The sequence below is a fragment of the Macrotis lagotis genome, chromosome 8, assembly GCF_037893015.1.
Source record: "Macrotis lagotis isolate mMagLag1 chromosome 8, bilby.v1.9.chrom.fasta, whole genome shotgun sequence".
Taxonomy (NCBI): Eukaryota; Metazoa; Chordata; class Mammalia; order Peramelemorphia; family Peramelidae; genus Macrotis; species Macrotis lagotis.
This window is the reverse complement of record NC_133665.1, coordinates 34713-937595: the sequence shown is the minus strand read 5'-3', so window position 1 is coordinate 937595 and position 902883 is coordinate 34713. Positions and strand designations below refer to the sequence as shown.

Here is a 902883-nt window from a genome sequence, read left to right as displayed (position 1 = left end):
TATGAGTAACAACAGCTACTTGGGGCATTTTCCTCTATGACCTTGAAAGCATTATGTGATGGTAGCAGATGCTATCAGAAGTGTCTGAGTGATTTGTTTAAGATTGCATCTCCTACTCATGATGAAAAAATTCTATTTGTTTCCAGAAGAGTGAGACTTATGTTTGATAAAGAAAATTGTTACCAAATTGTGATTTATATTTGGAGAATAGAACTATTAGCATGCCTTTGGAACTTATCTTCATTGACATTTCAAAAACTGAGTTTTAACTGATAATTTCTGTTTCTTAAATCAGCATAGCTATCTCATGTCTCTCTTCTGCCCTCTTACAGAGTCCTCTCAATTGGCACAACTTATGTATATGTTGAAAAAGTTCAAAAACGTGCAATATGTAATACCTGTGATCTCCTACTTTTTTGAAAGGCTAGATTGAAGGTGTCTTCTCATATATCTTCATTTGAGTCCTGCTTGATCTTCACAATTTTGCTTTGTTTGTTTTTCAGTTTTGTTCTCCATTTATATGGTTGTAGTTTTTGTTTTCTTGACTCTACTTCACTCTGCATCAATTCATATAGATCTTTCAATGCTTTTATGTATTGATCACATAATTTCTTAAAGTGCAGTTGTATTCTATTATATTTATACATCACAATTTGTTTAGCCATTCCCAAGTTGATGGGCATCTACTTTGTTTCCAATTCTTAGACATCACAAAAATATAGTTATAAATATTTTGAAATATCTTATTGATGACTTCCCTGAGTTATATGTGCAATAATGGAACCTATGATTCAAAGGGTGTGAACATTTTACTCATTTTATTTGTATAATTCCGAACTGCTTTCTGAAGTAGTTATACTATTTTACAATTTTACTAACAACATATTCATCCTTCCACAACCTTTCTAACATTGACTGTGTCACTTTTGGTCATTTTTGCCAATTTCCTGGGTGTAAAATAAAACTAGTATTAGTTTGATTTGCAATTCTATTAATGATATGAAACATTCTTTCATTGTCTGTGAATACTTTACAGTTCTTTTGAGAAATGTTTGTTCAAATTTTTTGACCATTTATCTATTGGGGTAGGGCATGTGTGTGTGTGTGTGTGTGTGTGTGTGTGTGTGTGTGTTATACATGTAATCAGATACTTAACCCTTATTAGAGAAATTTGATACAAGGGTTGTTTCCTGAATCCCTATTCAGTCACTTTTCTTTTTTATCTTAAATATATTAATTTTATCTGTGAAGGACTTTTTCTGTTTCAAACAATCAAAGTTATAAACTTTATCTTTTATAATTGCCTCTATCTCTTGTATGTTTAAGAATATATTTCCTATGGGGCTTAGGTGGCACAGTGAATAGTCCTGAACCTGGAGTAAAGAGGACCTGAGTTCAAATGTGAACTCAGTCACTTAATAGTTACCTTTCTGTGTGACCTTGGACAAGTCATTTAACTCCATTGCTTTGCAAAAACTAATAATAATAATAAACAAGAATATATCTCCTCATGATGAAAAAATGTGATTCGCTTTCAGACAAAACTGATAATTTTTTTTTTAGGTTTTTGCAAGGCAATGGGGTTAAAGTGGCTTGCCCAAGGCCACATGGCTAGGTAATTATTAAGTGTCTGAGGCTGGATTTGAACTCAGAGACTCCTGACTCCAGGGCTGGTGCTCTATCCACTGTGGCACTTAGCCACCTCTTAAAGCTGTTAATTTTGAGGACAATTTGAAGTATAATTTTCTTCCTTTATTTTTCTTGATTTTTAAAATGTATGACTAATATGGAAATATGTTTTATAAACTTTCAAATGTGTAATTGATATTATATTGCTTGCCTTCTCAGTAGATAAGAGAGAGTCAGGGGGCGGCTTTTTGAACTCTGAAGGGAATAGTAAGAACAAAAGCTGAATTTTACAGGTGACTGGTTATTTTACCAGGTGTACACAGGCATACTCAACTAAGAACCAGAAAATTTCCACAGGAATTAAAATGCTGTGGAAGAAGTATTTCTCAGCATATGGATTCTCTTAAAGCATCCATTCTAATAAAGGCAGAAACTTTAAGAACCAGCAACTCATGGAAATGTTTGCCTTGGCAAGAAATCAAGGAGTTTAGAGTCACATCTTGTCCCCAAGGAGAATCATAGCCTGAAATGCTTCCATTGTACTCTGATAAACATGTTAGTAACCCTTAAATCTGAACAAAAATCTCAACAGAGTCAACATGTGGCATTTCTAGTCCACATGTATAACAATAACACTAATAACTGTGATATGACATGTCTATTGTAATGTAGTTCTATTACTATAACATATAGCATTTCTTTATTGTTACCATAACATACTTTTTCTTTTTTTTTTCCCTTAGATTTTTGCAAGGCAATGGGGTTAAGTGGCTTGCCCAAGGGCACACAGCTAGGTAATTATTAAGTGTCTGAGGTCAGATTTGAACTCAGATACTCCTGATTCCAGGGCTGGTGTTCTATCCACTGCGCCACCTAGCCTCCCCTAACATATTTTTTTCATTGAGAGACTTGCTAAAAGAAGTCTACCAGTCAGTCGTGACTATCTCAAAATTACCCTCATGCTACTCAATCCAGCAGTTTCTTTAGGAGATTAATAGTGTTTGTCCTTCATTTTCAAAGAAAACCACAACGTCAAGGAGGTGATGCCATGACAAACACATGAATTGGATTTGAGTGAGAGGTACTGTGCTAAGTCACTAGCCTCACTTTCTCCTCTGGAGCCACCTAGGTCCAGTGGTCAGATATGAATCAGGATAACTGGAGATGGCCCTGGATGCGAGGCAATTAGGGTTAAGTGACCTGCCCAAGGTCACACAGCTACTAAGAGCCAAGTGTCTGAGATCAGATTGCTCTCAGAGTCTCTATCTTGGTCAGAGTGAATGCTGGCAGGGAATCTGTATATAGAGATATTTCCAATAAGAATTCATTAACTTTTCAGATGTCTCAGGTTCCTATTTTCACCAGATTCCAATTCTTTCCCAACCTTAGAATACCCCAGAGTAGTACAAAAAATTCACAAACAGATGAAAGTAAATTTGCTGAATGTAAAAGGCATATTAAACCATGACATGGCTGAAGACACTTCTCAAGATAGTGGAATGAATAAAAGCAAAACAGCCTAACTCTCTCACAATGACCCTAGCAAGGTTGGAAAACAAGATTTTAGTAGCTATAGAAGCTTCTTGATTCCCGGTTAGGTATATCAGGGCATTGAGGGAAAGATGGTTTATTTCAATTTATAATCTTCCTATCTGCTTCCAGAGAGAAAGTCACTGAAGATAAGCTCTAAAGGCTTGTTTGTTTTCACATAAACAGTGAAAAATTGAGCATAGGTTTCATGCATCATGTAATGCTTTAGGAGTCATAGAATGAAATGCTTTTTGAGTAGCACCAGCTTTTTCCTGATACTGTATATGCATGTTACTTCGCTGCAGAGATCCAACTTCTACTCCTCTCTCATTAATGACTAACAAGCCTTCTAGGGAACAAAACTTGAGTATATGAGATTTAATCCCTTGCTCACACATAGGAATCATTCCTTCATAAGCATCCTAGGGTATGACTTGTAGTTATCAATGCAAGCTGGCAGGTGGCACCCCAAACTCAAAAGTTCCAACCCTCTTCCTAAGTGCAAGTGTGAACAGCTCCTATGTTCAAATCTTGAAGGGTTTGTTCAGCTACCAAATGTACTTAGTCCATTGTCTTCCTAATTGCCTTTGCTTGGTGTGTGAATATTTTATTTTATTTTATTTTATTTTTTTTAGGTTTTTTGCTAGGCAAATGGGGTTAAGTGGCTTGCCCAAGGCCATACAGCTAGGTAATTATGTGTGAATATTTTAAACAAGAATTCACTAATTTTTCAGATGTCTCAGGTTCCCATTTTCACCAGATTACAATTGCTTTCCTAACCTAGAATAGTACTAATAATACACAGGTAGATGAAAGTAAAGTACCAAATAAGACTGTACTTTGTTTCCAGAAGTACACAGAGCCTGGCCCTGACACAAGCCCAGTTCAGGAAATAGTTGGACAAATGATTACATAAACGATTTACTGTTTGATTAAAAAATGATAAAGATATATATATATATATATATATATATATATATATATATATATATGTATTACAGAAACAGGGACACCCAGGACACATATCCAGAAGAAAATAACTTCAAAACATCTAAAATTATAGATTTTCAACAAGCTGTACTAGAATTCCTGGAAAAAAAAATGAAGCAAGAATTTTAAAATGATATTCTAAATGAAAATACAGGTCTATAAGAAAGAATAGGATGAGAGGTCTAGAAGAAAGATTTGGAAAAGAAAATGAACATCTTCATAATGAAAGTACAAAATATTATTCAAATAAGATTCCTTGAAGATTGCATTGTACTAGACTAGGGCTGTCCAACCTTGCTTTTAAAAGTATTAATTGAAACAATAGACAATATATTTTGATTTGCCATTTTAGTGAGAGTTCTGCGGTGACTCAGCTTCAGTCACTAAAGCATTTAGTAAATTCACAGGGGGCTTTCATTAAATCAAACTGCCCCAGGGCTTGCAGGCAGCATTTTGGACAGTCCTGTACTAGACAGACTTCAATGACTTCATGAGACATGATACCAGAACAAATTAAAAAACTAAAAAAAAAAGAAAAAGGAAAAAATGTAAGAAAGGAGGGATATAATCTAGGAATCATTGGACTATCTAAAAACTTAATAAAAAAAAGCCTAGATACCATATTTCAAGAAATCATAAATGAAACTATCTTCTTCTTAAAAAGAGTTAAGAAAATTCAGAGCCTCTAGAGAAAAGAAAAAAATTTATAAGCAGTCAGAAAAAAAAAGAGTTTAGGTTCCACCAAGCCATGTTAGGATCACATAAGTCCTTGAAGTCACTTACCCCTATAAAGAATAGGAAAAACTTGAAATACATTATTCCAAAAAGTACTATGTAAAGACTTATAGCCAGAAGTGACTTGATAACATTGAGTATAACATTGCAGGAGGTGGGGGACTTTGAACCTTTAATGGAATAAAGCACTACTAACACATTTTTCTTTAATTTTATTTTTTCAATTAAAGTCTATTTTCTCTTCTTCCTGTCTTTGCTCTGCCTCCCTTAAAAAAAACAAAATAATACAAAACAAAACCCTTGTACAAATATGAATCAAAACAAATTCCCAAACTGGTCATGTTAAAAAAAATATGACTGGGGGCAGCTAGGTAGCGTAGTGGATAAAGCACCGGCCTTGGAGTCAGGAGTACTTGGGTTCAAATCCGGACTTAGACACTTAATAATTACCTAGCTGTGTGGTCTTGGGCAAGCCACTTAACTCCATTTGCCTTGCAAAAACCTAAAAAAAAATATGACTCATTCTACATTCTGAGTTTATTACCTCTCTGACAGGAGGTGAGTAGCATATTTCATCACCAGTCTTCTGGAATCATTATTAACCATTGTGTTGATCAGAGTTCATAAGTTTTTCAAGGCTTTTTATTTGTATAATGTTGTTATATACATTCTACTAGTTTTGGGAGTGATGTTCATTCTACTAGCTTTGATTACCTCACTCTATGTAAGTTCATTCATTCATTCACAGACTTCTCTGAAACTTTATCTTTCATAATGTCTTATAGCTCACTAGTATTCTATTACATTTATATACCATAATTTTTTCTACCAGTGGTGGCAAAATGGATAGAGCACAGGACTTGGAATTAGAAAAATCCGAGTTCAAACTAGCCCCAGACACTAAATAAGTTGATAAGTTGCATGACTGGGTAAATCATTTAACCTCAATTTACCTTTGGTATCCTCCTCTCTAAAATGGGGAAAGATAATAAGGGGTAGGCAGATATTTTCTTTATGCTCAGGGCAACTTCTACTTCCAACTGCCACCTCATAGCTGGCCTCCTCAGGTAACCCTGAGCCTTCCAATCCTATTTGGTGTAGCCTGTCCCCTGGGGAAAGGTTGCTAGTGGCCAGGAAGAGTTTTCTCTCTACCCCAAATTAACCACTTCCTTCTGTACCACCACAAAGCATCTTCAACTGCTGCTGGCAGCCCAATCTCCCTCTGATGATTTTGTCCTTTCTTCGGAAGAAAACAATGGCATGGGGGTGGTGATGCTATGACAAGTACATGAATTGGATTTGAGCAAGGGGGTGCTGTGCTAAGTCACTAGCCTCACTTTCTCCCCCAGAGCCATCTGGATCCAGTGGCCAGATATGAATCAGGATGACTGGAGATGGCCCTGAATTCGAGGCAATCAGGGTGAAGTGACTTGTCCAAGGTCACACAGCTAGTAAGAGAAAAGCATCTGAGACCTGATTTGAACTCCCATTCTCTTGACTCCAAGGCCAGTGCTCTATCCACTGCATCCAACTGGCAGCTCAATCTCCCTATTCAGATGTGAATGAAGAGTAACTCTCCCTTCAGTTTCAGGTTCCCCATCTCTTGCTGGTGACTGTCCTATGAGGCACTGAGGAGTTGTCTCTTGACTCAATGATGACTATTCTCATGGTCATACTCTTCACAGTCTAGGACTTTGAATTCCTGCAGAGCATTATTTAAACCTCCCTCTACAACTTCCTCATTCCCACCCCACTCAATCTTCCCATCCCCATATTTTATACTAATTCCACCCAGTTCATCCACAGGTCCTCCAGAATGCCTGTTCCATAGCAATAAACTTCCCTTTATTTAAAAAATATTCCTCTCCAATTCCTTTCATCTACTAGTTCTTACTGAAACCTGACTTTTCCCTGATCACACAGCCTCCCTAGACACCTTTTCAGTACTGACTGCACCTTCATTCATTCTCCTTGGTTCACTAGACAAGGCAGGGGAATTGGAATAGGGTGGGAAGTTGGAATAATTCTTGCTTCCCCTTGCCATTTCCAATTCTCCCCCTTCCTGCTTCCTTCCCCTTCCTCTCTTCACTCAGTAACCCCTCTTCCTTTAAGGTTCATGCTATTAATATTTGCCACCCAATCAAAATCCTGGTAGCTATGGTGTCTAAAGACCACCAGATTAGTCTTCTTTCTTCCTCAATGAATTTGATATCTGCCTTACAATTTTTCTTTCCTTCTCAACTTCTGTCCTCATACTAGGGGATTTCAATATACATATTGATTATCCTTCAGATGTCCTAACCACTTGGTTTCTCAGCCTATTCATATCCCATGAGCTACTCTTTTTTTTTTAGTTGTTTTTTTTTAGGTTTTTGCAAGACAAACACGGTTAAGTGGCTTGCTCAAGGCCACACAGCTAGGTAATTATTAAGTGTCTGAGGCCAGATTTGAACTCAGGTAGTCCTGACTCCAGGGCCAGTGCTCTATCCACTGTGCCACCTAGCCACCTGAGCTACTCTTTTTAAAAAATTTTAATTACTATAAAATCCAAATAGAATAAAAAAATTTACAGAGAAAAAAACATCATAATACTTAAAACAACTTATAAGATTGAATATAGTAAGATTTGGTCTGCATTTAAACTCCACAGTTTCCTCTCTGTATATGGATGGCATTTTCCATCATCAGTCTTCCAGAATTCTCTTTAATTATTGTACTGCTGAAATGAACAGGTCTGTCATAGTAAATAATCACCCAATGTTAGTGTTAGTGTGTATAATGTTCTTTTAGTTCTGCTCATTTCACTCAGCTTCACTTCATATGTCTTTCCAAACTTTTCTGAAGTTCTGTACCCCCATGAGCAATACTCTTCCATTCCATCTCAGTCATACTCTCAATCTTGCCTTCACCCAGTAATGTACCATTTCAATGTTCAAGATTTGTGAAATCTCATCTGACTATAATCTATTCGCTTTTCACCTCTCCCTCTGCCATCCCTTTCATAATCCCACTCTTCATTCCCATTGTGATTTCAATCCCTTGACTCTTTAATCATCTCCCAAGCTATTTCCCCTGTACTACTCACATTTTGCTCTTTGCCTTATCTTGACCCCCTTGAAGAACTAATTCACTTCTACAGTTTTCTTCTCTTGCATCCCTCATTCCCTTATCATAATGCTAATTATGATCAGTCAAGCCTCAACCTTGGAGTATTCCCACAATTTTTTGCTTTTGCACCTATATATGTGCTCCTAAGGTGGAGAAAATAATGAGACTGTTTTGACTGGGTCCACTACAAATTTATGCTATATAACCTCAGCTGACCCCTCACTACTGCTAGACAATCCTACTTTATGTCCTTTATCAACTCACTCTCTCACTCTTCACATCAGCTTTTCTTAATCTTTTCATCCCTCTTCAAATATCCCATGATTCTCTTTACCCTTCATTTTCAGCTGAGAATCTTACCTCATATTTTACAGAAAAATGAGGCCATTCATTATGAACTCCCTCTTCTCCTCTCTTCCTAATCTCCTATCACTCAGGCGTCTTCATTCCTTCACTCTTTTTTCGCATGATGAAGTGGCCTTACTCCTTACCAAAGCTACCCATCTACTTTTTCAAGTGATCCCATGCCATCCTTTCTCCAATACATTGCTCTGTCATCCTCATTTTTTTCAATCTGTTCCTCTCTACTGGTTCATTCTCTACTGCCTACAAACAATGCTCATGTTTCCCCTATCCTGAAAAAACCCTCACTTGACCTTTTAATCCCTGCTTATTGTCCTATATCTCTTCTGCCCTTAATAACTAAATGTCTTGTAAAGTCCATCTATGAGAGGTGCCTCTATTTTCTCTCTTTTCATTCCCTTCCTAACCCTTACACTCTGGCTTTCAACTTTATCATTCCACAGAAACTATTTAATCCCAAATTACAAATGGAGTCTTATTCGCCAAATACAATGGCCTTTTCTCAATAATCATTCTCCTTTACTTCTCTGCAGTCTTTTGTTGGATCCCCCTCTAGATTATTCCCTCTCACCACAGTTGTCCCTCAGGGCTCTGTGCTTGACTGTCTTCTCCTCTAGACCACTTCACTAGATTATCTCATCACGCTTCCATAGATGTAATTTCAGTTTCTATGGTGAGTCTCAACTCTACCTGTCCTGCTCCAGTCTCTCTGCTGACTTACAATCTCACATCTCCAACTGCCTTTGCAATTCCATCTTGAACTGGATATCCAATTTGGAGTATTCCCACCATTTTTCACTTTTGCATCTGTATATGTGCTCCTAAAAAAAAGGTAGAGAAAATAATGAGACTGTTTTGACTGGGTCCACTACAATTTTATGCTATATAACCTCAACTGTTCCCTCACTACTGCTAGGTAATCAATCCTACTTTATGTCCTTTATCAACTCACTTCTACTTTATAGTAGAATTCATTATCTTCCCCATTAATGTGGAGGACAGTATCATCCTCCCAGTTTCCCAGGTTTGCAATTTAGGAATCTCCCTGGATTCCTCATTCTCTACATCCTCCCTATTCAAACTTTTATTGCAACATCTCTTGAATGTGCCCACATCTCTTTTCTGATACTGCCACCATTATGGTCTAAGCCCTCATTACCTCATGCCTGAATTACTGCAATAGCCTGCTGGTACAATGGCTTACTGCATTGAACTGCCTGACTCAATCCATCCTCCATTCAACCACTAAAGTGATTTTCTAAAACACAGGTTTGATCATGTCACCCCTTACTCTTGTGGCTCTGTAATAACTTATAGGACTTTATATGAAATGCTCTTTTTGGCATTCAAAGCCTTCATAACAACCCCCTTAGAGTTTTTTTTAGTCTTCTTACACTTTATTCCTCAATACATACTCTTTGATTTGATAACATTGGTGTCATGAATGAGACACTCCATCTCTTTGCTCTGAGCATCCTCTCTGGCTATCTTCTTAGCCTGAAATATTTTTCCTTCCTCTGCTCTGAATGTAGTCCCAACACAGGAAGCCTTCCCCATCTTCTACAAGAAGCCTTACCCCACTTCTCTTAATTCCAGTGTGCTCCTTCTTTTAATTATTTTTATTTATCCCATACATAACTTGCTTTGTGAATTTTTTGCATGTTATCCCCCCCCCCATCTAATTGTAAGTTCCTTGAGGGCAGAGATGTTTTTTGCCTCTTTTTGTATCCCCAGTTGCCTATCATTATTATTATTAATTTCCCAGTTGCTGGATACCTGCTGTTTCCCTTTTTTGCCACCAAAGAAAGAGCTAACAAATTTTTTTGTATATAGTGGGTATTTTTTGTCTCTCTCTCTCATCTCTTTGAGATAATAATAGTGACATCACTAGTGACTTACTGAATATTGCTTCACATTGCCTTCTGGATGACTGGGCCACTTTTTATTAGTGTGTCCATTTTCTAGTGATCTCTCCAACATTTGTAACTTTCCTTTTTTGTCACTATTGAGAATCTGATTGGTGTTGGATAAAATTTCAGAGTTAAAGTTACTAAAGTAGTTCTCAATATAATTATTAGTGATTTGGAGCATTTTTTAAATGGCTATTAATGGCCTATTCTCAGCATTCTTGCTGTTGAGACCAGAGCTAAGTAGATATTTAGGAATCTATAGAAACATAGAGGGTACAGTTCTAATTTCTCTTTTACAACATGACTAATGTCTAAATATTTTAAAGATGTACAACCTATATCAGATTATTTGATGCCAAAGGGAGGGGAGAGGAAAGAGAGGGCAGTAGAAAAATGTGGAACTTAAAAAACTTGCAAAAAACTACCTTTTCATGTATGTAATTGGAAAAATTATAATAGTTAAAAAAAGTAACAAAGGGCAAATATACTTGAGCAATTGGTAAAGTCTGTGTGATGATGAAATATTTACATTCTATGGAAAAGAAACAAAACTTTCAAGAGTCATAGAGGGGATAATTAAAGCAGATGATGTGGGTATAGTTTTACTGAACTATGATACTCAAAAAGAGAAAAAGAAAGGGAAGGAAAAAAGGAATATATGAGGAGAAAAAGTGTAATGAAGGGGGTAGAATTTACTATATCACATAATTGGAGTTTTGTGATAAGATTATGCAAACATGGAAGAAGGGGTAAGGGATTCTGGCTACACATGAACCTTACTTTCATCTACACAGGAGTGAGGTAGGCTGAATACAATGTGCTGAGAATGATTTTAAAGTTAGTATTTTGATGAACTCAAGGGAAATCAGGTTGGAACTAAGAATGGGGAGATGGGGACAATAAAGTAGAAAAGATTAAATAAAGTATTAACTATAAACAAAGCCAACTCTACCACTGAGGGTAAATTGTGAAGGAAGAATAAAAGATCATTTTACAGATGAGGAAATCAAGGTGAACAGGTTGAAATGACTTGTCCAGATCATACATTTAGAACATATCCAAGGCTGGATTTGAACCAAAGTCTTCCTGACTCTGGGTCTGGTATTGCACCATAAGTTAGACCTAGATCTCACACCAAATACCACTGTAACATCTCTTCCATAGGCAGGAGGTAAAGTGTGGACCTGCAGAGAATTTGTGAATTTTGAGTTTTTGTTCATTTCCCAAGGTAATGTTTTGAGAGGCAGGTCAGGACATGAAGATTCCTAGAAGAAAGAACATTCCTGAGAGGAAGAGAGATTCCCTCCCCAAGCTACATCAGTTGAAAAGTAGCTGAAAGTAGTTTTTAATAGCAGCAGCATCAAGGGTAGACCCTGAAATACAGTTTCTTCATCCAAGTAAACAAAGAGAAGAAATGAAAGGCATATAAGGAGAAGTAGTAAGTTATCAGACTGCTGGGTTCTAACTGGTTCTTGGTTCAAACTCATTAATTTTATCTCTTATTAATTATATATTTTTATTGTCCTAGTTTTATTTTTCATAAACATTTGTGGTTGACTGAGGCATGTGCATTTTCTCGGATTCCTTTGCTCTAGTCTGAGTATATAGCAGAGGAAGGAAAGCTAATTTTAGTTACAAAGGACACAGACTGGGTAATTTTTCTTCCCTAGTTGACTTAGAACCCCAACCCCATATTCATTGCCTTCATTAGTTGTAATAATCTCCCCAAAGCAGAATTTTAAGTGGGAGTTTAGGATCATTCACTTCCCAACACATTAATTTTCATTATTGTTGTGACTTGGGGATTGGCCCACTGATGAGACATTAAGGGGGCTTTGTGAAGAATATGGATGGAATTTAGAAAAGATACTCTTCCATATCTTCCTTCCTTTTTTTGAACTCTGACCTCTCTCCCTTCTTCCTCTCCCTTTCCCCTCTTCTCTCTCTCTCTCTCTCTTTCTCTCTCTCTCTCTCTCTCTCTCTCTCTCTCTCTCTCTAAATCCTTTATTCCCTATAAAGTTTGTATAAATATGTGTATACATACTTAGATAGATAGATATAGTGAAACAGTGACTCCCAATGTCATACATAGTAATCTCCAAATGAAAATTGTATGTAGATAAAAAAATTTCTCATAAAAAAACCAAAGGAGCTAAAAGGGGAAGAAAGGGGAAGGGTTCATCACAGTACAAACTTTAGAAAGAATCATAAGAAGATAAAATGGACTTTTGATTACATATAATTATAAAAACTTTGTATTAAAACCAATGCTGTTAAAATTAGGGCAAAGCAATTAATTGGGGAAAAAACTCTGCTTTAAATTTCTCCAATAAAAATTTCATAATCATGCTCTATAAGGAAATGATACAAATTTATATGAAAAAAGAGCCATTCTGTAATAAATAAATTATCAAAGGATATGGGCAGTTTTCAAAGGAAATTCAAGCTATCAACAGCAAGATGAAAAAAAACAGTCTGTATCACTAATAATTAAAGGAATACACATTTAAACCAACTCTGAGGATTTACCTCACATCTTTCAGATTGGCAAAATTGTCAAAAAAAAGAAAGAAAATGACAATTATTAGACATCTTAAGGGAAAAGTCATGCTAATGAAAAATGAGAATTATTCTAGACACTCTGGAAAGCAATTTAGAATGCTACTCAAAAAGTTACTAAACTGTATATTTTTAAACACAACAATCCCTCTAATAGGACTATACACCAAAAAGATTAAAAAAAAAAAGAAAAAGGGCCCTTACAAAATATTTAGAACAGCTCTTTTGTCTGTAGCAAAGGACTTGAAACATAGATGATTATTTATCAATTTGGGGAATGGCTAAAAAATCATGGTATATGAATTTAATGGAATATTATTGTTTCAAAAGAAATGACAAAAAGATTTCAGAGAAACTTGGAAAGATTTATATGAACTTGGAATGATTTTTATATAGAAACTGAAGTAAGAAAACCAAGAGAACATCTTAAAGATTTAAGAACTTTCATCTATTTAACAATCAACGATTCCTCTAGATGACTAATTTTGATCCATGCAACCCATTTCCTGACAGCAGGTTGATGTGAAGGTGAAGATGATATAAATTTTTGTCAAATGAATGAATTGTTTGACTATACTTTTTATTACAAGACTTGTGTTTTTCTTTTTCTTTTTTTTTTAAATTTAGGTTTTGGGAGGGGAGAGGGGAGCTAACAAAGAAAGAAAAAAATCATTAAAGCTTTTTTCAAAATGCACAGAGGACAATAGATAGAAGTTTAGAAGAAAACTGACAAGCATGAGAGTTTTGAAAGTAACAAGCTGAATTTATCATATTCCTTATTCTATTTATTTTTAGTGTTATTTTATTTTATTTTTTCCAATTATATGCAAAGACAGTTTTCAACAATTAACTTTTTTTTTTAGGTTTTTTTTTGCAAGGCAAATGGGGTTAAGTGGCTTGCCCAAGGCCACACAGCTAGGTAATTATTAAGTGTCTGAGACCGGATTTGAACCCAGGTACTCCTGACTCCAGGGCCGGTGCTTTATCCACTGCACCACCTAGCCACCCCGAACAATTAATTTTTTTGTAAGTTTTTGAGTTCTACACTTTTTCTTCCACACTCCCTTATTTCCTCCTCTCCATGTCACTGAGTAATCTAATATAGATTGTACATGATTAACATATTTCCATAATTAGTCATGTTGTGAAAGAAGAAGCAAGTTAGACATAATAAAGACTAGTGGTTTCAAAATGATTTTCTTTTTCTAGTCTACTATTTATATAGGGATATTTCTTTTTTGATGTTTTTAAGTTTAGAAAAAAAAATTAAAAGCCTCTTATAACAAGTAAATTTTCACCCTTCTCTTTTTATACTCTCCCCCTCACTATCATCACTGAGCTAAGTGATAAACTAAGACCACACAATTCTTTGGTCTCATAGGCCCAAAGGATAAGTGAAGGAAAGAGCCATCTTACAGAACCATCTACAGACTTCCTATTACCTAATATGCTTGGTGGTGAAGGATGATGCTCAAGCCATAGTTGACAGCACCTGGCTGACAGCACCTGGCCCCTAGACTAGGAAGAATCCCAGGTCCTCCCCAAGTCAGTGTTGCGACCCCATGCTGTCTCCACCTTCTCTTCTCTCTGTCTTCTTGCTATCTCTGGTGTCTTGAGAATCTTCCTTGTCATGCAGGTTACTCTTTATAAATGTTTCCTTGTTCCCTTTCCCCCACAGAGTGAAATATTAGAATGACCTCAGGTGCTCCATTTATGTTAATGTCTTAATGCTATAAAAGAATCCTGTAGTCAGGAGGATGTGAATTCAAATTTTTTTCCACTAGTTGAGTGACCCTAAGTAAGTCACTTGATCCTGATTATCTCAGTTTCATCATATGTAAAATAAACTAGAGAAGTAAAAGTCAAGTCACTGTCTTTGCCAAGAAAACCCTAAATGGGACCACAAAGAATCAGGTACGATTGAAAAAAATGACTTCAAAGTACTTTTTTTTTTCCTATTCTTTCTGACACCTAAAAGACCCAGGTGCCTATAGGAGAAAAATTCTGGATGTTTGTGGTTTTCAATGAGCTGCCACAACCAGGTGCTATACGTGTAAAATTCCTAACTATTTTATAAAACACTAGGACCAATTTAGAGCTCCAACAGCAGTATGCTGGTATCTCCAAGCTGTTTTTTTAAATGGCATATCACTGAGTGCCACTTAGCTCTACTATGCTTATCATAATAGTTCACATTTATACAAGGTGTCCTGAAAGTTAGCTTGAAACTGCACTAAGACTTTTGGAATTTTTTCTATAGTCCTTCACAGTTTTATAATCACTGTCCTCATAATGACATAAGATAGGAAACACAAGTATTATTTTAAAAACATTTTTTTTTATTTTCCCAAGTGGTTTTCAACAATCATTTTTTGAAAGGATTTGAGTTTCATAGTTTTCTCCCTCCCTCCCTTTAGTCCCCTGCCTCTTGACAGAGAGCAATCTAATATGGGTTATACATATATAACTATGTTAAAAACATTTCCATGAAAGTAGAATCAGAACAAAAAGGAACCACAAGAGGGGGAGAAAACCCATAAAACATAAAACAAATTTAAAAAATTGAAAATAGTAAGCTTTGGTCTGCATTCAAGACTCCATAGTTCCTTTTCTGGATGTGGATATTTTCTATCACAAGTTCTTTAGAATTTGAGTTTTGAAACACAAGTATTATTTTCCCTGTTTTACAGATGTGGAAACTGAGGCTCATGGAAATTAAGTGACTTGTCCAAGGCTGTGCAGCTAAAAAGTGATGAGATAGGAACTGAACCTAGGGTTTCTTAACTCCATATCTAACATTCTTGCCACCAACTGATGTTCCCCATCCTTCAAGGCTCAGTTTCAATTCCTGTGAGCAAAAAATCTCATATAGGAAGGAATCAGAGATTTCAGCTGTTCCTAGCTCAGTTTTTATCTTGTTTTTTGGTCTTTTTAAAAAATAATATCTTCCCCAGTTACATAAAAAGATTTTTTAATATCCATTTGAAAAGTTTTAAGTTCCAAATTTTCTCTCTTTCTTCTCTCCCTGAGACAGAAAGCAATTTGATATGGGTTATGCATGTGCAATGATGCAAACCATATTACCATTTTGGTCATGTTGTGTAAGAAGACACAATCACAAAAGAAAAAAACAAAAAATTATAAATAGTAAAAAATGGTATAATTTGATCTGCATTCAGATTCAGTTCTTACTCTGGAGGTGGATAGCATTTTTCATCATAAGTCCTTGGAATTATCTTGGATTGTTGTATTGCTGAGAATAGTGAAGTCATTCACAGCTGATCATACAATATTGTTGTTACTGTGAATAATCTCCCGATTCTGCTTCATCAGTTCATGTAAGTCTTTCCAGGTTTTTCTGAAATTCATCAACTCATCATTCCTTATAGCACAATAATATTCCATTACAATCACACACCATAACTTGTTCAGTCAGTCCCCAAGTGATGGGTACCCCTTCAATTTCCAATTCTTTGCCACTATATAAAAAGCTGCTATGAATATTTTTATACAAATAGATCTTTCCGACCCCCTTTTAAAATTTTTTTGATGTCCAGACCTAATAGTGGTATTGCTGAATCAAAGAGTTTGCATAGTCTTATAACCCTTTGGGCATGGTTTTAAATTGCTTTCCAGAATGGTTGGATCAGTTCACAACTCTATCAACATTGCATTAGCATCCCAATTTTCCCACATCCCCTCCAACATTAATTTTTTTCTCTATTCCATTCTTCATCTTTTTCATCTTGATCATATTCAGATCTGACTATTCTTGAGATCCAAGGTGGGGGTAGTTAGGTATACATTGGATGGAGCACTGGCCCTGAACTCAGGAGGATGTGAGTTCAAATCCAGTCTCATTTGCTAACTAGCTATGTGAGACCCTGGGCAAGTAACTTAACCCTGATTGCCTCCCCCCACCAAAAGAAAGAGATCCATGTTGGGTGGAAGATAAAATTTTGAGTCAATGTTCACCATGTAGGTACACGGTGCTCAAAAAATCTATGTACTAACCAAGCACATCAAATGCCAGGCATCAATTATTGAGTGCATATTTGTAAGTTGAATGGCTTCTGAAATATTGTATTTTTTGCTTCCACCTTAGTTTTAAAGTATACAGTTCTTCAACCACTTCTCCATAGAAGGAAATGATTTACATTGACCCTGAGAGATGGAAAAACAAATAAGTAAATGGAAAAGTATACACACTTAAATAGTGTGGCAACTGGTATATTATGTGCCCTCTGAGGGGGCCAGAATAACTATTTAGAATGCTATCTTAAAAAAAAATACTATGTTATGATAAACCATAAGATGATGTTCTCTAAGTATGAAAAATTCCAATTCTTTCTCTCTGTGAAAGAATCTACAGAACCTCAACTGAATCTAAGTTCCAAGTTCCTTTGCATATGTACCCAAGGATTTTGGTATCGTGGTATCATGGTAACATGGACTTCGGTTCATTCTAATCTAGTGTGATTTAAATTTAAGGTCACTAGTTGGCATAGTGGATAGAATGCAAGGTCTGGAGTCAGAAAGATTCATCTTTCTGAGTTCAAATCTGACCTGAGACACCAACTAGCTGTGTGACCTTGGGCAAGTCACTTAACCCTGTGTATCTCAGTTCTTCATCCTGTAAAATGAACTGGAAAATCACTCCAATGTTCTTGTCAGGAAAACTCCAAATTGGGTCATGAAAAGTTGAACATGACTGATTAAACAACTAAATAACAATTTAAGTTAAGAATTATTTCTAATAAATTCATAATTTATGTGTGTGTCTACATATATTCAGATATATGCATACATACTCACGTACATACAAACAAACAGTCTTCATTTTATTATCTAACCACCAGATGATGATTACAATGGGTAGTTCCAGTGGGTAGTTTTAGACTGATGGCATTTACATGACTAGGTTTGCAGAAGTACTAAATACTTTGCTCTCTATTATTTCTCAAGAGCCATTGATGCATCCCTCAGTTCTACCTCTTGTCTGTGGGGTGATTCTGACTCATTGTGATATGTAAATTTATAGCTTTCTCAAATTAAAATATAGCTCTAAGCCCCACTTGTGAAAGCCAGCCTCTTTTTTGAAACTTGCTATATTTTGGAAATCCCTAATCAACCTTAACACAATGGTGTTCCATATGAAGTGTTTACTATATTAGAAAGTCAATAAATAGTGCACAATAACTAGAAAACAATGCACAACAAATATATAAAGCATCAACAGATGGCACTTTGGATTCATCATTCTTCCAGACCCTAGAAATCTGCTAGCCAGAAAATTGATCTGAACTGAAAAACTTTTAGAAATGTTCTATGGGGGGGGGGGCAGCTGGGTGGCGCAGTGGATAGAGCGCTGGCCTTGGAGTCAGGAGTACTTGAGTTCAAATTCAGCCTCAGACACTTAATAATTACCTAGCTGTGTGGTCTTGGGCAAGCCACTTAACCCCATTGCCTTGAAAAAAAAATCTAAAAAAAAAACCCCAAAAAGAAATGTTCTATGTGAAAGTGCTGTTTCTCACTTCTATTTCCCTTTGAACAGGACAAGGAATGTATACTTGTTGCTTGTCTTCCTAGAAGTATAAGAAGAAAGTCTGGAGGAATGTAGGACTTAGGACTCAAAGCATAAAGAATGGATCTAGGCTGCTAGGTGGCGTAGTGGATAAAGCACTGGCCTTGGAGTCAGGCGTACCTGGGTTCAAATCCGAACTTAGACACTCAATAATTACCTAGCTGTGTGGCCTTGGGCAAGCCACTTAACCCCATTTGCCTTGCAAAAACCTAAAAAAAAAACCAAAACAGATCTAGAATTGCTGTCAGTTATAGTTCTTCAAGAGGGTTGCCTGCTCTTGGTTGTCTGGGTGGTAGAACAGATCTCTGCCCCAAATTTCTTCATTTTTTCCCAATGAGGAAACTTCTAGAATCCAAACCAAGGGCCTCTGACTCCAAATCCAGCTTCCTTGGGAATATCACATTGTCTATGAATTCTTTTCTTTCTCCCTTTTTTCTTTTGATCCCTGGTTTAGAAGTCCAAACTTCTATGTGCAGCAGAGGGGAATGGCAGGGTGAGGCTGAATGTATCAGAAGTGAAAGGAATCTTTAGAAATCCCTTAGCTTACACCTTTCCTTTTTTAGTGAGGTATGAATTCTCAGTTTCCTATATTCTTTTTTTTAAGGTTTTTTCAAGGCAAATGGGGTTAAGTGGCTTTCCCAAGGCCACACAGCTAGGCAATTATCAAGTGTCTGAGACCAGATTTGAACCCAGCTATTCCTGACTCCAGGGCTGGTGCTTTATCCACTGTGCCACCTAGCCACCCCCTATATTCTTTACTGTAGTAAAAACAAGCATTCAATTTTTACCTTAAAACTCTTGAATGACAGCTCTCCATCACTTCTAATAATAACTTAAAACTTAGTTATGACCCCCCCCCCAATACTTTTATCTCAAGCATATTTGGTTTCAGCATCACAGAGATAAAAAGGAAGCTCTTGTCCTGTCCTGAGACTGTGACTGTCACTGAAGTCCAATGGACAAGCAGGTTGCTGGAGGACCTGCAGGTTTATAATGTCTTTTAAAATTTTTTTTTTAATGTTATCTTGAATTTTTTCTGGTAGGGTCCTTCTGTGTTCTCCTTAAATGTCTTTCAGCATCAATGCTAGACCAAGGGATATAGTCGCCAGTCAAATTGTTGGAACAAACTATCCCCTTCCCATATATACAGTCCAAAATCATGCTACAAATACACTAGCTCAAAAATTAGGTATCTCTTGCTTTTGTTTTGTTTTTGTAATCTTATACCACTTATCATGCTGTCTGACTCATGGTCAAAGCATAACCAATGCTCTTGATTGAATTCAATTTTATTTTGTTTTCTTATTTTTCTATTACAAACTTAAATAATAAAAGTAGAGTCTTTCAATACATAAACAGAATATGAAAAGAAGATTCTATATGAAACTATAGATCTCCATTTCATACTTCTTGCTTTTTAAAGAATTACATAATAAATTCTATATGTCACTTTCAAAACTTTATTTGTTCTTCCTTTTATTCTTCTGTTTTCTTCTGTGCATAAAAATACTTCAAACTTCCTCTATTTTATTGTCATCATTATTGCCTTTCTTCTTCCTTTCCACATTAGTGTATTCCATTTATCTTCTCTTCTCTTTTCCTTCTTCAAAATTTCAAACCAGAATCAATCCACTGCTTTGACTTCTGTTTTTCTTATTTAATTTTCTCAATACTCTTAAAAAACATGAACAGATTCTTGTTTTTTCTCCCTCTTCTAAATGAATGTTAGTACTACATCATCATAGGCTCCTTCCAATTGCTCAAGTAAATTGACTTTTATAGGTTTGCTGGAGTTTTATGTTTATACTTCAAAGCTATTACTCCAATTTGGTCTTTTCTTTTTTTCAAATCAAAAATGTTTGAAAATCCTTTATTCTATTAAGTCTAATTTTCCCCCTGTAGAATGATACTCAGCATTGCAAGTTAGTATTCTCAGTTGTAAGTCTATATCTTTTTGTTTGTTTTGTTTTTACAAGGCAATAGGGTTAAGTGACTTGCCCAAGGCCACACACAATACTTAAGTATTAAGTGTCTGACATTGGATTTGAACTCAGGTCCTCCTGACAGCAGGGTCAATGCTCTATCCACTGTGCCACCTAGCTACCTAGCTACCCCTATATCTTTTGCCTTTTGAAATATTATATTACAAGCAAACAAAACCACTATAACCAAGATTAAAAGAAATGTAAATTGGGAATCAATTTTTACAACTAGTAATTCTGACAAAGGACTCATTTCTAAAATATACAGGGAACTGAATCAAATTTATTTAAAAAAACAAGCAGGGCAGCTAGATGGCACAGTAGATAGAGTACCAGCCTTGGAGTCAGGAGGACCTGAGTTCAAATCTGTCCTCAGACGCTTAGTAATTGCCTAACTATGTAACCTTGGGCAAGTCACTTAACCCTATTGCCTTAAATAAAAAAATAAATTTAAAAAACGATTACCTGGAGAGAATAAAAAAGATAAAAAAAAAATAAAAACAAAACCATTCCCCCAATCGACAAATGGTCAAAGGATATGCAAAGGTGATTTACAGATAAGAAAATCAAAGTGATTCATAGTTACATGAAAAATTGCTCTATATCATTGCTGATTAGAGAAATACAAATTAAAGCATCTCTGAGGTACATATCACACCTATCAGACTGGCCAATATGACCAGAAAGGACAATGGTCAATGTTGGAAGGGATGTGGGAAATCTGGGATACTAATACATTGTTGGTGGAGCTGTGAACTCATTCAGCCTTTCTGGAGAACAATCTGGAATTATACCCAAAGGGCAATAAAAATGTGCATAGCCTTTGATCCAGCAATACCACTATTGGGTCGATACCATGAAGAGATCATGAAAAAAAAAGGGTAAAAACATCACCTGTACAAAAATATTTATAGCAGCCCTGTTTGTGGTGGCAAAAAAATTGGAAATTGAATGAATGTCTATCAATTGGGGAATGGCTGAACAAATTGTGGTATATGTGTGTTATGGAACACTATTGCTCTATTAGAAACCAAGAGGGATGGGAACTCAGATAAGCTTTGAATGACTTGCATGAACTGATGCTGGGCGAGATGAGCAGAACCAGAAAATTGTACACCCTAACAGCTACATGAGGGTGATGTTCAACCTTAATGGACTTGCTCATGCCATCAATGCAATAATCAGGGACAATTTTAGAGTAGCTACGATGCAGAATACCATTTGTATACAGAGAAAGAGCTGTGGAGTTTAAACAAAGATCAAGTGTCTTATGTACTATGTAATTTTGCTAATATTTTATTTTCTTCTCAAGATTATGATCTCTCCCAACACGTTCAATTTCAATCAATGCATAAAATGGAAAAAATGTAAAGATTATGACTATCTTCTGTGGGGGGATGGGGGAGGGAAGGGAGAGTGAGGGAAAAAGTGTAAAATTCAAAACCTTACCAAAATGATAGGCAAAATGGGTAGCTAGGTGATGCAGTGGATAGAGCACTGGCCCTGGAGTCAGGAGTAGCTGAGTTCAAATGTGCCTCAGACACTTAATAATCATCTAGCTGTGTGGCCTTGGGCAAGCCAATTAACCCCGTTTGCCTTGCAAAAATCTAAAAAAAAATGATAGGTAGAAATTACTATTGTATATAATTGGAAAACTAATAAAATATTTTAAAAAATTATATTGCAAAATGTTTCTAGTAGAAGTTTTCAATTTTTTGTGTGATACTGCTTTCCTTGGTACTTAAATTGCTTCTTTCTTGATGCTTACAGTATTTTTTTTTTTTATGTTAGAGCTCTAGATTTGGACAATAACCTGGGGCTTTTCCTTTTGGTGTTTCTTTCAGGAGATGATAAGTGGATTCTGCCTTCGTTTGCTCTCTAGTTTTCTTATATCTAGGTCCTTTATAATTTCTAGTGTCCAGGTCTTTTCTTTTAATCATTAGTGAGTTTAGTGATTCTTACGTTATCTATCAATTTTTTTTTTAGGTTTTTGCAAGGCAAACGGGGTTAAGTGGCTTGCCCAAGGCCACACAGCTAGGTGATTATTAAGTGTCTGAGACTGGATTTGAACCCAGGTACTCCTGACTCCAGGGCTGGTGTTTTATCTGCTGCGCCACCTGTCTTATATTTTCTTTTACCATTTTTCCCCCCCGGTTTTTGCAAGGTAATGGGTTAAGTGACTTGCCCAAGGTCACACAGCTAAGTATTAAGTGTCTGAGGCCAATTTTGAATTCAGGTCCTCCTGACTCCAGGATCAGTGCTTAATTCAATGAACTACTAGCTACCTCATTTTACTATTTCAATATTTTAATTTTGTTCTAATATTTCTTGTTTCAGGAAGGCATTAATTTTTGCTGAACTCATTCTAATTTTTAGGTAAACTGTTACTTGTTTAATTCTGCTACATTTTCTTTTGTGACATAAAAAGTTCAAGAGCTATAACTTCTGTGTAATTAATTATTTTGTCAATTATGCTAGCAGATAATTAATAAAAGGAATCATTGGAACTCTAGAATGCCAAAGAACCCTTATGGAACCCACTTAATGCTCAATGGGTGTTTCCAAGAGTAGATGTAATTCTTACTGGTTAACACTTAATGAGAAGATTATTATAATGAGAGATAGAACATTCTAATGAAGGACTGGAAAACAAACTTTTGATTTTGTCAGTCATTGTCAAAGAGAGACTATCTCAAACTAGACTAGCCTCCCACCCTAAACCAGCCTCGGACAATATAAACCTGAGTGGAACACCATGGGCCAGAAGTCACTTTAGATTAAATTATTTTTAAAATTTTCTCATTGAGTAGGGTCTCTTACCTGAGATTGAAAAGCATGTAACTCAGGAATTTGGGTAATCTCATCTATCTACACTGGCCTTCTGAGACTAAACAACGTAAACAACCTCTGAATGAGGAAATAAGAAGAGAAAAAACCCTGGATCTTCCCAATAATTGGTTATTTAATAATTATTTCTGTCATTTTTAAAAAAAAATAACCTTTTGGTCAATCTATCCCTCCTACTATCTCAATCATTAGGCAATTTTTAAAAAAAGCATATTTAAAAAAACCCAACCCAGAAAACAAATTATTCAATACATTACATACTTGGTCTGACAAAAAAATTTCCATTTTAGCCATGTCTAAAATTACATGTCTCTATGTGTTTTAAATTCATCACTTCTTGATTAAGAAGTAAGTGACACGATTCATCTCATTATTTTAGAACTATTATTGTTGAATTGATCAGAGTTTTAAAGTTTTTCAGAGTTATTTTTCTCTTTAATGCTGCTATCATGTATATACATTGTTTTAATTTTGCTATTTCTACTCTGCATCAGTGTAAGGAATCATGCCAGTTTTTTTTTCTGAAACTGTCCATTTCATTATTTCTCATGCCACAATAATATTCCATTAATTTATATACCATTTATATACCATAATTTGTTTAGCTATTTCTGTACAGGATGACAACCCCTTAGTTTCTAACTTTCAACTATTATAAAAGGACATATTATAAATATTTTTGTATATATAGATTGTTTCCCTATTCACCTATTATTTGTATAGTTGGGTTAGAGGGTATGCACAGTTTGGTAACTTTTTGGGTACAATTGCTAATGACATTCCAATTTTGATACAACAGTTCACAGTTCCACCAAAAGTGTACTAGTATCATTTTCATTTATAATTATATTTTCCTTCTCACATTTCCAGTGAGCCATTTCTTGTAACATAAAATAAAGAGAAAAAAACCAGTTCAGCAAAATTTATATTTCAACTGAGTTTGACTTCATATGCAAAGTTTCACATCCATAGTCCCTTATCTCTGCAGAGAAGAGGTATCAGCTTATTGTTTTTAATTATTTTTCTTTTGTGGTTTTCTGCTTTGACATAGTAGGTTGAGTTCTCCTAGAAGGGTTCATGGCACTGATGTAACCAGTTTCAACTTAGGGACAAAGTGGGGAGGAGGTAAAGATATGCACCTATATTTGTGTGGAGATAGTTATTTAAGATGAAATGTAGGGTCAACTCAGTGAGCCTTTATAAGGTACTTGGCAACTAGAATAAAGCACTGGTTTGCAATCAAGACGTTGTCCATTCACTTAGTTCATGATCACATGGACTATAGCACACAAGACTCTTCTATCCTCCACTATCTCCCAGTCTGTCCAAGTTCATTCACTATCCATCTCAAGTTCTACTGTCCCTTTGTGTTTTTACCTTCAATCTTTCCCAACATTAGGGTCTTTTTTCAAAGTTCCATCTTCTCATTGTGTGACCAGAGTATTTAAACTTCAGTATTTGACCTTCCAAAGAATTTAAAAACTTGGTGGTGGGCTCATTTTATATACGCTTCAGAAGAATAGGTGGCTAATGAGGGGTCAAGAGTGACCCTTATAGACTGAGAAGTTATCATTCTATTCAGACCACCCAGAGTCTTGGGCTATCCAGATAAAAGGATAAATCTCCAACCAAGCTTATGGATTATTATCAGGATTGTCCTTCTAGAGACATTAAAGTCAGGATTTTGAAATTACTTTTAGTCAATCTGATAGGATTAAGGTAGTATCACAGAGTTGTTTTAGTGTTCGTTTTTCTAATCAATAATGCCTTAGAACATTTTTTCATATGACTATTGATAGCTTTGATTTCTTTGTCTGAAAACTGTCTATTCATATCCTTTGACCACTTATGATAACTGGAAAATGGGGGTGGCTAGGTGGTGCAGTGGATAGAGCACCAGTCCTGGAGTCAGGACTACCTGAGTTCAAATCAGGCCTCAGACATTTAATAATTACTTATCTGTATGGCCTTGGGCAAGCCACTTAACCCCATTGCCTTGCAAAAAAAAAGAAAAAAGAAAAAAAGATAATTGGAAAATGATTTGTATTCTTATAAATTTGATCCATTTCTCTATATATTTGTAAAATAAGGACTTTATCAGAGACACTTTCTGTAAAAATTTCTCAGCTTTTTTACTTTCTCATTTTGGTTGCATTAATTTTGTTTGTGCAAACCCTTTTAAATTTAATATAATCAAAATTATTCATTTCATATCTTGTTATATTTTCAACATTCATTTTTTGGTAAAATTTTGAGTTTCATATTTTTCTCCCTCCCTCTCTTCTCTCCCCTTCCCCTTGTTAGCAAGTAATCTGATATAGATTATATATGTATAATTATAGTTATATTCTCTATCTCCTGTTTGGTTATAAATTTTTCCCTTCTTCATAGATCTGTGAAGTAAACTATTCCAAGTTCTCTCAATTTGCTAATGGTATCATTCTTTATGTATAAATCATTCTGATAAGTGATTAGTTTTTATTTCTGTATTAGCTATGGGAAACTGAGGAAAGTAGTTTACATTTTATAGAGAAATAGCTAGGGAGGAGGAGGAAAAAACTTAAGTGGATTGATGTAGTCAGAGGCCATGTAATGAGGAATGTAGGGTACAGGATATAAATCAAGTTAATTTGCATCTTATTGGGAACAAAAGAATTCCTTCTCTATAGAGAAGTAGATAAACTGGCAACATGAACGCAAAAGATCATAAAATTAGAAGGTTGGGTGAATTAGTGAATAAATTGGTGCCAGTCTAAGTGTCAGATTCACACATCTGTGTTATACTTCTCAAGAACTTGGTTACCAAATTGTGGAGAGGTTTGATAAGGAATTGAAGACCACATGGAGAGACAATTGGGTACTTTGGATAGACTTTTTTTTAGGTGTTTGCAAGGCAATGGGGTTAAGTGGCTTGCCCAAGGCCACACAGCTAGATAATTATTAAGTGTCTGAGACCAGATCTGAACTCAGGTACTCCTGACTCCAGGGCCAGTGCTCTATCCACTGATCCACCTAGCTGCCCCCTCAGATAGACTTTTGACCTCTGCAATACCCAGCCATTTGGGGACATGGGAGGGACTTGAATTTCTAGACTGGAGATAAAAGACCATGATTCTGTACCTCACGTGCCCCCATTTTTGTTTGGGATACCTGTTCTTAAGAATGTTTTATTAAGGGATCCACTTTGCTTCAGTAATGGTGGTTCTGAGTTTGTGGTAAGGTGCTTGTTCCTTACAATCATATACCCATTTTGATCTTATTGTGGTATACAGTGTGAGATACTGCTCTAAACTTAATTTCTGTCAACCTGTTTTTCCAGCAGTTTTTGTCAAATAGTGAATTCTTGTTCCCCAAATCTTAGGTTTTTAGGTTTATCAAACACTAGGATACTATGGGTATTATTACTGTGTGTCATGTACCTAATCTATTCTACTGACCTACCACTCTTATTTCTTAGCCAGTACCAGATTGCTTTGGAATTGCTACTTTACAATATAGTTTGAGATTTGGTATGGCTAGGCCCCTTTCTTTCATATTTTTAAAAATTATTCCCTTGATATTCTTGACCTTTTGTTGTTCCAGATGAATTTTATTATTTTTTTTTAGTTCTATAAAACAAGTTTAATTAGTATGACACTGAATAAGTAAATTTATTTGAATAGATCTGTTATTTTTATAATATTGACTAGGTCAACCCATGAGCAATTAATATTTTCTCAATTGCTTAGCTTTGACTTAACTTATGTGAAAGGTGTTATATAATTTTGTTTCATATAGTTCTTGGATTTGTCTTGACAGGTAGACTCCAAAGTATTTTATATTGCTTACAGCTATTTTATTTTATTTTTAGATTTTTATTTATTTATTTACACATTACTAAAATAGTCTTGTTGTAAAAGTAAGCATAATCCCCCTCCCCCACATGGATCTCATTCTTTTTCATAAATCCATCAGAGAAGTTGCTTCCATATTTTTTCCACAATTGTTATTGCTGATTGTATTTCTGTCCATCCATTCCTCCCCACTCCCATTTAGTCTATTTCTTCTCTCCTTTCACTTTGTCCTTCCTCAAAAGTGTGTTATGGGTCAGCCAAGTGGCACAGTGGACAGAACACCAGCCCTGGAGCCAGGAGGACCCAAGTCCAAATCCCACCCCAGACACCCAACAAGTGCCTAGCCATGTGGTCCCAGACAAGTCATTCAATCCCACTACCTTGCAAAAAAGAACAAAAAAGAGTGTACTGTATCTGACCACCCTTTCCTTTATCACCTACACCTCCCCTCTCCTCACCCTGTCCCTTTCTCCCATCCCCTTCCTCTTCTTTTCCCTCTAGGGTAAGAGATTCCTATACCCTATTAAGTGTGTATGTTGTTTCCTCTATGAGTCATTTTCCATGAGAATGGAGGCTCACTCACATTATTGGATTTGTAGGACTACTGTCTACACCCAGTTGTCTGAAGAGTTGGTCAGGGAGTTGGTATCTAGACTTAAGGGCATAGTACCTGGGCACAGGATGGGAGTTGGGGTTATAGAACCCCAGTTCATATCCTGAATAGATTAATAAGACTCCAAACTATAGTGGAAAAATTACCAATTAAATAGCTAAGGCCTTGAACTTACTGGCTGACCAAGCCATGCTAACAAGAGAGACGATTATTCAACATAGATTGGTATTAGACTATCTGTTGGCTGAAGAAGGAGGAGTCTGTGGTACACAGAATTTATCAAATTGTTGTCTAAAGATAGATGACAACAGGCAGGTAGTAAAGGAGATAATCAGGGATATCAGAAAGTTGGCATATGTTCCAATCCAAACCTGGATGAGCCCCTTTAGTACCTCTTGGATGAATGGGTTTAACTAGTTCATGGTGGAAACAGTTGCTGGGTATCTTACTATTGACCCTAAGTGGGATAATCCTATTACCCAGGTGTGTCTCCCATGTATGATCCAGTTAATAACTCGAATAGTACAAATTTCTATCAGTAAATTAGTACAGGTGTACGGCTCTAATAATGAAGAGGTAAAAATATTGATAGGAAAAGTCAGTAGTCCTATCAAGGATGAGCATTGTGAATTAATTTGAGGAAAACATTACTGTGACACTTATGTGAAGATGAAGTTGTTATTAAAAATAAAAGAGGGCAGTTGTGAGGAATGTAGGGTGTTGTTGGTCTTTATAGGGGGGAGGGGAGTTCCTAGGGAATCCATCACAAAGGGGGAATGGTCCAGCCAATCACAAAACTGGGAGAGTTTTCCTAATCCCATTCCAGAGATGACAAATCCAAGATTAGAAGAAACTAGTCCTCAGTCAGTCAAGAGTGACCTAGAGATCTTGACCTAATGCAACTGAGTTTGCTAAATTAGTTAATTGAATATTATCCCATACACCTTCTGTGATGATTGGAGCTCATCAGCATATCATGCGTCATATGATGGTGGAGGGCATCATTTTAGGGGCATGTCATGGAATGGGCAGACCTCTTAGATTGTAACTCAAACTCAGAGGGCCTATGAAAATCCAAGGGGGGGAAAGAATTTCTGAAAACTATAAATTATCTGATATTCACATGCTACCTCATGCCTCATGCTAAGTGAGGTGCCTGTACCCTGCAGGATTCATGAATAAAATCTACAATTTTCTCTCACAAAAGAAAAGAGACAGAATGAAGGCTCACTTATTCCCCTTCACCTTCCCCTTCTACTCCATTGCAAAAGTTTTTTCTTTACTCTTTTACATGAAATATCTTGACCCATTCTACCTCTCCTTTCCCTTTCTACCAGTACATTTCTTTTCACCCACTGACTCCATCTTTATAATATATTATACCTTTATATTCAGTTCCCTCCTGTGCCTTGTCTACATATGCTCATCCTAACTGCTGTATTGATTGAGAAGTCAAGGGGATTTTAGGAAGCATTGCTAACAATAGGACTAATGGAGGTGATGGAATCTCAGCTGAACCATTTAAAATTCTAAAAGATGATGCTATTAAATTGCTCACTCAATATGCTAACAAATTTGGAAAACTCAATAGTGGCCACTGGATTGGAAAAGATCAGTTTGCCTTCCAATCTTGAATGATGGCAATGCCAAAGATGTCAGAAAGACCTGAGTTCAAAGTTGACCCTCAGACACTTACTATCACTTGTCAATACACTTAATCTCTGTTGCCTCAGTTTCCTCAGCTATAAAATGGGAATAATAACAGCACTGACCTCATAGGGTTGTTGTCAGGATCAATTTAAATACTGTTTTTAAAGCACTTAGCACAGTGACTAGTGCATAGTAATTGCTTAATAAGAACTTATTCTTACACCTTTCCTTGAACCCAGTTATTTTGTACCAGACACTGTGCAAAGTGTGTATTTGTGAAGAGGGTTGAATGCATGTAGAGAGATGTTCTGAAGGTAGAAACAAAGGGACATGACAACAGAATGGACATGGTCATGAAGAGGATGAGAAATAGTGAGTAATTGAGGATGATACTTAGGCAGGCTAGCAAGCCTGGGGAAATGTAGTCACACAGAAATATGCTCCAATTATATATTCATATGCTCATTCATATCCTTCAGGATTACTGAGATCTCTAAAATATTACTGTGTCATATAACATTCATAATCTATTGCTGAAAGAAACCCCATCACAGAATCTCAGATTTGGAACCCAATATGGAATCTCTACTTCATGTGTTTCTGGAGTCCACTTATGACTTCTTTCTCCACTCTGGGAGCTGCTTTGGAAGCTATGTTCTTGTAATCTCCTCACCTTGGAAGCTGCCTTCATCTCCAAACTCCATTAACATTCTCAGTTGGAAGAATCTCTCTGCCCCCACAGTCCCTTCCTTGGATTGGTTGTTTCCTCTTGGAATCTCTATTTGAAGGCTAGCCATATTGATTCTTTTCTTCTCTGAGACCTGTTCAAGATCCATCAGACAGGGTGGCTAGGTGGCACAGTGGATAGAGCTCCGGCCCTGGAGTCAGGAGTACCTGAGTTCAAATCTGGCCTCAGACACTTACTAATTACCTAGCTGTGTGGCCTTAGGCAAGCCACTTAACCCCATTTGCCTTGCAAAAAAGAAAGATCCATCAGACTTCTTCCTCTACCATATTTCTTCCTGGGTACATCCCCCTCCAATTTCTAGCTTTCTTTTATGTGTTGTCTTTTCCCTATGGAAATGTAAATTTCTCATAGGCAGGGATTGTCTTTCTTTTTGGTTTCTACTTATATTCTCAATCCTTAGCACCAGTTCATATAGTAACAGTTTAATACATACTTGTTGAATTAATGACTTGGAAGCACCAATGTCACCCACTCCAATATATCCCTGAACAAAGTTCCATTTACAAAATACTCTACAGGTGGTTACCTAGTCTGTGAATTAAAATGTTCTAGAGACTGAGGTAGAGAATGTGGGGGCAAAAATTACCCTGAATAATTAAAAGAGAAACTGAGACAGAGCTCTGAGCCAAAATACTTTATTAAAGGATCCATGGTCCCCTCTAATTAAGTGTACCTCAGATTTTTCTAATTATCTGAGATGCCTCCTCCTTCCAGGGCCCTATTTTTATAGAATTTGATGGTTATTTTTTTTAACCTGGAAATTTTGTTTTTGGTTTATTTATTTTATATTATTATAGCAATCTTGTTGTGAGAGTAAACATAACCCCACCTCTCCCCCACTCCCAAAAACTGAGAAACCTCAAAAATAGTGAGAGAGAAAAAAAGTCTATGTTCAGATTCCAATGGCTCTCTCTCTGGGATGAGTTGCCTTCTTTATCATTAGTCCACCAAAGAAGTTGCTTTAATAGTTTTCCCACAGTTGCTATTACTAGCTGTATTTCCCTCTACTCTAGTTCTTCCCACTCTCATTTATTCTATTCTCTCTCCTTTCACCATGTCCCTGTTCAAAAGTGTGATATATTTGAGTACCCTTTCCCATGATCTTCCCTTTCTTCTATCACCTATTTCCCCACCCCTCATTCCCCCCCCCCCTTATCCCATTCCTTTCTTCTCATTTTTCTCTAGGGTAAGATAGATTTCTATACCCTATTAAGTGTGTATGTTATTTCCTCTCTGAGCCATTTTTGATGAGAATTCATTCCCCCTTGCCTTCCCCCATTCCACTCCATTGAAAAAGCTTTTTCTTGACTCTTATGTGAAATTTCTTAACCCCCTTCTTCCTCTCCTTTCTCTTCTTCCCATACTTTCCTTTATCACCTTGATTCCATCTTTTTACTGTATTATACCATTATATTCAGCTCCTTCCTGTGCCTTGTCTATATATTCTCCTTCTAACTACTCTTATAAATGAGAAAGTTCATATGAGTTATCAGTATCTTCTTCCCATGCAGGAATACAAACAGTTCAACATCATTAAGTTTCTCATAGTTAGTCCTCTTCCGCCCTCTCTGTGGTTCACCAGAGTTCTATACTTGGAGATCAAACTTTCTGTTTAGCTCTGGTTGTTTCGATAAGAAAGTTTGAAAGTACTCTGTTTCACTGAAAATTCATCTTTTCCCCTGAAAGAGGATGTTCAGTTTTGCTGGGTAGTTGATTCTCAGATCTTTTGTCTTCTGGAATATCATATTCCAAAGCCCTATGAGCCCTTATTGTAGATGCTGCTAGATTCTGTGTAATCCTGACTATAGAGCCACAGTAGTTGAATTGCTTCTTTCTGGCAGCTTTTAGTGTTTTCTCAGAGAGTTATTTTTTTCAGAAAGCTTTTTCATCTCCTTTTCCAGCTGGCCAGTCCTGCTTTTTAAGGCATTCTTCTTCTCATTTGCCTTTTGTGTTACTTTTTCCATTTGGCCTAAACTGGTTTTTAACATATTATTTTCTTCAGCATTTTTTTTGTATTTCTTTTACCAAGCTGTTGATTTGTTTTTCATGATTTATCATTTCTCCTTTCAATTCTTTCTCTACCTCCCTTAAATCCTTTTCAAAGTCTTTTTTGAGCTCATCCATAGCCTGAACCCATTTTCTATTTCTCTTGGAGATTTTGGACACAGAAGCTTTGATTTTGCTATCTTCTGAATCTTCCATGGGACCAAAGTAATTTTCTATGGTCAGATTCTCCTTTTTCTTTTGTTTATTCATTTCCTCAGCATATGACTGATTTACCGCACTTCCAAGGCTTTGGGATTTTTTTGGGACAACCCACAGGAACTGTTCCTTCAATCTTATGAGAGCTCTGACTGCTCTCTTGCCTGTCCTTTGGTATGTGGATGACCACAGGCCTTCCCCTCTTCCCTGGAGCTATGAGGAGAGTCCCTGCTTGTGGTATAGGAGTCCAAACTGCAACTTGGATTTGGGTGTGGGCAAACAGCTGAGTCCTGCCCCAGGGAGAGCAGTGACCTCTGCAGTCTCCCCCCACCCCACCCCATCCTTACCATCTGTGGGCTGCCCCCTGGAGGTACAGGCTGGCTTCCCTGATTCCACTGGAAGTTCTCACTGTAGGGCTGCTCTGAAGCCTGCAGTAGCTCCACACTCATTCTAGTGCAGCAGAGTTCTCTCACCCCACTCCTGGTGATCCCTGAGCCAGGAGGTCTGTAAACCGCCCCCTCTGCCATGGACCCAGGCACTCCCAGGGATCTAGGCACCTGGCCAAACTGAGTGCTGCACTGCAACTGCACTCACAGCAGCTTTTACCAACCTTGTCCTGGTGAAACAGACCTTTCCAGTGGAACTTCTAAGTTGTCTTGGACTGGGAAATTGTATCACTCAATTTTTCTGTGGGTTCTGCCCCTCTAAATTTTGGCTAGAGTCATAATTTGATGGCTTTTGGAGTTTTTAGGGGAATGAGTTTCCAAGAATTCCTGCCTTCACACTACCATCTTGGCTCCGCCCCCATCCCTGGATATTTTAAAGCAATTAGACAAAATATAGAATAATTCCATTGGTTGATATGTGATGTATAAGTTATGTTAGTAAGGTCATGGGTTGAGTGAAGCAAGAAATATCTTTGCAGACTTACTGGTCATAAGATGAATGGACTCCTCCTTGGGTTGGGCAAGAGGAAATGGCATGAGCTATACATACATTTCAAGAACATATCAGAGGGCATTTTCCATTCCATGCCACCTACTTCGATCATGAAATATGAGCAAATCGGGATGGAGTTAGCCATGTCACGATCTTGTGGTTACAGAAGTAAGCTCCATAGCTGGTATGACCATTATATTATACTTTAGGGCTATTATAGGGCTTTCCTAATAGTATCTATAGTCTTATGTAATTTATACAAATTAGATATTTTAGATGACTGACTATGTTTTACCAAATGAGTATATTAAAATAATTGCTAACAATCATTAGCTCTTATAAAATTATAATGAATCGTCTGATACTGATTAGAGTTTGAGTAGAGTCTTCAATGAATTGACTTTCTCAAATCTGCTTGAAGCCCTCCAGTGAAGGGGAAATAATTGTTTCGCCAGGTAGCCCATTCCACTTTCCACTTGTTGGAAAGTTTTTTATTCCTTCAAGATTAAATCTGTCTGCAACTTTTCCCAGGAAGAACCAAACAGAATACATGATAACTCTTTATATCCTCTAAAACAACTCCTTTCTCCAGATCTTTCCTTTGACAATGACATGCCACTGCTACTGAGGATACATATGGCCCTGATAAGATCAATGATTGGTGAGATCCTTATTAACTCTCAGAATTATTGTCTCTCCTGTATGAGTTGGGGAAACATGCTACTTTTCTTTTCTTTTTTTTAAATTTAGTATTTTATTTTTCCCAAGTTACATGTAAAAGTAATTTTTAACATTTGTTTTTAAAACTTAGTTTTACAAATCCAAATTTTTTTCCCTTCCTTTCTCACTCTCTATTGGAAAAAAATAAGCAATTTGATAGGATATAAATGTGCAGTCATGCAAAACATTTCCATAATAGTTATGTTGTGAAAGAAATAGACCCCCTCCCCTCCAAAAAGAAACCTCAAGAAAAATAAAGTATCCTTTAATCTGTACTCAGACACCATTAGCTCTTTCTCTGGGGAGGGATAGCATTCTTCATCATAAGTCCTTCAGGGTTGTACTGGGTCATTGTATCACTGAGAAAAACTAAGTCATTCACAGTTGATCATTTTTCAATATTGCTGTTACTTTGTACATAGTACATGTCACTTTGTATCAGCTCATGTAAATCTTTCCATGTTTTCTTGAGAACATCTTGCTCATCATTTCTTATAGCAGAATAACATTCCATCATAATCACACACCACAATTTGTTCAGCCATTCCCCAACTCATGGACAATCCCCTCTGGTGGTTGCCACCAGAAAAGAACTGGTTTAAATATCCTTGTACATATAGGTCCTTTTCCTTTTTGCTTTTCATCTCTTCTGGAATGTAAACCTAGTAATGGCATTGCTAAGTCAAAGGATGTGTGTGATTTTATATACCTTCAGTCATAGTTTTAAATTTCTCTGAAAAATGATTGAATCAGTTCACAATTCTATCAATAATGCATTAATGTATCATTGGGAAACATGTTACTTTTCTAATGGAGTAATACCTCTAAGGTTTATCTTTCTCCTTCTGATGAGAAGGTATGGTGGGGGGGTAAGTGGAGAAATCTAAGTAGAAAAGCTTCTGATTCTGTGGTCAGAAGCTCCTAGTGTCAACTATTCTATATCTAATAAACAGCTTCCCTTTTGTCCTTTTCTTCTTCATTATTGTATAGTTCCCTTTTATAAAAAAGAAATTGCCTCGCCACTAACCCTTGTTGTATATCTATATAAGCAATGAAAATAGAGGTTGGGGAAACTAGTTTGTCTGAGAAAAAGCAGGAGTTATATCACTATTTTCTAATGAGAAGCCAACAGACAGGTAGCAAAGCAATGATTTCTGATATCTCACCCCTCATAGATAACAAATCCTTTGGGGCACTCTGAGATCATATTCACTAGCCAGCTTGAAGTGACTTTATAGAAGTGTAAATAGAAAGGGATTAATAACTAGAAGAGATTTTTTTTATAATACCCATACCTTAGACAAAAGAGAATAAACTACTTGGGGCAGAGATGAGTCATCTCAGGATAGAATGAGGAGAAAAATTGTCTTCCCTATGGACCATATGAATCCTTTTTGATTCTTTTGTGGGTATACTTAACCTACTTCCTCTTTCAGTAGCTTACTAGTCAGTGAGGATATTTACAAGGGACCCCCTCAGTCCCTCACTTATTATTGTACTATTTACATGCCTACACCAGTATTTTCTTACACATTTCACTCTATTTTACCTAGGGGTATCTTGTTCCTTCCAATACTTGTTCACCCCCACCATGCTACATGAGGCTACCATTTTCTGAGTTTTATCATTCTCCCAAGAAAGGAGAGATCCAAAGCCTTTTTAAATGTAGGGGCAAACCTTATTACTTCCCATACATTTAGACATGACAAAGTCTAACACTATGTATGCACACACACACACACACACACACACACACATACATACACATTTATTAGGGCCTGTCAAAGCCTCATGCATGATCAGTCATGTGTTAAAATGTTGTTTAGAGGTGATGTGATTATCATCTCTTTCCTCTTCCTTCTCCTTCTCCACAGCTGCATGAGGGGTGGAGTCTAAGAGATGGGGGTGGGGGACAACCCAATAAGGGGATGGGGTTTTTCCCATCACTGACTCACTATTTCCTCACTTCTGCAACATTGCACTATAGTCTCACTTTTAGATGAAAAAACCACTGAGGCTGTTTTTAGGTCACTTCTCCCCACACTGCCCATTCTCATTCCCATGATAGACAATCCCCTGATTCTTGAATACTACTTACCACAATGATTCCTTCAGCTCCAGGTATGTTTTGCCAATAGAATATAATCTCCTTGAGGGCAGGAACTAGTTTATTTTCCTCTGTATTCTCAAGTACCTAGCAAATTACTTAGTACTTAGTAGACTTTTTTTTCCATTTATTTTTATTAAAGATATTATTTGAGTTTTACAATTTCCCCCATCTTACTTCCCTTCCCCCACCCCCTACTGAAAGCAATCTGTCAGTCTTTACTCTGTTTCCATGTTGTACATTGATCCAAATTGAGTGTGACGAGAGAAAAAAACCATATCCTTAAGGAAGAGACAAAAAGTCTAAGAAAAAACAAGATCCGACAATAAGATATTTGTTTTTTTTTTCTAAATTAAAGGGAATAGTCCTTGAACTTTGTTCAAACTCCATGGCTCTTTATCTGGATACAGATGGTACTCTCCTTTGCAGACAGCCCAGAATTGTTCCCGATTGTTGATGGAATGAGCAAGTCCTTCAAGGTTGAACATCACCCCCATGTTGCTGTTAGGGTGTACCGTGTTTTTCTGGTTCTGTTCATCTCATTCAGGATCAACTCATGCAAATCCCTCCAGGCTTCCCTGAAATCCCTTCCCTCCTGGTTTACTTAGTAGACTTTTAATAAAATCTTCACGATTGATTGAGTAGTCTTGAGAGTCTGGAGTAGAATACCAGGGAACCAATTCTAGGATCCTGGAGCTCTTTTGGGGGTCATCTACAAAATGAAAGTATTGGTCTAGAGATGACTCTAAATTCCTTTCTGGTTCTGTCAATAGGCTACTCATCTATAAGTGAGGAAGGTGGCTGAAATAGGAGATGGGGAAGGAAAGAGCCCCAAGAAGGATTGCTGGTGGCAACTGCGGGTAGGGGCTCTGAGTGGCAAGATGTCTGGATGATCCCTGAGAATCTGACCTGAAAGAGATTCAGGACTGGGACTAATGAAAAATGGGAAATATGATTCCGATCTTTGGGTGAAATCTTGTTTTGATAACTATCCTAGGGAGGGAAGTTGGGGAAGAATAGTCTCTGTCTTTGGGTTGGAAAGGCATAGATATTCCCTGGGGACTCTTCAGTCAGATGACATATGAGTCCCTATAGACCAAACCCATCAATATGCTGGAGAGATAGGTTAGAGTTCCTAAGAGCTTAGAGAATAGAGTAGAAGGCATTGGTGGGCAGTGGTGAAAGTGAGTGGGTGTGGCCAGGGTAGGGGAGAATGAAGTTAATCAGGGAAAGCTTCCTAGAGGAGATGATCCTATGAAACTTGCTCCTTCAGTTTTCCTTTACTCTGCTTTTGTCACTCCCTCCTCTGAACCTGCTCCTTTGCCTGAGTCTAAAGCTCAATTTCTCTTTCCCCTGTGCCCTGCTTCTTTTTTCTGAGTTGATTTCACTTTCCGCCTTACTGACTCCAGCTTAGTGGCAAATTTCTTATATCTTCCTCTTTTGTGACTAAAGATCATTTGGTAAAGAACTGTGTAGCTTAATATGCTTTCAGTAGTGTGTGGACAGGGATTCTCAGAGGGAGGGGAGCAGACCTAAGGCGATCAAGGAAGGAGGAGGATCAGATAAGGAGAAGGGGGCAGCCAGCAAAAGAAATAGAGAAGGGGAAAGGGAGAGGAGAGAGTGGACAGATTTGGAAGTTAGAGACCTTTAGGAACACAGGACCATGGCTGAGTCTATCACCTATGCAGATCTGCGCTTTGTGAAATCTCCTCTGAAGAAAAGTCTTTCAGCTAGGCCGAAGCAGGGTAAGAACATTTGAAACCTTTTAACCCTAACAAACCTACTCTAATCTCCATTTTCTTAGGATTCCACCCCGCCCCCGAAGTCAACTCCTTTTATGCCCCACCCTTTCTGAATTCACATCCATATAGCCAATTTCCTTTCACTGATTCCATTGCCCCATCATTGATTGATCATCCTTTTCTGACTGAGCATACTTTTCCTCCGATTGTTGACTTATCCAGTCCCCAATTGGTTGACCCCATGAATCTCTGAATGACTCTTCCCCGACCCCCCCTCCCCATTGCACACTGACTACTCCATTTCTCCAGTGACTGACTCCCCTATGTCTCCAACTCCCAATGACTTTTGCCATATGCTATCCCAGTTTTCTAACCTATTTCCCACCCCTATGCAATTGCCTCATCTTTCCAAAGACTTATATTACTCTTTCTGTTTCTAGTCCCATCAGTTAAATGTTGTTATTGACCCTATCATTATTATTTACCTTCACTCCTCAATGACTAAACCTCATACACTCACTCCATTCCTAACTAACCATCTCTTAATTTCTCTCCTTTCTCCTCAAGACCCTGAGGAGGATGAGGATGGAGAGCTCACCTATGAAAATGTGCAGGTACCTTCAACCAAGGATATTTTCCCCAGCCAAGCTCAGCTTGGCCATGGGGGCCAATTGGGTAGGTATTCCAGGAAATTCTGAGAGGGCTATATACTGAGAACATGTAGGATTAGAATGAAGGAGGGCTATCAGGGAGTCCTTGGGAATTTTTTTTTTTAGATTTTTGCAAGGCAAATGGGGTTAAGTGGTTTGCCCAAGGCCACACACAGCTAGGTAAATTATTAAGTGTCTGAGACCAGATTTGAACCCAGGTACTCCTGACTCCAGGGCTGGTGCTTTATCCACTGCGCCACCTAGCCGCCCTGGTCCTTGGGAATTTTAGGGAGAGGGAAGAGGATCTCAGGTGTAGCCAGAGAAAATAGAATTAGCACCAAGAGAGATGGAGGTTTCCCTGGGGAAATGGGACTTTCCAGAGGAATAGTTAGAGAAAAGGAAGAGTTAGAAATAGAGGGGAAATCATGGGGACCTTGAAAATGGATTTGCCCTTCTATCCCCAGAAGGAGAAAAGACAGCAAAATCAGTTACTTCATCTTATTCAGTGACATCCCCAATTGCCAGAAGGATTCTTCGCTGTAAGTAATAATCACAAGGCACTTTGTGACCAATCTGATTCTGTGGGTGGGAACCCTTGGAGATAGGAAAATCCTGACACAGAAAGAGTTGGGACAGAAGATGAAGAGGGGGATAACTTTAAGAGAAAGGGGCAGAAAAATGAAACACTGATACCTAGAAACAGAGGGCATCAGACCTCAGGAGATTTCTAGGACTGATGTTGCTAGGACTACTCTGGGACCATCCTGAGGGCATACATAGTTGGAACATAAATCCCAGACTCTGTACTCTGCCAGCCTAGGACTAGGGTACAAGGTACTGCCATAGTCAGGGGAGAAAAGATGGAGAAGAGTAGAGGATGATTAGTACTAAGTGGGAATAGATGAAGATTAAGAGAAAAAGTCTAGTAGAGATGATCCCTGTTACTCTAGGGGCACAAACAAACATTAGCCACATAATGGCTCCTCTAACAAGGGCATGCACTCTACTTTCTTCCTAAGCCCTTCATTCTTTGCCTTAAATACCTTGTTACCCTATAAACCCACCATTCCAGTGTTTTGATCCAAACCTTTTCCTTTAAAGGGCTTTGCTGCATACCCTTACTATCCTTTTATGGTCTCCCTCCTTATATGATCCCTTCTATAAGTGTCTCTTTCTCCCTCAGGTCCTGTGACTTGGACACCATATATTCTCCTGAGCCTGGTGGGCACCTGTATGCTATTGGGGGCCACTACTATCAGCCTGGGCATTCAGTGTGAGTATGTTCCCTTTTGCAGGGTATCTTTAAAATATTAAATTCTTTTTTTCCTCCCAATGGTCAAGCATTTATTCTTTTTCTTCCTTTCTTCTCCCTCAACCTCCATCAAAACAAAACAAAATTTTTCCATATTGACTATGTCCAAAAATATATTTCTCATTCTGCATCTTGAGTCCATCACCTCTCTACTGGAGGTTGACAGCATTCTTCATCATCAGTCTCTGGAATCAGAACTGAACATTGCATTGATCAGAGCTCTTAGTTATTTCAGTTATTTGTTTTGACAGTGTTATTGTTATAAATTGTTCTCCTGGTTCTATTTACTTTACTCCCTTGTAATTTATTTTATTAGTCACCCCCAATTGGGGACAAGTTTGGGCAGGGAGGCAAAATCTTTCATTTCATTATCTTTAGCCCCTCTCTACCTTTCTGGAGATATATTCCTTCTGCCTGAACCACCAACCACCTCTAGCTAGCACTCTTCCTGGGAGATCTCCAAGTGTTGTTCCTTATTTTTAGACTTGTAATTGTTAGACTTGTATTGTGTTAAATTATTAAACTTGTATTGTGTTAAAATTCTATCTTGTTTTGGTCCCCCTGACCACATCGCCCCACCCCCTTTCCGGACAGTATAGTAATTAAATTTCCACATAGCCAGAATAGAGAGGTAATAGTAGTAAATAAAATTGCAAAGGGAAACCTAGAAGTCACCTACCAGCTATCATTAAAGGAACATAATTTGAAAACTAAATTTTACAATGACCAAATATCACATGTTGGGAATATGTGCTAAATTTGGAGAAGCCTTCTAAACTGTGTTGTCAGGATTTTGGGGTTATATGATATGTAAATCTCAGGTAAAAGTTGTAGATATCCCCAGTAAGACCAGCAGAACAAGTGTGAGGTGGTCTGGATAAGTTTTTCTGACAACTTTGAGGTGATTTGGATATGTTAAAGAACTAACTCCAAAGTGGCACAAGTTTGTTTGTTCCCCCCCTAAGAAAAATCCTATAAAAATCAAACATCAAACTGCTTCCCCCCCCCCCCAGCATTTTTCTGTCTCCATTGGGTTGTGTAGTGTTCTCAACTTGAATACATGATAGTAAAAGTTATTATCTGTGACCTCTCCCCTCCTCACCCTCTTCTCTTTTCTGCCTGCCTCTACATCTTCTTCCCTCAATTTCACCACTTCCCTCTTGAACTTTCTATGCCATTTGCTCCCATACCTTCTATGTCTTATTAAAGTGTGATTGCAGCTTCACTTCTCAGGTCTTTATGTCCTTTCCTGGTGAGTAACTAATGAACCAGGTGTATCTGCCCCATTTCATAATTCCATAAATTCATTAGTAGCTTATCTATGAAGGTAGGGGCCCATGTCTTGGCTGAACCTTGTATATTTCCCAACACCTAGCATGATACTCTATACATGCAGCAGGTGCTTTATGAATGTTTATGGTTCCTATAGCTCCGTGCTGTCCAAATCTGCCTCTTTCTTGAGACTTTAGCTTCTTAAACCCCCATTATTAAGCTTATAAGAAATTTATAATCCAAATTTGGTGAGACAAGTAGCTGAAGGAGAGCAGTTGTTCTGAAGCTTGCATGAAATAGGTGGAGAAAAATGATAAATACCTATAAGGTTGGAGAAATCATGGGTTTAGCTTTTCTCACAATCCATACTTTTCTGTGCCCAAAAGACATGCAGATATCTCACCAGCTCAGAAACACCAACCAGGACCTGAAAGACACCAATGGTAGCCTATGGCAGCAGCTCCAAATAGGGGATATACAGTTGTCAAGAAAAGAAAAGGAGCTGCAGGCTGCCAGGGAAGAGCTGAACCAGATCATGAAGAACCTGGATGAAGAAAAGGAGCAGCAACAGAGAGTTCAGAACGGATTGCTGACATGCAAGTTGGAACAGGAAAAGACAGACCTGAGCCTGAAGAACAGTATGGAGGAGAAGAGAAACCTGGAAGAAAAGCTGAAAGCCTTGCAGAATAGACTGAAGCAAGTCCAGCCCCTTTTCAATTGCCCATCCCAAGGTATAGGGGCATGGTGGAGGAGCAGGGAAGGGGAAGTTAATGGTGGGGCTGACAAGGGACCAACAAGACAACTGTAGAGAACATGGGGGAAGACAGAAAGCTTGGTGTAGTGGTAAAAACAATAGACTAGAAGTTAGTGAGTGCCTTTAACCTTAGAATAATCTTTGATGCCTCCCATATCCATTCATTCAATATTTGAGCAGCTTACATGCATGAACTATGCTATGCACTGGGGGGAACATAAAGATGTTTGACAAAGTCTTTGCCCTTCTAAGAGTCAAAAGTCTAGAAATGAGAAGAAGGGCAAGTAGATGGATTACTTAGAATGCTAACAAATATTACCTGAATGGAACCTGAATGGACTGGTGCCATGGGAATACTGGAGAAGAGAGCACTTTTGCTGTCAACCAATCCCTCAACCTTGATGATTCTTTCTTTGCCCTCTCCCTGTAATTTTCCTTGTATTTCTCACTCTCACTAATTGGACCTTGAAGGAGGGGTAAGATTTTGAAAGTCAGAGAGGAAGAGTTTCCATCCAGGGTATTTGGAAATTGGACAATCTGAAGTCTGCATGGTAAGGAGACCTACTTAGCCATAGCATTGAGATAATGAAAAGTGACATGGGGCTATGGAGAGGGTACTGAGTTGAGATTCCAGGAATCACACACTATGACTTTTGTAACTTGGGGAGATTTTGCCACTTTGGGATTTAGCTTCTACACCTATAATACGAAGGGGGATGGACTAGAGCATCTCTAAAGTCTCTTTCAGTTCTAAAGAGATGCTCCTCTCCTCTAGGGTAGGGAAGCAGTGGGAAATAAAGTTGGAAATGTAGCTTGAGATTAGGGTTAAGGCTATGAATTATTGGGAGAAGGAATCTGGTCCCTGTAACGATGTCTTAAATATCACTTTAAGGTTTGAAGACCACTTTTAAAAATATTATCTCACAACAGTTCTATGGAGTAGATGCTAGTCTCATCTCCACTTACAGTATAGGTATACTCATACTTATTTTCTCATCTGAGGAATTATCCCCATTATACAGTAGAGAAAACTGAGACTCAGAGAGGTTTTAGTGATTTTTCCAGGGTCACATAGCTAGTCTTCCTGGCTCAAAGTTCAGCATGCTATAAAACAGGGTGCTAGGTGGTAATTAGAGTCATTATATACTTATATACTTATTCAAGTATAATGATGACATCCAGAGAAAAGGGGAAAGGAAGGAAAATAGCAAAGGCAGTATGGACTAGAAATTTGAGAAGCTAAGATGTAACTTTGAGGGACATGACACTGCCACCTCTGCTGTCTAACCAGTCATAATAAAGAATCATGGGGTGGGGGTGAGTGGAAGCAAAAAGAGGAGGAAGAGAGCCAACAGTTATATGCTGGTCATTGGACTAAGCCCTTTACAAGTATCTCATTTGATTCTCCTCTCTTGGAGGTAGATGCTATTATGACCTTCATTTATAACTGAGGAAATAGAGATGAAGTAAAGTCTCTCCAGGGTCACGCAGCTAGTATGTCTCTAAGGACAGATTTGAACTCAGTTCTTCCTCACTCCAGGTGCAGCAGTCTATCCACTGATTCATTTGGATACCTCTGTCTTAGAAAGCTAAGGAGCCATTTCTAACCTAGTCTGATGTGATCTCCTTCCCAGGCCTGGAGCATTTTCCAGAATACTGCTGTCCCTTGGGGTGGATCCTATTTAATAAGAAATGCCTGTACGTCTCAAGAAGATGGAAGACTTGGAAACAGAGTGACTCCTTTTGTCAATCTCTGTCCTCAAAGCTTACTCATCTGCAAAGGGAAGATAAAGTAAGTGATCCTTCATTTGCTCCAGGTCTCACAGAATTTCTCTGATCCCTTATCTAGGAGTGTTGGCAAAATGGAACATGTACTCTTGCCAGTTCTCTGACCAGCTCCCTGATTTCTCTGGGGTGACTGATAGTGGCAATAGGGTCCTTGTGGTGCTTCTCTTTCCCCCTCATCCCTCCTCTGTCTTATGAGCTAGGGTCATGGAGCCTCATTCTGTAGAGTGAGACCAAAGCTAATGACCAGGCTCACCTTCATGTTCTGGGGCTTGTGAGTGTCCTTCCCTAGCTAGAAACTGAGCCTCCATTCTCCCACAAACTTTACCTATCATTTCCTCTGGATTTCCTCCAACAATACAGTCTGTCTTTCACAACAGGAATGGAGAGAGGTACTTGAAAAAGAAAATCAAGAAAAAGGAGAATTCTGGATTCAGAAATTGCAAAATTACTGGTCAGGGTAAGTTTCCTATAGACATAGTAAACATGTCCTCCTACCAGCTCTGTCTAACCAGTTCCTTTACTGCCATATCACATCACCTCATGGCTGTATATGACTTCAATCATAGCCCTCTAAAGAGTGTATGGGGGCAGGGGGAGAACTGAACAACCAAGGAAAGTGAACTGACTCATGAAGTCCTAAATAGGATGAGAAGGAACCCAGGGACTCCAACTTACAGTGTTTCTGACCAAAATGACCCTGGGTGTGGGTGACCAAAGGGTTCCCTTGGGTCAGCTCTGAGGGTATGGGCAATGAACCCTGACAGTGAGAAACCAAAGTAGGAATTTCAAGGAAACCCAATTTGAGGATCCAAAAGTTAGTTCCTAGACTTTGTCTGGAATAGCTCAAGCTCTGATAATTCCCATTCCCTCTCCCAGCTCCCTCATTGTGGTACTATTATTTATTCTCTGTTGGGCCCTAAAGTCACCTTTAGATCCTGCTGCTCCATAGACTTGACTCGGCTACTTTATCCTATTTCCATACCCCTCCAGTACTACTGCCCCTCCGTCCATTGCCTCTTCAAAGACTTGATCTGAGCTTGTACTACTGTTGAGGATAAGGAAGGTTTTTGGAGGGCTTAAGTGGGTAAGAGTGACTTCAGTAGACTTCTGTGGAATAGACTGGAGTCACCAAGAGGTGAACTAAGAGAATTTAGGGTGGAGTGGCCAGAGCTTGACCCAGTTTCATTTCATTGCTCCCCAGAGAAACCTATTGTTCATATTGGACATTTTTTTCTAATGGAAAACTCAAGCAAAACTGTGCTTATGTTTTGCCATTCATCTGTGAGAAAGAAGCCTTCATCTGGCCTGTTGAGATGGAGGAACATTTCTTACACTGAACTGGGTAAGTGTAAGGAGCAGCTCCAGAGAGGATTAAAGGTAGTATAATTTTATGGCAGCCAACACTCTTGCTTCTCAGATCATCCCCCTCCCCCTCAGAGGAAACATCTAGAATGTATGGAGGGGACCTAGGATCACCAAAGTTCTAATACCAGCCTCCAGGGAAGATTGTGAAGTTGTTGGGGGCAATGGGCAAGCAGAGGTATATGCAGGGGACAGATTCATGCACTATATTTTTGGGTTCTGGGGGGAGTGAAGGTCCAATATCAGAACCACAGAAACTTTGGGATGTCAACCAGAGTTCAGATTTCTCTGATAGACCTTGAGGGAGGGAAGGGTTTTTTTATATATTTCCTCAGTTCAGGAAATAGTGAACTGTGGCATCTTTCTGAAGTTCTTTCAAATATTGTCATTGAAATCTATCTTCTTCCCTCCCTTTCTACTTCCTTGTCCCTATCCTAGGTCCAAAGCTTCAGGATTCATCATCTCCCCAAGTTCTCTAGGCCTGTGCAGTCAGTGCCTAGATTCAGGACTGAATGAACACTTCAGTCAGTATTCACATCTGATTCCATTCTCTATTTCAAGTCTTGTTTAAGAGATATTGGACCACTTCTGGGAAGAGGGGGATCAGCCTCAAGTGGGGGATTTGGATACTAGCATCTTCACTGAGACCCCTGGTCCTCCCTGAAAGGTATTTGCTCTTAGAGAGGGGATGAGAAGGAAGGGGAAGAGGATACATGGGCAGGCAGACTGGGTGCAGGTGACCCGGAGCCAGCCAGGCAGTTTTATTGAAACACTTTTAAATAATTTGTGTGTTAGTCTTGTGTGTCAATCACACCACATGTCCACGTCAGTGATGCTGTGTTGGACCCTAGAGGATCCTGGAGTTTGGCTAAGGAGTGCTCTAGCCTTTGAGTCCAAGCTGATTTGGGGAGGGTGTCCTATGGCAATTCTGTCCCAGCTACCACTGCAGACTTCAGGTTTTTGAGCCTAAGTCAGGGAGTGGATTTCTGAGAGTGGTACTGCCTAGGTTCTGTAATATTCAGAGGATATTCCACCAGCCTCCTAAAGATCAAAGTTCAGGGCACAAGGGACAAGATCTCCCCCACTCCATGTTGCTAGGAGCGGGCTCCAGGCAGCTGTAGGCCAGGCGTGGGTGGCTTGGCATGGTGCCCTCGGTGGCAGAGGAGACTGCCGGCCTCACAGTTCAGGTTGTGGTAGCGAGCTACAGCAGGTGTGGGTCGGGGGCACACAGATAGGAAACTGAAGCTGAAGGGGCCAAGGCAACAGCTAGGGCAGGGCAGCCCCTCATCAGGGTCCCTGGGGGCCACAGTTGGGGGAAGGGTGGGAGGCTCAGTCCGCTCAAGGGCTGTGGCCTGGGGCAGGCTGCGCTGAGCTCTGCCCCAGGGTTGGCCACCCCAGCCTGGAGGGGAGCTCACTACTACAGGGGAAGGGTTGTTGTTGATGAGGAGTCCGGTAGAGGGTCCTGCCCTGGAGGACCAGAGCTGGGAGGCTGAGGAACAGGTGCTGATGAAATTGTCGTTGACTGCAGCAGGGAAGGGGTATGGCCTGGGCCCTGGGGGCTCTGTTTCAGGACTGCTGCCCCCACAGTCCATCCTGTCCTCAGAGAAGGGCCCCACAGGAGGTGGGCCAGGCCCAGGTAGAGCAGTTTCCATTCGTCGAGGCAGCTCTGGGGAGGAGGGTAGAGAGCGGCATCTTCGGGCAGGGGTTCCTGGTAGGGTGCGGGGGTAAGGTAGTTGAACCAGAGGCTCAGGCGTGGTCACTGGAGTTGGGGTGGCAGTGGGCAGTGGCAACAGGGGAATGGCCCTTCTGCTGGGTGTGTCCAAAAGCTTGATCTTGCCACCCCAAAGGTCTTCCCTCTGTGAGAAGGGGTTGATTCGAGTCTGGGCATCTCCCCAGCAAGGGAGCAAACCTGGGGATGGTGGAGGGAATAGGTCAGAGCGGCTGCGAGCAAGCCGGGGATCAGGGGTCAGTGGCAAGTGCTGAGGAGGAGCAGTAGTAGATGAACCATCTCTTGGAACTGATGCTGTGGAACAGAGAATCCTGGTCAATGTTTTGAGCCCCTCACTACAACCCTGCTTTTCTAAAGACTTTCCCAACCCTTTTCTGAAACTCTCTCACATGTCCTTGACAAACCATCTTGTGATTAATACAAGGGCCCAGGAACTAATCTTTGTAGAAGTAATTTTTCCATTTTTCTCCTCTCTTAACTCCTAAACTTTAGCTCTAGAGAACCAGAAAAATAATCCCTATACCATCAAAGGGAGGATGGATTTTGGAGGTAGCAAGCAGAAAGGTCTCAAGAGTTCCCCACTATACCCCAAATGACTATCTACCCATCCAGACTGACTTTCAGAGTAGCATCATAGATCTTGAACTGAGAGGGAGCTTACAGATCATCTTCCCTCTAGTCTAATTCTTCTCATTTTGTAGTGTAGGAAACTTGAGTTCCAGAGATTAATGATTTGCCCAAGCAGAACTGGTATCTGAAACCCAGGGCTTTCACTGCACTACATTACCTACCTCCTTCTCTTTTTTTTTAATTTAATTTTTTTAATTTAAATTTATTTTTATTAAAGATATTATTTGAGTTTTACATTTCCCCCCAATCTTGCTTCCCCCCCCACAGAATGCACTCTGTCAGTCTTTGTTTAAATTTAATTTTTTAAAATTCCAAATTTAATAGGAAATAAAATGGATATTTCTGCCCATTACAGAAAAGAGGATTGCATATGAAACTGCTGGATATTATATTCAGTTTACTTTTAAAAAAACTAATTTCAAATTTCAGAAAATAATTTTCAAAGTTGTCCTATGATTCTTTCTAGCCTTTCTGTTCTGCACAAGTGAAAAAAAAATGTTTCCTTGATTTTCTTTTCTTTTTGTTACTTCATTGATATCTTTCCCACTTCTCCTTCCTACTTGTAACAAATATACAGTTGGACAAAATCCCTACATTGGCCCTCTGAAAATTCTTGTCTTCTTTTGCATCTTGAGTCTTTCATATGCTACTCTCACAACAGATGAAACATCAAAGAGCAAAATCAGATTCTCCCTGACAACCAAGGAAAGAAGTTTTACTGTCCTCTATTCCCTGATTTGTTACTTTACTTCATATAGATTTTTCCTTGACTTATCTGTAGCATGCTTGTTTCTCTCAATAGGAGTGACTTGAGGGTAGGCATTGTGGCTCCTTCCTTGTGCCTCTGCACATGATAGGTACTTGTTTTAGTGAAAGGATTCAAAATTCCTTTTTGCTCATCATAATGTCTGATGGTTCAGGACCTTTTGCATCTTCCTCCACCCCAATTCCTGTGCCCCTATACATCACCCTGATTCTTCCTTACCCTGGGTCAGGGCAGAGGGGGCTGGCTTAACCAGACTCTGGGGACCAGGTAACTGCTCCAAGATGTGCTCCAGATGCTGTGTGATCTCAGTGAAAGGGGCTCGGGAACTAGGTTCCATCTGGAGAGGAGATGGAATTTGAGGTTCTTATCAAGGGCTCTTTTCCAATGAGAGAATCTCCCTTACTCCCCAGTCCAATAACCTCTGGGGTTAGTGCCAGTAGATCCACAGTAGGGAACAATGTGGGACTCTTTGTGAAGTTACAGGGTCAGTAGTTGTTAGTGGGTATATGTCTATGGATGGGAAGGTGTGGGTTTCAGGGGATTGATTAGAGAAGTAGAGGCTCTTACGCTACAGCAGTGTATAGCCAGGAGGAGAAAAGGTGGGGGGCAGTCCTTCCCAACCAGGGCACGGAAAGCAGCAACATCCAGACCAAAATCCTGAGAGGAAAGAAGGACCAGGCCCCTTCCCAATTAGCTTCTCAACCTTTCCTCAACTTCCTTGGTGCTAGCTTCTTTATCTCATTCAGAGTCCACTCCCTCTAGGAAGCTCTCCCTAGTTGCTCCTCCCCTCTCCTTATCCAATAGGGCTCACCTCAGTTCGGGGCAAGTAGTCAGGGTCAGCAGGGACCCGGGCAATGAGTTCACACAGGACAATTCCAAAGGCAAACACATCAGCCTGGGGAGCGGGGGAGGAAGAGAAACAAAACAGAGGATGGGATTTAACAACTCTCTTTTCCTTTATCAGGAGTATATGGGGGTGGGGGATTTTAGGGGCTTGGTTTTTTAGCCTGATCCCTGAAATACTGGGGGCTCTTGTCCCAGGCAAAAATCTAAGGCTCATGAATGGGTTTAGGGCTCTCTGATATCATAATCCCTGAGGGGATCAGAAGTATTATCCTGGGGAGGGGGTAAAGAAATTATGTGGGGACACTTTAGAGGTCTCTAAGATATCTGGGATGGCTCTCCCAAAGACTGTGGAGTCATTAGAGACTTCTGGAAAAGTCTCTGAAAGTGAAATTTTTAAGTAGTAGCTAGAAAAACAATATGAGGGGTTCTTGAAAGGTCTAGAGGTGGTTTACTCATTTATTCATTAAATTATAAAGTATCTTTTGCACACAGAGCACTGTACTAGCTTGGTAAAGGAGATACAAAGTTTAGAATAAGAGATAAGCTCTGCCTACATTGACCTTACTGACAAGTGAGTTCACACAGGATCACCTCAAAGCCAGACTCCTCTGGCTGGACCCAATCTACACTTCAGGTAGGTCCTGAGTGATCTTGAAGAGCAAGGGGGGGGGGGGTGTTTCTGGGGGGGGGGTCTCACCTTCTCATCATATAGTTCACCTCGAAGTACCTCAGGTGCCATCCAGTATGGAGAGCCAACCACAGCCAGTGGTTCCTTCCTTGCCCCCTCCCTGAAAGTGAAAGGGACCATATAAGACTTGACTCACTTCATATCCTTTCTTTTAAGTGGCTCTTTCCCACCAAAAAAAGGGTACCATGAGACACCCCAAAATCCATACTGACCCATAGGGAAATAGTTTTGGAGGGGCATAATTCCACTAGAAACATTCTATGGAGGCAGGTATTTTAGTAGGAGGCTTTTGACAGATGACATAGGATATATATAGAAATACATACACAGACATGTTTTGGGGATGAAGGATGGTCTTTGGTGAGCTGTTATCAAGAGGGGATAGTACTAGTCACCCTACCTGTACACAGGAATCTTTTCTGCAAGCCCAAAGTCACCCACCACAGCTGTAAGGGCCTCCTCTTCCCGCCGCACCAGGCAGTTCTGACACACATACATATATACACATCACCAAAACCCCCATTACTTCCATCACGCATCTAATACATTTCCAACAGTCTTACATCCCCATGCCTCCCAAACCCCTGTTCATGTTCTTCAGTTCTCCCAACTCCAACACCTCCCAATTCTGCCTTATCCCCTAGATCTATTCTCAAGGCCAAAGGGCCTACCTTAGAGGTGAGGTCCCGATGGAAAACACCCTTAGAGTGTAGATATCGGAGGCCCCTGGCAATGTCCAGGGCCAGGTGGAGCCTAACTGGCCAGCTGAGAGGTTCTGGGGAGCTGAGCAACTGCTCTAGGGTTCCCCCATTTATGTACTGTAAGACAGGAGTTGGGAAGAGTACAAAGAGGTCAGGAGGGAGCTATGGAACTTTGCTCCAGGTCCCCCTCCAACCCTGGGAAGGGAGATATTGAGAATTCTACAAGAGAAGATTCCAAAGTCAAAAAGCCAAGATGTCCTAATGAATGCTGTCACTTTTCTCCTCAATCCCGCCCCCCCCCCCCTTTTTTTTTTTTGCCAGTGTCCGTTATATTACAGGGCTGTTTCCTTTGCAGGTTTCTACTAACATCTCTGCCCCTGCCCTCTCCTTTGAGACCCGCACCCCACCTCCTCCCCCATTGTTCCAGGTGTCCAGACTGCCCAGATCCCTCCTCACCTCAGTCAGGGCATGTAGTTGCCCCTGATGCACACAGACCCCCATGAACCTGGGAAAAGATGGGAAGGGGCACGTGGTTAGGAGAGACTTCCTAGCCCCGTCCTGACACTCCCTGCTGTGATCCGGCTCCCCCCTCTCACCGAAGGATATTGGGGTGTCGAAGTCGGTTCATGAGCTGCACCTCTCGCAGTGTGTTTCCCCGGTTACTGGGAAGCCGGTTCATCTTCAGCACCAGAACCTGCCCGGACTGCCGGTGGCGGACCTGGGGGGATGCGCGCGTCGGGGGGAGAAGGCCATAGCTGCCCAGCCCCCCCCCCGCCTCCCCCACTCTGCTCTCATAGACGCTGCCAGCGCCCCCGCCCCCCACCGGCCCAAGGCCGCACCTTGTACACGTCGGAGAAGAAGCCGGCCCCGATCTTCTCCGCGCAGTGGAAGTCGTCCACGCGCGCCAGGCTAGACACGGCGCTGCGCAGCGCCCGGTAGGAGGAGGGGCGGCCCCCGCCCCCCCCGGCCTCCCCGGGCCCTTCCCCGGGCCCCGGCCCCAGGCCGCTCAGCGGGGGCCGCTCTCCGGCCATGGCCGGGCCGCGCGCCCCTGGCTCACATCGCGGGGGCCCCGGGGGCCCGGCGGGGGCCGCCCGGCAAGGCCGGAGGCTGCGGGGGAGCCGGCGCCGGGGGTCCGAGCCGGGGGGCGGGGCGGCGCCGCGGCCCGGAGGGCGGGGAGGCCCGGGTCCGCCCCCGGAGGCGGCAGCCCGGGCCGGGCCGGCTCAGCCCTCCGCGGCCGGTTCCGAGGCTCGGGCCGAGGCTCGGGCCGGCCCAGCAGTGCCGAGGCGCCGAGCGGGCGGGCGGGCTCGCTTCCCCGAGGGATGGCAGGCTCCGAGGCCGCCGCCGCCTTCCCCTTCCTCCGGGGCTCGGGCTCGGGCTCGGGCTCGGCCGCCGCCGCCTTCCCCTTCCTCCGGGGCTCGGGCTCGGGCTCGGCCGCCGCCGCCTTCCCCTTCCTCCGGGGCTCCGGCTCCGGCTCCGGCTCCGGCTCCGGCTCCGGCGGGGCTCGGGCGTTGCGGCCTGCGGGGGGCGGGGCCCGGCCTCCGCTTAACTCCTTCCCGCCCGGAGCATCCCGCCCTTGAGCCTCCTTCCCAGCCTCCTCCCCAGGTCTGCCCTTCATCCCTCCTGCTGCGGGGGTCCCTCTTTGTTCTGACTTCTGGGCCCCAGGGTCTGGGCCAGGCGAGCGTGGCGGGGCCAGAGACCTGGGGCAAAAGGCGCCAGGCCTCCCCCACCTTAACCTGTGGCCCCGCTGACACGATCCCTTGGATCTAACAGCACCCTAGTGAGGGAGGCATTATTCCCCTAATACAATTTCCATTTGAGTAGCGTGTATCTTAAGCTTTAACAAAGAGCTTTCCTCACAACAGCCTAGAGGAAGGCACTGGAGTTCCAGTATTTGCTTTTTTGCAAATAATTCATTGACTATTTTATCACTTGCTTTAAGTTTTACAAAATGCCTTCCTCAAATGAGGAAAAGGAAGCCAGGGTTTCATTTTATCATATATTTGGAGCAGAAGCCTCTTTGGATATCCTCTCATTCAACTCTTTACTTTTAGAATTTTCTTTATGAACTTTAGAAAAGAATAAAAAGATAAACTAGTTAATAAACAAAGCACCAAAGAGATTTGCATATGAAATTGAGAAATCCTTGTGTAGCTTGTGTCTATTAAATTTTAACGTAGTAGAAACACAATTGTTTTGCTCCTATCTCCTCCTGAACTTCTGGTTCTTTTTTCTTTTGGCAAGGCAATAGGGGGTAAGTGGCTTGCACAAGGCCACACAGCTAGGTAATTGTTAAAGTGTCTGAGGCTGGATTTGAACTCAGGTACTCCCGACTCCAGGGCCGGTACTCTATTCACTGACACCTAGATGCCCCATTCTTTTGTCATTTTTAAAAAATGTTTCATTTTTTTTCATTACCATCACCTCTTTCCAACCATAGTAACAAGTATAGTTATGTAAACCAAATGAACACACTGACCTACGTCTGAAAATTATTCTACACTCTATTCAGTCCAACAAGAGGTGGGACATATCATTCTCTTAGACCAGATCATCAGGGAGGTGATGCCATGGCAAACACATGCACTGGATTTGTGTGGAGGGTGGGGGTGGGGGGGTTGAGTACTGTGCTAAGTCACCAGCCTTATTTTCTCCTCCAGAGCCATCTGGGTCTACTGGCCAGATATGAATTAGGTAGACTGGAGATGGCCCCAGATGTGAGGCAATAAGGGTGAAGTGACTTGCCCAAGGTCACATAGCTAGCAATTATCAAGTGTTTGAGGCTAGATTTGAATTCCTGGCCTTCTAACTCCAAGGCTGGTGCTCTATCCACTCTGGCTGTGTTCTGAAGTTTTAATTGATCACTGTAATAATCAGAGTCCGAGAGTCCAACTTTTCTCATTTTATAGACAATTTGAATTTACATAGCCATGATTTACAAGGTTCTTATTACAACCCCCTTCCCCTCAGGACACTGAGTGCAAATATTATTTCCATTTTAGAGATAAGGAAACTGAATCTGAAGAGATTAAGTAACCGTCCAAGATCATGAGCTTGTAAAGTATCTGAAGTGGAATTCAAACCCAGGCTCATGACTTATCCCAGTGTTTCATTATTTTATGGATGTAGAAACTCTGTCACATGGGGCTAAAATCACTTGTCAGAGTAATGACAAGAAGAAGGTCTCAAACTGGGAATTCCTAACCCCAATGTAACCAAATTCACTGTACCACAATACCAGTCACACTGGGCTTTCACCTATTCTGGTATAAGAGTAGAGGAAAGGAAACCTACTTATATTTTTTTAAAGCACTAACTTGGGAGTCACCATTCTCCTCTATTTCTTCTGAAGTATTGACATTGGTGATGGGCAATGCAGTCAACAAGTATTTGTGAAATAAGTAAGAGATGAGGGAGAAGATCCCTTCAACCATTTTTGTGTTCTGACCCCCCACCCCCCACTCCCATTTAATTCCAACTTTTTCAGTAAGGCTTAGCCACTGGGTTGGGGTCCCACTGTTTCCTACTCTTTTAAGTCCCATCTCTGGTTCTGAACCAGGCCCGGTCCTCTAAGTGTGCCTGGAGCCTCCAGTCTAGACTGAGCCTCTTCCTTTCTTTACCTCATTCTCCAAACACCTCCCTTCAATGTGACCCTCCCTTCTCAGGTGTGACTCCTCTTTTTCAGGGCTAAGCCCCCTCCCCTTCACCAGGGCCCTCTCAGTTCGATTCCCTTCTATGAACCCTCCCCCTTCACGTGTGACCTTTCTGTGCCCCACCCAGTGATCTCACTACCTGGGTGACTCCTCCCATTCGTTTGTTACCCTTCCCCAAAGTGACCACTTTGAACTCCAGGTGACAGGTGGTTGCCCCCCCCCCCCCCCATCAGAGCAAGATTCCCGGGTCTGGCTGCTCTCTCTTCCTTGTGATCCCCCTTCCCCACAGTGCTTGCTGCGAGGCCCAGGGGCGCCGGCATCTTAAATGTCGCAGGATAAACTTGATCCACTTCGTCCTGGATCGACTCTCCTCTCCTCAGGGTCAGAGAAGGGGCAGCCAATGGTGGAAAGGAAGTGGGTGACGTCGCCACCGGCTGCTGGGGAGGCTCTTCCCCGTGCGCCGGGGCTCAGGGTCCACCTCCGCCCTCGCGCCACCTGCTGCTTTCAGGCCGTTCCCGCCCAACGGGAGCAAAGCTCGGGAGGGAGGAGGCCGGAGGAGGGACACCAGAGAGTCGTGGGAGGGAGGCGGCCACAGGCAGTGGAGGGACAGGGACAGACAGACCCACAGAGCCCCGAGACAGACAGGGACAGAGGGATGGACAGAGACACCAAGGAGACAAGGACGTGGGAGAGAGACAGACACAGACAGACAGACAAAGACCCGAGAGAGACAGGGACAGGGACAGATGGACAGCGACACCAGAGAGACAAAGGCATGGGAGAGATAAAGACACGGGAGAGACAGGGACAGACGAGAGAGACACAGGAGAGACAGAGATGCAAGAGAGAGAGGGACAGACACACCAATGGACAGCGACACCAGAGAGAAAGATGAGAGACAAAGACATGAGAGAGAGAGAGAGAGACAGACAAATACACGGGAGAGACAGACAGCTGGACAGAGAGATAGACAGGAGAGACAGACTTGGGAGAACCATAGGGGTGGGGAATGTGAGAGAAGAGGTAAAGGCAGAGGCAAAGACAGAGACAAAAAAAAAAGAAAGATGCAGGGGAGACAAGGACAGATGAGGCACAGACTCACAGGTGAAAGAGACAATGAGACAAACAGCCAGAGACTAAGACAGATGGAGCCTAGGAGACTGGTGGAGAGACAGACCACCCAGAGGTAGACAAAGGCCCCAGAAGGGGAGGGAGAAGCCAAAAGCAGGGGGCTGATCTTGCACTAAAACAGAGACAGGCAGAGAGTAAAGATGAGACTTGAGACCAGAGTAAATGAGATGAAGATGGAGGGGAGGCAGACAGGCGTAGACAGAGATGTGGAGACATAGACTGAGGAGGTCTGAGAAGCAGAAAGAGATTAATTCATTTGAGACACAGAGGCTAACAGGACAGAGAAGAGGGGAGGAGGAGACAAAGACAGCTACTGCAGACACCACCCTAGGGCTGGAGCCATAGACTGAGCAGGAATGGCTAGAGGAAATTTTCAAGTCAAGACACAAAGATAGTGGGAGAAAGACTGGGGTGAAAGTTGCAGGCCCAGAAAGGCGACTGAGAACAAACCAAGAGAAATGGGGGTGGGGGGCGCAGAGAAAATGATGGAAATAGAGAAAGAGGAGAAGATATAGCTAGACTAAGATTAAAGAAACAATCAGGTACTTGGAGGCTAGAGAGATATTGGACCCTCAATGAATCTAGATCTATGTGGTCTAAGAGATAAATGCTTTCTGGGGAAGTGTGGGTATAAAGGTTTGGATTTTTTCTTTTTGTTTGCAATTTTTCAGCAAAATGTCTTCTCCCCTCCCCCCAACATGAGAACAAAAGAAAAATCCTATTATAAACATATATAGTTAAGCAAAACAAATTTCCACAATGGCATGTCCAAAAAATTGTCCTATTCTGTATTCTTGAACCTCTCATCAGGAGGTTAGTATATTTCCTCATTAGATCTGTGGAACTGTGGTTGGTCTTTAGCATATTGTCATATAGTTCTGGTTTTGTTCACTCTACATTTGTTCATATAAATCTTCCCAGGTTTCTCTGAAACCATCCCATTCATTTCTTACAGAATAATATGTCATAAACCATAATTTGCTCATCTATTTCCAATTTAAGGGAATTTTTGCCTTCAAAGAGATGTCATTTTTGTGTATCCTTTTAAATATATATATATATGTATATATATATATATATATATATATATTTGTTTTTCCAATTATATACAATAGTAGTTTCTACCAATCATTTTCTTGCAAGGTTTTGAATTTTAAAATTCAAAAATTGTAAAAATTTACAGTTCCTCCACCCCCCGACAGGACAATGTTTTTGTAAGGCAATGGGGTTAAGTGACTTGCCCAAGGTCACACAGCTAGGTAAGTGTGTGAGGTCATATTTGAACTCAGGTCCTCCTGACTTCAGGGCTGGTGCTCTATCCACTGCACCACCTACCTGTCCCAGTCTGATAGTCTTTACATTTATTTCCATGATATACATATATCAAAATTGTGTTGAGAGAAAAAAAAAACATATCCTTAAGGAAGAAAATATAGAGATAGCAAAATTATGTAGTATGTAAGATGACTTTTTTTAATTGAAGATAATCTTTGGCCTTCAGCTCCATAGTTCTTTCTCTGGATACAGATGGTATTCTCCATCACAGATCCCCTAAAATTGTCCCCAATTATTGCACTGATGGAGTAAACAAGTCCATCAAGGTTGATCACCCCCATGTTGCTGTTAGGTTGTACAATGTTCTGGTTCTACTCATCTCACTCAGCATCTGTTTATGCAAATCCTTCCAGGCTTCCCTGAATTCCCATCCCTCCTGGTTTCTAATAGAACAATAGTGTTCCATCACATACATATACCACAGTTTGTTCAGGCATCCCCCAATCGATGGACATTCACTTGATTTCCAATTCTTTGCAACCACAGCTGCTATGAATATATACATGTAGAATTTTTACCCTTTTTCATGATCTCTTCAGGATATAGACCCAGTAGTAGTAGTATTTGATTCAAAGGGTAGATTTTTTTTTTTAGGATTACTCCCTCACTTACCACCCATACTCTAGTTCTCCTCCTCCCTTCCCGTTTGTGTGTGTGTGTGTGTGTGTGTGTGTGTGTGTGGTATTATTCAGAGGATACTAAGTATCAGCTGTTCCTCTCATTCCCTTTTCATTTGTATAGATGTCTAATATGTAGAATAGTTTTCCTTTATCCCCTTCTCCCCCCACCTACACACTTCAAGTATATTATTCCTTTTCCCTTCTCATTTGAGATATAACAGAACCATTCTTAGGCCTTTTCTAGACTCTCTGTATAAAGTCTAATGATATGACACAAATATATCATCCCCTTATTTGAATATGAGCAGTTTATTCTTGTTTAATCAATTATCACTGTTCATGTTTCTCTAAACTCCACAGCTCTGATCTTTTCATTAGGAATGCTTGGAAGTCCTCTATTAAAAGATCCAATTTCTCCCCTATAACATTATACTTAGTTTTGTTAAGTATATTATTCTTGGCTATAAACTCATATCCTTCTGGAGTATTGTATTCTAAGTTCTCTACTCCTTTTTCATGGTAGCTGCTAAATTGTGTGGGATCCTGAATATAGGCCTCTCAGAATTCTGACTTGTATTTTTTCTTTTACCTAGGAGCTCTGGATTTTGACTGATGTTCTTCGAGGTTTTCATTCATTTCATTATTTCAGGTGGTGACTACTGGATTCTATTTCCATTTTGTCCTATGATTATAAGAGAATGGGGTAGTTTTAAGATTTCTTGAAATATGTCAAGTCTCCATTTGGGGTTATGGTTTTCAGACAGCATTTTGATTCCCCAATTTTTTTCCCCTCCTTGATCTGCTTTTCAGGTCAGTTATTGTCAAAGCATATCTTCACATGTTCCCTTCTCTGACATGAGATGGTTCAGGTTGAAATCACCTTATTTGTGCCTGAGCTGTCTCCCTGCCTATATATCTGTACATGACTATATCCCCATCTAGAACATACTCTACCCAGTTCTCAAATTGATTTCCCTAAAGCTCAATCTAATCTTGTCACCTCATCCCCTACTCAATATATTAACCCCAGTTGACTATTACCTCAAAGATCAAATTTAAAATGCTCAGTTTGACTCCTTCCTATTTTTCCAGTCTTATCCTTAGAAAGTATTATATGACACAGTGACACTGGTCTACTTGACACTTCATCTGACTCCAGACCTCATCATTGATTGTCTCTTCACCTCTTGGCTTCCCTCAAGATTCAGCTCATATCTTTTCTGCAAGGTCTTTATCAGATGCCTTTCCTCTATTGAAGATCTTCAATTATGTTGCATATATCTTGTATGTACATAGTTGTTTGCATGTTTTCTTCCCCATTAGAATGTGCCTGGAATGTAATATATTTAAGAAATGCTTGTCAACTGACCCAACTTGCCTAATGTCCTTTAGCTTTGTATGTCCTTAGGTTTAAGACCACTAGGTTTTTGTTCAGTCAAAATCCATTTGGGGTTTTCTTAGCAAAGATATTGAACTGGTTCCTTATTTTGCAGATGAGGAAACTAAGGCAAACAGAGTTAAGTGACTTGTTGCCCAGGGACACACAATTAGTAAAGTTGGCTTTGAACTCAGGTTCCTGATTCCAGGTCTGGCAATCTAGCTGCCCCTGGGTTTAGAGTCACTCAAAACCGTAACTCACAAGTTCCCACTGTTTTACTAGTCAATCAGAGGATGAAGTTAGTTAAAAGCAAAGTGATTTAATGAAATAACATAGTATATCAATAAAGAATCCCCTAGAAAAACCATAGATATATACTCTTAGCATTACATACAGCATTAATGGGAAGAGTGGATGCCCCTAAGGAACATGGGTGAAGAAGCACGTATGTGTAATACACTATGGCAGGGCACACATGTGGAGAGTCATGTATAAAACATGTAGCTAGGATGCATTTGTGGAAGAACAATTTGAATTTCTGATGCTACAGTGCTGATGTCATCCTGCTGTCCTTGGTAGGTTAGCTCCCTATTGTCCTGTAGTGGCACAAAGTCTATGCTAGATACTCTTCCTAGATGGTCTCATATGGTTACTACAATTCCACTGAGGAGCATGCTGTGATTCTTTTTTTCCATCTTCTGGCTCCAGGAGGGTTTTTAAGAAAAAGTTTATTGATTTTTGCAAGGTAATGGAGTTAAGTGACTTACCCAAGGTCACACAGCTAGGTGATTATTAAGTGTCTGAAGTTGGATTCGAACTCATATCCTCCTGACTCCAGGGCCAGTGCTCTATCCACTGCACCATCTAGCTGCTCCCTGTAGGAGCGTTTTTAAGCTGAGGTTCTGTTTTTGATCATTTTTGACATCATGAAGATGTTATTCTACTTTGCCATAAGCCCAGGACTGGGCACTGTTACTGCTACTTAAGCAAGTAGTTTCCCCAAATTATGGCTCTTTTAGAAATGCAAAAAATCCTAATAACAGTCATTGGATTAGGGAAAGACCCTAGCTCAGGAAAGTCTTTGCTAGAATAAGTATTTTCTCCCCAGAAGGAGATTGGTTGTCCTAAGAATCAAACTCTCTGGAACTCGTAGAATGGTCACATCCAACTAGTGCCTTCAGGCTTAAATCTACATTTCTCATCTGCTCACCAAAGTTTAGGGGTCTTTGTCAGAAGCTTGGCTTCATTCTTATCCAAATGATAAATTAGAAGCCCCCCTGTAAAAAAAACTGTCAAGGGTTATTTTGGCTTGGGGGGGGTGAGTATTCCCTAGTTTTCCAACTCGACTTTTTTTATTAAGTGCAAATCAATAGTGGGGGTAGGGGGGGGAAACCAAACCAGAACAAAGGAAAGCCTTAAGGCCCAAGTTCATTATTTTCTTCTAGCTTAATCACATTGCTATTTAAAAAAAGTTAAAACTTTTTCAGGTTTTAACGCTCTCATAGTAAATATATTTTCCCTTTATTCTTTAGTAAAGTTTTATGATTGCATTAACAGGGACTTTGCTGTCACCTGTTTCTACCTTTAGAGGAAATATCTAATTTTCTCAGTGGTCTCGGGCAGACAAGGAGAAAGAGGAAAAACAGAAGAAATTGTGGAAAGGAGCCCTGAGGTTTAGGGACATTTCTTCAGTTTTTGAAAGTCTGCCAACTCTGGAACTACTGTGTAATCAATCTATGTTGTGTTAGCTTCTTTATGTGTTATTTTCCACTATTAGAATGTAAACCCTCAAGGGCAACGATTGTCAACAACAGCATGTCTTTGTATGCATAGAACATGGTCTAAGCTCACTTGTTCTGCCACACTACCTACCTACCCATCTCATCCATCCACCTATCTTATCTATATCTCTCTACCTCCCCCCATCCATCCATGCATGCATCTCTTTCTCCATATACATTTCCCTCCCCCTTTCAGATCCTAACTCATACAAATTTGATATATAATTTGTGATTAATTACTATCCTAACCCAAACTGCTGCTCCTCTCTCTTCTGATATCCTAATTCTTCCAATATGTACCCTATTTTCTAGGTATCCAAACCACCTCTTTTGGAACTTAAGCCTTAAGCCTAACCACAGCTGTAACCTCAGCACACCTATTTTGTCCAAAGGAGGCCTGCTGTATGTTGGAAAGAGTGTTGGATATAGAGTCAGAAGATTTGAGAATGAATTCTAGCTTTAGTACCTACTGTGAGATGTTGGACAGGTCAACTCATCTGTGTCTCAGTTTCCTTCTCTGTAAAATCTTTTGAGTTCTTTTCTAGTTCTAAATCTTTTTTTTAAGGTTTTTGCAAGGCAATGGGGTTAAGTGACTTGCCCAAGGCCACACAGCTAGGTAATTATTAAGTGTCTGAGGCTGGATTTGAACTCAGGTACTCCTGACTCCAGGGCCGGTGCTCTATCCACTGTGCCACCTAGCCTCCCACTCTAAATCTTCTTGAACTTTGTTTCCCTAAGTTAGATGCTGTGTCTGACTCCTCACCTCTTCCTTTCTCTCCTGGGTCCATCATGTTTAGCCTCAAGTTCAAATTCAATCATATCATTGCCTAAGTCACTCACTTCTCTCCTGCCTTTCCCTCTTTTTCTATCCCAGTTCTGTTTCCTCTGCCTTTCCCTTACTTACTGCCAAGGCAGCCCTAATGATCTGAAATCCATGATTTTTCTCTTCACTTCACTCATTATTCCATTCTAATCAAGCTTTTATACTTCAAGGAGACAGATAACACTGAGTCTGTTATGTGAAAACCTTTCAGATCTTGAACAATTGACATAACCCTCCCCTCAAGAATTCAGGCCATCTTCACATCATTATGTCTAATTTTTGTCCTAAATTATTCCTGACCATATCCCATATTCAGAGGCAGCTAGTGTCAGAATTGTGAAATAGTCAATACAAATTAGTGCTCTAAGCCAAACTTCAGCTCAGGATTCCTGCCAGTATCAATCTCTTTTGCTCCTATGCACCTGCTGAAAGCAGCAGCGAGAAATCATGAAGCCATGTTGACGGAGTCCACTACAAACATGTCATCCAATCAACTGAACCCTCACTGCATAATGATAAACCATGCTTTCTCATTAATTCACTAACCCACTCTACAGCAGCTGCTCCAAATATTTTTCCTTGAGCCTCCCGTGATGCTTCCCTCCCTTGACCCTCTCATTTGTGGATTTCATCTCATACCTGAATGAAAAATTGAACTTATTTGCTGAAAGATCCTTCTATACTCTTCCTCATCTCACATCATTTAGACATTTTCCCTACTATCTTTTCCTTTCATTCGAGTCTCAGAAAAAGTATTGCTTCCCTTTGCCAAGGCCAACCCCTCTACTTACTTGCACCCTTGATCCCATTCCCTCTCCAACAAATTTCTCCTTCAGCTCAGGGGGAAAAAATTCAAAAAACCAAAAACTAAATAGAATAAAAATCACTTCCCCTTGATGGTTAAAAGCTATTTACAATCAGTGCCTTCATATTGCTCTTTAAATTCTAAATCTTCTGCAATCTGGTTTTGACTTTCTCCAGTGAGCTCTTAATTGCTAATGTTTATAACCTTATCTTATCCTCTTGGCAGACTTGCAGACTTCCTCCTCCTGGATACTCTGACCTCTTTGGATTTTTGTGACATTGACCTTTATTGACTATTCTTCATGTTACACCCACTAACTTTTTTTTTTTGCAAGGCAATGGGGTTAAGTGTCTTGCCCAAGGTCACACAGCTAGGTAATTATTAAGTGTCTGAGGTCACATTTTAACTCATATCCTCCTTACTCTAGGGCCAGTGCTCTAACCACTCTGCAACCTAGTTGCCCCCCTTAAAACCACTTTTGAGTCAGTTCCCAAAGACTCTATTGTGAACCATCTTTACTTTTTGTTTAATACCAAGAGCTCTTAATCTGGGGTCCATATAATTGTTTCTTCTGTAAATAGTATATATTCAATTAAATACATTATTCTGAGATAGTCCATCGGTTTCATTGGACTGCCAAAGCAGTTCATGGCACAAAAGGTTAAGAAAATATATCAGTTTACTTACTTGCTGCTATCCATGGCTCTCATGGATTCAATGATCATATCTATGTAGATGGTTCCCAGATATATTCCTGGCCTTTCTTCTGAACCCTATATACCATCCATCATCAACTGCTTCTTAGTTGTCTCAAGTTGGATGTCCCAGAGACATGTCAGATTCAAAAGGACGAGTGGTCTTACCTGCCTCAGAGAGCTGAGTGACTTTGGACAATTATTTAACCCCAATTGCCCTTCTCAAGTTTAATTTCATTATTTGTAAAATGGAGATACCACCTGCCTCACAGATTTGACGAGAGGATTAAATGAAATAACTTATGTAAAGTGCTTTGAGAGCTTTAACGTGCTATGTACAAATGTTACTTCCAAAATAGAACTCATCTTTCTCTGAAAAACCCTCCCTTCTTGAGTCACTCAGTTGGGCAGCTAGTTGGTGAAATGGATAGAACACTGGCCCTGGAGTCAAGAGGACCAGAATTCAAATCCAGCCTCAGACACTTGACGATTACTAAACTGTGTCTTCCTTAATCCAATGGCCTTGCTAAAACAAAAATCCACCCATTCAGTGACTGCTCACCAGCTGTCCTACCTCTTTATGTAGGGGCGGCTAGGCGGCTGAGTGGAGAGAGCCCTGGCCCTCTTGGAGTCAGGACCACCCAAGGTCAAATCCAGCCTCAGACACCTGACACCTGCTGACCGCCTCTCACACTCATCTGATACATCCAAACTGCTGCTGTCACTGTTTGCACCTCTTCTTTTCAGTCACATAAGCATGACCCTAATTCAAGCTCTCCTTGTATATTACTAAAATTCGATGGTCTGTCTATGGCACCCTGCAAACTCCAGGGGCTCCCTATTGTGAATTTAATAACTTGACCTCTTCCTACTTACAGTTCCATTTCACTGCACGCTATATACTCTTATGACCCAGAAATACTGGCCCACTTGCACTTTCTCACACATGACCCTCCATTTTCCAGTACTGGACCTTTTCACAGTCATTCTTCATGTCTGAAACACTCTGACTTTTCACCTCTGCTTCTTGGTTTCCCAGACTTCATTCAAAACTCCTATCTTCTATGGGAGACTTCCTGGCCCCTGGGCTGCTAGTGCCTCCCCTTCTCTGATTACCTTGTTTCCCCCCACTGAAATGTACCTTTTCCCTCCTTTGTAACATCAGTTTTTTAGCACAATACCTGATGTGGGAAATGTTTAATAAATTCTTGTTGATATAACCTGTTGGTTGATGAATCATCCTCCTCTTGAAAAAGACCTATGAGATAAATACTAACTTTTGGATAACTTGTAAAAGGTCAAAGAATTTGACAAAAGTTATTACCCATTATTCCTAGTTCTACTCTTTAGGGTCATTTAGAACAAATCTAACACTCTTCTATGTGATAGCCCTTTAAGTAATTGAGACATCATATTCCCACTCATCTTGTCTCCAAGGTAAACATTGCTAGCAAGTCCTAATATAGTGTGATTCTCTTCACCAATCCAAGTCATCCCTTTTTGGACATACTGTGTCATATTTTTTTCCTAAACAGTTTTCAGAACTGAACACAATACTGTTACCAGGGCTCAGGGGGACTTATTTCTCCCTTGTTTTGGACACCATATATTGTAGGATAGCATTAGCTTTTTTGTCTGCCATATCATTGGTTTGACTGATACAACTGAATCCATTAGAATTTAATGTTTAATTTTAATTTTTTACATAGGTTTCTCTAAGTCATGTCTCCCTTAAACTATACTTGTGAAATTCATTTCTTGATTCTCAACTGTAGAACTATTCTCACTTTTTTCTTCCCAGCTTTATGTCACTTGCAGTTTTGATAAAGATGCCTTTTAGGACTTCATTTAATTGATAAAAATATTGAATAGCATTGGAACCATTCTCCAGAGATTATTCCTTTAAGTTGTCATCTACTTATTAATGATGACTTCTGGATTCAATCAGTTTTGAAATCACCTACCTCTTTGCTTATATCCAACTCATATTTTCTCAGTCTTGCTCAGATAATTAAGATATGATTTTTTTGTTAAATGCTTTTTTTGAAATTTAGGTATATCTGCAGCATTCACCTGATCTACCAATAACCAATAACCTGATCTTCCAATGACCTTGTCAAAAAAGAAAACGAACTTACTTTGGCATGACCTGTTCTGGATGAAGCCCCACTGACATGTTTAATGACTATTGCTCTTTTCCCAATGCTCACAAAATTATTCCAAATTAAATTTAAAAAAAATACATCTCTCTGCCTTGATTTTCCTCCAAATAGCTTTAAAATATTTCTGTCTTCAGTGCTCATTTTCAGCCTCACAAAGCTCATTCTAGGCCTTAATACTCCTGACACAATTCTTGCCCACATAGTGGTAGGCCTGTACTCATCCACTGTTATTCACTTGCAGTTTCTAGTCTTAAGATTAGTTTGTCTGTGGAACTTCTATGTTTCCTTCTTGGTTATTCCTTGACAGCATACCCTCTTTCTCAGTGGAATAATTTGCATATTTAGAATAACCCTCATAAAATTTTGGATCACTTGGATCTACTTAATTCTTTCTCTTAATCTTTTGAAATCTTAACACCTAAGGTACCTACCAGACTTTGGCCAACTTTATAAAATACCTTTCCCAAGATATCTACATCCTCCAAAGGAACTAATGGTAGAATCTGAAGCACTTTGTTGCCTGGTTAAGAAAGATATTTTTCCATATCTTTTAATTTATCCATTTGTAAATAAGGATGATCTTCCCTCTGTATGGAATTGAGTATAGCCTGTGCCTAGACTGTTCCCTTATCATGATTACTTATCTCAAGGTCCAGGATGATGATAGTTTGGTGACAGAAAAAGAAAACTCATTTAACTTCTCTAAGTTTCTGGCCTTAGTTTTCTCTTCTGTAAAGTGTGGGATTTGTGGGGAACAGGTTGGTTAGACTAGCTTGTCTCTTAAGACCATCTCTTCTAGCTCTACATCATTGGCTCTATATGACTGGTACAAAGTTGTGGATGATGTCCTAGAACAGAGAGAAAATGCAAGTAGGGAGCAGAAAACCTCTGCATTTGGACTGCTACTATGTGGGCAAGAGCAGTAGACTTTTAGAAGTTGGATTTCTTGGTTCCATAGGGAATTACAGAACTAGAGATTGTCTTCTGTTGGTCAGGGTCATTGGGGTAGCTGACCACAAAGAATGGAACACTTGAGCACCACTATGCCTTGAGATTCAGAATATAAGACTCAGAACATTCAAGGTAGATTCAGTGTTAATAGTGGCTGGTAGCTGGTGGAAGAGAAGGATTAAGTCCACATATGTTGTGATACACTTGTTCAAGGTTGCACAGAGGATAATGTACAGAGGTAGGGGATGCAAATCTAACTCCAGATGTGTACTTTCCACTGATCTTGTGTTCCCAGATGTGCAACTCCTCTAATCCTTCCCATATTTTGTCCATGTGCAGGATGAAGGTAATCTGGAGGAGTCTGGAGGCCTCCATGTGAGAGCACCCAACAACTCTCCTTGCAATTTCCCCAAGTTCAATAGATCTATGTGTCTGTGATATAATTGCATATCATTTGACATTCAATTTCCTATTTTAAAATAATTTTGAGAAATATTTCATTTCATTCCCTAGAACAATACTGAATGAACTTTGGTCAGGAGTTTTTCCTTGACTCAATACTTTTAAATCACATGGCTTGGTGGTATGAGAAGTCACACAAACTTGAAGAGTGCCACTTCATGGATATTATCATTTCTTGCTTGATAAAGTTTAGGGATGTCAAAGTTCCAGCTGACTTGGGCCTGTGCTCCAGGTAACAGTCATAGGGAGCACTCTCCCAATATGAAGGAGAAGCCAGTTGTCACACAATTTCTGAATTGTAAGGGAACCAGTCATCTAGTCCAGATTCTTAATAGTTTTCTCTATGGCAGCCCTTCAATACCTGAACCCAGACACAGCTATCATGTCCCCCATGAGTCTTCTCTTTCTAGGTTAAAACATCTGATGACATGGATGATCTGCAGCTTCTCTGTGTCCTTACACTGTGGCTCCCAGAGCTGAACTCAGTACCCCACATGTGGTCTGACCAGGGCAATTCCAAGTGCTTCTCCATCTTAACCTTAAGTTCCTAGTCTCTCTTCTCCCAGAATCTGAAAAGCTTCCTTACATCCTCTTTAAGACCAAAATCTCATTACCTTTTCTCAACACACGAGTGTTTGCCTCACCTTTCTTCTTTTTAACTCCTATTGTACTATATACCACTAACTTCAGCATTGAGTGCCAGTTCAAAATTGTGCTCATATCTTGTCTTGAGGAGGTTGTAAACTCTTTGAGAATCAGGGATAAAGTGTCATAATTGAATTTCCTGCATTGGATTAGCACAAAACTGGCGATATTATAGCACCCACTAATTTCTCATTAAATTATACATTCACTCAACTGTCCCCAGCCCCACCTTCCCCTCCCTACCTTTCCTTATTTTGCTTTGAATTGAATTGAATCAGATTAGAGGCCCTGAGGTTTCACCCTCTCTAAAGACAGAATATCATCCTTGGACCCAATAGCTCAAGAGAAATGCCAGCAAAATCTGCTCAAGGCAGGGATGGGATCCTATCTTTTAACTTCTCATTTGACTCAGTCAAGGGGAGTAGAAGGTGTAATGATTTAAGTGTAGGTTTTGTTACAGCAGAGATTAAGGTTTTTTTTAATTAAAAAGGACAATGCTCATCCCCACCCTACCCATATCATCCTTTGCCCTGAAATAAGCCCACGTGTACATCACGATTTGACAATGTGTGGCAGATGTGCTATAGCAAATGGGAAGCTTTACAAGGGCCTGTTTGTCTCTGCTTCTAAGACAACCTTCCCCTTTCTCCTCAGTCCCTCCCCTTTGCTCCACCCAGTCCCCCTAGCCCAGCCCTGCCACCCTGGACACAAGAGGCATACACAGGCTCTGGCCTAACTGAGAAGAGAGCATTCTTCTGGTCCAGGGCTATGGCCAGCTCTGCTTTCCCCCCAGGGCTACACCTCAGGGTCCTTATTACATCCCAGGGTAAGGTCTCTCCACTATAAATATTCCCTTACCATCTCTTTAGAGATGGGATTGAATAGGGATCCAAGAGTGGTCTGTGGGGTGGTTAATGGTTAAATATATCAGGCCTAAAAGACAAACTGGGGTGGAAAGTTGGAGCTTATGTTTGGGGGGGTGTAGTAGGTTAATTGTGAAAGCAATCCTCTTAACCCCATCCCCAGGGGCATGTTGTCATCTCCTTGGTAACAATTGAGGAACATGGCCCCTGAGCTGGCAAGAATCACAGGCCAAGGGCCCCTTAGCTCTGAGACACGGTATCCTGTTTCTTCCTTCTGGTATATATTCAACATATTCATTTCTCTCTTGGATGAAAACTATTTACCAAACTTCAACTGTCCCTTTTGTTTTCTTCTGCTTCCATGGAGAGCGGGAGTATTGGAAGCAGATCAGAAAAATATATAGGGATCATCAGGAAAGACTGTTGCCACAATAGTATATGGTGATGTTGGGAAATAAGGGGGATGTTAGAGGCAGGAACTGAGTGGATGAACCCTGTACTATAGATATACTGGACACTGCCCTCAACTTGGGTTCAGCCTGGGTAAGACATATGGACAGCTGACTGGACAGCTGCTGCTGTCTGGTCCCCCTGTGCACCAAATGCTTCTGCCTCCGATCAATACTCCCGGACCTCCCAGTACAGACAAGCATGGATACGAGAGGATTAAATTCAACATGATTCCAGGATACACAGGTATGGACATATGAATACTCATTCCTCCCTATTCCAAGCCCCAGGGAAATAGGTACATGCTGTCAATATTTAACTCTCTTTTTTTCTCACTGCCTTGAAAGGAAATAGGACTCCCTAATCATCTCTTTCAATATGGCATTCCAGGTTTTGTATCCCGGTCTCAGCACATCTTTGCCAAGAGATGTACCCAGGTTTGGGCTGAAGCTTTGAAGGACTTCACTAGCCATCTAGGTCCAGGGTATAAAGAATTGCCAGAGGCTAAGAAGAAGGAGGAGTTGGAGTCTAAGACAGAGGATGAGAAGGAAAAGCACCTGAAGCTGGAACTAGAGTCAGGGCAAAAACCTAAAGTGAGAGGCTATAACCAGGAAGGGAGGTAGGGGTGGGGTGGGCTTCATTCCTTATCTTTTTAGGGGGAAGCTGCCCCAAGGCCTTTGATCCCCCAGAACCTAAAGGGGGATGTGTGTGGCCTGAGCCAGACACTGATCCTGTCCCCATTCTCCTTTGGTGTTCCCTCAGGTCTTCCCTTACTCCATGGATGACAAAGATCCTGACAAGTTCTTCATGTCAGGTGGGCTGGGGGAAGGGAGAACAATATTGGGAATGGAGAACCCTCCAAAGAGATGCAGAATCTGGATGTTCCTTTCCTCACAGGGTTTACTGGATATGTACCCCGAGCTCGTTTCCACTTCGGCTATAGCTTCCCTGTTATCACCGATCGGGCTTTGCAGGAATTTGGGCAGATGTGCCCTGGAGCCAGGGGCCAGAGGGACCCTAAGCCTCTCCCCAATCTTCCCGGGAACTACTTACAGAAAGAACATAGACATGGTGCCCAGCTACACGGGTTTTGTGCCAGGTGAGACCTGGGGTGGAAGTTTAAATCAGACTGAGAGGGGAAAGGGCTTTGGGGAGCTCCTGGGACAGGACAATCAAGATCCTAGAAGCCTGGGTTAAGCAGGTGAGGTGTATGGCTAGTCCAATCTGTGGCCCTCAAGGTCTTGGCAAGGACAGTCTGGGGGAAGTTTGGTAATGGAGTAGTAGTAGAGCAGAGTAATAGAGCAGAGCCTGGTTGAGAGAGAAAAAACAATGCTGCTGTCTTTGTTTTGTGTGACAGCTTCCCTTAGCTTCACAGGCTCTAAGTTCCAGCTGGGCCACATGTATTCAGGAATCTTACCCATCATGCTCTGGGCCTCAGAAACTTCAAGAAATAGCTTCAAACCTACTTTGGGGGTAGGGAGAGATATCTTGAGGATGGGGGAGGAGCAGGGACAGAGGCTGAGCACCTTTTTTATTAATATGCATAATAAATAATAAATAAATAAACATTGGCCTGGGCCCTCCCCCATATGGCCAGGGTGTTGGCAGCAGCCTATTTACAGCTGGGGGGGCCTGGGAGGGGCCAGCCCCAATACTGTTACACCCCCCTCTCCACAGCATGGACCAGCTCAAGTGCCCCCATGGCATTCCTGGGCCCCTTCTACAACCCTAGCCTCACATCTCCCAGGAAGAAGATGGGGGCAGGAACTTAAGAAGTCCTGGTTCCCAGGACCTAGTCCTCTTTCTTCCTTGGGGGGTGGTGGTCTGGGTCTAGGTCATTGGGACAGATTATGAGGGATTAATGAATACAGAGCATATAGGGAAGGCAGGCATGGCCACACAGACATGCCCCCTTCAGCTCCCATCAAGTGGGATAGATCCTGGGGGTGGAGGGAGCCAAGTCTGTGCCCATCCTGAGCTCTGTGTACCTAGGGAAAGTGAAGGTGCCTGGAGGGCTCCAGCATGCACGAAGCCCTCAATCTTGGGTACCCCTGGGGGTAGGGGTTGGGGTGGGGGTGGGTGTCACATAGGCCAAGGGCACCAGGCCAGTGTCAGAGCCTCTGCCACATCTGAGCCAATCGCCCCCAGCTGGTCCCAGCACCCGCAGGATGTCCCCCTTGCAGAAGCTCAGTTGCCCAGGCCCTGTGGCCAAGTGGTGGCAGAGTGCTTGCACCTCACTGGGAAGAAAAAGAAATATAAGTCAGATCCCTGCCAGTCAATGGCCCTGTATCCACTCCCCTTCCAATTCCTTGACTGCTCACCAGGGGAGGTTAGGGGACAGCACCGTGGCAGGTGGCTCTTCAGGACCTTCCCTGGACTCTCGGCGGGCTCCCACTGTCTGTGCCACCAGCTGGAACACAGACTTGTCTAGGCTTAGCCAGTCTGAGGGCAGCCTGTGGAGGAGGGAGGGGAAGAAAGGGTTGGAGGTCTTAGGTCCCCCACCAAGCACTGCGTGTGGTAGTACCTGTAGTTTTCTAAACAATAATGTCTTTAGAGGCACAACTGGGATCCTTATCCCCTTCCCCTTGCATTATTCTGCTCTCACCTATTGAGTGGTCGGGCCTCTCGCTGAGTCCTCCGGGAGCCAAAGAGGTGTCCCCACTTGATACCTCCGGTAGTGGACTCCTGGGTTCCCTCCTCACTGCCTCCCTGGGGGGCTATGAGTCCTTCCCTCTCTCGGCTTCGCCTCAGCTCGGCCAGCACAGAGTCTGGGGGGCTCCCCATCCAGAAAGGCCAACCCCTCTCTCGGCTTGGGGCTTCCTCAGCAGTGGCACAGGCTTCAGCCCCTTCTACCACACCTTCTCGGGGTGGTGGGACCTGGGAACCCCCTGCTCCCTTCTTCTTCTCATTATTCCGGGGGAATCTGAAACCCTCACCAGAGCCATCAATGTAGACTTGGGAGCTCTGCATGAGCTGGTACCACCAGCCAGCCTGTCCACTTCGTGCCCGCCCACTCTGCCCTGGGCCTGCTTGTACCTCTGCTATAGTCGCCACCAATTTCTCCTCCTCTTCACCCCCTGCTGGGGCACCCACCCCTTTCACCCGCTCTCCTGGTGCCCCATCTGAGCTCCCAGGGCCTTCCTGTTCCCGAGCCCGGGCCAGTTGCAGAGTGGAGTGGGCTGAAAGCAGCAGGCCCTGGGACACACGAAGCAGCTCCTTCTGCTGTTGCTGCTGCCGGCCATTCTGGAGGAGCCGATATTGGAACAGCAGGTCCAGGTTGAAGGGCAGCAGGGCCAGAGGCTGCAGCAGCAGTAGCAGCTCTTCAAACAGTGCTGGGCAAACATTGTGAGCTGCACTCAGGAAACCCCACGGCTGGTAATGGGCTTGAATGATATCTGCAAGGAAGAGACAAACTGTGTATAAAGAGGTGGCATTGGTCCACCTCTCAGGGGCTTGAGGATTGGAGAGTCATAGTTCACAGTTTTGGGAATGATAAACACAGGTAAGGGAGTTGGTGCCTCATTCTGCCTAGCCTCTCAAAAGGCTGAAGAGTGGAGTTTAAGAAATCTATGGGGTTGGAGGGCATGGTTTATTTGGGGGCGGGGCAGGGGTTACCTTCATGGTTGTAGAGATGATTGAACCAGAACTCCAGGGAACGAATGCTGAAGGGAGATAAAAGCAGAGGTCTGAGCTTGGACCCTTACACTCACATACATGGTGAACAAGAGGGTGCTGGGTTTTGTTTTTTTTTTAGGTTTTTTGCAAGGCAATGGGGTTAAGTGGCTTGCCCAAGGCCACACAGCTAGGTAATTATTGTCTGAGGCCAGATTTGAACTCAGGTACTCCTGACTCCAGGGCTGGTGCTCTATCCACTGTGCCACCTAGCCACCCCAAGGTGGTGGGTTTTGATTATTACTTGAGTTCAGACTATTGTAAAGTTTTTCTGGATGGTGCACACACAGTCATGTGAATAAATGAGGAATCAAGATGACACCTGCCATCGGTCCATTAGGCAACTAGTGATCCAGAGCCCAGGTACAAGAACGTTGTAGGATAGAACTAGTCTTCACAGCTGGCTAGTGAACTAAATAAAAGGGCAAAGTAGTACTACAATGGAAAAGCCTTGGAGAGAACTCAATGAAGGAGTCAAGAAGTTAAACACAAAAGTATTGTTGGGTGACTTGAAGCCACAAGGAGGAATCTTTGGACCTTGTCTTTACTAGAAAGGATAAAGGGCAGCACAACTATAGATCTGGAGAATTTTGCAGTCTAGGTTCAAAAGTGCTAACTTTCTCCAGATAAAAATGGATTGAGGATATAACCTTAATGTTCTTTTCAAATGTAATATTCAAACTGGTTTGTGGTATTATAAACTGAAATTTCTACTTAATGTTTGTTAGGGAAGATACATGTGAATGAGGGGAAAAGGACTAGTGTGCCAGAGAGGCTACAACCCTGGCAATGGGTATGGGACTAAATTGTGGAATTAGTACCTTGTGTGATGCTCAGGAATTCTATGCTTTTTATTTAGGAGCAATGGGGTTTTAGGGGTAGGGTGAGCTGGATTCACAAACTCAGGTAGATGTACTCACTTGAGAAGGCCAAGAATGAAGGCATTGAAGCGCATAGTATTACTGGTGAGCTCTGGGAACTGGCTGACTTTGTTGTACAGGCCATGGAGAACCTTAGTGGATGGACCTGAAGAGAATCCAGAGAAAGGAGGCATCTGGTCTCAAAGGTACTGAACTCTCAGGAAAACTATTTCTGGTAATCTTTCACTTCCCCTCCCTTTTCCTCCCTCCCCCACCCCTCAGTTTCCCCCTTGCCCACCCATACCAAGTTGTGTGGAAGCTTCAACCACACTCCAGGGCATATTTTTGCGCTGTCCAATGATGACGTCCAGCACGAAGGCCTTGAGTCCATCGCCCAGCACAGCCTGAACAGCTGGGCACAGGTACTTCAGCACTAGGTGGCCTACGTTAGGGCTTACCGAGCTGTTTCCCAGTTTGGCCTGAGGAAGGAATAGCAGGAAAGAGTGGAGGAAGACAGGTGATTTTCAGCTTATATCCTGGTTTCTTCCTTAGTCTCCTTTCATTATCTCTCTTAAAGTTTCTCTCCTTCCAGAGACCCAAACCTTTGTTCCTTCCCTTATACATTCTAGGAACAAACATGAAGATGAATACAGGGCAACCAGCAAGGAGCAGATGTATTATATATTCCCTCTCCCCAGTCATAAAGATCAGGACATAATTGTCCTTATTGCTTTTTTCCATACCTTAACCCCAGGGTCCCTGCTTGTGCCAAAATGTGCCACAATGAGGTCCACAGCAGTGTTAACATCTTTCACTAGTCCTGAAGAAGAAACAGATAAAGTGACAATGCTGATGGAGACCCCCATAACAGTGTACCTCTGGTGCCAGTATTGTCCAAGGCTAGTGATAAACAGGGAAGGAGCATAAGGACCAGGGTGGGAAAGGTCCCACAAGTTCTGATGTTGCTAGTAATTCTGCCCTGAGGAAGAAGGCTTTACTATTTACATACAGATTCATACAATGGTAAACAGCTTTTTTTGGCTCACTCTCCCTACTCCAGGGGCACAAAAATCATCTGGGGGTTTGTGGAGACAAGAATCTCTTCAGTCTAGGATCAGGGTAGGATGTGGCATTTGACAAAAATGCTTCTGGCTTGAGGAGATAAAGGGGGTGGGGGTACGTTCCCACCTTTCTTCTGAAGCAGGTCAATGGAGACAGCTTCTGTGTTGCCATCTGGGGAAAGACAGAACTCAGCTGGTGGCTTCTCAGTCAAGGAGAAGGGGTCTGAGAAGTCAGTATGATTCAATGGCAATTGCTTTACTGCTTGACCTGGAAGGAGGGTGGGAGAGACAATCAACCAATCCTAGCCCTTATAAACTACTGATTTCCCCCTGACCCTGACCTCACACAATCCCCCAGACTTTCTTGTTTTATCCCTGTGGTTCATCCCTTAGAGAATGCGTCATTTGTAATTTGTGCTCCTGAGACTGGCTTGCTGGCTTCATATCCAGCTTTCTTTTTCTCAGCTGCAAATATCCATACACTTCTCTCATCATATTGATGCATGTACCATTGAGGCGGCAATGCAGTTGGCCTGCAGCACTGAGGGGTCCAGGAAACTCAAAAATGGGATTTCTCCGGGACAGTCGAGTATCTTGTGGCCTACGGTCTAGGCTTCCCCCAAGACCTGGTGGCCCCAGTGGGTTCTTCCGCCTATATTCTCGCCACTTGAGAGCTTGAGGGGATAGGTGATTGGCTGTATGGTAGAACAAGGAAGACAGAAGAAAAGTTAACTACAGGTTACCAGCATTTTCCACCCACTGAATTGCTTATCCCACTGACCCCATGGAGTGCTAGGGTAGGAGGAGGCATTCCTAAGGTTGGGAGAAGGCCCCAAACTCTCTTTAATCTTTGTCCAAAGGGAAGTTGGCTTCTAGGAAAATCTTTCTGAAGGGACCACCCAAGTGAATGGCAAAGAGTGATTCCCCATTTCATAGGAAGAGTGGGAATTGTACCCGTAAGGTATTTTTTTGGGTGTTTCTAAATGGGTATGGGTATTTCTGGGGGAGGCTGGAGAGAGATGCTTAGTACCATTACTAAGCCGGGATGCAATGTTGCCCTCACCACCTCCCCAGGCTAGGCTCTCAGCTCGGCTCAAGCTAGGTCCAGTGGGACCCAGGTGGGACAGGTTGCCTGCCCCATGGAGCCGATACTCAGAGAGCAGTGGACTGGGCTCTGGTGGTAGCCTCTCCAGGGCCTCCAGCTGGTGGGCGGGGCCAGGCATCAGGGTCTGCCGAACAGAGAGCAGGTTGGTTGCTGAAGGGCAGGAATGGCTTCGTGGTGGGGGGCCATCCACAGTGTGCTCAGGGGGAGAACAGGAGGCAGAGGAAGAGTCGGTGCTGGGCCCAAAGGGGCCTGAACTTCGGATGGGAGAATAGCTTCCCAGAGGGGATGGACGAGAGGTGTCTGGGTCAGGTGCAGCCTTTCTGGTGCTCTCTTCAGGGAGGGAGGCAGCTCCATCCACTGTTCGAGGAGCTGGAGCAGGAGCAGGAGGCTGTGCTGAGGGGGCCAATGCAGTGGAGGCTAGCAGGACAGGTGGCTGTGAACGGTTGTTGCTGGAGAGGCTGTAGAGTTGTGAGAGGCTATGAAGAGCCCTGGCCTTGGGCAGTTGTTTAGGGAAATGGTGCTGAAACACAAAAGGCTGGATGGGCAAGGTGGTTGGTCGCTGTTCCTTGCTGTACCGAAGGATGGGTCGATTTTCAGTACTGCCCCCTTTAGAGAGAGGGGAAAGGAATGAAAGAAATAGCAAAATGAGATTAGAGGAGAAAAAATGGTGATGAGGACAGAAAATGAACTCTAGTGGGAAATGGGAGTATTATTGGACCCTAGAGAAAGAAAGATTGGGGGGGGGGATTAATGGTGATAACTTCTTGAAATTCTTTCCTTTCTTGGCTTTCATTATACTAATTCCTTCCTACTCCAACTGTTTTTTTTTCCTTGCTTTTTTGGCCTCTTCTTTCCCCCTCAATGCAAATTTACCACAAAATCAATTATCAGTTTTCTTCTGTTCTTCTATCCAGTGTTCCTCTCATTCCCACCTGATGTCCAAGGCTTTAACTTTTCTTTCTGTGAGGGTGATTTTCACATATATAGCTCTAGACTGACTTTTCTCTTTCCAACTATCTTCAAATATTTCTACTTAGATATTCTATCTTCATCTCAAACTCAGCATGTTTAAAACTGAACTCATAATCTCTCCAAAACTAGTTTTCCTTTCTTTCCTCATTCCAAAGGGGACAGACATTAACATTGGTTTTCCATACTCAGTCTGGAGTTTTAGGATTGAGTTTAAGGGACCTTAGAGCTCATCTAGTTTAACCTCTCTCATGTGTAAGAATAACATTTTTGACAATTGATTAAATATTTTTTAGCAATGAAGAACACCCTATGTCATAGGGCAGTCCATTTTTCAACAGTACTAATCAGAAAGTTCTTACTTGTGTAAAGGAGAGATTTAGTTACCCTTCCATCTCAGTTGATGTAGGTAAGGTGATCTTAACTTTTGTTGTTATTTTATCAAGTATAAATATTTTTATTATTGACTCAGAAGAAAGCAATATTGAAGTTATAAACTCAAGGGCTCCTTAAATTATTTCCCATCAATTAGAGGAATTTTAAGCAATAGTTAGCAGTTGTGGAAGGTCCCTGAGAAGGAACTGTGCAGGGAGGGGGTGAGGTGATATCTCCCTAATCCACTGCCCCATTGGGGGCAGATATCTAGTGATGAGAGGAACTCCCTTAGAGACACCCCCATCCAGCAGGTGGAAAGTCAATTCAAGAGTTTGAGACACAGTTGAAGAAGCAAAGACATATTCCATGGACAGACATATATAAGGAGAGGAAGTCAATTGTGGACAGAAGCAGCTTTGAGAAGCATGTCTTGAAGCGGAGAAGATATGGACAAGAAAGAGTTAACTGACAACCACAAGTTCAGCTGTGAAGAGCAGTGAGGCATGGGAACCCATCTGATCAACCCCATGATAAACCTGAGGTGGGCTGGGTAGGATTCATGACAATTCCATAGAGGAAGAGTCTTGTAGATGTTATGTTCTTTGGCCACATGTGATCCCTACATGTGTGCCTAATTACCATTATATGCTAAATTTGAGCTCATTCTTCCCATAAATGCTATTTTTGTGAGAGAGAAAGTCCTGGGTTTTAAGGGTGGGGGTGGAGAATATTTCTATATATTATTTTTACTATCTTACTAAATGCTTTTTGCTTACAACCAAATGTGCCTACTGAATTGCTATTATTGAGATGCACATTGATGGGGGCTAATGAACTATTATTGTAGTAGAAGTACAGATTCACAGACTATTCCTTGGAACCTAGGAGTAGCAATTGCCCTCTGGGAGACCCAATCCACCACTAGAGGATCTTAAAGAGGGTGCTACATTTGCATTGAGGTAAAAAAGAAAATGAACATTTCCAACAATCTCCTATTAAATATATACTTTTTTAGACAAATTGAATAGAACAGAGAAATAGGTGAAGAGATGAGAACTTAATTTTAGAGATTGTAGCCAGGGGGATCTTGAGAAGAGGGGATAGGAGGCAATTTCAGGAAAAAGAATCTTTGGGAACTACCTAATTATCTTATTTTCCAAGATGGCCAGTGATTACAAAACAGTATAAAATCAATGCCATACTATGGCCAAAAGGGCTCAAATTCAGAGGGAAGACTAAAAGCAAGTTCTTGAAGGGACTAGAAATCTCATGAGAGATGACAGGAATCCCAATTCAATTTCTTCTTGAAGCTGATGAGCTGTTTTTCTGCACAAAACCAGTGCTTAGCACAGTACCTGGCACAATGTATGGTAAGCACTTAATACTTATTAATACATGAATAAAAATTAATTCTTTCATTTATAAATATTTTTCCAGCATCTAAAATAGCTAATTTTACAGCAAAGAACCAGCTTTATGCCTCATAAACTATGCTCAAACTGCTCTATAGCTAGACTTTAAGCAGTTATCCTATTTATCCTAAAATACTAGACAGATCATTACAATTCCCTGCTCAGAAACTTTCAATGGCTCCCTACTGTCTACAGGATTTAGTCCAAATTTCTTATACTCTAAAATGTGTGCTCACCTCTATCTACCCTTTCACTCATTTTATTCTCAACTGCCCTAGAATGCTCACTTCGCTGTCTTTAACATGTCTAAAATCCTACCTGTTCACTTCCTGGTTTAAGTCCTGCCTCTGAGAAGCTTGCTATGGCCAACCAGGTCACACCAACTTCCTTTTCAGAATTCCTTTCTATAAGAGTTATGTACCATAATGGATTGTTAGCTACCTTGTTTCATATTTGTTTTAGCTCTATTAGGCTGCAAGATTATGTTTTATATGTCTCTGAATATACATAGTTTAAGTATAGTACTGAGAATACAATATATACTGTCCTACAATACCTCAAAATTCTGTTAGTAGAAATTGTATGTTATCTCCAGGTTTTATGTCTTATGAAAATGTAAAACAAGTAGATAAAATAGGATGTGGATAATAAGTTCTGAAAGGTAGAAGCCAACTGTCAAATGACCTAACCTTGAGAATAAAAGGAGGTATCTGGAGCTGGGAGTGGGAAGACTATTCCAGCCCTCATGGATGTTTCCTTTATCTGACCTGCTGTAGAACTTAGTGTCTAAAACACAAAATCTAGCAATTTTTAATACTTGCAATGTTCATTGATATTTAATGAATATCTCTTATCTTCCCAGCTAGATTATAGATTAGGACCATGACTGGAATATAACGGGTAATTTCTGAGCATTATATTTTTAAGGGATTAATGACAAAACCAAACCATAAGGAAGCTGTCAGGTTGGTGTAGTATTCTGGGGACTATATAACAAACATTTGAAGGAACTAAATAAAGAAAACTTCATTTGAAGACTATCATGTAAAAAAGGGATTTCAGAATTCCTAGGGACATAGAAAATGTCGTAAATTTCTTTATATTACCCATAGCACTAGGACAAGGCTGGGAACACAATAGAAGCCTAAGGAAAATCTTGTTTATTAATTGCATTAAGGACTAAATGCAGTATTCTGAAGGACACCAAATGTTTTAAGCAAACACTTCTGTTTGCCTACCCTTGATAGGTAGGCCCTCTATATATTTTTAAAATTTTATATATTTAAGGCAATGGGGTTGAGTGACTTGCCTAAAGTCACAGCAGGCCTTTTGTACTGACAGAATTCCAAGTGCCTAATACCAGTGGGAAATAGACTAGCAACTCAGAACCCAGAAGCTTTCCCTCTCCCCTCAGGGTATACTCGTGGACTAGGATAGAAAAAACCTGCCAGATAATCTTGGCTATTACTTCCTTCTAAAAGCAGGACTGCTTCCACCACAGGAAGTGACAACCATAGGTCCTTTGCTCCTCCCATCTTCCAGTCAGCCATGGCTCCCAATTATACAATTATATATCTATATAGCATCATACAGATCCAAAGGGATCTGATCCCATTCTGGGCTCTCTTGGTCTTCTCTGCTTATTTCTTCCTTTCCTGGTCCAGTCACTTTCTTGTTCTTTGAAGGAACTTTTCACTTCTGTATTGCATTTTTGTGAATCACATAAAACAGAATATTTCAGGGTCAGAAGATACTTTAGAGATTATCTAGTTCAACCTGTATCTGAGCAAAGAATTCTCTCTAAAACATATTTTAACAAGTAGGTAGTCATCTTACTTTGACTTGGAGACCTCTAGTGAGAGTTGCCCAATGCACTACTAACCAGGGCAGCCCATTTTATGTCTGAATATTATTAGGAAGTTTTTCTTTACATAAAATTTAAATTCCCCTCCCTATGCCTTCCACTCATTACTCTCAGAAATCAATATCTAATCTACAATAAATCTAATCCCTCTTCCATGTGGAAAAACCCTAAAAAGGCATTGCACTAGAGATCTATCACATACATAGTGATAGAGACTGGATCTGTGATTTTATTGGTGTAACTAGCTCTAAATACTCTGATAGAAGGATTTTCTGCAGACCACATCCCTGAGAGATTAAGTGACTTGCCTCCAGTCACATAGTTGACATGTTTCAGAGGTAGGCTGACTTAAACCCAAGTCTTCCAAGTGATCATTGAATAATTAATTGATACTTTTTTGGGACTTGTCATTCACCTAGTTCCAAATTCACCTACTGATGCTATATCATCTAACCCACATCCTCTCATCTTAAAATAGAATTAAAGAATTCATGAAATGCTTTGCTAAAAATCTATACTCTGCAGCATTTCCTTGATCTAGTCAAATAATACTGTCTAAAAAAGGATATGGGGATAGGCTGACATGGCTTTTAGTGAATCACTACTTTCCTTTCTAGTCCTAGATATCATATCTTGGATATCATTTTCAAACTGAGCTATTTGCTGTATTTCAGCATATTTACTCATCATTTCTTCTCTCCCTTATTCTCATCAGTAACTCTGCCTTTGTGACACTAAGATCTAAAGTTTTACCATTTCTTGCCTAAATCTAGGCTTCCTCCCAGACACTACTTCACAACTTTTACAACCTTAACATAAACCTTCCTTTTTGCAGATGGCGTTTAAGTGGTCTTCTCCTGTGTTAGAATATAAACTTCTCAAGGACACGGACTGCCTTGCTGGCTTTTATTCATAACCCCAGAAGTTACTACATTTACTTTATGCTTTATCTACTTAGATCTCATGAATCATCCCTTTTAATAATGACTAAATGGAACCTGTTAAGACCTTTTAAATTCCTGCAAGGTGTTAATCCATCCCTATTAAAAGTAGTTTAGTTCTTTGATAAAATACCACCTGGAACTATGTGCTCCCCTTGCCCCTTTAACAATATATTATAAGGATGATAGATAGGGTCATAGCTAGTTATAGTTTGAGCTTCGGACTTGGCCTTTAAAAGGAAAGCCAGAGACTGATGGGGAGAATCGGATTTGAAAGATGTAGATTGAGAATGTAAGTACAACATGAAGCGATTCAATTCTCTTCATTTTGGACTAACAAGATTTTCCTTACTTTACACTTATTCATATTAAATCTCCTCTTGTTTTAGACTTAGTCCAGTGTTCTAGCTTGCCATTCAAAATATTAGGTGACCTTTCCAGCCTTGTATTTCTGCAAATTTTGCTAATGAGTGATTTATGCTTCTATTCAAAGTAACTGATAATCAAGTTGCAAAGCACAGGGTCAAGGATACTCAACAAAGATACTCAAAGTTGGCACTGTACTATTATTATTCACTTAGTATCTTTAGATCTTCAACCACTTCCAGACCCATTTGTTTATGCTATCAGCTAGCCTGAGAAGGAAAGGAAGTTTGCACACCTCTGAACTATCTCTATATCCCAGATACAGCGTTAGAGACAGGGACAAGACACTGAGTTCCTAGGTCAGAATGGTGACTGCAGAAACTTGGAGGAGGAGGAGTGGTGGAATGATGAAGGAATTTTTGGAAAAGAAAAGAGTTCTTAGATCAAAACTTTTGGAACCAGAATTAGGGTTCCTAGATAACACAATTTCTAGGTCAGGCTGGGAGCCACAGGGTTGAGGCCTTCCATAAAAAGAACACATTCAAGACGATAAATTGGCAATTCACCCATCTGGTGAGTCTTACCTCCTCCATAACCTCTAATGAGTTGATCCCTTTCTTGAACTTGCATATTACATATAACTCAGTAAAAGAAAACATTTTAGCTTACTTTTCCACATCATGGTTGTGTCCCTTGATAGACACTTCTTATAACCACTTCCTTTTTGTTCTAGACATTCAGAATTATCCAAGAACTTCTTTGGGTTCAGAAGATTTGGACCAAGAATATCTCGTGTTCTGCCAGTGCCATCCCATTGTCACACGCTTAAGTTATTAAAGCTGCTAGTTTGGGAACTCCTTCAGTTCCCAAACTTCTTCATCACTCTATTACCACTGGCAATGGAGCATGAATCTTTGTATATAGTCCCTCTACTCTCAGCATTTTTCAGTTCAAGTTCTCCACCTCTCTCTTCAGTCCTCTTTTGGAAACCAAGTAGGGCATTCATAAATCAGGTACTGAGGAGGAAGACCTGACATCATGAAGACCCGAGTTCAAATTGAGCCTCAGGCACTCACTAGCTGTGCAGCCCTGGGCAAGTCATTCAGCCCATCTGCCTCAATTTTCTCAGCTGTAATACAAGAATTATAATCGCGGCTACCTTAAGAATTGTTGTGAGGATTAAATAAGATATTTGTAAAACACCTAGCATAATGCCTAGCATGAAGCAGGCACTTAATAAATGTTTGTTCCCTTCATTTTCCTACCTTAAGTAGTAGTTTCTCTGAACCTAGGATCACAATGAGGATAGCTAAATGCTGTCTGACCAACTCACTTGATTTAGATTTTTACTTCCTGCTAATCATTTCTCCCCCATCCTTCAAAGTCCAAAGATTATTCTCCTTGGAGAAAATCAACATATGAATTTAATAATTCACCCTTCTCACCAATAGCCATTGTCATCATCCATCCCACTGGGTGCAATGTTCCTAAATGCTTTTTTTTCTTGCTCCCAGGGGTTGTTAAAAAAACAAAACTATCCTGTTCCCTGCCCTTGCTTTCTTCTTTCTCATTATTTAGTTGATGTGTTCTCTAAGCACTCACACAACCCTGCTCTCTTTCAACACTATGGAATCGGTTTTGTCTTCAGAATTTCATTATTGAGAGAGCCTTTCCTTCCTCCTGGTCTGGCTTGCTCTAGGGATTTTCAGTCCATAGTACCCCCCCCCCCCCCCTGCTGTGCCTTCTTCAGAAGCCTTTTGGAATCCAGTCTCCAAGACAGGAAACATGCTCCACTTTCTGTCACAAATGTTATGATGCTATAATCAATTTCCCCATGAACTTTTCCTAACATCTACTCCAACAACCAATTCCTCCTTGCTGATGAGAATCATGTCCAGAACAGCAGTTCCCCTGATTGGTTACTGCAACTTTCAAGTATGGAAATAATCATTAAGACAAGGCAGGATATTATTTCCTCTTCTTTTGGCAGGGAAAAAAAAAAAACCCACATGAGCAATTTTCTGGTTCCCTGAACTACCCCACCTCCCCCCATCACAATAATAAAATGCCTCTTGCAATGTTTCTAGAACTCATCTTTTCTTCTCTGCTCCAATATGACTCCACTGACAATAACATTTCTATCTCTGCCTTCATTATTCTTCACTCAAATGCTTTCCACTAGGCTTCTCTTCCAGTTTCTGATTTTTTTTCCCAAAGCATCCATCTTTTTAAAATCCTAATGCTACCTGGGCATCCCCTCCCAGAGACATATCCTATAAGTCTATTATATGAGGTCAAATTTGTTACCTCATGTTGAGATCTCTAGTTTTATCTTTTTTTTTTTCACTCAAATTTTGTACATTTATGTAATGGCATCTTAGACTATTAGACCAAGGGCTCAGTTATTTTCTCTTTTGTATTTTATTTCTATGAACTCTTAGGTCTATCTCTACTATTCTTATAGTATAGCTACTCTGGAGCATCTAGCTTGGTGGATATACATAACTAGTTTTCTTTTTCCTTTTTTTTTCAGTTTAAAGTTCCTTTGATTAGATCGAAAAACTCCAACCAGATATAATTGTAGTCCTTCTATGCACACTTCCTCCCTAGTCAAAATCTGATCATTTTAAGCTGTGGCCTGGAAATTCAAATCCTATTCTCAGACACCAACTTCTTAATCAGTTGTTCAAATTCCAAGTCTCCCTTTCTTAATTATGTAGAAGTGATCAAAACACTACCTGTGCCCATAAATTCTTCAGTTCTCTGTCCTAGACTTTGTGATCTTTAGCAATGATTCTATATTCCTTCTGGCAGCACCATTTGTGCCTAAATCTTTTTCTTTATCTCCAGCTTAGCTTCCAATGTTCAGTGTTCCTTCTTCCCTTTCTCTTCTGTATCATTTTTCCATTCTCTAATTTTCTAACACAGTTACCTTCCACCTCTTCAGATCCTTTTCTGTGAATAATGGAGGAGAGAGATCTTCAAATCTTTTTATCTTTTCTTCTAGGAGAGACACCAGTTTACACTTGGGTCTAGAAATTACTTGGTGATAGAAGAAAGACAAACAAATACTAAATAAAGGTCATTGAAAAATTCTCCCTATTCTTCAAACTTTATGTATATGCATATATATCTTTCAGAGGGCAACTAGGTGGCTCAGTGGATAAAATGCTGGGTCTGGCATCAGGAAGAGCTAGGTTTAAATCCAGCCTCAGACACTCAACTAGCTGTGTAACCCTGGGTAATCTTTGTTTCCATCAAACAAGAAAATGACAAACCACTCGAGAATCTTTGCCAAGAAGACCCCATGGACAGTATGGTCCACAAAATCACAAAGAGTTGGACAAGACTGAACAAAACAATTATATCTTTAACTATACTGTATTTGTCCCAGGTCAAGAGTCTTATCTCCTTCCATCACTTTAAGACCTAGTTTTGGGCAGGCAGAACAGCTTTAAGAGTCTGGGACACAGCTCTCAGAGGGGAATGGGAGTAGTTCCAAGGATCAGGTGGCTCATCCTAGTCCCAGAGTGTCAAACTGTGCTAGAAAACTCTTGGGACAATTGTGCTCACTGATCAGGCATGCCTGATGGTCTCAATGCTACACTTTTTGACTTGTGTCTTGCCACCATTTCTTAATTCCTCTGAGGCAATATGGTGCAGTCAGAATAACTATAGATTTGAATTCAAGGGACCTGAATTCAGTCTCAGCTCTGCTGCTTTCCACTTTGACTTGGCTTCCTCATCTCTGAGAAGAGAGTTGAGTGACCTCTGGTGCCCCTTCCAGCTTTAGATACTATAGACCATATGAATTCAAGAGTATCTAAAATCTCTATATTTCCCTCCAAATTAGATTCATTTCCGAGCTTTTTTATCTGTCAATATCATTGTCATTCCACTCAAATGATAAATCTTACAATCATAGACATACAAGTAGCACAGTGAAAAGAACATGGCTTGTACTCAGGAAGACCTGAGCTGAAATCCAGCCCCAGATACTTACTAGCTGGGCAAACCTGAGCAAGTCACTTAACCTCTGACTGCCTCAATTTCTTTATCTGTAACATGGGAATCATAATAGCACTTATCTCCTAGGATTGTTGAGAGGATAAAATGAGTTAAGTTATAAAGTGCTTTGCAAACCATAATGCACTACACGTTATATTATTATTATTAGACTTTACCTATGAAATGTGTTAGGCCCTTCAATTTATATGTGGATTATCATACTAATGGTTTCCTAACCTCCAGCATCTCCCTTCTCTAGTCAGGGTCATTCTTTCATATGGGTAACTGTAATTTGTGATAATATGGTGATATGAATAATTTTGTAAAGTCATTTCTGTTCAAAATCATTTAAAAATCCTACAATTATAGCTTCCTTTTTCTGAGTATATAGGGACTTTTAAAAAAAGGTATATGCTGCTGGAAAAACTAATACATCAAGCTATCATTCATTGATAAGAACTTGTTTACTACTATAACATAGAATTAAGCTATGTCTTGGAGATTTTTTAATCCAATTCCCTCATGATGCCAGGGGGACAACTGAAACCCAGAGAGGAATAGGGAACCGTTAAGATCAAACATTCATAATCAGCTTTCCATCAAAAATTAGCTGAAATAGGACTAGGAGTTTGAATGGGGTATTGGGAAAAAGGAGGGGATGATTTTGGGGTATGGAATATTATTGGAGAAGGTGCCAAAATAGGGGTGCTTGGGGTAGCCAGAGAGCTTGGTGCCTGAACAAAGGTAGTAAGAGAACCAGAGGCAGGAGAGGGAAGAAGAAAAGCAGTCAATCCATTAAGACCAACTTCACAATTTTGTACCAGGAAGATTCTCCCTTTAATCCAAATATTCTTAACCTGAGATCTGTAAACCTGTTGCAAAAAAATGTAAAACCTGTTTGTAAAAAATTTTTTTTAATATATTTGGTTTCCTTTGTAATCCTATGGATTTTATTTTATACATATGAAAACATTATTCTGAGAAGGTTGAAGTCCATAGGCTTTACAAGGCAGTCAGAAGGGGTCCAAGACTATTCTATGTGGACAGTCTATTGCTTGCTTCATCATTTTTAAACTTCCCATCCTTGGTTCCAAGGCCCTCTATAGCCTTACTCTCCCCCTTAAGTATCCAATATGATTACACCTGTTTCCCAATATGTACCCTGCACTCCACTCTGATCAGGTCAAGTCTCCTTAGTGTCTTGCTGAGGTTATTTTCATCTCTGTATCTTTGTACATGTACCTTGAGTTAGGAATGTCTGCCATTCAGCCTATGTGCCAATGCAATCCCTTTACCCTTCAAAACCAAACTCAAATCCTATCTTCTCTAGGAAGATTTTTCTGATTTCTCCATATTGATTTGTTTCTTTCCTGAATGAAGGTGGAAACTTGATCATTTAATAAAGGTGTTCTTATTTAATTATTTCAAATATATTTGTCTTACTTCCCCCATTAGACAGTTGGATCCTTGAGTACAAAAATGTATAATTTATACATCTTGTACTTCTCTCAGAGCAGTTCCTACCTCAGAATCTTTATAACACTTCTGAGTTGGAATGTCCTCAAAGATTTTTCCATCCTTTCCCCCTACTCCAGAATTTATTCCACAGACATAACTAGAAATGGTCCCCTAGTATATTGTTATCTGGCATTCCAGCTCTCCATGGTTCATCTAGGTTACCTGATCCTTACCGTCAGCTCTAGCTCTTATATCCCTCTGTACATGGCTGCTGGCTGGGATCAGTGGGAAAGGAGAACTTGGCTCCATCAAAAGAGCCAGAGGTGCTTGCCCAGCAGCTCCAAAACTAGTGGGTTGCAACTCTCTGGATTTGGGATCCTGCTGAAGGCCATCCCTGCGTCCCTGGTCAGCTTGGGTTTCCAGGCAGCTGGGTTCCAGGCAAAGCCCAAGGGGAAGAGATGGTAAACTGTGGCTACAGCGGGCTCCCTCATCTAGTGGATCTGCCCCATCCCGATGGGTCTCAGGGATGGGTGAGAACTCCAGAGAGGAGTCACCAGTGCTCAACCGCAGGGGAGGTGAACCTGAGCCTCCACCTCTTTTTCGGCCCTTGGCCAGTTCAGCAAAGGAGGTGACCCGTCTGGGTGGGGAGCCAGGCCCAGCCAATGAGGAGGGTCCCTCACTCAAGCGAACAGGGCAGCTCAGCATGCGCTCTAGGGAGCCCAGCCGGTTAGGGGGGCTTCGTTCCAGACTCCGGTCATAACTACGGGAACGCTGGCGCCCACTGTTGAGGTTGGGAGGAGATACATTGATGTATACCTGTCCCTCTATCAAATCTGAGCCTGTTCCAGATCCCACCTCTGCTGGAGAACTCTTGACCTTTTGCTCCTCTGTTTGGGTCTCTGGTTTTTGGAATAAGTAGTACTCAGAGGGCTGGCCTGAGATTGGACCAGGACTGCCCTTGGTGTGTTCCTCTGAGCAACTAGTAATGGAGGAGCCAGCGGGACTGGGTGAAGACTGTGAGGACAGGTCACAGGTAACAAGTTTGTAGTAATTCTGTGTGGCCACCACAAGGCGGGCCTGGCTCTGGAAGCAGGCGGTGAGGTCAGCTGCAGCTGGGCAGGGCTCACAGTGGGGGCGGTAGGAGTTGCAGTTGGCATCTAGTTCAGGGGAGGAGGCATGAGGGCAGCCACAGCCCTCATCTCCACCCCCACTGTCGGGGTGATGGGACTCACAGGACATCTTAGACTCAGCTGGAGAGGGGTGCAGGTCCAGATAGAAGGCTCCAGGGTCCGAGTGGCTACAGAAGGAAGAGTCGCTGCAGGACAGGGGGGCAGAGTTGAGATTGGCACGGGAATGACCATGCATTTTGTTGTAGAGGGCACTGAAGGTGACCAATACACCATCTGAGCTGTTGCAGGAAGAATCACTAACATAGCCCATTGACTGGTCAGCCACCTCTGATTGGCTGGATGTGCTGCTGCAACGACAATGTCGAGATCCTGAGCCTGAACAACCACAGGTTCGGACACCTGGATTCCTTGGGGACTCATCTAAGCTGAGTTTCCAGTCCTGGTCGAAGGAAAAGCCAGAAGTGTCACTGGCACTAGGGCCACCCCCCTCATCTAGTTCCATGGTCTCTGCTTCTAGTTCTGAGGGACAGTGAGGCCCATGGCTGTATTTCTGTGCTTCTGAACTGCTCAGAGGCTCCTGCTCCTGTCCTTCTACCACTCCAGCTCGACTGTTTGTGGCTCCCCAGGGTTTCCTTGTTCCAGGGCCAAGTGGTGCCAGCTGGAAGGGGGGCTGTCTGCTCCCATGTAGGTGAAAGGACTGTTGGGTTGAACTGTCGCCATCTCCATATGGGTCTTCTGGCTCACCGTCCTTCATTAGGAAAGGGTTGTGCCGCTTGGGAACTCCAGGGCCTCGTCCATCCCGGCCCCTGCTTTTAGAACTGTCCTCAGGCCCAACAGCACCCCCTGAGGCAGGGAGCACTCTACTGTAGAGCAGAGAGTCAGCCTGTGTCAGGTCTCTGTCAGGGTGACCCAATTCAGGTGGGCAGAAGGGATTGGTCCTTGAACTTCCATTGCCTGCACCTCCACCCCCACAACACTGCCTGTCAGGGACCTGGCAATGTACCAGGGGAATATGGTGGACAATGAGAGTTTCTCCTGTCAGTTTGGGGGGACTATCCATTCTGGAAAGTTCGGCTGAGGGCATCAATGGCCCCAGATACTGCCCCCGGAGCCCTCTGGGGCAGGACACATCTCATCAGGAAGGCCTGGCACCTGGAAAGACAGAAAAGAGAGAAAAGGAACCCAATGTCACCTTGCCAGATGTGAGGGACACACACACACAGCTTCCCACCATACCTAACATACCTTCTTATCTGTACCCAGAATATACAGAACCCTGTCCCATTTCCAGGCGCAGAAGATCTGGCAGGATCCTAGGGTCACACGACTTAGACTTAGAGTTGGAGGGGACCAGATATCATTTAGTTTAATGCTCTCATTTTACAGATGAGGCGACTGAGACCCAATGATGGCAAGTGTTTAAAATTACACAGGTAAGAAGTTGTAGTACCAAAACAGAACAAAGATGGTTTAATTCTAAATGCAGGCTTTGCACCATCATTGCCTTGTGCTGTCCCTTGAATTCTCTACATCAAAGTCTCCCTGAGTCAGAACCTATTCTTTTTGAACCTGAGAACTAAGGGGTCTATGGACTGTTATAGATAATAAAGGATAGAGTTCATATTTGTACCCTTATCCTTCTTTGGCAAATCCAGTACTCTATTGCACTTGTAGGGGTCTATTCCCTAAGAGAATAAAACAAATTCTGGGAGTACCCAGATTCAATTTTATGTGCTTTTTTTGAAGATGAAAGCAAATTTACAGGCTTGAACTTCCAATGTTTTTAATATTCTTTTTCTTTCTTTGTTTTAATTGGTTTTTGCAAGGCAATGGGGTTAAGTGACTTGCTCAAGGTCACACAGCTAGGCAATTATTAAGTGTCTGAGGCCACATTTGAACTCAGGTGCTCCTGATTCCAGGGCCAGTGCTCTATCCACTGTGCCACCTAGCCACCCCTTTAATATTCTTTGTCTAGGAAACTTTTTCCATCTTGTATTAGTTGTTCCAAAAAGAAAGAAAAAATTCTGATGAGTCTTAAACAAAATATTATTGGTTCTAATAGAGAACTAAGTAGATCATTGGGTGCTGGACTTGGAATCTGGAAGACCTGACTTCTAATCCTTAGTTAACTGTGGAACCTAGGTAAGTTGTTTAGTCTTTCTCAGCTTCAGTTCCCTACTCAGTAAAACAGTGGCAATAATAACTCCTACTTTCTAGGGTTATTGTGAGGATCAAAGAAGGTAAGACATATCAAACACTTTTGCAAACTTTAAGTTCTATATAAATGTTAACTATTATTATCTGGTTCTATATTTTCCTACTCTGGCTGAGGTTGAAATTCCATCCCTACTGCTCCCCCAATTCCAGCTTTCTTAAATCTCTGAGCTCTCAATCTCTATCTGTTCAAATAGTTTTCATTCCAGAGGAATCTCAATTCACTGCTTACTCATTCCTCCCTTTCCTCCCCATGATACTCCTATTTTCTTGTCTTCTTCTCCAGGGTGCTTTTCTTATCACCTTTCTATTCTGTCATTTGCTGTTTAATGCTACTACTTTCTAACTTTTTATTTTTAACACTTAACTCTTGGGAATTTACACATATAAGCATATATATAGTTATATATAATACATTGAACATTTATTCCATAGCAAAGAAAGAATTCAAGATGTATACTGGTGAAGGTTCTTTTACATTCCATACTTCTTAACCAAATCATTTTCAAGTGTGTTAGGCCATGTGACTCATGGGGACACAAATAATGGTGCTGTTCCATTCTCCTAGTCATTGGAAATCCCAATGGCCAAGAAAACCACTTCACAAAGTTGATATATGTAAACATATATAAATAGTCTTCTGTCAGTTATTGTGGTTGTATATTACTACTCTTTTTACAGTGGTATAGTTAAACTGAAGGATTCTCATCTAGATTTGCTGATAACTCCACCCTCAGGGGGCACACATATATACTATGTACAGAAACACAAAAATACATATATAGTGACATATACAAACAAAATTTATACACAGATATATAATAGAAAGATGCGCTGATACAAAGACATTTAGATAACATATGATAAACTGCCCGACTCACAGGGTCTTGCAGAAAGAGCTTTGGAATTGGAATTAGGGGAGATCAAAGTTCCAAGTTGAATGGTTCCTATCTGTGAGAGTACAGGCAAGTTATTTAAGTTCTCAGATTCTCAATTTCCTTATTTGTAAAATGAGGGTAATTATTTATGGTACCTATCTCATAGGATCAAATGGGATAATACCATGGAAAGCATTCAGTAAGCTTTACAACTGTTTTTGTTGTTGTAATTGTTATTATTATTTCTTAGGGGCCATTGACCCTTAGGTCAATGGGATGTGTATGGACATGAATATGGAAATGGATATAGATAAATTTATCTATCTCTCAACTTTTTCTTTTAGAAAATGAATAGTGAGGTAAGGAAAAGCTTCTCTCCAGAAAGATGACAACAGTTGGCTCAATTACGGGATAATATAAGAAGGAAAAATGGGAAATAAGGAAAATTGAAAGGAATCAAATAAAAATCCAGACCACATAGATAGCTAGATCTTGTGATTACTGATATATAGGATAGAGAGAAGGAATTTCATGAATCATAACTCATCCTGTGGCCTTTTAAGATTAATTGCTGCTCAACACTTTGCTCCATCCACTGCGCCACCTAGCTGTCCTTGCTGAACACTTTTTAAAGCCATATTGCATTTTCACAGCTAGGAGTGGGACATAGCTAGTACCTTTTGATATTTGTGAGAATTATACTGTGAGCCTCCACTCAGGGTCTAAACCTTGAATTTATTGCTTATTGAAGCAACAAATAAATAAATAAATAAATACTGATTGAATGATTCCAGGGAAACTGTTTGTTTCAGGATCTTCCTATGAGAGGGTCTTAATTCTAGTGAGGGGTTTGATGTCTTAGCATCCTGTTGATCTTACCCAGAAAGAGATGAGAAGCTTGGTCTAGCCTGAAGAAGTCTGTTAAATGAATGCTGGTCTTTCTGTCAGGTAATGAAGCAGCCTTTTCTCTTAAAGTCTGAGTCTGGGGTGAAGTAGTAAAGTGGTTTGTTGGAGCCAGGACTGATGTAATATATAAGTTTATGTCCCTTTCTCCTTCCCTTCCTCTCACTGCTGGCCTATCCATCTCATGACAAACTTCCTCCTTTGACAACTAATTTCTGGCAGTCTGTTGTCCCATGCCCAGGACACTTCAAAGTCTCTTTTCTCATTTTTATTTTGTCCCACTAACTTTTCTTTCTAATTACAAGAAAAATCCCTAAATATTTCATCCTAGATCAGGGGAGGGTAACAGAACTACCACCTTTCCTAAAAGATGGAATCATTACTTCCCACTCCACTCCTTCAGACATATGACACTTTTCAATTGCCCATGATGCAATGCCAAGTTCTCTCTTTCTCTTTGCTGCTACAAGGAGCGTGGAACCTCAGGGCTTAGAACTCCTGCCTGGACTTGGGTTTGGGGAATACAATCTTTTCCCAATTTCCCCTCCTTTGGAAAAATTGTTTACAAGATATACTCTTTGACATTCTTTTATCTAGTCTATCTAAACCCTGGTCCTGATAATCAACTCCAGTCAACTGATTCCTCCAGTCCTCACTCTTCTAACCCTCTCTGAATGACATCCCCGCCACTAAACTATATATCAAATTACCTTTTTCTAACCAGAGAAACAATGTATCTGGTAGGATCAATTTACCTATTCTCTCATCAATTGTCATCAAGAAGTCACAGAATGTGACTTAATGGTTAGATGAAGTCCTAGAAAAAGTTTACTACAGTATCCTTACATAAGCAATTAGGGCAATGCACAAAGAACATTGGATTCGGTGTCAGGTGACCTGGATTTGAATTCCAGCTCTGCTTCTTGTGACCATGGTTGACCTTGACTTCTCAGAAGCTCAGTTTCCTTTATCTATGAAATGGGGAGATTGGAAAATTGGACCTCTTAAGGTCCCTTTCAGTTGTAAATCCATATGAATTTTTTCTACAACATTCCTGAGAGATAATCTGTTGAATGATCTTGATTTAATCACTCCCTCTGACTTGAAACTCACTAATTTTCAAGAGAGGTTCTACTACTGTTGGGCAGCTCTGCTTAGTGTAATTTTATCCATTCAACATATATTTGTTGGGCATGTATGACATGAGGAACTTTGGCGGTCATCAAATAACTAATAATTTAAGTGGGAATGTAGGTGGCAACCCTTAAACTGTCATGCAAGCTAGAAGATTTTTTTTTTTGCAAGGCAATGGGGTCAAGTGGCTTGCCCAAGGTCACACAGTTAGGTAATTATTAAGTGTCTGAAACTGGATTTGAACTCAGGTATTCCTGACTCCAGGGCCGGTGCTCTATCCACTGTGCCACCTAGCCCTAGAAGATTCTTAACTGATTGAAAATAACCCTGGAATTGTAGATTTGATCTGGGAAGCTCAAGTAAATGAATCCCCAAATTGATATGGTAATATTTTGATTACAAGGATTATTCTCTTCTGAAGCCAAGGAAACAAATGCTACAGGGTGGGGTTTCAGTCCTAGGAAGGATAACAGACAAGACCTGGGAAGCAAAGACAAAATAAATGCCATCTAGTCTGGGAGAGGGTAAATTCCCTTTAAATGTATTTCTAATAATCTTATTTTTGAAAAGAAAAACCTATCATTTTCTCTTGTAAATAGTCAGTCACTCAACTAGCATGTATTAAATGCCTGGAAACATAGTCTTGTATTATAAGTGCTAAGAGTAGTAGAAGGAAAAAAAGGAAGCAGATGCCAAAGTCAGGTACTCAGTTGATGGTAGCAGCAGAAGAAGGAAGGTTAATTAGGGATTAGGTATGGCAGCCCACTGAATCCGGGATGGCTAAAATGCTCAGGGACTAGAAAGATTCAGGATATATAGTTTTTCATATAGAACTCAATAATTGGGAATTTTAGAAAGACAAAGCAATTATATTGAATTACTATGCTCAATTCTATGTCAATAAATTTAATAATTTATGTGAAATGGAATGATTATGATGGACTACTACCGTTCTTTAAAAATGATGAGCTGATTGATTTTATTATTTTTTTTTAGGTTTTTTTTTTTGTTTTGCAAGGCAATGGGGTTAAGTAACTTGCCCAAGGCCACACAACTAGGTAATTATTAAGTGTCTGAGGCTAGACTTGAACTCAGGTACTCCTGACTCCAGGGCTGGTGCTCTATCCACTGTGCTACCTAGCCGCCCCGCTGATTGATTTTAGAAAAACATATAAAGACTTGCATGAAATAATGAAGAAATAAGCATAATAAAGAGAATGTTGTTCTAAAAACAATTTTGAATGACTTAGTCATTTTGAGTATAATAAATATTCAAATCAACCACAAAGAACCTATGAAGGAAAAGAGAAAGAACTGATAAATAGAAATATGTATATTTAGAAAGCTTTTGCATAGATATATATATTTGTATCTAATAGTAATGTTCTCTAGGGCACAGTGGAAGGGAGGGAGAAAAAATAATAATGTGAACAGCAGAGAACCAAAGAAAACTTAGAAGGAAGCACAAAACAAAGGGCAGGTAGCTTTGAAAATGATGGAGAATATTTATTACATAACTTTTTTTTTAAGGCAGCAGACTAAAGTGACTTGCTGGGGTTAAGTAACTTGCCCAAGGCCACACAACTAGGTACTTATTAAGTGTCTGAGGACAGATTTGATTTCAGGTCCTCCAGACTCCTAGGCTGGTGCTCTATCTACTGTGCCACCTAACTGCCCCTATTACAATAGTTTAAAAAAAAAAAGCAATCTGGGAAATGGAAATTCATGATTTTATATTGAATCTTCTTTCTACTTTGTACCATATACATGGAAATATTCTTTTCTGGCTTTGTATTTAAGTTCAAAATGAATAAAAATTTTTAATAACATTAAAAAAATAGAAAGAAGTTGAAAGCAGGGGAGTCAGAAACAAGGTTCCCTGAATCCATTGTAAAAAATTGTTGGAATCCCTAGGAACCTGACAGAGATCAGTAAGGTCTAAGAACCTTTGTAATGGAGACTTTGAAGTGGCTGACATTGGCAGGAAATCAGCAGTAAAGTGAGCTTTGAAAAAAATAGAGATGAACCTTTTAAATAATCCTTCAAATATTCAAAACCAACTATCCTGTACCATATTTCCCCATATATAAGACACACCCTTTTCTGAAAAATTTGGGGTCTAAAAACTGGGAGCATCTTATACAATGGTTGTAGATTGTTTTACTTGTATATTCTGCTTTTTCGACTTGCTGTCTGTGCTCATTGTTTCAAATTTGTTACCAGTATATTAGGTTGCATTCTTGCCTGGAAATGGCTCAGAAAAGATTTTCACACAGTGCTTAATTCAAGTTAAAAGTGATCCAGTTTGCAAAAGTGAATGGAAATTGTGCTGCTGAAGTAAGTTTGGTCTTCCTTCAACTGAGAAAATGATTCGAGACTGACTATAGGAAGAAGAAACCCTACTGAAAATGCCACTGCAGAAGAAGGCCATAAGAGGCTTGTCAGCCAAATGGCCTGATTTAGAGAGGGAATTGAAGAATTGGATGGAAGAGCAAAGGGCCCTTGGATATCCTATGTTCACCAAGATGGTTTAGCATGAGGCCAGAAGAATTGTTGAAAAAGAAATTATTTATTTCAAAGGACACAACTGGTGCTCCAAGTTCATGAAACAGAATGGACTAAGCATGTGTTCACATATCAGACTTGCCCAAAAGATGCCTGAAAGCTATGAGAAGAAGGTCCTTGAATTTCATGATGAAAAAATTGAGTTTAATAACTTTATGTAATACATTATTTTTCAAATTTTGGGCCCCCAAATTTAGGTGCATCTTATATATGGGAACCTCTTATACATGGGGAAATATGGTATCCCACAAAATTTTATCTTTTCAAGGTAAATAAGTATCCTTGGTTTCTCTAGCCTTATTACTCAATATTGAGTTTCCTTACTATCCCGATCATCTTCCTCCTCTGTTTTATTAATATACTTCCTAAAACAGGGCTGCCCATTAGACTGGTACATAGAAGTCCTTAACAAATGCTTTTAGACTGATTACTTGATATTACAGCTGTGGGTCCATGACTTTCTTCCACCTGGGTTTTGTACTTCTATCAATGTAGATGAGAGAGATCTTTTGATTGTCTTATCATACTTCTGGCTCATTCTGGGCTTGTGGTCATCTACACATACTGCTGTAAAGCCTGCACTCTGCCCTTTCCTAGGCTGAGGCTTGAGAGCAGGTTATGGAGTTTGGGGAATAGGGAGTTCTCCCACAGTGGCCATTCTAAAACCTCCTCAGAGTTGTCCCATTATTCACACAACAGGCCCTTCATGAGAAGCATTCCTTTGAAGATTCAAATGAGATTGTATTTGCTGTCTTTTTTTTTAAGTTTTTTTTTTTTTGTAAGGCAATGGGGTTAAGTGGCTTGCCCAAGGCCACACGGCTAGGTAATTATTAAGTATCTGAGGCCAGATTTGAACTTAGGAACTCCTGACTCCAAGGCCAGTGCTCTATCCACTGCGCTACCTAGCCGCCCAAATGAGATTACAAATACAAAAGTGCTTAGCACAGAGTCTGGCCCTGAATACATAGGAGCTATAGAATATGCTTATGTCCTCAGTCAGATATACTGAGCCCTCCCTTGTGCTATGGGGGAAGCAGGAGAGGCATAGCCCCTGACTCATAGAATAGTTGGAAGCAAAGATGTCCAGGCAAGCTGTCCCTTCCCTGTGAATATCAAAGTGGGGAAGTTATATTTCAATTTCTCAGGGAAGAGATGAAGGACTGAGAAGGCATTTTAAACACAGATTTGAATTTAACACCAAACTAAAAAAATAAAAGCTAGAACACTTGAGGCCTCTGTGTCTTGCTCGGGTAATGGGGTAGTAGGGATGCTTGACACACTGTTTATCATCTATGATAATACTGTGCAATGCACTGGAAGTGGGACACAATAAAAATACTCTCCATATTACCTTATAATTTTATAACAACATTTACTGTTTGGAAGAATTTTCAAATCTATGATCTCATTAAAACACCCTTCTGGGTTGACATTTGGCAGATGAGGCCCAGGGGGAAGGTTGCATATGAAGAACCTAGAAGAACCAGGTTAGAACCTAGGTCTCCTTGTTCCTCATACATGTTCATTCCTCTGAATCAGCTGAGTCTATATGGGAACACAAAATATGTATGATGTGGACTACTCTCCTAGAAAGAACATTTATCAAGATTAATAAGAATAATAATGGATAACTAAAATTTTATAGAGCCTTAGGGTATGGAAACAAAGTACCTTACACATTACTTCAGTTGATCCTCAAAACAACCCTTTGAGGTTTTACAAATAAGGAAATAAAGTCAGAGAGATGAGGTTAAGGGTTCTATGAGGTCTGAGAGAGGTTCTGAAGCAGTCCTCTGGCTGCTTCACCAAAGAATCCTCAGGATCATGCCTACTCAACTTGCCACCCTACCATTTCCCATCTGGGAAATGTTTGCCCACAGTTTGCTCAGGGGCCTCAGATGTGACTTCTTCTGTAATAAGAAGAGACTGAGACTAAGGGCTAAAAACCTTATCAATGAGGAAAAGCCACCCCATGATAAGTGTGGGCTGGGTCAAGGGGCACATCTGAGAAGTTACTGGAAGTTTAATGCACTGTCCTTCAGAAAACCTATTCAGCTAAGCACTCTAGCTCTGATCCCCCAAGACTAACCTGATGTTTCTCCACCCAGAGTTGCCCTAGTTTTTCTTCCTAGGGTTTCTAGAAAAGGAAAGCCCTAGTCACAACTCCCAGAGTTCTTGGGTTGGGATACCAAGAAAAGGACACAGTGACATGTTGTCTCCCACAGTGGAATGTGAGCATCTTAAGGGTAGGTACAATGCTTTTCTTTGTATCTCTGTTTAATTTAACCCAGTATCTGGCACATAGTAAAGTGCTTCATAAATGTGTATTGACTGACATAACTTTAACCAGGCTTACTGCTGAATTGTGGGTTCAATCTTCACAAGATCACAAGTTCCAGCTACCAAAACCAGGAAGGATTTTTGGTAGGGCCCTTTCTCCATCTCTGGCTTGCCCCTACCACAGAGAACTAATGGGGACTCCTGGGTAGCATGTTGCTGACTATCACAGGGGAGAAGATTCCAACTATGAGGGACCACAACACCCTCCCCTTTGGGCTCTTCTCCTTTCAGGCCAAAACCGTCTCTGTAAAGTGCTTGCTTCATATGCCCCACAAGAATGTAAAAAATATACAAACTACTGGGAAATGGAGGGGAGGGGGCTTGGGCAAATTTTTGGTATTGTCCAAGATGTAAAATCTCTGCATCTTTGCTTTCCCTACCAAAAAATGCAACTCAGCTGTTTCCTCCTACTCTCAGGGGAGCCCACACACCACAAGAGTGTTCTTCAGACTGACAGGACATCCCAGGGTCACTCCTAGCTAGAAAAGTGTTTAATATTTGGGGAGGAAAGCCCATTCCACCTTATAGTCAGTTATCTTCCAGCCAGTCCTAGTGTTTATTAATGAGTATCCCCTCAACTATCTTTTTCAGTTCCTTCCACCCCAGGGAGAGGTAGAGAAGAAGTTGGAACAACGGGTCTGGTCCCAGATTTCAGTGACCTTGGCTTTTGGGCCCTGGACTCTAAGGACATGGGCTTCAATAGGAATGCTAATTTAGTACATACTAAAGGGTCTTCTGAGCATGCAGGTGGCAGGGTGAGGGGACATAGTTGGGAAATGGGGATGGATGAAAGGAAGGAGGAGGAAGGGAATAAATCTCACTGGGACTCATACCAGGGACCTTTTCAGGTTATTAACTTTCTGGTTAGTTGCCCTGGATATTGCTCCATCCCCCAGTCCATCTCTACCCTCGTCCCCTTGTTGGCTGCCCTGCACACCTCAGAATGTATCTGGTCAGCACTCAGGGGAGAACATTCTCTCTGGTCATATCTTATACCAAGGGTCCCTACAGCAGCAGAGAGAGATGGATAGTTTGATCCTCCATGGTCACCTGCCTTCCTTCGGCAGCACTCCCTATCTAATACATATAAATACAGTCTTTTGTCTTTGGGTATGTCTATCTCTCCCAAATAGAGTGCAGAAGGATGTAGGGAGCGGCCTGACTCCCCGAACCAAAACAAATGCTGATGTCTTGGCCAGAAATAGGGAGGGGGAAGGGGAGACATTCTCTCTCATTGACATGGCACAAATCTTTTTGGCCTGGCTGCTTGTTATCCCTGTGCTGTAGTCACATAAACACACACACACACACACACACAAAGACTATTTAGGAATTCTGGTGGCTATTCTATCAGATCCCATCTTCCCAGCCCTGAAGCAGATGGACAAAGCCAGTCTCCAGGGGAGCAAAAGAAGGCCAGGCAACCACCCAAGCCTCCCTCCTCTTCCCTCCCCATCCACTGTACCTCTGTAAGGAGCCTTCCACTAGATTCGAGCTCTCTTTGCTGATAACTCTGGCCTGGCTGGGCAGGGCAATCTGGTTGATTTCCTCAGCTCTATTTTCTGCTCCTCACAGTTGCATCTCTGCTCATGCAGAGGGGCTGCGCAATTCCATCCCCAGTGTCCCTGCTGCTATTGCTGCTGCTGCCACCGCCACCGCCACCGCCACCGCTGCTGCTGCTGCTGTTGCTGCTGCTGCTGCTGCGGTGACGTTGTTGCTGAGGGAAGAGGGAAAGGGAAGGAATAGGCATGCTCATAGCTGAGCCATTCAGCCTCCCTCCCTGTCAGTCCCTGTGGGCTCTCAGCCCAGGGAAAGGGTGGGGTGGGGGGAAGAAGGAAGGAGTCAGTGATCCAGGGCAGACGGTACTGGATGGAGGATTCTTTCTGAGCAACAGAGGAGGAAGCAGGATAGGCTGGGCCCAGCCCTCCTCATTTCCTAGGAGATCCCTGGGAAAGAACTTGGGATGGAGACAGACTTAGGATTTCCTCTTTTTGTCTCAGTCCCTTCTTTCACTTCTTAGCTGGAAACCCCTCCCTTTATCACTTTTGAGTGGCACCTCATTTCCTCTCCTTGTCCCCTCCTTTATTAACCTCAGTGGACCCAGAATAAGGATGAGATGAGGTGTAGGAAACTGGGGTGGGGGAAAGGCCAGGAAGTGTATCTGGACTAATACTGGGGGCAATATTTATTGAAGAAATTCACCAAGCCCTGGGAGAGTCACACTGAAGTTCAGGAGTCCAAGAAACAGGATTCAAAAAGCAACATTATTCCATCAGGGACTGTGGGGGGGGGGGGGGGAGTTCCAGGTGGTTTAACTAGAGGGAAGGGCTTCTATTGGGGGGGGGGGATCTCTCTCCTATCTAAATGAAGTCAGCTTCAACTTCTGAGAAAACTGTTTTAAGGTGAAAGTAGGAAAGAAAGGATGGTGGCTTTCTGAGAACCTGTATCCCTTACCTTACTTAGTGAGTGGAATATTCCCAATAAAACTATTTCAGGGTTAATATTCCTAGTGAAGTCCTCTCAGGGTTAAGAAATATTAAAGAAAGAACAAACTATTACTCTTAAACTATTTCTAGAAGAAAGCCCCTTGTATTCCAAACAGGTGACTCACTCTCTTAACTTTTGATACTTTTTTTGACTACTTTTACTGACTACCAGAAGGATAGTAGACTTTTTTCCATGAGAAAAACCTTTCATTCCAAAGAAGCTCATAAGCCTCTTTTTTACTGACTAGGAGGATAGGAGAAGGCCTTGAATATTCATACATTATTTAATTTAAATATTCATAGAACGTCATTAAAAGTCTTTTTTGACATTCTCACCATCTGGATGGTGAGGTAATATTTTATAAAACCTTTCATTCTTTTCTTTATTGATGGGATAGATTTTTTCAGAAGTAGAATGTAACTCTGAAGACTAACCAATGAGTCAACAAAGAAAGGGATCACATTAGGCCATATAATCTTGACTATCAATTCAGGGCAGCTCCTTGATCTTCACTACCTTTGTGAGAGTTAAAGTGTGACCTTTTCTCAAGAAACATCAAAATAAGCTTTTTTTTTTTTTTTTTTTTGCTCAGAGGAGTATATATATTTAAAATGGACTTTTTATCCCACACATTAGGAATGGCCAGGGTGATCCCTTACAACAACAGAAACAGATCTCTTCTCAAACCCAATTCACTTGTGAGGCCAAACATTATACTGCAGGGGTCATCCCAAAATGCCATCCCAAATGTGGGAGGAGGCTTCTTCAAGGCAGCCAAAGAACTATTAGAGAAAGGTCTGATAATGATAGTTAAGGCTTAGTGAACTACAAAAATGGGAATAACCACTGGATCATAGGAAGGAGTTCTGTGGGACATGGGTCTTTGACAGACAGAGTTTTGCTCTTTCTCCCATGCTTTTTTCTCTTTACAAATAAAGAGGAAAGGTGGGGTGGGCTGGTCTGCCATTCTGGGAACTCTAGCAACTCTGCCCAGAAGAACCATATTTACAAGAACTAGTACTGTATCTTTTCACTCTGTTATCTGATTATAAGATTCCAACCTCTGAGGCTAAAGAAAGCCCCAGGCCTGGATAATTCTATTAAAGTGAGAAAAGACAGGAAATAAGAATAGTTCCAAGTTGTTCATCCTGGTGCTTCTTCTAACAGAACTTTGACAGAATCTATTGTAGTCACAGAATACATTTAAGAGCTTGAAGAGATCTTAGAGGCAATCTAGTCCAAAACTTTCATTTTATAGATGAGGAAACTGTGATCCAAAGGTAGCAAGTGACAAGGCTGGAATCCAAATTAAGGTTCTTTGATTCCAAATTCAGGACCTTCCCATGGTGCCACATGGTCACCAAGGCTAGGCCTAGGTCTCAGCTGCTAGCTCCCAAAAATACTCTCCTTCCTGCCTGAAGGCCTAGGTAAGAAATCACTGACTATATAGTACAAGTTGGAGAAAATATGCTGGGATCAAGGACAGAGAGGAGAGAGTAGAGGAAGAAAGAAGAGGAACTCAGCTCACTCATTGTGATAGATGGGTCAGGTTGAGCTTTCTCTACCCCCTTTTGCTTCAATATCCTTCTGATTTATTTTTGTTTTGTTTTGTTGTTTTTAAGTTTGTTCAAGGCCAATGGGGTTAAGTGGCTGGCCCAAGACCACACAGTTAGGTAATTATTAAGTGTCTGAGACCATATTTGAACTCAGGTACTCCTGACTTCAGGGCCGGTGTTCTATCCACTGTGCCATCTAGTTGCCCCATACCCTTCTGATTTATAATGTAGACCCAGTGATGAGAAGGAAAGACTAAAATTTTCCAAACCTGCTCCTGGTCCTTCCTTTGCCCTCCTCTGCCCTGAAGGCCATTATCCTATGGCCAGTCAGTTGCAGTATGAAATGAGTAGAGTGGGGAAAGGCTCATCTTCCATCAAGTGAAACAACCACCCAAAGGCTCCTGTTTAGTCTTCCTTGTTATTTTCTCAGGATTAGGAAAGTAGGGTTCATTGTATGACTATCACCACACTTTTGTAAACTCAGACTTTCCCCACTCTGTATTCCCTTTATTACCATAATCAGTATTGAGTATTTTCTAAACTATGGTGCTCAGAACTGAGCACAGCCCCAAAAGAAGTACTGGGATTGAGGACTCTCCCTTATAACTAATTCATGGAGAAATTAGAGGAAATATACCTGCTTAGAGATATAGAACTTATTTAGTAATCCTATAGTGTCTAACAATTCTTCTCTCTGCTCCCCCCCCCCCCAATCTGCCTCCATGATATTGGTAGGGGAAGGGATAGAGATGTTCAGAGGATGGGAATGTGGAACTTCAACTTCCCCGTAACTTCAGAGAGAACAGAGGATTGAACAAGAGGTGCTTTTAATGTTTCATTTCACGATTTGGAGAAGATTGAGATCAAGGAATGGTAAGGGGATGAGCATAACAGCTGTGTTTAAGTATTTGAAATTTTATTCGAAAATTAACTGCAAGTAGTAAGAGACATGATACTTGTTCTTTTTGGGCTCAGAGGTAGAACCAAAGTCAATTACTGTAAAATATTCATAGTAGCCTTGTTTGTGGTGACAAAGAATTGGAAATCAAGTAAATGTCCTTCAATTGGGGAATGGCTTAGCAAATTGTGGTATATATAGAACACTATTGTTCTATTAGAAACCAGGAGGGATGGGAATTCAGGGAAGCCTGGAGGGATATGTATGAACTGATGTTGAGTGAGATGAGCAGAACCAGAAAAACACTGTACACCCTATATGGGGGCAATGATCAACCTTGATGGACTTGCTCATTCCATCAGTGCAACGATCAGGGACAATTTGGGCCTGTCTGCGATGGAGAATACCATCTGTATCCAGAGAAAGAACTGTGGAGTTTGAATAAAGACCAAGAAGTATTACCTTTAACTTAGGAAGAAAAAACCTGATATCTTATTGTCTGATCTTGCTATCTCTTATACTTAGTTTATGTTTCTTCCTTAAGGATAGGATTTCTCTCTCATCACATTCAATTTGGATCAATGTATACCATGGAAACAATGTAAAGACTAGCAAATTGCCTTCTGTGGGGGATGGGGGAGGGAAGTAAGATTAGGGGGAAAAACTGTAAAACTCAAAATAAATAAAATCTTAAAGTACAAAGTCAGTCACTGGAATGCCCAAAGAGGTAAATTTCAGTTTGATGCTCAGAAAAACTTCCTAACAATTAGTGTTATCCATAAGTGCTTTCTTGAAGGGTAGTGAATTTGTACTTGGAAGTCTTAATGCAGAGGTTGAATGATTATTTGTTATGCATGTTACAGTCAGTATTATTTTTGGGGTATAGGTTAGAATGGATGCCAGCTGAGGTTCTAATTCTAAAATTCTGTGATTCAGTGATGCAAGAGCCAGTATTCAGGGATTTATTCCTGCTCTCAAATTTTATTGGTTTAATTCACTTCAATTATATCACAAACCTCCTGCCACACCTACTTCTAGTTGCCATCAAAAAAGTCTTTTTTTTTTTTAGGTTTTTTTGCAAGGCAAATGGGGTTAAGTGGTTTGCCCAAGGCCATTATTAAGTGTCTGAGACCGGATTTGAACCCAGGTACTCCTGACTCCAGGGCTGGTGCTTTATCCACTGTGTCACCTAGTTGCCCCTTCCTGGAGTTTTAAAGTAGGATTTTTAAGACTTCTGATGAGACACCGATGAGTAAGATGCATCCTAAGGAAGTTAATTTGTCAGAAAAATATCCCACTATAAAGATAAGCAGTCTGCTTCCAGTTTCTCCTTATACCATCGCTCTATAATTCATAGCACTTCAGGCCATTTTCCCTTCTCATTGGCTTCTTATTGATTAAAGGATCAAAGGCAAACATCTCACCCTAGCTTTTAAAGTCCTCTGTAATTTGGCTTGACTTTGTCTACCCAACTTTATTTCCCCTAGACTCTATCATGTGCCCTTCACTCTAGTCAGGTTGGTCTCCTTGATATTCTTTATATATTGTTCATTCCCACCCTCTGTGGCTTTGCCCAATAACATTCTTCCTAACCTGTCTTCCTTATCTAAATTTTACCCAACTTTTCTCCCATCTACATTACAAAATGTTGCTTGCCTACTCCAATCCACACTAATATTTCCTTCCTTTGTTTTATTGCAGAACTTCTATTTTGGGTCATACAAATTACCCTTGATCCTACAATGTCCTATATATTTCAAGTATATGATATGTCACAAAATCGTAATCCAATTCTTTATCATGGTGTAACAGTGATCCTGGATTCTGAAAGGCTTTGAGAGCAGAGTGCAAAAATATGCTATGACAATAATTTGAGTAGTCTTCATAACAATTTATGTTTCTAAGGACCAGGTTAGCTAAATAGAAAGGCTCATTCCAAGTAGGCTAGTTACTCTGTGCTGAATTCTTTAATCAGGGCAACTCATGAAAGGAAAGGAATACAAAATTGGTCTCAGGCCCATATAGCCCACTTCTACTTCTTGGTGGAAGAATGAGGGAATAGGGGAGTAGAGGGTACTAGGAATCAGACAATTTATAATCCATCTGAAAATATTTTTAGCTTGTCAACTGTATGGTCAACTGTCAACTTAGCTCTAAATGTAAAATCCTTGTCCATACTATAGGAGAAATTCTACTGTATTATTTTGACATTTTTGCTATAAATGAAACCAGAAGACAAAGGGAAATTGCAGTTAAAATTGATGTGAACTAAGGATAATTCATAGGTACTCCTTGGAGAGTCAAATACTGATAAAACTAATAATTAACATTTATTTAGCACTTGCTAAGTGCTGGGTATTGTGCTAAGGGATTTACAATTATTATCTTATTTGATTCTCAAAACCACCCTTGGAGGTAGGTGCTACTATCACCACCCCCATTTTACAATGTAGTAAACAGAAGTTAAGTAACTTGCCTTGGATCACACAGCTAGTTAAGTGTCTGAAGCTGGGTTTGAATTCAGGTCTTCCTGACTCCAGGTTAGGTGCTTTTTCCTCTGTGCCACTTAGATCAACTTAGAGTTGGTCTCCCTGCATCCAGACTCTTTCTTTTCCAATCCAATTCTATACAGTTGACAAACTTGTATTCTGTAAGTATATATCTTCTCATTCTGCTCCTCTATTCAAGAAGCTTTGGTAAGTCCATTGTCTTCAGGATTAAATACAGACTTAACTTGGCATTCAAAGTATTTAACAATTTGACCCTAGCAGCTATCTTTGGACTGACTACATATTGTTCCCTCTTGGTCTACTGACTGTCCACAAAACATTCTATCTCTTGACTCCATTCCTCAATACAGGTAATTTCCCATGCCTGGCAGGCTCTCTTTCCTCATCTCTGTCTTTTAGAACCCTTGGCTCCCTTCCTTCTAGGCTCAGATCAAATGCCACCTCCTTCATTCCCCCAGTTATTAGTGCTCCTAGATGTACCAATACCGAACATTAATTTTGCATATGTTTCAGCTCATGTAAGCTTTCTGAGGGCAGTGATTATCTTGTTTCCTAATGCCTGGTTCATAAGAAATACTTGGTGTCTGATCAAATCGGTCTTAATGTGTGTCAAGAGAAAATACAAAATATTTCATGGAAAATAGGCATACTAATGCACTGTTGGTTGAGTTGTGATCTGGTCCCAACTAGTCTGGAGAACAGTTTGGAACTATGCCCAAAGGGCTATAATCCTTTGACCCAGTAATAATAAAGATACTACTAGATCTGTACCCCTAAGAGATCAAAGAAAAAGATCTATACATACATACATATATATCCACATACATATATGCATACATACATACATATAAATACACAGAAATATTTTTAGCAGTTCATTTTGTGGAGGCAAAGAACTGGAAATTGAGGGGATGCTATCAATTGAGAAATAGCTAAAGAAGTCCTAGTATATGACTGTGATGAAATACTATGATACTATTAAAAAATGACAAAGGGAAGGGTTTTAGATATGGTGAGACATGAATTGAAGTAAACTGAACAAAGCACAACCAGGAGAAAATTGTTTGAAGTGATAGTAATTTTGTAACAATGATCTGCTATGAAAGACTTAGCTACTCTGATCAGTACACTGATACAAGACAATTCCAAATGATTCGAGTTTAGCTTTTTCTTGTCCTTTTTTCTTTTGGTTTTTGCAAGGCAATAGGGTTAAGTGATTTGCCCAAGATTACACAGCTGGGCAATTATTAAGTGTCTGAATCCAAATTTGAACTCAGGTCCTCCTAACTTCAGCACACTAACCACTGCACCATCTAACTGTCCCTCCAAATGATTCATGAAGAAAAATGCCATCTATATCCAGACAGAGAATGGATATGAACTTGATGTGATTGTGAGTTAATTTTTTAATTTATTTTATTTTTATTTTTTTAATTTTGCAATATGATTAATATGGAAATATGTTTTGCTTGACTTCACATCTGATAAATTGCTTGGCTTCTTAATGGTAGGGGAAGAGCTAGAGGGACGTGAGAAAATTTGGAACTCAAATTTTTAAAAAGTGAATATTAAAATAAATTTCAGTTTATATACTAATATCTGTTGCAGAGACTGAAGATACAGGAATTCTATTAAGAATTCACTAAACTTCTCCAGATTAGGCCAATGTACATTTTCTTACACAGAAATTTCAATGCAAAAGTGAGTATCAGGAAAGACGGCAAAAAACACATTAGAAAATACAGTTCGGGAATGAGAAACATAAGAAGCAAAAGGTTTACAGTCTACACCAAAGCTTTATATCTAGAAATTTTTTGAGAACTGACTTGGAGGATGCTGAACTTGCTAAACATCAAATAATATCACAAAAATAAATTTAATTATATTTTATCAGATAAGTAAATATTTATCACTGATACAGGAGTCATTCCCAAACAATGGTCTATTTCTATAGTTAGAGCAAGGATCAAAATTAATACAAATCTCAAGGAAAGAATAAAATGGAGAAAAGATAAACAATTAAAACTCTAACCTGATCTTTTAAGAGGTTATTAAGAAAAATGGGAACTAAATGGAGGAATGAACTTTGACACTGGTTATAGCAATTTTCTAAAGAAGACTAATAATGTTTGTCCTTCATTTTTGAAGAAGACCATAACATCAGGTAGATGGTGTCATGACAAGCATGTGAAAAGGATTTGCATGAGGGGGATGTTATGCTAAGTCACCAGACTCACTTTCTCCTCCAGAGCCATCTGGGTCCAGTGGTCAGATATAAATCTGGAAGATTGGAGAAAGCCCTGGATGCAAGGCAATTAGGTTAAGTGACTTGCCCAAAATCAAACAGCTAAGTGGCAAGTATCTGAGACTGAATTCAAACTCTCATCCTCCTGCCTCCAAGGCCAGGGCTCTATTCACTTTGCCACCTAGTTGCTCTCTAAAGAAGACTACTGATGTAAAAAAAATCAACTTTTTTAATGAAACCAAAAGAGACCAGAAGCTGTTGCAGTCAGCAAACATGTCAAGTAACCTAGAGATAAATATACAGCAGCTAAGCATAACATTGGTATAGAATATAAACTTGTTTGTAAAACAAAGATATAAGCAGAAATGACTAATAGTGAGAAGCAATACAGAGAAAAATAAGTTTAAGGAAAATTTAGCAAGGGACTCAAACAAAGCAAAGTTATTCTAGGGTGACTTTTTTTTTTAGGTTCAAGGCAATGGGGTTAAGTGGCTTGCCCAAGGCCACACAACTAGGTGATCATTAAATGTCTGAGACCATATTTGAACTCAGGTACTCCTGACTCTAAGGCTGATGCTCTATCCACTGTGCAACCTAGCCACCCCACAATGGACTTTAAAAAATTTTCATCTTCCTTGGTATTTAACACTCTTAAAACTTGCTCCTGCCTGGGAATTCTTCTGTACTATATTGTTTAGGTATTATTAGGTATATATTAGGTATTATTCTCACATCTCTTTCTCATCTGGCTCCCCTTCCTTTTTCTATCTCATAAATGCAAGCATGTCCTTAGCTTTCTTTCTTAGTGATTTCATTCACTTCCAAGGTTGTCACTTCTATCAAAATGACTCTAATCTCTTCAGTCCTGATTCTTTTTCCTTCTGAATGTCCCATGTGATAAGAATGACACTGTTTTATAGAGGATGGGCTAGTCCTTTAAGGAGGAAGTTATATGGCATCCTTGACACCTAAGGCAAAGTATGGGAATTCAATGGGAAATTCTTGATGTAAGTTTTAGTAAAAATCCCCAAATCCAGGGAAATGCCTTTTCTGGTCTTGCAGGCTGGGCAATGGAAGAGAAATAATATTATTTGAACTAGTACTTTAACCCCCCCCCCCAACAATAAACCTGTAGGAATTGCATTCTTTTAAAACTTTGTTGCCAGTAAAACTGCTTTGTTTGATTTTTATAGTTTTTAAGTGACTCATCACATTTTAATCCTGAGCCTGAAACACTGGACTGGTCTAAGCTAGGCCTAGCCTAGCATATTTGGTGTGATTGGTAGAAATTTTTTTTTTTAGGTTTTTGCAAGGCAAATGGGGTCAAGTGGCTTGGCCAAGGCCACACATCTAGGTAATTATTAAGTGTCTGAGACTGGATTTGAACCCAGGCACTCCTGACTCCAGGGTGGTGCTTCATCCACTGCGCCACCTAGCTGCCCCAATTGGTAGAAGTTTTTGCAATAATTTCACGTTTGATTTTCTTATTGAAGTAGAGGAAAGGTGTTGCCAAAGGTGAGGATTCTCAAGTGGCAATAAGGCCATACACAGGATTCTGGTATCTTATAGCTGTAGAATTATTTGGGGTACACGGTTAATATTCTTGGTAGGGTTAGAAGAAAGTTCCCATTTTATCCTGTAGGGTTAGCTTAATGGATACTTAAGGAGTTTAAGAAGCAAAGTGGAAATATAGCATAAGCAAGTATTCCCTGGCTCCTGTTAAAAATTTTAAAAAGCTGCATTGCCAACATAAGGAAAATGGACAGAAACTGTCCTTGTGAACTGGACAACTAGTGACCAAGATAAATGAATTTTAAGATCCTTAATGATCATATCTTGAAAGCAGAGAAGCAGTTTAAGGATCTAGTAAGAGTATAGTGATAGAGGGCAATACTACTGGGGGGGGGGACTAATAGGCCACAGATGGAAGTATGATATCTGACTCAAAGACTTCTCTGAAAATGTGTTAAACCCTTCCTGGATTTGGGACATAAGTGAAGAGAACAAGAACAGGAAAGAGGACTGGGAATTAGTAAATGTGGTAAGAAAACCTTAGGCCTATCCCATTATTAAGTTCCAGGGAGTGATTTCCTCCACCTGGAATTCAGAGTATGGATGTGCTTTTACCATCTAGGAACTAGGGAGATTGCAGAAGTTTAAACAGAAGCTAAATTATTAGTAAAACAATGGTTAATGAGGTTATAGTCTAATGGAGGCAGCTTAGAATTTTGTCAGTTGCAGAGTTTCATAGGCTAAGAACTTGTAAAGTCAGTGGAACTAATTAGAGGGCCCAAATGGGTATTGTCCTTTGTCACTTTTTAGGTGGTTAAAATGGAGAGTTAGAATAGAATTTATCTAGTTTTTCAATTAATGAAAGCAAGGCAAGAGGTGACATTTTTAAAAGAAATGGGTGTAAGGGATTAGATCATCTCACCGCCTCTCCAATTTTTAAACGTCAACTTGCTTCAGACAGAATTAGATCCTGCCTTTAGAGGTGAACTCCACCTGAATGGTATTTAGCTATAAGTCTTCACTGCCAGATCACCCCATAGGGCTGGGCAAATCAGTTGTGAAGGTTGAATGGGAACTTGGGCAGTTTTCTAGGCAAATAGGACTGTCCACATCAATAAGGCACTTTGGGAAGTGACAAGGTAATCACCGTATGGTGGGCAGGTAGAGAGTGTTATTCTTTCTCAAAAAGAGGTTTGGATATGATTTTTGAAACAAGGAGGACAAGATGATGACTGATGATCATTTTAGGGGTATTATTAAATTTATATCAAGGTATTCAGGTCTAGGGCAGTAATGCCTTGCCCAGTAATGCCTTATCCCTGAAAATCCCTCTCCCCATCCCCCTAGTCACATCTGGTCATTTTGAGGGACTGTTAGGATAAACCTCCCTAGGGTTATAGCCAGGGTTCATCCAGTTCAGTTCTAACTATGGGACCACAGGGGACCTAGAAGCTATATCCTCAAATCACTGCATCTTAAAAAAGGGTACCCAAAGCTAGCAGCCCAATTACTATTGTACCAGGGCATCTTCCTGGAGGTTCATTGAAGTACTCTACTTTCCCAATTGGACAGAAGATTGTTGAAGAAAGGAATACCTTTGTTCAAGTTAAAAAGTGGGTGAAAAGATAGGAGGTGGAGCCAAGATGGTGGAGTCAGAGGAGCAGTGCAGTGAACTCCCTCCCACAAACTTATCCAAACATATCTAGAAAATGTACCAAATCAAATTTTGATGGAGAAATCCAGAAAAAGTCACAGTGAATCATTTGTTCAGCCTAGTCCCACATAGGGAGAGAGGTCTAAGAACACTGAAGAAAGTGTTGGTACAGGAGTGCAATGCCCAAACTATTGTGCACAAGGGAAACAGGAGGTTTCTGACTCACATTGAGCCATCTCTAGAACCACACCAAGACACAGCAATGGGAACAGGTGCCAAATAACAGATTTATTGCCCACTCCCAAGGTGGAATAAGAATGAGACTTGTGTATAACAGAATAGTTCCCAAGGAGAATGGTTCCCTGAGCTTCTGTTTGTCCTTCATTTTTTTTTTTTTAGGTTTTTGCAAGGCAAATGGAGTTAAGTGGCTTGCCCAAGGCCACACAGCTAGGTAATTATTAAGTGTCTGAGGCCAGATTTGAATTCAGGTACTCCTGACTTCAGGGCCAGGGCTCTATCGACTGCACCACCTAGCCACCGCCCCCCCTTCATTTTCAAAGAAGACCACAACATCAGGGAGGTGATGCCATGAAAAGCACATGAATTAGATTGGAGTGAGAGGGTGCTGTTATAAGTCACCACTTTCCCTTTCTCCTCCAGAGTCCTCTGGGTCCAACGACCAGATATGAATCAGGACAACTGAGACAGCCCTGGATGCAAGACAATCAGGATGAGGTGACTTGCCCAAGGTCACAACAGCTAGTAAGTGACAAGTATATTAGGTTGGATTCAAACTCCTGTGCTGATTCCAAGGCCAGTGTTTTATCTATTGTACCACCTAGCTACTGTAATAAGAAAATATGAGGTTCAAAAGCCAGCAGTAGCAACAGAAGGAGCAGTATGGCTAAGATCTCAGACTCAGAGCAGGTCTCACTTCTAGCATTAGGCTAGCCTGCAAAAGAATAACCAAGGCAGGAATCCAAGTCTAAAGAGGCGTCAACAATACTGCCACTTTGAATCAATAGACCTTTTTAGCTAGCTGATAGAGGTGGAGTCCAGCAGTAGCCTGTTCTTGCTCAGACCCAAACATAATTCAAGAACTTCTTTGAGGTGGGGACCAGGGAGAAGCAGTTAGACTCTGCTCTGGATGAATCTAATTTGGGAGCACTGATAACTTGTAGTGCCTTTCCTTGGAATAATTCAATATTCAATGCTCCCAGAAAGTAACAGATTTTCCCTTCAGTAGTACTGCAGAACCCAGCCTTAACATCAAATCTGATGTCAGGAAGCAGGCTGGAAGAAAGTGAAAACAAACAAAAAAGAACTTAAAGAACTTCATTACAATTTCCTATTATAGTGGCAGAGGACACTCAAGATACAAACAAAGAAGAAGAAAAAAATTGCTCTCAAACATTTACAAGTTAAGCCTCAGAGAAAAACACATCATGGGCACAAACTCAACCAGAATTCCAGGAATAAATGGAGCAAGAGTTTAAAATATTTTTTATAAATAGACTGAGGGGGTGGCTAGGTGGCAGTGGATAGAGCACCGGCCTTGGAGTCAGGAGTACCTGGGTTCAAATCCAGTGTCAGACACTTAATAATTACCTAGCTGTGTGGCCTTGGGCAAGCCACTTAACCCCATTTGCCTTGCAAAAACCTAAAAAAAAAATAAAAAAAATAAATAGATTGAGAGCAACTTACAAAAAAAAAAACTGGAGAAGGAATTAACAGCTTGGTACAAGAGATATAAAATCTTCCCCAAGCAACAAATTCCCTGAAAATTGGGATAACCCAAATAAAAGTCAATAACTTTATGATACAACAGGTAATAGTAAAAAAGTAAAAAGATTGGAAAAATAGAAGAAAATAAAGATTGCAAAGCAAAAAACAATTGACATGGAAACATCAAGGAAAAAAACATTTAAGAATCACTGGACTAAGATTCATCTGAACACCATGACTAAAAGTAGAGTCTAGATGTTTTCTTTTTTTTTCTTTTTTAGGTTTTTGCAAGGCAAATGGGGTTAAGTGGCTTGCCCAAGGCCACACAGCTAGGTAATTATTAAGTGTCTGAGACCGGATTTGAACCCAGGTACTCCTGACTCCAAGGCCGGTGCTTTATCCACTATGCCACCTAGCTGCCCTAGATGTTTTCTTAAGAAAACAGTCCGGATCTTTTAGAACTAGAGGAAAAAGTAGAAATTGAAAAAAATATATCAGTCATCATTCTGAAAGAAATCCCCAAATAAAAACTTTTTGGGACATCATAGCTGAAATTCTATCTTTTAGGTCAAAGTAAAAACACTGCAAGCAGACAGAAAAAATAAATTGGAGTACCAAGGCAACACAATCAGGGTTATTTGTGATTAACAGCTAATAAAGTATGGGATTGGAGAACTCAGAACATGATATTCCAAATAGCAAAGGACACCAGCTTACTACCAAGAATATCTCACCCAGCTGAAATTTGAGTATAATTCTAAATGGGGAAAAAATGGATTTTTTTTTTTTTTTAGGTTTTTGCAAGGCAATGGGGTTAAGTGGCTTGCCAAGGCCACACAGTTAGGTAATTATTAAATGTCTGAGGCCAGATTTGAACTCAGGTACTCCTGACTCCTGGTGCTCTATCCACTCCAGGGCTGGTGCTCTATCCATTGTGCCACCTAGCCACACCTCAAAATGGATCTTTAATGAAACAGATGACTTTCAAGCATTCCTGGTGAAAAGACCAGGAAAACTTTGTAGATAAAATATAGTGACACAAAAATCAAATGGTAAAAAAAATAAATAAAACACAAATGAACCATGATAGAGGCCTACCTGCCGACATTTGAATATGGAGATATTATACATGTGCCCTCTCTGAACTCTTATCTTCATTAGGGTTCAAATACATAGTCTAATTAGACATGATCTTGGAGTTGTTCTCATATATATATATAGATGATTTTAAGAAAAGAAAGAGAAGGAAAGAGGAATATTAAGGGGGAGGTGAAAAAAAGGAAGAGGAGGGAAGGTTTACCTTACATAAAAAGAATGTACAAATAGACATCTATACAACTAAGGAATGGCAAGGAGCAAAACTGACACTTGAACCTCACTGAACTGGTCCAAAGGAGGAGGAATACACATAGAGTTGTGTATAGAAATACATTTCATTCAACAGGAAAATAGGTTAGGTAACTTCTCCAGGATCACATAGTTATCTAAGAATGTGTTTGAACTCAGGAAGATCAATCTTCCTGACTTCAGGACTGGCATTCCATCCATTGAGTCACCAAACTGCATTCTATAAGTGCCTTACTATATTCTAACTTAAAAGCTAAATCACTGGTTGGGTCTCACTTAGGCTTGTCTAAACATTTCAAAGCCAACTTGTTCAAAATTGAAGTTATTATTCCTTCCTCTTTCCTTTCTGAGCATTTTTATTTTGGTCAATGGTTATATCATTCTTTCAGTCACTTAGTCTCAAAAGCTTAGTCATCTTTGACTCCTATTTTTTCTTTCCCACATACAAAGTTTATTACAGTCATCTCCATTTCTCCTTTGTAATATTTTTCACATTCTTTTCTTTCCATTTTCCCAGTAACTATCTTAGATCTGGGCTTTATACTTAGATTACTATATAGTAGTAGTTGTCTTCTAACTGGTCTCTGTCTCTGTGCCATTTGTCTTCAAATTCATAATACACACAAGCCATACTGATCCTCTGAAATCATTGTGTTTGTGAACATTAGCAGTAATGGCTCTTCTTAATTTTATCTTACCACTCCCTTATTTTCCAATACTTTACATCCAGCCCAACTAATCTGCTTAGTGTTATCCTTCCATGTCATTTTCATTTTGGTCCCTATGCTTTAATATATTCTGTCTAAATTGCCTTCCCTCTTTTTTTATTTGTCTACCTTTCTTTTTTTCTTTCTACCAACCTCTTTCAAGATCCTCTCCCACCTCTGCTAGACTTCACCTCCTCCTTCAGATTTTCTATTAACATTCACTGATTATTTAACCTTAAATTCTTTAACATTTATTTGTACTCTCCATTATTACAAATTACTATGGCATATGATATCATTCTTCACCTTGTTTGTTGGTATATTCTATATTTCCAACAAGATTTATAAGTCCTGTGAGAACAGTAACCATATATGTCACTGAATCCTCTGCATAGGATAGAAGCTAAACAAATGTTTGGAGTTGCTACTGAGTATCAGGTCAAGAAAGTCAGACAGATCAGTTAGGTCAAATTCAGGGAACTGACTTGAGATAATAGAAGGCTCCAAAGAAGTTTTTAGGAAATTAATAATAATAGCTAACATTCATATAGTCTTTAAGTTTTACAAGGCACTTTACATGATCTCCTCTGATCCTTACCAGAATCCTGTAAGATATCAAGAAACTGGGGCTCAGGGAGATTCGATGACTTGTCCAAGGTCACAAAATTGGGAGCTGAAAAGGACCTCAGGATGTCACTTCAGAGGGAGGAGTTGAATCCAGATCAGAACCAGAATTAGTGTTCTTTATATGATACTGCTCTGTGCTTTTGGAAGTCACAAAGCTAAGTTAAATGTTAAGAGGCAGGATGTAAACCTAGATCCTCCTGATTCCAAAGATAATTTTTTCCATTATGTCATGCTATCTCACCTTCCTTCTAAGAATATTCTTTATCCATAGAGGATTTTTCTATCCATAGCCCCCTCCTTCCTGTAGGGGCCTTCTGGTCTTATTGTTAGAGGAAAGGCTTAAGAGAGCTGTATAGTCAATCTATTTCTGTCTGAGTACAAGGTTTTCCCCTGGTCCTATTTGCCCCTTTTCTCCATTTTCTAGCCTCTGGGTCAAAGAGCATTTTGGTGCATTTCTTATGTTGTTTAGTCTTCATTTTTTTTTTGCAAGGCAATGGGGTTAAGTGGCTTGCCCAAGGTCACACAGCTAGATAATTATTAAGTGTCTGAGGCCGATTTGCACTCAGGTCCTCCTGACTCTGGGGCCAGTGCTCTATCTACTGTGCCACCTAGCTGCCCTGTCAAAGAGCATTTTGAACTTCTCAGGAGTTTTCCTCAACTATAGAACTATATATCTAGTTTCTTTAGATATCACTCTGTCCTTTGACCAGGAAGACTATGAAGGATTAATGTCCTGGAATCTAAGAAGGTAGTGTGATCAGCAAAAAGAGCCTTTGGGGATTAAATGAATGGAGAACTTCTGGCATATGTGTGCAGTCACTCTAGGAAATGTGACTGTTTCCCCCAAATAAGCAACACTGCCTGGCACAGTTCCCAGCTGATACAGTGGCTCTCTGTGTAGGAAACAAGATTCCCTTTAAGAAAAAAAAATCTCAGGCCTGTCATTACTGTGAGATCTCATATTTCTTAATCCCAGAGAAAGGTACATATATTCATGAGATAGGGGTCAGTATTAAAATTCATTCTATGGATAACACTAAATGGAGTCTTTATTTCATGGTCAGTTTGGAACAAAGACAGCTACCTATAATCCTTGGAAGATCAATAGATTCTTGTTTCCTGAGTATCTGAACCAACTCTGATTCTACAAAGCTTGGGCCATTTCTAGTCTCAGAGATACACAATTCCTTCTGATCATGATAGCAACGAGATGATACTTCTTGGCTAATATTATTAGACCAAAGGTAATCCTTCATCTGTTTCTATTAGAACCAAAACTAAAAAATGTTTTTGAGACAAAATATCTTATTCCCTTTTGGACCTCTAAAGAAATGTAAGCATCAGTAGAGAGCCAGTTAGTAATTTTAGTTTTCTCAAAGCTCAAATTTATCAGGGAATAAGGTTGCCTAAGAGATCTATAGGGCATACCCAAGATATTAATCTAGTGCTCAGGGTATGTCCCCATCACTAAAAGACCTAACTAGTCAGTCTATTGCTTTTCTACTTCCTCTCTCTCCTTATTTCCACCAAAATTTCCTGCTTTTTCTCTTAGTTACTGTAAGCTGACATGAAAGAGTGCCCCAAGCAGGAGCCCCAAATTTGAATTCCAACTTGGACATTTAATACTGGATAATGAATGAACTTGAAATCAGGAAGACTCATCTTTTTGAGTTCAGATCTGGTCCCAGTATGACTTACTGTGTGACCCAGGATAAGTCACTGTTTTCCTCAGTTTTCTCATCTGTAAAGTGAGTTGAATAGACAGAATTGGCAAACTAGTATCTTTGCCAAGAAAATTCCAAATGGGATTTGAGTAGGGAGTATGACTGAAATGACTCAACAACAATAACAAATAATAATTTCTGAGGGTAATAATTTACCTTATATGTAAAAGAGTGAAAATAATTTTTGTACTACCTATTCCATTTGTTGTAAGAAAAGTGTTTTGTAAATGTTAATGGGCTATATAAGCATGGATTTTGGATTTTTATTTTCTCAATAATACAAAGCAGGAAAAAGTATATTCTATAAAAGTTCCTCTCAACAGTAAAGAGACTGAAAGTCTTTTCTAAAAAAATATTTAGAGGATACTACTATTATCTGTGTTGAACTTCTAGAAAGTCTTCAATACTGATTTGACTTTTAAAATTAGACAGTAAACTTCATAAGGTTGGAGGCTATAACTTGATTATTTAATCATACCTAGATTATACCAAAATATATCATAGAAGAGCAGATGTGCAGTAATGGGGAAATAAATATTTTGGGATGTTAATGATAATGATAGTGATGACTATGTTTAATGACAGAAATAACCTGATATGGGGAGCATAAACAATGGTAAGGCTTGTAAAAAAAATAATGAGATCACTCTGTTTCTCAGGAGTTAGGGGAGAATCCAGGTTTATATTGTTAGCTTAAGAAGTCATGTTAGGGGACCGCTAGGTGGCGTAGTGGATACAGCACCAGCCCTGGAGTCAGGAGTACCTGAGTTCAAATGCGGCCTCAGACACTTAATAAATCACCTAGCTGTGTGGTCTTGGGCAAGCCACTTAACCCCATTTGCCTCAAAAAACCAAAAAAAAAAGTCATGTATGGGATGGAGTGAGTAGGAAGAGAGTCATGAATAACACTAATTAAAATTTAAAATTGCAAGACAAAGTGTTTGTTGGCTAGACCTCTTATAACTCTTAGAAGTTTCTCTGGAGTTGTCAAGGACCTCTGAGGATAGTACAGTGCAAAGTACAGATGAGTACTTTTTCTTGCTATGGATTTACTAGAGTCAAGTGATAAATCTTTTCTATTAAGTAGGATATGCTACTTGATTATCAACAATGGATAGGGAAAATCTAGAGAAGTTTTTGTTACTTCACCTTTTCCTTTGGAAAAAGGAACATTTCAATGGTAAAAGAAGCCAAGAAAGGTAAAAATGCTCAAAGGAATGAAAGTTTACTTTAGAAATGAATGGGTTGCTGTAGCACTGTATGATATTTTAAGAAGTTGTGCTTTGAGGATAAAGACTACTACAGAAGGTTCCAGCTAATTAAACATGGATGGACTAAAGATGGCTAAGATTCAAACACAAGAGTGTGAGGAAGGGACAAGGAAAGTTTGAATTGTAATTCCTACAAATACATCAGAAAGTTGGGACCCCATATAGTTAGGACCAACTCCAAACTTAAGGAGAAAGCAAACAGCATTTAGCAAATCAGTAATTCACTAACTTTGGTTTGACAAACACTACTCTTTCACCCAATTTTGGAGAGAAGTAAGGACTGTGGAGGCTCTTCATATATCAAACTGGTAGAAAAATTTTTATTTTGCCTGAGTTTAGGTTATATCTGAATGAATGGCAGTTTCCATTTGATTCCTTGATGGCTTCAATGCTATACAGCCTGAGTGACCAATGCATCAACAAAGGAGAAAAGTTACCAACTAACTAAAAAGTAGTTTAAAGCATGATAAACTCTGCCTCTGCCTATTTGTTTGGAAATTCCCTGAGTAGAGGGATCATGTTTTCCCATCAGTCAATAAACTTTTAGTAACTCCTACAATGTGTAAGACACAATGGAACTTTCAAAATACCTTGCAATTTAGTTTACAGCAATTAAATTGTTTATGAGTGACATAGCAATATGTGTTATAGGAGTTTAGAGGATATATTGGTCACTCCAGGTTTAGGATGTTCAGGGAAGGTTTTATGGAAGAGGAGTGACTTAAATTAGACCTGATTCAAAATAGGCACTGGCTTTGAATACCTTAAAAAGTGCTATAAAACTGTTATCAAAGCTAGATTTCTTTAATCTTATATTTTTTGATCAAAAATTGTTTTCTCAATCTCTAATTGGAGTTTTATAAGTTTGACTGTCAGCTTCTACCCTCCTCAAGGTCTGTGTCTCTCCAGCTATAAATCTAAAGACAAAAATCTGTAGTTGAAACAGCCTAGGACCCCTCTAATTGCATCTATAAGTCTGGCTTTCAAAGTTGTATCAACAATTAGACAAAGACCATCCTGAGAAGGTAGAAAATTGATCTGGTTATCACAATAAGAGACTTAAATATATTCTTATACTCATGACATTTTGGAAATGGAGAAATCCCAATGTTTTATATGTGTATACCATATTTGATAATAACTTAAAATATCAAGTCAGAATAGGAGGCAGTAGTTTTGCTGCTAATTGGATCTTTCTCAGAACTGACAAAGAACAAATCTCATGGACAGGTAAGAAGATCATAAAGTAATCAATGACACCTTTATGTACTAATGTGTAACCTGATTGGTTGGCCACCAAAATTTTATGACTCTGTGTGATTTTTGTAAATACTTTTCCCTCATTAAGCTCTTGTTGATATCTTTATGGATATCTTTCACCTATAAATTTCCAGGTAAGATCTTTTTTTTTTTTTTTTTTTTAGGTTTTTGCAAGGCAAATGGGGTTAAGTGGCTTGCCCAAGGCCACACAACTAGGTAATTATTAAGTGTCTGACACCATATTTGAACCCAGGTATTCCTGACTCCAAGGCCAGTGCTTTATCTACTACACCACCTAGCCACCCCTAGGTAAGATCTTAAGAGAATAAAACTCCATATATATAAAACCTAACTTTTTGTTACTTCATTTTTTGTCTCAGAAAATTAAGGTTTACACTATAATCTATCATTACCTGATAAATTACTTTTAATTTTACAAATGAAGAAACTAGATCTATGAAACTAGGTCCCAGAGAAACTGATTTACCCAGATAAATCAGGTACCTTGGCAGAGTTAGGATCTGAACACTGGTCTTCTAATTCCAAATCTTGTGTTCTTTCTACTGTACCATATTGCTTCCTTAAAAGGCCAGTAGCAACATGTAAAACAATCCATGCAAACTTTCTTTCTCTCCAGAACCCTACAGAAATAACAGTTTTGAGATTTAGAAAAAAGCCATGAGTTCCTTGAAGACTGATATTGGAAAGGTCTGGAAATCATACAAAAGTCAAATGCTTATTCCATTAGTTTAGGGGCTAATTCCCCTTGTGAGTAGCTACTTGTCATTTGACAGCCTCTAATGGATCTACTGAAGCAAAGGGCTGGACAAATAGCTGGCACTTTAGTCCAGTCTTGTTGAAGTCTGAAACCTAGGGTGTGGTATGATCTCAGGGTAATCATTCACTGCTTTGCTTACTCTTTCAAAGAGAAAGATTTACCTTCTTGATTACTGAAAAACAGATCAAAAGCCTTTTCATAACCTATATCAGTTTTCTCTTCTAATCCTAGAAGTCCTAGCTAGAATTGGAATGAGAAGGAAATATGAAGGGACAGATTTTGGGAGATAAGGCACCTTTGGTAAACTATTGGACCCTAAGATAGGTTGGGAGTTACAAAGTAGTGGGCAAAAGAAATCATTCATTGGTCCTAAGTGCACTTAAGTGATGACAACAGAATAGTCCAAGTTTTCCTACCCAAGGCCTTGAAGTCAACTTTAGTTTGCTATGGCTGAAAAGAAGCTGCTCCCTGCTGCATGACCTCAGGGATTCTACCAGTGTGTTGTTATTTTGGACTCAAATCTTAGGCCAGCATGCAGAGAATGCAATGAGATCCCCAGCCTAAAGGACCAGCCCACCCACACCCAACTGCTTCTTTATTCTACTGCTCTCTCTAAAAATCATAGGATCACAGCTAGTCTTGAAATTTATCTGTAAAATAAAGGGCTCCCATGAGGCTGATAGGAAAAGTCAAAGTTTGACTAAGAGCCAAACACTATGACACTAAAGACTGCCCTTAAGCTATCTAACTCAGTACATTAGGTGGAATAGGATGCTTTCCTCAGAAACCCATCCTTAGCATATTGCCCAGAGCAACAAAATCTCATTTTACAAATTCAGCACTTTCTCCTCAAGGCCCAACCACTGTAATCTCACAATCTGATCAAATTCCTCGAAGAATGGTTCATAAAATCAGTCTCAGAGACTGAGGAGAGATAGTAAGAAAGCAGGATAGGCCTAAAGTCCCCCAGAACTTCAGCCTCCAGGCTGGAAATGGATAGATGGAGTTGCTAATCTGAATTTCTACTGAAATAGGAATGAATTAGGAGGCAGAGACTGGTTTTGGGGGTAATTCTTTCCCCTCTATCCCTATAATAGGCAGATTAAACTAAGGCTCCCAAGATTTCCTAACCACTCCCAAACAACTTTGTCAAAGAGCAGTCATTCCCATCACAAAAGAAACAATTATTTATCCCTAAATGGAACAGGATTAGAAAATTACAACTATTTCCCCAAGTTTGAGGCAGCCTACAGATCTTAGACCTAAAGTAGGCTCACTTGGCAGTTCTTGCCTGGAAGCAGAGAACTAAACCAGATGACCTTAGGAAGTTCCCCAGAGCTCTAAGATTCTATCTAGGTATCACAATAAAACAAGGGGCCAAAGAGAAAGACTCCTCAATCACAGTAAGAATAAAATCCCCCACCCCCACCCTACTTAACAATAACCTATATTCCCAGGCGCCTCAGTTTCTAACTGCCACAATTATAAACATAGTTGAATGTCCCTAAAGACAGTGGCTCTGTGCTACAACCTCTGTTCCCTCTAGGGAAAAAGGAGGGCCAAAGGAACTCAGGACTTAGAAAAGTCAGGGCCTACCTTGGGTCTGGCCCTAGAATGTTTTCTTCAGAGGTAAGGATGAAGAATGCAGGGGGAAGCCAGGCTCAAATGATGCAGAAATGGAGCCTCTCAATGACAGCTGCAGGTGAAGGGAGGCAGGAAACTGCAGAAAGCAGAGATCCTTTGCAGGAAGGAGTCCTTTCCCAAGGGTGTGAGTGAGAGGCAGTGCTGAGCTTGCTGTAGTCTCTAGGTTCAGGGCTGCTGCTCTCTTTTTCAGAGCTAACTTGGTGCTGGCAGAAACAGGGATCTGTGGGGCAGGAACTGTCCAGGTCAGGCTCTTAGTCTGTCTTTCCCGAGAGGCTAGTCTCTTGCTTCTGGGCGTGCTGCTGCTGCTGCTGCTGCTGCTACTAGGCCGGGGAGCAAGGCTGGGATAGTCCACCCCCCCCCCCCCAGGCAGTGGACTGAGGCGGGCAGGCTGGCAAGCTCCTGCCCAATTGGTTCACCAGAAGCTCCACTGTAAATAAAGGGCCACAGATGCGCAGTGAAGAGGGCTAGGAGAAGAATCTAGATTGGATTACACAGAGCCTGTTACAGAGAGACCAGAGATGGGAGGAGCAGCAGGAGGAGAGAAGCTGCTGGCATTCATTCACATGCTCCTTTCCCTCAGTACCATCCAGTGCTCAGATGGGCAAAAGAAGCCAATCTTCAACTCCAAGGATCAACTCCCAGCCCCTCTGCCCATGGCAGCAGCACTGACTGCCCAGATAGATGACTCAGCCAAGGTTCTTAGAAAACGGATCAATACCCCCAAGGTCAACATGATGATTTCCAGGGTCAAAGCCCTTTCTCAATTGCATTGTGGGAAATGTTTTTCCCTTTGCCCTTATCTATCCTTTCTTTGTCGTTTGTGACCCTGTGGATTGAATTTTCTTAGCTATGATCCCAGGGTAGTTTGCCATTTCCTTCTCCAGCATGTCCCCATTTAGCAGATGAGGAATTGAGATAAATAAGGGTTTAGTAAGTTGTCCAGGGTCGCACAGCTAGTCAATGTTTGAGGCTAGGTTTAAACTCAGATCTTTCTGTTTTTAGGCCCAGCATTCTATCCACTAAAACTATCTATCTGTCTTTATCTACCCTAGGAGACTTTTAAACCGATCTCAGTTCACTCAGAGGGGCAGAGGGATTTGAGGGTACCTTGCTGGAGATTTTGGTGCCTAGACTCATTTTTTTGTAGTCATTGGGGCCCTTAACTTCTTTTCCAAAAAACCCTTCAATCACCATGGAAGAATAAAAGAACACAAAAAGGTAGGATAGAGTGCTCTGGTCCCCAAAGACAATACAATATAGTTTGGAAGTTAGTGCTTCCGTGGAGTTCCCAGAATAAGGTTCCAGCCTCAGGGGTGGATAAGCAGCAGCATCATTCCCAGTGTATCTATGAGGACTAGTCTAACCCCAATCTGAATTTGGTGTTTGTTGGAGTTTAGGATGAGAAAAAGCTGAATGGGAAAAATTTTCTTCTTCACCGTGCTGTTTTTGCCTATATTTTTTTTAGGTCCTTTTTTAAAAGATTTTTTTTTCAAGGCAATGGCGTTAAGTGGCTTGCCCAAGGCCACACGGCTAGGTAATTATTAAGTGTCTGAGGCCGGATTTGAACCCAGGTACTCCTGACTCCAAGGCCAGTTCTCTATCCACTGCGCCACCTAGCCGCCTTTGCCTATATTTTTTATACATTAAGAGAAGCTTAGAAGAGAATCTTCTAAGTGCCAGTAGGAAAGAATGCCATTTCTTATCTCCCTCCCCAGTTCCATTTTTGGAATAATGGGATAAAAATTAAAAATAAAGCTGTTCAATCATCCTGTAACACCATCCCTGTCCCTACTCCTCCCCCACATATTTAGCTATATAATATAAGGCTCTCTTAAATCCAGAACTCTTTCAAGGTATATAAGAGTTGTGACCAAAAGATCAAAATTGGAAAGCCCATCTTGACATTACCTGAAGTAGTGCATGTTCTTAGATTGGCAACACTTTTCCTGGGGTCTTGAATCAGGCCCCCCCAGTTATGAGGGGAAGGCAACAAATTCCCAATCTGGCTTGATGTGCCCCGTCCAGGCTGTTGTCTGCCCATTACAGCTGCTTGTGAGGCCTTCAGGTTAATAATAGCAGCTCTGATGCCAAATGGGTTGAGAAGACACTGTGGGAGGTGTTTATTTTTACACTCTGGCGTCAGCATCAAGTTCTACTGGTTATTGCCCAAATTCAGGGCAGCTTTCTTCATCAAGACCAGCCCTAGGCTTTTCAAGGGCCACTGGGAACCAGGACAACTGAGTTGGTCTCCAGAGAAAACTGAGTCTTTCTGTAAATACCCAATGAGAAGTAGAAATGAAGATTGGGATGACTGAAGCAGATTCTCACTAATCTGAGGCAGAATTGAGGCTCAGCATCCAGCAAGTTTTGCCATTAGATCTCTGGAGGATCTCAGTTCACAAGTCATTGTTCAGGAATTTTAGTACCATGACCTCTAGTTAAAAGACTGCTTGTGAGTCATACAGATTATTTGCTCAATTAATATTTATGGATTTAATTAGAAAAAAGAATAGAAAAAGGTACTTTGTTTTTACACAGAGAGATCTGTGAGAGACACTAAGGAACTGTCCACACAAGCCTAAGTGGTTATGGTTGTAGGGAAAGTGCTAATATTTTTAAAAAAAGGTGAAGAAAATCTACTAGAGACATGCTTATAGGGCATCATAAAAGAGTGAATTTTGTTCATATTTATTTTGCAAGTTTTTCCTCTACTTATGCAGAAAAGACAATATAGGAAACAAAGAAACACAGTGTTTCTTAATCCTGGGCAGCCATGGCCCATGAACCCACACCTAAAAACTTATCTGCCCTCAAGGGTCAGAGATAGAGCCCCACATTTCTTGGCTTACTATATCAAAATATTGAAGCTCCCTGTTAGAGAATCCTCCTCCAATTCTCACCAGGTAGAGTTGTGGGGCTGCTGGCAGCTGAAAGCCAGAGGGTCCTGCTGACGAGTCACATACATTGTGGACACATAACTCTTGGGGAATGATAAAAATGCACAGCACACCAGGCAGGAATGAAGGAATGCAGCTGTGAGCACATCAATGGTGACTACCAGACTTTCCACCCACAGCTGATTCACCACCAACATAGAAACAACAAGTAAACAATTGGAGTAGTCTGAGGGGTTAAGGGGCAGGCACTCCATGAAGGTTTTCTGACTTTCAAACAACAGGAAAAACAACATAACCTCGGAAACAACCAAACTTCTATGGAGATATGGATTTGACCTCACTTCTGCCTGAATGCTAGCCATGCCTAGGATAGAGGCATGGTGCCCAGAAGAGTGAGCACTGGTTTAAAAGGCAGGAAACTTGATTTCATTCTTGGCTGTTCCCCCGGTCTCTCTTAGGAAACTTGGGGCTTGATATCTGTGATTCTGAGAATAGTCCATGCCCCAGCTTCCCCTTCAATAAAATGCAACAACTCACCAGCCTCTCAGAACTGTAGTCCAGATGAGTTGCAGTCAAACTTGAAGAACAGCAAGGCAGGCTGCAGATGAGGGAAGAGACCTGCTCTACCAAGGCAGGTGCTTTCCTTCTTTAGTGGCTGCATGCTAGGAGGCAAGGCTGGACCTCACAGTGCTCTTTTCCTTGGGATTCTCAGATCTCTTCATAAGGAAGCCTCTTATGATCTATCTCTAGGTTGGAGAGCAAGTAGGTAAGTCTCGGGAATGTGCATACTTATAATCCTAGTATGAATCAACTACAACTACTGAAGGATAATGGATATTTCAATTCAATTCAACAAGCATTATGCCAAAGCCTGCAGTCTCTTACTGGGCCTTCAAGGACAAAAAAAAAAGCTTTTGATGGTCTTTAGGATATGGGTTATAATCGATGTACAAATAAATTTAAGATAATTTGAAGAAGGGAAGGATCTTACCAATTAGATCTATAAAGGAAGTCTTTGCTGAGGTGAATCCAGAATTGAACCTAGTAAGAAGAAAAAGATTCTATGGGACAGAGATAAGGAGATAAGAAAGGACACTCTGGGTACTATAGGAGATGGCTATTGCAAATGCACATATAGAAGAGATGAAATGATAAGTTTAGGCTACAGCTTGTAGTCCAGTTTGGCTGGAATGTGCTGTGTGTTCTGAAGGGGAGTAAATATGAGTTAAGGTTGACTGTAGCCAGTTTGTAGAGGATCTCTTTATGATGAGTACTGTTCTGGACATGTGCAATATGAGATGTTAACTGGACAATCGGATGGAGATATCCTACAGCAGGGAGTTGGTGAAGTGGTATTGGACTTTAGGAGACAGATGAAGCCTGAATGGATTTGAGAGGTAATTAGGAACCCAAGAGAGACTGTGTAGTGAGGAGAAAAAGAGCACTACGAATAAGCCTTTAGGTATATCTGTGCTTAGGGAAAAGCTGGAAATATTAAAAAAAAAAAAGGGAAATTTCTCCCTTAGCTTGCTCTATGGAAGTTCTCAGTACTTCCCAAGGTGGAAGAGTTTTCCCCTCACTCTTCCTCCTCCTTTACCTAAAGGTCCTATGATAATGACCTAAACTTCAGAAGATTCAGCATTTAGCCATAAGATTCATAAACAGACTTTGTCCAATAGGCTGAGACAATATGTTCAAATGAAGAAAAAAATTGTTTTTCCCTAGTCAGGGTATAAGCAATTTTATGGTTTGAAATTTTTAAGTCAACCTCTATTCTTTTTTTTCCTTTTTTTTAGGTTTTTGCAAGGCAATGGGGTTAAGTGGCCTGCCCAAGGCCACACAGCTAGGTAATTATTAAGTGTCTGAGAACAGATTTGAACCCAGGTACTCCTGACTCCAAGGCCGGTGCTTTATCCACTATGCCACCTAGCCGCCCCTCAACCTCTATTCTTAATCAATACATTTTGTTCCTGTTTAAGTTATTTCACATACAATAAAAATTTTATAAATTGTCATCGAAGTGAGCTGAATTTCCTGAATGCCTGAAGAGAAATGACAAATTTGCCCATAAGGGCATCTATGTACCACTCTGATTTTATAAACTCCAGAAGCTGATAGTCTTCTTAGAGATTGGCTACCACTTTCTGCCAGCTAAAAACTATCTCTTTTCAGAAAGAGTCCCTAGGATTTTGAGGTCTTTGTATCTAAGGCCTTTTGACCTTAGTCTTCGCCAAAGTCTTGCTCCTGAAAAACCTTGAGTAAAAAAGTTCTTTCCCTTCTTTAAAGTTGATCCAGAAATTTCAGAGGCAGTTCCCTGCTCCCTCCCTGCTTTTTATGGAGGGAGACATCTAGGAATGTGTCTGGGTCATTCTGGGAGGCTGTCTGGTGGAAAAGACAAACCGGCTCATTTCTCTCATACAAAGAGCTTCAAAAAGTGCTTCTGGAATTTCACTTATTGCATTATCCTCCTGGAGTGTAGACAATCGCAGTCATTTTGGTGTTTCTATTTTTGCTTTTAAACTATCACTCCTCAAACCCAAGTCATTTTCTGAATTTCTTAAGGCAATGACCAGGAAATCAAATGTTCCATGGAAGAGCAGCAGCATCTGGTCAGGAGTTAAGGTAGTACCTTTTCATGGGGTGGAGCTAACACAAAATGGTTGAAAATCTTGTCTGAGAAGTTACTTTCTCCAAAATAAATAGCTTTATCTCTATAATCTTTGAAAGCCTCTGAACAGAAATGTAGGATAGGCTTCAGATCATAGGCCATTTTCTGGTACTAATGTGAAGGTTTATTATAACCTAACTCTGACAGGAGAAAATAATTACTAACTCCCTTGCTCAAAAACCCTCAATAACTGTTAGCTGTAGGATAAAATATAAAAATTCTTCAATATTTGGTCTTTAATATGTCTTTTTAGTCTTTCACATTATTCTCCTTTATTCTTTCTACATTCCAGCCAAATGTGATTACTGCTAGCTGATCTCAAAACTCAAACATTTCATCTCCCACCTCCATACATGAGTAAAGTTGTCCTCTATACTTTTACTATACTTTCTCCTTTGACTTTTCAGAATTCTCATATTCCTGCAAAGATGAATTTAGGAGCAACTTCCTCTTAGAGGGAAGTTCTTCCTGATCCTGTGCCCCCATCCCTTTGCTAAATTTGTCTTCTCTCCTCACTGTAATGGAAACCTGGAGAACAATCTCTCCCATTGAAAAATGGCAGCTGCTCTGCATGTTATATAGTCTTGGAAAGTTACTTATAATCAATCAATCAATCAATCAGCATTTACTAAATACCATGTGCTGCCAGACACTCTGCTAGGCACTTGGTATACAGATCAGTTCCTGCCTTTTAGGATCTTACAATCCAGTAGGGATGATGACATAAAAATATAAATATATTTACTATATACAAAATATCACTGAATGATAAGCATGAGCATGTGCACTGGCTCCTTTCTACTGGCACATCTACAGTGAAGGACTTTCACCTTGGGATGCATCCCCTCTTTCTGGTATCTTGGTCCCTGTGATGGCAGTCCCCAAGAGGGCTGGTCTCAGGAAGAGCAATGTACAGTACTCAGTAAACTTTAAAAGGAAAGGCAATTATCCAGTCTCAGACAATAATAATTACCTAGCTGTGTGACCTTGGGCAAGTCACTTAATCCCATTGCCTTGCAAAAAAACAAAAAAAAACACACAAAAAAGAAAGGCAATTTCTATAGTAACTCTTTCTCTTCTCATCTGTAAAGTGTGTTAAGACTCTGAGTCTCTCCTTTGGATTTCCATTGGCAATGCCGGTAGGGAAGGGGCATTTTCTTCTTTCCTTTGCAGAGATGGTAGCTACTTGTTTATGACAAGAACAACATGTAATCTGTCTGGGTGAATCCAAAACCAGCCCTTAGGATCCCAGCTGCTTTTTCTGTTTTATGCTTTTTTCCTTGAATACAAATTACCAAACTATTTCTAGCTTGGCAACAACTTGTTATTTTGAGAAGACCAAGCTTCTGGACCAAGAAACTATTTGCCCAGTAGGAAGTGATTTCCAGTTTTTTGGAGATGACCACTGTCAGGAGAATAAGCCCAAGTCAAACTTGTCAGAATAGACAGGTTTTATTGAATTGCTTGGGCAGGGCAGGGCTAAAATGAAGATGGTTTTCTGTGTTCACCGTCTTATAAAGTGTTTTGAATTTCAGTGTTTTAAGTTTTAAGTGTTTCCAGAAGAGTATAAGAGCCTTGGGTTACTGAGTCATGCTTTAGGCAGATGTCAATGTACACTTATGAGTCATTTGTATTTTAAGCATTTCTTTTGTGGTATAGGAAATAGCTGCCCTATACCTCATCTGTTTTATATATTATGTTTCTAGAAGAGACTCTATTAATTTATTCTGGGGAAATCTTAAACAAATCTAAGAGCTTTTCCCAGAGGCTCTTTACAGGGAACAGAAGGAGGCACAGAGTGCAAGATGAGTTTGTTCCACTCTGTTAAGAATTAGGCATACTCAGAACTGAATCAGTTTGTTATGATCTCAAAGCCAGGGTTGCTTAGCATGTGTGACCCACTCCATTTCACACACACATACACATACATATTATATATATATGTATATATATACATATACATATACATATATATATATATATATATATATATATATATACACACACATACACACAAGGTAAATGGGTATAAGAGGGAGAATCACTAGCAGCTTAAGGGGACTGGAATGACTCCATGTAAGTGACATTCAATAAGGTGACCAGTTTGGCTCTACCTAGTGAACAAGGGAAGCACTGTGAAATAATGCTGGAAATGTAGGTTAGGGATTAAGGTCTTTAAATGCCAAATAGGGGTATTTAAATTTAATCCTTGAAGTGATAGAGAACTACTGAATAAGGAAATGACACGGTCAGACCTGCCCTTTAGGAGAAATACTTTGGCAGTATGTGGATGATGAGTTGGAGTAGGGAAAGATTATGAGACTGAAAACCAATTACAAGGCTAATGCAATAGTCCAGGTGAGAGGTGAATGAGAGTCTGAAATAAGGGAAGTAGTTATGTGAATAGAAAAATGGGCATGGATACGTGAGATACAGTAAAAGCAAAAATATTGAGATTTGGAAAATGATTAGATATGCAGGACGAGTAGGAGCAAGGAGTCGAAGATAAATCAAGATTCTGGGACAGGATGACAGGAAAGATGGTGTGTCTTCAATACATAGTCAGGATGTTATCAAAGGCAATTCTTGAAGCCTTCTTGACTTAGGGCGGATCTTAATCCTCTATCTCATACTGTGTTTCTAATGAATACTATATGTTTAAATTTCAGAAAAACACATTTCATTCAATATTTTTTATAGCCCTCAACTGGAATCTGCTCCATCTTTCAGCCTGACTTTCATACTAATTATTCTTTCTTAATGGTGATTCTGGTTCACTTTCACTTGTAGTATATGTATACTCTGAGAGGCTACTAGGCTTCATGAATATTAAGTCAGACTCATATTCAAAAAGACCTTAGTTCAAGTCCTGCCTTTGGATATCTAGTTGTATGGCTCTGGCAAGTCTCTTAATTCCACAGTATCCCAAGCAGTTCTCTAAAACAACAAGTTGAAGAGTAGCACTAATCTACCTACCTTGGTACATTCATTTCCTCATTGGGAATTCCCAATAAAATTTCCAATTAGTTGCTCATGAATAACATTTTGACTAGAAAGGGGAAAAAACCCTCAAAATTTAGGATCACAAGATTTATAGGTAGAAGGAATTTTAAAGATGATTTAATTCAACTTTGTCATTAGAGAGATGAAGAAACTTGATCACACATGAAGTAAAACAGATGAATTCTGATATAAAGTCCTCTGTGAATTGTGCTTTTTCTGCTACATCATATTGATAAAAGTTACTAATCTATTAGGGCTTTAGGCCTAATAAAAGTCCATGAGAAATAGAATTCAGGGAACGTAACTCCACTGCTGGAGATCTATGATAATAAACATCCTACTAAGGGAGTTTGAAGGAAGACACATAACTCTCCCCCTGCAGAGAGACTTAGTCGGGAAACAGCTTCAAGGAACCTGACCTCTGTCAGCAAAGAAGAGAACTGGTTATAACTGGAAAGAGTACTATTCCTGGCAGTCAGGATTTTTGAAATCGTCCTACTATAATAATATGCATTTTAAAACTGTTTATCAGCAATATAGACTTCCTGATACTAATAGGCTTAGCAGCCAGGAGGATGATTGTATCCAAGTCTCTTCCCTTCATTTGTTTTGTTCTGTGTATGGGTAAGGTAAGTTCCTGTGCATATTTTTATCCCACTTGCTTCATATCCCAAATAACTAATAATAATGTTGGAACATGTGCAGATAAAACCTGACATTTTGAAATTCCATGTTCTTTTCTGAATTCAGGTTTAGGGAGGTAGAGAACAACTTGACTCAAATCAACTGCAGAGGTCAGTAATGGTGCAGCTAGGCCTAGAGTCTCGTTTTCCATCCTATTGCTCATTTTAGCTTCTTCTTCCCCCTAATTCTTCACAGTTAAGTATTTTACAAAGTACTTTTGTATCCATTCCCCTACATTTGACACTGACAACTTTATGATTTGGGTTTTTGAGTTCTCAGATTTTAGGGTACCTTATAAGTCTGAGTTTCTACTATTATAGCTTGTGAGCCTCCAGTAATCTGGTTGCCTTTAACAGTCAGGAGTCACAATTAACTGAAAATAAAGATATTTAGTAAGATAGTATAGGAAGAATGGGGAGTCAGGTGGCACAGTAGGTAAGAGTATCAGGTCTGGAGTCAGGAAGACTCATCTTCCCATGTTCAATTCTGGTCTCAGATTTGTAGTTGTGTGACCTTGGGCAAGTCACTTAACCCTGTTTGCCTCAGTTTCCTCATCTGTAAAATGAGTTGGAGAAAGAAATGGCAAACCACTCCAGTATTTTTTTTTTTTTTTTTAGTTTTTGCAAGGCAATGGGTTAAGTGGCTTGCCCAAGGCCACACAGCTAGGTAATTATTAAGTGTCTGAGGCCGGATTTGAATTCAGGTACTTTGACTCCAGGGCTGGTGATCTAGCCACTGGACCACCTAGCTGCCCCCACACCCCAGTATTCTTGTCAAGAAAACCCCAAATGGGGTCATGAAGAATTGAACACAATGAAAAACTACTAACAACAAAGTAGCTACAAAACATTTCCTTGATTGATATGGGGCACACTCTTCTACAAATAAAAATTGTCTATGGAACACTGGGCACAGACTTTGAGTACAATGATCATGAGGTGCACAAACACAAACACACACACACACACACACAGCCAAATCATTTCCACTCCAGGAGTGCACAGACTTGGTATTCTGATTCTCATCAGACTGTCCTCATGAGTTTTCCCCTTGGACATTGCATTTATCCAGGTTAGGTTATTTAATTGAACTCACAGGGTCCTGCTCTCCTCTCTCTCTCACCTGCTCTTGACTGCCAGGAATACTTCTTTCTCTCTCCCGTTATAACCAGTTCTCTTCTTTGCTGGCAGAGGTCAGGTTCCTTGAAGCTGCTTCCAGCTTTAAATGACAAAGTCTCTCTGCTGGGAGAGAGTTATGTGTCTTCCTTCAAACAAAACATTAATTGAATTATACATTCTTGAAATAACTGCAACCACAGGACAAAGGTCTCCTAGGTGAGTAATTTCATTACAACCATGGTACCAAGGCTGATGGAATGAAGGGGGATAAATTCTCTCCATCTTGCAAGAGCATACTGCACAGTTTTTTTGGACTAGAATGATTCAAACTCTTAAACAGCTGTCATATTCAGTTATTTAAAGCCTCCAGGGGCAAGTTCAATTTTTAGCCTGATTGGCCAATAGTATTACTTCTGATTCATTCACAGAAAGGGATAACAAATTATTTATCTGTCATTATATCAACTGATCTGGGGTGGTAGAAAGCAAATCCTCCTCCCAAACCCCCAACCCTGGTTTTATACGTTCACATGTTATGTAACTTGTGAGGCAAACAGGACACATTTTATTCTCTATTCTTATTTTACAAATGAGAACACTGAGGTTGAGTAACAAGTCACTTAACCCTATTTGCCTCAGTTTTCTTATCTGCCAAATAAACTGTAGACTGAAATGGCAAACCAGCCTAGAATGTTTGCCCCCCAAAACCCCCAAATGTGGTCACAAGTCAGTCATGACTGAAACAACTGAACAAGAGTAGTAGGAAAATGAAATATACTGTGACCTGAGATTTCTAGTTTCCCTCTAATTAGTTTAGATGGAAAACACCTTGATCAACACAACATACAACCATGATTCTAGAAAGCTAATCAAGAATGGTGTCTAACTTCTGACAAAGACATTAATTTGGATCCTGGCTCTTATAATAACATTTATTATTTGTGTGATTAACTCTGGACAAGTCACGTCTTTGTGAGTCTCAGTTTTCTCATCCATAAAATGGGAATTATCTATTTTATAGGGTTGTTGTATCATATGAGATAATGTAAGATGTTATGAAAAACTTAAAATGCTATTAAAATATTATCATGGTCTTTTTCAGTGTTAAATCTATTATCATGGGTCCAGCTAGATGGGAGAGAACTCTTTTGACAAAGATTTATATTCTGTAATTTTATCAAGTACACCATGGGGAAGGGAGGATGTCACTGATCAGGGATTGCCCTGCTCAAGCCTTTGCCATAATTTTCTCCTTTATGATAATCATGTCTGTTGCCTGTGATTTTCTAGTAGACTTAATTTTTTTTAAGCTTTTTTTTGCAAGGCAAATGGGGTTAAGTGGCTTGCCCAAGGCCACACAGCTAGGTAATTATTAAGTGTCTGAGACCGAATTTGAACCCAGGTACTCCTGACTCTAGGGCTGGTGCTTTATCCACTATGTCACCTAGCCTCCTTGAGCAGCATTACTTTTAAAACTTCTCAAACTTCTCTTATGGAATTCTCATAAGCACCAGCAGCACATTCATTTTAATATTTTTTAGCAGTAACAAAACTTAGTTGTTTGAGTATGGATTTAATTTTTAATTTTTGGATCTAGGCCAAAATAATTCAGACCCAATTCTAGTTAGGAAAAAAAAAAGAAAATCAAAGGCAGGATGGAATCAACTCACTCATCTGGATCCTGGACTCACTTTATCCTAAACTTTGACTTTTCTGTCTGCCTTAGCTCTATCAATTTTTTTCTGATATATGGAACTAGGACTAGGTCACTACCATATATTTATGCAGTTTCTCATGGTACTCTGATCTTCCTCTCTATTCAAATCTAGGTGTGTTTCAACAGAAACACATTTGGAATTTTTCCAAAATAAATTGAGTTGAAAGGAAAAGGAACTAAAAATACAAAAAGACAAGTTTACAAAGAATGAATTTCTTAACTATAGATTGGTCTGGTTGACTTAGTTTATGGAATTCTCAGTTTCTTTTTCTAATTTCAGCTTTATTTAGATTGAATGCTAGACCAAGTTTCATGTGCTCAAAGCACAATCAGGTTGCCGTAGGTGGGATTATCATTATTTACAAGATCAGTTTTTTTCCTTGGCTACAAGGCCATTAATTATCTCCTCTGGCTCTAGGTTGCACACTCTCTCCACCATGGAACTTTTTAGTCCTCTTGGTTTTCGAATGCCTAGATAAGGAAGGTGCTTTCCAAAATATGTTCCTTGGATGTCATGTCATTCCTAAACTGATCCTGGAGTCATATACAGTGGAGGTGTTAAACTCATGCTCCACCGCTGCCAGAGCCCAGAAAAATTCCTGGAGTGTAGTCCAAATAAGATTAAAATGTATAGTGGGAAAAGTTTAACAAAATAAAAATACATCATAGGTAATGTTAATTTCTGGTTTTCTAAATCAATGTGTGCAAGTAGGGATCCATTTCTATTTGAGTTTAGCATGACTCCTTTACTGTAGTTTACTTTTCCTAGTAGTTCTTTCCATACTGTTCTGATCCATACTGTTCATTCCACCTTAACCCTTAAAAGGATTAGATTGTGAGCTCGAGAGCAGGGACTGACTTTTATTTCTGGTATTTCCCATGTTGAGCACAGCACCTTGCACATAACAAGTATTTCACAAATATTTACTGATTTGAATGGATGAATGAATGGGATGAATAGCATGAATCATGGGATTCTTTAGCTAATTCTAACTTTATTCCAAGTCTCCATCTCTGAATCCTGTCAGCTTCCTTCCTACTTCCTATGGCAAAAAAGGAATCTCCCAACAGACCAATCAGTCCACAAGCATTCACTAAGTTCATACTGCATATCAGACCCTGTACTAGGAATACAAAGAGGTTCAAAGAAAGGGCACATTAGAGACATAGACTTTATTGGGGGGGGAAGGAGACAAGTAGTTATAAATATACAGGCTAAACAGGAGGCAGTCTCAGAGTACTGTACTGTACTGAAATGAATGACAAAGAAAAGCTTCTTCCAGTAGGTGTGACTGTATGTAGTCAGGTTTAGGACCTTGGCTTTTTCTCTCTCCCTGTGCAGCTCTTATACTGTTTAAATTATCTTAAATGAGATTCAGAGTTGGGATCCTGTGCTCATTCAGGTATTTTCCTTTAACCCTGATCCAGAAATGGGATATGTGGGCACTTGGGGAGGGCAGGTGGAAGTAATTTTGGGAGATGACTGGGCAGAATTTAAGAGTACTTAACTAGTTTCTTTTAATGTTTGCTATGTATATAAAATCCTAAGTAGCCAGAGTTAAATGACTACATTCTCTGAATATGCAGAGGTTCATTGGTTGAGAAGGGAAATTCCAGATGTGAAATGTTGGAGAAGCGATATATTTTCTTTTCTTTTTTTTTAGGTTTTTGCAAGGCAAATGGGGTTAAGTGTCTTGCCCAAGGCCTCACAGCTAGGTAATTATTAAGTGTCTGAGACCGGATTTGAACCCAGGTATTCCTGACTCCAGGGCTGGTGCTTTATCCACTGTGCCACCTAGCCACCCCAAGAAGCCATATATTTTCCTACAATTTTTCAATAATTCAAAATTATATTTCATCATCTCTTGGTTTAGACTCTGTCTGGTCACTTTGATTTTTTTTTCCAAGGCAATGGGGTTAAGTGGCTTGCCCAAGGCCACACAGCTAGGTAATTATTAAGTGTCTGAGGCTGGATCTGAACTCAGGTATTCCTGACTCCAAGGCCAGTGCTCTATCCACTGCGCCACCTAGCTGCCCCTTGTTTGGTCACTTTGAACAGATTCATTTGAATCTTTGTGGCCTCAGTCAAACTGAGACCAGTTAAAGATTTTAGCTTGAAAAGGTCAGTCTCCCACTGCATCTAGGCCCACCTGGATAGTACCTGGCCATGTAACCAGAAGGCTCTGGAGTTTGAGAAAGTGAGGTTGGTGACTTCACACAGCTCTCCCTCACTTAGATCCAATTCACCTGTATGTTATGGCATCACTTCCCTGATGTCCTCTTCTAGAACAAAAGTCAAGCAAAATAAAAGTAGCAGGAACAATTACAGGTTAGGCAACTTCTGTTGACCACTGTGTTTGCTGCAGTTTTTTTTTTAACTTATTTATTTATTTTGAATTTTACAATTTTCCCCCAATCTTGCTTCCCTCCCCCCCAGCCCCCACAGAAGTCAGTCTGTTAGTCATTACGTTGTTTCTATGGTATACACTGATCTAAAGTTGAATGTGATGAGAGAGAAATCATATCTTTTAGGAAAAATAAAGAATAAGATATAGCAAAATTACATAAGATAACAATTTTTTTTTTAAATTAAAGGTAATAGTCTTTGGTCTTTGTTCAAACTCCAAAATTCTTTCTCTGGATACAGATAGTATTCTCTATCACAGATACCCCAAAATTGTGCCTGATTGTTGCACTGATGGAATGAGCAAGTCCATTAAGGTTGATCATCACCCCCATGTTGCTGTTAGGGTTGTACTGAAGTTTTTAAGGAAGGTTATTCCTTACAGATGCCAGAGAAACATGGATAGGACAATTGATTGGTAAATTAAATATATTATCATTAAAATATACAGTCACATATTACACTACCTCTTTGGATAATTTTGGATTAATTCATAATAATTTTCTAAAGGTCTAATAAGGGATGCAGCACATTAGCCAATGTAGGCTGCTACTGCTACTCCAGCACTGTCCCCCATCCATGATCCCCCTCCTTCTTGTAGATACCTAAAGTGAGAAAAACATATACAAAGAACCCAGCCACATAGGCTGGGTTAATTTTTTTCTGTAAAGTTAAGGAAGCCATCCTTGTATCTTGACTTGTCCAAGGGACTGAAGCTCAAAGTGGTAATCTTTCCATGCTATTATTAAGTGGATTTCTTTTTACTAATGTCTAACTAGTGAATTGACCTGAGTCAGACCTGGTCTAAGTAGTGGACATCTCATAAACTCAGAAAGGCAGAACACAAAATTAGAAAGGTAGAACCAGATCAGGGATGGCCCAAAAACCAATTTTTGATATTCAGAATTTATTATGTAGGAAATAAGGAATCCCTGAAGTTTCTGAACACATATATTATTCAGGAGCCCCCTTTTCCCATTCAAGGGAATGTTTTCCAGACTTAGACCAAAGGAGACTGTCGTCAACAGACCTCTAATGATAGTAAGATAAGTGTTATTTCCTTACAGGTTGATACTTTGAAATAATTTTTGGGGGCAGCTAGATAGCACAGAGCATTAGCCCTGGAGTTGGGAGGACCTTTGTTCAAATCTGGCCTCAGACTCTTAATAACTGCCTAGCAGTGTGACCTTGGGCAAGTTGCTCTTAAACCCATTGCTTTAAATAAATAAAATTAAAAAAATATCATTTTGGGGGTACAAAATGTGGTCATGTATGAAATTAGTTTTCTTGAGTGGTTTATAAACAGAAGATAATTCCAAAATGCAAAGTTCCTAATCCTTTTTGATCAACAGCAGCATTTTTAGAATAAACTGATATCCTTCAAAGGAAACATGCTGAAAAACATCACTCATTTTGACATATACGTTTTGATGTGTTTATTAAATTTTTCTTAATTTGTAGTACAGTTTATATATGGCTTACAAATACCAATAAGTTCTTCATTAATATATATCTATCTATATCTATATCTATATATCTATATCTATCTATCTATCTATCTATACATATACACTCTTTAATCTGGGAGTCTTACTAACGATGTCCAGACTAGCTAATTATCCCTCCAAATAGACTGATATAGGGAATAAATACATTGGATGGCATCAGTCTACTATCTAATATAGAATGCAGATTTTCTTTAGCAGCTTGGCAACCAATTATTTGTCCCATCTTTCCTCTTTACCTTTAAACTGACAAAACAGACACCAGTATTTGCATCTTTTTTGAAGTGATGGAAACATCATCAAAACCTGTTCATAAGCCCTTGGTCAAACTGGAGAAATCATATAACTAATAATTATGTGGGCATGTGAGTGATTCACCAAATACCTTCCAATTATGAAGTTTCCTAATTGTCTGAATATAAGCCTGGGATTGTGGGATGTTCCAGTGGACCCAATCCAAAACACTCTGATAGGTAAATTCCATATTGGCAATGGTTATTCTGAGCTTTAAATATATCAATTCTCTTTAGGATTTCTAACCCAAGCCTACAGGGGGTCAATCCACATATAAAGAGCTTTAGTTAAATATTAAATCAGAAAGACATGGCTGTCACCAGTCTAGTATTGAGTAGTTTTCTTATAAAAATTTCTAATTATCTTACTCCTGGTGTGGTATTTCTTAATTTGAATGTTATTTTTCCCTCAAAGCCTAGAAAACTCAAATTTGTTGGTATTGAAATGTATGACTGATAGGAATTAAAAGAAAAAGAGGGCACAGGTGTCAGGATTGGATAATCAGTTATGGTAGTAGTGGCAGAAAAGGGACAGCCAATTAAGGGTTAGGTGTGGCAGAGCTTCTAATGCAGGAAGCCAAGCAGGCTCAAGGGCTAGAGATATCTATTGTTGAACAGTGTCTTGCAGATAGAAGGAAATTAAAAGTTTAGATAGAATTTAAAGTCCTGGGGCCCTGGGAAAAATTTCCTGAATTAGTTGCAAAAAGGAAATGGAAAACCTGTGAAACTGATCAAAATCAAAAAAGGTCAAAATTCCTCCCTGAGCCTTTTACATCTTTCCAATGGCAAAAATACCTTTAAGGCTGCAGCCTATCAAGCATCTGAGAAACTCAGGTTTACTAAGACAGGCTAATTAATAAAATGAAAAACTTTGAGGTGACTTCCTGGGTGAAGCCAAGATGGCAGAGAGAAGCTAGGAGGGCAAAGGAGCTTGGATTACAACCAATAATCAACAACTAATGAAAAGGGATTTTCAAATTTACCTGAAAAAAGACTAGAACTAGAAAGAAAATTTGATCTTCAAATATAAGGCTCAAAAAATGCACAAAAGGGTAAATGGAAAGGAAAAAAATGCTAGTCAATAAGAATGTTGACAGATTTTAATTCCTGAGAATTTTATTTCTATAAAGACAGTTGAAAGGACTATACTTAGAAGATGTTAGTATAAATTGATAATAATGTGATGACACATAACTCTGGAGAACTGTATTTCTATTAGGATAGTTGAACGGAGTAAACTCAGAGGGTATGGGTATAAGACAGGTATTAAAGAATTAAAACATGGGGGAAAAAGGGATTATACTGGGAGAAGAAGGAAGAGACAGAATAGGGTAAAATATCATATGAAGAGGCACAAAGGACCTATTTAAAGTAAAGAAGGAAGAGTGTGAGCTTTGAGTGAATTGTACTTTCAACAGATTTGGCTAAAAAAAGGAAAAAAATTCTCCATTGGGTTAAGCAATTTATTTTAATTACAGGGAAGTAGGAGGGGAAAGGGGAAAGAAAAGGCTGATAGAAGGGAAGACAAAACTAGGAGGGAAAAGGAGGAAGAAAAGAAAGGGGGAACTGATTGAGGGAAGTGGTAGTCAACAGTGAAACACTGGTAAGGAGGGATACAGTGAAGGGAGAGAGAACTAGGATAGGATGGAAAGTAATAGAGTTGGTAGTCATAACTGTAAAAGTGAATGGGATGAACTCTCCCATAAAATGGAAGCAAATAAAAGAATGGATTAAAATCCAGAATCCTATAATATGTTAATTATAAGAAACACAAATGAAGCATAGAGATACACACAGAGAATATATTATGCTTCAGCTAAAGTTAAAAAAAACAGGGGGTATAAAACCTATACTTAGACCAAGTAAAAGCAAAAATTAAAAGAGATAAAAAAAGAAACTACATCTTTCTAAAAATACCACAGACAATGAAGTAATATCAATACTAAACATATATACACTAAGTGACAAAAGCATCCAAATTCTTAGAGGAGAAGCTAGATGAGTTAAAAGTTGGACATAGACAGCAGAACTATACTAGAGGGGGATCTCAACCTCCCTTACTCAGAATTAGATAAATCTAATAAGAAAACAATCAAGAACTGATTATATATATAATGTATATATAATATTATATGATATATATATATATATATATATATATAAAAGGGCAATGGAAAAATAGATTAAAAATTTATTGGAAACTAAAGAACCTAGTTTTAAAGAATGAATGGATTAAACAATAACTTATAGAAATAATAATTTCATCCAAGACAATGTCAATAATGAAAAATTATGAGAAGCAATCAAAGTAGTTATTAGGGGATACTTTATCTTTCTAAAGGCTTGAATAAAATAAAGAGATCAATGAATTGCACATGCACTAAAAAGTTAGAAAAAGAACAAATTATAGTATACCAGTATACTAGTCTTAGTCTTATACCAGTATAAGACTAAAAGATAGTCTTATGAAAAAAAATAAACCTCTGGTTAATTAAATTTAAAAAAGAAAAAAACCCAAATGACCAGTATCAAAAATGAAAAGGATGAATTTACCACCAATGAAAAGGAAATTAAAGTAATAATTCAGTGCTATTTTGCCCAACTGTATGCCAATAAATCTGACAATCTAAGTGAAATGGATGAATATTTACAAAACTAAAAATTGCCTGAATTAACAGAAGAGGAAATTATATATATATATATATATATATATATATATATATATATATATATATACATATATATATATGAAAAACATAAACTCCATTTCAGAAAAGGAAACTGAACAAGGCATCAGTTAACTCCCTAAGAAAAAAATCTCCAGATGAATTTATAGAACAATTAATTCCAATTCTATAAAAACTTTTTGAAAAAATAGAAGTTCGGCCAAATTCCTTTTACAATACTAATATGATACTGATACCTAAATCAGAAGAATCAAAAGAGACAAAGAAAATCACAGACCAATCTCCCTAATGAATATTGATGCAAATTTTTGAAAAAAAAAATTAACAAAGAAATTACAGCAAGTTTTCACTAGGATAATACACCATGATTAGGCAGGATTTATACTAGGATGTTTAAAAATTAAGAAAACAACCAACATAATTGATCATATCAATAACAAAATGTACCGAAATCATTATGATTATCTCACTAGATACTGAAAAACTTTTTATAAAATACAGCATCCATTTCTTTTAAATACATTAGAGAGCATAAAAATAAATTATAAGTATCTATCTAAAACCATCAGCAAGCATTATATGCCATGGAGATAAACTAGTCTTCTCAAAGAATCAGGGTGCGAAATAAGGTTACCTTTTATCACTACTATTTTTTAGTATTGTACTAGAAATGTTAATATTAGCAATGAGAGAAGCAAAAGAAATTCAAGAAATTAGAAAAGGTAATAAGGAAACAAAACTCACTACATAAATTACTTATTCAGTATCATTACAATGAAACTTCCAAATAATTACTTTATTGAGTTAGAAAAATAGTAACTAAATTCATATGAATGAACAAAAGAGCAAGAATATCAAAGTAATTAATGAAAAAAATGCAAAAGAAGGTGGCCTAGCCATACCAGTTCTGAAATATAAAGCATCAATCATCAAAACTGTTTGGTACTGACTGAGAAATAGAGTGGTGGATCAGTGAAAAAAATTAGGTGCAAAAGAAACAATAGAAAATGATTATAGTAATCTGCTGTTTGATAAAACCAAAGATTTCAGTTTCTGCAATAAGAATTCACCTTTGATAAAAACTGCTGGAAAAGTGTAAGCTAGTATAACAAATATATATATATATATATATATATATATATATATATATACACACACACACACACACATATATATATATATATATATATGTATATAGAGAGAGAGAGAGAGAGAGAAAACACAATCAAATTTATAAAAAATACAAATCATTTCCCAATTTATGAATGGTTAAAGGATATGAAAAGGAAATTCTTAGATGAAGAAATTAAAGCTAATTAAAGTCATATAAAATGCTCTAAATCACTGATTAGAGAAATGCAAATTAAAACACCTCTGAGTAAAAGAAAAATGATCAGTGTTGGAGATATGGGGAAATTGGAGCACTAATGCACTGGTGGAATCATGAACTAATCCAACCATTTTGGAGAATTATTTGGATTATGCCCAAAGGGAAATAAAACTGCATACCCTTTGACCCAGCAATATCACTACTGGGTTTATATTCCAGAGATCATAAAAAAAAGGGAAAAAAAACCTCACACGTACAAAAAGATTTCTAGCAGCTCTTGTAGAGACAAAGAATTTGAATTAGAGGGAATGCCCATCAATTGGGGAATGACTGAACACATTGTGATATAATAATGTGATAGAATACTATTTTGTAAGAAATCATGAGTGACTTGGACTTCAGAAAAGCCTGGAAAGACTTGCATGAACTAATATTGACCAAGAGAACACATACACATTATCCACAACAATGTGAGATAATCAACTATGATGGACACGGCTCTTCACAGCAGTTCATTGATCAAGGACAATTATAAAAGACTTGTGATTGAAAATGACATCCATATTCAGGGGAAAAACTACAAAGTCTGAATGTAGACCATTGCATACTATTTTCACTTTTTAAATTTGTTTTTGTTATTTCTTAATATTTAATATTTATTCTCATTTTGTAGAAATTTTTTTATACCTTAATAAAATATTCTTGTTTAAGAGTAAACAAAATACCCCCTCCCCCCAAAAAACATAGACTCGCTTGAGTAATAAAGCAAAGGGGAGAGAAAAAATTAAAATAAAAAAAACCCAATAGTAATAATTGTAGGTATGGCCAGGTGGAGCAATGGACGGAGCACTAGCCCCGGAGCCAGGAGCACCTGAGCCCACATCCGTCCCCATGCGTGACATGCAAGCCACCCCAACCCCACTGCCCCGCAAAAACCAAAAAAAGGAAAAAAAGAAAAAAAAAGACCCCAAATAAAATAAAATAGCAATAATACTAGGGGTGGCTGGGTGTTGGACAGAGCACTGGCCCCTGAGCCAGGAGCACCCGGGTCCAAATTCGGACCCAGACACACAACCATCACCCTGCCATGTGGCCCCAGGCAGGTCACCCAGCCCCATTTGCCCTGCACCACCCCCAAAATAACAACAACAAAAAATGTGCTTCAGTCTTTGTTCCAACACCAACAACTGAGTTGCAGGTGTATTACACTCTCCACGATAAGTCCAAAAAGCCATCTCCATATTTTTCCACCTTTGCCATTGCTGATTGCAGCTCCCTCCCCTGCTACCTCTCCACCACCATGCACTATTATCCTCTCTCTCCCCTCACTCTGACTCTGCTGTAGGGTAGTTGAGCGGCGCAGCAGACAGATCCCTGGTCCTGGGGCCAAGAGGCCCTGAGCCCCCCTACCACCCCCTAGGCCCAGCATCCACCTGGCGCCATGGTCCCGGGCAGGCCATCCAATCCCAGCCCCCCACAAGAAGCAAAGAAGAAAATGTGTTACATCCAACCACTCTCCCCCCCCCCATGGTCCATCCTCTCTCCCATCACTCTCATCTCCCCCTTCCCCCTGTCCCCCCCACTCCACTCCAGATGCCCACACCCCATTGAGCACACACACACACCGTTTCCTCTCCCAGCCACCTCCGATGAGAGCAAAGATTCCCCCACTCCCCCCGTCCTACCCCCCTCCACATCACTGCAATAGCTCATTGCAATAAAGAAAAATCCCACTATATGAAATATCTTGGCCTATTCCCCCCTCTCCTTTTTCTTTCTCCCATTACATTTCAATTTTTTCTATTGACTCCATTTTTACACAATATTTTATCTTCAAATTCAGCTTTCTCCTGTGCTTCATCTATAAAATCTCCTTTACCTGCTGTATTAATCGAGAAAGTTCATATGAGTATTATCAGTGTCATTTTTCTATGCAGGAATACATGCAGTTCATCATCATTAAGTCCCTCATATTTTCCCCTTCTCCTCCATGCTTCACCTGAGTCCTGTATTTGAAGATCAAACCTGTTCAGCTCTGGCCATTCCAACAGGAACATTTGAAAGTCCCCTGGTTCACTGAAAGTCCATCTTTTTCCCCTAGAAGAGGACGTTCATTTTTTTTTTTAGGTTTTTGCAAGGCAAGTGGGTTTAAGTGGCTTTCACCAAGGCCACACAGCTAGGTAATTATTAAGTGTCTGAGACTGGACTTGAACCCAGGTACTCCTGACTCCAAGGCCGGTGCTTATCCACTACGCCACTTAGCTGCCCCATGAGGACATTCATTTTTGCTGGGTAGTTGATTCTTGGTTGCATTCCAAGCTCTTTTGCCTTCTGGTATATTATATTCCAAGCCCTATGAGCTTTTAATGTAGTTGCTGCTAAGTCCTGTGTGATCCTGACTGCAGCTCCATGGTATTTGAATTGTGTCCTTCTGACTGCTTGTAATATTTTCTCTTTGACTTGCGAGTTCTGGAACTTGGCTATAAATATTCCTAGGGGTTGGCTTTTTGGGATCTCTTTCTCAAGGGGATGGGTGGATTCTCTCCATTTCTATTTTGCCCTCTGCTTCTAGGATATCAGGGCAATATTCCTGTAGTAATTCTTTGAAAATGATGTCAAGGCTCTTTTCCTGATCATGACTTTCAGGTATTCCAATAATTTTTAAATTATCTTTCCTAAATCTGTTTTCCATATCAGTTGTTTGTTCAATGAGATGTTTCACATTTTCTTCTAATTTTTCATTTTTTTGGTTTTGAAGTAATGAGTCCTGATTTCTAGTAAATTCATCAATCTCCCTGAGTTCTATTCTTTGTCTGAAGGATTTGTTTTACTCAGAGAGTTTTTCTTACCTTTTTCCATCTGGCCAGTTTTGCTTTTTAAAGCATTCTTCTCCTCAATAACTTTTTGAACTGTTTTATCCATTTGACCTAAGCTGGTTTTGGATTTCCTTGACTAGGCTGCTGACTTCATTTTCATGTTTTTCCTGCATCTCTCTCATTTCTTTTCCCCGTTTTTCTTCTAACTCCCTCATTTGATTTTCAAAGTCTTTTTTGAGCTCTGTCATAGCCAGATCCCAATTTCTGTTTTTTTCTTGGAGTCTTTAGATGCAGGAGCTTGTGTTTCCTCATCTTCAGACTGAATATATTGATCCTTCTTGGGACCATAGGTAATGTATTTCTCAATGGTGTTCCTCTTTTTTCTTTGCTTGCTCATTTTCCCAGCCTAAGCCTGTTTTGGGGGTGCTTCCTGAGCTTTTGGGACACTCCCACAAGGATCTCAGTATGTGAGGCTCTGTCTTCCCTCCTGGTCTGTGAATGACCATGCACCCCCATCTGCCACGGGGCTGAGGTGGGGGGAGCCTAGACTGTGATCAGGATCTGAATGTGTTCTGAGCCCCAGAGTCTTGTTCCAGGAGCAGAGGACAGAGCTCTGCAGTCTCTCTTCACTCCCCTCCCTCAGCTCAATGGTCTCATGCCCTGGGGGCTCCTGCTTAAGGGCTCTGACTGCTTCTGTTTCCTGGATCTGGAATGCAGTGGTCAAGCTGCTCACTGTGTGCCCTGAGGGATAGACGCTCTGGCAGAGGTCCCCCACTGTTCCCCCAATTTGTGCCCAGTGCTCCCCAGGGCATAGCTCAGAAACTCCCCTGCTGCTGTGAGCCACGGCTCCCAGTGCCCTGGGGCTGCCTCCAGGAGGCTGAAGTTCTTTTGCTCTGGCAGGCCACCCCTCTGGCCACCGCCCCTCCAACCCTGGGGAGCAGAGCCTTTCTGCTATTTTCCAGGTTACCTTGAGTAGGAGAACTGCCTCACTGGGTCCCTCTGTGGGTTCTGTCTCTCGAAAATTTAGTTAAAGTCCTTAGTTTTGAAGATTTATGAGAAAGCGTGCCTAAGATAGGATCCACTCTTGTCACCATCTTGGCTCCGCCCCCTATTTCTTTCTTTATCATGGTTATTTTCCCCTTTAGTTCTGATTCTTCTTTCGCAACATGGAAGTGAGTAATCTGACAATGTACTCCATGTACATTCTTGTTTAACATATTTCCATTTTAGTCATGCTGTGAAAGAATGATAGAACAAGAATTTTTCCAGTTTGGCATACAAATGGCATTTGTGGGGTGTTTAGTAGTTATTTGATATGATCTGTGAAGATTACATTTTGAAGTAGATGACTATATCCTGCTCTAGCAAGTGAACTTTTGAAAGGAGGCAGGTATGTCACAGAACAAATGTTATCACTTTATATTCATATTGTCTGAGTTGGATCATAACCCGTTTTCCTGCATCTCTGGGAGGGATTTGTTTTAGATTATATGTTCCAGTCAAGTATAGGAGACCAAAATATGTCCCCATAATCATCACATTAAAGGATTGTTGTCAAGGCATACTGAGTTCACTGATCTTCACAAAGGACAGCAGTTCTTCTTTAGGCATCATGGATGGCTAGATAAGCTTCTACTTCCATAATACTTTACAGAAGCTCTTTTCTTTTCTTGCTCTGCTACCACCCTAGTCCAGGTTTCGTTTCATCTCATCTCTTGTGAATTATCGTAATTTTCTTTTTTTTTTAAAAGAAGTGATTCTTTTATATAACATTTAATAAAACTTTTGTGGTTCATAGGATAGATCTAGGTTCAACCCCTCCCTCAAATATCTGTTGTATATTGTATGACCCTCAGCAAATCACTTAACCTCTCAGAATCACAGCTTTTCATCATTTTTTAAAATTTAATTTAGTATTCTATTTTTTCCCCAGTTACATGTAAGAACAATTAACGTTCATTTAGAATCATAATTTCTTTACCAGTAAAATGAAAGGATTAGAATAGATGACTTCTAATATATCTTCTAATTCTGAATCTATAACCATTTTTTCTGAATACAATCCTTTCTCAGTTCTAATCAGCAAGCCATCCCTTGTACCAAAATGAAAAGGAAGAAAATAAAAGCAGTCAGTCAACTAGCATGTACTACATGTTAGGTGGATAAGTACGTGATGTAAAGATAGAGTACAGCATCTGAAGTCAGGAAAACCTGAGTTCAAATCCAGCTCCATATACTTACTAGATAGATGTATGACCCTGGGCAAGTCCCTTTACTCTGTTTGCCTCAGTTTTCTCATTTGTAAAAAATAGGCTAAAGAAGGAAATGGCAAACCACTCCAGTATCTTTTCCAAGAAAATTCCAAATGAGGTCATGAAGAGTCAGACACAACTGAAAACAGAGAACAATAACAACATGCTGGGGATATAAAAAAGGGCAAAAGCTCTTATGGAGGTTACAGTGCATTGGAGGGGACAACATGCAAACAATCCTATACAAATAAGACATATATAGGATGAAATGGAAATAACAATAAGGGAAGGGAACTAACATTGGGGGAGGGGGGAATGAGAAAGGTTTCTTGCAAAAGATCGGCCCTTAACTGAGATTTTAAGGGTACCAGGGTAGATAAGAGGCAAAGATGAAGTTGAAAGTTCCAAGTACAGGAAGACAGCTATTGAAAATACCCACAGTTGAGAAACATTATGTCTGTCTTACCTATGGAGGAGCAAGGAGGTCACTAGATTTATCAATGGATTGCAGAGTATATTGAGGTAGGTGAGGGAGTAAAGTATTAAAAAACAGGAAATAAACAAAGGGATCAGGTTATGGAGAGCTTTAAAAGTCAAACAGGCAAGAAGGAACCACTGGAGTTGATTATATAGAGAAATGCTCTGATAACACTTTTAACTATGCTTTAGGAAGATAAATTTCACAGAGGAGTAAAGGATGGATTAGAATGGGGAGGCCTGAAGCAGGAAGATCAACCCCAGGCTACTGAAACATTCCAAATGTGAGGGGATATGAGTGTGTACCAGAGGTAGTGTCAAAGTAGTATCAAGACAGTGTTAAAGAAGAGAAGGGTAACAGTAAGAAGATAAGGATAACATTTTTTTTTTGCAAGGCAATGAGGTTAAGTGGCTTGCCCAAGGCACACAGCTAGGTAATTATTAAGTGTCTGAGGCAGGATTTAAACTCAGGTACTCCTGACTCCAGGGCCAGTGCTCTATCCACTGCACCACCTAGCCGTCCCTTAAGGATAACATTCATTCATTCATTCATTCATTCATTTATTTTAGTTTTTGCAAGGCAATGGGGTTAATGGCTTGCCCAAGGCCACACAGCTAGGTAATTATTAAGTGTCTGAGACCGAATTTGAACTCAGGTACTCCTGACTCCAGGGCTGGTGCTTTTTCCACTGTGCCACCTAGGCGCCCCAATATAACATTTAAATTAGGCATTGTGGTGATTAAGAGTATGTGATAGTAACCCTGGTGGTAATGGGGAAGTTAGAGGCTTGAAAAGAAAGATCAGTTGAATTTGGGCCATGTTGAAATGATGATGTCTATTGGATACTTTCAAGATACTTAAAAGGCAGTTGGAGATGTGAGACTTTAAGTCAGAAGACAGTCTAGAAAAAAAAAAGTCTAGATAAATCTGAGAATCATCAGCAGAGAGAAGATAGTTGAATCCAACAATCACATAGATGGTGTTTGAGAATAATGTTCTATACCTGTGATCTCCCACCTCTGCAATGAAGGGAGGAAAGTGCATTTCTCACTTCTTTTCTCAGCCTAAACTTGGCCATTATATAATTTTTTGCATTGTTCTCTCTATAATATTTTTCTAACTGGCTTCCTGCTACCAATAGTGCCTCTATCCAAGCCATCTTTTACATGGCCAATCAAAATAATTTTCTTAACACACAGGATTCACCAAGTCATTACTAAGCTCAAATGCCTTTAATAACTTTTTGAGATAAAAGACAAATTCTTCAGCCTGGCAATTCATGCTTTTGATACTTTGGTTCTAACCTACCTTACCAATTCCTTTATGTTCCAGCCAATCAAATAAGAATATTGGCTATTGTGTATTCCATCTCTCTTCACAGAGGTTGCTTTTAAATACATTTCCTTCTCATCCTAAACCTGTTGAAATCTTTGTGCTTCAAGATTTAGCTTAGGTTACTCCTCCCATGAACTCCTCCTTTCCTCATACCTCCCAAGTAAAAGTGATCATTCCCTTCTTAAATTTTCCTAAAAAATTTTGGTTCTTTCCTCTATTTGACATTCTAGTTTGAATCATATTTATATCGAAGCTCTGCTTCTTGAGAACAAGGATTCTGTTGTCCATCTTTATACTCCCAGATTAGGAAAAATTTTGGCTTGTTCAATTGAAGAATTCTTGGGGTGGGGTTAATGGTACAATTTATACAGGCTAGAAACCCAGCCAGTTCTCTCATCAAGAAAAACTCTCTGGTGATTAGAAATAGCTCAAGTTAAGAGATAAGGCCATTTGCCAAGCCCCCCCCCCCCCCATGTCCTTCTCTTCATCTCACATTATCTATTTCCTCTCCTTCATTCATTTTACATATATGGTGGTTCTTTTTGTAAAATCAAGCCCCAGTTCATTTACAAAATGATCTCATTTAATCCTGTCTTCTACAGCAGATTGCCTGTTCTATCATCCCTACGTTAACACTAATCTTCAACCTCTCCCAATTTACTGGTTGCTTCTCCATTGCTTATAAATACACTCATCTTGGAAAAATCTCACTTGATACATCCATCCTTTCTAGCAATCTTCCTAGCAATTTCTATAGTGCTCTCTTTCCCCTCTAAATTCCTCAAGAAGGTAATTTACAATATATGCCTCTACTTCCTTTTCATTCTCTTCTTAATTCACTACAGTCTGACTTCTGACCTCATCATTCATGTGAAACTTTGCTTTGGGCCTATGAAGAAATTCTAAGAGAGTTGAGTGCATACCTGATTTCTTAACATTAAAACAAAGAAATGACTTTAGGCACAAAGGAGTAGAAAAAGTCTAAGAATCTAAAAAGTCTCTTCACCAAAACTGCTAATCACTGCCTTGAGGCAGATGCATATCACAGTTGCATATGCTCTCTCACCCACTTGGTCCAGGAGAAATAGTGGCATACTACACTTCATCCAAAGAGAGGGAAGACTTAGAGAACGGAACTAGAATGATGTTGATGGAATTCTGTATGCTAACTTCCTAAAGAGATGAGAGGGGATTTTCTGGACAATGTAAAGTTCTTGGGCCACATTGTCAAGAAAAGAAATAGAACTTTTAGATAGTTTTAGCTTTTCAGGAACAGAATACCACTGCTGGGGGGTAGGGCAGGAGGGCTGCAAAGGTCTAATTGTTGATATGAGAAAGCAAAAGATCTGGACCTTGTTCTTTCTTACAGTTATTAATTATTAAGACAGTGCAGGTCAGATGAAAAGGCATTTCCCTTGTAGCATCCTCAAATTAATTTTCTGGGAGAAATTCAAGTCTTTAGGGTAGTACACCATAAAGCTAGAAACCTTATGTGTTGCTAGAATGAAAGTCTGGGGAAGTAGGAGAGTAGAGTTGTCTCATTAGCAATACCAAATTCAATTTTCAAATTGGCACTCAAACTACAGAGAGGGTTGTATTTTAAGCCTGGAAGATTTCCTCCTGGGGCTTGGTAAACTCACTGGAAGACTGGAGAAAATTGTATCTTCTAATTATGGACTATTTCAAGTTCTTTATGTGATTTTCTATTTTTTTTTCTCTGGGAACACACACACACACACACACACAGCCCATTTCCCATAAGTGATAAATAATATGACCTTTTATCCTTATCTGTGGAAACTAAGACAGGTCCTAGAGGAACAAAATTTTTCTAGAGGGAACTCTTGAGGAGGGGGAAAAACATAAGTTTCTTTGGAGTAGTTCCTAAGATTAGATTTTATATAAGCTCAGAACCTGGGGTGCTGGGCCACAGGTTAGCTTCTCTTTAGTAGTAAAAAAAGTTTTGAGATAAGGAGGGTATAGACTAAGGTCATAGCTGTAGAAGGAGAGATGAAAGAGCAAATCAAAAAGACTTATCACCTAGATATGCTAATAAACTAGTACAGTGAGAATTTCTCTATACTTCCACCTAATCTGGCAAACCTTACAACTACAGGCACCAAAGCAATACCATTTATGCTCTCATCTTGATATTATAAACCTTTTTTTTTTTTGAGATTGGAATGTCCCACAACAATTCATTGCTTGACCAGACCTTCCACAATTACATAGTAGAATTTAGGGTTCAAAAAAGAAAATGCCTTTATCATTATGATATTCTCTTTTGAATCTCTGGGGCAAATTTATTTCTCTTTGGGCTACAGAGCACACAAGGAGACTGGCTTTTTTGTCACTTAAAAAAAAATCTGGTGACTAGTAAGTACTGAGTGAGATATATGAAGCATAGATATCAGCTGACTTCTGTATTGTGGAAGGACTATCTACAGGTTCAGCTCTTCCTCAAGCTCGCTTTCTTTTTTGAGCTCTGGAACTCCCACTGGACTAGAGCCAAAGTGAGTAAAGTTATACTAGAACCAGAACAAAATGTTCCAGCCAGTAGCAAGGCTTCCTGCTCCCTCACCTCCCCCACTTCCCCTTACTTGTTTGCTTTGCTTTTTCTAGATTTTTCCCTATTCCAATCCTCCTCTTAGTCCCAACTCTTTACTATATAGCCCAAGGGATTTTCCTTGGGACTGATGAGTAGCTAAGGAAGAATGCAAAATGTGTACCAAAAAGTACTGGGAACAGTTTGTGTCCTCCTAAAAAAGGATAGTCTACAGGGTAACTTGAGAGCCTTTTTTTCTGTGATTGAAAGTTGTGCTGCCTTACAGTTCCAGGAACATTTTTAGGCACAAAGTTAGAACCTTCAGGAAAAGTTTTGGATTTTTTTGTCTCCCACAACTAGCGACAAAGTAGCTCCCAAATTGGCTATTGTAACCTGAAGTCTATCTTACGAGAACTGTAGAGAAAACTATAGCCTGTGCTTCCATTCCCAGCTGTGGTCCTTTTAGGGTCATCTGAGGGCAGTCCAAAGCTTAGTCCATTTATAGTCAAAGCTTCTGTACAAGGACAAGCAAGCCACTCTGCCAACAAAACATTTGAGTTAGTGAAGCCAGTCCATGAGGCCCCTCCCACAAAGGGAAATACACAGATACTGATACCTCCTTCCCAGGAGGATTCTGGGGCTCCAGGCCCAACTCCCTTTCCTGACGGGCAAAAACAGCTAGAAGTACAGTCTCAGTAATAATGTTTTGTCCTTTATTCTTAAAGATGATCAGGACATGACAAGTACATGAATTGGATTTTGAGTGAGGGGGTGCTGTACTGTTATCAGTCTCATTTTCTCCTTCAGAACGATCTGGGTCCAGTGGCCAGACATGAAATCAGGTCGACTGGAGATGGCCCTGGATACAAGACAATCAGCATTAAGTGACTAGCCCAAGGTCACACAAATGTCTGAGATCAGATTTGCACTTTGGTCCTCCTAACTTCATGGCTGGAGCTCTATCCACTGCACCTGCAGTCTCAGAGACTGGGCAATTCCATCATTGATGGAAGTTTAGAATCTGGGCCCATTATCTTATTTTTTCCTGTCTTAATCTTTTTTTACCTACTAACTTTGAATGTTAATACACAGTTCTATTCACAAGTTTATAAGCCTCAAAGCTTTTTGGAATTAAGCTACTAAAAAAATTCAAAAATCAGAACGTAAAGAATTGATTCCAAGGTTATAAAAACAGGTGATTGGGCTCCAAAACTTTCAGGAGAGAGAGCATTTAACAAACTTTCCTCTTAAAGTCAAACAGCTCTTTTGGAATCATTAACCAATATAACCATAGAATAGAAGTTGCTTAGTTGGGTTACTCAAGCAAACCAGTTGGATGAATAAGCACCTAATCCCTATGGGTCAAATTAATAACAAGAGTAATAACAAGAAGTGGCTCAGGAAAACTCAGTCTTTTAGGGCATACACTATATACTCTGCTTCTTTATGGAAGATTGGGGGAAACTTTTCTTGGAATTTTGTATTGAATATTAAAGAAAACTCTTCCCCACTCCTAATGGATATCTTTAGAATTGTTGTGGAGACTTCAACCTGTCAGTGGAATGTAGGTTGAGAGAGTAGTGAGATCAGTCTTTATAATTCTACATAAATTTTAATCTGTGGCATTATTTGCCACAATATCAAAGAAAAATCTTCTTAAGGGATGATTATACCATGTGCTTAGGATAGTATACTTGTTACAATCCACACCTTATGGATTGTAATAAGTGGTATCACTTATTTCATCTAAAAGAGTCAAGAAAAAAGCTTTTGCAATGGAGTGGAAGGGGGGAAGGTGAGGGTGAATGAGAGAGCCTTCATTCTCATCTGAAATGGCTCAGAAAGGAAACAATATACATAATAGGGTATAGGGTATAGAAATCTAGAGGAGAAGTAGAGGATGGGATGCGATATTGTGATAGAGGAGATGGCAGATCATGGGAAAAGGTAGTCAGATACATTTTTTTTTTGCTTTTTGCAAGGTGGTGGGATTGGGTGGCCTGTCCAGGACCACTGGGCTGGGTGGTTGTTTGGTTGCTGGGGTGGGATGTAGGCTTGGGGACTTCTGGCTCCAGTGCCAGTGCTCTATCTGCTGTGCCACTCAGCTGCCCCATAGCATACTTTTGAAGAGGGACAGAGTGAAAAGAAGAGAAAATATAATAAACAGTAGTGGGGAGGAATAGAGGGAATTACAATCAACAACAGCAAATGTGGAAAAATATGGAAGTAACTTCTCTGATGAATTTATGATAAAGAATGCGATGCACTCCAGGGACAGAGCTGATGGTATCTGAACACAGACTGAAGCACATTTTTCTCTTTCTTTCACTTTGTTTCTTGAGAGGTTTTTTATTTTTTTTGGGGGGGGAGGGGGATTATGTTTACTCTTACAAGACTTTTAGTAATTAAAAAATAAATAGTATTACTGAATCAAAAGTCATGTTACAATTAAAGAAAAACTAAACTATAGGGAAGATCACAAGGAAATTGATTAAAGTATATGTTTATAAACAAAACAATGCTTTGTGCAAATCAGATACATAATAAATGCTTGCTAAATTTTTGAATTTTAATTATTTGTTAATTAGAACTATAATTTTCTGCTTTCAAGTCACAAATTTCCATTAGTAAAGTTTCATACATTCAGCAGCAGTTCAGGCATTTTTTGTTTTGCAAGGCAATGAGGTTAAGTGATTTGCCCAAGGTCACACAGCTAGGCATTTCTTAAGTATCTGAGGTCAGATTTGGGCTACCAAGCTGCCCCTCAATATCTATATTTGATGAAAATTGTAATTAAGGTAATAAGTATAATTCAAATATAATCTAATTAAAACTAATAAATCCTAGTGAATTCAATGTTGGTCTTATAGTCATGAAAACCTGGATCTGAATTCCATTCAGATACCTGCTAAGTGTCTGAGGTCGGATTTGGACTCATGTCCTCCTGATTCCAGAGTCAGTGCTCTACCCACTTTGCCATCCAGCTGTCCTATTAAGGGCCAAAGACATACTGACGATCTCTCTAAGATTATATTATATTGCATATAATATATTCTTTTGTCCTAAATCAGATATATAGATATGGATAGTATCTAAAAAACTTTGGAGCAGTTATACCTTTCAATATAATCTGGGAATCTATCTTATCCTATTTTTAGCAACATTAAAAGAAGAAAAATCTATATTTAGTCTCATTAGACTAGTTCATTAATTAATTAAAAATCATTAAATGACCAAAATTATCTTAGCTGCTGTTTGGAATTTTTTTCTCTCTCTCTAATCCTTGGCTGTAGTTTCTATCTATACTTTCATGTTCAGGTCCAAAAAAGTTGTGGTTAGTATTTCTAAGTCAGCCTCATTAGGGCTGGCTCTGCCCCAGGAAACACACCAATAGACATAAACACATTAGAAGGGTTGAAAGTCAATTCCCAAGTCCTCTTTGGATCATGATTTTTCCACCTAGTGACTCCAATAAGGGATCAATAAAACGTTTTTCTGAATTATTCATTGTCTCTACCCAGCAGAAATGAAATCTCTGACACAGCATGTAAAGTATAAGGGTGTCCTTGCCAATCAATTTCATTTGTGCTTTCAAAAGCACCTTTCACTCAGAATGCACAGATTCATAAAGTTTGAGCTGCAAGGAATGGTCTTAGAAACTCTAGTTGAACTCTTTCATTTTACAGATGAGGCCTAAAGAAGTGAAATGACTTGCCCCAAATTAAACAGTAAATTAGTAACCTTATGATAGGGCAGAACAATTAGGAGATTAGCTCATCAGGGTCCTGGATTTTTTTTAAAATGTTTATTTTTCAATTACATGCAAAAGTAGTTGTCAACATTCATCCATTTGCAAGTTTATGAGTGCCACAATTTTCTACCACCCTCCTTTCCCTCATTTACCAGTTTGGTAAAAGTTGTACATATATAATCATTGGTGAGTACCACCTTGCACAAAAGTACTCAGAATGTGGCCATCAAATCATAAATATAGAGCTTGAAGACACCTCAGATCTCACTGATCACCTCAATTCTCCAATTCCAGTTAGCTTAAACCTGAGAGGGTTTAAATCCAATTCTATCTTTCATGGTTAAGATGAAACTCCAGTAGAAACTGGTAAATGGAGGCAAGTGTGCAATTCCTTTCAGTCTTAAATCTGCCACCATGGGGACTGAATTCCACCTACAGGGAAAACATATCTGGAATTACTTTACAGGCAACATCAGAACATTCTCTTGAAACCCTCTCTTACTCCACAGAGCATCATATAAATATATGGCCTTAAGAGTTATGAGAGCTTAGAAGCTCTCCAAAAGGAAATGCACTTAAGTGAAAAAATGGAGAAATATGAGGATGTCTACTCTCATCAAGTCAATGAATAACTGGTGCAGCTATAGAGAGATTAAGGGGATAACATAATGGCTTTCTGGGGGTACAAATCCATCAAATAATGAAAAAATCTCAATTCCTAAAGTGGGATTTGTCACTGAGTATTGAATCTGCCCTGTTTGGGATTGTTTCATACACACAAAAAAATCCTCCTCCTGGATGGAATGATTCCACCAGCATTATATAATGACAAATTCTTCAATGTTGGTGAAGTCTAGGCTAATCACAGGTCCTCTCACGTAACCAGTAAGCACTAAGGGTGTATATATATGTTATCTAGTAACATGGCACCTACAGAGAATGGCACATTGGCCAGTTTGATTGGAACATAGTGTATATAAAAGAGCAAGGTGCAATCAGGTTAGAAAGGTCAGAGTCAGAGTGTGAAGTGTTTTAAATACTAAATGTACAAAGGGGTTTGTATCCTGGTGCTTTCTTGAGCAGGTCTAAGTCACATCTGTGCTATAAGAATATCAATTTGACACCTAAGTTATGGAAGATGGACTAAAGTAGGAGGGAAGGAGAATAGGGAGACCAAGCTACGGTAACAGCCCAGGTGAAGAGTTCTGAAGGCCTAAACTACTCTTGTGGTCATAAGAATGGAGAGAAGGGATGACATCTTTCTTAAAATGACAAGTGACATCTATCTAAAACCAAGAGCAATTATTCATAAAGGGAATTAAATTGAAGCCTTCCCCTAAGATCAGAGATGAAGTAACATCATTATTGCTACTATTATTCAACATTTATTAGAAATGACTAGTTTTAGTGATAAGACCAGAAATTTGAGGAATAAAAATAAGTGAAGAGGAAACAAAACCATCACACTTTGAAAATGATATGATGATACAATTAAATAACTAGAGAACTAGCTAAAAAACCAGCTGAAACAATAACTTCAGCAAGTTGCAGGGTATAAAATAAACACATCAGCATTTCTATACATTATCTATAAAACCCAAAGGAAGAAATAGAAAAAGAAATTGTTTTAAATAACTGCAGACAATAAATTCTTGGGTGTTTTAACTGCCAAACTCAGGGACTATATGAACACAGTTACAAAATATTCTTCATATACATAGAGACCTAAACAACTGGAGAAATATTAATTGCTTATGGTAGATTAAGCCAAATAAAAATGACAAATCTAAGTAAGTTAATTTACTTATTCAATGCCATGCCAATCAGAAAAGTCATAACAAAATTCATCTGGAAGAACAAAATGTCAAGACGACCAAAGGAATCAATGAAAAAATGTGAAGGAAGGCAGCTGAGGTTTAGCAAATTTCAAAATATGTTACAAAGTGGTAATCATCAAAACAATCTGGTGATGGACATGAACTCTGAGGGAGCAAGCCAAGATTGGCTTTAAATAATGCCCTAAAACAGGGCAGAACTCACAAAAGGACAGGGGGAAACAATTATCTAGCCAAAGGCAACTTAGAAAATTGGCAGAAAAAGTCTGTCCCACTAGGTGAAAGTGGAGTGCAATTCACTGCAGGCTGCAACTGTTCAAACCTGACTCCAGCACATCAAGAGCAGGTCTTGGAAGTGACTGAACCAGCAGCAGCACCTGCCACTGCTTCCAGATCTCTTAGCCCACACAAAGTAAGGGAGTCAACTGGTCTGAAGCAGGACTCTTGCTTTGCCAATACTCAGATCTGGGTCTCAGTTCTGGGTGGCAGCTTCAGGATAAGGAGAAGCACTAGCACAGCAGAGCTTGGGACCATAGCGTAGCAGGGACCCTCATCAAAGCTCCAGGGAAGAAAAAAAGAGCTTGCTGCTGCTCATAGGCTAGGACTCAGGACAGTAAATATACCTCTCCTTAGGTCACAGTACCTTGGAAGAACTGAAAACATTTAAGTTTCTAGATGTATTTCTGAAAACATATGCACAAACTTGGAATAGTGCACCCTCCAACCTGGAAGCAGAGTCCCACTTTAACAAAGAATTAAAAGTCAATGGATGAGCTGATGCTGAGTGAAGCGAGCAAAACTAGGAAAACATTGTACAACACTATGAGATGATCAATTACAATAAATGCAGCTCCTCTCAGCAGTTCAAAGATCAAAGACAATCCCAAGAGATCTGCTATGGACAATGTCATCCACATCTGGAGGAAAAAACTATTGATTCTGAATACAGAATAAAGAACACTATGCTCACTTAAATTTTTTTTTATCTTTTTCTTTCTTTTTCATGTTCCCCCCCCCCCTTAGTTCTAATTCTTCTTTCATAGCATGTCTAATAAGGAAATATATTAAACATGATTGTACATGTACAACTTTTACCAGGTTGTTTGATGCCAAGAAGAGTGAGGGAGGAGAGTAGTAAAATGTGGTACTCATAAACTTGCAAATGAATGGATGTTGAAAACTACCTTTGCATGTAATTGGAAAAAAAATAATAAAAAAGGAATGAAGTTGGGAAACAATTTTTTTTTTTTTTTAGTTTTCATGCAAGGCAATGGGGTTAAGTGGATTGCCCAAGGGCCACACAGCTAAGCAATTATTAAGAGTCTGAGGCCGCATTTGAACTCAGGTCCTCCTGACTCCAGGGCCGGTGCTCTATCCATTGCGCCACCTAGCTGCCCCCAGGAAACAATTTTTTATAGGTAGTGTTTCAGATAAAGGACACATTTCTTAAATAGAGAACTGAGTCATAATTCAAAGAATACAAGTCTTTCCTGAGCCATTAAAATGGTTAAAGAATATGAACAGGCAGATTTCAGATAAAGATATTAAAGCTATCTATAGTCATTGAAAAAACGTTCTAAATCATTATCTACTGATGAAATGCAAGTTAAAACAACTCTGAGGTACCACACCTCACACCAATCAGATAGGCCAATGTGACAAAGAAGAAAATGATCAATACTGGAGGGGACAGGAGCTAAATGGCGCAGTGAATAGAGCACCGGCCCTGGAGTCAGGAGGACCTGAGTTCAAATCTGGCTTCAGACACTCAATAAACCACCTAGCTGTGTGACCTTGGGCAAATCACTATTGCTTTGCAAAGAAAAAAATTGGAGGGGATGTGGGAAAACTAATACATAGTTGGTGAACTAATCCAGTCTTTCTGTTTTTTTGTTGTTGTTTTTTTGCCAGGCAATGGGTTTAAGTGCCCTGCCCAAGGTCACACAGCTAGATAATTATTATGTATCTGAGACTGGATTTGAACTCATGTCCTCCTGACTCTAGGCTGGTGCTCTATCCACTGTGTCACCTAGCCACCCCCTGATCCAGTCTTTCTGAAGAACAATCTGGAACTATGCCCCCACATGTCTAATATGAAAATGTTTTTTATATATATACATATATAACCTATATTAGAGTAATTAATTTAAGTGATTTTAAAAAGAACTTAGAAAAAAAGTGAAAAGCCAAGAAATAGGCTGGAAAATGAACAAACAACAGAAAAAATCTGACTACAAAAAGTTATGACATACACTCAGAACAGTCTTAAAACTCCTTTATCTAAAACCTCAGAAAAATATTAATTGGTCTCAGACCATGGAAGACGTCAAAAAGGATTTTAAAATCAAGTATGATGGGGTGGCTAGGTAGCACAGTGGATAGAGCACAAGGCCTGGAGTCAAGAAGACCTGAGTTCAAATCTGATCTAAGATGCTTAATGATTACCTAGCTGTGTGGCCTTGGGCAAGCCACTTAACCCCATTTCCTTGCCAAAAAAACCCCCCTCAAACAAAAAAATAAAGAGAGAGAGAGAGAGAGAGAGAGAGAGAGAGAGAAAGAGAGAAAGAAAGAAAGAAAGAAAGAAAGAAAGAAAGAAAGAAAGAAAGAAAGAAATTGGGAAGAAAAATGACAGTGATGCAAGAAAAACATGAAAAAATAACTAAACAATGAAGGAGGTACCAAAAATCCTGAAGAAAATAACACCTTGGGGTGGCTAGGTGGCGCAGTGGATAAAGCACTTGCAGTCAGGAGTACCTGGGTTCAAATCCGGTCTCAGACACTTAATAATTACCTAGCTGTGTGGCCTTGGGCAAGCCACTTAACCCTATTTGCCTTGCAAAAACCTAAAAAAAAAAATAACACCTTAATAAAACAGAACAGGCCAAATCATCAAGAGGTACAAAAATTCAATAAAGAAAAGAGCTCCTTAAAAAGTTGATTTGGCCAAATGGAACAGGAGATAGAAAACCTCACTGAAGAAAATAATTCCTTAAAAATTAGAAATGAACAAATGGAAACTAACCACACTATGAGACATCAAGAAGCAATCAAAACAACACCAAAAGAATGAAAAAAAATAGAAGACAATGTGATATATTTCACTGAAAAAACAACTGACTTAGAAAATAAATCCAGAAGAGATAAGAAGTTACTGCACTTCCTCAAGTCATGATAAAAAAAAAAAAGGGCCTAGCCATTATCTTTCAAGAAATTATCAAAGGGGACAGCTAGGTGGCGCAGTGGATAGAGCACCAGCCCTGGAGTCAGGAAGATCTGAGTTCAAATCCAGTCTCAGACGTGGAACAATTACCTAGCTGTGTGACCTTGGGTAAGTCACTAACTCCATTGCCTTGCAAAAACCAAAAAAGAAATTATCAAAGAAAACTACCTTGACATTCTAGAATCTAGAAATTAAAACAATCTCATAATCCTGAAAGAGATCCCTAAATGAAAACTCCCAGGAATATTACAGTCAAATTCTAGAGCTCCAGGTCAAGGAAAAGATATTGCAAACAGCCAGAAAAAAATTAATTAAAAATCACATGAGACCACAATCAAAATAACACAAGACTTAATAACTTCTACATTAAAGGATTAGAGGGCTAGGAATATTATATTTCAGAAAGCAAAGGAGTCAAGATTACAATCAAGAATCACCTACCTAGGGGACTTCCGGCCAAGATAGTGGAGAGTAGACAGGCACAGTTCTAAAGTCTCCTGATCTTTCCCCATCTATCATATGAAACAAACCTCTTAACAGAAATCTGACCCACAAAACCCAGAAAGAAAAGCCAGAAGAAAGAACATCTACCTCAGGAGTTGTCTTCCACAGCAGCCGTGGGTGAGTTTGGGCAGGTGAGTCTGGGCACAGAGGGTGGATCAGCGGCTTAATTGGAGCCAGGGAGTCTGAGGGGCCCAGAGATGGACCTGGTGATCAGCGGTGGGGCTAGACCATGGGGGCTTGAGTCAACTAGGGAGTAGAGGTGTGCTGACCCTCTGGAGCTTGCTGACAGGGCTGGAAGGAGAGCTCCAGTGCAGGAGAGCTGCAGACACTCCAGTCTGAGGAACTCTGAGTTCATGCCTCCATTGCAGCTTGAGGCCCCTTCCCAGAACAAACAATAGCAGACTATTTCTGCCTCAGGCACAGGTGTGTGAGCAGAAGAACCAGCCCAGCTGACAATAGGGAGAGGAATGACCTCAGCCCAGGGCAAAGCCCACCACTGAATGAAGGCAAAAGGATTCAATAGCTCCACCCCTCCCCCTTTCAAGCTAAGGGAGAAGGCCTTAATCAAGGTCACAGACACTCCAGAGAAAGCAACTAGCACCTCCTACTGGCCAGCCAGGAAATTGCACTCAGTGAGTAAAGCCTCTATTGATCCCAAACCCCAGTGAACCAGCCCCTCCCCAACTCAAGGTCTTAGCAAAATGAAGAAGGGTCAGCGAAAAGGTGGATCCATAGAAAAATTCTTGGAAAGAAAAGACCCTAACTCAGAGACCTAGAACCTTTGAGGAGAATATGATCTGGTCTCCAGTACAGAAAGACTCCCTTGAAGAATTAAGGAAGGAGTTTAAAAATCAACTGGAAAATTTGGCAAAAGAAACCCAAGAGAAGATTAATACCTTGCAACAAGAAAACAAATCCTTAGAAAATACAATTGGACAAATACAAAATGAGAATAAATCTCTCAGATCCTCAATTGGGCAAATGCAAAAAGAAAATAATTCTCTCAAAACCTCAATTGGTCAAATTGAAAGCTCTTTCAAAAGTAGAATTGACCAATTGGAAAAGGAATTGCAAAAGGTTAATAAAGAAAACTCCTCCCTAAAAAAAAGAATGGAGTCTGCAGAAACTAATGAATTCATGAGACAGCAAGAGCCTGTCAAACAAAATCAAAAAATAGAAAAAATAGAAGAAAATGTAAAATACCTCATCAGCAAAACCACTGACCTCGAGAATAGGTCAAGAAGGGGCAACCTGAAAATCATTGAACTTCCTGAAAACACTGAAGAGAAAAAAAAGCCTGGACTTAATATTACAGGATCTAGTGATAGAAAATTGCCCTGATATCATGGAATCAGAGGGCAAAGTAGTTACTGAAAGAATACACTGATCCCCTCCAGAAAAAGATCCTAAAATGAAAACACCAAGGAATATTGTGGCCAAATTCCAGAGCTAACAAAGAGAAAATCCTGCAAGCAGCCAGAAAGAAACAATTTAAATATCAAGGAGCCACAGTAAGGATTACAGGACCTGGCTGCATCAACATTAAGGGATCAAAGGGCCTGGAACGAGATATACAGAAGAACAAGGGAGCTTGGAATGCAGCCAGGAATCCACTATCTTGCAAAGAAGAGCCTTCTCTTCCAGGGAAAAAGATGGGCATTTAATGAAATGGAAGAATTCCAAAAATTCCTGACGAAAAGACCAGAGCTAAATAGAAAAATTGGACATCAAACAGGAGGTTCAAGAGACACATGAAAAAGTTTAAAAAAATGAGGGGGGGGCGGTAAAAGAAAAAAAAACCTGCTGTCCAACAAGCTGAAATTGGCTATATCCCAGCATGGGGGAAAAGATTCTCATAAATCTTGAGAATTGTAACTCTAACAGAGAGAATATACCTAGCCGGAAGTGATGGACATTCATGACCTATCCATGAGACTGCTATCCAATGGGATGTAACTGGCTTTAACCTCACTTGGGAGAAAGACTCTAATAACTCCCAAGAATTTTAACTCTATTAGTTAGAATGTACTTAGCTAGAAGTGACAGATACTCAGAATTTTCTATGACTCAGATAGAATGAGAACAGGAAGGAGACAGGAGGAGGGAGGGGATTGAATGGGGTAAATCTCATTATATTAAGAGGTACAAAATACCTATGGTAATAGAGGGGAAGAAGGGAGGAGATGAGAAACACCTGAATCTTCTTCTCATCAGACCTGGCTTAAAGTCAACTTACATATACTTAGTTAAGTTAAAAAAATATCTAACCTTTCAAGTATTAAAAGGGGAAAAGGGGAGTGGGGACGGAGAAAGGGAGGGGAAAAAGGGGAACTAACAAAAGGAAGGGAAGGGGAAAGAAAGGGCAGGGAGTGATACAGGAGGGCAAACACACTGAAGGGGTGGTATTCAGAAACAAAATACTGGGGAATACTGATAAAGGGAGTTGGAAGGAGGAAAAATACAAACAGAGGAAAGATAGCATGGAGGGCAATAAAGAATAAGTCATCATAACTTCGAATGTGAATAGGATGAACACTCCCTTAAAACGTAAGCAAATAGCAGAGTGGATTAAAAATCAGAATCCTACAATATGATTTCCCTCTTAACACACTCAATTTGGATCAATGTACAACATGGAAACAAAATAAAGACTGACAAATTGCTTTCCATGGTGGGGGGAGGTAAGATTGGGAGAAAAGTTGTAAAAACTCAAATAAAATCTTTAACAATAAAAAAAGAATCACCTACCTAGTAAAACTGATTATAATCTTTTTTTTTGGCAAAAGATATTCAATGAATTACAAGACTTTCAAGTACCCCTGGATGAAAAGACCAGAACTGAATAGAAAATTACTTTTAAATAAGACTCAAGAGAAGCATAAAAAGATAAACAAGAAAGGGAAACCATAAGGGAAGTAATAAGTTCATTATAACTCATAAGAACTTTCTCATTAGGCACAGGTATGAGCTGAATAAAATGGCTGATATTTAATAGTAATAATAAAATTAAGGGATGAGAAAGAGGAATGTACAGGGATAAAGGTAGAGATAGAATAGGGTAATTATCTCACACAAGAAAGACCATTTTCAGTGAAGGGAAAGATGGGGTTGGAAGGGAAGCTTGAACTTTACTCTCAATGGAACTGGTTTAGAGGGGGAATACATACATGATCAATTCAGTACAGAAATCTATCCTATCCCATGGGAAAGTAGAAGGGGAAGGGTATAAGGAAAAGGGGGGGGGTTACTCATAGAATGTAGGGTGGATTGGAGGAGGGAGTAGTCAGAAGCAAACACTTTTGAGGAGGGACAGGTGAAAGGGGAGAGAGAACAGAATAAGACAGGGAGAAAAGAATGGAGGGAAAAATAGTAATACATAACTGTGAAGAAATTTTCAAAGGAAGTTTCTCTAATACAGGCCTCATCTTTCAATATATGGAAAACCAAGTCAAATATATAGAAATGAGTCATTCCCCAGTTGGTAAATGATCAAAAAATATGAAGTCAATTTTCAGATGAAGTAATCAAAACTATCTATAGTCATATGAAGAAAATGCTCTAAATCACTACTAATTGGGGAAATGCAAATTCAAACATTTCTGAGTCACTACCTTACACCTATTAGATTAGCTAATAGGACAGAAAAGGAAAATGACAAATGTTGGTGGGGATATGGAAAAATTGAGATTTGAATGCATTGTTGTGAACTGATTCATCCATTATATGAAGAAAGTTGGAGCTATGCCCAGTATAAAAGACCATGTATACCCTTTGACCTACTAATACTAGATCTTTATTGCAAGAGATTAAAAAATAAAAAGGAAAAGGACAAAATTATTTAAAGCAGCTCTTTTTATTAGGCAAAAAATTGGATGATGAGGATAAAAGCCCATCAGTTGGGGAATGGTTGAATGGTTTATGACAGCGATGGCATATTATTTGTGTTCTAAGAAATGATTAACTAGATGCTCTCATAAAAACCTGGAAAGGCTTATATGAGCTGATGCAAAATGAAATGTACTATGTATAAAGTAACAGCAATATTTATAAGATGATCAGTGATTTTTCTTTTTTTTTAAAAATGTTATTTATTTAAGGCAATGGGGTTAATGACATGCCCAAGGTCACACAGCCAGGCAATTATTAAGTGTCTGAGGTTGGATTTGAACTCAGGTCTTCCTGACTCCAGGGCTGGTGCTCCATCCACTGCAACATCTGGCTGCCCCCAATTTAACTATTCTTGAGCAATACAATGATTCAAGACAACTCTGAAGAACTTATGATGAAAAATATTATCTATCAAATTGAGGGGATCCCATCAACAATTGGGAAAAGGTTGGACCTAACAAGTTATGCTTTATGAATGTTATGGAATACTACTACTGTTCTGTTAGAAATCATGAGTAGCCTGACTTTAGAGAAGCCTGGAAAGATTTGCATGAACTAATGCTGAGTGAAGTGAGTATGAACTAGGAGAACATGGTACACATATTAATAGCAACATTGCTGGTGGGGACACTCCTCTCAGCAGTTCAGTGATCAAGGACAATCCCAAGGGACCTGTTATGGAAATGTCATCCACATCCAGAGGAAAAACTATGGATTCTGAATACAGAGCAAAACATATTATGTCCACTTAAAAATTTTTTTTTAAGGTATTTTCTTTCTTTCTCATGGGTTTTTGTCCTTAGTTTAATCCTTTCACAGCATAACTATTATGGAAACAAATAAAAAACACTTCTTCATAAACAACCTATATCAGATTAGTATTGTCATGGGGAGGGAGAAAGGAAGAAAGGATGGTGGAAAAATATGGAACTCAAAAGTTAGCAAAAGCATGAATGCTGAGAACTATCTTTGCATGTAATTGGAAAATAAAATAAAATAAATGCTATTTAATCCCCAGAGAAAGAACTGAAAGAGTATGAATAAAAATCAAGGCATACATTTTTACTTTATTTTTCTTGGATCTGTTTTTTGGTCTTTTTTTTTCAACATAACTAATATGAAAACGTGCTTTGCATGATTATACAGGTATAACCTATATCTTATTGCTTGTCTTCTCAATGAGGAGGGTGGGGAGGGATGGATAGAATTTGGAATGCAATTTTAAAAATGGATGTTGAAAACTGTTTTTACATGTAATTGGAGGAAAAATACTAAAAAAACAAAGAAATGAGCAGTATCAGCAGACTTGATCAGGCACACACATACACACACACACATACAATATACAGTAGTACATGACCCTAGTGTTTGATAAACTGAAAGATTCTTGCTTTTAGGATAAACATTCACTACTTGACAAAAAAAAGCAAAGCAATTTGGAAGAAACTAGGTACAGATCAACATCTCAGTCTATACTGAAATAAAGTCAAGATGGCTAAATGATTTAGACATAAAAGGTGATATCATAATCAAATTACGGAAGCATAGGAAATGCTACCTGTCAGATCTAAAGAGAGAGAACAGTACTATATATAAAATGGATAATTTGATTATATTAAATTAAAAATGTTTTACACAAGCCAATGCAGCCAAAATTTTAAAAAATTTACAGTGAATTTCTCTTAATGGCTCATTTCTTAAATATGTAAGGGAACTGAACTAAATTTATAAAAATAAGAGCCATTCTCCAACTGATAAATGGTCAAAGGATATGAAGTCAGTTTTCATAAGAAGAAATCAAAGTTATTAACAGTCAAATGAAAAATGCTCTAAATTATTACTGATTAGAGCAATGTAAGTTAAAACAACTCTTGAGATATCACCTCACACAAATCAAATTGACCAACATGACAGAAAAAGACAAGGACAAAACCTGGAGGGGGTGTGGAAAAATTGGGACACCAATGTCCTGGTAGAGTGATGAACTATTCCAACTATCCTGGAAAACAATGTGAAATTATGCCTAAAGGGGAAAAATCTGCATACTTTGATCAAACAAGATTTTAACTCTTAGGTTTATATCCCAAAGAAATAAATGGGGGAAAGCCCTATTTGTACAAAACTATTTATAGCATCTCTTTGTGGTGGCAAAGAATTTGAAACTGAGGGGATATCCATCAATCGGGGAATGGCTGAACAAGTTGTGGTATAGGATTATGATGGAATACAATTGTGCTATAAGAAATGACAATGATTTCAGAAAAACCTGGAAATAGTTACATGAACTGAGGCAAAATGAAGTGAGCAGAACCAGAACACTGGACACAGTAACAGTTCTTACCTAGTCCTAAATCACTGAATGAATGTTCCTTCAGACAAACAGACCTGGGAAAGCTCTTAGCGTAAAAATGTCAGTCTCCCTCTGCATCTGGTATCATCTCCAGTTTTGCCACTGAATTCAAATGACCTCTGAGGGGAGAAAAAGAGGCTGATGACTTTACATAGACTTGCTTCACTTAAATCCAATTCACTTACAATTAAGACCTTACCCTTTTAATGTCATTGGTCCTCTTTGAGAACAAAGGATAAACAAGAAGTTCTGTTTTGGACACACTGAATTTAAGATGCCTACAAGACATCTAACTGAAGCTGGCTGATGATTTGGATAGTTTGGACTACTAGTTCAAATTATATTTCAATACAATTGGCTTTCTTTGTAATGCTATATAGTCTACTTTATGCATTTAAAAACTATTCTGAGTCCATAGTCTTTAACACACTGCTAGAGGAATTTATGATACAAAAAAAGGTTAAGAACTTCTGAAATGAAGACCTTTCTATATCTGAAATTCTATGATTTAGGCTTTATCTGTCTTTGTCAAATCTTCTAAAAGAACTCTTCCTTCACAAAATCAAAGAAAACAAGTTTTACTTTCCTGTTCTCCCAACAAATCACCTCTAAAAGTGTCAATTTTATTGGAATTGATTAAAATTACTTTGACATACATTTGTCTATGCCCTTTTCTAAAACATCAATAGGCCAGTATAGCGTGGGAGCTGTGCTGGCAATTAGGACTCTAAGTGACCACATAGCACATTCACTCTAGGAAGGCTTGTTTGCTCCTCTCAGTTTTGATCCCTTTACCTCCAATGTGGAAGAACATTTATGAATCTTGGGTAAAGTTCTTAGTATAATATTAGGGGTCCTTTATTCAAAGTACCCTAGAGAGTGTATAGCATTTAATGAACTGACCAAAGTACCAGCTGCTCAATAAGAATCCTCATATTTTAAGCTCCATCAGCTTTGGCTGGCTGAAGAACGATGGACTGAGATTCCTACACCCTTACTGTTGCTGGTACAGTGCTGGGAGTTACTTAAGGTTGTGCCCTTTCTTATTGTATGTTTTTGGAGGCCTTAACACAGACCACAGCTTCTGCAGTATTTGTGTTTCTTTAAAGACACCTCCAGGAAAAAAAAAAAAAGCTATTACTGGCATCAAAGAATTGTTTGATTTGTATGCAGTGAAAGAATTTGAGTTATAACCACAAATGGCAGCTACACACTGCTTTCTCTTTCTTCTGTGGGTGAAGAGCCCAGCCCCCCCCCCCCCCCCCCCCCCAGTTTGCTCCAGTTTAAAGGGGTCAGTTCAAGGTTCTGATAATCCCTGGCTTCTTCTCACAAGGATCAAAGGAAGACTCCTCTGCCGGCACAACTAGCTCTTGACTCTGACAGAAGGAGGCTAGATGTTTTACTTTGGAGAGAATAAAAGGAGAATTATTCATACTACCCTTTCAGGATACAAGGTCTGAGGGAGTGCCCCCTCTGGTCAGGGGGGAGGAGAATAAAGTGGCTGCTGAGCTATAAGGAGGACATTCATTGGACTCTCTAAAGATCCTCAGGGTCCGCAGGCCGCTGGCATCTCTGTCTACCTAGAGAATGAGAAGCCAAGGGAGAGGGATGAACAGCATGCTGCAATGGGGAAAGAGAGAGAGAGAGAGAGAGAGAGAGAGACACACACACACACACACACAGAGACAGAGACGGAGAGAGAGAGATGGATAGCGAGAGAGACAGACAGACAGAGACAGGGAGAGAGACAGAGAGAGAGAGAGACGGAGAGAGACAGAGACAGGGAGAGAGAGACAGAGAGAGACAGACGGAGAGAGACAGAGAGAGAGACAGAGAGAGAGACAGAGATGGAGAGACAGACGGAGAGAGACAGACAGACAGAGAGAGACAGAGACAGGGAGAGAGAGACAGAGAGAGAGACACAGAGAGAGAGACACAGAGACGAGACACAGAGAGAGAGAGAGACAGAGACGGAGAGCGAGAGACAGACGGAGAGACAGAGACAGGGAGAGAGACAGAGAGACCGAGACAGAGACGGAGAGACAGAGAGAGACAAAGAGAGAGAGACACAGAGAGAGAGACACAGAGACGGAGAGAGAGACAGAGACGGAGAGCGAGAGACAGACGGAGAGACAGAGACAGGGAGAGAGACAGAGAGACCGAGACAGAGACGGAGAGACAGAGAGAGACAAAGAGAGAGAGACAGAGAGAGACACACAGAGAGACAGAGACGGAGAGAGAGAGACACAGAGACGGAGAGAGAGAGAGACAGAGACGGAGAGCGAGAGACAGACAGAGAGACAGAGACAGGGAGAGAGACAGAGAGACCGAGACAGAGACGGAGAGACAGAGAGAGACAAAGAGAGAGACAGAGAAAGACAGAGACAGAGAGACAGAGACGGGAGAGACAGACAGAGACAGACAGAAAGACAGACAGAGAGACGGAGACAGAGAGAGGCAGAGTCACAGATTCCCAGAGACAGAGTCGCAGAGAGAGTCGCAGTCACAGAGAGGGGGCCAGGGAGGCAGGGCGCCCCGGGGCCTTACCCTGGGGCCCCCGGGCTGGCCCCTCGGCCTCTCAGGTTCCTTCTCTTTAGATGGGGCCCCACGTTGCTCGGGGCCCCGCAGGCCGCGCTGGGCCAGCTGGGACCACAGCGGCTCCATGGAGGGGCCGAGTCTGGATGCAGGCGGGTCCGGGGCATTAGGGGGGCGGCGCGGAGGCGGGCGCCGCGGAGGGGTCCCCTCTGAGGGCGGGAGGGGCTCGGTCCCGGGCTCTCTCCTCTCACTTCCGGGGGCGGGGGAGGCTCCTACCTCGATCCTCGCCTGGGCCCCGTCACGCGCCGCCAGGGGCTCCCCTCCCCGCCCGGCAGGCCGATGCCTGGGCCGCTTCCCCCTCCGGCCGCTGCATGGATGGTGCGGTCCGGGATGCCGGCGGCCTGAGCCTTAATTTCTAGGTCCGTCCGTCCGTCCGTCGGTCTTCCCGGGCCGGACCCGGCCGCCGGACGGTTGAGCGGGCCGCGCTCGGGGCCGGTTCTCTCCCAGCTGGGTCCCCTTGAGTCAGGCTCCCTCTCCCGGGCTCGTGGTAGGCTGGGCCGGCTCTCTCTCCCCGCCCCGCATCTCTCGCGATTGGTTCGGTCTCCGCGGGCTGGTCACGCACTCGTGTTGTCTCGGGAGCGCAGGGGGCGGGACTAATTCTAGCCCCACCCTCTTAAGCTCTCCCCGCCTATCGGAGAGCTGTCCCCGCCCTCGCACGTGCGAACGCTGCGCCAGGGCGTGAAGCAGCCCCCTCCCCGCCCCCGACCCCAGAAAGTGCCATTGGCTTGTAGCTCTGCGCGGCGATGGGGGGCGGTGGGGCGGTGGGGAGCTCCCTAGGAGGGATGCGCCCTGCACTCTCTCTCCAGCCGCAGCCTCTTCCAGACTGAAGCCGGATGTTTCTTGGGACCGAAGGGCGGCCCTTCTGGGATAAAGGGAGAGAAGCGGGGAATCCCGGGGCCGAGTTTCCCTGTCAAAGAGGCGCGGAGGTGCAGCCCTTTGTCCTTCCCTTCGGTCGCGACTCCGGGAGCCGGCACCGAGGATGCAGAGATGCCCTGCCGGGAGGTAGACTCATCCCTCACCTCCCTGAGCCCACAAGCTGGGAGCGCTAGCGCCTCGATCCCTCCCTAAAAGGGACACGTGGAGCTCAGCTCCCACTGGTGAAACAGTCAGCGAGGAGGTGGGCTTGCAAACGAGGCGGTGGGCTGAGCAGTGGCCTTATAATGAGGCAGCTGCCCCCCCACCCCGGCTGAGCCCTCCCAGACCGCTGAGCTTGAATGACGGGGCTGGGAGGGAGGAAGGGTTGTTAAAGAGGGGTTCAAGGACCTGAGACTAAAGTGTTTTAGAGCTGGAATTCCCCTAGATTAGATTCTCTTTGCCCTGTAAACAGGATCTTCCCCTTTAAACCGCTTTAGATCTACTAAGGTTATAACCTATTACAGGCTGGGGTGCTTCTGTCAATGGGGGCTTGTCAGGTCATCCAGGTAGGGAATATTTAGTAGTTACTAGCCTGTTATGAACTACACCCAGGATCATCGGTACAGAAGTGGGCAGCGATGCCCTAAGGAAGAAGAAGCTCCTTCAGAGCCTGCCTGCAAAGCTGGCAGTAACGAAGGACAATTCAAGGATGGTGAACGGATGGTGCCGAGCCGCGGCCCGAGGAAAAGCAAAATTGCTTCTGATTTCATTCCTCGTAAGTGGAATATTCCCAGTAAAACCCTCCCGGGGTTAATATTCTTGGTGAAGTCCTCTCATGCTTAAGAAATATTAAGAAAAAGCAAACTCATTATTAGACTATTCCTAGAAAGGCCTTGCATTCCAAGAGCAGCTTATGAGCCACCTTCTTTATGATAAGGTTATTATTATTATTATTATTATTACTATTATTATTTTAGGATTTTTTTGTAAGGCAGTGGAGTTAAGTGACTTGCCCAAGGCTACATGGCTAGGTAATTATTAAGTGTCTGAGGTCGGATTTGAACTCAGGTCCTCCTGATTCCAGGGCCATTGCTCTATCCACTGCGCCACCTATTCCCCCCATAAGATTATTTTTACTAGACTTAGACATTACTTCATTTAGACAGTTGTAGATATGAAGGTCATTGAAATCTTTTTTTTTTAATTTTCTCTCCATCTGGATGGTGAAGGTAATATTTTGTGAAAACCTTTCATTTTTCTTTGTTACTGGGCAGATATTCCCTGAATAGACTGTAACCCTGAAAAACCCAACCAGTGAGTTGACAGGGAGGGGATGGGGGGGGGGGATTGTCTTAAATCTGTTCTTTAGGCTCAGTTCAAACTCTCACCACTTGATATGAGATTGTGAGTCTGACTTTTTCTGGAGAAAAACAATTAAAACCCTCATTTTGCTCAGAATCAGTCTGAAGATTTTCTTAGTGGATTTTTAATCCCACACAATAGGAATAGAGAAAAAATCATTTGCAAGATCAGTAACCTCCTACCACTCAAAGGGAGCTGGGCTGTTTGGTCTATCCCTGGGATAGACTCAGGATTAGGAGCAATTGGCATGATAATTTTATTCAACTCCTGGGGACTGGCTGTAAGTTACCCAGTATCATCTACCTTCACCAGCTTTGTAGGATTATTATAAAAGAAGTATGTATAGAAAAGTACTTCAGCCTCCTTTTCCTTTATTAGAGAAGTTTCTTTCTCCACAAACCAGTACATGATACTGTCTATAATTACCACCATAGAAGCTACCATAAGGACATCGATACAGCTATTGACTCCTAAGAACTCATACTATTTATGCCCATAACATATTTACCCCAGTTAACCACCACAATACCAAAAAGTCTTTCACCCACCTTAAGAAAATATTTTTATCAGACAAGATCTGCTTTCCTAAGAATACAAGTAAAACAAAACCTATTATAAATACGTATAGACAAATTTCTACAGTAGCCATTCAGAAAAAAAATCTTTTTCTGCATTCTAAGTGTATCACTTCTCTATCAAATGATATGTAATGTGTTTTATCATTAGTCCTCTGCAATTCTGGTTGATTGTTATACTAATTAGAATTCAACACAATAATCTTCTATGACCTTTATAGACCATGAATGGTTTAGCCATTCTTCTCTCAAATAGTTTGTTTTGCTTGAGACTAATCTCTCTCTTAATCTATTCCTTCTAGTTACCCATTATCCTTTCTCTTTCTTTCCCAGGCAGCTTGGTGGCACAGTGGATATAGTACTGGCCCTGGAGTCAAGAGGACCTCAGTTCAGATCCTGCCTCAGGCACTTAATAATTCCCTAGCTGTGAGACCTTGGGCAAGTCACCTAACCCCATTGCCCTGCAAATACACCCCCCCCCAAAAAAAAAACCATTATCTCTTCTTTCTCTCCTGTTTCCTTGTTGAGTGAAATGTATTTCTGTACTCTACTCTCTGGATGTGTTCATAATGGTATTCCTCCTTCTGAACAGTTTGATTGAAAGTGAGTTTCAAGTATCTACCTTTCTCTCTTCCCCCCCTTGTTTATATAGATATCTATTTTTGTACCTGGACTATGTGAGATAATTTTGCTTACCATTTTTTGCTCCCAATTCCATATATTCCTCTTCCTTTCTCTTTCCATTTTTTCCTTAATATCATTGAGATATATAATACCATTGAGAATTACTCCCAGCCTAGATTTAAGTAGACTTTTTCTTTGACCCCTGATGATAATGGGGTTAAGAGGGTATATATGTGTATATATATATATATATATATATATATATATATATATATATATATATATAATCTCCCCATATTTGAATTTAAGTAGTTTATCCTTGTTTAGTTCTTTCTCATTGTCTATTCCTGCTTTCCTTTTTAGGTTTCAATTCATTCCTATGTTTGAACTTCAGTTTTTCTGTGCAGTGCTGGTCTGTTTAAAATTTTTTTTTTAATCAGGAATTCTCTTATATTCCTCTGTTATATTCCTTTGAAGAATTGTCTATTGGGTAAATTATTCTAGGTAAGCCCATACTTTTTGTCTTCTAGAACATTGTATTCCATGTGCCCTTACTTTTTTTTTGTAGTTGTGGTTCATGTGTGAACCTGATTGTGGTTTTCTGTTATTTGAATCCTTCCTTGCTGCTTGGAGCCCTTTCTCTTTGTTCTGAAAACCTGGATCTTGGCTGATATTCCTGGGGGTTTTCCTTTTAGGGTTTCTTCCAGGAATTGTACAGTGGATTCATTTGATTTCTACTTTGCCCTTTAGTTCTAAAAGATCTGGGTAGTTTTAATGACATGTTGTCTAGGCCTTTTTTTTTCTTTTTTTTTTTTTGGTCATGGCATTCAGAAAATTTAATGGATCTTTTTTCCCCCCTCTTTTATTTGTTTTCCTGTTTAGTTGTTCTTGCAATGAGGAAACTTCTTTTTATTTTCCCAGGCTTTTGACTTTGTTTTACTATTTTTTGTTGCTTCAGAGTCACTGGTTTCTATTTGATCCATTCCAATTTTTAGAGAGTTTATTGCTTAGGTATAATTCTTTCTTCCATAACTTTCATTTCTTTTCCATTTTTTCCCTCTAGCCCTCTCATTTCATTTATAAAGCTATTTTAACTTTTTTTAAAACTCTTGTTTCCTTAATTCTAGTTGAAATTTTGTTCAAGCTATGCTTCTGCCCAAGCTGTTTTTCTGTGAGATTTAGCTTGTAAATGTTTTGGAGTCCTTTCCCACAGTGATTGTCCTTATGGTGGGATTCTTTTGTGTTTTGCTCATTCTTGAGTTCTGCTTCCTGATGTTAGGGCTGAGCTCTACTCCACTTCTAGAGGGAAGGTCCTATTGCTGCTTTCCTGTGGTATGGAGTGTCATTTCAGGATCTCGGGGACAGTCAAGAGACCAGGCTCCAAAACAGGTCTGTTCCAGGGCAAAGTCTGATTTCTTCCCATCTCCTCTAGTCTGAGCTCTGCAAGTTTCTGACTTGGGTTTGGGTCTGAGCAACATTAGATTACTATTAGACAGGTAGATAGAGCACTGGCCCTGCAGTCAGGAGGACCTGAGTTCAAATGTGATCTCAGACACTTAATAATTTTTTATTTTTTGTTTTTGCAAGGCAGTGGGGTTAAGTGATTTGCCCAAGGTCACACAGCTAGGTAATCATTTTCTGAGGTTGGATTTGAACCCAGGTCCTCTTGACTCCAGAGCTGGTGCACCACTTAGCTCCCAAGACACTTAATAATTAACTAACTGATGGTGGTTCAGCATGAGTCTGGACTTCCTCTTGGTCTGGTACACTAGAGTGCTCCATCCATGATATGCTCCTGCCTCGATTCTATCCTCAATGTCTGTTACTCTGTCTCTGCCTGGATAAATGACTCACTGCGACTTTTTTTCTAATTTTTTCCATCCAGATTCTGTCTGGTACTTTTTTTGAGGGGGGGGGGGTTACAAGGCAATGGAGTTCAGTGACTTGCCCAAGGTCACATAGCTAGGTAATTATTAAGTGTCTGAGTCTGAATTTGAACTCAGGTCCTCTTGACTCCAGGGTGGGTGCTCCATCCACTGTGCCACCTAGCTACCCCCTTCCCCCTCCCTTTTTTAAAAATAACTTTGGGATATAGACCTAGTAATGGTATATTGCTCTATCAAAGGGTATGCAAAGCCTTTTGGGCATCATTCCAAATTGCTCCCCAGAATTGTTGGATCAGTTCACTACTCCACCAACAGTGCATTAGTTTCCCACTTTCCTCATTTCCCCTCCAACATTATCATTTTTCTTTTCTGTCATATAATATATACTTATATTGATATATAATAATATCTTTTCTGTCATATAATATCTAATAAATAATGATTTAAGGCATTTCCATTTGACTATAGTTTTGATTTCTTCATGTGAAAATTGTTCAAATCCTTTTGAAAGGTCAAAAGGTGAACCCTCAGTAAAAAGGAAAATGGCACTATAAATGGAAGTAAGTGAAAAGCTGTTTATTGAAGGAAGGTACAGCTGGATATGTCCATGAAGACTCCAGCAGTGGGTAGTAGGGAGAGCAAGTCTTTTTATAGGTTTTAAGAGGCAGTGGCATGGTTTCTATAGGAACTGGGAGCTGTTGAGGACTCCATGGAGGATGTTTTTGTTTTGGGGTTCACCAAGGTGAGGTTGTACATTGCTTGGAGTTTCTAAGGAGGTTAGGGTTTTTGTGTCCTTAGGAAAGGGTAATCAATGGGGCTCTCCTGGCAAGGATGACCATTTATCAATTAGGGAATAACTTGTGTTTGCTAGCTCTCTCTGTATTTGAGAAATGAGGCCTTTAACAGAGATACTCGCTATTAAAATGATTCCCCAGCTTTCTGCTTTCTTCTAATCTTGGTTGCATTGATTTGTTTGTGCAAATACTTTTAAATTTAATATATTTAAAAGTATTCATTTTAAATCTCACAATGTTCTTGATGGCTTGTTTGATCATAAATTCTTCCCTTCTCTATAGATATGGCAAGTAAACTATTCCTTGCTTTCTTTATTTGTTTGTAGTACCCACCCTTTATGTCTAAATTATGTACCCATTTTGACCTTATCTTGGTATATGGTATAAGATGTCGGTCTCTGCCTAGTGTCTATTATATTGTTTTCCAGTTTTCCCAGCAATTTTTTCAAATGGTGAATTCTTATCCTAAAATCATTGGTTTTTGAGTTTACCAAATACTACATGGTCATTTACTGCAATCTCTTTTGTACCTAATCTATTTCACTGACCTACAACTCAGCCAATACTTGATAGTTTTGACGATTACTACTTTATTATATAGTTTTAGATCTGGTACTGCTAAGCCACTTCTCTTTGCATTTGTTTTCATTAACATTCTTGATTATCTTGACCTTTTGTTCTTCTGGATGAATTTTGTTATGAGTTTTTTTCCTAGCTCAATAAAGTAATTTTTTGGAGGTTTGATTGGTATGGCACTCAGTAAGTAAATGAGTAGTCATTTTATTACGTTAACTCAGCTTACTCATGAGCAATTGATATTTTTCCTTGTTTAGAATTGACTTTGTATGAAAAGTATTTTATAATTGTGTTCATATAGTTCTGGGTTTATCTTGGCAGGTAGGTTCCCAAGTATTTTATATTGCATCAGTTATTTTAAATATGATTTCTTTTCTCACTGAGTTTTGTCAATAATGTATAGAAATGCTGATGATTTATTTGAATTTTCTGTCCTGCAACTTTGCTAAAGTTTTTAATTGTTTCAACTAGTTTTCTAGCTAATTCTCCAGAGATTTTTAAGTATATCATCCTATCATGTGTTAGTTTTATTTCCTCATTGTCTTTTTTTTTATTCCTCCTGTGTCTTTTTATTGTCTTGTTGGTATATCTAGTTCAATATTGAATAATAGTGGTACTACAGGGTATCTTTGCTTCACCCCAGATTATACTGGGGAATGCTTCTACTTTATCCCCATTATATGAGGAATGGTTTTAGGTAGATGATAATAATCATTTTTAAGGAAAGCTCCATTTATTCTTCTATTTTATTTTACAAGGCAATAGGGTTAAGTGTCTTGCCCAAGGTCACACATCTAGGTAATTATTAAGTGTCTGAGGCTGGATTTGAACTCAGGTCCTCCTGCCTCCAGGGCCAGTGCTCTATGCACTGCGCCACCTAGCTGTCCCAAGCTCCCTTTATTCTCATACTCTCTAGTGTTAATAAGAATAAGTGGTATATTTTTTCAAAAGCTTTTCCTGCATCTATTGAGATAATTATATGATTTCTCTTGGTTTTGTTATTGATATGGTCGATTATATTTATAGTTTTCTAACATTGAATTGGCCTTGCATTCCTGGATAAATTCACCATGTCATACATAGTGTATGATCCTTGTGATATGTTGTTGTAATCTCTTTTTAAAAATTACATCAGTATACATTAGGGAAACTGGCCTATAGTGTTCTGTTTTTGCTCATCCTAATTTATTTATAATTACCTTATCTGTGTCATAATAGGAATTTGCTAGATCTCCTTCCATTAATTTTCTAAATAACATATAATATTGAAATTAATTTTTCTTTAAATATTTGGTAGAATTCACTTGTGAAGGCCTCTGTCCTTGGGAATTTTTTCTCAGGGAAATTCATTGCTGGCCTGTTCAATTTCTTTCTCTCAGATGAGGTTATTTAAGTATTCTATTTCTCTTCTGTTCATCTGGGCAATTCATATTTTTGTAAATATTCATCCATCTCACTTGTCAGATTTATTGGCATGTAATTGGGCAAAATAACTCCTAATCGTTATTTTAATTTCATTTTCATTGGTGAAAAGAGTGAATTCACCCTTTATATTTTTTGACACTAGCATTTTGATTATATATTTTTTTAATATATAAAATTAACCTGGGTAGCTAGGTGGCACAGTGGATAGATAGGTCATTAGCTCAGGAGTCAGGAGGACCTGAATTAAAATTTGGTTGGACATTTAATGATTACTTAGCTTTGTGATTTTGGGCAAGTCACTTAACCTGCAAAAACCAAAATAAATAAATTAAATAATTTATATAATTTATTATTTTTCACTGTAAATCCAACTTCTAGTTTTATTTATTAGTTCAATGATTTTCTTATTTTCAGTTTTTATTAATCTCGCCTTTAATTTTCAAGATATCTAATTTGGGGTTTAACTGGGGATTTTTAATTTGTTCTTTTTCTAGTCTTTTTTTTAGTTGTAATTCATTGATTTTCTCTTTCTCTATTTTATTGAAATAAGCATTTAAAGATATACATTTTTCCCTGTGCTACTTTGGCTACATCCTATAAATTTTGGTGTTTCTTATTGTTGTCAGCCTCTTTAATGAAATTATTGTTTCTATGATTTTTTCTTTGATCTAGTCATTTATTAATTTCCAATTTTTAATCTATCTTTCTATGAACTTTTATTGAATGTAATTTTTATTGCATCATGATCTGAAAAGCATACATTCACTATTTCTGCCTTTCAGCATTTATTAGTGAAGTATTTATGCCCTAATACATGGTCACTTTTTGTGTAGGTACCATTTATCACTGAGAAAAAGTTATATTCCTTTCTATTCCCATGCAATTTTTTCCAGAGGTTTTTCTTTTTATGGTTGTTCAGTTGTGTCTGATTCTAGACCCCTTTGGGGTTTTCCTGGTTTGCTCATTTTACATATGATGAGAGAGAGGCAAACAGGATTAAGTGATTTGCCCAGGATCTAACAGCTAGGAAGTGTCTGAGGCCACATTTGAACAATGGGAGATGAGTCTTCCTGACTCTAGGTCCAGCAATTTATTCATTGCATCATCTATCTATAGCTAGAATGCACTATAGCCCTGGAGTCAGGAGGACCCTGAGTTCAAGTTTGACCCAGATACTTGACACTTAATAGTTGTGGCATCTTGGGCAAGTCACTTAACCCTGATTGCCTTGTCCAGGGCCATCTCCAGTTGTCCTGATTCATATCTGGTCACTGGCCCCAGATGACTCCAGAGGAGAAACTGAGACTATGACTTAGCACAGCACCCTATCACTCAAATCCAGTTCACTAGCTTGTCATGAAAATACCTCCCAATTTCTTGATCTTCTTTGAGAATGAAGGACAAGCACCATCTAAGTTTTCTAAAATTCAGTTTATTTTCTTTTTTCTTGATTATTTTGTGGTTAGATTTATCTATTTCTGAGAGAGAGAAGGTGTGAGTTTAAAGTTGGGCTTTGCTCAGGGGCTGGGGTGGGGTGTGTAAGATGCATTAGTCTTCAGCTTCTCATCCTGGGGGCCTGGGGATTGACCACTAGCCTGTTATGCTGGGGCCTCAAGCTTCCCTACTGGCTTTCTGTCCCTCTGGCCTGGTGTTGGGGCTAGCTCCCATTAGTAACTGGGGCTTCCTGCTGGCTTATATGAATGCCACCTGCACTGGATTGTACTCCCCTTTCACCTGAGACAGACCTTTCCTGCTGACCTTCTAGGTTTTGGCTGAAAATAACCCATCTTGATTCCGCCACTCCAGGATTTGTTTTTAGGTGTTATTTTATAGGTGTATAGAGGTACATTTGGGAGAGTTCAGTTGAGTTCCGGCCTTATTTTTCCTTCTTGGATCCACTCTTCCTCTCCCTGACAGCATGATTTTAATCTCTTCTTTTTTTATATTCACTTGGTGCATATTAGCGTTTTCTCCCAGCTCTTCATTTTTATTCTGTGCATGTCTTTGCTTTTTAAATGTGTTTCAGGCAACATATGTGATTTTTTTTCTTTTTATCTCATATATTTTTTGTTTTATTGGATTGTTTAATCCACTCATAAAGTTATAAATTAGGTTTATATTTTCTTCCACTTGCCTTTAATGGGTTTTTTTTGAAAGGCGGTAGGGTTAAGTGACTTGCCCTAGGTCACAAAGCTAGGTAATTAAGTGTCTTAAGCCATATTTGAACTCAGGTCCTCCTGACTCCAGGGTCAGTGGCTCTGTCCACTGCGCCACCTAGCTGCCCCTCTAATATTTTTCCAATTAAAATTTTCTCTCCTTGCTTTATAAGTACTATCTTTTCAGTTATTTTAAACTTATTTTATTTTAAGGCAGTGTTATTCCTACTTGCTTTCTTTCTATTAAGCTTCCATCCCCTCCTATTTATTACATCTTTCTCTACTTTTGGAGTTTTACTTTTTAGTTCCTTTTTCTATTATTATTTCTCCCCTTTTTCTTCTGTTAAGTAGTTAAGTAGGATTCCTCTTATTCCCTTTAAATTATTAATTTTTTAAAATTTTATTTTCTGTACCTTCTAAAATTTTTTAAAAATTTAATTTAATTTAATTTTCTTTTTTTAAGTTTTTGCAAGGCAAATGGGGTTAAGTGGTTTGCCCAAGGCCACACAGCCAGGTTTATAAGGTGTCTGAGGCTGGATCTGAACTCAGGTATTCCTGACTCCAGGGACAGTGCTCTATTCACTGTGCCACCTAGCCGCCCCTGCACCTTTTTCTAAGAAGGATTCCTTTTTTCTCATTCTTTTCAATATTTATCTTCCCTCTTTGTCTATTCCAGACTTTTACCCATTGAGAAACAAACTTTATACTTATGTAGTCCTTGTTTATCTTCTCATGGAAATTTTTATCTTGTGAAATGAAATCTTTTGAGATGCTTATTTGAATTCTCTCTTTTAAACACTTTCTGATATGGCCTTGTAGATCTTTCCCCTTAGCCATTTTTTTTTTTTTTTTTTTTTACTGTTGTGCCTTAGTCTTAGAAATAACAGTTCCTCTACTTAAGAGGATACTGCATGATAGGAATCATCCTATGTCCTTATGTCTATTTCATTATTGACCTTTGCCTTCTTCTTGGATATACTTTTTCCATTTGCCTTGAACTCTCTTTTGACGTCCATGCTTTCTCACTCTTCTCAGTATCAGTTCCCTCTAGAAGCTCTAATTTTTGAGGCAGGATAAGTAGGATAAGCAACAAATCCCTTATGTAAAGTCCCTGTCTCCTTTTATATACTATCTTTCTCTTCTTCCATGGAAGCATTCATCAGTGGTACCCTATTCCACTACTAAAAAAGATCACTCCCATTTCTTGCTCCACCCCCTTTTTGCTTCTTTGCCCATTTTTCCCCTGAGAAATTAGTAGTTATTTTTCTTCATTGCTAGCCTTTGACTTCATTTGCATATATGACATATTTTCCTGTATCTCTTTTTTTCTCTTTTCCCCTTTTATGCAGTCTCCCATTTTATAATTTAGTCCAGTGGGAAAGACTGATTCACCTGATCATGGGGTGTTATGAGGTTTAGTCCATGATATTTCAGGCCTGTTTCTCCACCATCTATATGACTTATGTGACTTCTCACCTTTCTTTCCTGATATCCATTTAGAGAGAAATGTCTTAATATCTCTGTTTTCTTTTTTGTTATTTTCCTTGGTTGCTGAATTTATTTTCTCTTCTCTCATTTCTGTTTAGAGTATTCAAGCAGCAAATAATCTGTTCAGATTTGGTTTTCTTTATAGGAATATTTTGAAGGGGGAGTAGAGCCAAGATGGTGGAGTAAAGACTCACTTGAGCCCTCCAAAGGTCCTCTTCAAACATCTTTAAAATTATATCTCAACAAGAGGATGGGGTAAAACAATTTTTAAAACATCTTCAAACAAATTCTTTAAACACCTTTAAAATTATATCCCAATGAAAGGATGGGGTAAAATAATTTTTCAGGCAAGATGACCAAGAAGAGCAGCAGGAAAGGCCTGTATCACGAGGGCAAGATTGGAGCATTGTCCAATACAGGCCTTGAGGATGGCTGTACTGGCAGTAGAGGATTCTGAGGCTTTCAGCCCACAGATAGTAAGGGATTTGGACAACTGATCAGAAAAGATGCAGGACTTTATAGCATTGCCCATATGTCACAAATGACCTGGAAAAAAAGACCAGAGCTGAAGAGAAAATTTGATTTTCAAATAAAAGACTCAAGCCAAACATAAAAAATGTTAATAAAGGATTCAATAAAGTTAAAGTATTTACATTCCTACATGGGAATGTGAATCTTGTAACTCTTAAGAACAGTTATCTCTAGTGGGCATTTAGAAATAGGTATACACAGACAAGGCATGGTTGTGAGTTGACTTTGATAGGATAGTTTAAAAATATAAAATTAAGGGGTGAGAAAAAAGGATGTACTGGGAGAAGAGATGGTTAATTATGCCACATAAAATAGGTGTAAATGAGGTTTTAGAGAGAAGGGGAAGATGGTGGGGATGGCAGACAATGCTTGAACTTTATTCTCAGCAGAACTGGCTCAGAGGAAATGACATACACATTCAGTTAGATATAGAAATCAATCTTATCCTATAGGAAATTAAGAGGGGAAAGAGATAAGAGAGGGGAGGACAGAGAAGTGGTTGTTAGAAGGGATGTTTTGAAGGTCTATTTTTATTGAATGACCTTTTAAAAATTTATAGTTAGGCTTAGGTCACCTTCAGCTGTATCTTGACCACTTTTGCTTTTTGAACAATATTATTGTTTGGTGAAGAATAATCTTGTGTTATTTGACTTTTTTCCCCTTTGTCTTCCCCTTTGACCACTTGTAAAATTTCTTGTTAGTGGAATTATTAAATTTTACTACTGTCTTAAAATTTGTAATTGAAACTTTTTTGTTTTTTTTTTTACTTCAGAAGCATTCTATGGATTCTTTTGAGTGACTGTTGACTGTATTCAGAAGTTCTTGGCAGTTTTCTTGTATTATTTCTTGCATTATGGTGTCTAGACTTTTTGACTTATCACAGTCTTCTGAGTGATCTATAATCCTTCAGTTTGTTTCTATATATCTTGTTTTTGAGATAAATGTTTTGTTTGTATTTGTTTAATATTATTGCTTTTTGTTTCTTTTCTTCCAGATTTTCCTTTTCTATGTATTTGCATTCCAAATGAATTATCCTTTTTTTGTTTCAATGGTGAAATTTACCACCATGGATTTAGGTTTTTCTATTCTACCAATTATTTCTGCTTTCATAATTCTCATGTCTCTTTTAATTCATTTGGGAACATCATGCTTATGTATGTATGGAGAGGCTTGACTACTTAGTGATGAATTTGATTACTTAGTGATCAATTCTTTGGCCAAGACTCCTATGAAACAAACAAAAAAAAAATACAAAATATCCTCAAGCCTATGTGGCTCCCTTCTGCTTTGGCAATAACAGTGATAGAAAAAAGGGGCAGAGTTACCAAGAATTATAGTTTTTTAAGAATAGCTATAAACAGTGGCATAACTGTTGATGTTTGCCCAATGACTGGATATTTCTCTGCTCCTGACCTCATACTAGGAGTCTTCACCATACATATTGATGTTCCATCAAACACCCTGACTTCCCAATTTCTCAACTTACTAATTTCCTATAGCCTTTGCCCTTCCTCAGTTATATAGAGATGGTCATAGCCTTGACCTTACCATCATTCACAAATGATCCATTTCTATGCTCATGAAGTCTGCATTGCCACTAGATCATAATCTATGGTGATTTTATCTCTCCCTTGGAATTCCAAATCCTATTCTTTCTCTTCACTGTGACCTCTGGTCTCTTGGCTCCTCAGTTCTTTCCTAGGCCAAGCTTGTCCTTTCCCTGTTTTGACCTCTGGATGATCTAGTTCAATTTTATACTACTGATTTCCCTTGAGTCCTTTGACCCCCTTATCCTATTACTGACCTTGCTCTGCCAAGTATAAGCCTTGACTTATTTCTGTCATCTACTGCCTTTACCCTACTACATGTTGCTGAATGAGCTAGAGCAAATGATTAAATTGTTTAGTATGTCTACTACAAATTTATGTTATGTAATCTCAATTGGACCCTCAATTTAATAAGGCAGTCTTTTTATATATCCCTAATCAATTCATACCTTACTTTTTCATCCTTTCCCAGACCTCCCATGGTTGCCCTTCCCCTCCCCCTTCAACTGAGAACCTTACATCATATTTCACTGAAAAAATTGAGACCATTTGTCCGGAGTTCCCTCTTAAGCCCTCTTTCTTATCTCATATCACTCAGTTGCCTTCCCCCACTATCTTGTTCACCTCTAACTCATATAATGAGGTGGCCCTTCTTTTGCCAAGGCAAATCCCTCTCTTTATATAAGCTGTTCCCATTCAATCTTGTCTTCTCCAGCAGATTGCCTCCCTCTGTCATCTCAACTTCTCTCACTGATCCTCAAGTTCTTTTAGTCTGCTGACTGCCTACAAACATGCCTGAATCTCCTCCATCCTCAAAAACCCCACTTTACCTATTCAGTTCTACTAGTTGTCATTCTGTTTCTCTTGCTTGTAGGTAAACTCTTTGAGAAAGCTATCTACAATAGGTGCTTCTACTTCTCTTCCTCTTGCTCTCTTAACTCTCCTGCTGCCTGATTTCTAACCTCAATATTTTACCGATACTGTTTTCCCCAAAGACCAGTGATCTTTTGATTGCCAAATCTAATGTTCTTTTCTTAGACCTCATCCTTCTTGACCTCTCCATAGCCTTTGACACTGTTGATCACTCTCTTCTCTTTGATACAATTTCTTTTTTATTTTATTTATTTATTTATTTTTAACTTAGTATTTATTCTCATTTTGTACAAATAATTTTTTTACATTAATAAAATATTCTTGTTTAAGAGTAAATGAAATACCCCCTCCCCCCCATAAATATAGACTTGCTTGGGCGATAAAGTAAAGGGGAGAGAAAAAAAATTAAAATAAAAAAAATAATAGTAATAATTGTAGGTATGGCCAGGTGGTGCAATGGATGGAGCACTAGCCCTGGAGCCATGAGCACCCAAGCCCACATCTGGCCCTGTACACCCAACAATCACCCAGCCACATGACATGCAAGCCACCTGAACCCCACTGCCCTGCAAAAACCAAAAAAAAAAAAAGGGAAAAAAAAGACCCAAAATAAAATAAAATAGTAATAATAGTAGGGGTGGCTGGGTGGCGGGCAGAGCATTGGCCCTTGAGCCAGGAGCACCTGGGTCCAAATCCGGCCTCAGACACCCAATGATCACCCTGCTATGCGGCCCCAGGCAGGCCACCCAGCCCCATTTGACCTGCACCCCCCCAAAAAACAATAACAATAAAAAATGTGCTTGAGTCTTTGCTCCAACACCAACAAATCTGTCGTGGGTGGATCACATTCCCTATGACAAGTCCATCACAAAAGTCACTTCCATACTTCTCTACTGCTGCCACTGCCGATCGCAACTTCCCCCATCTCCCCCCCATACCTCTCCACCACCATGCACCACACTTTCTCTCTCCCTTCACTCTGACTCTGCTGCAGGGTAGCTGAGTGGCACAGCAGACAGATCCCTAGCTCTGGGGCCAAGAGACCCTGAGCCCCCATACCACCCCCTAGGTGAAGCATCCACCCGGCCCCATGGTCCCGGACAGGCCATCCAATCCCAGCCCCTTACAAGAAGCAAAAAAGAAAATGTGTTATATCTGACCACTCTCCCCCAATGGTTCATCCTCTCCTCCATCACTCACATCCCCCCCTTCCCCCGTCCCCCCTTTTCTTCTTACTCCAGATGCCTATACCCTATTCAGTATATCTGCTGTTTCCTCTCCTAGCCACCTCTGATGAGAGCAAAGATTCCCTCATCCCCCCTTGCCTTCCTCCCTTCCATATCATTGCAATAGCTCATTGTAATAAAGAAAAATCTTATTATATGAAGTATCTTGGTCTATTCCCCCTCTCCTTTTTCTCTCATTATATTTCCCTTTTTTTCTATTGACTCCATTTTTACCCCATATTTTATCTTCAAATTCAGCTTTCTCCTGTGCTTCAACCACAAAAGCTCTCTCTACCTACTCCATCAATGAGAAGGTTCATATGAGTATTATCAGTGTCATTTTTCTATGCAGGAATACATGCAGTTCATCATCAAGTCCCTCATTTTCCCCCCTCTCCTCCAGTCTCCATACTTCACCTGAGTCCTGTATCTGAAGATCAAACCTTCTCTTCAGCTCTGGCCATTCCATCAGGAACATTTGAAATTCCTCTGGTTCATTAAAAGTCCATATTTTTTCCCTGGAAGAGGACATTCAGCCTTGCTGGGTAGTTGATTCTTGGCTGCATTCTAAGCTCTTTTGACCTCCAGTATACTATATTCCAAGCCCACAAACTTCCAATGTAGTTGCTGCTAAGTCCTGTGTGATCCCCCAACTGCAGCTCCACGATATCCGAACTGTGTCCTTCTGGCTGCTTGTAATATTCCCTCCTTGACTTGGGAGTTCTGGAATTTGGCTATGATATTCCTAGGGGTTGGTTTTTGGGGATCTCCTTCTCTGGGGGATTGGTGGATTCCTTCCATCTCCATTTTGCCCTCTGCCTCTAGAATATCAGGGCAATCTTCCTGCAGTAATTCTTTGAAAATGATGTCAAGGCTCCTCTCCTGATCATGACTTTCAGGTATTCGAATAATTTTTAAATTATCTTTCCTAACTCTGTTTTCCATATCAGCTGTTTTTTCAATGAGATATTTCACATTTTCTTCTAATTTTTATTTTTTTGGTTTTGAAGTATTGATTCCTGATTTCTGGTAAATTCATCAGTCTCCCTGAATTCTATTCTTTGTCTGAAGGATTTGTTTTCCTCAGAGAGTTTTCTTATCTCTTTTTCCATCTGGCCAATTTTGCTTTTTAAAGCATTCTTCTCCTCCATAACTTTTTGAACTGTTTTATCTATTTGACCTAAGCTGGTTTTTAGCATGCTATTTTCTTCTGCATTTTTTTTGGTTTCCTTGACTAGGCTGCTGACTATATTTTTCATGTTTTTTTCCTGCATCTCTCTCCTTTCTTTTCCCAGGTTTTCTTCTAACTCCCTCATTTGATTTTCGAAGTCTTTTTTGAGCTCTGTCATAGCCTGAGTCCAATTTCTGTTTTTCTTGGAGTCTTTAGATGCAGGAGCTTGTGCTTCCTCATCTTTAGACTGAGTATTTTGAGCCTTCTTTGGCTCATATGCAAAATATTTCTCAATGGTGTTCCTCTTTTTTCTCTGCTTGCTCATTTTCCCAGCCTGAGCCTGGTTTTGGGGTGCTTCCTGAGCTTTTGGGACCCTCCCACAAGGGTCTCAGTGTGTAAGGCTCTGTCCTCTCTCCTGGTCTGTGAATGACCATATGCGCCCCCGTCTGCCATGGGGCTGAGGTGGGGGGGCCCTGCTGTTCTATGGGGGGGTGTAGACTGTGATCAGGATCTGAATATGGTCAGAGCCCCAGAGTCCTGTTCCAGGGGCAGATTACAGAGATCTGCAGTCTCTCTTCACTCCCCTCCCTAGGTTCAATGGGCTCATGACCTGGGGGCTCCTGCTTACCGGCTCTGCCTGCTTATGTTTCCTGGATCTGGGCACATTGCTTGCTGTGTGCCCTGAGGGCTGGGTTTTGTGTGCTCCCTCTGGCAGAGGTCCCCTGCTGTTCCCCCAAATTGTGCCCGGTGCTCCCCAGGGGAATAGGTCAGGAAACTCCCCTGCTGCTGTGAGCCGGCTCCCAGCTCCCTGAGGCTGCCTCCGGGAGGCTGAAGTTCTTTTGCTCTGGCGAGCCACCCCTCTGGCGGGCCGCCCCTCCAATCCCGGGGAGCAGAGCCTTTCCGCTCTTTTCCAGGTTACCTTGAGTAGGAGAACTGCCTAACTGGGTCCCTCTGTGGGTTCTGTCTCTCGAAAGTTTAGTTAGAGTCCTTAGCTTAGGAGTTTTATGAGAGAGTGCCTAAAACACAATCCCTTCTTGTCGCCATCTTGGCTGCGCCCCCCCCCCCCATATGATTTCTTTTGAGTTTTTTTGGTCTTCTATCTAATTGCTCTTTCTCAATCTCCCTTGCTGGATCTTCATCAGACCCATTAACTGTTGTTGTCTCATTGGGCTCATTCCTTCTCCCTCAATATAATTTCACTTGGTGATCTCATTAGCTTCTATGGTTTCATTTGTCATCTCTATGTGGTCTCATATTTGCAACTGCCTAATGGCCATCTATAACTAGATGTCCTATAGAGATATTAAACTCGACTTGTTCAAAATGAAATTATTTTTTTCCCCCAACCTTCCCTTAATTCTACAGTTACTGGGGAAGGAATTCCAGTAATAGAAACTGGGCATCCTCTCAGTCACTCAGGCAACATAACAACTTGACTTTTGACTTTCTCTTCTCTTCCATAGAAAATCAGTGGTCAAGACCTGTCAATTTCCTCTTCATAACATCTCTTGTATTTGCCCCCTTTTCTCCTCTGAAAGTTTCATCTCATTGGTGAATTTATTTTATGCTTTTCACATTTACCACTTTCTGCTTCTTTCTTAAAGCATTCATGTTACATAGACTTAAGGTTTTTGTGTAGTCTCATTCCTAATCCTAAAATATACCTTTTAATGTATTTTAACTGTCCTTGTCTATTCCTACCTTTTCACTGAAGTACTGAAGGATCAAACTATGCTAGTTTAATCTTTTATTGAGTTCTTTGTAAACTTTCTTTACAGCTTCATCCTCTGCAACCAATGTACATAATAAACCATAATTATTTGCATAGTGATATTTTTACCTTAGACACAAGATAAAATGAATGAAAATTAATCTTATTTTAGCTGATAGTAAATATCTTGTTGCTGAAATGGGCATTTTAGATCATCTGAATAGGCTGGCTACTGACTTGTTTGAACCAGTATAAAAATTAATACAAAGCTAGAAGACTATAAATGAAGAAATATATCATGCAATTAAGACAAGTCCATTAACAATTTAGAACTATATCCAAGGGCTACAAGACTGCATCCTCTTTGACCTAGTAATACCAACATTAGGCCTATACCCCTAGAGAGATCAAAGAAAAAGGAGGAGGACTCATATGTACAAAAATATTTATGGCAGCTTTTTTTGTGGTAGCAAAGTATTCGAATTTGAGAGGATGCCTATGAATTGGGGAATGACTAAATAAGTTATGGCATAGGGGCTAGCTAGGTGGCACAGTGGATAGAGCCCTGGTCCTGGAGTCAGGAGGACCTGAGTTCAAATTTGGCCTCAGATACTTATTAATTACCTATCTGTGTGACCTTGGGCATAATTGTTATGGCATAATTGTGATGGAGTACTCTTGTGCTATAAGAAATGATTTTTTTGGGGGGTGGCTAGGTGGCACAGTGGATAAAGCACCGGCCCTGGAGTCAGGAGTACCTGGGTTCAAATCTGGTCTCAGACACTTAATAATTACCTAGCTGTGTGGCCTTGGGCAAGCCACTTAACCCCATTTGCCTTGCAAAAACCTTAAAAAAAAAAAATTGATTTTTTTTTTTGTGAGGGAGTGGTTTTAAAAAACTGGGAAGACATGAATTGATGTAAAGTGAAGGGAACAGAAAAAAGAGAATATTAAGACAGCAATATTTTATTGATAATCAACTATCAAAGGTTTAGCTACTCTAAACAATACAGTGATACACAATTACAAAGGACTCATGATGAAAAATGTACTCTACCTCTAGAGAGAGAATTGATGAACTCTCAGGGCAAATTGAAGGGGATATATTTTTAAACTTTCATTCTTGTCTTGCTTTTTTAGGGAGGTGGCAACATGACTGTTTTGACTAGAAATCCCCCAAGGTAGGATATTCAAAGCTTTATCATATTAAAAAATTCAGTTTAATATCCGTGTATTGAACAAATGAGCTGAGAGCTACAGATTGATTATAAGTAGTTTAATAATCAAAGTGAGATACTCACATTGGGGCAGTTTAGGGTGGCCACTAAATGACAATCATGGATCCTCACAAAGACAACCCCAAAATTTCCTTAGTAATTACAGAAAATGGACAGAGGAAGGAGGAACTGCAAAGTTTGTTAGTGTGGATTGCCTGATATTTTTGAGTTTCCTCAACTTAATACTGGCCTTGAGTTTCAGACACCTGAGTGCCATATCAGTTCTGTTTTGACTGGAGTTCTATGCATTTGCTGGTCCTGTCCTGGTCATGCTTTGGTCAGTATGCTTTCTTTTAGGTTTCATTACTGTTATTCAAAACTTTCATTGATAGAGACTCTATTATGATGATGATGATGACTTTCACTGATAGAAACTTTTAATGATAACCTACATCGTGAACTTTACTGCTAGAAATTTATGACTTTTACAGTTTAATGAATTCACATTACAAGCATTCAACCAATAGGGACTCTACAATGGCTAATGTGTACTTATATTTTGCATGATTTCGTATGTATAAGGGGCAATGCATTTCTTGCCTTCTCAATGGGTTCAGGAGGGAGTGGAGAGAGGAAGAGAATTTCAAACTGAAAATTTTAAAACAAAATTAACCTCTCCACCAAAAAAAAGACAACTCCATTCAGACCCATTTAAATAGGTTGTTGATGCCATTCTTTCAGAATTTTCCTTCATGTATTCGACATTCTAGTCCAACGTAAATATTCATTTTTATTTATTTTGTTTCTAAATTTTTTGGTTTTTGGCAAAGCATTGGGGTTAAGTGACTTGCTTGAGGTCACATGGCTAGTAAGTATCAAGCATCTGAGACCAGATTTGAACTCAGGTCTTTTTGACTCCAGGGCTGATCCTCTACCACTAAAATTCTATTTTTAAAAGGAAATACCTGGGCTGCATTTACTTTATTGGTTAGTACTGCCTTTCACATGGAGCTCTTCATGCCTGGAATACAATGCCATCTTCAGGACTGATTGAAAGAACAACTAAGAACAAGACCAATTTAACATGTATATTAAATTAATTTATAAATCTGACAGAAGAAATTGTGCAATACTGATTATGTGTAGAGTTGCTTCATAAAATAGAGAGACTGGAAAGTAAAGTCAGTTTAAAGAAAGTTTTGGGAAAGACCCTGCAAAGTCATCTTGAGGGCATTTGAGAATAACAAAGATGAAAGAGGGAAATGGTTTGCAAACTTTTTTCCCCATCAAGGATGGGGGAGCCATTATATTTGACTATAATGTCATAGTCATTAATGTACTTGTAGAAAAAGTACTGAAGAAAACAAAGAAGGGAAAAACAACTGGATAAGATCCAGTGTATACAGAGGAAGTCTATATTGTTGGTGACACATTCGTGTTCCAAGTTACATCAAGGAATAGATTTTCAAGATATTTTAAGGAGAAGATACCAAAAGTGTGGAGAAAAAATTTCAGACCTTATTGCCAAAAAAGGCAACCAATAAAACATCAGTAACAATTTGTTCTATGCCTAGTTTTCTATCTAAATATTTTTTGGGAGAATAATTCCCATGTGCACTGAGGACATCCTTGATGGGGTAATAGAAGCAAGTAGGCTTTCACAAATGATATTCTACAGTTGACTATAACTTTACCATTAGATAAAAGACTGAAAGATGTAGAAAATACAAGATCCTACTGTGCTTGTTTGTTTATTGTAAATAATCATTTGGTTCAGTAGAGCAAAACACCATAAATGCTGTACTACAAGGTGGTCTATCATTCAAATGGCAACATTATACAACATTTTTTAAAAGATGTAAAAACAAAAGTAACTTTGTTTGACCCTCTTGTCATTACTGTCAAGTGAGGGATAAAACAGGGAGATGTATATTTTCCCATCTTTTTGCTGGATCCACACAAAAGGATCCAGTCACAGAGGAATTCCTATATAATAGAGAATGAGGTCATTCAGATGCTTTTATTTTGAGGTAAATATTAAACGTATACTATGTATCAGAAATTGTACTAGGTGCTATGGCTACAAAGACAAAGTTGCTGCCCTCAACATTTTGATGATTCCTTCAACCTCAGACAGGACCTCTTAAATGTGTTCCATAAAAATTCAAAAAGAGTGCAGCCACATAAAAGTTACAAGAATAACTTAGTGAACAGAATTATGGATTGCTTTTGGGAAATTTCAAAGTTATTTATTTAAATTTATATTAACTCTTATTTTTAAATCACTTTTATGATTTAATATATTCTCCCTTCTCTTACCTCTATAGAGTCATTCATTATAACAAAGAATAAAAAATTTAAATGTTTGGCAAAACTAAGCAGCATTAAGTTCAACATTATATTCAGTGTTCATTCTTCACCTATAATTCTCAACCTCCTGAAAGAAGTGAAAAGAGGTACATTCTTACACTTCATTTTGTGGCCAAGCTTTGTCATTATAATTTCACAGCACTCATTTCTTATTTTGCTTTGTTGTTGTTGTTGTTGTCCTTTCCACTTGTGTTCATTTTGTTTTGTTTTGTTTTGTTTTTTTTAGGTTTTTGCAAGGCAAATGGGGTTAAGTGGCTTGCCCAAGGCTACACAGCTAGGTAATTAAATGTTTGAGATCAGATTTGAACCCAGGTACTCCTGACTCCAGGGCTGGTGCTTTATCCATTGTGCACCTAGCCACCCCTTGTGTTCATTTTGTATATTTTTCCTTGTTATTAAGAATTTCATTTTGCATCAGTTCATATAAATCTTCCTATGTTTGTTTCTTTTTTAGTGGTCCCAAGCTTCTCTGTGAAACCAAAGATCATCTTTTTAATATTAGCATATGAATATATTGCCATATAATTATGAGTTGTGAAACATGGCCAATGAAGAATTTAAATTGTGGAGCACTAAAATAACAAGATTGAATTGGCATTTTGGGAGATATCAAACTATAGAACATTATAAAACTAGGAATTATAAAAGAATTGTGTGAGGAATGTCATTAAAAAGTATAATTAAAAATGATGGGTTGGTTATGTGGACCACTGTGTGGTTAGTACATTGAGTCATTTACATTAATAGGTATATTTAGCACATGGACAGTGACCTGAGCCCATAATTCAATCAAAGAAAGAAAGAAGACTAGATATATTTAGAGATTATATACTATACTTAATGATCTCAACCTGATTCTTGATGAAATAATAATAATCATACTAATCATAATCATAATGGATAATGATAATGATCTTTTTCTATTCCATATTCTCTTCATAATTATATATGGCTATGATTTTGGAACACCATAATTTCTGAGGAATCCAAGTTGCAATAATCTAAAAGACAGTGCATGTTGGACAGAAGTAAGATGCAACATATTTCAAATAATACTCTTCATATAAACATTGATGTGAGGAACTTTTTGTTTTGGTCTAATTCATTAGAAGGAGGAACTCTGAGTGAGAATTCATTTTATAAATGCAGATAGGCTAGTAGTGTGAAATATATGATTTTATAGTCACCTGGAGCACTGGGAAGTTAAGTGATTTACTTTTTGTGTCACATGGTTTCATAAGTATGTGTCAGAGATGGAACTTAAGCCCAAGTCTTTCTGACTGCCAGGTTGACTCTCAGTCTATTACATCATGCTGCCTTTTGGCTTAAGGGAGATGATTTATAAAATATATGATTAGGAAAGGAATTGGGCCAAACATAAACTGCAGAAACTGGTTTCAAGAAAACCTATGTCCGAATCTTATTTCAGACAAATCACTTAACCTCAAATGAAGAGAATGTATTTTAAGGTACTTTGCAAATTGTAAAGGACTATATAAATGTCAGTTATTACTAGTATTGTTTCATCACAAGTGTTAACATCACTATTATGATTTTAGGATATTAGAGAAAGCCTTAATACTGAACTTGTACCTACAGAATGTAAAAAGATGGAGAACAAGGCTTCTAGTGTGGTAGATACAGAGAACATAGAGGAAAACATGGATAAGAATCACACGAGATGAGAAGGCATGGATTGGTTCACTATTGGTGAAAGTAGTAATCACATTGATGAGATCATGAATAATTAAAGTATATATTACACTTAAAACAAAACACTTTTAAATGCTTGCATATAAAATCATATGAAAGAAGGAGGATGGGATGAGGAGTAAGTAGACCTGAGTTCTAATTCCAAGAACTACTTGCTACTAAATCACTGTATAATCTTGGGAGAATCTCTTTACTTCCAGGGTCCTCAGTTTCTCTCTCTCTAAAACTGATCTCTAAGGTTCAATCCTAGTCAAAATGTTCTCTGACTCTAGACCTAATCAGTAAACTAGAGATGGAGTTCTAAAATATGGATGGTATTCACTGGTTATAAATTTATAACCTGTTATTAAAAATAGCGAAGAAGCTGAGTAAGTTGTTGCTGTTCCAGAGGAGGTCTTACAGAGCTAAGTTAAATTCTTCTATCCAAGTGAGATGACCTAGTTATCTCTTTATAAACCTTAAGTTATAAGTTGTCCTACTCACACCATGGATAAACATTATCTAAGAGAAAGTATAGATTAGAAATAAAAACTGATTCAAAAGAAGCTTAAATAAATTACTGGATGAAAGGGTTTGGTGCCATTAATTATGGCTTAGGTCTAAAGACTAAGGGGCTACTAGTACTTTCTTGAGCTTCTAATTTTGGCAACTTGTTTTGCTGCCTGATACTTATCAGATATATTCTGCTGAGTTCTTATTATTATAATTTCCCTTAAGTCTCACAGAATCAGAGATATGAGATTTGGAAGAAATCTCAGCAGCTACATAGTTAAACCTCTACACAAAAGTAATCTCTACTACAGCATATGTGGCAAGTAGTCATTCAGACTCTAAAGACCTCCAAGGAGGGCAAATCCACTACTTCTCGAGACAGTACAGTTTACTTTTTTAAAAAAATTTATTTATTTTTATTTTGTACAAATGATTTTTTATACATTACTAAAATATTCTCAAGAGTAACCATAATACCCCTTCCCCCCCAAAATATAGACCTGCATGTGCAATAAAGAGAAAAAATTAAAATTTATAATAATAATAATAATAATGATAATAATAATAATAAGTACATCCAGGTGGTGCAGTGGACAGAGCACCAACCCTGGAGCCAGGAGCACCCAAGCCAAAATCTGGCCCCAGACACCCAATAATCACCCAGCTGTGTGAGCCTGAGCAAGCCACCTCAACCCCATTGCCCTGCAAAAACCAAAAAAAGGAATAATAATAATAATAATAATAATAATAATAATAATAATAATAATTAGAGGTGGCCAGGTGGCGCAGTGGACAGAGCACTGGCCCTAGAGCCAGGAGCACCCAGGTCCAAATCCAACCTCAGACACCCAACAATCACCTAGCTGTGTGGCCGCAGGCAAGCCACCCAACCCTATTTGCCCTGCAACCCCCCAAATAGTAACAACAACAACAACAACAACAATAATAATAGTAATAATAATAATAATAATGCTTCAGTCTGTGTTCCAACACCTCCAGCTCTGTCATGGGTGGATCACATCCTTTATGATAAATCCATCACAAAAGCTACTTCCATATTTTTCCACTGTTGTCATTGCTGATCGCAGCTTCCTCCATTCATACTTCCCCACTACCATATACTATATTTTCTCTCTCCTTTCACTCTGTCCCACTTCTTAAATGTGCTGTAGGGAGCTGAGTGGTGCAGCAGACAGATCCCTGGTCCTGGAGCCAAGAGGCCCCAAGCCCACATACCACCCCTTAGGCCCAGCATGGCCCTATGGTCCCGGACAGGCCATCCACTCCCAGCCCCTTGCAAGAAGTAAAAAAGAAAATGTGTTATATCTGACCACTCTCCCCCCCACAGTCTACCCTCTCCTCCATCACTCACATCTCCCCCTTTCCCCTGTCCCCATTCTCTCCTTCTTACTCTAGATTTCTATACCCCATTGATTATATATGCTGTTTCCTCTCCTAGCCACCTCTGATGAGAGTGAAGTTTCCCTTATTCCCCCCCCTAGCCTTCCATATCATTGCAATAGCTTATTGTAAAAAAAAGTCTTATATGAAATATCTTAGCCTATTCCACCTCTCCTTTTTCTTTCTCCCATTACATTTCCCTTTTAGCCATTGAGTCCATTTTACCCTATATTATAATCTTCAAATTTAGCTCTCCTGTGCTTCATCTATAAAAGCTCCTTCTACCTGCTCTATTAAATGAGAAGGTTCATATGAGTATTATCAGCATCATTTTTCTATGCAGAAATACATGTAGTTCATCATCATTAAGTCCCTCATATTTTACTTTTCTCCTCTGCTTTCTATGCTTCAACTGAGTCCTGTACCTGAAGAGCAAACCTTCTGTTCAGCTCTGGCCATTCCAACAGGAACATTTGAAACTCCTCAGATTCATTGAAAGTCCATCTTTTTCCCTGGAAGAGGATGTTCAGTTTTGCTGGGTAGTTGATTCTCAGTTGCATTTTGAGTCTTTTACCTTCCAGAATATTATATTCCAAGCCCTTCAAGCTTTGAATGTAGTTGCTGCTAAGTCCTGTGTGATCCTGACTGCAGCTCCACAATATTTGAATTGTGTACTTCTGGATGCTTGTAATATTTTCTCTTTGACTTGGGAGTTCTGGAACTTGGCTATAATATTCCTGGGGGTTGTTTTTTTTGGATCTCTTTCTCTGGGGAGATCAGTGGATTCTTTCAATTTCTATTTTCCCCTCTGTTTCTGGGATATCAGGGCAATTTTCCTGTAGTAATTCTTTGAAAATGATGTCAAGGCTCTTTTCCTGATCATGACTTTCAGGTATCCCAATAATTTTTAAATTATCTTCCCTGAATCTGTTTTCCATATCACTTGTTTTTTTCAATGAGATGTTTCACATTTTCTTCTAATTTTTATTTCTTTTGGTTTTGAAGTATTGTATCTTGATTTCTTGTAAAATCATCAGCCTCCATCAGTTCCATTCTACATCTGAAGGATTTGTTTTCCTCAGAGAGCTTTCTTATCTCTTTTTCCATCTGGCCAATTCTACTTTTTAAAGCATTCTTCTCCTCAATCACTTTTTGAACTGTTTTATTCATTTGACCTATGCTGGTTTTTAACATGTTATTTTCTTGAGTATTTTTTGGATCTCCTTGACTAAGCTGCTGACTTCTTTTTCATGTTTTTCCTGCATCTCTCTCATTTCTTTTCCCAATTTTTATTCTATCTTCCTCACTTGATTTTCAAAGTCTTTTTTGAGCTCTGCTATAACCTGAGCCCAATTTCTGTTTTTCTTGGGGTCTTTAGATACAGGAGCTTGTGCTTCCTCATCTTCAGACTGAGTGTTGTGATCCTTTTTGGGATCATAGAAAAAGTATTTCTCAATGGTTTTCCTCTTTTTTCTCTGCTTGCTCATTTCCCCAGCCTGTGCCTGGTCTTTGGGTGCTTCCTGAGCTTTTGAGTATTATTGGGATACCACCACACACACACAAGGATCTCTTTGTGTGAGGCTCTTTCTTCCTTCCTTGTCTGTGAATGACCACAAGCATACTCCTCTGCCACAGGGCTGGGAGGGGGGGCTGCTGTTCTATGGCAAGCCTAGACTGTGATCAGGATCTGAATGTGGTCAGAGCCCCAGAGTCCTGTTCCAGGGACAGAGGACAGAGCTCGGCAGTTTCTCTCCTCTCCCCTCCCTAGGCTCAGAACTAACGCCTGACGTCTCCACCTGCTTCTGGTTCCTGATCTGGGCTGCCATGGCCACGCTGCTCGCTGAGTGTCCTGAGGGCTGGGCTTCACGCACTCGCCCTGGCAGAGGTCCCCCTGCTGATCCCCCAAGTTGTGCCTGGTGCTTTCCGAGTGTAGGTCAGGAATCTGTCCCCGCTGCCGTGGGCCATGGCTCCCAGTGCCCTGGGGCTGTCTCCAGGAGGCTGAAGTTCCTTTACTCTGGTGGGCCACCCCTCCAACCCCATGGAGCCGAGCCTTTCCACTATTTTCCAGGTTACCTTGGGCTGGAGAATTGTCTCACTGGATCCCTCTGTAGATTTTGTCTCTTGAAAATTCAGTTAGAGTCCTTATTTTATAAATTTGGAAATATCAGAGAGAGAGAGAGAACACCTAAGAGATGATTCTTTCCTGTAGCCATCTTGGCTCCCCCTCCCCCTCCCCCAGTTTACTTTTGAACAAACTAATTGTTAGGAAATTTTTCTTAATATCACACCTCTATAAAGTTTCTAACTCCTCTGGGGTCAGCCTGAACTAATCCAGTCCTTGTTCTCCATACAACCGTTTTTCTTAAAGAGTCCAGCCCTCTTTTCCAAGGCTAAACAGCCCATTCATTTTAACTAATCAGTGTATGCCATGAATTTAAGGCATGCTGGTTGCTCTCTGGACACTTTTGAGATTAACAACTTTCTTAAAGAATGATAACCATAATAAAAAACAATATTCCTGACAGACAAGATCTAATGAGGGCAGAGCATAATGGACCTATCACTTCCCTTTTTATGTCCCTTATTGCAGCCCACACTTATATTAGCTTTTTTGGCAGGATCCACTAAAATCTCCAGATTTTTTTCAGAACTTTTTCCTCTGATATCTTATCAATGTCTCTGCCATTTCATACTTGTCACTTCAATTTGGGGTGGGGTGAAGGTTTCCAAATGTATAACTTCACATTCATTCCAATTGAATTTCATCTTATTAGATTCATCCCAGTGTCATGACCTGTTGGGATTCTGAGTAGGCATCTATTAGCTATCCCTTCCAGCTTTGTGTCATCTTCAAGACTGAAGAGCACAACACCTATGCCTCTATAGAAGTCTATGATAAAAGTGTTAAACAGCAAAGGACCCAAGTACAGATCCCTAGGGCACTATAATGGACACCTGTCATTATTGACATTGAACCATTAAGAAATTATTTTTGAATACAGGTTGTAGTTTTCTTACAGGCATTGGGTCAGTTTTTCTTGAGATTCTTTAATATTTTATCCAATCTTGGCACTGATGGTAGTTCAGTTTTAGTTTTCTTGCTTTGAATCTGACTAAGATGCTTGGACCTTGGAATATATTTATTTAGCACTTAATTTTAGGTTTGGAAGTCTTAGGTTTAGGGGAGTAATTTCCCACTGATTGCCCAGCTTAGTCATTCAGTTCAGTCCAATTCAATTCAGTTCAATTCAGCCAACTTTTATTAAGTACTTTCAATGTGAAAGGCACTCTGCTAGGTGCTGGAAACACAAAGCTATGTATATGATTGACATAGGTCCTGTTCTCAAAGAGCTTACAATCTCCTGGGAGGGACTGGGAGTGGTGTTTGGTGCAAGTACACAAGTATTATATAAGGATGAGTGAGATAAATATAAAGAGGTCTGGGCAAAATAAAAATTTGAGGATGGAGAAACACTTCATCTTTGATAGGCACAGTGAAGCTTCATAGACACTGCTTCATAGAAGTATAGTATCTGAGTTGGGCATTGGAAGAAGGGAAGGACACCAACAGATGAAACTGAGGGATAGTCCATTCCAGGTATAAAGTGTGGGGTACAGAGATGGGAGACAGAGTAGTTCAGTTAAATTATCTTCAAGTATATGTGAAGGAGATTAATATGAAATAAGTCTAGTCAGATAGGATGGTTTTGTGTTTCAAGGACAGGAATTTATATTTTATTTCATATACCAAAGATTTTTGAACAGAGGAGTGACATGATCATAGTAATGAATTAGAAAGTTTATTTAGGCAGGTATATGAAGGATAGAAGAATGATAGATGGGGCAAGAAGACCAATTAGGAGGCTAACACATTTTTTTTAGGTGACAAGAGATGAGATCCTAAACTAGGTTATTTCCAGTGGGAATAAAGAGGAGACACTAGAAGTATCAGGACTTAATTTCTGACTATATGATTTGATGAGGGAACTGGGATACACAGTGGATAGATTGCAGATTTTGGAGTCAGGTTGAATCTTCTTTCTGAGTTCAAATCTGGCCTCAGTCATGTTCTAGCTATGTGACCTTAAGCCAATCACTTAATCCTGTTTGCCTCAGTTCCCTTATCTGTAAAATGAGTTGGAGATAAAAATAGCAAATTACTCCAGTATTTCTGTCAAGAAAATCCACAAAAAGGATCACAAAGAGTTGGGTACAACTGAAAAACAATAAAAAAGTCTGATAACTTCAAGTTGATTAACCTAAAATACTGCAAATACAGTGGTGCCATTAATAGAAATGGAGAAGATAGGGGAAGGATCGTATCTAGGCAAAATATGATGTCTTCAGTTTTAGAAATATTGAGATGCCATCAAGGTAGCTAATAAAAGAGGATTTTGAGAAGAGTTTGAAAGTTGAGATAAAGATTCTGGAACCATTTGCATAGTAATGATAATTAAATTGAAAGAAGTTGATGAGATCTTCAAGAGAGGATAAAGAGTAAAGAGGGATTAGAACAGAGTTTACCATATGATAACTACTTAACATTTAGTTCTGAATAAGCTTCCAGACTTGGAGGATGGTAAGGCCCAGCAAGATTAGGCAGAGAAAGAGTAGCCAGATGGGAGAAAAATCAGAGGAGTACATTGTTACAGAAGCCCAGAAAAGACAGGGCATTACATTGTAGAATACCACCACCACAAAGAGGATTAGGACAGAAAAAAATCCATTTAGTGATAAAGAAATTATTAGTGATCTTGGAAAGAGTGTTTTTATGAGGTATGAATGAAAACTAAATTGCAAGGGGTTAAGCAGTGAGGGTGGGTGTTGTGTAATGGGAGGGAGTATAGACTTTTTTTTTTTTTTATCAATTTATCAGTGAAGGATAGGATAGGAACTCAAGCTACAAATGAAGGAAAGATTACAGAGTTATTCAATCTCTATTCCACAGGGTTTTGGAAGAAAAGTGCTTTGAAACTTTAAAGTTCTATATAACTGAGTCATTTTTCATTGTTATCATTATTGTGCTCTGAAACAAAAGAGATCGAGAAGGATAATGGGGAAGGTATATAAAAAATGATGGAACAAGTTGACAAAGGAGACAGGAAGATATGCTATTTAAAGTAAAGATATAGGGATCAGCTGAGAATAAAGTGAAGTAAAAGTATTGGAAGGACATTAAAAAGATTAGTAGAATACAAGAGGGTTGTTGAGGGATGTCTGTTATTGGAAGGTTTGAATAGGAAGTTGAATTGAGCACTTAAGGAAAGAAGAGAACAGCCATTGTAAAGTGTGTGAGAGAAACAGTAAGAGATGAAAGGGTTGTCATACAGCCATCCTGGTCATTCTTGGGATTCCTCACCCTAGACTAATTGGTTCTAACTTGGAAAAGTCCCTCCTTACTCTACCAGGCTCCAGGTAAAATTCTTCCCAAAGCTGTTTTCTGATCGAGGTCTTAACTTCCTTCACTCCTTATCTTTAATCTTTCATACTGTGGCCCTCAGGAAAGTCAGTTCTCCCTTGACCTCTCTTTTTTTTTAAAGCTGGTTTGCCTAAACCAGACTATATAGTTTCTTCTGCCTGTAATCCACAGAGGATTATGGTTCTGTGGTCTCTGTCAGAAGACTTGTGTGGGCTTCCATAGTTCACTGCATATCCATCTCTTTCAGACTAATCTTTTCTTCTTTTATCCTGTCTCCAACTTGCAACTCTGTCCTAACTTCCTATTTGATGAAAGATCTTACAGTTTTTCATTTATAGAGAGAATATTCATTACCAAAGGCATTAGGTATACTTTTTTGCTTGCAGATATAGGATCTAACTGCTTTTCTGTCTCAGTCTGGGGAGTCAACCTAGGTTTTGCAGAGAAGAGAAAGTGGCAGAAGAAACTCAGTAAAGACAAGTTAGTTACATAGAAAGTCATTTGGATAGAAAGATGAACACAAAGGGGTAGAAAGAGATCAGCAGAATAGTATCAGGGGATATCTCAGACATGAACTGAGAAGGATTTAGAGGAAGTGACAGAGAGTGGCTCTATGATGATTTTGTTATGTGAAGCTATAAGCTACTGAGATAGGAAGAGTCTGGAGTTCACCTTGAGACTTTTTTGGGATTAGAGTTCCTCTAATAGGAAATATCTTACCAAGTGAAAGGGATATCAGGAGGGGAGGAGAACCTTAGAGAATGGGTTCAGATGGCCCCCAGAAATAAAAAAGAGGGAGAGATGGGCCAGACCTAACTGGCTCCTAGAAAATGTAAACTAAGAGATGAGTGAGTGAAGGAACTCAGTGAAGGAACTGAAGCAAAGCTCCCTTTACTCATCAGTGAGTGCTTTGGGTAAAGAAATATAAGACTGTTTTTAGAAGTCTTCTCACTTTAACTTTCGGTTCCTCCATTATTTACCATGTCACTTTCTTGGTGGTGGGAGGTACTTATAAAAACTTTAGAAAATATAACAGGACTTTCCTAGGCCCAGGAAATGACACAGCTTTTTAACTTTCTGAAAAGGGCAAGAGGAAAAAAAAGAATAGGGACTGAAGATAATATGGTAGATGGAAGAGAATTGGCTTATTAGAAAAGAAAAAGGAGGGTGGCAATCAAATGAAAAATATCCCTCTTTGCATTTAGAGAGAGAAGAAGAAGGAGGAGGAGGAGGAGGAGGAGGAAGAAGAAAAGAGTAGCAAGGAGAAATGATTCTGGGATGGGGTAGAGCTGTGAGACAATGAAAAATCTGATTTCTTTCCCACTCTATTACTCTAACCCCACCAAGCCATATAGACCTTTTCATTCCCAGATAGAGAATTAAAATAATAAACAATCACTCAAGTATGTATAATTTCCTGTGAAAATAATTTTACTGAAGACAAAAGTGCACAACCAAGATTGACTTCTCTTCTCTCCCAAGAAATTTGAAAATGGCTTCATAGCAGGGTCCTCCCCATTCTAGTCAACTCTGTGACCCAAACTTCAATGGTCGTCTTAGCAAACTAGCTTTACTCTCAATTCCCAGGGATGCTTAGGATGTAAGGGAGCAAAGAGCCATCCTCCTGTTCTGCTATTTGCTCCAAATGAAATGATGTCTCTCCCGAGACACAAGAGACAAATCTTAAGGTACCATATTAGCCCATATCGCAGGTCTCCAGAAGCCAAGCTTAGTTTCACATTATTCTTCAAGTCATTCCCAGAGAGAGTTAAGTCCAGGGGAAGGAATCCAGAGTTTCTAGGAAAGGGGAATTTATGGTGGTATGGGACCTGGAAACAGTGGGACAAGGATCACGGGAGAAGGAAGGGATTTATGTTACTATGAGACTGTAGAGGATATTGAATGAGCTTATGAGGTATTTAATTTCCCTTCTCAGGTTGAAGTAATAGGGACAAACCAATAAGATCCCTAAGAGTACGGGATATCACCCTCTCTTCTCAGAAAAGACTTTTCATCTTTCTTCCTAAAGCTTTGTGCTTGGCTAGGGATATCAACAGGCTTAGACTTGATCTGATAATTGACCCTCCTCAGTACTTCAATGCCTCTCCCTGGTGAGGTTTTATTTATTTTCTTTGGGGAGGAGTGTGCTGGAGGTAGCAAAGATGCCTTAAGCTGCTTCTGCCCTCAGATTTTGGAGTTGGATAGTGCAGAGCACCCTCCTTAATCACTGAAAAGTGAAGGAACTGAGGGGAAATGGGGATTCTTCAATTGGCAGTTTTCCTAGAAACTGGTCCTTCACCTAAATCAGGTCATAGATAGAGTTAGGAGGGTTCTAGTGAACCCCAGGATCTTTCATTTATGAGAAGAATAGTTATCACCAAAACCAAAGGGTGCCCTTGATTTCATGTTCTTTCCTGAAGTGATGAGTGCCCCAAATCCATATTGGTGGGCAAAAGCATAGGCTGAACGTCGGGAGCTTGTGCGTCTCAGTCTCATCTGGGCTGGAGGTGGTGTTGGATTCTTCATGCATTCACGGATCTTTCTGTGAACCTAGAGTCCAAGAGTAAGGGGTGAAAGGTGGGAAAGAGATGATTCTTTCATAAATAAAGGGCTCAGGCAGCATGATGTCCTAATTTTACCTCAAGGGCCAGTTGGACAGACACAGGTAGCAGGGAAAAATGAATCACAGGTTACATATCTCAGGCATTGTGATACAATGAAAACAACAGTGGATTTATAGTCAAAGGACCCAAGTTCAAATACTTCTCCTTACTACTTGTGTGACATGCCTTGCACTTACTAATTGATCTTTGATTGCTTGATTAATAAGTCACTCAACCCCTCTGGGACTCAAGTTTTCTCATCTGAAAAATGAGGGTGGGTTGTATTAGAAGATTTCCAAGGTCCCTTCCACTCCTAAATCTGTGATCCTATGATCATAAAATATTAGTTTTTATAGATGAGGCCTAGAAAGGTAATTGACTTGCCTGAGGTTACAAGATAAGTCAGTAGCTGAGCCAGGTTTTGAAATCAAGACTACTGACCTTCCAGTACAATGATCCTAAAGTGCTATGACCATAATTATGGGGACTCATGAGCTGCAGAGGAAAAAGCTATAGGAGATATAGGTTGTAAGAGACATGTGTCCACAGAGATAAAGGTGATAAGAAGAGATGGGCCTCAGGAAAACATGACCCCCACAAGCCAAAAAGACACCTCAACCAGTGTTTCCCTTGGTCTTCAAACCAGCCAACTTTCATTGAGTTGTCCTTTTTGAATCCCAAGAAAGCTAGGTGTTCTAGATTATACAGCTTCATTCAACCAGGGCTGTAGAATCTGAATCTACCTCTGAGAGGCAATTGGGTATACGAGGAAGGAAAATTCAAACCTCTGCATACTAGGACCTATATGCTAACGTATGCTTTTATTTTAGTCAGTCTGGGCTTCTCATTGAGAAAAAAGTAGAAACAAACAAAACAAAAAACCCAACCTGTGGCTTTTGCCCAAGATCTCTACCACATTCTGGAGAACCAAGGCTCTTTCTGGGGCAGTGGATAAAAGACCTCGTCTTGATGGGATGAGAGCATGGCAATGAGAATGGGGACCTAAGGCACCAATGTATCTGTCACCTCCCTCCCTTTCTTTTGCTCACCTTGTCAATTTTGGTGGGCCAAAACTCCATCCGGATAAATCTGAACACGATCACAGGCAGCACACAAAGGGCCACAGTGAGAAGGATCGTCAGCCACACCCAAGGCAGGATCAGGGTGTTCCGAGCTGTACCTGTACCCCCACCCCACACACACATAGAGGAGGGCCTGGACCAAAGTGCTTGGGAAGGGAGGTTATAAGTTAAGGACAGAGATATACTGGTCATGGATTATGACAATACTGCATGGGTAATATTGGTACCCAATGACAGGGAAGGTCCTAAGAAGGAGATAATCTGGAGATATCTTTCAGACTAAATGAATCTCAGCTGAATTCTATATTTAATAATAAACCCCCCCATTAACAGCTAGGATTGCTTTTGTCTTGCCTGTCAAAACATGGTGCAAAAGGGAGGACAGGGAGACTTGAGAATGGGAAACTTTTTTATTGAAGGGAGGAAGCACTCAGGAGAATCAGCTATGAACATAAAGGTGATAGAGAGGTCAGACAGGGTTTATGCTTTTGCAAAAGACTAGAATGAGGTAAAGAAGTTAGTGAAAAGGAGCAAAAATAAAAATTAAAATAGACCAGGTTTTTTTAGGCTTTTTTTTTTTGCAAGGCAAATGGGGTTAAGTGGCTTGCCCAAGGCCACACAGCTAGGTAATTATTAATTGTCTGAGACCAGATTTGAACCCAGGTACTTCTGACTCCAGGGCTGGTTCTTTATCCACTGTGCCACCTAGCTGCCCCCAGGTATAGATTCTTGAGCAAATAACTTTAACTTGATGGAAAAGGGGAGAGCTGAATATGTAGTATGAATAAAGGATATTTGAGGGTGATTTTGATGCCCTACTGTGATCTTTATAATGTCAAGAGATCTGGAGGAAGGCTTTCTTTCATCATGGGTAGACCCCTGAGGAAGGTTTTGGGGCAGACATATTTGAGAGAGGATGAAAAAGCTTGGCTGGATTGTGATCCACACCTACAGATTTGAGTATCCACATCAGTGAGATCACAAGTACTGTGAAGTACCTTTCTTTGTGTTTTTTATTTTTACCCCTCCATATCATCTTTAGAAAACTTCTAAGAGTGCTTGTTTAGGAGAGGAAGGGAGTGGTTCACTGTGTTTCTTTCTATAGTGGGACTGAGAGGAGGAAAAATTGATCAGAAGCAACAGAAGGAATAAACTGGCTAGTTTCTAGGGTCTACTGGAGAACAGGTATAGGAACTGGCCCAGGATTCAAAACCATTTTGAGGGGGGTTATACAATGAGACCCTATAACTCAGTGAGCTGAAATCAATTAGCTTTAAGTCTCATTTCACATGAAACCCCCTTTCTTTGACCAAGGCCAGTCTCGAGCCCCATCTTGAGCTCTACCCAGGCTCACCTATGAATTGGAAGGTGTAAGGGAAGAGTAGACACAAGCCATCACTGTAAAGGAGGAATATGAGGCCGAAGTATAAGGTCAGGCTGCCCCAAATGAAGAATTGGTTCACAAGTGTCCAGTAGGCCGTCTCTAGGCTCACCTGAAAATCATCAACCTGAGGGTCATCACCTTTCCTTCCCTTGCAGAAGGTCAGCCCCCTACCCCATTAACCTTCCCCCCCAACAAATGGCACCCTTACTCCTCCCTCCCTACATATAAGTCTCCCTTCCTCCCTTCCATCTCTTCCATCATCTCCACCACCACACCTGCACAGTCATCACCACGAGCAGGGAGGTCTGCACTAGTAGGGCAAAAGACTGGTAGTCAGAGCTGCTCTTCCCATTCATTTGCAATGAATTATAAGTAGACCCATAGGAGATGAAGAACAATACAAAGGAGCTGTAGATTCCATACAATATACACTTCACAAATTCCTTCTTGTTGAAGTAGAGGTTGTGTTGGCCTGGTTCATATAGCTCAGGGAAACGGAGGCTCCATAAGTCATTCACATCCTAGAAGCAGGGGTTTGAAGCCATGAAGGTAAGAAACGACCTGAGAATCTTTTCCAGGCCCTAAACATCTTTCCTGTTCATCCTCCAGGGTTAAAAAAGGGCCTCCCCCTCCCTCTTCAGGAATATTATCACCTAGGACCCAAGGAGCTACAGTCCAGGCATAAGCCACCTTTCTAGATAGAAGGCACCTTCATCTCATACTAGGAATTATTCCACAAGGAGAATCTGAGGACTCAGAAACAAGATAATAGAAAAGACCCCCTAGTCTTTTCTTAAGGCCTAAGTTCAAAGTGGAGTAAGGGGAGTCAGGTTGGGGGATGAGTGGCAATAGAGGCAGGATATTCTCATTTAACTTTTACATTCATCTATCTGTAATAGATTGGTAGCTACAGTGCCTCCTACCCAGGAGTCAGAAATTCTGGGTTCTTATCTGAAGTCCTCTAATCACTAAATACATGATTTTGAACAAATCCTTTCACCTCCGTAGGCCTCAGTTTCCATATCTCTAAGGACAATCATTCCTCTTTTTCTTGCCTATCTCAGACAGTTGTTGAGCAGCTCAGATCAAAGAACTAGAAAGTGGTGGGTCTTCCTATTTTCTGAAAGGCCAAGTTACCACCACCTCCCTTTTGCTTTGACTCCCCAAGCATCCCAGGGGCTTAGCTGGAATAGAATGAGGTTCCTCCTGGAAACACCTATGAGTCAATGTTATCTTGTAAGTTGGATATTGTTCAATGAAAACCTCAGTCCTGCTTAGTCCAAACTGACAAAGAGTAGGGCAAGTGAGGCTAACTAAGATTGATGGGGGAGTTATAAGATATAGAGCTGTCTACATAAGGAAACTGGCTCAGCATTACATGAGTGGTAAAGCAGAAGAGATAGGATTTGACCCAGACCCTTGTATTCTCAATCCAGTACTCTTTTCACAATAATTTGCTGATGAAGACCTAGGGCTTCAGGTCTCCTAGAGGTGAGTTAATTTTCCCAGTGCCACAGAGCTAGTAAGTGTAATAAGCAGGATTCAAACCCAGGATTCTGATGATTCCAAGTCTAGCACTCGGTTCCCCATACCAGGTTGCCTCTTAATATGTATGCAGATTGTGTCTATCTTACAGAGAGGCTCTAGATCAGCCCCTATGTATACACTAGAATTTCCAGACTTTCAAGGAGTTCTAAAGAGGAATTCCAGCCAAGGTAGACAGAGACTTTCCATTACTCATTATAAAAAAAAAAAATTCTCGGAACACTTTTCAAGTCTTCTCACTCAGTCCTCTCTGCCTCATCCCATCTCATCTTTATACTCCTCACATTCTTTACTCCAGCCAAACTTTGATACTCTTTTGGGGAATAGGACAAGTCTAGGCAGATGGAATGGATTAGTAGAAGCTTAGAACATTTTTTCACTTCTCCCTTCAGTAATTCACATCTTTCTTCTCTGAAATTTCTTTTTTCAGAATTTCTTTCCCAATTAACTTCATTTGCCTTCTATACATAAATACTATACAATTATTTCTGGACTCAGTTACAATATACCATAATTTCCATGTTTCCTTCTAATTATGCACTGTACTTTAAGATTAACATAACAGATGTAGATTTACATAAGATACCTCTTGGATACATCTACTTTATAGAAGAATGGTTCCTTTTTTTTTTTTAAGGTTTTTGCAAGGCAATGGAGTTAAGTGGCTTGCCCAAGGCCACATAGCTAGGTAATTATTAAGTGTCTGAGGTCACAGTTGAACTCAGGTACTTCTGACTCCAGGGTCGGTGCTCTATGCACTGTGCCACCTAGCCACCCTAGAATGGTTCCTTTTATACAAAACGATTCACTATCAAGTTTTTCCAATTTAAAATATAATTTAAATTTAAAAATAATTCAGTTTATTCAACTATTTAGAAGCTTCTAGCTACTGTGGACTCAGCCTCACTCAGTTGAAAAGTTATCCCTTCTCCCTTCCTAGTTCTGGCTGTAGTTGGGAGGATTTGCTACTGGCTAGAGATTGTGCCTGGGTCTTACCTGATCAAAAAGGCTCATAGCCAGGACAGGGAGGGATGTGTAGATCAAGTTGTAGAAAGCTATGAACCACTCATCATAGATTGTCTGCAGAGACACCAAAGAGAGAAATCAGACTAATCTTTCCTTCCATATCTCAGATGGTAGTTATCCTTTCCCCACAAGCCTATAGGCAGTTCCATCTTTAGGGTATGACTTGACTAAATTGACTACACCCTTCACACAGCCCTGTCGTTCATAGATCTTGATTATGCAGAAAGTCAGTTCCTAATCTAGGTTTTCCCCTCCCCAGTTTTCTAGACATTATGATCCTTTTCAAACTGAGGGCTTCATCCCATTGCCTGGGTGATAGCCATATTGAAGGTAGAAGGCAGGTAGTCTTTCAGTTTCCTCAGAAACTACTATGAGACTCCATAAAGATTTTTCTGGAGGGGCTGGTTAGGTGGTGCATCAGGCCCTGGAGTCAGGAGTACCTGACTTCAAATCTGGCCTCAGACACTTAATAATTACCTAGCTGTGTGGTCTTGGGCAAGCCACTTAACCCCATTGTGTTGCAAAAACTTAAAAAAAAAGTTTTTCCTGGAATTGTCCAGTATTTTATCTGTCTGGGAATAAAGGAATACTAATTATGAAGCTTAACTCTTTGGGAAAGGGGAGGGCAAGATAGACTGGCTTTTAGAGATCCTTGGCTGGCCAGACTTGACCTTCCTTCCCTCCACATATAATACTCCGTTTTCCAGGCCTCAAAAATTCAATCTAAACCATGTAAATGGCTGCTAAAATCCAATTCCTCTTTCTTCCTGGACCATTTCTAAATCTCAGTCCAGTTGTAGCTTTGGAAGGGGTAAAGGAAGTAGTCACCAGGAGCTGCAAGAAGGATTGTACCCAAACTCTTTGGAATATTAGTCACTCCCCCTAGTCTATGTCTTCACTCCCTGCCTTGGACTGTTTTCATACCACTTTTTGTACCACAGGATAAAGAATGAAGAAGAAATGATCAATGGGAGGTGTGTGTGTGTGTGTGTGTGTGTGTGTGTGTGTGTGTGTGTGTGTGAAAAATAGATGGAGAGGGAGAAAGGAAAAGAAGGAATGAGTAAAAGAATGAGGGAGAGAAAAGAGCAAGAAAGAGTGGGGAAAATGAAAGAAAATGAGATATGAGAGAGGAGAAAATAAGAAGGAAAAATAATGAGAGAAGAGACAAAGAGATTTGGGGAGAGGAGTTATTCTAAACTTTTTTCTATTGTTATCCTATTTACTATTGGTTAATGAATAATAAAGCAATAATAATGATTTCAAAAAAAAAAGTATTATGACCTTGCCTGACTTGCCCAAGGACACACAGCTAAGTAATTATTAAGTGTCTGAGGCTGGATTTGAACTTGGGTCCTCCTAACGCAGGACTGGTGCTCTATCCACTGTGCCACCTAGTTGCCCCTCCTTGCCTGACTTTTAAGCCCTTAAGGCTATTATTTATCTAGCAATGCAGCAGGTCTCCAGAAACAGTCTGGAAGTTCCTGTGGTGGTAATGAAAATGTGGGAACACCATACTCTGATTTGGCTTTTTCAGGACATGGAAATTCATGTTTGAGTTCAGTGCTGGACCAAACAGTGAAATGAATGGCCTAAGGCAACCTCTTCTCCTCTCCATCCCCTCAACCCCTGCTTATTATCTATCTAATGTAGGAACTCTGTCTAATAATTTCCAGATTATATATTTCAGCTGCAAATGTAAGGGAAATCACTTTTAGTAAGGAATTAGGGCCGACCATGTCAGAGTCAAGTCCAGAGATCAGAGTCCAAATTAATATCTGCCTGGATCTGACTAAAAGCGTACCTGGGAGTGTTGTGATTGGTGCCTGACCTACCTGTGCAGAAAAACCGGTGAAGAAACCATACCAGAAGTGCACCAATGTGAAGGCAAAGTTCTTGTAGAAGAAATAGTAGAGAAATTTGCACATCCGGATATAGGACCAACGACCGTGGACCAAGAGCAGGCGCTGCAGAAACCGGAACTGGGCAAAGGAGAAGTCACTGACTAGCATGGCTTGCATCCCCTCCTGGCCACTGATGCCCACCCCAATGTGGGCAGCTGTAATGAGACCCAGGCAGTTCTTCAGTGATAGCACCATTTCCAAGGTCCTAAGCTGGTTCAGAGTGGAAAAGAGGACTAGAAGCTTAGCCTGGTCCTCACCTGAACCCACAATATCCCTTCAGCCCACCTGCTTGACAGGGTGTGTTGACTTGGCAGGCAGGAAAACCAGGGTTTGACTTCCCTACTAAGCTAGGTTTACTTATTAAGACATAAATAAAATTCCCCCAGTATTAGTAGAAGAAAAGCTTACCTGATGTAAACAGATTATTTTCTTTCTTTTTTTATGTAACTTTTTCTCAGTGGAAAATGAATTAAAGGAAATTTAAGCTCCCCTATATATCTGTAGATATTTTCCTCTAATTAATTACAAGCACTGAAATACCAGTTTCTTGGAAAGCTTAATTTTTTTTCCTGACAGGAATTAGTTGACTTTTCTATCCGTTTCTATTCTACAGTCTTTTCAGTTAAAAGGCACAGACTTGACTATGTCATTTGCTTGCTGATAAACTTCCTATTGCTTTTAAATAAAATACAAACTCCCTAGGTTTCAAGGCTCCCCCCTCAATTTGGCTGCAACCTCACTTTCCAGACAAAACAAAAGTTTTTTTGCTGTTTTTCATACTTAATATTCCCCATTTCACCTATATGCATTCACACAAGCCATCTCCCAGTCCAAGAACGTTTTCTGACTGTCTTTCCCTCAGCCCCCCTTCAGATTCCCTATCTGCTTTCAAAGTTCAGCTCTGGTGCCACTGCTTCCTATGTTAGTACTCTTTGAAGAATGTTAAAGGAAGGGCAGCCTAACCCCACTTGCCTTTGATCATACTGACATCATTGGCTCCATCACCAATGGCTAGTGTCACCACATTCTTGTATTTCCTCACTAGTTCTACCACTTGGGCCTTCTGCAGAGGTGTCACACGGCAACAGATCACTGATTTGCACAGACAAGCTGTCCTTAGCAGCTCCAGCTCCATGCTCTCCTCCAGGGCATAAGCCTGTGGTCTCAAACAGACACATTTATTCAATAGGTTACTTAGTAAATCTCTGGTCTTTACCTTTTTTGGGGGGCCCCACAGGGAAGTCCTCTGTTCATAAGTGACTTTATTAAACACTTTCAGTGTGATAGCCCAAGCTCTGATATATCTGAATATTGAACAAATCACAAGGACAAGTCTGTGTTCCCTCAACCCTTAGAAAAAGATATTACAGAATTCTACTCAGTGTGAACCTAATGGACTAGTTCTCAGATCCAGATACTTCCTGGACCTGGAGAAACAGACTCTACCTGAAGCTCCTAGGACAAGGGGTACAGTAGATATAGAACCTTTAGAAGAAAAGAACCCTTTGCTCAGCTTTTTTTTCAGTCATTTTTTAGGGAGCATATTCTCTGAGAAAGGAAACTTTTCTTAGCTCTCTCAATTATTTCTGCTTTGGAGTATTACTTGGGAAAGAGAAGGGTTTGGGTATGGCAATAGTTTACTAAAAGGGCTCCCTGGATGAAAAGAAAGGGGTCACAGCTTCCTATTGCCTACCAGACTGTGGCCATCGATGACTAGGCCATAGCTACCATTGGCCACTTCTTTAGGCACAATGAAGGTCTTCAGTTCTGATTGGGAGAATAGGGCGGTTACTGGGTCTGTCCCTAGCAAAGAGTCAGGATTCATCTTATTTCTTGCTGTCCTGAAAATCAAGAATGATTCATTCATCAGAACTGATCTCTTTCTATATATCCTCCCTGGAATGACAAAAAATTCCTTTAAGATCCTAGGACCTAAGCCAATCCTAAACCCAAGCCCTTCCTTTGTACTAGTCCCCATAATTCTCCAACTTCCTTTCATGTCATTCTAAGAACTTTTTCTCTTTTTCTGTCCCCTTTCAAATGTTCAAACTTTCCCATCATTTACAGTAGGTCCTCCCAATTCCCCATACCACCCTTTTTCTCAGTACCAAGGAGACCCCAGATGTCACCATACTTGTTTTCTCTTTCATATTCCTCTCAGCAGCCTATCCCTCTTCTCCAAAAGTCTTCTTAGTCCTAGGCTTTCCTAGGCTCTACATTTGAGTAAAGCCACACAATAGAACGTAGAACTTCTAAATGCCAATTTTCTGGGATGATCCAGGATAATTCATAGGATAATAGCTAAGGCTTCCCTCCTGTCAATACCTGAGTTCTTGCCGGACCATGCTACTCTCCTTGGCATCTATAATGAACACCTCATTCATATCATCATTTAGCATATTGCAGGAATAGCCAATGTTCACAGCAGTCTCTGTAGAGAAGGGATTATGTTGAATGAGTAGAGATGCATGGAAGGGTACCTAAAGAGATATTCCACCCTCTTCTGTGAAGTCTATGCTTGGCCAATTATTCCCTCCAGAGCTGAGACCTTGATCATTATTTCCTGGTATTTAAAATTACCTTTAGATGATACCCAAGTGGCACCAAATGGCTGAATTAGCTTACCTCTTATAGACAGGCTATTATTCATTAGTACATTCCTATCAAGTACAGGAGTATAAGAAGGCATTTCATGAAGCCCTTTCTGACTGCCTAAGCATAGTAGTATTTATATTCTAACTCTTAACTCAATATTTCAGTATTTATTAAAGAATTATTATTTAGGTTAATGGTAGGCTAAATCTCATGGGTATCATGTAAAGTTCTTGTCCTGGGAACATCTTTTTTTTCCCCACATTTATTTGAGGGACCAAATCTAATAAGAAACAATTTGTCATTGTTCAGTCATTTCAGTTATATCCAACTTTTTGTGACTGCCCTTGGGATTTTCTTGGCAAAGATACTGAAGTATTTTGTCAAATTTTCTCCAGCTCATTTCCCAGATGAGGAAATTGAGGCAAAAAAGATTAAATGATTTTCCCAGGGTCACACAGTTAATAAAGTGTCTAAGACCAGATTTGAACTTAGGAAGATGAGTTCTTGACTCCAGGTATGGCACTCTATCCAGTGTGGCACCTAGCCTCAGGAAACAGAGACCAATCAAGTGATAGATTACCTGGAACAGACAATATATGTTTTAAAAATTCAAGGGAGAATGGGTATCTGCATTAGCATAGTTGATTTCAAAGGAAAATAGGATTTGGAGTTGGACCCTTAAAGTGTGGAAAGGAGCATTCCAAGAAGGGGGGCCAAGATTAGCAAAGATATAGAGGTAGAAGTATGCATGTCCATTGCAGAGTGAGGAAAACTGGGTGGACAATGGCAAAGAATATGTTTTGAAGGATTGTGAGAGATAAGTGTAGGTATCAAGGGTCCTAAATGATATGACAGAAAAAGTGGTTTATTTTGCAGGTACCAGGGTGTCTACCATCATTATGGAGAATAGTAACCAGACTGGAGAGCACAGGGGGAGTTGTGGAACCTAACCCTGCCTTATTTTTATTGTTATCCTAGAGAGCTTGGCATTTATGCTAAGGATGTGGGAAGACAAGGCATTGCTAACTAGAAAAAACTAAGAAAATGCATTCCCATTAGAAAGTATCCTATTAACAGTAACGCTGTATGATGATCAACTCTGATGGCCCTAGCTCCTCTCAGCAGTTCAGTGATTAAGGACCATTATAAAGGATTTGTGATGGAAAATGCTATTCACATTCAGAGAAAAAACTATGGAGTCTGAATGCAGATCAAAGCATACTACTTTCACTCATTTTTTTCCTTTTTAAAATTTTTTTATTTTCAGTTTTTAAAAACTTATGTTGTTTTTTCTCCCTTTTCTCATGTTTTTTTTCCTGCATCTTTCACAACTGACTAATACAGAAATATATTAAACACAATTGTGCATGTATAACCTTTAATGAATTATCAGAAGTTAGGTAGGTAGGAAAATGTAGAACTCAAAAGCATACAAAAAGATGAATGTTGATTATCTTTGCATTTGACTAAAAATAAAATAACATTTATATAAAAAGGATGCTGTCTCCAAGCAGAATAATGAAAAGGCACCTGTCAGTTTATCATAAATAAATTAACATTTTATCTTTTTCTGTTTTTAAATGAAATATATTTTTTGTTACATTTTAAATTTTGAACTCTCTCCCTCACTCTGTCCCCCCCCCCCCCAACACCATATACATAGGCAATATCATATTATGCAGTTCTTTCTCTGAAGGTAGATAGCATCTTCCTTCATGGGTCTTTTGAAATTGATTTAAATATTTATAATACTCAGAAAAACTTGGTCATTTTGTTCTTTGAACACTATTGCTTGTTATAGTATACAATAATACCACAACTTGTTTAGTCATTTCCCAATTAATAGGGATTCCCTCAGTTTCCAATTCTTTGCCACCATAAAGAGAGTTACTATGAATATATTAGAACATAGAGGTTCTTTTTCTTTTTCTCTCTGATCATCTGGGGGAACAGACCAATGATGGTATGACTGGATCAAAGGGTATACACAATTTTATACATTTTACCTTTTCCATAATTCCAAAGTCCCCACTAGGCCCCTGAGCTTCCCTGACTCTTTCAGCAATCTGTACCCTTCTTGCCTCTTCATTTTGTTTTTTTATTCTCCCATTTAACTTTATGTCATGCACATTTGATTTTGTTTCCCTAAGATTATATAAAGAAATGCCTTGCCTTGATCAGCAAGGTAGAATTGCTCCTTCATGACATGAAGGTTCTGTGTATCTCTGAATATTCCACAGAATCAAAGGATTTGAAAGTTGGAAGGGACCTCAGAAACAATTTAGCCCAAACCATCCTCTCTGGGAACCTCTCCTGTGATATACCTAACAAATGATCATTTGTGCCTGAAAATATCCAAAGAGGGATCACTTCTTCTACCTGGAAGCTCTGTTCCTCTTAATGTAGTCCAAGACTGCATTAGCTTTTTGGCTGTCATCTCACATTTCTAGTTATTGAGCTTTCAGTCCACTAAGACCCCCAGATCTTTTTAGAACAATTGCTACTTCTCCCTTTCATATTTGTGAAAATGATGTTATTTTTTTATCATCTGAGTTTAAAACATTACACTTATTTCTATTGAATTCTATCTTTTTATATTCAGCCTAATGGTATAGCTTGTTAGGACTCTGGGATTCTGACTGCCATCCAGTGTGGTTGTAGGGTCACATGCAAATCTGAGGAGCACATCAAGTATACATTACCTAAGCAGCTAATAAAAATGTTAAATAGCATAAACCCAAGTCCAGATCCCTAGGGTCCTCTACTGGATATCTCCAATGTTGATAATGAACCAATAATTAATTAATTACTCTTTAATTCTATTCATCCAACTAAGTTCTGAATGTTTATAATAGTGTTCTCTAATCCATATCTCTCCATCTTCTCCACAACAACAGTAATGAGGTGCTTTATAAAAACCTTGGCTAAAATCTGTGTAAATTATCCATAGCAATTCATTCATCTACCAGGTGAGTAACAACACTGTCAAAAAAAGAAAATGAGGTCATTCAGACATGATCAGTTTGGATCTTTGAAATCCTATCTAGAGATTTGCCAGCCATCTCTCTTTAGAGAAACATTCTAGAATCTTTTAAGAATCTTTTGATTCTTATGTGTAAAACATAATTGTATATGTACAACTTTTACCAGATTATTTGCTTCCATGGAGATGGGGGAGGAAAGGAAGGGTGGTTGAAAAATTGTGGAATTTTTATACTTGCAAATGAATGAATGTTGTAAAACTGCCTTTTCATGCTCTTGGAAAAAATAAAATAAAATGTAAAATGTAAAAAAAAAAAAGAATTTTTTGATTCTTAAAGTTCACTGGTCTAAAGTTTGCAGAGATGCTTGATATTTTTTACTTTTATGAAAATTGTCTTTCTCAAATCTTGTGATAACAGCTCCTGTTCATATAATATTGATAATATCTCTGAATTCATATGTAGCAGTTATTTCAGTATCCAGTGTGGGAATTGAGTGAACCAATTTCATCTTCTGATTCTTTTTTAGACCTTAGCTTAGTACCCTTTCTATTCAATTGTGGGTCTTGTCCAACTTCTGTCTTTTGAGAAAATTTTATTCAATTATGGGAAGTGAGAAAACATTATTGCATTATTTGAACTTACTATGCATGTTTGAGAAACTGGTCTCTTGGCTTAGAGAACCCTAAATATGGAGCAGAAACTCAGTCAGATCTGGGATATCTCAAGCAACCCATATGTCTTATCTGAAAATTGGTTCTATACTGGTCAGTCAATAACTATTTTCTTGTTCCTTTGATTGAACAGACACTGTATAGATACTTTTCTTATTTCAGGGAATTGTACCTATTTGCTCTCATCCTAATTTGGAAAACCCCTAATCTTTCCTCCAATTGAAAATCAGATTACCACTTAATTTGTATCCTGATTTATATTTAATTGGATCAAAAATTGTCTTTCCATGTATTTGGAATTCAGTGCCAAGCTGAGGAAGGCCTGGTCCTAATTTGTTATGCAATTGGTGGTATTCATTGCTTAATAAATTGATATGCTCAGAAGCTTGAGCCTTTGTCTCCTCAGTTATTTCAGATTTCAGCCATCACACCAAGGATATAGTTCATCTGGGCCAACTAACTTGAATCCATCAAGGGTAGCTAGGTGCTCTCATTTCCTTTTTTATTGCAGAAGTATGTTAAAATATCATTTTTACTTCAGTTGAAAATACTAAGAAATAATATTTTCTCTAGTTTAAAAACTCTTCTCAAATGTTTCCATTTAGGGAAATGTGTAAAATAAAAGCTGAGGCCTTCATCTTAAATAGATTTAAGGTGATCATTTATCTCTTGACTTATTTAGATCTTTGTCTTCTCCATTCTGAGAAGAAAAGAACCTGTGACTTACTCAAAGGAAATGCTCTCTTCTGTTATTTAGAAAAGACTGCTATATTAATCATTGGGAGGAGATTTTAACAATCTTTGAAAAGAGTAGTCCAGATAGAAATTAGGTAGTGGTTTTTGTTCTGGAATCTTAACTCCAACTATATTTTAATATATTTTAGTCTTTTACTTGTTCAAAATTCACATAAATATTATTTCAAATCATCTTGGGATTGACATAAATGAGGGCATGGAGGGGGATGGGCAGTGCAGGGACAATGCCAATTTAGTCATTTTTCTCTAAGTTAGAATGGCTTAGCTATAAAATTAAGTTAAATTGAACAAAAATTCTTTCCAGCGGACTTGTGCCTAAAACACAAGAGCACATTATTAATATTTTATCTTGGGCATTAACTTTCTATTAGTTATTTTTGTTCAGACATTTCTAGTGTAAATATCACCATTCTTTGCAAGGAAAATAGAAAACAAAATAAAAATTGAGTAGTATTATATTCTCTTTCTTGCCAGTCAATAAAGGCCCTATTCTTTCTTTGAAATTACTTTTTCTCCTAATGTAGGGAAACAACATCCCACCCTTCTTTTTAGCTTCCCTTACCAGTTTGTTTTCTGAGCCATTGTATTCCTGACATTTTTATAGGACTATGCATACTCTTGTCTACTCTGTTCCCTGGCCTTGCTCCCATCTTCTGTACATTTCTTTTGAAAATCTAAACTGTTTAGTGAGTTCCTTTTGGGTCCCCATTGGTATCTTTGGACAAATTCCAAGTTTCTTGGTCAATGGAATGATTTCTCTTTCTGTCTTCAGAATTTGATCCTTGAGTCCCTCCCTGTCAACCTGACTTGACTTCCCCTGAAGCTCTTTTGTCCATGATTTTGTATCACTTTCTTTCGGGATTGTATCTCCTCTTTCAATTCTAAGTAATAAAGAACAATGACATGGCCAAATCAGAAATTCAAAGTGTGGAGTCTATTTTTTTTCAACAGAAAGTTCTGTTTTGGGAAGAGTAAATTATTAGTCTTAGAATTCATTTAATGCAGCTTCATGACTTGTGTGGGTGTTTAATTATCTACAAAGTATGTGATAAGAATTGTGACTAGGATAGTGATAATGGGAATAGGAAGTTAGTATGTAGATGTTGGACATTTTAAAGGAAAAACTGATAGAATTTGGTGAGTGACTTGGGCAATATTAGAGAGGAGGAGGAGGAGTCAAAGATAAAAGATTTTTAAAATTGGGTGACTTCAGGAAGGATAATGAAAAAGAAAAATGAGGCAGTTATGACAGATGCCAAATTGAGAAAGGAGTGGGGTGTGTTGATAAAGATAATATAATTTGGTCTTGTACATTTTGGCTTTGATGGAAGAGTAGAACATCTATATGGAGCTGTCTTGTGGACAGGTATTAATATAGGACCTCCACCCATGAGACCATGGTTTTATTTTCTATTCCATGAGTGTGATTCCTTTCTCCCAAATCAGACTGGGTCTTGGTTTCTCCCTGCCAGAGGGAGGTGGAGTTTACAACTGATACATAGTAGATTCTGAGTAAGGAAAAGAGTGATTTGAGGGTGGTTTAGAACTTTGGGGACTGGGTGTGTGCTGTTAACAAATAGGATATCTTTACCTTGCTTGTCTCCTGTCAAAACCCAAAAGATAATATTTGCTTTCATCAGAGTGGCTATTGTCTCAGGCACTCCATCTTGTAACTTATCTTCAATGGCTGTGGCCCCTATCAACTGGAAATAAAAAAAAAGCAGATCTGAATTCATTATAGGCCACTTTATTCTGTATAAATTCTGTTTCACTGAGATCAAACAAGGACCCTATTAACTCCCATGATCCAGTCTACTGAAAAGTATTAAACAGCCTCCATCCTTTGGCATTTGGTATATGCTGGTCACCTTGGTTTAAACTATATTCATTAGTATACAGTTATGTGTTGTGAGGGGAGGGCACTAAGATGTTTAGTCCTAATTTTCAGCTGAAACATTATTGTTGAAGAGGCTGGCCTTTCCCACTGCATTTGGATCTTCTAGAGACCCTGCTTAATGACTACTCTGGGGAACCTGCTAAGTATCCAATGGGGCAGAATTCAATTTAGTAACCACCATGTGCCACTTCTCAAGATATATGCATAATAATAATAATAATAATAATAATGATAATGTACTGGTATTGTGCTAAGCATTTAAAAATGATTTAATTTAATCATTTTTGCTTTTAAACAAATATCATGCTTTATGTCTGTTTCTTAAAATGAATTGCTTAATACATACCATCTACTTCTTATTACACAGCATAACTTTTTTTTTTAGGTTTTTGCAAGTCATATGGGGTTAAGCGGCTTGCCCAAGGCCACACAGCTAGGTAATTATTAAGTGTCTGAGACCAGATTTGAACCCAGGTACTCCTGACTCCAGGGCTGGTGCTTTATCTACTACACCACCTAGCCGCCCCTAACATAACTTCTTAAAATACATTTATTTCTCAAAACATACATTTCAACATACACCTAGTCATTTCATATAGGTTGTGGTAGAAATAGAATGAGCACTAGATTTGCCTGGTTCAAATCCTTATTCTGCCACTTACCAACTGTGGGATGATGGCCAAGTCCTTAAACTTCTCTTAGCCTGTCTTCTCCTCTTTTAGATGGAGATATTTTTACCACTGCCTCTCTCAGTGGGTGATTATGATAAACAAATGAGATAATGTAAGCCAAATGTTATATAAATGTCCATTATTATTATGTCTATTTCATAATATCCATTTGTTTCAGTCTATAAAAGCAATGTCCCCTGAGCTTTCTACTCCATTGGAAAAATAACTTTTTATTCTATTGAAATGAACTCACTTTTTTCATGAACTCACTTTTTCTAAAACTTTTAAATCAGTTCATTTTTCCTTAGGTCCTGATAGTCTCAGTTTTCATATTTGTTGTCACACATCTATTTATTGTTTCATGAAGACATTTTCATTTTTCCCTCCAACTAGAAACTGACATGGCCCATGATTTCTACTGGTCATGTTTCACCTGTTCAGGACCTCACATAAACCTGGATATATAGGAGGCTTAATGAGAAGGGTTGGGCAGATGATCCTTCTACTGGGGCCTTAGAAGGGTAGACAGTGTAAAATATAGACTGTACCCCTCAAGAAATGACCATTCAGGAAGATGCATTATCTTTGGGATTTATCTTCACACAGAAATGTTCTTGCTTGACATTCATTTTATTTTTAGCTAAAAGACAGCAGGAATCTTTATGTCTTTTCAGTGGTGGAATATATAAATTCCTGCATTTCCTCCTTTCTCTCCCTTCATCAGGAAAAAAATCTGAAGCAGAGATAGTGAGAGAAGTTAGAATCACCTTATTTGGCTTCAGAGGTACAGTGGCTAAGAAATAGCCTAGTAAGGAAAATGAATAAAGCTCAGAATTAAAATGAGTATATTTTTAGATAATCTGAGAATTTCAATTATTCAGGAAATTCTGAATTCATTTGGACTTAGGGGATAGCTCTTTTTTGATTTTTCCCAGAACTTTTTGGTGTAGTGACTTAAGGTATCACAGAATCAGAGTATTAGCACTAAAAGAGATTTTTTTAGGGTTTAGGATTAGATTTAAGTTGTAGTATACCCCCTTAATTTTACAGATGAGGAAATGGAATGCTTGAGATGATTATGGTATTGAGATAATACATGTAACTAGTGTCCCCTTCTCTTATCTTCCTACTCCTGTTACATGGACCCAACACATTATAGTGACCCTCCACCAAGCCTTTCTTCCCAAAAGTCCAGTCCCTGCTCCCTCATACTAACCATCATATCTTTTTCAATCTCTTCATAGATTAGTCTTAATTTTTCCTCCCGATTATCCATGGAAATGCTGGCTTCATGGTGTTTACAGCTCCATCTTTGGAATACTTCTTCATCCAGCTCTCGGAAGGCCACAGCAAGGGTACGCAAGCCATCACTGGCAAATTCCTGGAAGACAAAAATGTTCCCAGAGAGGGTCAGGATAGAACCATGTCATCTGCATAGGAATGACCAAGAGCCCAGATTTCCTCACTAGTCAAAGGAAGAAAGATTGCATACTTGAAGAGTCCCTGGATTAGTGTCAGGCAGTTTCAGAATTTTAACACCCCCCCCCCCCGCCCAACCTCAGGAAAAAAAATGTTTTAAAAACATAATGTGGTATCGTTAATATTATAATATTAACATTCCAACCTATGTGCAATTATTTTAAAAAAGGAGTCTTTATTAAACACAAGACATAATTAGATGATTTGAGAATGGGACTAACAAAACCAAACTCATGGATTTAATTCCTGTGTTACCCAGTTAGACTTAATCTGATCCCTACCCCTTGTCAACTTTTTGCAAATTGAGGCCCTTATATATGACAGGACAAGAATGGATATAGATCAATGCTACTGATCCCCATCATTGGAGTAATAAATCAAAATATGTGTTCTGTGTATCATCTTTGTTTATAAGAGGACAGCTAGCTCTGTTGTGAACTAGAAAACACTAACTTTACTAAAAGAAGGCAAACAAAAGCATAATACATTCATTTTCTAAGTGTACTTTCTTCTCTTTGGACATCTATGGGTATGGCTTTAATTCTGTGGCAACAAAGATATAGAGCCCATAGGCAATGAAAGTTCCTTGGCATCCCCATATTATTGGGTAGAGAGGTGCTAAGGCAGGGAAAAAGTAAAGCCCTAGAGGAAATTTACCCGGAAATTAAGTAACGATGGTGACAAAAACAGACTCTGAGCCAAACCTTTATATGGGTTCTATACAAGACTGACAACATATTGTTGTCTGATATAGATATGCATATAGAGTGACATCCTGACTGCAGCTCCTACTTGTCAATATTTAGAGTAAATATTCAGTTAGGATTTGGAAGTGCTGCCTTGCTATGCTCCCAATCTTATAAGGGGCTGGCTGGAACCCAAGGCTGTGTTTTTGCATCAGGATATGATTTAATGAAACATCTGAATATACCCACAGTGAGAACTACACTCTCTCTCATAATCTCAGAATGAAATTCATTTCCTTGGAGAAAGCCTGAGCTTTCAAAAGCCTTTCATTTAGATGATGAATCTAAGGACATGGAAACCATTGTAACTCAAAGCTCAACAACAACCTTAAGCTTCTGGACAATAATTACTTCCTTACAGCATTGTATGACACATTGGCTTTGGCCGTGGTACAAGCTAACCTTAGGTTCCACTCTTTCGTAAGCTTCAGGTCTACTCCTGGTTCTGATAATAACTAATGAGAGAAGCCACAGCTTCCTGATCCACAGAACTGGATGGAATACAGCCTAATGACCACTAAAAGTTATATCCCTAATTTTGAAGACTGGGAACTGAATAAAGAAATTAAACATGTCAGATGAGGGAACTAGGGATACTTATCCTAGAGAAGACTTAGGGTTGGGTATTGTAACTGCTATTCAAAAAAATTTTTAGCACTTAGTTCTTATGGAAGAACTGTACATGCTCTGTTGTAGCACAGAAGTCAAAATGAGTAACAGGGTCATTCAGGGGGAAAATGCCACTCTGTCAGGGAAAATAAGACAATGAAGTGAAGATGACTCTGCCCTGTGTCTCCCCCATCAGCAGTACTCCCACAAACTCAGTCCCACAGAGTCCAAGAATTATGACTCCTATGGCATTGAGGCATCAGCAGCAGAAGCCACAGCAGATCTGAATAGCGGCTCAATCAGAAACTGCCCTGATTCTGTCATGTCTAGCCCTGATTCTTACAATTAATTCCCATGAGAATTCCGTAAGGCAGTGTTCACTTTGTATCTAGAAATGCAGATATTTCTCCTGAATTGTCTTGCCCATCTGGCCTGTTTCTGTGTTTGAACTCATAACAAGGTGTATTTCTCTATTTTGATTTGCTCAGGCAGTGAATGTGCTGGTATTTTTTTAAGCTCTATTAGGTAAGGTGAATCTTCATTTTCTGTATTATTCTACTCAAGCTTCAACCATGGATAGATTTCTGCCAGTATTTCCCCACTTTGTAAATAGCTGAATTCACATGTCAATGAACATACATATTCTTTGATGCCAGATTTAGGTGCCCTTCTAGCCCACCTCAGTTCACTGACTGCCCAGTCCAGTATCTCCCTGACAAAATTTTCAGGAAGGATGGAGAATGTTAGTTTCTTGCTCCAGTTGTGGTTATTTGTGGTCTTTTAGACTATAAACTTCAGGACAGGTAGTTTGAAAGCAACTTTACTTCTTAACTGTTTTAATGATCAGGTAGCCTTGTGTATATTAATAAGAACAATTTTTCTGGGACATTTTGAGGACTCTCTGGAGTGCTCCAGTGGATCTCTGAAGATTATTAATGAAAGGAGGCTGCCAATTAACTGATCAGTTTCTGTAAGCAAGGGAATAGTTCAATAATGATTTGATGGGGAAGAGAAAGGCATAGAATTTAGAAGAGACATGATAGTGGTTATAGGAAGCCAAAGAGTAGAAAGAGGTAGCTGGGTTCCTGAAGGAGATGAAGCAGTTATATGAAAAGAGATGTTTCCCAGAGCTAGAGCTGCCCAAAGGTTTGCCGGTCCCTTAATCATTTCTAACTTTATTCCTGATGAGCAATCCTATATTTGGATTCATGATAGCAGGGCTATTGTGAGGGGGAGGTGTGCAGGCCTAAGGAAATCAGTGTTCCTATCTCCCCATATAGGTAAAATTCAGGTTAAAGTGAACTTCAGTAGTAGCCTTGTTATGTCCTAAAAAGATATTCTAAAAAGCATAGAAAAGGGGAAGGAGTAAAAGATTAGTTCAACCTCCTTTTCCTTCCTGATAGGGATATATATACACAAACTCATCTATACACACATATAAGAGACTTGTGTCCTTGTTTAGCACTAGTAGGGAAAAGTATGTCTTTATTGATGCTTCCTTGGATCATGGCAGGGGGGGGGGGGGAGAGAGAGAGAGAGAGAGAGAGAGAGAGAGAGAGAGAGAGAGAGAGAGAGAGAGAGAGAGAAACCCAAAACAGAATTACACTACAACAGCCTTTGTATTAAAACAGGATATTGATAATAAAATTCCCTTTGAGACTGGATCCTTAATCTCCTAGTCAAAAAGCAAGCAGAGCAAATCTGACTTGGGCATTCAAATACTACTCTCATCCTCTACTGAGGACATTTTTCCTCACTCACAAGTTCTGTCCCAGTGCTTCTCAGGAAGTGAGGCTCTATTCTAGGAATCAGTTACAGATATTCTTCTAAGAGAGTATAAACTTCTTGAGGGATCTTATTCATCTTTGTATCTTCTCCATTGCCTTCTATCATATTCTTTACATTACATTGAAAGATTTGCTGATTTGAACTGTGTCCATCCTGCTTAGATGTTTTGGTCTTCCTCACTCCCATAACACATTGAGAGAGATATGTATGGTTATACATAGAGGTAAAAGGAGTAATAAACATAACCAGAGCTATAAAAATATACTCATATTCAGACATACATACTAATATATAGGTATCATACATACATACATATATATATTATATATATATATTTATAAAGATACATACCTCTAATACAAGTATACATATATGCATGGACACAGACTCACCAGTTCTCCAAAATACATGCACAGGGTACAGACACTTCAATGCATACATGATCCATCTAGGTATACTCACATCCAAGTGTTCCATGGTCACATTTTGAAGGGATCTGCAGGATGAGTGGAGCAATTCCCAGATGATGGTATCAGCTCCCTTGCAGAACAACATCGTCTTACCTTCGGGTGTCTGCACTGAGAACAAGTAAAACAAGGGCAATTATGATCCAAATTCTGGTGTGCTAAGGAGTCGGTCTCCTGGAAAGGAACAGGGGGGAAGCTTCTGGATGAGATCTAGTGCTATCCATCTGACACAAAGTTAATGAAGCTATCAACCCCAGGTGGATCCTGAGGGGCACTGCCATCAAAAGGGGAAAAGTGGATTCCTTAATAGTACTAAGGAATCTCATCTTTCAAAAGACTCAAAAATTCATGACAAGTCTTAGTCCTAAGCTGTCAGTTCTAAAATACAGAATGATTACTGAGAGTAGGAGAGCTACCTATCATCCCCCAGAATTTGTGAGGAACTTGAAGAGTTGGACTTAAGGGCTGTCTTGGTTCTGAGAATAATAGGGCTAATGCTGCTATTTGAAATAACAAGAAGTGAGCCAGCTGTAAAGTTTGTATGTGTGTGTGGTGTGGAGGACAAAGACAGACCCACTACATATGTATATATATATATATATATATATATATATATATATATATATATATATATATATTAATTAGAGAAACAAGGGCACCTACCAATCACAGACATCCGCTTTCGTACATTGTTGAAGTCCAGGATAGCTAGGAGATTATAAACTTTTGTGACCCCCATTTCAACTACAGTGATTGTTTCAGATGTCCGAGAGTGAAACACGAAGCCAAAATTTCTGGCAGCAGTGACAAGGGCTTCTTCATCAGGAGACTGTGCCTGATATACCAGATCTCCTAGAAAAGACGAGAGCCAGAAGCTTTAGGGATGAGAACTGGAGGTTCCTCAGGCTGAAGTGATGTTTTTGCATGAACTCTTAAGGAACACATTCAGTTTTGGAGAGCCAAGCTGCACCCTAATTCTAGGTCTTATTCATTTCCACATTCCTAATTTCTATGACAATTGAAAATTAAGCTTGTTTGAGTCACTAACTATCCTAAGTATAGTGAAGTTTATTCACTTAAGACATGGTAGGTGCAGGGTGAATTTTCAAAATGTGATGATAAAACAATGTTAATGATTAACAAATATTTCAGAACTTAGGATACAGAGACAACTTTGATCCCAGGTCATCTACTTACCCACGCTCTGATTCTCTCTAGTATCAAACAGATACGGGGCCTTTGAAATGGACCCTGCCCTTTGTAATACATAGAAGAAACAATATGCCTCTTTTGGTTTCATGTGTCAGCAGCTGTATCAGTCCCAGGTCAGAAAACATGATTCACAACCATATTAACTCATGCTTATATAGAACTTTAAAATCTACAAAATACTTTCTTTACAATAGTCATGTTAGGGTACATCATGCAATCAATATGCTGACTTCACAGATGAAGAAATTACAGCTGAAAAAGATTAAGCAATGCACTAATTGTTATACATAGCTGGTAAAGTCCAGAAGAAAGATTCAAACTCATATCTCCCAATTCTAAATTCAGTGATTTTTCCATTATGTCTCCCACTTGCAGCAGGAGAAGAATTCTTTGAGAATTAACTCAATTCTGCAATGACCTCTGAATATGGGCCCAGAATTACAAGCTCTGAAAAAACCATCTGCATACTGAAAGTACAAACAACAAGCTAAGGTCAGGGTCCTTATGTTGATTCTTATAGTCTATACTTGCCTTTCTTATATTCTAGCTAGAAATTCATGAATCTTTCTTCACAGCCCTCAGTAGTAATAACTGGTTTATAGATAGCATAATTAATTTCTGCAGTAAAGGTCAAGTTAAGTAATGATTTAATAGGGAAAGGAAAGGCATGGAGTCTAAAGGAGACATGGAAACTCTGAAGGAGATTCTCTAAGGGAGACATTTTGGGGGGTTATGGATAGCTATAGGGTAGAAGGAGGCAATTAGGTCCGAAAAGAAAAAGGGAACTAGAAGGTGAAGTAGTTATATGAGAGGAGGTGTTTCTCAGGATTGGAGTTGCCCAAAGGTATGCCTGATTCTCAGTCATTTTTAGCTTTATCTTTAATGATCAATCCTTTGTGAGGCAGTACAGACCTAAGGAAATAATATGCTCTTCCTCTCTAATTAATAGAGATTGAACTGAGAGCCAAGTAATGTTAATTGGCTCCCTAGTTCTGTATTTAGGCAGGTCTGATTTTTCCTCTTGTTTTCCCCCTTCAGAATGTAAGTTTCTGCAAGTAGGGATTATTTCATGCTTTGTGCTTGATAAATTCTTGTTGATTCATTAATTTCTTTTCTATAAAAATAGAAAGAGACTAATATTTGTACCACCTATTTCACAAGATTAAAGCCTAGATAAGTGGGAACTCTTACTGTTTATCCTTGTATGTGAATGTCAAAACCCCTACAGAGAAGGGGTGGGGGTAAATCAGAACCATAGCCAACAATCTACTTCATGGTTTCCCACTCTGGGTGTTGGCCTCATTACTTTGGTCAAGCAGTATTCCAGGTTGGCTTCATTTTTAGCCTGGTTGGCAGGGATATAGTAGATGATTGCATCTTCAAACTGTCCTAGCCAATTTATAGTTAGTTATATGGGATTCTTGTGCTCTATGATCTCAGCAATTTTAGATGATGCAGCAGACAGATCTCTGGATCTAGAGTCAGGAAGATCTGAGCTCAAATTTAGCCTCAGATTAGCTGTGTGATTCTGGGCAAGTCACTTAATGTCTTTATCTCAGTTTCTTCACCTGTAAAATGGAAGAATAATAGCAGCTATCTCCCAATGTTGTCATAAGATAAAAGATAATATTTGTAAACCATTTTGTAAAACTTTAAGAGTGATATAAATACTAGATTTATTTTGCATTTCCCTTAGTCTCTAAAACTCCTTTCTAAAAATCTGATTTTTGTCTCTTGATCTAAAAGGAAGACAAATATGTCCACATTCGGATAACCAGAGACTATACATGGGTTTGTAGAAGTAAAAAACAGAGGGAATGACACTCCAGACAAATCTGGGTTGCTGGCCTATTCTAGAATCTATTAATATTGTTTCTTCTCAGTGAAAATCTAAATAGCATGTTTATTAAATTAGCTGATAACATGGAATTGGAAATGATAGTTAAAAAACCTGATGATAGAAGCAACATCCAAAAGTATCTAAACAGGCTAAGATGGTAGGTTGAAACTAACAGGAATGAATTTAAGAAGGTTAAGCATCAAATCCTATATTTGCATATAAATGTTGATTTTTTTAAAGAACAGGAAAAATGTGGCTAGAAAATATTTCCAGTGAAAAATCCTTAGGTGAGGGCAGAGCTAAAGATGGCAGAGAAAAAGTGAGAACTTTTCTGAGCTGCCTAAATTCCCCTCTGAATCACTTTAAATAATGCCTCAAGGGGTGGCTAGGTGGTGCAGTAGATAGAGCACCGGTCCTGGAGTCAGGAGTACCTGAGTTCAAATCCAGCCTCAGACACTTAATAATTACCTAGCTGTGTGGCCTTGGGCAAGCCACTTAACCCCATTTGCCTTGTAAAAACATGAAAAAATAAATTAAAAAAATAAATAATGCCTCAAAACAAATTCTGGAGTGGCAGAACATAAAAAATGGGGCAAAACAATTTTCCAGCCTAAGACAACTTAGAAAGACTGAAGGAAAGATCTGTCTTATTCAGATAATACCAGACAAGTACAGGTGGAGCCCCCTAGTCACAGGAAAAAAATAAGGGTTGATGCAGTAGGCCAATGGTACAATGAGCCAGTGGTGAGGCCTCAGGTCCTCGTATGGCAGGCCCAGAGGTTCTGACAGCACAGACCAGTGGCTAATCCCCTGGCCCCAGGACAAGGAGCTTGGCAAAGTACCTTTTCTATCCCTGGAGCAGATTCCAACTTTAAAAGTCACTAAATAGGTGAGAAAAATGAGCAAAAACCTGAAAAACAAATTTGACTATAGAAGTCCTTGTGGTGAGAGGAAAGATCAAAACAAACCCAGAAGAGGACAACAATATCACAATGCCCATATACAAAGGAAGTTGCAAAGAAAATGTCAATTGGTCTCAGGCCACTCAAAAATATCCAGAGTTCAAAAAGATTTTAAAGATAAATAGGAGAGGTAGAAGAAAAATTGGGAAGAAATGAGATTTATGCAAGAGAGTCATGAAAAAATAATCAATTGCTTGATAAAAGAAAAAATGGGGAAAGATTATAAAAATTCACTGAAATCAATAACTCCTTAAAATGTAGAATTAGCCAAATGAAACAAGAGATACAAAAATCCATTGAAGAAAATAACTCCTTACAAAGTAGAATTGGCCAAATGGAAAAGAGGATACAAAAACTAAATGAAAATATTTTCTTAAAAATTAGAATTGGGCAAGACAAAAAAAATCAAAGAAACAAAATCAAAAGAATGAAAAAAAATAGGAAGAAAATACATAATAGCTCATTGGAAAAGCAACTGACTTGGAAAATAGATCCAGGAGAGATAATTTAAGAATTATTTGACTACCTTAAAGCCATGATCAAAAAAACAAAGAGAGAGAGAGAGAGAGAGAGAGAGAGAGAGAGAGAGAGAGAGAGATGGGACATCATCTTTCAAGGAATTATCAAGGAAAACTGTCCATATATCCTAGAACTAGAAGGCAAAATAGAAATTGAAAGAATTCACCAATCACTTCCTTAAAGAGAACTCAAAATGAAAACTCCCAGGAACATTATAGACAAATTCTAGAACTCCCAGTTCATGGGAGCCAGAAAGAAGCAATTCAAAAATTGTGCAGCTATAGCCCGTATCACACAGGATTTAGCAGTGTCAACATTAAAGCTCTGGGGAGCTGGGAATATGATCTTCCAGAAGGCAAAGGACTAAAACCAAGAAACTGAAGATAATCCTTCAGGAGAAAAATGGATAATCAATTAAAAAAGAGGACTTTCAAGCATTCCTGAAAGAAAAACCAGAGCTGAAGAGAAAATCCAACTTTCAAATACAAGACTCAAGGCAAACATAAAAAAGAAAACAGGAAATAGAAAATATAAGGGATTCAATAAAGTTAAACTGTTTACACCCCTTATAACTATATCAGTACTAGGGTAGGTAGAAGGAATACAGACAAATGGTATAGGTATAAGTTTGACTTTGATGGTATGATATCCAAGAAAAAAAGAGTGAAAAAGAGAATTATACTGGGAGAAGAGGGGAAGGAGAAGTAAAATGAGGTAAATTATCTCACATGGAGGTGCACAAGAGACCAAATATAGTAGAAGGAAAGATGAGGGGGATGGACATCACTCAAACCTTACTCTTACTGGATTTGGCTCAAAGAGGGGATAACATACACACTCAGTTGTGTTTAGAAATCTAACTTACCCTGTATAGAAGTAGGAAAGGAGGAGGTTGAGAAAAGAGGGAAGGTTGATAAAAGAGGGCAAATTGAGGGAAGTGGTGCTCAGAAGCAAAATACTGGTGAGAAGGAACAAGGTGAAAGGAGATAGAGAAGAATAAATAGGGAAAAATAGAATGGAGGGAAATACATAGTTATTAATCAGGAGAAAATAATAAAACATATGAGTGATGGACCTCAACTTTCTTCTCTCAGAATTAGGTAATCCTACCACAAAATGAACAATTAAGAAGTTAAGGAGCTGATTAGAATTTTAGAAAAGTTAGATAAGCTAGACCTCTGGAGAAAAGTGAGTGGGGATAAAAAGAAATATACCATTTTCTCTGTGGGACATGGTACCTATGGAAAAACTGACTATTTATTAGGGCAGAAAACTTCACAAACAAATGCAGAAAGACAAATATTAAATTCCTTCTTTTCAAATTGTGATGCAATTAAAATGATCCTCAATAAAGGATTATGGAAAGATAGATTAAAAGTTAATCAGAAACTAAATAATCTAATACCAAAGAATGAGTGAGTCAAAGAAAAAATCATAGAAAAAATAATTTTAATTTAAAGAGAATGACAGTAATGAGGCAACATACCAAAATTTATAGAATGAAGTCAAAGTAGTACTAATGGGAAGACTTATATCTTTAAATTCTTATATCAATAAAATTGAGATAAGGCAGATCAATGAACTGGGCATGCAACTTAAAAAAACACAAAAAGAAAAATTAAACACCATATCAAAAATCCTGAAAATCAAAAGAGAATAATAAAATATAAAGTAAGAAAACCATTGAATTAATAAATAAAAGTAGGAACTATTTTTATGGGAGAAAAAAACCATTGATTAAATTCATTTTAAAAAAAGAAGAAAAGCAAATAACCAGTACCTGGTTATTTCCAGATGAAAAGGAAAATGAAGAAATAATTAGGAGCTATTTTGCTCAATTTCATGCCAACAAATCTGACAATCTAAGTGAAATTGACGAATATTTACAAAAACATAAATTGCTCAGATAAAGAGAAAATGATATATAAAACTTAAATAATACCATCTTAGAAAAAAGAAATTGAACAAATCATCAATGAACTTCCTAAGAAACAATCCCCAATAACAGAGGCATTTACAGGTGGATTCTACCAAACATTAAAAAAAATTAATTTCAATATTATATAATCTATTTGGAAAAATAGTTGAAGTCCTACCCATTCTTATTATGACATAATGCTGATACTTAAACCAGGAATAGTGAAGACAAAAGAACAAAGCGATTTCCCCAATGAATACTGACACAATAATTTTAAATAAAATATCAGCAAGGGTTATATATAAGGATCAGGTAGGATTTATACCAGGAATGAAGATATGGTTCAAAATTAGTAAAACTATCAGCATAATTGACTATATCATATGATTGTCTCAATAGATGTTAAGAAAATTTGACAAAATACATCACCCATACCTATTAAAACATGAGAGAACATAGGAATAAATGGTGCTTTCCTTAAAATGATAAGCAATATCTATCTAAAACCAACAGTAAACATTATCTATAATGGGGATAAACTGGAAATCTTCCCAATAAGATCAAGGGTAAAGCAAGGATGTCCATTATCACTACTATTATGCAGTATTGTTCTAGAAATGTTAGTTATAAGAATAAGAGAAGAAAAGGAAATTAGACTATATAATGAGGGAACAAAACCATCACTCTTTGTAGATGGTATGATGGTATGCTTAAAGAATCCTAAAGAATCAGCTAAAACATTAGTTGAAATAATTAAATTTAGCAAAGGGGCAGGATATAAAATAAACCCATATAAATCATTAGCATTTCTATAAATTGATAACAAAGTCTAGCAGCAAAAGATAGAAAGTGAAAGTCAATTTAAAATAACTGTTGACAATTTAATATACTAGAGAGTCTACCTGTCAAAACAAATCCAGGAAATATATGAACATTATTACAAAACACTTTTCATACAAAATTGGATCTAAATAAATGGAAAAATATTAATTGCTCATGGGTAGCCCAATATGATAAAATGATAATTCTACCCAAATTAATTTACTTATTCAGTGCCATACCTTTCAAACTACTAAAACATTATTTTATAGAACTAGAAAAAATCATAATAAAATTCATCTTGAAGAACATAAAGGTCAGGTATAACAAAAACAAATGTGGAGGAAAGTATCAACCCATATAGATCTCAAACAATTTTAAAAAGCAGTAATTTTTAAAAAATAATTATTTCATTGATAGAGGAAATGTTTTTAAAATAATATGGTAGAAGTAGCAATTTTATTTATGTAAAAATAAACTCTTCATAAAGCAAAAAAAAAAATGAGGTTCAAGGATGCATAGCTTGGATAAAAACACTATTTCAGAGGGGGACTCTCCAGTACAGAGCTCTACAAAATTATCTTGGTCATTTTTAATGGTTAAGAATGAGTGGTAGATTAAATGTGCACTAGATTTGGTACACAAGACACATAGTGAATGACCATAGTAATCCAGTGTTGATAAACCAAAGACCAAAACTTTTGGGAAAAGAAATCACTAATTGACAAAAAGTGCTGGGAAAACTGGAAAACAGTATGGCTGAAACTGGGTACAAGCTAAAATTTTGCACCTTTAAAATGGGTACATGATTTAGACCCCAAGCGAAGTTGGAGAATAAGAAATAATTTACCTGTCAGAGCTATGAAGAAAAGAATTTATGACCTGTTGAGTCCGGAGGAGGAAACTCAGGCCGACATCAATATGATGCATAAGCTGGTTCGTTTATTGATCACAGGATACATACTTTTATACTCTACATTTACGTAACCAATTACATAAGCTTTTTAGCAAGCATTTTTTTCACATGCATACCTTGTGTATGTCTTAGGTAATTGTTTTGAGAACCAAACAGTGTTCTGCTAAACAGAGAGAAGATTGTTTTGAGAACCAAACAGTGATTTGATAAACAAAGTGCAGAAGGTAATTATCTCAGAATGTGCTATCTATCTGAGCCTGGGAATACACCTAGTTAGCTCAGACATGCAGCTACTCCCTTATCTAAGCTCTGAAGTACATCTTGCTGGTTAAAGCACATAACTATTTCTGTATTAACCCTTCATAGCTCTTAGCCTGGAACATATGTGACACAACAATGACCAAACAAGAGATTGATAACATTATGAAATGCAAATGAATAACTTTGATTATATTAAATTAAAATTTTTATACACAAACAAAACTAATGCAACCAAGATTAGAAGGAAATCAGAAATCTGGGAAGAACTTTTATAGCAAGTGTTTCTGATAAAGTATTTTTCTAATATGTAGAGAACTGAGTCAAATTTATAAGACTACAAGTCATTACTCAATTAATAAGTATTCAAAAGATATGAACCTGCAGTTTTCAGATGAAAAAATCAAAGCTATCTAAAGTTATGGGGAAAAATGCTTTAAATCATTTTTGTTTAGAGAAATGCAAATTTAAATATCAGATTGCCTAATATGAAATAAAAGGAAAATGATAAATGTTGGAGGGATGTGGGAAAATTGGGACACTAATATATTGCTGCTGGAACTGTGAACTAATCCAATTATTTTAGAGAGCCATTTGAAACTATACCCAAAGGGCTATAAAACTGTGCATACTCCTTGAGTCAGCAATATCAGGTGTATATCCCAAAAAGTTCAAGGAAAAGGGGAAAAGTCCTATTTTTTGGTGTGTTATTTTTAGGTTTTTGTAAGGCAAATGGGGTTAAGTGGCTTGCCCAAGGCCACACAGCTAGGTAATTATTAAGTGTCTGAGACCGGATTTGAACCCAGGTACTCCTGACTCCAAGGCCGGCTTTATCCACTACACCACCTAGCCGCCCGAAAAAGTCTTATTTGTACAAAAATATTTATATCAGCTCGTGTTGTGATGGCAAATAATTGGAAATTGAGGTGATGCCCATCAATTAGGGGATGGTTGCATAAGATGAAGCATATGATTATAGTGAAGTACTATTGTGCTATAAAAAATAATGAGCAGGATGATTTCAGAAAAATCTGGAAAGATTTATATGAACTGATACAAAATGAAATTAGCAGAGCCAGGCAGACATTGGACACAGTGACAGCAACTTAGCTTATTTTTTAGCAATATAATGATCCAAGACAATTCCAAAGGATTTATTATGAAAACTTCTAACAATCGCCAGAGAAGGAACTAAGTCTGAATACAGACTGAAATAAACTATTTTTCACTTTATTTTATGTCTGTCTTCTTTTCAACATGATTAATATGGAAATATGTCTTGCATGATTACACATGTATAGCCTATATCAAATTGCTTACCAAAAATTTTGGAACTTAAAATGTTTTCACAAAAAATTAATGTTAAAAATTGTCTTTATATGCAATTGGGATAAAATGAAATATTAGTTTTTAAAAAAGAAAACTACCTAGGGACTATGTACTACAAATTCATTTTGCCATCTTTAATATGATGAGGCATCCAAAAGAGCTAATATGATTTTAAAATATATTGCTAAAACTAAAGGAACAAATTATCTCCAAGTTAATTTTGTAGAACTTTGTACTGGAGAGTTCCCCCCTCTGAAACAGTGTCTTTTATCCAAGCTAAGCATCCTTGAACCTCAAATAATATTCTTATCAGTTTCCTCACCAACCTCATCACCTTGCTTTGTATGTGTTATGATGTAGTAAGTTTTGAGTACCATATTTTAAAAGTGATGTTGACAAGTTGAAATGCATGCTAAGGAAGGTGATCAAAATTTGAAATTATGCCACAGTAGGACAAGTTGAAGAATCTATGATTGTTTAGTTTGGATAAAAGGTTTGATGGGGAGAAGGCACATGATAATCTCCAAATATAGGAAAATTTGTCATGTGGAAAATGGATCAGATTTAAAGGAAAAGCAGAGACCAATGGGTGGATGTTATAGGGAGGACTATTTGTTAAGCATATTACAATGTTACAAATACAGATTAAGGGTGTTGCAGATGAAATTTATGACTTATCGAGAATGGACTGAAAAATGATGCTGCTTTCAGGTCTAAAATTTTATTATGTGATCCTGCTGGAAATATTCCCATATAATGAATAAAAAGCAATGAGATGAATTTTTTAAAATGTAATTTATAAACTGATTCTGAAGGAATCAAAAGCAGACTTTCAAAAATATTTAGAGCAATGGAATCATTTCAGGGGCAACATTAGAGAGGCAATGATGTGTAGTTGAAAGAGTATCAAGTCAAGAGTTAAAAGATCTACATTCTATTGTTTGACACTTATAAGCTACATTACTTGAAACAAATTACTTAACTTTTCTGTTTTTCAATTTCTTAATCAGTAAAATGGAAATAAAAATGCCTATCCTTCCTATCTCATTGGACTAATATTAAAAGCAAGTGAAATGAATGTGAAAGTATTTTGAAAATTAGATGTTATATAAACAGGAGGTAATATTATTATTAATATTTCTGCGAGAATAACTACTCTAGGACTTCATCATCTTATTGAGGTCAATCTTTTGAAAGCTATCCTGGCAAAATACCAGCTTTTTGGACCTATTTGATGGGAGAGATTTCCAATATGAAGAGTAGCATTTGAAATCGTAAAGGGTCAACTTTCCTTTCTGTAGAATAAATGTAATAACACTAGTACCATCTATTTCATAGACTGATAGTGAGGAAATCCTTTATAAACCTCCAAGTACTATAGAAATGTAATCTATTATTACTATCATCATCTCAACAATTCTTTTCCTTCCTTCCTTCCTTCCTTCCTTTCTTTCTTTCTTTCTTTCTTTCTTTCTTTCTTTCTTTCCTTCCTTCCTTCCTTCCTTCCTTCCTTCCTTCTCTCTATTTCTCTTTCTTTCTCTCTCTTTTCTTTCTTTCTTCCTTCCTTCTCTCTATTTCTCTTTCTTTCTCTCTCCTTCCTTCCTTCCTTCCTTCCTTCCTTCCTTCCTTCCTTCCTTCCTTCCTTCCTTCCTTTCTTTCTTTCTTTCTTTCTTTCTTTTTCTTTCTCTTTCATCTGTCTGTCTGTCCATCCATCCATCCATCCATCCATCCATCCATCCATCCATCCATCCATTTATCATTTGAAGACAGCTTAGATTTAAAGAGAGAACCTCATTATCAACAGGTTCGTTGTCATCAGATTATTTTTTTCAGCCACAAAAACTCATGAAACAGTTGATTAAGGCAGGGAAAGGTTTGCTGTCAAGAAGCATAGTATCTATACTGAAGAAACCAGATTCCTTAAATGTAGTACTGAAGTAAGTATAATTATTGTTAATAAAAATTCACATTTAAGTCATTCCTCAATTGATAAATGATCAAAGGATATGAAGAGACAGTTTTCAAATGAAGAAATTAAAGCTAGAAATAATCATACAAAAAATGCTCCAAATCATTATTGGTTAGAGAAATGAAAGTTAAAATTACTCTGAGGTATCACCTCACACCTATCAGATTGACTAAGATGACAAAAAGGGAAAATGAACAGTGTTGGACAGGTTGTGGGAAGATTGGGACATTAATACATTGCTGGTGGAGTTGTGAACTAATCCAACCATTCTGGAGAGCAATATGAAACTAAACCCAAAGAGCAATAAAACTGTTTATACCCTTTCACTGAGTCATTCCAATACTAGGCCTATATCCAGAAGAAATCATAAAAAATGGGAAAAGTCCCACAAGTTCCAACATATTCAGAGCAGCTTTTTTTTTTTGTAGTGGCAAAGAATTGGAAATTGAGGGAATGTCCATCAATTGTGGAATGGTTAAACAAGTTATGGTATATGAATGTTATGGAATACTATTGTTCTGTAACAAATAATAAATGGTCAGACTCTAGAGAAGCATGAATTGAATTACAGGATCTGAGGTTGAGCAAAGGGAGCAATGTACACAAGCAAGAGAACAATGTACACATTAACAATAACATTGTGAGATAATCAATCCTGATGGATGCAGCCGCTCTCAGCAGTTCAGAGAACTAGGACAACCCTATTAGACAGGCTATGGACAATGCTATCTCCATCCAGAGGAAGAAAAACAAAACAAAACGAAATCTTTTAGAATCTGATGAACACTACATTCACTATTGTAAAAAGTATCTCTTATGTATTTCTTTCCCTTAATCCTTATTCTGCATTCTGAAAATGACATACTGTAAACTTGTTTAACACAAAGGGAGAGAGGGAGGAAATTTTTTAACTTAAAAATATACATAGGCATATGGATAAATCTTGAAAAACTTTCTAACATTTATTTGAAAAAATAAAATGTCAATAAAAAAGAACATAGTTACAAAATACTTTCACACAAATAAAGTCAGAGCTAACCAAGTGAAAAAAAAATTCCTGTCATTTTAAGGCTTACAAAAATCATTTAAGTAGGTAATCTTACCTAGAAATGACAACAGTCACTTAGAGATATAAGTTCTGGTGTGTTATGGAAGATTCATTCTCACTGCTTTATAGTAACATCTTGCACATAGTTTCAGATAAAGATTAAAGTTTGTTAAAATATAAGAGACATAATGAGCTAAGAAATTAATATGTTTATGGACACTTAAATTGTGAGGTACAATCCATCCTGAACCATCTCTTAGTGTCCCCACAATAGATAGGATCTGTAACTGAAGGGATCATTAATTCGAGGCTTTGATCTAGAGGGGCTCAAAGCCTGGCCTCATGGACTTTGTAACTGGACATCATATGACCTTAAGTCCCAGCCCTTTTCTTACCTTCCACCTTCTCTTCTGACATCACTGTGTGACAGAGTGAAAGGGAGAGAAAAAAAAGGTGGACCATAGTATTTCCTTTTTTTACTGCTTCTACCAAAGTCTTGTCGTAAAATGAAAATTTGGGGTCAGCCAGTTTGTTGTAGGAGAAGTCAACTTTTTCAGTTTCCTAGAGCACAAGGGCAAGAACAATTATTTCAGCATAGCTATCATGCATTTTAGGAAAATGCATGGGTTTTTTTGGATGATCTTAACACTCTAATTCTAGGTCTGTGGAGACATTTCCTACTTACAGGCCCTCTATCTTCTAATTCTTAAAGCTCATTTCCTGGACCCAGCTCTACCATCCTGCTGCTGCAGGGATCTCCTAGGTCATTTACTCTTTCAATACATCTTCTGCTTTCACCAGAACTCATTCTGGTAACCATCTGTTTTTCTTGCATTTTAAAGCTCTCTTTCTCTCCTGGACAAATGTGTTCAGATTTTCCTTCTACCAAAAAAATACTTTAACTGCCATCCCTCAAGTTGCTGTCTTGTCAGTCTCCTTCCTACCAGTTTTTTTAAAAAAGATTTTATTTATTTTGAGTTTTAGAATTTTCTCCCTAATCTTACTTCCTTCCTCCCACCCCCCACAGAAGGCAATTTGCCAGTCTTTACACTGTTTCCATAGTATACATTGATCCAAATTGAATGTGACGAGAGAGCCTGTCAGTTTTCTTTAAATAATTACATCTATTTCTTTTTGATTCATTTACTCCTCAGCTCTTTCTGACCCCTGTAAAAACCACTCTTAACTACTGACTATCATCCTAATAACAAATTCCAAGACTTTTTTAGTCTTCATTGTTTGTACTTTTTGTAGTATTTGTCATTGTTGAACACTCCCTTCCTTATAAATTCTCTCCTTCATTAAGCTGCTCCAGTAGGGTTTGTTTTCCTCCTCCTTTTCTGATTATTTTCTCTGATCCCTCTTACTCCTCTCACCCATGAAATATATTTTCACTTCAATCCTGTCTTTAGCCTTTTCTTTTTTTCCATCTTTATATATTCTTCCTCAGAATTCATTCATCCCCTAAACTTCAACTATTCCCTCAATAAATTTGTATCCTTTGTCTTGACCTCTCTTGAACTCCAGCTCTACAGATGTACCTGCCTGCTAGGCAGCTCCGCTGGATGTCATATCACCTCAAACTCAACATGACTTGATCATAATTAATCATCTTTTCCCTAGAAATCAGCTCCTCTTCACTTCCTTATTTTTTTTATAGGTTTTTGCGAGGCAAATGGGGTTAAGTGGCTTGCCCAAGCCCACACAGCTAGGTAATTATTAAGTGTCTGAGACCGGATTTGAACCCAGGTACTCCTGACTCCAAGGCCGGTGCTTTGTCCACTACGCCACCTAGCTGCCCCACTTCCTTATTTCTTACAATGACACCATCAGGCTTAAACGTCTAGAATTATGATTAACTTTTGTCTTTCACTCCTCAAGTCTTATCAGCCATCTTTTTCAACTTTTACAAGGTCCTAGGTACCTGTCCCTTCTTTTCTTTTCCATTATTATTGATTGAATTCAAGCAGGTTCTTATGATCTTATATTAGTACTATTTTAATGACCTCCTAAATGATCTTCTTGCTTCTAGTATCCCTTCCATCCCCACTCCTCACACCTCTATTAATCCACCCTCTTTATTGCTGTGAGAGTAATTCTTAAATTATGCTTTGAGCATTATTATTCTCCTGCTCAGAAATCTTCAATGGCTTCCATTGCCAAATAAATAAAGGGTAAATTCCTCAAATCTGGAAAACCAGATTTTTCAAAAATGTTGTCCAATATGCCTTCCCAGTCTTATGTATTTTAGCTAACTTGTATTTATTAAATCTTCCCTGGGTAAACCTGACACTTTTGTCTCTGTTTTTGTTCATAATTCCCCCCTCGTTATTTAGAACAGTAGAATCAAACTTAAATAGAAAAGAAATCCCCATGGTCAACATAAACACAAATTAACATTTTCTCTGCTGTATTGCATTTTTATTTACTTTGTTAAATATTTTCCAATTACATTTTAATCTGATTCATCCTACACACTCAGGAAATCTGGGGCCAACCTGTGGTCAACAAGTTTGATACCTCTAATATGTTTTTTTCTTTCTAATCATTATAAGTTTATTCATGCTTCAAAACTGGTTTAAATGGTTCTCATGGCATATTTTCTGAATTTTCCCCACAAAAAGATATCTCATTCTCTGAAATTTCATTTCACTTTGTTTTTATAGTATTGAGTAACTGTCCTATTTGTGTAAGTTCATTCTTTCCTATTAAAGCTTGAGGAAAGGGGACTCGGTTCTTGGATATATAGCAGGTGTTCCATAAATATCTATTAATTTGTTCTTCTCAATAATTTCAACATTTCCTCCTATTAAATAGGCTGGGTTCTCTTTTTTACATATTCATTTCCATGTTTGTCTTTTCTCATGCTTTTTTTCCCCATCTGGAATGCTTTCCTTCCCCCCTCTGTTCAAATCCTATTCTTCTTTTAGGACACAACTAATATTTTAACTCCTTCTATAAAGTCCTTTTTGACCACTCTGATCCACAGAGTATTCTTTGTTTTTACCCACTAACACTGTCTATGCTACTTATGAATAATAAAAATATATTATCTTTTATTGTTATCTAACTATTTGATGTGAATGATTTTACTCTTTCTGGATTATAATCTCTGGAGAAAGGTACTTTTTCTTTTTTTTGATTACCCATTGGGTACAGATATTTGTTGACTTGAAGGCAAATATATCCATCTCTTCTTTTTTCCCTTATGAAGTCTGATACTGTTTTCTTCTTTTGCTTTTCTAAACTTCATTCTTGCTAACATTTTAATCAATTGGGTGATTGGGAGAGAAGAAAGCTAAAACAAATGCTATTGCCTAATCACCTAAGATCTTGAAGTTTGCTATCCAGCCAGGTAAACATGCTCATTCTTCTATGAAACCCAACTACAAGGAATAAACTAAAGTAGCCAGTCTTTCTCCTAATGACGAGCTTTCCCCAAATTGGGATGTGTATGAGGACTTTGGGGGCAGAGGTTAGTGAGATCTAATCTACTGTTATTGGATCCAGTGTTAGGTATGTAGGTCTGTGGTAAATGTGGTAAACCAGCTTGTGGTAAACCAGCTTTTGGTAAATGTGTGCCTATGTCATGAAGTTGGACATGTATCCATTTCAAAAACTAGGCCATGCTAGGAAAGAATTTTGTAGTACATTGATCTTGAAATTTGCATGTGAATTTCCCAAGGAATCATGATGTCATCTCTTACCTCTGTGATTTCCATCTTTTGTCCAGTCATACTGTAGATATCACCTGTTGGGAAATGGATCTTGGATGTCATTCTGACACAGAATTATATGCCAGATATCTTGCAACCCAGCCCAAGAATCTGATTAAAAAAATCAAATAATAATGTGTTGTAAACTATCTGGAGGAAGGTAAAGAAGTCTAAATGAGAATCTGAAAGCTCCTGCACATTATTCTTTTATTCCTGGATCTTTAAGTTCTTAATTCATACTTAAATCTCCCTTAAAAGCTCACTAATAATTTCTTTTTCTTTTCCTCCCTTTCTAAACTCTGGTTCTTAATGGAAGGTAAAGAGTTAGAGCCCCAGTTCTGCTCTCTTAAGTTAAACTGAGTGGACAACTGGGAAACAGGTATTACCAGTAGTAAGTTTCTTAATAACCTTGCAGAACATGCATGAAGTCAGTTCTAAGAGATAGTTTAGAGAGAATGCTTTAGAGTAGATGATCTCTTAAGTTTGTTCTAATTTAATCATCTTATATTTTTCTCATTTGGCATGTTTAAGCTAGTAACTGCACAATGAGTGAAGATGTCATGAAGGTACAACTCTGGATAGGATTAGTCTATAGGATTCATTAGTGATTTGGGCTACAAAGCATTCAGAAGAGGAGTGTAACTAGTACATGAACAATTTGACATAGCTGCTAGAATGCTGGACTCAATATAATGAAGAATTGGGTTCAAATCTGACCTGATACATATTCTTTTGTCATTTTTTTCATAAACTACAAAACTGTGGGCTTAAAATGGGGATAATAACTGTAGTTACCTACTTCACAGGGCTGTGATAAGGCTTATATAAAACTGTATATAAAGCATTTTTGTCAGTTGTTTTTCAATTGTGTTCAACTCTTTGTGACTCTATTTGGGATTTTCCTGGCAAAGCTACTGGAATGGTTTTTGATTTCCTTCTTCAGTTCATTTTACAGATAAGAAAACTGATATCAGTAGGGTTCAGTGGCTTGCCTATGGCACATAGCTAGTAAGTGTCTGAGGCCAAATCTGAACTCAGGAAGTTAAGCCTTCCTGATTCCAGGCATGAGACTCTGCCCACTGTGCCACCAAGCAGTCCTGCACTACTCAGCCCTTTACAGACTTCAAAATGTATAATGGAGAGGTAATCTAGTATAGTGGAAGAGCATGGACTTGGAATCAGAAGAGCTTGAGTTTAAATCCCATTTCTGATAGCAAGTAATTATGTGACCATGAATGAGTCATCTCTGATGAGGCTCACTTCTGAGTCTCAGTTTCTTAATGTGGAAAAAAGAAGATAATAATACCTTTAGTACCTAGCTCAAAAAGTTATAAATATTTGATAATTTAATAATAATAATGATATATTTATAGTATTTACAAACCTTAAAGTTCAATGTAGATGTCAGGTATAATTACTATATATATTCAGAGCAAAGCAGAATTGTAGTAGCACAAAGGAAAGGTGAGATGTGCAAATTTAGAGACATCTCCATTCCGAATGTTAATGAACTATTTGTGTTCAAAAGTGCTAGACCCTTTCAAACTCATATTGGAATGATCAGCCAAAGTTAAACACACTGTATCTTGACCCCAAAATTGTGATGTCATTAGTTATTTCTGAGTTCAAAGGATGAACAACAACAGTGATCTTGGAGAGGAAGATGGTCATATGTTCATTAAAACAATGGTCCATGGATCTTTATCAGGCTTAACAACAACAATCATTTATATAGTTCTTTAAAGTTTGTAAAGTATTTTATATACATTATTTTATTTGGTCTTCATAAAAATCTTGAGTTAGGTAATGCAAGCATTATTATTCAAATTTTGTTTCAGTCTGTGACATTAAACTACTTATCTCCCTCAAAATATGAAAATATCTTGGCCAAAAATGATCCCTCAGAGGCAATCAGGACAAGATCTGGATTAGTAGGAATACAAGAAAATATTAGAATGCTCTGATTGGGACCTCCTGAGGCAGAGCCAAGATGGTGACACAAAGTTAAGAGGCTCCAGAAATAACTTTGAATGAAGCTTCTAACCAGATCCTAAAGTGATAGAACTCACTAAAAAAACAGTGAAACAACTTTTCAGTGACATATCTTGGAGTAACTACAGGAAAAGGTTTGTTGCATAGGTAAAAGGGTAATATAGCTCAGTGTAGGTGGGAGAGTTGGGAAACTAGTGAGAAGATTTTAGCCATAGCACAGCTAAGGTCCTGGCACAGCTCTGCCAGTCATGAGGGTCCAAACCCCAGCTTAGAGAGCAAGCCCTGGGAAGCTGGTGAGGTGTTGGCCTAAGCTACCCTAGCACAGGGAGCAAACTGGCAACACTGGAAATGCCAGCTTGGAGGGACCAGAACCCTGGACCCCAGAAAAAAAAAAGCTTGGGACTATACATCCTATACCATAGGAACATAACTCAACTGACAAAATGTCCTGGAAAAAAAATCCCAGAAAAGTGCTAACTATTGACAGCTACTATTCTGATGGGGTGATTAAAAACACCATCTCAGAAGAGGAAAGCAGTGACAAAATGCCTATATTTGAAGTCTCTAAGGGTTTGATGAACTAGTCTCAATTCCAAAAAGACCTCTTACAAGAGCTAAAAAAAGGATTTTAAAAACCAAAGAAGAAAGAGAGGAAGAAGAAAAATGAAGAAAAGAAATGAGTTATGTAGAATTATTAAAAATTAACTGAAGAAAACAAATTTTAAAAGTTAAAAAACACATGAATACTCATATTTGTGGCTATTCTTTTGTCATTTTAAAAAAAGATAAAGTCTTCCCCTTTCTATTAAAAGGGTCCTTTTTGGGGGAGTTGTTTTTGGTAAGGCCGTAAGACTTGCCCAAGGTTCACACAGCTAATAATTATTAAGTTTCTGAGGCCAAATTTGACCTCAGATTCTCCTGACTGTAGAACCAGTGCTCTGTCCACTGCATCAGCTAGGGGCCCCAAGGATGATTATTCATAAACGTTCATAGATTGGAGTCATCCAAAACACATACATATAAATTTTAGCTTTGGGAATAGGGAAAAGTCATAAAAGTCATATTTTATGAAATTAAGCAATGAAACTCAAAGTCATTGATCATCTTTCTACCTTCCCCTGCTGAAATCTTTCATTGCTTTTCCCAGGACTTAGTCTTTGGAGGAATTCAGAGAAAGGTTGGCTGTAGTGATGTGTTTTATTTGTCACATAAAAGTGTTTTTTAAAGGTAGAGATAAAGTTGGTTTGGAGCAGATGCAAACATTTGTTTTATTGATTTTAGGGCTGGATGATTTGTTAATGTTAATATCATACCACATGTTATCATACCAGACTTAACCTCATAACAAAAAGATTCTGATAGAAAGTAAAATGGGTATACCGTATGACTGCCCATTAATGGAGCACTTGCTGAAAACCATGATATTCTGAGTCAGTGTCCCCGTCTTGTCAGAAAACACATATTGGATCTGGCCAAGTTCCTCATTCAGAGTTGTTGTACGGACCCGGGCTGGTGTGTTATTTGGAATGTAAAACATTTTTCTATCACAGTTGATATAGAAGCTGTTGCCCAATCGTATTATCTCTACACTGAGGAGAAAGGAAAAGAAGGAACTATGGTTATTATGAGATGGGAATTCTTGCTCTAGGACTCCTTAGAAGATATCAGTGTGAGCAAATGTAAGGGAGAGAAATCTTTTAAACCTGCTTAATAAAAATTTAGAGAACTGTCCAAATCTAATAAAATCTTACTCACAACATGAAAAATAAAACTAATTAGAGAAACAATGAGCAAAATGAAAACATTTATATAATCAAATATTCTGCACTATAACTGAGAAATTCCAACTATTTGCAAGACCTATAGTTTTCCAAGGAATGCTGAGTGAGAAGCTTGAATGGAAAAATAAATAAATAAATGCAAATTAATATATAATTCACCCAAAAGATTTTGGGAAAAAATTATGGACAAACTTTCTTTAATACTTCAAGGATCTGTGATTTCTTTAGTATGTGCGCCCCTTCCACTGATCTCATTTGTTAAGTATCTAGCTAAGATAATTAAGATAAATGTCTAAGATAATCAATATTGTGGCTGAAAAAATTATCACTATGCAACAAATCTGTGATAAGACTCTCTGAATCTAGCTGCTGATCCTCAGACTACAGAATCTATCACCAGACTTATATATGAAATCTTTCCAATTTATTAGGATCTTACAGACTTTCATCTCAATGGCAGAACCCTTTAGAGAACTCAGGCATCTTCATCCCACAATATTTTTTGAAAAATTTAATATTTAATGGAGAAAAGAGAAAAAGTTGAGGAGAATTAGACATCATTGAAATCAACAAAAAGCAGAATGATGAAATTAAGTCAAGAACAAGAAAGAGGAAGGGAAAGTGATTATGACTAAAACCAGCTTTCCTGGGGTAGCTAGGTGGTGCAGTGGATAGGGAATATTACATGAATAACATGTGAAAAATACAGAAGTTGTGTAAACAAGGTGTTTTGTTCGGTGTGAGGGAAAGAAAAGCATTACTGATAGAAGGGCAGGTATTAGGGAAGATTTCCTGGAGTAGATTACATATTAGATGTTAAAGGATGTTGGAGAGAAAGATTATTTCTGGAGCAGGTAATAAATGAGTAAAAGCCAGAGACAGGAAAGTGAGTTATGTATGGATGAAAGAGAGTATTTTGTTTGTTCTGTTTGTCTGGAACATGATATACATTAGTGTAGTATGATATAAAGCTAGAAAGGTAAGGAAGAATCAGCTTTGGGATGACCCTCATTGCTAGGCAAAAGAATATGAATTTTGCTTGGTAGGCAGTATGGAACCCTGAGAGTTCTGAGAAAAGTGACATGATCAGATCACTTTATGAGGAAGCATAATATGGCATGGTATGAAGGTTGGCATTGAACAGGGAGAAGGAAGACAGGAAGAACTACTGGGAACAGAAATAAGGGAACAGATACAAGGGACATTTTGAGATGCAATAAGACTTGATAATATGGTGTCAGCATTGAAACTAGAGTCCCATTGGAGCTGCAGGAGGCAGGTGAAGTGTTGTAAATAATTGTGATATCCTTCTGTTATGTGTAGGTACTATTTAGCTGGTGGGCACTTAAGGAGAAGGAAGTTATTATTTCCAGTCAGATTCAGTACAGCTCAGTAAGCAGACTTGTTTTAGCAGTGGAAATAGGAGCTGTCCTAAGAAATATGTAGAGGAGAATTTTGCTATAGCTGGATGAGGAACCTAGGGAATATTTCATTTTACATGAGTTCTGTGAATTTCAGATGGGGAAGATAGTTGTGGAGTGGGCATGGATGACCAGGAGTTGGAATGGGAATGAGAACATGAACCAAAGCAGGAGCAGGAGCAGGAATAATAGTGGTATATCTGTATTTCCTTTTCTTTTTCTTCTCAAGGCATTTCAAATGCTGTGGCTGTTCAGTATCCATCTCACAGTAGAAGATCAGGTACAACTTTGGCTAAGATATAATAATTCCTGTCATTCATAGGATACTTTACAATTTTCAGAGAACTTTATATACATTTTCATTTGAATGTCACAACAGCTTTATGAGATAGGCACTGCAGATGCTATTAACTTAATTTTACAGATGAAGAAACTGAGGCCTGGAGAGTTTAAGTGTTAGCTAATATCTGTCAGAGGTAAGATTTTAATCCACATCTTTCTAATTCATATCAAGGCTAGTACTGTTTCCAGTGCTGCCTGTGACACTTGAGTTGGAATTCCACTCTATTTGTCTAAGAGTGATGTTTAACAGTTTCTGACATTACACAAAGGAAGAGTGGTCAATAGGATCAATTGCTAGAACTAGGTCAAGGAAGGTAAGGACTCAAAAATGCCTTAAATGGATTTAGCAGAAACATTTGAGAGAGCAATTAAGTAGAGTGATGGAATGGAGGAAGTGGGTGATGAGGAAATGGTGCACTAGTATGGATAATTTTTATAAACTGTTTGGTGGTAAAACAAAGGAAAGAGATGAAATAGTAGTTAGAAAGGAGAAAATGGTCAAAGGAAGGCCTTTAGGATTAGGAGGCCTGGACTATGTGGTATGCAGATAGGAAGATGTTAGCCAAGAAGAGAGGTAGATGCAAGAGAGGGAATAAATGCAAGGTCTTAGAGGAGGCAGGTGAAATGGATACAGGAATACAGATTTAGCCTTAGCAAAGGCTTAAACTTAGCAAGAAATAGAAATATCTTTTCCTCAGCACCATGAGGAAAGGAGAAATTTATCTGTGATGATACTGAGAAATTTTGAAAATTAAGGAGGATAGTTGAGGAAGTTTCTGTGAGATGACTTTAATCTTTGAAGTCAGAATTTTTCATCTTTTTCTGTCCTGGTCCCTTTGGGTAGTCTGGAGTCTAAACCATTTCTCAAAATATTTTTAAATGCATAAAATAAAATACAAAGAATTTTAAATGAAATAAATTATATTGAAATATAGTTATCAGAATATATATTTTTAAAACTAAGTTTAAAAACTCCAGGTTATAAACCACTGTTCTATGAGAAACAGGAAATTATGTCATCCACTCTGAGTGTTGCTGGGTGGGGGGAGTGGGTGGGATAAAGAAGCCATTGGGACCTTGAGAGGGGAAATTTTTCGTGATAGATTTGGAATGGTTGCTGATATACAAAATCAAAAAGAGGAGAGAAAGATCACTAAGGAATAGTGAGGGACCATTTTAAGTTATGTAATATAAATTTATAGAGTAAACTGAAATCAGCTCAGTTTTGTAACTCTTTTCAGTGATTAATCAGGAATCTAAGATCAGAGTAGAGGAATCAAATAGGGGAATCTTGGCTAAAGTATTAGTGGAACAGAGGATAAAGGGATTCTAGGATAGAGACAATATCAAACTATGAAGTTTTTGTTGGAGTCATGAAGCAAAGCTAGGGGAGATGGACTGAGAGAACAAGTAGGGTTGGGGACTACTAGTTGCAATTATGTGTTGTACAGTAAATTCCTCAAAGTGTATGTTTGAGTGAGCTTAGCCATACCTTCCATTGAGGCTAATGGAGCAATGATAACATGAAAAATATAACTGACCATGGTTAAAATTTGCCTGCATTTCTATAGTCCTGAATGTGACAAATTATAGTTAAATTCCTTGTCTCCCTGAACTCCTTATCTATTTGCTGTTTCTGTACTCTTTGAAAGTCAAAGTCCTAAAGGCAACTCTCATCAATTCCTCCTCAGATAATTTTTGTGAACCTTTGGTATTGCCTCTGCTACCATCTTTGACACTGTCTTCTGTTTCTGGCCCATTTTCAGTTGGTCATGAGCTTCTCCTGATTCTAAGTCTCTAAACTTTGTCTTCTCTGAATTTCGTTATTATTTCTTCCCTTTATTTGGGATAGGAGAGGTTTCTGTCCTTAGCAAAGGCTCATTTAGGAGATCAAAGTCTAGAATCTTAAAGGTAATATAATTCCATTAAAATGGTGAGGTAGTAGGTACAACAGTGCCAGGGTTTGACATATGTGGGGTAGGAATTTTAGGTCTTTTAGGACTGAGGAATTTGAGGAACTTTGTCATCAGGGAGTTAGAGGAGCCCTCAATATGAATACTGAAATCCCTGAGGAAGGTGACAAGGTATAGACTAAAAACAACAGCAACAAAAACAAGATTGTAAGCCAGGTAATAAAGTTTTTGAAGAAGTAGAGTGCTGGGGTGGCTAGGTGGTGCAGTGGATAGAGCAATGGCCCTGGAGTCAGGAGTACCTGAGTTTAAATCCGGCCTCAGACACTTAATAATTACCTAGCTGTGTGGACTTGGGCAAGCCGCTTAACCCCATTGCCTAGCAAAAAACCTAAAAAAAAGTAGAGTGCTTTGGAAATTGATTGACAGATGATAACAACAAGGATTGGGAGAGGATGGTATGAATAAATTGCATGGACTTAGCAAGAAGATGGGAGATGGGATACTTATAAGTCTAGGTTAGTTGGTAGGAGGCATATATGAAGGAGTGATATGAACCAAAGTGGGATGAGGAGGCTAGGGTTACACTGTGAAAACTTTTACATGCTAGGCTAGAGATTTGCATTTTATCCTAAAGGCAATAGAAAATTGAGTCCATAAGGGTTTTAAGCATTGCCAGATCTGTACCTTAGAAGGATGATTTTGAATGTTCTATAGAGGATGAATTAGAGATGTGGAAGACTGAAGGTAATTATATTAGTCCAGGGGAGAAGTAATAAAGGCTTCATTCATAGTGGTGATCCTGTGAATAAAGAAAAGGGGTCAGATATAAGAAATGTTTTAGAAATAAAATAAAAAAATAATGGAAATGGCAGTGAAAGGGAAGGAAGACTAAAGGGCAACTGCAAGATTAGGAACATGGACTCCTGACCAAGTAAGAAAGATAGTGCTCTCAGGAGAAATGAGGAAGTTTGGAGGAGAGGAGGTTAGATTGAGATGAGTTTTATTTTGTATGCTAAATTCCATGCTGAGTTTGAGATATTGATGAGAAATCCAGATATAGTTGCCCAGTAGGTAAATGAAAATGTAGGACTGAAGTTCAGGAGAGGAGTTAGGACTGGATACAACAGTTTGGAAGTCATTTGCATACTGATGACAATTGAAACCATGGGAGCTAATGAATGCATTAGGACAAAGCCTTAGAGGAAATGCAATGCAAAAATAGTGATGAAGAAAGAGGCTGATAAACAAGAAATAGTGATAAGAAGCAACCCAAAAGATAAGAAGAGAGTCTTGAAATAGTGTTTACTGGTATTTATATTATGTTTTGATGTTTATAAAACATTATATCTATATCTATCTATCTAATCTCATTTGATTTCACAGATTTTAATAAGATAGGTGCCATTATTATCTCCACCTTATAGCTGGGTAAACTGAGGCTCAGAAAGTTGAGATTAGCTCCCCCAGTAAATTTATTTATTGGTATTCAAATCCAGATTTTCCTAACCCAAAGTCCAATGCTCTATCTATCATACAATGATGCCTCTCTAGGAGTCAAGAAAGGAAATATTATCTAAGAGGAAGGTGTGATCAAAAATATCAGAAAGTTGAAGAAAGATGAAGGATAAGACCTGAGAAAAGACCACTGGTTTAAACAATTAGTAGATTTTTGTAATCTTTGAGGGAGTTTCAATAGAGTGGTAAGAAAGTAGAAGCAACATGAATAAGTGAAAAGAGAAGAGATAAGATAATATTATGAGCTTCCAAGAGACCAAATGGAAGATTTATTTAGGGATGAAAGGGACATGGATATGTTTGTTGGCAGGAGAAAAGGAGCCATTAAATAGGGAGAGGTTAAAAATAAGAAAGGGCAGGGTGATGTGGAGAAATTCTTTCTTTCTTTCTTTCTTTCTTTCTTTCTTTCTTTCTTTCTTTCTTTCTTTCATTTTATATTATTACAATAATCTTGTCATGAGAGTAAACACCCTCCACCCCCCAAGAAGATTAGAAACCTCAAGAATAGTGAGAGAGAGGAAAAAAAGCATACTTGAGTCTGTGTTCAGATTCCAATAGCTCTGTCTCAGGGGTGAGTTGCCTTCTTTATCATAAGTCCACCAGAGAAGTTGCTTCAATATTTCTCCCACAGTTGCTATTACAAGCTGTATTTCCCTCCACTCTATTCCTCCCCACTCTCATTTATTCTATTCTCCCTCTTCTTTCATCCTGGCCCTCTGCAAAAGTGTGTTGTATCTGAGTACCCTCTCCCACAATCTTCCCTCTCTTCTATCACCTATTCCCCCTTCCCTCCCCACCTTCCCCTTATCCCATCCCTTTCTTCTCATTTTTCCCTAGGGTAAGATAGATTTCTATATCCTATTATATATGTATGTTATTTCTTCTCTGAGCCATTTCTGATGAGATTGAAGGCTCACTCATTTCCTATTACCTTTCCCAATTTCACTCCATTGAAAAAGTTTTTTTCTTGACTCTTATGTGAAATATCTTTTTTTTTAAAGTTTTTGAATGGGGTTAAGTGGCTTGCCAAGGCCACACAGCTAAGTAATTATTAAATGTCTAAGACTGGATTTGAACCCAGGTACTCCTGACTCCAAGGCTGGTGCTTTATCTACTGCGCCACCTAGCCACCCCTTAGCCCCTTCTTCCTCTCCTTTTACTTCTTCCCAGTACTTTCCTTTATTACCCATTGACTCCATCTTTTTACTATATTATACCATTGTATTCTGCTCTTTCCTATGCCCTGTTTATATATGCTCCTTCTAACAGTTCTTAAAAATGAGAAAATTCATATGAGTTATCAATATTTTCTTCCCATGCAGGAATACAAACAGTTCAACATCATTAAATTCCTCATAGTTAGTCCTTCTCATTCATCCCCAGTATGGTTCACCAGAGTTCTGTACTTGAAGATCAAATTTTCTGTTAAGCTCTGTTTGTTTCAATAGGAAAGTTTGAAAGTCCCCAGTTTCATTGAAAGTCCATCTTTTCCCCTGAAAGAGGATGTTCAGTTTTGCAGGGTAGTTGATTCTCAGTTGTAAACCAAGATCTTTTGCCTTCTGGAATATCATATTCCAATCCTCATGAGCCCTTAATGTAAATGCTGCCAAATCCTATAGAGCCATGGTAGTTGAATCATTTCTTTCTGGCAGCTTTTAGTATTTTCTCTTAACTTGGGAGTTTTGAAATTTGACTATAATATTCCTGGAAGTTTATCTTTTGGGATCTCTTTCAGGAGCTGACCAGTGAATTCCCTCAATTTTTATTTTACCCTCTGCTTCTAGGATCCCAGGGCAATTTTGCTGTATTATTTCTTGAAAAATGAAGTCTAGGGGCGGCTAGGTGGCGTAGTGGATAAAGCATCGGCCTTGAAGTCAGGAGTACCTGGGTTCAAATCAAGTCTCAGACACTTAATAATTACCTAGCTGTGTGGCCTTGGGCAAGTCACTTAATCCCATTTGCCTTGCAAAAACCTGGAAAAAAAGAAAAAAAAAGAAAAATGAAGTCTAGGCTCTTCCTGGTTGTGACTTTCAGGTAGTTCAATAATTTTTAAATTAGTTCTTCTGAATCTATTTTTGAAGTCATTTGTTTTTCCAATGAGATATTTCACATTTTCTTCTAATTTTTGGCTTTTTTTGGAAGAGTTTTATTTCTTCCTGATTTCTTGCAAAGTCATCAGCTTCTTTTAGTTCCATTCTGCATTTGAAGGAGTGATTTTCTTCAGAGAGCTTTTTTTAATCTCCTTTTCCAGCTGGTCAGTATTGCTTTGTAAGGCATTCTTCTCCTCCTTTGCCTTTTGTTTTTCTTTTTCCATTTGACCTAAACTCTTTTATTGCAAGGCAATGGGCTTAAGTGGCTTGCCCAAGGCCACACAGCTAGGTAATTATTAAGTGTCTGAGGCCAGATTTGAACTCAGGTACTCCTGACTCCAGGGCCAGTGCTCTATCCACTGTGCCCCCTAGCTGCCCCTAAACTGGTTTTAAATGTATTATTTTCTTCAGGTTTTTTTTTGTATTTCTTTCACCAAGCTGCTGATTTGATTTTCATGTTTTATCTCTTTTGCTCTCATTTCTCCTTCCAATTTTCCCTCCACCTCCACCTCCCTTAATTGCCTTTCAAAGTCTTTTTTGAGCTAATCCATAGCATGAGCCCACTTTCTATTTCTCTTAGAGGCTTTGGATACAGAAGCTTTGAGTTTGTCATCTTCTGAATCTTCCCAAGTAATTTTCTATGGCCAGATTCTTCTTTTTTCTTTTGTTTGCTCATTTCCTCAGCCTAGGACTAATTTACTGTACTTCCAAGGCGTTGGGTGGTTTTTGTGACACTCCACAGGGACCTTTATTCCTTTAAGATCTTATGCTTTCTTCCCTATGCTTTGATGTGTAGATGACGACAGGCGCTCCCCTCAGCCCCGGAGCTGTGAGGAGGATCCCTGCTCAGCTATCTTAATATGGAAGCCCAAACTGCAACCTGGATCTGAGGGTGGGCAAACAGCAGAGTCCTGCCCCAGGGAGAGCAGAGAGATCTCTGCAGTGTGTCCTGACCCCTTTACCTTCTGTGACTGCTCTGGAGGTGCAGGCTGGCTTCCCCGATTCCCACTGCAGTTTCTCACAGCAGGGCTGTTCTGATGCTGGTACTCCCACACTCTGGTGCAGCAGAGTTCTCTCACTTCCCCTTCAAGCCTTGGGCTGTGCTGCAGCTGCAGCTTTTTTCCAACCCCCGGTCCTGGTGAAATGCACCTTTTCCATGGAACTTCTCAGTTGTCTTGGACTGAAAAATTGTATCATTCAGTTTTTCTGTGGGTTCTTCCCCACTGAATTTTGGCTTGAGTCATAATTTTATGGCTTTTGGAGTTTTGGGGGGAAGGAGTTTGAGAGAAATCCTGCCTTCATGTCTCCATCTTGGCCCCACAGATGTGGAGAAATTCTTGAACAAGTTGAGGGGAAAGTGAGAATGGAATCAAAGACAAATGCACACTTTGGAAAAAAAAAGCAACAACTTATTTGTCAGAAGTAGAAGCAAAGGAGGAAAGACTGAGTAACAATATAAAGAGGTTTTGAATTGTGAAATAAGGGAAATTTGGTAATTCACAATAGATAACTTCTATTTTCTCAGAAAATTGGAGGCAAGATCAATGAACAAAAAGACTACCATGCAGTTATGAGAGCACAACTTTTATAAGAAAACATGAATTTGTGGTGGTAAACACATACATAAAATTTCTTCTAGTGGAAAAAGTGAATGGAGAAGTTAAACGATGGAGGTGACTCACAATTGAGGACTGTGACAGGATGAGAATGGAAGTATAGGATAAGAAAGCAAGGGGGCAGCTAGGTGGCATAGTGGATAAAGCACCGGCCTTGGAGTCAGGAGTACCTGGGTTCAAATCCGGTCTCAGACACTTAATAATTACCTAGCTGTGTGGCCTTGGGCAAGCCACTTAACCCCATTTGCCTTGCAAAAAGAAAACCTAAAAAAAAAAACTAGGGGTTCAGAGAGAGAAAACATTCTATCATTAACAAAAGTAAATAGGGTCAAAACTAAATAGGAGAATGGGGAAGAGTAATGAACATGAAAAGGCTTAGTGAAGCTGAAGGAGAGACAGAAAGATAGGGTATTATGATCAGCAAGAAGAATTTAAAGTTCAAGATCAAAGAAAGCACAATTAAAGTTTATAAAGAGATCTAAGGTATGACTATTCTTATGGCTGGCTGAAGTCACTAATGATAATTTATCAGGGATGTTATAGAATGGATTTACATAGGGGAGGAGGCCAGACTAGAGATTTCCAAAGTTACTTCCAGTTCTAAGATTCTAAGATTCTACCTTTGTTATGTTTCACCCACTCAGTCTTTCCTTTGTATTCCTACTTGCTACCACCCTGGATTTGGGATTTTTTTCTTATAGTTTAACTAACTACAGTTATCCCTTCCTGCATTGCAGGTGTTAGGAGGACAGCACTCCTACAATCTGGAAAATTCATATTAAATTTTTGGTGCTCCCTCTGAATTTTTTTCTTTTTCTTTTATGTTTTCTTTATATGTTATACATTTATGAGTTCTTAAACTTTTTCTTTATCATTTGTTGCCCTTTGCATGTTATGGTTTTCACAAAACTCCCTCAAAATTCCCATTAAATTTCTTATTCTGACCTGCAATATATTGAAATGTGATGTGGAAGGAATAACTGTACTGCAATAGCCTCTTAATTTGTCTCATGGTCTACAGTTTCTTCATTCTCTTGTCTGTTCTGCATATTGCTTCCAGATTAATATTCCTTATGCATAATATCATGTCACTCTTCAGCTCAAAAGTATTTAATGGCTCCTATTGCTTAGAAAATTTCTTGGAAATCAGGCCTGAGATTTCTTGAAAAATATAAATAGGATCTGGACAAGCAAAGAGAAAGTTGGATTGAAGAGAGAAGGGTGCAGGCAAGAAAATCAGCATGAGTATAGAATTGAGTATGATTTTTGCAGAATAAAACTGGGAACTAGCCCTGCCTATGAATTGGAGAGCTAAATATTGGAGTGTAGAAATTTAAAAACTAGGCCAATTACTGGGAAATCTTTGGATAACAAGCTAAAGAGTTCAGACTTTGTCCTAATCAATGGGAAACAAATGGAAGTTCTTGATCAGGGGAAATGACATGATTATATTATATACTGGCAGTGGTGTATATGAGAGATGGGGAAAGGTAGAGTGGTAACTGGAGGCAGGGAAACCAGGTAGATTACTATAGTAATCCAGGGCTTATAGAAGAGTGTAGGTATAATATATATGGAAGTACAGCTTCTTGGATGTCAGTTCCTTCTTAAGGTACCAAGACTTTAAGAAATGGTATTGATGTGAGGAACTTTGAAATTTCTAGAAGGTTACAGTGAACAACAGACAGTGGCGCAGAATGACCTTCAGTCAAACCTGTCCTGGGTTGCTCTCCAAGGTCTGAATCAGATTATATTTCTCAATGTTTGTCCTTATTTGATATTTTTTTTCACTTTCTTGTATGGAAGCAATGGGTAGTGAATTAATAGCCAATAAAAATTTATTAAGTAGAAATGAAACATCATGAAAATGAAACTTCCTTGCCTTTAGCTAGGAATGTCAGGTGATGGTGGGGCATTCTCATCATCTCCTCAAGGGACCACTTCTATTGAAAACTTCAGATAATTTTCTAGATAATTATTCTGGAAAAATTGGGGTAGATATTCCTTCTCTATTGAGTAGATAAAACTATTGTGGGTAGTCAGTTTCTGAGAACCAAAGCAGACACCAGCTCTGTAGTCTTCTTCTCAAAGGAAGTAAGTATGAGGGTGGTTACTTTACTACAATCTAATCTTTTCCACCCCCTTCACCCCCCAAGAATAAACAGGAAGCAGGGAGACCCACATACCTGACATATAGGGAAATTGGCACCACAGTGTTGAGAATGATGACATAGGACCAGAATATGAGGAAGGAGGAAATAATTGGGGAGTCCGTATCCTTTTTGAAAGGCAGATAGATTCGGAAGGAATAACCCTTCTGGCTCTGCCAAATTCCATGCCCAACTGCCAGGATGCTACACATGCCCACTAAGAACAGGAAAATCTGTAAATGATAAAGAAAAATCAGAAAGATTCAAAGCCTTGTGTTTTGGCATTCTCAGTCTATCTCCTGAATCCTGCCAGAATTCTGCTAGGATCAGAGAGAAAGAACCATGCAGGGTCACTGCAATGAGACCACTGGCACAAGAAGCCACTCACCACAGGGTCATGATCAGGGCATTTCTGGAGTGCTGGTATTGAGAGAGACTTTTCTAAGATCTGCTTGCGGTCATGGAATTTAACCTGATCTCTTCCATAGTCAACAAGTATGCAGTTTGATGGGCCAGTTTGCTTTAATCTATTCCATCCATTCTGCCTTTCATCCAATTCAGCTGTTCTATGAAGGCGCACCTTTATTTATAAGGGGAATCAGGAGAGATTGTATATATACAAGAAACATGTTTCATATCCCTAATTTTGTATCTTGCACCACAAGAATTGGTGTGATGATGGGTCATCTTTACTTGTGAAGCATGTTACTGCAGACAGAATGGTGCAGAATTGTCCTTGCCTAGACAGCAGAACCATGAGAAGCAATCAGTAATGAGGAGCTCCTCAAGTTATTTAGTACTGGTAACCTCTGGGTTTTCTCTGCAGAAGACTGAATACAAAAGGTAAGAGAAAACTTAGTCAGGTTTGTTCTTCAAAAAGAGGCCTAAGAGGTAATTTAGAAGGCAGTGGTATGAAAAAAAAGGATAATCATGGGGCATTAGCTGTTCACTTTTTCTTCTTATAGGTGGCAATTTATCTAAGAAAACTAGAATAATTGACTTGTCTTAATTCTAGATGCTTCTATCCAACTGCCTAAGTCCAAGATATTTTAATCTGTCCTCTTTTTCTGGTTACAAAGATATGGTAGACATTAGAATTAGAAGGTCCAGGTCTAACCTATTATCCAGAAAAGAAATTCCTTTTTTCAGAACTCTGCTTTAAACCTTCCTGTGACTTAGGAACTCACAATTTAACCAGGGAGCTTATTTCATTATTGAACAACTATAATTGTTAGAAAGGTTTTCCCTGAACATAAATCAAAATTAACCTCATAATCTAATTGCCCAATGCATCTCTTTGCTGTTTCGGAAGTCCTAAAAGCATGTCACTTATCTTTGGCATCTCTAACAGACAGTTTATATCTTGACCTTAATTTGGTATCTCATACCACAAGAACTGGCCACAGAAGAAAGGGTTAGAGATAAGTTTTCTGTCAAATTCCAACCTCAATAAGAGTCCTAAGATCATGAATCAAGTACTTTCTGCATCTGGGAGCATCTCCCTAAGACATGATTCCAAAAATGGGAGAAAAATGTAAGAGTGGATATTGGGAAGTTTCTGCTTCATCTAATTTCAGAAGCAAAGGACATATAACATCTGACTACAATGAAAATATTACAGAGAGCTGCTAAACTGTGACAAAGCCACTTTCTGAACATTCACTCATGTATCGGATCATCTATAATCATTAAATATCTATAGATAGAAAATACTATAGGGAATACAAAAGATGAACAATAAGCAATCCCTAGTTTGAAGGGAAAATAAATAATATATATAAATAATAATTGTCAAATTTTCAACAAGCCATTAAGGGTCAGTAAGATTCCTTTATTTTAACAACCAAGGAGGTGGGGTTACCAGTGTTGTACAAGAAGTCAAAAGATGTCCTGAGTAAGTTCCTGTCAGTTTATGATTTACCTCCAGGTTACATTTGCCTACATTGACTTTAATTTTGCTAAAAAGACCTGCTCTTCACTCTTCCCAGCTTTGCTGAATTGTCATTTTGCCTGCCTTGGTCTTAGATGTATACTTGTACTGTCCCTCCCCAACCTGCCCATCTTGGTTTCTCATCACAATTGAGGAGTTGACTGGCTTAGTAGTCCATTTCAAGGGAGACCTCTGCTGCCCTCTTTTGGCAGCACAGATATACAAAGGAGCTGCTTTTCAATTAATTAGTGGCAGGTAGGTAGTACAGTGGATAGATCACCAGCTCTGAAGTCAGGAGTTCAAATCCAGCCTTAGACATTTGACATCTGTTAGTGGTGTGACCTTGAACAAGTCATTTAACCCTGATTGCCTGGCACCCAGGACCATCTCCAGATGTCCTGATCCATATTTGGTCACTGGACCCTGATGGCTTTGGAGAAAGTGACTTAGCACAGCACCCCCTCACTCAAATCCAATTCACTTGCTTGTCATGACATCATTTTCCTGATGTCATGGTCTTGGAGAATGAAGGACAACCAACAAAAACAAGAGTAGATGGAGCAGGACAGTACAGTACCTCAGTCTATAACTATAATACAAGGAAGTAAATAGTAATGCTCTAAGAGCACTATGAATAAGATTATTGTTGTCATTTGTCCTTTGTTCTCAGAGAGGATCATGACAACAGGGAGGTGATGTCATGACAAGCAAGTCACCAGCCTCACATTCTCTCCCAGGGCCATCTGAGTCCAGTGGCTAGATATGAATCAAGACAAACTGGAGATGGTCAGGATGAAGTGGGAGTCCTTGGCTTATTAAGGTTAAGTCTTTCCCAGGTGACGGTTGGACTAAGGCAATATTCATTCAGTCATCCTCCTGTTGCTTGCTCCTCTTCCCTTTGATAAAGCATTGGAATTATTGACAAGACAACAATTTTTTCTTTTTATAAAATCTTATTTAATATTTTATTTTCCCCAATTACATGTTAAAACAATTTTAACATTCTTTTCATCAAATTTTGAGTTCAAAATTCTCTCCCTCCCTCCCCAACATTAAGGAAGGTTAGCGATTTGATATAGATTATGATTATAGATTATGAAAAACACATTTCTATGTAAGTCAAAAGGCAAAAAGGCAAAAAAGCCCCCAAGAAAAATAAAGAAAAACAGCTTTGGTCTTCCAGTTCTTTTTTTTTTTTTTTTTGCTAGGCAATGGGGTTAAGTGGCTTGCCCAAGGCCACACAGCTAGGTAATTATTAAGTGTCTGAGACCGGATTTGAACCCAGGTACTCCTGCCTCCAAGGCCAGTGCTTTATCCACTGTGGCACCTAGCCGCCCCAGTCTTCTAGTTCTTGATCTGGAAATGGATGGCACCTTTCATCTTAAGTCCTATGAAATTGTCTTGGATCACTGTATTGCTATATCTGACTATCCTCTCCCATGATCTACCCTCTCCTCTATCACCTACATCCCCACTCCTCTCCCCATCCCCCTTTTCTCCTTTTTATTCTAGATTTCTATACCTTATTGAGCATGTATGCTGTTTACTCTCTGGGTTATTTCTGATGAGAATGAAGGCTCTTTCAGTTCCCCCATCTTTCTCCCTTCCATACCATTGCAAAAGCTATTTCTTGATTCTTTTACATGAAGTATCTTAGCCTATTTTACCTCTCATTTCCCTTTCTCCCAGTACATTTTCCTTTCACCCAATGACTCCACTTTTACAATATATTATATCTTCAAATTCAGCTCTCTCCTATGCCTTATCTACATATGCTCCTTCTAACTGCTCTAATAAATGAGAAAGTTCAGATGAGTCTTATCAGTATCATCTTTGCATGCAGGAATACATGCAATTCATAATCATTAAATCCCTCATAATTTACCTTCTCGTCCACCCCTCTCTATGCTTCACCTGAGTCCTGTACTTTGAAGAGCAAACTTTCTGTTCAGCTCTAGCTTTTTCAACAGGAACATTTGAAATTCCCCTGTTTCATTGAAAGTCCATCTTTTCCCCTGGAAGGGGATATTCAGTTTTGCTGTATAGTTGATTCTTGGTTGCATTCCAAGCTCTTTTGCCTTCTGGAATATTATATTTCAAGCCCTATGAGCTCTTTATATGGATGCTGCTAAATCCTGTGTGATACTGACTGTAGCTCCATGATATTTGAATTGTTTCCTTCTAGCTGCTTATAATATTTTCTCTTTGTCTTGGGATTCCCGAATTTGGCTATAACATTCCTGGGGGTTATTTTTTTGGATCTCTTTCAGGAGGAGGTTGGTGGATTCTCTCAATTTCTATATTTTCCCTCTGCTTCTAGGATCTCAGGACAATTTTCCTAAAGAAATTTCTTTAAAAATGAAGTCAATGGGGTGGCTAGGTGGCGCAGTGGATAGAACACCGGCCCTGGAGTCAGGAGTAACTGAGTTCAAATCTGGCCTCAGATACTTAATAATTACCTAGCTGTGTGGCCTTGGGCAAGCCACTTAACCCAATTTGCCTTGCAAAAACTAAAAAACAGAAACAAACCAAAATGAAGTCAAGGCTCTTTTCTTGATCATGACTTTCAGGTAGCCCAATAATTTTTAAATTGTCTCTCTTGGATCTGTTTTCCAGATCAGCTGTTTTTTCAATATTTCACATTTTCTTCTAGTTTTTCCATTCTTTTGATATTATTTTATTGTGTCTTGATTCCTCGCAAAGTTATCAGCTTCCTTTAGTTACATTCTACATCAGAAGGATTTGTTTTCTTCAGAGAGTTTTCTTATCCCCTTTTCCATATGGCCAGTTCTGCTTTTTTAAGGCATTCTCCTCATTAACTTTTTGGATTGTTTTATCCATTTGACCTAAATTGGTTTTAACATGTTGATTTATTTAGCATTTCTGGGATCTCCTTGACTAAGCTGCTGACTTGGTTTTCATGTTTTCCTGCATCTTTCTCATTTCTCTTTCCAATTTTTTCCTCTACCTCCCTTACTTGCTTTTCAAAATTGTTTTTTTTAGCTCTGTCATAGCCTGAGCCCAACTTCTATATTTCTTGGAATCTTTAGATGCAGAATTTTGGACTTTTTCATCTTCTGATGAAAAGATGTGATGATCTTTTGATCCTCCATGGGACTAAAGTAATTGTCTATGGTCAGGTTCCTTTTTTTCTGTTTACTCATTTCCCCAGCCTATGTGATGGTTTTGGGGTGCTTTCTGAACTTTTGAGTATTATTGGGACACCCACACAAGGACCTCAGTTCCTTCATGGTCTTATGGGAGGCTCTGATTGCTCTCCTGGCCTGTAGTCTGGTCTGTGGATGACCACAAGCACACCCCTCTGCCCTAGTTCTATGAGGAGGGTCCCTGCTCTATGACAGTATGGGGGCCCAGACTGTGCCCAGGGTCTAAATATAGACAAAGCCCCAGGGTCCTATCCCAGGGACAGAGGAGAGACCTTGACAGTCTCTGCCCCCACTCCCTTAACTTTTGCGGGCTAAGCTCTCTGGAAACAACTGCTGGGTGGTTCCTGATGAGCAGCTCCACAGGCCTGTTTCCCTTTTCTGGGATCTGGGCTGTGCTGAGGGCTGAGGCTTTGCTGAGCTGGCCTGAGTTTTGTGCTTGCTCTGGTAGAGGTTTCCTTGCTGATCTTCCCAAGTTGTGCTTGGTGTTCCCTGGGTTGGCAGGTCAGGAAATTGCTTCTACTGCCAGGAGCCAGAACTCCCAGATGCCCTGTGGGCTGTTCCCAGAAAGCTGAAGCTCTTTTGCTCTAGCATGTTGACATCCCCTCTAACCACGTGGAACAGAGTCTTCCCACGATTTTCCAGGTTATCTTGGACTGTTGAATTGCCTCACTGGATCTTTATGTGGACTCTGGCTCTCAAAAATTTAGTTAGAGTCATAATTTTTAGGTTTTTAAAATATTTTGTAGAGAGCTCCTAAGAAAGACTGTTTTCCTGCTGCCATCTTGTCTCCACCCAAGACAACAATTAATTGGATATTATAGGTTAAGATAAAATTATCTCTAAAGCAAAACTATATGAAATATTTTTTCAACTCTAGATTCCATTTTCCCAGTAAATACAGTAGAACAATACTTCCAAGGTAGCCACAAATCTAGGAAGTTCATATCTCCTTATTAAAAGATGGCAAAATCCTCTGAGTTTACTCCAAAGTCCTGCATATGTGTTCAGTAACATCATTACTTATGTCAAGTTGAAAGCTTTCTGTAATCCATAAATGTACATGGGGTGGTACATTCTTTGCATTTTCTGGACATTGTTAATTTATGGTCAATCATTGAAAAGCAAATATAAAAGACTTTCTTTTCATGGTGCTGGAACATATGATTTTTATAGAAGAATATGGCAAAAATAATCCATAATCCTTAACCCTCAAGGATTTTACAACCTAGGGTTATTATTTTATTGAAGAAACTGGTGAAGGAAGACATAAGTTTTATTACACAGACTCCTATGCTAATTTTTTCTATATACTATGTAGCATAAGGAGAAAAGCCTACTGAGTCACCCCTCAGGATGAGTAACAAGTACAGAAACTGATAGAGATAAGCAAGGCAGATCCTGAGATTGCAAGGAACATTGACTGCAAAGATTATAATGACCCTCCTGCATCTGCTATAAGAGGTATGCAGACTTAGAAACCACTGCCAGTAATATCTGTTTCTGGACTTCAAAGATCAAAATGAATTATGGTTCTCAGCTTCATCAGGACCCATGTATTAGTGTCCCAGATTTCCTACATCCCTTCCAACATTGATCATTGTCTTTTCTGGTCATATTGGCCAGTCTGAGGTGTGTGAGGGAATGCTTTAATTTGAATTTCTCTAATCAGTAATGATTTAGAGCAATTTTTCATATGACTATGGATTGCTTTGATTTCCTCATCTGTAAATTGCCTCTGTATATCTTTTGACCATTTGTAAAATGGGGAATGGATTTTTTTTTAATAAATTTGACTCATTTCTCTATATATTTTAGAAATGAGTCCTTTGTCAGAAATACTAGTTGTAAAAATTGCTTCCCAATGGGCTACATTTCTTTTGATCTTGGTTACAGTGGTTTTGTTTATACAAAAGCTTTTAAATTTAATGTAATCAAAATTATCTAGTTTGTTTTTAATGATGTTCTTTATTTCTTCCTTGGTCATAAATTGCTTCTCTTTCCATAGATCTGACAGGTAAACTATTCCTTGATCATCTAGTTTGCTTATAATATCGTTTTTATGTCTAAATCCGGTACCCATTTTGATCTTATTTTTGTAGAGGGTGTGAGATGTTGGTCTAATCCAAGTTTCTACCATACAAACTTCCAGTTTTGGGTAGGTGATTATTGATTGTAATCCTAGCTCCTTTGCTTTCTGGAATACCATATTCCAAGTCCTCTAATCCTTTAATGCAGAAGTTACTAAATCTTGTGTTTTCTTGACTGTGGCTTCATGATACTTGAATTGTTTCTTTTTCATTGTTTGCAATATTTTCTCCTTAACCTGAAAGCTCTGGATTTTGGCTATAATATTCCCAGGAGTTTTCATTTTGGGATCTCTCTTTAAGGAGGAGATCTGTAGATTCTTTCAATTTCTATTTTACATCTAGTTGCAGAACATCAGAGTAGTTTTTCTTGATAATTCCTATTTTTTTGGGGGGGGGGGTTGTAAGGCAATGAGCTTAAGTGACTCTCCCAAGGTCACAAAACTAGGTAATTATTATGTATCTGAGGACAGATTTGAACTCAAGTCTTCCTGACTTCAGGGCCAGTGCTTGATTCGCTATGCCACCTAACCACCCTTGATAATTTCTTGAAATACCTAGGCTTTTTTTTAGTTATTGCTTTCAGGTATTCCAATAATTCTTAAATTATCTCTCTTTGACCTATTTTCCAGGTAGGTTGCTTTTGCCAGTGTGATATTTCAGATTGTCTTTTTTTTTATTCTTTGGACATTGTTTTATTCTTCTTTGATGTCTCATGGAGTAATTAGCTTCCACTTCCTCAGTTCTCCTACCTCCCTTACTTGATGTTCAAAATCTGTTTTGAGCTCTTCCATAGCCTGAGACCAATTCACATTTTTCTTGGAAGCTTTGAGTTTGTCAACTTTTTTTTTGTTTTTTGCAAGGCAAACAGGGTTAAGTGGCTTGCCCAAGGCCACACAGCTAGGTAATTATTAAGTGTCTGAGACCGGATTTGAACCCAGGTACTCCTGACTCCAGGGCTGGTGCTTTATCCACTACGCCACCTAGCCACCCCAGTTTGTCATCTTCTGAGGGTATATTTTGATTCCCCCATTGGACCAAAGTAATTTTTTCTTCTGTTGTTTGTTCATTTCCCCAGTCTATGATTTGATTTTAACTCTGTTAATATAGGGCTCTGCTTCCAAGGTAGAGGAAGCATTTTCCCAAGCTTTTGAGGGTTTTTGGGACAACTCTCCCCCCCTCAATTCATTCAAGGTCTTATGAGGGGCTCTGACTGCTATCCTGGCCTGTACTCTGGTCTGGGGATGAACAAGAGTACTCGCCTCTGCCCTGGAACTTTGAGAAGGATCCATGCTCCATTATGGCAGTATGGGGCCCCAAACTGTGACTTGGATCTGAATTTGGGCAAAGCAACATGGTCTTGTCCTAGGGATAGTAGAAAGAACTCTGAAGTCTCCCCCAACTTCCTTACCAGCCTTGGGCTGAGCGCTTTGAAAGTATTTTCTGGGTGGCTCTGTGGGTTACCAGACTGGGGTTGCACAGAGACCTGTGATGGTCTGGGCTCTGCACTCACTATGGTACAGTAGGGTTTTCCTGCTGAACTTACAAGTTGAACTTGGCAATCCCTGGACTAAGAGGTCTGGAAATTGCCCACATTGCCATAGACCCAAGTGCCCCCCACCTGGAACCCAGGTGCCCCATGGGCTATTCCTTGGATAGCTGGAGGTGGTCTCCTCTAGCATGGCTATGCTGTGGTCCTTTTTAAACCTTGTGGAACAGACTCTTCCCAAGGATCTTGCAAGTTTTTTTGGGTCAGAAAATTATTTCATTCAGTCTTTCTGTGGGTTCTGCTACTCTAGAATTTGGTTAGTCATAATTTTAAGGCTTTTGGAGTAGTCTGAGGGAGAGCTTCTGGGAGTTCCTGTCTTCATTTCACTATCTTGGCTCCCCTCTCTCTGCAGCTGTTTTCAGAGATACTTCTTAGGGACCTATGAGTTGTCAGTTCTTTCAAAGTGGTATGATCTTTTTTTTTTTTTAGGTTTTTGCAAGGCAAATGGGGTTAAGTGGCTTGCCCTAGGCCACACAGCTAGGTAATTATTAAGTGTCTGAGACTGGATTTGAACCCAGGTACTCCTGACTCCAGGGCCGGTGCTTTATCCACTGCGCTTCCTAGCCGCCCCCAAAGTGGTATAATCTAAGGAAAGGTGTGCTTACTGCTTTCCAGGGCTGTGATTTGGTCTGTGAGTTACTATAAGCACTTTTTTTGATCCTCAACTGTGAGAGGGTTTCTGCTCCACCATGCTCTAAGCTCTGATGTACAAGTACTCCTCTTCATCATGGGACTGCTGTCCAGGACTGTGACCCTAATGTTTATATGGGAAAAGCAACAGAATCCTACCTGTAATCTTCTTCTGACTAGTTATTTGACTCCCTTACTGTATGTTGGCTGAGAGCTATGGAAGCAGCAGATGCTCTTGCTGATTCAGTCAATTCCAAGGCCTGCCCCTAGTTTGTTGGTGCCTGGTCTACATTGGTGTGGCCTACACTGAACTGATTTCCATTCTTACTTCAGAGTGACTGACTTTTCCTTCCAACCTTCTAAGTTGTCTTTGGCTGGAAAATTGTTTCATCCTGTCCTTTTGTGGGTTCTGCTGCTCCAGATTTTGTTTTGAAGAATTATTTAATATTGTTTGGAGGGGTTTTGGATAAAGCTCAGGTGAGTCCCTGCCTCTTCTCTGACATTTTGGCTCTGCCCCATGGATTGATATTTAGGGGATAGAAAGAGGTAGAATACCCTGGTGAAAAAAAAGGAAATCTGAGAAATAGGAGAAGTATTATGAATACAGTGTCATGGTATTCAAGGAAAGAGGATAGTGGTTACTAGTACTAAATGTTTCATAGAGATCAAGGGCAATGTATACTGAAACAAATGTCATTGAATTTAGAAACAAAAAGGTCATATATGACCTTGAAAAGAGCAGCATTAATAAAATGAGAGCAACCAAGATGGAGATGGGTCTTAAGTTCAGGTCAAATGAAGACTAACTGAAGGAACTAGAGATGGAGGAGAAAAGACTTAAGGGCAGCATGATTTAAGTACTATCCTCTGGCATAGAGATTAGTCTTGTTCTTTTTAGCTCCAATAGGCAAAACATGGAGTAACAGAAGGTGCAAAGAAGGAATTTTAGGCTTTATGTAAGGAAAAAGCTGTCTAACAATTAGTTACCCAAAAGTAGCATAAAACTGCCTTATAAAGATGTAAATTCTTCCTCACTGCAGGTCCTCAAGCAAAGGCTGGATGACCATTTGTTGGATATATTATAGTGGTGACAACAGTGAAATTCCATACTTCTGTCATGAGACTTTTTTTGATCCTCAGAACTTAGAGGCAAGTGTGAATATTACAGTAATCACAGATTTACTGCTAGCACCCTCTATCTCAGTCTTAGGAGTTAGGGTAATGTATGTCTTCCAAGACAAAGATGCCCATAGGATAAATGACCTGATTCCCCAGACACCCCAACCTTATATAGTCCCAAAGAAACCTATCTTGGTCCTTTCACATTGATTGATAGGTCACTTCAAGCCATTTGTTTAGATACTTTAGCCATTATCTCTAAGTTCTATTTCTCTCTTCTATTTGAAGTGATGGTAGTGTCCTGACAAAAGATCCTCTTACCATGGGAACACATAACTGTGATGCCAAGGTTCACTCTTGTAAGTATGGGGTAAGACCAAAGTAGGGAAACATATTCTAGAGCCTGAGACCAATTGCAATCAGACTCCACTGATTTTTTTTTTCTTTGAAGTATCTCTTGAAGCTACCTTTTCCTCTTCATTTCCACTGCTTTGGTTTAGGCCCTTATCTTTTCATTCTTTCTTAACGACAATAACTTCTTCATTAGTTTCTTTGATTCTGTTGTCTCTTTCTTACATAATGCAAGTAGATACATTTTCCAAAACATCACTTTCATTATGTCACTCCTCTGCTCAAGAATCTATAATGCAGGGGCAGATAGGTGGCGTAGTGGATAAAGCACCGGCCTTGGAGTCAGGAGTACCTGGGTTCAAATCCAGTCTCAGACACTTAATAATTCCCTAGCTGTGTGGCCTTGGGCAAGCCACTTAACCCCATTTGCCTTGCAAAAAACAAAAACAAAAAAAAAGGCAAAAAAAAAAAAGAATCTATAATGCATAGAGGATAAAGTGAAAAAGCCCTTTTTGCTATGGTATTGGAGGTAGCTAAATATGACTTTTCTCTGTTTCCCACTATTCCCTACATCAAACCTTAACTCCAGTCAGAGATCTATTCAGAAGTCCTTCCTTCTGATTTTCCAAATCTCACTCATCTTTTAAAGACCAAACTATCTCAATAAACCTATTTTAGGAAAAAGAAATTGAACAGAACATAAATGAACTTCCTAAGAAAAAAGCTTTAGAAGCAGATGAATTTGCAAGTGAATTCTATCAAACATTCAAAGTTCAACTAATTACATTATTAAATAAATTATTTGTAATAACCAGCAAAAAAAGAGTCCAACCAAACTCCTTTTATGAAACAAATATGGTGCTGACACCTAAACTAAGAAGAGCAATAACAGAGAAAGGAAATTATAGACCATTTTCACTAATTAATATGGATACAAAAATTCTAAATAAAAGATTGGATAAGAAACTACAATAAAATGTCACAAATATTATATTGTGACCAAGTGAGAGTTAAACTAGGAATGCAGGATTGGTTTAAGATAAGGAATTATGTTAACATAATTATTATGTTATATTAACATAGTCATATCAATCACAAAAGTAACAAAATATTAATAACAGAGACAAGAAAAAACTTTAAACAAAATATTACACTTATTCCTATCAAAAACATTTGAAAGTATAAGTATAAATGGATTTTCCCTCAAAATGATAAGAAAAATATACCTAAAATAATCAGCAAGCATTATTTGTAAAAAGAGGATAAGCAAGAAACCTTCCAATAAGATCAGGAGTGAAACAAGCATTGACCATTATTACCATTATTAACATTATTTTAGAAATGCTAGCAATAACAATAAGAGAAGCAAAAGAAATTGAGGGAACCAGAAAGGGGCAGTAAGATAATAAAATTAACTCTTTTTGTAGATGATATGATAATATACTTGGAATATCCTAGAGATTCAACTAAAAAGTTACCTGAAAATTAATTTTAACAAAATAGTAGGCTAAAAAATAAGTTCACATAAATCATCAGCATTTCTATATTGGCCCCATGTAAAATAACTATAAATAGCATAAAACATCTGGAAGTTTACCTGCCAAATAAAACTCAGAAATTACATGCACATAATTATAAAACACTTTTTATATAAAGATAGATTTAAATAATTGGAGAAATAGTAATTGCTCATGAATGGACAAAGCCAATATAATACAAATGACAATTCTACATAAACTAATCTACTTATTCTATGCCAGCCCAGTTAAATTACCAAAGATTATATAGAAAAAATGATAACAGAGTTCATCTGGAAGAGCAAAAAGTCAAGAATATAAAAAATATAAAGGAATGAGGTTTAGGAATACCATATTTTAAACTATATTATTATAAGGTAGTTAAGTATCAGAACTATCTGGTCCTGGCTAAGAAAGAAAAAGGTAGATCAATAGACTAGAGTAGAAATATTCTATAAATTTGTAACTTTTATTTGACAAATGTAAAGAATTAAGCTTTTGTTATAAGAATCAACTATTTTGGTAAAAAAAAATGGTTAGGGAAGCTAGAAAGCAGTCTGGCAGAAACTAGGTATAGACCAATATTTTACACTATTTACCAAGATAAGGTCAAAATGGACACATAATTTACATAGAAAAGTAAATTAGAAGATATAGAATATGCATAGGAGACATATGAATAGAAGAATTTATGACTAAACCAGGAGATACAGATCTTTGTGAAATAAAAATAGATAAATTTTTATTACATTAGATTTTAAAAACTTCTGTATAAATAAAATCAATTGAAGGAAAACAGATAATTGGGAAAATTTTTATAGACAATTTCTTGGGTAAAGGTCTTATAGCTCAAAAATCTAGAGAACTTTGTCAAATTTATAAGAATATGAATCATTCTCCAACTGATAAACAGTCAAAGGATATGAACAGACAGCTTTTGGAAGAAGAAATCAAAGCTTTATGTCATCATATAAAATGCTTTAAATAATTATTGATTAGAGAAATGCACATTTAAATAACTTTGAGATATCATTTCACATCTATCAGATTGGCTAAAATGATAGAAAGGGAAAATAACAAATGTTGAAGAGAATTTGAAAACATTGGTACACTGAGACACTAATGTGAATGGAACTATGGACTGATCCAGCCATTTTGGGGAGTGTTCTGGAATTATGCCCACAGAGTTATAAAACTGTGTTCCTTTAATCCAGCAATACCACTATTAGATCTGTCCCTCCAGGTTACTGGGGAAAAAGGAAAAGAACGACTATGTTCTGAAATATTTATAGTAGTTCTCTTTACGGTAGCAAAGAACTGGAAATCGAGGGGATGCCTATCAGCTGGGGAATGCTAAACAAGTTGTGGTATATGAGTGTGATGGAATACTACTGTGTTAAGAAACAATGAGCAGGTTTGATTTTAGATGTCTATGGAAAGAGTTGAAATAATGAAGAGTGAAATGAGTAGAGCATGAGAATGTTGTACGCAATAACAGCAAAACTACTTAAAGAATAACTGTGAACAACTAAGTTATTCTGTATATTATATTCATATCAACAACAAAAGATGCTTTCTACATCCAGAGAAAGAACTAATAGAAGTATGTATAGTATGGTTTTATTTACACACATGCATGCACACAAATAGGTCAAATAATGACCATTAGTGTGAGGTATGGAGAGGAAACAGTTTAGAACTAAAAATGTAACCCAAAAAATAACCTGAAAAAATCTAATTCAATTGCAAAATGTTCAGATCACCAGAGAAGTTGAGGATGGACAGTATCATGATGTTTTGAAGAAATAACCAAACAAGATAGATACAATGATCAACAAATTTTTAATGTGCAAAAACAGGCTTATTCTGTAAAAGGATGCTTTCTAAAACTTACATTTCTAATGAACCTGATGTATCTGAGGATTGTCTAACACTTTTATTGGGAAATAATGTGGAAGAGAATTTTAAATTAAAACTCATCCTTTTGTTTTTGGCAAGACAATGGGATTAAGTGATTTGTTAAAGGTCACCCAGCGAGGTAATTGTTAAGTGTCTGAGATTGGATTTGAACTCAGGTCCTCCTGACTCCAGGACTGGTGCTCTATTCACTGCTCCACCTAGCTGCCCCATCAAACCCATACTTTTTACTGGTCTTGAAATCATTAGGTTTTTTTTGTTTTGTTTTGTTTTGAGGTTTTTTTTGCAAGGCAAATGGGGTTAAGCGGCTTGCCCAAGGCCACACAGCTAGGTAATTATTAAGTGTCTGAGACCGGATTTGAACCCAGGTCCTCCTGACTCCAAGGCCAGTGCTTTATCCACTACACCACCTAGCCGCCCAATCATTAGGTTTTAAGAGGCTACAATTCATCGAACACTTCCAGTTCTTTAGCAGTAAAATAGGAAATCATGGGTTACTAAAGCGGTTTTTGAAGTCATGTTTTCAAGTCATTTTAGCTTGGTTATTGAAATATATTGTAAAGACAACAATATTGCATTTAGTGTATCATGATAGATAATGTCAGAGGTCATCCAACTATACTTGATTCATGTTTCAGAATGCAAATATGCAAATTTATGAAAATGTGAATAAAGCTCTCTGAAACTACCTAAATTAAAATTTTGAAAAAGAAGATAGTTTATGCTGCTAACATGATATAAATGACAATAATGACATTGTCATCATATTGTCAATATAGGTTTTATCTTGATAAGGTAGTAGTTTTTAAATTTTGCTTTCTATAACTACTTTTTTATTTTATAATAAACTTGAATCAAAATACATTTTTCATACCCTTTCCTCTTATATTGATAAACAAATTAAAAACTTATTTTGAAAAATTTCCATTGCATATTTTCAATGGACTGGAATAAATGACCACAGTAGGTATTATATAAATATTTATTTCCTTCTCATTCTCCACCTCCTATGTTGCCAAGCATTGTGATAATAAGCACTTTACAAAGATTTTTCCATTGGATCCTCATAGCAACTCTGAGAGGTAGGTTTAAGAAGAATTTAATGTTAACACATTTATATAATACTTTAAGGTTTATAATAAGGTTTCCTTTTTTTTTTTTTAACATATATGTATACTGGAAACATTAGTTACTACAAAGTCTGCCTGCTTGTAAAGGTGGGAAGAGAAAATTTTTTGACTTACCCAGAACACAAGGACATTCATGAGATGATCTATGTTTGTCCTTTTAAAGATGCTCTTTCCACTGTTCTGCATTAATTTGGTATCATGACCTAGATAAAAATACAAATACATTTTGGGAGAATAACCAGTTTTATTCAAAATAAGCAAAAGCAGTGTAAGAGGACAAGGTTCTGGGGAAAGACCCTTGTCCCCAACAAGTCACATTTCTGAAGTTAGTACTCACTATGCTTTAGATAGTGGAGAATAAAGGGCTTGATGTGCTTTGATCCATAGAATCAAGAAGAATTGGACATGTCTAAATGACTGAAAACAAAAACAAATATATGCAGAAACTTTATACCTATTCCTTTTTTTAAAACTCTGAGAGCCTAGTGCTTTCCAAGCACTCTAGAAGACTTGAACATTTTTTTGGTAAGAGAATTTCCTGACAGTGGGAACTACAAATTTTTGGGAAGCATCCTCTATTACAGGGCCAGTTCAGTTCATAAATTCTAAGCCAATGAAACAGATTTTCCACAATAAATGAAAAAATAGGATGGGAATATGAGCCTAAAGTTGTGGAAGAGTGGAAGAATGGGGGAAATTGATAGTAGTGAGCCAGGACTTTATGAGAATGGAGTTGAGAGAGTTAAGATCTCTGTGGGAAGGAACACTGGTAAACATTCCATGTTAACAGAAATAGCTCTGAAAACCATCCAACAGGGATAATAGATGGAAAACCAATGTAAGAAATTAAGAGTAAAAAAAACTGAAAAGGAGGCAATTTATTTGGCTTTTCACTATCTGTTGTTCCTCCTGATCATCAATTCTGTGAATTGTTGGTTGTCCATCATTTTCAAAGAGATCCAATGACATAATGATGTCTTGACTTTTGCATGAATTGGATTTGTGAGGCAGAAAAATTTTCAGTCTTACTCTCTCTTCTTCAGTCACTGAAGTCTAGGGACAGGACAAAAATCAAGATGACTGGTGGTGGCCCAGGATGTAGTGGATGACCTTGGCATCTTTGATACCCAGTCAAGTTCTAAGTGCTCCATAGTGCCTGCTTCAGGGACCTTTATGGCTGCTGGAAGAAATTGTTTTCACCTGGCTATTCTGCTGGAGAAAGTGTTCATATGCTTGGGATAGACATCCCACTAACTAATCTGGTTTAGCCCGTCCACCTAGAAGGTTTACTGGGGTGTGACTATGTGCATGCCATAGCCACAGGTGAAAGTTGGATGAATCAGGTAGATATCAAAGGTGGATTATCAGCCCTGAAAAAGGCTTGGTAAGTCCTTACACCTATGAGTGAATACCAAGAATACAAAACTCCTTCCATTCAGTATTATTCTTTTCATTCATGAGTTAGTCTGAAATCAGAACATTGCAATAAAAATGTGGCTAAGGGTCTATAGGAGACAATTTCCCAAAAGGTTCTTTAAAGATGTGTGCCTTCCCACCATAATTTAAACATCATGCTAGACTACAAAAGATAGGAACTTTCATATTAATATGATGGTAAGATTTTTTTCAGCTAAAAATCAGAAAACATGGTCTGATGAGGATATTAGTCTTTTTACAAAGCTTCATTAAAAGTACATTTTTTTCCTTTCTTGAAATTTAAGCTCCTGGACACCATAGAGATTCCCATAGCCTGGAAACCACAGAACCAAATGAGTGAAATGCAGAAACTGTGACTCAGTAACATCAGTGGGTTTGCTTTTGCCTTCTTGCAGTTATTACTGCTGGGTTAATGAGAACTTTGTTTATTTCACATCTTTTTGGGCTTTCAGGGACCTTGGAGACAAGACCCTGCAAACTAAGATTTTCAACAGAAAGTGGTTCCAAATGTTTTAACTAGGTTGTGACTATCTTACTGAACCTCTTTACTCTCTTTTTCAGTCTGTAGGATTCTGGGAGAAAAGGAAACAAGAGTATTGGACCACATAAGTTTCTAAAGTTATAGTGCTTCAAAAGGAGGAAGACTCTTCCCCTTAATAAATTCTCTTTCATGTTTCATGGAACCTTAATTCCTGCTCACATTGTCTGAAGGAAATGGCAAGTCCAGTTGTTCCATTATCTAGTTGAAGTCAAAGGTTAACCTGTTGACATGAATTACTGAGAGGAACAAAGGGGCCTCTTCCCTTTCTTTAACTTTATGGCCTGAGAAAATCCCTTTCTCTGCTTGGATTAGGATGCTACTGATAATATCATATAGCAGATTATTCTCTTCCAATATGAAATATAGTTGGTAAGATAATAATTACGTCGACCTCAAATTAAGGTGAGGAGGAAAGAGAATGAGCTGAATTGCCTTTGGGAAACTGGAGTTCTTTCACTGACTTCAAGTTTCTCTTGGAAACAATTGCCCACTTTTTTAAAAAAATACTTTTCTTCCAGTGATGTAGGCTAAGATTAAAGAAATTTCCAAAGAAGTGAAATTAAAGATTACTCAGTGGACAAAGGAAAAACACATGGAGCTTAGGAAGGCTAAAACAATAAAAGTAAAAAATTTCACAGAAGCGACATAAAGGGATGCTATCAGAGAGGTGTATAACTAGAAAAAAAGAGACAACTTCAAGGGATTACTAATAGATAACTCACATATTCTGATAGTATCTATGAAATATCAAGATTTCTAGAGACAAACCTTTAGCATGCTGAGAGAACCCCTAGAGCAGATTTAAGATAAGACATTGACAATATTCAAAAAGGATGGACAGGCATGGATGCATTAAGAGCTGCATGATTTGGATTATCTAAACTGTATAGTTCCTCTCCCTATATGTCTCTTTAATATGATTATTTTTCTTCACATATCTAGGAATAGTTGAAAAGATTAATGAAAAATGATTTATAGGCTCAACACAAAATGACTCTAATGTGGACAGCTAAAATATGTGTGTGTGTGGGGGGGGTTAAAGATAACAGGAATTTCAGAACACCCACACTGGGATATGCATATATATATATATATACATATATGTATATATACATATATATATATATATATACTTGAATAGCATAATCAAAATGTTCATTTTTGCCATTTCAAGAAGACAGTCCTGACAAAGTTGGCCACATTTTAATGATATCCTGAAGGTTACAGCTTTGTCAAAGACATTTAGTGAAACTTACCAGCATAAATCACAAGGCCAAAGCACCAGTCAGTGTTCCTGATGGTGCAGCCTCTTAGCAATATCCTCTCATTGTCCAAAGGATACTTTTCACCTTCATGGATCAACATCCCTATGAATTTGTCCAGTTTGTTATTGGGAGGGTCACATCTGACTTCACCTGAAGAAAGATAGAGGAATGAGAAAGTTCCAACTCATGGAGGAAATCACAGGTATAAGAAATAAGTATTTTCTTTCCAAAGTATGTACTGGGGCAGTTAGATGGCACAGTGAGCTAGAGTGCTACATAGTTCAAATTTGACCTTTTACATTTTCTAGCTATGTGATTATAATAGAATTAAATATTCTATAGCTAGAATAGTTAAATGCAAATCATTTAACCTTGTTTATCTCAGTTTTCTCTTCTATAAAAGGAAAACACTCCAATTTCTTTGTCAAGAAAACTCCAGGGGCATAGGTGATGCAGTGGATAGAGCACTGGCCCTGGAGTCAGGAGAACCTGAATTCAAATCCAGACTCAGACACTTAATGATTACCTAGCTGTGTGACCTTGGGCAAGTCACTTAACCTCACTGCCTTGCAAAAAAAAAGAAAGAAAACTCCAAAAGAGGTAACAAAGGGTCAGACTAAAATGACTACTAAAATGACTAAACAACAAAAAGTACGCATTTCCATGTCTCATCACATTTCTGGGTCCTCACTGTTCCTTATTTCCTTACAGAGAGATATTTTCTAACATCAGAGGGAATGAATATTGCAGGTAGCATTGAACACAATTTTACCAATATAAATTTATTTACCAATATAAATACTGATCTAAATCTGAAACTTCTGAAAACAATCTAATTCTTAACTTACCTTTAAAGTTGGTCAATTTCTCCAGGTTGTCTCCCAGGTTACTGGTGACAGTTAGGGCTTGCTTCACTTTCAAGTTGGTTTCCCTGGAGTCAAAATTATACATGTGCATAAATTAATGTTTATAATTATATTTATAATTAACATGAAATGTAAATCAAATTATAGACATAAATTTATATAAAATTATATATACAATATTGTCCATCCATTTGTATGTGTATATATGTATGTATATACAAATATGTGTATATACATACATATATGTGTATATGTATTTGAGGAACTAAAAGAAGCACACATCTCTGTACTCATGCTCATCTATAAGGGTTTCAGAAAAAATGCTATATTTAAATTGGAATTGAGTCATATTCCTCTGCTCTAAGAAGACTACAACCTCAGCTCTTTCCTGAGAGTAAATATGGTTCTGAAGAGATAAGCATGGATCCTGAAGTTGTAACGCCACTAATAAGCTCCTCTCTTTATGTCCCTGTGTTCAAACTAAGGAAGATGGACAAGAGATTCTAAAGAGCTAGCAAAGAGAGCTCTGGAAATGATGATTAGAAACAGCAGGGTTCCTTATAAGAAAGCTTTCTTAAGTGCAGCACATTCAAGAGTTGAAACTCCTGTATATCTGTGGCATCACACAAACCCAAAGGAAACTTCACAGACATTTGCTTAGTGATTATCAGACAATATCGATAGAAGTAAAAATGAAACACAGAGAGGGTGGAGGAAAAGTTTGGACAGGATTTTAATGTTAAAAGAATATAGATGTAGACTTTCTAAATGACCTGAAAACTAAGCTCTGTGAAAATTCCAAACTTTCCAAAATATTTTGCATCCTTCAAAAGAGAAAGGTCTTGCTGTGATGCTACTTATTGCTGTAGAAGTGACTGTAGTTCTTTATTGGAGGAGGGACTTATAAGCCTTCATTTTAAAAGAATATTTCACTTTTTCCCAATTACATGTAAAGACAGTTTTTTTGACATTGATTTTTAATAAGATTTTGAGTTTCGGTTTATATACACTTCAATCTGCATTCAGCCTATATAGGTCTTCCTCTGGATGTGGATGGCATTTTCCATCATGGGTCTTTTGCAATTGTCTTGGATCATTGTATTGCTGAAAAGAGCTATATCCATCATAGTTGATCATTGCATACTACTGCTATACCTGTACAATGTTCTCCTGGTTCTGCTCACTTTACTAAGCATCAGTTCATGAAAATCTTTACAGGTTTTTCTGAAATCCACTTGTTCAGTTTCTTTTAGTACAATAGTTTTCTGTTACATTCATATACCATAGTTTGTTCAGTCATTTCCCAAATGGTGAGCATCCCTTCAATTTCCAATTCTTTGTCACCACAAAAAAGAGATGCTATCAAATTTTTTTGTACATATCTTTTTCTCATTTTTATGACCTCTTTATGATACAGACTTATTGGTGGTATTGCTGGATTAAAGAGTAAGCAGTTTGACTGCCCTTTGGGCATAGCTCCAAATTACTCTCCAAAATGATTGGATCAGTTCACAATTCCATCAGCAGTGCATTAGTGTTCCAATTTTTCCCTATCTTCTCCAACATTATCATTGGTCAGTCTGATAGGTGTGACATGATACTGCAGAGTTGTTTTAATTTACATTTCTCTAATCAATAATGATTTAGAGCACTTTATATGAATGTGGATGGTATTAATTTCTACATCTGAAAACTACCTATTTCTATTCTTTGACCATTTATCAAATGAAGAATGGCTTGTATTCTTATAAATCTGATTCAGTTCTCTATACAGTTGAAAAATGAGGCCTGATGAAATTGCTGTGAAATTGTTTCCCATTTTTCTACTTTCCTTCTAAGCTTGGTGATATTTTGTTTGTGTATAACCTTTTTAATTTAATGTGATCAAAAATATCCATTTTGTTTTCATAATGTTCTCTACCACTTGTTTGGACATAAATTCCTACTTTTTTCATAGATCTCATGGATAAACTATTCCCTGCTCCCCTAATTTGTTTATGGTATCACCCTTTATGCTGAAATCACGTCTCCATTTCAACCTTATCTGTGTACAGGAAGTTATTTGTTCTAGATGAATTTTGTTATTATTTTTTCTAGCTTTGAAAAAGAAGTTTTGGTAGTTTGATTAGTATGGCACTGAATAAATAAATTATTTTAAGTAGAATTTTCATTTTTATTATATTAAGTCAACTGATCTGTGATTAATTAATATTTTTCCATTTGTATGATCTGACTTTATTTGTATGAAGTGTTTTATCTTGGTTTGTCTTAGCAAGTAGATTCCCCAATATTTATATTTGTCTATAGTTATTTAAAATGAAATTTCTCTTTCCAAATCTTCTTGCAGAGCTTTGTTGGTAACATATATGGAAATGCTGATGATTGTCATGGATTTATTTTATATCCTGCATTTTGCTAAAGTTGTTAATTATTTCAAGTAATTTTTTAACTGATTCTTTAGGATGCTTTTAGAGTGGTAGTTTTGTTTCCCTATTACCTCATCAAATCCCTTCCATTTCTTTTTCTTCTCTTATTGCCAAAGATAACATTTCTAATTCCTTATTGAATAATAATGGTAATAATGGTCCTCCTTGTTTTACCCTTTACTGGGAAGATTTTTAGCTTATCGCCAATACAAATAATGTTTGCTGATGGTTTTAGATAGATACCACTTATCATTTTAAGAACAGCTTTATTTATTAGTATATACTCTGGTGTTTTTAATAGGAATGGTTGTTGTATTTTGTCAAAAGTTTTTCTGCATCATATTAAGATAATATGATTTTTGCTGGCTTTACTGATATGGTTAATTATGCTAATAATTTTCCTAATATTAAACCAGTCCTGCATTCCTTGTATAAATCCCACTTTCATCTTATGATAAGTTGCTGCAATCTTTTTGTTAATATTTTATTTAAAATTTTGCATAAATTATTTAATTTTTTTGCATAAATAGGGAAAATGATCAATAGTTTTTCTTCTCTGTTTCTTTCTCTTTTTGGTTTAGGTATCAATACCATATTTTAATCATAAAGGGAATTTGCTAGCTCTCTTTCTTCACCTATTTTTCCAAATAGTTTATATAGTATTGGAATTAGTTGTTCTTTAATTGTTTGATAAAATTAACTTGTAAATTCATCTGGTTCTGGAGATTTTTTTAGGGAGTTCATTGATGGTCTGTACATTTTCTTTTTCTAAAATGGAGTTATTCTAAAATATTTTTACTTCCTCTTCTCTTAATTTGAGCAACTTCCAAATTCCATCCATTTTACTTAGATTGTCAGATTTATTGGCTGCTAATTCTTACTTTAATTTCTTTTTCATGGGTGGTGAATTCAATCTTTCACTTTTGATCCTGGCAATTTTAAAAAATCAAACTAGCCAAAGTTTATCTATTTTATTGTGTGTGTTTTTTCAAAACGAGTTCTTAATTTTATTTATTAATTCAATAGTTTTCAATTTTATTAATCTCTCCTTTGAATTTCAGAATTTCTAATTTGGCATTTAGTTGGGTATTTTTAATTTGTTCTTTTTCTAGCTTTTTAATTATACATGTTCAATTATACATTTAAGGAATGCATGATCAATTCATTGATCTGCTCGCTTCTTGTTTTATTGATATATTTATTGAGAGATATAAAATTTCCCTTAAGTACTAATTTGACTGCATCCCTTAAATTTTGATATATACTGTTCCATTATTGTCATTCTCTGATGAAATTATTGATTATTTCTATGATTTGTAGTTTGATCCACTCATTCTTCAAAATTAGATTTTTTTAGTTTCCAATTAATTTTTAACTTATTTTTCCATGACCCTTTACAAAACATAATTTTATTGTATCATGATATGAAAAAGATGCATTTAATATTTATTCCTACCTACATTTGATTGTGAGGATTTTTTGCCCTCATACATGTACAATTTTTATGTAGGTGCCATTTAGATACCACTGAGAAAGAGGTATATTCTTTTCTAATCAGATTCAATTTTATCCAGAAGTCTATCAAAGCTAGCTTTTCTAAATTTCTATTCATTTCCTTAACTTCTTTCTTATTTATTTTGCAGTGAATTTTATCAAGTTCTAACAGGGGGAAATTGAGGTCCCCCACTAGTATACTTTTGTAATCCATTTTTTCCTTTAATTCACTTAACTTCTCCTCTAAGAATCTGGATGCTACATCACTTGGTGCATTGATATTACTTCATTATCTATGGTCTCTTTTAGCATGATGTAGTTGCCAGGTCTCTTTAATTAGATCTATTTTTTGCTTTTGCTTTATCTGAGATCAGAATTGCTCCCCCTGCTTTTTTTTTGTAGCTCAAGTGTACAGGAAGTTATTTGTTCTAGATGAATTTTGTTATTATTTTTTCTAGCTTTGAAAAAGAAGTTTTGGTAGTTTCTGTTCCAGCTTCTGTTCCAGTTTCTGTTCCAGTTTTTTACCTTAACTCTCTACGTAAGTCTCTCTGCTTCAGATGTTTCTTGTAAACAACGTGGTTTTTAATCCACTTTGCTATTTGTTTCTGTTTTATGGGAGAGTTCATCCCATTTACATTCACTTTTATGATTACTAACTGTATATTTCCTTCCATCCTTTCTCCCCTTTCTACTTTATTCTGACCTTCTACTCTGTCTCTTCTCAACAGTGTTTTGCTTCTGACCATCATTCCGCCAATTTTCCTTCCCTTCCCTCCCTCCCTTTTCTCTCCCCTTTCTCCTCCTATTTCTGCCCTACCTTCTATTAGCCCTCATATCCCTTTTATTTCCCCTTTGCCCTCCTAGTTCCATATAGGGTAGGATAGATTTCTCTAATTGAGTGTGTATGCTTAAATCAAATCCAATGAGAGAAAGGTTCAAACAGTGCTCAACCCCACTTCTTTCCCTACACTGCAATAAGTTTTTCATTGCCTCTTCATGTGATATTATTTATTCCAGTCTGCCTCCCTCTTTTTTCTTCTCCCAGTACAATCCTTTTTTCACCCCTTAATTTTTTTAATCATCACATCAAAATCAACTTATAGTCATTCTTTTGTCTAAATATCCTACTTCTAACTGCCCTATTAGAAATACAGTTCTTGAAGAAGATATTGATAACTCATATGAATATTCTCATTTATAAGAGCTGTTAGAAGGAGCATATATAGACAGGGCACAGGAAGGAGTGGAATATAATGGTATAATATAGTAAAAAGATGGAGTCAATGGATAATAAAGGAAAGTACTGGGAGGAAGGGAAAGAAGATGAAGAAGAAGCTAAGAAATTTCACATAGAGGCAAGTAAAAGCTTTTTTTTCAATGGAGTGGAATGGGGGAAGGCAGGAGGGAATGAGTGAGCCTTCATTCTCATCAGAAATGGCTCAGAGAGGAAATAACATACACACTTAATAGGGTATAGAAATCTATCTTACCCTAGAGAAAACTGAGAAGAAAGGGATGGGATAAGGGGGAATGGGGGGGGAAGGGGGGAATAGGTGATAGAAGAGAGGGAAAATTGTGGGAAAGGGTACTCAGCTATAACACAATTTTGGACAGGGCCAGGATGAAAGAAGAGAGAGAATAGAATAAAGGAGAGTGGGGAGGAATAGAGTGGAGGGAAATATAGCTAGTAATAGCAACTGTGGTAAAAATACTGAAACAACTTCTCTGGTGGACTTAAGATAAGAAAGCAACTCGCCCGAGAGACAGAGACATTGGAATCTGAACAGAGTGAAGTACATTTTTTTCCTCTCTCTCTCACTGTTCTTAAGGTTTCTCATCTTCTTGAGGGGGAGGTGGGTTTATGTTTACTCTTTTTAAAAATTTTTTTTAAAATTTAATATTTATTCTCATTTTGTACAAATATTGATTTTTATACATTAATAAAATATTCTTGTTTAAGAGTAAACAAAATACTCCCTCCCCCCAAAAAATATACACTCGCTTGAGCAATAAAGTAAAGGGGAGAGAAAAAATTAAAGTTAAAATTAAAAAAATAATAGTAATAATTGTAGGTATGGCCAGGTGGTGCAGTGGACAGAGCACCAGCCCTGGAGCCAGGAGCACCCGAGCCCACATCTGGCCTTGTACACCCCACAATCACCCAGCTGTGTGACATGAAAGCCACCCCAACCCCACTGCCCTGCAAAAACCAAAAAATGAAAAAAAAAAGGCCCAAAATAAAATAAAATAGTAATAATAGTAGGGGTGGCTGAGTGTCAGACAGAGCACTGGCCCTTGAGCCAGGAGCACCTAGGTCCAAATCCAGACTCAGACACCCAATGATCACCCTGCTATGCGGCCCCAGGCAGGCCACCCAGCCCCATTTGCCCTGCACACCCCAAAAATAATAATAATAAAAAAATGTGCTTCAGTATTGTGTTCCACACCACCAACTCTGTCGTGGGTGGATCACATTCTTTATCATAAGTCTATCACAAAAGGTACTTTCATATTTTTCCACCATTGCCATTGCTGATCGCAACTCCCTCCTTTCATATTTCTCCACTACCATGAACTATATTTTCTCTCTCCTTTTACTCTGACTCTGCTGTAGGGTAGCCGAGTGGTGCAGCAGACACATCCCTGGTCATGGGGCCAAGGGGCCCCGAGCCCCCATACCACCCCTTAGGCCCAGCATCCATTTGGCCCTATGGTCCCAGACAGGCCAGCCCCTTGCAAGAAGTAATAAAGAAAATGTGTTATATCTGACCACTATCCCCCCCATGGTCCATCCTCTCCTTCATTCACATCTCTACCCCTTCCCCCTGTCCGCCCCCTTCTTGCTCCAGGTATCTATACCCCATTGAGTATATATACTGTTTCCTCTCCTAGCCGCATCTGATGAGAGCGAAGATTCCCTCATTCCCCCTTGCCTTTCCCCCCTTCCATATCATTGCAATAGCTCATTGTAATAAAGAAAAATCTTATTATATGAAATATCTTGGCCTATTCCCCCTCTCCTTTTTCTTTCTCCACTTACATTTCCTTTTTTTTCTATTGACTCCATTTTTACATGATATTTTATCTTCAAATTCAGCTTTCTCCTATGCTTCATCTATAACATCTCCTTCTACCTGCTCTGTTAATTGAGAAGGTCCATATGAGTATTATCAGTGTCATTTTTCTATACATGCAGTTCATCAACATTAAGTCCCTCATATTTTCCCCTTCTCCTCCAATCTCTATGCTTCACCTGAGCCCTGTATTTGAAGATCAAACCCTCTGTTCAGCTCTGGCCATTCCAACAGGAACATTTGAAATTTGGCTGGTTCATTGAAAGTCCATCATTTTCCCTGGAAGAGGACATTCAGTTTTGCTGGGTAATTGATTCTCAGTTGCATTCTAAGCTCTTTTGCTTTCTGGTATAGCATATTCCAAGCCATACGAGCTTTTAATGTAGTTGCTGCTAAGTCCTGTGAGATCCTGATTGCAGCTCCATGGTATTTGAATTGTGTCTTTCTGTCTGCTTGTAATATTTTCTCTTTGACTTGGGAGTTCTGGAACTTGGCTATAATATTCCTGGGGGGTTGGTTTTTTGGGATCTCTTTCTCTGGGGGATCGGTGGATTCTCTCCATTTCTATATTCCCCTCTACTTCTGGGATATCAGGGCAATTTTCCTGTAGTAATTCTTTGAGAATGATGTCAAGGTTCTTTTCCTGATCATGACTTTCAGGTATTCCAATAATTTTTTTTAGGTTTTTGCAAGGCAAATGGGGTTAAATGGCTTGCCCAAGGCCACACAGCTAGCTAATTATTAAGTGTCTGAGACCGGATTTGAACCCAGGTACTCCTGACTTCAGGGCTGGTGCTTTATCCACTACACCACCTATCTGCCCCATTCCAATAATTTTTACATTATCTTTCCTAAATCTGTTCTCCATATCAGTTGTTTTTTCAATGAGATGTTTCACATTTTCTTCTAATTTTTCATTCATTCATTTCATTGAAATATTGAGTCCTGATTTCTCGTAAATTCATCAATCTCCCTGAGTTCTATTCTTTGTCTGAAGGATTTGTTTTCCTCTGAGAGCTTTCTTATCTCTTTTTCCATCTGGCCAATTCTGCTTTTTAAAGCATTCTTCTCCTCAATCACTTTTTTAACTGTTTTATCCATTTGACCTAAGCTGGTTTTTAGCATGCTATTTTTTCAGCATTTTTTTGGACTTCCTTGACTAGGCTGCTGACTTCATTTTCATGTTTTTCCTGCATCTCTCTCATTTCTTTACCCAGTTTTTCTTCTAACTCCCTCATTTGATTTTCAAAGTCTTTTTTGAGCTCTGTCATAGCCTGATCCCAATTTCTCTTTTTCTTGGAGTCTTTAGGTGCAGGAGCTTGTGCTTCCTCATCTTCAGACTGAGTGTTTTGATCCTTCTTAGGCTCACAAGAAAAATATTTCTCAATGGTGTTCCTCTTGTTTCTCTGCTTGCTCATTTTCACAGCCTGAGCCTGGTTTTGGGGTGCTTCCTGAGCTTTCGGGACACTCCCACAAAGATCTCAGTGTATGAGGCTCTGTCCTCCCTCCTGGTCTCTGAATGACCATAAGTGCCCCCCTCTGCCACGGGGCTGAGGTGGGGGGGCCTGCTTTTCTATGGGGGGGCCTAGACTGTGATCAGGATCTGAATGTAGTCAGAATCCCAGTGTCCTGTTCCAGGGACAGAGCTCAGCAGTCTCTCTTCACTCCCCTCCCTAGGTTCAATGGGCTCATGCCCTAGGGGTTCCTGCTTACAGGGTCTGCCTGCTTCTATTTCCTGGATCTGGACTGCCCCTACCACGCTGATTGCTGTGTGCCCTGCTCGCTCTGGCAGAGGACCCCACTGTTCCCCCAAGTTGTGTTCGGTGCTCCCTGGGGTATAGATCAGGAAACTCCCCTGCTGATGTGGGCTGTGGCTCCCAGTGCCCTGGGGCTGCCTCCAGGAAGCTGAAGTTCTTTCCACTCTGGCGGGCCACCCCTCTGGTGGGCCACCCGTTTGACCCCGTGGAGCCGAGCCTTTCCGCTCTTTTCCAGGTTACCTTGGGTTGGAAAATTGCCTCACTGGGACCCTCTGTGGGTTCTGTCTCTCGAAAATTTAGTTACGAGACCTTAGTTTATAAGTTTTATTGAGAGAGCACCTAAGAGGGGATCCTCTCTTGTCCTATATTTACTCTTACAACAAAATTATTGTAATAATATAAAATAAATAAATTTAGATCCTTCACTGAAAAAAATGGAAGAGAAAAAAAAAAGAAATACAGTTCTTAAGAGTTACAAGAATTATCTTTCCATGGAGGGATGGAAACAGTTTAACCTTATTGGATACCATGTTGCTGTTTTTTTCTTTACCTTTTTATTGTTCCCTTGAGTCTTGTATTTGAAGATCATATTTTCTGTTCAGGTCTGATTTTTCATCAGGAAAGTTTGAAACAGTCCCCTATTTCATAGAATGTACATCTTTTCCCCTGAAAGAGTATGCTCAGTTTGCTGTGTAGATGATTCGTGTTGTATTCCAAGTTCTTTCACTTTCTGGATTATCCTATTCCAAGCCCCCAAAGCCTTTAATGTAGAAGCTGCTAAATCCTGACTGTGGCTTCTTGATATTTGAATTGGTTTTTTTTTCTGACTGATTACAGTCTTTTTGCATTCATCTGGAGAATTCCTATTCTGAAATTTGGCTACAATTTTCGTGGAGTTTTCATTTTGGAATTTCAGGAGGTGATAGATGGATTCTTTCAGTGACTATTTTATCCTCTAGTTCTAGGATATGAGGGCAGTTTTCTGTGAAAATTTGATAATTGAAAGATGCTATCTGGAGTCTTTTTTTTTTATCATGGCTTTCAAGTAGCTCAGTAATTCTTAAATTAATCCTCCTGCAATTATTTTCCAGATCAGTTGTTTTTCTTTCTAGACTTTTTTTATTCTCATTTTGTACAAATGTTTTTTTTACATTAATAAAATATACTTGTTTACAAGTAAACAAAATGCCCCTCCCCCCATGAATATAGATAGACTTGCTTGGGCAAAAAAGTAAAGGGGAGAGAAAAAAATTAAAATTAAAAAAATAATAGTAATAATTGTAGGTATGGCCAGGTGGTGCAATGGACGAAGCACCAGCCCTGGAGCCACGAGCACCCGAGTCCATATCCAGCCTCGTAAACCCAATAATCACCCAGCCATGTGACATGCAAGCCACCCAATCCCCACTGCCCTGCAAAAACCAAAAAGAAGGAAAAAAAAGACCCAAAATAAAATAAAATAGTAATAATAGCAGGGGTGGCTGGGTGGCAGACAGAGCATTGGCCCTTGAGCCAAGAGCACCTGGGTCTGAATCGGGCCCCAGACACCCAAAGATCACCCTGCTATGTGGCCCCAGGCAGGCCACCCAGCCCCACTTGCCCTGCACCCTCCCCCAAATAATAATAACAAAAAATGTGCTTCAGTCTTTGTTCCAACACCATCAACTCTGTCGTGAGTGGATCACATCCTTTATGATAAGTCCATCACAAAAGTTACTTCCATATTTTTCCAACATCGCCATTGCTGATCGCAACTCCCTCCTTTCTTATTTCTCCACTACCATGTACTCTATTTTCTCTCTCCTTTCACTCTGACTCTGCTGTAGGGTCGCTGAGTGGCGCAGCAGACAGATCCCTGGTCCCGGGGCCAAGAAGCCCTGAGCCCCCATACCACCCCTTAGGCCCAGAATCCACCTGGCCCTATGGTCCTAGGCAGGCCATCCAATCCCAGCCTCTTGCAAGAAGTAAAAAAGAAAATGTGTTATATCTGAACACTGTCCCCCCATGGTCCATCCTCTCCTTTATTCACATCCCCACCCCTTCCCCCTGCTCTCCCCTCCTTCTTACTCCAGATGCCTGTACCCCATTGAGTATATTTTCTGTTTCCTATCCTAGCCATCTCTGATGGGAGCAAAGGTTCCCTCATTCCCCCTTGCCTCCCCCCTTCCATATCATTACAATAGGTCATTGTAATAAAAAAAAAAAACTCTTATTATGTGAAATATCTTGGCCTATTCCCCCTCTCCTTTTTCTTTCTCCCATTCCATTTCCCTTTTTTTCCTATTGACTCCATTTTTACACCATATTTTATCTTCAAATTCAGCTTTCTCCTGTGCTTCAACTATAAAAGCTCTCCCTCTACCTGCTCTATTAACTGAGATGGTTCATATGAATATTATCAGTATCATTTTTCTATACATGCAGTTCATCCTCATTAAGTCCCTCATATTTCCCCCTTCTCCTCCAATCTCCATGCTTCACCAGAGTCCTGTATCTGAAGATCAAACCTTCTGTTCAGCTCTGGCCATTCCAAAAGGAACCTTTGAAATTCCCCTGGTTCATTGAAAGTCCATCTTTTTCCCTGGAAGAGGACATTCAGCCTTGCTGGGTAGTTCATTCTTGGCTGCATTCTAAGCTCTTTTGCCTTTTGGTATATTGTATTCCAAGCCCTACGAGCTTCCAATGTAGTTGCTGCTAAGTTCTGTGTGATCCTGACTACAGCTCCATGATATTTGAACTGTGTCCTGGCTGCTTGCAATATTTTCTCTTTGACTTGGAAGTTCTGGAACTTGGCTATAATATTCCTGGGGGTTGGTTTTTTGGGATCTCTTTCTCGGGGAGATCAGTGGATTCTTTCAATTTCTATATTCCCCTCTGCTTCTGGGATATCAGGGCAATTTTCCTGTAGTAATTCTTTGAAAATGATGTCAAGGCTCTTTTCCTGATCATGACTTTCAGGTATTCCAATAATTTTCAAATTATCTTTCCTAAGTCTGTTTTCCATATCAGTTGCTTTTTTAATGAGATATTTCACATTTTCTTCTAATTTTTCATTTTCTTGGTTTTGAAGTATTGATTCCTGATTTCTGGTAAATTCATCAATCTCCCTGAATTCTATTCTTTGTCTGAAGGATTTGTTCTCCTCAGAGAGTTTTCTTATCTCTTTTTCCATCTGGCCAATTTTGCTTTTTAAAGCATTCTTCTCCTCAATAACTTTTTGAACTGTTTTATCCATTTGATCTAAGCTGGTTTTTAGCATGCTATTTTCTTCAGCATTTTTTTGGATTTCCTTGACTAAGCTGCTGACTTCATTTTCATGTTTTTCCTGCATCTCTCTCCTTTCTTTTTGCAGTTTTTCTTCCAATTCCCTCATTTGATTTTCAAAGTCTTTTTTGAGCTCTATCAGAGCCTGAGCCCAATTTCTGTTTTTCTTGGAGTCTTTAGATGCAGAAGCTTGTGCTTCCTCATCTTCAGACTGAGTATTTTGATCCTTCTTGGGCTCATTTGCAAAATATTTCTCAGTTGTGTTCCTCTTTTTTCTCTGCTTGCTCATTTTTCCAAGCCTGCACCTGTTTTGGGGTGCTTCCTGATCTTTTGGGACACTCCCACAAGGGTCTCAGTGTGTGAGGTTCTGTCCTCCCTCCTGGTCTGTGAATGAACATAAGCCCCCCTCTGCCACGGGGCTGAGGTGGGGGGGCCCTGCTGTTCTGTGGGGGGGCCCTGCTGTTCTGTGGGGGGGCCTAGACTGGGATCAGGATCTGAATGTGGTCAGAGCCCCACAGTCCTGTTCTAGGGGCACAGGACAGAGCTCGGCAGTCTCTCTTCACTCCCCTCCCTCAGCTCAATGGGCTCATGCCCTGGGGGCTCTTGATTACCGGCTCTGCCTGCTTCTGTTTCTGGGTCTAGGCTGCAGAAAGACCAAGCTGCTTGCTGTGTGCCCTGAGGGCTGGGCTCCACGTGCTCGCTCTGGCAGAGATCCCCCACTGTTCCCCCACTTTGTGCCCGGTGCTCCCCAGGGTGCAGGTCAGGAGACTCCCCCGCTGCTGTGAGCCGTGGCTCCCAGTGCCCTGGGGTTGCCTCCAGGAGGCTGAAGTTCTTTGGCTCTGGCGGGCCACCCCTCTGGCGGGCCACCCCTCTGGTGGGCCACCCCTCCGACCCTGGGAAGCAGAGCCTTTCTACTTTTTTCCAGGTTACCTTGAGTAGGAGAACTGCCTGACTGGGTCCCTTTGTGGGTTCTGTCTTTCGAAAGTTTAGTTAGAGTCCTTAGTTTATGAATTTTTATCAGAGAGCTCCTAAGACTCAATCCCTTCATGTCCCCATCTTGGCTCTGCCCCTCCAGATCAGTTGTTTTTCAATGAGATATTTTACACTTTCTTCCTTTTTTTCATTCTTTTGATTTTATTTGACTGATTCTTGATATCTAATAGAGTTATAATCTTCCATTTGCCCAATTTTATTTTTTTTTGTTTTTGTGGGGCCATGGGGTTAGGTGACTTGCCCAGGGTCACACAACTAGTAAGTATTAAGTATCTGAGGTTGGATTTGAACTCAGGTCTTTCCAACTCCAGGACTGGTGCTCTATCCATTGCCCCACAGAGCTACTCCCCCAATTCTATTTTTTTAAGGAGTTATTTTCTTCAGTCAGTTTATATGCCTTTTTCAATCTCTCCTTTTCACTTTTCTCTTGCATCCCTCTCTTTTCTTTTCCCAATTATTCTTCTACATCTCTTACTTGATTACAAAAATCCTTTTTGAATTCTTCTAAGAAGACTTTTTGAGCTTGAGATCAATTCATACTCCCCTTCACATGTAAGTATTTCAATATTGTTGTCTTCTTCTGAATTTATATTTTGTATTTCCCTGTCACCATAACAGTTTTCTATGGTTGGGGATTTTTTTTTGTTGTTTTTCTTTGCTCATTTTTTAAAAGTTGAGCTCTGCTCCTGGAGTATAGGGGGTATTGAGGCTCTGGGGTCTAGGCCCTGACTTTCTGCACTGGGGCCTCTAGGGCTGGTAGCTTGCCCACTGCACTAGGGTGGCCTGGTCTACTTGCACCTGTGGTGCCCTGAGTTTCGGAGTTGGCAGTTTGCCTACTGCACTGGGGATAGAGACCTCAGTTGATCTGTTGGACCAGAACCATGGAGTCTTTGTTGCTGATCTATGCTGTGGTTAAGAGCCCTCTGGCTTGCCCGGATACTATTTGCATTGTTTCCCAAGTGAAACAGACCCTTCCTGAAATCCTAAGTTACCTTGGGCTGGAACATTGTTTCCCCTCCATCCTTTTGTGAATTCTGTAATCCAGAATTTATTTAAAGGCTTGATTTAATGCTGTTTATCATGGAAACTGGGGAGAATTCAGGCATCTTTCTGGCTTCTCTCTGCCATCTTGTAATTGTGGTTCTTTAAAGTCATTATAGGAGAGCATACAATCTAACCTAGGTGAAGAGGATGCCATAGAAGCCATTCAGTCTAACCCCTACCAGTCTCATTAATAGTTTTTACAATTCTCTTAGCTATAATACCTAGAAATACAACTTGTTTATTCTTCAACTTTACCAGTTTTTTCCTAATGAAGAACAACATTTTCTTCATACATATCAGGCAGACATACCCATGGGAGTTACTAATACCTGACATTGTTGGCTTTACAATCTAACCACAGACTGGAATACTCACCCATCTAGTTCTGCAGTTTCAATGTATGTCAGACTACAGGGCTCACTACTGGAGAGTAACAGTACATCTGCCTGAAGTTAGAGAAGGTTAAAGAAGATAAGGAATAATACTAACAACAATCCTCCATATATGCATATATCTTCACAATTTTGGTTTTTATTTAATTCTCACAACAACCTACATGAAATAAAGCAATTAATTTGCTGAAATCATATGGGCCAATAGTATCAATGGGAGGAAAAATGACAGCAGGATTTTGACAAAGACGGTACAACTCAAGGACTTGATATACATTACTGGCTTCCTTGCACTTGAACCTTGCCCTGTCATATTCAGCTCAAATTCTCTATAAAAGTCATCTTCCTGCCTCCCCTTTCCTTATTAAAAACTCACACTTGGATTAAAGCTATGACTTGAATGAGGAAAAGTCAAGTTTCCTCAGAGATGTGTAGATTTATCCCTGCTTGCTACAAGGAAGACTACCAGAAGCACCTAGAGAATCCATTGCAGCCAAAAGATATTAAGTTACAGGTAAACAAGATACTCACCGTGACAAAACTGTTATTTTGTAGCTTTATTATATCCCCCACTTTAATGTTCATCCACTTTTCTTCCTTTACCCTGCAGGAGAAATATGCTTTAAATGGCTGTTCTCAGGTCCAGCTCTTGGGTCAGCTGCTGGAGACCAAGAAGCAAATGATGCTTGAAGTGGGACAGGGACTATTCCACAGTAGCATCCCAGTTGCAGGAATGAACTCAAAACTCTAGTAGAGCACTGATGAATAATGACTCATATTGTGGTTTATAGAGTTTATTAAGGGACCCCCAAACTTTTCTTTTTGAGTTGCCATATTATCCAGAAAGCTGGACCCAGAGCATGCAGGAGGCCCTGAATGTGTCAAGGACAAAACCCCCTCAGCTGATATAATTTGTAGTTTGCACCAAGCTGGATTCCCTAAATATCTTTTGGAGGCAAGATAGTCACCAGTCAGTCTGTGCCAGTCTGTGGACCCTCTTATCTGTATAGACTTAGAATTCCCAAGGAAAAAGAATGTAGTTTTTATTATTACCTTGCTCCTCCCCTTTGGGAGGGGTTTTTCATTTTCCCTCCATGCCATGCCCATTCCTGTTTTCTCCTCCTTTTGTTGTATTGTCATAAATATTCAAACTTCTGTAAGAACTCTGAATGCTTTGGGTTCCACATGTGTGTTCATTTCTCTTTTAATAAATTTGGTTTTCACATAAGTCTTGTTATGTTGTGATTCCCTGTTTGACAACAACACCCTCGGATATTATTATCCTTATTTTATAGATGAGGAAGTCAATAAACAGAGTATTAAGTGGTCTGCCATAATCACCCAACTGTGAGTTTTAGGGATGACTCAAACCTAGATCTTCTAATCCTAAATCCAATATCCTTTCTACCACAACACATTGCCTCTGCTGGTTAACACTCAACAAATAGAAAAAACAGCCCCCTTAAATTATAGAGATTCTGGCACCCAGTACCCACTTAGGAGAACTTAATAAACATTAAAAAAATAATTTTTATTTTTTTAAAATAACTAGTTCACATTTTCATACCCATCCTCCCATCTTTTCCCAAATAAGTAGCCTAACGTTGAGATTCCTTCCTCATTTTATGCCTCAACTTCTCTGTTAGCAAAGTTAATGAATTCTTTTTTCCAAAGGGAGGGCTAAGGAGGATTTCTATATGCTCCAATGACTATAAAGCACTTTTCAAATATAAGCAGTTGCTCATCAGTTCACCATTCCCATTGGCAAAGATAACTGAGGTTTGGGAATAGAAAGTAGTGCTTATTTCTAAACTGAATGAAGCCTCACTATTTACATATCAACATAATACACCCTACTGCTAGATGGGAAAGGAAAGGGGGTATTCCAACAGCTGTTAGATTGTCAGTACAATGACAATCAAACAATGTGGCTTCTGAGAAGAGCCAGTTAGCTCTCTTTTTTCAGCTATTCCTTCCTGGCAACACTGAATGTGGAACATTGAAAGCCATCAGACTTAAGGGAATGAAATCTCAAATCTGTCTTATGTTAATCTCCAATTTCCATATTTTCCAATCATGAAAATTTTGTTTGATATACTCTTATCTATTAAAGGAGAAGTAATGCAATCCTATTATTCCCTTATTCCAACTTCTACTTGAGACTTGAAAGTTGGGTTATATAAGAAGCTGTCAAAGTCTCAGTACAAAATGACATTTAAAAATGTTTGTATCTAGGGAGATTAGAACTCTGGTTTTGACACTCCTCTTCTTTGCCATAGATCAGGGGTGGGGAATGTCCAGCCCATAGACTATATAGGGCCTGTGAAATCATTTGGTCTGTTGCTGCCAAGAGAACCACAAGCAGGATTCAAAATTTAATAAATCTAGGAGCTAGAATATAGCAAGCTAATTTTTAAGCTGACAATTTTGCATGGCCCAAGAATGATATTATAAATATACAAATGATCCTTAGCAGAAAAAAGGTTCCTCATCTCTGCTACAGACTGTCATGTGATCCGGTGAGAGATTAATGAAAACTATGGCATGTTTCTACCTGTTCCAGAGAAGGAAACCCTGGAATAACAAGTGATCTGGCCTTGCCACAGCATTCCCCTGCCCACCCTGCGCTCCCTCTCAATCTCTTTCCAGAGTGGACAAATAGGAAGAGAAAAAGGATTAAAATAAACTCTGGGACTAGATTAAACTTTTGGGTTAGGTTAGTGGGATGTACAAGTTGCTGATAGGGGAGGACATAGATAACAATTTCATTTAACTTCCTGCTAGAAATCTCTGAGATTTCCCAAAAGGAATGTATGGCAGCCTCAGTCAGCTTAGAAACTGATTAAGGAGGCCTTCAAGACTGACTAGTTATAATACAAAAGGCTTCTTGGGGAAATTGTAGTGCTGTAGAGAGGCCTTGTCTGAAACAAGAGGTTTCTGAATGGCTGCTTTGGAAGCTTTAGATGTCCTCTATGGTTATTTAACTGAAAGGGTTTCCAGAAGAAATTCTAAGACCAACTTCCAGGATCAATGTTATTACTTCCATTTTGGTAGTATCAAAGATTTGGAATAATTTGGCCGACTTCCCAAGGCTTTTTTCCTCCAAGAAAATCAGTACAGGAATCAAGTGACCTAACCACCAGGAAAACCCCACAGATTCTCTGACTTTGTCTATAAATTCAAACTGAATAAATGACTGGGAATGGAATTCAAACCCTGATGATGCTTAGAATGCTGTAACAAAGTGACACAGGACCAGCTATTAACACTAATCCCTTCTAGAGACTTTTGAGAAACTTCTAAAAATGTCTTACCTGAAATGTACTTTCTCCAAATGTCCACCTATCAAAATCAAAATACTCCCTCCTACCTCAATTCAAATGAAGAATTCCTGTACTCCTTTTTACCTCAGTCAGTAGCAAACTGTCTTTCTCTGGCATCCCATAGTGCTGTTTTAAGCAATCAAAGCTTAAAATGGCACCAACATTCTGTATTTTCTCTATATTGTAGTTATTTATGTAAATGTTTTATTTTCAATTTTACAATATAAAACTCCATGATGGCAAGGGCCACATTGTAACTATCTGTCTATCCCTTTAGCATTAAGTATAATGCTCTGTACATGTGTGTGGAATATTACTGTTGAATGAATGGATGTTAAAAGTTGTTAGGTATTGCTATGAAGCAAAGAGAGGTTAATTGATTTGCTAAGGATTGCACAGTAACTGACACAGGAATTGAACTCACATCTTGCTGACCTGTTATTCTTTTAATTAATTAATTAATTAATTAATTAAATTCTTTTAAATTAAATTTAATTAATTTAAATTTAATTTAAATTTATATTTAAAATTAATTTAATTAATTTAAATTTAATTCTTTTAAATTTAATTAATTAATTTAATTCTTTTAAATATGACAAAACATCATCTTATCCAAGACTATCACTTTTCCCCAAAATACTCATCCTTCTCTTCCCAACCCTGAGTCCCCAACCACATGTACTCACTTGCCATTTACAAGCACCAGGGCAGGTCTATTGTTAACTTGTTTGTCACTCTTGTGCCGATACTATAAACATAAAAGAAAAACATTCAAAGAAGAATAGAGAGTTCCAGGAAATTATCCAGAAACTTTTGCACAGAATGGAAAACTTCTGGACACTTAGCTGAAGTTTAAAAAAGTCTCTTCTCCTGCCACTGTCAAACTTGCTCTGTTCTAAACTTCTTGTTTGAGAAAATACTGACCTCCAGAAGCCTGTTAGTGACAAGAATCGAGCCACGAAAGGGCAAAGCAAGCACAGCACCCTCTCTGTGTCCCAGAACTCCTGGTTCTTTGCCACAATGGTTTCATGGTATATGTCTACTATCTTCCAATATCCCCCCCCCCACACCCACACATATACACCAATAGAAAGCTTAAACAAAACTCTGAGGCCATTGGAATGAACTATGTTAGTAATGTCTTTTGGATGACTTGGGATGAGTCAAATGAAAGAAATATCTACAGAGGAAGGGGAACAAGGATCTTCATAGTGACTCAACCTCTTCCATTAATGACATTGAGATAGATATGTCAAATCCACCCTTACTGAGTATTATATCTCTACTTAAACCTGGAACCTAATCACATAACAATTTATATACCTTTTCCTTAGCTCTCTGGTAACTCCCCAATATGGTGCTACTGCTAAAGGAAGGTAGAAGGGTAGAACAGGAGTCAGAAAGACATAAGAATTTGGGAGCTAGAAGGAACATAAGAGCTCGTTTAATCTGACCCCATTATTTGTTGTAAGAAAAAACAAGACTGGAAAGGTTGTGACTTGTTTAAGATTATATAGTTAATTAGTAGAAGACTAGAGGCTTTTTATAGCTCTCAGACTAGAGCTTGTTTTTTCCACAATTCCTTATAGGGAAAAAGGGAAAGAAAGGATAGATATTAAAAATGGAGAGGAGGAAGAGAGGAAGAAGAGGACTTAAAAGGAAGAAACCTGGAAGATGAGGAAGTAGGAAGAGGAGAGAATAGAAAAGGTTGAGGCCTGGTGAAAAACTGAGGACAAGAGTTAGGCAGAATAACAAGGAACAGATGAAACAAAGCCTAGAGAAAAATTTGAAAGGTAGAAGGGAAACACTTAGGGGTCAGATGTTGAGGGATGGTGGTTGGGAATTCCTCCGTGTATTTTGCAATTCACCTTTCATCTTCAACATTGACAAAGGTAGCTTCTCTAGTTCAAGACTGCCTTTAAATGATAATAGTAGGTAGAGTCTAAATTTGATACTTTTGAACAAATACACTTAGTAAGCAGAGTGGTTTCCTTTGTGATTTGAGAAGCACAGGTATGACAGTGTCTCAGGGGACCAATGCCTCCAATACATTTACATAGGAAAAATATTCTTATGTAGGGAAGTACTTAAATCATTCACATACCATTAGAACCCTGCGGTACAGGCATTCCCCTGGATCTCTAACTCTGACTTAGTCTCCTACAGTGTCAATTTCATACTATGGCAATACAACCACTCTGTTTTCCAAATAACTAAGTAAACCTTAAAACTGTTTCTAACAAGTAATTTGAAACTGCTTCACCTCCTAGTGTAACTACACTAATTTCTAGGGGTATTGTCTTTTCACAATGCCTTCCATGCACAGACATCTCCTTCACCCTCTATCTGTTTCATTGTTACTCATGTTATATAACTTTGGGGTTTTTTTCCCATTCCTCAGAGTTGGCTTCTCTTTCTGTCATGCCTGCACTCCTCTTACAAAACTTCCATTTAGGTGACCTTTCTCTCTTGGTTTCCAGACTGCTGCCTGTTGCCATATCTTCTTAGTCACTGTTATACATTAGTATTGGAGAGGAATACCACTGCCTTGGCCCTTTCTACCTAGAACTAGGCCAAAAACTCAAACAATCTTAAGAGACTGTATGAGCTGACTTTCTGATGTAGTGAGTTCGCATTGTTTTATAAGGGCCATCTCATAGAGTATGCACAGAATTAATATTCCTGGTTCTGGGTCAGGAATTTTGGGGTCTATTACCAGCCTTGCATGATTCAGAACTAAAGGACTACAATTTGAAGGGAATAATCTTATTGGCTCTGAAGCTAGAAGTGATGAAGACTCAATGAATGTACAAAAGGTACTGCCTGCCCTTTGCTCCTGTCTACTTTTCTGGCTGTAAATCGAGTTAGAGCAATTTTAAGCCACCTTCCAAGAGGGGGCTGGGGAGCAGGGTTATTTTTTCATTATTCTCTCACCCTGATCTTCCAACTGGCTAGAGAACAGCTGAAAAACTTTCATCCAAAAGCATATTTCATGCCTAGGCAAGCATGAGCCTAGATTTGGCTGCCTCTTTTATCTGATATTAGGTGAATGAGTATTATGAGATGCATATTTGTAGTAGACTTGTAGGCAACTTTGTGAGTTTGAAAGGTATGGATATCATGGGTCCTATTAAGTTTTATCTGGCTAGTAGCAGGAGAAATGTCTGCACCAATGAAGCTGGTCACAAGAGTATTAGCTTGAGCTTGCACATTTTAGCAACAGACATGTTGTGGGAATATTTTGGACAGTGCAGAGCCAAGGTAAAATGTAAAATGCTCCATTAACAGTCCTACAAATTGCTTCATGTTTCATGAGGTATAAGTATCAGCCTCCCAGTAGAATTGTAATGGAAGTTGTAAGTTATTGAATTCTTTTATGTTAACATATACTTTTAGGATTAGTATTTTTGTATTGTGTAGCATTACCTGTCCTATATCTGAACCATGATGGACACTGAGTACCTTTATAAGTACCCATGTTGGAAGAAACCTTAGAGTTTACCTGAGCTATAAGTAAAAATCATCCCTGAGGTGCCAGAGTGAATGATTTTAAATGAGCTGATGAGAGTGACAAAAGAGAGACCCCTCTCAGTAGAAGCCAGACTCCCCAAGATTGTACCCCATCCAAACTGCTTGCCCAGGTATAGAACAGGGAATAGCACAGTACCCCAGCTCCTGTGGGTCTCAAGTTAACCTAGGAAAAGGGATCTATGAAAAAAAAGCTTCCCCTAGAGGAAGAAATAGCTGAATCTTAATCTAGTTTCCTAGCTTAAGGTTGGGAAATTCTAAAAAACTATTTTTTGCCCCACTCAACACGTAAAGGTCAACAAAAAACAAGAGGCCCAATAAGCCACCTCACCATGTCATCAATGGCATCCTTCACTCCTGTCATTGAGAGTACTAGTGCCAGAGGGACCACAGTTGTATACCAAACCAAAGATACTATCTGTGGAATGAGCTGTAAGAGAAAAGGGGAGGGTATCTGGTGTTAGAAAGGAAGAGAGGAGAGGACACATTCTGGGACATATTTTAAGATAATGGATAAATCATACTCTTCTAGGGGCTATAGAGATTCTAGGCCTGTCAACATAGAGTCTCTTAATAAAATGCAAATACAACTCCAAGGAATAAAGAGGAGAAGGTATTGTAGGTGGCCACTAAGACTGTTGTGTGGGCTCAGCTGCTCCTGTTTTGTTTTCTTTCATGGAGGACTTCTCATTGATAAAGAACAGAGAGAACTGAGGTGGAACACAGAAAAAAGCCTCAAATTCTCTAGGCCAAATTTGAGGTATACTATTGGGCTAAGAAGGATTGGGGGGGGGAGTTGAGGAAATTTGTCAATAGTTTACAGAGTACTCTATAACCATTACTTTTTGTTCTTTTCTTGTTTTTTTTTGTCATTCCTCTCCTCCCTCCCCCTACCTTGTGCCTATCTAGACTAACTTCCTTGGCACTGTCACTGGTTCCAGGGTAACAGGTTAGGACCATTAAGTCCTCCATCAGGACCACATGCAGGAATTGTGTATTAAAAGGGATCCAGAAATATTTATGAAAACATAAAAATGTAAGCAACTGGAAGGAAGAGAGTTTCAACTGGAGAAATCCTAAATAGAACACTTCCTCCCAAAGTCTTAATGTATTTATGGCCTTTTTTTTACTCTGATAGCCCTGGAAATGGCCAATGACTGAGGATGGTGGCTCTGCAGTTATTCAGTTCAGGTGTGGCCAGATTCATATTAGCCAAACCTGATCACAACTCAAGAGAACTGGCCTTAAACCCATGCAGCATGTGTGGTTGCCAGTTTCACCATATTTAAACTTAGATAGGAAAGTTGGTAATAAAATTTTATTTGAAAAACAACAAAAAAACCAGAAACCACAGAAAATGCATTCACCAAATTACCTGCAGGAACAGCAAGAAGAGGAAATATGCATTTGCTACTCTCTGAAATTGTTCAAATAGATTCAGGGGTAGAAATGTGAAGAAATTGTATTTTGATGTCTTGATGGAATTGTTCTGCAAGAACCAAAACAAAACAAAACACATGCTTTTATAAAAAAGAGACAGCTCTTCAGGGATTATTTTCCCCTATAGAAAATCCTTAACAGCTTTCCCTCTTCTCTTTGTCCAATGCCCATGGAAGTGTTCATATGCCTCTATGCCATACCAAAGAGGAAATGGAACACAGAAGTTACAATGGAAATAACTCTTGGATATATGTATTCCTATTCAGCTGACATTTGGGCACTGCTAAAGGCAAGGTATTATTATTTTTCCTATCATCTCCTATCTCAGTTGGGATCCCTGGTAGCCCCAGAAGGTGGGAAAGGTAGGCTGAAATGTATAAAAGATCTTGCAGTGGCAAGGTGTGTCTCTACCCAAGGTCTGAGTTTCAATGTTTGTTGACACTACAAGTTCCCACTTCCAACTAACCAATTGACCTGCTTAATGCCTCCTTCCTTCAGCAACCCCTTTAAAATTTTTCCTACCCTGGTGCTCTTAGGCACTGAATTCCTGCTGAGAGTTGTAATGTATTACTGAACTAAGGAGCTCTTTCACCTCAGAAATTTTACTTCTTGTACCTAGATTTGAAGTTAGAGAATATAGGTTTAAATCCTAGCCCAACTACTTACTGCCAGGATGGCCAAGGTCCTTTCTGGACCCATTTCCCCATGAATTCTTGCTTTGTGTGAGTTCTCCATAAAATAGTATTTTTGATAAGTGTACATTTGACATTCAAACAATGTGAGTTGCACTCTCTGTCACAGAGTTTGGTTGCTTGGCAGTTTCATTCAAGAAAAGACCTCAGTGTCTGGTATCTTCTCCTGCCAAGTGATCTTCAGAACTTTCCTAAGACAATTTAAATGGAAACAATACAGTTTCCTGACATAATGCCGGTAGACTGTCCAGGGTTCACAGGCATACTACAATGAAGTCAGCACAATGGCTATGTATACCTTCAGTTTGGTAGTCAGTCTAATACCTCTTCTCTCCCAGACTTTCTTTTGAAGCTTCCCAAACTCTGAAACTAGCTATGGCAATGTGTGTGTCAACCTCATCATCAATGTGTACATCCCTGGAAAGTATACTGCTAAGGTGATTGAACTTATCCACAATATTCAAAACTTCTCCATTTGCTGTAATTGATATATGATATGGTGCTGGCTGATGAAGTGGTGCTGGTTGATGAAGCACCTGTTTCCTTGGTGTTAATTTTTAGACCAAAATTAGGACAAGCAGCAGAGAATTGATCCATACTTTGTTGCATCTAAGTTTCGGAGGCTGCATTGAGTGCATAATTACCTGCAAACAGAAGATCATGCATCAATACTCCCTCCACTTTGGTCTTGGCTTGTAGCATTTTCAAGTTGAGGGATTTACCATCAGTGAGGTAACTGACCTTGATGCCATGCTCATTCTCTGTGAAGGTGTTTGATAACATAGCTGAAAACATCTTGTTAAAAAATGGGACCAAGCACACAGCCTTGTTTCACTCCATTGGTGCCTGAGAAATCACAAGAGTATCGTCCACTATCCAAAACCCAGGCAAGCACACCATCATTAAATTGATGTACAATACTGATGAATTTCTATGGGAAATCAAATTTTGACATAATTTTCCATAAGCCCTCATGACTGACAGTATCAAAGGTCTTGGTCACATCTACAAACGTATACAGTCAGCAAATACCATATCAACTATTCCTTGGTCCTTTCTAAAGCCACACTAGCTCTCACCATAGGTTAACCATCTTCCAGGTGAACGATCAACCTAGTAAGGACTCTGAAAAGAATCTTGCCAGCAATGACTAAAAGAGAAATACCCTGCCATGGTCACAGGACAATCTATTCCCTTTTTGTCTCAAATATGGTGATGTCATTTTGGTCTGCTTCAATAATGAAGGACAAGAACAAACTATTCTATATTTCCCCATCATTTTCATCAAACTCGTCTTAAGGTTTGCTAGTATTCTGACCAAGATGAGCAAATGCAATGCCATAAACCAAATTCTGAAAGTTGCCCACTCTTTTTCTATTCCACTGTTGCCCATTGTGAATTGGCTCATTTTTCACTTCTCCTTAGACAAGTACTCTAATGTTTTGGTATTAATTCTTCTGTTAGTCATTTTGCCTTGGGGCCACTGCTTCTGTTGAATGTAAATATTTAACTTAGAGAGGATAAGCTTATGATCAGTCCAGCACCCTGTACTACACATTGCTTACTCCACTCTCACAAGGTATCTCTTACACTCATAGTCTATTAAATGCCAATATTTGCTGCAAGGGTATATCCATGAAATGTTATTATATTTAGTAAAACAGAAGACAGTGTTGATGAGGAGAAGGTCATGAGATGCACAAGTCTTCAGAGTAAATAACCATTGCTATTGCTGTTTCCAACTCCATTCCTCCCTGTCATGGCTAGTTGTCCAGAGCTACTCTAGGATTAAAGTCACTCAGAATTATAAGCTTGTCTTCTTTTGGCATAGAGATGATAGTGGTCTCCAGGTTTTCTTAAAATTTTTCTTTGACCTTATCAGGGTTCATCATGGTGAGAGCATAAGCACTAATTATGGTGGCATGGTGTTTTCCTGCAAGTGGTAATCTCAATGTCATGAGTCTGTCTTTCACTCCTTTTGATTGGTTTACAAGCTTGTTGATTAGATTAGTTTTGATTGCAAAATCTGTATCAGCTTCATGGAGCTTCCCTTCACTGCATCTACTCCAGAAAAATGTATATCCAGCTCCACTTCAGTAAGCTGGCCTTCATTTTCCTGTCCTTGTTTCACTCAAGGCTGTTATTTGGATATTAAACCTGCTGAATTCTCTAGCAAGAAGAGCTATTGTCTTTCAGATGTATTGGATTTTGTGTTGTCTATGAATGTGCACACATTCCATGAACTGATGGTAAGTGAAATCATTGTTGAAGAAGTTTTCGTACTTTTTTTTGTGTTTTGACTGCAGAGTGAGATCCCCATATGCCTAGGTAATCAGGCAAAGGTTGGGTAAGCAGAAAATTTTAAGGGCATTTTTTTCTAGCCCCTTCCTCCCACTAGGAGGTGAACAAGTGATATGAAAAGCCTCCTGATTTCCAGGGGGCTGCTGAATACCAGTGCTTATTCCAATGAGAAGACAATCCCATGGCATAGATCACCTGTGTGCAGAGTTCTAACTACAGCTCCCGATGTATATGCACCTGGTGCTTCATCACTCGCCTATTCACAGGACTTTGAAATAAGTAACAAATGGTAAAATGGTATGGGTGATTCCTTTTGATTTGAGTGTAAACTGGATTTAAGCGAGGTAGTTGCATGAAGTCATTGGCCTCACTCTTCCAGAGTCATCACAATTCAGTGGCATGACAGAGTCAAGACACTTGGTGATGGCTCAAGATGCAATGCTCTATGATACCTGCTTCAGTTACCATCATAAGCTAGAACAACTTATTTTCATCTTCCCATTCTACCAGGGTTAGATACACCTCCTAACTCATTGATAGATTTGGTTTAGCCTGTTTGCTGAAATGGTTTATTAGGATATGGTCTCTGTACATGATACAGCTTCTTGGAGCCACATATGAGAGTTGGTGGATCAAGTGGGCAGTAAAGGGGGAAAGCAGCCTTGAAATGGGCTTGGCAGCCCTCATACCAGAGAATTTTATCAATCTTATTATGCAGGTGACTCTCACATCTATAAATTCATTTCTATTCTTTCTTATGAGTTTCTGAAATTCATATATCCTAATCAAAGTTCATTATTCTCCCTTTCCCTCCACTTATTTCTCCTCTAAACTTCCTACTTTGGTTGAAGTCACTATTTTTCCAGAGTTCCAAGGTTCACATTTGGAATTCTCATCCTCATTTCTAGTATCCAATCAGTCACTATTATATCTTGTCTCATTTTCATTTACATAATGTGTCTTACATCCCTTTCCTCTTCATTTGCATGGATACCATCTTAGTTCAGGCTATCTTTAGCTCTTAACTGAGCTATTTTTTTATTTTATTTTAATTATTTTTGTTTTTTGCAAAGCATTGGAATTAAATGACTTACCCATTTCACACAGTAGTAAGTTTCAAGTGTTTGAGGCTAGATTTGAACTCGGGTCCTCCTGATTCCAGGGTGGTACTCTATCTACTGTACCACCTAGCTGGCCCCTTAATTAAATTATTGCAATAAGATTTCTAATTGGCCTATTTGTGGCCAGTCTCTCCCTTTTCTGATTAATCCTCCACCCAACTGCCAAAATAATCTTCCTCAGGGCAGCTTGGAGTCAGGAGGATCTGAGCTCAAATCTGACCTTAGACACTTAATACTTACTTAGCTGTGTGACCTTGGGCAAGTCACTTAACCCTATTGCCTTACTAAAAAATACCCCAAAACAAAACAACAAAATAATCTTCCTAAAAAACAAATTTGATCATGTTATTCCCTGTTAAAATAGTTTAGAATCTACTTAATGCCTTGAAGACAAAATACAAATTCCTCAGTGTGACATTTAAGGCCCATCACAGCCTGTTTCCAGTCTACCTTTCCTGCTTATTCTTTATAATTATGAGTATATCACAAGGCTCTACATTTAAGACAGACTGAACTACCTGAAATTCCTCCAACTCAGCATTTTATACCTTTTTCTACTTCCAACTTTTGAATAGGGCCTCCTTATCTTTACCTCATTAGTTTCTTCATATGTCATTTTTATAGGAAACCTTTCTTGATCTTCCTGTTTGTTAATGCTTCCTTCCTCTTCCTCTTTCTCAAAGGCTCATTTAAAAATATTTTATATTTATATTATATATATTTATTATTTTATATATTTATTTATATAGATTTACTATATTTATATACAAATATATGTTTTTTATTTATATTTTCATCTATTTACATGCATCTTTCCCAGGAGACTATAAACTCCTGGAGAGCAGAGATTGTTTTTGTTTTTGTTTTTTTACTTTATCTTTGAAATCCTGTGCTTAGCATAATGTTTAACACATAATACCTGCTTAATAAATTTTTAAAGAATTAGATTGAATTGGAAGGTGAAATTTAAAATTAAATATGGAATTTTGCACTCAACAAGCATTTTTTTTTTGTTCTTTTGCAAGGCAATAGGGTTAAGTGACTTGCCCAAGGTCACATAGCTAGGTAATTATTAAGTGTCTGAGGTCAAATTTGAATTCAACTCAACTCAACCATCCCAACTCTATCTACTGCACCACCTAGCTGCCCCCTCAACAAGCATTTTTAAAGCAGTTACTATGTTCTGGATACTTTGCTTAGCCATGGGGAATCAAATAAAGACAAAAGCATAATCTCTGCTTCTAAGGAGCTCCTACCCTAATGGAGGAAGTAACATGCAAATAACTTGTATATAAACATACAAACAAGGTAAATTTTAGCTAATTTCGGAAAGAAGGCAGTAGAAGTGACTAGAGAAAGATTTTCTGTAGAAGGACTTTGAAGGAGGCCTAGGGAAGACAAGAGGTGAGTAAGGAGAGCTCTGCAATGCCTGTGGGAATGCAGTTAGTGAAGAGAGGCAGAGCCAGAATGTGAGTTTGACATGCAATGAGGAGCCAGGAGGCCAATGTGACTGGATCACGGAGTATATGGAGTAAAGTAGAGTGAGGTAGGAAGGAGTCAAGCTGTGAAAAGCTTTCAATTCTACAGAGCACTTTATATTTAGAAAAACCTTGAGTTTATACCAAACTACTAATTATCAAGAAATCCAATAAAACCTATGGTAAGTGCTTTCTCCCACCCCAGAACTAAACAAGTGGTCATCAGATGCCAGAAGTTCAAGGGCAATAGGAAAAGGGGCTAGCTAGCAAGCTAGGGACGGTACAGGATAGTAGATCTTCTGACCACAGACTGTCAGGCACATCTTTAACCTGCAGGAGGCAGGCATGGAGGGTTCCCCTGAGAAAGATCCATAGTAGTCAGAAAATTCCTTAGATTTCAAAGGTGCTCAGACATGCCCAAAGGAAGGAGGAACAATCTGTGGCAGCACCCAGGGCATTCCAGGCTCAGCATTTCCAAGATGTCTATATATCCTTATGAGACACTAGAAAAAGTCCTAAAGATGCAGCCCTCTGAACCTTAAAGACCAAAGGGCAAATCCACAGTGTGGAAGGTGAGAGTAGGAACCCACATGACCTAGAGAGTCCAAGTACTGCATGGGTCAGAGTCTGACCTTGGTGCAAAGTCTTAATTACAGAATTAAAGACAGAGAAATAAAAAAAATCAAAGAAAATACCAATCAACATTATTGCCAATTAGAGCTTGTGTATCACTCAAATCTTGCCAGTGATGGTGTGCCCTCAGCTCCAGGGAGAGAGGTATTAACAGAAAAAAAACTGAGTATGATCCTATGGGAAAGAAAAAAAATGAATATTTAATGGAATGGAGAATTTTGAAGCATTTCTGATGAAAAGACAGAAGCTGAGAAAGAAATCTGAAATACAAATACAATGATGAATGAAAATCCAAAAGAAATTAAGCAAGAGTTAAAAAAATGAAATAAAAGATCTTGTGGAAAGACCTAGAAAGAGAATGGTTTAGAAAAGAAAGTGGTAGACCTATCTAAGCAATGGACACCTTGAAAACTAGAATAGACCAAACAGAAATCACAAGCTCTAGGAAAAGCAAGAAATATTATAGCCAAATCAAAAGATGGAAAAAAATAGAAAAAATGTATGATATCTGATATAAGAAACAACTGACTTGGAACATAGATCAAGAGTGAAACCTAGAATTTTTATTTAAAAAGACCAGACACTAAATTTCAAGAAATCATAAATGAAAACTGCTCATATCTATTAGAATGAGAGAGCAAAGCAAATATAGGAAGAATCCACTTATCACCTCTTAAAAGAAACTAAAAGGAAAAGTCCTAGGAACGTCACAGTAAAAATTCAGAGCTCTCAAGTAAAAAGAAAAAATATCGCCAGCATTTGGAAAGAAGTAATTCAAATACAAGGAAACAAAAACCAGTTTCTACTATAAAATTAGTGGAAATCTTGGAATACAGTATCCAAAATCCAAAAGGCTTCTAACATCTTATGTGAGTTTTTATAAACAAACCTCTCTTGGAAAAGGCCAGCACTGCCTTGCTGAGAGAGGAACAAGTATTTCTTGGAAGACTGTTCCTTCTGCTCTCAAGTTCTTTATACTCTCTAGTATGAAGGTAAGGGGCATAAGTATAAATGGAACCAAGTGTTCCTGAAGACAGCAGGGGTCTCTGTTAACAGTAACAGGGATGAGTTTCTTGTTGTTTGTCCTATGTTTTCAAAAAAGGACCAGTGACATCACAGAATGATGTCTTGACTAGAGTGTAAATTGGACTTAAGTGAAGGCAAGTTTCACAAAGTCACTTATTCACCTTTGGGGGAGAGAGGTACTTTGAAGAAGTGATAGCAGTGCTGGAGAGCTTAGGAACATGAGTAGGCAGAAAAGAGGATCAGTGACTTCTATAGCTAGTTAGGACTCTTGACTGCTTTCTTTGAGATACAGTTCAAATTCAGAGAGATTTTGCCCAAAAGCACACACACATACACACACACACACACACACACACACACACACACACACACACAAACACACTTCAGTTTAGTTACCATTTCCTACATGAGGCCTTTCCTGATCTCCCAGTTGCCAATAACAACCATTAAGTTTCATTTACTTTGAATATTTTTTAATCTTTTTATGTGTTTATATGTTGTTTCCCTCATAGATACTTCCTCATATAATCTCATTAAGGGAGGAATGGTTTCATTTGTCTTGGTATCCTCAGTGCTTAGCATGGAACTTGGCAAATGTAATAATGTTTGTTGACTGCTAGATTAATGATTTCCTTCATCTTCTAAGACCCACTCACCCAAGTAAAGGGTCCTGCAGGCTAATGTTCTGATCTTCTTACCATTACTTCAAATTGCCATAAGTTGTACACTTACCACATATTCAAATTTTTCATTGAATTCTTTGTTGTTGGCTTGCAAATGCCTCTCGTGTTCTGAAAAGGAGAAAAAAAATGGGTGAACAGAATATTCATCTATAGAAGCAGTCAAAGAAGGCTAGGTTCCTAATCTTTTTTGACAGAGGATCTCCAAATATAAATGTGATTTTCCTCTCCCTTAGTTTTTTAATTCCAGGAGTTAGTGAAATAACCTAATACAGATATTACCTATAAGAAAGCTAAAACTTCCAAGTGTTCATGTTTGCAGAATGAGGAAGACAGTAAAGGAAAAGAAGTTCAGGCTTCCTTAGTGAATCTCCTCTACTCATTATCCCAACATCTCTTACTTCCTAACTCATAGAGTCAAGCAGCAGATGCTGGTATTTTTTGTGGAATACATCAACTCAGTGTTTTCATATTACTTTACCTTCACATGGCAAAACTGCTGAGACTGTTCATTTTCCAAAAGTTTATGTTAGGCTTCACTTTTATAACTTTATCAGGACTGTTATGGCTCAGCAGCCACAGCTATTTGAAGGTCAAGAGAAGCAAGTTCTTCCCTACCAAAGCTTGTGGTATTATCAAATGGTTCTAGATCAGAAATAGATAGGACTTTATCAATAACATTAAAAAAATCATTTATAGGTGTTGCCTCCTCCTATGACTTTCTTGAGAAGTATAGTTTTTCTTTTCTATTTTTATTCTCAGCTCAAAATATAGTGCTTAGCATAGTAATCACTTAATAAATGCCTTTTTCATTCATTCACAGAGAAGAGATCAAATGAAACTTAATATTTAAATAAAATATAAGCTATTTGAGAGCAGGATAACATAATCACAAAACAAGAAAGAAGGGACATCAGGGCCTTCTAATCCAACCCATACCCAAAAAGAATGCCCATAAGTGGTTTCTGCTTAGAGATATTCAAGGTGGGAGAACCTATCACTTCTTGAACTTTTGGACAATTCTAATTATTAAGAAGTTTTTCCTAACTTCCAGTCTAAATTTATCTCTTTGCAACTTTCACCCATTGATTCTGGTTCTGCCTTCTATGGCCAGAAAAAATCAAATCCTTTCTCCACATGATAGCTTAGTTACTTGAAGTAAACTATCACATTCCTTCTTATAGCTTTCTTTTTTCCCAAGCTAGAACATTCCCAGTTCCATGGACTAAGGATCTTTTACTGTACTTGTGGTTACTCTACTCTGGACACTGTCATATCAATGTCCTTCTTAAATTGCTTCCCAGAGCTTAATGAAATATTCCAGGTGAGATATGACAAGAACAGAGTACAGTGAAACTATACCTGCTTCATTCCTGGAAACCATGCTTCTCAATGTAGGCAAATAGTTTTAACATTATTCTTATTGAGCAAAAAGTCCCATTTAAATCTTTAGATCTTTTACAGACAAACTGCTATCTAGTCATGAGTATCTCATTCCTATGGAGTTTTTCCTTTTTAATTTTTTTTTTTTTTTTTTTTTTTTAGTTTTTGCAAGGCAATAGGGTTAAGTGGCTTGCCCAAGGCATTAAGTGTCTGAGGTCAGATTTGAACTCAGGTACTTCTGACTCCAGGGCCGGTGCTCTATCCACTGTGCCACCTAGCTGCCCCCCTTTTTAATTTCAACCCACTGTCAAGATCTTTTTTCCATCCCAACCATAATCCATTATGTTGCTTATCCTTCAAAGCTTAGTGTATTCTACAAATTTGATCAGCATGCCATATTCTCTTATACTTCTAAATGGCTTCTGATTTTATCATTCAACTGAAATTCATTTCTCCAAAGTTAAGAAGGATCTCTTTAATTGACACACTTTTCTCCATCCCCCTTCTACTGGAAACTCTCCCTCGGCAGGGTTTTTGTTAAAAGAGAGAAAAGAGGTGATAGCAATTTGTGAAGATTATCCAATGCATTCATTTAGCTTTCTCATTTAGCTTAACTCAGGAGTTTCTACTCTGACACTGGATTCTCATGCCTCACATTTGTCCCCATCAAGTAATGTCTGCTACTTACACTTATTTTTGATCTGAACTCCTATCTGAAGTTACGATTTAGGCCTTTACTGTATTTCTAATTATGCCGTCCTTGTCCAGACTCTGGATATATCTCTTCATTATCCTTTGAGGAATTCTGATCTTTCCTTGGCCGGATTCCCTATCTTCACTGTTTCCCAATAAAGTTAATTAAAGTGTATAAACTGATTAGCTGTCTTGATTCTCAGTTGCTACACAGTGGCAGGAATGCCTCACCTATACTCTATCATACTTGTGTGTTAGAGATGGTTGATTGGGATTGACAATTTGGAAAGTAACCTGAGCTAGGAAATCAGTAATATATTTGTCCTATCTCCCCTACCTACACAGTTATGTCTTATAAAGAATAAAAAAAAAAGAAGTAGGAAAAAAGCAAAACTAGTCAACATATCAATTAAATCCATCAGGACATAAAGGATTCTATAGTTATTGTTTCCTACTTCTACAAGGAAGAGAGGGAGGGAAGCAAAATTTCATTTTCCTTTTCAGGGTCAATCTTGGTCATTATAAGTGACAACATTAGGTTTCAAGTTTTTGTTGTTTTTAACATTTTTCTATATTGTTATAATCATCATGTATACTATTTTTATGGCTCTTCTTCCCCCCCCCACTTTTAGACTAGTTTTTCTTTAGACTTCTCCCAAATTCTAATCTTATTCATCAGTAAATCAGAGGAAAGACAGCTGCAAAAGAACCAGTTTTAGCAACTGGTTTCTAGGCAATTTGCTTCAAACAAATTGATAAGATCAGAGAAACAAATAGGGGCTGGGATAAAACTCCCAAAGGTTAGAATCACGGATAAGTACCTGAAGAATAAAGGAAACAATTGTAAGATATTAGATGACATAAATGCCAGAAAAGGAATCTTTTGAAGTAGGCAGGGAAACTTTTCACAATGGAAAATTAGAGTAAAAAGCAGGTACTAGAGGAGTTTAAAATCCTAATAACTATGGTACCCCAAATCTATAGTGGGTAAGAAGCCAAAAACAGCAGCTGAAGGAAAGGAATTAGTAGAGATCTGGGATGAAGTCACAGCTTACAAGAACCACAACAAGGGTAGAGTCAATATGGTGTAGAGGCAGCAATGCAGCTGCATTTTCTCAACATTCCCCTCCAAACAACTTAAAAAGAATACCTTAAATCATATTTTGGAGTGGCAGAGCCAACAAAAGATCAAGATAAGAAAATTTTCCTAAGACGACTTAGGAAGTCAACAGAAAAGACTGTGACACTGCATAGAAGCAGCACTCAATGGTGAGTGTTGAGATGGCTGCAAAAGCAGCATGGCAGCAGCAACTTCAGGAACTCTTGGCCCAGAGAAGGTAAGGAGGCCAAACAACTGATCAGAAAGATAATACAAGGGACCCCTTTGCTGGCACTGGATATTTTACTACCCACAGTTCTGGGTTGCAGTTCCAGAATGGAGAGGAGCACTTGTGGCTGGAAACAAGAGAACGGGGCCCTGGTTGCAACTTCCAAGGCAGCACTATCCCTTGTGGCTACAGTAGAACAGGGGACCTGGTAATAGTTCCTGGGCCATGAGAAGCACTAACACTTGTGACTGAAGTGACCAGTGGTCCTTCATGGTTAAGACAAAATGGAAAACTTGCAGACCCCCAGAACTAGCTCTAAAAACACTAGCATGAAAAAAGTCTGAAGCTTCAGACAGATCCTCATTCCCAGGTAAGCAGAGCCCAAATTTAACACAAAATTTAAAGTAAAAAATAGGCTGGAAAAAATAAGCAAACAACAGTAAAAACAAATGAACTTGACTATAAAAAGCTACTATGGTGACAGGGAAGTCCAAAATACAAACTTAGTAGAAGACAACAACATGAAAAGAACTAGGACAAGCAAAACCTCAAAGAAAAATACTAATCTGACACAATCCCCAAAAGAATTCCTGAAACAATTAAAGAAAGAGATAAAAATGATAGAGGAAAAATTAAGGAAAGAAATGAGTGATGTAATAAAATTGTGAAAAGAAAACTAACAGCATGGTGAAAGAGGCCCCCAAAATACAGAAAAAATAACTTAAAAAAACTGAATTGGTCTAATGGTAAATGAGGCACAAAAATTGAATGAAGAAAAGAATACCTTACAAAACAATTGGTCAAATGGAAAAAGAAGTTCAAAAGTTAATGGAAGAAAATAATTCCTTAAAAATTAGAATTGAAAAAATTAAAAAAAATTAGAACTGAGCAAATAAAAGCTAATGAATCCATGGGACTTCAAGAAACAACAAAACAAAGTACAAAGAAAGAAAAAAAATAAAAGAATATGTGAAAAATCTTTTTGTCTAACTGACCTAGAAAATAGGTAGAACTGAGATAATTTAAGAATTGTTGGACTACCTAAAAATTCATGACCAAAAAGTGAGCCTTAGACATTACATATCAAGAAATTATCAAGGAAAATTCCCCCATTATCTTAGATACTAAGGGAAAAATAGAAATTAAAATAATCTACTGATCACCTCCTGAGACACCAAAATGAAAACTCCTAGGAACAATAAATCCAAATTCCAGAGTTTTTATGTCAAGGAGAAATTACTGCAAGGAGCCAGAAAGAAACAATTCTCTATCAAGGAGTCATAGTCAGAATCACACAAGAGTTAACAGCTTCCACATTCAATAACCAAAGGGGTTAGAATATGATATTTCAGAAAGCAAAGATGCTAAGATTATAACCAAGAATCACTTATTTAAACAAAACTGAGTATAATCCTTCAGGGGAAAATGGATATTTAGTGAAATTAGAGAACTTTCAAGCATTTTTAATGAAAAGACAAAACTGAATAGAAAAATTTACATTCAAACATAAGACTCAATAGAATCACAAAAAGGTAAGAAATCATAAGGGACACAATAAACTGACTTTATATGGAAAAATAATACATGTAGCTGCTAAGAACTTTATGATTACTGGGGTAGCTAGGAGCCTTCATAGACAGGTACCTACATTGGCATAGGTGTGAATTATGTTGGCATGATTTTGAAAAATAAAGGATGCACTAAGAAGAGGAAGAGAGAGGTAGAATGGAGAAAAAATTCTCACAAAAAAAGGCGTGTAGGAAAAGAGTTTTTATAGTGGAGGGTAAAATTGGGGGGGGCAATGCTTGAACTTCACTCTCATTGGAATTGGTTCGAAGAAGAAAGACTATATATTTACATATATCTTACATACACATATTTAAATGCACACACGTAGACATACATAAACACATTCAATGAGTTGGGCACAGATACCTCTTACCCAGTAGAGAAATAGGAGGGAAAAGCAATAAGAGAAAGGAAGGGATGATGATCAAAGGAAGGACTGATTAAGGGCAGCAGTGGTCAGAAGCAAAACAGGCTTTTTTAGGAAGGACAGGATAAAAAAGAGAAAATGGGATGGGGGAGAAATGCATAGTTAGTAATCATAACTGAAAATGTGGATGAGATAGAGTCACCCATAAGATGAAAGTTTAAAGCAGAATGGATTAGAGCCTAGAATCCTACAAAAAAGGAGACCAATTAAATAAAAAAATACAGAATCTATTATATTTCAGATGAAGTTAAAAAGACAGGGGTAGCAATCATGATCTCCGACAAAGCAAAAGCAAAACCAGACCTCAATAAAAGAGATGATCAAGGAAACTACATTTTGCTAAAAGGCACCACAGACAATAAAGTAATATCAAAAAATTCTGAAGCAAATTTCTCTGATAAAGACCCTCTCATTTCTCAAACATAAAGGGAATTGAATCAGTTTTATAAAAAATAAGAACCATTCTCCAATTGAAAAATTGTAAAATAGGCAGGTTTTAGGAGAAGAAATGAAAATTATTTATAGTCATATGAAAAATGCTTTAAATCGCTATTGATTGCAGAAATGAAAATGAAAATAACTTTGAGCTACTACTTCACACCTAACAGAAATGACAAAATGTTGGAGATATTGAGGGAAAATAGTTACACAAATGAACTGGTTCAACCATTCTTAATTTGAAACTATGCCTAAAGTATTATAAAGCTGAACATATCCTTTGACTAAACAATACCATTATTAGTTCTGTATCCCAAAGAGATCAAAGAAAAAAGTACCTAAACATACAAAAATATTTAAAGTACCTCTGTGTTGGCAAAGAATTAGAAATTGTATGGATGCTCATCAATTGGCAATGGCTGAACAAGTTGTGATAAACAATTTATGATGTAATACTATTGTACTATAAGAAATGATGAGAGTGATGGCTTCAGAAAAAACATGGGAAGACCTACATGAACTGATGAAAAATGAAATGAACAGAACAGTAAAAATAAACAATTGTGAAAGACTACTCTGATAAATATGATCCATAAATCCAAAGAACTCACGATAAAAAAATCGTTCAAGCTTCTGTGAGAGCACTGATGAAAATGATGCAATCTAAAGAACAATTCCCTCACTTTATGCTTCTTGCTTTTTTGTGATATGGATCATTTTTGCATGATTTCACATATATGATTGATATATTGTTTGCCTTCTCAGTGAGTGAGGTAGGGTTGAAAGGAGGGAGAGAATTTCAAACTCAAAATTTTAAAAAAATTGTATAAAAAGTATAAATTACATATGTACACATATATTTTAAAGAATAACATAGCTTTGGGGAAGTAACAACCTAAATGAGTCTATTTTCTTTTCCATAAAATGGATATAATAGAAATTATGCTACCTACTTCACAGGGTTTTTGTGATAAAAGTATTTTGTTAACATTAAATTGCTATATAAGGGAATTATTGCTTTATTATCATTTCATCCAAACAGAACTGGGATGAAATTGAAGCAAGAACTAAAAGATGAATCAGTGAAGGGTTTAAGAAAAAATCAAATTTACTTCTTTTTACAGTTCCTTAAAGACCCAAACTATCTACTCTAATAGGATTATGATTTCTCACTTTTTAATTTTCCCCTTAGACTAAGTATTGTATTTACTAGTATCAAAAAACTTTGAAAAATCTTAAAAGAGGGGGCAGCTAGGTGGTACAGTAAATAGAGCATCGACCCTGGAGTCAAGACAACCTGAGTTTAGAATTCTCATGTTTTTACTTAGATGTGTGACTGAGCAAATCATTTAACCCCACTACCTTGTAATAACAAAAAAGCCAAAAAAAAGAAGAAGGAAAGAAAATCTTAAAAGAGGTTTATGTGTATAATTTACAGAAGGCAAGAAAAAGAGGAATTATAAGCTTAGCTCTCTAGTGATTTAAAGAGAGGACTGAGAAATATCTTGGAAGAAGAAAGGGTAGTAACAATAGGATAGCAAATGGTTGTTAAAATCAGAGCTAAAAGATTTTTAAAAAATTGCAAAATCCAAAATTTCAGTTAGAAGGAACATCAGCAGCCATCGAGTTAGATCCAAACATATACAGGAATCACTTTTATAACACAGCTGACAAATTAATAGGGAGAAACTACTATTTTGCAAAGTAGTCCATTACATTATTGATAGTTTTAATTGTTAGGAAGTTTTCCTTTACATCAAGCTCAACTTTAATCTTTGATTCTAATTCTGCCTTAAGAACCAAGGAGAAAAGAAGCAATGTCAGAAAGGAAGATTGAAACAATTTGCCTTAACTTGATCTAGGACTGGTCACTAGGAGAACTTCCTGGTGCAGATTTCAAGATAAGAGATGATGCTGAGAGCTCTCAGCATCCTGGGAGCTCCACAATGACCAGTTTCTTCTTTTCTGAGGTGTAAGATGTGGAGCTGCTACACCCTCTCCAGTCATCGAGAAAGAGTTCATCTGGAAATTAACAAGACAGTTTAGAAGGGAGGAAAGAAGGTGGAGGAAGATACTGAAAATGGGGAAGAACTGAATGGTTTACAACTGAAGGACATAGTATAGAATAGTTAGAATAGTTCTAATACTTCTTAGAATAGTTCCAAACGAGCCACTTGCCTTTGGAGGTAAAAAATCCAATGTTGCCTGGATAAATACTTAATTGTATCAGGTTATTTATACGAGGAATGAAAGCACAAACTGAAGGCAGCCAACTACAATTTATTGTCCATCTGACAATAGAGTTAACACAAAGAAGAGGAGAAATTAAGGGAAATGATATACTTCCTTTACGTTTGGTAGCAGGGCTGCGATATCTGACATGGCCTACATAAATATTAAATGTTTCAAAAATGTTTCCTTCTTTCCTTCCTTCCTTCCTTCCTTCCTTCCTTCCTTCCTTCCTTCCTTCCTTCCTTCCTTCCTTGTTTCTTTCTAAACATGATCCTTCACCCAACTTTCCTATATCTGTCTGTTGGTGGTTCCCTCAAGGTTCAAAAACCTCAGTGGTATCTTTGGTTCTTTCCCTCCCCTCTATATTTTGCCAAGTCTTGTAAATTCTACATACCTAACATCTTTCACCTCAGCATCCTTTGCTCCAGTTACATTATCTTCATTAGAGTTAAGATTCTCATCAGCTATTACCTGGACTATTGTAGTAGTCTCTTAACTGGTCACCCTGCCTCTGCCTCTATACTTTTCTTTCTCCAAAACAAAGCTGCCCAAATAATCTTCCTTACATCCAGGTCTAACTGTGTAACTCACCTATTAAAAAATCTTCAGGGACTTTCTATTGCCTCTAAGATAAAATATAAGCTTTCTATCTTTCCAATTAAGATCCTTCACTATCTGGCTCCATTCACCAAATGCAGCTTTATTTCGCAATATCTTCTCTTTTATGCACACTAAGTTTTAACTCAGCTGGAAAGTTAGCTGTTATGTGAACTAAAAGTGTCAACTCTCGTGCCTAAAATGGACTCCTTTTTCATCTCTACCTTTAAGAATATTTCTCTTCTGGAGGGAATCAGGAAAATTAGGAACACAAATGTACTATTGGTGAAGTTGGGGAATGTCTGAATTAGGGAATGTCTGAATAAGTTATGATTTGTGATTGTGATGGAATACTGTATGAAATTATGAACAGAATGTTTTTAGAAAAACTTGGGAAGATATATGAATTTACTCAAATGAAATAAGCAGAACCAGATCATTGTACATAATAATATAATATTGTAATCATGATCAACTCTGAAAGACTTAGCTATTCTGATCACTACAATGATCCAAGATAGTTCTAAAGGACTCACAAAGAAAAATGCTATCCTCGTCCAGAGAGAGAAGTGTAGATTGAAACATATTTTTGATTGTTTTATTTTTCTTGCCTTTTTTGCAACATGGCTAATATAGAAATTTTTTATAAGATTTCACATGTAAACTTGATATACTGCTTGCGTTCTCAATTGATTGGGGAGGAGCTGAAGGGAAGAAGAGAATTTGGAACTCAAAATTTTTTACAAATAAATTTAAAATAAATAATTTTTCAGGATGTCTATCAATTGGGGAATGGCTGAATAAGCTGATATGTATGAATGTAATGGAATACTATTGTTCTTTAAGAAATGATAAGCAGGGAAGAGTCAAGTTAGAGGAGTTAAAGGCAGGGATTCATTTGAGCTCTTCCCCAAATCACTGCATATACCTTTAAATAACAACTAAAAAAATTATAGTGACAGAATCCACAAAAAAAAAAAAATGGAGTGAAACAATTTTCTGGTTCAAAACAACTAAAAAGGTCGGTAAGGAAGATCTGTTAGAACAGGATGAAAGAGGAGCACAGTCAAGCATAGGCCATGCCAGCACAGATCTAGTCCCAACAAACCAGAAGTGGGACTACACAGTCATTGAATCAGCAGCGACAATGGCTGTTTCTGAAGCTGTCAGCTCCTGTCAGTAATGGTGTTGAATTCCTAGTTAGAAGGAGATTACAGGGGTCTCTTTACTAGCACTGTTGCTTTACCCATACTCAAATCTGTGTTGCAGTCCTGAGTGGCAATCTCAGGGCAAAGGAGGAGCAGAAGTATATTAGTGCTTAAAGTCACAGGGGAGCAGGGAACCCTCCTCATGGGTACAGGGCAGAAAAGAGTGCTTGTGGTCACTCACAGCACAGCTCGGGAGATTTCCTTAGATCACACCACCTTGGAAGAATTGAAAATTTAAAGGTCCCTGGAAGGGGTCTGAAAATAGCTGCACAAAATTTCTGACACTTGGGACAAGGTCCCCTCCACATGGAAGCAAAGTTCTTCTTTAACAGAGTTAAAACTCAAGTAATAGAATGGGGGAAAGATCAAAAAGAAAAATAATTCTGATCATTGAAAGTTACTATAATGACAAGGAAGATGAAAACATACACTCAGAAGAAGATAACAAAGTCAAAACTCCTGTACCCAAAGCCTCCGAGAAAAATATAAATTACTCTCAGGCCAAAACCTCAAAATAATTTTGAAAATCAAGTAGGATAAGTAGAGGAAAAATTGGGAAGAGAAATAAGAGCAATGCAAGAAAAATCATGAAAATCAGATTACAGTTTGATAAAGGAAACAAAAAAAATCAAAGAAAATAACATCTTAAAAAAAGGCAGGACTTCAAGCCAAGATGGCAGAGAGAAGACAGGCACAGTTCTAAAGTTTCCTGATCTTTCCCCATCTATGATGTGAAACAAACCTCTTAACAGAAATCCGACCCGCACAACCCATAAAGAAAAGCCAGGAGAAAGAACATCTACCTCAGGATTTTTCTTTTGTAGCCCTGGGTGAGTCTGGGCACAGAGGGTGGATCACCCCAGATCAGCCAGATTAGAGGCTGAATTGGAGCTGGGGAGCCTGAGGGCCCGAGAGGCATACCTGCTTGATCACTGGTAAGGCTAGATGGATGGGGGGGGACACTTGAGTCAACTAGGGAGTAGAGGCACTGGAGTCATTGCTGACCCTCTGGAGCTTGCTGACAGGGCTGGGGGGAGAGTTCTGGTGCAGGAGAGCTGTGCACACCATCCCTGGGCTCCTCTGGTCTGAGGAACTCTGAGTCCATGCCTCCATTGCAGCTGAGGCCTCTTCCCAGAACAAACACAATCACAGACTACTTCTGCCTCAGGCACAAGTGTGTGAGCAGTAGAACCAGCTCAGCTGACAATAGGGAGAGGAATGACCTCACCCCAGGGTAAAACCCAACATTGATAGAAGGCAAAAGGATTCAATAGCATCAATCCCTCCCTTCAAGCTAAAGGAGAAGGCCTCAATCAAGGGCACAGACAAACCAGAGAAAGCAACCAGCACCTCCTACTGGCCAGCCAGAGAAATTGCACTCAATGAGTAAAACCTCTAGGGATCCCAACACCAAACCCCTGTGAACCAGCCCCTCCCCAACTCAATGAAGAAAGGTCAGCAGAAAGGTGGATCCATAGAAAAATTCTTGGAAGGAAAAGACTCTAACTCAGAGAGACCTAGAATCTCTGAGGAGAATATGATCTGGTCTCCAGAACAGAAAGACATCCTTGAAGAAATAAAGAGGAGTTTAAAAATCAACTGGAAAATTTGGAAGAGACAATTAATACCTTGCAACAAGAAAACACAATTGGTCAAATACAAAATGAGAATAAATCTCTCAGATCCTCAATTGGACAAGTACAAAATGAGAATAAATCTCTCAGATCATCAATTGGACAAATACAAAATGAGAATAATTCTCTCAGACCCTCAATTGGGCAAATGCAAAAAAGAAAATAATTCTCTCAAAACCTCAATTGGTTAAATGGAAAGCTCTTTCAAAAGTAGAATTGACCAAATAGAAAAGCAGTTGGGAAAGGTTAATGAAGAAAACTGCTCCCTAAAAAAAAGAATGGAGTTTGCAGAAACTAATGACTTCATGAGATGGCAAGAGCCTGTTAAACAAAATCAAAAAATAGAAAAAATAGAAGAAAATGTAAAACACCCTATCAGCAAAACCACCAACCTTGAGAATGAGTTGAGGAGGGGCAACCTGAGAATTATTGGACTTCCTGAAAACACTGAAGAGAAAAAAAAAGCCTGGACTTAATATTACAGGATCTAGTGATGGAAAATTGCCCTGATATCATGGAACCAGAGGGCAAAGGAGTTATTGAAAGAATACATGGATCCCCTCCAGAAAAGGATCCTAAAATGAAAATACCAAGGAATGTTGTGGCCAAATTCCAGAACTATCAGATAAAAGAGCAACTCCTGCAGGCAGCCAGAAAGAAACAATTTAACTATCAAAGAGCCACATTAAGGATTACAAAGGACCTGGCTTCATCAACATTAAGGGATCTAAGGGCCAAGAACTAGATTTTTTTGAAGAACAAAGGAACTTGGAATGCAGCCAAGAGAATCCACTATCCTGCAAAGCTGAGCTTTCTCTTCCAGGGAAAAAGATGGACATTTAACTAAATGGAAGAATTCCAAAAATTTCTGATGAAAAGACCAGAGCTAAATAGAAAATGTGGACATCAAACAGGAGGTTCAAGAGACACATGGAAAGGTAAAAAAAAAAACAAAAAAAACTGCTATCCAGTAAGTTGAAACTGGCTATATCCCAGCATTGGGGAAAAGATTCTCATAAATCTTGAGAATAGTAACTCTAACAGAGAGAATATACCTAGCCAGAAGTGAAGGAAGTTCATGACCTATCCATGAGACTGCTATCCAATGGGATGAAACTGGCTATAACCTCACTTGGGAGAAAGACTCTAATAACTCTCAAGAATTTTAACTCTATTAGACAGAATGTACTTAGCTAGAAGTGACAGATACTCAGAATTTTCTATGACTCAGATAGAATGATTCTTAAAAACACTACCTCCTTAAAAAGGGGGGACAGGAAGGAGACAGGAGGAGGGAGGGGATTGAATGGGGGTAAATATCATTACACTAAGAGGTACAAAATACGTATGGTAATATAGGGGAAGAAGGGAGGAGATGAGAAACACCTAAATCTTCTTCTCATCAGACTTGGCTTAAAGTCAATTTACACATACTCAGTGAACTTAAAAAACAGCTAACCTTTCAAGTATTAAAAGGGGAAAGGGGGAGGGGGGATGGAGAAAGGGAGGGGGAGGGGAAAGGGGGAACTAAAAAAAGGAAGGGAAGGGAAAAGGGAAAAAGGGAAAGGGGAAAGAAAGGGGAGGGGGTGATATAGAAGGGCAAACACCCTGAAGGGGGTGGTATTCAGAAACAAAATATTGGGGAATGCGGATAAGGGGGGGGAAAGGGGGAAAATACAAACAGAGGGAAGATAGCATGAAGGGGAATAAAGAATTAGTAATCATAACTTTGAATGTGAATGGGATGAACTCTCCCTTAAAACATAAGTGAATAGTAGAGTGGATTAAAAACCAGAATCCTACAATATGCTGCTTATAAGAAACTCAATTGAAGCAGAGATACATAAAGGGTAAAGGTAAAAGGTTGGAGCAAAATATATTTTATTCAGCTGAAGTGAAAAAAGCAGGGGTAGCAATCCTTATCTCAGACAAAGCAGCTGCAAAAATAGATAGTGTTAAAAGAGATAAGGAAGAAAACTTTATCCTCCTAAAAGCTACCATAGACAATAAAGTTATTTCAATACTGAATATATATGCACTCAATGGGATAAGCATCCAAATTCTTTGAGGAGAAGCTGAAAGAACTACAGGAAGACATAGACAGCAAAACTCTACTAGTGGGAGACCTCAACCTCCACCTATGAGATCTAGGTAAATTGAATCATAAAATAAACAAGAAAGAAGTTAAGGAAGTAAATAGATTGTTAGAAAAGCTAGATATGGTAGACTTATGAAGGAAATTGAATGGGGATAGAAAGGAATATACCTTTTTCTCTGTAGTACATGGTACTTAAACAAAAATTGACCATATACTAGGACATAAAAACCTGATGATCAATTGCAGAAAGGCAGAAATAGTGAATACATCTTTCTCAGATCACAACGCAATAAGTCATATGCAATATTGGGCCAAGGAGATATAGACCCAGAACCAATTGGAAACTGAATAACCTCATTTTAAAGAATGAGTGGACCAAAAACAAATTGTAGAAAGAATTAATCATTTTATCCTAGATAATGACAATAATGAAACAACATACCAAAACCTATGGGATTCACTCAAAGTGGCTCTCAGGGGATATATTATATTTTTAAATGCTTACATGAATAAATTAGAGAAAGAGAAAATCAATGAACTAAACATGCAACTAAAAAATTAGAGAAAGAACAAATTAAAATAAAAAAGAAAGAACAAATTAAAAATTCCCAATTAAATACCAAATTAGAAATTCTAAAAATTAAAGGAGAAAGTAATAAAATCAAAAGCAAAAAAAACCTATTGAATTAATAAATAAAACCAAAAGAACCAATAAAATTGATAATCCTCTGGACAATTTGATTTAAAAAAAAAAGAAAGAAGCCAGATTGCTAGTATCATAAATGGAAATGGTGAACTCACCACCAATGAGGAGGAAATTAAAGTAATAATTCGAAATTATTTTGCCCAACTCTATGCCAATAAATTTGATAATCTAAGTGAAATGGATGAATATTTACAAAGATATAAGTTGCCAGGTTAAATGAAAAAGAGATTAAATACCTAAACAACCCTATCTCAGAAAACAAATTCAACAAACCATCATTGAACTCCCTAAGAAAAAATCTCCAGGGCCTGATGGATTCACAAGTGAATTCTACCAAACAGTTAAGGAACAATTGGTTCCAATTCTGTATAAACTCTTTGGAAAAATAGGGAAGGATGGAACTCTGCCTAACTCTTTCTATGAAACCAATATGGTACTGTTACCTAAAGCAGGAAGAGTTAAAACAGAGAAAGAAAATTATAGACCTAATGACTGTAGATGCAAAAATCTTAAATAAAATCTTAGCAAAATGATTACAATAAGTTATCACTGGAATAATACATTGTGATCAAGTAGGATTTATCCCAGGAATGCAGGTTGGTTTAATATTAAAAAATTGTTAGTGTAAACAATTATATCAACAATAAACCTATCAGAAATTGTATGATCATATCAATCGATACTGAAAAAGCTTTTGACAAAATATAGCACCCATTCCTATTAAAAACACTAGGGAGTGTAGGAATAAATGGGCTGTTCCTTAGAATCATTAGCAGTATCTTTCTGAAACCATCAAAAAGCATTATATTCAATGGGGAGAGGCTAGAGGCATTCCTAATAAGATTAGGGGTGAAACAAGGGTGCCCATTATCACCACTACTATTCAATATGGTATTAGAAATGTTAGCTTCAGCAATTAGAGCAGAAAAAGAAATTGAAGGAATTAGAATTGGGAAGGAAGAGACAAAACTCTCACTCTTTGCAGATGACATGATGGTCTACCTAGAGAATCCCAAGAAATCATCCAAAAAACTAATGGAAACAATTAGCAATTTTAGCAAAGTTGCAGGTTATAAATTAAACCCTCATAAATCCTCAACTTTGAGGGGCAGAGCCAGGATGGTGACAAGAAGGGATCGAGTCTTAGGAGCTCTCTGATAAAATTCATCAGCTAAAGACTCTAACTAAACTTTTGAAAGACAGAACCCACAAAGGGACACAGTGAGGCAGTTCTCCTACTCAAGGTAACCTGGAAAAGAGCAGAAAGGCTCTGCTCCCCAGGGTCGGAGAGGTGGCCCGCCAGAGGGGTGGCCCACCAGAGCCTCCCAGAGGCAGCCCCAGGGAGCTGGGGGGTCTCAGCTCACAGCAGCGGGGGAGTCTCCTGAGCTGCACCCCAAGGAACACCCAGCACAAAGTGGGGGAACAGTGGGGGACCTCTGTCAGAGCGAGCACGTGGAGCCCAGCCCTCAGGGCACACAGCAAGCAGCTTGGTCTTTCCCCAGCCTAGACCCAGAAACGGAAGCAGGAGGAGCTGGTAAGCAGGAGCCCCCAGGGCATGAGCCCATTGAGCTGAGGGAGGGGAGTGAAGAGAGACTGCCTAGCTCTGTCCTCTGCCCCTGAAACAGGACCCTGGGGCTCTGACCACATTCAGATCCTGACCACAGTCTAGGCCCCCCCATAGAACAGCAGCCCCCCCCCCCCACATCAACCCCTTGGCAGAGGGGTGCACTTATGGGCATTCACAGACCAGGAGGGAGGACAGAACCTCACACACTGAGACCCTTGTGGGAGTGTCCCAAAAGCTCAAGAAACACCCCAAACCAGGCCCAGGCTGGGAAAATGAGCAAGCAGAAAAACAAAAAGAAGACTATTGAGAAATATTTTGCAAATGAGCCCAAGAAGGACCAAAATACTCAGTCTGAAAATGAGGAAGCACAAGCTCCTGCATCTAAAGACTACAAGAAAAACAGAAATTGGGCTCAGGCTATGATAGAGCTCAAAAAAGACTTTGAAAATCAAATGAGGGAGTTAGAAGAAAAACTGGGAAAAGAAAGGAGAGAGATGCAGGAAAAACATGAAAATGAAGTCAGCAGCTTAGTCAAGGAAATCCAAAAAAATGCTGAAGAAAATAGCATGCTAAAAACCAGCTTAGGTCAAATGGATAGAACAGTTCAAAAAGTTGTTGAGGAGAAGAATGCTTTAAAAAGCAAAATTGGCCAGATGGAAAAGGAGAAAAGAAAACTCTCTGAGGAGAACAAATCCTTCAGACAAAGAATAGAATTCAGGGAGATTGATGAATTTACCAGAAATCAGAAATCAATACTTCAAAACCAAAAAAATGAAAAATTAGAAGAAAATGTGAAATATTTTATTGAAAAAGCAACTGATATGGAAAACAGACTTAGGAAAGATAATTTAAAAATTATTGGAATACCTGAAAGTCATGATCAGGAAAAGAGCCTTGACATCATTTTCAAAGAATTACTACAGGAAAATTGCCCTGATATTCTAGAAGCAGAGGGCAAAATAGAAATGGAGAGAATCCACCGATCCTCCCAAGAAAGAGATCCCAAAAAACCAACCCCTAGGAATATTATAGCCAAGTTCCAGAACTCCCAAGTCAAAGAGAAAATATTGCAAGCAGCCAGAAGGACACAGTTCAAATATCGTGGAGCTGCAGTCAGGATCACACAGGACTTAGCAGCAACTACATTGGAAGCTCGTAGGGCTTGGAATACAATATACCAAAAGGCAAAAGAGCTTAGAATGCAGCCAAGAATGAACTACCCAGCAAGGCTGAATGTCCTCTTCCAGGGAAAAAGATGGACTTTCAATGAACCAGGGGAATTTCAAAGGTTCCTTTTGGAATGGCCAGAGCTGAACAGAAGGTTTGATCTTCAGATACAGGACTCTGGTGAAGCATGGAGATTGGAGGAGAGGGGGGAAATATGAGGGACTTAATGAGGATGAACTGCATGTATTCCTGCATAGAAAAATGACACTGATAATACTCATATGAACCATCTCAGTTAATAGAGCAGGTAGAGAGAGCTTTTATAGTTGAAGCACAGGAGAAAGCTGAATTAGAAGATAAAATATGGTGTAAAAATGGAGTCAATAGAAAAAAAAGGGAAATGGAATGGGAGAAAGAAAAAGGAGAGGGGGAATAGTCCAAGATATTTCACATAAGGTTTTTTTTTATTACAATGAGCTATTGCAATGATATGGAAGGGGGGAGGCAAGGGGGAATGAGGGAACCTTTGCTCTCATCAGAGATGGCTAGGAGAGGAAACAGCAAATATACTCAATGGGGTATAGACATCTGGAGTAAGAAGGAGGGGGGAGCAGGGGGAAGGGGTGGGGATGTGAATAAAGGAGGAGAGGATGGACCATGGGGGGAGAGTGGCCAGATATAACACATTTTCTTTCTTACTTCTTGCAAGGGGCTGGGAATGGAAGGCCTGCCTAGGACCACAGGGCCAGGTGGATTCTGAGCCTAAGGAGTGGTATGGGGGCTCAGGGCTTCTTGGCCCCGGGACCAGGGATCTGTCTGCTGCACCACTCAGCGACCCTACAGCAGAGTCAGAGTGAAAGGAGAGAGAAAATAGAGTACATGGTAGTGGAGAAATAAGAAAGGAGGGAGTTGCAATCAGCAATGGCAAAGGTGGAAAAATATGGAAATAACTTTTGTGATGGACTTACCATAAAGAATAAGATCCACCCATGAGAGAGTTGTTGGTGTTGGAACAAAGAGTCAAGCACATTTTTTGTTATGATTATTTGGGGGAGGGTGCAGGGCAAGTAGGGCTAGATGGCCTGCCTGGGGCCACATAGCAGGTGATCTTTGGGTGTCTGGGGCCGGATTTGGACCCAGGTGCTCCTGGCTCAAGGGCCAATGCTCTGTCTGTTACCCAGCCACCCCTACTATTATTACTATTTTATTTTGGGTCTTTTTTTTCTTTCTTTTTTTTTGTTTTTTGCAGGGCAGTGGGGATTGGGTGGCTTGCATGTCACAGGGCTGGGTTATTGTTGGGTTTACAAGGCTGGATGTGGACTCGGGTGCTCGTGGCTCCAGGGCTGTTTCTTCGTCCATTGCGCCACCTGGCCATACCTACAATTATTACTATTATTATTTTTTTATTTTAATTTTTTTCCTCTCCCCTTTACTTTTTTCACCCAAACAAGTCTATCTATATTCATGGGGGAGGAGGAGGGGTATTTTGTTTACTTGTAAACAAGAATATTTTATTAATGTAAAAAAAATATTTGTACAAAATGAGAATAAAAAATAAATTTAAAAAAATAAAATATGCATATATACATAAAAAATAAATCCTCAACTTTTCTATATATGTCTAGCAAGATACAGCAGGAAGTGCTAGAAAGAGAAATCCCATTCAAAGTAACCTCAGACAATATAAAATATTTGAGAGTCTATTTGCAAAGTCATACTCAGAATCTTTTTAAAAACAATTATAAAACACTTCTCACGCAAATTAAATCAGATTTAAATAACTGGGCAAATATCAACTGCTCATGGATAGGTAAAGCTAATATAATAAAAATGACAATTCTATCAAAACTAAACTATCTGTTTAGTGCCCTACCAATCAAAATTCCAAAAAAATTACTTTAATGAGTTAGAAAAAATTGTAAGTAAATTCATATGGAGAAATAAAAAGTCAAGAATTTCCAGGAGCTTAATAAAAAAAAGTGCAAATGAAGGGGGCTTAGCCCTGCCTGATCTAAAATTATATTATAAAGCATCAATCATCAAAACTGGTATTGGCTAAGAAATAGAGTGATGGACCAGTGGAACAGACTAGGTGCAATAGCAGGGAATGATTATAGTAATATAATCCAAAGAGTGCAGCTATTGTGATAGAAACTCTCTCTTTGATAAAAACTGGGAAAATTGAAAGTTAGTATGGAAGAAACTTAGATTAGACTGACACCGAACACCTGTTACCAAGATAAGATCCAAATGCTTACAGGATTTAGACATAAAAAACAATACTATAAGCTATAATACAATAAGGACTAGTTTACCTGTCAGATCTATGTAAAGGGAGCAGTTTATGACTAAGGAAGAATTGGAGAACATCACCAAAAAACAATTAGATGTTTTGATTACATTAAATTAAAAAGCTTTTGCACAGATAAAACCACTGTAACCAAGATCAAAAGAAATGTAGTAAATTGGGAAACAATCTTTACACTAATGATTCTGACAAATGATTCATTTCTAAAATATACAGAGAACTGTATCATATTTTTTAAAACAAAAAGCCATTCCCCAATTGACAAATGGTCAAAGGATATACAAAGGCAATTTACAGATGAGATGGAAGCAATCCATAACCATATGAAAAAGTGCTCTAAATCATTAATTGTTAGAGAAATGCAAATTAAGGCTTCTCTGAGGTACCACCTAACACCTCTCAGATTGGCCTATATGACCAGAAAGGATAATGATCATTGTTGGAAGGGTTGTGGGAAATCTGGGACACTATTACACTGTTGGTGGAGCTGTGAATTCACCCAACCTTTTTGGAGAGCTATTTAGAACTACGCCCAAAGGGCAACAAAAATGAGCATACCCTTTGATCCAGCAATACCACTACTGGGTCTACCTATACCCTGAAGAGATAATGAAAAAGGGTAAAAACATCACTTGTACAAAAATATTCATAGCAGCCCTGTTTGTGGTGGCAAAGAATTGGAAATCAAGTAAATGTCTTTCAGTTGGGGAATGGCTTAGCAAACTGTGGTACATGTATGTCATGGAACACTATTGTTCTATTAGAAACCAGGAGGGATGGGAATTCAGTGAAGCTTGCAGGGATTTGCATGAACTGATGTTGAGTGAGATGAGCAAAACCAGAAAAACACTGTACACCCTATCAGCAACATGGGGGTGATGTTCAACCTTGATGGACTTGTTCGTTCCATCAGTGCAACAACCAGGAACAATTTTGGGCTGTCTGCAATGGAGAATACCATCTGTATCCAGATAAAGAATCCTGGCATTTGAACAGATTTCAATGACCATTCGCTTTAATTTAGAAAAAAAACAGATATCTTATTGTCTGATCTTGTTATCTCCTATACTTTTTGTTTCTTCCTTAATGATGGGATTTCTCTTTCATCACACTCAATTTGGATCAATGTACAACATGGAAACAAAATAAAGACTGACATTGCTTTCTGTGGGCGGGGGGGAGGGAAGTAAGATTGGGGGAAAAATGTAAAACTCAAATAAAATCTTTAATTAAAAGAAAGACAGGCCAAATGAAAAAGAGGCATAAAAAGCTAAAGAGGAGAAGAATGCTTTAAAAAAGCAGAAATCGCCAAATGAAAAAGGAGACACAAAAACTCACTGAAGAAAAGTAATTCCTTAAAAATTAGAATTGAGCAACTGGAAGCTAATAACTTTTTGTGAAATAAAAAACAAATAAAAAAGTAAAAGAATGAAAAAATAGAAGATGATGTGATATGCTTCTTTGGGAAAACAACTGACCTGGAAAATGGATACAGGAGAGATAATTTAGAAATTATTGGACAACCTTAAAAGCCCTGATCAAAAAAAGAATCTAGATATTATCTTTCAAGAAATTGTCTAGGAAAACTGGCCTCATATTCTAGTAGCAGAGAGTACAACAGAAAATGAAAGAATCTACTGATCATCTCCTTAAAGAGACTCCAAAAATGAAAACTTCCAAGAATATTATAGCAAATCCAAATACCATGGAGCCAAGATCAGGATAACACAAAAATTAGCAACTTCTATATATAAGGCTTGGCAGATAATATTCCAAAGGCAAAAGAGCTTGGATTAAAACCAAGAATCAACTACCCAGAAAAAATGGGCATACTCTTTCTGAGGAAAAGATGAATATTCATTGAAATAAGGGACTTTTAAATTTTCCTGATGAAAGGACCAGAACTGGACAAAAAATTTGACTTTCAAATATTAGACTCAAGGGAAGCATGGAAAGGTAAACAAGAAAGAGAAATCACAAGGAACTTAATAAGGTTAAAATGTTTATATTCCTTCATGGAAATATGATATGGTAACTCATAAAAACTTTTTCATTACTGATGATGTTTGTCCTTCATTCTTATAGAAGATCCTGACATCAGGTGATGCCATGACAAGCATATGAATTGGATTTGAGTGAGAGGGTGCTGTGCTAAGTCACCAGCCTTACTTTCTCCTCCAGAACCTTATGGATGCAGTGGTCAGATATGATTCAGGATGACTACAGGTGACTGTGGATGTAAGGCATTTAGGGTTTTATCATACAGCTAGTAAGTGTTAAGTGTCTGAGGCTGGATTTGAACTTCTGTCCTTTTGACTCCAAGACCAGTGCTCTATCCATTGCATCACTGAGATATTAGATCAGTCAGAAGAAATATATATACATATATATATATATATATATATATATATATATATATATATACACACACACACACACACATATATATATATATATATATATATATATATATATATATATAGACAAAGGACACAGGTATGAGTTGAATATGAAGGAATGATATCTAAAAAAATAAAATTAAGAGGTGAGAGAGGAATGTACTGGGAGAAAGTGAAAGGGAGAGTTGGTAAATTACTCCACATAAAGGAGATAAGAAAAATCTTTTCCAGTGGAGGGGAAGGGGAGGTAGATGAGAGAGTATGACTTTACCTTCATCAGAATTGGCTTAAAGAGGGAATAACATGCACACTCAATTGGGTATAGAAGCCTATGTCACTACAGGAAAGTGGGGGGAAGGGGATAAGGGAAGAGAAGGGTGATAGAAGGGAGGGTAGAGTGGGGGATATGATTAGTTTGAAGAAAAACACTTTTGAGGAGGAACAGAGTGAAAGGAGAGAGAGAAAAGAATAAATAGAAGAAAATAGGATAGAGAGAAATACAGTCAGAAATAGTAACTCTGAAAAAAAATTTTGAAGCAGTTTTCCAATAAAGGTCCCATTTCTCAAACATAGAAAAACATAAAATGTATAAAAATAAGAACCATTCCCCAATTGATAAATGATAAGAAGATATGAACAGTTTTCAGATGAAGTAATCAAAGCTATCTATGGCCATATGAGAAAATATTCCAACTCATTATTGATTGGAGAAATGAAAATTAAAACAATTATGAGGTACTATCTAATAACTTTTTCACTGGCTAATAGCACAGAAAAAGGAAAATGACAAACATTGGAGGGTATATGGGAAATATGAGATAGTAAATGCATTGTTGGTGGAATTGTGAACTGATTCTATAGAGCAGTTTGGAACTATGCCCAAAGAGCTGTGAAATCATGTATAGTAAGGCCACTACTAGTTCTGTATTCTCAAAAAGGTAAAAAAAAAACAAAAAACAAAAAAGAAAAGGAGTTATATGTACAAAAATGTTTATAGAAGCTCTTTTTTGGGGGCAAAGAATTAGAAATTTGAGGGGATGCCCATCAATTAGGGAATGACTGAACAAACTGTGATATGTGATTTGATGGAATATTATGCTTCCTTAAAAAAAATGAACAGGGGGGGCCGAGCCAAGATGGCGACAAGAAGGGATCGAGTCTTAGGCACTCTCTGATAAAACTTGTGACTAAGGACTCTAACTAAACTTTCAAGAGATAGAACCCACAAAGGGAGCCAGTGAGGCAGTTCTCCTACTCAAGGTAACCTGGAAAAGAGCAGAAAGGCTTTGCATCCCCCGGGTCAGAGGGGCGGCCCGCCAGAGTGAAAGAACTTCAGCCTCCAGGAGGCAGCCCCAGGGTGCTGGGAGCCGTGGCTCACAGCAGTGGGGGACTCTCCTGAGCTGCACCATGGGGAGCACCGGGCACAAGGTGGGGGAACAATGGGGGACCTCTGCCAGAGCGAGCACATGGAGCCCAGTCCTCAGGGCACACAGCAAGCAGCTTGGTCTTTCAGCAAGCCCAGATCCGGAAACAGAAGCAGGCAGAGCCCTTAAGCAGGAGCCTCCAGGGCATAAGCCCATTGAACATAGGGAGGGGAGTGAAGAGAGAGAGACTGCAGAGCTCTGTCCTCTACCCCTGGAACAGGACTCTGGGGCTCTGACCACATTCAGATCCTGATCACAGTCTAGGCCCCCCCATAGAACAGCAGGCCCCCCCACCTCAGCCCCTTGACAGAGAGGGGGCTCTTATGGTCATTCACAGACCAGGAGGGAGGACAGAACCTCACACACTGAGACCCTTGTAGGAGTGTCCCAAAAGCTCAGGAAGCACCCCAAAACCAGGCCCAGGCTGGGAAAATGAGCAAGCAGAGAAATAAGAGGAAGACCATTGAGAAATATTTTGCATATGAGCCCAAGAAGGATCAAAACACTCAGTCTGAAGATGAGGAAGCACAAGCTCCTGCATCTAAAGACTCCAAGAAAAACAGAAATTGGGCTCAGGCTATGACAGAGCTCAAAAAAGACTTTGAAAATCAAATGAGGGAGTTAGAAGAAAAACTGGGAAAAGAAAGGAGAGAGATGCAGGAAAAACATGAAAATGAAGTCAGCAGCTTAGTCAAGGAAATCCAAAAAAATGCTGAAGAAAATAGTATGCTAAAAACCAGCTTAGGTCAAAAAGTTGTTGAGGAGAAGAATGCCTTAAAAAGCAAAATTGGCCAGATGGAAAAAGAGATAAGAAAACTCTCTGAGGAGAACAAATCCTTCAGACAAAGAATAGAATTCAGGGAGATTGATGAATTTACCAGAAATCAGGAATCAATACTTCAAAACCAAAAAAACAAAAAAATGAAAAATTAGAAGAAAATGTGAAATATTTCATTGAAAAAAGCAATTGATATGGAAAACAGACTTAGGAAAGATAATTTGAAAATTATTGGAATACCTGAAAGTCATGATCAGGAAAAGAGCCTTGACATCATTTCCAAACAATTACTACAGGAAAATTGCCCTGATATTCTAGAAGCAGAGGGCAAAATAGAAATGGAGGGAATCCACTGATCCCCCCGAGAAAGAGATCCCAAAAAACCAACCCCTAGGAATATTATAGCCAAGTTCCAGAACTCCCAAGTCAAAGAGAAAATATTACAAGCAGCCAGAAGGACACAGTTCAAATATCATGGAGCTGCAGTCAGGATCACACAGGACTTAGCAGCAACTACATTGGAAGCTCGTAGGGCTTGGAATATAATATACCAGAAGGCAAAAGAGCTTGGAATGCAGCCAAGAATGAACTACTCAGCAAGGCTGAATGTTCTCTTCCAGGGAAAAAGATGGACTTTCAATGAACCAGGGGAATTTCAAATGTTCTTTTTGGAATGGCCAGAGCTGAACAGAAGGTTTGATCTTCAGATACAGTATTTAGGTGAAGCATGGGAAAAAAAGGCAAATGTAATGGGAGAAAGAAAAAGGAGAGGGGGAATATGCCAAGATATTTCATATAATAAGTTTTTTTCTTTATTACAATGAGGTATTGCAATGATATGGAAGGGGGGAGGCAAGGGGGAATGAGGGAACCTTTGTTCTCATCAGAGGTGGCTAGGAGAGGAAACAGCATATATACTCAATGGGGTATCGACATCTGGAGTAAGAAGGAGTGGGGAGCAGGGGGAAGGGGTGGGGATGTGAATAAAGGAGGAGAGGATGGACCATGGGGGGAGAGTGGTCAGATATAACACTTTTTTTTTTCCTTCTTGCAAGGGGCTGGGATTGGAAGGCCTGTCTAGGACCATAGGGCCATGTGGATTCTGGGCCTAAGGGGTGGTATGAGGGCTCAGGGCTGCTTGGCCCCAGGACCAGGGATCTGTCTGCTGCGCCACTCAGTGACCCTACAGCAGAGTCAGAGTGAAAGGAGAGAGAAAATATAGTACATGGTAGTGGAGAAATAAGAAAGGAGGGAGTTGCGGTCAGCAATGGCAACATTGGAAAAATATGGAAGCAACTTTTGTGATGGACTTATCATAAAGAATGTGATCCACCCATGACAGAGTTGTTGGTGTTGGAACAAAGACTGAAGCACATTTTTTTATTATTTTTATTTTGGGGGAGGGTGCAGGGCAAATGGGGCTGGGTGGCCTGCCTGGGGCCTCATAGCAGGGTGATCTTTGGGTGTCTGAGGCCGGATTTGAACCCGGGTGCTCCTGGCTCAAGGGCCAATGCTCTGCCAGCCAGCCACCCCTACTATTATTACTATTTTATTTTATTTTGGGCATTTTTTTTCTTTTTTTCTTTTTGGTTTTTGCAGGGAAGTGGGGATCGGGTGGCTTGCACGTCACACGGCTGGGTGATTTTTGGGTCTATGGGGCTGGATGTGGGCTCAGGTGCTCATGGCTCCAGGGCTGGTGCTTTGTCCATTGCACCACCTGGCCATACCTACAATTAATACTACTATTTTTTTAATTTTAATTTTTTTCTCTCCCCTTTACTTTATTGCCCAAGCAAGTCTATATTCATGGGGGGGAAGGGTATTTGTTTACTCTTAAACAAGAATATTTTATTAATGTAAAAAAAAAAACATTTGTACAAAATGAGAATTAAAAAAATAAAATAAAATAAAACAAAAAAAATCAATCAATCAATCAATCAATCAATCATCAAGCCAATAAGCATTTTTAAAAAATGAGCAGGATGCTCTCAGAAAAACCTGGAAAGATGTACATGAGCTTATGCAAAGTCAAATGTACTGTGTACCAAATAACAACAATATTATAAGATGATCAGCTGTGAATGACTCAGCTGTTTTCAGCAATAAAATGATCCAAAACCACTCTGAAAGATTTATGATTAGGAAAAGCTTTCCATCCTCCTAGAAAGAACTGATGGTGCCTGAATATAGACTGAAATATACCTTTTTTTACTTTATTTTTCCTTGAGGTTTTTATTTTTATCTGTTTTCTTTCACAACATGATTATTATGGAAATGTTTTGTTTAACTACACATGTATAACCTATATTAAATTGCTTGTCTTCCCAGTAGGAGGGAGAAAGGGAGAGAATTTATAAGTCAAAGTTTTAAAAATGAATGTTAAAAGTTATTTTTCTGTAATTGGAGAAAAATAAAATACCAAAGAAAAAAGAAATGATAAGCAGTATGATTTTAGAAAAACATGGGAAGACATACATGAAGCTTATGCAAGTGAAATAATCAGAATCAGGAGAATATTGTACACAGTAACAACTGTACACAGTTCCTTTCAGCAGTACAATGATCCAAGACAATTTCAAAGGATTTGTGATGGAAAATGCTATCCACATCCAGAAAAAAAACTGATATAGTCAGTCTCAAGGCAGATCAAAGTTTACTATTTTCCTATTTTTTTTTTCTGTTTGGTCTGCTACAGGACCAATGTGGGAAAAGATTTTATGAAAAAAAAATTTCTCTGTCTTCAAAGTTTAGCTCAGGTGCCTCACTTGCGCATACTTATTTCTATATATATTGTGTCCCCAATAGATTGTGAGTTCCTTGAGAGCAGGAATTTTTTTTCTTTAATTAAAAAATTTATACTCTCTTTTTTGTAACATTCATTTAAAAATTTTTGAGTTTCCAATTTTCTTCCTCCCTCAAATCCCTATCCCACCATTTGAAGAGGCAAGCAATGTGATATTGAATCTAACATAATTTCTGGTGCATAGATTTTAATTGATACATGTTTAATCAGTCTGTATATTTATATCATTCCATTCCTTCAAGAGAAATAAGTACCTTAAGAGCAGAGAAGATGAGATTTTTTAATGTTTTTTATCTGTCATATCTATGTCAGTCCCTTAAAGATAGCAGTTGATGAATCAATGTTTGTTTAAAGGAATGAAGATGATGATCACTTATGATTCATATCTATTTTAAAGTTTTGCCAGATATTATGGATAATAATTGCATAAGTCCTATAAACCTCAATTCACAACTAAAGAAAGTGGGGCAAGGAGAAATAAAGTGACTACTCAAGGTTAGTCAATTAATAAGTTGCATACAGAAATAAAAATCACATCTTCTGACTCCAATTCTTCCCAGAACACTAAAACACAAGCAGTGTGGAGTGGAATAATTGAGTCAGTCAGTAAAGTCTGATCCTGTTTGCCTTCTCTCCTTTACAGTAAACTCCCAGAAAGAGCCACTTACAATTATTGTCTTTCCTCCCACTTTCTTACCTACCACTTTTCCTCTTGTAACCTAACTTCCATCCTTACTACTTTACTAATTTTGCCTTTTCAGAGTTATCAAAGCTCTCTTAATTGCTCAATATGATATTTTTTATTTTTAAAAGATTATACTTTATTTAATGTTCACTTAAAATTTTTTGAGTTCCCAATTTTCTTACTCCTTCAAGTCTCTACTCCACCAACTGGAAAAGTAAGTAATATGATATTAATTATCCATGTGAAGTCATGCACAACATATTTCCACATTAGCTATGTTGCTAAAAAAAGGTAAGAAAAATACAGTGAAAAAAGTATAATTTAATCTGCACTTGAATTCATCATTTTTCTCTCTGGCTGTAGAAAGCATTTTTCTTTGTGAATCCTTTGGAATTGTCATGGATAGCCATACTTACTGGAGTAGCTAAGTCTTTTAGAGTTGATCATTGTTAAAATATTGCTTTTACTGTGTATAGTGGTTCTGTTCACTTTACTTTGCATCAGCTCATGTAAGAATTCTAGGTTTTTCTGAAAACATCCTTTTTGTCATTGCTTATAACACAATAGTAATCCATCATAATCATACAACATAACTTCCCCAATTTCTGGACATTCCCTCAATTTCTAGTTCCTTGTCTGAGCAAAAAGAGTTTGTTATACAAACATAGTAGAAGTATTTCTGGGGTATGCACAGAGTCATAGACCTTTAAACATAGCTCCAATTATTCTCTAGAATGATTGGAGCAGGTCATAATTTCATCAACAGTATCCTTCCATATCCCCTCTAACATTTGTTGTTTTAATTTACAATTTTCTAATTTTTTAAATAATATTTTCTTTCACAGATGGCTAGATGGCGCAGTGGATAGAGCACCGGCCCTGGAGTCAGGAGTACCTGAGTTCAAATCCAGCCTCAGACACTTAATAATTATCTAGCTGTGTGGCCTTGGGCAAGCCACTTAACCCCATTTGCCTTGCAAAATCCTAAAATAATAATAATAACAATATTTTCTTTCTCCCCAAAATACATAATAAAACAATTTCTAACAAGTTTTTTATTAAAGATTTTATTTATTTTGAGTTTTACATTTTCTCCCCAATATTACTTCCCTCCCCCCCGACCCCCACAGAAGACAGTTTGTCAGTCTTTACACTGTTTCCATGGTAAACATTGATCCAAATTGAGTGTGATAAGAGAGAAATGATATCCTTAAGGAAGAAACATAAAGTATAAGAGATAGCAAGATCAGACAATAAGATATCAGGGTTTTTTTTTTCTTCTAAATTTAAGGTAATAGTCCTTGGTCTTTGTTCAAACTCCGCAGTTCTTTCTCTGGATACAGATGGTATTCTCCATTGCAGACAGCCCCACATTGTCCCTGATTGTTGCACTGATGGAATGAGCGAGTGATCATTGCCCCCATGTTGCTGTTTGGATGTATAGTGTTTTTCTGGTTCTGCTCATCTCACTCAGCGTCAATTCATGCAAATCCCTCCAGGCTTCCCTGAATTCCCCTCCCTCCCTCCTGGTTTCTAATAGAACAATAGTGTTCCATACATATACCAGTTTGTTAAACCATTCCCCAATTGAAGGACATTTACTTAATTTCCAATTCTTTGCCACCACAATCAGGGCTGCTATGAATATTTTTGTACAAGTGATGTTTTTGCTCTTTTCCATCATCTCTTCAGGGTATAGACTGAGGAGTGGTATGCTGGATCAAAGGGTATGCACATTTTTTTTTTTACAAATAATGTTTTTTATACATTAATAAAATATTCTTGTTTAAGCATAAGAAAAATACCCCCTCCCCCCCAAAATATAGACTTGCTTGAGTGATAAAGTAAAGGTGAGAAAAAAAATTAAAATTAAAAAAATAATAATAATTGTAGGTATCGCCAGGTGGCGCAATGGATGGACCACCAGCCTGGAGCCAGGAGCACCTGAGCCCATATCCAGCCCCATACACCCAACAATCACCCAGCCATGTGACATGCAAGCCACCCCAACCCCACTGCCCTGCAAAAACCAAAAAAGAAAAAAAGAAAAAAAATACCCAAAATAAAATAAAATAGTAATAATAGTAGGGGTGGCTGGGTGGCAGACAGAGCATTGGCCCTTGAGCCAGGAGCACCCAGGTCCGAATCTGGCCTCAGACACCCAAAGATTACCCTACTATGAGGCCCCAGGCAGGCCACCCAGCCCCATTTGCTCTGCACCCCCTCAAAATAATAACAATAAAAAATGTGCTTCATTCTTTGTTCCAACACCAACACTGTCGCAGGTGGATCACATTCTTTATGATAAGTCCATCACAAAAGTTACTTCCATATTTTTCCACTGTTGCTATTGCTGATCACAACTCCCTCCTTTCTTATTTCTCCACTACCATGTACTATATTCTCTCTCCTTTCACTCTGATTGTGCTGTAGGGTCGCTGAGTGGTGCAGCAGACAGATCCCTGGTCCTGGGGCCAAGAGGCCTCGAGCCCCCCTACCACCCACCCCTTAGGCCCAGCATCCACCTGACCCTATGGTCCCGGACAGGCCATCGAATCCCAGACCCTTGCAAGAAGTAAAAAATAAAATGTGTTATATCTGACCACTCTCCACCCATGGACCATCCTCTCCTCCATCACTCACATCACCCCTTTCCCCCTGCCCCACTCTCCTTACTCCAGATGCCTACACCACATTGAGTATATATGCTGTTTCCTCTCCTAACCACCTCTGATGAGAGCGAAGATTTCCTCATTCCCCCTTGCCTTCCCCCCTTCCATATCATTGCAATAGCTCATTGTAATAAAGAAAAATCTTATTATATGAAATATCTTGGCCTATTCCCCCTCTCCTTTTTCTTTCTCCCCTTACATTTCATTTTTTTCTATTGACTCCATTTTATACCATATTTTATCTTCAAATTCAGCTTACTCCTCTGCTTCAACTATAAAAGCTCCTTTTACCTGCTCTATTAACTGAGAAGGTTCATATGAGTATTATCAGTGTCATTTTTGTATGCAGTAATACATGCAGTTCATCTTCATTAAGTCCCTCATATTTTCCCCTTCTCCTCTAATCTCTATGCTTCACCTGAGTCCTGTATTGAAGATCAAACCTTCTGTTCAGCTCTGGCCATTCCAACAGGAACATTTGAAATTCCCCTGGTTCACTGAAAGTCCATCTTTTTCCCTGGAAGAGAACATTCAGTTTTGCCAGGTGGTAGATTCTCGGTTGCATTCCAAGCTCCTTTGCCTTCCTGTATATTATATTCCAAGCTCTATGAGCTTTTAATGTAGTTGCTGCTAAGCCCTGTGTGATCCTGACTGCAGCTCCATGATATTTGGACTGTGTCCTTCATGCTGCTTGTAATATTTTCTCTTTGACTTGGGAGTTCTGGAACTTGGCTATAATATTCCTAGGGATTTGTTTTTTGGGGTCTCTTTGTCAATGGGATGGGTGGATTCTCTCCATTTCTATTTTGCCCTCTGCTTCTAGGATATCAAGGCAATTTTCCTGTAGTATACAGAGAACTGAGTCATATTTTTAAAATAAAAAGCCATTCCCCAATTGACAAATGGTCAAAGGATATGCAAAGGCAATTTACAGAGGAGGAGAGCAAAGCAATTCATAGCCATATGAAAAAATGCTCTAAATCATTACTTATTAGAGAAATGCAAATTAAAGCTTCTCTGAGGTACCACCTCACACCTCTTAGATTGGCCTATATGACCAGAAAGGATAATGATCATTGTTGGAAGGGATGTGGGAAATCTGGGAAACTATTACACTGTTGGTGGAGGTGCAAACTCATCCAACCTTTCTGGAGAGCTATTTGGAACTATGCCCAAAGGGCAACAAAAATGTGCATACCCTTTGACCCAGCAATACCACCATTGGGACTATATCCTGAAGAGATGAGGAAAAAGGGTAAAAACATTACTTGTACAAAAACACTTATAGCAGCCCTGTTTGTGGTGGCAAAGAACTGGAAATCAAGTAAATGTCCTTCAATTGGGGAATGGCTTAGCAAACTGTGGTATATGTATGTCATGGAACACTGTTGTTCTATTAGAAACCAGGAGGGACGGGATTTCAGGAAAGCCTGGAGGGATTTGCATGAACTGATACTGAGTGAGATGAGCAGAACCAGAAAAACACTGTATACCCTAACAGCAACATGGGAGTGATGATCAACCTTGAAGGACTTGCTCATTCCATTAGTGCAAGAATCAAGAGCAATTTTGGGCTGTCTGCAAAGGAGAGTGCCATCTGTATCCAGTTAAGGAGCTGTGGAGTTTGAACAAAGTTCAAGGACTATTCCCTTTAATTTAGGAAAAAACCAGATATTTTATTGTCTGATCTTGTTACCTCTTAGAATTCTTGTCTCTTCTCTAAGGATATTATTTCTCTCTCATCACACCCAATTTGGATCAAAGTACAACATGGAAACAAAGTAAAAACTGACAGATTGCTTTCCGTGGGGGTGGGGAGGTGGGGGAGGGAAATAAGATTGGGGGGAAAATTGTAAAACTCAAATAATATCTTTAATAAAAATTAATTTAAATAATAAACATACATGATTCTGAAACTATAAAAATAAATCCAAGCAGCTGACAGTCAGTCAACCTACTCCTGCCTTAAAAAAAATATAATGATGTCAAGGCTCTTTTCCTGATCATGACTTTCAGCTATTCCAATAATTTTAAAATTATCTTTCCTAAATCTGTTTTCCATATCAGTTGTTTTTTTCAATGAGATATTTCACATTTTCTTCTAATTTTTCATTTTTTGGGTTTTGAAGTAATGAGTCCTGATTTCTCATAAATTCAGCAATCTCCCTGAGTTCTATTCTTTGTCTGAAGGATTTGTTTTTCTCAGAGAGTTTTTTTTAATCTCTTTTTCCATCTGGCCAATTTTGCTTTTCAAAGCATTCTTCTCCTCACCAACTTTTTGAACTGTTTTATCCATTTGACCTAAGCTGGTTTTTAGAATGCTATTTTCTTCAGCATTGTTTTGTATTTCCTTGACTAGGCTGTTGACTTCATTTTCATGTTTTTCCTGCACCTCTCTCATTTCTTTTCCCAGTTTTTCTTCTACCTCCCTCATTTGCTTTTCAAAGTCTTTTTTGAGCTCCGTCATAGCCTGATCCAAATTTCTGTTTTTCTTGGCGTCTTTAGATGCAGGAGTTTGTGTTTCCTCATCTTCAGACAGAGTATATTGATCCTTCTTTGGACCATAGGTAATGTATTTCTTTTTTGTCTGCTTGCTCATTTTCCCAGCCTAAGCCTGTTTTGGGGGTGCTTCCTGAGCTTTTGGGACACTCCCACAAGGGTCTCAGTGTGTGAGGCTCTGTCCTCCCTCCTGGTCTGTGAATGACCATATGTGCCCCGCTCTGCTATGGGGCTGAGGTGGAGGGGGCCCCCTGCTGTTCTATGGGGGAGCCTGAAATGTGATCAGAATCTGAATGTGTTCAGATCCCCAGAGTCCTTTTCCAGGGGCATAGCACAGAACTTGGCAGTCTTTCTTTACTCCCTTCCCTCAGCTCAATGGTCTCATGCCTTGGGGGCTCCCTGCTTACTGGCTCTGCCTGCTTCTTTTTCCTGGATTTGGAATGCAGTGGTCAGGCTGCTAGCTGTGTGTCCTGAGGGCTGGAGTTCAGGTGCTAGCTCTGGCAGAGGTCCCCACTGTTCCCCCAATTTGTGCCTGGTGCTCTCTGGGGTATAGCTCAGGAAACTCCCCTGCTGCTGGGAGCCACGGCTCCCAGTGCCCTGGGGCTGCCTCTGGGAGGCTGAAGTTCTTTCACTCTGGCGGACCACCCCTCTAACCCCAGGGAGCAGAGCCTTTCTGCTCTTTTCCAGGTTACCTTGAGTAGGAGAACTGCCTCACAGAGTCCCTCTGTGGGTTCTGTCTCTTGAAAATTTAGTTAAAGTCCTTGGTTTCAAAGATTTATGAGACAGCGCCTAAGACAGGATCCGCTCTTCTCGCCATCTTGGCTCAACCCCCCCCAACAATTTTTTAAAGTTTGAGCTCCAAGTTCTACCCCTCCCTTCCTATCTTACTCCCCCAATTCTTGAGATGGTAAGTAATCCAATAATCCAATGTAGGTTATATAATCCATGTTAATATAAAAATATAAATTAATGTATAATGTGGGCAATCATGTAAAACATTACCATGTTATTCATTTTGCACAAGCAAACTCAAATGGGAAAAAAGGAATTGAAAAAATAGTATGTTTCAGTCTGTTCTATTGAAATTTCAAGCTGGGACAAATAGACAGATTCAAACCTGAGTCTTGAAGAGTGCAAAGCAAGACAGTGAGCAGATTTTACCTGGATCACATCACTCTGGAAATATTGAAAACTTGCAAGTCTCCAGCCTGAGCTGAGAAAGCAGAAGGATGGAAGAGCACAGAAGGAAGCTTAGGCAAAATATTCCAACACAAAGTAACATAAAATTCTAAGTTCCTATGGAGACCAGAGAGTAGATCCAAGAAGGTAGAGGGAATGGAAGCATTGTGGGAGCTCCTCTCTAAAAACTCTTCCAGATAAACCTATAAAATGTATCACATCAAAACTCTTAATGAGGAAATCCAGAAAAAGTATGTCTTTTATTAGTCTAACGCAGAATAGGGAGATATGGAGGTCTGTCAACAATGGTGCTGGGAGTCAGTCAGGAAGCACACCACAAGAAGTACTTGAGAGCTCAGAAACCGTGTACCAGGACAAAATGAGGTCTCATATCCAGAAAATGATTTTCCCAGTCATTCTGGGGAGCTGTGATGGACAAGTGGAGATTGGCAGCTTTATTGCTTACTACCTAGTTCTTGGTCACAGATCTAGAGCATAATAAGAAGGGGAGCCTGTGCAGGAGAATGGTGTTCCTGAGTAAGGAAGATCTAGGCTGTTTATGAAGAAAAGAAGAGGTTCAGAAGCCAGTGGCAGCAACAGTAGGATTAGTATGGCTCAGAGTAGAGTCTCACATCCAGTATCTAGACCAATCTGAAGAGGAATGACTAGAGCAAGAATCCCAGCCAAGAATCCCTAAACTTCTGCTACTTGAACCAATGGTTTTTGAGTTGGCTAATAAGGACAGGGTCCAGCAGCAGTCCACTCTTGTACAACTATGAACAGGGCAGCAACTTGGAGAGCTTAGATCAGGAAGGAAGCAATCAGACTTTATCCTGGATCAGACTACTTTGGGAGCTTTGAAAACCTAAAGATTTCTAGCCTGTCCCTGAGATCCTGGAATTGATATAACATCCAATGCCCTAAGAAAGCAGTAACAAGATCAATCCAGACCTTCCCTACAGAAGAAGTGTGGCATACTCCAGTCCTAAAATCAAATCTGAAGTGAGGAGGTAAGTTGTAATAATGTGAGAAAATAAAAGTGGTAGGGATTCAAGACACAAATCCAGAAGAGAATGACTTCAAAATATCCAAAAAGAATGCCTCAGAGAGAAACACAGCTCAGATACAAAACCAACTAGAATTCCTGGGAAGTTTGGGGGTGTTTTGTTTCTGTTTTTAAGAGTTAAAATGTTTTTAAAAATGGAATAAGGTAGAATCTCTTTTTATGGTGGCAAAGAATTGGAAACTGATGGAATGCCCATCAATTGGGGAATGGCTAAACAAAGTGTGGTATATGAATGTAGTGGTAATTACTATGCTATATGAAATGACAAAGAAGTAAATTTCAGGCTTATATGAACTGATGCAAAGTAAAGTGAGCAGAATCAGGAGAACATTGTACACAGTAACTACAATACTCTATGGTGATCAACTAAATGACTTAGTTATTTTCAGCAATGTGTGATTCAGGCAATCCCATAATATTTCTCTCTGTATTTTTTTTAAGATATTTTCCTTTGGTTCTGTGTCTTCCTTCACAACATTACTAATATGGTAATGTTTACATGACTGAACATGTATAACTCCTAACAAATTGCATTCTGTCTCAAGGAGGGAGGAAGAGCAAAAATTGGGAACACTCAAATTGTTCAAACAAATGTTAAAAATTGTTACATATTAAAAAAATTAACGGGGAAATATTATCTTAAAAATGAAATGAGAAAATTTGAAGAAAAAAATGAAGAAAGAATTAGCAATTTGGTATGAGGTACAAAACCTTATCCAAATAACAATTTCTATGAGAATTAAAATGAACCTAATTGAAGACACTGTCACCAAGGGACAACAAGATATATTAAAACCAAATCCTAAAAGGATGTAACAGAGGAAAAATAAATATTTAATGAGAGGATTCTGAAGAATTTCTACTTTTTTCTCTTAAGAATTTCTGATGAGAAGACTAGAATTGTGGAGAAACTTTGGAGTTCAAACATTAGCTAATGAGAAACATAAAAAGATAAAGATGCATGAACTAAGGGACTAATGAGGATAAATCACTTATGTTTAAATATAGGAAAATGATAATTGTGTACCTTCTGAGCATTCTAATCATCAGGGGTCACAGAGATAGTCTAATTAAACAAGATCTCAAAGTGATTTTTATGTCTTTATAATCTTAAGAGAAGACTGGGAAGAGAGGAGAAAAGGATTATTTTGGGAAGTGGGGGCAAGGAGGAAATATAGAATATAATATAATCAAGGTTTTTAAATAGATATTTATACAAACAGGGAGGAGGGGTGATGGAGTATCTGTCACTTAACACTTAAACATCACTTTCATATGAACTGGTCAAAAGAAGGAAGAATACACACACAATATTTGGATACAGAACTACATTTCATTCAATGGTAAAATAGAAGGGAAAGGGAATAAGGGAAGAGGGAAAATCAGAAGGGACAAACTGCAAAGATGTACAAAAATATTTGTAACTTTTTTAAGGTGGCAAAGAATGGGAATTTGAGGGATTGCCCATAAATTGGAGAATGATTGAACAAGATATGGAATATAAATGTGATAGAATACTGTTATGCTAAACTCTTATCAATATAATGACTAATTAGGGTTTCAGAGAACTAATGATGAAACATTTTGCCCATCTTTATATAAAGGACTGAGGATCTTAGAATGTACAATGAAATAAAATGGTCAATGAAGAAATTTGTTTTGACTATACATGTTTGTAATACATTTTGTTTTTCCTGAATTCAGTTGAGAGAAGAGTGATCTTGTCTGATTAAAATAAGTAAAATTTTAAAAAATTTAAATTAAAAAAAAGGCTGGATAAAATGAGGGAATAAAGAATTCCATCAAAAGAGCCCTGATGTGGGCAGCTAGGTGGTGGAGTGGGCAAGTCACTTAACCCCATTGCCTTGCTAAAATAAAACAAAAACCAAAAGAGCCATGATGGTGAAGGGGAAGCTAAAGACACAAAATTAGAAGAGAATGAAAAGAAAACATCTATAAGCAATTTTTTTTTTTAGTTTTTGCAAGGCAATGGGGTTAAGTGGCTTGCCTAAGGCCACACAACTAGGTAATTATTAAACGTCTGAGGCTGAATTTGAACTCAGTTACTCCTGACTCCAGGGCTGGTGCTCTATCCACTGTGCCACCTAGCTGCCCCTATAAGCAAAAGTTTTAAAGAAAAAATGAAACAGATACAAGTTCATCTAGAATCCCCAGAAGTTAAAGAGCAAAAAAAAAAAGAACTAAAAATAATTTTTTAAAAACAAAAGACAATAATAAAGAAAAAAGAGAAAGAATTGAGAAGGAAACTAACAACTTTATCAGAGTTCCAGGATATAAAATAAACTCACACAAATCATCAGTATTTCTCTTTATTACTAACAAAATCCAGCAGGAAGAGATAGAAAGACAATTCTTTTTAAAATAATGAAAACTAATATAAAATACTTGGGAGTCTATCTTTCAAGACATAAATAGGAATGATATGAGCTGTTACAAAATATTCTTACACAAATTAAGAAAAAACAAAATAACTAGAGAAATATTAGCTGCTAAAGAGTAGACTAAATCAATATAATAAAAAATAATACTACCTAAATTCATTTACTTATTCAGGGCCAAATCAAACTTTGAGGTGCAGCTAGATGAGGACTCTGTGGATAGAGCACCAGCTCTGGAGTCAGGAGGACCTGAGTTCAAATCCAGCCTCAGACACTTAATACTTAGTTGTGTGACCTTAGCCAAGTCACTAAACTCCATTGTCTTACACACAGACATAGACACACAGACACATAGAAACACAGACACACAGACGCATACACACACACAAATTATTACTTTCTTTTATGTTGTAACTTCTTTTAATAAATTTCTATTTTCTTTATACACCTTCATTCCCCAGTCAAAAGAGTGATTTTGCACAGGAAGGTAATCGAACAATCAGCAACATTTATGTCAAATCAGCCAGGAGACTCTCCACCTTGACTTGGGAAATTGAATCAAGCTCCATAGGTGAGAAGCACACCCCTTTTCAGATTCAAGATTTCTAGAAAAGTAGGGAAACTTAAACTGGGCCTTTTTAGAAATTCTCCTTGTTTTGTCCTTTTGCCCTGGACTATAGTGAAAGAAGGTTGAGTTTTGTGTTGAGAGATCACCAAAGGTGTAGTGTTGTGCTTATCGCATTTGGGCTTATTTAGGTCTGTCCCATGTTGAGTCAGACTGACTAATTTTTAAAATTTTCTTTTTATCTTTACTTAAGACACTGGTTAAGTGACTTGCTTAAGGTCACACAGCTAGGCAATTATTAAGTGTCTGAGGCTGGATTTGAACTCAGGTCCTACTGACCCCAGGGCTGATACTCTATCCACTGTGCCACCTAGCTACCCCATATTTACTGATTTCTTTTGGGAAAGAGAAATATTGTACTAAATTTTGTAATCTGATTTGTTGTGATGTTAAAATGATATTGATAATACATTGTCAGCAATCTTGTAAGTTCTTTTGTTGGTAAAGGAAGAAAATTAGTCATTTTTGTCTCATCACGTATTTATGAAATGGAATATATATGTATAAGTGTGTGTATATATTATATATATTATATGACTAAAAGTAAAATCTATTTAATGTCTGTTATTTGAAAATAAGAAAATATATTAACATTGCCTCACATTTATTAGCATAAATAAGAATTACATTGGGGTTTTAAATGTATCATATATAAGAGAATGGATTCTTGGGTAAAAAGGTCTGGAAGACAAAAGTGTAAAGATAGTGGTATATTCATTTTGCTCTTGTTCTAAGGGGAAGGAGATGTTTAAATAAGAATCTTATATTCCATGTAAATTAATAATGTATATTTAATTTTAAAGAAGTCAAGAATGTGGATTTTCTCATGATAACTGCAGACAGCTGATGTGGGGGGCTCTGACAGATGACTAAAAAAATAGCAATTATGTGGTTCCACTGTAAGGTAATTTATTGATGATTAAGATGTATTTATCAGTTATGTGATATTCTTTTGTAACAGCAAAGAAATCATATTAACAATATTTGGGTATATCTTGTGAACATATAAACTATTTGAATGCTGTAATGTTAAATCCTGAAGTTAACATGTGATTGCTTTGAAGAGGTGATAAGGGAAATATCAAAAATTATGACCCCTTCTGGGATAAATCTGTGGGTTCACGTATAATGATGGAAATATTATTTTGTAAAATTTAAAAACTCATGTATTAATTGACTTGAATGCCTGGTTACTATTGTTTTACTGTACTGGAATCAATAACACATGTTAGAAATTTAAGGTGACCTAAGATATTTTAATGGTTTTAAAGAATTCTGAAACCAATCATTTGTATCTTGAAGATAGCTAGTAGTTAAATTTATGTATGGAAGTTTCTAGCTATATATATATGTAAACTGGGACTAAACTGTGGTTGTTTCATTTTAGGGAGAAGCACCTATGTAATGTGAGGAAGATAAAATAATGATAATTTGAGATTTCTCTATGGCAATCTCTAATTGATTGTTATGTAAGAAGTCTGGAGATGATGGGCAAAAAAGAGATGTTTAGTTATTTTAAACATGGTTAATAACTAGATGTATTCACTACAAAAGTTGCTTTTATAAAAATGTTCTAAATGTAAATTAGGGTTATTACATTTTTATACCTCAAAATCTGTTTATTGTGTTTCATTTACAGCACAGTCCTTAGGTACATGAGCAACAATTGAATTATGATTTTTCCCTGGATCTCTTATACTAAATTACAGCCTGGCATACTCTTGATTCTCCTTAGTACTCAAGTCACCTGAAGCCCTGGCTATAGGTAATTTCTATATTACAATGTATTATAGATAATTGATCTGTCTGACATCAGGTAATGTTAAAGTAGAAAGACAACAATATGCCAATGAAACCATTAGCCCTATGGGGTTCGATGTTAATACTGAAGATGGAGTGAGTGGCTTTTGATAGAATGACCCTAGCCTCAACTGGGGTAGGATTCTCTTAAAGTAATACCTCACCTGGCAGGCCTGGAGCCTGGCTCATTGAAAAGGAGTGCCTGTATGACTTCTGCCTGTAAAGGACATCTAATTCATAAGGTAACATGTCCTCTTGTCCCTCTCTGCTCTGTAATATCAAATTGCCATGATCATTCTATGTGCATGATAATTAAGTATGAGAGTGAGCCATTGGAATTCTTATCTTCTAAATTTTAAATAATTGCCAAGTATTTTGTCTTGACCTTTTAATATAGCATTTGACTTTTTATCACAAGTTCACTTAAGGAAAAGAAGTATCAGTATGGCTGCCTATATCAGAATAATGCCTACTTGTCTATCTTTTAATTTTTTGTTCATTCTAAACATGGCCAAAGCTAAATTAGAAATTTTTGTTGCAAATTACTTTTTGGACATGTGCAGTTTTAAAATGCTTATTCAGTAATTTGTTTATACTATTTTTGAGCTTTTGTTTACAACTTAATGTGGCATCCATTAACAAATCTGTGTTCTTATAAAAGGCTTAGGATGATAAAATATAATTCTTGCTCTTTATAGACATTCTAGTTTTTTCCCTAATTATTGGACCTCTGTTAAATAGTTTTCTCTGTTAAAATATCTCTCTGTTTTTTTGCTTGCTCAATTTTTTTTCCCTTGAGTTTCATTTCTCAAGATCAGCCTCTACAAGATGCCAGTCAAATGCCAGCCAATCTGTGGACCCTGCCTCAATGAAGTTTCCATTGCAATGCATTCATCTCCAAATGGATTCTGAAAGGCCCAGAACAATCTGGGTCCCTAATAATTTGAGAGGAGAATATGATGCAGAGAACCATGGGCATAGAGAGTGTTGAGGCCAGTTGGAGACAAATTTTGTAGATCTTTTGGTTGAACTGTTAAGGAAATCTTCCTTCTTTCTTTATCCCTGTTAAAATATTCCTTTACTCTACCTTAGGTCACAGCCTGACCTTTCAATCTAGTCTAGATTGCATCCTCTTTTGGTTGGAACAGCCAGGTCATACAGGAGCACACCTGAGACCCTCCCTACCTGAATCCAAGACCTTTGACCCCTCCCCCCAAAAGGCAAACTCTCCAATGTGGGACTTGAGACACTCCCAGGGGCACACCTCTTCACAGGGGAAATTTAAAGAGATTTCAAGAGGGGCTTGCTCTCTCTTGCTTTCCAGACTTCTGCTGAGTCTGGCAGTTGTCCTGCAAAAATTAATTAGCAATCCACATGTTTTTTTTCCCTTAATCTTTTCTTGTTTTTTTTTTTAGTTTTGCAAGGCAATCGTGTTGGTTAAGTGACTTGCCCAAGGTCACACAGCTAGTTAATTATTAACTGTCTGAGGCTGGATTTGAATTCAGGTCTTCCTGACTCTAGAACTGGTGCTCTATCCACTGGACCACCTAGCTGCCCCTCTTAATTTGTTCTGAACTTTCCTATTACTTTCTTTTGTGTTGTAACTTCTTTTTAACAAATCTCTATTTTCTTTTTATACCTGCATTCCCCTGTCAAAGGAGTGATTCTTCACAGGGGATAATTGAACAATCAGCAACAGAAATAACAAATAACTGAAAGAATATATACGTCTGTACAAATAACATACAAATGACAATTGTACAAACATGAGTGGACTGATTTAATCAAACCAAATCAAACTAGCAAAAAGAGAGTTCACATAGCTAAATAAAACAGCAGTTCATTTGGAGAACAAAAAATCTGGATAAAGAGAAATAATGGGGGAAAAAGGTGGAAATGAAAGGGGAATAAACCTTCCAGACCTCAATCTACATTAAAAAAAAATACTATCTAAATTATATGGTGTATGTTAAAATGTTTTAAGAAAACAAACTAGATAAGGAAGAATAGTTATCTAGACCCAGGAATTCAGTGTTTGATAATCTTAAATACACAAATTACCTAGGAAGATTTTTAACAAGAATTGTTGAGGAAACTAGAAAGTCAGATGTAAACTAACATCTTACCCTTTAAGATAAGATCACAGGAACACAGATTTTATACAATAAAAGCCCTTAGAAGTCATCTAAAATTAAACTGATCTATATAATTTTTAATTAATCCTGTTTATAGTTAATTGATTTTGTCCTCTAACTGCCCAAGTCCTAGTTCTTTGTCTCTGACAACTAGTTTACAGTGAGTTAAGTTTAGAAATTCACTTCTGCTAAGCCTTGTTCTTTTCTTGTCTCAAGGAAATCTGCTATCCCTGGAGTATGTGGGTGGATACCAGGGAGTCTGGTCTAGATAACACCAAGTTATCCTTCAAGGTTATCTGGTTTGCTACCCAAAGAAGTCTGGTTCACTATGTCTATCTAGGAGGGAAGAACATGTTGCTGCTTTCTCAGTCCCAACTTCCAAGCAATCACATTATTCCCTACATATCAGATATGTTACTAATCATGCTGTCATCAATTCCATGATGCAACTAATCCAATAAATAATTATTTTATTATTCTTGTTCTATTCTTTGCTTATAAAAAAGAGCTGCATCATTGAAGACATGGAGAACTATGAGTGTGGGACACAACGTATTTTGCCATACTTGGATGACATATTGTTTAGTTTTGCTAAACTGCTTTTTCTCCCTTTTCTTTTTTTTTATTTTATTACCAGATATAGCTCATACAGAGGAGAATAAAAGAATATAACTGGGAATGAAGGAGCTATAAAAATTTATCAATAACAATTAAAAACTTTTTAAGAGAAGGCGATTTCAAGGGATGTGCCAATGATGAGATATGACCAATAAGTAGTAGAAAAGAGCTATTCAAATTTCCAGCACTTACTAACAGTTACAAATAGAATTAGTCAAAAGAAACCCTATTCTAAGAGCTTCCCCAGCTAAAAGATTAGATTATTATATATCTTAGGCCAAGAAATGTCTAATATTATGTATCTATATGAAGGATCATTATCAGATTATATTCTATCAAAAAATACCATAATCAGATGACTAGCTAAACTGTCAAAAGTAGAATATTAGTACATTTTTTTCTTATGAGTCCTCCAAAAATATTATCAAACAGGCAAAGAGTTTTGTGTTTCTAGATGAAGGCTAGAGGATACATCAATTGACATTCTATGAATGAGCTAGCTGAAAGTCATCTCTACCTAGTCCTGCAACCTCCAGATATAGGAGATCAGTACAAGTGGATCTTCTTTCCTTTTTACATTCTTGCTATGATAGAAAATGGAATATTCTGACACAATTTGAGGTAAAAAATGGACTTGGGTTCCACTATTATGTAAGTGATGGTAAATATTAGGCAGCTTTGTATTCTAAATATTAGTTGGTGGTTACCTGAGTAAGTTATACCACCAGTGTCAGGAGGCTTTTCAATTGTAAAATCAATGTAGATTTTAAAACTTGTTAATAAGAAAATCTAAGAAAAGACTGTGGAGTTGGACAAGAGTCAATCCAGAATAGAGAGTGTTGAGGTTAAGAACTGAGGGTTAAAGAATAAATAACTAATAACATAGCAAAATAGAACAACAGTTCATTTGGAACTCTAGGTTTCTAATTTGAGCATGGTGGAATGCCAGGGAAACAAGGCCAAAATTCCATTCCCAGTTTCTACAGGAATATAGAAGAGTTTCTAGCTTAGAACTTGTTGTGGACTCAATAAGCTGTAGACTAGATAGTTATAATGTAGATGGATCAAAAGTTTCTGTACTACTATTCCTTATTTACAATTGCAATTCCTGAATATTAAGTTTCCTCTAGAAAATTTAATTCTTATAAAACATATAGGAAGCAAATGAACTCCAGATATGAAAAGCCAAGAATTGCTTTTCTTCCTCCTCAGATTCCCAAAACTATTTATATACAAGCATATTTTACTGATGCAAAAATGACCTGAGAGAAAAACAGCTCTTCCCTCTGAAAGAATTAGCAGATAGTGATAATTCAAAATAATAGGTTCCTCAAAGTTGGGGATAGATTTGAGTTGTTGGAAGTGGTCAGGATAATGGGTTACTTAAGACAAATATGGTATTTTAATTACTAGTGAACGATAGTATTCCCAAATCAAGGTGAAATAAGTTTACTGGATTGTAGAAGAAAGGGAACAATATGTTGGGGAACCAAGAAAGACTTCCTAGAAAAGATGAAATTTGATCAATATGTCTATTTTAGACATCAGTTTCAATAGGAAAGGGTCAATTCTCTGTCCAATAACTTAAGATAGAACTTTTAGGAGAGGCTAATAAAAGGACAATCATTCTACTCATTAAACACTTCTACCTACTAAAATCAAAGTAATCCAATTATGGCACTGAAAAATCATTGTTAAAGGCTTATAAAATTAAAGCTCTAAACTTTGTGGTAGGCCTTGGGCAGAACAGGGAAAAGGACCTTTATACTCTCCAGGCAAAGTTTGAAAATTATACAGTCACATCATATTAGAATATTATGCCATTAGGTTACTGTTCATCAAGGCTTCAAGCCTTTACTAAAATATGTACATCTTGACATACCATAAAATAAATATGCACTGCAACTTTTGAGGATTGTTATTTTTTTAAAAAGGTAAAATAAATGATGTCCTTCATTTTCCCTTCCCCATTCACCTCCCTTTTTCTCCCACCCCAGAACTCTTGTACTGTACTCTTGTTGGTTTCCTACCTTTCCTAGCCCTAGTCAGAGCTTTAGTGATAAGAGGTTCACTTTCACCATCTTCATGTACTTGGGGGGAATTGTTATAAATCATAGAAAAGTTTAGAAAGGAAAATATGTTAAGTAGGTTATTTCTTGCTTGTCCTAGTGTCATGGTAACAATAAATAATAAAACATTCTATACAGACTACAGTTAAGTTCCTAGCTAAAATTTTATCTCTCAAATGCATATAACTTCCAAAAAAAGAATGCCCTATACAAATTGCTAGTAAGTTATCTTGCCAGATACATCTCCCATTATAAATTAACTAACTGACTTATAAATCAAACTCAAAAGCTTGCAAAAGGATGAATGCAAAATGTAAATCAATCTCTTATAAGTCTGTTATAAAGTGATTTCATAGAGCCTTATTATACTTGTTTGAACTGATCAAATGAAATTTATTATCAGAAAAGAAGAGAACAGAATCTGATGATAAAATGAAATAATCCTTGAGGTTCAGGGTAGGTATCTATCCAGATGGTTTTACCAACTTAATTAACTGCAGACATCTACCCTGTCCCACTAATCCCTTCTCAAACTACAGCAGAACTTCCAAATTAAAGAAGATTTCTGGAAAACAATGAATGTTGTCAATTTTTCCCCTTCTCCCACAAGAAATCACACAATTGGAGACAGCATTTAAATTGTTCCTCAATCTCATTTCCCTAGACCATATTATCACAACTTCTTTAGTTTTTCTACCTAGATGCTTTACCAAAATGTCAATACACACACACAAAAGAATTTTACCAATTCAGAAGAGTCACCTGTACTTTCTGGCTCTTGAATATCATACTAGTGTCATCACAAACCAGGCTCTATTGCTGATTTATAACTAACCTATAAATACACTGTAATTGAGAGACTTCTCTCTGCCATACTTTTGGCTTCATCTGCTTTCTCTATGCTTCTCTATGCTTTCTCTATTATTTATGTAATATGGTCCCTAAATCTACAGATTATATCTCTAATCTCTAATGATTGCTTTGAATTATTTCCTCAGATTTTAGCAACCTCAGATAACTTGTTGGGCACAAACATATTGGGTTCTGTATCACAATATAAAATCTGATATGCCATTAGGCCCAAGGCTTTATTTAGTGAATTGCTATGGGTTCTCTATAACTCTAAAATCAATTGTTCATCCAGCTCAAAGTTCTGTGATATAATATTTAACTTTGAAAGTTATATAAGTTTCCGACTTTTAGGCAAACAAAATGGGAGTTAGAGAACCACAGGCCATCATATCTTGCATAGGCTTTCTTTGTTGGCAATAGCTTTGAAAAGCATCTGTTAGGACTATTAGAAATCAAGTGCATTCTAATTAATATCAACCCTTATACCAAATTCCCTACCTTTGAACAAGTTTTCCTAGCCTGTTAAGGAGAATGTTGTAAGTGGGTGGATGCAAACAAATGACATATTGAATCTAGTCTCTTCTTTACCTCCAGGGCCCTTCCCTGAGATTGAATGGAACTTTTATGACTATAGCCTATTCCTCATCTTGCAAACTGACAGGCATTTGCTTTGTCTTGATATTTTTTTCAATTACTTAGGTCTTAGCCCTTTTTGTAAGTTATTTAACCTTCTTAAATTTTAATTTCTTTTACAGAATGAGAGTACTGAAATTATCTCTCAGGTTCTTTAACTCTGGCTTTCATGATAAGGATTCTGTTTCTTCAAGACTGAAAGTATCTTTCCATGTTTTCTGAGAAACTCCATGAGATTCCTCATCCACCTTGTTATGAGGTTCTCTTCCCTCTCCTTTCACAAATTTCTTCTTGAAGCAGACCCCAAGAATGATAATGGAGGGGCAAAAAATGACTTCAAATACTCTGAAAGTGGCAAATGGAAAACTGGATTTTTACCACTTTACAAGGTAAAAGAAAGAGAATAGGAAATGATCCATCTAACCTTTCTAAGCTTTGATTTCTTCATCTATAAAATAAGGAGTTTGGATCAAAAGATCTCTAATATACTTTTAAGTTCTATGCACTATGATCTTTTGAGATTGAAGAATCAAAGTCCAGAACAAGACTGGGGATCATAGAGGTATACTGGTTCTTTGATTCTTGTCTTTCATTATTGAAGAAGACCAAAATGACATCACTATGTTTGAAACAAATTACAGGGTATCCTTCTGTGGCTGATCAAACCAATATGAATTTGGGATGCTTCACCACAAGTTGGGCACAAATAATCCATGTGAACATTTGGGGCGGGTACTCCAAATTTACAGATGTCACATTTCCTTTGCGCTATTTCAATTCTGCCTTCCTCATAGAATGCAGCACTCTAACTAAGGAGGGCATGGCCTCAATGTCAGCTACCACACTAATGGCAAATTGTTCAACTTGAAAAGGCTACAAGCCAAGACCAAAGTGGAGGGAGTGTTGGTGCATGATCTTCTGTTTGCAGGTATGGATAGATTCTTTGCTGCTTGTTCTAACTTAGGTCTAATTGTGCTAATTAACACCAAGAAAATGCAGATGCTTCATCAGCCAGCACCACACCATCCATATGTTGGAACTGTGGATTACAGAAAATGGAGAAATTTTGAGCACTATAGGCAAATTCACTTACCTTGCCAGTGTCCTTTCCAAGGAGGTACACATTGACAAAGAGGTTGACATTCACATTGATAGAGCTAGCTCAGTATGTAGGATGCTCCAAAAGAAAGTATGGGAGAGAAGAGGTGTTAGACTGACTACCAAACTGAAGGTCTACAGAGCCACTGTGCTGACCTCCTTGCAATTTGTCTATGAAACCTGGACAGTCTACCAGCTCCATGTCAGGAAACTGAACTGCTTCCATTTAAATTGTCTTAGGAAGGTTCTGACTATCACCTGGCAGGAGAAGATATAAGACACTGAGGTCCTTTCTAAACTGCCTAGCATTCCAACATCACTCCAGAGAGTACAACTACAATGGGCTGGACACATTAGAATGCCAGATGTAGGCTTGCCAAAAAAACTGTTTTATGGAGAACTCACAAAGGGCAAGGGCTCACAGGAGGGTCAGAAGAAGTGATACCAAGACACCCTGAAGGTCTCTTTGAAGAATTTTAGAACTGACAGTATAACATGGGAAACAATGGCACAGGACCACCCAGTATAGGAGTGTATACAAATTACATATGGAAGACATATGTATTAGAGATGGAAGGCAAAGAGAGAGGAGAAGGGGATGGCAATTTGCTTGCCCATTATTCAAGTAAAACTATTATTCTGCGGCTTTTTCTATAAGGTGGAGACTCCGTTTGATGCCAACATTCTTAGAAAGATAACATTTTGGGGTATTTAGTTCTTATCCTAATCTCTCCACAAATTCACTATTCTTCAAAAGCTAAATCGAATATGAATATAAAGAAAATAATTTTATTTAAAAAAATAAGCCCAGAATGAATGAATTCTAGGTTGGTATTCAAGGGAAAACAGGCCTAAACTTGGAAAGCACATTGTTCCTAAGACCAGAATTCAATTTCCTTCTTTTTTTTAAATTCCTGGAAACTCCTTAAAAATCTGGGGATAACATTTCTATTTTGTCTCTCTTTATACTAGCTTATGGAAAAATAGTTTTTTTCTTTTATTTAAAAAAATCACAGCTATTGTGTATTTCTCTTTTCTTTATAGCAATTACTATCAGCAATCTTTATATCAGGAATTGATCCCCAGTTAATCAAGATACCTTGAAATCATTTGTAACTGTTCCGTTATCTTCTCCCACATCTTGGAAGATGATCACTTAGTACTACCAATATTACTGACGTTGCAATGGATTGGCATTAAAGTAGTTAGCTCTGATAACTCAACTAGATAGCTATCAAATGTGACCTGTTCTACTTTCTGGAAAAGTTCATTTCACATAGCCCTATCTTCAAGATCCAGAACATAATGGTTTAGAACATCTTCAAAATTACTAGTTTTTCACAATTAAGTATGTACATTTCTGTACATGCATGAAACTCTATCAGGAATAATACCATGGGTTTTAAAATAATGCTTGTTGATATTTGAGTTAAAAACAATACCTACTTATACCTTGGGATCTCAGAAGATAGAGAGGAGGCAAATGCTTATAACAAGCATGTTACCTCCCAGCTGAAAAACTGAATGAAAGAAAATTTTAAATTAGCCATGAGTTCAGCTTAAAAGAGTCATCAAGAATGCCCATCAATTGGGGAATGGCTAAACAAATTGTGGTATGTAATTATTATGGTATATTATTCTGCTATAACAAATGATAAGCAATGCTTTCAGGAAAATTTGGAAAGACTTACATGAGTTGATGCAAAGTGAAATGTACTGTGTACAAAGTAAGAGCAATATTGTAAGATGATCAGCTGTGATTTTCTCAGCAATACTGTGACCAAGACAAATCTGAAGGACTTATGATAAAGAGTGCTATTCATCCCAAGAAAGCTAATGGTGTCCGAATATAGAATGAAACATACTCTTTTTTAAAAACTTTACTTTTCTTGAGTTTTCTTTTTTGGGGAGAGGGTCTATGTTTATGCTAAAAATTGCTTTAACATGGAACAAGGAAAAAATACTAAATTAAAAAATATTAACAAAAAAGAGTTCCCAAGAACACAAACATTATGATGCTCAAGTTCATTGTCAAGAATTCCAGCAAAGGAACAGTGTCTTACTCAATAATAACAACTACCACCCTGGTGTTCAAATTAGAAGACTGATAGAAAGGTACTCTACAGAAAGTAGTTATAAGAGTCTGGATAACTGGCTTATTTTCAAAGAGGTCCCAGAAAATGAGGAGTCTCTGTAAAGACCACTGTAATCGACTATTACACATAGGGGAAACAGACAGTGTTCAAGAGAAAAGAAGTAATGGAAAATTTGCTAAGCCAACTGAGAAAGACTACTTGCCAATTGAAAAAATGAGCCAGATAATAGCTCTTAGTAGTGTATCTGTACCATTGCTGTCTATATAGGGTATTTTAAACCAGTGAGAAGCTTTCAGGAAAGCCCTCCTCTGGGGAAGGGAGTGAAGTCTAACTAACCCTGTCTGAAGGAGTGGGCTGTGCTATAAAGTAGGCCTGATTATTACCAAAAACATTGACTCTAAGAGTTAGTAGGAAAAGTCAGATGGGGTTCCACCTTTGGAATAGAAGAGAAACCCCAAATTGAGCTAAAACAGACCAGAAGCAACCTTTCTCAGATGGATAGCAGGTTAATTACTCAGAAAGTTTGCATTTGAATTGATGTTGAAGTAAAGGGAGAGTTTAGTTTTATATTCTTTGGATATGTAACTTAACAATTATTATAGCCTATACATTTGTTTTATTCCTCCAAAATTCCTTTTTAGTATCAGTCTTTTAAAAAAATCTCTGACTCAAATGCCCAAAGAGGAAAGGCAAATACCCATGATTGTAAAATATGGAAAATGATTATCCTAGAAACAAGGTGAGAAATAATGACCTATCACTCCAACACTTTTGGAAATCCTAAAGCATTCAGTAAACTGTTACTCTGTGCCAGAAACTGTTAAATACTGGGAAAAAATATAAAGTAAAGGAAAATAGAAACAAAAAGAAGAAAACCCAGATGGAACTAGGATGTAATAGAGTCATAACCAGTATACTTATTTGCCTGTGATCCATTTATTATTTTAGTTAATAACTAAACAATTCCCTAGTTTTGAAGAGGGCACCTTGAATAGAAATTACAAATGGAACATCATATCTTGGTTCCCATCTCCCATCCCCCATCTGAAGGGAATCCCTGAAAAAAAATGGTATTAGTTGGCATATATTTACTATCCACCTGAGCTTGCTAGAGGGGGTCTCAAGACTGTTCTGGGTGACTTCCTAACATATCCAGTTCAATATAATATAAACACCTATTAGGTAGTGGGCATAGAAAAAGAAAATAAAAACAACCACAATTTTCAAGGATATAACATTCTACTGACAGATATTTGTCAACAGTTAGCAATGATTATTTGAGGAGGGTGAGATTACTTAAAACCAACAGAATCAGGAAAAGGAATGGAGTGACATATGAGCTGAATCTTGAAAAAAGCCAATGATTCTAAGAGGCAGAGGTAGGAAAGAAGTGCAGTTTTGGAATGGGTCTGAAGTCAAATTATGAGGGGCTTGTAATTCCAAGTTAAATAGTTGTATTTCATTTTAAAGACAATAAGAAAACATAGAAATTTCCTGAGTAAAGGAAAATAGTCAGACTTCCCCCCCCCCCCATTTTAAGAATTCTGGACTGAATAAAATAGGCATTTCTAGGTAATAAAGCAGAAAAAAAAGGATATTTCATGAAAAAAAGCTAATCTCTATTATGTCTACCTTGCTTTTTTATAATAAATTTAAATTGCAGCTTTCAAATATGGTTTGATTGCTTGTACTCAGTATTAAAAAAACAAAAACCAATGTTTCAATGACTGTTTCTCCTCCATTCCTTTCTTTTTTTCTGCTTTCCTCTTTCCTATCTTAACTTTACCCCCCCCTTCACTATGTTATTCTATAATCCACTAGAAAAAAAGAAAAACAAAGCTATTTAACAAATACACACAGTCAAACAAAACAAATCCCCACACTGGTCATGTCCAGAAATATATATACTGTTTTGCATATTGAGTTCATCACTCATGAAACAGCATGTTTCCTCACTATTACTCTGGAATTATAATTACTCAGTGCACTGAATCTCCCAAAGTGATTTTCCCTTATAATGATGTCATTGTATAACTTAGATCCCTGGTTCGACTCACTTCACTTTGCATCAGTTCAGTCTTCTGAATTTTTCATGATTTAATAATATTCCATTCTAATCATGTATTGTAATTGGTTTAGCCATATCACAATAGATGAGCACCCCCTTAGTTTCTAGTTTCTTGTTACTATAAAAAAGAGGTACTATAAATAACATTGTGCATTTTTCTTTCTTTGATCTTTTTGGGGTTTAGCTCTAATAGACTATCACTTAGTAAAAATCAATATGTATTGATTAATATAGATCTATGTTTAGCATAGTTAAACATGTATAGTTTATATCAGATTGCTTTCTGTCAAGGAGGAAGGGAAAGAAGGAAGAAAAATGTAAAACTCAAAATCTTACAAATAAAATGATTGTTGAAAACTACTATTACATGTAGTTAGAGGGGGAAAAAAAGGGGTTTGCATATTTTAGAGACTAGGGGCAGAGTTCCAAATGGCTCTCCAGAATGCCTAGACCAATTTGCAATTTTATCAATAGTGCATGTATGTCTTTGTTTTCCTACTGCCCCATCCAACAACTGGCCTTTTCCTCTTTTGTCATCTTTAACAATCTAATGGGTACAAATTGAAACCTTAGAGATGCTATATACAGTTACATGGTGCAGTGAATAGAGCACTGACCCTGGAGTCAGGAGGATCTGTGTTCAAATGTGGCCTCAGACACTTTATAATTTCCTAGCTGTGTGATCTTGGGCAAGTCACTTAACCTCCATGCCTTGCAAAAATAATTCCAAAAACAATTCTCTCCATTTAGCATATATATATATATATATATATATATATATATATATATATATGTATATATACATATACATACACACACACACATATATGTATATATAATTTATATATTTGTATATTTAACTGGTCTGTGAACTCTTTGACAGCAGAAACTATCTTTTCCCCAGCATTTCACACAGTGCCTAACATACAGGAGGCACTCAACAAATGTTTATTGACTTACTGAGCCTTCCTGTCTACCTAATTTTCCTTTCCTTTCCTTTCCTTTTCTTCCTATTCTTTATATTTTCTCCTTCAGGAGAAGAAGATATTTAAGATGCTCTATTTGTCTTACTTAACCTTCTCTATGCCTTCACAGTTGTAAGAAAAGAAAAGGAAAGGGAAGGACTTCTTTACCTCATATAATAAGAATGTGTAGGGTAAAAAGCATGTAAACATGGAGAAAGGGGTGAGGGAAGACAAAGTATCCCATGAACATTACTTTCTCCTGAACTGGACAAAAGAAAGAAAATTTTTCATTTATCCACAGGGAAAATATAGTAGAAATACATTCAACAGAAAAATTCTATATAGACATATACATACATATCACATGTGCAGTAGTAACAAGGTAAACAATTAAAAGCATAAAGAATTTATTAAAACAAACAATTTCCTTTCTTGAGTGACAAGCTACAAGAAAAAGTCCAAGAAAATAACATACTTTGTCACTCTATGCTTTTTAAAAATACTTACCAATTTCTTTTTGATTTCTAAATGGTACTTTAAATAGTGGCATCCCAGGCACTTGCAGCTACACTTCTAATAATTTCTGTATTGAGAACAGAAAAAATCCAAATTAGAATTTTTTTATGCAGACACTCTCCAAATCATACCAGAATTTGAGAAACTTAGTACCAGACTCCTAAAACAGAATATAATATATTTTTAAGTAATACATGCTAACACTTAAAAATTATATGCCTCGACTTCTGGCCAAGATGGCGGAGAAAAATTATATGCCCCAACTTCTGGCCAAGATGGCGGAGAGAAGACAGGCACAGTTCTAAAGTCTCCTGAACTCTTCCCCATCTATCACATGAAAAAAACCTCTTAAAAGAAATCCAAACCACAAAACCTAGAAAGAAAAGCCAGGAGAAAGAACATCTGCCTCAGGATTTGTCTCACACAGCAGCCTTGGCTGAGTACCCGCAGGTGAGTCTGAGCTCCGAGGGAAGATCAGCCTGGGATCAGCCAGATCAACAGCTGAATTGGAACCGGGAGTCTGAGGGCCTGAGAGCCGGACCTGCTGGATCAGCGGTGGGGCTGGACAAAAGGGGCTTGGGTCCATGGGGAAGCAGAGGCGCTGGTGTTGGTGCTGTCCCCCTGGAGCTTGGGAAAGGGGCTGCAGGGAGAGGTCTGGTGCAGGAGAGCTGCGGACACCATCACTGGGCTCCTCAGGTCTGAGAAACTCTGAGTCCACACCTCCATTGCACGGAGGCCCCCTCCAAAACAAACAATTGCAAACTACTTCTGCCTCAGGCCCAGGTGTGTGAGCAAAAGAACCAGCCCAGCTGAGGAATGACCTCAGGCCAGGGTAAAGCTCACCATTGATTGAAGGCAGAAGAATTCAATAGATCCAATTCCTTCCCTCAAGCAAAGGGAGAAGGCCTCACAACCAAGGTCACAGACACTCCAGAGAAAGCAACCAGCACCTCCTACTGGCCAGCCAGAGAAAGTGCACCCAGTAAAGCCTTTAGCGATCCCAAGCCCAGGTGAACCAGCCCCCCCCCAACTCATGGTCTTAGCATAATGAAGAAGGGTCAGTGGAAAGGTGGATCCATAGAAAAATTCCTGGAAGGGAAAGACCCCAACTCAGAGAGACCTGGAACCTCTGAGGAGAATACAATCTGGTCTCCAGCACAGAAAGACTTCCTTGAATAAATAAGGAAGGAACTTAAAAATTTGGGAGAGACAATTAAAACCTTGCAACAAGAAAACAAAACCTTAGAAAGTACAACTGGACAAACACAAAAGGAGAATAAATCTCTCAGGCCCTCGAATGAGTAAATGCAAAAATAAATTAATTCTCTCAAAACCTCAATTGGTCAAATGGAAAGTTCTTTCAAAAGTAGAATTGACCAATTGGAAAAGGAGTTGCAAAAAGTTAATGAAGAAAACTCCTCCCCCCAAAAAAAAATTGAGTCTACAGAAACTAATGACTCCATGAGACAGCAAGAGTCAGTTAAACAAAATCAAAAAACAGAAAAAATAGAAGCAAATGTAAAATACCTCATCAACAAAAACACTGACCTCGAAAATAGATCGAGGAGGGGCAACCTGAAAATTATAGGACTTCCTGGAAACATTGAAGAGAAAAAAAGCCTGGACTTAATATTACAGGATCTAGTGATAGAAAACTGCCCTGATATCATGGAATCAGAGGGTAAAGTAGTTATTGAAAGAGTACATCGATCCCCACCAGAAAAAGATCCTAAAATGAAAACACCAAGGAATGTTGTGGCCAAACTCCAGAACTATCAGATAAAAGAGAAAATCCTGCAAGCAGCCCAAAAGAAACAATTTGAATATCAAGGAGCCACAGTAAGGATCACTCAGGACCTGGCTGCATCAACTTTAAGGGATCAAAGGGCCTGGAACGAGATATTTCGAAGAGCACAGGAGCTTGGAATGCAGACAAGAATCTACTTTCCTGCAAAGCTGAGCCTTCTCTTCCAGGGAAAAAGATGGACATTTAACGAAATGGAAGAATTCCAAAAATTTCTGATGAAAAGACAAGAGCTAAACAGAAAATTTGGACATCAAACAGGAGGTTCAAGAGACACATGAAAAGGCTAAAAGGGGGGGGCGGTAAAAGGAAAAAAAATGCAATCCAGTAAGTTGAAACTGGCTATATCCCAGCATGGGGGAGGAAAAAAAGAAGAAAAAAAGACCCTCATAAATCCTGAGTAATGTAACTCTAACAGAGAGAATATACGTAGCCAGAAATGATGGACATCCATGACCTATCCATGAGACTGCTATCTAATGGGATGTAACTGGCTTTAACCCCACTTGGGAGGAAGACTCTAATAACTCTCAGGAATTTTGACTCTATTCAATAGAATATACTGAACTAGAAGGGACAGAGGCTCAGAATTTTCTATGACTTAGATAGAATGATCTAAAAAAATACATTACCTCCCTAAAAAGGGGGGACAAGAAAGAGACAGGAGGAGGGAGGGGATTGAATGGGACAAATTTCATTACCCTAAGAGGTACCAAAAAACCTATGGTAATGGAGGGGAAGAAGGGAGCAGAGGAGAAACACCTGAATCTTCTTCTCATCAGACTTGGCTTAAAGTCAACCTACACATACTCAGTTAACTTATAAAACATCTAACCTTTCAAGTATTCAAAGGGGAAAAGGGGAGGGGGGGACAGAGAAAGGGAAGAGGAGTGGGGGAAATAAGGGGAAATAACAGAAGGAAGGGAAGGGAAAAGGGAAAAAGGGAAAAGGGAAAGAAAGGGGAGGGTGTGATATAGGAGGGCAACCATACTGAAGGAGGTGGTATTCAGAAACAAAATATTGGGAAATACGGATAAAGGGGGGGAAAGGGGGAAAAATACAAACAGAGGGAATATAGCACAGGGGGAAAAATACAAACAGAGGGAATATAGCACAGAGGGCAATAAAGAATTAGTAATCATAACCCTGAATGTGAATGGGATGAACTCTCCCTTAAAACGTAAGCAAAAGCAGAGTGGATTAAAAACCAGAATCCTACAATATGCTACTTACAAGAAACTCATTTGAAGCAGAGAGATACATATAGAGTAAAGGTAAAAGGTTGGAGCAAAATATATTTTGCTTCAGCTGAAGTAAAAAAAAGCAGGGGTAGCAATCCTTATCTCAGACAAAGCAGCAGTAAAAATAGAAAGCGTTAAAAGAGATAAGGAAGGAAACTTTATCCTCCTAAAAGGTACCATAGACAATAAAGTCATTTCAATATTGAATATATATGCACCCAGTGGGACAACACCCAAATTCTTAGAGGAGAAGCTGAAAGAACTATAGGAAGACATAGGCAGCAAAACTCTACTAGTGGGAGACCTCAACCTCCCGCTATCAGATCTAGATAAATCGAATCATAAAACAAACAAGAAAGAAATTAGGGAGGTAAATGGATTGTTAGAAAAATTAGATATGGTAGACTTATGGAGGAAACTGAATGGGGATAGAAAGGAATATACCTTTTTCTCTGCAGTGAACGGAACTTATACAAAAATTGACCATGGAAGCCTGCACATTGGGTAGCTGTCGGTGCTGCCAATATGACCAAAGTTAAAAGGGAAGTGGAGGATTCAGAGGCGGCACCGGAGAGTTCTGGGGCTCCCGAGCGCACGTACGAAGAGATGCTGTCAAACCTGAACCCCATCGCGCAGCCTCTGGCCTCCTGCCGCCTGACTAGGAAGCTGTAGAAGTGCATCAAGAAAGCCATGAAGCAGAAGCAGATCTGGCGAGGCATGAAGGAAGTTCAGAAATTCCTCAACAAAGGAGAAAAGGGGATAATGGTTTTGGCTGGAGACACACTACCCATTGAGGTATACTGCCATCTCCCTATTATGTGTGAAGATCTGAGTATGCCTTATGCCTACGTTCCCTCAAAAACGGATCTGGGAGCAGCTGCTGGCTCTAAGTGACCAACTTGTGTGATCATGATTAAGCCACATGAAGACTACCAAGCAACATATGATGACTGCCTAGAGGAAACAGAGTCTCTTCCGGTCCCCTTGTAAAGAAAAGTGGTGTGATATTCATGATTATTTAGGAGACCCTTCTTCAACTGCAAAAAGACAGTGGTACAAGCAAACTGCTTCATTGTGCCTCCAAGAGACAGGTGGACCTCCATGATCTTCCCCACAGCATTCCTAGAGTTGTTTTTTATTTCTTAACTCAAACAGTAATTTCCTAAAACTTTGGCCAGTAATATCATGGTTTTCAAGGCTAGTGCACTACTAAGCAGTAAAATAAAGCTTTGTTAAATTAAAAAAAAAATTGACCATGTACTAGGACATAAAAAACCTAATGATCAACTGCAGAAAGGCAGAAATAGTAAATACATCTTTCTCAGATCACAATACAATAAAAGTCATAAGCAATACTGGGCCAAGGAGATATAGACCCAGAATAAATTGGAAACTGAATAACCTCATTTTAAAAAATGAGTGGACCAAAAAACAAATTATAGTAAGAATTAACCATTTTATCTTAGATAATGATAATAATGAAACAACATACCAAAACCTATGGGATTCAAGCAAAGCGACTGTCAGGGGATATATTATAGCTCTAAGTGCTTATATGAATAAATTGGAGAAAGAGGAAATCAATGAACTAAACATGCAGCTAAAAAAATTAGAGAAAGAACAAATCAAAAACCCACAATCAAATACCAAATTAGAAATTCTAAAAATTAAAGGAGAAATTAATAAAATCGAAAGTAAAAAAACTATTGAGTTAATAAATAAAACCAAAAGTCGGTATTATTGAAAAAAAACAATAAAATTGATAAACCTCTGGTCAATTTGGGAAGAGAAATAAGAGCAATTCAAGAAAAATCATGAAAATCAGATTACAGTTTGATAAAGGAAACAAAAAGAATCAAAGAAAATAACATCTTACTATAATGACAAGGAAGATGAAAACATACACTCAGAAGAAGATAACAAAGTCAAAACTCCTGTACCCAAAGCCTCCGAGAAAAATATAAATTACTCTCAGGCCAAAACCTCAAAATAATTTTGAAAATCAAGTAGGATAAGTAGAGGAAAAATTGGGAAGAGAAATAAGAGCAATGCAAGAAAAATCATGAAAATCAGATTACAGTTTGATAAAGGAAACAAAAAAAATCAAAGAAAATAACATCTTAAAAAAAGGCAGGACTTCAAGCCAAGATGGCAGAGAGAAGACAGGCACAGTTCTAAAGTTTCCTGATCTTTCCCCATCTATGATGTGAAACAAACCTCTTAACAGAAATCCGACCCGCACAACCCATAAAGAAAAGCCAGGAGAAAGAACATCTACCTCAGGATTTTTCTTTTGTAGCCCTGGGTGAGTCTGGGCACAGAGGGTGGATCACCCCAGATCAGCCAGATTAGAGGCTGAATTGGAGCTGGGGAGCCTGAGGGCCCGAGAGGCATACCTGCTTGATCACTGGTAAGGCTAGATGGATGGGGGGGGACACTTGAGTCAACTAGGGAGTAGAGGCACTGGAGTCATTGCTGACCCTCTGGAGCTTGCTGACAGGGCTGGGGGGAGAGTTCTGGTGCAGGAGAGCTGTGCACACCATCCCTGGGCTCCTCTGGTCTGAGGAACTCTGAGTCCATGCCTCCATTGCAGCTGAGGCCTCTTCCCAGAACAAACACAATCACAGACTACTTCTGCCTCAGGCACAAGTGTGTGAGCAGTAGAACCAGCTCAGCTGACAATAGGGAGAGGAATGACCTCACCCCAGGGTAAAACCCAACATTGATAGAAGGCAAAAGGATTCAATAGCATCAATCCCTCCCTTCAAGCTAAAGGAGAAGGCCTCAATCAAGGGCACAGACAAACCAGAGAAAGCAACCAGCACCTCCTACTGGCCAGCCAGAGAAATTGCACTCAATGAGTAAAACCTCTAGGGATCCCAACACCAAACCCCTGTGAACCAGCCCCTCCCCAACTCAATGAAGAAAGGTCAGCAGAAAGGTGGATCCATAGAAAAATTCTTGGAAGGAAAAGACTCTAACTCAGAGAGACCTAGAATCTCTGAGGAGAATATGATCTGGTCTCCAGAACAGAAAGACATCCTTGAAGAAATAAAGAGGAGTTTAAAAATCAACTGGAAAATTTGGAAGAGACAATTAATACCTTGCAACAAGAAAACACAATTGGTCAAATACAAAATGAGAATAAATCTCTCAGATCCTCAATTGGACAAGTACAAAATGAGAATAAATCTCTCAGATCATCAAATGGACAAATACAAAATGAGAATAATTCTCTCAGACCCTCAATTGGGCAAATGCAAAAAAGAAAATAATTCTCTCAAAACCTCAATTGGTTAAATGGAAAGCTCTTTCAAAAGTAGAATTGACCAAATAGAAAAGCAGTTGGGAAAGGTTAATGAAGAAAACTGCTCCCTAAAAAAAAGAATGGAGTTTGCAGAAACTAATGACTTCATGAGATGGCAAGAGCCTGTTAAACAAAATCAAAAAATAGAAAAAATAGAAGAAAATGTAAAACACCCTATCAGCAAAACCACCAACCTTGAGAATGAGTTGAGGAGGGGCAACCTGAGAATTATTGGACTTCCTGAAAACACTGAAGAGAAAAAAAAAAGCCTGGACTTAATATTACAGGATCTAGTGATGGAAAATTGCCCTGATATCATGGAACCAGAGGGCAAAGGAGTTATTGAAAGAATACATGGATCCCCTCCAGAAAAGGATCCTAAAATGAAAATACCAAGGAATGTTGTGGCCAAATTCCAGAACTATCAGATAAAAGAGCTACTCCTGCAGGCAGCCAGAAAGAAACAATTTAACTATCAAAGAGCCACATTAAGGATTACAAAGGACCTGGCTTCATCAACATTAAGGGATCTAAGGGCCAAGAACTAGATTTTTTTGAAGAACAAAGGAACTTGGAATGCAGCCAAGAGAATCCACTATCTTGCAAAGCTGAGCCTTCTCTTCCAGGGAAAAAGATGGACATTTAACTAAATGGAAGAATTCCAATAATTTCTGATGAAAAGACCAGAGCTAAATAGAAAATGTGGACATCAAACAGGAGGTTCAAGAGACACATGGAAAGGTAAAAAAAACCAAAAACTGCTATCCAGTAAGTTGAAACTGGCTATATCCCAGCATTGGGGAAAAGATTCTCATAAATCTTGAGAATAGTAACTCTAACAGAGGGAATATACCTAGCCAGAAGTGAAGGAAGTTCATGACCTATCCATGAGACTGCTATCCAATGGGATGAAACTGGCTATAACCTCACTTGGGAGAAAGACTCTAATAACTCTCAAGAATTTTAACTCTATTAGACAGAATGTACTTAGCTAGAAGTGACAGATACTCAGAATTTTCTATGACTCAGATAGAATGATTCTTAAAAACACTACCTCCTTAAAAGGGGGGACAAGAAGGAGACAGGAGGAGGGAGGGGATTGAAAGGGGGTAAATATCATTACACTAAGAGGTACAAAATACCTATGGTAATATAGGGGAAGAAGGGAGGAGATGAGAAACACCTAAATCTTCTTCTCATCAGACTTGGCTTAAAGTCAATTTACACATACTCAGTGAACTTAAAAAACAGCTAACCTTTCAAGTATTAAAAGGGGAAAGGGGGAGGGGGGATGGAGAAAGGGAGGGGGAGGGGAAAGGGGGAACTAAAAAAAAGGAAGGGAAGGGAAAAGGGAAAAAGGGAAAGGGGAAAGAAAGGGGAGGGGGTGATATAGAAGGGCAAACACCCTGAAGGGGGTGGTATTCAGAAACAAAATATTGGGGAATGCGGATAAGGGGGGGAAAGGGGGAAAATACAAACAGAGGGAAGATAGCATGAAGGGGAATAAAGAATTAGTAATCATAACTTTGAATGTGAATGGGATGAACTCTCCCTTAAAACATAAGTGAATAGTAGAGTGGATTAAAAACCAGAATCCTACAATATGCTGCTTACAAGAAACTCAATTGAAGCAGAGATACATATAGGGGAAAGGTAAAATGTTGAGTTTCTCAGACAAAGCAGCTGCAAAAATAGATAGTGTTAAAAGAGATAAGGAAGGAAACTTTATCCTCCTAAAAGCTACCATAGACAATAAAGTTATTTCAATACTGAATATATATGCACTCAATGGGATAAGCATCCAAATTCTTTGAGGAGAAGCTGAAAGAACTACAGGAAGACATAGACAGCAAAACTCTACTAGTGGGAGACTTCAAACTCCACCTATGAGATCTAGGTAAATTGAATCATAAAATAAACAAGAAAGAAGTTAAGGAGGTAAATGGATTGTTAGAAAAGCTAGATATGGTAGACTTATGAAGGAAATTGAATGGGGATAGAAAGGAATATACCTTTTTCTCTGTAGTACATGGTACTTAAACAAAAATTGACCATATACTAGGACATAAAAACCTGATGATCAATTGCAGAAAGGCAGAAATAGTGAATACATCTTTCTCAGATTACAAAGCAATAAGTCATATGCAATATTGGGCCAAGGAGGTATAGACCCAGAACCAATTGGAAACTGAATAACCTCATTTTAAAGAATGAGTGAACCAAAACAAATTGTAGAAAGAATTAATCATTTTATCTTAGATAATGACAATAATGAAACAACATACCAAAACCTATGGGATTCACTCAAAGTGGCTCTCAGGGGATATATTATATTTTTAAATGCTTACATGAATAAATTAGAGAAAGAGAAAATCAATGAACTAAACATGCAACTAAAAAATTAGAGAAAGAACGAATTAAAATAAAAAAGAAAGAACAAATTAAAAATTCCCAATTAAATACCAAATTAGAAATTCTAAAAATTAAAGGAGAAAGTAATAAAATCGAAAGCAAAAAAAAAATCTATTGAATTCATAAATAAAACCAAAAGAACCAATAAAATTGATAATCCTCTGGACAATTTGATTTAAAAAAAAAGAAAGAAGAAAGCCAGATTGCTAGTATCATAAATGGAAACGGTGAACTCACCACCAATGAGGAGGAAATTAAAGTAATAATTCGAAATTATTTTGCCCAACTCTATGCCAATAAATTTGATAATCTAAGTGAAATGGATGAATATTTACAAAAATATAAGCTGCCAAATTAAATGAAGAAGAGATTAAATACCTAAACAACCCTATCTCAGAAAAACAAATTCAACAAACCATCATTGAACTCCCTAAGAAAAAATCTCCAGGGCCTGATGGATTCACAAGTGAATTCTACCAAACAGTTAAGGAACAATTGGTTCCAATCCTACATAAACTCTTTGGAAAAATAGGGAAAGATGGAACTCTGCCTAACTCTTTCTATGAAATCAATATGGTACTGTTACCTAAACCAGGAAGAGTTAAAACAGAGAAAAAAATTATAGACCTATTTCCCTGATGAATATAGATGCAAAAATCCTAAATAAAATCTTAGCAAAATGACTACAACAAGTCATCACTAGGATAATATATTATGATCAAGTAGGATTTATTCCGGGAATGCAAGGTTGGTTCAATATTAGGAAAACTGTTAGTATACTCAATTATATCAACAACAAACCTATCAGAAATCATATGATCATATCAATAGATGCTGAAAAAGCTTTTGACAAAATACAGCATCCAGGGCAGCTAGGTGGTATAGTGGATAAAGCACCGGCCCTGGAGTCAGGAGTACCTGAGTTCAAATCCGGCCTCAGACACTTAATAATTGCCTAGCTGTGTTGGCTTGGGCAAGCCACTTAACCCCATTGCCTTGCAAAAACAAAACAAAACAAAATACAGCATCCATTCCTATTAAAAACACTAGAGAGTATAGGAATAAATGGACTGTACCTTAAAATAATTAGCAGTATCTATCTAAAACCATTAACAATCATTATACTCAATGCCAAGAGGCTAGAGGCATTCCCAATAAGATCAGGGGTGAAACAAGGGTGCCCATTATCACCACTACTATTCAATATTGTATTAGAAATGTTAGCATCAGCAATTAGAGAAGAAAAAGAAATTGAAGGAATTAGAATTGGGAAGGAAGAGACAAAACTCTCACTCTTCGCAGATGACATGATGGTCTACCTAGAGAATCCCAAAAAATCATCTAAAAAACTACTGGAAACAATTAGCAATTTTAGCAAAGTTGCAGGTTATAAAATAAACCTTCATAAATCCTCAACTTTTCTATATATGTCTAGCAAGAAACAGCAGGAAGAGCTAGAAAGAGAAATCCCATTCAAAGTAACCTCAAACAGTATAAAATATTTGGAAGTCTATTTGCCAAGACAGACTCAGAATCTTTTGAAAACAATTATAAAACACTGCTCATGCAAATTAAATTAGATTTAAATAACTGGGCAAATATCAACTGCTCATGGATAGGTAGAGCTAATATAATAAAAATGACAATTCTACCAAAACTAAACTACCTGTTTAGTGCCCTACCAATCAAAATTCCAAAAAATTACTTTAATGAGTTAGAAAAAATTGTAAGTAAATTCATATGGAGAAATAAAAAGTCAACAATTGCCAGGAGCTTAATGAAAAAAAGTGCAAAGGAAGGTGGCTTAGCCCTACCAGATCTAAAATTATATTATAAAGCATCAGTCGTCAAAACTGTTTGGTATTGGCTAAGAAATAGAGTGGTGGACCAGTGGAATAGACTAGGTGTAAAAGCAGGAGATGATTATAGTAACCTGCTGTTTGATAAACCCAAAGAGTCTGGCCATTGGGATTAAAAACTCCCTCTTTGATAAAAATTGCTGGGAATATTGGAAGTTAGTACGGAAGAAACTTAGATTAGACCAACACCTCACACCCTTTACCAAGATAAGATCCAAATGGTTACAGGATTTAGACATAAAAAATAATACTATAAGCAAATTAGAAGATCAAGGACTAGTTTACCTGTCAGGTCTATGGAAAGGGGAGCAGCTTATGACTAAGGAAGAGATGGAGAACATCACCAAAAACCAATTAGATGATTTCAATTACATTAAATTAAAAAGCTTTTGCATAGATAAAACCAATGTAACCAAGATCAAAAGAAATGTAGTAAATTGGGAAACGATCTTTACAACTAATGATTCTGACAAAGGACTCATTTCTAAAATATATGGAGGACTGAGTCATATTTTTAAAACAAAAAGCCACTCCCCAATTGACAAATGATCAAAGGATATGCAAAGGCAATTTACAGATGAGGAGATCAAAGTAATCCATAGCCATATGAAAAAATGCTCTAAATCATTAATTATTAAGGAAATGCAAATTAAAGCTTCCCTGAGGTACCACCTCATACCTGTCAGATTGGCCAGTATGGCCAGGAAGGATAATAATCATTTTTAGAAGGGATGTGGGAAATCTGGGACACTATTACACTGTTGGTGGAGCTGTGAACTCCTCCAACCCTTCTGGAGAGCTATTTGGAACTATGCCCAAAGGGCAACAAAAATGTACATACCCTTTGACCCAGCAATACCACTACTGGGTCTATACCCTGAAGAGATGAGGAAAAAGGGTAAAAACATTACTTGTACAAAAACACTTATAGCAGCCCTGTTTGTGGTGGCAAAGAATTGGAAATCCAGTAAATGTCCTTCAATTGGGGAATGGCTTAGCAAACTGTGGTATATGTATGTCATGGAACACTGTTGTTCTATTAGAAACCAGGAGGGACAGGATTTCAGGGAAACCTGGAGGGATTTTCATGAACTGATGCTGAGTGAGATGAGCAGAACCAGAAAAACACTGTACACCCTAACAGCAACATGGGAGTGATGTTCAACCTTGAAGGACTTGCTCATTCCATCAGTGTAACAATCGGGAACAATTTTGGGCTGTCTGCAAAGGAGAGTACCATCTGTATCCAGATAAGGAGGTGTGGAGTTTGAACAAAGTACAAGGACTATTCCCTTTAATTTAGAAAAAAAGCAGATATCTTATTGTCTGATCTTTTTACCTCTGAGAATTCTGTTCTCTTTAAGGATATGATTTCTCTCTCATCACACCCAATTTGGATCAAGGTACAACATGGAAACAAAGTAAAGACTGACAGAGTGCTATCTGTGGGGTGGGGGTGGGGGGAGGGAAGCAAGATGGGGGAAAATTGTAAAACTCAAATAATAGCTTTAATAAAAATAAATTTAAAAAAATTATGCCTCTAGTTAGTATTATATTCTTTATAGATCTATTTTTTTTATAAATAGAACAGTAGAAATGTTCATATTTAGAGGTATATACTTAGAGAAATATGTCTTTCAAGAAAACTTAAGGGGCTCCTCCACGTTAACAAATGACCACAATAAACTAAGAGACAGTTCCTTTAGTTAACAAAGGGGTATTCCCTTTTTAGCCACTCTCTCAATCTGGTCAAATGTGAGCAAAGAGATGAAGCCATTTTTGTTACTCCCCGGAAACACTGAAAACTTGCAGGTCTCCATACTGAACTATGAAAGCAGAAAGACATAAAAGGACAGAGACTCAAGTCAGACATCACTCCCAGAAGAGAGCAAGTCTACAGTCAAGAAGTAGTCTGGAAGAATGAGTTAACAACAACAAAAAGCCAATCATAAAAAGTTATTAGGATACCAGGGAAACTGAAGACAAAACCACAGAAAACAAAATATTACTTTATAAATGAGGATGACCCAAACAGAAAATCAGGATTCTGTGAGACAAAAAGAAAAATAAGAACAAAATCAGCAGACTTTGATATTTGAAGAAAATATATATCCTATTAAGAATGACCTCAAAAACAGATCAAGAAAAAATCATCTAAGAATCATAACACTATTTTAAAACTATAATTCCCCCTCCCCAAAGGGTGAATACTATATTTCAAGAAATAAATGTAAATTGCCAAACTTCTTAGAAACAAAGGGCAAAATGAAAATGAGAGAATCCACTGGTTATTTTCTAAAAGAAAACTGAATACATTGCCTGAAGCCAGAAAGAAAGTGTTTGAGTAACAAGGAACCAGATTCAAGATCATAAAAGACTTGGAAGCTATTACTTTAAACATTGGGAAATAACAGAAAACAATATTCCAAAAGTCATAGATATTTAAAGGCAGGAATATTTTTTTCCTGCAAACTATATATAATCCTATGGCAGAAAAAAAGATAGAGGACTTCCAAGTATCATGGATGTAAAGATCAAAGTTGAATCAAATCATTAAATACTAACACAGGAATCAAGAGAATCTAGGAAAGTTGAAGCATTAAAACAATTAGAATGGACTGCAGAAACAAGAAATATTTACCTTCTATTAGTGAAAGAAAAAATAAGGGTCCACTAGGATGTCATAAAGGGAATTAAATAAGGCAAATGGAAAGTCTTGGGTAATTTTTTTAGTTGTTTCTAACTTCTATGATCTTAAGTGTAGAAAAAAGGGGGAGGGAAAAACAAATATACTAGGGGAAAAATTGTATGCAGGATAAAGATAAATCAAACATGGAAGAAAGGATGGAGGAAGCAAGGATCAAATGAATCTCACCTTATTATGAACTACACAAGCAGGTTTGAATACACATTAGCAAAAACATCCAAAAAGTTTTGTGTAAAAAAAATATATTAAATTTAACCAGTAAACAAGCAAGAAGAGGAGGAAAGGAAGTTTTATTGGGAATAAAATAAGAGAAGAAATAGTCATAAGCTACAACTTTTGGGACAGCACTACAGGATAGTGACAGGGGAGTAAAAAATGGGAAAAGATTTTAAAAAACCCAGATGTGGGTGAACAGATGAAAAGCAGGGCAATGCAGCAAAATCAGTGTATTTATTAATTTTAAATACACTTGTCTCACAAGCTTCTTTTTAAATAGTAGGTAGGGTAAAGAGAGTAAAATATATGAGGATAGGCTGAAGGAAAATGCACAATTAAACATCATGACCATGAATGTGAATGAAATGACACCTATAAAATATAAGAGGACAGAAGAACAGATTAGAAAAGAGTATACCAAAATATTCTTCACAAGAAATATACTTGAAACATAAAGATTCCCAGTGTTAAAAGCACAATTTATTATCCTTCAGAAAAAATGAAAAATCAGCAATAGCAATCATTATTTCAGACAAGGTAACTGTGAAAACCATAAGTGATTAAGAGATAAAGAGGTAAATTATATTTAAAGGAACCATAGTTAATACATTAATATTTACTATAAATGCTTCATATGATAGAGTATATAAATACTTAAATAAAAGCTAGCATATTTGTAGGGGAAATAGGTAATAAAATTATAATAGTTGAGGCCTTTGAGGTATTTCATTCAAACTTCAACAGATCTAGAAAGCAGATAACTATAACCCAACTAGAAATATATAAAATTTAAATACAAGAAATCTCTGACAATTACTAAATTGAAATAGAGAAGTATATACACATACATACATTCATGCATACTAAATACATATATACATACATATATGAGAAGCCAAAAATAGTAAATGCATCCTTTATTACCACAGCACAATAAAACTCTGAAGAATCAAAGTTAATTGTAAACTACAGAAAGAGTTTAGAAGCAACTTAGATAGTTCAATGGTCAAAGTGCTGGTTCTGGAGTCAGAGAGACTATGGTTCAGATCCAGTCTCGGACACTTACTAGTTGAGTGAGCCTGGCAAGTTATTTAGTCTCTGTTTGACTTACTACATCAGAGAAGGAAATGACAAATCACTGTAGCATCTTTGCCAAGAAAACCCCATGGACAGTATGGTCCATGGGTGTCATGAAGAGTCAGACATAACTGAACAACAATAATTAGTTGAGTCAAGATTATGAAGTAAGAGGAAACATTTTTGCCTAGTTTGCCCAGAAGATGTTTTCCAAAATGACTTAATTATTATTTAGAAGGCCAAGAAAAAGTCACAACAAATCATTTTTCTAGTCTATGGCACCTTAGGGATTGAGATAAAGAGGTCCAGGGCAGGGGTCTTAGACCAAAGTTAGAGCCAGCAGTTCAGTCACTCTGAATGTGCAGAACCTCCCAGCAGGCAAATACTGATGGGGGCGCCAGCCCCAATCTGCTGAAACTACCACACATAAGTCAACATTCCCAAACACAAATTAAGAACTCAGAGTTCAAACCAAGAAGACAGTGAACAGACCTGTATTCTGATCACACTATTCTGAGGACACTGAAAATTTGCAGACCTCCAGTCTGACCTGTTAAAGGAAGAGGACATAAAATGACAGAAACTGAGGTAAGATAAGACTCCCCACAGGGACTTTACCCCAGAAGTGAAGAGAACCCAGCAGTACAAATTTTTTTAGAAAGATTTTTATTTTGAGTTTTACAATTTTTCCCCTATTCTTGCTTCCCCTCCCCTACCCCCACAGAAGGTAGTCTTTTAGTCTTTACATTGTTTTCATGGTATACATTGATCCAAGTTGAGTGTGATGAGAGAGAAATCATATCCTTAAGGAAAAAAAATAAAGTATAAGAAATAGCAAAATTAGATAATGAGATAACGGTTTTTTACCCCAAAATTGAAGGTAATAGTCTTTGGTCTTTGTTCAAACTCCCACACTTCTGTCTCTGGATACAGATGGTATTCTCCATCACAGATAGCCCAAAATTGTCCCTGACTGTTACACTGATGGAATGAGCAAATCCATAAAAGTTGATCATCATTCCCATGTTCCAGCAGTCCAAATTTAAGAAGCAGGCTGCAAGAATGAACACATTTTTTAAAATAAGAAAAAACCATAAAGAGCTTTCAAGGTGACAAGGAATGTCAATACATAAAACCAGAAGATGACAATACCTTGAAAATATATACAAACAAAACCACAAAGAAAAAGGCAGATTACATATGAGTTCAACATAAATTCTTAAAAACGTTATAGAAGAAACTAAAAAATGATTTTAAAAATCAGATGAGAGTTGTGCAAGAAAGATATGAAAAGAGAATTAACAGCTTGGTAAAGGAGGTACATAAGTGTTCTGAAGAAAATAACTTTTTGAAAATTCAAATTGACTAAAAAGAAGCTAATTACTCCATGAAAGAATAAGATAAAAATACTGAAAAAATAAAAATGTGAAATATTAGAATAACAAGTGAACTATACAGATTAAGTAGAGATATTTTTTTTATTTTATTTAAAAATTTTTCCTCTAGCTACATGCAAAAACAAGTTTCAACATTTGCTTCCAAAACTTGAATTCCAAATTCTCTCTCTTCCTCCCATCCCACTCCTCCACAGAAAAAGCAAGTTAGTTTAAAAATTGTAGCTATGGGGCAGCTAGGTGGTACATTGGATAGAGCACCAGCCATGGAGTCAGGGGTACCTGAGTTCAAATCTGGCCTCAGACACTTAATAATTACTTAGCTGTGTGACCTTAGGCAAGCCACTTAACCCTAGCAAAAACCTAAAAAAAATGTAGCTATACAATAGTTACAATAGTTACGTTGTAAAAGTAAACATAACCCCCTCCCCCACAAAGAAAGAGAACCTCAAGAAAAATAAAGCGTTCTTTATCATAAGTCTATCAGAGAAACTGCTTCAATATTTCCCCCACAGTTTCTATTATTAGCTATATTTCCTTCCATCCTATTTCCTCCCACCTCCCTTTATTCTATCCTCTCTCTCCTTTCACCCTGTCCCTCCTCAAAAGTGTGTAGCATCTAACTACCTTTTCCCACAATCATCCCTCTCTTCTATCACATACATCCCCCCCATCACCTTTCTTCCATCCCTTTCTTTTTCTATTTTCCTCTAGGATAAGATAAATTTCTATAGCCTATTGAGTTTGTACATTATTCTCTCTCTGAATCACTTCTGATGAGAATGAAGGCTCACTCACTCCTCCCTCACCTTCCCCCCTTCCACTCCACTGCTAAAGCTATTTTATGTCTATTTTATGAGAAACAACTTACCCCATTCTCTCTCTCTCTCTCTCTCTCTCTCTCTCTCTCTCTCTCTCTCTCTCTCTCCTCTCTCCCATCCTCCCAGAACATTCCTTTATTCCTCATTAACTCCATCTTTTTAAATATATTATGCCTTCAAATTCAACTTCTTGTTCCTTGTCTATATATGGTCCTTCTAACTACCCTAATAAATGAGAAGGTTCATATGAGTTATCTGTATCATCTTCTCATGCAGGAATACACACAGCTTAACATCATTAAGTTCCTCATGATTTTCCCTTCCCATCCACCCTCTTTATGCTTCACCTGAGTTCTGTACTTGGAGATCGAATTTTCTGTTCAGCTCTGTTGTTTCATCCAGAAAATTTGAAAGTCCCCTATTACACTGAATGTCCATCTTTGCCCCTGAAAATTTGCTGGATACTTGATTCTTGGTTGTAATCCAAGCTGTTTTTCCTTCCAGAATATTATATTCCAAGTCTTACTATCCCCTTAATGTAGAAGCTGCTAGTCTTGTGTAATCCTGACTATAGCTCCATGAAATTTGAATTGATGCTTTCTTCAGTATTTTCTCTTGACTTGGGAATTTTGGAATTTGGCTATAATATTCCTGGCAATATTCATTTTGGGATCTCTTTCAAGAGGAAATTGGTGAATTCTTTCAATTTCTATTTTACCCTCTACTTATAGGATACTGTTTTCTTGAAAAATGATGTTGAGTATCTTTTTTTGGTCCTATCTTTCAGGTAGTCCAATAATTTTTAAATTATCTCTTCTGGATCTGTTTTTCAGGTAAGTTGTTTGTCCAATGAAATATTTCATATTTTCTTCCAGTTTTTTCATTCTTTTGGTTTTGTTTCATTGTTTCTTGATTTCTCACAAAGTCAGCAGCTTTCCTTAGCTTCATTCTACATTTGAAGGAGTTGTCTTCTTTAGAAAGATTTTATATTTCCTTTTCCATCTGGCCAGTTTGCTTTTTAAGGCATTCTTCTCCTCATTGGATTTTTGGACTGCTTTTTCCTTTTGACTCAATCTGGTTTTTAAGATGTTATTATCTTCAGTATTTTTTCTGTTTTACCACACTGATGCCTCAGTTTTCATGATTTTTCCTGTATTGCTCTCATTTCTCTTCCAAATTTTTCCTCTACCTCCCTTGATTTTCAAAATCTTTTTCGAGCTTTTTCATAGCCTGAGACCAATTCCTATTTTTCTTGGAGGCTTTAGATTCAGAAACTTTGACTTTATTATGTTCTAAGTGTGTATTTTGATTTCCATAGGTTCAAAGTAATTGTCTATTGTAGGATTTTTATTCTTCTGTTCTTTGCTCATTTCCCCTGATGACTTAATTTTTAACTCTGTTAAAACTCTACTTCCAGTGTGAAGGACACACTTTCCCAAGCTTTTGAGGGTTTTTGAAGCTATTTTCAGGGATACCACAGGGACATGCAAGTTCTCAATTCCTCCAAGGCCTTATGAGAGGCTATGACAGCTCTCCTGGTCTGTGTTCTGGGCTGTGGATGACCATAGGCACTCCTTTCTGCCTTGGAACTGTGAGGAGGGTCCCTGCTCAGTTTCAAGCAGTATGCTCTGTTGTGCTTCTGCTCCTTTTCCTGAGATTGAGTTCCCAGGCTAAGAACTAGATGAGAATATGGGCAAAGCAACAGAGTCCAGCCTCAAAGATAGCAAAGAGACTTCTGCAATCTCTCCTGACCCTCTTACTGTCTGTGGTCTGAATTCTCTGGAAGTAGTTGCTGAGTGGATTCCTGCTGAGTGAGCTCCCCAGGTCTGCTCCTGGTCCCCTGTGGCTGGGTTGGCACTGAAGCTTGTGCTGGACTGGGCTCCACTTTCACTCTGATGTGGAAAGTTTTCCTATTGCCCTTCTAAGTTATTGTTGGCAATACCTGGGCTGAGAAGACTGGAAACTGCCACCACAGCCATGGGAACCAGGCTCCCTCATGCACCCTGCAGTCTGTTCCTGGACAGATGGATCCAGTTTGCTCTGGTGTGGCCTGGGCTTTCTAACTCTGGTATAAGAGACCCTTCCTATGGATCTTCCAAGTTGTCTGGAGCTGGAAAATTGTTTTATTTAGTCTTTTTTGTGGGTTATGATACTCTAGAATTTGGTTAGAGTCATTATTTAAAGATATTTGGAATAGTTTGGGGAGAGCCTGCAGGAGTCCCTTTATTCTGCCATCTTGGTTCTGCCCCTCCAAGTAGAGATAATTTAAGAATGAATGGCACACCTGAAAGTCATAATTGAAAAAAGAACCTAGATATTTTATTTCATGAAATTATAAAAGAAAACTTCATATAAATTTTATATCCAGAAAGCAAAATAGAAAGTGAAAGAATGCACTGGTTATCTCCTAAAAGAAGTCCCAAAATGAAAACTCTCAGAAAGATTATTACCAAAATCCAGAACATCAAGATCAAGCAAAGAATACTGAAAACAGACAAAGAAACAATTCAATTTCACATAGGTAATAGGAATAGGTAAGAACTGATGTCCAAAAGAAGATAGAAAGGGTAACTGAAGATAAAAATGGACAATTCTGAATACAAAAAAGTAAAAAAATTTTACACAAACAAAATTAATAGTTAAAATTAGAAGGGAAACAATTAACTTGAAAAAATCTTTACAGAGAATTTCTCTGATATCAGTTTGATAACTAAGATATATGGGAAGCCAATTCAAATATATGAGAACAAATCCATTTCCCAACAGATATGTAATATATGAGAAAAGACAATTCTCAAATGAAGAAATTTAAACCATTATTACCCATAAAAATAGGTTAAATCACTAATAATTTAACAAATTAAAATCAAAACAACTCTGAGGTTCTACCTCAGGCCTATCAGACTAAGAAAAAATAAAAAAATTGCTGGAGAGACTGAGGAAGAAGGTACTGAGATAAAGTCAAAATGGGTATATGATTTAAACAACAAGGGTGATACTATAAGCAAATTACAAGAGTATGGAATAGTTTAACTGTCAGATCTTTGGAGAAGGGAAGAATTCAAGACTAAATAAGAGGTAAAGAGCAATACTAGATGTAAAATGGACAATTTTGATTACCAAGTTAAAAAGGTTTTACACAAAAAAATCAATGCATCCAAGATTAGAAGGAAAGCAGAAAGCTGAGAAATAATTTTTATAGTAAGTGACTCTGATAAAGGTCTTATTTCTCAACTATATATAGAACAAAATTAAATTTATAAGAATACATGTCATACCCCAATTAATAAATGTTCAATGGATATGAACCTGTGGTTTTCAAATGATGAAATCAGTTATCTACATTATATGAAAAATGCTCAAAATTTATTATTTATTAGAGAAAAGAAAAATATTATTTATTAGAGAAAGACAAATTAAAATACCTATTAGCTACCACCTCACACCTATCAGATTGATTAATATGACTGAAAAGGAAAATAATAAATATTGGAGGGGATATAGGAAAATTGGGACACTTGTCCAGTATTAGTGGAGTTGTGAACTGATCCAACCATTCTGAAAAGTAATCTGGAACTATGCCCAAAGGGCTATAAAACTGTGCACATATTCTTTGATTCTGCAATATCATTACTAAGTTAGTATCCCAAAGAGATTATTTATAAAAGGGGAGGGGAGAGGATCCCTATGTATAAAAATATTTATAGCCACTCTTTTTGTAGTGGCAACGAATTGAGGGTATTTCCATAAAATGGAGAATGGCTGAACAAGTCATGGCATGTGATCATAATGAAATACCACTATGCTATAAGATATGATGAGCAGACTGTTTTTCAGGAAAAAAAGCTTCAAAATGAACTGAGGCAAAGTGAAATAAGCATATCCAAGAGAACATTATAACAAAAAAATAGCATCTGCATTCAAAGGGGCTATAAAAATTGATTGATAATAGAAATACTAACTGGGACTTGGTTTCCAATTGAATGAGACAACCTTTCATGGGCACTGCTCCAATAGTTCTTCAACTAGTCAAACCTCAGTCATACAGAACAGAAAGATACCAATGAACTACACCCTCCAGTATCTTCAAGAGGGAAGCTCTTCTTCCCTGCAATCAAACAAATCCCTATTGGAATCTCACTATGCAAATTAATTCTACCCCCCACTGAGTGTTTTATTTTCTCCTTTTTATAGTTAAATTCATCCTTCTTGATGAATTGAAAACTATCTTTAGTACACTTTTTTTTGATATACGATCATTTGGGGAACATGAGATGTGATGACAGGCTGAGTTAGTCTCATTCAGCACTGTGTAGGGGATAACCTAAGAGGCTAAAGCAGTCAAGAGAATAATGAAATGTCCAGGCACAGTCATATTTTAAGCCAACCAAGGTTAGTTTTACTTAGGGAGTTAAAGACCAGAGAATAAGCTATATTTGAATCTTCTTTCATCCAAGATGTGACACAAAACCAAAATTATAAACCCAGAGAAGAGAAAAGGTCAGCAGAGGAATCATGCAGCATGGCCTGCCTGTCTGAGTCCCTCTAACCCTGGCACTTGACCTCCATCAGCCACAAGGGAGTCACTTTAAGCTTCATTATATTTTGTACCATATATAGGCTACAAAGCTCTGTTAGACTGTATGATTACATGCTGTATTCCTCTAGTAGGATGCCAGCTCCTTGACAGCAAGGACTATTTCATTTGGTTTTGTATAATGGGGTCCTCCCCCACAAAGCATTCACAAAAGTGGACTATATGGGAGATCTGTGAGGATTTGCTTTTGGCTATGTATGACTTATTATTAAGATGATTGGTTTATTCCTGACTGTTGGTGAATCTGTACATAGTAGGAGAGGTGGTTTATGACTAGAAGCCTCCTTGGATACAGCTCTCTAGATGCCAAGATGTGATTTCACTGGTTTCAAGAAAGATGGGTCTTTTCTGTCCCAGTAGGATGAAAATGGAAGCTAACATTTAATGTTGACTCAACTAACTGGGCTTGCCCCAGGAATTCTGGTTGCCATTGCTCTGTTTTTTTTATTTCCTCCTCAGCATCAACTTTGTGAATATCAAAAACTCTGCAGTAACATCAGTTGGCATCTTCTTCTTCATCAGCAATTAAGCAGCAGTGGGAAGAATACCTAAGCAGTAGCAAGAGTAGGTTGGCACTAAAGGAAGACTGGTATAACAGAAAGACCACAGGAATGACTGAGCTCAGTTCTGTGGTAAAACCAATGTCCAGTGCAGAGTTAAAATGTGAAATTGCTAATTAGCAGAAGTGCTAACTGTGGTATGCCCTAATAAGACTTAACTGACAACCTTACAGTAGACTATAACAGTAGTTATAAGTTATAACTGCAACAGTAGTTGTAATTAGTACTTATAAGTAGTTAGAAGTAAAGTTATAAGTAGTTATAAGGAAGCATTCATGCTTTGATTCTTTTATGTTTAGCGATCTTTTTATCTTTAGTATTCTTTTTTCCAGCTGGGAAATATTTAGTATTCCCAGAGGCCTGACCAGAAAGAAACAGACTTAAGATTGCAGCAAGAGAGAATGTAGGGGGGTGGAGCCAAGATGGCAACATGAAGGGATCAAGTCTTAGGAGCTCTCTGATAAAAACTCATGAACTAAGGACTCTAACTAAACTTTCGAGAGACAGAACCCACAAAGGGACCCAGTGAGGCAGTTCTCCTACTCAAGGTAACCTGGAAAAGAGCAGAAAGGCTCTGCTCCCCCGGGTTGGAAGGGTGGCCCGCCAGAGCCAAAGAACTTCAGCCTCCCGGAGGCAGCCCCAGGGCGCTGGGAGCCATGGCTCACAGCAGCGGGGGGGTCTCCTGAGCTGCACCCTGGGGAGCACCGGGCACAAAGTGGGGGAACAATGGGGGACCTCTGCCAGAGCGAGCACATGGAGCCCAGCCCTCAGGGCACACAGCCAGCAGCCTGGTCTTTAGGCAGCCCAAATCCAGGAAACAGAAGCAGGCAGAACCAGTAAGCAGGAGCCCCCAGGGCATGAGCCCATTGAGCTGAGGGAGGGGAGTGAAGCAAGAGAGAGACTGCCGAGCTCTGTCCTCTGCCTCTGGAACAGGACTCTGGGGCTCTGACCACATTCAGATCCTGATCCCAGTCTTGGCCCCGCCATAGAACAACAGGGCTTCCCCACCTCGGCCCCATGGCAGAGGGGGGCTCTTATGTTCATTCACAGACCAGGAGGGAGGACAGAACCTCACACACTGAGACCCTTGTGGGAGTGTCCCAAAAGCTCAAGAAACACCCCAAAAAACAGGCTTAGGCTGGGAAAGTGAACAAGCAAAGAAATAAAAGGAAGACCATTGAGAAATATTTTGCAAATGAGCCCAAGAAGGATCAAAATAGTCTGAAGATGAGGAAGCACAAGCTCCTACATCTAAAGACTCCAAGAAAAACAGAAATTGGGCTCAGGCTATGATAGAGCTCAAAAAAGACTTTGAAAATCAAATGAGGGAGTTGGAAGAAAAACTGGGAAAAGAAAGGAGAGAGATGCAGGAAAAACATGAAAATGAAGTCAGCAGCTTAGTCAAGGAAATCCAAAAAAATGCTGAAGAAAATAGCATGCTAAAAACCAGCTTAGGTCAAATGGATAGAACAGTTCAAAAAGTTACTGAGGAGAAGAATGCTTTAAAAAGCAAAATTGGCCAGATGGAAAAAGAGATAATAAAACTCTCTGAAGAGAACAAATCCTTCAGACAAAGAATAGAATTCAGGGAGATTGATGAATTTAACAGAAATCAGGAATCAATACTTCAAAACCAAAAAAAATGAAAAATTAGAAGAAAATGTGAAATATCTCATTGAAAAAACAACTGATATGGATAACAGACTTAGGAAAGATAATCTGAAAATATTGGAATACCTGAAAGTCATGATCAGGAAAAGAGCCTTGACATCATTTTCAAAGAATTACTACAGGAAAATTGCCCTGATATCCCAGAAGCAGAGGGGAATATAGAAATTGAAAGAATCCACTGATCTCCCCGAGAAAGAGATCCCCAAAAACCAACCCCCAGGAATATTATAGCCAAGTTCCAGAACTCCCAAGTCAAAGAGAAAATATTGCAAGCAGCCGGAAGGACACAGTTCAAATATCATGGAGCTGTAGTCAGGATCACACAGAACTTAGCAGCAACTACATTGGAAGCTCGTAGGGCTTGGAATACAATATACCAAAAGGCAAAAGAGCTTAGAATGCAGCCAAGAATGAACTACCCAGCAAGGCTGAATGTCCTCTTCCAGGGAAAAAGATGGACTTTCAATGAACCTGGGGAATTTCAAAGGTTCCTTTTGGAATGGCCAGAGCTGAACAGAAGGTTTGATCTTCAGATACAGGACTCTGGTGAAGCATGGAGATTGGAGGAGAAGGGGGAAATATGAGGGACTTAATGAGGATGAACTGCATGTATAGAAAAATGATACTGATAATATTCATATGAACCATCTCAGTTAATAGAGCAGGTAGAGGGAGAGCTTTTATAGTTGAAGCACAGGAGAAAGCTGAATTTGAAGATAAAATATGGTGTAAAAATGGAGTCAATAGGAAAAAAAGGGAAATGGAAAGGGAGAAAGAAAAAGGAGAGGGGGAATAGTCCAAGATATTTCACATAATAAGATTTTTTTATTACAATGAGCTATTGCAATGATATGGAAGGGGGGAGGCAAGGGGGAATGAGGGAACCTTTGCTCTCATCAGAGATGGCTAGGAGAGGAAACAGCAAATATACTCAATGGGGTATAGACATCTGGAGTAAGAAGGAGGGGGGAGCAGGGGGAAGGGTGGGGATGTGAATAAAGAAGGAGAGGATGGACCAGGGTGGGACAGTGTTCAGATATAACACATTTTCTTTTTTACTTCTTGCAAGAGGCTGGGATTGGATGGCCTGCCCAGGACCATAGGGCCAGGTGGATTCTGGGCCTAAGGAGTAGTATGGGGGCTCAGGGCTTCTTGGCCCCAGCACCAGGGATCTGTCTGCTGTGCCACTCAGTGACCCTACAGCAGAATCAGAGTGAAAGGAGAGAGAAAATATAGTACATGGTAGTGGAGAAATAAGAAAGGAGGGAGTTGCGATCAGCAATGGCAATGTTGGAAAAATATGGAAGTAACTTTTGTGATGGACTTATCATAAAGAATGTGATCCACTCACGATAGAGTTGATGGTGTTGGAACAAAGACTGAAGCACATTTTTTGTTATTATTATTTGGGGGAGGGTGCAGGGCAAGTGGGGCTGGGTGGCCTGCCTGGGGCCACATAGCAGGGTGATCTTTGGGTATCTGGGGCCCGATTCAGACCCAGGTGCTCCTGGCTCAAGGGCCAATGCTCTGTCTGCCACCCAGCCACCCCTACTATTATTACTATTTTATTTTATTTTGGGTCTCTTTTTTTTTCTTTCTTCTTTTTGGTTTTTGCAGGGCAGTGGGGATCGGGTGGCTTGCATGTCACATGGCTGGGTGATTATTGGGTTTACGAGGCTGGACATGGACTGGGGTGCTCATGGCTCCAGGGCTGGTGCTTTGTCCATTGTGCCACCTGGCCATACCTACAATTATTACTATTTTTTTTATTTTAATTTTTTTTCTCTCCCCTTTACTTTTTCGCCCAAGCAAGTCTATCTATATTCATGGGGGGAGGGGTATTTTGTTTACTTGTAAACAAGGATATTTTATTAATGTAAAAAAAACATCTGTACGAAATGAGAATAAAAAAAATTAGAAAATAAATAAATATTTAAAAAAAGAAAAAAAGAGAGAATGTAGACAGACAAAAAGAAAGAGTTCTTGAATCCTGAATTGACAAAAGTGAACTCTCCCTTCTTTGAGATCCACATGAGGAACCACATTTTTGAATTCCATATTTACCTATTGCCTAGTCTGAGAAGGATGAATGAAGTAATATATATGCTGTTGTTTTGACAGGTGATTTTAAACTCAAGAAGTTCTGAGTCAGTCAATATTTATTATAAAATATTTTTACTTTTAAACTATTATGCTGCATCATGATATAATCAAAATACACATGGAAATGACATGTAAGTAGAGCAGATAGTTTTTAAGTAGTGCATTTGGTCTATCATTTTAAAACAAAAGTCTGCACAGCTATCTTAGGTTAGTTCATATATTAAAAAAGAAGAATTGGATATGGGAGTCAGGAGACCTGGTTTATCAACCCAATTCTGTAAATGACTTGCTATGCAATACTGGCTAATTAACTTCTCCTCTAAGGGTCTCATTTTTCTTATGTGAAATATCAGAGGTTTAGGGTAATATGGTGAAGCTAATGGTGTTAAACCTTGGAATCAGGAAGAACACTTATTAGTTGCGTGAGCCTAGGTTATTTTGATCCTCAAATTCTTCATCTGTCAAAAGGAGAAAATATCAGGATGTACTTCACAGGGTTGTTCTGAGTAACAAATAAAATGATATATTGAAAAGCATCAAACCTTAAAGAGCTATATAAATGAGAGCTATAATTATCAGATGATACCTAAGATCCTTTCTAGCTCTAACATTCTATGATTCAAATATTGAACAGATTAGATAGAAGAGGAGATGTGGTTCATTATTCATCAAAAAAATACAACCACAGGAGAGATTGTGAGTGATCTGAGTGGGTTAGGATTGTTTTTTTTTCATGTTTTTGCAAGGCAAATGGGGTGAAGTGGTTTGCCCAAGGCCACACAGCTAGGTAATTAATGAGTATCTGAGACTGGATTTGAACCCAGGTACTCCTGACTCCAAGGCCGGTGCTCTACCACTGCGCCACCTAGCCGCCCCAGTCAGTTAGGATTCTAAGGCGGACTAGAGGAGGTTTGGGACCCCGAATTCCTGGTTAGGTGTTGCTTGCTTTGAGATATGACTTAAATTTAAAGAAACCTCTAAATTTAAAGGAAACGGGAGAAGAAAATGAGAATCTTAAAAAAAAAAAAAAAAAAAAAGATCGGTTAAAACCAAAAAAGAAAGAGAAGAAAGATCCCAGTGCTCTCAAAGAAAGAGAAGTTCCCCAGCACCCATCCTGCTTATTTTTTCAATATAACACACAATTGGTATCCCTGTATTACATTTTAGTTGATACCAACTTTATCAACTTCTCCATCAAAGCCAAGTTGGACTTAGTGCAATCAATGATGGATTGTCTGTATGCCAAATGTATTACCTGCATAACTGACTGTGTGATGACTGAAACTGAAAAACTGGGGCAGAAATACCGAGTAGATCTGAGAATTGCTAAGAACCCAAGATTTGAATGATTGCCATGCTCACACAAAAGAACATATGCAGATGATTGCTTAGTCCAGAGGGTCACCCAGCACAAGTGTTACGTAGTGGCTACAGCAGATCGAGATCTTAAGCAAAGAATCCAGAAGATCCCTGGAGTTCCCATCATGTATATTTCTAACCATAGGTATAACATCGAGAGAATGCCAGATGATTACAGAGCTCCTCAATTGTAACATCAAGAGACTGAACTTCTGTTAATGCCAGTCTACGAAATACCCATACTGTTAACAAAGAAACAACATTCTAGTCCCTCTCTTGTCATGCTATGTAAAAGGGGGTTACAGACTCTTATTTTTTATCCTATTCCAAAATGATTTTTTTATCTTAACGAAAAATTCATTTAATTTATACAGAATTTAATTTTGTTCAGATGTTTTTGTAGAATGAGTTATTCTTTTTTTTTTTTAAAGTTTTTGCAGGGCAGTGGGGTTGGGTGGCTTGCCCAAGGCCACACAGCTGTGTGGTTATTGGGTGTCTGGGGCCGGAGTTGAGCTTGGTTCCTCCTGACTCCAGGGCCAGTGCTCTATCCACTGCGCCACCTAGCTGCCCCCTGAGTTATTCTTAATTGTCTTCTTCACTGCTTTAAGCTAGTACTTCTTCCATGTGCTTTCTTCCCTTCCCTCTATGAAGTTACTGCTATGTACAATATTTTGTATTGGGAATTAACATATAAATGAGAAAAAGGTATTGAAGCTGTCACTAGATATAAGAAATTTTTCTTTGAAGATGCCAGATATCTTAGAACATATATTTCAAACTTCTAAGTAATAATTTCTAATTTGTATTAGAAGGATGAGTGGCAGCTAGGTGGTGCATCGACTCTGGAGTCAGGAGGACCTGAGTTCAGGTTTGGCTTCTGACACTTGTTTGTTTAGCTGTGTGACCTTGGGCAAGTCACCTGAACCCAGTGCCTTGCAAAGGCTGAAGAAGAAGAAGAAAAGAAGAAGAAGAAGAAGAAGAAGAAGAAGAAGAAGAAGAAGAAGAAGAAGAAGAAAAAGAAGAAGAAAGTATGAAGAAATACTTCCTTGATAATTATACACATCGATGTCAGCATTCTGGGAAAATGTCTTAACTTTCTCCTTCAAGGGATCTTTTGAAAAGTGTCATTGATACCTTTTTCTTTTTTAGGTTTTTGCAAGGCAAATGGGGTTAAGTGGCCTGCCCAAGGCCACACAGCTAGGTAATTATTAAGTATCTGAGACCAGATTTGAACCCAAGTACTCCTGACTCAAGGCCGGTGCTTCATCCACTACTGCCACCTAGCCGCCCCCATTGATACCTTTTCCTACATTGCCTTCCTTTCCTAATAATTACTCCTCCACTCAAATGAATCAAAAAGAGAGAAAAGGCGTGGCCTAGCTGTGTGGCCTTGGGCAGACCACTTGGCCCCATTCCCTTGCAAAAACCTTAAAAAAAGAGAGGGAGAAAGAAAAAAACTTCAGCTAAATTAACACATCTACAAATTCAAACACCATGTGAGCTACTATATCCAAAGAAAGAAGGGAAATACATTCCTATAGTTTGGTGGGATTGGGGTAAGGGAGCAGAGTTGGCACAGAGTTTCAGTCTCCCAAATTCCTTTGAGAAGCATAATCAGTGAGGTATCCTGATTAAAGGATGAAAATACATTTTTAATTCACTTTGAAGCAAAGGTTGATCATTTTGTTCTTTCCCAATTCAACCACCCTATATTTTTTCATTCCCCCCAAATTATGTATTCTTATGTACTGAGCCCTATGCCTGGGTACTGGGAAAAAATAGTAGTGTTAAATAAAGTAATTTCATGCCCTTAAGATCAGTGAAGGTTATCTGTCATACATGACCTTTTCCCTAAAGTTTAGAAATCAAAGAGAAGAGACAGAAATGGAAACATAGTTAATGGGTCAAAAAAGGTTTTATAATAGTGGGGTTTCAAAATGTATTTGGAGGCAAATGAGAATAAGTTAATAGTGAAGAGGAGATTGAAGGCATGAGAGTGGGGCAGTTAAGGGGCTTGATTGTTCCATGTTAGACTATGTGATAAAAGAGGGTTAAATTTAATGGGTTCAAGATTTTGTTTGCATGGAATTCAAGGAATTCAAAGAAAATAGGGTCCCAAGATCTAAAATTTCTTTAGTAAAGTCAGAGAGTCCAGTGGGAGAGGGGAATAAAGATCTCCCAAGAGTAACAACTGAAAAGCACAAATGAGGAACACTTCCAGTGAGGGAAAAAAAAACGAGATGTCTGAGGATGCTTGTGTAAGTGAACTCTCAAGATTTTTTTTGTTTGTTTTTTTGCAGGACAATGGGGTTGGGTAGCTTGCCCAAGGTCATGCAGCTGGGTAATTGTTGAGTGTCTGAGACCACATTTGAACTCGGGTCCACCTGGCTTCAGGGCTGGTGCTCTGTCCACTGCACTACCTAGTTGCCCTGTACTCTCAGATTTTTAAAAAATGTGTCTAAGATATGGAAGTGCAGACATAAAATGAATACAAAAATGTGACAGTGCTAGAAGAACAGGATCAGGAGTGATAAAACTCAGAACAAGTGCTGACAAGCCTGAAATACAAAAGACAAGTTTAAAAAAAAGGCTTATTTCAATTTTTAAGCCATATTGAGCAAAAGGAGAATCAAAGATGGGAAGTACCCCAAACTGAGGTAGATGGAATGAGGTAAATAGCAAACTGTTAAGAGTATGATTCAGTTCTTATTTTGCATCTGTCTTCTCCACCAAGGATAATTATAATCTTTTTAAAAAAATTTTTCATCCATATGCTCATATATATTTTTAAATTACAAAATTTCCCTCTACCCCTCTCCCTTCAGTGGTGAACAGTCAGGTTAACATTGTACATACACATTTTTGATGAATGTGTTTACAGATTAGTCATTTTCAGTATGAAGAATTAGGATTAAGAGAAAGAGATACATAAGAGATAATTTTTATAAAATGTTCATCATATTCTGAAGGGTTAGTTTTTTCTTTTGTTTTGCTTTGTTTTTCTTCCTCTGGATTGGGATGATATTTTCCATGGCTGGTCTAATAAGGTCGTCCTAGCTCTGAGCTGCCAAGAGGAGCTGTGTCTATCAGGGTTGATTATCTCACAATGTTGTTGATAGGTACATTGTTTTGGTTCTGCTTCCTTTGCTCAGCATCAGATCGTGTAACTCATTCCATGCTTCTCTAGAATCCGACCATTTGTGGTTTCTTGTGGAACAGTAGTATTCCATGGTATTCATGTGCCATAACTTGTTTAACCATTTCCCCAGCTGATAGACATACCCTCAATTTCCAGTTCTTTGCCACTGCAAAAAGAGCTGCTATAAATATTTTGGAACATGTGGAACTTTTCCTATTTTTAATGATTTCTTCTGAATATGGGCATAGAATTGGAATTGCTGGGTCAACAGGATGAACAATTTTATTGCTCTTTGTGCATGGTTCCATATTGCTCTCTAGAGTGGTTGGATCTGTTCACAACTACATCACAGCAGTGCATTGATGTCCCGATCCTCCCACAACCTCTCTAACCATTTTCCCTTTTTTTCTCATCTTGGCCAATGAGGTGATACCTCATTGTTGTTTTTATTTGCATTTCTCTAATAAATAATGATTTGGAGTACTTTTTCATATTATTATATATAACTTTGGTGTCCTCATTTGAGGGCTGTCTGTTCATGTCCTTTGATCATTTGTCAATTGGGGAATGACTTGAACCTTATAAATTTGATGCAGTTCTCTATATATTTTGGAGAAGAGACCTTTGTAGGAGCTCCTAGTTGTGAGGATTGTTTCTCAACTTTTTGCAAAATAGATGATTTTGACTATATTAAATTAAAAAGGGTTTGCACAAACAAAACCAATGCAACCAAGATTAGAAGGAAGATAGAGGGCCAGGAAACAATCTTCACAGCTGGTGTTTGTGATGGAGGACTCATTTCTGGAATATGTAGCAAACTGAGTCAAGTTTATTGAAATACAAGTCATTCACCAATTGAAATACAAGTCATTCTCCAATTGATGGGTTATCAAGGGATGTGAATGGGCAGTTTTTAGATGAAAACATTAAAGCTGTCTATTGTCATGAAGAAATGGTCCAGATCATTGGTTGGAGAGATGCAGATTGATACAACTCTGAGGTACCACCTCACACCTATCATATTGGTTCAGATGACAGAAAAGGATGTGGGAGAATTGGGACACTGGTGTACTGTTGGTAGAGCTGGTCCAGCCTTTCTGGAGAGCGATTTGGAACTATGCCCAAAGGGCAATGGAATTAGGCATGCCCTTTGATCCAACAATACCACTACTTGATCTATATCCCAAAGAGATCACAAAAATATAAAAATATTTATGGCAACTCTGTGTAGTGGCAAAGAATTAGAAATTGGTGAATGGTTGAACAGGCTAGGGTATATGAGTGTTGTGGAGTACTCTTGTTCCATAGGAAATCATAAACAACCTAACTTTAGAAAAGCCTGAAGGGACTTGCATGAACTGATTGAGTGAAGTGAGTGGAACTAGGAAAATTTGTACACATTAACAGCAACATTGTGGGATGGATCGGCTGTAGTGGATGCAGCTTTTCTCGGCAGTTCAGTGATCAAGGGACAATTCTGAGAGACCTGTTATGGAAAATGTCATCTAAAAATTCATTTTTTTCTTTCTTTCTCATGGTTTTTCTTTCCTTCTAATTTCACTGTCATAGCATGATTGATATGAAAAATGTTAAATCCGATTGTACATGTACAACCTATATAAGATTGTTTGGTGCCAGGGAAAGGGAAGGTGATAGAAAAATGGGAAACTCATTTGCAAATGAATGAATGTTAGAAAACTATCTTTGCATGTAATTGGAAAAATAAAATAAAATTTCAATAAAAAAGAAAATGGGATGCAGACCATCCAGCTTCCAAATATTTATCTTTGAAAAACCTTGAATGAATAATAATGAATAAATCTAATAAGAAAATACAGCAAGTAACTTCTTTCATTCCAGATTGGCACAAAAGCTATCCAAAAGCCCATGAACAATAGAAGAGGGTACAAGCATCACAACTATCTTTGGGATAGGGTAACCTCTGAAGACAACTAGAGATAGAGGCCTAGAGCAAATGCTACCTGTAAGGCTCTGTGTTTGGAAATCAAAATTTTAGAGGACTCTACTTAGAAAGCCTCAGAATGATCAGAAAGTCTCATCAGGGGAATTATAAGCCCTGGGGAAAACAATGAGCAGACAGTCTATTGTGGTACCACAAGGCTCTTGAGGACCCTAATATTCTATTCTGAGATAGCAGAGGACCCTAAAAGATTCTGTACTCTGAACTTCAAAGATCTATGGGTTTAATCCTGAGAAGTAGAAATCAGTACAGGAACACAAAGAGTCAAGGACAAGACCAAGCAAAAAAAAAGTAAGCAGGGGCAGAGTTTAATCATCACTAAAAGCCCCAATTCAAGAATTATAAGTAGAAAAGAGGACCAATATAATGACCAATGACCAATATAAAAATATTATAGGTCTAGAAATCTCAAAAAGGGAGAGCAAGTAACTTCAAAATAAGTATAGAAATTCAAAGGGGAACATTATTTTTCAACAAGACTAGAATAAATACCAGGAAAAAATGAAGCAATTTTTAAAAAATGAAATAAAGAAGAAATGGAAGGAGTATAAATAGTTTAGAAGAGAAAGTAGCAAATCTTATTCAAGAAATTCTCCCCTAAAACTAAAAATCAAACAGAAATGCATGACTACCAGAGATATCAATATATAATAGAAAGAATAGAAAAAGGTGATATATTAAATATTAAAAATAATTCTCTTAGAAAACAGAACAAAGGAAAAATTTAAGAATCATTGGATTCCCTGAAAAATGCAATTTTTTTAAAAAGTCTACACATTATATTTCAAGCAATCATAGATAAAAACTTCCTATAACAGAAGACAAGGGAAAAATTGAACAATCTATCAATCACAGTCTAAAAGGAATCTCCAAATGAAAAGTTCTAGGAATATCATATCTAACATCGGGAGCTCCCAAGCCTAAGAAGAAAAAATATTCAAAGCACCCAGAAAGAAAAAGTTCAAGTATTAAGGATCACACAGTGTCTAATAGAAATGATAAAAACTTTTGGAATGTAAAATTCCAAAATGACAAAGAAATGAGGGGAATGTTTTGAGGTAAGTTTGATCAAAACTTGGACAGAAGATCAACCTTGATGGACTCACTCATTCCATCAGTGCAACAATCAGGGACAATTTGGGGTTGTCTGCAATGGAGAATACCATCTGTATCCAGAGAAAGAACTGCGGAGTTTGAACAAAGACCAAGGACTATTACCTTAAATTTAGGGAAAAAAAACAAAACCCTGATATCTTATTGCCTGATCTTGCTATCTCTTATACTTTATGTTTCTTCCTTAAGGATATCATTTCTCTCTCATCACACTCAATTTAGATCAATGTTTACCATGGAAACAATGTAAAGACTGACAAACTGCCTTCTGTGGGGGTGGGGGTGGGGGTGGGGGTGGGGGGAGGGAAGTAAGATTAGAGGAAAAATTGTAAAACTCAAAATAAATAAAATCTTTAATAAAAAAAAGAAAAAAGTCTGAGAAGTCTGAGAAGCAAATGAGAGCCATCTGCTCCCCAAGTGAATAGGGAATTCTAATTTAATTCATTTAAAGAAATATTTATTAAGCCTACCACATACAAGTGTATATTCTCAAGCTCTGCTCTCCCAGAGCACAGCTGGTTGTAGTTCCCTCTTAGGCTTCTAGGAGTAGCATCTCTAAGGAATTTGGACATCTCTTTTTGAATGCTATTAGCTGGAGCCCCTCCATTTCAGTGTATTCTCCCTTGCTATAATTGTCAATGATTAATCCTTAAGTTCCAGTAAACCAATAATATCCATTAGCTTTTAGGTGCAGCTAGGTGGTAAAGTGGTTCGAGTGCTAAATCCAACCTCAGACATTTACTAGCTGTATGACCCTGGGCAATTCACTTAAACCCCATTGCCTTCAAAGAAAAAATTCCATTAACTTTTTCAAAAGGATATTTACTCAGAAGATATTGCTAGACACAGCAATAATACCTGTACTTTTACTACCATGCCAATTGGACTCATTCAATAATTCAAAGAAATCTATAAGGAGAAGCAAAATACATTAAAAATAAAACAATGGAAAACACCAACCAACATACTTTCGTTCTTGAAGTTGAAGATTTTTTTTGATATCTTTTGTTGTTATAGTTGTAGGGGAGTACAGTTTACCTCTGGGATTTCATTGGTTTGGAGAATTCTCTCCAGCAATAATACAGATTCATAACTTGCATGCAATTTATGATCTTAGAGTGTTGACTAGATCTCTGAGATGATCACAAGTGATAGGAAAAGGATCCCACAAACACTAGGTATCAAAGGCTGATTTCTGGTTCCAAGGGGTAGGAGAAGAGGAAGTAAAGAAGGAGAGTTATGTCTATAGCTATGATTTCATCTATATGAAGTAGTAAAGAAAGAGACTTGCTAGGAGAACTGAAAGATTAAATGATATGCCCATATTCACAAAGCTATCATGTCAAAGACTGGATATGAACTCAAATCTTTCTGATCTAGAGATCCTCTAGGTATTATACTAGATTGACTCTGGGCTTTATAGCTTAAGGAAGAGAACTTTTAAAATTATTTCTTTTAAAAAATGCTGAAAAATAAATGAATGAAATATAATTAAATTTTATTTATTTATTTAAAAAAAGGATATATAGCTAGATGAGAAATATAAACATTTCTCCCCAAGGTAAGGGAGGGGAGAGACACACTCAACCTTTTACCAAAGAAGCCACTGAGAAGAATAGCCTCAGATATCAACATTTCTATTTAGCATTGGTCCTATCAAAATCTAGTATAAATTCAGCATAGCTACTGGGATGAATTCACATTTCAGCTATAACTGAGTGTTTGATTAAAGAGTTTTGGTTTCTATTCACTCCTACAAAATGACACATTCACACCAACAAAACAAACAAAATATATTTAATAAAGTGATTATAAAACAGGTAGAAATAAATCAGTTTTACAGCAAAAGTAACCAATAAATCCCAATATAATAAAAAGAAGAGCAAATCCTACATAAAGATAGATATTAAAAGAAAATATCACCAATCAGGGGAGCAACAACATCTGAATTCATAGCGGCTGGGGAGTTCCAAATCACAGCCTTTCAGAGTCGCGATTGGGAAAATGTCCCAGGCAAAGTGTCCTTTCCATGGGCAAAACTCCAAGGGTCTGGCCAATGTTAGGGACTTTTAAGGGGTCCAAGACAAAGGTGGCACATTGCCAATAGGCTTATATAAGCTTTTTGGGCACTTAACCAGGACATGTGAAAAGTACATGCATGACCATAGGAAGATTTGTGGCCAAGGTTATGAAATTAATTAAATGTTGAACCTCTGGGCAGGTAGCCAAATCTCCCAAGATTCAACTTCCAGGAATGCTAGTTCCTAAAGGGAGTATTGGGTACATGCAAAAACATCCCAGTTCATGCAAAGGTGATGGGGGACCTTGGGTGGGGGAACCAGCATATGGTCTTGCCCAGGATCAGAACAGGTATTAACCCTTCACTGAGGTAGGTCCTCAAGTTTGCTCCTTAGAAACTTAATGCTGGACTAGCAAACTTCAAAACTTGGAATAGAAGGGTAGAAATGATAGAATGTTATCTGTTTAAATGCAAAGCACTGTTCTACATCACAGTAATACAAGTCTATGTTTCAAACAATGTCATAAAGAGGCCAAAGTTGACTTAGTTCTTTGAAGATCTACAGTATCCTCTAGAAATAATAACAAAAAAAGGCATCACATTTATCATAGGGGATTAGAATACTAAAGTAGGAAATCAAAAGATAATTGGGGGCGGCTAGGTGGCAGTGGATAGAGAACTGGCCCTGGAGTCAGGAGTACTTGGGTTCAAATCCGGCCTCAGACACTTAATAATTACCTAGCTGTGTGGCCTTGGGCAAGCCACTTAACCCAATTTGCCTTGCAAAAACCTAAAAAAATTTTTTTTTAAAAAGATATTGGAATAACAGGTAATGTGGCCTTGGAGTACAAAATGAAGTAGGGCAGATACTAACAGAGTTTTGCCAAGATGACTCACTGGTCATAGTAAACATTCTTTTACAAAAACCCAAAAGGCAACATCACCATAGGTTCAATATAAAAATCATATTGTCCATAAACTTTACCACCAAAAGCAAATCTCTATAGTTAATTAAAACAAGACCTGGAACTGACTTTGGAGCAGATCATGAACTTATTGTAAAATTCAGCCTTAAACTGAAAAACATAGGAAATCAGACCATTTAGGTATGACCTAAATGACAATGGTTATGAATATGAAATGGAAGTAAAGAATAGATTTAAGGGATTAGATCTGGTAGACAGAGTGCCTGAAGAACTATGGGCAAAGGTTTACAATACTGATCAGGAGGTACCAACAAAAAAAATCCCATCAAAAAAGAACAAGAAAGTAAAATGGCTATCTATTGAGGCTTTACAAATAGCTGAGAAAAGAAAGAAAGAAAAAGTAAAGGAGAAAGGGAAATACCCAACTGAACAGGGAATAGAAAGGAGAGATAAGATTTTCTTCAATGATCAATTTAAAGAAATAGAAGAAAATAACAGAATGGGAACAATGAGATCCCTTTGAAAAAATTAAAGATGTCAAGGAAACATTTCATAAAAAACTGGACATAATAAAAGACAAATATGGTAGAGACTTAACAGAAATAGAAGAGATTAAGCAGAGGTGGCAAGAATACAAATGAGCTATTGAAAGTCTTAATGAATGATACTGTTAAAGTGCTGCACTCCAAGTTGCTAGCAAATTTGGACAACCCAACTATGGTTACTAAACTGAAAAAGATCAGTTTATATCCCAGTAGTAAAGAAGAGTAAAGCCAAGAAACATTCAAATTACTGAACAATTGCCTTCATTTCACATACCATATCTGAGAGTTACCAGAAGAGCATACTGCTTTTTAAAGAGGTAGAGGAACTGGAAACCAATTTGCCAACACATGGAGAAAGCATGAGAGTTCCAGAAGAACATCTATTTCTGCTTAATTGACTGCTCTAAAAAGCCTTTGACTTTGTGGATCATAAATAAATGTGATAAATTCTTAAAGAGATGGGAGTAATAGATCATATAACTTGTCTCCTGAGAAACCTGTATGTGAACCAAGAAGCAAAAGTTAGAACCAAAAAATGGAATAACTGATTGGTTTAAGACTGAAAAAGTAGTGTGACTAGGAAGTATGTATATTGTGACCTTATTTAAATTATATGTAGAATACATCTTGTAAAATTCCAGGTTGGACAAATCAAAATAAGGAATTAAGATTGTCAATAATCTCATATACCACTCTGATGGCAGAAAGTGAAGAATTAAGAAGCCTCTTGATGAGAATGAATGAGAAGAGCTGGTTTGAAACAACATGAAAAAAACAGATTTTCCACAAGTCATTCCATCATTCTCTGGATAATAGGGGGAGAAGAAATGAAAGCAGTATCAGATTTTATATTCTTGCTTCAAAGATCATTGTAAATGGTGAAAGCAGCCTTGAAATTAAAAAATGCTTGCCCCTTAGAAGGAAAGCGATGGCAAATCTGAAAAACAAACTAAAAGCAGACATCACCTTGCTGAAAAAGGTCCATATATTCAAAGTTATGATTTCACCAATACCAATGCAAGGTGACAGCTGGACTCCTCATAAGAAAACAGAGCACTCGCAGAATTGACATTTTCAACTCATGGTGCTTGAGAAGACTTTTGAGAATCCCTTAGATAGCAAGAAGATCAATCAATCAAGCTTAAATTAATTAAGACTATTCACTTGAAAATCAAATACTGAAGCTGTAGCTTAAATGCTTGGCCACATAATGAAAAGGCAAGACTTTGGAAAAGGACCTGCTGTGGAGCAAGATTGAAGGCAAAAGGAAAAGTGAACAGCAGAGAATTAGATGATAGAGTGTCAAGGAAGCAATGAATATTAGCTTGGACAGACATCAGGGGATAGTGAGGAGTAAAAGGACCTGGGTGTGCTATAGTCCATGGGATCACAAAGAGTCAGATATGACTGAAGAACTGAACAATAGCAACAGCAGCAGCAGTAGCAGGATCTGACAAATATTGGTATTAAAAATTGAATGTTTGGATTTTTTTTTGGTCAGGAAGAAACTTGGGATTATTGGAAACATTACATAATTCCCTGAATACAATCTATCCCACTTTCCTCCTTCCATTTGATTCTTTACCCAAATTAATGGACTGGCTATCCAATTGCTTGTCATAATCTGTGCAATAAGCAGGCTTCTTCTTATTAGATCATAGGATCATAGATTTAGAACTGAAGGTAAAAGTAATCTAATCCTGTAATCATTATTTTACAGATGAGAAAGCTGAGGCCCAAAGAAGTGAATGACTGACCTACTTACACAAGTAGAAATTAACAGAGGCAAGATTTCAATCTAATTTGTTCCAAACCCAGCACTCTCCACTGTCGCACATTGATTCCTAAAACCATAAACACTGAAATCTAGATTTCAATCTGGGAGAAGATTCAACTCGTTTAATTTTTCCTATAGCTTTCTAAGATGGTCTCTTTTAAATGACCATGAATCTCACTAAGGAACTCTTAAGTGTTCTGGAGTTTTATTAAATCAGCACAGAAATATCCATCAAAAGGAAGATCTGGAGGAAACTCCTATCTGAATTCCTTGTTTCCATTTAAACTTTTTTATAAAACACACTCATAAACAGCAGTGCACCTCTTTGGCATATTTATTTTTGGGGGGAGCTATATCTTTTTTTGTCCTGCTTTATGTCCATAAATCAGAGGCTCATTGAATATTATTTACACTATAACTTCGTGAACACCACCCTCCTCACTGTGACATAGGTTCATAATGGAGGTATCAATCTCATTTCCATACTATCTCAAAATCTTTCTTTAAGTCCTATCAATTCTATATAACTTCTCTCCTCTGACACTGCCATTACTGGCCATGATCATCTCATACCTGGATTGTTGGACTCCATGCCTCTCCTCCTATCCATTTAACTCCAATGATTTCTTTTCACATGAGAATCAAATATAAAATACTGTTTCAAATTCAAAGTCCTTCATGTTGGCCCCATTTTCTTTTCCAATTTTCTTACACCTTAGTAACCCTCACATAATCTGTGATCCAGTGACAGTGGCTTCTCTGTACATTTTTACTCATTGTCTCCCATACCTAGAATGCTCTCCTTCCTCATTTCTGAGCCCTGACTGCCTTAACTCCTTTCAGGTTCAAACTAAAATCCTGCCTTCTACAAGTAGCTTTTCTGGGTCCCCCTTAATATTAGTATTTTCTCTCAATTAATCATCTTCAATTTATCCTACATATAGCTTGTTTTATATAACTGTCTTCATTTTGTCTCTCTCTATTACACTGTGAATTCCTTGAAAACAAAGACTAGTGGCTTTTTTTTGCAGAGAGGAGAGTATCCCCAGCACTTAGGATAGTATTCAACACATAGTAGGTGCTTAATAGATGTTTGCTGACTGACAACATAATCTCTATAGCTACCATTATCACAGTATCATATATGAACCTAGTGTTGTAAATATATAGCTTTGATGAAATTTTAAAATTCTGTTTTCACAAGGACTTCCAAGGTCCAGACCAATTTTCGTTATTTTTGAAAACATGGCACCAGGCCCAGAAAAATTGTATGTAGTTCTTGAAAGAAAAAGAAGAGACAGAATAGTGACTTAGTGAATTAGCACAGTACTACCAGTGCCCTTAATGCTAGACTTGTGAAAGCCAGTGATGTTCAAGATAGTAAAGCTAAGCCTACAAAGTAGTCTCTCTTACCAGTAAGAGGAATTCCAAGGTCTAACAGGTACAATCTTGCTTTCCTGTTCATCCATGCAACTGTGACTAGTAAAATTACTAAAGTTCATCCAGTGTTCCATAGTTCCTAAGCAATCATCTACTGCTCTCTCCTTATATCTTACAATGGGGCTGTATATCTATAATCAGATACTGATTTTTTGTGTCTCCCTGTTGGGAAAACAAGTTTCCTTTTTTTGATTTTTTTTTTTTTGGTGTTGTGGTAAATGTGGAGAGTAAGAATGGGAAGTGAATGGAAGACTGTACTCTCTGATGCAAATCTACTGCATTTTATTTTTATTATGCTTTTGTTTAGTCTGACTAAACTTTATGCTAAATTATCATCTTGAGAATTAAATAGCTGATAGTCTTGGATTGTCTGAGCAGAGCTTAAAAGAGAAATGGGCAATGAATGAAGACTTGTTCAGTCATTTTTAGTCTTTCCAACTCTGCATGACCTCATTTGGGCTTTTTTTGGCAGAGATACTGGAGTGATTTGACATTCTTCAGCTCATTTTATAGATGAGGAAACTGAGGCAAATAGGAGTAAGTAACTTGTCCAAAGTCATAGTTACTGTCTGAGACTAGATTTAAATTCAGGAAAATGCATCTTTCTGACTTCAGACCTAGCACTCTATCCACTATGCCAATTAACTACCCTTGCCCTAAACAAAAGAGCCTAGGATTTAACATTGAAGGATGATTTACATGTCACTTGCCCATAATACTATCTATTGACAGGATCAACCTTTTACATTAGCATATGCATAGGAAGTAATTTGTCTAGAGTAATTTGTTTTGACTGTGTTTTGCTATACTGTAAATTTTGATTTTTGCTTTTTTTCCCCCCATGTCTGAATAAAAACAGCAGAATCTTGTATTTGTACGCTTTTCAAACAAAAGTATTATTGTGCAAATGTTTTCTGCTGTAGCAAATCAACTGTGAAAGTCTGCTTCTTCCCTTCTCTTACCAGTATATGTGATCTAATATATTCTTTAAGATGGAATTAATATTTCTTGATCTATATGTTTCTGATCAGAAGTTAGTCTCTTATCCTTTAACTAAGGGTTATAAAATGTCAGTCTGCTATGGAAGGCCTGTCTCCTACAATGTTGACTACATCTGTGTCAATACTATCTGGTTATCTCAGTGTTAGTATCTGAACAACAAACTTTAAGAGACATCCTGGAAGATTGGCAGGGAGCCAGCTCAAAGCCCAGACCCTGAGCTCGGTCAGGACACTCAGCACACTCTGCAGCAGCCCAGATGCAGGAAACGGAAGCAGGCCCCAGGGAACTGGCAAGCAGGAGCCTCTAGGCAGTTGTGCCCTGAGTGCTCAGCCCACTGAAGGTAAGGGAGAGAAGGGAGACTTCGGAGGTCTGTCCACTGTCCCTGGAACAGGACTCTGGGGTTCTGACCACGTTCAGATCCTGATCACAGTTTAGGCCCCCTACAGAACAGGGAGCTCCCCTCCTCAGCCTTGTGGCAGAGGAGTACACTTATGGTCATTCACAGACCAGGAGAGCAGTCAGAGCCTCACACACTGAGGCCCTTGTGGGGGTGTCCCAATAAAACTCAAAAGCTCAGGAAGCAACCCAAAACCAGGCACAGGCTGCTGAAATGAGTAAACAGGAAAAAAAAGGAACCTGACCATTGACAAATTCTTTGTCTATGATCCCAAACAGGATCAAAATACTCAACTTGAAGATGAGAAAGTCCAAGCTTCTGTATCTAAAGACTCCAAGAAATATAGAAGTTAGGCTCAGGCCATGATAGAACTCAAAAAAGATTTTGAAAATCAAGTAAGGAAGATAGAAGAAAAATGCGGAAAAGAAATGAGAGAGAAGCAGGAAAAATATGAAAATGAGGTCAGCAGCTTAGTCAAGGAGATGCAAAAAATGCTAAAGAAAATAACATATTAAAAACCAGCTTAGGTAAAATAGATAAAACAGTTCAAAAAATTATTGAAGAGAAGAATGCTTTAAAAAGCAGAAATGGTCAGCTGGAAAAGGAGATAAGAAAGCTCTCTGAGGAAAACAAATCCTTCAGATGTAGAATGGAGCTAAAGGAAGCTGATGACTTTGCGAGAAATTAAGATGCAATACTTCAACACCAAAAGAATGAAAAATTAGAAGAAAATGTGAAACATCTCATTGAAAAAACAACTAATCTGGAAAACAGATTCAGGAAAGATAATTTAAAAATTATTGGGATACCTGAAAGGCATGATCAGGAAAAAAGCCTTGACCTCATTTGTAAAGAATTCCTACAGGAAAATTACCCTGATATCCTAGAAGCAGAGGGTAAAATAGAAATTGAGAGAATCCACTGATCTCCCCCAGAAAGAGATCCCAAAAAAAATAACTCCCAGGAATATTATAGCCAAATTCCAGAACTCCCAAGTCAAAGAGAAAATATTACAAGCAGCCAGAAGCACACAATTCAAATATCATGGAGCTGCAGTTAGGATCTCACAGGACTTAGCAGCAACTACATTAAGTGATTACAGGGCTTGGAATATAATATTCCAGAAGGCAAAAGAGCTTGGAATGAAACCAAGCATCAACTACCCAGCAAAACTGAACATCTTCTTCCAGGGGAAAAGATGGACTTTCAATGAAACAGGGGAATTTCAAATGTTCCTGTTGAAACAACCAGAGCTGAACAGAAAGATTGACCTTCAAGTACAGGACTCAGGTGAAGTATAGAGAGTGGAGAAGGGTAAATTATGAGGGACCCTGATGATGAACTGCATGTATTCCTACATGGAAAAATGATACTGATAATACTCATATGAATCTTCTCATTTAATAGAGCAGGTAGAAGGAATTTTTATAGATGAAGCACAGGAGAGAACTGAATTTGAAGATACAATATAGTGTAAAATGGAGTCAATGGCTAAAAGGGAAATGTACTGGGAGTAAGAGAAAGGAGGGGTGGAATAGGCTAAGATATTTCATATAAAAGATTTTTTTTTTTTGCAATGAGCTTTTGCAATGATATGGAAGGGGGGAAAGCTAGGGGGAATGAGGGAACCTTTAATCTCATCAGAAATGGCTCAGAGAGGAAATAGTATAAACAACTCAATAGGGTATAGACATCTAGAGAAAAAAAAAGGAGAGAAGGGGGACAGGGGGAAGGGGGAGATGTGAATGATAGAGGAGAGGGTAGATCACAGGAGAGAATATTCAGATATAAAACATTTTCTTTTTTACTTTTTGCAAGGTTCTGGGATTGGGTGGACTGTCTGGGACCACAGGGCCGGGTGGTTTCTGGGTCTCTGGGGTGGTAATTGTGGGCTTGGGGCCTCTTGGCCCCAGGGCTGGTGCTCTGCCCACTGTGCAACTCAGCTACCCTATAACACATTTTAGAAGAGGGACAGAGTGAAAGGAGAGAGAAAATATAATATATGGTAGTAGGGAGGAATGGATGGAAGGAATTACAATCAGCAACAGTAACTGTGGAAAAATATGGAAGTAACTTCTGTGATGGACTTATGATAAAGAATGTGATCCACCCAAGACAGAGCTGATGTATCAGAACAGACTGAAACACATTTTTTCTCTTTCTTTTACTTTATTTCTCATGAGGTTCTATATTTTTTGTGGGGAAGGGGGTATTATGTTTACTCTTAAACAAGAATATTTTAGTAATGTATAAATAAAGTTATATTAACCAAAAAAAAGAAACCAGGAGGGATGGGAATTCAGGGAAGCATGGAAGGATCTGCATGAACTGTTGTTGAGTGAGATGAGCAGAAGCAGACAAACACTGTATACCCTAACAGCGACAGGGGGTGATCATCATCCTTGATGGACTTGCTCATTCCATCAGTGCAACAATCAGGGACAACTTTGGGCTATCTGCAGTGGAGAAGACCATCTGTACCAGAGAAAGAATTGTGGAGTTTGAACAAAGACCAAAGACTATTACCTTCAATTTAGGGGGGGGGGAACCCATTATCTTATTATGTTATTTTGCTATTTCTTATACTTTTTCTTCCTTAAGGATATGATTCATCTCTCATCACATTCAACTTAGATCAATGCATACCATGGAAACAATGTAAAGACTAACAGACTGCCTTCTGTGGGGGTGCGGGGAGGGAAGCAAGAATAGGAATAAATTTGTAAAACTCAAAATAAATAAAATCTTTCATTAAAAAAAAAGAAAATCATTTTGGCCTCTGAATGGAATACAAATTTGAGTTGAGAGAGACTTGAGGCAAGAATAGTGATAAGGTCTTGACAAAAGTACAGACAAGAGGTGAGATGGCATGAACTAGGGTGATAGCTGTGAGTGGAGAGAAGGGAATGTACATAAAGAAATCACAAGATTTATCACCCAATTTGATAATGAGGTGTTTGAGAATAAGAAGCTAAGGATGACCATGAAGATGTCATGAGAATCTGGGCTACAGGAAGGATAGTGGTGTCCTAAATAGTAACTGAAAAGTTTAAATGAGGGATATTTTGGGGGAAAGATAATGAATTGTTTTTGATATGCTGAGTTTGAGATGTCCATTGGCCAATGCCTTTATCCCACTTTCTCTTAAAGACATATTAACAAACTGTAGTTGAAAAAAAAAACAGACCCTGAGATATCAAGGATGTACTTAGCAAGAAGTACTCTGAATACCCATAACCTAAGCAAGTTATCTCATCTTTCAACCTTCCAGGAATGAGACATCATAAATCTTATCTCTCTCATGCAGGAAGGGGAAACTAAACAGGTAATGTTTCCACATAAACATACTAATTTCCCATCTCAGAGGGGAAGAATTTTGAATTATCACGGATATTTTGGGGAAAATTCATGGTCACTGCTTAGCAAAGGGTTTGACTCAGGAACCAAATGATTCCCAGAACTCTGATGAGGCTTAATTATCATATATAGAGTGGCGGGTGAGTTGGAATGTTGGTAAGCTCCAACTCCTTCCTTTTGGTCTCAGGGCACTATTTTCATAAAGGAGAAGGAGATGAGGACTTTCAGCATCCACAAACAGAACAGAAAAGACATTGCTACCAGGAATATTTGAGGTCTGCATAGCCCTAATCTCCTCCTTAGGCAATTCATTCCAAGTTAACTTTGGACCCTTGAGCCTGTAATTCTGCATACTGATGCCCTTAACTAAGTACTTTACTTAAAAGTTCATGCTAAGCAATGAGCCTTGTGTTCAATTGGTTGGGTTCAATCTGGGCAACTAAAGTAAGGCCACTGGAGAAATGCAGCCCAGAAATTTCAAGGCTATACACCTAACAACTGCTTGTTCTATATTGTGAATAAGAGGGATCCTCTCCATTCAATTGGAATTCCCCTGTTGGAGATATCTTACAAATTGATCCCCAAATGTCCTCAAAGTTATGTTGCCTCTAGCACATATTTCTTTTATGTACTTATGCAAGGTCCAATTCTTCACAACTTTGTCTTTTTTTTTGCAAGCCAATGGGGTTTAGTGGCTTGCCCAAGGCCACACAGCTAGGTAATTATTAAGTGTGTGAGGCCAGATCCAGGGCTGGTTCTCTATCCACTGTGCTACCTAGTCACCCCAACTTTGTCTTCTTAAATGTTATTTCTACTGTTATTTCTACTTCCTACATATGGAGTACTGAATATGAGGTTTCATACTACAAATATCAATATTCCACTGTCATCAGTAATTAGAATGGATTGCTAAAGAAACTGGCAAATCAATTTTTCATCTATTTGTTATTCTTCCTGTTTCATTTTTACATATAGTTCTGGGATGATTTGATTTATTTTGTTTCACTTTTTTTTAGTGTTGCTTTCCTCCTCCATTGCTTTTCTTTAATCTGTGAAATGAAACTGCCTATAATCTCTCATTATTTTACTCCCTAATATTTTGCTAGAGATATCCTCTAAAGTCAAGTTGTCATTGTCATATCTTTTTTCTTGAGGCAAAAAAAAAGATGTTTGTTGGATGACAGAGCTTGGGAGATGATTTGGCATTCATGTTATGTGACTATTTAAATCATCTAAGCATCTTTAAAAAACTAGCATAATAAAGTAAAATGTGTTTATTTTTTCCAAATGTGCCAACTACCTGCCCTAAATAGTTAAATTAGAGCTGTAGAACTGTATGTTGCATTTTCTCCTTATTGATAGTTCATTATATATAACACTTCAGAAATCAGAGATTATGTTATATAACCTTGGCAGGTGACTGATTATATAGTTGGTAACATTGGGGTAACCTAACATGTCATAGCCCAACTTTTTTGTGCCACAATCTTCATTTGAAGGAAACTCAGAAGACTATTCTTTCTTGTATTACATTCGGATGATAAAGTAGAATCACTAACCTTTTTAGTTCTAATCATTTAGCTTGTGCTAAACAGACCCTGACTAAAACAAAGAATGTAAATTATTTCATTTCAAAATTTTAACTAGAATAACTCTCTCTCTCTCTCTCTCTCTCTCTCTCTCTATATATATATATATATATATATATATATATATATATATATGAGAGAGGGAGAGGGAGAGGGAGAGGGGGAGAGGGAGAGGGAGAGAGGGAGAGAGAGAGAGAGAGAGAGAGAGAGAGAGAGAGAGAGAGAGAGAGAGAGAGAAGTGCTTTTCTTGGATATACAATGTTTTCTCTTCATTGAATTACTCAATTTGACACTTGGTAATCTGGTGAAGTCTAGAGAAATCATCTCAGAATAATGTTTTTTAAATACAAAAAATAAAAGGACATGGGAAAATAAATTATATTAAAATAGTTATCAAAATATTTGTTAAATATGAGGTCATGAACTTCAGGTTAAGAATCTTTAGATTGGATGATCTCTATAAGACCCTTTCCAGCTCTGATACTCTAGTGGCTTGGGTTCCACTTTACATGAGAGGCATAGACATGGGACTAAAAAATGCTGTTGAAAGACAAGGCAGAGAAAAATAGAGTGACTTATTCAAGGTAACATAAGTGGTGAATAACAGAGCCAGGACTGGAAAAAGTCTTAGCGTTTTCTCTCTGTTAATTTTCACTAATCTATGGCTTTTAAAAAAAAACAGATGCTTACATTTTTCTCCCCATTAGATTGTAGAATTCCTTGAGAGAAGAAGATCATCTTTTGCCTTTCTTCATGTCCCTCAGCACTTAACACAGTGCCTGGAACATGTTAATTGACTGATTACAAATCCAATACTATATTCCACTATAGTAGATAGCTTCTGAAAAAAAAAAACCAAAATAAATCTTGGTGAAATGCTGAACCCCATTTTCCAAATTCTGTCTAAGGAGTCTAGAAAGAAGGAATATAGCTAAATTTCTTGATGAGAAATACATATATCCCAACACCACACATTATTAAAATTTTCTGTTTCTCCTTTAGTTTTCAATTCGATAATTATCCTGATGCATATTTTGATCACACTTATAAAAGGCACTCCTTGTCCCCTGAACTTTGCCCTGTTTATATCTATTCACTTCTCCAATTCCTCATCTCATGTGGTATCTAACTAGATTCCTAATTTATTTCCTTAGTTTTCTACATAATTTATTATAATTCTATTAAATAGACAAGCACATGTTGTAGAGTTACTCTCTCATTCACCACTTGCACTGGGTTTCCAGAACTCAGCTCTTATTTCTTTCCTCTCTTAATCTAGAGCCAATACACAGAGACTGGTGGTAGGATGGAAGGGAGGCAGCTCTAAAACTGCAGCTCATGACTATGCTTCCACCCCATGATCAGTCAGACTTGACTCATTTTTAGATGGAGTCTTTTACTAAATGGTATAATTAAGAACAGTTTGTACAAACATCTTCTCAAAAGTCTGATACATTCTCCCACAAGTACATATATAATACTGGGGAAAGTAGGTTCAAGATTAGGTGAGGATATTTGGCAAAGAGGGTAACTCAAAGCACCTGACTGGAAGCACTTTTCTCCTATTCATAGAGTACTCATGAAGTTCTTCCTTGGTATGATATAGCTTTTAGCTAGGTACCCTGTAGAGTCTTTCCTCAGTGTGACTAGTTTGTCCATGGCTACATCTTTGTAACAGAGATGCCCCTAGTACGTGACAAGAAGTAAAAAACCCTTTAGATTCTTCAAAGTTTACAAGGTCCTCTTTTGGTGAAGGAAGTGGTAAGAAAATTAAAGCTAGGTTCTTCCTCTCTCCCCAATAAATTCCTTCTCAGAGGCCTACCGGGAACAAGTCTTTCAATTGTGCTACCAGATTCTTAAATTCCTAGTCTCCAGAATGGCATGCTATTTTACACAAAACCCAAAAGATATGTCCAAATTTCTCCCATCAGTCCTAATATATTCCTTATGTAATATTCCATTTCATCCAATGGCTTTCAAGAACTTTTAACTTGATCAACTTTTTAAATCCTTTCTAAAGTTTTTGATTAATTGAATCTGTAGAGATGTCTGACTTCATTCACAACCAGTTCATAATAATTGTCAAAGGAGATGTTCTTCCTAACAAAGGTAGGAAGGGTCCTCCCTAACAAAGGCAGCACCTTGTCAAAGTGGGTTGAATGACTGATTCATTTTACTTTCATCCTTGTCCTTATAACAAAATAACCAATGTGATATTTCACTCAATATTCCAACCTGGTTAAGAGTGATAACTGATATCTGCTTATTGGGAAAGACTTTCTAATGAGGAGGAGACTCTAAATCATATGCAGTTAGAGACAGAAGTATTTCCACCAGAGATTCTAATAGCCCAAGAAGTCTTCAGTTATCCTGAGAAGAGCTGTCAATTCCCCCAAAAAACAAATAAATAAACAAAAAACAATCATTGATTTTAACCAACCTGATTTACCTTAAAAAAGGAGGATCTTTAACAGGAAGCTATGTGAACTAAGTAATGAAAATTATGAAAATAAATCTCAAAATAGAGCATCTCAATCCTGGAAAGATTTTGAATCACTACTCTAAATCATACTTTGGGTTTTTTATTCACTCTCATTCACTCACAAAACATTTATAAAGTAAATATGAGTTTTACTATGAATTAGACACTGTGCTAGGTGCTATGGGTGATATAAAAATGAGTAAAACACTATATAGTAGCCCATTTTCAATTTATAATCCAGTAAGGAAAGGGCAACAAGCATTTAAGTGTTATTCATCATCTTTTGTGCAAAGCTTTGAAGATACAAATAAAGGTAAAGAAAATAAGACCTATAAGGCCTGCATTTCATCCCATACATAGCAATATTGTTTGAAGAATAAATGTTAATGACTAAGCTAGTTTGATTATAGGAATATTCAAATCAACTACAAGAGGCCTATGGAGGAAGTTGCTATACACCTTACATATATTCTTCTATAGAATCAATTGCCAAGTTTCTATAATCCTGTCAAGTTATGGTTTTTATATCAATTGATATTTAAAGAATTTAATAATAATAATTTAGTTTCTAGAGAGAGGCTTTTCACAGGCAGGCTCTAGGCCTGAGCAAACAGTGAAAACAAAGTAGTCAGAGTTAATCATGTATTAAGTGAAGTGAATCATATAAACTGTACTGAACTGTCAATAATAATGTGCACCCCCAAGACTTTATAATCAATTTAGCACTCCCACCTAACTCAAGAACAACCTTTCTCTACTTAGATGGACAAGGCTGATTAATTGTTGTATTGTCATGCATGGTGGGCTTGTCCTGGAAAGGTCAAGGGAAACCCCAAAATTGATTGTTCTATGATGCACCTTCCCTTTTCTTTTTCCACTTATGAATATATGTTTGTGTGTGTGTGTGTGTGTGTGTGTGTGTGTGTGTGTGTGTGTGTGTGTGTATGTGTGTGTGTACACAGCAGCAAGCTGGAGCTACAAGGAAAGAATAATACCATGATGTGCAAACTGACTCCTTGGAAAAAAGTAATTAATAAATCATTACCTATTTACTGGCACTCTGTCTCTGACCTGCTCTGTCATACCCAGGTTAAAGACAAACTCACTGAAAAATTTGGTTGACATTAATTGGTAGCAGTGGGTCTTTAAGGGAATGTTCATGGAGGAAAGATTCTTGAGCTTTCCAGTATCTGATTTGAGATTGGGCCCATTGGAAATTTTGTTTCAGAGTCCCAACACCTATTTGGTGGATTCAATACTTCCAACTCCCATTCCATTCTTGGGCCCAATCTTTGATCAAAGCCTGCTTTTCATTGAGGAATACTCCAAGGTCCCTGTTCATTATCAGGATCACTCTGGAATAAGGTCATTGCTCTTCCTACCTCCTCCACCCATATTTTTCACAAGGATTGGCAAAGTTTTTGCATATGTTTTGTTCTATTTTTTTTATTTTTTTGCTGCATTTGTAAATTTGTAAAATTTTGAGTAAGAATTGCTCATTTGTTGGGGTTTTTTGTATGTAGTTAAACTGGGTGAAATTAACATTTTTGAGTGTTTGGTTAGTTGTGGAATATAAACTCTTGTAATTCAAGTGCATTGCTAGTACAGTGTAGATTTGTTGAATTTATAGTATTTTTATCTTTGAGAATACATTTTTAAAATGAGGTAGTTGTATGATAAAGGAGAAAATGAAGTTACAGCAGTTCCAACTTGTAAACCTCCAGAAAGAACATGGGCTTTTCAAATGTATAAGAAATATGGTACTGACTATACCTCATACTACCAGAATTGGGCTGATTTGACCATTAATGACCCTAAACTTTGTTGACCCGTTGGGGCAGTTTTGATAAGTCCAAGTTAGAGGATTTAAGGCAAAAAGTGATGGATAAGGAAACTCAGACTCATGAATGGCACTCATAGGCAAGGGAAAGAGTATAGATCTGAATTTGAATCAGTGAAAGTAAAGATTAAATTATTTGAAAACCTTCTCCTTAACAATCCCCAACCTATCCAATTACCTAAAATATACCCACCCTTATCAAAAGACTCCATCAGCCTCCCTGCTCCTATGCTTGCTCTCTTAATCAGAACCTGTGAATTCATGCCCTGGCAGTGTGGAGAACTCTGGACTATTGCCAAATAGTGTCCCAGCTTCGGGGAAGATCCCATAGTCTTTACCGAGCAGTTTGAACTTTGCACAGTATCTGTATCTGTATCGATTTCTGATTAATTGAGAAAGGGAAGGCTAGAATAAAGTACTCCAGGAAGGACTGAAGGACCCTTCCAGCAAACCCAATCATTCAACATGATTATGCTCCAGAGAAAACAGGCAGAAGAGGTGGCAAAAGGAGGGGAATACACAAATCATCCCATTATACTCATGACTCCTATTAAAGCAGTAAGAGGTGTCTGCTCTCGTTGCCACACTTTCAGTTTTGCACCTTTCTGTCTTCCCCACTCCACTCCACTCCCCTGGAGTCAAGAGAATATCTCAGTTGTGGGCATTGCTAAAAAGATGATTATAGTTGATATTTCAGAACTACTTTCCCTTTTTATTGGAAGAATAAGTGTCTTTCATCCTTCTGTCCTGGTCCCTGAACTCCTTAGAAAGACCATTCTATTTGACCTAGGAGGGACCACTTCCTTGTGGTCTCTAACATCTGTTTTAATACCTTCCAACAATCTGGCTCTTAACTAAGTTTCCTCCAATTTATGGATTTCAGATGCTATTTATTTGCCTCTGAGAAAGGAGGTAATGTAGTTGATGTCACCCATCTACTACCTGAGGTGGAAAATGAGACTTTAAAATAGGACTGTGCAAGATATTTGGATGCTTTGCTTTCACCCAGAGAGGACTTGAGGGAAACGCCTTTAGAAGGAGCAGACTTTGACTGGTACTCTGATGAATCCTACATATGAAATGAAGGAGATGACTTGGTTGCTGGTTACCATCACCACCACCACAGAAGTGGTTGAAGTATCATTATCACTTGAAGCCCATTTGGTACCATAAGCCAAACTTGAGGGAGGAATTCAGGATGGCTCATGTTCAGAATGTTATAGAAATATCAGGACTTCCTTACTGCCTTCAGAGCAGTCCATTAAAAATCAGAAAGAGGCTTCCCATCTATTAAGACTATGGCAAAAAAAAAGACTATGGCAGTAATTGAAATTCTAGGGCACAGATGAGAAAACAGCATTCATGCTCATGAAAATGACTTGGCTAACCAAGCAAATGGAACCACAAACCAGCAGACTTCAAAAGGAGGGATGTAAACTTAATAAATTATGGGACTATGGGTTGGCCAAAATGGACTTATATTCTCTAAGAACTTCTCCCTCCCTATGATGAAACAACTTCATTCAGCTGATAGAGATCTGATGAGCTAGAAAATCTTGCTTGAAAATATTGTTGGGGGAGTTTTCACAATGCTGTCCATGAAATGTACACCATCTACCTGAAACACAATGCATCCAAGCCCCTGAAGCCTGCTCAGGAAAATTTCCTCTCCCAAATTACTTTCCAAAACCTGGCAGATCAACTTCAACTAACTGTCACCTGCCTTGGTAACAAAAAATGCTTTGGTTATAGTCTATATGTTTTCTGGATGGGTAGAAGTGTTTCTCTATTGTTTAATACCACAGAATCTGGAGTAGCAAAAATTCTCTCAGAACAAATCATTCCACTATAGGAGATTGCTAAAGAAATACATAGTGATAAAGATTCATTAGCTAAATTGCAGGATCTCCATTGTGCCTATCACTCCTAATCCTCAGGAATGACTGAAAGAACTAATGAGATACTTAAAATCTCCCTTGCTAAATTCTCTGAGGTACTAAGTATTCCCTGAACCAAAGCCCTTCTTTTGGCTTTGCTAGGCCTTAAATCTACACCATGTGGTTCTCATAAGCTAAGCTCCTATGAGATAGCAACAAGACACCTGATGCCCCTAAACCTGTGGGTGAGAAGTATAGCAGCTAAAGGTTCTCTCCTGAAGAATTGCATTGAGATGGTACAAAAAAATATCAGAAGTTTATCAAGTTGTGTCACTTGTCCCATTCCGAGACTCAGTCCCTGCTCCAACCCAGTGACTGAGTTGACTGGAAAGGATAGCTCTAAGACTACTCACTGGAGTCACGGTGGAAAGATCCTTTTGAAGTCCTGAGTCAAGAGAATATCTCCACTACTGCTAAACTCCTGGGACTAGAGTCCTGAATCCATCTAACATACCTTAAAAGGGCAGTCCCACCCATTTGTGGCACCCACAGGTGACCTGACCTTAAAATCAAACATGGTCTAAAGTAGCTGGTGTTTAGGGTAAACTGCTATTCTCAAAACCCCCTGGTCAAAAATAAACTGACATTTGTTGTAAACCATGAACCTAAAAAACTGAACATAGGCTGAGGTTTACAGTTACTCCATATATGAACTAAGACTTTTATTTCTCCTTCTAACTGTTCATCTTTTGGTCTAAATTTTTTCCAGATAGGTGCTTGGATTGGATGAATTATTATCTTTTCCTTCATAATCTAAGATCCTATGAACAGGATTAAGATCCAAATGTTTAATGAATACTGATTAGATTGAAGTCAAAGAATCTGAAAAACAGCTAGAAACTTCCATTAAACTCTCTAAATCTGGGACAGTACTATAAATTGTGAATGCAGTAAAGAGATCTCTCTTACTATGTACAGAATAAAAAAAAAATGACCCATCCTGCATTCTCCAAGTTCAAGCCTATTGAGAAAAAGCAAAGCATTTTAAACTGGGCAGAAGAGTTAGAACAATAGTAGAGGAATGAGAACAAGAATAACCTTTTTAATAACACTATCCTAGTAAACTATTGTGTTTTTTGAAAGAAAGGAATGTTCAATGCCACATCTACTAATGAAACTTAAACTTCAGACAACAAACTACAACAAATATTGGTCCTGTTGTTCCCATTTCTAAGCACATACAAAACATTTTTTGGCTATAACTTTGGCTAAAGATACTTCTGCCAATGTTCATAAGCAGGTATGAAGTCTTTGTTCAAAATAACTTTAAAATTAAATCACTTACCTGGCAATCTTTAATCAGGCTGCTCCTTTCACTACTCTCTTTTCAAAAAATTATACAAAGATTACTCAAATTTTGACAAAACACCATAAGGAAAGCTATAGTGAAAAATTGCTACAAAATACTTAATTCTAGAAGTTTAAATTTCCTAACTTTGGAATTTCTTTCTGCATTTATAGCAAATATTATCATGGACCAGGTCAAGAGGAGACCTTGTTGTATTTTTTGGCACGTATGTGGAAAGTTTCTCAAATGTGGCAGAGTTTCATTGGATCTCATGAGATATAGCTCTTTAATAACTTCTCATAAAAAAGATCTGGCTTATTTCCTGACTTTGTGGGTAGAACATAGCACAGTATAGCACTTAGCAAATAAAACTGTTAATCATAGGATGTCAGGTGTTTTGCAGATATGAGTTGGATATATACCTGAAAAAAATTTTTAAAGTATTTCACCTAAGAGAAGCAACATCTACAATTTACATTCAAAATTATCCATTTAAGGCTCCGAGGTATTACCTCAAAAAACCTGTTTCATACAAAGAGAACACTCTAAAAAGGATTTCTTAGATACAAGTGGAAAAAGATTACAAAAATTTGTTTCCAATAAAAAATTGTATATTTCGCTGTGCCCCTAGTTCCCCTGGAAACCTATAAGCAAACAGTTGATTCTGAAAATAACATAAATTGATGCTTTTGATACAAAGGAACTAGGGGCACAGAGAAATATTATAATCTTTTATTGGAAACAAATTTTTGTTATATTTTTCATACTGTTAGAGTGTTTCTGTTTAGGCTTGTGTGAATTCCATTTCTGGGAACAGAAACAACCTATATCCTAGCAAATTCTAAACCACTCTGAATGACCTTGGTCATTCAGCTGTGGGGCAGGTTTGTTAAGCATGAGCAGCAAATAGTACCTTAAACCAGGTAGTAATCCTTCCTATACCAGGTGTTAACCACTCCCCAAACATCACCCCTTCCACTGATCTTAGAGGGGCATTTAAGGAAAGCCTGGCATGTGTGTCTTGCTCTCTTGACTTTCCTACCTGATCTCATAATGAAGCTGACTTTCCTGGTTTAAACTACTACACATTCTCGATGTGGCTCTCTATAAGATGCTTAACTGGTTTTCTCTCTTATTTATTTGTTGTAATTTTCCTCATAAATGTTTTTTCTTTTTTACACTTGCATTCCTTTGTAGAGTTGCCAAGAAAATGTTGTCAGTTTTCTTCCCTCCCCACCAAGAGAGAAAGAATGGTAACATTAGAGATTGAGATGAAAAGACAGAGAATGTGTAAAGAGGTAAGAAAAAGGGTAATTATATTTTGCATTAATTTAGATTTGTAGTCAGTATCTCTGATAGTTGTCTAACTGTGCATAAATCATTTAACTGCTCTAAAAAGATATCCTCACCTATAAAATGAGATTATAATATCTGAATTATCTATCTCTCAGACTTATTACTATAAAAGTGCCTTATAAACTTTAAAGCTATATATAAATGTGTTATTATTCTACCCAGAATTCCTAAAAAGAAATGATCAGGGTTATCAGGAAATAAGATAGAAACCAGGATCCTTATTTATCAATCTGAAATTAGTCAGGCTAGAGTATTTGCACAGTGATCCCCACCCCCCAAGAAAATGTTAAAGTCCAGAATGATCCAACTCTATTGAATCACAATGTCAGCTAACTGCAAATCACTTTATTTTTTCATATGTATCTAAATCTAAATCTACACAGATAGATACATTATTATCTCACCGGATCCTCACAATTAGTTAAACATCTTGAAAAGGTCTTCTACAATGAGTATCTCTGATGCAGGAGTTATTAATATAGAAGATTTGCAATTACAAACAAATTTTGTAATCCTTTATACTGTTCCTATTGTTCTATGGTTAAATGTAAAATTTGTACCATCTCCTCATTCCCAATGCCCAGCTTCAGTTTACAGCTACCTGAACTTAGTCATTGATGGGTCAAGCTTATGTTGGCATGACAAGAAATGACATGTTGGACTTAGAAGTCATGAACCTTGAGACAGGAAGGACCAATAGGGAGTTTGCCTATTGAAGAACACCTGAAGTGAGAAGAGCTGGCCCCTTCTCTCTTTTCTCTTCTTGACCCTACCTTCACCTTGAAAGGATGGCTATCTCTCTTACTTAGGCCCTGCTGGAGAACCATGGGCCCCTATGCCCTGCGGCTGAACCAAGCCAGCCCTTATGACTCTGTCCCTCTCCCCCTCCCCCTTTCACTCACACCTAACCTAGTCCTCAAAGTGCTTACTGCTTTTCTAGGAGGAGAAAAGTTTTAATCTGTACACTTTGTAAGTCTTCTACAATAAATCCTGAGCAGTTTTAAAACCCAGGGATGTAAGTGAATTCCTTCACTATTCAAGGTCTCTTGATCTTTATTTGCAACCCCAGTACTCCTCCACAACATCTCCACTTGCTCTTTTTTTACTCTCTCTTTTTTTTTTAGGTGTTTTTTTTTTTTTGCTAGGCAATGGGGTTAAGTGGCTTGCCCAAGACCACACAGCTAGGCAATTATTATCCACTGCGCCACCTAGCCGTCCCTTTTTTACTCTCTTTTAAGCCCTTACCATAGTTTCTTATCTCATCCTTTCACAGAAACTGTTCTCTCCAAAATTATTAATGATTTCTTAGTTGCCAAATCTTAGTTGCCTATTCTAAATCCTCATTCTCAAGCTTTATGTTGCTTCTGACACTGTTGATCACCCTCCCCACTACTAGTTATTCTCTCTTCATTACCCTCTTATCCTTGATATTCTCTTCTCTCTTGGGTTTTCAGTGAGGAATATTCCTAGTAAAACCCTCACAGGGTTAATATTCCTAGTGAAGTCCTCTCAGGGCTAAGAAATATTAAGAAAAACAAACTATTATTATTGAGCTATTCCTAGAAAGACCTTGCATTTCAAAAGAGAAGCTCATGAACCACCTGCTTTATGAAAGGACTATTTTTGCAAACTGGGAGGACAGTCTAACCATAGACATTACTTCATTAAGATAGTGATGAAGATCCCATATTACCTTACCATCTGGTGGGGAAAATAGTATGAAAATATTTCATTTTTTTCTCTGTCCTGTTGCTGGGGTAGATTTTCCTCAAATAATATTGTACCTCCAGAGATCCAGTCAATGAGTTAAATGAGAAGGTGGTTAAGGAGGAGGGACCTGTGTTAGTACCTATATAATCTTGCTTGACTGTCCTTTAGGTAGTTCTTTGATCATGAGTCTGCCGTTCTCTTGAAAAAAGAAAATAAAAACTTTCTTTGGCTTACACTGGTCTCTGAAAATTCTTGGTTCTCCTCCTACCTATCTGACCATTCCTTCCCAGTCTCCATTCTGGATTCTCATCTAGGTGTCCCACAGGGTACTGTCCTGTGCTTTCTTTTCTTCTCAATCTAAAGGTCATTTTACAGATAACAACAAGACTTGAAAAATCAAGATTCTATAATAATGAAGAGATCAGTGAATTTTAGTGAAGCACCTTGCCCCTTGTCAAGGACTCTGTAAATCCCCCCACCCCTTAGAGCTACCTTACCTATTCCCATCCCATTATTCAAAGCTATCAAACTGCTAGAAGCCACCCACCACTCCCATCCCATTGTTAAACTCACCCACCAACCCCAAAGCCATTCCATTATATATCTGACAGAAACAATGTGAAGACACTAAAATGACACCTCAGGATATGCAGTCTTAAGTGTAACTCACTTCTTAACCCTTCCCTAGCACCACCCTAACTCCTCCCTTACCTTTTCCCAGCTTATACCCTATATAAACCCTGGTCTTAGCTTACTGGGAGCTGCTTTTATCAAAGCAGTTGCAACAATCTTGAAAGGGTCCCTAACTTATTTACTTTATGCTACTCTCTCCTGGTGCTGCTTATCACCTGATAGCTGCTATTACTGATCAGATAACCAGTATAACTATACTTACTTTGCTAAATTTTTCCAGCTGCTGTTTATTTCCTTGTTTCTTTAATATCTACAGTAATATGTGAATTAATCTTTTTTTTAAATTCCTAATACTTCTGGGTTGTTTCAGTAAATTCATTCACACATTCTTAAATCCTAGATTAAATCACCCAAGAATTTTTCAGTCATCAGTAACAATTAGACCTTGAAACCAAACTGCCTTCTAGTCCAATGTTCTTTGCATTATACCACATTGTCTACCTCTCCCTTAAAGTCAAAAGAACTGAGACCATTTTTCCAATGTAGAAGGAGAAATATGCCTTAATTTTTAATACTAAGAAAATGTTTGTATCTGTTTGATGTAACATTGTTTGATGTAACTTCATTGTTAAATGTAAGTTCACAAAGATAAGAGCAACATCAGCTCTTCCATCCCTGCCCCCCACCCCAGGTTCCAGCCCTTTACCTAACCTCAGTTACGTAGAGGGGAACAGATTTTCCCCTTTGCCCCAACTCTGCCCAGGAAGCGGGCAAGACTATATGTCTGTTCTAAACTCCCCTCAGATGCAGACTCACTCCGGTTTTAGCCCAGTTAGATCTTCTGGCTGCTTTCCTTTCACTTTTTCCTTCAGGCACCTTGCCTAACTTTCCGTATTCCTTCTGCCCTCAAGTTGCTTACTATCTCTCCTGGAAAAAAAAAAGTTTTAATCTGTGAACTTCTCAGGCTTGTGAATTAAACATCCTGAGTTATTTTAACTCTAGGGTTAGTAGTGATTCTTCACTTCCACAAGAGCTCTAAATCTTTATTGGTAACACCAATTTCACTGGCAACATTAAAACAGTCACTTCATTCTTCAGACTCCAGTAACAAAAGAAATTTGAATGCATTGAAATATCTCTAACTAAAGCCCAGTCATTTTCAGACATATGAAGGCATTTAACTTTCTTATATTTGTATTCCAAAGTCATAAATATGACTTGATAACATTCAGAGATGGTTCAACACAAAGGACTGGATAGTTAAGGAGAAATTCACAAAAACAACTGTTTTCTTTCTACAGCATTCTTGTAACTCAATAATTTAAAGTTCATATTGCAAGATAATTTCAAATTATTATTTTGCTACTGTATATACTATTACTAATATCTACTCACTGGAAATGAAGCGCTACATTAATAACCATGTAGAAAAACACCCTGTAGGAAATAGAATTATTATCCTTAATTTAGAGCAGAGAAGAATATGAAGAAATGGCCATCTGTAATCTGACTTCCTTAAGAATATTCAATAGACAGACAACTACTTTATCAACAATTCATATTGGACTTCTGAGGTGGAGGTAGGATATTGTAGAGAAGCTAGGAAATTCCCTGAGTCTTTTGCAGTTTCCTACTCAAATACCTTTGAATGAAACTTTTAAACAAACTCTCAAGTAATAAAACTTGCAAAAAGATGGGAGTTAAAAATTTTTCAGCTCAAGATATCTTGGAAGGACTTCAGGAAAGGTCCATATTGCTTGGGTAAAAGGGGAACACAGCCCAGAATAGACTGGGAGCAAGGAAGCCAGAGTAAGGCTCATAGCCATAGTACAGAGCAGTAACCATGACCCCTGGACTGCCAGCTATTGGGGGCGGAGACTCAGAGCTGAAGGCATATTGTGAGCCTTAGAACACTGGTACAATTGGTGGGGTTAAGTCAAGCTACCCTAATGCAGGGAACAATCTGCAAGCAACTGAGGCCCCTAGTGCAGAAAGCCAGTGATCAAATCCTCTGTCTCCAGGACAAGAAGCTTGGGACTGTGCCCTCTGTACCCTAGGAACAGAACTTAACTTTGAAAATGAGCAAAAATCTCAAAAAGAACCCTAACCAAAGAAAGCTACTATGATGACAGGGAAGTTTAAAATACCATCTCAGAAAAACAAAGCAGTGACAAAATGCCTACAGGTGAAGCCTAAAAGATGATTACAATTTGGTCTCAATATTAAAAAGTCTTCTGGGAAAAGCTCAAAAAGGATTTTAAAAATTGACTAAGAGAGATAGAATGAAAAAAATGGGGAAAGAAATGAGAATTATGAAAAAAGTTAAAAGCTTGGAAGAGGAAGAATAACAATTGAAGGAAAAAAATTCTTAAAAAATAGAAGTGGCCAAATTCAGGGAAAAAAAAATCTTCAGAATAAAAGTTTAAAAGTAGAATTGGCCAAATGGAAAAGGAGCTATAAAAGGCTAACTAAAGACAATAAATCCTTAAAAATTAAAAGTGGGCAAGTGAGAAATAATGTCTTATGTGACATCTAGAATATATCAAATAAAAACCAGACTGGAAAATAAAAGAAAGGGTGGAAAGAAAGGGCAAATTATGAGGGATTTAATGATGTTGAACTGCCTGTATTCCTGCATGGGAAGATGATACTGATAAGTCATGTGAACCTTCTCATCAATTAGAGCAGTTAGAAGGGGCACAAATAGACAAGGCACAGGAGGGAGCTGAATATGAAGGCATAAAATATTATAAAGATGTAGTCACTAGACAAAAAAAAAAGGAATGTACTGGGAGAAAAGGTAAGGAGAGGTAGAGTGGGCCAAGGTAAAAGAGTCAAGAAAAAGTTTTTGCGATGGAGTGGAAGGGGGGATGGTGAGGGGGAATGAGTGAGCCGTCATTCTCATTGGAAGTGGCTCAGAGAGGAAATAACATACACACTTGATAAGGTATAGAAATCTATCTTACCCTAGAGGAAAAAGGAGAGGAAGGGGATGGGGAAAAGGGAGACTGGGGAAAGGAGGGGGTTGTAGATAACAGATGAGAGGAAACATTGTGGGAGAGATGGTAGTCAGATACAACACACTTTTGTGGAGGGACAGGGTGAAAGGAGAGAGAATAAAATAAATGGGTGTGAGGAGGATAGAATGGAGGGAAATACAGTTAACAAAAGCAGATGTGGGGGAACAAAAAATTGAAGCAACTTCTCTGATGGACTTATGATAAAGAATGTGATCCATCCCAAAGATAGAGCTGATGGTATCTGAATACAGACTGAAGTACACTTTTTTTCTTCTAACTTTATTTTTTTTGAGGTTTCTCTATCTTTGTGGAGGGGGGGGGATTATGTTTACTTTTACAAGACTATTTTAGTAATGTAAAAAAACAAATAAATGAATCAAAATAGAAAAAATTTATTATACTTTACAAGGAAGCAGAAAGGGAAAGGGGAAAGAAGAGGGGCTGGCTGATAGAAGAGAGGGCAGATTGAGAGGGGTTGTGGTCAAAAGTAAATTATTGGTGAGAAGGAAAAAGGTGAAAGGAAAACTGTATTAAAAGTAAAAATAACCAACTGGAAAAAGAATGTAACTATTCAAAAAATAAAATCAATCTACTGGAAAAGGAATGCAACTCACTTAAAACTCAAATCAACTAACTGGAAAGGGAATGTAACTCAGCAAAAAGTAAAATTAACCAACTAGAAAAGGAAACACAAAAGCTAACTGAAGAAAATAAAACCCTAAAAATAAGATTCAAACAGATACTAATGAATCAATGAGACACCAAGATTCTATCAAACAAAATCAAAAGGCTGAAAAAATAGTAAAAAAAAAAAAACAAACACACCATAAAATACCTTTTAGGAAAATAGATCCAAATTATTGGTCTACCAGAAAGCTTAGATTAAAAAAAAGAGCCTGGAAAATATCTTTCAGGAAGTTAAACAAGAAGACAACAGTCCTGGAAGGAATACGTAGAACCTCCAGAGAGAAACTTCAGGATATAAAAACTCCAAGAACTATCACAGCCAAATTCCAGAATTCTCATATAAAGGAGAAAATACTATAAGAAGTCAAAAAGAAGCAATTTAAATCAAAGGAAGCACAATCAGAATTAATAGGACTTATCAACTTCAACATTAAAGAACAGGAGGACATGGAATATGATATTTCAGAAGGCAAAGGACCTTGGATTACAAACAATAATTTATTACCCTGCAAAATTCAGCATATTCTATCAGGGGAAAAGATGAATGTTCAATGAAATAGAGGACTTCCAAAATTTCCTGATAAAAATTCTAGAACTGAAAAGAGAATTTGATCTTCAAATACAAACTTTAAGAGATGCACAAAAAGGTAAACAGAATGGGAAAAAAATATCTTAGTCAAGAATATTAAATTTTATACAACCCTACATGGGAAAATAACACTTGTAACTCTTGAGAATTGTATTTCCAAGAAGACTAAAATGACATCACTATGCTTGAAACAAATTATAGTGTGTCTGACTGTGGCTGATCAGACCAAAATGAATTCAGAATGCTTTACCACAAAGGTCAAGCACAAATACTACAGAAGAAAAGCTAGAGTGTTTACTGTAAACCTATGGGTCTCATGTTTCCTTAGAGTTACTTTAATTCTGTCTTGCTCATAGAGCTCAGCACTTTCTCTGATGAGGGTATCTTATGCCGAGTGGTCCTGTGCCAGTTTCTCCAATAATTTACAATCAATTGTAAAGTTAAGAGAGGGTATCCCAATACTTAGAGTACTTAGAGGTCCTACACTTCATTAAATCAGAAGTGACTTCAGTTTACTAGAAACTCAGAGGTTTGTAGCACCCTGTGGGCAGAGGATGGGAGCCTACTTAGAAGGGTTGGACAAAAAGAGATGAGGAAATGATTTTATCTTTTTTTTTTTAGGTTTTTGCAAGCAAATGGAGTTAAGTGGCTTGCCCAAGACCACACAGCTAGGTAATTATTAAGTATCTGAGGCTGGATTTGAACTCAGGTACTTCTGACTCCAGGGCTGGTGCTCTATCCACTGTGCTACCTAGCCACCCCCAGAAATGATTTTATCTTAATCCAGACTTTAGTTAAGGAGTATTCAAGTATCATAATTGGGGGCGCTAAAGGGACAGTGGGAGAGAGTATACCTGATACTTTGTTTGGGAAGGGCTGGAGGGCTATGACTGGAATACTACAGAAATGGAGGGACTGAACATGAAAACATCATGAAAAGATTTTGCTTAGCTTAATACTTTGGCTACAATTAAAAGGGGTATGCTTGGGGGGAGGGATATAAATGATTCATGAAATGATTTAGCTTTGTATGATGCTTTAACTCAAGAGAATTGTGTCTATGGAGGGTACTTGAAAAGGAAATAAAGTTTAAAATGATTATAATTTGATATAATTCATGATTCTTGAGATATAATTTCTAATGAGAGAGAAGGGAGGGTACTTAATGACTATTAGCCAATGCTGCTTATCAATCAATCAAGTAATCAATCAATCAACCTTTGAGAATCGTATTTCTATCAGATCAGATAAAAGGAGTATATTTTGACAAAGGATGTAAGTACAAGAAAAGGTTAAAAAAATTAAAAGAAGGACTATACTAGGAAAAGGCTAGGCATTAGGGGATAAATAACACCAGGTAAAGAGACATAGAGACCTATTACAGGAGAGGGAAAGAAGAGAAAGGTATGAACACTGAGTAAATCCTACTCAACAGATTTGACCTAGAGAGGGAACAGGATACATTCTCAATTGGGTTTAAAAATCTATCCTACCCTACAGGGAAGTGGGGGGGTGGGGGTGGGAGAAAGATAAAAAATAGGGAAGATGGTATAAGTGAAAGTAAACAAATTTGAAATTTAATAGAAAAGTTAAAAGGGAAAGGGAGCAAAACATTAATGAGGAGGAATAAGAGGAAAGGAAAGAGAAAAGTATAAACAGGGAAAGATAATATGGAAGGAAATTTAGAATTAGTAATCTTAACTGTAAATGTGAATGGGATGAACTCTCCCATAAAATGAAATTGGCCAAGGGGTGGCTAGGTGGCATAGCAGATAAAGCACTGTCCCTGGAGTCAGGAGTACCTGGGTTCAAATCCGGTCTCAGACACTTAATAATTACCTACCCGTGTGGCCTTGGGCAAACCACTTAACCCCGTCTGCCTTGTTAAAAAAAAACCTAAAAAAAAATGAAAGTGGATAGCAGACTGGATTAAAAAACAAAATCCTATAATATGTTGTTTATAAGAAACACATTTGAAGCAGAGGGATACACAAAGGGTCAAGGTAAAATGTTGGAGCAAAATATATTATGCTTCAGCAGAAGTGAAAAAAACAAGGGTGGTGATCCTGATCACAAACAAAGTAAAAGCAAAAATAGATCTTATTAAAAGGGATAAAGAAGGAAACTTCTTCTTAAAAGGCACCATAGGCAATGAAGTTATATCATTTTTAAACATATATGCATGGGCAGCTGGATGACGCAGTGGATAGAGCATGGTTCTAGTGTCAGGAGGACCTGAGCTCAAATCTGGCCTCAAACAATACTTACTTAACTGTGTGATCTTGGGTAAGTCACTTAACCCCATTACCTTGCAAAAGTAAAAACAAAACAAAACAAAACAAAACCCACCACTTATGCACCTAGTAGTACAGTGTTCAAATTCTTAGAGGAGGAAATTGAATGCCTTACAAGGAGATCTAGAAAGCAAAACTATAAAAGTGGGAGACCTCACCCTCCCTCTCTCAGAACTAGATAAATCTAACCACACAATAAACAAGAAGGAAGTTAACATGGTGAATAAAATCTTAGAAAACTTAAATATGATAGTCCTCTGGAGAAAACTAGAATGGGGATAGAAAAGATATCTTTTTCTATGCAGTACATGGCACCTATACCAAAATTGACCATGATAGGTCATAAAAAACCTTACAATCAAATGCAGAAAGGCAGAAATAATAAATTCATACTTTTCAGATCATGATGCAATAAAAGTTATCTGTAATAAAGGGTCATGGAAAGACAAAAACAAAAAACAAAACAACTTTAATTTTTCATCCTTATGAGTAATTCAAACAACAAATCTTAGAAATATTCATTTCATCTAAGAAAATAATAACAAAGAATCACCATACCAAAATTTATGAGATGCAGCCAAAGCAGTTTTTAGGGGAAATTTTGTATCTCTAAATGCTTATGTTAATAAAATAGAGAAAGGAGATCTATGAATTGGGTATGCAACTAAAAAAACCTAGAAAACAAATAAATTAGAGATCTCCAATTAAATACCGATTAAATCAAGAGATTAATAAAATTGAAATCAGGAAAACCATTGATCTAATAAATAAAACTAAGAATTGGTTTTATGAAGAACCAATAAAATAGATAAGCTTTTGATTAATCTGATTTAAAAAAAGGAGAAAACCAAATTACCAGTATCATAAATGAAAAGGGTACACTCACCTTCAATGAGAAGGAAATTAAAGAGATAATTCAGAGCTATTTTGCCCAATTGTAAGCCAATAAATTTAATAATGTAAGTGAAATGGATGAATATTTACAAAAATACAAACTACCCAGATTAACAGAAAAGGAAACAAAATACTTCGATTACCCCATTTCAGAAAAGGAAATTGAAGAAATCATCAATAAAATTCCCTCAGAAAAAGTCCCCAGGTCCAGATGCATTACCAAACATTAAAGGAAAAATTAATTCTAATTCTACATAAACTATTTTTAAAAATAGGAAAAGAAGGAGTTCTGCCAATTGCTTATATGAAACCAATATAGTGCTGATACTTAAACCAAGAAAAGTCAACAGGTAATGAAAATTATAGACCAATCTTCCTAAAGAACATTGATGCAAAAATCTTAGATAAAATGTTAGCAGAGATTACAGCAAGTTATTACTAGGATAACATAGCACAATCAGGTAGTATTTATATCAGGTAGGCAGGGATAGATCAATATTAGGAAGACACTCAACATAATTAAACATATCAATAACAAAACTAAAAGAAATCATACTATTATATCAATAGATGCTGCAAAAGCCTTTGACAAAATACGACATCAATTCCTATTAAAAACATTAGAGAATATAGGAATAAATGGAGTTTTCCTTAAAATCATAAGCAGTGTCTATCTAAAACCATCAATAAATATCATATGTATTGAGGATAAATGAGGAGCATTTTTAATGAGATCAGGGGTGAAACAAGGATGCCCATTATCACCATTATGATTCAATATAGTATTAGAAATGTAAGCTTTAGTAATAAGAGAAGAAAAAAGAAATGGAAGGCTTTAGAAAGCAAATAAGAAAGCAAAACTTTCACTCTTTGCAGATGTATGATGGTATACTTAGAGAACCCTAAAAAATAATCTAAAAAATTACTTGAAATAATTAACAAATTCAGCAAAGTATCAGGATATAAAATAAATGCACACAAATCATCAGCATTTCTATATATGAACAACAAAGTCCAAGGGCAAGAGATAGAAAGAGAAATTCTATTTAAAGTAACTGCAGACAATACAAAACACTTTTCACACAAATAAGGGCAGATCTAAACAATTGGAAAAATGTCAGTTGCTCATGATTAGGTCAAGCTAATATAATAAAAAATGACAATTCTATCCAAATTAAATTACTTATTTAGTATCATACCAAATAACTATTTTACCAAGCTAGAAAAAAATTCATCTGTAGCAACAAAAGATCAAGAATATCAAGGGAAATGATGGGGAAAACATATAAGGAAAAGTGACCTAGCACTACCAGATTTAAAACTTTACTATAAAGAAGGAGTCATCAAAACTGCCTGGTACTGGTTAAGAATAGAATAATGGACCAGTGGATTAGAGTAAGTACAAAAGAAACTATAGCAAATGACTATGGTAATCTATTGTTTGACAAAGCCAAAGATATTAGCTTCTGGGATAAGAACTCACTATTTGACAAAAACTGTTAGGAAAACTGGAAGATAGTATGGTGAAAACTAGGCATAGACCCACATTTCATACCCAAACCAAAATAAAGTCAAAATAGGTACAGGATTCAGACACAAAGAGAGATACCACAGACAAATTAACAGGTCAAGAAATACTCTCTCTGTCAGATCTATGGAAAGGAGAGGAATTTATGACCAAACAAGAAATTTAGAATATATTATAAATTGCAAAATGGATGATTTTGATTATATTAAATTAAAAAATTTTTGCATTGATAAAACCAATGTTGCCAAGATTAGAAGGAAAACAGAAAGCTGGGAAACAATTTTCAAAGCTAGGGATTCTGATAAAGGTCTCATTGCTAAAATATATAGAAAATTGAATCAAATTTATAAGGTTATATATCATTCTCCAATTAATAAATGGACAAAGGAATTGAACAGGCAGTTTTCAAATGAAGAAATTAAAGCTATATATAATCACATGGAAAAAAATCTCCAAATCATTACTGATTAGAGAAACGCAAATTAAAACAACTATGAGGCTCTACCTCACACCTATCAGACTGGCTAAGATCTCAAAAAGGGAAAACAATCATTGGAGAAGTTGTGGGAGGATTGGAACAGATAATTGCATTGGTGATGCTGTGAACTAATCCAACCATTCTAGAGTGCCATAGGGAACTAAGCCCAAAGAGCATAAAGCTGATCATATCCTTTGACCCAGAAATACCAATACTAGGCCTATATCCAGGAGAAATCATAAAAAATGGGGCAAGTCCCACATACTCCAAAATTTTCATAGCAATTCTTTTTTGTAGTGACAAAGAATTAGAAACTGAGATGATGACTATCAATTAGGTAATGGTTGAAGAAGTTATGGTAAATGTTATAGAGTACTATTGTTCTATAAGAAACCATGAATGGTTGGATTCTAGAAACACAGGGAGAGACTTAAAGAACTGATGCTGAGTGAAGAGAACAGAACCAAGAAAACACTGAACACATTAACAACATTGTGAACTGATCAACTCTGATGGATGCAGTTCCTCTCAGCAGTTCATAAAGCTAGGACAACCCTGGGAGCCCTGTTATGGACAATGCCATCCACATTCAGAAGAATAAAACAAAACAAAGCAAAACAAAAAAACAAACTACAGAATCTAAATGAACCTTATGTTCACTTTTTAAAAATTTTCTTTTGTTTTTCCTTCCTATCCCATGGTTTTCTTTCTTTTCCTTTTGTCCTAATTCCTCATACAGAAAATGACTCATAGGTAAACATGCTAAATACAATGTTCACTAGATTATTTCCTGATGAGGGGATTGGGGTGGAAAGGTAGTAAATGGAAATTATATAACATAAATATGCATATGGATGCATATTGAAAAACTTTCATAACATGTAAATGGAAAAACAAAATGTTAAAAAATAAACAAAATATTGTTTATATCTTCCTCTTAAGAAAAATCTAAATCTCTATTTTTAATATATAATTTATATTTCCTTCCCTATATTTAATTTCCAAACTGTTGAGAAACAGCAATATCAGGGTAAAAGCTTAGATAAAGAGGAGGGAATATGCATTTATATAGCACCTACTATACAAATATTATCTGTTTTGATCCCTATTTTGCAGTTGAGGAAATAGAGGCTAAGTGATTTACTCAGGATCACTTTCTGAGTTGGATTTGAAATCTGTTCTTCCTCATTCCAGGCCCTAGTGTTCTTACCATGCCACCCAGTTGTCTAAAAGATCAGTTATTTCCCCTGGGTTGCAAAAGAATAGTAGCATGATCATAAGATAGAACATATGTTTAAAAGAGAGAGAGACAGGAGTCAAGCATGACTGGTGAACTGAATAATCAGGTATTCAAATAATGAAAACTAAATGTCCTTTTCTGTGCTTTCACCTTCCTTCTTCATCCTTATTCATATTCAATCTTCATCTAATCTGTACATGGTAAACAATTAGTCACTTGGCAAGCATTTATTAGGCACTTACTAGAATCAGGCACTGCACTAAGGACTAGGAATACAAAGAAAGGCAAACACTTGATCTCGGCTCTGAAGGACTCAAATTATTACAGTTCACAACATGCAAAGAATCATATACATAGGCAGGAAAACTAATCAGAATTCTAATGACAATAGACCAATGTGGGGGGTGGAGATGAGAGTGTATTAGGGTACCAGCTGTATGAATAGAGTTAAGGGAAAGTACCTCAAGAGGTATGTATGGTATGAAGGTAAAAATGACAAGATTTGTCAAAAACTGGATGTGTAGAGTGAATGTGAATGAGGAATGGCTTAACACTAAGGTTGCCAGTCTGGATGACTTGGGGAAATGGTGATATCCTTGAAAGTAATAATACATTTAGATAAAGGGGAAGATTTTAGGGGAGAAAGAAGGATTTCTGTTTGGAATATTTTGATTTGAAGATGCCTAAAGGACATTCAATTCATATATCCAAAAGGCAGATGCAGACTGAGAGTTTAAGAGATAGACTTTAGTTAGAAATAAAGATCCAGGAATCACCTTCAATGAAATGATAATACACACAAATCTGTATTTATTAAGCTATCATTATTTTTCTTTTTTTCTTTATTTTTTTATTTACACATTACTAAAATATTTTTAAGAGTAAAACATAATACCCCTCCCTCCAAAAAAATAAAAAACCTCATGAGGAATAAAAAGAAAGAGAAAAAAATTTGTTTCAGTCTATGTTCTGATACCATCAGCTCTGTCTCTTCTTTATCCTAAGTCTCACAAGTTACTTCATATTTTCCACAGTTGCTGTTGCTGATTGTAATTCCCTCCATCCATTCATCCCTACTACCATATATTATATTTTCTCTGTCCTTTCACTCTGTCCCTCTTCTAAAATGTGTTGTAGGGTAGCTGAGTGGCAAAGTGGGCAGAGCACCGGCCCTGGGGCCAAGAGGCCCCAAGTCCACATACCACCCCAAAGACTCAGCAACCACCCAGCCCTGTGGTCCTAGACAGGCCACCCAATCCCAGAACCTTGCAAAAAGTAAAAAAGAAAATGTGTTATATCTGAATATTCTCTCCTATGATCTACCCTCTCCTCTATCATTTACATCATTCCCATCCCCCTGTCCCTCCCTCTCCTTTTTTTCTCTAGGTATCTATACCCTATTGAGTGTTTATGCTGTTTCCTCTCTGAGCCATTTCTGATGAGATTAAAGGTTCCCTCATTCTCTCTTGCCTTCCCCCTTCCATACCATTGCAAAAAATTATCTTTTATATGAAATAACTTAGCCTATTTCACCCCTTCTTTCTCTTACTCCCAGTACATTTCCCTTTTAGCCATTGACTCCATTTTTACACCATATTATATCTTCAAATTCAGCTCTCTCCTGTGCTTCATCTTATAAAAGCTCCTTCCACCTGCTCTATTAAATGAGAAGATTCATGAGTATTATCAGTATCTTTTTACACTATATTATATCTTCAAATTCAGCTCTTCCCTGTGCTTCATCTATAAAAGCTCCTTCCATCTGCTCTATTAACTGAGAAGGTTCATATGAATATTATCAGTATCATTTTTCCATGCAAGAATACATGCATTCATCATCAAGTCCCTCACAATTTACCCTTCTCCTCCACTCTCTATGCTTCACCTGAGTCCTGTACTTGAAGGTCAAACTTTCTGTTCAGCTCTGGTTGTTTCAACAGGAACATTTGAAATTCCCATTTCATTGAAAGTTCATCTTTTCCCCTGGAAGAAGATGTTCAGTCTGGGTAGTTGATTCTTGGTTTCATTCCAAATTCTTTTGCCTTCCAGAATATTATAGTTCAAGCCCTATAATTCCTTAATGTAGCTGCTGCTAAATCCTGTGTGATCCTGAGTGCAGCTCCATGATATTTGAATTGTGTCCTTTTGGCTGCTTGTAATATTTTCTCTTTGACTTGGGAGTTCTGGAATTTGGCTATAATATTCCTGGGAGTTATTTTTTTTGGATCCCTTTCTGGGGGATATCAGTGGATTCTCTCAATTTCTATTTTACCCTCTGCTTCTAGGATACCAAGGCAATTTTCCTGTAGGAATTCTTTACAAATGAGGTCAAGGCTCTTTCCCTGATCATGACTTTCAGGTATCCCAATAATTTTTAAATTATCTTCCCTGAATCTGTTTTCCAGATCAGTTGTTTTTTCAATGAGCTATTTCACATTTTCTTTTAATTTTTCATTCTTTTGGTGTTGAACTATTGTATATTGATTTCTCACAAAGTCATCAGCTTCCTTTAGCTCCATTCTATATCTGAAGAATGTTTTCCTCAGAGAGCTTTCTTATCTCCTTTTCCATCTGACCAATTCTGCTTTTTAAAGCATTTTTCTTTTCAATAATTTTTGAACTGTTTATCCACTTGACCTAAGCTAGTTTTTTTTTTGTTTTTTATGCTTTTTCAAGGCAAACAAGGTTAAGTGGCTTGCCTAGGGCCACACAGCTAGGTAATTATTAAGTGTCTGAGACCGGATTTGAACCCAGGTACTCCTGACTCCAGGGCTGGCGCTTTCTCCATTATGCCACCTACCTGCCCCTAAGCTAGTTTTTAACATGCTTTTTTCTTCAGCATTTTATTTTGGTTCTCCTTGACTAAGCTGCTGACTTTGTTTTCATGTTTTTCTTGAATCTCTCTCATTTCTTTTCCCAATTTTTCTTCTATCTCCCTTACTTGATTTTCAAAATCTTTTTGAGCTCTATCATAGCCTGAGCCTACCTTCTATATTTCTTGGAGTCTTTAGATGTAGAAGCTTGGACTTCTTCATCTTCAGGTTGAGTATTTTGATGCTCCTTGGGATCACAGACCAAGTATTTGTCAATGGTCAGATTCCTTTTTTTCTGTTTAGTCATTGCAACAGCTTGTGCCTGGTTTTGGGGTGCTTACTGAGCTTTTGAGTTTTATTGGGACACCCCCACAAGGACCTCAGTGTGTGAGTCTCTGACTGATATCCTGGTCTGTGAGTGACCACAAGTGCACCCCTCTGCCACAGGGCTGGGGGAGGAGGTCCCTGCCCTATGGGGGGGGGGGCCTAGACTGTGATCAGGATCTGAAGGTAGCCAGAACCCCAGAGTCCTGTTCTAGGGACAGAGGATAAACCTCTGAAGTCTCCCTCCACTCCCTTACCTTCAGTGGGCTGAGCACTTAGGCATAGCTGCCTGGAGGCTCTTACTGGGCAACTCTGCAGGCCTGCTCCTGTTTCCTGGGTCTGGGCTGCAACCACGGCTAAGTGCCACAAATATGCTGAGGGCCTGGGCTTCACAGAGTGTCATTGGTTGCATTGAGGACCTGGGCTTTGCATTCACTCTGGCAGACATCTCCCTGCTGATCTTCCAAGTAGTTATTGGTGCTCCCTGGGGTGCAGGTCAGGAAACTGCTTCTGCTGCCAGGAGCCAGCACTCCTAGGTGCCCTGGGACCGTTCCTAGGAGACTGAAGTTTCTTCCCTCTGGTGGGGCTGCCCCTCTAACCCCATGGAACAGAGTTTTCCCACTATTTTCCAGGTTACCTTGGGCTCGAGAATTGCCCCACTTGATCTTTTTGTGGGTTCTGTTGCAAATTTAGAGTCATAATTTTAAGGTTCTTAAAATATTTTAGTGAGAACACCTAAGAGAGGCCACCATCTTCTATCATTATTTTTCAAACTATCAAGTATCAACAGGTACTTTGTGAGGACAAAAATAAATACAATTCAAATCAGTGGCAAACCTGATTTTAGAACTTATGCTCTGATGGTTTTTTCATTTTGTGTAATTTTCTATAATGTCATATAATGTTAAAATGTACGCTTAAATACATTCTCAATCTCATCCAAAATCAATTTATAAGCATTTTGATTGGTCTTTGAATATGATGCCTTAAAGCCTCTGTTTCCATTCCAACCAGTCTTTAGTAATACAGGATATGAGTTTAAAGAGCTGAAGTCTGTTTATAAGTGCTTCTATGGAGGGTGGGGGGATTATAACCAAGAATATGATTCCCACAACAAATCATAAATCATTTATAGATTCTGCATGCCAGAACCTATCATGTCTTTCTTTTCTCTAATGGGAAACCCACAATAATTTTAAATATGGGGAGTTACAGGACTCAGTAGTTCCACTGCTACTACAAAAAAAAATGGATTAGGTGGTCTTTCTAAAATAGATTTATCTGACTTTATATGTAATTGGCAATAATAAAATAGTATTTTAAAATAAAATATATGGAGTTTCACTTCTGTCTCTATAGTGAAAAGTGCACGGGTTTGGAGTTAGAAGGCAATGTTTGAATCCTGATTCTGCTATTTGCCACTGTTATGACTTTGGACAACTGGCCTCTCAATTTAGTCCCCATACCCAGTTACTAGAAACAGCTTTCTCTACTGGATTTTTTTTTTAGCTTTTTGCAAGGCAACGGGGTTAAGTGGCTTGCCCAAAGTCACACAGCTAGGTAATTATTAAGTGTCTGAGGCCAGATTTGAACTCAGGTACTCCTGACTCTGGGGCTGGTGCTCTATTCACTGTACCACCTAGCCGCCCCTCTACTGGATTAATTTTTAAGCATACCTACTTTTAGGCAAATTCTGTCCCTGAATCAAATCAAATTATCTCTAAGTCCCTTCTAAATCTTATTCTGTGAAGCAGTCCATTTTTGGACCACCAAGCCTCACAAAGAAGATTGTTGTTTCACAGGTTTGTCATAGATTTGGGATCTTGGGGATATCTTTATTGCCTTTGCTGAGGGGATCACCTTGTAGAAAACCTGAATCTGCAAACCTCCATGAGGTAAAGACATTTCCAAACCATCACAGGGGCAGAGTTTGATCAGACCTGAACTCCTGAGCCCCTCCCCCCCAGGCCTACTTGGCCTGGCTTCCTGGGTCCTAGTCACTCACACAGGCTGCTGCTGCCTTGCAGGGCCTAGACCCAGGACCAGGGAAGGTCTTAGCATCCTGTATGCTGTAGGGGGATAGGAATTTCCTTAGGGAGGCACCCCATGATGGGCAGGGTCACTGAGGGATGGGCCCAGGGGATGGTTGTCAGGTTGTCAGGCCCCTCCAAGGCACTCACCGTCGCCTGCGCCGTCTTCCAGTTCCTACTCAAACCCAGCTCTGGGTTGGGAATCGCTGTCGCCAGCGACGTCTTCTCAAATTTCCCCAGCCAAACCAGGCTCAGCGGGCAAGGGCGGCCTCCGCTGGCTCCGCTCCTCATGGCCGACACCTCTCGATTCCCACCCAAACCAGGTCCAGTGCGCAGGCGCTGGCCCCTCCCCTCATGGCTGACCTCTGGAGTCCCGCCCAAACCAGGTCCAGTGCGCAGGCACTGGCCCCTCCCCTCATGGCTGACCTCTGGAGTCCCGCCCAAACCAGGTCCAGTGCGCAGGCGCTGGCCCCTCCCCTCATGGCTGACCTCTGGAGTCCCGCCCAAACCAGGTCCAGTGCGCAGGCGCTGGCCCCTCCCCTCATGGCTGACCTCTGGAGTCCCGCCCAAACCAGGTCCAGTGCGCAGGCGCTGGCCCCTCCCCTCATGGCTGACCTCTGGAGTCCCGCCCAAACCAGGTCCAGTGAGCAGGCGCTGGCCCCTCCCCTCATGGCTGACCTCTGGAGTCCCGCCCAAACCAGGTCCAGTGTGCAGGCGGGGGCTCTGCCCCTCATGTTTGACCTCGATTCCCACGCACACTAGGCTCAGGGCGCAGGCGCGGGCTCCGCTGACTCCGCCCCTCTTCTCTACACCTCAGAAGAATTCCCCCCAAACTAAGCTTCGCTTCCGCAAGCCTCTCCAAGGGAAGGCTGCTGACACCCATTTAACCTCAGAGCCCTCATTTCCTCATCTGTAGGATAGGAATACTCCCAGACAGGATGGAGCAGTGGAAAGGGAAAACAGCTGTTTTTACTCTAGCTGTGATCTTGGGCAAGTCATTTAAGTCTCTCCTGTAAAATGGAGATAATGGCACCTCCATCCAGGTTTGTTGTAACAATCAAAAGAGTTCATTGTAAAGTGCTCAACCCTGAGCCTTGCACAAAAGAAGTGACTTAGATTCCATGGTCCAGCGTGCAATTTCTAGCTCTGCCATAAATAGGGGTGAATTTGAGGAAGACACTTCAGCCCTTCTGGTGTCCAACATTCCTCAAAATCATTTCCTCTACACCTCTGCCTCTTGGAGCAGACTCCACCATCTCCTTCAAATAAATAGCTCATTTGCTATTGTTTTTTTTTATTGGAAGTTTTTCCCAATTCCCAATGCTTTCTCTCCTCTGGAATTATCTATGTTCTTATCCTATATAAAGGTTGCAACTTTCCATAGAAATTAAAGTCTTTGAGGGCAGAAACTCAGTGTCTGCATACAGTTGGTAAATGACCAATGATTACTAAATGAAGGTGGTAACTACCCTATCCAAAAGTCAGTCACTGTTATGCTGGGAATCATCAGAGTCAGGAGGTAGAGATGAACCCTGGCCCCTCAGCAGTAATTTGGGTTCCCTTTGACCTCTGAGGTTTCATGAGACTAGTTCACTTTCCCTTAAAAGCCAACTTGCTGTTTTTCAGTTGTTTTCAGTTGTGTCCAACTTCCTGACCCCACTTGGGGGTTTCTTGACAAGGATACTAGAATGGTTTGTAATTTCCTTCTCCAGTAATTTTTCAGATAAGGAAAGTGAGATTGACAGGTTAAATGACTTGTTCCCAGTCACAAAATTGTGATTGGAAACCTGTTTCTCAAATCATTACTTCAGCAATGCTGTCAAACTTAAATGAAAATGACCCTCTGTTGGTCAGCATAGTAACCGAAAGACCCCACAAATTAACTATCTGTGGCGTATTATATTTTAATATCTTTTATCAAATATTTCCCAATTACATTTTAATATTTCAGGCTAACTCATTTTATTTCTTTGGTGTTCCTCTAAAACTGAATTGGGGAATAACAGCAAATGTTTGTGTGAAGGTTGTATGTTGTAGTCAACATTGGATTGGGAGGCAGAAAGGTCTGAATTTAAAAGCTGCCTCTGATGCTTGGTTGGCCTTGGGTAAATCATTTAACTTTTCAGTGTCTCAATTTAGTAATCTGTAAAATGAGAGTGATAATAATGGAACCTACCTCACAAGGGTTGTTGTGATAACCAAATGAAATCCATAAAAATTATTTTGTAAACTTTAAATCATTGTGCTGAGCTATTATTAATCATTTAAAATGAATAGCTCAGAGGCAGCTATGTGGCACAGTGGACAGAGCACCAGCACTGGAGTCAGAAAGATCAGAGTTCAAATCCAGCCTCAGGCACTTACCAATTGCCTAGCTCTGTGACTTTGAGCAAATCACTCTTAACTCCATTGCCTTAAATAAATAAAAATTTTAAAAAATAAAATGAATAGCCCTCATGATTTCTATGACTTTTTTACACATTTGTCAAAAACACCACACACAAAATGCTGCTAAAAGATAATTTATTAAAGACTATCCTATAATCTCCTGCAACAATGGCACATACAATTATTAGCAACAGCAAAAATGCCTTGGTTTCTTGTTTAAAGTTTTGGTATCTGTAGATAACACCAAGTTCTCAAGAATCCTAGAAACATGCCAGGACAATACAAGTCCCACTTCATGTAGCTATACAAGTTTCTAAAGAAAGTTTATACACACACACACAAAAAAAAAATCCAAAAAGAGTCCTACTTGCTGGCACAGTAATGGGGACTGATTAGTCTACTTATCAGTGGGACATCACCATCTACAGAAGGTGTAATGGGGCAGGAAAAGTCTTCCCAAATCCAACTCCAGTAGCCCCTGATTTATCTCAGGATCTAGCCCAAAAAGAAAAACAGCCCCACTTCCTGCTTATGTTGGACTGCTCATGTTCATTCCCATTCATAGCAGCAACCTGGGCTGGGCCAACCTAAAGACACCATCCCAGGATCCTAAGCACCATGTGAATCTGTTCTGATTGTGATACTTTAAAAAGCTTCTAGAAACTATTTTCAGGACCAGGGATGAAAAGCAATAGGACCTGCTTGAAGGCCAAGGCCTGGGGGAGGGCGCATATCATTCATCCCTGGCAAATTCCAGTTCTTTTTTTTTTTTTTTTTAGGTTTTTGCAAGGCAAATGGGGTTAAGTGGCTTGCCCAAGGCCACACAGCTAGGTAATTAGTAAGTGTCTGAGACTGGATTTGAACCCAGGTACTCCTGACTCCAAGGCCAGTGCTTTATCCACTAAATTCCAGTTCTTAGTGACATACTTTTGTCCTTGGGGCTGGAAGCAGCAAGATGAAAACCTCTGTTCAGGCACTTCAGCTCTTGGTGACATCCTCAGGGTTACCAATGAGGTAACCCTGGACTAGAAGGTATCAGGCACATCTGTGGATTTAACCAACTACACTGTTCATCAGACAGTCACTACTGACTGTTCTAGATCCCTCTACTTCTTCAGATGGGCACTCTGAACACACTGAAATGCAGTTTAGAGGTGGAGAGAGAAGAGTTAAGAAAGGAGGATGACTGGGTAATTGAGGGAGGAGAGTGTGAGTGTATGTTGAGACATCAATAGAGGGAATCCTTCAGGAACAGTTCTTGAGACCAACACAGAGATTGTGATTTATTTCTTATGGAAAATCTCTGGTTGACTACCCCTCAAGGTTAAGTCCCTGTGTCTCTGACTTGTCCTCTTTTTCTAAAATCCCTCCTGTGAGAGGACTCTCCCACACAGAATTTCTCCTGAAAAATTAGACGTTAACTTCTTGTCTATAGATGCTCAAAGGCTACTACACAGCTAACTTCCATGAGCCTGGCAGGGAGAGGACTAGGAATTCGATGATGTAAAGGAAGGTAGGCTCAGTTGCCCAGGTTGGCACATGATATGATAATGGATTCAACTACCCTCCTCTGAGGAGCGAGACTCTGATTTGAGCTTCACAAACTCTCGAGCCACTTCATCATTGCTTCTCTGGGACAGGATCCGAAGAATAGTCAGGCCTGTTTCATCCATGTGGACTTTACGGCCCAGGGGGCACCAGCAGGCACAGCTACCTTTGGTTGCCATCTCCCTCAATGGCATCACTGCTAGTCCCAGCACTCGGTCCTCACGTGCAAAGCAGTAGTCTTTCACACATACTTGAAGTTCATAGGCATCTGGCCCTTCCTCATTCCCCAAAAGGCTGTGGGCAAAGGAGAGTGGGGCCATGTTAGCTGGGCAACTGAATTTCCCCACACAAACCACACTTCTCATCATACCCTCATTACCACTCTTCCCCTCACCCTTAGGATCCTTTCCCCCCTTTGAAAAACACTCCCCACTTACAAGTGAAATGTCTCGTTGTACTTGGGGGCCCAGTTGTTGCTCTTGGACTTGGTTGTAAACTTTCTTTTTCGGTCACTCTGGTGTGGGCCAACCATAGTCACCTCCACAAAGGGTCTGAACATTCCTGCTGTCTGCCATTTGAGGTCATTGGCAGCCACCACTACTCAAATGGAGAGGGCCCAATTAGAATCCTATGACTACCTTCCCACAGTCCATGCAACATATTCCCCCCTCCCCTCCCCTTGCTATGCCTCAGATGACATTTCTCTTAGAGAAACTAAGGAAAACATTCTAAGACATTAGGAAGGGTTAGACACCATGGATACTCTAAACTTGGCCTGTGTTTAAGAATTGAGAAAGGAGAGTTTAGTCTGAAAGGGACCCAGAAAATTTAACAAAGATTCCATGGATAGAAAAGAGAGGGTCCCTCTTCATTATAACCTCCTCCTTTCCTCCTCCCTTCTCCCCAAGATTCCTGGCCTTTGCCATTTTCCCTTCCCTCCCTATGCATATTCCATTTGCCTTTCTCACCTTTCACTGTGACCTTGTGTTCCCCAGTCCCAGGATGAGTAAACAGATCCACCTGGATGGAGACTTCTCCCACAGGATCATCCACACCTGACCCTATGAAGTAGACACATAAGCCCCCCCCCAAAAAGCTATCAGCTAGGGGCCCTGAACATGACCATGATACCTGGGAGCCCAGAATGAGAGAACAGCTACAGGCAGGTCCCCCCCCCCCACTTCCCACCCAGGCTCAAAGCCAAGCAGCAAACATCTTGCAGCAGCCACTGGGGAGCAGGAAATGCAGGAGAGGAAGGGAAAAGTGAAGGCTGATAATGCAAATCTCTATACCCTCCTTCCCCCTCTCTCTAGGAGGATAATTCCATATTTACTCAATGCCATTGTTGCCTACCCCACTCTCTCTGGATTCACCAGAAGTTTTCTAGAATCTTGAATATTCTTGGTTCCCAGGCTGCAGTATTCTCCTGAAGATAACATTGTAGAACTTGTAAACTACTATCTACTTCTGATGGTAAGGCAGGGATGCAAGAGGCTGTCTAGGGATGACTAGATGGACATTTTCCATAGGACTGTAGCAAGACAGCTAGAAAACATCACTCGGGATTATGAAATATTGAGTATGACACTAAGAAACTTGGGTTTATAGGAAGAATTTTCATTACAAATGTCATTTGGAAAGAGTTCAGATAATGCCTGAGAACAAAACTTGGATTTCTACATCCCAGGAACAGGAAAACTGGGCAGCAGAAAAACCAACCCTAAGAAGAACAGTTTAAAAACACATTTGCCTGGAATCTTGAAAACATAAACAAAAGAATCTTCAATTAGAAAGAAAGTGAACAGGAGATGTCTGTCTATGTACATACTCCAAGTTTTATGAACAGCAGCTATATTTGGTAAGAAGAACATAAAATAGAAGTGGATAGAGGAGGGAATGCAGACATTTACAGAAGTCAAAAGTCAACAATAACATATATGGTCTCAGATGCCTATACATAAACACTTAAGGTTCAGGTAATGAGTAAGGCAAACTACAAATCCTAACACAGAAAGGCAAGTTTTCATGACAAAGATACACTGAAATTTGGTATTAGGGGATCCTTAAATGGCCTTGCAAGAGTCTATTTTACTCAAAAAGAACAGGGTAGACTGAGGTAAAGTAGCACTATATGTTAAGAAGACAAACATATGTAAAGAAATTCAGGAACCATACAAGGTTAAACAATGTGGAAAGCATGTGGCTGAAGATCAATAAAGGCAAAAACAGAATTAATAGTCATAAAGGTACATGCTACATATGAACAAGGTGGAAAGAGTTTGGGAAAGAGATCATGAACCTGACATGAAAATATGATAAAATAGTGATAGGGGACTTCAAATATCCTGACATTTGCTAGATTCTCTTCCATAAATATGTCACAATAATTTCTTGGTTTGTCCTAATAGTATTTACATCCTCCCGAAAAATGGAGAAATGAATAAGAGATAGTTAATCTGGAATTAATTCTCACAAAAAAGGAACTAGTTACTTAAATAAAAATAATGGCAAGTATCCAATATCATCTTGACCATAATTTGAAATGCTTTCAGTTTTTGGAGAACAAATTTTGAAGCTTTCGGAGAAAAGGTGGGTAGGGTAAGTTTTAAAATCTCCAGAGGTTGCCAACCAAGAAAAGACAGGAAACTCTCAAGAATGCAATTCTGAAGATATAGAAGAGAAGCCATTCTGAAGATTTGAAGAAAAACAGTTCTCAGAAGGAAACTGTCTAGAGACAGTGATATAAATTCACAATGAATTCATCAACTATCTTAGATAGAAGTAGGAGCAAGTAATGAAGTAAATACAATCCTGTAAGAAAAGCACCAGAAGCACTAAATGTCAGAATGATTAATAACCACCAAAGAAACATGAATAACAAAAAACAGTTTTGAACTATATAGGGGTTAGGGGATAGGGACAGAGATGAGAGGAAGAGTATCAAAAGCAAGCTCAGGACTGTGGCTGTTTAGGATAGATAGAATAACCACCAAAGGAGGAAAGAGGACAGAGTCACTTGCCTCTTATCGTACTTCTGTCTTTTCTGTAAGGCTCTTTGACTGAAAAAAGCAGAACAAAAATGACCAAGGAGTTGAAACCCAATAGAAGCATGGAAATAGTAAGAATTTGACTGCCCTAAGTGGGGACTAGTCATGATGTACAAATGTCAGGGTTCTGAAAGACCTGGGGGCTTTGCATGCTAAGCATGGCCTTTGAAAGATCCTAGAAAATGAGAGAGATATGACAAAACCATAAGAGAAATGTCATCTCAAGCTTCAAAAATAAAAAGAGAAGAGTGGAAATCAGTACTTGATAGGTCAGAGAACCTGACTTAGATTTAGAATGTATTACTAAAAGTATAAGAACTGATGATCACCAAGAGCCAGCAGGGAATCATCAAGAACAAGTTTTAACTGGATTAAACTTATTTCCTCTTTTATTCAAGTTGAGAGACAGATAGAGAAAAGGTATAGACATAAGTTTACCTAGAATTTAGCAAAGCTTTAGCCTCTATGGTATCTTTGTCAGAAGGACAGAGATGTACATCAGTCAAGAGTAGGATGGTTGGATTCAGTGGTAGTTGAATGACCAAAGATGGGTCACTGACAGTTCAATAGCAACTTGTAAGTAATTCTAAAGCAGAGAAGTGCAAGACTGTGTGCTTAGCACTACACCATTTACAACTTCTATTGATGACATAGAAGGAATGTTTATTACACATTTTCAGTAGGTATTTATGATATGGTAATACAAATAGCCAATGCTCTCATTTTGCCTGGATGCAGTGGGGCTGAGGTAGGAATAATTAGGGGAAATTGAAGAGAGATATATTTAGGCTTGATAGAAGGAAGAAATTTCTAATAATTAGAGCTAAGCCAGGATGTGACCCCTTCCTGGAATTCAAGCCAAGATTGGATGACCACTTGTCAAATATATTATAAGAAGGGATGATTTCGGTAGTAGTTAGATGAGATGTTTTCTGAGGTCTTTTTTTTAAAATTGAAATTCTGAAATGTTTTAGTCACTGAGTCATTGTATGGCCAATCTGGGAACTGCACCCACCCTGGTATCTGTATTCGGACAAGGTCATGAGAAGAAATTTTGCTTTCTTGAAGAAAGACCCCGAAAGCCAAAAACAAACAAACAAACAAAAATATCCCCCCATACCTCCAAACAAGCACAGATGTGCTCTAGAATTCATTCTTCATCTTTGTTTCCAATCTGAAATGCATCAGCAGGAGGGGCTGCCTCTTATAGCACAGCCACTATCCTAACTATTTAAAACTCCAGGGTAAATCTATAGTGGAGCCTCTCCTGGGCTATCAGAATATGTCACAATTCTAGGACACAAACCAGAGATTCTGTATTTTCCCTTTCCACTACTCATTTCTGGCATAAGCAGCACATGCTAGTCCACTGGGAAGATGGAAAGGGAAAAGGAGAGGCTGACTGATGCTCTCGGACCATATCAGATAATAACATACCCTTCTCCGGCTGCAAGTCCTCATTTGCAGTAAACCTAATACCCTTCCCATCATGCACTGGGTTAGCAAGAAAAGTCAAGCAGTGTTGGTGGCGGCAGCAGCAGAACAGAGAAAGAAGAGTAATTAGAAAGTACACAGATACACCAATCTTAGTAACTATTTACAAAGGCAAAAACAGTCCCAGAAGTTAAGAGACTGGATATATCAGAAATCTCCCATCAATGAAAGGATGTCATACAACCAAGTTTAGATGACTGGTCAGAATGCAAGTAGCAGAAAATACAGAATAAAAGGACAATGAATTTTAAATTATAACTCGATTTTTTTTCATGCGTAAAATACAGGGTATGGGTTTCACTTGGATGATTTCTAAGGTCCTAGATAAATCTTTGGAGTCCCTGTCTTTCTAGACTCCCAAGGACTGGAGCTATGGACAGTGGTCTTAGAGTAGGGCACTCAAGTCAGAGAAAAGGAGATGCCCTAGGGTCCATCTCAGAGTGAAGACTTGAGCCCCACAATTTAAAAGATAATTAAGGCCTTAACTGGGACTATGGGTCACATCTTTTCCCACTGCCAAGATCTGTAAAGAGAATAGCTGGAACACAGGAAAACTTAAAAACAAGGCAAAGAAATAGAAATATTATTGCCTTCATTTAGCCAAGAAGCAGGAGGTTACAGAATATATAGGTGACCTCTAGGGATCCTGAAACAGGAGAGCATGTGCTCTCTGTACACCTCAGACAATGTTCTCCAGGTTTCCTATACTATCCCTTTCCTATATTATCCTATACCATGTAACCCCAGACTTTGTTCTTTCTAGCTATATCCAAATGATTCTGGCTTGTCACCAGAGCTTCTGTACCGATCCTGTACCTGTAACCTTCCCCAAATGCCCATTACCATGATTAGGATGAACATGTCACTTCAGTATGACTTTCTTTCCCTTTTCAAAAACCTGCAATGGATCCCTATTCCTCATCCCATTAATTCTCAACTCCTTGATCAGACCTTCAAAACCCTCTCCAATTTCAAAGTTTTACTTCATACATGCATACACATAAGTATCAATACCAATATGTCTATGGTTCTTCATCCCTCAGTATAAGCTCTCTGGCTTTACACAGATCTGTTGATTTATTGTCCCTTTCCCCAATTCATTCAATTATATCTTTAGGCATCTTTAAATTCTTCTCCTCCTATTTTTCCCCGATTAAAAAAAATATCCACCTCCCAAAACCAGCTAAAAACCTCCTTTGCCCTTTTCCCCATTTCTCATGCTTTTCTGCTTTCAAGTAAGGCTATTTCTTTTTTTTAAAAAAATTTTAAGACAATGGGGTTAAGTGACTTGCTCAAGGTCACATAGCTAGGTAATTATTATATGTCTGAGGCCAGATTTGAACTCAGGTCCTCCTGACTCCAGGGCCAGTGCTCTATCCACTAGGCCACCTAGCTGCCCCAGGTAAACCTATTTCTTTGCCTTTCTCTACTCGAGCCTTCAACACTCAGGGATCTGAGTATTTGTTTTTACTATTCTGTATAAGTTTTCCTACATTCCCTATTCTTCCCAACCAGGTTATACATACTCCAAAGTTATACATACTCCCTTCAGTGTCTCTCTGAAGCTCCTTGGAGGAGAAGAAAATTGGGCACAGAAGCCAAAAAGTATCTGAGAGTTTGATAATAATTAAAGATTCTGCTTTATTGGAAAGTCTACATCTTGGCTTGGAAAAGAATAGGAAATTAGGAAATGAATGAAAACTGTAATGAGAAGCATTAAGTGTTGAGGCATAGAGCAAAGGACAAAAGATAAGTATGACTGAATTCAGGAAATTATGGAGAGTAGGGATTGAGCTTTGAGTCTGTAACTCTCTAATCTGGTTGAAAGGACAGAGATAGTGAGTTCTTAAGGATTTGAGGGATTCTACCCTTCAGGGTCCCTTTCATCAGTAAAGGGCAAATGTCAATGGGCTTGGGGTTGGGAATAAGGGCCTGAGAGGTCAAGAACAAAGATAGGGGTATGGAGTGGAATTGAGTCCCTAGATACTGTTGACAAGTGATAGGAGAAGTTATACTAAATCCTTGGGGAAATGGATGTGTGGATGGAAGCTGAGGTTGTGGAAGATAAAACAGATGAGAGGGACACGTCCCTCAGAGGCCTTACCCTGGGTAGTCTGTGACCGCACAAAAGTCTTGATAAGTGTGTCTGTGGTCTGTGTGTAGAGGGACAGGGCATAGCGTAGGGATTGTAGATCTGGGCTCTTCTCAAGAAATGTTTTCTTCAGTCCATTGCCACCGGCATGAAAGTATTGCTGGAAGGGAACCAGTTATCATTATAACTTCAGAAACACTATATATAGGATTGAAGAAAGAAACTAGGAAGGAGGGAAGAAAAGGGGAGAGAGGAGAAACAAAAGTCAGAAGGCAGCACTTTACTCCAATAAGCACCACAAGCAGGATAACACCCATAAATCACAGAATCTTAAGAGGTGGAAGAGAGCTTAGAAGGCACTCTGTCCAATAGGAATCCTCTCTGTAGCATCCAATCCAAAATAATAAGTACAATAAGTACACTGTGATAATGTATATATACCACATATCTGTATGCACATATGCTTACATATAAAATAATTTTAAGCAGGGAGAGAACATTAACAACCATAAGAATCAGGAAAGATCTCATCCTATAGTACCTAAGTTCAGCCTTGAGGGGAGACAAGAAGTAGAGATGAGGAGAGAGAGTATTCCAAACATCAAAAAAGCACAGAGGTGGGAGGCTTTAGGGAATAATAAGGTCAGTTTGATCAGCAAGTGAAGTAATGTGAAATAAGTCTGAAAAGGGAGATATGACAATCTTTAAATTTAAAGACAGATATTATATGTTATATGCTAGTGGCAATAGGGAGCTGCTAAAGACTTTAGTAGCACAACTTTAAGATTTTACACACATTCACAAATATAGGCTCATGTAAACATTGTAGCGCAGTAGATAGAGTCAGAGACTTGAGTTCAAATGTGACCTCAGACATGAACTAGTTGTGTGATCCTGGACAAGTCACTCTGTTTACCTCAGTATCCTCATCTAGCACTTAACTCCCAGAGTCGTTGTGAGAATCAAATGTGATAATATTAATAAATGGTTTGATAAAATGTCAGGCACATAGAAGGCACTATATGACAAAAATTCTGACTAAAAGTTTAAATTAGGCCTTTAAGGAGACCCTAGGCAATATAATGCTTTTAATGGTAATAGTAATCATCTATTTGGCCCCAAAATCTTTGACTCCAGAGTGCCAAGTCTAGTGGATAAGGAAGGGACAAGATATTCCTCATGTGCCCCTGCCACAACTTGTGTCATGCTTGGTGGTCCAAGGGAGTGTGTGTGAGAAAGGAGAAAGCTTTGCTGATGCTTGCCAATTCCCTATTCAATTTTGCACATTCTTCTGTGGGCTCACCTAGAAGGTCTAGGCCCCCAGAAAGTCACAAAAAAGCAACACCAACTGCCTACCATCTTTTCCCCTTGAGGCAAGGTCATAAGGGTCTGAGCCTCCTGGAAAGCATTTCCTAAATGAAGCAAATATTCATTGTTCCAAGAAGGCCCCCTATTTATGCTACCAATAAGAGAGTGGAAGGGATTTGTTTCTCCAGAAATCAGTCACTACTGGAAAGATTTTACTATGGTTTAGTGAGATTGAGCTTAACCTCTTAATGATATTTCTGTGAAACCAAGTCGCAGGGCTTGGTTAATGGGATCTAGGAAGCTCCTTACTCAGGGGAGGTTAAACTGTCTGGGTTGGGAAGGGGAGGAATGGATGAGGTAAGCCTAGTGGAGAGAAATCAGGAAGTCTTTCATCCCACCTTGATGGTATCCAATGCAAGGTCAAGGACAGCACACTGCTTTGGGGTGAGGCTCCGTGTCTCCTCCCGTACCATGTGGTCCTAGAATTCCAGATACAGGAAGACATAAAATCAGAGGTTAAATCAAATGGTCAATCCCTACTCTCTGCCAACATACAACTTCATGATAACATCCTCCTTCATCCCCTGAACTCCAACCCAACTGGAATGAACCAAAAATGATTATTACTGTTTTCTTCCTGGGAATGGCCAGTTGCCTAGGAAATAAACCTCTCCCCCCTGAACCCTATAATTAGGTAGAGAAGGTGTCACATTTAGTATCCATGATACCCTTCCCCATCCTTTCCCCTACCCTACTCAGAACACCCATTCTCATCTCCAGGCCCTGACCTAGAGCATCATACCTTGAGTTTTGAGAGATGGCTTAGCTCTTTGGCAGCTGTAAAGATCAACTGGGGGCCCTGAACAGGGAAGAGAAGACAACAAAAATTAGTTTCCAAAAATATACATTGTAACCATAGAAAAATGGATTGCCCTGGCCCTCTGAATGCATCCAGAGGGAACTCACTGTCTGGCCAGTGAATGGGGAATCATTCGTGTATTGAGTGTCTCTTTTACCTTCAAGTCAAATAAGCAGGATCAAGGCTCACCGTCTGGTCTGTGAGTGGGGGCAGAATGATAGTTTTCTCCATTGTGTTCATCACCACCCGCCACAGCTCCTTCAACACCCGTTTCAGTACTGTCTTCTCACATACTGTAGCAAAGAGTGTGAGGCTGAGGAAAGCCAGAGAATCAGGGTAAGAATGGCAAAGACAGGGGCCAAGAGCATCCAGCAAGGCTTAGTTTGCCTCAACATTCTCCCCCTAGAGTCCCTTTCTCTTAGTTCACTTGCCCCCACAGTCAAAGCCCACTCTCCAGAGAACTGCTACAAATACTGTACCCACTTGCTGTCGAGGAAGTCCATGAGGGGTCGGAGCACACTGTCTGCATCCTGAGCCACTGAGCCTCTAACGTTGGGGGGCACATTCCCCGGACCATGCACCTGACTCAGGATATCAGCCATTTGTCGAACGCACTCGTCAATCCGTGTCTGAAAACTAAACACCCACTACGTGAAACTTGGGTCTCTGCTCTTATCTGCCCTCAAAGATGCTAATGGGAAGTTCTGCCCAGTTCCTGATCTTCAAACTTCTTCCAGGGACTTTGCCCCAGAAATTTCCCTGGGATACAAAATTCTTAAGGCCTCCAACCATTATGACAAAGGCTTAGAAGATGCTTGGGACAGAGGCAAAGGCCATCCCAGGAGAGGTGGCCTGGATCACGCACCTGTTCCCAAATACAGTGCTGAGCTCATCCAGAACTGTGTTCAGTTTCACCTGAAGCTCCTTCAGGTTGTCTCCTGCCTCAGGATCTAGCTACAAACACAGAAGAGTGGCTGGGCTATAGTCACATTTACTTCTTTCCTCTCCTCACCCAGGGAGAGCCTCCATTGCCCCAACTCAAACTTCCCAGGGTCTTCTTGTCTTCTTTATTATCTGAGTCCCTCTTCCCTGCCCTGTCACAACTCCCAATAACCACCCAAACACCCCAGTCCTTTACCTTAGCTCTCTCTGGCCCAGGAATTCCCACCAGCTCAGAGAGAACCCTACCCCCTCCCCACCATCGACATTCATTTAGGTCTACTGGGAAGGAGAGGAAGGAGACAGTCTACCTGTCAGACCCTACCTCCTTGGCCCCCATGGCCTCGAACATCTTCTCGAGTTGCACTCTCAACTGCTGCACATTGTTCATTAGGATGCATGGCTAAATAAAGAAACAGGTAAGAGCTACTGAGACCTTTCCCATTCCCAGGCAATGTAGGGCAAATGGGTCACTAGTTCTGTAGTCTCCTCCCCTCTAGCATTCTCAAAGCTCCTAGTGTCTCAATGAGGAGTGATCTGGGTACTTCCTTTCTTAGCTTCAATCCTTCTAGAAGAAAACAGAAGACCTCTCACTGTTCAACACCTTGTCTAGATGGGAAAATAGGAGATAAAGAAAGAATATTCTTACACTTACTGTTTATAAACATCAGAACTTTAGGCCAGATGAAATTATTTTAAGAGATGAATGAAGACTCAGCTTGATAATGGTTAAGCTGGGACCACAGGATTGAGATTTGAAATATGAAGGAGTCAATGGCATAAGGGTCAATAATGTGAGCAGCAGAGGATTCCTCTAAGTAGGTCAGCCAGCAATCCAGCTACATGACTTTCCCAGGACACTATTTTTTTCCTTTGTGGGCCAAGCAGTAACCAACCCCTTTGAAGGAAGCTGTCTCTTACCAGTTTCTCCTTGTCACAATAGGATGGGAAACTCTTGGCTAGGATGTCTGCATATTGCATCAGCACTTTTCCAATGGTCTGTGAAGAGGAAAACATGGAGGGAGAGCAAGGAGAGAAGGTTTTGTCAACTTTGCTCTAGTCCAAGTTGGAACTGAAGGAGAGCCACAGGGCACACCCACAAGAATATTATACAGCACTGCTTCCACCCAAGGTGCACAACAACCATAGAATCCCAACCCAAAAGATAGGAAAAACTTCTTTCTAGACCTTAGGTAACAGTTCTGTAGCAGTATCCAGCATTCATTTGCTTGAACCTCTAAGAAGCTGTTAACCTCACCACCAAACAAGAACAAAAGGACACAGAATTGGGATTACTTCATATGCTCATGCCCTCATGGGTCTATTCCCCCCTTAGGGGACCATTGAAATAGAGCCTAGATCTGACAAACAGGGAGCAGAAGGGTCGATGCAAGACTGAAGACTGTGACAAGGAGGGGATTAGGGATGATGATCACCTTGGCAAATCTCCGCATGTAATGGGCAAGGATGCCAGGGTCTGGGCATTCCAATTTCCGGATAATTTCAAAACTCTGGTTGAGCTGTGTGAAGACATCCACCACAGAGCAGGAGAAGAGTGCATGTTCCGATGTCTGTTGGAACTGAAGAACCCCACAGGCAAAGGGTCATTCCCCATAGCCTTTGGGTCTCAGACATAGAAGAAGAAAGCATCTCCTCAGCCCCTCCGCCTCCCAGTTACCCAAGAACAATGACAAGTCATCTTTCCTGGCTAGTAACTCCAGGACCAGGTTTCATGGACGTTCCGCCATGAACATGATGATACAGACTAGATGCATAAAGGCAAAGGGGCGAACAACCACTACATCCAAAGGACTTTTGCCAGGAAGTCAGACATTGGGCAGAGCTATCCACACCACCAGCTCCAAAGAGAGAAGCCCCATCCAATCTTGACCTACCCCATCTTTCTTGTCTCTCTCCAGGGCACCATGAAGAAACTCCAGGGACACATCCTCATTCTCATCCAGCCACTGCAGGACAAATTGCTCAAACCACCTGTGGCAGGGCAGGGAGACCAAAGAGAGACACTGTCCTTACACCCCTGGTTCCTTTTCTGCCCCACTTCAATCCAATCCTGGGTACTCACTCTTCCTACAGGTTGAGTACCTAAAACCTCCTCTTCACCCCCAACCCTTCACTACTGAACTTGACTCACGCAGGATATTCAGGCACCTTCCCCTGGAGGACAGGCAGGTCACGAACATATTCATTGTGAAGCCACTTCACCTTGAAGTGCAGATTCATGTAGTCAGCACTTTTACAGAGTCGGTTCTTCTCATGCTCTGAGGGGAGACAAGGTTGAAGCCGATGGGGGGGGGGCATGGCTCCCATGTTGTCTACTCTGAAGGTAACAGACCCAGTTGGAACACTCCAGAGAATGTTTCCAGAGACAAGTGAGCCCCATGGTCCTTTTCTGACAATCTGTATATACAGATAAAAATGTGCACATGCGTGCACACACACACGCGCACACACACACACACACACACACACACACACACACACGCAGCCTCAGTGGATGATCTTTTCTGACTTGCACAGATAGAACAATCAAACTTAGTCTTTGGCATACAAGATTATCTAACTCCTAGCAAAAGTGGGGAAGAGATGGTGGTGATGTCTGGAGAGGAATTGTTCAGTGCTCTCCAGTGATCATGGACTAATGGAGTTTTCCTAAGCCCAGTTACTTCTAGAAAGAGTTGTCTTCAAGGGACCCTTCTTCAGCCTGTTTGTTCCCATGAATGAATAAGGCCACTTTCACAGAGGCATCAAAAGCTAACATACAATTACATTGAGAACTGCATTAAAAGGAAATATAAATGAGAATCCAAGAGTGCCAGCATCTCAGGATAAGTTGGACTATCCCAAAGCAAAGACAAGAGTCAAAAGATGAACAGAACTTCAAGATATGTGGAGGATAAAAATGTCTAAAATGTGGAATCATTAATATCTGAAGATATCTGAATATCTAAAAAAGCTATTTAATGTTGTAGAAAATAGAAATTAAGTAACTGGATGTCTGCAATCCATGTGAAGAAGGGAAGCATCTCACTGTATCATCAGAAACCTCTTTTGTGCATGCCAAAATAAAGATTTAACACTCTCATATATCTTTGTCTGACCAGAGAACTGGGGCCAGGATTCTGCTCACAAAGCCTTCATTAGTAAGTCAATGGTATATATTTTAACATGTGTGGCTGCATTTCAATAATAGCTAATGAGTAATGTTTACATGAAGCTTTAAAGTTTTTGAAAGCTTTAGTATCTATAGAGACAGTAATTACAATTAATCCTCTCTTTTGGCAATAAATCAAACATTTAAAAAGCAAAATGATCTGTACAAGATTACCATTTTAGGTAAACTGATAAAAAAATATGAAAAGTGCAAGAGAAGCATCAGTAAATGTTAAATAATTAAAGTTTATGTGCTGACTAGTATGTGGTTAATAGCTGAGTTGCTCCCTCAAACCAACTGAACGTGCATCCTGATCAAAGTGGGAAAAGAGTAATGGTTTTTCATAATTTCCTGTATATTGTCATGAAAGTGGTCTTTTGTTCATTTTTTATATCTCTTTATCTCTGAGAGTCTCTCAGTCTTGCTTTCAATGACTATAATGAATATTGGCACATCTGATTCTCTGTTGTTTTCTTTTAAAATAGTCCTCAAAATATCTATTTTCTGACCTTCGGTATTGCTAAGAAATATTGATTTATCCCATTCATACTATACATATATATATATATATATATATATGTGTGTGTGTGTGTGTGTATATATATATATATATATACACACACACACACACACACACCATCTCCATCTCCTTCCCTCCCTCTTCCTCTCTTTCTCCCCATTACCAGCTTAGCCAAGTAAAGCAGTAGTGAGCTTGAAGCAGACTCTTATAGGAAGAAGAAAGAAAGTCAAGAACAGAAGTTTCAAGACCCTACCTAATCCCAGGAGTTTGGGCCTATAGATCACTCAGAAACTCCAAATTTATTGCTGAGAAAGAATTGTCCCAGTAAGGCAGGGTTGCATCCTCCACTCCCTACCAAAGCTAACGCTTTAAGAGTGGTTTGAGAGGGATAAGGATTGGATGACCTTTGGAAGACCCTGTTCCTTTTGAGAGCTGAGAATGAGGTTCTTCCTTCTCTCAGATCAAAGGAATTCTGGCCATTGGGACCCAGCCACTCCTCACTCTGGAAATAATCACTGGGCACAGGTGAAAACGGATGGTCAATTGGGTTACTGAGGAAAGGGCAGAGGGGCACTAGAAAGAGGACAAGGGGGATTCTTTGGTGGTTATGAGGAAGCAAAGGCAATATTTGAAGTAATCCCTAACCCAAGCTCTAGGTGAAAGCCCGCCCTTGTAGCCCAGAGGGCTTCATTCTAATACAGTGGAAGGAAGGGCTACTAGCTTCTGAAGCCAAATTTGCAGCCTTCACTATTGCAGTGGAAGGAAGGGAAGGGAAGGGGATAAAAGGCTGTAAGACTAAAGGTAAAAGGGAGCAACTAAGAATTCTTACCACCCAGAAAGAGGACTTTACGAATGCGAAAGACAGTAGGTCCTTATGACAGAACAGAGACAACAGTGAATAATGCAATGAGAATGGTAGAAAACAGCAATTTCCTTATAGTCTAGTTATTTCCACCCAAGATGTACCTTACTCCCCATCCCCTTCTCGATTGCCTTTATTCAAAAGGGGTAGGGACTAGATGACCCTTGGAAGCACCTGTTCCTCTATTTGAGGGAATGAGTCTGCAGCCCATCTGAAATCATTGTTCTGAGCTCCTAAATTCCCTATCTTTGCCCTCTCTCAGGTACAAAAGTTTTGAAGTTATGCATTTATTTGCATACTTCCTGCCTTTTAAGAATTTCTTAATTTGATCCTTTTCCTATTAAACCTAATGGCTTCTATAGCTGAGTAGCCTTGTTTGAGAAGGTGAATAAATGGTATGTACTAAACATTGCTCATGCCTCCGCGAATTCTCCTGCAGGTCCTAGAAGCATCATGCTTGGAGATCACCCCAGGTCGACAGTGGTAAGGATTTGTTTCCTTCTTCCTCCCATATCCTTTACTACACTATAATTAGATGTGTGGCTTTGATCAAGTAATTTCACCTCTCTGGGCATCAGTATTCCCATATTTTAAATGAAATAGTAGATTAGGTAACTTCTGTAATGTCTCATTTTCCTTCAGACAAGGCAAAGTAGCATGGTAGAAAGCACATCAGAACTTGAATTCAGAAATTTGATTCTCAGCTCTGAACATGGGTAACTCATTTACTTGTCTTAGCCTAAGCTTTGTGATTATTAAACTATGATCTGTTTTTCCTAGTCTATCTTTCTGCTCTCCCATATTCTCATGTCTAGGTTGGACTATATCCCCAACCCTCTACCATTCTTCCAACTTCCAGACTCAAATCTTGCCCTCATTCTGGATGTCTCCTTTTCTTCTTAGATTATATATCCAATTACTCATCAAGTTCTTGGTCATGCAGGTGGATAAATAGCACAATTCACATTTAAACCTTGAGCTGTTTAGGGCTCTTTCCATCCCACTGTGCTGCTTCTTCCCCTAAGCCTTTGTCTCTATTATTCTTCCTGCCCTAGAATGCCCTTCCTTATCGCTCTACTACATATTCCACTCCTGCCAAACTTAACCCTGTCTCCATAAAAGCTCCCCTACCCACATTGATCTTTTTTTTTTTGAGCTCCAATAATACGGATAAATTTGAACATGTTGTGCAAGCCTAAGTTCATAAAATAATAAATTAAGAACTGGAAGGAATCTCAGGGCCCATCCAATTCAATCCCCCTTACTCTATAAATGAAGAAATGGAGGTCCAAAAAAAAAAAAAAAAAAAAAAAAACACAAAGAGCCGTGCCAAAGATCATGCAGTCAGTGAAGTAGTATATCCCAGGTAGTGACTCCAAATCCAGGGCTCCCTTCAATGCATTGAAGTCTTTGGGTCTCTCTCACCACCACCATTCATGCTTAATCCTAAGCATATGGAGGGTCCTATCATTCTTTGCTTCACATGTCTATGTCCTTTAAAACCAACATCAAGATTCTCCAGAGCAATCTAAGCTCCTTGAAGTTAGGGACTAGTCATGTTTGGCTTTGTATCCCAAGGCACACTGCCTTGCACATATTAGGTATTTAACAAATGTCTGCTGAGCTATTTTTGTTATTTTCCTTTCTCTTTCACAGCACTGAGCTTGGAATGTGTTTGATCAGGAAGACATGTGCGTCTAAAGCAATGAGTCAGTTTTTCCAGTGTGTGACTTGTGTAACCAGCCTCATTACTTTAAGGCTGGTTTATATAAGTATCTGGTGAATTCTAAGAGATGGAGTGATCAAAGGGATAGTCAGCATCCTACCATATAGGAGAGTTTATGATTCTACTACTGGCACAGTCACTGAAGCATCCATTGAAGGATACAAAAATACACAAGTGATGGACAACATCTGAAAAGATGGATACAGATAAGAGTAAATGGAAAAAAAATGTATTGGGAGCCGTGCTGGAATGGGAGAGATGGACATTTTTGAAGGAAGACTGTCACAGATTTGGATTCTGGAGTGTTGAGGATCTAGCCCTGAAAAGACTAGGTCAGTAAATTCCTATCTGTGTTGTCATCCGAACCACATTACAGAACTTCTAGATGCTAATGTCTCCTCCAGTCCCAAGAAGCAAAACTCTTGACTTACTTCCCCTCCCCCACTAAGGGACCCTCAATAACGATCCTATTGGTAGAATATAATTTTGTGTGAAATTAAGTCAGGTTGGAGCTGTCTCCATAACCACATGATCACAGCCAGCAACAAACAAACACCAGTTCTTGAGAAGAAAGGAAGATGAAGAGGACTTTAACTATTTACCTTCCAAGGCATACTTCATGTCCTGGGCAAATAGGTTCCACATCACTTCTGCACTGACCTTTCCCACATTCAGCTCCTGGGGGAACCTGGAGAATGGAAGGGGTTTCAAAGTTAGGACATGTTATAAAACTTGTTTGGCTCTGTCACTGAGGGCCTAACCCAAGGGAGTTCTGAACTAGAAAGATCAAGGACAAGAAATATACTAATCTAGTGGGGAAATTGGAGGTAGAGATAGAGGAAACCCAGGAAGAGAGAAAAGAAAGAATCAAAGGAAGGAGGTGGGAATGTCCAAATGAAAGAGAAGCAATTTGGGGAGGCAGGAGAGGCCTAGACTTGTGGGAAAGGACACCTAAGGAAGAGGAAAGGAAGGGCCTCAAAAAGAAGGGATATGATACTCCAAAAGAAAGAGAGGAAGGGAGAAAGGGTAGAGTATGATGGTACTGTGAACAAAATGAACAAAGGGTCACTAGGGCCTCCACAGAGCATATACAGAACATATAACCCAAAAGGTTATATAGGCCAAAAGGCCTCTCACCCCAGGGTAGCTGACTCAGCCAAAGAGGGAAGGAGACCCATGGCATCTCTCTGCACCCACCTCAAGCCCTAGTCAAGGCAGTTAACCAGACAGACACAAGGGATAGATGGACAGACAGATGGACAGGAAGGAGGTGGCACTGTAAACATACAGGGACAGAAAAGAGAGAGGCCATTAGACAGACAGAGTGAAGTTGGAGTTTGGAGATTGGGTGCTTGCTCACTGGTTCAGGACAGGTGTGTAGGCATTTTTATCTTCCTCGATGATGGACACAATGAGGGTAATGAGTTTGGGCCAGAAGTCCAGATTCCGGATGCTGGGGCCTTGTTCCTCTGGAGGCAGTTCCTGTTTCTTATTCCAGAAATCATAGCAATATTAAAATTATCCTTTTCAGTTAAAGGCACTTTTCTCCCAGAGAGTCTATCCCCATAATCCACACCCCTTCCTCTTCTAGCTCAGCCTCCTTTCTAGGGACAGGGAACTTTCCTCTCCTATTGGCCCATAACAGCTGCATCCTCAGGAGCTTCCTTATGATTCTGCAACCTTATCCACCCTCTTTCAACTTAACTCAGTCTCTTCTTCCAGAACAAAAGTACCAATATCAGTGGGTGCAAAGGAAAATAAAAACTCAGGGAGTAGGTTTTGATTATATGGACTAGTCTCAGGGATCCTAGAATTTACACTGTGAAAATACCACCATTCCTAGAGATAAATGAAGTGGGTAAGGGACTAGGCCTGGCCCTAGAACAATATAAGGCCCACAACAAAGGAGGGCTAAATGGTCTCAAAGTAATACTGAGCTTTGTGCTCCAACTCACAAAAAATAATGACTTGACCCCCTCTTGCTCCCTACTATCCCCCAACCTCTGAACAACTCCACACAGTCCAGTGTGTATTGAATCTTGCTGCCTAAAAGTAAACTAGGGGACCCATTGGGATGCAAGAAGCAAGGCCTCTGGGAAAGGTTGGGCCTGGGCAACTTTAATAGCAGGTTTGAAGAAAACAAAGACAAGTTACCAATCATGTAAGGAACCTAGGCAGCGATAAAAAAAAGTCATGAACCCATCAAAGGGAACTTTAGAATACTGGACAACATAGTAGGAGCTGGCCCCACCTGGCATCTCCTATTTTAGGGGGGAAGAAATCTGATAGGGTGAAATATCTAGAATTTGAAACAACTTCAAGTGATCTAGTCTCTGACCCTTTCATTTGACAGATGAGGAAATTAAGGAGGTAGTGCCTAGGACTCTCACTTCAGTCTGGTACTGGTGGCTGTAGAGCTCATGACAGTTGTTGAATATGTATTCATAGGTGGAATTCAGACAGGCCTTCACACAGTCCTTTACTACCTGGCTGGCACGTGGTGGACTCTGCAGCTCTTGTACCTATAACAGATGCAGAAGAATATGATCCTAGAGCTAGGATCCAAATCATATCCAATCCTATGAATCTGGGATGTGGAGCTCCTTTCTTTCCTTCTTACGTTAGTCAGAAGAGCTTTTTTCCCCCCACTTACTCTCTTGCCTGGTCGTCCTTTTCCTGCAGAAACCAGATTCTGCTCTTGTATAGAGTCATTGGGTCTATCTAGGGCAGATTATGCAACCCAAGCACTCATCTCTTTTAGCCCATAGAGTGCAGTGTTTCCCCACAAAACAACATGTGGAGAGGGGAAAACTGGAAAAATAAGAAACGACTCTTGCTAGGGCTCTGAGGGTGCCAGACCTGCCCATTTAGTTCAGGACCGAGAACAAGGGGTTCAATCTTAGACAAGAGTATTTTCCTTCTATAAACAATTTCTCAACCTAGCCTTAGATACCCACCTTCATTCTGAAGAAGGTAATGCTAGTGAGAAGATCCACAGTAGATTTCAGGTCCTGCAGCCTTTCTGGGCTTCCAGCAGGGAAATTATTCTATAATAATTATTATAGAAACCAAATGTAGACAAGGGTGAAAAAAATTCAGCAAATAAGAAACATCAACTCAATAGCTCTTCCATCACCCTAGCTGATCAAACATTCCCTAGATTCCATCTACTATAATTCCTCTCTGTCTTCCCTCTCCTTACTTAAGGGATTCTTAAGCCCAACATTTCCCTCACAGAAAAGGGATGTAACAATATAAGTGTACTTTAGGTATACATATACATCCTTCTGGCATTAGAACAGGCTTTAAGGGGAAGTCAGGAAGTTGATACTGGCTGCTGATAATGAGGTCAGAAGAGACTGAAGCCTTATCTCAAAAGCAAATTAGCCCCTATAAATATTTTTTAACTATAAATGGCTAATTCACATGGTATAAGATATCATATACAATCAACTCCCAATTATCCATGCAAATGGAAAGGGAATAGACATGCAGTTCATTCAAACCACATTTCTCTTTGACTTTTTAAGGCACTTATGCATTTACATTTAAATGTGGGTGTGTCTACTTTTCTTGAAATTCACCACATTTTAGAGCAAGTAGAAAAATCTATATAGTTCAGATCAAAGGAACCAGGGGAAGCTGAGTTCATCATTCTCCTTCCTGTTCTAGGCCTGCTTTGCTGTGGGAACAAATAACATGTATTCAAAGCTCTGGCCTGAGCCAAGCTTCCTCTTCTTTCTCTAAAACTTAGGTGATTCAGGGATCCTAGGTTTATTTCCAGTTTATTTTTCAGTAAATTGGAAAGAGAAAAAAGTCAAGTGCTTGATAACTGAAAAAAAATTTTAAACCAAATGGATTGACTTGGGCAGAGGATATAGGAAGAAGAAAGGAATGGAAGGGTGGAGTCTTTAAGGGCTTAAAATCTAGCAGGTGAACCTGATCATAGAACTAACCAAAGCGTAGAAAGCAATGATTGAGTCAGGACAAGATCCAGGTTTGGGGCAGCAGAACTACAACATGGCTTCTCTGAACACCATTTGACTTCTACACAGTATTGTAACCTATGGCTATCAGTGGCACTGGCCAAGCAGGTGGAGGTTCTCTGCAGGACCAGGTGAACAGTCAACATATTTACAGTCCTCTAGAGTTTGCAAAGTGTTTTATATCAGTTTTATCTTTTTTGATTCTCACAGCAACCTTGTGATGTAGGGGTTGTTATCCACATTTTGCAGATGAGGAAATTGAGGCTTAGAGAAGACAAGAAACTTGTGTGTTCCAGCCAGTTAAGTCTATAAGCAGGATTTGAATTCAGGTTTTGGAGACTCCAAATCCAGCACTGTATCTCTTTATACTAACCAGCAGCCTCCTGACACCCTTATACCTGCAGAGTCACCTCCAGGTATGGTCTATCACAGTTAAAGCACTTATTTATTATCCTCCTTATTAAGTGTTACCAGGCTGGGATTCTTTGCTCACCCGGTATGTGGAGAGATCAATTCGCAGTGAATTATGTAGCTGGTCCAGCAGTTTTACAAATCTTTCTTTCTGTGGGAAGAGAGGAAACAAAGGCAGTGGTGATTATCTAACCTTCAGTCCTGAGGAGCACAATGGTGCAAGAGAAGAGAAGAGGAAAGAGCCTTTTGCCCTTTTCTGGATCTGACCTCTGAAGGAGGGAACAACGATACAAGTTTAGGCACTTAAACAGACTATCTGGGGAGCTTCTTCCTGTTCCTTCTGGGAAAACTGAGGTCCAGGGAGTGGTCAAGGTTTCTTGTATATGATACAGATTTAGGAAGAGAAACCTGGTATTGCAGCCAGGCCATGGATCATGGAAACCCTACCCCTTCAGGGACAATTCAAATCAGTTTCTTAATTAATGAGAAAGTACATGCTGAAGTCAATTCTTAATCCCTTGGGCCTGTGAGCTCTACTGAGAGAACAGTAGATTTCTCATTCTGGTCTCTGCTGCTCCCTGCACAAAGCACTCCATCTTTAAACACTGGATATTTTGACTGACTGTTGTCCATCCTTGGAATTCTCTCCTTCCTCACCTAGGCCTTTTAGTTTCCTTGGCTCCCTCCAAGAATCAGCCCAGATACAACCTCCTGCAAAAGTAGTTTTCTCAGCCCCCCAATGTAAGTGTCCTCTCTGGGAAGATCACCAGTTTATCCTTTCTATATCTTGTCTGTACACAACTTCTTGCTTGGTCTCCCCCCCACCCCCAATCAGACTGAGAGTTCCTTGAGAACAGGGACCTTTTTTGCCTTTGTTCATATCATTCTTGTTTGGCAAACAAGAAAAGGCACTTCATAAATAGATGTTGACTTGACTTGGCATGACAGCACTACAAGGATTATTGGGGAGCTCATACAACCAGGAGGCTACTGCTTGGTGAGTAAGCCACAGATCTGGAAATCATGAGTGGGAGGAATCAAAAAAAAAATCTCTGAGTTGAAAGCCATTTCAGAAACCATCAACACCAATCACTAACTGACCAAGAATCTATTCTACATTATTCTCAATAAGTGGTCATCTGGTCTTACTTTAAAGATATGATTGCTTTGGGTGCTGATGTTTTAAGAAGATGAGCTGATCTATTTAAAAGCCTCTCCTTTAATCTTGCTTCATTATATTTCTTATTGCATCTGCTAAAATAATTTATGCTGAGATTTTAAGTTTTCTTTTATGAAAAAAGTAAACCAAATATAGAAGCATGTGCTTTTTCTTTTCTTTTTTGTTGCAAATATCTACATCTAATATTAACCATATCTATATGATTTTTTTTTAGGTTTTTGCAAGGCAAATGGGGTTACTCCTGACTCCAAGGCCGGTGCTTTATCCACTACACCACCTAGCTGCCCCATCCCATCTATGTGATTTTTAAAGCTAAAAACAAACATCACTACTCAATGGGTGGCAGTGACTTGAATTCCAGACATAGTACCTTAGGAAAAAATGAATAACTTTATGGAATTGTCTTTGTAAGAACAAACTTAACAAATGATGGAAAATACTATACCTGTGCATGTATATACAAACACTCACCCCAAAATTAGAGGCTGCAAAGCGATCTGAGGCAGAAACGTTAGTGGAGGCTGTGGTATGGGCATAGTAGGCATTGATGTTGGCAAGCAGGGTGCTCATTACTGCTGGTACACCAGGACACATGTACTTGGAAGACAGACATGCGAAGTGCCTGAGAAAACACAGTCCTCATAGTTATACCAGTACCATGGTTCCTAAAGTAAATTACAAGACACTCTAACAAGGTCCCCCAAAATCAACTTGGGGTCACCTTCCTCACTAAGGTCAATGGCTTTGCATGGTGCTGCTGAGTCCTGCCTGCTCTGAGTTGGCTCCTCTGGGCAATACTGAACCAGATACCCAACAAGCCTTATTCCAATCTCTAATCATAAGAAGAAATCTTTATAACCCAGTCCATAACCCAGTTTCCTTTTCTACAGATCAATTTCCTAACTATATATTAAGGGGCAAGAAGGTAGGGAGGTCTTACACACACATTTATACTTGCACATGCACTTATGTACACATATACCTCTTTTACTAGATTCCTAGAATTGTCAAATACATACACATCCTTCCAGTTCCTCTTCTAGGTTCCAGAGGCAATAGCATCTATCTATATAATATATATGTATTCCTATTTTTACCTTCCATACACATACACACACACACATACATATATGTATGTATACACACACACACATTTTTTTTACCTTCCTAGAGTCATGAAAGCAGTGACATGTCAGTACCCTATTCAGGCCCTAGAAATTGTCACAGATATATCCCTCTTCCCTTTCCACCCTAAGGGAAATGGTAAATATGACTATTAGAGAAAGACCGAGCCAGGGGCTGGTAGTGCTGGGTGGTCTCTGCTGTGAGTTGCTTCTTCTTACAAAAGGGCAATCTATTTTATCAGCATGACTTCATCAGCATTCAAGTTATCAGCACCCCTTCCCCTAGATTCCTACTGAACCTCACGTCATGGCCTGGTATATTGATTCAATGCCATAGCGCATGGCAAATTCATCCACAATTTCTTGGGCTGTCTCATCAAAATAAACCTTCCACGCATCATCCCCTTTGGCCTCAGGGATCCGGACTCCTCCACTGCCCTGGATGTCTGTGAGATGATGGAACAGATTCTGCAAGAGACAAAGGGAAGTTAAGAATCCCATCTCCTTGACCTCTTTGCTACTTATGACACCAATGATGAGGCGTTCTCCCTGAATATCCTCAAAGCCATAGCATTTTTTGGTTTTCCTCTTACCTGTATGAGTGATTCTTCTTAGTTTTCTTTGATGGATCATTATCCTCCTTTTACCTATAAAATATGGGTACTCTCCAAGCGCTTATTTTGGATAAATGTGGTCTTCTTTCTCTACAACTTCTCTCTTGGTGATTTCATTAGCTCCCATGGATTTAATAAGGATCTCTAGGCGGATGACCATACATAACTATCTTGTCCTCTTCTCTCTCCTGAGTACCAATCCTGAATTACCAAGCACCAGCTAGATATCACCAACTACATACTCTGTAGATATATCAAACTCAACTTGTCCCAAAAGGAATTCCTCTTTCCCTTCAAAACTTCAAATCTCCCAAATTCTATCAAAGGTACCATCATCCTTCCAGCTGTCCAGACTCTTCCCTTTTCTCTCCATTTCCTATAATTTGCAAAGTTTTATTGATTCTTTTCACACAATATCCACATACATCCCCTCTCCCTTTCAGAACTTCCAGTTTATATCCTTACAATCTCTTCACCTATGACATGGCAATAGCATCTTACATAACATTGCTACTTCCAATCTCTCCTTTCTCCAATCCATCTAGCTGCTAAATTGATAGCTCTGAAATACAGATCTGAGCACTCCACTCCACTCACTAAGCTCTTGTAGTGTTTGTCAGCTGCCATGAATTCAAGTAATACTTCTATGCAAATGATTCCCTTGTGTAATGTCCACATCACAGTTAAGGTGCACTTCCTTAACACTACTACAAAATCTGCTGCCCTTAACCCCAGGCAACCACACAAAATTAAACCACTTCAGAGACCTAACACTTGGAGGAGGGATGAAGGGGATGATGGATACGAAGAACCATATTGCAAAGAGCCTGGCTGATTCTAACACTATCCAAGCTATAGCTCTATCCTTGTTAGTGGAGCCAGTCACTTGCAAATCTGACTAAGGGTCTAGCACAAGGTCTGTGGCAGATGGAAACATGGCTTTGTTGAGACCAGGAGCTCTAGTTGCCACTGATGTGGATGAAAGTGAAGTATGACAAGTCCTGGTGTTGTCCCAGGGGACAGGAGATAATGAATATCCATGGAACCAGAAATGAAAACAGCTGGACATGCCCCCATTTATGACCTAGTGCAATTAGGTAAATTTTGATTTGAGAAACATGAATTTGAAATTTCCTAACCTCCCACCCAATAAAAAAAAAAATCCAAGAGGAAAACTGTTGCCAATAGGGATTTTGAAAGATGTAGGTGGCCAGGGAATTGAGAATTAAGGGTTTGTAAAACTCCATAGAAATCTTTTCATTCTTGCCTAATTTCAGAGGGCTCAGAAGGCTAGGTTTAATGTCACTATAATACAGCTGGAAGACTCACACAAAGGCTAGTCTGTCCGGCATAATAGAGAACAGCACTCAGGTCTCTAGCTATTTAATCCCTGTTCCTCCCAGGAAATCATGCTAATCACCTTTGGAGATTTCTTCCTAAGAAGGGATGTGTGGGGTAAGTAAGGTATTCTTGTCTGGGGCTGACTTACCTCATGGAGACAGGTATATTGTACATGATATGGTGCGACCTTTTCTTCCCCCTTTATTTCCACACTGATATGCAGCCTGATTGCTCCTGAGACAGCAGACTTATCTGTCCTCTTTTCTAGAAGGGAAAGGAGATAGGAAACTTACACCCTCAAAAATACACCAACTAAGCTAGACATAGCCAACTCTGGTGCAGGGGTCCAAAGAAAGAAGAGGCCTTGGACCAGTGTTACAATCTAAAGGGTGTAACTATCCTTAAAAAGACATACTCCAATAAGAATAGTTGATTAGGCAGATGCAGGGAGAAGTGGAAATTTTCAGCTTATATGTTGAAGTCCAAAGGGGCTTCAGGAGTTGAAGAAAAACTCAATCAGAGCTGGCCCAAGTTTCTCCTCATTTAGGTTATAATATCTTGGCTCAGTGCAGCTGGATATGTACGCATAGGACAGGTGGAAAGATGATCGCTAACAGTCTACTGACATAGAATTCTTAGTCTTGCCAGTCAAACCATAGCAGGGGAAGGAGAGAGAATGGAATAGTGACAAGAAGAATAAGGTAGTAATGGATGATAAAAAATAGTTGCTAGGCTCCCCAAAAAATTAGATCTCTCTCCATGAGAGATGGCTTGCAGATAGAAGAAAGTTCAAAATGCCCATCATTCCAGAGCCTTAGTCTCCTTCTAAGAGGACAAAGCTCTTTGCCAATTAAGAGACATTCCTAAACGCCCCTCTCTTTCTCAGCTTCATGGTGCTGAGTTGTTTAGTAGACTGAAGGTAACAGGGATGAGTATAAATCTCAGGTATCTAGGAGGATAATGGTTCAAGACTAGGACAAGCTATGAAGGGGATAGGCACAGACCTGGAAGTTTAGGGCCTAACCTAGCTGGTACAGATGGTAATGGTGATGTATAAGCCAGGCTTGGTGCTTAACTAAAGTGGTTTGTGATAAAGAACAATGTTCACCAATATCTACCTCAGTGGTAGTAGAGGGGTACCAAGCAACTTTCTGTTAAGTTCCCCCCACCTTGTGGGCAGGGCCCTTTTGGTTTATTCCCAATTTCCCTTGGTCTTCTTCTTTCAAAGGATATATCCAGGCCCTCTGCCTCCAAGTCCTCACCTAAGTTGTACCAGACATCCATTTCGCCACTCAAGGTTCTCACTTCAATGATGGTCTGGCCAAGAAAGTCATCTGACTCCCGTTTCAGGCGCTGCTTCACTCTTGACTTGATGTCATCATCCTCATCCCACACTCGTACCTTGATTCGGTCTGAGGAGTTATGGCACTCACTGTGGGTTTATAGTAAGAAGACCATAAAGTAGAATTACCTAACATTCAGTACAGGTAGCCTATGAGCTGAAATTCAGCCATCACCATCTCTATTTTGCTACCCAACCACAAAGATACATAGAGAATCCAACATAAAGCATACAAGAGAAAAACCCAGAGAATGGTCTATCTTTACTGATGTATTCAGTTATATGTCAATCTGTCTTTGCTCTTATTAGAGAATGAGTCTTTCCAGGAAAGTAGAACAATTTACTTTTACTTGAGGGTATATTTCCTAATTAGAGAGAATGCAAGGGTCAAGAACCTTTTCTGTTGCTTTGGAAGAGATATGAGTAAGCTATCTAGCCTAATCCTTTTGTTGCCTAGGAAGGAAGGGTAGAAGATAGACTCTGGGGAGATCCCAGAAAAAGGACATCTCCATGGGACCAAGGAAATCATTGAAAGTCAATGACTTTGGACTGTATCTAAGTGTCCTAGGAAGAAAGGAGAGATCAAATATCTAAGGTTTAATGGTCATCAACACTACTTGAATGCTGGGAAAATGAGCTGGAAAGAGGAAGTAAAATCAGATCAACTGAGGGTAAATGAACTTACAATCTGTGCTTCCATATTCAAACCAGAAATACCATGATTCAGGAGAGGCCTTTGAGTTTCCTTTCCTTGAAATACTCTCAAAATCAGTCTCAGAGTTGGAAGGGACCATTAGAGGCCATCTAATCCAACCAGTACATGAATAGATCCCTTAAAAAGCATACTCAACAAGTGGTCCTTCCTGTTTGGATTGCTATTGCTGCTCTGCAGTACCATGCAGTACAAGAAAATCTTTCTTAACTACTCTAGGGAATGTGCCATGTCTGGTTATTGGTTATTGGAAACTGGAGAAGAAACTAAGAAAGAATCAGTAATAGTAGCAGTCAAAAAGTAAGTACAGAAGAATCATTTTAATTTTCCTGCATTCTCCTTTTCCTTCTCAATCCTTTTCAAGTTCTAGGGAACAGCAAGTCAAACTCTGACCTTATAGTAAAATAGGGCTTTCCCTGTTCTTGGGAGGCCTGTACATTATAGTTCTCAACCCAACAGCAAATTAAGCCTTCTTCCTTGGTCACTTACAAATGGAACTTCTCCTCCCAAACAGGATTCAGGTTGCCAAAGATGGTCTTTGTTCGTTTCTTCGTTTTTCCAACTTGCACAGTGACATAAGGGTCACTGGAGCCAGTCTTATCCTTGGCCTGCAGCCCCTGAGCACACACCACTACAAGGCAAGCAGGTGAACAAGGATGAAGATACAAAACATGATTCCCCAAGGTATGACACCATCCTAAAATCAAGTTAGCTCTGGCATGAGGAGAAGTAATTTGCTGAGAAGCTCAGCCAATATGGGAAACCCAAGGTAAGAACTAGAGACATTCCAACTCAATACCATTTCTTCTTATCTATTATCTCTTTTTCTAAGATATGCTCTTCTACAAACAAATGTTGCTTCTATGTATGTTACTTTTCTAAGAGGATGAGGAATTGTTCTCTCCATTTACTATAATCCCCTTCAGCAAACATGAAACCAGTTCAAGGCCCAGTTCAGGTTCTATTTCTCTTCTTCTGTGGAGGGAATTTTCTTGACTAATTTTATTTTATTTTCTGTACTTAACACCTCTGTATCAATTACTTAATAATTAATCATGTTCTGTCTCATGATATCTCTAGTCTTGTAATTTAATTTTGGTCGTGTCATTCAACATCTCACCCTTAGGAATTTCCCTAGGAAAAAGTGAACTCCTTGAGAGCAATAACTATGTGAACTATCTCCCCCACAATGCCTACTACTGGCCTAAACACATAGCATCTATTTAGTGAATTTGATATTTTTCCTGCCATCAATCCCTGTACCTATTTTATTCCTAGGCTCTATAATTGTATCTCATTTGCTAACTCTTCCATTCCTTCATACCCTCTCTTTCCCTATTTTTATCAATGCCCATCCCAGCTTTTTTCTCCACCCTACCCCAATGCTACCTCCCTCTATTTCCTAATCCCAACATCCCTAATCCTCACCAGTCTCCCCTTACCAGTGATGGTGATCTTGGCTGACCACTTGGAGGTACCATCTAGCACACTCTGTTTCACTGTCTTCATCTGCTGTGCATGAGCAACTTTGCTCACAGTAAAGACATCTCGAATAACATCAAAAATTTCTGGTTTATTTCGCTCACGAATTTTCATGCGATCTTTCATAGCCATGATGATATTCTGAGTCCGGTCCTCAGCTCCATGTTTGCAGCTTTTCTCTGCAGCCCCTGAGATGTATCCAGAAACAGTCAGGAATATCAAGTAACATGACCACTGGGGCACAAGAGTCTGGCACAAGGAATGGATGAGCATAGGTTTGACTGAGGATTAAGAGTGAGGCTCTAGCCTGAAAGAAATCACTCTTCTCCAATTGATATCATAAGGATATTCTGAGTTGGATTTAGGCCACAAAGGAGAATTAGTCTCAAGGTTAAAGGTTATATAAAACCCTTATATAGCTTTGTAAATATTCACCATTCTGCTTAGCCAAGGAAATCAGAGATCAAGAGCCTCACTCTACCAGTTTTACTCCCAAATGGAAAGTAATAGAAGAAACAGATACTCCCCAGCCCCAAAAGTCAGGGAATCCCAGTAAGTGATTCAGGTACAGATGAGCTAACCAGAAGGAATCCAACTGTTTAGTGAGTAGAGCCTAGAATTAAAGGTCTGGGAATGGCTTGAGATATACCAATAGTAGCTAATAATCCAACCTGTCCTTTTAGGTCATAATAAATGTGATTGGAAATGCTGGGAATTTTAAGTAGCACTTCTGAACCAGGGGAAGAGAGGTAAGGGGAAGTGATGGAATTGTTTCATACATGTGACTTTTTTTTCTCCAATTAGATTATGAGTTTTGTAAAGGCAAGATTCACATATTTTTCTTGTTCTATTTCCCTCATATCATAGTCCAGAACAGGGCTCAGCTCCCAAAGGGGACAGAGTACAAACTTGTATGTTCCCAAACCCTGTTCCAATGACCAAACTATCAAAAAGATCTAGCTCCAAGGTTTGCCTGGAAGTTCAGAGATGGGGACAGTTCAGTCTGAGTCCATGCTAGTCTATTCCTAACTATGGGCTATGCTGACAAGATAGTAGGATCCCAAATATTTGGGTAGTGGTAGAACTGAACCAATTTACAAAACAAACAGAAGCAACAGATGACAGTATATATTAGTTTAATAACCAAGACGAAAAGAGGAGTCAGTGCCAGGTTCTTGACTGGTTCTTTCCTCCATTTCAAGCATTTGAATATCTAGAGAAACCAGAACTTTAAGAGTTTTCTTCTATCACATTATATCTCTACTCAAAAACCTTAAATAGCTTTCTACTGCCTACCATCAAAATTTAAACTCCTCAGTTCTCCTTCATGGTCCTCTGTAATGTGTCCCTACCTCATTTCTTGGTACACTCTTCCCCTCTACCCTCCCTTCAAAGAGTCATTTAGCCTCTGCTATTCTATTATTTTTTAAAATTAAGATTCATTGCTTTCATATCACAGTCATTTCTCAATAGACTTTTCCCCTCAATGACCTCCTACCGAAACTCAACAAGCTCTTCTTTGCAATAAAGAAAATCCAATTAAGTAAAACCAACTAAAACATCAATCACGTGTGACACTATGGAATATTCCATACTCAGGGTACCCTATCTCTTCAACAAAATCTAGAAAATGAATTTCTAAGAGTTTCCTATAAGTCTTACCTTCCCACTAATGGAAGGTTACAAGCCTATAAAAGGCAGATATTATGTCTCATATTTCTTATGTACCCTTTGTGGTGCCAATAAACACACATTTGTTGATCTAGACATTGTATTTGCCTTATATAATGGTGGTTCATTTTGAACATTTAAAGCATGTTCTCTAATTTTATTTTTCCTTCTTTAAATGCCAGAGCCACAAGCGGCCATCTGATTCAGATCCAGGGAAGTATTGATTGATGTGTGCCCTTCATTCTCTAAAGAAGACCATGACATCAGGGGAGGTGATGCCATGACAAACACAAGAACTGGATTTCAATGGGGATGGGGTGGGGATGGGCTAAGTCACCAGCCTCACTTTCTCTTCCAGAGCCATTTGGGTTCAGTGGTCAGATATGAAATCAGGACAACTGGAGATGGCTCTGGATGTGAGGCAGGGTTAAATGACTTGCCCAAGGTCACACAGCTAGGAAGTGCCAAGTGCTTGAGGCCACATTTGAGTTCCTGTCCTCTGGACTCCAAGGCCGGTGCACCACCAGTTAAGTAAAGGAGTGGTGACAGAAGGTTACTTCTGAGAATTTTCCCTGGCACTATAATACCATTTCCTTGTGAATCAAATTCCTTTCTCCTTGTGATCTGGAATCTGACAATTTCAGAGTGAACTTTCTAGAATCAAAACTACTTCCTATCCAAATGCTATTGGTTTTCAGGAGCTCAGCAGCAGCTGAGTAGTACTGGTTCCCAAAATACTGGGCAATAATATCTGCTGCTGTCTGGACTACACCTTTTATCTGGACATCCTCATTCAGTTACACCTGTGTACCTACGGTTGGGTTTCTTGTTCTTCTATATCCCTATGTCCAACTTCATTCATGGTTTAGGGTTTCATTTAAAGCCTTATAGCAGTAGAGACACAATATAAACAAAAAAGGGATATAGCTTGGGGTCACTGTCCTTGAAAATGGTCCTGGCTATCATATCTCACAGGGATTTTATTTCAGAAACATTCTCTGGTCACAGAGTGGTTGTCAAGGCTTTCCCAGGATGCTCTGGGAATTAAAATGGACTCATAATTCCTCCACAATATGAGACTAGAATTGTTTCCCATAGGAGGAACCAATAATACCTACCCCTACAGGGCTATGGGCAGGCTTTGCCTACATTCTCTTCCAGATGACATAACATGAACAATATCTTATCCAAATAGGCTACAGAAACTCAGAACTCCTTATTAATTAGAGGAGGCCAACTGTTCTCCCCTTCATCCCCCCACCCCTTGAGTTGCTTCACTGGAGGTTAGGAGACTAGCTTCTCTAATGGGAAATAAATGCAAAAGTTACCAGGGTACCATCCAAAGTTTTGCTTCCTCAGACTGAAGCTAAAAGTCTCAGAGGAAAGAAAAACATCAATGCCCACTCTGTAGAGAAAAGAAGCCCTAGGATTAGGAGGGAAGGGATGCTGTCATGTAGCTAGATAGCTAGTTAGCAAAAGGGTAACCTTAGAAACATAGCTTAGATCCAACTTTGCAGAGGTATCTGACTCAATTCAACCCCTGGAAGCTGGAAACTTGGGAGCCAATGTCACTACACTAGACCTGAAACCTAGCTTCAGTCATGCCAGTCTTTCTGGTCCAGTAATCATCTTGCCATGGTGGATTAACTCTGCTGACCTGTCTTGATATACATTCCAAAGAATCTTCCATCCTTTCTGGCTTTTTCTTATTCACACTCCATGTTTGGACCTTTTAACTTTAGTAGCATAACCATTCCTTGAACAACAATGGCAATAACTACTAGTATTTATAGAGTACGTTAAAGTTCACAAAGTATATTCCCAATAACAATCCAGTCAAGCTGGTTGTACATGCATTATTGTCCCTATTTTACAGTTGAGAAAACTGAGAAGCAGATCATACATCTAGTCCGAGATCCTACAACTAATAAGTAAACAAGCTGGGATTGGATCCTAGGCCTTCTGACTTTAGCCTGGTATTGTTTCTACCAGTTTCACTATCCCCTTCAGTTTCTCTAAAGTAAAATTTACTTGAATTCTTTAGCATCTATATTTGCCTTTGTTTGATTCTAAACAGACTACATGGGAAAGAAAAAAATTGAGAAAGTCTATGATGGAGACTTCCTTCCTTCAGACTTCCTTCCTTCTCTTCTAAAAGGGACTGGAATTTGAACTTAAAATAATAAAAAAAATGTGTAGAGACAAGACAAAAATAAACAAGGTGGCTAGTGACAAGCCAAGAGAAGAGCTAAGATCAGTAAATACTAGTGATAAACTTCATTGTTAGACTAAGGGTTTCTTGTAATTTTCACATTTGCTATTTTTTCCCACTTACCTGTTTTAAGTGTTACTAGCAATAAAAACCCTTAGAAATTCACAAGGGACTTGAGGCTTGCATCAGAGACAAAAAAAAAATAGGCAAGAAGTGGAAAGAATAGAGCCCATTCTTCAATGGGTCACTGAGAAAAGGAAACATTGATTATAGGACCATGGAATTAGAGCTATACTAGAACTTAGGACATCTAATCTAAATCCTTCATATGAAAAAGAGATAGACAGACAGACTTAGGTCCCAGAAAGGCTAAGTGATTTATCCAGGATCACACCAGTAAAGAACAAGCTGAGATCTGAACTCGGGTGCTTTTACTGCAAATTCAACATGCTTTCCACTTTCTAACACTCTTTTGCAGAAACATTAGGCAATAGCTAATGAGGAAAACATGCAATCCAATTCCTGGGAGAGGAGAATTGTGACATGCCCTTCTGCCTGCCTTTCTGTGGGGTTAGGGAGTATGATACACTATGTCTGAATCTGTTTCATATCCTTATTGCAAAAATATCTTTTCCTCTTTGAATATACTGTGTTTGGGCTAGGAAGCAGTAAAGAGCCCCAATTACAAACCCACACAGACTCACAGCAAACTGAGATATAACAAACTATGTAGAATCTTGACTTCTTCCCAAGCATTCATTGGGCAAGGAACAGGGGAAAATTAAAAGGGTCCTTAGAAAAATAGATTTAGACGTGGAACAGACCTGCATAATTATCTAGTCCAATTCTTTCATTTGAACAATTGAGGAAAATTAGACCCAGAGAGATGAAGGGATTTGCTCAAAGTTAGAGAGTCAAAATTTTCACCTGGTCCTTAGGTCCTGGAACACTGTAGCTGAGAAACTGCACTGCTCTTTGTAGTAGTACTTCCATGGTAAATAGCCCCAAAGGTCAGGTGTTCACATGACTACATGTTATCTTGGCTTTCCCAAATACCTTAGACTAACTGAAGTGTTAACAAAAGTAGCAATTAGACTATTTGATTTGACTCTTCCTGAAGCTTCAGGAAGGTGAAAAGCTTTTTGAAAGACCTCCAGAAGGCACCATGACCAACCTCTCAGAAATTTTCTCTACCTATCCCCATTACTTTATCTGTTCTGGTACTACAGAATATGCCCAGGGGGTTATACTATCAAGAGTACCTTAACATTATTTATCATTTCCAGGCATCTTTATTATGAAAAAGGGATGACAATCTAATTTGAAAGAATCCTAACACCTTCCTTTCCAAAGAGCTTTGAACCTGAGGGTAAAGACAGAATCATACCAAACCACCTAGACCCTGCTCCTGCTTAGCCCCAGCCATAGAGAGAATGGAAAAAAGAGAGGAGACAACGTCACCTCCATCATTTCCTTCTACATGAAGTCTCTCTTTTCTCAGCTCTAGTGCTTTTTTAGAACACATATCTAACAAAGCTACACTTGCAACCATTGATTTGGAAAGTTTGGAGCACAAAAAAGTAATTTCCTCCTGACCTTGACTCTTTTATAATTTCTACTCCTGGTTTTCCTATCTGGGAGAACCCCTGATAAATTAAGAGTAAATCAACCTTTCCTGGCTCCTGAGACTGAGTTGGGGAGGTGAATCATGATAGTTCCAAGATCATGCATCCACTATTATCATAGGCACTCTTCTTCCTCTTGGGTTGAGCTTACCAAAGCCATTTGGGAAGTAATGGCAAGGAGGCATAAACACATCTCTCAGGTTCATATTCCTCTGTTCATCCTCTCTCCACTACAGACTGCACCTCCAAGGCCCAAGCAACCCAGGAATGATGTTTGCAAGGGACTCCTAGGAGATCATTAAAAGCAGCCACTAACAACACCCCCAAAACTCTGCCTAAGGAGTTCCTGATGCAAGAATTGCAGCCCAAATAGGCCTTTAAGGACCATCTCGGGCTGTTCCTGTGCAAGGAGAAATCATATTGCTAGAAGAGTCACCATGGAGGGTGCTGCCTTCCTAGAGCTGTTAGTCCTTTTCTCCACACCTCTGGTCCACCCACAATCCCAGTGGGCCCAGGCAGCATCACTCACTTTGTAGGCAGTCAGCATTGAGCAGGTCCTGGCATTTCTCATGGCACTTCACCCCACACTCAGTACAACGCATGCCCTGCCGGGCAATGCCCCACAGAAGGCCTTCACATTCATAGCAGTAGGTAGGGGTGGTTGCTGTCCACACCTCAAAGTTGTGAGGAGTGGTGCAGGAGATAGGGTAGATCAAGGCTTGCAGGGTTTTCTTGTACACATGAGATTTCTGAAAAACACGTATCCCACACCCCATCATAGTTTACTTTAGGTCTAGGCAGGAAAATCCTAGAGCGAAGATTTTTTTTAAAAAATACCAACCAAGAGTTTCAGAGAAGTTGAATATAGATGCAAAAATTTAAGTTTTAGCAAAGAGATTACAGCAAATTATTACAAGGCTAATACATTGTTATAATTTATTACAAGATGATAAATTAGGATTTATACCAGGTAGGCAGAGATGGTTTAATATTAGGAAAACAAGCAACAAAATTGACCATAACAATAACAAAACTAACATAAATCATTTGATTATCTCAATAGATGCTGAAAAAGCCTTTGACAAAATACAGCACCCATTCCTATTAAAATCATTAGAGAATATAGAAATAAACGGAGTTTTTCTTAAAATAACAAGTAGTATCTAGCTAAAACCATCAACAAGCATCATATATAATGGGGATAAAAGTAGGAGCACTTTCAAAAACAAGGATGACCATTATTACCACTATTATTCAGTAAAATATTAGAAATGTTAGTTTTAGCAATAAGAGAAGAAAAAGAAATTGAAGGAATTAGAATTGGCAATAAGGAAGCAGAACTTTCACTCTTTGCAGGTAATATGATGGTAAGCTTAGAAATCTTACAAAATCCAAGAAAATCAACTAAAAAAACTGCTTTTGAAAAAAATCGACAACTTCAGCAAAGTAGCAGGATATAAAATAAAGCCACATAAATCATCAGCATTTTTTATATATAAATATATATATATAAACAATACAATATACAATACAATATATATAAACAATACAAAATTAAATTACTTATTCAGAGCCATACCAATCAAATTACCAAAATCTACTTTTCAGAGCTAGAAAAAAATAGTAACAAAATTCATCTGGATCAACAAAAGGTCAAGAACATCAAAGAATTGATGAAAAAAAATGTAAAAGAAGGTGACATAGCTGTATCAGATCTAAATCTATACTATAAAATGGGAGTCATCAAAATTGCCTGGCCAGTGGATTAGAGTAGGTACAAAGAAACAGTAGTAAATGACTATAGTAATCTACTGTTTGACAAACCCAAAGACTTATGAACTTCTGGGATAAGAACTCAATATTCAACAAAAACTGGCAAACAGTATGGCAGAAACTGGGCATAGACTCACATCTCATACCCTATACCAAAATAAGGTCATAATTATACATAAGGGCAATAGCATAGACCAATTAAAAGAACAAGAACTAATCTATCCATGGAGAGAGGAAAAATTTATGACTAAAAAAAGAGAGATTGCAAAATGCATGATTTTGACTATTAAATTTAAATTTTATATATAATTATATATATAAAGAAATATATATAAATTAAAAATGAAATTAATGAAACTGATGCAGCCAAGATTAGAAGGAAAACAGACAACTGGGAAACAGCTAGTATTTCTAATAAAGGATTCATTTCTAAAATATATAGAGAACTGAATTAAAATTTATAAGATTACATGTCATTCCCCTATTAACGATCAAAGGATATGAACAGGCATTTTTCAGATAAAGAAATTAACACTATATATAGTGATATAAAATGCTCCAAATTATTGATTAGAGAAATACAAAATAAAAAATTATGAGGTGCCACCTCACACCTATCAGATTGACTAAGAGCAAAAAAGGAAAACAATCAGTTTTAGAGAGAATGTGGGAAAATTGAGACATTAATGCAGTGTTGGTGCAGTTGTGACATGACCCAGCCATTCTGGAGAGCAAGCAGGAACTATGCTCAAAGAGCAATAAAACTGCAAATTCTCTGACCCAGCAATACCACAACTAGGTCTATATCCCAAAGGAACCATAAAAAAACAGGAAAAGTTTCACATGTTCAAAAATATTTATAGCAACGCTTTTTGTAGTGGCAAAGAATTACAAACTGAAGGGATGGCCTAATAATTGGGGAATGGCTGAACAAGTTTTGTTATGTGAATATGATGGAGTACTATTGTTCTGTAAGAAATAATGAATTGATTTTTGAATTTTAGGGAATTATGGAAAGAATTATGTGAACTAATGTTGAGTGAAGTGAGCAGAGCCAAGAGAACATTGTCCACATTAACAACAGCATTGTAAAAAAGGTCAAACATGATAAAGGCAGCTTTTTTCAAGGAGAACCCTGAGAGAACTGTTATAGACAATGTCATTCACATTTAGAGAAAAAAACATGGACTCTGAATGCATACTATGTTTTTTAAAACTTCTTTTAAGCTTTTCCTTCCTCTCTCATAGTGTTTTTTCTTTGCCCTTAGTTCTAATTCCTCTTTTACAACATGACTAATATGTAAATATGTTAAATCCAAATATACACATCCAACATGTACAACAGACTGTTCACTGCCTTAGGGAGGGAGGAGAAGGTGGTAGCAAAATGTGGAATTCATAAATTTGTTAATGGATGAATGTTGAAAAACTACCATTGCATGCATTTGAAAAAATAAAATAAAATTTCAATTAAAAAAAATAACCAACCAAGGGTCTCAGGAGAAGTTGGCTTTCCTTTCAACAGCCCTGGCAAGGAAGCTACTAATGATTATATCTTTGATCTTAGCTTGGTCTGGCCTGGCCTAAGCCCAGAACCCAAAGTCCAGAGCAGAAAAATAGCTTAAAATCATTAATGCTTACCAGTTCTTCATCTTTGAGAGAGGTCCGTGTGGCCAATGCAGAAGTGATTCCTGCCTTCCGGGACTGGACCAGTGACTGTAAAGAGAAACAAGTCACCCACCGTGTCAAAGGCTAACAAAGCTGAGTAGGATATAGGGCCCAGACTATCAATCTGAACCCCTCCAACTCCTGTCACTCACTCTTTCCAAGACCCAGTAATTTGGATCCCAAACTAATGTCCCTGCTGGTTGCCCCTAGTCTCAAGTTCTTAGGGAGACTATCCCCTAACAAACTGTGCTCACACACACACCCTCCACAGCACAAGCTATTATGGAGTGCATAGTCTAAAAGGCTTCATTTTCTCCCATTACTCTAGGATGTTCTCTCCTTCTGACCAAAAGAGCTAAGCCACAGGTTTAACTCTAAGGTATAGGGGGTAGCACTGGTAATAGAAAGCATTTTAGATCAAGAAATGAGGTTTGGAAAGGTAGGGGAGAAATTTGCACCTGAATCTGTCTAAGTTACACACAGTGATCCCAATGCCACCCTTAGAAGCTTTACTTATGCTTCTCACCCTTGGTACCAACTCCTAGGACCCAAAGCACCCAGAAAAATGACAAGATTTCAGAAGTCCAATGGGCAAACCAGAAAGCAACTGAGAGGGTGAATGACAGCTGTTCTTCCAGTGAGACCCAAGGCTTCACCCCAAGGATAGCCACCTGCGCTGCTAAGGGTTGGCTTGTATCAGTGAAGGCTGAAGGCACATTTCACAATATCAAACTAAAACAAGAGGAAAGGTTGGGAAAGGATACACAATGGCAGTCTAAGGATGTTAGGGAGGGAGAGAAGTCTGATAACACTCACCATGGCCTGTTGAGAGGAGAGCAGAGAAAGGAACAATAGGATATTAATGGCCCAGCTGTGATGGATACATTTAAAGTGATAACCAAGTAGGGTTTGCCATTGGCCTTCTATCCAAATCCCTTCTGACCTTAGACAAATCTGTCTCAAACCTAGAGCTCAGAAATTTCTATCATCTGTGCCTGCATATCATCCTGCAGCATAAAGGACTAGAAGTATTGATCTTAGGTCTGAGATTCTTGGCTGAGACAGGATAAGGACCCAATGCTAGACTCAGAAAACCAGAACCAGAAGGGATGAAAGGAGAGTTCATGTAGATAGAATAGGGACAGGAGATCCAAGGAGGATTCTGCAAGTTAAATGTGAGTATAGCAACCCTGTAGGTCTCTTGTTGAAGCTTTCCATTTAATCCTTGGGATAGACACAATGGGGCAATCCAGAGTCCTAATCCTTGAGAAGGCCAAGAAGTACCCTTTGCCTTTGGGCAAACCTTCTCCAGAGAAAGATAGCTGGTAATTGACTGAACAGGAGGAGAACCAGGCTTGAAGGTATAACTGAAAGGAAAGAAGAAAGGAAATCATCTGGACAAGTAGCTTAGTAGTTTTACCACACAGAGAGAGTGTTAGTTCTATTTACCATCTTTTATAGTTTTAAAAGACAGACAAGGTTTCAATATCTCAGTACAATAAGAAAATATATTACTGGTCTGAGCAGTTATAGGGACCAGAGTTCTCCATCCCATGTCATAGGAGTTGGATTATCACCCAAGAATATGGCAGAAGAGGAAAGGTATAGGGAGAGAAAAAGAAAAAAAATTAAAGAGGAATTTATTGACTCTTAGCAGAAGGCAAGAAAGAACCTGCTATGGGACTTTGGGGGAATTATATAAGAGTCTTTATATCACATATCTCTGGAGGAATCATAGTGCAGTGGAAGGAAATCTGGAGTAGGAGTCATTAAGACCTGGGTCTGAATGTTTACTCACTGTGTCACCTTGAAGATGGAACCTAACCATCATAACCTAGATGGCAATGGGACTCTAGCCTCAGAAACTTCACAAGTAGAAAAAAGGGTCTAATCATCCTGGAGATCTAGGGGGAAGAGGACTGACTTTATCTAATACAATGAGAAAGAGCGGAAAGGATAACTATAATCCCTCAAGCTCTGTGACAAGGTATACAGTTGAGGGGGAAAATGGTGTTTAACATAATCTAGAAGTTTTTTAGAAAGCCTAAAGAGAAAGTATGGAGGCTAATTCCCTACTATCTAGTACAAATGTATTCCAACAATAGATCTCCACCAAGGATCTGGAGATGCATAGAGGCCAAGGGCTCCTCTGGATCAGCCACTGTTAGATGAACTTCCAGAAAAAAAAAACAGGATCCATTTCCCTGAAATGTTCCCTTAATGGGATAGGATCCCATTCCACATGTGTTCCCAGAAAGATTTGACTTACACTGAGATCATGTACTCTGATTCCTTCTCAAAACAAGTTTTTGAGAAGAGTCAAGTCCCAATTAGGCAAGTTTTTTCCACAAAGTCTATTTAGCATGTGTTCAAGAAAGAGTCATTAGCAAATTGTCCTCAGGTCACTGCTGGGAACTTAGTCATCATAAAAAGTGAGACCAAGTGACCAGTACATATCAATTTCTGCAATGAGATATTCCGTGTACTTTGACCTCTGAGAGCAGATTTGTACAACTCTTACCAAGTCACTGACAAGGGGAAGTGGCTTCTTTTTGCGAAGGTCTGGCATACTGTCAATACCATAGAGTCCACCAGCTGACCTAGAAGGACAAGGAGAGGGAGATTCAGAACTAATATTAGCCTGATATGAGGAAATTCCACTCCATTTACTTCATTTTTTCCCATTGCCCAAAGGCTTTCAGTAGAACTAGCAAAGTGCAATAAAAGCACAGATCCTCAGAGGTGGAAGGAACACAGAGGTCGTCCTCCAGTCCAACTTCCTAGTTTTTGCAGGAGTCAGAATGTCTAACAAGTGGTCATTCAGCCTCAGGCTCTATATCTCCAACAAAGGGAAGCTCATTAAATCCCCAGATGGCACATTCCAGATGTGGAACGGACAGAAGCCATTTAGGAATTTGATTCTGAATATTGTGCTCAATAGTTTCCTTTCTTGTAGGCTATTGCATGCACAAGTCTCTTTTCAACTTGACTGTGAGAGCTATAAGGCAAGGACCATACTATCTCCTTTTCTTGATATTCTCCACCAAGCCCAGCATGGGATTAGATAAATGGATGGAACTCTGCTTATTTTAACTTATTTATCAAATGGGTAGTTCCTGAATCTATGACCTTTGGTTAGTGACAGACTCACAGCAGGAGCAAGCTTCTCGTAGCCACAATTTCAAATGATCAGCCTGCATAGTCTACTCTTAGGGATGGGTCACAGACACTGCCCCTCAACTGCTACCTTTGCTGAGGGAAAGGTATGATTTAGATAGTTTTAGGAGATGAACCTTTAGGAATTTTATAAACATGACACTCTCTCTCTCTCTCTCTCTCTCTCTCTCTCTCTCTCTCTCTATATATATATATATATATATATATATATATATATATATATGTATATTCCCAAAAGCTGAAAGAAAAAAGCTAATATGAGAGCCAATAGCCAATCATGCTTATCCTCCTGAGTAACATTTCCAAAATAAGAGAACCAAGGAAGTGGGCAGCTCATATGGCAGGAGCCAAAGTCTAAGCATGTACAGACTAACTGTCCAACATGGTAACTTCTAATATCCTCAATATCTGGTGTATAGCCTTCCATGGTACTTGGGATACAATCTTATTTCAGCTTTTTCATGACTCATTAAAGAGTCACCACTCTATATATGGGAGCTAGACTCTGGGAATGGTCTTAGGTCTTCCCAGACAGATTAGGAACAACACTAGAGACAGAGAGGCAGTATTCAGTGCAACAAGTTTGAACTAAGAAAACAAGCTCCTTCAAGAAATAGAATAAATATAATTCATGTAGGGCACAAATCTATTCACATAAAACAAAGAATAATATGTAGCAGTTGTGTTTCAATGTTTCATGGAATTATAACTGTTGGAGTAGATCATAAATCCTATATGACTTGGTAGATAGTCTTTTAGAACTGTTATGGTCAAAAATTCACTATTAGGAAGTTAACTAAAGTTCAGGGTGATAAGGCACCTTAGACCTGGCAAGTCTGCTCCTAAGACAACAGACATATGCCATCAAAGGACCCATAATCACAATATTTCTAGATTAATAGAATGCACCAGAGCTTGTGGTTCCACTGGCACAGCCAGAAGAAGCCAGGCTCACTGTTATGGGTGCTGTTGGGATATGAGGCAGATTCAGAGTCAGATTATAGTGGAGGGAAGAGAAAAGGAAAGAAGGGAGGTAGAGAATGAAGGATGAAAGGAAAGGATGAAAGGAGAAAGGGAAAATAGAAAATAAGAGGAGGAAGGAGAGAGAAAAGGACAGGGAGGGAACTTTAAAGGGTTATTAATTCCAGTGTCTTCATTTTCTAGATAAGAGTAAGAAGGTTAAATGGCTTGCACAAGGTCACAAGTGTATACTTGGGGTGAGATTTTGAATTCTGAACTCCAAGTCCAGAGTTGTACTCACTATTTCCATGCTGCTTCAGAATTAGGTTACTATTTGTATTTGGTAGTTAAAACCAACAACAACCACTAACAATTAAACCAGAAGTGGTCCTTTGCCCTCTCCATTGAGACTCTGGGACCTGGGAGACAGAGAGGTACTATAGGCATAAAGGGAGGTCAAAGCTCAAAATGGAATGCCAAATGCTAACTCCACCATCAATGCTAGCTGTTGAAACAACTACTTAATCCAACTTCCAAGATACCACACACATAATCTCAAGACGAATCTAATTGAAGCCATGGTTGTAACTGGGTATTTAAGTTCATTTTGAGGATTGCCATGGGATGACAATGACTATTTGGGAATCCATGATTATTGTAGGAAGTCAGAACTTAAGGATTTTCTTGGGAAACCAGAGGCAAGTCAGAGAACTGGAAATCCTTGGAGAGGAAGCCCATGAGTAAAAGGATATAGACACAGCTGCAGGAGTTAGCTCTGCCTTAGCTAATATTTAATATGGGATTTTTCATAATATTAATTCCTAATGCATAGAAAAATAGTCAAACACATATCATCTTAGGCCAAGGAATCCATGATGGACTCCTAAATACAGGAAATAAGAAAATATCTTAAAGGGTTGAGCTGAACATAAACACACTGAGTCAATACTATAGTAGCACTATGATATAATATCATATGACACTAAGGGGTATTAAAAAGTATATGACTAAAGACTAGAACATAATCTGTGCTCTATGTCCTTTCAGGTTTGGTCACCTCCAAAATGTTCAGAAATTGTAGGAGGAAATAAAATCACAGATCCATAGTCAGAAGGGACCTTAAAGGTTATTCAGTTTAATCTCATTTTCACAGTTGAATATTCTGAGGTCCAGGGGAAACTCTGCCTTGCCCAAGGTCATATAGGTAATAAATGTCTGAAGGGCTAGAGAAAAGGAGACAAAGAAGAGTATGAGAATGGAGGCTATGTTAAAGTAAGGAACTTTGCGATGTATAACCTACAGAAGAGAGGGCTAAGAAAGAATTTAGTGATGGGGGGGGTGTTAAAGATCTGGGTGATAGGAAGCTTGATCACTTGGTTGTGAATAAAAGGAAACTGTCTGAAAGGAAAATGTAAGAAAAATTCTTTGGAATATTTGGAAATAAGGAAGAACTTACTTGCTACTTAGTACAGAAATATGTCAGAAATGCATGCATATATACTACAGTCATTGAATTTGTTATGCTTGATTATGCATATCTTTCAAGAAATTTTTTTAAATGAGGTGAGGGTGGGAAGGAGAGAAACTAAATGTCTGTTCAATTAAAAAAAGAAAGAACTAAGTTAATATCTGGCCTCAGATACTTAATGATTACCTAATGATTACCTAGCAGTGTGACCTTGGGCAAGTCACTTAACCCCATTGTCTTGCAAAAATAAAAATAAAAAAAGAAAGAGGAGGAGATGCTATAGATGTGAAATGTTACACTCACTTTCAGATAAGGTCACTGTATTGTTTATTTTATTTAACTGTTTTACTTTGTTACAGGAGATCTCTCATGAAGTGAGAGAAATCTATAAATGTTTTTAAGGCAACAAAATAAATATCAATAAAACTTTTTTCTACCAAACTTATTGAGAGTTATGAGGGAAATTAAATACTAGCAAATGGATAGCCAAAGAGTGTAGAATTGTGTCTTATGGAGCTCTAGAGGAGATGATCTTAGTGACTTAATCATCTTATTACTTCAAAGGTCAGGATATGAACAAATTTTTCATGAGCTCTTTCAGTTCAAAGACCTAATGATTGTCCCTAGTAACGAATTTCGCAAAAGGCAAAGGACTTTTTTCTACCCAGGATCACCTTGGCCTTGGTCCCAAGATTCTCCTGTCTTGACTTTATTCTAAATAACACTGATTTAGAAGCTACCTTTTTAGTTGGGAGTGATCTCAAAAAAATTTTTTTTTCCTGGTTCTCCATTCTTTGACTTGCTATATTACTTGTTGCTGGATTGTCAGGGGTCAGAAATAAAGAAAAAACCTTGGGAACCAATCTCTTTTCTATCTCATACATGCTCCTCCCCCCCCAAAAAAAAATCTAAGGAAAGGACCATAAGGAAAATGCTGTCCTAGGAAGTACTTACCCACCAGGGAGCCACAGCTGCCTAGAGGGGTCACCATCATCAGGAACCTTCAGAGAAGACAAAGAAAGTTAAGATAAGGGGGACAAAGAAAGGCCTAAGTCTTGTTATAACTTAGGCTGGGAGTAAGACAGGTAGAGAGAGATTCAGGAATCTGTTTTCATGGAATATAGTTCATGCAACTTACAACACACAAACATTTGGACACACAAGACACACACAGGCACGGTTACTGGCAATGTGTGCCTGGATCTAACAACTCCACCCCAAAAACATTTCTGCCTGATACCAAGAAAAGCAGGTTGTAATGACATGGACCATTAGTAGCAACCCATAGAGATTTTTAAGAGTTTGCTCAGTGCATCTGTTCATCAGAAAAAATGTTTTCACTCTTCTCTGCTATATATACTTCATGCAAAGGATTCTTGCTTTATTTAGGATAAGAGGTTCTGTGCAAAGATAAGGAAGAAATTTACACATAAGGAATCATCTCAGGAAGAAGACAAAGACTACCTCATAATTTTGAGGTCTAAGATAGGTAAAGTGATTCTATCAACCAACTTCTACCCTAGGCTCTTTCCTTTAATCAAAGGAAAATTTCTCCCATGGTTCTGAAGCTACCTGAGGGAAAGATCATATACTTTTCATCTCTGTATCTCATCTGCCTTCAACAGATCACTTCTCATATAGTAAACACATAGTAAATGGTTGCTGAGTCAATTATTTTAGCTCAGGATCCCTGTGGGGATCTAAGTCATGATGGTTCTCGTGACTGGCCACAAAGAGGTGGATCACAGGGCAGAGGTTTTAACTTTGAGACAGATACCTCTAAGTCAATGAGTCCTAAGGCCCAGTTGTGTTTGGACACTAGTCTCCTTTGGGCCAGTTGGAGTTTTCCCTTCTGAGAACTGTCCTGATAAACCTCCCAAGGAAAGCACAGGTGGCTCTGATGAAAACCAGTCATGGTGGTGGGTGGTGGAGAAGGGGAAAGGGGAGGATCTGATCTTTGAACATAGACACAGACACTTAATTAGATATTCAAATGAACAAATTTGGTGGTCTAAGAGCATGGGCAAAGTTGGCTTCCAAAGGGAGATAAATACCTATGAACCCTCCCAGGGAAGACGGGAAACAGCAGAGTCAAACAGCTTCAGATTTAAAGTCATTCAAATTTAATGGGGAAAAAAAAATACAGATGAGTAAGACCATTAGGAACAAATGATGGTTTTTAGGGTGTTAAATCCAAGGTTACCTCTAGACATGGAGAAGCAGTAAAGAAGGGATTGTTGGCCCCAGCTAAGCTACAGTAATAGACTAGAATGAAGCCTGACATCAGGGCCAGTAATGCCACCAACATCAACTGAGAAGAACAAGCAGAAGCTGCCCTCTCTCTGCCACATGTCAGGTAAAGCAAGAGGAAAAAGCCTGGACGTGTCTCCTCAGAAAGCTTCTCTCACAATTTGTGAGGTATGGTCTAACATATGCTTACTACAACTGGGAAGTTGGGTATGTCTCACTATCCCAAAACAGAGGAGGCCAAGCTCAATGCTAGTACCGATGATCAAACCTGAAGCAATGAGGAATGGGCACAGCCAGACTTGTATGCTTCACTCGGAAAATTTCTCCGTCCTTTCTCAAGGGAAAGTAGGACTTTACCCCTTATTTCACATCTTGGTCCTGGTCACTCTCAGCAAACACAGATACCTTCCTCAAGCTCCTGGAGATTGGCAGGACCACTGAGGGCTGGTCACTCTGCAAGCCAGCTTGTTTAGAATCCATCTGCTTCCCTGGGCTAAGCTGGGTTTAGAGGCATGAGTACACACACGCACAAGCACACACACCGAGCCCCAGCCCCAGACACACACAGCCAGCCACACACACACACTCACACACACACACGCACACAGAGGCAGGCAGCCATGCTCACACACAGACACAGACAGACAGGCAGCCAGCCAGCCACATGCACACATGCGCAGACGGGCACACACACAGACAAACAAGGCATAGACATGCATGTGCACACACACACACAGACACAGACATACACACACCTCCCACCACACTAGATGACTTTTTTTCTTCATTAAAAGGATCTGTTACCAGAGATTCCCAAATAGACCTGAAGAACACAAAGGCAATCCCCAGAGCTGCTGCTCCTCAGAAGAACAAGTTGGGGAATTCAGAAGGCAAGAATTTATTTGCCAATGCCAGGCTGGTGTTTTCTCACCCAATAATTTTACCTATTATTAAGAACTAAGGCTACTGAGAAAGTCAAAGGGAAAGATGACCTGAAAAAGCAAAGTGTCTGATTGACTTCTAGAAGAAAAAAACATACCCATCTGGGATGGGGTGGGGGATTGTAGGCAGGGGATGCACAGCTGAGAGCTTGATAGGAGGCCCTGGGACCACCTAGAATGGGAGAAGGATACATAGTTGAGAAGGAAGGGGGTTGGCCCTTGAACTACCTGGGGAAGGGAGGGAAGTACAACTAAGAGCTCAGCAGGGGCCCAGGACCACCTAAGATGGGGATGGAGGTGAGGGGAATGAAAATGAGGAGGAGGATGCATAGCTGAGAGCTCAGCAAAGGACCCTAAGCCCACCTCTCCAAGATTAAAGATTTTAATACTGAGCATTGTACAGAAGAATCTGAATTCATTTCATACAGTAGGGTCTTTTCTTCCCTACAGTGGATCCTAAAAGTCTAGTCCAGGCCAAGTCCTTCTAAAAGCAAAAGGATCCCAAAGATTGAGAACATCCAATGCCATATCCCCTCCCAACTCCTTTTCTTTCCTGAGGAAATATAAAGTAGAGGGCTAGAGTGAGCACCTACTATCTTTGCAACCCCCTCCCCCTCCTAAAGGTCAGATCCTTTAAGGCCACAAGAATATCAATCAGCAGTCTCAGAATAGGCTAGGGCAGCCAGGGTCCCAAGAGCAAGCAGCCAGAATTAACAAAAGCTCAGCTCCAATCAGGGGCTAAGGCTCAAGACCCAGATAGTCAATGAACTATTTTAGGTTCTCCTTAAGCATGGCTTCTCTTCACTTGAAAGGATCCTAAACTTCAGTACGTGAGCTAGCCTTATTGGCACCAAACTCTGAAAGCCAACGTCCCTTCTTTTCTGAACTCTGGCTAGGACTCAACTAGGTATTGAGAACACTGATACCATCATACACATTTCAGGCATTGGATGAAAGGTTTATAAAGAGGATCAGAAGCATCTGATCAGCACCAATTTAAACTTGGATCACTGTCCTTGGTGATTTTACTGAATTTTGCAATGGGATGCTGATCATAGGAGCTTCAAAGAAAACAAGAAAGGAACAGCTTAAAAAAAACACTTGGGAAAAGCTATATGTTAAGACTCAAAACAAACACTTCAAACTGTTAGAATCTGCTAGTCTGGGTGAAAAATATGTTTAAGAATCTCCAAATCTCTTGAGCAAACCAAAGGCAAACACTGTCCTATGGGAGTCAACTGAAGACTGAAGTATCTGGACCTTTCCCTTCCCTTTCTCTCTTGGCCACAATCTGTCAAAAAAAAAAAAAAAAAGAGCCCAGCTTCAGGATAAAAGCCACCTTTTGGATGCTCTCAGGCTCAAACTCCTGGTCATTAAAATGTATGTGAAATAGCACTCCAATAAGGCGTGTACAAAACTGCTGAGCTTGGCCATGAGAATACACTCAAAATGAGTGAATGATTCAAGGTCTTTTTCAAGAGTCAAGATAGGGCAGAATGACTTGGACAAGGTTTCAAAGTGTGCATTTGATAATGATGTCCCGTTGGTGTTGGGGGTCCATCTGAAGTTTTGAGAAGTAATTCAAGCATCTTGACTTATCACAAAATAAATACAATGAAAAGTAGAGTTTTGGCATAAAAATAAATATTTTAAAAAATTAAAATAGATATTTTAAAACATTCTTGATTATATATCCATCTCTGAGGGGCACCCAAGAAAATTGCCTACCATTTCTACCCTTACTCCTGGCTCTGGGTAGGATATAGAAATACCAGAGGAGGAATATCTAAAAAGAAGTAATGGAAAATTTATTTGCCATTTGGGATGGCTCTCTGGGAGAAAGAGAGGGTGGAATATAGGAGGAAATTTTAACAATGTTTATAAAAGATATCAAAAAAAATCTTTTTATTAAAAGAAGCAATAGAAGAAGCTGTCCCAACAGTCTCCAAAGGTTCTGATTACTGGTAGACTCTGTGATGATTCTGAATTCAAATCCAATCTTAGACATATACTAGATGTGTGACCCCGGGCAAGTCCCTTACCTTGGTCTCAGTTTCCTCAACTGTAAAATAGGGATAATAACAGTACCTACCTTGAAGGGTTGTGAGGATCAAATGAAATATCTGTAACAAGGGTCTATCATACACAGTAGGCTCTACAGAAATGCATATTCCCTCTTTGTCCCCTGATAGAATAGACAGTCCAATGGAAACTTAAATTTCCCTTCTTGGCCTGGTGGCCCCTGCACTAAACAGATTCTTATTTTCTACCCTGGATTTTTTGCCAGAAACCAAACATGCTGAATGCAGGAAGGACACAAGGCATCTGAAGGAACAGAACATGCATGCACATCACTTTTGGGGAGATAACACGAAGTGTCTGCAGGCAGAAGCATGCACAAAGCATGCACACCCCACTTAGGGGACAAACAAAGAGCCATGAGACATGACCTGAGAGGCTTGTGGCCTTCCTTCTGTAAGGGAAAAAGAAAGAAGATAAAGAGGAAAGGAGAGGAAAGAGATTAAAGCAATTTCTGAATATCAGTGAGATGCTAAAATGACTGCTAATCCTCCAAGAAGATCAAGGATGGGATAGTTGAGACCTGAGGAAAAGGGAGAGAAGTTTGAGAGTTTGGACTAATGTGCTCCCATCCTGAGACCCTCAGTTAACACATGGTATCTCCCAGGGTCGATGACAAAGACAGGACAGAAATCCTTCTCATGAAAGGACAGAAACCCTTGGGATCATTTCCCTTCTCCATTGGATTCATTCCATCAATTTAAGTCAAGTAGTCATACTAAGGGGATGGGGGGGGGTGTCACAGACCCAACAGTACTCAGAAAGGTCTTTATAGCAGAAGCACAGCTTTTTCAGGGACAACCTCATTCTAGATTAAACCAATTCAACTCTTTCCCCATCAGGATATAAGCACCATTCATAGATTCTCATCCATGATGCCCCAGCTGGAACCTCGACAACTCATCTGAAAAGCTCTAGGTCTTAGGGATCAGTCTGTAGTAGTAACCACTCTGACCAGTTTCCTATCAAAAAAGTACCTCTTAACTCTTCAAAGAACAAATAAGATAAACACCATCATCTAATCATCCAAAATGTCACATCCCACCCCTGTCTCCTTCAGTTTGTTCAAATTCTACCCATCCTTTATGGTCCAGCTCAGAGCCCATCTCTTCCATTAAGTCTTCTCCAACTCTTCAGGATCATATTGATCTCACTTTTCTATTACTATTACCTCTATTACTATTACATTAACTCAGTTGTCACAGTTCAACACCTAATTGTCCTCCAATTGTTCTGTGGGTGTGAGTGTCTTCACCTCAGCTAAATTTTCTCTTGTGACACCTGCCTGAGAAAATAGCTACTTCCCAATCAACAGCTGGTGGGAGAGCAAAATTTCAGAAATTGCATTAATGGCAGAGCTGATTGTATCACTTTGGGAAACAGGGACTATTTATTTCATGTTCTTCTCCCCTTCCTCCTGTTCCTGTGAGGCAGATGAAGATAGAGTCTGCTTTGCTCACTCCTCTAGGGATGTTCAAACTTCTTGCCTCAGATCTCTGAAACAAGACAAGCTCTTCTGTAGAATCCAGGCCAACTCCACCCCAAGGACAAGTTAGTTTCTTTGACTCAGAGTGTAGGGCTTCCTATTTTCTCATTTGTTTCTTCAAGAAATATCACTATGATTGCTGTCCTGGGACAGCAGAGGCATTGAACAAAAGAAGGCCAGACTAGAGGCCATCTGAAGACATCAGAGTTAGTGTCTACAGTTACCCCAATTCCTCTCACTCTATTTTCAGTGAAAGTGGATGATCAAATATGCATGGGCACATTACCTAGCTTACCAGCTCTAGTGAGTATACAAAAAGGAATATGGTGAAGGAATTCTGATGCAATAGAAATATCAGAGGGTAAAACCTAGTTATTTCTGTTTATCAGTTATAGAGACCTTTTCGAATACTAACTTCTTGTAGCTAGCTTCCTGCCTGGTTCTACCTAAGGACTTAAAGAGAATTGTTCTTCCTTTCCCCTTCAGGAAGCCCATTTAGCTTCCCCCCCCTTTTTTCCCTTAAATTTATCCACAAAATTTTTCTCATTCCCAAGCCAGCACAAAAAGCTGGCTATACCTCTCTGGCAGGAGTGGTATATGCCCATGCTTCCCAAAGTTAGAGGTCACTGAATTTCAGGAGAGTGTCCAAGAGTCTTGCCACAGGGACATGCCCATTCACCCAAAAGGAGATCTTTCAGTTAGACATTGAATTTTCTTTCATTATTTCATTCATTTATCCAAAAAAAATTTACTAAAGTGCCTAAGAGAGAGAAAGACATATATAAAAGATGTTACAGTCTAGTAGAGGAGAGAAAATGTAGACAGAATTACAACACTATGTGTTAAGTTTCATATTAGTGAGATTTAGGCAAATTATTAGACCTCCATCCAAGGAGAGGGGATATTCAGATAGAGTCAGCTAGATTATGTGAATATTCACATATATAGTACCTGCCTCCCTTTTCTTGGTCTTATGTGCTCATTCTAAGATTAGTACATTTAGACAGTCCTTTAAAATAGTTTGTTGTAACACTCCCAAAGTCACCTCACACTGGTATGCTGTCTAGAATCAGTTGGCTGTCTAGATGGAGAAGGTGCCTTGAGATTCAGCCAGCTAAAAAAGGTGCCTCTAGGTCAAAATGCAAACCTGGCAATAGCATCTGAGATTTATCAAGAAAGACTTCATGGAAGAGATGACATTTGATAGACTTTTGAAGAATGACTAAGATTTTGATAGCATCCTTCCCCCTCTGTTCCCCTGTGCTGTTGGTCCTGCAAAGGGTCTTGAATGTTAAGCCCAATAGATTAGATTTATTTAATGGGCAATAAGGAACCTGTAAACGCAATTAAGCAAGAGGTAAATAAAATAGTCAGAGTAGTACATTAGATAGACTAATATAGTGGTGGTATGCAGGTTTAATTGTCTCCCTTAAAGCTGACAGCAAAGGAATGGAGCATATGCCATTCGCATGAATACAATTTTGAAGAAATTTTGTTTGTCACGAATCCCTATACTGGCTTGAAGCCCCCTCATTTCGTGAGATAAGAACTACTCCTTTCTCTGGGCCAGCTGCTTTACCATGGGCAAATATATACTTACTTTGGGGAGAAAGGAGTAGTTCACAAATGCTACTTATCCCGAATCTGAGCAAAGTTAGCTTTGCAGATGGATCTCTAGTCTCAAAGTAAGACAAATTTCTGTGTTGACAAGCCCCAGGTCTACAGAATGGGTAGCCTGATGGAAAGGGAGAAAGCATCCCTAGAGCCTACTGCTGATCTATAAAGTCAAACTCTTTTGAAAATCCAATCTTCATCCAAGGAAAGAGGTTTTGATATTTTTGTCTAAGTTTATTTTCCAAAATCAACATTGTGCACCCCAGCTCTTTCATCACTGGGAAGAAGCATATCATGTTTCTTCCCCCTCCTCCAAAAAAAGATTTCACTTTCGTCTTCCTATGGGGGGAAGATGATAGACATTTCCCTTTGCTTTTGTTTCTCAAGTAGTTGAAGGTGCTATTATCCTCTACATATTCTCTTCTGCTTCTTCAATCCCACCTTGCAGGAATAGTTTTTTTCAGGACCAATTTAGATCTTTGTGATGAACCCACCTTAAGAAGTTTATAAAGCAGTCAGGCTGGCTCTTCCACTAATCTATCCTTCCTTTATCTTTACTGTCACTGCCACTTGCCTAAATCTGGAACCTCAATGTCTCATACTCTACCTACCCCAAGTTCATTTTCCACTGTCCTCTAATTCATGATGCTGATCACCACCGTATTAATTTGTTTACAATACAACTTTCATTAGATAATTAACCTACTCAAAAAACTTTAATGGCCCCCAGATCCCTATAGGCTCAAGATCAAATACTTCAGTCTAGGACTCATAGTCTTTCACAATCTGATCTCAATCAATTAACAAACATTAAGTGTTTACTATGTTTCAGGCAGTAAGCTAAATGCTGGGAATGCGGAGAAAAAAGTACATAATTCCCTCTCCTGGAGGAGCTAAAATTCTAATGAGGAAAGAAATGGATGCACGTAAATACATACATAAAATATACAAAATGACTACAACATAGGTTTGGGAGGAAGAATACATCAGCTGGGACAATTAGGAAAGGCTTCAAGTAGAAGGTGATGGTAAGTCCTAAGGAAATCTGACAGAGGACAATGCTAAGGTCTGATGAAAAAGAAAGCCCCGTGTTCTGTATATGGAGACCAGAAGGGATGAGTGAATTTAGTTGGGAGATCAGAGTGGAGTATTGCAAAGTGTGAGAAGGGCCAAGTGTTAGAAGATTAGAAAAGTAGGAAGAGACAAAGTTGTGAAGAACTTTAAGAGTCAAAGTATAGGCAATGGGGGACCACCAGAATTTATTAAGCAGACCCGCCCCATTCCTCAATATACCTCCCCTTCCTTTCTATCAAAATCAATCTGTATCTCATTGCATGGATCTCATTCAAGCTTATTTTACTCATGTTCTTACCTAAAACTTCTGCTTTCTTCTAAATAAATCTTCTAATAAATTCTTTCTAGGTTTCTTCAATGAGAATCTTCTGTCACTACAACAAGCCTCACTCCTACCATATTGTAGTCACAAAATCAAGGAATTTTAAAATTTGAAGAGACTATAAAGACCATTTCCTGAAACAATTCCAGTCTCTCCTGCCCTTAATCTCATTTGGCAGATAAGGACTCTGAGATGTAGAGGTTCAAGTGATTTAATCTGAAACATATACTTGATCTGTATCAAATAATTTAACACATAAGGAAAATCATTTTATACAATCATCTTGTATTTTCCATGTACTCTGGACTTGTGTGGTAGACATGTATTTATATGGTATAACTGCCATTAGATTGTAAGATCCCTGAAAGTAGGAATTGATTTTTTGTATACTCAGATCCTGGCACCCAAGAAGCACTCAGTAAATGCTTACTGATTGATTTTGTTCACTATTGTTTCACATCCCCAGTGAGGACAGTCCTTTGAGGACAAGGTTATGTCTTCTTTCTCTTTCATAGTTCTTCACACCAGCCCACTATATCTTAAAAATACTATTATATTTCAAAGCTAGCTCCTACCTTTTCAGTGAAGATCTGTGATTCCTCCACTGTACCCTCCCCTTAACAAATAATAGCTGGTCAGTTGCATTGATTTTAATATTGTCTCAATGAAATTCCCCCTAATACTAGCAAACTATATTCCCAAACAGGCTGAGCCTGGGATGGTAACAGCTTACAAAGGCACTTTCTGTATTCAAGCTATTGGCTCAGAAGAATGGTACTTTGTCAATCTACTTACAATCTTTGTACAATTCCCTAAAAGGAATAAATATGTTCAACAAGTACTTACCCTCAGTTCTGTGTAATAGTTGTTCTCTAAACATAAAAGTGAACTTTTTCCCTGTCATTATTGAGCAAAACACTCTTCCTGAATTATTCTTCTTGAAGCTTTTTCCTTCACATTTCTCATCCTCATTTCCCTAGCCAGAAAAATTCAAAAATCTTTTAAACAGCTTAATAAACTCAAACCACATCTTGTTGGAAACTAGGAAACTAGTAAAGAAATAGAAAAAAGAGGTTATGAATGATACTCCACTTTTTATTTTACTACTTGAAAACTGGACTTCAGATCTATTTCGTGGCTAACTTTTTTATAGATGGGGAATAATTTCTAACCATGTGTTTATTTTAGCTAATTTATAATACAAGCACACAATGTGGAAGTCCTGTTATAATAGCTCTAAACAACTTTGTGGTTTGCCTTTATTTGTATTTCTTCTTTGGATTGTTAGAAAGCAGTCTTCCAAAAATGGCTATAGAATCTGCCTCCAAGCCAGGAGGACCTAGGTTCTTGTACTGTCTATGACATAACCAGGTTTAAAAGGACTTGGGCAAATCACTTACAATTTTCAGTGTTCTAGGCAACTCTAACTGAAAAGAAGATGCTTATTTGAGTTTCCTATAACTATAAAATCACAAGTCGAGTCTAGCCCTGACCCATGATTCATATGTATGTGTGTGTGTGTGTGTGTGTGTGTGTGTGTGTGTGTGTGTGTAAAAGACAAGGAACTCCCTATGGACAAGTACTTTTTCTCCTGTAGTTTCTTTTCACTGTCTCCTCTGGTCATAGAAAAGGGTTTTCCCCGATCACAGGTGGGTTTTGTTTATTAGAGCTCTAAGCAGCAAGGCTGAAACAAATCCACCCACCCCTAAACTCTTTCAAACTTCCAGTACTGGCCAAAGGGAAATCCTGCACAATCAGCCAAAGCTTTAACCACCATAGATTTAAGATACCTGAATATATTTCTTCAGTTGAAAGATAGTTTGCTTCCTGAACTAATTCTTGTACAAGTTTCTTCTGTGTTAGTCTCTTTTCTCTCAGTACATTTTTGAAGTTGTTTATGCACTTATTGAGGTAGATAGTCTCTGCACACACCTGCTCAAGGCTCAGTTTCCCATTCTTGGCCTCCTGAGCTTTTGAACAAGCCTCATCCCCAAGGCTGCACATGTGCTTCAGCTGTCCTACAGAGGCATCCAAATCTGAACAAGGCAATGAGCAAGAGAGCAGAGAGTCATTGGAAGCAGGAGAGAGGCTGCTATGGTCCAAATGGGCTTGTTCTTTATGTCTGGGAACAACCAATTCACAGGTTGCAACATCACTAGCCAAGCTCTCACTCCCCCTACTCCAGGGACTTTCCGCCAAGTAGTCTCTGTCTCCCCTTGGGCTTAACATCTGCAGCAGGCCATCACTGTCATCAGTTTGGGAGCCACTCTCATTGCTGTCTAGGCCTTCAGGACTGAAGGAATCACTGCTCTCCAGCTTCTGAAATACACCCTGAAGGGCTGACTTAAAGTGGTGAATTGCTTTTCCTAATTTGTTTGTGTAAAACTTCATATCCATGCCATCTCCATCTTCCTGTGAGGCATCCAGAACATAAGTGGAGCTATCTAAAACATCCCTAAGGACGTGAACAGCAGTCTCTTCCTCCTCATTTAAATCAATATGAACCATGTCTTTGAAAGCCTCAGGTCCTATGGTCACTTCATCCATCATGGCTTCATGATTTAGAGTTATCAATCTTCTGGACTCATCTGTTAAAAGGGAATTTAATTGTTCTCGGCTCAGAATCTCAAGTCCAGTTCCACAACCCAGCAGCTGGTCTTTCTCTGCCTTGGTAACTTCAAGAGAAGGGCAATAGATGGTTTCCTCTTTAATGTTGCAGCCTACTTCTTTTGCTCCTGTATATGAAAGTCCCTCACTATGCTGCTCTGGAAATTCCCAGCTCTCCCCAGAAACTTCCTTTTTGGGGATGTGCTCTAAGAGAGAGCCCTTAGTTTCTTGCAAAATAGGCGAAAGGGCCTCCTTCTGTGGCCCAGTCTGGTTTCCATGGCTACAAAACACCATTTGGGCTGTTGTCCCAGGTTCTTCCAGAGGCCCAGGCACCATACTATTTCTTTTTGTTAGGGTGACCTTGGGTGGAAAACAAAACTTCTGGTCCTGGGAATTCCCACTCTGAGTCTGAGCTCTGACCCAGTCAGCATCTGTTTTCCGTGCCCTCTCCTCTTTATCTGAGGGCAGAACCCCTTCATCAAGGCTCAAAGAGTGCCAGTGATGATGATCCTGCAGCCCTCCATGCAACAATGAGATGGATTTCTGAGGGCACCAGGCCTTTGACCAGCTGGGTTCTTCCTTTGTTGCAATCTTGACCCCTACACTTTGCAAGAGGATTGATTTCTGCAAAATGAAGTCTCTCTGCTCTAAGTGTCCGAGCCTGACGATCATGGGCCTGGGATGGTGGGCCTTGCCTGAAGCCATGTTGGCCCTATAGGCATCCCTAATGTACTTGCTGCACTGGATACCATTAACACAGAGATGCTTGGTCAAGAAACTATTCACCAGCTCCGTGGTGTTCTCCCCATCTTGTTCAGGAAGGCCATAAAAATACAAAGTGGGCTCTTCCTTGGGGCTCTCCCCATGGGGCTCTGCGGGGCTCCCCAGAACACAGGCTTTAGCAGTGGAGGCACTGCCACCCACCTGCAATCCTTCGATCTCACTCAGCACTGAATCCACACAGCTGGACACCTCATCCACAGAGCCTTTAACCAGGCTCAGGTGCTGCTGAAGCTCAGCAATCTCCAACTGTAGGCGGCTGATTCCTTGGAGCTCTTTCACAATGTAGTCCACCACATCTCCAGAGGGCTCTGGCTGCCCCCTGGGGCTGTTGCCTCTGGGTGGAGAGGCTCTGTGGTTCTCCCTTTCAGGGAGTTCCTGCTGGCTAATGGCAGGGGTCCCGGTGGAGAGGTCCTGGGAGGCAGGTTGGGAGGTGTTGAGCTGCCCCTTGCCCAACTGGGTTCCTTCTAAGCCAGAGCAATTACTGCAGGTCACATTCACCTTCCCACTAATATCTGGAACCACCTGCCCACAGCAGGCAGGCAGCAAACCCCTGTCCTGAGTAGAGATCCCAGGAGGGCTTGAGACCCTCTTATTGATAGCATGCTCTATCAAAGCTGACTCTGAATCAGCTGAGGAAAAGCCTGAGCAGGTGTGTGGGTCTGCAGAGCTTTCCTCTTGAGGCTCCTGCAACAACTTCTTCATTTTCTCCCTCAAGGCCTGAGGGGGTTTTTGTTTCTTCCCCTTCTTTCTGGCCAGGATTTTTCCTAGAGATTTTCTTGGAAAAGCAATGCCACGTCCTGATCTTTTCAATTTATTCCTAGCAAACATCATTGGCTGTTGCCCTGGGGCTGGTGCATCATGCTGCCCAAGAGAGACATGTGAACAGCTTTCAAGTACAACACCTGCCGTTGGATCCCAGCTTGACTTTCTTACCAGGTAACTATTGAGAGAGGAAAAACAGTGCAACTCAGGCAAAAAAAAGAAACAGGGTAAAATAAAACACAACAATAAAAACATGGATCTATCCAATAAGATCTATAGAACTGACTTTATCTCTTAGGGTTCCTGCTGCAGCTCTAACCTGTCTGGAAGAATGCTAGGCCAACAACTCTCAATCTTTGGTCTTCGCTGCAATTTTTTTTAATGTCAATTAAAAAGCAAATACTATGAAATAGATAAGTCTTCCAGGGTCCCTTTCCTTTGAGGAGCAAAATTTCCTATAACCTGTAATAAAAGAGGAATTCTAGGAGATGAGGGAAGGAAATCTGACATCAGGGTAGAGAAATAAGGACTAACTAAAGAATGAATAAACAAATGAATGAAATGAATTGAATATTAGACAATACATCAGGACTAAGAAGTTCAAATTGCATAGTTACCAAAATACATTTTAATGATCCTGTTCAAACAAAATATGGCACAAAGTGAGACAACACCCTGCACCCAAACCTCCAGGGAGCCTATTCTAAGTTGCATGTGCTTAAAAACCAAAGTGCATCTTTGAACTCTTAGGTCCTCACCAGAGGACCTAATTCTGTTCTGTTGAACAGAAAATGAAGAATTTCAGTGGTTCATGTATCATCAAACATAAATCATAAATCATCAACCATCAATCATAAACACTTCTAGCATAATTAGGGTGACAAAAGATTTTAGGTTAAATAAAAATGAACTTTTGTACTTTGTTCTACTACTGACATTGAGCCAAGTCATAGCCTCTAGTTCCTGTATAGGAAACTCCATTCATTCTAGATAATGATAATGATTCATGTCAAAAACCTTGTCATGAAAAAGTTTGAAGACTCATAACTATTCACTGTTATCAAGCTGATGAGGCTGACTACCAACCATTCCTGGGATCCACCCTACAGGTAGAAATAGTTTAGAATGGGGTAACCTTTTTCAGAAGCCCAAACTCTTCAGTGGGTTCTCTCCTGGAAACTCACTGTGACTTTACTATGAATTCTACTTCATAGAGGACTGGACTTTAACAAAGATCCCATTTTAAAGGAATTATTCCCAAATACAAAGAGAAAGAAAAAAATGATCTGAATTCAAAAGTGAAGAGAAGACAAAGGAAAGGATATCTGACAATCTAGGAGATGGCCCAGGGCTTGTAGCAGCACATTCTCCCTCAGTGATACAGAAATGGATGGATGGACATCGGTTTGGAGAGGGAGAGGGAGAGGGAGAGAAGGACAAAGCCTGCTCTTGACTTGGTCTGGCATGGTGGTAAATGCTCTTCAACCTTTTCCAGCACTGATCCCACAATTTTTCTAGTTCTTGCTTTATTTCTGGTAGGGAAGAGTCCAATCTGATTCTATTGCAAACATGAGCGATCCAGGAAGTGGATGGCCACTACAGCTAGCCAGTCACTTATACCAGGGATCAAAATATAACCAGTATTCTAGTCTCCATTGTACTATTTGAAAAACTGAGTCTATCCTGTTTTCTTCATTGTGGCAGCGTGGAAAGAGAGAAGTGGCCTTGGAGCTAGGAGGAGCCTGAAGGTCCTTAGGAACTCTTTGTAGAGTCGGGGTGGGGGTGGGGGATTAGAGCACTCTATTTTCATGTATGCAGAATTAGAGTTTATGGATTAAATGTAGGTTACCCAAAAGCAGCTAGATGAGAATATCAGCACAACAATGAGACTTCACACTAAGAATCTGCTTTCAGTCATGAAAGTCATCTAGTCTAGTTCTATCACTTAACATCTATGGAAACTAAAACCCAAAATGGTTAAGTTGACTTGCCCAGTGTCACATGGTGAATAAGGAACAGTCAGGATTAGATAGAACATAGGTCTCCCTGTTCCTAGTCTAATAGTCTTTTCTCTAGACTATTGCTTTTTGTTGTTGAGTCATTCTTCAGTCATGTGACCCATTTGGCAAAGATACTGGAAGAGTTTGCCATTTCCTTCTCCAGCTTATTTTAACTGATGAGGAAACTGGGATATACAGGGTGAAGTGACTCACCCAGGGTCAAACAACTGCTAAGAGTCTGAGGCCAGATTTGAACTCAGGAATTTAGATTTAGATTTAGAGGCAGAGTTGAGTCTTTCTGATTCCAGGCCTAGCATTCTAGGCATTATGATGCCACCTAGCTGCCACAGCATGCCAGATTTCCAATTAGTAGCTTTTCATTGAAACACTTAGGCTTGGAGTTTGTGGGTTGAGAAGTCGATCAATTGCGAGCTCTCTCTAGCACAGGATTAATCTTAATCCAGAGTCCATTAATTAAAAAAAACCATCACTGTACTTGAATATGATTGGTTTCCTTTAATGATCCTATTTATTTTATTTTAAGGACTGCCAAAGGGGCCCTTGACCCAGAGAGGTGATGAACCCCTGCTCTATTAACTCCTAAATAAAAAGAGCAAACTACAAATGACCTTCTGAGGTCATCTGTTTTATACGACTAAGTGTACATCAAAACTACAGCTTTCTCTAGCTCTGGTTGACAGAAAATTGTTTTTCCTAAATCATTGGAATCTCAGATCCTTAGGGCTTAGGCAGAGTTGAGGTTCTGAATAAACACAGACTAAAATAATTACTTCTATCCCCTTCTCCTTTAATGTCTCCCTTATAAAAGACAGATGTTTCATTCTTCAGGGACTCTCACCTTTTTTATCTGCCTCCTATTTGAGACCTGGCTCTAAGTTTTCCCAACTGTGTCATGGGTGATCCCTTTCCTAGGATGAAATTCTCAGGATTTATAGAATGCAAGTTGGCCTCTCCCAGAAGTGGCTCTTTGGGCAGCTAGGAGGCAACAGTGGCTAGAACACTGGATGTGAATTCAGAAAAATGAGTTCAAAACCTACCTCAGATACTTAACTAGCCCTATGACATTAGGCAAGTCACTGAACCTCTTTGAAGTCTGATTTCCTTATCTGTAAAATAAGGGTAATAATACCACCCACCAGACAGATCATTGTGAGGATCATCTGAGGTATTATGTATAAAGCTCTTTGCAAATCTTGAAGCAAGTTATTATTATGAAAGAAGAAAGGTGGAGCAAAGGAGAGGGTGGAAGATAGGGAGAGAACAGACTATCCAACACAAATTTAAGGAGGAATTGGGAGCCTCTACTAGCCATTTTAATAAATTCTCCTTAGATTAGACTTCAGCCAAAAGAAAACATTTGCTAGTATTTAGAACCCAGTTAGACCCATCTCTTCTCCCTGACCTTATCCTGAGAAGATATTTGATATAGCTAGTTGGTGAGAACATCCCATTCAAAAGTGTAGAGATCAGAAATGAAGATCAGATCCAAGATGGTTAAAATGTCAGTGACATAGGTTACAAACTTTAGCTGCTGGGAAAGCTAAGGCCCAGACACTGATATCTACCCAAGACCCCAAGACCAACTGCTGGTACTTGTTGTCTATCATCTGTGTAAGCAGGTTGGTCAGGGCGTCAGTGGGGATTCTTATAACTATGTCATTCTTTTCTATGATCTATAAGCAGGCTTAGAGATCCTAGCCAAATCATTTCTTTGTTTTGATTGCTATTTCAGACTTTTCTTTAATTCTAGAGATGAAAATTACCTAGGCCAACTGAGTACTTCTACAAAACAAGTACCAGAAGGACTGCAGCAGGTGAGGGAGGCTCTTGCCCTCCATCTGATTCAGGCCCTTCTCCTGGTACCCTTTCTAGAAATGCAAGAGCAAAGACAAAGGTGCTGCAAGTACTTTTCCCATCACTCCTTGTAACAATACAGAATAGTCTCCTAGTTTCTCATACCAGAGAGAAACAGGAAATTTCCAGCCAAGGCTGCCATAGCAACCTATTCCCAACCCCTACCTAGGACCCATTTCTAGGGAATCCTTAAAAAAGTTCCCCAAGGAAGCTACTGATAGGGCCTTAGCAGAACCAAAGGTGAACTCAGAGAATCACGGATCACACATGCATAGACTTGGAGCTAAAATTGGCCTCAGAGGTCATCTGGTCCAACCTTCTCATTTTTCAGATAAGGAATCTAAAGCCAGTACTCTTTCATCATGATATTAATCAGGTTCAGAAAAATTCCTCTTGAGAGAATTAGTTCTGGATGGCAAAGAGACCCATCCAGTGGCAGTTAATGTCATGTCAGTCCCTTTTTCTGAAGGTATCCATGGGACAATACCATTCTTATTAACCCCTTCAATCAACTTCCTTAGAGAATTTTTTAAACCTACAAGGATCCTGAAAGGCATTGGGATCTTTGAATACATCATGGGGTCCCAAACATTGGCAAAAAATGGTCAAAATACCCATTTTTCCTATACTTTGGAATCAACTTTGGATAATAAAGGGGACACTTAGAGCTGACAGGCCCTAATAAAGGGAGGCCAGTTCCCTCCCTAGCCTCTTTCAGACCACATTTGCCTATATATATTCTACACAATTTATGAGACTGGACTGGTTGGAGACCACACTGTGAAGGAGATCACGTGAGTGTTTAGTTTTCTCCTACCTTGTGCCTACCTTCTCCTCATCTAAGCAACTAGTGTTCACATATTTCTCTCTGTTTCCCAGAAGTTCCTATCTTAACTCTCCCTTCCTATCCTCCTTCCATCAATTATGTAGTCAACTCCATTAAGGGGCCCAAGATTTCCTCTGTGTCCCATCTTCTTCTTGAGGCATAGGTAAGGACAGGAACATAATCCTATAACATTACAGTATGAAGGCATCTTGAAGATCCTTTAGTTCAAGCCTCTCATTTTATAGAATAGGAAAATGATACATACACAGAGAAGGGAAATAATTTGTCCATGAACACAATGAGACACTGGCAGCAAAAATAAAAGAAGTCATGGTTCCTTAGTCCAAGCTTGGTATTATTTCCCATGCTACTTCTCAAATTGAGTGCTTCCTTCTAGGTAAATGGCTTCTTCCTTCCCTCCGTCTTCTTTCCTCTTTCTTTTTTCTTTCTTTCCTAAGACCCTAAACTAGACACCAAGGCTAAGAGGTACTAAAGCATTCTCAGCTACTTCTCTTTCCTCTCTGTCTCTTTTCTTCTCCAATCTTCCCTAGGAGCCAAAATGGCTATGAAGTTAGTGTATGCTTTTGATGTATCTCTGGTATGCTTATGTTGACAGGCAGATATGACAACATAGTCATTTTTTCTACTGTGGTGGCAAAGTAACTTCTTCTACCTGGTCTACTCCTTATTTGGCCAGGAGATTGAACAATTTATGTTTAAGGAATCTTCATTAGTCTTCTGAAAGGGTAAAATCCCTTTAATTTAGGGATTCTTGCCCTCAGAAGGTTGTTTGATTTTAGAAATATAATCATCTCCCCATGGAGGAAAGAAATTCCAGCAAAAGATCAGTGTGAAACCTACCTGAAATTCTTTCATACTTTAGGAATCTCAAACAACCCATGCTGATAACACTCAGAGAAAGAACTGAGTTGTCTACAGACCCTATACATTAATATTACCAGAACCATTGTTTCCAGAAAGAGTTAAAATGAACTCTGACACTAGAATTTCATTCCATCTACCTTCTCAAACCCTGAAGGAGAGGGTAGCATGAGTCTTTAGAAATTCTGGACCCAAACACATGGCAAGAGAGAAGCAGGTAAAGCTTTTATGGACTTAGATGAGTAATTTAATCTTTAAAAAAGTCCAATACATACAACAATCCCAAATTTCACTTTCTGATCTCCAATGCAGTTTCTCTTCTCAGTGTTAATTCCTTCTAATAGACAATAAGTCTCAATCTCTCTTCACCCCAATATCTTTAAAGGATTTTAAAATTTAAATTAGATTTAAAACTAGGAAGAATCTCAGAGGCCATCTTGTCCAACCCTCTCATTTTCATATGAGGAAACTGAGGCCCAGGGAGGTTAAGTGATTTTATGTTTTTCTGAGGTGGGGTACAGGATCCAACTGCAACATCCAGCCTCACAAAGTCCTATGGAAAATGCCAGTCTCCTTCCACACTCAGCTCACTAATTTTTCTGGAGAAAATCTTCTCTGGCTGAATCACTCTTACCAACCACAGCCCAGCCAAAGGAAGGCTTCAAACCAGACAAGCTTCCATCCTATGCTCTTATGTAGACCTTAGTGGTAAACTCGGTGGTAAAAGTCTGCCTTCACAGGAATTCCTATCCTATTCATTTGACTCCCAGCTGGGACTTCAACATAGCAGCTCCAATTATTGCACCTTGCACATCTAGTTTCAGGTCATCATAAAAGCCCAAAGAAACAACCTTTAGAACTCTTTACCTTTTTGAGTCCTGCTAAACCTCTAGGTTCCTTGTGGAAATATCCACTCTGGGAATGACCCCATTCCAATGTCTAGTCACTAGGAAAACAGGGTTATTATGGAGAACACCATACCCCCTTCCCTTCTTCAGCATCTTAAGAGATTTTTTTAGAGACAACAGTATACAATCTCAGTTCAACTGGTATACAAAGTACCTCTATGCATGTGTACTCTTATACACATACAAGATGAGTTATCTCTATTTAATCACATATGAAATGGGTGATTTGTACACATGTACATATGTATTATATATGCAATTTATTTATACATAGATGGATATGAAGTTTATTTGAACAAATGAACATATTTGAGATGAATAATCTACATCCACATACTTATGGATAATTAACCCATCCATTGTACATATGTAAACACATAATTGATATCTTATCTGTTTACATATGTACACAGGATGGGTTAATTATTGACGCCCCTCCCCCCAATGATTGGATTATTTGTATACATAGACACGTGTACACACAAGATGGATGATTATCACTATATACCCATGAAACAAGGGTAACCTAGATATGTTTGGGTGGATATGAAATATATGTATTACATGCAACATTCATGTATACATGTGTATCTCCACATATAGACATGCATGTATATATGCACACATGAAAATGGACTGGATTTACATAACTATGTGGATGCATATGAAATGGACAGGTTATCTATCAGTATACATGTGGATGAACACATAGCCAAAGAAAGTCACATCTGTATTCAAGCTCACATAATTAATGAATATATTTTCCAAATGTACAAACAAGATATACCAACTAACTGTACATATAGCAGTTCTTAGAGCACAAATTCGATACATCTGTCTTGTCAGAATGACACCCATCAGCAGTAGAGACCCAAGCTGGTTATATAATTAACACAGCTACTCTGTATCAATAATATTTTGTTCCTGTCCTAGTTAGATGCGCATAACCAATAGCTCTCTACAACACTTACCTTGCTACTACAATCAAAATGAGGATTAAAGAAAATGGGGGAAAATTAACAATCAACTATAGAAACCAAGTGATTTCCCTTAAAAGAAAACCATCCTGGAGAATTTGTCAATGGTATACCAAAGCTATATAAAGAATTTTCTAACAAAGACAAAGCCCAATCCTGATGGCATGCCTGGCAAGAAGAATGAAGAAGCTACTGTTAGCTGCTCTCAACCGATAGGCTCCAATGCCAAGCAGGCTCCCTGTCGAGGAACAGTACAAACTTGATGATAGGAAACAAGGCACAGCCCAGAAATCCACCAGATGACAGGCAGGGCAGGAGATCCCTTGGCTGCCAAGCTAGAAATCCCGTTTTATGAAGGATCTCCAGGGATGCTTTCTGGTCACTAACTGGAATCACGGCTCTTTTCCCCCAGTGCAGACAAGCAGCAAACTTCAGTTGGATCTGTAATTCTAACTCAATTCATTCCGGCACTTTGAGATTGAGAAAGAAAGCAGGGTAGCTCCTGCTCCTGCTCCTGCTGCTGCTCCTCCTCCTCTCCAGCTGCTTCCTGCCTGCAACCTCCCATACAGCACCAGCCCTTCTCACACATTGCTAGGGCACAGGCAGCATACACATCCCGCCCCCCCACCCCGCCCCCCCACACTCACTCTCTCACACACCCTTCTGTGTGTGTCTCGCTATATATATCTTACTCTTTCCCCCAACCTTCCTCTCTTCATTCCTATCTTTTGGGGAAAAAAATTCATGCACATACAAAGGGGAGAAGGGGAGAAAAAGGTAAACCAAGAGACAGTAGTTCCCCTTTTTCTTCTTTAATTATCTATTTAGCTTTGGGAATTGATTATGTTTATAGGGCAAATAACCACTGATATTTTCATTTTAAATAAGTTACTCTTCTTTAGGTCAGGAAGATTTCACTCAAAAATAGTAAAAGATTAAAGAATCAATTATGTGATTCTTAAATGAACTATATAAGAGCTTGGAAGCAACTAGATAATCACTGAACTAAAATTACAAGGGATCACAGAAGTCATCTGGACTAATATTAATGCCCCCATTTTTTCAGATAAGAAAACTAAACTGAGGTTCAGGTAATTTCAGGGGCTTGCTAAAGGTCACACAAAAAATAAATGACCATCCTAGGATCTGAAATCAAATTCTCCAACTCCAAATCCAACCTTGTCAAGTCTTCCTCAGGTTTGCTCACAATTTGCTATGAAATTTCCTGAAGTGCAATTGCACAAGGTGAGTGGATCATAAGAAAAATCAGTAAGTGTTCTTTTAGAGATCTTGATATATTATTTTATTTGATCCTCACAAGAAGACTCATTTTATAGATGAGAAAACTGAGACTGAGAAGGGTTTAAATATATAGCTCAGGGTCAAAGAGCTGTTATCCGAGGAAAGATCTGAACTCAAGTTCAGCACACTATCCACTGTGTTATCTAGTTTTCTCTAGGTATGAGAATCAGAAATGAGGGAAAACAGGTCTGAGACATGATAAACAGCATTGATTGAAGCAAAAGAGAGTAGAGGAACCACAGATGTGGCTGGAGAGGCAGAGATGAAGGGAAGACCCTTAGGAAGAGCAATGTTTATTGCTTTAATATTAACTGGAAAGGCAATGATATGTCATTCCCATAGAAATGTAAACACTAACTCAAGTTTTCAAGAGGAACATTTGTTGGGAAGGGTAGGAAGGGACACAGGAAGGATGAATGGATGAATGGATATATAGGCAAGCCTGGTTCACAGTTACTGAGTAACTCCAGTAACTCCAGTTCTGAGATTGGATCTGAACTAGAATCTTCCCAGTTCCAGTCCTGTCCACAAGATAGCTATTCTAAGTTCCTTTAATATATGGCATGCAAAGGAATCTGTGACTAACTGCCAAAACCCACATCCACTTGCCTACATCCTAAAGATTCTCTCAGAACTATAGTACTAAAAAGCAGTATTTGTAGGAATAAATATTGGTCTTACTACTTTCTTCTTATAAAAAATTGGGCCTCTATTTTCAACAAGACTTTTTTTTAAAATATCCATTCCAAGTTTGGAATTGCTGACTTTTTCTACAAACCTTCTGATTATTTACTGTAACAAAATAATCACTGTTCATTGATTTATCCATGAGCCTATTATGCTGACTTCCCTACTGGAAAAATTGAGAGATCTGAGCATTATGAGCAATCATAATTGGGAATTCTGTCACCTGAGCAAATAAAGCTGAGTAAGGCAGTATCAGATTTAAGATCAAGTCACTTCTGTGAGTGATTAAGGTTGGCTAGAGACAAAGGTTGGGATCACTGAAGCAGCTGAGGAATTCTTAAGGTCAAGGCAATTCAAAGAAGAATATGGGTTAGGAGAAAAACATGAACCAGGTCCTGAAGGAGGAGGAAGTGTGACCTAGAAGGTCATAAATGACCATAACTGAAACCTAGATAGGTTTTGAATTGAACTGGCACTGGTAGAGTATGAAAAAAAAAAAGTCAAGAACAAGTAGTATTTTGACTTCCTTCTAGTTCTGTGTATCAAGAGGTATGAGAAAAGAAATAGTCAATTTTAGAGAGGGTGCCAATAACTATTTTATCTTTATAAGAAAACTAGATTTTTATTGAGCAAAGAATTTAGCAAGGAATGTGAAAGAAGTCTAGAGAGAACAGCAGCTTGTTAACAACAAACAAAGGATCCAGAGGGTATGATAGAAAGGGAAGATAGAGGAGAATAGGAACTGCTGAGGGCTGAGTCTGAGGTTATAAAGAATTAGGGAGTTGGAGGGAGGATAAAGAAGCTGAAAGAATTTAAATGAGGCTTACAAAGCTATTTAGTATCAGAAGGTTTCCAATTTAGGTCTTCTGTACTCTAATCTTCATGTACTGCCTCAGTTAGATATTTTATGAAGTGGGTAGGGGAAAAGACAATACTCAGATCTGGACCTTTCCTGTTGAACTTCCTCACTCCCTACCATTAAGCTTATGTTGATCTTAGAGATACATGATACACATTTGGTAGCTATATTGTGACTCAGGATCAAAGGTCTGAAGAGTTGGAAGAAAATTAATTAAATTGAAAAACAAAACAAAAGAAATCTGGGCTTGGGCTGAGTCTTGAAAGAAGATAAAGATTAATAACGATGAAGCTGAGGAGGGAGTATATCGAGGCAAACATAAAGAAATGGAAGTCACTGAGTAAACTGTTTGTGCTGGAACACAGAATACATAAAGGAGAATAAATATGAAATAAAATTAGAAAGTTGGGTTGGAGCAAGATTGCAAAGGGACTTAAATGCCTGGCAAAGAAGTATCAGTTTTATTCTAGACACAATAGGGAGTCACTGAAGATTTTTGATTAGATAAGGAGCACTGCTAGACATGTACATTAGGGAGATTGTTTTGGTAACTTTATGGAAGACAGATCAGAGAGAGGAGGAATTAAAGGCAAACAGACCAATTTGTACTATTGAAAGAGTCCAAGCAAGAGGGGAAAGAAGCCCTGGTTGACAGCAGTATGAATGGAGCAGCTTGACTAAGAAGGAATGGTAAGACAAGTAAGAGAATCAGGTAATAAATATCAGTCAAGTTTATGTGTATAATCTCCTTTTAACTTGGTTACGAAATGTGATGTGTACTATCTACCCATTGCCAAGTCCTTTTAGCAGTGCAGGAATACAATTCAGTCCTTAACTTGTGTTCATTGATCCAAGAATATATTCTGCATTTTACATCTGAAGTTTATTCAGTTTCAAGTTTTACCCAGTATTGAACAATTAAACTTCATTTACTATAAAATATCCATTTTAATCTTTCTTAGTTTCAAAAGTAATTAAAAATAAAATACCAATTTTTTTAAATGTCCATTTTTTCCATTCCTAATCCACCAGTAGAATTCTGGAAAACCAATATTAAAAAAACAAAGAACCAAGAATATTGCTCCTCTGATATGAGAATGTACGCCTATAACTCTATACCTGTAGGAAGTACTCCTGTTAACCTAGATTGCAGGGAACTCAGGTCATCTCAGTGAAGACTTCAACAATCTAATTCAGTAGGTAAAGTCAACTTTTTAAATGAATACAAATTCACTTGATTTATTTAAACCTACAAGTAAAAAAGCATTGATTACACAGATAACATTCACTTCCCTGCTGTCTTCTTCCAATTACCTCTCTCCCCCCTCATGTGATGTAAGAAATTTATATTCCAAGAGAACCCTGAAGCTCATTTCTGAACCCTCCACCTAATTATGCAGCCAACTCCTTGTAGCAAAGCAAATACCTCCCAAACCCAGCTGGGAGCTGGCGGGATGACAGGGAAGATGAGCACTGACAGAAAAACCAGAACTATTTCCAGATTTAGAGTAACAAAAATTTGAATACTGTCAGATTTCAGTGGAACTCATTGTCAATTGGCTAAGGAGTTCCCCGGACTTCACCCAGGGAATAAAGGCATGGCCAAGAGTCAGAAGCACAAAAATTCAGAAAAGCTCATTAAATCTGAATTCTCTCTCCACCCCCACTACCACCACCAACCACAGAGAAACTAGAACAAATGAGTTTCTCTTGCCTGAGCCAGAATCTAGACTCCCTGGGTCCAAGAGACCTAGGAATTTATTGTATAAATGAGGAAAAAATCCAGAAAAGTCCAAAAAGCTCTGGATTTGGATTCAACAAGCCCTGGGTTCAACCATCAGTTAGTTCCCCTTTCAGTAGTTATGTAATTTTAAGAATTATATCTAAGAATTAAACTTTTCCAACCATTTCCTCATGCAGGAAGCTTATTGCCTTCATAGAGCTTTAGCCTTGAGTCATAAATATATGGGTGAACCAATTTATAATGCAGACTTTGTTAAGTTCAGTGAGACACACACACAGACAGAGACAGACAGACACATACAAACACATGCACAGACACAGCAGTAGATACAGAAGATAAGAAATGAAGGAAGGGGGAGCCAGGAAGGAATTATAGAGGATACCCATGTTGAACATTCCATGAAAACAACTGAGATAAATGAGCCTTTTCTGCATTTTTGTGCTTCTGACTTCATTGCCAATTGATTGTTCCAGATAATGGTCCAGAGATGACATGAGTCCCTGCAGTCGAAATACCAAATTTCAGGGTTAATGGGAATGCTTTCTAAGGGTAAACAGTTATAGAGGTTCATTCTCATATCAGAAGAGCAATGGTGGTTTTTTCAAAAAAAAAAAAAAAAACTTGTTTTCCAGGACTCTATTGATAGATAAATCGGCAAAAAAAGGATTTTAAAAAATCTGCCCCTGTTACAGGACGATAATGCTTGCATTTAACTCTCCAACAAAGAGCAGTGAAAATCAATATATATGTAGAGTATAGCTCTATGTGAATATGAATTATTATTATTGTCCCTATAATTCTGCTTTATGAGTCATGGAAAACCTTTCCCCAGTCTCTGTGGGCACCATATTACCTCTGCTTGGGTTAAGCAGAGTTTGCAGAAAGCATCCTTTATGAAGTTAAGAGGCAGGCATGAGTCTTTTTAACAAAGCAAATGAATGACAATGGCCCTGGAGTCAGGAGGACCTGAGTTTAAATCTGACCTCAGACACTTAATACTTATTTAGCTGTATGACCTTGGACAAGTCACTTAACCCCATTGCCATGCAAAAACAAAACAGGGCAGCTAGAGGGTGGCTAGAGCACTGGCCCTGGAGTCAGGAGTACCTGAGTTCAAATCCGACCTCAGACACTTAATAATTACATAGCTGTGTGGCCTTGGGCAAGCCACTTAACCTCATTTCCTTGCAAAAACCTAAAAAAAAACCCCACCCACCCCCAAACCCCCAAGCAATTGAATGAAGTATCTAGAGTGCATGAGATATTCAAGGGAAATATATCATAACTAATTTCATTGAACTTGGGGAAGGGAGATACTGGGAATAATCTAAGCAATTATTTTATACATAAAGACTTGTTCTTGAGTTCAAATCTGACCTCAGACACTTACTGTGTGATCCCAATAAAGTCACTTCCTCCTATTTGCCTCAATTTCCTCATTTGTGAAATGAGCTGGAGAAGGAAATGGCAAATCATTCTAGTAACTTTGTTTTTTATTTTTTATTTTTTAGGTTTTTGCAAGGCAAATGGGGTTAAATGGCTTGCCCAAGGCCACACAGCTAGGTAATTATTAAGTGTCTGAGACCAGATTTGAACCCAGATACTCCTGACTCCAAGGCTGGTGCTTTATCCACTACGCCACCTAGCCGCCCCTCTAGTAACTTTGCAAAGAAAATCCCAAATAGGGTCACAAAGAGTTGGTTGGACACAACTGAAAATGACTGAACAACAGAAGAGTGATATTCATCTAGCCCAAATCCTTTGCAAATCCCAAAATGTTCCTAAATGAGTTATTACACAGTTGCCAAATAGCCACAAATCTAATCCCTTGAACTATTTTGAAAAACCCTAGGTTCATGACTTGCTGACAAGTTACAATTCTACAGCCTAATCAGATACCATACCATATAAAATTCAGAAATGGTTATCAGATTTTTATGGAGAAACTTTGCCATCTAACAACTTCTCCCGTTGCCGTACCACAAAGGATAGAAACTATGATAACAAAAATTCCAATTGAGAGAAACCCATCACACCCCCAACTTCTGATTACAAACATAACCCTTCTTTTGATGGAGAAACCAAAGGGAGATAGATCATCATCATGTAGCAGAAATACTTTCATGCTTAAGGTCTGAGTCTCAGCTCCACTATTAAGTCACTATTTGTCCTGGAGTAGTCAATTCACTTTCTCTGGGTCTCAATTTCTTTATCTATGAAATAAGGAAAGTGAATTAATTGATTCAACTAGAGGCTGAAATGGTCATTTGTTTCATGCTCATAACATGGGATCTCCAACAAAGGAGGGTTGAGATGGATGTGGGTGTCCCACAGAGTTAGAAGCACTAAGTCTGGGAAAAGCAGATGTCAATTTAAAACTGGGAAGGCAACATTGCCCCTTCATAGCACACAGCCGCTAGAACAAAATGAAGATGGATGACACAAGCGTAATTTTTCTAGGCCCTGACATTTCAGGTTGATTACAAAATTCAAAAAAATATTGCTTCTCATAATTAAAAATGGAGCAGCTGTCAAGAAGTGGACCTACTTTTGAGTTTTTATTTCTTCTCTTTAATGATTTGTTATTACTAAAGCTTTATTTATCTGTAGTCTCATTTGAGTCTCAAAATAATCCACCAAAAGGAACTGTTATATTAGATATGGGTCAAAGTTTAGAAAATTTAAGTGGCTTGTCATGATCACATAACTAATGGGCATGACAAATGGAATTTGACTCTAGATTATTTCTGACTACAAAACTAGTGCTCTGTCTCCACTACATACATAATATTTAAGTGCATTTTGACTACAGAATAACCAAACTACTGTATATAATTGAAAGGGAATATGATCAGAAATGGTAAGTATGAGAAATTCAGAGACACTAGAGATGATTTGCATTAGTGATGCAGAATGAATACAAGAAGCTAAAATAACAATAACAGCAAGAATGTAAAGATACTGAACATTAGAATTCAGATAAATGCAATTAACAATTTTTATATTAGAAGTCTGATGATGAAATATATGCTCTCCTTTCAGTGAAGAATGCCACATATGTTGTCAAATACTGTTGATATGTCCTTTTTTGTCTTGAATGTTTTACTTTCAAAAAGGGAATGCACTTTGAGACTTGGAGGTTATTGGGAACTGGTGGCATTGTAAAAACAACATCAAAAAACTTTTAAAATAAAGAGCATAAAGTTATTATTGCTTCCTCCACATCTATTGTCAACTATAACTATTATAATAAATGTATTTTGTATTTATATAGCACTTAAGGTATACAAAAAGCTTTCATATATACTTATCTCTGCCTTAAGTGCTATGTTCAATATGTTATAGCTTTCCCCCATTCCTAGCCAGCATTCTCTACTGAGCATACAGCCTGGTACAAGTCCTTTCACTGAGAACATTTGTCCTAAAGCTAATCCTTAACTTGTAGTAGAGCCATAGTGTTATCCAGGCTGGATTTTATACTTTATACTTTATATATGTCACTTTATATACCTTAGCTCCTCTCAAATACCTCATTAATGTTAGGCTTGTAACCTTTAGCCTGTCATCATCAGTACTTTAAAAAAAATTCCTTCTAAAAAATGAAATGTTGGAGAACACTTTTGGTTAACTGAGTCAGGACAAAGTTTGATAACCAGATGTAAATCTAAAATATATATAAGGCCTTTCTAAAACTACTATAAAAATATTTTATCTTAAGAAATTTGGTAAAGGGAACCAAGATGGCAGACTATAGACAGTAATCCAACTAGTTCTCTCAATATTCCACTTCAAACAACTTTAAAAATAACTTAGCAAATCAAATTTTGGAGTGACAAAGCCAACAAAAAGATTAGGATGAGACATTTTCCTAGTTTAGGGCAATTTAGGAGGTCAACAGGAGAGGTCTGTGATACCAGTGTCAGGGTCAGTCCAAAGTACAAGAATCAGTAGAACTATTAGCAGATTTCAGAGGAGACTGGGAAAATCACTATAGCAGCTTTGGGAATTCTCAGCCCAGAGACAGCAAGAGGACTGACCGACCAACATGTCAGAAAGAGATTACAGAAAGAGATTCAACTGCGTTGAAGTTCACAGTGAAGAGGGGCACTGTGGTCAGTCACAAGGGAGCAGGGCCTTGGTCACAGGGAAGAGAAGAGCACCAGCAAAGGGGATCAGGGGACAAAGATGCTCCTTGGGTAAGAACAGAGTACAGACTAAGGAAACAATGACCATACCTCTCCCCAGATCACAGCACCTTGGAAGCAACAAAAATTACAGATTCCTAGAACTAGGTCTGAAAATTAGCCGTATTGAAAACTTGAAGCTTGAGAGAGTATCTCCCCACCACAAACAGAGATGAGTTTAACATAAAGTTCAAATTCAAAAAATAGGCTGGAAAAATAGGCAAACAAGAAAAAAGAACCTGACAATAAAAAGCTATTATAGTACTAGGTAAGACTAAGACACAGTCTCAGAAGAAAATAACAATATGGGGAAAACTACAAACAAAGCCTCAAAAAAATGCTAATTGAACAAAGGTCCAACAAGAATTCCTTCAGAAGTTAAAGAAGGAGATAGGAGCAGTAGAAGAAATCTGAGTGATGCAAGAAAAGTATGATAAGCAAATTAACAACTTGATAAAAGAGGCACAAAAATTCACAAAAAAAAAACTTAAAAAAAAACAAATAGGCCAAATGGAAAAAGTGGTACAAAATCCCAATGAATAAAATAACTTCTTAAAAATTAGAATTGAGCAAGTAGAAGCTAATAATTTTTTGAGATCCCCCCAAATAAATAAAACAGAGTCAAAAGAATGAAAAATTAAAAAAATGAAAATACTTGAAAAGCAAATGACCCTAAAAATTAGATTGCAGAGAAATAATTTAAGACTTTATTGGACTACCTGAAAGTCATGATTTTTTTTGAAAAAAGAGCCTAGACATTATACTTCAAAAAATTACCAAGGAAAACTGCCTTGAAATATTAGATCCAGAAAGTAAAATAAAAATTGAAAGAATCCACCAATCACTTTTTGAAAATTCCAAAAGGGCAACTAGGTGGCATAGTGGATAGAGCACTTGCCCTGGAGTCAGGAGGACTTGAGTTCAAATTCAGCCTCAGACACTTAATAATTGCCTAGCTGTGTGACCTTGGGCAAAGTCACTTAACCCCATTGCCTTAAATTAATAAGGAAAATTTTAAAAAGAAAAAAATGAAAACAATCCCAAAATGAAAATTCCCAGCAATATTACACCCAAATCTCAGAGCTACCAGGTCAAGGAGAAAATGCTGCAACAGCCACAAAGAAACACTTCAAATATTATGGATTCACCATCAGGATCACACAAAATTTAGCAGCTTTCATCTTAAAGGAGCATAGATTTTGTAATGATATTCTGAAGGCAAAAGAGCTAAGATTACAACCAAGCATAACCTACCCAGCAGAACTAAGTATAACCTTTAGGGGAGAGAGGGGAATGGATATTTCATATAACAGAGGACTTTCAACATTCCTGATTAAAAAACAAACACTAGAAATGAATAGTAAATTTGACAATCAAGCACAAGACTCAAGAGAAGTAAAAAAAGAATAAGCATGAAAGAGTAATCATAAGGGACTTAAAGTTCAACTGTTTACAATCTTGTATGGGATGATGATACTTTTAACTCTTAAGAACTTTATCATTATTAGGGTAGTTAGAAAGAGGCTACACAGACAGTGGACATGTGTATGAGTCAATTATGTTGAAATGATCTTAAAAAAAAGAAAGGATGAAAAAGAGAAATACACTGGGAGAAAGGGAAAAGGAGAGGTAGAATGGACTAAATTAACTTAGCCAAAAGAGACATCTAAGGAATAGCTATTATAGTGTGTGTGTGTATGGGGGGGGGGGGGGGATGGAAGGGTACAAGCAAAGCTTGAACTTTATTGACAAAAAATACACATTTAGGGGGCAGCTAGGTGGCACAGAAATCCGGCCTCAGACATTTAATAATTACCTAGCTGTGTGGCCTTGGGCAAGCCATTTAACCCCATTGCCTTGCAAAAAAACAAAAACAAAAACAAAAACAAAAAACAAAAAACAAAAAAAAATACATATTCAGTTGGGCATAGAAATCTACTTTACTCAAAGAACAGAAGAAGAAAGGGGATAAGAAATATGTGACATGTGTGATTAAAAACAAGGATGGATTAAGAGAAGTATTGGTAAGAAGCAAAACAAAATTTTGAGGAGGGACAAGATAAAAAGAGATAGTGTAAATAGGAGAAAACAGGATGGAGAGAAATATACTGTTGGGAACCATAACTGGGAATGGGATAAATTCACCCATAAAACAGAAGTAGATAGAAGAATGAATTAGAAACCAGAATCCAACAATATGGAGCTTACAGGACATACATTTGAAAAAGAAAAATACACAGAATTAAAAATAAAGGGCTGGAGCATAATTTATTACACTTCAGTTGAAGTAAAAAAGACAGGATAGCAATCATGATCTCATACAAAGCAAAAGCAAAAATAGATCTAATTTTTTAAAATCATTTTGCTATGGGGCGGCTAGGTGGCGTAGTGGATAAAGCACCGACCTTGGAGTCAGGAGTACCTGGGTTCAAATATGGTCTCAGACACTTAATAATTACCTAGCTGTGTGGCCTTGGGCAATCCACTTAGCCCCATTTGCCTTGAAAAACCCTAAAAAACAAAAAAAAATCATTTTGCTAAAAGTTACCATAGACAATGAAGCATTATCAAACATTTCCATTGCAAGTTTCTCTGAGATAGGTCTTATTTCTTCAATATTTAAGGAACTGAGACAAATTTATAAAAATAAGAGCCATTCTCAAATTGATAAGTGGTCAAAGGATAGAAACAGTCAATTTTCAGAAAAAAATCAAAGCTATCTATAGTCATATCAAAGCTATCTATAGTCATATGAAAAATGCTCTAAATCACTACCGATTAGGGGAAAGGCAAATTAAAGCAATTCTGAGGAACCATTTTGAACCTATCAGAAATAACATATGTTGGAAGGAATGAAGGAAAATAGGTACACTAATAAACTGCTGATAGAGTTATGAAATGATCCAACCATTTTTGAGAACAAGTTGGAACTATGCTCAAAGGGCTTATAAAACAGCATACCCTTTGATCCAGCATTCCTACTACCTGATCTTTACCCCAAAGAGATCAAAGAAAAAGGGGAAAGACTCATATGTACAAATATAGTTATATCAGCTCTATTTGTGATGACAAGGAATTAGAAATTGAGGGGATGACCATCAGCTGGGGAATGGCTATGCAAATTGTAGCATAAGATTATGTTCACATAATATATGATAAAGTACTACTGGGTGATAAAAATAACGAGAATGGTTTCAGAAAAAAACATGGAAAGACCAATATGAAGTGATTCAAAGTAAAGTTAGAAGAACCAGAAGATTATCATGCACAGCAATAGCAATGTTATAATGATGATCATGTAAAGTGAAAGAGTTGATCCATACTGATCAATATAATTATCTAAGACAATTTCCAATGAAAAAATTCCATTCATCTCCAAAGAACTGTTGAAATCTGAATGCAAATTAAAGGATAATTTTCTCTAATTTTTTTATATAACTAATGTGGAAATATGTTTTGCAAGATTTCACATTTATAATTATATCATTTTGTTTGCCTTCTCAATTGTTGGGGGGAGGTTTTGGATCAAAGGAGGAGTTTGGAATTCAAAATTCAAAAATTAAAGAATGTTTAAAATAAATGAATTTTTTTAGAAGAACAATTTGTCAATAGATTCCCTACTTCATCTACAAACTGAGATAACCTTACCCTTTGCTGTCAACATATTTTCGGGGGACAGTGGGGGACAGAGTGAGGGCTAGGGCTAAATTAGAAATGGAAAAGAGAATAAGTTTCTTGAAACTGGATTTCAAAATGAACTCTGTTAAAACTGTCACATGTCATAAAGACAACAAATAATCATGGGGTAAATGCAAGCAATAAATAATGGAGGAACAAACAAGTCAAAGCAAAGTATCCTTGCCTAAAATCTAGATGGCCCCCATTTTCATTGAACTTTCAATGAACCTTAAAAGAAATAACTATAAGGGAACCAGAAGAATGAATTGCCAAGGAATTACTTCTCTTCCTCTGCCCCACTTGCCCCCTCACTATTCCCAATAATTCTGATTCTTGTCCAGGTACCATCACAGTGGTACACTAGAGAGGTAGTAGCCTCAAGACTTTGAAAGTTCAGTGGCATAGCACTTTGAAAGTTAACCTCTATCATAGTCTCCTACCTCTTCATTTCAAAACAAGTTTCTCCCTAATACAGAGCAATTGGTCCCTTTCTCATATTCAAAATATTCAGTCTTTTCCGAATTGTTGAGCAACATAAGAGAAGTGTTAGACTGCTTTATCAGAAAACCAGGAATTTTTTTTAAAAAATTTAATAAAGATAATTTTCAACATTCATTTTTGTAAAGCTTTCTCCCTTCCAACCTTCCCTTCCCTCCACCCTAGGATAGTAATTAATTTGATACAGGTTGTACTTGTACAATTATATAACATATATTTCCATATTAGTCATACTGTTAAGGAAGAATCAGAAAGAGAAAAGCCATGAGAAGGAAAAAGCAACAAACAAATTTAAGAAAGTGATCTGCATTCAGATTCTATGGTTCTTTCTCTAGATGTGGATGGCATTTTTCATCACAGTACTTTTAGAATTGTCTTTGATTGCTGTATTGCTGAGAAGAGCTAAGGCTATGATTATAGTTGATCATCACACATTGTTCCTCTTAAGGTGTACAATGTTCACCTGGTTCTGCTCACTTTACTCAGCATTAGTTCATGTAAGTCTTTCCAGGTTTTTCTGAAACCTGCCTGCTCACATTTCTTATAGAGTAGTAATATTCCATTATATCTATATACCACAACTTGTTCAGTCATTTCCCAATTAATGGGCATCTCCTCAATTTCCAATTTTTTGTCACCACAAAAAGAGCAGCTGTGATATTCTTGTCTATGTGGGTTTTATCCCCCGTTTTGGTGATCTCTATGGGATATAGACCTAGAAGTAGGATTGCTGATCACAGGGATGCACATTTTCATTTTCATAGCTTAAGGATGTCTTTTAAAGGTAAGCAAAAACAAAAAGTCTGAGAACAATGAAGGCTAAGATTGCTTCCTTTGATAGTTCTCAAAGAGAAGCAGGACACCCATGTATCTGGGCTAGTTTATTGAAATGGATTTTTGAGAAATCACTTTCAATGCAAACACAAGACATTTTAGAAATAGTAAGTCTTCATCTCCTGACCAAATAATATCTAGTAATGGGTACCATCTCCAGCTCAAGGATTTCTTTGCTTGATTTCTTATTTTCCCTCATTTCTTATATCTGAAATCCTACAAATTTTTGCAGGATCTCATAACTAATCCTTCCTCACTTTTCTCTTGGACATCATAGGCTATCAGTTCTCATATATCATGCAGAAACTTCAGAAATGACCTTGTTAGTTTCATTTCTCTTCCAGTTCACCTGGCATACATTATTTGTTCATATTCTGTTTCCCTCACATAGAACAATCCCATTATTCCTTTCAGCTTAGTCAATATTACCTGTCCTTCAGGGCTGAGTCTTGCCCCTTCCAAAATAATGTTCTTGATCATTTATCCTTTGAGATCCTAGTCTATCTACTTCACAAAATATCCTTTAGTAAATCTCATATGGACATCTAAGTTTTATGTATTTTTTAACCTTTCCTAGCATTGGTGCTGATTTACCACTAGACACTCATTTAGAGAAGCACTTGCCACCAAGTACAAGAATTAAAATAAGTTACAATATAAAAACAAAATGTCAATTAAAATGTTTTTAAAAATAAGAGGGGAAGCATGATTGATTCCTTTCATTTCAAGAAAAATCTCTTGAATACAAATAGCATTAATTCAAATTGTCACCCCTTTGGTGTGGTTAATTAGGTTAAAGATAATGGATCATAGATTCAGAGTCTGAAGTTTCTTTAAGAATTTTCTAGTCCAATTCTTTAATTTTCAGGGGTATTTAAAAGAATAAAGAGAAACACTGTGAGGGAATTCCCTCCCCTAATAGTTGTATTCCTGAATTATTTTCTTAGGCTAAATACTGGCTTATCTCTTTCCATGGACCTGAAAAATCTTGGCTTGTTCTCCACTGACAGAAACAGATTTATGCTTATGCAGGCATTACTAAATCTTACCATGATTGGCTATGGCCAAACCTCCCCTTTAGTCATACAGAGCCTTTCTAAATAATTTTGCTACTAGCTGCAGGGTAAGAGTTATTAGAAAAGAAAAGATAGTTACAAAGCTTTTTTCAAAAAAAAATTCTCAATATTATAATTAGTAACAAACATGAAACTTCCAATATATAATGTTTAGGAAGGAGGATTATATATGAAGCCATTATGTCTTTTACATAGTTTTAAAAGCTTCCAAAAATAACTAAGGTTTCCCACTAGAAACATGAAACTCAGTTTCATTTCTTTTTTCTGTCTTTTTTCCTTTTGCTTTCATTACAGTATATATTTGTATTAGGAAAATTGGTCAATGAGGGAGGGCCAAGTCCTGGGAGAACATGCAATAGGGTCTATTGGTTACCCACATGAAAGATTTTGTGGGCTAGTTTCTAAAGGAAGTATATGATGAAAGAATGGATTTGACCCTTGTGAAATCATTGTCAAACTACTTAACCTCTTTGAGGCTCAGTTTTCTCAGTTCTGAAATGAGGATAATGGTATGTGATTACGGTACCTAGTTGGTAGGGCAGTTGTGAAGAAATTAATTTGTAAATCTTAATGTGCTATATAAATGTGAGTTCTTGGTACTGAAGGAAAAAATTAATAAAAAGAAAGTCCTGTTCCTAAGGACTGAGACTATTTCCTCACAGCTAACTGCATGGTGAAGAAGTCTTTTTAAAAAGCTGCTGAGCAAGAATTGAGTGTACATACAAAAGGCACTAACTAACCAAATCAAGATGTCTCTTTTCTAGTGGTGATAAATGGAACTTTTGGCCATTGATCTTAACTCCCCACTAAGTTACTATGTGACCCACAAATACATGATGCTTTTATTTTTTTTTTTTTGTTTCTTCTTTCTGCTATTAGGTGAATGAGTGTTGGAAATAGAATCCAATCTGGCAATGAACCAATTAGCCAGTGAAGATGTACCTTGAAGAAGAACAACTTGTCCAGAGGCTATGTAACATTTAAGTGGTTTTTTGTAGGGAAAATGTTCTTAGCACACCCTTTAAATCTGAGCCAACTCTGATCAAGAACTGTTGTAGCACGGGTGGCTAGGTGGTATAGTGGATAAAGTGGTATAAGTGGATAAAGCACTGGCCCTGGAGTCAGGAGTACCTGGGTTCAAATCTGGCCTCAGACACTTAATAATTACCTAATTACCTAGCTGTGTGGCCTTGGGCCAAGCCACCTAACCCCGTTTGCCTTGCAAAACCCCCCCCCCAAAAAAAACCTGTCGTAGGAGAGGGGAGAATGCACCCTGGTATAGAAGGGTGAGGCCAACTGGGGCGGGGAGGGGTCCATGAAGACCTTTTTTGTACTCTGATTCTTGATGCATTTTTTTTCAATTAAATTCTCTTGGAAAAAACTAGCTGATATTAGTTGGTTAGATAACAATTATATGATAATTACTTGCAATTAATATTGGTAAGAATATACTGAAATGGGGCTTGAGTTGATAGAAATAGTAATAGAGAACTCAGTATTTCTCAAGATAGTTCATTCCAATAGTTCATTCCATTTTGCAATTATTGAGGAATGAGAAAGTTTTTTTTCCATTTATTTAGTAAAAAAATGCTTCTAACAACTTCAACCCACTGGTTGTATGCCAGGGGCCAAGAAGCCCCCATAAAAAGAGCAAATAAATTCCAGACATACCAGGAGCCAAGAAGCCCCCTGTCAGATAAGATAAAAGGAGCAAACAAAATTCCAGGCATACCAAGGGCCAAGATAAAGGAAAGTCACCCTCCATTATCAAGAACAAACTGACCACAGACTATCCCTTCTCTCAGGCCAAGGCATACCAACTCCACCCCTAAGCTAATCCCCTTGTTCCTTCTCTACAAAATATAAGCAGGTATTTTTCTCAAATAAACTCAGACCTTATCCACCATCCTTGGGTCTCACTCTCCTTATTCTCACCCATTCCATTTCAGGCTGGGTCCTCCTCGACACCCCACTTTTCTGCCCCGCGGGTCGGGGCACGTGGCGCCCATCGTGCGGCTCGAGGCACGGACTCTTGCCAGGCAGACCCCGTAAAGAAGAATCGTCGCGACCCCCTCTGATCGCGACCCCCTCTGATCGCTCCGGAGAGCCCCACGAACAGGTAAGTGACGTCTGCCTCATTCTTTTCTCATGGGTTCCAAGCTGTCTAAATAACAGGTCTTTATACGGGACCTTAAACTGGCACTTAAAGACAGGAGAGTTAAAGTAAAGAAAAAGGATCTTGTTAGATTCTTCCTTTTTATAGATGAAGTATGCCCGTGGTTTCTGGTAACAGGACCTGAGATCCACCCAAGCAAATGGCAGAAAGTAGGAAGAGATCTTAATCAGAAATTGAAAATAGAAGGACCCGATGCCGTCCCTGTTTCAGCCCTTTCTTACTGGGGTCTTATAAGAGACATAGTGGAAAGCGCAACCAGGGACCCCACAAAAAAAACAGCTTCTTTCAGTTGCAGAGTCCTGCCTCGCCCTCTTTCGCGTACAGCCTCTATAAAGTCTTTGAAAGAAGAGGAAGCGAAACCCCCTAAAACTCCAACTAGATCTCCCTCAGCAGCTATTGAAATCCCCCCAAGCAAATCCCTCTATCCTCCTCTCCCTTCTGAGATAACACCAGCAGAGGAGCCCATAACCTGCCCAGTGTTTACAAGAAATAAGAATCTCCGGTCCAGTCCAGAAACGGACCCAGATTCAGAGCCTCCAGACCCAGGCGATGAGGCAGAACTTGAGGAAGAAGCTGCTAGATATAATAACCCAGACTGGCCCCTAGCCTCTGCTCCCCCTCCATACCTAACCGCCCCTGCCTTCCTGCCCCTGGGGCCTAATGCCCCCTTTACTCTCTCCTCCGCACTAGAAGCCATCTCCCGTGGGGGATATCTTCTCCCCTCTGAGTGGCTCAGGGTCGTCCAGGCAGTACTTACACGAGGACAGTTCCTCACCTGGAAGGCTGATTTTTTTGATCGTTGTCAAACCATTGCTTCAACTACCTATAAAACTTCTAAGGGAGCTTATGAAAAACCCTTAAGGACAGGGCTTTGTAGAAAGAGCCCACCAAACGCTCAAAAACATGATTACTAAATTACAGAAAGGGTCAGAGACACTCTACCCCATGATTAACAATGCTAAAACTATTCTTAACCATGCCCTCTTTGTCCTCAATTTCCTCTCCCTTGATGCTAATGCCGAATCTGCAGCAGATCGCCTTTGGCATCCCACTACTGAACACAACTATGCACAGGCTATGTGGAGAGATCCCATCTCCAACAAATGGCAAGGACCTGACCCAGTCCTTTCCTGGGGTAAAGGACATGCCTGTATTTATGATTCATCAGCTCAAAATGCTAGATGGCTACCCGAGCGTCTAGTAAAATCACATAATCCACCCAGGGAACCCCCTGAGGAATCCCCCTCTGTGCTCTCTTGTAGATAAAAGATCCAGCAGGAAGGCACTCCTCCTGTGCCTGCTCCTTCCGCTATCCTGCTCATACCAACTACTTAACTACACTTGGGTCAGTCAAAGATGCTCAAGGATTCTGCATCTGGAGTACCTCGAAAGTTGACTCCACGACACCCTGGCTTCCCCTGTACCCAGATCTTTGTCAATTATCCGAATGGAACAGTGGATGGGACGCAGTATGGGGGTCTGATGATCGCATGACAGGCTGTGGCTCTCAAGATAGAAAAGAGAGGCTTGGGACCCTCTCTTTTTATGTTTGCCCGGGATACCATTGCTCATCAGCCCCACAATGCGGTAGAACTGGGGACTTCTATTGTAAAAATGGGATTGTGAGACGACAGGAACTGGGTACTGGATCACCTCATTAATGCCTCTGTACAAGCTTTGACCCAGATACAGAATTCTTCATTGGAAGAATGCTGGATCTGTTATTCCTGTTCCCCTCCCTTCTATGAAGGTATTGCTCAATTCGGGAACATCACACACTCCAACAGAACAGATGACCTCAGATGGGGCACTGGGGAATCCCAAGGCCTCACTCTTGCAAAAATCTCCGGTCAGGGAAATTGTCTCCTTGGCCCGCAAATGCTCCCCCCTCTTCAGCTAGACACAGTATGTAACCAAAGTACCCTTATTAATACTTCCTATAGATATGCTGTAGCCCCTCCTAATACCTATCTTGCTTGCTCATCAGGACTAACCACCTTTGTGGACACCAAACAATTCCTTGAGAAAAAGGACTATTGTGTCCTTGTCTCCCTTTTTCCTCACCTAACTGTCCACTACCCGGAGGAATTCCTCCAATTTTGGGAACATGGAAGGGGTACCCTTATCAGAGACAAAAGAGAACCCCTGACAGCAGTTACACTCGCAGTCCTGATTGGACTTGGGTTTGTTGTCTCTGGTACAGGTATTGCCTCCTTAGTTTGCTCCAATGCACAGTACACCCAGCTTAGCTCTGCTATTGATAAGGATCTCTCAGAACTTCAAGCAGGGTTAGAACACCTAAAAGATTCTGTTGCCTCTCTAGCTGAAGTAGCATTACAAAATAGACGCAGTCTTGATTTGTTGTTTTTACAACAGGGGGGACTCTGCACAGCACTAAAGGAAGAATGCTGTTTTTTTAAGGATAAACTTGGCCTGGTAGAAGACAGTCTGCAAAGGGTTAAGGATAGCCTGGAAAAAAGAAAAAGGGAGAGAGAGAAAGGTGAGGCATGGTATAAAAATTGGTTTTCCACATCCCCCTGGATCTCTACTCTGCTCCCAAGCCTTCTAGGCCCATTAATTGGCTTCCTAATTCTAATTTCTTTTGGACCATGGGCCTTCAGGAGACTGACCAACTTTATCAAATCCCAAATTGACTCAGCCCTTGGAAAACCAGTTTCGGTCTTATATCACCAATTGAAAAGCCAAGGGTCCTGTGAGGACCCCCAAATGGAACCCTTGAGGTTCGCTGCTCTTACACCTCGCCCACCTTGGTATGCGTGCATCTGCTCAAGGAAAGGCACCCCCTAAGGGCTGCAGTGATACCCAATGACAGGATTTAGTGCAACTCCATGACTTGGGAACATCAGATCCTACAGGAGATAACAAGGACCTCGCTAAGGTACCCTCCTGGTCATGGATACCAAGCATGAAAATCAAGTTGCACAGCCTAAGACAGGGATCCTGCCCATAAATTTAAAATAAAAAAGGGGGACATGCCAGGGGCCAAGAAGCCCCCATAAAAAGAGCAAATAAATTCCAGACATACCAGGAGCCAAGAAGCCCCCTGTCAGATAAGATAAAAGGAGCAAACAAAATTCCAGGCATACCAAGGGCCAAGATAAAGGAAAGTCACCCTCCATTATCAAGAACAAACTGACCACAGACTATCCCTTCTCTCAGGCCAAGGCATACCAACTCCACCCCTAAGCTAATCCCCTTGTTCCTTCTCTACAAAATATAAGCAGGTATTTTTCTCAAATAAACTCAGACCTTATCCACCATCCTTGGGTCTCACTCTCCTTATTCTCACCCATTCCATTTCAGGCTGGGTCCTCCTCGACACCCCACTTTTCTGCCCCGCGGGTCGGGGCAGTTGTAGTTCTGTCTTTCAAAATAACATAAAATAAATAGGCTTCCTCTTTTAAATAGAGGCTCTTCAAATATTTAGAAAGCTCTGTTATGTCTCCACTAAGATTTTTCTTCTCCGGGCTAACCATTCCAACATAAAACTTTTAACCCTTCCTTCCATGAAATTGTTTCATGTTTTTACCAGAAAGGCTTAAAACTTCAATGTCCCTCTTGAAATATGGTACCCAGATGTGAATATGATATTACCAAATAATGCAGAACATCACAAAATCACAGTCTCAGACTGAAATAAACTCATAATTAATCCATTTGAACCAGCCCCTGACCAAGAACATACCTGATAATTTGTTTGTCATTTGGTCTTTGCTTGAGGATATCTAGCGAAAGGGAAAGCTACTATCAGAGTCAGTCCATTCAATCTCTTTTAAATTTTAATTGCTTTTTTTAATTGTGATTTCCAAATTCTCTTCCTTCCTCCCTTGCCTCCTATTAAGGAGAACAAGTAATATGATATTAATTATACATGTGGATTATTCTCTTAATGAAGTCTTTCATAGGTGGTCATCATTTCAGTACTGTTGTTACTGTATACCCTGTTCTCCTGGTTCTGCTCACTTCACCTTGCAATAGTTCATATAAATTTCCCCAAGGTTTTCTGAAACCTTTCTGCTTATCATTTCTTATAGCATAATAGTATTCCATCACAATCATATACCACAACTTGTTCAGTTCACCAATTGATGTACATCCTCTTAATTTCTAATTCTTTGACACCACAAAAAGAACACTATAATATTTTTATACAAATAGATCCTTTTCCCTTTTCTTTGATTTCTTTGGGATGCAGAACTAGTAGTGGTATGGTGAGTCAAGAGGTATTTCACTGTTTTATTGCTGTTTAGGCATGTCTTAGCATACAGAACACCCACCCTGGACACCTTTCTGAGTCATCTGCCTATCCCTCATTACAACAGCCTCCAGGACACTAGCTTTCATCTAAAAAATTCTTCTTGCCCGTCGTCTCTGCCCATGTTCAAAGGACTATTTCTGAATGCTCTCTGGGGGTGTACTGAACAGACACATCTGCTTGATATCCTGGAATGTGATCAGGAATAGGAAATAAGAAGTCTCAAGATTCTAGGTAGAGAATTTGTCTAGACCCATTGCTATAATTTCACTCACTCAAAACCTCATGTCACCCACCTTCTTAGTTTGAGCACATTGTTGGTAAACCTAAACTGAATAGAAAGTTAAAGAAAAAAATTCTATCTTCCGATTCTCCTTAATATAGAGGTTTCTACTAAAAACACATGCCTGCAACACACACATGCGCACACACACACACAAACACACACAAACACACACACACACATTCTCTCTCTCTCTCTCTCTCTCTCTCTCTCTCTCTCCCCAGTGGGGCCAAGCAGATTAAAATGTAATGAGGAAACATTTAAGAAAATAAATAAAAGTACAATAAAACACAATAATGCTAATATGTGGCTTTCAAAGTCACAGGGAACCTTATATATCATTTAGTAGCCCCCTCTCCACATTCCTATTTGATACCACAGCTCTAGAGTGTTACAGAAAATAATTAAATGCTTTGTAAACATAGATTTGGAGTTGGAAATAATCTCAAAGATCATGGATTCCAACCCTCTAATTTTATAGATGAGTAAACTTAGTCATAGAGTGTTTAACTGACTTTCTCAGAAAAAAAGAGTAAGTATTTGAGGTAGTATTTTAAAAAGATATTCCTAGATTAAGTGCCATATTCACTATGTCATGCCCATTTTATTATTATAAAAATAAAATATGAAATCAATTCTCCCTTCCTGCCAATATCAAGTTTTTCTGAGTCCTAGAAATAAATTCTCAGAGCTTCTTGGCACCATACAATTTTCCCAATTTAGAATATCCTGGGAATTTTTCCATAAACCTTTTCCTGATTACACCAGACTTTTCTATGGATGCTTTTAGGATTACTGTCTATACTGTTTATCTGGTATTTAATCATACAGCCCTGTGACATTTCTTCTGTTGTTACAATTATTATTTACATATTTTATTATATAACTTAGATGAATAAAAAGTCAAGAGATAAGTTTCCAGGTTATTAATAATCAATTTATTAATTGGGCTTCTTGATAATAAACTGAGGGTTGGTAGTCTCTCTAGGTAACCAAAGACAAAATCATGGAGCTCACCAAATGCTTAAATAATTTTGGAAAAGGGGGGAGGGTACCCCTGACAAGTGAAAATCAACTCTAAACAGTGAACAATTAATAAGAGGGTAGATTTTAAAAAGAGGAGGTGGGTTAAAAGTCTTCAGGTCCTCTTACTAACAGAATGGGGTTTGATCATGAAACTCAGCTGCCTCTACCAATCTGGACAAAGGAAACTATTCTGGTTGGTTTTCTTCTTCATGAGCTGGGTTATCTTAAACTCCAAAGGAGAGGTGCATTAATTCATCTAGATTAGATTCTGTTTATACTTTAAACAGAAGTGGGATCCAGTTGAGTGGGGTCCCAAGTCAAGGAGCATGTTCCCGGAGGATTTGGGCAATCTCATCTAGCAACCTTTCACTTCAGAGATTGGCTACAGGAGTAGCCAGTCCCTGAATTAGGAAACAGAGAGGAAAATATTTAATCCTAATTTAACAATTGTTTATTAATATAATAGAAAGGAATACTATCTCTCACAACTTTTAATGTGTTTATAGTATGTCCTGCTATGGAGTCCATCTTATTTTTTTTTTGAATTCTCCTTTTCTCTCTCCTCCATAGAATCAGTGGCCAGATCTTGATCTCTTTAATATTTCTCCCATTCTTTTATTTCTCTCTCCTTACATGGGGACCACAGAGCTTCCATCTCTTCTTACCTGAACTATTAAAATATGGACTCCTAATTGGGCTTGCTGCATCTATTTAATCTGTCCCTTCTCAAATTCAACCCCCATACGAGTTGCCAAATTAAAATACAGGTATGATCATATCAGTCTCAGATCAAAATCTCCAGAATCCCTATTACTTTTAGGATAAAAAATTATCATTTAAAGAATTTCACAATCTGACTACCATCATACCTTTCTATGGATTATTAGAAATTACTTCTCTATCCTTTCATGTATCTATAGTCCAGAGTTGTTCCTCTCAGATACAACACACCTGATCTGCCTACATTTCTACATCTTTTATAAAGAAGCAGCACAAAACACTTCATTAAACACTGCTAAAATCTAGGCAAACTATTATCAACAGTTTTTTCCTGATCTCCCAAACAAGTCATACTGTTAAAAAAGAAAGGTTGTGGGGTGGGGGGGGAGGTGGCAGCTAGGTGGTGCAGTGGATAAAGCACTGGCCCTGGAGTCAGGAGGACCTGAGTTTAAATGTGATCTGAGACACTTAATAATTACCTAGCTGTGTGACCTTCCGCAAGTCACTTAACCCCATTGCCTTGCAAAAAAAAAAAAAAGAAAGAAAGCAAGTTTGGTCTGGCATGATGTGTTTTCCATGAAGTCATGCTTATTCTTTATGACCTCTTACTTCCTTTTCTGGATGTTTATGAAACAGCTCTTTGATAATACATTCTAGAATTTTGCCAGGAATTTTGCAAGCGTGTTGGCCTCAAAGAATATTAAGTGCAAGGTAGCATGTTAGACCTCAAAGACAACAAACCTCAAAATAAAGCCCCTGCCCTCAAGGTGTAGATATACAAAAAGTATGAGACAAGGAACTCTTACAACCAAGTTTCATGGAGGAGGTGGCCTTGAGGGAAGATAAGGATCCTGAATAAATGAAACATTTATTAAGTACTTATTATGTGAAAAAAATAGCATGCTAAACTCTGGGGAAACAAACAGAAAAAATAAGACAATTTTTACTCTCAAGGAATTCACATACTAATGATGAAGTTAAAGCATATGGATCATGTAATCTTTCTAAATCTGCTGGTACTCACATTTCATCAGCACCCTCTGCCCTCTGATGGCACCCTCTGACCAGAGGGCAGGTTCTAGGACCTTTAATTAAAGAGGGACATGCTCAGCACTTTTCTTGCCCATTTCCCACCCTGCTTCTAGATTTCTTTAGAACTCTTCTTTATGTCCCAATATTTATTACCCCTTCCCTCAGCCCCCTTTTCAGTTTCCACTGGTGCTTTATCTCTCCCCCCATAGATTTTAAATTCCTTAGTATTTATATTTCTAGTGCTTAACATAATGTATGACATGTTAATACATGTTTAATAAAAACTTAATTACTGATTGACTGGAAGTTTAGAATCAGATTAAAACATTCCCATGGTCTTTTGGGTCTAGTGCCAAAAGCAGATAATAAAGCCTCTTCTATTAATGTCATTCCCGAAATTAAAATATCATTTTCTGAAGGAAAGAAGGATTCTGAGAAGAGAGGTGTATTCCAGCTGTGGAGTGACTTGTGAGAATACAGAAGCAGGAAATGGAGTTCCAAGGTTGGGAGTAGACCAGGTAAATTTGGTTAAAGCAGAAATCTTGAAGTAAAAATAGGTCTGGTAAGTAGGTGGGAAATAGAATTGGAGGGCATTAAATATTAGGCCACTGAGTACTGTATATATTTTATCTTTTAGAATAAGTCACTGATTGTTTTTAAGAGAATGGCTGATGTTGTGAAACCTTTGTTTTTTTCAGTTATGTGAGGGATGGTTTGGAGAAACTAGATGCAGGAGGTTCCTTTACAGTAGTCCTGCTCTAACCTGCCCTTCTCACGTCTAGAATGAAATCCCTTCTCATCTTGTTTCACAATTCTAGTCTTCCACTTTCAAGTCCAGGTATCACTTCTTCTATAAAATCTTTCCTAAATCCTTCAGTTTTCATTTCTCTCTCCCTCTTCAAAAATGCTGTGTGTGTATCTTACTCTGATGGCCGAAGGTAAAGATGAATTAAAGAAGTCTCTTGAGAAGAGTAAAAGGAAAAGAGTATAAAAACTGGCTTAAAGCTTTAACATTAAACACCAAAAAAAAAAAAAGGTCATAGTGTTTGGTTCTACTATTTCCTGACAAATAGAGAAAAAAGAAATGAAAACTGTCAAATTTTATATTCTTGGGCTCAAAGATCACTGCAATTGGCAACTACCATGAAATAAGGGTGTTTGCTCCTTGGAAAGAAACTATAGATAAGCTGGGAAGCATACTAAAAAGCTGAGACATCACCAACAAAGGTTCATATAGTTAAGGCTTTGGTTGTTTGACAGTATGGTTGTGAGAACTGGACTATAAGGAAAACTGACCACCACAGAAACGATGCTGTAAAACTGTGCTGTTGGAGAAGACTTGAGAATCCCTTAAACAGCAAGGAGAAAATAAGTCAATACTCAAAGAAATTAATTCTGACTATTTATTTGAAGGACAAATACTGAAGCTGAAGTTTAACTGCTTTGGCTACATTATGAGAAGATAGGTCTCAATGGTAAAGATCCTGATATTGGGAATGATTGAAGGCAAAAAAAGAAAGGGATAAAAGAGAAAGAGATAGATAGATAACATCACGGAAGCAATGATCATAAGCTTAGACAGACTTTGGAAGACAGTAGAGGATAGTAGGGCCTGGTGTGTTATGGTTCAATGGGTTATGAAAACTTAGACATGCCAGAACAACACCATATACATAGACACAAAACATTTTTGTCTTTGTATTCCCAGTGCTTAGTAGACTTGGCACATAATAGGTACTTTATAATACTTGTTGATTGATTGAATTGTATACAAAGCTATAGGGAGGTCAAGAAAAATGGAATATGAGAAAAGGCAATTGGGTTTGAAAATTAAAAAATTATTCGTAAGAGAGCATTTTCTGTTGCATGGTGGGATCAGAAGCCATATTACAGGGAATTGAGAAGTGAGTGGGTGATAAAGTATAGGCAACAAGTGTAAAAAATTTTTTTTAGAGTTCATATTAAGAGAGAAGCAATTTTGGAAAATGGATTAAGGGGATGGCAGGGTTAAATGAAGAATTTTTAAGGAAGGGAGTAACCTGAGCATATCTGTAGATAGGAAAGAATAACTAGAGTATATTTGTAATTGGCAAGAAAGAAGTCAATAATCAATTACCAAGGATCCCTTAATTTCTAAAGTCAATAAGCCTTTTCTCAATCCTCATTCTTTTTTTTTTAATCTCTGAAACTTTAGATACTATTCAATCTATCATCAAAAGTTTACCAAGCACCTATTATGGGCTAGGCTCTATATTAGGCCTTAGGCAAAGGAAAAATAAGATAAGAAGAAGGGGTAGGGGAAAAAAGGAGAGAGAGAAAAAGGGAGGGGGGAATAATTCAAAGGGCAAGTTAATAAGGAGATGGAAAAAAATTGAGATCCAGGATAAAAGCAGAGGGCTGGGCCTTGACACAGAGAAAGATGCTTTTTTTTATATCAGAGATTATTTCAGATCAGAAGGTATATAAAGTATATATTGTGGAAGAAAAGTGAGCTCATGACTGATAGCTTCTATTTTCTCAATGAAGTAAAAAGGAGGTCCTCTAATGGAAAGGAGGAAGTGACTGCAATAGAAGGTCTAAAGAGAGAAGTTTTGGAACAGTTATAAGGAATGTGAAAGTCAGAAGATAAGGAGAGATTAGATAACATTCCTCCTATGGTATTCAACAGCATTCAAGTAGGAAAAGAGAAGGCAGACAGTAGAGGTGGAACAGGACAAATGAAGGGGGAGGGACAGTAGAGGTGAACTGGTTAACTAGATTAAAAATCTCAAAGAGAAGAAAGTAAAGTGATAGTAGAGGAGATGAACTGGAAAGCAGGAAAAGAGTGACTAGAAGTGTTGGGGAGGTCATCAAGGCCAAGATTTACACAGAAGAATGAAGTTTGGACCTATATTATCAAATACCAAAAGGATCTTACAAGAGGTGGTCTCAGTGAAGACTGGCATCGGCTAAAGTTGCAAAAGGGAGGTTGCAGGGTAACTGCAAATATTTTTAGGTTCAATACAAAACATACACAAACCCTTCTCCTGACAAAGCTTCACAACTCAAAGCAAAGTGGACAAAAGCGGGAAGACATTTCAGATGTACATCTTGGACCTCAGGCCCTTTCACACCAAGTACACCAATGCAGGTTGTCACCTTGAGTTAAGGGATAAGTAAAAAAGGAAACAAGGGAAAATATTACTTCCAGGAAAGTACCTTGCTTATAGGCCTCGGGCAGGATCCAAGACCCAGGAAAGCAAAGGAGGAGGAACCTCTGGGGGAAAACAGGCAAAAATGTGCAAAGGTGGCAAAGGGCTCTGCCTGCCAGTCCCCAGAAGCCAACAAGGTTGCATAACCCATCCATCACAGAGAAATAGTAAAATTTGATCTGGACTCCAGCACTTTCCCAAGAAGAAGTAATAGGACCTAGAAGGTTCTTTTTCCTACAAGCTGTATGTAATATTTGGAAAGGTGAAACATGTAAAGGAAAGAAGTGAGGGAAGTCTTCCCTAATCTCTGCTAACAAGCTCCAAGAGGAGAAAGAGAGGAACTCATTTTGGTCTTAAAAGTCCAACTTTATTTGGTTACTAATACTCTATAGCAGCATAAGAGTTGGCCTCAGGAGAACAAAAAGATCTGGGTTCTAATTCTACCTGACACATATTAGATATGTGACCCTGGATATGTCACTTACCTTCTCAGAAGTAACTCACCAAGAAAATTAAAATTGCCAAATAAGTACAGATGTGCCCTGGGACAAGGAATGTTCTCAGTGATAATCCTATAGAACAATGGAATCATAAGTCTAGCTTCTTTCTTCCTCCCCCCCAATTTTTCTGATATTTAAATTTAGGGTACCTGAGTCATTTTTGTGTGGTTCAAGATTCACACATGGTCTGGAAGCTATGAACTGGTCAAAAAATTACTCTTTTTGAATTATGAAGCAGATCAGTTTGCTCCACTCAATAGGTAGCAATTTCTACCAGCCCTGCAATCAGGTCTATCCAAATCCCGACAAAGCTTACACTTTGCCTATGAGAGGCAGTTTGCACACCAGGTTAGATGGTACTTTTAAGATCTCAGAAGATGAGGTATTTTTAGCATCACAAATGTTACAGACACAAGATGACAGATGTGAGTTCTTTCCCCCCACATTATCACCATCAATATGAATTCCTTTATCTAAGGGAACACAACCTTTTATAAATTATGGAGACTTCCAAGCTTCACTTATACAATCCTTAAGATTCAGGAAATTGCATGAGGTTGGGAAAGCTTATTATAATAGGCTGAGAGAGGGTGGATGGCAGTACAACAAATATTTGTTGGATCAAAAATGCTGAATGAAGAAGTATGGAATCAAAACACCTAAGTATAATAAAAAGTTCAGTTAGAACTAGGTCAGCATTAAGCTTTGACAGCAGAATCCCCTCCTTAATGGGATAATTTCTTTCCATGAACAAGCAGTGAGGTGTTATCAATCCAACAGCTCTAGGGTGTGACCCTAGGGGTATGCTTAGAAATGGCCTTACATATTTATTTTTAGTATCACAAAATATTACAGACAACCCAGATCTCCCCTAGTTTAGGTCCTAATCACAGCAAACCTAAACTATAGCAAGTTTTTTCTTTTATATGATTATTAATATCTTTATTAATAAATTTCCCCTTATATCCATCTTCTACTCTTCCCAGAAAGTCATCTCAAATAAAAAATATTTGGGGAGGAGGAAGAAGAGTAAAAAATCAGTAAAATCAATCATTGAAAAATCTGAATGTTCCATACCCATAATAAAAGTTTCTAATTATTTCTGTTTCTAGTTGTTCCTCACTGCAATTCATTCTGCACACTAGCTAGCATCAGCTTAATTTCCTTAAAATACCACCCTTGGGACATGTCACTTTCCTATCCTGAACACTTCAGTGGCTCCTTATTATTTACAGAATAAAATCCAAACTCCTTGAACAGACCCTAAAAGACAATCTGATCCTAATTTAACTTCTCTCCAAAATTTTTTTCTCAATATGCTCCTATGCAAATCCATTATCTTAGCCAAGATTAGTTCCTAAGTATATAGCATGAACATCCATATCTGCTTTTACATTTTTGATTATAATATTTCCTTGACTGGAATGACTTCCCTTCTCTTTACTAAAAGCCTTGAAGGCCCAGAACAAAATCCCCAATTTGCTAATTACTACCTATGTGACCTTCAGCAATAATCAGTTGTGTGGTAGATAGAGCAACCAACTTGGTTGGAAGACCTGCTTAAGAGACTGGCTCTATGACCCTTACAAGGTACTTAGCCAGGGTTTTTTTTTTTTTACCTCAATTTCCCCATCTGCAAAACAGAAATTTAAATGGCACATACCTCATAGGATTGTTGTGAGGAACAAAGGAAATAATGTAAATAAAGTGCTTTGCCAACCTTAAGGCACTGTATAAATTATGGCCAGGGAAACAATGTACACAGAAACTTCAACAATGTAAATGGAAAAAATAAAACAATCAAAGAATGCTGCAAAATTACAAAGTGTGTGTGTGTGTGTGTGTGTGTGTGTGTGTGTGTGTGTGTGTGTGTGTGTGTGTGTGTGTGTGTGTGTATGAGTGTGTGGCAGGGGGGGAGTGTCCATGAGTATGGAACACTGAAGTTTCTTGGGGGTTTTTTTTGGATGCATGGGTTAATCTTGCTGAATTTTTTTTCACCTCTCTTTTTCTTTTGCTTTCTTTTTTAAAAAATTATTTTAAAAGCTAAATCTCTTGAGGGAAGGGAAGAGGAAATCTAAGAGATGAAAAACAAAGGATATTAAAAATCTATTAATAAAAATGTTTGCTATCTATTATTAAATAACACCTTGAAGTTTACTTTAAGGCACTTTCCTCACCACCCTATGATGTATATACCACAAGTATTTTTACCTTTATTTTCAAACAAGGAAACTGTTTCAAATTGGTTTAATTTACCCAGTCACATGACTAGTAAGTGTCAGAGTCAGATTGAAACCCAGGTTTCATTTGACTTCAGCGTCAGGGGCTACATCTTTCTAGTGTTGGTTTTCTCATTTAAAAAATGAAGAGGTTCACTATGTTATGATGAGGTCCCTTCCATCTTGAAACAATACAATACTTGCCCAATTGTCTCTGCCACAATTTCTTCCTTCTATCTATCATACATATTGATTTCATTCCCATGAAGCAAATATCAAATGCTATCATGTAATGTTAATTATTTTTTACATCCTGTCTTCCCATTTCAATTAAGCTACTCAGGACATGGATCATGCTTTCTACTTCAGTACATCCTTTTCACTTAGCAGGCATTCATTAAGTGTTGGTCGATGGTGATAACTATGTAGTCATATTAGTAGAGTGGGTGGGGATGAACATGAGTGTAAACTTTACTTTAACAAATCTCCTGGAGGAAAATGTAAGATTTGAACACTAGGAGGTGATAATTTGGTGTCTGTGAAGTAGGCGGCAATCCAGGTGGAAAGGACAGAGTGGGAGAAGGCATGGAGGTGGGAAGTGTGGAAGGATTGACAGGAGTTCCAAGGCTGACTTCATTTAAACCTGCGGGGGGAGCTGAGTAGCATAATTTAAGCAGGGGACAGATCAGGGAGAGAGATTATACAGCAGAGGCTGAGGTGAAGCACTCCCTGAAGAGTCAGACCTGTCTTTGGGTTAATGAACAGCCTCCTGGGTAGCAGATACTATTTGCCTAGCCAAATATCCAGATTTTTAAAGTCAAAACCATAGCAAATGGCTAACATGGCTGAAAAAATTCAGATCAAGAAAGCTAGCTCTGGTCATGAAATAAGCCCCAAGGTTCTCTCTCTCTCTAAAAAAAAAAATACTCTTTGGAGTTCCCCTTACCTAGATATTTCCCTCCAGTTAGGATGTAACTGCTAATCATTACACAGCAGTATTTCTAGAAATGATGAAGCAAAAATAATGTCCTAGAAAGAGCATTTATGATGGGGGTTTTTCCATACTTTTCCCCATGTATTTGCCATGAACACCATTCTTGGGCTCTAACAGGCAATTAGTTAAAAACTTAACTCCAATGAACTCTCACTACACTATTTCTAGACAGTTTGGTTTACCTAGTCTCTCATGACCTCGTGGTTATCCTTGATGCTACCATTAGCTGGGTTACTAACAGGGCAGTAGTACAGACTCTTATGAATATCTACCTGGATTCTACATAGCTGCCTTTTAAGGGTGAGTTACTGGATCCAACTTGGGACATCTCCCAAGTCTGAAGGGTCAGGTTTTCTTGTGGGAATAGGAGTTTTAATGCCCAGAGATGATCAGGGACATGCCCTGAGGCTATAAGATTTGAGCCTTGGCCTGGGTCAACCCCCTTTTGGGGATAACTTCCTAGTGTTTTAGGAAAAGAACTGGCCCAATCTACAAAGAAGAACCTTAGTAGATATTGTAGTCAATTGGATCCAATTCTTGCCTAGCACTCAAGACTCTCTTTGCACCCTCCCTGTCTTACCTGTCTGGCATTATCTCTTATCACTCTATATGCCACTGAAAAATGTCTTACTTGGGACTCCCCTTTTCTTATTCCCTGCCTAAACACACTATTTTGGGAAAGTCTAGTAGCATTATGCCTTGCTCTGTATTTTCTGAGAACCTTCCAACCTGGAGCTATTCTTTATTCATCTATTTTTGGGAAAACACTTGGGATTAAGTGGGATTAAGCCCAAGGTCACACAGTAACTCTCAAGTATCTCAGGTTAAGAGTTGAACTCAGGTCCTATCCACTCGGCCATCCAGCTGCCCCCTTCTCTCTTCACTTGTGACTCCCTCTCTGAGCCACCATTTAGGGAAAGATCCTACTGGACTCTCTGCATTCTACCTCCTGTATTTATATCCCCAGTGCTTATTAGCACAATGCTGAACAAATAGGAAGTGCTTAAGCAATATTTGATCAAACTGAAAAACTCTCTTCCTGCAAACAAATGCAATCTTATCATACTGTCAAGTCACTGAATAGGAAATTCCATGTTGTTAGAGAGAACCATCACCCTCCTTTGCCTACTGAATCTCTACTCATCCTTTATACCTAACTCCAATGCTGCTTCCTCCAGAAAGCATGGCTTGATCTCTCAGGTTGATAATGATCTCTCTGAGCACAGAGTCAGAATTGATCCATAAGCATTTATTAAGTACTTATTATTAGGAGTTTATATTCTAATGGTGAGGCAACATGCAAATAACTCAGTACATAGACTGTGTGAGTATAATATCTACATTCAATATGCATGTGCACATGTATAACTTGCATATAGATGTAATACATCTATATTAGATGGAAGGCAATACAAGAGAGGAAGAGGTTGGGGAGAACCAGGAAAGGTCTCCTGCAGAAAATGAAGTTTCACAGTAAGCCAAAGATACTCAGAGGCAGAGATATGAGGGGGACAAAAGCTTGGAGGTAGTATTTTACTCAGAGCTCCCTCTTCCAGACTTAGGCTACTGTATCTCCCCTTTGGAATTTTAGGGGCAACTTTGAGGAGTTGGGCTGTTATCCCAGGAAAACCCTCAATATTCAGCCAGTATGCTCTAGGCCCACTTTCTCCCCAGAGAGCAAAGTAGAAGAAGGGAGAATATGTCTCAATGTGTGTACTTCTATTCTTGCCATATCTTTGAAATAGGCTTTTGTAAAAGTTAATTGATATTAAATAGTTTATATAAGCAACTGTGCCTATAATCACTGGTGGTTAATGTGAAGGGGTTAAGAGTCAATGGCATTAAAGAAAAGTCACTCCAATTCCTCTGGGTATCCCCAAAACCCTGAAGGACAGATAGAATGGTGAATGGAGTATATCAAACTATTTAGCTACAGTTTTGCATATAGAAGTAACAAGAAAGACTGCTTCTATGAAGAGTATTGCTTTAGCTAGATAAACATACACTCCATGCAGGCTCTTAAGGGTACAGCTTATTGGTCAGTCTTCCAGTTGCATGTTCAATGAATTCCAAGAAGGCCAGTTTTATAAAGTGTATAGTAAAGAGGTCTTCTTTGAGACCAAAGGAGAAACATTATTAGGATGAGGAATAAAGATTAAGAAGACCATAAAAGTAAGGAGGGGTTAGATTATGAAGTTCTCAAAGTGTGGTTTTTAGACCTCTGGGGATCCCCAAGACACTTTCACAGGGTTTACAAATTCAAACTATTTTCATAATAACAATAAGATGCTATTTGACCATTAAAATATTTTCTTTTACAACTTCATATATTTTAGCCAAAACAACCAAAAATACAGATATGAGAATGCAATTATTTTATTAAGTCAGATGTTAAAAAAAGATATATAAAAATATATTAAAAAGTATCATTCTTGTAACTTCATTTTTTTAGGACAGGGTTGGGGAACCTTTTATCTGCCAATGGCAATTTGGATGCTTATAAAATCATTCATGGACCATACAAAATTATCAACTTAAAAATTAGCCTGCTATGTTTGGTCTAATATTTAAATAATTCACTCCTAAAAAACTCCCTAGATTTTGGATTTCGAGTCCCACTTTCAGCTGCCTTGTAGATTAAATGTGGACCTTATACAAACCTGCAGGTTGGATGTTCCCCATTCCAGGTTTAGGATAATGTAGATATTTTTCATTGAAATATGTTATGTTATACTTTAAATGAATTTATAAATATTGAAAAAACAAGTTTTCATTTCTTAAATGGTAAATATCAATACATATGATAATGCACTTAAACAAAATCACTTTGGAGTCCTTAATAATTTTTAAGAAAGTGAAGGGTTCCTTATACCGAAAAGTTTAAGAACGAGTGCTTTAGACCAATCACCTTGGCAACTAAGAGGAAGATGGACTAGAGTACTGAGGACCTTGAGGTAAGACAAAAAGTAATCCAAGGATCTGACCCAGAGTTGTATCTATGCGAGAGGAGTGGAGGGTAAGTGCCCCATAGGTGGTGAGTGGTTAGAGGGCTGGGCCTAAAGCCAGGAAGACCTGGATTCAAATCCAGTCTCAGACACCAACTAGCATCTATGTGATCCTGGGCAAGGTATAGAAATCTATTTGCCTCATCCTCATCTGTAAAATGGGGCAGTTGATATAACCTACCTCCCAGTGTTTTGCGAGGATCAAATGAGATATTAATTATAAAGGGCTTAACATGATTTCTGGCAAAGAGTAAGCACTATGTAAATATTAATGATTATTTACAGCAATTTAGGAGATATTGGAAAGATAGAAGGAACAAGATTTGCCAACTGATTGGATATGTGAGATGAATGAGAGTGAGGAATACACCAAAGTTGCAAGCCTGGATGCCTAGGAGGATAGTGGTATACTTTGCTTTGTATCTTTCTTAAGTATCTATGTAATATTATGGAGTATAACTCTCTATATTAGATGAATGGAATATTAGGAAAACATCTTGTTGACAAATGACCTCTGAATGCTCTTCTGAGATTCTATGCTGATATCATATTTATTAATAGACTGTAAACTTTATGAGAGCAGAAACTATCTTATCTAAACTTCTCACTTGGTTTACTTCTCAAGTGCCCAGTGATCCACACATATTTGCTTAATTAAACAATTGACAGAAATTTATAATTCTCCACTGCAAGTCAAGTCTTATACTATGTGTTAGGGATAAATATCAATAAATAAATATTTGCATTATATTATATTACTTTTTCACTTACACGGAGCTCTGTGTGTGTATGAGTGTGTGTGTGTGTGTGTGTGAATTAGTGTATCCTTTCAATTAGTTACTTTTGAGATTCAGAGAAAATAATTAAAAGGATAATTAGCTTCTCATATTCATATTAATTCCTTAGCAGCAATTACCTTCTAGATGAATGATTTTATAAGTATTTAACTGACACATCCATGAAAGAAAGAAATACTTATTCATCACTTACCTTAATGAGGTACGTCAAAAGATACTCTATGCAAGTAAGAGGGGTTAGCTAAAAAGAGTTGGAGATGAGACAGGATGTTCCCCACATCTATATCTCCCTCAACTATATAAGCAGCACAAAGGCCTGTATCTCAGATCAGCTAGTAGAAAAAGGAATGCGAAGAAAGGAAATTTACCAAGTAACAATAAGGGGATGCAACTGGCTGTCTACATAACACTGTGGCCTGGGGACTCGGATCAGCTAGTTGGAAAATGAATGGCAATACCCAGAAGTCTCAGAAGAGCTGTAGACCAAAGATCGGCAAGTAGGATTCCAGATGGGAAGACATACCACAGATGGCTAGCAGGGGTGGGAGGGATAACACCCAGGTGTTAGTACCAAGGATGGCTCACCAGTTCTCCCTTTTTATTTTTTTAAAAGTCCTGTTTGCTGCATGTCAGTAAAATGTTTCAATTTTCTATTTCTCAGCATACTGGAGCAACAATTAAACATGAGGGTCAAAGGAGGATCCAAAAGGCCTTTTTCTTTGCTATCTCCACTTAGGATAGGGTCATCTTATCTACAGGAACCTAGATGATCTGAAAACCTCATTTAGGCTAAGATTAGTATTATCAGAATTTTAAATAAAATTTTATAAAAAATTAATTTTAAAGAAAATAAAAGAAGTTTAGGCAAAATAGTGAAATTGCTATAAAATGCATAGCTAAGCAAAAGTACTCAAAGTATCCTAAATAGCACTTTCCATAACCAAGGGAAATGGCCTTGAGGCTTGCTGGGGAAGGGAGGGTGAGGAAATTGGAAGACTGGGATGGGAAGACCATGGGGAAAACAAATGAGTCTTTGTAGAAAGTATTTATAATTTTCCATTGAGATTCTATATAGGAATTCTGAGCAAGAAGAAAAGATGAAATTGTACTAGGATTCTGACCTTAGGAGAGAAACCTCAACTTACCAATATAGCTACATATATACATAAATACACACACACACACATATATACATATGCACACACACATATACACACATATGAAGAGAGAGAGAGAGAGAGAGAGAGATGTGTCTGATCTCTATCAAGTAATATAAATTTATTTTCATTACCAGAGGCAGACAGGCATTTGTACCTACAAATATCCTAAAATGACAAACATACTCATATATATGTATATATATCCATAATTATTCATATATTATATATATATATATATATATTATATAGACTAGACATTATAGAATAAATTGCAATAAACTTGTTGGCTTCAGTACAGCAACATGAAAGAAGACTTCCTAGGAGAGAAAATTAATAATGATAAAAGAAGGAAAAAGAACCCCAAAGCTGTCCCCTTGCTGGATTGTAGCACAGGTCAGTCTGGTTTTCTATGAATACCAGATTCAATTGAAGTTTTCTTTATGCTCTTACTCACATACCACCACATGCCCCACCTTTACCCCCATCTTCTCTTTAGCTTTTCAAATGCTAGCCTTCATTTAAGATACAACTCAAGTATCTCTCTTCTATTAAGCATTGCTAAGCATTCCAATAAATTCAGCTCATAGGAATCTCTTTCTTCTCCATAGCATCACACGAGGAGGGGTATATGTTGGGGGGGGGGTGGCAGAAGATATGGGCAATGGCATAAAGAAAGTTTCAAATGAGTCTGATATCTATAGAAATATCAAAAATAACAGATCTCTGATAAGAACTGATTTTGAATCTCAATGGAAAATTATAATTTTAATTCAGAGATCAGGGCTTTTTCTACAACAAAATGTGGCCACTAGCTTCCCTCAGCTCTCTTGAAGAGAAACCTACCAGAGACGACCAGCTACATGAAATAACTTTTTAATATAATAGAGAGAATAAGCCACCAAAACATTAGGTCTTAAATAATTTAGCTGTTCATCTGACCCTCTGCTAAGACAAAGAAAAATCTTTCTCAGAGTACCTAAAGGCTATCCAAGACTGCTACAGGTTTGGGGACCAGAGTAAGTGGGTTTTATATAACAATAAGGAGGAATAGAAATCCTTGTTCAAAGAACACTGACTCATTTCTATTTTCTTTTTTTTTTAATTTTTTTAAATTTTTATTAAAGATATTATTTGAGTTTTACAATTTCCCCCCCAATCTTGCTTCCCTCCCCCACCCCCACCCCACAGATAGCACTATGTAAGTCTTTACTTTGTTTCCATGTTTTACCTTGATCCAATTTGGGTGTGATGAAGAGAGAAATCATATCCTTAAAGAGAACAGAATTCTCAGGGGTAACAAGATCAGACAATAAGATATGTTTTTTTTTTTTCCAAATTAAAGGGAATAGTCCTTGTACTTTGTTCAAACTCCACAGCTCCTTATCTGGATACAAATGGTACTCTCCTTTGCAGACAGCCCAAAATTGCTCCTGATTGTTACACTGATGGGATGAGCAAGTCCTTCAAGGTTGAACATCACTCCCATGTTACTGGTTAGGGTGTAAAGTGTTTTTCTGGTTCTGCTCATCTCACTCAGCATCAGTTCGTGCAAATCCCTCCAGGTTTCCCTGAAATCCCGTCCCTCCTGGTTTCTAATACAACAGTAGTGTTCCATGACATACATATACCACAGTTTGCTAAGCCATTCCCCAAGTGAAGGACATTTACTGGATTTCCAATTCTTTGCCACCACAAACAGGGCTGCTATAAATATTTTTGTACAAGTAATGTTTTTACCCTTTTTCCTCATCTCTTCAGGGTATAGACCCAGTAGTGGTATTGCTGGGTCAAAGGGTATGCACATTTTTGTTGCCCTTTGGGCATAGTTCCAAATAGCTCTCCAAAAAGGTTGAATGAGTTCCCAGCTCCACCAACAGTGTAACAGTGTCCCAGATTTCCCACATCCCTTCCAACAATGATCATTATCCTTTCTGATCATATAGGCCAATCTGAGAGATGTGAGGTGGTACCTCGGAGAAGCTTTAATTTGCATTTCTCTAATAAGTAATGATTTAGAGCATTTTTTCATATGGCTATGGATTACTTTAATCTCCTCATCTGTAAATTGCCTTTGCATATCCTTTGACCATTTGTCAATTGGGGAATGGCTTTTTGTTTTAAAAATATGACTCAGTTCTCTATATATTTTAGAAATGAGTCCTTTGTCAGAATCATTAGTTGTAAAGATTGTTTCCCAGTTTACTACTTTTCTTTTGATCTTGATTACAATGATTTTATCAGTGCAAAAGCTTTTTAATTTAATGTAATCGAAATCATCTAATTGGATTTTAGTGATGTTCTCCAACATAAACTGTTCACCTTTCCATAGATCTGACAGGTAGACTGGTCCTTGATCTTCTAACTTGCTTATAGTATTTTTTTATGTCTAAATCCTGTAACCATTTGGATCTTATCTTGGTGAAGGGTGTGAGGTGCTGATCTAATCTAAGTTTCTTCCATACTAACTTCCAATTATCCCAGCAGTTTTTATCAAAGAGGGAGATTTTATCCCAATGGCCGGACTCTTTGGGTTTATCAAACAGCAGATTACTATAATCATCTCCTGCTTTTACACCTAGTCTATTCCACTGGTCCACCACTCTATTTCTTAGCCAATACCAGTTTTGATGACTGATGCTTTATAATATAATTTTAGATCGGGTAGTGCTAAGCCACCTTCGTTTGCATTTTTTTTCATTAAGCTCCTGGCAATTCTTGACTTTTTATTTATCCATATGAATTTACTTACAATTTTTCCTAACTCATTAAAGTAATTTTTTGGAGTTTTGATTGGTAGGGCACTAAAACAGATAGTTTCGTTTTGGTAGAATTGTCATTTTTATTATATTAGAGCTCTCCCTATCCATGAGCAGTTGATATTTGCCCAGTTATTTAAATCTGATTTAATTTGTGTGAGAAGTGTTTTATAATTGTTTTCAAAAAGATTCTGAGTCTGTCTTGGCAAATAGACTCCCAAGTATTTTATATTGTCTGAGGTTACTTTGAATGGGATTTCTCTTTCTAGCTCTTCCTGCTGTTTCTTGCTAGACATATATAGAAAAGTTGAGGATTTATGAGGGTTTATTTTATAACCTGCAACTTTGCTAAAATTGCTAATTGTTTCCAGTAGTTTTTTCGATGATTTTTTGGGATTCTCTAGGTAGACCATCACAATCTGCGAAGAGTGAGAGTTTTGTCTCTTCCTTCCCAATTCTAATTCCTTCAATTTCTTTTTCTTCTCTAATTGCTGATGCTAACATTTCTAATACAATATTGAATAGTAGTGGTGATAATGGGCACCCTTGTTTCAACCCTGATCTTATTGGGAATGCCTCTAGCCTCTCCCCATTGAATATAATGCTTGTTGATGGTTTCAGATAGATACTGCTAATTATTTTAAGGAACAGTCCATTCATTTCTACACTCTCTAGTGTTTTCAATAGGAATGGATGCTGTATTTTGTCAAAAGCTTTTTCAGCATCTGTTGATATGATCATATGATTTCTGATAGGTTTTCTGTTGATATAATTGAGTATACTAACAGTTTTCCTAATATTGAACCATCCCTGCATTCCTGGAATAAATCCTACTTCATCATAATGTGTTATCCTTGTAATGACTTGTTGTAGTTGTTTTGCTAAGATTTTATTTAGGATTTTTGCATCTATATTCATCAGGGAAATAGGTCTATAATTTTCTTTCTCTGTTTTAACTCTTCCTGGTTTAGGTAACAGTACCATGTTGGTCTCACAGAAAGAGTTAGACAGAGTTCCATCTTTCCCTATTTTTCCAAAGAGTTTATATAGGACTGGAACCAATTGTTCCTTAAATGTTTGGTAGAATTCACTTGTGAATCCATCAGGCCCTGGAGATTTATTTTTAGGGAGTTCAATAATGGCTTGTTGAATTTCTTTTTCTGAGATAGGGTTGTTTAGGTATTTAATCTCTTCTTCATTTAACCTGGGCAACTTCTATTTTTGTAAATATTCATCCATTTCACTTAGATTATCAAATTTATTGGCATAGAGTTGGGCAAAATAATTTCAAATTATTACTTTAATTTCCTCCTCATTGGTAGTGAGTTCACCTTTTTCATTTATAATACTAGCAATTTGGTTTTCTTTTTTTTTAATCAAATTGACCAGAGGTTTATCAATTTTATTGGTCTTTTCATAATACCAAATTTTGGTTTTATTTATTAATTCAATAGTTTCTTTGCTTTTGATTTTATTAATTTAGCCTTTAATTTTTAGAATTTCTAATTTGGTATTTGATTGGGGATTTTTGATTTGTTCTTTCTCTAATTTTTTTAGTTGCATGTTTAGTTCATTGATTTCCTCTTTCTCCAATTTGTTCATGTAAGCATTTAGAGCTATAATATATCCCCCGAGAGTTGCTTTGAATGAATCCCATAGGTTTTGGTATGTTGTTTCATCATTATCATTATCTAGGATAAAATGGTTAATTCTTTCTATAATGTTTTTTGGTCCACTCATTTTTTAAAATGAGGTTCTTCAGTTTCCAATTTGTTCTGGGTCTATATCTCCTTGGCCCAGTATTGCATATGACTTTTATTGCATTGTGATCTGAGAAAGATGTATTCACTATTTCTGCCTTTCTGCAGTTGATCATTAGGTTTTTATGTCCTAGTACATGGTCAATTTTTGTATAAGTTCCATGTACTGCCGAGAAAAAGGTATATTCCTTTCTATCCCCATTCAGTTTCCTCCATAAGTCTACCATATCTAATTTTTCTAACAATCTATTTACCTCCCTAATTTCTTTCTTGTTTGTTTTATGATTTTATTTATCTAGATCTGATAGTGGGAGGTTGAGGTCTCCCACTAGTAGAGTTTTGCGGTCTATGTCTTCCTGTAATTCTTTCAGCTTCTCCTCTAAGTATTTGGGTGCTGTCTCACTGGGTGCATACATATTCAATATTGTAATGACTTTATTGTCTATGGTATCATTTTTATTTTCTTTAAAAAAAAACAAAAATTTGTCATAAGGGATAGTTCTCTGGGTTGTGTGAGCGAGAGGAATACAGGGGGAAATGTAGGCAAAGTAATAACAAAAGACCGCCATAAAAATTTATTTAAAAATATTAATTGGTTGCTCCTTTGGCTCTGGCCTTACTGGTTTCAAGCGCTCCTCCTCCAATATATCATAAATAAAAACCAGATCATTCCACAGAAGTTAAGGTAGTTTGGGAAAAACTGGAAATTTGGGAGGAAAAAAATGTCAAAAATTAGTTGATGGGTTGATATCACAAGTTTTTCTTCTATGGCTTTAATCTTTAAATTCTTCTTTTTCACCATGAAAATAACAGGTATACCCAGAAAGGGAACACAGACTCAGTTCTGTTCTCCATGTCTATAAGGCTGCTATAGAGCAATGATGATAGTTGGAAATTTCACAGTTTTCTTTTTCTAGAACCTGCCAGCCAAGCAGCTTTTCACATCCAGCCCACTGGCCCCCTCTAAAAGGAAGATGAACAAAAACTGATTCATCCATGAAGTGTGTGAGAATGAGTGTCTGTTTCTTGGTGCTGGTCCATCCATAGGCCACTCCGTAAAGTCCCCAGTGCTTCAAATATTCCTTATTACCCAAAGCAAGCAGGAAAGGAAATGATGCAGGAACAATAATATGATTCATTGGCCAGTCATGTGGTCAGCAAATGTGGAACATAATCCAATTTTTAAAGTATGTTTTTCATGCTGAGTCAATTTATGAAATCAAGTACAATTTGATCAATCTATTCTTATAAAAAATGGTCAATAAATAGTGTTTTAAGACCTAATTGATACTAGAAAACTCACATCCACTCCACAGTAAAAGAGAGAGAGAAAGAGACACACAAGGGCACATCAGCCTTCATGGTGAAAGTCCATGCAATGGTCCAACTGGTCCCTTTTAAAGTAAGTAAAATAATCTTCTACATTAAAACAAAACTACCTTCTTTTTCTTAGAACCTAGTCTGGGTAAATTCCTGGCATAGCTTACAGAGCAATAAAGCCTTCTAGTTTATCTCCTACCAAAACTCAAGAAAAGGTCTCAATGATTATTAATTATGAATTGGCAGCAATCCATTCCAGTTAGAGAAAATGATTCATAACCAATGTGAAACTATATGTGACTTGGAAATATTGTCCTAATAGTATTGGTAACTGATTGGGATAGACAGTACATTGCAAGAGCATTTCATAACACCTTGCTGCAGAGAAATGCATTTGCTAGAAGGAAGAGACATAGGAAGAGAAAACTGGATAAGGAATAACAGAGTAAGAAACATAAGTCATATTGTAATGGGAGTATTCTCAGCCTCCCACTTCCACCATACCTCAACACTACCAGAAGGAGGAATTAGATTATGAGATGAAGAAACAAATCACAAACCTGGCTTAAAAAGAATACAAAATGATGAGGGAGAAATTTATCTAGACATCTTTCTAGCTCATTCTATGTTGAAAAAACACTTCTAGGCACACATCATGAGTCTTTATTTCTTTGGAAGGTAAAGAAAGCAACTAGGTGAAATTCTATTTCTTACCTTATTCTAACCAATAAGGATGAGAAGAAATGACTAGAATCCAGGAGTAAGTATTTATGTTATCCTTGAGTTTCATAAGGTAAATCATGAGATGTATATTCTAGACTTCAGAAGAAAGGATTTTTTAAAAAATCAGAATTCACTGCTTCAAGTGGCAAGAACAGTACAGCTCATACTTCCTTTGGTCCTACTGCACTTCTCCCCAGTCCTTCACTGTATGCTCTGGAGCACCTATTCTATTATTAACAATTTCCTCTTTATGATAGACCTGTGTCCTTTCTCTGAAAATTGCTTTGTATGTATTTTGCATTTAATTTTCTATAGATATGCTATTTTCTTTTAATAGAATGTAAGCTCTTTGAGAGCAAAAGTCATTTTATGTTTGCTTTTGTCTCTCCAACATCTTGCACAGAGTGTTAGCTGAATCTGAAAAATGGCAATATGATAGCAAAATCTAAACTTCTTCATGGAAACTCTACTTATGAGGAATACAATGTTCTCAAAAAGAAAATTCTAATGACATAAATGATGAGGAAAAGGATTCTAAAGAGACTTGATATGGTCATGAAAGGAAATCTTTAACCAATTTCAATTTTTAAAATTTCTATATTTGGATTCATGGGTACTGTATTTGGAATCAGAAGACTAGGAATTAAGTTTTGGTTCTCCCCCTTTCAACCTGTGTTACATTGATAGGTCACTTAAAACTTTCTGGACTTCAGTTTCCTTATTTGTAAAGTGAGACTATTGTACTACATGATGCTGAAGTTCTAAATTTGTGGTCCTATAGGAAAATGTCATTTTTTTTGTATTCCTCCCCCCATCTATTTTCAAATTCATTTTATTGTCTTTCCTCTCTTATGGCTAGGTGATGCAGTAGATAGAGACTGGACCCAATGGCCGGCGGACCCTAGGTTCACTCACTAGCCATGTGAACCCTGGGCAAGAGACTTAACCTCTTTGCCTCAGTTTCCTATCTATAAAATGAAGATAATAACAACACCTACCTTCCAAGCTGTTGTAAGGATAAAATGAAATCATCTTTGTAAAGCACTTAACCCAGTTTCTGGCTCCTAGTAGGTGATTAATAAGGAAATACTTCCTTTCTTCTTGAATCTCTTCTTATCCACTTATTCCTCTGCCTTCAAACACCTCCAGGTTTCTCTGATCCTTAAATAACTTTTGCTTGACTGTCTCATTCCCTGAAACCATCATCCTATATCTGGTCTTCCTTTCACAGTCAAACTCCTAGAAGAAATAATCTACAATCATTGCTTCTATTTCTCACCTTATATTCACTTTCCAGCTCCTATACTTGATTTAGTCCCCAACTGCAATTTCTCCTTACCTCTTAGAACCCCTGGTCTAAGCTCAGATACAACTTCTAAAGCATCCTCTTAGGCTACATAAAAATTCAAAACAGTATTTGCTCACATGAACACCAAGGAAGAGATCCTGGGGTCTAGGGTACATACATCCATCAGGGTAAATATCAAGATTGTAAAGAGTTCTTGGGTGGTCCTGGAAGGGCATTTGATTCTAGCAAGAGCCCCTTCCACTTCTGCTGACAGTGAAGAGCCAATCAGTATCTCTAAATGCCATCTGTCATTTGACAGGGTAAGGAGGAAAGCCACAAAAATGCTCTGAAAGAGTAAGCTACTGTTCTTAAGAGCACTTTGCATTCACTAATAACTAGAATCAAGAGAAAGTTGAAGGACTTAGGAGACTTATATTTTTCCTTGCTTTTCTCTACCTAGGGGAATGATCCCCAACATAAAAAGTACAGATCAAAGGAAGTGAGATTCTCAGGTCTTCATCACTTTTTATCTGGATTATTCCACTAGTTTCTTGATTTGTCTCCTTGCCTCAAGGTCATCCTTACTCAGTACATTCTCCACATGGATGCACCAGTGATAAAGCACAGATCTGACTACCTTAGATCTTAGCTTGTTCTAGATTGCTTTCATGACATAAATGAGCTGATAAGGAAAGGCATCCAGGTGGCTTCACTGATTTTTATCATCTAGCCCAGGGTACTAAACAAACTTGACAGTCACTATTAATGGACTTTGAAAAGTTGTGAAAAATAGGCAAGAGACCATAAGACAACAGGTTGGCGAATGTCCTAAACTTCAAAAGAAAGAAAAAGGTAAGATTCTTTAAGCTATAATCTAATAAGTATTACTTCTAAGTAATTCCAAGCTCCATTATTATATTAAGAATTAGTATGAGTTCAAGTATATATCATTCCAGATTAACCTTATTTCCTTCAGTGGTAATGTTAGTACCTTGTAGGTCAGGAAAACAACCAAAGGATAGAGCACTGAGTTGGGAAGCAGGAAAACATAGGGATTGCAAATCTAACCTCAATTTACTATGTGACTTGAAGCAAGTCACTTAACCTCGTTTGCCTCAGTTTCCTCATCTATGAAATGAGTTGAAGAAGAAAATGACAAACCACTTCAGTATTTTTGCTAAGAAAATCCTAAATGGGGTCATGAAGAGTTGGACAGAAGTGAAAAACAACTGAACTGATCGACAGATACATAAACTTCCACAAAGCATTTAACATGTCTCTGACGATCCTGTGGACAAAATGTTCAGTGCAATTGAGAGGATTGAGAGTTCACTAGATGATTATCAACCTGGACGAAATTCTTCACCTGGGTCACTCTCATATGAAAAAAGCAATCAGTCTTACTTTGGACCCTCCCTGCTGCAAAGCAACTTTTACTCCTCACCTGGATACTATACTGTTCTCTGAAATTATTTCAAACCTTCATTTAGCTTCACAGATCCCTATGCCACCTTCTCTCCCTCCCAGTAGATCTTCCTTCCCTCCTACTTAACTAAGGAACTAAAACGTGACTCCTGTCCTACTTTCATTATTGCTCTAACCTCAAGGTTTCTGTATATCATTCTTCATTCTCTCCTCCTTTCCTCTAGTCTCTGAGGAGTAAAGTGATCCTTTTCTTTGCCAAGGCCAACTCTTCTCTTAATCATGAGTTCTTTATCCTTTCTGCTCCCAGAATCTTGTCCCTTTTTTGCCTTTCCTCTCTTATGGCTAGGTGATACAGTAGATAGAGCACTGGACCCAATGGCAGGCTAACCTAGGTTCACTCAATAGCCGTGTGACCCTGGGCAAGAGACTTAACCTCTTTGCCTCAGCTTCCCATCTATAAAATGAAGATAACAACATCTACCTTCCAAATTGTTGTAAAGATAAAATGAAATAATCTTTGTAAAGCACTTAACCCAGTGCCTGGCTCTTAATGGGTGATTAATAAGGGAATGCTTCTTTTCTTCTTGAATCTCTCCTTATCTACATACTCCTCTGTTGCTGCCCTCAAATATCTCTAGGTTTCTCTGATCCTTAACAACTTTTGCTTGATTGTCCCATTCCCTGAAACCATCACTCTATATCTGGTCTTCCTTTCAGTCAAACTCCTAGAAGAAATAATCTACAATCATTGCTTCTATTTCACACCTCCTATTCACTTTCCAGCCCCTAGTAATCTGACTTTCAAATTACTATACAATTGAAATGATTACTTAACTTCCAAATTCAATTACCTTCTCTCAATCCTGCTTCTACTTGACTTCTCTGTAGCTTCTGATATTGTCAACCCATCCTTTCCCCAGGACAGTCTCACCTCCCTTGGTTCTGGTGGCACTTCTGACTGCTGGACTAATGCTTTCCAATTTCCTCTGTTGAACCCCCTAGAACTCCACTGTGAGTTATCTTCTCTGCTTCTTCTAATCCATAGATTCTCTTAGAAAGCTAATCAGATTCAATTTTCATATATACAAAGATATCTAACTTCACTCTCTTTCCTTAACACTAGTACCATATTGATAAATAATAAATACATGTATTTGGATATATTTAGAGATGAAGAAATTTAGGCTTATAAAGGTTAAATGTCTTGCTCAGAATCACATGGGTTGTAAGTTGCAAAGATGAGATTTGAAGCCAGTTTTTTTTAACTTAAAATGCAGCACTTTTCCTATTGTACCAAGGGACTTGAAGTTCCCTCATCATTCCAAATTCAATGTTTTCAAAACGGAACTCATTATATTTCTCCAAGAAGCCCTCTTCTAAACTTCTCCATTTCTTGTCAGGTTACAAACAGACTTGAAGTTACTCAATTTCAAAACTTAAATCATCACTGACTCTTTCTTCTCTTTTTCTAAATATCCAATCAACTGCTAAGTTCTGTCAATCCTGTCTGCTCTACAACATATTGTGGATCTGTCTCCTTCTCTACATTCCTTCAGTCATTAGCCAGGTTCAGGTCCTTTTTGCTTCTTACCTGAACTGCTGTAATACCTTACTAATTGGTTCCCTCCCCCAAAATTGCCAAAGGAATGTTCCTAAAACTGTAATTTAATCTTGTAACATTTTTAAATCTATTTTTATTAAAGATATTATTTGAGTTTTACAATTTTCCCGCCAATCTTGCTTCCCTCAGCCCCCCCACAGAAAGCACTCTGTCAGTCTTTACTTTGTTTCCATGTTGTACCTTATTCCAAATTGGGTTTGATGAGAGAGAAATCACATCCCTAAAGAGAAGAGAAGTCTAAGAGGTAACAAGATCAGACAATAAGACATCTGTTTTTTTCTAAATTAAAGGGAATAGTCCTTGCACTGTGGTCAAACTCACAGCTCCTTATCTGGATACAGATGGCACTCTCCTTTACAGACAGCCCAAAATTGTTCCCGATTGTTGCACCAATGGAATTAGCAAGTCCTTCAAGGTTGAACATCACTCCCATGTTGCTGTTAGGGTGGTACAGTGTTTTTCTGGTTCTGCTCATCTCACTCAGCATCAGTTCATGCAAATCCCTGCAAGCTTCCCTGAAATCCCATCCCTCCTGGTTTCTAATAGAACAATAGTGTTCCATGACATACATATAACGCAGTTTGCTAAGCCATTCCCCAAATGAAGGACATTTACTGGATTTCCAATTCTTTGCCACCACAAACAGGGCTGCTATAAATATTTTTGTACAAGTAATGTTTTTACCCTTTTTCCTCATCTCTTCAGGGTATAGACCCAGTAGTGGTATTGCTGGGTCAAAGGGTATGCACATTTTTGTTGCCCTTTGGGCATAGTTCCAAATAGCTCTCCAAAAAGGTTGAATGAGTTCCCAGCTCCACCAACAGTGTAACAGTGTCCCAGATTTCCCACATCCCTTCCAACAATGATCATTATCCTTTCTGATCATATAGGCCAATCTAAGAGGTGTGAGGTGGTACCTCAGAGAAGCTTTAATTTGCATTTCTCTAATAATTAATCATTTATAGCATTTTTTCATATGGCTATGAATTGCTTTGATCTCCTCATCTGTAAATTGCCTTTGCATATCCTTTGACCATTTGTCAATTCGGGAATGGTTTTTTATTTTAAAAATATGACTCAGTTCTCTGTATATTTTAGAAATGAGTAATTTGTCAGAATCATTAGTTGTAAAGATTGTTTCCCAATTTACTACATTTCTTTTGATCTTTGTTACATTGGTTTTATCTGTGCAAAAGCTTTTTAATTTAATGTAATCGAAATCATCTAATTGGTTTTTGGTGATGTTCTCCAACTCTTCCCTAGTCATAAACTGTTCACCTTTCCATAGATCTGACAGGTAGACTAGTCCTTGATCTTCTAATTTGCTTATAGTATTTTTTTTTTATCTCTAAGTCCTGTAACCATTTGGATCTTATCTTGGTAAAGGGGTGTGAGGTGTTGATCTAATCTAAGTTTCTTCCATACTAACTTCCAATTATCCCAGCAGTTTTTATCACAGAGGGAGCTTTTATCCCAATGGCCAGACTCTGGGTTTATCAAACAGCAGATTACTATAATCATCTCCTGCTTTTACACCTAGTCTATTCCACTGGTCCACCACTCTATTTCTTAGCCAATACCAAACAGTTTTGATGACTGATGCTTTATAATATAATTTTAGATCGGGTAGTGCTAAGCCACCTTCGTTTGCATTTTTTTTTTCATTAAGCTCCTGGCAATTCTTGACTTTTTATTTATCCATATGAATTTACTTACAATTTTTTCTAACTCATTAAAGTAATCTTTTGGAATTTTGATTGGTAGGGCACTAAACAGATAGTTTAGTTTTTGTAGAATTGTCATTTTTATTATATTAGCTCTCCCTATCCATGAGCAGTTGATATTTGCCCAGTTATTTAAATCTGATTTAATTTGTGTGAGAAGTGTTTTATAATTGTTTTCAAAAAGATTCTGAATCTGTCTTGGCAAATAGACTCCCTAATATTTTATACTGTCTGAGGTTACTTTGAATGGGATTTCTCTTTCTAGCTCTTCCTGCTGTTTCTTGCTAGACATATATAGAAAAGTTGAGGATTTATGAGGGTTTATTTTATAACCTGCAACTTTGCTGAAATTGCTAATCGTTTCCAGTAGTTTTTTGGATGATTTCTTGGGATTCTCTAAGTAGACCATCACGTCATCTGCAAAGAGTGAGAGTTTTGTCTCTTCCTTCCCAATTCTAATTCCTTCAATTTCTTTTTCTTCTCTAATTGCTGATGCTAACATTTCTAATACAATATTGAATAGTAGTGGTGATAATGGGCACCCTTGTTTCACCCCGATCTTATCTGGAATGCCTCTAGCCTCTCCCCATTGAACATAATGCTTGTTGATGGTTTCAAATGGATACTGCTAAATATTTTAAGGAACAGCCCATTCATTCCTACACTCTCTAGTGTTTTTAATAGGAATGGATGCTGTATTTTGTCAAAAGCTTTTTCAGCATCTATTGATATGATCATATAATTTACGATAGGTTTGTTGTTGATATAATTGAGTATACTAACAGTTTTCCTAACACTGCACCAACCATGCATTCCTGGAATAAATCCTACTTGATCATAATGTATTATCCTAGTGATGACTTGTAATCATTTTGCTAAGATTTTATTTAGGATTTTTGCATCTATATTCATCAGGGAAATAGGTCTATAATTTTCTTTCTCTGTTTTAACTCTTCCTGGTTTAGGTAACAGTACCATATTGGTTTCACAGAAAGAGTTAGGCAGAGTTCCATCGTTCCCTATGTCTCCAAAGAGTTTATATAGGTTTGGAACCAACTGTTCCTTAAATGTTTGGTAGAATTCACTTGTGAATCCATCAGGTCCTGGAGATTTTTTTCTACGGAGTTCAATCATGGCTTGTTGAATTTTTTTTTTCTGAGATAGGGTTGTTTAGGTATTTAATCTCTTCTTCATTTAACCTGGGCAACTTCTATTTTTGTAAATATTCATCCATTTCACTTAGATTATCAAATTTATTGGCATAGAGTTGGGCAAAATAATTTCGAATTACTACTTAAATTGCTTCCTCATTGGTGGCAAGTTCACCTTTTTTCATTTATGATACTAGCAATTTAATTTTCTTCTTTCTTTTTTTTAATCAAATTGACCAGAGGTTTATCAATTTTATTGGTGTTTTTCATAATACCTACTTTCGGTTTTATTTATTAATTCAATAGTTTTTTTGCTTTCAATTTTATTAATTTCTCCTTTAATTTTTAGAATTTCTTATTTGGAATTTAATTGGGGATTTTTGATTTGTTCTTTCTCTAATTTTTTTAGTTGCATGTTTAGTTCATTGATTTCCTCATTCTCCAATTTGTTCATGTAAGCATTTAGAGCTATAATATATCCCCCGAGAGTTGCTTTGAATGAATCCCATAGGTTTTGGTATGTTGTTTCATTATTATCATTATCTATGATAAACTGGTTAATTCTTTCTATAATTTGTTTTTTGGTCCACTCATTTTTTAAAATGAGGTTATTCAGTTTCCAATTTGTTCTGGGTCTATATCTCCTTGGCCCAGTATTGCATATGACGTTTATTGCATTGTGATCTGAGAAAGATGTATTCTGCCTTTCTGTAGTTGATCATTAGGTTTTTATGTCCCAGTACATGGTCAATTTTTGTATAACTTCCATGTACTGCAGAGAAAAAGGTATATTCCTTTCTATCCCCGTTCAATTTCCTCCTAAGTCTACCATATCTAATTTTTCTAACAATCTATTTACCTCCTTAATTTCTTTCTTCTTTATTTTATGATTCGATTTATCTAGATCTGATAGTGGGAGGTTGAGGTCTCCCACTAGTAGAGTTTTGCTATGTCTTCCTGTAGTTCTTTCAGCTTCTCCTCTAAGAATTTGGGTGCTGTCCCACTGGGTGCATATATATTCAATATTGAAATGACTTTATTGTCTATGGTACCTAATTTTAGGAGGATAAAGTTTCCTTCCTTATCTCTTTTAACGCTATCTACTTTTGCTGCTGCTTTGACTGAGATAAGGATTGCTACCCTTGCTTTTTTTTACTTCAGCTGAAGCAAAATATATTTTGCTCCAACCTTTTACCTTTACTCTATATGTATCTCTCTGCTTCAAATGAGTTTCTTGTAAGCAGCATATTGTAGGATTCTTGGTTTTTAATCCACTCTGCTATTTGCTTACGTTTTCAGGGAGACTTCATCCCATTCACATTCAAGGTTATGATTACTAATTCTTTATTGCCCTCCATGCTATCTTCCCTCTACTTGTATTTTCCCCCTTTCCCCCTTTATCTATATTCCCCAGTATTTTGTTTCTAAATACCACCCCCTTCAGTGTGTTTGCCCTCCTATATCACCCCCTCACCTTTCTTTCCTCCTTTCCATTTTTCCCTTTTCCCTTCGCTTCCTTTTGTTATTTCCTCTTTTTTGCCCCACTCCCCTTCCCTTTCTCCATCCATCCCCCTCCCCTTTTCCCCTTTAAATACTTGAAAGGTTAGATGGTTTATAAGTTAACTGAGTATGTATAAGTTGACTTTAAGCCAAGTCTGATGAGAAGAAGATTCGGGTGTTTTTCCTCTGCTCCCTTCTTCCCCTCTATTACCATAGGTTTTTGGTACCTCTTAGTGTAATGAGATTTACCCCATTCAATCCCCTCCCTCCTCCAGTCTCTTTCCTGTCCCCCTTTTTAAGGAGTTAGTGTTTTTTAGATCATTCTATCTAAGTCATAGAAAATTCTGAGGGTCTTTCCCTTCTAGTTCAGTATATTCTATCGAATAGAGTCAAAATTCCTGAGAGTTTATTAGAGTCTTTCTTCCAAGTGGGGTTAAAGCCAGTTATATCCCATTAGATGGCAGTCTCATGGATAGGTCATAAATGTCCATCATTTCTGGCTAGGTGTATTCTCTCTGTTAGAGTTACAATTCTCAAGATTTATGAGAATCTTTTTTCCCCCATGCTGGGATATAGCCAGTTTCAAATTACTGGATTGCTTTTTTTCCTTTTACCGGCTCCCCCCCTTTTTTTTTTTACCTTTTCATGTTTCTCTTGAACCTCCTTAGAGATTTATTCTCCTTTTGTATTTGTCCAATTGTACTTTCTAAGGTATTGTTTTCTTGTTGCAAGGTATTAATTGTCTCTGCCAAATTTTTAAGCTCGTTCCTTATTTCTTCAAGGAAGTCTTTCTGTGCTGAAGACCAGATTGTATTCTCCTCAGAGGTTCCAGGTCTCTCTGAGTTAGGGTCTTTCCCTTCCAGGAATTTTTCTATGGATCCACCTTTCCGCTGACACTTCTTCATTTAGCTAAGACCTTGAGTTGGTGGGGGGCGGGGGCTGGTTCACTGGGGCTTGGGATCGATAAAGGCTTTACTCACTGAGTACAGTTTCTCTGGCTGGCCAGTAGGAGGTGTTGGTTGCTTTCTCTGGAGTGTCTGTGACCTTTACTGAGGCCTTCTCCCTTTTCTTGAAGGGAGGGGTTGGAGCTATTGAATTCTTTTGCCTTCAATCAATGGTGGTCTTTACCCTGGCCTGAGATCATTCCTCATCTGGGCTGGTTCTTCTGCTCACAGACCTGGGCCTGAGGTAGAAGTAGTTTGCATTTGTTTGTTTGGGAGGAGGTCTGAGTTGTAATGAGTCCAGAGGAGCCCAGGATGGTGTCTGCAGCTCTCCTGCACCAGAACTCTCCCCCAAGCCCCGTCCCCAAGCTCCAGGGGAACAGCAACAACACCAGCACCTCTGCTCCCCCATGGACCCAAGCACCTGTTATCCCGCCCCATCGCCAATCCAGCAGGTCTGCTGCTCGGGCTCTCAGACTCCTGGTTCCAATTCAGCTGTTAATCTGGTTGATCCAGGACTGATCCTCCCTCTGAGCCCAGACTCACCCTCCTGAATTCGGCCAAAACTACTGCCAGAGACAAATCCTGAGGTAGATGTTTTTTCTCCTGCCTTTTCTTTCTGGGTTTTGTGGGTTGGATTTCTTTTAAGAGGTTTGTTTCATGTGATAGATGGGGAAGACATCAGGAGACTTTAGAACTGTGCCTGTCTTCTCTCCTCCACGTTGGCTGGAAGTCCTAAATCATTTCTAATCTTGTAACTTTCATACTCAAAACTTTTCAGGGGCTCCCTATTGAATCTAGGATAAAAGATCTTTCATTCAAAACTCTACAATTTGGCTCTCACTACCTTTCCAAATTTATTTCCTATTACTTGCTTTCATATGTTGCATATTTTAGCTAAAATGACCTACTCCCTCCTTTAGTATTTCTCCACTACCATTTATTATATTTTCTCTCTCCTTTCACTCTGACTCTGCTGTAGGGTAGCTGAGTGGCACAGCAGACAGATCCCTGGCCCTGGGACCAAGAGGCACCTAGCCCCCCTACCACCCCCTTAGGCCCAGCATCTACCTGGCCCTATGGTCCCGGACAGGCCATCCAATCCCAGCCCCTTGCAAGAAGTAAAAAATAAAATGTGTTATATCTGACCACTCTACCCTCATGGTCCATCCTCTCCTCCATCACTCACATCCCCCCTCTTCCCCCTGTTCCCCCCCTCTCCTTCTTACTCCAGATGCCTATACCCCATTGAGTATATATGCTGTTTCCTCTTCTAGCCACTTCTGATGAGAGCGAAGATTTCCTCATTCCCCCTTGCCTTCCCCCCTCCCATATCATTGCAATAAAGAAAAATCTTATTATATGAAATATCTTGGCCTATTCCCCCTCTCCTTTTCTTTCTCCCAATTACATTTCCCTGCCTTCTATTCACTCCATTTTTACACCATATTTTATCTTCGAATTCAGCTTTCTCCTGTGCTTCATCTATAAAATCTCCTTCTACCTGCTCTGTTAATTGAGAAGGTTCATATGAGTATTATCAGTGTAATTTTCCTGTGCAGGAATACATGCAGTTCATCATCATCAAGTCCCTCATATTTTCCCCTTCTCCTCCAATCTCTATGCTTCACCTGTGTCCTGTATTTGAAGATCAAACCTTCTCTTCAGCTCTGGCCATTCCAACAGGAACATTTGAAATTCCCCTGGTACATTGAAAGTTCATCTTTTTCCCCTGGAAGAGGACATTCATTTTTGCTGGGTAGTTTATTCTCGGTTGCATTTCAAGCTCTTTTGCCTTCTGGTATATTACATTACAAGCCATAGGAGCTTTTAATGTAGCTGCTGCTAAGTCCTGTGTGATCCTGACTGCAGCTCCATGATATCTGAATTGTGTCCTTCTGGATGCTTGTAATATTTTCTCTTTGACTTGGGAGTTCTGGAACTTGGCTATAATATTCCTAGGGATTTGTTTTTTGGGGTCTCTTTGTCAACAGGATGGGTGGATTCTCTCCATTTCTATTTTGCCCTCTGCTTCTAGGATATCAGGGCAATATTCCTGTAGTAATTCTTTGAAAATGATGTCAAGGCTCTTTTCCTGATCATGACTTTCAGGTATTCCAGTAATTTTTAAATTATCTTTCCTAAATCTGTTTTCCACATCAGTTGTTTTTTTCAATGAGGTGCTTCACATTTTCTTCTAATTTTTCATTTTTTTGGTTTTGAAGTAATGAATCCTGATATCTTGTAAATTCATTGATCTCCCTGAGTTCTTTTATTTGTCTGAAGGATTTGTTTTCCTCAGAGAGTTTTCTTATCTCTTTTTCCATCTGGCCAATTTTGCTTTTTAAATCATTCTTCTCCTCAATAACTTTTTGAACTGTTTTATCCATTTGACCTAAGCTGGTTTTTAGCATGCTATTTTCTTCAGCATTTTTTTGGATTTCCTTGACTAGGCTGCTGACTTCATTTTCATGTTTTTCCTGCATCTCTCTCATTTCTTTTCCCAGTTTTTCTTCTAACTCCCTCATTTGATTTTCAAAGTCTTTTTTGAGCTCTGACATAGTCTGAGCCCAATTTCTGTTTTTCTTGGAGTCTTTAGATGCAGGAGCTTGTGCTTCTTCATCTTCAGACTGAGTGTTTTGATCCTTTTGGGGCTCATATGCAAAATATTTCTCAATGGTGTTCCTCTTTTTTTTCTACTTGGTCATTTTCCCAGCCTAAGCCTGCTTTGAAGGTGCTTCCTGAGCTTTTGGGACACTCCCACAAGGGTCTCAGTGTGTGAGGCTCTGTCCTCCCTCTTGGTCTGTGAATGACCATATGTACCCCTCTCTGCTATGGGGCTGAGATGGAGGGGGCCCCTGCTGTTCTATTGGGGGGGCCAGACTGTGATCAGGATCTGAATGTGGTTAGAGCCCCAGAGTCCTGTTCCAGGGTCAGAACTCTGCAGTCTCTCTTTCTTCACTCCCCTCCCTAGGTTCAATGGGCTCATGCCCTGGGGGCTTCTGCTTACTGGTTCTGCCTGCTTCTGTTTCCTAGATCTGGACTGCCTTGGCCATGTTGCTTGCTGTATGCCCTGAGGGCTGGGCTTCACACGCTCACTCTGGCAGAGGTACCCCAGCTGTTACCCCAATTTGTGCCTGGTGCTTTCCCAGGGCATAGCTCAGGAAACTTCCCCACTGCTGTGAGCCGAGGCTCCCAGTGCCCTGGGGCTGCCTTTGGGAGCCTGAAGTTCTTTCGCTCTGGCGGGCCGCCCCTCCAACCCTGGGGAGCAAAGCCTTTCTGCTCTTTTCCAGGTTACCTTGAGGAGAACTGCCTCACTGGGTCCCTCTGTCGGTTCTGTCTCTCAAAAATTTAGTTAGAGTCCTTAGTTTTGAAGATTTATGAGATAGCGCCTAAGACACAATCTGCCCCCTTACCTCACTTTCTTAAAGCCCAAGCCCATATGTCACCTCCTGAAGTTTCCATTCAGGCAACAGAAAAATGTCAAAATAAGATTTATTCACATGATCATCAAGGTAAGAGATCCTGGGGGTTAGACCTGGATGTGTATGTCCAACATCAATATCAGGAGGTACAGAGTTTCTGAGTGAAAGATACCACTGGAAAGTCATTGGAATCCATCAGAAGTCTCTGCCACTTTAGTTGATGGTAAGGAGTCAGCTCAATATCTCCAAAAACTACCTAATATTTGATTGGAGAAGAAAAAAAGGCCAGAATAATTCCTTGGAAATATACATTTGACTACTCTAGAACTTTCCATTCACAAAACTAATAGATCCTTGTAACTCATTTTCCTTAGGATAAATTACATAGCCATATTTTGCCTTCCATTGATTGTATCTAAAAAAATTCAGTTTGAGTAAAATCAATGGAATAAGGAACAGCTGAGTCACAGGTATACCGTAATATATATGTTCCTAGAAGGATGATAGTGGTCACTTGTAGATAACTGGGTTGGATGGATGGAGTTGTCTTAGGAAGAGGGATGGTAAGGGCAGAATGGAACACAATGTGGTCAAGATCAGATAATTTTAGTCACTCTAATATGAAAAAATGCTAAGGTAGCACCAGGTTTAGGGGAGCATAGGAAATGGTCTGGGGTTAAAGTGAGTGTAACTAAGTTGGGAAGGAGAATATGATGATTAGAGGTATGGGATATTTAGAATGTAGGAACAGATCAAAAAACTAGAGTGCTCTAGGGAAATGAAGGCCATAAAGCTTCCAAAGTAGGGAACTGATATAAAGGCACATCAGGAGTCAGAGGTATTCAGAGGCACCAGGATATAATTTTTGAGCAGAACAGCAGGTAGGGATACTCTAAGCAGAAAGCAAGAGGGGCAGAAGGCAGAAGAAGAGCTTAGGAGGAAACTGAATGGAGCTATCAGACTAGTCCAGAAGGATTTGGTCAAAGGCAGAGCATATGGGGTAGCTACAGGCAAAGGGAGTTTAGGGACTGATCAAAGTGAAGCAGGAGATGAAGAGGGCTGGATTGTTGTCTGATGATTAGATTTTTATTATAACATTATAGTAGCAATTTTATTACAACACATGAATACTTTGAATGCAAAACTGCAGAAAATTTAAGAAGGGTACAGCTAGGGTATTATATCTTGAATCAACCAATCAGTCAATAACTATTTATTGAGCACTTAGCATGTTCTAGGAGCTGTGCTAAGTCAAAAATTAAATACTCCCTGCTTTCAAGAAATGTACATGCTATTGGGGGAGACAATTAGGTATGTAAATATATACATATTACTATAAAATAATTTTAGAAGGGAAGTAGCAGTAGGGAGTTTAAAGGGAGAGGGATTTTCAGAAAAAGCCTCCTACAAAAGGTAGTACTTGAATTAAGTCTTGGAACAAAGCACAAATTTCAAGAGGTAAAAGTGATTAAGGAGAATAGTCTAACCATGGTGGAGAAAGAGGCAATTCAAAGGCACAGTGACAGATGAAACATCATAATGAGGAAAATAAAATAATCAATCAATAAACATCTATTAAACTCCTATCAAATCCCAGGCATTGTGCTAAATACTGGAGATAAAAAAGAGACAAAAGACAGTCCAAGCCTCTAGGGACTTATCTAATATGGGAGACTCCATGTAAACAAATATATACAAAAGTTATATTTGGAATGAAAAGGAAATGATAAACAGAGTGAAGGCATTATAATGAAAAGGTGCTGGGGAAGGTTTCCCATTGAAGGAGGGATTTTACTGGAAACTTACAAGAAGTCAGGAAGGTCAGGAGGCAGAGATGAGGAGGGACAAAGTTTCAGGCAGAGGGAACAACCAGAGAAAATCCCCAGAGCTGAGAGATGGTGGGTCTTGTTCATGGAATAGCCAGAAGGTCAATGTTGTAGGTTTGAAGAATATGTGTCTAGCAGTGAGGTATAAGAAGACTGGAAAGGTAGAAGGGGCCAGGCTATGAAGGGCTTTGAATGCTAAATAGAGCATTTTGTGTTTGCTTCTGGTGGCAATAGGAATTACTGGAGTTTAATGAGATGAGTAGTGACATATCAGGTCTATGTTTGAGAAAATCGTTTTAGTGAAAGAATGGAGAATGGATTGGAGTGGGGACAGTCTTGAGGAAGGAAAAGTAGATTTGAGAATCATTAGCATCAAGATGGTAATTAAATCTATGGAAGCTTATGAGATCACCAAGTGAGTGTAGAGTAAGACAGAGAAGAAAAAAACAGAACTGTGAGAGACACCTACAGTTAAGTTAGAGGGCATGATCTGAAAGGGGATCCAGCAAAGGAAACTGAGAAGAGGTAGTCAGATAGGCTGGAGGAGAATCAGGAGAGAATGATGTTCCAAAAAAGCTAGAAAGAAGAAAGTGAACAATAGTGTCAAAGGCCACAGAGTAAGTAGAGAGAAGAAACCTGTGAGAAGATGGGAAAAGTAGGACAGAATCGGATTGTGAAGAATTTTCGTTGCCAATCAAGAGTTTATATTTGATCCTAGAGCTAACAGTGAGATAATGATGTCCCCCTGAGGTGGAGGGAAGATGTCATGATCAGACTCGTGCCTTAAGAAAAATTGCTTTTGGCGGGGCTGAGCCAAGATGGCGACAAGAGCAGATCATGTCTTAGGCGCTCTCTCATAAATCTTCCAAACTAAGGACTCTAAAGTTTCGAGAGACAAGAACCCACAGAGGGACCCAGTGAGGCAGTTCTCCTACTCAAGGTAACCTGGAAAAGAGCAAAAAGGCTCTCCTCCCCAGGGCTGGAGGGGCAGCCCGCCACAGGGGTGGCCCACCAGAGCAAAAGAACGTCAGCCTCCCGGAGGCAGCCCCAGGGAACTGGGAGCTGCGGCTCACAGTAGCAGGGGAGTTTCCTGAGCTATGCCCTGGGGAGCACTGGGCACAAACTGGGGGAAGAGCGGAGGGACCTCTGCCAGAGCAAGCACATGAAGTCCAGCCCTCAGGGCACACAGGACACACAAAACCAAATGCAGCATGGCCACTGCATTCCAGATCCAGGAAATATATGAGCCCACTGAGCTGAGGGAGGGGAGTGAAGAAAGACAGTCTAGCTCTGTCCTCTGTCCCTGGAACAGGACTCTGGGGCTCTGACCACATTCAGATCCTGATCACAGTCTAGGCCAGCAGGGGACCGCCTCCACCTCAGCCCCGTAGCAGAGGGGGGCACATATGGTCATTCACAGACCAGGAGGGAGGACAGAGCCTCACACACTGAGACCCTTGTGGGAGTGTCCCAAAAGCTAAGGAAGCACCCCAAAAACAGGCCTAGGCTGGGAAAATGAGCAAGCAGAGAAAAAAGAGGAACACCACTGAGAAATACATTATTTATGATCCCAAGAAGGATCAATATACTCCGTCTGAAGATGAGGAGACACAAGCTCCTGCATCTAAAGACTCCAAGAAAAACAGAAATTGGGATCAGGCTATAACAGAGCTCAAAAAAGACTTTGAAAATCAAATGAGGGAGTTAGAAGAAAAACTGGGAAAAAGAAATGAGAGAGATGCAGGAAAAACATGAAAATGAAGTCAGCAGCCTAGTCAAGGAAATCCAAAAAAATGCTGAAGAAAATAGCATGCTAAAAACCAGCTTAGGTCAAATGGATAAAACAGTTCAAAAAGTTATGGAGGAGAAGAATGCTTTAAAAAGCAAAATTGGCCAGATGGAAAAAGAGATAAGAAAACTCTCTGAGGAAAACAAATCCTAGAATAATAGAACTCAGGGAGATCGATGAATTTACAAGAAATCAGGATTCATTACTTCAAAACCAAAAAAAAATGAAAAATTAGAAGAAAATGTGAAACACCTCATTGAAAAAAACAACTGATATGGAAAACAGATTTAGAAAAGATAATTTAAAAATTACCGAAATACCTGAAAGTCATGATCAGGAAAAGAGCCTTGACATCATTTTCAAAGAATTACTACAGGAAAACTGCCCTGATATCCTAGAAGCAGAGGGCAAAATAGAAATGGAGAGAATCTACCGATCCCCCTGAGAAAGATATCCCAAAAAACTAACCCCTAGGAATATTATAGCCAAGTTCTAGAACACCCAAGTCAAAGAGAAAATATTACAAGCATCCAGAAGGACACAATTCAAATATCGTGGAGCTGCAGTCAGGATCACACAGGACTTAGCAGCAACTACATTAAAAGCTCCTATGGCTTGGAATATAATATACTGGAAGGCAAAAGAGCTTAGAATGCAACCGAGAATCAACTACCCAGCAAAAATGAATGTCCTCTTCCAGGGAAAAAGATGAACTTTCAGTGAACCAGGGGAATTTCAAATGTTCCTGTTGGAATGGCCAGAGCTGAACAGAAGGTTTGATCTTCAAATACAGGACTCAGTTGAAGCATAGAGATTGGAGGAGAAGGGGAAAATATGAGGGACTTAATGATGATGAACTGCATGTATTCCTGCACAGAAAAATGACACTGATAATACTCAATAATTCTCAGTTAACAGAGAAGGTAGAAGGAGCTTTTATAGTTGAAGCACAGGAGAAAGCTGAATTTGAAGATAAAATATGGTGTAAAAATGGAGTCAATAGAAGAAAGGGAAATGTAATTGGGAGAAAGAAAAAGGAGAGGGGGAATAGGCCAAGATATTTCATATAATAAGATTTTTCTTTATTGCAATGAGCTATTGCAATGATATGGAAGAGGGGAAGGCAAGGGGGAATGAGGGAATCTTCGCTCTCATCAGAAGTGGCTAGGAGAGGAAACAGCATATATACTCAATGGGGTATAGGCATCTGGAGTAAGAAGGAGAGGGGGGGGACAGGGGGAAGGGGGGGTGATGTGAGTGATGGAGGAGAGGATGGACCATGGGGGGAGAGTGGTCAGATATAATACATTTTATTTTTTACTTCTTGCAAGGGGCTGGGATTGGATGGCCTGTCTGAGACCATAGGGCCAGGTAGATGCTGGGCCTAAGGGATAGTGGGGGGCTCGGGGCCTCTTGGTCCCAGGACCAGGGATCTGTCTGCTGTGCCACTCAGCTACCCTACAGCAGAGTCAGAGTGAAAGGAGAGAAAATATAGTACATGGTAGTGGAGAAATACTAAAGGAGGGAGTTGCAATCAGCAATGGCAACAGTGGAAAAATATGGAAGTAACTTTTATGATGGAATTATCATAAAGAATGTGATCCACCCACAACAGAGTTGTTGGTGTTGGAACAAAGGGTGAAGCACATTTTTTATTATTATTATTTTTGGGGGGGTGCAGGGCAAATGGGGCTGGGTGGCCTGGCTGGGGCTGCACAGCAGGGTGATCGTTGGGTGTCTGAGGCTGTATTTGGACCTGGGTGCTCCTGGCTCAAGGGCCAATGTTTTGTCTGCCACTCGGCCACCCCTATGATCGTTACTATCTTATTTTATTTTGGATCTTTTTTTTTTCTTTTTTTTTTTTTTGTTTTTACAGGACAGTGGGGTTGGGGTGGCTTGCATGTCACATAGCTGGGTGATTGTTGGGTGTATGGAGCCAGAAATGGGCTCAGGTGCTGCTCCTGGCTCCAGGGCTGGTGCTCCGTTCATTGCGCCACCTGGCCATACCTACAATTATTACTATTATTTTTTTTAATTTTAATTTTTTTCTCTCCCCTTTACTTTTATCACTCAAGCAAGTCTATATTTTTTGGGGGAGGGGGTATTTTGTTTACTCTTAAACAAGAATATTTTATTAATGTATAAAAAACATTATTTGTAAAAAATGAGACTAAATAAATATTAAATATTTTTTAAAAAGGAAAAATCACTTTGGCAGCTGTTGGCGGAAGGTTTGAAATGGAGAGAAACTTAAGGCAAAGAGACCAAATAGAAAGCTATTGAAATAGTCAAAGAGAAAGGTGCTGTGGACCTGAAGAGAGCACTGAAGATTCCCTAATCTAATCTATAATTTGACAATGCAAAAATTAAGTCCAAGAAAGCAGCTAAAGTCAGAAACCCATATCTCAAAATTCCCAAACCATTCTAAAATTTGGAACAACACTTTGATAGCTCCTTTAGAAAAAGAAAAAAAAAAACAGTCTTCCTATGAGCCTCATAAAGGCCTTTCTCCACCATTCTTTCTGGAACTTCCAGTGAATGAGCAAAGAATACTGAAGGACAAAGCTTACATATACCTGCTTTAGCAAGACACAATTTCCTTTGCAAGGCAGCTTATAACAAAGGCTCTAAGTTCTTTCAGCACTTTCTAAAAGGTAACAAAAAAATCCAAACTCTCAGTCACAATACAGGAACAAAGGGTTCTGCTGTTTCATGATCATGATAAGACAAGCTTGCCTTTTCAGAGACCCTCCAAGTTTCCCCTTTCTTATTGTGAACAGTGACAATTGCTACTGTTGGCAGAAGGAAAAAAATGCCAGACTATCCTATTTTTCTCTAAAAATAGTCCATTCCTAAAAATTTCAAATCTGCCACTGGATATAAGAAAAGTCTCTCACTTTCTAACACAAAAAATTATTGCCTTTTAACTATAATCAAATATTTCTAGTAGGGATGTCTTGGTTTCTGAACAATTAAATTAGGAAAGGAGACTCACAAAACACAGATATTGAACTGTTTAAGACCCATAATCAGGGAGTTAGTCAATAAGGTTTAATTCCCAATAAATTAAAATGGTTGATTTAGGAAGTTTTGCAAAGTTCTACAACCTTGAGAAAAGAATTTTGATCTGACCAGAATAAAATGATTTTGTGAACAACAATGGTTCTATCAAGATCTCATCTAGGAAGATTTGCAGTTTTCTTCATTGATATAATCAACACAATGCTACATGCAAATACAAACATCAGGAGGAGTTTCCTATCCATAGGAAATACCTCTTTAACCTGGAATCGGCACTGCTATCTTCTCCATTACTGTGGTAAATACTTTGGGAACATACATTTATCTCCCTGCATTATGTTTCACCTGCTTATTATGAGAAGATCATTGGACAGGGTTATTTCTACTGCTTTTTTAATGTATGGATGGGAGATACCTTGTAAAAGAGGCTGTAAGATGGAGATCTGTTCTACCAAATCACATGGTTTGACATAAGCAATGAGTGTAATGGGATCTTGGACAGTAGAGGAGGCAAGTAGAATGGTGATTGTTTATGTTATTTCAGTCCTTTTATGATATTTATAAAATCTATGATTTCTCCTGCACTTTTGATATTTTTCCCTTCTTTGATGCCTTGTTTATTGTGTTGCCTTTAGAATAATTGGTTCAAACTGGCTACTTTCCCCATCTTTGCTCTTGTTAGTTCAATTTCTTCTTCAAAGGAATTTGACTTGACTATCCATAAAGAAAATACAAAAATATCTAATACCCAAGAAAGGATACCCTGGAGCAACAGTTTAAGCATGTGCACATCCATGACAGTACAGATAGACAACAAAAAGGACCACATAGGAACAAGAAAAGGAGAGCTGGTTGGCAAACTCCCCTTTACTGACCCCAAGCTTTCAGTAAAAGCTAAGACCATCTTGTTAATACTAAAATTTTACAAGTGTTATTATATGGCAGCAAAATATGAAATACAACAGTTTCCACAGAATTAAAAACAAAACAAATCTCACACAGTTAGCAATGGAAAGGTGCATGGTGGGTGAGAGAAGGCTATAACATATAGCCAACAAAGAACTGCAAAGAACATGAGTAAAAGAAATTATGGAATTATTCACAATCAGCGAAAAAGCCAGGAGTGTCATAGGATGAAAACAAGAATAACAAGTGGAAAGTCAATGTGTTTCTCTGATAATATTCTTATGATATCAAAAAATAACAAGGAAAATCTCTCATACACTGGGGGGAGGGGACCTCCCTTTGTTGAGTATGCAGGAAGCATAAATAAAAGACACACATGAAGAACAAGAATGGATCAGTTGCAATTCGTATCATTAAAGAAAACTTCTGAATTGATGATATCGCAGATATATTTGAGTAAGTAACATTGATACTGGAGGTGAGCATTTAAGTTCACTTCCATATTCTTGAGACATTATGCTCATTTTATTTTTCTGTTTTGATGATAAAAAAAGAAAACTAATACTGTGTTAACACCCCCCCCCCCAAACAGGGAGGAGTTAAAAACTAGTACAGATTTCATGCTTTCTTCCCTCACAATTCCCAGCTTTTCTCCTGGAAGCAATGTCTGAAAAAACTAACAATTTTCTTATTCTCCAACATCCTCTTCAAGAAATGCCAATTAATGAGTACCATACACTTTTCATTCACAAAGAAAAAGTCACTCTAATCTATCCCACACCATAGCTTCCCTACCTCTTGAAGCTGGAGTCGGACTTTGGTAACTGCTCGGATCCAGTGTGCTCTAGCTTGGGTAAATGGCGAAGAATGATTCTCTTCCAAATAACTTGAAACAAGACAAAAAAGCTCTTTGAGAAGCAGATCATCCCACAAAACAAAAATACTCAGTAAGAACCAACACAACTAAGGAATATTCAAAATCAAATAGCAACATTTATCTGACCCATTGCATAGTTTACTATTCATCAACTGTTTTCACTCCCAATCTTGTTTTATTCGCTATTTGTAGACTAAACACCAGCCTGAGGTTTAGCAATCTATACCACAGGCAATGATATGGAAGCCCAGTGACTGGAGTTGTTTATACAGATTAGAACCTGTTATTGATCCACTTTTGTATCTCTCTTATTTTTGAGTTCTCCTCAACCAGAGAAATTCTTTCATTTTCAGAGAAGTGAAGTGTCCCCTGCCTAATGACAACCAATCTCAGACACTAGGGTAAAGTTGTTGTTGACACTTGTCCTCAACACAAAATCCCAGTGCTAAAGCAGGATTTCAGTTCCATTACTGCCCTTAACTTTCCCTGAGTCAGAAAATGAACTATCAAGTCTCAAGAACTTTTTCCATGAAACAAACATTAACGATTACTGATCATAGGAAGAAATCATTTAGTCACATTACTATTATTAATAGTAAATAATATTCAGTTGGTAGTAACTCATCTCCTTTCTTTCATGCTTGTGATAACATAAATGTGTCCAGTATCTAGCCATATATAAACACTTTTCCTACCACTGTTCAAATCAAGACTAGGTTTAATCTAAACTTGGGTCACTTATTGGCAGGAGGTATAACATCAAAGCTCCCTTCTTGTCCTCTTCCCTATTCCTGTGTGGCAAATATTCACAGAGTGGACACTTACTAGACAGAGTGAAGGAGAAAAGGAAAGTGTCTTTCTGGAAAAGTATCCCCAACATGATAGATGTGCCATTCTCATTGCACATTCACTCACCAAGTAATTCATCTTTGCTGCTCCAGGACTCAAGGTGAGGAATGTTATTTGTTATTTATTCTGCTTCAAAATACCAAGTATTTTAGTCACCCTCAACCACCCTCCCTCCACCACCTGTCAGCTACTCCTGGCTACCCAACTGACTAATGCTGCCTGGCAGTAACTATACACTATTTATGGACTTAGTTCCTATATGGATTTTAAAAGGTCAAGTTTTATATTTTCTTTTCTATAAGTCCAAATTGCTTAATATAAGATTATGCTCTTCTGGATGAGGATTCAGTAAAGATGTTCTGAATGAGTTTTAATGGCTCTGTTCTGAGTCATTTGGCCTCAGGTACACTCAAAATTTAAGAAATACCAGAATTTGAATCCATAAAAAATAGTCCATAAGGCAGCCAACAGCAGCCAAGTTCTTCTTACTTTCTATGGTAATTCCCTCAATATTTTTCACTTATGAATGGCTTTAGAGTCAGGTTAGGAAGCAGAGAGGTTAAAGTGAGGTTGATTCAAAGTTCAGAACCTGCAGTGCTGATCCTGTAAAGTGATCAACTATGGAACTGCAGCATCCCAACAGACTATAAAAGTTCAAGGGCCTCAAGTTCAGCACCATTAACAGCTCATCAACCAAGTTGTGTTTTTGTGATTTGGTGGAAAAGTAGGTGGAAGGAATGAAAAAGAAACATCTTGCCATGATGGAGCCAGATCTTCAAGCTAGGAAAATTCCTCTTGAGGTTAAAAAATCACCTACCTCTCCTGAGGGCTTTTATGTGGCTCCAGTTCTAGGGGAAGATGAGACATTTTGTATTCTTTAATCATTTCCTTTGACTCACAAGCTTTTCCCTTCTCAGCTTCACTGGTCACCTCCAGCAACTTTTCCTGTTCTCCAAAGCCTGCTTGACTATCCTTCGTGAAACTTCCAGCACTGTGACAAGAACGAATAGAGTCTCTTTCTCGGTGGTCATCATCTTGCTCTGAGGTATGAACATGTTCATGATACTGGTCCAGCTCACTCAGCTGTGAGCTTCCTTGACTCACATTACAGGAAGAACCATATCTACTACTGCCAGTGGGGCTGTAAGAAGAAGAAGAGGAAAACAAAGACAAGTCAGAAGTTAGAGAGAAAAAAAGGAAATGAATATAAACTAGTGCTTGGGCAGAGCTTAAGAATCAGCAGGGGAATTGTTGCCTCCAATCAGTAGCATTAAGGATTTTACATTGGGAAGACCTCACAGTCTAGTATATATCTACAATCTAATTAATAAAAATTACAGTAGAGGAAAAACATAAAATGGAGTTGACTCCTGGGCTCTCCAAAAGTTTTAACATCTGTATTGTATCCAATTTCAAAGACTATTTTATCTGCATATTATATTTCTACTGACAAGATCAAGAATTATTTAAAACAGTATGGCACTTTTATCTAAAAATTCCTCTCTACCTTGAAAGTTTCTCAGGAAACTTTTATCCAGTGGCTGTCATGAATATAATTTTATATTAATTTTCCATTTCCCACAGAGTGGATCAGTATATGAGAAATGGAATGATTCAATATTGTATTAATTTTTACTATTTCTCTGAATGAACCCTAGTTGATCTTGATCCCTTGAGAAAATGTTCTGTTTTATTAGTCTTCCTGTTAGCCTTTCTCATCAGTGAACATGTAAATTATTCGTTCGTATAGTACCTACAGGCAAATGGCTGCTTATTCTGCCATCAGTCACAAACTGAGATAAGCTATGGAAAGAACAAAAGCAGGACCATATAAACTCCACAAGTGGATGACCTCATCTGATTGAATACAACAACTATGTTCAAAAACACATACCCATGATAGGTAATATGGCTTATCTTCCAGAGAAATTGAGTATATTCCGTTTTTAGAGATAGAACCATTCTAGGTGTCCTTATTCCTAGATCATACCTATAGATCCCTTTGCCCTACCCCTACTCCCTAGTGTAAACATCCATATTAACTTACTCTACACTTCATTCCTATATTCCCTGACAAGCAATCTACTTGTGCAGTAGGAGAAAATTATGGTTACTGAAGAAAACTGAGGGAGGGGTTGGCAGAGTGAATAAATGGCAAGGTGGGCAGCATGGAAAAGGAAATAGAAACAGCAAGAAGGTGCTACCTTAGGCCATCAACTTAGGTAGACTATTCACTAATCAAATCAACAGCATTGCATTGTCTTATCTTTGGAATTCCAAACAGTTCAGAGGGAAATAAGGCTTTTCTACCCAAAGAAGAAAATTTCTACTGCAGGCTAGCCCACTGCAAGTAGCTAAATAAAATATTCTCTTATTATCTGTCTTACTACTGGGAAGCCCAGGGATGCCTCACAGATTCAACAGTCTGAAAATCCAGACTTGGGATATTAAAAAAGCTTCTTCCAAGCCCTAATCAATTTTTAATGTGGACTAAGGCATTGTGAAAACAGAACCAGCTGAATTTCCTGCAAAGGAAGACAGGCAAGATAATTTCCTGTCACAGGCAACCAAGTCTTCATCTACTCTTGAGAGAAAAATCTAATGGGAAAGAAAGGAATTGGGAGTAGTTTTTTCAAAAGCTGATAACCAAAAAAAAAAAAAGACTCTTATTAATGCTGCTGGGATGGGAACTGAGTCATGTTTGCAATGAGCATTGTCCTGAGCATAAATTAAGTAATCTGTCTCTACTTCTGCAAAGGCTATGGACCATTCTGGTTTGACTTGGCCCAGACACAAAAGACAAGGCAATATTCTTAATTTGCACTTGATTGTGCCTCTTTTACAAAGAAAAAGTGTCCTTTGTGCCTAAGTCATTAACACTATTCTAGGCCAATCTGTGATAAGAACATGGAAGGACAAGGCCTCCTCTTCATCACTGTCTAAAAGAATAGTATTCTAGGCCTGTGGATAGAGGTAATACAACGCATCTGGGAATTCTCTTGGACTCTATAACTTCCTTTAGGATCTAAAGGTAATGAGAGTCAGATAAGGGACAATAAAGACTGAAGGTAGGCAAGGAGATGTATATATCTGAGCAGCTGAGGGGCATGAGTTGAGTTTCTAGAGTATAGATTTTCCATGCAAATCTTAAGTACTATGTAAATGTGAATAATTATTGTTTTTATTGTCTGTCCATCATATCTAGCACCTTCACTGCCACTGGAGGAAGTACTGTAGAAGACTAAAAAGTGAGAAGAGTTTTAAAAATTGTCCCCCAAATATAGAAGAAAAAGGGACATTTTGACAAAGTAGCTTAGACTCAAAGAAATAATCAAGCCCATTTTCATTGACACTCATAAGAAATACTTATTATTTTTCTGATAATATTCCTCCCTTCCATTGACCCTGACCCCATATTTTTACTCATTATGCAATACAAATTTTCCCTCCAAAACATCAGAATCAGGTTTTTTTTTTTTAGCAGCAGACTCTTTTAAACCAGTAAATGAGGCAAATAAGTAAATGACTAAGCTTTTCAAGGTTGCATACCCAGGAGCACAGCCCCAAAGGGAGTGGGATAGATAAGCTAACACAAAAACACCACAAGAACAGGCTGTAGAAGCTGATACATTAACTGTCTATTCTACTCATACTACATAAGAGACAGACTAATAAGGCTGGGAATGAAAACACAGGGTCCTGGTATATCTATATCTAGGTCACTTGCATTATAAATGGTCAATTGCTTAAAACCATTTATTATGCACTTAGTGAAAACAGGCCTTTTCTCAGTCACTGTTTCCATAATTCCTTTCAATGGTGTCAGCTGAAGTTTGCTAGAGGAGTCACCACTGGTAAGAAGCTCGCTGTCCATCACAATTTCTTGCCCTTGTTTCTCCTTCGGGTGAGGCAGCTCAGACTTGGAACAAAGTTTGCCTTCCTGTTCTATGGTATCCACAGAAGAAGATATGATATTCCTGGCATGATGATGCTCTTCAGATATTGGAATTTCTTGCTTGTTATTAAGCTCTTCAGGTCCAGCAAGGTCTTTGATGGATGTATTCTTGATTTCCAGATCACTGGAGAATGGAACTGGTTCAACATTAGCTCCAGATGCAACAAGAGAATTTGTAGCCATGTTTTCTCTGTTTTGGCTATGACCTTGATCACTGTCTATTTCTAAAGCTGGAGGAAGGGTTTCTGGAACCCCCTGAGCATTATTCTCCTTGTTTTCCTTTTCCCATACAAATGGAATGTTCAACTTCTTTCCAAACCCTAGCTTTAAGCCACTATCTACTGCATTCCCTTTTTCCTCATTTCTTCCTTCAAATAGAACTGAGAACTTCTTAAAATCTAACTTGAAACCAGACTCTGTTGATGCTCTATTCCCACAAGAGGATGAAGGAGAAAAGAAAGAGCCAAGTGATTTACCACAATCAGCAGCAGAGGACAGAAAATCAAACTTTGGCAAATTAGGCACAGTTGGAATGTCAAACTTAGATTTTTGATGGCTTGTTTCTGGGGGAACAGCAGGTAAGTTTTTCAGGGAATGGCATTGGTCAGCATCTTCCTTTATTTCTGTGACAGCACACATAGCTAAATGCTCCCTCAGTTGTCCTTTGATCTCTGATGTGCTACCTGGGCTGGGTGAACACAAATTGACTTCTGCCTGATCATCCTTGGAATGTTCAGTCTTTAATCCATTACTTAAACATGACTCCAACAAGTCTTGATTTGTCTGAGCAGCTGGCAGGTCTGGCTCTAGCTGGAGAATATGATTTAAATAGGACTCAGAAACTCCAAGGAGTGCCTGTTCTGGAAGAGCAATCTGGTTGGTTATACAGGCAGGGTCTGTATCCATTTGTAAGGTAATTGAGGTATTCTCTGTTTTGAATGTGTGCTCTATGTTGGTACCTTGCAATGCTTCATTCTCTGTTACATTACTCTGAGACAATGTTCTCATCATATCATTCCCCAAAATGGAAGAATCAGAAGCATTTAACTCAGGCTCTTTGGGTTCAATTAGAAGAATTTTATCATCTTCAATTTCAAATTTCAATCTAGAACCATCTGTCAAAGCTTCTGAATTTTCATTACCCCCTGTACTATCAATGACAGCAGAGTCTAAAGGAAGAGCTTCAGAGTTTTCTTCTTTCTTGGCTTCCTTTTTTGGTATTGATTCCACAGTCTCTCTGGGACAACTGTCTGGAAGCTGGGAACTCACCTGTGAAACTTGGGCAGGAGTTTCTGGCTTGGGACCTTTGAACATGCTAAACAAGTCTCCTGTGAGGGTTTTAGATGATGTACTAGATGAAAGACCAAAAAAGGAACTTTTCTTTGGAAACTGAGAAGCTTCTCCTTTTACTTGAGATGAGGAAAAAAGTCCAGAAAACGATTTGGGAGATTCACTCATTCTCCCAGAGAAAGACTTCATTTTAGTTATGAAGCCTGAAAATATTTCTGCTGAAGAATCCAAAACTGAATTTCCTTCTGGGACTTCTGTAGATTTACTTTGTGTACTCAAAGAATTCACAGACTGATCAGAGAAAGAAACTGGTTCAAGGTCTTGTTGTAAGCTATTATTATCAGTTGCTTGTCTGAGCAATTTCTTTGGCAAATCCAACTGGTCCCCTGTAAAACTCTCACTTTTTTGAATGTTAGTAGAATCACTAAGATCATTCAGGTTTTCAGACATATTGATGCCATATGAAGAGAAATCAGTAGGGTTTTTCAGACTCAAATCTTTTTTATAAGCTGTTTCTATAAGGGGTTTTACAATTTCTATATCCATAAGGACTGTTTTCTCTGGTGCTTGTAGTTCTGGAGAATAAGAACTGTCTTTCTGTAACTGACCAACCTGGTCTGAAAAACCTAAAGACAGAGAATTTGGTAAAGAGATCTTTGTTTCTTCATTACACTTGACCACATTAGAGATGCCATTGGGGAGAGCATCAGTGACCACTTTCTGCTCATGCAGTACCTCCATGAGTGAGATATCCATGACTCCATCTGAACCCTCTTTTCTATCCATTTTAACAATGCTTGGCAGTTTAGATGGTTGAGAAGTCACTGGAGGTATGCTGACAACTTTTTGTTTCTCAAGGGTATTTTGTTGCTTTTCATTCCAGAAGGAAAAGTTAAAGAAACCAAAACTGGAACTACTCTGAGAAACACCTTTCTTATTGCTTGAACCTCCAGAAGAAAAGAAAGGTAGTTTAAATAACCCTTCTTCTTCTTCTTGAAATTTAGCATTTGGGATAGTAGCAGGAGTTTTCTTTCTAGGTTTTTCAGATTCAGACAGGAAAGAAAATATACTCTTGCTCCTTGGAAGCTCTGGCTGTGATGTAGAGTTTGCAGTGGTTGAAAAAACCTCTTCCTTGTCAAAAAACACATCTTGTTTGTTTGAACTAATTCCATCCAATGCATCAGAAGAATTCTGATTATCTTCTGGATCCTTCATTGTCACCAAAGTCAAACTTTCACCACGTTCCAATGAAGAGTCTTTGGGTAATTTTTCAAGATAGTTAATACTGGGAGATGCATTCAGTGATTGATCTACTAAGAAAACATCTTCTCCTATATTATTCTTCCTTTGGATCTCTCCAACTAAAGATTCCTTTGGTCCACTGTCATGGACAGTGGCCTGTTTGGTCAGGACTCTAATTCTAGGTTTTCTTGATAAAGAAATAGGTGTAGAAGAAAACACATTGTCATCCTGGCTGGCTGACTGCATGATAATAGTGCTTGTCATGACCATTTCTTGGTTGTCAATATTTGAAGGAATGGAGATGTTCTCGTCTGACTGTACAAGGGACACATCTACCTTAAAGAGATCCCCAAGGGAACCAAAGAGAGATGAAATACCTGTATTCTCTCTCTTTTCCTGGGATTGTAATTTTCCCTCTTTACTACTATTTTTCAGATTTGGTGAACTGCCCTTATTACTCTGGGTCTTAAAGAAGTCAAAAAATCCAGATGACTGGGTTTTACCTATTGCTGTTACAGAAGAATCTTCTCTGTAACTGAAAAATTTCAATGCACTATTAAATAGTGTTCCCTCTGGTTCTGTGGAAGATTGACTCTCAGGAAATTTACATTCTTCCTGCTCATTTTTACTGGACTGGGATCTAAAAGGGGTTAGAATAGGATCAGTTGTGATAAGATTATGTTCTTTTCCATCTAGTTTAACATCAGGAGTTATTTGTCTTACTTGTGAAGCTGACATTGACAAACTTTGCTTTTTCACGTGAGTGTTTTTATTTAAAGGTAATGTTTGTTTTTGATTTTTACTCATTTCTAAACTCTGAATATTAGAAATGGCTTGTCTCTTTGCATCTTTCTTGGAAGGAGTTTCTTCCACCTTTTTTGAAAAACTAGAAGGGTCATTATTTGGTAATACAGTTGATTGCAACTGCATATCCATTTTCATCATGGCAGAAGTCTCTAAGGACTCATCTTTATCATAATTCAAAGTCTTCCCCACCAAATCAGTCAGAGTAGAAAAAAAAGAAGTCATTTTGTTTGTGGGCAAGCTCTCTGCTATGTCCTTAGGGACAGTAATTGTGTTTTCAGGAAGGACCAAAGGTACAGCTAATTTAGAGGAGACCTGTTGCATATGGAAATCAAAATTTTCATTTGATATATTTTCAGCTATAGATTGATTTTTATTTTTCTCTCTAATATGAGTCTCTCCATTGAAATCCCAACGACCAAGTCTTTTGGACTGACTTCGAAGATCAAGGATATCTTCAAAATTTTCAGATCTTTCTTTCTCATGTCCCAAAGCAACACTGAACTCCTTAAATTTATATCCTGAAAAATCTAATGGTCGATCACTTTGGCAACACATTGATCCTTCAAGCACTTCTGAAAAGTTTTGAAAATTCATATTCATTAATTTGTCACTTCTTTGCAGTGTCATAGACAAATCAAGAGGCTTATAAATAGAGTCATCTAATGATTTCTCATTACCAAAAAACAATAATTCATTTTCACTGCCAAGAAGGACTTTGAAGCCACATAGAGGAATCATATTATCATCTAACATAGTATTTGACATAACATCCACTTGGAAATCATAGTCCACATATTCTTGGAAAGAAAAATCAGATCCATATATATATACATATTGCCCAGTAGAATCAGTGAGCAGAGAATAGATATATTGACCATCACTGTACACATAATGCCCAAATTCCCCATCCTCTGATGGCCACCATATTCCATTTTCAATCCGTGGTAACCATTCATGGTATTCATAATCAAAATTTAAGAGTGTAAACATTTCATCCATTCTTAAGGACTCTTGATCAACTAGAGTCCACAGTGTTTGGTTATAACCTGCAGAATAACTTAAGTCAATGGGCAATTCTTCAAACAAATACTTATTATTAGCTTCAAAAAGTGGGAAATGATTACAGTTTTCATTCAGTGAGTTAGCTGCCCACATACTCCCTTTTACTGAGTAGTCTTCGTGAAATGCTAAATGGTCAAGTGATTCATATGGCAATTCAATGTAGTCAACTCCATCCAGATTTGTTCTCCATTCTAATGAATTTGTGATTTGATCTTTTTGGCAAACATTAACTGTTGAACCATCTGATTGGGGGCAGGAGAAAACGTCAGCTAGTGGAATGGTATTTTGCTTTAAAACATAATAAACTGGTTGCATGATTTCACTGAGATCTCCAGACAAGTCTTTTATGCCAGAATTCCTTTCAAAACTTGAAGGACTATTTGTGTCCTCAAAAGCCTGGTAGTAGTTTGATGCACAGATAATTTTAGCCCTTTGTAAAGATGAATTCAACTCCCTTGAATTCTCTAGTAGTTTTGGCCCAGGAATTTGCTGAGGGAACTGGTCCCTAAATAAAGATTTCTTCACAAGTTCCTGTTGAGTACCTGGAATACTATGAGAATGAGGACAGTCAAAAGAAATGCAATACTTTGTATCTGGTTCATTTGTTCTTATAGGGTTTTCATCTACCCAAGACTCACTTACTTGTATGCTTTTATCTTTCTTTACTGGCAAAGATAATAAGCTTTTCAAATCACTAAAAGTCTCTTGCTTTTCAACAGGATTCTCTGGATTGATAGCCTTATCTGAGTTCATAGGCATTTTATCAAGGCTAGAATCCTCATCAGTAGCCAGCCAGTTTCTGAAATCTACAGACTTGGACTTTAACTTATTTGCTTTACCATCTGCAACATTTTCCTTTGATGCAAATGTAAATATTCCAGAAAGTAAACCTTGGGCACAATCTATCTGCTGAGAACTTTCATTTCTTATATTTAATTCTTGTTGAGTGCTTTTCTTAGAAGTATCATCCATGACTTTATCTACTCTAGTTTCACAGGCTAATGTTGATTTTGAGAAGTCAGCATTTAAAACTAATGAAGACTCTGATACTACTGAAGTTGTTGCTTTTTGCTTTGAATTCTTACATTTTCTAGAAAAATTAGAATCTTTGAATTCTTTAGGTACTATTATAGGGATGCTCAAGATATCATTATTATATTGATTTCCATCTCCTACTTTGTGTTTATTTTGGTGGATTTTTTGTGTATCTTTAAACTTACCTGGAGGATTAGAAACAGTTTCAATTGAATCTGATTTTGCTGAACTATTTTTTGAAATATCTGGGCAACTGCTTTTAGGTTCTTCAGCAGCAGTGACTGGTAGGCCATGACAACATTGATTTGGAGGAGCTGTAATGTTGGCAGTGGAAGCAAATTTAAATAAAGAGGGAAAGATACTTCCATTTTCCTTTAAATCCTGCTGCTTTTCAGAACTACCAAGAGTCGCCAAAAATGGAATGTGTAGCTTCCCACTGAAGGAAAATGAGCGTTTATTTTTCTTTGGACTGTTTTCTGAAACATCAGACTGGTGAACTTCCATGGATTCAAATGAAGCTTCTATTACAGATGATTCAGGGGGAGTAAAAAAAAACTGACTAAAGGACTTTTTAAATGGATTAAGGAAAAAGCTATCATCAGCTACTTTGTCTCCCTTTAAAGGTGGTAAAGAAGTCTCTTCATTTATGTCCATTTTATTTTCCTTTCTACAACCTGATCCACAAGGAACTCCTGGTATATCTTTGGCACATTCTTCTTGCTGACTTGACAGATGAGGTACATATGTACATATTTCTCTTTCCGAAAGGCTCCCTATGCTATCTTTTATACAGGAAGAACTAACTGAGTCTAGAAGTTCATTGGTTACTCCTGAAAATGGCAAATCTTCACATGGATGAACTTTGACCTGGTCAACAGTCTCTCTATAATTCACATCAAATGCGACATTGCATCTATTGTTATTTATTAAGGTAGCCTCCCTTCGTTCTGATTCATGGCCAACTCTTATATGGCTTTCGTTTGCTGTTAGAATACACTGGTTAACTTCTTTTTTGGTTTCTTCTTTTTCTGAAAAAATCTTTAATGGATTTATCATATTGAAAATAGAACTCATGACTGAACTCTGAGTCTGTGTAGAAAGTGAGTCTTTAATAATTCTTTCTGGTGGATCTGATTGGATTCTGATGGATTCTGATGAATCCTGAAGACTTTGAGCCTCAATCTTAATGTTTTTACAATCACTTTCAGAAGTTGTGTCCCATTTGCCAGCATTTGCACTGTCATTTGTTTGAGAGAATGATGGAAAACGCATTGAAAAGTCTCTCTCTGTTTGATCACTTGTTTTAAGATTTGGTGATACTGAATTGACTTGAAGTCTGGAATCTGAGCTACTATTTTTCTTTTGGGGAGAGATTTCTGCTTTCTCAGGAACTAAAGAAATAAGCTTTTCCACAGAAGAAGAGAGATGCTTTGTGCCTGAGCCTACCTTTTCAGTGAATGAACTAAACAAAGAGCTGACTGTGTTTTTCACTCCAGTCAATTCAGGGAGTGGAAGACTGTTGGTTTTGTAGTCCTTGATACTCTGAGTGAGTAAAGGTGGTGTCTGATCCACTAATAGTTTCTGATTTACAGTATCAAAAGTGCTATTCTGTTTTAGTTCATATTTTGTTTTAGTTTTTGAAAGAGAAGTAAATTTGTTGATTTCTTCTTCCTTTTCGGCTAAATACTCAGAAACTGTTTCCACTAAATACTGTAATTCATCCATGGTATCAACATATTCTTCTTGAGTTTCATCAGTAGAAGATTGTACCAACTCTTGCATGTGACCTTTAACATTTTCTACTGTAACATCTTGTACTTTGTCATCACAACTGATCCTTTGTGGGGAGAATGCTGGATTTGTTACATAAGAGTTTTCATGATACTCTCCATAATGGTAGGTATTTGATGGACAAAATGAAAATAAAGCTAGTTTATCTATCTCATCGGGTAAAATAAGGGAACAATGCACTTCATCAGAACCACTATTATCAGATTCTTCAGGAGCACCAGGAGGAATAAAATTAGTGTTGGACTCTTCCAAGCTAATTACCTTCTCACAATCTTCAAGAGAACTTGAAGAGTCATTTTCAATACTTTCCAACTTGATGTCACAGTTGCCACTTTCAAATAAAAGCCCATTTTCATATGGACATAAAACAGGATAAATTTGATTTTTCTTTTCCGTGTGACAAAAGTTATATTTTTCACCACTGGCATATCCTGAAAATTTGTTTTTAGCTTCAGACTGACTTACTAATTTAGCACCTGAGATGGAAGCATGAGGTTGCAAACTTCTGTGATCATATCGGCTTCTTTCACTGTCTTCAAAACTATTGTATCTAAGTTTCTTTTTCCTTTTCTTGTTTAGTGTACTATATTCCTTGGGGTATTTGGAAACAGGAAGGATTTCTGACTCAATACCAAAATTTGGTGTGATAGCAAATTTCCTATGTTGCTCCTGGATTTCCACCCTTTGCCAATTCTTATACTTTGCTTTTTGTTGTTTGTGATAATTTTCGTTAGTTTTGTAAAGAGTTTGGATTTTTTTTAACATTGTTTCCTGACAGTTCTTATGATTGTTTTCTAAAAACCCTTTTGGGAGTTGCTCTCCTAAGTCTTCATAAATATGCTCCTGTTCTTCATCTCTATGTCTGGAGATAGTTGGGATAATCTCAATTTTTTCATTTCTAACTAGTGAACCTTGTCTGGCATGTAAGAAGAAAAACAAAAGGGAAAGGGAGGCAAAGAAGAAAAGGAAGGGAAAGAAAGGGAGAAAAAAGTTTATTTAATAAATATTTATAAGATATAAAAGTTATGTTGTCAATTTGATTTATATAATATATAATAAAACAATCAAAATGAATATACTGTAAATTTGTTCAAAGAAAACACATATTAGAATTTCTAAAGCAATGTTATTCCTGTGAAGTAAAATAGAAAATTTACCAAAAAGAAAAATAACCAAAAAGAAAAACATTTGTTCATGCATAAGTATGCCATATTTTGACTCTGTTATGTTTTAAAGTTAATTTTCTTCTCATTGAAACAAGAAGAATTTATATTAAAATCTTAGACGTAATCATTTCAAACAGACCTATAATATATCCATTGGTTTTAAGAAAATTCCATTAACCCAATAATAACATGCCTATAAAAGACAAATCTAGGTTTAAAGAAACACAGCTGCCCACTTGCCTAAGTAAGTCTTTGGAGTTCATATAGCCAGGATGTAGCCTAAAGCATTTTAAAAAAATTATAGAAATGAAAATAATTCTTGCTTGTCAATATATACTAAACTTGGGGCAACTAGGTGGAACAAAGGATAGAGTACAGCCCTGGAATCAGGAGGACCTGAGTTCAAATTTGGCCTCAGACACTAGCTGTGTGACCTTGGACAAGTTACTTAACCCCAGTGTCTTGCAAAAAAAAAATATACATACATATATAGATATATGCATATATATATATATATTTATCAAACTTTATCAAACATGTGTTGTGCTATTAGAAACAAAACAAAAAACTATTGTCAAAATGTCATTCTAACAAACTAAATACATTCTTGTTCTTTGTGGAATCTAAATAAACATGGAAAACTGTGTATCACTAGCTAGAATCATAATAGAAATGGAATATTATTATATTACTCTAGGCTTTTAAGCTGTCACCTGAGATCTAAGTCTCAGACTTATAAACTATTTGTTTCCCAGGAAGCATATCTACTCATTATACTCAACAAGAGAAATGACACCTACTGGCAATATAGCCTTCAATCTATTGTCTCTAAAGTAAATAGAAACAAGATTAAGGAAGATTGTTCAGTCGCTAAATTTTTCAAGTGTTTGTATTACAAATCAAATTAAAAGGAAGGAAAGTTCATTGAGTGAGGCAAGTCAATTCAGGAGAAAAAGACATTCTTCACATATCAACATGTGGAGCTGACATTTGACCAAGGGTAGAAAGATCTGAAATCTTCTATTCATATTCCTGCAGCTGCTCAGTTCACAGCACAGTGAATGAAGCAGTTTAGCTATTTAATAATAATAGCTAAGTCTAATATAGTATCAAGCCTATTAATAAAAATTTACTAATCAGTAATCACAGGAGATAACCCTTAGATTTACCACAAAGTTTGACCTATAGAATATCTGTGAAGAAATATCATTTAGTATTTTCAACTGCCTACATCAATTCAAACCAAGAACTATGTCTTTAATTTTACATAAGAATCACCATGTTACCAAAATACTTGTATGTACTAAAAAACAAATTTATTCTAGAAAGTACTTTAAATATATCCCAGAAATCTGTGCAAGCCATTTATCCTTAACATGTATAAAAAAATTGTACTGGTACAACTCCATCCCCTAATATAAAATAAATGATAATTAATGGGACCCAAATGAATGAAGCTCTACCTTAATGTAAAAAAAAAAAATACATTTGGAGAGAATAACGATCACATTTCCACATAAAAGTGACAGGGTTAGAATCAGAAAAGACATATTTAATTTCTGGTCCTGCCAACTACTAGCTCTGGGATCTAAAGCCAGTAGCTTATCCTTTTTAGATCTTAAAATATCTTCATCTATAAAACAGAATTAACTATATCAATTGAGTATGGATAAATAAATCAGGTATTTTAATATGATGAAGTATGGTATAAAAATTTGAGGAAATAAATCATTTCAAAAAATCAAAAAGTTTAAAAAAGGAAGAATTTATATAAACAGGGGAAGAGCAAGTAAACAGAATCAGAAGAATGATTTATGTCTGTATATAAGTATTATTAAAATGAAGATTTTAAAGACTTTAGTAAACTGATGAATGAAATGAGAACTAGAACAATTTATAAAATAATTGAAACACTGTAAAGGAACTCAGAAACATGTAAGAACTATGTTCAATACCATCATCATTCATGATTCCAGAGAACTAATGATAAATGTGCTATTTATAATAGAGAAGTGATGGATTAAGGGTGAAGAATTAGTCATATATATTTGTACACAGTCACTGAGGGACTTTTTTTTGTTTGACTCTGCATACTGTCATAAGGAATTTTCTTATCTGTCTTTTTAATGAGATGAGGAGACAAAATTTATTTGTTAGTTTAAAAAAATTGGGAGGTAGGAGATGGAAAGTTGCATATATTTTCAGATGAGATCATTGGATTAATAGTTTTACTTATTTCATTTTGTTATAAGAGACCTCACATGGAGTGGGGATAATCTTTTTTTTTTTGTTTGTAGTTAAATGTTTGTAATGTAAACACAAAATATTAATAAAACATTTTTAAAAGATATTATTACTTGGGTAACCTAATCCACAGGAATTATGTGAGGTGAGGGTTTTAAGAGATGCTTTATAAACTGAGTATTTATCATTAATATATAACATTGTATATGATATTTATAAGGGAAATAATTTAAGTTCTAATAGAATAATCAATTAATTTTGCTCCTTGAAATTTGACATTCTAGTTTTCAAGCTTTAAAATCTGAACTTCCTACTTTTTAGTCCTCAATTTATTTATATAAGATATTTTTATTGAATGAGTTAATAACATATTGTTTCATAAAAATTGGTTTTCTTGAAAATTAAAAATTAGCAACTTTAATAAGAATATTACAGACTATAAAAACTTTGATTTAGATAATGAAAGGTTAATATATTTCAGGATTTCTCATTTTTCCCTTTGAATCATCCTTTCAAATATGAAAGTAATGCAACTGACCCACTGTCTGTAGGACATGCTCTAGGGCTATTTGTTTTCCAGAAGGCATGCAACAACATTCTTTCAAAATTCTTTTTAATCACTTACTGGTGATCTCCTGGGTTAGATAACATTTTTAGATAAAATAATCCCTGTTGTCACAGAATTTATAATCTAGTAGTATAGGATGGATAGAAACTCAATAGGTGATCAGGACATTCAGAAATGTAGAACAACATGAACAATTGTATAGAGAGAGGAGAACTGAGGGAATGTGATGGAGACAAGGAGTAAACCAATTCAACTAGAATATGAAATGAGGAGAAGGGGGGTATAAGAGATAAGGATAGAAAGATAAGTTTGTGCCAATTTGGGAAGAACCTTGAATGTCAAGCAAATGAGTCTGAACTTAACCTCAATAAGAAATAGGAGACCAATGAAGATTTTTGAGCAGTAAGGCAACATGACTAGAACCATGTATAAGGAAGATTATTCTAAAAGCAGTAGGAAAGACAGTTTGGAGGGAGAAGGAGGAGATGCAGTAAAATTTGTATTCCAGTTGTCCTGGCAGATGGTAATGGAAGACATTACCAGTGGGGAAAAGAAGGGAGGAGGAACATGAGATATTGTTGCAAGAGAGATTATTAAAGTAAAATAGAACTTGGTGAAAAAAAACTGCATATAAAAACTAAAGAAGAAGAAAGAATAAAAGATAATTCCAATAATATGGAAGATACTGTGAATGCAAATAGCATAGGTAGAAAGAGTAAAGCAGGAATAAAAAGATTAAGTAGAAAAGTAATAACCTCAACTTGAAACATATAAATAGTTAAGTGACAGTGGGATTTTCAGGTGGGGAGGTCCTGTAGATAGTTGAAAATACGAATCTAAAATAAGAAAAACGTGTTTCAGTCTGGAAATATAAATTTGGGGAATTCCAAGCATAAAGGTAGCATTTGAATTCTTAAAAAGAATGAAATTGCAAAGGAGTGAGTTTAACAAGAGAATCAGAAGACAAAAGACAAGACCCTTGGAAAACAACTAGGTTAAAAGACAAGAGGATGATGATCCAGAGAAGTGCTTAGAAAGGTAGAAACAGGAGCTAGCAATGTCTTCAAAGACAAGATGGGAAAATAGGTCAATTAAAAGGAACTGATAAACAGTATCAAAAGTTGAAGAGAGGCTAAGGAGGATGAAGAATGAAAGTAGACCAATAGAATTTAAGTTCAGTTTGTTCAAATCCATTCATTTTCATCTGGGACTCTTTGTGATCAAAGGTTCAAAAATTTGTAAGTCAACTGGAGAGGGTTTGAGGGACAGTCTGTGGTCATGGAACTTAACATAACTGACTGAAGAGGAACTCAAACCTATAACTTTGATCTTAGTAGCACAACTACTAAGCATAGCTGAGCTAGCCAGCAATATATATGCAAATAATCATAAGAAATTACAATAAAAGACCAATTTAAATCTTCTTTACTGGTCTTCCACTTTCATTTTGCATTGTCAGATTCTCTTTAAAATACAATTAACATGGGGCGGCTAGGTGGTGCAGTGAATAGAGCACCAGCCTAGGAGTCAGGAGTACCTGGGTTCAAATCTGACCTCAGACACTTAATAATTACCTAGCCGTGTGGCCTTGGGCAAGCCACTTAACCCCATTGCCTTGAAAAAAATCTAAAAAAAAAATTTAAAAAATACAATTAATGGAGTATGGGATTTCGCAGATTACAGAATTAGCTATCCCTCCAATTTTTGCAGTGCCGACTACAAATCTGACAAGTAAAGGATACATCTCAGGAGCTTTCTACTGCAGACCTCTCTCCAAACTGACAAATCTACCTAAGTGGACAATCATTAAGCCCTAACTCTCACAGAAGTAGCTAAATGGCACATTGGACTTAAAGTCAGGAAGACCTAGGTTCAAATCCAGCCTCAGATGCTTACTGTGTGATCATGGGCAAGTCACTTAATATCTGTTTGCCTTAATTTCCTCATCTGTAAAATAAAAGGGGATAATAAAAAGAACTCTCTCAGGATTGATATAAAGATCAAATGAGAAAAGAGGTGTAAAGTGTTTTGCAAACCTTAAAGCCTTATTTAAATATTATTAATCCATTTTACCCATAAGCACTGTATAAGAGACTTTTGTCAAATATTTTGCTGAAATCTGTCTTTGAATCCAGATCCTAGGGGGCATTCCATTAGATATAATTTACTTTGCTTATCCCTAGACTTAAGACAAATGAATGGACCTTAGGCAGGCAAATTTCTGCTGAAGGCAAGGATGAATTTCCTGTAATTAGAGCTGTCTAAACATGAAATGATTTGCTATATGAAGGGAAGAGTTATCTATGAAAGATTTTGAAAGCAAATAGATTGACTACCAGAAAGTGTGGTAAAAAGAGAGATAAATTACTGTTTACTATTACATTAATGATCAATTTTTAAATTAAAATGCAAGCTTTTCTCCTTTTAGTTCCTCCTTTAAGGTCCAGTATCAATAAAAGTCTAATCATTCTCTGAAAGACCTGGTTGATTGATAAAATTGCCTGAACCCTTGGAGAGTAGGCTTTTCCATCTTGACCCCACCCAACTAGCAGACCTTATCTCCGTTTAGATGTAAACAGAATTCAGTTTAGGCAGTTCTTGCCCTGAGGAATTTGACCCCTGTCCTTGTAACCCTCCATTAGGATTTAAGGAGACCCATCTCATGAAGGAGAAAGTCAACCAAGGATGGAGATGGATTCCAGCTTGCTGCCCTGATTGCTGGAGGAAGCTGAGTCTCATGATCCAACCATATCCTCAGAAAGAGAAAGTGAAACTCTTAGTGAACCTCTTCATTAAATGTCCATCTATCAGGGGTGATTTTTATTGTCAGGGGCAGTTCCTTTTCTGAAAGTATATTAAAGCTTACATCCTCTTTATGGTTTTGTCTTTGGTTTTCCAAGAGAAATAGATGATCATTAATTTATTGATCATGACTGAGCCTAATTAATAAACATCATTAACTACCTAGAAACTGTCAAGTTTTTTCATTCATCACAAGAGGCTCTTAATGCATCACACATGAGACTGTATTAGATGAGCTGTGAAATATCTCTTAACTCTAAAGTTCTATGGTGTGATGAAATATGCATATTTAAGTTTTAATAATAGTGAGCAAGTATTTGATGAAGATACATGCCAAGCACTGGGCTATGTGTTAAGTGATGAGGTTTCTTTTATTTTATACTTTCCTCTGTGTCAGTTATGTTTTCAACTGTGTCACCTGTGATTAAAGATAAAGTTTCTATAAGCATTAAAAGAAACTCATATAGCTTAGTCTTTTCCCTGTAGGGGAATCAAAAGAAGCTGGGTGCAGTTTGAAAATATCATAGGTAATATAACCTGAAAGTCAATGAATAGGCTTTATGTTTAACAGATTCTTAATAACAATAGTTCAAAGAGTCTTTAGAGAAGCTCTATCTTTCTAGCCTACTCTCTATGCTTCCTGCTGCACACCCAAGAAGTTAGGAACCACATGGTCCAGCTCTGTGCTTTCTTGTTCTCTTTGGTTGTATATACTTGCTTCTGAAAACCACTTACTACTACTTTAGCCTAGTAGGGCTCTTTTCCCTCTGGGTTAGATTCAATAACTACTTTCACTTTCTAGTATTGCTCCTTATGCTTTTTCATTTTGGGACCAATATTTATATTCTAACAGTTGGCCTTGTTTGTTTCAGTTTTCCTACTTGGATATATTTGTTCATAACTCCCCCCTAGGGGAATATACCCTATTCCCCACTATCATGACCTACTTCCACATTTTGAAAGTTTATTTATCTTTCAAGGCCCTTCTCAAATGGAACCTCTTTTAGAAAGTTTTCTCTGACCTCTCTCACTTGAAATAAATTCTTCTCTTCAATACTCAGAGTACTTTAAAAATATTTTCCTATGTACTTATCAGGCACTTTTGTATTAGAGCTATTTATTTCTCATGTTTCTTATCTCTCTTAATAAACTGAAATCTTCATGAGGCTAGGGATTGTATCATGATTACACCAGCACCAGATGATGTTCATTAGCTTTAGGACAAATAAGCTTGGAAAACAGAGACCTGAAGCAAAGAAGCCTCTTAGTTGTTGGCAACACTAGGAATCTGTCCAAGTCTGCTAAATTCTCATTTGATTAAGGGCAAATTTCTAGTCTCAGAACTTCCCTTCCCCTTATATAATATACTGATTTTGTGGCAAATTAACTCAGTATTCTCATTAACAAGGGCTCGTAAAATTATGGATTTAGAGTAGGAAGGTATCTTAAAGGTTATCTACTTCAACTCCATTTTATAGATTAAAAAACCATGGACTTGAGAGACTAAGTGATAGAGGAAGAATTGTCAAATGTTTTGTTGAAATCTATCTTTGAATACAGATCCTGGTGGACATTCCTTTAGATATTACTTACTTTGCTTATCCCTAGAATTAAGACCAGTGAATTGAGGTTTGGGAGGCAGATTTCTGCTGAAGGTAAGGATGAATTTCCTATAATTACAGCTGTCTACATATGAAATGATTTGCTATATGAAAGGAAGAGTTATCTATGATAGAGGTTTTGAAAGAAAGGACTCCCTCCTTCCATTAAATGATTTTCAAGGTCCCTCCCAGTTTCAAATGTTATAATCTTATAGTATTAGTTGATGATTCTGATCCATTTCTTCCTAGGTATAATCTATCCACAGTCCATTTTACATTAATATTACCTAACCTTATTCTCATCTTTGAAAAACTGATATTTGTAACTTGAGGTAGCAGTCAGCAGGAGCCACTGACATACCCAAAGTGACTGACTAATTTGGGTTATTTTACTGTTCAAATTATCATCATTGGACTATTAAACTAACTGCAGTCTTTTATACTCAACCAATTATGAGTAATTGATTCAGGTATTTTACAATTGTGTTGCTATTTTCCATATTTATTGAATCTACTTAAAAATTTAAAAAGCAGGCAATTGTTGTTCATGCAAGTAACCTAACAAAATTGATAGAGAGTAATGCAAAAAATGGGGTAGCAAATCCCAAAATTCACCTCCTTCAAGGGGCATTTCTATTCCCCACCCCAATCCTTGCCCTAAACTATTAGTGCTTTCCCTTTCATGACATTGTATACATCGTGTTTGTGTGTGTGTGTGTGTGTGTGTGTGTGTGCGCGTGTGTGTGTGTGTTTAGCTGTTTGAATGTCTGTCTCCCTTATGGGTCTGTGACCACCTTCAAAATTAAGATTGTTTTTGCTTTTGCATTCTCAAGACTTAGTACAGTGTCTGGCACATAAGAGACACTTTAAAATATTTGCTTATTGACTGTGTGATTCACCATAAAACTAAACAGGAACTTTTCAACTAAATTGTTTAATCACTGCATATTAGGGGAACTTTATACTAAAATAAGAACTCTTTGGTATACTTCCATTTCACAAGGATCCTTCTCTTCTCTGAACTCCTACAGTCCTTATAGGAAATACCATAAAATTTAAGACTTCTTTGCTCTATAATTGCTTAATATGTTTTAAGTCTTTTCCCAATTAGTTCCTAATGAGGAGCTTTCAAGAGAGGATTGTCTTACACTTTTATTGATTACCATACTGCATCTTAAGTAAAGTACTGGGCATCCAGGAGGAATTCAATAGACTCTTATTTATGGAGTAATTTCCCTTACCTGGAACTTGAAGAAATTGTGATACCAAGTTTTTGCTGTTCTAGGAGAGCAGAAACTGAATGTTATAGAAATGAATTTCAATGTCTCTAAGAGATTGCCCAGTGAATGAAAGGGCATTATGACTAAAGATTAAGAGAGAAGAACTGTTATCCTTCTAGCATCCCTCATACCAAACTGAAAAGAGTTCAAGAGTTGAGTGGTATCTCAGTGGATGAAATGTCAGTGAATGTGTATTTCATCAACACTAGAAGGAGGAGAGACAAGAACTAAAATGAACTAACCAGAACAATTAAAACAATAGAAATAAAATGATCAACTAATTAAACCAAATGACTAATTGATTTAACCAATCAATCATTCAATAATCATTTCTTCACAAATTCAATAATTATCTTCTTCATGGAGGAAACAACATGTATATATTTACATATATGTATAAGATACAGTCTAAAAAGGGGCTTCTCCAATGAGGCTCCTTGTTGTAGCTCCTTATGATTCGATTACAAAGAAATATAATTTAGTCCCATGACACACATATGAAAAAAATTCTTTGAAAAAATGCTTAGAGATAATATTAAACTAGAGCAGGAACCTGCAATCTATTGACTGATTCCCTGAGAAAGACAGATGCTCATCAGATTGAAGCTTATGATTTTTATTTCACTGAGGACAGGGTGGCAAGATAGACAACAGGAAGAAATCATCAGATAGTAGCTTTCATTTCAGAAACAGAAGAGATTAGCCCAATTAGACTGTTTTTAAACAAACTGCCAAGTAATGCTGCTGCATCAAATATGGTAAATTTACCCACATTTAGTCTCTACTATCATGGTATGGTAAAAGCTGATTTATATAAATTGGGGGGTATTTTTTCAAAAAATTCCCAGGGAAAGACTTTGATAAAAAAGGAATAAATCCAAACACTCTACATAAAGTACATATAGCTTGGGAGGTCACATTTCTGTATTTTCAACTAAATTTCTAGTTACAGCTCCTAAATCCCTCCCTATTTTCATGAAGATTTTATGGGATCATGGAATCACAGAGAGGTTAAGGGGAGCTCAGATGCCCTGAAGTCCAACCCCATCATTTTACAGATGAATTAACTAAGGCATACAAAAGTTAACTGACTTGTCCGAAATCCCATGGATAGTATGCATCAGAGATGAGACTAGTTGTTCTTGTTGCTGTTCAGGCATGTCTGACTCTAGGTAACCCCATGGGTCACACAGACTCTGGACTTTTTCTTGGCAGTGGATAAAAGCAGATAGAGTTTAAGTGACTTGCCCAGGGTCATACAGCTAGTAAATATCCAAGACCAGATTAGAACTCAGATTTTTCTCATTTCAAGTCCAGCATTCTATTCACTCATTCACTCAGCTACCTAGCTGGTTGGAAGTATTTTAGTCTCCAGAAGCAATGATCTTTTTCTACTTTACTACAGACAGACAGACACACACACACACACACACACACACACACACACACACACACAGAATTTTGGCCATAGTACTCACCTGAGGGCCCTCCGTTCTGTGTAATCAAAATCATAGCTCTGCACAGAGTCATTACAAGAGTCCCGAGAGCTGCCCTGAAGAAACAGCTGCTGTTGCAGCTGGGCTGGCACTGAGAACTGGTGAACTGAGGCATTCGGTTGGGAAGTAGTATGATATGGAGGAGGAATGCTGTTGCTGGTCTCACTGCGATAGTCACTGTCTCGATCATCCACAGCACTGTCAGGGTCCTCAAAAGCTGAGGAAAAATTGCAATTAGTCCACAAACACTCTGGCCCCAGGCCTTCAAGACTTTCTTTCTCCCAACTCATTTAGTTATAAGCTGAGCCATGAGAATAAATAATGGTGAACTTAGAGACCACTTAATACACAACAAACCTCTTCTTGTTGCTCCATACTTGGTTCCTTTTTCATTTTACTCCCTAATTATTAAACATGACTAGAGATTTTATTTGATTTCACTCCTAGTTAATGGATGAACTTCAGAAACTTCATTTAACACTATCAAATTCTTCTGAGATTATACCTCTGCAGGTACCATAATTCTTACAAAAATCTAAATTTTAGTTGTCAGAAACAAGATTAGTAGAATCTCCTAATGACTTTCCAACTAATAAGATTTGACATTTATGAAAGGCTTTATAGTTTGCAAAATGAACTGCTTAGATACCTCATTTTATTGGTATAACTATTTTTGTATAATTATTGTAATATAGCATTATTATGATAACAGAAGTATTATTGTCCCAATTTACACATAAGGAAACAGATTTAATATAATACTGGGAAATCAGAATCAGTATAATGTAGTAGGAGAATGGTATGAGGAGGAGTATGGGGTCAGCAGCTATCAGTTCAAATCTATCTACCTTGTATGGATCTCTTTTCTGGGACTTACCTATATAGTGAAGGGGCCAGAATAAATGTTCTAAGATCCCTTTCAACTCAAAATCATATAGCCTCATGCTTGGCCTCAAAAGTAATGTTAATGAAAGAACCAGGACTCTAATTCATATTGTCTGATTTCCAGTTTTGTGATCTTTCCAACAAACCATATACACTCTCCTTTTAAAACAAGAAAAGTTTGCAGGAGAAAGGAGTGGTGAGAGATGGTGAGGGGTGGTCTTTCCTTCCTACACTGGTCCTTCCTACACTTTTGTTGGTATAGAAGAAAAGGGAGAGAGTTTTTGGTTTTACATCTTTAAAAATTAAATATCACTGTCTGGACAAAGGACATTTTCTTCTATTTAGATGTTTGTTCCCCATTTCTCCTGAAGATTTTTAGGGTAATCTCTTTTTTAGCAATCATGGACCCCATTGCTGACACCTAATCATAAATCAACACAATATTACTAGCATGGGAAGACTTAATCATCTACAGTAGCCCTTAATCATTTCTGTCATTAGTTCCCCTTTCCCAGAATGTTTTTACCTATATTTTACCTATATTTACACCTTAAGGAAATGCTTACTTTAGGTTAAGAGATTAGTAAAAAGATGTAATTTTCTTTCTCATCTAACTTCACAGACCTAAAATTCTTCCTGAGCTTCTGGACTCCAGACAAAATTACTGAACAATCTCTGATGTATAGGGAATTCACTTCACTTTGCACTTTTGTTAAGACATCTTCCATTTCAGTGATGACTACCTTTATCAAGCATAAATTCATGCTATTTACAAGGCTTCTCCTGATTTTAATATTCAGAGAACTATTAAAAAGTGAATAATCTTGACATATACAAGAGAGACTCTAGGAAGAAAACCTTCAGCATTTTGTTTTTCTATACCAAGACTAATGCACTCCCTTTTGGTTCTAAATTATTGACAAATGATGTACAGAAAAGGGAACTTTGTTCTCTGCACCTTTAGCTTAATTATGAAACAGTAAAGATGTAAGTCTGCTACAGAGAACTATTTGCAAAAATCACTGAGAATTTAGTTACATAAGGTGGCAATCATTAATGTCATATTGATCACTTTTGGCTTTAATATTTAGTACACTTTAGGGGAGAAATAATAAAATCTCTGTTTTCCCCCAATTCCTATTGTTAGTACCACAGTACATAAATCCAATTTATAAGTATTTATTGTATATCTACTATGTGTGCAAGGCATTGTGCACAATGGTCAAGCATTGCAAATAGACAGTGAGTTAGGTTCAGAATTAAGTTAGAGGAAGAAAAGAATAGGCTACATTGTTCTTGGGACACAAAAAAAAATTCTTCTGGAGATCACATATGGCTGTGAATCTTGTAACACCATAATCTCTGAAAAATCAAAGATGTGAGTAACTCTGAAGACAATGGAATGATGCATGAAGGGTTCATATACAAAAAAGAAGTGGCATAAGGAATATTATCAAGGCAATGTAAGCCTGAAAAAAAGAGATGGACTGGTCATCAGCTCAAGTTTTGCACTAGTACCAAGAGAGTGTAAAAAGAACTAAAGACAGACCTCCAATACACTTGGATGAGGAAGAGGACAGCATTCACAAGGTGCTTAAACACTTACAATGCTCTATATAGATATCATCTCATCTTATCTTCACAAGGATGCAGTGAAGTAGGTGCTATTATTATGCCCATTTTACAAATGAGGAAATTAAGACAGAGGAAGATTAAATGACTGGCCATGAGTCACATTTGCTAATATCTGGGGTTGAATTTGAACTCAGGTCTTCCTGACTACAGTGCTAGTGCTCTAATTACTGCCTTGTGCCACTTAGCTGAGAGGACATAAACAGTAATAAAAGTGCATACAGGCAAAGATAGTGCTTCCTATAATGCTCATATCAAATGAAATTTATAAGAGCTACTGAAATTTGTTTTAAGTAAAAACCTGACAGACACAGAAGGACTGTGAGGGCTCCAAGAGGTACAATAGTTCAAACTAAGACCTAAGGATTCAGACTAAGAGATCTAAAATTTGAAGAACAGAAATCTCATTGCTTTTCGTTCTTTTTTAATTTTCATGTCTTCCCTCAGAGAATATCTAGGATTTATTCCCTTTATAGCTGTACATAGTTGTTTGCATGTTATCTTCCCCATTAGATTCTGAGTTCTTGAGAGCAGGCCTGACTTTTGTGGCTTGTTTTTTTGTATCCTCAGCACTTTACACTGTGTCTGAAATGTAGCTAGCATGTAATACTTGTTGCTGAGACTTGACTTGTCCTCAAACCCTAAACTCAGCTCAGAAAGAATCATCTTTCTTTCACTGTACTCAGAGAAAGAGCAGCTCTGGGCTGAAGGGAGAAATGGAAAAAGAAATGTAAATTAAATCATTCAAGATGATGTTGAAAACGTGGCCAAGTTTACTTGACAACAAAGATTACTATTCAATAGAATTTTCTCTGCTTCTCACTGACTGCAAGGGGTGAAATTAAAATTAACAACCTTTGCAAATGTGTCAGCTAAAATTCACAACAGTGAGACTTAGTCCTGTGCAAAAATAAAGACTGATTATATTGTGTTTTAAGGCAACTCGACATAAAAGTTCCTTGTCACTCTTAAAAAGGAAGCCATCTCTGACACCATCTTTAACATCTGCTACTAATCTGTCTGAGAATAATGGTCCCAGGCAGTTGTTCCTCTTTGGCAGGTTACTAGTTAAGAATTAGAGTAAAGAATAGGGCAGACATAACACACAAAAAAAAGAAATGTCCACAAAAAGTGCAGACACACCACCAAATAAAAAAGAATGCCCACAAGACCCATTTTTACCACCACCTAGATAACCACAGATAATAATATTTTTTTTAGGTTTTTGCAAGGCAAATGGGGTTAAGTGGCTTGCCCAAGGCCACACAGCTAGGTAATTATTAAGTGTCTGAGACTGGATTTGAACCCAGGTACTCCTGACTTCAGGGCTGGTGCTTTATCCACTGCGCCACCCAGCCACCCCTGACAGATAATAATATTAACTAAAAAACAAACATCAAATCTAAGAAGGGCATGAAAAGCTGTAAGACAAATCTGTATGACTCATCCCAATAGGACTGTCTGACATGTAACAGCAACTGTGTGAAATTCTTTTGTCAATCACCTAAAGGGACTCATTCTGACAAGTTGGGCCTGGATCTAAATAAAGGTAATTATAGATTTTTAAATGGAAGTTTAGTTTCTATGATATCTTCAGCCATGCATTCTTCCTACATGTACTGTTAACTTGTGGATGGAGAATACTTTATTGATGTGGGACACTCATAAAAGTACACAGTTTCATTTTGTTTTCATTCATTGAAAACAAAGGTCTAGCCTTCAAGTCTCAAGATTAACTCTTGGTCCTTCCAAATGCACACAGGTCAAATTGATTGCTCTCAGAGAAGATAGCAACAACCTTCTGCTCCTGACTATACCATTAGGAAATTCTTAATAACCATCTACTGAGTAAATTACCAGCTCCTTTCAGCAAAAAATAGTTGCAGCAAAATAAATGAGATTTCAAAAAAAATGGAAAAAATTTTAAATTGCCACTGAATACAAATCATCATAATTTGGCAATTATAGAGCTCATATTGTTTACAAAGCACTTTGTTTCATGGGCTTGATGGCTAACATAGAACTTAAAGGTTAGCTAAGAGTGCAATGAGGTCAGGAGGTCAATAATGACCACTTCCAAAAAAGAAGAGGAGAAAAAACTGTAGGGAGGGTAAGACCCTTAGGATTATCTCAGTGATTAATACAGGTGAGAAAGGAAAGAAGCAAGGCTTCCCTTCTCATGGCTGTTCCCTTTTTATTCTAATTCTCCTTCTTCTACAGCAAAAGGGTAAAGTGGGGCACAATGATCACTAATTGAGATGTCATGGTATCTGTGGGAATTGACTCTCTCTTGTTCAAAAACCTTGTGCTTCCTGTAAGGAATGTTAAAAATGGGTGGCTTTTCATCTCATTCATCAATGTCCTTAAAAGAGAAAATTTAGGTGGACAGCCTTTCAGGTCTAGGTTGGGAATACCTCTTCCAGCTTTATTTCTTCCTATACAATATGCAAAGCATAAAGTATATGTCATTATCCATCAATGTGTTAGATGCACAGTGAAGAGGTTGACTGCAGTGTTGCTGTTGTTTGTTTGTCCTTCTCTAGGAAGACCATGATATCAGGGAGATGAGGCCATGAAATGCAAGTGAGTTGGATTTAAGTGATGGGGTGCTGTGCAAAGTCATCAGTCTTACTTTTTCCTCCAGAGGCCCCTGGACATGGCTCAGGAAGATTGGGGATGGTTCTGGATGCCAAGAAAGACCTTGGCTTTTTTTAAGCTGTCTTTCCGAGGTCACAGTTTGAGGTAATACCCTTTCAGTCATTAAGGTTAGATAAGAGACAAAAAAGCTAAGAGTGACAATTTTCAAAAAAGAAGAGGGAAAAAAATAGTTGAGAGGCTAAGACCCTCAGGGCACTTCAATGATTAAGGCACATGAGAAAGAAAAGAAGCAAGGTTTCCCTTCTATGGTTTTTCCCCTTTGTGTTCTGATTCTTCTTTCACAATGAGATCCATATGGAAATATGTGTAACATGATTATATATGTATAAATTATATCAGATTATTTGCTATCCTAGAGTGGGGGGGAGGGAAGAGTGAGAGAAAAAACTTTACAAAAATGAATATTGAAAATTATTTCTATATAAATTTGGCAAAATTATTTTTTTAAATTTTTATTTAACGCAATGAAGAGTGACTTTGCCCAAGGTCACACAGCTAGGCAATTATTGCCTGAGGCAGGATTTGAATTCAGGTCCTCCTGACTCCAGGGCTGCTGTTAATTTTTTTTTAAAGTAAAGAAGCAAGGAAGAAGGAAGGAAGGGGCGGGGGGGGGAGGGGGGGGGGAGAAGTATGTGTAACCTAACTTGTCAGTAGTGGGACTGCTCCTATTACTCACAGAGATGGCTATTTGGTCCTTTGTTCTCAAAGAAGACCATGATGCCATGACAGGCAAATGAGTTGGATTTAAGTGAGGGGGTGCTATGCTATGTAAGTTATATAAAAGTTCATAAATCTAGAGTTGGAAACACCTAATTGAGCTCATTCATTTTACAAATGAGGTCCTTAGAAATTACATGATTTGTCCAAGTCTCCCCAGTAGCAAATAGCAATACTGAGATTTGACCCTAGCTCTTTTGACTCCAAATCCAGCACTCTTTCCTCTGTACTCTAAAAACTGTGTTAGATGTCCACACTGTAAAAATAAGACTTGGCATTACCTGGGATCTCAATTTCCAACCCTGAAGCAATGCTTCCATTTCCTAGGGTGAATTATGGAGTATTGACGATCATCTCAGCAAAGGCTTAACTAAAACCATACCCACAATCTATTCACAGGCACAAGAGTTGTGGAAGGTTACTCTTGTCCTCCAGGGAGAGGGGAAGAAGCCAGTATGAAGGAAGGTCATTGTCTCTAGTCTGAAACAATATTCTAGTGATACATATCACTGGACACTGCGTAAGCCATCTCAGCCATAGGACATCATTTAAAAGGCAGACAACATATTAAAGAGTATATAATGTAGAATAGGCCTTATCCAAAGGACTACAGAGTAGACTGTTCTGCTCTCCAATTTTCAAAGTATTCCTATGAATTTCAATAAAGAATGAAAGGAGGCTTACCAAAATCTCAGGGAAGAAGTTGTACAAGACAAAGGCTCCCTCTCAAGAAGCAAGGAGGAAGGAAGGGGGGTGGGGAGAAGTATGTGTAACCTAACTTGTCAGTAGAGGGACTACTACAAAAATGGGACTTTGGCCAGAAATATGTTTATTCTTTTTGCTAAATGAATTGGTTTTAAAAACTGACCAACAGGTCACTACCATTGTGCCCTCAGTCCATTTTCCCCAGTTGAAGTAGAATATAGGGGATGAGCTTAGTCTACCTGCCATTTGCAAAGGCACTAGTCACTGTGACTGCTTCTCAAACCATGAACCTGTTATCACATGTGGTAACTTGCACTCTGACAGGCAGCAGATAACACCTCATAGATATGTCAGGCAGAGAAGCTCTCCCAAGGCTTATAGGGACTTGCACTGCAGAGCTATAGCTATAGATTTTGGTTTTAAGTTTGATACAGACAGCCTTTAGGAAAACAAATTGGAAATACACAAGTACACATGCCATTCCACCCTCAGGCACTTTTGCCAAGAAATAAATGAGGGAAAGACAATCTAGAATTATGTTTGTATGCATAAATAGCTCGTTTCTTGGAGTTGGGGGAAGGTAGAAAGAGAGAGAATGATATAAAGTAGGACTAGGAAACTTGAAAAAGAATTAAAACTGTTACATACTCTGCTGTTCTCCCCATCCCAGAGAGATCCAGTTACCTGAGGAAACCACAATAGGCAGCAAGGAAGAATAAAAAAGAAAAAAAAACTTCAGAAATAATGAAAAAGTTTTATTTTCTCATTAAATATCTTATTAAACATTGAACTACAAGGGACTTTAGATAAATATCCAGTCCAATCCCCCTTATTTTATATGAGAAAACTGAGACCCAGAGAAATTGCAACTGGTTTAAAGTCATACAATTATCAGAATTAATATAAGTTGTAAAACACTGATATTATTTAACATATACATGTTTCTCCTAAGCATCAAAAATATTCCCCAGAACACTCTTACAAGTCTCCTGGTCATTCCCAAGTCACTTCCAAGAGATGTAAGAAAAACAAAAACTGTTCTTATAATTTAAATGTCTTATTAGCCTTGGAGTACAGTCACATAGGAGCTCACATCCTTATCCACATTTCAAATTCAAGAGGAAGAAGATCGTGGCTATTTATCTCTTAATTTTACAACACAACCAGGACTACCACAATGAGAAGCCTTGAAAGTGGTAAGAGTGCATAAATACTAAGTGATTCACCTCTAGTTCTCCCCAAATAGAACATCACCTGCTTGTCAGAGTTTCAAAGTAACCCACATTAGAATTGTAATACTTCTTTAATAATAGATTTAAAATGGAAAACAAATTTTATACTTTTTTTAACTGAGGCATATTATTTTGATAAATCAGTTACTTGCCAACACTCTTCATAACTTTCAATTTAAAAAAATCAGTTTAACCAAAACTACTTAATATTATGAATAACAGTATGTATCATTTTTCTTTCATATTTATATTCTTTAAAAAATACAATAAACAAACCAAATGTTTATCTCATTAGGAATTGTATCAGGGGCATTTTGTATGTACTAAAGATGTGATTGAGAATAGGCAGAATGGGCAGTGAGGTGGCACAGTGAATAGAGTACTGGTATTGAACTCAGACACTTGATACCTACCAGGTGTACGACGCTGGGAAAGTCATTTAACCCCATTCCCTTGCAAAAATTAAGAGAGAAAGAGAGACAGAGACAGAGAGAACAGACAGAAGGAATAAGCACAAATCATCAAAGGCCAGAAGAATATCAACAGAAGACTGCTGGTAGAAAAGGAATGACTTGGAATTACTGATCTATGGGAACAGGTTCCAGCTCAAAGACGGTCTTCAGATTTTTAACTGGCTCCAGACAAGAACTGAACTCTGGAAATTCTTAACAAGATCTTTGGAATTATGTATGAAGTCCTGGACCCTGAAAGTTCCTAAATGAATTATAAATATTATAAATTACAAAGGGCAAATCATTCTGGTCATAGAATACAGGGATAGAATGAAGCCTAGCCATTCCCAAATTTCTGTTGTCCTTCATTAGCAAAAAAGAAAAATTTGATTCATTGCCTGGACTGCCCTAAAATACGAAGATCAGGAAACAAAAATGAACAAATATGCTAATTACTTCAAAGTTAAAGAAAAAAATATGTTCAAGTATAGAATCATTTGATCAAAGGGCATGGTCTTGGAGCTAGCAAAATTCTCTTCATTATCTTAGCCCCACCAGATAATTACTAGATAGCTATACAATCCAGAGCAAGGCATTTAACCTCTCTGTGACTTAGTTTTCACAACTTTTAAATAAGGGGGTTGAATTCAATAGACCTAAAGTCTTTTTCAGCTCTAAACTTTGATCTACAATTTCAAAAATCAGAGGATAATAAGACATACTTTAAAGCTGGAAGGAACCTTAAAGTTCATCTAATCTAACCCTCTCATTAAAAAGATAGGTAAAATGACCTCCAAGGTCTATCAGAGTAAACAGAGAAGCCTAGATTCAGCCTCTATCCTCTTGCTCTAAACCCAGCACTCATTTTGGATTTTATAAATTCCTCCCTCTGTCAGGAGCATTTCTCCTCTAAATACTCTAGGAAAGAGGAGATGTGGGTTATTTACCATTTTTATATTTAAAGATTCACTGCATTTTTTTTAATCATAGGACCATAATATTCAGTAGCATATGATTGAAGCTTTAAGGAAATACTCTTAGTAGCACAGTTCCCATAGCAACAACAACTGCCTGAGAATAACTACTTAATTGAAAAGAAAACTGGAAACTAAATAATCATGTAAAACCTTAGAATGTGCACATCAACCTAGATTGCTCCAGGCAAGCTGCAATGCCTTTTGCCCTCTGAAAATAAAATAATTACTTTGTGCCCTGGGAATCCCTTTCCTGTAGGGTGCCACTCTGGAAGCCCCTGCAAATAATTGGCTCCAGAGTTGAAAAAAAGCAAACTCAGAGATTTCAACTTTTTCAGTATAATGCTTTATGCAGTCAATGAGTAAAAATATAAACAAAAAACCAGGCTGGGTTATAATGTATCACAAACTAGGTCAACTAGGAATACTGTGAGGTCAACTGTAGAGTGCCAGGCCTGGAGTCAGCAAGACACCTTCCTATGTTCAAATCTGGCCTGAAACAACTACTAGCTATGGGACCTGGGTAAATCACTTAATCCTGTTTACCTCAGTAATCTATATAATGACGATCTATATGATGAAATAATCTCAATCTCTCTCTCTCCCTCCCTCCATATGTGTGTGTGTGTGTGTATATAACGAAAAAGAAAATAACAAATCACTCTAGCATCTATGCCAAAGAAGAACCCCCCCCAAACCAAAACAACAACAATAAAAAATAGGGCAGGAAATCAGATATGACAAAAACAACCCAATAATGAGTTATTGAGGGTTATTCTCTATGTGTATGTTGGGGAAACTGCTTTGAAGTACAAGTTATCTCTTCTTGAAGTTTTTTCAAGAATTTCACATAATAATGATGATAATAATAACTAACAGTTATATTGTGCTTTAACGTTTCTAAAACCTCTACAGACATCATCTAATTTGATTCTTACAACTTTGGAAAGGAGGTACTATCCTTATTCTCATTTTAGAGATGAAGAAGCCAAGACCCAGAGGAGGTGAAGTGATATGCCGAGAATTTTACTTGGTCAATAAGTATTTATTAAGAACCTATTATGTGCCAGCTCAGAGCTAAGTGCTGGGGATTCAAAGAAAGATAAAAAAGACAATTTCTGCTACAGTAAATCACAGTCTAATGATGCAAACATACAAACAACCTCTATACAGGACTGAAAAAATCAACAAAGGGAAGGCATTAGAATGAAGGAGGATTTGGGAAGTGTTTTTTGTTGAAAATGGGATTTTGGTTGAAACTTGAAGGAATCCAGGAAACAGAAAGGAAGAAGGAAAGCATTCCAGCTTGGGGGGGGGGGGGGGCAGCTAATGAAAACTTTCAGAGTCAAGAGATGATGTGTGTTTTGTTCAAAGGACAACAAGGAGACTGGTAACAGTGGTTCAAGGAATACATGGAGGGAAGAGGGGTGGGGATCAAGTGTAAGGCAAGGGTACAAGTTATGAAGAGTTCTGAATGCCAAAGGGAAGATTTTTCTATATGATCCTAGATGTGATAGGAAGTCATTGGAGTTTACAGATAGAGGGTGAGATGGTCAGACCTTTAGAACAGAAAGATCACTTCATCAGCTGAATCAAGAATAAACTAGATTTAGGTAAAGACTTAAAGCAGATAGACTCAAACCCCTCCCCCACAACAGGCTCCTGCAGTAGTTTAGGCACAGGGAGACAAGGACTAGCATTAGAGTGGTAGCACTATCAAATGAAAGAAGCAGGGTTAGTTGAGAGATGCTAGGAAGGTGAAACTGGGGGGGGGGGGGGCCATGTACGTGGTACACTAGCCCTGGAGTCAGGAGGACCTGAGTTCAAATCTGACCTCAGCCTGATGAGGCCGCCGTGGGCCGGGCGCTCTTGGCATGGTGGATGCTGCCAGAACCCGGGCCGGGCCCCCCACCGCCGAAGCCCCAACCACCGGTGCCGGAAGTTTTTCTCACCAGGTGTTAATATGGATGGCGAACAGACAGCACAAATGTTTCCTGCAGTGACACCTTTGCATCAAATGATTGCCTCATGTACTGGAGCTATTCTTACATCACTAATGGTGACTCCTTTGGATGTTGTTAAAATTCGTCTCCAAGTTCTGAACAACCCTTACCCCAAAAGATGTTTTTTATATTGTAATGGACTGACGGATCATCTGTATTTCTGTGACGAGGGTAGCCACAAAGCATGGTACAAGACGGCTGGCCACTTCAGTGGAACATTGGATGCCTTTATAAAAATTATTCGAAATGAGGGCATAAAATCCTTGTGGAGTGGTCTTCCCCCTACACTAGTGATGGCAGTTCCTGCTACAGTTATATATTTTACTTGCTATGACCAGTTATCTTCATTTATAAAGTCTAAAGTAGAAAATGATGCCTACGTACCAATTTTTGCTGGAACTGTGGCTAGATTAGGTGCAGTAACTGTAATAAGTCCCTTAGAGTTGATTAGAACCAAAATGCAATCCAGAGCATTATCTTATAAGGAATTACATCTGTTTGTCAGATGGAAATTGGCAGAAGATGGTTGGATTTCACTCTGGAGAGGCTGGAGTTCTACTGTAATGAGAGATGTACCTTTCTCAGCAATGTACTGGTATAACTTTGAAATGTTTAAGAAGTGGCTTTGCAAAACTCTGATAAATATGAGCCAACCTTTGGAATAAATTTTGCTGTGGGGGCAATATCTGGTTCTATTGAATCTATTGTGACTTTACCATTTGATGTCGTAAAAACACAAAAACAAACCAAACTTTGGAGACATGAAAGTGCTCGAGATGTTGCTCTACGTGCATCCACATGGGACATTATGAAGCAGATTGTTGCTAAGCATGGAATTTCTGGATTATTTGCAGGACTAATTCCCCGGTTAATTAAAGCTGCTCCTGCTTGTGCCATAATGGTCAGTACATATGAATTTGGGAAGGCTTTTTTCATTAAGCAAAACCTCAAAAAAACAAGAACATCATACTTCTGGCTATTTGGACTTGAAATAATTATGGTCATATTATTAACTGGAAAATTCTCAGAAATGTGTAAACTTCAGGTCTGTTTAAAATGATCTTTTCTTTATTTTTTAAAAAATATTATTTTCCCAATTCTAATTAATAATTTAAGAACACATCTTCTGTTTTATTCTGTCTTTGGAAAAGTTTAAGAAAATTCTTCATAGGGTATCCCTAACCCTTGTGAGAATATTAGAAAGGAAAAGAAAAGCTTGATGAGACAGCAAGAATTCTTTATTGAATTCTGTACTTTTCTTTGTTACTCGTTACCTCCCATGACATGATAGGAATGGAGTGTTAAAAGAGAAAAGGCTAAAAAGGGGCAAATCTTAATCATGTATACAAATAATTATTTTTTAATGAAATGGAAGTGGAAGACATTATATAATGTCATTACTAGTACTTGCCAAATATTGCCAATGTGTTTTATTTAATTCTAATATTCCTTAGATTTTTTTTTTTGTTTGGGGCCCTAAATATATTAAGATTGCTGCTTTCTAACCATGATTGTTTTACCTTTATGTTCAAAAATAATACTTTTTTGCCACTATAAGCAAGAGTTATACATCTTTTGCTGTGTTCTTGGAAACTTTGTGCTCATTTCAAATTATGGTTCATCCTAATTCAGCACAGAATAAACTACTTTAGAAAATGACTATCTTCAGTTCGGATAAATGGAGCACTTGAAAAGGCAGCCTAGTTTGTGATATGATAATTGCTAAGAACTAGGATCTACTGCTATTGAAAAAAAGTAAACAGGAAGTGCTTCATTACTTTCTGATGCTTCTAGTTATCTAAATTCATTTTAGCACTTGAGGACTACATGATATTTAAAATGAGTAAGATTTAGCATATAAGTCCTGTACTTTTTATTATGCAATTAATAGGTGTCATTTTATTTTTCCCAGCTCAATTTTGTAGGTTTGTTCTATGGTAGAGATTATCACATCATCAGTGGCTAAATATTTTCATGTAACTTCCAGTTTTCACATATTACTACATTATACATTTGTATTGCTGACCATGAAAATAAGCAATAATCAAGGCTAGTGGTATTTATTTTTAAAGAAACCTTTCTTGTTACAGGCAATAGTGTGTGATGTGTCAAAATGAAATGAAGAAAGATGTAATGACTGAATAGGAAGTAGCATAAATTTTTAAAATTACTCTTTGATCTTTTTCCCCTCAGAATAATTTATGTTATGAGACAAGCACTTTATTATGGTCTAAGTATTTTTCATAGAAATGTGAAAAATTTCAGAAAAGAATAATTGAAGGAAATGGGGATTTAAATGTTATCTGGTAAGAGTTAGAAAATTAATGCATTCTATACTAAAAACTAAGAGAACTGTTCATATATTTTGCTAACCAAATCATTTTATATCTCATATTTTGAAGTGTCACCATGTGTATTTCATCTTATGTTGATTTGGAAACTATGTATGTCTATTTGTTTTTAACTCATTTTCATTAAAGATTTTGCTTCCTTTATTAATTCAAAAAAAATCTGACCTCAGACATTTAATAATTACCTAGCTGTGTGATCTTGGGCAAGTCACTTAACCCCATTGCCTTGCAAAAACTAAAAAAAAAAATGAAACTGATAGAACTTGGCAACATATTAGATAGGGGGAATGAGAAAGAGTGAAGATAACTAATAAATATTTGATGTAGGATTTGAACTCAGGTCTTCTGACTCCAAGACTTCCACTAGCCACCATAACCTAGATACTTCTAGTTGTGTCTAGGATATGACTTCAGTCAGTTTTGCCTCACATACTGTTTTTATGTCTGAGGCAAAAATCACAATCAAATATTACCCAGGGATCTGGCTCTCTGAGACTCCACACAGACATGTAAACCATGCTGTTGGAAACTCTATTGCACTCCTTCCTACCCCCCCTCAAAATACATACATGCAAGACCAATACTCATGTTTACATGTTCACATAGCCTGATCCTGGCCTTTTGGACCTTTATTCAAAGGAACCTTGGCCAAATGACTATAATTTCACACTGTAAGCAATCTAATTTTAATAATAATATTAATAATAATAGTGAAAATTTACCTAATACCTGCATGCTAAGCACTTTAAAATATTTGATCCTAACAATGACACCGTGAAATAGAGCTATTATTCCTCAGCTTATGAAAGAGGAATCAGAGGCAAACAGAGGTTAAGTGATTTGTCTGGCATCATATGGCTACTCAGTATCTAAAGTTATTCTTGGACTCAGGTCTTTCTGACTCCAAGATCAGCCCTCTATCTACAAGATCACGTAGTTGCCCCCAAGGAAACAAAGTTCACAACTAAATAAAATGTCTCTATCCTTTTATATTACAACAAATTTTTCTAAAACCAACATAACCTATTTAATAAGGCCAATTTACCAAGAAAAGGTAGGTGTAGCTAATTGTAATCAGATTGCTCTTATCTTACAGTTAGCATGTAACCCACAATAATCAGTCTGACAATGGTAATTAGTTGAGGATCAATGACATAACAACACATTAAAAAAGAAGCATCCAAGAGATTTCTCCCATATAGAAAGATGGTCATTCAAGTTAGAAACTCAAAAGATCAAAAGGAATTTCTATTTTGAATTCAGGCAAGCATTTCCACTCCAGGTCCCCCGAAAAGACTCAAAATCATGCAGCATGGAATCTGTCACTGAGGAGTGTATCATGTAGGAAAGGGGTATCATGATGTCTAGTTATATAACTAAAAGAAGTAACAGCTTCATAGGATGAGAAGTTAAATTTAAGAAACTCAATACCATCCCATTCAAAGTAGCCTCAAACAATATAAAATGCCTGGAGTCTATCTGACAAGGCAAACTCAAAAACTTTTTGAAAACAGTTACAAAACACTTCTCACACAAATAAAATCAGATTTAAATAACTGGGCAAACATCAACTGCTCATAGATAGACCAAGCTAATATAATAAAAATGACAATTTTACCAAAACTACCAAAACCTGTTTAGTTCCCTACCAATCAAAATTTCAAAAACTTACTTTAATGAGTTAGAAAGAATTGTAAGTAAATTCATATGGAGAAATAAAAAGTCAAGAATCTCCAGGGATTCAATGAAAAAAAAGTGCAAAAGAAGGTGGCTTAGCCTTACCAGATCTAAAATTATATTATAAAGCATCAGTAATCAAAACTGTTTGGTACTAAGAAACAGAGTGGTAGACTAATGAAACAGATCAGGTGCAATAGCAGGAAATGATTATAGTAAACTGCTGTTTGATAAACCCAAAGAGCCCAGCTATTGGGATAAAAACTCTCTCTTCAATAAAAACTGTTGGGAAGAGCGGCTAGGTGGCGCAATGGATAGAGCATCAGCCCTGGAGTCAGGAGTATTGAGTTCAAATTTGGCCTCAGACACTTAATAATTACCAAGCTGTGTGGCCTTGGACAAACCACCACTTAACCCCACTGCAAAAAACCTAAAAAAAAAAATGTTAGGAAAATTGGAAGTTAGTATGGAAGAAACTTAGATTAGACCAACACCTCACACCCTATACCAAGATAAGATCCAAATGGATACAGGATTTAGACATAAAAAGAAATATTATAAGCAAACTAGAAGATCAAGGAGTCAGATCTATAGAAAGGGAAGCAGCTTATGACCAAGGAAGAGATGGAGAACTTCATTAAAAACAAACTAGATAATTTTGATTGCATTAAAAAAGTTTTTACACAGATAAAACCACTGTAACCAAGATCAAAAGAAATGTAGTAAATTGGGAAACAATTTTTATAAATAGTATTTCTGAGTCAAATTTTCAAAACAAAGCCATTCCCCAACAGAAAAATGGTCAAAGGATATGCAAAGACAAATTATAGATGAGGAAATCAAAGCAATAGTCATGTGAAAATTGCTCTAAATCATTTCTTATTAGAAAAATGCAAATTGAAGCATCTCTGAGGTACCACCTCACACCTCTCAGACTGGCCAGTATGACCAGAAAGGATAATGATCAATGTTGGAAGGGATGTGGGAAATCTTGGACACTAATACATTGTTGATGGAGCTGTGAACTCATCCAACATTTCTGGAGAGCAATTTGGAACTATGCCCAAAGGACAACAAAAATTTGCATACCCTTTGATCCAGCAATACCACTACTGGGTCTATACCCTGAAGAGATTATGAAAAAGAGTAAAAATATCACTTGTACAAAAATATTCATAGCAGCCCTGTTTGTGGTGGCAAAGAATGGAAAATTAAGTAAATGTCCTTCAATTGGGGAATGGCTTAACAAACTGTGGTATATGTATGTCATGGAACACTATTGTTCTATTAGAAACCAGGAGGGATGGGATATCAGGGAAGCCTGGAGGTATTTGCATGAACTGATACTGAGTGAGATGAGCAGAACCAGAAAAATATTGTACACTCTAACAGCAACATGGGGGTGATGACCAACCTTGATGAACTTGCTCATTCCATCAGTACAACAATCAGGGACAATTTTGGGGTATCTACAATGGAGAATACCATCTGTATCCAGAGAATAATCATGGAGTTTGAACAGAGACAAAAGACTATTATCTTTAATTTAGAAAAGAAAATCATCTTATTATGCAATTCCATTATCTCTTATACTTTATTTTTCTTCCTTAAGGATATGATTTCTCTCTCATCACATTCAACTTAGATCAATATATACCATGGAAACAATGTAAAGAAAACTGCCTTCTGGGGAGGGGGGGAGGTAAGAAGCAAGATTAGGGGAAAAAATTTAAAACGCAAATTAAATAAAATCTTTAAAAAAAAAAAGAAAAAAAACTCAATACCAAAATGTTTAGACAGACCAGAGAAATAAATTGAAGATTTAGAGAAACCTATAAATAAGAAATCTACAAGAGGCAGATAGAATAATCCTTCCCGAAACAAAACTCATCACTATTGAGTTGTAGGATTAAAGGAAGATGCAATTTGGCCTATGTCTCCCCCATGTAACTATATTAAATGCTGGTGCAAATCTATAAAACTGAACCAGAGAAGTAACCAGAACTTCAACTTATCCATTTTCAGGGTCCTTTGTTTCTATAAATAGATAACATAAGAGAGATCGGAGAATAACTACTGTCATCAAAATACATTTATTATAGGCCTCATTATGCATGACGCTGCCCTAGATGTTGTAGAGATTTCTTAGACTTAATTACAAATGAAACAAATATTCAGTTTCAAGACCCAAAATGAAAAATAACTAAGTGTCTCTCCCAAAGCACATCTTAAAAAGAAACTGGCATCTGTACTGAACACTGTCTCTAGTCCAAGACTGTGGGAAAAAAAAAGTAGATAGTTGGTACAGACCCCCTTCACCAGAAAAATCCCAACAATCCCCACCCAGGAAGAATATAATAGCCTCTAAAATAGAGACATTCCAGTTTACAGGGCTCAAAGCTGATAGAGGGAGCCTTTTGAGGAAGTTCTTAGAATCACAGCTTCTAAGCTGATGGGAATGTAAAAGGTCATGTATTTCTGTTCTTTTTCCCCATTTTACTGATGGAAAAATTGAGGCTGTGAGAGGGAACTTTTCTTCTTTCTTAAGATCATATAAGTTAGGAAGTAAAAGAGCAAGGATTTGAACTTCATTCTTCCCATTTCTATCTCACAATGCTATAAACACAAACTATTCCCTTTGCTTCAATGACAAGCAACAAATCCTCAAGCGCTTCCTTGGATAACTTGGAAAGGAAATCATAGGTACTATCCTAGCACCTTGAGAATAGATAAAAGTTTATTTTTTCAAAACATTTTTAATGATATCTTCTGTTTTTCCATCACATCATTTCTAAATATATCTACACTCCCCAATCCCCCCCCCCCCAAAGAATGGTCTTCTATAACAAAGAATAAGAAACAAGAAGGAAAAAACAGTTCAGTAAAACTAATCAACATATCAAAAAAGACATTATGTGAATTATTCTACACATATATGAAAGCTAGGTGGTACAGTGGAAAGAAAACAGGACATGGAATTAGAAAGACCTGAGTTCAAATTCTATCCTAGGCACCAGCTGTGTGACCTTGGTCAAGTCACTTAACCTCTCTATGTCTCAATTTTCTCATTTATAAAATGGGGATGATGATGATGATGATGATAATAATAATAATAATAACAACTTCCTCACAGGGTTGTTGTGGGGGATCAAGTGAGATAACATGCCAAGCACTTAGCAAACATTAAAGTATTAATCAAATAGAAGCAATTGTCACTATTGATAATAGCCTTATGTCTCTTCATTTCACATATTTTTTATAAATGACATGCTTGGTCATAGTTTTGTAGTATTTCATTTTGATTGTTCTGAGGTTATTTTTTCTGTCTATATTGTTGTGGTTATTATTTCTGGTTGAGCTTATTTGATTTTGTATCAGTACATATTAGTGTTATTATATTTCTCTATATTCATCACAGAATAGAAAGTAATGTTCCATTACATTTTTGTACTAAAATTGGTTTAGACAAGTACTAATTGATTGGTATCTACTGTTTCTACCTCACGAAGTGATACTATAAATAATGTCTTGACTATTAAGCCTGTATTTGTGTCCCTACTCTCCTCAGAGTATATGCTTAGCAACAGAATCTCTTTTTTTCAAAATGAACATTGTAGTAACTTTTTATCATAATATCAAATTATTTTCTGGAAAGGATAGATCAGTTCACAGCTTCACCAATTGTTCATTAATATGCCAGTCTTTTCACCACCAATCCAACTTTGATTATTTTTATTTTTCAGCATCTTTGCCATTAAAACCTCAGAATAATCTTGATTCTGGAAAATTCACAGTTACTACTTCTCCTTCAATCAATGATTTGTTGCACACATACTTTTTGATGCCCAGGTTATAAATTCATGGTAAGTCAGGGACATAGAAGACATTTTTGAAAATGCAATTTTTGAAAAAGCTATGTTAAAATGTGCTCCCTTGGTAACACTGAGCATTCTAACAGCTTTATTACAAAATGAACAGCATTCTCAAAAATGGGCATTCACACATATTAAATGGACTCCTACAATCTAAATGAATTTCAAGTTTACAATTTTAATTAGAGAACTAATGATACCCACTTCCCCAGGGAGTAGAACATCTTCAATTCACATACTACAGCTTTTACCAGTGAATACACAAAAAAACCTCTGATACAATGGGACCTAAGAGTCCAGATGCCAGGGCAACTGAAGCATGTAAGTCATTCACACTATCTATAAATGATATTTCAAACTTTCCAATGACACAAAAGCAGAGCATGTCTGTTCCTTCCATTTTTAAATTTAATAACAGAAATTCCAACAATCTCCAATCTGTAATGGATATCACCATTTTTCCAATTTATTAGGTTATAAACCTAGGAGTCAATGCTGATCCTTTTCCATCACACCCCTATCTGACACCGGTTTATCTCATCCTTTGAAATAACTCATATTGCACCTTCCTCTCAAAACCTATTGCCCCTTTATATGACCAGCAAGTCAGTTGGCTAGAATAGTGTTAATAACAATAATGATGCCAAGATTGTGGGTATAACATCTATATATGCTTACATGTCAAATGGACAATGATTTTTAATGTAAAGAGAAGACTTTACAGGAACATGACAGCTGTTTTCAAATATATCAAGAGTTACAGCATCATGTGGAAGAATTGGATTTCATTTTAGTTCCATAGTACATAAATAAGGCTAATGAGTATAAATGATTAGAAGGTTCAAAACAAGAACAAATTTTCTAAGAATAAGATGTCCAAAAATGGGAAGGGCTTGTTTATGTGGCAAAATGCTCAAGAGAAAAACCTGGAAGACCACTTTCTCAAGGATGTTTTAAGAAAGGGAAGGAGGTTGAACTCAATCTCTAGAATTTGAAAAATCAAGAGATCATGTAGATGAGTATACTGAAGCTTAGAAAGATAACTATTAAAGTGCTTTCAACCTCTCAGACCCTATGATTAACTGCCTGCTTCATAGGAATAGTTTCTTAAATGCATTCTCTACCTGTGGTCTGGTATGTTTGATGAACTGGAGTTGGGGAGAGACTAAACTTTCAAAAATATGGTTTGCAGTATTTCACTCTCGTATTCAATGACAATTTACTACTTATTAAATCAAGTTCAAACTTAATGCAATTTACAAGGCACTCCTTTCAAATTTATTTCTTATCATCCAAATCAACTACAAAAATCTATAAAGCAATTTCACTCAGGATTGTCACTTTTCACTACTTCCTGACCACATCATGCTCATTTCCATTTGTCTTTCCCTAGATTGCCCTGCTCAACCTTTCTGTTATCAGAAAGCCTTCCTACTGTTCCTCTTTCTGAATTTCTATAGTATTTACAGTCGATATTACATAAATTGGCAGCTTACTGTCTTCTGATTTCTTTAAATGTTTTAATTGTATTTTCTTTCCTAGAATGCATGTAAAACAAAGACCACACTTTAAACTACTCTTCTATGAGTCACAGGATTAACCATGGTGCTCAGCACATAACAGTAATTCAATACTTGTAAATAATACGTGGTGCTTATAGGAATTAAGAAACAGAATGTTGTCTCAGTAAGTAAGGTGATTGAACTCAAATGATGGCCCTAAGATCTTAATAGCTTCTTACTGGCTTGTAGGAGTTGATTACAATATTTTAAGTTCACCTAGGTCTGCAGATGCTGCTACCAATAACAATACAAATATTTACTGCTATATGATTGCCAAAGCAAGTTAAACAAATGAGGAAGTAGCCTACTATATTCAATCAACAGATATTTATTGAGTGCCTACTATATGTAAGGTAATGTGAGAGATACAAAGAAACAGCATACCATTCCTGACTTTCTGGAATTTATTATCTAGGTAGGGAGAAAGGCTAATACATGAAAAAGTTAAATAATGAGCCACTGCATGAATGGATTATAAGGGTTACTATTCCAAATGGCATGTGTTAGAAGTAGAGATTATTATGGATTGAAGTAATCAAGGAATCTCTAGATTTGTTACTGATTGGCTTCTGAAGAGGGTCTTGAACAGGGAGAGAATCTAAGAAAGACAGCAACATTTTAACAGATTTCTCTGTAATAATAATAACAATACTAATATCCAGCATTTATATAGCACTTTAAGATTTTCAAAGTGTTTTACATATTTTGTAGGGAACTAATTTGATTTTACAACACCTCTGTCATTTCCCCATTTAACAGATGAAGAAACTAAACCTCAGAAAGGTTAAGTGATTTGCCTAGAATCAAATAGCTATTATGTATCAGAGTAGAGGTTAGACTCAGGTTTAGCACTATCCATTATGCCACTCTATTAATAAACAATTAATAAACAATGAAGATGGAGATCAATAAAGCAAAAGGAATGTGAAACTTCATCTTTTTTATAAATCAGCCTGTGTTGATCACATAGATACTTCAGATATCTTTAGATAGATACTTAGATAGAGTGTGACAAGGCTGGTTAATCCCCTGATCCTAAATGTATTTTATTCTTTATACAAATAATGCTGAGGAAAGTCTATATGAATGAAGTCTGAGGTGCTGTCATTTTCAAGAAAAAATAAAGATTTAAAAAAAAGATTTTCATTCCCACTTTTCTCCTCACTTCTAGAAGAGTCCTAGAAAGTATCCTATACTTTCTTTTTACATTGCTAAAGCCAAGGGGTCTGAATCACAACATGGTATAACAGACATGATCTCTACCTCATAGCAAAAAAAAAAAAAGAAATCTAAGGAAGGACAATGGGCCTCCATGTCTTATCATCCAGACTTGGATTCTGGCAGGTACTTAAGAAGTATAAATACCTTGAGATATTCATCAATATCCTAAGATGGCTCATGATACAGCAGACAGTACTGATATTGAGGTATCTTTTCCAATTAATGACCTATGACATTTGAGTGAAGAATGAGTTGCACAATAAGCCTTAAACCATTGACTCTAGTTTTTAAGGACATGCTTTAGCAGGAAATAGGGATTCTGAAAAAATAGTCAGAATTCATCATTGACTTCCCAAAGAAATTCTTTCAACTCAGGCTATAGCAATAATCAAAAATCTCTGAGACAATCATTCTAACTTAGATATTTATATTGTTGAAGCATAGACACAAAATGATATACACAAGATTATTAAAGATTTAAAGAATCAAGACAGAACTATGGATTAATATGTAAGATCATAAACCAAATCGGTTCATGATAGAATATTATAACTCTAGAAATGATAAATGTATAATGTATAAAATGCGAGTTTATTACATAATGATAAATGTATACAATAATAAGTGCACACAAAAGCTTAACCAAAAGCCTTTGTGCAAAGCCAGCATAAGAAACGACAGAGAAACTGATGATACAGAAAATATTGTGTTCACATACTATAAATTTTAATTGGGAGTCAGGGTTCAGGGTATGCATGAACAGGTAGAATCTGCAGGAAATAATGAGTATATCCTTTTTAAAGTGAGACTGTGTAAAGAACACTAGAGATTGTGCAGAAGATAAGATTTTTCTGGTAGAAATGCCTACCACTCAACCAAGGAATATGAAAGCAGACAGACTATAAAATTTAAATAATCTGTGTTGTTACACTGATTACCCACAGTAGAATAAAAAGCATGAGATGAACTCTGTTACTAATCCCACAGCATTTCTGACTTGGCACAATACAGTGGACAATAAAACCTCAAAATGCTAAATATAGCATCTACTGGTGCGTGGGTTTGAGTGAATGTAGCAAAGAAATTATATACCTTATTTCTTAAACTGTAATCAAAAATATGGTGTAATCTGTGTCACTAGTCAAACTTTTTAAAAAATTGCCTTAGTGAGTAATTTTACAGCCTAATAAAAGAACGTCAATCAAGGAATTAATGAGGTTACATAGCAGCAGCCGGGAAATCCTATAAATGGTGTTCAGACTCTTAAAGTCTGTGTAGCACTATCCCATATGTAGGAAAATGACTCAGTAGCTAGAATCTTGGGCCTGAGGTCAGTAAAAATCAAATTCAGACATTTACAATCTATATGATGCTGGGCAAGTCACAAAACCCTGTTTGCCTCAGTCTCTCACATGTACAATGATCCAGAGAGGGAAATGACAAACCATTGCAGTATATCTGCAAAGAAAATCCCAAACAGGGTCTCAAAGAGTCAGATATAACTGAAATGACTGAACAATAATAACAACCATGACCACAATAGAGAAGATGCTACAGATAATTTAACCTAACTGCTTCCCAGCCTCAAAACTTGTATGAACTATGAAAAACAAGGAAGCCGATTAAAGATTTTACTTGAAGAACTCTTTTTAAAAAAAAAAAATTATTACAAGATCCTGGAACAGTAACTTCAATCTACTCTTTAACTCCTCATCCAACAATAGGATTATAACTGCTGCTTTCTGGTATAACTTTCTGGATTAGCCCTTCCAACCCCCCCCCCCTTCTTCTCATTCCACTCTCCAATAGGTGATTTCAGATTATCAGAACGTAATTCATGGACTCCACTTACTCACTATACATATAAGTGAAAAAAAAAACTTCTGAAAGAAATAAGTTGAACTTAGTCATCTCTAAGCAAAACACTTTCTGGAAAGAAAGTAATCTTCATATTCCCAGAGATAAAAGTACCATCATCTCCCCCTCCCTGCTTCATTCCAAGTACCATACTAACAGTCTGTTCATCTTGTTTATGCTACATGAAATCCTATGAATCAGTAATGGTCATATTTTAAAATAATTATTATAATTGTGAAACAACACGCCCAAACAACCCAAATGCCTCCTGTGCTAACACTAATTAATGTCCACCACTGGTTAATTTCTCCATGACAACAGAATGCCAGAACAGTTAATACCATCGTCATAGCCTCTGAGAGAACTGCCATCTGTCTTTTCAATTACTGGACTGCCCTTTCAATTACTAAATTATACTGAATGCTATTTAACTCAAAGAGGATAATAACGGTATATATTTATTTGGTATATTCCTTTTCTTCTTGAAGACAGTAGCTAAAACAATCACTATCCTACTTGTGTTCACGTGAAAAAACGGTGAAAAAGAACCTATAATTGAGAAAAGTATTGTGAAATATAATATCATTTTCTTCCTAATTTTATTTTCACCAGCAGTTTTAAATCTAGATTTAAAGAGAAAAATCTCTGTGTGGTCTGGAGTTATCAGAGAAGACTTCCTGGAAAAGGGAAGATTTGAAGGATGGGTAGGGATAGTGACAGTAAAAGGAAATGAAACCCTATCCTAAAACCAAGAAATCAAAAAAGAATCCCAGATGGCAACTGAAATCCATGACGTGTTGCCTCAGCATTGGGCAACGAATAAAGGAAGTCAGAGGAATGAATGCCTAGAACAGTACCTCTCTTTTATGAAGAAACTTTTGTGCAATGTAGTAAATATTTAGAGAAAGAAAAATATGAATGATTAAAGAACCCATAGCCAATAGCTAAAGGCATTATAATCCAAGAACCTGAAGGTGACAAGACAGAGAAGCCTTTTGATTCCAAGCAAAGATTTCAGAATCTAGCAACAGCACAAATTTAGAGTAAATATGATTAATAACTCTTAAGGATAAATGTGAAAGTCACCAAATCATACCATTTAAATGTTATCTCTACTAAGTCCTATTCCAGTGTTTCACCATGATATTAAAGTGATCCTAGGTTTCCTCAAAGCAGAGCATAGCTCTGACATTTTTGTATGGGGTCTGTAATCAATCTCAAAAGGAATGAAAAGAACTATAAAAAGGGATTTTAAAGACCACCTGTCCCACCCTCTCATTTTATAGATGAGGAAACTGAGATCCAGAGGGATATAAGTGACCTGCCTAAGATCACTAAGATAGTAATTATCAAAGGGGAGATTTAGAGAAAGTCTTTCTTTCAAGGTACCATCCTGAGGCCCAGCTTTAAGAAATTCAAAAAAGCTCATCACCATCTGGAAGGTCACCAGATAATGGACTTTTTTCAGACTTGTTAAGTTACATAGACTGTCCACTAAGGCAAGGACAAAAAGGTTATGATCCATCTATACTAGTGGAGGCAATCTCCTCAGTAGTTAATAGCAGGGGATCCTAGACCATCAGACCTGCTTCCAATTCAGGCCTGAAACCATCATTAAGGGGAGAAAGGAACCATCTTCCTTGTCATCACCATCAACAGCTGTTGGCTCAGACTTTAAAGTCATGGATGGAGGCAATTCCCATAGAGAAGAAGTCAACCATACTCACCAAATGCTAACCACTTGCCATGTACAGGCCTACTTAGCTAAAGCAACAAGGCTCCCTGATGGAGAGTTAGGAGGCAGCATAAACCACCTCCACCACATTGACCACTGTTTTCCCCTCAGGCCATGATGGGAGAAGCCCAGAATGCTGGAGCTAAATACCTAAGAAATTACAGTCCTTCCAGTCAAGCATACAAAGTTATCATCTTGGGACCAACCTCCTATGCAAATGCAGCTTGGCAACTACAAAAGCTATAACCAAATACATTAAAGAAGTTATAAATAGCATTAAAATGTTTCAGGATCATAAACCAATATGATTTTATCAGTAAAAACAGTATTTTAAAAGAGCCTTTTTGAATTTAAAAAGAGGCAACTACTTTATCCCGAATTCTATGAGACTTACCATTCCTTATGATTCATATCAGGGAGACTAGGGGTAGAGTATAAGAAGATAGGAAAGGTAGAAAGGACCACGGTGTAAGGACTCTACACATTGAACAAAAAAGTTTATATCTGATCCTGGAGGTAATAAGAAACCACTGCCAGTAACTGAGTGGGGGGGGGTGATAAGGATAGATCTGAACCTCAGAAAAAAGCACTTTAGTTGTATGGAAGGTGAATTAGGATGGAAAAGAGTTTGCGATTAGAAGACCAAAATCTGTAAAGCTACACACAGTAAATAAAGACAATACATCCCAATGTATCAAAATAGAATTCAGGCAGGTGGAGGATAGGTGATTCCAGATGGCAGAAATAACAAAAACAAATCCAAGAAAGAGCATTGCTTGTTCAGAGAACAATATGAAGACCAGCCTAAATGGAGTGGTGATTGATTGTTTAGGGATACTATGATATTACACTGCATATGAAGAATGAGACTAGGTTGTGGGGCCCATAAAATCAAGGATTTGGTTCAGTTGTAGGGAGAGATTAGAGGTAGCTCTGATGGTCCCACAGATAGTGTATGGGACTGGCACTCAAGAATATCTGAGTATAAATTCTGCTCAGACACAAGCTGTGTAACTGAGGATGAGAGATTGTGAGCATATTAGTTGCTATCCCTCTCAGACTCAGTTTTCTTACCTGTGAATCAGTGACAATAATAGTACCTCCCTGTCAGAATTGCTGTGAGGATCATAGAAGATAACCTATGTAAAGTGCTTTGCATATTTCAAAGTGCTAGTAATTATGATTATGATTTCATTGTAGATTTTTTGTGATGAAAACACATACCCAGGTTCTCCCTACATTCTCCATCACCACTACAACTAGGAGATCTCATTTACCCTCATCTAGAAGCCTCAAGAGTCAAACCTAGGCACTGGTCTTTGCCTCCAAAAGATGCCTATAAAAACTAATGGGATGAGGTAAACAATTGATTAGTGTGAAGTTTTCAGTTCTTTCTTGCTGGATCTCTAGATTTTGACCTCAATGAGACTATGTCTTTACCTGGATTTATGAATACTTGTGGCTGACTCCAGTTCCTAATTCTTTGTCTAGTGAGGTAGCTGACCTTGCTCTGATTGCTAATCTGGTTCTTTGTTGGATGCTGTCCTGCCTCTCCCATGGCTGCTCTGCCTTTATTGCCTTGGCTCAGGCATTATGCTGCCCATCTGATCCCTGGCGTTGTTGTGCTTCTGGATAACAGATCCTTCATCACACAGCACATAACATATCTGAAGAGAGCTATCCTATTCAATTCTGATTCTTCTATTCATCAGGCTAATATCCCCAAGTGTTCCTCATGGCATGACTCTCAACTCTTCAACATCTAGGTAGCTCCTTGGTTTTTGTCAATAGCCCTCTTCCAAAATGGTACAGAAATGTGGTCTGAATAGCCCACAGAACAGTATATCTACTATCTTCTCTTATTCTAAATATTATACTTCCAGTGATGCAACCAAGAATTGCATTAATATTTGGGGGGAAATACATCACACTATCGACTCACAATGAGCTTTCAAGCACAAAGGTGCAAGAATTTAAGTCTGGTTCTCTCTCTCTCTCCTGAAAAGGGAAAAAGAAAAAAGAATCAGAAAGAGATCATGGAGCTCCTCACCTTACTGTGCAGGTCTGACCTACTCCCTACTCAATTTTCCCCAGTGGCTACCTCTTATTTCTAGGACAAAGACTCTTAACCAGAAGTCTACGATGTTGTGTTTATATACATGCATATGTGTGTATGTGTGTGTGTACTTTGATAACTACATTTAAATATAACTGATTTCTTTTGTATTTTATTTTGCGTATTTTTAAAAAAATTACAAAAATTCATTATTCTATTTATCCCCAGGAACAGATCATAATCTCTCTACAACTCTTTCATTACTGTGTTTCATGACATCAGGGAGGTGACATCATGACATACACATGCACTGGATTTGAGTGAAGGGGTGTTGTGCTAAATCACCAGCCTCATTTTCTCCTTCAGAGCCATCTAGGTCCAGTAGCCAGATATAAATCAGGATGACTGGAAAAGTAAGCTAGGTAACACAGTGGATAGAGCACTGGCCTTGTAGTTGGGAGAATGGGAGTTTGAATGCACCCTCAGACATTTGATACTTACTAGGTATGTAGTCTTGGACAATCACTTAATCTGATTGCCTGACATCCAAGCCATCTGCAGCCATCCTGATTCGTATCTGGCCACTGGACCCAAAAGGCTCTAGAGGAGAAAATGAGGCTGGTGACTTAGCATAATCCCCCCCCCCCACTCAAATTCAATTCACCTCCCCTGAAGTCATGGTCTTCTTCAAGAACGAAGTATAAACATCATCATTGTGTTCCACATACTATTTTGTGATTAATTATATACCATCCTACATTTTATTTTATTGTCCTATGTTACTTCCCTGGTCAATAAACTTCTAGTGACTACCTATTAAAAAAACAAAAACATTCATTATTCAGAGAATGGATCCATAGGCTTTACCAGACTGCTAGAGTGCCAATACTCCAAAAAAAAGACTAGGAATTTTTGATTTATGACCATACATAAACTACTCCTTTGGGCCATAAGGGCTCCTTCAAAACCAAACCTCTTTACAACTAAAGAAACTGTGACTTGCAACAGTACAAATAGAACCAGTCAGCAGCAAAAGGTTTTGTGACTCTATCCTTTTTCTTTCCATGATATCATGAAGGCAGCAATACATAACATGATTTTTTAGCTTTTTTACAAACATTTTAAAAGCTTAACTGCTAAAGTATTTTTTAATTGAAGTAACCCTGTATGTGTTTCTCAAAGTTTCTCAAAACTCTCCTTTTACTTATTCTTTATCTCTTCTACAACTCCTCAATAAAATTCTGTTTTAAATTGTGAGCAGATAACCAAGCTATAAAGGATCCTACTACTTTACTAGGAGAGTCTAGTATGGTAATCAAATAAAACTTATACAAGTTAACTGACACATCTAATGATTTACATAATTGTTATTGTGCTGCATAGTAATTAGGCATAAATGGTAAGCAGTTGATGTAAATGATTGTAATTACTTTTACTTTTATACAGACAAACTAAATCTTTAGAGCATCTCTCCTCTGCTTTTTCTCCAGTATCTATAATAGCATCAATGCCAATTGTTTTCTATAATGCTAAGTACAGTTTAATGCTCACTACTTTCATTCTCTTTCCCTACAGTGACATTCACATAAATTTTAAGATAAGTGTCCAATTATCTAATAGTTGAAAATTTCTTTCCCCCCATATGTGATCTGAGGGATTCTTTGATTCTTTCTAAGCTTTCCTCCTTGATCTGGGGAGGCCCACCTATCTCCTGTATCTTGAACACAGGGAAATCTTGGTGCTGGTCCGAGGGAAATCTGAGTTCACTTAAGAACAGTATGGTTATCATGCTGCTGGAGTGCAGTAATGGAACATAATCAGGGGAAGGAGAAGAGGAATGAAAAGGGAGGGACTATGTTTGTTAGGAAAATGAAGGTTGGTTTGGACCTGTGAGTTGGGTAGGGAAGGGAGAGTAAGAAGAGTATGGGAAATTGATGCTCCAGAAAGGTGGACTGGATAACAATTTATAAGGAATGGTGTAGAAAGGATTCTTATTCAGGGGTAGATTGGATTCAATGGCCTTTGAGGCTCTTTCCAACAGATTCTGCAATAGCTTTCAAGACGCAGGCCAAGACTCAGATATTCCTGGATGACTTCCTAGGTTAACTCTTCCATTATTCTTATCAGCTCCTTATCTCATTATTAAGTATTTTGCATTTAGTATCATGAACTCATAGATTTTAAGGTGGAAGGGGATTTACAAATCATCAAATCCAAGTTCTTTACTTGACAGAAGGGGAAACTGCAACTCTGAGGGATTCAATAATTTCTTCAGGGAGTAAGTGGCCTGGCTAGTTTTCAAACCCAGTGCTGTTTATACTGGTCCATGCTGCCTCCCTAGTGACTTTCTGATAAAGCGCTGCAATCTGCACTTTTCAAAAGAGTTCTAATACCAGTGAAATCATGGACATCTTAAAGTATTGATCTAAATTTAAGCTTTATTTTCCTCTCCATATCTATCTGGTGTGAGCCCTGTAATTGATATACTTCTCAACACATACATATATATTTCCCCTTTCAAAAAGGTAAGGCTAATCTGTATCCTGAGAAAGAATTGTGGAGTTTGAACAAAGACCAAGGACTATTACCTTCAATTTTTTTTTTAAAAGTTGTCTTATGATTTCTGGCCAAGATGGCAGAGAGAAGACAGGCACAGTTCTAAAGTCTCCTGATCTCTTCCCCATCGATCACATGAAACCAACCTTTTAAAAGAAATCTGACCCACAAAACCCAGAAAGAAAAGCCAGGAGAAAGGACATCTACCTCAGGATTTGTCTCTGGCAGCACCTTTAGCCGAATTCAGGTGGGTGAGTCTGGACTCAGAGGGAGGATCAGCCCCAGATAAACCAGATTAACAGCTGAATTGGAACTGGAAGTCTGAGGACCCGAGAGCCTGACCTGCTGGATCAGCGGTGGGACTAGACTGCAGGGGCTTGAGTCAACTAGGGAGCAGAGGAGCTGGTGTTGGTGCTGTCCCCCTGGAGCTTGGGGACAGGGCTGGGGGGAGAGTTTTGGAGCAGGAAAGCATCGGACACCATCCCTGGGCTCCTCTGGTCTGAGGAACTCAACAGTCCCATTACAACTCAGACTTCTTCCCTAACAAACAAATGCAAAATACTTCTGCCTAAGGCCCAGGTGTGTGAGCAGAAGAACCAGCCAAATTGAGGAATGACCTCAGGCCAGGGTAAAGACCACCATTGATTGAATGCAAAAGAATTCAATAGCTCCAACCCCTCCCCTTCAAGCAAAGGGAGAAGGGCTCAATCAAGGTCACAGACACTCCAGAGAAAGCAACCAGCACCTCCTACTGACCAGCCAGAGGAACTGCACTCAGTGAATAAAGCTTTTAGTGATCCCAAGCCCCTGTGAACCAGCCCCTCCCCAACTCAGGTCTTAACAAAATGAAGAGCCAGTGGAAAGGTGGATCCATAGAAAAATTCTTGGAAGGGAAATACCCTAACTCAGAGAGACCTGGAACCTCTGAGGAGAATACAATCTGGTCTTCAGCACAGAAAGACTTCCTTGAAGAAATAAGGAAGGAGCTTAAAAATTTGGGAGAGACAATTAAAACCTTGCAACAAGAAAACAAAACCTTACAAAGTACAATTGGACTAATACAAAAGGAGAATAAATCTCTCAGATGATCAGTTGGACAATTACAAAATGAGAATAAATCTCTCACAGAATCAATTGGACCAATACAAAATGAGAATAAATCTCTCAGATCCTCAATTGGACAAATAAAAAATGAGAATAATTCTCTCAGATCTTCAAATGGGCAAATGCAGAAAGAAATTAATTCTCTCAAAACCTCAATTGGTCAAGTGAAAGTTCTTTCAAAAGTAGAACTGACCAATTGGAGAAGGAGTTGCAAAAGGTTAATGAAGAAAACTCCTCCCACCAAAAAAGAATGGAGTCTACAAAAACTAATGACTCCATGAGACAGCAAGAGTCAGTTAAACAAAAGTAAAAAAATAAAAAAAAATAAAAGCAAATGTAAAATACCTCATCAACAAAACCACTGACCTCAAGAATACATTGAGGAGGGGCAACCTAAAAATTATAGGACTTCCTGAAAACATTGAAGAGAAAAAAAAAAGGCTGGACTTTATATTACAGGATCTAGTGATGGAAAATTGCCCAGTTATCATGGAATCGGAGGTAAAAGTAGTTATTGAAACAGTACATCGATCCTCGCCAGAAAAAGATCCTAAAATGAAAACACCAAGGAATGTTGTGGCCAAACTCCAGAACTATCAGATAAAAGAGAAAATCCTGCAAGCAGCCAGAAAGAAACTATTTAAATATCAAGGAGCCACAGTAAGGATTACACAGGACCTGGCTGCATCAACATTAAGGGATCAAAGGGCCTGGAAAGAGATATTTCAAAGAGAAAGGGATTCTGGAATGCAGCCAAGAATCTACTTTCCCACAAAGCTGAGGCTTCTCTTCCAGGGAAAAAGATGGACATTTAATGAAATGGAAGAATTCGAAAAATTTCTGATGAAAGGACCAGAATTAAACAGAAAATTTGAACATCAAACAGGAGGTTCAAGAAACACATGAACAGATAAAAAAAAAAAGAGGGCAGCAGTAAAAGGAAAAAAAAAATGCAATCCAGTAAGTTGAAACTGGCTATATCCCAGCATGGGGGAAAAAAAGATTCTCATAAATCTTAAGAATTGTAACTCTAACAGAGAGACTATACCTAGCCAGAAATGATGGACATTCATGACCTATCTATCAGACTGCTATCTAAAGAGATGTAACTGGCTTTAACCCCACTTGGGAGAAAGACCCTAATAACTCTCAGGAATTTTGACTCTATTCGATAGAATATACTGAACTAGAAGGGACACCCAGAATTTTCTATGACTTAGATAGAATGATCTAAAAAAACACTACCTCCTTAAAAAGGGGGACAGGAAAGAGACTGGAGGAGGGAGGGGATTGAATGGGGTAAATCTCATTACACTAAGAGGTACAAAAAACCTATGGTAATAGAGGGGAAGAAGGGAGCAGAGGAAAAACACCTGAATCTTCTTCTCATCAAACTTGGCTTAAAGTCAACCTACACATACTCAGTTAACTTATAAACCATCTAACCTTTCAAGTATTAAAAGGGGAAAAGGGGAGGGGGGACAGACAAATGGAAGGGGAGTGGGGTAAAAAGGGGAAATAACAAAAGGAAGGGAAGAGGGAAAAAGGGAAAGGAGAAAGAAAGCTGAGGGTGTGATAAAGGAGGGCAAACACACTGAAGGGGGTGGTATTCAGAAACAAAATACTGGGCAATATTGATAAAGGGGAGAGAAAGGGGGAAAAATAAAAAGAGAGGGAAGATAGCACGGAGGGCAATAAAAAATTAGTAATCATAACCTTGAATGTGAATGGGATGAACTCTCCCTTAAAATGTAAGCAAATAGCAGAGTAGATTAAAAAACAGAATCCTAAAATATACTGCTCACAAGAAACTCATTTGAAGCAGAGAGATAACATATAAAGTAAAGGTAAAAGGTTGGAGTAAAATATATTTTGCTTCAGCTGAAGTAACAAAAGCAGGGTTAGCAATCTTTATCTCAGTCAAAGCAGCAGCAAAAATAGATAGCATTAAAAGAGATAAGGAAGGAAACATTATCCTCCTAAAAGGTACCATAGACAATAAAGTCATTTCAATATTGAATATATATGCACCCAGTGGGACAACACCCACATTCTTAGAGGAGAAGCAGAAAGAACTACAGGAAGAAATAGACAGCAAAACTCTACTAGTGGGAGACCTCAACCTCCTGCTATCAGATCTAGATAAATGGAACCATAAAATAAACAAGAAAGAAGTTAAGGAGGTAAACAGATTGTTAGAAAAAATAGATATGGTAGACTTATGGAGGAAACTGAACGGGGATAGAAAGGAAAATACCTTTTTCTCTGCAGTACATGGAACTTATACAAAAACTGACCATATACTAGGACATAAAAACCTAATGATCAACTGCAGAAAGGCAGAAATAGTGAATACATCTCTCTCAGATCACAATGCAATAAAAGTTATATGAAATACTGGGCCAAGGAGATATAGACCCAGAACAAATTCAAAACTGAATAACCTCATTTTAAAAATGAGTGGACCAAAAAACAAATTATAGAAAGAATTAACCATTTTATCCTAGATAATGATAATAATGAAACAACATACCAAAACCTATGGGTTTCATTCAAAGCTACTCTCAGGGGATATATTATAGCTCTAAATGCTTACATGAATAAATTGGAGAAAGAGGAAATCAATGAACTAAACATGCAACTAAAAAAATTAGAGAAAGAACAAATCAAAAATCCCCAATTAAATACTATATTAGAAATTCTAAAAATTAAAGGAGAAATTAATAAAATCGAAAGCAGAAAAACTATTGAATTAATAAACAAAACCAAAAGTTGTTATTATGAAAAAACCAATAAAATTGATAAACCTCTGGTCAATTTGATTAAAAAAAAGAAAGAAGAAAACCAAATTGCTAGTATCATAAATGAAAAAGGTGAACTCACCACCAATGAGGGGGAAATTAAAGTAATAATTCAAAATTATTTTGCCCAGCTCTATGCCAATAAATTTGATAATCTAAGTGAAATGGAGGAATATTTACAAAAATATAAGTTGCCGAGGTAAAATGAAGAATAGATTAAATACCTAAACAACCCTATCTCAGAAAAAGAAATTCAACAAACCATGATTGAACTCCCTAGAAAAAAAATCTCCAGGGCCTGATGGATTCACAAGTGAATTCTACAAAACATTCAAGGAACAGTTGGTTCCAATCCTATATAAACTCTTTGGAAAAATAGGGAAAGATGGAACTCTGCCTAACTCTTTCTATGAAACCATTATGGTACTGTTACCTAAACCAGGAAGAGTTAAAACAGAGAAAGAAAATTATAGACCTATTTCCCTGATGAATATAGATGCAAAAATCCTAAATAAAATCTTAGCAAAATGATTACAAGTTATCACTAGGATAATACATTATGATGAAGTAGGATTTATTCCAGGAATGCAGGGTTGATTCAATATTAGGAAAACTGTTAGTATACTCAATTATATCAACAACAAACCTATCAGAAATCATATGATCATATCAATAGATGCTTAAAAGGCTTTTGACAAAATACAGCATCCATTCCTATTAAAAACACTAGAGAGTGTAGGAATGAATGGGCTGTTCCTTAAAATAATTAGCAGTATCTATCTGAAACCATCAACAAGCATTATATTCAATGGGGAGAGGCTAGAGGCATTCCCAATAAGATCAGGGTTGAAATAAGGGTGCCCATTATCACCACTACTATTCAATATTGTATTAGAAATGTTAGCATCAGCAATTACAGAAGAAAAAGAAATTGAAGGAATTAGAATTGGGAAGTAAGACACAAAACTTTTACTCTTTGCAGATGACATGATGGTGTACCTAGAGAAGCCCAAGAAATCATCCAAAAAACTACTGGAAACAATTAGCAATTTCAGCAAAGTTGCAGGTTATAAAATAAACCCTCATGAATCATCAACTTTTCTATATATGTCTAGCAAGAAACAGCAGGAAGAGCTAGAAAGAGAAATCCCATTCAAAGTAACCTCAGACAATATAAAATACTTGGGAGTCTATTTGCCAAGACAGACTCAGAATCTTTTTGAAAACAATTATAAAACACTTCTCACACAAATTAAATCAGATTTAAATAAATGGGCAAATATCAACTGCTCATGGATAGGGAGAGCTAATATAATAAAAATGACAATTCTACCAAAACTAAACTATCTGTTTAGTGCCCTACCAATCAAAATTCCAAAAGATTACTTTAATGAGTTAGAAAAAATTGTAAGTAAATTCATATGGAGAAATAAAAAGTCAACAATTGCCAGGAGCTTAATGAAAAAAAGTGCAAAGGAAGGTGGCTTAGAACTACCTGATCTAAAATTATATTAGAAAGCATCAGTCATCAAAACTGCTTGGTATTGGCTAAGAAATAGAGTGGTGGACCAGTGGAATAGACTAGGTGTAAAAGCAGGAGATGATTATAGTAATCTGCTGTTTGATAAACCCAAAGAGTCCAGCCATCGGGATAAAAACTCCCTCTTTGATAAAAACTGCTGGGATAATTGGAAGTTAGTATGGAAGAAACTTAGATTAGACCAACACCTCACACCCTTTACCAAGATAAGATCCAAATGGTTACAGGACATAGGCATAAAAAACAATACTATAAGCAAATTAGAAGATCAAGGAGTAGTCAGTAGTCTACCTGTCAGATCTATGGAAAGGGGAACAGTTTATGACTAAGGAAGAGTTGGTGAACATCACCAAAAACCAATTAGATGATTTCGATTACATTAAATTAAAAAGCTTTTGCACAGATAATAAATACCAATGTAACCAAGATCAAAAGAAATGTAGTAAACTGGGAGACAATCTTTACAACTAATGATTCTGACAAAGGACTCATTTCTAAAATATACAGAGAACTGAGTCATATTTTTAAAACAAATAGCCATTCCCCAATTGACAAATGGTCAAAGGATATGCAAAGGCAATTTACAGATGAGGCAATCAAAGCAATCCATAGCCATATGAAAAAAATGCTCTAAATCATTAATTATTAGAGAAATGCAAATTAAAGCTTTCCCTGAGGTACCACCTCACACCTCTCAGATTGGCCAGTATGGTCATACTGGAAGGATAATGATCATTGTTGGAAGGGATGTGGGAAATCTGGGACACTATTACACTGTTGGTGGAGCTGTGAACTCCTCCAACACTTCTGGAGAGCTATTTGGAACTATGCCCAAAGGGCAACAAAAATGTGCATACCCTTTAACCTAGCAATACCACTACTGGGTCTATACCCTGAAGAGATGAGGAAAAAGGGTAAAAACATTACTTGTACAAAAATATTTATAGCAGCCCTGTTTGTGGTGGCAAAGAATTGGAAATCAAGTAAATGTCCTTCAATTGGGGAATGGCTTAGCAAACTTTGGTATATGTATGTCATGGAACACTATTGTTCTATCAGAAACCAGGATGGATGGGATTTCAGGGAAGCCTGGGGGGATCTGCATGGACAGATGCTTAATGAGATGAGCAGAACCAGATAAACACTGTATACCCTAACAGCAACATGGGAGTGATATTCAACCTTGAAGGGCTCGCTTATTCCATCAATGCAACAATCGGGAACAATTTTGAGCTGTCTGCAAAGGAGAGTGCCATCGGTATCCTGATAAGGAGCTGTGGAGTTTGAACAAAGTTCAAGGACTATTCCCTTTAATTTAGGAAAAAAACAGGTATCTTATTGTCTGATCTTGTTACCTCTTAGACTTCTCTTCTCTTTAGGGATGTGATTTCTCTCTCATCAAACCCAATTTGGATCAAAGTACAACATGGAAACAAAGTAAAGACAGACAGATTGCTTTCTGTGGGGGGGGAGCAAGATTGGGGGGAAATTGTAAAACTCAAATAATATCTGTAATAAAAATTTTTTTTTAAAAATGTTGTCTTATTATGTAATTCTGCTATATCTCATAGTATATGTTTCTTCCTTAAGGATATGATTTCTCTCTCATCACATTCAACTTATATCAGTACATACTATGGGTATGATATAAAGACTAGCAAGCTGCCTTCTGTGGGGGGAGGGAAGCAAGACTGGGGGAAAAACTGTAAAAAGCAAAATAAATATAACTTTTCTAAAAATAAAAAAAGATGAAGCGAGTATTCTCTTTGGTTCTTCTTTCTCAATAGTTGTTCCTTCTTGGTTTGATATTGATGATATCTTATAAGAGGCAATGCTTTAAGAAGAAAGATCTTGGTTTTCTCCAATCAAAACCTCTATATAACCCCAAGATATAGAAATGGGAGCTTCAGTTTTTTGCTTTACAACTAGTTCTTTTTAAAATTTTCTATTTCATTCATTTTTAGTTTATGGGAAAAAAAACAAGTACTTCTTTAACATAGTATAATAAAAAAAGATGAGTGTACATCAAACTGCAAATCTATTATGTACAATTTGCTATTCCTTTTAAATAGAAAATTATCACGTAATTTTTTTTCTTTTCTTCTTTTAAGAAGAAGTTTAATCCAGAAGCTCAACCCCTAGGAGTTTCAGAAGTTTGAAAAAATACACCTGGAAAGGTCTCAAAGGCCTGGGGTTCTGGGAACCATAATCCAAGCAAAGCCTTGATGCTCTGAAAAGCAAGAATTGACCTTTAGGACTCAGTCCATTGGCATCTGAGGACACTGTGCTGCATTTGGACATGAACTTGGTGAGGCTAAAGCTACATAAAACCCCTGCTCAGTTTGAAAGCATTCTCCCTAAAGACCAAGGTGAAAGAAGAGAGAGCATCATGCTGGTGCTGGAGGAGGTGCTTTGTTCCTATTGCCCTTCCAATGCCATCTGAATAAACACCATTGCTAAAGAAAAAAACAAAGATATGATTAGGGACTGTACCTCTGATTTCACTGATCTAAGAGCTCCCCGAAAGAAAATTTTTTCTACCAATTTAAGCTGGCAGCTTCTCTTTTAGGTACAATCTAAGAGAATTTTCTAGTGTACTGACAGCATAAGAGACAGGGTCCCACAAAGCAGCTTAATGAACCCAGAGTGCTCAGAGGACTGAAATCAAGAAGACCCAAGCTCAAATCTAGCCTCAGACCCTTTCAAGCTGTGTGACTCTGCGCAAGTCACTTGACCTCTTTCTGCCTTAAGTTTCCCCATTCATAAAATGTGTAAAACAATGAGTACATTATATATATATATATATATATATATATATATATATATGGTGCTATAAAAATGCTATTGATCATCATCATCAATTCAAAGACTAGTTTCATAACTACTATACTTCCCTTCTATTCAAAAAGATCAATATGTCTATAATCATTTTGGGGGCCACCTATACCCATGCCAATATTGAAAATGAGTCACGAAATAGGAAGTTCAAAATGCTAAGGGTTATTTTAACTCCAACACAACTGTTAATATAACAATTGATTGTTACAAAATATTGTTCAATACAATAAAAACAAAAGAAAACAACAACTCCTCCAAGATATCCAGAAGGGAAATGCTATATAGCTCTATTTAATAGCCCAGACTAATAAATCTGTCTTCTGGGGACAAGAGCTCAAAATATGATATAAAATGTTAAAATAATTACAATCTACACTACAGAATTATTCTATAGTTTTTTACCCCTACCCTTATCCTATTACCTGATATTAGGAGTAAATAAGGGGGGAAAAAAGTGAAACAAAGAATAGGTCTTTGGAAAGATGGGAATGAAAAACAGGGCAATGACATGTCATTTTTAACCTAAGACCTGAAAAATATGCTTTCCTTTAATTGTTCTCAAAGCTTCAGAAAAGAAATGTAAAGATGTGTGGTAATTCTTCCACTGAGCTTTTCTTACTTTATCACTAAAAAAGTCTTTCACTTTTCTTAAAGGATAAAAATGAGCAACCCAACTAGCTCTTGGAAATCTCTTAAAGATCTGACTGACAGGATTCCATTTACTGCCAAATTCAATTGCTGTAGTCTGACCAGGTGTCCAAAAGCCTTAATTATTGCAAATTCACAGGCTCCATAGAAATGAAAGAAATTCCCACAAGAAGAAAAACAATGTCACCTTCCAGCAGCTTCTGCCAACTACACTCCTCAGTCAAGCAAACCATTTTTCTATTGTTTCTGGGAAGATTTCATTTTTTACTTTAAAATCCATTTTTTTCCTTTAGGGCAAAATTCCAGCTAGGAGTCAATTAATAACCCTAATCAAAACAGGTTAATAGGTAGGAAGGAAGGGGAAGGTGGTGGGGGGAGGTGGAGAAAAATGTAAAGAAAAAGAGGGAGGAAGGAAGGTCAGATCTTCACTTTAGAATGCTCCTTTTGGCAGTTCAGTAGAGGACAGAACAAAATAGGAAAAGATCTGAAGCAGATCCAAAGAGCTATTAAAATTTTAGACACAATGACAGCATCTTCAGGATATTTCAGCTCATAGTCTGCTACTGACAAGTATTCATTCAAAGGAGACAAAATAAAACATTTTATTATGAAATTGTAGAAATATTCTAGTAGCACTCTAGAGCCAAATGAAAATTGAGCTCATCGATTTTATGTCACAAATTACAATACTTAAATGCTTTTCAAAAAAATTTAATCAACAAGAGTTAGAATCTCACAATACATGTGCTTCAAAGAAAAGTACAGTGCTCAAGGCTGCTACATAGTATGGTGGACAGAATAGCAACCCAGGAGTTAGGAGGAACTGAGTTCAAATAAGCTTTAGATATTTGATACTTACTAGTTGTGTGACCTTGGGCATGTCACTTAACACCATTGCCTTGCAAAAAAAAAAGAAACAAACAAACAAAAGTACAGGGTTGTTAGCAGCTGTGTAGTTTCCAAAACTGGAATATTGTATAACTCGGGTCCATAAAAATTAATTAGTATTTGATAACAAGGGCCCAGTGTCTAGGTTAAAACACCATAATTTCAAACACAAAGAATGTAGAAAAGGTTCCAACAAAAACAATGAAAAAGGTCAGATGATTGAAAAATGTAAGAAAAAAAAGAAAGGAATAGGGATTATTTAGCCTGAAGGTCTTTAATTAAGAAAGATGAGCTCATTGTGACAATAGCTCAAACACTAAAACCATTGTTTTGATCAACCAAAAATAGAATTTGTATTCAATTGCACAGGTTTCCAACAATTCAGGAGCAGATCAAGTTTATGAATTCTAGCCAGGTTTCTCTATTTTATCTCTTCCTTGCTACCACCTGCCTTTTGATAATTTCTGTGTGTATTTCATCTTCACCAAAGCATGGACCAGTGAAATAAAAGAAATGGAAACTCAAATCAGTTCATTTTCTTACTTGTCATCCTTCTTGGTCAAAGTTACACTTGATTAAAAGATCAAAATTAGTAATAAAAGTGAAGAATGAGATGATGCATGGATTTTAAAAATAAAAACCTGGATTTCCATCTAGATTCTTCTCGTCTCACAAAAAAAATCTAGAAATTTCAGGGTCCCAGATAAGACAGATGTGGAGATAATTCTCCTGAAGAATAATCACTTTCCCTAAAATTAAAGAAAAGGCAAAATCACTTATATGGAAGGAAATCTCTGCCTTTGGCCAGATAAATCTAAGAGGCAGACATGGCTGGCAAGACAAAAGGGGGCAAAGGAACTCACTGATTATAATAGAACTCGTCATTGCCAAAAGCAATTTGAGGAAATGTGCAACATCACCTACTAACCTAGCTGAGAGAATCTGACATTTGATTTGACAAATTGTTCAGGAGCAACAATAAAACTCAAAGCTTTGAAGAAAGGAAAAGAGTAGACTTTTGTCAGCCCTCTGGCATCTCTGCAAGCTTCACAGCCTGGTTGATGAAAAGACAGCAATACACCACCTACTGGGCTCTCAGGAAAGAGCCCATAAACGCAGGAGGAATTCTTTCAGAACCACTCTTGTGCTGCCTTCTCCTGCAAACCCTGAACAGCAGAGCTAATCTACCAGATTTGGAGAGCTGACAAAATCCATGAAAGCAAATTCAACTGTAAATTCTTAAAGGTCCAGCACAAGGCCAAAATCTATTTGCCAAAATTACATTAAAATTTTGCAGCACTTTCTGACCTCATTCCTGACCGTGCAGATCTAACAGATGCTGCAGCAACCTGGTGTAGTGAGTAGAGCTCTATCCCTTAAGTCAGGAGGAACTGAGTTCAAATTTGACTTCAAACACATAGAAGCTGTGTGATCTTCTGCAAGTCACTTGACCCTGATTGCATTGCATATAGGGCCATCTCCAGTCATCCTGATTCATATCTGGTCCCTGGACCCAGATGGCTTCATAGAAAGTGAGGTTGATGACTTTGTACAGCACCCCTCCCACTCAAATCCAATTCACATGTATGTCATGGCATAACCTCCCCAAGGTCATGGTCTTGGAGAACAAAGGACAAACATCAACAGCGGAAGCAGCAGACAACGACAAGTTTAACAATGTGCATCAAATCTTTGCCTGATCAGACCTATTTAGAAATAAAGTAAAATAAACCTTGATCAAACTTCTAATTATGATAGAATCCAAAGCCATCTGGAGTACATGCATGTCTTTGTCACATCTAAGATTTGACCACAGGTTGAAAGAAGGGGTGAGAGTGGAAAAGAATCAATCTATTTGAAACTATAGAAACAAGGCAATCAACACCCTAAAAAGAAACTTATACAATCAAATAGAGATGACCGCTACTTCTGAAATGAGATTGCCAGTGGTTTACCCTTTCTTTGGCTTCACTCACCAACCTTGTGACTTTACCCCTCCCTGGCCACATTGAGACATCCTATGAAGAGACTATGTAACACAGAGGATCAAGTGTTGCACTTGGAACCAGGAAGACCTGAGATCCCAAATAATTCAGACACTTACTGTGTGACCTGTGGACAAGTTCACTTGACCTTTTAGTCCCAATTTTCTCAAAAATGGGAATAATAGTAGTAATTACTTTCCAGGATCATTGTATAGAGCAAATGTGATACATGTAAAGCTCTTAAATCATTTAGTGCTATAATATTATTTAATTAGTATAATTAATAATTATTATTATTTATTAGTATAATTAATAAAAAATAATGTCCCCCATATTAGGAGGTAAGGCTTGTCTGTCTTTTGCATTTGTATCCCCAGAATTTAGCACAGTGTGTGATATTTAGTAAGTGGAAAAACTGTTATATTCATTCATTCAAGTAGAATTATTATTCCCCAAAGAGATTACTACCCACACCCTTACCTCTTGACAAGAGTCCTAAGTTCTCTGGGTGGCACTACCCTTCCCCCAATCACATCATCTTCATCCTAATATCCTACACTTTCGAACCTTCACTGTTTCCCTTTCCTTTCTCCATTCAAGCACTTCCAGAAATATCACCTACAAGAATGCTTCCCTCACTAAACTAGAAAAGAGCCAATTCTCCAATTCCAGTTTGTCTCACTGTTCAATTCATATTACTCCTTTCTTCACCCTCCAAAATGTTCTTAGCTACTTGTACATAATAAATCATTTAATTTCAATTCTGATTCAGGATTTATTTAACTGTCTCTATATAAACTTTTAAGTCTGACTGTATCCAGTTTGGCTATTCAAAAACTGCATATTCCTGGATCTAACTTGTTTTTCTCAGGTTTGATCAAAGCTCAAGTACAGAGAAATGTTTGATCAAAGCCTTTTTGATGCTATAAAGAAAAGGAGAGAAGAGAACTGACTTTCTAAGAAAGTGATATGAGGGCAAGGTGAAACATAAAGGGAGTCAAGGGGGAGGTCACAGAGGAGAAATGAGCCTCAAAGGTAAAACATAATCATAGACTTAGATTTCTAACCTTCTCAGCAATACTAATCCTGAAAATAAATTGCCTTGGGTTAAATACTACAAAAAGCATATAAAGAGAAAGTCTAATAGCTAAAAGATCTCATCGTAATTTATACCAGTCTTTCATTACTACCATGAATATGAATACTCATGAAATAGGCTAACGAAAGATTTTTCTACTTGTCAACTCAACATGGCGTTATGGCTCTCATTTCTATCAATCGACTATGCAGATGATACTATAGTTAAGGCACAAAATTTCTAAACCATAGTATATGACTTCAAGGAGCCAGTTGGGATATGACATACAAATAAAAGTGTAAATAAGAAAACAAGGAAACTTATAAAAGGAAACAAGGAAACTTTTAGGGAAGGAAGGTTTATAGTGTAGGCTGGCTAAAGCAATCAGGATGAAATGCATCACAGAGGTTCATTTAAGTTTAACTTTGAAGGATAGATAGCAATCAGATAAAAGATGATGAAGAAGGGAGGCTTAAAAAAGGATAGAAGAACAAGCTCTTCTGAGTGAAAAAAGGTTGTTTGGGCAAGTGGGAGACTGATTTGAAGTTTAAACTGAGTCCAATATGATGGAAAGTCTTGGATGCCCAACTAAGGAATTTGGACTTCCATTTTATAAATAATAGTAAAGCATTATAACTTTCTGAACAAAGAAGTAGCATAACAGGACTTTGAGCAATGTACACAGTAGACATTCAATAAATTATTTGAATTAAACTGGTGATGAAATACAGAATAGCCTAGATATAGAAGCAAATGGAAGCAGGGAAATGAGTTGGAAGACCATTGCAGTAGATCAAATGTGAGATGATATGGTCCAGAACTAAAACAATGGCACTAGAAATTCAAAGGGAGGTAGAAATATGAGACGCATTATAAGGGAAGAACCAGCTTAGTGAGTGACTAATTGGAGGTGCAAAAAAAGAGTTCAAGCATTATTCTTTGTTTTAAGCCTGGGTTACTAGGAGAATAAAAATACCACTGATCATCAATTGCAATTCATCTGTCTAGAGGAGAAGGCAGGTTTTAGAAGGAAAAGATGAATCCTATTTTAAATATGTTACATTAGAAGCAATGTTGAAATATCCAAGGAGGAATCTCTAGCAGGGAGATTAACATCATATGTATGAAACAGAATATTTTAATTAATATGGAAATGTGTTTAACATGACTGCACATGTATAATCTATATCAGATTATTCAATATTATAGGGAGGGGGAAGGAAAGGCAAAGGAGGGAGGAGAAAATGTGAAATTTAAAATTACAGAAAATGATTGTTAAAAACTATCTTTACAAAGAATTTGAAAAAATAAAATTTAATTTTAAAAAACAAGCATTATCATAGTCTCCATATTGGATGAAAGAATAAAAAAAAACACAGGGAAATACTCTTTTCTCTGGGAAAAAAAGAAACAGAAATTATTCAAGTTAGAAGAGAGCTTAAAAATCTCCTAGTTCTATCCCTCACAAACACTCTCCTGGTTAAACTGTGAAATTTATAAAAGAGTGAAGTGCCTTGTCCCAGAGAATATTTTGTTTTTGTCTTAGTATTCTTAGCATAATGCTTGTCCCAGAGTAGGTTGATTGGTGGTTATCTGAAAACTGGAGAATAGACACGTTTGCTAGAGGGAAAACTCAAGGTTGTGAAGAAAACAGAGAAGGAAGAATCAAAGATACTGATAGAGAACTAGGAAATTCAGTATTCATGGAAATCTAAGCAAGCATAAATAATGTAGAGCTGACATTGTTGAACACTATAGGGAATGGGTCAATAAGGATGAGGATAGGGGAAGCTAGGTGACACAGTGGATACAGCACCAGCTCTGGAATCAGGAAAACCTGAGTTCAAATCCAGCCTCATACACTTAATAATTGCCTAGCTCTGTGACCTTGGGCTAGTCACTTAGCCCCATTTCCCTAAATAAAAATTTAAAGAATTTAAAAAAAAAAAAGTAGGATGAGGATTAAGAAAAGGTTATATAGTATTTGGTGATTAGAAAGACATTAATAACCTTGCAGAAAACAGTGTCAAAAGAGTGGTGGGGACAAAAACTAGATTACTGTAAGTTAAAGAATGGTTAGGTTGTGGTGTAATGGAAGCAGTGATCATAAACAAAGCCAAGGCTCCAATTTTACATTGACTTTTCTTTCAACATTTTGCACTTGATTAAAGAAAATAGAAGATAGAAAAAAGAAGTCTATTCTTCCTATAACACACAAAGAGAATGCTTTTTTCTTTTTTTTAACCTTACAGCAGAGATAGAATTACATTAGACCAATAGCAAGGGGCTAGCCAGAATTTAGATGAGATCAGTCACAGAGAACTTTGCTTCTGAGGCTATCCCCATTTAGTAGACAATATTGGAGCAGTGAATTGTGACACTTCAGCCAATTCATGTTAATGATCTTGAATTTCTTAATAGTACAAGCTTAAATAGAGCTATGTAGTAGTCCTTCCATAGCATTATACACTAGGGGTAATTGAAGGCTTTTCTATTTTTTGACAGTAAGAAGACAGAATTATTTGGGGGGCAAAAATAAAGAGAGATGAATTAGACTTCCAGTCAAGATGGCAGAGAGAAGCCAGGACCTGTGCTAAGGTCTCCTGATCTTCCCTCATACATAATATGAAACAAATCTCTTAATAGAAATCTGATCGACAAAACACAGAAAGAAAAGCTAGGAGAAAACCTACCTCAAGGTCTGACTTTGGGGATCCTGGGTGTGCCCAGCCCAGAGAGCAGACAGCCAGTAGGGATAGGGTAAGAGCCAAAGTAACCTAAGATCAGCCCTAGAGACTTTCATTGTGGGAACTGCTCTGAGAAACAACTAGAGAGTGGAGGTGGGCCTGATGGTCTGGGGCTTACTGGAAGGGCTGAAGGACAAGTTCCAGCCTCTAGCACCCCCAATGGCCAGATGGAGTTATTAAACTCAGTGAGTAAAGCCTCTAGGGATCCCAATATCAAACCTCTGTGGACCAGTCCCTCCTCAACACAATATCTTAGGAAAATGAAGAAAGGCCAGTGGAAAGTAGGGGATCTATAGAATAATTCCAAGAAGGAAAAGACCTTCACTCAGAGGGACATAAAACCTCTGAGGAGACTATGATTTGCTCTCCAGCACAGAAAGACTTCCTCAAAGAAATCAGGAAGGGGTTTAAAAATCAACTGGAAAATTTGGGACAGAAAATTAACACCTTGCAACAAGAAAACAAATCCTTGGAAAATACAACTGGACAAATGCAAAAAGAAAATAATTCTCTCAAAAGCTCAATTGGTAAAATGGAAAACTCTTACAAAAATAGAACTGACCAATTGGAAAAGGAGTTGCAAAAGGTAAATGAAGAAAACTCTTCCCTAAAAAAAAAAGAATGGAATCTGTGGAAACTAATGACTTCATGAGATAACAATAAACTATTTAACAAAAGCAAAAAATTGAAAAAATAGAAGAAAATATAAAACACCTCATCAGCAAAACCACTGACCTTGAGAATAGATCAAGATGAGATAACCGAAGAATTATTGGTCTTCCTGAAAAGACTGAAGAGAAAAAAACCCTGGAGTCAATACTATAGGATTTAATAATGGAAAACTGACCCTATATCATGGAACCAGAGGGCAAAATAGTTATTGAAAGAATACATCGATCCCCTCCAGAAAGGGATCCCAAAATGAAAATGCCAAGGAATATTGTGGCCAAATTCCAAAACTATCAGATAAAAGAGAAAATCCTGCAAGCAGCCAGAAAGAAACAATTTAGATACCAAAGAGCCACATCAAGGATTACACAGGACCTGGCAGCATCAACATTAAGGGAACAAAGGGGCTGGAGTACAATATTCAGAAAAGCAAGGGAGCTTGGAATGCAGTCAAGAATTCATTATCTGGCAAGATTGAGCCTTCTCTTCCAGGGCAAAAGATGGACATTTAATGAAATAGGAGACTTCCAACTTTTCCTGATGAAAAGACCAGAGCTTAATAGAAAATTTGGACTTCAAACAGGAGACTCCAAAGATACATGAAACAATTAAAAAGGGGGGGGGAGAAAAAAATTGTTATCCAAGGAGATGAAACTAGCTATATCCCTACCTGGGAGAAAGACTTTAATAACTCTTGAGAATTGTAAATCTATTAGAGAGAATTTAATTAGCCAGGAGAGATATACACTCATAACTTATTTGAGAAACTGCTATCCAATAAGATGAAACTGGCTATTCCTTACATGACAGAAAGACTCTAATAACTCTCAATAAATGTAATTCTATTAGAGAGAATATACTTAGCCAGAAGTGATAGACACTCATGACCTTTCTGTGACTCAGAATGATTTAACACCTCCTTTAAAAGGAAGACAGTAAAGAGATGGGAGGGTGGAAAAGACTGAATGGGATAAATCTCATTACATTAAGAGATACAAAGGACTTATTGAAATAGAGGGGAAGGGGGGTGGCTAGGTGGCATAGTGGATAAAGCACGGGCCCAGACAATGATTACCTAGCTGTGTGGCCTTGGGCAAGCCACTTAACCCCATTTGCCTTGCAAAAACCTAAAAAAAAAGGAAGAAATAGAGGGGAAGAAGGGAGGTGATAAGAACCACCTGAATCTTACTCTTATCAGATTAGTCCTAAAGTTAACATACTCACACTCAGTTAAGTTAAGAAACTTACCTTAACTTTAAAGTGTTAGAAGGGGAAAAGGGAAGGAGGAGGAAAGGAAGAATCAACAGAATGAAGGGAAGAAGAGGAAAAGGGAAAAAAGGGGAGGGGGTTGGATATAGGAGGGCAAACACATTGAAGGTGATGGTATTCAGAAACGAAATACCGGGGAATATGGATAAAGGGGAAAAAAGGAGAAAAATAGAAACAGAGGGAAGATAACATGGAGGGTAAATAAAGAGTTAGTAATTATAACTTTGAATGTGAATGGAATAAACTTTCCCTTAAAACATAAGCAAATAGCAGAGTGGATTAAACACCAGAATTCTATAATATGCTGCTTATAAGAAACTCATTTGAAGCAGAGAGATACATATAGAGTAAAGGTAAAAGGTTGGAACAAAATATATTTTGCTTCAGCTGAAGTAAAAAAAGCAGGGGTAACAATCCTTATCTCAAATAAAGCAGCTACAAAAATAGAGCATGAAAAGGGAGAAGGTAGGAAACTATATCCTCTTAAAAGGTACCATAGACAATAAAGTAATTTCAATACTAAATATGTATGTACCAAATGGTATAGCATCCAAATTCTTAGAGGAGAAGTTGAAGGAGTTACAGGAATATATAGACAGCAAAACTCTACTAGTGGGAGACCTCAACTTCCCATTCTCAGATTTAGATAAATATAACCATAAAATAAACAAGAAGGAAGTTAAGGAGGTGAACAGATTGTTAGAAAACCTAGGCATGACAGACTTATGGAGGAAATTCAATGGGGATAGAAAGGAATATACTTTCTTCTCTGCAGTACATGGCACTTACACAAAAATTGACCATGCACTAGGACATAAAAACCTAATAATAAATTGCAGAAAGGCAGAAATAGTGAATGCATCACATGCAATATGAGCCAAGGAGATATAGACCCAAAACTAATTGGAAACTTAAATAACCTCATTTTAAAGAATGAGTAGATCAAAAAACAATTTATAGAAAGAATTAATGATTTCGTCTTAGATAATCATAATAATAAAACAATATACCATAACCTATGGGGTATGCTGTCAGGGGATATATTATATTTTTAAATGTTTTATGAATAAATTAGAGAAAGAAGAAATCAATGAATTAAATATGCAACTAAAAAATTAGAGAAAGAACAAATTAAAAACCCCCAGTTAAATTCCAAATTAAAAATTCTAGAAATGAGAGAAATTAATAAAATTGAAAGTAAGAAAACTATTGAACTAATGAAAAAAACAATAAAATTGGCATACCTCTGGTCAATTTGGTTAAAAAAAGAAAGAAGAAGGGCAGCTAGGTGGTGCAGTGGATAGAGCACTGGCCCTGGAGTCAGGAGTACCTGAGTTCAAATCCAGCCTCAGACACTTAATAATTACCTAGCTGTGTGGCCTTAGGCAAGCCACTTAACTCCATTTGCCTTGCAAAAAAAGAAAAAAGAAAGAAAGAAAGAAGAAAACCAAATTGCTAGTATCATAAATGAAAAAGGTAAACTCACCACCAATGAGGAGGAAATTAAAGTAATAATTTGGGATTATTTTGCCCAACTCTATGCCAATAAATTTAACAATCTAAGTGAAATAGATGAATATTTACAATAATATAAGTTACCCAGGTTAAATGAAGAAGGAATTAAATACCTAAATAACCCTATCTCAGAAAAAGAAATTCAACAAACCATTATTGAACTTCCCGAGAAAAAATCTCTAGGGCCAGATGGATTCACAAGTGAATTCTATCAAACATTTAAGGAACAATTGGTTCCAATTCTATATAAGCTCTTTGGATAAATAGATGAAGACAGAACACTTTCTATGACACAAATATGGTGCTGATACCTAAACCAGGAAGAGTTAAAACAGAGAAAGAAAATTATAGTCCTATCTCCCTGATGAATATAGATGCAAAAATCTTAAATAAAACCTTAGCAAAATGACGACAAGTTATCACTAGGATAATACATTATGACCAAGTAGGATTTATCCCATGAATGCAGGGTTGGTTCAATATTAGGAAAACTGTTACTAATACTTAATGATATCAATAACAAATCTTTCAGAAATCATATGATTATATCAATAGATGCTGGAAAGGCTTTTTGACAAAATACAGCACCTATTTCTACTAAAAACACTAGAGACCATAGGAATGAATGGATTGTTCTTTAGAATAATAAGCAGTATCTATCTGAATCCATCAAGAAACATTATATACAATGGGGATAGGCTAGAGGCATTCCAAATAAGATCAGGAGTGAAGCAAGGGTGCCCATTATTACCACTACTATTCATTGTCGTATTAGGAATATTAGCTTCAGCAATAAGAGAAGACAAAGAAATTGAAGGAATTGGAATAGGGAAGAAAAAGACAAAACTCTCCTCTTTGCAGATGATATGATGGTATACCTAGAGAATCCCAAATCATCTACAAAACTACTAGAAATAATTACCAATTTTAGCAAGGTTGCAGGATATAAAATAAACTCTCAAAAATCCTCAACATTTCTATAAATGACTAGCAAGAAGTAGAAGAAAGAGCTAGAAAGAGAAATCCCATTCCAAGTAACTTCAGACAATATAAAATGCCTGGGAGTCTAACTGCAAAGACAGACTCAGAAACTTTTTGAAAACAATTACAAAACACTTCTCACACAAATAAAATCAGACTTAAATAACTGGGCAAATAACAACTGCTCAAGGGTAGGCCGAGTTAATAGAATAAAAATGACAATTCTACCAAAATTAAACTACTTGTTTAGTACCCTACCAATCAAAATTCCAAAAAATTACATTAATGAATTAGAAAAAACTGTAAGTAAATTTATATGGAGAAATAAAAAGTTGAGAATCTCCAGGGATTTAATGAAAAAAAGTACAAAAGAAGGTAGCTTAGCCCTACCAGATCTAAAAATATATAATAAAGCATCAGTCACCAAAACTTCCTGGTATTGGCTAAGAAATAGAGTGGTGGACCAGTGGAATAGACTAGGAGCAAGAGCAGGAAATGATTATAGTAATCTGCTGTTTGATAAACCCCAAAAGTCCAGCTATTGGGATAAAAACTCTGTCTTCGATAAAAACTTGGGAAAATTGGAAGAAACTTGGATTAGACGGAACACCTCACAAACTATACCAAGATAAGATAAAAATGGATATGGGATCTAGTCATAAAAAATATTATAAGCAAACTAGGAGATCAAGGAATAGTTTATTTGTCAGATCTATGGAAAGGGAAGCAGTTTATGACCAAGGAAGAGATGGAGAACATCAGTAAAAATAAACTAGACAATTTTGATTACATTAAATTAAAAAGCTTTTGAGCATACAAAGCCACTGTAACCAAGATCAAAAGAAATGTAATAAATTGGAAAACAATTTTTACAAATAGTATTTCTGACAAAGGATTCATTCCTAAAATATATAGAGAACTAAATCAAATGTATTAAAAAAAAAGCCATTCCCCAATTGACAAATGGTCAAAGGATATACAGAGGCAATTTACAGATAAGGAAATCAAATTGATTCATGGTGATATGAAAAAATTGCTCTAAATCATTACTTATTAGAGAAATGAAAATCAAAGTATCTCTGAGGTACCACCTCATACCTCTCAAGACTGGCCAATATGACCGGAAAGGACAGTGATCAGTGTTGGAAGGGATGTGGGAAATCTGGGACATTAATATATTGTGGGTGGAGCTGTGAAATCATCCCATCTTCCTGGAGAGCAATTTGGAATTATGCTCAAAAGGCAACAAAAATATGCATACCCTTTGATCCAGCAATACCACTACTGAGTCTGTACCCTGAAGAGATTATGAAAAAGGGTAAAAAAAAACATCACTTGTACAAAAATATTCATAGCAGCTCTGTTTGTGGCAGAAACTGAGTGAATTTGGGGAATGGCTTAATAAACTGTGGTATATGTATGTGATGGAACATTATTGTTCTATTAGAAAACAGGAGGGATAGGAATTCAGGGAACCCTGGAAGGATTTGCATAAACTGATGCTGAGCGAGATGAGCAGAATCAGAAGAACACCGTACACCCTAACAACAACATGAGAGTGATGATTAACATTAATGAACTTGCTCATACCAACAGGGCAACAATCAGTCACAATTTGGGGGTATCTGCAACAGAGAATGCTATTGATATCCTGAGAAAGAATTGTGGAATTTGAACAGAGACCAAAGACTATTACCTTTAATTTTTTTAATTATAAAGACTTTATTTATTTTGAGTTTTACAATTTTTCCCCTAATCTTACTTCCCTTCCCCATCCCCCACAGAAGGCAATTTGCCAGTCTTTACATTGTTTCCATGAATTACCTTTAATTTTAAAACAATGTTATCTTATATAATTCTGCTACATTTCATACTTTATGTTTCTTCCTTAAGGATATGATTTCTCTCTCATCACATTCAATTTAGATCAAAACATACCATGGAAACCTTTATAAAGACCAACAAACTGCCTTCTGTGGGGGTGGGGGTGGGGGAGGGAAGCAAGATGGGGGGAATTGTAAAATTCAAAATAAATAATATCTTTCTAAAAAAATAAAAAAATAAAGGGAGCTAATGACAGAGGGGTAAAAAAAAATCTTCCATATCCTTATATTACACAGATTCATCACCCCACCATCTTTGTCCATGCTTATCACTTTTGGAAAACAAAACTTAAAACAGAACAGAGTCAAAGTTGTTCGTCAACTAGTTGCTGCCTTCAAAAAGGACCTATAATCCTAACTGAGGTATCTGAGAGCAGTTCTTGAGTGTGGCTGAAGGGTAAGAAGTGTTGGGCAAAATGGAAACCATTTGTAGTGAGAAAATCAGCATTATAATCTCAGCTTTGCCTCTTTACTACCTCTATAACCATGAACAAGTTATTTAATCTTTCAGAGACTATTTCTTTCTCTGTAAACTGAGGGGTTTGATAAAATGACCTCTAAGCATTGTTCTGACTCTGGAACTGATATCATTTGTGCCCTCATTAAAAAGGAGGATGTGCAAACATCAGTGATATCAGTAAGGAAAAAACCTCGAAGCCACACCCAGCATGGCACCAGATGGGAAGGAAACTAGAAAAGTGAGATACAAAGGGCTATTTTTTTAAGTTTATATAAGGACTGAAGTCACTGTTTAAACTGACCCTTCCTCTCAGTGCTGATTGTCAATGACAAACCCATAGATCACCCAATCTCCATCTGTTCTAACTAAACCAAACCCATTTCCGTGGAGGATTTCCCTGAAAAGAAAGAAAAGGAGTAATCATCTCTGGGACTGTCCATCTACTCCCTCACCCTTTTTTTAAACCATATCACTCCTGAGAAGATGAGGTGAATGTAAGCCAGTATCTCACCAAAGGTGAGCCTTTTCCTTTTTTTAAATTGATATGTTATGTTTCCAAATACATGCTATGAAAGTTTTTTCGACATTCATCCATATGCAAATTTATTTTTAAGTTACAATAATTCCTTTCACCCTCCCTTCCCATCCCTCTCCCCTCAGCAGTGAACAGTCAGGTTAACACTATACATATATTTTTTGATAAACATGTTTACAGATTGATCTTAATTAATTTTCAGTATGAGGAATTAGTATTAAGGGAAAGATACATAAGAGATCATTTTTATAAAGTGTTCATCAGATTCGGAAAGGTTTTTATTTGTTTGTTTTTCTTCCTCTGGATGGAGAAAGCATTGTCCAAAGCCAATCTAATACCGCTGTCATGGCTACCTGAACTTCTGAGAGATGCTGCTTCCATTAAGGTTGATCATCTCACAATGCTGTTAATGGGTACATTGTTCCCTTGGTTCTGCTCCCTTCCTTCAGCACCAAATCCTGTAACTCTCTTCTCTATGCTTCTATAGAGTCCAACTATTTATGGTTTCTTATAGAACAATAATATTCCATATTATTCATGTCCCATAACTTGTTTAGCCATTCCCCCAATTGATGGGCATCCCCTCAATTTCCAATTCTTGGCTACTACAAAAAAGAGCTGCTATGGATATTTTGGAATATGTAGAACTTTTCCCATTTTTTATAATTTTTTTCCTGGATATTGACCTAGAATTGGAATTGCTGGGCCAAAGGGAATGAACAGTTTTATTGCTCAGCAAGCCTTTTCCTTAGTCAATTTCCATTTGCAGTGTCAGAACTCAACCAGATGGTCTAACCTGTAAGTTCCAGGAGATCAGGACCAAATAACCTTCAAAAGATCTGCAGCCAGATATATCTGTTAATATCTATAAGCTCTAACAATTTTCAATTGTGGGGCAACACAGTGGTGCAGTGGATAGAGTACTGATTGGGAATTAGGAAAAACTGAGTTCAAATCCAGCCCTAGATTCTGACTGAATTATTTTGGGCAAGATATTTAACCCCTTTTTTGCCTCAGTTTTTCATCTGTGAAATGGGGACAAACTGGAGGAAAACATGGAAAACCATTCTAGTATCTTTGTCAAGAATAAGACACCTGAACAACCACAAATTTTCAATTGTAGACATGCCTTCACATCCCCCCCCCCGCATCAATTTGCTTTGGTCTTGATATTGATCAGCTAATCAAAATTACCCTGCTTGAGTTTGTCTCTCATCCTTGTGAACTTAGTAACTCTCTTCTCATGACTGGATTACAAAAATGATCTAGTTCTCCAACTTCTCCAGTTGTGCCTCTACTCCAGAGAGATATCTGGAAAATAGACGTTTTCCTGCTGAAAAACTTCCATTGGCTCTAATTGATAGGAAATTCTTGCTTACCCTAAGTCAAAGTCTGCTGTTCTATAACTTCTATTCATTGATCTTACTAGGTATTTTACTAGCCACCTCACAATTTATGTGAAGAAAGTACTTTTCAAATGTTAAAATATTCTAGAAGCATAAGATGTTAGTATTGTTGTTGTTAATTATTATTATTATTATTATTATTATTACTACTACTACTACTACTACTACTACTACTACTACTACTACCTAGAGACAGAATGGCATAAAGAGTTGGCCTCAAAGCCAGGAAAACCCATATTCAAGACTCACCTAAGACACATACTCACTAATCCTGGACTGAGGGGAAAAAACAGATTGACAACAGAAAAATAGTTGGTAAAAGCATCAAAAGGTAGAAATTTCTCAGTTCATTTGAGTTGCAGGAGTTATTACCATAGTTCTCCACACAGAAACAGACCCTGGCTTATGCTTACAACAGATATAACTACTGATCAGTTCAGGTAGAAGCACAAATTGAGCCCATACTCCTGCAAGTCTATCCAACAGATTCCTTTGTTCATATTTCCTGGTCTAGGTGGTCTCAAGTTCTGTTTCTCCACTTCTACTGGAAAACGCTTCCAGGAAAAGAATCAACCAGTCCTGTCTGAATACAGATTGAATTTTTTTAAATTTATTTTTCGTGAGACTTCTCTTTTTGGGGGGATTGGGGGAATTATATTTACTTTTACAACATGACTATTGTGGTAATGTTTTCCATGACTACACATTTTTTAAACTATATCAAATAACTTGCTTTCTCAATAAGGGGGAATAGTGTGGGAGGAAAATAAATAATTAGGAATTCAAGGTTTTAAAAGTAAATGTTGTTGGGGCGGCTAGGTGGCGTAGTGGATAAAGCACCGGCCTTGGAATCAGGAGTACCTGGGTTCAAATTCGTTCTCAGACAGACACTTAATAATTACCTAGCTGTGTGGCCTTGGGCAAGCCACTTAACCCCATTTGCCTTGCTAAAAAAAAAAAAAGTGAATGTTGAAACTTGTTTTTGCATGTAACCGGGGGGAAAATAAAATTTAAAAAAAATCAACCAGAGAAGCCTGGAAAGACTTGCCTGAACTGATGCTGAGTAAGATGAGCAGAATCAAAAGAATACTGCACACCATAACAGCAACATAGGGGTGATGATCAACCTTAATGGACTTGCTCATTTCATCAGTGAAATAATCAGGGACAATTTTAGGCTATCTGCAATGGAGAATACCATCTGTATCCAAAGAAAGAATTGTGGAGTTTAAACGAAGACCTTCAATTAAAAAAAAAAGTTGCTGTCTTATGTACTACATAATTTTTCTATTTCTTCTATTTTATTTTTCCTCAAGAATATGATTTTTCTCTCAACACATTCATAAGACTGCCCCTCTGTGGAGGGAGGGGAGGGAAGGGAGGTTGGGGGAAAAATTTAAAATTCAAAACATTACAAAAAATGATAGGTAGGAACTACTATTATATATATAATTGGCAAATTTATATGTAAAATTTATATATAAAAAAGAAAAAATCAACCAGCCTTGCTGCCATCTTCTTCCCGCTCCCCCTCTTCTGCTAGCTTAAATTTTAAAAGTTGACACTTATAAAAATTTCACCCCTTCCTTTCTACTTGAATAGGTAGATACAAGATACACGCCAAGATAATTGATAATATATCACATTTTCTTAGACTATCAATGTTTTCTTCAATATAAATATAGAGATTTGTTGATATTTTAAAATGCTACTCAGTGATCTTAATGTTTCTCTAAGACTACAATCTGAGGAAAGAATTGGTAAAAGGGAGTTTCCTCATCCAGGAATTTCCTACACCAAAGAAATCACAAGTCCTACATCTATTATTACTTGTGCCTTTGGGAAATTAAGTCTGTATTCTTTTTGAGATCACAGACTTTTAAATATTTGGAAAATTACTATTATATTCTCCACCCTCACCCACAAGTTTTGTCCTGTCTTCTTCAGGGTAAATATTCCCAATTCCTTTAGTAGAACATTCCTCAAAAGGGAGTCAAAAGTCAAATATCAACATAAAGGCACTATTTTCAGATCCTTGGCTATCCTAGGATGTCCTGCCTTGGATGGACACAGTCAAGTCCATCAATGTCCTTTAAATATGGTAAATATTTAATCAAATACATAAGGAATGGAGTAAAATTTATAAAAATAAAGAGTCATTCCCCAGTCGATAAATGCTTAAAGGTTACGAATACAGTTTTCAAAGAAGAAATAAAGCTACCAATAATCATAAGAAAAAATGCTCTAAATCACTACTGATTAGAGAAATGCAAATTAAAACAACTCTTAGTACTATTTCATACTTCATATTGGCCAATATGACAACAAGAGAAAACAATAAAGTTTGGAGGGAATGAGAATTGGGACACAAAAGCTCTATGGAGGAGTTATTAACTGATTTGACTATTTTAGAGAGCATGCCCAAAGGTCTTGTCCACATTTTATCCACCTTTGGTCTGTACTCCAAAGAGATTTTACAAAGGAGTGGGAGGGAAGGATTTATTTGTACAAAAATACTCATAGCAGCTCTTTTATGTTGGTTATAATTAGAATTTGAGGTGATATCCATCAGTCAGGGGGTGGCTGAACAAGTTGTAGTATGTGATTACATTGGAATATTACCATGCTATAAGAAATGATGAACAGAATGACTTCAGAAAAACCTGGAAAGATTTATATGAATTGAAGCAAAATAAAATAAGCAGAACCAGTACCCAGTAACAGCAATACTGCACAATGATCAACAATGAATTAGCTTTTCTTAGCAATGCAATGATCCAAGACAACTTCAAAAGTCTCATAAAAAATGTTATCCTCACTTCCAGAGAAGGAATTGATGGATTCTGAATGCATGCTATTTTTCACAGTGGGACTGAGGGCAGATTTAGTTCGACCTCCAGCTTAACAAAACTTTCATGTCAGTTTTCTTGACGTTTGTCATAGGCCCAAAGGGTGCAACTGCTCCCTGAAGTGTTATTATACCATGACAAATAACCTGCACTCCCAGAGATACCAATGCCAAGAGGTGGGTACGAATGAGTGTGTAAACTGTGGCTAGTCTTCTAGTCACTCCACCCCCTTCCAATAAAATCAATTGTTCATTTCAGAGAACCAGGGAAGTGAAAACAAGGGTAGGGAAAAATTATAAAAGCTTTGAGAACAGATTATTTCTTACTTACAACACTGGGTGGCAGCAATGGGCAACAGCTTCTTCTGGCTTTCTTCTTGGAAGGAATACTAGAGGCAGAGGAAGAAAAACATCTTGTAAGAGGCTCAACAGTTGATAGGCAAAAAGAAAGCAGTTACTTATTAAAAAAGTTAAGTATTCTCTTAAGGCACAGTTCAACATTCAGTTGAAACAGAATGTTCCATGAAATGTTTTCCTTCCCCTCTTATAGGAAGAATATCTTTTCATGCAAAGAAGAGACTTTCGAGTTTCTTCCTGGTCTATGTCACATTACTAGTGAGATAGCCCAAATGAAATGTTTGACCTTGTCTGTACACAAGTGCTCTCATAACCCACAGACAGTTGAACAGGGGAGCAGCATGTTCCCTTCCTGATCTCCTTCAGGGTCTTACAAATAATTCCCCGGTCTCTCTGCAAAGTACAAACATAGCAGGAAGAAAGCTAATGTTCTGGTTCTGGCCACAAGGTTCTCCAAGTGAAGCAGGACTTTAATGTGGACTGCACCATTTCCTACCAAATGGGGGGGGGGGGGGGGCAAGGGCATTGTGAGCCTCCTCCTGGAGTTGCAATGTCACCAGAAGAAGTATCCACTCCTTTTACCTTGGATAATTCACCAGGTGCCCAACCAGAGAATACTTATGGGCCAGGTTGAGCTCAGATTTTTTTAAGCATAAACAACAGGCAACCAACCTGACAGCCTCTTTACCTTCTCTGCCTCAGCCCTAGGCTAGGTACCTTCTACAGAGAAATTTAAAAGAAGGTCCATGCCAGCAGGGAGTTTTATCAATCTTGGTGGAAAGGTAAAATAAACTCTTGAAAAGCTAAATAGTACATGAATCAACTACAAACAATACAAACACACACATCCAGCAGTTTCACAAGGCAGTTCACAATTAATTATCAAATGAATAGTACAGCCAAAAACTAAGAGTCCTGAGGAAAGGGGGGAATAAACCTTGAAAGCAAGAAAGATCAAGCAAAGTTTCCTAAGAAAGAGGCTTGGATTAAACCTTGAAGAATGGGCTGTATGTGAAGGAGAGGATATCAGGAGGAAAGAATGGATTAAGCAAAGGCTTTACATATCAAGAAATAGTGGAATGACTAGCTGGAAACAAGTAAGAGAAATATGGTCAGAGAAGTAGGTCAAGATCAGATTAAACAATGCTCAATTAATCTTTAGACCTCTATTTCCACAAAAGGGAATATTATTTCTTCCTTCTTTCAGAACGCAGTGGTCAGAGGCCAGCCACATTTTTAAAATCATACTACATGAACGTACTGATAAAAAACTACTTCACCTCAACTATGAAAAGCTGAAGAAAAACCTAATGATCCCCTCCAAGTAATGTATGGGTCTGACATAATTCCCTGAAGCCTAATATAGACCTGTTTTGCCCAATGTTGGTCCTGGCAAATTAAATGAATAAATGTTTATTGGGTTGGATAAGAAGGCAACAATTCTTTCAGGGAAGGTTCTCCTCTGCCACTCCCTACCTGAGGTCTACTTACAGTACTTCCTACTCTTCTAGGTATTATAATGCAAGTAACTCTGAGCCCAGAATAATAATAAAAAAACAAAGATTATTTTAGTTATGGAAAAACCTTTACTATCCACCACTCAAAGCTGGAACATCAACTTTGAGCCAAAAAGTAAAAAGGGGAGTTCTAAGCCATCAGAACTATCTTATTTATTTATTAAACCCTTACGAAGGATTATCCTGTCCCCATCTGATCCATACACAGGTAGCTGGCCACAAAGGAAGAACTTCAGCTATTTGTAGAGGAACCATGTAAATCACCCAAAACTCAGCCCTTGTAACCCGTTGAGTAGGTTAGTGTTGAAGAAAATTACTTTAGATACTGGGAAACCTCCACATAGTATTTGTCATGTACCATTTAGCTTTTCAAGAGTTTATCTTACCTTTCCACCAGTTAGCCAGTGGGCTAACAAGTTCTCCAGATTTATCTCTATAGAGATTTTAAATCAGGTAAAATGAAAGACAATCTAGAAGAGACTCAAAAGGCAGTAACATTAGAAGAAAACACATCTCTCTACAAGCAAAACAAAAGCCAAGATACAATAACAACTTAAGGATCATAGGTTCCCACCCCCTCATTTAAAGATCATGAAAAGTTCTAAAACCTAAATGCCATAATTCAAGAAACACAAGAAACTCCCATAGAACTTTACACAGAAGAAGTGTTAATTGAAAGACTTCTAAGATCTCTAGGGGGAGGGGAGCAAGGAAGTCTCTGCTGTTCAGTCTCTTGTAAACCCTCTTCAGTCTGACTGGAGCTCACTATTCAACTGAAAATACTCTCTCCAAAGTTTCCTGTTATTTATTAATGGTCTAAATCTAATATCCCCCCCCTCAATTCTCATCCCTTCTGACCTCCACAGTATTTACACTATCAGTTACATTTCCTGTTGCACTCTCTCTACAATATGGATTTTTGTGACACTGTTTTCTTTATCCTTCTCCTATTTGTCTGACTCCTCCTTAGGCAATGCATTCCATTGCTAGTCATCTTGAGTTATGTCTTTCCACATTCTGCACAGCTCGGTCTTATTTAAATCCAAGTTAAGATATCACCTTTCTGATGTCATTGGTCCTTTTCAAGAACAAAGGACAAACAACAACAGCCTTCTCGGTCTCCCTTGCTGAATCTTCATGCATGTCAAGTACTATAATTACGAGTATTCCCCAAATCTCTGTCCTGGGACCACTTTCATTTCCCTTTTCATTCTCTCACTGGGTGATCTCATCAGCTCCCAGATCTCTATGCAGATTACTCCCAAATCTATTTATGGAAACCTACTCTTACTCTCCTAACTTCCAGAATCACACCATAAATTGTCTATTGGATGTTCCAAACTGAATTAACCTGAAGGCATCTCAACTCTAAATGTTCAAAACAAAACTCATGATGTTTTCCCTCAAAACCTGAGTCTTTTTCAGAATTTGCTTGTTACTATCAAGGGTACCACCTTTTCTCAATCACTCAGGTATCCTATCCTGGGTCATATTCAACTTCTCACTCTTTTTTTTTTTTTTTTTTTGGTTTTTGCAAGGAAATAGGGTTAAGTGTCTTACCCAAGATCACACATTTAGTCAGTGTCAAGTTTTGTGACACTAGATTTGAATTCAGGTTCTCCTGACTCCAGGGCCAGTGCTCTATATCTATACACTTTGCTACTTACCTGCCCCTTAGCTTCTTACTCTTAATCATCCCACTTCTCCAATCTGTTACCTAAACTCTTTGTTTTTGTTTTAGCATCATCTCTTAAATGTTCTTCATTCTCTCTATTCACAGAGTCATATGTCCCCCCATCCCTCAGTTCAAGCCCTCATCACCTCTGCATCAAATATCAGCTTTCAGTTTGTTCTCCCTACTTTTCAAGTCTCCTTCCATGCCAATGTATCCTCTACATGACACCCAAAATAATTTTCATGAAGCAAAGATCTGATCATGCTTCCTTTTCACTCAATAAAAGTCAGTGGTTCCTTATAATCTCTAGGATTAAATGTAAAGTCCATTGCTCAACATTTGAAACTGTTCACAATATAGTCCTTTTTCTAGTATTCTTACACATTATTCTTCTCCAAGCACTCCAGGAATAAGTTATATTTACTATTCCTTGAGCACAACATTCCACTTTCTAACTCCATGTCTCTGCACTGACTTTTCCTCATACCTATAACCCTTCTTATCTTCAGTTCCTTATAATCTTCCTGCACGATTCAGCCCAAGAACCATCTTATCCAGAATGCCTTTCCAGGCTCCTTAACTGCTTCTGCCTGGAAAGTTACTTTTGTTTATTTTGTCTATGTCCTGTAAATAACTACATATGTACATGTTATCTTCCTCCTCAGAATGAAAGCTATTTTCACTTTTTCTTTATATCTTTGCCATTTATCAAAATGTCTAATGCATTCATAAGCATTTAAGAACTCTGCTAACTAAATATCTGCTCAACAGCTCAACTACAGATGATGGAAAAATACTATGTGCCTCCTCAGTTAGGAACAGTGCCTACCCTCCCTATTGTCTCCCCTTTTCAGCACCTCCCCCAGACCTATACCTGGAGAGCTATACTCATTCTCCACAACACTTTCCCCATGACAGACAGGGAGCCATATCTATCTTCATTGCATTTCTCACCCTGAACAATTTATAAACCTTCTAAATCATATCTTTTCTCTCTAGGGCCTCCCCAACTCCTAACAGTTTGGATCCATGCCACCATTTAAGAACATTCCCTAATGGTATTTAGGTTTTTCCTATTGGTCAGAAGCATTCTGGCCAACAGAAGAACCACTTGGCCTCAATCCTGGTCTAATACCAGGACCCCCATCTATATTATGTAGGCCCTCCAAAGTTGGTTCAAATCTTCTTGGTTATACAGAAAAGATAGCTCATACCTCATTGTCACTTCCCAGAGCATTGATTTCTTCCAGTTTGTGGGTCCAGTATCTAGCTTCTTCTTCTGGAATATCTATCACACAAAGAAAGAAACCATATCAGAAGCTTGTTATCCTATCACTTAGCATTCTAGAGAGATGAGATCTTGGAATAAAGCAACAATAACAAAAACTCATGACTCATTGACTTAGGTTAAGAAAGTGTAATGCTTTAACCTGGTTTATACATCTCTCATGGTTTATAACATTAGTTAATTTTTATTATTTTCATAGTTCTTTTTTAAAATTGTGACCAATACATTCAGCACTATAAAGACAGGACACAGAGACACAAAGTAGATTAAGTCAACTTTGGAAATAATTAAATTAGGCCCATTTTCAATCAAAAGGTAAAAATCAACTTCAAAGAAGAAATAACAAAAGGAATGCATTTCTGAAATAATGTACAAACTTCCTTTCTGTCAATAGTGACTTGGTTCCTATTAAAAACACTAGAGAATGTAGGAATAAATGGACTGTTCCTTAAAATAATTAGCAGTATCTATCTGAAACCATCAACAAGCATTATATTCAATGGGGAGAGGCTAGAGGTATTCCCAATAAGATCAGGGGTGTAACAAGGGTGCCCATTATCACCACTACTATTCAATATTGTATTAGAAATGCTAGCATCAACAATTACAGAAGAAAAAGAAATTGAAGGAATTAGAATTAGGAAGAAGAGACAAAACTCTCACTCTTTGCAGATGACATGATGGTCTACCTAGAGAATCCCAAGAAATCATCCAAAAAACTACTGGAAACAATTAGCAATTTTAGCAAAGTTGCAGGTTATAAAATAAACCCTCTTAACATCCTCAACTTTTCTATATATGTCTAGCAAGAAACAGCAGGAAGAGCTAGAAAGAGAAATCCCATTCAAAGTAACCTCATACAATGTAAAATATTTGGGAGTCTATTTGCCAAGACAGACTCAGAATCTTTTTGAAAACAATTATAAAACACTTCTCACACAAATTAAATCAGATTTAAATAAATGGGCAAATATCAACTGCTCATGGATAGGTAGAGCTAATATAAAAATGACAATTCTACCAAAACTAAACTATCTGTTTAGTGCCCTACCAATCAAAATTCTAAAAGATTACTTTAATGAGTTAGAAAAAATTGTAAGTAAATTCATATGGAGAAATCAAAAGTCAACAATTGCCAGGAGCTTAATGAAAAAAAGTACAAACGAAGGTGGCTTAGCACTACCCGATCTAAAATTATATAATAAAGCATTAGTCATCAAAACTGTTTGGTATTGGCTAAGAAATAGAGTGGTGGACCAGCGGAATAGGCTAGGTGTAAAAGCAGGAGAGGATTATAGTATCTGCTGTTTGATAAACCCAAAGAGTCTGGCCATTGGGATAAAAACTCCCTCTTTGAAAAAAACTGCTGGGATAATTGGAAGTTAGTATGGAAGAAACTTAGATTAGACCAACACCTCACACCCTTTACCAAGATAAGATCCAAATGGTTACAGGACATAGGCATAAAAAACAATACTATAAGCAAATCAGAAGATCAAGGAGTAGTCAGTAGTCTACCTGTCAGATCTATGGAAAGGGGAACAGTTTATGACTAAGGAAGAGTTGGAGAACATCACCAAAAACCAATTAGATGATTTCGATTACATTAAATTAAAAAGCTTTTGCACAGATAAAACCAATGTAATCAAGATCAAAAGAAAAGTAGTAAATTGGGAAACAATCTTTACAACTAATGATTCTGACAAAGGACTCATTTCTAAAATATACAGAGAACTGAGTGATATTTTTAAAACAAAAAGCCATTCTCCAATTGACAAATGGTCAAAGGATATGCAAAGGCAATTTACAGATGAGGAGATCAAAGCAATCCATAGCCATATGAAAAAATGCTCTAAATCATTACTTATTAGAGAAATGCAAATTAAAGCTTCTCTGAGGTACCACCTCACACCTCTCATATTGGCCAGTATGACCAGGAAGGATAATGATCATTGTTGGAAGGGATGTGGGAAATCTGGGACACTATTACACTGTTGGTGGAGCTGTGAACTCATCCAACCCTTCTGGAGAGCTATTTGGAACTATGCCCAAAGGGCAACAAAAATGTACATACCTTTTGACCCAGCAATACCACTACTGGGTCTATACCCTGAAGAGATGAGGAAAAAGGGTAAAAACATTACTTTGTATAAAAATATTTGTAGTAGCCCTGTTTGTGGTGGCAAAGAATTGGAAATCCAATAAATGTCCTTCATTTGGGGAATGGCTTAGCAAACTGCGGTATATGTATGTCATGGAACACTACTGTTCTATTAGAAACCCGGAGGGACGGGATTTCAGGGAAACCTGGAGGGATTTGCATGAACTGATGCTGAGTGAGATGAGCAGAACCAGAAAAACACTATACACCCTAACAGCAACATGGGAGTGATCTTCAACCTTGAAGGACTTGCTCATTCCATCGGTGCAACAATTGGGAACAATTTTGGGCTGTCTGCAAAGGAGAGTGCCATCTGTATCCAGATAAGGAGCTGTGGAGTTTGAAGGAAGTGCAAGGACTATTCCCTTTAATTTAGAAAAAAACATATCTTATTGTCTGATCTTGTTACCTCTGAGAATTCTCTTCTCTTTAAGGATATGATTTCTCTCTCATCACACCCAATTTGGATCAAGGCACAACATGGAAACAAAGTAAAGACTGACAGAGTGCTATCTGGGGGGGGGGGGGAAGGGAAGCAAGATTGGGGGAAAACTGTATAACTCAAATAATATCTTTAATAAAAATAAATTTAAAAAAATAGTGACTTGGGTATGATTGTGACAATAGTAGCAGTGATAATAGCAGTAAGAGCTAATATTTCTCCAGTGCTTTGTAGTTAGAAAGTGCTATCAGATCCATTATTCCATTTGATAACAATTTAAAGCAACCCTGTGAAGTAGCCAGGGCAAGTATTATCATTCCCATTTTACAGATGAGGAAATTGAGGCCTAAAGAGTTAAGTTCACTGACAAAGAGTGGTAAAGCTAGGACTGGAAACTCAGTTGTTCTGATTCTGGTTACACTAATCCTTCCACTAGCTTCAAGATTAGAGAAAACCTTCTCTAAGTTCAATAACAAACTGCATCTTTTCAGACTTATTCAGATTTCATCCATTCCTTTTAATACAGAGAGTGGTAATAAGGGGGCAATACTGAAAATAGAGACAGTAAAACTCAGGTCAAATCCAATGTAAGACTTCCTAGATGTGGGTGTGACCCTAGACAAGTCTCTTAACCTCTTTCAATCTCAATTTCCTCATTTGTAAAAGGAGGATATTAATAGCACCTACTTCTCAGGGTTGTTGAGAATCAAATGATAGAATATATGTAAAATACTCTTCAAAATTTAAAATGTTATATAAATGTTAGCTATTTTATTCCTATTCCACTTGACTCCTCTCTCTCTCTCTCTCTCTCTCTCTCTCTCTCTCTCTCTCTCTCTCTCTCTCTCTCTCCCCCCCCACCTTCCCCCCACCTTCCCCTGCCCTTCCATATCCAATCTGTCTTGCTAGTTTTACCTTTACACCATCTCCCATATATACCCCTTCCCTCTTCTGGCACTCCCACCTCAGCACTCTACACCAAAACAATTGGAACAGCCTTCTGGTAGTTTCCCTATCTCAGGTTTCTCCCTACTTTAATTCATCCTTCATTCAGTTGTGAAACAGATCTTCCTATATCATATGTCCAACCATGTCACCACCCACAAACCATTTTCCTCATTCCACCCATACAATAAATTCCAATGATTCTCGATGCCCCTTCAGTATCAAATACAAAATTCTATCTGTGGCCTTAAATGACCTTCATTTTCATCTCTCCATCTTACTGTCCTCAACATACTCTAGAATCTAGTGGGACTGAACTCCTTGCTGCTTCTTCCTTTTTTTTTTGCAAGACAATGGGGTTAAGTTACTTGCCCAAGGTCACACAGCTAGGTAATTATTAAGTGTCTGAGGCCAGATTTAAATTCAAGTCAACCTGACTCCAGGGCTGGTGCTCTATCCACTGCACTACACTGTTGATCCTTCCTTGCTATTTCTCCCAAATAATACTCCATCTTCTGATTCAGAACAACTTAACTGGCTTTCTGTCATGTGACTGGATGGATGGATGGATGAAATGATAGATGGATGGATGGATGGATGGATGAGAGAGAGAGAGAGAGAGAGAGAGAGAGAGAGAGAGAGAGAGAGAGAAAGAGAGAGAGACAGATAGAGATCTCTATATCTATAACTCATTTGTGTGTAGTTGTTTGCCTGTATTCCTTGAGAGAAGAGACTGGAGTTTTTTTGCCCTTTTTTGTGTCCTGGTCAGTTATCAAAATGCTTGACACATTATTAGTTGACTGATTACCCAGAAAAGATTAAATTTCATTAACATGTCTTTCTTGGGGTGGCTAGGTGGCACAGTGGATAGAGCACCGGCCTTGGATTCAGGAGTACCTGAGTTCAAATCCAACCTTAGACACTTTAATAATTACCTAATTGTGTGGCCTTGGGCAAGCCACTTAACCCCATTGCCTTGGGAAAAAAACATGTCTTTCTTAAGTATAAGTTCCATTAGGCTGGGGGCCACTTTCTAAGAATCTAGTACAATATTCTACCCCTCTATTACTAGTATAAGAGTGATTCTATACATGATTCCTGGCACAGACATTCAATAACTATATAAAAGTACATTTATACATAAATATAAAGATTTATGCAGAAAGAAATAAGGACTATTAATATATTAATTTTTTTTTATTTTACTGACTGAGGAGGAGGGAACAGAAAAGATGTAGGAGTTATAAGGCATATATCTGGAGTCAAAGACAAAGATAAAGATAAAGTCCTGTATATGGCAAGAATGGAAAAGGAAAAGGCAAACCACTCCAGTATCTTTGCCAAGAAAACCTCATGGATAGTTCGTCCTAGAGGTCACAAAGAGTCAGAAATGACTGAACAAAAATATGCCAAAATAATCATAGTAACTCTCTTGTAATAGCAAGAACTGGATGTTCATCAATTGGGGAACAATTGAACTGTGGAGTATGAATATAATGGAATATTATTACATAGCCAGAAATAAGCTATTCATTGAAACATGGAAGACTCAAATAAACTGAGGCAAAAGCAAAGAAAGTAGAATTGAAAAACAATGTATACAGTGACTACAGAAATGTAAAGAAAAGGAACAATAAAATGAAATTAAACTCCATGTTTATAACTACAATCTTGTCCCCAGAGAGAAGATAAAGACATGTACCTTATTTCTTTCGTTATGGATATGGAAGACTATGGGTGTAGAATGTTATGTATACTATCAAATATGGTCATTTTATCAAATGCCTGTAATTAGTGATAAAGTTTTTTTTGTTAGTTTCATTTTGTTATTTGATCAGAAGAAAAACCTGAGTAGGAGAGGAAGGATAAGAATACCCAGAGATGATAGTGATGTATTAATGAATGGATAGATGGATGGAAGATGTTATAGATCATATTCCCATAAGCTCCTATATACATATATTATGTGTACTTTGAAATTCCACCTCTTGGGAGTTCCTCAGATCTTGGAGTTCCTCAGATCAATATACTATCTCCATCTCTTCCTGAGAATTTTGAATGATAGACATGATCAGTTAGTTTTTATATATTTTCAAAATAATCTAGGCATGTATTTCAAGTGTAACATGTAAATATAGACTATTACAGGTCAGAACAGTATTGTTAGCACAAGAAGTTATAATTTTAAGATATGTGTGTGTGTGTGTGTGTGTGTGTGTGTGTGTGTGTGTGTGTGTTAACAACTAGCCACATGCTGGTAAATGTTTATCAGCTAAGCCTTTTATGCATACATACAATATATTTTATACTATATATATATATATACATATATTTTACACATTATATATATGCATTTCTATATGTATTTTATATTTACATGCACTTTATATTGAAATTATTTAATGTTTTATAGTAAAAATTATTTAACAATCATCTCTGTGCTCCACTGGAGTACGTAAGAAGAATGGATATAGGTGCCTTAACTTACACAAATTTCTAAACAAATACAGTTTTAGTTATTTAAAAAAAAGAAAGGAAAGGAAAAGGATATCAAAAATCTCACAACTCTTAGCTCTACATTTTATCAAAAACAAATTCAAATTATTCAAGTTACCCTCAACCAATTCTTCTTAAGTAATTTAAGCGATTTTTCATAGTTGATTAATTCTGCTTCCTATAAGATTCCTAAGTCAACAACATTCAAATCTTTCTACAAAGAGATTTCTCATTCATTCATTCATATGACTTCAATGAGCATTGCTTTGGGAGCACTGCCTAAATCTAAATACCTAGCTGCAGTTTCTTCTCAAAGGTTTCAGTCCTGCATCTTCCCTACATCTAAGCCTGACCCTAGTCATCCTTCCCTTCCCTCCCTAGTCATCTTCATGCCTGCTCACCCCACTACCAAATTCTTTACTTTTTAACTTTGCTCAGGAGGAAGAGTTCCATTATGCTGATTAAAAGATGCATATCTTCTCCCCTATAGTTCCACTAACCATTGTTATAACTTCCTAAAACAAAATTACCTCCCTTAACACGATTCCCCTATACGTTTTGTCTTCCTCTAGTCAGAATATAAGTTCCTGGGGGGATCTGAATTGTCTTCTATTAGTTTCTCTAATATTTGGCAGCATTTGCCTCGAAAGCCCTTAGTCCATTCTTTCAATCTGTGCCTATTTTCCCCTGAGTTCACATCCAATGGGCAATCTTTTGTCATTGGCAGAGCTCACCTCTGATATTCTTGCCAGACACCAACACTAAGCATCCTGTCCCTTTGTGCAATTTTCCTCCACATTGCTTTCTAGTTAAGGATCCTATTACTGAGGTTGCACCTTATCTAATTTCACTCTCTCCAGTCTCTGTACATCATTTCTTCATCTGAGAAAACAAAATCAAGGAAATACCTAACATATCCCCACAAGGAAACTAAAAAGCTTAATTTTGGGCTGTTTGGGAGGCAAGAGTATCTTGTAATCAAAACCAGACCTGAATGGCCCTTCCAGAGCATTAGGCAATGGTCATTTTAATTTTGCATATCATTTCCTTTGATTACTGTAACCAATTGAGTCCACAGATTTTTTTTTCAAGTTCACAAATCCAACTTTTTTACATCCTGCTCCTAAGCTAATGTTAAAATTGTCATTTAAAGTTCAGCTTGAAGATGATTCAACCAAAGCTATAACTGTGATAAAATCTGATTTGGACTACTTTCAGTTCTTGAAACTTTATAGGTCAGCCAGTTAGAAAAATGTGATATTTTTGTAAAACAGTATTGCCTTCATAGTCATAGTCTGTGTGAGTCTTGTGAGGTAGAATTCCCTGTGGAGCTTACTAACATGCTTATTTTTATTGCGTTAAATTAAAATAGAAGAGTTAGATATATGAATTTTCTTTAAAAGCTTGTAACATTTTAATGTAAAAATATTGTCTGTTTAGGAAGATATTTATTTGGCAAGTATATTCCTTTCTGAAGGAATTCAACAAAAATTTCTTAAATCCCTATTACTAAAAACAACCCAAACTAAAATTAATGTGAAAAATGTTTACAAAATCATTAGACAGAAGAAAACAGGTGAAAAAAACGTGGTAATAAAATCATTTTTTTTTAATTTAACAGGACATGGGGATTCATTTGAGGATAACTAAAAGACAATAGACTCTGATGATTAGAAGGATAGGGAAATTTAGGGTATTTGGAGGGAAAGTTTAATAAGTTTCATTTTCAAACTGAGTTCCAGATGCCTAACGGATAACATGATGAAAGCAACTGCAATGAAGATGTTAAGTTCAGGAGAAAGATAACAACTGGATATACAAATGTGGGAATCAGATGCATACGGATTTTAACAACTCTTAGAAGCTGATAAGATCACATATAGAAGTGAGGTGGCTAGGTGGCACAGTGAATAGAGCACTGACCCTCAGGAGAACCTGAGTTCAAATCCAACCTCACTTAATAATTACCTAGCTGTGCCTTGGGCAAGCCACTTAACCCCACTGCCTTGCCAAAAAACCTTAAAAAGAAAAAAAAAGAAAGGAAAAAAAAGATCACACAGAGAAGGACATAGGGAAGAGAAGGCATCCTGGGTACCACATATGGTTAGGAGATAGGACATAGATGATATACATATACAGTTTCCCAAAAGTTTTACTGTAGTGTTACAGTATTCCTAGTTGTAAACTGTACTATACCCAAAAGACACCTTCTGCATGTATGAATGTATGTATTATAGACATACATACATGCATGTGGGTATATATTATTCGAATATATATGTATATATATATGTATATATATTAGAAAGAGAGAACCTCTACTTAATAGGCTATCTATCGATCTTCATTTCATAATTTGAGCAATATTCTTCAACCATTTGGTTTTTCCTATATAAATTAATAGAGATGAATCTCACTGAGGAGACTCTCTCAAATTACTAGGGCTTGACGCAATTAGCACCCCATCCTTTATAAACCGGGACATCTAGAGAACTTCACAATCTTGGATGAATTCCTCTCCTATTTGGATGTTGTGCTGGGCATACTCACGAATGGAAAGAGAATTAACATTTCTATAGCACCTCCCATGTATCAAGTATTAAGCAAATATTTCATTTGATTTCACAACCTCTGGAAAGTAGAGAAAACTGATAAAGGCAAACAACTTTGAAGGACATATGCACCCTTTTTTCTAACTTCATTTAATGGTGATAACCAAAGGATTATTGAACAAATATTTTACCATTAGGCAATCATGTATGACTTTAACATAGGCATGGAAATTACCATTTTGGAGGAGAACCTTTAAGATTAGAATTTTTTTGTTTGTTTTTGCAAGGCAATGGGGTTAAGTGATTTGCTCCAGGCCACACTGCTAGGTAATTATTAAGTGTCTAAGATCAAATTTGAACTCAGGTCCACCTGACTCCAGGGCCAGTGCTTTATTCACTGTGTCACCTGGCTGGCCCAAGGTTCGATTTTTTTTTTTTGACCAAAAAATGCCTTTTAGCAAACAAATAACAGCAAAGAATAGGATCCTTTTATTCTCTGTATTTATCAAATGTGTGACTATGAAGATAATTTTCTGTAAAGAATAACCTGCAAACATTTGTACTGTTTTCATTTCAGCAACCTTTGATATGTGCATAGGGCATTTTCATAAAAACTTTTATTAAAAGGAGAAAAGAAGTATTTGAGTTAGAAGTTACTAGTCTTCTCTGCTCTGGGAAACCATGCAGGGTCTTATTCTTTCCTTTGCTATCTTCCCTTCTTTGAGGAAAATGCAAAAAATCAATTGTGCTACCTTGGGCAACTAGAGCACTGTCCTGGAGTCAAGAGGACCTGTATTCAAATACATTCTCAGACACTTGATAGAAACTTAGCTGTATGACCTTGGGCAAGTCACTTAACCCCATTCCCTTGAAAAAATTAAAATAAATAAAATAAAATAAAATTGTTCTATCTCCAATCAACATTTCTACTCTATGTGAAAATTTTATTTCTAGTCCAACTGCTTTTCTCTATATTTATTTCTTGAGGTACTTCTTCACTTACTCATATTGCCATGAACTGTTAGAATCTAAATGTAGCTACTAACACTGATTTTTAAATTTTGTTTTTATTATGAATTTAAACATTAACAAACATGCACATTTCAATATACACAAAGAAAAGAAAGGTGGACTATACATGAAACTGAATTTCTACTATGTACTATTTGGTTTAATATTTAAATAACACAACAATCACAAAACTGTTCTGCTTCTCTGTATCCTTCTGAACTTCCTTCTGTACCCACCCATTTAAAAATATTTCATGGTTCTTCAATTGATAATGGTCAAAGGATACAATTCTCTAAATTACTATTGATTAGAGAAATGCAAATTAAAACAACTCTGAAGTACTCCCTGACACCTATCAGATTGACTAATATGACAGAAAAGGAAATGTTAAATGATGGAGGGGATGTGGGAAAACTAGGACACTAATGGACTGTTGGTGAAGCTGTGAACTGATCTAACCATTCTGGAGAACAATTTGGAACTATACCCAAAGGACTATAAAACTGTGCATACACCCTCGGACCCAAAGATATCACTACTAGGTCTCTATCACAAAGAGATCATTTAAAAAGGAAAAAGGACCTACATGCACAAAAATATTTATAGCAGATATTTTTGTTGTGGCAAAGAATTGGAAATTGATGGGATGCCTATCAGTTGGAGAATGACTAAACAAGTTGTGGTATATGAATATAAAGGAATACTATTGTTCTATAAAAAATGATGAACAAGTGGATTTCAGGAAAAACCTGGGAAGACTTATATGAACTGATACTCTTGCAAGAAGTGATCAAAAGAACATTGTTCAGTTACAGTTACATTATAAGTTGATCAACTATGATACCCTTAGAACTTCTGAGCAATAGAATGATCCAAGGCAATTCTAAAAGATTTGTGATAGAAAATGATATCCTCATCCAGATAAAGAACTATGGAGTCTGAATGTAGATTGAAGCACACTATTTTTACTTTCTTCTTTTTTCTTTCCTTGATTTTTCCCTTTTACTCTGATTTTTCTTGTATAACATGACTAATGTGGAAATATGCTTAACAAGGTTCTATATGTATAACTTATATAAGATTCCTTGCTGTCTTGGAAAGAAGGGAAAAGTGGCAGGGAGAGAAAAAAATTTGGAACTCAAAATCTTATAAAAATGAATGTTGAAAACTAATTGGAAAAAAATAAGTACTATTAAGTGGAAAAAATAAAAATATTTCATTGATGCTCTTTTCTTTTTATAGGAGTGAGGCTAAAAATGACCCCATTTGGCTCTGGTGCCTAAAATAGATGAGAATTTTTTGACTAAATTCAACAATGATAAATGAATGTGAAAGGAGCCTGAACATCTTGAATCAAAGCAATTTTGGAAGAGAATGAGTCAAGCCTAAGCAACCTGTGTAAAAGTGAAAAATTATTTCAGACAAGGCAAAAAGGTGATAAGAGATTTTTGAGCTTCTAGATTCAAGAGGTTAGAAAAGGCATGAAACAAAGGGTGAATTAAACTTAGTTAGAAAAGGAAGTTATTGGGGAAGGTCAATGACTACAGATATCACAGAAAGAAGGACCCAGTCTGAAGAAGTTCTAAGAATAGGCCAAGTCTTTCCCTGATTTCTTTCTTGATTGTCTGTCTACCCACAGATTTTATAAGATAATCTTCTCTTTCATTACCCAAATGTTTCCACCAAATTCAATTTTACTACAACTACAAAGAAGACAGGGGCAAACTATAGAAAAAATAAATGTAAGTTTTAGCAGAGAACCCAAACTCTGCCTGGGTGTTAAGAACCAAACAGAGGTTTAAAGTGATTAGGACTGAACTGAGAACTCTTCATTTAAAATAAATCCCATATTAGGGAATTAAATAGATCTTCAAAGTCATTTCATTGTCCCCAACCTTAACATGAGCTCAATATTCTAAGAGTGTTGCATTTTCTTTTTTTCTTTTGATTTTTCCTTATCTTATCCTATCCCTTCAAAGAAGCACTCCCTTCTAACAAATAAAGCAAAATAAATCAACTTATTGGCCATGTCTGAAAATGTCTCATTATATACCTATATTCCCCTCACTTCTTTGTCAAGAAGTATAAGGCCAGCTTTCTCATCAATCTTCTTAAGTCAAATCACTGCACTGATCAGAATTTTAAAATTTTTAAAAGTTGCTCTTATTTATATTATGGAAGTCATATAAATTGTTCTCTAGTTCTGATCATTTCTCTATCAGTTTATTCAAGCCTCCCCAGATTTCTCTAAATCTGCTCTATTTGTAATTTCTTACAGTACAGTAATATAATGGATTCTTACCTCAACTCTCAACTGATGAGTGCCCACTTTATTACTAGGTCATTATCACAGCAGTAAGTGTCACAATAAACATTTTGGGACAGTTAAGGCATTTCTCTCTCCCTTTGAATTTTGTGGCATATGTTTGGCCAAGGGAAAGTTTAGTGTATGCTTTAATATATGATTTAGTGATTTGTGGGATATAGTTACAAACTGCCAACCAAAACAGTTGTACCAATTCACACATATACCAACAGTGTAGTAATATATCCATCCTTCTTCCAACAATTGATATTTTCTTCTTCTATAATCTTTGCCAAAGTGACAGATGTACTTAGAAGCTCAAGATGATTTAGTTTTCATTTCTTTTATTGTTAATGACTTTGAACATTTCCTTATGGCTTTTTTCATTTGACCATGTATCTACTAGGGATTTCTGTTCATTCTATATATTAGACTTTTCTTATTCTTTTCTTTTAAGGTTTTTTTTTAGAGTAATAACTTGAAATAGGTGGGGGTTTTTTTGCAAGGCAAATGGGGTTAAGTGGCTTGCCCAAGGCCACACAGCTAGGTAATTATTAAGTGTCTAAGACTGGATTTGAACCCAGGTACTCCTGACTCCAGGGCCAGTGCTTTACCCATTGCGCCACCTAGCTGCCCCCTATATATTAGACTTTTAATGAATAAATTTGCTTCTACTACTACTGATGATGAATATCAATCACTATGGAAATATTGACAGATTTGCTTCATTTCTCTTTTTGGTTTCATCTAGGGATTCCATTAGCATGATCTTGCCTAACCATATCTTACACCAAGCTTTCTGCAAATTTGTTCTCCATACTACACCCCATCTCTTTTGTAAGTTGATAACTGCTTGAAGACTTTCATTATCCTTCTTTGAAACATTATGCAAATGAACATATATGCTAAGTTGGAGTTTCCTTTGACTGCTGCTCCTAAGGAGCATAAGTATTTGCTGGCTGGTGCAGTTTCTGGGCCATCTGGTCCTTAATTCAAACGATTCTTTTATAATCAATAAATTAATCAAATTAATTACTTTTTGTTACTTTTGTTATGTTCTATTTTTCAGATGTTTATTTAAATAGCTCAGGCTAGAGCCCTTTTAATTGTAAATAATATCCTTATCATTATCATAACAGCTACTATATTATAGATCTTTAAGGTTTACAAAATGTTTTATAAATATCATTTCATTTGATCCTCAAAATAACTCTGGGAGATAATTACTATTATTACCTCCATTTTACATACAAGGAAACTAAGGTTGAGACAGGTTAAGTGACTTGTCCAGGGTCAAATAGCTAGTAAATGTTTAAGGTTGGGTTCAAACTCAGGTCTTCCTATCTCCAAGTCTAGCACTCTAACTTCTACATAACCTAAAACATCTTTTCTTCTAATTTAATATTGATGCTGATCTGTTCTGGGCTATCAATGGTTTGACTACACATTGGCAGCTGATTCAGAAACGAATCACATATCAAGAACTATTCATTTCACATCAGTAGAAATTCTACTTTTTCTACCATAGATTGATTTTTATAATGTCCAATGACTCCCAATTATGCTCTAGAAGAAAATGTTCATACTATATAGGCATGAAGCATCTGAATAATTTGCAAGTCTTTAGAGTTTTTTTATTTCTTATTTCCAAACCATATTCTCTGACATTTTTGTCATTCATCCCATACCTAATCCTTTGAAATGAAATCAACAAGCATCAGATCTTCCAAACTTTGGAGGATCTTGTCAGATTCCTTAGAGGAATTCTCTGCAAAAGATGCAGATTCAACTACTGCTCCATTAGAAACCAGGAGGGATGGGAATTCAGAGAAGCCTGGAAGGATTTTCATGAACTGATGTTGAGCAAAATGAGCAGAACCAGAAGAACATTGTACACCATATCAGCAACATGGGGTTGATGATCAATCTTAATGGACTTGCTCATTCCTTCAGTGCAACAACCAGGGAAAATTTGGGGGTATCTGTGATGAAAAATACCATCTGGATTCAGAGGAAGAATTGTGTAGTTTGAACAAAGACCAGGACTATATTACTTTTCAACTTTTTAAAAAAAGTTATCTCATTATGTAACTTTGCTATCTCTTATATTTTATTTTTTTCCTTAAGATATAATTTCTCTCGCAACACATTCAATTTAGATCAATGTATAGCATGGAAACAATGTAAAGACTAATGGACTGCCTTCTGTGGGGGTGGGGGAGTGAGATTGGGGGGAAATTGTAAAATTCAAAAGTAAATATTTTTTTAAGAAAGATGCAGGTTCATAAATCACAATTATCCTTATGGTGATATTTTTTATGTTCATTCATAGCACTACAAGGTAAGATGAACAAGTGTTCCAGAAATAAGCCCTTGGGCACTTGATGAAACAAATGTCACCAAGTCCTAAATTCACCACAGATTTCAAGCAATTTTCAGGCTGAAATTTAGAAAGATTATGAAAAAAATACTAAACTAGAAGTCAAGGAACTTGAATTCTAGTCCCGTTCCAAGTATTAATTCAATTCAAATATATATGTGTGTATACATATATACATACATATATTATATGTGTGTATTAAGTATTTGCTAGGTGCAAGGCACATGTGATAAAATGAGCTTAAACAAGTCAATTCACCTCTCTGGGTCTCAGTTTACCTAGCTATAAAATGAGGAGCTGAACTATATGAGCTCTGGTGTCCATTCCGACTCTAATATTCTATAATTCAGTTAGAATTACACCTACAGATCAAATATAATATTACCAACTATAATTTCCTGGGCAAGAAGGATAGAATTAAGCACTGGGAATTCTGCCAATGGAGTCAAGTAACTGTGAGTCATGGGAGATGTGTCTTTTGAATGGGAGAGTTGATTACAACTGACTCTGAGAGTCTAGTTGAGTCAGGAAAGGAGTCCAAAACAGATCAGTTCCAAAAATACAAAGCAGTATGGGGCTTAGCTGTCACTGAAACTCCTTATTCATAAATTATTTTTCAAATGTCTATTAGAATATTTCCTTTTGTGGAAATGCATTTCTACTTTTATAAAGCAGAGTCAAGATCAGAAGGTCTGGATATTTGTCTTGATTTAAAGTACATAAAATAAGGGTGGCTGGGTGACACAATGGATAGAGCACTGGCCCTGGAGTCAAGAGGACCTGAGTTCAAAGGAGGACCTGAGTTCAAATCTGAACTCAGACACTTAATAATTACCTAGCTGCGTGGCCTTGGGCAAGCCACTTAACCCCATTGCCTTGTAAAAACCTAAAAAATTAAAATTAAAAAAAAAACCCTCTAATGTTCCTGCCAACTCTTTGATTCTGTGATTCCATTTGACTCTTACTTGCTTGGGAATTACTTGGAAAGTAATCATGTGCAAGATTTTACATTTTACCTATATCCCTTCAAGTCAAGTCAAATAAGCATTATAAAACACTGACTTTATTCTAAGCACTGTCATAATCTTTAAAAATAATAATAAGAAGAAAAAAACCTCTGAGTATTCTAGTAGACTAGTACACCATTGGCTCCAAGAGGGTCAGGACCATGCCAACTTACTCTATTTTTTTTAACATTTTATTCTCATTTTTTTCCAATTATATGCAAAGGTAGTTTTCAACATTCATCAACTTGCAAATTTATGAATTCCACATTTTTCCTGCCTCCCCCTTCCTTATTCTTTATGCCTAGAACAATTCCTCATATACAGAAAAAACTTAATACTAGTGTGAAAGACATAGTTACTCTGAGCAATATAATGATCTAAGACAATTTCAAAGGATTCAGGATGGAAAATGCTATCAACCTCCAGAAAAATAGCTGGTGAAATCTGAGTACAGAATGAAGCATATTATTTTTCACTTTATTTTTCTTGCTTTGGGGGGGGCACCAACATGGCAGATATGGAAATATGTTTTACATGACTTTATTGTATAATGAATGTCATATTACTTGTTTTCTTGAAGGGTGGAAAAGGGGCTAAAGGAAGACAGTGAATTTAAACTTAAAATTTTAAAAAGGAATGAATAATTTTTAAAATAAATATTTGTTTTTTGTTGAATATGTTATAAACTTCATGAGTACAGAACCTCTCAAATGCAATGGTGTCAAAATTGTTTACAAATATACCAGGAAAACACAATGTGGAGTCTTCAGTCAGAGCAGAGAAAGAATTTGGTGGTGGTGGCCACAGAGAAAGCAACTGAGGTACTAAGGCAGTCAAACCAATTAAACACTAAAGAGTCTCTGACCCCTTCTCTTCCTAAAAGCAGTTCCAGTGGCTAGATAGGATGGCTATTCACAAGCTGATAATCATTTGCCACTATAAAGTGCTTCACTAAGAATATGATAATTCAGAATCACCTGCTGTTGTGCCACCATCAAATTAACCACAGACAGAACAGGCTTCTCCTATACCTAAACTTGAGCCTGTTATGTTTCTCCTCTACCTTATAGTAGTATGACCATGGAAGCAATTGTGATGTCGTCAGAAAGGAAAATTCAAGAGGAGTTTTATTCTCTGCCACCACCACCCCCCACAGCATAGATCTCTTTCATTTAAGTATGAAGGAGTAGGGAAGGTCAAAGACATTTAAATGTCAGCTGCTACAGCAGGAGAATCCCTAAAAGAAGAGTTTCCTCACAAAACTGACTTCAGTGATACAGATTAGCTTACAGTAGGTAATTATTTTATTTTCATGCTAGTGTTACTCATGGCATTTATTTTCAACTAGAATAAGCTTCTTTCTAGTTCATTCTAAAAATAGTTTCTAAATCTTTCTCATCTAGTTGTATCAATCTTCTTTTTGGTTTCATTTCTATCTGAACCAAATCCCAGGATCCTGATCTTTCCTGCCAGGGAAATAAATGTATGGTTCTCTTTTAATTTTAGAGATGAACTAGAAGGTCAGACTTTATGGTCTTGCTGCCACTTTAGTCTCAACTGAAAGACATAGCCAAAAAAAAACTATTCTTACTGAAATTTTCACTCATAGGCAGCTCAGAAAATAAAATGCCTCTGAAACAACAATGGGTTTTTTTTAGTCTTTTTAGTTACTGTGCTATTTATTAGCTCTACTCAAGTTTTTTAAAATTTGAAAATCAAAAACAAAGGACATGCAGATTTCAAGACTATAAATAAATTAAAATATTTTAAAATAGAATAAATTAATGATTCTTTTGGATTAGGTGACATCTGTAGAGCAACACAAATTACCACGTGATAAATAATTCTACCAAACCAAAGTTCTTAAAAAACAAGTCTCAAGAGTTCCTACACATCAACTCATGTTTTGAAATTACATTCAATAACCAATCATGGTTAATGGAAAAAACTCCCTGACCTCAAAGAGTATTTAACCTCACTGAGGAGATGTCATGCAAATAAGGAGATAAGATACATGCAAATAGCTGGAGAATAGCTGTAGAACAAGATATAAATACGCGATTGGTCAAAAACATAATCAAACATAACTCACCAAAAGGCAGTTCAAATCTTGTATCTAGCAAAATTTTGTGGGGAGTTGGGTTCTTGGTTCCACAGACTTCATCGTCTTTCATTAATGTTTCTGCTTCCAGGATGGACCATTCCCCAGGGCCTTCCTAAAGGACCATAAATCTAAGATTAAACTTCAAATTCCTTTTGTATTTTTTTCTACAGGACCAGACCCTCTTGTTTGTAAAGTAGTTGTGGCAGGAGTCTCTGAAAATCAAATATACTCTAAGAAAGCAATCATGTTTCTCTTTTATCTTGTCTGTTCTTCACTCTGACTTTCCTTTAATGCAAGGGTCTTTTTCCTGCGTCTGTAAAAATGTCTTTTGATAAGTATGTTTCCTTCTTAAAACTATGTTTTTCATTTTATGCACTTAAAAATATTATTTTGAGATGGGGTCATAAGTCATTTGCCAAAAGAGGTCTATGAAAATCTTTTATTTCCTTTTTAATTGAAAAAAAGTTAAGAACTTGTATTCTTGGCTGGAACAGAGTAGTTTTTTACTGTGCTTCATCCCCTGCAAGATTTTTAGCATTTCCACATGGTGCAGAAGGTTCATAAAAGCCATTTCATTAGCATGAATCCCTTTAAGCAAAAATCCCTTTTAGATTCCTGTTCAAGATGTTCTAGTTTGGTTCGAGCTTTTCAGTTTTTCATATAAGAACAGATACTACCAATTAGTAAAGATGACTGACATCTCCATCAGAAAAGATGTAAATTAACCTCACCAGAATGAATCCCAAAGAAAGATAACACAAATAACTAACCTCGTCTGACTGCCGGATGGTCTTCAGTGCAATCCACACAGTGCCCACCATTGTGTCCCAAATTAGACCTTTGTTCCATACTTCTACACTTAAACCCAGATCCAGGCGATTGATCTCACTGATGAAAAGAAAAAAATAAGTCTTTGAGGAAATCCAGTCACTATGAAAAAAACCCCGAAACAAATCCAAATTTACCTATTTCTGATTTATATTTGTCATTAAGCTATCATAGATCTAGAACTGGAAGGGAACTCAGAGATCATGCAGTCCAAATCCCTCTTTTCATAGAAGATGAAAATGAGGCACAGAGAGGGTAAATTACTTACCCAAAGTCATAATATTAAGTGACACAGACTGAATTTGAATTCAGGTCCTCTGACAAGAGCTAGCATTTTTTTCCCACAGTACCATGCTGAGTCCTTAGTAACATACTGAGTGCTGAGAGATCGTCCTTCAATGGGATCTTTACCATCTACTAACGGTAAAAAGCACTGTATGACACTGAAGCAGCTCTAAGGTCCCTAAAATCCTATCATAAAATATATCTTCAGAGAAGTAATTTCTTTTTTGCAATTTTTTTCAGCAATTTTTCCTGTCTCTTCCCACACATGTTAAGGACCTAACTTCAGCCATTAAGCAGACATTGGAGGGAACACCAGGAGCTATACAAATCATGGTATCACATGGTTTTCAATTTTTAGGGAGGGATAGTCTGAGAAATTTTTGTTATATTTTTTTATGATACAAAAGGTAGCATAAGGTAGTATGTTGTGAATTAAACCTTGTAAGAGAAAATCTGGTTTTATAATCCTGCACCAACTATACTAGTTTGTGACTTTGTAAAGGTCATTTAACTTCTTGATGCCCTGGGCAATTGTCTAAGATTATAAGGAAAAGACAATTGGCAATCTATCTGCAAATGTACTGGTGGAGAGCTCCACACTGGGAGTTTCCCAGTGTATTCATAGGTTCAAACAAAGAAACAATACAAATAAATGCATCCCAAAACTTAACACTACCATCAAACATTTATATAGTTTGTAATTTTCGAAGCACTTGTATATTTATGTTCTCCTTTTATTCTTTTAACAATCCCCAAAAAATGGCAGGTCAGAAATAATATAAAGTCAGAATTAAGCCAAAGTCTTCTTGAGTTCAGATCCAGTTTTCTTTCTACTATTATTCTGTGTTGTCTCTTGTGATAAAGGAGGCATTTCTTTCCTAACCATTTCTCCAGGCCTATCCACATCCTAGAAATTCATAAAAATGGGGACACATAACTTTTTACAGGTCACAGGAACATGGGATCAGAGGTTAAGCCCTAAGGGAGACCACAGCAAGCAACAAGTCCATTTCCTACATCACACAGATGAGGTAACTAGAGCATGGAGAGATTAAGTGATTTGGTCAGTGGACTCAATCAATACAAACATTTAATGATTATTCTAAACTATGTAAAAAAGCCCTGGACTAGGTGGGGCAGGTTGAGAGATTAAATGCAGAGAACCACTATCTCTATGAATATATGAATAAAGAAACCTTAGATTTAAAAAGACTGATGTTTCCCAGGAGAAATAGGACAAAGGTCACCAGTCTTTTCATTCTTCTTTGGAGATACAGTCATTTCTACTTGGAGGAACAGAAAGGCATGAGTGGTACATTAAAAACTGTCCTCACTACAGAATTCTTTTTTTTAATATGAGGAAGCCGAGAAGGAAAAGAGATAGCCTAGTCAAAGGAGCAGAACAGAATCTAAGAGTTCTAAGAACATCAGCACCAAGTAGAGTGTTTAGCATAAACTAGGTAATTTAATACCGGTCGGTTCATTTAAAAGAATCCAAGTATAAGGCTTTTATTTTTAGCCTGACCTTTGTTACCTTCTGATGCAGTCTGGCTGATCACCAGCTGAAAGGGCTGAAAAAGGAAAGGTCTACCTCTGCTCTGCAGAATAAAGGTTTCTCCTGATTCCAGGGCAGGTATTCTATCCACTTTGCCACCCAACTGTCACCCTAAAGGTTTCTCTAATCATAAGTTTGGCAGGAGATGGAAGATGGAATAGCAAGAAGATAGGAAGACTACAGCTGAGGACTGTGAGGACTACAGCTGAGGCACAATTATAAGACTGTGTGGACTACAGGAAGACCACAGCTGAGACACAATTATAAGCCTTTCTCCCTTTGAGGGAGAGATTCACTAAATCTAGTGGATTCTAGAACAGGCATCATTAGGTGACTTTGAATTCATATGTATAACTGATGACCAGCTGGAGCAGAATCATGAAGTTTGGAGGGAAGTAGTACAGGCACCTAGCAGGGAGCAGCTGATCAGAGAATACTTTTAAAGTCTTGATAGTTTGGAAAGCTGGTTCAATCCCTGATTGTTGATACTCCTCAGAAAAGGCAGATTTCTCTCCTAATTATCTTAAAAACTATGGAAGCATGGTCCAACTCCTTCATTTTACAGACAAGCAAACCAAAATTCAGCATAGTTGATAAAGCTTGCCTGGTGGGGAGTAGGTCTGGAGAAAGCAGCATAATGATATGAACACAAAACATTAGCAGCTTTTTCATATTAAAGCAAATTATGTCATTATGTCTGGATCCAGAGTAAGGAGATTGTCTAGTCTAATGTAAGATGCCACAGATTTCACAATCACAGACTCTTCCCAATGCTCTAAGTTTTTTTTTACATAATAAATAAAAAGCAAGAATTTATTTGATTAGGCATTTATTAATCACCTAGCATCTGAATGCTGAGGAATCAAAAATAAAATATTACCTTCTTTGTTTTTAAGGTGCCTTCAATCTAGGAACAGGCCATAAGATTGGATATGAAATTACAACTTATGTACCATTTTGTGGGTAAGTCACTTAAAATTTCTCTGGTCTCAGTTACCTTATTTATAAATGAAGATGGAGTTAGACTACATATTTCTAAGGTCCCTTTCAGTTATATCTATTGTGATATAAGGAAGATCAAAGGAAGACAATTTTCAAAGAATATTATGTGTGTTTGAAACCAAGGAAAATATGCAATCTTAAAGTTCTCTACTGGCTCTAAAATTTTAAAATTGTATGAAATTAACATTGTTCAAGAGGGAATGGATGAATATTCATAACATGGTGCTTAAGAGAAGTATGAAGGGCACAGATGGAGGATTTAAAAAGTAGAGAAATCTCTTCCGAGACAGTAGGGAAGTCAGCAACAGAAAGATACAAAGACAACATGTACTGGGGTGAGGAAAAGCATAAGTGATATAACATAAAGAGTTTTTAGATTGGGGTGAGAGGATATGAGTCTAAAACCTGACACTTACTACCTTTGTGGTCTAAGGCAAGCCTCAACCTTTCTGAATCTCCTTTTTCTCATTTATAAAATGAGAGATTTGAAATAGATGGCCAATATATATACATATATATACATATATATGTATATATTCAGTTTCTAAAATTAGAAGGGAAATCTTCTATTTCTAAGGAGTTAAAAAAATTAATGAATGAACCAAGATCCTGACTATTCATTTCCCATAATTACCTAATATCTACAAAAATTTTAGGGCTAAGAAAATTCAGAATTTAGCCTGGAAGTCAAAAAACATTCATTGAATCACTGATAATGACTGTTACCCACGTAAGACAAAAAAGTATAGTATGTCCTGTGAACCCTGTACACAAAGACATTTCTTTGGACTGTGCCTTCAGTGATTGATACTCCTATTTAAAATACTGCTGCTTAGATTTATGGTCTGCTTGAGTCTACCATATGCCTTTGTTTGAAAAGAAAAAAAATCCCCTTCATTCCTGATTGTAGCATGGTACATTGATTAATCTCTCTATTCCTGTGTTCTAACACTCAACAGTTATATGCTAGAATTTGAGCTTTTGCCTCTATGTAATCCTCATCAGCAGTTGAATATCAGAATTAATTATATCCCTCCTCCCATATTCATCCCTATAATCATAATAAATTTTCATCCTAGCTTTGATTTTCAGTATTTGGTTACTATATATTCTCAGTAATCCCCCAGCTAAACTAGATGATACATTGATATATACCTTCACAAAACTAGCTCTTCCACATAGTCAACTAAAACATTCATGGTGATATATAACTTTCCGAAGCAACAACATACTAAGGAACTATAAAATGGGGACAATGTGCTAAGTCATACTAGGAAAAGACTCCTGTGACTCTGATGTTGAGCTTAGGAGAAATTAAATAATAAAAGCCCAAAGGCATGTTCAGGGGAAGGGAACTGTGTATATGGGGACCCTGTGTTTCATTTTGTTCTTAATTTATTTTATTCTGAAATTAAGAAATAAAACAAGCATTTCCATAACACAGAGGAATAGAAAAAAGATCACTGCAAATGAAATTGCAACTCTACTATGTACAACTTGCTATTCCTTTTAAATATATAATAGTCATAGAGATGGCTACCATCAAATATGAATATGTATATATGTATGTGTGTAAGTGTCTATATGTAAAACTATTATATAAATCTATTTATCAGTTCTTTCTCTGTATATACAGATAGCATCCTCTTTCAAAAGTCCTTTAAATATGGGTATTTAAAACAGTAAAAGTGACAAAGTTTCTCAACGTTGTTCTTAAAACAATACTGCTATTACTGTATCCCATGTTCTCTTGGTTCTGCTCATTTTGTTCATCATTATTTTGTGCAAGTCTACCCATGTTTTTCTAAGATCATTGAGCTCATCATTTCTTACAGCACGGTAGTATTCCATTACAATCATATACTATAACTTGTTCAGCTATTCTCCAATTGATGGGCTTTCCCACAATTTCCAATTTTTGCTGACACAAAGAGAACTGCTATAAATATCTTAGAACACATGGGTTCTTTTTCTTTTTCCCTAATCATCCTGAGAAATATATAAAAGTGGTATTGCTGAGTGAAAAGGCAGAGGTAATTTACTAACTCTTTGAGCATCATTCAAGATTGCTATTTAAAATCATTAGATTAGTTCACAGTTCCACCAATACTGAATTTGAGGACCTATGTGGTTGATAGACACCAACTGATCCAGTATTAAAGAATTTACTGTGATTATCCCAACAGAGACCACCTAGGAATAATGCATTTTATACTTAAGATCTTTTCCTATAAAACAGGAAAAACCAGGTGGAACAGCAGAAATTATTATACAAAGTAACTGTGCTGAAAAGTTCATTCTACTTCAGTGTTTTCATTAAAAATATTTCACCTACTCAACTATCCCTAATGGCAAATACAACTTTGACATAGGAGCAACTCTTAATAACTTATTTCCCAATTCTAGTTCATTTATGCAAACTCATAGTAATGAGACTATCATTCAAGAAATAATAATAACATTTTAAATATATGCCACCTTACCAAATACTTAATCTCTAAACTTTGTAGAATTAAAAGATTTTAAAATAGAGAAACTAACTAAAGAAATAAAAATCAAGTGGAAACAGAATAAGACATATCATTCCTGGCTGTCCTGCCTGCAATTAGAGTTATCACAGACAATCTAAGTCAACTTAAAAAATTAATTAAAATAATAAACAACTTCAGCAATGTTGAAGGATATAAAATAAACTCACAAAAATCATCACATTTTATTGAAGGAAAAAACAACAAAAAAACTGACAAAACCTCACAAGAAAGATATAAAGAAAAATTTCATTTAAAATAACTATAGATGGTATGAAATACCTGGGAGTCTACCTGCTAAGACTCATGAAGGAACTATATGACCAAAAGAACTCTTTACACAAATAAAGACAGATCTAAATAATCAGGGAAATGTTAATTGTTCGGGGATAGATGAGCCAATAAAACATAAAATATTGCCTAAATTAATTTACTTATTCAGATAAATTCAAAAGAATTACTTTATAGGGTTAGAAAATGCATAACAAAATTCATGTGACAGAGCAAAGTGTCAAGAATAACAAAAGAATTAAAGGGGAAAACTGGGAAGGGAGATCAGTAGTACCAGAATGCAAACTATACTACAAAACTGTAATCAACCAAACAATTTGGTACTGGGTAAAAAATAAAGGAGCTGAACGATAGAACTGTGCAACTGGATGGTGCAAGAGATAAGAGTACCAGGCTTGAAAACAGGAAAACTCATTTCCTGATTTCAAATCTGACCTCAGAAACTTGGTAGCTGTGTGAATCTGAGTTATTCACTTAACCCTGCCTAAGTTAGCCTCAGTTTCCCCATCTATAAAATGAACTGGAGAAACAAATGGCAAATTATTTTTACCAAGAAATCCCAAACAGTATCACAAATACCATGACTAAAAGAACTGATTAACAGCAATACGAAGAAGCAAATGAGCATCCTAATGTAGTATTTGATAAACCTAAATATCCTAGCTATTAGGGCAATAATTCACCATCTGACAAACATTGTGAGGAAAACTGGAAAGTAATCTGGCATAAATTAGGGGCAGACTAACATTTCAGAATACATAACAAGAAAAGATCAAAATTGGTGCATGATTAAGACATAATGGTTGATATCATAAACAAATTAGTATACCAGGTAAGAAATTACCTGTCAAATTTATGTACCGAGGAAACGTTCACCACCAAACAAAAATTAGAAAAGTTCACAGTATGCAAAATTGATAATCTTGATTCTACAAAATTAAAAAGTTTTTGCTCAATTAAAACCAATGCAAAGGAAAAGCAGAAAATTCAGAAAAAATCTTTGTAATGTATTTCTCTGATTAAAGGCTTCATTTCTAAGATATATAAGGAATGGAATAAAAATTATAAGAACAAGAATTATTTCCCAATGGATAAATAGACAATGGACGTGAACAGAAAATTTTAAGAAGAAGAAATCCAAGTTATCAACAGCTATATATGAAAAAATACTCTAATTCACTAATAATTAGAAAAATGCTAATTAAAACAACTATGAGGTATTACCTCTTACCCATCAGATTGATAAGATAATAAAAAAGGAAAATGGCAAAGGCAGAAAGGGTTATGGGAAAACATTATAACACAATTGATGGAGCTGTGATATAGTTCAATCATCTTAGAAAGCAATTTAGAAATATCCTCCACCCCACAAAAAAAAAACTATTAAACTATACTTATTCTTTAACCCATTAATACTGCCAGTAAGGGGAGCGGAGTCAATATGGTAGCATGAAGGTAGCATTTCCCAGGAACTCCTTCCCCAAAAAACTCCAAAAGCCGTCAAATTATGACTCCAGCCAAAATTTAGAGGGGCAGAACCCACTGAAAGACTGAGTGATACATTATCCCAGTTCAACATAACTTAGAAGTTACACAGGAAAGGTGTGTTTTACCAGGATCAGGAGTTGGAAAAAGCTCCAGTCACAGCACAGCCTGGAAACAGCTTGAAGGGGTGGTGAGAGAATTCTTCTACACCAGAATGAGTATGGAGTGTGGAGTGAGGAGCACTTGCTGCAGAAACTGCAGTGAGAATCAAGAGAAACCAGCCTACACCTCCAGAGCACAGCCCACAGATGGTAAGGGTGTTAGGGGAGACTGCAAAAATTTGCCTGCTCTCCCTGGAGGCAGAACTCTGCTGTTTGCTCACACTCAGATCCAGGTTGCAGTTTGGGCTTCCATACTAAGATAGTCAAGCAGGGCCCCTCCTTACAGATCCAAGGCAAAGAGGAGTTCTGTGGTCATCTATAGGCAAGAGAGCATAAGACCTTGGAGAAATAAAGGTCCCAGTGGAGTGTCCTCCCCCCCAAAAAAAACCCAAAGCCTTGGAAGTACTGTAAATTAGTCTTGGGCTGAGGAAATGAGTAAACAATAGAAAAAGAAGAATCTGATCATAGAAAATTACTTTAATCCCATGGAAGATCAAAACGCATACTCAGATGACAACAAAATCAAAGCTACAGTATTCAAAACCTCCAAGAGAAATAGAAAAATGGGCTCAGACTATGGATGAGCTCAAAAAAGAAAAGTAATTAAGGGAGGCGGAGGAAAAATTGATGCAATATAGAAAAAACATGAAAACCAAATCAGCAGCTTGGTGAAAGAAATACAAAAAAATACTGAAGAAAATAATATGTTAAAAACTAGGTTAGGTCTAATGGAAAAAGCAAAACAAAAGGCAAATGAGGAGAAGCAGAATTGGCCAGCTGGAAAAGGAGATAAAAAAGCTCTCTGAAAAGAATCACTCCTTCAAATGCAGAATGGAACTAAAGGAAGCTGATGACTTTGCAAGAAATCAGTAAGAAATAAAATTCTTCCAAAAAAGTCAAAAATTATAAGAAAATGTGAAATACCTCATTGGAAAAACAAGGGAACTGAAAAACAGATCTAGAGGAAATAAGTTAAAAAATATTGGGCTACCTGAAAGTCATGAACAGGAAAGAGCCTAGACTTCATTTTTCAAGAAATAATATAACAAAATTGCTCTGAGATCCTAGAAGCAAAGGATAAAATAGAAATTCATGGAATTTACCAGTTACCTCCTGAAAGAGATCCCAAAAGAAAAACTTCCAGGAATATTATAGCCAAATCCCAAAACTCCCACATCAAAGAGAAAATTCTAAAAGCTGCCAGAAACAAACAATTCAACTACCAAAGCTACATAGCATTACACAGGATCTGGCAGCATCTACATTAAGGACTCATAGGGATTGGAATATGATTCCAGAAGGCAAAAGAGCTTGGTTTACAACCGAGAATCAACTACCCAGAAAAACTAAACATTCTCTTTCGGGGGGGGGGGGGGGGGGATGGACTTCAGTGAAACAGGGGACTTTCAAACTTTCCTATTAAAACAACCAGAGCTTAACAGGAAGTTTGATCTCTAAGTACAGGACTCTGGTGAACTATAGAGAGGTGGAAGAAAAGGACTAACTATGAGGAACTTAATGATACTGAACTGTTTGTATTCCTGCATGGGAAGAAGATATTGATAACTCATATGAACTTTCTCTTTTATAAGAGCTGTTACAAGGAGCATATATAGACAGGGCACAGGAAGGAACAGAATATAATGATATAATATAATAAAAAAATGGAATCAATGGGTGATAAAGGAAAGTACTGTGAGGAAGGGAAAGGCGATGAAGAAGAAGCCAAGAAATTTCACATAAGAAACAAGAAAAAATGCTTTTTCAATGGAATGGAATGGAGGAAGGCAAGGGAGAATGAGTGAGCCTTCATTCTCATCAGAAATGGCTCAGAGAGGAAATAACATACATACTTAATAGGGTATAGAAATCTATCTTACCCTAGGGAGAAAAATGAGAAGAAAAGGATGAGAGAAGGGGCAATGGGTGGAGGGAAGGGGATGGAATAGGTGATAGAAGAGAGAGAAGATTGTGGGAGAGGGTCCTCAGATACAATTCACTTTTGGATAGGACCAAGATGAAGGGAGAGAGAAAACAGAATAAACAAGAGTGGAGAGGAATAGAGTGAAAGGAAATACAGCTAGTAATAGTAACTGTGGGAAAAATATTGAAGCAACTTCTTTGGTGGACTTATGATAAAGAATGCAACTCATTCCAAAGAATCTAAACACAGACTGAAGTACATTTTTTTCTCTCTCTCACTATTCTTGAGGTTTCTCATCTTCTTTCGGTGGGGGGTTATGTTTACTCTTATAACAAAATTATTGTGATAATATAAAATGAATAACTCAAGATCCCCCAAAAAGACTGTATAGGAAAATGATTGTATTTTTAAAAATGCAACAATAAAAATATAAAATGGAAAAAAATATCACTAGTAGAACTATACCCCCAAGAGACCAAAAAAATAAGAAAAGACTTCATATTTATAAAAATATTTTTATGAATGTTTTTAGTGGTAGCAAAGAATTGGAAACCAAGGGGATATTCTTTAACTGGACAAATAAGATGAAGCAAGTTATGAGACAAGAATTCAATGGAATATTATTGACCAGAATGAAATGATGAAGGGAATCATTTCAGAATAACCTGGGAAGACATATATGGACTGATGGCAAGTGGCAGTACAAAGAGAATAATTTATATAATAAAAGCAATAATATAAAATAACAAACTTTAGAAGACTTAATTCTGGTAACACCATGATCAGCCAAATTCCAAATGATTCATGATGAAACAAGCAAGAACACTATCACCAGAGAGAGAGAGAGAGAGAGAGAGAGAGAGAGAGAGCTGATAGACTTGGAGTATAACTTGAAGTACATTTTCTTCTATTTTATTCTCTTTTTTAGAACATGGTTAATGAGGAAATTTATTTTGCTTGTCTATATATATTTAGAACGGATTTTATTTATTTTTTTTCTTCTCAACATGTGGTGGAGGGGGAAAGGAGGCAGAAAATTGAATTTTTTTAAAGAAGAAAAAAATGAATGGGAAATCATAATTATAAAGTATGTGAGGTACATAGTTTAAAAGGCATTATCATCACTGCTTTTCACATCAGGAAGCTGAGGCTTGGCTTGGGCAGCTAGGTGGTGCAATGGATAAAGCACTGGCCCTGGAGTCAGGAGGACCTGAGTTCAAATCTAGCCTCAGACACTTAATAATTACCTATCTGTGTGACCTTGGGCAAGCCATTTAACCTCATTGCCTTGCAAAACAAAACAAAACAAAAAAAAGGAAGCTGAGGCTTAGAGGTTAATTGAATTACCTGAGTAAAGTATTGATGCTAATGGCAGAAACAGTATTTAAGCCCAGGGCTCTCCTGACTCCAGATTCCAATACTCTACTCTACCATGTCTCATTCTACCTAAAATATTCATTTAAATACTTTCAAAATTATTTCATTAATTCATTAAATATTAATTTAATGCTTTGAATTCTATCAGTTGTTTAAGATAATTTAATGTCTCATTCATTGAATTAGAGTTTATTCAAGTATCTGTCCATGAAACAAATACAGGACAATTTTGGAACAATAAAAAAAAATTCTGATGGCATACAATTTTTTATATGGCAAGTTATACCTACAAGGTTCTTTCACAGGTATTATCTGTGACAAGCTGGTAATCCCTAACCTCTAGGCACTAACTTTCTAATGAAGACAAGTATATGTATATATACATACAGAAAAATCTAGAGTGAATAAATAAAAAGTAGTTCAATACAAAGTAGTTTGGAAGGAAGTGTATAAGCAACTGGAGGGGGAAAGGAATCAGAAGCTGGTACTTGAGTGGAATCTTGATGGAAAAGAAAGGACAGAGGTAAAAGGACATGCACTAGTGCCAGGGCACAGAGACAGAAGTGAGTAATAAAGTCAGTATGACTGTATCACAGAGTACAGCAGCCATGGTCAAGTTGTGAAGGGTTTTAATTCTAAAAAGAGGAGTTTATATTTTTTCCTATTGTTGACAGGGAGCCCCTACAGTTGGTAAAGTAAGGGAATGACATAGTCAAGTATGTGCTTGAGGAAATTTACTTTGGTAGTGGTGGGCAGAATGATAAAAGACTTGAGGCATCAGAGGGCAAAATAGTTAATGAAAGAATACATAGATCCCCTCCAGAGAGGGATCCTAAAATGAAAACACCAAGGAACACTGGCCAAATTCAAGAACTATAAGGTAAAAGAGAAAATCTTTCAAGCAGCCCGAAATTCAGATGCCAAGGAGCCACAGTAAGGATTACACAGGACCTGGCTGCATCACCATTAAGGAATCAAAGGGCCTGGAATGCATTATTCCAAAGAGAAAGGGAGCTTGGAATGCAGCCAAGAATTCACTACCCAGCAAAATTGAGCCTTCTCTTCCAGGGGAAAATATGGACATTTAATGAAATGGGAGACTTCCAATTTTTCCTGATGAAAAGACCAGAACTAAATAAAAAATCTGCACTTTGAAAAGGAGACTCAACAGACACATTAAAAAGTTATTTTACATAAAAAAGAGTAAAGAGAAAAAAAACTATCCAATAAGATGAAACTGGCTATATCTATTTATCCAAAGAGCTTATATAGAATTGGAACCAATGAAAATCAGATTTACATAACTGGGCAAATATCAACTACTCAAGGATAGTCCAAGCTAATATAATAAAAATGACAATTCTATGAAAATTAAACTACTATTTAGTGCCCTACCAATCAAAATTTCAAAAAAATTACTTTAATGAGTTAGAAAAAATTGTAAGTAAATTCATATGGAGAAATAAAAAGTTGAAACTCTCCAGGGATTTAATGAAAAAAGTACAAAAGAAAGTGGCTTAGCCCTACCAGATCTAAAATTATATTGTAAAGCATCAGTCATCAAAACTATCTGGTACTGGCTAAGAAAGAGAGCGGTGGATCAATGGAACAGACTAGGTGCTCTTCTTGATAAAATCTTCTGGGAAAATTAGAAGTTAGTATGGCAGAAACTTGGATTAGAACAATACCTCATACCTTATATCAGGTTAAGATCAAAATGGATACAGGATCTAGACATAAAAAGACAATATTGGGATGGCTAGGTGGCACAGCAGATAGGGCACTGGCCCTGGAGTCAGGAGTCCCTGATTTCAAATCCAGCCTCAGACACTTAATAATTACCTAGCTGTGTGGCCTTGGACAAGCCACTTAACCCCATTGCCTTGCAAAAAAAGACAACATTATAAGCAAACTAGGAGATTAAGGAATAGTTTACCTGTCAGATCTATGGAAAGGGAAGTAGGATATGACCAAGGAAGAGATGGAGATAATCATTAAAAACAACCTATTTAATTTTGATTGCATTAAATTAAAAAACTTGTTCACAGACAACCACTATAACCAAGATCAAAAGAAATGTAGCAAATTGGGAAACAATTTTTACAAATAGTATTTCTGACAAAGGACTCATTTTTAAAATATATAGAGAACTGAGTTAAATTTTTAAAAAAAGCCATTCCCAAATTGACAAAGGGTCAAAGGATATGCAGAGGCAATTTACTGATGAGGAAATCAAAGTGATCCATAGTCATATGAAAAACTGCTCTAAATCATTACTTATTAGAGAAATGCAAATTAAACCCTCTCTGAGGTACCACCTCACACCTCTCAGATTGGCCAATATGACCATAAAGGACAATGATCAATGTTGGAAGGGATGTGGGAAATCTGGCACACTAATACATTGTTGGTAGAGCCATGAACTCATTCAAACTTTCTGGAGAGCAATTTGGAATTACACCCAAAGGGCAATAAAACTGTGCATACCCTTTGATCCAGCAATACCACTACTGGGTTTGTACCCTGAAGAGATGATGAAAAAGGGTGAAAATATACTTGTACAAAAATATTCATAGCAGCTCTGTTTGTGATGACAAAGAGCTGGAAATTGAATTAATATCCATCAATTAGAGAACAGCTGAACAAACTGTGGTTTATGTATGTTACAGAACACTATTGTTCTATTAGAAACCAGGAGAGATAGGAATTCAAAGAAGCCTGGAAGGATTTGCATGAACTGATGCTGAGGGAGATGAGCAGAACCATATGAACATTGTACACCATAACAGCAACATGGGGTTGATGATTAATTTTAATGGATTTGTTTATTCTATCAGTGTAACAATCAAGGAGAATTTATTGTTATCTGCGATGGAGAATACCATCAGTATCCTGAGAAAGAATTGTGGAGTTTGAACAAAAGCCAACCTTTAATTTAAAAAAAACTATTATCTTATTGTATAATTTTGCTATCTTTTATATTTTATTTTTTTCTTTAAGGATATGATTTCTCTTTCAACACATTCAATTTAGATCAATGTATAGCATGGAAACAATGTAAAGACTATCAGACTGCCTTTTGTGGGGGCTGGGGGAAAGGGAAGCGAGATTAGAAGAAAAGCATAAAATTCAAAAATAAATAAAGACCTGAGGCAAGGAAATTATAATCATATAGAAGACTGGTACAAGAATTTATCACATTCTATTTTCTTCAAAAGAAGATTTGTGAGGGCCAGAGCCATGAAGGCAGGCATTTCCTGGGATCTCCTTCCCCTCCAAACTCCAAAAGCCAACAAATTATGACTCTAGCCAAAATTTAGAGGGGCAGAACCCACAGAAGGACTGAGTGATACATTTTCCCAGTCCAAGATAACTTAGAAGTTCCACAGGAAAGGTATGTTTAATCAGGACGGGCGTTGGACAAAGCCGGGCCTCAGCATAGTATAGTATAGTGCAGCGCAGCCCAGCCCAGCCCAGAGATCACTGACAACACTTTGAAGGGGAGGTGAGATAACTCTGCTACACCAGAATGAATGTAGAGTGAGGAACACTGGTCGCAGAATCTGCAGGGAAAATTTTGAGAAAGCAGCCTGCATCTCCAGAGATGGTAAGGGATTAGGGAAGACTGCAGAGATTTCTCTGTTCTCCCTCAGGGTAGGACTCTGCTGCTATCCTACAACCAGATCCAGATTGCAGTTTTGGGCTTCTATACTAAGTAGCCAAGCTGGAACCCTCCTTATAGTTCCAGGGCAGAGGGAAGTACAAGGGCCATCTACATGTCAAAGCACAGGCAAGAGAGCATAAGCCCTTGGAGTAATAAAGGTCCCAATGGGGTGTCCTCCCCAAAAGAAAACAACAAAGCCTTGGAAGTGCTGTCTTGGGCTGAGGAAATGAGTAAACAACAGAAAAAAAAATCTGACCATAGAGAATTACTTTAGTCCCATGGAAGATCAAAACATACTCAGATGACAACAAAATCAAAAGGAGGATGGGGAAAAATTTGTAAAATTCAAAAATTCAAAAGATTTGCTGGGTGCTAGATTTGGTAAACATCAAACAAAATTATAAACAAGGATTCCCAACCTGTGAGTCAAGGACTATAGGTGAAGGATAAAATTATTAGAATTCTATATCATCATCATAAGAGATCTACAAATTATATGCCCTCTAGATGTTGTCATTTTAATCTTTATTTAGAACTAATAAACTATTCAGTGTAAAACAGAAAAAGTTAAGCAACCATACCTTTTAAAGACTAAATAAATGATATCTCACACATATGTATTATTTTCCCAATATGTATAGAAGTTGTTATGATTTATAATATGTGAATGCATATTGAAGTATAATAGTATATATATATATATATATACTAGTTTTTGTCATCATGAAAATTCCTCAGTTAATACTAAAAGTACAATTATGATGCAAGCAATCTGTGATGAATGTTAAAAGGAAATCCTTCATAATAATAGTCAACTGGGAATGGATAATCAAGTTGCTATCAGATCAACAAAAGTAAAAAACATCATATTAGACTAAAGAAAGAAAACTGAAAAGACCACCCCTCCCAATTTCATATGATTAGAGTGATTCTAATTTGACTGTTTAAGCTGCTCACTACAAAAACAAAATGTCAGAAGAACAAAAGTAAAGACATGAGAGCTACTGATCACCATTTCTAGAAAAACTTACTTATTCAGGAAAAAAAATCACCACAATGAGAAATATGGGAGGATTTCAAAAACCTTGTCAACTAGGAAATACAATCTTTTATCCAAACAGAAAAGGCAGCCAAGAGTGACAAGTTTAGAGTCACAATCTCATTTCCAAATGATTACATGGGAGGATGGAAGATTAGAAACAATGTCATATTGCTTATTTAATAAATAATTATAAAAATTATAATTATAATAAATAATTATAAAAATAATTATAAAAAAAGTTGAGGGGAAATTAAGCCTGTAAAAATACTACAGATTTTAATTCAATAAATCACCCCAAGGACATCTGGAGATGAAAAATGTAAGGAAAATGAATATATAAGTAAAATGAAATGGATGTGTCAGGGATTTTTTAAAGCATTTATTGATGGCCTTCGTTTTCTTCACTCCTCCCACTCTGAGAGAGCCATCTCATATAACAAATGATATTTTTTAGAGGCAAAAAGGGGGGGGAATCAGCATAACTGATCAATACACTGAAAAAATCTGGAAATCTATGCATTGTACCACACTCATAGACCTCCCATCTCAGAAGAGATGTGATTGAGAAGTACCTTCTAATTTCTCTTTGGAAGCCATGCATGTTCTGTAATTTTGTCACATCAACTTTTGAGTGTTAATGTTTTTTCCATTGACATTGCAGTAGTTATAGATATTGTTTTCTTGGTGATGTTTATTCCACTCTTCATCTCTTCCTGTAGCTCTTTCCATGTTTCTAGTATGCATCATACTGATCATTTCTTACAACATGCTAATATTCCTTTACATTCATATACCACAAACTTACCAATTCTACAGTCAATGGATATCTACTTTGTTTCCATTTCTTTACTATCATGAAAAGTGGTGCTTTTTCTTATCATGACCTGACTGTGGTTTAAACCAAGTAATAAAATCTCTGGATCAAACAGAACAGACATTTCAGTCACTTTTTGCATAATTCCAAATTACTTTAGAACATTTTCCACCAATGATGCCTTGTGTATTTATTTTCCCACTCCCTCCAACATTAACCATTCCAAATTTTTTTGTCATTTTTACTGATTTTCTGGTAGAAAGTAAAGTCTCAAGGTTCTAGTGATTTGTCTATTATTATTAGCGATTCGTAGCATTCTTTAATATGGTTGTTAATAATTTAGAATATTTCCTTGAGAACTGTTTCTTCTTTCCTTTGACTACTTATTAATTGAGAAAAGGCTTTTTTACTAGTATTTCTACATGTGGCAGCAGTCATTTTTAATGGTAATAATCAGCAGTGATAGAAGAGCCACAATATTTGGAAATCACCCTGGATACTAGAAGTAAATAGCAATGACAGTAAAGAAAATGAAGTCAGAATGAGTGGCTGAGCATGATCAAATTTTTAGGGACCCATCCATACTGAAGGAAACAAAATTTTAACAGCACTCAGAAATCAATTTTAAAGATATATCATAAAATCTTTATGAAAATGGTCTAAGCAAGTATCAAGAACATCTTTGTTGGAAAAAAGAAGAGAATGGTCAGATCTTCATAGACTATTTTCAAGCAATAGATACTTAATAAGAACAGCAATCATTTACAGATTTGCAAAGTAATTTACATATATTATCTCATTTGATCTCCACAGTAATCCTGGGAATTAGGTGCTTTTATTAATCTCACTTTACAGAGAAGGAAACTGAGACAAACAGAAATTAGATCACTTGGGCAGAGATGTGCCAAAAATCATACAGTTAAGTAAGAATATGAAGGTAGATTTGAACCCTTATCTTACTGTCTTCAAGTCTAGCACTCAATCCACTTTACCACTTAGCTCTTCTAGATAAAGCAATATACCCTTGTAAATGACTATAATTTAAAATTAAACAAAAATCACTAATTTTAACCTGGGAAAAAATGCAGATTATGGTTGTCTTCAAATAAAGTGTTTCCAATTCCTAAGAGATCATAAAAGATTTTATGACAAATTTGATCATGAAGATAACTTTCTTCAATAATCCCATAAGAACCAATATCAGGGTCAGGCATAAAACAGAGAAACAAATAACATCAAAAGTATTCAATGTAGTGGAGAATGTCCTAATCATAGTCAAAATGCCACAGGAATTCTCCAGATTGTCCATGTTACAAATGTAATACTTATATTACTACTCAGAACACCATTGTTGCTCTGGTATTCATTCAGTGAAGTCTGGCTTTTTCTGATGTCACTCCAGATTTATCTATCCTCCTCTATCTCCCAAAGTCTGTCCTTGTTCATGTTCATTGTGTCCAAGATATTACCTATCCATTTCATCCTCTGATGTCCCTTTTTTTTGCCTTCACCTTTCCAAACATCATTGTCTTTTCCAATGAATTCTGTCTTCTAATTATATGGTCTAAGTATATAATCTTCAACTTCGATATTTGACTTTCTAATGAATAACTAAAATTAATTTAAGTATTGACTTATTTGATCTCCTTGCTGCCCAAGGGACCCTCAAAAATCTTCTCCACCACCACACAATTCAAAAGTATTAATTTGCAGTACTTAGCTTTCCTTATAGTTTGTAAACTCTAAAACTGTAAAAACCTTAAAAACATAGTTAAAATAAAATGACAGAAAATATAGATTAGATATTTTTAAGTTTTATTTTCAGGATCTTGCCTCTAACATATAGGTAGTGGCCATCAAGGCAATGACTACATCCGAACTGGCAAAGAGGTGAACTTTTATGCAAAAACAGAGAACAGGGAAAATTATTAACCTCTTTTGTGGTCTGATCATGAGGATTACACAATATTAAGTTGTTCAAATGTTCCTCAAAGACTATCATCTTTGTATAAAATTATCTGATCTCTTATTGTCTCTTCCTGACAGTACAAGTCTCCCAGTATTCTGGAGCACTGTCCTTCTGAATTTGTAATTAAAATAGGGAAGATACCTAGGAGTCTTACTAAGTTGACAAGGTGACTGATTTGTGAATGAGTATTCTTCTAAAGAAATCAATCTTTTTTTACCAGGAATATAATTTTAATAATCTTATTATGTTTAACAAGTCCAACTCTCGCAGCCATGCATTAAAAAAAGATAAGCTTTATCATTAACATAAGAAAATCAAAGCAGATTAAAACATCTACTTCTTAGTGAGCATGGTGCGGGGAAGGCTGGGGTGGAACTTCACTTGATCCTTCTATTTCTATCAATTATCATCCTATATGTCCTGCCTTTTATAGCTAATTTCAAAAAAGCATCTGCTTTCTCTCCTCCCATCTCTTCCTAAGTACTTATAACCCAGTTTCTGATCTTATCTCTCCACCAAAACTAATTTCACCAAAATTATTAATGATCTCTTAGCCAAATCAATTTCTCAATCTTCATTCTTCTAGACCTCTCTGCAACCTCTGACACTATTGAAAACTCTCTCCTTGATAGTCTCTTCTCTCCTGCTTATCTTACCTATCATCTAGCCACTTCTCTATTTCCATTGCTGGATCTCCTTCTAGATCACACTCTAAATGCCCTCCAGCATTCAGTCCTGTATTCTCTTTTCTTTCCATACTACTTCACTTGGTAAACTCAAGGATTTAATTATTTAATTATCATCTCCATTCTAATGCTTTTCAAATTTCCTTCTCCTGCCCCAAGTTCTTTTACTCTCCAATATTGTATCTCCAATTGCCTTTCAGGTATCCTGAACTGGATCTCCAATAGACATCTTAAACTTAATGTGTCCCCAAAAAATCTCATTATCTTTTCCCCTAAATCTCCAGCCCCTTCTATTTTCCCTATTACTGTAGAGGGCAACATCATCCTCCCCATCCTTCATGCTCAACATCTCATCCTAGATTCTTCTCTATGTTTCACCTCTCATATCCAGGTTATTTACAAGGTCTGTCAGTTTCGCCTTTGTAATATGTCTTCCAAAGGGGTAAGGTTTGATCATTATCTCCCTACCTACTCCAATTCTAAACACTCAGTAAACTCAAGTGGCTTCCTATTTTCTCAGGGATAAAAATGCAAAATGTCCTATTTGGTGTTCAGAGTCTTTCATTTACCTAGCTCCTTCCTACCTTATCATCCTTCTTACACCTTGGTCTCCAATGCATACTCTTCTATTAAGGGACATCAACCTCCTGGCTTTTCAACAAACAAGGGAATTTTCATCTCTTGGCTACAGGTATCTTCTCTGGCTATGTTCCATTTCTGGAATGCTATCCTCCATTCTACCTACTGACCTCCATGGTTTCCTTTAAATCCTAGTTAAAATTCCTTCTTTTACCAGAAGCCTTTCCTCTTTATCTTGTATATAGCTTACATTATATATATTTGTATATTGTCTCCCCCATGAAATTATAAGCTCCATGACTGTCTTGTCTCTTTTTGTATTCCTAGCACTTAACAGGTGCTACAGAAATATTTATGGATTGTGCAACAATTGATCCAGCACTGAGTTAATTCATCAATATAAATCTATGCATATAAATATATACATGCATAATCATATAGAATGCCTATATTTGTCGGATAAGATTTACAGGGGAGATGTCCTATTGATACTTTCAATACTATTTTATTAAATGGTTTTGCTCTAACCTAAAAATATACAGACATACAAGAGGTGGCTAATAATTAATAAAAAAAGAGATAGTCTGAAATGTCCTAAGTAAATTCAGTGGTAATTTCACTGATTCTAAAATACACTACCTCAAAAACCTGACATCAATATTCTATTAATGCAATCTAGAAATTTGTAACACCACAACGTAAAAGAACCAAATGTCCAGGTGACTCAAAGAATAATGGAAAGATGAATAATAGATACATGTACATAATGTACAATAGTACATTATCACTGATGACTTGCACAATAAAGATTAACCTAAAGGACAGCATCCTGGGGGGTGGATAACTATAAATAGAAGTGATCAGGCCATATATCATATGTGGCTGATAACAGATGGACAACAAGTGCTAACATTGGAATCTTCAAAGATTTTAAAAGAAGCAGAGGACTCAGTAGATCTTCTGTTGAGGATTTACAGAAAGAGAGGCAGAAATGTATTTCCATCTGTACCAATGGAGGGAATATCCACATCAATATGTTCAGGGAACTGTTGAGGTATTATTAACCATTGTAGCATTGTCATACAAGTTTCCAGCACTGCCATAATTACTATGAACTACCTTGGCCCAGGTCCAAATGCACTCCCACATTTTCTTAAGAACAGCAATCTAAAAGATGTGTATTTGACCTATGGGTTATCCTCTATTTAAAAGGTTCTGGGGGGCGGAGCCAAGATGGCGACATGAAGGGATCGAGTCTTAGGAGCTCTCTGATAAAAACTCATAAACTAAGGACTCTAACTAAACTTTCGAGAGACAGAACCCACAAAGGGACCCAGTGAGGCAGTTCTCCTACTCAAGGTAACCTGGAAAAGAGCAGAAAGGCTGCTCCCCGGCGTGGGAGGGGTGGACCGCCAGAGGGGTGGCCCGCCAGAGCCAAAGAACTTCAGCCTCCCGGAAGCAGCCCCAGGGTGCTGGGAGCCACGGCTCACAGCAGTAGGGGAGTCTACTGAGCTGCACCCTGGGGAGCACCGGCACAAAGTGGGGGAACAGCGGAGACCTCTGCCAGAGCGAGCACATGGAGCCCAGCCCTCAGGGCACACAGCCAGCAGCCTGGAAACAGAAGCAGGTGGAGCCAGTAAGCAGGAGCCCCCAGGGCATGAGCCCATTGAGCTGAGGGAGGGGAGTGCAGAGAGACTGCAGAGCTCTGTCCTCTGCCCCTGGAACAGGACTCTGGAGCTCTGACCACATTCAGATCCTGACCACAGTCTAGGCCCCCCATAGAACAGCAGGACCCCCCACCTCGGCCCGTGGCAGAGGGGGGAGCTTATGGTCATTCACAGACCAGGAGGGAGGACAGAACCTCACACACTGAGACCCTTGTGGGAGTGTCCCAAAAGCTCAGGAAGCACCCCCAAAAAGCAGGCTTAGGCTGGGAAAATGAGGAAGCAGAGAAACAAGAGGAAGACCATTGAGAAGTATTTTGCAAATGAGCCCAAGAAGGATCAAAATACTCAGTCTGAAGATGAGGAAGCACAAGCTCCTGCATCTGAAGACTCCAAGAAAAACAGAAATTGGGCTCAGGCTATGATAGAGCTCAAAAAAGACTTTGAAAATCAAATGAGGGAGTTGGAAGAAAAACTGGAAAAAGAAAGGAGAGAGATTGCAGGAAAAACATGAAAATGAAGTCAGCAGCTTAGTCAAGGAAATCCAAAAAAATGCTGAAGAAAACAGCATGCTAAAAAACAGCTTAGGTCAAATGGATAAAACAGTTCAAAAAGTTATTGAGGAGAAGAATGCTTTAAAAAGCAAAATTGGCCAGATGGAAAAAGAGATAAAAAACTCTCTGAGAATAAATCCTTCAGACAAAGAATAGAATTCAGGGAGATTGATGAATTTACCAGAAATCAGGAATCAATACTTCAAAACCAAAAAAATGAAAAATTAGAAGAAAATGTGAAATATCTCATTGAAAAAACAACTGATATGGAAAACAGACTTAGGAAAGATAATCTGAAAATTATTGGAATACCTCAAAGTCATGATCAGGAAAAGAGCCTTGACATCATTTTCAAAGAATTACTACAGGAAAATTGCCCTGATATTCTAGAAGCAGAGAGCAAAATAGAAATGGAGAGAATCCACTGATCCCCCCGAGAAAGAGATCCCAAAAAACCAACCCCCAGGAATATTATAGCCAAGTTCCAGAACTCCCAAGTCAAAGAGAAAATATTACAAGCAGCCAGAAGGACACAGTTCAAATATCGTGGAGCTGCAGTCAGGATTACACAGGACTTAGCAGCAGCTACATTGGAAGCTCGTAGGGCTTGGAATACAATATACCAGAAGGCAAGAGAGCTTAGAATGCAGCCAAGAATGAACTACCCAGCAAGGCTGAATGTCCTCTTCCAGGGTAAAAGATGGACTTTCAATGAACCAGGGGAATTTCGAAGGTTCCTTTCGGAATGGCCAGAGCTGAACAGAAGGTTTGATCTTCAGATACAGGACTCAGGTGAAGCATGGAGATTGGAGGAGAGGGGGGAAATATGAGGGATTTAATGAGGATGAACTGCATGTATAGAAAAATGATACTGATAATATTCATATGAACCATCTCAGTTAATAGAGCAGGTAGAGGGAGCTTTTATAGTTGAAGCACAGGAGAAAGCTGAATTCCAAGATAAAATATGGTGTAAAAATGGAGTCAATAAGAAAAAAAGGGAAATGTAATGGGAGAAAGAAAAATGAGAGAGAAATAGTCCAAGCTATTTCACATAATAAGATTTTTTTTTAATTACATGATCTATTGCAATGATATGGAAGGGGGAAGGCAAGGGGGAATGAGGGAACCTTTGCTCTCATCAGAGATGGCTAGGAGAGGAAACAGCAAATATACTCAATGGGGTATGGACAACTGGAGTAAGAAGGAGGGGGGAGCAGGGGGAAGGGGTGGGGATGTGAATAAAGGAGGAGAGGATGGACCATGGGGGGACAGTGGTCAGATATAACACATTTTCTTTTTTTACTTCTTGCAAGGGGCTGGGATTGGATGGCCTGCCCAGGACCATAGGGCCAGGTGGATTCTGGGCCTAAGGGGTGGTATAGGGGCCCAGGGCTTCTTGGCCCCAGAACCAGGGATCTGTCTGCTGCGCCACTCAGCAACCCTACAGCAGAGTCAGAGTGGAAGGAGAGAGAAAATATAGTACATGGTAGTGGAGAAATAAGAAAGGAGGGAGTTGCAATCAGCAATGGCAATGTTGGAAAAATATGGAAGTAACTTTTGTGATGGACTTATAAAGAATGTGATCCACTCATGACAGAGTTGATGGTGTTAGAACAAAGACTGAAACACATTTTTTTGTTATTATTATTTGGGGGAGGTGCAGGGCAAGTGGGGCTGGGTGGCCTGCCTGGGGCCACATAGCAGGGTCATCATTGGGTGTCTGGGGCCGGATTCAGACCCAGGTGCTCCTGGCTCAAGGGCCAATGCTCTGTCTGCCACCCAGCCACCCCTACTATTATTACTATTTTATTTTATTTTTGGGTCTTTTTTTTTCTTCTTTTTTGGTTTTTGCAGGGCAGTGGGGATCGGGTGGCTTGCATGTCACATGGCTGGGTGATTATTGGGTTTACGAGGCTGGATATGGACTTGGGTTCTCATGGCTCCAGGGCTGGTGCTTCGTCCATTGCACCACCTGGCCATACCTACAATTATTACTATTATTTTCTTTTTAATTTTAATTTTTTTCTCCCCCCTTTACTTTTTTGCCCAAGCAAGTCTATCTATATTCATGGGGGGAGGGGTATTTTGTTTACTTGTAAACAAGTATATTTTATTAATGTAAAGAAAAACATTTGTATAAAATGAGAATAAAAAAATAAATTTAAATAGAATAGGAAGATAGCTAGCATGACTGGACTGATCAAATGAGTGTTTTTTGAAAATGGAGGAGAGATAAGTATGTTTGTAGGTAATAGAGAAGCAACTGCAACTCATATATACACATATATAATAAACACACACACACACACACACACACACACACACACACACACACATACCAGTATGTCTATAATTGTATATAAGCTATGAGTTCTTTTCTAATAAATTTCTTTGAGTCAAAAAAAGGTTCTGTTCTGTTTTTAGATTAATACCATACATACATTTTCTCTTCAAAATGAAACTCATTGCAATTGAGTTATCTTTTCAAGATAAACACTATTTCAATCATGATACATCTATTCATGTACTTGAAATTTTTATTTGAGAGACATGATATTTTATGAATCTTCAAATAACTCCTAATTAATAGAGCTTGCCCTAGATAAGTCTGGTTACAACTACAGTCAAATTAAAACATTTCATGGGGCAGTTAAGTGGCACAGGGGTTGAGCACCAGTCCTGGAGTTAGGAGGATCTGAGTTCAATTCTTATCTCAGACAATTAATAATTGCCTAGCTGTGTGACCTTGAGCAAGTCACTTAACCCCATTGCCTTAAATAAATGAAAATTTTAAAATAACATTTCAGATTACAAAATCCTATTTATAACAAGTTGGAAGAGTAAGATTTCTTTCACAACAGATTCTCCTCCAAACTTCCTTTTATCCCCAATGAAAGCCCTATCATCCTCAGACACTCAACCAAGAACAAGATCTCAGAGTCATTCATGATTCTACCCTCACCTTCATTCCATATCCTACATTCAATCAGTTACCAAGTCAGATATCCCATACTGATTAAGTTGCCAACTCAGGGTCATAGATTTATTCATAATAATACTAATAATAATGAGGGTAAGTTGTCCTTCAATCTTGAAGAAGACCACATCAAGGAAATGATGTCATGACATGCATGTAATTTAGACTAAAGTGAGAGGATTTAGTGCAAAGATACCATTCTCACTATCTCTTCCAAAGCCACCTGAACCCAGGGACCTGATATAATAGTAATTGAATGTTACAGTGAAAGACCTTGGCCCTTTTAGATGTAGGTCTTTCCCAGAACAATGAGGCACCATGGAGTTATGCAATCATCAGGCTTCGGGGATTTTTGATTTAATAACATTAAGTCAAAGTTCCCCAGATGGTAATTTTGGAAATCAGAAAAGGAAGCAAGAACAGAGGTCAAGTAATTAATCCAGGTTCACTCAGCTAATAAATATCTGAATCAAAATGTGAATCAAGATCTTCCTGACTCCACATGCTGCTTGACTCAGAAATTCAATTCTCATGATATCTCTGGCATTTGTCTTCTTTCCTCTACATATACCATATACCATCATTATAATCCATGTCCTTATAATTTCTTACCTTGACTTCTATAATCATGCCCCAACTGATCTCCTTGTTTCCAATACTCTAATTCATTCTGTATATAATTGCCAATATAATCTTATAACACTATAGATTTAGAAGTGGAAGTGACTCTAAAACCATCTAATCCAAAGAAGAAACTGAATCTCAGATAGGGGAAATGTCAGAAGTAGGATTTAGACCCAAGTTTTCCTCACTGATTCCAGTTGTCCAGTTAATCCTCTAGACCACATTGTCTCTTGTTAAAGCTCAAGTCTGCCTTTGTGGTTTCATACTCTCCCTAGGAAAAAAGTATAAACTCTTTGGTCTAACATTTAAGACTTTCAACAATCTGTAACCACACTATCTTTCTAGCTTTATTTCACATGACTTTCCTTCATGTGAATTGCACTGTTTCCCATTTGTGACATCCTACCTCCCATTACCATTCATCTGAGCAAGCTTAAAACATACTCATTCCTGATCCATGACTCTTGGAATCTTTATCTTCCTTCACAATTTGGATCAGATGATACCTCCTCCATGAAGATTTCTCTAATCCTCCTAGTTATCCCTTCCCCCTCCTCACATTGTCATTCTGCTTTTGGACATTTAAATACTTAACATTGCCTAACAATATCAACTCAATCTGATTCTCTACAACTTTGATCTATTACTCAGTCCTATTTCTGAAGTGAGGGAAGACAAGTCTACTCTCTTCTACATGAACCCCCTCAGATATTTCAAGACCACTATCATGTCACCAAAATCTTCTCTTCTTCAATATCTTAAATTCCTTCAAACAATGCTCATATGAAATGGTCTCCTGTCCTAATACCATTTTAGTCATCTTTTTATTGGAAATATTATAGTTTTCTAAGTCCTTTATAAAATGTGATAACTAGGACTCAATACAAATACTCCAGATGCAATCTGAACAGGGTAGAATATATGTTGAGTTTATCACCCAGTTCTGAAGATTCTTTGTCTCTTAATATAACCTAGGATTGTATTAAGTTTTTTGGCTTTCAAGTTACATTATTGACTCATACTGCCTTCACTTCATCACTGCCTACTCCTCAAACTTCTCCAATCTGGCTTCACACTCCATCACTTTTGTAAATGTGGAGAAAACAGTTTCAGTGATAAAAATCATGGTAGCAAATTGAATGATCTTTTTCAGGCTTCACTCTCTCTAACTTCTCTGAAGCATGTGAGACTACTAATCAAGTACTCTTCTTGAATACTCTCTCTTTGATTTTAATTGCATTTCCCTCTCCTACTTCATAGTCTTCTTATCAATAAGACTATTCCTTCTCCATTAAGATTGACTCATGTTGGGGACAGAGCCAAGATGACGTCATGAAGGAAACATTTCCCAGAAACTCCTTCCCCCAAAAAACTCCAAAAGCCATCAAATTATGTCTCTAGCCAAACTTCTGAGGGGCAGAACCCACAGAAAGACTGAGTGATACATTTTCCCAGTCCAAGATAACTTAGAAGTCCTACAGGAAAGGTGTATCTCACCAGGACCAGGAGTTGGGAAAAACCCTGGCTGAAGTGCAGTGCAGCCCAACCCAGCCCAGCCCTGGCCCAGCCCAGGGATCACCAGGAATAGCTGGGGGGGGGGGGGGGGTGAGAGAACTCTACTATACCAGAGTGAGTGTAGAGTGAGGAGCACCAACCACAGAACCTGTAGCAAGAATCAGAGGGAAACCAGATGTACCTCCAGAGTGCAGCACACAGATGGTAAAGGGGGTCAGGGGAGACTGCAGAAATTTCTTTGCTCTCCCCTGGGGCAGGAGTCTGCCATTTGCTCACACTCAGAGGCAAGTTGCAGTTTGGCATTCTTTACTAAGATAGCTGAGTAGGGACCTTCCTTGCAGCTCCAGGACAGAGGGGAGCTCCTATGGTCATCTACATATCAAAGCACAGGCAAAAGAGCATAAGACCTTAGATGGATAAAGTGTGTTGTCCCCCCAAAAAAACCCCGAAAGCCTTGGAAGTGCTATAAATTAGTCTTAGGCTAAGGAAATGAGTAAACAACAGAAAAAAATCTGACCATAGAAAATTACTTTGGTCCCATGGAAGATCAAAACACATATTCAGATGACAAGGAAATCAAAGCTATCAAATGGGCTCAGAGTAAGGATGAGCTCTAAAAAAGTCTTTGAAAAGCAATTAAGGGAGGTGAAGGAAAAATTGGGAGGAGAAATGAGAGAGATGCAGATAAATCATGAAAAGCAAGTCAGCAACTTGGTGAAAAAAATGCAAAAAAATACTGAAGAAAATAACATATTAAAAACCAGTTTAGGCCAAATGAAAAAAGCAAAACAAAAGGCAAATGCGAATACCTTAAAAAGCAGAACTGGCCAGCTGGAAAAGGAGATAAAAAAGCTCTCTGAAGAAAATCACTCCTTCAAATGCAGAATGGAACTAAAGGAAGCTGATGACTTTGCAAGAAATCAGAAAGAAATAAAACTCTTCCAAAAATCCAAAAATTATAAGAAAACATTAACTATCTCATTGGAAAAAAACAACTGACTCTGAAAACAGATCCAGAAGAAATAATTTAAAAATTATTGGGCTACCTGAAAGTCGTGAACAGGAAAAGAGCCTAGATTTCATTTTCCAAGAAATAATATTCCAAAATTGCCCTGAGATCCTAGAAGCAGAGGGTAAAATAGAAATTGAGGAAATTCACCAATCATCTCCTGAAAGAGATCCCAAAAGAAAAACTTCCAGGAATGTTATAGCCAAATTCCAAAACTCCCAAGTCAAAGAGAAAATACTAAAAACAATTCAACTATCATGACTCCATGGTCAGGCTTACACAGGATCTGACAACATCTACATTAAGGATTCATAGGTATTGGAATATGATATTCCCGAAGGCAAAAGATCTTGGTTTACAAATGAGAATCAACTACCCAGAAAAACTGAACATCCTCTTTCAGGGGAAAAGATGGACTTTCATTGAAACAGGGGACTTTCAAACTTTCCTACTGAAACAACCAGAGCTTAACACAGGAAGTCTGATCTTCAAGTACAGGACTTTGGTGAACCATCGAGGGGGTGGATGAGAAAGACTAACTATGAGGAACATAATGATGCTGAACTGTTTGCATTCTTGCATGGGAAGAAGATACTGATAACTCATATGAACTTTCTCATTCATAAGAGCTGTTAGAAGGAGTATATATAAACAGAGCACAGGAAGGAGTGGAATATAATGGTATAATATAGTAAAAAGATAGAGTCAGTGGGTGATAAAAAGAAGTACTGGGAGGAAGAGAAAGGAGAGGAAGCAGGAGCTAAGATATTTCACATAAGAGTCAAGAAAAAGCTTTTTCAATAGAGTAGAATGGGGGGAAGGCAAGGGGGAATGAGTCTTCATTCTCATCAGAAATGGCTTAGAGAAGAAATAACCTACACATTTAACAGGGTATAGAAATCTATCTTACCCTAGAGAAAATGAGAAGAAAGGAATGGGATAAGGGGAAATGGGGAGAGGGAAGGGGGAGAATAGGTGATAGAAGAGAGCTAGGATTATGGGAGAGGGTATTCAGATACAGCCCACTGTTGGACAGGGACAGGATGAAAGGTGAGAGAATGGAATAAAGGAGAGTGGGGAGGAATAGAGTGGAGGGAAATACAGCTAGTAATAGCAACTATGGGAAAAATATTGAAGCAACATCTCTGGTGGACTTAAATTATTGTAATAATATAAAGCAAATAAACCAAAAAAATGACTGGTTAAAAATTAACATTGTATGAAATTGGAAAATAAATAAAAAATATATATTTTTAAAAAAAGACTGACTCATGTTGAGACCACCTAGGTGGCTCAGTAGACAGAGTACCAGCCCTGGAGCCATGAATTCCAGACTCGAGTTAAAATGTGGCCTCAAACACTTGACATTAACTATGTGACCTTGGGCAAGTCACTTTACCACATTGCCTTGCCCCCCCCAAAAAAGATTAACTCATGGGATGATAGAATGACCCAGCAATTATTTTAATCATTTTTATAATTGACCCTTGACCCAACAATACCACTATTAGACTTGTTTCTCAAGGTTATCAGGGGAAAAGTAAAAGAACCTATATGTTCTAAAATACAACAGTTGTCTTTATGGTGGCAAAGAACTGGAAATTGAAGGGATGCCCATTAATTGAGGAATGGCTAAACAAGGTGTGGTATATGTGATGAAATATTACTGTGCTGTAAGAAATGACAAGCAGGTTCACTTTACTTTTTTAACTTAATAGAATCTTTTTCAATTGCACGCAAAGGTATTTTCAAGCATTTATTTTTCCTAATTCTTCTCCTTCCCTTCTACCTCTCCATAAGACAGCAATCAATCTAACATGGGCCATATGTGTACAATCATGTTAAACTTATCCACATTTGTCATATTGTGAAAGAACAAAAGGGAAAAACTATGAGAAAAAACATAAAAAGGAAAAATAATATGCTTCAATCTGTATTCAGACTCCAAAGTTCTTTCTCTAGAAGTGGATAGCACTTTTCATCCAAATCTTTGGAAACTGTCTTGGGTCGCTGTATTATTGAGAAGAGCTAAGTGTATCATAGCTGATCATCTCATGATGCTATTTTTATTATGTACAATGTTCTCCTGGTTCTGCTCACTTCCTTAAGCATCAATTCATACAAGTCTTTCCAGGTTTTTCTGAAAGCTAATGAGCAGGTTAATTTAGAAAAGACACATGATGACTTAAATGAAGAATGAAATGAGCAGAATCAGAAGAACACTGTAGGGCAGCTAGGTGGCGTAGTGGATAAAGCACCAGCCTTGGAGTCAGGAGTACCTGGGTTCAAAGCCGGTCTCAGACACTTAATAATTACCTAGTTGTGTGGCCTTGGGCAACCCACTTAACGCCATTTGCCTTGCAAAAACCTAACCCCCCCCCCCAAAAAAAAAGAACACTGTATACAGTAACACTAACATTGTTCAAAGAAGGAAGGGGAGAGAGACAATTCAGAATTTAGCATAACAAAAAAATTAAAACAAGATATTTCAAAAAGTTAAAAAAGAGAGAGAATATAGATTTAGAGCTTAAAGGTAACATTTGCCACTGCGTCCAACTCTCTCCTCTTACAGATGAGGAAACTAAGGCATAGGGAGGCTAACTAATTCTAGAATCACACAGCTAGCAAATGTCTAAGGATTTTAATCCAGATCTTTCTATTCCAAATCCAATGATTTATCCACTCCTATCTGCTGCCTCAATTTTGAGCAGAAGGATAAGCAGAGCAATGCTGGAATTACTATGTTAAATTTTAATTATGCAAAACAAAATAATCTAAACATTATAGAAGTTAACAGTGGATATCCAACTGCTTTTTTTCTTATTTTTCAATCATATGCAAAGATAGTTTTCAACATTCATTCTTTTTTAATTGCTTTTATTTTTTAAGGATCTAGATTCATTTTCTAGTATTACAATAATTTTGTTATAAGAGTAAACATAAATCCCCCTCCCCCCAAGAAAATGAGAAACCTTGAGAATAGTGAGAGAGGGGAAAAAATGTACTTCAGTCTGTGTTCAGATTCCAATGGCTCTGTCTCTGGGTGAGTTGTTTTCTTTATCATAACTCCACTGGAGAAGTTGTTTCAATATTTTTCTCACAATTGCTATTACTAGCTGTATTTCCCTCCACTCTATTCTTCCCCACTCTCATTTATTCTATTCTCCCTCTCCTTTCATCCTGGTCCTGTCCAAAAGTGGGTTGTATCTCCCTCAATCTTCCCTCTCTTCTATCACCTATTTCCCCCTTCCCTCTACCCATTCCCCCTTCTTCCAGTCCTTTCTTCTCATTTTTCTCTAGGGTAAGATAGATTTCTATACCCTATTAAATGAGCAGGTTATTTCCTCTCTGAGTCATTTCTGATGAGAATGAAGGCTTACTCATTCCCCCTTGCCTTCCCCCTTTCCACTCCATTGAAAAAGCTTTTTCTTGACTCTTATGTGAAATTTTTTAGCTTCTTCTTCCTCTCCCTTCTTCCCAGTACTTTCCTTTATCACTCATTGACTCCATCTTTTTACTATATTATACCATTATATTCTGCTCCTTCCTGTGCCCTGTCTATATATACTCCTTCTAACAACTCTTATAAATGAGAAAGTTCATATGAGCTATCAATATCTTCTTCCCATGCAGGAATACAAACAGTTCAATAACATTAAGTTCCTCATAATTAGTCCTTCTTTTCCACCCTCTCTATGGTTCACCAGAGTCTGTACTTGGAGATCAAACTTTCTGTTCAGCTCTGGTTGTTTCAATAGGAAAGTTTAAAAGTTGCCTGTTTCCTTGAAAGTCCATCTTCTCCTCTGAAAGAGGATATTCAGTTTTTCTGAGTAGTTGATTCTCAGTTGTAAACCAAGCTCTTTTGCCTTCTGGAATATCATATTCCAGGCCCTATGAGCCCCTAATGCTTCCAGCTCCTGTGTAATCCTGACTATAGAGCCACAGTAGTTGAATTGCTTGTTTCTGGAAGCTTTTCGTATTTTCTCTTTGACTTGGGAGTTTTGGAGTTTGGTCATAATATTCCTGGAAGTTTTTCTTTTGGGACCTCTTTCAGGAGGTGATTGGTGAATTCCCTCAATTTCTATTTTATCCTCAGCTTCGAGGCTCTCAGGGCAATTTTGCTGTATTATTTCTTGAAAACTGAAGTCTAGGCTCTTTTCCTGGTCATGACTTCCAAGTAGCCCAATAATTTTTAAATTATTTCTTCTGGATCTGTTTTTGAAGTCAGTTGCTTTTCCATTAAGATAGTTCACATTTTCTTCTAATTTTTGGATTTTTGGAAGAGTTTTATTTCTTTCTGATTTCTTGCAAAGTCTTAAGTTTCCTTTAGTTCCATTCTACATTTGAAGGAGTGATTTTCTTCAGAGATTTTTTATCTCCTTTTCCAGCTGGCCAATTCTGCTTTTTAAGGCATTCTTCTCATTTGCCTTTTGTTTTGCTTTTTCCATTAGGCCTAAACTGGTTTTTAACATATTATTTTCTTCAGCAATTTTTTGTATTTCTTTCACCAAGCTGCTGATTTGGTTTTCATGATTTTTCTGCACTGCTCTCGTTTCTCCTCCCAATTTTTCCTCTGCCTCCCTTAATCGCTTTTCAAAGTCTTTTTTGAGTTCATCCGTAGTCTGAGTCCATTTTCTATTTCTCTTGAAGGTTTTGGATACTGAAGCTTCAATTTTGTCATCATCTGATTATATGTTTTGATCTTCCATGCACCTAAAGCAATTCACTATGGCCAGATTCTTCTTTTTCTGTTGTTTACTCATTTCCTCATCCCAAAACTAATTTAAAGCACTTCCAAGGCTTTGGGGGTTGGGGGGGGGTACACCCCACTGGGACCTTTATTCCTCCAAGGTCTTATGCTCTCTTGATTGTGCTTTGATATATAGATGATCACAGCACTCCCCTTTGCCCTGGGGCTGTAAGGAGAGGCCCTGTTTGGCTATCTTAGTATGGAAGCCCAAACTGCAACCTGGATCTGAGTGTGGGAAGAGTCCTGGCCCCAGGAAAAACAAAGAAATTTTTGCAGTCTCCCCTGACCCCCTTACCGTCTGAGGGCTGTGTTCTGAAGGTGCAGGTTGGTTGTCCCCAGTCACTGCAGGTTCTGTGGCCAGTACTCCCTCACTCCACACTCATTCTGTTGTAGCAGAATTTTCTCTCTCTGCTCCTTCAAGCTGTTCCCAGGCTACACTGCCACCAGGGCTTTTTCCAATTCCCAATCCTGGTGAGACACACCTTACCCGCAGAACTTCTAAGTTATCTTGGACTGGGAAAATGTATCTCTCTCGGTCTTTCTGAGGGTTCTGCCCCTCTAAATTTTGGCTAGTCACAATTTGACAGCTTTTGGAGTTCTTGGAGGAAGGAGTTCCCAGGAAATACTACCTTCACGTGCCATCTTGGCTCCGCCCCATCAACTTTTAAATTTTTTTTCTTTGTATAATGCAATGTTCATGTTTGCTGTTTATTAAGTTCATAATAAAAAAGAAGTTTTTTTAGTGGCTCATCATCTCATTCCAGAGCAGGAAAATCTTTAAATGTTCTGTTCTCAGCTTCATCACTTCTCTTTATAGACTGTCTCCCTTGGTGATTTAGTCCATTTTCATTATTTCAATTATCACTTTAAATTACTATCCATATTTGCATCAACTGATGCTGAGTGAGATGAGCAGAATCAGAAGAACATTGTACACCCTAACAGCAACATGGGAATGATGATCAACCTAAATGGACTTGCTCATACCAAAAGGGCAACAATCAAACACAATTTTGGGGTATCTGTGATAGAGAATGCCATCTGTATCCCGAGAAAGAATTGTGGAGTTTGAACAAAGACCAAGAACTATTAACTTTAATTTTTAAAGAAGTTGTCTTATGTAATACTACTAGATCTCATACTACATGTTTCTTCCTTATCAATATGATTTCTTTTCCATCACATTCAACTTATCAGTGCATACAATGGGAATGATGTAAAGACTAGCAAACTGCCTTCTGTGGGGAATGGGGAAAGGGAAGTGAGATGGGGGGAATGTAAAACTCAAAATAAAAAAAATAAAAAGAATATTTCTGTAACACAGTTGAATGGAATTTATGATTCATCTAGGACATTTCATTAATAAATACCAGGAAAAACAATTAGCAGGATGCCAGGTGAGTGGCTCAATTTCTTTGAACCTATGATTCCCTCATCAGTAAAACAGTTGCCACATTTTGTTCAATCTACTAAAAAAGTTACCATAATAGTTCAGATAATCATTTCCTACCTGGAGTATAGCAATGGCCTCCTTACTGGTTTCAACTCATCTGTCCTCTCCCTAAACCATTCCAAAACAACTGAAAATGATATTCCTAAATTAGAGGCTTCCTCATGTAACTCCCCTATTTAAGAAGTCTCAGTGATGCCTTATTTCCTCTATTCTAGGATAAAATACCAACTCCCCAGACTACCATTTAAAACCCTCACAATCTGTCCCCAGCCAAGGTTTCTAGACTTATTCTAAATCACTTTGTGCCTCTCACATTTCTAAACTGACCTCCTTGCTCTGCTCTTTTCTATAAATAACATCTTCTCTCCTGTGTTTGTGCCTTTGCATAAGCTATTTTCTCATTATCTATCCACTCCCATCTTCCACTCCGCCATGTTTAACATGTGCTCTCTCCACTTCCACCTCTTGGAATAATACCTCACTTCCTTCAAAGCTTATCTCAAAAGCTACCTACCATGACCAACCAAGATGCAGTTCCTTGCCATCTCCCCCTCCCTGCAAAAGATATTATTTTGTACATATTTTAATGTACATATTTTGCATGGTGCTGACATTTCATCCTTTCTCTCCCTTTAAGCTGATTCACTCATCTCTAATCTGCCCTCACTCTAGTTATTCTGGGGAGTTATATCAGAGTAGAGAGGCCAATCACAATCACAACTATGCTGCTAAAACTTTCAGGGTCATAAGGATAACCCTGGTGGGTGAATGAGGGAATTAATCACTATCACTCCTTGTCACAAAAGTTCCCTGAGCCCTAAGTCCCCAGTGGTATGCTTCTCATTATACAAAATTGATCAAAATGACACTTTTAAAACAAATATATAAATTTATTAAAGGATATGGCAAACACAAAAATGCTCCTAAGTCCAGGCAGTTCTTCAGATAGTAAAGCATGCTGCCTTCTTCCAAATGGAATCCAATCCAATGATGAGAATTCAATCAAACATCTCCCTAGACCAGTTGTGTTAACTTTATTTAGCACCTGTCAGTTTTCTGTCTTCTCTAAACAACTTCTCCCCTGCTCTATCCCCCTTTCATATAACTTAGACAGTGATTATTCCATGTTCCCAAATTATTTGATTCATAGTTTATTGACTATTTCCTTCAAAATTCTGAAAGTAATATGTAAATGTGCTGTTTAAGCCACAGTACTCTGTCATCATCTTTACTTTTAGTACTTTTCTTTCAAGCAGTTCTCATAGTTATCTGAAAAAGAACTTTCAGGTTCACAAAGCAATTCATGTCTCTCCTAGAACATTTTTAATATTATAATGGCCTATATTTCTTCTTAGGTTATTTTATCAATGTTCCACACATATTCTTTTTCTATCTATTTTTAGAAACAAATGTCTACAAATTAAAAGGTCAATACCCTATATTTATATGTATATATGCAAACCCCAAAGTACTACACAAATGTCAGTTAGGATGTTAGTGTTTGGTAAAACTTAACAAAGTGATGACATAATGGACTATCATGATAAGAATAAATTTATAAGGTAAGTACATTTTATCTTTATTTCTATATGTCTTAGGTTGTCAAAGATAGTATTGCAAATTTTAAAAGATTATGATAAATGTTTTAATAATGTTTTAAAAAATCCCACAGAGAACAAGCTGCAAGTCCCCAATTCTGTAATCTAAAAGTTTAGGGAATAAATTAGGCAGCTGCTACTGGATACTTACAACATGAAATCTTGTTCCCAGCAAGGTTGATCCCCTCTAACTGCAATGGTTGTGCTCTTCACATTTTGTACTTTCAGGGTCACATATGTATTAAATTTCTCTAAAGAAAAGGATACAAAAGTTGGAGATTGAAGAGTTTAATTATTATAGCATAAATCCCATGGATCCTTTAATTAATACTGCAAAATAAGTGAATTTCATTAGAACATCATCAAGTCATTCCATACCCCATGAATTGTCACAGTAATGCCATATACATTACTTGACAAACAATGTTCTGGTCACATGCCTCTCTGAATTAGTTAGCCTGGTTTTTATAGGATAGAGAACACTTCTGGACCAGGATAAAGCATTTTCATAGTCTAATATACAACAGCAGCTTTTAAAAAGTCAGGCCACCATTATGTCATGGTAAAACACCTGCACAAGACTTTCATGGAAAAGTAAAATTATATTCCAATGAAAATATTTAAAAGTATCTAAAACTATTCATTTTTGAAAAGGAAAATATGATTAAAATATCACCTAGATTAGAAAAGAAAGTCAACAAATATTCAAGGTCATTATGAGCTATAAGCTTGAGCAGGGTACTATGGAATAACAAAGAAGCATATTACCTTGGTTTTGCTTTTAGAGTTATGGAAATAAGGCACAAATATATGAAGTTAAACAATAGAAAGTCTAACTATTCAGAGCCCAAAGAGCACTTGACTTCTCTTCTAAGATAATTGAAGTCCATGGGATTGCTTATCCATAAGGGCCATGATGGGTTTTATCTTTTTTTTTTAAGGTTTTTGCAAGGCAAATGGGGTTAAGTGGCTTGCCCAAGGCCACACAGCTAGGTAATTATTAAGTGTCTAAGGTCGGATTTGAACTCGGGTACTCCTGACTCCAGGGGCCAGTGCTCTATCCACTGTGTCACCTAGCCGCCCCATGATAGGTTTTTTAAAAGAGATAATTTATGATAATAACCACACGACAATGACAAAGGAAAATTTAGTCATCTCAGTCATAGGCAAACTAATGAGCATTACAATATCTTGCAGTATACTTGTGAATAGTCCTTTATAATTACAGTGACATGTTTTCCAAGTCAAAAATTCAGATATGCAGTATAAAAAAAATTTTCCTTTCCCAAAGTCATATTAAGAATATACTTTTTTATTTCAATTGTACTTTTTTTTTAGGTTTTTGCAAGGCAAATGGGGTTAAATGGGTTGCCCAAGGCCACACAGCTAGGTAATTAAAGTGTCTGAGACCGGATTTGAACCCAGGTACTCCTGACTCCAAGGCCAGTGCTTTATCCACTACACCACCTAGCCACCCCCTCAATTGTACTGTTTAGGAAAATTCAGGCTATATAGTTTTTATTTTATCAATAATCTACCAACTTCACGAAGACATCCACGTAAAAAGATTTTCTATATCTCCAATAAACTTTTTCAAAGATAGAAAAGAACTGCCTTAAGATTCCTTGAAGCAACTACCTACTCACTCTTCTCACACATTTCAAATTGACTGATATAATCAAGTCAACCCAACCATACACTTTGAATATTTTAAAATCATGCATATATGGTTTATCTGAGCTACTAAAATCATTTGATAAAAAAAGATTTTCAACCAATATGGCTGCCTGAATTGAAGTAGATATGTCAGTTTCACTTACCTAATCCAGGAAAAATCTGAAATTTGCACCTGGTCAAATAATTTTCAAGAAATTCAAGGAAAACTATAGTTAGTGACATTTTCTACCCCTAACCAATCATAAGAGGGAGGCCACCAAAAAAGCCAGAGCCAATACAGGCAAACAAATAGCTGACCTACAGCATGATTAGAGGTAGATTCTAAGACAGCAACTTCCAGGGGCTTCTCAATAAAATGCCTCAGAATTCTTAGAATTCCGTACAGAAAAACTTAACAAGCCTCAGGGAACAATTATAAACTATGATAGCACCCATATCAAGACAACTTAGGGGTTCTAAGGTCTTTAAGACTCTATCCTGAAATTCCACTGAAAATCCTGAAGATACTGAATTTTGAACCTCAAAAATCCAGAAGCATCTAACTATGGAAGGTGAAGATCAGCACAGAAATTTGGGTTAGAACCAAACTGGCTCAACTATTCAACACACTTGGGGCCTGGCTGTGATAAAAAGCTCCATTTCAAAAGCTAAAAGTCAAAAGAGAAATAAACAAAGAAAATACAGACAAATAAAAGAATTTATTATAGATCTACACATACCCAAGAAGATGGAAAAGAACAAAATTTTTCCACAGCAAGCAGAAGAAACAATGAATTTTCCATTTCCTTCAAGTTCTATGAAACTATCTGAAATAAATGAAGCAAAAGATTTTTTAAAAAATGTAATAAAAGGAGAAAAAACAATTTAGAAGAGAAAGTAACAGATTTCCTAACTGTCTGAATTTCACTTCTGGTTGAGCCCATGCTGGCTTCTAATAATCACTGCTTTCTTCTTTAAGGACTCATAAACCATCGATTTAAAAATTTATTCTATAATTTTTTAGGAATTGATGTAAAGTTGTTTGGAGTACTTTTCTGAGGAAGAGAGGGTTCAGACCTGTAATTTGATAGGCAGCAATCAAGGTGACAATTATTTATTAAGCACTTGCAATGCATCAGGAATTGTGCTAAGTGAAGAACAAATACAAGGCCAAAAAAAACCCCACACAAATAATCATCTACAACTTACTGTATTAGAGAATTTCTGGGGCACTAAGAAACTAAATGATTCATCCACAGTAACACAAGTAGTTTGAGTCCAAGGAAAGACAAACACAAGTCTTCTGACTCCAAGATCTGTCCTACCTACTATACGTCTCTGCTTCTGATATAATTTCAATTAGCACGTAGAGCTTGCAACCACAGGAGAAGAGGGAACCTGGTCACAGTTCTAGGGCCAAGAGAGTTACAGGGGAGCAAGGGACCTTTCTGGATAAAGACAAGAGCACAAATGAAAGGAGCAATGATCCTATCTCCTCCCCAGATCACACTGCCTTGGAAGCAATGAAAATTTGCAGACACCTCCCCCAAATTAGCTCTGAAGACAGTAGCACAAAAAGCTAGAAGCTTCGAACAGTACCTAACTACTCCCAGATAAGCAGAGACCAACTTTAACAAAAAGTTCAAAGACAAGTAACAGGTTGGAAAAATGAGCAAACAACAAAAGACCTTAAAAAGCTACTATGGGGGCAGCTAGGTGGCAAAGTGGATAGAACACCACCCTGGAGTCAGGAGGACCCGAGTTCAAATCTGGCCTCAGACACGTAATAATTACCTAGCTGTGTGACCTTTAGCAAGTCACTTAAACCCACTGCCTTGCAAAAAACTTTTAAAAAAGGTACTATGGTGGCAAAGAAGACTAAGACATAAACTGGAAAGAAGATAACAATGTGAAAAAAACTACAATAAAAGCTTCAAAGAAAAATGCTAATTGGACACAAGTCCAACAAGAATTCCTGAAAGAGCTAAACAGATAAGCATGATAGAGGAAAAATTTGGGAAAAAATATGAGTGACAGAAGAAAATTATGAAAAGAAAACAGCTTTGTAGAAGAGGCACAAAAAAATAAAGAAAACCACCTTAAAAAACAATATTGGTTTAATGTTTAAAAGAGGCACAAAAGCTCACTGAAGACAATTCCTTAAAAAGCAGAATAGTTCAAATGGATTAGGAGGTTGTGAAAATTCACTGAAGAAAAGAACTCATTAAAAAGCAAAATTGGCCAAATGGGAAAGGAAATACAAACTCTTAATGAAGAAAATAATTATTCCTTAAAAATTAGAATTGGGCAAGTGGAAGTTGATGACTCTATGCAATATCAAGCAACAACAAAACAGGGGCAGCTAGGTGGCTGAGTGGATAGAGCACCAGTCCTGGAGTCAGGAGGACCTGAGTTCAAATCTGACCTCAGACACTTAATAATTACCTAACTATGTGACTTTGGGCAAGTCAAGTAGGGGTGGGAAGAATGGAGAGAATTCAGCAATTAAAATAGAAAATAAAAAGAATGTTATAAATAAATAAAATTTTAAAAATTTAGTGGTTCTACTGTTCTATAAGAAATCATGAGGGATAGGATTTCAGAAAAGCCTAGAAAGACTTACATGAATTGATGATGAGTGAAATGAGCAGAATCAAAAGAACATTATACTCACTAACAATAACATGGGGTGATGATCAACCATGATGGATTTGTTCATTTCAGCAGTACAATAATCAAAGACAATTTTAAGGGATTTGTGATGGAAAATACCATCCATATCCAGAGAAGGAACTTGGAGTTTAAATGAAGACCAAAGCTTATTATCTTCAATTTTTAAATGTTGTCTTATGTAATTTTGTTATCTCTAATGTTTTCTTTCTTCCTTTTAGATCTGATTATTCTCTCACATGTTCAATTTTGATCTTTAGCATGGCTACAAATGTAGTGCCAGTATTGAATTGCTTTTCTTTTAAGGGGAGGAGAGAGGAAAGGGAGGAAGGGAGAAAAATTGTAAAACTCAAAACCTTGCAAAAAATGGTAAAAACTATCATTGTATGTAGTTGGAAAAAAAAATAAAATATTTATATATACTAAAAAATTTAATGATGAAATTTTTTAAAATGTGTATATCCTGATAGATGGAGCATGCATAAATAATAATTATTTTAGTAATTAATTGTTCATTTAAATTAAATATAGTTAGCCAAGCATGTGAATTTTTTAAACTACTTTATTGAAAGATCCACGAGACAATTAATAATAGGATCTAAGTGAGTAAATATATATTAATTATAGTAATCACTTTTAGGATAAAGATAGAACCTGGGTTCACTTGGTATAGGAACTTCCAAGATACGAAAGTTCCCACCACCAGTACAGGCCTGCAGCATCTCTATCCTTTATACACTCAGTATTTACTTGAAATACTGAAAGGCTTTTGACTTGCCCAGGGGTTCCACAGTGTTGTTTAAGGTAGTACTTGAAACCTAAGTCTTCCTAGTTCCAAGCTCAATTCTCTGTTTACTCTGCCACAATGCCTCTTATAATTTTTACTGGTTTGTATGTGTCTCCTTTGGTAGATATTTTATTCCATACTTTATTTTAAATTATGTACTGTTACTATTACATTTTTTGTAAAACTAGTTTCCTTTAAATTTTTTTGGTTTAATTATTTTATATTATTATAATAATCTTGTTATGAAAGTAAACATAAAATCCCCTCTCCCCAGCCCAGAAAGATGAGAAACATCAAGAATAGTAAGAGGGGGAAAAAAATTATGCTTCAGTCTCTGTTCATATTCCAACAGCTCTGTCTCTGGGATGAGTTGCCTTCTTTATCATAAGTCCACCAGAGAAGTTGCTTCAATATTTTTCCCACAGTTCTAGCTGTTTTTCCCTCCACTCTATTCCTCCCCACTGTCATTTATATTCTCTCTCTCCTTTCATCCTGTCCCTGTTCAGAAGTGTGTTGTATCTGAGTACCCTCTCCTATGATCTTCCCTCTCTTTTATCAACTACTTACCCCTTCCCTTCCCCCTATTTCCCCTTATCCCAACCCTTTCCTCTAACTTTTCTTTAGGGTAGCATAGAATTATATACCCTATTAAGTATGTAGATTATTTCCTCTCTGAGCCTTTTCTGATGAGAATGAAGGCTCACTCATTCCCCCTCACCTTCCCCTGTTCCATTCTATCAACTCTTATGTGAAATATCTTGGCCCCCTTCTTCCTCATCTTTCTCTTCCTCCCAGTACTTTCCTTTATCGCCCATTGACTCTATTTTTTTTACTATATTTTTACTGTATTTAACTACTTTATTGAAAGATCCACAAGATAGTTCTTTTTATGGTAACACAGGTAGTATTTTTTTACTATATTATGCCATTACATTCCACTCCTTCCTGTGCCTTGTCTATGTATGTACTCCTTCTAACTACACTTTATGAGAAAGTTCATGAGTTATCAGTTTTTTCTTCCCATGCAGGAATACAAACAGTTAAACATCATTGAGTTTGTCATAATTAGTCTTTCTCATTCACCCCCCTCTATGGTTCATCTGAGTCCTGTACTTGGAGATTAGACTTTCTATTAAGCTCTGATTTGAAAGTCCCCTGTTTCATTGAAAGTCCATCTTTTCCCCTGAAATAGGATATCCAGTTTTGCTGGGTAGTTGATTCTCAGTTGCAAACCAAGCTCTTTTGCCTTCCAGAATATCATAGTCCAAGTCCTATGAGCCCTTAATGTAGACACTGCCAGATCCTGTGTAATCCTGACTATAGAGCCACGGTAGCTGAAGTGTGTTTGTTTCTGGTAGCTTTTAGTATTTTCTCTTTGATTTGGGAGTTTTGAAATTTGCCTATAATATTCCTGGAAGTTTTTCTTTTGGGATTTCTTTCAGGAGGTGACCGGTGAATTCTCTCAATTTCTATTTTACCTTTTGCTTCTAGTATCTCAGAGCAATCTTGCTATACTATTTCTTGAAAACTGTAGTCTAGGCTCTTTTCCTGATCATGACTTTCAGGTATTCCAATAATTTTTAAATTATCTCTCCAGGATCTGTTTTTGTTGTTTTTCCAATGAGATATTTCACATTTTCTTCTAATTTGGATGGGTTTTTGGTATAGTTTTATTTCTTCCTGATTTCATGCAAAGTCATCAGCTTCCTTTAGTTTCAGGCTGCATTTGAAAGAGTGTTTTTCTTCAGAGAGCTTTTTTATCTTCTTTTCCAGTTGGCCAATTCTGCTTTTTAAGGCATTCTTCTCCACATTTATCTTTTGTGTTGTTTTCTCCATATGCCTAACCTGGTTTTTAACATATTATTTTCTTCAATTTTTTTTGTATTTCTTTCACCAAGCTGCTGATTTGGTTTTCATTATTTATCTGCATCTCTCTCATTTCTCCTCCCAATTTTTCCTCTACCTCCCTTAATTGCTTTTCAAAGTCTTTTTTGAGGTCATCCATAGTCTGAGCTCATTTTTTATTTCTCTTGGAGTATGTATTTTGGTCCTCCATGGGATCAAATTAATTTTCTATGGTCAGCTTCTTCTCTTTCTGTTGTTTGCTCATATCCTCAGTCTATGACTGATTTACCACACTTCAAAGGCTTTGGGGGGTTTGGGGAACACCCCACAGGGACCTTTAATTCCTCCAAGGTCTTATGAGAAGCTCTGACTGCTCTCTTGCCTATGCTCTGGGACATGGATAACCACAACACTAGGCTCTGCCCTGGAGCTGTGAGGAGAGTCCCCGCTCAGCTATGGTAATAGGGGTGCCCAAACTGTAATCTGGATCTGAGTGTGGGCAAACAGAGGAGTCCTGTTCCAGCGAGAAAAGAGAGACCTCTGCAGTCACTTCCAACCCCCTTACCATCTGTGGGCTGAGAGCTCTGGAAGTTCTGGGTGGCTCCACTGATTCCTGCTGCAGGTCCTAATCGCAGGGCTGTTCTGAGGCTGGCGCTCTACTTTGGTATGGCAAAGTTCTTTCATCACCCCTTCCAGCTGTCCCTAGTGATCCCTGGGCCAAGAGGTCTGGAAACCACCCCCTCTGCCACGGACCCAGGTGCCAGGCTCGGCTGCGCTGTGCTTCACTGTGGCTATGGCTCTTTCCAATCCCCGGTCCCAGTGAAATAGACCTTTCCTGTAGAACTTCTAAGTTGTCTTACACTGAGAAATTGTATCACTCAGTCTTTCTATGGGTTCTTCCCCCTCTAAATTCTGGCTAGAGTCACAATTTGACAGCTTTTGGAGTTTTGGGGGGAACAAGTTTCTGACTTCCAACTGAGTAAGCAAGCAGGAGCTCTTAACATATCCAAGTTCCTATTTCCAATTCAGAATGAACTTGCACCCCTGACCAGCCTGCACCAGATCTCTTTGCCTATTCTCCAGTTTCAAATGAACTTTCTATCTTATTCTCTTGTTCCGACGTCTACTTTTTTGGTTATATTCCTACTAGAATTTCTAGTTTACATTTTAATCTATTTCTATTGATCAAAGTCATTCTAATTGCTCTCATTCTATCTGAAGCTCATTCTTTGCTTAACTAAATAGTCATTTAAGAAACATTACCATATTGGTGACATCATGACCCCAGAATGATCAGTAGGCACACACATTCATTCATTCAGCAAACATTTACTAAGGGACTAGTATTTATTAGTAGATCTAGCACTGTGTTGAGCTCCAGAGATGCAAAAAGAGGCAAATGACAGTTCCTTCCCTATCTAACAAGGTCCCCCTTACTACTTGTCAGGACTATTGCAGAGCATCCTCAATGGTCCCCTTGTATCTAACTCTTCCTTCACTCCATTCTCTGTACAGCTGCTGACCATACCATTTTTTTTCTTCAGGGAATTTAAGTGTCTCTCCTGCTTTTAGGATCAAATACAAAATCCTCTGCAGAGTTTGTATTTAACCCTTCTTAATTTGGTTCCAGTCTGTCATTACAGGCTAGCTACTTGCTATTTTCTCTCATGCATTAAATGTTCCAGACACAATTGCAGTTTCCCATATGTGAAATCCCATTTCCTTTTCCTTTATCTTTGCACAAGTTATGTCCCAAGCTGGAAATGTTTTCCCTCCAAGAAACCTTTCCTGATTCCCTCATTTGTTAGTTTCACTCCATATCACCTTGTAGTTATTTTGTCCATAACCTATATTTTACTTAACTGTGAACACATTGCCTTCCCTTGGTGAAATATAAGCTCCTTGAAGACAGGGACTGTCTCACTTTTATGTTAGTCTCTTGAGTATCTAGCACTCAACCTGATACTTGCAGCCAGGAAGATCAGGGAAGAGGTGGTACTTCCCTGAACCTGACAGAAAAGAAGGTTTTATATAGGCTTAAAATGAAGTTTGAGAGACAGATCATAACAATCCATAGAGGCAAGAGGTAACTAGAACTTGGAGAAGAGCTCTTAGTTTTGTCTGGCTAGAATGTGACTGTATAAAACTAGCTTTGCAAGGCAGAGCCAGGATGGCAGCATGAAGGCAGGAATAATACACATAATAGACTGTCCATAATAGACAGTCAAATGACTGATCCTTGTTTTAGTTATTTGCTAGTTATAATTAATGAAATGATTAATTTCCCAATAATTATAAGTCACCCTTTTCATATGTCAAAATAGAATTAGCTAGCTCCCCCAACTCTGTATTCAAGATATTTAGTTTCTAAAGTTACCCCCCCCCCCCCCAAGGACCAACAGCAAAAATGGAGAATAGTGGTAGGTAGACTATAGGCAAGAGGGAATGGAATATATGTCTCTGTCTAACCACATAGTTTATACCTCAAAAACCCCTACACTGTATTAAGGTAACTTTTATTGCCTTCAAAAAGACTGATTTAAATCTATTATATATACTTAATACTAGGACTTCAGGAGGGAGGCCCCACTCTTATGGTGAAGAAGCAAAGTAAAAAAAGAATATGTTGCATTATGCCATTTTATATTAAGTATAACTCAGAGATGACATTAAGATTCTTAAGAATACCAACATTATGATATAATAAGCACATGTCTCAGCACAGAGGAATACTTTCTTTAAAAAGTGAATGTTTCAAGAACCAAAGTTAAGTGCATTTCATTTTACATAGCTTTGCACACAGTAGATTGCTTAGGACATTAATGTTAGAGACAAAGAAAATATCCAGGAAAGAACCAGGAATCAATTACAACAGAATCAGAGAGAGAGAGAGAGAGAGAGAGAGAGAGAGGTGTGTGTGTGTGTGTGTGTGTGTGTGTGTGTGTGTGTGTGTGTGTTTTCCCTCCCAATTTTAGTTCTGTATGAATAGACACAGGTTAGGTAAGTGATTTGGCCTAAGGTCAAATGAGAAATAAAAAATGAAACTAGTGGCTTATTTCCATCTTACAAAATGGAGATGAAAAAATAATTTAATTTTGTGACTAAATTGGGGTCTAGACAAATTGAATAACAAGTTGCTATTTTGTAAATTAAGTTATATCCGATTCAAATTGAGCTCATCTGGATCTTATATTATCTGGTTTTTAGGACATTCGGTCCTGCAATTTTGTTATGTTAACCAGTTGATTAACAAGTTAAAAATGTCTTTATAGACATGAAAGGCTACAAGAATGTAAATCATTTTTTGAAGCCAATTTTTTTTGTTAGGTCTTGAAAACCTATTTGAACTAACCTATTCTACAATCTCTAGCAAACTTATCATATCTGTTCCTTTTAATTATTTTTTTTTGCAAGGCAATGGGGTTAAGCGGCTTGCCCAAGGCCACATAGCTAGGTGATTATTAAGTGTCTGAGGCTGGATTTGAACTCAGGTACTCCAGACTCCAGAGTTGGTACTCTATCCACTGTGCCACCTAGCTACCCCTCCTTTTAATTATTTAAAAAACTCAAGGTTAAGATTAGGGTTACATACAGGCCCTTGTCAAATAGCTTTGAAATACTGTGATGATTTCAAAATCAGAAAGGGAAGAAACAAGATGCAAACATAAAACTTGGTGAAAATGAGAAAAGGGTCCCAATTTAGTGTAAGAGAAGCATTCAAAAATACCCCCCCAAAAACCCTATCAAACAAAACAAAACAAAAAAAACCATCTTACAAGGAACAGTAAAATGCACATAAGTCCACTTGGCTGAATATGACTAGAAAGGAAAATGATCAATGTTGGAGTCAATGTGGGAAAACTGGGACACTAATGCATTGTTTGGTGGAGTTGTGAATTGATTCAACCTTTCTGGAGAGCAATTTGTAACTACGGCCAAGGGGCAATAAAGCTGTGCAAAACCTCTGAATTGCAAAACCTAGCAATACCACTACTGGATCTGAATACTAAATAAGTCATGAAAAAGGGAAAAAATCCCACATAGTTGTTTTTTTAGTGGCAAAGAATTGGAAATTGAGGAGATGCCTATAAATTGGGGAATAGCTAAACAAACTGGTATAAGTATCTGATGGAACACTTTTGTTCCAAAAGAAATCGTATTGGATGAGATTTCAAAAAAGTTTGGAAAGACTGGCATGAATTGATGGCAGAATGAAACGAGTATAACCAGAATAACATTAAATATACTAACAACAACATGGGGTGATAATCAACCACAGCGGACTTGTTCACTTCAGTGGTATAATAATCGAAGACAATTTTAAAAGACTTGTGATGGAAAATACCATCCAAAGTCAGAGAAGGAACTGTGGAGTTTAAATGAGTACCAAAGCTTATTATCTTCAACTTTAAAAGTTGATGCCATTTTTTTCCTCTCTAATGTTTTCTTTCTTCTGTTTGGATATGACTCTTCTCTCACAACATGATCAACATGAATCTTTGTTTAGCATGGTTATAAATGTACAGCCTATATCAGATTGCTTTCTGTCGGGGGTGGGGGAGGCAAGGGAGGGAGGGAGGAAGAAAAATATAAAACTCAAAACCTTGCAAAAAATTATTGGTAAAAACTACTTGACTATGCAAGATAAACTAAACACAGATTATTATTATTCTAAGTATTGGTCAATTTAAAACACTATTAGAAATAGCATTAGAATCATATGCAATGAAATAATATACTAATTCCCCACCTAATCAGAAAATGAAAAGAATTGAGAAGAAAACACTTCCCTTTCCACCTGTTAATTCTTTGAAACTCAACTCAAATGTCACCTTTTTCAGAATGCTTTCCCTGCTCCCCTCTCATAATGATTTTCCCCTCTAATCACTATAGCATTTTGCTTCTCTCTCTCTCTCTCTCTCTCTCTCTCTCTCTCTCTCTCTCTGCTTTGTATTTTAATTATTTGTGAATGTTACAATCCTTATGAAAGGTTCATGACGGCAGTGTACCTCACATAGTACCCAACAGTCAAAAAAACATAGATTTATTATGTTCCTACCATGCACTACAGATACAAAGAAAGACAATCCCTGCTCTCAAAGGAGTTCTCAAAATAATGGGGGAAACATTATGCAAATGACAAGATACAAATAAGCTGGACAGGCCAAACTGAAAATATCCTTTGAGGGAAGGCTCGAGCATTAAAGGAGATCAAAAAAGACCTCTTGTGGGTGGGGTAGGGTCTTTAGCTGAAAAATTAAGAAAGTCGGGGCGGCTAAGTGGCACAGTGGATAAAGCACCGGCCCTGAGTTCAAATCTGGTCTCAGACACTTAATAATTACCTAGCTGTGTGGCTTTGGGCAAGCCACTTAACCCCATTTGCCTTGCAAAAAAAACCTAAAAAAAAAGATATTAAGAAAGTCAGGGAAGCCAGGAGAGCAGAAATGAGGAAGGAGAGAATATAGACAAGGGGAACAGTCATGCACAGAATTCTTAGACTCAGGACATGAATGTCAGGCAAGAGATAGCAAAGCAGTTTGTGTCTACAGACAGGTCCTTAATACATGCAATAGTCAAGAATAGTAGATAGAGACCTGGGCATGAAGTCTCAGGATCATAAGAAATCTGTGAGATCTGTGAGATAACTGGGTCACGCTCTTCATTTTATAATTAGGAAGGAAACTGAGGCCCAGGGAGGTTCAGTTATTTGCCCATTCCAAGGGAAAATGACTGAACGAGTTATGATATATGTATGTTATGGAATACTATCTTGTGTTCTGTAAGTAATCATGAGTGGTCAGACTCTGGAGAAGGATGGAAAGAATTACATGAACTGATGCTGAGCGAAATGAGCAGAACCATGAGAATACTGTACACAAGACTGTGTGGTGATCTACTATGATGGATACAGTTCCTCTCAGCAATTTAGAGATCTAGGGACAACCCTTAGGAGACAATGCCATCCACATTCAGAAGAAAAAAACTACAGAATTGAATGCAGAGTAAAGCATATTATGTTCACTTTTTTAAAACTTCTTTTATATTTTTCTTTGTCATGGTTTTTTCTTTACCCTTTGTTCTAATTCCTCTTTCATAACATGACAAAAATGTAAATATGGTAAACAAGGATGTAAATGTTCAACATTTATCAGACTATTCGCTACTATGAGACAGAGGGAGGGAAGGAATGGTGGTAGAAAAAATGTAGAATTTATAAATTTGCAAATGACTGAATGCTGAAAAGTTGCCATTACATATAAGTGAAAAAAAATAAAATTTCAATTAAAGAAAAGATTAGTACACACATAGGAAATAGCAAAAGCTAGGACTCAAACTCAGGTCTTCTAACTCTAAATCTAGTATTCTTTCCCCTACACATTATGTGTCTTAGCATGAATTTGTATCCTGGGTCTGCACTTAGGCTATAGACAGATTAACTGGTACCTTTGGGTTTGGATTTTTATGGATGATGATGTTTGGCTATTTGCTGCCTACATTCTTGATCCATAATGTGATTGCCCAAATTCCCAAGGAGCTACAGTTTATGTAGATAATGGCCATATGAAGAATGAGTTCTCTAACTCTGGGATTATACAAATGAAAGAGTCTCATAAATTGCAGTCCGTGGATGAGGAATTATTTACTCAGGGTCAAGTACTCCAACCCTCATTTCAACCATCCCATGTCTTAACCAAACATTGCCTTAGGGATCCCTGAGGGGAAAAAAAGGAAAGAAAATATAGTGGTATCAGAAAAAAAACTGTTTTTCCTATATTTTCTATATAAAGTACAACCAAATTTAGCCTCTTTTAGTCATACTGACATCTCATGAACTGATGTATGGGTCCTAACACATAGATGACCACTGATAAGTGCCATGAGATTCAATCTACTAAACTGATGACACTTTCCCCAAGTTGAAGTACCCAATAGAACCAAAGCAGAAATATCTTCTAGAACATCTCTAAGAAATAGATATCCAGCCTCTGGCTGAAGATACACAATGTATAAGAAGTCAATACTCTCTGAGACAGCAGACCATATTACTTTTTTTTAACCAAAGTATTTATCTATATTAGAAGACACAATTAGATAAAGCAAAGGCATTTAATGAAAATGTATAGTAAACAAAGTATTAATAAAAATAAATGTGGTAGGGGTGGCTAGGTGGCGTAGTGGATAAAGCAAGGGCCTCAGAGTCAGGAGTACCTGGGTTCAAATCCGGTCTCAGACACTTAATAATTACCTAGCTGTGTGGCCTTGGGCAAGTCACTTAACCCCATTTGCCTTGCAAAAAAAAACCTAAAAAAATAAAAATAAAAAAATAAATGTGGGTTCTACTCTCCCACAAATAAACACACTATCAATGGGAAAGATATACATAGGGCACACATGTAGGCAGAGCACATATGTGGAGAAACAAACTCATTTTTCCAACACTAGAAGGCTGTCACTATCTTCTGGTGATGGAATTTCACTGTTCAGTTGTTCTTGAATCCACTAGCCTTTGCCGAGTGATTTGTCTCTGTCTGAACAGTCTTCATTCAGTATATAGCCTGTTAGAAACTGCTTTGCTGGCTAGTCTTCAGCTCAAATCACTTTTAGATACCTGTTAGGGAATGTTTCCCCTTATGGGAAACCAAAATCTGATCTCCCTCTGACTTTTTTCTATTGTTCCTGGTTCTTTCTGTGATCCAAAGGGAAGTGGTAGAGATATCTTCAGCAGAGGAGAGATGAGAGTGGTATAATGAAGCACCCAGCTCTTGACTGCTATCTAGTTTACTGTAATCATAACCATCAGACATGAAGACATACATAAGAAATAGAGAAGACATACATAAAAGGGTAGGACTATATTATCTCTCTTTTATACATAAAAGACCCCACAATAATGCTGCCCAGGAGACTAGCTTAACTACATTAGTATCTGGGACTGGTTCTACCCTGATGAATACCTGTTACCTTACTGTTGAAAAAAGTGAGGAGAGTCCTGCTTTTTTCCCCCGAACTTGTAATCTACAAACCAAAGAAAGTTATATACAAAATAGCCACAGTTCTTTTTTGTTTACTTAACTAAATCTAATCCAAGTAGGACAGATGTCATTCATGCATAGCTAAATGGTGAAATTCTTGCATTTCTATTGAATTAAAGAGGAAAATCAGGTAGTAAAAGTATCAGCTTAGAATCTATCACCCCAAAAGAACAATGGAAGAGAAGAAGTGAGCAATCAACAAAGTTGGTGCTATTCATTTTCCTTCAGTCAGTGACCTCCATGTCTCTAAATGGAGAGTGATTCACACAATTCAATTATATTAATACATAAACTACAGATAAGGAAAAGAAAAGTTTTGCTTCAAATAGTGGGTATCATTCTAAACACACTGTACCCAATTTGATAGTACATCATACTAACTGAGCACTGGACTTGGAGTCAGGAAAACCAGGGTTCAAATCCTTGTTCAAATTTTAAGTTTCTTGAAAGTAGGAATTATTTCATTAATTGGATTCATATGCTTAGCAACTAGTTCAAAGTCTGGCATATGTTGGACTCACTAGTTGGGTCATTTTGCTTGAGTCTCTTAAAAATTCTAAGCTGTTTAGCTCATCTACAAATTAAATAAGTGCATATTATCTCACTAGACTCAAAATATTATGCAATATTACATAAATATAAGTTATTATCACTCAACTCATTTAAAGATGTGAAAAAATAAAAGAGGGACCAAGTAAAAATTAAAAACTAGAAACAGGTTCTGTGCAGAGAAATGAAAGAATTTGTAAGTAGGCAGAGCAGTATTTTCAGTGTCAAAAAAAAGACCATTATTACCAAGAGAACAATACTAGCATTCCTGCTTTATGACAGGACCACAAAGATTTTTCCATGGAAACAATGAGAACAGATTGGTTTTTTTTCTAACTTTAAAGTGATTCCCAGAGGAATGGTTTTCCAGAGGAAAGGTTAGGAAAGTTCTATTTCTTCCAGGGTCAGCAAGTCAGATACCTGAGGAAACACACTATACTAACATTACATACCATAATGGAAAGAAATTGAAAGTATCCAGACCAATAAATATTAAGGTCCATAGAGTCTTGATGGCAGCTGTCCCTGATACTTAATAGATGCCTATGGTTTAGGTGTAAATTAACGTAAACATAGCATCTAAATATCTAGCAGCACAAAACTAGATCTAATTTAAAGGAAGAATTGAGTTCACAGAGAAGCCAGACTGAAAAAAAATGGTCCTTGCACTGTACTAAAGGGGCAGGGATACTCCTACAATCAGAATGTTGTTGAAAGCACACTATCCCTACCTAAGGTACTCAAATTTTTATTGAATTCCTACTTTATAGAAAACACTGAGTAGGGGAAAGGCAGATTGTCAGAAAAACTCCTAGAAGACTTATTAATTTGCCCCTGCTATAATCGAGGACAAATTATACCTGTGGGAGTTCTCAACCATCCCTCTGAAAGCAAGCATACACTTGGGACTCCTTCTTCTCCTGCCCAAACCCACTCCTACTTCCAAATACACAATCCAAAATATAAAAGTGAAAAGGGCCTATTGTTGCAAAAATATTTATAGAAGCTCATTTTGTGGTGATACAGAATTGAGATCAATTGGGAATGGCTTGTTATTTGAGGTATATGATTGTGATAGAATACTATTGTGGCTTAAGAAATAGTCAGTAGGGTGCTCTCAGGAAAAACAGACTTATATGTACTGATACAAACTGAAAGGCACAGAAGCAGGACAACATTATACAGAGTAACAGCAAAATAGTATTATCATCTGTGAATGACTTAACTATTCTTAGCAATACAGTGATCCAAGACTATTCCGAAAGACTTAAGATGAAAAATGTTATCAATATTCAGAGAAAGAACTGATGGAGGTCTGATGGCAGATTTAATCACACTTTTTAAAACTTTATTTTTCTTGGGGTTTTTTTCCTCTGTTTTTTTTTCACAACATGACTAATAAGGAAATATGTTTTACATCATACACATGTATAACCTACATTAAGTTTCTTCCTTTCTTAATAAGGGAGCAGGAAAGGGAAGAAAAGAAATTGCAACTAAAAATTTTAAAAAATAAATATTAAAAATACTTTTGACATGTAATTGAGAAAATATTTTATTTAGAAGTTATAAAAGTGGATGATGATAGCAGCTTCTGTTCCAGGATGAAGGATTATTTCAATGTCTCTTTGCTTTTTATTATCCCCTATCTCTGACCTGCCAGATACTGACTCCACACTCTATCTATACAGACTTTTAAGACTGTCCTACATTTTCTGTTTCTTATGGATTCTATAATTTCTGCTTGCTTTATTGCTCTATTTATCTATCCTGAGATACCTGGTAGGTTGTATTGAGTGAGAAACCTGCTAGTCGGCCCAATGCTGCTACTATCTATGCTATGATGGACACAAACCATAAAACCTGGTGTTCCTGACTTCAAAAAGCTTCCAAACTAAGTCATACACCCGAAAAATTAATTTAAAATAAAAGCTGGGGGGGGGCAGCTGGTGGTGCAGTGGATAGAGCACAGGTCCTGGAGTCAGGAGTACCTGAGTTCAAATTTGACCTCAGACAATTAATAATTACCTAGCTGTGTGGCCTTGGGCAAGCCACTTAACCCTATTGCCTTGCAAAAAAAAACCCCTAAAAAAATAAAATAAAAACCAGACAATGAGATGATAGAACATTAAGAACTATACTGGTAAAGGGGAAAGAGGTGGAAATTAAGTGGCTTTTGAATGATAGCTTGAAAATAACCTATAAGTAGAAATAATTGGGGGAGGGCATTCTTAGCTTGGAAAATGCACAAGTTAAAAGAAAAAAACTCAAAGGCAGAAAAGTCTCAGGGCCACTTTAGAGGAAATAAATAGTCCAATAGGTTGGCTAGAGCACATAACTCATACAGGATTATAGAGTACAGAAGATAAAACTGGAATACGATTTCTTTGGATATGGAGAATTTCCATTGGTGTAGATTTTAACTCTTCTTGGAATTACAAAATTTATTTCCTACATATAAATGAAAATGGAGAGAATGTGAAATATACTGAAAAGAACAATGGATATGAAGCCAGAGGGTTCAAATTCTGCCATGTGACTTTGAGCAGGTCACTTCAATGGACCTCAATCTCCTTTATTGATAAAAATAATTTTTAAAATTTTTATAAAGAGGTTTGGACTCAATAATCTCTAAGGTCCATTTCAGTTCTAAATCTATTATCCTGTGATCCAGGCTATACAAAAGCTCCTAAATCTTTATTTCCAGCCCTATTCTTTCTCTTTCTATAGAGTTCAAATCCACAACTCTTAACAGTAAGCTTTCTAAATAGAAGCTTTCCTAATGTGTAATTTTTGGTACTTAACTTTAATGATAAACTTTACTTAATAATTTAAAATACCCAGAGCCCTGGTGCTAGGGAAAAAGCACATAATGAAAGTGTCAGAAACAGATTGCAGATTTAGGAACCCTGTCGATGATATGATGGTACTTCCAAAAGTTTTCAGAGAAATCAATTAAAGAAACAGCTATAGATAGACCTGCTGAGTTATTTTTTGTCTTCACATCAGACAAACTCAATTTAACTACTTGATTAAATTATTTTGAAACTTCAAGATAAATGAGAGTCATTTTTAAATATTGTAGTAACAACCTTCTGTTCTTAGGGTTTTCATCTATTTTGTGTTGATATATTAAAAGAACAGCCTCACTGGTCTTTCAAGGTTCAAATGAACTAAAGCCTTGATGAAATTAAGAACTGCCATTCTGTGAAAGTAACATCTTGACTTTTTGTAGCAGATGGCAAAGAAGAAACCTCATTCAGCTCCTTACTGTAATCATTCCAAAAACACAGTTATCCCTTCTGGGACTGCTAGAGGTACATTTCAAAAAGGAAGAAGTAATGAGCAGGGCAGAAGGAAAGTATGGTGACTTTGAAATAGAAATAAATGAAAGGTTGATTCTGGCCAAACAAAGTGAAGTGACATCATGTGCTCTGTGTAAAGATGGAATTCACCATCAAGTTCTGCATGACCACCGACATCCTTTTTTTCTGCATTCTAACCAAGAAAATACAGAGGAACACTGACATGTCACCAAGGCTTTATTTAATGTTGTTTATATTATCAATGACAAGCCAGCTGGATCAGTCTAAGTAAGAAGAGATTCAAAGAAATTATATGCCATCAAATAGCAGTGCGTATGTTATTTTTACTACTTTCTAAAGATAGCATGGTAGCATGTCAACAAAACAAAGGCACTGGACTAGCTAGAAACCTTAAGGCATTATTAAAAATACAAGCTATTATTGTTGTTGTTGTTGTTATTGCCATCATCATTATCAAATGATGATTAGACATCTTTCTAATGCTCAAAGTTTTTGATTCTGGAACATCATCAGTTTGGTAGGGTGAGGGGGTAAAGAAAATAGGATTGTGAATCATCGGAGAACTTGTTGATGTGAGCAAACTCAGATAAGCTAGGTCTCTTCTAACAAGAATTCTAGGGAAGCTGGGTGGTGTAACAGACAGAGCACTGGCCATGAAGTCAGAAGGTCCTGAGTTCAAATGTGACCTAAGATACGTAATGCTTATTTAACTGTGTGACCTTGGGCAAGTCACTTAACCCCACTGCTTTGCAAAATTAAAAAAATAAAATAAAACAAAATTCTCCCATATATGGATCAAAGGAATAACTTCATTCACTGAACTCAGAAACAGTCATCTCCTTCAAAAATGACTTAGGAGTGAAAATATCTTTTAGATGGTAAATAGAAATTTTAAGAAAATCCAAAAAGAGGCAAAACTCAAATAGGCAGAGATACAACCTCACAACGCATTAGAAAAAGCTGATTGTGCAATATATTGGTTCGATACAGAAATCAGTCTCACAATGGTCCTTATATAGCTCCTAATAAGAGTAGATCTAAGAAATATTCTAGAAAAAGAGTTCTTAACATTTTTTGTGTCATGGACCTCTTCACAGAATGTTTTTAAATGTATAGGACTTATAGGAGTTCAATAGAAAACAAAGGATGATGAAAACGAAGATATCAATTTTCTTGTCTTCATTCACAGATCATCTGACCCCTAGCCTACATCAAGAAATAAAGGTGAGCTTTACCAAAATATATGATTTAAGATAATTATAGCTTTGGTGCTGGAAGGAACATGAAAGGTCACCTAATTCAGCTCTCTTGTATTTACAAATTCAGAAGCTAAGCCCCAGAAAGGTTGAATCACTTGCCTAAGATTTTACAGGTAAATGGTAAGGACAGGTTTGAACCCAGATCCTCTGTATAGTTCTCTCTTTTGAACCACAGTTTTCCTCCCCTCCAAGATCTATTCTCCTCCCCCCGCTTTCCTTTACTATCTCTTCTGTTTTTGTTTTCACCCACAAGGTCAAAGCTGTTTTCTGTCTATGTTCCAAACCACAGATCAAATAAGAAGATTTATATCCTAGGTAGATAGATAAGAATTTTGTTACTTGTTTTTGAAATGTGGGTGGCTCTGTTTATGTAGACGTGTGAAAGATTTTGACCTGACCAGCAGCCTTCTTAATGCTGGTTATATTTATGGTCAGCCTGACAATCTATCAATTAATTAACTGTCCTTGGAATGGTGACTAAATACCACCTAGAAAGCATGTTTTTCAGTGCCCGCATGTCCAAAACAACGCAACCTTTTTATATTTCCTAAACCCTTCATCTGACAAATGCATATTCTGTCTGCTAGCATCCTTTTCTAACTGCTTTCATCAATTTTATAATTCCTCAGACTGTGTTTCATTTTGTCCTTTGGTGAGTAAGCTTGTGCTCTCTAAGAAGGAAACTGCAGGCAGCTTATATTACTGAACTAAATGTTTATCAAAACACTTCAGCAAAGAGAAGTCAAACAATTCAATTCAACAAACATGATTAATCATACACTGTGTGCAAGAAACTATGGTAGGTATTTATTAAGCATTTGATGTGTGGGTAAGCAAGTTAGGATACAAAAATAGATATGCTGTCAAGACACTTCTAATCTAACATGAAAGGCATGTAGCCTCATAACTATGATAACAAGAGAGACTATGATAAATGCAAAGTATTTGCACAAAGTGCTATGAAAAATATGAAAGAAATTTATCGTTTTTCCCCTGAGGGTCAGGCAAAAGTTCACAGAGTAAATAATATCTTAGTTATGCCTTAAAGAAAATGAAGGATTTAAAGAGATGAAGAATGTGAAGATAGGGAGAAATTTATTCCATACATGGAAAAAAAATATGTAAGAAAAGACACAAAGAGAAAAGGAACATAGAAAACAAAGAATAGTCCAGTTTGTCCACACATAAAATAAATGAAGAAGAGAGCAACAGAAGGTTAGAAAAGTATTTGAACCCAAATTGTGTAAATCTTAAATGCCAGGAGATTACATTTTTTTATACTATCCAGAGATATATAGTATCTCATTCATAAAATAGACTGAACATTTAAGTATGACAAGGGAATCAGATAAACAAAGGGCATGTATGGATCAAAATGAAAGGATAACAAATAGAAGAAAATGTATGAAATCTACAATGATTTTTTAAAATTAGCTCTTTGTATCATCAAAGTGTGGAGCCACCACATTTTCTCTCTAACATCAATTTCAGATGTGCTTATAAAAGATGAAGGTTTTCTCAGACTGGTGAATATGACCAGAAAGGACAATGATCAATGTTGGAAGGGATGTGGGAAATTTGGGACACTATAGTGTACATTGTTGGTGGAGCTCATCCAACCTTTCTGGAGAGCAGTTTGAAATTACGCCCAAAAGGCAACAAAAATGTGCATACCCTTTGATCTAGCAATACCATTACTAGTTCTATACCCTGAAGAGATTATGAAAAAGGGGGAAAACACCACTTGTACAAAAATATCCACAGAGACCTTGTTTGTGGCAAAGAATTGGAAATTAAGTAAATGTCTTTCAACTGGGGAATGGCTTAACAAATTCTGGTATATGGATGTCATGAAACACTATTGTTCTATTAGAAACCAGGAGGGATGGGAATTCAGGGAAGCCTGGAAGGATTTGTGAACTGATACTAAGCAAGAGGAGCAGAACCAGAAAAATATTGTACACCCTAACAGCAACATGGGGATGATGACCAACCTTGACAGACTTGCTCATTCCATCAGTGGGGGTATCTGAGATAAAAGAATACCATTGGTATCCAGAGAAAGAATTGTGGAGTTTTAACAAAGACTAAAAACTATTACCTTTAATAGAAAAAAACCTATTATCTTATTATGTAATTCTGCTATCTTTTATGCTTTATTTTTCTTCCTTAACGATGTGATTTCTCTCTCATCACATTCAATTTATATCAATGTATACCATGGAAACAATGTAAAGACTAACAGACTTCCTTCTGGGGAGGGGGGGAGGGAAGGAAGATTGGGTGGAATTATAAAATTCAAAATAAATAAAATCTTAAAGAGAAAAAAAATTCAGTTTGAAAACTCAGTTCAAAGACAAAAAAAGAGATGGTGTTGCACTAATGAAAACAAAGGAAAAGAAGTTGAATTAAAATTTTTCAAGTGCAAATCTCACTATGTCACTCCCTTCCCCATTCAGCTATTGTAGTATCCCAGTACTGGACTCCTTCAATCTTCCCTAGGCAAGCATTGGAGGGGTGGGAGACAAGGATAACAAGGGAGACAAGTACTCTAAGACAAGACCTCCACGTGCTCAGTTTATTCACCAGAATATAAGTGCTTAAATATCATTCCCACACCCTAATCCACTCCCAATCCCTTGGCACTTTGCAAAACAAGGTTATGATGCTCAAAGGCACCAGGTGACAATAATTTACAATGCTCCCAAACACAAAGGTTCCCAACAAACTATTACCTTCAGGATCAAATATTAAAGTTCTTTGATCTATAAAACCTTCTATAATCTGGTTCATTCCTATTTTTCTAGTCTTCTTACAACTTATTCTCCTGCCCTTGTATTTCTCCAGTAACACTGAGCTACTTGCTGTTCCTTAAACAAAACATTCCATCTCCCACCACTAGACATTTGCATTAGCTACACCCAAAACCTATAACTCCTTTCCTCCTCATCTCTGCCTCCCAACTCCCTTGACTTGCTTTAAGTCCCAACTAAAGTCTTACCTTCTGCAAAAAAGCCTCTCACTGTCCTTTTAATCCTTCTGTATTCCCTCTGAGATTATCTCTAATTTGTTCTCTCTATATCCTATTTGTACACAGTTGTTAGCATGTTTTCTCCCTGCTCCTTGAGAAAAGTTTTTCTTTCTTTGTATACCTAGTGCTCAGCAAATTCATTTTCAATTCTGCTGGATTCTTCACAATCCCAGTTGGGATTTTCTTGGCAAAGATAATGAAATGGTTTCATTCCCTTCTCCAGCTCATTTTATAGATAAGGAATAGAGGCAAACAGGATTATGACTTACACAAGGTCACATAAGTATCTGAGGCCAATTTGAAGTCTGGAAAATGAGTCTTCCTGACTCCAAGTCAAGTCAAGTCAATCCACTGTGCCACCTAGCTGCTCTGGCTCATAGTTGGGAATTAATAAATACCAATTACCTAACTGAATTGTGCTTAGAGGAGATCAATCATTAGTATCAACCAAGTCACGTGACAACTAGGTGACATACTTGATAGAGAACTTGGCTTGGAGCCAAGAAGACATGAGTGCAAACCCAGTTTTAGGTTACCATGTAAATCTGGGGAAGTCACTTAACCTCTCTCAGTTTCAGTGTCCTCATCTGTGAAATGAAGATAAAAATAGTAACAACCTCACAAATAATTTTCTCTGATCATATTCTCTTATATTTTCATCTCTCTCTGCCTCATTGCTCATCAACCTCTTTATTCTTACTGTGTCCTTCTGTCCTCCTTGTTATCCAAGTTTATACCCTCTGCTCTGGCCCTGATTTTTCCCTTCGTAGTCTTGATCCCCATAGTTAATCAGTTCAGCAGTCTATTATTCTAAATTCCTTTAGCTCTTTCCCCCTTATATTACTGCCAGTCATATCACACCAAGTGGCTTTCTCCTATTCTGGAGCTGCTAAAGATACTAAAGGGAGTCATAATAATGCTGACTGAATCCATGATCAGCTCATGTTAACTAACCTCAACTGGACAGTCACCACCACAAACATAACTCTTTCATTTTTCTTTGATGTACTATCATGCACCCTAAAAAAATCAGTTTGAAACTTTTTCTTAAGCCCTAAATACCCCTCCCAAGTCAATGAGTTAGCCTAATAAAACTGAGGATATTGAGGTCATCCATAATGACCTTATCTCCCCTATATGACCTCTAACTTTTCACCTGGCTTCTCCACCTTTGCTCTAGCCTTTGAGGAAAAAAGCAATCTTTGCCTCAATTCCTAATCTGTAAAATGAACTAGAGAAAGAAATGGCAAACCACTCTAGCATCTCTGCCAAGAAAACAAAAAAAAAGGGAACAAAGAGAGTCAGACATTACTAAAAATTACTGAACAACATCATCTCATATCCCATCTCTTTTATTTGTCAAACTCTTAGAAAGTATAATCTATACTTGCTGTCTACACTTTCTCACCACACATTCACTTTTCAACCCCTTGACTTGCTTCTTGAAATTACTTGTCCATTACATGTAATAAGTCTTCCCACTGCCAACAGAATGTAGGCTTCCTAAAGAAAGGAAGTGTATACCCATAACATCAAGCATGGTATCTTACACATAGCAAGCATCTAGTAAATGCTTGTTGAATCAAGTTGAATTTGCAAATGGCATGATAATATATCAAAACCAAAAATTAACCAAAAAATTGAGATATTAAATTTACTTTCATAAGCATGTAAAAGATACTATTAAAAATAAATTTAACGAAAGTAGCAATAATTGAAAAAATCAGAACTCTTACACATGGCTAAGAAAATGAAACAGAGTAAACATATCAATAATTCCTCAAATAATTTATATTTGTATTATTCAGTAATAATCAAATCAAGAGATTTAAGTATAAAGCTGCATAAACTATAGCAGGGTTGTGCAACCTTACTTTTTTTTAGTTTTTTTTTTTCAAGGCAATGGAGTTGAGTGGCTTGCCCAAGGCCACACAGCTAGGTAATTATTAAGTGTCTGAGACTGGATTTGAGCTCAGGTACTCCTGACTCCAGGCTGGTGCTCTATCCAACCTTACTTTCAAAAGGTTTTATTGAAGCAATAGACAATATATTTTGATTTGCCATTTTAATGAGAGCTTTGTAGGTTGATTCATTGACTAAAACATTTAGTAAACCCACGGGGGGGGGGGGGTCACATAAAATCGTACTGCAGTCCACATGCGACCTGGGGCTGCATTTTGGAAAGCTCTGAACTATAACAAGATTTATGTGGAGGAAAAAAAATAGGCAAAGATATCAAGGTTGAATTAGGAGGTTCTTATTCTGTGAGACTTTGAAACATTCCATTAAAGTGGTATTCTTGATCCTGAGCAAGCAAGAAGTGAGAAAATAAATCAATAGAAAATAATAAAGATTGCTTAAAAAGAATCAAGTATATACAAAAAAATTATATTTTATCAATTCAAAGATATTAAACATTGGAGAAAAGAACCATCATTCAATAAAATCAACTAGATATTATTAAACATAAAGAAATTCCATTTAAAAAGTTAAAAGAAAGGGGCAGCTAGCTGGCACAGTGAATAAAACACCAGCTCTGAGTCAGGAAGACCTGATCAAATCTGGACTCAGACATTTAATAATTACCTAGCTGCTGGATAAGTGAGTTAACCACATTGCCGTGAAAAACAAAAATAAAAACAAAAAAGTTGAAAGAAAAATAACATTTGTCACAAATGTAAAAATGGAATTTTTAATCTGTGTAACAAATAGAAGAAATTGTTAAGAAAAAATAACAGGGTCATGTATTTAAAGTTAGAAGAGACTTCAAAGTATAGCTGGTTCAAATCCCTTGTTTTTAGAAATGAAGAATTGAGAACCAAGGAAGTTAAATAACTTCTCAAGATCATATATGCAGTATGTATAAGAGCTGAAATTTAAATATAAGTTGTCTGAATCCAGAGACAGCATTCTTTCCACTGTATCATGCTACCTCCTTCTGCTTAAAAAAGAGGGAATTTCATTATGTTAAAATTTTCAGGGGCAGCTAGGTGGTTCAGTGAATAGAGCACCAGCCCTGGAGTCAGGAGTACCTGAGTTCAAGTCCGGCCTCAGACACTTAATAATTACCTAGCTGTGAGGCCTTGGGCAAGGCACTTAACCCCATTGCCTTGCAATAAACTCAAAAAGAAATTTCAACCTCTATGCAATGAACAACATAACCCAAAAAAATGTAGATGAAGAAAAATTATGGAAAGCATATTTGAAGTAAACATAAAAAATAATGACCAAACTTCTGTGAATACTCAAAGACATGAATAGGCATTTTACTCCAATAATTTAAAGATCTCATTCAGATGAGAAATCCCTTTAGTAATCCATCTGTCTTCTTATCTCATGTAATTTTTGTTTAGATTCACCTCATAAATCTTGCATGAGGGTCCACTCAGCTTAGAGGTGCCCTTCCCCTAGCCCTCTTGATACTACCTAAAAGTAGAACACTTGAACTCACCTTCTCACCTTTTGCTTAAGTCACCTATCTCTCTGATGACATTCTTTAAGTTCCTTCTGCACAATTCTTCATAAGTTACTATCTGCTAACCTCCACTATACACTTCTCTATTGCCCATGAATTGACGCTCAACTTTAACTTATCAGATACTGGTATTACATAACTCAAAACCACATAATATCCGTGGAAGTTTAGATTGTGTGTGTGTGTGTGTGTGTGTGTGTGTGTGTGTGTGTGCGCGCACGCGTGCGCGCTTTAAGTTCAAGGAGAAGTTTGGAGTTACTAGTACAATTTCCCAAAAGCAAACCAACTCATTCACCTATTACCGGGGTCCAGTTCAATATCATTGTGCACAACCTATAAAAGATCTAGATATAAATGGAACAAGTGCATAGGTTATAAATCCAACTGCATAGAGTTGGACAACAGATATTCATCATCTACTTAGTGATGGTAGAGTGAGAGAAAAAGATTAGGAGTGTCAAATACTGCACATACTGTTAGACTTAGCTGATATGTTGGTTAGTTTTGCTGAACTTTTTTCCTCTCTCTCTCCTTTATTCTTTGTTTCAAGGAAAGATTCTTTCAGTAGAGAAGGGAGGGAGGATACATTTCTAGATGTTCACAAACTATTAATATAGTCTAGAAATTTTTCAGGAATTGAAATCAAGTTCACTGACCTATGATTCATAAACTCTACTCTCTGCACATATTTTTGAAAAGTAGGAAAATAAAAACATTAAAATCAACATAATAATATTTGTACTATCTATCCTGTAAAGTCATAGATCAAACAAGATAATGTTTCCAATTGTCTGATGGATATTTCCAAATGTATTCAACATGTCCAAAATTTATCCATTCTCTTACTTTTAACACTTAAAATAAAATGTAACATAACAATTTACATAGAACTTTCTGTTCCTCACCACAACTCCATGGTAAGTGCTACAAAAATATCGATTGTTATCCTTTGTAATCAAAGAAGACCATGACATCATAGGAATAATGGCATGATTTGCATATTATACTGATTATAGTGAGGGGAGTATACAGTTCAAATTATGGTCATTTTAAAGTTTTTTTTAAATGATGGTAGAGGTATGGCCAAACAAGGTTTTAACCTAGAGCTTTTTAACTCTGAGTCCAGTATTCTGTCCATTATACCATGCTGCCTCTTATCATGGGCATTTCTCCAACACCAATCACATTGATTTCCTTCCACTTCCTCTACTTTTTTATGGCTACCATTCTAATTCAGTTCCTCATAACCTCTCACTTGAACTATTGCAATATCCTGGCCATCCAAATCTCTCCCCTCCAATCAAAATATCCTTCATGTTGATATTCATGCAATTTTTGTAATCTTCCCAATTCATTGCTCTTATTAAAAATTTTTCGTTGGTTCTCTATCATCTTCCAAATAAATGGCTTCTTATCCTGGGCTTCAAAAGCACTCCACAGTCTGACTCTAAGCTACCTTATTAGCCTTACTCTATTATAAACACTCCCAATATAATATTCTATGTTCCAGCAAATCTGGATTACTCACTGTACCCAAACATGCAAGCATGCATACACAGAGAACTGTACATTCTTCTCATACCATTCAGATTCCCAGATTCCCGAAAACAGACTTTCCCCTCCCCTCCATGATTCAACCAAAGTACCACCCTCCTCCAAGAAACTCCTGTCTCTTTCTTGCCCCAAAATGAAAGAAATTTCTCAACTTTCTCATGGTATTTTGTACCAATTTTTCCTTTGCCTTATCTGTCTAATTAGTTTTATAGTTGTTTCTGTATATTTTATTTACCCTATCAGATTTTGTAATCTCTCTGAGCAGAAAAAAATATATCTAATTTCATCAAGGCATTTACAACATTTAGCACCATATTCTACATGGAGTTAGTATTATAGGTATTGTGTTCTAAACTGAATAAGTGCACAGTGCTTTGTGATACACAAATAGTATCTTCCCTACATTTGGAGTTTTAATTTTAAAATAATTTCAAAATGTTGCACATCCTATGGTGATAGAGGTTTTGTAGTTGTGTCATGCTTTTTTTTAAATAGCCTTTGGTATGGCACCATCTCAAAGGTTTTTTAAAACTGAAGTATGCCTATAACCTTGCTCTTGTAAGCACATGCTTACTCAACCCCTCCATGACCTTTAAGTATTAGGATTCATAGGATGGGATTATTCCTTATAGAAACTCATTTCATATTCCTCCTTACTCCTTGCCACTCTTCCCACACCAAAATAATAGTTGCAAAATGAAAACTACACTAACCAGACTATCAGAAATCCTAACCCCTGAGAAAGTAGACAGTTAATATTAAATAAAATAGCAATTTAAGACATAACAATAACTTTACCACCATCTCATCATCTAATCCCCAACTTCTTAAGTATGCATGCTACTTATCTTAGGCTGAATAATCAGTCACACATGGTTATCAGTGAATAGTCCCTGAGCACACAGCAGGTTATTTGTTTCTTTAGAAAAATCAAAAGTGATTAAAATATAAATTGAGTTTTCATTTCTTCCAACATCTCAAAGAATTTTGTGTCTGGATTGCAGTACCACTTAGGGAAGCTGAGTACTTCTTCCCCAGGAAAAAAATGAAGAGAAAATGATGACCCAATTATGTGTATTCCTCCATTTTCTCTGATTTCTGTGATTACACATGGACCAGTTCTGAGCATGCACTATGAGAGAGGGTTAAAATTATTAATCATTAAATTGTAAACATTTTGGTTAGGGAAAAAACTAACTAAAGAGTGATAGAGGGGATTAATCAATCATCATCATAGCTAGCATTTACTTGGCACCTACCATATTGTGCTAGGCAGTTAGGTGATACAATTGATACTACTGTGGAGCAGGGATCAGGAAGACTTGAGTTCTAATCTAACCTCAGATTTTTATTAATTGTGTGTCCTTGGTCAAGTCACTTAATCCATTAGGAAACTAATAGTACTGGGGCAATTAGGGCACAGTGGATAGAATGCTGGCCCTGGAGTCAGGAGAACTTGAGTTCAAACCTGACCTCAGACATTTAATACTTAACTGTATGATTTGGGACAAGTCACTTGGCCCTAATGCCTTGCAAAAAAAAAAAAGAAAAAGAAAGAAAACTAATAGTGCCTACTTTCGAGATTTGTTATAAGGATCAAATGAGATATTTATAAAGTATCTGGCACAGTAGGTGCCAAATAAATTCTAGTTGTGATGATGATGACTGCTGGGAATACAAAGAAAAAATTAATAAGTCCCTAACCACAAAGCCTTTACAATCTCTTTGTATAACGTTGGGGGGGGGGGGTGTAGGAGAGAAGGAAAGAAGAAAGGAAAGAAAGTCTATCAATTGACTGAACAAATTGCAAAAGGATAATATTGTGCCATAAGAAATAATGATAAAGAATTCAGAGGAATATGGGAAGACTTGTATGAGTTAATATAAAGGGAAAAAATAAAGAACTAGTAGGGAAAATATGCAGAATACTACAAAAAGACAAATTTTAAAATAGCATAAAAAAGTTATCTGAACTTACATTAAGTACAACAACCAATCTTAGACCCAGAAAAGACGATGAAAAGCACATCTCTCCTCTCACCAAAGAGATGTGAAGAAGGGGGAAGCTAGGTGGCACAGTGGATAGAGCATCAGCCCTGGAGTCAGGATAACCTGAGTTCAAATCCAGCCTCAGACACTTAATAATTACCTAGCTGTGTGACCTTGGGCAAGTCTCTTAACCCCATTGCCTTGGAAAAACAAACAAACAAAAACAAAAAAAGAGATGTGATGGACTATTAAGTATAGAATATTACATGCACTATTGGACTTGGTAATCATTTTGCTGACCAGTTTTACTTAAATCTTGTTATAATCTTCCTTGTTACAAAGGAGAAGACAGAGTATAAAAACCTGATATCTTATTGTCTGATCTTGCTATCTCTTATACTTTGTTTCTTCCTTAAGGATATGATTTCTCTCTCATCACATTCAATTTGGATCAATGTATACCATGGAAACAGTGAGACTGGCAGATTGACTTCTGTGGGGGGTGGGGGAGGGAAGTAAGATTAGGGGGAAAATTTCAAAACTCAAAATAAATAAAATCTTTAAGAGAAGACAGAGTATACATGGTATACAGGGAAATAGATTTTGCCAAAAACAAAAATAACAAAGTTTAAAAATAAAAGTCAATAAAATACAAACACTTGACAATATGAACCCTCTACACAGATATACTGCACACCACCTGGCCAACTCAATCTTCAAAATCAAGTTTTACTGTAAAAGAAAAGGAGGGTAATGTAAATTATGTCTTACCTGGTGAACCCTGGAATTTGGCTCTTTTAACTGCAAAAGAAAAAGGGACAGAGAGTGAGTATCGTTATCAAAGATGTGTGACATTAAACATGTAATATAGAAACAAGGTTAAAAGAGGAGTGTCTGTCATTATACAAGTCCTCACAAACAGACTTACCCAAAGGGAAAAACATGAGCAGCAAAGGATAGAAGGGAGCAGGCCCTTATGGGAGGAATTGGTTGTTACAAGAACAGACAAGAACACAATGAAGGTCAAGGGTAAAAATGGCCAGAATATTGAGAGAAGAGTGACATTACTAATCATGGACTAAAAATAGCTAAGGAAGGGGTTTGGAAATGTTATAATATAAATGTAATATAAAAAATATATCAAAATAAAAATAATATCATTAACCAATAATAATTTACTTGTAACATATGTATGTAGTTTGAAGAGCATTTAACATACATTATTTCATAATTCTAATTTACATGATCACCCTGAAAGTAACCCAGGTGGGAATAAATTAGTTCAAAAGATAAATTAATAGGAATCATATGGTTACCACTGAAGTGCTGATTTTCTAAAGCAGAGATCGAAGTATGATATTTTTCTACTCAATTTAAACTTCAATGATTCTTGATATCCTTAATGATCAAATATAAACTTCTTTAGTTGCTTTTTTTAAGGCCTTTCACATCTTGGTTTCATCCTACCTTTCCAATTTTATTGTACATTACTCCCCTTTTCACACTCAGTGGCATAGTCATAACTGCCATTCAGATATAACCACATTCTCAATGAAGCTACAGGAAGTGGAAATGGAAACTCCCAGTCTAATCTCCCTCCAGTGAAGAAGAAATATATAATGTGAACTCCCCAAGGAAGCCAGGAAGGACAAAAGCAAGAGGTGTTCACTACTTTCCTTCCTTTTTCCTCCACTATCATAACTTTTGGTGTCTGGCTTTGTTTGGAAAACATAAATTAGAAAATTGAGTATGACAATATTTTAGCTGGCAGACTCCAATCCAAGCAGTAATATTTTTTCTGACTTTTTTCAACTCAGATCAAAATATCTCAGACTCCCTTCCCCCTTTCCTCACTACAAATATATACTTCTTTTCACTCAAATACATATTAGATATATTTTATTTTTTAATTTGATATTGAAATTGGTGACTTTTTTAAACCTATAATATTCTATACACTTAAAGTTAGATTATTTGGGGAGAAGAATTTCAATATTTCTACTTCAAAAACTGGTAATTTGATCAACATATGATAAGGGCACTCCCCTGTAGTAAATACATATATAGTACCTCTCTCTGCTTGAGTGTATCTTAACTCTTTGCTGTGTAGTGAACTTTTCAGGCAATCAAACTAGGTGAACATCTTTAGCTAGGTTTGTATTTTAGACAACTGACACATAATCTTCAACCAGGCCCAAGCTTGAAGACCTTCTAACTTGGTGGTATAATAGAGTAATAGACAAAGAACTAGAAGTGACTTTAAAGGTCACCATGTTCAGTCTTTTCATTTTATAGATGAGGAAATTGAGGTTCAAAGAGAATAAATGACTTACGGTCATATAGCAAATGAGTATCTGAAGTGGGACTTGAACTGTGATCTTCCTTACTCCAGGTTCATCATTTTCTCCTCATTGCCATGCTAACCTGCTAGAGCTTTTGCAGCAATAACTCAACCTTTGAGAACCTAAGGTCATTTTCTTGTCATGATACCATAAGTATTAAGTACAAAGCAGTGCCCCTATCATTTGCTGACCAAATTACCAGTTTTTGAAGTAGAAATAACGAGATACTTCCCCACAATGAGATGTTGAAGAAAATATATTTCTCCAAGTTAACATCAAATTATTAAGCTATTTTTCCAATCTTGACTCACACTTTTCCTTTCCTATATGGTCAAAATAGATGAATTTCATCCTGTCCTTCATCATCTGCAGACTGTTTTTCTGCCATAACATTTTGTTTGCTCACATCATTAAGAAAGGTAACTTGCCTAGTAGAATACCCTATACCCAGTCAAGAGAAAGCCGAATTGAAACAGGAAATAGCTCTCACAGGATGAGTTTGAGGAATCTAGTGAAAACCCCCCACCTATTAATTAAATATTGTTTAGCCCAGCTAAACAACTTGTCCAGAAGACGAAAAGGACAGTGGATCTCTGCAGCATCAAAAGCATGATTTAACTTAATTATATATGTTCCATAGATATCTGTCAGTCTACTATTGTTCTGGATCAATGAATCTACTCTTCTTACTGATGTGGGTACCTCAGATGTATAGGGAAGGGTAATATTTTGTTGCATTATATAACTTATCAAAACCTGGATCACCCCTAATATCCTTGTACTTAATTCCAGAATGTACTATTGACTAGCTAGAAGTTAAAGACAAATCTCAACTTCTTTGATGTTCTGTTTTTTCATCTGTAAAAAGATGAATGATAGTTATTCTATCTACTTTCAGGGTTGTTATGAAGGTAGTACTTTGTAAACCTTAAAGCACTATGCAGATGTGAATTATTTTTTATCCCTATCATTAGCAATCCTCCCCAACCCCAAAGAGTTTTCAATGGGTGTAAAACCCAACAAATTTATGCTATTCAATTTCAACTGGATAACCAGTGCTACCAATTTTATTCACATTATGCTTCCTTCCTTAGCTATATCCTATTGTGTTAAGTATCACCAGTAAGCAGGAACAATGCAGATATACAACTGTCCTTTATTTCTCCAAAACTAACCTAAAATAACACACATCCCCCCCACACACATATACAAACTCTTATAAGCACTGCTAAAGACAAGTGCCAAAAGGAACAAAAGTCACTAACAGAAAGACTATTTAGATACTTAAATGGGTTTGTGATCCAATTACAATATATATTCCCTCCTCTTGTGCATATATAAATCTCTCCTTTCTTCCTCATTCTGATAATTCTTTTCTATGAACAGGAGTAAGAAGGGGAGGAAAGTAAAAAAGGAAAAGAGGCAAGAAAGAGGAAACTCCATTCACTATGCCACAACTCCTCAGTTAGTATACTTCCCCTATACATAATGCTTCATGTCTTCCTTTTTTTCCCAAGCCTCTAATCCATTCCTCCCCAGTGTGGAACAGATAACAAAAAAATTACACTCTAAATAAACCTAACATGAAAGGATTGATAATTCACTAAAGTGGTATAAATGAAAGATCTCTTAATAGAGGCCATAATTATATAGATTAAATTTCAAAAAAATTAATTTGGAATAATTTTAAGGGCCTCATGCCCCTTTCTTAACAAAACTGAGACTGATACATAATCCCATTCCTTGCCCCAATCTTATACATATTTACAAATTAGAAGGAATTGTACAGTCCCCTCATTTTACAAATGAGCAAACCAAAGGCTAAAGAGATACGACAACGTGAATTGCCCAAGGTCACAGAAATATTAAATGATAGAGCCAGACCTTGAATCCAAACTTGCTTACATCAGGACTTTCCACAGAACCACACAGCCTGCATAACCCATGGAGAAAAGAAGAAAAAAGCACCTGTGCATTTTGCTAAAGTACTTGTAAACATTTGATTAATATTTCAAGTTACCAATTAGCTTTTCTCAGCCAAGTTCAGAAAGCTCTGTAATCCAATACCTAAACAGAAAGCAACACATGCCAGGCACTGGAAAAATGTTATGAAGGGAAGGGCTGAGGAATAAACTCCTAGAAATACACTGAAAATCAGTAGTGTCACACAGCTATGAAAGTAAAAGCTGGAAGAGTCCTCTCTCATAGACTGGTGAAAAATGATCAAAAGCAGTTTTATATTAAGCTACATAAATAGTAGTCCATCAAAAAGCTTCAATTAGGAACCTATGTATCTATGTTTAAAAAAAAAAGGAGAAATGAGTATGCTTCAAATGGCTTTCAGCCAGTTAATAAATGTATTCAGCATTAAAGAAGATCAAAAGGGGCAGTTAGGTTGCACAGTGGATAGAGCACTGGCCCTGGAGTCAGGCGGACCTGAGTTCAAATCCGGCCTCAGACACTTAATACTTACTTAGCTGTGTGACCTTGGGCAAGTCACCTGAACCCATTGCCCTGCAAAAACCCAAAAGAGCAAACAAACAAAAGAAGATCAAAGCAGATTTCTGAAAACAAAGCTATGTGAGGACCCAAGAGATTACATTCTTCTTTTTTGTTCTTTTTCTTTTCTTTCTTTCTTTTTTTTTAGATTTTACAAGGCAATGGGGTTAAGTGGCTTGCCCAAGGCCACACGACTAGGTAATTATTAAGTGTCTGAGGCCACATTTGAACTCAGGTACTCCTTACTCCAAGGCCAGTGCTCTATCCACTGCGCCACCTAGCCACCCCAAGAGATTACATTCTTACCCAATAAATAAATCCAAGACAGAGCTCAAATCCAGCTCTTCTGAAAAGCCTTTTTCCTTCCCCCCCCACCATGTCAGCTTAAGGGGATGTCTCACTTCCTCTGAACTAATTTAACAGTAAATGCCTTGGGGCAACTAGGTGGCTCAGTGGATAGAGCACTGGCCCTGGACTCAGGAGTATCTGAGTTCAAATCTGGCCTCAGACACTTAATAATTACCTAGCTGTGTGGCCTTGGGCAAGACACTTAACTCCATTTGCCTTGCAAAAACCTAAAAAACAAAAAACAAACAAACAAAAAACAATAAGTGCCTTTTTATAATGTAATTCAAATGCCAATGAATTATACATACTATGTAACATCTATTGTTGACAGATCTTTTTCATTGCTCATCTGTTATTTTCATCCCAATTTTATATTAGATTTTCTGTCTTCTCTTCTTCAAAACATTTAGTACCTCAGAAATTGTCTCTTCCACTGAGGGGAAAAAAAAAGACTGTTTTGCAAATGCTGAAGATAAGCTTTGAATGCAGGATTACAGACTTCCAATGGGTACTTGTTGAATGAGTAGCAGTCACATCATATTTATATGAATTAATGAATGAATGAGAGAGTTGAAGAAGGAATGGTAATATTTCTCAGTAGATATTCAAGCAGAATATAGTTCAAACCACATTATGAAGGACCTTGAAACCAGGAATATTAGAACATTATTTAGAATGTAAAGGAGAGCCATGGGAGGTTTGTTTATTTTTAAACAAGAAAGTAATGATGAAATTGTTATTTTAACAAGATAAAGAGGGAAAAGAGGAACCCATTTAAAAGATCATTATAACAAACCAAGCAAAAGGAGATGATACCCTAGAGTAGGGAAGGAAAAGAAAACATTAAGGTGAGACATTTTAGATAAAAGCATTTATTGCTTTTGAAGGAAGAAATTTTGATTTGGCATGACATATGGAACATAAGAGGAACTCATCAAAGATAATTGAGGTTATAAATATGGAATCAGTAGTACTGATAAAAATAGGAAAGTTAAGAGAAGGAACAAATTTGGGGGTGGGGTGCTATGAAGATGGTTCATTAATTGGGTATTAAACATGTTTGAGTTAAGGCAACAATGGGAAGGCCAAATAGAAAATTCTAGTAACCAGACACATATAACAAAGACCCTGATGTCATGGTCTTCTTCAAAAATAAAAGATACATATCATCAACATTTTGGTAACTATTTTCTCTGTAATTCCCTTTGTAATCCTAGACATTTTATTTTATGCATTTAAAAACCTTATTCTGACAAAGGGTTTCTTCACCAGACTGCCACTAGAACTAACAACTCCTGCTCTATGAGGAAGAACTGCCCAAAATGAGTAAATGTTCAACTGGTCAGAACCTTCCCCACAATTACATCCCCACAGTTGGCTTACCTAGTTCTAATTCTGGGCCAATTCTAGGGCTACAATTCTGTATATCAATTAACCTGGAAATTAATTCTGACTTCGATGAACTCCCAACTTGCTCTCTATTTCAGAATCTTTGGGGGAAATATGTATTTCTAGCACAAAGACAATGAAGCAACAGTCTTTTCCTAAACGTCTACTCTGGGTTAGTTGCTAAGATACAAAGACAAAATAAGTGGTTCAGGTCCACTGTTGGCTGGTCACTGGGTCTACTTAGGACTGAAATTTCCTATTATCCTAACAGGGGATCACAACCACAAAACAGCCTTAAAATTACCCCTATTTCCTCTTTCTTTTTAACCAGGTCTAAGGCTGTGTCAAAAATGAATAACTATCCCAAATACTGTAGAAAGAAAGAAATTGGGCCAGGAGACAAACTGCTAGTTAGTCCTCTCTATTCTCTTCACTTGGCATATGTGGTTTTTTAAAATGGAGTCAAAATTGCCTCTCTAAATGGTTGTTACTCCCATCAAATCAAATGTGAATCTTCTTTCCTAGTTTAGGACACTAATTTTTTTTTTTTAGGTTTTTGTAAGGCAAATGGGGTTAAGTGGCTTGCCCAAGGCCACACCGCTAGGAAATTATTAAGTGTCTGAGACTGGATTTGAACCCAGGTAGTCCTGACTCCAGGGCCAGTGCTTTATCCACTGCGCCACCTAGCCGCCCCCAGGACACTAATTTTTAAACTCCAAAGTTATTGTGAAATAGATCCATAGACATCAGACACCCAAAGATTTTATAACTTGTTTGTCATCCCCAATCTCCCTCTTGAGTAACTCAATTTTTATCTTCATGTGTACTTCCTTACCCTTGGTCCTACTGAAGTTTTCTGTTCAGGAAATCAAGCCAAGGTCAAAGAGGAGGAGGCCATCAATCCTCAAGACCATTACCTCCACAAATGGTGAAATGCAGTGGATGTTTTAAGATCCTAAGTTTCACTTTTAAAGAGGAACAGGGTGAAAGGAGACAGAATAAATAAATGGAGATGGGGATGAAGGGATGGAAGATGGAGGGAAATACAGTTAGCAATAATAACTACTAGAAAAAATACTGAAACAAGTTTCTCTGATAAAGATCTCATTTCTCAAACATAGAGAACTGAGTCAAATTTATAAAAAAAGCTACAATTGATAAATGATCAAAAGTTATGAATAGTTTTCAGATAGTTATCGATTCTATGGCCATAAAAAAATAAAAATTAACTTTCTGATGATTAGAGAAACGCAAATTAGAACAATTCTAAGGTACTATCTTATACCTATTAGATTGGTTAATAGGATAGAAAGTGGAAATCACAAATGTTGGAGGGGATGTTAGGGAAAAATTAGACATTAATGCACTGTTCGAGGAATTGTAAAATGATTCAACAATTCTGTAGAGCATTCAGAACTATGCCCAAAAGGCTTTAAAACTATGCCTAACCTTTGATCTAGCAAAGCCACTTAACACCAGATCTATATGCCAATAGAAATGAAAAACAAGGGAGGAAATGCCCTCTATGTCCAAGGATATTTATAGCAAGTCTTTTATAGTAGCAAGGAACTGGAAATTGAGTGCATACCCATTAGTTGGGGAATGAATGAACAAATTGTGATATGTGATTATGATAGAATGCTATTCTATTATAAGAAATTATGAATAGAAAGCTCACAGTAAAAGCTGTAAAGACTAACAAAGTAAAATGTACTGTGTACAAAGTAACAGCAATATGGAAGAATGGTTCAGGTGTGAATGACTTACCTTTTCTCAGCAAAGCTGTGACCCAAAACAACTCTGAAGGATTATGATAAAGAATACTATCCATTCCTAAAGACAGAGCTGATGGTCCCCAAAAACAGATTAAAGCTTCCCTTTTTTCATTTTATTTTTCTTGATGTTTCTCTTTTTTGTGTGGGGGGAAGCTGATTATATTTACTTTCCCAACATGATTATTATAGGATGTGGTTCATTACTACATATTTTTAACCTATATCAAATGACTTGGTTGCTCAATGAGGGGAAATCGGGTGAAGAGAAGGGAGAGAATTTGGAATTCAGAGTTTTTAAAATAAATGTTAAATTTATTTTACATATAACTGGGGGAAAATAAAATAAAATTTTTTAAAAAGATCCTAAGTTTCCACAGAGCTATGTAGTAGCTAGACAGGATTTCCCAACAATCAAATCTGTCAGAAAACTGAACAGAGTGCCACATAAGGAATTGTCATGGTTAAACCACTGCTATAGGAAGATCACTTTGACAGCTGAGTGGAGAATGGACTAGAATGGATACAGACTTCAGGCAGGGTAACCAACAAAGAGACTATTTCAAAATTCCAGGTGATAGGTGATGAGGACTTGTACTAGTGTGAGTGGCAGCAGCAGAGAAGAAAGGGGAAGGATATGTGAGAGATATTACAAAGGTAAAAATTGAGAGACCTCGGTAACAGATTGAATATAGTGGAGTAAGAGAAAGAGAATTGCTTTTCTCTTCACTGAAAGAAGAGTAAAAGAACTTCCAAAACATACTGATATAGTACAACCATTTTAGCAACATTTGCTGTAGTAACAAAAACTAGGAAAAGTAGTGTTTTTCAGTTGCGAAATGGCTGGTATATAGTGGCATATAAGCAGAAAAAGATATTCCACTGACACAAAGACTGACAAATATGAGGAATTCAAGGAATTCCAGAGTCTCAAGAGACTTGATGGACAGATGTAGAGAAAAGAAAGTCGAATCAGATGAACAACACAAATGCCAAAATAATATAATTGAAGACCACACTAAAAGACAACAAAAATCAAAGCAACTGAAATAAACACTAGTGGCTGTTAATAATTCATCTTACAACATATTATCTTCTTCATAGAAAGGGTAATGGACCATGGCTATGCTTTATTATCTATCAGTTTTTCTTAAATATTCTGCTTTCTTTGTTTAAAAGGAAAGAATCAGGTATGACAATCAAAATACATTAATAAAATATATTTTAAAAGACATTAAATAGACAGAAAGAAGGTGACATTTACAGTCCAGGGACTTGGAAGAACAAATGGAAATATATCACGTTAGAAATAAGAAGCACAGGGGCATTAATCAATCAATGTATAAGCATTTATTAAGTACCTTCTATATATCAGACACTAACTCAAAGACAAAACTGAAACATTCTGCCCTTGGAATATATTTTATTAGGGAAAGCACACAAACACAATTAAAACAGGATAAATTGAGGGGGGCTCTAGCAGTTAACAGGATCTGGTATGCTTTTATGCAGAAGGTTGTTCCTTGACCAGACTTTTGAAGAAATTCTACACATAAACTTTTATAGCTGACAATAACCATGACATCCAGGACAACTATTTCATTTAACTGCCAAACTAATATTCCAAAAGCATAAATTCAAACATACCATTCCCTTTCTCAAGGTGCTCAAAGTATTGCTTACTGCCTTAAGAATAAAATACAAGGCCCTTGAACACTTTAAATCCATTACCATCTGATTCCAACCTATCTTTCCAGATTTATTCCTTTTCATGTACTTTATAGTCCCACTAAACTGTTTCCTTGCTGTCTCTCAGACATGAATTATTATTGTTCATCTCTATATCTTTGCATGGGTCTCCCCATGCCTGGTATGTGCCCCTTTCTCCCTGATGCCTCTTATAAACTCCTTTAAAACTCAGTTCACAAGCTACCTCCCACATGAGGTCATGCCTGATTTCTCCAACCTATAAGAAATTCCTCCTCCCTGAATTTATTTTTATGCATAACTGATATCTATTTTTGAAGATTTGTGCTGTTCCCCCAAAAAGAATGAAAATTCTTCTAATGGAGAAATAGTTATTTTTGTCTTATATCCTAGCTTCTAGCATCTATGTGTCTGGCACATTGCAGGCACTTAAATGCTTTTTGATTGACTGATCCTAATTTTTTTGAATATTTTCTTTTCCCCAATTACATGTAAAAACAATTTTAACATTCATTTTTTTAAATTTGGAATTTCAAATTTTCTCTCCCTCCTTTCCTCCCTCCCTGAGACAATAAGCAATTTGATATGTTATACATTTGCAATCATGCAAAATATATTTCCATATTAGGTATGTTGTGAAAGAAAACACATACAAAAAAAACTGAAAAATAGTATGCTTTGATCTACACATTCCTTAGAGATACATAGCATTTTTCATCATGGGTCCTTTGGAATTGTCTTGGATCACTGCACTATGAAAACAGCTAAGTCATTCAGTTGTTCAGCATCCAGTATTGTTACTGTGTACAATGTCTGCCCATTTCACTTTGCATCAGTTCTTGTAAGTCTTTCTAGGTTTTTCTGAAAATATCTTGCTCATCATTTCTCACAGCACATGAGTATTCCATTACAAACACATACCACAATTTGTTCAGTCATTCCCTAATTGATGGGTATACTTCAATCTCTAACTCTTTGCAACCACAAAAAGAGCTGCTACATCTATTTTTTGGTATAAATTTTGTACAAATTTGCACCTTTTCTCTTTTTTTAAAAAAAATCTCTTTGGGATACAGACTTAGTAGTGGTATTGTTGGAGTAAAGGGTATACACAGGTTTATAGCTCTTTGGGCATAGATCCAAATTGCTCTCCAAAATAGCTAGATCAGTTCACAAATCCACCAATAGTGCATTAATATCCCAGTTTAACAACATTATCTCCAACATTTGTTACTTTCCTTTTCTGTCAAATTAGTCGAACTGCTAGATGTGAGGTTTGCTTTGTTATTAATTTTTTTAATTTAATTTTTAATTTTAGAATAAAACAATAATTCCATAACAGAGTATAATAAAAAGATGATGGTTCAAGAAGCTGCAAATCTACAATGCACAACTTGTTATTCTTTTCAAATATACGATAAAATTATTGTATAAATTTCTGTTTTTGCTTTTTTCCTTGCCTCCTGTACCCCCCACGCTAGTGCTAGCTACCATTAGACATAAATGTCTACATATACATAAATGTGTATACATAAAACTATTCAATACACATTTCTATTTATCAGTTCTTTCCGTGGATACAGATAGCATCTTTCTTCATATGTCCTTTACAGTTACTATGGTATTTATAATCGTCAAAATAATTTATTCACTCAAAGTAATTCTAAAACAACGTAATGCTACTATATATAAAATGTTCTCTTGGTTCTGCTGTTTTCACTCTTCATTATTTCATGTAAATCTTTCCATGTTTTTCTAAAATCACTTACCTCATCATTTCTTATAGCATAGTAGTATTCCACCACAATTACATATCAAACTTGTTCACCCATTTCCCCAACTGATAAGCAACCCTGCAATTTCCAGTCCTTTGCCACCACAAAGAGAGTTAATGAAAACATTTGCAGCATATAGATTATATCCTTTTTCCCTAATCATCTATGGCTATAGACCAAGTAGCGGTATCACCCTCAAAGGGTCTTGAGAAGTTAATAGCTCTCTGGGTACAATTCCTGGTTACTCTCCAAAATGGTTAAATCATTTTACAATTCTACCAACAATGAATTAATGTCCCAATTTTTCCACACACTCTCCAGCATTTGTCACTTTCCCCCTTCTATCACTGTAGTAAATCTGATAAGATATAAAATGATATCTCAAGGTTGTTTTAATATACATTTCTCTAATCAATAATGATTTAGAGCATTTTTTTGACTGTTGTTTTGATTTCTTCATTGGAAAACTGCCTGTTCATATCCTTTGATCATTTATCAATTGGGGAATGATTCATTTTGTAAAAGTTCTTTACATACTTATAATGTGAAATCTTTATCTAATAAATTGTCTATAAAATTTTTTCCTCTCTTTTCTACTATTCTTCTAATCTTGGTTATATAAAACCTTTTTAATTTAATGTAACTGAAAGTATCCATTATATGCCTAATTTTCTACTCTATCTTTGGTTTATTCATAAATTACTCACCTCTCCAGAAGTCTAAAAAAGTAACATGTTCCATGTTCTTCTAATTTTCTTGTACATTTTCTTTATATCTAGGTCACATATATATTTTGACCTTATCTTGGTAAATGGCATGACATAATAGTCCATGCCCTGTTTCTACTACACTACTTTCCAGTTTCCCCAACAATTCTTTTAAATAATGAATTTTTATTCCAAAATCTTAAGTCTTTATAGTTGTCAAATATTAGGTAATTGTGTTTGTTTGCTGCTATCAATTTTATGATTAGTCTACTGAGCTACTTTTCTACTTCTTAGTCAATACTAGATAATTTTGATAATCATTGTCTTATAGCTTAAGATCTGGTACTGCTAAGCCTCCTTCCTTTAGACTTTTTTTTCAATATTTCCTTTGATATTCTTAATTTTTTTGTTTTTCCAAATGAATTTTGCTATTTTTTCTAATTCAGTAAAATAATTTTAGGGGTAATTTAATAGAGATAGAGTTGATATATAAATTTGTTGGGGTTAAATTATCATTTTTACTATATTGGTCCTGCCTATCCATGAACAATTATTATTTTTCCAATTATTTAAATCTTTTTTTATCTGTATAAAAAGTTTTTAATAATTTTATTCTTGGGTTTGTTTTGGCAGATTTAATCCTAGGTATTTTACACTGTCTAGAAGGCGGGGAGAAGCCCAACAAAGGAAGATGTCTATAGAACACTTTGGGTGACTGGAATTTGTCTAAACATAACAAGCTCTCAACAATCAGAAGAGACTTCAACTTTGACTTCTTTTCTAGCCCAGGTACCTGCCATACACAGATAACCTTAAATACTATTATCTTCTCAAATGTGAATATGAGCTTCAAACTGGTTCTTGGCATCAATCTAGAAATGGAATTACAGAAAGAAAACTTTCAATTACCCTGACCCTAGAAAGGCAAACCAGAAACGTAACTCCCATTCTTACAAGATACCTGCTAATTTAAAAATAAAAAAGACATAATGGGAATGGGGAGATCAACTACTTCCATCCCTGGTTACTTATTCTTCCCTCTTCAGGGAGAGAACTTCAAAGAATACTAGTTAAGACTTTCAAATTAGATATCCTATTACAGATATTAAGTAATAAAGCCCCTCCAACTTATTTCTCTTTTCTCAAAATTGTTGTGGAACTTAGATTTACTAAATAACAGTATTTAATTGTATAAGATTATATAATGACTGAGTCTCTAATATTTGAGGACATCATACTAATATATTTATATATTATATATAAATATGAAATATTTATATATTATACTATACATAGTATAGTATATATAGTATATACATATACATAGTATAGTATATACATAGACTCTTTATCCCTATAAGATTAAAAAATTCATAAGACTACATATAGTATAATATAGAGAGAGACTTTTTATCCCTATAAGATTAAGTGATTCATGAAGGCAGTCATCGTGCAAAAATTTTTCATTCTAATACTTCACCCCATATTGTCTAATAGCTATAGATGAGAAGAGAAAATTATACATATTAGGTTGGATATGTCACATTATTTCCCACAAATCAATCTAGCTTCTACAAAACCTGACTGTGGCCTCTAATTACTATATGTTAAAAAAAAAAAAAGAATGTCTACTTAAAAGATGGAAACTATACTGGAAAGAAAGTTTTTTGAATCTATTACCACTGACTTCAAATAATAATGATCCAAGACAATCCCAAAGGGCTAATGTTGAAGCATACTATCTACTTCTAGAGAAAGAACTGATGTTAATTGAATATAGACTAAAGCATGCTTTTTAAAAAGAAGTATAACATGCAAGATAGTATATAATATATTGGATATATATTATATACAATAAATATATTAATTAATCATATATTAAAATACTTTTTAGCTTTTTAGCTTTTCAAGCTAAAGGTCAAATTTTAATTAAAAGACAAATGTATTATATAGCCTATACCAGATCACTTTCTGTCAGGGGGAGGGAGAAAAATGTGTAACTCAAAACCTCGCAAAAAATGACTGTTGGTGGCAGCTAGTGGCTTAATGGATAGCACACCAACTTCAAGTCATGAGAACCTGAGTTCAAATTCAACCTCAGATACTTAATACTTACTTAATTCAGTGACCTTGGGTAAGTCACTTAACCCTATTGCCTTGCAAAACCAAAAACAAACAAAAAGTGATTGTTGAAAATTATCATTGTATATAGTTGGAAAAATAGATTAAATAGCTTTTAAAAAATTTAAAAAGAAAAATGCATATTGCTATATGTTATATAGCATTTATATACCTCTCTTTTAATTTCAGTTATATAATGTATAGATACATATATTTATATATAAACAAATATAGATATGGGCAGCTAGGTAGATAAAAGCACTGACCTTGGAATCAGGAGGTATGAATCTAGTCTCAGACATTTGACACTTACTATCTGTATGACCCTGGGCAAGTCACTAAACCCTAATTGTCTTGCATTCAGGGTCATCTCTAGTCATCTTGATTCATATCTGGCCACTGGAACCAGATGACTCTGAAGTGAGACTGGTGACTTAGCACATCACCCCCCCATTCAAATCCAATTCATGTGTTTGGATGTCCTCCTCTTCAAGAATGAAGAACAAACTCATCACATATAGATATATGTGGGATGTATATGTCTATTTTATAAACCACATATATGTTTGCATACACACATATATGTACATTCACACCCTATAATTTGAGGAAGGACAATAATACCAAATAGGGGAATCATATGGCATATGAGTTGGACCTTAAAAGAAAGCAGGAGTTATAAGAAACAGAAATGAAGTGACCAGTCATTCTAGGCACTTAGCAGTAAGCATGGTCAGACTACATAAAATGCACAAATAAAAGAGGGGAAAGGAATAGAAAGAGAAAGAGAGAAGAGTATGACTAAAGAGGGATAGAGAAGGGGGGGAGGAAGAAGTAGGGAGGGATAAGGTAAGATAACCAAGAAAGAGCTCTAAGGAATATCCACTACTTGGGGACAAGAAATAGACAGTGATTCATCAAAGGAATGGTCATAGGTAGGAAGGGAAAGTAGAAAGTAGTATGTTGAAAACTCAGTAAGGAGAAATTGCCGAGGAACAGATAATCAATAGCGCCATAAGCTACAGAGATGTTAAGTTTGAGGTCTCTAAGAAAACACCATCATATTTAACAACTGAAACTTTAACAGTAACCCTGAAAATAGATGTTGACATTGAATGGTAAGGTGAGAAGCTAAATTGGAATAGCTTAAAAAGTGAATGAGAATGAGAGGTTGTAAAAAGATTGCTTGTTTCCAGGAGTTTAGCTATGAAAAAATGGACATTTAAGATAAAGTTTGAGAGGATAGTAGAATGAAATAAAATTCATTTTTGGAAATTTGGGAGAGGGAATTAAGTATGTTTGCAGGCAACAAAGAAGGAGTTTTTAAAATAAGAAGAAACTGAAGACTGGGGAAAGAGAAAGGAATAAGTATATATACATATATATATATATATATATATATATATATATATATATATATCAGCTACTATGAGCTAGGCAGTTTTGATCTTCACAACAACTCTGGGAGGGAGGTATTGGAAACTGAGGCAGACAGAGGTTAAGTGATTTGTCTAGTGGCATACCTTGAGTGTCTGAGGTCAGTTTAAAAGGTCTTTCTGATTCAGGGTTCAGAACTCTATCTACTGTCCCACCAGTTGCCTTAGAAATGGGAGGCAAGTCAAAGGAATACAATTTTGGAAGAGAGAAGAGGACAGAAAATCCAGCAGATAAGTTGTAAATTACCTCTTCATCAAAAACTGGAACAAAAAGCTTAGGGATGAAATTATGAATTTGGAGGAATGGAACAGGAAGTTTGTCTTACAGAGGCAGGTCTATGTTGATTCTGAGCCTAGGATTCCCATTGGGCTATATTCCAAGGGGAAGGGAATACTCTCCCAAGGTATGGAGGAAGAGGGAAAAGTAAGACCATTCAAAATTTAGAGCAAGGGGGGGTGGCTAGGTGGCACAGTGGATAAAGCACCGGCCCTGGAGTCAGGAGTACCTGGGTTCAAATCTGATCTCAGACACTTAATAATTACCTAGCTATGTGGCCTTGGGCAAGCCACTTAACCTCATTTGCCTTGCAAAAAAAAAAAAACCTAAAAAAAAACACTTAGAGCAAGATTATCCTTTTAATATGATAGTACAAGTTACACATTTTAAAAAACCTCAACTCTCCTTATTCTAAAGCCTCCTATCTCTAAGAAGCTTTCCCTTATCAATGTCAAATAGACCTTGGTCATTTACATTTTATTATCATGTCCTTGATAAGTAGTTTTGCAGTATTTCTCATGTCATTTCATGAGCTGTGTTTAGCATTTCAAACTGATTCTAAGTTCTTCAAGGGCAGATAAGAATTATATTACATTTTGTATGCTTTCCCCTACAATGAGTTGAGTGCAAAATTCTGCACTAGCAAGACTTAAATAAATGTTTAGCTATTTTATCATCAATAGTTTCATTACCAAACCTTAATTTATTACCTACAATTTGCACTGAGGTGTGACTATCACTGACACAAAGACAGGCATTTATTAAGTCAACACTTAAGGTTTTATTTTTCTTCACCTTCAGATAAGAAACAATGACAACACTTTTCAGTGGTGTGATTAATCTTTGTACTAGTTTCTCCTTTAATCCTAAGTGTGTCCTCAAATTGAATATCTATGACATTCAGATACTTTTATCTAAAGTAATAATAACAACTTATATTTATATAGTTCTTTTAAAGTCTACCAAGAACATGTAAGGTAGGTAATCAAGAAACTATGGATCTTATTTCTTGTATTATTGATATTATTCACTGCACTAGCTAATAAAGAAATAGCTACAGAATCAACGAACCCATAGCTGCACATTTTCTATTCTAAAGTGATATACTGTATGGTTTAAAACTCTTTATGCAGTTTTTAAAATGACTGTCCTTTGGGGTGTGGCTTCAGTCACTGTTTACCAACCATACTATGGCTGGCAATTGATATCTATTGCCTAATAATTCTGCTTGGAACAAACCATTCTCCATGCGGGCTCCAGGCTGCAAAAGGTGCTTCTATTTACCAGCAATCCATAGTACTACAACAGTTACATGTACACTTCAACATCTTTTTTTAATGATTTCTTCCCTCTCCTCACTCCCCACTAGCTCTCTCTCTCTCCTTCAATCTGAAGCATCTGCTTGCATATCTTCTTGTCATCTGTTCTACACACATTATCATCACATTTCCCCCCATCAAACATGGTTTCTAAGTAAGGGAATCATTACTGTTACACTCTTTCAGAACCTTTAGGATGGTGAATCTGTCACAATTAGTATAGCTTAAATTTTAAGCTGAGTTGCTAAATGATAGAAAAATTTAGAAGGAACAACATTTTAAGCATTGACTGGCATCTTTCCTATGACATCCATGCACACATATAGCATCAGAATTTCTTCTGAAATCATTTAAAATGGAGATGTGGCTGATATAGAGTAGCACGGTCTTAACATATTAGGGAGATAAAAGCTGTCTCAGCCTACCTATGAGCAAAAGGTCCCTTGGGTGCTGAACAGATGCAGGTGGAAGGCAAAGATATCTTTGGACTAACTTTTGGGTCACTAACTATATTAATTTCAGGTAATGCCAATCAGCATACAGAGAAATATTTAGAAATTCTAAAACTCAATACAAATTCATTGAGGAACATGGAAGTGAAGATTTATAGATCTGAGGAGAGAAGACAGAACCAAAGGGACACAGGACCATAGATAAGAACCACTGTCCTTTTGTCTTCTGGGGAAGCCAGGAGAAAGAGTATGGGATTGGACCAAGAAAAGTTCATCTGGGTTGAAGAAAGTTTGCAGAAAGAGTCAAAATACCCCAATAACAGCTCTGATTCCAGAAATTCCCCAGGGAAGTTGTATTGTGAGCCTCTATCCCCAGCAGCACAATTTGGAGCACAGAGGACAGCCAATCCCAGTTGAGTATGGTCATGCCAGAAGAAAGAAAATCCCATTCCTAAAAAATTCAACATACTCCTCATAGCATGGCCTATGGCCCACAATCCCCAATCATATAACCCTGGAGAAGGTAGGGAAGAAGATGGGAAAGAAAGGCAAAGCAGTGAGGTAAGGTGAATCCAGGAAAAACTATGCCTCAAAAACTAGACTCTAGGGATGGAGACCTGAAACTGGGCACAAAAGCAGTTATGTCATTTAATATTGGCAAATTCCCCAAATGGCTACATTAGTCAGTGTAAAACTCAATAAAAGTTAACTTTGACAAAATTAATAGTAAATTGTATTACTCTGCCACATCAATAGATTGGTAATCTCATCAATGCTGACATTTCTTTAAATTAAATACAGTATGCAAATCATCCATGCCTACCCACCCTATTGGACTCTTTTATACATTCTCCCATAATTCCACTTGGGGGGGGGTGTCTTGATAATATAAGAATACCAATGTCTTGGGGGCAGCTAGGTGGCACAGTGGATAGAACACCAGATCAGGAGTACCTGAGTTCAAATCCAGCCTCAGCCACTTAATAATTACCTAGCTGTATGGCCTTGGGCAAGCCACTTAACCCTGTTTGCCTTGCAAAAACCTTAAAAAAAATACCAATATCATACAAAACTGTCTATCAATTATCCATTGTTCCTGCAATATTACATCTTATCTTCTTTTTTGATAATAAAATTCTTTGATAACCATTATACCACTTGCCCTACACAAATATTTATTTATACTATATTTCTGCCTGCTCCAGCCCATCCTGTATCTCTCATAATCCTCTGGGTATTGCTTATCTTCAATTTTTCATTATCTGTAATATTTCATGACTTGTTAAAATATTGATATTAAAAAGACAGATCTCTTTTCCAAGGATAAACTTGGAGTAATTAAAAAGAATCCTCTAAGTCTTTTGCAGACCAGTATGTTTTCCTCAAGTTCATTTCTGGATGCAATTCATTATACATGTGAAGTATTTATCCTAGACATATATGCTGAATTGATGAACTCTAATGTTTATACAACTAAACATCATAGTCTAAAAAATAGACCCTTTTTTATCTACTTTTCCTCTGTGAAGTTATATCAAACTCTTTTCAGTGATTACGGATATTATACTCTACAATATTCCAGGATTTTATGCAATCATCATGAAGTAATTCACAAACAAGAGCATCTGGAGGAACTCATGATCAAGAGGGAATTTCTCTTTGCTTTGGATTCTCCACTGTACTTCCTCTTGTAAGTGGTGCTCCTGGTTTTTCTCCTTACTGACTCTGAAATTCACCCCCACTCCTAATCATTTTTGTTAATTTTCTGGTCCTCTGCTTGTTTAATCTCCTCTTAAAGTTTGTTTCCTCCAAGCAACAGACCATACATCTCCACCTCTGCACCTGGATAATAGCACTTCCCTCAGACTTCTACTCAATCCCTGATCCCATGCCCCACTATGCCCCAACCAGAGAGTTCGATGTGCCCTCCCCTTTCTCCCATTCCTAGATGAAGTAGGTATTAAGGATATTAGGGATGGATATAAGGGATTCATGGAAACTGCCAGAGTTAACAACCAACTCATTGCTCTCCTGGAGGAGCAGCAAATTCAATCCCAATCCCTAGCTGTCAATGTTCTTCAAATCTACTGGGTCATAGACACTCTAACTACAGCACAAGGCAGTACCTGTACCTTTCTTTTTACAACCACACTGTGCAAATGTGTAGTATCCTGAAGACTGCTGGGGCAAATTCCAAAAGATGGAAGAAGGAACCAATTCACATAGACTCCTTCTGACAAACCTAGTTTATCTCCCTTTTTGTCCCCTTTAAAATCTCATTTAGCCTGATTCTTGCCCTAGTAGTTTGTAATCACCCTTTACTTAACTCTTTGGCCTCTCTCATAAACTCTCAGCTAGCCCAAATTAAAGTGCTTTCCACTCAGACCCCCAATCCCACTTCTTGTCCTTGCAAGGCAATGCCTTTAGGTACATCTCTCATTGCCCATTCTCAATACAAAACAGTTCCAGAAGATAAGATCTTTACCCCTCTGCTACTAACTCCCCAATTTAAAGCAGAGGGGAATGATAGTTAACTTGGACTTTTGAGTAGCAGACAATAGATAACTAAATTCTGTGCCCCTCCAAAAAACTGTTAAATTTGGTACTCTAGCTAGTCTGATTTTGTGAAGAATAGATTATAGAAAAAGGCTTTTCTAATTGTTCTAAATCATTATTGATTAGAGAAATGTAAATAAAACATCTCTGAGGTACCTCACACCTATCATATTGGCCAATATTACTAGAAAGGAAAACCATCAATGTTGGAGGGAATGTGGGAAAACTGGGACACTAATGCATTGTTGGTGGAGTTGCAAACTTATCCAACTTTTCTAGAGAGCAGTTTGGAATTATGCCCAAAGGGCAATAAAACTGTACATACCCTCTGATCCAGCAATACCACTACTGGGTCTATATCCTGAAGAGATCATGAAAAAAGGGTAAAAATCCCACATGTACAAAAATATTGATAGCAGTTCTGTTTTCTTTCTTCCATTTGAATCTGATTCTTCTCTCACAACATGATCAATATGTATCTATTGTTTAGCACAGTTATAAATGGAGAGCCTATAGTAGATTGCTTTCTGTCAAGGGGAGGGAGAAGAGAAGGGGGAAAAGGGAGAAAGATATGAAACTCAAAACCTAGCAAAAAAAATGACTGATAAAAGCTACCCTTGCATGATATTGGAAAAAACAAATAAATAAAATATTAAGAAAAAGAAAAAGAAAACCGGCTTTTCTCTCACTCATGAGAATGTATCTCCCTACTATTGTCAATCACTATCTATGCCTCAGGAGAGGAAAGGGAGCAGAATTGTAGACTCAGAAATGCATACAAGTTGATCTCAGCCTAAGAAATCACTGTCTCACTTCTCTATGATACCCAGCATGAGAAGACTTTGATTTCCCTCCCCTCCTCTTTCCTTTGAACTCCAATTTTAGGAACTTTACAAGTGGAAAAATACTGAGTCAATGGGTACCTGGTTGACCTCCAGAATGTCTCCTTAAATACACTTCTCTCCCCTTCCCTAATCTGTCAGTTAATTAATCCATCTATTGACTCCTCTTTTACTAAGTGTCAATAAAGACTTATAAAATATGGAGGCAAAAAGACCTGAGTTCAGCCACTTACTAGCTGTGTGACCTTAGGCAAGTCATTTAACTTCTGTCTGCCTCAGTTTCCTCAGTTGTAAAATGTAGATAATAGCACCTACCTCTCAAGGTAATTGCAAGAATCAAATGGGATTATCTGTAAAGTACATTAAAAATGCTTGTTCTATTCTCCTTATCCCACTCTTTCTGTACAGGATATTGTATTTTCTCTCCCTTGATTGTGTGACTGTAAAGATGTGATCTATTATAGAATGTCTATTCCTATCTAATACCCTTATTACCTAAGATACCCTGGATTGCAGGTACAGTTTATTCATTTTTTTAAAATGTTATATAGATGGGGCAGCTAGGTGATGTAGTTGATACAACAGTAGGCCTGGAATCAGGAAGATCTTAGTTCAAATCCAGCCCCAGACTCTCATCAACTGTTTGGTTCTAGGCAGAACACTAAATCCACATTTGTTTCAATTCCTCCATGGAGACACATTGAAGAAAGAAATGGCAAACCATTTCAGTAACTTTGCCAAGAAAACTTGGACTTTGTCCATGAGGTCACAAAAATATAGCATATTGAAAAAATGAATTATACTATAGACATAGATATGTGTATGCATGTATTTATGTGTGCCTTTATACACACATATTTATATTTAAACAAACACACAAATAGAAATGAGAGATGACAGAGAGGTAAATTTGATAAGCCTTCCCAAAAGATTGAATATGAGAAATAAAGGAAACTGAAGAGGGGAAGGATGACTTCAAGATTTCAAAACTGGATAACTAGGAGAATGGTAGCAACCTCAATAGAAATAGGGAAGTTTTAAAGAGGGATAAATTTAGGAAGAAAGAAAATGGGTAAATGAATGAATGCTTTTAATATGTTGAGTACCTTGAACTCCTCTAAGGAGAAAGAAAGTTATGGATTTCGAGATGCCCAATTCACACAGAAATCAGAGACAGATTGATCTACAAGTTAAAGGTAGAGCTAATCAAGAAATAAGAGCTACAGCAAATCATATCTTGGCTTGCTGCTTCATTTCTCAAGTCTTTCCTCTAGCTACTTCTTTGAGCTAAGCAGTGAGGATAAGAATCAAATATTTAATTCACATTCATGAGATTATGAGACAGTAATCCTATTAACATTGACATTGCACAGACAATTGTGACCAGTGACCTAGTTCTCTAAACACCCACAGTCTTTCTTACTCAGTAGGAAAAAAAAATCTAAAAGGACAAAGTCATAAAAAAGCAAAAATAATTTTAAAAACCTAATAAATTAGTGTAGAGCAAAAACTAGGATACACATCCTTACTCCAGAGTATCTATCAATCAATAGTTCTATGGCTCCAAAGTAGATTATTCTCACAGTAAAAAGAGGAAAACATTAGTTTTAACAACTGATAGTACTAGCCCATCCACAAACACACTCAAGGATAAGTAAATTAAGGTGATGGGAATTTTCTTTACAATGGGAATACAACTGGAAGAAATGTGGAGAACTCAGTTATCACAGCCAAAGTCACACAAGTAATGCAGCCACATCTGCATTCATTACATCTTGCTGCCCTTTTTTTTTTAAGTTTAGGGAATAGGGAAGAAGGTGCAGAACAAACCTGTCTTTGGTGCTTCTGGTAGATCACCATAGTTCTGGCATATAGACAAATTCCTTTCCTGAAGGACTCAACTACTGACCTCCCTGAAATCAGAGACCTAGACCTATGATTTCACTAGTATAGGGAACTCTCCTAGTAATGAACTTCCTTTTACCAAAGCAATTAACAGTCATAGAGAGTCACTTTAGGGCTTGGAGAAGTAAAATGATTTATCTAGAGTCACAACATATAGCATATTATCAGAGTTAAGATTTAAATTCAGGTCGTTTTCTTAGCTCTAAGGTCCCATATATCTAGCCACACTGTCATGCTTTTCTATTTTTTCTTCTTTTCCATGCTCTTCTTTCTAGGTATTTTTCACATAAATAAAGCAATAAGAGAGATCTAACTTTGTCACTCATCTGCTCAAAAACCTTTGAGGAAGGGTGGCTAGGTGGCACAGTGAATAGAGCACCGGCCCTGGAGTCAGGAGTACCTGAGTTCAAATCCAGCCTCAGACACTTAATAATTACCTAGCCGTGTGGCCTTGGGCAAGCCACTTAACCCCACTACCTTGCAAAAAAAAAAAAAAAACACCTTAAAAAAAAAACCTTTGAGGGCTCTCCACTCCCAGGGAAAATACAAATTCGTCTTTCTCCTGGTATTTGATGTCCTCAGTGGTTTGGTTCCCATCTACCATTTTATGGTTATTTCATATTATTGTTCTTCACCAAGTCAATGTATCAGCCAGAGGGGACCACTAGACATATCCCAAAACTGATATTCCTTCTTCTGGTCCCATACTCTCATATAGAATGATTTTTATGTCTAGAAAGTTCTCTATCCTTACCTTCTTTTCTCAAAATCCTTGAGTTCCTTCAGAACTTAACTCATCAGTATTTTTTGAGGGAATATGATTAGTCAAGATTTTGTTTTATTTGACTATGCATTTTCTTTTTCTTTTTTTTTCATTGTAGGGAGGGGAGAAGAAAATAGATTTTTGCTCATTGAAAAAAATTAAATTCTTTAAAAAAGAATTCCTTCCCTCATACCTTTTAATTATCAGTATTTCTTTACCTCCTCTATACTTTTTTTTACTAAATTATTTTACATGGTCTTCCTATTCAGTGAAATTGTAAGTTATTTGGAAGTAGGGTCTATTATACTGGTATCTACCTTGGTATCCCAAGCACCAAGCAGGTATTTAATATCTGTTTGCTGAATTGAATCCAGTAGTCTTGAAACCACCAAAAAAAGACAAATGGTTCATTAGTCGTGACTTTTTCTTAGCAGCCAAAGTTAGTTCCTGGACTCATTGCTTCTTTAAGTGAATTAAGTCAAGAGAATAATAATGCAGTCTAGAATTTTTCTGGTAGTAGAAAAATGTTCCTGTTTTGGAAAGGGATAAAAATGATAAATAAGCTTGTTGTCTGACCCCTGTATTTCCCTACTACTTTTGCTATTATGCAAAATAAGCAGTGACTATACTGAGTATATACACACCACTAACTTTAGTGTTTAATTTAGAGTCAGGAGACATGAATTTGACCTCTAGCTAAAATACTTAAAATGTGACTATGATAAAGCAATTTTAACCCTTCTAAGCCTCAATTTCTTCATCTGTAAAACAGAGATAATAGTATAATAGAATCATCAAGCTAGAAAGGAATTTGAGAGGTTTCTAGTCCAACTGATAGGAGACATATTTATTAAAATAATATGCTAGAAATATGAATCATATTCCTCAGATATTATAACATAATTCAGTGATCATATTTGAAGTTTTTTTTAATTTTTCAGTCCCGTGGAATATATCTGGACCAAGAGATATAAATTTACTTAAAATATTTAAGTGTTTTCTTATCACATCCCCTCTTTTATCTTGGTTAAGGCAACAGAAGTTCATGTTAATTTTCAGTTTGAAATATATTCTCTTTGAAAGAGGTGAAAGCAAAATAACATTTGAATAATTCTTCTTTATCTGCCACTTGTTAACCATCTTCCTCAAGCGGGACCTAGTCTTTCTTTACTCTTCTTGTTCCAAACTTACCTTTAAAAGTCCTTTTGTTTATCCTTAGCATTTTACATAAATTTCAGCTCATTCTGAACTTGATCTGCCCTAATATGTTACAGTTCCATGTAAATTTTTTGTATGTTCCTTAACTGTACATCCTTCCTTTCTTGTGGTTCAAATATCAGATCCTGAGACCTAAAAGAACTTAAGGGAGGGCAGATAGGTGGATAGATCACTGGACCTGGAATTAGAAAGACCTGAATTCAAATCCATCCTCAGACACTTGATACTTACCAGCTATGTGACCTTGGGCAAGTTACTTTAACCCCACTGCCTTACAAAGAAAAAAAAATAACTTAAGGGAGAATGGTCATCTAGTTGCTCCAGATTGCCAAAAGGCACATGACCCAAGTTTATCAGCTATGAATTTTCTTATTTCTCCTGGCAAAGCTCCCATGATCCTGATAGCACTCCTGGGATCAGCTACCCAACCAAGCCATTACTGCCCTCTGCTACTTCCAGTGAAATAAATGTATGGACTTAAAGCAACAACAGTACTGGCTAATCTGCAGTGTCTATTCTAAAAACACTGGGCTGCTTCCAGTCAAGACAGCTAGACAACAGTATCCCCATCTTCTCTTTTTACCATAGCAAAGTCATTATCAACATCCATGCCTTGGAGGTAAAAAAAAAATTGACCCTATGAAAGGAAATTATCAACTGAGAAAAGATCAGGTAAAAAAAAATTCACCCTGTATTGACTCAGAATTAGAAAGAATCCGAAATAACAGAATTCAAAATCATAGATTTAAAGCTAAAAGGGAACTCCTTCAAGATCACATATGCCTATACCTCATTTTAGAGATGAGAAAAGTGAGTTCCAGAGAAGGCTTACTCACATAAGGAACTTCTCTAATTGCAAGTCAAGGAAAGTTCTCAGTCTATGACAGTCTTTATCTTGTTTTATCTAACATTCAATAAGCTCTCTAAGAAGGTAGATGAACTGGAGCTTCCTGGAGTTCAGAGTTATAACTTTGGCTCATTCCATAAGTGCAACAATCAGGGACAATTTGGGGCTCTCTGCAATGGAGAATACCATCTGTATGCAGAGAAGCAACTGTGGAGTTTGAACAAAGACCAAGGGCTATTACCTTAAATTTAGAAAAAAAAATATCTTATTGTCTGATCTTGCTATCTCTTGTACTTTATGTTTCTTCCTAAGGATATGATTTCTCTCTTATCACACTCAATTTGGATCAATGTATACCAAGGAAACAATGTAAAGACTGACAAATTGCCTTCTGTGGGGGGTGGGGGGAGGGAAGTAAGATTAAGGGAAAAAATGTAAAACTCAAAATAAATAACTTTAAGAAAAAACAGAGTTATAACTTCACATTAGTTTCTGACCCATGGGCATGTCTTCAGAGTGTTTGAAATATATAATTCTTTCTCCATTGCTTCACAAAAGAAGGAATCCTCTAAGCCATTCAGTACTTTAATAATAATGTCCTGTTGGACCAGTTTGAAGACTTCTTAATTCTGGAAGATAAACTATGATCTCTAGTGAAAGGAAGCCTCTAATCAGTATATTTAGATATCATAGAAAGAGTTATTAACTAGATTATATCAACATAGTATAGTTCAACTAAGATCCAACATAACTCTCATGGATCAGTCTTAGAAGGATATAATCAGGGCAGCTAGGTGAAGAAGTGGATAGGGCACTAGCTGTGGAGTCTGGAGGACCTGAGTTCAAATCCAGCCTCATATATTTAATAATTGCCTAGCTGGCTGACCTTTGACGAATCACCTAACCTCACTGTCTTAAATAAAATAAAGTCCTCTACAATTTGAAAAAAAAAGGACATAGGCAATCTCAACTAGGATGACCTAGCTTAAGGAGACTAGTGACACATCCCACAATCTCATCTAGTAATGCTTATATATTAAAGCTTGTCAAATTCCAAATTAGGCCTCTTTTGCTCTTGCCCACAGCAGAGTTTCACCATTCCTCCTATATCTTGTTGCCCTTTTACCACCCAAAGGATATCCATGTAGCTCAGAGGGGCATGTCTTCAATTATCTCCCATGGGTCAAGGGCAAAGGCTAGAGGGTCTCTGCTTATGTAATCAGGCTAGTCCCTGTGATACCCTGTGCTGCCTACCAAATTCCCCTCCCTGGAAATGTTTTTTAAAAACTCAAGGGGATTACTATTGTAGAGGAACCAACTAAATGATCTACATACTATTCCCTTTACATTATCACCTATAGTTCCACCACATCTGTAACTATTCTATCAAAAGCCTAATTTCACTCCCGAAAACTGAGCCCTAAATCACATGATGCTCCAAACACAAGTCTGATCAATTCAAGTTATTATGTGCATTTAGTTTAGTTATTCGACACCACTCTTATCCAGAAAGAATGGAATCTTCCAAGTCCCTTAAGTTTTACAGTTGTAATAGAAAAGATTAAAGCAGAACCAGTTACACAAGAAAGTCATCAGTTAAAGAATTTTTAGTTCTAGAGATAGAATACCCTTCACTGTCCCAAGTGGTTATTCAGGTTTTCTGGTTAGAACAGGATCCAGCTATCACATAGAACACCTAAGAATTGGCTTTCTGGGTCTCATTTCTCAAATATATAGAGGAATGGATCAAATGTATAAAAATACAAGTCATTCCCCAACTGTAAAATATTTAAAGGATATAAATAGGCAGTTTTCAGATAAAGAAATCAAGGTTATCTTATAGGCATATAAAGAAGAGTTCTAAATCACTTTTGATCAAAGAAAGGCAAATTAAAACATTTCCTGAGGTACACTTCATACCTATCAGACTGACCAATATGACAAAAAAAGGAAAAAGATAAATGTTTGAGAGGATATGGGAAAATTGGGATACTAATGCACTATTGGTGGAGTTGTGAACTGGTTCAACCATTCTGGAGAGCAGTATGAAGCTCCGCTCAAAGGAAAACCAAACTGTGCATATCCTTTGAGGTCTGTTTCCCAAAGAAATTATAAAAAGGAAAAAAGGAAAAGTAGAAAAATATTTATAGGGGCAGCTAGGTTGCGCAGTGGATAGAGCAATGGCCCTGGAGTCAAGACTATCTGAGTTCAAATACAGCCTCAGACACTTAATAATTACCTAGCTGTGTGGCCTTGGGCAAGCCACTTAACCCCATTGCCTTGCAAAAACCTAAAAAAAAAAAAATATACGTATACATATATATATATGCATATATATACCTACCTAGTTCTTTCTGTGGTGTCCAAGAACTGGAAATCAAAGGGATGCCCATCATTAACTGGGAAATGACTAAACATGTTATGTGTTTGAATGCTTCTATGCTTTAAAAAACGATGAGCAGATCTCTTATACTTTATTTTTCTTCCTTAAGGATATGGCTTCTCTCTCATCACATTCAACTGAGATTAATATATACCATGGAAATGATGTAAAGAATGCCTTCTGGGGGGGGGAAGCAAGAATGGGGGGAAAATTATAAAACTCAAATTAAATAAAATCTTACTTAAAAAAGTATGCAATTCAATTAAAAAAATGATGAGCAGGAGGATTTCAGAAGAACCTGTAAAGACTAGTATGAACTGATGCAAAGTGAAATGAGTAGAACCAGGAAAATATTGGACACAGTAACAACAATATTGTAGAGTTGTAAGGTAATGGGTTTTGAAAAGGAATTTTTGCAGAGTGTAAGTTTTGCACACCAATAAAAATGTGTTGCAGACTAACAGTTGAAAAACCCTGATCTAGTCTAATCCCAACTCCTTAAATTTACTGATTAGATGATAGAGACTCAGAAGATTAAGTGACTTCTCTTAAGAACACTCACAATCATTAGTGGCAGAAGAGGAACTTGAACTTTGACTCTTAGTTCTATGTTCTTTCCACTCCACTCTCCAGGAAATTACAATAGGTACTGAGTATTTACAATATTAATTATGGGGTTTGGGGGTGGGGTTGCAAGGCAATGGGGTTAAGTGGCTTGCCCAAGGCCACACAGCTAGGTAATTATTAAGTGTCTGAGGTCAAATTTGAACTCAGGTACTCCTGACTCCAGGACCGGTGCTCTATCCACTACTTCACCTAGCCGCCCTGAGTATTTACAATATTAACTTCCATCCTCAACCCCTACTGTATTAATTTAGTTTTTATATATTATAATCAATATCATGATGGAGTTCATTGGGATTCCAGTCCAAGCTTTTCCCCTCCCTGTGTGACTTTGTGTAAGTCACAAACTCTCAGAACCTCAGTTTCAAAGACCTATAAAAATGCAAAAGGCATATAGAAAAGTAAAACAAACTAAGAAAAGGAGAACAACGAAACCAGAACAGTATAAAATACAACTTTACAAATACATACACATTGAAGAAAACAGAACAAAAGCATTTTTGTTTGCTGTTCTTTTAATTAGTCTGGTCTTAACTTTGCTTAAAAGGGTCAGGATAACATGTAAAAGAATCTTCTTTTCAGGTTTGTTTTTGTATTTAGTTATTGAGATTATAATTTAAGAAAAAGTTTTAGATACTATTGATCTATATCAATAAGATAAAAAAACAAAGTTATGTCCAAGATTATTTCAAAATGCATAAATTATTTGGTAGTAAATACCTGAAAACACACTAAAATCTGGAAAGCTACAATTATGAAATTCTACTTAAAGAAATAAAGAACTTAAATAACTGGAGGGATATTCAGCACAAAACGTAAGATATTATGCATTTTGTATGTGGGCATTTTCGTTACTGAAAGGAACAGAAAGAAAATTGTGTAAGGAAAACTAATAAAATTAAACTGAGAAGAAACAACCTCTCAGATAAAATGTTGAGATGAAAACCTAAGAGAACTGTCTCCTCAGATAAATGCCCTAGAAGAATCTGTTTGAAAATAGAGCACTGAAGTAATGCTGGCTGTGCAGTCAGATGAGATTTTCAGAGTTATGAAGGTTAAAACTAAGATAATATAAATTGAATAACTTTGGGGAAATATGGGAAGCATATATACGAACTGTTGGGATCACACTTAACAAAAAGGTAGAATTTTTGAGTTTCATACAAGTTAGAGGTGGGTCACTACTTATGAGGAAGTTTTGATATATAAGGCATTAGAAACCACTGTACAAAAATAACCAGATAAAGATAGAAATAGAATGAACAGCTGGGTGTAAGACAATTAGAGTTGACCCAGAGGAGAGCAGTTACTTCAAACAGGAAACCAGAGACAATCATGCTCTATTGATTGTAAGTCATTGTTTTGTTGAGAGCTGAATGACTGGGTAACACAGAGAGATGAGTAAAGCATAATTAAACTCTGGAACTGCTGAAACTACTTTCTGATGAGCTTATTTCCTTCTAATCATCCACAACCTGAGAAAGGGAAAAGTTCTCAAGGATTGCTTGTGTTGCCCTTTACTGACACTGTAGTTTGACGATATACAGAGACTTTGCATATACTACTTGTCTGTGAGCAAAGACAGGGATTTGTTGATAGTTGATTGGAGAAAATAGAATGCCCTGCTATTTGAGGAAGTTTATGGCCCTATTACTATCTACAGCTTGAGAAGGAAAAATACTTCGAGGTTCCAAAACAGATCCAGTATACTTAGCAGTTCTTTGTTTTAAGGGAACTAAACTATGAGGACTAGGAACAGATAGAATGGTTGGGTTTGTTTTTTTTTTTTACCCATCCCCCCAATTCAGTAAAAAAAAAAATTGTTCAGACTATTCTCTAAAGAGACCAAGCACATCAAGATCTACTGTCTCAACTTCCCACTATAAACATGAGTTTTCCTATGAATGTGCTTATCTGCTAGGTTTCCCTACCCCCCATAAATAATTTATGCATTGATGTAGCAGTATAGACTGTTATATTTGTATTATTCCTGCTCTTACCTACTACTCAATAAATGCTACCATTAACACTCTTTTTCTTATATATCATATTCTATCTCACATCTTTGAAAAAAATTCCACCATTCCTTGAATGTTTTTCTTCCTGAACTCCACCTTTTGAAATCCTTAGCTCTTTTTAAGTCTCAGCTCAGTGTTCCACCTTCTTTAAGAAGCCTTTTTGATTCCTCCAAATGTGAACTTCCTCCCAAATTAATTTCTAATTTATATTTGAATATTTAATAATAAAAATAGCAAACATTTATATAGCACCTTAAGGTTTATAAAGTGCCTTATATAGATTATCCCATTTGATCCTTACAATAATTCTTTGTAATAGAGCTATGGAGTGGCTAGGTGGCGCTGTGGATAGAGCACCAGCCCTGGAGTCAGGAGTACCTGAGTTCAAATCTGACCTCAGACACTTAATAATTACCTAGCTGTGTGGCCTTGGGCAAGCCATTTAACCCCATTTGCCTTGCAAAAGCCTTAAAAAATAGAGTTATCATTATTCTGATTTTACTGGAGGGCAGACTGAGGTTAAGAGATGTTAAACGACTTTTCCAGAGTCACATAATAAACAAATACCTGGGGCAGAATTTGAACCTAGGTCTTTCTGGCTCCATTCTACTCACTACATCACCTAACTACCTCTAGGAAATCTCTGATGACTGAGATTGTCTCATTTTTCTCTTAATATTACCAGTACCCTTTTCAGTGCCTGGCTCCTAAAAGATGCTTAGTAACTGCTTGTTGATTGACTGAAGGTGAAAGGTTGAGAATCTCTTCAGCAGGTTGTAAGAATACAGTCACAAAGAAAATTCCTTAGAAGGGCAGCAATGTAGAATAGAAGGATCTTTAACCTTGGAAATGGAAGAAACCTGTGTTCAAATTTTGCTTCCAAGGCTTGTGAGGTTACCATGAGCAAGACATTTAACTACTATGAAGTCCATCAACAAAATGTAAAAAAAATAATAGCATCCTTTTCATAGGATTGTTGCCAGGATAAAGTATGTAAAATTTGTAGGCCTTAAAACATTATACAAATCCCAACTAATAATATATGGTTCAAAAGAATCTACCAGTCCTTGGGGGTAAAGTATGTTTAATAGACTCCAGAATTCTAGAATTAGAATTTTATTAAAATTCTGGGACTAAACCTGCACATAGGTAGTAATGAAAGAATACCAGGAAAGGTACTGCTATTCCCTCTGCTATTCATTTCTAAAAGAAATGTTAAATTTTCTCTGTAAGAAAAATTAAAATAATAACACTGCCATCTCACATTTGTAAAGTACTTTATAGTGTTTTTACATATATTATCTCATTCAAAGGCCACAGTCCTTTGACACAGACAGGGCAGGAAATAGTATCTTCACTTCACAAAAGAAAAAATTCTCTTCAAAAGTGATACACACTGCTGTGAGGCACTAAAATCCTAATCCAGTTCTCTCACTTTGCCACACTCTATCAGTTAAGTTTTCAGACGTGTTGTTTAACAGTTCTATGTTCATCTATATTTACAAAGATATACATATATAATATATATCTAGATATATTCAGAAGTATAAAATCTACTGATATGATCTATAGATAAAAGAAAACAATGACCATATAGTTTGGATATATGAATCAAAGTATTAATGAGGTCAAGTATTGAAGATAAAAAGCAACAACATTGCAGAGAATTATCTGTATAGGGGGTTTGGGGATTTTCTTTTGGTGGGGCAATGGGGTTAAAGTGTCTTGCTCAAGGTCATACAGCTAGGAAGTGTCAAGAATCTGAGACGGGATTTGAACTCAGTTCCTCCTGACTCCAGGATTGATACTCTATTCATGTACCATCTAGCTACCCTGAGAATCATCTGTATGGAATGATATTTGAATCCATGAGAATATATCTTATTTAAAGAACTGAGTATATAGAGAGAAGAACAAAATGTCATTACTATACTATATGATAAGTCACTTAGACTCTTTGGGTCTCATATATAGAAGAAGAAATTAGACTAGCCAATCTCTTAGATTTCATACAGTCATAATGCTTTATGATTATGTGATTCCAAAATTGTCCATTGGACAGACTCCAATGAAGGAAAGAGAGAAAGATGGTGATCAGAGTTAATCAGGAAGAATCATGATAGTATATTGAAGCCATGAAGGGGAGGGGAAGAGTGTGTAGAAGACAGGATTGGCATTAGTAATCTATGCTTAAATCTTAGTTTTGCTTCTTACTACTTACCCTGAGGCAATTCTGGGTCTTTTTTCTCATCTGTAAAATGAGAATGTTAAACCAATTAAAGGGCTGCTAGGTGGCATAGTGGATAAGCACCGGTCCTGAAATTAGGAGTACCTAGGTTCAAATCCGGTCTCAGACACTTAATAATTACCTAGCTGTGTGGCCTTGGGCAAGCCACTTAACCCCATTTGCCTTGAAAAAAACCTAAAAAAAAAAACCCAAATAACTTCTCTAGTCCCTCCTGATTCGAGATTCTATGATCTTAAAGAAAGAACAGCCAATGAGTGTCAAGTTCACATAATAAGGAAAGCAATGTTGGCAAATGGCATTTGTCTAGATACTGAGTAAATCACTAATGACCTTTCAGAGAAAAGTTTCAGTAGAGTGATGAGAATGAAAATAATAATTCAAGGGTTAAAGACTGAAAGAGGAAATCTATCAAATCATCAAAGATAGATGCATATACACAGATGCATTTGTTAAGTCCCAGATTCTAGAAATAGGAGCAACCTACTAGGAAAATTTAGATATACTACTGCTCTAAATGAAGGGAAGTACTATTTTAAACAAAGGAAGATAAATTTAGAAAACACAGAGAGATTAAAAATACAAATTAGCCTTGAAAGTGCTTGTTTACTATTGTTCTATAAGAAATAATGAGGGATGGGATTTTAGAAAAGCCTGGAAAGATCTGCATGAATTGATGCTGAGTGAAAAGAGCAGAACCAGAAGAATATTGTGTATACAAGCAGCAACAAGGGATGATGATCAACCATGATGGACTTGTTCGTTCCAGCAGTGTAATAATCAGGGACAAGTTTAGGGGACTTGTGATAGAAAATACGATCCATATCCAGAGAAACTGTGTAGTTTAAATGAAGACCAAAGCTTATTATCTTTAATTTTTAAAAGTTGTCTGATGTGGAGTTCATCAGGGGTAGAACCAAGATGGTGACATGAAAGCAGGCATTCCAGGGAACTTGTTCCTCAAAAAACTCCAAAAGCTGTCAAATTATGACTCTAGCCAAAATTCAGAGGGGCAGAGCCTACCAAAAGACTGAGTAATACAATTTCCCAGTCCAAGACAACATACAAGTACCGCAGGAAAGGTCTGTTCCACCGGGACTGGTGGTTGGAAAAAACCACAGCCCAGCGCAGCTGGTCTGGGTGCCTGGGTCCATGGCACAGAAGGCAGTTTCCAGAAATCATGAGGGATGGGATTTTAGAAAAGCCTTGGCCCAGGGATCATGGGGACAGTGGGAAGGGGTGGTGAGAGGACTCTGCCACACCACAGTGAGTGCGGAGAAGAGCTCCAGCTTCAGAGTAGCCCTGCAGTGAAACCCAGCAGTGGGAGTCAGCAGAGCCACCCGGCATGTCCAGAGCTCTCACCCCACAGATGGTAAGGGGGTCAAGAAAGACTGAAGAGGTCTCTCTGCACTCCCCGGGGCAGGATTCTGTTGTTTGCCCACACTCAGATCCAGGATACAGTCTGGGCCCTCACAACACTACGATAGCCGAGCAGGGACCATCCTCACAGCTGCAGCAAAGAAGAGGGCCTGAACACAGGCAAGAGAGTAGTCAGACTCTCTCATAAGACCTTGGAGGAATTAAAGGTCCCTGTGGGGTGTCCCAAAAAAACTCCAATCCCTTGAAAGTGTGGTAAATCAGTCATAGACTGAGGAAATGAACAAACAACAGAAAAAAAAAGAATCTGACCATAGAAAATTACTTTCATCCCATGGAGGACCAAAATACATACCTAAATGAAGACAAAATCGAAGCTTCTATATCCAAAAACTCCAAGAGAAATAAAAAATGAACTCAGACCATGGATGAGCTCAAAAAACACTTTGAAAAGCAATTAAGGGAGATAGAGGAAAAATTGGAAGGAGAAATGAGAGAGATGCAGATAAATCATGAAAAACAAGTCAGCAACTTGGTGAAAGAAATGCAAAAAAAAAATATTGAAGAAAATAATGTATTAAAAACCAGTTTAGGCCAAATGGAAAAAGCAAAACAAAAGGCAAAGGAGGAGAAAAATGCCTTAAAAAGCAGAATTGGCCAGCTGGAAAAAGAAATAAAAAAGCTCTCTGAAGAAAATAACTCTTTTAAATTCAGAATGGAACTAAAGGAAGTTGATGACTTTGTAAGAACTCAGAAATAAAACTACATAAAAAAAAATTAGAAGAGATGGGAGGGCGGAGCCAAGATGGCAACAAGAAGGGGATCGAGTCTTAGGCACTCTCTGATAAAACTTGAAACTAAGGACTCTAACTAAACTTTCGAGAGACAGAACCCACAAAGGGACCCAGTGAGGCAGTTCTCCTACTCAAGGCAACCTGGAAAAGAGCAGAAAGGCTCTGCACCCCAGGGTTGGAGGGATGGCCCACCAGAGGGGCAGCCCGCCAGAGTGAAGAACTTCAGCCTCCCGGAGACAGCCCCAGGGCGCTGAGAGCACCGGTTCACAACAGCGGGGGACTCTCCTGAGCTGCACCCTGGGAAGCACTGGCACAAAGTGGGGGAACAGCGGGGGACCTCTGCGAGAGAAAGCATGTGGAGCCCAGCCCTCAGGACACACAGTGAGCAGCTTGGTCTTTCGGCAGCCCATATCCAGAAACAGAAGCAGGCAGAGCCGGTAAGCAGGAGTCCCTAGGTCATAAGCCCATTGAGCTGAGGGAGGGGAGTGAACAGAGACTGCACAGCTCTGTCCTCCACCTCTGGAACAGAACTCTGAGGCTCTAACCACATTCAGATCCTGATCGAAGTCTAGGCCCCCCCCATAGAACAGCAGGGCCCCCCCACCTTAGCCCCATGGCAGAGGGGGGCGCTTATGGTCATTCACAGACCAGGAGGGAGGACAGAGCCTCACACACTGAAACCCTTGTGGGAGTGTCCCAAAAGCTCAGGAAGCACCCCAAAACCAGGCCCAGGCTGGGAAAATGAGCAAGCAGAGAAACAAGAGGAAGACCATTGAGAAACATTTTGCATATGAGCCCAAGAAGGATCAAAATATTCAGTTTGAAGATGAGGAAGCACAAGCTCCTGCATCTAAAGACTCCAAGAAAAACAGAAACTGGGCTCAGGCTATGAGAGAGCTCAAAAAAAGACTTTGAAAATCAAATGAGGAAGTTGGAAGAAAAACCGGGAAAAGAAAGGAGAGAGATGCAGGAAAAACATGAAAATGAAGTCAGCAGCTTAGTCAAGGAAATCCAAAGAAATGCTGAAGAAAATAGCATGCTAAAAACCAGCTTAAGTCAAGTGGATAAAACAGTTCAAAAAATTATTGAGGAGAAGAATGCTTTAAAAAGCAAAATTGGCCAGACGGAAAAAGGGATAAGAAAACTCTCTGAGGAGAACAAATCCTTCAGACAAAGAATAGAATTCAGGGAGATTGATGAATTTACCAGAAATCAGGAATCAATACTTCAAAACCAAAAAATGAAAAATTAGATGAAAATGTGAAATATCTCATTGAGGCCAAGATGGCGGAGAGAAGACAGGCACAGTTCCAAAGTCTCCTGATCTCTTCCCCATCTATCACATGAAACAAACCTCTTAAAAGAAATCTGAACCAGGAAACCCAGAAAGAAAAGCCAGGAGAGGAAAATTTACCTCAGGATTTGTCTCCCGCAGCAGCCTTGGCTGAATACCGGCAGGTGAGTCTGAGCTCCGAGGGAAGATCAGCCCGGGATCAGCCAGATCAACAGCTGAATTGGAACCGGGAGTCTGAGGGCCCGAGAGCCGGACCTGCTGGATCAGCTGTGGGGCTGGACGAAGGGGGCTTGGGTCCGTGGGGAAGCAGAGGCACTGGTGTTGGTGCTGTCCCCCTGGAGCTTGGGGAAGGGGTTGCAGGGAGAGGTTTGGTGCAGGAGAGCTGTGGATACCATCCCTGAGCTCCTCAGGTCTGAGAAACTCTGAGTCCACGCCTCCATTGCACTGAGGACTCTTCTCAAACAAATGCAAATTACTTCTGCCTCAGGCCCAGGTGTGTGAGCAAAAGAACCAGGCCAGCTGAGGAATCACCTCAGGCCAGGGTAAAGCCCACCATTGATTGAAGGCAAAAGAATTCAATAGCTACAATTCCCTCCCTCAAGCAAAGGGAGAAGGCCTGCAACCAAGGTCACAGACACTCCAGAGAAAGCAACCAGCACCTCCTACTGGCCAGCCAGAGATACTGCACTCAGTAAAGCCTTTAGAGATCCCAAGCCCAGGTGAACCAGCCCCACCCAACTCAAGGTCTTAGCATAATGAAGAAGGGTCAGTGGAAAGGTGGATCCATAGAAAAATTCCTGGAAGGGAAAGACCCTAACTCAGAGAGACCTGGAACATCTGAGGAGAATACAATCTGGTCTCCAGCACAGAAAGACTTCCTTGAAGAAATAAGGAAGGAGTTTAAAAATCAACTGGAAAATTTGGGGGAGACAATTAATACCTTGCAACAAGAAAACAAAACCTTAGAAAGTAGAATTGGACAATTACAAAATGAGAATTCTCTCAGATCCTCAAATGAGCAAATGCAAAAAGAAATTAATTCTCTCAAAACCTCAATTGGTCAAATGGAAAGCTCTTTCAAAAGTAGAATTGACCAATTGGAAAAGGTTAATGAAGAAAACTCCTCCCCCCAAAAAATAATGGAGTCTACAGAAACTAATGACTACATGAGACAGCAAGAGTCAATTAAACAAAATCAAAATCTAGAAAAAATAGAAGCAAATGTAAAATACCTCATCAACAAAACTACTTACCTCGAGAATAGATCGAAGAGGGACAACCTGAAAATTATAGGACTTCCTGAAAACATTGAAGAGAAAAAAATCTGGACTTAATATTACAGGATCTAGTGATGGAAAACTGCCCTGATATCACGGAATCAGAGGGCAAAGTAGTTATTGAAAGAGTACATCGATCTCCACCAGAGAAAGATCCTAAAATGAAAACACCAAGGAATGCTGTGGCCAAATTCCAGAACTATCAGATAAAAGAGAAAATCCTGCAAGCAGTCAGAAAGAAACAATTTAAATATCAAGGAGCCACAGTAAGGTTCACGCAAGACCTGGCTGCATCAACTTTAAGGGATCGAAGGCCCTGGAACAAGATATTTCGAAGAGCATGGGAGCTTGGAATGCAGCCAAGAATCTACTTTCCTGCAAAGCTGAGCCTTCTCTTCCAGGGAAAAAGATGGACATTTAACGAAATGGAAGAATTCCAAAAATTTCTGATGAAAAGAACAGAGCTAAACAGAAAATCTAGACATCAAACAGGAGGTTCAAGAGACATATGAAAAGGTAAAAAAAAAGGGGGGGGTAAAAGGAAAAAAATGCAATCCAGTAAGTTGAAACTGGCTATATCACAGCATGGGGGGGGGGGGGGGGACCTCTCATAAATCCTGAGAAGTGTAACTCTAACAGAGCGAATATACCTAGCCAGAAATGATGGACATCCATGACCTATCCATGAGACTGATATCTAATGGGATGTAACTGGCTTTAACTCCACTGGGGAGAAAGACTCTAATAACTCTCAGGAATTTTTATTCTATTCAACAGAATATACTGAACTAGAAGGGACAGACACTCAGAATTTTCTATGACTTAGATAGAATGAGCTAAAAAAAAATACACTACCTCCCTAAAAAGGAGGACAGGAAAGAGACGGGAGGAGGGAGGGGATTGAATGGGACAAATCTCATTACCCTAAGAGGTACAAAAAACCTATGGTAATAGAGGGGAAGAAGGGAGCAGAGGAAAAACACCTGAATCTTCTTCTCATCAAACTTGGCTTAAAGTCAACCTACACATACTCAGTTAACTTATAAACCATCTAACCTTTCAAGTATTAAAAGGGGAAAAGGGGAGGGGGGACAGACAAATGGAAGGGGAGTGGGGTAAAAAGGGGAAAATAACAAAAGGAAGGGAAGAGGGGAAAAGGGAAAGGAGAAAGAAAGCTGAGGGTGTGATAAAGGAGGGCAAACACACTGAAGGGGGTGGTATTCAGAAACAAAATACTGGGCAATATTGATAAAGGGGAGAGAAAGGGGGAAAAATAAAAAGAGAGGGAAGATAGCACGGAGGGCAATAAAAAATTAGTAATCATAACCTTGAATGTGAATGGGATGAACTCTCCCTTAAAACATAAGCAAATAGTAGAATAGATTAAAAACCAGAATCCTATAATATGCTGCTTGCAAGAAACTCATTTGAAGCAGAGAGATACATATAGAGTAAAGGTAAAAGGATGGAGCAAAATATATTTTGCTTCAGCTGAAGTAAAAAAAAGCAGGGGTAGCAATCCTTATCTCAGACAAAGCAGCAGCAAAAATAGATAGCATTAAAAGAGATAAGGAAGGAAACTTTATCCTCCTAAAAGGTACCATAGACAATAAAGTCATTTCAATATTGAATACATATGCACCCAGTGGGACAGCACCCAAATTCTTAGAGGAGAAGCTGAAAGAATTACAGAAAAGACACAGACAGCAAAACTCTACTAGTAGGAGAACTCAACCTCCCACTATCAGATCTAGATAAATCAAATCATAAAACAAACAAAAAAGAAATTAGGTAGGTAAATAGATTGTTAGAAAAATTAGATATGGTAGACTTATGGAGGAAACTGAATGGGGATAGAAAGGAATATACCTTTTTCTCTGCAGTACATGGAACTTATACAAAAATTGACCATGTACTAGGACAAAAAAACCTAATGATCAACTTGCAGAAAGGCAGAAATAGTGAAATATCTCATTGAAAAAACAACTGATATGGAAAACAGACTTAGGAAAGATAATTTGAAAATTATTGGAACACTTGAAAGTCAGGATCAGGAAAAGAGTCTTGACATCATTTTCAAAGAATTACTACAGGAAAATTGCCCTGATATTCTAGAAGCAGAGGGCAAAATAGAAATGGAGAGAATCCACCGATCCCCCCGAGAAAGAGATCCCAAAAAACCAACCCCTAGGAATATTATAGCCAAGTTCCAGAACTCCCAAGTCAAAGAGAAAATATTACAAGCGGCCAGAAGGACACAGTTCAAATGTCATGGAGCTGCAGTCAGGATCACACAGGACTTAGCAGCAACTACATTGGAAGCTCATAGGGCTTGGAATACAATATACTGAAAGGCAAAAGAGCTTAGAATGCAGCCAAGAATGAACTACCCAGCAAGGCTGAATGTCCTCTTCCAGGGAAAAAGATGGACTTTCAATGAACCAGGAGAATTTCAAATGTTCCTTCTGGAATGGCCAGAGCTGAACAGAAGGTTTGATCTTCAGATACAGGACTCAGGTGAAGCATGGAGATTGGAGGAGAGGAGGAAAATATGAGGGACTTAAAGATGATTATGAATTGCATGTATTCCTGCATAAAAAGATGACACTGATAATACTCATATGAACCTTCTCAGTTAATAGAGCAGATAGAGGGAGCTTTTATAGTTGAAGCACAGGAGAAAGCTGAATTGGAAGATAAAATATGGTGTAAAAATGGAGTCAATAGAAGAAAAGGGTAATGGGAGAAAGAAAAAGTAGAGGGAGAATAGGCCAAGATATTTCACATAATAAGATTTTTTTTATTACAATGACCTAATTGCAATGATATGGAAGCGGGAAGGCAAGGGGGAATGAGGGAACCTTTGCTCTCATCAGAGGTGGCTAGGAGAGGAAACAGCATTTATACTCAATGGGGTATAGGCATCTGGAGTAAGAAGGAGGGGGAGCAGGGGGAAGGGGTGGGGATGTGAATAAAGGAGGAGAGGATGGACCATGGGGGGAAAGTGGTCAGATATAACACATTTTCTCTTTTACTTCTTGCAAGGGGCTGGTATTGGAAGGCCTGTCCAGGACCATGGGGCCAGGTGGATTCTGGGCCTAAGGGGTGGTATGGGGGCTCAGGGCTTCTTGGCCCCAGGACCAGGGATCTGTCTGCTGCGCCACTCAGCAACCCTACAGCAGAGTCAGAGTGAAAGGAGAGAGAAAATATAGTACATGGTAGTGGAGAAATAAGAAAGGAGGGAGTTGCAATCAACAATGGCAATGTTGGAAAAATATGGAAGTAACTTTTATGATGGACTTACCATAAGAATGCGATCCACCCACAACAGAGTTGTTGGCGTTGGAACAAAGACTCAAGCACAATCATCATCATCATCATCATCATTATTATTATTATTATTATTATTATTATTATTGGGGGGGTGCAAGGCAAATGGGGCTGGGTGGCCTGCCTGGGGCCACATAGCAGGGTGATCCTTGGGTGTCTGGGGCCGGATTTGGACCTGGGTGCTCCTGGCTCAAGAGCCAATGCTCTGTCCACCACCCAGCTATCCCTACTATTATTGCTATTTTATTTTATTTTGGGTCTTTTTTTATTTATTTATTTATTTTTGGTTTTTGCAGGGCAGTGGGGTTCGGGTGGCTTGCATATCACACAGCTGGGTGATTGTTGGGTGTACGAGACCAGATGTGGGCTCGGGTGCTCGTGGCTCCGGGGCTGGTGCTCCATCCATTGTGCCACCTGGCCATACCTACAATTATTACTATTATTTTTTTTAATTTTAATTTTTTTCTCTCCCCTTTACTTTATTGCTGAAGCAAGTCTATATTTATGGGGGGAGGGGGTATCTCGTTTACTCTTAAACAAGAATATTTTACAAATGTAAAAATAACATTAATTGTACAAAATGAGAATAAATATTAAATAAAAAATAAATTTTTAAAAAAAGAATGCGATCCACCCATGACAGAGTTGTTGGTGTTGGAACAAAGACTAAAGCACATTTTTTATTATTATTAGTTGGGGGAGGGTGCAGGGCAAATGGGGCTGGGTGGCCTGCCGGGGGCTATATAGCAGGGTGATCTTTGGGTGTCTGAGGCCGGATTTGAACCCAGGTGCTCCTGGCTCAAGGGCCAATGCTCTGTCTGCCACCCAGCCACCCCTACTATTATTACTATTTTATTTTATTTTGGGTCTTTTTTTTTCCTTCTTTTTTGTTTTTTGCAGGGCAGTGGGGATCAGGTGGCTTGCATGTCACATGGCTGGGTGATTGTTGGGTCTACGGGGCTGCATGTGGGCTCGGGTGCTGTGGCTCCAGGGCTGGTGCTTCGTCCATTGCGCCACCTGGCCCTATCTACAATTATTACTATTATTTTTTTTATTTTAATTTTTTTTCTCTCCCCTTTACTTTTTTGCCCCAGCAAGTCTATATTCATGGCGGGAGGGGTATTTTGTTTACTCTTAAACAAGAATATTTTATTAATGTAAAAAAACATTTGTACAAAATGAGAATTAAAAATATAAATAAAATTTAAAAAATTAGAAGAAAATGTGAAATAGCTCATTGGAAAAACAACTGACCCATCATGAAAACAGATTCAGGAGAGATAATTCAAAAATTATTGGGCTGCCTGAAAATCATGACCAGGAAAAGAGCTTAGACTTCATTTTTCAAGAAATAATACAACAAAATTGCCCTGAGATTGTAGAAGCCAAGGATAAAATAGAAATTGAGGGAATTCAATCACCTCTTTAAAGAGATCCCAAAAGAAAAACTTCCAGGAATATTATGACCAAACTCCAAAACTCCCAAGTCAAAGAGGAAATACTAAAAGCTACCAGAAACAAGCAATTCAACTACTGTGGCTCTATAGTCAGGATTACACAGGAGCTGAAAGTATTAAGGGCTCATAGGGCTTGGAATATGATATTCCAGAAGGCAAAAGAGCTTGGTTTACAACCAAGAATCAACTAGCCAGAAAAAAATGAATATCCTCTTTCAGGGGAAAAGATGGATTTTCAATGAAACAGGGAACTTTCAAACTTTCCCATTGAAACAACCAGAGCTGAACAGAAAGTTTGATCTCCAAGTACAGGACTCTGGTGAACCATAGAGAGGGTGGAAGAGAAGGACTAATTATGAGGAACTTAATGATATTGAACTGTTTGTATTCCTGCATGAGAAGAAGATACTGATAACTCATATGAACTTTCTCATTTATAAGAACAGTTAGAAGGAGCATATACAGACAAGGCACATGGAGGAACTGAATATAATGGTACAATATAGTAAAAAGATGGAGTCAATAGGAGATAAAGAAAAGTACTGGGAGGAAGAGAAAGGAGAGGAAGAAGAGCCTAAGATGTTTCACATAAGAATCGTGAAAAAGATTTGACAATGGAGTGGAATGGGGAAGTCAAGGGGGAATGAGTGAGCCCTCATTCTCATCAGAAATGGTTTGAAGAGGAAATAACACACACACTTAATAGGGTATAGAAATCTATCTTACCTTAGGAAAAAATAAGAGGAAAGGGAAGGGATAAGATAAGGGGGAGGGGAGGGAAAGGGGTATAGGTAATAGAACAGAGGGAAGATTGTGGGAGTGGTACTCAGATACAACACACTTCTGAACAGGGACAGGGTGAAAGGAAAGAGAGAATGGAATAGTTAAGAGTGGGGAGGAATTGGGAAAAATATTGAAGCAACTTCTGTGGTAGCTATGATGGAGAAGGCAACTCATCCCAGAGACAGAGCCACTGGAATCTCAACACAGACTGAAGTACACTTTTTTTCTCTCTCTCTCACTATTCTTGAGGTTTCTCATCTTTTTTTGGGGGGGAGGGGAGTTTATGATTACTCTCACAACAAGATTATTGTGATAATATAAAATAAACAAAAAAGTTGTCTGATGTATTATGTAATCTTGTTATCTCTAATTTTAGTGTTCTTCCTTTTGGATCTGATTTTTCTCTCAAAACTCATTCAGTTTTATTCTGTTTTGTATGGTTATAAATGTAAAGCCTATATCAGATTGTTTTCTGTTGGGGAAGGGAAGGAAGGGAAAACATGAAATGGGTGAGCTATGAGAATGGTCAAAAGCATTTTCAATGCCAGTGGATTTTCTCAAGCTTCATTTTCCTTGACTGATCCATACCAATTGATGCCATTAATCACTTTAGGATTTAGAGCTGGAAGGAACCTTATAAGCTATATAGTTCAATTACTTGAACAGAGCAGTAACTAGCAAAATTACCAATTGTGTTAAACAGATGAAGGTGAAAGTGTAGGGAAGTGGGGGAGAGAAGTGGAGAAAAAAGAAGACAGCAGTACACCTTTGGAAACCTCAAAGTGTCTACCTTGCTTTTTTGTTAATTAAAATTGTTTAGTAGGATAAGTCTTGAACCAACTTAGAAAGAATACATAGGTATAATTAGATTTGACTATATAAATATAGCTATTTCTTCCCAAGAGCTTTACTTCAAAAATGTGATTTAGATGCAGGCTTCTCTTTTGAGTCACATACCATTTGTTTCCCCTTCCATACAATTTTTGAAATATCATTCTATCTTGCATTTTAAAATAAATACTTTTTCATCTTCCGCAAGGCAGAAATGCCCACAAAACAGTCAAATGGATTTCTCCCTAACAGGGTACAAACAGAATAACTTTGCTATCTCTGAATTTGTCCCGTCATTTTTGAATCTTATCAAAATGCACAAAGATTTCATAGAATCTGCTTTCCAAGAAAGATGCTAAAATTCCCTAGGCTTTGAGATAATCTTTGCAATAATCACAGAAAAAGACTCAAAAGCATTTTCCCTTAATTTTTATAATATAAATTACTTTATACATGCCATTGTAAATTTCTGTATTGTACCATAATACTATACCATAAAACTATCTTGGTTGGAAGGAATGTCTTTTACATGGTCATTGGTCTGAAAATAACTAGTCATTATATATCGGTCAGCTGTAAGACAGTGATATAGCAAGGATACTAATGAAACCCCACAGACATTTCATTAGGAAGAGTTAGGCAAGAAAAAAGAGCACCTGTTGAAGACATTAATAAAAATCAAAGGCTGCTTCACACTTCCAAGGAAGATGCTGTCAGGACCTATCAATTAACTGTTCTAGGCAAAGCCATGCCTACCCCAATTAAACTACAGCTTTGCTTCCAGCTTCCAGTATCACCCATATACAATGAAAGCAATATTTCTGAAGCCCAGATCTGCCTGTGTCTCTCTTCTCAAAAAATTTCTGGAGCTTCCCCATTTGCTTTTAGGATAAAATGCAAAATATTCAACTTGCATTTTAAAACCCTCTATAATCTGGCTCCCATCTACCTTTACAGTCTTATTTCCTAGTGCTCCCCTTCATGTACTCTCTACTACAGTCAAGCTGACCTGCTAGCTACTCCCTGCAAATGAATGACATTCTCTCTTATGTCTCTGTGTCTTTGCAGAGGTGACCTTATGGATTCAGTCCCCTCTCCTCACCTCTGACTCCAAATTCCTATGTTTCTTCAATGTCCAGTTTAGGCACTATCTTCTCTATAAGACCTTTCCTGATAATTCCCCATAGTTAGGGTTTTTCTCCTTTTTAAAACTCTTTTGTGTCACTTGATGCATATTTTATATTCACTTCTCTGTTATAAATATATAATATCCTCTAGTACACTATATGTTCCTAAAGGGCAGGGAACCTTTCCTTCTTGTCTTTGTATTCCCAATTCTTTGCTCATAGATGCTTAAACAAGTTATTAAATTGAATAAGATTACATATCTCAGACTACCTATTAAGCAAGGAAGGGAAAGAGATGAGGAAAAAGGGACAATAATATTCATCTTCCTGAATTCAAATCTGACCTCAGACAATTACTGACTATGTAACCCCAGGCAAGTCACTTAACCCTGTTTGCTTCATCCAAATATCATTTACTTTAATGTCTCAGGGAAAGACACTAGTTTCAGCCACATGCTACAAGGATAGAAGAAAACATGGTTCCTCTCCTCAGGGAACTCACAATCTAGTAGAAGAGAGATGACAGGGCAGCTAGGTGGCACAGTGGATAGAGCACTGGCCCTGTAGTCAGGAGTACCTGAGTTCAAATGCAGCCTCAGGCACTTAATACTTACCTGGCTGTGTGGCCTTGGGCAAGTCACTTAACCCCATTGCCTTGCAAAAAAAATCTAAAAAAAATTTTAAAAAAAGGAAAGAGATGACATAGGTAGTTAAAATATAGGGTGACCCTGTATGTACTTGTTTCCTTTAAGGGCAGCAAAATTAAGGTGTTCTAAAAACTCAGAGACAGTGAAGTTTTCTTCTTTCTTGATGACTAGGAAATGCTTTGGGAAGAAAGTGGTATTTGAAATGAAAATTTTTTTAAAGAGCAAGATTTGAATGAGTAGCAACTGGGGGGGGGGGGGAGTTTAGATTCTACCCGAAGAGGAAAAAATCAGAAATAGAAAAGGATCAAGTATCCAGGTTAGCTGAAGTGTAGAGTTCCTCTTAGAGAACGTTGGCAATAAATGTCATTTTCAAAGCTGTATCATAGCTTCTGTATCATCTTCAATTCCCTTGGAAATTATCCTATGAAGTAAGTAGGATAGTCATTCATTTCACTTTACAAATGAGAAAAAAATGAAGCATAAAGCATAAATGACTTAGCAATGGGCAGCCGAGCCAAACTAGAAGCCAGTTTGAATTTGGGTCTCTTTCTGTTAGAAAACCCTACCTTGCTATATCACCTTACTTCTCATACTACAGTTGACTTTCCTTATTCAATGGAATATATGTTATTGAAATATTTTGAAAAATGTTATCACAGAGCTATTTTCTCATTTTAAATAAGCACTTTCCAAATAAATAACATCTTAAGTTGACTTCAAAATTCCTTTAAGAGTCACCTGCAGGGGGAAGCTAAGTAGCACAGTGGATAGAGAGGACCTGAGTTCAAATCTGAACTCAGACACAATAATTACGTAGCTGTGTAACCTTGGGCAAGCCACTCAAACCCCATTTCCTTAAAACAAATTTTTTAAAAGTTTTTTAAAAAGAGTCACCTGCAATCCCTACAGATATCTTAGACCACCTATTAAGAAGGGAAGAGGAAAGAGAAAGGGAAAAGGGACAAAAAGACTCATCTTCCTGAACTCAAACCTGACCTCAAACAATTACTTACTGTGTGACCCTGGGCAAGTCACTTAACCCTATTTCTTTCAGTTCCTCATCTGTCAAATGAGCTGGAGAACAAAAATGACAAACTACTCAAGTAATTTTGCCAAGATTATCTCAAAAGAGAACATGAAGAGCCAGGCACAACTAAACAACAACAATAACAATGCCAGAAACTATATTAAACACTTTATAAATATTATCTCATTTGACCCTCACAACAACCCTGGGAGATATCCCCATTTTACAGCTAAGGAAACTGAAACAGAGAAGTTAAGTGACTTACTCAGGATCACAGAGCTAATAATAAATACCTGAAGCTGGATTTGAACTTCCTGACTCCAGGTTCAGAACTTGAAGGCAGGAAACAGACTAAGAGCTAATGATTTATAAAAAGAGAACAATCATTTAGATTTATGGTAGTAGCTATCCCTTCCACATCACAACTTTCTTCAACATGATTTTAGCATATCTCAGGTTGGCATAAGAAATCAAAGGGGGAATTTTTCAGAGTTTTGCAGAAGTTGCAAATTGCATTTGAAGGCCAGCAGATGACACAGAAAAAGTTTATTATCTCAGAAAATAAAATATATGCACAGTATTATATATCAACACCCTATAAAAGAAAAAGAAAAATTTCAGACTTCTTCTCTGATAATGAAGGGAAGGCCAAAAAATTTCCTATCAATTTTCCACATTTTGGAGCACCACACCCCAAACCCTCATGATATGGAAAGGATAACTATTTTATATGCCTATAGCAATTTACAATTTTCCTCATTCTTCAAAAGTGCCAGTAGTAAATATCATCATGTTCTTCATTTTCCCTAGAAGAAAGGAAAGGATATAAAGGAAGGTAAAGGAAGGTCTAAAATATGACATTTCCTTATACAAAGAATGGAAAGGGCAGTGGCTGTCTCCTAGTTCCAAAAAATGGAAAAGTTAGTGAGCCTGGAGCTAGGAAGACTCAAGTTCAAACTCTGCTTCAGATTTTGACTGTGTGACTAAGCATATTTAATTTCCATCTGTCTCAATTTCCTCAATGGTAAAAATAGCTAGCTAGAATAACTAGGCGGTGCAGTGGATAGAGCATGAGGCCTGAAGTAGGAAGACTTGAATTTAAATTCAACTTCAGACACTTACTAGTTGTGTGACCCTGAATAAGTCATTTCATCTTGTTTTCCTTTGTTTCCTCATCTGTAAAATGAGCTGGAGAAGGAAATGGCTAACCACTCTAGTATCTTTGTCAAGAAAATCCTAAATAAGGTCACAAAGCTAGAAACGACTAAAAAATGATTGAGCACCAACAACCAGATTCTTCATATGATAACAAGGCAGATTCATTATTTCTTCCATACATTTGCCAAACACTGTGGTATAATATAATAGGAAGAACCCTATTTCTGGGATCAAAGGACCTGAGTTCCAATACCACTACTAATGTTTATTACATTGGTAACTGTAGACAAGTCATTTAATGACCCTTATGCCTCAGTTTATTCTTATGTAAAAGGAAGGGAGGTATTGGATTATATCTCTACTCTACTGCAGCTCTAGATCTATGACTCAAGGAAACATATTAGGACAGTTCTGATTGATTCAGATTTTTTTCCCCTAAATGTAGTACCTATAATCAATATTCTTTAAAGTTCAGATTTCAAGTCATATAAAACAAATCAATTTTCTATTATCTTATCTATACAGTGTTCAACACAAAATGGGCACTTAAGTAATTTATTGATTTGATTTTATGTACTTGAAATTTTGTAAACTGCATTTTGATGAGACCAAAAATACCAACCAAATTAATTTAATTAATATTTTGGTCTCATCAAAATGCATTTACACTGCTTTCAGTGGAAGGCCTGGAATTGTATTGCTAAATATGTCTGGCCTCAATTCCTAGAAAACTCACTGTTCTCTATATCCCTAAATAATATACCTTCCTTAGAGAAGTTTTTTTTTTGATTCTACTGATTTTTTTTCAATAAGATAGTTCTTCCATACCCAAGAGCAATTTAAGTTAACAAAAAGCCTTTTTATAGTCCTTGTGATCAAGACCAGTTCTATTTAAACACAGCTGAATGGGACCAGGGCCAAACTTTTCTGTCTGGTTCCCTCAGGAGCTACCTTAATTTGACTTGTTTGGAGAATCTAGGACCATATCAGAAACCTAGAAAATGTTCTAATGAACAAAGGTAAAAAATTCACCTCTGTATAGACTTCTAACAAGACAGATCAAATTTGTTGAAAGTGCTTAGTCATAATACTTTCAGAAACTTTTACAAATTATATACTCTGGATTCATACTCTTCACAGACATTTAAACACAATAAAGATTTATTCAGCGTCTCCTATATAAAAATCATTAATGTTTTTGAATTAACTTTTAATTAACCATCCATTTTTTGCTGCACTTCTTATTGCTATTCTGTTTATAATGTTTACTGCTTAACTACTATAATTTAGTGAGACTATTAACATCACATCAAAAGAGATTAGTATAAAGGAATACATATATTTACTATTAATTAATTTGTCACATATACAAGAAAATATCTTACCATTTCTATAAAAACAAAATTTATTAGCTATAAAATCCTTCTCATAACAAAAGATAAACAATAAGCACTTACGTCAAACCTCAATTAGCCAAGTAACAAAGCCAATGACTAATTCTAAAGTAAACATTCTGCGGGTTATAATTTATCTCTCCCCCCGCCTTAAATAAATACACCTTAACCAGAGCACAATTTACCTTAATATACAAACTGGTTTCTAAGGGAGCCACTGTTAGAAATAATTTAAGCTTGATTATTCAATGATATACCAAAACCAGCCTGTCCATCTATCTCTCCCCTACATTGTATAACAGCTAAAAATTATAACCACTCAGTCAACTGAGAAGAAGAAAAATGAGGACAGAACCTATTGAACTATCCAGTTTGGTGTTTTAACTTTAGTGCCCAAAGTTTCATTCATAAAACCACCAAACTCAACTCTATTTATAATTCAGCTATAATTATCTGCCAACAATATAAAAATTCGTTATTCTGATTTAATATGTTGGGCATTGATTAAGCATCTGTTACATGAAGAGCACTATGCCAGATGTTAGAAGTGGTATAAAGATAAATAAGACACATACATTCTCTACCCTCAAATAACTTACAGCCTAGTGAGAGGGATAGACTATGTATACAAATCACATATTATAAAATAATTCATGATAAATGCAAAGGAGATAAAGAAATAATTATTAAATATACTATAAGAAAGGCCAGTGGTCATAAATGCTGCTTCACACAAATATACATGTAGAAATTTATTGAGGATATATTGTGTGGGCAGCTAGGTGGCACAATGGATAGAGCACTAGCCCCGGAGTCAGGAGGACCTGAGTTCAAATCCAACCTCAGAAACTTAATAATTACCTAGCTGTGTGACTTTGGGCAAGTCACTTAACCCCAATGCCTTGTAAAAAAGAAAAAAAAGAAAGAGAATATATTGTGAATTCAGGTTTCATGTTGGATCCTGTACAGGCTACAGACTAATACTATATAGAACAGAATTGCTGCCCACAAGAAGTTTACAACCTTCTAAGGAAGACTGTAATTCTTAACATTAAATAGCCTAATCCCTGAGAGATCAATATAGATCTCTAGAAAGGAAAAGGGAAAATATTTCATATTGCAAAACAGTAAAACTTCTTTTTAAAATTTATGTATTTTGTATTTGGGGGAGGGTTGCATATTTTCAACATTTTCTTTTAAAACTTTCAGTTCCATATTTCATCCCTTCTTCCTATTCCACATCCCCCATTGAGAAAGTAAGCAATTTGATATAGGTTGTAAATGTGTAGTAATGCAAAACACTTCCATAATAGTTACATTATGAAAGAAAACATAGCCCCCTCCCCAAAAGAAACCTCAAGAAAAATAAAGGGGGCAGCTAGGTGCTGCAGGGGACAGAGCACTGGCTTTGGAGTCAGGAGGGCCTGAATTCAAATCCAGCTTCAGACACATAATAATTACTTAGTTGTGTGACCTTGAGCAAATCACAACTCCACTGCCTTGCAAAAAATATATAAAAATAAAGTTTTTAAAAAGCACACTTCAATCTGTATTCAGACATCATTAGCTCTTTCTCTGGGGATGGAAAGCATTCTTTATCATAGGTCCTGCAGCATGGTCTTGAGTTACAGTAATGCTGAGAAGAGATAAGTCATTCACAGTTCATCATCCTATAATATTGCTATTACTTTATATACACTTTCATTTGGTATCAGCTCACACTCTTTCCAAGTTTTTCTGAGAGCATCCTGCTGATCATTTCCTATGGCAGAATAGTAGTCCATCATAATCACATACTATTAATTTATTCAGCTATTTCCCAACTGATCAGCATTCCCCCAATTTCCAACTCCTTGTCACCAGGAAAAAAGCTGTTAAAATGGAAAAACTTCTAAATGGAAAATGGAAAGAGTATTCACATTTGGCAAGAGCACCTGTCACCACTCTGAGGAGGGCAGACAAGGATAGGGAATGTAAGTTGGGCAACAGCAAAATTACTCCAAGAAATAGGTGTTAACAAAATAAATAACTATTGGGCAACAAATCTTCAAATAATATTAGTTCTATATGTAAGTTTATTTCATTACAGTAATTTACTAATAGTGAACATATTGGAATATTTATGCAGCAGCATCTAGTCCCTTCTGTTTGACTTTCTGGTCACAAGAAAAACATGTTTTCAAATAGCTCCCAAAGGAGCTTAGGCACTCCCACTATCATTTTAAATGACTTATTAGATTGTCAACTTAATCCAGCCCATCTGATTTCACTAAATTTGATTGGCACTATTCCCAAATCTAGGATATGCCAAAACCAGAGGTTCTGCCATATTCTAACTAGAAACTTGGTAAGACTGGCATAGTGTAATAAACTCTAGTTCTGCAGTTTAAGGACCTGAATTTGCATGTCAGTTCTACTATTTGCTATCTTCATTACCATGAACAAATCACTCTAAGCCTCAACTAACTCACTGAAAATAAAGTAGTAGATAGAACCTTCCTTCCAACTCATGATACTATGTCTATTCTATGTTCTCCCTACAGGTCAAGGGACTCAAATTATATTTTAGACCATATATGTATCAAAAAATTCATTCTAGTCCTTTTTGTGGTAGCAAAAAAATGGAAACAAAGGAAATATTCATTGACTGAATAGACCGACACAAGAATGAAATAAAATATTATATCTCTACAAGAATTTATTAATATGAAGAATTTAGAGACATATGGAAATATTAATATGAACTATTGCAGTGATACAAGTAAAACCAGGAAAGGATAGAACGACGGAAGGAAGGAAGGAAGGAAGGAAGGAAGGAAGGAAGGAAGGAAGGAAGGAAGGAAGGAAGGGAGGGAGGGAGGGAGGAAGGGAGAACATTATATAATTATGATTAAATTTTTCTTGCCCCAGAAAAAAGATGTGAAATGCATATCTCTCCCTTATTTGCAGGTGTTAGAGATTCTTATAACAGGGTATATTAATATATTAATATTGCCAAACTTTCTTTTTTTAACCTTCCTGGTTGAGGGTGGAAGCTTATGTTTGAAAATAAAAGCAATATAAAAATGAAGAGATATCAGTAAAAATTAAAGAAAAATAACAAGTCCAAAATTTATTAAAATGGAAAAATATAACTAACCATCAAATTAATACTATAGGTAATAAGTATCAACTGGGTATGCTAAAGACCTTCTTTACTTTCTAGGATTGACTTAACTTTTAAGTTAAATATTTGTTATATTTATTATATATAAACCTTCATTCTACGTCAAAGCTTCTTAACCTGTGACCTAAGGATAAATTTTAGAGGAAGATGACTCTTATTGATTCTAGGCCCAGCACTCTAAACACTGTGCCATCTAGCTGCCCTTACAACATATATGACTTAGTAAATAAGTCCTAGGAAGTTGCTTGAGACAAAAAAAAAAGTTAAGTGACTTGCCCATAGACATACAGCTAATTCGTATCAGTCATGATTTTAAATCCATTCTTCCAGATTCCAACTTCCACACTGGCTTTCATAGAATTGAGTTAGAATACTGCCACCATTAAAATGATCTTCCTTTACAAAGAACTATAATTACACAAATCTTTTCCAAATTAAATCTAAATTTCCTGAGTCTTGCATTGAAGGTTATTGATAATTTTACTTTGCTTCCATCTCTCCTCTTCTACTTTTATATCTCTGTGGTAGCTGTCAAATTCTTGCATTTTTCATATGCTATAATCTACTGACCATAAGAAAAAGAGCAATTTGTATCTCTTCATATCATAACTTTCTTTGAGTAAAATCTCATTAGGTAAAAATACAAAACTTTATTCATTGAGACTGTCAATTTGAAATTTCCAATGATTTTGTCATGGTCCAAGTAACTTTTCATTAATTTGTTTTTTAAAAAAATAGAACCCTAAGGTTGATGCACTAAAAGGGGAGTTCAAAATTCTTGTCCACTCCACTTATGTTAAAGATATCCAGAATGTAACTTTGCATGATTTACGTAGTAGTAACTGCTAGAACTAGAATTTAAAATCAGGTCCTCTGATTTGAGATTTAATTTAATAAGAAACATAACTGGGTTTAACAAAATATGGCAAAAATAGATAGCAATGTATCTGAAAAAGATCAGAGGGTTTCAATAGAATCAACACCATGATACAACATTCAACAAAACTAAAGTGACTTTAAGGGAGTCATAATATCTAAAACAAGGGAGATGATAGCTCATTTCCCAGTGTTCTGTCCAGGGCAGTAATTAGTTCTGAAAAGACACTAATTAATTTGAAGGGTGCCCAAAGAATGGCCAGGATGGTAAAGGGTCTTGAGATAAAGCCAAGGAAGGGGGGGAAGACTGTTGCTTTCTTTATGTATTTATCTGATGGGTTATCATGTGGAAGAAGGATCAGGCTTGTTTGACTTGGCTGCAAGAACCAGAACTAGGAACAATGGGTGGAAGTTACAGAGAAGCAGATTTTGGCTCAATATGAAGAAAAATTTCCTGATAATTAAACCTGTCCAAGAGTGGACTGAGTTGTCTTTGGAGGTAGTGGGTTCCCAGTCATATGAAATCAAGCTAAGACTGAAAAACCAAACATTTGTCAGGTATGTTTTAGAGAAGTAGAGTATTGTTAAAATATCAGTTGGACTAGATGACCTAAGACATCCCCTTTAGCTGTAGATTTTGTGTTCTTGATTATCCCCCTTCCTAGAGAGAAAAATCACAGCATAAAGTTATGTAAAATTTTTTATTTGCCCTAAAAGACACTTTTATACATTGCCCAAAATAATAAAATGAGTCTGCATTTCCTTAATATATAGTCTAATAAATGAGAGGGAGAATAGGAGGAAGAAGTGTGGGGTATTCAATAATGGAAATTATTATTAAAATTATTCAATAATGGAAAAGATTCTGGTTTGAAGTCAGAGGATTTGGATTTGAATCTCTCTCGGTTCTAATCTAGTTCAAATCCATGATCTTTAGATCCTTTTTGATCCTATACAGGTTAACACAAAGCCAAATTAATTTACAAATGGGGCAATTAGGTGGTTCAGTGAATAGAGCCTCAAAAAACAATTACATATGAAATCTCACATGATAAATAGGTCTTCAGAGTCGGAGAACCTGAGTTCACATCTCATCTCTGATACTAGAAGTATGATTTTGAACACATCATTTAATTTCTCAGAGCCTCAATTTCTTCATCTGCAAAATGACAGGATAAACAGGATGGCTTCTGAGGAATTTTGATTCTGAGATCTAATAAACAAACAAATCTACAAACTACCAGCACATAGGGGCAGCTAGGTGGCACAACAAATAGAGCACTAGTCCTGGAGTCAGGAGGATCTGAGTTCAAATCCAACCTCTGATACTTAATAATTACCTAGCTTTGTGACCCTAACCCCAAGGCCTTACAAAAACCAAAATAAAAAAAACTACCAGCACATATAAATACGAATAATTCTATCACCTGTGCACCTTAGTCATACCTAAAGATTGTTCTCCTAGACTTTTGAGAGCCATAGAAATCTTGAGAAAATAACCCCCAGGTATGGATAGAAATTAAAGTTTATCATCCTATGCAAACAAACCTGTTTTGTTTAGGTTGTTTCAGTTGAGAAAATAGCCCCCAAATATGGAAAGAAATTAAAGTTTATCATCCTATTCAAAAAAAACCTTATATCTTTTTGCTTTTATTTTTAAATAGCTCATTTTCTTATGACTAATATTGAAATGAAGGAAAGAACCAAGTAGTACATTTGAAATATTTGTTAATTTATCATAAAACGGTCAATTCTTAATCTTAGAGTTCTATACAATGGTAACTCTGACTTCACAATTAGAATCCACATCACAAGAAAATAAGCCACATAAGTAGCTTTTAATTCTTAGTTATATTTCAAGAAAAAGTTAATCTTAATTTAGTAGAGCAATATGATTACATAAATGATGTTAGAAATAAAAATATAGCAGTCTATACTTCCTCAGGGGAGGAAAGCCTAGAGACAGAGACTATCCCCAAAAGGAAACTGATGCTGCAAGAGACAGCAAATGTGATTTGGTTCTAAGAAAATAAGGAAAGTCAAGTCACTAGAATGAAATTCAGAGGGTTGATCAATTCTGGAAGGCTTATCACAAGAAATCATCTTAAGAGAATCCAGAAGGGATTTTTTTTTTTGGGGGGGGGAGGTTGTGGAGGGAGAGGAAGTGAGCAAGAAAGAGAAAGAAGTAAAGAGAAATTTCCATTAAAAAAGATACCATGAAACCACCCCAGGGCTCTTTTTTTTTTTAGTTTAGTTTTTGCATGGCAATGGGGTTAAGTGGCTTGCCCAAGGCCAGGGCCTGTGCTCTATCCACTGCACCACCTAGCCGCCCCCCCACCAGGACTCTTGACAGAAGGAAAAGCATTACCCAATGTGAACTGAAATTAAGGAACAAGTTTTTTCCATAGAGGTAATTATCAAATAGTAACAAGAACACTGGATATGAATCATAGATTCAATACCATTTCTGCCACTTCCTATTTATACGACTATGAAAAAACCACTTAGTCTTTGTCAGCTTCAGTTTCTTCACTTACAAAATTAGGGAATAAATTAGATGAACCTTCTAGTTCTAAATTATTCTATGTGCAAAAGATCCATGGCTGGCCTTACAGTTGCAGAGTAAAACAACTCAGTGATATGGTTTCAAGGAGCACACACACACACACACACACACACACACACAAACACACTCCTAAGTCTCTACCGATTTCATTATTGTCTGAGATTCTACAGTAGATCAATTCCTTTAGTTTAAAACTTTGTCTTTTGGTTAAATACAAATACCACTGAAAGATGTGTCTTTTAGGGCAAGTTTTTTTATTCCCCTTCCATAATTGGGTTTTAATGAGTAACAATAATACATTTATAGATTTATTTCATATAGCACAATAAGTGAAAGTGATTGAAAGCAAGGTAAAGGATGATAAAGATAATGCAGAAGTGTATGTCCTGTAGACTAACTTGAACTATTCCGTAATTTTGCCCAGACTGTATCAATATTGCTCACCATGTGATTTCCCCATTCCTAAAGAATTTGAGTGCCTTCTCTGCACAAAGTGCTGCACTGGATAGTAGAAGAGACAAAAAAATTAAAAGAAGCAAACTTTTAAGGATTTTACCATTCATTTGGAACAAAGAAGGTATACACAAATGTAGCACAAAAACTCCTGCATAGTGTTCACAAAGCAATGAATGACTGCAAAGTACGAAATAGATATTACTAAAATGTTTTCACCTAAGAGTACACAACAGTTCATCTCTAGATTCCAAAAATTTATTTCCTGTAAATTCCTAATATTAGGCTCAATAATAGGTCAAAAGCCCCACAGAACGTAGCACATATAACAGAAATCTGAGTTAGTCCCACAGTTGTACCAATTTCCATGCTATTGCTAATACTTTCCCCAATTTTCCAAATGATGATTCAGCTCTCCTCCATATAGAACCAAGTGGGAAATCTGTTATTAACTTAATTTTCTAACTTATCTCCCAAAAGAAGTATTGTATATTTCCATGTTTAAATTATTATCAGTTATTATTGTCTATAATAATTTTGGTTTATATTTTTATGTGTTTTCATAAAACACATTCACATCCATTATCTAATATAATATTTATAAATCTGCATTAGATGAGGCAAATATCGTCACCATTTATAGATTAGAAAACAGAAGCTGAAAGTGGATTGTCCAGTAAAAAGATTCCTATTTCTACTATACCACACTTTAGTACACATAGTATTTTGTGGGTTCTACAGTAGTTTCAAGTCCATAAATGAATGAATAATATTTCCTCCTCCTATTGACCAGAGAGTTGCCCAAAGATTAGATGAGGCCTTTTTTTTAGGTTGTTTTTTTTTTTTGCAAGGCAAATGGGGTTAAGTGGTTTGCCCAAGGCCACACAGCTAGGTAATTATTAAGTGTCTGAGGCTGGATTTGAACTCAGGCACTCCTGACTCCAGGCGGTGCTCTATCCCCTGAAGCACCTAGCCTCCCCAGATGAGGCCTTTTTTAAAGTCAAGGTACAACAACTCAATTTGCCAAGGATTTAGTTTACCCCCATTCTATTAATCTCTGTTATTCTAGTGTTGGATAGGCATTCAAATAACCTTAACAAATACAGTAGAATTGAAAATATTTTCTTCATTTTGATGCCTCTTGTTTTAACATCACATATCACCAAATATATGACCTACTTTTTGTGATAAAGAGTTTAAAAGGAGAAAGAAAAGTGCTTCCTCTAAACCAATATATGACCTAGTCTGACTATATATGTAATATTCATATATATGAATATATTACATAATATATTCATATATGTGAATATATCATATAATATATAATATGTATTCCACACTGACTATAAATATATATATATATATTCATGTGTGTGTGTGTGCACGTGCGCACAATATTACTCCACTTCTGCTATGAAGGAAAGGATATACTGATCTATTTTCTATAGATCTTCAGAATATATTTATCTATCATAAGTAACAAGCAGCATTTTCTTCCTCTAGTTCATCTCCCTTTCAAATTATCTGGACCAAAGCTTATCTTTAATATAGAAATAATTTGTAAGCCAGTTAAATCATTTGACCACCTTTGTCCCACTTCACTTTTGCTTTAATTAACCTCTCACATGTTCTACTCTTCATCTTTTCCCTAGTTGCTAGGCAGATCATCTTTACTGTCCTCTACTTCTACCATCCCTTCATCATTCACAATTAAACACTGAGAAACTAATAAGGCAAACAGTCGCAAGAGAAGACTAATAACAACATAATATATAACCACATCTGGCCTCCTGAGTCACCAACAAATTCTTACTATGCAAAAACTAAGTAACAGAAACAGTCACAGAAATTAGATTTTCTTTTATTTTGGATATGTAATTCCTATGAAAAGTATGTTTAACCCTATTTACATTTCATGTAGTACAGTGAATAAAATGCTAGATCTAGAGTTGGGAACTAAATTCAAATTTGGCCCCAGGGACTTATTAGCTGTGTGTCCCTGAGTAAATCATTTAACCTGTCTGCCTTAACTGTAAAATGGAGATAATATCACCTAGCACATAGGGTGGCAAATTTTATTTTCAGTTCTAAATATTCTTCCTCTTCTATTCCTTGCCTTTACATTGAGAGGATATAAAAAATGATATCCATTATACACAGATGTTTCCACATTAGCCATGTTGGCAGGGGCAAGGGGAGAAAGAAAAATAAAGGAAAATATGCTTCAATCTGCACTCTGAATCCATCAGTTCTCTATCTGGAGGATGAAAGTATTTTACTTCATGAGTCCTCTGGAACTGTAGCAGAGCACTTGTATCATTACAGTGCTCAGAGTAACCAAATATCTCATAGCTCATTATCTCTACAATACTGCTGTTACTTTACAATAGTGCTATATAGATTGTTCTGGTTCTGCTCATGCTATAAATATTTTTTTTACATAGAGATCATTTTCCTTTTCCTTTGATCTCCTAGGGCAGGGCTGTCCAACCTTACTTTTAAAAGCTTTAATTGAAACAATAGACAATATATTTTGATTTGCCATTTTAGTGAGAGCTCTTCGGTAGCTAGATTTACTAAAGTATTTAGTAAACCCACAACGGGCCGCATAAAATTGCAGTGCAAGTTCCCGGAGCCCTGTCCTAGAGTATCCAGATCTAATAGTAGTACTGCTAGGTCAAAGAGTATGCACCTTTGGACACAGCTTCAAATTGTTCTCCAGAATGATTGGACTAGTTCTCTGCTGTACCAACCGAACCGTAAGTGGACCCTAGGATTGTTTCGAGGATCAAATGAGTTAATATTTGTAAAACATTCAGCACAGTATGTGGCACAAAGTGCTTATTTCCTTTCCTTTCCCCCTCCCCCCCTTCAAATGCTTTATAAATCCAAGATGAAAGTTGAGTCCTAATCCATCATTGCTGGAAAAAACTGAAGTTGGGTTCCTTCTAAGCAAAAAAACAAACCAAAAAACCAGGTTTCTGTTCTGCTCCAGATGCCTTTTCTCCCTTTAAACCAAAAGGTCACCTCCATACTTTGAAGTTAGCAAGAGACTTTCTTCCTGGAGAATGAAGGGCAGACAACAAAAAGCCTCCAGGGAAATAAAATTTCACTTGCCACAAAAACAAATACTAGTGAACAGAAATATTCATTTATTGACTTAAATACAATATTTTATCAAATGTCTCCACTATATTTCTTGATAACCACAGAACAGATTCACATATTCCTAAGATGGAACATCTTCAGTAGAAGTCATCTAGTCTATCACACCTCAATGTAAACAGTTTCACATAAACTATTCTAAACAGAAGAGCATAAATCTTGTGGGATTTTTTTAATAACTTGGAAAGTTTCCTTTAATAATCCATTTCAGTCCTCACCATGAGATTTTTTTTTAGGTTTTTTTTGCAAGGCAAATGGGGTTAAGTAGCTTGCCCAAGGCCACACAGCTAGGTAATTATTAAGTGTCTGAGACAGGATTTGAACCCAGGTACTCCTGACTCCAGGGCCGATGCTTTATCCACTGTGCCACCTAGCTGCCCCTCACCATGGGATTTTGATTCAGGTCTATTCTAAATCTCTTCTGCGATAAATTTTAGGACTTCTGATTTCCCCCTAGTTCTAATCCAGTTTGTATGCCAATGCCATCACATTATTACCTCTGTCAAAGTGGGTCCTCCCTCCACTGAAACAGATAACAATGTAACAGAATCTTCTCATCCTGTGCAGTTCTTACCCATGACTTTCTCATAATTTCTCCAAAGAAGATCTATCAAAGTCCTGGAGACCTTTCCTCCCTAAGTCTTTTTTACATTTTGTGGGTTCCAGTGCAGTAGTTGGCATGTCCTACAAAGTGATTGGCCCACTTTCTTTCCAATTGCATATCACCTGATAGGTATCCCCCCCCTTACTCATGATGGTGACAAACAAATCTTTCTAAATCAGTGCTTTTATCAAATAAATTCTTTGTGCAAAATCTATAATGGTTTCTCTTTGCCTATAAGACTAAATCCTAACTTCTTATTCTATCATTAAGGCTCATAATATGGTACTTTACCACCTATCTAAAATCCATTTCCCATTATTCCTCAATAGAAAACCACTGCTCCAATCAGGTTAGTCTCTCAATATCTTCAACTTAAATCACAGCTCCCTTCTAACTACAAGCTAGTGTCTCTCCTGGCTTTCATAATAAATATTTCTAGATATCACAAATTCTAAACATTTAAAAGGATAGCCCAGAATGATACCCACCAAATTCAATTTGACATTTCAATCTTCACCAACTTTTTGCTGGCACCACTGCTTTTCCAAGTTTCAAATGATGAGTCATGGCTTATAACCCCACATTACCCACATACCTCCCATCCAACTTGCTCCCCCAGAATACCTTGCAAGTTTATAATACCACAAAAATAGTAAGCATACATAAATAATTCCATAAAATCTTCAACAGTATAGGAAGCTATTTCATTACAATGTACACATATACTCCTAGAGACCTACTATAAATTATCACAAGTAAATTTGCTTACTGGGATTTTCCAGGTAACCAAAATTTAAAAACTGCCTTAGACTGGTGTATTTTCTGTTTGTGCAAAAGATTTAGTTATCCTCAGCCTTCTCTTCTGTCTAAGTAATCTCAATTCCTTTAATATATATATCTTGGCTTTATATAATACTATTCTTCCTAATTTGCTAATTAATACCAAATCTATTCAGTTGCCTTCTCAGACTTACTAATAGGTATATTAGTAATATACTAATTATATCACAGGTGGTACTCACTGGTCATTATTTTTCCTCCTCTGAAGGAGTCTGAACAAGAGTTCTTGGAAATCACCTTCTTCCCAAATCCTCTACTTTCCAAGGAAGAATATTCAACATAGTATCTATCTCACTGTGAGAAGTGTCATTCACTTTCAGGTTGACTCTCTGAGGACTTGAATCTGCAGTTCTGGATTGGGGAAAGAACCTCTAAAAAGAGGCTTAACCCCCAAATTGGAGAACACTGATGATTCTAAGGCCCTAAGCATTCCATATTATTGAAGAAAACAGAAGCAATTTGGTTCAAATTATCCAGGTCAGTGCCACAAAATTATTCCATAAAACTGTAAAATATAGTATTCATTCACTACTTCCTTCACATAAGGGATTCTAAGATAAGTGAACAATTTAGTAGGAGAGATGAAATACCCAAAAGAAGTAATAATAGTGTAAAGTAACAGTGGCTGTTTAGGGCCTCCCTAGGATGTGAGAGTATTAGGAGACTTCATAGTCAGTCTGTGCCATTAGGTGCTCGGTGAACACTCTTGGCAATAGCAAAGTATCATCCCATCATCACCCTCTGCACCCATCTGAAATATATCAACAGGTGAACATGCAAGGAGAATCAGCAGCCACAAAGGACTAATTACTATAGTACCTATACAAGCATTTTTAATGAGTATATATTTTAATAAATGATGTCACTTTTAAAAACTAGTTATAGCACAACACAAATATTAAGTTCTTTGCCAGTGGATATTGTTTCTTTCATCATATCTATATTCTTAATATTTAACACAGAGCACTTTTTTTACTTTTATTCCCCTCCCCAAAGACAGTGGCTCTGTTACACTAAGTTTTGAAGCAACAATTTGCTGTAATACTTAGACATACTTAGACATGCTTTAAGATGTTTCATATATTTTATACAAATAAGCTATAATTTTGCAATTCAATATTAAGTAACAATATTGGAGGTAACAATTCATTACCATAATGTTTCCTTTATATTATGATCAAACCAATGACTGACAGGTTCCAGAATTAGTCCTGGATAGCTGTGTCTGTTTCCAAGCCCTGTCACTAGCACAAGTATAGAGGCTTAGCAGAGGCCCTCAGGGATAGTGATTACACTCAAAGCCCAGGAACACTCAATGCTTCAAAATAACTGATTTCACAATTATGATATTCCCTACTCCAATGCAAACTCAGATCATGTAGTCTCACTTCTGAGTGGCAAAAGCATTCACATTCTGATTCCTCAGCTCTGGTCCCTATTCTCCTTAAGCTGTGCTTTATCAGATATAATAATTCAATCTCCTTTGCTTACCCTCTGAACAGCAACCATAATTCAAACTTCTCTTGTTTAAGTGGTCAATAATCCACAGATTCACCCTTGGTGTTTCACAGCAATTATACAAACAAAAAATTAGGAATGCTTCAAAATGTATTAGATATTTGTGTCTACCATAATTTGTACAAATTCTGGTTAAGGTTTCCATAACGTAACTTAGAAATTGATTGAGAAAATATATTCCACATCAGAGCTTTCACTTACTTATGTAACTTCTTTTTAAAAATAATTTTATTTAATGTTATTTATTTTTTACATCACTTAAATTTCCTCCTCTTTCTCTCTTTGCCCTCAAAAAGTCAAATCATACACAATAACAAAGAATGTTTTTAAAAAAGAGAAAAAAATCAAAAATCAATCAATATATATTTTAGAAATCTGAAAAAATATGTAACATTTCACACCTAGGGACCTCAGAACTCCAAAGAGTGATGAGAGAGAGAGAGGGTTTTATATCTCTTCATTGGGGCTATGCTTATACTTTGTAATCTAACATTCATTTTTATTGTTGAGTAATTTTATTAATTGCATTTACACTGTTGTAGTTATGTGTATATTGATTTTCTGGCTCTATTTACTTCATCATCCTGCATCAGTTCATCTATAGCTTTCCATGTTTTTTTGTATCATATTATTTCTTATACCATAGTAACATTTCATTACCCTAATGTGCCATAGTTTGCTTAACCATTGACCTAATTGATAAGCATTTAATTTGTTTCCAGTTTTTTGCTATCATTAAAAGGTGCCAGTGTTTTGGCATCAATAGGGACCTTTTTTTAAAAATCACTGACTTCCATGAGATATAAAATTATAAAGGGAATATATCATTCAAAGAGTTTATATAGATTTTAGTCACTTTATCTGAATCATTCCCAATTGTTTTTCCAAGATTAGCTTTATTAATTCAAAGCTTCAACAACAATGCAATAGTGTGCCCATCTTTACACATTCCTTCCAAGACTGCCTTTTCCTATCTTTTGTCATCTTCTGACTTCTTAACAAAGGCTCAAATTTCTCTTAAATTTGAAATGATATCAGCAACTATTGAGCACACTGATGGACAAAGGCTTACCTAATTTAAAACAAAAGCAATTAGTTACAAAACAAAAGTAATTAAGTAAAGATAGTACTTGACACAAAGCATTTGTGAAGTTTGGAGAAGGGAGAGAAGAAGAAAAGTGTACAGATTTCAAGTTGGGAAGATCTCTTTCCATGTCACCTCCCAACTCTACATGTTATCATGACCTGAAAACCACAGATCTAGAAGAAATCTATTTGTTCACAATACAAAAAGTTACTATTCTCCTACATTAGAAAACTTTAAGACTGGAACAAAAGCAAAAATATCATCTTTGGTCCCTGGTAGAGGATTTTGTATTCTTGGTGGATCTAGTTACCTTCATATCTGAAATTTTATCATAAAATGCATGTCCACCATGTCTTAGAAAACAATCTCAACAGAACTACAAGTACCAGTTCTGAACATAATTGACAGAATCAGCCAGAACTTGTGTTAGTTTTCAAGAAAACACTCATTACTATACCACATTTTGGTAACAAAGAGTGTAATTACTGAGTAAAGTCCAACAGTCCTGGATATGGGTATCTTATGGTGGTCAGTCACATCACAGTAAATTGTTCGGCTACTTCAGAGCTACACAGAATCAAAACAATAAAATTATTCATTGAAAAGGTCTTATTTACTAGCCAATGTGGAATTAAATACAAACACATATAAGATATTGGTCCCTTCTCTGAAAGACTTTATAAATTAACTCAGGGCACTAAACAAAGGCATGAAAGACTAATAGTTTCTGCCCTCAAGGACCCTTTAATTTTGTTGGGAAGACTATACATACACATAAACAGTTAACTAACAAGAGTTAAATAGAATCTTAGATTCAAAATTGGAAGGGGCTGTGGAGATTATCTAATCAAATTAGACTGCTTAAATATTTCCAATGAATTCCTGTCCCAAAAGAGCCATGTTTTTTTCCCCTTTGACAGCTCTAAATACTTAGAAATGCATCCTTATATTGAATTGAATCTTCCTCCCTAGCACTTCTCATTTATCCTCATTCTGTTTTTTGAAGCCACAGAAAATGAGTCAAACTCCTCTTTCATGTGACAGCCCTTCAAATATTTCAAAATAGTTATCAAGACCCCTAATTCTTCTTTTCCAGGCAAAACTTTCTCCAATTATTCTTTATATACCATGGTTTCCATAATCATCATTATCACCCTAGTTGCTCTTCTCAGGGTACATTATAATCTGTCAATACTGGTCCTAAAATGGGGTTCCCACACTGAACAAGAGACTCCACATGTCTTCTAACCAATTCCCTTATCACAGAGATTAAACTGTACAGTACAAACTTATACAAAGTATATCAAAAGGAGAATGTGATTAATTGTTAAGTAGAGCAAACAATAAATATGATAGGAATTCAGATGCCTGTGGACTGAGGGAGTCAGAAAAGACTACATAGTGAAGGTAAGATTTAAACTGTATTAAAGGATGGATAAAATTTCTATGAAATAATTAAAAGGAGATCCCACATCATGGAAATAAGGTGAACAATGTTCAAAGTCAACAATTAAGAAGATAGGCTTTGAGACAGTGAACAGACAATAAAAGCAAAGCAAAAGATTCCTATTGAAGAGTTTTGGGTAATAAAATTAGAAGAGGTAGTTTGGTGCTAGTTTGAACCCAAGAAAGAAAGTTGGCTTCACCCTCTAGGAAATGAGAAGCTATTAAAGGATTAGCAAGGAAAATTTCACCATTAATGCATCATTTTATTCTGGTGATACACAATCAAGACTAGCTGTAAGTAAGGTAGGCAGCTATCTAGGGTATAAAAATATGCTTTTTAATTTTACATTTTAAAGATGCACATTTTAGTGCCAAAAATTACTTTTCATGGCATATTGTTATTTATTTTGTGATTTGTCACATATTTACAGTGAAAACTCAAATCTTCCAGTGAAAACAGTAAGGGGGGGCATTCTTTTAAAATGCAGGGGAGTTTAACTTTTAAATCTTGCCTAAGGTATACAAATACTTTGTTTCTGATTAGATGTACAGAATAAATTGGAGAAAGACTAGAAGAGGTGTTAAAATCCCAATGTAGCTTTTCTTTTTAAAAAAAAAAATCTTTATCCTACAGGACAGCTCTCTGGGACAGAAAAGTAGATAGAGACTCCAGGGGAAATTTGGATTATATTAATTATGTCAATAAAAATTTAATTTTTATGGGAAATATTCTTTTCACCTACCCATACACAACCAGAAGAATGAATCAGGATGGCAGAAGTTATATGGAATGCAAGTCAGCAAGATTTTATGACAGATTTAATTGGGGTGAAATAAAATGAAAAAGGAATCTTGCATCATTCATCTATAGGGGGTACATGGGCAAGAACTGATGCACCAACAATGATGATACTTAATAAATAAATTAGCTATTGCTTGCATCTGACTGCTGCTACTCCAAAGTTATTTGAAGTGAAATTGTGTTAAACAGTATTACCACAGAAGGTTGCTTTTAGAGTATACTTAACATTCATTGCATTATCATAGCAAAGGTTTAAAGCTGAAAGGGAAGCTAGAGATCATATAGTCCAAACTCTTCATTTTATAATGATGAAATACTCAGAGAAGTTTAATGACTTGCCCATGGTCACCATGGGCTCTAAAACCAAATCTTCCTGATTTCAAGAGCAATGAGTTAGCTTCACTGTCTATCCAATGCATTCCTATCAAAATTAAACACATACAGTTTTGAAAGAAATTTTGTTTTATTCTCCATTCTAAAAGCATTTTCCATGATATTAAGTAACACACTAAAGTGACCTTTTTCTTAAAAGATAGCTGCTTTCATTTGTATATAGGTCAATGGTTTAAAATTTACAGATTTGCATATTTGATCTATATTTGTATAGCTATATGCAAATATGATTTGATTGACTATCTAATAATCTTTTGTGATATAGGAAATGTTACAAAGGTAACATTCTGAAGATAAAACAAGAAGCACAAAAACAATGTGACAACAGAAGTGATTGAAGAGTTCTAGACGATAAACTTTCCATATGATAAGTGTTGCTAAACTTTAATTAGGTATCAAAGAAAATTGAAATCTAAGCAAAGTTTTCTCATTAATCTAAGAGAATTTAAGAATGTTTCTTTTTGATAGTCTTGTCATAAAAAAATTATGTTTCTATCACTGGTAACTATACGCATAGATATTTGTGTCATTATAGTAGTATCCTTAAACATAATTACTGCAGGAGAATCAAAATAATTCAAATCATGCAGGACATTTTGTCACTGTTGTCCTTAAAAAAAAATAAAAGGAAACATGGTACACCATGAAATTGTTCTCTATTCAAACCTTGTTTCTTACATGTCAGTAATTCTCCTTTGTATCCAAGAATCCCCAATTATTGGGGGGAGGGGAATACCCTGAAATCAAAGCAATATCCTCAGCAATGAAAGATCAAGATTAAAATGAAAAAAAGGAAAAAATCCTCAGTGTGTTATATAATCTCTAGAAACAGCCAAGGCTCAGTTTTGGGACTGAGTTAATGGGGTTTTAATAATCCTGTGGGAGAGAGCAGAGTAAAGATGAGAAGGGGGATGGGAACTTCCATCTGCCAGCAGAAGGGGAAACAGGACCTTCAAGAGTAGCGAAACAACACTTCAGTGAATATAGAACACATGGAAAAGCTAAATCTAAAATTCTCCCATGGAACACTCCACCAAGAGGTTCCCTAAAGGAATAAAGAATAAAAATTTCATACAATCTGCTCCCTGTTCGGAACACAGAATAAGTCAGGAGGTCTTTACTATCAGTGGTTACCAATGAGTGCAATCAATGAATTTTCCAAATTTTAGTTGTAAGATGAGACCAGATATATAACCTCCTAAGACCAAATACCATATCTTAGATCAATTCAAGCACATTTTACCTCCTAATATCTGTACCCACTACAAAAAAAAAAGGTCACTAATGAAATTACAGCAGCCTGAGTTGTTCTGTACAGACCTTCCTAGACTCTTCCAAGAAAGGACAAAGAGAGTTTCACAACACCTTACCAAATCATACCAGGGAGTAATCTTGACTGAAATCTTACAAAAGTAAGAGGAAATAATAAGAATAGAGATGGGGTATAAACCCAGAAAAACAATGGTGGGAAAGGAGGGAAAATCATGCATTTATGGTTAGGACAGACTTTTGAGGTCATCTAGTACAATTTCCTTGAACTCCCTGAAGAAACTAAATCCATATAGGCAGATAGTTGGATTTGAACCATTTTTTTAAATTTAGACTTTAGGGCTCTTTCCACTGGGTCATACTACTTCTTCACTAATCATAACATCTGTACTATAAACAGATAAAGCTCAAGGTAATAGCTGCTCTAAGTTTTTCTTATGTCTTGAGGAAAAGTAGTGGAGAAAGAGGAGAAAGAACAAGAACGGAGGCAAAAATGAGGGAAAATGAGCCTTATCAATTTTCTAATCACTTCACCACTCAGCCACCCACCGAGGCAGAACCACCAACCACATAGAACAAATGTTACCATATAGCTAGCCAACAATAATATACCATAGGAAAGCTTGGAACAAACAGGAAACTTGACAATAACGAATTGTCCTGCACAATTGTTTTAAAAGAAAGAGGAAGGGGGAAAATAATGTTTTTACTCTCCAGAAGGGAAGCTACAAAAATGAAAAAATATCCCTCCACTAAAATTACTGTAGCCTTTTGTTTTCAGCGTCTGTGTGATTGTATTTGTGTTTGTGTGTGTGTGTCACACCTGAGTCTGAATCCCACTTCTGAAATATACTAGTTATGTGACTGTGGACAATTACTAGTTTTGTGACCGTGGTTCAGTTATTTCACTTCTGAGCCTGTTTCCTCAGAAGCAATACAGGGATAAGAAGACGTATCATGCCTACCTCACCCGATTGCTGTGAGGGTTAAATTAAAGAAATTATGTAATACGCTTTACAAACTTTAAAGTAAAGTATAGACTTCAGTTAGTATAATAACTACCATAACTCGATTCTCTAAAGAATTGAAACCCTACTCCTCAAGGTGTTCAGATAGGTAAGACCTTGTAATAATAATACCAGAGTTGCTGCAGGTGTTTATAGGAGGGAGTGGAATCTGACAACGTTCGGCTCCCTCGGGGGAGTTCCGATGGGAGGATGGGGAGAGGATCTTCCAATAATCCAGCTTCCCCCGGAGCTCAGGAAGATAGATGTTCTCTTATCCCAGAACTCCAGAGATCCGGGTGGAGGTCTCTAACAACAGCCCCCTCCCCGGGAGCTCCTGTGGGAGGGAAGTCGCGGTAGCCCAGCACCCCAAAAGTCTGGGAGGAGGTCTCTAACAATAGCCCCGCTCCCCAGGAGCTCAGGTGGGAGGGATGCCGCCGCCCTCCAGCACCCCTAGGTCCGCGGAGTCTGGAGAGGGGCAGGGAGGGTAAGGAGGGGCGCCGACCTCACTCACCCCGCACACAGAGCAGAGACATGGTCCGGCAGGGGCGCGGGCGGACTCCCCGCTTCTCCGCCTCAGCAGGTGCAGCCGCCGCTCGGGCTACCACTCGCGTCCCCGGCTCCTGCTCCGGCTCCAGCCGCTCCTCATGGCTCCCGCCCCGCGCGGGCGGCGCCGGAGCTCCCCGAGATCCGCCCCCCGCCTCAAGAGCGGAGTGGGCTCCGGGCGGCCTCGACCACCAGCAGGAGGCTCAGGGGCGGGGGCGGGGGCAGCCGCCACGGCGCCATCTCGAAGGGAGGCGGGAGCAGCCGGAGCTCTCTCACCTCGACCCCACCCCCCCGAGCCCCCCTCCTCCTGGCCCGGCTCCGGAGTCCCGGCCCCGCCACCACGCCCCGTCCCGCCCTGTCCCTAACCAATCAGTACCCGAGGGATGGCCTGACCCCGCCCCACAGGCGGCCGAACTGACCCCGACAGGGGCGGCTTGGGTTCGTGCTGTCCGTCTAGGTGCGGCTTGGGCAAAGAACGCGCCTGTATTACAAGCACGCAGGCACCATGCAGCGCATATGCCCTCTCCTCCCTGCCAGGCTTCTCCAGGAGAGGGGCGCAGCTCAAACGCACAGCTGGGTGCAGTCTCTCCCCTCACCTGGAGAAGGAGCGCCCAAGGCCTTTACCCCTCCCACTTCGGGGACCGGGCTTCCAAGGCTACCTCCCACCTTGGGGCCGGGTTTCTGGGCTCGACCAGTAGAAAGAATCTAATCTCCGCTTGTCGCCCTTCTGTTCCGGCGGGGTTTGATGGCTCTACAGGTGTATTTCCGTAAAGTGCCTAGCTTCCACTGCCCTAAGAAGTAACGGAAGATACGACGGCCCATCCCCCTCAGAACAAGCTTCAGAATAACCTACGCAGGGAGTTGTGCAGTCGTTTCTGTTGGATTCGACTCTTTGTGATCCCATTTGAGGTTTTCTCGGCAGAGATACTGAAATTGTCATTTTCTTCTCCAGTTCAGGAAATTAAGGCTAACAGGTTAAGCGACTTGCCCGGGGTCACATAGCTAGTAAATGTCTGAGATGGAATTTGAATTCAATTCTTCCTGACTCCAAACCCGGTGCTCTATCCACTGAGGAGAGTTAGCATTACTTTAGTCCAAAAAATTATCAGTGAAACAAAAAAAGTATATAAAAATGATTGGAGAAGCAATATAATACAATGGAAAATGCAGAGTCTGGGATGATGCTTCACCTTGGGGAAGCTGGACTAGATCCCTTCCAGTTCTAATACTGTAAACTCTCCTCAGCTCCTTTCTCTATGCTTGTCAGGGCTGAAGGAATAGAAGATGCTTTCTCAGAAATATTTATTTTAACTGAGAGAGCTCAAAGAGCCCCTAGAAATATTCTCCTTTGAAAAAAGGAAATTTGGCTTCTGCTGATTTCATGCTGAGAAGACATAGCCAAGAATGTCCCAATCTCTATACTTCTAGATCCCTATCTGGGAAATGGTCCCTCCTTTTTCCCTATTGGAAGACTATAGAATGTGTAGCCTTAGGTGAATCATTTACTCTTCATGAACTTCTGCAGCATTTGGGAACTCTTTGTGATATCTCTCATGTTCTAACTTGTATTGCATTTATTTGTATCTTATTCCCTCTTTTCTTCAACAAGTTCTTATTAAATACTATTAGATAGTATAGTGATGTGCCAAGCACTTCACTAGCCTAACTAAACAGAAACCAAATTGCCCTTCTTCAAGGAGTTTGACTTTTCCTGGAAAAAAACATGTAAATAATGAAGTAATTCCTGAAGGGAGGAGAGGTGGAGGAGAGAACCAACACTTCTGGGAATCAGGAAAGACCTCTAATTGAGGTAATTGAATTGAACCTTAAAAGGAACTCAGAGTTCCAAGAAGCAGAGGTAATGAGAGAGATCCTTACATGAATAGAGAGACAGTCATTCAAAGGCAGGGAGATGGGAAATGGAATGTCCCACTTGAGGAACAGCAAGTAGACCTATATCACTCCAGCTAGAGTATATCTACTCTAAGATCCAAAAGAAAGGGATAGATTTAAAAAAAAAATTTACCACCCAGCCACCCCTACTATTATTACTATTTTATTTTATTTTGGGTCTTTTTTTTTCTTCTTTTTGGTTTTTGTAGGGCAGTGGGGATCGGGTGGCATGCATGTCACATGGCTGGGTGATTATTGGGTTTATGAGGCTGGATATGGACTCGGGTGCTCGTGGTTCCAGGGCTGATGCTTCGTCCATTGCACCACCTGGCCATACCTACAATTATTACTATCATTTTTCTTATTTTAATTTTTTTTCTCCCCCCCCTTTACTTTTTTGCCCAAGCAAGTCTATCTATATTCAATGGGGGGGAGGGGTATTTTGTTTACTTGTAAACAAGTATATTTTATTAATGTAAAGAAAAACATTTGTACAAAATGAGAATAAAAAATAAATTAAAAAAAAACTTTAAATGTCCATTAAGAGACTTTATATTCAGTCCTAAAGACATAGAGCCACTTGAGTTTATACTCAGCAGAATAACAACCTAATTTAGGAAATCACTGTGTCAACTGTAAGGAAAAGGAATTAGAGTAGGGAGAGCTGAGACAAAAAGACCACTTTGAAGGCCAATGCAACACTCTAGGTGATATGGCCTTACTCTCGGGCAGCTTTTTACATGTAAGGAGAGAAAGTATACAAAGGGATTTATATATCTATATCAGGATAGTTAATGATGTATGCTACTTACATCCTACAAGAATAAGGTCTAAGGTGCAAAATGAGACATACATTTTTGGACATAGCAAATGTGTAAATTAATTTTTCTTGATTATGCTTCTTATATAATGTTTATACTATCGATATGATACACACACACACATATACATATATATATATATATATATATATATATATGTGCCTGAGTTGTATAGAAGAGGTCTGCATGTAGAGACCCACCCATAGTGAGAGCTGTCTCAGAAGGAATACAGAATAGATATCTCTAAACTCTTCTCTCCCTACCCTTCTCCAAGGGAGACTTATTTCTGCTAGGAGGGAAAGCAGGAAATTGGGGTCAGAGGTCATTTTGCTCTCCTTAAAGAGAGAGGGTACCAGACTAAAATTATAACTATCTGCTTCCTTAAGTATTATTAGTCTAGGGTATATGTTCAGGTTCAATATACCTTCTTATTATTCTGTCTCATTATTAATGGGGGGAAGGAGGACCTCAAGCTCCAAGCTTAATATCTTGTCCCACCATCAAATAACAGTTTCAAAATGAGCACACAATGAATAGCAAAGAAAACCCATTTAATAAAACTGGTAGCAAAACAGAAATCAAAGAAGAAATACATAGGAGAATATATACCAGACAATAGACAGAAGGAACTCTCCTACAGGGAGTAAGATAACTCAGCTCAATCAAAAGAGAATTATGGATCCCACCCAAAGGGGGAAACTCCTTAAGTCTCTACTATAGATGAGAATAGGAATATGATGGGGGACTTCTAGCTCCTCTCATGTTTTCCCAAAGTAGTTTTCTTCAGCAACCTTAAATGGGGTTGACCTCTTTCCAAATTCTCTCTCTAACCTGGAAGCCAGAAGCACCTTAAGTAACTCAAAATTCAAAAAAAACCTGAATCCTGAGAAGTCTTGAAGAAAACAACTCTGACCTGTCCCTCACACAAGACAGGACATTCATCTCCACCAATAAGGAGAGAGTCCTATGCTAATGAGCTTTGGACAGAGGTTACAGTTGCATAAATGTGGCTCAGTTATAAGCTGAAGTCTGAAGTACCTCTGAGGTAAGGAAGAGAGCCAGCATTATAACTAAGGAGAGATGCTGTCGTTGGTGTTGTTGTTGTTGTTGTTGTTGTTGTTGTTGTTGTTGTTGTTGTTGTTGTTGTTGTTCAGCATTCATTCTTGAAGGGGACCAATGATATCAGGAGGGTGATGTTGAGATATACAGGTGAGTTGGATTTAAGTGAGGTAGGATTATTCACAGTCATCAACCTCACTCTCTCCTCCAGAGTCATCAGAATTCAATGGCAACATAAGTCTAATGACTGGCAATGGCTTCCAGAGCACCACCAATTGAGATCTCTGTTCTCCAGTCTCTGAGAAGGTTATTGAATTAGAATTATATCTATCTGCCCTCCTAAATATTGCTTTTCTAGGGCTAGAATAGATTCAAAACAAAAATGTCTAGCTTCTCTGGCCACTCCTCTCTCTTAAAGGAAGGAGGTACCCCTTTGTTTAAATTCATGTTTGATTCCTCCCCTCCAAATGCTATTTAACCATCTCAAATAGTGAATGGCAAGTAAACCTATATAGTTAAGCAATACCAAATAGAAGTCAGAGAGAAATGTTATTTAGAATATAGACACATAGGGGAAATAAGTCTTTTTTCTTTTTGGTTTTTGCAAGGCAACGGGATTAAGTGACTTGCCCAAGGTCATATAGCTAGGCAATTATTAAGTGATTGAGGTCCAATTTCAACTCAGGTACTCCTGACTCCAGGGCCAGTGCTCTATCTACTGTACCACCTAGCCACCCCTAAGTCCTCCTTCTGGGAACAAGATATCTCAGTTCAAACTAAGAAAGAGGTGTCTCAATCTCATACAAGGGATAAATCCCCAAAGTCTCTAGGAAGATAAACTGGAAGGAGTCAACTTTCTCTAAATATATGCTACTTCCAAAACATATATCTCTTTCTTCACTTGCCTGGACTGGGTCCCTAAAAGTGTCTGATATAACAAATATTTCGAAGAAGAAAATCTCCTCTCTAAAGCTCTCATACCAACTCCTCTCACAGATTGAAGCAATGTTGTGTCAACATTCTCTCTACCTATTAAAAGAGTTCCAGTCTTGGCTAGAAACCAAGGTTACAGTTACAAGGATCATGGATTTTGGTTTGTTTTGTGTTAGTAACAAGGAATTTTTTTAATTGGGAAGACTTCAGAATAGAACTCTAAACAAAACAGAAAAAAAGAAACAAAAAAGATCATGGAAGCATTTCTTAATACAGAGTAGAACCAAAAGAAGTTCAGAAAGAAATAAAATAAATAGGACAAGTTTGGAAGTCACAGTGAATTTATTATTTTTTTTAAATCAATCCCTATGCTGAGTGAGATGAACAGAACCAAGAGATGAGCAGAACACCCTAACAGAAACATGGGAGTGATGATCAACTTTAATGGACGTGCTCATATCAACAGGGCAACAATCAGGCACAGTTTTGGGGTATCTGTGACGGAGAATACCATCTGTATCCGAGAAAGAATTGTGGAGTTTGAACAAAGACCAAAGACCTTTAATTTTTAAAAAAATGTTATCTTATTATGTAATTCTGCTATATCTCATACTTTACATTTCTTCCTTTAAGATATGATTTCTCTCTCATCACATTCAATTTAGATCAGTGCATACCATGGAAACAATGTAAAGACTAACAAACTGCCTTCTGTGGGGGGTGGGGGGAGGGAAGCAAGATAAGGGGAAAAATTATAAAATTCAAAATAAATAAAATCCTTCAAAAAAATCAATCCCGGGGAAGCTAGGTGGCACCAGCCCTGGAGTCAGGAGTTCTTGAGTTCAAATCTGACCTCAGACTCTTAATAATTACCTAGCTGTGTGGCTTTGGGCAAGCCACTTAACCCCATTGCCTTGCAAAAACCTAAAAAAAAAAAATCAATCCCTTTGCAATAGTGATTGTGCTATTTTTGAATGGCAATATTCTCTTTTTTCAATATTTATTAAATTCAAAACAAAAATGAAAAAAAATTCAAAGGCATGCAGTTCTTTATTGCTGAGGGTTAAAAAAAATGGAGCTGTTTAATTTGGAAAAGAGAAATCTTTGTCCCAAAATTATAATTGTTTTCATTTATTTATTTTTCAATTGTGGGGGGTTGCAAGGAAATGGAGTTAAATGAAGTGCCCAAAGTCATGTGGGATTTGAACTCAGGTCCTCTTGATTCTAGGACTAGAGCTCTATCCACTGCATCCACCCCTAGATGCCCCTAGGCAACGAAAGGACTAACTAGAAGGAAGAGGAGGGGCAGCTAATGGATAGAGCATGGGCCCTAGAATCAGCCGGAACTGAGTTCAAATCCGACCTCAGACACTTAATAATTACCTAGCTGTGTGACCTTGGGCAAGTCACTTACTTAACTCCACTGCCTTGCAAAAAAAATAGGCAGTTTCCCCCTATCACTGTAAGTGTTTAAGGAGAAGTTGAATAACCATCTAGCAGAGATGCTGTAGAAATAATTTATGCATGGGGAGCAGTTGAATCATATAACCTCTTAGATCTCTTTCAACTTTAAGATTCTAGAACCCTGAGGAGACAAGGTAAACCTGGACAAATGGAATGTATATATGAATTAGAAGAGACAGTTTCCAAAAATTCTTTCCAATTCTAAAATTCTGATTCTGAGAATGTAGAACTGCTGCATAAACCTCACTTGAGACAATAGTTTCAACCTCTCTATCTCAAGAGAATGATTCCCTGTCAGAGATGTTTGGATGTGAATCATGATTTCAGTACAAGTTGGTCCAAATTATTTCTGAAATCTATTCCAAGAGGGAAACCATGATTCTATCATACTTTTCTTGTAAGTGCTGCTGACATTAAAAGAATGAGGGTTATCTTGAAAGACCAGGTAAAGAAAGAGCTATACATATATATTAGATTTAAAATATATTTGTGCAAAAACTAGAAACAAATTGGGTTTCTATTGATTCTGGAATGACTGATTAAATAATTGTATATGAATATAATGCAATATAACATAAAAAATCACTAATGAGTAATTCAGAGAAACATGTAAAGTGTTATAGGAACTGATGCAGAATGAATTTAACAAACACCAAAAAACCCCACATTTTTGTACAAAAAAAGTAGAACACAAAAAGAGAATATGTGAAATTGTAAAAACCAATAGAATAATATATACACAATGCCTAGAAAAGTGAAACCCAATGCTTATAACCTGTTACTGGAATAAGAAATGAGAAAGCACCTTCTCTTCAAAGTAGAGAAGTGGGAAACTGCTGGTGTTGAAAATCCCATACACTATTCAGATTCAGCCATTGTGTCAGTTGGTTTTGCTTAATTGAAAAGACTCAGTAGAGTGGAGGAGGAGGGGAGAGAAGCAGGAAATGACTGTAATGTTAAACTAAAAGGTGTCAATAAGATTTTTAAAAATACTCTATTGTTGTTCTCTCTTCTCCTTAGATATAACTCAGTTGTTTTGGGGCTGGCCCTTCTATGATATGCTCAAATGGGGATGAACATTTCAGGAACTATTCTCTCAGGGGGTGTTGTTTAAAAGAATGTCATCTTTTCATACATTGCTTCTAAACTTAATTAAGACTGCCTCCTACTTGTTGCTGACAATTCCAAAAGTGTAGAATCAAGATAAAGTCTATTTCCTCAGTCAGTATGTCTTCAAAAGCAGGAAGCCTGTGAGGCAGTAGATATGTTTACAAAGGTTTACTCTATCCCTTCCTTCCTAAAGGAAAAACTAGAGCAAACAAATGGGAAATAAATTAGCCTTGTTATACTCAGACCTATATCTGCAGAAGCCTTACCCCACAAAAGGGTGTGATATAATTTCTTTAGATTCTTCTAGATTATATTTAGATATAAATTTTTTAGATTAATTTAGAGATGAGCCCAAGACAAGAGGTCTGGTGGTACCTCAGAATGAAAGAGATCCCTAGGTCAAAAGTTCCTTCTTGGGGCGGCTAGGTGGCGTAGTGGATAAAGCACCAGCCCTGGAGTCAGGAGTACCTGGGTTCAAATCAGATCTCAGATACTTAATAATTATCTAGCTGTGTGGCCTTGGGCAAGCCACTTAACCCCATTGCCTTTCAAAAAAAAAAAAAAACTAAAGAAAACTGCCTGGTACTGGTTAAAAAATAGAATAATTGATCTACAGACAGAGTAAGTAGACCTACAAAGATATCAGCCTCTGGGATTACTATTTGACAAAATTGTTGGGAAAATTGGAAAATAGTAAGGCAAAAATTAGACAAAGATCCACATCTCATACCTTATACCAAGATAAGTTCAAAATGGTTATAGGGTTTAGACATAAAGAGCAATACCATAGATAAATTATTAGGCCAAAAAATTATCTATCTGATCTATGGAAAAGGGATAAATTTATGACCAAATAAAAATTAGAACAGATTATAAATTGCAAGGTGAATGATTTTGTTTTGCACTAATAAAATCAATGTTGCCAAAAATTAAAAGGAAAGCAAAAAGCTGGGATACAATCTTTACAACCAAGAGTTCTGATAAAGGTCTCATTTCTAAAATATATAGAGAGAATTGCATCAAATTTATAAGATCACAATTCATTTCCTCAATTGATAAATGGTCAAAGGATATGAACAGTTTTCAAATGAAGAAATTAAAACTATATATAATCATATGAAAAAATGCTCCAAATCACTATTGATTAGAGAAATACAAATTAAAACAGCAATGAGGTATTATCTCACAACTTAATAGTGATTAGCCAAGATGAGAAAAAGGGAAGATGATTAATGTTGCAGAGGTTTTGGGAGAATTGAGACACTGATACATTGCTGGTAGAGTTGTGAACAGATTCAGCCTTTCTGAAAACCAATATGGAACTATGCCCAAACTGTTCATAACCTTTGATTCAGCAATTCCGATTCTAGATCTATATCTAGAAGAAATTATAAAAAATGGGAAAAGTCCTACTTGTTCCAAAATATTCATAGAAGCTCTTTTTGTAGTGGCAAAGAATTAGAAACTGAGGTATTGCCCATCAACTGGGGAATGGCTAAACAAATTATGGTACATGAATGCTATGGAATACTATTGTTCTATAAGAAGCCATAAACGGGTGCACCCTAGAGAAGTATGGAATGACTTAACGGGATCTGATATTGAGTGAGGGGAGTAGAACCAAGAGAACAATGTATACATCAAAAACAACATTATGGGATGAACATCCTTGATGGAGGCAGCTCCTCTAGGCAGTCCAGAGAGCTAGGACAACTGTATTTGATTGGTTATGGACTATATTATCCCCAACCAGAGGAAGAAAAACAAAACAAAACAAAACACATAAAAAAAACAAACAACCCTTCCAAATCTGATGAACATTTTATAAAATTATCTCTTAGGTATCTCTTTCCCTTAATCCTAATCCTCATGCCAAAAATTACTAATTAGTAAACATGTTTAACAAAATATGTATGTAATGGGCGGCTAGGTGGATAAAGCACCAGCCTTGGAGTCAGGAGTACCTGGGGTCAAATCCGGTCTCAGACACTTAATAATTACCTAGCTGTGTGGCCTTGGGCAAGCCACTTAACCCCATTTAACTTGCAAAAACCTAAAAAAAAAAGTATGTAAAATGCTAACCTGACTGTTCCCTGCTGAGGGGAGGGGGTGGGAAGGGAGGGTGGAGGGACATTTCATAACTTGGAAATATACGTGTACATATGGATGAAAATGAATAAATTAAAAAAAAAAAAAAAAGGAAAGTTCCTGCCCACTACCTTATCTCTGCACCCAAATGCATAGTATCTTGTATTTCCTGTCTTTTTTGTATGTTAGTTCTTTCTTAATCTTGGGTGAATGGATATCAGAGACATAATGAATCAAGTCATGACCTGGTACACTTCAAAGGTAAGGAAAAACCATCAGAGGTAAAACAATTAGACTCCATAGTGGAGTTCCCCAGTAGCCATAGTAATCTAGCCAACTACAAGGTATGATGTGCTTAACCCAGGCCAAACTGAATTGACTTAGCAGTCAAGATATCATATTCTTCAAATGAAGAACTAACTCTTCCATCAGCTTTGCCACACCTAGAAATGAATTTTGGGAAAATGTTTAATCCATCATCCATTGGACAACCTAGGTTAGAATGCCAGGCCTGGAGTTAGGAAGACCTGAATTCAAATCCAACCTCAGACACTATGACCCTGAACAAATCACTTTACCTCTAAATTTCTTCATCTGAAAAATAGGGATGATGATAGCACCTGTTTTTCAGGGTTGATGTACAGATTAACTGAGATAATAAGTGTAAAACATTTTGTACTCTATAATTATTAGCTATTATTATTATTATCTCCTATCCCTTTAGAGTAGGGGTGGGAAATTCTTTTTTCTACACATGGACCATTTGGATATTTATGACATCACTTGAGGGCTATATTTGACTAAATATTTAATTAATTCACCCCTAAAGAGCATCTAGATTTATTGAATTTTGAGTCCCATCTGCCTTTACCTTGTCAAAGCAAGACCAATACTGCCTGAGTCTAGAGGTTCCCTCCTCTTGACTTTAGAATATGTTTCCTAGGAACCTGTCTGTGACTCTTCTCTTAGATATAGTCTCTTGAATATCTCCTTAACTTCCATGGATTCAAGTTTCTCTGTGCAGATGATGTCTAGATTTCAATATAATCCTTCTATTCAACTGTTCCACTTCCATATCTCTGCCTGCCTGCCAGTCTTCTCCACCTGGAAGTTCTATAGACCTGTCAACCTCAACACTTCTAACACAAAACTAATTATAACCCCAGCTCCCTCAAGCCTACCACTCCTCCAAACTTCCTATTTCTGTCTATTTTCTCAGTAAGGTAGGAGGTGAAGTTCTGCTAAGAGAGAGGAGGAGATAGTTTGAAATAACTTCTCAGGAGAATGTGATAGTTAATCATTGAAAAATAAAAGAATTTAGCTGTGTGGCCTTGGGCAAGCCACTTAACCCCGCCTGCCTTGCAAAAAAAAAAAAACCCTAAAAAAATAAATAAAACAATTGATGCCCAACATGAAAGACTCAGTGAATATTTGTTAGTATGCGTTTCTTTTTCTTTTTTTTTCTTTTTGATGTTATAAATTTCAAATGACTACATTTGTATAACTAGGTAGAACAGTGGATTGAATGCCAGACCTGGAGTCAGGAAGATTCATCTTTCTGATTTTAAATGTGACTTCAGATAGTACTAGTTGTGTAACCCTGGGCAAGTCACTTAAACCTGTTTGCCTCAGTTCCTCATTTAAAAATAAGCTCAAGAAGGAAATGGCAAACCTCTACAGTATCTTTGCCAAGAAAACCCCAAATGGGATCACAAAGAGTCAAACAAAACTGAAAATGACTGAACAGCAACATTTGTGTTCAGCAGCAGGTGAGGAAAAGCAAAGAAAGTAGGCCATGTGGGTACTACAAGTTTGGAGTAAAGGGGGGCAAGAGATTCAAACAAAGATAGCTGATAAAATATGGTTGAGCTAGTTAACCATATGGTCAAGATGAGACAGAGAAGGGATGTGTCTGACAGAAAGGATGTGTGCTTGACCCCAATCTAAATGGATTTTTCCAAAGTAAATGCTCCTTCTGAACTTTGTGAAGTTCTTCAAATGTTCTGCAGTTCTTTCTGTTTTTGTCACTCTAAGCCTTTAATGAGAGATAGAGCTCTGGCAAAAGAAAAAAAAAATACAAAGATAGTTCTTACTTTCTTCCTTCCCTAAGAATACACACTTCTACTACTATTACCCCACCACCACTTGCCTTATTTCCAATAAATACACTCAGACCAGCAAAGGCCTATAGTTAATACTTCATATAAATACAAAGCAAATATTTAAAACAAAAGTAAACAGACATTCCTTGTGCCCAGAAGGAAAGACTTTAACCTTTCACAAAGGATTCCCAAGAGAAAGAAAATACAGGATTACAACCTTGAAATCTGTAGTACAGAGTGGGGGGATTTTTATCAATATAGCTTCCATTCTAAAATTCCTTTTACTCAATCTGCCCAAGCAGCCTCATGCCCAGTCTTGACCTCTTTCTCTGTGATGGTTGTCTCAGCCTATGCTTCTACTCTCTCAGCTACCTATCTCATAAATTATTTCTTTTTGATTTTTTTTCTTCTGGACTCACTGAACCAACTTTTAAACACTTGGAGTTATAGACTATCATTCTTGATCTTGTGAGTAGTATTTTCTTTCTGTTTTCCTTAATAAAATTTAGGGTTAAAATAAAATGACAGGAAAAGGAGTTATAGACTATCATTCTTGATCTTGTGAGTAGTATTTTCTTTCTGTTTTCCTTAATAAAATTTAGGGTTAAAATAAAATGACAGGAAAAAAATACATTAGACATGAGGTTTATTCTTTAGAATTTATCATGAAATCTATAGGTGGAGGCCATCTATCCAAGGTGGCTACACCAAACAGAAAGAGGGGGAATATTTATTCATAAACAAAGGATAAGGGAAATCATTAACCTTCTTGGAGACCTGTCTGTTATGCTGCACAATATTAAATTGCACAATTCCTTATACAATGCTAACTGGTCTAAATGAGAATGAATTGTTATCTTTTCCTGGACTTAAAGTATAATGAAGGCAGGACAATTTTTTTGGCTTCCTAATCACATCTTCTTGATTTCATAATTAACATATGAAGAGGTAATATTCAATTTCCTTGAACAGAAAAAAATCAGACTTTTTTTTAACCAGGAATATAGTTTTGAAACACTTATTACATTTTCTCGGGACTAATTTACACCTCATATAGAGATCACCAAGCTTTGTTGTACTTTTACAGTTAGCTTAACTAGCGCTTTTTCTGTGATTAGCTAGATGGAAGAACTGCTTACAAAATAAAAAAAAAAAGAATGGAGGAACTAGAAATAATTGTGAGGAGAAAGAATAGGTTTGGGAGGAGATAAGATGAGATATTAAAGAATTAGAGGTCCTGGTTAAAAAAGAAACTTGAGAGGCAGTTAGGTGGTATAATAGATAGAGCACCAGCCCTGGAGTCAGGAGTACCTGAGTTCAAACCCAGCCTCAGACACTTAATAATTGCCTAGCTGTGTGACCTTGGGCAATTCACTTAACCCCATTGGCTTAAAGAAATTTTTTTTTAAAAATATCTAAAAAAGAAACTTGAGTTCAAGTTCATAGAAGTATTATAATTATGAGATATTTAGATCTGCTAGGACCACCCATCTATCTGGGTGAAATAGGATGAAAATGGAAATCATGGGAGTTTGGAGAGTTGAACTGATAGGTGAAGGAATATAGGATGGCATCAATAGTAGATAAAAACTCCTATAGAAAGACTCAAGGCAATAATGAATATCATAGGTACAAGACAAGCTTTTTTTAATCCCACATTTTAAAAAAAAATATGGAAATACCTTAACAAAGAACTCAACCCTACCATGCCAAAATTCCACTCCATCCCCTTGTCAACCTGGGAACCCATACAGACATCCACATTTACACCCCCCCCAAGGACCTGAATTTTCCTTAATGGGAAAAACACTTGAACTCATTAAATACACAATCCCCCTGAGATTCTGGTGAGTCCCATTTTCCCATATAGGTGGGTGTCCAGTTTAATGATACTATCTTGAGCTTAAACTCCTTTGATTAGGAAATGAACTCCTCCGATTTGAGTTTCTCTATCCAAAAAACTCATTGTAGTAGCTAAGTAGTAGCAGCTGGCAAAGTCTGAATTTTTTGATTATCCTTGTCAAGGCTAAAATCCTTTCCTTGAGCTTCAAGGGTCATATTCTTGTTCTTCTCCCAGAGAGGCTGATAATTGCCCAGGAACAAATCCTCTCCTTAAAGATTGGATTTCAGAACTTTGGAATGTGATTTGGAATACAGAAAAAAACTCAAAGCTAATGCTACATATTATGGCTAGATTCTAAAATTTTCTAAGAATTCAGCAATGTATAGGAAATTACCCCCCCCCTTCTGTTGAAGGCCAGTGTCACTGGATTGAAAAATGTCAGGGATAAGGGAAGACTGAAAAATTAGGAAGAGGCTAAATTTGAAGGGCTTTGAATGCCAGAGCATTTTGTATTTGTTCCTGGAGTTGGAACCAATCGGAATTAATGGAATGTTGGTGAGAGAGGTGGGGAAGATGGCTTAATCCAACCTGCAGTTTAGTAAAATCAGTTCAGCTGAATGAAGGCTAGCTTGTAATGGGGAGATACTTGAGGCAGGCAGACCCAGCAAAAGGAGAGCTATCAGGTTTGGCATGGTGGGAGTATAGCAGAAAACCTCTGCAAAACCACTTGGTTTGTTGTTTAAGTATTCTACATCTTCTGGCCAATTCCCTTTTTCCTTGAATAAATGATAAAGTGATTCTCTGTCTTTCTATAGTCTTAAGACAGTATGTTGGCTGAAGTGGCCAATTTTCACTACAGTAGTGACACAAATGAGAAGAGGGATGGGAACACAGGGAAAAGAACAAATATTTCTTAAGCACCTACTATTTGCTAGGTACCATGCTAAGCACTTTACATATATCAGCTTATTTGATTCTCACAACTATCCTGGAAGATTGGGGCTATTTTTAGCCCCATTTTACAGTGGAGGAAATTGAGGCAAAAGTTAAATGACTTAAGCATGCTTACATCCCTGAGGTTCCACTTAAGCTTAGGTGTTCTAAACTCTAACTAGCATTCTCTATCCACTCTTAACCTATTTTCTTTTATTTTGATGTTTGCTTTTGTTTATATTTGATTTTAGAAATGGCTGGTGAATACTTAGTCCAGAGTGATTAAAATGCTTTTTAGATAAGAGATCTTAATAAATGGCACACCTCTCTCCAGGGGAGGGGGTCCCAAAATCCAGAATAACTAGGTTTTATATGTACTCTGAAAGGCTTTGTTCCTGCCCCTTAGTGCCAATCATCGGCTAAGGTCATAATCTAATGGATATAATTTGCCTCCATACTGTTTCCCCACCCTGCTGCTTCCTTGAGCATGTGCAAAGGAGGCCACACACAGACCCTAGTTAACTCAGAATTAGGTAAAGCAGACCTGACCTAAACTCAGGATTTGATAAGATCAAGGATAAATCTTTTGTCTTAACTCACATACCTGCCCATAGGCAACAATACAGGCAGACCCCAATCTTTGTAATGTAAACTAACAATCTAACAACTCTCCCTTCAAATTCTTGTGGAACTCAAACACCTCCATATTTCTCACAATTGGCAATATTTTTATTCTTTATAAAAATAGTAAATGTTGGTTAGGCTTCCAAATTACATCTTCATTCAATCTATAATTTAATTCAATTCAGCTAACATTTATTAAATACCTACTATATGAAATCAGTGTGTTAGAATGGACAGAGTGTTAGACCTAGAGTTCAAAAAAAATGTGAGTTCAAATTCTGCCTCTGTCAATTATTAGCTATATAACCATGGATAGATCTCTAAACTTCTCTGAGCTTTAGGTAACACACACACACTCTAATTAGGGATGGATCACAAATCTGGGAAATCCTAGAGCCTTGATTTATTTGAAGATACTATGTAAGCATAATGAAATATTTATGAACTATTAAAAATATGTAAGACTGAGAAAAGTACAAAGATGTCAGTTTGGCAGCCCTGTGGAAGATTGAAGAGAGAAGAGATTGGAGGTAGGTAGAGTAATTAGGATGCTCTTATAATAGTCCAAGCTAGAAGTGAAGAGGGGCACCTAGGTGGGTCAGTGTATTGAGTGCCAGGCCTGGAGTCAGGAATCCTCTTCTTCTGGAGTTCAAATCTGACTTCAAATACTAACTGGGCAAGTCATGCAACCCTGTTTGCTTCAGTTTCTTCATATGTAAAATGATCTGAAGAAGGAAATTGCAAACTACTCTAAGATCTTTATCAAGAACACCCCAAATGGGATCCTAAAACTGAAAACCAGCTCAACAACAGAGGAAAAGAGGGCTGAACTAGGTTGATGGCCATTTAAGTAAAGATATGATTAAGGTAGAAGGATAAAACTTATAGTCATAGTTTGTCTATTTACCTGCCCACATATACACACAAATATGTATGTGTGTATGTTTATTTTGCTGTTTAGTCATGTCCAACCCTTTGTAATCCCATTTGGAGATTTATTGGCAAAGATCCTAGAGTGGTTTAACATATCCTTCTCCATCTTACTTTAAAAGACAAACAGGGTTAACTGGTTTGCTCAAGAATCATTCAGCTAGTAAGTATCTGAGGCTGAATTTGAACACAGAAAGATGAGTCTTTGTGACTCCAGACCCAGCATTCTATGTATTCTGCCACCTAGTTGATTTTATGTCTGCATGTATATACATATATAGGGTGTGTATGTGTGTATCTGTATATTAAGAGAGAGAGAGAGAGAGAGAGAGAGAGAGAGAGAGAGAGAGAGAGAGTCCCCTAATAGATTGCTAAGACCACAGCTGTTAAAAGAAGAGAGAGAGTTTCTGGATAGTGTTTTCTTGGATATAGCCCTCCAAATGAGAAGATACAATTCCAGTGAGAGGTTTGGGGGCCTGCATCTCCTTATATGGAATATGGACTCAGCTCACTAGGCTTGCCTTTGACTCTTTTGTGTTTTCTTCTCTGACTAAACAGCAAGATACAAGATGAATAGAATCACATGATGTGAGAACCGCCAAAATCAAAATGTCCTGAATGGCCTGCAAGTGTCTTCAGAGTAGCAGTGGCTGATGGCAAATGAAGAAATGAAGAGAGAAAGTCAGAAAGATCAAGATGTTTCACTGAACAATGCCAAGGTTAAATATAATATATTTAATTTAGCAGTCCTTCAAAAACCCAATAAAGATTAATTATTAATCAATTGATTATTAGTTTCCCAGATAACTGTACTAGTAATAATAATTATTAAATTATCTTCTAATCATTCTATTAGTGGATTCTGTGATTTTGGGGGAGGGAAAAAACCCTAAATGAAAACCAAAAACACTGTCCCCAGAGGAGTTAGAGTAGGGTTTTGATGAACCAATGAATGAGAATAGGGAAAAAAACCCAGGCAAACCACAAAGACAGGGTTTATCAAGGACTTGGAAAGTGTGGATCACCAACCCCTATGGCATCTGCCAAAAAAATGTTCTTATGCTAGATATTCATTTAAAAGAGACAAACTCATCCACAAATAACTATACTAACTAATGGGAAATGAGAAATGCAAAGAGCTATTACAAGTTCTGAAAAGGGAAAGATTGTTTTCAACTAACTAAAGGGTTCAAGGGAAGATTTTTTTTATAAGAAATAACATTTCAATTGGATGCTTAAGCACTGATAAGATTTCAGTAGGTGGAGATTTGGATAGGGAAGAATATTCCAGAAATAGAAATGATGAAACAAAGACATAAAGAGAGAAGTCTGGGGCAGCTAGGTGGTGTAGTGGATAGAGCACCAGTCCTGGAGTCAGGAGTACCTGAGTTCAAATGTGGCCTCAGACACTTAATAATTACCTAGCTGTGTGGCCTTGGGCAACCCACTTAACCCCATTTGCCTTGAAAAAAACTAAAAAAAAAGAGAGAGAGAAGCCTGAAGCATATGGCCAGGGGACTGACTTTAGTTTTGAAACATAATATAGGGGCAGCTAGGTGGTGCAGAGGATAGAGCACCAGCCCTGGGATCAGGAGGACCTGAGGTCAAATTTGGCCTCAGGCACTTAGTAATTGCCTAGCTGTATGACTTTGGACAAGTCACTTAATCCCATTGCTTGCCAAAAAAGAAAAAAAAAGAAACATAATATAAGACAAGGTTAGAAAATGATGGTCACTCTAAACCAGTGCTTTTCTAACTTTTTGTTGTTGTTGTTGTTGTTGTTGTTCACAATGTAACACTATTCTTTGCTGTGAGAAACCACAATACTCAGCATACTCAAAGCTGAGCATTCTCCTAAACTCTCAAGTATAAGTTCCATACAATACTCTAAAATTCTAATAGAATTCTAAGATTCTCTTTAACTTTAATGGTACCCTCTCCTAACCAACTACCCTTTGAGAATCACTGTTCTAAGCTGAAGTTGGAATTTATTGATTTCAGGACCACTGAAGAGTTGTGACAAGGTCTGTGCATAAAGAATCCTACAGCCATGAAAGATGGGTTAGAGTGAGGAGAGGCTAGAAGAAGGAATATCATGATGTTAGGATACTACTGTGATAATTTAGGCAGGTGTGCTAGGTTGTTTACTATGAGAAAATAAAGGAGATGATGGAGAAGACAAATTTAAGAGATTGTGACAGGAGTAATATAATGAAATAAAATACTGAACCACTTGTTGATTGGTTGGTGTGGAGCCAAAACTAAATGGTAGCTCAAGGGACGAGGGGAAAAGGACAAACAAGATCCTAATTATTATGTACTAAGCACTTTACAAATATTATCTCACTTGATATCTTTACAACAACCCTGGGAAATAGGTATTATTATTCCAATTTTATAGTTAAAGAAATCACAGGTTACGTGACTTGACTAGGATCACGCAGCTAAGCAGTTTCTGAATTTAGTTTGAAATTGTCTCCCTAACTTAGGCCCATATCCTCTGAACTATCCACCTGCTAAAGGAAAGGTTATCACCTATTTCATTTTTGTTCTCCTTGGGCAAAGCCAAGACTTCCCCCACAGTCAGAATTTAATCCTTATTCCTAGAGTTTAGTTAAGTATCAATGTAAAAAAGTTACCAAAAAAACCCCAACTAGGAATTAATTGCAGCTCCTGGAATTGACATATGCCCTGCCTCCATCCTCTCCCTAACCCTCTTTTAAAGAATCTTCCTACCCAGAATGGAAAGTTCTAGAAATACAATCTTGTAGCTATGCAGAGTTGTGAACCTGTCATGACAATTGAATTGAAGTGGGAAGAGAAAGGGGAAAAGGGAAAAAGTGGACCTGCAAAATCTAAGGGGCTGAGCCTGAATATGTAAGGAAAAGAGCAGTCCCATAGCCAACTAACCTGTCCTAAATTTCTTATCCAAAGACTTGAAGTATCAAACAGATTTCACGTGGGGTGGTATTCCTGAAATGAGTCTTCATCCAAGGAAAGAATGTGAACCTTCAGCCAAAGGGGACTTGCCACCTCCTTCCAAAAACAGCTAACATTCATTCCATCAATTTCCAAATTGCAGGCATTCTTAGGCAAAAAAAAAAAAGAACTGGAAATATAGGAAATCAATCAGGTGAGGACAGAAACCTAAAACTGGGACTAAAGCTTACCCAGAAGATATTTGGACTACTGGGGATACAAAGGATAGAGCACTGGATCTAGAGACAAAAAGACCTGAGGTCAAATCTAGCCTCAGATACTTATAAGCTGTTTGACCCTAAGCAAGTCATCTAACCTCTGTCAGATCCTCCTGACTTCTTCAAATGTAAAATGAAAATAATAGCACCCATCTTCCACAATTTTTGTGAGGATCAAATGGGATACTATTCATTAAAATAATGTACTATACAGATGCTTCTTCCCTTCCCTTTCTCCATTCTATAATACACAAAACTCTAGTCACTCTAGAAATGAAATTATAGAGTCACACAATCACTCAGATTCTATAAATTGTTCAGATGCACACAGGTATACAGATTTACCCAAAAGTCTTGTAGACTTTTACATATCTTTTGGGATACTCATTTGTTTAAATTTTTTTGGTAAGTCAGTGGGGTTACATGACTTGCCCAAGGTCACACAGCTAGATGGGATACTCTTTTTTTTAAAGTAGTTTCCTAGATTTCAGGCCAGCCCCTTATATTGCTCTTTTGTATTGTCCTATGCTGCCATCTTCAGGTAGCTGAGATTAACATCTCAGGATTAGCTGTATCATTAGAAGGCTACCTAAAATACTCCCTTTCCTTCACTCAATTTCACTGGCATTCATATAGCTCTTAAGTTTGATGCAAGGCAGAGGTCCAACTTCTTTCAGTTCTAGAGCACACATCCATAGCAATGCAACATCTCTTACACATTTGGTTGTTGTTCAATTATGTCTGATTCTTTGTGACACTGTTTAGGGTTTTCTTGGCAAGGATACTAGAATGGTTTGTCATTTTCTTTTCCAGTGGATTAAGACCAACAGAAGCTAAGTGAATCACCCAGAGCCACAGTTTGTGAGGTCTGAATATAGATTTGAACTCAGGTCTTCTTGACTCCAGAATGGGTGCTATGTCCACTAAGCAACCTAGCTGGCTCTATCACTCATTATTCTTATTATTGCTCAGTTATGTCTAACTCTTCATGGCCCCATTTGGGGTTTTCTTACCAATTTCCTTCTCCAGTTCATTTTACTGATGAGGAAACTGAGGCAAACAGGGTTAAGTGATTTGCTCAGGTTCTCACAGACAGTGGATTTAAACTCAGATCCCCCTGACTCCAGGTCTGGCCTTCTATCCACTTTGACACCAAACTGCCTTGTCTATACTGGTAGTTCTCAATCTGTGGATCTTGGGCCCATCAGAGATTGAGAGTGGAGGGTGGGGGTGGACCAAGACAAATGCAAGGAGTGCATCTCATTAGAAGACAGGATAAAAATTAAACATTTTTCTGTAAGTTGAATACATATTTCTTACACATATATTACCATTCCCTATTTTATATAAATGCAGTTGGGATGGTAGGAAGACTCTTCAATTTCCTCAGGATAAAGAATTTCCTGCACTTATTAAAATCCATTCTAATTGCCTTTTAATACAAAGTACAAATGCCTTAGATTAGCATTAAAGGGCGATCACAGTCTGGTTCTGTACTGCTTATCTACAGTTTCCCACTATTCTTCAGTATGAACTCTTTTTTTTCTTAGTCTGGCTTTCTCATATAGTCTTCATGTCTTTGCACTTTTTTCATTTTTTGGCCTAGAATGTGCACTTATTAAGATCATAGCCTGTCCCTGGTTTAATAGATAAATGCTAGAGAATTGTTTCACTCACAAAGAGGTCAAATGACTTGCCAAGGTGACAAAACTATAATGTATCAGAAGAGGGATTAAAACCCTCTTCTGATTTCAAGCTCATTGCCTCACAGCTTCAACTGCTGTGCTTAATAAAACTGAAATTCATTTGAAAGCCTCATTGAATTCTAAGTAACCTTTTTTTCAATTTATATACACTATTTACTGGATACAAAGAATATTATCACTGCGTGGGGAAAGATGTTAGTAAATGGTAGTAAGGAGTCTGTACCACAAGAAAAATTGGGAAGTTTCTGATCTGGATGTCTTTTTTTTTTTTTTTTTGCTTAAGACTTTTTATGTGTATCATCTTTATTAATGTATTGTCTTATCTTCCCTAATTCCCATTGCAAGCTCCTTGAAAGGCAGAGCTGAGTTGGTTTTCATTTGAGTATATAGTTATCCCTAGGACCCAAGGACAACAGGGCTTTGTGCACATTGTAGGAACCTAATATTTGGTTTGTTGAGTTGCGTGGAGCAGTGAAAATAATACGATTTGTTCTCAGACGGCTCGGGACCTGTGTGGCCACAGCAAAAGTCACTTGAAGTTTCTGAGGGTCAAGTTTCTTCATCTTAAAGATGTGAGGACTTGTACCAAGAGGAGTTCGTCCCTTTCAGTTCTGAGATTTCAGCTTTACTCGTATAAATAAAACCCTGCCTTGAAACGGAGCCCTCCGAGGAGTTCCTCAGCCCCATCGGGAGCCCCTCCACCTCAGGGGCCTCCCCACCTCGGGAGCCGCGTCCAACGGAGGAGTCCAGAGCCTGTGAGGAGCTCCTCCTGCTCCGACTTGCCTCTCCCCTTACTGGGTTCGTGCTCTTTCCGCACCGTCCCAGACGCAGAGGACGGGGCGGGCGGGCCCGCGGTCCAGCTCGGCGGGGCCCTCCCCGGGCGCAGCGCGGGCACAGGCGCCCCGGGCGCCCGGTCCCGGGCAGCAGGCTGCCAGCTGCCCGCGGGGTCCGGGCCCCAAGCCCCACCCCTCGGGGTCCCGCGGGGCTCTCCAAGGCCAAGCCCCACCCCCTCCCGACCTGTCATCACAGAAGCCGCACGTGGCCGGGGCGGGACCTGAGGCAGTCCCCGCGTGTCGCCGCCGCTGCTCCGCCGCCGATTGGCTGAGCGCAGCAGGGGGCCGGCTCCGGCCGCGGGACAGCTGCCGTCAATCAAGAGCCGCGGAGCCCCGCCGAGTCCCGACCTAGCCCAAGCCCAAGGGTGAGCCCAGAGAGGTCGAGTCCTCCCAGCGGTCAGCCAGAGCCCCGGGAAGTGGGGCGGAGCTCGGGCGGCGAGGAGGGGTCCGAGGGGGCTGGGCGGGGCCCTTCGGAGGGAGGGATGGACGGGGCGGGGCTGGGGGGGAATCCGCCGAGGGGGAGGGGCGTAGCTCGGGGAAGGGAGGAAGGAAGGGAAGGGGCGGACCTGGGGGAGGGGAAGGGCGGGGCTAGGTGGTGGAGGTTGCGGCTGCTCAGTAACCGCCCCCAACCCCCTATTCTGTTGTCCCTGCCCCTCACTAGGTGCAAAGGGATCGACCACTGCAGCTACAGGTGAGGGAGGAGGAATGGAAGAGCTTGTTGAGATAAGGAGAAGGGGATGGATGGGGGGAGGCTGCATGAGAAAGGGATCTGTGGGAAAGCTGGGGGGGAGGGGATCCAAGGGGCTTTGAGGAAGGGAAGCGGTGGGGTACTGTCTGAGGAAGGGGAGGGGTCTGTCGGGGGAGCTGGGATAGAAAGGGGAGGGGTCTGGGAAGGTGGAAGGAGGAGAGGAAGGGGGCTATAGAGATGGGTGCTGAGGAGGGAGAACTGGGTTGTGTGTGTGTGGGGGGGGGGGGCTATGGAGAGGAGGTGAGGGTATTTAGGGAGCATCCCGGGAGGATGGGGAGGTCTGTGGAGTGAAATGGGAGAGCTGATTGAAAGAGGGAAATAGGGTGTCTATATGACAAAAGAAAAAGAGCCTGTAGAAAGAATGATGAGGAGAGAGAGAGAGAAGGGGCTTGTGAAAGGTGGGGTTAGCTAGGTGAGGAAAGAGAGCTGACAGGTCTGAGTGACAGCCCTGTCTAGCATAATCCCAGTGACCCAATGAGGTGCTTCGGGTGGATCTGTGACTTTGTAAAGTGGAAGGATAAACCTGTGGAAGATCCCCTAGGACAACATTGTCAAGAGAAGGGGTTCCTTTGTGTGAGGAAGAGGGGAACTAAATACGAAGGTTTGACTTGGAAGGGAAAGGCTTTATGGCACGAGAGGGAGTTGGAGAGTTAGTAAATATGTCAGAAGGAGCAGAGTAGTATGGAAATATTTTATGATTAGGAATATTATAGGCCATATGTGGGAATTTACAAGAACTAATGGGAAGGCAGGAATGTGTGCATGAGGAAAATGAGGGGAGGTCTGTAGAAGAAAGAAGGAAACAGAAGAGGAACTGAAGGAGTGCGTCTGTAGTAAAAGGGTGAGGGTTGATTTGAAGGAGCCTAGTAATAGGCGGTAGTAGAAGTTAGCAAGTTTTGTGCCCACAAAGTACCCCTGCTTTCTCCTCAACTCCCAGTACCCATGGAACCCCCGCCCAGGGAGAAGATGCTTTCAGAACAAAGCCCCACTCTCCTGGGGAGGTGCTGAGCTCTCACATGGGTGAGACTTGTTGTCCTTGGTGGGTCCCTGTGAATATAAAGCATGGGAGATGATCATTTCTGCCTGTGAGATTACCCAATATTGGCTAAAGTCTCTTTCTCAGTCCATGGTATCTCTAGGGAGCCCTCTCCCTCTGACCTGCCCTACTTCTGTTCTTCACCCAACCCCTGGCATCCCCCATTTTCTAGGTGGTCCTACTCTCAATCCCAACCAGGTCCTTTTAAGAGCCTCCCTCAACACCCATTGTCTCTTCCTCACTGATAATCTGCCTTGGTCCCTGTTCTCCCTGCCCCCTGCCCTGGACCTTCCTTTGCCCTGCCCCTTTGTTCTGGGTGTGTTCATTTCCCACTTCCTTCCTTGCCTTGGACTTGGCTGGTTCTTGCCCTCCCTGGGCAAGCTTTGTTTTCAGGTGTCTGAGACCCAGAGAACTGGTAACAAATCAATGGATCTACAGATGGAATGAACCCCCTTAGAGATCATCTAGAACCATCCCTTCCTTCATTTTACAGATGGGAAAACAGACCTAGAGAAGTTATATAACTTGCCAAAAGTCATACAAGTAGTAAATGGCAGAGCCAGGATTCAAACTCATTATTTTTTTACCCCAAATCTGGTACTCTTTCCACAGTACCAAGCTATGTCCATAAGCCCAGCCCTTCTCACTACAGCAGACCTCTCCTGGCCAGGAACTCTCTGGGTAGAAACCAGACCTCTACCATTTGCTGACAACCCTCTGGGATGTCTTGGGCCTTTGTGGGAGACATTGAAGTTTGTGTTCTGTAAGTGCAAAGGTTCTTTTCTCTTAGAACATAAGCCCTAAAAGAGAGGAGATCTCTCAACCTTAGCTATAGGAAGGAAGAAGGAAGTTGCATTTTTTTTTTTACAAACTCTTCTCTCCTTCCTTCCACTCACCCAGTAGAGCAAGAACCACTGCTGATTGTAATGTTCTGCCCTATTTCCCCTTGGTGGGAGCCCTCTTGGATCCCTACATGGAGTCTTTGGTTTATTACTGAAGATCCTTCCTTAAGGGCATAAAAGATTTTCCCTTTCTGGATTGGGGGTGGGGTATAAAGAGGGGTTCTAGCTGGGGGGAAGAGCTGCTTTTGAGGAGATGAATGATGTATGTGTAAAGCAGCCTGTGGTGTCAGTGACATGACAAGACTGCCCTAGACCCAAACAAAGGGGGGCAGGTTGGTGGGGGTGGGGGGTGGGGTGGGGGTGGGGAGAACAGGCTGAGGCCTGATGAGGACGACCAGATTGCCATGGCAACACTGCTTCCCTGACTGTCTCTTAGAGAGGGTGGGCCTAGGGCAGACAGATTTTTCTGGCTTTCTTGTTGGGGGAAGGGGGGCTGTTGGAAGAGAATAGGGATAGCCTAGCTTTACCAGGTTCAGAAGCCTGTGGGGAATGCACAGGCTGGTCAAACAGGCAGGGCATCAGAGACCCTGTTAGACAATGTTAGCCTACGGCCCCTTGCTAGAGAGGGGGGAAGGTGGGATTGTGCAGGTTTACCTAAATGCCTTTTTTTGAGGGTGGTAGGGGGAGGGACAGGTAATACTGAATATCTGATTAGTCAGTGGGTAAGTTAGAGTATGATAGAATTTAGAACTTGAAGGGACTTTTAGAGTGATCATGTGTAAAATGAGAATAATTAGTATCTTTCCCTGCTTATTTTTTAGGACTGTGGTAAGTTTCAAATGAGATAATGGTTAGTGAAGTGCTTTTCAAAGTATATTAAATACATAAGGTGTGATTATCTAGTCCAGCATTCTATTTTCAAGATGAGGAAACAAGCCCAGAGAGAAGAAATAATTTGTTCAAAGTCAAGTTAGTAAGAAGGCAGCAACTGGAATCCAGGTATCATTTCTCTCTTCTCCCCTAAACAGGTTCATATTCTGCCCTTAAATGATCATAAAAAGTAGAACTTGATGAACAAGCAAGTTTAATTTAACTTGAGGACAGTATAGGCATAACTTTTGGAGATATGTACTTTGTTCAGTAGAATTTGCTGCTATCTGATTTGAGATTAGGGTTAGGAATGGAGACAGTCCTAGATTATTATATCTTCTTGGAAACCAGGATCTCATTGGTCCATGATGCTGAGGAAAATTGAATTTCTGAAAATGGGGTGAGCTTCTAAGGGGAAGTGAGTTTCTTTGACTCTGTTTACTGTACTTTACTGTTTATTGGTTGGGTTAAACAAGACCATGATAGCTGAGGCTTAACTTTTGTTTTTTCTTCTCATAAACTAGTATAAGAGGAAGCCTAGATACCCTTGAGGATTGCTTATTCTCCTTTCTTCTGCATAGGGGGAAGAGAGTAATAAGTAAAATATTCCTCTCTCCTTGGACCCTTGAGTGGGGGTGGGACAGACTCAGACTTGGCAGAAACTAGGAGTTCATCCACCATAGGTTTTCTTATAACACAAAGGTTATTTTTCTTTCAAACTGTGAGCGCCTTCTTACCTATCAGGGAATCTACCCTGGACTGCTCCACCTTCCCCTCAGGCTTCCCATTCAGCATCTTCCTTTTTCTGGGTCTCTCTTGCATCAACATCTTTGAGGTCAGACAGTAGTGTCTGTGGAAGTAGAAGAGTCATTAGTAGGGTATGGAGGAAGTGTGAACCTTTTCTCTCCTCTTGATTTATCTCACTGAACAGAAAATCCTATCCTAAAGCTCTTTTTTCTCTGCCCAGTCTACCAGGAAGGGAGAACTGATGGGTTCAGTGATAGAGAATACAAAAGATAATGTAAGGACCAAGTGCTGAGGATGGAGAGGTGCTAACTGTCCCCTTAAGTTGCCCCTGAAATGACCCTTGTATACCTAAAGCCTTTGGAGTGAAGTTGCTGATCTCTTGAGTCACAGCTTTTGAGAGCACTTTAGCATCCCTCTATTGACAGAGAAGGGTTTTGGTTTTTGAAAGGGATAATTATTTATTTTTTCTTTATTCTTCTTCCTTTGCTATAAACTTCTGCCTTCTACTCCATCAACCAGAACCAAATGGAGGTTTTTATGAAGAACTGACTATGTTAGAGGTGGGGGGGGGGGGGGAGGGAAAGCCCAGGGAAAAGGACACTTGGTTGGGTTTGAAGGCTGCCCTGTCATTTAATCAATCAGTCAAAGCCTGGGCTAGGCCTGGAGTCTTGGTGACTCAGCTGGATAAAGGGTGGAGAGTTTCGAGGGAGCTGTGAGTCATGGGGGTGAGCACCACCAGTGAGAGCTGGGCAGCTTCTCCAGTTTCCTCCTGCTTTGATGTTGATTGGTATGAGCCCTCTTCCTCCCTCCCTCCCCCAGCTGCTCCCCCCAAACTCTACTAAGTATATGCCCCATTCCTCAGGGCCTCTGACCAAGATTTTGAGTGCAATTTATGGAATTACTGTTCAGTGCTCTGTGGCATTTTAATCCTGGAATGAGGGCCTGAGGATTCAGGGATACACAAGTTATCCTGTTATTTTTCTTACCCCTTCCCTCCTCATCCCCCATCCTTCTCTTTAAGTTCTGGACTGAGTTGGCCCCAAATATAAGGATCTCATAGTGATTGTTGGAGGTACAAAGGAGGGGATAGAAGTGGGGTCCACTCTGAGTGACTCCTTTCTTCATCTGCGGATCAGAAATTCACCTCCAGCCTAGTCAGTGTGATCTAAAAGAGCTGCCTGAGGTTAGTCATATCTTCTTTAAAAGTACCCACAGGCTGGGGCAGCTAGGTGGATAGAGCACTGGCCCTGGAGTCAGGAGGACCTGAGTTCAAAGCTGGTCTCAGACAATTACCTAGTTGTGTGGCCTTGAGCAAGCTACTTAACCTCATTTGCCTTGCAAAAAAAGAAATTTAAAAGATTTTTTAAAAAAGTACCCACAGGCTCCAGAGCCTTAAGCTGAGAGGGGCAGGTCAAAGGGGTGGGATAAAGCTCTGCTTAGGGGAAGAATTGACCTTTTTTTTGTCCAGACTTAATGATATCCTAGGTGTAAGAAGTTCCAGGTGAGGAAACTACTACAAATGCAGATTGGCGACTCTTTTGCAATTTGATCATAGAGAATTTCCAGAGGCTCTGAGTGTTTAGGTAACTTTAGGCAGTGGAGTAGACAGATGTGGAAGTTGAGCTCAGGTTCTCCTCTCTAGGATTTGTTTAATTCCAATTTGAAAACATCCAGGGACCTCCCATTCTCTTCTGGGTGGCCCATGAAGCGGGGGTGAGGTCTCCAAGTCCCGAGGAGCCCCCAAAGCTATCTTCTCCCCCAAGGGAAAAGGTGGGTGGGAAAGAAGCACTCTGCTGAGAATCCTGGCGGGTGAGGGGTTAATGTAGGAGGCGGGGTCGATCAGGTAGGCTGGACGCGCTGCTGACCAATGGGGGTGCGACTGGAGGAGAGGGCGTGCCTGGCGAAGTGGTCGCAAGGGAGGTCCGGGGGAGGCCGGCCCCCCCACGAGCCAATGAACGTGGCCGTGGCCCGGTGGAGGGGCGTGTCCGGGTGGAGGGGGCGTGTGCGGTGCCGCGGACGGGCCCCGGGCTGGGGGGGTGCTGGGCGGGGAGGCCCCATCAGCTGGTAGGAAATGGCCTGTGAGTCAGAGGGGCCGCGGAGCCGGCGGCACGGAGCCGGGGCGGCCCCGGGGAGGGACCGGCGCTGGGAGGGGCTCGACAGCAGCTGGGGGGCCGCGAGAGCTGGGGCCAGTGCCGGGGACCGAGCCCGCTAGCCGCGTGCCTCTTCCCGGCCTGAGCCCGATCCGCCCTTTGTCTGGGTTGGGGGCCGGCGGAGGGGAGGGGGGGCCCAGGAGGAGGAGCAGCAACGGCAGCCGTGGGCAGCCGGTTTGGGGACAGGGTGAGTTGCAAGGTTGCGTTTTAGGGGCCCAGCTGGGAGATGTCCTCTAAAAATAGGTAACTGCGGGGGGGGGGGTGTCTGAGAGACCAGTGGTGGGGAGAACCTGCCGAAACCAAGGAGGCCTGAATCAGAAGATGAAGGGGGACCAGAGAGGTCAGAAAGGAGGCGAGTTAGGATCTGAAATCAATTCTCGGGGCTGGGATAAGGAAAAGTGACCCGGCGGTCTGGTCTGGGGAAAGGCTGGGATGTGTGGATAATTATTACAGAGGATGGGGGCTCAGAAAACTTGGTTGGGATTATGAAATGGGGGATTTGGAAGTTCAGGCTGGAGACCCTGGAATGTTGGTGGAAGGTCGAGCTGTAGGTGGAGAAGGGAGAATGAGATCCAGGAGCAAGGAAAACAATGTAGAACCAAACCCTCTAGCTAGAAGGAAGGAGAAAGAAATCGTGGGGAAAGAATGAATATGTGTTTCCCCTGACTGATCAGGTAACAGACCCATTCTCCATGTTCTGCCTCCCCCCGCCCCCTTCTTTGCTGACTTGGTCAAGAGCAGAAGTGGGCAGGTTTAATATTTATGGGGAGGGGAAGAAAGCGAAGGAAGGAAGAGGCTGGGACTAGGCTCCTGCTCTGCCCTCCCCCAATACTTCTCACTTTGGCCCCAGCAGGTGTCTGAAAGTGCTAGTCCCATGGTTTTCTGGGATTTGTAGTTCTCGTTGGTGACATACCCATAGCATGCTGGGAGCTGCAGTCCCTGCAGTCCACACAGACTGGCACAGCTGTTTGTCACCAACTGGTGTCTCTGGGCTCCTACCTCCTGCACAGAGGGTGAGGTCCATGCCTCTCTACTGATTCCCATCCTCCCTCCCCCACACACAGAGGAGCCCCTCCCAAGCAGCCTTATGAGTCAGCTTAGTCTTGGTTTACATGCAGACTGGCTCCCAGCTTAAAGAAGCAGGAACCTCATGTTAAAGGGTCTGGTACTCCAAAGGGCACCGAGGTAATAATCAGATGCCAAGAACGCCGGGTCACCTGGGGGGCACTGTGTCACCACCTGATTTCTCCCCAGAGTGCCCCATTCCGCAGAAGGTCAGAAGCTGTGTGGAAGTAGGGGGTGTGACTTGAAATAATTGCTGTAGGGGAGAAGGCTGAGGATATTTTCTTTAGGGCATAAATTGGTTGGGTGGGGAATTTAATGCAACAAAAATATTCATTTAGCTTCTCTGTGAAAAGAGGAAGGTTGAGTAGACCAAGTTTAGTTTGTGACAACTTCCCCCTCCCACCCCATCCCCCAGAAATATAAAATCCTGAATTTTGCTAAAGAGAAAAAAGACTTCTTGGAAACTGCTCATAATTCAAAGTCTAGTTCAGTTTCCACCTTATCCATGAAAACTTATCTGACACAAGTCCATAGCAATTTGGGCTCCTTCTCTCTTCTTTCATCAGGGACAAATCTGAACTCTGGACCTTACAAGGGTTCAATGGATTCAGCTTCACCTTCTTTTGGGGATAAGGTTTGGAAAGGTAGGGAGAAGAGAGAGGGCAGTCTCACTTGTCAGGAAAAAAAAAGGGGACTCTGGTAGATAGCCCAGATACCAGTGGATGGAGTTGGGGGCCAAAGGGAAACAGTCCCTAGTCTTAGTGCCTATCCCAAGAGGCTCCTTAAACTACTCCCTACAATGGGTTCCTGAGTGAAGGCTTTATTTAGTGAGGTGGTAGGACCCACGGTGGATGTGGGTCCAGTACATGTGGGACAAATTAGAGTGAAATTTTGTTCAGTAAGAGGGTTGTTTCCTAGAGAACTGGCTGTCCTAGAGAATCAAAAACCAGAGTTGAAGTTGTTTGTGTGAGTTTGTGTAGGAAAGCTTTGGGGTGGGGTGGAGGCCTTCCCCTCAGAAGTAAGGGGGTGGGGTTTAGCTGTCTACAGGTTCAACCCAGCACTGCTGCCCTCTCCGGTGGCTGCCTTATCTTTGGTTTGCAGTGCCCTGGGGGGAGGGGCAGGCCCTAGGAATGACATTCCTTCCTAGCTCCCCCACTACCCTCCCCCCCGCAACTTCTTTTCTTCTTGGGAAGCCTTCAGTTAAAGAGCCATGCTGCCTGGAAGCCTTTTGGAGGCAGCTTGCCTGCCTGAGCACTAGCCAAAAAAGCCAGTGAACTAAGTGAAAGCTGTGGGGGAAGTGAAGGGTAGGGTCTAACTAGGAGGAGCCCTGGGCCTGGTTGAGGCTGAGAAGAGAGAGAGAGAGAGAGTAGGGGTGGGGGTGGGGTCAGGAAAGGAAGAAATCTGGCTAGTGATTTGCAGCTTGGGAAGTGGGGGGTGGGGGGGGGGGTGGAGACAATAAACCTCTCTATGGCCTTGGGGCTCTAGGTATGGAGTTTCCTTAAGGAGATTGAGGGGAGGAACCAGGCTAGGGGACAATGTTGTCTCTATCCAGTATTTCTCTGTGTGATGGAGGGCTTGGCAGGGGGTAGGGAAACAGAGTCCCAGACAAGCTTGGTGGTATACAGACCCCACTAGACAACTGGACATAGAATCTTAGAGCTGGAAGGGATCTTAGAGGTCATCTAGTCTAATTCTACTTGCAAGAATCTCTTAATCTGTGCCTATTCAACCTCTGCTTTGACTGAAACCCCAGTAAGGGAGACTGTAGCTAGGACATTCCTAGTTATTTCTATTGAGTTAAAAATCAGTTGTCTTGAATCTTCTATCTACTGATCATTGTTTGGCCTTTGGAATTAGAATAAATCTAATCCCTCTTTCACATAAAAATTCCCAATCTAGTTAAAGACGGTCATCACATCCCTCTGTTCTCTTCAAAAACCTAAATAAATTCTGTTTGGGGGCATCCATTGGAAGTTCCTTCTCCCAAGGAGGGGTGTGTGGGTTAAAGAGAGCCTGGCCTTGTGGCCTTGATTTGAATCCTGACTCATTTCTTTGCTTTTCTCTTTAGAGTTCCATTTGAGCCAAGGAGGTGTCCGGGATGGTGGCAGTGACCATGCCAGTGGAGTGGGTATTGGGCCAGACCACCAGCTAGTAGAGAAGAGCAGTTGAAAAGAAGGATTAGGGAGCCAGGCAAGGGCCCCCCCTGCAGCGTGGTGAGTGTTGGGTCTCAGAAGGATGGATAGACAATCAAATTATCTTTCTCCTCCAGGACAGAGACTGGATTTTCTTCCTCACTCTGAAAATCTTCCTGGGTCAATGCCAATTCCATTTTTACTGATTATCTACTATGTATGAAGAGGAACCAAGGGGTCTTTTACTAAGTGTGGAGTTGGATGTGTACAGAAAAGGCATAGTCCTTGCCCTCAATGAATTTCCAGTCTAGATCAAGAAACAAGATTTTGGCAGGAAGAAACTTGAGAAACATTAAAAACAGCCTCAAGTACAAAAACATCTATGTCCAGGTCCTTATTAGTGCAAATGATGAGTCCTCCTCTTTCCCCCATGCCCCAAGTAGTTGTAGTATTTAAATTTACACTGCATATTTCCATTGGACTGGAACCACTTACATATTTTACATAACTTCCAATAAATTGAGATTCAAAGACATGGAAGCCCTTGCTGAGGAGAGGGGGAATTCATTATTCAAGCTAATTAGGACCTGGCTGTGCTATGGATGACATTCTTCATGACCAAAGTAGCTAGAAGTAATGGCAGTGATGGGGATGTGGGACCAATCAAGACTTTCTGAAGATAGTGAATTGCAAGTTCAGTATCAAGAGATAGACACTTAAATTAGTAGAAAGGAGTAAAAGACATTCCAGGTAGGGAGACTACCATATGAAAATGTACAAACTGGAGTGAAAGGACATCCTGGCATTGAATGGCTCTAGGAAGTGTTGAGAGAAATTTTTACTCCAACCAACATCTTCTGCATACCTTATTCTATGCTAGGTACTAGGAGAGATGCAGGAGGGATGAAAGATATGACCTCTACCCTTGAAGCTATCTTCAGGACTCCTAATAGCTTATGGAAAGTCCAAAATCCTTATCCTAATGTTCTAGGCCCTCACAGATTGGGCTCCATCTTCTTTTTTTTTTTTTTTGTCATATTTCTCATTATTCCTTTTTTGTGTATTGTTCACTCCAGTCAAACTCATTCTTGTTCTCTTATCTCACTGCCTTTGTCCATTCACTGTCCCTTCTACCTGTAATGCATTATGTCTACTTTCCCCTAATCCATGTCTCTTTTGAAATTCCTCCCCTCCTTTAAAGCCTAATTTAGGTACCAGCTCTTCCTTGCTGCCTTCCTTGATTTCCTATTCCCTTTTTACCACCATCCTCCTTAAACCCTTCCCCCCAAAATATTCCATTATTGTAAACTTCTCCTTCTCTTGCTTTCTATTTATCTGTATGACATTTCCTTCTCCCAATTAGATTGTAAGCTCATAGGGTCCATGTCTCTTTAATATTTGTGTTTACCAGAGTACCTAACACAATGCCCTATACCAAGTAAGGGCTAAATAAATAAATGAACTGAATCTAGTTGGGGGGGGCAGGGAATGGATGAAACTGAGACCAAGTAAAGGATAATCTTTAGGCGAAGATATGAGGGGAAATATGGCATGAACTTTATGCTAAAGGACTAAGGAAGGCACATTATAGGAAACAAGGATTTTGGGAAGGTTTTGTAGATATTAGTATTGATCGGATCTTCAAGAGTCTAAGAATTGGGTAGATAAGGAAGAGGATGAAGAGCTTTTTGACTCAGGCAGTTAGGTCGAGTCACAGATAACAGAGCAATGAGTTTGGAGTTTGGAGCCAGAGTTTAACTCTGGCCTTAAAACCAGCTTTCCAGCTGGTTTAAAACCCTTCCAGCTCTAAATCTATGATCTTATGTTGTAAAATGAGAGAATGAATATTGAGGGCAAGTTGGATAGAGGTGGAGAAGAGAGCCAGTCAGTGGAGGGTTGTGATAATTAGACTGAATTTGAAGGGGAGGTTATAGGGAGCCATCATAGGTTCTTGAGTATGAGGGTGACATGATGAAAGCAGTGTTTTAGGAAGAGTTGTCAGTAGCATGGAGTGAGAGACTAGAGGCAAGGGTTACTGCATCAATAAATAAAGATAGACTAACCAGTAACTCTGGAAATATTGAGAAGAGTTCAGATTTGAGGAAGGAAAGATAAATATGTTCCCAGATTAGATAAAGGAGGTGAAGATGATGAAGATAGATTTCTGGTCTTGGTATTGGAAGGGGAGGGTATTACTGTAAAAAGAAATGGGAAACATGAGAGTGAGAAGTTAAGGTTAAAGATTAATTTCATTTTAAGTCTGTTCATAATGGAGAGGTCTTTTGGGCAGCTATATATGTAGGCCTAAAAGTTCAAGTGGAAAACCACATAGATATGGATTTGAAAATCATGGACATGACCTTTACTCACATATCTTCTGCTTCCAGTGATCATCTAATGGTACAGAAGCAATTCAAAGAGCAAATCTGGGACATTCCCCAGAAAAGTAACTTCCTTTTCTTTTTTCTTTCCAGATGTGCCCAGGACCCCCAGTCCAGGCCCAAAGCAAAGGCCTCCTGGGGGAACTGCTCTGACTTGAGGGGAACTCCATGCGCCACGTGCAGGTGGAACCAACACCATCCCCTGAGCCTGGCCCCTCACAGCCCCCAGCTGGGCAGGGGGGCAGGAGGGGTGGGTTACTCATGGGCTTCAGCCAAGCAGGAGGGACTGTGTCCCAGGGAGTCTACCAAGTATCTGTCTTCTCCCCTCTGGCCAGCCCTCCTGAACCCCGTAGGACTCTGAAGCGGCCAGGCCCCCCCACTGAAGGTGACCGTGAGGCAAAACGAGGTCCAGGGACAGTGAGTAGGGAAGGACAGCCCCTTGAAGAGCTAGCCACAGTGGGGTCATTGGATGCTGGGCTCAGCCTGGGCCTTGGAGGGGAAGGCCAGCACTTCTCACACCGTGGTCTCCAGGTTGTGGAACATCGGGATAGCCCAAATCCATCTAGGACTACTGGGGCCTGGATTTTTCCTGGGCCTCTACCACATGCTTCCTATAGCACTTTGCACACCAGAGACTGGGGCCCCCCAGAGCCTGGGGGGATGAGGGGTCTGGGTGAAGTCCCTGGGTCAGTGGCATCTTCTGGCCAGCTGCACATACTTGATGCTAATTTGCACAGTCTTGCACAGAAAGGGGAAGAAGACACAGGTCCTGAAATGGGTAATGGGAGCAGCCCCTGGCCTGGGGAACCCCCTGGCACTGCCAATGGACACAGCCCTGAGCACACCCCCCCAGGCCCAGCTCCCCTCAGGCCATGTCCTGCCAAGCGGCGGCTGCTCCCAGCTGGAGAGGCCCCTGATGCCAACTCTGGAGATGAGGGACCAGCTCCTCGCAGGCACAGGTCAGCTCCTCCTGGCCCTCCCCCCACTGCCCGAAGTACTGATGCCAAAGCTGCGCCATTCTGGAATCACCTGCTGCCCATATCCAGGGAGCCAATGCAGGTGAGCCCTAGGCTAGAAACAAAGCATACAGCTACAAGTCTACCTCTCAGTGTCCTGTAGCTGCCCTCTATTTGTGTGCTGCTCTAATCCAGTCCGTCTAGCCCTATAAAAACAAGCAAGTCATTCTGTGTAGCCAAGTGAGACTTTCCCTCTGGAACTAGTGTCCCTCTGGCCAAACTTTGTAGATTAAGAATAGCACTGATGTCCTACCCATATGTCTACCATAGATATTCTAGGTCTTGTTTCATCTTGACTGTTTCCTCTCTTCCTGACGCCCTCAACCTCTGAAAATAATGTTGATTCGGTTTAGGCAGAGCTGTCCTGAATGGGAAATTTTTCCCTTTGAGCCCCACTTCTCTCCTTCGCTCACGTTCTGACTCTCCTCTTAGCATTCTTGGTCCTCTCTTTTCTTCTCCCTGTCCTTTGCAGGGACTGGCAGACTGCAGTCCTACAGGGCGAAGGCTGAAAGGTGCCCGACGTCTAAAACTGTAAGTGTTTGATCTCATTTCTTACACAAGATTGCCCTTTTTCCTCTTGAAAGATGGTCATGGATGGGATGGATGCTTCCTGGAGAAGTTCCAGGGTTAGAGAAAAGGTGTTAGGGTGGGAGGCTGGAGGGAAAGGGGACTACTGAATAGATTCTTCCTCTCCCTTATTAAGGAGCTCCCTGCGAAGCTTCCGGAAAGGTCCAGGCCTGCTGATCTCTCCCAGTGCCCCCCCTGTTCCTACCCTTGCTGTCAGTCGCACCCTGCTAGGCAATTTTGAGGTACTGACTTCCTTGGGTTCTGGAAAGGCACTAGGTGGGATGGAGGAGAGAGGAGGATTAGTAAAGGGAAAGATTCCTATGGAGAGGATGCCCCTCAGCAAATTGTTTTAAGGCAGTAGTGGTCTCTCTCCTTTAACATACTGTCCCTTATTGATATTTAGGAGTCACTTCTTCGAGGTCGATTTATACCATCTGGCCACATTGAAGGTTTCACTGCTGAGATTGGGGCCAGTGGTTCCTACTGTCCCCAGCATGTCACTCTGCCTGTTGCTGTCACCTTCTTTGATGTCTCTGAGCATAATGCCCCTGCCCCCTTCCTGGTAAGGACTGCTTGATAATCTGTTTTACAGTCTGGAAGGTTATGAGGAAGCAGGGAGAAAGGGGAAATGTAGTGGTCAGGGTTAAGAGCTATGGTGATTGGAAAGGGATGAAGCTCGTGGAGGAGGGGTTCTAGGAATAAGGGGCTGGGAGGCTCTGAGATGGAAGGGGGCAGACTTTGGGTTTCTGGGAACCTTGGTTTTAACTGATGGCTCCCTGACTCCTCTGGAATTCCCAGGGCATTGTGGACCTGAACCCTCTGGGGAGGAAGGGCTATGGCATTCCCAAGGCGGGCACCGTTCAAGTGGTGAGTCTGCCCCATGGGGAGAAGATGGGTGGCAGCAGGTCCTTCCCAATTCCACATTATGGAGTTCAGTGAAGGAGGATGGAGGGGTGGTCTCCCAGAATTTTTCTTGACCCTTCTCTCTCTGCCCCCAGACCTTATTTAACCCTAACCAGACGGTGGTGAAGATGTTCCTTGTGACCTTTGACTTCTCGGACATGCCTGCTGCCCATGTGACCTTCCTTCGCCACCGACTCTTCCTGGTGCCTGTGGGTGAGGAGGGCAGTGTGAGCCCCACTCACCGCCTCCTCTGCTACCTGCTGCACCTCAGGTAGGGGGCTAAGGATATAGTTGAGAAAACTCAGGTCTTTCCTACTTTGATTGATCCAGGCTTTCTTAGATACAATTTCCCTTTATAGCTTCAGATCTCTTGCCCAGTTCTTTTCTTTCCCTTTTCATCATCTGTATCTTTCCAATACAGTCTTCTCATCTCAGACCTCACTTTGGCTCCTGCCTCCTCGGATTCTTATCTTAGTTCTCTGCCCACGACAGGTTCCGGAGTTCTCGCTCTGGCCGGCTGTACCTGCATGGGGACATCCGCCTCCTCTTCTCTCGCCGGAGCCTGGAACTAGACACAGGGCTCCCTTATGAGCTGCAGGCTTTGACAGAAGCCCCCCAAAATCCTCGTTATTCACCTTTGCCCTGACTGCCCTGGTGATTTCAGGCTCCCCAAGGACACTGGCCTACTCCATCTTGGACTCACTGGGCCTGAGGAGAGAGGCAGGTCCTCCAGGCCTGAATTAAAGGGACAGCTATACGCAAGGCTGAAGTATTGACCATTTGGTGTTTGAAACTCTTGTCCTCCATCTTCCAGCTAACACCCTGCTCCAGGTTCACACACACTCACTCCCCTCCCTTTTGGCTTCCCAGCTTCTCCCTTAGATGGTGAAAAAGAGAAATTTCTCCCATGTCTGGAATCGTAGGGGGTGAGGCCTTCTCGGTCAACCCTGGGAACACAGGCCTCTCCCCTTTCCCTCAGCTTTCCCTTCCCATCCTGGGCAGGGGTCACCTTTTGTTTTATTTATTGTTAATTTATAATTTATTCAGTTGGGATGGCTTTGTTGACCTCCAAAATCTGACAATTGACATTGATCCACCCATCTCAGACACTTCTCTGACCTCCAGGTTTGAGCAGGGTCTCTGTTAAGAGACATAGAGCCGCTCTCTCTCTTGATGCCGGATGGACAGTGAGGCTAGGAGGAAATGGAGAGTATAGAAGAATGGTGTGGGGGGTGGCCTTGCTCCATGTGCCTGAGGGCCAGAGTAGAGGTATTATCCTGCAGAGACTGGGTCAATAGCCAAAGACCTAGTTTCCCTTCTTCCTGTTTTCCCTTCTCATGATGCCTGCCAGAAACCAAACGTGTGTATGTGTGCATGAGTATGAAAGAGAGAGAGAAAAATGAGGATAAAGATGGGTTCTGAACTCCAATGCTCTCCTTTTCCCATCCTTAAGTGTGAGAGTGAGTGTGTGTGTGTGTGTGTGTGTGTGTGTGTGTGTGTGTGTGTGTGTTTGTGTTTGTGTGTGTTTGAGGACTGGGGAAGAAGAGGCATGGCTAGGGGAGGAGAGTCAGGGCCAACTCTTGCCTGGGGAGAGGGTGAGCCCTGGACTCTGACCAACCTACCTCAGCTTGGGGGAGGAATGGCCCCTGCACATTTGTGTTGTGTTTGCTGTGGTTCCTGGCTGATTGTTCCCCCTGGACTGTACCCTATCCTGGACCCTAACCCAGAACCAGCCCTGCCTCCTGGGGATGAGTTTAGGGGAACAAGCATTTGCAGAAACTTGAAAATCAGAGGAATAAATTGTACCTGGTACTTTTCTTAAAAAAAAAAAAAGAAAAGAAAAAAGAAATTTAATAAATTTTTGTTTGGAGACATGACTTGAGCCTTACACTTCTGATGGACATTGAGTGGATAATTTAGACCTTGGAAGAATGAAAGGCTGGTCAACGGAAGATACTGGGAAACTCATCAGGACTTTTTCAATGTCCTCCTAGCATAACTCAGTATTAGAATGGATCTTAGAAAAAAATCAACTATTAACTTCCTCATTTTACAAAAGGAATATGCCTAGAGTGATGAAATTAATTTTTCAAGATCCTAAGGGAGGTAGTAAACTCAAAGGCTCGGGAGTATTCACTGAAATGGGAGTAGGATCCATTTCTGGAATGGTTTGGTTGAGTATTTAATAATAGCATTGATGAACTGCCTACTATGTGACAGACTCTGTGCCAAACACTTTAAAAATATTACCTTGTTATCCTCAATATCATTATCCCCAGATGAGGAATCTTAAGGCAGGTTCCACAGAGTCACACATGTTTGAGGACATATTTGAACTCTGGTCTTCCTGACTCTAGGCCCAGCACACTATCCATTCTAATTACCTAGTTCTGTTAGAGGGAGGGAGGCATGAGATTACTCCAAATCCTTCCATGTTTGTCTACTCGGGTCTTAACATTAATAAATCTGAGCTTCTAGATAAGCACAGGCTCTTTTCCTGGAAGTATTGTCTCAATTTTTGCAAGCTAGTCCCTGGGTCTAGCTTCTTTCTCAATGGTTTAAATTCAACAAATAGTTATTAAACACCTTCTCTGTGTAAAACTATGCAAGGTACTTGAGGGGGAGGGATTGACTTCACTCCGTCGATGATGATGATGATGATAGTGCTTATAGCACATTTATATAGTGATTACTAGGTGCCATGAACTGTGTATTTTACATAATTGATCCTCACAACCACGTTGGGAGGTAGGTGCTATTATTCCCATTTTACAGATGAAGTCACACAGCTAGTAAGGGTCATAGGCTAGATTTGACCTTGCCTTTCTGATTCCTAACTTTCTGTCTTCTTTCATACGTTCTGTCTTCTTTTCATTCATCTTCTCTGCTATTTTTTGGTCACATAGAAATTGGAGCATATCTTTAAGAATATAACACAGAGCTCAAAATCAAGTAGAGGTGGCAATAATAAATACCTAAGAATGAGCTGAGCAAAATAAAATTGGTAAGGGAAACCAATTTGGGGGTAGGAAAGGGTGAAACAGAAAAGTTTCAAAGAATAGATATTATTTTGAAAGGACTTTAAAGGGCAGGTCGAAATTCAATGGGGAAAGATGGTGAGGGTAGGATTGTGGGGGAGTATAATATTCCAGGAATAGGGAACATGACGAATATGGTGTGTACTGAACGCAAGGTTCTAGGAGCATGGATCATATCGAATGGAGTAGTATGAGAAATGGCTAGAAATATAACATGCCAGATTATGGAAGGCCTTGACTATTAACATTCTGATTTTAATTTCACTCTGTGAAAGGGAGGTATTGAGTATGAATAAGAAGTAAAGGATGAAAGGAAGCATGAAGCTTGGCAGGAAGCACAAATAAAAGAGGAGAGGAGGTAGAGATGATGGGAGGGTGGGAGGGTAAAGATTCTAGAGGTGATGCAGAGATTGAATCACCCGGATTTAGTAGCTGAGGGGCCACAAAGGGAGAGTGGGAAAAATCCAAACATGAAAGATGGGGTGAATTGTGTCAGGACAAATAAAGAAGTGAAAATCTAGCACATGGACTTAAGGATAATAGATAACAGCTCTATGTTTTGTTCTTTTTTTTTTTTTCTTTTGCTCAAGGAGATTCTAGATCTGGAGAGCCTGGAAGCAGGGGGTGTAGGAAACTATGGAGCTGCCTGGTCTCCACCCCAACGCTCTTCTCATTTTCTAGTGAGAGAAAGCCAAGGGGCCAGGGGAAGCCGAGATCCTGTCACCAAGGTAACTGAGGCTGCCCAATCACTATAGCAACTGGGAACCAGGTCACTCACTGCTGGTGGGGGAGGGGTGTGGGTCATCTCCTGGAGAAGCCATCGCTATGGTAACAGCACTTCCCCTTCGGGACGCCATAGCAACCCTTAACCCCCTCCCCCCACTCCTCTTGAGTATTGAGGCCCAGGCGAGTAAACTGAGGTTTGGAGAGGGGTTACGGAAAGAACGCAGGCGCCTGGCCGAGTCTCAATGACCTTTTCTTCCGTAGGGCCCGGAATACAGAAAGCCGTCTCTGCCGGTGCTTGCAAAACCGAGACAGGGCCACAGCGGTGGGGGTGGGTGGGGGATCAGCCCCGGAACCCATCCCAAGAAGGGTTTCGCTTTCCGGGGAACAGTTCCAGAGCCTGAACTGTCGGGCGCCCGTGATTGGCTCCGACACCAAGCAGCGGAAGGAAGTGTCTCTCGGGGGGTGTATAAGGCGGTGCACGCACTCCGGAAATAGGAAGGGGCCGTTCTAGGCCGAGTCTCGTTGGTTGCGGAGGTCTGGTTGCGGCCGTGGAGGTGGTGGTGGGAGATGCTAGGGCGCGCGGCGCGCGGGGCCGGGACCCTTGCGCTCAAGGTGAGAGGGAGGCTGATTCGCCTCGCTGGACTTCTGGGCAAAGGGGTCACGGCCCCAAGGGAGCGAAGGCAGGGGTCGTGTTCCTCCCCCACTACCTGGGCCAGGTGCGGGTGGGATGTGTCAACGTGACGGGGAGACCCGAGGGTCAGAGATCACACCCATACACGTGGGACGGAGTGTGTGTGGGGGCTACCCTGGGCGGCTGCCACTCCGGTCCTCTCGCGCCCGCGTGCCAGCCCCCTTGCCTGCCCTGCGCCTGCCTTATGCTTTTCCTGGGCTCTCACCTGCCCACCCCACTTGCTCTTTTTTTCTCTTACATCCTCGTACAGACCAGACCCTGAGGTTACTTCCACGCCCCTTGTTCTGTCTCCCCCATCTCTGCATTTGTCTCATACCCATTGCCGGCTCTTTAGAAGGAGGTCGCACTCTAAGGAGCGGCCAAAAATCTATGATGCTGTGAGCCCATGCCCCCATTTTATCACCAATGCACCCATATCCTCCCATCTCCTGTTGCCATCCCACTCCTTGTCCTGAACTTAAACTGGAACAATTAACCTGCGCACTCCCTACCCCCAGTCTGGTCAGTAATACCATCTCTTGAGTTATTTTCCCATCTCTGCTGTCCCCAGTCTCCTCTTTAACCCATTTGCCTTTTCCTCACCTTCCTATCCATTGTTATTTTCTCCAGGGTCCCAGAAGAGCCTGGCCAGGCCCCATTCAACACCGTACAGCTTCGGGCCTACCCAGAAATACAGTTGTGCTGTTTGTGCCACAGCAAGAGGCATGGGTAGTGGAGCGAATGGGTCGATTCCACCGAATTTTGGAACCGGTTAGATTTCTTCTTTACCCCCCCCCCCAATAGCTGGGGAAATTACTGGTTATGAAAGAATAAAAAATAAAGCATCAGGGCAGCTAGGTGGCGCAGTGGATAGAGCACAGGCCCTGGAGTCAGGAGGACCTGAGTTCAAATGTAGCCTCAGACATTTAATAATTATCTAGCTGTGTGGCCTTGGGCAAGCAACTTAACCCCACTGCCTTGCCAAAAAACCCTAAAAAATAAAAATAAAGCATTTATATAAAGCACTGAACTAATGAATGGGGATACAAATAGGAAAACATGACAGTCTCTTTCAAGGAACTTATCTTCTAATGAGGGAAACAGTACATTTGGATTATTCAGAAGCACCCATGGAATGAATGCTCTGGGACAGGGACTGTTCCTTCTGGGTCTTAATTCCTCCCTGATCCCCAACTCCTTCTACCCTTAAACAGGGCTTGAACATTCTAATCCCTGTGCTGGATCGAATCCGATATGTGCAGAGCCTCAAGGAGATTGTCATCAATGTGCCTGAACAGTCAGCTGTAACTCTTGGTGAGGAGGGTACCCTTCCTTGGGCATGAGGCACAAGGAGAGTGCCAAGGCCCAAAGGAAAGCAACCACTGTCATGTTGTTTTTATGATGATTGTGGGCAACTCTTAGTGAACATGGGAATATATATGACTGTGAGCATATATGTGACTGAGAAGCAATTGGGAGGTCACTATAGGGAAAACCAAGAAATGAGTGGAGGAGGGTATAGCAAGGAGGGAAAGAAGGAATTTGGGAGAACAAGGAGCTGTGGGATAGAAGCTGAGAAACTAAAGACCTGACCTCCCCCTGCCCCTTCCCCTAGACAATGTGACACTACAGATTGATGGAGTCCTTTACTTGCGCATCATGGACCCTTACAAGGTACCTTCCTACTTCTAAATTTGTGGACAGTTTTTGTGACTCCCCATCTCAGGATGTCATGTTCCTTATCATAACCCTTCCCCTAGGCGAGCTATGGTGTGGAAGATCCAGAGTATGCAGTCACCCAACTGGCTCAGACAACCATGAGAAGTGAGCTTGGAAAGCTCTCATTGGATAAAGTTTTTCGAGTGAGTGACTTCAGGGCCTAGCTCTTGGTTACTGGGGGTAAGAATGTAGACTTCTTTATATATCCCTTGCTCTATTTAGTCTTCCTCCAGAGGCTTGATGGTGTGAGGGGAGTAGAGGGAAGGTATCTGGTTGTCTGCCTAGCCCTACTTCCTAGGACAGGGCTCCTACCAAGGAAGGATATTACCCAAGCTCTTTCCCCCATACCAGGAACGAGAATCCCTGAATGCAAGCATTGTGGATGCCATCAATCAGGCCTCTGATTATTGGGGTATCCGCTGCCTCCGCTATGAAATCAAGGACATCCATGTACCTCCTCGAGTCAAGGAGTCCATGCAGATGCAGGTTGGGGGAGTGAGGGCATAGTTCCCAAAAGGTGGGATGGTCCACTGCTGGAAGACATAGGAACTGGGAGGATCTTTGGTTGCAGAAATAAGGACTATCCAGTTCAGTTGCCTAGTTAAAAGGGCAGTGGATTTCCTGTTTCTTAGTTCCTAATCCCTGCTCTTTCATCTTTCTGGGCAGGGATTATGGTTATCTACATCTGAGTTCTCTGGCCTTCCTTTTACCCCCAAGACAACTTTGGGATGAGAGAGTATCACTATATCTTTGTTTGAGCCCTATCTTTGATAGCCTAAGAACAAAGTCTGTCTCCTTACTGACTTTGGGATGGGGTGGTCCTGCTTCCAGGTAGAAGCAGAACGTCGGAAACGAGCGACAGTGCTTGAGTCAGAGGGAACTCGAGAATCTGCCATCAATGTGGCTGAGGGAAAGAAGCAGGCACAGATCTTGGCCTCTGAGGCAGAGAAAGCTGAGCAGATCAATCAGGCTGCCGGTCAGTGATGGTGGGGGTGTAGAGGGGGTCTAATCTGGGCACACTTCTGTCCTTAGAGTGACTTTGGTCAGGAACAAGTTTCCCCTGTGCCTGTCACTGAGAAATCTTGCCTCCCCCAGGAGAGGCCAGTGCAGTGCTGGCCAAAGCAAAGGCCAAGGCTGAGGCTATACGGATCCTAGCAGCAGCTCTGACACAACAAGTGAGTGACTTGAGAGATATTCCTTGCTTGACTCCTTTAGGACATCCATAGTGCTCCCCTATCTACTTTTGGGGGATTGACTTTGACTCTCTGTCGCCTGTAATTGGAACTTGTCATCCCTGACCTTCCACTTCCCAGGATTTAACCTAAAAATGCATTCCCTAAGCTATGTCCTTATGATTTCCCATTTCTTGTGGCTCTTTTCCCATGACCCCTTATGCTATTTGTACTTCTTGTAATTCCTAACTTCATGCCCCTGGCGATTACAGAATGGAGATGCAGCGGCCTCCCTAACAGTGGCCGAGCAGTATGTGAGTGCTTTCTCCAAACTGGCAAAGGATTCCAACACCATCCTGCTACCTTCTAATCCTGGAGATGTTACTAGCATGGTGGCTCAGGTTAGTCTCCTCAGGTATCCCCTTTTTAATTAAATTCTGTCAGAAACTAATTTTTTGCTGTCTGTCCTCTGCTTACCATACTTGAATCTCCTCTCCCTGGTCTCTCACATCTTTATGTCTCCTTCATTTCAGTCTCTAGTTCTCAAATTTTCATGCCTGTCCTCTGTCTGTGTTTTATATACACTTATACCCATTCCAGTCTCATAACTTTGTCTCCAATCATAGGCTATGGGTGTGTATGGAGCCCTCACCAAAACCTCTACAACTGAGGCACCAAGCTCAACCTCTGAAGGAAACATCAGGATTTCCCAACGTGCAAATGCTGGTCTGGATGAAGAGCTGGAGCGTGTAAAACTGAGTTAGCAGAACCTGGCTTGGTCTGTGGGACCCTGGGAGTCCTGGGGGAGAGGCTTCTGATCCTGGACTCACCTTTACCCCCTCCTCCTGCCCTTGACACTTCTGGACCCCTCAGCCAAGATTTTGGTTTTTATTTTTTTATTTGAACTTTAATCATGTAATAAACACATCTAGTAGGACACAGCAAAAAGCAGCCTCATTATCTCTGAGTTTAGGGAAATTCAGGAAATAGGTTTGTGGGGCTCTTCTCCTGCATACTCATCCACGTTGGGGTCTGGGAGTACTTTTCTTCCTTCTGAAGTTGATATTGTTATAGCAAGTATACAGTGTGAAGTTTTTAAGTTCTTTACCATCTCTGCATTCCTTTTACTTTTCCACCCCTACTGGTCTGTGGAGGTGACTTCATTTCCCAGCATACTGAGTAGCCTCACTCATGATGCATGTTGGGAATTGTAGTCTGCATCATATTACTGAAAAGACTTGGGGCTGAATGTGGGATTCTGGTTGTTCCTTTGTAATCCCATGCTTTCTCTTTTACCCATTGTAGGAATGGGAATCGAAAGGGTAGAGAAGAATCTCTTTCATGCGGGGGGGGGGGGGGGGGGATCAGAGGTCAAATTTGTGGGGTGGTAATTGCTCTATGGGGGGGATCATGAAAATTATGACTCTACCAAGAACTCACCTTTTTTTCTCCTCCTTCTCAAGGGATTTAAGATCAGTTCCACATGCATCAACTTACCTCCTACATAGGTCCACCCCAGGGGCCAATCAAAGTAATGCCATGGCCTCTGGGTTTCTCTCCCTTTGTTTTTGAGGTGTGACCTAACTAGGTCTGGACCCTAGGCAAAGGACACGAAAACACTGGTGGAATGGAAAAGAACAGAGCCCCCTCATGTTGAATCCATTAGAGAGGGGCTCAACTCCCTTTCCTTCTACCCTCATTTAAGGATGGGTTTGAACATTTGGAGTGTCTCAGGCCTGATAGGTGTGCCTATGGGGAAATGTCCTTTATGAAGGGCCCCCCCCCCCCCCCCCCGGGTTTTAGAGAACTTCACCTCGGGGCTCATCTTAAAATGGTGATTTGGAGGTGTGGAATGGCTTGTGCAGCCCGTCGTTTAAGAGACCTGCGTGGACGGTTACTATTGGAGCTGTAAGTGTTCCAGCTGCTGGGGGTGCGGCCCCGGGGACCCCTGCTCTGGGCCCTCACGCTTCCCTCTCTTCCCTCGCCGTGCGTGAGTGTGCTCGGGAGGGGGCGCTCCGGGCCCCGCGCTGCACTTGACCTCCGTCCGCCCTCTCTATGGTGTGTGGGAGGAGCAAGGGGATTGGCCCGCCTGAGCTGCACTTCCGGTTCTTGCCTCTCAGGTTCTTGCCTCTCCTCTTCCGGCTGCCCGCGGCACTGCTCATAGGTGACTGAGGGGTCCGGAGATCGCGCTGGGGTCCCCCGGGACCCGAGGCGGGGGGGCGGGGGTCTTGAGGCTTTGCACGTCCGCCCTCCTGAGCCGCGTAGCTGTCCATCACCCTGCCGCTGGAGGCGCGCTCCCCTGCCCGGGGCCCTTCCCAGCCCGCGCCCCTCCCCCCCGGGCTGACCCCATCCCAGCCCCGCCCGTGGCCCCCGCCCTGCATGTACCTTGCACCCCACTCCCTGCTTTTCTCCCTTCAGTGCCCCCCGCCCCTGCGTCCCCCAGACCTTGCCCCCGCTTCTGAAAGCACCCACTCACCACTGGCCCCCATGGTCTGGCCCTTGTCGGGAGCCCCCAGCCCCCGTGGTGCTGCTTCTGCCTCTTAACTCGCCACCCCCCCCAATCCCCACTGCCCCCCTTCTCCCAAATATTTCACCTATGGGTACAATTTAGATTCTCCTTCACCAGCCTCTCCCGAGGTCACTCTCTTACCCCCTCCCCTCCCTTCCTTTGTGCCACGTGGGGAGTGGCCTGCGCCCAAGATCCTGCTGAGGGTGACTTTGACTCGGGGAGGCCTGTAAGGGAGGGGCCCCGGGGCTGCACACTGCCCAAACCTGTTTGTGGGACTGGGAGCTCTAGGAGAGGAGAGAGACAGAGAAAGCACTCGTGGGAATGGCTTGGGTTGAGAAGAGGAGGTCTTTGAAGTGGTAGTCCACTGTCCCACTTGATGCTCAGCCCATCTCACCTGGGAGTTTCTTCATACTGCAGTAGATGATAGTCCTTAGACCTCATTCTTCATTGGAGATAAAAGGAGATATGGGTCTCCTATGGTCAGAACACCCATTTTTCTCTTTCCAGCAAGTAATGGATTTAAGAGTCAGACGCATGCCAGCTTGTATCATCCAGCTTTCACTGTCAGATATTTTTTATCTCTAATAATAAGGTTTGCAGAGCATTTTACACATATTTTGCTTTTTATCTTCACAACCACCCTAGAGGTAGGTGCTATTATCCTGGTCTCATTTTTGGATTTCCACTTGCTATGGTAGAAGACTTCTAACCCAAAGGAATTCCTTAAGTTGGTAGAGCAATAGGGAGGTCCCTAATTCTACAAAAATGAAAACTGAGGCACAGAATGAGCAGCTCATATTATTGTTGAAGAAGGATAAAAGTATTTTTATTCACAAATCATAATTAATTGAACCTGGAACGGAAGGCAGTTTTGTACTGCTGATTTGGAGAATAGGCTCAAGAAATGTTTTGTGGCTTTGAAATGGAATTTGATTGAAGAGGGAGAAGTTGTTTTCTGTACCCTAAATGTCCCTAGCTAGTCTTCCTTGGAAGATTTATGTGAGAGACAGAGAAGTAGAAGTGAGTAGGGGAGAATCTTTAGGGAAGAGTTTGAGAGAAATCGCAAGAGTTTGAGTGAGCAATGAGAGCTTAAGTAATTATGTGTCTGTCTTCTTGACTTCCAGAATGCTGAAGGCCCTGGTACTGCTTTTCCTGACCTGGGTCTGTTTCCTCTTTTATGCTGGCATTGCTCTCTTCACCAGCGGCTTCCTGCTCACCCGACTGGAGCTTACCAATCACAGCAACTGTCAGGAGTTGCCTGGAAAGGGACCTCTGGTGGGAGGTGGCCGAGGTGAACCAGGGGCCTGCTGGACAGCTCCTCGATTTTCCCGAGCTGTGGTAGTGTTGATAGATGCACTTCGATTTGATTTTGTGCAGCCTTGGCCAGGTGGCCTTCCTGCCCCACAACCTTTCTTAGGAAGACTGGGCTCCATACATCGCCTTCTAGAAGCCCAGCCACAACATGCTCGCCTCTACCGGTTCCTGGCTGATCCACCCACCACCACCATGCAACGACTCAAGGCCCTCACCACAGGCTCTTTACCTACCTTCATTGATGCTGGGAGCAACTTTGCTAGCTATGCCATAGAAGAAGATAATCTCATTGCTCAGCTCAACAATACTGGTCAGTCTAATAAGATTATGGAATGTTAATTTTGTAGGATCTTAAAATAATTGAATCTTGGAGTTGAAAGGGACTTTATAGATCAAAAAACATAGATCAGGGGCATCTAGGTGGCACAGTGGATAAAGCACCGGCCCTGGAGTCAGGAGTACCTGGGTTCAAATCTGGTCTCAGACACTTAATAATTACCTAGCTGTGTGGCCTTGGGCAAGCCACTTAACCCCATTTGCCTTGCAAAAACCTAAAAAAAAAAATAGATAAAAAAACCTCCTCAATGAAGAAACCATTCTTTAACACCCTGACAAGTTGCCATCCAGCTTCGACTTTTATCCCCTAGGAATGGTGGCCAACCAAGGGAATGCTAATCATTATTAGGAAGTCTAACTCTGAAACCTAAACCTGTTACTCCCAGTTCCCAGCAACTACAAAGTTATATGCTTCTTTATGATAATCCCTTGTTTTTTGAAGATAGCTATTATGTCTGTTTTAGACTCTTTAACTCAGATTTAAATGTGCCCAGGTTCTTCAGTCCATCTTTATATGGCATGATTTTCAGACCTCCATACATCATTCTGGTCATGCTCCTCTGGACATATACCAGTTTGCTAATGCCCTTTTTAATGTTGATGTCATGGTATCCAAAAGGGAACACAACATTCCCAAGTATTGTTTGGCCAAAAAGTACAATAAGAATACATTTAACCTCCTGTGGTCAATTTTCTTTTAGGCACTTGTGTTTAAATTATATTATATACTATGGTTCTTTTAATTTAGGCTAAAATCACAAGATTTTTTTTTTGATCTCATGATTGATTCATGTTAAACTTTAAGCTCAAACCCCTTGAGTAAAAATTCAAAACAATTAAACTGCTGTTAAAGATACAGGTTAGTGTGGAAAGGAACTTTAGAGTCCAACTAGTTCAGGATTTCCTTACTTGGGGTCCGTGAACTTTAAAAAAAAATGTTCATTGTATTACATTATTCAAAGAAAAGCTCCAGACTGATGAAGAGATTCATAACACATATAAGCCTGGAAGAACCTCTGATCTGATCCAACTCTTTAATTTAATGAATTAACTAGGCCTAGTCAGATGAAGTGATTTGCCTAAGATCACACAGTTAAATTGTAGAAAAGCTGTTGACTAGAATCTAGGTCTTCTTCCAGTCTCATGCTTCTTCCAATATACCATACAGACACTCTCATACCTTCCCTTCCCTCCTTGTGTGTTCTCTTCCCTTCACATCTTTTTCTAGGGCTTCTTTCCTACTGTCTCTCTACTACTTATCAGGCAATTTGAGTTTCTGATGTTACCCAGCCCTGTGCTAAACTTTGTTCAGGTGATTAACAAGGATATAGTCCCTGCCCCCAAAGAATTTTATGGCATAGTTGAGAAAAATGACTTATTTTTATGAAACAGTAAAAGAAATAAAAGTCCTTTGATGGATGGGACTATTTTTTGGTTGTTGATTCATAAAATTAGGTACTTATTTTGTAGTAAATTATGTTTTAACTGAGTAGAATTACTATGTATATTTGGAAGGAGAGATTATGGTGTATTGGTGTGACTAGATAAGGCTTCATGTAGAACTTGAATTCCATTTTTACTGATGGGTAGGATTTAGGTAAGCAATGAAGAGGGGTGGGTATTACAGATAGGAGTGAATGGTGTAAAAGCAAAGGCAAGAGGTATAACAGTGACAGTGAATCATTACCTTGTGAGAAGACTATGGCTACAGCAAAGAATTTACATTGACAAGAAATGGAAAGAAAGGAGAACTGTAGAATGATGCCATAATATAAAACAATCTTCAATTGGTCCTTTCCATTATTCAGTGTCTAACATCTCCCTGACTCTCCCAATGCTGCAGGGAAACGAGTGGTCTTCATGGGGGATGACACTTGGGAGGGCCTGTTCCCGGGAGCTTTTTCTCAAGCGTTCTTCTTCCCATCCTTCAATGTCAAAGATCTTCACACTGTGGACAATGGAATTCTGGAGCACCTCTACCCCACCAGTGAGCAGTCCCAGCTGGGATCCAGTCTTGGACTCTAATGGAAGGGAGGGATGGGGTAGACTTGTCTTCTACTCTGAGAAGCTAGGCCAATACTCAATTTGTGAAATAGTGCTGAGCCCACTGGAGACTGTTTGTCTCAACATATATCTGATCTGATTTTGAGCTGTAGTATGCAAGGTGTGTCTTACCCCGACCTGTGGCTGCATGCAGCCCTCAAAGCCCATTCAGGTGGCATTATTACATTTTATTATCATATTCATTGATAATATGGATTATATTGTATTCATGTATAAATATTAAATTTGGCCCTTGGCAAGTTTTTGTTGGGGGATATAGTCTAGAAGAGCTAAAAGTTTGGACACTCATGCTTTAGATGGTATTACCCTAGGTGATTAGGATTGAAATCAGTGTCCATTGGTAGAAGAATATTAAAGGCTGGGAAATTAAGGAGGGGTACCAACTCAGAATTGGTCTCTACAGTGGACAGAGATGACTGGGACCTGCTGATTGCTCACTTCCTGGGTGTAGATCACTGTGGCCACAAACATGGTCCCCACCATCCTGAGATGGTCAAGAAACTCAACCAGATGGACCAGATGCTTCAGTAAGTTGTACCAGAGAAGCTTGATTGTTGGTAGGAGGCAGGGTCTAATTGATATATAGTACAGAGATAGTATCCTAAGAAGTATATACATGTGTCTGTGTGTGGTGGGGGATAGTTTGGAATAGAGCATGTCAGAAAGACTGCCTTCCTGTCTCTGGGGAGAGACTATGGTATGAGAGTAGGGTTGGGGTGGAGGAAGAAGATCTCTGTGTATTCGTTGGGTCTTTAGTGAAGTATTCATAGGACCAGGCATTCATGACTTTGACTTTGTCTAATATTCTGCTGTCCACACTAATAGTTGCCACCAGGTTCCTCTTTCTGAAGCTCAAGAATGCATGTTTATTTGGGTTCCCTCTGAACCCACTGAGTAAGTTGGGTCCCATAGAAAACTATCCTGTGGGTCCTGCGGTCTGATTACCTGTGGGACTTAAGACAGATTAGTTAACTTCTCTAGACCTCAGTATCTTTATATGTAAACTAGAAAAATAATTAACTTCATAGAATTATCATATAAGGGCTAAACAGAGCAACACATAATTTGTAAAACCCCAAATCCCTGAGAATGCTCTTTAGAGATTGCCAGGGGTCAAGGGATGACTGTATCCAGGCTAGGATTTTCCCCACTGTTTGGTTCCCTGCAATCAGGACGCTTGTGGAGCGACTGGACAATGATACACTGCTAGTAGTGGCTGGAGATCATGGCATGACAGAGACAGGCGACCATGGTGGAGACAGCAAGCCAGAAGTCACGGCTGCACTCTTTCTATACAGCCCTTTGCCCCTTTTCCCCAAAGCTCCCCTGGAGGTAAGTGCAAGACACAGATGGTTCTCTTGCCCAAGTCTCTCCTGTTTCCTTTTGACCCACTTAAACTCTTTTTGTCTTTCCGAGAAAGTGTCCATTAGGTAGCTGTTTCACCCGCTTCCCCACAATTAACAAGTCTTCTCTACATTATTTCCTTCCCTAGATATCATTTTGTTCTCTCATGCTTCCACCACCTTTCCATCACTTCCCCCCTCTCTATAGATACCCTGCCCCCTGCTGCTCCTACTCATCTCTATTACCCTTAAATGTTTTTTCCTCCTTTCCCCATCATTACACTCTGAGCTAGGACTATGAAATGGCCTTTTTCCTCACCTTTCCCCCACCATCCTTTCCACTAATTCATTCCTCCCTCTGGTTTTATTGCCTCCAGGACCCAGAAGTAGTTCCCCAGGTGAACTTGGTGCCAACGCTGGCACTTCTCCTTGGCCTGCCCATACCTTTTGGAAACATAGGAGAGGTGATGATGGACCTGTTTTCAGGGGAAGGAGATGCCCAGCCTCTTGCTACCTCTCTTGCCCAAGCCTTTGCCTACCATCTCAATGCCCAACAGGTAGAGGGGCTGACACTCCCTAGGGATAGGGGCTATATTGGGCTAGAGACCCAGGGAGTTAACCTGAACAAAAACCCACCCACTGATCCTGTCATCATCATTCTTCCTCTGACTTAACATCCATTTCTGTCCCTACTCACCCCATATATGGTATGGGTTCTAGCCCTGGGACTCTTTGACTATTCTGTTCATTTCTGTCTTATTCCTCCTCTCCTATTCCTTTTAACTCCCTGTAACATTTTCTTACATGTTCACTTCCCCCCAGGTATCCCGATTTCTTCATGCTTACTCATTAGCTGCCCAGGACTTGCCCCTTGAGGAGCTGCAGCGCCTTCAGAACCTCTTCTCTTCTGCATCCTCTGATTATAAACGACTGCTAGATCAGCTAAAGACTGATGAGGTCAGAGAGGCTGACATACAGGCTCTGATCTCCCAGCTGAGATTGTTCTTGCGTGGGGCGAGGACAGCCTGCACAGAGACATGGGCTCGATTCCGCCCAGCCCGAATGATTGGGGGCACCGTACTCCTGACCTCCACCTGCCTCCTCTGCCTAGTGACCTCTGGGCTCACCAGCTCCCCTGATTTCCCTTTCCATTCCCTGCTCCTAAGATCTGTGGCTTGGGGTCTGGCAGGGACCACCTTGCTAGCTGGGGGACTCATGGCCATTGGGACCAAGCTAGAGCTAGCTTTGTTGTGTGCAGGAGGTTCAGCCAGCTCCCTCCTGGCCTTCCTATGGGCCCTAAAGTCAAGGGGGAGGCCAACAATGACAGCCTTTCTCCCAGGCCCTTTGCCCATCCTGGTGCTCCTGTTTCTTCGCTCAGCTGCCCTCTTTTCTGACAGCTTCATCCTGGCTGAGGCCCAAGTAGCCCCATTCCTTCTGCGTTCACTGTCCCTGTTTCTAGTGGCTCGGTTGCAGTGGGAGGGCCGGCTTCTGGTGGGGGGACCCCCAACTCCTTGCCTCAGCTCCCCCACAGCATCTTCCACACGGCGGGAGGGTCCACAGGCCCTAGGGCTACTGATGGGCCTGCTTCTGTGTGTCCGCCTATCCAGTCTTTTCCATCGCTGCCCAGAAGAGACACCTATGTGCCAGTCATCACCCTGGTTAGCTCCTTTAGCTTCAGTGACTGGTGGCCAGGTTAAGAACCTCTGGTATGGGGCTTGTCTTGGGGCACTAGGAGTATTGGTCCTTTCTGTACGGTTTTGGCTGCGCCGCTGTGGGAATCTAAATAGCCCTGCCCCTCCAGTTCTCTTTGTGCGCTGGGGATTGCCACTGATGGCACTGGGCACTGCTGCCCACTGGGCATTGTCCTCAGGCTCAGCTGAGGCTCCCCCCAGGCTACAGGCACTGGTGTCTGGGGCTGTGGCAGGGTTGCCCCGGGCTGTGCTGGGTCTGGCAGCTGTAGGACTAGGGCTGCTGCTTTGGCAACCTGTCACAGTTTTGGTCAAGACTGGGGCAAACAGCCCCAGCCCCATTGTTGTCCCTTTTGTTGGGCCCCCGGCCTCCCAGGCTGACCTGGACTACGTGGTTCCTCAGATCTACCGTCGAATGCAGGCGGCGCTGAGGGGGAAGCTGGCCGGGGATGGGGGCCAGACACCACTGGCGCTGGCTGCCTACGGGCTGGGGAGTGTGTACTCTGCCGCCGTGGTGACTGTTCTTGCCCTGCTGGCCTTCCCGCTGCTGCTGCTACACACTGAGCGGATCAGCCTCGCCTTCCTGATCCTCTTCCTGCAGAGTTTTCTACTCTTGCAGCTGCTCGCCACTGCTGTTGGGACCCCTGCTAGAAGCCCTGGTAGGCGGTAGGGCTCTCCCATCTGTTGATTCCCCTAGAATATCCATCTCCTTGCTCTTGTGTCCCAGGTGAACCAGCAAGTCTGGAATAAAGGTTGTCCTCTCCTTAGTAATAGCAGGCCAACTTCAGTCTATATCTGATCTCACCTCATAAATCTAAAGGGCTACTAGAATTTGGGAGAAGGAGGGGATCAAGTGCTACCCCCTGTTCCATACCTGCCCTCTCCCATCCCAATCAGGAACCACTGCCTTTGGAGAAGATGTACTCCCCTTATTCTCTAGACAATTAGGTGACCATTTGTCTGGACTGTGGGGGAGGGGGGTTCCAGGTGATTAAGCATAGGAGGCAAATGCATGGTAGGGGCAGGATGAGAGCATAGGAAGGAATGTTCAAGTACCAGAATTTGGGAAAATCATGTGGCATGGCAATTGTGGCATGGGTTGAAGTTAAAAGTGTTAAGGTATTAAGTTGAATGTCTACTTCCAGGTCCCTTCTCCGTGCCATGGCTAGCCATCTCTGCTTGGGCTCTCACAGCCACTCAGACCTTCTACTCCACAGGCCATCAACCTGTCTTTCCAGCTATCCACTGGAATGCTGCCTTTGTAGGCTTCCCTGAGGGGCATGGGTCATCCCCTGTGCTCCCTGCTCTGCTTGTGGGTGCCAATACCTTTGCCTCCCACCTTCTTTTTTCAGGTATCTCATCCCCCAATCTCCATTCCCTTCTCCTGAGACTGAGCTTAAGACTAGAGGGAAATGAGGGACACAAGGATGGTGGGAAGCATCTTGCTTCTATCCATCCTTTCATCTCAGTGGGGTAAGACTCATGATGCCAAGGTATCTGAAGATACAGGTCCCTTGGAAACTTCTTTTGTTAAGAGAGAAGACTCCTTTTTTGTGAAGCCCCTAGCTTGATCTGCCTAAGCACAGAATTAAGTCAGGGTAGAACTGTCCTGTGGGAATCAAGGCTTGTTACTTGGAACCTAAGATGACTCCAAACCTATGTTTCTCTCACCCCCGGAGGCAGTTGGCTGCCCACTGCTCTTGCTCTGGCCCTTTGTGTGTGAGGGCCAATGCTCTATGAAGAAGAAGTCCTTGGCCAGTGGGGCTGAAGTGGAAGTAGAGAAAGAAGAGGAACCCTTGATGGAGATGCGTCTCCGGGATGCTCCGCACCATTTCAACACTGCTCTCCTGCAGCTAGGCCTCAAGTACCTTTTCATCCTGGGTGTACAGGTGGGTATGATTCATTACTGTTAACTGGTATGGTTGGAGATTTCAAAGGAGAGAAACTGAATTCTAAGTAATTCTTAACTTTTATATGCCATTTGGCAATTTTTCTTCATTTTATGCTCTATTAGAACTTTTTAGGAAAAAAATTGTCATTTCCCAGTGAAAATTCCTATAACTCAGGGTGCAATGGATGGAGCACTAGCCCTGGAATCAGGAGGACCTGAGTTTGAATTTGACTTCATAATTTGACACTTACTAGCTGTGTGACTTTGGGCAAGTCACTTAACCCCAAATGCCTTGCAAAAAAAAAAGAAAATACCTGTAACTCTTGAAAATTGTATTTCTTGGGGTGCCTAGGTGGCGTAGTGGATAAAGCACCGGCCCTGGAATCAGGAATACCTGGGTTCAAATCTGGTCTCAGACACTTAATAATTACCTAGCTGTGTGACTTTGGGCAAGCCACTTAACCCCGTTTGCCTTGCAAAAACCTAAAAAAAAAAATTGTATTTCTTGTAGGACAGTTGATAGGGAAATAGAGGTTATTAAATTGAACAAGATGTGATGGAACTTAAGCTGTTGGGGGTGGTATTTCTGTTGGGGCAGATGGAGGAAGGATACTCAGAGAGTGTGGGTGATGTTTATGGCTCTTGAGAATCCTGTCAGGACAGTTGAAACTTTGACAGAGGGTGTGGTTACAAGATTGGTTTAAGACAATTAAGACATGAAAATAGGATTTATACTCAAAGGTATTAGAGGATAATTAACACTACCCGAAGAGGCACAAAAGACCTATTATGGTAGAGGGAAAGTAGGGAGAATGTAAACACTGAGCAAATCTTACTTTCAACAGATTTGACTCAGAAGGAATATTTGTTCCCAATAAGGTTTAGAAATTTATCCTACCCTTCAGGAAAGTAAGAGGGAATGGGGCCTTAAAACAGGTAATGATGTGTAGAGAGTCCTTCAGCTGACCAGGGAAACTAAAGCTTGTTGGCTTATGCCCCAGGGGATATGAGTACAGATTTTTCCTTCAATTCTTTCTCAAAATATGGTAGTAGTAAATTGTTTAGCATTATCCCCAGGAAATGGGAGCTCTGAGGCCTAGAGATAAGGGATAGCAGAATTTTAACAGAACTTTCAAAATGACCATTTTATCAATGAGGTGGCTAGGGTAGTGGGAAAGTCAGCAGTAGAACCTGCACCCACAGAGTACTTGTCAATACTACTCCAATGATATGCATCCCTTCTTTTCTCATTCTGGAGGGTCTCCACTCTCATCTTTCTCTGCTTTTTCACATTTCCATTCCCCATCCCAGTTATCCTCACTTTTCATTTCTTCCCTATTTCCTTGTCCCTCCAGGTCTTAGCTTGTGTTCTGGCAGCATCCATACTCCGCAGGCATCTCATGGTCTGGAAGGTGTTTGCTCCCAAGTGAGTGGCTATTCTCATTAAGGGAAGAATATTCAGGGAAGGGGAGGAAAGGTCCAGAGCTGGATGAGAAGATGGGTGGAGGATTTGATTTGCATATCAGTCTGCTCAGACACAAAGTAAAAGGAAAGTAAAAAGATATCTTATGGAAAAGGGGGCCTGGTGAGTTGGGGTTTGTATATCCTTCCAGAATGTCAGAGTAAAGAGGAAGAGAAAATGGGCAGAAAAAGCTAGCCTCCATTGAACCTACTGTGTTATACCATCTTAATACCCCCCTACCTCTCTGCTTGTAGGTTCATCTTTGAAGCTGTGGGTTTTGGGGTGAGCAGCCTGGCACTCCTTCTGGGTCTGGCCCTGGTGATGTGGGTAGACAGAGCTGTGGGGTCCTGGTTCAAGCAGCTCATTCTGTCCCAGGAGAGGTAACTTTTGTCACATGGATCTTGGGACCAACCTTCCCTCATACCCTCCAGCAAATGAGCCCTGGCTTCACCTGTGCATGACTACAGTTCTAGGACTGATTTCAACCTGCTGAGCAGGACCTCTGGCTGAGACTCAACTCCTGTGGAGATCTGTGCAAGCCTGGTTGTAACTGGGTCACTAGTAGCACCCTCTACTCCAGATACAGTGTGTATCCCACTCTCAGAGGGTTCGTAGCAATGCATCACACACTTGTGGAGCCAAATGAATAGTAGTAACTTTACTGGGGTTTTCAAATTCAGGATTAGAGGAAGGAAGAGGACTTGGGTCTGTGCTAAAATTTTCTTTCTTCTGGAAGAATTGGAGCAGGCCAAGCAGCTGCAAAGAAGCATTGGGCATGACTCTCTTCTCTCCACTGATTTTTCTCTTCTCAACCTGACCAAGCAAAATGAATGCCTTTCCCTAAATGAGATTGAGTTAATGGGAACCCAAAGCACTGGAGAAATCTGGGGAGTGGGGGAGCAGGAAGGCTTGATGGGGGAAGTGAGCTGCTATGTATACCCAGAGTAAAATAAAACACTGGAGATATGTTGTTTGTGTGAAAGAAAGATTCAGGGAAGATGCTTCTGTTCTGTGGGATGGGACTTTGTTGAGGGAGGAATACTGTCTATTCTCAGTTCCTGCCACTAACCTTCACTCCCTTCAGTTCAGTAAATCTATTTAGTACTTATGCCCAAGGTGGGTACCAGGCAAGATTAAGCTGTGGATATCACAAAAGAAGACACAGCTTCTCCCTTTAAGAAGTCCACATTTTGGAAGGGGAAAGAAGTAAGGGCAGAAGTAGGGCATGCTGGATGAGATAATAAGAATCACACACTAGAATTAGAGAACAACTTGTAGGATTAATTCTCTTTCACTCTCAGTATTATTGACTTCATACTCCAGACCTTCATTCCTTTCATCTGAATTTCTGCACTAGTTTAACTGGTCTCGCTGTCTTAAGGCTCTCCCTTCATGACATGCTACATCCTTTACTTGGGTACTTCCTACCTGTTTGAACTAGGGTAAATAACTTCTCATTGGCCCTGACTGTCCTCATCTTTAAAATGCAAGCATAACTGTTGCTAAGGTCTCATATCTCCAAATCTATAATTTTATGATAATCTTCATAAAAAGCTCTATGATACTTACCTACGTAAAATTTAGTCTTCATTATCTTCTTGTTGCATATTGTAAATTCTTCAAAGTGCTCTATAATCCAACTACAACTTGTCTCTCAGCCTTATCCTCATTTCAGTCATTCAAATATTTATGTGCCTACCTATGCACAAAACTACACTACATGAGGATAAATTAAATTAAAACTTCAAATTCAACCCTCACAAGTTGATGGAGGATGGGGAAGGAGGAGAGAGCAAGTATTAAGTGCCATTACTATTTCATTTGATCCTCAATAATTCTGGGAGGTAGATGCTATGATTATTTAACCAAGGCAGACAGGTTCAGTGATTTGGTCAGGGTCATTCTAACTGCTGTGCCATCTATTGGAAGAGACTAAGACCCAGAGAGGTAAGTTGATTTATTTAAATAAAAAGTGTGGATTAGATTACTATATAGTTAGGAAAATTTGGGATTGACTTAATGACTGAACTCAAATGAGCAGTTGATAATGGACCACTAGAGGGAGGTCTCTAGTGGAGCATTCTAGGCATCTGCCCTTACCCTGTACTATTACAAAATTTTTATAAATTATATGGGTGATGACATGCTTATTAAATTTGCAGTCAGTAGAAATATGAGACATAGCTAGCATGTTAAATCACAGTCAAAATCCAAAAATCATCTTGATAGGCTAAAATTGAGTTTTATCTGTATGGAAGTTCAAATAGGAAGCAAAAAGAACAGGATTAGAGCAATGATTCTTAACTTTTTTTGTCCATAAGCTACTGGCTATCTGATGGGCCATTTCAGGAGAATTTTTTAAATGTATAAAGTAAAATCATAGTATTATAAGCAAACAAGTTATCTTGAAATATAGTTATAAAAATGTTTCTAGTAACAGAACCATGGGGCAGCTAGGTGTCACAGATGATAGAACAGTGGCCCTGGAGTCAGGATGACCTGAGTTCAAATTTGGCCTCAGACAACTTAATAATTACCTAGCTGTGTGATCTTGGGCAAGTTACTTAACCCCATTACCTTGCCAAAAAACCAGATACATGAACCCTAGCTAAAGAATTCCTAATCTAGAGGCTCAGCCTTTCCTTTCTTTAGCCCTTTATAAGACACTTTATTGAAATAGGATGCAAACCCATAGGTTAGCCTCATTAGATTGATGGTGTAGTACTCAGCATGGGGAGAGAAGCCACTAAACCAGCCATACAAGAGTCTGACAGTGTTGATAGTGACCATATTCTTGGCTCCAATATTTTCAAGTGAAACTCATAGGGATGGAGATTTATCTGATTTTTCTATTGCTATCTCAGAGCATTGTGACACTTGAGGGTTCAAAGGAAATAGTTATAGGAGGAAAACTTGGTGCTTTTTGTCTGCTGGAAATGCCTGGATTATACTGAGGTTAATCCAATTTGCCCCCAAATGAAAAAATTTGATAGTGTTCCCTTAACCTCTAGGTTACACCAAAAATCTTTATAAGCTTGGCCAATTACAGCCTCCTCTGGGATTATAAGACATAATCATTACTGAATTGGAATCCCACTTAGTAAGAAGTACCTATTAAATAGAAAATCTTGTCAGGGAATGACTTAAGATATTATGTGAAGTTAAAAAATAGTGCAGTAGAGACAGCCTGAACATCTTTGTGAGCTGTAAATCAATCTCCATTAAATTGTGTACCTAAAGCCCCTTAGATTTAGCATTAGCACCTGTGTTTTCCTGTTTCTTCATATGATGGGTGTGTGTGTATATATATACATATATATATGTATATATATACACATACATATATGATAAATGTATGAATGTGTGCTTGGTAGTGGGATTGGATCAGATCTAATATAATGGTTATTACACTGGTCTTCTGGTGAAACACCTGTCTCTATAGGATCCAAACTCATTTTGCAGGGGTAAAATTTTCAGAAGCAAGAACTTGGGATCTTAAAAGTTTGAAAAAGTTGTTCTATATCTCCCCACAAGTCTGGGTGCAAGAGAGAAGAGGGTTTGGGTACCTTGTGGCAGTTAACTTTCCCCACGAACCCATATTGGTGTTTGAGGTTCCAGAAAATTTCAAAGGGAATCAGATCCTCCACATTGAAGGGTAGCAAATGTGCTTCTTAAAACTCATAGACTGCTTTTCTTTTCTCTGCATCTCTTCTAGTTTTTAGACTTTAGTAACCAAAGCGAAGGTTTCAGAAATCAGAATTTTTATTTTTCCTGTTCACAGCACAGTTTGAGCTGGGAAAAACTGATCCAGGGTGGGAAAGAAGAGAACTTAGAATTTAACTTTAGGAAAACCTACATTTGGTAGTGGAAAGAGAAAGACATACCAGGAGGGAGACAGAATGGTATCCTGTTCTTAACTGTGGTTGTCCTCTCCAAAGCTCTGTTTTGAGCCCTCCTATCTTCCCCCACCATTTTTTTCTGAATATTCAGAAAGACTTGTCAATTATTTGGAAAGGGAGTGAGGAAGAGGAAAGGGTCAAAGATGACTGAAGTTATGAACCTCAATATGAAGGAAGTGAAAGAAAAGTTTTGAGAAGGGGTGGGTTGAGAAAACTGCCTTGGTAAATTTGTCAACTCTTTTGGATTCAGTAACTTCTTTTTATGTGGGGATTGTTTCATTTTGACAATGAGGGGGTCATTTTTTTTTAATGTGAATCCTGACAACATAGAGCCAGTATGATTAAAGATTTATTAAAATTCTCAAGTTATCTCCCCACATCCCTCTATATAATCTATTCACAATCTCTCTTGATTGCTAGCTACCATTTGGGGAACCTCCATTTTAATGGCTATGAGCATATTAAACTCAACATGTCCCAAAACAGATACAATTATTTTACTCTCAGTCCCTCAACTCACTTTTTCCTGTTAAGAGAACCACCATCCTTCCTAGTTATTGTTTCTTTGACTCTTCTTTCTCCTCATATTAAGTCAATAGTTAATAAAGAGTTATTAAAATAAGTGCTGGGGATATAAATATGAAGGAGATTATAATTTAATTGGGGATAGCAAAAACACAAAAGGTAGCCAAAAAGGGTAGGAAGGAAGGCACCCAGCATGGGGCCATGATAAAGAAGTCCAAAAGCAATGTGGCTAGTGGGAAAGGGTCCCCATCATTAAATGGAGGTTTTGCAACTCATTGTTCCACCCTCAAGTCAGGAGGGCAGAGGGCAGTGATGAGATATTAGTGCCAGGGCTGGTTCAGTTTTATAAGATAGTGTTTTGTAGATAGTAGATTCTTAAGTGGCCCTTCTCACCAAGGCCAAATCTAAGCAGTCAACATAATTCCCTTGATTCTCTACCCATCTTTTTATCCCCAGCTCTTCTTCCCATCCATTATTCCTCTTTCTCTTTTCCTGAATCTCTGCCCATCAACTACTTACTTAACTATTGTCTACAAGAATACATGTTTCAGGGCGGCTAGGTGGCGCAGTGGATAGAGCACCTGAGTCAGGAGTACCTGAGTTCAAATCTGGCCTCAGACAATAATAACCTAGCTGTGTGGCCTTGGGCAAGCCACTTAACCCTGTTTGCCTTGCAAAAAAAAGCAAACCTAAAAAAAAAGGAATACATGTTTCTCATACATCCTTAAAAAAACCATATTCAGACTTGCCATCCCTGCTAACTGCTCCTGTAGTTCTCCTCTGTTAAACCTTTGAAAAAACTGCCTACCCTCTGTGCCTCAACTTCCCCTCCTTTTATTCTCTATACAGTCTAACCTCACTCAACTGAAATTCCTCTCTGAAAAGTTTTATTAATAGTTTAATAGCCAGTTCAAATGGCCTTTTCTCAGACCTCATCCTTCTTAATATTTCTGCAGTATTTGATATTGCTGACCACCTATGCCTTCTGGACACTTTGCATTTTCTTCTGCCTAGATAACTTTTTCTGAGTGTTCTTTAATAAATGAGGCTCATGAACTATGCATATAACTGAAGACTGTTTTGAACCTTCTCTTTTCTATTTGTTCTCTTGATGACTTCACATGATGACCATTTCTACATCAATGACTCCCAAATAGATATATCTAGTGCTAGTCTCTCTCCTTACTCCAGTTCTTAATTACCACTCCCTATTGATTATTTTGAACTGAATGTCCTATTGTTCTTTCAGACTCAAACTGTATAAAATAAAATTTAGTATCCTCTCCCCTGAACAAACATTTATCTCAGACTTCTTATTGTCTGTCTAATGCACTACCATCCTATTTTTGTTCCTCAGTCTCAGTTATCCTATATACTTGTCAAGCTTGTCATTTCTTTTGCTATGGTATCTCTTGAGTGAATGCTCCTTATAACACTCAGCCACTACCCTAGTTTAGATCAACCTGGACTATCACAACAGCTTCCACTTTGGTCTCCCTACCTCAAACATCTCTCTCCATACAGTGGACAAAGTGAGTTTTCTTCCCTTCTAGAAGCAAATATAAACTTTTCTGTTTATATTTTAAATCTCTTTTTAACCTGTCCCTTTCCTCCTTTTCCCATCTTCTTACAAATTACTCCCCTCTATTCACTTGCTCCAGATGTACTAACCTATTTATTCTTCTGAACACATAGTCTGATTCCCTCCTTTTAGCTGTCACTTAGACAAGGGTGTCTCACCCCAAACTATGGATTTTTAAGTACACTTTCTACTTACTAGCAATTGATCCCTCCAGCTAGTACAGTAACTCCCTCCCAGAGCCACCTTGCATTCATTTTATATTTATTTGCCTATGTGCACTGTGTCTTCTCTGATTGAATGTAAACTCCTTGAGGGCAGGGTTTTACTTTTGTCTTTGTATTTCCCTGTACTTAGCACAGGGACTGATATATAAGAATTGGGGTAGGGATAGGGCTTGAATTGTTGAAGTAGAGAATTCCTTGAAGAGGAATCTCATTCTACTAATGTTGGGGCAGCTAGGTGGCTTTTGTGGAGAGAGTACCAGCCCTGGAGTCAGGGGGACCTGAGTTCAAATCTGACCGCAGGCATCTGACACTTACTAGCTGTGTGACCTTGGGCTAGTCATTTGATCCTTATTGCCTCTATCCAGGACCATCTTTAGTCTTCCTGATTCTTCTTGATCCATAGACTGGAGATTTAGCACAGCACCCCTCACTCAGATCCAGTTCATGTGCCTGCATGGCATCACCTCCCTTATGTTGTTGGACAAACATCATCATCACTAATGTTGGTCAGCACCTTCTCTGCAACTTATTATCTTAGTTTGCTTACAGTGCTAAGTTAAGCAACAACCAGTGTGAGTCAGGAGGCAGGGCCTGCTTGCTCTCCCTCTTCTGTTGTCCAAGCACTGTAGCATGCTGTTTCTCAAAGGCACAAAGTAGGCAGTTAGTATTTATCAGTTGATTAGGGAATCACAAAATTTGAGTCAGAAGAGATCTCAGTAGCCATCTAGTCCAAGTGAGTGTCTGGCCTCTGCTTGAAAACCTCCACAAAGGGGAAATTGAGCTCCTTTTGGGAGAAACCATTCTACTTTGGGCCTGCTATCATTATAAGGAATTTTTTTGTGATTTTTTTTTTCCTGCTAATACATCTAATTTGCTTTTCATTTTCCAGCTATTACTCCTGGTCTAGTTCCTCATCCTTGAACATAGTTATCATATCCCCCGAATCTTCTTTTTTGTAGGCTTCGCTGGATATGTCATGAGCTCATGGCCCTATGTGGTTGGTCTCCACTGGACACTCCCCTTTATCAGTGTTTTAAAATTTAGGCCTAAAAGCTTTGTTGGAGAGAGTACAGATGTATTATCAATTCCCTCTTTCATTCTTCCTAACAAGAGGCTGCATTAGTTTTTAGACAGTCATATCACATTGAGCTTGAGTTGTCCTGAGAAGGACAACTTCTAGTCTGGCCATGATTGATTGAATAAATATTGACTGAATGAAACAGAGTGCAGTTTCATGGATAGGAAAGGGAAGCAACATTTATTAAGGCCCTAATCTGGCCCAGACACTAGGCTAAACTGTTTACAATACCTCATTTGATCCACTTGGCCACCTCTAATAGAGGGACTGGGCCTGGAGTCAGATGTGACATCCTGAGTTATTTAACCTGTCTGCTTCATTTCCTCAGCTGTAAAATGAGGATAATGAGGAGCATCTACCTTCCAGGATTCTCCTATAGCTCAAATGAGATAATATTTACCAAGTTTTTAGCAAAGTGACTGGTAATAAATACTACATAAATATGAGTTTTTATTATTACTGTTTTAAAATGAAAATGGAAGAAGTTTTCAAGAATGAAAGGATACTCTACAGTGACAGAAGCAGTAGAGAGGTCAGAATAAGCATTGAGGGAAAAGTCAATGTATTTGAACATTAGGAAGTCAGTTTGAAGAAAGCTTAGGTTACTTGGAATGATGGTGAGTGTGTGGGATAAGAATCCACTTAGAAAAAATATAGAGACTCCTCTGAGCAAAAAGGAAAGTTTATTTTGGCTTTTCTTGAGAAAAGGGCACCCCCAAGCCTCATAAAGGATCAAGGAGTTGCCCTGAGGTGACAGTCAAGCAAGATTATATGGCCTAGCAAGATTTCCCCCTCCCTAGCCCCCTCTCTTCCAGTCTGATTGGTTAAGGTTTTCAGAGTTAAAGTCTTTACTCAAAAAATCTACCCAGCAACAAAGAATAAAAAATTCTCATAAAATATTACCTCACCATCCAGATGGCAAGGGTATCAGAAGATTTCTAATGACCTTCTGTTAAATGAATTAATGTCTAGGGTGGCTAGGTGGCACAGTGGATAGAGAGTACCGGCCTTGGAGTCAGGAGTACCTGGGTTCAAATCTGGTCTCAGACACTTAATAATTACCTAGCTGTGTGGCCTTGGGCAAGCCACTTAACCCCATTTGCCTTGCAAAAACCAAAAAAAAAATGAATTAATGTCTGAGTATGCAAGGTCTTAGTTTAGCATTTATCAAACAAGAGAAGGCAGGCTACTGTTCTCACAGTCCATTATCAAACAGGTGGCTAACTAAGACTGCAAGGTCTCTTCTCTGGAGGCTTTCCACTATGCCCCTCTAGTAGAATCAATGCAAGGTCTTTTTGGAAATAGTCCATTGTTTCCCTCCCTAGCAGAATCGGGAGGATTTCTGACTGGCAATGCAAGGCCTCTCTCCCTCTTCTAAGAATAGTCTAAGGGTAATAGTTTGTCTTTGTTTTAATGATTTTTAACTGTGAGAGGACTTCATCTTCTTTTTGGAACCCTGACCAAACAACTCATACACACATATCACAGACACAAGGGAGGAAGATGAACTCCTTCAGCTTCCTCTTTCCTCTCTTTTCCCCTGGAGACATTCAATATCTTTCTGTATCTGCAGAGTCCATTACAATCTCCAATTTGGATGACTTGTTGAGATCTCCTTCTTTGGTTAAGGAACTTCTTAACACAACATTTTATCAGACAGATTCATATTTTCATCATCAGACCATAAAATTCTAAAGCTATTAAAATTCACATTGATATACATACTTTAATAAAAAAAATACAACTCCCATAATTATTCACTTCACAAGTGAATATGTTGAAAATTATCAAGTTAACTTAAGCTCATACCATTCACATTAGATGACCATCTTTGTACAAAGAGTGTCCAGCAAGTGACATACAAATAGTCTTAATCTCTTGCTCTTCATTAAAATAATAACTCAAGTATCCTTAACTAAAATAAATTCTTCTTTCCTCCCAAAAATGTTTCTTAACTAAACTATAGGTGATTCCTCTCCTGATATACCCAACTGACTTACATTCCCTTCTCAAAGTAGAACTTGAAACTGCTACTGCACAGAAGTGTATCTTGATATTATATAACCTTCTTTATTCTTCTTACCTAAATATCCTTTTCACTAGCACAAAGAAAAGAAAAGAAAAGAATCTTTATTCTTCTCAAAACATATAGCTAACAGCAGAGCTTAAAATTACTGGCCATATCTAGTTATTAACTTCCACTTGACCTAAAATTTCTATATCAGATTGACTTTAATGATTTACTATCAAGATCTGGGACATCAAAGGAAAATCCCTTTATAGATATAATTTTGAGTGTCAGTTTCCAGGCAGAGGTCATGTGGATAGTCAAATGACTTAAGTCAAATAGTAGATTTTTCTGACGAGACATTATTCAAATGTCACATTTGGGGAAGTCAAGTCAAAAGGGTCCAACCTCAGGTTGCACTGAAAAGTCACCCCTTCACCTTTTTCTCCCAATACACCTATCACCTGTGTAGTGTCCAAACTTCCTTTGAGGTTCCAGACTTTAAGAGAGCATTGACTCAACAGCACTTCCTTTGCTGATCATACTTGATGTTAGACACAAAACAAAAGCTAATTAAAAGTCCCATGATCTAAAATAGTAATTCCATCTAATTAGATCTCCAATAAATCTACTTCACAAGGACTAAATGCCAATTCTAATCTGGATGGGGGTGTCATAATCAATCAGTCCCCTTCCCTACACATATATCACTTATGTTTACTCCAGGTGTCCCTTCAGAACACATTAAATAAAGTGACTTTCTAATCATTTAAAAAACAAAACAACTTCCTCACAAATATGTCTTGTGGCAGCTAGGTGGAGGGGGTGGCTAGGTGGCACAGTGTTATCCAATGGATAAAGCACCAGCCCTGGAGTCAGGAGTACCTGGGTTCAAATCCAGTCTCAGACACTTAATGATTACCTAGCTGTGTGGCCTTGGGCAAGCCACTTAACCCCATTGCCTTGCAAAAACCTAAAAAAAAAAAAACAACAAAAAAACCCCGAAAACCAAAAAACAAATATGTTTTATTTCAACTAGAAAGGTCTATCCTTCTGGTGGCACTAACTTCTAATCTGCAGACCCTTGGAATCATATCTGTTTTATTACTGGACAAAGATGGTATATTAGAGGCCTCTTGTCTAACCTGCTGTATTAAAATAAATAAACACCTCCTTTGGCTAGGAGATTATTCTAAAAACTCTCATATAACAATCAGCCAGAGGCTGTCACAAAAAAAATCACATTATTATCATTATTTTCTTTCCCATGTTGCTTAGGTGCTTTTACTTCAAAGCAAACAGCTACAACTTTGTGATTATAAATATAAATATATATATATACATATTATATACACATTTCCACAAAAATTCCAATTTATATATATATATATCTATATATATGAAATTGTCAAGTTCTTATGCAAACAATTCTCTATGATAAACCTGTTTAATTATTAGTCATGTTTGAAATACAAATTATTATTTTTTGGAATTCATTCAACCCATTAGAATATCTCTAAATTTAACAAAACAGTAATAAGTGTAACACATTAAGAACTAGATTTCACAAAACAATCTTTTGATTATTACATTTGTACTTGGACCTATATTTCTAGAGCAAGGTCTGATACATCATTTAAAAATTTCAGGGAACCCAGAGGTCTTTGATAACTTCCCTCATTATTCCTACAAAATAATCAATCATCAATTCCAGGTTTGACCATGTTACAGTAAAATAGTTTATATTTCCAAAAGTAGATCACATGTTTGATAAAACTTTTCAACATCTTATTCATTGATAAGTCATCTAATTGCTATTACATGATTTTAATTTCCTAATCATTTTCCAAAGCCCCTCACCTTTACACAACATTATTGGAAAGGGTATCTTGCAGTTACACTCTCCTTCTGAATCTTTGTTTAACATGGGGGAAGAAATCTGCAATTTTACTTCTTTAAAATTTAAACATTAAATCCTTAACCCGCATGAAACAAAGTTTTCATGTTGACATCTTATTTTCTCAAAGCAAAACAAAACAACAGGTTTTGTTAAAGTTACCCTTATAATTATCTTTTACATACAAACCTCTTCTAAATTTGTGCTTTATAAGCTTATTTATCTCTTCTTCCAAATACACTTCCATTTTCAAAATAAAGAAAATAAGATTCTCCATGGATTTTAGCCTTATAATATGATAATTTTTTTTTAAGTTTTTGCAAGTCAATGGGGTTAAGTGGCTTGCCCAAGGCCACACAGCTAGGTAATCATTAAGTGTCTGAGGCCTGATTTGAACTCAGGTACTCCTGACTCCAGGGCTGGTGCTCTATACAGTGCGCAACCTAGCTGCCCCTACATATGATAATTTCAAAGCCCAATGTGCACTTTTTACCCATGCTATGTTACATTTATGTATATAATTTCTTCTTAAATAACAGACCTCAATCCATTGTTCATTATTGTAGCACAATTTTAAATTCTCAAAAAAAGTTGTTTAAATTTGTTCTTATACAAAGTTTATGTTCTGGGAATTGGAGATTCCCTCAATTTGAAGTATTAAAATTATATATATATATTCTTTTACCTTTACTATTTATCATTACTCACCCCCAATTTTTCCAGATACATGAACTATACCCCTAACATATTTTGAATTGGTGTTTCCTGATTCCCCTTGTTTAGTAATTCCTAAGCTTGATTAAGATAACTCACAGTCTATCCTGACTGCCAGCCTCTACCAAGGTCATTCCGTCCCTATCTATTACGGCATTTCCATTCATTCTTTTTCCTCCTATGATTCTGGAGGAGTCAAAAAATGTTAAAAATAAAAACCCCAAACCCCTTAATTGAATTTGAAATCACCTCTCAAGGCCCACAAATCCCCAAAATTAATCGTTTTACTTATACAATATCAAACCTGCTTAAATCTTCTGTCTCCATGTTTTAATCAATTTCCATACTTAAGAACTGGTTCAAAAGCCCCAATTGTCTCTGTGTCTTGATTCTCTTCCTAGTACTTTCAGGACCTCTTACATTTTCCCTTAACATTCTGTTCCACTATTCTTTTTCATTAACTCTATTTAACTGTAGTTAATAAACCACAGGCATGATTCCACTTTCCAGAAAACACTTTCCATTCAAAGGATTTAATATTTAACACTTCTTGAAAACTTTGAGAAGGCAAACAGTGACTTTAAAAAAAAAATTCACAGCCTAATTGGAATATTACCTGCTCCCTTCTTCAGATAGAATAAAACACATAACTTTTCTCATAAGGAGGCAGGTCCAAAATCTATCTTGGGGGCTCTTCTGTTCTTAGGTTCCCACCTTGTTCCATTACTCTCTGTAATAATTAACATTACCAGAATCTTGAAACTATAATGTTGCCGTATCATTCTGGTGAAGGATTAACTATTTAGTTTCCCTTTTCTGGCATTTCTGTGTAACCAAATTATATCCTTTGCAATTAACCTGACTCTCTTGACTCTCTGAGATTTACTTTTCCCAAAACCTTTTTCCAATTAAAATAACATTTCTTTCTGTGACTTCATCATTTAACATATTTAGTAATTTTTATTCTCTTTCCCCATCTCTTTAACTTCAAAATAAGGCCCCTTTTTCTTAATAAATTCCCTTTTTGTTCCCATTTCTCTCCCAAGGTCGAGAGATAACAAACCAAAAAAAACAAAGACCAGGCAAGAGGCCGGGAGGGGAGGAGGGGGAGGAGGAGAAAGCAACATAGAATCACAGTGAAAAAGCATGGAAGAGGATAAAGTCAAGGGCATTTTATCATTTTCTGCACTTTTCTGCTGATATTTTAGCTCCTTATTCCAATTACCAAGTTGAAGGCCCAAGGGACTATCTCCCTGCACTTCAGGGAGGGATTACAATAATTTACTGCTGCAGCCATGCTTTAAATTTGACCCTCCCATTTTTTCCCTCAGTCTAATGCTGTCTCTTGGAATTTCTCTTAGGAAGATTTATTTACCTCGTTTATACCCCAGAGCTCTCAGCTGGCACTTGCAGACCCTTCACCTGTTCCCCTCTGCCTCTAACTGCTTGGGCTCTCCAGAGTCTCTCCCCTCAGACCACCGGACAATTCTTGCATACTCAACTGCTGAATTGGCCCTTTGGTCTTGAACAGCTTGAATGTGGCAATTTAATTCCCCCTCCATCCTTTTTTCTGTCCCCAATTAATGGGACAACAAAGGGTGGGTCACCTAGGATTTTCCAATACCTAGGCTCCTGAACACAAATTTACGGCCCTGGCACCATTCCTGGTTCTTCCTCCTGCCTGTCTAGTCCTAGAGGTCTTCTGGCTTTCAGTTTTGCTCCAGCTAAGTCTCTCTTCGGGTTCTCTCCCTCACTCCTCCAGGGATCTGCCTGGGCATTAAAGCAAGAGCTGCTGACACCGTCCTGGCATGGCACCTGCCTGTGCTCATGCCCAAGAGAGTCTCAGGGAGGGGGTTAAGATTCCCGGCCAATGCACCCAAAACTGAGGGATAAAAATCCACTTTAAAAAAATACAAAGGGCGGCTAGGTGGTGCAGTAGATAGAGCACCGACCCTGGAGTCAGGAGGACCTGAGTTCAAATCCAGCCTCAGACACTGGCCTTGGGCAAGCCACTTAACTCCATTGCCTTGCAAAATCCTAAAGAAAAAAAATACAGAGACTCCTCTGGGTAAAAAGGAAAGTTTATTTTGGCTTTTCTCTAGAAAAGAGCACCCCCAAGCCTCAGGAAGGTGTGAAGATCAAGGAGCTGCCCCAGGTGACAGCCAAACAAGGTTATATGGCCTAGCATGATTCCCCGCTCCCTACCCCCTCTCTTCCAACCTGATTGGTTAAAGTTTTCAGTGTTACAATCTTTACTCGAAAAATCTACCCAGCAACAAAGAGAAGGATGAAAGGTTTTCATAAAAAATTACCTCACCTGATCCAGATGGCAAGGGTATCAGAAGATTTCTAATGCTCTTGAATTAAATGAATTATTGTCTGAGTATGCAAGGTCTTAGTTTAGCACTTATCAAACAAGAGAAAGCAGGCTACTGTTCTCACAGTCCATTATCAAACACGTGGCTAACTAAGACTGCAAGGTCTCTTCTCTGGAGGCTTTCCACTATGTCCCTCTCTAGTAGAATCAATGCAAGATCTTTCTGGAAATAATCCATTGTTTCCCTCACTAGTAGAATTGGGAGGGTATGTGACTGGGAATGCAAGGTCTCTCCTCCTCTTCTAAGAATTGTCTAAGGGTAATAGTTTGTCTTTGTTTTAATGATTTTTAACTGTGAGAAGACTTCACTAGGAATATTAACTCTTAAGAGGGAATATTCCTCTCATGAGGAAGTTAAAGTACAAGAGTAAACAACTTTGGAAATGTGTTTTGTTGGGAGCTAGACTGCAAGCAGGTATGCTACTTGTGAAAGAGAGAGTTTGAATGGAGAAGCTACAAAGAATGGGGTATATGAGCTTGGCTTCAGGGGCAGATCCGAAATCTAATAGGCCCTTCCTCAGGAATAACAACTAGGCCTGCAAAGCAATCCAGTCAAAACTACACTTCCCAGCATTCCTGGAAAAGTAGTGAACTCCTAAAGCATGCTGGGATGGCTGGTTTAGGGGAGGGAGTTCATAGACCGAACTTCTTTAACCCTGGCTGCCCGCGAAATCAGCGAGGTGGGGCGGTTTCCTATCCAACTCGATAACACCATCCCCTACAATAAATTTTAATAGTTTAATAGACCCTCTTCCTCGAGAAGGGATTCCCACCATTCCGTTCTTAAGTTTCCCGCGGGCCTTGATCTTTCTTTAAGAGCCAATGACAGCTGCGAACTCTACTTGATTGGCCTATCAGCTACGACTTTGACTTCTGCGTGGGTGGGAGAGCCCCCCCCCCCCGCTCTTCCGGAGTGGGGATTGCGCATGTGCGAGCTTCCTTCCCGCGCGTTCTCCCTGCCTGTGGAGTCGTGGCTGTCCCTGAGCGGTGTCCGCGCCTCCCGGCAGGACCTGAGGCCGGGGAGGAGTCCTAGGCAACCCCCAGGCAGTGGCCGCGGCAGCATGTCCCCAGGCTCGGTCCCGGCCCCTGCGGGCTGCCTGGGCCTGTGGAGAGAAGAAAACGATGCGCTGGTGCGGCAGTGGAGGGTAAAGTTGGGTTCCTAGGATAGCCCTGGCCTGGGCAGTCCCCAGAAGCTCCCCCCAACGGCCTCCCTTGCACCCCGACAGTCCCCCTGCCACGGCGCGACACCACCCACGGGCATCCCCCCTTCCAACCACAACTTCCCCGGAGCCTTCACCCACCCAGCCGCCTCCCCCTAGAGTTCTGCGGTCTGCCGGGAAGTCTCCATCCGACCCGGCGGGCCGCGGAGAGCCCCCGAGGAACCGTTCCGGGAGTCCCCTGCCGAGATGCACTTCCTCCGCCCTCCCCGGAGAAACCTGAGGCCCGGGCCAAGGGCGGTGGGGGTCGGGGGTGGGGGGGGGCACCCTTGGGACAACTTCCCTCGGTCAGCAGGTGGCGGCTCAGGACTCAGGAAGACGCCAGCAGCTGCAGGCTGCGCACCGCGTCCTGGAGGGACTCAGGGGGCTTCTCCACAAGCTGCAGGGTATGAGCCCAGTGGGGACGGCATCCCCTGAGGAAGGAGGGATTGTAGTCTGGGATGCTCAAGGACTGCCTCTTGAACGTGGAATAAGGAAGCCTAGTTTCTCCATCTCTGGAGAAGGCTTGAAGCTTTGTGGTTCTCATTTGAGGAATAGATCATTTGGAGGGAGTCAGATTTTCAGAGAGTGGCCTCAGTTTGAACCCTCGATCTTTTAAGTGGAGGTGATGGCAATTCTCTGAATGGAAGGGGGAGTTTCTTCACTTTAGGGAAAGACAGAGAAGAAAGTCCAGGGGGAGAGAGTGACTCCTATTGTATGACTTTAGGGCTCCCTTCAGCTCTTTCTGCCCTTCCACTGGAGCTGACTGTCCTGGGTAATACCCTGACCTTGGGAGTTGGCCTGGCCCAGCAATTTATGAAGGATCATGCTCTGGACATCAAACGGGGCTTGGAAAGGGGTGAGAGCTCAACACTGATTCTTTTCCCAATTGACTCACTATCCTGACTGCCACTCCATCACCAACCAACCTTTTCCTTATCTGGAATATCCCAGCTCCCTGACACACATACTTCACAATGACCTCTCCTTAAACCTTGGCAAGACTCTCAGTCCCTTCTCCTCAGTTGAAAGAAGTCTATGGAACAAGAACCTTCTATTAGTAGACCAGCTTCAGTGCTCCTCATTCTTAAGGGTGGACCCTTCTGTGGGACAGATTGGAGAGAAATGTGGGGAAGCAAAAATCATGGCTTATTTGGAGAAAAGGGGTGAGGTCATGAGGGAAGATTTTTGCTGCTTTTGTTGGCTGCTCTAAGTGTCTTCTCTAACCACTGATGGCACTATAGTGCTGAATGCCCAGGGAGTGCCGCTGCCACCGTCAGAGGACCTCTGGAAGGCCATCTTTCAAAGCCCCTTCATACCTTCTGAGATGCTACCCCCACTACACCGTTTGGTCGGCTTACAGGGAGCCCTTTGGCTGACAGATAACCGTCCTAGAGACTTAGCTATCCTCTTGTGTACTGTGATGAGTAACCAGGTGAGAAAGACGAGGCAGTATCTATCCAGGACTCTTCTTCCCAGTCATGTGCCTCATCCCCCAATTTTCCTTTTCCCATTCTGCTCATCTCCCCACTGTGTTGACCTCTTGAGTCTATCTTGCTTCAATCTGGGATGCTAACATTTGGGGAGGCAGGGATGTAAGAGCTCTGGGCTCTTGCTGAATTGGGGCTGGGTTAATTCACCCTATGCCTCAATGGGGATACCTTAGAGGAGAGTTGGTGGCTGGACTTCTGTGCCTTTTGGGGTCTCTGATCCTAGCTTCTCACCAAACAAGTGCAAAGAGAGTGGGACTGGACTTACTGAGGACCTGCTGTCACTACTAAGTGTGTGGGACCCCCCTTTTGAAGAATTGGATGCACCAATGACTCTACAGGATGCCAGAGATCTGAGGAATGTTCTTCTTAGAACTGCTGCATTCCACCAAGGTGAGCAGAGCACCTAGATTTATGCATCAAGACATAAAAGGAAATGGATTGCATATTCTCCTTTTACCCCATTTCTTTTGTTAAGTGCATACCCCTCACTTTTGTTGTCAATGGGAGGGGGAAAGATCTTGGTCTCTTTTCATTTTTCATTTCCTTCTCTTTCTTTTTGGAATTTCTTCATTTGTGAGTATCATTCTAATCTCCCTTGGACTCCCCAGGGTTCAGGCCAACCTCCTGTTCCCAGCTGTGGCTTCTTTCAACAGATATCCCTCCCGATACCTCCCAGGTCTTCATGAACTTCATGTGGGGAACTTGCCATTAGCCTTGAGCAGCCTGCAGAGAGCAGCACTGAGCTTGTGTCCCCGTCCAGTACTGGCCCTAGTCTACACAGCTTTGGGAGCCTGCCTTCGGAAAATGGTAATGGGAAACTGGGAAAGGCCCTGAGTCAAGGGGAGAGGATGCTCAGGTTCTTGGGGGTACTCAGGGTTGTTAGATTAATCTCATTTCCTACTACATGGGGTAATTCTACAGATATAGATTTTTTTTAAGCATTTGTCAGCCTCTTATGTATTTGTTTTGCAAAAGATGGAATGATATGGGCTAGATAATAGTGGATGATAGGTGAATTCAGAATTCATTGAATGGCCAGATCTCAAGAGGAATAATTAATAGTTTGATGTTTAAGAATCTGTGCTTGGCTCTATGCTCTTTATCACAGTCACTTGGATTCAGGGGACACACTGATAATCAAATATGCAAATGAAACAGAGCTAGAAAGGATAAATTAAAAGGATAGTCAAGAGGAAACAAAATCTTGACAGGTTAGAGCCAAATTTAGCAAAGATAAAGTTTTATACTTGGGTCCAAAGAATTACATCCATAAGTACAAGGTGTGAAAGACAGACCTGAACAGTGGTTTGAAAAGGATCCTTCAGTTTTGGATATTCCAGTCTTCCTATGACCCTTACTGCACTTTCACTTGCAGGTAAATCCACCTTCTAGTTCTTCCCACATACAACTTCTGCTTCTGCTTCCCCACCTCCATGTCTCTGGTGCCCCCTCCTACCAGAGGCTTTCCCTGATTGTCCCCATTTATTGGTGTCTGCCCCTCTCTGGAAACTATAGTACTACTTATATATTCTGTACTTATCTGTATAGATTAATTTTAAAAAATATTGTTAAATAAAAACTTCTAGTTCTACCCTGTGAGGTAGGTGGTAGTGTTTTCCTCCATTTACTGCTGAAGAAACTGAGGCAGAGGTCAGGTGCCTTACCCAGGCTTCAACAGGTAGAGTCTTCCTGAACTCAGACCCAGGTCTCAAGCCACTGAACCACCTGCATATAATTGTATCCTACCTAAAAGAATATAAATTCCATCCCAGCAGAGACTCTTATTTTGTTGGTCCATAGCACCCAGCATATTGCAATACACATACTAGGCATTTAATAAATGTTTATTGAATTGTTGGCTCAGTACAACTCAACACTGTGACGTGACATTGAATAAAGAATAGATGCCAGCATTAGACCCTGGTGATAGGTGCAGGGGGCTAGGCCTGGGGCAGCTTGGGCATTTCTGAGGGCTACATTGTAGGAAGGACACTGATAAATTGGAAATATCCAGAGGATGGAGGGTAGCTAGGGAGGTAGATCTGAACATGGATAACTTGGGTGGGGGGGGAGAGGACTTAAGTGTGATTTGACGGCTGACTACAGATATTGAAGAGTTGTCATTTGGAAGTGGAAATAGAGTTGTTCTGTGTCTTCTAGAAGGCAGAGTTAAAAATACCTGGTGGAATTTGCAGAAGCAGATTTAGGATTGAATAGAAGGGGAAAAAAAAATCACAAAATTATGTGATCTAAAAAGTGAGATGGGCTACCTCAGGAGGTAATTAGTCCCCCACCACTAGAAGTGTTCAAACTAAAGCTGGATGACCTCATGTTGGGTATGTTGTGGAGAGGGATCCTTGTTCAGGTTTGGGAGGATGAGGTGGCCTCTGCTGAGATTCTGTAGGCACCCATATGCTTAGGTGTAGGAAGGCTTTCTGTGTGGGCTAGAATTCTTGAAAAAGGGGATTTAGTGAGTGACCTAGGGTCCTGTTGTTTTCATGTCTTTTTCCGACTTTCTCCTCTGTTCCAGGGTCATCCACAGAGGGCACTGCTGCATCTTCTTGAGGCTCTCAAGGCAGACCCAGGCCAAGGGCCCCCTCTCCTGGAGGCTGCCCGACTCTATCGACAACTTGGCCATATCACTGCTGAACTGGACTGCTTAAAGTTACTAGTAGAGGTGAACATGTGGACTTGGGGGTTCAGGCTGGTGCCTGGATCTGGTCAGTCTTTCTTCATCTGCCCTGGTCAGACAGACTGGGCAAGGGGTCTGGGCATGGGTATTTGGCTGGTGAGGAAGGTAGGACTTCAGTAGGAATAGAGGGTTGGCAGGGAGCAGACAGATTACAAGGGTAGGCACGTTCTGGCCTTTTTCTACCATCCACTATTTCTTGCAGGCTTTGAGTATCCCTCCCACCTCCAGGCCACCTTTGTTCCCTGTTGGGGTAGAGCTTCTGATCACTCCACCAAGCCCTGCCTCTTCCCTTTACTGTGGGACCCAGAGCTATGCCAGGCACCTTCTTGCAAGCAGGTGTCTCCAGACAGGCAGGTATTGGTGTGTCTCCTTCCCTCTCCCTTTCTCCAGTTAAAAGACTAAAAGCAGAGCTAGAATGAATGAGCGTGCCTTTGTGAAGCAACAGTCACGGGGTTGCTGTGCTTGGGAATCTAGAGGGGTCTGCTCCAACACCCTTGTTTTGCAAGTGGGGAAACAGAAACAAGAAAAGGTGATTTGTTCAAGGTCAAAAAGCAAGTTGGAGAAATGGGGCAACTGCCTGCCATCTAGAGATTTTTATTTTATGAGAGTCTGCCCCCTTCAGGGTTTCTAAACTACAGACATCCACTCATATCTCAGTGTGCTTTTTACACAGTCAGGAACAGAAAAGGAGAGATCTTTCTACCTCCCTTGCTCTGACCAGGGCCAGTTCAGCTAGTAGAGCCAGGAAGTGACAAGGTCCTTGGAGTGACTTTGGGCAAGTTACTCCACCTCTTCTGCCTCAGTTTCCTCATCTGTAAAATGGAAATAACAACACTAGCACCTACCTCCCATACAGTATTTATTACCACTTAGCTTAGTGTCTTGCACACTGCAGGCGCTTAATGTTCATTTCCTTCTCTCTTCTCCCTACTCCCTGACCTTTGTTTTTCTTGCTAACCATCCAACTTAAATCTCAAGAAACAGAGTGGGAGCCTTCCTTTCACAGTGTAGGGCAGTGAATCAGAAGTGATGTCTTGGGGAAAAAGAAGGGGAGTTAGAGTCCTGAAAAAGCCATGTATTGAATAACAGCAATCACTGGGTTGTGGGGCTCATTCCTGCCTGGGAAGGAATGGTCATCCATGCTCTGGATCTTCAGGAATGAGGAAGCTGCTGAGCAGTACCTGGACCTGTTGGCCTTGCTGTTGGATGGTTCTGTGTTCCAGGTGTGTGGGGGAGAAGCTGGTGCTCTATCTGGGCTAGAACAGAATAGCTCCATCTTCATCTCTTGAAGTGGCCTACTTCCTGTGAGGCACTGGGCAAAGGTCTGGGGATACGAATCAATAAACACCTTTTAAGCTCCACTATGTGCTGTTTGAAGGCAGAGCTGGGCAGAATTTGGGAAAGCTTCCTAGAGGGTAATGTTGAGAAAAGCTGGGCATCATCAACTCTAGACCTTTATTCCTCAGTCCACAACGCCTGGGTCAGAAGAGAGTAGGGATGAGAGCAAAGAAGAGTCATGGTGGTAATGGGTGTCTCTTCAGGGCATGCAGCGTTCTGTATTCCTGTATGGTGGTTCTCAAGCTCCTCGTGTACCCGAGGTCTTCTTGGAGACAGCAGCAGCACTGATCACTGTGAGCAGATTCCAAGATTCATTGACTGTATGTGAAGAGCTGCTTAGCCGGATATCCCTTTTGGTCCCCCAGAAACTGTGGCTGGGTCAAGGGAGGCCTAGCCTCAGGCCTGCTCTATCCCCACTCCCACTTCTCTCTGAAAACCCCTCAGAGCATCTGTCCTGCCTGTTGTGGTCCTCAGCTGCCCACCTGCTTCAGGGTCAGGCCCATTCTGGGCTGGGGGCTCGGAGGAAAGCCCTGGAGGAGTTTACCAGGTGAGGGGAGAATATAGTGAAGTGTGGGGAGAAGGACTTTTTATTAACATAGGATTCTTAGGACTCTTAAGTAGAAAGGTCTGCTCCCTTAAGCTACCTAAGGAGAGCAGGGGACCTGAATCTGCGAACATGGATAGATTTCAGCAGGCCTATAAACTTGGGGGTGGGGAAATTACATCCTTATTTTCATTACTCTCTAATTGAAAATTATCATTTCCTTCAATTAAAAAATCATGAGAAGAGATCAACCAGTCTTTACTGAACTGCTACAAGAATACATGACAAAAGCCACATTATCTCATCCCTTTTAGGTGTCTTGAATTAGTCTTCCGAGTGCAGCCTATGGACAGAGTTGTAGATCAAGGTGCAAGTAGAGATGTAGACCAAAGTTTGAGTGGAGGTGAGCTCCAATCTCTGGTTCCCACCACCTCTCCGAGGGAAATTCTGATACTTATAGAGGGTCTGGGATGTCCTCTAAAGAAGGGTTTGCTAGTTTGGGCACACATAGATGAATGAGGAACATGGGACTCTGGAGAGCTAGGGTATGGATGTTGGGCTATCCTGGGAACTTTCTGACTGTGACACAGGTTGCTAACTTGGGGTGTGGGGGGAGAGGGTAGAGATTATCTCCAGCAGTGAAGATGAGCTCCCTCCAGAGATCTACCTACCTATGAAGATTCTTCAGAGGTTGAAAGCAGTGACACTAATTAGCCGGGGGCTGGAATGGGTAGCAGAAGGCCAGGAAGCCCGGGCTCTACAGGATTTCCTCCTTGGTGTACAGGTTTGCCCAGGTATGGATGGGTGGCTTGAAGGCTTCATGTAGGTACATGTATGTTTGTATATTAGGAGGAATGTACAATCGTACCCAACTGTGAAATTTATGCATGAACAAGTATGTATGCTGGCATATGAAATAAGTTTGTCTATGCAGGTATGTGTACTGTGCCAAGGTGTATGTTGTGTTTTTTTTTTTTAGGTGTTTTGTCTTTGCAAGGCAAATGGGGTTAAGTGGCTTGCCCAAGGCCACACAGCTAGGTAATTATTGTCTGTGGCCGGATTTGAACTCAGGTACTCCTGACTCCAGGGCTGGTGCTCTATCCATTGTGCTACCTAGCTGCCCCTGCCAAAGTGTATGTTGCAAGTGATCACAAATATATATGTGTCATGGCTATGTTCCTTTTTTGCCAGTTTGCCTGTAGAGTATGCTTCTCTACCATCTATTGTAGGATTTTGTGCTATGTAATGGGGGGAGTTATCTGTAGAGATTCCTTTAAAGCTAATGAAGATTTGGATGATGCAGGTGACCGAAATGCTTCCTTACATTTAATGCATATCCTTTGGAGGCTAGAGCGAAGGGAGGAGGCCATTGCAATCTATCAGAGGCTGGAGGCTGAGGGTGACCATCAACAGGATGACTCTGAGGGGTGAGACTGAGGGCAAACAGGTGGGCGGCTGAGGGTGGACCCAGAGGGGACTGTCTTACCCTTGCTTCTGTCTTATGCTCCTTTCCCTCTCTCTAGTCTTCTCCCCCAGTACTTAGAGTCCTGTAGGAATCAGATTCGCATCACTGAGCAGGAGTCCTTCTTTCAAGAGCTCCGGAAAACACTGCAGAGGCCCATGTCCCTTTAGTGTCATTCAATCCTGGCTTCCCAGGGATCTTCTCTGTTTAGGCCTTTAGGTTTAGGTTTTATTTCTTGTGGGATAGACAATGTGTGGATAAATGGATCATGAAGTGATTTTTTGCTGTATGTGACAATACTTTAGCTCATGAGGATTGTATTTCTATAGGGGGTACTTGGAAAGAGAGTGTGGTATAAATTGTTTATAATTTGATGATGCTTATGGCTCTTGAGAATTGTATTCCTAAGGGATAATGGGGGGGTTGTACTTTGCAGAGGCTGTAGATGTGATGAGATTATGAGGTAATGATGCTCATAAATCAATCAATCAACCCACCCATAAGAACTGTATTTCTCTCTGCATAGATAAAAGGAGTGTATTTTGACTGAGGTTGTGGATACTTGACAGGTTTAAAACAATTAAGACATGAAAAGAAGGATTATGCAGGAGAAGGCAAGTCATTAGGAAAACATCCTTGAAAATGCACAAAGAACTATTATAGTAGAGGAAAGACAGGAGGATGTGAGCATTGAGTAAATCTTACTCTCAACAGATTTGACCCAAAGACAGAATAACATTTAGTCCTCTTTTCTAGTTTGGCTTAAAGGATTGGTTGAGCCTAGGGCTGGGACTTCTGTAAGACTGAGGAAAATCACATGCAGGGAAGGATGGGTCAGGGGAAGAATTTGAGTCCAGTCTCAGACACATACTAGCTGTGTGACCTTGGGCGAGTCACTTAACTCTGGCATCCAAAGCCATCCCCAGTCATCCCTATTCATATCTGAGCACTGGACCCAGATGGCTCTGGAGGAGTTAGTGAGGCTGGTGACTCAGCACAGCACCCCCTCACTCAAATCCAATTCATATGCCTGTCATGGTATCACCTCTCTGATGTCGTGGACTTCTTCAAGAACAAAGGACAAACATCATCAGTCATGGATTACTCTGTGCCCTTCCCATCCATCTAGGTGTCATTCTTCCTACCACTGTACTTTTTAGAACCTACTCTTCCTTTTTTTCCATTGGTCTGTGGGCCCAGATTTGTCTTTGGCATAGAAGTTCAGGGAGTGCTGGTCTCTGGACGCTGGGCCACAGCCTTTATCTGAGGTGACACCTGATGATACTAGGAAGACAGTCCCCTCCTCAAGGGAGTCTTTTGGGATTGGAGACTTACTTGACTTCTTTCTTCACTTAGCTCTAGAGCCATAACACCTTTCAGCATTTGTGTATTTTGATGGTGATCAGTCAATAAATAAACATTTAAGTGAAAACTATGAGCCTCCGCTGCTGTGATGTGTGTTGGAGATACTAGTCCCTAGATGACAAGCAGATAACGATGTATAAACAAACTATCCAGGATAAATTATCTATGTACAAGACAAGAATTTGGGCTTTACTAAGGGAGGCTCAGTGACCTGAAGGAGGAGTCAATGATGCTTTAGGAGGTCATGAGTATTCCTTTCGATTCTTTAGTATCTGAAAACAGTTTGAAGCTTTGTTTTTGGACCTTTGACCTGTCTCTTGTCTTGAGCCCTGAGCTAGACCTTAAGAGACCACCAATCTACTGGAGAAGATGTGAAGCAGAATACAAGGAAACTCAATGACCAGTAATAGTTTACATTTTCAAAATGCCTAGAGATTTGCAAAGCACTTACTTCAGCACCTTTGAGGCAGATGGTGGATTATCTCCTTTACTGGACAAGAAACTCAACCTCTTTGAGAGTGTATGACTACAAAGCTGGTAAAATTCTGTATCTACATCCCAGACTCTAAATATATAGCATCCTTTCCATTAGACCACACTTTCCTATAAACAGGGCTGAGACATCTAGAACTTTTCAGTTCTAGAACAGAAAGCAAGGGTGGGTCAGGGATTTCCTGAGAGAATAGATTCCGAATGAGGGAATAAAACTGACAGAGAATGGAAAGTGTAGAAAATTTCAGGTGGTGAAATGGGAGAGCAGTAATTCTTCAGATGGGGTACCTCTCCTCTCCCATTCTTGGGACAGAAGCAAGATTTTAGGGTCTAGGTTCAAAGGTAATTGAATCTTGGGCCAAGGACTCCAAGTCCCAGCATGCAGTGTTGTGGAGGGATAAGGGCATGTGGTGTGATGCTGGGATACGTAGTCTTTGGATCTCCTTCTCTCTAATAGCTGGGCTGGGGAGTGAGACATTGACCTAAATAATGCCATAGGAAAATGCACGGGGAAGGGTGAGGTGAGGTAGGGTGGGGGTTCTGGAGTCCAAGGCAGAGCAGGGGAGTCGGGGACTGAGGCAGGCTTTGAATGACGTAAGGGTTAAAAGGTACACGGATTTCTGGGTGACGTCCTATAGCAATAAGGTCAACGTGAAGCCTGTAGTGACAAGATTTGGGGCAAAATCGGACTGGAATGATGAGATTGAAGATTAGAATACTATGTTCACTGGTGATTGGAAATTTTGCAGAAAAAAATGAAGGCGGTTAGAATGATAGATAATCAGGAGTTATTTAAAGTGTGGGCCGAAGACCGGAATAGGGAAGCTAGAGGACCCAGGGCATTGTGCTAAAGTCGGCCGGAGAACCCTGGAGCTCTAACCCTCGGAGCCAATGAACTGGAGCCAAGTGGGAGAGTCCACTTCAGAGAAAGCGAGTTCCCTCCTCTCGCCTGTCCATCTGACGTCGTCTTTCCTATTCATTGGCTGCGTTTCCTAGTCCGCCGAGGAAGCGTAACGACGTAGCCAATGAACATTGCGTTACCAGGCGTGTTGCACCTCAGGGGCGGGCGCGGACTACGAGGAAATTTTCTAATTGGCCGACCGTAACGGGTTGCCGGGGAGAGGAAAGGAGGGGAGGGAGGGGGCCGGCAGCGCGGACGCCGATTGGCTGTGCCGCGTGCTTCTCCCCTTCCGATGATTCGGCTCTTCTCGGCTCAGTCTCCCTGAAGCGCTCGCAGCCGCAGCTGTAGTCGCCAGCGCTTCCTTCTCCCGAAGCCGGAGGCCTCCCCACCGCCTTCCTCACCGCCGCCTCCGTAGGAAGAGCGAGAGGGTGCCCACCCGGAGGAACCGCCACCGTCTGCCCGGGAGAGCCGAGCCCCGCCGGGCCCAGCAGCCTGCCACCAGCCCTTCGTAGCCGTTACCCGCGCGCCGCCGGCCGGGAGACAGGCGCGCGCCATGGCCTCGGGAGCCGAGTGAGTGTCTTCCCCGCCGGTCCCCTCCCCCCGCGGGGACGCGCACGGGCTCCGGGCCTCGGGCCGGCGGCCGGCCGAGCCGGCCGCGCTTGGCGCCAGGGCCGGGCCGCAGACCAGGCGGGCCGCCTCTCTCCGCTGCGCGTCCTCGAGCCCGACGCGGCGGGCACGCGGCGCCGGGAGCCCCGGGCCCGGGCCAGGTCCCGATACTGCTGTGTCATGCAGGCCCCGGCATCTCCCGCGGGAGCAGGGGGTGGGGAAAGGGGCCTAGTCCGGCCCTCGGGCCGCCGCGGCCGCCAGCGAAGAGCGTTGGGCCTAGGATACCTGCCCTGCCCGCGCTCGGTCTCGGGGGGAGGAGGGGGCGGCGTGCGCGGGAGCCGCGGCTTTACTCGGCCGGGGGCGGGTACCTTCGGCGCCCCGGCCTGTGTCTAGGCCGACGCCGGGCCCGGTGCTGCCGCCCAGGGAGGGCGGCCCACGTGAGGCCTGCGGCTCTCGGGCCGCACCTCGGGAGAGTTTTGGGAAACGAAGCCGCTTGGGGCGGGCGGCGTGGAGCCGGACGCGCCGCCTCGGCAAACGTTGCGGGGGGTACCCACGCCGCCCAGGCGGTTGGCGTTTTGGTGTTAAAATTACTTCCTGTGCCCGGGACCCGAAGGTTTGCTGCTTTGCTGGGGGCGGAGAAAGCCGATTGGGGTGGGGCCTCGGCTGGCCCCTTTAAATGGTCTACTTCCCAGTGCTGGGCTCTCGGAGCTGCCTAGGCGACTTCTTTCTCCGTCTCCCCCACCTTGCCCGTGTGTAGTCTTTAGATTCAGAAGCATTCGGCGCTGTGTTGGCGTCTTTGAGGTTGGGACCTCCTGGCACTGCCAGCTTTGTTGGTGCGAGTGCCCAGGGAAGGCCACCCCCGAGCTGGAGTGTGGGAAACCCAAAAGGGCTCCTCTCAGGACATCTCCAACCCATTTTTAGCCCAAAGCTTGGAATGTTAAAAGTTTAAAATAAGTGATAAACTCCCAGTATTTTCCTTCTCTGCCCTTCACTGCTTTCAGAGTATTCCAGCATTTGGAACTATTTTTAATACAAGCTAACATTTCTATAGTCCTTGAAGGTTTGCAGTGTGTTTTTTTGTGTATCACTCACTAGCACAGAGTGTGCCACTGATAAACGCTGCATCAGAAGTGCATCTGATTTGATTCTCACTACAACCCTAACAATGGGAGACACTTATTACCCTCGTTTTATCCATTAAGAAATGGTTCAGAATTTAAGTTTGTACATTACTGACTCGTCCAGCACTATCTATTAACTCCCTATGTTTTACTGTAGTTTTTCTATTATTTGCCTTTTCTCTCGTGAAGTAAGGTATAATTTAGTAGTGCTTAATCACTCTTAACAATTATTTCCTAAATAACCTTTGTAAGACTACCCCCACAGTATTTTCTTTATAATACTAAAAGACTTAGTGATTTTTTTTTAAACTTTGGATTTTTAAATTTTGTTACTGTTCAGAATCTTCCACATATTTGAGGATTGTATCTCAGGGTTCTTTTGGTCTTCTGAAGTCATAGAGCCCAGAGTTATAGACCCAGGATCACACTAGTTAGTATCTGAGTCAAGATGAGGCAAGTGGAAGTTGACACAGCATTGTAGAACAGCATTGGCCCTAGGATCAGAGGATATGAATTCAAATCTTACCTCTGTTACTACTTGTGTAACTTTTGGCAAGTCATTTAGCTTCTCCAGGCTTTAGATTGCACATCTGTAAAAAGGATTTGGATGAGATGACCATAATAACCTAGGATCCCATGTTCTAAAGAGTTAAGCTAATTTTCTTCCATTCTGAGGAAGATGCAGTTTGCCCTTGGGGAAGCTAGTCTTGTACTGGGATTATTGGTAGCATAAACCTCCACTAATGGTTTTTTTTTATTTGTTTGGGTTCATTCCTTCTAACCTTTTATTCAACAATTGATGAGTAAGGCAACAAGATGGTTGTACCTTAGAGACAGTTCACTTCTGTTTGTGGGAGGGGCAGGCTGGGGAAGAGGGCCCTAATGGGCTCATTGCCTGCTGAGCTTTCACTGCTCTAAACTGGCACTTAAGTCAGCCTTGGCAATAGGCATGCTGACCTTTTATCATGATCATCATTCTCTTCTCTGGGTTTAAAGCATCCTCTCATTCATTGTATAGGTGGGTTTTTCCCCTGATGAAAATGGTAGTGTTGGGTGTTTGTGGCAAGTCCTGTGTTTGGTATGGTTGATATTACAGAAGCTTTACAGATTTTTTTGAAAAGGGGTGGTGGTAGGGGAGAGAAATCTGAGAACATTGATCCCATCTCATTCCTAGGATCTAAAAAAAAAATAAGATGCAAAGGACTTTTTTTTTCACCTGTTGGATTTCAGATTATCACTAGTTTTCACCTCTTTCTAGGTCACCATCAAAAAGAAATTAATTAAACTTTTCCAAAATGCTATCCAAATTAAGTGATTGGAACTGGAGTAGATGCCCTCAGAGTTCTTTTTTTTTTTTTATCAATTTAAGGAGAGGAATAAGACATTTATTTTAAAATTTAAAACATTTAAAAATGTATTTAAGTTTCAAAAAATGTATATCCAAGTTCTGAATGTCCACAATATATCTTTCAAATCAACCCTCAGAGTTCTTATTAGAATCTTTACAAACTATGTAGAATGAATGCCTAGCTTATCCTTAAGAGCCTTGATTTTTCAGCCTAAATGAAAAGGAACACTTGCTCATTTTTTGTACATTTCTTGGTTTCAACTACATGACATTTGACTTAACTCCATTAAGCTGTATATAAAGACTTAACTACTGTGAAGCTTCTTTGGTTAGTACTATTTTGGTGAATTCCAAGATGGTTTTTTTGATTCCAATGTGAACTTTTTTTCTGTAAACCTTAGACTTAATTCATTCTATTGTTTATTTTTCACAAATTTGCTAGCAACATTTAGTCTTTGGGTTAGTTATTACAGTTGTGGATAGAAGCCATTAGGGGAAGGCTTAAAATGGAGTCTAGAAGTCTGAAAGTAGCTTGCGGCCTTTCTGAGATCTGGTGGAAATTGATACTTTTTTGTTAGGAACAGAGGTTCCTGATGAACTGAAAGGGACCTCAAAAGCCTTTTGACATAAAAAGCCTCAATGACATAATTTTCCTCATGAGGAAACTGGGGTCAGAGAGGTTATGTGACTTACCCCAAGGTCACACAGCTTACTGTCAAAGGCAGGATTCAAACCCAGTCTTTCTGATTCCAAGTGTGGTGCTCTATAACAGATAATATGTTCTCTCCTCAAAAATGTAGAAATTTAAAGAAATTTTCCAACTGAAGTCCATAATCATTGGTTTATTATACCATGCCCTACTAACCTGGCCTCTGAAACCTTGAAGAGCTTACCTCTTATACAGTGGTGGTTTAAACAGTGTTGTATGAATGAGTACATGTACAGCTGACAGGGTACCATGATTAATCTTTAAGGATAGACATAAAACTATTTTTCTTCTTTGTGCTTGTAATATGAAATATGTATTCACTTCTCCAGAACCCCTGTCTAGGTTTCCTATGTTCCTTTTCTGCCTTTAAGGCAGAAACATTTGACTATTTCAGCAGTAAATTTACTGAATACTTGGGATATATTATTCAGGATCCTAAAGAGCTTTTGTTTATGTGAATTATAGCTATCAGCATTTACGTATTAGACATTTTTTTGTTTTTTTGTTTTGCAAGGCAGTGGGGTTTAGTGACTTGCCCAAGGTCACAAGGCTAGGTAATTAAGTGTCTGAGGCCAGATTTGAAGTCAGGTCCTCCTGACTCCAGGGTCGGCATTCTGTTCACTTGGCCACCTAGCTGCCCTTAAAGTATTAGTAATTAAAACTTTGCATATTGTGAAAATAATTTTGTCCTTAAATTTTCCCTGGCAAGGGAAGTTTCCTCAGGGACCTCCAGGGTCCTGAGACCACACTTTGAAAACCACTGACCTTGGGTAATAGTGATATGGCCTTGGGAGTCTAATGTGATTTCCCTTTCCCAGTTCAAAAGCAGATGACTTGTCAACAGCCATTCTCAAGCAGAAGAACCGCCCCAATCGGTTAATTGTTGATGAAGCTATTAATGAAGATAACAGTGTGGTGTCCCTATCTCAGGTAAATTTATATTGCTAGTCTATTCTATTTAGATATACTTTAACCCTTAATAGGAAGAGTAGGTATTGAGGAGGTGGACTGCTGGTTCAGTGGGATTATTGCTTAATGACTGGGGCTGCCCCCTACTGCCCAGTGACCCTTGTGCTGTTCTAGGCCAAGATGGATGAATTGCAGCTCTTCCGAGGTGACACAGTATTGCTTAAAGGCAAGAAGAGACGGGAAGCTGTATGCATTGTACTTTCTGATGATACCTGCTCAGATGAGAAGATTCGCATGAACAGAGTTGTCCGCAACAACCTGCGGGTGCGTCTGGGGGATGTCATCAGGTATGTGGGGATCCTTGACCCTTGATGAGGGAGACCTGAAAGAGACCTGGACAGTGGGGTGGGACTGGGTAGGCAGCACTTGTCATATCATAACCATTCCTCCTTACCTTGGAAGAGAGACTGGAACTTCCCTTCAGGGCTCAGGTATGTTCCTGGGAAAGACTCGGGTATCCCAAGGTCTCAGCAACTACTTTTTCTACTAAGAAGGGTATGAGATTGACTTCTTCACCTTGGTTTCAAGTTGAATTTCTCACTGTTTCATAGAAAGCTAGGATTTTGTAATTTTCTTGCTTAGGGACCCAGTCAGACTAATAGTTTTTCTTGCAATATTTCTTCTGCCTCTGCTTGTACTGAACATCGTGTTCTTGTGCTGGGTGATAGTAAACCAAGGGGAAGTATGTTAGCCAAGAATTTTCAGGATCTTATGATGATGGAAAAAAAAAAGCCCCCAGGAAAGTCAGTTAAGAAAATTAGCTTATCACAGGGAAGTGCTTCAAGTAGTTCTGGTCCTGGATGAGTGGTCTCTGGTAACCTTCCTTTGCTTTCTCTTTCTGAGTTCCTTCTGTCTGTAACTCTCATCTTGACTGTGTTTAGTTATATTCTCCTGTCTGAATCTCATGTAACCTTTTTCTTAGGAGACTAGGGCTAAAAAGATCCCTTTAGACATTGTTCTGAGACACACACATAGAGTGGAGATAAATTTACGTTCCTGTGTAGAAAGACTGGTATCAGAACTATTTCTCTCAAGTTTAGCTGGTGTTTCTTTCATTTTACACTTCGCTCCTGGCCCAAATTACCCTGTTGATTGAGGTCATGCAACACCAAGGTTACCAGAAGGGGTGGGAAGATTGAAAATTTGCCTTTGAAGAGCTGTTCTTCCTTTCTTCTTTTTTTTTTTCTTTTGGTTTTTGCAAGGCTGTGGGGTTAAGTGACTTGCTCAGGGTCACACAAGTAGGTAATTATTAAGTGTCTGAAGACAGATTTGAACTTGGGTCCACCTGACTTCAGGACTGGTGCTCTATCCACTGTGCCACCTAGCTGCCTGCTTTTTCCTTTTCCTTATATTGCTTTCCTCGAATAATAGTAGTAGTAAGAGTCCTTTTTCTTCCCTGGGTCCCCATCTGGAACTTGTGGCATTCCTCTCTCCCCTTTGGAGTCCAGGGCCCTGGGCTGTGTGATGTCTTACTTCAGCTCCTGCGTTTTCTCCTGTCCTCCCTCCCATCTTTCTCTCCTGCCTCTCTTCACCTAAAGCCGTCCCTGCCTTTTCTCTTTCACTTGCCGTCAGCTCTCTGTACCAGGCCCTTTCCGACACCCAGTGCTTGGGGCTGCAGTGTGGTGGGTAATGTGGAGTCTGCTTGTTGTCCTCAGCATCCAGCCGTGCCCAGATGTGAAGTACGGCAAACGTATCCATGTGTTGCCCATTGATGACACAGTGGAAGGCATCACCGGCAATCTCTTTGAGGTGTACCTTAAGCCATACTTTCTGGAAGCTTATCGACCCATCCGGAAAGGTAATTTTTAAGGGCTTGGGGAAATAAACTATTAGGGAATTCATTTTTGTAGCATTGTATTGATTATGGGTGGGGTTACTTGATGCAGGTATTCCTGATCTCTAGAAAATGCTTAAAACCTGACCTCCCCCTCTAACTTCTCCCACCCATCTTCCTGACTCACATAGGTATAGCTTGTATCTAGGAGAGAATACTATCTCTTTTATTTCTCTGAGGCCAGGCTAGGCCTTGGTGGTAGTTGGGTTCCTGGTGACCCTGAACACCATTCTTGGGTAAGGTTTTGTTCAGTTTGCCCAATACTTAGTCCTAGAAAGTACATGGCTTCTCTTGCCTCCATTATGTGAAACTCTAATTTTGACCCTTTTTCCTTGTTTAGTTTGATCTCCAGACTCTTAATCACTTGTGGTAAAGGGTGGTGATTATTGAAAAGACTTTTCCATACACGGTATCCAAGTGGCAAATGTCCAGATTAATGTTCCCGTCCCTTGGCCAAGCGTCAGGACATGGGAATACACGTGCTTTTAGACTTCTGGGTATCAGTGTTAGTGGTTGAATTCACACTTAGTCTTTTCTTGCTTATTATCAGTACTATTTTTACCTCTCATAACTAAATCCTACAATGAATTGTCAGGTGATATCTTCCTGGTCCGTGGTGGAATGCGTGCTGTAGAATTCAAAGTAGTGGAAACTGATCCCAGCCCTTACTGCATTGTTGCTCCAGATACAGTGATCCATTGTGAAGGGGAGCCCATCAAACGTGAGGTGTGTGATATAGTTTGATATGGAGTATGCTGAATAGAGAATTTTCATGAGTAGAATGTCTAAATGTTGGGGGTGATATGGCAGCAACTAGAGGGAGTGGAGAGCTCAGTTGCCTCCTTAAGATTAGGATAGCTGTACCTGGTCCTATCTCTCTAGTTTTCTTTAAAAAAATTAAGGTTTTTAGGTGTGGACCAAGAATCAACAGAATGTAACCTTTGGGGTTGATGGTTCCTTGTACTGAATTCATTTGGGCAGGGGTAATTTTGGAAGAAATGTCTGGGAACAGATAGAGCTTTCGTAACTCGTGGGGCTTTTAGTCTCCTGGTTCTTGACTTTTGGACCTCTAGTAGAGTTATTTTCATTAGCCAGTAAAAGTAGTGTGTTAGAAACCTTTCTGGAAGGAATTTTTCTTGGATCTCTGAGATACAGGACCAGAATGCTTTGTGGAAATCTGTTTTTCTCAAGACCTTTTTTTTTCCTCCCTGAAATAATATATATCCTCGAATTCTGACTATGGATAAAGTTGAGTCTTTAGTCTCTCTCCCTCCTTCTCTCCCCTCTCTCTATAAACATACATATACACACATCCACACATGCTTTCTTTAACCTAGGATGAAGAGGAATCCCTCAATGAAGTGGGGTATGATGACATTGGTGGTTGCCGGAAACAGTTGGCTCAGATAAAGGAAATGGTGGAGCTTCCACTGAGACATCCAGCCCTCTTCAAGGCCATTGGTGTAAAGGTATTTGACCTTTGGTTTCAGAAAGGACCCTGCCCAGGAAGAAATTGGGGAGAGAGCTTTTAAAGTTAAATTTTGTGAAAGGAGAATGGAAAGTAAAGGGAGAGTAGAAAATAGTTAGCAATACCTTGATGTTACTATAGGAGTATAATGAGTGATATCTTGGGAAGATTTATCTTGAGGAATAGTCTGCAGTGATTTTAATAATGACTTGGTTGCATATACTCCTAGGAATCCTCCATTCTGGGACTAGCCTGATTTCCCTAGTTTTTCAGAAGGCAGAAATCAATTAATCTTTGAGTTCAGATCACAAGCTACTATTGACCTATAAGGAATATGGTGAAGTAGTGACCTAATTCGAATGCCATATCCAAGTGAGATTATTTTAGACGATTTATGAAGGGACTGGAAAAGATTTAGAGAAAAGGGTCAAAGAAAAGTACAGGAATGGGAAAATTGGTTTAGGTAATGTTGATGTTTAACCTGAAGAAGAAAAAGGTTGAAATTACCAGATTAAAAACTCCTTGAGTAAAGGAACTGTATTTTATTCTATACTCCTTACAGTGACATAGCACACTGCCTTGCCATGAAGTAGGTAACTCGGCAGTGATTGCTTGCTCAAAATAGTGACTGTACTGTGGTACATAAATGGTTTGTATAAAAGTATTAAGCCATCACTCTTGTGTCTCATTTAATGGCAGGGGAAGAATTAGGTGATGGGCAAGTCAAAGTTGCCTCTCTGGGTCTTGGATTTCTTAAATTGATGATAATATCAGATGACCTCCAAGTTCTTCTCCACTCTTACTCTGAATTTTTAAAATGGGCTTGGCTCAGATGGTTGGATGAGGATATAGTGAGCACTAGAATGGACAGTGATGGAGGTTAGGGAATCTGCATCTCTAGAGACTTCTTAAGACTATTTGTCCTTCATGATCTAGTTTCTTGCCTGAAGTTTAAGGACCAGGTCACCTTTTGGTTCCTTTCTAACTTGTGGAATCTAAATAGAGTTTGCCTAAGAATTCTGTTTTACCTTTTAAGGTTTCTTAACTCCTGAACCCCCTGAGATATGTGCTTGTGCCCCAGAATTTTTTTTATATTTTTTTACGTGTGTTTTCTCCCATTCAGTGACTTCACTGTGAACAGCTCACTTCTCTGGACTGAATAGTGAATCATACTGTTACTTTTGGTACTTAAGGACTCATTCTTTTTTCCAGGTTGAAACTTTTTATCCCATCCCCAAGTTTAACCTCTGCTTATGTTCCTGAAAATAGATAGTTCAGGAGGGAAGAGTATCAGTGTGGGTACTAGCTTAATTTCTAATCTACTTTGTGCCGGTTCTTAGCCTCCTCGGGGCATCCTGCTCTATGGGCCTCCTGGAACAGGGAAGACCCTGATTGCTCGAGCTGTGGCAAATGAGACTGGAGCATTTTTCTTTCTGATCAATGGTGAGTTACTTAATTCTTTCTGAGGTGAGTTGGATTTGATTCTTACTGTTGATTTCTAGCTGTTCCTTTACATTTGTGTACACAGGTTCTCCCCCCCCCCCCCCCCCTTCTCTCCTGGCTCTTTCCCCTCAATTTAGTTAAGTCTAAGACAAAAGTGAGAACCACTGGTTTTCAAAGGCGGTGCAGGATATTTGCCTTGGGAGTGGTGAATTCAAATATACACCTGATCAGGGAGGAAATGGTTTTGGTGGGTTAAAGGCATATGTCACAGGGCTCTTGTTTTGTATGTGACCTTGTCTCCAGAACTGTCTTCTATTAGAATTCAGAAAGTATGGGGATATGTATCAGTTTGGGGGTAACAGGTAGATTAGAGTTATTTCATCATCCACCCTAATTTATATGGGAATGCTAAATTGATGCTTTAGAAGGAGAGAAGGCTCTTTTCCTAAAAGTTACCTGAGTAAGGTAAGGGAGACCAAGAAAAATCCATGGTTTATTGGGGTCCTGCATTCCCTGAGGAAAAAGGAAAGGGGGTCATAGGAAAAGTAACCTTGAAGTGAGGAGTGACTACTGCATCTGATTCTCAGGTGGTCGTTCTGACCAGCTTGTCTCCTTTAATGTGTTCTTAGCAACATCCTCATAATCTCATTTTCATGGCAGGGAAAACCAGACTTTTCCTTCATGATCTTGGCTGTTTTCCCAGGTCAGGATCTGTCAGAGGTGTATGGAGAGCTTTAGTTGTAAGAGTCTGAGCAGAGATAGGGAGTAACCCTTATGGCTTCCTCTCTTTGGGGAGAAAAAATCAGCTTTATCTGTGTATCTCTTGAGGTCCTGAAATTATGAGCAAGTTGGCTGGTGAGTCAGAGAGCAATCTGCGGAAGGCTTTTGAAGAGGCAGAAAAGAATGCTCCTGCCATCATTTTCATTGATGAACTGGATGCCATTGCTCCCAAGAGAGAAAAGGTATGGATTCCTTTAAGGGTGAGAGGCCCTAAATGAGGGGAATTGGGATACAAGCTTGCCCATTACTCCAGAGATCTTGTGCTTTGACAGACCCATGGGGAGGTAGAACGTCGAATCGTGTCACAGCTCCTGACTCTCATGGATGGTTTGAAGCAGAGGGCTCATGTGATTGTGATGGCAGCAACCAACAGACCTAACAGCATTGACCCAGCTCTTAGACGGTTTGGTAATGGCTCCTTGGCTTTTTTGATGAAAACTCTTCTCTATGAAGTCATAGGATCACATATATCATCTTAAGATACAGCATATTGGACTGGGGAGTAACATGTTCCTGCCATTGCTTTTGAGATTTCATTTCCCCATCTTTTTCTTCTCCTTCCCCTTCTATCCCCTCTCTCTCAACAATAGCAGGGTTTGAGCTTTCTCTGGATCATGCAATAGTAGAAGTTGTTCTCCTTTTTACAAAAGGCACATTTCCATTGATGAGGGAGCAGGCACATGTGGCCAGGGTCCTGGGTTGAGTTGGGTGTATTCTTGCATTCCCACAGGTCGTTTTGACAGGGAGGTAGATATTGGAATTCCTGATGCCACAGGACGCTTGGAGATTCTGCAGATCCATACCAAGAACATGAAGCTGGCAGACGATGTAGACCTAGAACAGGTTAGAGTTAAGGGGCTGGTTATGGCTAAGTAGGGAGATCAGGAATGAGGGGAAAGTTTGAGCCCCAGAGACTATATGGAATAGAACTCTAGGTTGTTGAAGGGGAACTCTTACTGAGGCAGATGTATAGTCAGTCACCTGAACTTTGGACTGTTGGAGAAGAAAAATGATTTTGAGGTTAACTCTGAAATAGATTAATGTTGACGTGTATGTCAAGAGCCAGTCATTGGGTGCCTGGCTCTGGCACATGTCAACTGTTTCTGAATGGGCGATTTGAGTTTGCAAATAGAACAGTTGAAATTCTGAAGGCAAATCTTGTAATGATGGATCCTGAGAAGAGAAGACTGAGGCATCACCTCACAGTGGAAAGAGTTTATGGGGAGAGGGAATTGAGCAAGATATTCTAGGAGTCCTTGTATGGAGTGTGCCCAGCCTTCTCTTCACACCTTAGCTGCACAGTGAGGAAGAGTGATCCCCCCAGGTCTGGAGCTAAGCTCTAAATCAGATGACCTTCTACCCATAGGTGGCCAATGAGACCCATGGACATGTAGGTGCTGATCTGGCAGCACTCTGTTCAGAGGCAGCCCTGCAGGCTATTCGAAAGAAGATGGACCTCATTGACCTGGAAGATGAGACTATTGATGCTGAAGTCATGAACTCCCTGGCTGTCACCATGGATGACTTCCGGGTAAGGGTACCTCGCTCATAACTCCTACTTCTTTCTTTCTCCTGTCTTATTCTAGTCTTATTCCAGCTTTTTTTCTCCTGTACTAGTGGGCCCTGAGCCAGAGCAATCCATCTGCACTTCGGGAGACTGTTGTGGAGGTTCCACAGGTGACCTGGGAGGACATTGGTGGTTTGGAGGATGTCAAGCGGGAGCTTCAAGAACTTGTTCAGGTGAGGGGATCTTGAAACTTAGAACTATTTCAGTGTTGTAGAATGATAAATCAGTCTTCTGGTACCTGCTTCCCAAGGGATTGTTATAGCAGATGAGACTGCTTTTGGGTGTGTGGAATGGAACCTGGGCTTATGGATATGAGAGACTGGTGTCTTGAAAAAAACTGTGTGTATGTGTGTGTGTATGTGTGTGTGTGTGTCTTGGTTTTCCTATTCCCAGAAGGGGAGATGATGTTGATGATATTCATTCATACTAGAAGGGTGACTTGAGCTCTCTTTTCATTTAGTACCCTGTGGAGCACCCAGACAAATTCCTCAAGTTCGGTATGACACCTTCCAAGGGAGTCCTGTTCTATGGGCCCCCTGGATGTGGGAAAACCCTATTGGCCAAAGCTATCGCCAATGAATGCCAGGCAAACTTCATCTCCATTAAGGGACCTGAACTTCTGACTATGTGGTTTGGCGAATCTGAGGCCAATGTCCGTGAGATATTTGACAAGGTATTTATTGGATCATGTCTCTTAACCTACGGATTTCCAAACTAACAATAGGTAGGAGCTAATATTTGGATTGAATTATGAAACCATTTCAGCATTGTCTAATTAAAATCATTTGATATGGGAATGAAAGAGCCCTTTGGGGGAAATGATGCCTGTTGCAAATGTTCATATCTCTTCACCTAATTCCTCTTTGAAGGCCCGCCAAGCTGCCCCCTGTGTTCTGTTCTTTGATGAACTGGATTCAATCGCTAAGGCTCGTGGTGGGAACATTGGAGATGGTGGGGGTGCTGCTGACAGAGTCATCAACCAGATTCTGACAGAGATGGATGGTATGTCCACAAAGAAAAATGTGTTCATTATTGGTGCCACCAACCGACCTGATATTATTGACCCTGCAATTCTTCGACCTGGCCGCTTGGATCAGCTCATCTATATACCCCTGCCTGATGAGAAGTCACGTGTTGCAATTCTTAAGGCCAACCTGAGAAAGTCACCTGTTGCCAAGGTGAGTAGAGGGATTGTAGGGAAAAACTGACAACCATGTTTCTTTCGAACAGTAGTTTGATGTGCTGAAAAAGTGGTCCTCCTGGATTGTTTTTACTCTTCCCCCCCCCCCCCCCCAAATGTAGGTCATATTTGGAGTGTTCTTTGTGACTTCTTGGAATGATCATTAGAGAAGACCTTTTGGGGACTTTAGGTCTTCTGTACTGAATTTGCTTTCTTACTTCTGACAGGATGTAGACTTAGAGTTCCTGGCCAAGATGACTAATGGCTTCTCTGGGGCTGACCTGACAGAGATTTGCCAGCGTGCTTGCAAGCTGGCTATCCGTGAGTCCATTGAGAGTGAAATTCGACGAGAACGAGAAAGGCAGACAAACCCCTCAGCCATGGTAAGTCCTTTATCTCAACTTGCTTTCCCATCTAGCCACACTTTTGGGAATACTTACCCAGTAACTATGCCCTTGATTTCAGAAAATAGCTGGTTTGCAAGACACTGGCAAAGCTTTCAGATACAGGACTTTTGCCCCAAGGAGCTCTCTTAATCCTCTACCAAAAGCCTCAAGTTTTCATACATTTCTTTTGTTTCATTATATCAAATAGCTGATCTCATTACCTCCTGTTTCTTTTACCTTCCATTAATTTCTCCACTTGACTACCCTATAAGAGTACTGATTTTTTTTTTTAGGACAGATTTTATTTATTTTGAGTTTTACAATTTCCCTCCCATTTTTGCTTCCCCCCCATACAAGACATTCTGTTAGTCTTTACATTGTTTCCATGGTATACATTGATCTCAGTTGAATGTGATGAGAGAGAAATCATATCTTTAAGGAAGAAAAAAATAAAGTATAAGAGATAGCAAAATTACATAATAAGAAAATGGTCCCCCCCCCCCCCCCCAAATTGAAGGTAATAGTCTTTGGTCTTTGTTGAAACTCCACAATTCTTTCTCTGGTTACAGATGATATTCTCCATTGCAGGTAGCCCAAAATTGTCCCTGATTGTTGCACTGATGGAATGAGCCAGTCCATCACCCCCCATGTTGCTGCTGTTAGGGTGGACAGTGTTCTTCTGGTTCTGCTCATCTCGCTCAGCATCATTTCTTGCAAATTCTTCTAGGCTTCCCTGAATTCCCATCCCTCCTAAAAGAATACTAATCTTTAAAAAAGAAAAAAGTCTTTGCCTTTATATGCTTTTGTTTTACTTTTCTGCCAAACTTCCAGAAATAAGACCTTATGCTATTGCTATAGTTTTATTATTCACTTATTCCTCAACCCTTGCCAGTGCTTTTACTAAAAGTCTTTTTAAAAGGCTATCAGTTATCATCAGACACAGTGACTTTTTTTACCTCTGCATTTTCCTTCATCTTGATGTCGAACTTAATGATTGAACATTCACTCAATGATATTTCTCCACTTCTTGCATAAAACTGCTTTTTGGCTGTCTTTGTTAACCCATTTTTCTCCTCTTCTGAATCAGGGTTCTCCTTTGCTTTTCTGTCCCTTGGCTATTTTAGCTATTCAGTTTAATTTCATTTATCACTTTTATTTAGTCAATGCCTACATTTGTATCTTTAATCCTGAGCTCCATTGTAACATGTCTTTCAAGTGAGCTCAGTGTGACCAGAACCGAAGAACTTACCTTCCTCGGCCCCATCCCCAGTCAACCACCTCAAAACCTTGTCTCTTCTTTCTCCTTCATCTCCAATTTGCAGTGCAGTTAAGTGCCAGGTCATCTTGGGCCTTTAGTGATATCTCTTGAATCCATCCCCTCTTTTTTTTCTTCCTCTATAACCACCCTGCTTTAATCTCTGTGATGACCTAGATAGTTGAAATAGTTGTTAATTTGGTTTTTCAGACTTGAGTCTTCTCCCATCTCTATTCTATCCTTTACATCATTGCCAAAGGTCATCTTTTGGCCTGTTATTTAAAGTTCTCCATAATGTAGATTCAGTTATTTTCCTGACTTTATCTTATACTGTTTGTTTCCTAAAGTTCTTTCCAGCTTTAATATCCTTTGATTTGCATTATCTGTCCTACTGGCTTGTAACCAAAACACACTGTCATTTTTCAATTTCATCCTGCTTTCAAGTCACTGCTCAGATAACAGTTCCTCTAGGCAATACCCCAACAGAGGAAGTGATTGCTTCCTCCCCTGTATTCTCTGAGTACATTGTCGTCTTCTACCTTGGAGTAGTTATTTTTGTCAGTCCTCTGTACTGTCAGTAGTGAGATTTTTGAGGGGTAGTTTTATGTATGAGGAGTCATCACCTTTCAGTGTCCTAAACAATTTTGTAAAACTTTAGAGCTTTGCCAAATTACCTTGGGAAGAGAAAGTTTCCTCATCAGGAATGAAGGGAATTAGTTTCAGTACAAATATTGGGACGTTCTTGGCAAAGTAGGCACCAGAATCATGAAGATCATGTAGCCGGCCAAGTTGTGATTCAAGCTGAAAATAAAATCTATTATCAAGGAGTTTTTTTGACCATCTCTTAGATCCTGAAATGGATTGCTATAGGGTGTTTGGGCGTCTTTGATGACAACTTTAGGGATGGTGCTGAATGCTCCATTTACTCTTCAAACTATGCTTATGTACAGTAAAGCTGGACTCTGGAACTGAGAAGACTGCAGGGCTGGTCTGTCAGTGCCCACCTGGTGCCTGAACCTTTGTCTTGTTCCAAGTATGAGGTGCCAGTTGCCCTGAGCTCCTTGAAGGAGGTGGGGGGGAGGGAGAACCAGTTCGGCAAGCCCCTAATACCCTTTAGCCCCCACTTAACTCTTTCTGTATTGCAGGAGGTAGAAGAAGATGACCCAGTCCCTGAGATCCGCAGGGACCACTTTGAGGAGGCCATGCGCTTTGCCCGCCGCTCAGTCAGTGACAATGATATCCGGAAATATGAGATGTTTGCCCAGACCCTTCAGCAGAGCCGGGGCTTTGGCAGCTTCAGGTATGAGACTTATGAGTGAAACTTAAGATGGCAGAAGGGGAGATTGGGGAGACTTGTAGATATTCTGGATCATTGGGAGGAAGTAGGGAATTTTAACCAGCTAAAGGGGAAATAGGATGACATCTTTCTGTTTGGGAATTGTTGTGCTGGGGCAGAGAAAAAAAGGGGTGGTAGAAGGAACTTGGCCCTGGGGTCAGAGAACTTTCCCAGGTCCCACATCTGGGTTCTGATTCTCCCTCTCTGTGTGATCTTATGCTCCCTGAGAGGGTACACCCCATTTATCAATGAGCATGTTCGATTTGATAACCTCCTGGGGTGGGAAGAAGGAGGCTGCATCTGTCTAGGTCCTAATGACACTTTTTGACCTACAGATTCCCCTCAGGGAACCAAGGTGGGGCTGGTCCCAGCCAGGGCAGTGGAGGAGGCACAGGTGGAAACGTGTACACGGAAGACAATGACGATGACCTGTATGGATAAGCAGCATTGGCTGGCCATGGAGCAAGCTGGCCAGACCTTGGTCCCCAGGGGAGGGAGGTGCTTGCCTGAGAGGGACCAGGGGCACCCAGGGCCTGCTCCATTCCTCAGTCCGAACAGTTAAGCTGCAGTCAGACTCTGGACAGGGGGTTTCTGTTGCAAAAAATACAAAACAAAAGCGATAAAATAAAAACGATTTTCATTTGGGAGGTTGAGAGTGAATTACCAACAGGGAAATCAGGGCCTTGAGCCTGCACCATTTCTGTTGTAGTTTGGGGTGGGGTACAGCGGGCCGGTGGCTTGTGTGGGATGAGAGCAAGGGAGCCAGTGTCCAGTCCCCAGCAGTAATAAAAGCGCCTGAACTTCATGCTGCCCATGTTGTCCCTTTTTTCCCCCGTCCACACCAAGATAAGGGCCACAGCTGCTGGTTGTTTACATAGTGAGTAGGTTCGTTTTATTTTACGTGCTTTTGAGTTAATGTTGGAAAAATAATTTAATCATAAGCAGTTTCTAAACCAAAAATATGTTGTAAAAGTATAATAAACGTTGGGTCAAAAAAGATCTTGGAATCCTGACCCCTGCTCCTCCTTTTCCCCTGGAAACCTCTCTGTGCAGGGAGGGAGAGTGCTAAGACAGTGCCTCATACCCAACCAAGACTTGGGAAGAACTTTCCAGAGCTGTTGTGTCTTCTCATTTCCTTGGCCAGGTGCTTGTATGCTGCTTCTGCCAGCTTGATCTGGGAAGGAGCTGCTCTTTGAGGAGGAAATGACCCTCTTGG

The 902883-nt window shown here is 38.5% G+C and overlaps 12 protein-coding genes, 2 long non-coding RNA genes and 3 pseudogenes across 55 annotated transcripts; 12 read left to right on the top strand and 5 right to left on the bottom strand.

The window, feature by feature from the left end:
• The first annotated feature begins 37434 nt into the window (after positions 1 to 37434).
• CD72 (CD72 molecule) lies at positions 37435 to 49025 on the top strand. Its single transcript, XM_074196178.1, has 9 exons — positions 37435 to 37794; positions 38359 to 38466; positions 38906 to 38980; positions 39625 to 39714; positions 41412 to 41756; positions 43414 to 43571; positions 43945 to 44024; positions 44769 to 44909; positions 45368 to 49025. The coding sequence occupies exons 1-8, from the start codon at positions 37713 to 37715 to the stop codon at positions 44902 to 44904; spliced, it is 1074 nt and encodes a 357-aa protein (XP_074052279.1). The 5' UTR covers positions 37435 to 37712; the 3' UTR covers positions 44905 to 44909; positions 45368 to 49025.
• On the bottom strand, positions 44436 to 51418 carry TESK1 (testis associated actin remodelling kinase 1). Of its 2 annotated transcripts, none has more exons than XM_074196176.1 (10): positions 51129 to 51418; positions 50886 to 51007; positions 50746 to 50794; positions 50260 to 50406; positions 49989 to 50071; positions 49598 to 49688; positions 48866 to 48949; positions 48622 to 48711; positions 48274 to 48391; positions 44436 to 46952 (listed from the first exon to the last, which is right to left on the bottom strand). In XM_074196176.1, the coding sequence occupies exons 1-10, from the start codon at positions 51318 to 51320 to the stop codon at positions 46024 to 46026; spliced, it is 1905 nt and encodes a 634-aa protein (XP_074052277.1). In that variant the 5' UTR covers positions 51321 to 51418; the 3' UTR covers positions 44436 to 46023. The 2 variants fall into 2 exon arrangements, with proteins under 2 accessions (XP_074052277.1, XP_074052278.1); XM_074196177.1 differs by having other exon boundaries at positions 44436 to 46838.
• A 5078-nt stretch (positions 51419 to 56496) lies between these two features.
• Positions 56497 to 169673, bottom strand: RUSC2 (RUN and SH3 domain containing 2). 19 transcript variants are annotated; one of them, XM_074196156.1, is made up of 19 exons: positions 169332 to 169667; positions 167959 to 168100; positions 166512 to 166639; positions 131615 to 135610; positions 125129 to 125178; positions 124675 to 124883; positions 119323 to 119459; positions 98761 to 99012; positions 86365 to 88413; positions 74664 to 75344; positions 74143 to 74328; positions 73761 to 73901; positions 73316 to 73392; positions 72877 to 73051; positions 72633 to 72738; positions 71656 to 71702; positions 70646 to 71435; positions 70362 to 70493; positions 56515 to 70277 (listed from the first exon to the last, which is right to left on the bottom strand). In XM_074196156.1, the coding sequence occupies exons 9-19, from the start codon at positions 88343 to 88345 to the stop codon at positions 70076 to 70078; spliced, it is 4518 nt and encodes a 1505-aa protein (XP_074052257.1). In that variant the 5' UTR covers positions 88346 to 88413; positions 98761 to 99012; positions 119323 to 119459; positions 124675 to 124883; positions 125129 to 125178; positions 131615 to 135610; positions 166512 to 166639; positions 167959 to 168100; positions 169332 to 169667; the 3' UTR covers positions 56515 to 70075. The 19 variants fall into 19 exon arrangements, with proteins under 19 accessions (XP_074052275.1, XP_074052257.1, XP_074052261.1 ...); XM_074196160.1 differs by lacking the exon at positions 167959 to 168100 and having other exon boundaries at positions 131615 to 131756; positions 135478 to 135610; XM_074196158.1 differs by lacking the exon at positions 167959 to 168100 and having other exon boundaries at positions 131615 to 131756; positions 135489 to 135610.
• CIMIP2B (ciliary microtubule inner protein 2B) lies at positions 67333 to 69513 on the top strand. The gene is given in 7 exon segments (XM_074196175.1): positions 67333 to 67523; positions 67526 to 67553; positions 68096 to 68286; positions 68431 to 68633; positions 68803 to 68854; positions 68938 to 69104; positions 69106 to 69513. Coding segments are annotated over 7 exon segments (801 nt in total). The 5' UTR covers positions 67333 to 67495; the 3' UTR covers positions 69238 to 69513.
• A 28510-nt stretch (positions 169674 to 198183) lies between the features above and the next one.
• Positions 198184 to 432807, bottom strand: LOC141495157 (phospholipid-transporting ATPase FetA-like). Its single transcript, XM_074196153.1, has 28 exons — positions 432668 to 432807; positions 358952 to 359027; positions 306279 to 306337; positions 298231 to 298344; positions 297187 to 297285; positions 294014 to 294075; positions 290536 to 290608; positions 289988 to 290058; positions 275543 to 275625; positions 274686 to 274844; positions 271566 to 271654; positions 256094 to 256290; positions 244610 to 244818; positions 241229 to 241272; positions 237917 to 238082; positions 225395 to 225583; positions 224727 to 224842; positions 220859 to 221023; positions 218666 to 218777; positions 212394 to 212499; positions 211762 to 211909; positions 211041 to 211224; positions 210000 to 210223; positions 208138 to 208221; positions 205872 to 206117; positions 205567 to 205705; positions 204180 to 204310; positions 198184 to 203077 (listed from the first exon to the last, which is right to left on the bottom strand). Exons 2-28 carry the CDS (start codon positions 358992 to 358994, stop codon positions 202880 to 202882), a joined length of 3510 nt encoding a protein of 1169 aa, XP_074052254.1. The 5' UTR covers positions 358995 to 359027; positions 432668 to 432807; the 3' UTR covers positions 198184 to 202879.
• LOC141495156 (uncharacterized) lies at positions 339182 to 354042 on the top strand. Its single transcript, XR_012470678.1, has 4 exons — positions 339182 to 341030; positions 343947 to 344056; positions 345750 to 345875; positions 348262 to 354042. It is a non-coding gene; the product is annotated as an uncharacterized LOC141495156 (long non-coding RNA).
• LOC141494689 (H/ACA ribonucleoprotein complex subunit 2 pseudogene) lies at positions 362428 to 363341 on the top strand (annotated as a pseudogene).
• LOC141495099 (rRNA-processing protein FCF1 homolog pseudogene) lies at positions 377776 to 386282 on the top strand (annotated as a pseudogene).
• Positions 432808 to 435008: 2201 nt separating the features above from the next.
• On the bottom strand, positions 435009 to 804145 carry LOC141495153 (protein unc-13 homolog B). 4 transcript variants are annotated; one of them, XM_074196148.1, is made up of 40 exons: positions 803922 to 804145; positions 734949 to 734978; positions 706400 to 706486; positions 704155 to 704254; positions 668437 to 668554; positions 667655 to 667778; positions 650190 to 650263; positions 645758 to 645815; positions 588069 to 588303; positions 566565 to 566888; positions 564817 to 564907; positions 480173 to 480219; positions 476135 to 476213; positions 473587 to 473661; positions 470702 to 470921; positions 464625 to 464852; positions 463672 to 463813; positions 462391 to 462560; positions 461277 to 461392; positions 459478 to 459641; positions 458521 to 458671; positions 456952 to 457020; positions 455430 to 455519; positions 454863 to 454994; positions 453833 to 453960; positions 453075 to 453160; positions 448345 to 448471; positions 448088 to 448184; positions 447629 to 447772; positions 447114 to 447191; positions 446518 to 446595; positions 446119 to 446207; positions 445737 to 445889; positions 445443 to 445566; positions 445197 to 445253; positions 444793 to 444873; positions 443099 to 443246; positions 437422 to 437514; positions 436891 to 437050; positions 435009 to 436747 (listed from the first exon to the last, which is right to left on the bottom strand). In XM_074196148.1, exons 1-40 carry the CDS (start codon positions 803941 to 803943, stop codon positions 436462 to 436464), a joined length of 4875 nt encoding a protein of 1624 aa, XP_074052249.1. In that variant the 5' UTR covers positions 803944 to 804145; the 3' UTR covers positions 435009 to 436461. The 4 variants fall into 4 exon arrangements, with proteins under 4 accessions (XP_074052249.1, XP_074052250.1, XP_074052251.1 ...); XM_074196149.1 differs by lacking the exon at positions 803922 to 804145 and adding an exon at positions 735106 to 735348; XM_074196150.1 differs by lacking the exon at positions 706400 to 706486.
• Positions 566900 to 578076, bottom strand: LOC141495152 (uncharacterized). Its single transcript, XM_074196147.1, has one exon. It carries the CDS (start codon positions 577692 to 577694, stop codon positions 569400 to 569402), a length of 8295 nt encoding a protein of 2764 aa, XP_074052248.1. The 5' UTR covers positions 577695 to 578076; the 3' UTR covers positions 566900 to 569399.
• Positions 599197 to 600640, top strand: LOC141495154 (mitochondrial glutathione transporter SLC25A40 pseudogene; annotated as a pseudogene).
• Positions 666709 to 796346, top strand: LOC141495155 (uncharacterized). Of its 5 annotated transcripts, none has more exons than XR_012470676.1 (6): positions 666709 to 666853; positions 669727 to 669810; positions 671231 to 671297; positions 724059 to 724093; positions 747350 to 747505; positions 796209 to 796346. It is a non-coding gene; the product is annotated as an uncharacterized LOC141495155 (long non-coding RNA). The 5 variants fall into 5 exon arrangements; XR_012470675.1 differs by lacking the exon at positions 796209 to 796346 and adding an exon at positions 752392 to 753006; XR_012470673.1 differs by lacking the exon at positions 796209 to 796346 and having other exon boundaries at positions 747350 to 747838.
• Positions 804146 to 825768: 21623 nt separating the features above from the next.
• ATOSB (atos homolog B) lies at positions 825769 to 841455 on the top strand. 9 transcript variants are annotated; one of them, XM_074196139.1, is made up of 12 exons: positions 825769 to 825854; positions 826151 to 826180; positions 827175 to 827257; positions 827886 to 828036; positions 835016 to 835160; positions 837554 to 838519; positions 838949 to 839007; positions 839180 to 839285; positions 839447 to 839605; positions 839842 to 839910; positions 840042 to 840217; positions 840439 to 841455. In XM_074196139.1, exons 6-12 carry the CDS (start codon positions 837629 to 837631, stop codon positions 840590 to 840592), a joined length of 1614 nt encoding a protein of 537 aa, XP_074052240.1. In that variant the 5' UTR covers positions 825769 to 825854; positions 826151 to 826180; positions 827175 to 827257; positions 827886 to 828036; positions 835016 to 835160; positions 837554 to 837628; the 3' UTR covers positions 840593 to 841455. The 9 variants fall into 9 exon arrangements, with proteins under 9 accessions (XP_074052240.1, XP_074052238.1, XP_074052242.1 ...); XM_074196137.1 differs by lacking the exon at positions 827886 to 828036; XM_074196140.1 differs by lacking the exon at positions 827886 to 828036 and having other exon boundaries at positions 825788 to 825885.
• Positions 841456 to 843770: 2315 nt separating this feature from the next.
• On the top strand, positions 843771 to 848219 carry STOML2 (stomatin like 2). The gene is made up of 10 exons (XM_074196135.1): positions 843771 to 844322; positions 845011 to 845151; positions 845595 to 845694; positions 845996 to 846054; positions 846141 to 846242; positions 846451 to 846585; positions 846931 to 847075; positions 847195 to 847274; positions 847544 to 847672; positions 847898 to 848219. Exons 1-10 carry the CDS (start codon positions 844278 to 844280, stop codon positions 848033 to 848035), a joined length of 1074 nt encoding a protein of 357 aa, XP_074052236.1. The 5' UTR covers positions 843771 to 844277; the 3' UTR covers positions 848036 to 848219.
• Positions 848220 to 849344: 1125 nt separating this feature from the next.
• On the top strand, positions 849345 to 870053 carry PIGO (phosphatidylinositol glycan anchor biosynthesis class O). Of its 4 annotated transcripts, none has more exons than XM_074196134.1 (12): positions 849346 to 849435; positions 850905 to 851404; positions 853274 to 853417; positions 853898 to 854021; positions 854667 to 854826; positions 855215 to 855394; positions 855660 to 855794; positions 856929 to 857184; positions 857671 to 857877; positions 858209 to 858414; positions 859772 to 859842; positions 860133 to 870053. In XM_074196134.1, exons 2-12 carry the CDS (start codon positions 850906 to 850908, stop codon positions 860260 to 860262), a joined length of 2112 nt encoding a protein of 703 aa, XP_074052235.1. In that variant the 5' UTR covers positions 849346 to 849435; position 850905; the 3' UTR covers positions 860263 to 870053. The 4 variants fall into 4 exon arrangements, with proteins under 4 accessions (XP_074052232.1, XP_074052233.1, XP_074052235.1 ...); XM_074196133.1 differs by having other exon boundaries at positions 856902 to 857184; XM_074196131.1 differs by having other exon boundaries at positions 849345 to 849435; positions 855660 to 857184; positions 860133 to 870051.
• A 4830-nt stretch (positions 870054 to 874883) lies between these two features.
• Positions 874884 to 884871, top strand: FANCG (FA complementation group G). Of its 4 annotated transcripts, none has more exons than XM_074196129.1 (14): positions 874884 to 875327; positions 875695 to 875785; positions 876106 to 876237; positions 876623 to 876813; positions 877111 to 877261; positions 877548 to 877678; positions 879402 to 879548; positions 879766 to 879917; positions 880720 to 880786; positions 881105 to 881448; positions 881760 to 881848; positions 882069 to 882239; positions 882425 to 882483; positions 882749 to 882780. In XM_074196129.1, the coding sequence occupies exons 1-13, from the start codon at positions 875109 to 875111 to the stop codon at positions 882454 to 882456; spliced, it is 1917 nt and encodes a 638-aa protein (XP_074052230.1). In that variant the 5' UTR covers positions 874884 to 875108; the 3' UTR covers positions 882457 to 882483; positions 882749 to 882780. The 4 variants fall into 4 exon arrangements, with proteins under 4 accessions (XP_074052230.1, XP_074052229.1, XP_074052231.1 ...); XM_074196127.1 differs by lacking the exon at positions 882425 to 882483 and adding an exon at positions 882969 to 884871 and having other exon boundaries at positions 874886 to 875327; positions 882749 to 882872; XM_074196128.1 differs by having other exon boundaries at positions 882425 to 882776.
• A 1083-nt stretch (positions 884872 to 885954) lies between these two features.
• Positions 885955 to 902666, top strand: VCP (valosin containing protein). 2 transcript variants are annotated; one of them, XM_074196124.1, is made up of 17 exons: positions 885955 to 886235; positions 890268 to 890379; positions 890533 to 890705; positions 892074 to 892216; positions 892848 to 892978; positions 893590 to 893721; positions 895061 to 895163; positions 895992 to 896125; positions 896216 to 896351; positions 896674 to 896786; positions 897310 to 897474; positions 897561 to 897683; positions 897971 to 898183; positions 898380 to 898688; positions 898918 to 899073; positions 901477 to 901631; positions 902003 to 902666. In XM_074196124.1, exons 1-17 carry the CDS (start codon positions 886219 to 886221, stop codon positions 902106 to 902108), a joined length of 2421 nt encoding a protein of 806 aa, XP_074052225.1. In that variant the 5' UTR covers positions 885955 to 886218; the 3' UTR covers positions 902109 to 902666. The 2 variants fall into 2 exon arrangements, with proteins under 2 accessions (XP_074052225.1, XP_074052226.1); XM_074196125.1 differs by lacking the exon at positions 885955 to 886235 and adding an exon at positions 886633 to 886884.
• The last annotated feature ends 217 nt before the right edge of the window (positions 902667 to 902883 follow it).

Coding starts and splice junctions, on each gene's coding strand:
- CD72 (XM_074196178.1), top strand. CDS start 37,713: ATGGCTGAGTCTATCACCTATGCAGATCTGCGCTTTGTGAAATCTCCT. Junction 37,795..38,358: donor TTCAGCTAGGCCGAAGCAGG/GTAAGAACATTT, acceptor TTTCTCCTCAAG/ACCCTGAGGAGGATGAGGAT. Junction 38,467..38,905: donor TGGCCATGGGGGCCAATTGG/GTAGGTATTCCA, acceptor TTCTATCCCCAG/AAGGAGAAAAGACAGCAAAA.
- TESK1 (XM_074196176.1), bottom strand. CDS start 51,320: ATGGCCGGAGAGCGGCCCCCGCTGAGCGGCCTGGGGCCGGGGCCCGGG. Junction 50,795..50,885: donor CGACACCCCAATATCCTTCG/GTGAGAGGGGGG, acceptor ATCTTTTCCCAG/GTTCATGGGGGTCTGTGTGC. Junction 50,407..50,745: donor AACTACATGCCCTGACTGAG/GTGAGGAGGGAT, acceptor CCTGTCTTACAG/TACATAAATGGGGGAACCCT.
- RUSC2 (XM_074196156.1), bottom strand. CDS start 88,345: ATGCCCTCAGCCGAACTTTCCAGAATGGATAGTCCCCCCAAACTGACA. Junction 75,345..86,364: donor TATAAGAGCTAGAGCTGACG/GTAAGGATCAGG, acceptor CTCTCTCTAAAG/GGGGCAGTACTGAAAATCGA. Junction 73,902..74,142: donor ACTGCATTGCCGCCTCAATG/GTACATGCATCA, acceptor CCCTCCTTCCAG/GTCAAGCAGTAAAGCAATTG.
- LOC141495157 (XM_074196153.1), bottom strand. CDS start 358,994: ATGCCACTATTTAAAGTACCATTTAGAAATCAAAAAGAAATTG. Junction 306,338..358,951: donor TAGAAATCAAAAAGAAATTG/GTAAGTATTTTT, acceptor TCTCCTTTTCAG/AACACGAGAGGCATTTGCAA. Junction 290,059..290,535: donor AAAATAACAGTTTTGTCACG/GTGAGTATCTTG, acceptor CTCTAACTTCAG/GCAGATGTACTGTTACTCTC.
- LOC141495152 (XM_074196147.1), bottom strand. CDS start 577,694: ATGTTAAAAAAAATCCAAACTCTTTACAAAACTAACGAAAATTATCAC.
- LOC141495153 (XM_074196148.1), bottom strand. CDS start 803,943: ATGTCTCTGCTCTGTGTGCGGG. Junction 645,816..650,189: donor CTCTGGGAAGTGACAATGAG/GTATGAGCTATC, acceptor CTCTGCCTCTAG/TATTCCTTCCAAGAAGAAAG. Junction 445,254..445,442: donor CCCCACTCACAGACCAGACG/GTGAGCCTTGAT, acceptor TTCCCTGTTCAG/GGCCCCCAGTTGATCTTTAC.
- ATOSB (XM_074196141.1), top strand. CDS start 837,629: ATGCGCCACGTGCAGGTGGAACCAACACCATCCCCTGAGCCTGGCCCC. Junction 839,286..839,446: donor CCCTGCTAGGCAATTTTGAG/GTACTGACTTCC, acceptor ATTGATATTTAG/GAGTCACTTCTTCGAGGTCG. Junction 839,911..840,041: donor AGGCGGGCACCGTTCAAGTG/GTGAGTCTGCCC, acceptor CTCTGCCCCCAG/ACCTTATTTAACCCTAACCA.
- STOML2 (XM_074196135.1), top strand. CDS start 844,278: ATGCTAGGGCGCGCGGCGCGCGGGGCCGGGACCCTTGCGCTCAAG. Junction 846,243..846,450: donor CATTGGATAAAGTTTTTCGA/GTGAGTGACTTC, acceptor CCCCCATACCAG/GAACGAGAATCCCTGAATGC. Junction 847,275..847,543: donor CAGCAGCTCTGACACAACAA/GTGAGTGACTTG, acceptor TGGCGATTACAG/AATGGAGATGCAGCGGCCTC.
- PIGO (XM_074196131.1), top strand. CDS start 850,906: ATGCTGAAGGCCCTGGTACTGCTTTTCCTGACCTGGGTCTGTTTCCTC. Junction 854,022..854,666: donor CAGATGGACCAGATGCTTCA/GTAAGTTGTACC, acceptor CCCTGCAATCAG/GACGCTTGTGGAGCGACTGG. Junction 859,843..860,132: donor TGGAAGGTGTTTGCTCCCAA/GTGAGTGGCTAT, acceptor CTCTGCTTGTAG/GTTCATCTTTGAAGCTGTGG.
- FANCG (XM_074196127.1), top strand. CDS start 875,109: ATGTGCGAGCTTCCTTCCCGCGCGTTCTCCCTGCCTGTGGAGTCGTGG. Junction 877,679..879,401: donor GAGCCTGCCTTCGGAAAATG/GTAATGGGAAAC, acceptor CCTCTGTTCCAG/GGTCATCCACAGAGGGCACT. Junction 882,240..882,748: donor TGGTGTACAGGTTTGCCCAG/GTATGGATGGGT, acceptor TGGATGATGCAG/GTGACCGAAATGCTTCCTTA.
- VCP (XM_074196124.1), top strand. Junction 895,164..895,991: donor ATTTTTCTTTCTGATCAATG/GTGAGTTACTTA, acceptor GTATCTCTTGAG/GTCCTGAAATTATGAGCAAG. Junction 896,787..897,309: donor ACGATGTAGACCTAGAACAG/GTTAGAGTTAAG, acceptor TTCTACCCATAG/GTGGCCAATGAGACCCATGG.